Consider the following 861,614-nt stretch of genomic DNA (forward strand, 5'->3'; position numbering starts at 1 on the left):
AGAAATTAAGTAACCTCATCCTTCCCACCCTCAACTTCTCATCTTTAATATGTGTGTACCCAGGTAATAATAAACCACATTATGCATACTATGGTGCACTGATGAATCAGTACTGATAAACATGACCATCACTTGATAGTATTTGTGGAGTTGCGATAACCTTAGATTTCGCCCAAAACTACTGTCAACCGTGCAACTCAAAGTACAACACCACATTAAATACTTACCATTATTTGTACGAGCGGTGATGATGTCATGAGACCCCTAATTGGCAACAATAAAATTGGTGAGTAGTGATCACTGCTCATCATGCAGTGTTATTGGGAAAGAAGTCCATAAATCCGGCTGGCTTGGTTTGGCCGTGGTGGTGGTGGAGCGTCTTTCCCAAAATTAAATTTGATGGGATGAAGATGAGATCATTTCAAAACACATCATCCGTCTGCCAAAAATCAAGATCACCCTGAAGCAGAGAAACTTGTGAGTTATGTTCGTACATCTCTCACTCTCGATGTAAATTTAGAATTGATCGTCACGAAAGAAACGACACACACATGAACATATAAAATGAACCGATTGAGAATGCTGCATGTCGAAATGAACATCATGGACAAGAAAATAATGATGTGTTTGCAAATAATCACTGCTGGCTACCCGGTCTGTTGACTGGTCTCAATTTAGCTCTCCAAGGCCAAGTTTTACACATTTTATTTTTACCAAACAAAATTAAGTAAAAGCATTCGACGCGTTGGTTTCTCTCGTAGTCAATTTGAGAAATAGAATTTCCTCCGAGTTATAATTCTTTTCCAGAATGAATTGCACTGTTTTGTGGAGATTTCGATGATGAATACGAGGATGGCGAAGGTTAGCCCACATCCGAGGAGAAAAGACGCCCCTTGGACATCTTCAAAGTCCAGTTTACGAGTCTTTGGCTGTGTCATGAGAATGTAGGCAGCTGCGTCGGCGCACCAGAGGTCTTTTGGCCAATGCATGCTTTTCCACTTTTCCATGAGGCCAGAGGACACGGCCCATCTTATCCTGTGGACATAGTACATTTAATTAAATAGCATCGATCGTTTGGCTTTGTTCCCAAGTCTCCTACCCGTTGTCAAACACTGCTAGAAGCTCGCTTCTCTTTTGGGCGATGAGGGCAGTTTCCACTTTGAAGAAGATTTGCTTCGCCAACGTGACCTTACAAATGTGAGTCTTTTGAAAGTCCTCCTCCAAGGCCACATCAAGAAAAGACTTTTCCTGAAGAAAACACAGCACTGTCGTATTAAATATGTCATATGCGTCAGAATAAAGAGACGCGAAGCAACAACTGTCAAATTTTGTATGCAATTTGTACGTCCTGTGTCTAGAGCTGAAACACAGCATTTGTGCTGACGCTCGCCGGACTTAATTAATAACCAAAACTTATAATCAAAAACTACGTGTTGTCATCCAATTGATATACAAACCACACCTTGATGAAGGCGTATTTTCCCGTGAGCGCTTTCTGAGCCCCAGTGTAATCAGTGGAGACAAGGTCACTCTCGGCCACTCCGTCTCCCACAGCTTTGAACACACCCATGCTGCTTGAGGACTGAAAAAATGGTTGACATATCATCACAGAACCCCAAATTGTGTAATTATGTAAACCAAGAGCTGTGAACTACTTACTTTGAACAGAGACTCCAATGCTGAACTCTTGCGAAATGTCCACTTGATTTTGCGCTGTTTCACGAGGTCGTCCAAACTGTTGACGACATTGAACAGTCGAGGGGCGGAGAGGTAGGAGACCAGATAAGCGACGTAGATGCTCGACACGATAATGGTCATCATCCACCATAAGATAATTAGGAAGCGATTCGTCTTACTCCCAGGACACGTCACGCCTGCAAGACGTATATATTCTCAGCATAATTCATACATATTCCGTGGCTATTTACATACTACGTAGTATTTCGGCATAGAAAACCCTGCATGTATTAATTTGTTAAAATAATGTGGGCACTTTTGTACTTTGTTGGACGAGCGAGGAAACCATGAAATGGAACAGTTGAACCGTGACGTCGAGGACGCTTGACTTTGTGGAGGAATCTTCTCCACGTATCCGTAGACTGAGAATGTGCATGATGTACACGGTGGGAGCAAAGGTCAGCATTGTGACTGCAACAGCTCCCCAAACCTGTGGACCATTGGGACATCCGATAATATTTATCCATACGTTTAAAGCAAAATATATGTATTTACAGGAATACTCAACGGTCGGACCAAGACGGTAAATTTCTCTCCGGCCGTGGGTGGTGGGATTAGAATGGCTGCAGTTATGGGAATATTCATCCAAAAATTGAATGCATCTTATCGTGTTTGTATGCATGTTAACTCATAGCTCACCTGTGGGCTCCTGGTGAAAAGACTCTGTGAAAGCAACAACTTTAAATCTTTCTAAAGTCACTGAGAAGCCGGCCACTCCCATGTCAGCGTTCTTGTGGGGAACGAAAATCAGAAAGGTTATGTCCAAAACGTGGTAAAACTATGATTATCTGAGTAATTAGAGTTCATGCATACTTTGCTTTGAACCAGCCCCACCATCCCATCCCATGAGCCGTTCGGAAGTCTAGTACCCCAATTCCCGTCATAGGGCAGAAATATCTCTCGACTTTAATTGTGTTCAAACAAATAATTATTTAACAACCTAACCATTAACAAACCCAGACAAGAAGAAATTTGAAATATTACCTGAAATTGTACTTGTGTTGCATAGTGTAAAAGAGCTCAAAGCAGACCCCAGAGAATTTCCCCTCCAAGATTTTAACAAATGGACGCCTCTAGAATTCGCATCCATTCAGTCAGTTAAATTCATTGAATGAAAATATTAAGCCACCACAAAAATCTCTTCTTCACCTCGATAGTGACGACACGCACTTTTCGCCCACTCAAGAATTTTGAACCTCTGACGACCTTGGCCCTGTCCAGGTCATTGTTGCTCGAAGGACAGCTTATCCATTCAGCATCAGGATTATCAACATTCCTGACATTAATTTAATTTACCACAAGCTTCTTTATACATATTTTGGAAATTGCAATTTTGGCTGAAGTTTTTGTAACCTGAAAGTGTCCTCGGAATTGAGAATTGGCAACAATGAAGGACGGAGGCAGCGGACACATAGATTGTTCAGCAGAACAGCGTCCCCACGAGTACAGTCGACGAATTTAGAGAACGAAGTTGTCACTCCTCCTGCAACAAGGCACAAAATACATCACTTACAATATTTTATTTTGAAAATAAAAGTGAGGGCAAGTATGATCGATCGAGATCGAGGATGTGGTTCACCCTGAAGCCAGAAGAGAGAGGAAATTAGCAGGAAATCTATCATCACTGAACGATAATGGTCCATCTTGGCGAAACCTTGCAACGCCTGCTCCTATGGAAGCCTGGCAGCCTGTCTGGCACAGAGTGGGCTGGCGAACTGATCGCGTAATTCAATGACCAAGAATGCCTATGACATAACCTTCTGTCACTTTCTCCATACGCATCTCTCGTCTTGTGATGTATTACGGGTCGTAATTTTATTACGCCATGAATCGATGAGAGAAATGTGAGTGAATTTGGTTTCACGTCGCATACTATTAAATGGAACCTTCTCAGTTAAGGCTGACAACTGATTTGCATAAGGTTAACCATGCATAATATAATGTAATGGTGCTATTTGGATGTCACTCACTTTCACGGGCAGCTAATAAATAACTGTCCTACAATCAACACAATAAACTTTCACCACATTTCACCCTGTCAAAAAACGAGTCTATTGAGTCGAGTTGAGAATCAGTATGAAAATGAGAAAGGAGAGAAAGGAGAGGATTGGGAGAACTAAATATTCATGTGCGATGAATTCCATTGTTCAACGCATATAATGGTCCCCACTACGAACGTGTGTTAGCAAGTTCTGAGGCCTCGCATTCCGCTAATAGTGGCTCAATGAACATATTTACATAAGTGATGCATGTCCATTTAAAGGTTGTTAGCAGTTCGTGGGAAATTTAGTTCAGTTGGCCAGCGTAAATTTACTAGTGTGGCCAAAAACAGTGTAGGAAAAATCGTTCTAGTTTCGCAAACTATTTTAGGCCCACTCTTTGCGGTATTGGACGTGCGTCTGGAGGTATACGACCAGGAAATTTAATTTGCCCTAACCGTGCCTAACCTGTCCCAAGACATGTCTCGTCAAGACATTGGCGAAATGTGACGTTCAAACGTGACCACTGTCCAAACATATAAAATCAGAAACCTGCGAGTAGATTACTCGAGACCAGCACACCTTCGCATCCGCCTCAACATCAAGTTCTATATACAAGCGCCAGGCCTCCCACACGGAATTTCGACAAGCCTCGAACTTGCGAAACCACGCCATCATCGCGATGATGCACCGATGCATCGGTGGAGGCAAGAGAGTGCTCTAGCTTGCACCGTGAAGCGTTGTCATTCAAAAATAAGGTAAACACCCCCAAACACAACTTGCAATTGTTCGTTATTATGTATCGTTATGAAACTTGTATTCCTAGTCCTTAGTTTTGTGGTTATCTAGGTGTGGTCATTACCCCGAATTAATACTCTGGATGAATAACATGCTATAAATTCAGTAGAAACGACAAATATGTATGTGCGACATTTGTACCCAATATTTATTGTTTAATTATGGTGCATGGGATGTAAATGGGATATAAATCATTCTATTTATTCTGTATGCACATCTGTATGTTGTCAATGTTTGTACAAAAGACTTGACTTATTTATTCCAGTTTTTATTGAAATGCGCCTATTTTCCAAGAAAGTTGGAAATTAAATTAATGGCTCAATTACTGTATTATCAATCGGCAGTACACGACTTATATAAAATACCACAAACATTACTTTGAACAGCAGATAAAATGACTGCAAACGTGTTTCAGCGAAACCTACGTCACCCAATTCATGTATTAATTTAATATGGATCCTTTTCGTATATAAATGAAGATGAGCTGCTTCATAGTTTCATCACATAATAATAACACGAACAGAGACGTCGTATATTTATTTGCGGAAAATAAATTTTAAAAAAGTGACCAGCATGAGCGTGGTACGAATTATTTTTTCAATTTTGGCCGTAATTGTGGCGGGGGCACATTGCCGCCAAATTACGTTCAACAACCGCTGCGGGAGGGATATTTGGATTTCGCCCTTAACCAATGGAAACGGTGCCCCCCTTCCCGACGGAATTCGTCGCCTGTCCAACTCTGGCAGCTACACCTACCAGATTCCAAACGGCGGGTGGGGCGGAAGATTCTGGCCCAAAACTGGGTGTGATGGCAGTGGTCAGAATTGCGAGGTTGGACAATCAATGCCTCCCTGTCCCGCTGGAGGATGTCAGCCACCAGCGGAAACTAAGGTGGAGTTCTTTTTTCCGAGAACAGGGGCAGCAGACAGCGTTTGGTATGACGTAAGCCTCGTGGATGGCTACAGTCTCCCCGCAGAAATCGTCCCCAGTCGACAGGCAAGGAAACTATATAATCAATTCTCATACGTATTTTCATATGTACATAATTTTCACATTAAGTAGTTGTATATGTCATAATGACAACAATTGTGACGATTTCAGGGTGGATCTTGTGTCACGACCCACTGCAGTATGAGCTTGGATGCATGTCCTTCTGGAGAAAATCACGTTGGCGATTTGCGGGTTTGGAAAGGTGGCCGTGTCGCCATGTGCCTTGCCCCGTGCAAAAAATGGAACTATCCTTCTCCCTATGGACTCGGAAAGTCAGAAAACATTGAGCCAGGTCAACACCTTTGCTGCCCGACCCCTCCAGTCAGCCCAGAAAGTTGTCGCAATGGGATTGTGGTACAAACTCAGTACGTCAACCTTATCCACAAGACATGTCCTTCCGCCTACAGCTATGCATATGACGACGAAGCTGGGCTTCACAACTGTCCGAACGACGTCTCATTCACGGTGACCTTCTGCCCATAACTTGTGGGCCATAAGGCGTTATTGGACTCAGCGTGCGGTTTAAATCTCTTATTTATTCTCAACTTGATCATAATTACAAAGACACTTTCCTCCTAAAATAATAATATCAATCTCCCGTATTTATTATGTTATAATATTTCATTAAGGATGCATTATTCAATTATGTGTCTAATTAAAGTAATACATTGAACGCACCGATTGTCACCACCATCATCTTTCAAATCTAGCAATGGTGAATTTTGTTAAGTATATAAATCATGATAAGAATAACCAATATATAGCGGTTGTTGTACAGAAATAGGTTGACACACCCACGTACTTAATTGTGTATTTATATTGGTACCGTGCGATGGTAATACTTAAGTAAAAGTCTCTGGTGCACACGATAAGAATAATCCTCTAGCAGGACAAAGGCGAGGAGTAAAACATAATAAGCAGTGCAACGCACAGGATTGCACTTGATCATACAATTGGCATCCTATTCAAATTTTTACACAATGGCCAAAAGACTGAGGTGATTTAAATGAGTCTCCGCTTTGAACGCATGTCCTGATCTCGCAGAAGCACCCGCTTCCTGTACGACGAGACCACGGAGATGAAGTAGATGATGAAGATGGAGACGATTCCAATGGACGTGACCTCAACCACTTTGCACTCCAATGCCCATCCGAAGAGGAACGGCACGGGGATCCAGGCCCAATGCACTAAAAGCCCTGCAAAAACGATGCCAAGTATTAGATAAGTGTGCGTGCAACATCGTAATCATGTTAAGCACTTACCCAACCAACTCATAAACAGCCAGAATCCAACTGCAACAAACATTTAATGATTTAGATGTATTTACATGTAGTGGCATGCACCCACATGCCCTTTGTACTCATGTATTTAGATGTACATATGTAACCCTCTTGTATACAATGAGTTCAATGTCTTTACCTCCTCGTGTTGCCTCCTGCAAAAAGAAAATAAAAATAAATTTGCAATTTGGATGAGTTAGGAAGCCTTCATTAATTCTCTGTCAACTTAGCCAAAACTCCCCACTGCGAACAAGCCCACTGCATGAACTGTCAACAGTGTAGATGAGATTTCAGATTTGCTCATAAAATGTGGCCAATGACTTTGCAGCATTGTAATTTAATTTGCTGTGACTGAGCTGAGCCAGCAATTTTGATGGGAATGTGGCAGAAGCACCACGGGGGGCACCGATGAGCTCACCTCCCACGTGGAGTAGAGGAGGAGGAAACTGGGGATCGAGTGCAGCGCCAGGACCGAGATAGTGATGATCAACAGGATCTGACAAGCTGTTCAGGTCAAAAGAAACGAAAATTGTCTTATTTCGAATTGAGATTGAGCAACACGGATTAATGCAAAAACAGATTTTTCCGTAGTTGACTTACCTTGGCTGTGGGTGGCGAATAGGACTCGAGAAGGTTCACCCTCCTCGCCCTCCTCCCACTTGACACGAGGGATGTAGAGCAGAAGAGTTAGCAGCAGAAGGGCTGTCATCAAGAGGTCGTAGATCTGGAAATTTTAACAAATTATTCAACATCATCATTGGAATTGTATGGTTTGTCCAAAAGTCATCATCACAATTTCACAATTAGCGCATCACAAGAAGTTGCAAAGTCATAAAACAATTAGCTGCAGAGTGCTACTTGCACATAGCCACATTATACTACACACGTTGCATACGTGCCGCATGTAAATACTTTTTTATACTCTTAACATTAATGTAGACATCAACAACAACAACGAGAGGTGAAGTTAAAGGGAAACAGAAACGGGAGGCACTATTGACCAAATGTGGTAATAAAACTCGTTGAATCATCAGTAAAACCATCATTTTAAATGAAGACTTGTGTTTAAGAAACCTGTGGATTTTATTCATACGTAGAAACAAGGAGGACGCCGTGCCGTTTAAAAACAAGCAAGCAACGAAAGTGTATGAAAAATAATCATGAACATGGTCAGCAAAACTTCTCCCACTTTAACCTCGCACTACCCTGTTATGCAGATCAAATTACATGCTCGCAACCCGTAAAACGCAATAAAAACTCATTACAATTTACAATTAAGTGGGCAATAAAGTTCCCCAGTCGGATGACGATGCTTAGCATGATGAACGGCTTATTTTCATTTATACATACGTCCACCCGTCCGAATGACCAATATAAATCTCTTTTCCTATGATAAGTAAATAATGAGCTAGCATTTCAAATCTCATACTCTGCAGAAAGCACATAATCGTATTGTGTACGGAATGTGACGCGAGAAAATAAATGTCAACTGAGATTCTCTTTATTATTCAGAGTTGAAAGGTGTTGATGTTGATGAGGCCAGAATTCTAGTCTATGATGCGTCCATCTGGTCTGTAAGTAAAGTGACCTCAACCTCCGGAAGAGTTGACAAGCCATCAGATAATCCTCATACACGAGTAAGTGCATCGACCAACATTCGTCACAAGAAGAATGAGTATCTACTAGATGTAAAAGTGAATGTCACTCGCGGACGGACAGAATGAGACTTTGCTAACCAACTAACTAACTACTTGTCATTCCAATGCTCTCCTCACGGCGATTAGCCAAATATGGATGAGATCCAAGGTATCACAACACAACTCTAATGTCTGTCTAAATGCAACACGATTGACAATTGTGAGGAAAAAATAAATACAAAGTGCATGGATTAGCATGCGCATGTGTCATTCTTAGAACAGAAGAGAGTGAAATATTTAAAATTAATGCTATTATAAATTAACGAAAAAACAATCGTGTGTTCAACTCACACAAATCAACACAACACTTTTTGGCACAAATCATTAATTCGCATCCTGAGTAATACGCAGACTTATTGACTCTACAGACCAGGAAACGAATGGATTAATTTAGGAGTGATTCCAGTCACGGTGTACAATTTTGAAAATTTGGTTTCTATTAACAAAAGATGAAGATCGTGACAATGCATTAATTTCTGTTTGTTTATTTATTCATCTGCTGTATTACCATCGACTCAACGTGCTAATCAATCTTCCTTCCTCTTTCGAAACTCCCATGTACAGCTCATCCTCAACAGGGAAACGCTTTTTGAGGTGTGGGTAATCCCCCCTCCCACGTTTTCTGTATTACACACACACTGACCACTCATCATCATTGGAAACATGAATTAATAATTTATGAGAAAGGTGCGATTGACCTTGCCATAAATTCTAATTGTGGTTTTCTCATTCTTCTCCTCAGCTCGGAAACAACGGCTGTCTTGTCTGCCTGCCTGCCTGGGCCACGACTTGAGGCGAGATTGGTTCAAGATATTTACGACCTGTTGGGAATGGGCTAGCAAATTATGCAATGCACCCAAGTATAAAAATATATGTATGTACATATAAAGGTCGAGTTTAGTCCAGCACCATAATGACAGCAACCTTGGTGCATAATTCAAGAAATTGGGGCTTGATTGGGTTTAATCAGACAACATGGAATTAGCGCAGTAACGAGATAAAATAAGTACATTCCAGTTTCATAGTGCAGTCCTGGGTAGGAATGGGTATGATTCTAACTAACCTTGATTCTAATTTCACAGGATGAACAATGTCCATATGCTTGTGTATCTCGTATTTAGAATCCACTGCATTGTCTTTTTGACTGGTCAGAGTATATAGATTACTAGCGTATAGCCCGGCCAAGGCCGGGTTCTAGAGTTCCAGTGGGGGGTGTGCCCAAAGCGAAAAATCCGTCATACTATATTTTAAATAATTCCCAGTGGAGACTTTGTCATACTACATACATACATCAGACTGAGGGTTTGCCCAAGTCATACTGCATTTTAATTAACCTGGTCACAGTAAAATTTGATTCCCCCCTGTGGGAGTAGTTGAATAGCTAATTACTTAAATTCCCGTCGCGTGGGAGTAACTGCATAGCTAACTATTTAAATTCCCACGCTTCACGCTCCCGTTAAGTTCCATAAACCCCGTTAACTTCTACAATTAACGCCAAGCTATTGACGGATTCGGATTCAGCGTCAAAAATACATTCGAATTGATATGCGACATCACGAATAAGCCAGATTTGGACACCACGGTCACGGCGAGGTCACGAGGGCCTCGCAGGTCAAAACCATTGACGGCGTTGGATTCAGCGTCAAAAATACATTCGAATTGATATGCCACTCGCTGTGGGTAGAGTTTCTCAAACTAAAATAATTAATTAATAGTGTTTATCACGATCACTTATCATGATAACCACTATTGATGAGTGATGTATGTATGTGGGGTGTACATGTTCATGTATTCATTTATTCATGCAGTGCAGTGCATGCATGCAGTGGTTGCTCCGCTTCCTTCTTTGTCTACTGTATGGGGCAATTTGCATTGCGAAGACGGACCCAGGGACCCAGGGATCATACTAACACTTTATTAGAGTAGATGTTTCAACAGTTGTGGATTGGTTGTGGACGTCACGTCAGTCAGAGTGACGAACAGTGACATATGGTAAATTATGATGAAAATATGTTTGGCACACAGTGAGAAACACAAAATTGCACAAATTCGGAGAGCGGAGGTGACCTTGCTAAAAGTCAACATGAGACGCACAGAGAGAGAGACAACGAAAGCCTCATTTTTTCTTGGCTTTGTATAAAAGTGGGACACAGACTCCATGTCCATGTTCATCCATCCATGAAATCTCGACGAGGAGGAGAAACAACGACGACGACGACGACGCCGAGAGTATAGATTCACGTATTCATTGCATTTACTACTCGGAGAATCACTCCTTGTTATTGAGAATCTGGCCGTCGTCGTAGTCGTAGTGGGATACATAACCTTGGCCTGAAACCCAACGTGGATTTCATTACCCGACGACGATGAATTACCAATTTCACCCGAGTGTGTTTACTCTGCCCTTTAAACCAATCATTAATAGAGCTAGCAAAAAATAAAGCTGCTTTTGTGCCCGCGTCATTTTGTCTACTTTACTAAAAGCTTTATTCGGCGTATCACGTCTGTTCAATGTCTGTCATCCTGAAGTAAAAGGCACTTTTGTGGACTAAGAAATGTACCACGTCAAGTGTTGTGGTCTGCAAATACTTATTATGAGTTTGCTCCACATTCGGATCTATAAAATCAAGTAGCACTGGTCATTATCAGTTGACATTGAGCTATTAGGAATGAGATGATGGGGATATTTGGTTCTAATAAACCAGAAATTTTACGACCAAATGTTGGCTATATTCACCGTAATCCAAACTTTTCTGATCTGCACAGTAAATCTCAATCAAATTACACAATGCGCATACTTGCTACCGTGTTATTTATGCCCGTGTCGTTCACATATTTATTTGGAGGGCGTCACACCGGCAGATGTGGAATTAAATATCAGGATGAAATGCAAAACATGACAAAATGTTGGGTTTTCCCTTCTAGTTGAATTTAATTAATAGTTGAAGCTTTCTGCGAATTATTTGTTTTCAACTCGAATTTACATAAACTTGCAATGATATTCAGAATAGTGAATGGATGACTGTCGAAATTATACAGAGTTGAAACTCTACAACTGCCTGTTGCAATATTTATGCATTGCAGATAATCATTGGAAAATTTATATGATTTTATGTATCTATCCACATTTGCAAAAATGCGATGAAATCATTCAACTCGTTCGCCAATTCTAGTTGAAGGTCACCTTACTCTGCAAATCTTCTCAGTACTGGTACCGGAATTCACTACTACTTATTACATACCTGAGTCGACTCGAAACTACCATAAAAGGCGTGCTAAATTCGTCTTTGCACACACACTACTTTAAGTAATGAACGATTACGTATGCATGCATATAGCTATTGCAGATCTGCTTTTTTGCTCGTATAAATCGTCATCTCGTGACTTCACTCATTGACTCAGGCAATTCGTTGACCAAAAGTACAGATCAGTTTGACTTGTTTTCAATTTCGTGTTAAAATTGGAGCATCCTTTTGTTACTCACCATCGACACAATAGCAATATTCCGGGATCCTGCTCGGAGGTCCCATATTCCGCAACAGTTGGTGACTAGTGGCATGTTTTCAGTCCAAGAGGAATCAAAAGCACTTCACTTTCTTGTCACATTCAAGTCTTTAAGATTAAAAAAACGTAAAAAGAGTTTTATTCCACCGTGGGCGACGAGTATCCGTCCGGTCTGTGAGAATCAGCGTCGTCTTTTTTTGGCTGTGTTTTGAGAAGAGTCAGAAATCTGAAATCTTGAGGTGGAGTATTTGTGAGTGTCCTTTTAAGGGAGTGGACAGCCTGCTCCTATCTCTTTCTCAAAGATAACAATGCTTTAAACCTCTTAAACTACTTACAATTCAATGTTTTGACGCACTGCTCGCTTTATTTCACGACACACTGAATAAATATTTAAAACCTCTATTCACGAAATTTTAATTTTTATCTGCATAGGAGACGATGAAGAGATCAGCAGATCGAAGGAGATGGCGACTCTTTAATCTTTAGTCAATCACTTTTGTACCACCCCCAGTTTCACTGACGCCGTTTCTCTTCTTGACGCTGGGTCTCATTAAAGAACAACTTTTCCAGCAGCGGCGTTCTTGTCCCTCGAGGAGTCTGTGGATCCTGGCAGAATTCTAAATCTGGAAAAAGAAAATCAAGAAATCCGTCATTGCATTATTGCTCCCTGACATGCAACCCGGCTACGCACATGGAAGTGTGTCGAAGAGATTTGGTCTGATGGGAAGACGAAGGCGATAATAAATCTATTGACCAAACTGCTTCACTCATTCGCCTGGTGTCATTCAATATAATCCCCGTAACACGACTTGTACGAACCACGCAGCATCAATGCAAATGTTGTGAGGGCGTCTTAAATATAGGGAAAATCGAAATAAATTCTCCGTGGCCACACCACATGCTTGAGACGACGAGGAATGAACCCGAGTGGATGTGCAGTGTTGACATTGCATCGTTTGAACGCTACGAGACGAGAGAGATGGATGAGGAGCGTGGCCAGATTTAAGGTTTGATGTCTGATGTGATTTCCTTAAAAGTCAATGAAATATTTATGTTAGGAGTTTCATCAAGGTGATGAACATTGTGTGTTGACAGCCTTTCCCCTCTGCTCCTCGTACTCATCTGTAAGTAAGTTCTGCATATCTGTACTCTCCATGGCCCCATAATATTAAGGATGCACTCGATCCCTTTTGCTCTGTTGTGGAGACACTGCCGCCGACCGACCCATGTGTCTAAGCACTCTCTTGAGAGAATGGGATGCAAGAAGAGCAGACGACGACGACGACGACAACGACTAGAACAACTATGCGGAGGAGGAGGAGGCGAGCTGCCTAGATAAACATGGGAAATGGAGATGCGGGCCAAGGTTCAAACTCCTTCTCATTTAATTACCACATGCACAATATCTCAAACAACGCCCGAACTTTGCCTACTAATGTCCTCGTAAAACCAAATCCTCCGCTGAGGTTTATTTAACAGCCAGCATCACCAATCTTCTCTCCACACGTCCACCATGTTTAGTACCCTCTGCGGCAATTAATAAATCCACAACAACAACAACCACGACGCCAAATGGAGAAAACACCCTTCGTTCCCAAGCTAATGGATAGAAAGGTGTTTCTTTCAGCTCGACAAATATTCATGACGACGATGCGTCTATGACATGCCGAATCTCACGCGAGCAGTGAGATTCATGGCTTGATCAGGTCAAATAATGGATTGTGGCCAAAATGGATGCCTCTCTTCAAGTCTCTTCCCTGAGGAAGTGAGGAGTTTCGAAGATGGGGAGATGGATACGGCCCATTACCTTAAAAACAACTGCTAAATAGAGACAAAAGACGACGATTCGAACAACAATGGGGATTCACAATTGTTTGCTTTGCTTGTTTTCTGCTGATGAACCACTGCGATAGGATCCAACATGGAGCCGCAATTTATGTGCTCCGATCACTTGTAAAATGATTGAATTGCCAAAGCCTCTTTGTTTCAGTGATTTTCTTACCACGTGTGGTTTGGGCTCACGACGATGAATATGATGATGACGAGAAACAGATATACCTCATGTCAACCATTTTTAACGGATTTCTATGTATTTCCATAAGAGATGCATTTAAATAAATATGTATGTATGTGAGGACAACGAGGATCATTTTACTGTCAGGTCGAGTTGTGACTGAATTTTTGATTAATAATTTAGTCGTGGGAGGAAAATGTTGTTGGAAAATCAACACACTTGTCAATTGTCAACCGATAAAAATCTCCTCTCATGCAAGGTCCGGCATAAATTGAAATGAAAATACAAATCACGAGCACGAATGTTGTGTTTATTTGACCTCTCTTTTTCTCTATCTTTCTGTCTTATGTATGGATCAGAATTTCTTCAGTTAGTTCTCCCCAACTGAATTTCCCTGAACTGATTTCTATATTAAATACATTATCTCACGGTTCAGATGCAAATGCGCCCTGTCTCAATTTCTGCCGTTCCCCTATTTGTCGCCGTAAATATGTTCACAACTTGGATAATGGGAGAAGATGACGATGAACTGGATAATTGGACTGCGCCAATGCTGCATGCTCATCAATTTTCCATGCAATCTCTGAATGTGAACTCTCTTTTTTGTAGACGAATTATTATTATGTTTCGCACTTTTACTCCCTCACCAAATATATTCATCCAACTTAACTATTTCCCCTCCGCCTAGCACACCCTGTAATTTTTTGTGTATAGTGATCTCCAGCTGCCTCTGATGGCAGATTAAAATTTAATTTCACACCTGGCCTAATTTCATTTGAGCAATGCCCGCAGTGACCACGGAGTAATGAACGAGATTTGTTTAATTGGACTCCTACTGAGCAATGAGATCAACTCCCCTGCTGCTCAAAACAATGTGCAATAACTCAATTTGCTCACCTCTCTCTCTGCTCCAGCCTTAATCCAAGAGCGTCTCGGTAAAAAAAGTGTGTAAAGAATACTCCACTGAATTTCACTTGGTAGGAATTATATCGTGCTTCCACACAATTGTTGTGGGAGAATTGCTATGAGGTGGGTGCAACTTGGGTGGAGAAGCAGCTAAAAAAGTGGAGGCGACAAAGAAGATGCGAAACTAGGAGTGAACGAAATGAGATTCAGAGAGCGACTGAGATTGAGTCTCCCTTTCTTCTCTCTCCATCGTGCTTCGTCTCACTCCGTCCATAGTTGGGATCTCTGCCTAACCTACTGCAGAATAGATACGTACGTACACACACGGTAAATATGGAGTTGTTGGCAAGCTCTCTATAGAATCATTTGTTATGCACTTTGCGAGATTAAATTGGATAGAAATTAGATGACAACCTTGATATTCATTATTATTTGCCTTCCATCGATGCGAGTATAGCCTATTCTTCATTTCCATTGCTTTCTCACCGTTGAAAGAAACTGAAAGAGCTGCATGTGTTCTAAAATTCAGTTCAGTTTCAAAAATCGTATTAGTAAATTAATGAGAGATGCGATGCAAATGCATTTTTCAAGTGGATTTACCAAAAAACTGTACATTTCAGTGCAATGCGTGAGTGATTACAAACATTTGGGTCTCTTCTTGAAAGCGTGTTTCAATCAATCACTGACAAATGAGCATTGAGAGCTCATTTGGTGGTTGTAACATTAGCATGAGACTGTTGTTGCCTATCTCTCACAACCACACAGCCTCGCAAAGTTAGTCGTTAGTAAAGTCGTTAGCATTACCAATTGTCGCTAATGAAATGCGGAGAGATGGTGTGGTGCCAAAATAATGCAAATAATTGTTAACGGCATCAGCAGCGTGAATCCATCTGCAGTTCGAGAATGTTATTTCAGTCACGGAAGTGCATATAGTCTGCATGTCAATTATTGCAAAGCCAGTCAATGAAAATAACAAGTGCGGATCTCTGCATCCCACCAAATCTTCCTTCCATGTGGACCTCCTTCTCTGACATTTCTCAAAAAACGACCAAAAATGTAAGTTTAGAAAATCCGTTGTGCTGGGTGGCAATTAAAGCTGCATGGCTCTCACGATCTGGAAAACCCATCAAGTGCAAATACTTATTTGTACCCGTAGAGATGTGGCAATAACTCGAGACCACCAACAACCAGCCAGATTTGTGCAAATTGGAGGAAGAAACAACAAAAAGTGACTTTGACAAAGTTTGGGTTTTGGTTTCCCGAGAAGAGAGCTCAATAAAATGTGAAGACAGATTGCCTCATGTTCTCCAGAAGAAGAAGACTTGCTTCCCAACTTCCTTCCGCACTTTTTGGCAGACGAGCCTGCATACATAATTTCGCAGAAGGAATACAAAGCGCCACTCCGTTAATAATGTGAGCACACAAACCAGCAGAGTTAATAATAATGTGAGCCTAAGCCGACTTAATTCTTGTTTTGGAATGGAACAGAGTGGATTATTAAGATTCACGGGTGATTTAACAAAGCTGCTGGTGCTCACCGTTGTTGCTCTCTTGCGAGAAGGCACGACGCTTCTTCTTATTTTTCCATACCACACGTTTGATGCTTTATCAGTGATAAATTATCACTTAGGTTGCACATCATGCGAACGGACACAGTTGAATTTACACCAACAGATTGGCATTTAAAGGTCTCTCTCTCTCGCACATGTTTCATGCTCTTAATGCTCTTAATTTTTACGCCTGTATTCTTCGACAGACTTTGACTTGGAATTTTTGGGCAGGAACTCGTCTTGAAACTGATGAAGAACTCCTCTTATCGCCACATTGTTGTCGTGCACCGCAAAACGACTTGGTTTCCGAGCGGGACAGCAGCTCATTTCACTTTCTTGTAACGCATAAAGGCTGTAAACTTCCGTTCCTGTTCGTAAATGGAATGCAAACACTTGTATTTGGAAACGCTTTTCATCTTCAGCCAGCCTTGGCTTGGCTGCGAATGTAAACGGCAAACGTAAACACTTTAAAATTAGCAAACACTGCGAAAGAATAGGACGAGGGAGGAGGACACTTAAATTCTTTTACTACATGACCATGAACAAACTTTGTTGCATGGGTAGCATTTCTTTCTTTCCTCTTCGTGCAGCGTGTGTGTCAGCAAGTTCTTCCTGCTTCTCCGCGTCCCAACAAATCTGTTTTCATTTGAACAGAAAACAGCATGGAGACTTTTCTATGCTAATGTTTTGTTTACCAGCAAAAAAGTTATTCCTCACTCCCAGAGCTCATCATGCTGAGTCCATGAAGTTATGCAATTGAAGTGTGCACATTTACAATTAGACACAAAAGTCAACTTCACCTGCCAACCAAAGCAAAGTCGTTTTTAAAAATGATTTCATGGAAATGCAAATTCAGGAGTATTCACTATATTATCTATGAGTTTCTACGTACAGGTACTCAGTCCTGAACCTGAATATACGTACACTTGAAATTTGTGTCTTGTAGCACGAAAGGGTAAATTGTGACAATTAATTTCATGTTCTGGGGTGATAATCAGGCACGAGACTGAAATAGCACATTGTCCATTATTCTATTGGCTGGACATTCTTGTGCAGCCGAATCACTCTTGATGCGTATGGACCGATCGGACTGATTGCGTTCTTGGAATCCACGAGGAGCAAGAGAGAGCGTTTTGAAGGAGTTGAAGAGGAAAGTGCGACTGGGAGGAAGGGGTGATGAGGACTTTGAAGTGCACCACTACTCTGAGTCATAAAAGGATCGCATCTCTCGGAATGTTCGCCTCTCTTGAACTACGTGAGACTTTATACGGACTTGATGCACGTACACTCTGGCTCTTCTACCCTCGCCCTGCATGAAACCAGTTGTACTCGTCTCAAGTTTCAAGAATGGTCGTAAAAAAACATCCAAGAAGGAAATCCACGCTTTCGGCTTCAACACCCTCCCACAATCCCATTCAAGGAAGGAATGTCTCAAGGTCTCTCTTCCTCCCTGTTTTCGAGACTTGGACCATCAAAATAACGCATACGCATTGTATAACCATTGTTAAGTATGTATTGTAACGTCAAAGAAGGTTAAGGGATAATTGTGTGGATGTACATGTGACGTATTTTAGCGTCATATACATATTTTGATAAACTACACCCGATGAGTATGCTCACAAATTCAAACTTGTTCTTAAAGTGTCCTGCAACGAGTAAGCAGTAATTACGAATAGGAAACCCTATTTCATATTACAGATATTATTAGCTTCGTCCCATATCTTTAGGCTTCGAGCTTGTCCCCTTTTTCATAGCATCCGGTAGCCCCGTACTAAATAACGTTATGAATTATGATGATGTAAAAAGTAAACGGAAGACAACATGACTTTGTTCATGTGCGCTGATTCCATGCAGAGAGACCGAGTCTAAAAATAAGCAGACTATTTTCTCAACTGACATTTTTAACATTTAGTTGAGCATTGTGTGAAAGTTGGTGTAGTTTCCGAGCACGAGAAGTTCGAGCAGTTGGTGGCAGTTTCGTTTACACAAATTTTCAAACGCAAACATATCTGACCTGATTTCCTTTTTAAAAATGAGCATGGCTGATTTACTGCTGGACACAATTTGGAGTGGAGGTACAAGTACGCAACCACTAAATCTGCTGGGCGACACTGAAGGCGACCCGTTACACTTTCATAACTTGTTGAAATTGTTCCGGGATAAGCTGAACATTAAGTCGACTGGAGAAATAATTTATAAAGCACAAATTGAAGCTTGTACTAATGAGCATGAACTCATTTCTTTACTTCGCCCAAATTTCAAGTGGACCCCCGTTCCTCAGTCCGATATCGACAGTGAGTTCCGCTTTATTTTGGTTGATGAGTAAACTATAAAGCATTTTATAAATGTTTAACTTCCGAGAAACCTAACCTAACCAATTTTTTTATTTTGATGGTTAAGAGTTCAAGAAGTCTGCATCAGTGTCCACCAAACTGAGAGAAAAAGCAAACGCTGCTTACAAATGTGGCGACTTGCGTGGGGCTATGCGGGGATACAATTTGGCTTTGGCGTTTGCTCCAGTGGGAAGCACAGAAATTGGACTGACCTTTGCAAATAGATCCGCACTCTTGGTGCAGCTCAACAAATTCAGCGCTGCATTGAGCGACATTCAACACGCAGTGAACAATAATTTCCCAGCCAATCTCAGGGATAAATTGGAACAAAGACGACTCAAGTGCCAAACCAAAATTGACACAACCTGCTCAACAACAGCGGTTGAAGATGGTTTGAGGGCGAAGCAATACTTTAATGAAACTTTTTTCAAACTAAAGAGTCCAAATCCTAGGATTCCAAATGCTGAAAAATGGGTGGAAATTGATTATAAGGAGAATCGAGGCAGACGCTTAGTCGCAACGGAGACCGTCCCCGCAGGTTTGATGCGCGTGGTTGATTAATCCCCTCCCGCATTTCTGCCTGACATTTGACATACACGTTTAGCTGAAATGCTCACTAATTAAAAGTTGATTCATGAACTGAAACCTTTCTGATTTATGGTCCAACAGGAACTCTGATTTTGATTGATAAGCCGTTCGTCTCTGTCATCAATAATTTGCTCACATGGGATCACGAGCATTGCCACTGGTGTTCCAAACCTCTCCTCGCTGGCATACCTTGCGAACTTTGCACATTTGTAAGTTGCATGATCTCACAAACACTACACCCACCCCACAATTGGATGATGATGATGATGCCAACTGAGTACATATGATATGATACTGCTGGTTCTTCCAGACAATTTACTGCGATGAGAACTGCAAGCGAAATTCTTGTGAAGGGAGCCACAAATATGAGCACAACTACTTGTCTTACTTGCAAACATTAGCCAACGCTGTACCTCCAGCAATTTATGGTCACAGGGAACTACAAGCTCTCAGACTCTTGGGAGTCGTGGGGCCAAACGGGATAAGAGAATTGTTTGCCGAATACCAAAAAACTGGCAAAGTTTTTGCACATGGGCCAACTGAAATTGCTGGATTTGATTCTGAAGGGAGTGACAACATTCATAGTATTTATAACTGTTCTTCATACCGTCCAATGTACCACTTGATATCGCACGGGATGCAAACCGCTCTCAAGGAAAAAGTCGACGAAGTCTTTAAAGCCATGTTTCTTACTCGACTGCTGAAAGAAACGTCCAACTTTTTTGTCGATCAAGGCGATCAAAACATGACGGGTGAGGAATTTGAGAATTTTACATCGTCTCTGTTACTCCGACACTTGTGGAATATCAGGTACAACGCGATCTCCATAAGTAAACTGGACAAGGAAGGGGAAAGGTCGGTTGCTTTCGCCACTGCGGTGAACCCATTAATTTCTCTCTGCAACCACTCCTGTCATCCGAATGCGGCTCCGATTAAAAAGTTTCACATGCTGGAAACTGCCCTCGTCACACTCAAGACTTTGGAGCCTTGGGACGAAATCTGCATCACGTACAAACCACTTTTTGCCCACATGAAGACGACGGAGCGGAGGAATTTGCTTCGAGAAAATTACAACTTTCTTTGCAACTGCATCGCATGTACGAACAACTGGTCACCCAAGAGTTTCAAATCACCGGATGAGCTAGAATCAGCAGTCGAGTTGAAATCTCACTGCTCCGAATGTCGGGGCTCAGGAGTAGATGTGGACAACGTTACTAATTGGCGTGGTCAGGATGGCAGTGGTGGTCGTCGTAAGGAGATGAAACTTCCTTGCGAGACCTGTGTGAGGCATCATTTGGAACAAGTATCAAAAATTGACGACTACGAGCGGAGACTATACGAAGGGGACGAACAGCTCAAAAAGCAAGACTTTGTGACTGCAATTGAAATTTTGAGACCTTGCCTGACCTACTTTAGCAGTAACTTTTCGCCCTGTTACGCCCTCGCTCAAGTGGCACTCGACCTGTTCAAAAGGGCTTTGGTGCGACTAGCAAATCAGGCTGAACATTTCCAACCAGAAAAAGTATTTTAAACGGATGTCTTGTATTTGTGTTATTTATGCGAATTATGTCTCAGTTTTGATTTATTCAGAATATTAAAAACGTACTTCTACGATTGTGATGACGAGTGCGAGTCTTGCATTTGCCCATTTTCTTCTCTCAATTTGCAAAGTACGAGCGGTAGAGTAGTCGTAAAATAGACGCATCTCACATGGCAGGCACATTTTTTTACAACACACACGACGATGATCAAATCAGTTTTGATCAGTTACACGCTTTGCATAATCTATTTTGTTCGACCATAATAAGTGATTTCGAATTATACCTGTCTGAGTAAATGGTTGGTCATGGCGAGTATAACTCAACTTCCGGATTTGGTAAAATAATAAGTTATTATTATTATAGCACTGCTATCCACAATCGCAACAAATCACAATTCTACTTGCATGCCTATAGGTTGTAAAGAAGCTGTTATCATTTCTGGACCGGTACGACCGTTTTAAACTACGGTTAGTTTGCCACACTACCAAATCTTGGGTGGAAAGTCCCCAGTTCCTTGGGCTTTACGACAGCTTTCCAGACTGGGACCACGACGACGACTTTCCATCACCGAGACCACTACCGCCAATTTCCCACACCCGCTTCAACTTATCTACTTGGGACTATATCAAACCCATCTATCTTCGCCTAATTCCTTCGTCCTTGAAGTTCCTCACACTACAAACTCTATGTGCATCGTCCAATTTATTGCAGCTTCAATTTATTAGTAGATGCACATCTTTGGAAGCCTTATGCATTGAAAATCTTGACCTAACAACGACAACAAAAGCCTTAGAGGAAAACTCTGAGGAATTCAATGGATTGAGCTTGGTACTAGAAAATCTTAAACATTTTGAACTTTGTTGTATTCAAATACGCCATTCTGCTGGTTTGGAACTGGAAACTTTTGGAATTTTGTTAAAATGTTTGAAAAATGTCAAAACCTTGAATGTACCATCAGTTGTTGAAAAGAATGGCTTGGAGATTGATGAGAATGTCCACTTGTCGATTGTCTACGGATTCGTGATTGGACCGATAATCAAGTACATTGGAAGAAGAGCCCATGACAAATCATCCATGCATGTCAGCAACTTACAGTCATTAGAAATTACAAATTTTGGAGAATCTAGTTTCGAGCTATTCCCTGAGCTAATAAAGATTTGCAACAAGACGAAAACTATTTTAGAAAATGTCAACTTTAGTCTGATAAACAAATTAGTAATGCTTGACTATGACGTAAATCTACTCAGAGTGGTGGGCTCCATTAATAATAGCTTAGTTGGAAGTCGAAGTATCTTGCCAAACCTTAAAAATGTACGGAAGGTGCGTCTGGACCTCATCAAATGTGATATAACAATGGAGATAAGTCATCCTGCCGAGCCCGTGTTCCCATGCATGGAAGAACTCTGGTTGTACATTTTTGATAACTCGAAGGAATATTTTGAAGAAATGGGACAAAATCTTCTGCGTCAGAGATTCGTTCAAAAGGCTATAGATAATATACAGCAATTGCTATTATGTGAACGTGAATCTTTAAAGAAGTTGACATTGACCAGTGAACGCAACAGCAGGCCTTTGTTCATATCAGTCTCTTCCATAGCTTCAAATTGCAAGAATTTAACTTGTCTCAAGTTCAAAACATTTTTCAGACTTGTGGACACCGATTTGAAAAGTATTTTTGAAAACCTGGTAAAACTACAAGAATTTGACGTGGAGGATGAGTGGGGAGGAATTTCCGACGTGGGAATCTGTATTAGCTCTACAGAAGCAGCAGTACCGCTATTACTAACTCTAAAAGGTTCTATCATGGTTTCATTGCCAACTATAGTAGCGTCACAAATTTATCATGGTTTGTATATGTATTATATAACCAATAATTTATTTAATCACTGCAGATTTAAAAAGATTCAGAATCTTAACAAAATGTATATTTTCATTTGGAATGTTTCATGATGCTGGGTTAGTGACAAATTGTTATTTGCAATCCTTCCTTCCTGGTAAAATACACTAACAGCAACTTAATAATTATAATATTTACTGTGAATGCAGACACTGCAATGAATCAAAACTTCACAAATTCTCAAAAGCCCCAGACGATCACTTTATCAGCGACTACAGCTTTATTAAAGTATTCCGGCATATGCGAGTACTCAGTTTTTGCATCGATTGTCCAAATATTCACGTAATTATTCAGCTCATCAATTTTTATTTTACCATAAATTAAATAATCGTACAAAACGAAATAAGTGTTAAAACTGATTATCGCAATCATTTCATAATTAGTAATTTGTTTCAGGTAACAAAGTTCGGCTACCACGCCCTCCTCGACAGCGAACTGGCCAAAAATGTCGAGTTCTTCCCGCACCCAAGGTACCTGCCTACAGGGCTAAGTTCTCAAGACTTCTTTAAAATACGGAGCAGATTTAAACATCTGAGACGTACAATATCTGATGTCAGTGATTCCGAAACAAAAATCACTTTTAATCGCCGTTCCATCTTTGGTTCAACTTGTGTTATCACTTAATCAGGTTTTTCTTTTGTTCTACCATATTAGTCAGAGATATAAATTGGTCTCTAAACAGTCAGTCTTTTTTTGCCGAACAGGATATGATGATGATCTTAATAATAATAATAAACAAATCTCTATTGATAATACTGGTCAAGTCAATGATAGTAGCGCAATATTTCTATACTATGTCTCGTAGACTCGAACACACATACATAAATATATACACACAATTTTGTTGGATCACAACAGTTTGAGTTATTACAATTGAGTTTCTATATATAATTTGTTTTAAGCTAATTAACGCCTTCGTTAATCCAGTAACGAACTCCAAAATTGAATCCTGTGAGTGAAGGGTTCATCGATGACCATGGGGTCAGAGTCAATCTTCATGTACTGCAGCGGCACCTCTTTATGGGACGCATTCACAACTGGCCACTCTACATTTCGAAACTTGAGATGAGAACTGCAAAATTAATTAATTAATTAAACTACTTATATCCCTAATTTATATTATACATATAACAAATGTGAGCTAAATATTTAAATAAATATACAAACTCACTCGTTATCTGCAAAATCTGCCCATAATTTTACTAGGTCAAGGGACATGTCATAATCTTGAGATTCCGCATATATTTCAGAAACCCATGGCATGTAGAATAGCAGGGAAAGCTCGTCAGAATGCGATGCACCTGCGACATGACATAATTTGAACAACAGTTTAGTTTAGCGTGTACGTACGTATGGGTTCTATTCTACGTTTGTCACGGTGTTTGTTTTCTACGAAAGTAAAAAAGTTTACATACCATAATTGGGTAACTGCCTACCAAAGACGTTGGCAGCAACCCACGTGGTCAAGAGGGACCATGTCACTTCCAATTGGCGATTAAAAGTTCCACTAATTTCTGGGAAAAAGTTAACCACGCTCCACTTTCCACGATAACTGGATAAAAAAAGATTGACTGTTTAGAGACCAATTTATATCTCTGACTAATATGGTAGAACAAAAGAATAACCTGTAGTAGTACAAGTATACGGGTGAGTGTATTGATTGCATCGAAGCACCGTGATGAGCGTCGTAGAAAAATCCACGATCAGAAATCATATTGGTGTAACTGTCTAATCGTTCCAATGGATTCATGTTAATTTTCGTTATCAGATCCGTGTTGGACGATACATTTGCTGGGACGAGAGAGCTATCATCATCTCCAAAGTAAAAGTGTCGTACTTTCTCTGCCGTTTCTTCCTCAGAGGGAAACCAGATTGTCCTGTCCAGAAAGAATCCCCAGTCCTCTTGAGCAACCGTTTGCATAGTTTTGTTTACAAGCATTGCTGACCAAAACAAATAATGCACTCCAATATTACATAAGCATTTAACAACCTCTTGCACCATGTAAATTCAACTATCGTATGCGACAAAAGCTGTGCACAAACACTTTCATACCTGCAGAAAACACGAGGCCTTCTTCAGAATTTACGCCCGTGACCCATGGAACTTTTGTAAAGTCCCCTCGTTTCGCCATCTCGGTTGGTTTTTCGGCCAAAAATGTATTTCCATCTCGAATATCTACTTCTACGGAAGGCTTGAAAATGGCAATAGATTCGCGTAGAGGGTCCTGTAAGATGACGCATAATACTGTTTCAAGCTTACCCCAAAATAAAATGTAATACTTTCTACCATCATTTCACGATGCCCTTCAATTAGTTGGATGGGATCAAGTTTTTTAAGGCAGGATTTAATTTCAGCCGTGTCATTGAATGGGCATCCCACAGAACTTGCAAATCTCTCTGCTTGACGTTTCGGCTCTTCTAAAATCGCCCAAAAGTGCAAAGCCGACCCAGATTGTGAGATTATGTTGTTAAACAAGCCTACATAGAATCAGGAAGAGAGAGAATAAGTTTCTGTATTTCTGCAATTTCGGACAAAGGGATATTCAATTTCATGGAGTCATCTTACACACCTTTCGACATTGAGGAAAACATGTGGAGATGTGAACAAACGGCGCCAGCGCTCTGCAGACCATTTCATATCAATATCAAGATATGCATAATTACCTACATTATAATCAACACGTCTTATCCTAACTATTACCTCTCCCAAGAGGGTCACCTTGTTAGGATCACCACCGAAATATCCTATATTTTCTTGCACCCATCTCAGCCCCATTGTTTGATCTTTCAGTCCCATGTTGCCACGTATCGCGCTATCACCCGTATTAAGAAATCCTGTACCAACCAATATAAAGACATCCATCAATAATGTTGAATACAATCTGCCCATAGTTTCAATATATTTGTGTGGATCCGCATGTAAGGAAAAGGTTGGCTAGAAATATATCGTGGTGAATACTTATATTATGGTCGTAATAATAAGAGACTTTTCTTTTATAACCCAATTAACAGTTGAATACTGTTTCAGCATACAGGAAAACATTAATCTCTCGCACTACGCATGTAACTATATGAATATGCAAACTATATGGGACATTATTATAAATAAACGGCATTCCAGCCTGCAGACTTTGCACAATAGTACCACAAAAGAGTCAGGATAACGCTCACCAAGGGCAGCCAATCTGCAACAACCAAGATAAAAAGTATTATAGCGTCTGCCAGTCTGGTTGGTGAATCACATTTTGTTCAGCATCTATCCTCTCAGAGAATGAACCATATAAAAACACTTTAGTTTACCTAAAGTTGAGAGTCACAAATATGACGTCTTCATCCATAAAGTAGTTGGCTTTCCAAAAATCAGCTCCCCCGTTGTGGAAAAATCCACCGTGGAAATAAACAATCACGGGCAATGGCTTTGAAATCGCTCTTGCCTGACGTGACGTAAGGAAGGAATGATAGAATACAAATCAATTAATTATTGGGAAAACCAAATATCGGGGGATCTAAAGACCAGTTTTTCTCACCTCCACAACTGGGCTGAACACGTTGATGGTCAGACAGTCTTCTTCGCCCTGGATAACCCCCATGAAAGAGTCGAGTTGCAGACAGCGAGGACCAAACTCGCGACCGTCTCGAATTCCCTCCCATCTCTCTGCCGGCTCTGGAGGCTGAAACGACCAAATGCATTGCCATGTGTAGACATTTCTATACGTAATCAAAATGTGCATGACAATACCTCAAATCTCCGATTTCCAGTTGGTGGTTGGGCGAATGGAAGTTTCATGAAACCGTGAAACTTGCGACCTCCTCTGGAGTAGAGCGTGGCACCTTTGACCTTTCCGAGGCTGGTGGTCACCACTGGACCGTCCTCCACATTCTGACTGAATGTGATTTTATAGTAATAGGCAACTGCCACGAGGCCCAGGCAGAAAAATTGACTTTTAGACAGTACCATTTCTACACCGCCTACCAACCACCACCTCAATAAATAAATAAATAATATTGTCTTCACTCGATCACTCGTCCAAGTTCACTGATTCACTGGCAGCCAATGCTCAAGAAGAAGGTGACATGAAAAAAAAAATTGCTGCTGCCCCGGAGTCTGACTGCAATTTTTGCGTGTGGTGGATGAGTGGCGAAGACGTGCAACAATAAATAATTATCGTGGAGTGGACCCGACCGGTTTTCATTTGCAGAATGAATGAATGAAAAACCGCAGCAGACTACAACATGCAGCAGCTATGATTATTGAGACGATGCTGTAATCTCTGCGAGGATTTTGAGACTGAGAATTCGCTGCATCAGGTTGAGAGAGGTTGATACATATTTAATAACTTCAGTTCAATTCAAGTGAGGAAAAACCTGTCCATGATAAATGCTCAATACTGCTTAATATACATGTAATATTCAGCTGCTCAGCAAATCAATGTCGAAATATTAAAGCATGATACACGGTATCAGTGACTGACTAATGCTGCATGCAGGACTTTAAACTATAGGTTCGTTCCTCTGTCTCTCCTCACGAGAAAATGTATTATATGTACAAATGGACTTGTCCAGAGGTAAGAAGGACCTCGGTACTTTAGGGTGGCAGAGTTGATGAAGGAGTTCAAGGCTACTTATTGATAGACAAATTCTAGGTAAATTATACAGAAATAAGAGAATCCCAGGCACTGGAACTCACTGTAACATGATGGTTTAAGCTACTTGAGCAAACCCTTCAAGTCCTCACACAACCTTCGTCTGCAAAATGAGGAGGTGCTCGGTATAGGGACTCGGCAGGGTATTTGAGCTTTTTATAGTGTTCACCACAACCCTTGGTCACAAGAAGCGACTAAATGAAATTCTTTATCAGCTTCAGATAATAAGCCCCGTCTGGTAATAGTTTCTTCGCGTGCAAATATAAATATATGTACGTCTGAGTGTACACACAAATGCAAAAATACATTATTTTAAGATGTGCTTGGTATAAATTTTGGCAAGACGAAGCGAGGCAGATAACGAGACTCATTCTTCGTGGTTCAAATAAAGGCAAGTAAAACATGTCGCCCGGTTACGTCACATTGCTGCAATGATTTTGTTGCCAACCACGCCGGGCAATGCTCGAAGATATGCACTCCTCTGCCACGTGCAAAAAATCATCGGCTTGATGATGATGATGATGATATGTGTCCCGCAACAAAGATTGCATGTATTCCACAAACGAATGAACCACCAGGCTTATGCATCATCATCGTCACTCTTCGTCACAGAGAGTAGAATGAAAACCAGGGATGATAATGAGCAAAACGGTCTTCCGCATGTGCTCAAAAAACCCAGTTTGTTCAATTTGTCTGATAAAATGTGTAATTACCTGAATTGAAATCGTTGGGAAAACACATAGGAAGATAATAACATCCCTAACTCAATATAAAATGCTGGAATATGATATACCGTATCCAATGAGCAGTAACATGCACATGAACTTTACAAGTGGTGAAAGAAATAGAAATTCCGGGTTAAGTATATACACAAATGTACCAAGTTCCATTTCAGAGTGTTATCAGGTTGAAAATTTTCGTTAAAATAGCGATACTTTGCAGATGAAAAATTTTAGCACGTTGATAATGCATAACTAAATGAAACAACATATGCCGACAAACCATAATACAACTTCTTTCAGCAATAAGTACACAATAAATATACAAGCACATGTATATTTGTCATGCGTCTATTTTTACCATTTTTGTCATGACCATGAACAAAGTTTTGTAGGTTGGGCTCCACTGCTGAGTATCGAAAACAGATTCAATTTCCCAGACTCCAAATCTTTCTCTTAGCTTCCTTCAAATGTTCTACTTTACTACAATCAATAATTCAACAATTAATGTATATGGTTCTCAACAGTATAATTAATTAGTTTAATAATAATTAGTTGAACATGGCATACAAAAAACTCGCAACAACTATTTAGATAACAACAATGGCCAGATTAGAAAGCTATTTAGCAGAAAATCTGTAGCTGACGTAGCGAGGAATAAAAGACTTCCAATCAACGGAGCCATAATCTGGCGGATCCGAGCAACTGCTTTCTGCATCTTCAGCTTTCGTGCCGTTTATTGCCTCCTCATACGTTGGGGGAGCTGTAAAGAGAGTTGAAACAGGAATTAATTGGCGGCGTGTACTCGGAAGTTACTCTTTTTCCTTGCATTTTTTATTTATATTCGAAAGTGCAGGGACAAAAAATGTCTTACGAAGGTCGGCGTAAGAGGCGAGGAAGAATGCGTCCGATGCTGGCGTAGAAGTTGGCTGACTGATGATCGGAATTCTTTGCACTCCATCAATTTGATTAAAGTCATCCCTCAGCGGTATTGTCCCGATAACGATGGGCAAGCACTCTTTCAACGTCGCAGAGTCCTTGGCTTCCATCTTAAACTACAAAGTACACACACACATTTAGTTTACACAATATGGTATGTATGTAGATGCATATATCAACCGTGTACGTTATATTGTGACGCGTTAAAGGCATAAATAGTTGCCCACTGACCTTGATGTGATATCCAATGTCAATGATTTTACAGCCATCGAGACGGGATGGTGGAACGGACGGTACTTTCAACATGGACACGTCAGAGGTTACAATCCAATCTGTGCTGTCGCCAGAGGACAACTTGGGTCCTTCCACTTGCGCCATTTGTACTGACTTGGTCTTTGTACGTTCCAAATCTGCCGTGAACTTTAGCTCCTACATTTCGATAAATGATTGTCAGTCAGCACACTCTACGAACAGACAGTACATACGTAATGCACATTCCTAATTCCTAGCTACCTGTATAAGGGCCACCGCAGTGCAGGTTATGTGCCGACTGGAATGGTTAAACATATGGATCTGAAACCCTATTCTCTCACCGGGGACGAATCCTTTTTTCGGCAGTTTGAAGTGAAATCCGAGCGGACCACTCGCACAGCAGAAACAACACACGACCTGCTCATCCAACCAAATGTCGCCAACCAAGTAATATTAGTACCACCTTGGTAATAATCATAATCATCAATCGTTCGATAAGTAGATACAAGTCTGACCTTCTCATTCGACATTTCTCCCTCTCGAGCCGCTTCGGATTCCTTGTTGAGGTCGAGTATGCCATTGACCGTGAAAGCAACTTTGGAGACATAGTTGGGCTTCCGATTCCGAGAGATTGTGGCTTCCACAAAATATTTGACCTCGCCGTACTTGTGGCAATAGCTAGAGGGGAGAGAATCCGGGAGGAGAAAGTTGAACTGATACTTGTAATTCCCCGTCTCCAAAGTCATCTCCGAGCTGTCCGTCTCTGCCACCATCAATTACAGTCTATCTTTAGTTGTCAATTCAGTACTTACATCGTTCGCCACGATTTATGCGTTGGATTTTAGGATACAGACTTTCTCCCAATTGTTACCGTAACCATACAAGAAACCATGAAACCATCCGTCTTGTGAAAATGCATGCTTATTGTTCTCATGCTATAAAATTTACGTAACGTACATATTTGTAAAGTAACTGGTATTGAGCTTACCATATCCGACCAGGTAAACTTTCTCGTCAATGTAAACTTCTTCCTCCGCAAAGTGAGTGGTGGATCTCCCACTCGTCTCCTTCCAATGCGTCTTTGCTTTTCCTTGCAGTTTCAGCTTTATTCCTGCTCAGGAAATGAGTAATAATTGTCCATTAACCTGATTGTCGTTCACTCACGCACGCAGGAAATAAGCGTTGATTACGTTATGCATGCAAGACGTGAACAGTTGAGATTGAGAAAATATTAAGTTACCGTGAATGAGTTTGGATCTCTCTGTGAGTCCAATGACCACTTGGCCGGACACATTCTGCCCCGCAAAATATGACCGGTGCGGATTGTCCAGATGAATTTCAAATGTTTCCAGTGGCATCTTTTTCCCACGTGAGGCCTGCGAGTCCAAAAAATGACTGTGAACAGTGTAAACGTCTTCTTGGGGAACAGCACTTGTCACGGCGATGAGAAAGTCAAATGAATTTACAGAGTTCCGAGAACAACTCTTTTTGTCTCTCGCATCGCACTCAATTTGACTCAATCTCTTAAATTCTACAACTGAATGGCATTGTATCGTAAACCGGATTTAATTGTTTATGGTTCTCAGAGTATTTTTAGCCGATTGATTGAAGCTGCTGCACTAACTAACTCCACGTTCGTACGTACATAAGTAAGTATGATGAGGTCGTCCTCTCTCTCTCTCTCAGCGTCTCTCGCAACCTCCTCCGCCTCTCAACAGCTAAATAATAACTCGTCCATCTCCGCTTTTCTATATTGCCTTATTTGCTGTCGGAATAATAAACAAATTCGAGTGAGTGTAAAAATCTTGTAATGGCCTTTGCTCTCAGGGTCGTTCGTTCTTGCCCATGTTCCGAACAGCCCTCCTCCTCCTCCTCACTCACGTCCAACAAGCTGTCTCGAACTTGATCTTGTCAAAATAAACACTCGCACAAAACTGGTAATGTCCAAACCTCGCTATGGCACAAGATAACATTATGCATATGTATGACTCACATCCGTCCACAACAACCAGCTCCTGTGTGACTACGTAATCAACTATGCACATATAACGGTCCGTGTGCCTTTTATGCTTCAACCTGACATTGAGAAAGATGAGACGATCAGGGGAATAAAGAAATGCAGCTCACCTTGATTTTTGATTACTCTTCAATGAATCGAACGACCTCGAGAGGAGCAAGTGGCAGCTGCTACTCTTTGCTGACCGGATGTGATGATGGCGACCGTCCTAAATGTGAGGCACAACTACGGTTGGACTTTCTCTGCGATGATTATATCCGAGTTGACTTTGTCTCCAACCAAGGCGGCCTGTCTTGACCTTGTGCTGAGGACAAATGGTAATCGGGGTGGATAAACTCTTCTCTCCAGCAGAGTCCAATTAGCAAGTTAACAGCACGGTCGGATAAAATCCAGCATTTCTCCTCTGCCGCTACGTACGTACGTACTCCACCACAACTTGAGAGGAAACAAGTCCGACTGACTTTCTCCGGAGGAGTAACAGCTTCTTCTCATGCGAATTGTGGTTTACTTAGGAACAAGTTGACTATGTAATCTCAAGAATTCCTCCAGTGCTGCGGCTGCTGCTGGGCACATGGGTTATTGATCCAAGCTGAAGGAACAGGTCCAGTCTCTCCCTCTCGGTTGGAGAAATTTCCTTCTTTCTCCCAGTGGACCTATTTCAAAGTCCAAACTTATTCTTATACTGCCATCGTTGTCGCCCTTATCGTCTCACGTCGGAGCAAACACAAAGAATACCTTCGCAAGGTAATGAAGCCGTTAGCCAGGCTGCTACTATTAGTAAATTAGGACACGTGTACACAAGTGAGTCGTGTGCATGGGTGTGAAAGATGCTTGCTGTGAGCAACGGGATCCGGAAATGTCCATCATTTTCCACCCTTTCGTGCTACAATAACAACAAATTTCATGCACTCCGCCCGGAAAAAGGCTTCCTTTTATTACTTTAGTACTTTATAAGGGCGAGCGTGGCTTGGCAACTTTCTCCAGTGCTCAACCTCATATTATGGAAATGAGCACATTGGCCTATTAGCCACCTAACCAAACCCGTCTCACCCGTCGTACTCCATCTTCGTGCTCATAATTTTTCATTTCATAAACACAGAATGGAGAAACTTTAGATTCAAAATGTAAATATGCAAAATAGGTGCATCCATTTTATGAATCCGTTTTAAAATATGAAACAGTTGCGTCCTCCCATTTTGACTATCCTCGATGATGACTATATGCTGACGAGGAGGCAAAAAGTTATTTCGGCAAGTTCGATAATTTTATTTCTTGTATCGTCCGTCACTTATCGCTAACATAGGTTTAGGCTTATTTGTTCAGGTATAAAGCGATTCATAATCAGCACTTTAATTATTATAGCGTTCTGCCACCCTTATTCCACTAGAGAGAGAGATATCTATTACTTGTTGCAATTAAGTGTGTGTATGCAAATCATAACGACGACCAGATTAGAACCAGCTCTCCTGCTCGCCAGTCAATCTAATAGGTTGCTGTGTGAAGACTAATGCGGCCGACTCCACAGAAGTCGGAGTGCTGTCCGTGGATGATAGGGAAGAAGCTCCTCCATTTGTGGCCATACTTCGTCGGTTGCTTCTGCTGCTGCTGCTGCCCGTGTTCCCTGTCCCATTGTTGGCGGAGGAGGAGCTCAATGGCGTGGTGGTCACGGCGGAGGGGCGTGACATGAGGGGGATCACCCGTCGCGGTTGCTCCGCAATGACGACGGGTGATACCCTGGATCATAAGAGTATGCTGGGAGAACCTCGAGTGTGGGTCTGCATCATCTGCCCCTGACTCTGTTGTTGTCGCACGATCGCTTCGATGTAGGACGGTGGTGCTACGGAATATTATCATAAAAATAGTTCATTCTTCCAGATTTGATAAGACATTGGTCAATATATTTCAATTTGTGCCGCTTACGCGAGTCCTTGTACCGCGTGGAGGAGTTGTACCGTCTTTGTGAGTCAACGTAATTGGGAAGTTCGATGGACGTCGAGCGACTTGCGGACGTGGGCATGTAGACTTCGGAGATTTCATCCAAATTGGCATCCGTGTTGCTCGTGCTAAGGACGACGGTGGACGAGGAGCCCTCCGACTCTGACTCGATTAAAGGGATTGTTCCCACAATAATCGGTATACTGCCGGAAAGGGCGCTCTCTTGGAAGCAGCCGAACACCAGGTCTCTCACGGCCACTTTAATCTGCAAAGTCAGTAATTGTGCAATTGGCTGAGACATACTTGCTGTTGCCTATGAGAGTACTATTTTAAATTGAACGTTGAGTTACCCTCAGTTCGTATTGAATGGTAATGTACTGGACGCAGCCGTAAGAGTCCGTGTCGCTCGGTGGAACGCTTGGCACCGGGACTGGAAAATTGTCCACTTCCCAGAGTTTGGTCTCTCCTGCCCTCACGCAGGGCCCCTTCATACGACACACCACCTTCGTGTCAATCTCGCTCGTCCGTCCACTGCACACCGTGGCCTCCTGAGTCACAAGTAAACAAATGAGAGAGTATTGTTAAACGAATATCTATGCGCTGTGAATAATGGTCACCTGGATCAGGCTGACTGTGGCTCGTTTCAAATCGAGGGATGTAAGGTTGATGATTTCCACTGAGAACTGGAGAAAGCCGCCGGGGACGCATCCCTTGAAGGGCACTCCGAACGTGACACGAATCGGTCCATTTCGACAGCAGAGGCAGCCCAACGACTTTTCCATAATTAATAATCTCATAATTAATCTCATAATTATGACGGTTGCAGAGAGATTTTTTACAAGGGTTTATTAAAGCAAGCTTTTGAGACCCACCTTTTCCATAATTATCTTGGCTGACCGAGCTGCTTTCGGGTCCACGTTAAGATCTTTCATGGAGAGAACATTAAACGGAAGGGTGACTCTCTTGTCCAACGCTCCACGAGAACACAGCGTCACTAACGTTTGGGAAATTATATTTTAATTCGAGTATATATATCAATCATGAGAATTTGACGATATTCCATTATTGTGCTAATGAACAAAAGAGTCATGCACACCTGCGGCATAATAGTCCACCTTTCCGAATCGCCCATTGAATGTGGAGGGCATGGAGGGAGGCAGTCGGAAGTTGAATGTGCTAATTTTAGGAACATAAGAAACAGTTTTACTCTTAAATTTAAATAAATGTTACAAAATTAGCCAGTGTGTAAAACATAATAAAAAACAGCAATTACTAGTCTGTTCTCCCAGGCTGAATTATGCCGCTGTTGCGTTTCCGGGATCGATTGACCCTTGGTCCTACATCGCAAAATTAGACACTCAAAAACTCGGAACACATTAATCAGTATGCATTTCGCCTATTCAGCGACCAACCTAATTCCAGTTTGTGCGTGAAAAATATCTCCACTGAAGACGTCGTCACCGTCCATGCCTTTCCAGTGAAAGTTATTTCCAAGTCTGTGAAGAGCACAATTTATAATTTTTCAACCCACGTCTTGGTCATCTACACGAAAGCGAGGTTTTTACCTTTCTTGAACTCCTGGTTGCGGAAGGTCTTGTTCCAAATGATGACCCTGCCGCTGACCGTGCCTCCTGGTTCGAAGTAGCCAGCCCATCCAAGCAGCTCGGGGGGTGACTCTGGGCTATCGAGCTCAATCCGAAGGTCCATCTTGGCCCTGCTGAGGGCTCAGAGACGGTCGGAGGGGGCGGAGGCGAGGCGGATGAGGACCATGCCCTTTCTCTCAGTCAGCTAAAACTCTATGTACTCTTTCTCTATTGACTCAAGTAGTTCAGTCTTGGCCTTCCTGGAGAAAGCAGAGCATGGAGAAAGCATATTCCCGGGATCAGCTCCGGCCCCAGTCGGCTCTCCATTGATTCAACCACCCATTCAGCCACCCACCACCACTTTCACTCTACTACACACTCTACTACGACCTGAATGTGCATATGTATGTATTTAGCATGCTCCACTTCAGCAGCCAGGGTTGGGACTTTCTCCTAGTAATGCGTTCACAAAAGTGTAGACGGAGTCCCATCCTCTCCTCTCGCTCATCAAGTGAAAATCGCTTTCCCACATTGGTTAGGTTTTTGATAATGTTTCAACATTTGGACTTTTACTCAGCAAATATCAGTAGATTTTCCCATAATACGTAGCTTATTGATGCTTCCATACTTGTATGGAAGCATGATATACAATTATAGCATATACACATAAGACGTATCTTCGCAACCTCACACACGCTTTTGTTTTGCTTGTTTAAAAACATGGCGTGAAAGTCCTCAATAAATAAACATGGAATGGTGTACGGTGTGGACGATAAGAGTGCATGCATCTGTGGATTGAAAATATACAGAGTTGCTCCCAGGAGACGAACTGTATCATGGAGCGAATGATACATGCTAACAGACGCAAATTGAGGGCAAATCCCATAATTTTTGGGTGGAGTCGTTTGCAGTTCTAGCCAGTTTCCGTCGTCGTTTATACTTTGCTTTCATCCATCACTCTGAAAGGTTCTTCAATGATGATCCAACACAGAGAGACCAACAAACCTGCGATGCTTCTTATGATGCGAACAACTGCGCTGTTTGTCGAAACCCCAGGTGGATTTCAGAAATGAATCCAACTGCAAATACACATATTGTCGGAAAATGTCCAAACCGTGGAATTCTGAATGTCCTTATACAAGTAGGTAGAGTTATATGTGGTAAATGAATCTCATCACCCACCCACCCGCAGCAGAACATATTATGTACGCAGCAAGGATGAGAATCGATCTGTCCATCATCCGCAAGTTTTATGATCCTTCTTGTAAAGGCAAATGCTTGGACACGACCTGATTTTTGGCCATCCAATCTCATTTTAATCTCATCTGCTCCGGTCGACTTTCTCTTCTTCGTGTTAGATATTGCAAGAGCTGGCTCATCCTTCCCGTGCAACTGGAAAGTCTCATTTGCCTACAGACAAGCAGTCTCACCTTCTCTCTCGCTCCCTCGCTCTCTGCCCGTGTGCGATCATCCTTCTAATCTCCATTAATCTAATTGAATCAGGGGTTCAACAAGATTTAAGGGGACGTAGATTTATAGGCTCCTGATTCGAGGGCCGACAGAGAGGTGAAGTAAATCAACAAGGGTGACACTAATTGCCGGACAGAGGAGGATGATTCTCAAGAAATGTGTCAATGGCACGGAACAGGTAAATATGTACGAATCAGCTATTTCTATCGCTCCAGCAGCGCAGGCAATCCCATCCGCACAGTCTGAATTCTCGCAAAATAATGAGAGCAAGATCACCCACGCGACTTTTGACATATATAAATAAGCATTGAAAATTTATATATTTTTTGAAATTTTCCCTTTGGAATATTGTAAAAAATTGTGAAAATGGCTCCTCCCCTGGAAAGCACAAACTCTGTACTTGTCACCTGCCACATATTTTATCAATTCAAACGATTTGCTAAATTCTACTTTTAATTATTGCTTTGTGGTTGGCACAGGATTGTTCCAAATGGAGGGAAGATGTCGACCTGATGTCCATTCTGGAGAAGGAGGAGGCTCTCGAGGAAGTGGTGTGGAATGGCCTCAAAATGTGGCATCTCATCTTCCTCTCCATTTCTGGGGTCATGTGCATCAGTGAGTCATGGAGAGTTTTGAAAATTAGTAGAATTACTTAATTATTTAAGTACACGCCATAAGTACTAAGTAATTATGCAATGCATTGTTAATTGCAGTTATTCTGCTCTGTTGCTGCGTAAAGTTTCGAATTCCTCGAACGAAGCAGGAGATTGAAGCAGATTACGTTCGTCGGCAAATTCTGAGAAAGTTCCGTCAGCGACTCAAAGCAATACAGAACCAAGGTGAGTTAGATGACTATTATGGTTCTCGAGCAAAGTTTTAAGCAATCCTCACGATATAACGTTTGCTGGTTTCAGAGTTGGACGAAATGGACTTGAAAAAGGGTGAGAATTTAAATTTAAAGTCAGATAATTATTAGCAGCATAATCGCATACATACGTGTGTGTATCCATCATGTGTATGTATGCTGGTTTATGCATTATTGCGTCAAATGAGGAATAATGATGACCTATACAATATATAATTTGAATAAGCTCTGGACAAAATTCGGGCCGAGTTCAAGTCGGACACGGAGAGCTTGGCACAATCGGATGGCTTCTCGGCTGCGACGATAAGTTCGACCGGAGGGCCTCCACCTCGCCATGGGTCCTACCGAAGGGCTTCACAAATTCAAATTGGTAAAATTTTCACCGCTCCACCAACACCATCCCACTTGTTGAATCCTCTGAAAAAATAACTCCTTTTGTAAATGAACAGGTATTTCTATTTACAGATATTTCATTGGAGGAACTTCGTGCCCAGTCGCTCGGCCCTAAAGCGCGCTTCCTTTTGGCACTGTCACGTATTTGTGGACGTTCGAAAGTGTCGCAAAGTGACAAAGTCGCACTCACGATGGATGCCGATGGCGAGGCACAACTGTCTGTTCCCGAAGGGGCCTTTAAAACCAAAAAGAGAGGCGATAAGGAGGATAACAAAAAATGTAAAGTGGAGCCTGGGAAGGAGGTGAAAGTGGACGCAGCAGAATCAGGAGGGAAGAAGGAGGCAGAGGCGTCATGCCCCAAGAAAGGCAAGGATAAAAGCAGCGGCAAGGGTGAGGATAAGAAGGAGGTCAAAAAGAAGGAGGAAGACAAGAAGACGGTGACAAAGAAGGGGAAGAAAGGATCGGAAGAGGCAGATAAGGGTCAGCCTGAGGCAGGAACCTCGGGCGCCGCTGCGGGCAAGAAGGGTGATGGGGCAGATAAGAAGGAAGACAAGAAGCCCAAGGACGACAAAAAGCCCAAGGAGGACAAGAAGCCCAAGGAGGACAAGAAGCCCAAGGAGGACAAGAAGCCCAAGGAGGACAAGAGGACAAAGGAAGAGGACAAGAAGGCCAAGGACGAGGAGAAGGAGCGGAAGAGGGCGGAGAAGGAGAGGGAGCGGCTCGAGAAGGAGAGGATAAAAGCCGAAAAGACCAAACTCAAGTTTGAGAACGAGAAGGCTCAGAAGGAGAAAAAGGAGAAGGCAAAGGACGACAAGAAGAAAAAAGTTGCAGAGGATGACGGGAAGAACAAGTCGACGACGGGAGGAAATACTCCAGCCACAAAGTAGTCGTGGCGCAGGATGTGGATGCAGTTAGTTGGATGAGATTTATAGACATAATATAACAATTTTAAAGTGTATGCAAATATTAAAGAGATTCCGAATGAGGCCGAATAAAGATCTTTCATTATATAATTTTTATTATTTGATTCGTTTAGTATCGACACAACTAGTAATCGTTGCATGGATCGAAGATTCGACAAATTTACATAATTGTTAAGTTAATTATTCGTCAATCACGAATTACGCCGCCGCATTACGCTCGTCATTTTTTAGTTACGGCTAGTTAGTTGTATAGTATTTCGTTGAATAGGTAGTGCTTATAGTTGATTGAATTCTCATATTATTACATTTTACTCTCCCTCCTTCCCCCCTCGACAGTTATTATATGATGACAATTACTTATGTATGTATGTACGCAATTACAAGTCAACCTATAATTTGTAACTTTATGTAGAATGAAAATGCAGTATAGTCGTCGTATCTTTCTCAGAGAGTTTACTCGTTATTGTGTGTAAGTTAATTGTTCATTTATTGTAGAGTGTGGCCTAGCGCGGTATCATTTATTATGTAATAAGTAAGATTTTGAACCCCACCCTTGTATGCAGTTATGTTATGTACTTTAACTATTAATACGATAATTATGTATGACGTGAACTATGAAGTAAGCAGTAAACTACGGATATTAAAGTGTAATTATTACTCGATTGAATAATTACTTATGTCAGAGAGGAGGATACAGAGTAAAGGTAACGCTAATCTTTAGCATTATTTATGAATGTATGTATGTATATCGTACATAGTGGAGTTTCATTGTTTTCATTGGAAGTACAATTTTCAAACATTTTGTTTAAAATTCATGAAAAGAGAGAAAAACTGGAAACCTATAATTTTTGTGTGCGAGACTTTTATACTCAGAAATGTCCAAGCTGATGATAATAATAGTTCATGACCACGCCGCCATGCATAATTAATTATACACGGTCCTTGGTCGAGTTTTAATTTATTATACTGCTGCTGCTGTTTTGTAGTTAGTAAGTACCCTGACATAGACTTGGAGAGAATTCGAAGCCAACTAATAACGGCAAAAGTGATGATGACCTGAAGGATGGCTACCTGAACCAAAGAAGCTACGGTACTGCAATAGAAAAATCAGAAAGTATGGGTAGCATCATGATAAGTAGATGGCTGATATTATTAAGAATGGAGTATATAGGACAATTCTGTGCAGTGGTAAGGACATAAGTGGTACCACAAAATTACTGCAACTAGCGGCTGAAAACTGTTCAATTCAGGACATTTTGAATATATATTTGTGGCGTGTGTATAGGTTCACCCACGTAAAGTGTAAAGTCTATCGTAGTCATAAATTACTTTGGCTTTTTGATGAATATTTTCGATTGATTTTCAAGTCTGCACCAAAATTCTTATTAAAGTCAAACAACTCGTCGTCGGTTTTAAATATCTGCACCATAATAATTTTTGTTAGCTTTCTGCTCAGGAGTGTGGATTGAAATAGTTAATATTTGATTGTGCTTGGTCTTTGTCGCTAAATGTACATATTGCAGAACTGCTGATGCTGCCATCGGCCTATGTATGCATTAACAGTAATACAATGGGCGTGGAGTTGACCAGAAAATTGATACCCCAAAAAACATTAGTAATGAAACGAGTCAAAAATAAGCTATTCAAAATTATACAGCATGCAGCTCGTCTAAGGAAATTACAGGAGAAGAAGAAGAAGTTTTTGCTGGTTTGGAGGTAATTTCTGCTGCTGCTGATTGTTGGACCTACACAATTTTAGTCCGTACTCATAATACGTATCATCTTCTTCTTGATTCTCTGGTTGTGTTGTGGTGTGATGCGAAAAACATCGCAAGCAGTGGCGAATTATTACTTTAGGAAACTTATGCTAAAATATAACGATATAATATGTAAGATACACAATATATGCTTCACTTAGCGTTAAAAGGTTAGTTTTATAAACGTGTCCCTATTAATTATTATTTTATTATTATGTATTATTACTTATTAAGGAAGTTTTCTCACTATCATTTTCTCACTTGAGAAGTGGACATGCGCCAAAGTCTTTGGGAGGACATTCGAGCGCTGTCTCGGCGCAAATCACCATCAACGTGGAGGAGAGTTAGGTTAGCAACCCGGCCCCAACCCCCAATTGTGCATCAACAGTTGATTTGCATAGTTGTTGTGGCCTTACGTCTAAAAAGAGTCCCGTGAATGATTATGAAACAAGTCAGCATGCGTCTGGGGGGTCTGTCACCGTGGGCGTCAGGGCGTGCGGAGAGTGCTCCAAGGTCGGCGGCCGTGAAGCCCGAGTGGAAATAACTCAAGGAATGAGGAAGTGGAATTGATTAGAGTGATTTCCCAGGAAAGGAGGTGGATCAAGAGAGAGAGAGAGAGAGGTGATTGTATAAAGTTTATGGGTGTGTAGTGATATTCAAATCGAGCTCTGTCCAAAAACTCTTAAAAACCATATTTCAATATAAGTAACAACTAATTGTCGTGCACCAATCATTTCATTTTTGTGCTTAATTATTTTTGTAGTGGAATCAGTGTCCCAAAAATAGGTGGCTGGCTGGCAATCAATTATTATGGCTGGCATTAAGGGTTGTGTGTGTGTGTGTTTTTGTGCATAATATGTATGAATTATGCACCGCATGCTTCTTAAATATGTGGATGGAAAGGACTTCCACGGACCGTGTGCCAAGGACTACACCGGCGGCGGAAAATTCACAAGTGCTTTCACTGTGGTTTTCAAAGCCTCTACTGCAAATGGAATCACAACTTATTGTGTGTAACACGTTTGGGCATCTCGGGAAAGATGTGGAGGAGTGATGGGACCCTGTCACGTCGCAAATGACGGAAACTTTTACCCTTCTTGAGGGACATATTATTGGAATAAACAAATTACTCGACCTCTTTTAAACCAAAGATTTAGAAAGAATGGCACATACTAAATTGTGATAGTATCTGCTGGTGCATCGGAGGAGGCCCCTTGTTAAAATTTGTATTCTTTTGCTCAAGATTATTAATAAATTCATTTCAGGGCAAATTGAAGAGGATGGAATGGTCTAAACTCTATAGTGGATTATTCAATCATAATCGTTATCATACAAAGCAGTGGATGGTTATCGGCGATAAATAATGCCGTGTAGGAAAGTGAGCAAAATACACAAGTGGACGTGATTCGGGAAAATATTATCACTGTGAAAATTTTAAGGAAGAGAAATAAGTTTCGTTCGTGTAAATAATTTGTCGTCATAAGTTAATTATTCGTCGCACGCACTAATTATTCACAGCTTACTTGGTGGGCCAGTCAAGTGTGGTTATGGTTTGGCGTATCTACATACATTATTCGTTGGCCTTTTGTCATGTGGTCAGTATTGTGTCAATGTAGTGTGTCTGCTTAAATTTTCAATGCACTCAATTAAAGTAATTGATTGCGTCGTTGATAGAGAATATAGCTTATAACATGAGGTGAAAAGACCTGCGCCCACTGCCAGAGTGGTTGAACAGGTGGTGAGTGTCCCCACACGAGGGGAAGCAAACCGAATTGTATAAAGTGTGTGTGTGTGTGTGTGAGGAGATGTCAACGATGATAACGCTAATAAGAGTAATGAGAGGATAAAAAGTAATTTGGTGTCTAAGGAAGAGGATGATTAGCTGTGAGAGTGGGAATGGTGTGAGTGCGGATTTTGCCCTGAGGAGGCGGTCGAAATGGGCGTTCCTGGCGCAAGCACTCCGTTCAAGGTCACCACAAGCTTTCTACTTCCTGCGTGGTTCTGCAATATTAGATATAGAGCGAAATAAGATTACAGCCATGTTTATGTTATATGTGGTGTCGATCTTATAATTATTTATTGTTAGCGTACCCTGTGTTCTGCTAACCAGATTCCTTGCTGAAAAACGAAGAAATATATTTGAATTAAATGTGAGGTCATCATAGTTTATTCAAGTAAAGCCAGCTGAAGCTGCGACTTTTTCCTTACCCACGTTCCCAGATTAAGCTTCCCATCACTTATTGGAATTGATAAGGATGAACCCAGTAGACAGGCCTAAGAAATCAATTTTCCAATTATTATTAATAACGAACGAACCACACCTTAAATATCAATCTCATTTCATCTGTTTATGCATAATTATTATTATCACTCGTTACCTTTACGTGAGCAGGCATGTCGTCGGGACCCTCGCATGAATGTTTATAAGGCAGTCCCTGAAATTTGATGGTTCTCTTTAATTTTTAGATCTACCCTACATATTATTTTGTCTATAAAAAACCGTCTTACCTCAGGCACTAGTTTATTAAGCATGGATTCCATGTCGTCTCGAACGTCAGGGTCCTGAAAAAATTAAATTAAAGAATAATTAATTAAACCTTAATCAACTGAATAATTTGCATTCTTATTATTTAAGAATATAATTTTATATAATTTGTAAGATTTATAAATGCGGTCTTACCCAACTTTCGTTTAACGCCAGACTAGCAGATGTGTGCAGAACTAGATGGAAGAAGATGAAATATTAAAAACTGCATTGACAATGATAATCAAGAAAATTTGTAAGTGTAAGAAAAAATTTAGCGAAATTACTCTGGATATGAAATAAGCCCACGGTGAAATTGCCCAGTTCTGGGATTTGTCGGAGTATTTCCTCCGTGACCAGATGAACCCCTCGATGCTGCGGGCGAAGGTTGATCTTCCTAGATACAAAATGCGGGCCATGTTATATGTCCTTATGCATAAACGATAAATATGCATAGAATAACAAACCGCTGAAACCACGCCGACCCCATCTGAATCCCACGGCTGGAAGATGCAGCCATATTATCACATTTGCAGCAGCTCTTCTGTTACAACACATTCGTAAACGAATTTATTATTACGTGGTGGCCACAAAATAAATAAAGGCATGATATGACCAAATCGACTCTAGAACTACGAACCTCGATGAGGGAGTTCTTGCCTTGCGTGGAACCGGTGTTGGAGGAACACACGTTCTTCTTACTGTAGCCCGCCGTCGTGACTGATTTACTTTGAACTTGTCTTTCGAAAAGAGAAAATTCCAAGGAATTGGATTTAAATAGGTAGTAGATAGAGAGATGTAGAGTGGATATACAGGAGTTGAACTGGATTGGATCTTTGGAGACTATGCAATTTTTTACAGCTTGCACAGCGTAAAGACTTGAGGACAACAGATCCGACCGAGTTGCTCAAGAAGTGGAATGAACTTGAGCTGGACGATTTTTTCTTCGACGAAAAGGTCGAAAAATCGCCAAAAAACAGAAAAAAAGGAGAAAAGAACCTTAATATAAGATATTTCGCAAAAGTCTATTGAAGAGTCAGATGTTGTTGGTGAGTCCACATGTTATTCATTGCATATTATTTTATTATTCAACGCAGTGAAAGCACCACCACTGCCACTACTACTTCTACTGTCCATCATCGTCCACCTCATCTCAATCTAGTTCCAGCAGCAGCTCATCTCCATGCACCACGCAGGAATCTACGACCTTCGTATAGCCCCCGGGGGACGACGACGACACCACAACTGACTGAGGGGTATTGACGAATTGGTTACAAATTGCACCACCACTAATAAGCAAGAGGGTCCAAGCAAGGGAGGCTTCTAATTCCTATGCATTAAATGGGACGGCCACCTTTAATATTCTTATTGCTAATTAAATGCATGGATGTCAAGTTCCCGATCTTACTGAAAGGTCACTCTGCTACTTCTACCACTACGACTGTCACTGATGTCACACACTGTTCTAGAACTGGCATTTGGTTGGGAGGATTGATTATGGCCACCCCTCTCCCCGCGTGTGGGGGCCACAATCATGGGCCAGGAACTGTCAGTATTATGCAGTCACTGCTGTATGATTAATTCCCTATTGCGGAAGATCCCATTTCAATCTCAATTTGTATACACACACACAATCACACAAAGGAATAAGTTCATATGGGCAATTCCACTCAATCAATAGCACAGCAATAATTATGTAGGTTACATTTTCTGTCCTTTTACCCCACCAACTGCATAACGACTGCAATTTGTACTCTGCTTTCACTGTTGATAACTAACCACTCCCATACGAATGTGAATTTGTGGGTGGCCAGACATGCTCCAACAGACCTTCCTCTGCCCTGCCCAGGAATTTCTGAACAATGAGATTAGGCCACTCTTTGCATTGTGTTTTGCTGAGCCGAGTTGGGAGGAGGAGGAGGCGGAGGGTGGCCGTTATTGTTTCAACTTTTTCTTGCAAGTCCAGAGCAGGAGCTCTGCGACGAGAGCGGAGGGGGATGAGGGAGCGGTTGCTTTTTGGGATGGGGTCGTCATGTCAAGGCTCTCCTCCGACCATGCGATTTATTTATGTCGAAATGTTGTTGAGTTGATTAGCCAAGTAGTTCAGTAGGGTGAGCGTTGGGCTGATAGCACAGTGTGGTGGGCAGTTTTAGAGAGTGGATGGTGTGAGCGAGGAATGTACTTTATTATGGATCAAAATTGTGCAGATCTTTGCTCTAGTTCTCTAGCTGTCCTACTACTCGAGCTCCTGGTAGATAGCCTACTATACGAGGAGGCATATCCACGATATATGTATGTACACTACTTTCTCCGATAGTAGTACATCGTAGGTAGCACAGGCGAACGAATTGATACGGACACGGAAGTTGCTCGGCTCAGGAGACAAGGAGAAAGTCGTCGAGCCACAGTGTAGATGGCCAGCCAGGTCATACCCGCATAGTCGTCTCATTTTCTCAAACTTTCTCCCCGACTCGCAAGCAAGGCCAACACACAAATCTCACAAATTCATTCCACTCTGCAACATTTTTATTCTCTAAAATGTATCACAATAAGTCCATTGACAATAATGCGTTCAGATTCTGATTGGATCGAGTAAATTCTACAAATATTACAAATTATGATAACAGATCTTTCTCAGCTCACTTTTTGCCATTTAAGTAGACTGAAGGTCGTACAGATACCATACGAATGGAGGAAGCATGACATGGTCAGGTTAAATATTAAATAAAATAATTAATATCCTACACTTGGAGAAATGTGGTGACTCCACGAAGGAGAGCTGGGTGTGTCCACCGATGGATAGTTAAACAGCGTCAGCAAATCCTACACGGTTTTGACCCAAATCAAATTCAGTGTAGAATTTCCCAATGAAAACGTCACCTATTTTTTAAATGTTAAGAAAAGTTAATAAAAACAAAGCAGGATTAGCAAAACGTTTAGAACAAACGGCATCCAACCTAGAATCCACAATGGTCCCAAGGGCTGCGGGATGTCCAGTCCTATTATTTAATTAATTTTAATTATATTAGGTTTGGGAATTATTTTCTACCTAATAATTTACTAACCAATTAAGCCAGACAAGCACATTGTTTTTCCGAACTGAGTGATTTTCAAAACGTAGTCCTCGCCTGTAAGAATAAAGTCCTTGCCACCAAAGGTGAACTTCAAGGTCGGCAATTTTGGAATCATAGCACAGTCAATTGCATACTCTCCCTACCAAGTAAATGCATGACACCGTTAGTGTATATACTATTTATGAACACTTTGTACTCTTATCACAGCCAGTAAAAGGGCAGTTACCTTGACCAAAGGTGTGGCACCTAAAAATACGTGCAAAAGCGGAATCATTAGGAAGACTGCTCATTACTAACAATAAGTTCTTGCCCATATTATTGTTAATTACCAAGCTCTTTATTCAAGCGTCGCACTTCATCAGAGGGTCCTGCGATCAGAGATGTGCCGGTGTCCGCAATGACTTGACAGCCACCTTCACAGTAGGTCCCACCATTGTCTCCAATCTACTCCACACACCAATTATTTAGAGGCTTTTAAAATGCTTAGCATATTTAATACCTTGAGCCCATCCATCTTGAACTGCCAGTAACCTTTCCATAATTAATTAAATTGTTGAATTAACCGCTTAATTGAGAAATATAAATATCTATTAAAAACCTTTCTTGTCCACGGGCATATATGTAAAGTCTCCTTTGTAATACTTGGGGTCGGAGCCTCCCAAAATTAACTCGCCTCCCACTGGCTGAGCTGCATTTCGATTCTAATAATGATAATGATTTACAAACTAAACGATTACATTTAAATAACGCTAGATTTAGATTTTTTACATATTACGTACTGCCATTACCATTGTAGTACATACGTGTATGCACTATGTGTCAATGCAAATGAATGAATTACCAGGTAAAAGGAAAACACGGGGTTGTCAATTGCTCCCTGTTTGACCATGTTGTTGAAAACTGGAGGAACACGGTCCACAGAAATTGTGTCGTACGCCATCCCTAATATCCCATCAAACTTGGCTGCCACAAAGGTTAGGCCTGAAAGTTGGACAAGTCAAATTTTAAAGATGTTTTGGTACACTCTTTGATTTACCATCATAAATTTGCCCTTACCTGGTTCGTTTATGGCTTCAGCGAACGTCTGATTCTGTACAGGGATACCTCCGATGGAGACTGTTTAGCGAATAATCATAAAAAATATTGCATGCATATTATCCATTTCTTATCTGTGTAAGAGCAGAAAGTATGAGAAATATACCTGTATCTTGTGACAAAATTCCGCTCAAACTGCCGGATCCGTACCGAATTTCAAATGCAGTTCCATTCTTTGAGTAGGTACTTGATTTTCGACTGTCGTATTTGTTGTGGAGCACTGAAAAAAAAATTTCAGTTTTCCACCCTCATAAATCTTAATCTTAATTAAGAAATCTATATGAACTTACAGCAAGCAATGTTGGTCCATTTGCACTGTTTTGACGGCACCCACAAGTTGGATGATCCAGTGTCGAAAATTACGTTAAAGTTTTGAGGCGGAGTTCCAATGGTGATGGGACCTACATAAAAAGAGGAAATTGTGCTTACATGTTGCACATAAGTGCGTATGCATAATAATTGCTTCAGTTTGTTACACAAGTTAAATTTTACACAAGTTAAATTTCAGACTATGAAACTATGATAAACTATGAAATACACTTTGTTACACATGTTGTACATACCGTAGTACTGAGCATCCAGGTAGTTTGAGAGTGGTTCTGGGATGGGGCCGGTCAAAGGTGCCCCCAACTTGTTCCACCGATGTCGCACCAGTTCAACCTCCGTCCCCACCTCCTGCAACGACCTGCGGACACTCTTGACCTTGGTCAGGGGCACACGAACCAATCTTGGCTCGTCCCCCGACACGACCACCAAAATTAGGCCAAGGAGGACCGTGGCGATGCTCAACCGCATCATCATCGTCGTATTTTCTCTGCGACTTTCTGCTAGTTCTGATATTTAAGGAATTTATTTAGGGGGCGTATTAAATTGAGTTGGACGTGGTATTAACGAGAGAGCAAAAGTCAAGTAAATGCGAAGAAGTGCTTGACAACAACAACCTTTCTTCTTGTTTTTAAGCTCCTTTTTACTTAATTTGACTCGTATTCCCCGAGCCTGGCCAATCTCCAGTTTAACGAACCACACAAAGAAGATGCCATGTCATGTAGTCAGTCATGTCATGAGTGAAACAGATAAAAATATAACTTATTTATGCACATATCTAGTGTTAGCATAGGACCACCAACTTTTAGTGGTCATATTTTTTCATCATGAGGATATGATGATGCTTATTGGTTGTTCTTGCTCCAATTCATGTTCCACGCAAAGCCAATTTATGAAACGCCACTAGATACAAATATATCTACACGCATACAAAACTGAACTTACCGTCAATAACATGAAAATTATATAAATACACTATTCGTTTGAGTGACTCATAGATTTCAGCGAATAGATATTAAACCCTTCTTATACATCCATGATTAAACCTTAACCATGCATGTCTTTGGGTGAATATGTACTTATTACTGCGTTGTGATTAAACTATTTGTGTATCAAAATATGTATTTATTCTTTTTTTATCTTGCATTATTGCGAAATATTAGATTTCGGAGCTCCCCAAAAGTGGATTAAATGTCTCATCATTTCAGTGACTGGGTGATTTGAGGAGGGGATGAACTTATTTCCACTCAACAGCTCGTCGGCTTGTTCTCTTAACCCTGCCAGGTAGTCGTTTAGCTCGTCCAGGTTATCCACGCCTTTCCCCAAAGAAGTCAACTTGGTCCAGTCAAAGTTGTTCTTCCAGAGGAGGCCTGCCACGCTGCCCAGTTGTGCCGCAGATTCCAGCACTTCCAGGTCCTCCAGACCGGAGAGCATGAGCGACGACTGAAAGCCCTTTAATTAATAATTGATTAATTATTAATTAAGTCAAGCAGTTAAAGTAAGTTTTCGAAGAGTTTACCTTCGAGAACACGATAGACTCTGCCAGATTTTGAGGCTTCATTGCCCTACACACCAAAGGGTCACTTTCCGTAGTCTCGAACGGCTTCCTCTTGGCAATCTCGGTCGTCGAGAACTCGGACAAGCTGTTCATCACTAGCTCCAACACCTGCATAACATGACGGTCATTGGACATTGATCGCTTTCTATTCAAACATGCGCCTACCTGATTATTTCCCGTGCATGCCACATTCTTTATGAGGCTGACCACGAGTAGGTCTCCAGTTAGCGTGGCCAATTTGTTCCCCTGGTGCATCCTCTCAAAGTGACGCGAATTTTCGGGAGTATCTTCCATTAAGTGATTCGTCTCTTCAACCGTCCTATGCAAAAGGTATCCTGCCGATGTTTCCACCAGTGCTTTTGCCAAAAGGAGTTGTCTGCAAAATTCGTAGATAGCCACGTTAGTTGCATATGCTTACAAGTGTACAACTTGCATGCATAGAGTAATAAGTTTACTTTTGAGACAAGGTTTTGTTGGACGTGTTCCCCGTGAGAAACGCCGTGTGCAAGAGTAGCACGAGGAGGCCGGGCGTCAAAATGTCCTGAATTGAGTCTGGATTTTCACCCAGTCCCATTTCGTTATAGCTCCCACCAAAAAATACCTCCCTAAATACACAGGGAAGAAAACAACAATTAGTTGAGGACGCAGCTGCATGCCTGACTATAAACTCGGGCAAACTGGACGAACCCTGCGGTGATGATGAAGGGGTGAAGGGATCCAATTCCTCCAACGTCTTCTTCATTCTGAGCAAGAGCCATAGCTGCCACTTTGAAAATCACTTTTTTCATCTCCTCATTCTTGCTCAGCACTCGTTTCACGTTGAGGTCGGAAATGAAGGCGGCCTTTTCCCTCGTGTCACTAGACGAAGCATAACCTCGGCTCAGAATCATGTCCACTGAGGCGTCGAGGAGGGAGGCGTACTGCGACCGCCTCCTCCTCTCCCGCTCCACCGCCGAATACTGTGATGGCAATACCACATCCTTGACCACTGGAGCAACGGTCTTCTGGGGTGTTGTTGGCGTGAATTTGGGGATGGGATAAGGTGTGGAGGAGAGCAAGGGTCCTACAATCGAGGGGGAAGTAGAGGACACTGATGGAATGGATCCAGGGCCGGAGGACATGGAAATTGACCTGGATCCACCATGTTTTTTAGTCGAAGTACTCAAACTCGTTGGAGATGGAGAAGTCGCTGAGATGGCCGAAACTCTCACAACACTCGGAGTCACGGTCCCCCTCCCTTTTGGCACTTCGGTCGCTGGCGATTTCGTGACATAATTTTTGCTTACTATTTGTGAAAATATTCTCCTCATTTCCTACCCACCTTTGCAAATCCCGAAAATTATTACTACTGAAAATAACTAGTATGCATGTATGCAGACTTATGAATTGCACAGTTATTTGTGTCTGTGGTAAAATCAACACTGCTGCTCCTGCCACTAGTTTCAATTCAAAATACACATCCTGCAAGTGTAGTATCTATGTACATAATGACCAACTTTGAGATAGCTGAAGATTTGGTTGGTTAAAATCTCGATAAAATTTGCAGTGAGAATTCATTTCATTGTATTTTTGTATGCAGACAACATTCCTCCTCTCGCACCTAAAGCCATGGGCACTCGTTCGACTCACATCAACAATGCACCAAACTAAACCGGTGTTGGTGGTTCTTGAACTTGAACAGATCTCGTCCTCATCTCTCCAACAATGGGAGTGGGACGAGGCAGCAGTACGTATGCGGAAACCTCGCCAAACGAGTCCTCAGAATTTTAACGAGATGCTGTTGCGGATTCTTCATCGTTTAAGTGGTTACAATTGTTTACATTCGGCCTTTAAAAAATCATTTCGGCGAGTAAGACATGGGAGAAACAGGTGCAGTGCAAGCAACCCCTTTGCCCCACCACCCACCAAATGATGATCGCCGTTTGATGATGATGATTACTGTATGTCTAATAGCTTAGAAGAGTGATGTGCATGGTGTAAGTACATTGCATTTATTTGTAGTAATGCTTAAGTAACGGCGTGTGTTACATTCTCGCTGCGTCCATCTCCTTGACATATTATTTTTGTATGGCTCTTAATTATCAAAACCACCAGAGAGTCGTTTCAAATACGCTATTTATGGCTACTCATTTATCTCGACGCATATGCTCACACTTCTAAAAAGCCTTCGTTTCCAAGTTCTTCAACGTGACAAATGAGTAGCCTCCACTTTAATCGTACTATAAAACTCTTGCAAAACTATAATCTCAAAGATTGCAAGGACAAAATTCAATTGCTTAATTGGTAAAAAAAATATGCAGCGAATTGAAATATGCTATTGCAGATTTCATGAAGTTTTGCACACCTATATCATGTTATGATGGTCATGGTTTGTGTCCTCTACTTTGAACTAAGTTTAGTTATCAGATTTAAACCCGTAAACTTATTCAAAATCTGCATGCAAATCTTGTTGTAAAAGAATGCAGCACGCACTGTGTGTTTGAAAGCGAAGACACGAGCCAAGTTTAATTACAGTAAATGGCACTGACAATGTTTTCAGTACATTATCTATGCTATGTGAAAGCCATTTTCAAACCATTTTCAAAAACCAGCTAAATACTCATGATGATCCATAACTACAACATTTCGTCGAACCTGATGAAAATATCACTCACTCCCGAACGAAAAAATCTCACTTTCAAATTCTAAAATGTTGCTGATTTTCAAACGCAAACATAAGCCCAAGAAATAAAGGATATAACTCACGAAGAAATTGCATTACTAATATATTATAAATCTTTTAATTTACATAATTCAATAAGGTCCATAATTTAACAAAAAAATCTCGAATTTTCTTAAACACGCTGATGTCGTCTAAGAGCATTCCTTTCATCCTGACTATATTTTGTCCAATTCATTCCTGTCATGACTGATCTTTAAATTCGGCATGGTCGGCATGAGAAGTAAGAGTGACGTTCACTTAAAGTCGATGAATAAATGCTCTTATTGGGTTCCTCCAGACTCCAGATCTCTACTCTCTGTTGATACAAAATCGCATGGTATTTACACATGGCATCCAGTACTAAACACAAAGTCGTTAATGTCGTTCATTCAGAGAATTTTCATGTAAATGCGTACAAACATTCGTGCAAAGTTGAAATAAGAGGAGAGAATCCCACAAACTTTCCATCCAGTCGTCGTTTTTCCGTACGCCGCGACCAACAGAGTTACCTTTCAGTCTCTTCTCTTCCATGTTCCAGTCCTAAATTATTGTTCTGAACAAATACCTTTTCATCCTCCTACTTAAAAACATTGTCAAAATGTTGACATTTCTGAAACTTGTCATCTCAACCTTCGTCCTTATTGGACACCGTAGCAGAGCAGTCGCTTGGGGGCTATCCCAAGGAAGGAGAAGTCCTCTCTGTAATCACCGCCATAACTCTGACTTCCCCAACGTGACCATGTCCGTCCCCTCAAATTCGACCGAAGTTTGGTTCGGAAATGACACTTTCAGAATTCTTCAAAATATGGATCTTGGCATTAACCTCACGTGCGAATCTCGCTACCCCATCCAGTGGGTGGAAACGTACGATAAGGTCAGTCGAATACGTTTGTCTCCATTTTGTTGCATATTTCGTCATGAAGATGTATTAATCACCGATTATTTTGAACAATATAATTGCTGATTGGCAATTTCTGTCAAATTCTCCCAAACAAGTCAGGAGAAAATGAGGATTAATTAGTCTAATTAATTTGTCTGCTCAGTTCCCCACACATGCATCATCGACACAGCTAATTTCGCCTCGTGGGAATATGCAGACAGAGTGCACACCTTTCACGCTCTCTCCTGTTCCTACTTTCCTTCCAGTGTCGGTATCACGCTGAAATGAATGAAATTAATCGCCACCCACGAGTCGACATGTACAGAGACCGTGGGCGTCGGTATTAGGCGTCGTGCATATGGCTAAAATTGACAGATGGTGATTTCTGGGTAATGGTTACAGGAATCGGATGGGTTGGGAGGGGTGAGACCTGCGAGCCTGGTGAAAGGCTTGTGGAACGAGGTGGTCGAGGGGGCGGAGGACGAAACCTGGTCTTATCGCACAGTTTTCTCCTCCCAATTCTCCGGCTCAGTCTGTTCCGTCTCGAACTACACTTGCCAAGCTGTCGACGACCTCTGTCTCCGGACAAATGTGATCCTACACCTTGACCAGGCGACGGATCTTGTCAACATGCATCTCACTCAAGGCCCCAATCGCGGTACGCCATTTCCGTAAATGATTTATGTACAATCTACATTACGTGCTAGACATGTATAAATGACGCACTTTCACTTTGATAAGAATATTGTTTTCGTATCTGGTGGTTCGTTAGACGATGAGTTACAGAGAAGGACGGAAGTTGGGAAGGAAGACGAATGCGCTGCCATTGTTTCCTATTGGCTCCACCCAATGAAACCCCACTACGGGTGGAAATGTGAGATCGCTTCCTCCGGAAAAATTATTACTGATAGAAATCAGTTCCTAATTTGCGACTCCGCCGCACATTGCAACACATTCTATCGCCATCAGAGAATGGTGCGCCTATGCATATTTCACCCTAAATATTTTGTTGCAGTGCCTAAAAGTAATGACGCCCTTAATTCGTTAAAACAGGGGACCAAGTGCCTGAGGAGGGTCGCAGATTGCTACTACTACTGTGCTTACACTAACGACAACTCGTACAAACCTGGGTTCGTCACGTGTCGAGACCAAGGAATCCTTCTCGCCCAGCACTACTTCTACTCCGTTCCACAAACCCCCCACGAAACTCCAGAGATTTGTAAGGGTCCTCCTACCGAAAATGCCATGATATTTTCTAAATAACTCATGATCGAGAAATTAAAACGGGTGCAAATTTTCTCAGATTTCGACTGGAGCGAGGCTGACCCACAGAAAATGTTGGTGATCGAACCATTAAGCAATGAGACCTATCTGATGGACACGGTCACCGTGTTTTGTCAACTTTCACGCTACTACTTTGCATATGGACATCGCTTTGCAGTTGGCAGTGAGAATGGCAGTGTTGACTACAAAATGGGTATAAGTACACAGTTTTAATGAGCACTAATTCTACATGGACAATTAAACACAACTTTATCGTTGTACTTGTGTGTCCCATTTTTAGCTGTGGACGGGGAATACGTGGAAGTTTACAACACGAATCGGATAAATCTTACAATCGAGCTGACAACTCTGGGCGCAGTGGACGTGTACTGCTTAGCTCCGGTGTGGAACAGCACTGATTGGGTCAACCAGTCCATTTCAATTAACGTCCTCCCAGGTAAAGTCATTGCTAAAATATTAGCAAGCAAAAATGAACTCTTGCTGCCATTTTATTTTAGATCCGGAGCCTCCCAGCTTTGCTTTCACTGAGGACGAAGAAGAGACTTTGGTGTGGTTCACTGGTGACTCCAATAAGTCGATAATATGTCGAGGTCAGGGGAAACCTTCGCCAGTCGTCCGTTGGAGCGACGTCGTTCCTGTAACAATCAGTGATTTACTGGCCTATGCTAAATAATAAAATGCTTTAATTTCTGCAATCTCAACAGGGCTCAAAATATGTTGAAAATTCTGTCGACAAAACCACCACTGAAATAGAATTTCCAATTGTGAGCGACGAAGTTGAGGGGGAATATGTCTGCGAAGCGGAAAACTTTCTCAAAATTTCTCGCAAAACTTTTAGAGTGGTCGTTATCGGTGTGAACAGTTATCCATACAAAATATTTTTAGTTTCTCATGATTAATAAATTATTACAAATTTGTCTAAAACTCCTGTGCTAGACCCATTCAAATTGGTGGTGAAAACGGTGTCAATCGTGGCCTCGTGTGTTTTGATGCTGTGCCTGGTCGTCATGTTCCTCTGCTGGAAGACGATTAGAGACCAGCGGAAGCAAATTCGGCTGCTGAGTGAGGCTGAGATTAAAGAATTTCTGGAAGGGAACATTGAAGCTGTTCAGTCGAATGACTACTTGGACACCTCCGACTTGATCCAGTCTCTTCCATACAATCCCAAGTTTGAGATCCCGAAAGAAATGATCCACATCGGTAACGACTCACTAATTCTGTTTGCACGCTTATGTGGTAATTGGCATGAAAAAAACCAATGATTGGTTGGTTGATGGGCAGATCAATCGAAAGTGCTGGGAAGTGGGAATTTTGGACAAGTTTTAAAAGGTTCGATCCAGTTGTTGGACAGTCAGAATGGGAGCCGCTCAATGAAGACAGCGCTCAAGGGGATGAACTCGATTGACGTGGCGGTAAAAACGGTGAAGCACAACATGGAAGTCCTCTACTTCAAAACTCTGCTGTCCGAAGTCAAAATCATGGCCTACATTGGCAGCCATCCCAATATTTGCAGCTTGGTGGGAGCTTGCACGCAAAATATTAGGAAACGTATGTGCAAACAATGGAGCTTGATGGAAATTAAGGTTGACTTTTACAATTCTGGATGAATTTTTAGGTGAAATCTTCATCGCAGTGGAATTTTGTACGAATGGTTCACTTGAGCATTACTTGAGAAAGCAGAGACCAGTTTTTATAAATCTGGTCAAGAATGACGCCATTGTACCCCAAGAGCCCAAGTAAGCATGGCTATTGTATGCCCCACTAAACGTTAAAAAATTTGGTAACCTTCCTATCAGACAAAGAAATCCATACGAGAACGTGGATGCTGAATATGGAGGAGCAGACATGACAAACAATAAATTAACGCCGATAACCACACAAAATCTCATAAAATGGTCTCGAGAAATAGCGAACGGGATGGAATTCTTGGGAAGCAAAAAAATTATTCACGGAGATCTTGCAACTCGAAATGTTTTTCTCTCGGATGAACTAGTAGTTAAAATTGGTAGCTTTTTCTATCGTTTTAATTATTGCTTTATTGGTTTAATTAAAATTAATAATTTTATTTTTAAAGGTGACTTTGGCCTATCACGCCAGCTTTTGAATTACTCGAATTACATAAAGAATCAAGAGGTAAATGCATGTGGTCATCACAAATGCAAATTTTGTAGTCAGTATAGTGTTTGGATTACTAACCTGGACTGTCATATCGCCGACAAGTTTGTGGTCCCTAGGACTTTTTTCACCCTAAACTGTTTTACAAAAGGCGTTAGGACATGGTTTTGACGAATTCATACCTTAATTGCGGGATGGTTTTTAGTTGTAGAGATTTCTAACATTTTTTATGTGAAAGCCCATGTCTCAAACTATAGGTAAGCATATCTGGCTTCCGATTTTATGTACTCTGCGAAATGAGGAAAGGTCAAATTTGGAGAGGTGTCCTTTTTTAGTTTTCCAAACCAGTGTTCTTATAAAATGGCGTTGAACAAAATATTTTTTTCTGAGGTCCTGGTGCAAAAATCGTCTTTGCGACTATTATCAAGGGACTTAGCATGCTTTTCACTATATAAAACCACTTTTGTATCATGCTTATCTTTTAAGTCCCTTTTGTAGTCTAGCTTCATACTTGTCTTAATGGAATGCTCTCTTGAACGCAACTCCTCGACTTTAAAGGCCCCCACATTTTAGGACTTTGATGCTAAAAATCCCTAACGTGGTTTTTATCCAAGGTAGAAATTGTATGTTGCATTGTAAGTACTTTTGATAAAATTTTGATAAGTGGTTACACCCCAGGAAATGAGTTTCCATCAAACCCTATAAAATTTTTACAAAAGTTCTCCTCGAAATTGAAGCGGAACTTTAAATTTTTTTAACTAATCAAAACGCAGTAATTTTATTATTTTGTCACTTGTACCTTGTAGGTAAAATAGTTCTGCAGCAGGGAACACAAAAAAGTTATTAAAATTTGTTTTCAACAAAATTTGACCATTATTTTCCTAAATTAGTTCACGAGTTTTTTACTATTCCCCGTCAGCTGATTAGCTAGGGTCCTTCTCCAAAACTGTTTACACAAAATCTTCACTGTTTAATTTAATATTACTTGAGACACTTAGAGCTTTGCCCTCAATCTTCATTTGACCTAGTGGGTCCGCTTTAAAGGTCAGCAGGTCAATTTTCCTGTGCACGGTCCGATTGATCACTTTTCATGAAAACGTATCAGCGACGATGGAGGCCCAACGTTATGTAATTCATTGTGGATTATTTTATTATTACATGCAATGATTATCTAGGGTTGTAATATTAACAATCATTCACCTCTGACCTCTTAGGTTATCATGCTATATGAGTAATTCAGTTTGGAAAGTGTTTTTTTGGCTCCTTCAAACTCTGGGGGCACTGGAGGGGGCATTTATAAAGCTATCGGCCCAAAATTTTAAATATATCTTTTTGAGAGTATTATCTTGCAACTGACCAAAAATCAGTTCAAAATTCAACTCCCCGCCAAAGATATTCAACCGCGAATTCGTCAAAACCATGTCCTAACGCCTTTTGTATGATACTCATCCCACTTTTTTTATTGCACTCTACCCTTCAATGCACTTGCATATTTAAAGTTAGTTTTAGATAGTTTTAGATCAAACTGTCAAAGTTAACAATTCTAAAATTGTATTTGCGTACAATGTGCAGTCTCCGCTCCCTTTTAAATGGATGGCTGTTGAATCGCTTCAGCAAATGCGCTTCTCAGTCTTCTCAGATATTTGGGCGTACGGGTGAGTTCTTAATTTTCTGGATAATTTCCGCACCGACGTAAATCTCCATGTTATATTAAAGTGTCACAACCTGGGAAATTTTCACACTGGCAAACGTTCCTTATCCTGGAGTTACATGGAGTGACGATTTTCTGGACCAACTAGTCAACGGAATGCGAATGCACAAGCCGTCCTACGCCACGACAAACATGTGTGTACTCTACATATTTACTAATATTCTCATCAATGTCCCCATTAATTGCTCTTTTAACACTTTATGTTCTTGCTGGCATAACGTCAACTGAATTATTCATTTATGTATGCACAGTTACAACACAATGCTGGATTGCTGGAATAATGAACCAAGTCTGAGACCCTCCTTTTCAGAGCTGAAAATTTTCTTTGAAAAGCTGTTGGTGGACACCTCCCCGCAGGTACATACATACATATGTAGACTGTTTATGCATTATTTAATCTCAGGTTTTCGCCTACAATAATGTGACGTTTTTTACAGAATTACTTTCAACCTTCGTTTGAGGGTTTCGTTAACCATGTTGCGAACGATGGTGGAACTTCGGAGGAAGGTCGCCCTCAAGTATTTATTCCTCCCCAGAACAACTTATCTCCTGATTCCGGCATTGCAGAGGACACGCAAGGATACCTTTTACCTTTCAGTGAACCACGAGATGCTTAAAATTGACTTGGACACAAAGAAACTCAACTTGTTAGTTTAAAGTCTTTTATTTTCAGCCCACAAGATTTATCTCCATTTAACGTAATTCATTGGTAGTGTACAACACATTAATTAAATTAGTTGTCTAATATAATTAGCTTAGCAAAATGGCACGGACTCAATGATGACGTTGTGCAGGTTCCTTACTCTCCTCTTGAGTCGTCGTCGTTTCTCATCACAGGGAAAATTAGCTGAAGTCATGCGAATAATTTGCAATCGCGATGTCCTTATTCCACCAGTTTTAATTATTGGTAAGACTTTCCCTTCGGCTCTGTACGCGTGGGATGCGATCAACAAGGTCCAAATTGTCAAGGCGGCAGTGAAAACCACAAATGTGTTAAGGTTTCCCATCCCTATTGGTTGATGTGGAGAGATACGTACACTCAATACGAGTCTCGAACTTCGAGGTGTTTCGCGTAATTTGATTACAAACTAAATCAAATTCCTATAAGCTATCCGCAGTAGCATGTGAACTTGTTGCTACTTATTTTGGTGGGTGGATACTAGGTCCGACATCTTCTGCGCCAAGCTAATGGGTTTTATTTGCTAGAATTGAATGTGACAAGCTGGGTCATGAAATGAAGCTTTATATGCAATTTAAATCCAATGTCGTATTATTTATGAGGATAAGCTGCATCGATTTTTGCTACATTGTATCATGAACGTACATTAAAACTTGTGACATCCGGATGCCTTATTTCATCCCGGAGCTGACGTGCATGCACTTCACGGATGACGAATTACCATCTCCTTTCACCAGTAATCGAATAAATTATTATAAATTATTAATTTGAATCACCTTTGCACAGACTTCAGGACGTAAATACGTCATAATCAGAGCTGAACGTTCGATTGATTACTCATTTGTGGATTCATAATTTATCGTGGTAACCCGAACATTTTCAGCATTTTGGCATTTCAAGCCTATTTATGGACCTAAAAAATTTGTGTGTGCTTGCATGGAAAATTAATTTTAGTGATGTTTGTAGTATTATTTATTAGTTAGTGATACATATTCATATATGCACATTGATAAACTGTTCTACAAAAGTTTTTAACCTTCCGTTTGTACAAATAGAAAATAGGCAAGCAGGTATTTATTGCAGCCAGGTGTTATCGTTGAAATATGTATGACTCATATATATCAATGAACAGTAATCTGTGCTGGGAGCTATGTATTTTCATGATCTGATGGATGACATAACCTAATTTAAATAAATATGGGTATTGCTAATTTGTATGTACAGTGGTGGCTCCGGGTTGTCTGTCAACCAACGATTCGACACATGGCGTTTCTTTGTCCTTGCCTCGTCTCCTGGATGCTACATAAACCACTCCTCGTAAAATATTCAGGCGTGACACAGGTTATTATGCGGCCACTCTATCTCATTCCTGATTTTGCAAGGTGTGGACAAGATTCTGGGAACTATTTATCACCAAAAACCATAAAAGTGACATAATCCTAACGTAGTTGGCGAACGGAGGGCAAAAGATAATTATGTTTTCTTTCGTGCATGAGGATTTTCGTAGAAGACTGATATTACATTAATGTGCTTTTAAGTATGCACTTAACATAAAATTCGATTAAAATAAAATTGGTGATCTTTGTGATCTGACTTTTTGATCTGAAATATGAAAAAGTTTCGGAAATTTTTATGAGCTGGTCGACCATGGGTTTACCAGCAATAAAATGATTCTACTGGCGATTAGTTATCATCATTAAAGAAGATTCTCAAAAGTGGCATTATTTCCCATCGCATGCGACTGCGACCGTCACACACACACGAAAAAATAATTGGTTCCACTTTGTAAGCCGATTTTCCTACGTGTTAGATTTTTTTGTCTCGTTTGTTGTCCATTCAGCCGCAGCCTTGTGCTGTTGTGTTGATACACAAATACTGCTTCTTCTTATTATGAGGTCGGATTACCCAGTTAGTGCAAGTGAACCATGAACAGTGACATACGCCATAAATTTTAAGCGTTATATTCAAGAAAAATTTAGCTTCTCGGAAAGTACGGCAAGATTGATCAGCTCATTTGCGTATACAATTAGACAAAATCTCGATAATAATCTGGACGGAATATTTGTTCTTCACTTTTTTACAATCTGGTCCATCTTTATTATGTTCGTGATGTATTAATGAGCTCGTAATTAAGATTCTCGCAAATTGAATTTGAATTCACACAAGGAACATAATCTTGGGAAATAATTACATTTCATTAGCAACTTATTCATGCAATCCAGCAAATTCCAGAATTTCCAGACTCACCACATTTCACATTTATAAATACTAAATGTAAGCTATTTTGGGAGTTATAAAATAATCCAGATTGAAGCCCATTTTCTGTCGCCAATGCACCTTAGACAAACGTCAACAATTCCAAAAATTGTACATTCGTATGAGGGAGACAAAACCACAAGGAAGAAGGCCGGCGGTTACAGTGGCATCGCTGCTGGTTGAATGGACACACACACACGACGAGGAGCGTAATTACTTTTAGCCGTTGTGTAGAATGACGCACGAACTGGCCAGACGACGAAGAAATAAATATGCATGAATTGCAGGCTTGGAGATGCTCTATAATCAAACCTGAATAAGCTGCTCTCTTCCGAAATCAATTGTTGCGGGTAAAAAACAACAAAGTGAAATTATAGTACAGCAGGTCCTCATAAAATGATCGGCCAGTGTGCATTCTTCTATGCAGAGATGTGGTGGTTGCGCTGTGGGTTAAAATATAAACAAAATGTGATTGATGGTTCCACGTAAGGTCACGCAAAGACGGAACTCTGTCGTAAATGGCATTACCACTCGTTCGGAAACGACGCCTTCAGTTTTGACCACAACCAATTCCGCCGTCCTCGACAATGAATAACCTAAATCCATCTCTTGTGGTCATCTCTGGCGTAATTTAATTATAATTTAAGCAAACTTTATTTCCCAAACTAGTGCAATTGCAATTAGAAACTTGATGTGCTCAAGTGCAATATTTGTGCGTGGTGTTACAATAACTCAAATATATAAAAAGCAAGTACATAACTTTTCTAAGTGTTAACTTAACAAACATTCCTTTACATGTGAGTTACATCAATTAACTTATTACACTATGGTAGTGGGGACGACAGCTAAATTAAAACTCGCGTGATTGTCTTTTTACAGAATGAGAGGACAATTGAGCTCGACATTGGCCCTGCTGCTTATCTTTGGGACATGCAGTGGAAGACCGGTGGAAGAAGAGGATCAAGTGTCCTATGAAAACCGCATCATCTTTCCAAGCGACGTCAACGACCAGGAGCAGGGAGGAGGCATCAACTCCAGAATCTTCCAAGTCAACCAAAGGAAAACTTGGTCGACCACAACTCCAAATGCATCTCAAGACAGCTGGATTGTTGAAGATGACGATGACCTACTCGCATCAAGCGACAAAAATAAAAATGTGCACTCGTCCAGTGAGCATTTGCTGATTATGAGTGATGATGATGGTGAAGATCCATCCGCGTCCGTGGGGTTTCGTAGAAATTCACATCGACAGAGCCAGCTGCAGATCCTCAAGTCTTCGGACCCTTGTGAAATTGGGTTCCGACATCGCTTCTCGGCCAAAGGTGGTGGCAAGATGAACAAGTGTCCACCCCGCAATGTGAAAGGGTGACATTCCGTACACAAGATCAAATCCTTGCTATGAAATATCACCCTCCTCTGTGTCTTCTTTCTTAAATATGTACGTACAAAGTAAATCGCAAAATCTTGAATACAAATACATTAGTTTCGTTCATTCTTGCGTACCCATATTTTTATCACTCGTTTAGAAATAGAATGCAGAAATACTTTACGAACGAGGTAACGTTACCACACAAACAAACACACGTTCCATTTATTTGTATTTATGAAACAACTCGTGTACCAAGCTCAACTTTCAAAGTCGAGTGACAGATACCAACCTCTGGAGCTCACAAGTTGATTTTTTTTTATAAACCCAATAATAATAAGCCCCTATTTTCCCATTCTTTAATCTTCTAGCGTCTCATTTTCCCATGCACTTACGTAGGAGAGAGACTTGTCGAGCAATAATGTATAATGAACGTAGCAATTTCAGAGGATTACTATTTTCGCTGGCAATTTGCAAATTGAAAGTCCTCGTCGGTTTAAATCGTTATATTTGTTTGCACAGGAGCAATATTTGTTTGGCATTTGCCATTCATAGGAGAAAGTCGTTTTGTCATTGAACATGAAACGATGTCATGGCCAAACTTGCGTAATAAATGTAATTCGAGGACTTACAAAACTCTTTAATCATTGAATCACCACGAGAGCATGCACAACAATAAACCCTCCACTTGGAAAACAAATCTTCTTTAGATAAATAATACTCTTATAAAATAGTCCTTGAGATTCTCAGCATATAAATTTCTGGGGAACATTCATATTGAGCGAGGATAACATGGCAGCAATTATTTATATAAACAAAATCATTCAACTATTGAACCACTTTCACATAAATTGTCTCTTGCTAAATTTAAATCATGTTCGAGAGGAAGAGAAATTTGAATAAATTCATGTCTCATATTTTGTTGATTATCGTCATCACTGCGAAAAAAGGAATCTGTTGTTGTGGGAGGTTGTCGAGTACTGTTCTTCGTGGGTGAGGTTGGCGGCAGGAGCAGCGGAGAAGGACCAGGTAACAAGGACACTGTTTCTCCCTCCACTTCTTCCGACGGCTGGAGTAAATGCTCATGTTCTGGACTTTGGTGGCTGCTTGAAGAGTTCATCAAGTTTATGGAGGACACTGAGTGGTTGAAGTGGGAGTTGGTGAGATAAGAATTAAGGTTATTGGACGGTGGTGGAGAAACTACTCTTCTGGTTGGGCTGGGATGATAAGGCGGCGGCGGAGACCCGGTGGCATCTGAAATTAAGAAAAAATATAAATGTATTTGTATCAGGATCTGATATGGTTGCCTTCCTTGATTTCGTGTCCGAGTGAAGAAGAACCTGGATGTGTGTACCTATTGATTTCCTGGGTTCCTTAGAGATTAGGAGGAGTGGACATGTGGAGTGACTAGGTGACGGACCGCATGACTGACAGAGAGGACTAATTGGACGACTGGCTGGATCAATCAAGGAACCAGGCGTGAGCTTGATGGCCTCGTCGTAATTGGGAGGGGGCAACTCTCCAGCCGCCGCCACTATTTCGTAGTCAGGAGGTTTAGAAGGCCGGTAGTTGTCCGGTGACACGAACATGGGGACAGCAACATTGATCACGTGCACATCCCCCGTGGACCTCCCGCTCAGCGAATCCTCCTGGAAATAAATGCAAACCCAATCAATCCGCCAGTTCGTACACATTATTGGTTGGTTATTTTTCCCAATGAGATAAATGCAGTCCAAGTAACACTATTCAACCGTCACACGCTGCACAGATCCTCGCACTTCATGCCGAGCCATTCTCCACACAGCTTTCACAAAGAGTTTCAGAGCAAACTTCTTCTGAGTCAGAGAGCAGAACTTTTACTCTCAAAGAGATGACGGTTGCATGGAACGCCTTGAAATAATTTTGCTCAAGTTGTGAATATCAGTTCTTTCTCTCTCCCGTTCCCTCTTGTGCTTGTGCATAAATGGGTTTTGAAGAATCACTGTCAAAGTTTGCACTACTGTCTATTAGCCGATTGTTGAGAGTGAGACATGGCTGTTATTTTAGTGCCCATACGTTTTCTCCTCAGCAGCACAATCGGAGTTGGCGAAGCACTCTCTGAGCTGGTCCTCAGAGGAAATCGCTCTGTTTCTCATTAGCCTTCTCCATTTCTTCAGACTTGTTTTATTAATGTGACTACTCCACGTGCCCCCAGCTATTTGCTTAGCCGAGCTCAAGAACAACAGTCACCAGGGAGCGAACCATATCGTATCATTCTCCGAGAAAAACGCAAACTTTCCAGTCTCAAACATGTTAATGAATGCTGGGCAGTCGATTAGCATGGCAAAACTACACGTGTATGTACGTACATACTACTCCCTGTTCCTCGATAAAGCTTTCAACTTCATGTAATACGTAGGAATAACAAAAACCGTTCTACTTAGGAATAAAAAGAATGTAATGTGAGTTTAAAAAAAAATCTGCACCAATCATAACGGCAACAGCTCCTTTTACATACAACTCTTCACATAAAGGTGGGAATCTAGCGTTCTTTCTTCAGATCTGTATTTACGTAACCCAGCAGTCGCCAGCCGTCCAGAATAATCGAGCTGTTTGCCAAACATAAATACAAGACTCTCATCTTTGAGAAATTGGTTAAAAGGCTGTACGTGGTGAAAGCTGACTCATAAAAGGTCCCAAATAGAAGCAGTCCTCCGCATCTGTATGTATGTATGAGGTCCAAAAGGATCGAGTTTTACTCAAATTGAGAGTTGGTTTAGAGGGAGAGAGGAATAATGCGACGGAAATAATTCTCAACTTGTCAAAGAAAAAAGTGTCACTGGGGCGTCACTCGAGTTTCCTCGAAAAGTCAATTTGATACTGTTTGAGAAAGATGAGACAGTTCCGACTGAGTAAGCAGGCGACCCACAACATCAGGGAAAACTTGTTCGTTTATTCATTTCCTTCAGCGACATCCGCTTCCTTATCTGTCCCACCAGCCAATCCCGTCCCCGCTCCCCTCATCAGCAGACGGGACGGGACCAATATCACCCACTTATCGTCCCTAATATTTCAGCCCGATCCAACTTTTTCCACTGTAGTAATTACCTCTCCATAAACGTGCTCTTCTCACTAGGTGAAGAACTTTTGGTGGGAACGATGGGATGATGCAATGTGTTTGGCGACGCTTTCCATGCAAGCTAAACCAACAGTCCAGGTGCAAGGGCGGAACTTAAAACGAATTAGAGTTCACTAATACGAGAAAGGAATCGTCTAACTCATTTTGAGATTTGCATTTGCGTAATTCTGTATTCAGATTATGCAAATATAGACTCGTCGTAAGACTGTTTCAACTGAGCATTCTTTCTTCATTCTCACTCGGCCCAATTGCGTGCTTGGTGGGGGACGACTTGACAAAGTCCTCCTTCATTGTAAAACTATTCGTTCGACGAATCTCCACAAAAACCAAAGTGAAAGTGAAGAAGGACAATAATGAGGGAGTAATATGGAGAACCGTGCATAGACAATTAACAATCAGTGGCCAAGCTGTGGCGATGGTGGTGGCGACGGCGAAAGTTGTTCTGTAGAGTGTGGCTAAAAGTTGGAGGCAGGAGTGGCAGGCAAGAGTGAAATATGTGGACTTGTGCATAATTTATGCTGCTATTTGTCCACCACACCATATGCCATAATTCTCACAGGCAATGAGCAGCACATTGAATTTGGCTGTGTGCGTTGTTGGAGAAAGTCGGGGAGCAGTAGAATGCTGACACTTTTGTGCAAATAAGGACAGGCTGAGGGCTTATTGGGATTTATGCATATGACTCGAACTCTGACTTGTGGAGAGAAGAAACCCCAATAAAGGGGGATTTGCCCGACATACACAATTATTACCAAAATTGAACCCGCACAACTGCTGCACTGACAGACAGACTCTTGGTCTGAACTCGATACAAAGTGAGACTCGAGCTCGTCAAGTGGATCTTCGGAGAGTCCCACAATCTCACAAATCACATTATTATGTACACACTTCATGCGACGACAAAGCAATAATTTTCACGTCTCCAATTCGTGGCAGACGTTCACACATACGTATCTAATATGTGACTGCGTTTGTCACTCATCGTCAGTCAAAAAGTGTAACGCTTTATTTGGCCATGTCAAACACGAAAAGTCTGACGAAAGTCAGATTGCCATCAGAATGTTTCAAGGGGACAGCGACGTACGAATGGCTGCATTTTCGATACTGTGGTTTCTCTGGTGGTCGACAGTTCCTCAAAAGTCCAGCCGTACATGTGCGCGACCATTCTTAATAATAATAGGACACGTCTTGTTTTCTTTCCCCTCGAACCCTTCCAGCTCACCCAGGCAGAAGGCCAACATGTCAGGAAGTGAGTTTTCCGCTCTGCTCAATTCGATGCAAAATTCATCTCATAAAAGGTAACTATATTGTTCCATAAAAACGAACAGTACGAAGCGGAATGAGGGTGAATGTAAGCGAGTGACCTTTCCGTCGTCGTCGGGGAGTTGATAGCTCATCTATTCTCAAGTGTCAATGGGGAAATGACAACCATTTTGCCATAACGGCAGCCATCAAACTCAACCTGAGAAGGGCAATTTCCGCCAAACTTCCTCCTCGCAAAATAATGTGGAAGGAGTCGACGAGAGAGGAGGAAGATAAATGTTGGTTTGGGAAGTGCGAATTGCAGAGGCGATTGTCAAGGCAAATGTAAAAGTGACGACCGAGGAGAGGAGCTACACACACATATGCGATGGAGGTTATTACTTATTGCGTTCGCACGAAACATGGGACGGACGGGTGGGGTAGCACAGCGTCGAGGAGATGAAAAAAGTTTGCATTTCTCCAAGGCTGGACTTTCCCTCGTGGAGTGCAGCTGGGCCCATTCCAGAAGGACAGCACCCAGAACAAGAGAGCGAAGAAGAGGGGATGGCCAATAAAAAGGAATGGTCGTGGCAGATGTTTTTCTCCCCAATAATCATAACATAAAGAGAGTTGAGGCTGTAAAAGTGAAAGGGCAGGAAGGAAGAAAGGGAGGGAGGCAGAGTGGGTCAGCGGAGCACGGTTCGGCCCGTGGCTGGAGAAAGTGCCAACTTGGTAAATTGGCGGATTTTTTGTCGAACCTACGTTGAGACTCGTGTAGTGACCGCTCACTTGGTCTTTATCTCGCTGCTGGGTCTGGTAATCTCCTTTCCTTTCATTTTGTTCCGGATCCACTCAACTCGTCCACTTCTTGAACCAATTCCAATCATTATTCCTCTCCGTCAAAGAGGATAATAATTTCCAAACACTTTCTCAAGTAGTTCGTTCACAAAGACGGGGAGGAAAAAGTTGGATGTGGGTCCGAGATTTTCCAGCCTGCCTGCATTTCTCTGAAATCTGATTTGGATCTCCAGTCAACAGGAAATAGCAAGCTATGTATATGTAGCAAGCTGGGTCGAGGAAATAGAGGGCTGCACACTGCTGCCCAAACTTTGCAACTTGTTGTAAAACTTATCATCCGCTCGGTTGGAGAGAGAAAGAGAAATAAGAGAGGAATTTAGATCTGTTGAGAAAGTTGCACGGTCCTACACACACTTTCTCCTTGTGAAAGGAGTCAGCTCAATGTGAGATTGTGCTAAAAGTCTCAAAAAAGGTAGAAGAACAGAACTGATGATGATGGCGATGGCGATACCCATCCAAACGTACGTACGGATGCACAATACCCAGAACGATGGTGAAAGCGGTGCACGTCTGTAAGCAAAGATATGGGGACACACGAGCATAATTTAGATTTCCTATCGCTTGAAGGGATGTGATTTAGGACGCAGCAGCCCCCGTTTAATGCACACATTTGCATCGCAAACGTGGAATGAAAAATATTCTCAAGCAGCTTATTCACATAATGGAATGGAAAAATAAACGAATCCCGCAACAACATTGTTGACTCAGGGAACGAGAACATTAGCGAGAATTCAAATACTATGTACACATTTATCGTCGTTGAGAATGCATTATGTGCTATCTCACTTTTTGGGTCTTGCGTCCTTCCATTGTATCATTCGGATTGGAAATATCGGAAATATCGGAGTAGCACATAATACACTTTCAGTAATGATAAGTACGAATGGGAATGTTATTATTTAGAGAACGGGCCGAAGTTTGTCTACTTACGTGAAACCAAGCAGTGTTTTCATACGACTGCAAAAGACTCATCTGAATTCAAGATAGATTTCAAGTGAATCCTCGGAGACAGATTCCTCAAAATAGAATATGCGATAAGGACCGGAAAAAAGAGGGGACGTGGAGAGGATGAGAAAGTAAAGTGATTGCATTTATCCCGATGAAACGAATTTGTTAAATCGAATCCCAAAATTTTCATTGGAGCACTTTCCTCCATCCTGAAGTAAAAGTAATAGTTTTCAGGAATCCGCCGGTCGGACTCCTCCAGCTGCATGACAAGTACGTGGAGGGAGCAACAATCAAATGAACTCAAATGCGCTAAGACCAGGGCGTTTTGGAAAACGTGAACGGCATGAGAGTCTGAAAATTGGCTTCACTCACATGAGCAGATAAAGAAAGAGGCTGACACAATATTTCAAACTTTTGTAGAGGAAAAAACAGCACTCGGCTAATTCTCCACCCAGAAGAGGATGGAGGGCAAAGTGACTTTTTTTAACATGATTGACTCTCGCACAAGATACTTTAAGGCTTAATCTAATTCGCAAATTCCGAAACTACACCATTTATTCTCTCAACAGTCTTATCACATCGGGATGGCAGTTGGTGAAGCAAGTCAGGAAAGTAAATAAGTAAAAAATGTGAACGCAAACCTCGAGGGAGGAGAGATGGCCGGACATTGGTCGTCCCAACCAGCGACACATGGCCAAGCAAACGCAGAAGGATCCACTTATCACGGACGCAACCCCCAAGTACCGCAATGGGTCGATGTAACTGTTACCCTGTAATTATAAAACGACATCCATTAGTCAAAGTATTCCCAGGTTGTGCCAAGAACAACTGAAAAACCATATATGCTTTTTACTAGAGAGAATGAGAACATGAAAGCATAAATTAAACTCTCATCCCCAGCATTGCGCGGACAGGATAAATGGAAGAAATAAGTGCAAGCACCTGCGAAAACCTTGTAATCGAATAAGGAAACTCCTCCACTTAAGATTAGGAAATAAGTCTTCATGAATTTAAACTACCGATGCATTGGCTAAATTGCTGGATCTGAGAGACAACGAGGTAAGATAAGAATGTAGTCAGGAGGAGGACTCTGGTTCTCCACTTCAATCCTGCTTTAGGATAAGTTGACTAGCAATTGAGGAAGACAACGTAATTTAATGAAATGTCGTGAAATGGGCCCAATTTTTAGACTTATTATCCACCCTACATACATATGTACCTAAGACAAGTATACACAAGTTGTTTCGCATTTTATTAACATCTTTATCCTGGGTTTCTCCTGAACGACTCGTGACTGCGTAGTCATAATTGGACAATGTATAAAGTTACTTTTCCTTGGGTACATTACTCGATTACATACACCTGAGCGCTGCTTATATACATATAACCAATATGTGTATGTATGTACATGTTGTTATTCGACGGTAGTTTACATATGGAGTTCTGCAGAATGGTGGTTGCGGTTGGGAGGAGGGGTATCGAATGAGGAATTTAACTAGATCCGATTCGGGGCTTCTTTCTTTCTTTTTGTATGATGTGGAGTGAAATTGGATCAATTCGGTCGTGGATAACAGGGCAAAGCATCACTTTGCCCAACCAACAACAAATCAACAAACCAAGAAGAAAGACATGGAAATATTATTGGGTTCTCTCATCTTGTGCTTGACTCGAGCTGTTTCGAGCTTAGCGACCCAATCTGGCAGGGAATTCTGCTCGAATGCCTCTTTCTGCCAATGAATGCTCTGTTTGCTTTCAAGAAAACTTTCTCCGAATCACTTCTCGCAATGCAATTGCTGCAATCTGGACAAGCGAGTCGGCAGAGCGCTGTCTTCGTTAATCTAAGTAAAACATGGCTTGTCTTCTCAGCAGATCAAAGAGTTGGCTAATGCGGCAGTCTCTCCTTCTTCTTCTTCTTCATCATCGCCACCACCACCTAAATTACAGCGGATTTATTGACGTCAACTAGTTTGCAATAATAACACTCGAGTTAATGCAACGTCCTTCACAAGTTGATTCTGATCGAAATTGAAGTAGCAACAGCAGTGCATTCGTGAGGCGAGGCGGAGGGCCTAAATGGAACAAAAGTTCAATTTGTCCTCACACGATCCTGTGTCGCAAGAAATCCCTCCCCGTGAATATTGGGTTGGACGGACAGCATGTGGACAGAACTGTGGAGGCTTTGTCTACAACCACATTGTTATGGTGGCAATAAGTGGTCAGCATTTTTTAAACCCACACCATGTCACATAGCAATATATCCGATCACGAATATGGACACGCCACTCTGCGAATTTATTTTCCAGCCACATAAGTAGCTCAATTGTACCCCACGGTTCACCACATTTAATAGCCAGCCACACGTACGTGGGTATCGTTGGTGGCTCATTTTTTGTTGGTTTAATAATTCAAAAGAGAAGAATGGACCCTTGCCTGAGCAAATCCCAGCCAATTCAACGTCGCTCCAATGCACACCAGCCCGATTCCGTAGCGATACGTCTTTTGAGTCCGTTTTTCAATGGTGTCGAGGAGGGAGGCGGTGGACTCGTGGCGTCTGTTGTACGAGTGGTCACGAACGAGGTCACGGCCGTGACCGTTGAATCCAACCATCATCTGGTCCCCACCAGCGCCCCCTCCTCCCACCCCCTCCAATAGTGGATCAATCTTCCTCCCGGCCTTCTTCTCGCCTTTGGCCTGGAATTCAACTCGATGTCCTTCTTCGTCGCCAAATCGCTGTCCTCCTCCGTCTGCGGATGAGTTTATGCGTTTCTTCCCTCCTCCTGCAACCAAAAAGATATCATATACGAAACCCGAAATTAAATTAGGTCGTCTCATTGCCCCTTTTCATACTCGCTCTCCTCGCCTTTTGAAAAAGCTGTCTTTGAGCCTCGGCTGCTGATTATTATGATCCAATAACGCCTAATGGAAATTTCTGAGGACACGGTATCATCAGCAGCGTGATGATTGTGAGTAGGATGATGTTAGAGCTAAATAAACAAATGGTAATGCACAAAGAAAGTGGGTTTCCCACAACGCATATCTTCGTGTGCATATTACGTCTCAGAACATTGAATTCCGATAAAGTCTGCTTCTCCGTCGTAAACTATGCAAATCTAACAACTTATTACATTCCGTGCCAACCATTTTTCCTATTTTGGAATTTCAAAGAAAGACAACTTGGATCAGTCTGCATAGTCGTCGTAGTGAGCGAAGGCAATGAAGGGAGAGCAGACCCTCAAAGACATGAGGAACTTGAGCACATGGAATTGGAAATTGACGTAAATTGCTACAGGGTGGGTGGATGTGGGGGAGCATCTTAAGAGCAAGCCTGCTATTTATCATTTCCGACTCTAATCATTTTCGAGTCGCACATCTTTCCTTCTCTGAACCTTTCTCTCCTTGTGCGAGAAAGATGGGCATGGTCAGAGTGAAAGCATTTCAGTTTGCAGCTGACTTGAAATCCGCTTCGTTTTTGCGGCCGTGCGGACTCTTCCTTTCTCGCCCGTTCCGAGAAGAAATAATAAGTGACAGACGGAAGCTGACAGTTGGCAAAAGTAATGACATGAAAGCACCGTTTGATCTTTGTACTTTGACATCGTCTCTTCCAAAAACACCGTCGTCGCCCTTGAATGATGTCAGGCCGGTGGGGCTGGCCGATGTGACTCTTTCTTCCTTCGTGTGTCACATTTTCGCATAATTCCAACCTACGTACGAACCAACGTGCGCGTTGAATATATAGGCCGACGGAGAACAAAGCTGCCAACCAGCCTAAACGTGTAGAACTATAAAATCTATTTACACGTAATATTTACTTTGTGCTTGTCTGTTTGAATTAGTGTCGTCGAAAACTTTTGTCAACCTGTCACTCAAATTTGCTGCTACAAAATGGAAGACAGTTGTAGGAGCTTGAAGCCAAGAATATCAGTGGCCTGCTGGACACGACTTCCCACTATACGTACATATGCTCCACCAATTACCTTACATCAACCATATCCAATACACCTGATCTAAACCAACCCAAGGCTAATGTCGTTGTATACATTTATATATTTATGACATATCTCTCAAAGATATTATAGTTTTATCAACCCGAAGCCGTGCAGTAATTGTAAATTGATTGTTTCATAACTTGCTTCATCCAAATGGCGGTGGACAACAAGAAGGACTTTGTTAGAGTCAGAGGGACTGCATGAGATTGAATCTGATCGTTACTCTCGCCCAACAAAATCTAAATTATTATGGTTTCACTCATCAAATGCTTTATCTTGCTCTCCATCTTCCAACAGAATTTACTGTACATTTCTTGGGACCATGTAGCACTGCTGGGCCAGAGCTATAAAACGACAGGGGAAAGTAAACAATTAAATTAAGCTGGAGGGATGAGATGGGAGCCAGCCAACCAAGATTATTGCGGACGCAATAGTCTTTGTGGGGTATCTTTCACACATACACAAATGTTGAGTGTAGTTCCCAGTCCTTAATTGCACCAAAATGAAAGATTATGCCTCATTCATCCCGAGAAAACAGAGGCGTGTAGTGCCATCAAGCATCCAACCAGGATATGCTTTCTCCCCACAGAAGAGCCTCTCCTCATTCCAATCACGACGAATGATCCCAACCCGACGGACAAAAGAAACTTGCTGCGTGAAGGAGAGAGTACAATGAAATTATAATGGAAAACTCTTGCTAGTCTCCTCATTCTGACAATGACGACGATGAATAAGAGATGGACGGACGTGCACATGTATCTGCCTGCACCACATAATACACCGAGGGAGGAGGTGGTCGTGGAGATTAGGGGATGAAAACACGGTGTAAGTCGAGAGACTCAAGTGGTTTTCCTACATTCTAATGGCACAATAAACTGGGTGGAGATTAAGGGACAGGATTAAATGGAGAGCACGCTTTTCAATCAAACCAACGAAGAAGAGTCGCAATCCAATTTCATGGCAATTGATCACCTGAAGTGATTAATTCCTCCCGTCACCCGAGATCCTCCTCTAACAATACCCCAATAATGACCAAGATATGCATCGTCATTTTGCTGGGATTTTTTTTCTTGAAACCGAGAAACAAAGGAAGAGCAGGAAGAGAAAGAAAGGGAGAAAGAAATGATTCAGCAATCTGTCATTGTAAAAGCCTTCTACATACGTGCCACATGGTTCGGAAGGCCCCAAATGGAAATTCAATGAGGAATTATCCACACCATGCAGCCTCCGCCCATGTGTGTGCACATCAGCGTCAAGCGAAGAGGGAATAATGTAAATAAAGGAGTCATTATAAAGTGGCACCACTAACCATGCTTCACCCGATTAGATTAATGTAAATCGCAGAGGGAAATAATGCCAAACGAGGAGGAAAGAATCAATCCGAGCTGATGATTTGTCGTTGACGAGGCCACGGTGGCATTATTTTATGCATGGCGTCCCTTAATTCTGCCACTGCGCTAGCTTCCAATGAACGCCTTTGGGTTGAGATGAACAAACTGGGCCATGCACGACCGAGACTCACTCCATCGCAAATGTAGTATGCATAGGAAGACGATCCTCTCAGCTTTCTCAAACTTTCTCCTCGCCAACATTCACCCATTCACACCATTCAGCAAAACTGGCTGATGGTGAAAACTCTGATCTGCACCACAACCAAAATCCTTTTGTGTATCCTCCACGTTACTTACTCGTGACTTGGCCATGAATCTCAATCACAGATCAGTCCTCTCAAAGAACAATGCAGGCAGAGCGGAAGCCACAAATTAAAGAAGTTTTCAACTGCACCAAGCAAAAAAAAATCCTCCTCAGGCCATTAAGACTTTCTCAGCAGAATCCCATTTCCGGATTTATGTACTTGCAGCAGTCAACTCCCAAGCTATACAGTTCTCCTGCCATCGTATAAAATGCACAGGCACTGCCTAAGACACATACTTCCCCATCAGTATAATATGCTCCCAGTAATGGTTGACGCATTACGTAAATATAAATCATTGACAACTAAATAACACTCCTCGCAGAAGAACTGAGAACAGTAAGACGAACGTATAGCATCAAACTACATAATGGAGAGCGCTTGTTGTGGAAAATTTGGAAAATTTGTCATTTGAGTAAAGAATAAGGAAGTAATGTGTGTATAAACAAACAACAAAAGTCCATCATGCACACTATGTACGTATGTATTATATTTATATAGGGCACAAATCCAACTTAGGAACATGCAATTTAAAAGTTGCTTCAAAAATTGCACGTCGTTTATTCTGAATTGAATGAAATTGCACGGCCAATTGAACATTCGTCACTACCATCATCATCAAAATTTGCAAGGATCGCGACATGAACGACGACGATGAGTGAGTTGTGTGTGCGGAGAGTTGTCTCAGTTTGTATGTGTATGTATGTCGTTGCTCCGTCTCACTCTTACTTTTTAGAACCCACAAAACTACTAAACCAAATAAGAATCTGTGCAATTGGGTCAGCCAACACTGACTGCCACAAGTGCATTCACTACGAATGCTTCTCACCAACTTAATCAACGATGTACATACGCAGCCCCATGAAAGAAATTGCAGTTTAGGTCGTGTATTCCAAATTGCAATACATGCCGAAAAGAGTCGTTACAGCCTAAACTAACTAACGGAACGGGCCAGCTCAACATAGAATATGGTTTAGATAAGGAATGCATGCACCGTTACGGTTATTCTAAGGTAACGGCAACTGCCTCCTGCTCTGCTGCAGGAAAAATTTAGCAAATCACAGCAATTTGTTATATATTTATCAGACCTCTATTCGGCTAAACTGGCTCAATCATTTAATTTGTGAGCTCGTATATCTGCACTTCTAATCTACAGCTTCGCCATCAAACAAAGTGTTGGCTTGGCAGGAATGCAGAAGGAATCGTATCGTAATCGTATGTATATAAAACTGCGCTCTGGAGGTTTGTAATTAAGAGATAATTAAAATCGTCCGAATCAAGGACCCAATTTCCATTCACGACCCAGTCAGTAGTATAGAGAGGGAAGCTATAAATGTGTGAGGCTATATATTAATCTGACCGACGATGACCGGGTGTAAATTAGTCTAAGTATTTATTAACTTGCAAACAGGTACAAACAATTAAATCATGCCGAAATATGTTGATTGTATGTAATACGCTATTCGTCGGTATTGGTTTTCCGCTATCACCGGCGCCTTTAAAGAATTGTTTTCTTGTCTTTTTTGTAAAGAAATAATATATGATATCATCGCACAAGACAAAACTCATGGACGAAAGGCAGTAACTCGACTATCGTAGTGTTAAGATCGTCGTAATACTGCATAAAAATTCTTGTCGCCAAAAATGCCAACGTTTGAGCAGCATCTAAAGTAAGTACGACTGACGGGTATTAGAAATGTCAAAAAGAATCGTAATTTGAGTAGGATGGATGATGATTCGGGTGGTGACGAGGATTCGTTCGATGAAATGGATATGAAGGATCACCAATTGTAAGATGATTATTATTCTTTTCACATACTTTTCTCCAAGATTGCAAACCCTGAGCAAAATTACTCTGGTGAATGTCAAGTCACAATCAGGATGGGAATAAAATATTTGATTCAACACTAGATCACGACAAGTAAAGCTGCAGAGTCGTCTCACTATACCACGTCGTCTCTAATCACAAAAGATGATGATGAGAAGATCCATCCGTGTTGGAGTTGGCTGGTGTGCAGATGAAGCCCCATATAATTTATGACTTGTTTTTCAACTGTACATAACCACATCACACAATGTCTTGGCTGGCACTTATAATGAGCAAAATGCACAAATGCAGCAAGAATCGCTTGTTTAATTACGCCCCTCAATTTCTATTTCGTTTGACCTCAATGAGTTGATAGCATATTCAGATGCAGACTTGCACGCTGTACAGTATCCCCGTTTTGTCTTTAATCTTCCTCATTAACAACTACATATATATACAAAAGTTGTGGCATTTGACACTCCTTCATCTCTTCATTTATTTGGCCAGCCTAATCCTTCTCCGTGTAATTGACAATTGACAAAAGTGCTGATAATCATGTTTGCATAAACTCACAAACTGGAACTATTCTCACACAAAACCCTTTCATCAACTGCCAAACGTATCTGCATATCCTCGACCAACTCGGATTAATACCTAATAATAATAATCCTTGGAATACGTATGGATGGATGCGGAGAGGTGACACTAAACATGATAAATGATGCGCTCCTGTCGAATGTCGACTGCCTACTATATTTACTCCCACGGAGAAGGATAACCATGCAGATGAGACGATATGCATATGTAGCAGGTAACCTGATCAGTGGAGAAATCGTCTTTAAAAATCAGCTCAAAGTCTGCCGATTGGTAATCTGACCTCAATTCCAATATTGTCATAGGTAAGTCAGGCTTGGTCTCACCTCACTCACTCACTGGCAATGCAGAATAGGAAATCGCATGCAAATGACGATAACACTACTTGAGGCAAAACTTAAAAGTAAATTTGACAGCTTCAACCACCCACCCATCGCATACATACATAAATATTCACGCTTTTTTCCTGCGTTCGAGAGGAGTGTGTTCTCATCTCGAGCAAGGATTATTGCACCAAGAAAAGAAAGTATACACATGTCAGACGCGGTCACGTACCTTTTCAACGTCGCCCTGTTCTCTTGAGTTCCTGAGATGCGTGAGAATGTAAAGGGTTAAGAATAGATAACCCGTAACTCAGATACAGCTGCTCCTCTCCTCTCTGGCACGAATTGTTGAGACGATGGGTGAACTAGCAATATTATTATCGCTACCAACAGGTCAATCTCCCCTGGAAAAAGAAATCCTCACGAAAAAACCGTAGGTGGGTGTAGAGAAGAACAATAATTGTATGTACATGTGTACTTCACGGAATTTACTCTCATGAATTAACTAGCCACCGTAAAACACCAACTCACACACACAGTGAATCAAAAAGAGAGAGAGAAATGAATGAGTGCTGAAAGACAGGAGAGGAAGAGCACGCAAGGAGAAAGACCTCTTGACGTGATTGTCAACTCATTAAAGGGAAAACGTCGACCAACTTTGAACAAGGAGAGTTAAGCAGATGAACGCGATTATCACTGCTGCTGCCACGAGAAGAAGAGATGAAGTGAGACGAGGGGACGACGATTGTCATATATTTGCACAAAGAGTTTCCTTAATGGTCTCCTTTAATCGTCCATTGCTATTCAAATACTGCTGCTGCTTTCTTTGACTCTGGAATGCAGACGGCAGTGATGCCTGCCCGTGTAATGGGCTCTTATGGACAGAAGAAGGAGAGAGTAGTGCAAAAAGATAAGACACAGAGTGAGTTCAGCCAGTAGTTGAGGAAGTAAGAAGTAAATGGGGGATAGTTTTGCGAGATCAGAGAGAGTTGACTATGCTCCCATTCGAGGCTTCGAGCAGACTGAGAAGAAGTTGAGAGTTCTGAGGTCTATGTATGCATGTAGTCTTCTTTAGCACGCTCCTCTCAAACTGCACACACCAGTCAACAATCAATCCGCAATCCACAACTTCTTCTTCTTCTGGGGTTCTTTAAAAAGGCAGCGTCGGCAAGTTTACTTCTTGAAATAACTTCTTGAAATAAAGGACAAAGAAAGTGCGGATTATACGAGTTTAAAAAATCATGCCAACTTTTGCATTTTATTTTCAGAGGAAAAGAAGCCACCTGCCTCCTCCAGTAGTCGAGTATCTAGGGTATCTAGTTGCATGGCTGGCTCATGGCTGGATGCATGTTATGGTTGGTGACCATGCATGATGGGAATATTTCTGCAGACTTGGAATATAAAAAAAGTTTGCGAGTCTTCTGGATTACCGTTCCTATTTCTCATTAACTTTTGATTTATGGTGGATGATGGAGAACGGGAAGATGGAAAGGTTTTTACTGAGCTCTTCAGCAAAAAGTACTGTATTCGCAGCAGCATTTAATATTTCATTTATGATTTTGTTCATGATTTTGTGTGTATGAATTGTTCCATGATTTTGTGTCTGTGATTTTAATCTTTTATGTATGAATGTATTTGTATGAAAATTGGGCATTAGTAGTAAGTATGTTAATTTATCGATAACAAAGTCTTTCCAAGTTCAAGAAAACTGTGTACGTGTTCGTTTTCCCATTGGCTAAAATAACGAGCAATGTGAGTGGTCAGTGGGCTGAAGCTATAGTGAAGAAGTGAAGTGATTTTTGGGATCGATTGTTCTGCCCAAGTCAGTCTTTTTTTGAGTCTCAAGTCCACTTCAAGTCTTTGTTGGGAGTCGGAAGTCTTGGGAAAGTCTTTGTTTGAGTCCGTTTCCGAACCAATAGTTTTAAGACTCCAGTGACATAGCAATAGAGATTTTTTTATGAATTGATTTGTCATTGTAATTGAATTGATACCGAAATTAAACCCTGTCAGCAATAAACTACTACTAATTGGCCAGAATCCACGAATTGAAATAGCATCTCATTGTGCTGGAGAGGATTTCATAGTGGGGGGCAGATTTAGTGGGGTTAGGATCGAGGGATAAATAGTGGGTGTAGTCGGTTCCTGAGTAGGCACATAATAGTGTAGATATCTGCTAAATTTTCTGGTCTCGCCGTCCCGAATAAACCGTCCAAGGAGCTACGCCCTCTTGTACCAGCCACACCCATACCCTGAGGGATCCATCCGCTACTGACAGGCGAAGTGTCAGCCGTACATCGCTGGTTTGTGTTCACCAGGATAAAGATTGGACACAATTTCAGGCAAGCTGTTGTTCCGATTCTATTTGTATTTTGGATAAAAGTTAATCGCGGAATCGCCGTTATTGCTTACTAATTTCCGGTTCAACGAGCTGCCGACCGAGTCACGTACCATCCCGTCAAGAATTTACGCCTGTCAGGAATTCGTCCGCTACTGACAGGCGTTTTGTCAGCCGAATATCGCTGGTTGGTGTTCACCAGGATAAAAAAGGACACATTTTCAGGCAAGCTGTTGTTCCGATTCGCATTTGTATTTTGGACAATAATTAATTGGGGAATCGACGTTATTGCTTACTCTTTCTCGGTACAATGACGACACCAACTAACGAGACAGTGGATCTGCCGGAAGCGACGACTTTTCGCAAGTCACCGAGGGAAAACGCCGGAGTTCCGCCCACTCATCTTATGCGCGACTTCGTCCTTGACCCAGCCGCGAAGAAGAAGAACACGCCCACCGCCGTCACATCCAAGTCTAAACCCAGCAACGCCAGCAGCAAGAATGAGAGCCGCAAGTCCAAGTCGTCGCACCGCAGCACCCGTCAAGCTCGCCAAGCCGAAGTAACAGCGGCGCAGAAACTGTCCGATATATGTAAGGAAAGGGACGACAAGGAGAAAGAAATCAAGAATTTAGAACTGGACCTGGCTGAGCTGCTGACAAAGATCAACAGCAATACAGACATCATTAAAGACCATGCCAAATACGACGAACCCTCAAGACTAGCTGCAGAATCCCAAAATCAATCGTATCTGCAACAACTACGTCAAATGGAGGCAGACATACGGAGGGCTACAACTAATCTCGAATTCGACCAACGAGATTACATGCGAAGAGAAGCCTTGGTCAGAGCAGAATTGGACCTGGCCAAGTTAGATGCGACCGACGACTCTGAGGAGGGCGGCGGAAGCAGTGATGATGATTCAGCCGAACCATCCGAAGTGGAGAAATGGGCGGAGAAAACTGTTCTTCACATCCCAGCCGACCCGATGGTCAAAGGGAAAAGCAAGAGTGGGTCAGAAAGAGAAGGTGGAGCAGAAGGCGACGTGGAGGATGAGAAGTCGGCCAGCGAGGCTGAAGAGAAAAAGAAATCATCCCCTCGTCACAAGAAAAAGAAGACCCATAGAAAGTCCAAATCCAGTCCCAACAAGTTCAACCTTGAAGATATCGTCTCAGCCTTAGCCAACGCGATCAATGGAGCAAGTCTCAAGTCCTCTCACAAAATGTCAGACAAGATCCTAGCTCGTCAAGTACAGGGAAGAGACCTGCCGTCTTTCTCTGGTCATCCCGAAGAGTGGCCCGGTTTCGCTGCAGCGTTTGAAACCTCCACCAGAAACTGTGGCTACAACAATGCTGAGAATCTCCCCCGTCTACAGAAGTGTCTCAAGGGAGACGCATACAAAAGTGTGCAATGTTTGTTGGTCGACCCGGACGGGGTGCCAACCGTGATGGAAAAACTGAAGATGAGGTTCGGTCGCCCCGCACTCATCATTGAGTCGATGATACAGAAGCTGAGAGAAGTTCCGCCTGTCAAGTTGGACCGGTCGGAAACTTTCATCGACTTTGGAATCGCAGTGGACAACTTGGTGTCCACAATTAAGTCCCTGAAGCAACCGCAACATATGGGAAACCCGACATTGCTGCAAGAGCTCGTCAACAAATTGCCGTTGATGACCCAAATGGATTGGAGCCGGTCACAGAAGGATGACTCGTCCAATCTAGAAGATTTTGCCAAATGGATTGACAGTTACACCCAGGCGGCGTGTAAATTGTGCCCCACCAGAGCAGAGAATAGTACCCAACGAGAAAACAAGAAAGGAAAGAAGCCGGAACGAGTCTACACGGTCAGTGAGAAGAATAATTCTGGTCAAGGGAAGTGGGAGAAGAAATGTGCATTTTGCTCTTCATCCCACCACCAACGAGATTGTCCCACATTCGTCAAGTCTGATGTCGACCAACGTTGGACCATGGTAAAGGGAAAGAGGGTATGCTTTGGGTGTCTGGGGGTCGGTCACAGATGCGGAGACTGCCGTTCTTCGCGACCATGTGGAGTAGATGGATGCAACGTCAAGCATCACAAACTGCTCCACCAAGTAAGATCCAGCCGATCAAGAGAAAAGGAGAAAGCAGCAACAGAAGAAGAAAAAGAAGAGAACGTTGTTCTTCAAACACGGGGGGAGTGGAATGAAGTCATCCACATGATGAGTCCTGTACAAATTGAGGGTCCGAACGGCAAGATTGAAGTCTTCGCCATTCTTGATGGCTTATCATCCATTACCACCATGGAGAGCGCAGCCGCGCAGAAATTGGGAATTGTGGGATCGCCAGTTCCGCTCACGATCAAAGGGTTCAATTCTACGAAGACGTATCAAAATTCCCAAGTGATTGACGTCCGTTTGCAAGCGACGAATGAGAAGTACGCCTGCACTTTAAGAAATGTGAGAACCGTTGAGAAGATTGAGCACAGTCAATCCGTGAAGAGATGTGACTTGTCAAAGTGGTCACATCTCCAAGACCTGGACATCCCGACCTACAACAATGCAAAGCCAACAATCCTGATTGGACTGGACCATCCACAACTCCATGTCCACCACGAATATCGAACCGGGAAGGGGAATAATGAACCTGTCGCGGTCCGAACTCCTCTTGGGTGGATGATCATGGGAAGACTAGGTCAATTTCGCCAGCAACAAAGCCACACCATGTTTTCAATGAGTGAAGCCGATTCAAGCCTGCATCAAATGGTAAAGGAATATTTTACCATCGAGTCATTGGGGGTCAGCGCTAGTCCAGCAAATCCGAGGTCCACTGAGGACCAGAGAGCTCAACAGCAATTGGACTCGTCTCTACGCCGCGTACCAAACGGATGGGAGGTCGGATTACTGTGGCGTGATGATGATGTCTCTCTTCCTCTCAGTAAGCAGATGGCATTGTCAAGATTGAGGACAATGGAACGGAAAATGGATAGAGAACCAGAATTTGCCAAACAATACGAAAGCAAGATAGCTGAATATCAAGAGAAGGGTTTCGCCAAAAAACTATCAAAAGAAGAGGCAAGTGTCGAGACGGGGAAAACATTCTACCTACCACATTTTATGGCCTTCAACCCAAAAAAGCCGAACAAGTTTCGTTTTGTTTTTGATGCGGCAGCAAAAGTCCAGGGTAAAAGTCTGAACGACTTTCTCCTCCGTTGTCCAGACAAGCTATCCTCCCTTCCAGGCATTCTGCTCAAATTTAGAAGATATCCTGTCGCCATCACGGCAGATATTCAAGATATGTTTCACCGGGTCCGAGTGAAGCATGACGACGCCCAGGCACAAAGATTCTTGTGGAGAGGCAAAGAACGAGATCGAGATCCCGACGTGTATGAAATGGGGGTCCTAATTTTTGGGGCAACGTGTTCGCCAACTTGCGCCCAAGAAGCGAAAAATAGAAACGCCCTGGAATATCGACAGCAATATCCCAGCGCATGTGAAGCCATTATAGACAAGCACTATGTTGACGATTTGTTGGATTCTGTCACGACCGTGCAGGAAGCAGTTAAACTTTTCCATGAAGTCCGAGAGGTACACAGCAAGGGTGGATTCAACCTTTGCAACTGGCTGTCCAACTCGAGGGAAGTAATGCAAGAAATCCCAGAAGAATTGAGGGCAAAATCCGTAAAGAGTCTGGATTTCTCATCCGGGCAACATGTGGAGAGAGTTCTTGGCCTGTTTTGGAGGCATGATGAAGATGCATTCACTTTCTCCCTAACGTATTTAAAAGCTCAATCCGATGTGCTAAAAGGAGGACGACTTCCATCAAAGAGAGAAGTCTTGTCATTGGCCATGTCGTTGTATGACCCTCTTGGATTCTTGTCGATCTTAACCATCCGAGCCAAGATGATTATTCAGAAATGTTGGACCTCTGAAACTGGATGGGACGATGTCATACCCGAGGAAACACGAGAATTTTGGAGAAAGTGGCTGGAGGAGCTGCAAAATATCACCAAGTTCCAGCTACCACGATGTCTCAGTCCAAATCTGTCCAAGTCCCAGGACAACCAACTCCACGTCTTTGGAGATGCAAGCGAGGAGGCGTATGGGGCCGTGGTGTATTTGAGAATGATTACTCCCACCGGGATAGAAGTCTCACTCATCAGTGCCAAGGCGAAAGTAGCACCAATCAAAGTGGTGTCCATTCCCCGACTCGAACTGCAAGCCGCCGTGTTGGGGACAAGATTGCAAAAATTTATTAAAGAAGAAATGTCCATTCCAATCAACCGAGTCGTATTCTGGAGCGACAGCAGCACCGTCATACATTGGATTCGCTCAGACGGAAGAAGATTTCAGCAATTCGTTGCTCATCGAATTGGTGAAATTCAAGAGAATACTGAAATTAAGGATTGGAGATGGATACCAACGAACGAGAACGTGGCGGACGAAATGACACGAATCGACAGCAAATGTGACTTCAGCGTCAACAGTAGATGGATTCGTGGTCCAGAATTTTTGAGAAAACCGGAAGAAGAGTGGCCAGTCGAGAAACTGAATCCTCGTACCAGTAATCACGAGTGGGAGCTGAAGAAAGTCATCATCCATGCCATGAAAGAACTCCAACCCGTTATCGACATATCCCGATTTTCAAAATGGAAGAGATTGCTCAACGCCACAGCCTACATGCTAAGATTCGCCAGGCGTGTAAGGTCAGCCCGTAAGATTGTCGAACCAGAAGAATTTGCTGCTGCTGAGAGGTGGTGGTGGATTCAATGCCAACGAGAATGCTACCCGAACGAAGTAGCAATACTACAACAAGGTCACCCACTTCCAAGGACCAGTCGTCTTCAGTCACTTACCGTGGGACTAGATGAATTTGGAGTTATGAGGGTCCGTGGGAGGCTCGATAATGCAGACATCCCAACATCAGTTAGAAGTCCAGTTGTGTTGGACCCGAAGCATCCATTTACCATTCTGCTACTGCGCCACTATCATCAGATCTGTGGACACCATGGTCACGAGCGGATCGGAAATGAAGTTCGACAACAATACTTCATCCCGTCCTTACGAAATGCAATACGCACCAGTTATGCAAATTGCCAGCAATGCAAGAACGAACGAGCCACGCCACAAGCACCGGAAATGGGTCAACTGCCGAGATGTCGAGTTGAGATGAACGTCCGTCCTTTCTACAAAACTGGATTGGACTATTTTGGACCGATCGACGTTGTAGTCAAGAGAAGCCGAGTGAAGAGGTACGTCGCCCTCTTCACCTGCCTAAGCACGAGAGCTGTGCATTTTGAAATCGCAGGGTCGTTGTCAACCGACTCCTGCATCATGGCAATCCGACGATTTGTATGCCGACGAGGATGTCCGAGTACCATTCAATCAGACAATGGTACCAACTTTCATGGAGCTAACAATGAGCTCAAATCAGCCCTCGCCGAGATAAATCAAGATAAGATGTATAGTTTTGTTTGCAACAACAGAGGAATACGGTGGTCATTTCTTCCGCCGTCAAGTCCGCATATGGGTGGAAGTTGGGAGCGGATGGTCCGTTCAGTGAAGAAGGCAATGGGGTCCGTACTACAGATGAAAGACTTATCCGAAGAAGTCCTCCATACCGTACTGCTCGAGGCGGAGCACACGGTGAACAGTCATCCACTCACCCACGTGGCGGATGATCCCGACGACCCCGAAGCCTTGACGCCGAACCACTTCCTCCTCGGACAATCCAGCAACCTGCAACCCGTGGGGAAGTTTACTGATTCAGACATCATTTCCCGGAAACATTGGAGAATTTCACAGCATTTGGCCAACCAATTTTGGCGCAGATGGGTGAAGGAATTCCTCCCGACGCTACTACGCCGCCAAAAGTGGTGTCAAGTGACTCGACCCATTCAGATAGGAGACGTCGTCATTGAGGTCAATCCAAACTTTCCGAGAAACAGTTGGCCGAAGGGGAGAGTTGTGGAACTCTTTCCAGGGAAGGATCAAGTGGTACGAGTCGTCTCCGTCAAGCTAAGCAATGGACACATTTTCCGTCGTCCGGTCGCCAAGCTCTGCATTTTGGATGTGCAATCCTCTCATCAAGACAACGACAAGAATAAGGACAAACAAAGTGCTGCGACAAAGTGATTTAGGTTCCTAAATGGGGGGAGTATGTATTCGCAGCAGCATTTAATATTTCATTTATGATTTTGTTCATGATTTTGTGTGTATGAATTGTTCCATGATTTTGTGTCTGTGATTTTAATCTTTTATGTATGAATGTATTTGTATGAAAATTGGGCATTAGTAGTAAGTATGTTAATTTATCGATAACAAAGTCTTTCCAAGTTCAAGAAAACTGTGTACGTGTTCGTTTTCCCATTGGCTAAAATAACGAGCAATGTGAGTGGTCAGTGGGCTGAAGCTATAGTGAAGAAGTGAAGTGATTTTTGGGATCGATTGTTCTGCCCAAGTCAGTCTTTTTTTGAGTCTCAAGTCCACTTCAAGTCTTTGTTGGGAGTCGGAAGTCTTGGGAAAGTCTTTGTTTGAGTCCGTTTCCGAACCAATAGTTTTAAGACTCCAGTGACATAGCAATAGAGATTTTTTTATGAATTGATTTGTCATTGTAATTGAATTGATACCGAAATTAAACCCTGTCAGCAATAAACTACTACTAATTGGCCAGAATCCACGAATTGAAATAGCATCTCATTGTGCTGGAGAGGATTTCATAGTGGGGGGCAGATTTAGTGGGGTTAGGATCGAGGGATAAATAGTGGGTGTAGTCGGTTCCTGAGTAGGCACATAATAGTGTAGATATCTGCTAAAAGTACTGTTGTACAATACGGTTGGTTGGCTCGTTTCATGGGGCTACGATATCTGAGATGGGATCATGTAGGATCTCTAACACCGCCGCGCCGCCACAGCCCAACGTGTAGCAAAAGGTGTGCACAGAATTAGTTGTACCTCAAACCTCTGACAGAGCTGGAGTAAGTCAGTCAGTCGCCATGTACTGGCTCATTAAAAAAGTTTCCAGTTTACTTTGTTTTGGTCTTCTTATTTTGTATAGCTTGGGACGAGAGCTTGGGGCTCCATAAAAGTTGGTTTGTCGTATTTGCACTATTATTATACATTTGTACTGAATGGCTTCACAACGGATGAACGGAAGGTGGCCTCTCGTAAAGGGGGAAACTAATAAAACACCATTAAATGCGACGACAGGGTGATTGTCATCATAAAACTCGTGTTATGTGGTCAATCACATTATGAAAGAACTCTTCAACTCTATTGATCCTTTTCCAATTCCGGCAGCCAGTAAATACCGACCAACACTTTTGCCTCTTACTTACATACATCAGCAGGACTTTTATGATTGTTGTACGCGTCAATAGATCTTCACTCCAACTGTGCACAACTTTTGCACACATTTCTCAAACCATTAATACCTGTTATTGACGGATATGAATTATGAGCGACCATTTAGATGACGACGATGAAGTTGGCGTTTCATGGGAACAGAGAGGAGATTCCTCAGAAATGCAGCACAATAAGCAGGTGACCCAGAAATTAAATTGCACGGATAATTGCCAAATTGTGAGTTTCCAACAATATTTGAGAGGTTTCTAATAACATCTGATGACCTTGTTTATCGTCTATATTACACAAGCACATAGGCAGGTATTTCTTTTATTTTTACACCCCCGTCGTGTTAGCAAAAGTCGAGGTGTGCTAATATTCCAATGTACATATATACAAAAAATAGGCATTTCAATTCTACACAATATTGTGCAAGTCGATTGCTCTATAATTCCATAAATTCTGTCGTATCGTATGACTAATATACATATACACGTGTTTGATTCATTATACCGTAGCTTAGTATTGTTTAGGACATTTAAATTGTCTTGAAACCCAACACAATACCATGCATGTTATTGTAATCTTGTGCACAATTATTTTGAATCACTTCTTCTACTTACTACTGTAGTCCTATTAAGAGCTAATTGTTTTTGAATATGATATCACAGACCGGATTATTGGCATGAAGTAGCACTGTACAAATTTTAGTTTTTCTCACACACATTTTAAAATTTCCAAATAAAATACAAGTCCACTGACTTTCACATGCACTTTGGTGTTATTTTAAACTAATGCTGACGTACTGGAAAGTATAACAAGCGACGCCACTCGCCGTCGTGTATAAATGCTAGTGAAATCATCTATATGACTATCTACTATATATCAAAGTGTATCGATAATAGACTTAATATCCTTCCAAGCCTTGTCAGCTTGTCGACGGGTGAAATCCACTTCCCAAAGCGAGCAAAAGACAAAATTGGCTCGTTGCACTCGCTCATGATTACTAACTTGCGCCGCAACACGTTTCTCCGCATCTTCGGCAGACAAACCATCTCTCGCTTGAACCCGTCGAATGGACTGCAAATACAAGCATAATATGTGTACATACGACAACAATATACGCATAACTGACTGACACCATATCTTTTATTATGATGCCCGTAAATATTTTACGGAATTTTCTCATCAAGTAATTCGTACCTCTTCTTTCGGAATGACAACAACCCACACATCATTGCACATATCGTCCCATTCGGCTTCCAGTAACACTGCAGCATCCAGCACGATAGCTTTGTGACCCTCAGAAGCCAACTTATTAATCTGCGCTTGTGCCAACTGCCTAATCTCGGGCCAAACGATCGACGTCAATTTTTTAAGCTCGGAAGGATTGTTGAACACTTTGGTGCCTAAGACCTTTCGATTAATCTCATCCTTTGATGTTGTGAGAACGTCTGCTCCAAATGTTTCGACGATCTTATCAAAGCACGCCGTCCCCCGTTTGTACGCATCATGACCAAGTAAATCGCAGTTGATTGTAGGAAGACCCAAAGTTTCCAGATAGCCACATAATGTTGACTTTCCACTGGCAATTCCTCCCGTTAGACCAATCACGTATGGTACGGAGGGTAGCTTTCTCTAAAAAAACATATGGTAATTAGGGTAATTACTATTTATGTGGACATTAAATCTCATAATGTAGTAACGCTATAAATAAATACTTACAGGTGGTTTTAGTCTGTCCCCAAGAATGCGAATCCTTTGAGAACTAGAGCTAATTTTGTCTTCCTCATGCTCATTTTGTTTCAGCTCGTCGGTAAACAAAATGATGTTATGTACATCAAGAGGAGGAAATTCTTTGCCTTTGCGAATCTCGTTGATCTTGTCCGCACCTTTAATAGTCTCTGTGCTCACAACAATCAAACCAATGTCCTTGTCTGTTATCGCTGGCCCAAATGGATCGTCAATTGTCACGACGCGATGTCGCAAATGTGGAGCGACGTCGGCAAGAAATGTTTTCACTCTTTCCAGTCGAACAGGACACTCTTCAATCAACTCGTAGAGAAGTTTACCTACAAAGATGAACTGATGTTTAAGCATCATCATTATATTTAATGCGTGTGTTGAAACATACAAACTACATGGAAAATATTATTATTACTTTTAATCATGTTGTCACTTGTCACTCCAACAATGATTTCTTTGGTACACATTAAAACAGCTTCGGTAAGAAGGATTTTGTGTGCATTGTGCATCCTGTCAAACGTTCCTCCCAGTATGACGACCTCGTATTGTCTGAAATCGCTACTGTCCCCTCCACTCGGAGTTCCACCTACGTCACTACCATTTTCTTCTGCTGAGGGAACCACCATGTCCTCAGTTTTGGTCAGATATTGCACCGAGTAGTCCTTCCTGGTCACACTAAACCACTCGTTCACAAACGACCTCACAGACTGGAGAGAGATACGATTCGGACATCCGTCCACCATGACGAGGTCGATTGGAACTTTTGGTCTAGCCAAGAGACCTGTGCCTTCATTTAGCAGAAGGCGAATATCCACACTTGGGCATTGGGCATTCCCTTGTCCGTATATCAGTGACATGAGACCACTGGCCGGAGGTCCCTTGGTTTCTTGAAGGTCGGAAGGACACCACTGGACGACATAGAGGACACCGGGAGGAACGACATTAGCCATGGCCGACCGTTTGTCCACGACTTCCAGGAACTTTTTGGCTCCGAGGAGATTGATTCGTGACCTGGAGGCGACACTCACCGTGGAGGAGGTGAGGAGGAGGAGCCCATTGAGGGCCATGTTACGATCCCTCGCCTCTTACTTTACTTTATTAATAAAAAAATATACTTTTGAGAAATAAATCACATATTTCTTATAAGTATAAATAGTAACAATTATTTTACAATGGCCAATTGAAAATTAAACACTAAATGCTTTAGTGTGACTCAAACTATAGTATTTAGTACATATAGGTCACACTATGTGACCTATATATGTCACATGTGTACATATTTAGGTGTTCTCAAGGACATTGAAATTAAGTGGAAAGAAAGTACTTACTTTTATTAATTAGTAGTCTCGTGATGGGTGCTTGCGGGATTGATTTATAATCAGATAACTGTTTCCATATTTTATTCACTTGATAATTTTTGTCTACTGGCTAATAAATTTTTTTCCCGATTAATTTCATGAGTCGTGTGATCTTGGATTTCACACGCACTCTTTTTTCCTTATGACGTCCGCCCTCACCCCGTCTCATGATCACTTGCATGAAATGGTGATGATGACACAACAAAGTGAAATTGCTTGCAACTGCATCTTCTAATTTGTATGAATGCACAAATGACTTGCCTGGAATGGACCGATCTTTTACTTAATTGCTTTTACTATTTACTTTATTGTTTATAACCCCATTTGTGAGTCACTTGAAAAGTCATAAATGTTTGCAAAAATTTGAACAATTTCAGAAAATGTGGGCCTTATTTTTGCATCCTTTTTCCAGCAACGCTCCATGAGGGCCCATCTAAGATAAAAACAACAAATATTGTTCAGGTCAGGCTATAACGAATATCGTCCGATTACATATAGATTAGATCGTTTAATTTTACATTTCTTGCGGCACAAAACGTGGCTTGTTGGGCCGGAGACCGGCCTTGAGATCGTAAACAAATTCCAAGCAAAACTGGTGGCCAGGGTATGGAATTTCGCCCAATGTGAATATCTCTGATAAGGTCACTGCATAGCTCCAAACATCCGATTTGCTAGAAAAGGTCATGTCAGCCAGACTTTCGAGCGAAAGCCACCTCCAAGGTAAAGGGGTCTGCGTAGAAATGAAGACCAACTGTCAACTGTCGCCCAAAAATCTATTCTAGCCTAAGAAGCATAAGAATCAGGAAAATTCTTGCAAGGCCGGAGTAGACGTTCCAAAATAACGAGCTACATATATCGCATGGGGTTTGTATCGACATGATTGACGCATAAAAACATAAAAGTAAAGCATACACTAATTATGCATATATACATAACATTAAAGCCAATTGGATGGGTTTTAAGACATAATAATCACAAACGGTCCTACAACACAGCAATGGTTAAAATATATAGTTGCAATAACGTGACCAAATATTTCGAAAAAAATGCCCCAGCAAAAATCACAAACTTGCTGAACTCGCCCAATGCAACCGTTTTTAGCAGAAGGGAGTCAGTATTTGAAGTGGACATTACAAACAGCTATAATATACATCAATAAGTTATACACATCTGATTTCATTGTACAACACATTCTACATTATGTAATATTATCTGTAGTTGGGTGGGTCATCTTTCAAGATTTAGAGAAGGACACTATGTATGTATGTATTATGTGAGGAGGATTCGGAGAGAAGGACACTGACTCTGGCTTAAATAAATTCTGCAATTGATAAGATCTATGTATGCAACTGATAAGATCTCACATTCTGTTTTTTGACGTACACCGAGTAATTGTAAAGTTGCCGAGCTAGGCCGAAATCCGTGAGTTTTGCGGCTTTGTGGCTGGTCAAGAGGATGTTGCGGGTTGCTAAATCGCCATGCACCACCTATCGCACAACTTATTGATCCTCATTAAACGATACAGATTTAAAATAACTATAGTAAATACTCTGACTAATGGCACACCCGCAGAGATTCTAAATATTCCATCCCGGAGGCAATCTCACGGGACCATCGTATCAAGTCTAGCGTGGAGACATGTTCTGTCGTAAACCTGCGTCCAAGTAGGAGATTTTTAACTTGAAAGTTGAGCTACTGAAAACATGCTTGAGATGAATAAAATTACGTGGTGTTGAGAGTGGAAGTTTGAAGGATCCCGTTATTGTTGACAAAATTGCAAAATAGTCCACGACACCCAACCAGCAAACAGTGTAAATTTCCCAACGCGCAAAATTCTGAGACAATCAACAAGGTTCCTTCACCAGAAAACAAAAATTGACAAAATACAGTTGGAGGAACTGCATAAATTAATAAATCAATGTAGAATTTTAACAATGGGTATACGATCTCTGATTTCCGTGGTGCATGCCCCCAACAATCCGACAAGATTGGGGTGGGAACCCAGATACGTCCACACTTTCAGCTCTGTCAGCAACGCTTTGAAGCAAATCACATCCGCACTTTCTGGATTAACCGTTTTCACCGCAACGGTGACCAGAGTCCCATCCGCCGGCTGCAACAGCCCCTTGTACACTTTCCCATAGTCTCCAGAACCCAAGGGGTTGTCCATGTCTGCATATGTACACGACAGTTTTCAAGGCATGAGCCACGCATACTCATGTATGTATGCCATCTTTACCAAACTGCAGTTTGTTTCTCTCGATTTCAAAGTCTTCTTTCTTATAGCGCTCATAGTGGATTCTGTCCATTAGACTCTGTGTTTCAGTGTCGAGATCCTGAACCCTGAAGGGTGGACTAATTCCTTGCTCAAATTCAGCAACTTCAGCATCCGTCAAGGAGCGGATGGTCGAGCTCATGAAGATGTCCACTTCCATTTCCTTCATATAGAAATACACGACATAAACAAAGTAGCATTGAAGGACGCCGTAGAAGGCTACAAGGACAAAGATCTGTGGGCTGGAGACGCCAGACACCCAGCGCAATCGGCTTATGTTGATTAGCATCATGATGACCACCCAGATGATAGAAATTGGGGTCGCGACGACCCACACTCGGACCAAGCTGGGATTCTTCTGCAGAAAAACATTACTCAATAATTCCATCTCGGCTTATTTAGATATCGAGACAATTGGAACGAGTCCAACCCACCCACCGAGTGACACCCCTTCCATAGGAGAAGCAAGAACGAGTCATTCACTATAATGTGGATCCCATATCCACCCCAACAAATCAAACGCACTACTTGCATGGAAATATGACAGAATGAGTCAATGTAAAATTTACGCGAGGTAAATTTACATATATACATTTGTAGACTCACGGTGGTAGCTTGACACGTTTGTGACTTTGTCTTGCTGTAAAGAGTCCCAGTTTTGAAATATTCCAAGAATGAGGAAAATTAGACCGAGTTTCATAATTGCCTGGAATATATTTGCATAATACAGATGAGGCAATAATTTGAAAGCTAATTTGATTTACGACTGCAGACAAACGTACAAACTGTACGACTGGTATGACTTTGGGGACAACACTGTTCAGATCAAATCCACAGCAGGGATGAAAATGATTTTCCCGTTCAAACAGTTTCATTGTCCACCAATTAAATATTTTAGTCGCAGGTGAAGAGTGAGCTAGCAAACGAATTACTAAATAATTGCCATTATTTACTGATGGTATTTTGTACATTTATTTATAAAATTTATGAACCATGATGTGCAATGAAGTTGACGTTTGCAAAATTATGGAATTTTTAACCTTGGTACTGGGTAGTGGTGGAATCGTGGTTTAGTGGTCAGTGTGTTGTTTGGTTTGTATGCGGATGCGGAATAAACTCGCATTAAGCAAACCATTTTGAAGTTATGTTCTTATTTTTTTATTCGAACATGAGATTAACAAAAACAAGGCGAGAAAATTAAACTTTGGAAATCAAACGTCACCAATAATAACGTATTGGCGAATGACTGACTATTAAACATTTGTATATAATATGCGCTGCGTAAATATTACGTATTAGCAAGGTCCTGAATTTCACTTACAAGGGAACATACCGAGGTGTCCAACGAGTTAAGGGTCGACACATATACCAAAATGACCACAATACATGACTTATTAAACAAACTGAAGGAATTTCCGTGTAAAATTCACTTTTCGTCACGTTGTGACGATATTTGTGACGAGCGCATAACCATCGGGTTGCCAGAGAGGGAGAGGTCGGCCGCTGAACGATCAGCTCGACCGCAGACAAGCGTCGTCGTCTTCACGTCTTCAGAGATTTCTTCTTTCAAATTTTGAAATTTTTAAGAATTTTTTAAAACATTTTGAAATTTTGAAAAAGTTTTGAAATTTTGATGAAATTTTGAAAAAATTATAGGTGTGTCGATCAGATCTTCGAACACATCTTCAGAGATTTCAAAAAGTTTTTCAAAATTTCTTCAAAATTTCAAAATGGTTTCAAAATTTGAAAGAATTCAAAATCTCTGAAGATGGCCTGAAGACGACGATGCTTCTCTGTGGTCGAGCTGATCGCTCAGCGGCCGACCTCTCCCGCTGGCAACCCGATGGTCATGCGCTCCTCACAAATATCGTCACAACGTGACGAAAAGTGAATTTTACACGGAAATTCCTTCAGTTTGTTTAATAAGTCATGTATTGTTGTCATTTTGGTATAGGTGTCGACCCTTAACTCGTTGGACACCTCGGTATGTTCCCTTGTTAGTTACGTGTGTATATATGTGCGTAGGAGTCCGACGCCTCACTGGGGAACTAACGAGAAACCCCGTAAAAATGTTCCGTTGGCTGGGATACGTTACCTGACTCGAGTAATACCATATAGTCTTATCAGTATTAATATTTAAATTGAAGTGAGAGGCTGCATCCTTATATGTTGCCCCTGCTCGGAGAACGTTTATAACTAATTTTTTTGTCTCATCAGAAACAGCCAGATATGCAATTAGTTGTGGATTTTTCTTATATCTATCGAGTAGAGGTTCAATTAAACCAGGATATTCTTTTAGTATCATCTCAGTGGTATAGAGTTGTTTTTTGTCTTTGTCTTTGCTGATAAGTTTCTTGACAGCTTGCATGACGGTATCTTGAGTGAGCGCATGAGGAAAAAATTCATTTCGCACTGAAAATATAATAAGTTGATATATCATCTTTTAAGCTGCCAAAAGAGCCTTGTCCATTTTTATGTCAATTGCCAAAAGAGCCTTCTCCATTTTGTGTCAATTGCCAAAGGGACTTTCTCCAAAATCAAAATTTTTCAGGTGAGCGTAAAAACAAAAGATGCATTTAAAACCCAATATTGCCATAAGTGAGGAGAACTTGTACTCAAATTGTTTTGAAGTTTATGTATCACTGTTTAAGAGATAAATTATCATAACATGCAATATGAAATACAGATCTTAAATCCTAATCTCCGATTTTGATGCCCTTCAGACATGTTGCAGTATTGGGAGAGTGCAGGAGGGTTTGCCTCCATGGCCCCGTTTGTGCCACTGTTTTCGCTTCGTTCAAATTTTCACCAAAAATTCAGTTTTTCTCAGATTTTTAAAATTATTGCACTATTGTGGTCCCAATCTCATACAATATTAAATTGAACCTTTTTGAAGTTCTAACTTTTTCGAAAGAAATAAAATTTCAAAAATATTTTAAAAATCAAAACAATAAAATTTCGTGTTAGACAGGGTGAGAAAAGTATCTGGGAGTAAGAAAATTCGAGAAAATTTCGATTTTTACTGAAGGTTTTGTGACGAATTAAGCCTTCCCGACCTTAATTACGACACAATTTGCATATCCAATGCAACTCCCAGGTTCTTACTGCTAAATTGTGATGAGATAATCACCCACAACTCTTTACACTATAATAAATATGACACCACGACATAGATTTACAATTGATAAAAGCCCCACAATTTATTCCCACCAGACTTCAATAACTTGGAGGGAGAGAGAAAAATAACTAACTTGACCAAATACATACAATTGTCACTTCTCGTGACCAAATAAGAAACTTTGAGGTGCTGGAGAGATGCCTCTATCAGCACATTACCTGCAAAGATGCCTCTGCAGTGCCCTAAAACATACCCTTTGACCTTTTCTTCCTAATAATTTCTGCTGCTGTTGTCGCTGGAATCTCTTCTTCAGCACGGCAGCAGCTCGAATCCGCAGGTCCTCTCTCGACCGAATCCAACCACGAACTGACTGATTTTTGTTCGAGCTCGCAGTTTTATGCTACGAGCCAAGACTCATCCTCATGACAACTCAAATTACCCCTAAACTACTTTCTCCATAAATATAATATTAATAATATTCTCTCCCTTACAGTTTAGACACGTAGAAACAGATTTTTCTGGCTATTGCAGGGGGTGTAACGGGCGTAAACGGGGTTGTGAAGTAAAACCCTCCACCTAGGACTACAGCATACTCAAAGGACACCGGAATCCTCGCTGTCAGAGCTTATTTTGGAGGTTTCAGAATTTTCTAAAAAAACTGGTTGGACTTATCTTGTTCAGAAAATTCTGTAGAATCCATTGACACTAAAATCTCATTACCCCCAAAAGAGGACTTGGACCCTTTGGCAATTGACACAAAATGGACAAGGCTCTTTTGGCAATTGGCATAAAATGGAAAAGGTTCTTTGGCAGCTTCAACGACCATATCCTTTATTGTGTTATTAAAATAAATTCTTACGAGTTATCTTGTTTAATGACAAGACTTTTTGGAGCGAGTAGGGGGGGACATTATACATCTCAGATGCCTCACGGATGCTCATTCCAGCTTTGTAACTTTCAATAGCGTCTGAAATGTCCGGCAACGTGTAAGTGGTCATGATTTTGCTTGACAAAACAGATTCCAAAGTAGTTCCTGAGGTCAATTTTGATGGGTTATTTTTGTGGGTTAAACAAAGATAACTAAATATATCTTTAGACAAAAACATTGAATAACAGTACTTACTCCTTGTGTCTACAAATGGGTTCTGTGGTGGTTCCACTTCCAAGATATTTACCCCATTAAAAATGCCTTCGGTTAAACGATCAGCTAATTCTTCTCTACTCCACACAATGGGTTTTATTTTTTGATAAATATTAAGCGATGGCGGGTACAGTGTTGGTCTAAAGTGATTTCCTACTCGTTGTAGCAACTATTGATAAAAAATAGTGTCAGAATAAAGTAATTGGAAAGCGAACTTCAATTTCACGAGACCTGACAATAGGCGGCATGACTGTCTGCAGCTTGCATTACTCAGTCTTCGAGATTTGTAGAATTTTGAACCCTATAAGCAGATTTATACTTTTTTTGGATAAACTGATTAATCTGTATATTCATTAATCTCGCTAAAATAAAACTTACGGGAACAAATTGCCAAGATTGGCAAGGAATGGCATATTTACTGGCATAATTTGGATCTGTTTTCGATGTTATGCATGACATAAGTTGTATAGTAAAACTTGTTATTTGAATCAAATATAACATCTGTGTTTTCTAAAGTGTCCTCTTCAACCCCAATACAAAATGGATTGTCAGGTTGACTTGTTAGGATTGGATCATCTGGTCCGTCTAGTTGGTCCAAATGAGCCATTTCTGTGTTTTCCAAATATTTTTCAGACGGTAGTTGTTGATCAAGAAATTGATCTTTTGTTAAGGCCTCTTCCATGTCTTGCATTGACCGGGCACCAGCTTTCCATTCATGTAACTTCTCCTGTACAAACTGGGATATAACTTGTTCATCAACAACGACGGGTTGTTTTCGGCATATCAAGATGTTCAGGATAAACAGGAGTCGCTAAAGATGAATTTTTTAGTAAAGACAAATCATGGCAACAAAAATAAAACAGGAACTGTAAATATTGAATGGCATATCTAACCAGAGTGAAATTTGCAGGAGGTCTGGCTGTCATCATTTGTCGCCCTTCTATAATATCGTGACTAATGTGTTTAACTAGATCGTCAAATAACCAAGCTTGACTATTTAGTCGATTCTGGATATTTTCAGCTTTAATGTAAACAAGAGGTGCAAAGTGATTGCCAACATACTGCAGAATCTTCAACAAGAAACAAAAGTAATTATTTAAATGAAACTTAAAATTACAGTTTGTAAAATTATTGGGGGCACCATCCCCAGCCATGTAAATAACGTACTCTGCAATACGCTGAGAATGATCCTGCTATCATAACCGAAGAGTATGGGTTCGGTCCTGAGTCAAACGTTATTGATCCTATGTATGAGTACACATCGTTTTTATTTTTTATCTTATACAAATCATTTGCCTGTAATTTATACAACTTGAATATAATATCTTTCAATTGGACCATCTATTCCTAATTGAAACTTACTATATGCTCCCAAATTTTGCACGGCTTATTTGTTGACCCATATTTGGTTCCCACATACATACCACTAGTTCTTGTATTCTTCATGAAATAAACAGATTATTGAAAACCTGAATCTTTTGAAACATCGTCAGGATCATTAAAGTTCCGCCGACGAGGGTATTGTTCCCATTCTTTACCCAACCACGCATCAATTAATTGCCAGAGCTCAAGCTTAGTCGAACTGTGTGATGCCAAGTTAATGGTATACATTTCCTCGAAAAAATGGCTGAAATTTGTAAAAACATTTATTTGTATTAAAGTAATATATATTTTTGAAAAAATCGCCGAAGTATGTAAAAAAAAAACATATTTATGTGTATCAAAAAATGCACATTTTTGGCAAAATCGTCGAAATATGTTAAAACATATTTATAGAGGAAAGTCCAAAAATTTTTTGTTTTTATTGATCAGAGTATAAGCTGTGTTCGCAGAGTTGGTACGAAAATAATCACAAAGTATCGCAAAAAGCTGACTACGCAAGAGTCGCACAAGAAAGGTCCCTAACTTAAAGAAACGCAGAAAATCGCAGAAAAGGTCCGTAAGAATGGGAGAGAGAGAGAACGGACTACAAATAGTACACTTCCTCCAGTTCCTTTCCTGGAGGAAGTGTACCTAGAATCGAGGCAACGTTCCCACGTTGCGCGGCGAGCGAAACCCGCTGGCGTAAAAAGTTAACGGCGTTGGACTGTCCAGTTGCGGCGGCGATCCTTTGGCCAACTTGGAGGATGAAGGCCAGTCCCTCTTGGCCCCAAACTCCCGTGGTCTCCGAGGCAACGGGGACAAAAATGTATCGATCCATGAGGAAAGCGTACCTCTTCCTCTTGCGGTCCTCTGCCTTGCTGGCGGCAGCGCCCTGATGGCGCACGGTGTCTGGGAGGTAGCTGGGGGCGAATGTGTCCGCGCAGGTGAAGTCCCAGACAAGGGACCTCCCCCGCGACCAAGGGACAAGTGTCATCCCGTCGGGACGCTTGCCGTCCGTAGTGGAGCACCCCGCGGGCTCCCTGATGCAGGGTACTTCGGCAGACCGGAGGGCTCTTGCGATGACGTCGTTGGCGGCCTCATGGCGGGACCAACGACCCTTACTTCGGCGGCAGGAGAGGCCGTGGTAGCCTCTGGAGGTGACCTGCGCCCCGCACGGGCACTTGTGGGGCTCGCAGATATCGCAGCGTAGGCGGAGGGCGATTGCGACCCGAAAGGTCTCGTTGGGGAGAAGGGTGCCCAGTTGTGGAGAGGGGAGGGCGTTGAGCCACACCCCGGCGTATTTGTCACGGAGGGAACGTAGACGGGCAGTATCCTCCGGGATCACTGCCAATTCGGAGAGTTTGGACAAAGTGTTGTCCAGTATGGGGCGTTCCCACGCCGATTGAATCCCTCTGACGGTGTCGAGTGGAAGGTCGGTGAGGTCAAGGTCGGTCCACCGCTGCACACCCTCTGCCATGGCGATGTCGGTGCCATGGAGGTGGTCCGGAAGGAGACGTTCTACATGGGGCAGGACGCTGTGGACCGACGCTAAAAAGCACGGTATCGCCACATCCACAGCGTGCCTGAGCCCCAGGCCGCCTTCCTTCACGGGTAGGGAGGACTGCATCCAAGCAGCCTCCGAGAGAGTGCAGTTGAGGATCCCTTCCAGGGCGTCCTTCAGAGTAGCGTCGTAGTGGGCGAGGGCGTCCAACTTTCTCCACGACGGTGCGCAGCGGAGAAAGTAAATCAGCCGGGGGATGGAGATGGACGCCCTCAGGAGGAAAAAGGCCGAATGAGCCGAGGGATCGAGGAGTCGTTGGGAGAAAGTGGCCAATTGCTGCGTCTTCGTGGCCAGAACCACCCCCAGGGCTTCGTTATTTAAGGGGGCGCCCAGCAGCATCGCAGAATCAGGGGACATCAGCTGAATCCCGGGGGCAACTTGTTGGAATTGGAGCAGGATGTCGATGGCGGCCTCCCGCTCCGCCCCCAGAATCCCGACTTCACATTTGTCGTGGTTGAGGTGAAGGCCCACCTCACCACTCATCCTAGCAATGGTTGCCAGGGCCGCCAAAGCCTTCTCGGGAGAGTCCCCAATGGCCCCATCGTCGAAATACCATAAGTTTAGTTCCGTTCCCATGGCTTCGACGATGGGGTGGATTACGAGGGAGAAGAGGGCGGGGCCTAAGGGGTCGCCCTGATGGCACCCAAGGAGGGAAGGGATGGGGATGGTCCCGTAGAAAAGCGACGAGGGGCTTTCGTAGCACTGCGCCACAAAAGGAAAGATGGAGGGAAAGTGGTCGCGGACGGCGTGGAGTAGCGTGTCCCGCCGAATTTCATTGAAGGCGTTCCTGAAGTCGATTTTCAGGAACGCTTTTGGGGAGGTGTGGTCGTGGCCGTAAAAAATTCGGGCTGCGTGGGCGCCAATCTCCGCCCCGCCTTTGATGCCCACCCCCAATTGGTGGGGGGAAAAATGCTTGATTAACTGAGGGGTAATCCTTCCCACAATGATCTTCGCGGCAAGGCGCCGCCACGTATTACCCACAGCGATGGGTCGAATCCCGCCCGACTTCTTCTTCAGGGCAGTGAGGGAAGCTCCGTAAAAGAGGGGGCAAAAAGTTGAGGGGACACCACCGTTGAGGACCTTGTTGAGGAAGGTCCGCATCGCTTCGGCGAGTTGGTCGCCCCCTTCTCCTTGACTGCACCCCAGGAGATCCTTCAAGATCTGGGGCCTCATTCCGTCCAGTCCCCCCGCGGACCCTGGCGGAAAAGAGGAAATTGCCCGAAGCAACTCTTCGTCTAAAACAGGGGCAATGACAGGATCCTCAAGTGGTGGAGGAAAATCGACTGGTTGTGGGTGGGCGGGATGTTTTGTGAGAAGGGCGGCGAGGGTCTCATCGTCGGACGGAGCGATGGTGTCATCTGAGCATGCGAGGCGAATTGCTCCCCGAATGTCACCATCGGCTAACTTGGCCTCCACCTTTTTCGCCGTCATGTCGAGTGGGGGTTTTTTAGAGGGTGGGCGTGGTGGGAGGGGCCGAGGGATGGAGAAGCCGCCCACCCACCCCGCGGTATGATCCTTGACCCAGGTTGTCAAATTCTTGATGCGATCAGACTTCTGGGGGACTGGGAGTGTTGCATAAGGAAAGAGGAGCAACTTTCCCCAGCTTTCTTCGTCGTCCGACTCGGACACTTGCTCCAAAATCTTGTCGAGACACTGCGCCACAGACCTTCTTGCACCGCGGGGGACTCTTCGCAAAGTGGGCGTGGTGGTCTTGAGGCGGGCGAGAATTTCTCCCCAATCGTAGCGTTGTTGTTGTTGAGGTGAAGGTGGAGGTGCATCCACCCACTGGATACCCTCAAAACAGTTGTGGAGGCCACCCCTGGCTCCAACGCGACGGGTGATGGTGTCGGGGAAAAACTGTTTTGTGTATTTCCCAATGGTGGACTCCGAGACTCCGCCCTCCCCGCTCTGGGCGACGTAAACAGCGTAGCGGGCAAAGACGTCTGCTTTCTTCAGACGGATTGGAGGGTGATTGTTGGGGTCGACAACAACAAAAGAATTTCGAGGAAAGAGAATCGACAACAACATATTTATATGTACCAAACCCTGGAAATATGTGAAAACATTTTTTTGACCGTGTGACCTATGCCTGACCAACAACAATATCCCAAAGTTTCAATCCGATCGGGTTATTATTGAAAAAGTTTAAAATACATACATAACCGGACTCTGCATATTAGCCCCCAAGGTCCAAATATCGTTCCTGACAAGAAAAGTCAATGCACATCTACAACAAGCATCAGATGGACAGTATCCCTCGGCACATGGGAAGGCTGGAGTGCGTGGAAAAGCAGGTCACTTTCTTAGTCATTGTTCCAAATGTTCAAATCTATCTAATATAACAATATAGATGCTGGGAGGTGATGGATGCATGGGAGGAAGTGGAGGCAATGAAATAATGGTAAGAACCATTATTATATATATTTGTAAATATATTTGTAGGCATGAACTGCCATTTATAAAGACAGAGTAATCAATAATGGGAAAGGATGGTAAAGCTGCCGTAAAGAAACTCCTTAGCAAATCGAGCTCTCGACCAAATCGACTACTATTTCGACAAAATTCTGACTTTTTTTGGAACTAACCAGGTTCTCCCAAGATCAGGTAATTTTTAATTTATTTATGATATGACTCGCCAAGAGTACCTTTAAAACGATGGGTTTCCGACGGCTTTCTGAGATAACCTTTGTAGCGTATAGATTCAGTGCTTTATCTGATACTACTGTTCATGTGAAAAAAGTGTGGCCCTAGAAATTCTAAAAGGTTACCTGGCGGAATTTGTTTATTTTTATTATTTTATCCCTTACAGAAATGTATTTTAGTGCCAGAATTCAAAGTTGCTAAGATATTCCTTAGAATTAAAATAGACGCCAGGATACCTCTTAAATTTGGCTCGGCGAAAGCTATACTTTTTTCACATAAACAATAGTCATACATTGCGATAAAATTCCCGTTTAAAAATCAAGCATACTGAAATCTAGTGACTTTTTGTATCTAAAATTCGAGACATTGTTTAGGCTGTAGCAAATTACCTTTGACCCTCCTTCTCTTGCTCCGGTGTCGCCACAGACGTTCTTACACTCTCCCACCTTTCCTCATGCATGTTATTAATGACGAAATTATATTAGATGGACCGGTGGATACGAAGGATTATCTGGGAGAGCACGTTTTTTAGGAAAGCGGACAAACAAACAAAGGCTAATTATAAAAAGTGGTGGCGGTCATAGGGTGTAGACGGCAAACCTGGTCGCAGCGGTTCTTGTAGTTTTGATGGAGGTTTTTATAAAGCTCGTCTCGAAGTAATACAAATCAGACCAGGATATTCAACTTATAGCATTAAACTTCCAGAACCAATTAATCTGCAATATGGTGACTGCAAGGTTGGAGTGGCGAACAAAATATTGGCTGATGATGATGACAAGGTTGCATATAAATATGTCGATTTTTCATTGGCGATAGCCAAGTACGAATACGAACTATTAAAACTTAGAGGGATTAGAAAGCCCACCAAGTTAAACATATACAACCATTGCGTTGAATAACCTTCATAATAATACAGTTCTCCATTTAAACTATTCAGTGTCTGCACTTTTTGAGGAATTCTTAGCAATTGGACAACTGTATAACGTTTATGGTGCAACATTTGGAATTATTGAACAACATAAACGATTATTAAACATTGTAGACAACAGTTTAGGCAAGGGACCCAATGACGATTATTTATACATCTTACAATCAATCCTATTTTCTAGCATTACGTATTTTAATCATGACCAATTTTCGGTAGCAGATATTACGTCGTATTTTGTCACATTACGTAACATTGCCTCAGAGTTAAACAAGCACTCAACAATACAGTTCATTCTTCAAAATCAAATTCAAATGAAGGAAATAACTGAAAAAAAGTCAAAGACGCTCATGATTTTGTCAACGACGAAATTATTCCAATCATAAGTGACCTTCAACATAATATTCTTCTGAATTTTAATAGTATACATAAACGTATCAGCATCACACAAGATAAAACTAATCAAGAGCGACATAACTTGGTAGACTCACTAAAAAAATTTAGGGAAATGTATGTGAAGGCGGTGATAGCGACTATTGCAGGTCACATTGTAAATATCGCATCGGTATTCATACCAAATACTTACTACCTAGCAAGAACGGTGGTTGATTCAGTCTGGGGGACTGTAACGCCAGAGCAAATTGTACATGAAATTAAAAATCACGAGCAACAACTTAAGGCATACAAAGATTACGACTTCAACATTGAAAATGATTCCCTTTTTAGTCTTATCTCATTTTCAGAGAAATGGACGAAGAATTTCAATAATATTCTATTAAAACTGGGTAATTCTAGTTTGTCGGATATGAGCATTAGTAAATTGGAAATTAAACATATGCATCGAGAATTAGAACAAAAAATAACGACAGAACTAAATGATGCAGCTGCGGCTGACGTAATTGAAGTCTTCCAGCAAATTCTTGACGCCGTTGATGTGATATTTGATTTATTACAACAGACGAACTCGTACGAACAGCAACAGAAATCAATAGACTATTACACACGTCTCATTGCTTCAACAAATACCAAAGGGGACAACGAAGAACTTAATTTACTAGCCGCAAGAGTAGTTACCCAATTGAAATACCAAGTGTTATTTTATCTTTATAAAAATGGGATGAGGGAAATGTATAGAAATTATTTTCCATTCGCTGAACAGTTAGACAAAGACCTCCAGTTAAGTCCTCACGAATTTCCAATTATAAACTCAGAAAACAAAACTTTACAACTGGTAGACAATAAGTACAGTTCTTTCTTTACGGAAATATAAAATAACAAAAACCGACGAATATTCACTGGAAATTCTGATTCGCTAATACAAACCAACAATCCAGTTTTAGGCGTTTTATGCATGGTCAGCATCCAAATATCCTAAATCCATTCGACGTCTTCTTTCGGGTCAGGATACAACATTTAAAACAATCTCAGGAATTCAAAGGATCGGGGTTAAATTTAATAACGTAAAACTAAATCTTAAATGGATTATTTAAGGATCTTGGAGTTTTATATAAATTACAACATTTCAAAATAAAACAGTATATGAAGGGTCATACCTTTATCGTTGTAACAAAAATTAGTATGTGATAAATGGAAGCCATCTTGAGTTCAGTTATACAAACCACTCAACTAACTGAATTGCGGAAAATTCCCTCCCCCCATTGGCATCCCAGTAATAACCACCGACCAATCTCCTCCCAGGCCAATCGCCTCCCACCCAATATCCTCCCATGATAAATACACGCATTGTTTTTAATACTTAACTTATCCAAATCTTATAAGATTTCTGGTGATGGTGATGACATAAATGTTATCAACATTATTTAGTCATCAGCGAGAGAGCGCTACTCATCAACATGTAAAAGCACATATTTGTTCGACAATCACTTCGTCTGAGAATTCTTGTTTAAATTACATATTTGCGGTTACCATCATCCAATATTCATCAACCTTACGCATGCAAACGAGTTTTAAAATCTCTAGTTTCTTTGTTCTCATCACTAATATGTAAAAGTATATATATTTCTAGTCACCATCATCCAGCATTCATCACTTTTACTTGTACGCATGCAAACGAGAGTAAAAATCGCCAGTTTCTTTATTCTGATCACTAATATGTAAAAGCACACGTACATATGTAATTGTATTTACCATCATCCAACATTCATTATTTTTACCTGCACGCATGCAAACGACACTCTACTTTTACTCTCGTGTGCATGCGTACAAGTAAAAGTGATTAATGCTGGATGATGGTGACTAGAAATATGTATATAGTTTTACATATTAGTGATGAGAACAAAGAAACTAGAGATTTTAAAACTCGTTTGCATGGCCAATTTCCTCAGGAGGCTACTGGTCGGAGGTCATTACTGGGAGGCCATGATCTGTAAGCCCAACTAATTTATTGTACTACAAACTAAAAGAGAACAGTTATAATTATAGTCCATACGGAAAATCGAAATTTTCAATCCAAGATGTTGCATACCCTAATGCCAGAGGTTTCGATAACGTCGAAATATATCGATCGATTAATATATTTATGGATAAATATGTAAATATGACAGAATTAGTCAAATGTAAAATTTACGCGTGGTAAATTTACATATGTAGACTGACGGTGGTATAATAGTTTGACACGTTTGTTGCTTTGTCTTGCTGTAAAGAGTCCCAGTTTTGAAATATTCCAAGAAAACCAAGAATGAGCAAAATTAGGCCGAGTTTCATAACTGCCTGAAATATATTTGCATAATATGACGAAATAATTTGAAAGCTAACTTGATTTACGATTGAAGACAAACGTACTTTGGGTACAGTTCGGATCAAATCCACAGCAAGGTATGAAAATGATTGTCCCGTTCAAACAGTTTCATTGTCCACCAATTAAATATTTGAGTGCGGTCGCAGGTGAAGAATGAGCTATTAAATAGCAAACGAATTACTAATTATTTACTAGTTTGTACATTTATTTAAAAAATTTATGAACCATTTCCAATGGATTTGACGTTTGCAAAATTATGGAATTTTTAAGGTTGGTACTGGGTAGTGGTGGAATCGTAGTTTAGTGGTCAGTGTGTTGTTTGGTTTGTATGCGGATGCGGAATAAACTCGCATTAAGCAAACCATTTTGAAGTTATGTTCTTATTTTTTTATTCGAACATGGGATTAACAAAAACAAGGCGAGGAAATTAAACTTGGGAAATCAAACGTCACCAATAATAACGTATTGGCGAATGACTGACTATTAAACATTTGTATATAATATGCGCTGCGTAAATATTACGTATTAGGTATTATTATTGCGGAGAGATGTAGGCGATATTTATATAACTATTCAACTAAATACGAGTTTTAAATTAGTTTATGACTTTTTCTTCGAGTTACAACCGAGTATACATGATGATGGTTACCTGACGTATTGCTATTTTTCTCTTCCTCTCTCATGATACTTTGTTTTGTTGCTTGTGCATAATAATAATAATTATTATTAATAAGTATGTATATGGACATGATCAGGACAAAATATTAGTCTTTGGTGTAATATACAAAGAAGGAGACTTGTCTTTTGCAAATATTATTATTATCAAACTTAAGAAATCCAAATTGAATTAGAGATTGTCTCTGTGCCACACCCACTTACGAGTGGTGTGGTCGAACCGATGAGTTAGCCATTGTTGTTGAAGTAAAGCGTATCTTTCTTTGCTTAGAAACAACGGTTTTCCTCGCCTGCAAAAAATAAGAAATATTATAATGTAAAGTTTGCAAAGTAGAAGAGTCAATAGTAGTAACTGAATTTAATATAACTAAAGTGTCCTTACTTCAGCTCGCGGTCTTCTTCGCCGAACGAGTCCAAGTAGACGCTTCCCCATAAACATGCCCGTCGCCCTCGAACGACGACGATGGTGGAGGAGTTGACAGAGAGGTAGATGACTGTACCAGCTCCACACGTGATGGAGTGATCAATTGCTTCACATGACCCATTCGCCGGTTTGCAGCAAGAGTCTCTCATACAGACCATTGTTCCGCATACCAAACAAATGCTCGGGTCCTTGGGCACTGAGTTACAGTTTGGACATTGTTTCCTGTGGTAGTATTGAAACACAATGTCATAGGCGTGAGGAAGTTTCATCAATCTAGGTTGACTCCAAAGTTTGTGATGACTTTGAAGTAAAGACATTGAGGCCACACGTGCTCTCCCGATAAAGTTGCCCATATCCTCGCACCACGTCCATATGGTCGTCAAAGGGGTTGGCGATATCCAGCTGAGGAAACTATGTGCTGCCAATGCATTTTTATGGTTGTTGTTGCTGTTACTACTATTGCTATGGGGTGACGATTCAGCACTCGGTCCACCAAACACTGCACTCCCATAACTTTCAGAGTCGTCCATACTACTAACCCCTCCACTACCACCGCCATTGCTTACACCAAGGCCCAAGAACTGGGCTAACAATCTAAATTCACAATCGGATGACCTTATCAGCGGTAACTCTTGTTCGTATATTTGATGTCTCAAAAGTGTCGCAATTCGGAGATACGGTAAAAGAAGTGATTGCACTTTTAGCTCCAACTCTTGCTCTCTGTCGTCACTAGCATAATTTTGAGGCCTCGTAAAATCGTCCTGGTCCATAGCTGCGGCTGCCGCAGCTCCGCTCTTTTCTAACCAGTAGAATGGGAACTTTTCCAAATAGCGAATAACAGTTCCAAGAAGGAAGAAAATGAGATTAGGATTTTCAATTGACGAATAGTTTGCCATTTTGTGTTTCCAACATTCTCGTTCAATCTCCAAAAATCCACAACTAAGACCGGACAAGATCTGAACATAAACCAAATTGTAGATTCCTTGCACCATGGACGTAAAGTATGCCAAGTCAACGTGCATAGGGAGCTGCATCAGTAAATGTAGGAGCATCGTGGTAGGATCTCGCAGTAGCATTGGAACCTCTCGATCCATTGGCATCAGGGATGAGTCCGGAAAGAATCTAGGCCATTCAAATCATAAATTAAAGTCCATCGTAAAGTTATCAGCTACTTTTGAACCATAATTTTACCTTATTCCTAAAATTCTCTCCCACATCTTGGGAGCACATGGGTCCGCTGACAGTATCTTGTAGTGAACACCCAAAACGTGTAGCAGCGGAACTAAATAGTAAAAAAAAATCCCCATATTAACTTTGTTTATACGGTTGTACATGTAGGAATGAGTAGTATTTATGTTCTGTACTATTTTATGTTCTACACGTACCAAGACACGACCGTTTAGACACAGCAGTTGACGACGACCCTGACGAAGATGACGTAGAAGGCTGTGGCTCGGCAGCCACCAAACTGCCTCCACGAAATACTACTTCAAGCTCAAGGTTCGTCCTAGCAATGGAAGTCACAAATAATAAAATACCTGAAATGACAAAATGACACTTAGGTTAAGTTGAGATCTGGTCTTTCAAATTGCTTTAACTTGTTAAAGATCAAATCATACTTTTCGTATTTTTTGAGCTGCCAACCTATCAACAGAAATACATAAATTCAACATTAAATAATTGTAACGAATATACGCGGGTTTCATTTAAAAATGTAATGGACTGACTAATGGAATGAATAAACCCTTATTATTATTATTCTTATTCTGTATGTGAGAGCATACTTGACGGTATCGTAATTGGGTAATATTGGTCATCTCTTCCATCGTCTTTGTCATCGCATCCATCATCTTTCCAGCTGTAGTGGGAAAGATGTATTCTCGAAGGAGCTTAACTATTTCTAAAGCGACGTTGGATTCTGGAGAAGGCAATATCTCAGGAACGGTTGTTTCGGGCGTTAGCGGGGTTTGAGCATTTTTTCTGTCTTTAACTAAGGCTGACTGTCGGATCCCAAACTCGGGAGACAAGGGGAGGAAAGAATTAGCTAGCTGTCTACATAGCGGGCAAAAATATTCTCCCCGGTCCACGGATATGCTGTGCTGCCTTTGTTGCGACTTTAGAGCTGTATAATATGCAAAACAAGTTGGTTTGAATAAAATAACTTGCATAAACTTTTTAAATTAACTCACTAACCCGAAATGTATCCTTTGAGGCACAGCATGTGAATATGGTGTCCACAACTGGAAACATGAACGCCTAAACACCAGAAAAATAATTAGATGAAATCAATTATCCAAATTAATGTGAAGCGGTACCTCCTTCCCATCCAGCAGAAACGGACTGCAACCAACTGGACTCCTCAAAATGCAGTTTGTATTCTTCCAATCTTCCTCTGTGGAACGAAGCCATCGTCTCCCTCGTTTTTTCCAAATTCCAATTTTCATCCTCGTTCGTTGGCAGCGTGGGACTCTGTTTAAGATTTAAAATATCCAATATAGTGCGTCATAATCTTGTAGGCGAAGATTGAGATGGTACTCTAACTCTACATAGTATCTCAATCTTAACTATCAAGTTATCAGTGTTACCTTCTCTCCAACTTCAGTTCTGCGTCCCAAAATTGAAGATGGCTGAAGAAGTATGACAAGTCCTATTGGATTGTCGCTGGTGGATGCACTAGTTTGATTACAAATGACACAGTCGTACTCTAGCGGTTTAATGGATTCCGATAGATCGTCCTTTGATGGACCACCAAAGCCATCGGAAGAGCTGTCTCCCATTTCGTCCAAAAATTCTTCCTCCGTCATGGCTTTCTCCATAAACTGTTTCTGTTTTCTCGCAAATTCTGCCATCAACTTTGTCTGTCTCTCTTTAGCCTTTCTCCGTCTTTCCTCCTTTTCCTGCTCTTCACGAAGCCTGACTGCTTCTTCATCCTCAGCGGTTTTTGGCCAAATTTTCTCCCTCAAACGAATTACAGTTTCTCGACACGCATCATCCTTCGCACAGATTTTATCCAAAATTTTGGCAAGGAAAAACTGGCCGTCTCCTATTCTTGACTCGACAGGATTTAACAATTCGTACAGTTGGGCATGACTGAATCTAGGGGATTTTGACTCATTTTCTCCAACGAATTGTTGAATTTGCAGTCCGTTTGAAATTCCTGCTATTGCATCCGAAATGAGCTTCTGACCAGCGATAGATTCCCAGAAGGGAACATAACTGTCAGGCGAAGCAGACAACTTGGCATGCAGTTTTAAAAGGAGGGTAAGGATGCTTTCATTGACCATCACTTCTGTAGGCGGTGGTTGACTCCCCATCTGTAGTGTCGGACATTATTTAGCAATTCAAAAGTAGTAAATAAAATTCCTGCATTAAATAGTATTAGTCTTACAGACGAATTTCTCTCCATCATATCCTTTTTGGGAACATTGGCAACAGTCTTATTGGAGGCAAGAACGACTTGAAGAACTCTATTGTGCATAGCATCGTCTATCCGCGCCGTTGTCGTCGACGTAATGGCAGCGTTGGACGAAGGGTCGGTAACTGTCATTGGCACCATGGCATCTGCAAAGCCTGTGGGTGGCATCAACGCCAGCGTTCCAGAAGGAGCAGCAGGATTGGAATCTTCCATGTGATAATCGTTGGAGTTGAATGCTGTCATTGAGCCATAATTAGAGTCATAAAGGTCCAACACATCTGGTTCCCCCTCATAACCGTCGACTTCCATCTCGTCAACGCTGATTTCAATAGCTATAGCACAAAATGATCAAAATATAACACTATGTATTGTGTGACTACAAGTCAATCATCTCTGTAATGTATACAAATGGATTTATTTATTTAGCTATAAGCTAAACTTACCATCTGATGATTCGTCCTTGAAATTTGCAGGTTTAACTATTATTGAGTCAATTTCCGTTCTGAGATTGGAGAGTAAGTCATCCGTAGAGTAGTAACTTCCAAAATTCATGTCAAATCGACCATACGACTCCTCATGTCGACTTATTGCAGACGATCCTCCAGACTCGCAAACACTCAGAGCCATTTCGAGCAGGTAAACAGCCAAGGCCACCATTTGGTCCGATAATTGAGACGTATGCACTGCCTTGTAAAATATCACAAATAACACGCCCTGAACCACACGACTTAGGAGCACCAGCCGAGGGTCCGAGTATGGGTGTGAAACGGCGGACGGAATTCTAAATGGGGGCCACGGAGCTCCAGAGCCCTTAAATTTGCCAGTGTGCTTTGCAAATTCCGTAAATCTATCCATACTATAAAAATAATAAAACAGGTGAAACTTTAAACTTGGTCAATAAATAATTAATCAGCCCGCTCAATAAAAGTTATAAACAAAATATGTACCTTGTTTGAAATTCACGACGATGAACTGCCCTAAGTAAGATGTAAATTGGATCATATTCGGTTTCCCAAACGAAGGATTTTGGGACGTACATCCCTTGTAGCATGTTTCCACTCGACTCAAAATTAGGGGCCCGATATTCTGCCACCTAAAACATGACAATAACATGCATTTGTAAATAAATAAGCTCAAGATAAACAATCTTTTATAAGATGATAAAGCTCACCAAATTGAGAACCGATTCAAAGTCTTTAGACTGGGAGCTGTTGCCACACCTCTCCGGCATGAGCTCCATTAGCTGGCTATGTGTTTTGTCGGACATGCAGAGAAGAGTCACCATTTCCAACGTAATCAAATCCGCGTCCGACATTCCAATCGCTGTCCTTACGGAACTTAACGTGGCCAGAAATATAAGACAATTCTCCATCATGAGCATTTCCTGGTCAACTTCCAAATATGTGTTTGTAACATCGCTGGATATACTCAATGACTCGACGATATTAAATCTAGAATAATATAATTAAACAAAGAATGTAAATTTACATTGTTCTTTCAGGAATTATACTTGTAAAATTGTGTCGTAAATGTCAATACTTTTCAAATATAGAGGAAACAAATTCTTCACGAGGAATATTCATTAGACCAACTTGCAACAGGTACAGGTCTGCATCTACCATAGAATTGCAAAAGTGGCACTGCAAGGGAATACAAAACATTTAGAAACGTTACGACTATGACTATTCCAATGTAAAAAAATAAATATTCCAACCTGAATGTACGTCATAGCTTGACCCTTGATTTGAAGTCCATTTCGCACCCATAATCCCGATATAATTTCATAGAAGGCAACTTGTACACGCAGGGGATGAAATATAATCTGCTTTAACTCATGTGGAGGAGGTAAGAGTTCAGATATTGATAACCCTTGATTCCGAACAGCTTGGTAAAGGAAGACTGCGAAGTATCGATGCAAAGGAAGATGAAAGGACACTTGAATATCCTCATTCTATAAAATAAATTCACATTGGCAAGAAATATCCAAGTACTCAACAAAAAACAAGACCTTTGAATCAAAATAATGTATTTACGATGACGCACCATATGTTGGCCGAATTTTACATTTTCTAACCAACGGCGAAGTTGACGCTTGCAGTGCCACAACAAATTTTTTGTAAGATGAGCCGTGCAAGAGTCCTTTAAATGACCCACCAGAGCCCACATTGGGGAAGCACTCGCTTCTAATTCTATAATATTTGTAAATTCACATTATTTATCTAGAGTTAATAACCGTAAAATAGTCAATAATGGTTTCACCATTTACCTGCTGAAAATGCTGCATAGTAAGTTGTGGGTTCGAATTCGATGTGCTGATTCATTTCCCTCTGGTTCACATTCATTCCTACACAAATTAGTAAACTTAATAAAACTAACTGGTACGATATTAGTATATTTGAGTAATAATACTATAAATAAATGCATAAATATACCTTGGAACATGGAGAGGAAATTGAACCACATGTTGAGAAGCCCATCATCTTGGAGGAACTGTAACATCAAACAAATGTCAAATCGTATTACAAAGTTGACAGAGTTACAAATAATCATTATAAAGTCCCACAAAGTAAAGTATTATATGTACCTTTAACGCGACAGGGCGATGACTTAGAATATTGTTGAGATCGGATACCAAAGGCCAATAACAATGGTCCTTCATCACCGAATTCCCACAATCGACAACGCGAATTGGTAACCCAATCTTCTGATAGATTGGACTGTAAAAGCTAATATCATGCATCATGTAGTGCAAACTAATGACCATGACGTGAAGTAGATTCATTTGCTCCGTCATCCGGAGAGCTAGTTTTTCGTTGGAGAACAACTGAACACTGACGTGAACAACTCTGTTAGAGAGCATGTCAGGGTCAGGGGAGCGTACTAGGAGCTGCGAAATTCGACTATAATGTAGAACAAAAGCTCGAGTAAATGCTTCCTGCAACAAATCAACAGCAGGAAATTTAGTTATGTTAGAAAAATAATTTATATTAATTCAAAGGAAAGTGATTAAAAATTACCTTATACTCTGGATCAGGAAGTAAATTTAACAAAAGACAAACAATTTTTTGGGGAAACTCAAACTTTGCTGTCCAAAATACCAATTCTGGAAGAAAAATTAAAAACACATTCATGTTACTATACTTTCTCGGACTACATCAATTGCAACATGTTTACTACTCATCATCATTATACATACCTTGAAGAAACGTTCTATGAACTAAAGATTTCTGCAAGGATGGTATCTCTAAAAAAATAAAACCAAATGGTGGTGTTACTTTAGTTTTCACATATAATTCAATTTACTCATGCTCGCAAGCAGACCTTCAAACTCAGTGGGAGGCAATGGGTTCCTCAACGTTCCAAGCGCATCGTCGTAACAGCGTTGAGTTGTTTTCATAAAATCTTCATATTCATCACTAACGTCATCATTGTTATACTCCATCAAACTTTTGTACACCTTTAATAAAAAGGTCCATAAAAAGGTTATGTCAAAAGATATTTCAGCGTATATAATTTATTAATATGTAAATAGCACATCAATCCGGATTACTTACTTGTGGATTCGTGAGAGCATGTGTCATTACAGCTCTCATCGCAGCACCCATAGAACTAAGATCATGCAACATTGTGATAAACTTATCCGCTGCATTCACGGCACCCAGAAATCCATCCAGAGATATAGAGTTTTGTCTCATATGTTGAATCAGTCTGAAATTAAAGTGAAACACTTTCAAATTAAAACGATCAACGCTAAAATTTGACCCCCAGGGCGCTACTATGCGCTGTTTAAACCCGGATAGTAACGAAACTGACTGATAAGCAGACCTAAGAATGAGTTGAGGCATCATGGCATTAGCGACGCAAAGAAGGTCAGGTGGTGCAGCAGCACTATCTGGACAACTCTCATGACTTCCCGAGGCATGGGGCCCATGTAAATACTGCAAAAAAATAAGACATAAATTAAGCAATAACGCCAAATTATTATACCAAAGTTCTGGTAAGTGCTTACACAAAAGCCAGATTCTTTCATCACATTTGTGTCTCCACAATCACATGCACCTGTTTAATATGGTTAGAAGTCGAAATTTAATTAATTCAATTGCATTGATAATACATATCAAAATACAATCACTTTTACGTACCTCCAGCCTGGGATCTGAACATGTTGAAGTCGTGACCTTTGTGGTTTCCTACAATGAAAATAATTATAAGAATTAAAATTCCTAAAATATGGAAACTTTTACAAAAAAATAAATGGTAATAGTTACCTCGTTGAAAGCACTCTGCACAGAGCGACATGCATGGAGAAATTCCACACGTTCGGCAACGATAAGCCACAAAATTAGCTGTCCAAACCAATCCGCAGGTAGTTGCATTGTCATATCGCCGAACTATTAACGAAATAATCGATAAAATATTTTTCAGTTACGAAATTGTGATCAAATAATAGCGTGGTTAGAAACGAGATGTCAAACCTGTCGAAGCAAATTCATCGGGCGTGCAGCCACCAGCCATTAGCCAGCGACACCAGTCGATAGTTTCCCAGTCATCAATGGACTTGAGAGGGTCCAACAAGGTGTCCAAGAGAGCATTGAGATTCTCGGGCCTCACGGGTCTGGCACACTCGGCCTGGATATACGCCGCTGCCCCCCTCTTTCCCTTTTTTAGCAGCACCTCCGTCTCTAGCTTCGCCATCGTCAGCCTATTTGTGTCAGCGTCCTTCTCGTACAACCTTTATTATTTCAACAAAACTGTGAACAAGGTTTCAGCACAATTTTTAAACCCTTATTATTCATGTCATATAAGTAGTTGGAAAATAGCCCTTGTTTGTACATTTCGCCGAAGGTTTGACTACCTCGGTTACTATTATGGGTAGTCCATTCCAAAAACCAATTTGCTAACTAATAACTACTTAATAACTAAGATAGTTTTATGTATGTTTACCTGTTTTGATTTAGTTTTATTACCTTATTATCGTGTAGTAGTTTTCCTAATCGTAATCTCGTACAAATATCATCAGGTGCATTCAGTTCTTTGTTACCGGAGAGATCAAGGGTGTGTTTTCGTTGTTTTTGTTATTATTTATCTAATTTAAATCCAAATCTTTCTCCTGAAATAACAAATTAAATTGAAAAGTTGTAAAATTTAGACGAAAATAATAACAAACTCATTTGAATTTCTGGACTCACCTTTTTGTACAAAACTCGGACTATTTAATGTCAAATTGAGCAATATTCTCACAAAGTCTGCCTGTATCGTCGCCTCGTCAGTCGAAAGATGAGAAGAACAAAGAAATGGATTAAAATTAAGAAGACGTAGGTTGGTGCGACGATGTAATTTAGTGTAAACTAAGGCTCGTTCGTCATAGCTGGTTGCACAACCTGAGAAAGAAAGTCGCTAAATCACAAATGGTCAGCTATAATAATAGCACTTGTATAATCTCCGTCTCCCTAATATTTCTTGGTTTTCATCAATCAATCAATGAATCAATAATGCGAAATTAATATCCAATTGAGGTCAGCAATGTCGTCGTAAGTATGCCGTGCGAACTCTGAGTTCGGACGTACCACGTAATTCAATTAAGGCTGAGTTAAGCACTAGCAAAAATCAAGTAGATGCGAAATAGCGAAATAATTCGACTCTAATCTTTGTGAGAATTTTGCTAAAACTGAAAACTCTTGAAATACATTGAGTACTTATTTAAATGTTTCTCACTCGCTTGGAACAATTTATTTAATTTGCGTAATTTTCTTCCAGCTTTCTTTCTTAAAAATTTCGTCAATATGTGTATCAAATTTATCCCGTGAAACTTTTTGGTTCCATTTGTTTAATAGGTCCGCGCTGGTGAAACTTAATTTCTCTGTGCAGCCACCACTGCTAATTGAATTGTGAGTTTTACGAAATTTTAATGGGGTTTCACATTAACGTGAATTAACACGACTCCACTCCACCACATAACGGATTGCGTTGGAGCAGCAGTTAAAAGTTTATCAGGTTTTCTAGTATTGCGGAGCTAACTGCAGGCTGGCTGGTGTTGGTTGAGGTGGTGGTGGTGCAAAGGAAAGGATTTTGGTGTTTTATTAGACGAGCGAGTTTGTACAGATTTTAGCTTTGGCACTCTAGTAGTAGTGTGGGCATGGCAGGATATTGACACCTTAGTGCCGTCGCCAACCACCCCCACACAAAAACCACACCCAAACCACCACACCCCTCCCAAACTCTCCGCCAATACTTTCACACCCTTTCCCAATTTTTCGACCAGCGACAATGGAGTAGCTGCTCGCTACGGCCCCTCCTCTACTGTTGTAGGCAGAAGCAGGATTTAAGACACGATGATGATGAGCTTTTATTAGTAGCTTTTATAGTATTTTATTTATCTTGGTGGTGGATGGATGAGCGAATTGGATAGGTAAAGGTTTGTAACAATGAATGATGATGATCATATTAATACAGGAGAGGGGCTGCTGCTTCGTTAAAACTGAGATAAATAAATGCAACGTGGAGAACAATCATGGCAAGAAAATTTAATATGCAATTGTCCATGTTATAATTTGCATGCATTTATACATACTTGTCTCCACTTGCGCCTAGGCAAATTGAGATACATGTGTCGTTTATAGAACTCGAATTCCATCAAAAATAAAAATGCCAAAACTTGACCAGTTTACGAGAAGGGGAATTTAGCATATTATACAACATCGAATGAATTGAATACTTGCATCGCTGCCTATCATTTCCACCGAATTGATACTATCTGAAGGAATTGTGGGAGCTGGTTGGGAGGAGGATTGCATAATTTGTGCCCCGGGGGGAGGATTCACGGTGGGTGAGAACGATTGCAGGTGTTTTTGCACCTCTTTCATATAGATGTATGATATGTAGCTGCAGTGCTAGATATGGCTTTAGTTGAGTCACGTTGTTGCATAATCAGAGAGCGTGCAAACTATGTTGCAAATAAGAAGTGCTCACTCGCTCAATTGTGGATCTGCTAAGGTGATACATCTAGATCTATGGCAAAGGCTGAGATCGGCAATTCGAATTGCAATAAATAATCCGCATATTTAGCTGGCAGTTAAATTTTCTGCATGAAACGGTCAATTCTGCATGAAAATAAATACATAGTTTTCCATTTCGGAAAATTACCTTAAAAATAATGAATATCAGTGTACAATTGTTTAATTAACATTTGTAAAACCTGTACACAGACTGCAAATCCTTAATGCAAAAAAAATTAAAGACAAATTTTGCATTGAAATTGTTATTTTTACTGAAATGTTGGTCGTCTGCATTAAATGGCGGTATAGAAATGAAATAGAAATCGCGTTCACTGATTGTTTTAAGAATAACGATAAAACATGCAGTTTATTCATAAATAAATTTGATATAAGCTGTATATGCATATCCGATATTAGATAGTAATGCATAATAATCATAATATGAGCATTTTCTGAATCAGTCCTTTCTCTGGGCGAAATGTACTAAGTTTTGCAGCATTGTTTCGAATGAGTTTTGAAAAGAGACTTTCGCGTGAAACCAGTCATGCATTGTGGACACTTGAACCGATGTTCATCATTTTTCGTGTGAATCCAGGAGTGATGCGAGAGATGCTTCCGTTTGGAGAAGGTTTTGGGACAAATCCCACATTTGAGTATTCGCTCCCCCCCTGTGAAGTTAAAATATGTATGCTAAATTAACCCACAAACTGAAAATGTAAGTGTAATTCTGTCTAATTACTTACTTGGACCGCTCTTGGAAAGATGTACGACAGATAAATGACAATTCAAGTTAGCTCTGAAAGTAAACTTTTTGAGGCAAATGCAGCACTTGTGTAACTTGTCCGGTAAGGCTGAGGTGTTTTCAAGCGTGCCAATATTTTGTGGGTGCGTTGTCAAGTCTGGCACAATGGGCCTGGATTCTGCTAATAATCTTCCTTCCGGTTGTTCTTCAACTTGCTCTTCGACAAGCGTAACGCGGTCATTGCTATTAGTACTATTAGCGGGAGGTGGCACCAATTCGTTGCCCAGTAAATTAGTTGCTGTACAGGATGATCTGTGAAAGTAGAAAGCGAAGACAATGTTGAACTACAGCGACTGCATATACAAGTCAAACCTTTTATTCAGTATAGTTGACATTTTTTACCCAGCCAAACGGAGAATGGGGTTATCATTGCTTTTATGCAGTGCCTCGTCGGCACAAGAAGGGTGGTCTGTACGTGTGGTCGTGCGATCCACTATTTCTATTGCTACAAGATCCACGGCCAGGACCCTTTCCTCCCCAAAAACTCGCGACGTCCACTCATTAAGAAGAGCTTCCTTGTGTTCTGGGCGTTCTGGCACGCTCCCTAAAACAGTTCCGCACAAGGCTGATGGTTCCGTCTTGATCAGATTTGTCGCCTGCTTTACACGAAAATTTTCATCCTCGGAATAATCCTCACTTTCGTCCGTGGAACCAACGGCATGACCTTTACGACTCGTTTCAGACGATCTACATAAAGGAGTAAAAGTAAAAATATATTATTTTTTAAAAACAATTTACGAAAAGCTTGGAAAGAAATCCAGCCCAACTAGATACCAAAACTGTTAATATCCGTCCCCCAGCGGAATTGTGCTTTTAGTTTTCATGCATTTTCTGTGTAAATAGACAACTTACTCGTCGTCTTCTGAGTTCTCATTTGAAGAAGCCGTTGGTGATGATGAGGACAAAGATGGGTGTTTTGACAATATGTGGGCGATAAACTTATCTTCATCCTGAATACAAACCTTGCATATTCGACACTGAATCCACCATGACGAGGGCGTAAAATTTAGCTTCTTTATTCTTTTGTTGTCGTCTATAATTGAAATTAAAAAACAAACAGTGCAAGTTTAAAACGTCAACGTTTAATAAAACTCCTAGTAGTAGTGATATTTATTGCCTACCCATGTTTTAGTAAGTTAATAAACCGTTAAAACACATATTTCACCAAAACTCACCAAGGGGTGAAACCAGCGTGTCATACGTCAAAATGTTTTCCATCTTAAAATTAACCGTCCGACGCGTTTTAAACATTTGAGACCACGTTCACTGGGGTGTCGCAGTCAAAACGGGTATCATATTTGTGTTCAGAGCTCAAAATATGTTAAACAAGTCTGGCGTGTTTTAAAAATTTGTGACCTTTGACCTGTCACCGAGGTGTCGCAGGTCAGAATGACCTAGTCAGTTGGACAGCTATTTGAAAATACTATTGATTCGAGTCATCGCATGATGTCGCTCTAATTTAAGAAAACGTGACCTATGACCTGGCGCTGTGGCCTTGTCACCTACATTGCTCGTTTTCTATAAGTCTGACCCTTGACCTAAATAAACTAGGTTTCAAGTTTGTATGTCGTTCGTTCACGAGTTACTTGACCACCAACAGACAGCCGGACATACCGATCTTATACAGGGATTTCACCGTTTAAACATGTTGGTTGTGAGCCAATTGAATTCCAACGAGATAGATATATTATAAGGCCAATGCATTATTTATGCGGCTCGAAACTGGTCCACAACGGAGAAACTATACAACAGATATGTACATTGTACATATATAATCCAGGGGACACCCAACAGTACTATTAAACACACTATGAAAATAAATGCAAACTTCACCACTCACGATATCATCATCATTAGTATTATGATATACACGACTTTAGGATGACGATAGGAAGAACTTGTCAAGTTTGAATGAGGAAGCTATTCACTGCGTTCATTTACATGCACTTTTATTATCTTGTATAAAGTCGGGGAGGTGCAGAACAGGGAATTAAAAGGAGCAGCTTGTACGCATTTTAATACGTATGTACGCATATTTATGCATATGTATGTACACCGTTGACGGGTAACTGGTTTAAACAAATGTTATCTTTACTAAGCCAGTTTACTGAAAAGGTTGACCAGAAACTTAGCACAAGCAGATGTTGAGATGGATGCGAAGGTGTTGGTCTAGATTGGACTTCTGGCGGAAACGCTTAGGACAACGGTGACAGGGATACGGTCGTTCGCCCGTGTGGGTCAAAATGTGGTAGCGCAAAGTCCCCATTTGCAAAAATGCCTTTGGACAGTGGTTGCAGTTGAAAGGTTTTTCGCCCGTGTGCGTCTTGGCATGCGCCTGCAGCTGATAAGACGTCTTGAATGCTTTGTGACAGAGGTTACACCTAAATGCCCTCATCATATATTTGAAGAGGCGCTTCTAAAACGTATAACAATGTACGTAAAAAAATAACCACGGACTTGGAGCAGATATTAACTTGGCGAAACTGAAATGACTGCACTTTCTTGCCACTAGAGTTATTTATTATCATAATGCAATAAACAAACCAAATCTCCCACTAACTGAACTTCTAACTACCAACCAATACTAATACAACATTTAAATGGACATGACTCATGAGCTCCTACATATTAAATGAATATAAGGCCCCACAACTTGCTAACATGTTCGTTTAGTAAGGGACCATTAATATTGAACAAAGGAATTCGTCGCACGAATTGGGAGCATTTCTCCTCTACTGTGTACATACATACATAATTATGTATTGTATTTAAATACAATACTTGTCTCATTTTCAGACTCATTTTTTCAGTTCAAATTCAGGCAAAATTCATTTGAAATTCAACTCAATTTCAAATTTTTCTCATTAGCTCGAATCACTAATTGTAAGGTCTCGAATTTCATATATGCAATTCTGTCAAATTACCTATAGGAAGGATATGTCGTTGGAATTTTAATATCTAGCATTTCTAACAGGTGAAGGGCTGGAGAAAATCTCTTGTCCCCCACCGCTTGTATTGATGTATAGCTAGTTTTGAGCTTATTATTGTATTTATCACCCCAAAGGGTTAATAAATGTCAATGAGAAAGTTAGTAACAGGCAAATCCTGAAAAATCCGAACTACTTGGGTGAGGCCATATCTAGAGTTAGATATAATGCTACCAAAATTAAATTATTTCATGGTTTTCATTTCATCTATCCCAAGAAGAAGTTTCAATTTTTCGGGATTTTCGGTTTGTAAAATTGGTCGGTCAAAATCATACATCATTTCATGCTTTGGTGGCGTCGGTTCAAGGTTTGCTAACTGTCTGACGGATGATTGCTGAATATTCTCAAATCTCAAACCCATCGTGGAACTAGCGGAATTAGCACGTTTGGACAGCCAATCTTTCACGAATCGTGAAATTCGTGAACCACGATTGTTATTTTTAGGCTTCCAGTATTAATTTAATTCCCTTAATTTAACTTAATTTTAACTAATAAGTATACAATCCTAGCAGCAGTTCATCATGGCTTTATTTACTATGAGCAAGTCCCCGGGTATTAACAGAATTAAATATTTGATGGAATGCAGAGTTTTAGACAACATTAACTTATTTTAAAATATTTTTATTTATTTTGTTTCAGATTTGGGCTCTAAATTGATATCCCTCGTGGTTCAGCAGGTGCGATTCAGAAACCGACCTAATTTGAAGAACCCTTTGCCCATGCACTACAATCGAAAGCGACTTTTTGCCGTCTGCGAGCCAGTACCACCCCCAAATAAACCTGTTTGTGACGCCATGCTGAAACCCAGCGACCAGAACAGTGTTTCAATTGTTGATGTATGAACCTTTAGAAAGCTTTACATAAAGTGTGCATATTTTTGTTTGCTGATCAAATATCAAATAACAAATATCAATTATTAATAACGCAGGAAAATCCATACGCCTTGTTTTTAGCTGGGAAACTACGTCGCGACTTTACGAAGCACCCAATGATAGCTATTTTCCACATTGACTCATTCACAGGGAGGGAATTTGATAGGGTGAGTTTATTTAAATATTGTGTATTACTCGAAAGTTTTTTTACTTCGTCTTTAATACTAATAATAATAGATGTTGTACGCAGATAAGACTGATGCTCCATGATAACAATTTCCCAATGGAAATTCAACAAAGGGTGAACCGCCAAGTAACCGCTGCAGCTTTCAAAGGGACAAAATGGGCACCCATCATACCACTATGTGAATCCAAAACGGCGTTTGGGTTTTGTAGCACGACGGATGTGTCAATGTTGATGAAGATGTTGAAGAAAATGCCAGCCTTTATTCTAATCGGTCTAATTTATGAGAATCGACTTCTTCATCGGGATGACGTGGACAATTTGGTCAAATTATCCAACAACATAGTTAACCTCCACTCTCAACTCTCCACCACCTTAAATTTGCCAATAATGAACCTAACTCAAAATCTTATGATTGGACAAGTCACGCTGACAAATAGTCTTTCTTCGTATACAAAATCTCAGGAATCGTCAAGCAGTTCATCTGATTCAGACTCGGACAGCTCCTCCGATAGTGATAGTGACACGGAAAGTAAAAAGAAGATATAGTCCAATAGTAAATATAAAGAATAAGTGTTTGAATTTGTAGTCATTTTTTAAGTCCCTTAATGATTAAAAAAACTTGTAAAATAAATTGAGTAACTTTATGTGGAATGGGGGTGACAAAAATCATGAAAACTTAATATTTTAGCACATTGAAAATTGTATTTGTATTCTGTAATCATATGGCATATGATGGATAGGAATTTACAAAAATTGTATCCATTTATGGTTTTGTGGCTTCTCCATATGTGGGAGGACAGACAGACTCGTACGGTGGGGGTGGCTCCACTTCTACCTCATTCTCGGTCAGTTTTGGCTGAACCTCATGCATGCGTATGGATTGATTTGGATTGTAGGGGCTGCTGCTGCCAGTGGTGGTGACAGTGTTATCATTCCCCATTTGTATAACCGCATCATCCTGTTGTTGACGGGACCCTGTGGCCACGTAGTCTGGAGGAGGATCCTCGTCTGGGAAATCCCAGTAAGCTGCTTCCGTCGTCATGTCGCGCCAGGGACCGGGTCCACGTCCAGGGTATGCTCGCGAGGTTGGAATGCGTCGTCTGATGGATCGTACTCGGAAATCCGGCATGTCATCTTGTATCGAATTTTGGTATCTGCATGTAAATAGTCGTGTCATAATAGTTCACATTAAGCTAAAGTTATTTCTTCAAACCTGAGCCCAGCCTTCATGTAAGATCGGTATGCACAAATTAGGACAATTAAGAACACGACGGGAACAAACTTTTGAAAATATAAAAAACATCAGTTAAGTTTGCATTAATCGCTATCTCATCTCAATATATATTCATTGTATTTTCAAAATATGTATACACCTATAATATATGTATACATACCACACTTTATAAATATACAATCGTTATCACCTTTTGGCGGAGGAAGGTACGCATTCTGTATTTGTCATTCTTTGTTTTCCAAACGAGGACGGTGTCATTTTCGCTCTCACCATCCTTGAAGATTGTCATCTTGGATTGATAAAGGGCTTCGAGCTCTGGTCAATTGAAAAAGGGATATAAATTGAGATTTCCCCACGACATCAGTTCCATAATAATATTCACCTGGGCAGGGGTACTCCCCACAAACCGGCTCCTCCTCCGTCGAATACGATGAACATCCCATTCGCAACCAGTCCAAGCGGTACTGCTGCACGCGACACTTTCTGTTCGTGTCCCCTTTTGACCCTGTGAAACATTTCATATATTTGCGTTAATTGAAGTAAAGCCATTGAAATTATAGTTGCACTGCTTACCTGACGTGACGAAGAAATAAATTTGCATGTATTGCAGCTCCAAAGTCTCCTTACGATCTCGGTGGTGTTCACCGTAGCTGGAATGAAATAGTGGGAAAGAGAGCCCTCCCTTTTTCCACTGGTAGTACAGCACCATGGGATGACCGTAGGGGCCCAGGTACTGGTCAAAGTTCTCCCTCCCACACAGCACCGGATATCGTCCCCCGTCGTGGTCATCCCAATTGTTGAACTAAAGTAGATTACAAAGAATCCGCTTTCTATAGTTTCCGAGCGTCGTTGGTGAACTGACTTCATCAATCGAAGCAAAAATTTTTACCTTAATGAAGGTGGAGCAGTTTTGTGACGTTGAGAAGTTCCAACTGTTGACGTTGAGATTGATGGAGCGAACCCTGACGTTATGCTTAAGCCGTGGCGACTCTCCTGTCACTGGCCCCGGCTCCCACTGCTCCTTGAAGGTACAGCTTTCGTAAAAGTGAGTCGAGTCCTTTGGTTTGTCCAGATTGATGGCGAGTATCTGAGTATTGGTTGACCACCAGTTTTCAAAATTGTGTGGTTCCCATCCCATCATATGTAATACTTATACCAGCAGCATGTTAAAATTACGAATACCTTTTGTGGGAGGAGCGGCTGAGATGCGCCAGACCGTGGGGGCCACCACGAGTTCCATGTCCCCAAGGTGCCACTGGACGAGTCTGGGCTGGTGGACGCAGCTTTCGTGGTGGGGTCAGGGCAGAGCTGATTGCTGAATATTTCTTCTGCAATATGGTTATTTAACCAGACAAAATAAGATTTAGAGAAATGGGTGCAAAACAACAGTAATGGGCAATGAAGGTAAAAATGTGATTACCCGAGGGAGGACTGATGCTCAACCCATTTGCTACGTGAGAAAGGGTGATGACAGAGAAGAAGAGCTGGTTATGGAATGCGAAGACTGTAAGAACAAGTGACCACACATTTGTGGTCGTCATTGAACTAGTCAATGTAGTCAAACATTTTTTAAGGTCTTATTTTTAACGGAATTATTCAGTCGGCTGTTGTTGTACTGTACAATTTGACAAGTGGAAGTGAACACCTACGTAGGTGCGCTTGTTGCTTAATCAGTCCAGAGCTCCAGTTTATTGTGTGGCTGCCCTGTACAGAACATTTTCGCATTAGTTTCTGGGAGAGCGAGTGGCTCACCCGGATTCGGTCACGAAAGCGAAAACATCCGAGTTTCTGAAAATGAGGATATTGTGCTACTACGAGTACGAGGACGGATGAGGAGTTGGATTTGATTCGAAGGACAAGCGTTAAAATAACAATATTTGACACAAGTCGCTCATCATCATCATCATCTCCTCGTCATAGTCCATAGCCGTTGCCTGTCAGTCAGTCACTACTTGTTTGTACCAGAAACGCATTCGTTCTTCAAATGTATGAGAAGAAATCTGTGCTCTCTCGAGTGTTGGTAAATAATATGCAGCAAGTGTTGAATGAAAACGCATGCATATTCGAAAAACGTGTTTATTTAGTAATATGGTCAGAGGTATAAAACGATGCTGATAAGAGCAAGGAGAACAAGAGTCGTATGAGAACTATTGTTGGTGGCATCACTCGTGTCTGGCTGGTCCCCTTTGTCGATGAGGTCTTCGAGCTTGTGATGTGCACATACTCGTCTGCCTTCCTCCGTGAATCTAACTGCCCTTGAGATCTGGTCCCTCCCAACCACAAAGGTCATGGCCATTCCGGATAGGTTGTGCCAATCTATGTGACAGTGAAAAGTCCAGACTCCGGGGTTATCAGCCACAAACCTTATCACGGCCCAAGACTGTTCCTGCACTAAAACCGTGTCTCGTTTGACCCCGGTGAGGGAGAGGGTCTCATTGTGCCTCGCTGGATCATAATTCCCATCGTACCAGCCTCCCATTCCCAGCACCCAAAACGATGCCCCGTGAAGGTGGAAAGGGTGTGGTCCGAAAAATGGATTATTTATCACGACCTAATAGTTCAGTAATTTACTTGCAATACTGACACTCGCATTCAGTTGATTTGCATAAAATAATCTGGAAATACCTGAACGACGTCCATGTATCCGACATCCAATGCAAAAACGGAAGGAGCGAGTTTATCTCCGTCAATAAGTTGAACTAGCAAAGGTTTGTGGTCCGGTAGTTTGAATGGCGTCATATTAAACTGACCCCGTCGTACGTCATGCTCATCCTCGTAAAACCCTGCTTCTAAAATAAACTCCTTGTCGAAATATGGAGGCGCAGGCAGCCCGTCGAACGGAGACAGCTCCATTTCATCCAGGCAAATTAAACTCGACAGATTTTTGAGAGGTACTTGCTCTTGAAAGGAGAACGGCTCTACTTGTTCTGTTTCCGCCGGAATGTCGTCATCCACGTATTGCAACACAGCCGTAACGTCTCCCATCAACGCTTCTGGGAATTTGTTAATGTTGACGCCTTCGATGAGGAGAAGAGACTCGATGCGAAGGTCGGCCCTGATCAGGTAGCGGTTAAGGGACCCGTTCGTTCGAATGAGGAACGAGTACCGTTGGGCGGCGGCGAGGACGGCGTAATCCACAGGTACACGCCTCGCCGAGTCAATCCCGTCCACCTCCACCGTCTCCAGAACGTGACCATCGATCGAGAAGTTAAAGGCGGTGTAGGCACTCACGTTGATGACGCGAACTCGGTACGTCTGGTTTCGATGAGTATTGAACACCTTTCGACTTTGAAGCGTCGTGTCGCATGTCCTATTTTGAAGAACAGCAAGGTCGCAAGGGTAGCGACCTAGACCGTTGATCATGCCTGAGTCTGGGTATGGAGGCACACCTCTCGCGGCGGGGGTGAGATGCCAGTGCTGCAGTTGAATTAATAAGAACACAGTTTAGAATAAAGTCAATGGTAATTATTCAGCTAGAGTAAAGTCACCTCATTCTCTCGAGCCGTCCGATGGTACCAGTCATTCAGAGTGATCACAATCTCACCGTCATAGTCATATACTTCGGGCCTATTGTGAACAATCAGTGCACCCCACAAACCATCCGTGTACTGACTGTTCACATGGGAGTGGTACCTGCATCAAATAAACGCTAAAAACTACACACACAAATTTCTACGGGCACATTTTCACTTTTTCGAAGCAGTGCGTACCAATATGTTCCAGCCTGGTGCAGCGTGAACTGATATCTCTGCACGAATCCATTTCTGAGGGGACACTGACTGATTTGACTGGCCCCATCTTCACATGGGGACCCTTTCTGGTGAATCCCGTGCCAATGGATCGACGTATTCTGCCCGTCTTGGATCAAGTTCACTAAATCAACTTGCAAAGTGTCTCCCAAATCAGCTTCTATCGTAGGTCCTGGAAATTGTCCATTTATGGCTAAAATTTTGTCCCGGTAAACCCCATCCGGCGATCCTTCGACGTAGTCGACTATAAATACGTGTTTCACTACTTTGGCATGTACGGTGCTTTGAAGACATGTTATAATTATCAAAAGGGAAATGAATAGCAACGATGATCTTGAACTTGAACTCGATTGATTGCGACTCATTTCAGACAATTATTCGTTCACCCTGCAAGAATAGTTTGAATGTTCATGAGTTTTGTGCTTTGTGAGGGTAGATTTGGTATGAGACAATGCTCGTTGAAGGCCAAGCAGACGGCGTATTTAAGGGCATGAATTGGTTATCATTTTCGCAGAAGAGATATAGTAATTCCCAGCTATAAGCCCCCATCACTCACTCGCATGTTTTCCCTGACCACCGGCACTACAACCTGTCGTGACGCAAACCTGGATTATTATGTGGATACTTCACACTCTACAATTCCGATAACTCACAATGAATTTGCACAATCACGGCAACTTTATTTCGAAAAGCAAGTGACATGTAATAATTGTGTGTTAGAAATTACTACATACAAAATGAATCCCAGGAGTCTTGTGTACATTGTGCATTGTTCGCAAGATTCAAGTTCAATTAAACCGTCGATACATATAGATAGGTATGTATGCTGCGTTTAGATTGAAATGCAAAGTTCAATATGTCATCGGCATGTGACATCTGTTTCTTTGTTGCGGCAGAATTGCGGATATCCCATTCAACCTGAGCATGCAACACGTAGGCATTCTCTCTCGAGTCCCGTCATCTCGAAGTCTGCACCCAAATTATCAAGTTGCATTCAAGATTAGAAAATATTTACTGTGAAATTGATTAAATGATCATTATCATGAGTTTACTATCGGGGGAATTGATACCCACACGCATCGGGAATATTCGGGAATACCACTAAATGGCATATTATCTCCGTTTATCATATACCCGTGTACTATGTCAATGTATGTGTACCTGTGCTTGAAAAAATAATCAATCAGATTTATTTTTACTGAAAAAGCGTAATACGTATAATTAATATGTAGTCATATTTCATGCACACGACTGAAGCAATAAAATAAAACATTGCAATGTCATTCAACTAAAGCATAATCTCGAGTGTTCTTAATCTCTCAATTTGATGTCACTTATGTACTTTTGATAAATAGTCGACGATTGACTGATTTTTTGTAGTAGTAGATCAATGCGCAGTAGGCTTGTCACACTTTCTGAGGGAACAATTATGATTACAATTATGTGATGGACACCAAATGAGACAGTTCCATTACTGGTGTCAAATTACAATAATTGATGAGACCATTGATGATATCACGCCCGTTACAATAACAGATCTAAATAAGGCTTATCTGGGGGAGGAGACGAGGTGTATCGGGTGATGTCTGAGCAAAAGGTGTGCATGCTAATGATGCTGGATCGTTATTTTGCTGATTAGATGAATCAAGGATGATGAGCGACTTGGCGATTTAATTTTTCTTCTCGGACACATTCTGTCGCTGGCCGTTGCATAAATTTACTTTAAAGCGTCAACGAAGCATAATCCTGCAGTGATCATTATGAGCAACAGTCAGACAATTAAAACGGTAGTGAGTTTAGCGTGTATTACGACTGTCGTTATTTGCCTCCACGCTAGCTTCACGTCGGCAGAGAGTGGGCGCAACACCCGGTTGTCGCAATGCGGGGGCGATGTAAATGCAGACGCGGACTCACTGCAATTTCCAGCATCAGATGAAACCCTCCAAGCCGGAGATATTTGCGTGTGGACGATCCACCTCGAAACGCAGACCAACTTTCGATTCATGGTGCAAAATTTGAGCATTGGTTCAAATTACACAGACTGCAGGGATGGCGGCGTTCGTTTCTACTCGCTGACCAACTTGTCGCCAGCAGGTCAACCAGAGAGCTCCACGTACGTCTTTATTCCCAAAGTCGTGTAGTAAAGGCATACTACAATTGAATAGTTTCATGTATTTCACACGAAGTACGTAACCTATGCTTTCAGCTACTGCGACATTCTGCCCCCACCGCCCGTTTTCCTCATGCCCAACAGCATCGTGGTGGTGGTCCTCTACATTGGAACAGGAAACACGGATCCCGGGAGGGGTTTCAATATTTCATGGACGGGAATGAACTCTGACCCCTTGAGAACCAAGCACATGTCCACCTTCACCACTGCGTTGCAAGGGGTCGTCAAATACCCAGTCGTGGAACATTACGAACCAAACTTGGCTGCAACTTGGCTCGTGAAAACCGTGTCCCCTCAACAAACAACTAGATCGGACTTCAGCCTCGACAACCTTCTCTTTGAGACGTGCAGCAGTTCGACAAATCCATGCATTTGTGATGCCTTGATTTTGTACGAGATTACAGAGGGCGGAGTTTTGAATGAGACGGAGCGATTTTGTGGGGAACGAACTTCCGCATTTTTCAGCAATATCGAATCCAGATTTATCATTGCATTTTTCACCGATTTCGAAACTCAGACAGGCATCGAGGGAGGGTTTGAGGTGACGTATTATCCAACCAACGAGGTGACTACGACACCAACCACAACCACCACGACCACAACTACAAGTGGTCCCACACCAGGTTTGTTGTATTTTATTAGTCCACGAGGAGGAGAAAGATATTGGTAATTTGGTAGATAAATAATTAATATGTGCAAATATATTTGTATGAAAAATAGAGACGCCGTGCGGAGGGATTTTCTCGGAAACCGTGTCTGGGAGAATTAATTACAAGAATGAGCAGCTCTATCAGCCCAATGAGCGGTGCGTTTGGACAATTCGAGTCCAGAACGCCCTGGGGATGACGTTCACCTTGATCCAAAGCGGAATTTCGGGTTCAGACCCAGATGACGGCATTAGTATCAGCACTTTCACCAGAGCCGATCCTCCTTTGCTTAAAACTGAGTTCATGTAAATACATAAATGCGCCTTGAATGTCTGAAATATTCCAGATCTATCAATCTGTTACCAATTAAATGGCTAAATCTAAATATTCTCAGGCGATTCGAAGGAATTCCAGTAACGATGAGTGGAAGCGTTGCAATTGTGACCTTCGTCACGGACTCGTCCATGGAGGGCATGGGTTTCGTGCTGGAATACAGAGCCACTGGATTTTCCGGGGGAAATATTTCCGCACTTTCAACCGATTTCATCTCCACCACGCCCCTCGGATTCCTGGACCATCCAGAGATGGGCAATTACGACAACAATGAGCTCTCCACCTTCGTCGTCACCACGCCAGGGTTTAGCGTCAACAACAATCCCAGAGTCAACGTGACGTGGACGGTCAAAGGATTGGAGTCCAACTGTTACGATTATGTCGTAGTTTTCAAATTTTATCCGGACCCCAACCCTTTTGGAGGATGGAGCCAGTATGACTTGTGAGTTTCTGAAAACATGTTCCATCTAAGGCACCCAGTTTAGTTACCCAAGGTTATTTATTATATTATCATTATTTTAAACTAAGGTATTGTGCCACATCTCCAAAAATGACGTCTCATACGGATATGCTCCTCTACGTATTCAAGTCAGATCATACCGGAAACAGCACTGGATTCCGTTTAGATTGGTCCGGATAAGTTGTTGCATGGTTGACATCAAATTTAAGAGATATTAAATTAACACGACATACAAATACTGATGTAGCTACTGCCAGATAATGATGCACAGTAAAAATAACGAATACGAGATCATGGTTGATATTGACTTTCTTTATTCCTTTCAAACACTCACCACATGGCTGTTAGTTGTTCAAAGGCAATAGTTGCTAACTTCGTTGCAATATTGTTGTGTGTTATTTTAGCTAATCTCGTGGACACGGAGGTCAATTTGTCTGGTGACAAAGTCGCTCAAGTCCACTATTTCTAGGTCATCTTTGCATCTACAACAGCTTCATTCATCTAACAGTCGATGATATACAACAATTATTCACTTTTTCTCAAAACGCTCTCATCCCCCTCACTCGATCCCATTTAAAATTTAATACATATGAGGTTTGTTTTTTACTGTACTTACAATACTCTACACTTTTACCAACGAATAGGTGTAATATACACTTTAAATATAGGTATGTATGTATCATCGTCGTCTTCATATTTGTCGTAATGATAATCAGAACGATAATAATCGTAAAAACAATAATACCGACAATATTTGGGCTATTCTCCTCCTCTCTCGCTCTCGTGGAATATACATCAGATTTGTGTAAACGAGTCGTGAGTGACAAAATTCTCCACCTTTTCAAAATGTACAACGAATTCTTCATCAGTGTGCAACATAGACATGCTTTGCGAAAAAGCGTCACGAAATTAGAATCTACTTCCCGGAGTGCACAAAGAGACAAGCAGAAAGGCAATTACTAGTCGATGTCTTTATAAATAGTCAACCATATTCAACTCATCAACTAAGTCCTCATCCTTACTCAAAAGTTACACAAGAATCTACAGGCTAAAGGACTTTTGCATAACGCGTGTGTGTGTTATCACTTCACGAGGATGCAGTAAAATCAACCTCCAGAGCCCACCCAACAAGTAAAAAAGTGAAAGTGTGAAGATGTACAAGATCTCAAAAAAACGGATCAGAATGGGCGAAATATAACAAAACAAGTGAAACTAAAAATGTTGGGCGGTGGATTTTTTTGCCTACTTTTACCCTCTCTTGTAACCATATTGTAGATAGAAATACATAGTTAGGTGCACTTTCTCCTGGTATTACTTGCACTAATTGACCAGTCCGCATTCCAAGGGTGTTGTGTGTACATATTGCTTACAGATTACGTAACAATGCAAAGGTGTGTTTAAGAATTGGGTGAAAGTTGGTGTTGTTTTATCCGGATTTTTTTTGATGTGGAACAGACTGAATGAATGAATGAATGAAGAAACCTTGAGCATACTAACTTATCGAGGTTAGAAAAGGCCTAATTTAGATCCGATGAAGAGAAGACATATGAACCCGATCACTCCCATCACGATCATCATCTGCAATTTTGTTTAAATACAGAAATTAGAGAGAAAGTAAGAAGCTCTCGTCATTTAATTGTATCAATTTATTCGTACCTTCATATTTTTCATCCACGCCTTCCGCTGAACAAAACAAGTAGAAAACATTACACTCAGGACAAGAGAACGTCATACGACATATGGCGTACAAGTGACCCTACACATTTTGCCTACATAAATGGTATTGCGACGGAGAAAGTGCTCACCTTGAGGGCTCCGGCCTGTTGCTCGAATTGTGAAGCACCTTGTTGCAGAGCGTCTACATGGACATGCAACGAGATTAATTGTTTCAGTTTTCATCATCACCTTTGCTTAATTGTGCAAATCTATACGTGTGGAATTGATGGGAAATACATACCGGCTCTGTCATCCAGCTCGGACAGTTTTGCATCTCTCTCAAGAACTTTCTCTACGTTGCTGCGCATGATGCCAACCACCTTTCAAAAAAATTGTCATAAAATATTGATACTCTTTCACGTGCTGTACATCCGCTTGGTCGTAGTGAGCTGAAAAATTGGGGTTCTCACCTCGTCGACCTGAGCATTGGTGTGCTGTAGGCGGATTTGCGCTGCGATTTGTTGGGGTGTTTTTGGTTTACCGACTCTGGGCTCTTCACCTCCCCCTTCCCCTTCAACGCCAAGGTTTGCATTCGGCTGCGCCCTATGTCACCAAACACGCCAAAGCAGTTAGCGAATTAATGCACACTCCAGTGAATACTTGCTAATACTCGACTGTGGAAATTAGGGGTGTGGGAGTACAAAATTGGTTTCTTGTGGCCAGTTGACGAGTTTGCAATTGTGGAGTGTACCAGGTGAGGGTGTAATGAGTAATATGTACGACATGAGTCACTTACATGGTGGTTGTTGATAGGACAGAAGTTCAGCGAGGACTTATTCGAATTTTCTATTCGTACCACCACCAATCCGGAGCTGACAACTGCTGACCAGCGGCAGATGTGTTAATTGAGGAGGTCGATGACGATGTTTGTCGTTTGTCTATCACAATTAAGACGGGAGGAGGAAGGAGCGTTTGGAGGCCAGGGTGGTTAAACTAGGGGCAATATAATCAGAGGTCGTCAATACAGAGTGGTGGTGATGGTGAGAGGCTGCCTTTCTCCTTCCCGAGCGAGGGGTGTATCAGGTTCGGAAGGTCGGAGAGAAAGCGAGTTCTGCGTCACTCTGCTGCATTCCCCGACATTCGAGAGAGGAAACTCCCTCACCACCACCACCACCTCCTCCTCCTCCCTCGTCACTCACAGCTCCTCCACTTTCATTCAACTCTCTCCCCGTGCTTTCTCCCCGTGCTTTCTCTCCAGCACGACACTGTTTCAGCCAGGCGTGCATCCATGTATGGGATTTGCAACAAAATGATTGCAGACCCCGCCAGCGTCACCCCTAATCAACCGTTTACTGCCTCCTCCTCGCCTTCCACAAACAGTGTGTCCATGTCTGCTTAGCTAAATGACCGAATGACGTGACATTTTACTTTGGACATAACAGACCACTTTTTCATATAGATAATACGTAGAGAGCTGCATATGTTTTACATATACACATCAGCCAATTCCCACTTCAGAGTGGGAAAATGGTATCCTTACTTACACTACAGTTCAGCAAACATCATCAATATGCGGTACATACATTTTGTTGATAGTTACACTTATTTTGTGATTCGCACATCAGTCGTGTGAAACCTGGGTGGAATGTTGGGGGAGGAAGAAAAAGTGAGTAAATCTGAGCTCATGGAAATGCATAAAATAATGTGCTGCTGCTGATGCCTTTGGGTAGTAGCCTTGGAGTAAAGTTTCCTGGTGAGATCGGTCGGGCATTCTGCAGTGCGTACTTCGGCTCGCACGGGACGGGACAGAGTCACAAAGTTGAAAACCATGCAGCCACGTAAATGTTCTCATGCCTGATTGCTTTTCTCCCTCTCGACGCTCAACTCCATATCCACCAAAAAGGAAGAAAAGAAACCATTTAAAAATCACAGAACGCTGGTTTGCCGTTTTCTCGCTGGCTTTGATGGGTCGTTGTTTGGTGAATGTTGCGTTATTTAATAATTGTTAATCGATACGTTTGTGACGACGATATGGCGCAACTGCCATCACTTGAAAGCCGAATGAATATGCATATGAGAAGTTGGTTGTAATGGCTCGTTTCTGTGTTGCTGTGCATTCTCGCGTGCATAAAAAGTTATCTCTCTTTCTCTCTCAAACAAGAGACCTATGGCTTCATATTTGTGTCGATGTGTGCAAAGTGTGTTGGCTGCATGTCAAACTGCCAGTTGTCGTAGCCCTGCCTCGCAATTGGGGGTTACAGTGCATGCCTCAAGCTATTAATTATATATACTTTTCCCATAACAGACGTAAACGAATAATGACACAAGTTCATACTGTTGGTGACATTTTCCTCATCTACATCTTTCCTTCGACCCGTGATGATGTAATTTCACTGACTCAATTGCTGACTGAACCAATTAAGAAGGACGAATAGATGTTCTGTTGGTGTTGCTGCTGTTGTATGAGGATGACTTGATGTGGCATGGTTGGACATGGAATCGCAATACAGCGTTTGTGCCCCTCTCCCTTTGGGCCGCCTATTAACAAATCGAGGGAGAGAGAGTAACACTGCAGTGAAAGCATTGCACACCACTCGGTCGGAGTGAGTGAAAGTCGTCTGTGTGGCTCCAGTTCAGTTTCAGTCCTCTCCCTTTCCCACCAACATTTTTTCTCCAGTGAGAACGCTGTCTTGACGAAAGCACGTACTCTTTCCTCTCTGCATGCATTCAGATTGCAGGCTCTTTGCGCCATAAATACATGAGATCTCTCACTCTTTCAATCCCCATCTCAATATTTTGAAGATTTCACTTCCTCTAAACAACACCAAAGGCAGGGCTAAGAAAAACAAGTACACGAGTTTCTACATATGAACAAGATTCTCACTGTGACACACACTGCGTAACATGAATTAAGCATGTCTCAACTTTTCCCCCCGTGACAAAATATTTTTTTTACTTGTGACCCGTAGACGTTAAACCAAGACAATCGCCACGAAGGAAACTCTCAACATGTGATCTACATCTGCAAACGTCGGAAGGTGAGTGATCATAAATAAATACATGTCTGGTTTTACAACTTGTCTCATTTTGCACATTTGCTATAAATGTAATTTGTCTCGAAGTGAATATTATTGTTATTCGAGTATTATTGGAGTTATAGCATATTTCATGAAACTGCAATACCGTTGATTGCAACCTCTTAGACTCTCACTGCGTCAAATCGGGCTCTCAAAATAGTTCAGAGTTTTGGACTTTCTCCAACTTTCTAATTTTCCGTCTACACGGAGCATCCTCTCGGAGCCTCGTGCTTCACCACCTCAGTTGCTTTCAATCAAATCACTCGCTCTCTCTCCTCTCGTCTTATTTCTTACTATGTAAATTTATTGAGAAAACTGTTTTAACTGTTTTAGTTGGGTTTACCTTACTTTTTACATTTTCGGACTTGTGTACTATATGCAAATCACCAATACTACCACCTTATTCAACTAAAATCAAAGCCCTAAATTTACAAGTATGCGAAGCTTGCACGGATCAAAGTATGTAGAGTCAGTAAACTATACAAATCCCTCTTATTCGAGATGACTATGGGAAAAGGAGTGGTTACATGGTTATCTAGAAATATCTGTGTAAGTTTAAAACTCATTTCTCGGAGGAGGGAAAAATTAGGAAAGGAGTTGAGATTGTGCCCCATGGGCTGATTAGGCGTATGCCCCATTGACGGTGCCATATCTGTTCCCAGCCTCATTGTACTGATAGTCATAGCTGGAGGGAAGCTGACCTCCCTTGTTGTGCCCCCTCGAGTTGGTAATGACGGCGACGGAGAAGTCGGGGTGTGGCTGTTTGCGAGGGTAGAAGGTGTCCTCGTGCACGAGTTCGCCCACGTGGAGGTAGACCACCCAGAGGGTGTAGATGCGGTAGAGGGTGTAAAAGAGGTCGTAGAGAATGAACTCGATCGACACTTGGAAGCAGGCGGAGACGATGATGAGCAAAATCATCAGCCCCGTCGTCACCAATCTTATGTAGAACCAGCGCTTCAAGTTCTTTATACATTTCTGCAACAGATACATCATGAAAAATCTCATGTTTCTGCCCTCATAAAATGTAACCCTTATGATTAATTCCTTAATTACCTCTCTGGTTGAATAAAACAGGAGGACAGAGAGGCCAATATCCGCGGTGAGAAAGACGATGAAAATTGTCCAGATTCCAGTATTAAAGTCCGTAAATGGCTGACCTAAACCGTCAAAAGGGAAATCAGTTAATCAGTAACCAGTTATTGGTGGATGCGTATTTAGATCACGGTCGTAGATAGGTGGCGAAATTTACCTCCCGTTCCGTAAACCCCAGGGACGAAACTGCATATAAACACAATTAAGGGAATGCATGCCAATATCTGCAATATGAATTCGCAAAAGTTATTTATTTGACATCAAAACCTGGTTGGATTTCATGTGGTTCATAAATGCTTACAATATCCACGATTGCCACAGTTTTCGAGCCCCGGTGGAGGGAGATGCAACAACAAGGGTTCAAAATAACCATTTTCGCCAAACACTGATAACACTTGAACCAAACTTAATAAAAATGTGTCAATCTGTTTCTGAAATTTGGAGTAGATAATCCACTTTCTGCCAATACTTGGTCTTATTAGAGTTTAGAGAGACCCAGCAGCTACCCAGTAATTTTGGCGAAGAACGCCCATTCCAAAGCTTCCTTGTAGTCCAATAAGTAAAATGTGAAGCAGTCAGTCCGTTCGTGTTGGAACGAAGAAGGTTAGGTTAATTGTGAGATTTTACATTTTGCACTCTTTTCTTACTACCGAGCATGTAATGTACACACGTATGACTGTCATTATGCGGATTATTCTAGTCGAGGATGGTGAGGAGGTTGGCGTAGTGTTTTAATGGGCATAACAGAGTTAAAAGTTGGAGGCATTATGGATTGTGCAATTATGACCACCTCCACCTCTGCAAATGAACATCTCAACAACTCTTGTATGCATTTGCTGCACTATGGATGGACTACTCCACTAACTCCACCAGTCAGCCAGTGTCCTTATTCTGGTCAAATATGGACAGGGGTTTGCTTGCGAAAGGTGAAATGGAAAGTTGGCCATATACGTAGAGGGCACATCAGCTCGTCAGCATCGTCGGAAACTGCAAGCGAATTTGTATTTAAGCTAATGTAGCGATGCCGTTTCATATTTCGCATACGAGACCTGTGTGATCCTGATCTGTTATTCTTCTCTTCCTTGCAAAGGTCACCCACAATTGTTCATAATCCCTCAACAAACAAACAAACAAAAAATCACCCCTTCTGTCTTTTTGTTGCGTATGCAAATGAGTATAAAGAGGAAGTGACAAAAAATCCCTGTTAATGGGATATGCAGTCATAAAGTTATTATCGCAATTTGGCAAGTATGTAATCGTGGGAAATGTGTGGATGAGAATATGGTCACAAATGAGAATCCCATCAGAACACGGTCGGTCTATTATTTTTAGATCACATCAAATATTATATATTTCATAATCATCACGGCTGTGACATGGACCATACAGAAGGACGCACAACATATATATGTATAATGTGTCAGTTATTTTAGAATGCTACAATATTCGTATTATTACAGATACTTGCTGTGCGTGGCTTAAGATTAGGAATTTTACATATGTATGTATGTATTATCAAACATGCATGATTTTACCCTGCCCATTGCTTACACATTTAATAATTTTGTTGGTGCGGTACACATATTACACAGTACTGATTATAATTAGATTCTCATCCTGCACTAAAAACTATACATAATTAATTACTCTAATTCTCCAAACTATATAAAATCTAAGCGGACTCATTTGTTCCTGCTCTTTGTTCCTCCTTTGTAGAGGTGAGCTGGATCGTCATTTTTTGAGATCCAATCCGTCCAAATCCATTTCACCCAAAAAATTTCGGATCCAATCCATCCAAATCCATTTGGCCCAAAAAATTTCAGATCCAATCCATCCAAATCCATTTGGCCCAAAAAATTTCAGACCCAATCCATCCAGATCCATTTGGCCCAAAAAATTTCAGATCCAATCCATCCAAATCCAGTTTGATCGGATCAGGGCATGGATTATCCAAAGAATTATATATATAAACTCATGGTTAGTGTTCGGGATAAATCTGATTGGACTGTATATGTGTCACAGTGTGTGCCATGCAACAAAAGTATGGGCCATTTAGTGTTAGGATGAGATCGGAGTGTTAAAAAGAACACTTCCTGATATTCTTTATGGTGACGAAATTTATCCAATTCGACCAAATCCAATCCACCCAGATCCTATTCATCCAAATCCATTTCACCCAAAAAAATTTGAGATCCAATCCATCCAAATCCAATTCACCCAAAATTTTTCAGATCCAATCCATCCAAATCCATTTGGCCCAAAACTTTTCAGATCCAATCCATCCAAATCCAGTTGGATTGGATCGGGCCATGCATTATCCAAAAAAATGGATATCCAGCTCACCTCTACTCCTTTGATAGATTGTCGGGTGAATAAAATTCAAGTGACGACGATGCGTATTTAATAATATGTAATTGACATTCGTCATTTCTCACCCACAGGAACCATTTTGACTCGCAATGTAATTCGCAACTAAACTACTTATACTGTTTTGACACTGCATGTACCTGCCTTTTGCTTGGTGGCTGGCTGTTAATTTTGGCTACCGTGTACTTAAAAAAATACTTTCTTATCAAGCAGAAGACGTGGTGGTGGGCAGATAGCATTAGATATGTGGATTTGTATATTAGGTTCCAGGGAGAAATAAGTAGCGAAATAGTATGTCGCGGACCATAGCTTTAATCACGTCAAAGTTTAGGTTATGTAAATTACATAATGTAATGTATATATTGGTGTGTGATTTTTGATTGTTTCGACCAATGGTATACAGAGCTCTAGACTGATTGAAGCAAAATTCGCCTTGGTTCTGGGAAAAAGTGAGCGGAAGATATCTTTTTAATTTATAAATTAAAAATACAAGCATAACATTGTGATGGAGATTGACGCACACAGTCTCGATTGCCTCACGTGAATATTAATTAATTACTCCCACAGACCACAGTCAGTCAGGTAGAAGTGACCGGCAAGCGGGACTTTGGACCACTTGTACCTGACTAACAGTGTCCGACTTGTATGTAGTATCAAGTATCAGTAGTAAGTAATATAAGTAATGTATGATTTGAACATTCTTTGATATTTTCTGGTTTTTCGGAATTCTTGATAAATTTTTCGGTTCGGCCGAATTTGGCTTCAGTTCACGACATATTGTAGAATAAAGAACCAATAGTTGATGAATTACCGTTATTAAACCTGTCAAGGCGCAGAGATCTTATATAGCTAATTATTATCTCAAGTCATATAACGAAGTCATCTGGTGAAGAGGTTGTGGTAAACGGGACAAAAGTATTTGGCTGCTTTTTAGCATAAGATATTCATAGCATATGATATGAAGACGTTATAATAACGATTTATAAAGTCTCTGATGTATACGAATTAGCACCAACGTTTCCTTAACTTCATACATATGTGTATTCAACCACTCTAAGGATAAGCACTTTAAGCATTAGTACATGCAGACATTACTAAAACTAAATCCCACAAACTCTTAATTTCGTTTCACTAATTTCTTAGCACCGCAATTACATACATATGCGCAAGGAATGTAAGATCACACTAATGAATTATAGGATTATCGTTGTGTCAAGTTGAAGCTATTAAATTTAAATTCAAGCAACAAAGTAAAAACTTGCATCCATTATTTGGAAGTAATTTATGCATTTAATAAATGAAAGTGAAGCTATGATGCAGTGATAATGGAACGAAGGGGAGAATTGGACAAATATTTGTAAAATGATATTTTTTTGCGGAAAAAAATTATGTATAATCTACCAAAGTGTCAAGAATCGTTTTGCCACCCGCATTTTTGTACAAAGGGATGTCATGTAAGCCGTACATTTGTTGACCTTCCTCATTCAATACAGGTTCCACCTCCACGGCCGGGTCCAGCACGTCATGTTGCCGTTTCAACATTCTTCCAGGTTTTGTAGAACTTGATAACGGCGTCAAGGAAGTAGCAAAAGTAAAAGTGCTGGTGGTAGGTTTAAGCTCTGTTAATGTTTCGAAAGTCATGACGATGGTCGTCGGTGGCGGCGTAGTAGTAGTTTGATAACCGTCTTTGTTTAGTCCTGATGATGAGAGAGAGTTGGTCGTCGTTGTCTCCAACGCTGGTTCAGATGATGTTGGGTTCGTGGTGAAACTGCTTGTTGAGGCTTCAGTTGTGATTGCTGGCGAAGTTGCAGCAGTGTATGTGGCTGAGGTGGCGGACATTAAGGTTATCAGAACTGATTCCGTTGTAGAAGCAACAGTCTTATGAATGTAAGCAGTGGGAGCATCTGATTCAGTAGGTCTCAAGGTGAGGATTAGGGATTTAGGGGTGAGGATGGGAGCAACTATGGACACTAATTTTGCAGGGTTTACGTCATTTTGCACCCACGACGACGACGATGACGTGGTTGTGATAGGGGGAGGACGCATTGTAGTAGAATTCGCAGCAAAGCACCACCGAAAGCCAAATATTTCTTGCAAGCACTCGTTTTCAACCAGCCACTGTGAAGCATAGTAGTCTGTGTTAAAGCGAAAAACATAATTGGTCAAAAAGAGTAATAAATAAAAAGACAATGGATCCAATGAAATAATGGAAATAAATATTAATTGTAAGTTCCAAATAAATTAGTAAACAAATAATAATACATTATATGTTGCATTCTAGGCAGATTAGGTAGTAGAAATAGTGCTAACTATTAATTGGTTGTTACAATGCTATTAATATATTTCAATTGAATTATACATCAAATTTTGACTTTGTGTGATAGTCAGATAGCAAATATTATAATGAAATATTACGCGACGACGATGCAATTTTGCCGATTGGATATCGTATGTTACATATAAAGGATCAATATCTAGTAAATAATTACAGCAATACATACTCTCGACTCTGCGTATGCGTCTATATATACACATATGAAATATATATGGATTGGATATTAAGTCATTTTTTGAAATGTGAAATCCACAAGGTCCATATTTCCATATGAAGGGAGCTAGCCAGAGCCTGAAGTGTCTGGAGTTGCAGCAGAATTGAGTGTGGAGTCTGGTTTTCCTGCAGGTGGCGAGTCGTTATGATCGCCGGACGAACCACCCCCAGAACCGAAAATGGAAACTAATGCATACAAAAAAAAACAAAAAATAAATAATAAACCTTTGTCTGTCTTATAATTGGAATGCAGGAGTACGTGACACTAATACATATTAGCGCTGTAGTTGTAGTGTCATGTGGTCTACAATCTACGATTAACAATTGGTGACAAATTAAGTGAAAACAGCAACAATAACCACACACCAAAGCAATACATGCAAAGCAGAAAAAATGGAAAGGTTTACATTCACATACATGAACATTAACATTCAGTCGTTATTTCTACATTATACTCTGTTTCGAAAATAGCATTTGTGATCATAATAGCACAATACTGCGTAATAATACACGAGATCATGCAGAATATAGAATCTACCCTTCAATCTTTTACAGTTTGATTAAAATATGCAGGGGACAACCCCTCATTTGCTTACGCCAATGCTAATACTACATACACATAAATATGTTTCACAAGAAACCGTCAGAATGGTCCGCACCCACAATTAAAGTTTGAAATCGTAATTTTTGACACTCCTTTACCAAAAGAAAATTATTGGTATGCCTACAATCAGCCACACGAGACTCGACTTATATAATAATTAGTATAATTATTATACTAATTATAAAAAACATGCGCTTCTTAAACCAGCGAGTAATAGGACAGCTCTATACATTATTACTTTGGTAGTGGTGACATGAATTTCCTATCTATTAGATATTTTAAGAGGTACGCAAACATTTTGAGAGCAGATGTTGAAAGTATTTGCCTGCAGACTTTTTGATAAAATTTTAGATCAGTGGAGCGACTTATTATGGTGATGGTGATGAGAGAAATAGGAACAAATTTGGAAGGTCATCCTCCATTGCACCATGTTTCACTAATTGTTTCTTCTTACCTCTTCATCCATTCTGCATACACTTTGCTGCATGCGTATATATATTGAAGTTAAAAACCACCATCATTTTTAGCAAAATTTCGAAAGCTCTGTCCGTGACAAAGAATCAAAATACGTAGTAATATAACAACGATGCTCTTCAGTTACAAACATTATTGGGGCATAAAATAATGAAGGGTCACATGTGCTGTGCACGATAAACTGATAACAGGGTGGGGTTAACGTTGTGTTTAGATAAAATGCCGATCAACCAACCGGTCAACCTATGTAAAGGGCAAAACGATAGCCTGCACATTTGAATGAGCACAAAGAAACTAAGCCCACAAATCTACGCTATCATAGGACAGAACCTTCGATACACTTTTGATTGCACATATTAGAAACAGTACATAAAGCATGTGATTTACTTTCGGAGAATTTGACAACTACCCTCTTTGGGTAGTGGTCAATGACCACTGGTCATGCCATATGACATAACTAATGTTGGAAGTATATGATGTTTTGACCCCCTTTCAGTCTATCACATGCTTTATGCAACAATCCTTGAGGAATGAATATGCACTCACTCGTTGATGAAACTTAACAAAATCACGCACACATCAATTGAGATAGGAGGGCATATTGATAGTTTAAAAGCCACCTTGAGAAATCCAGAAATCCAAAGCATTATTTTGTTAGAATTTTGAATCATAATTCAATATACTCTATACTATACGTATGAACAGACTTAAAGCAGAGAGTTGGCGAAGGAAACTAGACAACTCAGAAGTTATGTTATAGAAATCCAACCAACAAGAAGGAAAAGTACAGAACAAAGCTACTTATAATATAGCTTTTGATGTAAAAAGTTAAAATATGGTTAGCAAGTGCAATATCACTGCTGTTTACCAGGTTTCCGAGAAGACGATTTTTACAGACACAGAACATTCACAATAATTGGTAATGGTATTAGGCAGAGTTCATTATTGTCATAAAAAAGTAGGGTGCCGTTTCCACTTATTTCTTGACTACATTAGACAAATAGATGTAAAATTTTAGGCTGTAGACGACTTACCGCCGATAATGATGATTATCACGAGACCAATGATTCCCAATATAATCATCATCTACATCAAATTAAAAAATAAATAATGATGAGTCAGCCATGTAGAAGATTATCAGTCTCATTGTACAACATACTTTCAAGTTTTTTAACCAGAATTTTCGCTTCAATTTTCCGGCTTGTTGTTCAAATTGTGATGCACCTTGTTGCAACGCATCTATAAAATGAGTTGAATGATGATTAATTAAAAAATCTAACTTGCCCTTCTGCTAATTTTAGTTAATCGTAATACGAGTAGTAGTAATACAAACCTGCTCTATCATCTAGCTCTGATAGCTTTTGATCCCTTTCCAACACTTTTTCCACATTGGTTCGCATAATGCCCACAACCTGAAAGATCAAATGGATAAGTATCTTATTAACTTGCTTCATCATTAAGTTATGATACCTGTAAATCGCATTTTTAATTTTTTACCTCATCGACTTGTGCTTGTGTCTGCTGAAGTCTTCTTTGGGCAGCAATCTGTTGAGGGGTTTTGGGTCCTCCCACAACACCCTCTCCGCTACCTCCTGGACCATTTGTATCCGACCTGTGTAAACAATCAATACATAATAATTGTTCAGTTCCATCTTCTTCATTGAGACAAAGAACGGGCGTGAGCATTTCATATTAATTCTATCGCTGTTCTAGATATTAATCGGTCGGAGTTAGTTTCCAGACAAAATTTTATCATTATTCTCAGAGATTCAACCTGGTTTTGACGAATAAAATATTAAAGAAATGACTAATTTGAGTCATCAGATCACTCAGCACCTTGTGTCTCAAGTAAGCATGAGATTTTTTAATTATAGCTGAAAACTAATGGTTTCTAGAACTCAAAATGTAAAACGCAGTAGAATAGTTTATATTATCAACACGTTAATCATATGATGATCATTGATTATTAGACAAACACTTGAACACGGATGAATCTAATGAATGATGATGACTCACATGATTGACGTAGTCGTTCGTTATTTGTCTTTCGAAGGTCAGCAGCCTTGGGTCTTCTTGATTCACGGGCGATATGGACCGAAAAACCTGAGACCTATGCGGTGATGACCCTTGACCCTGAGGATCAGACGACGGTTGAGACGAGGAAGGAACTAAAGGAGAAATTGAGGAAATTACTCTGACAGGTGACACCCAACCAGCAGCAGCAACAGAGCAGAGAGAGTGAGCAACTTCTTGTAACTGAAATGAGAATGAGCTCTGCTGGGCCTCTGACGGCCACATGCAACAACAACAATCGTTCACCACGGATCATCAATGAGCAACAGATAATTTTTGCCAACCTTGGTGGCCGTCAAGTCGTCAAGTCGTCGTCATGGGTAGCACTCGAAACAGGGAAAGTATTGCCCAGTAATAGAAAAACTTTGGGCTCCGTAAATAGATGATGATCCGCCCCTTCAAGTCTAGCTTTCTCTCGAGAGAAAGCTGTTTGTAGCGGGTGGTGGGATGGGTGGGTGTCATCATCTGGTCTATTACTACCGGACATGAGGATGAATGAGAGTATAAACGAGAGGATGAAAACAAGAAAGTTGCGCATAGAAATCCCATGAAATAATCCAACCTCTTTGCACTTTGCAGCAACTTTCTCACCGGTAACAAAATCTGAAATGTGAAATCTGTCCATTCGCCCTCCCATGCAAATCGGATTTGTAGAACTGACTGATTAGCAAAAGAGGTAAAGTTGCACTTCAGTAACACATGAGTGCAGACCTCTTGTAACATGTCAATTTCATCAACGAACACTACCTTCACATAACTAGACTTAATTTTATACAGATCGTTAAATGAGCATGATCCATTTTGTGTAATATAAAAAAGCAATAAATAAAAACTTGAATACATTTCACAAAATTGATCGAGTACACGAATTTATTCTCAGTGTAAGAAAAATACACAGATTAGTGCAGTGTAAAACAACCTTGAACTACATCGTGAGTTACTCGTTCGTCTCTTCTTCTTCGTCGGCTTCCCCACCAATCTGGAAGTATCTTAGCTCATAACTATCTCTCGTGGTTGCAATAACTCGTAGAGTATCTCGGAGCAAGTTCTTCTTCAAATACTTCTTTGTTAGGTACTTGAGGTATCTGCAACACACAGGTCACATTCTTGTTAGCGAATTTATCCCGTATAATGTGTTGTTAATGAGAATGTAGGATAGGACTCACCTCTTGGAGAACGGACAGCTAGCATTGACAATGATTTTATTTTTGTCTCCCCGTTCGATACTCAGAGCGCTACCAAAGTTGCTGGTCTTTCCATTGATCTTGATCCTTTCTCGGAGAAATTTTTCCTATTGAAATAGACAACAAGGACCACATTTTAATGTCACAGAAATAGGGAATTTTGCCCTAATCTTTGCGTGAGCATTGTGTCATGGGTCTCCTCGCATCCACGAATGGAGTGTAAGTAGTACCCGACTAGCCACGACGACTGTCCCTTGTTTTTTTGTTTGTTTTGCAAGAGAAAGACAACAAGTAAACGTAGTCTCAACAATTAATAATACAATTTCAGTGCATAATGAATACTTACAAAGTCTCCACAGTTGAACAAACTATCTTCAGCTGGCAATGTGCAATCAACAACAAACTTGGCGGCGACCTTCTTTTTCTTTGACGCTGTACCCTTTCCTCGAAGTGGAGTTGCTGCTTTCTTTGCTGGAGTAGCTTTCTTGGCAGCCTTCTTCTCTGCCTTCTTAGCCGCTTTGGCTTCTGTCTTGGCCTTTTTCACCTCTGGAGCCACTGCTGCGGGAGCTGGAACTTCTTTTGGTTTAGGTTCCTCCTTCTTAACCGCTGCGGCTACTGGTGCGGGCCTCTTCTCAGCAACCTTGGGGGCTGGAGCTGGAGCTTTTGCCTTGGGTGCAGCAGCTGGAGCCGGCGCCTTCTTCTCTGTGACCTTGGCGGCAGCAGGGGCAGGCGCTGGGGTTTTACCACTCCCCTTTGGTGCTGCTGCTGCTGCAGGAGCCTTGGCCTCCTTTTTGGCTGCGGCAGGGGCGGGCGCCGGGGTTTTGCCGGGAGCGGCCTTTTTCTGTAATTTACAAATTAAAATCAGAAAAATAATAATTTCAACATAAAAGAATCCTCCGAAATCACTCTAACATCAAACAACAATCTATACAGTACATAAAATGTTCAATCAGGAAATTACTAATATAATTTCATTTACTCTGAAACTTTTGTAAAAACTAATGTCAAATAAATACGGTCGGACGTGTAGTTTGAAAAGTTTTTTCTTGCTACACCCGAGTGAGTGGGAGGAGAAGGGCTTACCGGTGCCATTTAAGAAACTGATGAGATGAAACTAGAAATATTGGTGGAAATTTGGAGAATCCAAGTTCAACGGAGAGACCAGCCTGATAGAATGAAGAACACGTTGTCCGACTGCGGCATGGATGAACTGCTGCCAAACGAGAGAGATGGCGGAGCGACTACTTTCTCAAACAATTGGGGCAACCTAAAATGACACCATCCACCCGCCGTTTTCGGCTCATTGAAATTTGTCACATGTTGTTCTACTCATGATGTAAATCAGCGTATTTAATTTATTATGGTCAATCAAATTTAAAACTCAAGTGTGTTTAGTTTCTAAATTTTGGTAGCAAAAATATTGTGTAGTTTGTAATTTTATATATTAGCATTTTCTTAATTCTTCTTGATGTCAAATTTTCAGACTTATCACGAGTATCATGACGTCCCTGAATCAATTTGACTTGAACATGGATAATCTTATTCTGGAGAGTACTGAAGACAATTTGGATGATTCAGTTGCTGCATCAGAACATGAAAAGTCTGTTTCCCTCAAGAAGGAATTGGATGAACAAGATCGCCTTAGACGAACATGGGAAGAAATTAAAAATAAAAACGAGGGAACTGCCTCGCTGATGTCTTTGCCGGACGAGGTCAAGTTTGTTGTTAAAGTTAGAAATAGACATTTGAAGGATGCTAACGCAGTGTATGATTGTAATGCATGGTACGTAAACAATTCACATGAGTGACATGCATAACTATTTAAGAGAATTATTTAATTTGTTTATGCAGGGACGACGTTGAATGGGACTCAGAATTAGAAGAGCAAGCAAGAAATGCGGTTGAAAAAAATTCAGCGTATCTAATGGAAGTGGACAAGCGATACAACTTGGAAAGAAATGCCGATTCAAATTGGGACAAATTTTACAGTATTCATCAAAATAAGCAAGTTTCATCTCCATTACTTGTAATAATTAATTGTTGATCTATGCAGTAGAGCTTTGTTTGATAAGAGTGAATTAAGTTAATGTCATTTTCTCAATATGTTTATTTACAGATTTTTTAGAGATCGGAATTGGTTGTTCATCGAGTTTCCGGAGTTGAAAAGTCCCTTTGGTAGCAGTGTCAGTGAGGAAGAGTCAATGACTGGAATTACTGAAAAGAGAAAGTCAGAGTCATATCCTGGTGAAAATTCTGGGTTCAAAGTGCTAGAAATAGGATGTGGGGTAGGAAATACTGTTTTCCCATTTCTGGCTGCAAATAATCACCCTGAAACTTGTATGTTTTTTTATTAAGATATATAGCATTTTACCTAAATAACAATGGTGAATGGGCTGGTTGCACATGTATTTACACCACTGATGTGTGCGTTTATTTGCAGATGTTTATTGCTGCGATTTCTCTTCCACTGCCGTTGATATTATCAAAGGCCATGAAAAGTTTCAGCCAACCAGGTAATTCGTGGTCATATCATAGTGTATGTTACCTGCCTATTTATGCATATAATCTTTTGTAGATGTACCCCGTTCGTGTTGGACATTACAAGTGAAAATCCAATCACCCCTTTCCCAAAGGGCTCTCTGGATGTTATAACTGCGATATTTGTGATTTCAGCAATCAGTCCTGATAAGTGCGTTCCTACATTTAATGACTTTTGATTGAGAAAAAATTTATTTTTTTGGGTTACAGATATAACCAAGTAATTCGAAATCTACTAGAATTTTTAAAACCGGGCGGAATTATTCTCTTCCGGGACTATGGAAGGTATGACATGGCACAACTTCGATTTAAAGATGGACGATGCATTTCCGAAAACTTTTATATGCGTGGAGATGGTACACGGGTGTATTTCTTTTTAGAAGGTAAAAAATTTTCACGTTAATTATCGTGCAATATCGTAAAATATAGTGAAATAATGTCTGTTTTTAGATGAAGTTGAAAAACTATTTTTGAAGCAAGGATTCACTAAAGAACGGATCATTGTTGACAAAAGGTTGCAAGTCAATAGATCTCGTCAACTGAAAATGTACCGAGTTTGGATTCAAGCAAAATTTGTCAAGCCAAGCTAATATATGATACGTCATAATTCTGTTATCCATAGAGGCTGCAAAACATGAAGTCGTCGTCCGAGGGACATTTATTTTGTGGGATAGACGAGGTTAGTTCTCAGGATGACATCATGTTTCGCATTCCCTGGTTGTACATATATATAATTTATAAGTATAAAATATATGAAATCTTAGCTCTTTGATTACTTGTTTTCGAGTAACGTTTTTTTTAATATTGGCGTCTTGTCACTCTGTTATACATGAATTATTTCATTTCCGTTTGACTTTAATGACTATCGATTCAACTCCCGACAGTTCTTGTACACGGATTAGATTTAGTTTTTTTATCTTTACACAATTACTGGTGTCTGGAATAAATAATATTAGTAATTATGTAACAGCAGTAGCAGCAGATACAATACTCATGCAATGCTTCTTCGCGTTCTTTTTTTTCTATTTACATCACCGTGGTCTATATTTTGATAATAATATAATGTAATGTGGCATATATAATAGTTCTTCGTTTCAGTGTTCTCTAACGAAGTTACTTATTATTATTATACACTATATTATTAGAAAGTGTATAATAATAGTAAGTAATTATTATTATTATTACTTCGTATTCATTTTTTGCGATAAACAATAAAATCACAAGGTCTTTCTCTTATTAACTCTATAAATAATGCGAATTTACAAATTTCTTCTACTTACATACTCTTTATCTTATATATGTAACATTTTGTTACGTACTTAAAGTTGCGTTCGGCGTACTCAGTCAGCCTCTATGCTCTGTAATAATAGACACCTAACAAATAACAGGATTTGAATACTAATAACGGCTGCGCTGCATCTTAAACCCAGACAACGACATATTGCCATCACGTATTGTAACTCTAACTCTAGGCAATGGAGGCTACTACTGTCACAAAATAATTAGATCAAAAACAAGGTTAAAAAAAGTCCGAAGACAAACAACCCGGGCAGTCATTCACCAGGATGACAAAAACAAAGGAATTTGGATAAAATAGTAGAATTATGACTTCCAATAATCACTAAAACTAAAAAAAATTCTCAGAATTGCCAACATTCCGTTCCCTTGAACTACAAAAATCCTACGCTACGTATATAAATAAGAAACAAACTGTGTTTTAGATAGCACATAACAAAACGAGTAATAAAACATAAGAATGAAATTACGGTAAACAAAGGAGGTGCCTAACAAAATATATCTGAATTTCCATTGTTTGGATAAGATTGAAAAGACGTAAAACATTGGCCTCATTTACTACTGGTACTGATGCATCGTGTATCCTCCTTAAAATTATTAATTGGTAAAGGAAGTTTTATAATTTTTAGCTCAGGAGTACAAGTATATAGCTATAGTAAACGTAATGAATTCTGTAATAAGTTTCTCTGTAATTATGCAATAAGTTTTGAAAGGAGATGGGTGGTGAATGACGAAACGTATGTAGGCCATCCAGGAAAGATCAGCGTCAGCCGTCATCATCGTTTAGCAGCAGAAGACTCTAAATTTAAGGTTGTTCTAGGACGAACTGGATGCATTCATTCCAGAAAAGAGAGTTTGGGGGAAACCGGGGTTGTTCCCTAAAATGAAAGAAGCTCTCGATTAGTCTTTTAGATCAATGTCATTTATATCTTGTTAAGTGTACCTGTGGGTGTTGTGGGTTGCTGTTGGTTGTGAGAGTGTGATGACGAAGAGGATGACTGCTGAGACGCCGCAGCCGCAGCATTCCTCATGTGTTTAGGAATTGGTGGTTGAAGGTATTCAGTCCTAGCAAGCTGAATGACATCCAGTCTATCCTCCTTCCGATATGCTAAACACTGACGTATGATTTGCTACAAATATAAGATATCCCAAATTCAGAAATACCAATTAAGAATTTAATACAAATCCATGTTCTTAAAAAAAGTATGTATTTACATACCTTAGCTTCAGATGAAACTGTGGGTTTATTAGGAAACTGTACTTCTGTAGCTGTGGGGAAAAAATGATTGGGTTGGCAGATCGATTAGCAAGTGGATTATTAAATCACAAATTATTTTCTAACCTTTTAGAATTGTATTTTCCTCTAATATGGTTGCTTGAGATTGATTGTGGCCAAATGGCTGTTAAGAAAATACACAAAGTATAATAATAATAATCAAAAGCTTATTCTAGCAAAGTGAAGGTAGCTTATTTTCGTGCAGTGAGGTGTACCTTTTTCCCATAGAGGCACTGATAAAAAATAACACCGACGCTCCAAACGTCGACTTTGGATGAAATTTTGGGTGGAGATTTTCCAACGACAAAGCATTCTGGAGGGAGGTACCAGTAGGTTCCTGCCCCTTGCGATGTCAAGTCCATTCCGTGCTCCGGGTTGTAATTATCCTCGTCCATGACTTTACTTAACCCAAAATCGGTTATTTTAATTTCTCCACATACGTTACCTTCAGTCAGCAAAATATTGCCTGTTAACAAAAAATTAAGGCACGCCGATTAACATTTACGATACAATTTGTTATTTAGTATGCATTGATGTCATGTGTGAATTAATACTCACCAGGTTTTAGGTCGTAATGAATGATTGGAGGTTTGATTTCGTTGAGATATTTCAAGGCAGAGACAACCTGCATGATGATTGACCTTGCCTCTCTTTCTGGGATTGTTTTATGTTGCTTAAGATAAAAATCTAGGTCATGTCCATCGCAATACTCCAAAACCGTACAGAATGAGTTGGCGTCAATTTCGAACACATCAAATAACTTAACAATTCTAGGATGATCCAGAGTCTTATGAATGTTGTACTCCCTTAGTGCATGCCTAGGACAAAAATCGAGGAATCAAATAGTGTACGATAAAACCATCATTGTAGTTTAGCTTGCTCATCGGTGTAATAAATAATAATAATAACAATAATGGCAAAGATTAAACTTACTTGATATAATTTGCTTTCTTATCATCTTTCCAATCTTTGTTTAACTGATGAATTTTGCATGCAACGTAACGCTGCTCTTTCAAATCAAACGCCTGGGATAATTTAAACAAATTTTAATGAAATATTTAGCATATGATTATCTTTATAGATATACATTTGTTTGTATTATCATCATCATATTTAAATTCATCATAATCTCCTAATTTTACATAGTTCTAACTTGGCCATACCTTGTGAACTTCTGAGAAACCCCCTTTGCCGAGCAACATGAGAAGTAAATAGCGATCATTAAGCACCGATTGATTAGTAAACCTTGATTGATCTTCGTTAAGAATTCGTTTGAGTTCGCGAATGTGCAAATTTCTTTCGCGTTCCAACTTTTCCATTTCAAGCTGCAGATCCGCATCTTCCTTTTTCAATGCGTTTTGTCTTAACTGGAAATGTATAATCAGAATATGTGAGAAACGTGAAATTAGAAAGGAAATTGCCACAAATTGTCAGCTATTTGTCAATGACATACCTTAAAAATTTCATCAGATTCATAAAACTCTTGCCATGTAAGCTCGCGTTCCTTCGTTTCACCAGGCTTTACAAATCCATCAGAAGAACCGTTGTGAGCGCTATTTCCTCTCCCCTTTCTTGCTGATCCCCCCTGGCCATCGACTATTTGGGGCCTTCGTTTTCCTAATAATTTCCGCTGACGATCGATGTCATCTTTTTCAGTCGAGATCTCTTCCTGCCTCCTATACAACAACACAGCAAGTGTTTAGTAAATATACAACAATACAACAATATAAGAAATAAACAATCGAAATGTTATTATATTATTCATATATTATTACTTACCTCGTCAACTCTTGGAAAGCGTAACCATCCGTCCAATTTTCTTGGAATGATGCTCCAACCCGTTGGGTAACTATTTTGAGAGAGAACCATTCAATAGTCATTTCATTTATACTAGATAATCCTTAGAGTATTTAATAATAATTATTATTATTAGATACTCTAAGGGATAATCATTAGAGAGGTTGAGCAAGAGTACATGATTGTATTTTGCGATTGTAAACACAGCGGGAAAATCAAAATTAGTCAGACTTTTAGTCAAACCCAGGATTACAAATCTCCGTCTCCAGGCAGCATTGTATTGTACTCATATACCCAACTTACAGGAATTTCAAATCTGCCGCCGGAAATTAATGAGAATTACAATCCTCCCATAAAATATTCTTGCTCAACCTCAAGAACATACAATCATAGATTGTGATTGTGATTCTAGACTACAATGATTTTTTTACAATCATGTACTCTCGCTCAACGTCTCTATTGGTAACAATTAATACACATCAAAAAAATATTATATGTGAGGAGCTAATAAGTCTTACCGAATTGGCCCAGTTTCAGTCTGTTTTGCATGCACCGCTGCCTTGAATCTTTTCTATCAATTGACGACTTTTCAATCAATAACTTTTTGATCACTTCTATGCACTTTAAATTGTGAGCTTTGTGTTGTTCGAGCACTCGTTGTTGAGCAGCCATTTGATGTCGTAGTTCTTCACTGGATCTATTCAGCTCATCAATGCGAGTATTTCTAGACTCAACGTCTGTCAAAGCTTGGGCCTCGTTCTCTGCCAGTCTTACGCCCGTTAGATCAGTCTGGATGGCTTTGTGCACGGCAACTACTCCACCAGGCGTAGAACTAGGGTGACTCCCAGCCACATTTCCACCACTAATACCAGACAGATTGCCGCTCACATTTCCCCCGGGGGTTGATGCTGTGACCGACAAGGGCATTGACAAGCGCGGGTGGTGCATTAAGTTGGTGTTGTACTCTGAGGACCCTTGAGCTGTAGTGACATTCACTGTTGAGCCACTCAAGTTTTGCGGACTAGCAGGAAACTTTGAAAAATAATTAAAACATTGCTAGTTAGAAAACTCCACCCACATATATCGTGATATCTATTTGGAGTAGACTAGACTAAAAGTTGTTTTTTGCTTACGTTTGATTTAATATTTTGGTGAGGAGAAGGACTTTTTGCCCCTTGGGAGGAGTTGCGTATGGGACTTCCACTCGGGGCTTTGGAAGCAAAGTAATCGTTAATTTTCTTTGAGGATTTTGAAGATGACGTCGGAGTCGCCCCACTTGAATTTTCGCCGGACTTTGCCAACGAAATTGTATCATCAGCCTTTCTTTTTCTCTTCCTTTCAGGAGCAGGTACTTTCGGTATTTGCTTTTCAGGCGCAGGAGTATCTACTTCTTTATCACTGTGAGACGAGCCTAAAATCCCCACAAAAAAAACATGAAACAGAGTGCAAATACTAGTAATAATTGTGCATATTAATCCAAAACTTGAGGCTGATTGGCAAGAATAATATGTACAGGCGCCATCAACAACAACAACACCATCATTCACTCACCAGCGCTCGTATTGGAGTCTTGATTTGGACCCGTGACACCAGAAGCCTGACCAGGTCCAGGTCCTTGTCCGGACGCATTTGTAATATTTGTAGAAATAACACTATTTGAGGTATGATGGATTGAAATTTGATTTTGACAATTTGGTAATGACAACATTGGGGGATGCAGAAGCGGACCACCACTGTTAAATTGTCCTGGATTCGACCCTGAAGTATTGGTCTGAGGGACGACACAAGAGGCTGCCAATCTATCCAAACTGTTGGAGCCACCACCACCGCCGTGCATCCTGTCAATCACTCCGTTGTTTGTTCCTACATTTGTCGAACCCAGAGCAGCAGAACCAACATTGCCACTGGTGTTTCCGCCACCAGGAGGATTCGTAATGGCAGAATGACCTACTGATGAGGTGATCACGCTGGTGTTTCCAGTTGTCACAACACTTGTTAGAGGCAGTGGATGAGGAGGTGCTCCGTTATTGTGACCGGACGAACCAAGTGGATGACCTGATTGGTTTGGTGTCATCTGTACTTGAGGTCCTCCGGATGACATCTGAAAATAGAAGTGACAACCAATTATTATCACTCTACATGTTAAGGTCAAAACTAAAATATTGTAATTTCAAAGATGTGTGACTTTCTCCAGTAAATGCAAATTGTTATTAATGAACCAAAAATCCGATAAATAATCTACACTCAACGTAATACTGATAAGAAACTTTGCATATTTTCCATCTCATGTACAATAAACCAATTAAGGTGTTCAATAATTAAATCATTGGGTTATGACACTGCCCATAATAAATGTACTTATTTTCCAAGAATTGTATAAGCCTAACTATTAAAATAACGTACTAAAATCCTTGTCTGTTGATCCAGTTTTGTTTTAAAATTGCTAATTATTACAAGTATGTCTGAATTTCCGTAGACGATCGGCATTCGAGCACAAGGACGCAGAACTCAGACATAAAAGACATGTAGCACGTCCTCCATTTCAGCTGGCTGACTTTCAGCCATATCCATAAACTTACAATTTGTGATCCAGAGATAAGAAATTATTTCAACAGATTTCGACTGTTTGAGTTTTGATTCCAGATACATGAATATCAAATGGCTGTCTAAAAGATGGTCCATGCACACAATGTATGACTCAAATAAATGGTGATCTAATTATATGTTGACAAAAAAACATTAAACTTGTCGAACAGTTCGAATACAATAAAATCTGGCCTGATTCCGAATTTATACTTGAAGCTCTTCAAAACATCATTCATAGTCATAGCACTCCTCGTAACTATCATCTCATCGTCATCGTCAAAATATCGAATGCAACGACGACATTTTGAGTGAGATGTTTCGAGTTTCTATTCAATTGAGTGGACTGGACGTGCAAGTAAATATAACACGTAACTCTTTGGTTTGTAAGAGGAGGAGGAGAGATAAGGAACTTAATTCTGATTATCAATCCTCTTCTCTCTCTCTACGATTGTCACTCTCCTGACTGGTGTGCTATTAAAATAATTGCACAACTACTAATCTAAAAATAATAGTAACAATAATGAGGTTTGTGGGAGTATGATATTGGTAGCATTGTGCACGTACAAGGAACTCGAAAGTGGTCGGAGGACAACTCCGGTAGGGTGGTTGCACAAGGAACATTTCCGCTGAGGTGGGTGCGAGTAGATGAGCGCTCCCACTGCCCGACAATTTACGTTTTCTTGGCTTCCGAGGCTTTGGGGACAGATCAAAGGGCAAGTCCTTGATGAGCTGCCCTTTGTTGCTGCTGACTTGTGGTGACCTGCCACGACTCTTGCGCTGCTGCTGGTGGTGTGGGTGGGAGCTACCACTGTTGCTCCCACTCCCACTCCCACTTCCACCGAAGGAAATTGTCGTAGGAACCTGATGACCGCAGCAGGTCACAGGGACTCCTATGGGTTGAGCCAGCACTGCGGTGGTTGTTGGCACCACCACTTTCACCACCGCCAGCCCCACACACTGCTAACCACTAAACAAGTCCTTCCCTTGACCAGGGAGGAGAATCCATAGTGTCACTCTCCCTGCTGATTATGATGACGACGTCCGACGACAAGTTATCGGAATTGCGGAGAGTAATAATAATAGAACTGGCTGAAGTGATATAAAAACAAGTATGGTGGATTTGCTGGTGGGTAGTCAGGGTTCACAAGAGCAGCAGCAGCAGCAGCAGCATTATATTGGTTCACTCACTAGCAGGAGAAGTGGAAGAGAAATAAAATATCAGCAAAAGTGGCAGTATGTCGGCCTTTCGGCGGTGTTGATGCGACCACGTAGCTGACTGAAGAGAGGAGCAGAAGAGGACATTCTCAGCAGCAGAGACGAGAGAACAACAAAATCCAATATCGTTGTTGGCTGAACAGGGCAGGGAGCCACAAGAGAGGACCGACGACGTAACCTTATAAACACACAGCAGAACCTAACGAGTATGTAAAACGACTCGTCGCTCCTGCCTCAACTTGCACAACTAACAAACCATCTAAACCTCTCTTCTTCTCGCCTTTAGTACGACGCAAAGGAAGGAAAGACTCTCCTCTATCCTGCTAAAAAACAAGAAGAACAGAGCGAACATTCAGTCACTCCAATCCAACTAGACCGACCAACTACTAGTTCGAGAAGAGAGAGAACCCACTTCATGGATTACAAAATTTCTGAAACACCTCGTCGGACTTGGTTGCAGTTCCTTCCTTCCTCTCTCTCTTCTCGGGCAGATAGGACGACGGAATTCTCAACTCGGCACGGACACCAATAAAATAGGCCCAAAAAACCCATCATCCTTTTTATCCCTGGGTCCCTCTAATCAGTTCTCCTACCACTAATACCCAACAACACCTTATTAACAAAGTTCACCCAGTTTGCATTGTAACTACTTATAATAACTCTCATCATAAGCATCGTGAACTAGCTGCATAATACATACAGAGTCTATCGTCCCTGTGATCTTCCACTCCCACTTCTACGGCCCTGATGACGGACTCATCGGGATAGATAGACAGCTATTACAAACTACTCAATCGTACACAAAGTGGCAAAGGAAACCAACTTTCATCAAATTATTATTATGCTCTTGCGCTTACTTAAGTTAACTCTTTTAACTATACTCTCCATCTTCTCTATTCACTCTGACAACGGCAACACCACCAACCAAATCACGCAACATGTATAATACTAGTATGGCAGTCATAGGCCATGCATTTTATCATCCGACAGACCGAGCTTTGTTGCCGTTGTTTGTTGTTGCTGCTGCTGCTGCGTCTGTAATAAGTATGCAAGTAATGTGGATTGAATTCCTCGCAAATTTTCAACCAAGGAGGTTGGCTAATAATAATAAATGGCTGATCCAATCCTACTTGCATGCAACTGCAGCGACTACCATGCGACTACATAAATATGTAAGTTGGTAATACAGACAAAATCATACGTCCATTTTCCATCTGCACTGTGTTGTTGTGTGCCACATTGGAGATGGATGGATCATTAATATCATCATCGCCACGATTTAACCAACAAGGTATAAAACTATTATATTGTAGTACTACTCAGTCCTATACTGCACAATTAATGGTCGGTAGTATGTGTGTCCTATGATTATTTACTCTGGGGTACAGTACAGTTGGATATACGGTAAGAAGTATAAGTAAAGGAGTGTAATATGTGGAACGCTATATATAATTCAATTCATAGAATTGTGAGTAAAAATTGTAAAGGCTTACATTTTTACGGGTTTTATTGTAAGGCTCAATGAGCATGGTATGTTACATATATATGAATATCATCAAATCTACGAAAAGCTAACATTTAGTCCTGATTTTGGTAATTTAACCAACTCAGAAAAGGGTAATTCGACAGCCGCTAATTTTTAGTAAGTGAATATTCGTTGCAATCTGGTAGCGCACATTGCACACTTGCGGAAAGTTGCATGCAAATTCGATTGACGAAAAAACTGTCCAGATTACAAAGTTCACCTTACATTACATGGACCTGACGCTTGATTTTACACTCCTTTAACCTCCAGGCTACCCCATGAGATAAAGGTGAGACGGAGGATCATCATGTAAAAGAAGTCCTCGAGGCACTTCGGGCAAATGTCTTATATACACTGTGATATACACACTGCATACAAAACAGATCATTTCATTTGGTTGGTTAATGTTGTGACATTAGCGTTGTGAGATAGGAAGAGGAGGGGCTTATTGATAATTTCTGGGGGGAGAATGTCCCCTGTCAGGCCCTGTCCCCCTGCTTTCGCCGCCACTGTGTACTGATGTACAGTGCAACTTTAAAAGATCAAGAGATCAATAATATTCTATTTTCTATAAATATCTAAATATGTTGACGAATAATTTAACTCTTCCCTGTTCCCTTATTCACTCTCACCTTCGCCTCGGCCATCTTTCAACTCGTTTAGTCGTTTTTCTCCCTTGAGTGAAATAATACATGCGTCAAGCCACATACAAAGCAAAGCCATCTTTCCGTTCAAACCAAACCGAAACGGCAATCCTTCTTCGCGAGTCTGGATATTTTCAAGGTGGGGTGGGAATAACAGTTTTACTGCATATTCACCACGTCTAACTAATCAATGGTATCTAGATCTTTAGGAATAAGGAGGAGACTACTTCTAAATATATGCACACTACATATGCAAATATTAAATTCTCTTAAAAAGGTCAATATTTTCACATTGAATTTGCTCCCCTGAGAAAAATGCCCGATACTGGTGTTAACCTCGTAGCCAGTTTATGCACAATAATCCATCCATCCTCGATTCTTCATGCTTTCTTCATCTGTCTGAATCTGCACCGCGTTCCTTTAACATCCGACTGGTGGTGAACCCATTGGTTCGTACGAAGTGTACGCACTACGAAAGAGTCTCAGACTTGGATAAATTTTAAAACTTCTCTTCAAACAAGTTCCCTTTTCCTTCCTACATTGCATTCCACTAATAGCTATGGCATGCTGCTGTTTTGAGCAGCATCATTTCTGTTGCCGTCTTCTTCTTGTTCTTTCGTGGTGAAGAAAATCGAGCGAGGAAAAGAATATGATGATATGAGATGAGGATGGTTCATCGTTTTGTGGTGGGGTGACTGGTGGTGTTATTCCGAGGGAGCCTCTTCACAAAACAGATCATCTCCACTGAACCCTCAACTAAATTGCGTTAACTGGGTGGGTAGTACAAGACAAGTATGAGTAAGTTGAAAATGACATGAGCTGTGTTAACCCATTTCTAATAATACAGTTCAATGGCAACACGGCATTTTCTTCTTTTCTCTGCCGTGTGATTAAAAATATCTAAACCTATGACTTCAGATTAATCATTTGTCGCACTATGAGGGAAATTTAGACATAATATCAAATTCAGCTTGTGCAGATCTTAAATCTTAAAGTACTTGATGACAAGGAATGAGGTCTGGGCAAAGGTCGCAAATTGTGACTCACAATTACATAACATGTAACATTGGTGGAGCAATTTTTAAATACAAATTAAATGATGATGCACTGAAGGAAAGCAGTTTTTGGGAAAAAGAGATTTGCAGATTCATCTAGCGTGCTAGACTGCGAAACAACACGTATATACGTATGTATAATATGATATGATAATGTTAAGGTACAATTTGTAACACCATCTTCACGAATCCTGTATCACCGAAGTATGAGAAGCAGAAGGTAAAAGAAAAGGGTAAACGCTTTTTCATTAGACAGGCATCATCATCACCATCAATGTAATATTCTCCCTGCAGCTCCCAGATAACACAACGACATCGGCTTTACCTAGTTCGTCAAGTTATGCTTATATTAGTGCAACAGTTCTTGTTCTACTACTGCTACTATAATAATACTACAATACTACAGTCAGCCCTGGTGCAAAGAAATTTTTTTCTCAAATTTGACTTTATTTTCCTGTCCAAGCCTTGTACATGATAACGAGCATTTCAAATGTTGTCTTTTACACACGGGGAGATTATACTACAACTACTGCATAAATAAGTACTACGAATGAAACCACGACTCTAAATGCTGCAAAGTACGAAGAAGGAGGAGATGGTCTTGCTCATCGTCATGCTCTTGGTGAATGAATGAAAAGAAAGGAAAATAAATTCATCTGCCCGAGTGGTAGGTCTTAAACTACGTTAACAAACCCCGTAAACTATGCAATGCATTCAGGCAGGCAGGCAGACAGACCACCACACAATCTTCCTCGCCAGTTATGTAGTTCTTGTTACGGACTCGTTCCTAAATTCTGCGCATCCTAAGCCCCACAAAATAGATATGTATGCATACAGATCTCTGTGTATATGTCCCAGGAAGGACTAGATTGCACTGCATTATACAAAAGTATCCAAATGCACGTTCTCTCATCATCACGAATTCACGATGGCTTATTTGCACTTTTCTCACTCACTTATGAATACTTACTCACTTGCCTGTGTATACTGTTACGAGTGTGGTTGCTTGCGCAACTACACCTACTGTCATTACAAATAACTCCATTGTCTCAATCAGTCCATAAAAAATTATAAACAGTCGCACTAAAACACTGACTTGACAACTTGGGTAAATATCATCGCATACACTTTTAACAAGCAAAATACAAGCAAAATAGATGACTAATGTCTAAAAGTGGACACTATGGATTTGTCCAAATACCAGTCAACCATCATATACATAAGATGGCATAGTCGACTCAATCGCGATCTCCATTTCCAAAAACGAGCCAACGCGGTTGAGAAGAAGTATGGATGAAACTGCTGCATTTAGCGTATAAAGCCCGTCGACCTCTCAGCCAGGCCCATTGGAATAAAATGGAACAGGAAGAAGACAATGAACAGCAAGAACCCCAGAATATCATAATCAAGCTCAATTCCTTTACGCAACTTGAAGCTACGCCACTCGGCAGCTAACAGCATGCATGCATACGCATTCAGATAGTAGATAGTCACTCACCCTAGTAGTTACCATTCCATTCCAGTAACTACTACAACTGCGATTACACATGGAGAAGGGAAGAGACTCATGAAGAGAGTCCTTCCAACCTTCCAGCCAGCACTATGTACTTTTTCCTTCGACTTCCAACAACATCATTGCACAACAACTAGAACGAGTACAGAAAGAGCAGGTTCGATCAACAGGGAATTCGTCCTTTGTTGCTGGGTTGCATGCAGCCAAACCCAGATAAATAGCCATTATAGCGTCGCAGACCTGCAGATCCAAAACCCTGATCTAATTCACTCCTTCAAATTAGACAACCATTCCGATCTCTGGACAGACCCCTTTTCCACCAGTTTCCTTCCAATGGCCTTGGTTAATGAAGTAGAGGGACTCAATACAAACCACATTCATCGTGATACTGATGATGGTGAAAGTTGACCCAATATTGTCGAGTTGATTTCTATACTGACCGATTCTGCTCATATGCTAGCCTTACGAAGTGAAGTTAGTGGATCCTTAGCTCATTTGCATTGCTTAAATTGCGTCCTGCAGGACTGCAGCACGCCAGAGCAGATTGTATGTAGTAGAGTTCGAGAAAGAAGGAGAGCTCCAGAAGACCTTTCTCTTTGCGAATGAACGGGAGGGAGTGGGGATGTCAGTGACCCGATTGTGAGAACCGAAACGGATCGCCCTTGCAACAAACTGACAGCATAATCGGAATGATCTGAGCCACTAGCAGTCGTGGCGTAGTGGTAGCAGTCGTAGTAGTGGAACAGGAAGAAGACTATAAGAACATGGAGTCTGCTGCTGGACTGTGAACTGGATCCCCCTTACGCCGTTTCCTTTGCCATGCCGAGAAGTACATGTTCGTACATACGTATGCTATGCAGCCTTGTGTGGAGACTACTTAGGAGAGGAATGAGACCAAACATCTTGCTACAAAAGCCTGCACTTCCAGCTCCACAAAGTTATTGCTCGTGCTATCTCGACAAAAATACCTTCATTTCATCCTTGCTTCCACCACCGACTACCACCAACCCGTTAGCAAGCACACACAAGTCCCTCTATCTATCTATCCACACTTTACTTTCACCAAACCAGTGCACTGCCAGACTGCCAACCAATCTCACTAAACTAAACCTCACCCAGTCCATATCAACTAACATACACAAGTAATAGTACTCACAACATAACACGTGAGGCTCCTTTCTCCGCTGCCTGCGTAAAATGACCCAAGTTCGAGTGAAAGAGATATGCACTCCTCCTCAAATTAAAAGTCACCCATCCCGCAGAACATGCCATAACTGGCTTTGTGCAGCAGCATAATGTGTGTGAACATGAACATTGCCGATTGGTCCTTTTAGACTTCCTTTCAACGCATACCATGAATTTGGAGAAAGCATATTACCGCCATCTTCGTATAACAATTTAATTTTATAGAAACATCGTCACGGAGGAATTAAAAGAGTGTTCCGATTTGTAAAAAAATAACACCTAGACAAATACCACAGCTATAATACATATGTTTTGAGGATATCCTCTGGTGAAAGTTGTCCTTTTTACAGAGGGCTCATTCCACATATCTACACGGATGACACGAATAATTTATTGTGTGATTGGGCGGTCTGGGTGTTTTTTTCGCGTTGAGAGAGCATCATCATCACACACTGCATAGCATATTATTTTTCATGGTGGCTAGATTGGACTTTCCCTTCCATCTCTGCATTTGCCTTCCTTGACTGCTTGCCTGTGTGGGCTAAATAGATAGCATTCTCTTGCTGCCACTCTGTGCTATGCTTCATATGCTGGGGGTACAACAGAGGAAGGAGGCAGGCAATGAGAAGTGCTAAGAAAGAAAGAAGTCGGCTGTGTCGGTCGTCGGAAGGAAACATGATGGTGAAAGAGGAAGAAAGTGAGCCGTGTATTATTTGTCCGAAAGAGAGAGAGAGAGAGTCCTTGCCTGCCTGGGAGTCAACTCAAGTCTGAAATTGTTAAACCCGTGTGATACCACATTGCACACACTACTGATCCAACCCAACGGCTTGCTGCTGCTGGGAAGAAGGAGGAAAAGACAGCGACCTTCCACTCCACTTACTTACTTTCACTACTGCACGGCCAAGCTCTAAAACTATTGATTTTCACGTCCATAATGTCTCCGTCGTCTTCTTCACAATCACAATGTTTCCCACTCAACTTAACCCTCATACATACCAATAACACCCCCCTCCTCCCCTCCCTAAACCATCCACTACTACTACATACACCCTCAGCGCTCTCGTCGTCCGCATATGTAATATGCGGACGACGTATGTAGTCGGTCCAATTTTAGTGCTTCTAGTCTAAAGTCGTCTGCTTCAGCCAGGTAGGCACCAGAGAAAGGAAAAAATCGTAGTCATTGTGATTAGGAATTAATTAGTTGGGACACGTGGATGATATCCTGTAGGCTTATCGTTTTAGTCCCCATGCACCTTACTTTCATATGCCGATCACAACTTCACATAAACTTAATGTTATATGATGATGCATGATAACGAAAAGTTTGCATATTCACTAAGCCATACAGTGAAATAAAATAAACTAATTGTTGAATTGAGGTTACTTACCCTGCTCCCAAGCAAGCGTGCTTCCAGTAGCTCCTGTTTACGTGGATCCATCGCACTAAAATTTTCCATCCTTGCAGACCCAAAGTGAAGATGCGCGATTGCGCCTGAAAACATAAGATAATGCAACAATATAATAATGCATTTGCCTTGATCATGGTTAAATCAGCTACTTTGTGCCCCCGCACTACTCTCACTATGTAAATGATAAGCTGGATAGTTAACGACAACAATATGTACCCGTTATGTTATTTGGCGAGGTGTTGAGATTGAGCATGGTCACAATTCATGAATTATCATCCGCCTGCACGTTGCAACGTACACATTAGTACTGCTAGTAACTACTAAAACAATCACAATAATAACTCCACAGTGATTTGATTAATCATCAAGTAAGTCGAAAACTTTTGAACCTGGTTGGTCAGATTGAAAGTTGGGACATGACAATTGGGTCAGTATCTTAAAGTGGAACCTGTTACGTTGTTATCTCTCAATGCTGGCAAAATACGAGCAGTTGAGGGCTCGTACACACAAACTAACTATTGAAACATATCAGCAGTTAGTATTGTTGGATGGATGGGCAGTTTTTTAAATGCAAAATGTGCATTCTTAGTGTATGTAAATAGTTGAGGGACTTTTACAGAGTCACCAGCCAAAAAACATGTGACTGAACTACGACTGAGTACGACCACATCATCGTAGGCATAGTTCTATGTATGTAAGTACCTGTCTGCCTGTAGTATTTCTCTCTGCTAGTTGATTTGAGACTGGGACGGAATTTGAGGAATCAGATTAGAGAGGAAAGTGGGAGAGAGAGAGAGAGAAAGCGTAAGCATCGCAATCCCACTTTCCATGTGCACTCCATCGGACATGTCTTCGCCCACTGACTGTATGTACAAATCTCAAGAGCCACGGACAAAAACGGTATTAAACGCAGTGCAGCTATTCCCTCATTTTAACCCTTTTGGACACATACTTATGGCAGATGAAAAGTTCAAGTGTCGTCCTTCTCATATATGTAGCTAACTTGTGCCTAGAGGAAATGCGAGGAAATACAAAAAGGAGACATCTATAAAAGATACGTGTATCATTGTAAAAATCATTTTCGGAGCGAGTTATTAATATGGCTTTCTTTATAATGAAATGATGGAGTACAATTTGTACTTGAAAGTTGCTAATAACTGATTTTAATTACCTCAAAAGACACCGTTCAAACAAGAAAATCTACTAATAAGTAGACAATATTTATTTAGGGTGCAAGAAAATCTATGCAAATGTAATACGATTAACTACTCGTGGAACACAATGACAACTATTGAAGTAATTTCATCCATTTTCTTGAAATTACTTACTATTATTACTTGTTAGTAGTACACATCAGATAATTAAAAAGCAATAAGGAAGCAAAAAGTAAAAATTATTAAAGTTTATACAAGAACTGACACCCACCTTCTCCGCCGGCGGACCAATGCAATTGGTTCATCACCACCACCACATCGCAATACTCATTCACAACACAATTTATTAAACACTTTCACTAGAGAAAATTGAATCAGTTTGGTATAAGGGACGGTAGTGGTTAATGAATAATTTTTCTGTGGAATCAAAGTTTTCACTCCAAACTTTGAAAAAAAACACGGCACAATTGTTGAGTCGCTAACTTCCAATCATGTCATTCTTCTTCCTTTGGGAGTTTAATACCACTTTCATTACACTAATTCACTACACTACCTTCAACCTTTCACGCTCAAGGGTCAACAATAACAACGCTTTAACTTGACTTCTTGTACCACCCACCTCCACATTTTGATTGATATCACTAATTGATGGCGACACCAAGTTGGAAAACTGCACTAATCTTGCAACAATTAATAATCTCAATTCGTCCTTTTATTACACGTCTTTTGTAGAGTGACATGAATGTCTAACCCTTGTGACCCACATTTGATGAATTCGCTGGATTAATGAATTTGCTCGTCAACTGCAAATAATTAATAATTACAACAATTAAATAATGCAAAATACAGAAACTCTTCCGAACAAACGCACATTCAAATGCGAAATGTCGATTCGTCTTTCTTTGCCAAGTCAAAAAACGTTGTGATTTATATTTAAAAAATTAGGACGGGACCAGGACCGGCGATGAGTTGCTGAATGAGTGTGAGAGAAACAGGTCTGATCTTGACCAAATCCGTAACTCGTCGAAAACTCGAGAGAACGCAACAGTGAACGGCAGCACGTTTTGCTGCTGCTGAGCTTATTATTCACGCCTCACACATATCGTTATGAAATCACATTCTTAGACAGCGATCAACATCCAGAAAAAAAGACAAGTCCAATCCTGGTCAACATGGTCGAACCGAAATTGAAAACTGTGAAAATTACGATGACTCGCTCGAGTTGGTTCAACTTGCAATTATTGAAACTTTTTCCTTTTTTATCCAGTCAGCTGACTGAGTTCACCACACTGAGAATTGAATCTAGTTCAAGCAAATTTGACACTTACCCATATTACGAGCTATTCCTAGTGCCTCAAGGGTTATTACTAGCCGATTTTAGAGACGTAAGAGCACAATTTAATTACAACGTATTGATTCTGTCCTACTTCTTTAGTTGCAGCAACTGGAGAGGAAGAGAGCTGTCCTTCCGTTTTTTTGGGCACTTTTTGTGTTGTGGTTCGGAATCAGCAGCAGATCGTTCCGAGAGGCTAAATATCATCACAGGCCAAGTTCTCTCACTCGCTGGACAGACTGCGCTCTCTCTCTCAAGGACCGTTCACACCCAACCACGCAACAATTCCCCTAGAATCCGGTCTGGATTCCAGGCCCACTAAAACGTGTTGAAAATATTGCAAAATTGTAATTTAATTTAATTATTACGTGCAGCAGAAGCATAGCTTTTCAAGCCATGACTTACAGCACACTTTTGAACAAGCCTTGGGGGAATGTTGTGAGAAACCGAGATCAGGGGAAACCGAGATCAAGTGTAAAATTACAGTCAAATCGTAGTGCATAAGTACAGGTCGGACTTGACTCTAGAGTCCGCCTCACAAACTTTTACCCTAAACTTTTACCAACTTTCTCCATGCAATTCCCACGCTATGCAACTTTGCATAGCAGATTTAATGGTTACTTATGATTGATAAGTCTAATTATTTATTATGCCAAATATTATGCCCACCAACTCAATCAGTGTATCAGGTTCAGAGATTATTTTATTGGTCAGCTAAGTATATACTTGTCAGCTTTTTTCACTATCACTTGCTTTGATTTTACAATAATTATATTCATTATATAATACAATTGCCGATCTGTTGGGGCTGTGTGGAGTGAGTAATACATTTGTGTTGCAGTTCTGTAAGGTACAAGGTATGCATGTGTGTATATATTATGTAGGTATATCAATTACATAAATTGTACTTAATTAATTATAATAAAAATATCAGACAGAGAGATAACAATGTGGGCGACTAAATAATAATTAGTGCTATTATTAACGGTAAAAATGTTGTAGAAAACGTGGACACGTTTGCGGATTCTGCGCCGAACCACGAAACAAATGGCGTTAAAAAATTATGTCGCATACAGTGTTTGGTTTTGATGACTAGTAAAGAAATGCCGTTATTTAAAATGACCCACCCTCCGCCGGGTGGAGTGATGAATGACGACTTGAACTTTTGGAACGTACCATGGACATTTAGCGGAAAGACACATATTAGCTTTTCCTGATGATACGTATACAGAATTAACGCACAATTTACAACAAAGTGGAAATTATGTGTACATCGAATAATACATATCAATATTAGTAATGAACGAAATGCAGTAGTAAGTAATACATTTTTCAATATGCAAAACATTTCCATAATATTATCTTTTGGGTGAGATGAGTGAGGTCGCTAAATGTTTCTGATCCGAAACCCATATCGGAATGAGCATATATGAATCGCGTGTGTGTATAACATCACAGAAGCTGTTGCATTATTATAATACAGATACTGAGTTGGGACAGACAGGGGATGTAAATAAGGTACTATTATTCCTGTGTCTTATTCTGTCCAATTATTATATTTTTTAAGGCGAGGCTGTTCATCCTCACTCGTTGATTTGATTATCAATCTTCTACTTCACTGGCAATGACTATATCAGAGTAAACCCCTTTTTGATTCTTGCAGGGACAAAGGGGAGAGAGCTGATCAAGCACTTTATGTATTTCTTTGTGCAAGTGGATGCGTACATATATCCAATCACTGTGTTGTTGCTGTGACGAGTGGGGGTGACGACGACGACGACGACGACGACTCCTTAATTGGTCATCGATTATCATAATGAAGCTGTGGAGTTGATCATTAGCAGTTGGACTGGCTTTGTAAGAGGTGCTCGAGAAATGTATGGCTGGTGTATTGGAAATGCAACACCCAGTGCAACATTTAGAGCTGATGAATCATATCTGTCACATTAAAGAGTGGATTTTTAAATTCAATTCAATTAATTTAACGAATGTATTGCTCACCCGTGACACCCGGAATATCGATATAAAGGTTTCTTATCAAATCGGCATCCCCCTGATTGCGATCCAAATGGAGCAATGCACTCTTTCTTCAAACTGCATGCAACCCAAGGTTTCATAACCTTTATCAAAAATTAAGAATTAAAAATGTTAAACAGATAAGTGTGCATAAAAGTAAATAAATACGGTTTTTAAAGATAGGAACGAGAAGTCGGCCTATTATAATTTACCTTGGACTGCAAATCTTCAGTTTTGCACAACAAAAGTTGTGATGGATCAATCATCTGAAATCCATGAAAAACTGCTTATTGATGTTTTGATACGCGATTTTCATACATGATTTTCGACTAGTGACTCGTAAATATGTAATATTACTAATACTATGACTAGTTAGATATCATAGAGTGACACAATGAGTTGACTAAATCATACCCGATGAAAATAAAAGTTCTCTGCCGTTGTTTCAAAGTATGCAAACATTTTAGGATGTGTTAGCGAAGACGTAGGATGACCTGTAAAGTAAAACGAACAAGAGTTGATCAAATTACACAAGTAAATAAATAATTACTAACGATGAAGCAAAAGTAAATACCAGACGGCCATCCAACAACACCATTGCTTCCACCAGTTTTTGCCAATTCCAAAAATCGGCTGAGATTCAACTTGGTCTGAGCAATAAATCTTCTATCAATATCCAGCCACAAAGAGCATGTGTTTCCTGCATCCATCATTATCTGCGACAACACCAGTTTTAAGAATTAGCGCTTTATTTATCCGGGTACAAATCTAAAATGTATATCGTGCATATCATGATTGTCATATAAAGTATATGTTACCTGTAGAATTAGAGGTCTGTAAGCTCGAAAACTGAGATCCTTGACATGATCCGGATAATCTTCAGTCAGAGTAAAATAATCTCATTAATTCAACTATGATTAACATACGCTTTGTGCATTATAAATTATAACTTTGGCATTTGCTGTAGTGTACGTAGTGTACGACACGGTCTGTGAATTACAATACTTGTGATATACATATCAAAAAACTTTGCGAAAAATTGTCGTCTGTCATTCGAAGAGTTTATCTAGCAAATGTTCATATATTTATGGAATACATATGCAACTAGACGCCCGTCCATCGACGGGCAAAAAAATCCCGTCACCCAAATAAAATAATTTGAGAGAATGCAACATTAGTGAAGTTAGCCTCTCCTTTTCTCTCTTTGCAGAGGAGAGACAAAAGGAGAGGTCAATAGAATTCTCAACCAAGCCACCGACTCAGCGATACACTTGCCTGCTTTATATAGTTTAGATAATTAAATAAATCTTGTTTAAACTGTTTTAAACTTACCCGAAAATGAGAAACGCTTAACGAAACATAACGATGAATTGCAAGACTGTTTTAGGCTCAATGTAAATTCGTCATCTTCTTCAACCCGTGCCTCTGGTTCAATGTTCCAAACAATAATTGGGTTGGCTGGAAGTGCTGATTGGACGTTTGTCAAAAAATCTTCAAACTGAAATAACTGTCCCTTGTTGACCTATTTCAGTGACACACGTTTTATAGCTGGCTACTTAAGTTAATGTCGATATGTGCATATATATGAAGTTTATGTTGGTATGTTACGTACTGCAGTTACAACAAGGATAGGAACGGTTCCATTGTTGTTGCGCACAGATAATTCGGCAGCCTCCAGTCCAAGTTTTTGAGCCTGTGTCGTCTCCTTCCCAGATGGGTCGCGAATGAAGCCCAGGAGGCTGAGATACTTGTCCTCGACATCCAAATGCTTATCTCCTCCCCAACCATCACCAACTCCAACTCCAGCTTGCAAATTCTCCTAACATATATTAAATATTATGGTTGTGAGGTCGCGAACGAAAGTCAGGGAATAACCCTGAATTAAGCCGCTGTATAACCGCACCAATCGGCTTAATTGAGCGTTGTTCTCATTCTGGTGTGTCGTATAAAAATAGTGTAGTATAAAACACTGCTATTTCTTTAAAAAAATAACTCACCTTTAGAGATTCAAATTGTTTGTGCGTCTGAGTAACAATGTCTTGAAGAGTGTGGGGCTGTTTTTGGTTGTAGATTGATAAGACAAAAGACGTCAATGCAACGGAGATGACTAGGCAGAGGAAATGCCTGACTTTGCATTTCAGTTGACCCGTCAACCCGCCCATCCCCCGGTCTTCGTCTTCTAGAAGGTGGAGAGCCTGATACTTCTCCGTTGTTGGTCACGTCGTTGCGACGACTTCTTGTTCTCCTTACTGTTTCCCCACCACCAAAGTTACACACCTTCCACGAAAGACTGAACGAACCGTGCTTCAAACAATACGCCCAATAACACGAATAATTCGATTTCCGTTCATTAAAGTGTATTTGGAATGACAAATGAGTAAACTTGACACTTGACAGCAATCCGCGATGTAAGAAGTAGTCGCAAGACAATTCTTTCATTACTGGAGCACAACCATTGTTGTTTGAGAACTGAAATTTAGAATAAATCACAAACTTAAAATTAACACAACCAATATTTTACAAGTTGTGAACATTTAACACACAATAATAAAGAAACTCCCCTAAAATTATATAATCGTGTACCTAAAAACTCGTTCTCATGCTTGAAAGGAAGTAGCTTTGCCAATACCGACAGTGACTATTTGATGATGAATGAGTCAGTTATCTCGTCTGTGTGTTATCCTCCTTGGTCTGGTACAGATAATGAGCTGCACACCAATTGGAATCAGGAACTATGAGTAATTACAAATTATTTATTTAGTTGCAAAAAAGTGTGTGCCGTCGTGAAGAAGAGAGCGTTGGAAACAGCGGGGTGGTGGTGGATCAATATTCTGTCTCAATCTCACTCGTCTCATCGTCTCATCGTCTCACACTGCCTCCGCCCAATCCGTCTCATTCGTATATTTGTCAATACCCATCCAGTCTCAGGAGGAGGAACGTGAGAAAGCTCAAGGCAACCACCAACCAACCAATATTTGCATACCGTAGGTGACAAGAAAACCTGTCAATATTCTGACGTTTCTTCTGCTGGCCCTGGGATCAATGAATATTGATGACTTGTTTGCAGAGCCACTGTAGAAGAACGTGCCAATTCATGCAATTCTGGAATCAAGAAAATCCCTCGGTCCAAAGAATTCGACGTAGAAAAGCATCAAGTTGAATGCATAAACCATAAGCATCATAGTAAATAAATCATGACAAGAAGGAAAGATTTTTTTCAAAGGTTTCTAAAATCCACTTTATTTTATTCCCATATCTGGACTGAGTTTCACCTTGTATATTTTACATAATACAGCAACATTGAGACGCAAATCTGAATGTGACGGAATTGCGAAATCCGGTTCTTAATCTATTCTATTAAAAAAAACTCTAAATCTTATGCACTCAGTAGTGATTAATTAAGCCAAAAAGTACAAATCCTCCAATAAAGGTTGGTGTACAATCAGAAGGCAAATTATAAGATTATAAGATTTGTAATAGTTAAACGTATATAAAACTATGTAGCTACATATGTATAGCTTCCTGAATACTTTATACCTTTTTAATGTATGAAAGACTGGAGACTTAGGACGACACACATATATTGTTTGAAGTACTCTAAAATTGCATTCATCATTTGACTCAAATTAATTAGAGACTAATGACTAATGATAAACGCCTATTGCTACATATTTTAGATTCTGCTGGAATGGAAGACATGCTGTAAGGAAGATACGAGTACTTGTAAATATATAAATGGTATATGTAAGACTGCAATGCGAATAGCTCATTCGAGTGAATAAATAAAAACCATCAAATGTGGTACGACCGAGAAATATTTCAAGTTTTTGACGGAGAAATGAAAGCTCTCCAATTTTTCAAGAAACCCTTTTTTAAAATTTTGTCTTTGGACGCAATCAATGTAAATATGGAAATGTTTCGCCTCCTCCCTCGCACTCAAGAGTGATTCTGAGGACTTGTAAAACTCTTTGAAATCTGATGGGAGCATTCTTTACCTGATTATTGTCAGTATATATTTAGTAGAATGACACTATCATGTACAGAGAATTGTGAGATTTAAGAGTGGGTTTATACACTTTTTTCCAGAAGGTAATCTAGTGCAGCTACGTTATGGCTAAATTGATTACACAAATAATATTCAGCTAGTACAAGGGCTGTCTTTGAGTGAAGGATTGAAGATCATTATTTAGGTTCCTACATACTTTTAGGTGCAATTTTTTCATGAATTCTTATTTGCTGGGAGCCTAAGGGGAGATTTCGTAGCGGTTGCTGGAAGAGGACCCACCAACTTTAATGAAATCCACGATTGAAATTGTGAAAACTCGGGGGGCGACGAATCCCCCGTAGCCAGGCTGTCCCTTGTGGTACACGCCGATGCTGGAATATATGTGCATCCATATTTATTTATGCACGTAATCAGATGCTACTTATTTAAGAAATTAGAAGCTAAGGTAAATTGCAATACCCTCTGAGCCACACGGGAGGGTTAGGACGCACTTCTTGGAGATCAATGAAGGGGATTGTGGTCTGGGAGACGTCCTGTAAATGGATACACAAGTCAATTGCATTGCCATGATTAACTGGCTCAAGTTTAGTCATATATTTTATCGAGTCAATTACTATTAAATGAATAATACTCAAATGCATAAATTTTATTTAGAAGCCCATGTGATACCTTGTAGCGCGAAGTAGGGCCAAATTGCAAGTACTGGTCATGGGTGGAGTCTGGGGCACTGGGATGTTTGGAGAGCGTGGGGACATCCAGCTCATCCAGAGGCAACAGCTTCCTCCCGTTGTTCGCAGCCTCCGGAGTATTGTCGTTGCTCACCCAGTGCGACGAGCCGATGATCAGCTTCCCAGTCTCTGGATTAATTTGGGTGGCCTACAAATTAGAATAATAAAAAACAACCAGAATTGAATCTCTAATGATATGAACAAAACTATATAAATACGCATGTTTTCACAAGAACAAAAATAAACTCACTTGAACTTCGAGATTTAAGTGTCCTCCAAGAACACGGAATTTTACACCAGTGACGACGTGGTCTTTTGGAACGACGAGGTCGTCCAGATCAAAACTGCGACGCGTGTACTCCAAAACAGTGACCCGTGACTCGTCATACTTATCTAAATTCGGCAGTGCTTTCCATTCTGTTGTCCCATCGGAAATGTCGCCCTCTTTCTCTGCCTCCCCTTGTTCAATCTGTTGTAATTATATGACATGTAATTCGTATGCTTGGGTCAGCGAGCATAAAACCCCATAAGTCAAATTACTATACAAACCTGCAAATGTAGGATCCCTTCTTTCATAACGAACTGCACTCCGGTGACAACTTTGTTGGCTGAAACGTCGGACGTGGCAGGAGAAATGCTAACGTGTCGCACGGTGGTTGGACTTCGGGCATCGTCGCACAAGCAGAAGCAGTTTGAACACTGAATGTTTAAAAATAAATGCATAAAATGTTTAAAACATTTAATTCTACTTTTACTGTCGGTGAACGTATTTTTTCTTACGTGGTATAAAAATCTCCAGTGACTATTTCTCGTTTCGGTGGTTTTGCTGCATTTCTTTGATGCTAAAAATTAGCAAATCATTAAAATTATTTAGAATGTGGGCCGTGTCGTATACGCAACTTACTGCTGCCCAGGGTAGGACCTCTTTTGTACTCAATGTAGTCAAATCGTCGAGGGGCGTCGGCAGGGCAAACGGTGGCGTCAGCAGCAATGTATTTGCACTGCATGACGAAGGAGCATAATTAGTGGTAAAGATTAATATTTATGGATATGTGAATACCTCAATAAGATTGCCAGTGCAGACTCTGTGGTGAAAACAAGATTCATCATCAGGGTACGCACACCGGGCTTTAATGAAGGCATAGTCGGCACAACCTTGTTTGCATGATCCACTCGTGTGCATCTTGTTCTCATTCTCAATATAGCCCTGGAGTCGTTATATACCATTCAATTTCATGTTATTTGATATGATATTAGTTAATAAATACATAAATGTTTATGTACTTGAAGCAACTCTTTGAACTCTGCGTAGTTGACGCCAGCCTGGTATTTGATGGGGTCGCATTTCCAATAGCCAGACGATGCTGTGGCCATGACTTCTTTTGCAATCATGGTCTTCTCATCGGTTCTTTGAAGAAGGGCTTCCTTGCTCTCCACCACTTGATTCTTCACTTCAGCTACAAAGTGACAAACCAGAGGCATTAATTTTGTACAATACGCATGACATCATCAGAGGAGGCCAGTTAAGTACATAATTCAAGTAGGACTTACTCCCATTGATGGCAAATTTCAGCATCCAGGCAAAGTTCAGCAGCGTGTACTCCTTGATGTCAAATGCGGCCAAGGTCTCATAAAATCCGTACACGATCCGCTGTGGCGTTTTCCCATTCCAGAGACACCAGTACGACTGCCGAAGAGCTTCCTACATACCGAAACATGAATGTTTATGCAAATTCATATCTCAATCAAGTTTCTAAGTACGTCTGAAATACGTACTTCGATTTGATCGCTGAGAATGTGGAAGGCGTCTCGTTCACGTCGTGTCCTCGAAATTGCGGCAGTGTGGACGTTTTCAATCAGATATTTCAGCGTGATTGTTCCCTTCTCGTCCGTGTTGTACAAGGGCTTGAGGATGAGTTCCGTGAGGGAGTTGATGTCAAAGTCATAACCGGAGCCAGGCAAGAATGCTTCCGGCATTTCCTGCATAGATAGTTGACAAATTATTCAAATTCATTTTAATAAGTCGTAATGTTTAAATTTCTTACGGGAAATATTTTAAAATGTCCATACAAGATGTCCACAGGAGAAGTGAGGAGAGCAATTTCCGACCACTTTTCCCTCCAAGTGCGAGTAGTGCTGGGGATTAAATGTGTGTGATTAAATATTCGCATTAGCTGATGGCAATATGGATATCAACCCCGTGAATTAATGACCTTACTTTTTAACCTTTCCCAAGGATTTTAGTGCTTCATCGTACTCATACACGGTCAATTCTCGCTCCACTCGGCTGATGGTGTCCGGAATTCTGGAGACAATTGCTGACAAGTCCTTCAGTACTTGACCCAGAGGTTTGTTAGGATCCGACTCCAAGCCCTAAATTAGATTTAACCAAATAATTTTTATGCAGGTAAATATTTTTGTCTCATAAATCGCACGTCATTATTATTTATGAATTCATAGATTCAAGATATGATTTACGATCTTGACGGTGACAAGTGAATTACCTGCAGTTTACGCCACGCACTCTCCACCTCGTGAATGACTTGGTCTCGAACATCTTCGACCAAAACTCCACTGACGCATGCAACTCCACAGAGCGAGATAAATGCAAATATCGCAAATATTCGCATCATTCTGCTAATTCCGGGTATTATCGGTCAATACTTTCTGTCTCTGTTGTGGGGTGAATAATTTACCACTTGAGTTGAATTCCTCTATTGTCGTAGACGTTACTTTGTGCGAAGGGAGGCTTGTGTTTATTCAGTCGATTGTTGTTTTATTATTGTTCGCTAATAAATAAAACACACTTATTGTGAGGAAACCACTTCTCGACTGTGTATACAACAAGTACGTACTATTGTAAAAGTACAATGCAAACCGAAAATGCTAACGTGAATGAATGAATTGAGTAACGGTGAATCGCGTACTTACTTATGTACTTGCATACATGATACTCGTTTAATCCAACCTAGTAGCGAAATATTTTCCTTTGTTTTAACCAGTCAGAGATGAATAGAATTATAGTTTGTCTTTCCGTAGTGGAGTGGATCTGGATTATTCTTACAAATATTTTGTCTCTACAACTCTGTCAACTGCACTTCCCAGTTAATCCCACGACATGCGAGAAAGAGTATGTACTTATGAAGTGGTGATAAAAGTGGGCAAATAATATTTATGCGATCTAGTTTGTCCACCAGCAGAATAAATATTTTCATTCAGCGTGTAATTTGCGATTTCTACACGACGACGAGTCCGTTCGTTTCTTGGTCTGTAAAATTTAACAACTTTGCTTAATGATCAAAGTTGTTGACGAATTCTTCTCTTGTACGGAGTCACATTTCACTCACTCGGACTGAAATTATTCCATGTCATCATATGACACCAAAAAGGAATTCTTGTCGCTTTTATAAATTGCACAATTTGACTCTGCTCTGCGTGTTTAGCAAATACGACGTGCTATGTATGCTGTGGTTGATGAGTTAAACCTCAATTTTGTGATGGCTACGTTATTCCTTCATGTAATATTATTATGATTGAGGTTATTATTCTGCATTGCACAGAGACACATGCACACGAGAGGGTGAATATTCCTATTCGTCGTCCAGCCACGAAACCTACCTCGACGATTTAGCCGAAGGGCTGACTTTGTAACAATCAACGTGAATCGTAGGAAGATCGTAGGAGGATTAGGTATGTAGGTAGCTTAACAAATGAGGAGAAGGGCTTAGCAAAAAAGAAGCTGGACGTGACTTGGTAAGGTTTCCTTGCTAATGGGCGAATGATTAGGAAGGTACATAGTTCAAGGATCCCGAAAAGGTGAATTATGTAGACTGCCCTTTTTCCAGTGTTAATAAGTCTCAACTATGTTTCACTTGTATTATTGCTGACTATGTACTCTTATCACTGCAGTGGTTGGGTTGGTATAGTATTTATTGTGTCATTTGCATTTGACTACTGCAGTGCTTTCATTACCAAGAAGAACAAGAAGTGCGAGGCGAGGGTAGGACACACGGAAACGAAACATTCCCACATTCCAATTCCAGCTTCGGAGAACTGCATATTTAGGTTTGGCCTCCTCGGCGTTCCAGCTTGAGCAAATGTTGAGTATGGACGGAATCGTATTTATATGAGATTGCAAATATGCATGCCCCTGTGTATTGCATTTAGATACAGCTCTGTGATTGCAGGAGAATGGCGAAAAATATCCTCTACTTCATTATGCTGATGACAACTCTAAGGTACGCACATGCAAATACATAAATATGGAGATTGATGAAATGCATAAGAACATGACGAATTGATTTTATTATGAAAGCGTTGAGCATTTAAAAAGATATTGCAAACTTATTATCACAACACAATTATTTAGAAGATCACAACGACGACGTGACCATGTTGACATATAAATTTTGTGAGTTAATAGTTTCGTAGGTATGAGGTCGTGTTGTTGTCCAGTATTGAATTAGTTGCAGGGGCTTGTTTCTCCGTTTTTTTGTATCCTATTCCGTCACGAAAACGACAATAAATAAAAATTACAAGGATTGCAAAAAGTAAAATGCAAATAATGTAGAAAGTTATGAGGCCGCTGCTGGATCGCTTCCAATAATCCATCCCTAGCACGCCCTATAGAATTCATACGTAACAATTATTAATTATTCCTCAAAACCACGGTGTCATTATTACCAAAGCGATCAGGAAGCCCAACACGACAGCCTTTTCTCTTGTGGTCAAACCATCCCGCTCGTCCCCTGTGTAGTTTAGGGACATGGTCATGGTCATAAACTGTGTCCATTTAGGCGGGGGTCTAGAAATTGATGCCATCTCTTCACCCTTCTCAGACTTAATCTGGCAACGGGAATTTTTGATTTTTTTAGCTCACGTGTAGCATTGACCTCTGAATTAATTAATTGATTTGTATATACCACAAGACGAGCCGGAGTATCGGACGAATCCACGTAGTAGATTTCACCGTCTATGACATTGTGAATGTCCACGCGTGAACTCTCCACGGATTCAAGCACTGTGAAGAAGGCGATGAAAGTGTTGGAGTCGGGCTCCATTATGTGAAACGACTTCCGGTCCTATTGCCGTCAAAAGTAGGGATTATCAAATTACAAATAATTTCTCACTGTTCCTTTTCAAATTGTAGAAAATGTAAATTGTAATTGGAGTGATGGAATGAGACCTTTGAGAAGTCGACAGTGAGCAGTTTTTCATTCTTGCTATTGAGCAGAGTGAACTGTCTTTGGTCCTGAACTTGTTCTTCCGCCCCGTTCTCGTCCCCCCGTCGCTGCATGTCTGTCCGGAAACTGGGCCCCCTGGGACAAGAGATTTCTATCCTCTGGGACAAGTCCGACCCTGAAAGTCACACATAGTCGCGCACGCATTACGTATGTATATTACTAACCTATGAATGCATTATTGTGACTCGGTGAGAGGTCATACCGCAGAGGTCAAGGTTGAGGGTGGTGATTTTTGACAGCCAGGGGTAACTGTGAGCAATTGTGTGTCCGAGTTGGCCGAGTGGGGCTCCTGCGACTGGGGTGGAGGCAAACCCCTCAATCTCCACATCTGACAAACTCTGAAGGCTTTCAACTTCTACCCGATCCATTGTTTCGGCCTAGTGCCTACAGTAGTCAAGGAAAATGTCACCCCAATCCTTCTCATGTCCTCACTTTCGACTTTAAAGTCTTAACTTGGTCTGACTCTGTTTATTTCACGCGAACTAGAGCAGGAGCTTAGAAGAAAAGGTTCCAAAAAGTAGCTTGTTTCCAGCGGGGCTTGTTCTTCAGAAAAGGATCGATATCTTCCCGTCCGTCGACTCGTCGTCTCGTAAGATATGCACTCGTTCCTCTCCACCAAGAAAACCCGGAATGGTGATGCCTCCTGATGCCACCACTGCTACTTTGCAGATTTGAGTTCCATACGCTTCCTTTGGAGAAAGCAGCCAAAGAAAGGAGTCGTCATTACCGTCTTGCCATATGAAAATATGAAATCTTGTTACACAAGAAATAAGATGTACGACTTGCATAGGTTCAGATAATTTATTACCAAACGAACACTTATTTGTTGATACTTTGCAAATGGACACCACGTGAATTTTCAATATCAAACTCTACTCAAGTGTACACTACTAATTAAACAGTACGACAGACACATTGACGTATTCTCCTTACTTACATATCTGCTAAATGCGTAGTCCAGTAACTGTCAGGTTTATGTACGTATTTATTTTGGTTATTATGTTACGAACTATAATTGTGGCGCATTATCCGACATTTGCCTCTAATATTTATTGGATGATGATTGACTAACATACAATTCTACTAACGTATTATTCGATATATAAGAAATCGCTAGAACGACTAGAGAACAGATAAGAACGGGTGGGAAATGACATTGACAAGCGCAATTATCCCGTGATACAAGGTGATAACAAGCGATAATTGGTAAATAATTAGACCTGGAAAACTTCCTCTTAAACACTTTTAACTATTTATAATATGCACTAAACAACGACATGCACATGCAGATGCACTTTAAACTAACTTCATAATAAAGAAACCAGATAGACCCAATTTTACAGACATAGTTTGTAAGGCTTTAAAATTAAAATTACTATGATTTTTTTTAGCTGAGGTAATAAATAAGATATAGAAAATTTCAATTTAATTCTACTTACAAGGGAACCTTAAGTACTGTCACCTCTCGATTTCCTTTCTTAATTGATGGATAATTTAGTGAAACTAAAACTTTGTCATAGAACATTATACGGTGCAAAATCACGTCTTTGCAAAATATTTGGCGAGAACTGCTCCAAACTTGTCATTTTTCAAATGCTTTTAACATAGACAACAGCCTTAGGAACTACGAAATGATGTTTATACATTACATACCTGTCAGTAATTTTATGCTGATCACCAATATGTAAAAAAACGATGCAAACATTTGTCATTTTTTCAAATTGTCAAAATCTGCAAACGTTTTTTAAATTTAAATTTCGCCGTTGTTTGAAATTTCAACAAAATTTAAGTGCTAAACTTCTTTAAGGCGTTACAAAAGTTTTCAAAAAATGATTTTTTCCTTACTGCAATACAATGGCCGAAAATTTCCAATTTTTCATGGAAAAAGATAACATGACCAATGCCAGTCTAGTTAACGCATTCTTCAAAATTGTTGGCTATATTTATTTTTAAAAATTGTAAAAAATTCTGGAAATTTGTATCGTCAGTTTTTAACATATTCAACAAAATAACTTTTCGAAAAATGACAAGTTTGGAGCAGCTCTCACCAAATATTTCACGAAGATGTGATTTTGCACCGTATGTTCTATGACAAAGTTTTAGTTTCACTAAATTATCCGTCAATTAAGAAAGGAAATCGAGAGGTGACAGTACCTAAGGTTCCCTTATTAGTTGTCGAATTTTTTTAAAATAAAAAATCACATCAATTTTATAGAATAGAATATACGAGTTCCTGCTCTCCAGTATTATTTAATTCTTGAACTACTTACATACTTTAAATTCACGACACTAGTTAAGATACATATTCCACGCACAGATTCGTAGTGACAAGAATAAAAAGTCTATTATTTTTTATCCGTTTACTTTTATTCACTTTGCATCATCGTCGTATCTTTCATGGTAGAAAGCAATGGTTGATCGACTATGTATTATTTTCGGAAGACTTGGTTTCGCTCTTTTTCCTCCTCCCCCTTCTCTCCATCTTCGTTTTCGCATCCTTTGTGGGAGGAGGAGGGGAAAGAGTTTCGTTGCGTGGAAGACGTGTTGGAAGACATTTTATCATCATGGTTTGCATTTTTTTACTCTTTCTCTTTTTGTCGCATTTGTAACTTTATGTTATGGAAGACTTTATACATAATGTTCAACACGTGGTGAGATAACTACATAGATATTTACTCGTCCATATTTAAATACGTATTATTATGGAGTACATAATTCTGGCTTCTGATAATTCCTTTTGTGGTTGTGAAAAATCTAGAATCACGAAAATTTGAAATTTTCGATATTATGAAAAATAAAACCATCAACATTTTTTACTGATACGATTAATTAATTAAGTACAGTTAATTAGTTAGTTAAATACACATACTGGTACGTTTTTGGTACTAATAAATTCCATTAAACGAGTACAGAGAGCCAATAAATTTAGTTTCATACTTACACAATATTATTATTATTCTGGCATTAAGGCTGCAATTATGGAAGACTTGTTGAATACATGGTTTTTTAGAATGTGAATTAATTGCCTCCGAGGATTATAGACTTGCTCATCGTCAGTTGAACTTCTGTGCCATCATCACGGACATGCTATCGTTACTTATTTATTGTACATGAAGTAGAGAAATAAATGCATTGTTTATCAAGAAGTTGCAGTACGTTTTGTTTTGTTTTGAATGCTGGAAATGGGGATATTTGGCCGTGAAGTGTTGCAGGAGGGGTGTGAGACAACGAGACAGGGGGATGAGGTTTTTGAAGAGTCAGTCGTTTAATGACTGGGAAAAATTTTGTTCATCAAGAGGTAAAAAGAGAAAACTTGTTACACGTTTGCGGGTGAACTTCCGAGTGGGCAAGAGAGTATTTTGGCATGGACGAGGAAGCCCAACACCCCACCTCCGCCCAATACGAGGACCAGCAGGACCAAAAAGACCGTCACCATCCCTGATGACTCGAGATCCGCTGGGTCTTGGCAGTAGCACAAGGGTTCCTCAAAGTTGGGATCACATGGGATGGTTTGACCCTCCATCAAGCAGTCCGTCCCCGATACGCAGCTCCCATTCGACCCCGTCACGTTTTCGAAAATCGCTTCGGGAAAACAGCGGGAGCCCTTCGCCCATAGACACGAGTCGTTCACTCGCTCGTACAGAATCCCATCCTTCTCAGGCCCACAAACGCACTGTTGGAAAATATGTAATTTTTGAATTATGTATACACTTTTATAAATTCAATGTGTAGTAATATGTAGAGTGGAAATACATAAAACTGTATAGATTTTTAAAATCTATTCCTCAAAACCATTTAAAAAAATCTTGTAAACTTTGTCATGAAAGGATGGAAAGATAATATGCAATAAGCCTAATGTAATAATATTTATGATACAACTATTCTATTAATCTTCCGACTCCTCTGCTGGATAGGTTCTTGGGCGTGTTAGGTTTCTTAGGATTAGTTTATGATTTTGCATCCGCTGTGAAGTTGTTGGGCGGAGTACTTTTTTCCAAATTTTAGATTTCGGCATTTCTTTTCCTCTTGTTTGGCGAATCCTGAAACGTTAAATCTTAGAGGATGCATTACCTGTTGGATGTCGCGGTCGCAGACGAGCTGGTCGTGTGGCGAACATAGGAAACGGTCAGATGCGAGTAACCTCTTGATCCCCCGAATAATGGGTCCGGCCTTCTCCGACCCCGACCTCTCAAGGACCTTTAACCAATTAAGGAACCTTATGTGTAAAATTATATGTAAAATTCTAATATGTAAAATATGTAAAATTTTAATAAAATATTCGAGCCCAGCAAAAATCAGTACCTCCACAACTTCGTCCCTCTCAGCCTGATCTTTTGCGGAGCAGGAGTCATTAAATTGGAGGACGCTGATGTCGCTCAACTTGGAAATGCACTTTTTCAACTCGTCAATCAGATTGGTGAACGATCCATCCGGACATGGCTTTTGGCAATGACAGTTTTCACTCATCACGGGCGACACACACCGCCGGCCAGTAAGGTCACCTACACATTTTGCCCCATTTATGCAATGGATGACCGCCGCACCACGTGAGACCAAATGGCTGGGGGAATAGCAGCGTGACATTTCGTCCAGTTTGCAGGACCCAGCTTCTCTCACCACGTCGTAGGTCACGTCATGTCGGTGACCCGTGTAGCAGATGCATTTCATGGAGACAGAGTCACAAGCCAAACCGCGTGAATAGTCGCAACTTTGCTTTCCCGACTTTGTAATTTCCTGTGCTTTTGACTCAAGGTCAGCGAAGAGCTGTTCGTTCGGACTCTGTGTCACTTTTGCGACAAGATCAGTCAACTCATGGCGAGCTTTCTCCATGAGCACAGAGTCACAGACCTGACCATAACTTAGCTGCTGTAACTTGTTCACTTGCCAGAGCAAGTTTTCCACGTGGGAGGAGACCAGTCTCTGCAGCTTTATCCGATGGTCAGAGTCATTTCCGGTTTGAAAGAGGGCCAAAATCTCCCTATAATTACTGTCACCAGCCACGAGGAGAGGTCCCCCAAAGGACGACGATGAGGCCACTATCAACAGCACCAAGAAAATGAATGCTTTGCACGAAAAGGTTACAAACGCGTGGAGCCGCACTTTGCACTGAACAGCGGAGGAATCACGTTTTGAATTTTGACCTCTGTGTTGAAAGCCTGCTCGTGTAATAATTTGGTTGACCTTTTGCTGTCTCTGTTGATGGCACTGGTGCAGGTGCGGGTGCGAGTGGTGGTTGAGAGCCATCTTCTAATTGGGACAATCATCTAATCCAACGGAATTTGAAGGGTATTTTAATGCAAATGATGAAGGGGGCTGATTACAAGGAGGAGGAGGAGGAGGAGGAGAGTGCAGAAGGAAAGAGAGTGAGTGCAAGTGGGAAATAAAATCGAGGCTGTTGGAGAGAGTGCGAGACAGAAAGTGAGCGAGGGATGCTGTGCAGAGTGAAAGTGGGAGCGAGTGGCGGAGAAAGTAATTCCCAAATCGGATCGATAGTTGTGAGTTTGGAAATTTGGGTCAGACGGGCATGTGCCTCAGCCAGGAGAGGAGAGGAACAAGGACCAGTTAGCATAGCCTGGTTGGTGGGTACATAGTAGTACAGAGTTGTAAGTGTAATAAGAAGCCCAGCCAGAGACATATTGCTCCGAATGTATTTGCATCAATATTGTCCGGGGAAAGTAGTAGAGAAAGTTTACAAAAGTTTGAAAATGAATTCTGAATGACAACTTGTTGGGAAATTTTGCCAGCCTCCACACACTTTTTTTTGGAGAATGGGGCATAAAAATATGCATTTTATTCAAACAGACGGTTCTTTAACAGACCGGATCGGACGATATTCGTTCCCTTACATTTGTGAACACAAGTCATCCAAATACAAATTTTCAGTTGAAATAATGTAGCGGATTAAATGAAATGTGAGGACTGAGGAATATGGAGCGTGAATGGTGGGGGTAGGAGGGAGGCTTGTGGGGCAAAATTACGGTGGTAGTGAAAGGAGGTATGGATAGACTGTGATGATGGGGTCGTGGAATGAATGGGTCTCTGTCTCCCTGATCTCGGGCCAAGAGGACCAAGAATCTTATTATTACTTTAAGATCCAAGTTGTGACTTGTGTGTATCCGCTGCCTCCGACTAGTCAGAGTCTCATTGTAATATTATTGCCTGTATCTTGCACAAAGTTGGATAGTTATAATAATCCTCGGGCAGGCTGATACCCGGGTTCTTTGTCTAACTCCTCCCCACCACCGATTATAGATCATTTACCAATAAAATCCTCTCAACTCTCGACAACTTTTGCCCTTTCACCCGCTCCACTCTTTCCCTCTCTCTCTTATCCTCTCAAATGTTTCAGCATCCTGTCAAATCGCTTAGCACGACCATGAAATAATGTTCCGCGATGGGTGATGAAGGATATAATAATGGTGTGGTGGGTGGCTGCAAGGATTGGGCAAAGTGTCAATCCGCCTTAGAAAAAGTTGCCAAAAGAGCTGGAATTACTTATTACTCTGACCGTAAAGAAAGCCCACGACCACCCGAGCAATGGGATGATAACGGGAGGGATTATATGCGATATGAGAGACTTGTGTTCGACTTGTGTCCGTATGAACCTACGCGTGTCGGGGGCGAGCTCTTTATCAGAAAATTGATTGAAATGCTCAAGAAGAAGAAGAAGGTACACGCCAGACACGCTGCTCGGCTCAATTTTTCAAATTGATCTTCGCATCGATTATGTTTTTGTTCCATCCTGCCTGGCCCCGTCTGTTCTTGACATGCTGCAAACAAATGGAAGGCTTTGACGAGGCTGGTTCCTCTCCTGCGTGTGCTGCTTACGACCATATTTCAACTTCAAGCAAGCGTCTCCTCGTATGATGTATGTGCTTGCTTCGGTATGTGTGCGGTCAGTTAGGCATCCACCCGCAAATCTCTGCTCATAGGAGAAAATATGCTAAAAAGTCTGAAAAACCAAGTCATTATTAAACTTATCTATAATTCGAGTTTCTTTTAAATGTATTTGCATCAATTTGCACGTTTTTACCCATAATTTGGATAATTTCTTGTCCATGGTCCGGAGCAATCCGGTCCGATGACGTACACACAAACTATTCAGGTAGTCCGACCAGTTGTAATGAGGATATTTTACATAAGTTTAGTGTATGCATAATTGCATCAATGTGCAAAAACTCGTTGTACTGAGACTAAGAATGCGTCATCAAGTGCTTATGCGCTTATGCCATAATTTGCAAATATAAGGAACTTGCCTCCCGCTTGTATGCATTATTAGAAACTTCACAGGCCCGGAATAAGGACATGGATCTTGACACAAAATGCAGAGTTATTGGATATTCGCAACTGCGTTGTGTGTAGTGATCTCAGCTAATGCCACACAGGATGACGAATTAACACTGACGAATAATCAGAAACTTTTATTGGACAAGGTAAACTCAAGAAATTTGAAAGAAAATTTGCCAAAAAACGGTTTTGGTGAGTTTTAAAGAAAAGATATTCTCCTCCAGTTTCGAAGTCGAGTAGAAAATCAGCTCCTTCAGGATTACATGAAACATGACATTTATTTGGTTCACTGGCTCAGAGGTAGCATCAAATACTGATATTTATCAAGTCACACTATTTCATTTAAAAATCTGATAATTTTCTTCTTTTAGCCACAAAATTTGACTTGGGGTTGACAGAGAGACTTCTGCTGGAGGTATGTGCATATGTGGTGCATACTTATAATTCGTACACGATGACATCTTAGATCCATATAGTACTCAATCAAACATTAGCCCAATCTTAAGTTATACGGATGGCTGTATTGATTTAGAACCTGGAGTGGAGGCGTGAGAACAACATTGACGACATTGAGACTCTCGACTGGTCCGACTTTGTTGACGAGTATCCCTACACCACGGCCGTGAAAGATAAGGAAGGTCGTCCAAGTATGCCCCCAAACTAAAAGCACATATTTTTTATATAAAAAGTCTGGTATTTTATGCAAATCGTTTTTCAGCGCTAGTTTTTAACCTGGGCGACTGGGACATTCGAAAGGCCGCCCTGACTGGAAAATCCTCCAAAATGATTTTGTACTGGGCCAAGTTGATGGAAGAACTGACAGCAAAAGTTCGTACCCTGCACGAGAAGAATGTGACGCAAGGAAATCTCATCATCGACGTCCGAGATTTCAACATTGCACAACACTCATGTCCGCAATGTAAGTTTTTTATGGAACTGTTAGTGTTGCATAAGAATTCCTTTAATCCCAGTTTTTCTTGGTGTTTGCTTAGGCATTCAGGTGTACATTGGTCTCATCTCTTTGTTCCGATCTCACTACCCGAACGAAATCCATGAGGCAAATATGGTGAATGGTAAGCTCAACTAATGTCACATTTTACCCGGTTTTTAAGAAAACTTTGTGACCTGTGAACATTGATGTTTGTTACCCGATATGTAGCTCCGAGAGGGTTTCGAACCATGCTTCGAGTTCTGGAGCCCTTCACCGGGAGTAATCTGCAAGGGTTCAAAGTTTATGGAACCAACGCGCAGGAATGGCAGCGAGCCCTTTTGCAAGACTATGACCTGCAAGAGCTTCCACTCGAATTTGGGGGCACAAATCGCAAACTTGTAGATTTAGCAAGCTGATTTTTAGCTCTTAATTTTAGTATTGCTTTATTTTCATCTTTTCAATAGTTGCCATTTTCCTAACGTATGTAAGTATGCAACTTTCGCTTGATCTTTATCTTAATTGTATTATTTGTGAATATGCTAAAAAATTTAAAAAAGTCCATTGATATTTTGGCAATAATAATAAAATGTCTCTATAATTGAGAACAGCCACGCACACATCGACCGCTTTCTCAATCCGTGTTACCCCGCACGTATTTTTTTGCTCTGTGTGACACAAAAAATCGTGAGGGGAAATCGTGTCCTGCAACTTTTGACATGTTTTTTTACCAACTGTCTGACAATTTGACAGTTTTTTAAGCATTTGGATCAATAAGTACAACAAAAAAAACGATGTTTTTGTAGAACCGGTCACTTCAAACCATAAAAAAATACATCTTCGTAAGGTCGTCAAGTTAGACAAGGTTTTTTTTGAAGGGCGGTGGCACAGACTTCACAACAACATTGTCTGAGGTAATCAGAATGAATGGTCAAATATGGCACAGCATTGTCGACCGACTCGAAAATTAGAGAAACATACGAGTCTAAAAAAATTAAGTAGTATGAAAAAATTTGACCACTTAATGACTTCTGCACAAACCGACGCCAGTTGTGTACACATAAAAAATGCGGCAACAATGTAAATGTGGTGGAAAAACTATTGGAGCAGTGTCCTGAAACCAGTTTTGATCTTCTTCTTGCTTGTGAAATACCCTTGAAACAAACGCGTTCAACTCTTTTTGTCGTCGTACATAAACCAGATTTGTGTCAATTAACTGATCATCTTCATCTTACGATAGTTTTCACAATTGTAAAATTTTACAGAACCACTCATTTATTATTATTGCTGGCAAAAATGAAATAAAATTCAACTCTTAGACAAAAATTTGGGTAAAAATCCATCATATTTCGTATTCATACACGTATCATCCGTTACGATGAACCGTTAAATTTTATCAAAAATAATGGAAACTTTCTACAAGTTTATTAGTCTATTATCACCAACTTCACCTATGTAGCTCTGGTAGTTGGCGTGCTGAAATTAATTTAATTTCACATGCCCATCAACCTATAATCATGTCAGAAAAACCGGAAGTACGGAAGATGAGTGTCGAATAGTTGGGATGATAGGCAATTATATTTCTATTTTATCTTGTTAACCATGCACCACTGCACCGCACTGTCTTGCATTCTGGCGCTGGTGGTGGCTTCTTCTTATCCACCACCCATCATTCACGGAAGGAATTGGTAAAACAAATAGAATACCTATTCACTCCTTTATTCGCGATTTTATACGTTGCTGTGCTGTATGGGATAAATATTGAATGTTCGCGAGGTCGGCGATCTCCTCTTGCGCTTGCATTACATAAACTATACCCTGAGAATTGTTGAGCTATTCCGGTTTAGTTGGGTTTCAGAAGTTTTACGAAACCAACTGCGTGCGTATTAAGTAGTTATGTAATACTACTATAATCTCAGTTATGTCTCCCCAGATGTTCCTGACTCACATTGTTTCGAAAACAATTTGAATTTCACCAGGTGAAAACTCCCAAATTGAAAAATTTTACAATTGCATATTACCCAAGAAAAAAAACATAAAATGGATGTATAATCGCATAATGTGCAAAACTGAATTGCCCGAAATACTACTGCTTCATCAAGAACGGTTTGCCAGCAGTCGAGCACGTAATGTATAAATCTCATGGTGGAAAGATTGCCTCACCAGAAATGCAACTGACCCAGAAATGAATGTGTACGTATCTATGTATGTTCACAAGTATGTGAAGTGAGGAGTTGCTTCAGTTCTGCAACTGCCGACTTTCACAGGTGTGCAAATCTGCTGCTAAAGAATTTCGAAACTCAACTTCTGGCAGCATTTACATGGATGGCGATGATGATGATGAGGGCCAAAAACCGGTCTTGAAGTGAGCGGAAGTCCACTACACACTAAATATCTCTAGTACCGGTACTATATACTACGGCTCGCTCTGACCCCAACCCCCACGACTGCAACCACTTCAACCACTCCTGACGACGACTTCTTTTTGCACCATTCGGAGCAATTTTCAAGATTTGTGATCAGTCTCGAGTTGGTGGTAGCACTGCACTCTGCTTCAAGGCCACCCCGGCGAAGAAAATAGTATTTTGTGAAAATGGGTAGGCTAAAAATTGACTTGGCACTCGCCCTCTTTGCCATCATTTTCGTCAACTGTGTCGTCCAATCCGAGTACTACATTGAGCAGCCCACCCACATTTACGTGGTTGGGGGGCCAGATTCGGACGATGCGGTATCTGTAGAAGAAGACGAGGTGGTGGCGGTCTCGCCACAAAACGCACAATTTCAGTCGAGGAGAGGAGTTGCCTCCAGCGATGAGGTAATTTTACTCTCCAAGTACATATTCTGGTTCACCAACAAGCGTAGAATTTGTTTTTGGTTTTCACTCCACATTTGTAATTGGCGTATTAACTAACTTTCCTGACAAATTATCGCATAGGACGAGTCAGAAAGTGAGGACAACGAGAGCGTGGAGGAGAAACATCAACGAACCAAAGGACGCCCAAGACCCATCAAGCTCCCCTCAAATTTTGACGAGATTGTGCGCCGAAAGTTGCAGCTGGCTAAGCGACAACGACGCCCCCTTCATGGCGATCCGTCCCCAATTATGCGTCACGACGAGGACGATGAGGAGCGCAAGCCGCCCGCATCTCGACTCTTGTGGCCTTTCTCGATCGAAATATCCAAGGGCAAGGACGGCTGGGGGCCAGGTCATTACGGATCGTAGGTTTCATTTTTATCCTATTTTTTTATACCGATCGAGAAGCCACTTAGTTCCACTTGTTGTGGGGAGAGGATGGTTGGGTGTGGGTGGTCTGGTGATGGGAATTTGCAAGTAAATAACATCATTCGCCTCTCTCCCTTGATTTTCTCTGATGATGAGCCCCCTCGAAAATGGGGAGAGAAGGTAAAGAAACTGACATGACTCTCACTGACACTGACTGATGATGCATTAAAAGGTACGACAAAGGACCTCACCACGGGCATGGTGAGCCCCACCCGATCAACTTTGGTGCGCACGACGACGACGAATATGATCCCGATGACGACCCCGAAGTACAAAAGTTGCGCTTGGGTATTGAGAATCTCAACATTCAAATAATTTGCACAAACAATTAAGTGTTGATTCAGTCAGGTCAAACGACCAACGCTATTTAACATTTAAATATTTTGAAATATGTTCCTTAAACTTTAACCTTTCGAATTTTAGCAATCTATTTTTATCGGATTTAGCATAAAAGTCAGAAATTTTCCTCCCCATATTCGTATCCTAAATGCAAAAGTCTTGATTAGGGTGAACCACGCCAATCACGGTATAAGCAGCAGTATATACTTTTATTTCAAAAATAGGGACCCATTTTATCCATTTTATCCATAAATTGTAGAAAAAACTGCCTTGTTTGTGCTTATCTAAACGTCTTTCTCCTCCTTTCACCACCTTAAAGATTTGTGCACATAAAATTACAGAAATGTACAAGATGGTCACACGAGCCAAGAAGTGGAAGAAGATTCTCAAGTACAACCTGGCTGAAGTCGGGGCACAAATATTCACAAAGGGAATCGAGTTTCTGGAATTTATCTGATATCTGCGAAAAGTGAATGGTGTCGTCGTCGTCGCGTCAGTGTCAGTGATGGTCAACTGTCAGTGTTATTAGGTTTTGTTGTTATTTATACTACACTTTCGTAATATTTTAATGCTTTCCATTTTATTTTCTGGAGCAAATGTAAATTAACTATGTAAAAAATATGTAATATTTATCGAGGGATTGAGCCACGCACACTAATAATAGCGAGCAATAAACAACGCCACCACTGCAAAGCCACCTTGTGTACATATTTAGACACGCGCACATAAATACGTACTTAACGTAGCCCTAGTTTTGAGTTTTTGCTCTTTCCTCCGCGGGACATTTTCTAAAATCTTGATAATGAAGTTGGGACATGTTTCTAGCAAAGCTGGTCACGGAAGTCACCAGCGCCAAGGGCACTACGGTGGGAGCCAACATGGATCTCACGACGGCTGGGGTTGGGACGCCTACATCGAGCATGAGAAACACAAGCTCAAGTATGAGATTTTGAAACTCAAGGCCAAGAAGAAGATTGCCATTTTGCAAAACAAAGTCGAACTTAAGAAGCTGCTCAGTATGTTGCTCCAGAAGAAGATCCAGGCTTTGGAGTGGTGGCGTTAGTTGATAACTTGCTAGTTTTAAGGGTGCAGATTGTCAGATGCATGGCGATGGTTACAAACATCTTTTCTGTGCAGTGAAACTATTCCTATCCTCTTGTTACACAATGTTGAGTTTGAATGTGACATAATTTGTTAGACGTTGTTGTTGTCAATTTAATAATATTAATAAAACCATGCTTTTAAATATTTTGAGACCATTTTTATTTTTATCGGCTTTTACTTTTCACCAGCTACACGTCGTGGGCTGAGGATGGTTGGGGTGAGAATGGTGGGCCTCCCTCCTCCGGGTGGGGCGGGTACTCCCACCAGGAGAACAAAGGATGGGACGAGGACGAGGACAAAAAGGGCTTGACGGACGAAGAGATACTAAAATCTAAACGTAAGTCGACTAAAATTTATTGCCGGGCAAAACAATATTCACGCACAGATAACATCCAATTTATTTTTGTAGATTACAAGAAATACCAGAAAAAGAAGAAGAAAATTATGAAAAAGTTGAAAAAGAAGCTCAAGTTTAAACGACTGATTCAAAAAATTCTGCAGAAGCACATTTCGTACCTGGATAAAATCGCCCCCTACTAAAACCATTTTTTTAAACCATTTACATAATTTATTATGCATACAAATCGCTAAATTAAAAGCTTTGCATTACATATTCTACGAGACCAAAGAAGCAACTCATTTTTTCCTTCTTGGCAGCAAAACTTCATATAAATATATCTTGACATATTATGTATGCATGAAAAATAACAAACGAGCCATAAACCATCTCGCTCTCATGACATTTTGAGATCATCATGCTGTCCGTGACAGTTTACAATGTCACAAACAACGGCAATAATTGTACATGACACTGACCATCCCATTTTACACCTATTACAATTTCAATGAATAAATCTTGAACCTGAACTAGTGTACATTGCGCATACGTACATTGACCAGATCTCGTGTATGTGTATGTAGCTAAGATATAATTATGTTGGCCAATTATTTCAACGTGCCACTCACTCGCTTGAATCAATTACATGATAATTTGCATACCTAATGTTGTCCAAAAATTGCGGAATTGACAGCATTAAATTTATCTTTGAAGATTTCCTCCAGCCACACACACACAGCAGCGTCAACACTCACTTAACATAACAAATGACACGAAGGTCAAGTCATGCATGTTCCTGCTCCACTTTGTTATGTTATAAATGTGTCCAATGATTTGCATACGTAGGTATCCATCACATTTGCCATACTGAGACCATAGTTGATCAAGTCCACCTGCGTGTGTGTGTCCACTCCAATTAATTGCAGAGGTCAATTTGTCACTCAACATTTATTATTGGACATTGCTTGAATTGCATAACAAATAGAAATTGCAATGTTCTTCATCACAACATCGCCTCGTGAGTGGTTCAACCATGAGACCTCATCATCATCGTCATCATCGCTACTCCTGCCATTTCCGCTTTCCTTCTCCTCCACATTTGTTCAGCAAACAGGCCAATATTTGTCGTCGATACGCTAATCACGATGTAAGGTCCTCCTCATCCGAGGTGATTTTATTTCCACAACTCGTCTGCAATGTCCACGACCGATATGTACGACACGTGAGTATGAAATTATGGATGGGATAATGAGTAGATTGGCATTTATGATGAGTCGTGAGACCAGTAGTTGGTCGTCGAGGCATGAATGTACTACTGGCCATAATGGTTTGAGATGTGTAATAATCATAAAAAACAATACTCCAGCAAACGTCCCAGCTCTTGTTCCTCACCAGCCAAGCATCTTACTTGGTGGTCTTCTTGGTAGTTGGTTAGTATGCAGCAGGCGAGTGTGATAAAGTGCAAAAAATTATCATAAAAGTTTCCTCGTTATCTCGTTACCTCCGTATTTGCTCCTGTATTCCTATTGCGAACGAGACTTCTGCTGGTCTGGAAGTCAAGTTCATGCGAACCCGTCGCTCGTCACTCTCACCTTTATCATCGTCTAGTCCCTTTAATCTTCGATATAGATTAACATTATATATACATTTCCTTATTAAGTATTTCCTCAAAATCTCAATTTCCCCCATTCATGGCTTTGTAAATCTCCTCCGTTCGGACTCGAAAAATACCAAAAATACCGACCATGGAAGGAAGAAGGGTCCCAAAATCTCTTTTTGTTCTTTTGACGTGTGGTCTATTGGCGTTCGGAGCGCTGGTCATGCTGGTGAGGATGCCCAGACCTGAAGACCCCACAGAGGAGGACAGTAGTGACAGTCCAATGCTCGCAGCCCTCACAGCAAATTCGCCACCCGGGGGTCGAAGGAACGACAAGGGGCCGTTGCTGAAGGAGGAGGACGCGGTGTGCAGGAGCAAAAGCTGTATAGAAACCGGTACAAGAAATAACCCACATGTTGCATGCTATTAATTTGCATGGAGTTAATGACATTTTCGAAATGACGCTTAGCAAATGCCTTACTCGAGTCCATGAACACTTCGGTGGATCCTTGTCAGGGTAAGGAAAATTGTGCTTGTTTGAAAACCCATACCCAGGGGTTTTACCTGGGTTTTGAGGGTAGTTGGGGTAGTCGGAGTTTTGAGGATAAACTGAGTCAGTGTCTCATGTATTAAGTTGTGAAAAAAATCTGTTTTTTCTTTAATTTCGCAACAAAACTGTTTATTAATTCAATTTTAATAACTAATTAATTTGTTGAATTGTTAATAATGTCTTATCATACTTTTTTAAATTTTAAAACCCCGACTACCCGTGGGTATTGCTCAAATTTGCTACCCCAAAACCCGAATACCCCAAAAACCCGGGGTAGCATACCCTGATTCCTTTTCCTTGTCAAGACTTTTACTCGTACGCTTGTGGTGGATGGATTCAGAAAAATCCAATCCCACCTTCCGTCTCGAAATGGAGTCCGTTTGGGCAGCTGGATTTGGAGACAAATAAACTCCTTCAAGGTATTTATGACCACCATTTATGTATTGCATACTAAATGGCTCTTATCATTGGTGGTGATATTTTTTGCGTGTGTTATGCTTTTATGCTAAAATTTGTATCCTGTTTACAGACATTTTAAGGGAACCAGCCAAACCGGACGATCCATTTCAGCTAAATCAAGCCAAAGACTTTTTCAAAGCGTGTATTTCAACAGGAGAACTGGAGAAAGTGGGGCTGAAGCCGGTGTTTCAGATGCTCCAGTTGTACGGGGGTTGGCCCATACTTTCACCTCCAGGAACTTGGAACGCCACCAACTTCAACTGGTGGCGTTCCATGGCAGATCTCAAACGCATGTTTGGCACGTCTTCAATATTCGACATTGTTGTAAACCAACACTTGTCCAACCCGAATTTCAGCACTGTGCACGTAATACAACTTACACTAAATTATTAATACAAAAGTATGCATCAGTGCGGGTAAATATTGTGTAATCTGCATAATTTGATGAATCTCCAATTATATGGCATTTCAGCTACAGCAGCCCAGTTTGTTCCTCTCGCGACCATATTACATCAACAAGAACAACTTCCCATCGTATCTCACCGCCTTCAAGGAGTTGATTGTGAACATTGTGAAAGAGCTCAAAAGCTCTCCGGCAATATCATCATTTCCCAATTTATCGGGTCCATTGAATCTCAAGTACATTGAGGCCAAAGCTGCGGAAATCGTGGCTTTCGAAGAAGAAATCGCAAAGTTGTCGAGAGACGGTGTTGAGACGCAGTACGGCCTTCGCAACTTCACTGCCACACTCACCCTAAACTACCTCCAGGCAATTTTCAACAATTACACCACGCCAAATTCTACCAACAAGGTATGTAAAGACCACATTATAAACGGACCGATGTTATTTAGGAAAATACTGAAAATTATCATGTTAAAACCTTCCTGCATTATGGACATTAAGTTGGAACTAAAGAAGCTGCTTGACTTCACCTTCCGAACTGCTGGGACCACAATCTCAGAAACTCAGTTGGTCTCGATGTCAGACACGAACTACATGGGAAACATGTTCGAACTCTTGTCGACCACTCCGGTCGAGGTATTAGCGAATTACCTCCATTTCCGCATGCTGAGTTGGGTCGTGAGTGGGACGACGGCTGCAATGCGAGGTCACATCCACAAGTACCAACGCGTCGTCTACGGCATCACGGAACCATCTCCGAGGTTGGTAAGCCTTAAAGAACGACGTAGCAAAGCTTTTCTCAGAAAAGTCACACACAACACTTTTCAGATTCCATTATTTTATGATGCGGATGATACGTCAGGTCACTTTATGATTTCAGAGATTACGTGTGTGCATCCTCCACGGAAGAGAAATTCGGTCTCGCTCTTACTCAACCGTACCTGAACAGGGTGAAAATTGGGAATGACGTTGTCGAGAAGGTTGGTTGGTTGCGACGCTTAATTCGATATAATATGTGACCGCATCTATTTTGCATAGGCGGCCGATATGATGGAGCAAGTTCGCAAGTCGTTTATTCAGTTGTTGGATTCTGCCAAGTGGATGAATTCTAGTCTGAAAGGGTCACTGAGAAAAAAGGCTCGCACTATCACGCCCTGTATCGGATTTGCTCCCTGGATGTCTCCAAATGGAAGCGAGTTTGACAGGCACACTTTCCAGGAGCATCTCAACAACCATTTTGCAGGGGTAACCACACATAAAATTAGGCAACAAATTGCTCCTGCCACATGTCGCAGTAAATTAATTAGTCGAGATTGTGATAATTTCAGAGTTTATTTATTAGTTTGTGTGAAATTTGATGTGTGCAGTTAAATATCGGGAATGGAGGATACCTCCAGAAGTTATGGAACGTGCGAGCCTGGTTAACAGATCAAAAGTTGAAGCTGCTCAAGGAGAGATTCGTTCCAGGATGGTCAGTAGTTAACAAATTTATTTATTAATAAATTTATTATTTACATGGTCTCAATATTTTCGGGACAATGATCAATTCGTTTCGCATGAATATGTATGTACTTATGCAGCAAGTGGACAACATTTCCTGGTCAGATTGGAGCATTTTACGACATTCGACGACAAGCCGTCAGTAAGTTTTATTACGAATTGGCTAATCCTAAGTTATTTACATGAATTCATATGAAACTAAAATATTTTCTCGCAAGATGTCCCTCTCATAATTTCATGATATTCCATATCAGATATAAATTCATAATTAAAATAATATGCATGAAGTTTTGCTAAAAGGATTAGTCATTTATGGAAATGATATTACTTTAGATGTTCCTCTCGGATTGTTACAAGCTCCATTTTTCTACGACGGAGTACCAATGTAAAGACAGATTAATTTGGCTTGCTTTTTACCATTGGCAAAAAGTGTGCATGTACAAAGCAGTTGCAAAATGATATGTTTCTTCATCCTTGCAGAGCTGTGAATTATGGAGGCCTTGGCTCAATCCTGGGGCATGAATTCACTCATGGATTCACAGTCTATGGTAAACAAGTTCGTATTGCATTATTCATGGCAGAATGAGCTTTAGCTGCACCGAATAAAACATGATAATCTCTTCAGGTTGGACTGAGACTACGTCGGGCAAGTTCAGTCCCATAAGTCAGTGCTTGATTGACCAGTACAATCGATTCAAGGTGCCAGAGGCGAACTTGCACATTCATGGAGCTTTGACCCTCGACGAAAACTTTCCAGACAACGGTCATATCCCATTTTCTCCCTCTCTGACTAGAACTTGCGCTAATTTATTTAATAAAATGTACAGGTGGACTGCTCGAGGCTTACAAAACCTTTAAAACTTTTGCTCCCAAGACTCCGCAAAAACTTCCTGGAATGACAAAGTTTTCTCAGGAGCAACTCTTTTTCATTGGATTTGCAAATGTATGTATGTCAGTCTGGTCTATTGGTCAATTGTGATGAATTTGTGCAATGATTGTCCATTGTAATGTTCATGTCAAGTGCGCATAATTGACGTAACAATTACAAGGGAACGTTAAGTACTGTCACATCTCGATTTCCTTTCGGATGGTCTTAATTGATAGATAATTTAGTGTAACCAAAACTTATAGTCCCACTTATAAACCCATAGTCCTGGAGGGACCCTATGCATAGGGTCCCTCCAGGACTATGGCATATATATAGGACGGCATCAATATAGGGCGCCCTATATTGATGCCGTCCTATAACATTTCAATTTTATTGAAATTTCTAAAAAGCGACAAAATTCAAATTTCGAAGTTTGCAGATTTTTGCAATTTGAAAAAAATTGGCAAATGTTAGCATTGTTTTTTGCATATTGGTGATCAGCATGAAATTCCGGACAGGCATATAATTTATAAACTTCATTTCATTATTCCGAAGGCTGTTATCTATGTTAAAAGCATTGGAAAAATTGCACGTTTTGGTGCAGCTTTCGCCAAATATTTCGCAAAAACGTGATTTTGCACCCCATGTTCTATAACAAAGTTTTGGTTTCACTAAATTATCTATCAATTAAGACCATTCAAAAGGAAATCGAGATGTGACAGTACTTAAGGTTCCCTTGTAATTGTTACGTCAGTTATGCGTACTTGGCATTGGGGCTGGTCATTTATTTGAACCCGATGCTTCATGCCATGCAATTACGTATCTATGTCTCCGATTCTGTTAATTTGGTTCTTATCTGATTAATGACAAAGATCAATCTTACAGTCAGACGGGAAAGGATTAAGTTGTGCATTTTCTGTCTGTAGATTTGGTGCTCCTCGAGCAGAGACGAGGGATTGATCGACCAAATTTTGTCGGATCATCACACCCCCAACAAGTATAGAGTTTTGGGCTCTGTAACAAACTCCCAAGTAAAATTAACAATAGTTAAATGATATAATATTAATATTTCAAAAATTATTCATGTAAATAGCAATGTGCATTTCATTCATTGCATTTTTTCCAGGAGTTTGTTGATGCATGGAACTGTCCGGTTGGGTCACCCATGAATCCACAAAAGTACAAAAAATGTAGCGCGTTTAATTGATTATTTCACAAGTAGGATTACTATGTCAGTCACTAATTGAATAAATAAATGTCGAAAAGAATGCTGCTGCCAGCCGTTTTTTATCATCACCCTTTTCATTTAAACAATAAATAGTATCGATATTATGCACATATGACCACACCTTTTTGACCATTATTTTCATCATCACCATAATTTCATTGGCATGCGATATCTAAATTCTTTTGGAGGACTTAAAAATAAAATCTGCCAAAACAATGCTTCATGATTTATAGTTTTATTGCGCCTCTGCTGATAAGTGTCTTGCTTGCCTCTCACTCCGGTGTAACTCTGTCTCAACTGTTGTAACTTTGTACTATCCCCCCACAGTCCAACGTATGTGGACTCTGTGTAAATGATGAAAGCTATGCCGAACGTTAATCCAGAAACGATTAAGCATATAAATTATGCTACTCTGTTTATCTTGTCTGCGACACTTTCAAAGATAACTAGGGAAGGATGCCAATCCTCCAAAATCCTCCAGGATTTATGCACTCATCGCTGGTCGTCGTATCACCAAGAGTGTGCGAGAGCTTGATCATTGGGGCAAAGTGAACACTAGGACCAATCGTCTCAAAATGAACAACGGGTTGAAAATCGCCATACTTGTCTCTGCGTTGGGCGCACTTGTGGTCATCGTCGCGTCCGTGCTTGGCTTCCGTGTGCTGCCCGACGTGATCAAGAGCAGGATTGAAGATGTACTGAATTCAACGTGGTTTAGTTTAGATGAGGATTTTGAGATCATTTTCGTCTAAATATAATATTTTTTTCCCTTGAAGGAAATTGCGTTGAGACCGCTTTCAAGCACGTGGGATAGTTGGTCCGACATTGACAGGCCACTTTACATGAATGTCTACATTTTAAATGTGACCAATCCCAACACAATAAATACTGATGGGGCTCCCACGTACGCGCAAGTGGGACCTTACGCGTTCAGGTGAGAGGAGAATAAATAATCAGCCACATGTACATATTTCCATCCATTTGACACGCTAATTTCCTTGATTTGTGCAGACAAAGGAGGAGAAAGATCAACCTGAGTCAGGCCGACGGAGAAAGGTTGGTCACCTACGAGCAAAAGACGTACTACTTTTTCGACCCAGAAGTTTCTGGAAGTAATCTGCGAGAGACGGACGAAATCAATATTCTCAACCTTCCCTTCTACGTACGTCCCCATTTTCTAATTTCTACGCCACTCTTTGTATACTATGCAGGATGATCATGTTTTGCCAATGTGTATGTCATGACAGGGATTCATAGGCGCAATGTACAGAGAGACCATCGGAATTCCTGGCTTTGTCGACCACATCGCCAACAACATTCTGCCAAACGAGAAACTCACGCGACCCATAACCGTAGGTCAACTCATGTTTGATGGCTTAAATGCTACGTACCTGATAGAAGCCATAAGACCTAACCAAACCATTCCCCCAGCCGATCAAATAATTTTTGGCCTATATCTCGGGGTAAGTTGAACCTACGTCTACGAGGACCTACGTCGCAGCCCACTGACATTGATAATTGCATAATTCACCAAATAGACGAACGGGACGAGCGACAATATAGCCTACAAAATTCACACTGGTGTCGGGGACAGCAGCGTGTTTGGAACGATCGTGACTGTCAATGGCTCTACGGACCTCGGTTTCTGGAACCCGCTGTCCGAGTGCGACGCGGTGAAGGGGACTGACGGCTCTATCTTCCCCCCTTTCGTGACCAAGGGAAGAACTGTCGAGATTTACAGTAGTGACATTTGCCGCTCGCTTTACCTCCGATATGACAAGGAAGAAGAGGTGAAGGGGATCAAAGGCTACAGGTTCACGGTGCCTAAAGAGGCTTTAGAAGACCCCAGAACCAACAAGGACAACATGTGCTACTGCTCCCCACAGGACCAGGCTTTAAATGCGTGTCTGGGCGCGGGAACGATAGACGTTTCCGCCTGCAAAGGTTGGCTCACCAATTAATATTCAGAAAATGCAGGAAACTACATGAGTTTAGTTCTATGTGTTACATTATAGGTTCTCCCTTCGTAATGTCCACGCCGTTCTTTCTTGATGGGGATGAAAAGTACTCCGCCAAAACTGGACTAAGGCCAGCGAGAGATTTGCATGAAACTGCGCTAGTCATAGAACCGGTAAGCCCATAGCAAAAAGTGATGCATATTCACTTAAATACTCTGCTAATCAAATACTAATTGAAACTTTTATATTTCAGAATTCTGGAGCTCTGTTAAAAGCGAATAAACGAATTCAGTTGAATTTTAATTTTAAACAATTTCCAAACACGTCGATCAATGCATTCAGAAATATTGAAAACATGATTTTCCCCATACTTTGGATCGACGAGGTATATGAATATGTATTCAAGTGAAAGATAAACATTTGCATTCTGGTGGATATCATCTCCAAAGTAAACATTTTCCCGTCTGTTCCTAGAGCATGGAATTTACCGACGACAACGCAGAGGATCTCAAGGACGAGCTATTGAATCCCAAAAAAGCGATCGAAACGTGGCGATGGGTGGTCCTCGGTGTGGGCATAGGTCTGATTCTGGGAGGAATGGGCATCTACGTGTGGAAGGGATAACTCAATCTTCCCCTCGTTATGCTTCGTTACTAGTGATATTTACTATGCGAACTAATAATCTAGCTGTGTTTGTTAATTATTCATAATTATGAAGCAACGGGAGATTCGAACACCATACGTAATAAAACTCGCTAATCAAATTAAGCTGGGATGTAAATGGACACGGTGTCATGAGATGATTATGATATACATGTTTGAGCGGAGGCGGAGGGTGGGTGAACAACTTGAAATGTTTACTTTGCCCAATTTTATGACTGTGTAGACTGGAGTAGAAAGGCGAAAGAATGAGGAGAAAGTGGCAACGGAGCAGCAGAGCGTGGCCGCAGGGGAGATATGAGTTTAGTGGTCAGCAGCAGATTTCATTCCTCTCTCGGAGAATATGACTTGGAAGCTGGCGTGTTACAACACGTTGAATTGGATGCGAAATACCCGTCTTATTAGGCGACCACTGTATTCCTTTGTGCATTATATAACGGCAGCCTCCGTCACTTGACTTATTTTTGGGTTGCCAGCACCAGTCAGTCAGTAGCATCATCAGCATCCTCGTCCTCATGATTTCTTCCACCAAGACGCACTAACTTCACATGCATTATTCCCAGGGAGAAAGTTGGTGTGCAAAGTATGGAGCTTTCTCCGTGTAGCTAGAACTTCTCGAGGGAGGTGGACACCGCATTAGCAGTGATAAAGAGGGATCAAATGGGCCATACCTTCAGCTGCACAACTGTTGGTTGGTGAGGTTTCAAAGTGCAAGCCAAGTGGAAAAGTTTTCATGAAAACTATGAAAACGTGTCTTCTCAAACAACCAGCACCAAGAGCGTCAAGTGATGCTGTACATTTCCATCAAGAGACCGAAAAGAGCAACCACAGACAGAGAACTCTTTCGAGTCTCACTTTGAGTTTTGGCCATTCAGCGAAAGTAGAGAGATTGAAACATTTGCAACTTTGTGCAATGATGTCAGAAGTCTGCGGTACAAGAAGATTTCGTAATACTTCCTGAAACCGCAACTATTATGCTATGCTGGATAGTATGCTTTGTGTGGGCTGCTGGACCAGGGTCCATCGTGGTCGTGGTGAAGGAGATCAAAGAAAGCAGGTTTGTTTATAATTGAGCCAACCCAGCCTTTGGTTGTGTAAACAACAACGGTGGTGCTGGGTGGAAAAGGGAGCAAAGGCCGGAAGGAGAGTTATCACATCAGGTTTGGTCATGACCAGGGAGACCACAGGGACACGGAGAGTTGGAGCTAGGATGATGGTGAACGCGTTGTTGTGAATAATAGAGGAGGAGGAGAAGAGAGTACTAGAGAATATATACATCCGGGGGGATTCAGGAGAAAGGAGGAAGAAGAATGAGCAGGCAGTGGTGGTGGTGGAGAGGACGACAGATTGAGGCTCAAGAGAGACTCGCTTTCTCTTTCTCTCTCTCTGCAAACACTTCCACTGCTACTTCTCATCGTCGTGGTGGTGGAAATCCTGCAGGTCTCAACGCTGCTGAAACTTCTCAAGAGGAGACACAAAGAGGGTCAACTCGACTTATATTTCATTCCTCCATCTCCTAATACACATGATGCAAAGGTGAAAGGTGGCTCGGCAGCAGCAGAGCAACCAATATATCATCATCAGTCGTCGTCGTCGTATTCATTTTTCAGATTGCCAAGATAACTCACTCACACACTGTCCTCTCTGCCTATGAGGTGGCTTGTCCTCGTCGGTTTGTGGGCTTAGTGGAGTGGAGAAAGTGGTCGTGAAATGTAGTGCATAGACAAACTGAGGAACCGTCATCATCATCATGAGTGGAGTTTGGGAAGGGTTGTCTACTTTGTGCATTTGTAGGCATCACCCACTTTCCATGCTTTGCATCATCTCCATCCTCTCATTTGTAAGTCTAATTCATTCAGACGCGGCCAATAACGACGGGAGGCCATATTTAACAATAATGATGTTTGAGGTGTCGGTATTTTGTCGGTCTCCAGTTTATCGGTCTTGCCTGGCTGGGAATCGGCGTGTGGCTCACGACCATCATCATTCTCAACACCTCTCTCGACTACGATGACCAACTCTTCTTTGAGAAACTCAACATTGTCGACCCCTCAACCAAGAAGAGTCTCGTGTTCGAGAATGAGTCCTCCTTCGTCTTCACGCCGCTGGACAACCTCAAATTTTATCTCTTGTCTATGTGCGTCATCGCCATTCTGGGGGGCTTGGGACGAGCCCTCACCTCCCTCTGCCTCCTCCACTACGTTTACAAGGTAACACTTTACAAATTTGTGGAGCCAAACTCGTATGAAACTCGTATGCACACGTATGAAAACTATCCAGAATTTGTACTAAGGAGGGGAGGTTGCGTACTATCAGCTCACGGATCTCGATGCCCTATGGATATGTTGTAGTGTCCAACGAATGAACAAGAACCCTGAAGTGGTTTGACCCTATGGCTACATTTTCGCCCGCCACATCCACTCAAAGGTGCCCAAAAAAAGCTTTCACTCCAGCTTTCACTCACTCAAATCCACGCCAAAAATCCAATTTTGCTCGGATTTTGAAATTTCTTTCACCATTATACTCCCAAATAGCTGCTCTCTTATATCCAGCATCAAACTCAACTCTTGGATTTTTTGTATTCTTAAAATTTAAAATTCTAAATGAGCATTGTTGCAGTGATCAACAACACAAATTATGCCTGCGAAGTAATCATATAACAAGTTGAGTTTGAAGTTGGATATAATAAAACAACTATCTGGGAGTATAATGGTGAAAGAAATTTCAAAATCCGAGCAAAATTGGATTTTTGGCGTGGATTTGAGTGAGTGAAAGCTGGAGTGAAAGCGTTTTTTGGGCACCTTTGAGTGGATGTGGCGGGCGCAAATGTGGCCATGGAGTCAAACCACTTCAGGGTTCTTGTTCATTCGTTGGACACTACAACATATCCATAGGGCATCGAGATCCCACACGATAAGAAATGTAGCTCTGTTAGATAGATAGCTCAACTTGCCTCAACTTGGTGCGGTGCACGGGCCTTTCCACACTTAGCACCAGAGCACGTCCACACAGAAAAGTGTGCATCATATTACAATACAACAAATGATCTGAACGAAAATCATTCATTTTATGGGTTATAATTTAATCAAAATAGCGGAAATAAGTTTTCAATTTTTTCACGGCGGTCTCGAAAAACAAACACGTTGTCAATTTTTGAAATTTGGTATAGAAATTATGGTAAAATTGCAGTACAGCGGCCTAGCTCGGATTTGACTGAAATTTTTTGTGTGAATACCCTAAGGTCCCATATGCATAAAAATACCTTTTTTCGCGGCGGTTTCAAAAAATAAAATTTCTAAAAATTTTTGAAATTTTGTATAAAAATAATTTTTCTCTTAGATTTTCATGAAAATGGCTTTTGAAAAAGGAGAGCTAGCTAGTAGTGCTACCTAGGAGAGCTATCTGGGAGAGCTAGCTAGTAGTGGTACCTAGGAGAGCTAGCTAGGAGTGCTGGAAACTAGAAATCTCATCTTACCCCGAAAATCTGATTTTACTACAAAATATTCCTATCGTGTGGGAAACTGAGAATTATCAGCCAAATCCAAGCTAGTCCACTGAAATAAATCCGAGCTAGGCCGTAATAATGCAATTTTACCAAAAATAATTTACAAAATTCACTCCCCAATCACTACAGAAGAGAATAAGAACCAGTTCAAAATAATAAATTAAAGAAGGAAGGTTGAAGTTTATTAATTATTTGGAACATTTGTTATAATTTATAATTAATTCTCCAGTATAATTATTCGACTTGAGTAAACAAGAGGAGAGAAAAACAGAACGAGAGTGGGCATGGATGAGTGTTCAAAAGTTGTTTTCCCACGTCCAAAAAGCATCCTCGCGAAAGAAACAGTCTATTCCAAGATATATTTTGTCGTATGTCGAGATCCGTGAGCTGATAGTACGCAACCTCCCCTCCTAAGTATGAAAACCCATGAATTCAATTCTAGAAGCTGCTGCCATACGTTATGTCGTGGGCCTGGGTGGTACTCTCAATCTTGGCCGTCGTTAGTTTGGCGTCGATTACGGTGGATACGCTGGTTACTCTCAGTCACAACGATGTTTCCCCGCCCCATGCTCGGGACTTTCATTTCAAAAATGACCACTTTGGATTCTACAACTTCTGCCACATTTTGAAGCACTGCTTGATTGTGGACTTTGTCACTATTTGCTATTTCCAGTGGGTGGTGAGGTGGGCGCAACGACACCTCGCCCCCTCCCCCCCACATTGACTTCTTCCATAAGATCAGCAGGAGAATTTAACAGTTACGACGTGTTTTACGTTTAGAAATTGTTTTTATTTGCATTTGTATAATTATTAAGTACATGTATCGAATTTTAAGCGTGTCAATCTGTACACCAGTTTCATATCAGGTCATGATTTCTTAACAAGAACAACTACAAAGTTTGACTACGTTTTCTTTCTCCTTTCTCTGGATAATAATATATGTATGATTTGAATAATATGATTTGCAATATTTTAATTTGTTCAAAGTTGATGATGAATTATAAATACCCTGCAACCATTTCTGCCCTTTTCGGGTAAGCATAACCTACATTTTTAGTCCGTGCTTGTCCAATGAAATGATTGATCCGAGATAGTGGGCTGGGGGATTACCCTGCTTTGCACAAAGCTCACTGCAAAAATTAAAAAAAAACACATTTTCACATTATCCAGATTCTCAAAATATGAAAACAGCTCAAAGTTATTAAACTTGACTAATTAGAAAAGTGGGCATTACTTGGCATATCGTCCCTTGAGAATGCTGAGGAGGAGGAAGATGAACGCCACTCCCATGAGTGGGAAGAACAAGCGGACCGCCCACTCTGCATAATCAATTGGTTTCGGATCTCCGAGTGTGCCATCCGACATGCTGGCTGGGTCTTCAGTGGTGGTCGTAGTGGTGGTCGTGGTGGGTGTGGCAATGTTGCTCCCCTCGAGATTTGACAGCTTTTGGTTGTACATGCCGTCTGGCTGGAGGTAGGGCTCGACCCTCAAATGATTATTCTGCTCCTGTGACTCCGCAGTTGGCGACTGTTCCATCAGGTTGGCGTTCGGGATTCGCCTTGCGATCAGTTTAAGCTCGTGTAAGATACTGCTGAATCGCGAGCAGGGATAGACGCCACAGAAGCGGAAGTAGTGGAGCGGAGTTTTCAGGTATTCACAGTTGTTGCTGCGCCGATCATTCACTCGGTATTGCTGGACCACGAGTGAACATTTCGAATCTGGGACAGCAGGCGATAAATGAGTTAATCAGTACTTTGCACAATTAAATAATTTGTTATCGTGCTGTCTTCACTCACCTCGGTAAGTCTCAAAGAGCAGGAGGACGAACTTTGGGATGTGGGTACAGAGCAGATCGAATGGGGAGTCGCCATAGTTTGAGATGATGTCCTCAAAGGAAAAGCGGGTCGATTTGAGGGTGAAGTTGTGCCACATGGTGACACCCTCAAGGACTTTTATCCCCAGCTCCTTGTCGCACACGCTCTCCTTCTCCATCCCATAGATAGTGTCCCGGTCAAGGACGAGCTGGATAAACACACACCTGTTTTAGCCATATCCTCTCATCCCCCAATAAACAACCGTTGGTGCTGACAGGAATATTCACCTTCACAACATGGTCACAGGTTGCTGCTGTGCTGAATGGCCATGCGTAGTCCATGACATGAATTCCGCCCACGCTGGTCACCTCGTCGTCATTCCTGAAGAATTCACAGGTGCCGTTGTACCGCCGAGTGAGGCGTATTTCCATATCGTCCTTGTCCCCATCGTCATGGGAGGTAATCGAACGTCCGCTCGACACCATCATCGGGTTTGGACAAAGATCTCGGTAATTCATCGAGTCTAACGCCACGAAATATTCAAAGTACTCAGCACGCCTATTGTTCAATTTATTGAAATAATGGGATTTTACTTACGTGAGCATCTATTTATGGCCAAGGTCACCTCAAACGCCCCCACAGCCAAGAGCCACAAGCGAGCAAAAGAAATATTCATATTTGTTCTTGTTCTTCTTCTTGTTGTGCACTTACTTTTCCGTCGTCAGGGTCTCAAAGGATCATGGCGAACGAATTTCTATGTATCGAATTATCTATTATTCTGCGTAGGAATGAGCTACTTGTTGTCGGGCGAGAGGACGAAATCAGGTTAGGCGTGCAGGAACCAATCCCAGCCAATGGAGAGAGATTGAGTTGGCAAATTGCGTTTGGGCAACAGGTTCTCATGCACCTTCACATAAGCTGCTGTATCATGTTGCTTTGGGAGACTGACTTTCTCTCACCCATCCGCCGTCGTCTCCCCCAATTCCGTCGTGGAGAGAGAAACGGAGAGAGAAAGTGGTGTCTCTGGAAGGACGACGATGAGGGGAGCACAACTTTCTCCCGAGTCTCAGCATCATCCTCATCGGAGTCGGTGTGGTTGGTGGCTTGGTGGGTGAGTGAGTGGCTGTGGCGTCTCCTGGATGAAAATCTGAGGGTTTGACGGAATAGTCGCACTGATGGCTTTTCCTACTTTCCCCAAATCACACACAGATTCACTCCCACCGAACAGGCCCGAATATTGGGTTATTAATAGCTAAACTATGTCCTATATAGCATCCTCATCTTCTTCGCGTGCTTTTGGGTGATTTTGGGCTAAATTTCTGTGGAACTATGTAATACAGTCAGGAGATCATTTCTACGTACATCCGGTGGTAACGGTTATCCTCCTCGCTTCACCGAGTACCAACAAGCACGACAAATTGCAGGGGCATTTTCATGACACAATGAACCTCATTACGGCGTATTTTCATAATAACAACATGCCAGGCCAACTAATAATTTTGAAATGGAGCCAACTCATTTGCATTTGTAGAAGAATAGCGCAGTTTATTACTGTTCATTATTTATCACACATGAGACTCGGAAAGCGCACGGTATTACAAAGCATCGCCAACTTATCCTAGCAATGCATGGCTCATTAGCATTAATATTGTATAGAAATCTAAGCAAACGTATGTATGTATGTATGGCTAGCTTATGGTTATGATGCCTAGAACTCTGAGATAAGTGGTTGAGAATGCGACGAGCTTTCTTCGGGTGGGGCCACGACGGCTGCACTGCTGGGACCCTCGATGGCGTCATAGTAAATGCTGCTGCTACTGTCAAAGCTCTTGATTGCTGAAGAATGAGTTTGGCCCAAAACACGATTCAGTGGAGGGTGAGATAATTTTGGTCTGTTTTTCAAAATTGGTTTGGACGGATTCTTGGTGTAGTCGATCTGCCTCGGGGGGCTGGACATGACGCAGCTCGAAAAACGACGGCGTTTCTCGTCCAATTCATCCAAGTCAAATCGAACCACACGAGAATGCCTGCAATAGAAAAAAAAATTGTTGAGCAGTCGAGTCAAAAACTTTGCAATGTGCAGAACGTATATAAGATGAATCAACTTACGAACTCAAATTCATCAGACGCCTCGTCCCTGCCAAGCATCTTTTGAGTCCGATGAGAATGAGGACGGCGGCCACAATGGAGACGAGTGAGATTTCCAGTATATGGTCTCGCCAGTTCCACGAAATGGGTTTCTTTACCCTCCGAATCACTTCGGCCCGCTCCACCCTCCGCAATTCGGTGCTCTTTGAGTGGGCAACAAGTGGGAGTGGTGGCTTTTGCAGCTCAGACGTCCTCAGCAGTACCCCCCTCGACTCCAGCTCCGCGAGGAGACGACGCTCTTCCTCCCCAGCACAGTTGTAGCTGATTTGTGTGCAGAAGGGGAAAGATGAGACGTTCATTTCCACTTTCTCGCAGTCTTGGTCGGTGTAGTTGTACTGTTGAACGTTTAGAATACACGTCGAATCTGGGGGAAAATGAGACAGTGACCAAAAGTAAAAACAAAAGCTACATATACCTACGAACATGTTGTAACCTTACCGTTTACTCGAACTCGGAAAACGAGCTGAATCGACGTTGTGTTGATTGGCAAATACGCAGAGGAAAATATTTTGGTTTCATTACTGACAACAGAGTCCGTATTCTGCAGAGAACAAGGTTCGACCATGAGACTCGAGCAAATTGTTTTGGAAATCATAATGGCATTATCCAATTACCTGAAAATACATGACGCAATCAGCCCCAGAGGAAAATAACGCTGGAGGACCTTTGTCCGTGCTCATGCTCGCGTTGACCCCAAGAACTCCGAGGATTGTTGACTCTGGGCATTTCTGACCCTGGACTGAAAGACATTTGGATAACCTTGGACGAGGCGAAGGGCACCAAGAACGAATACTCGTATTGCGTTGTGGAGTCACTTCACCTGTGGACCAAAATCACTAGTTATAAGAAAGGGTACGCATATGAAGGGTAGGCATGTGTGCTTCGTACCAGTGTCGCTATTACTGGGAGGTTTGTTGTCGAGGGGCAGAGCCTCCACCAGGAAAGATGGTGATGCTCCATGCTGACCTCCTCCCCCTCCGCGGTTCGAGGAGGAGATGAGAAATACAAGAGTGAGAGCTTTCCTAGCTAAGGGCAGCATGGACAATTTAATGGGTTTTGCCAATGACGCACTAAAATTCCAAAGTTGAACGAGAGGAACAGAACGAGGGCCTGGAAAAATGACGGAGATTGGTAGGCAGGTGGGCGAAGGAAGAAAGTGGTTCGTGGTAGATGAGCAAGTAAATAAACACAAAAAGAGAGGAACTGTTGAGCCAAACTCTTTCCTGGTGTGGGTCCAGTGGAAAAGTGAGCGGAGAAAGTTCTCGCAGCAGCTTTCTCTCTCATGGGCCACATGAGCTGCGTTCTCGGGGGGCGTTCACTGACCAACCTTCGTCACGTACTAGCCCGCTCTGAACCATAACATTTGTCATAATTAAAACCAGCACTTAACTTTAGATGTGTGTAGACCAAGCTAAGCATGTAATTAGCATAATTGCCTACCGCTCGGTGTCATGTTCGAGTGTGAAAGCGAAATTTATTATTGAAAGTAAGCTCGTGGAATTCATGGATGGCCACGATTCACTCGTCCAATGCATGCTTTCTCAATCAGTTCGCAAAAACGGTTCGTCGCCTTGCTTGCATACCGTGCTTTCTTCTTGTGTGCACCAGTCCACCGCGTTGTTTTATTACGTTACGTGAATCCAATTTCTAAGAATTTTCTGGTTCGTTACATACATATTAGAACTCCTGACTTCGTAAGTGTAAGAGGAGGACAGTCAACGGTTGCATGTTCGTGTGTCCTGTCCAGCAGGCCTTTCCCTCTGGGAGAAAGTGCGGTGACTCTTTGTATGTACATTCGTGTATGTGGAATATGTACATCGCCCCCGATCTTGTTATGGGTGCACTAGCACACTTTCATATTTATTGTTGACAGTGACGGGATTTCCGGCAACTTTTATGGCAAAGTCGTCTCAAAAAGTAGTCCAATATCCAGTAATTTGCTTTCTCATTGGGCAAGAGTCACTTTTACTGGGTATTGCGTGCAAAAATACCCTTCAGCCCAACCTAAAATGTGGCTGCTTAATAAAGACGTCATCTCATCTCATCTCTGCCAGTAAGCTACTCATTTCCCTTCGCGATGAAAAATGATACGCCCGTCCTCTCTCCAAATTTATCCCGACTGAAGGGCAACGATTTAAAAAACTGACGTAAAGTGGACATGAATTATTCACCGAGTTGAAAGCTTTGTGTGTTCACTCACTCGCATGCATGGCTCACTTAAATCCTCCACTTTGTTTCATATGTTTACCCGGTTGGCTGGTTGGCTGACCCAAAATTTTCATAATCAATCACTCCTTTTACTTATGGGGAATCCAAGAAAATGTCGATACGTGGAAAGGGCGAGCTAATATTAAGAGGGGCAGAGTTATTGAGTTATTATTCGAGACGGAGAAAGCCCAAGGAATACGACTCCTTCTTTATTATGCGTTTTTATTACGTTTTACATTTTGTGCCTGCCGTACGCAAAAGTGAGCAATGAATGAATTGTTGCGAAAACTTGGGAGAATCAATTCGAAGACGAACAATGGAGGAACTGTTTTATGAGGCTTTTGACACGAATACTTTGCACTCTCGGAGGAAATTGATTGATCGCACCTAATTTGCATGCAAATTCGTGGCTACCTGCCCAATTGACCTTTCTCCCGAAGCTGCTGCTGCGAACAAGCAAGACCAAGGACTCCGTGGCTCTCATTTTGACTGGTAAATTAACCTTGAGAAGTGGACTTACTGTTTCGACCCGCTCATTACATGACCTGACCACGCCAATTTCTCATCATTAAGAAGTCAACCTACTTATACATGTAGGTAAAAAGCTTTGGGGTTTGGCCAACTTTTAATAATACGTCGTTGGATCTACTGATTGCATATATCATTTACTTCTTATACAACATTCCCACAGCTAATCACCACACTCGACGTATTATTATTTTATTACCATTATGAGTGAAAGCAGAGAAATGCCCAAAACACATATGCAACAGACTTTTTGCATATATTTTGACCATTTCTCTTCCACGTCGCATTCGTCAAAGTGACTTCCATGAATGTCTCAAAGTTTTTGCAAGATAGCCGTGCGTGGGTAGAGCCCGTTTAATTTGATTCTTCCTCATCTTCTCATGACAATGACACGGCGTGGGAGCGTTTGGCACACGTTCAATTATGGAAACGATATGAGCAAGTATTTTTGTGTAGAGTGCAAAACCGTGTTGTAATCCATGTTGACCGCAGCTTTCTTCTCTGAGTGAATAAATGTGGAACAGAGATCGCCTGATAAAACCTTTGGTTTGAGAGAAAGTGAAGATATAAATTTACACTTATCTCTGATGACTACTAGTAGCTGATGATCTAACGTATTTTTGCGTTTGCTTGTGAGGTACAGTTTTGGTATGGATTTGTCGATTTGATTGATGCATGGATTAAGCCATCACGATTTCAATCTCTTTGCACCCGACACGAGTGACACATCAACAACACGAGCTTAGCACTCTCTCTGTACAGAATAATTTATGATGATTAAATTAGTAATCAGCAAAAAAGTACAACTTAATCAAGGTGGGCAGGACACGGATTATTTGGAACAATTGCCATACAATTTCTTAATATTTGGCTGTAACTAATCCAGGACTGTTTTTATGCAGATTACGCTGGAAAATCCGTTAATGGATTACACACAATGCGCAAGATAAAAATACGTATCCTTCCCTATAAAAGGGACATGCAATTTGGAGGAGCCCAACAATTAAGTGTTTTACTCTCATATATTTAGTTACGATGCGAGGTCTCTTGTTTGCCGTTGTCGTTCTGGGAGTGGGATCCTTTGCGGAGGGGTATGTGAGCCATGGGGAAGCCTGTGACCAGTCCTTGCCAGCGACCTCTTGTAACCCCAGCCAAGATATTGCTTGTCGTGGAGGCTTCTGCGAATGTATCAACACGGACGACATGGAATTCGATCTGGTGGGCACATGACGCTGAGCTTACAGTTTATTGTCGCTCTGTTGCATGCGATGAACTAATGTTTTCCATTCCAACCATTCAGGATCGCCAAAGATGCGTAGTCCTGGCGGGAGGAAGTTGCTACAAGTCATCGGGAGTTAATTATGCCTGTGTAACGTCTGCAAACTGTCAGTACAGCTCGAAACAGTGTGGTAAGTAATACATAACAATTACACGTAGAATAAAGTACGGAGGATGCTAATAATGAGGGCTTTATAATATCCAACAGTCTGCCAATATCAGAAATCGCCGACTCAAGAGCGACATTGCGCCGCCAGTCACGGCGCGGTTTGCAACGCCACGATCGAATGCAACTCGGAAGATCTCCTCGTCTGCGCATTTGACCGGTGTCGCTGTCCCAATCCGATCAATCACGTGTTTAAGGAGGGAAGGAATCGCTGCTTCATCAAAGTTGGAGCCGCCTGCTCTTTGAACCCTGGCCCGAATTCTGTCACCTGTGACCCAGAGGAAAACGAGTGTCGTGCAGATCTTCAATCCCCCACGGGGTACAGCTGTCAGTGTCTGTCAGGCTTCCATATTGAGCATCTCGAGAGGCAGTGTGTGCGAGGTGGGTCACCATCCTCATCATTAATATTATTATCGGATAAGTGTCGGCAATTAGCCTTGAATGTCCTACCGCCGCTGGTCAGGCTGTCATAAAGTGCATAGTGCATCAGATAGAATTTCAGCAATTAATTGGCTTGTCATGATTTCCAGGATATTTGCAGGATTGTAAGGACTCAAATGACGAAGATATTCACCCGCCCTGTGACTACGTGGGAGGGTTGCACTGCTACCAAAGACGTTGCCAATGTTACCTTTCTCCAGATCAGGCGTGGGATCCTGCGCAGCTGGCGTGTGCAATGTTGGAGGGGAGAGGGTGCGCCCTGGAGGACAAGCAGCTCTACCCCTGGCTGGACGAGTACTTCTTTAGGTGCTTCACCGGCTTGGAGTGCATTCCATTCAATGGTCACAAATATGAAGGCATTTGTCGTCGACCTGCAACGACGGAAATATAGAGCTGATGATAGCATTTACTAACATGTTTTTGAGACCCATTAATTATTCTTTATGTAAATAATTCGTTAAAACGTATTCACATATTTGTAACGCAAAATAAATAAAAACGGTGACCGTCAGATTTCAGATCGGTCAGAATAAACTTCTTTCAACTCTTAGAGACAGGTGTCGCTGGAAGAGAAAATTTATATCACTACATAATGAATACATATACATGTAAATAAAAGGCGTTTCAAATTACATTGTACAACACCTATTTCAGTTAGATCTGTGATGAATTAACAGTAAAATGTTCATACTTGTATTTAACCCAAAATCTCTCGTTTATCTGTCACATTATTTGTGAGAAAAAAAAATCCATTAAAAAATCCCCAATTTCATCATTGCAGATAATGCTGGGGTCGTCAGCGTTTATTATTGGGACAGATCTCATCAATCAGATCAGAAACGTGCTGCACTTCCAAGGCCAAAACTACCAGATATGAATTATTCCCTCGATTAGATAACCATTGGGATAAATGTAGAAATATTATAATTGATTGAGTGTCAGATTATCCTAATTTGGCCCAGCGTGTGAGTGTGTCGGCGGATTTAGTAGAGGAAAAAGTATACATAAATATGTATTTGAGATAATAAATATATATGCACCCACATTTTGAGTCCCACTCGAAATCTGATGAATTTGTTACCAGCACAAATTCACAACCTTGTACGAGTGATTGATGACGACTAGAAAAGCGGATGCATAAAAACAGAAACGGTTCAGATAAGTGGTACACTAAGGATAAGCGTGGAAGAAGATTGTTTCTATATGATTTAATCAAGTAGATAAATACAGAGTCGTATAACTGCTCTTGATAAATTTTGGCAATGTTTTTGCGTTGTGAGTTGGGTTCACTGCCGACACGAGTGCTTTTCATATCTGTATTCTAGATAAATATGTAATAGTGAAAGTAAAGTATACAACTTACAAGTCGTTAGATGCGTTGAACCCAAATCTGTCATCTTATACCATTTCTGAGAAAATTAGGTAGCAAAATTGGGACAATCCAGTTCTGTCCAGATTCGAACTCCATCAGTTTTAAAAGCCACATTATCCTGATGAGCAGGCGATGATCGTAGAAGTTAAATTGCATGGGATGCATAAGTTTGCTTTTGCGTGCTCAGAATGCAAGGACAACCCAAAGGAAACAAGGTTGGAAACAATCGAATGCAATTTTGGTTCATCTCATTTCTGAGTCTAGTTTTTTGGTCTGGTCGTTAGTTGAGACTTTTGCGAGTCTCAACCCATTCTGAGAAAGAAGACGCGTACGGAAATTCCCAGCCAACATGACAATCTAATACTACTTATTAAATCCAAGTAGTCTTTTATGGTACGTATGGTGCTAACGGTGCTAACAATGCCACACAAATCTGTCGACTTAAGTTTCTTAAAAATCTTCTTATTTAGTCGCAGACTACACACAGCGACTTTTATGTAAATATGTACGTCACCTCACTCAACGAAACTTTCATTGAGGTTTTTATGTAAATGAATAAAGTGTGCATGCACAATTCGGATTTTGTTGTCAAGTGCATAATGCCGATTAAGAGGCTCATAAAGAACAAGTACTAATGCCACTGGTCGGTTAGTTTGCCTTCCTTTAGTAATCTAATTAACTATGATGCGAAATTTAGTGTTGATCTTTGTGAATGTGCGTACGTGTAGATTTTGTCCGTTTTAAATCTCGTGATTTTAGCATAATAAATTATAGAAGAATCCAATTGACGACAACAGCACAGCAACTAAGTAGCTACAGACAGAAGGTGGGTATTCACTCCGACGTACTCGGCTTTGACCATCCCAATTACCAACTTATTAAGCCAACCGTGGTCACATTGCGTGGGTCATTTTGGGCGAGGGGATTTCCATACCACGATAATAATTAGAATTGTCAAAACAATTCTAGCCATCTTGCAAGAAAGCATCTAACAATAAGTATAATCTGTGTTGTGGGGGTACGTACAACCAATTTCTTATCCCAATACATACATAACCTACTACTACACACATATGTATGTACATATTTACGTAGATCCATTATATTTAGCATCACAACACGACCATTGTTTGCACACGACGTGTTACGGCGAGATCACGTAACGTCCCTGGAATCACAAACTTAACCAATTCTCATGAAACATTAATGAATTAAACAATGTGGAAATTTCATATCAACACCAAATTCAATGGTAACTTGCGTTGTAGAAATTCTGCTGGTTAGCCAAGTACATAACGATTCGCTAAAATGTACATGTGCCGCAGGTCGTGCATGTTATCCAACTTTTGGACACGCAGAATTAAGAGGCTACAATGCTTTAGCGTGGGGATGGGGAGAGACTGATGATGACACCGACAGCCGAGAGTGTGGAAGCAAACAAAATTTTCACCTCCTCAAACAAACCAAAATACGGAGACGCTCATAAAGCACAAAGATTATACTTACAATTATTCGCATGCATATTCGTACTAATGCTTAATTATTTATTCACAGCTACTTCAAAGAAAGCTAATTGCACGAAAAGTCAATAATGAAACAAATGAAGTTCTCAGAACTGAACATTTTTTATGCATGGGGTCGAATTGATTATTTTTGCCATCGCCTCCAGCTTCCAAACTCAAGTATATAACTAACCAAATATAATTAATGTTCATACTGAGAAAAACTAGGGCCCGATTTCAACTAGTTTCAAGTATAGACTTGAAACCAAACATTTTGTTGATCTCTTTGGAAAACTGGTGTGGGTCACTCTTGCCCAAACTTTCTGCTTCTTCACGCATATAATGGTATCACCTTTGGCCGATATTTTACAAAACTTTGCGTCGTTACTCTGCATGAATTTTGGTAATTGGTCCTGCATACGAATTTGACCATTCAGCCGATTGTGCAGCAAATAAAAATAGCATCTCACCAAAACCACTCATGAGGTCATGAACAAAGGCGGAATTCGAGGGATTTATAGCAAAAAATGGGGTAAGTAAGAAGATGATTCTATCGCACACGTCATTGCTGTCACTTGATCTCTTAATACTGCTTTCGCTTACGTAGTCATCTGTGCAACAAAGACGAAAGAAGATGTTGATGCGTGCATACCGCATCTCACGGCCTGCCCAATCTAAAGGTACATTACTTATGGCTACCACAAAATCAAGCGTCCGATCATTTTCATATACAGTCCGGCGTCGTATTAAAAGATTTGATAGAAACGCTTTAAAGTCAGTCTGAGTTCGAGTGTGCATAGGAGATTGACAAGTTCAAGCTCCTACATTGGTAAGAATTCTTGGATAACTCAGTGCTGGACGACGTCTTGGTTAATTGATAACAAACCCAGCTGTGGTTTGTGGACTCTGTTTTTGCTGAAAATATTGGAATTTCGGACGGCAAGTTTTTAGTTGACGATGGATCCCTACAATTCCATGTTCAACTTTTCCTCGCAAGTTGAGAACAAGACGTCTCCTTTTCTTCCCGTCATGAGGATCAATTCCGATGGGTTTATAGATTATAGCGAATTTGCTCTCGACAACCCCCCAAAGTATGAACCCTTTGAGTTTGAACGGGTAGATTGGAAGCGTTGGGTGATGTGGACACATCGTCACTGGGACGTCCCAATCTATGCGGGAGTCATTTATATAGCGGTTATCTTTGGGATTCAGGCAGTCATGAAAAACAGACACGGTTTGGAGCTGAAACGTGAACTCTTTTTGTGGAATGCGGCCCTTGGGATTTTTTCCATGCTCGGCTTTATTCGAATGATGCCCGAATTTTTGGGGGTGCTCACATCTCATCCAAACGGATTTTACAGATCCGTGTGCATCTGGCAGGGTGGAAATATGCCAACCGCATTTTGGGGGTTACTCTTCACCTGGTCAAAGTTCGTCGAGCTTGGTAAGTGAGGTTTTGAGATACGTGATGAATAGTAAATAATTTACATTTGCATAATAATTTTCTAGGCGACACCGTTTTCATCGTGTTGAGAAAACGACCACTCCAACTTCTACAGTGGTACGTTTCCATAATAATTCCTTGTACTGATGACCAATTGATGAATGCATTTTTCTCTCCCGACGCACAGGTATCACCATTTAGCAACGCTCTCTGTGTGCTGGCTGACTTTGCCTTATGTTGAGCCAATCTCGAGATATTATTGTGTCATGAACTATGGGGTGAGTGGGTCCAATTCGAAATGTTTGTCAATTCACTAATTTTTAAGGAAAATTTTGGGTGTTGTTTCAGGTGCACAGTTTGATGTATCCATACTTTGCCCTGAGGGCGCTGGACGTTAAAATCCCACGATGGTTCGCTAACATTATCACAACCTTGCAGTTGGGCCAGATGGTTATCGGACTGGGCGTTAACACATATTCCGGCCTAAAATTCCGTGAGTTCTAATCTTCTACATACGCAGATTAGTTGATCGCAGCTGACAGATTGCAAATAAATAAGCAATGTCATCCCCTCAGATCTTGGAGGGTCCGAATCCTGTTTTAGACATCCTGCCTCTGTGAAAATGTTCTTTGTCGTGTATGGCTCTTTTGCCGTCCTATTTGGCGAGCTCTTCTGGAAATTGGTCATTAAATCAAAGAGGGAGCAGTCAAGACGAAGCCACAACATTTTGGACAATCTGACGAGTCGGAAAATGGACTAATTCCAATCTCCGATCTTGAACTTGCGAATTCTTAATTTTTGTACGGAACTGAATTCTCAATAATTGTTGCCATTTTGTACCTGTTTTCGATTTTTTAGTTTAACTGTTTTACTATATACCAACAGATTTTGTTGACACTGTTTAATGGATGTTTGATAATAAAAGTATAGCTCAAAGTAATAATTTGCAACTCTGCTTTCTTGCAGACTGACCACGTCTGCATGCAACTAACAAAAAAAGATAAGCAGACAAACAGCGGATAATAAACATCTTTGGTTTATTTTATTATTCAAGTAGAGAAGTCCACAAACAAATAACAGACACGATTACAAATATTGTTCCGATGAGACTAGAAAAAACATCGTCATGCTGAACGATTGAACCTTCTTCTTAATAAATGTTTTTACGCATAGTTTGTGTTTCCAAACTACAAGTCCAAACGCCAAGTAAAAAATTACCACAGATCCAACATTTGTACATTAAATTAGAAATGGCAATGCACACACAGTCATAATTACATTATGCAGTCGATACCAGCATAAGTCACTCACTTCTTACGTACAATTACTAAGGTAGATATTGGCATGAGAAAAGTAGATGTAAGTAGGCTGAGTTTTGGCCATGACGATTTTGAATAACTTTTCCTTTACAAAATATAAACTAAACTGTAACTAAAGACACTACGACTATCGATAAGAACGTACATATGCACATGGAGTAAAAAATTCTTGCTTTCATTATTGTGCATAATGAGAAGGACGAACTTGTTTCAGAAATGAGCCAACAGTAAGACCTTAAAAAGTTGCTTTGGTTCATATGTGAGCATTTTCCAGACGGCTAAATAATTAACGGCTATGTAATAAATTAGTACAGTAAGTATGAGAAGGTTCACATGTATGTAAGCAGATTTACTATTGGAACTATGAGTTGACTAATTTGAAGCGGAACTATCTCTAGGATTTGGAGTAGTCGGAATGTCTTTGGCCCCTGGTGGGACAAAGTATTCTTTGTGTCCAGATTTTCTGCTCAGAGTATTATTTTCTATGGTGGCGTGGGTAGGAGATTTGTTTCGATTGAGTAAATCCATCTCCACCTTCAGCTCATCTTTGTTCATGTACGTTCCATCCCCGGCCATATTATCTTCATTTGCGTTTGACTTTGGTTTGGGTGGCACGGGTGGTGGTGGGGGTGAGCCGGGCTTACTATTGGGCAGGAACTCGGCAGATCCAGAATTGATTGAGGTAGTCGAAGAAGTTTTGGATACTGGAGCATGTGATGAAGCCACTGTCGCGGTGGCAGGTTTTCTACAAATAATTAGAAATTATACATAGTAATGAATTGAAACAGCAATCAGATCACACTTAAATTATCTAAGCTCACCTGGGCAGGAGGGGTGGCGGTGGTGAGGAGCTGGTGGTGCTTTCTCCGTTGCTCAATCGAGCGCCATTGACTCCAGACGATGGTTTTGGAGGGATTGTGGGCGGTGATGTGACCGAAGTGGTTAGCATTACATGATTGTTCTGAGTATCCACCATTTCCCTGAGACGAGAAGGTGGCATCACAATGTACTCAGTGTCCACAATGACATTGCCACTGGCACCAGTTCCTGGCGATGATCCGAGGCTCATCCCCTTCTTGAGACGAGTAGGTATTAGCGGCGGTTTTGAGTACCCAGTTGAGTTTGGCGTTGTTGTAGGTCGCCCATTGGTGGCGAATGCTCCGTTTTGATCACTACTACCAACACCGCCAGCCTCCGCAGGTTGACTATACACATCATCATCATCATCATCATCAAAGTGGTCACGAGCGGATGATCCCATCCTACTCATTGAATTAGAAAATTATTAGCAACAACATTTGAATCACATAGTTTTAATTAGAAGATTAAATTTACCGTAAAATGATTTGACCATATCCACCCGAAGAGGAGATTGAAGACCTGTTCGAGTTAGACGCACTGCCGCCCAACATCATGGACGTTTTCTCCAGTTTAGCGTTGGGACAATATTTTGGAACTGGTGGAAGTGGGCTATTGATAATACTTTTGCCTCCTCCCAGCTTACGAAATGACTCTCGAACAATATTAACTCCACTATCGGATCTTCTCAGGGTGGCATTATTGAGAGACGCGAGAGTGGAATGGACCATAAGTTCAGTGTCTGTTACACTAGTTTTCATCTGACCGTGGCATTCCAATAGTCGCTTGTGCAGAGGTTGAACTCCAGGAGGGACGAGGCGCCCATGAATTTCTAGTCCCTCTTCCAGCAATTTGACCTATATTATTACGGGAACAGAACACATTTTATTTGTAATTAGAACGCTATGTCCGAATTTCCTACAAAATAATATAATCTCAACAATTTACCTGATCTTGCAGAAGACTGACAAGTTTGAGAACATAGTGGGAAGCAGAGTCGTCCTCATTTTTGAGAAAGTCTTCATTGAAAAAGGCCTCCGTATACTTAGGAATGCCACCCATTACTGCGGCTATATAAAGCAATTATGTACAAAAGGTTATTATATTAAGTTAGTTACAATTAAAGTGGCATTCTTACCATCTAGCATTCCTTGTAACCTCATGCTCAGTGGGTTCACGTTTTTGAATTCACTCCCCTCGTCCAAAGAGTATTGACTAATTAGTGTTTGCAATTGTACATTTGCTTCCTCCATCTTCTCTCCAGCAAACTCCACCTAAACAAAAATCCATGAAATTTAAATTTTGATACAGATAATCAAAACAAAATTCATTTAAAATAAATAAGTTAGTTACCGGGCTCAACTCAACAGTCGTTTTATCCACAATTTCAGCCCATTTCAATGTGGCAGGAAATTGTACCGCTGTTCTGAGCGTGGTTCTCTCAATCCACATGGATTTGAATTCATTGTCGTCCACAACTCCTGCTCCTTCCTTCTCAATTCTCCGATCATACTGGAACCCACTCACATCATTTACCAAGTAGAACGCTCTGATTTTTTCTGGAATTTTATGACCCTCAGTTTTACCAAGAACACCACCCGATCGAGGTTTTACGTTACATATTTGTAAGTATTGTGCTGTTCCATCGACAATTTTTTGATCTGGTGGAGCGTTCTTTTGCATAAGTTGAGCATTCGGCCATTCCTCTGCAATCCTTTGAATGAAAGCAGCGAGTCGCTCATACTCGTGACCCCTGTAAATGAATTCCTTGTTTCGAACAAAGAGGGGGAAGCTTTGGCCGAGGAAGGCAACTCGAAAGTATTCTGGTTCAGGTCGGTGTTGATTGAGAATGTTTTCATAAAATGTGGCTTGCATTTGAAGAATTCTGCTCAGACTTGTATATTCGTATCGCTTTTCGTACTGATCCGCCAACTCTTTGCACAACGTGATGCCTTTCTCCCAGACTTTTCCTTGATCAAAATATTTGAGAACACGTTGATATATAAACTCCTTCCTATCCGCTTCTCGCTGTCGAGGGAATTGCATTCCACCAGCCTCGCAGGTTTCTGGAAGCATTTTTTCCCTATCCCAGTGAAGAAGTTGACCATGGAGGAGCAGAGAGAATCCAGCTTCGGTGTAATTTTCGGCGCTCAGATGCAAATCGTGGAGTTTATAGACGTACCGCAAGTATTGTTCCAATCTTTGTTCTTCTCTGTGTGTAGAAAAATATTAACAATGATTAATTAATATTTTTAGCTCTGAAATCGTTAAACATGTAGGGAAACAATTTGTTACCTATAAAAATTGAGCAAGTTGACGGTACATTGCATGAGCTTGTCCCGATTTTCTTCAATTGAATCTTTTGCAATTTCTCTGTAGTCGAGAAGTAGTTGTTGCAAGTTGGATAGTGAGTCAATCGATGAGGCGCAAATAGTAGGCCAAGTATTTCCCATTCTTTGAGATTTAGACTCTGAATCCAGACGTTGTATATGAATTTCATGGAATTTCAGCCGATACTCTTCGTCCCCGTACTGTCGCTCTTGTTCCGAGTTTACAAGCAAATCCAGCCTAACAGAGTCATTCAATTAAACATTGTTGTAATAATTATAAATTCAAAAGTATTTACTTGTCAATTAATTCCGACTCTGTCTCTTTGATGTCCCCGTTGAGTCTAAATTCGGTTTGCATCATGTCATAGAAAAATGTCTGAAGAGTAACTAGTCTCAATTCGGCTTGAGGAATCATCGTAACTTCAAGAAATGGCCCTGCATAAGGATTAACATGTGCAAGTGTTATTGCGATTAGACAAATACATTGTAACATTGTAATATAATATTGTAGTGAGGAGTAAAATTGTACCTATCATTGAGGGAATAAAATGTCGCTTCTCTACATCTCCTAAATGATTCGTCCACAACTAAAAAAAAATAATCATACTTTAAAATTTATGAAAAGTAATGTGCGTTCATCAAACACGTACTTGTAACATTTGATAACCCATCGAGAGCCGCATATCTCCATACTTTTCTAGAATCCACTCCTTCTTCCACTCTCTAAACGTCTCCAACTGGAGTCCTGGTTGTGAGATGAAAGTGACGGCAAGAGTAAAATATTGCGTCCATAACTGCACGTCAAAGAATTTGAGGAAATCTGTGACTAAAGGTTGACAAAACTCTTGAAGGGAAGCCAGCATAACGTGATTTGTTAATAACTTCATGAATGCCCAGTCGGCAGGAAATACTTCATGCTTGATTAGATCTCTGCAAAAAAACATAATTTAAATAATTATCAATAGTTCTAATTGTCGCAAAAAACAGTGAACCTCCGCACCTAAACAAAAGGAACACACGGAGGAGTAAGTCTCTAAGGGGTTTTCGTTCATGAAACTCGTCCCAGAGTCGGTTGTAGTGACAGTGATCCATTTGCTCCAAAAGTGAGATGAGGCAAGTCACTAGATTTCCTACAATTGAGCTCGTCCTCTCAAGAACTAGAACTGACTGGACTAGCATTTCAAGAGTTGTCGTGCAAACAACTTCAATATCGGCGTGAGCCTTTTCCTCTTTAACGTGACGAATGTCGTGTAAATAAATGAGGATTTCGGAAAGAACGTCGGTACAAAGTTTGAGTTCTTCCCTGTGGGCGAGGTGATGTCGAATATGCTTGCAGAACACGGGGAGTAGTAGGGCACGGCAGGACGAGTGTCGAAACAAAGGACTCTTGATTACTTGATGTATTGCAGACAGTTTGGCCGGGGAAAGTGGATGAGCTGCCGTCTCTTTGACTGGAATCGAGCTAAATATCTGGCACACCAGCTTACATACATCCATCAGTGGCATCACCAACAACAATTCTTCATACACTGAATGGAAATTGTGGAGAAGGATTGACTGCGTTTCAACAAACACTGGAGAACAATCAGAACTTCCTTTCGAGCAAACGTGACAGAATGAGTCAATTAGCGCTTGAACATCACGTCTGAAACTATCCTCTAGGTGACCGCCTGCATTTCACAACAAAATTTAGTTATTATAAGAGTTTCCATTTAGTTAGCTGTTGGACTGTTACATATAAGTATAAACTAGTGTTATGAATAACCTGTGGCTTTTGCAAATAAAATTTGAGACTGGACCACAAACTTGAAAATAAACTGCAACGAGTTGTAGCAGTTTTGAATGAGTTGAGTAATATCTTCTGTGACTGAGTTGAGCAGAACGGTGGTGTAGTGTCGAAGTGAGAGGAGGAGACCTTTGTACACTAACGCCGCTGCAAAATGCTCAGCACAATATGCATGCAGAACAGTTTTATATGCGGCATAATTTGAGTTGCGGAGGAGTTGAAAGATATTCACCAACAAGGTAAATACGTCACCAGAGTACTCTGTGCTGTTACCATCTTCATCACTAAATATTGTGAAGAGGGCGTCAAGCACGTCCTGTAACAATGTAACAACCCAATTACATTAGCACAATCAATATTACAGATATTCAATGTGACATTGATTTTGATGATGATTTCGACTATGCATGAATATGGTCCATTATAGGTCACCTGTAGAAACTTGCGAACAATTTCCTCTGTTGCTTCATGGCTTTGTATGAGATTTTGAAGAGAAGGCTTCAAGTTGGATGTTTGCTTCCATTTGAGTAGGTTGACCAAATCAATATTTTGAGTAAATTTGGTGGACACCATAAGCGTGTTAAGATTAGCCTGTTGAACCAATCAAAAAAGTAGGGCAAGTTTGGCAAATAAAGGTGAAATAACATCAATCTCTTCATTATACTCACCGAATCTTTTGACAGATTTAGAGAAGAAGTTTGAACTGGCAGGGACTGCTCATCAGTCCACTTATACAGCTGAATCTGATGCTGACCATCGCGCACAGTGGTTCCCGAAAAGTCCATCAGACTCATCCATGTGATCCCAAACATTTTCTTGTCTGTTTTATCTTTGGTAGAGCAATGTCGAAAGATGCAACGCACTTTCGCTTTGGGAAATATCTCGATTGGAATTGAAAATTTGATCGTTTCATTAAATTTAGGAGAGTTGACGTGATGGAGAATCAGCGACTTCCAACAATTTCCTTCGACAGAAAGTAAATCGTCATCGTCATCAATCACCTGGATCTCAACTTCCAGATTACAGCTCTTGGCTCCGCCCGTCTTATTTTGTTTCTTGTCCAATAGTTCTACGGAGGAGAGGGTCAAGTAAAGATCATTTCTCACTATTCCTGGTGGTGCAATTATGTTGTTGAAACCAATCAACTTGGTTTTAGTAATATTGCTGTTCTTATTGCTCGCCGTGTTGAAGGCGTTGGTACCACACCAGAAGATCGAGACGCTGAACGAGTTCAAAACTGGTATGATTTTGCTCACAATGTTCCTATAGTTTTGGGACACTATGAGCTCGTGAACTTGCCAAAAATCCTTTTCGTCAGCATTGTATAATTTGATTCCTTGCTCGCAACAGCCCCTGAAAAACCAATGAATATGGTTCATCATAAATATCGTTTTTTTTTTAAGCTAAACTAATAGTAAGATAAAAAAAACCTACGTTGTAAATTCCAACTCGTCTTCGTTCTGAGTCTCTACATCATTCAGACTTAACACTCCACAGGCATAAGGTCTACGGAATCGCCGTTTTGCAGAAGACAATTTCTTGGCCGCACTCTCCGTATAAAACATCCTCCCAATACGAACTATCTGTACGACCAAATAGAGATCACGTTTATTTGAGACGTTGACTTCTTTGAAGATGGTCGGACGATCATCCCCAATGTGAAAATTGGATTGGGGAACTTGTGTATGTTTTTGGTGAACTATGTGTCGTTCTGAGATGAACCTGCACAGATAGGAATGCAAACCAAGATTAATATTTGCATGTTTCACTTGGTTATATACAAAAGTATAGAGCAAAACTTTGTAAATAGTTGTCACCTCTTTCCATCGAAAAGACTAAAGGAAATTTCACAGTCATCTGTAAAAGTGTATGAAAAATCTCGAAGGGACACGTACAAATCATTCTTTTGTTCCTTTTTGTTCTTAGGACGACTCAAGGTCGAGCTACCACGAGTTGCTGCAGATTCAACAGATTTTTGATGCAGTTTAAACAGCTTCCCAGCATCCTTGTTGCATTCTGGCAGGATTCGTAGAGAGCTCTCTTTCTCACTTTGTATTGGCTTAGATTGTCCTGTGGCCAAATCAATCGTGTTATTTTAAAACATAATTAATAAACTATGAAAAAGTAATTAGAAATAATAGGTTATACAATAAACCGATATCCAAACTTACCATCCAAACTGTAGGAAAATACTTTATTTGATTCTTCGCCATCGTCTAACAGCCAATTCCAGGGGACGAGGTCTAATCCTAATTTTCTGTTTCCCCAATCAATCCGACTGCAAAGTTTTCTTGTAAGTTCACGATACTGATCCTGTGTCAAGGATTGGTTGAGGAGTGTCCTTCTGCCATCAATTAGTTCAAAAATTCCGCGACCAATATGCTATTGGTAAAAAAATGAGTTTTATCTTTACGTTTAAATTTACATTTATTTATAATGTAAGTATTACCTCAAATTGGTAGAGGTGGACATCGACAAAGAGCTTTTTCCGAATCTCGCCCCACTCACGACAAACTTCCCCAATCTTCTCAAGCAGGTCTGTGAACTCTCGCTTGGGTTGAGCAATGTGTGACCCTAATATGAGCAATCAAAAGAAAAACATTATCAAAACCCGAATTTATCGATCATCGTGACGACTGGCGACAAACCAGGAAAGAGTCCACGCGTCTCGGGACAAAACTTTCTCCATCCAAAAAACCATCCAGGTGATGGTTCTCCCGTGATGACCACAATCTCTCCCAAATCTAATTGGAGAAAATGATGAGCCAAATATGGATCGTTGTTCTTGTAGTTTTGAAATGGGAAGATAACGACACCACTTTGTCGTCCATTTTTATGACAGTCCCCATTGGACGAAGTTTCGTTTAATAAAGACAAATTTGTTGATGCCATTTTCCTGGATCCTTCTTGAGAATTATTTGTTTTGCATAGCATGACCATGAATACTATTGCACTTGCTTGAACACTTTTGATTATTATACTTTACGGAAAACAGCTGTGGTAGTAATTTGTAGGACAATTGAGCAGAATTGTAATCTGGAAACATAAAGAACCAGTTAAATTTGAAATGCAGCACTACATAGTATATTTATTAATTTATTTACCTCAGTATTTAAGGTTTTTACAAAACGAGATTCTTTTTTTTCAGGTTTCAGTCTTGATAAGTACAATAATTTTGTTGAAGTACAAGAGGACGATTTTTTTAATTGTAGGCACGTGCTCAGCCTTTTGTATTGAATGAATTGTGTATTCAGAAATTTCTGAAAGAATACTCTACTAGAATATTGTCCACCACAATTGCAAAATGTGAATTAAACTGCAAGTTCAAACTAGGCCTCATTGATTGGTTATCTGTGTGTATAAAAATTACAAAATACTTAATTATCTTATTTTTTGTATTTTAATTGTACTTCAATAAGTTTAGCTTACATTTGAAACCAATTTAAGAAAAGACTGTTCACCCAGTCAAAAGCAAGTAGTAGCATCCAATACAAAATAAATTTTGTAACTAATTCTCCAACTAAATCCGCCTCCCTTGTCACTTGTCCGCTCGCCAGTTGTTTCAGGTCAATTTTAATTGGCACTTGACGTATATAACAACAGTTCCGCCAAATGCTTCACCATAATTAAACCCTACAACACAACTGGCCGTTCTTCTCCTCGTCATTGTATTTGTTCTCTCTTATTTCTGGAGATGATATGATGACGAATCCAGAAACAACAGCAGCAGCAATTACAGAACTCCAGCCTCCTAGTTGTCTCTATTGCTTGGTGTGAATGTTAATTTGGCGAATTACTATCATTATTATTAGTCACTCCCTACTGCTGCTGCTGCGTCGTGACGAATGTGTGGGATTGACATGCAAATAAGGCAGTAAATAAACAAATGTTCTTTTCTTTAGACAATGCTTGAATAAAATATTTCAGTTTGTTTTATGTGTGACTCATCCTCGAAAAAACTGGCGCAGCAGAGTCACACACATGCACTGACCACACACGGAACTTTACCAAACTCCCCGCTCTTATCTGAGGTCAAAGGTTAAGGCTAATTAGAAATTCAAACAAAAGAATTTAGAACCAGATAACTCACTGCAAACGAAGCTCAGCAGGGGTTTGTTTATTGCGTGGTGTTATAAATAAAATATGTACTGGGGCCGATGCATCATCCTCAAACTAACCACCACCACCATCGAGTGAAACTGTGCGAACACTTCTCATCTCACTCAAAAAAAGCAGCCTTATTTACGCTACCGTGTTAGTAGGATGAGCAAGTCAGTCATGTAAAGGACGCCACATGCTGAAGAAGTGCATGAGTTTCCGGTTTCGTTTAGAAAGGCGACTATTTATTTATATTCTCATTCATAAAATTTTATTACATGATTGCAACGAACAATAATTAGCTTTTCAATGACTACATTCTCAGTTCACTCAATGTGTACGTACGGGGTGAGAAATGCTTAATTGATCAAGATGACTCTATGTACATTTTGAGCTTCTTATTTAGCAATTTCATTGTTGCCTTTGCATATGTAATACTATATATATCAATAGAAAACTTATAAAAATTATATTTGCTAGATTCATCTCCTTTTGGATATCAAATCTTTTTGAGTGAATTTCCACATTTAAACAGTGACTAGCCCATCTTTTATCACAATATTTTTCGTTTGATGTAAATGTGACTACTTATTTCTTATGCATTGGTCACAACAACTACGCTAACAAAAATAATAAAATAAAAACCTGATGAAGGAATAAATATGTATTCCGAAAACTAGTGTCGCATTCACAATAAATGTTACGGGCTAAGAATCTATGCATTCGTCAAATAATAAAATAAATGACTTAATTTTAGTTGCTTTCTTGGTAGTTCCGATGAACATGGTTAGGCCATGCTTATATAAATTATGGCGGTGGTGCTGGGTAGTACTAGGGAGAAATAGACTTGGGTCAGGCCCACAGTCCTTCCGATCAACTGAACTCCGTCTTTGCATCGCTATTTCTATGAGTTGTTGGAAATTGGAGATTTGACGAAAGTAATGTTGCATAAGTAGCTGCTGCTCCTCGGTCCATGTGAAGATAAGGTGAAACAAGATGATCTACGTGATGAACATATTTCACTTTGGTACATTTACATATGTAAATATATCCGTGACCACATCTCGCTACCTCTGAGTTACATATATTATTATAGCGTTCATTCTTCATTAATCTCAATCTCAGCAGAAGGAGATATTCAGGTCGAGCCAAAAAAGGGCGGATGAGATGGAAAATTTGGGCCGAAATGCTATTACATGAATAAACAGACTCCTTCCCGGAGGTAGTAGCGGAAGCACGGAGAAAAGTGAAAGCAATTCATGTCATAATAAGATTTTGGTCCTGCATAAATCAGGTCAGTTCGTCCATGGTCGTGGTAGCGATGGGTGGGTGAAGAAATATTGCATGGCAAACATTTCGCCAACTAGCATACTCCTAATATTGGACAAATCATTGTAAGTCGGACTTTTTTAAAGTATTGCATATTTCTTTTGGAATAGTATATTTCACTGAATTTCTATTTGTTAAAGGCATCTACTTGTACATTAAGCATTTATTAAGGTTGACGTCATGTCATGTTCACAATAATGTTTGTCCACGACTTGCAGGATTTTATTGTGTTTGCCTTTGTCTTGGTTGGTTGTGGATTGGATATGTAAACACACTTCTCCAGTTTCACGGTACATTTTTCTATACCCTTTGTCTCGTTGTCAGACGCAAATGTATACTAAGTACATAATGTGTGTTGTTTCTGGATTGGGTAAAGTTTTACGACTTTTTGCACTCCAAACAACCAGAGAGTAACTTTGCAAATCCTGACTCTTTTATGCAGTCAGTCTCATTTTCGCAATTCTCAACCCAACCCTCCTGCATCTATATTCCGTATTCATGCGAGTCTATTCAACCCAAAAAACACCAACTTTTCCAATTTTGCGAAATGGATTTGATCTATCGTGTTGCATGAGTGATTGACAAGTTACCAAAAGTGATTGGATAATAAATCGCTTGTCAAAACAGGCCTCGTTACTCTAACGTCTCCAACTCCAAATCTCCTGAAAATATTCTGTTATTACGTAACTTATTACGGTGCTGATAAATTAATTATACGCAGTTCCTTATTTACCGCAGTGCTGATCTAAAGCCAAAACTCGAGATACATGATACACATGTGTGTACCTGTGTAGCCCTAAATTGCTGAGAGATTAGATAATCACTATCCTTCTCTTCTAGGAACTGACTACCTGTGAGACTTCTTGGGTAAAACGCACTATTATGATTTTTAAATTATTTCAGCAAGAAAGACCATATTTAGCACATTCCATGAATTTGGCGAGTCAGGTAGAGTCTCGAATCGAGACTCTCGATCGTCTCACATGCATACACATAATAGCAGAAAAGGGTGAAGGCTATATAATCATCGATAGTGTCATCATCCTCGCGCATTCATCCTCCATCCATCTATGTAAAGTTGGAATTCTAGCGTTTGTCACCCATAAATAATTAACCATAAGATAACATAATTCTATCGTGATGATGAATACGCTCAACGAACGTTTGTGAAGTTATCATGATAGAGTTGGATGCAATCATGCAAAATCTCCACTCAAGTTTTCTGTTTTTTAACATTCCTCCATATCTCGTCATTTTGGAGGTCGAGCTAAAAGAGCTGTGGTCAATGTACGTACGTATGTCCCATTACTTATTTGCCACCATCATATGTGTAGATATTTAGCAGTAACTGCAAAATTCTTCTTGTCTTGACACAGTCAGTTCTTCTTCGGCGTTTAGTCACAGAGTGGACTAATAGGAGTCGTAAGTAATAAGCAATATAACCATCTACGAGTAGAAACAAGTAGGATACATACATACACAGATAGATAGCTCGTTTTTTATTATTAATGATCACGCTGCATGCCAAGTCCAAATCATGCGAGTCCCTAATCTCTGCTACGGGTTGAAAGTTTGTCTCATAAATTAGCAAAGGATTATTAAAAACACAAGCCAGCACAGTAGTTAGGCAGCAATATTGACACTAAGATACTGCCAACTTTTATAAGTTAAGCAATTTTGCAATTGAATGGCCAGTGTAGCTCATTGAATCTTCTTGTCAAGTCTGCGACGAGTCCAACATCCTCAGAGTTAAAAAAGCCAGAGCTGCTGGGTCACTGATTATTCTGTCAGCAAGTATTATTAGTACGATTGCAAATTTGGAGACGGCGAGAAGCGTGTTATAATATTGCATGGTGATTACTAAGTAGTTTCGTCGTGGTGGGTGCGTGAAGATGTCTCAATTAGATCTAGTTACTCCAAAGTGATGTGCGAATTGGTATGAGTATTAGACAAAAGAGTCGTTAACAAAAGTTGAGACTGGAGAATTGTTTGCATGTCCTGCTCGCTCGTAAATAACGTGCCTGAAACTAAGCAAGTTTCGGAGTGAGGTAAGTCATGAGACTTTCCATTTCCTTTCGTTCATCGACATGTGGTGCCTTTTAAACTTGGAGATGGCCGATTAGTGAAGCGGGAGGGTGGGTGGTGGGAGTCGCGTGGATCTATTTGAGGTCACTCGAACAAGGGGATGAAGAAGACAGGAAGGAAGGAAGGATGTTCCTCAGAGATGCACAATTGGATTATCCGATAATGAGAGACACGAGCCAAACAGCCATCCACCCCAAACGGCCGTCTGTATTATGCAGTGTGGCCAACTGTTGTCACTAAGGTGCCCTTAACTCGTTGTGGTGGCAGATGGTCCTTATAATTCCTTCACAAGTCTCTCTCTCCGCAGGCGAGTGCAAGCATTTCAGAGGATTATTATCTCACGTCACTTTTTCACTTGGGGCGAAAAACGCAAGTTTTTGGCCGTTGTTTCAGTCCATCTACTTATGATCTAAATTGTTCCGCCTCATGATGATGGATCGATATCCTAAACGCTGTATTGTTGCTGCTGTTTAGTAGTTGTGAGGATTTAAACTTCCAAGGGCAGCGGCATGTAATTTCTCGTTCGGAGGTCAGTTGCGTTTTCTGCTAGGCTTAGTCACTCCAGAATTGTGATCCGCTCAGGCATACATTGAAGGAGGAAGTGGAAGGGGATACTTTGCAGTTACACAGAGTATTTGGAGAGCTGTGGTCGTGTGTACATTGCACAATTTTGCAGAGGCACACACTTACCATCAACAAACGAAGGCAAGTGGTTGCAATTTATTATTGAGCCGTTTGTTAGTTTGTTACTGTCACCTGCGTGCCCTCAATCGAAACAAACCCTGCAAATCACAAAGTGCACGAGGAGGAGGAGAGGTGAATGAAATCATTAGAATTAATTGGGAGGGTGGCCAGCGTTATTTGGTGATTGATTGAAAAGGAAGGGAGGAGACTCGCTGCTGCTGCTGCTGCTGCTCTTCTATAAATAATTTATAATAGCTCATTATTACAAGTTAGTAAGTGAAGAAATGGTCGTATTGTTGACCATATTTGTCTAGTTGGGCTTCATATGTAGTTATAGTGTAGCATAGTGTGGCATCACTATCAAAATGTGTGCGTTTGTGAGTGTAATATGCAAATTATTAAGTGCAAAAGTCGCAACATCTCTTGTGCTATAGGATCCCCCTTCTCAGCAAACAAAAAGGCCAGTTAGTTGCATGATTAGTAAGTAGTAGGATCAACAAATCGTACACTACCAGTCGTGCTGTCTTTAAGGAAAAAGCCTTCAAAAGTGGTGTGTGGACTGATTCTAAAATATTTCAATCGTGGCATTCCTTAAAACTCAGACTACGACGACGACGAGTCTCTGACCAAACTTCCGAGTCTGACCAAATATTTAGTTAGAATTTCCCATTTTCAGTCTGTAACGAAACGAAAAGCTGTAAAATCCTGGTGTGCTTTATTGCAACGACAATTGGGCGTCCACTCTTGGAGACAAATAATAAATAAGTCGGGAACAAATGTCACAGTCAACACTTTGTCCTGCATATTGTCACATTGGTTTGTTCAAACTCATTGTTGTCCCAGAAAGCAAATAATAAAAGAAGTCTTGTTATTTGCTGCATATTGTGCAAACGCCTGGTCAGTTATGTAGTAGGGTAAATCTTGTTCTCTCGAGTTGTAGCGATCGTGAGGGTTTCGTCTCATTTTTGGTCGACTCTTTATACGCAAGCATACCAGTCTGAGGATGAGTGAGTGGACAACCTGGTACGCACAACTTTTTCCTTCTTGACGAATAATCCTTTTGAATTTACAACCTCACGACTTTATCATTTATCCGTTTGAAAAAGAGCTGCACAAGATTTAAAGAACTTGCTTATTTATCACGCTCTTCAAGCATCTCATTTGCCAGCCAATCCTCCCTCACGGACACCGGGTCTGGCATTATAGGATGGTCACTTATCTTCGTATAAGCATGCATAAAGTGTACATTGTGTATTTATCTATCTTTGGGGCCCTTGCCTCTTAAGTCTCTCTCACCACGATGATTACACACCATGAACTTCTTATATAATCAGCCAATATTTGCTTTCCTTCCTTCCTCCTGCTCGTGACTCAAGCTCAATATTTGGGAACGAGAGCGAATGTGTAAAAGTACTGTTCATCGCACTTGAGAGGGACGGAGAAGAAATTATAATTTTTTGAGTAGGGAGAATCTCAACCGAGACCTCCAAGGTTAAAAGTCGCAGTCTTGGAGAAGTAGTAAAACAACAATTAAAAATGTGACTCTTGGAGAGGGGAAAGAAAACCCATAAGAATTATGAAGAAGCAGCTCAGTAGCAAATCAGAGAGTGGAAATATGAGTGATGTTCTCCAGCTTGCTCCTGCTGCTGGAGAGAAAGGATAAGGAACTTCTCAATTCCTTCTTAATTTGTGCGTTTAGTTGATTGTTGTTGTAAGGAAGTACTTCTTCTGCATCTCCAAACATGTACGAGTTGTATTGGTTGAACTGGTCGGTGGTGGTCTGCAACGTCTGGTTCGGATGGGTCGTGTAAACTAAGAGTGGGCCTGAATAAAGGTCGTCTGCCGCATGAAATAATGTGTCAGTGTGTTCCCTTCTTTCTCGTCGTCGTTGTGGTGCAACAAAGGCTCCTTTCACTCGGAAAGTCTGAAGGCAGAGAGAGAGAGAGGACTTGACTCGTCGTCTCAATCTGCTCCCTCCCTCCGCCTCGCAGCCCTTAATCTTATCTCTCTCGGAACGCAGGCTGAGTGAAGAAGTAGTTGGTTCAGTTCGTTCATTACAAGTCTCATCCTTTCCTCAAGGTTCTCCTTTGCATTCCATGTACCAGTCAAGCCAAGAACTCCATCATGCCACGATTCAATAATCATTAAATTACATAATTCTATGAGTGAAATAATAATTTCTGTGTGTATCGTGTAATTTCAGGCCAACTGACCCTGGAACTAAGCAAGATAAAATATATACAAGAACTAAAGACGGTGACAAGAGTGCAGTCGTGTTATCACCACCATTTACTTAACTGAACTGATTAGTGTTTAGTAGACCCAACTCCTCGTAGACATGAATCTGCATGAGAACAAAGTGGTGGACATGGGTGGATCTACAAGCAATGGAGGTTGTGAGGACGTCCCAGATGATAATGAGGACGATGAGAGTCCAGTCTCTCATTTCTACAACTCTTACGCCTACCTCTCCTCTCTCCAACGCCACTGGTCTGAGCAAAATCGCCACCACCGAAACGTCCCTGGGGACTTGGTCACAACCCCACTCACTTCACGCCCCTTCGACACCATCCGGAGGCGAAATAATATTCTGCACCTTCAACAAGAGGCAGCAGACTTATCACCAAGGAAGAAACCTGCCTGCAATTGTAGCTGTCATAACGAGGATCACTTGAATCAGGACAAAACTGGCAGTGACCGAAGAAGTGAAGTTGATCTTTTGAGAGCAGAATTGGCACGCGTGTGTTGCGAACGAGACAGTCTTGCAATTCAAGTGGAGCAATTGCGAATGGAAATTCTTGCCGGTGAGCTGGGCAGGCTGGACAGTAGTGCAATTATCATGGGTCAGAGTCAGAGTCAAGCACAAACTGTTTCTGCCAAACTCCGAGGAGTGGGTGGACTTTGCATCGACGGAGTGAATGGAAGGGGAAGGTCAAACTCTGGGCCTGAGGAGGATGATCAGGATGATGACCAAGTGCAGCTTCAGCAGCAGAAAGGGTGTCCTTCCATCGAGCAGGGCGAGACTGCAGTGCAAACAGTTACGGAGAGTCGTGGGAGTGGTGTCCAAGCAGTGTGTCACAGTGATTTGGGGGACAGGACGGTCGACACACAGAAATTATTGGAGCTAACGAGTGAGATTGATGACATGGTTGCCGACAAGGAGAAAGCTGAGAAGGAAACGGAAAGATCAGACGACGACGAGAGGGGGGTGGATGAAGATGATGATGACGAGGATGAAGTGGAGATGATAAGTGCTCATCTCATCCCGCAAAAAGTAGATGATAACGTTCAAATGGCTCCGATAAGGTTAGTGCCAAAACTTTGTAAATTCATTTTTTTGCGTCATTCCCCATTCCCCAGAAATATTTCCACGACCATTAATTTATTGCCTTGTATTTCAATCCTACCATCACAATCACCCGAAACTTGTTGATAATCGATTATCGATGTTATCTTTTCCTCTGTCTAAGAAATGGACCCCTCGCATATTTTATGTCCCACTGCCATTATTATAAATAATGGAATAATAAATAGGATGCCTCTCTCCACTATTTTGTATGTTCCTCCTCATGAATAGGGACGATGAGGTTATTTATTGACGTATTTTGTGCCTGAATGTGGAATAATCGATAATATGCAGTCCCTTTAAAAGTCTGACTTGTTTATGAGATAGGAACACAGGCGATGGTCTGACGATTAGAAATGTAAATGAGACTAATTTACGAGCACACCTTTCTTTATTGACGGGGTGGTGGCCATAAAAATGCTAATCCACACCATTTCTCCAAACATTACACGTTTTGTCCAGCAGCAGCAGCAGCCAAAGACGTGATAGTTGATTCACACAGACACAAATTATTACTATGCATTTATTCCGGCTACCTGTTGATCCTAATCTTTGTCAACTCCATAATCTTTTTTTTATGCCCTCTGGAAAATGGACCCGTTGACTGACTGCTATGCTGGACTTTCTGTTCGTATGCAGGCTTACTTTTCTCCCCAAAAAAGTTGAGATTCGTCTACTCCACTAAACTCAGCATACATTTTGAAGGAGCTCAAAAAGTCTTGGATAAAACGGAACACGGAAACAAAATAAATATGGAAACATTTTAAAATTAATTGGACGCAGTTTGACTAGTTTATGTGGTTTTTACTAAAGAGGAGGAAAAGTTTATGAGCCCGACAATGTCAAATTATTGGCCAAGTGTGTCAATCTCACCATGAATTCTCGGAATCACAAAGGTATGCATCTATTACTGCTTCGACGCTTGTGAGACACCGTACTTCTTTACTCCCTGGGTCAATGAAGGGAAGTTTGTTCATAAATAAAATAAAACCGCCGTGCCGCCTTTGTTGTTGTCCCCTCGAATTTGGCTGAGTTACGAGATTGAGAAGTTGAAGGAAGTGTCAAGGTTTGTTAGGACCCTTTTGTGCCCTCGTCTCCTGCCGTGAAGTAACTTTGATCTTCTTGCTGCTCTGAGGATCCGTGCTGCTGGTGGTGGAGGGATAAATGTGTCACACTTGAGTTCAAAGGGAAATTATTATTATATAAAAGCTCGCATAATTTCCCATGAAGTTCATTCAGCACACACACCCAAAATAAAATAATGTACAAGTTGCATTTGATCCAGAGAGATTTCTTGTCCGACATATCAAATACTTGCTTATTTACAAGATGGGATTGTTCAGTAGGACAAATAAAATGCCAACAATCTGGGAGTTGATCACAAATGCCAGCTTATCCATTTTTTGTAAATAATTCGTGAGTTGAAACGTAATCGGATCTTATTCTACTTTCCCGAAAATCTACGCGTAACCAAAATGGGATTTATTTATGAGATTGGATTATAGTCAGCATTTTTATTCCTAGAAATTTTATAAGGTTTTTTTAACCAAACAACATCCTCGTAAATAGTAAACGAGCATTATTGTTCTTGTTTTTTCGTACCGTCGTCGCAAAATCGCAGGAAAATGATCACAGATTGACAGCTAAAAGTAACTGCACTAATAAACTTGCTGATATTAAGTTAAAATATTTGATATTTACTGCAACGGTGGTATTAATTGAGCATTATCTGCGTGAGGTTGGAGGTGGTGTGGGTGCAGCGATGCATTTAATTTCTCAAAGTGACAAATTCATTCAAGGAAACGGACATCCGGTGGCATCCCATCATTACAGAGACTGATTTTCTATACTGATTTAACGTCGGCAAAGCGGTGTGCAGTGCACTTTATAGTTTTATTTATGGAATACTGACAATTAAAACTGCCGTCATCATCACATACACAAAGCATTAATTTCATCCCTGTATTTTTGCATGCGTGGAAATGACAAGACTTCAAAATTAGTCTTGGCACTGGTATTTCTTTCACGCTTTTAAGTAAAAATTGATTTTGTGCACTTTTAACTTGAAGTGGTAAAAAATGAGACATAAAGTATTGTCACATTTGGTTGCAAAGTGGGCAATTACAATTACAAAATGCGACGGCCGCGACCCATTAGCACGTAAAACAAAATACATACAAACTATTCTTGACTTCTGTTCTGTTGTCGCCTTCTCGGTTTGAAAAGGAGGAGGTGAAAGATTGGAAAAAATACGACGGCGTCCAAGATAAAAGACAGACTTTGGCATAAAACGATGACGATCTTTTCTTGAGGGCACTGCTACACTTTGGCCATGCTCACACCGAAAAGTAATGTTGACGTTCAACATAATCGTTGCAAATGAGGGAGAAGCATAATAATAAGTGCATAATAAGCATTGAGTAAAGTGGTAAGTAGTGCATGCTTGCATAGTGAACTTCTCACTTAATGACGCTGTATGACCATTTAACTTTTAGCCCCACAGCAGCACATCGCATCAGCAGCAGTAGTAGAGCTAAAAATCTATTTAGTAAGTAGCTGTTTGAGCAGATACATATGCAGCTTCGGAGGATGGGATGATAACAGTAAAGCAGCACTTGACTTGACTTCAGTTAGTAGTTAACTCTGCCAACCAAGACCATAAGCAGTTTAGCCAAAGCAGTCAGTCAGTCAGTCATCAGTGTACATTTGATTGTTGGCGAATCAACACAACAACAACATTCAATTCGATTCCTTGACGGCAAGTTATTGTGCACGTACAGAGGACTCGAGTAGCTTTACTTGCTCCATTGTTGGTCTTCTTGTTCAATATCCGCTCTTCTTGTCCTCCTCATTGTGCACGCACGATACGGCTCATTGTTCAGCAAGAACACGCTGATTGTCACAGGAGTAGGAGTGAATTAGTGATACAAATAAAGCCGGTTTTTATCATCACTAATTCTCGGATTGTGTCAGTGTGTGACTTTGCGGTTTTCGCATGTGTACTTATTCATTTATTCTCTACTCACCAATCCAAGGAGCTCTCGATGCTATTTACGCCACTTTAATTAGCCTGCATTAAAAACACTTCAAGGTTTATGACGCCATGAATAACATTGCTCGGATTTGCATATTCATCGCCAACGAGTTTTTCATGGTCGAAGATCATCCTGCCAATTGTTTTCCTAAAGTACAGTTAAATTAATGAGAACAAATGAGAAACCGTGCTAAAAGTACTAAGAGCGGCTAAAAAATATCCGATTCTTTTAAATTGTCCAAATAAAAGAAGAAAAATGCACCTCTTTTTCCAAGAAAGTAAACAATTAAGGTGTGAAGGTCGTCCTGCTTGGGCTGGTCTGTCGAACTTATTTGTCTGCATAGCAGCATGTACCAGCTCGTGAGACAAATTCACCTGAATCAAACCAATCTCACACACTCATCCCAGCAAACAAGCAACCCCAGAGCGAAAGGAAAAAGTGTTTGCATTCCAATTAATCGATGTAAATCTTTGGTTGGTGATCAAGTACTTATTTCCAAGTGCTCAGACGAAAGGCGAAGGAAATGAGTTGACAAGTGTTTGCTTTGAGTTGAGATTCTACAGAATTTGCATGCTCAAACAGACGCAAGTTACAAGTGGCGTTTTTCTTGTTCTAAATTACCTATGAGCTGGAGAATGTGGAAAGAATTAGTAGAAAATTGTTGGTAGTGGCAGTAGCAATAGTGCAGAAGACCTCATAAAAGGCTATTATACATATAGTAATATCACAGTCGTGAGGTGTGCTAATGTCCCAAAATTGTGAGATCACTCCGTGTCCAGGTGTCCTCCATCGAGTAGGATGATGATCACGCTGGCTGGATAATTTGTTGTTTACGAGGAAACTTTATTGTATTTCTTCTAATAACTGCACAGTTGGTGCTAGCAAAAATTTTTTAGAGGTCGTGCTTCTCTGATGGTGTGATATTCAGAGCTGAAACAAAAACTTTTATCATCTTTACTTGTGTGCCGTGAATTATGATTGATTGTGTCTCCACATTTGTGGCTGAACTTACTTGTTTGATAATCAACCTTGATTGTGGATTTTCTATACGTGCCGGTTCATTACTCGAAGCGACGAAGCTGTCCAAGTTGGGAATTTCAATCAACATATTTGTGTGGTATCCAAGAATTATTCACTCCCAACGCAATCAATTTCTCATAACGGATTTAGTTTAGTTTGTCAGCCAGTTTGTGTACCGTGTTTGTTTCTTATTTCATTGAAGACTGATCAATAACTAATCAACTTATTGGTTGCTAATTTCCTATGATCCGTTACCTGCTTATTGTGACCTATCTGACAGAAAATGAAGAATTTTGAAGGGCAATAGTCTAAAAATTCCCTTAAATGGAATGTTGAACTAAAGGGCATAATCAGTTAATCATTGTGTTTTTCCTGCCTGCCCCAAAAAATGAACGGCGTGTCATTTATTTTGTGAAACCAAACTATGGCATTGACTCTTTAGCTGAAAAACCTACACAAACGACCACTAGTTGAACTTCCATATTGAGACACATTTTATAAGTCTGGGGATGAAATGCGGAAATGTGTTGATGAGAACTTCCAAAATGGGCCGCCCAACGGACACGCAAATAAATAACAAGCAATAAACATGGACCTTGCAAACCAGATCTTGCCGAGTTTAAACTGAGAAGATTAGGTTTCGCAGCTGCAAATTGTGTGAAAATGACCAAGGGGCGCAAGAAGCGAATGTTTGGAAATGACGACGAGAGCGAGTTGGAATTTTCCGAAGCCGTCCTCGTCTCCGACATTCGGAGGCGGGTGTACAACGCGGAGGGTCACTTGAACGACCCTTTCGCCCACTTTCTCTGCCGCTCCAGGGCCTACAGGCTCTGCAAAAGGTAGGAATTCCCACCCTGTACACCCCATTATTTGCTATTGTTCAAGCAGTTAAAGTTGTCAAAATCGTAGAAACAAGAATTATGTATGTACACCAATCGGATACTCTGATAATTATACTCGAAACTCACAAGTCTTGTTTTCGCAGCAACAAAAAACACGATAATCTACATTATTCAGCACTTGTCACTCTGTGAAACTGTGCATGATGGAGACATAATAATATGCACATATGTACATGCTATGCTAGCTATGTATAAGGTATACATAGCTGTAAATAATATGGAACCAGGGGCAAGTCGTCTAGATTAATTAAGGGTCATCATCATGGTCATAGAACAACCCACACACGTGAGGATGATATGAATAATGGACTGGCTGCCAATCCATCACCCAAGAAATTCAAGTTCTTCTTCGTTATCTCCTCCCGTCACCCGTTGCACTTATTCAAGGAAGCACCCAGCCAGATCTTCATCATTCGGTCCGATGATCATCTTCAAGCTCAACGCTCTGTTGTTGATCCGAGCCACGAGTTCAAATAAATAAATAATTGCCAAATGTGTGGCTCAGGGCGGAGGACGGAATCGTAATTTGAAAAAATATTTATTATGCAACTACACACACACACACGTTCATCCATCCATGATTACAGCCCGGAATTCGTGAATTGTATTGTAATTAGGACTCGACTCCTTCCTTACCACCGCCACTCGAGTATCTTGGAAATTAATATGTGGAGCACAATCATTGGTCTACGCAGAGTATTGAGAACATTTTTGCTTATGGTAATGGAAATGGAGCGTTTTTCGTTAGTGCAGTCTTGCCCACATTTCACACTCCATCGGTTCCCCTCAATTTCTTTATTGTTTGAAATTACTGAGTGGAAATGCATTCTGATTGTCAGAGAGTGAAATGAGACATGATTTTAGTACAATTCCATCCATCCTTCCTTTGCATTTTAGGTCAGCTACTTTAGAGGCTTGCTTAGTTTGGTCTGGTTTGGTTTTCGCTGGTCCATTGTTACATTTTTATGCACCAAATGGTAAGCAGGAGGGAGATTTTATTAACATTTTTATTTTATAAGGGCGAAAAGTACAAAGGAATAGGACTGGACAATGGGCAACTGCGTTACATTTTTTATTAGCAGAAGTGAACAATTAGATGTTGTGCTCGTAAAAAAATGTTGAACATGAAAATGGTGTCCAATCCAATTATTAATTAACTGTAAAGGCAATCTTAATTTCTGTAGAGTGATTCCTACATATCTAGAAAAGTCCGTTGAAAAAAATAACAATCGATGCATCGAGTGGACGTTGACTTGGATTGACCTCTCACACCCACGCCAACCTACGCCCCAACTAGTTAAATACATGTACATTGTCATTCAAAAGTTCAGTTTGCTTGTCAGTGTGCCAATAACCGATGCGGAGACTCAAATTAAATCAACCATCTGATTCATTCATTTGCAAATAAGAAACTCGGAAATATTTTTCTTTTTGCTTTGAGCGATTATAAGTATGTATAAAGTGAAGTCTATACAAATTTTTAAAAAACCTTGATTTTTGTTTGGCTGAAAGGGTTAAATGTATTCCGTACGAGGATCACCATTTTATTTTGTTTTATGCCGTGTGACATAATTAAGATGCAATCTGCTCCTTTACAGTTTTTATCTTCCCCATAAAACTGCCCTCCAACTGTTTCCGACTTGTTCATCGAGCTGCTCTACTGGCACACACACACACTTAGCGTCCATTTCATACGAGCAGTTTACATTCTACATTTATTTTAATGATAATGAGACCATTTCTTAAACGAGTGTTCAAAATTGAACACGTTGTCGTAAATATGTAACGTTACAGATTTGGTAGAAACATTATCTGACATGACATGCAATCTTTTTTGCAAATCTTTCAAATAACTGCGAATTGACTAAAATCTGTGGAATGAAACAGCAAAAACTTTTCAACTTTCTTCTCATTTGTATAAACCCTTTTCCTACTTATTTTTTAGAGGTAAATAGACAGACTATTGACGACAATTGAAATGGGAGAACATTTGCTCTGCGTCTGTCTGCATCGATTGTTGAGATTCGTTTGATCAAATAAGTCTCTCTTTTACCTAATCATTCTACGAGCTAATAAAACATTTGCCCAGAGGCACAACAAATAGCACTTGCGATTAGGATGTGTTTATGTGTGTTGAAGGAAAAACTTTGTGGATGACAGATTAAGTTTTATTCTGCACTCCTCGTGCCATGATTTACACGCCATGCAGCTCTACATAAGTATAATATCGCACCCTTTCAAAAACGTAAATCTGGCAATAATTAGTTTCTCCTCAATATGTGAGAATGATGAGGGAAGGAACCACGCACGGCAGCAGCAGGTGTGGCGTTTTGTGCATCAGATTATTGTTATGAACTTGCCACAATTGCAGCATTCCGTTGACTTTTTTTCAAACGAGGGAAAGTATTTCGACATTTTCCTCAAAGTTTCCCCTGCCTTACACAAGACCTGTGAAACTAGTAACCCTTGAGTACACTTGTTTATGTAGGTATGTGTGTAGGTAGGTAGGTGTGAATGCCGTACGTTCGATAGGTATTCGTGAGGGATTACTTATTCTAATGCTCATCAGATGCATAATTGTGGGAACCGAGTTAAACAATGCCGTGCTGAGTGGTTCTGTTGGTGAAATGGTGACCTAGTCGCTACACATACCGAGTCACGTTCAATTTTATTATATGTGTACAAAAGGAGTTCGTTAATCTACATAGATTTCCCATCAATGCAATCAGATTACTTATGTGTGTAGCTTCATTTGCATAATCTAATGATTTAAATATTATTTCAAATTAGTTGGGCTCATCTCAAAAAACATTGTTTAGTTGAATCTCTCCCTTTCCATCCACTTCATTGTTGTGGAGATTAGCTGTTGAGTCTGCTTGTAAACACATTGTAATTGTGGCTGGCGTTGTCGTAGTCGATACAGAGTTCTGCATATTCTCGCAGTTGTCACTTGGTTGTTTTGTTGTGAAAACAAAGGATGGCCCAAGGATGATGTGTCGAGTGAGATGTTAAAAGACTGGCTGACAACAATCCTTAATAATAACGAAAATGGAAAACAAATAGCGATTGTTCACGGTGATTATTATTAATTATTACTTCAGCACGTCCTCCTCTCTTGAAAGACAATTAGAAGAATGCGAATTTCTTCTTGGATTGAGATTTGATTTATTTTTTTCGATGTCATCCAGTCGTCCTGATGCGGGACAACTTTCATTTTCTTATCCTCTCCTCGTTTTTTACGACAATAACTTATTTGGATTTGCACATAATACTTATTTATGCTAAAGTGTAAAAATTTGGGTTAATAAGTTATAACAGAAAAAAATGTGACAAAATCCCTTTGGTGAAAATGAAAGCTACAAATTATTACAAAAAACCACATTTTGTAATAGGTTTGACTATGTTGGTTCATTTATATAGTTAAGAGCTCATGAATTGTGTAATACTTCAGTGTGGTGAGTGAAAAAATCCCTAATTTTGTGGCGGTTTTAATTTGTCTTGTTTTTTGTTCAGAGTGATTTGGATTAATGCATATGTCAACACAAAATAAGACATAATTAAAATGCAGAAATAATTATTAACGCCGTTTTTCTCGTCCATTGAAGTAATTGCTTGTCCAAAATGTTCGAGAATGAGAAAAAATCAGCAGTGTTAGTGGGTCACATTTAACATAACATTATACAACGTTAAATGAAATGGATTTTCACCCCGTCGCCGTCATTATATGGTTATTTTTTGCAGCGCATGTAATAAAATATGTTTGACCTCGTTGCAGCACAAATCCAATATTGTTTTAATAACAAAATTTTATGGTAATTTGGCAAGCTTTTAATAAGTCTGACGAAAAATCATGTAATGTACTACGTAAAGTACACACAAAAGTACTCAGTCACCGGTTCTCCTCTCGCGTTTTCTTGTACACATGCAATAATTAAAACATAATATGTCGAGTAGAATTGAATTCCACAAGATTTGTACAAATCAAAACAATTTAGGGAACAATTTAGTCCAATTTGTTGTGAGGATAGAATGAATTTCGTTCCAAAGTAGTGGATTCATGGGCACGCCATTTGCAGTGAGGCTGCCGATGCCCTCTGTCAGCGTTTCTTCGCCTCCTCCAACGTTCATTCTCGCCTCCTCGGAAAGTTGGCTCCTCAGTCACTCGTCTTTGTTGTGTCGTCGCAACAATGGAAAACTTTAAAGCAGTCCCGACCACTAAAAACAACGAATAAAAAGAGTCACACGGACCGACACACGCGACAAATTGTTTATTAACGTCTGCTACGAATGCATTGTTGACCTCAAATGAATGCTTCTTTCTGAATCGTGTTTTCGCATGCCGTGACAGAATTAGCAGAAATCATGTCATGAGCAGACCCTGTATTTGCTAAAAATATTATGTTGCTCTGATTTCTACCATTCCCACTCGTCCATGCAGAATATTCGTATAATAATTTGTTGCCATCTTATACATATGTACTTTACCTGGCTGAGCTGGAGATAATTTCATGCATTTATTCCCCCACACGCACAGAAGCATAAATTGGCTACTATTGTTATTCCTTCATGTTCTGGTACAAAAGCAGTTGTTGTTGTGTAACTGGATAGGATTTGCGAAATTAAGTCACACAACATTTTGCAAGCGGATAAATAATATAGCTCGTGGCTCGTCCGTTCGTGCACCTCTATTTTTCATCCCATTACCTACGATTCTGCTCTCCAGTTATTGCTCGTCTTAAAGTTCGTACTTTTTGCAGGAGTTGAAAACATTAAGTTGTTACTATCAAACTTTTAAGTAATTTGTGAGCTTCGTGAATTGTAATAATATATTCCAATAGCGTTGTGATGTGCATGCATGGATCATTGTATACATGTGCACGTAACGTATTGTTAAATACATGCATCGGTTGAATGTACATAGGTCTTTACCGATTTGTCCGAGAACGAAGGATAATGTGCGATTTATTGCTCTCCTGACTGCCAATAAGCAATCGTTAACTTGTGTCCTATGGCATCAAGCATTATTATAGCTCCTGCTGCTACGCAGAGGACGTAGAAAATCGATGGAGGAATATAATTTGGGCTCTATCTAACCTTGCTCTTCGTCACATTCGCTGACTCGATAATGCCGTGTGTGGCACTACTCCTTCTGAACAAACTTCACCAAAATCGCCGTAGTTCTGACCGGACGTGGTGCGGAAAAGTTCATACGGAATAAAAAGACGTGGGTGTAACGCTATGGATTAAGTTTCCACAAGTGCAAAGTCCAAAAGAAATTTAAATAATGGAGATGATGTCAGGGGACAATAAGTTTCTGGTCATCGTGCCCCTCGTGCTGGCCTTTGGCATGGTCAGCCTCTCTCTCTCCATCTGGTTGAGTGGGGCCTCTCCTCCGATGACCGCTCTCTCATGGCGACGCACTCTGGGGGGCTGCTGTCCAAACCAGTCTTGGTGGTGTTGGGGGTGGAGGAGACGACGGCGAAAACAGGACCGATTGTGCCGCTCCTGTGCCGTCCATTTGTCCAGCGGAGGTGGAAATGAGTTCGGAAAGTGTGGTTCCATCGAAGACCCTGACACGGCAAGTTTGAGCAGTTCGAAAAACTTTGTGCTGAAAGAAAGTCGTGCCAAATGCTGTGAGTGCCCTTGTCACTCTTGCGGGAAGGTCAGCGTGATTGCAGGGGTGGAATTTGGAGGTGCTACCAACGTCTGTTTTGATGGGGGTTTCCTCCGTGAAGTTTCTGGGGGTGGGGAAAGATCAGCAGGTGTGCATTTCACGGGCGGAGCGAAGCAGGTTGGATTGGAATACCTTCAAAAGATCAGGTTCGTTCATATCTTTATCTATTCTTGAATAGATGAAAATCAGTTTTGCGGTAATTATGAATTAATGAATAAGAAGAATTCCTAAAAATGTCTCGAATTACGTCCATTATTATTATCAATTAAATTTAAAAGCATTCAGTTTAAAAGCACCCATCCGTTGTTGACCAAAGATGAAGTGATCGTCATGATGGAGACGACGATGTTGAACGTCTTCTTTGATTCATACCGAGGAATGTCTTTCGTTGTGAAAGATTGTATTGTGGGAGATAAAAAATGGAAATGAGCGATTAGAAAAGTTCAACTGAGAGTGAAATTCGAGACCATTTTCGACCTCCTCATCCTTTCTAATTCTTTTCCTACTATTTATTTTTTCCAATTTTCTAATCTTTTCAATGAATAATCCTTTGTGTAAATTGATAGAGTGCAAGAATTTGGGACTGCTCCCTTCTTCTCTCGTCTAGAAGTTGGGCCCATCTCGTTTTTTGTACATTTCTTATTCTCCAGTCCTCCTTTCTTCCTATTTATCAGGCATATCGAATCCAATGAAGAGTAAAAATCTCAGTTTGATCTTCTTCTCCTTCGCTGGATGATGATGCATGCACCTTTTTCTGGATAATGAGAGCCCTGGACAAATTGTGATAATCTGAACCATCCTTCTTTCTTCTTCTTCTTCTTTGAGACGTATGTGTGTAGCATATTGGTCATCTGATTGGTAATTTGTGCCGGTGCAATGGTTCCACACAGCTGGAGGGGTAGATTGTTGAGCATATTGTTGGAACATGTGAACAAGGTGCAGCAAGTGGCATGTTTCGTTGGATGGAGTTGGCAATGGGATTGGTTCAGGATTAGGGAGCAACTTGTCGTATTGTTTGGAATGAAGAAGGTGCGGGAGGAGAAAGCTTTTATTCTGTTTGGAGAAGAGATTACTTCGAAAAGGAGTGAACCGAGGAGCTACTGCATTTTTATTGTTTGGTTGGTTGATTACTTTTGGTCATGTTTCGTGGCTTCCTCCACACGTTTCACCTGCTTGTTGCCTGAGACGAAATATGTAGATAAATACTGATTGATGGCATTTGATGCGATGATGGTGATGTTCTCCATTTTTTCCACTCGGATCATCTCGATCGTCACCTGTGCAACCGAACAAATGATGACTTTTACAATCTTGACCAGCTAATCGTTCATGGTTTAAAATCTATGTTGAGGATTTTACATTTGAGACGACGTCAACCAAAACTCGTCACTTTGTGATAATAAAAATAACCCAACAACACACGAGTCCATGAAGCAGTCCTTCATCCTGTCGTCATAATCTCCACTTTTGAATATATAACAGTGAACACTTGACTGCACCTGAGAGACATTAAAACAGATAACAAATCCAGCGAGACAAAGACAACGAGACAATGCGATGCTTATAAACTCGACGAGGTGAGTTGTGAACAATGCGTAAATCCGAATGTTTTTTCACGCAACAGAAAACGTGGTGACAAGAATGGTTGGCGTTTGAATGCGACCAAACCACGACCGCTTAAGGAGACGCCAAGGTTTAAAAAATTACGTAATTTGTCTCACATGTGTATTTACGTACGAGTTCTACATAAGTGTGTAACAATCAATAAGAGGGAACAAATTTATTGTGCACAGCTAACTTTAAGCTAGACGAGAATGATGCGTTGATCAAGTTATGATTTCTGCACCGGAGATTGCTCAGCAGATTTAGACATTTCGTTGGTCGACCAACGAACGCGGGAGGAAAGTTAAGACCAGGAGTTGTCTGACCGTTGTTAAAGTGGGCACAAAGAAAAAAACTGACATTTTTACAAACGGAACTGGCTGAACACACGCCACTCTACTACGTACGTGTACTGCTACGTAGGCTATTATACATATACGTACCACACCCGCACTATTGTTGGCCGTCGTCGGTTTCTTTGTTGACCAGAAGAGAAGATAGATTTCAAGAGCGATTATTTCCTCTTCACAGCCACCATTCAATTCAATTGCTTGTTAATATTATTCCATTGCATGTACTGAGAACATGTCAATAGCTGCAGACAGACGAAATGTAAATCGAGAAGCCTCGAAGTTGAGGCGAGATTTGTTATTCTCACAAAAAAATTGATGCTGCTGCTGGATGGACCAAGTTAATAAAATTTACGATTTGTAGTTTTATTCTCGGATTTATCTTATCTTTATTCCCCCTTCGTCTTGAACAAAGTAAAAAGGAGAAGAAAATAGATAGGAATAAAAGAGGGGCATGAATCTCCTTGTTTTAAACTCCTATTATTACACTCGGTTCGACTTTGTTGGAACTAAATGGAATCTGGAGGAAAAATATAATGAACGCATTTTCAGTTCTTTTCTTCATCTTCTTTGTTGAGTTGGTTATTTTTATGCAACATCTTTAGTCTCTCTCTGCGTACTTATTATCATGTGATCTCGAAGACCATCTGCCACTTGCTCCTCTTGACATGCAGGCAACTGCCACGCGAGACCTGAAATTGTGGACGAGTGACTTTTACACCCTCTCCGCTTATTAACAAGCTCTTATCAATAACGCCTCCGTTGCCAGCCAGGCCACATTCATAACTCATTACACAAAGACGCAATATATGTATGCGACCCGATGCAGTATGATTATCAATGCGATGAATATATATGCAGCCAAGTCGAAGTCGCACGTAGTTGTGAAAATGGTTCTGAACATGAAAAGCCTTTCATTGCAGGTTTTTAAGTCCCTCATATTATTGGCGCACATGCCAAGAAATTTTGTCCCGTACTCGGTATTTGAACTTTTAAGGTTTTTTCCATCCTTTCGAAGAATCTCAACTCATAATGAGAGCACTTTTCTGAACCCAATTCGAGTTATTATGTATGTGGCAAGATGATCTCACTTTGCCATCGATGGTCATCATCAGACGAAGCAGAAGTTTGGGCAGCTGCTGCTGGAAGATCTCGAAAGAGAGCCAACCACCTGTCCACAGCAATCTGTTCGTGACACCAGGCCGAGAGCGAGCAAGAACAGCCCAGGGTTCAAGAAATAAGGGCCAAGGTGTACAGCACGGACCAAAAGTACCTTCTTGGCCAATACGAATAAGGTATTCCAATTGCCCCTTCGTCAATAATGATGACGAGTTGTTGCAGGTAGTTTTCTCTCCCGTCAGTCAGACCAAATCGCCCTTGACGTGGGTTAGGGTCCAGCAGAGTAATAGTGCTCCAGCCCAGTCCACCTCGGGGCATTGTTCTCCCATCAATAATTTTTACTCTTTTACAATTATTTATGTATGTGTGCTCTGATGGATAGATAGTTGCGGGGATCCCGCATCAGCGTCTTCTACGTCTGCTTTGAGTTTGCTGGAAATGTGTGAAGCAGTCCAGCTCTGGTTATTTGTGGTGCAAGAGTTGTCGCAGGCATTAATTTTGACAATGTGATTGTTGCATGTTCCCCACTGAATAATGGTGTTGGTTTGGTTTGTACTTTGTACAATGTTGAATGCGCATCTGGTCGCTAACTGTTTTTATTGTGAGGAGCTGCTGGTAATTTGAAATCTCGTCAGCTTGCAAGTGGTGGTCGTCGTCCCGTCCTGGGGTTCAGTTTACATGGTCTTAAATACGAATATATGTACATACACTTTCCTCCACAACCTTATTTCTCTCTCCAGCAGCAGGAGGATTATATATTAAGCAGTAATTGGACTCAAAGACCACTTTTTCTCTAAGGTTAACAAAGGTTGTTTTTAGCCAAAAGTGCTGCAACCATCTCCGTATCACAAGGTTCCACATGTTAAGAGAAAAATGCACACACGGCTGAAAATCTAGTTCAGAAATCACCTTTAAAAAATCAATATGCACAAAGAGTGGCAACTGGTGACCCATGCGTACATATTTCAACCAGAAAATTTATGGCTTTTGGCCTCAAATTTTTGTATTTTCAATTGAATATTGAATTATGCGCCTGTCTTAAAATTATTCAGAATCCATACATCTCATTATTCTAATGAAATGTCATCCTCTCAAGTGTCTCATCCCACTGGAGACTATTATCCTCATCTCTCTGATTCTTAATAAGCCTTGCACTTTGTAAACGTTGACTCGCACACAACGTTACACACGAATATGGTGCATGCGTTTAGTGATAATTCTGTCCATGCATCTATGTATCTCTTGCACACAGTGTTGTTGGATTGTTGTGCATGAGGAGTTGGTGATGCAGTTTGAAGGCATTGTTGTGCAGTGCGGTGGTTGTTATTCGTTGTTTGTTGGTTACGGAGGGAGGATTACGAGGATGTCTTGAGACGTTGGCTGCGACTTGAGACCAGTTTTTGAGCAACAATCGACTCATCCACATCTCTCTCATCCGACTCTCTCCAGTTCTCGTTGTTTGTGCAGTGGCACTAACTACGGTGTCACACTTTACCTCCACTTGTTGATTCCGTTCTCACCTAGTGTCTCACTCGAAGGAAAGCAATTCTGCCTAGAGACATATTATGTTGTAAAGTGAAGTTATCGTTTTTTAGAAAAATACGGACTGTTTTGCCAGCCCAAGTTTTGTCCAGTTTGTGCGTGTTTTGGAAAATTCATCGGCAAAATGTTGATTTGCATTGCTGGTTTTGTTGACCCGGTGCCTTACGTGGGTGGAGACTACCCGGTGTCCTTGGCTGCCCCGGTCCCCTTATCGTCATGCTCCCCTGCCAGGTAAATACTTGTACACTCCTTGTCCTTACTCTTTCTTTCTTTTCGCTCTTATTTAATGAGTGGTCTAATTAAAGGAGCCACTCCCATCAACAGTTCAATAGCACGACGCACACACAATGGGAAGCAATTCACGTAGTGTCCAATTAAAATGAAAATGGACAAAAGATTAGACATCACGACTTAATTTCACGAGCGAATGGTGGTCCATCCACCAACGCATGCAATGACCATACTGGGACCATGCCATATGTACTTCACGCAGTCCACGGCATGCATGATTAAACTTGACCGTTGCTTGTAGCTTATTATCAAAATCCCTGGTCTACAATCCACTCGAAATACGAACTTCTTATTAACGAAGGTCTTTGTATCCCCTCAAGATCCAATTCTTGACGGTTTGATATTTAAGTTTATTTAAGCCCAAGGGTTGGTTGAATTGCAAGCAGAGTTTGCTCAATTTTCATAATGCGACATTACAAGGTGCTCATAAGGTAATAATAAATAATTGATTATTACACGGCTCCTGTTTTTCCTCCTTCAGCTGAAGGGTATTACCTACGAGAGAACGAAATAGCTTTTTGTTTAAAGGAAAACAAAGAGTCGCTGGTCTACAAGAGTAAATTACCTCAACGCTCGAAGTACTTATGTTACGTACGCACATGAAAATAATGGTTGGTTCTCGGTCCTTGATTTGTTCGCTCCGTGGGAATTCTGTGGAATCTTGTTCCAACATTTCCTCCAATTCCATCCCGTATGAGAATCATGACACATTTATTCAGTGAGCGTATCATGCTCTCCTGTAGTGGAAAAATCATTTCGTTCATTATTAGCAAAACTCCTCCTTGTGCAGCATTAATAAAATTACACAAAATTGGAAATAGATATGTGTGTGCATTAAGAGTCGCAATTTTCCCACCATGATATCAGCCTGACGACAAGAAGTTGGTAATTGTTACGTAATTAATGAGGAGCACAAAGTCACCGGCAATCGACAACCAGCCAAGCGACCGACCTGGTTGAAGAAGAAGTTGTCGTTGGTACTAATTGTAAGATAAGACGAAGGTGTTCCTGCAACATGACTAGAGACTGGTTTCGATTATGCAATAGTGGTGAAGGAGGAAGCAGGCTTTTAACGGAAGCCTTATTATTATTTCGACTTTTGTGGTTCGCTCCTTGTTCTTGCCTACCCGGGAGGAGGGAGGCTTTTATTAGCAGATAGCATTTTATCAGCATTCTACGGCTAATCGCATCGTGTGGCTCAGCTTGAGCGTCTCATCGTCTACTCGATTGTGTAAGCAGAGTGTGAATTTAACTGTACCCTTATACACAACAATGACCCGTGCAACAATGACAATGGAGTATGCACACAAATCCGGCCTCCTCCTCCCCGGCATCATCATCATCCTCTTAATTTATGAGGAGTGTACGTAGTAAATCCAGTTATGCATTTTAACTAATTCCCTTTTTTCCTAATGTGATGCATTTATGTCAGTTTACAGCAAATAAAATTTAAATCTTGTTAGTTCATTAGAATTAAAGGTTCCGTTACGACATGTGTGAATAACATCATATTTTATTCACATAGGCATTTAACCATAGATCTCTGCAAATGCATTTAACACCATTAGACTCGTATGTCGCATAGACAAGATGATTTAATCAGCTCAATTGAGAATTTAAGTTTTGCTCGCCAAATAAAAAAAAACATTTAGCGAGTTCATACGTTTAGTTAGCAGACAGACGGCTGACTACGTGGAATGCTAACAAAGTAAGTCGTCTCGGGTCTAAAAAATCTAATCAATCACTGCAATATTTATTATTACTCAACTCTTGAACAGTTATATTTTACTAATGCATAACCAAACCACAGAGAGAAAGAGGGACAGATTCATGCCCTTGTAGAGCTAAAAATGTTCATTACTATTGTATTATGACATATTTCCTGGTTGGATCAGTATTAAGATTCCATCAGTGTTTTTTGTGTATTTTTTTACTATGTATTACTTATAAAGTTGTTAGTTATTGGTCGTAATGTGATTGTTACAGACTGGGCATGCTAATTATTTGCAGGGCGGTATATGCATGTATTGGCACACGTACGCACAAACCACATCGATGGCTAAGCACATGCACCTATATCATCGGACTCCTTTGTGTTCCGCGATGACAATAAACGTCGTGTTTGCACATATGGCAAAATTATCCAGAGTTCATTCTCTGTCTTCTTTGTGGGAGAAGCTGATGCTACACGTAATTTGTCGAGAGATGATACGAGCGCGTTATGATATCAGGAGCAGTAACAAGTAATAATGGGAAAAGAATACCAATTATTTTGCTCTTGGTGTTGTTGGGCGCTGATGCAACGTAACATAACCGGAGCCAAGGTCGTTTTTTATCAGAGAGAAGAGCATAAGCAAGTCTGCCTTATTTTGCTAATCATCATCTGATGAATGCACCACAACTACAGCCATCAGCACATATAACCGCCCATCGAGAGAGTCGTCCTGTCGCAAAGACGGAGTAGATCCTTGAGCTTGACGTTGACATTTACTTATTACTCGGTTCGAAATAATTTTACAGTGATACGAGCAAAGTCTGAGCAACATACGGCAACGTGGAGTATTTATAGAGGTTAAGGTGAAACGTTACATGTAAATACTTATTAAAGTTAGTTGTGCTTTGTGCCATTCTCTGCCGTTTTATAAGTTCAGAGAGGTACATATTGACGAACCGAATGGTCCGCGTAAATAGAGATTCGTATTGAAGAATTTACGGGGATTGATGCAAGTGCCAAATCGTTGTTGTCTTATGTCACGCTGTAAATGTGTTTGGGACGATGGGGGAGACATTCAACGGATAATCTGAGACCCCACGACGACACCGACGAGAATGGGAACACGTAGCATACATACAGTTTAATGATTGTTTGTTTGTTCTGGTGAAAAGGTGACTAATCCCGAAATTCGGATTTTGCACAAGTTGGAAGCAGTGTAGTCATGTCGTGTAGTTGCAGCCGTGATTCGGGTATTCTCAGAAGTGAATTGTTTATCCAAAGTCATCAAACTGGCTCAAACGTTGACTTTTTTCTTCTCATTCGGGCTTCGTAAACGGACCGAGTTCATGTTCTCAACTGCTCGTACAGTAGTTTTCAGACGGATAATAATAATTTGAATATATAATAATAATCGAGTAGTGAGCATTATATTGTGGTTGTGGATAATTTCATTGTTCGTGGTTAAAGAATACCAACATTATTGGTGGGATTCATGGGAAAGTAAGATCATCATTATCATTGCTCATTCATTATCTTTTACCCAACCCCCTCACGGTCATTGTTCTCTCAAGTTTTTAAAATTCAGAGCCGATTGTCATATCTAATGAAGACCAAGTAAATACACAGTACGCAGTAAATTGGGCCTGCAAACTGAGATACATACATATACACAAAAGTGTTGAGTTGAAACACATGAGACAAGTAAACCCAGAACAAACGCGTAAATTTGATGAGAATGAAATTTAGGGCAGGTGAGCTCATGCAGTTTTTGTAATAATGATGAAAGGGCTCTCTCGTGGGAAAGTGCTTTCCAGGACATTTCCGCTCTTGATTTCTGTGTCTGCTCTGCTGTATATTGGACAAAAAAGACGGTACTCATGTCACGATGAGATGAAAATGATGGGCTTTTGACTTTAGTTTGCATTCAACAACCCATGCGTTGAGCAGGTCGAAGCAAAGCTAACAAGAATTATATTTCAGCTTTAAAAGTGATATGGAAAAATAATACAAATCATCATTGTGCGGAAAGTTTTGAATGACAAGAGCGTCATATCAGGTGTTCCACCAGTCTCCGGCGTTCAATATAATACCATTATTCACAGGAAAATAAATTATTTACTTATTATATAACACAGGACGATGCTTATTTTGCCAGCAAGTGGAATTGCATTGGTGTCGAGTTCTGCTGCTGGTTAACTTTTACAGGCTTCAATCTGTTATCTATCTGCAATTAATCAATCCATTGCTAAAAAACCATTGAAAACAGGCGATTGTCACGGTTTAACAGAAACTGTAAGTATTATATTGTAGTAAAATGAGTCATACGAGCTAATTGTTCGTACAGTTTGTTGATGTTCATAATAAATGGGCGAATAAAATTGAATTAGTCGTGAAATTACAGGACAGACTATAGCCGACCTTATTTACTGGTTACAGACACGTAATTAATTTTGTGTATGAAAAATAGTCGTCTCTCACACCCATTCTAATACAATTATTATTATTATTATTAATTGTATTCAAAAGTAATTGTCAGTTTCATGACCTTGTTTATATTATTAATATTATATTTTGAAATGGTTTTTAACGTTGGAAAGTTTTTTTTATGAATGCCTGAAAGTATGGACTTGTCAGTTTTTTGGGATGCTCTCATCCAACGGGAATGTTAGTGGGTTACATAGTTCAGATTATTCAGTTAATCAACCGTATTAAATATCGAAACCGATATTTTGCCAATTCCCAAATGCGTCCCATCCACGTCGGTTGTTGGTCCGTTTGGCAAGTGACAAGTGAAAAGAATAAAATAAAAGTGACGTCAATCTCGCAAAAATCGGATTCAGTTTCAGGTTTGACCTCTCATCTCCTCCTCTCGAGACAATTATGTAAAACAGCATTTTGTGCGGGGGCGTTTCCAACAAACTTTGTTCCGATCCCTCATTCATACGCATATTCATGAGAATTGTGCCATCATGATGCAGTTGTGCTGGGTTCTGGGTGGGAGTATGTTTGTCCAACGGGTTATATAAGTTGCTTGTTGGTAAATTTATATTTATTGCTTGTTTAGAACATTTGTAGAGTTTCCACGAATTTTCAACCACGAATGAATTCTCGTCACCACCATCGCTGGCATTAAAAGAGTGCAAGACATTTATTTTGAACTTAAATGAGGTTGTGTATGTGTGGCTGGATTGCTGTCACATTTTGATTATATTTTGGATGGATGGATTATGGAAAGGTCAGGTTGGGTTGCATGTCACATGGATCACTCCAAATAAGTTATTCTATTCTCGACTATTTGATGTCGTTGTTGTGCATCCAGAAATTATGCATTTTTCTACCTGGTCGAGGGAAGCACCTTCGGCGACTCTGTATTTGTGGCAGAGGAATGACGCAACGGGTGCATTATCCGTATTCTCAAAATATCATAGCGTGACATGTGTGCAGACTATGAATACATTTGGACGAGAGATTTTATCTCGATTTTTGAAAAGATTTTGTACTGCTTGGAAGACTATTTAGCTGGCCACATTCACATTCGTACGAACGTACGTACGTGCATACGCGTATATGCTGGATATATATGAAGTATCTGTCATCCTTCAATTTCTGAGGATGACGACGAAGAAGGGAGTTGTTGCTCGCTCTTTTGTGGACCTTTGGGTTACAACGGCACAAAAAATGTTCTGCCGGATTATCCCTCTCGCTCTCTCTTCTCGGTCTCGTCGCTGTGCATTATTTAATATTATGACTGCCTTCTCATTGCACCACACACTCAATTCTGGTCCAGTAAGGATCAAATCCAATCCACTTTTAGCCAGTACTCTTTCTCATCTCTCCCGGCCAACAACATTTTCATCAACTTTTACTCTTAAATAGCTCCGGTTCTGGCGATAGTCTAGCAAATAGGATAAGTTGGTAAACGTGCTCCCATATTAACCTTCGTCGTTGAAAGTTTTAAGTTTTCGTAAGAAAAATTGCGCAAATCGCAAGAAAAGTTTAGAAACATGTTGGACTGTCAGTTTTCAATTTGTTTCAGTCATTATGAGGAGTGATTTCTGGGGAAAAAGTGATATTTTTTATCCTCTAGTTAAGTTTTGTAAGCTCTGATAACTATTATACGTACTGAATATATGGTTAGTCGGTCGTTTAGTGTGCAATGGGGGAAGATGTGAATTCATCATCGTCGCCCTCGGACCTGAAGTCGAATGGAAATTTCGAGTTCGAAACCACCACCGTAACCGCAAGCAGCAGTATTAAGAGAACTCGTAGGTTTGAGGCAGATGGGAATGAGACAGGGTAAGTCGTGCTCAAAGACCACTCTCCTCCATGCATTTCACCAGCTCGACTTAAATTAAATCTGGACAAGGGAGTTAGTTTAGAGTGCCGTCGTGGTGGATAAATGAATTCCATTAAAATTTGGTAGGGATGATTTCATTGCTGGCTTCCGTTAATTAAAAAGTCCTGAAATATGTGCTGGGTGAAAATTGGGGAGTGTCGTGGCTCGAAGGACTCGCTCGCATCTGGGAATGTACCAGACGAGGGAGACTTTGTGGCGTCTTTTGTCCACTTCACCCATTGTGAGGACATGACTACTGATCCCTAATAGAAAGGTATCCAGAAACCAAGGTCAGTTTGTCCCATCATCCAAAAAAACTCTTCTCCTGAATGGAAATGTGAATTCAAACCCTGTTTTTTATCAGTCAGACTGAAATATAATGATATATAAGTAATATGAAGTATCATCGACTGATGGTCACGAATATGTACATATCTCACTGCGAGATGAAGAAAGCCAGGGAGATGGATGAATGTGGATGGAGGGAGAAGAAGGAGCTATCAACCTCTCCAAAACGGGCAATCCTGACAGATGCCACCCCGCCCGTTGTGTTGCTGTCGAGAAAGAAAGAAAGCTTAGAACTTGACGGTTTAGTATTCGCTTCGAGTTTAACATTTAATTTTAACATTTTAACGAGACGACCGAAAACAATAAAATAGAGCGCACTTAAGAAGAAACGGTTTTCGGGGAGAAAGTGCGTCTAGGGAAAGACGACGCTGTAATCTTTCAAGCCCAGGCAGCAGCAGGTAGGGATGGATGGATGGTCTTCTGGTTGGATTAGGACGTACGAGGAGGAAGGAACGAGCAGTAGAAGGGTGCTTAATGCTGTCGGTGGTTCAGTGTGGATTTCTGATTCTTCGTCCCATTATGAAAGTGAAACTAAGGAGAAAGCAAGTAAATCCTGACAGTGAAAGTGTTGATCGTCTTCTGCTGATGCGTCTCCAAAGTACTCGTCCCAAATCTCCCCTCAAATTCCTCTCGTTTTTTAGAGAGGGGTGACTTTATTGAAAATATAAATGTTTGACAGACTTTACGACGCTTTTACGACTCGAGATTGTGTGCCCCCTTTCTCATTTCCGTCGACCAGAAATACGCGTGTTTGCATTCAAAGTAAACAAAATGTATCAATACACGAGCTGCAAAGTACACAAATAAGCGTTAATTAGGCTCACTACTATATATTGGAGTTGGAAATTAGGAATTGTGTACACAGTTGTGCAGCCAACATATAAATGTGCGATCACTACTGTGCGATCCGAATTCGGTGATTGTGATAAATGCCGGGTTTTCCTATCAGGTACGTCACGAACCTCGAATTACGCTGTTGCTGTGTTATTACGGGATTAACTTTGCATTAGGAAGGTCCGGAGTTTGGTAAGGTCAAGTATTCCGCGCCATGCAATAACCAAGCATTAATCATATCGGGATCGCGGTAGGGTATAAATATAAATAAGTAATTTGTGTGTGTGCCGTCGACATCTGGGGCACACCAAATTCCATTCGTCTATAAACGGAGCCTACGATCCGCATCATCAATAACATGTCCACATAACCTCGTTACGAGATCGCATGGGGCTAATATTTTTATATTATTGGGGATGCAGCGTTTATGGATAATCAAGTGGATTAATTTCAGTCATGCTCCGTCATGTAATAAATAAATTGGTGGAATGCTTAATGTTGCACTTTGCTGAGTGGTGGCTTCCGAACAGCGACACTCACTCGTATCAAATCACCCGCTAATAAAAATAATGTTGCACTCATATCGGTATTCATAATTTACACATTTTAGAAAGCACAATTTGTATCTTTTTTATGAATACGCATAAATATTTGTGTACAAAGTTGCGGGTATTTCGTATGAAAACGAATCATGGAGATGCATAGAGATTGTAATCGGTCTAACACCGTCATGGAGTTTCAGGGTGAGTCAGGGTAACAAAGCCTCGATTTTCCCTCGTCTTCTTCGCATATATTTACGTACGTACAATTGAAACGGATTGAACAAAGAGGCCGCGAGACCCTGTAGGGCACCTCCTCAGAAAATCCTTTGAACTCGTGTGTACTTGTTGTAAAGCATGTTTTACTTTGCGTACACTTCTTGCGGCTTCCTTGTACGCCATGACCACATTTACATATTTGAAAGATGCCGTCGTGTCCAAAAAAGAAGGAAATTGAGCAATTTAGGGAAGGAACTCAACCTACAAATAAATAGGATGAGGCATGCATTCTATTCAGATTTGAAATACGAGTAGATTTTGAATAGCAATTTGTAAGGAATGTTTTGATTTGGTGCACCACAAAATGATATGACATCATATCATTTTGTCAATATTGCATATTACACAATATGAGCTCAAAAGTTTGCTCGTACGCGTAGAGAAAAACACGGCACATGTCCAGGTGGGTCGGAAATCTGTTCTTGTGCCTTTGTTCTGTTGGGGTGGGCGGATTTCATGGCTGGATCAATTGTCTGCTGGTAAACAATAAGCATTTTGTTACCGCTGCATGCAAGTAACGAGTGACTGTACGAGTGGTAAGAACGTATGGCTTGAGTTTCCGACTGGTTTGGTGGGGTTGGAATTTGTGGGATGAATAAGTGGTTCGGGTAAAGTGGACTCATTTCTCAATTGTCTACGATATAGCTCGACTCGTGAGTGTGAGGGATGCGAAACATGATGATGGCAAGAGTCGGGTTCAATTAAACTTAACTCCATCACGGTTATTACTTCTTCCGAGTGGTACAACAGTGACCGTGGAGGAGGAGAAGTAAACTGATGTCGGAAGTTATCTGCGAGTTTCAGCCTCTCACTTCAAATGCAGATTTTGTCCAATATATTTCATGACATGGAATGAGGACGGGCTGCATTCTTTTCCGGATATTTACCATGATTCACTCCGAGTGAATAAGTGGATTGTACGTATGCACATGCTGCGTATAGTCAGTCTGGCTGTCTCCCGGTCGAGAGGAGGCATAAAGTTAAATACCCGGGTTGAAGTTGGTCTGCATCCACGTGCAGTATAGCCGTGCAAGAAAACCCGAGTGCAAGCCAGTGGTAGCATATTTGTCTCTTCTGGCTCTGGCAAGTTGTATGTAGTATCGAACCGAATCGGGCATATATTTCTTCCTTCTTGAGGTGCAGACCTGCGCCAACCTCCCCCACACAGCCATCCACTTCCCAGCACTGGCATGGACTCTCCTACTCCCTTCTTATGCACTCGTAGAATCTGATGTGGCAAAATCCCCGAAATTCGGGGTCTGAGTTTTAGCTGTGTTCCTTCTTTTCGTTTCGTCTCCCTGTTTCCGCTCTGCACTTTCCATCACAACAAAACAAATGGGGTTTTAGTCCCAGTCTTCTCCTCAGCTATCAAACACCTACGAATCCACGCGCATAATAATATTTACTACTACGACCACTACCACTATTACTACGACTTCTCAGTACCTCGATTGCACCAATCGTGCCGTTCCTCAGTTTTTTGAGCATGGATTCACACAAATATTGCTGATCTCTGCCCCAAGTGCTGATCTTTCAGAGAGAGAGAGGTATTCATTCGAGATAACGATCCAATACTTTCCAGTCCCGATTTCAAAGTAAGTAAATAAACAGTGAGCAAAGTCATCTACTTGCACGACGGCGTTTACGTAACCGACTGGGCAGGCATATCTGGAGGCAATACACACATTCATAAACAAACAACTCAGTGATTCCAATAACTCGTTTAAGTGTTTGTGTTGGTTGGTGGGCTCCTTAAGGCCGCGACCTTTCGCCCTCCTCGCATCACAACCAGTCCACTCCTTGCTCTCGTTCCTTCTCCTCCTCAGAAAAAGGAACAATTACTTTCAATTACTCCAAATCTGTGTTGGGCTTCGTGTGTGTTCCTCTGCATCGAGTGGGAGGGAGTCTGTCTGGTTCTGCCTGATAAAGATACGACAGAAAGAGCTGCCTCCGGGCCCTTCAACAGCATCATCACTCCAACAACGAGCAATAATTCAAAGTCGAGAAAAAACGTAGCAGGAGGAACACATACGAACAATAACGGACAAGGATGAGGAAAGAAATGTCTCAAATTTTGTAGAAACAAACCGTTGGCATTTTGAACATGAGGGAAAACAAGTAAAGGTCACGGCCCAGTGACCATCGCTGTAGCTGTGTGAAATTACAAACGTTCCCCAAGGGACACATTACTCTCTCTGAGCAACAGGATAAATAAGTGCAATCTCATTGTTGTATGGGTTCGGGGTAATAATGACTATGATTATTATTATATCATGACTTTTATGAATCTTGCATTCAATGAGTGCACACAGTCGTCGTCATTATGGTGAAATATGCATCGCACGATTTATTACTACCACCATTTCCTCCAGTTGAACTATCTAAATAACTCATTGAGCTGGCTGTTCGTAGCACCTTCAGCATCTTTCATTTTGATTTGCAAACAACCATGGGATGGAAAAAATTGTGGAGAAAAACATAAGAAAAGAGATTGATGTGAAAGGCGATGAATTTTAAGGACTAGCAAAAAACCCAGTTATTGTACATATACAGAGGTTGGCGTAAGTATGTAGGCAGCACTGCAGAAAGAGATCTGGGTAAAAAGTGGCAGATTTATTGCCACTTTTTACCAATTGCTTGCCTCGTACGTATGTTTTCTAAATCTTGGGGCTCAACTCATTTTAAAGAAGAGCCTTTTGAGAGACCACGTTTATTTTATTTACTTTGTCTCTTAACGTGCCTGAGGGAGACCGTAATGAAATAATTTGAACCAGATTTCGGTGTGCAGACTCTCCGAGGACGACAAAAAGTTTGTCTTTTGCCTGCTCTGGAGGATCAACTTGTTTCTTTTTCAAGAGATTTATTCAATTGTAAATTTCTCTGCTGCGTTTCCTTTGTTCTTTCAGCGAAACTCTGAGCAGTAGGTTTTCGGTGACACTTTTATTTTTAGTGGATTTTTTTTTCTCCTGCTTCACATACATTTAGTGTATCGTCGCTTTCACACATAATATTCGGTCGAGTGGACTTGAATGTAATTGAGCATTGGACCGTGATCAATATATGTTCATCAGGATGACATGATAATGAAATATGTAGCACAGTCAATGTACTAACGAGAATTGTTTTTCTTTGATTTTTAGCACCTACTCCAGCTCGGAGATGACCCGATTGTCTGAGGTACGTACGCATGACTTGTTCAGTCGACTTGTACATATTAAATGTTCTGATTGTTGACAATGTTAATCATGTTTGCAGAACAACCGATTGTCGTCCTCGTCTTCCTCCAGCTCAGCCTCGTCGTCCCCCGTCCTCTTCACCCAACAGGCCACCACCCAGCAGTCGTCCTCACAACCAAACTTCCATGATTCCGCAGAGGTAAGACAGCTTTTCAACCTCTCTTTTCAAAATAGTTTCAGCGTGAACTTCTTTTAAAAACATGAGCAAGAAAGGGAAATAAATTATTCAAGTGAATTCAAGAGGGAATTAAGTGCATTAAGGAGTTTAAATTGGTTAATTAATTGACTGCTGAGCCCAATTAGTTGCATGAAACGGGATAATTCGCGATTAAATTGTCACCTGCAACGTTTTTCTTTTAATTTCACACTTGATTTCCCTTCCTCTTTTGAATCGAATTGATTAAGCAAAGAACGAATGAACTGCAGGAACAACATTCCACAACAAGAGTTGGATTCCTCTTGTAGAAGAATTAGCTGGCAATAGCTTTGTGTACAGCGTCGTGTAATAATAATAATAATATAATGGAGCCTAATAATAAAATTGTTTAGTTTGGTGTGGTTGAGGAGGTGACCCAATAAAAAAATCCCTTTTTGGCTGATGGTGATTGTTGGGTAGGCAGGAAAGCAAACTGGTCCAAATGCAGTGATTGGATTTGGTTTGTTAATAGCTTAATTTAACTACTGCTATTAAGTATATGCAATAATAATCACTCTCTGTTGTGCACATTTGTCAAGTGTGGCTTTATGCAAGTTTGGAAAGCGACGACATTTTATAAAATTGACAATAGATGGATGGATGAATGAATGAAATGCAATTGTGGGTGATTTTGCAATTATTTCCGCCATTAGTATTGCACATTAGCTAGCACCACATTACCACCAAATAAAAAGTAAAAAATTTGGTTCAGAATACAGACTTGAGCGTTGTTTTTAAGAGATCGTATTGCATTTCTGGACAAAAGTGGGTTGATACAATATCGGCCGTCTTCTTTGATGATTAGGATTGATGGAGTTCATCTAATGGACAAAAACTGTTATCATCAGAACGGGTGGTAAACTTTAGGCTTGCTCTACTCAGTCACCATAAAAATCCCAACCACACAACCCTCAAGTGTCTTCTTATTCACATTGTTGCAGTACACACACCAGTGCCATTAATGCAGTTTTGGGATTTGTATTTACTCTTCACCGACTTCGACGACACATGCACTTGCAAAAAGAGAGATTTTTCACATCTATTCTTGGCCACCACTTCTACCGAAAGAAGTAACGACTTGTTTGGATTTGAGTTTGACAAACGAATAGGACACGTATGTTGTTGGCCAAAGGTTTTTTACAACAACATCTCAAATTTATTATTACCATTTCACAGCCCACTAAGCACTCGGATTTATATTTTATTTCATGTGCGACTTATCATTTGCTTGAGGTTTTTACAGAGAAGATGATGAGTGAGGACGAGTTATTGCTCTTGTGGCTCAAGAGAAATAAATTTATCGTGCTTCATCGTCATTTATTAGGAAGAAAAGAAAAACTTTGATTTTATTTGATGCTCTACTGAATTTATAAATTCATAAATGTTTTCTTAGAAAAAAGTTGACATTCGTGTGCACTCCTGTAAAATAAGATATTCGTGCGTCGTGTTAGCAGTAGAGAGAACAAGCCTTATTTATTGCGAACTCTGTGTCCACCGCGCACACACTTTTCTGAGGAGGGACCTTGAACAGGATATGCGTTCGTCTTTGTCGCAGTGACACGATTATCAGACTTGCCTTGCCTTGCCTCGAGTAGACGTGGGGAGTGAATATTTTTTGAAAATACCATTCGTACCCACTAAAAATGAATAAGCAAAATGTGCATCATGCTTTGATTTACAGATAATTGACAATTTGGCTAGATCATGTGAGAGGCCGCCCAAATTAATTTTCGATCCTCATGCAATACGTAGATTATTTGTATCGTTGCTGCACTATAGAAAATATTTGTATGCCCACTATTGAGTAAGTATTTAGTGCCATGTAATTGGTGTGCGTAGGTGTTGAGTGATTGATCTCGGTCACTCAGACCAAATCATAAGCCAACTGTCATGCGAGATTCAAGAGTGCTCTTAAATTGATCAATTGTCGCAACATGACTGGGTGTGGTGCCACCGAGTGGAAACGAGCTCAGGATTTGTTCCAGAGACGAAGAAGGACCAAAGAGACCATTTTTTGACAAAAGGGTTAAAAGGAGTACGAGGGAAGGAAAGTGAATGTGCAATGAGCGAGTCGATCCGCTTTGTGCCTCGCATGAGAATCTCGGGCAGATTGGATGAGTTTGCAAATGAAGAGGTTTGTCCACAATAACAAATCTGAGCCAAAATTTAGATTTAGCACAGATTTCATTGATTTCATTTCACTTGACGATGGTGATAAAGCAGCCACATGACACACACACACGGTTGATGGGATGTATTAGGGACACCCTGCCAGAGGCTGCTGCACATCTTCTTTGTACACCAACCAACGCTACTTGGCCTCTAAACAGAAGAAGACATCGACAATGCATCTGTAACCGGCTCCACTTTCGTTCTTCTGTTGCTTACATTGTGACCATCACAATGCGCTTGATCTACACCAAGAGCCTCAATGTGTACTGTTTACTTGCCAACGGCCAAGACATGGTTTTGTCTCTGTTTAACGTTTCCATTAGCGCCCTACTGATGACTTCGAGCGAAGGTTGTATTTTTTCGCCAGCCTTTAATAACTCTTTATTAACGGACTCGAGCTTGGCACAATAACAGCGAGGCTTCACTTGCGAAACGTCCCTTAAGTCTCTCCTCCCTCGAGAAGAGCGCGTTTCCATGTGCCAAAACGGATTAGGGAACTTTGGTGGGGAGGGAAATAAGCACTTATGCCTAAATAAAAGATGTCATTCGCCAATGAAATGGAAATGCGGTTGGTCGTGTCGTATTGCTGGTTACGACGACTTGGCCAACTACTCTTCATCTTCTTCACTATAATTGAAGTTGGCTTTTGGCTCCTCGTCGTCGTTTGTTGCTGCTGCTGCTTGTGGTGATTTCCCCTTCAGTTCTTCTGCCATCCCCAAAAACATCCTCATCACCAACGATCTATTGCAGACGCAGCAAGCAGATTCGTTTTCATTTAGAGCTGAGGGTATACGTATGCATTGGTGTCAGGCATGTACGTAGTCAATTGCTTTCTGTGTGTTGTGGTTGCCTCGCACTTTTGTGTTATGCAGAGAATTAGCAATAATGTGGATGGGCAGAGACTTCTTGTTCAGTCTTATTCGCAAACTCAGTCAGACACCCCGTGCAGTGCACAAATCACACGGCGAAAGGTTCGACGTGGTGGAAAATATAGCTGTTACTGACATTTATAATTGGGATCCGTACTGAAATCGGTGATGATCATGTCTGGATTTGGTTTCGTGGTGTGGACAATCTTCATGCAGTGTTGAGCTCTGTATTGTGCGGTGGCTTTATTGGTGTCAAGTTCTACAAAGTTCGGTATTTCGAAGTGAAATGTGTACGGTCTGAGACACGAATAAATACCATGGTGCGAGAATCCAACTGTGGGAGTGGTGGTGGGATGCTGTTCCTTGTCCCAGGAACAGGAGGACCTTTTCTGCGGCGTTGTACCACGAACCGCAACCACGCCATTGTTCGCCAGCTCCCACCCGGATGCTTTTTCGTCCTCCAAAAGGTAGAGATATTTCAAATATCACTCGTCATTGTTCTCTTCCTTCCTCCTTCCTCGTGACGCATGCATCCATAATTATTTGCAGATATTGTGAATATTGGAAATTCGGGAGGAGCAGATTATATAAGAGCCTTGATTGAACTGTGCCGTTATGTATGGCATAATAGCATTAACTGGCTGTTTGAATGTATGGAGAGAGTGAGAGTTTCTTATTTATTGCTCTGTAGATTTCAAAGTTCACTGATTTTAATGATTTTTCACTCGGCTATGTACATAACTGCATCTCTACTTCTGTTTTATGTACGTACTGCCCAAGCAAATTGTGCCAAGCTCTGCTGCTCTAGCTTCATCTCACTCACAATCAATCTGCATCTTATTTTAGAAGAAATTCTTAATGTTACGTGAACTGTGCTCAAGTAAACCATTCTGTTATTTAACCTTTCTTATCAAGGTTTCCATCCTCAATTTCTGACGTTTCACGCTAACCGTGCAAATTGAAATGGCAAAACCGAGTAACGCATGGCCGGTCGGTTAATTGAGTAACAGGATCAAACACACTGCAGAATTAACAAATTAAAAAATAGCCTTTTCAATATGAAATCTTTGAAAAAACTTAATTTGACAATGATTAGATCTCTTTTCTGTCACGAATGGATATCATGAGCGTAAAGATGTATGTGATGGAATTGCACAAGTGATAATCAGACCTTATTTAGTACATGATATGTGACATCGCGATGAAGCAACGTACGTATTGATGATGATCGAACTCTATCAGTCAAATTAATCAACCCACTCAAACACCAATCATGTTTTCCACGCGATTCCACAATTAGTTTCCACACTGGCTGAGAAGAGACAATAAACAATTATTTGGTTATTTATGTATGCATGCTTTTTGCAATGCCCTCAACTTGCAAAATACAGTAGCAGGAGCAACAGAGAGCGTAGAATTGCCTTGAATTTGACTCTACGTCTTTTGGTGCTAATAAGCAGAATGAATAATAAGTAATAAGCAAGTAATCCATGATGTGCTTTCGTCATGGAGTAATTGCATCCAATGCCTCAAAGGCTGCAAATCTGCACAACAAATAAAAATGATCTTGGTTGGTAAACGGCTTTTTTACGAAAGGTCCAACACAGAGTGTGCATACATTTAAGTACTTATTTGCCTGCGTCACTAACTCGTATTACGAGTATTAAACGATCCTGCGAAGGGAACCAGCCTCAAATCAAGGTGTCCAAATAATAGTATGCAAATAATTATCAGAAACTGTAATCGTCAGAACATCGACAATGTGAGTATTCTGCTCACAAACAGATCCATTTTACACACTCTGCCTGCTTCCTGCATAAATAATAATTGGGCACGTGATAAGCGATGGATGCGTCTGATAAGATAATTATTAATAAGAAGAGGTTGACCGTGTTTGTCATCTTCTTATCGGTCACCACCATCAGGCTGCAGCATAATATCAGCGATATCAGGAGGGAGGAGGAGAGGAAAAGATGCATCAAGAGTTGATTTGGCTAATGAAGTGATTTATGTGACTCTCATGGTTCTCTCCTCACCAAAAGGCAAAAAGTGTTTCACAATCGACTGTAAATATGTCCAATCACTAATTGCCCCTCGTTGATTGTTTGGGGGCTGTTTGTCTCATCAGTCTTCTTGTTGAATGATGAGAAATGACGTGACATTGTTTCACAGGCTCATTGATTGATTGGTTATTTGCCCTGAGCTGTAAATAAATTACATTACACTGGGCTGCACGGCCAAATAAAATGGGCAGCATCGACCAGAAAGTCATAAACTGAACTGATTTAGGAGCATGCCTGAAATCCTGTTGGGATTGAGATGTTGGGATGTGGACTAATAAACGTGTCCCCGTCTTCTTAATATATATGTAGCTATGAGACCCTTATGAGACCAGGGGGTAGATTGCTTTCCTTGCGGCTGCACAGTCTTTTTCCTGGGAACTTTGCTTGTTGGTGAGAATGCTACATTACATTACGACCAGAATGATGATGACTCATGACTCATGCTTTGTCATTCTCCAGCCAAGGAAATTTTAGCCAAGAAATGAAGGGATTAGTTACTGGTAAAGCACTTAATTTTTATTTAGGGACCAATGTGTCACCAAGTCAGTGGCCACGTGGCTGATGGTTGAGCTTGCAGCATTTCGATCCTCATTAGTGTACTACAAGCTGTTCTGCCTCCAACTACATGGTGTTATCCACAATAATTACTTATCGGCGGAAAAGCAATTAATTCTCAGCTTCTTCTCCCTAAACCAAATAGTTAGGAAAACTCATTAGTTAATCCCCACAGCCGCAGCAGCAACAACTAACCAAGACACACTGTAATTTATGTAGTTTGCGCTACATCCTGTGCACAAGTTGTTAAAAAAATCATTAGGCGAAGAGTCGCTCCATAATTCATAGCAAAACAAACAAGTTTTAATCACTGTTTTAGATGAATTTCGAAAGTATTATTAGTGCTACCTTCACTCAGCATAACAATAATTATTTATGTTATTCTTATTCAAGTGTATCTTGTTAGTGCACAAAATTTTACATTGTAATTGTTCCGAGGACTGCTCGATTGTTATTTAAGAAATAGTAAAATGGTGAAAATGCGAGGTTTTTTGAGTGCCCGATCTCTCCCTGTGATGAATCGACGTCGACGTAGCAGTCGTGGGCCAATTCCATCGAAAAGTTTTGTAATTGTGCCTCGCATGAGAGGAAGCAATTTGGAGGATGATTACAATAATGTGGAGACATTTACTCCAATCACGTTCCCAAATTCAGAGGGAACTTTTGTCCGTTTTACACAAGTGGATGAACGAATTGCTCTCGTGGTCGTGGGGGCCCCCATTTTGGTCAATCACAACAACGAGGCGAATAATAACAAGGCCGAATCTCGGGAGGTAACTTTTTTAGCACACAATTTGAGTGCAATTCTAATTAATTCATAGCCCTTGAGGGTGCAAAATATTATTGTCAAATGAAAATATTTGCTGAAAAAAAAACGGAATATTTGTTATAGGTAAAGAATCAAAATATTTTTGCCATCATGAAAGAATTGCTTTATTCCATACAGTAAAATATACAGCGCACATTTCTTGGTATTTTTATTATTTGTATTATTGAGATTCTTCCTTTAAGACTCCATTTCACGTGCCCTTGCTGGAAAAGTGTTACGTTTATATGAGAGATATGTATGTTAATTTCTCTGGAGTCAAAGTTCGCGAACGTACATGCGAAGAATTATCGACACATGAGTTAGTTGGCCAATCTTTCAATTCAGAGAATTTGATTACATCACTCGTATTGGTGTCCAATGTGTTTTTATATCGGTTGATGATGCAGCGATTGATCAAATTACATGCGAGATGAATGAATCCCTCCTAGTTCGTACATACATCTTTACTTCTTCGCACATCGCATTGAATTGCAGTGAGAAATAATAGCAAGGTCCAGTTCAAGCGAAGCCATGTCTGGACAAAGAGTGCACTACATAAATAGCACAGTTAGACAATCAATTATTATTTTTAGAGCGAGTTTGTTCGTCCATTGAAAATTTTATCATATTTTTTATCATGACCATGAATTGAAGTTGGGAAGTTTTTAGTTTCGTCTGCCATAATGTTGTTGACGTGGTCAAAGGATTGAAGAGAATTTCCATTCCCACACTGCCAACGGGCAATTGTGTTGTTAGAATACCTTCCTTCTTGGGATTTGCAACAGTGTAACCTTCATTTGCAAAATCTCACCCTTTTCCTCCAAGTTCAGCCCCGCAGTGAGTAGTGCAAAAATAGTTTATCCAGTTTTCCTCCTTCTGATCCACACCTGACTTTTTAAGTGGAACCATAAATCTTGCACTCATCGTTTTATGCTTACACTAGCAGTGGTTGGGCTGGTTGTGAAATACCAAACGATAAAAATTGTCCGTGATCGTGTCGTCATATATTGTTCAGCTCGACAAATAGTTGAGAGGTAAAAAATTGCAGACTTGACATTTCGAGTTGCTCGCTACTGATTATTGATTCTGATTCAAAAAACTGATTCCTTCATCGGATATATAAAAGTCTTTCTATGTTTGCATACCAGATTTTGTGGGATTTTGACCGTTACTGAGATTTAACTCGAGTGTTTTACTTTGTGTGATTACAGGACCCAGGAGATTCTGCATTCGTCACGGAGCGTCGTTACGGTGGCGTCCCTGCGAGAGATGCGGCTCTCGTCATTCAACGCGCTTATCGAAGGTACGTTTATCCTCTGACAATGGGAAATCCAATTAAGCAAATAATAAGTGCAGAGTTGAGAGTAGTAGAGATCACATCGCTTATTTGACAATTTATCTTCGTGATTTGAACGTGAGCGAATTTTAATTGAGTATGAAAGGCAATTCGAAAGTCGTGCAAATAATTTGCAGTCAATTTGCATCAAACACACCATTAAATGGGAAAGTGCACACGGCCGCCACACAAGAACAAATGGAAACCTTACACTCTCTGCGTATCTATCTTCTCTTGGCTTTGGCAGGACGGCATCCTCTTGGTAGAGCTATATCGATTACACCAACGACTAACACCGTGGATTGATTGAGTATTGATCAGCTTCGTGATAATATTTCATTCTTGCGAGATCGGCATTGTTGCCTTTGTTCTCGTTCACGACGGTGGGTTTGAAAGTGAAGTTCTGCTTAAACAGTGTGCGATCGAGCCTTAATTGTTCCCAGTTTAAGTAAAACGAAACCTTTGAGAATAATTTCTCTGTCATTTACGTCCAAGTTTCCCAATGCCAAATTGCTAATTCATAGTTGTAGGACTGTCCCATAAAGCACGAAGATTAAAACTATGTGAGCGTACACACAAGTAAATAAGTACTTGAGTTATTTACTTGGAGGAAATTGCGAGAATAATGAAATGACCAGAGTAAATATGCACTTAAAATTGCTGCAAGAAATCATCTCCCCTTCTTCTCATGCATTTTGCACGGCGACACTGCCATAAGAATGATGAATAATGTATACATTCCGCTCTTGCACAGGATAGAAGGACCTCTATATTCGTTACATCACCCATCCTATCATAATTAAGTTGCAGTCCTTGTAATTCTCCACCACACTTTTTGCCTCACCTTCATCAGTCTCGAGAAGATAGGTAGCAGATCTGTGTAGCGAAAAATTTTGCAACAATTTTTGTGCACGATTTTTTCTTCTTCTGAAAGATTTTTTTTGCCTGAGTCAGACGGTAACAAAGTTAATGATGCATCCAATCTTGGGATGATGATGGTAATTAATGCCCTGATAAATTACGATTTGAGCTCAAATCTTGCATTTGACGTGTTTCGTAATAACGCTGTTGGGTGGGTGGGTGGTTCTGAACTCGATAAATAACTCCCCATACATGAGCTGCCTCTGGTTTTGACATTTTCATTACTCTGAGAAATATACAATCTCTATTTTTATTTTACTAACTACCAACTGGTTAATATACGTGGTTATCGAAGGTAGAAGAGGCGGCGACAAATTTTACTTCTATATTTGAACAGAAATGTATGTGCCCTGCCTGGAAGTATGTAGACGTTAAAGGGCTGAACACTTGTCGCAATGACTTCGTCTGGAGGTGTGTATTTATTATTGACTGCGATTTCAACGAGATTTTTTATCGCTGCTGCGAAAATGAGAATAACCTGAATACGCTGTTGGATCGAATCCAGGAGTCATGGAATAAATCCTCAATTCGGTCCACTTCATGAGTTCATATATTAAGGAGCAGATCGACTTTCAATTGAGCAGGTTATTTACTTATTTACCTACTTTCCAAGTTCTTTATTGGGTAGCGGAGAGAAATTTAATAATTGAGCAGACAAGATGTCTGTGACATTATTAGCTGCAAGGCATAGGAGCATACAGTAAAATCTCCAGGGCTTAAAAAGTTGGGAAGGAAGAGAGGTTTTCCGTGAAAATGTCATGAGGACCAGACCACTTTTATTCAGTAAGCCGAGTAAGTGGCCAAGTCAAGTCGAGCAAAGCTGGAAAAGGGAATAAGTTGGCAAAGAGCGCAGTTTCACGTCCCACTGAATCACACCAACAACCAGCAAGTTAAGCAGCCCGATTTCATTTTATGGCTTTGGAGAAAGTGAATTCGAATCAATTACTGAGCGACCGACTGGCTTTTTCCACCTCACTCACGCAACAACAGAAACGTTATAAGTGCTGCTGCCTACACATTTTCTTCCTTAACGGTAGGATCTCATCCCATGTTTCCGTCCGCATCAACTGGACCAATCTGCAATGATTGTTTCGCAGTCTGCGCTGCTGTAACTGGAAATAAATGGCATGCTTTCTTTTCGCCTTGGATTTCTGCACGAAAGCCATTTCACTCCTTTAATGGTGAATAGAGAGAGACAGACACAGATGGTGATGTATGGGTGGCAAAAAGCTTTCTCCGAATTTGCAAGCGTCCTTTTGGAGGATCGTGACCTGAATGTGGGAGGAAACAGTAAGTGGGCTATTCAAGTTCTGCACTGGAGAAGAGAAAAGTCGGCTGGTGTGCAGCAATAAACGTGCATTTGACACAGGACGAAGCGCGTCATTACAGAGCTTAGCGGCTTGGTCGTTCTGACTTTGCATGTCGTCGTTGAGGAATAATTTTAGCATTCTCCTCGCCTTCGTCTTGTTGCTATTTCTTAAACGAAGAAAAAGCGAGCAGCCACGAAACACAACAAGACAAGCTTGGTCTGTTTCCTTCTTGGCATGATCCTGTTTCCTACATTGAAAGTGATCAATCAATAAGTGTGGATGAGAGTGGGCCGCAAACCGGATATTTCATTAAGTGAGCGCAGCCTGGGAGATATTATTATTACGCATTGCAATCCAAGTTTCGTTACAATTTCACTTGTTCGTCTTGGCACAGCTCACGATGAATGAGGAAACTGTAACGAATGGACTTTAGGGAAAAAAATATTAAAAATCCAGAGTTGATTTGTGACAAAAGTGAAAAAAATGTCAACTGCTGTTACGCATTATTTTATGCCCTGTCACTTTGTTTCCGCAAGTATCCCATCAACTTTTTAGATTTGTTTGTACAAGCTGAATTTCATGGGTTTCAAAATTTTTAATGAAACGCAACCCCTGCAGTTTTAGTTTGTATTTGTATTTGTCGTGCAGTTGAACACCTTTATTTTTCATGTCCTTTCTCAAACCTTAAAATTTCTGGCATAAAGCAAAAGCAAACAAGTCAAGGCTTCTGGATCCTCCCTTTTCAAATCATTTTCTCTTTTCGAGAGCAAAATGGCATCTTTTTGTCATTCACTTTTGCCCATTTCATTCTCAAGTCTATTCAAAACTGAGAACTACATTTCTATTTTTCAACGTTTTGTTGTTTTCCTTCTTGGCAATCAAAGGGTGGGGACACTCGATAAAGGTGTTTTCCCATAAAGGACGGAGGGGTCGTTGTGGTGAGTGGATGCAAACTACACAAACCTCCTCAACTTTGTATACGAGATCACCTTTGCATTTTGTCATAATGCACCCCCATTGATGTTTGTGTAATGGGCGAAAATGGTTTAGCTATATGTGCAAGCTTACTTTATGAAAGTGTCTCTTCTAGCGTAGACAAATACTTACCCAAATACTGGAGAGGCATACATAAAAAATACATAATGATGATAAGTGGTCAACAATTTTGTGCAACGAGTGACAACTGCAACAATAGCATGTTCTGTATGAAGCAGTGATTTAATGTGATTTTTTGTTTGTTTGCGTGGGTGCAGGTACAGCATGGTGAAAGAGTTCCAGCGCATCAAAACCGAGCGAAGACTGTCTCGCAGAATCAACAACAATGTCGTCGGAACCTCCAGCTCCCCTCCAGTCAACTCGTAAGTTCTATTTATTTTCTCCCTTTGTGATCCATCGGCTGCCATAAAAGTTCCCAAGATTCTCCTTTTATGACTTATTCTTATCAAGTGGAGTGACACGACGACTTGGTAGATCTGTCATCTCATGGAACCATTATTTATATATGTACTTTACCACGACGTTAGCGACCGAGCAGTTCTGGTTACGACTTCCTCTTCCTTGCCTTTCATTTCACTTATTTAATTATTTCAAGAGAAACTTTCTTTTGATGAAATGATGAAACTTTTGAACAAGTCGTTCAGCCCAGAAATCTCCATCAGCATCTCATTTCCATTTCCATCTCATCCACTTGCAGAATCTGGTAGAAGACTTAATTGGCCATTGAACCGACAGCCGAACTCACGCATATCGATTATTATTGGGATGGATGGATCATTCATTTTTCACAAGTTTATCAATTCAAGGGAGGAAAATGTTCGGATTATGGGTTCCGCATTAATAAGATGAGAGACGAACAGGAAGTGCTAATCACTTTAGTGCCACTTCTTGGAGGAGGAATGGATGGATGACGAATGAATGTGGATGATGTTGGCAGTTGCTGAGGAAGAATGCGTATAAAAAGTGGAAGGAATCCCTGCAATTCCGTGTCCATCATAAAATAAGCCGAGATTAGGCAATGCAATGCACGAAGGAATTCTCTCTCCTCCTGGTTTGGTTTGTTTGGTGGGTGAGGCAACTTTTTTGTGCGACTGCTGGAGAGAGAGATGAATAAGTATTAAGTGAGCACGTGAATTTAAAGGCACGTCATCAATTCAACTTTGCCATAAGTTCTCAAACGAACTCTTTCGCTCCGTGGAATTTCTGGTTGCACTTTTTGTCCCGAAGAGTTTAACACTTGTTGTGAAGAAGTAGATATGTAGGAAGAAGAAGGCCTGAAAAAATGCAATCTTGAACTTGAGCATGAGGACGGCTTGACATGGGATACTGTGGCCGTATAATTGCATGGGAAGTGCGATCTTGTGGTTGACAAATGACCATCGTCACCACCAATTCCCTTGACGGAGGTGGAGACCATGGCACTTGATTGATGAAGTGGTTACAGGCATCGTTTTAGTTTTAGGAGGTAGAAGAGAATGGATTTTAGTTTTTAGTGGATGGAAAATGGAATTGAATTTTTAATAGCAAAAGCAGTCGATGAAAATGGTGATTTCGAGAGCAGAATCTTTATCCAAACAGAGATGGAGAGAGAAACTAAAATATCCAAAAGTCCATCCTATTTTATGGAGCCCATAAAGTGACAATCAATAATCCTGAGCTCTTCCTTTCATGGGCGTCTGGATTATCCATTCACCCATGACAAGCTTTATTGAGGGCAATTTACCTGAAAATTATTTACTCGTGGCCCATTGCTTCCCGTGCGTCTAATTCTTCTCCTCCACTCCAGAAGGAATTAATCGTAAAAAGAGTTTATCGTCATCTCCCTCTCGGCAGATCAGAGGTTGATAAACCTAAGCGAGAAGGTCCGATCGGATAAGGTGACTGAATTCATAAGTTTGATTGTCTTCGTTGTTGTGTTTGGACATACGCCAACGCACAAACGTTTGTTTAATGGCTCGTTCAACTCGGTAGTTGTTGGAATTTGGGAGAATAAGGAAAATTCTAAGGAATAAGGATGTTGCTGTATTTCTCTTTCTTGGGCACGCACTTTTATTTATCTTAACTACGTTGCGACATAAATGGACATTTTAATGTTGCACGACATTAGCGATGGGTCGTTAGTGCTACTGCCAACTTCAGCAGCCGCATTCTTCTCTAATTAGCCGACAATCAAATAACATTCTCATGCGTTTTTTGTATCAAAATGTCCATGCATGGAGGAGGAGGATCTGAGAAAGGAAAAATCAGTTTAGCATTTATCTTCATTATTATTTTTTGTCTTGTGCAGATGTGACATTTGTATCGAGGTGCACCCAGAAGGCGGACACAACCACCACCACAACAATCACCACCATGACCTCAACCTAGACGGGTTGGAGGAAGGTCTTGAAGGGCCTCATGAGCTTCCACACGTGACCGAAGTGGAAGTCCAGATGATGGTCAGCAGCCACCACAGCACGCACCAGTCGCACAGCAACCTCCCCCCGCAGTACCACTACCTCCACCAACACAATGGCGGCTACAGACAGACGAGCAGGCAGCAACCCCCTCAGTACAACCACCCACCAAACGCATACAATAATCAGCAGCAGGTATTATATGCTCCTTTGAATTACTCATTTTCCGTGATACTTCATTCCTGTACAAATGGTTACATGTTAATCAATTGTTTCAGTTGCAACAGCAAAATAACCGTCAGTTCCAGAGCCAAAGCCAGCACCACCATCACCACCCCCACTACCTGCCTCACCAACATTCGGAGAGCAGCGTGGTGGTGACGAGCACTTCTAGTCGTTTGCAGCGCCAAAAGCCTCACCACATTCCACAATCTCACAGCGGCAGCCAACTCCTTCCCCACCAGCACTCGCTCCAATACAGCCCCAACTCTGCCCCCGGCCTGCTCATGGTCAAAACCACCACGATCGCCGCCGTCTCCTCCCATTCCAATAGTTCCCCCAATGTCAATGGGACGACGACCTCGTCATCCTCAGAGTCCACCAACACAACCCCGCTCACAAATGTGTCGCCAAATCTCTCCACGGGCTCTTCAACCGGAAAGGTAACTATTTACTTAATTGATTACACCTTGTACATTTCCCTCATGACCAACAGTTTGCTAATTGTGGTTGGATTGCATTCTGTTTTTTTTCTAGACGGCACTGAGTACCGAAGAGAGTGAGATTTTGAGGAAAAGACTGTACCGCGTGGGACTGAACTTGGTAATTTTTATTTCTGTTGTAGCGTATGTTCAAAATTGATTTGGTTTTATTAGCAGCTGAATAGTTTAACTACAAAAAACACGAAGGACTAAGCTTAAACTAATTTTAAATTTAAATTAAAACAACCCTGAATCTTAAATATCCATTTCTTCTTCCGATTCTGACCACCAGGACTTGTCTTTCTCTTCTGGGGGCTCCGAAATCCCCTTGAGAGCCGCGACCTCTTTCGTCAGGCGCATGTTCTCCTCCTGTAAAAACAAACATTCAAAATTAAATTTGGCTTTTTAAACCATAAAAGACACAAGAAAATACCTTTAGCTTGGCAATCACCTTCTCCAGCTCCGCCACCTTCAACTTCTCCAGTCTATACTTATGGCTGGGGGTTTTGTACACACCCCTAATCTCTGGAACGGGGACTTTTAGAGCTTCAGCTCTACAGCACATCAAAAGTCACAATTTAAATCCATTATACAGTACATTTTGTCGGTATTACCTCTTAGTAATTAACTCCATAATGGAGCTCTTGCCGCCAACTCCGCTCCCTCCACACTTTGATTGATGACGGTCGCGGTTATCTTTCCGACCAAATCCCCTTTTGCACTTCTTGCAGGAAAATGGCTTCGATTGACTATGGGTCGTCATGTGCCTGCAGTAAAATTGTTTTACAAATGGTATGAGACGACAAAATAGGAACAATATCGTGGCACGTACTTGGCAAAGTCGTTTTTGTGATTCGTTGCGTATGTGCACGACTTGCATTTGAATCTGCCGACCGTCCCCTTCACCCTCTTCGTTTTGTTGAGTTTTACCTTGACCTGAGAGGATGGGGGTGTCTCATCCTCCACATCCTGAATCACGCCTTGAGTTTTCGCCCTGTGATAAAAACATACATAAATATGGGCAATTCAATTTCGAATGTTGGTATCGTGAATAAGTTAGTAAACTTGAATTTTTCTAACTTTGCGAAATTAATCACGAAGCTAACTATGCCAACTCTTAGTTGAATTTGTAGGGTTAAATAGTTGAATTCGCCCGTGCCAAATTCATACTTGTAAAAACAGTAGAACTTACAGAATTCGGGAATCAAGTGAGGCCTTCTGGTTGGCGAGGAAGGTCACCGCCATTTTAGACTTTTTTGTCCCAGGGGCGTTAATCCGGCGACGAGAGTACTCTTTCAGATTTTCACTCATGAGCGGTGAGGCCGCATAAATATCAAAATCAATAATCTCCCCCTCCTCCACCTTCGCTGTCCAATTCATTGTTATTAATAGTCGTATACATGTTGTAGTCAGCAGTGTTTGTTGTGCTTGACTGGATTTAGATGTTCTTGTATAAAAATGTTTGTTTTCCAGTTTAACAAGAAGCCCGAAGTGGGTGTGACGTACCTCGTCAAGAAGAAGTTTTTGGAGGGTTCGCCTCCCAGCGTGGCTCGCTTCCTCGTGTCGAGAAAGGGTCTGAGCAAGCAGATGATTGGCGAATACCTCACAAACCTTCAGTCACCCTTCTCCATGTCTTGCTTAGAGTAAGTAATTAGAGCAGCAATTCTCAACTCTGTTCTGTGAGGCAGAATCAATAATAATTCAATCGCTTTTAATTTTCCAGGCACTTTGTAAATGAAATTGATCTGTCTTCGCTCCCAGTGGACCTGGCACTTCGAAAATTCCAGTGTTACTACAGGATGCCAGGTGAAGCTCAAAAAATTGAAAGGCTGATGGAGTCATTTAGTCGGAGATACGCTGCTTGCAACCCGCACGTTGTGTAAGTCCTAATAAATCTCATTATGTGAGCACCAACAGGAAATGTGCTCTCAATTTAATCACATTTGTGTTTTCTGTCTCCACAACAGATCTCAATTTCGCAACTGTGCAGACACCGTGTTTGTCCTCGCCTTTGCGATAATAATGCTAAACACTGACCTCCACACGCCACACCTTAAAGCCGACCGTAGAATGAAAGTGGACGATTTTATCAAAAACTTGAGAAGCGTTGATGACGGTGGGGATATCGACCGAGAAATCCTTGTCGGCATCTATGACCGCATCAAGGCCACAGAATTTAAGACTGGCAGTGACCACGTCACACAAGTCATGAAGGTGCAGCAGACCATTGTTGGAAAGAAACCGGTAATAAAAAAATAGATAACAAATTCACCAAATTTTGAGATGCCAACTTGTATGTAGTTCATGAATTATATTTCTTGTGTGTCTGTTTATTTTGTCAGAACTTGGCCGTGCCCCATCGTCGCCTCGTATGCTACTGTCGCCTCTACGAAGTTCCCGACACCAACAAGAAGGAGAAAGCAGGGACCCATCAACGTGAAGTATTTCTCTTCAACGATCTTCTGGTCCTCACGAAAATCTTCCACAAAAAGCGCAACTCTGTGACGTACTCGTTCCGACAAAGTTACCCCCTTCAAGGTAACCACACGATTCATTTTCGAAAATATTGTATGCATGCAATCGGTGTGAAAATAACCAACTTTTGTGGTTTATAGGACTGACCCTGTCCCTCTTCTCGAACCAATACTTTGAGTATGGTCTCGCCCTTAAGCGAGGAGAACAGACGTTGTTGAATCTCAATGCCCGAAACGAGCACGATCGTGCCAAATTTACCGAAGATTTGAGAGAAGCCATCGCAGAGTCGGATGAGATGACCAGAATTGAAACCATTTCCAAAGAGAACAGGGATCGAGATTCTGGTGTCGATGTCGGAAAAATTAAGCGTTTTAGCAATTCCTTACTAGATATCAATGACCAATGTAGGTTTATTATGTCAACAGAAGATAAATAAGTATTTTACTATCCTGTTGTAATCTTTCAGCTTTGCGTTGTTTAGGTAAACCAGTTCGTCGCGGAAGTTGCGGTTCTCTAGACTCTGGAATGTCGGTGTCGTTCCAGTCGGATGAAAATCACCACCCACACCACGCCCCCCACATAATAAGTCAGCCTCCCGTGCTACAAGGCAGTAGCAGCACGGTCAGCAGTACGACATCCTCCTCCTCACCATCAGCCAGTCAACATTGCCATCATCCTCCAAAACAATAACATTTTAGAATTACTATAAACTTACTATTATTATTATAATTATTATTAGGTCGCTTATTTTTAGGCAATCAATCGCAAAATAAGTGGATAGAGGAAGACATGCAGTAATCCTAAATAACTTGTCGTTTCTCATTTTCCTTGAAAACTGCGATCCTTCTCAATTTTACGATTTACTTGTTCTTGTTCTTCTAGAAATTTTGATATTCCACGAGGAGCGTTTGTACGATAGGTTATTACCACCGTTAGTTAGACGTCAGTTTTTGACATCCACAGAATAAAAGTTGTTCTTCGCCAAATATATTTTGCAACAAAAACCTTTCTAACAATCTTCGTGGTCACTTATTTTACCACTTGGTGACGGTTCTTTCCAAATAGTCGAATTTGTTATACTTCATGAATTAGCTAATTACCAGCAGCGGCTTATAACGCAGCAAAACTGTTTCAACTAAATTCTCTCGGAGCAGAGCAGTATTTCGTTCAGTAAGCTTCTCATCTGGGGTAAAAGGCCCTCAATTTCGGTGATCACACAGGAATTTCAATAGGAATAATGCAGTCACATAAGAATGCTCAGCAGTATATTTGATGAGATGACGAGGAGTCAAGTAATTTTATGCAATGTTATTCTTTAGATTTACACATCAACTTCATCATCTCGGCAGTAAAACAAACTTTTTGAACCATTGTTGATTGATCATTTTCTAAGAATTATCATATATACACACACACAAACACAGCTGTTAATAACACATAGGTACTCGATAACAATAATTATGCGGCGGCCAAAAATAATTTTCCTTTGTTGACGAATTTAGTCATTTCTAATTTAAAAGCAAAATGATTAAACGCAATCTAGTCCGGTATTTCCATTTTGTGTAAGCTTATCATTGTTGCATACACGATACACATTACTTGTACTAAAAATACTAACGATATAATGATGACACAAAATGAAGATGAGATGGAATAAAGGAAATGTAATAAAGAAAATTAAAAGAAATTGACATATTTACAGATAACGCGTTCTTTACTTTTGCACCCCTCATCATCTCTTGACCTCACAATATTTTTTTGATTTTTGTAAAATGAGCTCATAATGTACCAAAGTCTCGGAACAATTTTCTGATAAGCCATTCGTTTCATAGAATTTCATAGGATTTTCAACGAATACGAAGATAAAACCGCATCAATCACTCATAATATGTACATAACTCTATCCAGCCTGGAGGATCTGGAGAGGAGAATGTCGTATCAATTAAGCATAAGAAGGCGTAGTGTTGTTCAAACTATTCATGTAAAATATTCGCATAAACAGGCATCCACCTCTATATTATTCGTCCCCTGATCACGTAATTCTTCTTCTGTGGTTTATGCTAATGTTGATCACAAGTGGTGCTTAGCTCGTAGACCCACAATTCTCGGAACTGGTCACTATCCATTGAAAACCATGTCGCTGAATGAATGGTACATGTACGTAACGCATTCGTGTCTGCAAGACCAGAAGAGAAGACGAAAAAACAAGCATGTACTTGCATATTTACTTACATAGCAAAATAGCAGCATCACAAACTCGTCTATGGGCATTTGACATACAGCGTTCTTATAGTAGTGCTACTGCTGTTGGTGTGGTGGAGGATGCGAAATTTTGGCATGTGCAAAAAATTGAGATAGACGGCGTATAATAGATACAAGTTTGTCCACCACCACAACCACCAATAATCTATCCATTGCAGACTTGTTCTCATCGAATGACGCGATAATCTCAATATCAAGTTAATAAATAAATGCGACCCCTGCCATCCCGTGTTCATTTGTTTGCCAGAGAAGTTATCAAGCGCAAGTGGTGAACTGCTCAACGCTAACGAAGTGAGCAAATTACTTAACTAATCAAGGCGTTAAGCATGGCATTGTTTGAAAAGGTGCAACGGTTGAAAAGCGAATATCACCAGGAGCTCATCCAGTTTTACGAACAGGGACCGTTTCCCATCGAAGTCCGCAACCTATTCGCACAACACATTGAGGACACGTTGTGGTATGTACTTATGTCGGCATTTAATTACCTTATGGCATATTTTTTTCCTCCCTAATTTCACTAGTAAATACTTTTATGCTGTCCAAAATCCTGGTTCAAACGCATTTTCAACGCCAAGAACTTGTGCATGCATGCATCATATCTTATGCATGCGTGTAATTAGTTATATTTTGGACAGCATCAATTTTTAAATCGACTGGTTGACATTTGCTGAGAGAAACGACACCATCAGCAAAGTAATAATGCCACTTTTGCCATTTGGCTAAGCCATCAGTCGTCAATTGTTGTGCATACGCCAGTCAATGTGGATGGGTATCACAGTCACAGTACGATGATAATTATCTCATTAACAATAAGTTAATGTCACTGTGGTAGAGCTGCATCTATTCTTGTGGAAAATATGCACAGTGCTACTTTTACACTTAATGTGGGTGTTTGTCTAATTGCGTTGAGAGTTCATTCTGAGAAGCATATTCAAACACTTGTGGAGAACAAGGCAAGGTTAAATTAGTTCAGAAATTCATATGTACGAATTGCTAATTATCTGCATATGTGTACACTGCACACAAAGAGAACGAATAGATCTGAGCTAAACCCTTGCAAAATCAACCAGTATTCCAACTCCGTTGAGTGTTCAAGCCCTAAAATGTATACGTAGATCCATAGAGTTAAATAGTAAATATATAAATCGTAGATCCAAGCAATTTAAATCTAAAGAATAACAATAAATTCTCGCGTTCCTGATTCCCAATACTGCTGATTTTCTAGTGGGGACCGTCCCCTTGATGCGGACGACGCAGCGCACACACTCGAGATTCGTGACTTTGTGGGGAGGACGTTGGGTCTTTTGGAGGAGCGTCTCGCCAAAGGGGAGGCCTTCCCCTTCTTCGTCAAACACAAACTGGATTCTGCACTTCACCAGCTCAAGGTACACAATAATTTCCACTTTCCTGTAGCCAGGTCCAATTAACTCCTACCCTGACAAAAATGTGGTACTAAAAATGCATTCTCAATTTATGGGTCATTTTGCTGCGCTTTTTTTTGCGTCGCGTGCTCATAATCTTATGATTCAGGGTCAACAAAATAAATAAATCTTCTAATATGACTGGAATTTCCAGAAACTTGAGAGGAAAGTGTGAACTGAAATTTGTCGAAAACAAGTCCGGTGCTTATTGTTTCTTTGTTATTACTTGATTTATACATGAGGAATCCATCTCGAACATACCTGCGTGCGTTGATATTGAATTCTGGGAGTAAACATCTAATAATTACGTATGTGGTGGGCAGTGAGTTAGGCTTGGTAAACAGGTTTTTGTAGTTGGATCAAGTGGATGATTCCAAGAATCGTAATCCCTTTCCGTGAACTACGGCAGGGTTGCGCAATTAAAATTGTCTGTTGCATTTTATCCCCTGTTTTTTAATTGGACAAGTTTTGCTAAACACATTTCGCCCTTTTTACACATCAGAGTATTTTATGCACCAACTCGTTTGGAACCTGGTCACTTGCGAACTTGATTATTTTGTAACAATCTGTTTGACACCTCTACTATGAATTTCTCCCGTTCTGAGAACTGTGTACCTTGTCCAGTAGGCAGTGATCACGTATGATCCATATGTACGTACTGTTCAACCCCTACTACTGGATCGTATGTATATAAACTTAGATGTGATATAGACTATGATTAATTTGCGTGGGGTATACCCGCATAAGTCTTGAAAAGGGGGAATTATACATAAATATCCTCAGATTACTAGAAAATTGCCACATTCGACATAGTGACGCCTTTGGCACAACACTAATGTCAGCACTTCAAGAAGTACAACAGGCTAACTTGAATTTCAGGAGCAACACGCCACAGATTCCGCTCCCATATTCCGAAGGATGCAAGAGTGCTTAAAGTTTGAGATCGACTTGGTGAGGCGTTCTGAAAGCGGGGTTCAGATGGAGCAGGACCTGCTCATGGACAACCTCGCCTATATGAGCAAACGGGTAGAAGGGACGAACCAGCTTTTGAAAAGGATGATGGCAGAGCAGGATGGTTTGGACCTTCACCTCCAAGATAAGCAATCGCTACAAGGTACGCGTGCATGTAAAATGGGACCATTTTGTGCTTTAAGTTATCTTCTCATCGTCAAGTTCTGCTTTTTTCGTATTTTCAGACCGCTTAGATTCTGTCCAGGGAATGGTGCAGACGGAGCAAACTAAAAGCTTTGAGCAGACATTGAAGGACGGCATCACACAAAAAATTTCTGCAATAGAGAGGAACGTAAGTGTTGCCAGTCACAATTACGAGGACAAGAGTGATGTATGCCGCCTGGACTAACAAGTCATTCCTTTTTCTATTAATTCAGCTGCAGTCTTTGATGAGGCTTCGAAATGAATTTTGGGAAGCCATGCGGACCAATACCAAAAGCATTTCGGAACTGCAAGCTCAAATTTTTCAAGAAAAGCTTTTCGTTTGGAAGTTTCAGCAGCAAAAGGCTGCGAACGGCTTCGCAGCAGTGAATCCTGTGTCGTTGGACAAAGTTCAGGTACATACATATATCCACTACTCCACTAGAAGTACTTCTTGCCCCCACTCTCCTCTGCCCTCTTGACTTTGGGGGAAACTTCAATTCACCTTTTACACCAACGTAATGTACTCATTTATGTAGATATACCTTGAAAATCTGGCCGAACTATTGTGGAAAAGTAGACAACAAGTCCAAGAAATGGAGCGTCTGCGCCTTCGTAACGCCGTGTTCAACGATGTGGAGTGTGACGTGCTTCTGGAGGACCTCGTGACCCTTATCACGAACCTCCTCAACGCTGCCTTTCTCGTTGAGGAGCAACCGCCCCAAGTGATGAAAAAGGGAAACAAGTTCCCCACCGCGCCCAAGGTGACCCTGCTCATCGGAAATCTCCACATCCACATGTCCTCCCCATTTCCACAAGTGACCACCTGCATCATCCGTGAAGATCAGGCTCGCACCCTCTCAACTTCTGAGAAACTCGTCACCGCCATGTCCGTCATCAACGACAAGGTCAATCTCGAGGTAAACGGCAGCACGCGACGCCTCTCCGCCAAGTTCGCTACTCTTCAGCTGAGAGAAATCAAACGTGCGGAACGCCGCGGGTCAGGGAACAACTCGTCGGAGAGCGTAATGGAGGAAAAACTGTGCTTCCTTTTCGAGTCTTGGCTGCATGTGGGGGATCTCAAGTTGCGGGTGAGGACGCTTTCTATGCCGGTCGTCGTTACGAGTCATGGCAGTCAGGATGCCACAGCAGTGGCGACGATCTTATGGGACAACGCGTAATTTATATATCTAATTTAAAGATGTAATTAAATTTAGATTTTAATTTAAATTTGATTTAAGATTTGGTCTGATGGGGCGTATCCCCTTTCAAGTGCCCAACCGCGTCCCTTGGGTTGACGTTGCACAACTCATGTCAGCAAAGTTCTTGTCAGTCACGGGGCGCCCCTTATCGGAGGATAATCTGAGATGTCTCAGACAAAAAGCCTTCCGTGGGAATTCTCACTCTGAGCACATTACGTGGGCTGAATTTTGCAAGGACAGTCTCCCCGAACGCAACTTTTCCTTCTGGCAGTGGGTTTACGCTGCCCTTAAGAACATTGAGAGGAAGGAGACGCACCTCAAGGACTTGTGGATTGCGGGACTTCTTGTGGGATTTATAGATCGTGATGTTAGTTGAAGACTTTTATTTTGTAGTCAATTTATAGTTTAACCAATTAATCACGTTTGCAGGTTTCATCGTCGATGCTTAGCTATCGTGAACCAGGCACTTTCATGCTCCGATTTTCGGACTCGAAACCAGGTTCCATTTCCATCTCTGTCGTCAACGAGGATCGGTCCGTCTTCTGCATCGCCCCCATGGACGAAAATGAGTTGAAGCAGAAGAGGTTGGCAAATTGTATCAGGGATTTGGACAAACTCAAGTTCCTTTTCCCAGACATTCCAAAGGTATGGGCGACTGCAAAGAACGTAAAATTTTGTTCAGATTTATCGAAACGTGGTTAATTTTGGTTTTGTCCAAAATTTCAGGATCAAGCGTTTAGCAGTTTCTACTCGAACGTTGAGACTTCTACCGGAAAGGGATACGTCCCCCTTGTTCCCAGCCTTCCTGATGGTAATTCCGGCGGTAGACGAGTGTCTGGTGGAACATTACCTTCATTTTTCATGTCTCCCTCATCCCTTCACAGCCCAGGAGGTGTCCAATCTCCGTAAGTCTTTATTTTACTGATGGTGAGATGGTGTGAACCAGGTGACATTTTTCGCACATGTTTTGAATTATTGCACATCTATGCACAGAATGGGGGCTAGTAGTCCAATGTACGCCGGGAGTTTCAGCAGTCCCACGAGTCCGATGGGTAACACGAGTCCGATGGGTAGCAACATGTCCCCGCAATTACCGCTCCCACCCTACAACACCCTTCCCAGCTTTCTCGACCACCAGCACCTCACCACCAGCCCAATGCCTTCCAACTCAATGGACACCTCAGCCCAGTCTGACGAGCAATTTGTAAATGATGCAATGAACGACATTGCCGAGTATGTCACATTTAATTAGCTCGATGAACTGTACAACATGTTGGTTAATTTTAGTTCCTTTTTGTCCAGTTTGCTGAACGAACATCAAGACCTTCTCATTACGACGCCCACCAGCACCAACGCACCGCAGGGCACATGGAGTGACTTTGTCCAGCTTTAGTTAAAATATACTTGCACACTTATTGATATGCTGTATTTATACCGCTTTGTACCATTTAAGTTTATTAGTCTTGTAATAATAATAAAGCTTTTAATAAATGTATAATGATGTTGCGTATAATGTCGCGTGAGCACTCATCCACAAATGACCTCTCCATGTGAGCAGAGTTGGGGTCATTCGCTTCATTTCACGCAATAACAAAGACACAATTACGGGGTGTTAATAGGGTTTCCCGAGACTCTCAAATGGTCTCGGATCCGTTGGACAATATTTTCAATTTTTTGGTCGTTATCCACCATTCCGTCGCCTCCCTGAAAGAAATTAAGATATGATATTGCCATTAGTGCAGACTCATGAAATTGTTCTTACCCGTTTCGAATGGAGTAACGGACCATCTCGGATCCAAACTTCAAATCGGTGTGAAATGTTGGGTGTGGGCTCGCCATGCTACTTATTGGAATCAAGTAATGCAAAATACTTTAATTGATTTGTTTTGGTCAATCAGAAGTAAATGAGGTCAAGAAAATCGTTACAATGATAATTTGACCATCGGAGAAGACATGTTCCAGTTGATGTTTGAGTCGCTGGAACTTGGCGTGGTAACCTTAAGTAATTTTGTAAGTAAGCAATTGTGTAAGTAAGTAACCTTAGGTAATTTTAGTAACCTCATCCTCCGCAGTAGACGATGTCCACCACCACACTCTTTTCTGCCATTATTTCACCAATGTTTTTGCCCTTATGTAGATATTTGCGTTGCGATATGATATCGCCGATATCACAAACGTGAGCTCACCGATCTGCAAAAATTGTATGCACTAAATATGCAATATGCAGCTGAGTAGTTGGACTCGTGCCAATTTGTGAAATGTGCACCAGCCAGATTCGGATTTTACAATCTTGACCCACTTCACTGGCAATTTTGTGTCAAGTTATACCATCGGTCATGATTAGCAAATAAATTTTAGTAAATAAATTAATGTGTACAGTAAAGACCGCAATAATGATTTCCAAACTCCAGCCTCACCCATCACCATTCAAAATTATGACCACACTTATTTGGAACTCTCTTGGGAAACTCATGGGTAATGTCCTGCTTCCTCAATTCCTTCACCAATTCAAGCAGCACAACTGTGAGAATGGCCACCACACTCCATTTCATTTACTACCATATTGTACTAATTAACTGCCGTTTTCCTCAACACTCGATACTTCAATGCAATTTGTTGTGAATTAAAACATGCCCATTTTGATTATCGATTGTATGTCATAGCTGCGATATCACAAAAACATTTTATGATTATCTGTATTTTTTGACCATTGTAATTAAAGTCGTTGAATTTAACCAAGTTTTCCTCATTCACTTTCCTCAGTTGTAGGCAAGACCTGCTTCAGCGGACTCTTAGCTAACCCTTCGTTTTTTTAAATATAGAAGAAAAGACACTACAAGAACGTATATGGAATAGATCTTCTATAGGACCCGTTGTTCTGAATCACAAGCCACGATGGGACCGCGGTGGGTGGTTCACAGCGACATGGTACGGAAGACGGCTTGGGAGCTGTACATGACAGTCTTAGGACTTCTCATATCCCTTCTGATCCCTGTCATGCTCATCTTTTTCATCCCAACCCTGATTTGGAGACCCATCGCAAAAGCTCTGCGACCTTACCTTCGTCCGGACCTGGACGAAATGCTGTCCTGCTCCAGCAGCGTCTTTGCACAGGTGGACGATGACGATTACGTGAAAAGTATGATCGTTATGCACGGTTCGCTTAAAGGTACTGCCTGAATAAAAATGTAAATAGATTTCACACAGCGAAAAATGTTTGGTTATATTGTACTCGAATTGGTGACAGGGGTCCTAGACTATGACCTCTTTGTGCAGCAGGTCAAAGAGCGACTGTTGGACTGCAAGGAGGAGGAAAGTGGTGACCTCCGCTACCCCCAACTCAAACAGGTTGGTGCTTGCAAACATCCATCATACTATGTTTGTACTACACACTTACATAAAACTATGTATGACAGTACATCACAAACTGGGTGGGTTATAAATTTTGGAAATGGGAGGAAGATTTCCACGTCAAAAACCATGTTCATCTCATCAACGAGAACAATTTGGAAATGAGGCCGGATGGTGAGAAATAACAGACAGATTTCATACACGTATGTAATTATATGGAAAAGTCTAAAGCAGCCTAAACTGACTTGTCCAGATTTGCTCACCATATCCAAGAACCTTCTGTGTGGAACTTTCGAGGCGAGGCGCAGCCCGTGGGACATGACCCTCATTCCTGGCGTGATGCTCAACGGAGAGTTGTCCACTTTCTTAATAATTCGGTCACATCACGCTCTGGCGGATGGTTACTCCCTCCTCTTTCTTGTTCAGCGTCTCTTTGGCGAAAGCAGACCACGAGCTCCACTAACCCCCAAGTGCACAAGTCTTGAGATTGGCTACTTTCTCCGCCTCCCATACAAAGTTCTCCGCATTTTCGGCGAGTTGGCGCACAACACGGCCTCATCATTCCTCTGGAAGATCCCGGAGACACAAAAGTCGCGCGAATGGTCAATTTATCAAGGCGACAGGGTCAAAGTCACGAGCATCATAAAAATTAAGCGGCACTTTGGGGTGAGCTTCACCGCCGTGGTCTTTTCCCTCTTGTGTGGAGGACTTCAGCGCTTCATTGCCCGTCATGGGAAGGGACCAGGTATCAGGGCGCTCCCCTCCGCCATCACCGTCCCCGTCAAGTCACATCCGGACAAGTTATGCAACAAATTGTAAGAATATTTCAATAAGTAAAAGCTAAGTACTTAATTGACCCATTTTATTGTGGTTATTGTGCTTAGTTCGTTTGCAATGTTTTCCTATCCGGTTGGAGTCCAAGACCCCGTTGAACGCTTAAGCACTGTGCACAACAACTTTGAGGACCTCCGAGATTCTCCAGTCCCAATTATTGGTATCGCACGACAAAAACAATCAAAATCTTAATCCAAGTAAAATGAAGTCGGAATATAATCTGATGTTAGTTCTTTTACTTTCTTTTCAGGATATTTTGCTTTCCGACTTCACGGGTCACATTTCAATTGCGTAGGAAAACTGATAAACTCCTATCGTTACGCGCCCTTTGTGACCTCTTACTTTCCTACGGGTCAGCCCAATTGGTACGGAGCACTGCTTTAAGATACACTAATTGTCCATGAATTATAAATTGGATCTTAATTAGGGTGCTACAAGATTGTCCCGTGGATTACATGACATTTTTTCTAAGAGTTCAACAAGGACAGCAAGGTACGATGTTGTCTGTACATGAATTAATACCTTTTCCTGTGCTATAATTTTGGTAATTTTTGGTTGACCTCCAGGCGCAATGTTGTGCGTCTCTGCCTTTCACAACAGTATTTCTCTCAACGCCGTGTTCAACGCGAGCCTACTTTCCCAAGAGGAGGTGATCGAACTAGGTCGTGACATTGAAGAGGAGGCCGAAATTCTGCTCGAAGCGATTGAGTTCCACGAGAAAAAAGTTCTCTGAACTCCAAGTAGTTCCACAACTATAAAATTAGATTTAGATTAGAGATTAAGAGGAGCGGATGAAATTGCAAGTCTTACACTTTGCATCGAGACAATAGGATAATTTATTGGGTGTTAGGTAAATATTCCTGTTATGTAACATGTATGCCTAGGCACTAGTTTTGCAAAGTCTATTATGCCGAGGAGGCTGCGGAATAAATAAATGTGAATAAAGTACCATCATCATCATCATGTACATACATTAGTATAATAATCTCGTGAAGCGAATTCTGCAATACTGCCAATTAGTTCCACTTTTTTTCTTGTTATATCACCGGCTCGATCGCAACTAGTTCTTCTTCTTAGAAAAGTTGAAAATCTTGCTGGATCTGGATTTGGTATTGATTATGGAACTTGCATGCGCTCTCATAATATTTACTTATGTATAAGCACGAAGTTTTAACTAGGCCGTGAATGTATGAAAGTTTTTTGCGAATATTTGAGTATCTAGGAAGACAAAGTTAAGACGGCAGTAGTTCTATGAACATGAAGATAAGATACTCGTGGCAGTAAAATCAGTGAGGCAGACAGGTGAAGTTCAGGTTATGCAGACAGAATAGACTACGAGCACAGTAAATAAGTAAACGAATGTGCATAGATACCTTGGCCTACCACAACATAATCAAGATTGGCTAAGAAACCATATGCTTGCAAATTTTCAAGGTTTTCTGCAATTCTTCATCCATGAAACTCGTCCAGTTTCCACGATCAGAGCGAAGCGTGGCTTGCCTTGGAGGAGGTGGGGATGAGAATTGAGCACGACTGGAGATGAATGCATCTTGGAAAGGTCAGGAAATTGCGATTTCGTAACCGATTTCGTAACAGGTTGAGTGAGAAAATAACGAGATGGGAGGAAACAGTAATTCCAGTCGTTGTCTGGAGTCCAATTTGGTCTCATTCTCACTCTTTGTTCCTTCGGAGGAGGATTCCCATACGGTTTTATTGTTGCTGGAGGGTCGTGTCGTGGGGCATGTCGAAAATTCTCTGGTCTCAGAAGCTATCCACATTTTCCATCGACACCTCCACCAACTCGCGTCTGAAGTCAACAAGTAAGACGAACCTACATATGTACATATTTATATCGTGCATAATAAATTGTGGGGAATGCAGGTTATTTATTTTTAGTTAGAATGCAATTACGCGTGTCATAATCTGTTGTGTCGGATGCTTTGTTGACTTGGATTATTTTAGGGCATGCAACACAAGGTGTTTCTTAGAATCCGAGGTTGGTGAACTGATTACATGATATATTTATTCTGGGGCATAGATTATTTGTGAGGTGGTGGGTGTGCCCAACCCTGGGACGCTTCCAAAGGAGTTTCTTGGAACACTTGAATGATTATCTCGTAGAGATAGTAGACAGACGGGCAAACCACTTGAGTACACTTTTCCGCATATTGTGCTGCTCTACAATGATCACTCAATTGATGCGCATCCATCAGCTAAATAGGAGGAGATTTAGGCAGTAATGTAACACTTTGTTTGCTATTCAATGCTCATGCAGACTCTATCTATCTCGAGTACCGTAAAGCTAAACATGCACAAACCAATCAAAAAGTGATGCTCATATTGGCACAAACATATGTGATGACAATTGGGCTTCTTCGAAAAGTTAGAGCAGTCTGCACCGCCCTAAAATTAAATACACGTCGTCGTTTAGTCGTTATGTTCTCTCGAGTCGACAAAGGGCCGATGGTAACATTCATATGAGAATTCGAGACTAATTGGCAACTTAAATAGTCACCTGATTTGAAGGAGTTTCACGGAAAAACGATTATAATTATTCCATTCATATTTCGACCCGGTTAAACCATGCACAGCGGTTCGTACATAAGTGGGTGCTAATTTCAGTTCTCGCACGTATTTCCCATGAACCTCTCTAGGAAGCAATCATTGGAGAAATGTCAGATGCTGTGTGCTGTGCATGAAAACGGCACGTCTTATGCAGTCACTTCAATTTCTATTATTGCACGGTGATAGCAAGCGGTGACTAATAAACGATTGACGTTTTTTAGGCTGTTATTATTGTTTGTTTGTTGTGTGATCTCTCGTCAGTCAGCTCAGCCTTCCGTTTCACCACCACCACCACCGCCACCCAGGTTTATTATCTGTTTGGTTTGGTTTGCCCATTGACGAGGTGATCTCAACAATTGATGTCTGAATACGTTGAATGTGTTTGTGCACCATCACGTAACAGACTTATGTAGGATAAATTTGAATATGGGAAATTGGAGTTCGTTCGTGGTTAGCAAAAGTAAATATCCATCTAGCATAACACTAGCGCCTCATGAATGTATAATGACTTCATTTCATGGAATCCTACGACCCTCAGCTTTTCCCAGTAACTCCTCTCGCCCAAAATAGTCGTTAGCACAACTAGACCTTACTTTCTAGCACACTCTCGCATAAAAGCGTCGACGCAAAGATCGGTGCATACGTCAGTAGTGAATAGGCGACTGATCAAGCTGCACATTATGTAGGTGCTACTTATTTACTGGTTAAATACAAATGCTTCTAATGCCATAATAAACCAACACTACTTTTCTGCATAACGCTCCCAATTACGACTCTTTCAGTAGATTTTTTCTGGGGTTGATGAAAAGGCGACAAGTTTCTGCGAGAGAGAAAGAGGTGGCTGCTGACGAGCAAAAATGGAATGGGAGGTGCTTGACAATCTCAATACCGACACGATACCTCCATTGTCCGACATCGTCTTGGACGCTCGGGTCCTGGAGGAAAAGTTGCAGGAGATTGTGTACAACTTAACCCCGTCGCCCACACGGACCCAACTTCGACAAACGGAGAGAGACCGTGAAATCCTGGAGCAGTTTCATCTCCTCGGCACGACGGGGCACAATGATTTTGGATCAGAAATTAAGGTAGCTTATTATGTTTTGTGGTTTCACTAATTTCTCAGGCAAATAAACCCTATTGAAAACCATGGTCAACATTGTGAGGATAAATTTTACGTCTCCGCTTAACTTGTTTTCAGTGGTCAACCCCTTTGAATGCAGTCACTTTGGTCGACAAGGCAGAGGAATGCATGCATCTCCTCGAGACGCTCGTCGGTCGCGTGGTCAACGAAGAGCTTCAAGTGTATCGAAGGCAAGCTCAACTTTCTCCACCACCGCCGACAAAGTCTCTCGACGTCATCCAAACCCTGTGCGAAATGACACTCGATTTGATGCAGGGACTTCAGCGCATTTTCAACCGTCTGCAGGACAATATTCACCAAAATCACAACGTACAAATTCCTGTGAACACTCTCGTCCGGCTTCGAGCTTTGCTAACTTCACTGTTTGAGCGCATCTTGGGCGAAACTCTCGTTGTAGAGACACAGCCCCCACAGGTCGTCAAAGTCAATACCAAGTGAGTGATTGCGTGGTGAGGGGGGCAAATGGCACAGAAGAATCTATAGTCGTAACTGCAGTTTGTACTTCGCTAAAGTGGTGATGATACAAATTGAGGTAATTTTTGTTGCATGCGCAGGTTCCCAAATCCGATACGTCTCCGATGGTTGGTGGGTGCGAAGGTGATGTCCGTTTGGAACGGTCGGCTGGTGGAAGGCTCTCCCGTGAGTGCGGATGTCGTAAATGAACCACAGGCGCAGGCGCTGATCAAGTCCACACCCAAAGCAGTCTTGAATAGTGGAAATTTTCGCCCTTGCGGTATCCTCTCGTCTGATAGGTCTGAGCAAATGTAATTAGCACTATATTTAACACTACATATATATCGTTGCATGTGGACCCATGTGAAATTTGTAACGCAATTGTTTTATGGGACCTATATAAATTCGTGCTGTCCACAGATCCAAACCCGAATTTGTTTCTTCGGAGGACGGGCAACTCGCCCTCTGCGTCGTCCACTTCCGTCACATGCAGTTGAAGAAGATTGACCGCGAGTACAAGAAGGTCAAAGGTGGTCACCAGCCCAGTGCCACCTCGCAGGGGAGTGGTGGGCGAAATCGCGTAGCAAGTGGGCCCAACCCACCTGCCCTCGTCAACACGGCCTGGTTTCCCACCGTGACGGATGAGAAATTCTGCATATTTTTCCACATGCAGATCGACGTTGGTGAGAACCGTCTCTTGGTATGAAAATAAATAGCTCACGACAATTAACGACTCGATAAATACACAAAATGGATAATAAACTCTAGCAATTAGCATAATAAATTTGGGAAAACGGAGTGCATTGAGATGAGTACTCGAGGTGTACCATCTGCTAGGAGACGTTTTTGACTTTCAACGTTTTATGACCTCTGACCTCGTCTACACGGTCACGGGGTCATCGCACCTCGGAATGATGGTAATTTCTGAAATCCTCACCCTAAATAGCGTACCCGCCCAAATAAAAAATTACACATTTTTGACCTTTGACCTCATCACGCAATGACCATGACCTTTCGACCTACAAGGTCAGTTAATGAACTCCCCCTTATTCTTAGATGTCGATATTCGAACTAGATAAAATTTATTCGTTCGAAAGTTATCGTACTGACGGACCGACAGACACAAATCGATCGAAATAAGTAGGCTTCGTCACTTCATTCCGTTCGTTCTCTGCAGATATTCACATTTTCCCATCCGCTGGTGGCCACCACTCACGGGGTGCAAGAAGCTCATGCCTGGGCCACCATCATTTGGGACAATTATTTCACTCTGAACAAACTCCCGTTCGATGTACCGGACCGCGTTCCGTGGAGTAAACTCGCTGAAATGCTCAACTCTAAATTTAAGAATGCAACTGGGGTTGGCTTGGATGGGAGGCAATTGGCCGTGCTCAGGGTAAAGTTGGCTCCCGATTTGAGCGACAAGTCGGACTCGGAGACGATGATCACGTTTGCGAGGTACGCGTTGTTTTGAGAGATTTTTAAAATTACGTTTTGCCATGTAACTTGATCTCAACTCGAATTGATTTCAACTCAGATTTGCCAAAGAGAACATGTCCACCGCACCCCTCGTATTTTGGGAATGGTTCTACAGCTGTTTGAAGGTGACAGAGAGGCATTTTGCGCGTCATTGGCGAGACGGTTTGGTGTATGGGTTCATAGGTCGTCTGGAGGCGGAACAGATGTTGAGGGGATGGAAACCGGGCACTTTCTTGCTCCGTTTTTCCGACTCGATGTTGGGAGGAATTTCAATTTGTTACGTCTCAGCCAGTGAGTATGGTCGTCGTGAAGGATAACGGGCTTAATGATTTACAGTGTTAATGTATGACTTTTTTGCTTATGACAGACGGGACGCCGTTCAGCGTGATGCCTTTCACCACAAAAAATCTAACTTTTCGCAGCCTGTCCGACAGCTTGTACGACCTGGATAATCTCACCATCTTGTACCCCACGACGCCAAAGGACTCTGCATTCCCACCAAACCTGACCGTCAACCCAGCAATCAACTACTCCATCCTGAGTAATGCTACTACCACTCTGGTAAGATTTTGGCTCCCACTTTCTAAACGTGATTATTTGCAGAAGGGGTGCTCGCTCAACAACAATCTCATCAGTGTCCGTCGCCACCAAAGTCGAACAAGTCGAGTCCCACCAAGTCGTACGGTTCGTCTTCAGTGGTCAGCTCGCCCATCTCTTCACGACCTTCCACAACCAGCAGCACGTCCAGCCCAACCACCCCTGCTTCCATCTCCATCATGTCCCCCACTCGTGCTTTCACCCTGGCCGAAACATCCACCAAGCCCAAGCCCACCTCTGACTACGTCGAGTCCTACCCGAAAATCAGCCTACCTAGATCACATATATGACAAAGATGACTAATAGCACGATTAGTCGTTACAGGCTCACAACCTGGTTCATGTAACACATACATATTTTTAATTATCATTCTTCTTATATTTATTCCTCGTTTCGTGACTACATATTCTCACTCTTATAATTTTTCGCCAATTCTTTCACCCCTGCTATTTTTAATAACTACTAAACATGTTACATCAAAACAAATAAACATTATTTTTTACTGACGATGAATGAATTTACACGAGATGCATTCCACTGTTTGATTATTTTTTTTCTGGACGAAGCATAAATAATTTCGGTGACCCATCGTTCAGTCCATTGTTTGCTAAACTTGAGAAAAGGGAGAGGATCAACCTTTTTTAGGATTTCTTTATCAGCAACATGGGTCCAGTCCATCAACCTCTCACACTGCAATCACAGCCGACAACAACCATTTCGTTTTTATACGCTGCATTCTCCAATTTTATGAACCGTGAGGTGAATCTCATGGCACAATTTTCATCCATGTTGAAATTCGTAGAAGATGGATGCCCGAAATGTCCTCGTGGGTCACTGGAGGAGGCGTCTAGAACTTTCAATTTGCAGGAATCGGTGGAATGACCTCACATGCACATCTATTATGAGAACAATAAGGTGTGAACGTGAATATTCCTGATTGACCAGCCCATAATACATCCTCGCATAGAAAATCTTATTAATATTCCTTCACTATAGAGTTTCTGGGAACGAGACGGGACAGTAAATAATAACACGAAGGGCTCTCGTCTCAACGCAGCAGGGAAAGTGACCACTGAGACGAAATAGCATCCCTCCTCTCACTTGGGTCAGCAGATACATATGCATGCATAAATATTTATAGTTGGATGGGTTAATTGTGATCTAACCCTTCCCTCCATTTTATAAAGAAGGGTCTCCTCCCCAACTAATCTCTCCAGTCGCGGATAATCAACCGAGTTCAGCGCCACGCACTTACCTCTCGCCCTTCTCTTTCTCAACACAATACGAATTCTAATTTTGAATTAGAAAGTGCATGCATTCCCATTTTTCGCCCTCTCACCACAAGAATGGTCAGCTATTTAAAAAATCTACCCTAATTACTTGGGTGTGCAGTTTGGAATTAGACATACATGGCTGAGAATGAGATGTTTTAGTGGGTAGGATGCGGATATTTTCATTTGCATGCTTATGTTTTTTTTGTGCAGGAAGGATGAGACAAAGACGTTGTGTGACCCTGAGCAATGAGACGAAAAGGAGCAAAGTGTGGTAGGAGCCAAGAATCAAAATGAGTTCTCTACAGCCTCACCATCACAACAAATAATACAAGTTTAGTCATCTCCACTCTCCTATTTTGCCCAGAAACGTCCTCGGCCACTAAAATTCTAAACGGAAGGGTCGGCTGAATTAGGACTGATTATGGGGATGTTTCGCCTCTTAAATAATTGGCAGCAGCAGCGGTCAGGACACCCTTCAAAGTCTTTGGAACATTAGTAAGTAAGTAGTAATCTTATTCCTTTTAGTGCATTGTGCTCTTAAGAATTTGCTAATTAATTATTTATTACTTCATTGACTTATTTTAAGAGACGCATGAATGAACTGGTATTGTTGACCTGCCAAGTGGACAGCCAGAAAAATATCACATCTACTAAAAGTCATTCTTGGAATATTAAGGACAATACACGCATTTTAAAACGCAGTTAAACAACATCATGAGCGAAACAAGCAATGGGACGGGTGGGGGGAGCATTGGAGGAGATTCGGATTCTTCATTCACAGAAAGTACAAAAGTTTGTCGCGATTTTATGCGCAATGTTTGCCAACGCCCGAATTGTAGATTTCTACATCCCGAGAACATTAAAGTTCGGACGGATCCAATCTTTTGTCATGATTTCCAACAGGGAAAATGCTATCGGTGTGTATTTAAAAGACAAATTTGACTACACTATTTAAAATGCATCGGTATTATGTCGAATACTAATATATGTAAATTTGTTATTAGTGTAACTTGCAAGTTCATCCACTGTACGAAGGAGGATGAAGATCACTACAGGAAAACCGGTGAACTTCAGGGAGTGTCTGATCCAGAAGAAAAAGTCAGGAGGAATGGGAGCAGCAACAGCGTTGGTAGTGGGGGGAACAATCATAATTATAATAACGTCAATGGTGGAACTTCCCGTGGGAGTAGAAATAATAAAACACCAACCCGTGCCGAGAGAGATGTGGTTGAAAATGATTTGCCGATTTGTAAGGACTTTCTCAAAGGGATGTGTGATCGGGGACCGAGAGGTAATAATTCTTCAAAATTGTTATCATTATATTTTACAAGTTACTATTATGACATTTGGTAACTCGTAACTTGTGTCAGGGTGCAAATATCGTCACGTTCTTCCCAGAGGAGGGGGACCTTCGCCTCAAAACGCGTCACCAACTTATGGTCCCCCTGTAATAGTTCGAGGTCGCGGTGGGGTACGCATGATGATGGCTCCAGTTGTTACACCCAGGAGAAAAGGCATCCGGTCAAGTTCAGAGCTTTACGACGATGGCCCAGAGCCTAAACGCTTTCACCAAATTACCGAGTACTACGAAGAGGAAGAAGTAGAAGAGGAATTGTATGAGCTGGAATTGGACCCAATGATTCCTCCTCCACCCCCACCAAGGGGTATGCTAGCTCCGCATAATCAAGGAGGAGGATATTATCACCATCGACATCAACTTCAGCAGCATCAAGGCTATGTCGCAATGTCTCCAACAAATGTTATTCCTCAAACAAGAAATGGTGTCACAGCTTCCGCTCATCATCATCCTCCCCTTCCTCATAATCACCATCATAATAATAATAATAATAATAGCAATAATAATCAGCATTCGAATGGACACGAACAACATCCATATTTTCAAACGCCTTTCGCCGCAGTTCAATCGGACACCATAAAATCACTTGAGGATGAAAATTTTATGCTAAAGAGAAGAATTGAAGAGTTGAAGAGCTCCAACGAGTTCCTCTTGAGCCAAAATGCACAATTGAGATTAAGCAACACGCTGAGCGTAGGAACAAGTGTGGCCCAAGTGCAGCCGTTGTCCGTTTCAGCCGTGTCCGTCAGTGCGGCAGGACCCTCAGCTCAGCCAAGCATCATTGGAATCACGAGCTCCTCACTGTCGGGGACACAACCACTCCCCACCATCTCGATCTCCACCCTCCCAACAGTCACACCCGTGTCCATCAGTCAAACACAGATACAAACGCAGACACAACCCCCAATATACTTGACGACTGCCCCTAATTAACCAGTGATACTAGCCAGTAGTAGTTGTTAGCCCCGAAAGATTGTGGTGAAAATAATCATAATCATTAATTATGCAAACAAAAATTATATACATTTTGCTAAAGCCTTTTTATAAACCCGACGAATGTTATGCAGAAAGAAGCATTCCTTAATACTGAGAAGATTGTTAAAAATGTATGTACAAAACAAAAGTTAAGCTATTGGTTTATGAGATTGGTAAGTTTATACATACTATGTACGTATATGATACGTATTACATAGAGCATGTTATAGGTATGTGTATATGGTTTTGTACAAGAAATATTGTGGCTAAAGAAATCCTTCCTTCTTACTCATCGATTGATGAATATTTTAGTTATATTTAGTTGGTCATAATAGTAGATCATGCAGCACTACATAAATGCTCGTTTATGCGTTTAAAAAAAGTTATATCTGTTATTATACCGTATTTAGTTCGTTAATGATAGTTAATTGTCTTCGCTGTTAATATCAACGCCCGCTTACAAATTACAATATTCTACTTATAAGAATTCTCCAAGTCATAAATAATTTTATAAATCTAAAACTTGTATAATTTATGCAATGTTCCCTCGAAGGAAACTCTTTAATAAATATGACGACGCTCTGCACGTGCGAAACAAAGAGATATATATCAAATTAAGTCAGAAATCAGATTTTAATTACTGCCACGCGCCACCCGAGAAAAATATGTTTGTTTATTTTCTAGCATTCATTCCTTGATTATTACTTCCTTCCGACTCCTGCGAAACTGATAATCCAATTACACCCACTTAAACCGACGCGATGAACGGCGTCGTCATTCACTCACTCGTCTCGATAATTAAGAAGAGTGTTCTGACATGAATACGTAATTGAGAGTTTCGTCCGTCGGTGAAAGCAATGTGACTTCTTTTCATGTGCAATTGTTCATATGAATTATTATGGCGAAAGCATAAAGAAATGGTAAGCCAGAGTCGAACCAATGTAGATTTTGCGTCATTCTTGGGCAAGGGAGGAGGATCGATTTTTGCGAAATTGTCCAACCTACAGCTCACCATGTACCACTCTGCTCTCCTTGGTCGGATGAAATATAAAAACACGAGCAGTGGAACTAGGCCATGCTTTCTCCGGAGCTTTCACTTAGCAAGTGAGCCCACTTCTTCCTCTCCGCAAATTCTCATTAAATCTACGTCGTCTCTAAATTACTGCGTTGCTATTGCCCCTGATTATTGTCTCAAGCTGCTCTCTCACCATTGCTTCCTATCCATTGTCATCTATCTATCCACTTATGTAGCAGCAAATATTTACATGGGCCTTGAAACTACGCGTTGTGTGAATCCTCTGCTCACCTCTACTACATAACTGCACATACTTGTACATGCACCTACACGTGTAGTAAAAGTCCGAGTTTCGGTAAATTTTTAATCCAATTTCCATTCTCTGGATCGAGATATGGGGTTGTTCTCGACAAATAAAGCTTATTGCCTGGCTGTCGGCCTATGGCATACTGCTTTTTACCTCGTACATACTTATTACCGGAGTCAAGGTTGACCCACCAGCATCATCACTCTGTCATTGCTCCTCGCTTTTTCAGGGGCTGAATATTTGAGTGAGATCCACTGCAAAGAAGGGTCGGAATTTGACATCAGCACCTCAACCAGTGAGAATCATGGAGTGGGTTCTGGGCACTAGGAGAAGGGGTCTCCACTTGGTGGGAGGACTTCGACGTGGGACGGATGGGAATATGGTCTCGGCCTACCAACGCTCCTTCTTTTCAAAATTCACCTTCCTCGCCTTCAACATTCTCATGACAAAGTGTTCCGCACTCTTGATACCCGTCACCTCCAGTGAGTATTTCACATCTAATTTCAATTATTCACAAGGGGAAATAGCGGAATAATTGTCTGAAATTTGCTAATCGCTTAATAATATTTGCAGCCGAAATTTCGTCCTCTCAGTTATGTCCGAATCCCGTGGATTGGCAGGAACCGTTCACATCCCTTTTCCCATATCGTTTCTTTCCCAGCAACGTGGTCGTGATGGATCTGGTTCGTGGTGGACAGAACGCGTCGGCCGTGATGCCCTGCAAATTCCGCATTGGGGGTCCCGAGACTGGGGTGAAAGCCGGACATGCTGTGCTCCTCAGCCTGCAACAGAGACCTCGTCCACTCTCCTTTGCACAAAAATGTTCACGGGTGTTGGAGGTAGGATTCCATACTTTCTAACATCCATAGTTCATATATAAGAATTTTTGACAATCGAATGAGCATAATGGTTTGTGGTTGATGCTCAATAGTTTCCTGGTCGGTGGGGAGATGAGCAAGGACCGTCACAAACTTGCGTCACTGCCGAAGAGCCAGACCGTTCAGACGAGCTCAACGTGAACCTGCGCACGGTCGGACAGGTGAAGTGGGGTTCTGGAGGACGACTGACCTTTGACCTCCCATTCCAGTCCACGACAGCTCCCTTCTTAATCGCCCTCTTCAGGGTCAACACTCGTAAGTGTCTAAATTGCATATACAGTTCAAACGCGACTTTTCCTTGTGAAATCTATATTTTAATGTATGCAACTTATGTCCAAAAGCTGGTGCGTGCGAGCTTCAAATTCAGCAGTACTACTCGTCACGAGGGAACGACAGGTAAATTTAACATAAATTAAATAAAACGAAGGTGAATTTGCCGAGTTCACCCCAATGAATGCAAAAATTAAATAATGTTACCCTTCCAGTTGGAGCTGCGCGAAGGACCTTAAGAGGAAATTGTATAACAACGTGTGCGGGCGGATTCCTTGTTCGAAGCAGAACGCGATTCTCCAGGAACTCAAGGGCTACATCGTCCCTGCGAGTGAGCTTCTGCTCGTGGAGGCTGTGGACGAGATGGAAATCCCACAAAGTGCGAGGATACGGACGATCGGCTACTTTCTCAAAGGGCTCCTCCTCCCCCTCATCATTTCCCTCTCCGCCACGCTCGCCTACATCATTTGGAGAAAGTACGACCAATCTTGTCGTTGCTCCATACTTCATTCCATGTATATCAGCATTACTATATTAACTTTAATCTCATTTCAGACGGGCGAAGGCGTCATTTGCCAACGGTCTTGACGGCTCGGTTTCTCTGGGCACTCAGACGGGCGTTACGTCACCTCATGCGGGACGGGAAGAAGAAGGCGTGCTCATCCAATTTGACGAAGACGTAGAGCGGGAGGCAAAGGACAAGCCCCCAACGTACGAGTCTCTCCTGGAACCTCCCAGCTACGATCAGGCCATGTCCCCCTCTCACCACCCTCAACTCACCGCCACCGCCACCTATGTCGTGACGGGTGGTGGTGGTGATCAGGATGACCTCGAGTGTTCCCTTCTCCTCAAAACACTTGTCCCATCCGCAGAGGAGGATGACGCCCAGGAGGACAAGACGATGGCGCTTACTCCGACCAGGAGCCATCGCCCAAGTCCGGGGCCGAGTAACAGCAGCAGTCTGTTCGTCAGGGTTGAGCTGGACTCGCCCGAGGAGGAGACGCTTCTGCCACCTCCGCCCTTCGTCTAGTCCACACAAAATGGAGTGGTGGCGATGGTGAAAGCAGAGCTAATTAGCAGATCAAAAGCTCTCTCTCTCCTCGCACACACTGTCACACACACACAATTCAAGTAATCAGTCAACCAGTCTATATATGTATATTGAAGTTTCTTTGTTCCCGTTCCCTTGAATGCCCGTCCCCTCCTCCTCCTGGATACCTACTAGCAGCCCAATATATTACACATATGTGTGCATCTATGGAACAGATTACGTGATTGGACGAATAAGACAGAAAAAAGTATTAGGTCCACTCCTCCTTATTAAGTACAGTTCATTACGCAATGAACCAAGGTCAGTACCTGGATTTTAGGTGGGTAGCGAAGCGATTAAACAATTATAAGACGACGCTAACTACGTATTTATAATTGTCCTCGAAAAAAATATTATGTTCTACCTGCGAGTCGGGTATAACTGCCTGTGATGCATCAAAAGCCTAACTAGCAATTGTATAAAATAATAATGACATGTAATTTATGATGATGTACTCATTTTCGAATACCAAGTAACTTATGATTCTTGAAACAATCATCTATGCAACAATAACTAATGATACCATAGGAAATACGTGACGTCTGTGAGGAGGTGCGGAGAGATGATAATCAGAAGCTGTGTCATAAATATGTATCGTGTGTGATTAATAAAAGTGTATGCATACGTACGTACCAGTGAATAATACAAAGGCAGAAACTGGGTTGTTCCTCATGCTACATATTATTTTTTTCCCTCTGTCCTTCTTGGTCTGGTGGGCAACGTCAAGTTGTCAATGTCTCAAAAAGTACATTAATTTTGCAAAGTGGCTGCTTTCACCATGCGTATTGGGTCCTCGAGTGAGTGAAGGAGGCAGCAAAAGAAAGTCGAGTGGTGGCACATAAAGGTCGCTCAGAGTAAAATGAAACGATTTCTAAAATCGATATCTCTGGTGCAATTCCGATTTTAGGGCTAAAATTTTGCGAAAAAATAAAAATAAGTCTACTGCATTTCATGCGAGTATTTTCTAAAATGGCTGAGCATTTGACCCCACAACAAAAAGCTGTCATAAAAACATTTTACAAGAATTCATTTAGCATGAAAAGTAAAGAGGTCGGAGGTGAATTATTAGTTATAATAACCTAAGATAATTAATAATAATAGAATTCGACATGAATCTCTACCACTTGCCGTCAATCGTTGCTGATATTTTGTCTCGAAAATTCCAAATTAGACTTTCGGAAAATTTACCTATTGATTTTGAAAGGAAAGCACCAGGTCAACTGACGAGTAATGGTAAAGCTGAAGTGATCTTCCTAAGATACAATTCACGATACATATAATACAAGTCACGATTTTGAGTAAACAGTGGAGAAAGACCAAAAATGCGACGCCATTTTAGAGTAACAGGAATTTGGAAATTTGGAACTTGTAACAAAATTCTTTGCCACAATTTCTTTGCCCTCCCCGCAGTATACTAAACCTGAAATGTTGACTTATAGTTTGTGTAATAGGCTTGCATATAAAAAATGTCTGGAATCTGTTCTCTTAACGGATCAATTACACTTTGGATTTGTTTCATTTTACTCTGGGCACCCTCTCTAACAGTAAAAGAAAGCTGGCTGGGCGAGTGGTTGTGTAACCAACGAAGCAAGAAGAAGCCCACCAAATGGAGAACTTACAAGTCAAGGAGCCGACCCCACAAATTGTCCAATATGTTCGACACCATGTGCTGAATTATTCCTCGCCCGACTTGAACATAATGAAATGATTATTATGCAAAGTGGTGGCGAGGGGAGAACTTTTCCAGCTTCATCGTGAGCGAGGAGTCATCGTCATCGTGGGCAAACAAGTGGGGAAAGTGTTCAAATAATTGACTATTCACGTCGATATTATTATTACATTAGGCCGTGTATATTATTATTATTATTGAGCACTCGACTCCCGTGTACATACATTGGGCAAATTATGAGGTGCTGGTGGTGGTGATGATATAGGGCAAAGGTGAGCGGGCGAGTGCTACAGGTAGGTTTGACGAGGTGGTGGACATCACTCTGGCATTTGGGAGAAGAATACAAAACTTTCTCTTGATGATGGTGATCATCATCATCATCATGACGATGGAGTTGACTGGAGGGTGGATCAAGGAGAGAGTATGATACATGGACCACTAAGCTCTTGCTCTCTCCGTCACGAAAGCGTATGCGGGTGGACCAGGGTGAAAAGGGGGATAATAAAATGTGAGCATTATTACTACATATTACTTATTATTAGCCGTGTGTGTGTCAGTCGTTGACATTTAGTGGGAGCAGAGTGGATGAAAAGATTCAACAGTTTATTTTGCAAATGTCCGCCACAGCATCGTCATAATGATGGTCGTCGTAGCAGGCGCAGGTGGGCAGGTACACAGGTCGGCAAATTGGCATATAAGGCATTATCAAGGTCTCCTTCTGACTGCACATAATGAGAGTGGTCTTGCCGGGTTGGTGGTCTCATGTCCTGATGTTTGAATTATTGTATGACGAATTGGCATGAATCGATCCTCCTCCGTGTGCGATAACCACTCGGTCCTCTTGCAGGATTTCCCTCTCTCCTCCAGCCAGCAGTGCCTCCGTGTCTTAAGGACTCTGCTCTCTCTCTCTCTGGTGAAAGTCATGCGCCTGGATGATGATGCTGTAAGATATTGGATCTCTCTCTCTCTCTCTGCTGTTGCACAACCACTCGCCCGTTCTCCGCCAGTAGTGGATAAAATTCTTGCCAAATCCAGTCTACTACATATTATCGTATACAAGAGTATGGGTGCTGGTTCTGCTGGGCCGTCCCTTCATGCATGCAGGACGCTATGCTGCGTCGGGGTGGGCTCCGTGACACAAAAGCATCATGATTGTGATGATATGATTGGTGTTTGCTGAACCACTTTCCCCTTATTATTGAAAAGTATATAGGAATAAACAGATATTTATGAGGGGGGCAGCAATGTCAATGCCAGCACAAGGCAAATCAATATTATGGACGCATGACAGCATGTAGGTCGCGCCAAGTGGTAATGTCAGTCCATCCCATGTCATGTCACGTATTGTTGTCACCCTTAAACATAATCAGCATCGAATAATAACCATTTAACAAGAGTCGTGCACACAATGGTCAGCTCGCCGTTTACTCATTTCATGCCGGACAACAAGTGATAAAATATTAGTGTGACACTTTTCGCGATATCGAGTTGACTGGGCCAGTCAGTCAGTCACACACCGTGTTGCTAAACCACACCTGCCCACCCACCGTGCACCTCGTACATACATGAACATACGTACGTAGCTGGGACGGGAATTTCCTTTGTCGGCATATTTTTGCAGAGAGAGAGAGGGAGAGTTGATTTTAATCGATGTCATCCACTGGCAGACGGTGGAGGGAGGGAGCTTCTCATGTGCTGGAGGTTCCCCCCACAGACGACGGCGAGCGAGAGATGCGATGCAGGGAGGAGGAGAAAGTATATGGAACTCCTTGGCGCGTAGTACTACTCGTAAAGTAGTACGTCCGTCCTGACAGAGCGTCGTGTACTCTGCACGGCGTATCTCTTCTTCCAGTGAAAGCTCAGTTTTTGCATGAACTCTCGCTCTCTCTCTCTCTCTTTCCGTCGTCGTCGTCCTTTCCAACAGCACTTTGGCTAGGTTTTGGCATGCCTTAGTGCTGCTGCTGCTGCGGGTACTTGAGCGATCGATTTGTAAGAGCAACTGGTTGTCTTCCTTCTCCACTGAGCCAGCCACTACTCCTTCCACTTTCACTCGCTTTCACAAGTACACACATTGCAAGTACGTAAGTGTATAGGCTCTCCATACGTCGCTCCTCCACACCACCAGCCTCAGTGCAAGTCCTGGCTGGCTGGCTGGCACAAGGGACCACGACCACTCCACCAACAATGGCTCGCCCTCCACGCCACGACAATTAGCACTTGCGGAGAGAGAGAGATTTGAGTGGTGGTGCGACTATGCAATCCTCACCGAGACAATCCAGACCTGGAGGAGGAGTGGTTGTGGGAGTGGTTGTCAGGATGGTGTTGTTCTCGTGCAATACTTTATTATACGGACCCTGTTCTAAGGTGACCCTGCAGTACCAGTGAGCCCTCCGCCAAACATGGAGCGAGTCAATTCTATTATGCACTCCCCCAAAATCCAGCGGTCCATTCGCATCAACGACTCCCAGGTAATAATAAAAAGCAAAATTCATCAGATCCCAGTCAACAGAGAGCATGGCATCTCTTAAAAAAACATGTAAATCATCTTGTCACCTCTGTACTGCTAGATCATCATGCTGGCAGAGAAAGCGCGGTTCGACAATGCGATGAGTGGCTTTCTCTACAAAAAGTCCAGCGGTGCGGGAAAGTGGACGCGCAGATACTTTATCCTATTTCAGGTCAGTGCATGTTTAGCTTACATATTGCAACGCATAACTTTTACCAATTTAGTATATACTTGCACACGAGTAAGTAATGAACATCAATTTTCTATGCTTTCTCCGTAGAACTTGATGTTTTACTTTGAAGCTGAAAATGGAGTACGACCATCAGGAGGTTATAAACAACTTTCATTGACCAATAACATATTAAGCTAAATATAAATTGAACCAGGGTTTGTAAAATGGAAGGCGCGATACAAAGTTGTCATCAACATTATTTTATTTGCCACGAGGTTTCATTTGAAATTGTACGATAGAAATCTGCTTGGGTCACCCATTCTGGTTACACTTTGTTTACATTTAACTGCATACCTTTCACAAGAAGCCATCAGGGAGTTATATGCCAATTTTCAGCTTTCATTTTCGGACAAGTTCCGAAAATCGGTGGATCGTAACCTACTGCTTGAAAAATTTTCAAGTTTGATAGTTCCATATTCGTATTTTATGTACCATCATGCTCAATTCTGGCCTTCTACGTCATAGTCTTTACCAAATTTCGACCACCTCAATATGACCCCCAGCCCAACCAGTGCACCAATTAGGCTCATAGATTCCTCAAAAATTTGAACTCGATCGATAAGTTCACAGAGAGTTCTCGAGATGACTGACAGGCACAAGGCTCCGTCGGCCATGGTTAGGGCTAAAAATGCAATTACTTTGATTGATTGATTGATTTATTAGCCTAATACGACACCCCAGAGATGTAACATTCTGCTTCACTGCATGTCATACATGATTCGTAAACCTCGTATTTTACTGACTGTGGTTTCTATTCCATGTGCAACTCCGATAATGTCAACTGTTCAATCACTGCTTCAAATTACCCCAATCAGTGATCATGCTGGAAGGATGCTACTGCGAGAGACTCATTCTCAAAGACAAATTAGTAAGCACTGCCACCAATTTTTTCAATTTTCTCCAATGCAATGTATATCAATGTTATGCCATAAAAAATCTTGTCTCGATGTGTAGTCATATTTATCTTATTACATTTCATCCCACAAAATGCATCAAGTGTCTGAGAAATTAATAATTTATAAACGAGAAATAAAAGTACAAAGCAGGGCAGCAAACAATCCACGCCGTTTTGGTTGCATTGTCGAAATTGAATTTGAAATATTTATGGAATGTTATATTTCAGTATTCTTTTGGAATCACATATCGACGAGAAAATCTTCGGCATTACGAGCTACGTGCTGAATCTGAATCTGAATGTAAAGCTTGGATTGATGCTGTTCGGGTGGCCAGGTAAATTATCTATGTTGAAACATTTCTTGAAATAACAAAAATTCTAGTTGGACAATTCCATGATTTATTTCTTACTAAGCATATTCTTATATCGTATCAATCTTTCACCCAAATGAATACTATATGTTCATGAATACTATGAACGAATAACTAAGAGAAAGTACTGTTCTTTTGTAAAGATTATCTACTAACATTTTTGATATTTTTCTAGTTTTCATAGCGTGTATTACTTTGCCCCAGTCGATGTGCTTAGAAATATTATTATGTATGTATTATAATGCTAGTTAGTACTATATAGGCTATTATTCTCTGATTGGGACCAACGACAAAGAACATGATGGTTCTCAATTCCATAGCTCAATTTGTCGAAAAGTAGCCAAATTTCCAGGAATCAAGAGGTTCATGCACGTTATCAGCGAAGATGTTGTGGGGTTAAGTATATAGGAGAGCTTTCTCTTTTCTGCTAAAATTGACAAACGACAGAGATCTTTAATACTCATGTGAGCACTTTTTTCTTCTCTCTTCGTGCTTCCAGCTTCAACAAGCTGCTGCTTCAGAAGGAAGAGTTGGAGCAGAAATACCTTCACCTCGTCCAGGTAGGCAGACAGCCTCCTTTATTAATCATACATGCCGAGAAAGCAGGCGAAATTATACGGCTTCCCTCAAAAACAATGTGTGTGTGTGGGTCACGTTGGATGTTTATGCTTCCTTTTCATTATTCCTTCCCGTGCAGATCGTCGAGTCTGAAAAGACGGCGAAATGGCAGTACACGGTCCAGTGTGAGCAACTTGCGTCAGAAATAAAGAAATTGCGTTCTGAAGTAAGTTCCAGTGTTCTCCGGCAAAAATTATACGAGGTAAACTTGTCGCATTATTAAAATTGGGTGATTCATATTGGAAATCAAGTTATGCGCCTTGAAGAAGGAATGGAGGTTCGGAGGTGGGGCGCAAACCTCTCTCACGACCGGCCTCGACTCGGAGGACCTCAAAAAGATCAAAAAAGTCCAAAGCTTCTTCCGAGGATGGCTCTGCAGACGGAGATGGAAGCAGATTGTGGAAGAATACATCAGATCCCCTCATGCCGAGGCCATGAGGAAAAGAAACAGGTAATCCGCTTATTTCTGTACATAAATAGGTCGTCATACACGCACGATGGGCGTGCTCTCACTGACAATAGGAAAAGTAGCTGTGTTATTATGAGTACATTTTTAAACTCTGCTCTGACGTTGACAAAGTGAAATTGGTTGTGCAGCCTCGTGTTCCGTATGGTCGAGGCAGAGGAGGAGTACGTGGAACAGTTGGAAATCGTCGTCTCTGGTTTTCTCCGTCCCATGAGGATGGCCGCCAGCTCGAAGACGCCTCCCGTAACTCACGAGGACGTTTCGAGCATTTACCTCAACGTGGAAACGGTCCTCTTCCTCCACCAAATCTTCCTCAAAGGACTCACGGCCAGGATTGACTCCTGGCCCACGCTTGTTCTAGGTATAGGCAAGTACCCTCTTCCTACCCGTTGACTTTTGAAAACTGATTGCAGACAGCCAGAGAGAAATTGAGGAGAAAAAGACAGAGAGAGAGAAAGAGAGAAATAGGAGAAGGAGGAGGAGGAGAGGAAACTGAGAATAAAAAAAAAGTTGACCATATTTTGACCGACTCTTCTTCAGCCCCCACTTTGTATGCTCTCTGTAATTCGACTACATCTGTATGTGCTTGCTCTGATATCAATATTCGCCATTTTTATTCCCCTGCATTTCTGCTACCACTCTAAACTTTCTCTCGAAATGGCGTTACTCTCTGAATAAGTATGTTACTCGCCACACTCATAAAATTCCCTGCGTTCGTGTCGTGTAAGTGTATTTATTGCTCTTGATAACATTCCTCCTCATGTCTGTCAATGTGTCTTTGCGCACAGAAAAAAGTATTGTGCAAGAAATCCCCTACAAAATATTTCCTTGTTGGCCTTTTCCTTTTGGCTACCTTTGTGCCTCCTGCTGCATGAAATTATCTCTGTGCGTGCGTGCGTCTCCTCTTTTTGACGTCTTGGTCTGTTGTTGTGGTGGATGTCTCATTGTTATTATTATTCTTGTCCTCGGCGTACTACGGCCTCCTCGTCGTCGTAGTACGTGTGACTAAACGGAATGGTTGTGTGACTGAATATCTGAATGTCTTGTTGACTCTCTCGAGCAGTGGACTTGGAATCTGTGGGTCTGTTATTATACTTCCTTTTCTCCCCAGTCTCTTATCACCCTCTTATCGTCCTTCTTATCTTACTGTTGTCCCAATAATATATACAACTCTTGTCATGGTGCACATCTGTGGTATTTTCGATACTGAAATGAGATGAACTATCGCTATTGTTATTATTATTATTATTATTGTTATTCTATTATGATTATGAACCGAGAAACTATTGTGCTAGAGCTATGATCATTGGATGGCTTCCTCTCTCTTTGCTGCGGAGAACAGGGCTCCCGACCAGCAGGCGAATGAAATATATACATGCATAAAATATACTTAATTATCGTAATTATTATACACACACGTTATCGACCTGATCAATATTTATATCGGATGCCTTTAATTATTCATTATATTTACGTATTTTATTACTCACACACTATTTATTTACACTCTCTGACTTTTAATCTCTCGTGTAGCAATCACAATCGTAGATTTGTTTGTTTTCTCCTCTTTCCCTTCTTATACTTTTTTTTATCTTGCACAAAAGGAGACTTGTCTCATCGGACTTTCTCCCAGTTGAAATATTTCGACCAGTAGTTGTGGACCACGTTTGTATTTGTTTCTTTTTTTGAATATACATACTCGGGAATGTGGAATGGTTTGCAATTAATTATGCAATGAACGAACAAGATGAAGCACTTGAGAGATGATTCTAAATAGTTTTGATTATGATTGTGGTTAGGACTGCGTAATTACATGCAGCATTTAACTTTAACTCTTCTTCTTGCATTATCATTCCTCTGCTGTGCGGTGATCCGCCCTCAACCCCACGCCACAAATATTGTTAATTATTACTAGTAAATGTCAACGTTGTGATACTATTGGATGTTGCTTCGTTTTATGATTTACGAGACGACAGACTAAATTTAACGAATTTTTTGTAAACAACTCACCCGTCGCCGCCTCTTCTTCTTCTTCTTCACAGTGAAAGCAACCTTTCTCCATATTGTAAATAGTAGTTTATGTGTATTGGTTAGTTAGTTAGTTAGTTAGTTAGCGAGGGTAGATCTGCGTGAAAAAAAGCAACAGTTTCAAATCCATACGAGGACAATGTCAGTGTACAAAAAAAGATTGAGAGGCGACAGATGTGCATCCACTTGAGACTTGAACACGACCAACCCCACCCGAAACCAACCAACCCACCCACACATCAAAATCCACTCTTCCTCTGCGAGAGTTCTAACAAGAACTCGAAATATGGTTGTCATTAAGATGCAAAACTATTTCACAGGCGACCTCTTCGACATGCTCTTGCCAATGTTGTCAATCTATCAAGAATATGTGAGAAATCATCACTACTCGCTGCAGGTCAGCCCCCCAAATTTATACATATCCACCCATCTTCTATTTATAACAATTACGTATCAATCACTCTCAACATTTCCCACTAACTCACTAACCCTAAGAAATAGCATGAAAAACTTCACCTGAACAGTTGTATGTGTGTAGGTGCTAACGGAGTGCAAACAACAAGCTCAGTTTGGGTGAGTCCCTCATCGTTTAATTAATATGACCATTCGACCATTCATTCGACATAAAAAATGTTTCTGAGAGAAATAGTTTTACACGACAATAATATTTAATTTTCTCACAACATGAAAAATACTTTTACCCATTTTGGAACACCAGTATTTGAGAAGTAGAGCAATATTTGCTCGGGTGAAGAGCAAACTAAATATGTAAATGCGTGAAATGTCTGAACTGAATTTATTCTTTGTTGGTTCGATCGCGATGTCGCCATGCAGTTTAATGCTGAGCAGATTGGAAAACAAGCCGGCGTGCCAAGGTCGCTCATTGGAAGGTACGTGAGCCCTTTTGAGTAACATGATCCACATGAGGAAAGTGACAATTTTATTGAAACTAGCAAAATCTACCCCAGATTTCGTATTCTCCAAGCATTAAAATTAAACACGCCAGTCACACAAATTATGCACATTACACGCAAACGAAGAGCTTCTCGCGTGATGTTTTATGCACGACATGTGTCTCATTTTTTCAGTATACTTGACATATCCGATGCACCAGATTCCCCGATACATCATCACCCTCCACGAACTCCTCGCCCACACCCCGTACGACCACGTGGAGAGAAAGTCGCTGGAAAATGCTCGAGCTCAACTCGAAGAGGTATGCAAATACATAGATATGCATGTAATCTAGCATAATTAGCTCACGTTGGTCATTGATATCTGGTAAGAAAAGACTAAAATGGATAATTGCATAATTCCTCAACAGTTGTCGAGACAAATGCACGACGAGGTTAGCGAGACTGAAAATCTCCGAAAAAACTTGGCAATCGAGCGAATGATCGTGGAGGGGTGCGACATTCTGCTCGATGTCAACCAAGGTCAGTTCGTTTAACATGTCTGCTTTTTCTAGTTGATGAGGTATTTGACTAACAAGTCTTGTGTGTTTGTGGACCAAGTGTTTGTGAGGCAGGGATCCCTCATCCACCTCATCGAGTCGGGGAACAAGAAGGCTCGGACTCCAAGAATCCTGAAGCCGGAGAAGGAAGCAGTGCGACAGTCCTTCCTCTTCTCGAACCACCTGATTCTCACGACCAGGGCGGCGAACGGGAGGTTGCACCTGGTTCCCCACGTGGGAAAGATCCCTCTCGCGGACGCAACCCTGATTGAGGTAAATGTGTTTGTTACATTATTATTATTACCCAAATAACTGCAACAATTCATAAATCTTATGTGCTATAACCCTAACTGCCACAATAATCAGGACCCCTCCGACGTGAATGAGACCGAGATCAATGACGACGTCTCAATCAGCTCTCAAAGTTCGTACTCTGACTCCAGCAATTCCCAACTGATCAAAAAGTGTGTCGTCCTTGCTGACACGCCACATATGGGGCTGGACTTTAAAATCCTACTTGACACCAAAAATGGCCAAGTCACGATCCACATGGTGGCTCCATCAGCTCAGGAGAAGCATGCCTGGACCTCGGATATTTCACAATGCATGGACAATGTGCACTTTAACGACCTACTGCACGGATCTGACTCTGCCTCCGTGGCTGTTCCGCATTCCGTCAGATCTGACCCCAAGCTGTTCAAGGACGACGTTGGTAAGTGATTCGCAATTGCAGAAAAGCTGGACATTTTTCAAATTATGAATAATTATAACGAACTTTGCTACTTAGACATTCGCTTCTCGAGGACATTGAACTCGTGCAAAGTTCCACAAATACGGTACGCCACTCCGCAACGTCTGCTGGAACGGCTGACAGATTTGAGATTCTTATCCATCGACTTTCTCAACACGTTTCTTCTCACGTATCGAGTTTTCACCGACTCGGTGACTGTGTTGGAAGCACTGAAGAAAGTGTACTATTGCGCAGAGCCCTTGGAGGGAGGTGACAAGTAAGCCTCGATTAATTGCAGCTGGATATGCTGACCGCGTGCATACATGTTTACAAATTTATACACAGTTTGGAGGGGATCGTGAAGGAGGACGACCCCCGGATGGACGAAGGTTATCGCAGAATCTCAACCACCTCCACGGTCTCTGGATACGGAACTGAGAGTGACAGGGATCCTGCAATCATGTACGACTCGTCGAAAGGGCCCCACTGGAGGTGGAGCTATCGCAAGAGTAAGAACTACGGACAAATGAAACAAATGATAAAAGTTGTTTGACATTGCATTCACTGCGCAGTGGAGGAACACTCGGGTGCGACATATCTCAGCCCTGCTGGTCACACAAGCCCTCCTGCGAGGAAAAAGTCGGTAACTTTGAGGGTGGAAGACATTGGAGGTCATCTGCTCGTCCCACCTGGCGCCTCCACGTCCTGTTCTAGTGAAACGCTTACAGATCAGGTAAAGGCATGCTGTCACTTTGGAGAGAGTGATGCATATTATTAAAAGTATGAAATCTTGAACAGACTGCCAAAAAGCGACATCACAGCATTACTTCAATCGCGTCTGAGACATCCGAATCTGAGACGGAGGAGGAAACCAAAAAGCCTGAAAACTTAAGTGCCGCTAATTGTAAGACTAATTGTAAGACTCCTTTGGCTCTCATTTCTCCAATAGCTTGCGAACCATAATATTCATGAATTGTATCTACAGCACCAGCTCAGACTAGGAAGGCTTCTTCCACTTCGATTTATGCAGCCATTTTACAACGCAGAGCTTCGAAGCAGCGACCATCTTTTGTAGAATCGGAAATGGGGGCCGGTTCAACACCAAGGTATAAAATAAGTGACTCCTATAGACTTGTGGTTACTACTGGATATTATGCATGCATGCTTTTTGCAGATCCTCTTTCCAAACGCATGGGTCAGAATCGCCCCAGATGAGCAGCAAGGCTGGCGTGGTGGTAACAAGTTCGCGACAATCACAGCGGAGGTCAAGCAGCGCTTCGGCCGCGGCGGCATTCGCAATCGGTAAGCACATGTGGTCATTGCGGAGAGAATGATGCGTATTGCAAATGTGAAATCTTGAACTTAAGCAACGGCTGGGACGACGACGACGAGGGTCCCGGGCCAAACGGAAGTCGTCGTTCCTGAAAATGAGGAGTTGAAGTTTGTACGGCCGAGGAAGGAATCGGTCCTCTCCAGCGCGGCGACGATGCGTGTGCTCTCCGTGCTCAGACACTGGGTGGCCAAACATAGCCAGGACTTTGACGATCCGCGACTCAGGGACCTCACCGTGTCCTTTCTGGAGGACATCCTCTGCTCCCCCGCCCTCCTGCCGGCAGAGAACAAAGCAGCCTCACAACTCCTCAGGTTAATTCAAAATTAATTCACGCCTTTGTGGCTAAGTAATCTGGTTTTTCATTCACTGTTAACTAATTCATCGCAAGTGAATATTAAACTATGTTGATTCCTCAGAATGCTGACGAGAGAAGAGACAAAGAAGACGGACCTGACTTCACTGTTGGCAGCAGTTCAGGTATGGACAAATAAATTAATATCCACCGCTCTCTCACTCGCCATTTCATTATTTCAGAGCAAAGAGACAATCGAAACCTTATCAGCATTGGAAATTGCTGAACAAATGACTTACTTGGATCATGAGATTTTCATTTCAATCAGATCAGAGTATGGTGTTCTACTATTTATTCTTCTACTAATTGGTTCTAATAAGAATAAAACTTAAATGGTGTTTGCAGAGAATTTTTGGGCCAGTCATGGACGAAGGATGACAAGGAACATCGCGCGCCGCATATTTTGCTAATGACCCGAAGATTTAATGAAGTTTCTAGACTCGTGGTGTCAGAAGGTGCGTAGGAATCGACAAATAATTAGCCAGTGAAAGAAAACTTAGAACGTTCCATGTTTCTGTCCTAGTTATTCGTCAGCCCAATCAAACCGGAAGACTTCAGGCCATGGAAAAATGGGTGGCTGTCGGCGACATTTGCAGGGTTCTCCACAATTTCAATGGTGTTCTCCAAATTTGCGCAGCGTTTACCAACTCTGCCGTCTATCGGCTCAAGAAAACTTATGAGAAACTTTCAAAAACCGTACGTATACATATTTTCGGTTGTTTGGTCCCCACGGCCCACACTGATAATTATTATGACGATTAAAAATCTAGACCAAGGGGACTTTGGATCGTTTGCACAGCTTGGTTGGGAGCGATGGGTAAGCATAATTGAGGAGATCATTTAATTATTGAACATGTCTAGAAAAACTTGCACGACTTACTTTGATGTTTTGTATAATTTTGACTTACAGACGGTTTCGGGGGTTGCGAGAAGGTATAAATTTTTGATTTATTCAGTTGAAATTCTATCCATCAAGATATTTATCTTGGTGGTTCGTATAATATTCAGTGATTGATAATTGATTGACATTTACATACGAATTATTGACGTGTATTACTAACTGATTAATCTATTTATCCACATCCATAGCCCTCCACCGAGTCGATCCCCCAGGTAATTTAAGCTATTTCCAGTGAAGGGAAAAAACGTTTCACGTGTCATCTTTCCTAAATATTTCATTAATTTGTTCTTTATTCTAGGGATTCCGTACCTGGGAATGTAAGTACATTTTTTGATTCAAGAATCTGAAGGAATTTTTGTACACAACACAATTCAAAACAAAATTTAAATTCAAGGTACTTGAGCGACCTGACATTTATTGAGGAAAGCACTCCCAACTTCACAGCGGACGGTTTACTGAATTTCGCCAAGATGAGAATGATTGCTCACGTAATTCGCGAAATTCGACAATTTCAACAAACTCCGTACAAGGTGAATTTTATTTAAAAAATTTTAAACAGAAAATTTAACTAACCATATAATCAAATTATATTAAATATTTTACTACTAATTCCACATAACTTTATCATTTTCTCAGATTGAGTATGGTGCCAAAGCCAGTAGTTACCTGAGGGACCCCAAACTGCTCCTTGATGACGATCAACTCTACAAATTATCTCTGCAGATCGAACCCAAGCAGGCGAGACTCACGTCACAATCTTCACAGTCTTGAACAATTAGTCAGTCCATACGACGACGGGTCGGTACACCCCAGATCACCCATCATCACTATATTACTGCTATGAGATAGTAGTTTCCTCCCTATGAAAAAAACAGTAATTCAAAGGTTGCCAAATGACGCAACTGTATAATTATTATACAAACGTAGAACTGGAAAACCATTCTCAAAAAATTTGCTCCCGAACCTGCACTCTGACTCAATCAGTATCTCTATCTCTCTAACTACATAAATACATATATCTCTATCTAGACATAAATATTTACATATATTAAAATGACGTAAAACCCTTATTACTATTAATCAGATGGAATCATCAGTATTCAGCAACATGTAACAGCAGCAGTATTCGTATTATCATCATATCCTTACAACACCAAATACTTAGAATCCTATCAAATAGACGAAACGATCAAGTATACTAATGAATTTAAGCGAATATATGTACAAGAGCATACGTAATGACGCTCTCTCTCTCTCTTTCTCTCTCATCATAAAAAATACTGATGATGAATGTAGAAAAATGTCTCCCAAAAGACTAAAGAAATCAAAAAAGTCTCTGAAAATCTCTTCCACCAAAAACTGAGGACGTTTTATGTAAAACTAGTTCTTCCAATGCATTTCTGCTGGGCTGGATCATTTCCATTTAGACAGAGCAAGTCAAGCAAGGCAGAGAGAAAGTAAAAAGAAAGTCAAGCCATCATTTTTGGCGTGTGTTCCATTTAATGAAGCCGTGATATCCGTACTAAAGTTAGCAACACTAGAGTACAATAAGTCCCCACCCCTTCATCTCTCCACATGTACTAATAAAATTAACATGGTGTCACCCCTCCCCACATCCCCACTACCACCATCATCATCATCATCATGATAACTGTTGTCCCACCCCCGAACTACTACTAATAATAATGACCACTACGCTTTTTGTGAAGCACGTCTCATCTCAACGGCACAATAACTGGAGGAGACGATGTATAATAATTCCTGTGACCCTCCATTCCACTGATAGCCTGCCTGATTCGTACCCCCAATTTACTAACTCCTCCTCCCACCACCCCTCACAATCGTCGTCAACACATATGAATTATGTATATACGTGATAAATCTCTCTCAGAACTGCTCTCTTAAATTTTTTATGTCTCGTTATACTCTAACATTAATTATGTACTTTATATTCGTGATTATGATGATTATGTGAAACCTTCAGGAAATGACAACACTTTAATAACTGTAAAAAGAACGTAGACGGGTGTGACGAGTCAAATAATCAACTCGTCTCTCAATTATACTACGATACTCTCTAATTTTTGACAAAAGTAACTAGTTGGTTGGTGATTTGGAGCATTTATGTGATGTATACTGTGTGATTACAAGCACCTTCTCTCTCTCTCTCTCTCTCTCTTCATCATTTCAACAATGACTGTTCAGTACCATTTATTTTCATGATGATGACCTATAGAATTTATTACTTATTGTAACCAACTACAAAAACACGGTATTAATTGTAATAAAACCATTTTGATGTTTACCCACAAAAAAAACTTGGAGGCGTCTGTAATAACTCTCTCAGATTAGACGCATTGGTTATCATTGAGTAATTTGTAATTCGACACATGTCCTCAAAGCCATACTGTCGATTACCGCATGTAAATGACATGTAATTAAGATAGATATATACAATGAGATCGTGTTTTTTCGCACTCGAACGATTTTCAAGTTTGATAGCTTAAAATTTTCGTAATTTTGTGTACATCAAGAATCCGTAATAATATTGAGGTGGTCCATTGGTGGTTTCCGAGATATGAGCCAATATTTTTTGCAAATTTTGAGTTTCATGTCAAAATCGTTCAAACGTGGTCAAATATCACCGGAAATAATTTTAAAAATTATTTTGCACTAGAATTTGGCCGCTGCCTCGATTTCGGACCCCAAGTTTCCTATATGTTGAAGTTTGCAAAATAATTGCATTTTCTGTATTAGTATGCCATGATCGAATTATCGAATTTTGGTTAGCATTTTAAGGTAACCCATGATAGAACGGAATCGTTAAATAGAATCCGTTACTTATTCCGAATTTTTTAAACGAACTGGGAATGTTGTTAATATTTCAAAACTATGTAAATATGTAATCAAGATTATTTGACACTTTATCAGTCTATAAGGTTACGACAAATGGCCGAGTTACAAAATAAATTTTCATTTTTATTAGCCCGAATCTGGGCTTATGGAACCGTCATGTCCGTCCGTCCGTAAACACGTTAGTAAAAATGGCTGAACCGATTGACTTGAACTTTTTACCGTGTACATATTGGACAAAGTTCGAAGATGGGCGAAATCGGTCAAGTGGTGGACCGGTGGGGTCATGTGAGTAGTTGGGATAAAATTTCGAAATTGTCGTAGAAAGCTGAAATTTGGTACAGAGGTAGCTATGACTTCTAATAGATAAAAATGATTTCAAGTTGGAAAAATTTTCATCTTGAGAGACCCTATGGGGTGACATACTGGTTTTTCAAAATCGATATATCGAGTTGAAATTTGGCAGAGAGGTGTTGCTTATGGGTCTTATTGGAAGAATAAGAAATGAAATTGGAAAAATTTTTATCTGGAGCGACCCTATGGGGTGACCTACACCGATGTTTAGAAATTGCTTTAAAAATATGAAATCCGGCACGGTGATACTTTATAGCTAGTCACTCTAAATAAGGCGTCAACCATTTGTCGCAACCGTTAAGGGAGACTAACGTTACCTAGATACTAAATGTCAAGCAATCGTGATATGTAATTCTTCGACGTTTGTAATAATTACATCATAATAATTAATAATAATTACGTTTGTAATAATGCTATATAATTATTATATAGCATTAAATTTGGGGACCCCAGTTACAACGCATTTATGAAAAAAATTTGAACGAAATTGAAATGAGAATATAAATAAGGAGTTTCTGTTTAACATTACAAGGGATTTCTGTTATGTCCGGTTGCCAATTCGTAATTTTTAAATTAATGCAAAGTTTTGTAAACCACGCGGAATATTGTTAATGCCGCTTCAACTTGACCACCACGATAATAACCGTGAAGTATGAAAGGCACATTTCGTTCGTTAACTGTGAAACGCATGAACCATAAAGAATTCCATTATTCTTTCGTAGAAATTAGTATGGCACACAGTTTAGCAGAGTTTAGATCATGATATAATTTATAGAAATTGTGAGAGTGTGTGTATGTCATGTCATGCAGTGGAAAGAAATGCGTTTTTGGCAAAAGGGTAGACTAGACAGACGAATGAAATAAAATTGTAAATCAAGTCAACTAATTTTATAGTTTATGGTAGGCAAGAGATGCACGATATTCGAAAATTTATTACATGCGTTATCACCATTCTTATCGATTTTTTCGGATAAACGAGTATTTTATTAAATTCGTCCTAAAAACTTATGAATTAGTAATGACACAAATTTTAACTATGCACCGAGCTAAAATACAATATATTAATTTAATTCGTGAAATGCAATGACTGCAATGGAGCAATAATTTATCATAATTTTAGTGAAGCATTTTTTAATTATATAAGCTCGGAAACTAATTTCTTCTTCCATCACAATTATGTATCACAACGATTTTTATAAGCATAAAGACTAGCACACAGAATGATGAAAATGTCAACGTTTGGCAATAGTTTGATGGCATTTTTATAGATCAGGGAAAGGGTCCACTGGATGATATTGGGGCGGTGGTGTGGGTGCGCGTGGTTGGACATCGATAACAAAAGCGGGTGGAGGAACTACGACGATGTCACGATCGCGTCTCGGACCTGCTTTGGTCAGCAATTTGTAAATATTATTATGAAAGCTGTGTTATCAATGAACGAATTAAAATTTTAAAAAATGACTCACTCGTTTCTTCATCCATGCGTCCATTCGGTTGTTGGGTCATTAAAAAATACTGACCAGCTAATGCGGTAACAGCGGTCACAATACCTTTGACGATGTCCAACAAGGAGATGCCTGTCACCATTGATATTGTTCCTCCATTCAAACCTGGTGAGTAATTATAAATTAAACAAAATATACAATTAATTCTATCATTTAGTGACAAGGGATGCATACCGGTTACTTCAAACCAATTGTAACGCGAGCTCCTTCTCAAGGCTTGGACAGAATCCGTTTCAAAGTACACGCGAACAATAGAAAAGCTGGCTTTATCACTAAAGCAGAAAAAATAGTCAATTATTATCATCTAAAATTTGTATATTTGCAAATTTTTGTCCGTAAATTATCTTACGGTATGTTCCAGTCCGTCATGGTGGTCTCGGACATGGGGCTCGAAGATATCTTCATCTCGTATTTTGTATCCCGACAATTTGGACGACATTCTTGACATTTCGTTGCAAGTCCTTCCTTGAATAAGGTTTCTGTAATAAATTAAATATCATATTTAAAACGTGATACTTAATTTCTGTTTTACATATACAATTTACGTACGTTCTTGCTCATGGACGCAGGTTTTCATTTCGTTCACTGTACACAATCTATATCCAGGTTTTCCTATAATTTGGATTAAATAGGTCGTATTCAATTCTGCCAAAAAGGGGAGAAATTTTTTGTCTGTTAAATATACCCGGATAAGTGACCATTGTACAGTTGCAGGCTTCGGTAACTTTTTTTGAGAAACATTCTGACAAGCAATTCTGCTTGGAATATTTATTATGATATTTTAATTTAGCCATGCCACCTTCGTCGCTGAAATAACAACGGCGGCGACCCTGATCAATGTCATCTTTGATCTCATCATCGGCCAAGTAAACGGTTGGACGCACGGCGACGTAGGCTTCCACGCCAAACGCGATGGGAGCCCCAAAACGGTGTATTTGAGGTTCATCAAAAGGATGATTTACTTCAAGCTGAAATTCGCGATAATCAAGTTAATTCGCATCTTTAAATTTAAATGCAGAGTAATCGATAATTTTCTTTACCATGAAACCGACCCCTTCACCGTGGACGCAAGCTTTGTCACCTGCTTCATGTTTTATGATGAAAGTTAGGCCGGAAGTTTTACCGGGGGAATATTGCTTCCAAGGGATTGGAATCGTTCTATTTTGTCCCTTTTCAGCAACAGCGTCGCTATCTCGATCAGATTTTACCTGTTGCCATTCAGCGAGCTCGTCATCTTTGTACTGATGTCCAAATGCTGCTTGTAGCGTCTCGTTGCTAGAAATATTTCGTATTATTCAAAAACATTTTAAATAATTCTAATTAATTCACAAATAAAAACACCAGATGAGCTAATAATCTCACCCTCTAGTTGCTGCGGTTGGAATTCCATTAAAGGCGCAAGAGCTTCCCCATTCCGAAAAATGCTCTTTAAACACGTCCCTGCAATTAAATTCCACTCCGTTGAGGAAGCATTTGTGAATTGCTTCCGAACAGTTTGCCATTCCCTGTAGCAAAATAGAAGAGAGAATGCATTTTTGGTGATAAGGTAAATAAATATAGCTCAATTTTATAAAAATAATTGCTTTTAATTTTCCTAACCTTTCGAATAAATGGGGCGACTCTTTCACTCCTCTTTCACTCCTTGTCCATTACTGTTTGATTCACGTTAGCAATATTTCCTAATTCAAAATTCCAATTGTGTGAATGTCTGACGTTATTCAAACCAGCAAAAGTCGTATTGGGGGAGCAAACTTGGTCAATGATTTGAAGTACTCCTGCCAACTCAATATTTGTCCAATTAGTTTTTTTATCTTCAAATTTCACGTCATAATAATTCCTGTATGTGTAGAAGATTATAGTGAAACGCCCATGAGTAATTACAAAATTAAAATTACTGTCCTAACCCAAACGCTTCAATGGTTTGATTGCGGGTGAAGCCCCCCGGAGGGGCAACGGTGACCCTGGGAAATATAACATTTCCGATGTACGTTTCCTGTGTTTCAGGGTTAACGACTAGCGGATGGCCCATTGTTCTCGTCATCCCCATTCGAACAATGACGTACACAATGGCACTTAACAGCACAATAATGATTGTCCAAAACACCCTAGGACAAAGGAAAGAAAAACGATATTTGATGGAGAGAAGAAATATTTTAAATAAATTACTCATAATTGAGCCACTGATGAAGCAGGAAGTATTACATAATTTCATGAAGTTTATCGACTTAGTTGATCTTACTGGTAAGGATTCATTTTTAAAATAAAAATAAAAATAAAGAGATTGATAGGTAAAGTAATATTCCCTCCTCGTTTACACTCCTAGTTCGATAAAATTTGAAGGAAACAAATTTATTTGATTTCAGCTCCCCAACTTTACTCTCCTATAATGAAAGCTAAGATAATTCTTCGGATGGCAATGCTCCTTGCCAGTTGCACTTGTTATCCATGGCATTCGAAGCCATATGTAAATACCAATGACCGAGTGAGAAACGAGGAATCGGAACCGGGTTGCCTGTGTCCAAAAGATCTAAACTCGACGGGAACTCTGATTCAGTTTTGCGGCCGTGACCTCAAACCGAACAAGTGCCCCCCGGAAGCGATTCTGAAGTGTGTGAATGGACGGACTAAAGCAATTCAGACGTACGACTGTGCAGCAGAAGGAACTAAATGCTCTCAAAAGATTAAGATGAAAGACGGAAGTGAATGCCCCCACTGTGAACCTCATCGTATAAAAGAATGCATATAGTAGTAGACTAGACCTTGTGACAATGAAGTCAAAATGTGAAATATTGGATATCTAAATTATATTATTTTATATTGGACAAGGGAGCGTCCATAAATCACGTGATCGATTAGAGGGGGGGAGGGGGTCTGAAATTTGTCACCAATTATCACGGGGGGGGGGGGGGGGGTAGATGGTCAGGTGTCACGTGACATGAGTAAAGTTTTTTTTAAACTTTTGTATATGCCAATAAATGTCATGAGAGTTATATATAAACCCTCTTGGCAATACCACACGCAAGAGTTATATAAATTTGATTTTCATTTTGCATATTTAGAAACTTGCTTCGACTTAAATTCTTATGTCCGACTGGCGTATTAAATAGTTATTTACACATGTGTATAATGTAGCTCTAATTTGATTATGATTTAAAAAATATTGTTATTCCGGACAACATGATTTAATTTGAGCATCATCTCCTGTCACGTGACCGGTGGGGGGGGGGTAGCGAAATTATCACCACCGGTCACCAAGGGGGGGAAGGGGTCAAAATTGTCCAAAAATCGATCACGTGATTTATGGACGCTCCCCAATGATTGGTTCAAAATTTTAGCATTCATTAAAATTTCGTGTACCTGGAATTGATGCAATCCACATACTTACCTTAAAATAATGTAAACTATAATAAATTGATGCGTAAAATGTACTATACTTTATACCATACACATAATTATATATTTACTATTTACTTTTATAAACAATTACTCTGGGCGAACAACCAGAATTTCAATAATTCTTAATCAAAGCATTTTTAACACGACCTTGCATATTTAATTTAATTTTCATAGACGATAGATGCTCATTATGATTATAATTCAATATAAATATCAACAATTTGATAACAGCTTACCTCATCGAAATATGTATGTCATTCGCAAGGCATTCTCGAAACCCAGGCAAATTCTTGAAGGCTTGAACGAGAAAATTCCCCTGGTTGGGTTGATATTCTGACCGAACGACGGATTCACAACGGGACCTACTTTCTGCGCAGCATTCTTCCAGCATATCAATTGCGACATGGTCCCTTCGGGTGGGGGGAGGAGGAGGAGTAGGAATAGGGTCAGGTACAACCTGTCCCTCTGGCCCCATGCCCATGGCAAACTCAAGACAATGTCCCGAATGTCGACGCATCTTATGCAATTTGCGAAGTATAAAATTATGTAAGTTGAAATAAGGAGTCTTTTTAAAGAGATCGTCAAGTTCGTGTCGCCAGTACCAATCAAAAAAATATGAAACTGCACAAAAACTCGCTGCAGAGTTGTGACAGTGTAAGAGTTTCTTAATTTAGAAGTCAAATTTTTAAAATATCTTCTTGACTAAATAAGGAGGATGAGAGATGAATTGACAAGGTGAAAGTGCTTAAGCACCTAATATGAAATGTGTTAAATTTGGAATTGAAATTTTAAAAATTTTAAATACTTTCTTGACTAGAAGAGAAGGATAAGATAACCAGGTGAAAGAGCATAAGCAACTGACATGAAATAGATACCAATTGGTTCATATGTAGCTCCTGAGGATGACCAATGATGATACATAACATGAGTCATGGCGTCGTGGTTACACGACGCCATCCAAACAACAGAACTGAACAAAGGACTTTTATTTCAATTTTAAAACCAGCCATATTGACATCGATGGTAATTATTGGCGAAATAGGCCGAGTTCTGCAGGGAAAGGATACCACCAAGCCCGGACGGAACCAACCTTTTGTTTACGGGGTTGGTCACCAACCGTTGGTGGAAATATGCATGCAAATTTGCTGGATGGTTTACATGCTTGAGATTGTGGTCCTTTGTTCTAAGAAATCCATATGTACAACATCACAAAAATAAGCTAAGAATACGTGGCAAATTTCTGTACTTTTTTAAATACTTCCTCTTTTACAGCTACAGTGTCGGACAGATGTCTACGTCCACATAGTCGCGTCAATTTCATTTTCAAATTGTCACTGAACTACTGAACCAATTTTCATCATTGATATATCAAATTCTCACAAATTTAACGTAATTTCATAAAACATATGAGTTATTTCTGAAAATTCTGGGAAAACTGAGAATCATAGTGCAGAGCGAGAGAGGATGAAATTTGAGCGGACAAAAGTCTACGTCCACTTCACTTTAATTGTCAACAACAAAAATCTCTCCAATTTATAAAATCAGGTAACTTAATAAATCTATCAATAACATATGCCGCATTAATTTTTAAATAATTTTCTTCCAGAAAAATATGATGGCGTCGACACGCAAGGAAATTCCTATCGCTATTCGAGATCTTGTCATTCAGGACTGGAAGGGTGGACAAAAAGGGGGCTGTCGCAGAGACAAATATGGACCAAGTATAAATTAGCAAGGACAACCATCCAGACAACCATTAAGAACTTTAAAGCTAATGGTTCAGTCCAAAACAAGGTCAGAAGTGGTCGAAAACCGATTTTGGCTCACCGAGAAGTACGCCACGTGCTCAACAAAGTCAACGTTACACCCTCACTTAGTGCTCCAAAGCTATCTACCGAGATCAAGGAGATGTTCGGCAAACAGGTTAGTCCTATGACCATCCAAAGAACACTGAATAAGGGAAATTTGAAATCCCACAGAGCAGTCCGGAAGCCTCTTATTGTACCGAGGAATGCAACCAAACGAGTGAAGTTTGCCAGAGACCACATTTCCAAGCCACAAACATTCTGGGACATATTTTATGGACTGACGAGTCAAAGTTCAATGTCTTTGGGTCAGATGGGCGTCGCAGAGTGTGGAGATATCCAAAAGAAGCTTTGAATCCAAAAAATCTCAACCCCACAGTTAAGCACGGCGGCGGGTCGGTAATGGTGTGGGGATGCATGGCTTCAAGTGGGGCAGGAAAAATGGAATTTATTGACGGAATTATGGACCAATACAAGTACCAGGGAATACTTGACCGTAATATCCAGGAATCTGTTCGAAAACTTGGACTTGGACGACGATTTTCCTTCCAACAAGACAACGATCCGAAACACTTTGCCAAGTCCACCATGGAATACTTCAAGAAAAAAAAATTCCGAAGCTAGAATGGCCTCCCCAATCTCCAGACTTGAATCCCATTGAGCATCTGTGGGACCACATTGAAAGAGAAATAAGAAAACAATCTTTTTCAGGAATTCCGGGCCTTAAATCCAGAATTCGTGAAGTTTGGGAAACCATTTCTGAAGATGTGACCAAGAATTTGGTAAACTCAATGACTCGACGCCTTGAAGCCGTCCTTAAAGCGAACGGAGGCCCAACCAAATATTAAAAATTAATTGTTATAACATTCCTTATAAATTACAGTTTTTTTGTATGTTTTCTCTGACTGGACGTTGACTTTTGTCCATCCAATTGTTTTCATTTTGAATTAAAATACATCTCTGGCCTAAAATAAATTTTTTAGCGGAAAACTAATAATGTGCTATGAAATTACGTTAAATTTGTGAGAATTTGATATATCAATGATGAAAATTGGTTCAGTAGTTCAGTGACAATTTGAAAATGAAATTGACGCGACTATGTGGACGTAGACATCTGTCCGACACTGTACATGTAGAATGTAGAATTGGAATGGAATTCGATCGGCTTGATGATCCAAGATACATGGACAGCTTTATTTCTATGGGGCACCCCAGTACTGGATTAGCGTCATGCAATACACAGTTTTTCTCATTTGTACATCCACAATATCCGTAAACAATAATTTTGCCAATACAGTTTATTTTTTCAACCAATGCGTCAGCATAATACAAGAGATATGAACATGTCTGAGGAATAGTGAGTCCTTAGGTAAACCTTTTGTCACGGTTATACGGATTAGCTTAGTGGACATATGAAAATATGTATGCTGGAGGGATTGCATGCTTGGGATTGTGGTCCTTTGTTTTAAGAAATGGTATTGGTATCGTAACAATGAGATAAGAATGGTGAAATTGCATAAGCAACTGACATGAAATAGATACCAATTGGTTCATATGTAGCTCCTGAGGATGACCAATGTGCATAACATGAGTCATGGCGTCGTGGTCACACGACGCCATCCAAACAACAGGACTGAACAAAGGGCTTTTATTTCAATTTTAAAACCAGCCAGATTGATGTAGATGGTGATTATCGGTGAAATTGGTCGGGCTATCCAGGGGAAGGATTCCAATCCTCCATCCAACCCCGGAACGAACCTTTTGTCAGGGTTTTACATGAATGTAAATACTATAGTATTTACATTCATGGGGTTTTATGTACGGGGTTGCATGGTGCAAGTACATATGAACATTTACTGGATATGGATGGCACGCTTGGGATTGTGGTCCTTTGTTCTAAGAAATCCATATGTATAACAAAAATAAGCTAAGAATACGTGGCAAATTTCTGTACTTTCTTAAATACTTCCTCTTTTAATTGGAATGGAATTCGATCGGCGTGATGATCCAAGATACATGGACAGCTTTATTGCTATGGGGCACCCCTTTACTAAATTTGCGTATGCAATACACAGTTTTCCTTTGTAACCAATGTAGTATAATACAAGGTATGAACATATCTGAGGGAAAGTTAGTCAGTATTAGCTATACCTTTTGTCACGGTTTTACGGGTTTGTTTAGTGGACATACGAAAATTTACTGGGGGGATTGCATGCTTGGGATTGTGATCTTTTGTTTTAAGAAATAGCGTCGTAAACATAAGGTAAGCATACGTGGAAAAATTCAATATATCGCCTACTTTCTTGGATACACTTTCTCCCTGAGAATACTGTACAATTGGATTGGAAAAGGAGTTTTATATGTAAGTCTCTTTCGCACAACTTAACACTTTATTGCATTTTTGCACATATCCATGAAATCATTTTACATATATGTATTTCGAAAAAGCTAAACGACCAGCGCCGTACATAAGTGTCCCTATCTGAATATTAAAAAAACTCTTTTAATTGTAGTTGTCCTAAAGGTAAAAAATCTCATCCAACTCTCGTCCGGCTGGAAGAGATCCCAAAATAGCAGCCACATTTCCACGCTGCACTGCAATACTCATCCTCTGGAGGAGAAATGATGTTGCCCTCCTCTCCTCCGTAACGATCGTGATCCTTGATCCGATTTCCTTGATAAGGGACAGGCCCTCTTTGCCCCACACTCCTATCGTTTCAATGGCTACAGGAACAAAGAGGAATCTGTCCTGAAGGAATTCATATTTCTTAATCTTGGCGTCCTCCGCTCTTTCGGCTGCCGCACCAGGATGAACGCAGGTTTGAGGGAGGTAAGATGGTGCGAAGGTGTCCGAACATGTAAAGTCCCAAACCAAGGGCCTCCCTCTCGCCCATGGGACTAACGTTAGGCCGTCCGGCCTCTTCCCGTCTTGTCGAGAACAACCTGGTGGCTCTTTGATAGCTGGGGCTCCAGCAGATCGGAGCGCTCTCCAAATAACGTCATTTGCCGCGGTGTGTCGCGAATAACGACCCGCGCTCCTCTTACACTTTAGGCCATGATAGCCTTTTGTTGTGACCTCCGCTCCACATGGGCATTTATGAGAGTGGCACGCGTCGCATCCAAGGCGAAGCGCGCAAGCGACTCGGAACGTCTCGTTGGGGAGAAGCGTCCCAAGTTGTGGCGACGGGATGACATTTAGTCACGCCCCCACATGTGGCTGTCCCATAGCAAGGAGTCGGGCTTTATCCTCCGGTGTAGGTGCACTATTCTTGAGGTGCTTGATGGCGGCCTCCTGTTGAGGCTTCTCCCATGCGGCCTGAATACCCCTAACTTCGAGCGGGGGGAGTTCCGCCGGTCCCATGGGGTTCCACCTCTCTTCTCCTTCCTGCTGTGCGGTGTCGGTGCCATGTAGGTATGGCGGAAGTAGGCGCTCAACGAGGGGCAGGGCGCTGTAGGCGGACGCTAGGAAACACGGAATCGCCACGTCTACAGCACGCCTGACCCCCAGGCCACCTTCACTGACCGGAAGGGAGGACTGAAGCCAAGATTGCGGGGAAAGGAAACAGTTGAGAATCCCCTCCATGGACTCCTTAAGTTTGGCGTCGTAGAGGGTGAGGGAGTCAAATCTCCGCCAAGTGGGGGCACACCGCAAAAAGTAAATGAGACGCGGTGTAGAGACCGAAGCTCGAAGAAGGAAAAAGGCGGAGTGGGAGGAGAGGTGAAGAAGTCGGGCCCCAAGTGTAGCTAATTGTTCGGCCTTCGCCCCCAGTACAGCCTCGATCGACTCGCCGGTGAGAGGAGCACCCAGGAGTACGGCGGCTTCGGGGGAAATCTCCTGTATTCCCGGTGCTGCCCGACGAAAACGCTCCAAAATTTCAAGGCGGGAATGTTCGTCCGCCCCTAGCACACCCACTTCACACTTGGCGGTGTTCAGGCGAAGACCAACTTCCTCGCCCATGCGGATAATGGTGTCCAGCGCGACTAACACTTTTTCTGGGGTGTCCGCTATAGTGGCATCGTCCAAATACCACAGGTTTAGCTCCGTTTCGACGGCGAGGATGATGGGTTGAACGACGAGCGCAAAAAGGGCGGGACCTAACGGGTCCCCTTGTTGGGCCCCGCGGCGGGAGGAGATGGGAGTGTCGCCATAGTATAATTGAGACGGAAAAGAATAAGCCTGCGATAAAAAACTGAACATTGAGGGGAACCTTTCATGAATAATGTAGAGAATTGTATCCCGCCGAATCTCGTTGAAGGCGTTGTTAAAGTCGACTTTCAAAAAGACTTTAGATGTCGTATGGGCGTGTCCCCAATAGATGCGGGCCGCATGTGCCGCCGCTTCGGCACCCCCCCTTATCCCCACCCCCAGTTGATGGGGTGCTAGGTACTCCACAAGGTCGAGGGACATTCTTTTCAGTGCGATTTTAGCGGAAAGGCGGCGCCATACATTTCCAACCGCAACGGGCCGAATCCCGCCAGTTTTCTTCTTTAGAGCGGTGAGGGAAGCTCCGTAGAAAATCGGACAGAAAGGGACTGGAACATTCCCGCTGAGAACAACATTTATAAAATTTACGATAGCCTCAAGTAATTTTCCCCCCACTTCCCCCTGCCCAGTGGCGACAAGGTCTTTCAAAATTTGCGGGCGAAGGGAATCAAGGCCCCCCGCTGACCCAGGCGGAAAGCTTGATATCGCGGTGGTGATTTCTATAGGGTCAACCGTTGGTGGTTCCGAATTATTTAGTGGTTCGGGATATGCGGTTGGTTCCGGGTGTGGCGGATGCTCACTGAAAAGCGCATCAACTGTCTCTTGGCTCCTTGGGGCTATCGTGTCGTCGGAACAGGCAAGTCTAATTGCCCCCCGGATATCACCATCCGCCAGTTTCGCCTCCACTTTCTTTGTCACATTTTCCATCTCTCGAGGGGGCTTGGCGGGAGGTCGTGGGAGTCGTGGCGGTGGGGCTGCCTGCTCCAACAACCACCGGGCAACTCCTGACTTGACCCACGTCGTCAAATTCTTGACCTTGTCGGTCTTCTGGGGAACGGGAAGGCTTACGTAAGGGAATAGAAATAGTTTGCCCCATGATTCTTCGGTTTTGGTTGTGGTCACCTCCTCCAAAACCTTCGTTAGGGCACGAGCAACTTCCATTCTCGCCCCTTTTGGAACTCGTCGCAGTGTGGGTGTGGTCATTTTGAGTCGACTTAAGACTTCCCCCCAATCGTGTGGAACTGCCTCCCCAGATGGTGGTGAGTCGACCCACCGCATGCCTTCATAAAATGTATGGGCATCTGCTCCAGTTGTTCGACGACTGACAACGTCGGGCAACAACTCCTTGATATATTTTCCAAGGGTGGTCTCGGCGACTCCACCCTCTCCCGATTCGTCAACAAAAACCGCATAGCGGGAGAAAACATCCGCCTTCCTTATTCGCGAGTTTATATGTAAAACTACATATGTATGCAGGACAATTAAAGTGACATGTTGTTCTCATCCTCAGTTTTGCAAGCCATTTGACCAACATTTGTTTGCGTTCGATCTGTTTTCAAATAAGAAACAAAGAAAAATGATGATTCATCCATGCAATACCTGCTCAAACCTTATCGATTCATGATTCATGAAAGTCTTGTGTATTATTAATTATTACTGGTTATGAACACTTCCGTCCTGTACAAGCATGGATGTATAAGGATGAAGCGACGAGAGCTCTTTGTTAATAGAGTAAGGGGGATAAGTTCAGGCCAGTGCCTGAAATGATTAGTATTTTTAAAATTTAAAATTCTGAATGAGCATTGTTGTAGTAATCCACAACGCAAATTATGCCTGCGAAATAATCATCATCAAAATTGAGTTTGACATTGGATTGAAGAAAGCAACTATCTGGGAGTGTATTGGTGAAAGAAATTTCAAAATCCGAGTAAAATTGGATTTTTGGCGTGGATTTGAATGAGTGAAACCTGGAGTGAAAGCGTTTTTTGGGCATTTTTGAGTGGGTGTGGCGGGCGCAAATGTGGCTATGGAGTCAAACCACTTCAGGGTTTTAGTACACTCATAGGACCCTACCACATATCCAAAGGGCATCAGGATCTGTTATTATCAACCTCGCAAGCTCCCCTCCTGAGTGGTGGCGACTGTGTCCTATAGAAAGTAGCGAACTTGCACGCCACATATAGGACACAGGCCTTCTTTTCATCCAGCCTCAAATTGTGTCTCGGGTTCTGTGATAGTTATTATTTTCTCTGTCAGAGCGCTCCTCTTCATCCGTTTTGATCGAGTCTCCAATTTAACTATGGTGTTACGAGGCATTGTGTACAAGAGAATCTATGATAGGAATGCTTAGGACTTTTTATGCAAACTTTTGCATATGCATACCTACTTTCACCCTTTGTCAAGATGAAGATTCAATTTTCCTAAGGCACTAAAAGTTATCGAATTGTTGACCACTTATCAATCTTTTACATTAATTTACATGATGACGACATAAGCTTGGTAGCTGACAATAGGAAGTTTAAAATATTTTCTTGACTAGAAGAGAAGGATGAGATAACCAGGTGAAAGTGCATAAGCAACTAACATGAAGTAGATACCAATTGATTCATATGTAGCACCTGAGGATGACCACTATATCGATGCATAACATGAGTCATGACGCCGTGGTCACACGATCCAAGCAATAGAGTTGAACAAAGAAGTTTTATTTCAATTTTGAAACCAGCCAGAACTTTCCTCAGTATCAACAACAGACGAAGATCTTGAGCGTGAGTGATGGTTCAACTCCAACTTTTGTAACTCCCAATTCCTTTTCTTCCTTTCAATTTGAGCCTACAAAATGCAAAGTTATTTAAAATATGATAACTTAAATATTAGTTAATTTTAATTACCAAAAGTTCCTCATCAGAGTCGGCACTATTTCTGTCATCCTCCTCCTCATCAGCAGATCCTTTATTAGATTTGCTAGATGCGTTAGATTCCTCCGAGTCTGATCCATATCCACCGAGGCCCAGTATTATTTTCAGTATTTATCATTAACAAGTGACCGATTTATATGTCAAGGCTAAACACTGACAAGCACAAGGAGGAAATGCCAGTAATATAAGTTGTTTTCTTATTATTGGCAGAAATATAAGGTGGAAACGGGCTGTGTACTAATTCAACCCATTTGCGAAAGCTGATTGAAAACAAATCTTACCAAATCCCCCAGCAATTGACGCGAGGGCACTCGTCTTCTGGATTTGAATGGTGGAAGAAGTCACTTCATTCATGAACAAAATGACACTTATACAAACTTAGAAGAAATATGTGAATGTAAAAGTTTTTTTTCTTATTCAATTTAGTTCAAATATTTTTTGTGCATATCTTTTCTAATAAAAATATAGCCTAGATAGAGATCTCGGTGAGTATATAACAGATAATATCACAGTCATGTTGTATTACAAGTCTTATAATTTGCCTGTTTTCTCAAACATTGAATTATCCCATTAAATTAAAGTTCTAACTCCAACTCACCACCATTATTCTTTGAATAAGATTGACTAATACTGTGATTTTTCTACCTTTCTTACGACTTTTAGCTCGATTATAAGCAGTTGTCGCGGCATCAAGGATCATCGCATTGGTCACGGTAACCAATACGGATGTGCTAACTCGGCGAATAGCGTACATCTAAGATTTCATAAAACAAAATAAAAACAACCTGTATTGTTATTATGTTGAGCCATTTGAAGTGAATCAAGTTGAAATATAATGTGTAAAATAGAATATGTAAAAAGAAAATTGTGAAAACTTGCAATAGCATCTTCTCGCTCGTCTGGAGGTAAGTTTTTCAGCACACTTGCCAACGTTGGTTGTTCCTTCTTGACATTATTGTTCCGCTTATTATGGTAACCGGCTTCATTGTGGTTGTCGTCGTCGTTTTCGCCTTCGTCGTCGGCAGCGGAATCTTCATCGTTAGGCAGAGATTCAGACTCGTTCCATTTAGAGTTGTTTGGTTCCGATGCAGATTCCTCAACTGCTGCGTTGGCTTCTTGCTGTTCAAGTAAACGTTTCCTTTGTTCTTCTTTTTCTTCGGCTAGTCGAGCCTCTTCTTCTTTCCTCTTTTTTTGACGCTCCATTTTCTCCAATCCTTCCCTAATCCAGACGGGCAAGGTTTTCCGTCTCGCAGTCTCTGCATATTTTTGTTGGTACATGGTATTATATATTCGACCTCATTATACAAGTGTGCGTACGTACCCATGTCAGACATGGAGTTATCACCAGAAGAATATTCTACAGAAGCAGCATTGACAAATAGGCAGAATAAGGCTGGGTAGACTCCAGAGTAAAATCAAGACCAGAATTGTCCTTTGAACCATTATCATTTGATGACCAGTAGCCGGCGGCATTTGTAGCTCCTCTGGTTTGTTGTTGTGCGTTATAATACCCATAATCCGTCGTGGCTGCGGCTGATTGAAAATTAAATTATCACAAGTTTAAATAAATAATAAAGAAGCAATTATCAATTGTAATTTTAGCTGAGCATACGCATATGTTGTTTCTTTTGCTTCATCATTGGTCGAAATTTTTGCTGCCCTTGCATAGAAGGAGGAGGAGATGGATGAGGTGAGGCATTAACTCCAAAGGCTGCTTGAATTTTAGCAAGTCTATTTTCACCGAGTGGGGTATTATTGGCGGATGAGGTCCAGGGGTTATTAACTTCAGGCGAATACCAGTTATTTTGTGCGCCTCCTTTCCAGCCGTCATTATTATTTGCCTCTGAAATTGATATATGCAAGATATTCAAAATCCAATACACACCCACAACAATATCGATAATTAATAAACGCATACTGTGCTGCTGTTGTGGTGGATCTTGTTGTACATACCATGTAATTAATAGACATTTGGTCAGAATGCCACGAATTTGCATGAGGAAAAAGGAACGTTGCCCAATGCACGACGACAAGGCAGCCAACGAGAACTCAGCACATTTGTAATCCGGGAAGAAGGAGCACGTTAATGATTTGGAGAAAGTAAATTCATTCTACAACAACTTTCACCCTCGCTCGAGTGCTTATTTTATGTTTGTTGATGTACTTTCCTACGGGGTAAGTGATCTGCGCATTAATACAATTTGGTGTCTGTAGAGTTTAGTAACTGCAAATTTCTCCTTGTCCAATTTCAGTACCTTAAAACTAAAGCTTAGGGTTTGGTCACCCAACACCCAACTTTAGTAGGGCTTATGATTTGATATACGGTCAAAGTCAGTCATGGCGACTTCTGATGACCAGCCGATAGTCATAGTGAACGTGACTCAAGACGACAATGGACCGAAAACTGGGAATTTGGCGACGATCTCTACTGTTCCGCCAGCCATTAATCCCACTCTGAGCATCACACCCACAATTTTTCCAATTAGGCGATATGAATTCCAACCACCCAAAACTAGCATGGCCTCATCGTCATCACTCTTGGGGGCAGATTTGTCATCTTCGACGCTAATGATGGCTCCTCCAAAACGTAAGATTGTTTACTCACTTGTGCGTTTTATTACTTACTAAGTAAGCATTCTACGTAATCTTGAAGAGTTTATAAACATGTAAATTTTATATACTTTAGTAAATACGGTGAAGAAGAGTCGACTACTGGTGAATCCTGGAAAATCGATGGTGGAATGGATGAAGATTCAACAAGAATTGACTGCCAAAGGACCTTCTGCAAAATTAAGGAAAATCGGGTTTGACGAATTAGCAACGCACAACACTCTTGGCGATGTTTGGATGGCAATCAACGGTACATTGAATTGTTTTCAATACTACAATGAATAATTATTTACAGTGTTAACAAAAATATGTTCCATTTTCTTACAGATAGAGTTTTTGACGTTTCCGACTACACAAACTATCATCCCGGAGGTGTCGAAGAATTAATGAAAGGAGCAGGTCAAGATGCCACAAACCTTTTCAATCAAGTCAGTTCAAATTACTACATGAATCATCACGAATGATAAATATTGATATAATTAATAATTAAATGGTAATGTACACCTTATAGATTCATCGATGGGTCAACTTTGAAAGCATTTTAAGAGGAAATTTGCTCGGATTTTTGGTGAAAGAGCCAACGCTACGAGTTGTACGGAAAATACAGCCAGGTTCACTAAGCACTGCATTATCCTGTCTTCCATCCACAAAGTTTTCAGAAGATGACAATTTTGTATTCCTTGAGGCAAGTGAAAGGCAGTCAAAAGTCGTTTGAATCATTATCGGATATTATTACAATTATAATTATTAAATAATTATTTTTTCTGATAGATTGACTCTCACATGGATGGGAACGACGTGCGACAAGAATCCTGGACAGTTGGCCTATTGAACCGTGAACGATTAATACTCAAAGTCATGGTGAAACCTCCAAAAGTGTGGATGACACATTTGCGCCTCCTCAAAGCTTTAACCGACGACAACATTAATATTAACTACGAAAATAATTTTAAACGGGCACTTATAACATTAAAGAAACCTCAACAACAAGGTAACAAGCTGTTGACGAACTATACATACGCACAAATATATTACCACTATTGTAACGCAAGCCATTAATAAACTTTTAGAACGATGGCTCAAACTCGGCGTACCTCTATCGGACCATCATCAACTAGTAGACTCTCGAGCCTCCATTGAAGACATGTACCCAGCAAAACTGGTCAAGCGACAGAAGTTGACACGGAATTCATACATGTTCACTGCTGTCACTCATACCGCTGCGATTGGTGTTCCGATTGGATTTCACGTTCAAATTCGACTAACACGTAATAACTCCTGATATTCCTTGGGTAGAGACGACATTTATTTAAATTTAAATGTTGCTTTCTTTTAATTACCAGAAAATGTGACACGGCCTTTCACGCCAGTAAGTTTGACAATCACTCAACCAAACGTTGAAGTAGAGGAATCAGCTTTACAAACAAACACGCAAGAGTTGCATTTCATTATCAAAATTTATCCAGATGGGCAGTTCACTTCATTGTTGGAAAATTTATTGTCAAAAACCAAAGAGCAAGAGATAGAAAAGGAGTCAGAGATAGATGTGGAAATTGGATTTCCTCGTGGAAATTTTGACACATTTTTTCTACATAATATCAGTAACACGCTATGTTTGCTAGCTGGTGGATCAGGGATCACCCCATTCGTCCGAATTATTCAGTATTTGTACCATAGACGAGCGTCGATCCCTATTAAACACGTGGTGCTACTATTTTTTAACGAGACTTTTGAAGATGTGATATGGGCTAAGGAATGGCAAGACCTCGCCAAAGAAAATGAATCACCATCGTCTTGGTTTCATTTTTATCCTGTGATATCCAAACCTGTCGAGCTGTCGTCGGAAGAGTGGACTGGGCGAGTTTCAATCAAATTATTTGAACAGTGTATACAAGACTGTATACCCTCCGCGTCCACCAAAGATGGTGAATCTAAAGCCATAATTTGTGGAAGCTACGGATTTAACGCCGCATGTAAAGAGTAAGTTGAACTATCTAAAATTATATTAAACTTTGGAGTACTTTGGTGTATTAACAAAATTACTCTTTGTCCCCAAAGGGTGTTGAAACAACAAACTGTACTTGACATTGACGACCCTTCTGGAATTTTTATATTTAATGGATAATTAATAGTCTTTGTAATAAATTAGTGAATTATATTATTGTTTGACAAACTGATTGATTCGCAATTCATATAACACATAAATACATAAATCCAGCATTATCCTTCAGAAAAGTTCCACAGTTCCGCCCACCTTGTGGAAGTTTTCTTTCTATAATTAATTTCATTGTTTGTTTCATTATTTGGGAAACAAGATTTACTTGGTATTCGCAATAGTTGGTTAATTGGTGAAGAGCATAATAAAATCAAGATCAAGGTCACACTCAATAAGCAGATTCAGTTCTGGGATGCGATGAGTAAACGCTGTGATGTGCATTGAAGTTATTATATTTTCACTATTATGAAATGTTTGATGAAGGTCTAGGCCACAAACTTGTTGGAAACAAAAGATATCATCTTCTAGTGAATGCTCAAATTGGATAAGCAAAGATTTGAGTCCCAAATTTCGTTGACTCAATAATAGTGATAACAATGACACCTTACATCATAATCGTTATAATTTCATTGGATTTCGCTCAACAACGTCACCGTAAAGACAATTGATGAATAAAGCTCCACTTTATGAATTGAGTCATCTCAACATATATAAACTCGCCCAGGAAAGTCTTGGAGTCACACTTCTTCGCACCATTTCCCCACCACGACCCGACCTGATCCAGAGCTTTGGTACATCTCAAACATGGACATTTGGCGTTTCTGGCAAGTTCTCTACATCGTTGGCCTCGCCCACTGGGCTCAGTGCCACAGCGATCCCTTGGACACAAGTGAGTCTGCCTTGTTTGACGAGCAAGCCCACGTTCCAGGTGAACCTTTGACTCCCATCGACTATCAAAATGCGGAAAGTGTTGGTAAGCCAATCAGCCCTAAAGGTAATATTTATAGTACAAAGTGACTGGTTTATTGCGTAGGGCAAAGCTCTCCTCCCAACGATCAGTTTAACTCGGACCCCATCGAGCTTGCTGGACTGTTCGAGGGCGACATCATTCTCAGCACTACGATGAGGAATCTGGGAAACGAATCTTCTGAGGATTACGGAAACAGAAATGGAATTATTTACGAGAAGCAAAAATGGCCTGCAGGAGTCGTCCCTTACTTTATTTCTTCGCAATTTAGTACACCAAAAACGTTACTGGGGAATTATATATTGCCAATTTTAACACCGTAAAACTATTTCTTACAGATGCTGTGGAGAGGAGCGTGATTGCTAAAGCCATTTCCGAGTACCATGCTAACACTTGCATCAAATTCAAGCCCCGAACGAGTGAAACAGATTACATCCACATCACAAAGGGCAACGGCTGCTCGAGTTTGGTAGGTCGAGCTGGAGGTGCTCAGCCCGTGACACTCGGCCAAGGCTGCGTCTACACCGGAATTGCAATCCATGAGCTCATGCACGCCGTTGGGTTTTGGCACGAACAAAGTCGCTTTGATCGGGATGATCATGTCAACGTTTACTTCCAAAATATCCAATCAGGTAACCCTCCAATTGCTAATTTTTCACTATAACCTATTACACTTATTGCGATACATAATTAGTTATTCTATCTGAATTTCTAGGAATGGAATTCAACTTTCGAAAGTACACGTGGAACTACATTCAAAACCTGAGTGCACCCTACGACTTGTCCAGCGTGATGCACTACGGCTCATACGCGTTCTCCAAGGACAGGCGAAGTGCCACCATTCTTCCCAAGGACCCAAACAAGAAAATCGGACAACGCGACAACTTTTCCAAGGTACAGATTATTAAGATACAATTGTATTGAATAAGATACATAAAACAATAAGCTTACATTGAATAAGATAAACACTTGTCTCAATTTGCCTCCAGATTGACATATTGAAGATCAACCGATTGTATCAGTGCGACAATGTCAAGCCTACGAGCACCCCACCTCCAACTCCCAAGCCAATAACAGGTACGATCAATAAACTGCAATAAATTATAATTGCTAATGAAATTGATGAAACCAGCTTGCGAAGACAATCACAAGCACTGTGCATACTGGGCCGCCTCGAAAGGAGAATGTGTCAACAACAGTGCCTGGATGCTGGTCAACTGCAAAAAATCTTGCAAACAATGCGGTAATAGTTGTACAATTATCTGCATGTAACAATAATAATGTGCAAATAATAACCTCCAGACAAGCCTTGTGAGGACCTCAACCAATATTGTGGCGTTTGGGCGAAACGTGGCGACTGTACCAGAAGTTCGGAATATATGAAGTCCTACTGCTCCAAATCCTGCCGTACCTGTAAAACCAATGGTGGTGCTGGTGGCTCTGGTACATATCCACGTCAAAAGTGTTAATATTAAATAATAATTCTGATGAGCAATTTTCTTCTCATGCATATGCAGTCGGTGCTCCCGAACCACATCCCAACATGGAATGTGATGACAAGGAAAAATATTGCATGTATTGGGCCTCCAGAGACGAATGCAGTAAAAACCCAAAATTCATGGGAAAATATTGTCCAAAATCCTGTAAATTGTGTTGAATCTGAATAAAAAATTGTAACTACTTGTTACATTGTGTGTTGTGAAATATTATTTTTACCGCTTGGTCATATGATCATGAATGGTAAAGATGGTAATGTTATTTTATGGAATAATGTTTAAATTGAGCATATCGATGATTTCAGAGTTGATGAGATCAAAGGTTGGATTAGCCATCAATAATGCATAACCAACCAAACTCACTTATCTTATTTTCCTAAGACTAATAAATGATCTCAACTCTCTCTCCTCCAGTTTACCATACTTTCCTATAATGGATGGCAGTGTAGTTACAACAAGTTGTTTGACTACGAACGAATTAACGATGCTGATGTTGGATTAGATTAGAGAGAGAACCTCCTTCTCATCTCACGTATACAATTTCCAATACCTACATAGATTATTTACAACGTCTACATTTCTTGACATTTTTATAGAAATTGTGTGAAATGTTGAAAATAAAGCCGTGTCTGTGGGTGGGGTCACCTATTCACGAAACCGTGAAAAGATCGATATGTTCTCTACGTCGTCAGTGCTCCAGTTCTTCTCAGCCCCCCAAAAAGACGGCGTTGTACGACTTTCATGTTGCGCAACAGGGTAAAATGGTCCCCTTTGCGGGGTATCTGATGCCCGTACATTACACACCTCTCTCCATCACCCAGTCCCATCTCCACACCAGGCTCCACTCCTCCATTTTCGATGCAAGTGGTCACTATGTAGTATTTTTAACTATTTAAGTTCAATTGAATAATGTCATGACTTAGGTTTCACACATGTTGCAATCCGAAGTGCATGGGAAGGACAGGATCGAGTTCATGGAGAGTTTGGTCACTGGGGACATTGGGACTCTCCCCGCAGGTCAGGGTTCACTCACCCTCTTCACCAAAAAAGAGAATGGAGGGATCATTGATGATCTCATAGTGAGCAATGCGAAAGAGGTACGCATGCATATCACCTCACTTTCTAAAATGAAAAAATAGATGGTCATACGACATTGTAAGACTTTTTTCGTAGGGTCATTTGTACGTCGTCTCTAACGCTGGCTGTCGAGACAAGGACATTCCCCTCATGCAGGCGGCGGAGAAAGAGTTTCAAGGGCGAGGGAAGGACGTCAAGCTCGTGTTGAGGGATGACCTCTCGCTGATTGCCGTACAGGGACCCTCTGCCGCAAAAGCACTCCAACCCCTCGTCAGCATCGACCTCTCCAAGTTATACTTTATGAACACCAGCATAGGAGAAGTTGCCGGGGTGGCTGGATGCAGGATCACGCGATGTGGCTACACAGGCGAAGATGGCGTCGAAATTTCAGTCCCCTCCGAAAAAATAGTTCATGTTGTCAATGCCCTCTTGGCGTCAAAGGTAGGCAACGTTCAACTGGCAGGATTGGGAGCCAGGGACTCGCTCAGACTGGAAGCAGGCCTTTGTTTGTATGGAAATGACATGGATGAAAGCACGACGCCCGTGGAGGCAGCTCTGACCTGGCTCATCGGTATATAGATTAAACTAAATCTGATTTCTTAAATAGCCCATGCTACTTTAGAAAGGGTGATAGTGTGAATATTATGACATCGTCACAGGGAAGCAACGACGAGCGAGACAGGACTTTCCTGGGGCGTCCATTATCATGGAGCAGGTAAAAGATGGGAGCAAGGTGGGTCGTCGACGAGTGGGGCTAAGGACGCCTGATGGACCTCCTCCTCGCTCTCACATGGAGATTCAATCGTTGGCTGGGGAGAAGATTGGGGAGGTGACGAGCGGGTGTCCCGGGCCAAGCATGGCTCCACTAAATATTGCTATGGGTTATGTGACGGGGGACTACTTCAAACCTGGGACCAAGGTCAATGTCAAAGTGAGAAACAAGCTGGTGGCTGTTGAAGTCGTGAAAATACCGTTTTTGAAGGGAAAATATTTTGTTCCGCCAAAAAAGTAGTGAACTGAATTGTTTAATCAAAATTTTGAAATATATAACTAGACATCGCTAAAAGATCTCAAGTATTTTTTTTTGCTTATACTTGTATCTACAAATCTAGTTAAACATGATATTGCACGTGCAATCTTCACAGTTTGTGGTTTGCATATGTACATACATACGTATGGTCTGCCATTTACTTACATTACTTACGATTTTATTGTAGTGATTTTTCGTTACTCATCTTTCATCGTCCCCATGAAATGATAAGTATATTTTGCAAACATTTTTTCTTCGGATGGCGTTTTTACAATTATTCGGGCTCCAACTGAATTTGAGTTATCCGATCGCGAAACACAACCACCAGGCCCCAAAAGGAATCATGTCCCCTCACATATCTAACACATAAGTAATTGCTACATGGTGTACAAAAGTATTGAAAACGTGACATTATTGGAATAAATTCATGAACAACAAGTAATTTAAATTTAGTGTAGACTAGTTTTGGGGTTAGGATTCTTCACTCAGCAAATACTCTGAGAGTGCAATGTACATCCCCACAGCTATGCCAATTATGCTAGCAATCGTCATATTTTTCTGAAAAATTATGCAAGTCGATACACATAATCCGAAATATGTCAGATATCTGGCAATGTCCACTTTCGTGTCACGAAACCGGGCAGAATTGTCTGAAATAGACATTATTTACGCATCAATTATATTTCATAAATTTCATAAATGTTTAACATCTTGTTAGCTACATACCGATGCAAAGCTTGTCAATTAGTGTGTAGCCTGTTGCACATTTATCGCACATATCGGGCCCTAAGAAATCACAATGCAGCTCCATTATTACAAATATGTATCAGTGCTATGTTAAATTATAACGATTACATACCATCTCCGTAACATCCGTCGCAAGACCGATCACAGTCTATTAAAAAATTACCCAAATTGACAATCCAATCTAATCCCTGCTCAGCGTGTCTCATTTAATTTTAACTTACCGAAACATGAGTAGGATCCTTCCGTATTCACACAAAAATCGTTCTTCCCACAGGATTTTTCCAACATCAGACACTCATTGACTGCACAAAAAGTATTGTATCTTAATTTTAATTAATTATCTTAAATAAAGAAAATTAATTTTCATTCAATACTTGTTTTACTAAAAATATAAATTTATAAAACTATAAATTTCCTTACTGTCCAGACATCCTCTCTCGTCGTCCGTCTCCCAACCCTCATTGCATGCATCGCAATCTGTAAAAGAACATATCGTGGTTTATCAATTTGCTGTGCTTCAACCTTACCAAAAAGCAAAATGACTGCTTATTTATACGTTTCGTCCCAGCTCCAGAGCACCCTCCCGCACAAGATTTATGACATGGCGAGCAGATTAGCTTCGTTTTGTCCCGGTACGCTTCATAGTGCAATTTTGCACAAGAGTTACAAACGGATCCCACATACCCACGGTCACACAAACAGGCCTGTAGTTAAAAATAGTTAAAAATGTAGGAGAATTTTATAATTATAACCGAACAAATTCTAGCTTTGTGATTTGTTTTATAAATTTTACCCCGTTACCCTTCCGCGTACCGTTCCCCTTGCATTTTCCATGTCCTGAGCAAATGTCATTGGGATAACCAGCACAGGGAGTGCAATGTGGGCCAAAGTGATTGGTTGGGCAGCAAAGGTGAAGTTTGTCGATGCAAAACCAAGTGTAGAGGTCTGGACGCCAAGGCGTTTCCAGCTGCATCCATTCTTGTAACAAGTTGGAGTGTGCTACCACCAATTCTGCACACTGGACACGATGAGAGCCAGAGTTAATTGGCAAGTATTATACAGTATTTCTAGATAAGCATTTATGTACCTGTTCCTTCCCTCCTTTGACATCGGAGCACAGCAATTTCATAATCTCCTCAAATCTCGTGTCATCGGAAATGTGCTCCTTTACGGGCGATGGTTGGTTGCTACCGCTAGCATTGGGCTCTGACGAGGATAATGGGGAGATAATGTCAGCACCTATCGGAACTGAGGTTATGGGCAAAGTGGCAGTGCGTTCCAGACCCTGGGAAATAAACCAATTGTTTAAGTTCAAGTAAAATGGAGCATAAAAACCATTTCTACTTCTACTCGATTTTTTTAAAAAATTTGACCAACATTTTCAAAGGATGAAATCAAAAGACGGCAGGACTGACAGGGTCCCAGTGATCGCGACTTCCCAAGTGACGACGGTGCCGACTTTTGCGACGGTGATCCCGCCGACGTCACCTTTGCCAAGAGGAGGATGGCGAGAGCCCAGAGGGAGTGCATGACCAAATTAGAAAAACAGTTAAAACCAGTGAGAAATATTCTGGTTTGTATACCTTTGTCAGATTTGGTGAAAGAATATTCACAGATTTTTTCTTCCGAATGAAAATGATCGGGATAGTTTCCGGATCTGTTATGCGATGGCAAGTAGGATCGATACCTTTTGACAAACCCCACGCACTACGCATGTAGCAAAACCCGGGTTCTATCGGAGATGCCTTTGTACTCACACCATGCATGAAAAGTAGTGCAAAATGCTGTCTTGCTGTTATTACTAATACAAAGTACTTTTTTACAAATACACATCAGAACAAATGATATGGAAAAAATGGAGAAGAGGCGACACTATTTGAAAAACCCGTTTACGAAACTGTTTTATTTTTATTATAATTTTATCACAAAGCTGTGTAGATTTTTATTAATTGACATCATCATTATTGTATTTTACTTGATTTTCATCTCATATAAAATGTAAAACAACGAAGTTTATCTATAACTAGATGACACGTACATAAATCTACATCGCGACGACGAATATCTATCTATGTAATATTTAACAAATAATAAAGCAGCTCTCGATTCAAGTTACATATGACAAAAGTTATCACAGAAAGGTAAAAAAGTAGCTAATCAAATAAATGAGGCGTCAGAAGAAATTGTTCTTCATTCACATCAACCACATGCCTGCGTGCTAAAAAAATACTGCTTCCTAACAAATTAGTAAACAGCACTCTTTTCAATAGTTTGTTTTGTAGTACGGCACGATTGATTACTATTTGCAAGCAACATGCGTTTCTTAAAGCATTCAAAAAGCTAAACAGATACAAATATTATGCGTTGCTGCTGCTACAATGGCTCGTCATATAGTATATCATCATAATAATAAGCAGTAGATATGTCAATATAATGCGCTCTTCCTACTAATTATGTGTGTTCATAATAATAATAATAATCATAATCATAATAACAATAATAACAGTAATGCACTCAAACATAATTACATGTTAGTAATAGTCTCTGTGTGACAGATTGCTTGTTTGAGTTCAAGTTGGCTGGTTTTCTTCGCAGGGCTTGCTCATTAAGTCAGATTCGATTGGATGAGTGAGGGATGCCACAAATAAATGCTGAGGACTGTCGATGTAAATCTGTGATGTGAACTGCGGTTGTGTCCTGCATGACTTGTCAAGTTGTTTTAAACCGCAGTTTCTCTTTTACGTCAGGGCCCCTCGTCGCTGTCTGCCACGTCTTGCGTGGAGCTGGAAATTTTGAACATTTCCTGACCTTCGGGCTCGGTGCGATCTACCATGGTAAACAAAACACCTACACAACCAATACTGAAGTGAACACAGACAATGTGAGAGCAGTCTGATTACCTGAGGGGAATCCGTAGTTTGACTTTTTATTGAGGATGCACATGATCCTATGCAGTCGGGTGGTTTCTATTAGTATTCTTAAAAGTTCAAATTTAATAGAATAGAAAACATACGTTGCGTGAATGGCACAGAATATGAGACAGCCGACGCCAAAAACCCGGAAAGCCGTTCCTCCGCTGTATTTGTGAAAGATTAGCCCACCGACAAGACTTCCTGATGCCACTCCTATACAGACAACCACAATAAGATATTAAATTATTTTTCAAAAAACATAAAAGCGATTGTCTGTATAATAATGATTCAATTAAGATGAGCTAATTTATTATGGATGAATGCCTACCAATTCCCAAGAATGCAGCCTGAATTACACCAATCACAGTTGCAGACGTCCCAACTGGACTTATTTTGTGTGCATAAGAGACCATTGTTGAATAAAATACGCCGTACGTGAGACCTTGCAAAAGTTCCACTGGCAAGATTGTCCAGGGATTCACGAGAAAACTGTAAATTATGAACCGGATCCCAAATGCTCCCAAAACGAGAGTAATACAGTGGACATGACCCAGCTTTTGAATTACCCAACCTTCAATTCAAAGAGTATTTATAAGTGCTCAGCTACACAAATTATTTCTACTTCCAAAAAGATGATTAACATTTCATACGCTAAATCGCAAATTTACCAGAAATGAAGAAGAATGGCAACTCTCCGAGGCACTGAATCGCACCTATGAGACCTTGTAGTAGTTTGATCCTATGATGGGACTCACACGAAGCTTGCAGCTGTTGTTTTTCTGACAATAGTTCAACATACCTGAAGCCATATGTAAAGGAACATGAGTTGTGTATATTTATAGTCAATTTAAGAGTTATCATTATCAAAAATTATTTATTGACAATTTACCAGAAGAGAAAGTTCCACAAGAGTCCTGTGAGTATAGTATGTTATTGTAATTTAAAATGTAGTTATAAATCAACTATGAGAATTCGTACTATTTCGTACCTGTGCACATCCCAATGATGACGCAGGCAACAATAAAGACAACGATTCTCAAGTTGCTTAAAACTGAACACAGATCACGACGTAATGACTTAGTTTTCTCAACCTCTCGTACCTAAATGAACAACAGAGAACAATTATGAGTTAACACTCGGTCCGATCAAGAAATGAACTGCAACAATTCAAACTTAAAATACTTACGCTCCACTTGTACGCAACCTTAAACAAATGTAAAATAAAATAGTAAATTAATTGTTAAGATATAATTTTTAGAATGATCCAAATTATTCATTCTTACGATGAGGTCGATAGTGAGCAATCCCGCAGTTATATAGAATGACGGGGTCTTTAATAAATTTATAAACAAAACAAACATCAGCTCTCGATTCATTTCTCAAAACTGCATTTTTTGTAAAAAAAAATATATAAAACATACGTAGTCTTTCAACAACTTCCCCTGACTAGATGTGTCGATTAAGTATCCAGCCACGAGTTGGAATATCCTATACAAAACAAACCAGATTTATAATCGTAAAATTTTTTACGCATGCCTCATCGTTTATTTATTCTTTAGAGCACGCAATGACTAACCCCCAGCCAATGGTCCCCCAAAGGCGTTGTCGGCCATACTTGCCACTTTCGTCAGCTGTCCCCCAATAACAAATGAGCACAATTAAATACAAGTATCCATGTGCATAATTAACACCACTACTCACCCAAAGTTTGAAAGCACATGGCATCCGCCAGTGACTCAACGACAGACATGGCAATCCATGCAATGACCACGAGAGACCCGTACATCCAGAAATTCATAGCGTCGAGTAGTTCCTCCTCCTCTTGGATAGACTCGAGCTGTCGGTTGAGAGCGGTATTGTTTGGACAGTCAATGTAGCAATTTTGGAGGAGAAACTGTTTGTGACATGAAAGACCACGAAACACTAGAGGGTCGGAATCCTTGTAGAATGAAACTTCCTTGATGGGTATATACAAACACTTTCCCGGTGCGGCTGGAGACTCCTCCCTTCCACCCCAAGGATCATCTATCATCAGTACTTCATCGATTTTGAGTTTAACATCAAAATCAATAATGTGAGGTCCTGAGGGACGTGGAATGCTGCGCTCAGTTCGACTCCCATCAATCTCCGACTCTTCATCGTCGTCGTCTTCCTTGTCATAATGTTCCCCAGTGTCACGTGCCCTTATCAACATGGAATTGTTTTGAATCTGGGGAGGAGAACTCATTATTCGGCATATTTCCGGCTGATTGTGGGGAAACAGTGAATGACAAAACCGAATTCCATCTTCAATTCCATGAATTTCACAGTAACCTCGACAAGACTCGACACACTGGTCACTACTATCCAGGGAAGATCTGGCAGATCTGATGTGGCTATCCGTCCCAGCAGAAGTCGTATTGAGACGTTCTTTCCTTCGTCGCTCGTCGACCTGTAATAATGTTTTATTTTTAGCAAACACGGCCGTAAAAATACTACTGTCGGTTGATCTAATATGTACTCACACATTCTTTTTTGAAAGACTTAATGACGGATTCTGCACAATGGGGGTTCAACCTAAGGAGAAGAACACTGTCAATCACACCACACCACGACCACAACATATTCATAACGTCCCCGAATTAATGAATTTTCTTGTAGTTAATCTTACTCCTTAAAGGGTTAACTTACCTCCCACATTGTCGAATGGAACTCATTCCCATTGCACAGTCAAGTTGGACGGGGTGCACGGGAAGGTTCTAAATAAATTTAAATCAAATTAAAAATCAAAGAATAAAGAATTAAGGAATAACCAACTTACTTGAGGAAGGAAGGCCACACTAAGAAAAGCCATGAGATTCAGAAGGAGGAAAAAAAGGAAAATCATCTTTTTCTTTTTGAAACGATCTGCCACGGCACCAAACACGGGCTTTGCGATGAGACCTGAGATTGATTAGTCAGGAATTTAATCAAACTATACTACTAACGTAATGGTTGCTAATTTTACCTGCGACGGGGGCTACCGTGAATATCAGACCCACCCCCACCTCTGAAATTCCCATCTGCTTCCCAAAAACAGCAATGAAGCTCCATATCGATGCCACACCTAATATTCACATTATCATTATTTTTGAGTTATTAAGATGTACAAAACGGGGTATACGCAAAAAAAGACGTTACCTCCCCAGTAGAAAAAGTAATGTGCTTTAATTGGCAAGTATTTAATATTGATTTGCATCTTTGGCAAGGGATGATAGCGAGAGAGAGGCCCGTGTCGTCGACCAAATAACCTCACTCACTTTAGGCCGCAATGACCCCTTGCTGCTCACTGAACCAACGCCTTCACCGCCACCACGCGTATCCTCTTCCAGCAGGAAATCTTCTTATCGAACTTGTTGATAACGTTTTGTCCAACTCCATGTTCTTAAGAACGAGAATACGTGCACTTTTTATTCCACTTCACTGCTCATTCGCACACACTTTTAGTCAATTTGCAATTCATTGTGGACCTCAATGTTTTTGTGAATTGTAATGTGTTTATTTAAGCATAAAAAATGTTGGCAGAATAGTATGTGTAATCGGCAAGAAGAAGACCAACCCTTCCACCTTCAGAGAGCTTTTTTGCAGTATTATTATGTGTTTTAGTAAATTGGGTTTGGTGGATAATAAAATGATAATGACGAGTAGAGGAGCATGATGATGAGCGACCTTTTATAAACCTATTTTACCCAATTTACCAATAATCTACTGTGGCTAGTCGGCTACTATTTTATGGATGGATCGTGTTCAGCAGTATTCAGCACCATCACAGGCAGACAGAATTTGTACGATGATGGGGAAAAAGGGAATAATGCTCTCTCCTATATTATTATCACGCTGATATGATCATCCTTATATCACCGAATTCACGACGAGTATGTAATATGTATGTTGCAGTAAAGTAACAACGGGGCAATGCAAGGATTCCTATAAGAAAAGCATGCAAAATATGTGCTGTGCTGTTATTTTAGCAAACAATATACTAAATGTCATCAGCAGAAGCAGTAGAATTTTCATCCAGCCAAACCCCATTTTCCTTCCATCCCTGGTGCTCTAATAATGCAATAGATAAGATAACCTACATTTATTTACCACAAATATTACTAACCTACTATAAAATGTAGCCGGTCGGAAATTCTGAGGATGAGACGAGGCCATCACGACGAGCCTAATGAGATTGGGATGAGGTTTTAGCAGTAATGCTGACATTTGGAAATCCGTCTCTCGGATGACAAAAGATGATGACTTTTCCTTTTATAAATACCTTCGTCTCCTCATCATCGCCATCAACGCCGCACCAGCCTTATGCAAATTTCGACCTGGAAAAATTTGGCTGATTCGGACGCTAAATTCTTACGAAATAAATCTACTGGCTCCATCCATTTCTGGCGATTTAATCGACTCGAATGCCAAATAGCAAAAATGAGAAAAGATGAGACAACGAAATACATGAGACCCATAATTGTGTTGCCCCATCACTGGGGCAATCTCAAATATTCAATTTGCATTGGGCCACATTTTATACTTCAACAGCTTGCATACATCACACAACGTTTTTGAAATTCGCGAAAAGGGTGTGTGAAATACCTCTAAATTTTGCATCATTTTAAAGAAATACATAATATTTAACGACGAATAGCATATTATTCCTTCATTCACAGCCTAGGATTTCAAAATTCTGCCATGGACCATCAAAACCAGACCATTAAAATCATCACGAACACGGGAAACCCGGCGTCGCTGAAACCTCTTATCGCTGCATCTTTGTATGGATTTAAGGTCGCTTTGGAAAGTGTGAGTGGTGAGTGAGTCCATGGGATATTAAAATTATGCTTCTGTTAATTGTTTATATTTATAAGCCTGATGGTGGTGATTATTATATTTTAGTTTCACCTGATGGAAAGCAACGTCCACGTCTTCCCGTTCTTGTGGCGAATGAAAAGACAAAACTGTTTGACACAAATGTGATGGTGACCTACTTACTCGAGTTGGCAGGCATTCCTCATCCCAGTGCAAACCTTTTAAATCTTCTCAATTTTGAAGCACATTCACTCTTTGTAAGTGACTCGCGTTACTTTACCTTCATATCAAAGATTATGCTAATATAATATTGCTTTTTGACAGCCTCTTGTTCTTTCCTACTTGTTGGAAAAGGCAGACACTGATTTTGGCGTGGGGAAAGAATTGCTAAATGTATTGGTCGAGCTGGAACGAAGATTGAAAGGGGAAAGCTTCTTTTCTGGAAATGTATGTAGATATATGCAATTCACAACTAAAATTATGATATTAGATGATTGGCTGCTAATAATCTTCGTGCTATAATTTTTAAATTATATATTCCAGGTTAAGCCAGATATTGAAGATGCTATTGTGTGGGCAACTCTTTATCCATTATTCTCGGCAAATGATAAAATTACCAAAAAGTGTCCTTTGTTACTGAAGTGGTACATTCTCGTAGAGTCAGCAGATTTGACTAAGGTAATGTTATTATTTAGGCCCCATAAAATTTGTTGGTTTAATTGACGCATTTGTTAAAATTTTCTGTAGGCAGCAGTAAATCTTCTCCAACCAGTTTCCGGAAGAGAAGCTGCAAAACAAATTCTAGTTTGTAATCCTACTGCGTCCATTTCCTTGTATGGCGAAAAGATTAAGATGGAAAAATTGGTTCGTTAAAATGAAATGTAATTGTTGATGCATATTTTTCAATGTTTGATTAATTTTGACGAAAAATATCGTAGAAACTGGACGATCTCCCGGGTGGTGATGCTACCTCGACAGCTGTATCGTCAGAGGAAATTCAACTGGCTCGAGAATCTTGGGTTAGACCCACCCCAACTAGCGCTGTCAAGTCGAAGCGAGCCGGTCGAATGTATGTAGGAATCATTGTTTGTGGTGTAGATGAAAGCAATTAACATATTAATATAAAAATATCTCACACAGCTTGCCACTGGCTGGACAGAAAAATTATTTCATTACATCTGCTCTTCCTTATGTTAACAATGTTCCCCACTTGGGAACAATAATAGGATGCGTATTGTCCGCTGATGTTTTCGCTAGGTATTATTGTAATTAATTAATATTTTCTTGCTTTTGATTTTTGAGAATTATTTATTACTATATAATTTTTATGGATGATAATGGGCAGATATTGTCGAATCCGTGGTCGTAACACGCTTTATATATGTGGAACTGACGAGTATGGAACTGCAACTGAGACCAAAGCCTTAGAAGAAAATTTAACACCGCAGCAAATTTGTGACAAGTATCACAAATTACACAAAGAAATCTATGACTGGTTTGACATCTCCTTTGACTACTTTGGAAGGACGACGACCAAGGAACAAACTGAGTAATTGGTCTTACAATTTATAATTTGTCGTTGGTGAATATTCTGAATATTCAATGTTCCCTGGGCTGTTCTTGATTTAGAGTTGGACAAGAAATCTTTCTGAAATTATGGAACAATGGATTTCTGAAGGAAATGGTTGTCCAACAACTTTTCTGCAATCCATGCAAGCGATTCTTATCTGACCGTTTCGTCGAAGGAACTTGTCCCGCTTGTGCCTATGAGGATGCTCGTGGCGATCAATGCGACAAGTGTGGGAGACTCACAAATTCTATTGAGCTGAAGAATCCTCGGTGCAAAGTTTGTGGGTCGAAAGATGTCACCACAAAAAATAGTGATCAAGTAATTAAAAATCTTATTAATTGAAACAATAATTATTACAGTTGATTTCTTTGTACATGTATCAATTTACGAATTTTAGGTATTCTTAGATTTGCCGAAATTAGAAGAGAAAGTTGGTCTTGAAGAATGGTTGAACCGTTCTAGTGAGGAATGGACTTCGAATGCAAGGCATATAGCCAAGAGCTGGATACGTGAAGGTCTCAAGGAACGTTGCATCACTCGAGACTTGAAATGGGGAACACCTGTTCCGATTGAAAAGTATAAAGATAAGGTATGATGCATATGGATGTCGTATACATCTCCTAAACAAAATTTACACAATTGATAATTTATAGAGTCGCTATCTGAATGAATGCAGGTGTTTTACGTGTGGTTTGATGCGCCAATCGGCTACATCAGCATGACCAAGTGTTATACGAAGGACTATTGGAAGGCATGGTGGATGAACCCGGACCCCGAGATTGACATTGAGTACTATCAATTCATGGCCAAGGACAACGTTCCATTCCATTCCATCCTGTTCCCAGCTTCTCTACGCGGAACGAAGGATCCCTGGACCCTCGTTCGCCACATCATGGCAACCGAGTATCTCAACTACGAGGACGGCAAGTTCTCCAAGAGTCGAGGCGTGGGAGTCTTTGGAAATGATGCGATACAAACGGGTGAGTCCAAGTTTTACTTTCATGCTCACCAATGGCATCAGCATAGTCAGTAGGTCAGGTAGGTCTGAGATCATTAATACAGAGTGAGTCGAGAGGAGCAGTGGAGGTAAGGTAGGACAAGCATGAGTTGGGTGAGGGTCAGATTGTCAGAAGAACCAAATTTATTGATTATTGTGACGGGGACGACGAGACGAGCTAAATTGGGAAGCGAAGGTCACCACGTGTGTACAAATAAATGTATGAGCATGAGGAAGAAGAGATCAACAGGAGGAAAGTTAGGCTCACACACAATTAGAAATTAGAATGCAACTCTAATTTGTGTCTAGTGTGTCACTGACTCGTATTATGTATGTACAAGTGGCAGTGTCATGATGACGATAAAATATGAAAGTCTGTATGCTATTAGTCATTGAATCCTACTGCCACCCGAGAAAATTGTATCGCTCTTTGAATTTGCGTATACATTTAGGTGGTGGCATTCGCACAATTCATACATAGAACAGAGTTGATAATGTGGTCTGATTCGGGTTGAAGGAAGCATTGCTATCAGTTAACTCCTTTGGTGGAAGAGTTTATTTGTCGACAACGACGAAGAGGAATATGCCAATAGTTGTGGTGGCAGGGAGGAAAGACTGAGGAGGAAGGAACTGGTGGTTATAGTTGTTGCGTGGGGCCATGGCTGATCCCACCACCCATCCCACCCATCCCTCGCTTCGAGTGTGGAGAATGTGGGTCATCGCTGGGAGAATGTAGGCTAGCAGCGTCCTTGCTCTTGGTTTCGTGGACGAGTGTGACCCAGATTGAGAGAGAAAGCCTTGACTCTGGCCGTGAAAACCCTGTGCACTGACCTTGGGCTCATTTCCAACCACCTCAACCCTTTCCCTCTCTCTCGTCCCACCATGCTCACTCCTCACTAGGTTGAGGTTCAGCCAGCTCATCTCTCTCCAACGAGCACATAACCAGCAACAAGGCTGCAGAGACGAGTCCACTTTCAATGTCACCACATCTTCATGTACATTATGCATCCACGCTCCATCACGTTCCGCACAACGGAGGGATCTTTTCTGGAGGAGTGAACTGAACCACCCAAAAGTTGAGAAACGACATTTTCCTATGTCGAAAACATGGACTGAATGGATCCATATCTCACAACAGTCACACAACGCCCACTTAATATGAGCAAGTTGTTGAATAATAGTAAAGCCAACCTGTTGGAAATGTTTTGCTCCACATTTCACGGAATGGCTACCTTCCTCTCCTTTGTTCAGGCCAATGTATACTTATTCTGACCCACTTGCTCCACTGCTCTTGTCCTCGGATGAAGCATAACCTCCAGTCGAGTCAAATGTTGATGCGGATTCACCTCCATTTTCAACTAATGGACTGATTTTGCAGCATTCCAATTTCATGAACTTGAATGAATTGACAGGATTTTTGGCTGATTGACTTGTGCACCATGAAACTAACTAACTGCAGCTCTCTTGTTGTGATGATTTTTTTTTGCAGGAATACCAGCCGACATTTGGAGATTTTATTTGATCTTTGTTCGACCTGAGAATCAAGATTCGGCCTTTTCATGGGATGACTTTATGCTAAAAAATAACAGCGAACTGCTGAATAATCTGGGCAATTTTATTAATAGGTGCGATGACCAGTTAATTATTTCTGCTATTTTTTAAATGTTTGATGTGCAAAATTTAACTATATAAATCTTGATTGGTTTTGTATTTCAGATCTTTGACATTTTTAGCCAAGTTTTTTAACAGTAAAATTCCACCCATGAATTTAAATGACGACGACTTCCGCGTTGTTGCAGAAATCAATAAAGAAGTCTCCGAGTATGTGAATTTTCTAGAAACGTGCAAGTTGAAGGATGGACTTCGTAAAATATTGGCAGTGTCCAGAATTGGCAACGTCTATTTCCAAACACAACAACCATGGACTCTCAACAAGAATGACCAAGAGTAGGAGGACAATTTATATTTATTTTATTCTTTTATGCGTCAAGAAATAATCGACTGTGACAATGCTATAATAATTCATCTGTTTCCCCAGTCTGGAGAGATGTGGAACCATATGCGGTTTAGGGGCTCAAATCGTATTCCTTCTTATGACACTTATGGAACCATTCCTTCCTGGTGTAAGTCGCCAAATTAGAGAACAACTGAACGTTCCAAAACCCATATTTTCGAAACAACTCGTTCCATTCCTGAGTGTCGGACATGAATTGGGAAAGGTGAGTGAGCGACGACAAGATAATTAATTAACTAATCTCAAATTTAAATGATTCAATGAAAAAATTATTTTTTTCTCAGGTTTCTCCACTCTTCCAAAAATTGGATGCTGACTTTATTGCCGGCCTTCGGAAAAAGTACGTTGGGCAGCAGCAGCCAGTTGAAGCTTCCCCAAAAAAAGGGACCGCAAAGGCTGCACCTGCGGACTCACCTTTAAAACCGGAATCAAATGGAGTCCCTGGATCTGTAAGATGTCCACATTCTAAATAATCATCTGTGATGCATACTATGTGTTTATTATCCATTTTATCATCACGTATTTACAGCCTGAAGAAATTGCCGCTTTGGAAGCAGCAATTGCCTTACAGGTATATACACATTGGCCCCGTTTACACATGGTCCTTGCAGCATAATGACTGACACTCAGCATCGTTCTGTTACTTTCTTCACAGGGGGGCGTAGTTCGAGATTTGAAAGCGGCCAAAGCAGATAAAGCCGCATTACAACCAGAAATAGAGAAACTACTCAAGCTAAAATCAGACCTGAGTGTTAAACAAGGTGTTGACCCCAAGGCGGCTGCGGCTCCAGCGGCGTCATCTAAATCAAAAGGGAAGTCAAAGAAAAAGTGATAAAGGAACCAGTGAAGCAACCACCACCTGTTAAATCAATATTATTTATTGTTTAGAGTACATACCCAATGTCCATTTCATCCTTTTGTTGTTATTATTGAGTTCAAACAAACATTAGTATTATTATTCAACAGGGTGTGATTTCGCAAATAAATACAAATGAATGAATGAATGGGTTATTTGCACAGTAAATAATTCAACATTATGGGCCTATGGCTCAGGAGATCAATGATCTTTAACCTGGTTTTTTGATGCACTATGCAAATACCTTAAAAATATTTCCGGTGTAAATTCAAATGAGTCTCTTCAATTATTTTTTGCTATTGTTGCATTTAATTGTTAACTTATTTTTCATACATAACTCAAGTTCATAATCCAGGGAGAAAAACCTTATTTCTTTTTAAAATTTGTAATTCAGTTGACAGAAAATTTTGTGTTTGTAAATAATTTGTACGCACAACCTAAGTTGTATTGGAAATTACAAGACAACGAGTGAGAAGTACGTATACGGTTGCAGTAAATACGCATCTCTTCAATTACAACAAACGATTAAAATGCTGCCATTGACGAGTCCATGTCCACACTTTCCACGGCCCCACACATTCCTGGATCTGCTCCACCCTCATCTTGTGAATAACGGGTTCCACCCCCCGCCGCCGCCGCGCCCTGCTTGGCCTTCACTCTGACCCAGTGGACGAAACCGTAGATGACGACGAGGACGAGAAGCAGGAGCAGGATCCCCACCCCCGCGTAAACATAAGGATAGTAGCAACCTTCCTCGTCAATCCCAAACTCGGGGGAAAATCCACAGTCGATTTTGCCGTCACAGAAGAGGGATGCTGGAATGCACGCTGGAGATTCTCCCATTAAGGAGCATGGTCGCAATGTCTGAAGTCCACCGACCTCCTTCCCCGGACAGGCTTTGGGAAATTGACTCTGTTAGCACTATACTTTGTTCTCGGAAATTGTGCATACATGATTGTTCTACACAAATATCTACATACACCACTGTACGTACTTACACGTGTATCCCGTGAAGACAATTTCGGCCCCAATTGTGTTCAGCTCGGCATATTCTTCACGAGACGAGGCTGAGTCGACATGGACTTTGAGCTTGATGCTCCCTCGAGGAGTGAAGTAGGTTCGCTGGTGGAGACCTTGTGGGTTTGGATCTCGGTCCCCACGGGGAAGTCTCCCACACAGTTTGGGCGATGGGGCTGAAGACCCCTTCTTCCCTTCCGCAAAGAACTAAAGACATACGCATCTCCTAATTCAGCTACAGTTATCAGTACTTAAAAAAAGCTATCTGCTTAGCTGTAAGGAACCTGAATGTAGTCCCTGCATCCATCTGGTGAGAGTGGGTTTGTTCGAAAATTGAGACTTTGGACAATGGCCATGATGCCGTAGTAGGCGTACTCTGGGGCTTTGATGATAAACTCGATGGGCTCAGCTTGCATGCTCACATTGATTGAACTCGTCGCCCATGGGTCACCCTTGGCCAGGACCAGTTGGACAGAGTAGCTGAACTTCCCCTCCAGGTAAATGTAGCGCCTCGTGTATTCTGGGATGTAGAATGCTGCAATTTTAAAAAAAAACCTAATACTGCTGCCACCAACAAGAATTGTTTGGCAGTCACACCGTGGACAGCACCACTTACTCATGTACTTTTTGCTGATCAAGGGGACCACTTCCTGCGGAGCTTGGCTGGCTAATATTATCACAAGAACGAGGAGAAAACTTGTGTCGCCTGACCCCTTCATTGATTAAATAGATGTTGAAAAGATGCCCAGCAATATAAATGCTCAAGAGAATCATCACTCGTTTATGTATTCAGGATAGTTTTTCCCGTTTCGCTCGAAAGTGAAACTGATGATTCTGGGCCGGAAATACGAGGACCAAAGTCTATACACACAAACAAATCCCAGAAGCTCATAATTATGCATTCGAGATCATTAACAACGTTCTCCCATCTTTCAATACGAATCATTCCAAAATAACATGCGCATTCCACTCCGTTTGGCAACTGAAACAGACACCGATGATCGAAACGAGAAAAGATTTGAGTCGTACTTATATCCTGAAAGAAAAAAATCGCCATTTGGAGATGCTGTAGACTTTTGTGCGCTCATATTCTCCCGTTGATTGACAGGCATCACTTATAATGATCATCAAGCTCATACACAATAATTAACACTGTTCTCGTCTATTCCCCACCAATTCGGCAGATTAAATAAGAAAATCTAAAAATAGCTTTATTTCCAGTTTCATAAATTAAATTAAACAAGGGCATAAAGTAAAATTATCACAAATTTATGGAATAACCTAAACACAGCTACCATCAAAGATGGGTACCATACTTGTACACTCAACATTGTCAACCCACCCACACATTTGAACACAGCACGAGTGTAAAACTACTCATAAAAAATTGTCACTCTGTTCGTTTACACATTTGCATCACTTCTTTGCACGCGTTGTTGAGATCAAAATGGATTAAAGAAGGTACAAACTGCTACTACTCCTTTCCCGTTTGCTAAAATTTGTACTCCAGCCACGGTGAACCCTGACCTCTTCGTAGGACGGGGGTCGTTCATGTTCCACGGATAACCTGGTGAACGTAAAAAATAGAGCATGTCATTTTCATTTTGCTAAATATGATTAGACGAGGTTCGAGTAATAAGTAATTCTACTTACGCGGTGTAGACGGGTCTTGAGGAGTCGTCCAGCAGACAGTCCTCGTACGTGGGCGCAGGGTCCGTCTCCGCATCGTAGTAAACTGAAGAGTCAGTCGTCGAAGAGACGCCACTCTTGTCCTCTATCGACGTAGGGAGGGCGTGATGCGTGGCTCTTGCTACTAGCAGTCCTCTGCCCCCACCTCTTGGTCCAGTCCTCCTGCCGCCCTGCGTCTTCACCAGGATAAGCACAAACATGACGATGACGACAAACAGGCCCGTGTTGGCAGTGTTGCTATACTTCCAAATGAGGAAACTGAGTTGGCGTTGCTGCTTTAATCTGGCCGTGTCGTCCTCATCCTCCAGAGTGATGTAGGGATCATAGGGCAATTTGTTGGGGAGTTGTAAAAGCTCGCCTCCTTCTGCACTTTGGTCAAGATCTTCTGGCTGCACGAGGTGGATTGCGGGAACGTCTTTCACATCGCAATCCTGCTCATCCAGTCCAAGCTCGTGAGGGAACCCGCAGTTGATGACGCCATCACAGAAGAAATCAGCCGAAATGCACGAGAAGGTGTCGAGCATGGAGCAGGGGCGGAGGAGACCATTTCCAAAGGGGTAATCTTCCTCGGGACACTTGGTGAATGGGGTGAAGCTCACGTTGAAGTTGGTAATGTTCCTGTCGAGAGGGGAGATACGATTCTTTTCCGTCAGCACGTAGTCCAGCTCCAGAAAACCCGACTTATCCACGTAACTAGGACGTGGGGTCAGGATGGACGAGTCAGGAGTGAGCTCCACGTTGCCGCAAATGCTCTTCGTTTCAGAGGACCCCTCCACTTGAGACATCTGCACAGTTCAAAATTAGGTCACCCACGTGTTTCGATGCAAGTTGAAGATACAAAACTCCAGAGAAGAGTTGTGTATCTGCTGCGAAATGTGTATAAGCGATAAAAAATGATAAAAGTGCACCTTGATGGAGTCGAGACATCCGATGGGATTTATAATATCTTGCAAATTCATCTCTTGGACGACGGCCATAATCCCAAAGCCAGAATCAGCCTTGAGAATGATGGAGCCATTCTTTGCTCTGAAGACGTAAAATGAGTCCGAGGTTTGTTCGAAAAGGCGGAGGCTCGTAATTAGCATGGCATTGGAAAGGTGGAACTCTAAAATACACGACAAGAAATATGCATATTATTGTTTTGTGGTAATATTTAATCAGCCAGGCGTAAGCCATTCATTCGAAGGCACTCCAGATTTTCCAACATTTTGTCATTTACTTAACATTGAGATCTATTACAATTATGTAGTTACTGCGCACCAAAAGTCAAGTAGTGAGGAAAATGCATAGCAATTAGTATATGGCTCTTTTTTATGATAATTGATAAGTGGCTTAACTGACATCTACCCTCTTCCCCTCGCCCTGCATCGTATAAATTTATGATCAGGCGAGTCAACTGGAATCGCCTAGAACAATGGGTTTCGTATTTATCACCGTATTTATCATGGCATTATCCGCTCGCGTCGGTTTGCCAATGGCGGATCGAGGTCGTGCCCTGTCTGACAAACATGTATTCGCAGAATTGTGTTTATTCCGATAAAACATTTGCCCTCAATCAATTGACAAGAGAACATTAAGCACACGGACGTGGGTGATAACGTGATATGATAAGCTAATGCTGACATAAGTACACGACACTACACACGTAAATAAAGTAATTACTGCTCATGAGTGGTGCACATGGCTGATTTAATTTGAAGCCGAGTTTTATTCATTCAGATAAAAAAATGAGAATTAGCATACGTTATCAAATTCATGAAACACCTATTGAACCCGAAGGAACAAAGGCCGCCGCTATTGATCTCGTTGGATAACTGCAGTACAGGCACATGACTTATCTCCATTTGCAGTTTTTTCTAAGTATTTTACAAATATGATTTTACTGCATACGTGTTCACACTAATTTAAATTTTCAATGTCAATTCCGAAAAAATAACAATTTCTTCTATCTAATACACTTTCTACATAAATGTCACTGAAAAAAAATCTGGAAATGGAAATATTTTAGTTGGAAATTTGTGCAGCCAGGGCGTGCAAATATGAATAAGTTGTAAAACTCACCGAAATTTTCCCCCTCGGCATCTCCTACTCCACATCCTAGCACGAAAAGAGCGACCAGACCAAAATAGATTTGAAATCTCATTTTTAAGGGATAATTTGTAAACTATGTTTCCAATATAACTTTTCTATTTCCACTGCAAATGACCGTTTCTGACAGGAGCGGTTAACACCAATGACACGTGCTCATGGTTATGTACGTAATAATTTCGCAGCTACCAAGAATTTTCACACCAACGGCTACATAAGTTTGTCGTATTGCTGTTTGAACACTGATTCTGTAATTCATTCGACCTGCACATTTTTCCCGTGTCATGAAAAAATGGACAATGAGAGTTGTTGAGATTGTGGGTTATATACAGCCTCAATCGCCATTATCTCTCTCATACTTATCATCCGCCCTCTCACATCGTTTTATACCTCATTTTCACAGAGAAGCGTTGTGTATGTAATATAATATTTACCTGGAGCAAATATATGCATGGATCAAAAACTGGCAGTTAACTAGTTCATGGGATAACAGTCGTTAATGTTATATCAAATTTACTCGAGACGGCTTTTCCGTGTAACTTACGGTGGTGCGTAAAGTTGCACCGAAAGTAATTCATCACCAAGAAATGATGGGTAAACATTTGAACACTCATTGTTAAATATTACGTGTTCCAGGCAGACCCCATTTTATCCTGAAAGGATGACTGCATACGCTAATAAAAATGATACATGAATCAATAAATGAGTCGTTGACCACAAGTTGACCACTCAAATAATTACTCTCCTGACATCCGTACATACATATTTTGGTTTATACGCAAGTATGCATGTGAACAATGTTCTACTTACTGGGCCCACTGTAACTGTAAGTGGCTGTTTTCTTCGAAACCGACAGAGATAATGAAAATCTGATGATTGCATTGGATTCCCCGTGCGATTTTGCATAAGTACCATAAATCAGTTTTTTACTATTTGCAATGCAAATTCGCATGGAAAATGTTGAATGGAAGCGGGCGGCGAAAATTTTTCATTACAAAAATGGGGAGAGAAATGGCGAATTTTAAAAGTGTGGCAGGAATCGAACGAGCCGTATAATTTAGCCCAACAGACTATAAAGACGTTCATGGGGACGGGGTGGACTAACAACAGTCGAAGAAAAAATTTTTGAAATCCTACAAGGACCACACCCATCATGAAGGCGCTGAAGGATGGAATCCGAAGAAATTCACGAAATTCCAACGGAAACCAACCTCACAGCTGCCAGTGTAGAAGCAGATTATTCAATGAGTGCTTAAATTGAACCTTAGACTTAGGACTTTGAAATGTGGTACTTGCCACATGCCGACCATCCCCCAAAGGGAAACCAGATTAAAGAAACCCAGGAGTGACTTCAAGCGGTACGCTCAGAAAAAGTGACGAGGATTCTATTTACAGATGAGGAGATTTTCACATAGGAAAAATATTTTAACAAGCGAGTTGGCCTTATCTACGCCAAATCTGTCAGAGACATCCCCCAATATAGACAGAAGGTCAGAAAGCCACATTATCCAAGCTTTGTGATGATTTTGGCAGGTGGGACCTAATTGGGGCAATTTCTCTACATTTTGTTGAAAATGGGGGGAAGGTGGGGGGATCAAATTTCTTAAAATACGTTTTCGAGTCCGCGGTACATCCCCTAAGTGAGATCCAATTCATTGAAGTCGACTGGACCTTGCAGTAGGACTAGGAATCAGCTTATAGTGCAAAAAATGACCCAAGCGTGGGTAAAAAACAAAATTCCGAACTTTTCCTCCTCTCGGAAATGGTAATTCTACTTTCTGGATTTGAATCTCCGGATTATGAAAAATGGTCAAAGTTAGGGGCAAATGTGTGTTCTAAGCCTCGTAGAAGTGTAGAGATCGGAAAAAAATTTTTGACCACGGAATGGAACACTTTGCCCAGGAATTAGTGCGTGCTTCAGCGGAGAACTGCAGGCGGTTTCCTCAGCGCTGCATTAATGGCAGGGGAGGAAATTTCGAAAACTAAAAATTGTTTTCTACTCAGAAATTAACTGGCTTTCGGTTAAAATTAACTCGAAATTCGTAACATAAAAACTGTTGAAGCCACAGGGTTTCATTTCACTTACAGTTTCAGTGGGCCACCTAGTAAGTGCAAATATTAGTAGAGTAACGGATGTATAAACAGATGAGAGCGTCTTTCATGCATTCACGAGAAAACGGTGAAAAGTACACAATTACACATTTTTCAAATAAGCACGTAACGGCCAGCGGGACGATGGGCATATGTAAATACATACGTAAATATATAAAGATGGTCAATTTGGTGGTTTATTAGCAGTAGTTTAAGTGATGCACATATGTAAAAACATAATAATACACATTTTTTGGGGAAGCATTTTTTTCGTAGAATTGCAACCAAAATGTAGGTTACTTACGAGGCTGAGATTGAGATTAAGCTGTCAAAGTTAAAGCTCGGATTTGATGGCAACCTCAAATTCCCGATAGCAAACCAGTTATGCAACATTCACTTGTTTAGCTTTTTCCTTCGTCCTTTCTTGTCGTGTCTTTGTTGTTGCCAACAATGACTGGGGAGTAAGGTACATTCATGTCAATAGAGCTGCAGTCTCCATTAATTAGTGACTGCTGCCCCCAAAACTCAGTTTCGTTTAAAACTTGTTAAAACTCGTTGTGTTTTATGTGCACGTTGTTGCATTTCGCCTTCTTCTGCAGATCTGGCCTGGTTATGGTGCCAGGGAGTGAAATGAAAACCAAAATGAGATGAAATGAGATTTGTAGAATTCAAAGATGCAGCAGAGACTTGGTTTGGTCGGAAGAAAGTGACACTGCAGCCTCGTCTCTCTCCTCGCTAATACAAACGTCCTCCTCAGTGCGGGTCAGGCCAAGCTGCAAGTCAGAGAGTCGATTCATCTCTCTGAGTCTTTCATTTCCCTTTCCGTCCTATTTCCTCTCCTGATTTGCATATAATACGAAAAATAGGGTACAATACAATGAAACCGATTTTGAAGTTTCCCAAGATCATAATCCTCAGCGTTCTGGTGGGCGTCATAGTCACAGCGTCGGAGGAACCCTCGGGACAGGAAGAAGTTGGTGGCGCTGCTGCTGCCTCCGTGGTCCAAGTCCCCCTTGCGCCAGACTATGTGGTCGTGGCAGAGCCGGAAGAGTACTACGACCACGTTGAAGGGGCATGGCCACCGGAAGAAGTTCTCGCTCAGACTCGCTCAGCCAGAGCCATGTATCTCGCCCAAGGGGTCGAATTTGTCTTCCCCATAGGCGTCCAGTACACCTTGGCAAATCTGAACGAAGGCGTCTGGCCTCTGGGAACGGAGGGCTTCGACGGAGTTCTAGAGTTCCCAAAGAACAAAATCGCCATCATGTTCTCATCCATGATCAATACGCTTAAAATTGTGAGTCCCAAAAATTTGGTAGCAATATTAAATAATAGTAGTGAATCGCAATATATGTAAATATTTCAGGCCAACTTTTCCGTGACGAGTAAGATTTACACACCGGATGAGAAACTGCCGACCACAGCGCTTCGCATTTTGGGCACAGAGTTCAAGCCAGCCGATTTCCGAGCTGGTTACAAGGACACGTGGACAGGAATGAACAAGGACATCGCGGCGGCGACTGGGGGAGCCATTTCCGAGTTCATCCCTCGTGGAGGATTGTACGGGAGGACGATTTACCCATTCACGACGGCGGCGTATGTCAACTCTCTCCACTACGAGAACCAATGGGCCTTCCCTTGGAAGGACTCTGCCTCGCTGGACAAGTTCACAGACTCGACCCACGTGTCGTACATGGAGGTGGAGGGACTCATGCCCTATTACGAAAACGACGCCTTCATCGCAGTCGCTGCTCTCTTTAAGGTTCATATCAATATCATCCACATTAGCTGGTTCTTGGTAACTCTTTTTTGGGGCTGATGAATGCTAAGCGTTTGTTTGTTTGTGTGCAGAGTGGTACTGGAAGCGTGGTGTTTCTGAAGCCGAAAGGGGCCGTGACCATCTTGCAGCTGATGCTCAACCCCACCGCCCTCACTCAAATATTCGACGAAAGTTTCCCTGGCTGGGGTGTGAAACAGATGCGAGTTCATGTCCCAAAAGCTAGCTTCACCACCAACAGCCAGCACTTTGACATGTTGGTGAAGGTGAGCTCGTAAACATCACTTATTGTTGCAGAAACTTCTTCTCTTTGATAATCGTGGAGCTAAAATAATTGCTACATTTTCCAGCGAGGAGTGACCAACTCGTTCTGCGTCCATGAAGCGACGACTCCCGGGGGAGAAACCACTACGTCTCGCTACTCTCTCAACCCCATTGTGCAAACGAACCACATCCGCATCGCGAAGGAGACGTTTTCCATTGCTTCCGTCACAGGTACGAGAGCTGTTGGCATACAACTGCTCATGGCAATTTATTAATTACTCGTGTATCTAAATCCTACTCAGGGGTGACGCTGAACAACGAGAAGGATCTCAACAGCTGGAACACGCGTCAGAGGGACGACATGGCCCCAGAAACCCTTCTCGAGGAGTATACCACTCCCAAAGACGATTTGCATGACGACGATCCCGAGACCAGCACGGTCGTTAGTACAGAAGAGGTCGACGAGTCCACCACCGTGCCGTCCAGTGACGACGCCTCTTCGGCCGAGGAGCGAAGTGATTTGGGCTCCATCACGCTCAGCAGCACGGAACAATCCACGACCAACAGCTCCAGCCCAGAAGCGGATAAAACGGTCAAGAAAGGCGAGTCTGCAACTCCCACCGTCGATTTTTACGACTTCAACGAGCCCTTCCTCTGGTTTCTGCATGCGATAAACGAGGAGCCGATGTTTATGGGTGTCATCGAGTCCTTCAAACGTTACTTGGAGGAGACTGGAAACAAGGAGAACGTGCAGAGCGGGGAGGACACACCCAAGTCCGCTGCCTCCGGGCTCATCGACAAGAACCGATGGATTTACGAGGCTGCGAAGGGCGTACTTTGGCACTGTCCATCCCTCATCAACAAACAGGCCGAGTAGGCGACCTTTCCCGTGACCCATAATTCTCAACCTCACTCAACGACCTGAATCAAATGCTCTAACTCTGTGATCCATATTAGTTATTTATTTATTTATTTATATTTTTTATTTGATTGACTCGTATGAATTTATTCATTATGCTGAATCATGATGGACAACAGTCATCCCCGTTTTGTACATTTCAAGCATTAAAATATGTGTACACATTATGAAGTCATGTATTTATTGCATATTATGCCACTTATGAGGGTCCTGCTCCTTATCGAAAATTGACACCAAATCTTGCATTGCGATTGAACACGGTGACGCCAACTCTGAACTCCAAAAGATCATCCTTGGCGTTTGTAGTATTTTTATTTGGACTTGTCGCGAAGTTGACCAGCGTTGCTTCCGGCTCGGCCATGAAGTTGTGCAACGGAGCAGATCCCACTCCTGTTGTAATCCAAAAGATGACTTAATTGCACAATGACGACAATATTATTGTACCAGGAGTAAAAATTAAATATGGTGCACCTGAACTTGCTCCAGACACACTGACGGTAAATGCAGCAAAAAGCTCGTCCCACTCCACCGCATCATCCTGAATTTGACTCAAAATGAGCGAAAACGAAATGTCCTCGCCGCTGCTCTTCTGCACTTTCGCACCCCACGAGCTCACTCCTCCCCATGGATGACTTAACTGGAAGTTGGAAAAGGTAGTGGTGGTGTTGCTGCCCTTGTTTGTACTGTCATTGGACGTCGAGATGCTATTGCTCGCCACTGTAAACACTACCGTTTGAGTGTCACTTTGAGGCGCTGACCCAATTTTCTGCGGACATTCAAGAATAATTTATTTCATGAAAGTTTCATGCAATGAGACAACTAATCAAACAGGGATTACAGAGTAGCTACTTAACTTACCGGTCTGTACACCCTGTGACCATGTCCAATCAGTCCCAGTTCGGCTGTGAGCCGGAGTGACCCATTACGGTTTAGCAGTTGGGGGACGCTACTCAAGGGCATCAGATTTGGTATCGATATCTCTGCCCACGTCTCACCACTGTCAGACTCCTCCAAGTTTGTGAGAACATCAGTTACGGGGTGGCTCCCTGCATAAAAATATACGTTAATAGGCAGTCTCCGTATATAAGGAAAATGCAGGGGTTCGTCTAATTAGTTATTACGGGAGAGGAAGAGCTGACCATCCCCACGATACAGACGGACCTTGAACCCTGCCCAGACATGCTGCTTGGCCCACTTGTCCAAAGCAAGGTGCACGTTGAGGACGTCCCCCGTCGACAAACGTGTCGAGGTCAAGTAGAGACTCCAAGTGGACCGGAAGTGGGGACCCAAACTCTCCCCGGCCTCGAACCGACTGATGGCGTCTTCAAGTCCATTCTGCAGAGACGCGTTCCAATCCGCCACTCGCAGTTCGATCAAGCCATGCTCCACCGTTGGGGACTGGTGTCGCTGCATGGAGGAAGCTGATGCTCATGTCTCAGCAGCATGGAAAAATAAGTTGTATGCACTTACATTATAGAATTCAGAGTCCTCGTGGATTTCTTGAATCATTTCTTCAGCCAAGTTCAACTGCATATTTTAGAACGTAAATATTGGATAACAATTTGACCCTATTGGCAATTACAGACTCGCCTTGTTCTCCAGCCTCTCGATTTTCTCTTGTAAACGTTCCAAAATCTGGTCCAGGGAGACTTGGGAACTCTGAACACCTCCTCCTTCCGTTGGGGAGAGGAGGTTTGAGGCCACACTCCAGACGAGCAGTAGGAGAAAGGACGCCACGAAGAAGAGCATCACGAACGAGACGGTCAATTTTCTACACTTTGTGGAACGCCGAATTGAGGATGATGCTTGTGAACCGGAAGGCATTGAACGGACGAGTTAATAGATTAGCCAGGACAAGCGGTTCGTGTTATCACCCACACGAAGAGCGAAATTGTTGGATGATAACGTGAACTGTGTACATCGTTTTCTCCAGATACAGGTTCCAGTCGACTTAAATCCACGCACTAACAGGACACAAAGGAAATATGAAAGCGTTTCACAAACGAGTGTGGATCGTAATATGATGGTAATAGACAAGTCTTGCTTTTCTTCTTGCGTCTACAACTACGGAGGCAATGAAGTGGAGGGGTACCCAATGTAGCCAAAATAATAATAAAAATATGCACCATTTCATTCCAGTTACAAGTTGACTCAGCTTTATGAGTCAGAACCAACGTCAACTCGTCCTTTGTTCAGTTCATTTCGTTTTGCACAGCAGCACACACCACAACCTTCTCACTGTACATCGTCAAAAATCCAATCGTACATACGAAAGTAAAACGATATATGTACATAAAGTGAAGCTTATAATTCCTATCCGAAAATAGAATGCACGGATTCAATTGATGAATTATGAACGATTTATGATCAGCCATGTGCCACGTCTTCGCAGAATCGTGAATACATATTCTCATGGAATATCAAGAGCCTCATTATCAATATTAATTTTCGTCCTATTTTTTCCTTGCAGACTTTATAAATCTCGGATAACCCAACTTGAATTAATTTCCACTTCTATACATTTCAAATTCTTCACTTATGCAATGTGGGTGCCATAAGTGTGCATATAAGCTGTGTAGAGAGTGGAGAGTGCTGAATATGTAGTACATAGACGCAGCAAAGGTGTTTCTGAGAAGCACCAAGATGAGACAAAGTAAAGTAGGGTTTTCATATCTTCAAGTCCCACCTCCTTCTCGGTTAATTTTCCCTTCTAGAAAACGTTGCTCGAATTAAAAATGACTATTTTTGACTATGTTTTTCCAAGTTTTTTAAAAGTTTTTAAGTGAAATCCAAATAGACAACAAATTATATTGAGTCGTTACATAGGATTATACGTAACAAGTTTATCGAGAAGGTCCCAATAAATCCGGTGAAGTAGTGCGTGTCACCTGCTGTCCTTAAAAATGATATAAAAAGGAACTTCACGGAAAAATTGGGCTGTGCTTTGCAAACAATAACGACGTTTAAATATGTGCATAAGTGCTCATCATCAGGTTGATGTCATGTCAAACTCTCTCTCTCCTTTCGTGGACAAGCAGTGCTACGAGTACACTCATCCAACCAACCATCAATAAATATCAAACATTCAAAGGGTTTCACACTTTGCAATAATGTTGTGTGTGTGAGAAAGGATTTGGAATTTGATGTGAGATTTATTCCTTTCTTAACGCATGAGTTTGCCAACTAAGTAAATCCCCAAGAAATGAAAGAGAAGAAGAAGATGTGCAGTCAATCAAAGCAGAACCAATGATAAATTCCCTTTCTTTCAGATCATCTCATCTCACCAGATGCAGACCAAGAAGAAGAAGAAGAAAAAAAGATCTAAATCAGAACAGCAGCAGAAGAGATGGATACCGTTTAAACGGTCTGGTTACAAACAGGAGAGGAGAGCGATAGTGAATTGTATCATCAATGAAAAAGATCCACAGTCAGTGGTGGTTTAAAAAATGGCAACAATAATGCAAACGCTGCTCTGTTATCATCACCACTTAGGAAAACAAAGCGTAAGTGCAGAGAATTAATTCAGTCACCACAACGCAACCGACTGGGAGCGATATAAAATATACTGCCGACGCGACGACTACTTTAGTATATTCATTTATCTTAGTATCTTCATTTACGGTTTCATTTATTAGTGGTCGTCGGTAGTGCACTTTGCTTGTCATCACCAAATGTGGCAACTAGTGGCAAGGACAGAGCTTTCTTCTGTAATACGAATTTAATAATCGTCATTCATCAAGTACTAGTGCCACCACACTTGTCCAACAGTCCAACTAATTCTGTTGAGAAAGTGCGATGTTGAGTAATAGACGCGTGTAGAAGTAATAGCACGTCTTGGTGAGTAATTATTAGTAATCACGTCAACGTACTTTTTTATAGCTCTTATCGAACATTTGTTGAGAAACGATCCACAGTTGCACATTGGTCAGCCAAGGGACGAAACCACATTTACATAAATTCTATATTTTTCTAGTTGCGTGACATCACAATCGTCGTAATTTTAATTTTGCATACACAAATATTTCTGTCATCATGTGGCTGCGATAATAATAACAAGCTTTTCGACAAGCATGACGAGCCAGCAAGAATTTCAAACTCCAAGTTTTTTCGAATGTCACTACGACGATTCCCGACTGGACTCGTGGGACCTGGAAAATCTTCGCTACATCCGAAAAAAGTCTGGATCCCAGCATCTGGAGGAGTACTCCTTCCCAGAGGGGGAACTGTCCCCGGGAGACGAAGAGGAAGTCTCGCAGTCCTCTTCATTCTCTCCATGGCATGACCAGTATGAGCCTGTAAGTCACCACCTCAACTTACCGACCACTGGTCGCCACTACCAGTACCGCCAACAACTGCAGTTTCACACTCGAGTGGAGCAGGATAATGAAGAGGATGCTCACCTACTGGCCAGTAATTACACCACGAAGAAGAAGAAGAAGGATGAGGTTGAAATACCTCCGGAAATGGATCAGTTACGATCTCTCGTAGATCCCAATCGCAATCTGGACGATTGTTATCTCCTTGACGTGCTCACCATTGGGAACGATGTGCGAAAGAAGCAGGACAGCGGTATTAGCGACCGTGAGGATGAAACGGACCACAGCATCTCGTCAGCCACCAAGGTCCTACCGTCTCAGCACCCATTTTCCTTGATGAGACAGAGACAACCACCTCCAGCTTCGAGACGAGGAGGAACGGCCACGCATTTTTCTGGACGAGGGTCATTGGGGACATTGTCGTCGAGCAGCCCTTCCTCAACCTCCGTGTCGGGCGATGACGAGGACAGCCAGTACAACGACATGGCGGCGATGACCACGATGACGACGTCCTCTTGTTGCTCCAGACTGGATCAGAGACGTAAGTCTGTCAAAATGGTCATCAAAAATCATGATTTGCACAATTGGATGGTTTATTAGATCTCGGTCGGGTCTAAGATGTTTGCCCTTGCACCAATATTTTTAGCTGGCTTGGTGGTCATGCTTGCTGTAAATGCAGTGAGATTAAGTAGGCACACGAGTCCATGATTATTGGATCGTGATTCCTCAATGCAATAACCTATTAGAAAGTGACAGTTGATAGTTTGTGATTGCATAATAAAATAACAATCCATTCATTTGGTGCACAATTACTTAATTTCCGTGAGACGGTGGCATAGCGTGCAATGCTTCATTACGCTTAATACTACTGTTCTTTGGCGTTGGATTTTGGTTTTATCACCGTTCTTCGATTAAAACCCATTCACATTTCGTCATGCTGTTGCCGTCTGTTTAATTATTGTGGTCTTCTGGTTATGGTGACTCAAGTGGAGGAAGTCCTGCTCGCCACTTATTTACTATGCTTTAATTTAAATAAATAATTATTTTTTACGCCTAAAACTCTCGCTCTAAAATCCCACTCAACTTATTGCCATTATCGCCTTGGCCGGCGTTGCTGGTTGGGTGTAAAAAAAAGAGACTACAATGCTCGTCAACTCAATGTCAACGATGGAATTGCTACAAAAATTAGGGGAAATTGCAATGCTTCGATTTAATCCAACAATGGAGTTTCGTGAAGGAGACAAACTATTTTACGAGTGCAAATTATACGCACCTTACTCATTACGATAAGGACGAAAGGTGGATGATGGGGAAGAACTCATTTTCATATGTGCTGCATTATTATTTAAATAGCCTCCACTTTTTGGTACTACGGAGGACTCTGGCTATTTTTCGTTAAAAAACTTAATAACCATTGTTATGCATTTTGTAAAAGTTCATTCAGCCTCAGATTACAATTTTCTCAACTTTAGCGTTTTTACGGGTGCATGTAAGTAATGTAACAACGCACAACGAATATGTATCACTCCTCACGTGCAGCTTTCATGTAAGTACACATGTACATCCCAGTAATTTCCAATGAGTGAATGCGTGTTTGGATAAGTAGTCGAGTTTCCTTGCACAGATAACCCTTTTTAATTTATGGTTCAGAGATCAGCAATTCAATAATACACGCAATAATACAGATCCACCCAGTAACGACCAAGTTCACTGTTTGTGCCCACAACGTCTTGGACGGTGGTTGCATTTGCGAAAAGTGCAAATAAATACGCATCCATCACCACACACAAAACCAAAGTTTTCTAACACAGATTTTTACAATTGTTGGACTGCAGTCGACTGTTGCAGAAAAAAGGATTCAGCAACAGTATATGTACATTTCGTTGGTATATTACGGTGCATAATTATTGGTTTGGGAATTAGCATGCATGCGCACAATGCAGAGCAGCCTTATTAAATTATCTCCTAATAAAAGGATGAGATTCTCTTCCTCAAGAAGCACTCAATGCGAGGAAGCTCTAAATCCGTTAATCCAAACAAACCATATAAACAAATACTAACCACCATTTCGTACCATTTTATGAGCTTTAACGAATACCTAAAGTAATTACGTATGTGATGAAAGCAAGGTTTTTATTTGTAGCTTTCTGCAAACATTAAAGCAAATAAATTTCCATTTACTTACTCGCAGTTGTGCAAGATTTAGTCGGCTCTATGTGATTAAAACAGACGAATAAGTAGCATAAATTGTACTAACGGCAGACTTTAAGAGGTGCAATCCACTCCACGAAATGTATTTGTACGCATTATTCTTGGCATAGTATCTGTAATCGTGGGAGTACTTGAACAAATGCAAAAAAGCGGCTACTGACTTCCAATGAACTGATAAATAGCCGTAAAATTCCGACATGATTTCGCCATCCATCACAAATGACTATATGTAATGAGCAATAGAGAATTATAAAATGGATTTTCTTACTATTTTCAGATGATCGCTCGGATGATTTGAGGAGTCCTGAAAGTTGCATGGTCTGCTCGGAATCTGGGTCTACCAAAGGCAGTGGAACTTTTGATTTTCACTCTCACTCACTCCAAAAGAGGTTCTTGAACTATAACAATGTTATCATTTTGACGAGTCACCCGTACATTTCTACTTTTGTTAGGATTGATAGAACTCTGGGTCATCCAGACCCCCTTTCGACACGGGGCCAAGACAGTTGGAGGGCCAACTCGCCGTATTACATGAGACTCCGTCGTGACATATGCACCGTGACCCCGCCGCCCACCACACCCACCAGATTTGGCGTGGACAAGCAGGGTCAGCTCGTCATCGACTACTCGCACAACTGGAGTGGTTTGGAACTCTACATCAAGCAACTTCATTTAGCATAGACCCGTCGGATTCAGACACCAAGAAAACTAATTTCTTGTTTTATGTGTTATAATTTTTATATCGTTGTGAAACACAGACGGATGAACAATAACATGATTTGCATTGTAGTAGCAGAGTAATTTAGAATGTAATAGCAATTTTGATTTTGTGTAATTATAGAACAATATGAAATTTGTGTATGTAAAAAAGTGACGCTCACTTCTGAATTTTTTGAACGTGAATGAGGATACTAGTTGTGAAACCATTTAAATTAATTATGTAGTGCCCCAACGAATAAATCAAACCATTTAATTAGTCAATCGAAATAAAGGGAGAGTCAAGGTCGTCTACTCGCCCCGTTTTCCTGACGACCTGCTCTTTTACGAAGAAAGTGACTCAGATCAACGGTAGGAAAGTTGCTGCACGCATTTTATCGTGTATAATTCCTATGAAACAGGTAGATCCAGTCCGCTCAGATTCAGTTGGTCTGACTTAAAGTGAGGTCGTTGATCACTGGGATGATTACAATTGATGGCAATAATTCATTTTGGAATGGACACATGGCATTCACAGAGGTGCACAGTTGTTTGCTGTCGGTGAGAATGAGTGATCGCAATCGGAGGCTTTTCACAGAAGACTTTTTAGGTTGCATTCCTATTATGACGCTTTTCCCATGAAATCCTAATCCCTGCGAGGAAGGTATGTGCGCATACACATAAATGTACAAAAATAAGTTCTTTATCGCCTCTGTCATCGCATCTTCGACAAATCCGGCTCCACGCGGTTGAAAATCCATGAAATAATAAAAATAGAAGCAATAATAGCAATAACAGAGCAAATCTAAAGATGAAGATGGAGGCAGAAATAGGGTCGGACTGGGTGACCCTGAACTTGCAGGATTCCTGAAAGGGCAAGGAGTCCACCATGTCACCCATAAAGAGTGAGTTCAATAAGGGAGACGACCATTCACTAACAATCTCACCGAGCCTTGACTTCCTTTCACACTTCCTGGATTCCCGTCCTTCCAGCAGAAGGAAAGGTAACGGTGGTCCAATTCCTTGACCCCGTGTACTTAAGTCCCTGTCTCACCTTGAGCCAGTCTCAGTCTCATTGTGACACCTTCGCCTTCTTCATCTCACAAACCAGACCGATATCATTTTTCAGCCGTCATGGGGAAATTTGACACACTCAGGATCCTCCTTCGCATTGGCCTCTCTCTGCTGCTCCTAAATTCTGTTAGTGCAGGTGAGGAACTTGAGACGACGAATGGGGACAATTTCGTTCCAAACGACGGCGTCATATTTACCGAACCCTCGGTCGAAATTCCCCCGTCATCTCCCCACACGACGGATAACATTACACACGTGGATAGCTCATCCCCACCACCTGCACCACAACCTGATCCACTACTTGGCACTCCAACAACACCCACCCCACGACCAAAGGTACCCCCCTCCTTTCAAAGGTACATCGACGAACTCCACAGTAAGTGAAATAGACTAAATAACTGCATACAATCAGCATGCATACATAATTGCATCACTCCATTGCAGGGAGCATGCTCAACACCAACGGGGTCAAACGCGACACGTCCCTGCCAGATGTGACGACAACTGCAGTGCCAACGACGTCAACTGAGCCCAGCACACCCAGCAGCACCGTGGTGGTCACCACACCACTTTCACCAACCCCACAGCCCACGCTCCCACCAAACATGCCTTTTCTGAACGACATATCCTCCATCATTCGGGATATCGAGAAAAAGCAGAGGGAGGTTCACCCCAAACTCTACATCATCCCTCAACGCCTCGCTCACGTAAATGATCCGTTTTCACAACTAAACTGTACACTTATAATTAGTTTCCTTAAACCGTTTTCGTTTCTAGAAACCCAACACGGCAACCACTGGGGAGTTGTTTAGGGGAGGTAACAAAGCTCCTGGGACCGTTACCAACCCGGCAATGCCATCGCCAAGTACAAACGCAGGAGGAGGAGCAGGTGAACCTCATAATAATCATTACAGTGGCCGCTGGTTTTGGAATTGGTTCGGAATGGGGAACAGCAAAGCTGAGGGGGGTTCATCCTTCCTGCCTCAAGCCACTGGGCCCACTCTGCCCCCCACCACTCAACCACCCACGGAGTTGGACGAATTCGGCGTCAGAATTATTCTTAAGCCTGCCCAGCACCCTGCCCCAGGTCAAGGCTACTACGAGTGCCCCTTCATGAGAAGGTCCTCCCTAAAACCCCTCCCATGATTTCGCTCCTCCATAATGACGCACGAGAAGGTGAATTTTTGTGTACATATATAAATAGAAAACATGAGACTGGTTTTCATTATAATTAGGCCGCATTAATTTATTAGACTTTAATATTTATATTCTTGAATTAATAAATTGCTTTGGGAAAAAATTACGGGTTACGGTAGATTTGAAGCAATCATTCATTCAGTCATCAATGAAAAATAAATGAGCATTTCTGAGTTAATACCATAGTATGTAGTACATGTGTAGGCCTCATTACATAAATATCATGTACATAGCTCACGGCTGGACCAGAATGAGACGCTCTCTTTCTTGGTGATATTTATTTATGCAAACGTTCATATAATGGAACATTATGCAAGAAGATAATATTTATAGTGAATGAATGAATTGTAAGAAGAAATTCCACCCAGTATTCCAATCAGAAGGAAATCCTCTGCATCCTCTCTCGTCTTGACTCTGAGGGTTCTCTCCATTCATCCCTCGTATCAATCCAAGTGGGCACATGCTTCCACGAAACTGTGATTATTTTATTTATTTTAGCTCCACTAATCTATCTGCATTTTGCATTAGCAGTATCTCTTCTTGCTTCTGTCATTGGAAAACATGAAAAATAGATCATCATTTTTCCCACTGATAAACTCGGGGAACTCGAACTATCGCGTAATAATGTCTTATCCTGCTAAATTTGACATTTCTTCTTCACGCAACCTTTAAAAACAAGCCCAAATCTCACCACCATGCACTCTCACCAGATTATCATGATCAAGCACGGCAAAGAAGAGGAGCAATGACTGTCAATCTTCTCGTGGATGAGAAGATGATGTCTTTCTTTAAATGTTTCTCGAGATCCATTCTGCTCCCTGTTTTACGAGTTGTTTATTGTACCATGATTTCTTTGCTGCTAACGTCGACAGCTCGGGGACGGTCTGTCGTCGTCTTCTCCGCTCATTCAGCAGAGCAGTTCTGTACAATGACTTTTTGAAATGAAGCATTGTTGCGAATGTGGCAGAGAAACGAGTACTACTCCCAACGACTACGGGCTTCTATCCAATCCGCCGGCAGCAATATTTCCCTAATAGAAACTCGTCGTGGTGTCCGGTGGTTGCAAAGCCTTTACGTGCTTGCTGCATGATAATGATGTGTTTGACCTGGACAATAGACCAAGATTTGCACGTAAGTATGTATAGGATTGCATACGCTAGACAATTGCATGAAAGGGAAGAAGGAAACCAACTTGTCCAAGTCCAAGGAATATTTAGGAATTCGATGGCGAATGTTCATTAAACCTTTTTGTGACTTCAAAGCCGTTCCTGGCTGAGAGCTCGGCTTATATAATGAGAAGACAAACTCAACTCTCGCCAAGTTGGGTGGATGATCTCCTGCGTTAAAAAAGTTGTTTGGTTGCTCTCACCATTGGTAATGCTGGTTTGTATCCACATTTTGGTGCTCATCGCCTTTCCTCTTCTCTATTCTATCTGTGGTGGTGTAAAAAACTTTGAGTGCCGTAGCTTTGGCTGGTGCTCAAAGGGTTAAGCGTGAGAAGAAGTGAGCTCGACGGCTACACCCTCGGAGAGAGGATTCAATGAACGGAGAGGGGATCGCGGCGCAGTTTGAACGCTTGTTTAATACACCAAGTCTTTAAACTCCAGCAGGAGGAGAAGAACAGCAGCAGGGGAAAAATACTTTGCACGAGGGTCTGAATACGCGAGCGGATAAGAACAAGTTAAAGTGCTCCGCCGCTCAGCACGAGTGAAAGTAAGTCGCTTTCTCCCGCAGCTTAATAGAGAACACACATAAGTTCGTTCGCGAGTAGTTTGGCATGCCGGCGAGTGAAGGAAGGAGTGCAATATTGCAGCAGTTCAATAACTCCTCGCCATCCTCATAACCATATCGTGCAAGTCTCGGAAAGGAAAGCACTTTTTGACAGATTGTACAAATAAATAGTTTTCCACCGTATGGACCTTTCTCACGGGTATTTAGTCTGCTCGCTCCGCCATCCGTTTCTAATTGAAAGAAAATTAATCAGTATTGCAAATATTAGAATCTCTGCACATTCTGTACCGTCATTTAACTAAATCCTCTATCTATGGATATACTTATCGCATTTCACGTATAACTGGAAATATGGGAAAGAGTGCAGCATGCTAATATAACTCGCAACAATTCCAGGTAACGTGACCATAGATAAGATATGTCAGTCAGTAGTGTGTAGTAGTACCTTATCAATTTTAACCGACTTAGGTGTGCACTATGTGCGTATGTACAAATGATTACAAAAAATCTCATTCCCCAGTCATCACCTAATAACCAAATTGATTAAATTAGAGCGCAACTTTGAGGTTTTATTGGTAATTTATAAATTATATAAATAGAGAGAAAGTCATTTTACTTGTGCCGAAATTAAACATTAAAATAAAGTATATAACTCCTCCGCCCCATATTAAAGAACTTCATGTAAGTTACATATTTATCTCAATCGCACACAGATACTAAATACGTATAAAATCTCACATAAGAATATCTAATTTGACACTAATTTGTGATCACTAATCACTGATCAGTATGTGGAGTACAGATTTTTAGCAAACTCATAAACTTTATCGTACCAAATTAACATGTAAGCGAAAAGTTCAACAGACCCATAACTTCAACTTTGTGAACAAATATACATTTAAATATTCTGGAAATGAGCAGTTAAAGAGTCGTAACAGTTTCCCAAATATTTAAATAGACGACTTAATTGAAATTGCAGCCGAGCTAGAGCGACGCGACGGTCAAGTCATTAGCGAATTTTCACGGTTGGTGCATCCGTGTATGAGATACATTTCCTTATTAGTTGACAGTTCGTGCATGCATATGTACGTACGTACGGTGGGTGGAATTGTGGAATAAATTGTCCAATGTGATGTGATTATTAGGTTGCAAGTTTTTGTCATATCGTTGCTGTTCGTGCAAAAGTTGTCTCTTTCGAAACCAGACAGAAACAAATGTTATTGGAGGAAAAATGTAACACCAAGTTTAATGGAGTCTCATATCTCCCAAATATGGACCCTACAACTTATGTTTCTGACTGGTCTCTTAACTTTTGCACGAACGGCGACGATATGTACACAAATTGCAGTGCAATATTCAGTACCTCCTGAGTCAATAATCACGTCCATATGTACATTGTTTGCCCAGGCTCAGTATAAATATTGTCTGTACATTATAGTCTGCATGGCCTGGTTTAATGGAAGATCGAAGCATCATTAGCCGGCCGGCATAAAATATCTCTTCCTGATTGAAGGCAATTATTGTCTCTCCGGAAGGTCTCAAAAATATTATAACAACATATTCTTCTAGAAAAAAAACTTTATCGTTATTTGCACACAATTGGTCGAATTGACAAAATCGGTTCATTTTATGCATACATACGCTTGTAGTTTTGGGTTGTTGTGCGTTTCTAATATTATTTTATTTATGAACAGCACACCACGGCTCTACTTTACACACTTTTTATGTATGTCGCTCGTGATTTATTTACACATAAAGAGAGAGTCTATTTCTATTTTTCATTATTTGCTGCTGCCTTTTGCATGGGGTTTAAAACAGTGAAATCGTTATTGGAGTTATAGCAGGAGTAAGAATTATTCAATTCCATAACACTTTATGGCATTCTATGAACGACATTTTTGATAATTTAGTATCGCATTGTATTACTTGGCTCGCACATTACGTGCATAGCGATGTTCGTACCACAGTTTAGAGTGACGAACACAATGAATAAATGTATCAATGTTGGTTCACAATAAACAATAGTAAAAGTGCTCGAATCGAGGGGCTTTGATCCGATCATGCATGGGAGGTGAGGAGCGTATGAATTAGTGAAGGCCGTGCCGGTGGCAATAAATAATTATCTTCCTTAACAGCATGCACATTGAACAAGCCAAAAGAACTACCCAGCTTTATACATAAGTAGTTAAATAACCTGTGTGCACTATGTGCGTCGTGGTTCTACTGATGCATTTGTCCTCCGTATAATGTGTTTGATGTGGGTGTGCTGGAGGGTGGTTGATGAATTATTCAGTTTGCGAGTTTTGTGTGGACATCTGTCATGAAACAGATTCATGGTTGCAACAATCTCAAAAAATCACAACTCATTCACTTATTCTGAAATAATAAAAAACATACTTCTCAAAACCAGATTCTATATAGATTTTGTGTTCAACACATAAAAATGACTCAAATAAAGTGAATAGTTTTACTAGAATTTGATTATTTATTTGATTTGTGCAAGAGTTAGGAGTTATTATTCATAAAAGTGAAGCCAAAAGTAAAACTTTCACCATTTTCAGAATGGATTGGTCAACGTCGGAACGAGGAAATCGTGAAACTCGGAATGCCTCATCCTCAACTCTACCCAAAAACTCATTAAGGACCATTTAAGAGGAAAATCTGCACAGAACGGACTGGTACTTTTACTCACTTCTTGTTATTTTCTACGTCCCCATTAGGCATTTAGTTTACCGCTGTTGATGAGGTTTAAGCTGTTCCAACAACAAGACCCCATTAGCCGGATGAACAAAGTCATTCTGTGACTGTTGTGATGTTGACTCTGGATTGAATAAATATTTTGTTGAGAGACTCGTTTCTCAGAAGTAGAGTAGAGAGCTATAACTGCACTGGTTGTTGGTAATTATTCCAAATTGCATTGTTCTTTCTCTCTTTTGACAGGCTGCTTCTTGTCACTGTTGGATTGAACAATTTTCCATCAATCTCACGAGGCAATCACCTCAGAAATTTCTCCAGTCGACAATAAACCACACCAACATATTTAGTAGGATGGGTTACTTAGCAGGGGATCTACTCTAATCCAGTCAGTCGCTAGGTTGTTAGTCTACCCTGCGGGTGTTGGTGAAAGTGGGAGTAGATCCACCATCCACACCTCAGCAGACGACCACGTCGGACTAAAACACGATGACCATGGACTGGAGAACGGTGGTTGGATTCACAGTAATTTTCCACTGTGCCGTCTACGCCCTTCGGAAGGAATGGGTAAGTTGGTCCTTTAATATGGAGAGCAAGGGATGCATGAGAAAAGTGAACCTATTTGACATTAATGCCAATTAAGTAGTTTTACTTTCATGAGAATGAGTTACATAAGTCCTGACTTGACAGATTCTTCGGATTGACACGAGGAAGCTGAACGGACCAATCAACTCCATAGGGATACATCCCATACGGAAATACTTGAGGGTGTGGTTCAGAGCAGGAACGTACGCCACGATAATTTTGGGATTTCCTTTTACACTGTTCCTCTTTCTGAGAACCATCTTTTACGCCTTCTTCCCCTCCATCGTGAGTCCTTTATTTCAAATTCGTAATACTTTTGATTGTAGAGTTAAATGATTGATTCTTGTTCTATGATTTAGGTTGCAGTTGCGGCTGCTGTCACTCCAGCGTCTATTTTGGAGCAACAACAACCGCTAGAGTTGCACCATGAGCAGTTGAGCCCATATCCAGACGCGGACGTGGGGGTACAGCAGCAAGATTCGGGTGATTTCGAAGAGGGCAATGGTAACCCAACGTACTTGGCTATTCAACCAATCCTGCCAGGGTGGAATCTCCCAATCACCCATCTCCCGTACTACCTCATCGCCATCCTCATCTCGGTCGTCATTCACGAGCTTGGTCACGCCATTGCCTCGGCGGCTCACAAAGTTCCGATCCAGTCGGTGGGAGTGTCCATTTTTGGCCCACTGGTAATGCACATATGGCGCACAACGTGGGCTGTAATATGTTTATATTTCTATGGCTTATTTTTTTCCAAATCAGATCCCAGCTGCTCATGTGGAACTCAATTCCACGCAGTTGAGAGAAACCCCCATCCGGAAGCAGTTGGATATTCTTACTGCGGGCGTATGGATGAACCTCTACCTGGCAATCATCACGTACATCGTTGTACCAAAAATGTTGCCAGCTTTGTTATTTCCCACGCACTCCATGGGCACAGGACTCACCGTAACAGGTGTCTGGCCTAGCTCTGGCATCGGAGGTATAAATATGTCATTAATTAGCATCATGGATTATGCCATCACAAGCTAACATTTTTCTTCTGGCTAGGCCCTGGTGGACTTGATGTTGGAGACGTGATAATAGGCATAGAAAATTGTCCTGTCAAAGACTTGGACACGTGGTATACGTGTTTAGAGAAAATATGGCAATCAGGCAAATACAATATATATTTTGTAATACACCTACCATTTTTGCACTTTGCTAATAATTAATTATTACTCCACAATCCTGCGTAGACCCAGTAGGATACTGTGTTAGTGATGATGTACTTATGAGATTCTCAAACAACACTGAAGGTAACCGTCATTCGTGTAGTAATAAATAATAATAAATATGCTTATCGAATATTAATCAAGTACTTTTTGTTGCGCAGGTTGTTGTGGGTCCAATGCAGATGACTCCCCCACGCATCTGTGTTTTCTACAAATGGACGCCGACAATCCACTTCCCATTCCCAACTCCAAAGTTGCTTCCAATCCAAACGCTACTGGAAAAGAAGATGACTCGGGAGGTCAGAAGGAAATAGCCCTCGTTCCAGAAAAACCTGACCACAATAGAACTAGTTACTGCCTTCCGGCACAACCAGTGGTGGCCGAGGCGTCTCCGCTACCAGACCTAAGCGACCATACTTCTGAAGAGGGGGAGGAGACGAGTACAGTCTTTGTGGGATGGGAAGGACGGTGTCACAGCCCTAAATATTCCTGCTTGGAGTATCAAGGCCACATTCCGCACGAGTCCAACCTAGCCGACGCCGCCTCCTCAGACAGTGCTGCGGCAGGTTCTGAGGTCACCACGGGGGGTGAGGACGCAAGTAAAGTGGTGAACGAGTCTCACCACTGCTTCCTTCCTCGTATGGTTCGTAACCTCAAAAGATTCCGCATCGTACAAATCCAGCGTCGACAACAAGCCGTGAAAACGCCCGTGCTCTTTGTTGGAAATGTTATGGATTTGTATAACGGGATGAGAAATAGTGAGTACGTCCCACGGTCCTGGTTCCTCTCCAACTTTTTCGGATTTTCTGGATTTTCAAAACTGCCAGAAAAACTGGAGACCATGTTACTTCTAACTGCGGGTTTGTCAGCTGGTCTCGCTGTTGTGAATATGCTTCCTATTTACGGACTCGATGGTGATTACACAATTTTTTAAATTCATTTTGCGAGATACATATTAAAACTAATCATTAAAATAAATCTGTGCCCCACAGGTTATCACATCGTGGATGCCATGGCCAGAGCGTATTTCACCAATAAGTGGGAACCCCGCAAGAGAGTGGTACAGGTCATTTCTTGGATCGCCCTCGCCATCGCCCTTCTCACCATGTTCTGCTCATTCGCTCAAGCCCTGTAGCCCTCTGCCACCCAACATTTCCACCTCTTCATTCCACTATCCCCCGTAACCCCGTCGTCATCTGAAGGGATGCCAGAAAAACAATTGGTCCCACAGACTGACAGACAAATCTCGTCAAGTCCAGTAACAAAGAAAATGCAAACCAAATCAGAGGACGATGACGACCAGTCATGAAAATGAAGATGATGCTGAGAGCTACGCTGCAAAATTGTTGCAAAGTATTGAAGAAGAGGATACTGACTGAAAAGCTTTTTACTACTAAATACTACTACTACTGCTACGTGTTAATTGTTGGTGCATGCTTTCATAAATATTTAACAAGTCCAGAGATATATTCTTGTACACACTCTTTTACCAAATAGACTATAAAATATAATGCTACAGTAATATTATGACTTCACACACCCACGGTTCTCATGTGTAACTTTATTTAAAATATTTTGCCTTATTGTAGTCAAGTACTGTAGTAATTCTGTCGTTGATTGACAGACCTGGTTCTTGCGGTCAATATATATACTCGCGCAAACTAACCATTCCAAAGTTGTTAATAATTTATAGTTGTATTGATAATTTGCACTAACTTATTTATAAAATTGTTTATATTTCTGCCCACAATTAATCGCCTATAACGTTGATGCTTGATCAATTCTTTTACTTCATATTAATTAATTAATTTCGGGCACCACAGACTTCGCTTTGTCGACTCTTATAATGAGAATCATATCGGTACATATTATTGTGATTGTGGCATTATTCGCCCCACACTAATACATGTTCATGAAGCTGTTATTATTTAGCATAAATTATCCATTATTATGATTATTTAATTATAATTTGAAGATTTAAAAAATATCTCTCGAGTGTTAATCAGTCTATAATTATAGACCAAAGTCGTATTGTTCTCAATGTTTATGGGGTAGTTAAAATTGAATTATTGCAATGCGGACTATATGAGTTTGTGCTCAAGAAAGTTGTCGTATTTGTATTTCGATGTGGGTTGAAACCTAAATGTCATTCTACTATTATTTATTTAATTTACAGACCTCAGTAATATAACGAGTAGTACTACTTTTGCTAAATATTTTAATTGTCGTCAAGATCTAAAACCAAATGCCAAAATGGCTGGTGCTCCAATAAAGAATGAAACAAGATACATATAGTTCGTTAATGTTTTATTATAATTTGTAGCTGAGTACATACTGCCTCCACATGGCGTCGGTAGTATTTAGCTTAACAAAAAGAAAAGCTTAGTGATAAACAGCGCAATAAACATTTAAATATCAAATAGCGTGAAAGTGATGTTGTTGCATAAGTCTGGTGGAAAATTACTTAATTAAGTTATAGGTTAGCTTTCTTAATACGAGGATTCGAAATAGGGACAATAAGGTTTCCATACTTATGGTCACTGCACTTTTGATGCTTGCTGCGTCTTCTGCAGTTCTTGTTCCAAAGCGGTGACACTGTCCCTGAGTCCCACCAACTCTGTCTTGTTGGTATTTATTAGTTCTGTATTTCGTTTTCTAAATGTAAGAAAGAAGGAATTAATACTAGACGGTAACATATTGTTTATATATAGTACAAACTTACGATTCATTTTGAATGTATTCGATTCTTCTGACGACGTTGGATCTAGCCTCGGTCAGTGACTGGGGGACCAAGACGTCCCCCACCAACTTGAACACACGAGCGTCCTCCTTGCAAAATCCGAGCTCTTCCTTCACCATCTCATTCTCATGAAGTTGTGTTTCCAGTTGACTGTTTAAACGAACCAATTTCTCGCTCTCTACCAAAGAAAACATGAGTTTGGAATAAATTAATAAATTATACCACCTACCAGTTGGCAGTTTGGGAGTTTAGCACGCCGAAATTTTGCAAATTACTTACTTTTTTGAGCAATCTTAAACTTTTCCAACTCTGCATGAAATTTGTTCTGCATGGCTTCAATTTCTTTTGCGCTTTGCATTTTATCAGTTAATTAAATTTATAACTTGGATGGCAAAATTAAAATACGACGATTTCAAATTCAACTTCCCAACTGCAAACTTGAACAACTTTAGCAAAACCGGAGAAGATATATTTTCTGCTGGCTGCCAGACTTTCATGGCGGGATTTAGGTTCCCATGTTGGACATGAAATTGTATGAAATTGCAATGCGTTGACCTCAGTGACCTAGTAAAGACATTCGAATCCTTAATAAGAAAGTCGTGTGTCTTGTTTTTATCTTTTGAAGGATGAAGTTGTAGGAAATTCGATTAACTTTATTTAAAATAGTTTCACTTGTTCACCATTTTACCAAGTTTTATAATTACGACTCAGCATGATTTCATTGTAGAAGATGACGACATTAGTTGCAGCATAATTATAAAGTAGGTCAAGGAAGTACTGAATACCTGGAAGTCAGATGAAATCGCAATTAAACATATTTCTATTAATTCTATTATTAATCAAAAAGTTTGCAATCTTTACGGTGACAATTAATCCGTGGGTTATTGTGAACCTCAAGGCTTTGAGCCCAAGGGGTTTGGACGTTGCATTTTCTAATGCCACCACGGTACTAACATTTTTCTCATATCGCTCAGCATTGTTGAGAAGATAGGTTTGAAACACGCGAATCTAGAAACAAGCACATTTCATATTATAAGGACGACCAACAAGTGGGACCAACTATTTTGGATGACCATCTGCGCACGTGTATTTTTGACCTACATTTTCTTCCCCCTCTGCAGCGCACACCAGGAGCAGGAACACCCAGGCAGACTCGATGAAAGTTGCCACTTGCGCCATGAACACATCCGAGTCGAGAATAATGAGCAGCAGCTTGCTAAAGTGAACCAGGGCGTTGAGAACGGTCCCAAACACCAAGGAGGACACGGCCTGGTTTATATCACGCATCAGGGCGTACAGCCGCTTGTACACGTCCATCACCTGTAAAGTATTCAGGACATGTCTCATCCCCGCCCCAGTCGGAGATAAGCAAGGGAATTATTATGACTCTCATACGTTGCTGATTGGCAGAGTGGGATGATCCCTCAGGAGGTTTATAATTTCATTCCCGATTTGTTTGACAATGTAGCAGGTCATTAGTGAGACATGGAAAAGTGCATAGATTAGAAAGATCCGTTGATAGATCAATATCAGGCAGGCCAGTGCGAATTTCAGCATATTTAATGCAACTCCGACTCCGTACGGGAGAGAATTGGTGGTCAACAATAACCACGCACTGTTCCAGAATGGGATACTCTGCTGGTTCAGGTCAATCGCAATCAGAGTAAGCGAAAAATTTCCTCGGGCAATGCCCAGCGTCAAGTAGTAAATGTCATAAGACAAGGCAAGCAGAGTGGTGAAGGTCAAGTACACCCACATTTTCAGCTGCTCCTAAAAAGCAACTCGTCGTCAGATCCATGGGAGGAATATGATAAGTCATGATAAGCATGGTATATTTATACCACAGTGTCCAAGAGCAGCGGTGGAGCTGCCATGTTGAATGTCGACTTGCAGAGAAAGACAATCCCGTGCTGTTTGAACCAGATGAAATGAATCATTAACAAGAAATTAATGATGGGCGTCACTTCCGCGACCATGCAAAACCACAAGAGAGGTTCGTCCGAGAGCTTTTTGCGACGATGCCCAATAACTGTCCACATATGCGACAAGGACACCATTAGTGTGACCAGTTGAAAAATACAGCAGAGTGCCTGCCAGTGATTAAGAAGAGACATTTTAGATGAGTTGTGCGGTATCTGAAATGATGGCTAAAGTTAACCTTTTGAAAGAAATTAGATTTTACGAATATTCCGGAATCACGAACTTCGACCTTGTACGGACACATGAGGATGGAGTACGAGTATTTCGAAAATATATGGAAATACTGGAAAGCTTTAGAATTGTACTTGGTGAATTTTGAATTTGGGGTTGAGAAAAGCTCAACGTTGTAGATTTTAACCTGTGCAGACATCATGATGATCTAAACTATATAGCCAGAAATATTTATTTAATTTTATGCGGACATTTTCTTTCCCAACATGTATTTTCCGAAACCGAATGTTAAAATAAGTATATAAAATTTCACATCCAATAAAATATATCTTATGTTCTTTGTCATTGTTCACATTCTTTGCACTTGTAAACAATTTTTCCCACTGTACTCGCATCTTATCTTTGCTGTGTGGAAGTAGCTTTTGCAATTATAAAATCGGTTTGGTAACAAAACGCCCAAGTTTACAAACAGGAAAATAGTTGCAACTGCGTCTAATTTATGTATTCCATGCTGACATTATATCAACTCTCCATTAGTTGATTGATTGATGGAGTTAATGTGATAAGAAAAGCAATTCCAGCGAATTACAGTCCTTATTATGTACCCAAATGTTGCATCTTCTGATTCATATGTATTTATGCAAATATTCATCGGGTCCTAAGGTAAAACTGTCAAGTTGAAGGGATGAATATTCCGACTGAAAAAAATTGTGAAGCGTTTCTGAGTAATTAATTTCTCACCTAACCAGTTTTTATGCGATCATGCTAGCGCAATTTAATCTTAAAGTCGGGTTGGGATGCTAATCTAAATGATAATATAAAAGTAAACGTAGTAAAAAACGAGTAGCATTGGTATGCAAATGTCATAGTGCTATATACAAATACAAATATATGCACACACACAAATATGTATGTAGAATCTACATACATTGTAGATGCATGGATATTGCAACAGTTTTATATTTATGGGTACACGTAGAATGCAAAAAAGGTGCATGCATATCAAGAACGAGTTTATCGAATAAGACTTTGAACTTACCTTGAAAATTATCAGTTAGTTACTAGCTGCCCAAGCATTACGATATCATATATCCACCCTGTTGATAACCATGAAGTCTGAAATTCCCATTTTAGATTGTTCCAAAATTTCTGGGTCGTATGATGGAGTTAGCGATTCTGACGGATTTGAAGAATTTGCGAAACAACTGGGCGATGGGATGAGCAGTATCGGCTTCGTTTATCTCACGAATCATGGCGTTCACCACTCAATTGTAAGTGTGATACGAAATGAGCCCATCGTTCAAAACGTTGCTGAGATCTAAACATTATCCGCAGATTGATGTTGTGCTACGCGAATCTCGAAATTTCTTTGAACTCCCGAAAGATGTAAAGATGAAGTATCGTAAGCCTGATGCTGTTGAAAATTTTAATGGATACACGCCTGCAGAAGATGAACAGTATGAATTCAAATTTAGGCTGAAATTTTGTTGACACTGTGTCATATTGATTGTTTATTCCTAGATTGAATGAAACAGTCGGAACAACGAACAAATCAGGACACGACTATAAAGAGGCGTGGGACAGCTGGGGGAAGGAAATGCTGAGTGAGGCCAACTATCCCTCCGAAGTTCCTGGAATGAAAAAATCTGTGGACGATTTCCGTCTCTCGCTCGTCACGCTCTGCAAGAAACTGTTCCTCTGCTTCGGCCACTACTTGAAGCTGGAAGACCCCGAATTCTTCCTCCAACGACACAGGGCCCTGGACGACCTCAACATCAAGTCCCATAACGACATCCGCACCAACTACTACATGGCTTTGAACTCGAGCGAAGTGGATGAGATTACGGAGGATGCCATGCGACTGAACGAACACAACGACTGGGGCACCGTCACCTTCCTCGTGCAAGATTCGGTGGGAGGGTTGGAGGCCAAGAAGACGAACGGAGACTGGATTCCAGTCCCACCCATCGAAAACTCCATCGTCCTCAACGCAGGACTCATGTTGGAAATGTGGTCGGGAGGCCATTTCCCCGCCACGGTAGCGCCCATTTAAATTTAATGCCTGTTTGTCCATGTTTACATAACGTCTTAAAATGCAGGGTCATCGCGTGCGTCTCTTGAAGTCACAGGCGAAAACGGTTCGTCAGAGCATCGGATTCTTTGTGCAACCGGACGGAGAATCCAATTGCATTCCGTTGGTTCCAGAGAAGAAAGATTGGCACCCAGCGTATCCGAAAGTGGACAAGGAAACCCACTTTGAGTACTTCAGAAACAGAGTCGCCGGATCCAGAGCGTATTAATTGATAAATATTGCGTATTGATTCATTACATAATCTGCCCGACTTTAATTGATTTTTAAGAGTAAAATTTGCCGTCTGTTCAAATTTTTCCGCAACTCAATTTTGTCAGCCGACAGTACACACATAATCGAATTTATATGTGGTTAGCAATGGCTTTGATAGTTAATAGGGTCATAGTTTTAACGAAATGCAGATTACAAGGCACACCTTGGAGAACGATTAAAATAATTGGCGTAGGACGAGAATTCGTGTATTTTAATTGATAGTTGCTCACACAGATTGTCAGTTATCCGTACTAACAGCCCACTTAAATAATAATTATTATTGTTAATAATTAAATAAATAATAAACTCAAAACTTTCCTCTATCGAAAACTCACTCAATTCATGAATAATGAACCTTCGATTTCCTTATTTGCTTGCTGGACCACGACGTGTTGTAATTTTGAGAGTCTTGTGATGGACACATTTAATTTTTTATTGCATAAATACTTTTTTTGTACTGTATTTCTTATTTGCAATTCAAGAGGAATTCCTATTAACGCAGTCAGACTCGTTCGGAATAAATATGCCTCGTCAATTTGACATCTTGTGCGTAATACAAGTTTTTTATTAATATTTGCGAACAAAGTAGACTAGCAATAAGTTTTTATATTAATTCTTAGGCGAGTGGATGGATGGCGATGTTACAAATCATGAGATCACAGATAATGACAAAAAATTAGGTTACGTCTTTCATCCAGGCGTCTCCCCGTCAGCGTTATTTGACTCCGACGTAGAAGCTTTCGAGACGTTTTTACGTCGCTCCTCCAACGTGTCCTCCCAGTCCAACAATTGTTGTAAAAAGCCTTCGTTAGGTGCGATTTCGCGCTTGCTCCTATAATAAGTTACATTTCATTAATTACCATTTCCACAGTTGAAGTCCACTACTTTTAGAGCAATTTGCATATTTGTGTGTATCTATTTGTTACCGAACAAACTTGACAGCCTCCACGGCGCTCATGTTCTGTTTCGTCATGAGATACACGAGGACGAACATTGCAGATCGGCTAATTCCCATGTAACAGTGGACGTAAACAATTCCTGCAATGCACACAGGCCATTTGCACGATCAAGCATGCTTACGTCATTTTTGTGATTTATTTTGTTACCTCCAGAACTGATCCCATTGTGAATAAATTCAATAGCTTCGTCAAAATGCTTCATAATTTTAAATCGCATTGTATCAGGAGCTCGGATCCCCTTGTAGACCACGTCGAACTTTCGAACCTTCATTAATAATTTCTGAATTTCTGAATTTTGTTACTAATTTAGAATTTTGTTAACAATCCAGAATTTATTTATTTATTCGGAACCTGAAAGTATTCCTCGTTGGTCTGAACGTAGATGAAATTGCCTTTTCCGGTTGCATCGTACGCCGCATTTAAGATGTGACTCACTCCCAACGATTTCAGTACTTTGGTCTGCTTCACTGTCGTTCTGAAAGTAATATTCGGATTAATTTACAGCGAACAAACAATGTGAATAACTGCATTAATATAATTTATCTAAATAGGGCGACACGCACACTCCACCCAGAATTAGTCCATCCAATATGATCGTGTAGTCCCAGGTCGGGACTTGTGCTTTGCCACAGATCGCTTTGAGGTCAGCAATGGTGGCCTTCGTCTTCTGAGCAGGAGGACTTTCCCCACTTTCCGTGTCCCCCGTTTTCATGGCGCTGATGTCCGATAACGAGCGATTCCTTAGGATTACTTATTCTGTATGTTACTTGTTATGATGCAAGAGAAAAGCAGAAATCAAATGGTAATATGAGTGTGACTCGGCCAGGTATATCTGCTGTATTTCGGGGTTAACTCTCTCCTTCGGCGTCTGGCTTATTCATCCACTTAACTCTTCTGACTCTCGCAAAAAGTGTTCCAAAACGTTAAATTTAGCACGGAGAAGAACACACAAAAGACACGGAACATGTTTCAGTATACTTTCGTACGTAGGATTTTAAACCCTTTCGTTTGTAATCCTACCCCGTTTCTGGGAGAATAATGCATGATACATATTACGTAAGGTTTTTTGGTACTCCGCTGCATGTAATGTAATCCATCCTGTTTAGTTGTAAACATCGTCTTGAATGAGTTTGACTCATTTAATTATTTTTCTCGAATTCGATTCAAAATACTGTCCAACTCTGACTTCATTTAAAATGCTTAATTTGATCTTCTTGCAGTTGGCAGGTTTTCTTTCCGTCTGGTGGTCTCATTAAAATTAGACGTAATTACTTAGCCTTGAGGAAATTAAATACCTCGGGATCAGATGACTAAGTATTCTTAGAGTCGCATGATCAGAAAATTCATACGTCTAGTTGAGTCCTATAAATCAACCTTGTATCGCCAGTTCAAGGGTCCTGTTTAAATACTCACTTTAATTGCAGACTATTATTACATATGATGCATAAGTAATTGGTTGTCCCAAGGATCGGAAATGTCCGCAGGTCGCTCGATCTGCATCTGCTTCATTAACGTTTCAGGCTGTCATGCACATTTATTCGTTTGTGTGTAACTGGCTACTTGAACGTTTGTTGATACAGCACTTATTTACTCTGAGAAAAGTAGTGACAAATAAGCCAAGCCGTTTCGCAAGGTTATTTTAAGCACATTCCGCACTTTATTTATTGACACGGGAGCAAACTCTCATGCGAAATGAAATATAATTTTGTCGGGCAATAAATATACAATGAATCCATAAAAATATTAGTTAGTTACTCGCAATCTCACAAGTGGATATAGATTTATCGCACACATTTCTATTTTAGTATTTAGATCGGGCATGTATGCATGTATACATGATGGTCGATAGAACTGTCTTTACATGTCGCTCAGTGGGTAGGCCAAAAAGTTGGCAGTCGTTCTTAACCTGCGAGGATGCAGTGAAGTATTTATTCGTGGTGATGAAGTTGACGTGAAACGATGTGCGAATTTGTCATTAATGGAATGCACATGAAATATTATGCATATTTGTAGTGTGTAGTCGATATAAGTATAATTTTGTTAGAATGAGCATGAATATTTACATATATTGTACGTAAAGTTTGAGGCATAATTTTTCAACCTTGAGAATCATTAATTCGCAGTGTAATAATAGTAACAAAAGAAAGGGTAACCCCACAATTGAAGACATAAATTATCATAGGCACACCTTTTGCAGCACGCATTGTGTTTATAATTGTAGCAATTTTGGAAATTTGTCCAGTTTTCTGCAGATTTACGAGATTTCCTCCTCCTCCTCCAAGTCCCGCATGCTCATCATGCTCAATGTTCTCGTAGTGCTGGCGATGGGCGGGTTGAGGAGGTCGGTGAAGACGCGCCCACTGAGGACCGGACGATGGCCGCTCCTCACGATGACCGAGTGGGAACGTGGACGAGTTTTCACGGGTTCGATGGGACTCTCCTCCCCCTTCACGAGCGGACTGCTCTCCCGTCGACTCGTCCACCGGTTGACAAGGAGGGCGGCCGAGGGTTTCGTTGTCCCCACCAAAATATCAGCCTGACCTTTTCCCAGGGCTGGGTGACCCCCAACTTTCACCTCGTACTGGAGAAATAGAGAAATTTATTAGTTAATGCACACGATGGAAGCGATGAAAGCGGATTGCATACTGCCCCACCTGCAAAAGATGGGTCACTGCATAAATTGGATTCCCATGGTAGCTTGGGACACATGGCTTTGGAACCGTGACGACGCCCATGTACATAATCTCGTGGTCCGCGTTGGTACTAACTGCATCCGCACCCTCCTTTTGGGTCGTGTCCACGTCGAAACTGTCCAACACGACGCTCGTCGTTTTGACAGCTCCTTGCGTCGTGTAAGTGGACTTTCTGACCAGGCTGACATTCACCTTCTGGATCTCCTTGCCTTTGGGGTTGGAGATGCTGAGGGTGAAGGGGATCTGCTCCCCCGGGTGGAAACCAGTCCTTTCCGTGGTGAGAGTGAAAGTGGCGAGGGGTTTGCACGAGAAGATGGATTCGTGCAAGTGAGACGTGGTTTCCAGGGGCTGAGATGCTTTAGGATCTTGTGTGAGGTCGAGAAAACCACCGAAATTCACCAGCCTTTCGGCCACTTGAACATAGCAATGGGGCGAACCCATGTAGGCCGTGACGTAGAATTGGAGAGAGCCCAGCTGCGACCTGAAATTATATGAAAGTTATTTATATGTCCAATCTTTCAGTTTACGAGCAGTCTAATTTGTGAGTATTGAACCTGAATGGCGCTGGGAGTGGATCTCCAGGCATGTGGAGTAAAAAAGGGTACGTGTAGCTGCCTGGTTCCATAGTGCAGGGTTGGTCGAAATGGTCCGGGTCGTCCTCTGCACGAGAAACATGAGCATACGTAAAGTAGACTGGACCACATGACGACGACGGTGGGGAATGAAAGTTCGAGAGGAAATAACATACCATTTCCAAGGAGTTGGACTCTCACCGGGGAGAGGACATAGTTACCCTCGTCTGCTTCTGGGGCGTCTTTGAGAATGCTCGAAATCGCCCAATTCATGTTGATCCGATTATCCACCTTGGATTGGAAGCGAAGTCTCACATTTGCGTCGAGCTGGACGCGGATCCCTGCGAAGGTTAAGATTGCATAGAGTTTTGCTCGTCAGTTGTAATACATATTTATCTGCTTACACATATTAAAAGTGTGTGAGATAAAAAATAATAATACCCCCATGAAATTTGACGAGTCTCGAAGTTGCCAATTTGAGTCGTCCGGAAATGGGTTTGAAGGGTCTAATCACAGTTCGGTCCAACTCTATTTCTGCGTCAAAACTTGGGAAGAAATCCGACTTTCGGGGGTTCCAACAGTAGTGTTTCAGCGAAGATGCAATAGCTCCCGGACTCGCCATCTCTTCAAGGTCAATATGCAACCACACCCAACCAGGCCACGATTTAGGTCAGGCTGTTGCCTCGTATCGTCCGTGTTGCTGGCTGACTACCGCTGCGTTGAGTGGATGGTTGTGTGTGTGGCACTGGAGTGAAAGCAGACTCTTCTCACCACCAGTGTTTACTTCTGTCGAGCTCGCACACTTTCTCCGATGAGAATTGTATCCTGCATAAACAGGGGACGGATCGATAGTTGGAATAATGGTAGTAAAAAGTTGAGTATCTCGTGCTCTGCCTCACGTTTCTTCTACACTACTGCAACACGACGCACGACCTTTGTTAGCCACTCTCGCTCCACATTTCTCCATGCATACGTCCATTACGTATGTCAACCAAGGTGGGATCGGAACCCGATTCAGTCCTGAGTCTCGAACATCAGCACTCTTCTTATATAACGAATGGAAATTAAGTGTGGACCACGTAGCCAACTGCATACTTGACTACTTTCGACATTAACAAAAACGGCGTGTATTCGCATGTATAAATAGTAGTGTGGCATGGCATGCATCCCATGAGACGACGAGTGGAATATGCTTACGAGAATAAATATATGTTTGCATGCAGAGTATTGCAAACGCCGGTTGCAGAGTTTGACACCGTGGCCAATGTGAAAATTTAGTTGAATTCAATGAAAGTGAACAGTTAACTCGTCAATTAGTTCATTAAATTGTTGTCCACTTTAGACATGAATTAATGGTATTAAGAATAAAAGTGTGACTTTATTACGAATGCACCGAATGTATTGTACGAATAATTTATTTTTTTGCAAAAAGTATGCAATTTCTTGCATGCATATTTAGCATTGGGGCAAATTTGGTCCCGAAGGATTTATCCAGCCCGATTCCATTGAGTGCTTAAAACTCCATTCTCGCCATCCTTGGGCGTGATTATGTGACCAGAAAAACCTAGAAATTTAGAACCAATTTAGTCATGAATCGGGAGATAAGGAGCAAGGAAAACAATTGTTAGCTCATCCACCAAATGATGTCGAATCTACTCACCATCCACTTGCAACCTGTTGGATTTACAAAGTCAACTTATTAAGAAAAAACGTGACAAATTTGTACTCTGTCGGTGCTCTACCAAAACCTCGCATTTTACTCATGCAAAGTTTTCTCCTAGAACACCGACTGTTGGATTTTATTAAACTCGAACCTCGTAAGCAGCGAGCTGTTGTCTGGTGAAAAAGGCTTGATTTTGGCAATTCAATTGACCAGGCGTCGCTGCTGACCACTCGCCAACAACCGTCCACAACTTTTGATTTGCCTCGGCCAATCTCTGATGATACGAGCAGGGATGGTTGGCATGCTGTCCACAAGTCATGTCACCCCATCCATCGCCAAAAACTTGGTAAAGATGAGTGTCCAACATGACCCAGAAATAGTGAGGATCGTCGCGCAAATAGTACCTGCAAAATTAACCTTATCATGTTCTCCGTTCGCAGATGGTTGGCCAATAAATTGTTGCCTTACCAGTTGTTCAAATCAATGAAGGCATCGTGAACGGCGACGACGGCGACGTCGTTGTACCTTCGCACCTCGTCATACGCCATCCTGTAGAAATCCTTGAGTCGCTGAAGCCTGTAGTTGTAGTCGTCCCAGAGCACGGGTTCGTTGAGGAGTTGGATAATGGACACCGTTTGCCTCCACTCTGTGGCGTTGGCCCATTGTGCAATTCGTCCAAGCACATTGGTAGCACGTTGCAGATTCTCGTCGCTGTAGTAAAATCCGATAGTTCCTGCATGGCCCGAATGATCGTTTCCGTTCTTCGAATTCATAGGGCGCACATATAATTAACAACTTCAATTGCGAGTATGGCTAATGAAGGAAAAATGGGATATCTAACCTGGCTCCCTGGTGCACCGTGTAAATCAACCATCAATTGCAAATTGTACTTTTTGCACCATTCAGCAGCCTTGATAACATAATCCCACGAGCTAAAAGTATTGTAATTCCACAGTTAAAATTAAATTGGTTAGTCGATAAAAACTTGTGAAGATTCTCACCCTGAAACCCAAGGCTCGCCAGCCTTTATATCAAGGGCCCAATATCCAATCGGAAGACGTACGTGGTTAAGGCCAGCCGCCGCCCAGCTTGCAAAATCAGCCTCGACGACCCAAGTCTCCCAATCTGATGACGAAAAATATATATTGCAATTACAATTCCGCCGTTTAGGATTTACATTCCATATTTGTAAAATTATTCAAGTATTTACGGGAACGGAGCCTTTGCAGGGCGGCATCATAACCCAGATACTCGCACAATTGATACTCGTCATTGACCCAATCAGGCAAACCTTAATTGGATACATGTAATTTAATTTAAAGCCAAAAATTCTATTTCTCGTCTCCTAAATTATGTACGAACCGTCAAAGACGTTTGGAGTAATCCACTTTTCCAAAAGGAGCCAAGAGCCGACATTAACGCCTCTAACCTTAACCTCTCCATACGGCCAGGCAATCGCTCCAGTCCCCAACGTCACAAGGACGACGGCCAACAATAGTTTTCCCATGCTGCTGCAGTTTTTCAAAGGCACAGAGATGCACTGGAGAGGGTGACTCGGTTGCGGCCCGATTTTATGCCAGGGTTGACATTTGTTGATGCCGATTTGTGTTAATTGTTTGATGTACAATTCAGATATGATAACGTGAAAGTTTCGGCATTGTTATTGTTATGTGATTTTGATGGATGACATAATTCGCACTTTTGTACGTACATGCACTTTAATTCCTCCAGCCCACAATATCATATCAATTCCATGTACAATAATATGTAATACATAATTATTTTCTTGATGCCGAAATTTAACAACAGTTATGACAGAATTAAATAAAGATTTGTTTTATCCAGTGAGTTTATTGAGTTTCCAAATATAAATTCCTATCCATATCTCGTTCCCCTTTAATTGTGTTCATCCTCATTTCTATATATGATATGCACGTATAATTATTTACGATTTAGATTAAAACTTGGGACACGCCGACATGGGCGTGCAAAGGACGTAAGTGCTACACACACTCCCAGATATTATTCTCTCACATGACAGGTAAATGATATCTCGGAATTTGGCTCAATCAATCACCTGAATCACCCAATTAATTCGATAATAATAAATAGACACGCCGAATATTAAACATTCGGGTGCAGAGACTGCATGCTATGTAATTTTAACAATAGCCGATCCAATGCAACCAATATTAACGTTATGAAACTGTCAATCATTTGCACGTCTCCGCCACCTGAATGGCTTTAATTTGTACAAACTTGACATTTTATTCAAGTTTTATTCGAGAGATGACTTAATAACATTTGAGGATTAATTTTTCTTTCGATCCGTCCAAAGAATAAAATTGGTTATCCTATCATAGAAATAAACTCCGTGATTTACCAGTCGGAATTCCACAAGTTTTTGAACCATGTCATTCAATATCTTCAAGTCCTGAGAAACCTGCTCTGAAATTTGGAATGGCTTATACGAATATGCTAACGTAATGTGAAATCTGGTCAATCCAGTGTCATTATGCTCATAAATTGTCTTCATTTCCTCTCTCAGCTGCATTATCTCGTCCTTAAAATCACTCCGAAGAGCAGTCACGAGTACAGATAAAACTGAGTAGTCGACAGGAGTCCTCAGCTCGACTTTCTCGACGCCAAACGATGGAGGGACGGCGGAGAGGAGCTTGGTCGCTTGGACATGTTGTTTGTAAAGAACGTTCTCCGGAAGCCAGGAATTGTTGTGGATCACGCCGCCTTCCTCCTTCACCCACCGCTCCACCGGAGGAATTGTTTGATCTTGAATCGTGTAGACGTTGAATATCGTCATGTGATACGTGTCGTGTGGGAGTGGGACGAAGAACTGACGCAAGCTGGAGGATCGAATGAAGTGTTCAATCTGTTGACCGAAACTGGGAGGATGTTCCACCATGGAGATTGCTGTGTACCCGTAAAATGGGAGATATTCCCCATTTTCGCCAATTTTATTGCTTCTTATCAATTTCCTAATAGTAGCGGGGGTGATGGCTGTTATCGGGGAACTGATTTCCGGCCAAGACCACCCTGTATAGTGAGAAAGTGAATCAGACGAGCAGATAAGAGTTAAATTCTCTTACTTGTAAGTACAAACCGAAAGAAACGATAATCCAAATAGCAACACTTCCAACGAGTAATGAGAATATTTTCCAACTTTTCGACATAATATTAGCAACGTGACCTTGAAGTTTTGTATTTAGCTGTGTGAGATCCTGGACAATCCTGGGTGTTTTCTTTAACTCACTCTTTATATATACTCCGTCTCAACATTCTCAATGTGTATTATGTATGCATGCATAGTCTTATCTGTATGGATGTTGAATCCTTCCACCTTTTACTGCAAAAGACAATGTGCCATATTTTAAATTCTTACGAGCTGATTATTGTGTGCAATAAAGGAACAAATTCTTTGCTTCGTAGAGTTCTACAGAATAGATACAAATTTCGCAATTCCATGAGTATTTTTCACAATTATGCAGATGTGTTGACGAATAAAGAATACAAAATAAATTTTGTTCATTGCTGTGATTGATTATTTGAGATGATACCCAATACTTTTTTATTTTCTATATAAACGTATGTATATACATGGTACAAATGGCAGTGTGTACAAAACTTTAGTGTTAAGGGAATACCATACCACCGCAATACATATATCCACATTTTATGCAATATAAAAACAGTTGGAGCTATCATAATATATAATTTAACTATTGGTTTTGTTACTTAGTTCACTGATGGAACTTCCCTTAGGACATGTAAGAATCGGGGATACGGTACAAAATGGGCGTCAAAATAATGGATTCGATAACGACTGGCTGATTTAACGTGGATATTGCGAACATTTAAGAACATAGCTATAAACGTTACCCTTTCTTTTTATTTATATCCACACGAAAAGAACAGACCACAAAAACGTATCATTAATTATACATCCAGTGATCCTTTTACTTTAGTTAAAGCGAGGATAGTCCAGTTATTGGATTTTAGTCATTTATGAATTACGTAACAATTTTGATTCTAATTCGTACTTTCTGAATGATTAAACAGATTTCGTTAGCAAATTTACTACCTATTTTGATAATATCCAGTCTAATTTATATTATTTTTCCTACACCCGATAGATTCCAATACCCTTAATTTTGGTTCTTAAATACTTTACTGCACTACCCTTAATAAAATACATACGAGAGAGTTGGCATTAAAGCACAGTTCCAACATCACGGTTCCCTTGAATAATATTCATAATATTTCCCTTAAAAAATTATAACTAGTTTTTATAATAAGTTACAAAATATAAGCAATGCATAAATAAAAGTTGCAATACAAATCTGCGTCTGATAAAATATTGATGCATGTAATCCTGTCATTGAATACGGAGAGTGGAAAGCATATTTAATTCAGCCAATCAAAAAACTAATACAATACAATTTTAATTAAGAAGTCACATCCTATTTCCAAATCCGTCAATAAATAAAACTACGCCGTAATTAATGTTAGTTGAGTAAACAAAAATGCAAGGATAAGCAAAATACTTTGTCAAAATACATTAAGCTCTGTTCTTCTCAAAATTTGGCTTTTCGGGGCTGTTACACCCACAAAAGGATGATTATCTACCCGGAGAAGGCAACAGTAATACAGGTTTTATGCAGAAATTTACTTTTTTCGCTGTCAAAATACTTTATTTTTTGAAAATCGCGAAATTAAATGTGTTTTGACAGCGATAAAGGCTAATTTCTTAGAAAAACCTGTATTTTTACTTGACAGTTGTTTTCTTCACGTAGATTTTCCTCTTTTTGTGGGTGTAACAGCCCCGGAAATCTAACCCCTGGGAAGAACAGAGCTCAAAATACTGTATTTTGACAAAGTATTTTGTCCATCCCTGCAAAATGTAGAGAAATGTTTTGAGCAGTCAATTTGCTAATACAGTCAATTGATCGATGTCCCTTATTATTCATTGGCAATAACGCTGATTAAAGTGTATCGACTCGACTCTTTCATTTTTAGCCCAAAATGGGGCTCCTAACGTTGATGAGGAAATAATTATACTTTGGTATTAAATTATGTCGTCTCAATGTTAGAATAATGTGTTGATAGATCTGCTCAAAATTATTACTGTTTCTTTAAAATGATAACAACGCCAACGGGAGTCAAAATTAAAAAAAAATCAACCGATGTAAAAAAAACATCCTACCTAATACATGTAAATAATTAGTTAGGATTGGACTGGAGGTGAACATGTATTGAATACAATAATTTTTGAAACCCAACTAAAAGTCGACATTCCTTACCGTAAGTAACTTATGTACAAAGAGCTTTACCATTAAAATATAATGCATGATTTAAAATCTACTGAAACAAATTGCTGAACACCATAAAGTTTCTTTCAAAGTTTTTTCCCGATGGATTTGGCTAGAATTGAGACCACTGCGGCATAGCTGCCCCACTAACGACACCATCACCGGATTTCGTACCGACATGCACGTGCTGTTACCAGGACGGGAGGGCTGGGAGGCCGTCGCCCACAAAGAGTAGTTCTTCTTCTTTATCCTCGCCTACAATCACCAGGCTCCCACGGGATTTCTTGTTGTGCTGCTTTTTAAAGATATCCGTCATGGCCACGACAGGAGATTTAGTGTTGTTGTGGTTGTAATGATAAAGCGTGGGTGACATTGGTGGCTTATTTGAAGAAGATCTCGTATTTTGTGGAGGTGGTGACCGGAGTGGATGCGGCACAGTCGTCACGAGCCCATTCTTCCCATTTATGCCGTTATTATTTGTACTAGTGGAGCCACCACTCCCCTTGGCAGGACTTCCCTTTGGTGGTGGAACATTTGGTTGCCCACCACGACCAACCGACTTTGAGGAAGCGTGACGCGTCCTGGTGGAAATTGATGACACCTTATTTGAACACCTGTTGTTGTTGTTTGCATTTGCATATGGTTGGGCGGCGGTGCTGGTGGTGCTCGTCGTGAGGTGTGCCATGGGATCGTCACCGGCCAAGATGGACACGACATAAGGGTCGGAGAGGAATTGAATCGAGTCCCACAAGTACTGCTGCGCCGTGAGAACGTCTTCCTGCTGACTTTGACTCCGAGCAGCAGCGGACACAGCACCAGCTCTACTGCTACTTTGCTGTTGTTGCGTCCGTTGGTAGAGGAGATATGGGTCCTGAGCGGAAGAGTTTCGTTTTCGGGTAATCCGCACTGAATTCTCAGACACGAACTTGGTGAAGGGCGAAAGGAGTGGTGGGACGGGCTGGGGTGCGGTTGAATGTGTCGAGATTAACAGAGCTTCCAGAGATGCATCACAAGGAGCCGAGTGGAGGGCGGAGATTGGTGGGAGTGATGGTCTGTGGTTGTGGGGATGATGATTATGGTGGAGCTCCGACGATGAAGGTTTGGACGGTGAGGACAGCGGAGACTCTGAAGAAGAACAAGTAGTGGCAGCACCGACGAGTGGGGTGTCCGTGGAGGACAGGATTGCCAGCGTGGAGGCGTGACAACGGGGCGACTTTCTCGAATTTTTTGCAAGTTTCTTTTTTCGAGATCGGCGGAGGAGTTGGGACTTGTCGAGCTGATAGGGGAGGAGGATGGGTGGGCCGGAGAAGGTTGGTGGGACGAGGAAAGACTTGTAGGACAGGATAAAGTCAGCTCTTCGGTTGAACGTGGAATACCAACTCTCATCCACACATGGAGTCTGCAAGAAATCAACGTTATCACAAATTCAACACACGTTATCATGGATAAATAAATTTACCTCAAAGGAATACGTCCACTTGACTTGCTCCAGCGTTTCTCGAAGTTGTAACGCCTTATCCACCGAGTTATTCGAGCGTGGAGATAAAAGCTCACAGTTAAAATTGATGAAAGAACTTGCACCAAAGTCGCGAAGACCTTCAGACTCTTCAACATTTTGTGTTGTTGTTGTCGCCGACGTCACTGCCGACTTTTCTTCTGAAATGTCTTCAAATCGTCGACGAAAGGTTTTCATACTTTTGACAACTTTTCCATTTTTCCTCCCTTTTTGTGGTGATGGTTCAGCGGATGAGGAGTTTCCGTTTTTGTACTGAAATATCAGTGTTACATATATCTATTAAGTCTCCGGTATGGAGAAAAACGGTGAATCGTTAGTTGTTGAAATATTTAGCATAATTACCTTTTGCGGTCGTCGCTCTTGATCAAATTTGAGCTTAATATTGACCCGTTTCTTGTTCGGCGATGGTGAAGAATGATTATTGACGAGACGTTGTCCATTTTTGTAAGGTGACTCACGTCCACTGCTGCTACTCCCACAATCTTGATCTGCAGGGGACGTGGAGTTTGAAGAGGAAGAACTTCTCAGTTTGGACTCCAAGAAAGGACTCGTCTCCAGCAAATGACTCAGCTCAGTTTCTCTCCATCGGCGCCTACATATTCGACACAGGAAAAGTCATTAATTATTAAGTAACTAAAGAAGTTTGTGCATTTGGTGTACTCACCGCTTCTTCGGGGGTGGCGAATCGCCCTCATGTGGGCTGGAGGAAGTCACAGAAGAGGAAGGTGGCAGCTCGAGCTCGTGCTTATCTGCCGCAGTCTCCCCAAACAGGAACTCTTCGGCTATATGTAGACAAAAACATGCAGTTAACACACGGCAATTTTGATTACTAGACACCAATCAAATAATGTGAATTTTACATACCCTCACAATTCAGCACCCACAAAGCGGACCTTCTCTGCACCTTGTCCTTGTCCTTGTCCTTGCTAAATTTTGGGGATGAGAGAGGTGTGGAGCAAGTGGAGGATGACGCCGACGTGGACCTCGATTTCGCCAACCTGTTGGGATGAATAACGGAAGAGTGGGAAGAGGACTGGATGGGTGACCTCGCCCCATTCGTTAGTGGGGACGTTGGACGATTCTTTGGCTTCCTTTTCTCGATATTCACCTACAAAATTACATATTAGAATATTTACAATATCACGGCAAACAAATTTATTACGGTGTCAACACCTCACCTTTTGCACTGGCCTTCTCCCTTGTTGCGTCGTCCGAGTGGTCCCATGAAGGTCACCCGGACGTAGTCGTAACCTCCCAGAATTTGGGGTTGTGGACTTGAACTTGAGAGATCTTTGGTTTCTTTGAGGCGACGACGGGGAGGAAGACGACGACGGTGGTGGGGGCGTGGATGGGGAGCGACTCAGCATTAAATTCCGACGAGTAGTGGAGGAGTTTCTTCGATAACTCTTGTAATGCTTGGCATACGCAGAGGAGCGGATTTTTCCTGGAGATGATGTGGAAGAATTCTTGTTTGGAGACCGTGTCCGTGATGACGACGACGACGCCGTCGTATCACGCGACGCTCCATGATGATGATTATTGTTCCTGTGTTTCGACGAGCTGATCCCGTTGAGGGCTCGATTCTTGAGATTTTTTGCGTAGCCGTTGACATGATGTTGGTGGTGGTTCGACTCCTTGTCCTTCTTCCAGGGTGACGAGGAATGCAACGCTCTGCTCCGGCCAGACCGCAGTACTTTCACCGTCTTGGATCTACCACAATAGACAATAGAAAAAATTTAGCACCTCATCATGGCTAAATAAATATATTAAAATTAAATAACTAGGTAAATAACCTACCTGGTCACGATGAGGGGTCTTTCGGGTCCGGATGTTGCCGCATTATTGTTGCTGACCGAGAGAAGTTTCCCAGAGTGTGAGAGTCCCCCCAATTCCAGGTCCCCGTTGCTCAAGCTTGCCTTACTTGTCGTGGTGGTATTATTGTTGTTTGACGGTCTATTGTGATTGAGAAGATTTAGAAATAAAGAGACCAAATTAGTCATCTTCATGTCCACAAGAACATATACTCCTTCCTCCTCTAATCAGTCTGCTCGAAAAGTCCAGTCAGCAGACTAATAAACTGTCGCCACTGCATATTGTGCGATTCTACTCACTCGCACACTAACGAAACAAGAGCACTTTCTCAATTACCAGGTCCTACACTGATTATTCTTCTCCTATTCCACATTTATCTCCGCAGACTGGATCACATTCTAAATCACACTGTAGATAGCTACCTATTCCTTTAATCGTGTAGTCAAATAACGAATATTAGTCCAGCAGAATCTCAGTTGGTTGGCGTTTCCTAACGAGAGGAAATCGGACAAGATGTCCTATCAGTTGTGGTATGGTTAACTGTTATACATAATTTAACATTTGCTTCGTTATCTTGCTGTGAATATAGTAATACTTATAACAATTATTACTCGTTAGTAATAGTGCCACCAATACCAAGCCACTCGTCGTCCATCCCCTGTAATGGAATTGGTTGTTTTGTTACCGAGCTAAGCTCTCTCTCGCACAACCTCTCTAACTTGTAATGCAATATCACGGTTGACGGTATACAGTCAGTCAGTCACTCGCTTCATACGTAAAACATTCTTGTTTGTATCCAACTTTTTTTGCTTATGTGCTTCTTTAACTGCTTGCATGCATATTTTACTTGCACACACAGAAAGAGCTTCAACTGCCATGTGAGACTTGTCGTAAATATGCCAACGAGCGTTTAAACGCTGCTCTTTCAAACCTGGTAGCACAGTGAATGCGAACAAGGGGTCACACACTGATCTCCAACTCCATGGCTGCACACCACCAGTTGCGCCCCACCATGAGCCACGGATTCACCACTTTTAGCGAAACAAATATGTATCTCAGGTCATGGAAAAATTAAGAAAACGTACGCAACTTAAAGGCCGCAGCGTCATTCATTCGCATAAGGATTTCACGCAAGGGTCATTTCGTTGGCGTTGAAAGTGACATGATAAATGGAGGGTGTCGCAGGAGGATGAAGGTGAATAAGGAGGGAGAGTGCGAGCGAGAAGGGTAATAAAATCAATAGAAGCCCTCCACACACTATTCTTCGTAGCTCATAAGCCTCGCAGTAAGACAGCCTTGAAGGCATAACAGTCATACATTTGCTGCCCTTGTTTCCTTTGGTCTTTATTTGGGACCAAATCTCTCGGACACGACGGATGCATGGTCCAGCCAACAACAACAGAGAGAAAAACCGGGTAGTAACGGTTAACTTGACGGTGTGATGCCCGGATGGATAGATGGATGGAGATATAATTCCTCCAAAACAGACTTGGCGGAAACTGATCGATACCTGCTCAGTTCGTCCACCTTTAGTAATAAAATAGTGTCCGGGGGAAGGAAATTATTATTTTTTTGCATGCACACATATGCATTACACCATGGCGTTGCGTACCCATTGGCGTTGTGGCGTCCCTGAGATTTGAAGGAGGGCAATGGACTACTAAACTGTGGTGGAGTAGCTGCTTTTTATTGTACAATAAGTGCGTGAATAAGAACTGCACACAGCTAAACCAATTGCGTTACGTATGACACGGTGCGTAAAGAAAGAAAGGAAGGATGCACGACGATGGTGGTAGCAGCATTGAAGCTGATTTTTCTGTTTGGTTGAGTTGAGACTGGTTGAAAGAGGAGAATACACCACGCAATTCTTTTTACCAAAAAAACATTTGTTAAAACTTTGGAGTTATGATGCATGCATTCGTTTCAAACGGCTTGGATGGCGATGGGTGAGCAATGGAAAATGCTTACACGAAATGAGCCAACCAAACTATATTAAACTCGACCAGTGAAGGCTTGAAACTCGGCGGATCCATGACATTGGCTTCTTTTCCATACGAAAAGTCAGAGCAGAATTGTGCTCTACAAGAAGACTTGAGATTTGTATATATGGGATGCATCATACATCGTTTTGTTCTTTCTGCTTTTACATAAAACTGGATGCACCTCCCTTTGTTCAGCAGGTATTAGATTGCAGAGTCACAATTGTTGCTCTCTTCATGCTAATAGTTAGCTACAACTGCATATACACATTTGTATGTTGTGCACACATATTTGCAGTATGATAAGTAAGTGGTAACCCGGCTCTCGGTAATAATTTTGCCCGTGCTTGCACTCCTTTTCTCACTTTTAGTGAGGAACATTCGCAAACTATGCTACAACCATGGCGCAAAAGCGCTGTAAATATGCGCACACCCGTAAAGTAAACTTGTTAAATATTGGAGAAAACCATGTCTAAAGTTAATGTCGTAAATATTACGAATATTAATGAGTGTATTGGGGCAAGTGCACACCATGGAATTAGATATTATTATACTACGTATACACTATTGTAAGTGAACAATCCCCGTTGTTACTTGGAGTGGATTGCAAATACATACATACATGATGAAATATCATATAAATAAATAGAACGAAACTACAGGATACGAAGTGGTAGGACGAACTGCGACGACGATATGCAATTTCCAAGAGTCATAAGCCAAAACAAATCGAATATGAATCTAAACAACTAAACAATTGTATTCAATTTGGTTGGTCGGTCCAACAGAAGCAACGAGAAAATTACATATGTATCAAACAAATGCAGATATTTTAATAATATGCAAAAATATTTCTGTGACGCCGCTGCAATGTTTCTTTGCATTATCAGTATCAAGATTTTACAGGACAAATCTTTCAAATCGAAATTTGAGATGCCCTTCTCGCTATTTAGCTCACATAAAAATAAAACTAAAGATATGCCAGCAAAAAAAGAATTGACCGAATTGGGGGACATTTTGAGACAATTAGACCAATGAAGGAACAATCACAACAAAACTCTTGCTCAAATGTAGCTCACACAAATTGCAGTTGTTCTTTTTTATATATTTAGCAAAATTGGGTTAGTCAAGTTTTTTCGACTTTTGACGACCATCACACCACAACTTTCGAATGTTCTTTGCAAAATCTTTGCCATTATTTTGTTTACATGTTGAAGTTTAGCTATAAGGAATTCGATCCACGACTTAAATAAACTCCATTTGTCTAAAATGTCTATTCACAACTTTTTCTATTACTCCCAATTAAAAGTGAGATTGCAAGGGCATCCTTTTTCATACTCGATTCGCTAATTTATCCTGACATTTATTTACCATGCTACTGTTTTAGGAGTAAAAATGTGTGCGAAATGTCAAAGTAAGTTTTACCGAATTTCAGGCAGTGGCCTCATCGTCCTCTGGAGAAAGTTGTGCACTCACATATTCCAGAAGAAGATCGGGTCTCATTCCACACAAGTTAACTGACCACTAGGGGCCCTGAGGATCAATTAAACACTACTTCGAGCCCTTTAATTCCTGTATTATCAAATGACACTTTTTGTTAGTATTTACTCTCCCGACTGGTTGGCTGGTTTCCTTTAGTTTGGTGGTAGTCATTGGAATTGGGATATATGGGGATATGCATATGTATATCTCGGTCGGTGGTGGTTTCCTCCATAGCAGCAGAAGAACCATGGTGGCAGAAAGGAGTACAAAATGGATAGGGTTGAGGTGTCGAGTCGTGGTCGGCGTCGGGGGCCCCGCCACTTTACAAACTCGTATTCTCGAAAAAACATTCGAAACTCTCTCGCCTCTTGCTTCCCTCGTGAAGTTTGGTCTCGTCGCCTCGTCCGTGGATGCGAGGTCCACCAAGACTCCAGTCCAGTCCAGTCCAGTGGGTGTCATTCGGACGGCGACCGAGGTGACGCAAAGGTTGTCTCATTCTGCCTCATCTTGCAGTTCAAGTGTACATACACACGTACAAATATATGAATGTATGTATGTGTAAGGACTGATTCAATGGTGACTTTCTTCTGGGACAATCGTACACTAAAAATGACCCGAGTAAGAATGCAATACAAAGAAAAGAAATGAAATGACGATGAATCATGAATTATGAGCATACGCATCTGAATTACTGGGTGTGCATATGTATTTATAAGTTACAGCGAGTTCATTATTCACCAATTTCTGCAGATGCCACATTCACTTATTGCATGCGGATGCTTATTGGTGTCATGATTGAAGGCCGCCGATCAGATCAGATTTATATAATCAACCATTGAATAATCGGCCGTGGAATCAATTCAATTCCCTCATTCTTCCCATTGAAATTTAGTTGACAAAAACAATCTTTCGTGTTGTAAATGATGTGTATGTAGTCAGTCGTATAGTTCAGTGCGAGGGTGGACGGCATGCTTATCATTATCACTACTTCATCCTATCTGCAGATGGTTAATAATAATCATCATCTTGGTACAGGCATGATATCATATCATCACGACATTCATTGCGTTATTCAGGTTATTATCCACTGCTCTCAATGAGGAGGAGGATTGAATAATGTGCTTAATAGCCAAACAGCAGTCCATCACCAAACCACGACTACGAACCAAACATTGAGCACATGCCTACAATTCCAAATCAGTTGGACTCCGAACTTTATCCTCACTGGTAGAATTTGTCACTTATTTGCATGTCAAACCACAAAATGTTTCCCAATCGTGAGTCATTTTAGTCGTTAAAGTCCTCCGTGGAGAGTTAGTCGAGTGAAAGTTGCAATGCAATAAAACCGAGAGTGGAGAAAGCATAGCGCAAACTCCTTCTCGTTGTGATAACACAATGCCGGCCGGAAATAGCAGTAGGGACGACATTTCCGAGACGTCTTCCACGGCCTCGACCTCCTTTGACAATACTGGGACGAGACTACGAAGGGCCAAGTCCACCACAACGCTGGACGATGTCAAGCACCGTGGGGAAGTCAAAAGGAGAAAGCGGCCGGACAAACCGTGAGTACTTTTAAATCGGTACATTTTGAGGGAGATTTGGTGGTTGGTTGTAGAGTGAACAGCGTAAACCTTGTGATTGCTGGAGTAACTATGTTTGTGTAAAAACTGTCACAAATACACGCACGACCACTGTTTGTGTGTACGCAGATTAGATAAAGAACAAATGTTGTATCAAAGCCAATCTGACTTTGTGAGCATGAAAAATCTGATGAAAATGATGTCAATCAATTTAATACGTAAAATTGATGTGTACATTTATGTAGAATTCACCGAGCCGCAGATTCTCTATTTTCGTGGTCTTCCGGATTCAAAAACTTTGAAGGCTTTGTGAACTGGGGCTTTCTCCTCCTTTTCCTCGGAGGATCGCGTCTCTTTTTGGAGAACATTATAAAATATGGGGTCCGCATCGATCCATTCCAGTGGGTGTACTTCCTCATTGGGGACCAACCCACCTACTACATTCCCATGTCGCTCATCCTCCTCCTCTGTAAGCTCAACTTAAATTGCAACCTTTATTACTTACACGAGGCTACAAGTGTTATTTTACAAATAGACGCAAATGTGCACATCCTGATGGCGCTCCTGATTGAAAAGGGCCTCGCTGGACACTACCTGTCTCCCAGACACGGTCTGACCGCTCAAGTCACGAACCTGCTCCTCCTCCTTCTGACGCCCATCGCCATCTTCAACACGTGGAACACGGAGGTCTTTTCCCTCTTTGGAGCCACCTTCGTCTGCTTCGCCTATTCCATTCTCTTCCTCAAGTTGTGGTCGTACTGTCAGGTACTTGGGACTACTTGGGAGATCTCTCCACATTGGCGAGGAAATTTAAGTGGTAGTGGTAGCTAATTATTGATGCGTTGATATACCGTGCAGGTCAATGGCTGGTGTCGGTCATATCATTCTTTGAGACGTCGACGCAACTCTGGAAGCCAATCAACCAGTCCATCCATGGTGGGAGCGCATCAAAATACAATATTTGGCAAAGGTGACCCATTCGAACAGTTGGAGGCCGATCCAAATGAGACGCTGTACCCCGAAAATTTGAGTATCAAGGTATTCCTTCGTCAGTCATAAAATTATATGACAGAGGAAGATTTTACATTATTTAGTTGGATTGTTGGCAGTTTTTACTTGTATCCATAATATGTTGCAGGATTTGTACTATTTTGTGATGGTCCCAACGCTCTGCTACGAACTCAATTTTCCACGGACAGACCGAGTCCGCAAAAGATTTCTGTTGCGACGAATGTTGGAGCTGTTCTTTGGGATGCAGTTGGTTCTAGCTCTATTCCAGCAATGGATTATTCCGTCGGTCAAAAATTCGCTCATGCCATTTTCCAATATGGACGTCATCAAGACGCAGGAACGCCTTCTCAAACTTGCCGTGAGTGGTGGTCGTGGTGGAAATTTAATTGGGTTAATTTTTCCCATTGTTAATTTCGCTTTGTATGCTTAGATTCCGAACCATTTGATATGGTTGATCTGGTTTTACCTCTTTTTCCATTGTTACCTAAACATTCTTGGAGAATTGCTGAGATTTGCGGACAGAGACTTTTACCAGGTTAGTGATTCGATTTTTTAGCGTGGGTGTGTGTATGGTATAGACAATTTACTTATTTATTTGTTATCTGGATTATATCTGCAGGATTGGTGGAATGCTCCAGACATTGACACATTTTGGAGGACGTGGAATTCACCCGTGCATCGCTGGGCCGTTCGACATTTATACATTCCAATCATTAAACAGACAAATTCCAAATTCTTTGCCGTCTCGACCACGTTCTTCATTTCAGCCTTTTTCCACGAATACCTCGTGTCTGTCCCGCTACGAACCTACAAGGTATCAATTCTTGAGTAATAGTTACTTTTGAGGTAAGCATATATAATATTGTGTTTGTTGTTTTTCTAGATTTGGGCATTTGGCGGAATGATGGCTCAACTCCCGTTGTCCGCCTTGTGCAAATTTGTGGTAGGTCAAAACGGGGAACGGAAGCGGTGGGGAAATGTTGTGGTGTGGGCGTCCTTAATCCTGGGACAACCACTTTGCATAATGATGTACTACCACGACTACATCATCACACACTTTGGACAAGACTTCCTGCAGTCTTTCACAAAAATATAGACCAATTTCAAACTGTAACATTCATTTCGTTCCCTGTGTTCGCATGTGTACATAGTCCCTTGGAATTCTAGTTCAACTTGGTCGTACTCCAGATGGATATTACTATTTTTGCCATTTTAACCATAATGCATAATATACGTATAATATTCGATACCTACCACTGAATTCAGCAATAATTAATTATCCTAGTGTTGAGGATGATTTGGCGTAAAACTTATATGCAAGCAAACAATGACAATCTACAACTACAAATAGCAATACATAAAACTACCGAGTAAATTATTTACTTTGTGTCCCATGTTCCTTTCACAATGCAAAAACTGTACTGAATGAATGATTCAAATATGCAACGTACGAATTATCTAGTTTTTATTACCCTTGTATGCATTCCTTCCTGAAATTGATGTTCAAGTACTTAACTATCTGTAAAACAAAGACTGTGACAATCAGAGTCATTTTGTTTGCATACATAACTTACCAAATTGTCTATAAAAATGCAATAAATAGGTTCCCTACATAGCAATAAGTTTATACGAAAACACGTTTACTTAAAATCCACATGTACATATGTAGCTGTCTATAAATTTACATATTGCAAGTGCTATCCAAGAGTATATTGTGTATCGTGCAATACATATTATGCGTTTGTCAATGGTGCCAATGTTGACTCTTTTTTGGTATGTGATGAAGTAACAAGGAAATTAATAAAAAGTATAAAAAGGCTTTGACATCAGCATAAATGAAATGTTCAATCCAATGATCTTTCGCAGGATGAATTGCATCAAATTTCGCCATCGTAAGGTCGAGGTTCAGAAGCACTAAAAATGCAACAGACTCTCCCATTTAGATATTATTTACATAAATAACAATCAGGACCATCTCGTCTCATCCTCAGTCCTTGCATCTTACTCGCCGGCTATAAACGAGGAGTTTTCTTGTAGGTGCGTAAATTTTGCTTCAGGGTATGCAATTCATGGTGATAATGGAGGTTAATCATGCCATTCATCTGGTTGGTCATCAGCAGCCTGATCAGCAGATTCGTGTGAATGTACTAAATATGTTCACACGCGCTGGTCAGTAATGATACCTGTTTATAACATAATTTAGCCATTTAGAATTGGCCATAAATATTAAAAATGTAGAGAACTTTGAGTGTGAACTTCTCCTGTGTTTACATAAATATGTAGTACGTTCACTGACTGAATTACAGTTCACTTCTAAAATAGAGACGAAAGTCAGAGTACATGTCCCCCACGTCTCCTAGCCGTTCAATTAGTCATGGCTGTTCCAAAGAGTGATGCGGAACTTCGAGCTCTCGAGACGGTTAGTTTAGTTCACTTTTTAATAGTCAGTGCAAAAATTGAAATTGTTTGTAACACGAGTGCATGGTTCATACAGTTTCGTCCCATAGTTCAAGATCTACATTTTGGGGATGGAGTCCTGATGCGTTTTCTCCGAGGTGAGGCAAAACCATGCAATTTTCTGCAGGGAATCATGATTGAGGTTTTTTCCATTGTTTCCTGAATATAGCAAGGGATCTTGATATGGTAAAAGCAGAGGACATGTTGCGAAAGGTTCGTAAATTAACAATAGCAAGCTCTCTAACCAGATGAATCACTACTGTATTTCACCTTTCTTACTGTGCAATAGTTCATTATATGGCGAAAAAATGCCTTGTGTAACCAGTATTTTACGTGGACGGTGCCCCTGGATATTTACCAATTTGACATTTATCTGACTGGATTTGACGATGAAGGGCGACCAGGTCTTTAGTGAATCTTTAGTTTCTCCTAACCACCTATAATTATGGCTAGGCACAATACGCTCTAATAATCTGTTAAATATGTAACAGTGCTATGGGTACCCTACGGTTTGTGGCCATCTGTCCGGGATTTAATGGAACGTGGCATGACAGACGACATTCTAAAGTACTGTGGAAAAATGATGGACAAATTGCACCAGCTCCTCCTCCTCACGAAACACCAGCAATTTGTTGTCCTCGTGGACATTGAGGGGCTGACCTTCTCCAAAGTATTTTATGAAGCCAGGTGCTGGAAAGGTTCGTTCCACACAATTATACGGAATTGGGAATTATTCAGAAAGTTCCGTGATCCTCATTGATAATTGGACAGGGTTTACCACCTTGATGGGCTTGCTCAGTGAGTACGAAAGGAATTTTCCTGAATTATTGCACAAAGCCTTCTTATTCAACAGTGAGAAAAAATTGTACTTCAAATGTAAATGATATCCATTGCGTAATAATAAGTATGTAATCCTCTTGGTCTCTACTTATCACTGTAGCTCCCTTAGCGTTCATGTGGGGCTGGAAATTCCTTTCTCATTGTTTCACGCAGCATACGTTATCCAAGGTAAACATTTTCGGAGCTGGGAATGACGCCAAACTCGAATGGGAGATCGCGATGCGGACCAATCTGCCACAACGAGCCATTCCAAAGAAATATGGAGGCCAGAACCCAGAGCCATTAAATATTAATGAAGATCTGATACCACCGTGGGAAAAATTCTGCATGGAGAAAACGAGTGGTGCTATATAATATAATTTAGTACCAACTCGTCATGGGTTGGGAACACATATAATAATTTGCCGTTAATTTGTACCCACAACGAAGTAGATAATGCAATTAAAAGTGTCGCAATTTATGTATGTTAGTGCTCGATAATAATAAATTATTTATTCTGTTCATTTTAATTTTTAGCCTTTAATTTTTAGCATTTAATTTTTTTAATTGTACTGTTTTAGTGCATGATTGTTTAGGGAAACTGTTGTGAGGAAAATGTCGTGAGACCAGAAACATGAGATTATACATATTGCAACAAGGAAAACGCCGACACAATAACATTTATTACAGAACTGAAAAGTAGATGAATAGTACTAAATAAAATAATTCACAAGCTTATTTGCATACTTACATATTTTCATATTGGTTTTTAGCACACATTATCTGACTACTGTAATTGCTGCACGAGATGCACTTGTAACTGACTAGCATTTTACATAGAGACATGTAAATCCCATCTCTGATATGGAGAATTAGTGACATTGGTTCGAAAATACACTATAAATATCTTCAGATCTGATTAAAGCGTTTTACACTGGACACTTCAACAGAAAAGTTCCATCATGATTCATCACCTGCATAACACATTCATAGTACATCTTAACTTAAGATTCTTAAGTATATATCAACATTCATCACTTTTCAGGGTTTAAAAGCACTCGATTTCATTTCATACGTAATTAAACCTGTACAATCTCAACTAAATCTCATCTAAATGTGGACACGAGTTCTGTCCCACCTTGATTGTTTAACCTCGAGTAAAAAGTCTTACCAAAAGTACACATAAGAAATTTGTGTTTCGACAGAAATCCAGGAGAAATCTCGGTAAGAAATAACCCTAAATTATATTGTCAGATAACGATATAATTTTTGTACGTTGTGCATTGTACCGTCGTTCCAGGGAGTTTGTATTATCCTAAACATGTAAAAATAATAATTCTTGCCATATTAATAATAATTCTTGTATGATATCACATTCATTCGTTCACATGAGATTGTACGTATATGTAGAAACATGTAAATATGCATGTACATGTAAATTTGTTCATTCTTTAGTGATTCTGATCTGACAGAGTAAAATTGGTAAAATTTGCCGTATTATCAAGTTTTCTCCAGATCGAAACTACTTTTTAGTACCACAAGCAGGGGTCATTCTTTGTCCACCGGAGTTGATACCCCATTCGCCAAGCATAGTCCAAGTGGTCCTTCCGACTCAAAGCACAGCCCAATTTTGACGTGCTGTAGCTGTGCCCGTGCTCTAAACGATGTTCACATCCAGCAAAAGCGTTGTTGCCTTCTCTCTTGACATGCCGAAACAATTTGAGTGAAGGGAACAGGGTATAAAACCACCGAATTTCAGACGAGTCGCATTCTGCAACGAGAGACACGCCGAGAAAGTGAATCTGACGAAAGGTGAGTGGAAACCCCTTCCGGTTTGTTTGCGGGAACAAGTATTTCCAAATTGTCAAACCATCTTCTCGGAACAAAAACATGCAAATGGTCGTCAGAGAGGGAAGAAGCAGGGCAACTCTTTCCGGCCCACCCTGTGCACATGACAAATACAAACAAATAACGGTTTTCAGTAACGGCCATACTGATTTATCAGTTTCATATTATACATATTCGATGACTACCAAAAGTGTGTTCCTTATGTCGAGCACATCGAACATTTCCATGGTCCACCCGTCCCACTTGAGCTGAGCCCCGCACGTGAAGATCAATCTGCTGAGGAGGGGAAGGAATGGCAAAGTGACGCTCGAATGGAACTCGCCAATTGCTTTGTCCACGAACCAGTACAAGTCGAGAACGTGGAGGGTGGCAGAGTTCCTGGTGATGAGTGGGGCCACGTTCTTCATTCTGCTCACTCCCCCGTGGAAGGGCCACTGATGGCAGAATGCGTAGAGGTGAGTGAGACGTCGCTGGAGGCTGAGCAGGTGGAGCACTTCAGTTTTGAAGTGGATCGTTTGTCGCAACCCGGTCAACCTTTGGAATGCAAGCTTGTCATTTCTGCAGAGGACGGTGAGAGCCTCCAACCAATGGATTTTGCCCTTCTCCTCGATCGAGTGGTCTTGCTGCCACCCGATCAGGTCAAGACAGGCCAAGTTCGAGCGACAACACGCCTTCATGAACTGCATGCATCCAGAAAACGTCAGTTTTGAGTAGTACGATGATGACCCATGCTAACAAAGAAATCACAAACACTCACTCTCAGACCTGTCTGGTGATAATTTACGCCCATAAATACAAATCGTGTACAACTATGTACTCACATGACATCGGAGTCCCATGCTTTGCACCGAAGGGGGCAACAGGTTCTCACACGTCACTGCCTTCAACCCGTCCGCCCCAAAGTTGACAAAGTCGAGCGACAGCTTTTTCATGCAGGTCAACCTAGAGAGTAGCTTCATCAGAAACGTGGCGTCTTGCTGATTGTTGAGATGGATTTCCAGCCGCAACTCTGCCACCCATGCGAATGTCGATCTCAAGTAGTTGTGGACCAGCTGTTTCTCGTTCTCGCCTACCGTTCTTGGTGCGTAGTAATGGTTCAACTGAAGGTGAAGACCTAAGGGATCCTCATAACGTTGGTTGAAGGCCCAGGCTGCGGACGTGAAGGAGAGGAAGAGCGTGTGGGGGATGCGATACTCGGCCAAAAATGTGGAAAACTCCTGCGAGAGCCGCATGTCGTACGGAGGTTGGAGACGAATTCGGACCCCACTCATCTGAATGGCGCCCTCCTTCGCCCAGGTCTTGCACACCAGTCGAGCCGTCTTCAGCGTTGCATTGTCCAAAAATCGAAGAATGTGGCTGACCAACTGCAATGGAAGATTTACTGGATATGGTAATGACACACAAACAATACTATAATTTGTATGTATTTTTTTGTACCAAAGGATTGCTCATAATCCTGGCCAACAATGATTTCTCTTCTGGGGACAATTTCCGCCTCCTCGACAGTGACCTCAGTTTGGAAATTAGCGAATTCATGATGAACTTTGTGGCGAAACAACAACAACCTGTTTTCAGCCTGGAGATGAGATGAGAAAGTTTGCGTTCCGGGAGAAAGTCCAGATTGGATGAAATCGATAAACTTATGCAATCGCTTACTTACGACGAAGGTTAATATGAACTTAACATGAAATCATTCTCGATAATGCTGATTTCCTACCAGAGAACAGCATCAAATTGTGTGGAATTTAAACCACGTATTTTTTAAGAACATTGCAGTTTCATCTTGATTCGGCGTATGTAGAATCAGAAAAGATTGGAGGCGGAACTGTCAACAACGCATGCATGAGTTATTGGAAATGTGCTATAGACCGTCACCGGGGATTGGACGACCTTGAACCTAATTCCGAATTAGTCTCCTTCCTCTGTCCTTGACAAAATCACTCCCGGCAACATCCCGTCTAGCTTCATGCAAAGTGTGGCAGCCAGTGGATGAGCAAATATGGAAATGCAATTTACATAGAATCTTGATTTCAATCCTGCAAAATTCAATCCAACGTCCCAAGCGCTGACTGGAGAAGGAAGATACATAAAAATCCATATTGACAAACTATTTGCTTTTTGCTTACATACTTACATGTCAACTAGATGAAAAAGAAATGCATGTGTACAAAATGCACGTGTGACTACATGTACGAGTATACATATATGTTTATGCTTCATGAATACATTACCGTGGTCCTTGTTCTTATTGTGTATTTACGACCCTTAAAATATGTGCATAAGTGCGTGTAGTGAACATATTATTTTGAGGTCATAAATTTTGATCATGTGCCCACTGCATGTTGCATACGCAGGGATCACGTTTTCACGGACATTGGGTCTGTTTCTCAGCAGGGCGAAAGAAATGATGCAGTCGACTCAAGCGTCCAGTCTCTGTTAATGACATTGAGATGCGAAGGGTTTGTGAGGGCAAAGGCCGACCTTGTAAGGGATCAAGAAACACGAGTGATTGGCATCATCATAATCAGTTGCCCTGTCAAATTTGTTTTCGTTGACTTTACTGCCTTGAGAGAAGAGCGGAGGTTGAAGGTTACATGTCCTTTGTGCAGTGAAAGGGTTGCCGTATCCCTTGAAGGGACGGGGTTGCGTATAAAAGGACCAAACTCCAGCAAGGAGTCATCATTCGCATCATTTGCACCTCAACACCACCAACTATCAATCCACCCACAAACAAATCTCAACATCAAAATGAAATTCGTAAGTTTCCAAAAAAACGAGAAAATTTTCCAAATTTTAAACCTCGAATAGAACATTAGAGTTTGAATTTGATATTTATATTTTAAATTGTGTTTCAGTTTGTCGTCTTCAGTGCCATCCTCGCCACCTGCGCGGCCAACTCCTTCCTCGTCCGAGAGCCTTTCGTGGCCATCAAGACCCTGCGACACGACATGCACCCATCCGGAGTCTACAACCTCCAGTGAGTGAACATTTGCATTTTGGTTGGAGGTAGATTGAGACTTCTCAACCTGCCTCGTCACTAGTCGTCACTTATAATGGTTTTACTGATGTATCATTAAATTCGACAGTTCCGAGGGGGCGGACGGAACACTTTTCGTGGAATCCGGCAATGGCGCAAGCAAGACTGGTTCTTTCGGTTACACCAGCCCGGAAGGAAAACGTATCTCTTTGACCTACGGTTGGTTTCTATCTTTTAATTTGAGTTTGATATTTTTTAGAACGGAAGGATTTGGTATTAAATTATTACTTTATTTACTAATGCAGTGGCCGATGAATTCGGATTCCGCCCAACTGGGTAAGAAGACGATAATCAAAATCTCATAATTTCCAAAAAATTTCAAAGCTTTAAAAAATCAAAACTAATTTATCAATTGATTTTTCAGAGATCATCTCCCAGTGCCACCCCCAATGCCCGAGGAGATCCGTGCCATGCTCCCAACACTCCCGAAGTTGGTTGAGGTGCCAGAAACACGTGTTTTTGCTGCCGTCCCCCCGACCTTCTTCCGCCACGAGCCACGCCCAATCCTCATCCGTGAAAGCTTCCCTGCTCCAGTCCTCCCCGTCCTCGGCCAGGAGCCCGCACCCACCAAGACCTTCGTCCAGACCAGCGACTACCTCATCGACTCCTCCCCCGCCAAGACCATCGTCAAGATTGGACACTAAGAGCTGACCTTCCTGACCTCATTCTGTCTGTAGTTTTCGCTGCTATTGTCTGTGATTATCAGCGGCTGGACCGTTGATTTCGACATCTAAAATACTTCTATTCTTGACTCAAACGAGTTTAAATACTTGAATAAACCTCATCACACCTGTTGCAAATTAACCACTAAACATTTACGTTTCGTTTATTTGCTCATATTTATTTTTGTAATGAAAATTAATTGTCACATGCCTCAAAGTGGGTTGACTATTTTTCATCATATTTGAGTCGTAATTTTCATTACATATTCATGTACAAATCAAAGTGAATACGCAATTCATCAAACATTGGTCACTATTCTAGCAATACGTATGTATATATAGGTTTCCACAACTGATTATCATTACTGCATCCACTACTGAAAGACGACGAGTTATTTATAACTAAGATTATGCATGTCCGATGCTTCTGAAAGTTGGGTTAACCTTGATCCAAGCATTTTGTACGTGAATATTCCATCCATAGTGGCATATCGCATGTGTCGACCTCTGACCTCACCCGCACCCCACAGCAATTCAGCACTCGCACATGGACATCATCATCATAACATCCGAGCTCATAAATGGAGGGTCAATCTCTCTGGAAAATTCAGTTCATTCATTTCTTCCACGAGTGAAGGACGACCTTTATTAGCGCATTCTCAGGTAAGAAACAAGTAAAGATATTCAGCTTTTCTTAAAAAATATACTCAAGTTCTTCTGCGACAGATTGATTATTATGACTGGTGAAAAAATGAGGGAAGTCCTCATCGCTCCCGTCATGGGACACAGGGATGACGGTAGTTGGTCGATCCTCAGGGCTCTTGCCATGACTTCACTTCTCCTCCTGGTGACCCTGTCCGCCGTCCGATACGAGAGCAAGATCAATCGACTGGAAGCTCGGCTAGAGATTTTGGAGACGGAATCCATCCTGAAGGAGGCGCTTGGCCTTCAAGTCAAGGTTTCCGATTTGATGGGTGGTGAAATCAAGTTTATGGACAATCCAGTTTCAGAGGTAATTTCAGGCAGAATTATTTCTTGTCTAAATCAGGGTTGCATATTTAGTGCAGTTAAAGTCATGGTCATTGGAAAAATACGACCAGACGAGATGCGAAACATAGAATGCGTATTTATCCATCTTCAATTTCACATACTTAACTCCTTCGTTTCGACCTTGACATTGACTGCGATGAATAAGACATGCAGCATCTAAAAAAATCCATGATAATGTCAAGATCAAGGCTGCCAACTGTTATTATTCATGGATTGCATAAGAGTTGAGAGCCCATTCTACTAAATGCATACCATTTATTTAAACTTTTCCTCGATTTTTATCCGTTTCCTTCAGACCAAGGAACCACCACGCCGTGAAAAACGTGAAGCCAATCCACTCCGCCCATCCCAACATATCGTGCGGAACGAGCAGGACGAGACGTACTTCACGAAGGGACGTCAAGGGGGATATGTGCGTCCTTCGGGAGTTCATGAAATGTACGAGCGTCTCCCACCAAAGAGTGAAGAGGTTGGCTACCAGTCACCTCCAATTGACTACTCGCAGCAGGCAGCAGTTCAAACGAGGGCAGCCCCCACTTCCGGCCAAACTTACATTCCTCCCGTGCAGCGTGTGGGTCACGGACCAGATCAAGTATCGGCTCGTGTGATTCGTTACAATCGCAGGGACAATGACCACATGGACACTAAGCAAACGACCACGTCAACAGTCGCGGGTCATTTCGTCGCGGACGTGTCCAACTTTACGTCCAGCGACAACCCACGTCTTCGAAATTCGAATGGGATTTTTCAAATTTGGAAACCGGCATCATGGATGAATTCTGGAAATTTCCTTCTCGATTCCAAGGATGGCGTCGTGACAGTGCAGAAGGGAGGCATTTTTCACATTTACGCTCAGGTAGCCGCTTCATATGGCCAATGTAATTACTGCTGCTTGGAACTATGTACTAATATGCAGGCACCATAATGTTATCTTGCAGATTCATTATCACGATGAGCAGCAGCAGAACAGTTTTGTAGTGGACGTGAACGACTCCCCACTTTTACAGTGCACCACCCAGAACGGGTCCAACTCATGTTTCACGGCAGGACTTACCGAGCTTCAACGTGGGGACAGAATCGTCATAAAAAATTTGGGAGTTGATAGGTTCTCTATTTACAAGCCGGAAAAATCGTTCTTTGGCTTGGTCAAAGTCGGACACTAACAAATTCTAAACAATTTTACCAAATGAAATCTATCTAAAGACCCAATTCTTACAAAAAAGATGCATCAAAATTCAATACGGGTGAATACATGTACTTATCATATTTTATTACAAAATCACATATTTCCTTATTGCGAACATGTAAATAAATCACGATGATTATGAAAATGGAATGTCATGCGTAAAAACAATCAGAACGAACGATCATAAACCTATACGATCACAATACAAAAGATTCAATAATATGACTTATATAACGTATTGGAATAATTACATACTATCAATAACATTTCGTAAATGCGTAAGGAAATACCTGCTGCATACATCGCGAAACGCGTAAAAATACTGCTTGTTTTGCATGCTACTTGCTATCTTATTAAGTTATTTTTATATCACAAATCTGGAGTTCACTTTTGAGGAAACAACTAGGCCAGAAAAAAAGATGCCTGTTTGTTGTATTGCTTATATGCCTACCATGCAGTCCGACTTTATGTTATTATTATAAGGCATTATTCGTAACAAATTAAATATTAAACCGTCATCTTTCACATTTGGTGTATAAGTACAGTCGAAAAATAATAGAATAGCTTATATGTATCACATTAGAGCGATGTAAACGAGTGTGACTTTGTAAACCGTTGGCGTTGCTGGTCTCCATCGCTCCCTCCAGGCTTTCTTAGGAAAAGGTTATCATTCCGAATTTGAGAATCGTTGGGAGAAGGTGGTGGTTGTGGAGAGTTAAGGGAACCACTTCGAGATAAGGAAATATTTGCTGGGGAAGAGTTAGACCGATGCGTGGTAGCTTTGTCTGCAGCTCCATCATCTCCTCCTAGGTCAAAAGATTCGACCTCTCTGAGATGATTTTTCACCCACTGGGTGATTGATGTAGCGTCGGGACGTTGGTTGGGATTGTGTGAGATCATTTGCAGGATCAAGGAATGCTGAGAGGATAAAATTTTATGACAATATTATTATTTTTACTTGTAATTTTTACGGACAATTCAAAGTACATTTAAATACCTCTTGTGGGTACGAGTCTTCGAAGTAGGAAGGAATTTGGACTTTTCTCAATTTGTAGAGGACATCATGTCTCTCCATTTCGGTATGAAATGGAACGATTAGTTCGAAAAATATAAGTCCAAGAGAATAAATATCTACTTTGTAGTCGTATGGTTTTCTTTTGAACTAGATAAAAATTATCCACAGGGCTAATCAATGCAACATGATTAAGTATCAAGTATTTGACTCACCTGTTCTGGACTCATGTAGAGTTGTGTCCCCACTTGGCCAGTCAGATTATTTGCCGGATGATTCTTGTCCCCATGTTTTGTCGCATTGTCCTCCGAAATTCCTTGATTTACGTCCGCCAACACAGTGGTAGCCAGACCGAAATCTCCAATTTTCAAGATATGCTCTTCTCCCTCAGAATTCCCAGATAGAAATATGTTGTTTGGTTTCAAATCTCTGCAGAAATGATAAATATTGGTTACTTCTAGTGGTAGAATGGATTACATTTAAATATCTAGATTTGTACCTGTGGATCAATTTTTTCGAATGCACATACTCTACAGCGGCAACAATTTGACTAAAAAAATTCACAACTGTTCTGAGCTCTCTAGTGGTTTCTGTTCGCAACCATTCTCTCAAAGTACGCTTTTGACACAATTCTTGTTGAATGTAAAGGTACATAACGCTAACACTTTCAATTTCTTGAGCTTCTTCACCCACTTCAACGTCGTCATTATCAGTAAGAGCAGCAGCATTATCACCACAAGCACCAACTTCTGATTCAAACACAACCTGACACAAAGAATTGATAGCACATAAGGATATATGTAATGCAATAAGAATTTACTCGAGTAAACAAGCATATTTTCTGCCGTACCCGACTCTTGGACACTGTTAGACGAGAAAATGAGTCTAGTTTGCTAAATTCCATTGACGACATTTCATTCCAAGAGACAGAGTTATGGTCAGGCTTTTTCCAAAAGAACCCGCCAGCGCCATGACTTGTCGACAAATCGCTGCTAATATCAATCGTTGTGTCGCCCTCGTGCTTGAGTGAATGCATTTCAAGGAACGGTCCTTCAGCGTATCCCTCACTCATTTCAGGGAACTCTTGCTTGGATGAAATTTCCACGTTTTCATCAAACACGATAAACGAGTCTTCTTCGACAAGGGGGGCGCTCACATCAAAATCTCGTTTCAATGCGCACCTACGACGTCTACCATGTCTATCTCCATGAGGTGTTAAATTATCACCACCACCAGTACTGACTGGAAAATCTGAAACAGGTTCGTCCGCAGTGGGAGACATTGACCCAATGTTACTAGATTACAGAAATTATGATTGTCTTTATTTAATTTTATCTAATACTAAAATAAATGAATTGATCATGTACCAATTTGTCCAAAGCGGATCGTTTTTTTCCAACCAGCCATTTGGTGGATGCTCGATCCAAGCATTGAAATATCTATAACCAACGTATAATAATGATAGTTTAGGCTACTACACAATTTATCATGTAACAAACTCTTACCGAACAATGTGCCTATGATCTAATTGAGCGAGAGCTTTAACTTCACGCATAACACGCACACGAGCCTCTTCTCTACAAATACAAATCATCGGATTTAATAAATATCTTATATAGCAGATCATACAAAGTTCTTAATTGTTAATGCTTTTGGTTTCTTACCGATTAGGAAGAGAAATTCTTTTGACGGCATAGTTCCTGTCATCGATTTTCTTTTTTGCCTCGTACACAACTCCGAACCCTCCTTTTCCGAGACACTGGACAGGTTCAAACTCTCTCAAGTATTGGGATAAATATGGAATCTCTTTCTCTGGAAATTCTACCCCACCCCCACCACCATAACTACTGGTAAATGAGTCTGAAATAGTCCTGGGTCGAGATATGATGGATTCCATTGAAATGGGAGAGTCTGACGAGCCCATGAGTGGAAGCAACTCTGGATTTGGAGAAGGCACCAATTGCCCCTCCTGCTAGGCAATTAATAAATTAAAATCCGTTCAAATCCATTGCAGAGTTAACCTGAAGAACAAATATGTTCTGGACAAAATAAACGAATAAGATTGTGTACCTGATCTTTGTTCACAAACTCTCGAAGGTATCTAATTATATCCCGGATGGTCTGCACTCGTACTGCACGCATCAGTGGTCTCATCAGAATGATATTTAGTAAAACAGCCGTCAGCAGGCTGATGCCAAGCACTTCTTTCCACCACACCCACAAAGACGCGATAAAAACTTGATTGATAACGGTAATTGGACCATCTTCCCCTCCAAAGTCAAATCTGTCGAAAATTGAATCTCCTTCCAATTTCTCTTCATCATCATCTGAAGAATCGGTGGTAGTTGCATGGTCCTTTCTGGGTGGAGTTGGCGTGGTGGTAGACGCGTCGACAAACTCCAAACTGTCACTGCTAATCTCATCGTGTTCCAACACATAAAATGGACGCATTGTGGGACGAATTCCATTGAGCGTGGTCAAAGCTGTTCCCGTATCATCATCACCACTATCTTCCGAGTCGGACAAGTCTTCACTGATCACTAAATAAGTAAATTATAAATTAAATTTACATGTGAAACAGCTTAAATTAAAAGATCTTAAAGACTAACTGTAGGATGGCTTCCAAGAAATTTTGAGAGGTTTATTTACATCCAACGCGGCCGCCATGGGGTAACCCATCAGTTTTTCCAACTTTTGAGAAACTGCTCTACTTTCTTGGACATAAAACTGATGATTGTGCCTGCCCACATAGATTGCGAGGGATCCTTCTTTTAGTGGAGTGTTTTGGACGGGGTCCACATATGTAAGACGCCCCTGTTCTACAACCCAAGCTTGAGCTATGGGACTTGTAAATTTCTTGTCCCAAACTGTTTTACTTAAAGGGTCTGCACTTAAAAGTCTGCCTTCGGGTATCACAACCTGAACATTATTAAATTGGAATTCAATTAGTACTTCTTCAACGAAAGAACTGATAAAAGAACAAGATAAACTAATTAAATTAATTCAAGCAGACCTTTACAAAACCAAGAGCTCCACGTGGGATGGAATGATCTCCGTCGTCTTCCTCGGACATGCAGCCATCTACAACACCAGTGAGTCCCATTTCGTTCGTGCCAACGCTAAAGTTCCATTTTTCCGTCCCACTCTGGGTATCAACAGCTCGAACCGTCTGCAATTGCTTCTTTACAACCAAGGTCACAGGTTCCTCCGCACCTGCCTCTTCCAACTCATTGGATTGATGGTTGACGCATCCAGCCATACCACAATCATAACGAAGCCTCCCAGTTTTCAAGTCAATGCCCAAAGTTCGGAGCTCCTTCCCACCATTGATGACGACGTCGTTGGAAAGCTTGAATGATTTGTGGAGCAGAGTGTCAACATTCATGGGCATGGGCAGAAGGCTTTCTTCGTCGTACTTGTAAAGACCCCCAGTGAGGGATGGAATCAAATTGACCCATTTTCCATTCTCGCTCAACTACAATCAGCACAAAATAATCGGGATGAATTATCTAATAGATAAAGTATAAAGTAGCGTCCGTGGTGGTTGGTGACCACATTATGCATATTGCGTCATATGTACTACCTGAAGTGACGAAATTGTAGAGGAGAATAATTCTCCAGTGTAAAGGGACCACACTTCCTTCCCAGTTTGATCCAACAATGTCAATTTGCCATCTAAAGTGCTGACTAGGAAATGGCGAGCTGAGGATAAGTTATTGCTTGTCCCTGCACTACCGGTAGCGATGAGTGGACGATCGTTAGTTTCTCTGTCCTCGAGAGAGTCCACCCCACCATAATTTACTTCCTCTGTGTAATAAGAAGTGCACATATTGTTAACCCATAAATAAATATTAATGAACATTATATTTTAATATACCTTGTTGTTTACTATCGGGTATCTGCTTCTTGTGTTGTTGACTATTACATGATGGTAGCTGTTTGAAGGGTTTGCTACTTTTGCTGTTGTCTATTTTATCGTCCCCGCCGGATGCATCTGTTACAATTCGTACTTTTGGCATTGGTTTCTCGTCTTCCTGTCCGACTTTATGACTGTTGAGGTCCACTCCAGTTCTTCCCTGTTGTTGTTGTTGTTGACCTTGTTCTTGCGGTTGCTTATCAACGACGGCTCTCTTCTCCTCCTCTCTCGTCGAGGCAGAGCTGGATATCAAAGTGGTGAACACGAGTCCGTACAAAAGAGCACGTCCGTAGTTCATATCGTAAGGAAGAGAAGCCTACGACTGTATAAGGTAAGGATTGGAACAGAGAAGCTTCGAGATCAATGCTTCATTTTACTCACATCGGCTCTCAGTAACATAACTCGGCTAACGAAACTGACTAAATGGGTGACAGTTTATTAATTATTTTTAACCTTAAATAATCCTAACATCAAACAATTTGTCGCAACATTTTCAAACTCCCTAGTCCCTACAATAATAAATACTGCAGAGACAAAGACTTGTGGAACTGCAACCACTGGACGCTTATTATACTCACTGTTCCGTAAGAAAGTCACAAAATATGGGCAAAAACTAACCAAACTAATAGTGAGATCGCATAATAATAGTTGAAAAATTACAAAATCCACAGGTGGTGCGTTGCTGCTGGTAAAGTAAGGAAAACGTAATTGTTTTGGTGGCTTTCGTTATTCGCAGCGAGCTCAGGCTGATGATGACGAATCGTGATGAAGAAATGGGCAAAATGAGTTTGAATCCGCATTGGAAGGGACGAAGTGAGACGCATCCGACGTGTACAACATACGATTGGCGACTCGCTCATCTCCGCCAAAATCCTTCAATTCTCACTCTGCTATGCCCAACCTCGTCTCACATGTGCGTGTGATGCAACCACATCCAATATCGGGGAAAAACCGGTCACATATTTCCTGTAAGTCTTTAGAAGTTGACATTTATCATTCATTGTATGAATTTTGTGTACGGATATTAGGACAAGTGGACAGTGAAGATGAGTCGAAGTCCGATGTTGCTGTCATCGTCAATAATATCTTCCATCATTACGCCACAAAGCAGGCTTTTATTTGGTGGACGTGGGAGCAAATGTTGTCGTCAATTTCACGGCACTTCAAGAATGGCAGCATCAGCAGCATCCCCTTTGTCGGTGGAAAAGAGTGGTTTAGCAAAACTAAGGAAAAGTACGGGGTACTCCTTTTCAAAATGTAAAGAAGCTCTGGAGAAGCATAATAATGATCTCAAAGCGGTAAGGGGAGGACAATTTACAATTACTGAAGAGTAATAGCTTTTTAGTTGTAATTTAATTTGACAGCACGAAAATTGTACTCTTTCAGGCAGAGAAATGGCTGAGAGCAGAAGCTCAAACTCATGGATGGGAGAAAGCTTCAAAACTTCAGGGTAGAGCGACAGCGCAGGGTTTAATCTCAATCTTGGCGTCCCCACAGAATGCGGTCATGTTGGAGATGAATTGCGAAACGGATTTCGTTGCAAGGAATAAAAAATTTCAAGCTTTGGTACAGAAAGTGACACAAGCTTGTTTTGTGGTATCTCAAGAAGCTAATAATAATTCTTCATCCAACATCTTTAAGGTAGGACAAATATGACCTTGTTTCTTGTTTTTAACTATACAAAGTGCAACGCCAGCAAGTTAATTCTTGCATTCTGTACCATTATGTTATGTAGCATCCTCTAAATCACGATGAACTATGCAATATTCCCATCCGTGGAGAAAGACAAGAACAGCACTTAATAAAAGACGAGATCGCACTGACAATCGGCGACATTGGTGAAAATATCCGACCAAGAAGAGGACTTTCCTTACAAGCTGGAGAATCCATAGTGCTGTCTGGATATACCCACCCAGCATCTCCAGAAGCCGAGAAGCAAAGACTTGTTCAGTTTGGAAAGTTTGGAGCTGTTGTTGCGTATAAAGTACTGAAGCCAGATGTAGCAAAAAATTCTGCAAGAGTGGCAGAAATCGGGAGACAGCTTTGCCAACACGTTGTAGGTGAGCAGATATTTCATTGACTTGCAATTTGTATGGAAAATGAAGCATAATGAGTTTGTTTCGTGAACAGGAATGAATCCTCTAGAAATTGGGTCTATGGACGAACCCCCTCCAAAAAGGAAACCCGTTGAAGAACCTCAGAAATTGACATCACCACCCAGTCCTGCAGAGGATCAAGATGTAGTTGACGAGTTAGATGTCCTCTCCTCAATGCCAACCAGAAGTGAGCCAGAAGTTGACGATGAGAGAATTCTTCTCAACCAAGAATTCCTTCTCGATCCTGGCTTCACTGTCCGAGAGTTTCTTATTCAAAATTCTGTCGAAATTGTTGAATTTGTTCGTTTTGAATGTGGTGAAAATGTGGAAAGTCAATGAAAACTATATAGAATAAGAATTAGGCTTGAATTATAAATAAATTAACATAATATTTGGTTACAACAAACAAGGGCAGATATACAGATGAGATTCATTTTCTCCAGTAATCAGTATTGATGCTTTCTTGGCCTCAAAGCTCCGTATAACAGTATCGCAAAAAACGAAGGACAGCTTTTCAAGTGGTATTCTCCTGGTACCAGCTTTTTCACGTTGTCAACTTTAGGAACATTTTGCAACAATAATACAAGGAACACATAGATTATCCAGGTACTTCTACTTTAAAAGTCGAATTTTTCGTCGCTCTTGTCTGGCCACTCTGGCATTGTCTGAATGTTGGACCAGAACCAATCAAACGATACAAGGGCCGTGATTTTTCACAAATCCTCCTTTCAGTAACACTACCATGTGGATTAGGCTCCTGAATCAATACTGGAGATTCCGTTTTGCCTAAGAAAGTTTTTAATAAAATTAAGGATCAAGTATTTTCCACATTATGGGTCTAATATGTAAAGCCAAAAATATATTATAGTACGCACAGGAAATAATATCCCTTGAAGAGCATGAACGCCCAGAACTGCGTGGCACTAAAGTGAGCCACCAGAAATCGACGATTTCCAATATCTCAACAGGGATTCTTGCGTGAAGAACTCTGAATTTACGTCGACGTTATATGAAACAAATTCTTGATGAATGTGGAAATGGAGGGAAACTGGACAACCACGCAACAATAATTATTGAAGATAAAATAAATAGCTAGTTAGGGTATAAAATTGGTAAAGTATAAAGTTAGAAGTAAGCTGCACATACGAAATTCAGATATAATTTATTTATGTATTTCAGAGATACTGGCTTCTAAAAGCAATAATTACCCTATTTTTATCATATTTGTATTTTGTACGAATTTTATTTCATGGGATGACGAATTTTATACATCGGTTCTTGTTTACAAAAAATTGCAAGAATACAATTATTAAAATAGAAACATGTCTTCGTCTCTTTGTTTAAGGTTTGATGATAAATTAATCATGAAATGTATTCCAGTCTCGTACTCGAGTTGAGGCGTTTTTGATAATAGCGAACAACTTCCAGGATAAAAACGGCACCAGCCATGCTAAGGCCGACTGCAAAGATTTTCAAGACGAGGACAAAGTTGTCAACTTTTAGTGGGTGTTGTTTCTCTCCTCGACTTTCTTCTCCTCCCAGCACATCCTCCGCCGCTCGAATCGCCTCGTTCCTCGTCTTGGGGACAAAGTACTTGGCGCAAGTTGCCACCACCTCCGGCGCACTAGCAGCCACGTAGCGGAAAATGAGGTGGCTGTGCTGCAAGTAGCAGGCGAGTAAGGAGCGGTCCCAATTACTGTAGGTCACCTTCCGATACTTTTCCCACACGCGTCTGATTCCTGACTCCGCCAAGGCCTCGAATGTCTTGGTAAACTGCTGCGAGAAGAATGACCTCGAAACTACAAACATGGTGCGGTACATGAGTAGATTTTCGAGGTTTGGTGTGAAGATCAAACTTCTTGGAGGATAAGCGTGGTGATGATAACCATCCATCACTTTCGTAAAGTGACTAATCCCGGACGGAGTGCTAATGAATGCAAAGTTCTTGGGGATTGAGAAGGGGGTAGAAGCCTTAGTAAAATTTTTAGGAATTTGCAGCCTCAATTCGTGAATGGCACGTATTTTACTGTAGCTGAGCCCTCCAAGAAACGTCGTGGATTGTAAAAGTTTTTGATACAATTGCGTCTTTTTTAAAAATTCCAAGCCAGCCGTATTGTTATTAATTGTGGTGGACACATTTCTCGTGGCCAATTTATACTCTAAAACTACATCGTCCAGAACAAATGTGTAACTTTTGTAATCCTGCTTGAAAGTAAAATCGACGGCCACCCCTGAAAATTCTGACGTTGCCATCAAATCCTGAAAAGTTGTCGGAACTTTGGGAGTAGATTGTTTCGTCATAAAGGAGAAAAACGTGCCCTTGAATCCTCCACTCATCACAACGCACATGAGAAGCCACGCAATCACAATCAACCTGACGGCGTTGGTATTGGTGCTCGCTTTGGTCATGAAAACTGAAGGACTTTGCTCCAGAACGCTGCCAAAAATTACAAAAAAAATTTCGGCGTCAAATGATGATTTCTTGTTTGCAACTACGAGCAGATTGAAGAGGAGCGAAAGTATGAGGACGCAGCTGCAAAACAAAGTCCATGTGGAGATGTCGAATGGTTTAGTAATTTCGTCGACCGAGGCGAGATTAAAATTGTCCACGGTCATGACGATGAGAAACGTAAATGGCTCCACTATTTGTCCATTGGCCAACCAAGAAAACTGTTCGTTTTCTCGTTTATTATTGAGGAGAGAGGTGAACTGGGCACTATGAATTTTCCAACCAAATTGAGATTTTCCCTGCGTTTCCTGTGGCGTAAAGTTCATGTGTTGACTAATGGTTAAAATCGTACAAAAACGTTCTTCTCCTTTAAACTTGTCACCAAGATGGTGACATTCATGTGGAGGATGAAGAAAATGGTAAACAAATGGAAATCCTGGAGAATCAATTATCATTTTTCTTAGATTCCATTTATTACTATGAGGAAGGTTGAGACGGATTGAGCTATACGGCTGTTGCACCTTCAGTAAAAATGGATCACAATAAAAACAAACTTGGTGGATTTCTAATGAAAACGTTGTATTTGACAAGGTAATATTAATTTCCAAATTCGCAATGAAATAAACGCTTTCTGTTTGTATTCTCATGAAAGCTTCAACGTTGATGGGTGTCGTGGAGTGATTCAGAGATTCCATCCTCAGTAAAAGAAGCACGTAACGAGGATTCTCTTTGAGATTTTCAGCTTTTGCCAAGGATTTAAGTGCATCATTAAAGTTCAGAAGAACAATTAACTTTGTCAAACAAGAGTCGGAATATCGACTAAGACCATGAGAGCCACCAAGAGCGTTGTTGCCAATTGATGATATTGTCAAGCCACTATTAACCTGTGCAAACTCGTCAATTTCTGCCAAGTCCATCATGATCTCAGTGGATTTGAGCACTGAACTATTAGAATATTGTTGAATTAATTGAATTGTACAAAATTCAAACACTTTGAAGAGGAAAGGCCACAGCGCCATGGTTGTAACGAGAGATTTATGTGTACACAAGCACAATGCAGCTCTTGACATGTCGTATATTGGCTGGAAATGTCGTGTATTTGGAATGATTACGACAAGGAGTGGCTACATAAGGTGAACATATAAATAACGTCAAATCGCCAATTCTGTCGTACTCATCATTACCATAAAAGTTTCCATACAGGTGAAACTGTAATGTACATAACATTAAAATGCAGCGTTCAAGTGCTTGAGAAATGTTTATGTAAATATGTTCAATAGAAAACTTTTTAACTCAATTTCGTGCGTATTGACTCAGCACATGCAACCTGTTATCCATAACAAACGAGTTTATGTACTTAAATAACAATACCCACGCCAAGTATTTTATTTAAACTACATTTATGTAACTGTCATTGGCAAGCTCTATTTTTACAGAATGAACTATTTCAAAAAATACAATTCTGCTGGGCTATATTTTTTCCGCTGGTTCTTACATAACTTTGAAGAGCAAACGAAGGCAAGTGAAAATCCTTAGATTAAACTCAGAACCCGTGAGATTCTGAGTTTGGTAAAAATAATGTCCTGGTTGGCTTTGAAGACGGTAATTTTTCAGAATAATTCATTAAATTATAAGTATTACACCATTTGCAACACAATTACCCAAGCCCATTTTGACTTAATTTCATCAGGGGCCGGTAATTCGACACGGACTCCGGATTTATCTCCTAAATCTTCAAATTTAAGGTGATCCTTATAACCACCCAACATTGTTACTACTGAAACCCTTTTTCCATCCACAGCTCCAAGGATAATCGTCCTCTCGCAATTTTCAGGCCATTTTGTCATAATGGCGTATACCCGAGACATGTGCGGGTTTGCCGTGTACCTGTGCAAAATATTACGCGAAAATTGTGCCCTGTCTGTAGTATGAATATGCATTATGCATTTGAAAAACTCCATACCAAACATTTGCAGTAGCGGTGTCATTCTGGAATGTCCACGGCACTGTGGAGTAAATGGCTTCTCCATGCAGACCCAACCACTCTCCCATTTGCAACAACCGTTCTTGTTGAATTGGAGCAATCATTCCTTCTTTGGTGGGACCCACGTTTACAAGAATGTTGCCTGCAAATCATTTTGATACGTACTAATAAACTAAACGACTGAAATAAATGAATGTATCAATTTATTTACCTCCGCATGAAACAGTCTCAACTATTCAAATTTTAAAACAACTAAATATTTTAAACTATGTAAATATGTAAATAAATAAATAAATACCTATTGTAGTTATCAACTCTTCTGGAGTTAGATAATCCTCGAAATTTGTGTTTTTTCGAAATGACCACGCATATTTGTCCAAAGTCATGCAATTTTCCCACTTTTTTGGTTGAAGCACGCCTGAATGCATGAAATTATGACTCTGAAACAATTTCTGGTGTCAAATATTTACATTGTCGTAGCGTATTCCTCACCCGGGTTGTAGCGATCTGCACAAGTGTTGAAACCACCGTGTTTGCACATTGTGCCTAACCCCCATCTGTCATTTGTCACTACGGTTTCTTTAACGGGGCTGTCGTTGTATAACCATGCCAAAAACTCTGTCGAGTTCCAATACGTGTCAGGAGCTTCCCAATCCCCGTCTGACCACACCACGTCGGGCTGATAAGTCTCCACCTTCGAAAAGTGAAATTGAAACAGCAGTGTGCATGTACGCATATGCAGCCTAATTCGTTAATTCTGCATGTTACCAGTTCATACAGCTCAGGCATAGTCTTGAATCTCACAAATTGATTCGTTTTGAAATTATTCTGTTTATCATCGAGGTACAGAGGATTGTACCACTCGTACAAGGAATGGTACACTCCAAAACGTAGGGAAGAATGGTTCCGAATTGCACGTGATAGTTCTCCTGCTCATGGAATGTACATATGTAAATATGATGTACTATGACACTGAATGCAAATTCTATTGACTTTCTTTTACTAACCGACAAGGTCTCTGTGAGGTCCTACGTCGTTGGCATTCCAGCCAAAGGCCGTCTTGGATGGCCACAAGGTAAACCCTTCGTGGTGCTTTGTTGTTAGTACGACATATCGAGCGCCCGATCTCCTGAAAAGATCAGCCCAATCGGAGGAATTGAAAAATTCTGCAGTAAATTCTGGAGCAATTTCTTGATAGGTAAAATTTGGTTTGAAATTCTTCTTTGCAAAGTCTACGCAATCTTTGTGACCTTCTCTCCAGCATTCCCAGAACCACGCACCATTAAATCCCAGAGCTGAGAATACTCCCCAGTGAATAAATATCCCGATTTTGCTCTCATCATACCATTTTGGAAGTAATCTAGAATCTAAACTCGGCCAGTTTGGAAAATAAGGTCCAGATTTTGTAGTATGGAAATTATTACGAGCTGTTGACACTTTTACTTCTTCCGTATCGTCCTCAATTTCATTTAAATGCCGAATATTTGAAATTGACGAAGCTTCAAATCTTTTCCTCTCTTTCGAGTTGTAAGATTGAAATGTTCCATCGCCATCAACTGGATACGAGAATGCCAAGATCAAGGATAAAACTGTGAAACATGAAGTTTGACTGGCACTGAATTTTCGAAAATATTTCATAGCGAAAGAGAGTTAGTAAAAATAATAAATGAACCAATAAAAATTATTATGGCGAAGATGGTCACATTATTTTATTACTAAGAATCATTACCGTTGGTGAGGTTGACAAGTTAGCGAGAAATATATAGGCATGATATTAATAGCATATGCATGTGCATACGTATGCATTAGTCCATCCATGTCGATGTGTCAAGAAAATTCTCAATTATGTACATAACGAGCTTATATATAGCATTTCATTTCATATGTTTTAAATATATCGAGCTTAGTAATAAATATAGTTATGAAAATGTATAAACATCGTCAAAAACAATGGAGTCATAATACGTAGATATGTATCCCATGTTATCCACTTGTGAATAAAATGGTTCATTCAATGCGTTTTTGTGGAGAGGAATCTTTGTTATTAATTCTCAAGAAGAGGAGCCTCTTGAGACGGACGGATAATAATTTGGTGTGTTGGTATGTGCATGGATTGGTCGAGTTGAACCATGCCAATCGAAATTACATGGATGGAAACGGCTGCAACCCCAAAAATGTGGAGTGATCCTTAGTTCAGCGCTAATTATGTTTGACTCCCCATTATTCAAGGGAAGAACGGTTAAAAAATCAAGTTAGGAGTGGTCGCATAAACTCCAATGAAATTGATTGACATGTGTCAAGTGATTAGTAATTATTTAAAATGGTAGCATCGCCAGGCCAACAACTTCACGAAGGCCTGCAGCCAATTGTAGTACACTACGCATACGATTCACCTCTGTAGAAGTGGAACTTCTTCATGCGTGTTTCCTCGAGAGATGCATATGTAAAAGTAAATGTGCAGTGAAAGTTTATGAAAAGTTTATCTCATCATGTTTCTTCTCGAAATTGTATCAGTTGACGCAATCTGGAGTAAAATAGATCAGTTTTGTTATTTCTTTTTGTCTGTAATTATGCAAACTGATTGAAATCCACTCATTTCAAGAATATGGAAGTAACATGTAAACGAAATCACACAGTTTTAGTACTTCTTTTGGATACTAATATAAAAATGTGTATGTGGTATGGATATGCCGAAGCTCGAATTATAACTGCATATCTGATTTTACTCCTTCTTGAACCAAGTGGTGTTTATTAGGGAACATGAACTTACACCTGAATTCAACAATTCAACACCAACGCCAATTCATTGTAACACGATCAACCTTCATCATACATGAATCTTGCTCGATCTCAAATTTAATCTTGATCCAAGAATTTTGGAGCGTTGCGTTGTTGTTGTTCGTGTCAAGATTCGTGATAAATTTTTGGTTTCACTTTACAATATACAAGTCAAAAGATAATCGGCGATAATCATGCTACTCGACTCACCATGCACCATCGCTGCTGAATATATACCAATGTACAGAGTATTGATTCCTTGTGATATTTTTGGTTAACTGATTTAGTTCTAAATTAATGAATCATCGTCACCATTAATGAAAATATGCAAATAAAAATGGAAAAAACCTCCTCATTATACTATTCCTTAAATACAGATATTTAGGAACCTGATCCCTTTACTGATTTTTATGTTTTCAATTTTCATTCGCATGGATATTTGTTATTGATGCTGATGAACTTGTGTGTCGTCATCATGATCATGACACTAATGTCGTGGGGATTGATGGAGCAATGGCATGCAACTTCCACCACGACGGTGGGCTCTTATTATGGTCGTGATAACCAAAACATCAAAATATGGTTAGCAATATTCCATCGAGTAGCTACAGATGCTAAACAGCATTGATTAAATTAAATAGAATTGCCAATTTGATTCAATTGGTTGCAATTTGTGAAGCGAAAGGAAGATCGAGTTTTTCGAGTAATTACTATTATTAAAAACTACCACACTCATCGACAATTCCCATCTCTCGTGAGAATGGCATCGCACATTTTTGTGACTTTGCTTGCATGCCCAGACTCTTCAGGTTAACAGTATTTATCGCATCACCTCAGATGTTGCATTTAGAAGAGTTGACTTCTTCTGGTCTGGACAAAAAATTGCGAGTTTTTGCTGCCAACATCGTGTCCTTATATATTGATGATCATTTCCCGATTCTTAGTACGTCTTGTTGAATGGTGATTACGATGATGATGATGATAATGATGAGTGACTATAAGTTCCAACGAGGCGACTTGTGTTCTCATTTCATCTTCCAAATCCAATAATACAATTCAATGAATTCTTACGATATGAAAATTACAATGATTATTATTCGAGATAAGCCTCCTCACTCACGGTAGTTTCAAACTACTCAGCCAAATAACTTTAACACACACTTTGATACTCTGAGGTGCAATTATGTGGATAATTCCCGTCATTAATAAATTTTTAAAAACCTGCGTGTAGTTCCTACATATTGCCTCTTGCTGCGCCCAACACTGAATGGGTGGAAGGCTGAGGAGCACTTAACCTTTCTGGCCGTTCTCTGAAATGAGGAGCGAAAGGTGAAAAAGCATCTTTCCGTGGAATGGACGCGTTGAGTTTTAACTTGAGGGTTGCTTCTTCATCCCTTATTTTAAGCTCAAGTTCCACATGTGCAGGACTCGTCCATGTTGATGGGCGTTGGAGCAAACTGTTAATTAGAGACTGAGCCCGTTCATAATCTAATGACGGAGGCGAAATGATAATTACATTGATCTGGATCATCGCACATCAACTGTCCGAGGTAAACGTCACAGTCACGATAAGATGCGAAGCGTCATGACATGCTCGCTCCAATTTAGCAGCCATGCACACAAAAACAAAACGAAATGCATAATAATGCATGGTGATGATAAGAATAAGAGATGGCTAGTTTTAGATAGACAACTAATCCTAGGACCAACTTATGCATTAAGACAGTTTGGAAGCCACTTGGGGCACTACAAGATAAAAGTTTTAATACGGCCTCAGGAGGACAACAATGCTGAATTTTTAGAAATTGCACGCCTACAGAAAATACATTCAAGTTTAGAATCCTTGTGAAATTTCGTTTGAAAATTTTACCGACTTTCGTCCATTATAAAGTGGAACACGAGTAACACAAAAACAGGAAAATTATATTTTCGTGGAACATGAATGACAAGAAAAGTTGGATTAAATTATTCGTCCGATCCTTGGCCAACAAACTGTAAGAAGTATCGTCAATTGGCATGCAAAGTTATGTTTCTCGAAGCGATTCAATAATTTTTTAAGATTTTGGAGAGATCCATTCCATCCCTCCCCATGTAATGGCTGCAGGTACACAGATGTATACACAGAGAAACGCGAGTTAGTTTGAGATTGAACCAGTTTGCTCCCTAAGTAAGCAACATGGCCTTTAGTCTTTTTTAAAGCCTTGTACATGATTTGCATAACAAGTAGTTGCTACAAATTATTTTTTGCGGCGATATTCCATTGCTTAAACTTATCCCTCAAAGTGGGTTCTTTCTCGTGGCATTTATTAATGCAACAGTAGAGGATTCTCGTACATATTTATACCTTTGATAACTTAAAATGAGGTTGAATGAAAATTGAAACTGATTTGTCCAATAAGAAACAATTAATTCTTCTACTTCTTTTGACACAATCCTACAAATAAGTAAGAAAAGTAGGGAAACACTTGACTTGCATCAACCATCTTTATTTTATTCTATCAACATTAATTATTTATTAAGGACTACACAACTGGCATTTTTTTACATTTCTAAACACTACTTGTGATATGTGGAATGTTTCAGAAAATCACGAAAAATATCAATAGTTTAGTTTACTTTAATTTAAAAATCTACTCTAGAAATGTAATTACTAAAATATGTTACAAATTAAGTTACAATGAGTGGATCCATTTCCTTTGGGCATCCAAGAAACGATGATTAATAATTAATAATACTGACGCTTTCCGCTCTGCATGCGTTTCATGGGGATTAGATTTGCAACGGAAAGATAAGTTATCTAACTGCACTGCTTGTTAGGAGCTGACTAATTTTCGCCTACCACCACCTCGGTGGCAAGTAGTGCGAGTGCGAATGTGCCCCAGGTCCCAAGGGGTGTCCCAATAAACCAGGGGGGAGGAGTCCAGGGTGGTGCGGGAGGTTGAGAGGTGGGTGGTGAAAATCAAAATGGGGAAGATGAGGTCCAAGGGTGTCAAGAAGGGATGAGATTTTGCTACTTACGGACCCACTATTCCCACCACCGCCACCACCACCACTGGCTGGGCCTGAGCCCCCATTTCCAGAACCTCCACCCCCTCCGCAGGGCTTTCCGTCGCGCACCAGCACAGGGACAGCAACTCGTCTGGGGGGCATGTGAGAACCAGGGCCCAGAGAATCCAGCATGGAATGTCCTCCGTTCATTTGACCTCCTCCACGAGTTTCTCGCTGAGCTCTGCTATAAATTCAAAACAAAATAAACCTTCAGCACAATCTTTCATTTATTATCTAGTTTTCAAAGAAGGTCATCTCTTATAGATATAATATTTACAGTATTCACCTTTTTGTCTTATAGCGATGGTTCTGAAATAAGAAAACGGATTGTTAGGATCAATCCATTCACTAGTAAATCAAAAATATGCAATCATACCTGAAACCATATCTTAACTTGAGTTGGGGTTAACCTGCGAATACACAGATAAGCTTCAATAAGTTGGCGATCTTTTTTGCGTTTGCAAGTATTTTTTTAATGTGTACAAATTTTGAAAGAGTGTTACGAAGTAAAAAGAAACTCTCGCCAAATCTTACAACTGCGTCATTCTCCAACCAATCGTGCGTAAATTAGTGATCATGTAACACGTAAGCACGTACCTAATAATTGAAGCGAGATGCTCCCGTTCTGGCGCAGACAAATATCTTTGTTGTCGAAATCGTCGTTCCAACTCGTACGTTTGCGTCTTTGTAAAGAGAATTCTTCGCTTTCTTTTCTTCACGGGGGCAGATCCACCGCCGCCACCGCCAACACCACCACTTCCAATACCCCCACCATTCCCAACAAACATGGATCCCGTTGAACCCGTGGAATTGGAGTTTGAATCCCCAGCTAATCGTTTAATATTGTTATTATTCATCATCATCATGGAGTTTGTGTCCGAAGAGTCATCACCACAATCTTCCATCATTTCTTCATCCTCGTCATCCAGAATAAGTTCCTCGTCATCACTTTGACTTGGGCTGTGGCATGATGACGACTGGTCAAGCTGACTTTGGTTGTAGTGATTGTGATGATTGTGCAATTTGGGAAAGTCTTCTGCCGTCCTCGGAGACGACAACTGTCCTCCCTGACCCTTGGCATGATTGTGATGATGGTGATGGTAATGACCAGACTGATGGTGATGATGGTGGTGCTTTCCATGCATGTGACTTAAACCTGGACCACCAACTCCAAGTCGTGTGATTTCAGTCGTACTCGAATCTGCTTGGACAATATCGTGACTAGAGGATTTGGTGATTGGTGCACCCTTGATGTCGACAGCAGTGTTGGTGGGGCCGCCTCCTGAGGCATCGTTCATGTTGTTGTTGTTATTATTGTTGGGGCTTTGATGAAGAAGTTTGTCGTCGGAGGAGGAAGTGCTGTCAGGGGAGAGTATCGGCCCTGGGGACGAGTTGGACCTGAGAAGATGGCCTTCTGAAATTAAAGAAAGAAATGAACATGACTTTTGGGTTACTTTGTGTAAAATTATTTTGCATGTTTGCGTGCAAATCGTTTGATTTAAAAAATATCGAGTATTCTAGATACAAAAGAGCTGATTGGCACTAGCCATTGGCGACTAATTTCTGAAAATCATGAAAGGCAATCCATTTCGCCCTTCTTAATTGGTTCAGATCATGCTAATTATCATCCACGCAATTTAACAAATCTCTCCTTGAGGGCAACGCAATTGGAAATTTATAACTCTCGGCATAGTGAATTGCACAGGTTGTCCTAAGGGTTTGCTCACATGCATTTACATATTTCACTGTTTCTACAAACAAATCGTAAAATCGTGCAAGGAAATTTATTTGTGAAAAAAGTATGCAGTATCACGAAGACTACTCATCTAAAATTACAGAAGAGGCGTTGCTTGCATGTATATCTCTGGGAATGATCAGATGCAGTCATCCTCAAGATTCAGACAAGAGGAAGGAAGTCTGTTGTGTCCCCAACAATTCAGGAAAAGTAAACATTTTCTTTAGTGCAATGGACAATGGGTGCAGCCGTAACAACAGTGCAGTTGTAGAAGGAAACTTGCACCCTTGAAGGAACACAACACATTACAATGTGTTACCCAGTCCTACCTAACAAGATGTAGTCATTTTACTCTTGCATACGTACTTCTGTTACTACACATCAAAAAAACGTAAAATTGAACTTTTGCCCTTCCCAAGACACAACAAGTCACAAGTTGTAGGACACTTGTCGTATTTGTATACCTTGAATTGCCTTCAACGCAAGGAATTCTGTAAATCCGTGGGAGTCCGACACTCATCCATTCATAAATCAGCCAAACATAAATGTTGAATTTAGGAAATATTAAATGGCCTGTGAAATTGGAAGAGGAGACAACTTTCTCTCATGCTTATTCTGAGTAGCGTCAGTAAAAAAAAGTGCAACTATGTTTCCACGATTGTCAAAAGTTTCATTTCATTTCGGACTTGCTGTAGTTAGCAGTACTTTGTTTAAGAGGGTTCATCCAACCCCTCTAACATACGTACGTGCATAATGGGATGAGCTGTGTAGATACATTTACTAAATACATTGATGAGAAGATGAGGCGGACCGAGTAGTGGAAGATGCACCCATCCATTCATTTGAGAGTGATTCACTTATTCAATGATTTGGATCAAGTCGGGTCGGGTGTGCTTCCTTCCGTTTCGTTGAAATCATGATGACGACGACGAGAAACTTACTGCTCACAGTGCTAATAAATTATGCTACCACTTAACTTACTAACCCTGAATTGTTCAGTAATTTCCATGCAGAGAAAGTTCAACATGCTGATGAGATTACTGCTTAAATCCGAATAATTATAAGAGGCATTTGGCTTATATAGAAGTAGCACAGTCAACCTCTCCTCGAGGTGTGAGAAGTTACAGGATCATACACAGTAGAAAGATGCGCCAACAGAGCATAAAATCCTCCTCATTGATGTTTTTGTTGTGATGTCAATGGGATGGAGAACAACCAGAGAAACTGCTTTTCGTTGTAAGCATTTCTTATCAGAGTTTTTGTAGAGGAAAAGCGACACGCCTGCTTCCTTCTCCGGTTTCTCGGGAGGCGGAGTCCCTCGATCCTTAGTCGCCTCGCCTTGTCCTACCTGACTTCCACCTAAACCTTTTACAACCACTTCTCATCTTCTCCAAGTACATCGCTACTCTTTAATTTCGCCAACTCTAAACAATTAATGTTGAATCTATTTTTTATGAAGCTATAAAATCAGGAAGATTTTGCATGATTCTCTTATTTCGTCACTTTGTATGCACTACTTGATTTTTTCACCATGAAATTACGGACACTCAACTCAACTCATCAAAAGTAAGTACTTGATTTGGATCTGGAGTGGAAAAAAGATAGGAATCGAGCAAATCTCGCAGAGTGGTTTTACAAAGTGAAACAACAAAGTACGCGACTCTTGACTCTCGACCGTTTTTATAGTGCAGGAGTCAGCGGACTGCCTGTGAACATTTGCTTGATATATTTTTATGGCATTTGTCTTGATTCAATTTGTTTTATTACGTTGCAAATCGTTCCTTACTAACCAAACCCTCCAGACCAAATATGTAGCAGGCTTGACAATGAGCATATTTTGGCTGGATTGGAGAGGAAACGCGGTTTCAGCAAGCGGAGCGAATCTCTGTCTGAAAAGTCAACCCCGCAATGCAATGGGAGAGAATATGTCCTTTCAGAAATGGGATCCGGAAGTCGGAAATCTTTCATTGTGGAAGAGGAAAATGTACACGTTGTGTCAGAGCGACTACTTTAGCTCACCACCACAAAATCCACCAAACGAGGATCCCTTCACAAACCCTCTCGCAAAATATGTATGTACATGGAGACAAACAGAGACGTTGATGACAAAGATTCAGCTTATGCGCATATTTATGTACACGTATTCATAAATAAAGATGACATAAAAAAGAAGAAACAAATGTTTTCGGAAATTTTCATTCCTAAAAAAATTCTAGTTTCAATTTATCAGACGACTTCAACCAGAACTTGCAGAGTAAACTTTTAATTTCTGGACAGGATTGTGTGTGGTTCGTTTGTAAATATTAAGTACCGATAAAAATCAAGGACCATGTCATCTCATCTTTCTCGACAAGCTTGCCATTAACTTTAAGAGGACAAACTTAATGTTACAAAATGCCTCCCTTATAGCAGCACGAACTAATAATATGTGGAAATGTGTATCCAGTTCACTGACTGGAACAGAACTAAGCGCAAAGTCAAAGTTTGTTCAATTGTCATTGTTCCTTTTCACTCTCAGTCAGTCAGTGGAATGGCCATCATCATCATCATGATGATCGTCGTCGTCGTTGTCGTCCGACTACTTGTACAACCGTCCAAAGAATGTTCTCTTTTGTCCAAATTGTCCACAACTCAGCTTCCGATCTCCGCAAACGGATGTCGTCAAAGTCTTAAAAGTTTTTAAAGTCAACAATTTCCTTCAGCTTCACAATTGGTTCTGACAATCGGAATTGTTTGCTTTTATTCTTTCCCTGTGGTAATCTCCTTGCTCACTGAATGGTTGTAACAATGGGCTACCTACGACTACTTACGACCACTGCGATGCTAATGCCTCCACTGCTGCTAATCCTTGATGATGAGAAGTCAGTTTTGAGAGTTTAATACTTCCGACAAACGTGTTTTAGCCAAACATCAGATACGAAACATTGAAATTCTTTGTCGGGCTTTTGCAGCCAACTTGATGGAAGTGAGTAGTATACAAATGTGCACCATTGGTCAGGATGATTGCTATATTACTGAGATCAAGTGAATCGCATTTTCATTTCGAGAGGGGGAAAACAAACAACAAAGCAAAGTGCCCCTTTGCCAAGATTGTTTTAATCGGAAGCCATGTCGGAAGTTGACAACTCTGCGACCAACAGACAAAAACGATGCTGGTGGATTGTTAAATAATGGGATGCATAAACCCCGACGTTCAAGCAATTTATTTATATGTACGTATGTATAAGCCAGATTTGGCAAAATATTAAGCGTTTTTTGCACATAATATTAACTTCGTTACATGAAGTGTTCATGCCAGCAGAAACCCCCCACAATTTATTATTACTCAACTCAGCTCCTCCTGGATCAAGCATCGTAAGCAGTACGAAAGCAGAATTATTATGTGGAAGGGGAAAACGATGGGATGCATACGAGTAAAAAATCTCGAACGATTTATCATGGAATTTATGTCCCAATTCAATAATCTCTGGTGAGGATCCTTTCAAAAGAGAGGAGATGAGCCCATGTAATGGCTTATTGGTTTAAGCCTATTGCCTCCTTTCAATTCCGACATACAATGAAAGCGATACAATATAACGTGGAATTTTTTGTTACATGTCCGTTTGTTACATATGTGCGTATAATAATTCGATACGTTTGATTTTACAAGTAAAAGAGTCCAAATGTGAATTGAAGGATTTCTTCCAAAAAAGTTTGATACAAATCGATGTCCAAAAGAGTTTTATGTTCTCATTTTTAAACTTCAATCTTGAAGTTGATCCAGTTGTAAACTTTTTTCTCCAATTTAGCCAAAGGAGCGGTGCCAAGAAAGAGAAATTCAAAAAAGGATCATGTGAATTGATTGTCTAAAATTGTCTAAAATAGTAATGCCCACAACTTAATGTAGATATGTACATGCATTAAAAAATGCAAATACCTTTGTGTTTCGCTTGCATCACACCAAATCCATTCAGAGCAACAAAGTACGTCTAATCGTTTAGAGTGTGTTACTTGAATTCCACAGAGAATCATCTCAAGATAAATACTTTGACAGCTTTCAAAAGCAATTATGATTTCCACATCAAACATCTGACTATTTATAAACGACTATAGGCTTACAAAGAACGAAGGAAACGAAAGTGAAACCACCGTCAGGATTACGCAGGGGACACGACGATTAAATAAATTATCATTCATTACTGGCTACTGCTTAAATATATTTAGATGCATGTGGTATGCAAATTCATCTGTAACTTGTGCAAGTGACACCAGATGACAAATGAAAAGACGACAAGTGTGAATTTAAGTACACACCAATGATAGTGTCGAGATGGATAAACGTTTAATGATAAAATGAGATTTAACTACTGTTTGAAAATCTATGTAATTTCGAAACTTAATCCTGAGAAATCAGAGAAACCATGTTGTTCGGGTAAGCATTGTCTAGTGGGTCTACTTACAATGCGATGACGCCAGCTCCGATTTTGATGAAACAAGAATAACTACATATCTTTACATAAATAATTAAACACACGTTTCGGGATTTTTCATAATTTTCAGTTTAAACGAGACATTGTAATGGATCCGTACAAACATTTCACGAGATAAATGCAAATGCGTTTAAACTGAAAATTATGAAAAATCCCGAAATGTGTTTAATTATTTATGTAAAGATACGCAATTATTCTTGTTTCATCAAAATCGGAGCGAGACCACTGGCGTCACTGCATTGTTAGTGCTGCTACGAGAAATATTAGGAGTGGTAAGTAGGAGAAAGGGTGAAAAGTGATGAAAAGACTTAATTTCGTTAGTGGACGGATGATGTGAGGATGGGTAATGGCCCGAGTCACGGAAGGGAGCGGGCGGAAGGTGGTAATACGGCAATTGGCTCCTCATCTGTCTTCACTAACCTGACGACATTATAATAAGCAAATCTGCCCCAACTACCAGCCCACCCTCCCCCGAAATCCGACTCCTTTGTGTGCAAGCAAGAAGAAGAAAGGGGCGGAAGGAAACCTCAGAAATTTGAACCTGGGGAAATCTCACTCATTCCCACTTTCACCCTCAATCACCCCCAGCACTATTTTCACCACCACCACCATCAACTCGCACTGGTGGCAATGATAGCATGGTGACGGGAAGTTCACTCTTTCTCACTTTCTCCCCTCTAATAATCTCCTTCAGAAATATGCATAAAGTGAAAATACGAAAATGATTGATATGCATTCACGCAGTTCATAATTATGCTTCTCAAAATATGAGAATTCTAGTACACATTTTGGGGAAAATGAGAATTCTTTCAGTGACAATTTATAACGTTATATGGACGCATAAAAATTCGTATATTTCACGAATAAAGTCAACTAATTTACAAGCAAAGGTGGGTGTGTGTGGAGCTTACCGTGGTCATCGATAGAGGAACGATGGTGATGTCGGGCAGTGCCATGATTATTACGACCGTGGTTACTGTGATGATGAATAGAACCGGACTCGGAGTTCTTCTCTGGTCCATTTGCGCTGGCCGAGGTTGGGTTTGGGTGCAGGTCTAGAATGTCTCGGACACTGAATCCCCCACTTCCGGTCGATTTACTTCCGGAAATTGTAGTAGCAGCAGCTGCTGCTGCTGCCGTTGCCAACCCCATGGCCCTCATCTCCAACAACCTGATTGGAAATACCAGCAATAATTATTATCACGGCCAGTTTCTTAATTACCCATCCATTCAAGCACTATTACTTGCAACGGCATCTTGCCTTGCATTATATTCACCCGCATCATGCATGTGAGCAATCTAAACAGACCGTTTTAATTTTTAGACGAAAAAAGCGTTCTTATTCATGGGAGCAAAGTATAATAATTAAGGGCTCTTCTTGTCCCACCGTTTATTTTTAGGTTTTGAAAGCATCAATCAAACGTTGAGGACTTGTCGGAACTCGGGAGTAATTAGGGTGTAGGGTTACATATATGTACAACGAGTACGATATAATTATTGGTTCCTGATGCTTCTTTTAAAAGACGAACAAAAAATGGAGAATATGAGGTGTCAGGCTATGTGAGCTTTAATTACTGAGTTGTTGTATCCTATATTTTATAGGGTTATCTCTTAGCGTGTATGAAGAACAGAAAAAACTCAAGGAAGACTAAGAAAATACGAGTATTTATGTCCGAGTAAAAAATTGACACGTTTTGGCGAACAGAAAAATAATAACTAAATAATAACTGGAAAAACTCACATTCTCCAATAGGCCGTGTTCCCTCCGAACTGCTGCAAGGGTTGAGATCCATGGAGGAAAGTAACGTTTCCGGGTGGGAGAAAGTGCGTCTGATTTGGAGTTGCCCCTTGGGGAGGATATCCGGGAGGACTCATTCCTCCCACGGCGGAGGAAGCACCGTTCGTCAAGAGGAGCCAGGCAGCCCTTGCTGCAGCCGCACTTTGGATAAGCCCAAACCCCGCCGTCGTCGGCGTCCCACCCGTGAAGTCCAACCCGTTGTGAACCTGCACATCCCCAGACGAGAATCTCAAGTTGCTACTATTACCACTGCTGTTGCTGCTCAGGTGAAAGTTTGTCACTTGCTTTGAGAGAGGTGACGAAATTCTTTTCTTGAGCGGACTGCTCGCACCCGCGGTCACCACCACTTTTTCATTCAAAGTGTTACTTTCACTAACTTTTACCGTCTCTTTCCCATCTGGAAACTCGAGTTTTATGACGTTTTTCTCCATGGCTTTCTCCTCCCCTTGGTGGTCAACCACTATGACGAGTGGACTGTTGGGGCCAGAATGGACTTCACTTTTTAAACTGACTTGTTCCAAATTCTCATTCATACTGTAGCACAAAGCTAATTATGTCGTGGGGCGACGAGATGGTCGCAGTTTGTGTATCTGGTACTTGTATTATTGTAATTGAGGGAGAGAGAGGATCACTTGAGAACGAGAGTCGTGATGTCAAGTGGTCGGAGGGCAACTAAAAGCGATCCTTGAGAGCTTGGTCCTTTTCTCCTATGACTGAGTGAGCTCTGAGTGAGATTTCCCTCAACTCGAGATGAGAGCAGTTTTTTGCCGAGTTTCTGGTGGTTGAGTTAGTAGACAGCCCTGGGGTTGGACAAGTGTTCATTGGCAGCTGCTAAGGCCTAAAGGAGTGGCTTCCACACTGCGACCAACACCTCCTCTCTCTGATCATCTCTCTCGGAGGAAGATGCAAAACGCTGGGTGTAAAAACAGCTTTGCTTTGTCTGCTGGAGGATTAGGCAGGATTACGGGAACATGATGCCTTCTGTAAGAGATGAGACTTTACATTTCTTTTTTAAGTAACTTTGCAACGCAGATTGTATTTTCATTCACTTTTCAGATTTTTCTTTATTAACAGTTCATATCGTTTTATTTTAGTGCATATTTAGGATGGCCTGTGCATACACATTTAGCAGACAATTCACAACTTACACACGATAATTAACCTTTACCTTGTCATCTGATCAATTAATCATCTCATATTTTCGTACAGACATAGATGATTCTCACTAATTTGCTCATGATCCAGGTGTCACGCCCTTGAGTTCTAACAACCCATAGACGAACAATATATCGAACTACCCTCATCTATTTTCATGCATAACTAAACCAACAATCGGGCAAAGATGACAAACCACATGGGAGAATAATGAATGGTGAATGGAACGAATGGTTTCTCAAATCATTAAGAAGTTGTCGGAGCTGTTTACACTTTTCAATTTTACGCTAATCTCTCACTCCTTTTCTTTCAACAGGTTGGGAATCTTTGTACAGTTAAACTCATCCATTCCATCCTCAACTCGTATATAATTTGTGTGCCAAATATAGACACCAAATTCATAGTAAGAAGAAAACACATTCTCATTCAAGCATTGTCACCTCATAATTCGAGAGCAAGGTCTTTTCCCTTTCGACCACTTTGGTTAAGACGACGACGAAAGCGACGGCGACAAGCAGTCTACCCAATAATCGAGTGACTGACCTGGCTGGATTGGGCCAGAGCTCAAGTATGTGTGACACATCTTGTAGCAAACACTCAAAAGATGAATGAGTAATGAGGACTCTACTCATCAATCATCCGTCCCAAGTTTGAACCCTTTTCTTATTATTGTTGTGCCCTAGTGCTTATTCGTAGAGCAGTCGTCGTGTAAGCTCAACAAGATCAATAACTGGGAAGGATGGAGAGCAACACCTTCCGACCTCAGAAGATAACGCGATACATTGTCCCGAGTTGCCCTTTCTTGTTTTGAACACCTATGTCGAAGGTAGAGATGCGTGTAATAAGTTGCCGTATGCAAATGAGACACCTTGAGCACCCCGCATCATCAGTCATGAATGTGTTGCAAACACACAAAGGCAAACAAATCCCCTCCACATCTACTTACGCCGTGCTTTGCAGAGCACCCGGAGCTAAATACGCAAGATAATCCAACTTTTGTCGGTTGGTCGGAGTCCTCATTGCTGGATTAAATTAAGCAAGTTAAGAAGGAAGCGAATTTGGTAAACACAATAAAATTTGAATGGACTCGGATTTAAGAGGAACACACGCATTCAGAAGTATGTACATACATACGGCAAAGTATAAATTGAGGTATAAAAGCCACACTATTTTCACACGTTCGTAAATAGTAGCAAGTGTCCGAGTGGAATAATGTGATCAGAGATCATCGTGAGTGAGCGACTGACTGAACATTCAAAATACATAAATGCATGGTGCAACCATTTATCTATGTATGTACGAATACTGGTGGTGGTTCTGGTTCATACGTATTTTTGCCTTGACCACATGATAGCAAGCGGCCAACAAAGATCTCTTTTTGTCACACCCAAACTTCCCCAGTCGGGGTCCATTGTTGGTAGTTTTCATTTAGCTGCATGATCGCATCGTGTCCCTCTTCTTCGCTGCCATGCCATTGTTGGGCCGAATCTTGCGGAGTTGGATGGAGGAAGTAGGCGGATGAGGTGAGAATGCTGACAAATTATGACAAATTATATGCCTCCAATAATATGCGCATATGTATGTACGACGATGGTGATTTATGAGCAAAGGGATCAAGTTTTCCGACGTGTGTATGACTGAGTGAGTGAATTTGTGCGTATTTTGGGAAAATTTCAAAGTATTTTACACTTCCGTTGACATACCGCTGATTCATGGGTTTTAATTTGAGGAGTGAAAAGCTTCCCTCTCATTACTCCCACTTTCGAAGGACCGTCTCCTCCTGAGAAGTAACTAATATTGGCAGAGTTTCATTGAAATTGCATAATTGCTCGGGTGGACACGTGACCCGACCTTGTGCAAAGGCCATTAAACACCCTCCTCCTCCGCGAGAATGAAGGTGCGTGTGCTGTTTCACCAGTCAGTTCTGTTTACACAGCGCAATTAATTTCATGAAAAATGAGCAACTCTATGCATACACGCAGATATAGCCCACGCTTCACACGGCACACTGCACGACAGCAGACCATTCAATTGAATTAAGGGAGAAAAGTCATTCAATTTCAAAAGTCCCAAAGTGAAAAAGAAGAAAATATGTATAAAGTTAAGCAAATAAACCAGAAAAATAGGGCAAAATGAGTGATTTGGGACTGTGATGTGCGGTTTGATTTGTGAGTGAGTTTAGGAGACCTCATTTTCCCATGCAAATAAAAGACCAACTGCCCCAGTACTTATTATTGACACTTCAATGTAAATAAGTATCACCTACTATAGTAGGTGTAGAGGGGCCTTAATATTTCTAAAAATGTTTAGCAGTTGAAAATAATTTATAATTTAGTTTATTTGCATAATTTAGTTTTAGAATAAACCCCTATTCTAGAACGGCTTGTATTTTGCTGGCATTCGTAGAAATTCTTAAACGTAATCAGTGCAAACAGCTATCAGGAGACCACGGGATTTCTGGGTATGTTTCTATCGTGGCATTCCTGCGGTATTCTATCCGTCCATCAGGATCCTCGTAAGTTAGTGTGTCCGGGGTGTTAAAATCCCAGAGAATCGAGGGCAGTGGAGGACCGCCAGAATACGCCAGGAAAATGGCTACAATATCTCCTCGCCATTCGATTTCATAAACGTTCGTCTCATCAGTTTCCAAAAGTGATCCGTAGCCCCAAATCCCATACTGCAACTCCAACCCACCGCCAGGACCAATGGATACATGCACGTCTCCTTTAATGTGTGCAAAATAAGATGCGATGAACGCTATCTACTACTCAATTATGTAGATTTTACCTTCGTAGGGATGTCCATAAACTCCAACTAGTGCTTCGGACTGAATACGCTGGTGGTGACCCTCATGGTCCCGCACTGATTTTGGGACGATTGATTTGTGCTCGGAACAACTATTTTTGTGGAGGCGCGATGTAGAAGGTTGTACTCCATCCAGGATGAGTTGAGTGAGCTGGTTATGAAGGTGAAGATGGTCCGATGTGGCAGGAAGCGGTCCTGGACCATTTATCGCAGTGAAGAGACCAAGTCCTACTTCAGGGTAGAAGGTCATTCGACTCGTGAAAGGGGACAAGTCTCCTACATGACCAACTCTAAACAAATTTCCAAATAGTCCCAAGTCCAGAGCGAGACCGTAGCCAAAATCTCCTTGAATCACATCGTTGTAAGGAAGGCCGGGAAAGGGAACCGAGTTTGATGCCCTGTACACCCACTCCATAACTTCCTGATCAATTAGACGAAATAATTAAATACAAGGTGAGCATAGCCATTTGGAGTTAAATTCCGTAGTTGGTGACCTTACGGTGGGGACAATCTGTTGCCCATCCAGGAGACCTTTGTTTAAATGGAAGTGAAGGTATCTCGCCATGTCGGCAGAGGTACTGATGATTCCTCCTGACGCAGCTCCAGAATGACTACTGCACTCGATTATTCAAAGATTACGGCATGTAGACACATATTATTACTAAGTAATGCAAATTGGTAACAAAATGCATAAAAATTCGAACTTGTAGACTGAAGCATTCATTTTTGCCAATTGTCCATCTAGGTTCCGATAATAGCCTCGACTCATGCGTTCCAAGGTTTCATAGTTCTCCGATGGCGTAACGATGAGACTGTCGATCATTCCAAGCTCGGTCAACAGCTCCATTGCCTGATTATGTGTACCAACAAATTCTTTTAAATATGTAGCTATAAATGTTCTCCCTCACGCTGCACAATTTATTAGACTGATGGTCCCGTTAATAAATTTGCTTTATCACTACCGACTAACCAAGTTTTCGAAAGGAACTCCAACAATATGTGCAATTATTTCCCCTGCCAGAATGACCATGGGGTTGCTGTACTCGAAACCTGATCTGAATGCACATTTCTCCCCGATGTATCTGTACCTGCTGTCCAAAATTTTATCAATCCTAAATTAGTAGTTCTGAAAACTCGATAGTTTGTTTTTTAAATAGCAACTCACTAGAGACGATCTGCCCTAGATTTATATGCACCAGCCGTCACTCCAATTCCATAAGAATTTAAACAAGTTCGGTGGGAAAGCAGGTCTCTAAATGTCGTCTGCTCGGTACGGTATCTTGGTTCATAATTCAATACATAAATTTATACACAAGTCTCAGAGTGTAAAGTGCAATTTGTTCACCTATCGATTAGTGTGAGATTGAAGCCAGGAACCAATCGTGCGATGGGGGTGTCGAGAACACTTTCACCCAGTTCTGGAAAATGGAGACTCAGCACACGACAAGAGATCACGGCTGTAAAGCTCTGAAAGCATAAAGGGCAAATTAGATCATGCCCACAGGTTATGTAGACAAAGTGGTTGCGAGAAATTGTATACTTTGGATATGGATGCTATTAGAAATCGAGTGGAATTATCCATCGGCCTATTTTCTTCACGATCCGAAACTCCGTATCCTTTTGCCCCAGTTTGATCTCCAGAACTGTCGACAACAGCCAAGGCCACACCTGGAACTTCATTCACTCGCCTGAACTCTTCCAACAAACGGTCAACCTGATCCCAGTCGACGCTTATCATATTGCCCTGCACTACGGACAAATGTGTCCCCACCCCCACGATGAACAGCACAAAACGAATGTCAAGGTTTCTCATGATGACTTTTTTCACGACTAGTAAAATTCAGTGGCAATATAATACAAAATATATTATTGATGAACATATGTACACCAATGCATGCAAGGAGAGAAGATGACTCTGACTGCTTTGTAACAAATTTATCGCTCGGATTTAATTTGTCAAGATGCATCAAATTTTTATCATGTCTGATAAAGGAATACAAACGTAAAACAATCATGCTTTAGTTTATATTTAAACATGCAACATCAGACTTGGGAAAATTAGACCGCTCAATATATGTAAGAGTTCTTTTTATTCTAACAACTTTCCGAACTTGTAATTTTTCACGTTTAAATACCTGCATTTTACAGGATTTATCCAGACTGGAAACATTCGTGGTGGGTAATGGCGCAACAGTGTCGCGGGTTCGACTATTAAATTCCAACAGCCATTTTATTTCCTGGATAAAAGAGCGTCCCAAAGGACGGATAGTACTGTATGTACATACGTTTGCATGGTATGAGTTATCTCGCAATGGGGGCAAGCAAATTGAACATTGACATTTTATTGTCCCGTGTTATTAGTTTAGCCTAAGCTGGCCTTGCTCTCTGCTGCTTCACCCAAGAGACTGTTCATCTGTAATTGATCCCATTATTAGGATGTAGTCCGGTCGTGTTTGATACCCTGTCTGCGGTTGGGGTGGGGTTGACATGAGGTGACAATTGGCATGACAAGAAATTGGGACCGGAGAGAGAGTGACAAGCATACTCTCTCCCTCACCGACATCCCATTCCACGTAGACTACTGAAGATTATGGCAACACTATTTGGTTGTTTTGTCACATTGGTCCATTTTATTTACTTTTTTTTTTACTTTGCTCGCTTTATTGGACTCGGGGAACCAGATTTTCCCCTGACAAGTAAAATTTGTTTGACATGTTGTCAAATTAAGTGAAACCAACATACATATTGGTATTTACTACCTTTACTATTTAGCAGTTTACTTGAAAAGGTTGCGTGTGGAATTAAACATGTTTGCTTGTTGTACTCGTGTATTTATTGGATTTGTATCAGAAACGCATTTTTCTATACACAAATACATTCTTATGCACACGTATGATTTACAAATTCTTCTCTGTTCTCGTTTGATTTGTGACAAATGCATTTCAAACAATCGCACACACCCAGATGCAGCCAGCAGTGATATGGATATACGAGTCTGTAGTTATTTATGTGTATGCGTACGCGAGTACCGTCAGCGAGTAGTAATTGTGGGGCAACTTAAAGCTTTACATCTTTAAGAAAATTTGATTAGAACAGGCAAAGTAGCTGATCACGATCTCAGGCCTTCATCTTGAGCCAAATGCATACATTTATTAGCCGAGTGAAAAACAAGATTGAGATTAATGATGCTGGTGGGGTTTGAAGAAATCTGGTGATGAAGGGACGGTTCGAGGAGAGGCAGTTTTTTCAAATTTTCCAACTCCTTTTACCACCTAGCACAAAATGTTGTAATAATGCGAGGAGATTTATTCATTCGCTAAAGAAAGGAGGATGATAGGAGTGCACATCATTTATTTTATTTTAAGTCAACGTGCGGATGGAAGAGAGGAGGACAACCCTCGTACTTTTTTAGAATGCTATTTAATTGTCATGTAGTTCTCCATTTAGCGTCCTAGAAGAGAGGAGCATAGCCAAGTAGTCGCACCATTGAGTGACACAGCAGCTTTTTCAACATTTTTAATTCCCTGAATTGAAACTGCCAACACAAGAGTTCAGTTTATTTGCTTGGGGAGTGATTAATTAAGTGGAAAATGAGTCGACACCGCCAAAAACTGCTGTTACGGACGGGCTGCCATATCACCGATTCACATTTTACATTTCATATTTCAATTCTCTCTTCTTACACGGCAATTTCAAAGCAATGCATTTTTGGACGCAACAATTCTCCTCTTGTTCCCTCCTGTCAGACGATACAAAGGAAACAAATGGAATTTTTACTCTGCATATGCAACGTCCAAAATGGGGCCGACTTTTATTGCTTTTCCATTCCTGTCACATTATATGTGTAATTTTAGTATTTCTATAGTTTAGGCTTTGTCCGATGAATTATTAACGCGATGAATACTAATTGAGCAGATCCATTTCATTTGTTGGTGTGAAATACACATGTGCGTTATTCACTCTTACAGATTGTGATATAGATGTCAAACGGGAGATCGAATGCAAATCGAGTGAAATATTAAACGTCCCCCGATCTGTACATCGTGTGTGTCGATATACCCTAACTGACTGACTTGATTTCATTACTGCTAAACTAGATACAGTGTGTTCGTAGTTAGCAGGGTGCATGTGAGCAATTAGGCTTCGTTCGATGTTGGTGGCTTCGAAATTGGATTGTTGCATTGCATTCAGCGAGTCGGTAAAAGTTGGACAGATTGTGGGCGTATTTCGACGCTTTTATTCTAATTTGAACCTCTGGGTGACAAGACGAGCTAATCAACCACCAACCAAGGGAACGACCGATGGGTGCATTACCATAAATGATTTTGAACATTATTATATTGTGTAATAAATAGTAAAGAAGGATGACAGAACAACTGGGTGGCATTTTTTACCATCATTTTTATAACGCTTATTTTCGTATGGTATTCACAATGGCTGCTGCACAACGGTAAACGTTTGATGAATCTTCGTATTTCGTGATTTACATAATTACATGACAGCACAGTACAACATGCAACTTTTAGAGAAATGTATGTTAAAATCATTTATCTTATTTCTTTATTTTTGTAAATGTTATCTAATGCATTACATGTTTTGAAGGCTTTGAATCAGCCACGTAGTAAATATTGTTCAATATTGTTAAGCTCAATTAATACCTAGTGAAGATCTACCATTTTGTCTGGTTACAGGGACCAAACTACTTATATATTGGGATAGATTTTACAAGCAAGAATTCTCAGACAGGACGTAACAATGAAAAATATTAGGATCCACACCACGTCCCTGCGAAAGGAAGGCAATATTAATAAAGTGAGAATTGTAGAAGACCTCGGCGTCGTTCCTAAGTAGCACTATTGGATTAGTGTAATACGGTCATTTGTAAGATTTGGGCAGCGTTGGTGTTACGGCGTTGATGATGTGCACCGAGTTGTGAAATTGTGTTACAACTCATATTTTGACAAAACGGATTTCACAATTTTGTTTGTGGGTGGTTGCTCTGATTCGGAAGCTGCCACACATTTCACCTCATTTATTTCGTTGTAAAAGTGCCATAAAATTCACCATTTCACATCGCTACACTACATTTATGAATGAACCCACATTTTCCGTGTTGAATCTCAAAATCTCACTCTCAGTGCAATGCGTATTTAAGAAAGCAATAAAATTAAGTGTCCCAAAATTTATTAAAGTTGTCGTTGAACCGCATCTCATTGAAGCTGCACGCTGTTCATAAATCTTGAAGAACTTGAACTGAAGAGAGCTTATACATTTTATAGTCTAAAATCACACCTCACTTTCGTATTCACAGAAATGCTGCATGTCATGCTAGATTTGGCTATATCCCATCCCACTACGATAGATATTAGCAACAACCAGTGTCATAAATAAAACATATTAAAATTAATATAAATAAGAATAAAATAAGTTCCAAATTTAACAGCCTGAATAATTTCACGTAGATTAGCAGCACAATAGCGGCGAAACATGGTTGACAGTTTGAATTCAATTCATCTACCGTCTAAAGTATTTGTATCTGCGTATTCGAAAATGGTGTGGATCTTTCGTCGATTCCTCTCCACAGTCTCAACTACTATTTGTATCACTACGATGACGGTGGCAGACAGCATGGAGACAACGAGAGGAGGGCACAATAGAAAAACCGACAAAATTAGCCACGGACATTCAAAGCCATTGTCAATCTTCACCTTCCTCTTTGTTGCTCGTCGCCTCGTTTCCTTCTTACGCACTAACTCCTTTGACATTCAAGCCAACTAAATGCTTGCCACCAACCAAACAATGTTTCATATTTTCATGCTAGGGAGACCAAATTAGAAAATTGACCAACTTTGGCACCATTTCATTCATAAAACCTCAAACCATGCAAACTAAACTCGAAGCAGCATTGTGAAAAACTGTATTTCATTTACATTAGTCTTATTTGAAGGAATGATGAGATGCTGGCGAAATTTAGGAGGTATTTAAAATCACACTTGAAAGCATACTTTAAGAAATCAAATCTCACAAGGGAACCTTAACTACTGTCCCATCTCGATTTCCTTCGTAATAGCCTTAATCGACAGATAATTTAATGAAACTAAAACTTTGTCATAGAACATGCGGTGCAAAATCACGTTTTCGCGAAATATTTGGCGAAAGCTGCACCAAAACCTGCATTTTCCCAATGCTTTTAACATAGCCCCAGCGTTTCGAATGATGAAATAAACTTTATAGAATATTGAAAAAATATTTATGTACCCATCCGCGTAATTTCAGCCCCATCACGAATATGCAAAAAGTGGTGCAAACATTTGCCAATTTTTTGCAAATTGCGAAAATCGGAAAAATTTCGCAAATTTGAATTCTTCGTTCCTTTAAATTCAACAAAATTTTAACTAATGTAAAATGGAATTTTTTTATTGCAAAAAATTTGCAAAAATTTGCAAAAATTGAAGTACGCAATTTTTCAATTTTTCATTATCGTTTCATTATACAAACTAAAAAATTATCATTTACATACATATGCATCTACGAATGAAGGAAAAGCTTATTTGTTTAACAACTAAAAATCACGCCACACATTGCAATTTTTTGCAACTTGCAAAAATAAACATCGCGAATAATTTCGAAAAATACGTAAAAATAGACTAGCATTGGTTATTTTAACTAATTTTCATGAAAAATTGCGAACTTCAATTTTTGCAAATTTTTGCAAATTTTTTGCAATAAGAATATAGTATTTTGCATTAGCTAAATTTGTTAATTTTGTTCAATTTAAATGAACGAAGAATTCAAATTTGCGAAATTTTTCCGATTTTCGCAATTTGCAAATAATTTGCAAATGTCTGCATCGCTTTTTGCATATTCGTGATCGGGCAGAAAGTACCCGGACGGGTACATAAATATTTTTTCAATATTCTATAAGATTCATTTCATCATTCGAAAGGCTGGGGGCTATGTTAAAACCATTAGGAAAATGCAGGTTTTGGTGCAAATATTTCGCCAAATATTTCGCGAAAACGTGATTTTGCACCGCATGTTCTATGACAAAGTTTTAGTTTCATTAAATTATCTGTCGATTAAGGCTATTACGAAGGAAATCGAGATGGGACAGTAGTTGAGGTTCCCTTGTCAGTATGTACATGTAAAAACGCATATGTAAAATTGGGAGCTCCCAAAAAGGAAACGCACGGTAAACCTGATTCAACTTTTTTACGTACAAATTTTGCCCAAAAAGAGAGAACCTGAAACTGGTCTCCTCTAAATAATGTGAATTATTGTGAATGAATAATCAGAGTGAACATTTACACTTTTTTTCGGTGGATAAAATTGACAGTTTAAAAACTCGGGTTCAGCCGCAGCTGCGCCAGTTCCCTCGTCGTCATCAATAAAATTATCGAAATAATCGTTTATGTAGTTGATACCCTTTTTCTCTCGAGCTGTTTATGCATTTCAGCTGAGCAGGATTCTGATTTCCTACGTGTACGACCACCCTATCAGGCTCATCATCTTGTTATTTTATGCTTCACTCCCTGCTGACCAGTTGTTTCGGTTCCCGGAATAAATTGAGATTTACATTTGAGATTACACACCTGTGAGTGGACTCGTGTTTTTTGCTTAGGAAAATCATGACCAAATTTGCAGAATGGCTCAGAATACACTGTAAGCAGTAAGCCTTTAAGATATGACATGCTGATATGATATAATTATGTAATAAGTAATTATGTAATAAGCCTGGCTCGGGCTAATTAAGTCTGCACTGTAGGTGTTGTTTTTTTATTTATTGGCATAAAGTGATTGGGAAAAATTTATGGATGGTACAAGAAACTAATAATTTTTTAACAAGAACTCTAACATCCACCTCTGACGTGTGAAGCCAAACCAGTCATACTGCCACAGTGTTTGTTGCAATTCAGGCACACAGGACTTTGGCCTTTGCACACGCGGTTCCTGTGTTTTACAAGGTTGCTATGATACTTGAAATCCTTACCACAGTCTTGACAAATTGTCACATATGGCGCCCCTGGACAGTCCCTCGCTCTGTGGAGTGCTAACCTACCAGGATTACCGAACTCTGTGTTACAATCAGTGCATAAAGTTATTTTAGGGCCATTACATTTAGCAACGTGCCGTTTAAAATTTTTTCGGATAACCCTGGGTATACCAGTGGGTTCATATCCACAATTGTCGCACTTGAGCTTCCCAACTTTGTTGTTAGGGATAACTGGAGGGTGTATGATGATTTTTTTTAGAAATGGCATGGCAAGGTCTTTAGCTGTTGCAATTTTATTGCTACACTTAATATCTATATGGTCACTAAGACGCACATCCATGTCATACAAAGGAACACAAGTTTGGTGAAGGTCTTGTATTGACTTCGATGTGATGACATAGTCCAAAGTGGAAGTTATGTGATTCACTTTGTTAGAAGGATGTTCAGCATGTCTAGTAAAGACGTTTGGTTTCCACAACTTATCTGCTACATTTCGAAAACCATACTTCTTTATGATTTTCTGTAGTTGGTCAAACAAGTTAGACCTGCCGTCTGGTTTATTATTTGGTTTCAATTTTTGCATATTGAAATCTCCAAGCCAAATGCAATGCTCGTCTGAATGTTTTCTACACAAAAATTTAATTGTAGTCAACCATTTTTGTTGTTCAGCTGGTCTACTTTTACGCTTGTAATTGTTTGCTGGGAAATAGATATTGAAAAACAATATCTCTTTATCCAACAAATCACAATCCACCATCACCTTCATAATCCGTTCAGGATTTACTAGCAGGTTAGGATTTGACGACGTCAGCACCATATGTCGGACTTTGACGTTTTTATAAAACACACAGACTCCATAGCTCGATTTTAATGGATTTGATTTCCACTGGATTGATGAATGGAAAATGGAATCAAATCCATAATGCTGTTCTACAAAATCAGCAATTTTCTGCTCTTCAGTAGCCAGAAGTTTACTTTCCTGAATAAAAATCAACTGAGCATCATCTTTTATCCAATGAGTCATCATTTTTGTAATTTTTTCTTCTGTGATCCCATCAGCATTCCAAGAATGATATTTAAGAATTTTAGACATTCTAAAATTATTTAAAACCGCACAAAGCAGTTTTACTTAACCGCACAAAGCAGTTTTTATTTGAAACCGCACAAAGCAGTTTTTATTTGAAACCGCACAAAGCAGTTCAGAAGTGCAAATATATAAACTAAAAACTAAAAATATATACAAAAATAAATAAAATCTGGTGGTGAAGGAAGACGAGGACACCACTAATAGAATCCGAAGTACGCTGCTCTGCGCTGCGGGAGGAGAAGATTCTTCTTAATTGCACCAATTGTCTAAAATAATAAAAACAAATTCAGTCATCTTTGCTAACCTGGCTTTATTTTAATTTAATTAAATAAATTGGACAAACTTTAGTCCACGAAGAAACACCAATGGTAAAAAGGAGACGACACACGACAACAAACAAATAGAATCCTAAGTATGCTGCTCTGTGGGAGGGGCGAGGAAGATTTATTGTAAATTACTACAAAAAGGAGTGAAGAATGATTAATTAGACAATATCTTTGCTAACCTAGCTTTAATTAGCAATTAATCAATGAATTAATTGATAAAACCTTGCCTTCACGAAAAGACAGAACGACGAAGAAACAAATAGAATCCTAAGTATGCTGCTCTGTGGAGGGAGGGGAAGATATTTTGTAAATTTCTACAATTTGAAAACAAAGAAAGAATTAACCATAAATAAATTTACTTGCTAACCTAGCTTTATTTCTATTAATCTACGAGTAAAAATAAAAAAAGACGGCTTACCTTGGACAACGTTTGATGAGGAGCTGATGGGGAGAGGAGTTGACGACGACCACGAGTATTTGGATGCTGATTTTCTGTTAAAAATGCACCAGTAATTATTATTATCAAGTATTTATGGCTTACAAGATATTTAATTGTTAATAAAATACAAATTACCAGAAATTATCTTCGGGAGGAGAGAAGAAACGTCCACCCTGCACGTGTTTTCAGAAGAAGTGAGTGAGCGAGCAGCAGTAGTGGTGGTGGCAAAACGTTACTAAGAGATCGATTCTCAGAGCCCGCCACCACCACTACTGCTGCTCGCTCACTCACTTCTTCTGAAAACACGTGCAGGGTGGACGTTTCTTCTCTCCTCCCGAAGATAATTTCTGGTAATTTGTATTTTATTAACAATTAAATATCTTGTAAGCCATAAATACTTGATAATAATAATTACTGGTGCATTTTTAACAGAAAATCAGCATCCAAATACTCGTGGTCGTCGTCAACTCCTCTCCCCATCAGCTCCTCATCAAACGTTGTCCAAGGTAAGCCGTCTTTTTTTATTTTTACTCGTAGATTAATAGAAATAAAGCTAGGTTAGCAAACTTATTTATTTATTAACAATTATTTCTTCATTTTTAAATTGTAGTAATTTACAAGAAATCTTCCACTCCACCCACAGAGCAGCCTACTTTGGATTCTATTTGTTTTGTCGACGTTCTGTCTTTCTTGTGGGCGCTTTTTTGTGAAGGCAAGCTTTTATCATTTAATTCATTGACTAATTGCTAATTAAAGCTAGGTTAGCAAAGATATCATTGAAGTTATAATTTTTTATTCATTTGTTTATTTTGTAGTAATTTACAAGCAATCTTCTCCACCCACAGAGCAGCCTACTTTGGATTCTATTTTTGTTGTTGTTGGTGTGTTGTTGTTGGTCCTTCGTCTCCCTCCTCAATCCCAGTTCTTGGTGGGCGTTGTTTCTTGAGGTCAAGGTAAGCATTGCATAATTTGATTAAGTATTAAAATTAAAGCTAGGTTAGCAAAGTTTTTATTTATTTTTGAATTTGTAGATGGGAAAGTTTAACCATAAAGTGATTGTGACTGGACTCCCATTTGGGAGTGCCTTCACTTTGTCGGTTCCTGGTGGTTCCGGTGGAAAGCGTGGCGGTGGTTCCGGCGGTGGAAAGCGTGGCGGTAGTGCCGGTGGGGGGAAGCCTGGTGGAAACAAGGGTAAGTATTAAATGAAAAAAAAATTCAAGACTTAACAAGATTTCAATGTTGTAATCTTTTTATAGATAAGAAAAAGAAGAAACAGAGATGTTGGCGATGCAAGGAAAGAGGCCATCCAGGAAAGTAAGTGAAGTTCATATTTATTATTCTATGCTTAATGATAAATTAAATTTTTCGGTTTAATTTAATTTGCTTCTTTTACAGGGAATGCAAATACTCAGAAGAAGAGGCTGCTGCCAAGAAGGCAGAATTTTCTAAGAAAAAAGAAGAGAACGCTTCGACTTCTTCTTCTACTACTTCTGCTGAGGCTGTCAAGCCACCATTTCCAGGGTGGAAGCCAGGATGCGTTGTGCCCCCTCCCCCCACCCATACTAATGATGTTGACATGTAGTTTCGTACTTTTTTTTATATTAAATTCATCTGTTCGATTACCGAGTTTGTTATCTATAAAATAAATCAATCATTGTTAAAAATAAGAAAAAATTGGCGTGGAGCTTCGCCCCATATTATCATTTTTGCATTTTTTCCAATCATTTCCTAAAATAAGAAAAAAATGTGTGTGTGTCATTTAGGTTCGATTTTGTTTGTGTAAAGAGTTCTCCCCTTCGGGGCTCATCGCTACCACCCTCATTAAGTACGCTCACTCACTCGCACTTTCACGTTTCTAGGAGCAGGGCAGCTCGGCAGTTTTCATTCCAAAAGCACTTCTTTCTCCTCTCATGATACATATCATCATCGTCGTCCACGCAATGAGAGCTTGACCAACTTCCCTGTCACGCGATCCCTTCAACCCTTTCTTCACCTTTTGTGGAATTTACGGATTTCTTCTTGGATTTGATTGTGTTTTAGAATGACTCTGGTTCATCAAGGGCAAAAGAATCATCAAATTCACCCTCAGTTTGTGTCACAGAAGCCGATTTCCAATCATAAAACCCATAAATACTGATCATTAAAGGAGCCGTGTGTAGTTTATATGAATGGCCGTAAGATATTCAAAATCAGATGTTGCTTTCCAGTTTTTTCTCATGGACTCAATTACATACACTAAAACAGAGTTTATTTCTAATTTGCATGTCATAAAGTTGGCAGGCACGATGGGTTATGATATTGATTATCATTATTACTAACTAGACTAGTCTAGCTGTGTACTACAGTAAGCGAGCACAAAAAATACTTTTATTCGTGACAGGTATCCTTCCCCACTTGGTTGGTGTACGAGTCAAAGCCAACCCCAAACTTGTGGGCATTTACCAACAAAGATCATTACTTCCTCTTCCTGTACTTTATTCCTCATTTCTTAAAAGTCTCACCTCAATTCCTCCAAATAAATACCAAACTTTTTGGGTGAAAGCTTAGCCTCGTCACTGAGCATACCAACTACAGAGCACCCATCATCGCATCCTGTGGCCAGGAATGAAAAAGTTGTGGACAAAGAAGGACCCAAAAGTCCAACCCAAATCAAATGATACAAAAGACGAATGTGTGAATAGCCGTGGGGGTTTCATTCTTTAAATTAGTGATGGGTGTTATTCTAGTTGGCTTGGGCGTGAGTCATATCATCCGACGATGCGATACCCTCAGTGCCATTAGCCTCGTCTACTATTTGTCAACAGGGCAAAAAGGTTGGATTCAATTACAACAAAAGAGCTGTGACCGGACTGATTCCTTGAATGAGTACGATGCAGTTTGAAACTTGTCCCATTCCGCTTTTTCATTATACAATACAATTAGAAATATTGGACTCGAGCCTTTATTTGTCCTGTCCTAACTGTTACACAATTCCACCAAATAAAACCAATTTTCTCATGTCTGCTCCTTTTCTTCCAAGATGAATGCAATTTGTTCTTTACTTTCGCTGACTGAGATTTTGTAAAAGCATATCATCTTTAGTCGACTGGTTCAGTTCGCCATTGTGAAAGTGACAGATTATGTGTAAACAGCAGCAGCGAGTCCGTCGTGGCGGCGAAAATTATGTCACCCATTACTTTCAAAATGCATGTTTTAGCCAGTTGAATTTTCAAACTTTTTCCAGACTTGTGGGTTTTAAAGCTTTTATAAAATTGTGGCGACAACGAGCGACACGAAATTAGAATAATTTATTTGAGCATGCATATGACAGCAATTTGTTAAAATAGATACGGATTCCTGGTGGGTGTGCACAATATATGCGCGCCTGGCTGTCCGCGGTGGTGGTGTTCATTCCCTTGTTGACAGAACAAGGCAAGATCCGGAGGAAACGAGACAATGGACTTCCGATTTCGGTGCTGACAGCGTAGAACGAACCTCCCGACTTACTTGCAGCATATCTACATAAGTACGTACAATAGAGTGCAAGATAAGGATACACACGTAACAGGGAACATGATCAAACAGACAATTTCTTTGCCATCACTTCATCTCACTTAATTTTATTACCAGGATGGAAGCTGATGGTGGTGGTGGAAGGACATTATTGCTTGCCCAGCCAAGTCGGTCTTTCTTTGTAAATAAATGAAGTAAAGTTTATTTGTTTTTTTTTATAGCTGAGAAGGTCAGTCTCATAATAATTGAATTTTTTACCAAAGAGATAACACTTCAATAGTGGAAGTGATGTGCAGGAGTTGGTCTGAAATTTTGCATCTTTCATAAAATACCTCATCGTTTCTCCATCGGTCATAAATAGCCGTCATGATAAGCATCATTTCAAACCGCATCTGCCTTTCGGCTGGTGATGATGATGATGATGAAACAGAGATTCTACCCGCCCCGAGGAAAAATCATCCCAATCATTTATCTCCATTTGGGCTGACACAAGTGAGTTGACTTGGACAATCAATTTTAATATGAGGCGAATATTATTCGGGATGCAGCCTGCCGATCTTCTCCTCTGGCTTTTACCCACTTATTCCACACATCCCTTCCGGCACTCTTCCTTTCAGCCTCTCCTCCAACGTTTGGCCGCAGACTTACTTATTTACAGATCTCGGAGGTTTTTCTAAACGTGGTGACTTTACAGCAACTGCATCTGCAAACACCTTTCCTCCGTCATCAACTCAACCCCTTCATCCAAAAGTAATCAATTAGCATTAACAGCAACAGCAGCATGTCGTTTCTCTCTCTTTCCAGGAGGAGGAGAGGCTGAGGTGAGGTGATTTCGAATGGATGATGTTCAAAACAGTGTTTCGTATCTAGGAATGGGTAACGAGGATAAAGCATATTACATATTGACAGTTTATGTTTTTTGCAAAATTACAATGTCCATTTAGCAATAATTTTGACACTCTATAGATTGATTTATATATTTGCAAAATAATGGGTAGACCTTGATTGGCGTTAGTCACGCCTTCAAGGCTTGACTGTGCAATTGTGAAAGGTGCACATATTATTAGCGTGGCGTCTGATACATAATCTGGTTCTAGCCTTCATCCAATTCAATATTTGAGTATGTGTATTTTTTGAAGGAGTGTAATCTCTCGTTCTCGTCAAGATTATCTGCAGTCAAAACTGTGCACGTTATGAAACTTCCCCACTTTTATAGAAATGCTACTCACTCGAACGAAAGTGTATTTCGTAACACTGCAGCTGCCTTAGCGCAGAGTATGAGGAATATTATGATGCTACTACATACATTAAATTGGCCCTCAAGTCCACGTACACCCAGGAAGGAATCAAAGCCAATTTTGATGTCAGGGGGGATTGGATTGGATTAAGCTGAATGAAATGTGTTCTTTTGATTCCTTGGTGCTGGGCATCTATACATGTTTCGTCCTAAACTCCTGTCAAACCCTTAAAACCGTGTTGTTGGCAGGATATAATCAAGTGTCACGTGTGTCGAATCTAACCGAAAGTGATCTGTTGGCTGAGCCCTACATACACTCGCATACATATTTTTGTTGTGCAATATATAGGTGCTGGAATACGTGGGGAAAATATGGATGGTGCTTTGTACTCTATTTCATTTCTCTAGTCTCTCTCTTTATTGTGGTGGAATGGGCGTGTGCATTCAGTTCTGTTCAACCTTTGTACTCAAGTCCCCCAACCATAACGTATGTAAGTTTAATAAATAAATCTAGACATGTCTCAGTCACCAGGGACTCACTGCCAACCTCGTCACCGTGTCAGAATTTTTGACATATTTGTAGAGGAATTATAAAATACTAGCGAATCAAAGAGTAGAATGTGTAATTTTTCAGACATACTTAGAGAAAACATTATTGTGTACAGAATTGGATCACAGATAGATGAAAACCCATTTTAATTTGAACAAGTATGCAATTCTGATCTGAAAACAAAAAAATCTGCTAATATTTTAAAAAGTAAATGCGTACAGTTAGAACCTCCTCCCATTTCTACATTCTATGTGCATATCTACATCATAGATACATGTGTACATTGTACTAACGTGTTGTGTTGGAAGGAAACATTGAATCAAACATTCTGCACAACAAGCAATATGTAATCGTCCCAACAAAACGGGAATTATCTGATCTCATCGGAGAAAAGGGGAGAGTGATGCTAAAGAGTCCTCACAGACGAGTAGATCCGTATGTTGTATGTATTTATAAGGGGCCACTAATGTGGATGGAGGGTCCCCCGCTCTTGAATTTCGAGTCGAAAAATCTTCACCAGGTTGAAGGGCTCTACAAATCCAACTTGAACTTAAGCACGGTCAACCGTTCGTTCGTTCATCCATCCGCCATCCCAGTTCTCCTCATCTCATTTGCATCTCTAAAGGTATTCAATTGAAGGGCATGATCCGCATTTTTATTTCTATTTTGACCCGTCGCACCCGACCCTCCATTTGTAGCCCAAATGGTGCATGGCTGGTAAAGGACCCGTGTGAAAAATTGAAAAGATGGCTACAAATTTTACGGGTGAATTTCAAATTTATGATCAATCACCATGATTCGATTCGGGAATATGGGAATCAGAAGCCCACAAACTTTTTCTCTCGTCGCAATGGCGAATGTTCATAAATCAACAATTTGGGTTCGGAATATCCGTAACACAGATTCTGTATAAATAGTAAATTCATGGATGGGTATGATTGGTCCAACGATTTGTATTTACCAGCAGGCGTCTACTGTTCATACGTGTACTAATACATACAAGTAACTGCAACATACTGATAAACACGCCAAAAGGAAGGACCGAAGCCACAAAATGTTATAAAACTCTGTAATTAATAAAATTGATAGATTTGAAATCAATCAACTTGCTTTTAATTAAAGCAATTAAAACCATGCAGAGCAGCAAATGGAGATGTTGCTTCACCAAATGTTGCCTGCCAATTTTTATTTCGCAGTCATGTCAGTATTTGCATAACATGCATTTTTCTGCTCGTCTTGCTCTCTCCCCATCGTCGTCGTCGTCGTCGTTCGCCCGTCCAAATGAGTAAATGACAAGATCGGGGATGGGTTGGTCTCGCCACCGGTGTGGCGATGGTGTGTGACATGCACATTTAAAATTCAACATTTGACACTAACCAACAATTAATTCTTCTCCGGCAGGGTTGCATGATTCCACGTACGGATACATGAACCCTTATTACTTTGTTCGGTTTTCTGCTCTGGTAGAAAGCCACGAACACCTGTTTGCATTTACGATTAATGAATACTGAAACATTCAATTTTTTTCCTGGGATGGAGGATCACATCACTTGCTCAAAAATCAATTATTTAGCAAATAATTGCCCTGCCTGCCCTGCCGTCGGCCGTGTTCAGAACACACGAGCATCAAGTTTCATCGCCCAATGGCAATTACTTATTATGAAATGCAAATGTATTTACATGAACAAAACAAAACGTATAATTTTTATGGTTTACTACAAATTTTAGCACGCTCATTGGCAACATTGTCATAATTTCGCTCCCAATAATAAAATTTTTAGATTTTAAGGGATCTTTTTTTAGACTTTTTATGGATGCGTGTGCTCCTTACAGAATTCCTCACTTTGGAAAATTGGGTAGTAGAACTCATCGTCAATTTGGTAGTAATTCTGAAGGAGATACTTGTACTGATCGATGACGGTCGGATTCATGGGTTCAAATGTCCGAGTGTTGAAGAGAACAATGAGGGCGTTATCAAAATCGGTGACGGGAGCGCAGCTAATGACCAATGAATTGTTGTAGTCGGTGTGAAGGATGGTGTGCTCAAAGTTTGCTGCAAGACGGGCAAAATATCTTAATCTTAACCCACCAAGTCAGCTTGGACAGCAAAGCAAAGATCGGACTTACTCCCATTGATGTTAATTGTCCATTTTCCAGGTTCGATGAGCCGGGGCACTTCGGCAGGAAGTTCTTGTTCAAAGGTGACATTCGTGGCCACATATTCGCCGTGAAGGATGGCGTGGACGTCGACAGGTTCTGTCGTCCAATCAAGACTGTCCATTTCGACGTGCAGACATCTCATTCCAGGGTTTCCCCCAAACGTGCGGAGCAGTCCGTGGATTTTCCAGTCTCCTGAGTACTGAAAATAATCAAATTCAAAATTTGTATTTGCATACACACAATTTTGAAAATAATTGAATAATTTACTCACCTCGACCAAATCTAAATTGCCCACTGGAATGAAAACTGGACAAGCTGCGAGGGCGGAGCATGCGAGAAAGGCACACCCAAAAAGTGTCGCCAGGTGGGAAACCATTTTTATTTGGTTTTGGTTGTGGAATTTGAAAATGAGAAGGAAGATTTGAATATGAGCATAATTCTTTGTGGGTTTTCGAGCGCGTTTTTATATCAAAATTTTATCTTATCAACTTGCTAATGATGCCAGATTCAAACTGAAGCTGATTCGCCATTATATAAGGACATTCTTGAATCACGAGGAATACGTGCATGGAATAAACTGTGATCACTTACATTGCATACGCGTTTCATAATGCAGTGTTATTTATTTTATTACATTTATAACCATCGGTAATGAGTTACACATATTTACATAAGTATGAGGCAAAACCAATAACCTACTAATTTCACACTTACGACATCATGACTTGCATGTTCAAAAATACTCACTTATCACGTGAAATCATTTTTCTGCAGTCCTCTGGCCGTCAATCTCTCTAGAATGAGTGATCGGTTTTTTATCAGAAAGCTTAAAAGTGAAAAATCCAACGTTCAAGAGGGCATGTAAATTCCAGAATGTTAATTATTAGATACCAAATTTCCAGACATATTTTCAACCGTGGTTGGTGGAACTGATATGTTTTGGCTATTCCCGTTGAAAATGGATCAATTCAAATCGAAATACGTGTGCCTTTACTAATTTCAAGAAGAAAAGTTTATTCTCCATTCTCGACACACGTTATGAAATGTTACTTACTTACTATTACTCTAATTTTGGTTCTAGGTAGGAATTCAATCGCGCAAGACGTGGCACAATACACATGGAAGTCGCGAAGATGAATTTATTGGACTAAACACATTTTGCATTCGTCTCCCGCTTTTGAGCATATAAGCGACCTTATCAGTTTTGCGCGTAGCACTTTTCTTTAGATAACTGTCGAGTCGTATTTAATGCTCATGTAGTTAACATATACATTATTTTTTTGCGCACGGAACAGATTTTTTTACTGTAGCTTGATGTAGCAATATCTAGATGCTGTCATTATCATGCCATATGTCATAGGTATGTACTTATCCAAATTGTCGGTATGATAAGTTATGATAAGTTGAAAGGTGAATCGGTACTATTTAGAAGCTGTATGTACATATAAAACTATAAATTTTGAGTCATTCTCATATGACCCCACAAACGTTAAGCGTGTCATATTCTGGGTTGTGCCTTGTGCCAGAGCATGAAACCTTTATTGGAACAAACACGACATGCGAATCGTGATTACACACTAGAAGCATGTAAAAAATCAGATTTTGGCTGGCTCCGCACGCAAGGAGGACCTCGGACGAGCATTTTGGGATGACCATTTAGTGCTCCGAGGTGGAAAGCGAGATAACTTCTCGACGCCGCACACCGTACAACACACATCGGACCAAATCGTGTAAATGATACAAAAATGCAATGGGTCAACCGCTGATTTTTTATTCCGAGTCACATCCCCATCCAGTTAATGTCATTCAGCTCCAGTGGAGGTGATGATAAATCGGAGATAAACCCAACCGCAGCTCACCTTCTCCGAACTCGGTGGTTGGCATGATGGTCGGGAGGCAAAGGGAGTGCAGTGACAAAAGTCGGACCAACAAAGTGAAACTGATAAATCATTTCCTGTCTGCCGTCCCTTCTTTTCTTCACTGGAAACCGACCACTCACTGCTGGGAAAGTAAATACGTGGACGTGTGCCTACTTTCACTGTGGGTTCATCCATTCACGACTGCCAACACCTACAACTAACCCCTAATAGGAATACTCTGCTGCATGTATGTTCTACCTAATAAAGTGAAGCAATGTTCTTTTATGGTCCTGGTTGCTGGTGTGGCTGGTTGTGTGCAGGGGACATTAACTCGACTCCTATTGTCTTGTGTATTTCATTTCACTCGCCCCCATTATTCTGGACGGATTGATGAGTCGCAGAGTGACTGAAGTTAACTGATTTGTACCAGCAGGATCCTCCAACAATGTAGTAAATAAATAGTTGGTTGGTTGGTCTTCTAGGGTCTGAGTGGATCAAATAAACGAGAAAAAGTGTGACTTTTTGGCTTTCGGATGACACCCAGGCACGTGTCTGGTTGGTTGCTAAACAGGAGAAACTAATAGGGAAAAGTGAGGGCAATTCCCTTGTATCTAAGCCATGAGCAAGTAGAGTATTTCACAAAGTTGGCTGGAGAATGGATTTCTCATATGTAATATATTATATATGTCGAATTTTGAAAAAAATACAGTTTTGAAAGACTTTTGGAACAAATTTAATTCTGCAAAACACGTAATCCATTATGCCAGGTTGCTAATACGTACATATGCAAATAAATCTGTACATGCATTTCAGTTCAATGAAACAGTGGAAGTAATGATTTTACCGTTCCCTTTGCAATAAGGGAAGAATCGAAGGGAGACAAATGAATTGTTGTGACTTGTGACCCGTAATAACCTTGATAAAGTTATCGCAACGAATGGCCTGGTCACTCATGGACGGATACGGGACAAAGCGAGAACAGTATCTTTGATCTCGTGGATATGCTCGATTCGTATATAATGTTTATATGTATGCATGCTTCTCTAGTCTGTCAGTTGTAAGTTAATGGTTGACTGTCAATAGATTTTAGCACAAAAGTATTCTCCCAGCTCATTTATTACAAATTTAACTAATTAATAACTTTGTTAGGCAAGAAATGCAGAATGCAAACCAATTCAAATAAAGGATACAATTGAAATGTGCCTGCCTAGTATACTTAGAATTCAATGTTCATATAGACCTACAGTGTAGACTTGATTTAGCCCGAGTCGGACAGATTCTGCTTCTAAGTTTGTGTCATTTGTCTAATTTACTGTTACCACCCCAGTGGTGGCGATGGTCGAATGTGTGTTAAATATTTCCTATTATTTGGCACCCAATTTTTTGACTACCAGAACCAGTTTAGGTCGCTCAAACATTTTGAAATTCTAACCTCGTACTTGTTGCTCGTAACTGATTTTCAGTGTCCGTACCAAGATAAATATAGCAAGCTTTAGTAATCAGTATGTGTCACCCTTCATGTAAACAGGGTCCCTCTGGTTGCATTTTGTTCACATTTACGCAAGTTCATAATCTTTTAGGAGAAGCCATTTTGGATCTGTGTCAAATTTCAGCTTTCAAATAAACGAATTCTGCTTATCGGGGATGGTCACTCCATTAGATCCACTAATTTTTTTATAGTTTTACTTCATTATCCGATTCTATACTTCAATTACAACTATTTTGCCACACCCTTCTACGACTATTTCGAATATTATGCATCAACGACCAATATGACCCTCCTCGGTCAATCACTGGGACTGGGCTGATTTTGCTCATCTTCAACGTAGCTTCATTCATTTGACCCATGCTACATGTGTCCCAACTTTCAATTCAATCGGATAAGTTTGAAGAGAGTTGTCGCGAAAACAGACGGACATGATGGTTACATACATTGATAAGCACTGACTCGGGCTAAAAATTCGTCCGAAATGAAGATTGATGACCCCAAAGTGCTGAATTTGTTGAGGGTATTATTAATCCCTGGCCTGAGCTGGATGAGCTTATGGCGGAGGCGAAATGAAAATAAAATGAGACAAACAAGTGAAATACTGAAGGGAAGCATACTGTGAATGACATCTCATGCGAATGATAAATGTGGGTACTTTCACAAGTAATATGGCAGCAGAAAGCGTTTAGTTTGACTGCGGGAGACTTTTCATTTATATTTACTTTAACGTCGCCAATTTAGGGGATGATAAATGTGACTCTTCCATACTAATCCAATTATTTCAACAAAAATTGCAAATAAATACACGTGATAAGAATGCCTACCGTATTCACAACTTTTCCTCTTACGGGCCATAATAATATTTTAATAAGCACAACACTCAAAGTACATATAAGTTAAATAAGTCTAATTTTGCGAAATTGTGTCTGCGGGTTCCTTCAATGACCCTCTAAAGTCGAGATTTGTAATCATTCTATAATATTATAATTTTACTTCCCCAGCAGCATATGTATGTATGAAGGAAAATGTAATGTCAGATTCATACATATCATCATTTACATAATTGTGGTGTGAAGGAGGATTGCAAACAAAAGTCAAGGATAATTACTTTAACAAAAAGGTGGGGTGGCCTGAAAAAGTGTATCGTTCTTATCGAATATGCATATCAAAAGCATTTCCTTTCATTTTGGCGTCAACATGTTCGTGTATTTGGTGACATTGCAGTGTCGATAAAACAAAATGATTTTTAATATACCAAAGATAATAATTGTTTCCTTGTCAAGCCACAACCACCTTTTTGTAAACGCCATATGAAAAGTCAACAAGAGCTGATACGTTAAAATATTCGATATGGTATATGTCACCGTTGTTTATTTGACACATTTGTACTTTAGAGAAATTGTAACAATATATGTAGTTTTATATTAAGTAACAATATAAAGAAATGGGGCTTAGAAATAAGTAATAACTCTCTACAAGTATATGAGACTGACAAGATACCCATGTTCATTTGAAAGCTTAACAAATGCATATACACCTAAACACTTAAACAACTGATATCGTAGTGTAGTATTTAAAGTATGAACTAATTTAACAAATGCAATTGACGAATCAGAATAACCGACAGTAATGATTGATTAACTCCGACCTCCGTTTTGGAAAATATAGACCAGTGCTCCGTACATAAGAATTCCATTGAGAACGACGAGGAAGTATCGTTGTTCCATTCCTACGATACGATCCCGCAGAGGAAGAGCGCTGTGTCGTCTGGCAAAGTAGCAAAGTCAATTTAAGACACCTCATATCTAGCATTCGCAGTGCTTTTTGTGCATGTGACCGGACTAACCTGGGCGGAATGGGTCTGGTGTCAAAGGCCAAAATGAGGAATCCGAAAGCGATCATGGCGAGTGACCAACCGACTGCCCGAATGTGACGATCAATGGGAAAGGTGATCATCATCTCCTGGTTTTCCATTTTGACCCATGATAACCAACTGGACTCTGAAGCCATTTTTGCGAGTACCAAAATTAGTTCTTCAAATTCACGTAGATGAATATGCAATGGGTTTAGAGCAATCTAGCAACCATGAAAATCTGTCGCAAAAAATTGATACATGAGTGACAAAATAAAAATTTCTTCAAGTTATAATTTATTTGTACAACTTCTTACCTCAATGCGTTATAATTTAATTAGTAGTTTGAATCCTTGCATACTTGTCCTTTATTTAATTTTAGAAGTGATCATAACAAGAGTCTTATCGTTCAATCGTCACATTTAGTATTTACCGAAATGGTATTAGAAAAAGATAAAAATTAAATTGTCCAGTCTGTCTTTGCTTAAAGATTTAATGAATAAATACCGCCCGGATTCACCGATTCTGCTCGATACATGCCACATGTCCAACGATGTGGGCTACTCGTACATATGTATGTAGATATTACATATTATTACAGGTTATAAATATAATTGGCTACCATTTTCAATCCAATGTTAAGCATACATTCTCAATTAACAAAAATTACATTGTAAGCAATTAATTCACAGGTTTTTCCTCTACTCACTAATGTTTTACATTTTTACTTAAATATTATGCTGCATTTTGCATTTTTGTACCTAATAAATCTATGAAACCCACAACTAATAGAAACTACGTTAAGAAGAGCCCAAAATTAACTTAAACAAGACAATTAAGCTCGTATAATTAACAATAGGTTACCTGAAAACATAACATACGTTTTAGCTTTTACATATTTAACCATTATGTTTGGTTCACTGTAACAGGCGATATAAGCTAAAACTAATCAAGTTGGTTAAATATGACATACATATATGTATTACAGTTTCAATTTTATATAACGTTGTGTAATAATATGCCATTGGTTAAGGATGCATCAGATAAATAGAAAATATTCACTAAAATTTACATTGTTAAAGAGAGAAATTGCATTGTTTTCACAGAATTGATTAAATGACACCGTTTGTTTCTTCCGATTGATTTGGGGTCGAGGGTGTTGACCGGCCATATTTGATACCGAAGAGAGATGATGCGATTTCGCTAATGGTGTGATCAGCCATCGCTCCAGCCTGCTGAAGAACAGCAACAGAATATGCCAAATTCTGCTCTCTCGGATTCTGAGGTCGAAATGTTTCCTCAGGAGATGGATGGTGCGAATGTTTCAACGGCGACCGGTAATGTTCGTCTTGGTTGCTTCCATGCAGGAAATTCTTTCGCCTATATCCATAACGACTATATCCTCGACCCCGTTGGGTTGGATTTGGAATAATGGGAGAATAAGCAGAATCTGAAAGTAAAACAAAGTAAGAAGGAATTGATAAAAACTAAAAACAACTCGATAACACAAATTTTGGTGTGGTAAACTTGCAGTGGCTACTAAACCGACTTCGACGTTCAGGTCCTGGTCTCCCACGTCTGCTAGAATCAAGACGCGAAGGATTTGTAGATATCTCTCTCGGATCATAAGAATCAAAACTTCTCTCATGATAATAATTTCTGCGATAAGGTTCAGACGCGTTAGGCTCCGTTGAATTTTCGTATGTCTTTACACGAGTCCAATTGTCGGGTAGTTCTTCACGGCGGTAAAATTGTGCGAACCCGTCATTTGGTGCAAACTGTCCTTCAGGATTGGTTGTTGTGCTACTAGTAGGTTCATTTACAGGCTGCGAGGAATTATTATTAGTTTGACAGATTTGTGAGACAATATTATTAACTATGTTTTGTAACGCCGGAATCTTCAATAAATCTTCGACTGCCTTTTTCTGGGCATCAGTTTGAATTTCAGTCACTTGGGTTGGCACAATTGTTGTTTCAGAAGTATTTGAAACTGATTCTGGTGTTGAAATAACAATAGCTGCATCCTTGTTAGCAGCACTTGATGCATTATTGTTAACACATGCATGTGTGACTTTAGGATTAGGATACGGTGTGCGTTGCATTGTTGAGTTGTCAGGCAATGTTTTAGTTTCCGATGGCTTGCAAACCTTCGTTTTTGGTTTGCCTACATTTGACATTGAATCTCCTAAAGAATTTTTTTGTGGAAGTGAATTTCGTGAAGATGGTCGAGTCTCTGTAACCTGTTGTGAAGATGTATTATTTGGTGAGTTCTGTTTTTCATTTGGTATAGCTGGAGTCTTTTGTTGGTTTATTTGCTGGATCTTTGTTTCAACATTCGTTTTCGAATCTTCTTCTTGCTCCTGTGGATCATTTCTTCTCATTACAATAGTCAAGACTCCAGCTTCGGGGTCATACTTTAATCGTCCTTGACGAGAATGCAAATCGTGGCCTTTAACAGTTCCTCGTGGAGTAGCAGCGTAACACCTGGTCTTCATTTCTGGTGATTTCAACAGTTCTTCGAAACTTTTATACCCATGATTCGAAGGTTTAAAACTCGCGAGATTTGGATACACATGGTGAAACTCTGATTCCACCAATTCCCATTGAAGCCCCTGTAGAAAATATAAATAACTAGTTAGCATAGGCCGGGCAATATCTCAGTACGTAATTTTTAGCATAGACAAATCTACCTTGAATCCATGTCGAACACTGAGCATTAGCTGTATCGCATTTTTGATATGTTCTGGTATTGGCGTGACGATAGTGTTACCATCCTTAGCAGTTGTAGTACTCTCCTTCTCCATTTTAACATTGGCAGGTCGACCCCGACTCCTCTTGGTGGGTGTTATTCCAGTCGTCTTACTCGTTTGACTGCAATTGTCGTCCATGTCGTTGTTTGATGATGTGTCACTCTTCTTCTGCAATTATCAAAACAAAAAGTCGAAACGGTACTTGTATCACACATGTTTTTTCTTACTTTGTATGTTTTGCGTTGTTGTATCACTTACTTCAACGAACAAGCTATCTCCTAGTCCTCTGATTGACGAAATCGATGAAATTCGTCCTAGCCAAGAAGGTCGATTGCTACCATTCGACAACTGTTGACTAACCGGTTTATGGCTCCAAGTCTCGTCAGATTCTGAACTGGGGGACTGCCAGTCGCCCTCCAGCTCCAGCTCATCTTCTGGGGGTTCTGCACTCTCTCGAATCCTCTTGGCCGCTTCGGCGGCTGCTAATCTTTGGGTTACGGTATAACAGCCAAACTTTTGATTTGCATTATTATTACTGCTGCTTTTCCCTCTCATTTGTATGTACTTATTTCTCAAAAAACAATACCAGAAGAAAACTAAATTAGTAGCCTGCTACTCTTTTTGTTTATTTGCAATTTGATCAACTGCAAAATGGGAGCAGTGGTGCTGCATATTTGCAAAGCCCGGTTTGTTAGATGTGGTTCTAGTGCATAGTGCTACGTGCTCCTCTGCTGCTAACGAAGTTGAGATTTTGAGATTATGGGAATATTGGGAATTTGAGATCACATTCAGTTTTGATTTGGATGGAATTGAAAGTTAATTGAAATTTGAAACGAATTTCCAATATTCTAAATTTATCTTATGGTTACGCGTGTTCCATTCTGTTCAGTAAAATACTCTCCTACTTACAATTAGTGCAAGAATAAAATATAATAGATCCTTGTTACCCACCTGCCCCAGTAAAATAAGATTTTAATTTGAAAATATGAAATACGATTGGCATGCAGATCTATGATGATTATGGTATTTGATATGCTAGACAGATTAATCTTGCGGATTTATCTCATCCCTGTCATCAATTGTCTCAGCTCTGATTTTTGCAGATTACATATACAAACTTGCATGGAAAAATAATTTCAAACCTGATCGTATATGATTTTGTTATGATACATATTTATTAATTTGCAACAAACATATAGCATGTTTGTCTAAGACAAATTGTCTTCCATATTGTGAAATAAAGAAGTAAAACAATTTTTAAATAATTAAAAGACAGAAGTTTATTAAAGAAAAAGTTAAATCACGCAAGTACAATAAAAAACATGATGGGGTGGACGCGCTCATTGAAATAGCAAAGCATCATTATCAGAAGAAATGCTTTTTTCATCTTCCTTACTGTTTTGATTTTTGGATTTTTCGCTCAAACTGTCAGTAAGTCGGACGTCAACAACTTCGGGGTCCAAGGAATACCCATCAAAATTGTTCTCCGGATCTTCTTCTAGAAGTGGGGGAGACAACGTGGAAGTCATGAGGGACGGGTGTTTCGAATCTTGTTTCGAATGCACAACTTCCAGTTCAACAGGGCGAGGACCATTATTATTACCACCGGATGATGGTCGACGAAACCCTCCATCAACATCCTCAGTCTGCTGACTTGGACCATCTTCGAAAGTTGGTGGTGTCTGTGGTGGTCGTATCGGCCAATTTAACGAAGGGTGTTTTGAATCTTGTTTTGAATGAACAACTTCCAACTCAACAGGGTCACCAGAAGAGCCGGAGGGACGAATTTTACTGCCTTCCAGACCTGTGTTTGGCCTTGAAATGTAGTCGTTATTATTATTATTTGTAGGGTTAGAGGAAGAGGAGGATTCTTTATTTGGTTCATTTGATGCTTGAGGTCGAGCGTATTGAGGAAAGAATGAAAATGGAAAACCAAATGGGTAAGCCTGGTATTGCTGCTGCTGCTGCTGCTGGGGGGAATTCATTTGACCTTCATTTTGACCTTGGGAAGGTTTTGAGACTTGATTGTTTTGGTTATTATTATTTTCATAAGAATTTTGATTCTGGTTATTAAATGGACTATTTGGGAATAAGGCTTGCCATGGATTATTTGATAAGCCACCACCATTTGCCCCGTTTCCATTTTGACCAAAAGGCCAGGAAGAGGGGAATCCTCCAAGGAAATTATTATAGTTGGGGACCTGATTTGGGCTTGGCTTTTGGGAAGTATCAAACTGGGTGGGTGACGAAGAAGATGGGTTTTGATTTCCGAATGATTGATACTGATTAGGGAAGGATTGTCCTATCAAAAAGTAAAAAATAGATATCCGATTATTGAACACAAATAACACAATTCATAAATTTTACATATAAGGTTCATTGGTGTCGTAGTGAGTGTACATTACATAAATATATAGTTTTATGCAAAGGCTCACCAAAAAATGAAGGAAAACCACCAAAAATATTACCAAATGGAAATTGTTGCTGCTGTTGTGCCATTATTGGTGTACTCCAACTCGACAGTGATAGAAATAATGCTACTCTAAATAGCTTATAAAATTTCGGAAAATGATCCATCTGAGTGATAAAAATTACTATTGTTGGAACGACTTGAAACTGAATGATGCGACGTCAATCTTTATCCTGCACTTGGAAAATCATTTTGCTGAAATTCAGAATGGGTGGATAGAAACTGTGTCATGTTTTTATTTATAGCTATTATATGATTATACTTATACACATACATGTTAAAATCATGCCTTATAAAATAGTACCAAGTTGGTACTACCAACCAACCATACATGGAACGAAATGGAGAAATGGCTCAAACATGAAGAAACAGCCAAGAAAAGGTGAAGGTCTATTAGTTGACTGGAATTCCCAAATTAACTAGACAAAGGGCTCACTATTAATAACATATAATGCAAATTAAGGAGCTGATTTGAATGGAATTTGGACGTACATACGCATGTCGATGACAAGCTCTGTCATGAAAGTAAAAATTGTAAAAACCTACAGTGTGCAGTTTAGGCGGGGGTCGGAGACCTTTTCTTTTTTCGATATGACTCAAATAATATTATCAACTTGCCGTTCAAAAAAATTTAAAAGTGCAGGTAAGTACTTTCCTATTCCTATGACGGTTCCATAAGTCAGGACTCGGCTAAAAAAGTCATGTTGAGTTGTTGAAACGTTGAGACAAAGTGTAGAATAAATATGCCAGCCAAGGAGGGAATCCACCACCGCCAATAATTTCATTTTCATGATGGGATTTGTTTTCTTTCGGTTAAATAAATTTTCCAATTAATCTTCAATAATATTGGCATCGCTGATTGTTTTTTTCTGTTTTGCATAATTGGGAAGTGTACGAAATCTGGGAGTGTAACGTCAAGCTGTTGCTTTTTCTTCACGCCAACATGAACCCGTCCGAGTTGGAGTTTCTCGCTGAAAAGGAAATTGTCGAAATTGTGCCAAAGTTCACATTGGACACTATTTGTTTAATGGAAGGGAACTTGGGACCCTTTCGGGCCGGCCTTCCCGTCCGAGTCCCCCTCTGGGTGGCCCTTGACTTTCGACGACGAGAGCGCTGCACCCTCGTCCCACCCGACTGGATGAACATCCAGGCGTTGGAAGCAATCAAAAAGGAAGAAAAGACCAACGAACTGTTCACTAAAATGCCCAACGAGCATTACATGGCAGTTACGGTGGTCATATGCAGGTCTTGTTCTCAGGACATCCCAGATTCAGACAGGGTCCAGGTATTAGTCAAGGTATGAAGGAATGATTGCTAATTAATGCTTCTTTATTACATTAAATATGTTAAAAAGTACTTTGAATAATTTATAGGACATTTGGGACAATAGAATTGCAAAGATAAGAACTGCAATTGATAGTTTCATCAAAACGGGGTCTTCCTTCGCTAAGGTGAATAATCTTACCCAGATGGAAATTGCGAATGTCAGACCGTTTTTTCCTCACGCACTGGAGCAGATTCACAGGATGCGACAGGTATTATTAAATAAATAAATGATAAAATTTTGAAGTCAACTAATTAATAGTATTTTATTTACTTATTTTGCAGAATTCTCAAGAAGCTCTCATTAATTTAAATAATTCCAAAAGTCAGTCACAGTCTGACAGTATGTATCCAGACAGTGATAGGATGACTCAATAGAATAAAGTTCACATAAATCTATGATTGTTTTCAGAAAACTATGTACCTAAAATAAACTACTTGCATGTGAGAACGTATATGTACGTATAATTACATATTAAGGTAATTATCGAGTAGAAAATACCTTTAATAAAAAATTATTATCGAGTCGGTGGGTTGGGGTTGTGTTAAAATATTGCTAAATGATGGAGGACTTACAGAAGACTTGTGTCTTAAAAATAATAAACATTATAATGACCTCACCAACCTTATCCAACAATTTTGCAAGCAAAGTGCAACATTGGACTGACTGCAACTTTCTGGACTTGGCATAAATACCAATGCAAATCGTAACCAGAAAAATGTGCAAATTGTAAATTAGAACATTAGAATCTCTTAGAACACGAGACATGAATCTTATCTAGTTGTTGCCTTCGATAAGTTTCTAGGATTGCGTGTGACAAATAATGAACACAAAGTTCTAATATGAAAACTACGCTGTCTTACTTGCGCTGATTTACGGGAAAAATGGACTCACAAAAATCTTACTTGATGAATCTGCTATTGTTGCAAACCTAATAAATACCGAACCCTTTGGTCCAGGTGCATTGCATTTGATTTGAAATAAAAGCAGACCGGACTTACATATGTTCTTCTAGCGGAATGTATATTTTTCTACCGGCATTATTGCGTATAAAATTTATTCTTGCTTATATTTGGTTATCACTTTCGTCATCATTTTCAAAACAGATATAATAAAATACATTGCTATTGCAAGAAAGCATAACAGAGAGACGGCCAGAAATCCCCAAATGTGTAGCATTCTTCTCTCATACCAGCTTTTGGTGATTCCAACGGGCCGCAGATGCGAAATGTCTTTGTGTCTCATTACATATTCGACCCACCAAATTGCAGACTCTAAAGGTTGGTTTTGACGATCCCTGAAAAACTTGGACAATCTCATCGTGTTGGTTTTGTACCTAAATATCCAACATTTTAAATTTCATATTGACTGGTTTGCGATGATGTATTCATTGCAATGAGAGAAGAAATTCCTTACTTGGGATTACTCGTGACTTCCAAAATAGCTTTCAGTAATTTTTCCTCCGTTAATTCAGCAATTTCGAGCGCAATTGCAGTTTCCCTATCATTGGCGCGTACTGCTTGATAATCCTGCTCGGCAAACAGCGGCACTATAATCATCGGAACTCCATGAAAGATTGCTTCTTGAGTGCTTAGCAGTCCTCCATGTCCGATAAATGCTCGAATTTTGGGGTGAGCTGAAATGAAGTAATTGGTTTTAATGAAACAGCCCAACTTATGCTTAATTGGTATCTCATGTAATGATTACCAATCAAATCTTGCTGTTGAACCCATTTTAAAGTGTGCACATTTTTCGGAGCCCAATCTGGACGGTCTTGATTGTACTTGACAAGAAATTGATATTTGGGCACAGCTTTCATTGCGTTGAAGAACACAAGCTGCAAATGGATGGGTAAATTATTAATTGCAGCATAAGTCCCAAAACTGAGAAGAATAAATCCGTTGTCGCCAGATGCTATGAAATCCTCTAAATCCTAAAAAGCATGCAGCATGTAAATAAATATTTAAAATCCAAGAAATTTGAAACTGTATGAAATTGTGCCACATGCATAAGTTAGTTAGTAAATGTAGACCTGAGGTAATGGTTTTCGATCATCGCTGCAATGTATTCCACCAATTTCAACAACATTTGGAGGCAAAGATCGTGGGAACTCTTCACTTGGATGCGTATTGGTAAAAATGAGACTTGTGTTCATTTCGATTTCGTGGAGGGATGGAAGATCAGGAATTTTCAAGGCAGACCTCAGCAAAGGTTCAAGAATGGGAAATAGCTCGGTGTGTCGTTTCCATTGCCAGTACAGCCCAGACACGAGATTTCGAATGCTCTGCACAAAGGTCATCTCGAGGGGGTAATGGAACTCCATTTCTGGAAGATTCTCATCCGGAAAGCCGTACGCATCCTTAAACCAGGGAAAGTGCGTGGTGGGTGTGTACATAATGTGGGGAGCTTGAAACTTGTGCACCAATCCGTACCCACAATCGTTGTACAAAGCATCCAGAATGACGAGGTCATAGGAGGACTCATTTATCCACTTCAGCACTTGCTCATTTTGCATTAGAGACTTGCAGCCACGAATTCCGCTGTCGTAATACTCGTACCAAAGGTCGTCAATTGCTTGGACGCCGTTCTGCAATCGCATTGATATGAAATCGAGCCCGATTAGACCGACGTCTTCGGCCAGGTTCATGGGCACAATGTCCGTGATGTTGGGGTGGAAGTAAGGGACTTTGGCTTCATATGGCGAGATGAAAGTGACCTTGTGACCCTTTTCAACTAATTTGTCAATGAGCCCCCAAACAGAAATTCGGTGGCTATACCCGCTCACCCCCCAATAAAATAAAATGTTTTCAGAATTTGTTTCCGCCATTAGCAGAACCACAAAAACGAACACTATTCTCAACTTCATTTTTGCAGTGATGCGTAGGAATACGATTGAACAATTCTTAGCAATACTACAGGTCAAATGAGTATTTATATGAATAGTGGAAGTGAAGAAGATCAAATGAGACAGTAAGTTCCTAAATCAGACTGCTACTTATATGCTACCACAATCATGCACCTGGACCAACCTATCATTTTCCTCATACTACATTTTCCTCATATAGTATGTAAGCAAACATTATCATAGCTTGTGACACATTAAGTGTTAAAAATAAGATCAACGGCGTGCTTATATGTAACGTACTTATTTAGCCTCACGCTGGTGACTGGGACGAGGAATTTAATTTACAATTGAACAAGACAAGTGTCAGAGGACCTAAATATGTACGTAAGTGGAGAAGGAAAAAATATTGACGGAAAAATACTCGTGTATGTAGGTATGTATATTCTGCTAAAAATTAAATAAATGACTGAACCACTATCTTATCCACCTAGATAAATGTGCAGTCAATATTGTCGAGGAGGCCACTGCATAAACAACACTCGTAATGTATGGTTATATACATAAAGGGTAAATTATGATGTTTATCTTCAACACGTGCGGGTTTATTGTTCTTTATAATGCCATGCAAACTGTCCATCAGTTGGCATGTGACAATGCAAATTTTGGACGTTTGCATTGTCAAAATGCATTTAATAACTGCTCCCATTCATGGGTGGAAATTGGCAGTTTGGTGGTGAATTGAATGCATATTCTTCAAATCAAAGTGGCCACAATTGGAAAAATATTGTTATCAAGTGGATTAATGCAGGACAGCAGGATGCACATTGACCATAAAATCATGCATGCCATGTTCCCCGTTTGTATGGCAAGCATTGTAAATATATTTTTATTCATGGGTCGATCCGTTTTGTCTCTATAATGAAATCCATTTTATACGTTTCTACTTTCTTCAGGAACTGCTTGCATAAGGGATGAGTATCTCAATAGGACCAAGGAATTTGACCCCTACTAACCCTATGCACTCACCATGACCATTGCCCACTGAGGACATGATGTGTATGTACATTTTATTCAAACTAAATAGTGGCCAAGAAAAAAATATCCTAAATATTTGCACTATGACGAAGGGTTATACAGCGTGACTCATACTTTATCACACCCTAAAAAGTTACTTCTAAATATGCGTGCCTTATAACATATGTCTTATAATTTTAAAGAGAACTCCCCGGATTGTTGTTTGATATGTCAGCACATGTGCTTAGCTTTATGATAAGTAAATATACAAACTATTACTGGCCACTAGTTGACATATTTATTAAAATTCAAGGAATAGAATATATAATATATTCTATTCCTTGAATTTTGCCCATGTGATTTCATTGGCTGAAATTTCTAGTAAATGACAAGAGATGCATGTAAATAACATACATGTAACAAAAGTGCATCAGATTTCAAAACTTTGTAATTTCTGAGATTTATGAATGTATGATTTACTTCTGCTTCATTTTACAGCATTTCGTATTCATTCTACGCACATAGTATAATGTTAAGTAGTCAAATTTTTATAACATTTTTCATAGTTTTAAAGACACAAAAAATTTTCTAGTGCTACCGAGACGTTCTTTTTAATTTGGTCAAACTCCTGAATAATAATCTGAATTTCGCGATGCATTTTATAATTTTGAGACATGACAGAATTCAGGACTGACGAGAGCTGGTTACACTCTTCGTTCAACATGGATAAGCAGTATTTCGGCTTGAGTTGGTCCAACCTCTTTCTCAAAGTGTGTCTGAGGGCCTGATCTTCAGAAACAAGTCGGTTGAGCTTGGCCAAAGTGTCCACCAATTCTTTATGTTCTTTCTTATCCTTTGCAACTCCAGTCAACCGACCCACTTTGTCACCGTACTCATTCATTTTATGAGTCACCGATGCAATTGAGTCCTTCAAGTCAACGATTTCTTTCTCCAAACTCGTTTCCTGTTTGTTTTTTCTTTTCAAAATTTCAGCAATTCGGTCCGCTGAAGATACAGATACGCCTGGTTCGACTTTCGACGAGTGAGCTGAACGACTGGCATTGCTTATGTGACCCTCCAGGGAGCAGATCGAGGCTTGAATTGCTTTAAGAGAATAACTTATGATCCTTTTTAGCTGTTTCTGAATATTTGGTGGCAGCTCGGCATCTGCGGGCACGCTAGGGTTTAGAAACTGGGGGTAAATAGTCGTTATTTTTTGGGTGTGTATAAATCTTCGACATGTTGGACATTCTGATTTTCCCTCGTCCATCCAATTTTGCAGACATGATGAATGGAAAAGGTGTCCGCATTGCGTCACTTGGATTACGACTTCCGGTATTGACTTCCTAGCCGAGCACGTATAACAAGTTTCCCGTGAAGAGGATGAATTCGAATGGTTACAACTTGAGGTTAAATCAAGATCAAGGTGACCATTTGTTGGTGATGAACAATCGTTTTGATGTGGAAGTAAATTTTGCTCAGAATTATTTTCCACATCTCCAAATTTTTCTAAACAGATTGGACAAACTATTATGCCTGACATGACTAGTGGATCCAGAGACAGAGGACTGATTGAAGTGTGAAAAGTGCTGTCGTATAGTCATTTTTGAATTAATAATTTAGATTCATGGAGAATTGACCATTTTAATTTACATAGTCTGGTCGAGTCAATTTGGAACGTATTTTACATGATGTGTTGTATTTTGTAGTGCATCCTTAGGATTATTCTATGCTGTAATAGTAATAATGCTGCACACATAATATGCGGAATGGACAGAATCAAACGATAGTTCTCTCAAATAAACATGACAACAGTTTCCTCTCGTTTTAACTCGAGTCAGGGCTTATGAAATCGTCATGTCAATCCGTCTGTATTCCTATCCTATGAAAACTCACATAAATTTGATTTGAAATTGTTACGTATACCATTTATGCATTGCGTATGGGGTCGGTGAGCGAGGGACCCATATGCGGGCGAAATTGGTTATATATTAAATAATGATGAATTTGACGCCTGTATAGAACGATGCAGGTAAGAAAAATAAGACTAAAACAAATAAAACTTGTCATTTCTATGCTATATTTGTGAAACCCACACAAAGACGGCTATTATTAGCATAAATATTATGTTTACAGCAAATTGTTTAAGAGCGACAAATTTCGCAATGCTTTCTTTTGATGAGTGAGTTAGAGATCAGCAAGAAGGTTAAGTTCTTATTATTAGGTGAGCAAATTAATTTAATAGTTAGTTAGTCCGGATCATGTCAGGATACTCAATGTGCATATTATGTATGGAAATCTGTACGTAGCACAGATGTGTGTATGTAGAATGTGTAGAATGCAAATACATATGTAGCAAATACTATATGCAAACTTTTAACTATTAAATGCATTAATTTTTATACAGCATGTCATGTCTACCAACTGTATCATGTCATGCAGAGAAATAGTTTTCAACATCAGAGTTTGGCAGACCCATTGCTTGGCATGCCTAAATCAATTTCATTTTACTCGTACATTGAGGGGGACGTGACATTTTAGTACTTTATCTATCTGTCGTTTAATTAAGGCTTAATTTTATGCTCTTAATTGCACATATAGATTCGCTCAAGCCTTTTATACACAGCTCTGTGTGCTTAAGCAAATTTTGGTTTTTAGGAACCACCTTCAACGACAATGTACGATTTTATCTTCAATCCAAACTCCACGAAGGAAGAATTTTATGAGGAACTTTTGGTCCAAATTCAGGCCATCGTTAAGGATCAAAGAAATTGGGTAGGTCTAAGAATTCTAGTTTGAATACAATTTGTCCCATTATCATTTATGATGGAGTTATATTGCGATACGATTTCATTATATTCAGGTTACCAACTTATCAAATGCGTCCGCCTTGATATTCCATGGTTTGAACACGCTTAAGTTCTTCCAGGAGAAACCAGTAAACTGGTCCGGATTTTATGTGAGAGATGAACAGGACACAAAAACATTATTGTTAGGCCCATTTCAAGGAAAAGTATGCGTGAAGTTTTATTATGCAAATTGTAGTTTATGGAATTTTACATACTAAACATTTCTGCATATGTTGGTAGGTGGCATGCACACAAATAAAATTTGGGAGGGGGGTTTGTGGGGCTGCCGCTGCAAGCAAGGAGACGCAAGTGGTTCGCAACGTCCATGAATTCCCGGGACATATTGTCTGCGATTCTAACTCACTTTCAGAAATTGTCGTTCCGCTCGTCCACGATGTAACTGTAAGTATATTTGGGCACAAAGACCTATTTAGGAGTATTGTTAATTGTTATATCGAATTCTGTGAGTATTGCGTAGTTGATTGTCGATTTCTGAATTTCGAGATATACATAATTGACATAATAGACATATTATACATAATAAGTTTAATGAATGATTCGGATTAATTTGTGCAGGGAGAACTTCTTGGAGTCTTGGACATCGACGACACATGTTTGGATGCTTTCGATCAGCGCGATAAGACTGGTTTGGAGGCAGTGGTTAAAATATTAGTAGCTGGATGTGAATGGAACCGATAATTTTGTTAATCAACATTATAAGGAATTACAGATAGCACTAAAACAGCGGATAGTAAGCAATAATGTACTACATAAATAACGTAAATCTATAAACGATATACAATTCTTTAGTGAAATATGCTGCCGAATATTTAATGATTTTATCAAAGATGGTCAAATAAAAAAAATATTGAAAAAAAACTTAGGAGAAACACACTGTAGAATTGTAAACAAGATGCACCTCCGCTTACGTCGTTATAATTTGTTTTCATGAAATCATCATAAAATTAACCCAGAAGTTCTGGGCCAGAACATCGTTGCGATGTCGTTGAATTTTATGTACGCAAAATGACAGAATACAATTTTGAAGAGATAGTAGTAGGATGGTTTCATCATTTGACAAAATTTTTTACAAGGATACTTGCTCGGGCTAAATGAAGTCTTCATTGTGGATTTTATTAATTATAAAAACAGATTTAAATATGGACTAGACTTATGCAATAATTATCTACTCTAAAACTATGACTTGCCACTTGCTTGACTTGCCACCACAATAGAATATGGCCAACAATATATTTAGCTATGCTAGTAAATTATAAGTAATCAATAATAAGGTTTTAAACCCAGCTTAAATTTTTACAGCGGCGATAACATCTTCCCTTCGATGAGTACCGTCACAAAATGGTCGTTTTGAAGTCTGCTTACAGTTACAAAACCAATAGTCTTTTGTCTCAGGTGGGATGAATTTCACTGGTCGCATGCTTATTTTATAGTGAGTATTGTTACAAAGCTTGTCGCAGAATGGCTGCAAATTTGGAAAAAGAGCAGATAAGTTCTACGTAGAATATACAAAGTATCATCGCAATAGGTTGTTGTTTAGCTTTTATTTATAGTACTAACCTGTGACTTGCTTTGTCCACATGCACACCAAAAGTAAGATTTCCCCTCGGTGCACCTGAACTTGAAGGGTTTCTTATCGTAGATTTTCCCAAAGCCGGTCTGGCTGGCTGATGAGGGGCTAACCCCTTCAAGGTCCTGGCTGGGGATCGCCACCGTCGATTTAAAGCACTGGATTTGAAGGCTTTGTCCCCTTATCAGCTGGAATTTGCTTGCCGCAAACTGTTGAAAAATGCGATACATGATACATTACGTTAGCTATTGTGGACCACAATTTGTGGTGTCTTTTCAGATGTGGCAACAAAATAAATTCAATACTGAATGAAAACGTACTATGAATACCACCTTCTTTAGGGGCCTCGTCCACATGGCTGGTCACCGAACAATAATAATTTCGCTAAATATGTGGTTAAATTATTAAATGTGAAGTTTTGAACCTGGGCACAACTGAATGAAAATGATCATTGATGCACATTGCAAAGGCCAGCGAAATAAATGTGCAGATGTTGTCAGCCGCGTTGACTTGGTCAAGTTGATACATGCGATTCATTCAATAAATTTGCATACAATTTTATTCTAAGGATAATTTAAAAACATAATTAATATTATTACAAAATGTTCACACACACATGTATGCCCACACACACGACGCAATTAAACACCCGCATATTTGACTTCGTCAAAAGCTTTCCTGGCCTTTTTAAGCTCTTCGTTCATTGTTAACAGATCTTTGACGCGAGCATATTTTCGAGGGTCTTTTCCAACGAGGTGTAAAATGTCCTCGACCTGTGTATTATAGGCACTGTAATGACAGACTGACATAAAATACAAGAGTTAATTAATCAGAGTATTATAGTAACCGTGCTAGGATAATAAAGGTGAAAGGATTTTTAGTTACTATTATTAAATAATTTCTTAGACATTGTTGAATTTAAAATTACCATTACCTGAACTCGACCCGCCCTACCAGTATCCATTGCCCTTTGAGTCTAAAAATATATATAACAATATAAACCAATCTAACCTTGTTCGAATTGTATCGAATTGTTATTACTGACAGTAATTTACTGTCATTCATTTAGTCTATTAAATCTCATATATAGCTCACCGTTTCTGCTATATATTCCACAACCAAGTCTTCGATGAGGTCGACACTCTCCGTGTATGGGTTGGGGTCATCCCCCAGGCCAAACATCATGTGACGCAATTCCTTGGAAAATAGACGCTTTCGGGCATCGTCTGACGACGGTTTTGATTCCAATTCTGTCTCCTCCTCCGTCTGATGACCTTCGCTACTCTATAGTAGACGAATTAGCATGACCATTTAAATTTACTCATAAACCTTTCTGGTATTGTTATTGCCGAAAACCGAAATCTTAGCTTACATGGTCACCAGCCGCATCATCTTGCACTGTTGTTACTGGAGTATTACTGCCACTGCTCGCCATGACCAATATTAACCAACGAAGTTCAGACCAGGGGAATTATTCATTCACATTTAGTTAAGTAATTGTGAAATTCACAATGTGAAAGTGAATTGATGCTGATTGTTGATGTTTAATTGTGTTTTGCACAAAAAACTCAGAGAATACGAGATCATGATTGTCATCAGCATCAGCAGCCGGGAATTCAACTCGCCCCATGCCGAAAGATCCAAAATATTTACTCTCTTTGCACAGCTTGGCACCGTCTGTTGAGTGGACTTTCACTTTAATCATTAAAAATTTCTAACTGCTCCTGGGAAGGTTTCAAAAGGAAATCTTGAGGGTGGTTCGTCCAGCTCTAAGCGGAGGTCTTTCACCACAAGATGGATCCCAAAGTGGGGTCACCCAAGCGGCAGCAACCACGCGCTCCTCCCGGAGGGGACATTCCTCCTCCTCCCACTCCCTCACTCGCCCTCGCCCCCGTCATTGTTGCTTTCATACTCATCTTTCTCACGCTGGGTAAGCCATGATTGATAATGTAGATGATGTGGCAGTGGCATGAATAATGGTATGCATGTATACCCAATGTGGCACAACACACATATTTATGCAGTTCTTTTCATTTAAACTTTTAAACTTAACTCACAGTGATGGTGCAACTTTGATTAAAATATGGCTGGATCTTACTCATCAGTTTTATTTGATGCTTTCTTAGTATATCTGTGGACTCGGAAAGGTCGTCGTGGACGGGCTGTGTTAATTGTTGGGCCATGCGAGGCTGGTAAGACTGTTTTGTTCTCAAAGCTGTTGGGAGGACCGACGGTGCAAACAGTCACCAGCTTAATCCCTAACGAACTTGAATATCTACCTGCGAACGGGAGACCGGCACTTGTTGTCAAAGACCTCCCAGGTCATGACCGAGTACAGATCAAGTTTTGGGACAATAACAAGCCTAGCGTCAGAGGGATCGTATGTGTTGTGGATGCTGCAGCAGGAAATAAAGGTTATCCTAGTACTAGATATAAAATATTATATCTCAAGTAGTTCTGCTTCGTAATACATTTGCTACTAATTTTGTATAATTTTTAAATTAAGGAATTCGCGAGGCAGCAGATGTATTGTACCGAGTGCTGACAGACTCAGCCGTTCTCTCATCATGTCCATCAATATTCATATTCGCAAACAAACAGGATCAACCAATGTCTAAGGGATCCAAAGTGATTCGAAACCAGTTGGAAAAGGAATTGTGAGTCGTAGTAGTAAAAGCTCAAATAGCTGTAAATGAGAACTGAATAAAAGCACGTTTTACCATTCTAAATCAAATGCAGAACAACGTTGCGAATGACGAAATCTGCCACTCTAACTAGCACGGGGGGCAAAGACTCTACAAGGATTCTTGGTCGACCGGACAAAGACTTTGACTTTGAGCAAATAAGTCAAATTAAGGTATCTGATTAGGAATTAGTCGTTGTTGCGAGTTGTGTCAATAGGCTATCTAAATTCTCTTTTGAATTGATTCTAGATTGAATTTGGAGAAGGGTCAGCCCTTGCGGACGAAGGAAAAATCATCAACGACTGGCTGGACAGCATTGCTTGATATATATTTAGTTAACTTGTTACATGCCTTATGTTATTTAGAATGAAGAGTTGTTGAATTTTTCTCAATTGTTTTCCTGTTTAAGTACGTTTCTTTTCATACCATTTCCAAACTACATAATATGTTCCGATTGTAATAATAATTTGATGACAAGGACTAGTAATAAATTCTGCGGTACTTTATTAAAATGTAATTATGATGAGTAGATTAATTAGCTTTTTAATTGTTTTTCAAAGCCCTCTCTTGGCTGGCTTAGGAGCAACTAGAACTTGTTTCTCTTCACAGAGCTGGATGATATATGTTGGGTCATTTTTCGGTACCAGTTTCTGATTGTAATTTGATTCTGGTCCAGATAAATTCAGTACTATCGCAATGGACACTGGGCACGGTTCGGTCCAAGCCTGTTGAACACAAAATTAATATCTCCTCATGAAGGGAAGCACACAGTAAGTAAACAATAGAATATTTGAAGGGACAAAATAAAAATACTGCCAGTCTTACGTGATGGGATATTCGAATGGTTGTCAAAAGCCGAATTTGATCAACTCCACTGGGACGAAAATCAATTCTTCGAGGACACAATAGATGAATTTGTTGGTCTGGGTACTTGACCTGTAAAAATCATTATCACAATTTAATGGTAAAGTATGTTCAAATAACTAATTTTTCTCATACCTGAACGCGAACATTGGAAACATCAGACAGATTGTAAATTTCAACATCCAGTGAAATTCCTAATAGTAAGCCAGCCGTGAATTTGATGGGAGTATCAGATTCGCCTGTGGGTTCCACAATTACAGCTTTGATCATTTTTATCTGGAATTAATACAAAAGTCGTTTTATATACACACCATTTCATATGATTGCAGTTACGTTGATTATCGTCAAATGCATATCATGTAATATAATATAATACGACTGAATACGACTTACTGGACTGGCAAAAGTCAGCAATTGGACAGGTTTGTCAAACAATGGAAGGAGCAGTTTGGCCAGTGTTCCTGGTTTCGGATCATCGGTTTGATCCAGCATGAGGAACATGGCCCTCGTGAACTCATCGTCCTCAATCGTGCTCCCAATGCTTTCCAAGAATTTTTGAACCACTTCCGCTTGCTCCAGAAGGAACTGGCAGCTCGCTAGGGCCGACGCGTTACTCCCTCGCACAATGTACACCAGCTGCAAAGATAGAGCTCTCAACTTGAGCTGCATGATAATCCCAAGTTCTTGTGGAGTCAGCCCAGAAAATCCATACTGCATTTTAAGGCAGAGCTGCAGGAAGGATCTGATCTGCAGTTTCAAGGGCTCGTTGTTCGAGTTTTGACTGAGTTGAGTCCAGCTAGCACTTCCCAAACAATTGGAGTAAACCAGTTGAGCTCGAACGTACAAGGCCGTAAACTTTGCTACAGCCGCAATTTCGTTGTCAACTTGAGCAATTCTCTAGAAAGAAATACACACATTAACAAGGTTATTGGAAAATCTTTGATAGATATTTTAAACACCACCTTGAAATCCTTGAGAACGAGCTTGTTCAACTTTTGCTTCATTTCTGAAGATAGTTGTTGAGCACTTTTTAATTTATTTGCCAGTTCATTGAGCACAAGTCTGCCAGAGCTGCTACTCGACGCAGAAGATGAAAGCGCAGTACCCACTACACTGCTACTTGTAGTCGCTGTTGGCTTGTCAATTACATGACGATTGGGCAAATCGTTCCCAATATTCAACTCTGGCACCAGGAGGGGTAGGGTATCCCTCAAGTAGTGGTAGTGGCGTAACAATTTGTCATCAAATAGTGTGGCCATAGTGTTGCATCCTTTTGCTGCATTGAAGACGAGGATGAGGACGGAAACGTATGCGGGGTCCTCTGGGTCGGGTTCAGAAGTGTCAAAGAAGGGGTGCATGGAAAGGAGTTGGGGGACGAGAGGAAGAACGACCCAGGGGTGATTCAGCCCCACGCCCTCGAGGCATTTCCAAATTGATCTCTTGTCCTGCTGATATTTCTTTAAATTATCTAGCACGGCGTCCAAGACCATCTTCACGCAATCCTTTGTCATCAAGTGGCAAACGGCCAACAATTTGTGAAGACCTTCTCGAATATCAATCGAGGAGTCCTGCAATTAGCAATTTAATATTAATAATTCTATGTATGTTATTATGACTTAATCAGTTGAGCTGTCATAATTGGTATAATCTACATTCATACTGATGTTATTAGTATTACTTTATGATTATTACATTAAGATATTAATTTGGAAACAACTTTCACTTCTGCCTCTTGAATATATGCTGAATAAATATATTGAGAAACCAAAATACAACTTTTTGGGCAGACTTATCTGAAATAACTTTTATACTATGATTGATAAAGTTGTGTACTGTGCGGATGGAGTCTAACAGCAAGAAACACAGGCCTCAGGAGAAGATAGTTAACCTTGCCGTTGGTTATTAGGTTCCATCCAACTTTGTGAATCATAGTATAATTGATTCAGTGAATTAGGCCTCACCTCGAGCGCACCGAGAATGGTTTCCAACTGATCTTCCCACAAAACAATATGTTTACTTATGCTCCTCAAACTGTCGATGGCTTTTAGACGCACTTCTTCAATTTCATCGTTGAACATGTCCACTAAAAAGTCGAGCGTCAAGTTGGAAAAATCCGGACTCTTCAAAGCAAGCGTACAGAGACTGTCCACAGTAGCACTCCTGACCTCTAATGAACAAAAACCAACAAGAATGCGTGTTTTAGCTGGTGTTGTCCCCATTTTGCTTAAGAAAGTAGATCTACACAGGTATAGGTCAAAAGTAAGAACGACAACGTTACATACCCATGAACTCATCCTCCAGTCCATGCACAAAGGCTCCAGCAGCGCCACTGCTGATCAACGTCACCGACCCAGCATCCATCACTTCTTGAGGAGCATCATCCGCCCACTTCTTACCCGACGACCACTCTCCGGACTTTACTTTTTCCCACTGTCGCTCGTGAGCTGATTTCTTTCTCTATGTGGTTCAAAAATTACACGATTAAATTAAACGTTACTTGATTTCATAAGTTATGCAACGTTTTTTTATTTTTTTTTATTGTTACCCTCATGTCGGACATCAATTTCTTGTCCAAAGTTTGGTCCAAAAAAGTCTGTCCAACCTGTGGCATTTTTCCGAGAAGAGTTGCAGCCAATACTCGCACCTGGCCCAAGCAAGCAATCGAATTTCGTTGAAATAATCATTTTAATTACAACAATGTAGGAATTTATACCTGGACGCAAGGATCATTAATGGCATGACATATCTTTGCAAAAGCATCATCAATCAATCTCATCATTTCTCCCGTGCAATTTGGGGTAGGTATCATGCTGCATCATAGAAATGTTGCAAGTTAATAAATCAAGTCATGTGTGTATTGACGTTCGTGAAATATTAAATACTCACTGCTCTGTGCTAGTCTGACTGATTGACCACAATAGCTGAATGGCTGCCAATCTTACACTCTCATAGTCGTCGTCGAGATATTTTGACACGTCCTTATAGATGGACACATCCAAGTGTGTTCCCTTCTCATGCAGCTGAAGCTGAATAAAACAACAGAATGTTTGCAAAGTTCAATCCAGTATCTACGTAAATCTCTTAGGATTATTTAGACAAAATAGTACAAAAATTAATGCAGTGTAGTTTCGCTCACCATTGTTTTAAATGCAGCACTTCTAACTCTGGGCTCATGACTATGAGAATAGGAATGAACAAATTTTAAAGTGTCAGCCAGTCCTTCAGGTTCATCCACAACTGAAAGAGTGGCAATTAGTTGAAGACACTTGCACTTTACTCTCGCATCCGTCGATTTGATGAACTGAAACGGAACGAAGGAAAAATTTTCAGCAATTTGAAACTATATAAAATATAAATTTGAAAAAGTATTATTATAAATATCAAGGTTCATACCCGTCTAACTAGCGAAAGAAGCCGAGAATTTATACCACGGTTCTCGCAAGTTGTAGCTAATTTAATGGCGACATTCAGCCCGCTGACAATAACCAAAGAGGATGACTCGTTAGAAATTAAACGAATAATATCTTCGATCGTCCCCTGTACAATATCAATTAAACTGTATAATTATTAAAAATTAAACAGCATACTTATATGTAAAAATTTAATAATGCTCATTATTACAACAAGGTCTGTGTGAGTCAATTTTAAGAGTTGCATAGTTGTCAAACATTTCGCTCTCAGTGCAGCATTCTTGTCCTTGAGAAACAATGTCTTCAGTTTGGCCATTAAAAGTGTTTCAGCCGTCGCCTATATTAAAAAGTATGAACACTAAAGTTACTCTATTCAATGTCGATCAGATAATTAGTTTCGAATTTCTTTCAAATCATGCATTATTAACAACAAACATACGTTGGTGGATGGGAAGAAGGACACAATCCTAGAGAGGGCTTTGAAGTTATCAGCGGAAGATCGGCTAGGGTCCAAGTTGGATATCTCCTCTTCTAGCACGGCAGGAACGATTCCATCGTCCCCATCCGTTCGAGCAGGCTTCCGAAGGCGGAGACGTTTTGGGGGGTGTGGCTGCACTACGGCGGCTGCAGCCTCCACAAGAATAGTTTGGCTATATTCTGCAAGCGCCCGCTTCTTCAACGCTTTCGCCATCGTAAAACACAAATAAACCTCGTTCGACAAACCCCCGTCTCAGTTAGTTGATAGAATGGAGCTATAATAACAAATTAACAATCAGTCAAATGATTTGACTCAAATTGAGTGATATTAAAATATTGTAGTAGAACGTCAATAAAATCACATCATTTTATCCCTTGGCTGCCGGGTCGACTGTGTTTGCCGGGGTAAATAGAGTGGATTTATGGTGTGAAAGAAAGCAGTGATGCCGCATTACTAAATGCAGTTTGTCTCGAATTTTAATTTTATTTTAATTTATTGTGACCAGAATTTCTTACACTGACTGTGAAAATTTGCATAATTACAAGATGACATTCTCCGTGATTTCAATTTCCAACAGGTAAATTCGCACAAAAGCAGCTTATTGCAAATCATAAAACAACTTTACAAAATAAGCAGTATTATGTAACAAATCATTTTCATGCATTGCAACCATTTCTGCATTTTAAAGAGAGCAATTTGTGTGACAAAACGTGAATGATCTTTAACAGATAGGATCTTGCCCATACACATAATACATATCTGAATCTCTTCACTATCGGCGAAATAATGCATGAGTAATTTATCACACGGAAGTCGCAAAATCTTTATCATTCTGATCTAAAACATTTTCAAGATCCGAGTTACCCGAATCGTCCTCCACGTTCCTATGTTCGTTGCTTGTTCTCTTCAATTGTTCCTCTTCATTAGAATTAGGATCACTGGTTCGTTCTTTAACATCGCCCGCAGAGTTTGATGGTGACACCAACGACTCAGGCGTCCCCAGAGATACGTCACAGTTGTTCAACTGCGGTGAACAAACTTCTTTCAGAAGGGGGCTGGATTGGTTAGTTTCCTGTCGTGGTGTCGTTGCTGCTGCTGGTCCCTCGATATCAGTCTCGGAAGGACCTTTGACATCGCCACCGTCACTCAATACAAGGTCTTCATTGTTGGTGGGCTCATCTCGTGAAGCGGGTGGTATTAGCATTTCCTTTGTCAGACTCTTAGTTATCCCTTCAACTTTAACGGTTCCGTCACTATGACTAGAAGCAACATGGCACTCATTATTAGAAGGGAAATCTTCGGCATCAGCTGAAGGGGAGGACGCAGTTTCTGTGGCTTCCACTTTAACGATAGGCTTATCATTTTGCAGTCCGTCTTTCAAGTCGGAAGTCGTATTATCCTCCTCCCTCGCATCTGAATGATTACGACTAGTCGCCCCGATCTCAGAACTTGTATTTACTTGGACTAAATCCACTTGGTTTCGACTAGGTGTCTCGGATTCCAATTTACTCCTATGATGATGATCGAATGATGACAGGGGTGTTTCTTCTTGGATTTCTTCAACTTCAGTGGGAATTTTGTCCATTTTAGCAATATCACCACCATTTGTAGTATTTGGTGGTAGTATTTCAATGCTATGCTCTTTCAGATTGTGGGTCATTGAAATTGTAGAACACACCGACAATTCTGCAGCAGCAGAGGTTGTACGTCTAACTAATGGAATTTCAGCTTGCGCTCCACATGATGTTAGTTCATTTAAAAGGTCATTCAAATTTTCATAGTCTTGGCAAGTTTGAGCAAGACGCTTATTTCCTATGATGTTCAACTTAGCACCCCCAAAGTCCGAAGGGGAATCCTGAGCAGTAATATCCTCAACGATCTGCAGATTTATATCTTCTACCATAGCCGTTGTTGCCGGTTGTTGTATAAGTTCTGAAACATGTGGAGGAGCAGATTCAAGTGGATTGTTCAAGCCCATGATTTTGGGTGACTTTGCTATGTTGGCATTTGCATAAATTGGTGATCTCGGATTTTTTGAGCTTGAACTGACGACTGCTGAAGAATCTTTTTTAGGAGTAGCTGCTGCAACGTGACTAGCAGGAGAATGACCAGATAACAAATGTGAAGGTGGCTGTTGGATAACACTCATCCCTGCTCCTGCCGATCGGTTGATCTCAGAAGGCGACTCGCCACTAATTGGTTTTGTGGGCAAATGTTTGTCAGATTTTGCGAGTCTGGAAACATTTGTTGGTCTGGCATCACCTTTTCGTTCTGGAAAGGGTCTAATGATATCTTGATATCCTTGAGTCTGCTCCTTGTGTAATGCTTGTTGAGAATTTAATATTTGTTTGTGATTCCGAGTTTCTCCAGTCGTTCTCAATTCATAGATTTCTCTCCGTAAATCGTGATAAATAGTCTGAAATTCGGCGAGATCCTGCTGCAGACGTTCTATTGACCGATGCAAGTGTAATTTCTCCCTATGCACGAATGGAAAAAGAGAAATATGTAGATACACCATTTTCATTTCGACGACTATGTACATATACTTTTCCCAATTAAGTCCACATAATAATTATTTTATTTTATACGTACTCTCGTTCTATCGCAATCGTCCTATACGCGTCTTGTAGCTTGGTGGCAATAATCTGCTCAGCCATATACCAGTCCCCTCCATTATTTGTTTGATGATAAAATCCAGTAGAAGAAGAATTAGTCTCACAAGTCTGCGTTCCTTGAGATTTGAGGTCAACAGGATGTTTTCCAGCTTTTATCCGCTTCAATTCCTCTCTAAGCTTGTTCCTCTCCGCTCGGACTTGACTCCATTTTTCTCGCCAGTTAAGGGTACAGTCGGACCACCACTTCATCGTCTTTTCCATTTGATTGACACGACTTCGCAGATCCTCCATTTCTGAATGATGTTTCGTAAACTGCAAATGGAAAAGACACCATGAGACCAAAAGCCTTTATTTATTTATCCATGATATTTATAATATAAATTTTATATTAATCAATCCATTTAATCAATTTAACTAGTCCAATTGTAATGCATACCTGCTGTTGGTGATGATGAGAGTGGGAAGAATGGGAGTGAGAATGTGGGGTGGACGTTCTGGAGGATGTACTTTCTAGTCGTTCTAACTGTGGAATCATGTCCCCAGCAAATACCTGCGACCTGGGGCGCTGTGGTGCAGGGTGGTGGTGAGAATTCGAGGACGAGGACGAATGCATTTCAGTCATAGCACTTTAATTGCCTTCTTCGTATTTCAGTTTAGCGTCGAGAAAAATAGTATGACGAATTTCCTCCCTCCCTTCGACTCTTTCCTCGCTTTCTCCAATCAATACTCCATCGGTACAACGAGGAGTTCTTTATATCTTGGGATTTGGTGCCTTATTCCCTTTAATTTACTACAAAATAGTATAGAGTGCTTTCTCTTCTTTCTCTTTTACCAAGTCTGTTGACAGCAGCAAATCCGAAGCATAAAGCGCTACACACCAACTGACCGGGAAGAGAGTTCCTCAAATAACTTTCACTCCCTCATCTGTCTACACTCATCTGTATCTATTTAATTGCCAGATTGCTTAAATATGAAAAATCGAGGAAATATTTATTTCACTTCATACTCAACTTAATTACTAGCATAGTCGGGTCAGGTTGGATGGGAGGGACGCCGCCGGTTCCACTTTGACATTGACGTTGTTAAAAAAATCGCATGTTGATTAAGAATCTTAATTTAAGATTTATTCACTATTGTTCTTTTGGTGTACAGTCTTTGTTGTTTGTTGGACTTAATGAGTGTGGGTGGAAGTATTTTTTAGCAGGTCAGAGGAGATGCTCAAATTAATTATGTGGGGGCAGTTATTTTGAAAACAAAATGAACCGTGCTACTGATAACATCGGTCCTAGTGCCGGCGCCTCTGGGAACAATAATCAAGAAGGGTTGACCACTGCAACCATGACCGATTCACAAAATTATGAACAGCTTGCCCAAGAAATAGAAGCTTTGGACACTTATTGGGGTCCTACGTTCCGGTAGATTGAACAACATAATAATAAAATCAAATAAAACCTACGAAATAGAATAATAAGAATTGTGTTATTCGTTGTTTCATGTTCTAGGACGATAATCGAAGATGGACGTCACCAAAGATTCTTGGACCATCTAGAACAACGGATCAAAGGGCATGATCGCGACATTGAAAAACTGTGCAATGTTCACTATCAGGGGTTCATAGACTCTATATTAGAACTCCACAATGTCCGGGCTGAGGCCCAAGACCTTAAAGTGAGTCATTTGCTAATATTTGATGCTAACTAACTAGTTCAAATGTCCACAAGAATGCATGATCCTTATATTCAAATTGAATTGGTGTGAATTTAGGGAAGAATATCCTCCATGGATAACGAGTTGCAGTTGGAAGTCACCAGTGTCCTTCAGAGAGCGGAGGATTTGGCCAATGCTCAACGAGTAGAAGGAAATATTGTTGCCACGATTGAGCAGCTAGAGATTTGCTTACCTCTGTTCAAAATGTATCAAAAATTGAAAGAACAATTGGAACAAAAAAGGTGTAATACAATTTTGTAAAAATTTATGGATAGATGGATATCTGTGAACTAATTATTAAATTATTAACAAAACATTTCAGGTATTACCCCGCATTGAAGTCGTTGGAACAGTTGGAGCACACATATCTTCCTCAAGTTTCTCGCTACCGGTTCACAAATCATTTTAGAGAATGCATTCCAAAGTAAGTAAAGGAAAACCCTTTTTACTTTACTAGCCCACGCAAAAATTGTATTATATATACATTGATTTAATTTAATCGCATATCAACAACCGCACTTAACCATTCATTTTGTTTCAGATTTAGGAAACAGATTCAAGAATCAAGCATGTCCGAATTGAAAGATTTCCTGGAAAATGTCCGAAAATATTCTTCAAAAATTGGAGAAGTGGCCATGAAACACGTAAGCCGACGCGCACAGTGCCTGCACACCCAATATCTATTCTATAAACAAATAATAGTGTGTACAAGTACATATATAATTATTTAGACAAATGAGCAACAAATTATGTACACCAGCGGGGAAGGTCAAGGAGGAGGACGAAAAGTTTTATTTGGCTCCCCTAGTCAGTCCGCTTTAGGTAATTTCACCAACTATTTAAATAAATACTACTTTGTAATGGACTTGCAGCATTTCTTAATGTTTTTTGTACTATGTATGACACAACTAATTTAACTGGCTCTTCCTTTCTCTAGCCGATATGGACGACGTCGATGCTGCCTTGACAGATGGAACACTGGACGGGGAAGAGGGAATGAGCGCCCAAGATTTAGTTGACTTTTCTCCATTGTATCGTTGTTTTCACATATTCACGGTTCTCGGGGACAGACAGACGTTTGAAAATTACTATCGTAAACAACGTCAAGAACAATCCATTCTGGTTCTTCAGGCGACCGGCAATATGGTTCGTTAACAATTAGTTATTAATAATAACTTATTATATTATTGCATTTAATGCTTCAACTTAGATTTAATGCAATATTTTGTTATTTCATTATTCTTCAGCAACACGAGAGTTTGTACGGATATGAGGAATATTTTAATGCAATCGTTGGATTCTTTGTCATTGAAAATCATCTCCTTTATACAACTAACGGTTTAGTCAGTCAGGCAATATTGGAGGAAATGTGGGCTGGTGCATTGCCAAAGATTGCAAACACTTTGCGAACATATGCCGTAAGGAAAGAACATCGCTATATAAATAAATGTGCATAACGTCACAATTATACAGACAGCTATTATTTTTAATAATTTGATTCCTACATTTTAGTCGTACTGCACAGATGCCGGAACCATTTTGGAGATTAAAAAACTAATCATGCTGTTTTCCAATACTCTAGGCGTAAGACTCTTTGGTTAAAGTGTTACATGTATTGTAAATTCATACACATGCATGGAAGTATATATCAAATATTACTATGTATAGAATTACGGATATAACGTCTCACAACTATCTGTCACTCTGCAAGAAATTCGAGAACATTACACTGATGTGCTGATGCAACGATGTGTTCACTCCTTTCGAGAAATATTTGATGAGGACACCTACCACCCACTCCAGGTTAGCGATTGTCGTCTATTCAAGTATCTGGTCAAGAATTTACTTGGGTCAAACGGTTTGACGTTGCATGGGCCCTGTTATGCTGTTGTGAGTTTTAACTCTACTATTTATTAAGTCACGTTTCATCCACAATAGGTCCAGAATGACAACGAGTACGACAATGTGATTCGAACTTTTCCTTACATTGACGCCTCCCTGGAAAATGCCAGCTTCCCAAGGAAATTTCCCTTCTCGTTGATGGTTCCTCGCGTGTATCAGCAAGTGAAAGACTTTGTGAATGCGTCTCTAAAATATACAGAGGAGCTCAATCTCAGTCAAACCGAAGTTGACGATATGATGAGAAAGTCTACGAATCAACTCCTCACCATAACCCTCAGTGGCTGTTTAACCACCCTCATTCAGAAACATAGCATCGGACTACTGCAGCTTATTCAGATCACAATAAATACCAACTATCTGGAACTTACGAACGCTTACTTGGAGGAATATATAAGCGAAGTAACGGGGTTAGTAACTTGCTATGAAGGAAATTTAAACTACTGAAAATATATAAACTCACTCAAGAATAATATTAATTTGGAATATCACTTAAAGAATAATAAACCGTTACAACGCATGTAACCAAGGGGTTAAAGGAGTGTCATACGTCAATGTGAATATCAAATTGTTCGAAAATTTGTTAAGATTGACACTTCTGACGTGTTTTCGACTTTTGTGTCTTATTTGTGTCAAATTTAACAGTTGATAACCCTTATGTGACCTTTATATGACCTCTGAGGTCAAAATGGAGGTCACCATTGAATTCGGGGTTAAATTTCAGTTGAAATTGAAATAGATATGTCCTATGACCTTTACATGACCTCTGAGGTCAAAATGGAGGTCACCATTGAATTTGACATTGAAAAAAGTTAAAAATGATGTATCACATGTCAAAACTGACAAGTGACACTTTTTCGTCACTTTTCGTCACCGTGACGATGTCATCGTCACAGGTGACGTCCAAACACAAAATGACCTGAATTTTCGAATTCCTCGTTGAAAATTAGTTAAAAATGATGTGTCACATGCCAAAACTGACAAGTGACACTTTTTCGTCACTTTTCGTCACCGTGACGATGTCATCGTCACCGTGACGATGTCATCGTCACAGGTGACGTCCAACCGCAAAATGACATGAATTTTCGAATTCCTCATTGAAAAATAGTTAAAAATGATGTGTCACATGTCAAAACTGACACGTGACACTTTTTCGTCACTTTTCGTCACTGTGACGACGTCATCGTCACAGGTGACGATGTCACAGTGTCCATCTTCGAACTCGTCCTGTCCATTGACGTTAGGAGTTTACGTTCAAAATTTCAAGTGTCTATGTCTTTTCGTTCAAAAGTTATCGGAGCTACGGACAGACAGACGGACGGACGGACGGACGGACATAACGATCTTATAAAGGGCTTTCACCCCTTAATTAATTAATGTGGCATAATTTTTCTTGTGTCGTTTCAGTGGTTCCGTTAAAAACATGTCCCACAAGGCGGAGCTGCAGGGAAAGTCAATGTTCAAGGATGCTCGGGCCGAAGCTGAGGAACAAATTTATGAAAAGCTTAAAATCAAAATTGATGAGACTTTTGAACTCGCCAATTATGACTGGAACCTTACAGAGCCGCAGGGCCTGGCGTCTGACTACATAATCGATCTTGTAGCATTTCTCCAGTCAATATTTCTTGCCTTTACCAATTTGCCAGTACGAAAAACTTATCTTTATCTTAAAATTTTAGTCAATAAATTAATGATCTCTTTCACCAGGCTAAAGTAGCAAGGACTGCGTGTGTCGCTGCCTGTCAACATATCAACAAACGCCTGACATCCTTAATGCTGGATGATGATGTGAAACAGATATCTCTGGGCGCTTTGCGACAACTAGAACTGGATCTTATCCAGTGCGAACGTATGTCTGAATATTTTAATTTATTGCCTTTTTACCCACCTCACATTAAACTCCATACTGTATTAATCAGCGCATAGCACAACATATTTCTATTTGATACAATATTTTTACAGAGTATGCACAATCTCAACCTGTGAAAGATCTTGATCCAACTCTACTCCTCGAGTGTTTCATAGATTCTCGGCAGATCCTGGATCTTTTTAACCAGTGCGACTTCTCTTCATATTTTCGAGATTTTGGGGAAGCTACCTCCAAATACCCGCGAGTCACGCCGCAAGCAGCTATTAAAGTCTTAGAAAAGTATATAAATACACACGTTTTAATTTATAATCCAATAATCCTTAATGTAACCTCTAAAATTTATGTAACACATGTTCTGTTATTGATTTACAGAATTCGCGAATCTGACCGTGATAAGAAAAAAATCCTTTCCGTGCTCAAAAAGGATGAACGTGACAAAAAGAAACTGCACGATACCATATTAAAGCAACTGAAGGAATTGCCTCAAACGTCGGCATAAGATTCGTCGATAGTGACGATCGTTTTCGAAAGGGCCAAGAACACAAAACCGAGTTACCTTATTGTAATTAAAACCTCATACGATACGATGATGGGTCATTATTTGTTTATATTGTTATTCATACTAAACTATGATTCTTAATCAGTAATCATAAAATATGAGATGCGCTGAAAGACTATTGCGTGATTTACAATCTATCTATTATCTGGTAGTTTGTTCCAAAAATCCCTATTCAAGTTATTTATTTATTGACAGTACTTATTGACAATTTATGTAATTGTTTGATGAATAGTAATAAATTTCTAAATCGCATAACCATATTTATTTTGACATCAAGTAATTAGCATTGATAGTTTAATTTTACATAGTCATCGAGTAAAACCGGGTGGCAAAAATGCTGCGAAATGAGTGATGATCAGCAGCAAAATTATTTGCAACTGCTGCACTTTTTGAGTTTATTTATTTAGTAAATAAGTACGTCTGCTGTTATCATTTTAACAAGTAGAGTTGTCGTTAGTTAGAGTTATACCTCGGTATCTATTAACTAATACTGGTTTGATGACAGTGCTTTATTGATTGGACATAGATATTGCGTGAGTATTTTTAAGTTTGCAATTATCAATACCAGTCATTATCAGCAATGCAAACTTTATTCCTTTGATTTTGTAAAATGAGTAACATCGACTTAATTATTCTCAACAATTATAGTTGCTTCATGTAAATGAGGCGTTGGTCGATCCCCTTCTCAGAACAATGTGGTTTTTGTGGACCTTAGGCTGGATTTCACTCGTCATCCAGTTTGCCTTTGCTTCCTTAGCTCTGGGTAATAAGGAAATTTAAATATCTAGAAATTAATGTAATACATGCCCAATCTTTGCAAGTAATTGTAAGTCTTTTATTCTAGCATCTGGATTGTATTACTTGGCGGAGTTGGTGGAAGAGTTCACTTCTGCTGCAGCTCGTATCATTAGAGTCCTTATCTTTGTATGTGTAAAATATTTCAAGCATTTCAAGCAACTGTCGATCAACGATCGCCATCACCTATTCTTCATATATATTAATTGTTCTGTCATTTTTGCAGATCGTTTTTGGTGTGTTTGTCGGATTCTTGCTCTTTGAAGACTTTCCTCTGCCTATGACCCTGTGCGGTATGGGAGCACAGTTGGCGCATTTATACGTCATGCAAACATTTCCCTACTTTAGAGTTTCCTCCCCTGCCTTCATCTCGACCCTCTTCTTCGTCATCGTCAACCACTATATTGCCTTCTCCCATTTTAGCAACAACTTCTATCCATTTGTTCAAGTGAGTCCATTTACAAAAGTGACCGACCACCACGGCGTTTAATTACATATTTATTTTCCCTTTAGGTGATGGCTTATTTCACTCTGTGCATGTGGATGGTTCCTTTCTCTTTTTTTGTATCCCTATCAGCCAACGATCTCATCCTTCCTACCCAAGCTGAAAAATCCACCCTCTTGGGACAGGATGCGGACAATGACGTTGTGAGCAACTATTTCAAAAAGAGGGGTAAAAAGTATGGACTTCTCCAGTTCTTCAACTCTGCTAAAGACGCCGTCTTCCCCCAGAGAATCAAGAAGACCTTTTAGCCCCTCCTTTTGTTGGAGCTTGTCATAAATAGATGGGATAGTGTACTCAAAAGTGATAGCGTCGAGCAATTTCATACCATACACGTAATATGATAGTGATTACCTAAATTGATAAACTCTCTCGTCCCAATATGTTAATTACTTGTAACGTGAGAAGTACTATGTGTTTCTCGTTTACGTTTTGGAAAATATAGATTATATTTTTTAACGAATTTGTGAATTTATCATTTTAATTTATATGACCAACGCTATTGAACACATTTTCGAACGCAATAAATTAACTCCCGGTGGATGAAAGAATTTACAAACAATAGCGAAATACGAAGTACGAAATTAGGGCCAGTCTGATCCCGGATTCTAGGACGAGATTCTAGCACTCGATTTCTCCCACTCTCTCCCCCAAATGGTCGAGAATGCTCCAACCAAAGAAACTCCTTACTTTATCTAAAATGTTTATCTAAAAAGAGGTAAAAAGATAGGAAGTTACTGGGAAGCAACTTTCATTTCGAGGTCGCAATTTGTGACCCAGTTTAACTCATCCTTGAATCATCGAAATACATTTGACAGAGATATATAAATGGACTTGGCTGTGTCACTAATTTGGCCCCAATAAAGCTGAGAAATGAAGCCAGAACAGTTTGGTTTAAATATTATCTAAATATGTACGTTCGTGATAACAAACCTAAATTTTGATTATGTGTCGCGGTGATTAAGCGAAAGGTTCCAGTACAATTTAAAGTACTTACATGATCAGTCATTCAATCACTTTTATTAATCTAAGCTCTGTCGCTAACTCAACTCTTAGGTTGGTTTTACTTGTTCAGTCAAGTGAATGGTTTATGAGCTCGGCATTCATAATAAATAGATTTTAAACTTGCAATTTAAGTGCTTATTTCCTGGTTATTATTGTGCATCAATGTTTTTTGTTGATGTTGATCAAACATCATTATAAGGACTGTGGTGTATGTTATCGTGTCCCGTTTCTGGGCATTGTTTGTCGCGTAGGTCACTGATTAGGGAGTCGCCTCACTTTATTGTGAACGAGGTTGTTCCACTTTCAGGTTCGAAGATGTTGACCTCCAAGTGCTTTCACATCTTGATAATCCTTGCGCTGGGGGCTCTTCTCCTGGTAAGATTTTTTCTAGTGGGTTTTAAGCATGTTGTGCAAAACATATTAACTCGTTGATTTCTGCTTTGATTATTGGAATCATGATAAAAAATCATGGAGTGGATTTGATTTGGATTACTGCATGTTAAACAATAGGAGGAGGCGGATGGACTAGCAAGAGTTGGTCGAAGCACACCCACCGGTAAATCCAAGAGGTCGGAAGAAGAAGGGTCCGAGTCGGCTGAGTCTGCTGCGGACGAGGGCGTGGATGAGACCGCGGCGGACGAGGGTGGCGAATCGGAGGAGACCGAGGGGGAGGAGGAGTCCGGAACAAGTATAATAAGTTTGCATCTATTCTACGTAGAGTATTGTGGTGAAAAGGAGCGTTTGTATAGTGTGCATCGACGTGTTTTTTTAATTAGCATTACGCGTAATTGTGAATTGTGGGAAATGTTTATGTAGGTGGTGAAGCAACTGGAAAAGGAGTCAATGGGGAATGTTCCAAGGTCTACGATTTGGTGACTACTGGCCCAGTCCATATCGATGCCGGGTCGCAAAAAAATTGCAATTTTACCATATTAGTAAGTCGACAGATCTCAGTATGGATTTAAGGAGTAATAGCAATCAATTTGTGATATTTTTCTTTCCAAAAAAGGGCACTCCCAAATGCCAGCCTGAGATCCGGTGTCGATCAATCCAGCTGCATGGGGAGGATGGTGAGGAATGCGAGGATAGCTACCTCGAGATTTCTGACGGCTGGGGTGGAAATCACAGAGTGTGCGGCAAGAGTTCGTTGGACAAGAGGGGCGTCCGAGCATCGTATACACAAAACATAATATTGGTCTATAAATAATATAGATCATGTAAAAGAGAGTGATATATAAACAGATACGGGGCGAGGGACCTCTTCATCACGGTGAAGGGGCATTCAGGAGGTAAAGTGCAGTGTGAGGCGTCATGTGGGCTTGGGCGAAAGGGCGTCCTCCCAGGTATGCACATACGGACTTGTATTGAAAGATGTTGATGTACCTCATATTATTGCACATCATTGATAATCTTCCTTTGCAGACCTCCTCTCCAAAACCAAGAAGAAGAAGATTGATAACCGATGCGGTATAACTTTCTTTATCATTAATTTATGGAGACAAATAATGTGAGTTAGCATAGGGAAGTATACTATCATTTTCCAACGTCGTTTTCCAGTGTGTGGAATCCAGAACCTGGATGACCGTATTGTGAATGGTGAGGATGCCAAAAAGTTTGAATTCCCATGGCAAGGTGCTGTGGTAGAGACTGGGACGCGTGAACCCACTTGCGGATCTGCCCTCATCAATGATCGGTGAGCTTCGTAATAATAAGCAGTAATATCACAAGCATAGTATTACCGTATAATTACACCAGGTCCACCTCATTGAAATGCCTTGAACTTATTCAGATGGATTTTAACCGCGGCTCACTGCTTCTGGTTCACAAATACGACAGCGAACCAAATCCAAGTCTTACTTCATGCTCACCTGCTAGATTTTACGAAAACGGATGCTGCCAACGATAAGGCAGAATTGGGGTAGGTCGTGGCAAGGGTGCATCTACATATATTGACATCACTAACTTTGCTACATATGTACATGCATGATACGACGACGCTTAGGGAGCAAGGGTCAATAAAAGGATCTGGGTGGAACAAAAAAGCTGTGACGGATGAAGATGAACGCACGATTCGCCTGGACATTGCAGAGATCATTATGCACCCCTTGTTCACGGAGGAGTATGACTTTGACGTGGCTCTTCTTCGCCTGGCACACCCAGTCGATTTGGCTTCTATTGAAGCCACTCCCATCTGTCTCCCAAAGGTGGGATTATTTTATTATAAAATAAAAGGAATCTCATCTGAATATGAATTCTTCGTATTACTTATTAATATATTTGATTATTTCTTTTATGATTTTCATATGATTCTGATTCGGATGCAATTCTACTCGAACGATTATTAAGGTCGGGGATCGTCGCACTTTCGATGGGACTATTCCGAAAGTCGTGGGGTGGGGGTTGCCTGAAGAGACGGCCGGCGCCACAACGCGCCTACTGCAGGTTCGCATACTAAATTTAGATTGAAATAAATGCAGAAATTTGTTGAAATGTATGCAATTTCAGAAACTGGACGTCCCTGTCCTCCCTATTGACGACTGTGCAGCAATGATGGAATCGGAACTCTCGGACAGAATGCTGTGTGCAGGATACCCTGACGGAAGTCACGACTCCTGCACTGTGTGTAAAACAACATTATGAATCACGATTCTTTAGCATTTAGGCACTGGATGTCAAGCAATCGTGATTATCGTGAAGTTAAAGTTGAGAATTATATATAAAAATGATAACAAATTTCTTTCACCATTAAAACAGGGTGACAGTGGTGGTAAGGATAAAACTATTCATTAATCGCATAATTTGAATGTCCTATCTCATCCGACATTTCAAAAATAGGTCCACTTGCATTGAAGCAGGCTAACGGTCAATTTCTGCAAATTGGTATTGTGAGCTGGGGTGAGGGTTGTGCCAGAAAGGACCGTCCGGGAATATACAGTCGTGTCACTGGTACGAATCACAATACTCTGGCGATATGTCATATAAATAGTCGATTCTTGGTGAACTGAACTCTCTTCTCGTTTAGATTTGGCTGATTGGGTGCAGTACCACGTTCGAAAATCCAACCCAATCTGGTGTCGCGAATCCATGGACGAGAAGGACAAATAGAAAAATGTTCAATTGTTCAATTGTCTCCTTCATTTTCATTTTTAGTGGAATGAAAAATTGTTGCGTTGACTGGCTTGTGAAGTTTTTTTAATGAACCAAACCCTAGCTCCGATGAATGGTTGAGAGTAGTGACTTGTGATGAATGATTAAAAAATAATCGTGGGTGAAACAGTTCAAGTTACATAGCTGCTTCATTATGAGAAACCAAGCGTGGTTTGTATGACTCCACAATATAAATGTGTATCTGAAATTGAGTAGGCAAAGTTTAAACAACAATCGATACCTCTTCTGTGGGTATAATTTTGATATTTGAGGTCACAATTAGTTGGAATTTTGGGTGCTTAGACATGCTACATATGTAGGACGGACTGGAATTGAAGGCGCAGGTGGGTTTGTTTTATTTGTCTCATTTTTTCCGTTCCACAACCAGACATAAACAAAAGCGTCACTCACTGCCATTTTTCGTCATTTGTATCTAGAAGAATGCGTAGGTGTATGACTGACATGGCTCTTGGCTGGCGTGATGATTTTAGTTCTCGGAAGTAAATGGAATATATAGTTTCTCTCAATTTCATCTTTCATAAACTAAGCTTGAAGGCTATTGTTGTGAGGTAGCTCCCACTCTGATTACCTTGGCCCCTTCAATCCCATAAGTTTCTCCCAAGAGTCACCCAGTTACTGAGCCAAGGTCTCACCCACACCAACCAACGTTCTCTGCACCTCTGACGACATTAGGAGGACATGTGTACGTCTTAATAAGTACGTATTGTTACTGTACAGTTTTTGTCTCAAGAGTCAAACGGATCCCTTATGGACGGAATCCATATGCATTCAAATGTAATTCAAACTTTCTGTACTTGTACGTTAAGAAATACTTCCTTCCATGACCTTCAACTAAGGAGTGGGGGCAATGTAAACTTGATAATGCTGCTATAAATAGTATTTATGAGTGCTATTCTATCTCTTGATAGGTGAGCAGTTATGTAGACGTCTTAAAACTTTTAGGCAGTTATGAGCATCCGTGTGAACGAAGGCAGGTTCATTCATATGTACGTAAAACACTGGGTATAAGAAACTTATTAATGATTCTAACCGCTCACTAGTTTTCTATTTAGCTTAACCCAACAGACGCGACTCTGAATGAATTTTTGTAGTGAAATTAAATGCGCAACATCATTTTCAACAATCATAAAAGAGAGAATGAATTAAAAAGAGTATTCGAGATCATAAAACGTGAAACTGGAGCTGTCTCCATCCATCAACGTCTACCCGATGAAGGAAGAGTGAGGTTGAGGTTGAACAATAATCCGTGAGACCCGGATGGTGTTGAAGTAATTCTACTTCAAGAAAATCACCAGTGGCAGCCATGACACAATGCTCGCGTCAAATTTGCACACGTATTAATATTTGCACGAAAAGCATTACTATTTTCGACGACGATTTTCGTTCCGCACTCGTCGCCACCAAATAAATACTAATATGCATAGCGTGGATCTTTAATTATTTTGATTGACGTCATATCACTCATGAATGCACGTAATGTTTGTATGTGTGTAGAATGCAGGATGTTATTGCATAATGTTAATACTCTGCTGCATTCTCCTCGCCATTTCTACGACCTACGACTCCTCGCTCGGGATTTCATTCATGATTTTTCCTCGTGGAATGGGAAATAATGTTTTCATGGACAGGAAGTGGTGGTGCTGGTGGGAGTGAGACGTACCAGTTAAAAAAGGGAGAATATTCAAATCCATTTCATTGGGGAATATCGAGTAACCTGACCTTTTGATGGCGTTCTCTTGGTGCTACATACATATTCTGAAATTTTCAATATCACTCAGAGTGTAACATGATAATTTTTTACAAGATGGCATTTTGGTGCGACAAGACCATAAGTACACGTAAATCCTCCCAATCCCCTATTGAATAAATGCTTGGCAGACACACATGTTGTAGGATAGACGACTATGATGGCTGGCGTGGGTGGGAGTGGTGATGGTGGGTGGAAATTGTGTAATCTGTGGAGATCAAGCAATTCATAGAAGTAATATTGTACGAGAATATGCTGGCTGAAGCTGCAGGTTTTCTGCTTATGTATGCATCAGTAAGTACTTATTTCTGAATTGATTTCGAGGATGCGACTCTGACTTTCTCATGTTGCACTTTTACTTTTGCAACGCATAATTTCTTCCTCCTGTGCTTTTTGATTGGAGAAAATTGCTGGCAATATTTACGTTGACAATTGTAAGCACTCAAGTTCCATAATGTTCCATGTAATCATGAATGTGCATCTTGATTCGACTATACCGATGGCTGATGATGATCGAATGATATTCCCAAGTTTTTTAGCAGAACATCAAATGAATGACTTAATAATAGTTTATTCGGTTGTCAAAGATTAAAGTGGTCCTTATTTAATGGAGGCATTTATATTTATTTATTGCTATGTCCATATTTGTCATATAAGTATGGTCGACCTATATATTTTTCAGAAGGAATAAAGCAGAGAAAGTCGGGGACTTGCGTGGGTTGCTTTCTCTTTCATCCTCGTCGTCTTTTTGCCCCATCAAATGGATTTCAGAACGAAGAAAACCTGTATCCGTCCAGTTTTACCATGCATCGCACCAAATGAAGGGGGTATTAATATTTAAGTAATAATATTAAATACATAGTACTCCATAGCACAAGTCAAGGATATGCCAATATGCATAAATATGATGGATTTGTGCAATCTGGTCTTCATGCCGCCCAGCAAATCATTTCAGATAATACTCGAACAGGTCATCTAATTTTTATAAAACTTTTCTTTATTTTCAGTTCAGTTGATGAACATTGTGATATAATAGCAGTATCAGCTCTAATCCTAAGTAAGTTAGTAGTATATACATACGGGGAAGAATGAGACTACTTTCTTCTTCCCATTCTACATACATACACGTTATATAAACTTGAAATATCACAAAATGTAAGCTATTTATGTGGAATTCCTTTCGTCCCTTATCTTCTCCGTCACCTGTTCCCTTCACGGGTGCATAAGTTATCTCCCTCTCTCTTAACTTACTAATCTCACACAAACAGTTCGTATTCTTATTATCATTTAATAATTTAATTGCAAAGTATACTTTTCATGTTCAGCAGGTCCTATCCTATCCTTACAAAAACGATAAAACATACAATCTTGATCAATTTTTGTACAAGTGCACGCGCTAATATTATGATGATGCTAGGAATTGCATCCTAGTAAGTATGGGTCGTGTAAGTATTTTCACGGGGGATAATTGGCCATACATTTTACAAATATTTAGTAAATTATGGCTATGCAATGTACATAACATTCTAAATTGGTCGAGGGAGGAGTTGGACGCAGTCACACCCCAGCTCAAAAATCTACACACTTTTTTTCTAGAATCATACAGGCGCCCACAACTAAATATTTACACCTTTCAAACTCTCCATTACGCTACGGATTTAATATGCATACGTGATAATCATATAATTATAGTTATAAAACAAGAACGATGTTGTTTATAATAACAAAATTTACATATCGACGATTGAACACGGTTTCTGGATCCCTATTCTTTGCTATTAGAGAGAGATACAAAATAAGCTCGGCTTATATTACCCATTTTATTTACATACATTAAACCGCAAGTGGTTGTAAATAATTGAGACAATGTGTGTAATGGGCTTCACTTTAAACTATTTAAGTCAGACTTGTACATCAATAGCAAATGATAATCTAAAACTAAGTTAGTAAAAAGTAGACTACAAAACAACCTTTAAATAGATAGTTGAGGAATTTTAACAATTTTAGATTTCGAATTCAAATTAGATGAATCTGACATTTTTAGTAATTTCTAGATGCTACTGGGCCGGATGGTTGGTTGGTTGGAGAAGAGGAACTATGACCCCACAAGAGTTACTGTAATCATCCATACTTTACATGCCATTCGATTCGAGTGGACCTGACGGGTGAGATTCGAGCCTGACAATTGTCTCCCTAATTTATGACAGAGCTGGAGTCGTTGAGTAATAATGATCATGATAATCATGATAAATCAAAAACATAACACCACACACATGAACCTAATTAATAGTAACGAAGTGAAGCCGGCAGACAAATGTATGTATATCATCTTCGTAAGTATGACTGTGTGGGGGGTCGACTCGTGTCATCGTGATGACTCCTTCGAATAATTACTATAAAATGACTCTTTTTGGATTCGATTCTATTTAAACTAAACAAAAAAGTGGAGGATAGTTTATGGTGAAAGCCCTCGAATCAAACTGCGCTCAAATCACTTTGCCCATCTCGTAGGACTCCTAAACGATTTGATTGATTATCACGGTATGTCCAGAGTGGGTGGTTGCAATCAAACTTCAAACTAGCTCAAACTGTGGGGCCCTAAAAAACACTCTGTCCTATAATTCTTGACGAGTTATTCACAGTCGTCGGTATAATGAGCAAGTGGCATTGGTGTGTGTCATGGGTCGCATGTAAAAGTAGTAAATATCCATTATTTGAGTTACATAAATCGGTACAACTTTTTATACTGCTTGCCTTAATTGGAACTAAGCCCTAGAAAATTCGGCTTCCTCTCTGTCATCCTAAATATATCTAAATATCTCCTAAATTATATGTCAGTCATGCCATAAAAATCCTATGCGCTATATTACTCTTAATTAATACAAGCTATTTGAGATTGGTTAACAATTGCATGACTCTTGACTCTTTCAACTACAATTCACCGTGATTGGATGCTCTCATTAAACTGTGTTAAACTAGACGAATCCTAAAATTAGCGATACTATAGTCGTAATAAAATTAAAAAGTGTGAAAAGGTGTGTACGAAAATAAATGGTATTTTTGTACTAATTGACAACAAACTAAAGTATAAAAATATGAACAGTGCAGGGTATCACACACGTCTTGCGATGATGATATTGATCGTTTCTGGTGTTGATTGTTGTACATGCTACCCATGAAAATACTATAGAGGCGAACTAACAAACATGATCGGCACAACTAAATAAATATTGCCAGTTGTATAAGAAAAGAGGGAATTCAAAGTTGAGAAATTGGTTTGAAAATAAACTGAACCCTAAAAATAAATATCGTACTTTGAGTGCAATTATGAGCACCCGCACTTGTCCACCACCATCCCCGGAAGTACGGAGAAAACAATGTTGGAGTCAGAGTCGAAGTAGAGCATGGAGATTGATGACATCTTCCTGGCTGCACAGCATGGGCCCCCAACCCCCGAAGGATTGGCCTGCTGCACGATGTGGTTGTGGGGATACCTCTGCAAAAAGGCGTAGGGACACTTTCCGGAACAGTAGTTGGCATCATACTTTTTGGGCGCGATGATCCAGTCCCAGCCAAAGTCTTCAAAATCCACGGTGAGAGGATATCGACAGCACCTGTCCTCTTGAGAGTTCTCGTCACACGTCATTCCCAAGTTTCGTGGGGGTCTGGACTTGCCATTTTCAGAAACTTGGACCTCAATGAAGGGATACTGCTGGGGGGGAAAGTGAAAGCGAAAGTTAACTTGACTGCGAACACAAAATCTCGTGGTGGCGAGGCCTTCTTTTATTAGTCGTTCTTACATTGTTGATGTCATTGGTGGCCGTCTCGATCGCGACGTCCTTGGATGGGAGCCCGTTGGCCTCGACGGCTTCAATGATGAGGGCAATCTTCTTGGAGGAGCCAAACTTCTTCTCCGCCATCCAGTTCACCAAGGCTTGCTTCACTTCCACCTGGATCCACTTGGTTTGCGGCCGATGTCTCCCACCTGACGTTACGGTTGACGTGGTGTGAGAGTTGGGCTTGAACAACCTGTTTAAAGGGCAGAGAAAGGAAGGAAGAATTAGTAAATTGGTAAATTGTCCGCATTTTTTTTACTTTCTCCTCCAGATTATGCTTGGGTTTAGATATATTGTCAACTAACCCGACTTGGATGGAGACTGGCGAGTCTCCTTTGGCCAACGTGGGCACGATTTCCATGAGGCGGATGGAATATGACTTCTTGTCCGCGTTGGGAGTGAGGAACTTGACGTGGACGTGAAGGGTCGCCCCCTCAATCTTCATGTTCCCCAACTTGTCGGAAAAGCTAAAGTGATGGATGGCATGGTTGTTGATTTTCTTTTGACCTGCAACGACACACAATAAATAATGGTAGAATATTGAACATGGCGAAGAGTGGGTCGAATACAAAAAGCAGCCATCATTCGAGTTATTACATGTGTAACATGACATGAATGCATCGCTATTCCTGAATGCGTATGACGACTTCAACCAATACATATTTATGAAATCTAATCATGAACAACTTGAAATATTTTTTGGCTCTGTTGTGGAATGGTGAAAGGTGAAGAAATTTGCATGTCTCATGCTATATTTGTTTTGTGACATTGAACCTCATTTTTCCTTGTTGTGATTTTGAAGGTAACAGTAACGAATATCAAATCAACACTAATGCTACTTTAATGTGTATGCCAAATTATCGCTGAAATTAATTAATTAATGTGCTTCTGACATTTATCTGTTTATTTTCCTCTTTGAGTGACTCTGGTGGTATTATATATTTGCTGGAATAAGTCAATAAACTGCAAATTAACTCCGCCGCATGCACATACGGACGACAGATATGAACCCAAAAATGGGCCCCATTTACACTAAAGTTGTTGGCTTGAGCATGCAATGATAAAAGTGATACAAAAAATGTGTGTGGGGTGGGAGGCTGTTATATAATAGGCCGGGCCCATGGACAAAAAGACGAGTAAAGTGAATTAAATTAAGTTGTTATCAATTTTCACAACAACTCATGCCGCGCTCAAAAATGAATGTCCATCTACTTTTGCTCACGTCCTCTCTCTAATCCTAAATCCATTCGTGCATAGTCAAAGAGCCAAAGCAAGCAAGTTATTATTCCAGCACAAATTAATGTAAGACAAGAAAAGGGGACAAAGGTCGCACCATCCATCTCATCCACACGGACTGGTTTACCAAAGTCGCTTTGGAACCAAAATAAGAGAGCGAGACCAGCAGAACCACTCACTGCCAAAGATCAAGTTGACGACGGACGAGGAAAGTTGAACGTATTTTAACCATCCATCCACCCATCCATCTTTTACACGTCACATGAAAAGTACTCCCATCGGAGCACTTTCTTTTCCTCAAACTAATTCAAATTATCCGTTTGGCAGAGATGCACCCACGCCTTTTATGCAATCCTCAACGGAAAACCAAATGACTTGTCGTGCGGAATTTAAAAAATCATGCATGCATACAAAATTGCGGCTCTTGTCATGTTGGACACAGTCTGCAAGTTGTCGTATGTTTATAAGCTCGTCTGCAGCCCAGTCTAGACTTCATAATAAACGACTGTATACCGTTTCATTTTTGCAATTGAGTAAATAAATGAGCTTGATTAGATGGATGGATGGCATAAGCTGGCTATTATGTGATTATTATCATCGTCTATGTATCTCTGCCCGTGTAAAATATCCGCACATGAAGAGTGAGTGGTGCATCAAACGGCCTAGGCGTCGCTCAACTAAAGAATAACTATGCTGGGGATGAGACAATGAGACTTGTGAGTGACATGGCTTCTACATGTCGTCGAGCGTGGTGTCATTTTTCACGGGCTGGTCAGATTTCTGAATGGGCCGAGATAAGGCGATGCATTATTAGGAGAGAGAGAGAGAGAGCGAGAAGGGATCGTGGGAAAGTTGCACCGTCTCATCTTCCCCACTTCTGGACTGAGCCGGATCTGCATAGTAAATCAGTCTTGTTTGGAACCTAACCCAACGCCTGATCATATTTTACTCGTATGCTCTTGTTATTGTCGTCATTTTCTGTGGGGTTGGAATAAATAAATCATTGGAATGGAATGGGGAACATATACACACACACGCATTACATGTTCGACTTGACATTGAGAGTCAGGGGCATCAGAGTGAAGAGATGATGAACTTGGCTCAACTCCTGCCTTGCAACCAAGAAATCCAAGAGTAGTGCGATGAGCAACGAAAAAGACGGTCCTTGTTGTGAGTTGGTTGGTTGGCTGGCTCGTTACATGGCTGACATTAATCAGTTGATGACACTTGGCCTGTGGGAGAAGAAGAATGCAGTGATGGTGATAACGGTTGCCACGCACGAGCTGGCTCACGTTCCTTCCCCCGCAGTGACAGTGCTTTTGTCCAACGTCGCCAGGGAAGGGTCCGCACCAAAGTGTCCATCTTGCCTCAAGTCGATTTTGGCATTGACCGGACCGTCATCTTGATAGCAGTGCTCATGAAATGTGGAGCTTATTGTGGTGAAGAGCGTATGGATGGAGACTCCAAGACGGGCTAATATTTACTTTGATCTTCTCCTCAACATGTAGACGAGGCATGGACTGCTGCTTTTATCATCCCTACTTGCTCTACTCATCCACACGAATAAAATGTGCATTTTCGGATTACATGGCCTAAAAAATATCTGTCTTACGCATAACAATAGTAAGGCGAGAGACGCTTGCACTGCATACATCACCAGTCCAATCATCCTAGTGCTTATCATCTCTCTCTCTTTTTCTGCTATAAATAGAGCTGGCCTGGAGGAACCACCTTCAAAATTCCTTATCTCACTGTTACTATTGACTCTGGATATGATCCAAGGCAAAGACGACCAGGTCAAGCCGGTCAGTCCGTGTCGGACCAAGCAACAGGTCGCTCAACTATGCCCTCAACTCCTGCTACACAGAAATTGTCGTTTTCATTTTCCCCGAAATCTTTAAGCAAACACTCGCCGGTCAGCGTACTATATACGCAAACACGTACGCTGAATGCCAACCAAAAATATCATGCATGCCACACATATATTTTTCAGCAACAATCGATTCTTCCTCCCGTGGTAGAAACTCGAGCCTGCTTTTATTATTAACATGTCGGGTAAATCCGGGTGAAATGGATATGGGTTAGCGTAGAGTGGCAATTAACTTGTACCCCCGTTGTCTCACTTCTGTCTAGCAACCTCAAAATGCCGGTTATTGCCATTTTATGCTCAATTACACATGATTTCCCATGATTATGCCATTATATTTGTCTGGCTGCAGTACGTAAATAATAAATTACACCCGCTGTCGTACACAGTATGCATTCTACCTGTCAGCTACTATTTCCGGGCGACAGCCCTTTCCACCAAAATAATTGCTTTCTACCAAAAATGCTGGGTCTGTAGTAGGAATAAAAACTCACCTATTTTAGCAAAGGCAATAATTTTCTCGGTTTTAGCGTGCTCGTCATCGTCGAACTCGGTGTTGGGGGAGTCGCCCTGGTACTGGCCCTGGAAGAACTCTGAGAGGTAAGCGGCTGGGATGGGGTGTCCAGCTGCGGAAATGTTGGGGAGTCGGCTCTCGTCCAGTCTCAACTTTCTCAAAATTTCCTGCTTAATCATGAGCAGCGAATGTTTCTTGATGTCTCCAATGTCCAACTTGCGACAGCGGTGAGCCAGGTTTGTGGACCCCCCTCCTCCCGAGGAGGCAGGAAGACCGCCCCCCTGCAGAACCGCCTCCGCGTTGCAAATCTCCCCAATGTCGTTGAAATAGGTTTCGTTGCCAAACTTTTCTCCGCCCCCCTCCGCCGCGAGAGGGTTGATACCGTTGGTCGTCGTGGTGGATAAGAGGGGGGTGCTCCTACTCCCACGTCTCTTGAAGGGTTGTGGTGACCCCGTGGAGACCGAGGAGGTCAGGACATAGTACAGGACACCCACCGCCACAATCACCACTTTCCCGTTCTCTGTGTAACCCATTTTCAGAAACTTACTCGCCCTTGGCTAAAAAATCCACACCAATTTCTCTGGACAATAATAACTCGTGTAGGTGCAAGTTTTGTTCACACACTATTTTTTTACCAAGTATTGCTCTCGAGCAACCAATGACACTGGTGCAGAGTGAGTGGTGAAGAGCTACTGCAGGAGAGCAAAGTGTAGTCGTAAATGCTCGACTTTGTGAACTGATGAATGTCTTTGACAGCACTTGGCTCCTTATATATCCAATCCAAACCAATCCAAGCTCCAGTGAGACGACGATACGCAGGTCCACAACTCGGGCATAAAATGATAAACTCGTATTTGTTGCCACTTTACGTGCACTGCTTTCCCTTGGTTCTGTCGACTTGGTAGAATACAATCAATGGTACATACGTTGCGAGAAAGATTTTGCAGGTTAACGTGGGTGTGCCGTTTTCAGGTGACGATTATTCTGCATGGGGTTCCAGAGAGGAGTGCAAGAGCGAAACTGGCTGCGTTCCTGAGATTGTCCACTCTTTTATATCTCCACCACACGCCAGCGGAGGAGTATCTTCTGCATGAGGAGTCGTGGTGGGGAACGAGTCAAAATTTCAACGAGAATTGTCACATATTGACCAAAGGGGGTTAGTTACGTTTGGTGGGTCGACGGCTGTAGTTAATCAGACATGTACATGCAAAGGCCCACAATAAATGTGCTCTTCACTACGTATTCATCGTCCTCGTCACCGTCATCATCATTCATTCATGGATGGAGGAAGAAGCTATATAGCTCAACTCTTCATATCCACAAATTGCAGTTTCATACTTATTCAAGTGAGGATGTGTAGAAACCACAAGAATGAAATTCACAACTTTTTAGCGTATTCAGTTTGTATGTACATATCAGGATCTCAGGGGGTGATGATGGATCGTACATATAAATACAGATACATGCATACATACATTTGGATTCAAAAAAATGGAAAAACATTCCACGATTGAATCTCTGGTACCGGATTGATTGACATGTTTGCATAGGGATGAGGGTCATGGAGTAAGCGACTTCCACGAGCGGATACCTCTCTTGATGGTCTCTCTGCCATAATTCGGAATAAGGTGGTTGACGGTGATGAGGATTTTCAACAGTATGTGAACTGATCTCTGTTGATGGTTGGCATCCTTTTTACGCGGGGGTTGTTCCATCCGGAGGATATTACGTGGTTCGAGAATCAATACATCAATCTAAATAGATGTTTCATTATGTGACCGGGTGTGTGTCGTCATTGGGAAAGCTTCACATTCTTCGTCAGTACTTTTCTCGCAATTTGTACTTCCACCCCGCAGTCATTATCCATCAAGCTGCCTATCACTGCATATTATACATACGTACACATTGCATATTGTTTCTTTCTGGTGGTCTTTTTGTCGAAAGGAACCTCTTTGTCTTTTCCTGCTCCAGTCCATTAGTCCTCCTGTCAATCAACGGAGGCTAATTGAGGACATTTTTGGAGTAAAGACGAAATGATTTGCAGTAAACAATTGAGCACACGTAGTAGCTGCTGTATTTAGGTATTGGTGGGTGTGGTGTGGGAGGAAAAGTGAGTGAGGTGGCTGCTAGGGTCTCAAATATGACAGGTGTGACGCACAGTGGTTGCCAATGAAAGAAAGAGCAAAGCAACTCAAACTTTCTTTTTTGAATTTATGCCAATCTGAGTGGTGGTGGATGCAGAGAAAACTTTTGCTGGATCTACACAAGTTTAATTTATGTTCGTTATTGTCGATTAATGTCGATAGTGTGTGTGCTGCTACTTATTATGCTGCTTATATAGATTCGTATACATATGAATGAGAAAGTTCAGGATGATGAAACCATTAATTTTTGTGCACCAGACAAATTGGCAACTCGAGTTACGTAGTTGAGGAGAGTGTTTGTATGTGTATTCAGAACATGCATCTATTGGTTATTTATGGTCAGGCAAATGAGCTCCTTTTTTTGGTTTATACTTTTTTAGAGTGAGTCAGGCTTATGGAATCAGTCTGCAAATATGTCTCATCATATGATTAAAGATTAACTTTATCCGATCCACTTTAAACTTTGCATAGGTATATGTAATATGTGTACAAATGAGGAATTAAGTTCGAAGATGGACAAAATCGGTGAACTGGACTAGTTCACATATGTCGGTTGGGTTTTTGGCGCAGATTATTAGAAATGATCGTAGAAGACTGGAATTTGGAATTTATAACGTCCAAATTTTGAGGGACACAATAGGGTGACCCCGACGGGTTTTCGAAAATAGTCGTGGAAGCTATGAAATTTATGGTTGTCTTTAAAATTGTAAAAGTTTTATTAGCTTCGTTTTTTGTATACGTCACTCTGATACAATTTCGTGGACAGATCTGCTACATTTTTTTATGCATGTCATGATTTCGCCGTGATTTTGAGTGGGTGGATTGCGGATTTGGAAGATACGATAATTTTCTGCCTCGGGCTATATGAAGTTGCACTGCATAGGTTTTTATTTACGTATAGCTTTATGTGCATTGACTCCACTTGATCATTGAGAATGGGAGAAATCGGTCAGCTTTTGCGAAAGATAAAGAACTTGGACATACTATATCTTAACTTTCCATACAGAACGCAATGCCTGGTGGATTACGGTAGCTGAAGATATCGTCGCCCGATGTATGTAATTAATTGCTGCTGTTAACCCCCAGAGTATAAATAGGATCTAGTGAGTGGCATCATGCATGGACGAATTTCCAGAACACCAACACGTATCATTAATAAATAAATGTTGTTACATATTACGACAACAATTGAATGAATGAAAATTCGTCGTTCACGATACATATTCTGTCTTTTGGGGCCACTTGTTTGTAGGTCAGTTATGTACGTATGATGAAGACTCGATACATCTCCATTTTATATGATCGACAGTGGGATGGATCGGATAAAATTCCATTATCACAGATTCACATTATACTGGTAAATAAGTAGCATGTTTTAGTGTTTGGCATGCACCTACATACAGTTTATAGTTTCTTTTCTATTATTCACCTATGTGCCGAGGTTCGATTCGGCCCGATCGGATCGATCTTAAATAATTTGGGTGGACTGGATTTCAATCCGACAACAATCTACGTACATTTTAGTAAAATTTGAAACTATCCAACCAATTGTGTGATTGCTCCAAGCTTTCAACAGCAAGTTTCTATCTTCTTCAGGGAGCAATATTGAAATTTATATCAAATTAAAAGTGGCCAAGAATGTAAATATAATAATAATGTTATATAATACCGATGTACATAAGTCTTATCTGTTGAAGATCTCTGATTTTTTGGCATGTTTTTCTCATTCTCTCAACCACTGCATAGAGTTTGTCCTTGATCTTCAATTCTGCTGAATCCCCATTCCACCTAACCAATTTTAATATGTTTGTGCGTTTGATTTACATCGTCGTTTTCCGGTTGAATTTCAATTCCAAGTCAACCAACATCCTTGGCTTCAAAATCCTTATCTTGCATCTTTGCAATTTGGGGTGACACATATTTATGATGTACGAAGAGGACAAGATTACACATGCACAGTGCACTTGTTGCATACCAAGATAGATATGTGCACTCATTACTTGCATACATACACGCCACCACAATTTGCCTATGTAATAATTAAGATTAGTTTCTAACCTTATCATTAGATAAGCAAATATTCAACAGCCAGCGCTACTTCTTTTGCCCCTACATGCATACATGCATATAAATACTCCAATGGTACTAGGACATTAAGGATTTCCGGTCTCTCTTTCTGCTGGGATGTATGAAGCAGCGATGTGAAATTTTATACGATTCCTTCCAAGAAGTACATAAAAAGAAACGGATTTCCATATTTTCATATTGATGTGAAGGATTGAGAAATAGGCTGACAATAAATGAAGAATCGAAGGTGCACATGTCGCCGTCGAGCTTGAAAAGTTGGCTTGTTGTGCATTTGTATATGTGCAAAACTTCCAGGCCCAGTCCAATTATGACTGCATGCATAATTTCTGGGACAAATGTTTACAATATGTGATGTGACGACGAATAATATTTCATGGTGTACATGGGGTTATGTAAAACCAAGGTACATTTGTGCATCCATGTATCCATGCGGGTATCGATAATATTAATATCCATATACCAAATATCATCAAAGCTTTGCAATAAACTCTTTAGTTGATAGGCATTTTTGGAGCAAACTGCAATTACTATCATGTACGGTGCGAGATGGTGGCTATAAATCTACAACCTGGCTCAAAGGGTGGTGACCGGATTAATGAAGGAACGACGTCGAATTTCGTGCATGGGAATCCGTCAGCCCAACTTGCAATTTAAAAATAATAATTAACTGCTTCATTCCATTCATTTGGCCAGAATCCTTTTCTCACCACCACTGCATACAGCAACTGCACATGCAAATCGATGCATAGAAACAGTATCGAGTCAAAGTGAACACTTCATGCTTATCCTTAGCTTGGGGAGACATATGAAATGCAACCTCTACATATCTAAACATGCTTTATTCAGCTCATTATGAGGTGAGGTACGATTATTTAGACTTGTGTAATTCAAGAATCGAATCACACAAATATTATTGTGCATCCATTCCAAGAATCGATGCGTCAATTTTGCGAATATCTGTATGCATTTGCCTCATTGCATCCATTGATTCGTATTATTATGCACTTTTCTTTCCCGGAAATGATTTGCATGAACTGAGGGACGACAATATTTTGGAGCGAGATTATTATCTGGATTGCAATTGCAAGCTGACTGAAAGCAATCCACACCTTCCCCGGCCCACACCCACTCATACAGCACACATTTGAATACGAGCATATTGGATGGTGTGAAGTGTCGTAAATAAATACGTGGCGAGGGAGGAAGATGAGACGCCGAATACAACGAAAGAGTGAAATGAGACCTAATCTCCTTGATACGATCTGAAGGAGATGAGACGACGTCAGTGTCACCACCATTTCACTCCAGCACTTAACCACTATTACTTATTTATATTACACAAATTCCTATTCTTATTGTTCCACCATTCTCAAGTTTTGAACGACGATAAGACCTCTGGTCATGTTTCACCCCTTTTTTATGGCTGGAGGATTACGGCTGAGAATTCATATATATAAACTAATAATACTTATGTAAATGAGGCGTCGAATACGATATCCTGCCTGCAGGTCACAAAAAACATGTACCAATTGACTGACGTAGTAAGGAGTCTCCGTGCTGCTTGTTTTTGCAATTACAAACAGGATGTCATTTTTGTACGAGTACTAATAATAGCCAAATTATAAATATATAAATAATTTGTGAGACATGAACAACGGAAATGCAAACCATGTTTTAATTTCACACACACACACGTAAATGCATTCCTCTGGACAAACCGATATTTTAATAAATATAATAATGTACTTACTGCTTCTGCGAGGAGTAAAGTACGTAAGTAGTTGACGAACGTGACATTTAGCTAAACAAACACATAAAACTGGTATCTTATAAAATTGTTGGATTATCAAATCTACAGCTTCCTTAATTCATGTACTTATTTAATGTCCGTTGAGTGAGCATTCATGCTGATCATGTTTTATGCCCAGGCGTAAATGGTAAAAATAGCTGTTTTGCTCAATCTTCTGCTGATGAAGTACCTAAATTAAATGCACTTTTGCCACTCTACATCGATCCGCACAATCATACTTTCCATACAGTGTAAGGATGACCGTGTACTCCAATGTACAAACCATAAGCTTTATGCCAAGTAAAATTTGCTTGGCATAAAAATAGTCGAATATGGTTTTCGATCTACTCGGCACATTCAGAGTGTTGGGAGTTCATTGTGTATAAATATGTATGTAGCTATATATATTTATATATATATACTTATGCAGATGTATCTTATGTATACACATGTATATGTACTTATATGTATATATTTACATACATATATATATGCTTCTATGTAATGTACATATATGATACATTTATATGTATATATTATTTATATGTGTATGATGTAGCTCATTTGTGCAGAGAAGCAAGATAAGTGCACGTACCGACATTTTTAATTTGAGTAACTGAATTGTGCAGAATCAAAAAAATATAAAATTAGTTACTAATCCTAAGACTGTGTAAGATAAGTGTATTTGTAATGGCCCTCGGTAAATTTTAGCGAAAGATTTGTGGTTGCGGGTTATTTTGTGCATAATTTCACAGATGAGTATACATATGTAATACCCGTTCGAGAATTACTGAAGCTGTGACATGGTTGTCCTCTTGTTAATTTGGTAGCCATGATTCACACACGCATGCATTGTATTTATTTATCACCAACGAACCACTCTCGATCGGAGAAAATGTAGGTATGTAAACTGTCGTGGTTGGTGGTGGCTGTTGATGTGACCTGACCTGACCTCTCACTAATGAATCCATCTATACTAATTCATCCATGCATCAGTTAAGTAGTAGAACGACCCCGCAACTTGCCACACAGCGTGAAATATAAATTAATGGTCGTTTGGTACATAATTCCTCCTGAGTGATAGTGATGATGAACAAAGATGTATACATACAGCTAAATAAGAGTTGATGTCATGTGGATATACATACACATGTGCAGATTTGGTTCAGGAGGACACGATCTCGTATATCATTAAGCATTAGAGTTCTTGATATCCATGAAATGACGTGGTCCTCGCACACATATTTTGCCAACATTTTCTGGTACAAAAGTGTGAATATATGATGTGTACATTACATTATTAGCACACATATTGCGACACACACACACACGTCGTCAACAATTCCTCTGAAATTTCAGTGACCATTCAAATCAGATTGTATTCAAATGGAAATATCTGCGACCCTGTGTCGTATGGGGATACATATAAATGTTAGAGAGGTCTACAGGCGAATATCGTGTTATTGATCATGCAAATTATTTACTAGTTGCACATTTGATGCGATGAGTAAGTGTGGTGTCATAGCCGCCCTGTGTTTACTCGATATCGCCAAATGAACAAGGATTGATTGTTCACAAGGTTCGCATAACGCCAACCCGTGCGGTGCAGGGCTAAAAAATGCAGTTTTTATTTATTTATCTCAAGACATTTGTGACCTTGTGACATCATTTTGCAGATATGATTCGGTTCGACTGCGCAATTTGTGGAAAATTTAAACAGCTCAAACCAGCTTCAGAGAAACACGAAGCTCGAGGAGAAAGTGAGAGAGCGAGATGTGTACAAGGTGCAAAGTGCCCCAAAATACAAGTTGGCTGGGCGGAGAACCAGCAGGACATGTGCTCACTTGATTTATTTCATTTCTCTTTTCCAAATATTTTTTAATTTTTATGCAAGTGAATTAGAAAATACGTTATTTTGTGCATATAGAGAAAATTACTAAAGTTTTTGTGCATCCTGAAGGTCTCCCACGAAGGGACGTTGTTGACTGCACATAGAGCAAAGAAACAGAGACGATGGGAAAATCCGGTCGACACAAGAAGTTGAATCGAGCCGAAAAGGCCAAGACACAATTGAAGGGGGGTGGGGTCAAAAAGAAATTGGGCAAGGCAGCCAACGTTGTGAACCCTACATTGCGAGTTAAAAGGATCGTCATTCGAGAACAGCTGACAAGCGCACCCAACCAACATGAAGATGTCGCCATTACGAGAAGACATCAAACTTTGTCGGTATTTAAGAAATTATTATAAATTTGAAATTGTCTATTATCCAACCATGATTGTTAGAAATTATTCAAATCACATTATGGATGAATAAATTTACTGGGTCTAAACAGGAACTGCTATCTACCCTTCATCACCACAACACAAACTTGAGAAAGGATGCACTACTCGGCCTGCTGGAGATTGTCACGGGACAGAATAATTTAATATTTTTGAAACGGAACTTGGACAAGATTCTGGAACGTGTTGCAGCCCTCACGTCCGATCTGGAGGGGATTGTGAGGAGAGAGAACCTTAAGGTCGCTGAGGCTATTTTCCAAAGGGTAATAATTTTGACAAACACAATTTTTATGTTACAAATGCATCTCAAGTACCAAACTTAATTATTAGCTTGTAATATTTAAGTATTAATCAACCAAGAAGATCATGAAACTATTATTACATCAACTGTACTAGATTGAGGAACATGAGATTCAACCCTACTGGAACCTGCTCCTCACTCATCTACAGTGCACTCTGACCCACTTGAACCCCACCGTCCGTTACTCCACCCTCCCTTTTTTCCACCTGCTTGTTGGCTACTTTCCAAACCTTGTGGCCCTGTCAGGGCAAACACTGCTGCCCTCGTTCCTCAGCCTCATTTCATCGGCAGCAACAACCTCAGCAGCAGGAGATCAACAAACCCCGTTAGCGGGGACGACGACGGGCAGTCACCTCAGGGTAGAAATATCTGGGAGGAAAGATCAAGTTCAAGAGCGGCTCAAGGTTTTTGTCCTCATCGACACCTGCCTTCAGTTAAGGAGGGAAAAATATGTGCAGAAAATGGGGGAAATCCATTGCCAGGCTCAACAACTGACATTTAGCAGTGAGGGAAATGAAAATTATGTGCGTCCCCGGTTTAACTTGGATAGAAATTTGGCGACGACAGAAGAGAAGATTGACATATTCTCCCCCAACACTGACATTACGGCTGGATTTGTTGGCCAGCACGAAATGATATCTTATTCTTCTGCCACATCCAATAACCCAACTAGACAACTGTTGTACTCTTGTGGATACGGTAGCACTACCCCCACGACTGCTGAAGCAACGAGCTCCCCCTCCCTCTCTGAAATCATGAGTGAAGGAAGCTCCCCTGTACGAAATCATAACGTTACTGGCTCCCTACAAGACGGAGAGAATGGATTCTGGCCTATATTTGCCCAATCTTGTCTATCTTGCTTGACGGAAACTTGGATTGAGAGTTGTCCTTCGGCCCCTGCTGCTTCGTCGCTGGTACTGGCTTCCAACACCTTGAAGTTACCAAGTGGTGTGAAAGGCAAGCTCAATATTTCTTCATAAATACACACATAGTCAAATGATCAAAATCCTACTGTTTTGTGAGCTTGTGTATTTGTGCAGTGCATGAATGTCTTCCTCCTTTCTGCCTTGTCCTATACATTATTGGATACCCATATCAACAATTGTATATTGATAGTTATTCATGGAGATAGGGGGCTTAACATCAATCGCACTGTTTCATCGCAAGACTGGATTGCAAATATTCATTCATAAATCCGCATTCCATTCTTGTCTTTCCTTGGACGGATGCGAGTGAGGGACGTATCTGAAACGATGCATATTATGTTGCAACAAGCATTTCGTCATCTTTCCTTCTCATCGTCAGCAATCTATTGTTTCGTGTCGTGAGCGGTCGTGAAACGCTGTCAATTCATCCACTCACTCATTCTATTTTATGCTAGGCTTCTCGACTGGACTCCATGTTAACCTCACAGTTACCGCCACCAGGTGCTTGGAAATTTAAATATATCTACGCATATATTTATTAAATATACATACTCATCAAATAATTCTGTTCTGGATTACATGCCATGAATTACTAAGCCAGTCAGTCTAAAGTTCAGTCAACGCTTTTTATGGTCGTCTCTTTTTTAAAAAAAGGAGCTACCTAACCACCCTCCTTCCTTCTCACTCTATCACCTCAATCTTCTTTTCTGAATGAATGCATGAATGATTTGGAGAGAACTACGAGTGGAAGTGATTTGAGATGCAGAATGCAAATGAGGTGTCAGGAATTCATCGATTCACTCACTTGTAGTCGTAGTATATATCGTAGTATATGCATACATATATTTATACAACTGACATTTGAGCTTGAAACATGATATCCTTTTATGATGAACAGGAAGCGATAAGGAGAAGACGAAGAAGCTGAGAGATGGAAAACAAGGCAGATTCTTGGATCCAACAGGTCGTCGTCTTCCTGAGGTTTCATCCGCCAAGAACTCCAACTCCATGATGACGAGTTCTTCGGTCAACCTATCTCCGGCTTGTGTGGACACGTTAAAAATTATTGTGAATGTCATGGTCCAAATCGTAATGCCAGCTATCGCCACTCAGACCAAGGTTGCCGGATCCTCCAGTTCCATGATGGACGATCGTGATAAAAGTGACAAGTCGAGGAATGACTTTGTACGTTGATCGTGTGAATTTAGCTTTAATTTGATTTTTCTTTTGTGTTTGTACGTGGAAATGAAAATGTGAGAAGTGAGAAAGATATTGTATAATAGTTTTTATCTTCTGATAATATTTCCCATTATAGATTCAACTCGTTGGTGCTACGAAGGGGGCAGACTTGAAGAAGCATTTTTTCTCAAATTTACCATTCGTATCCATTCACGATTCCAACAAACAAGCCGTCACAACGATCAATCTCAACCTCTTTTGTCTGGCCGCACAACTTGGACTAGTGGATGCAGAACGGATGGCACGATTTGAAAATTTGATTAATGGTATGATTTTATTGTGGCTTTACCAATTTTATAATAATTTGAATAGTAGTGAATGACTGCCCTCGTTGTTCTCGTTGGACGTTGGCCTTGATAAGCAATATTTCTTCAATTTACTTAGAACTGATTCAAGGAGGAAGTTTAGATTCTGAGCAAATCCAACTCATCCTGCGTTTTCTGAGCTGTGTGCAGCCAAATCTGAATACAATGGCGTTAGAAGGCAAAACAAGACACAAGATGAGGAGAATGAATGGTGGCTTGGGAGGTGATGAGAGGATGCAACTTGAAGCTTCATCCCTTTCAACAGATTTTATCTGCTGCGTTCTCTCTTCGAAGGATCATCGGAGAGAAATTTGCAAGTACTTGCAGCGTATCCTGCGACCAGACAACACAAACTTGGAGGAAATGGCTCTTATTAAGAGTTTAAACTGGGACGTGGTCACCATCAAACTGTTTAGCAGCTTCAGTCGAATCAGTTTCAAGTGGTTAAACCTTCTGACTCATATTTCCATCCGCCGCCTCGGCAAAATTAAACGCCAATTGTTGGACAAAATGGAATGGTTTCAAGGTGAGTGCCGCTGCTTGCGTACTGTTGAAGATGATGAACAATCAGTCCTTAAGAATGAATTTTGTTTATTCTTTTAACAAATATAGTCCAACTGAACTCTCCCTCTACGTCCATCGCTATTTGGAACGAGTCAGTCCGCCTCTTTTGGTATGCCTGTGCCCTGTCCGAATTCAAAAATGAATTTCAGGAAAGCATATTGCTTCCACAAAGTGTCAGAGATTCCATTGAGTCATTGGAGCGTAGGGATATTGAGGGTTAGATAAGACTAATTGTAAGATACGCATGGAGAGGCCGAAAACTTACAGAAAATTTTGCGTTAGAACTTAATTGAAGAATTGTGTATTTATTAACGATTTTGAGTGAAGTTTTATAACGGTCCCAAATGTTGATAAAATTTCAGAATAATTTCTTACAGAAATTGTCACACAACAACTTAATTCATTATTTTAGAATTTGATTCTACTGGAAATCTGTGAGGGTGAAACAACTTGTCCGCAATTGAAGCCGCCTTATTCACAATGGAGTTGAAAACATTCTGATTGTCAGCATATAGGTGGTGGCCGGCGTGAGGGACAATCTGCATGTTTGAACAAACAAATAGTCAGAACTTATTTATTAATACCTCAAGTCTTAACGAAGGATTTGCTAAAAAAAACTTTCACAACTCTTACGTGAACTTCCGTGTGAGTTTCTCCGGGTCGCATCTGCTTTACATCATCTTCTGGGATTTGCGGGAGCCAAGTATTGTCGCCATACATTAGGGTCATAGGCATAGCAGAGTTCAACTCATGGATCCTGTTACACATTGGGTTCTTAGCCCAGCCGAAGAGGTTCATCATCGTTCGAAATGCTTCCTCCCCTGTCGGATTCTGCGCGTTGCAATGATAAATGTACTCTGCAATATTGGCTACTCCGTCTTGATTCAAGGCTTGGAACTTGGAAACCAGGTCAGGTCGGACTTTAGCAATCAGGCCAGGACCCATGGGACCTGCCGCACGGACAAGGCCTAGGGGATTAATATAAGGCCCGATGGTGGTTGCCACCCTGACCCCGATTGATTTCTTCGCAGGCAGGATGCTTTCCATGTTGTCCGGCTTTGCTGGGAATCCCCATGGATCAGCCAAAACTATTATCCAGAATATAAAACAATCATATAAATATTAAATCCTCTATGTGACCATGTGTTTATTGGTAGACACAAAATAACAAAATATGAAACCTAAATGTGCAACGCGTTCCGGGTATTTGAGGGCGTAAGAGGCAGAGATGAAGCCTCCCATGCTGTGGCCCAGGAGGACGAATCGGTCCAAGTTCATTTCCTTCCTCCATGCCTCAATCGCCTCCACGTGCTGTTGCTCAGCCTCCATAGCATCCGTAGAAAATCTGGGCCTTGAGCTCCGACCAAATCCGATTAGATCGATGGCGTAGAGGGGCCTCCCTTCAGCCAAAGCGTCAATGTTGAGGGACCAGAGACCCGCGGAGGCACACAGCCCATGAATGATCACGATCGGCGTTTTTTCCGCCGTCTTGTTGAAAACCAGTGTCCAAACCTTTCGATCTTCCGGCTTGCCCCACAAGGACCACTTGCACCTTTTCTCCCCAGCACCAATGTCAACCCGACGGCCCTCATATACCGTCTTCACGTCTGGGTGACAGATAATACAATAGGAAAAATTAGTCAGTTCGTAGTTCATATTACTTACGTACATCAGTATTATACAAATACGTATGCACATTATGCAATAATTTGTAATTATAATTGTCGCTTTTTAAAAAAGAGGGTAGGAACTTACAGGACAATACTCTTTTTTCCGCTTGTTCAAGAAGGACGGAAGATGTGGGCACCCATCGACAATAGCGCTTATACCACCTGTAATTCCCAATACCAATCACTGACTTTCTTTGTATACCACGAGTCGAAATCGGAACTCACCCTTCTCTCACGACCCCGTCCTCGCCCCCTGGACTGCTACTGCTGGGCGTGGTGTTAGCGTTGGCCTCTTTCATTGCCACGTTGATGGCGTCCTCGTTCGTGTTGTCACACACTTCGACGAAGCCTTGGAGGGCTTCTTGAGAGTCCATCGGCATTGGCATTTCTTCTACGCCTAACTTCAATGTCTCGTCGGCTGGGTGTACGCTGGTGGTCCCCTCCTGCTTCTGAGGTCGCGTGCCGTTATGCTCGTCAACGGGTGACAATAACGATGATGATGATGAAATCGAAGACATCACCACCACGACCAATTAATCTCCTTTATATGGTTTGATAATAATTGTTTGTGATTACTGATAACACGGTCCTATCATTCGAGTAGACCACTTGAGCTGAAATAAAAAGAGACATTTGAGCGTTTCGTATTATATGCAGAATTATAGTGTATTCCCACCGGTTGTAGGTAGTTGCAGCGGTGAATAGGTAAATAGACAAGTCTCCTAGTTGTTGATGGTCAATACTAACCTGATGTGACTGACTCTGATGCAACATGTTACAAAGCGTTGTCGACTTAAAAATGTCCGACAGGTGACGATGAGTCAGAATTCAGCAGATATACCCAGTCAAATGTATGACTTGCAGATTATTATTTTTTGTCTAGTCGTTTTAGCACACATACAACACATGATGCAAAACTTGTTCTACAGTCCTTACATACAACGGCACTGGCTGTGTGGCAGCAGAAATATATGCTCATTTCATGGCCCGAGTAGCTGTATAGTAGTCGTATGTCGTATATGTAATGGGAATGACCAAGGTCATATAACGACTTTTTAATAACATGAACTAATCAATGATTATTAATTTACTGGTTCGTGTATTTTTACACATCGTATGGAAATTAGCTGTCAAAACATAGTGCAGTTTCGTAAAAGCTTGATGGTTGAGCAGCTCAACTTGAGCTGCAGATGTTGAGGTGAGGCATGGAAGACGTAGAAATAATAGGACGTGACATGACCCGCAGATGAGCACGAGGGAAAGGTGAATATAATAATCAAAGTGAAAGTGCACTCTGAGCTGAGCCTCGCATGCTAACAAAATTGAACAGGGTGAAAGCAAAGCGAGCGGTGAGTCACAAAAATACTCAGCTGCCTCTTGCTCACTCACCACAACATCAACTCTGGCTCCATGACCCATGAGTGGAGAATACTCAGCATTTAATTAATCTGTCTAAAATAGAACATAATTTTCCATCATGGCGAACGACGACAGCTTCCTGCGGACGGCTCTAGCAAGTGCTAAGGTAAAGAAGAAACATTAACAAGTCCCTAAAGTATGTTAGACCGACAATTCATTAAACCAACCAAAGAAATAAACTAACATTATTTTTTTTCACGGAATTGTAGTATCGAGATGCTGATAAAACTCGAAAAATGGTATTAGAGACGATAAATCACTATAAAGGATTAAAGCCAATTACAGACACATTTGGTAATAATTTGAAAAATTGTGATATTTTTAAATAACCCTTTTCCTTAATACTATATGCTTTGTACTTGTGAACGACTTTATAATTTAAATGCCATAATCCTCCGGATTAAATACTATTTCCAATAAAATCTTGTTTTGCGATTAGTATTCAACAATGGAGCAACAAAGGTGCTGGTTGCTCTGAAAGGAACAATCCCTGTAATTTATAGAGGTTCGTATTGGTTTTTTATTGTCGTGTCGTAGATATATTTAAGCATTTATCACGAGTTATATTTATTGTGACAGGAAGCACGTACCACATTCCCGTTACCCTCTGGCTCTTGGATACACACCCCTTCAACGCCCCCATGGTTTACGTGAGTCCCACGGTAGATATGAGAATAAAGGTCTCGCGACACGTGGACCACAATGGAAAAGTCTATCTCCCATATTTGCACGATTGGAAACATGTAACAACGATATTTAAATAATTTCAACTTTCAAATCACGGTTTAACTTTTATTTGTACTAACGTTTTTTGTGTCTTGCCTTTTCATTTTTAAATATAGAACACTTCAGATCTCATGTGCCTGATCCAAGTGCTAATTATGACGTTTCAAGAACAGCCTCCAGTTTATGCTATTCCACAGGCGCAACAGCAGGCGCTACCCTCGATGCAGCAACCTCTGCCTCCTTACCCCACTCCCTACCCACAACAATCCTACTCGCCGTACCCGCCGATGGGAGGAATGCCGATGCCTATGCCTATGTCTGGAGGGGCAATAGCCCAACCCCCACAACAGTCCCAATCTGCAGCAGCCACGCCAACTTTCAACTTTAGACCCAGCCTCATCTCTGCTGGAGAAGAGAAAGTCCGACGAAGACTGGAGGATGCCTACCTATCCACCGAAATTATTAAAACAGTATAATATACATATGCGTACCCCTCATTATAGTCAAAAAAATTTAAGACGATAGACCTTTTATGCTAAGAGAATTGTATTTTTTACTTATTTCCTTTCAGACGGGGACACAGCTTCGAGATGGTCAGCAAAAATTGGAAATAATGATGAAGCGATTGAGCGATGAGAAAACCGTGTTGGAAAGAAATATCGAGTCGTGCCAGAAGGAGTGCGCTGCTCTGGATGAAAAAATCCTGAAATCAACGACGGAAGATAATACGGCTAATATTGATGATGCAATTCAAGCTCCAGCTCCACTATACAAGCAGTAATATTTACAAATTAATTTATAATTTAATTGCTTACTATCCTCATTAGTTTACTTTGTTTTGTTTTAACATGATGTAATTTTTATAATTGCAGAATTGTGAACACGGTGGCAGAGGAGGCTGCTCTCGAAGACACAATTTACTACTTAAGCGAAGCCTTTCGACGAGAACAGATGGACCTGGATCAATATCTCCGAACTGTGAGACAACTTTCGCGACGACAATTTCTTCAAAGAGCCATCCTTAGAAAGTGTAGACAAAAGGCTGGGTTTGCGGGGTGAACACGGGAATTTCCACAAGAATAACGTTTTTTTTATTATTGATAAAATATAAGAAAATTTATACAGTGTGCATACATACATCGTAATTTTATAGGAAAGTATCCGCATTGAATCGGAATTATTAGGTTCAATCAAATTTATATTAAACAATACAGTGTTATTTAATAACTTATCAAATGTCAGAAAAAATGCCAATGCAATGCTTTCAAATCATTACGCAAAAACTTCTATTCCCTTATTTAATGGTCATTTAGACTTAGTGTACCTATCTTTGTTTATTTGGAATTCTGAGAAATAAATTGCAAAAACACATGTTAAAATGTCGGCACGTCAAAGTTGAAATGAGTGCATAGCATATCAGCATTATTATTACTGTTGTTGCTGCTGCTGAGAGGTCTGAATTTGAGTCTGTTGCTGTTGGTGGGTCACACTGCAGATAGATTATAATAATGAATTAATAAAGTTCGGCACAGTGAATAAATTAGATTTGTATAAGCCCAAGATGAGAATTGAGATAATGTTTACCGTTCATGAATTTGTCTTAATACAGAGAAGCTAGCATCAAATCTCTTCTCGTTGTACGCGCTCGCCTCCTTCCATCGTTGTCGAATCAAGTTCCATCGATCGAGATGTGTTTGGAACAAGTATGCCGGAGAGGGTGCGTTCTCGTCCTCCTGACAAATTAGTAATTGTCAATTATAATCACTACATAACCAACCTTATATAGTGATTTCCTTTACATAGTTGATGTCAAAATCATCTCCTTCTCGCGGCAAGGGGGGTGGAACTCTAACCCTGATCAAGTTGCCATACTCATCATACGGTAGTGGTTCTGGAGCCGATAATCGATAAACTTCTTCCGTCTCCCCTTGATACTCTAGCTCTGAAAGGTTTGACTCAACATCGTCCTCTCGTTTCGGTTGTCGTCTAATAGGGAAAAATATATCAATTGAATTCATCAATCTTGAAACTGTATCTTTAATATTTGAAGCACTATTTATCTTTTTCCTTACTGGTGTGGCTTATTTTGCATCCAAGCTCGACAAATTGGGTACAGTGGGGTGGACTCGTCAAATTGGGCGAGGTCTACCCCCCTGTCAAACAACTTCATAACGAAGGAGGCTTGTGGTTTTGACGGCATGTCGCTTGGAGATCCGGATCTTTTCTGTTTCTTCGAAGGCGAGCCGTATCTATATCCACTCAAACGATTCAGTCCTCCACCAAGTTGACCCGTGGACATGCTGAAATTATTTCCAAATAAAATAAATATAATAAATTCAGCTTCAATCCGAATTTAGTCTATTTATAGTTGTGTTGATACTGTTTAATAAAACTTACAGTCGATTTTCATCATTTTCTGAATCGCTTTCCTCGTCCTGGAGAAAGTTATCTTGAACCATGTGTTTCAACACATTCTTAAACTTGTTCCTTGCACTCTTTACATTTTGATCTTCTGTAAATGTTAATATTTTGAAATTTAGATATGAATAAAAATACCTGTGCATGTGTGTATAAGTTACCTGCTAAAGCCCTTCGAGGGCGACCATTTGGATCCAGCATCATCATGTTGTCCTTTTTAAAAAAAACAGGCTGTTTAAATTAAAAATACACTGTTTTAAGTAAAATTATAATTGTGTGGAGATGAACAGAGTGTTTGTTCGAAAGCTCACGTGTTTAACAATAAAATCAATTGTTTTCCTTGCTAATACCGTTGAAGAGCTTTTAAAAATAAACTAGCAATTTCAAAACTTATCAGCCAAAAGTAGAAATCGCTTTAGGAGAGGAAAGCAAACGCAATCTAAGCCGTGGCGGGAGGCAGATGGATTCCTGCTCAAGCTGGGAAGGGGGCGCATGAGAAAGCTCTCACATCGTTTGAGCATGAGTGTCCAACTTGAGACTTTATCTTCGGGAAAGTGAGACTTTTTTCTGATCCTGAGCTATTTACAGCGTATGTAGATGTACTTCATGTCCCATCAAATTTCACCCAACTGACAATATCTCTTTCTTCTTTTGTTACTTTTAAGTATTGTAGGTCTGATGTAAATATAAAAAATTATATCTTGAAAAGAGAAATCATCATTAGCTCCTTGTGGGAAAGATACTAATGCACAGGAAATGGTGTCCTCAAGCCATGTACGTGCACCAGGGCAATAAATGTATGATAATCGTGCATCCGGCACTTTCTTCTTTATTTCTTATGTTTCGTGCATGTAAATAGCTCCACCACGCTCAAGCCAAGAAGCAAGAGGTCATCATTTATTCGCATCCTCTGAGTCGTGCGATGATATGATGTCGTCACGCACGCCACACATCCATCCATGCCCCACAAACCGCTTCGTGAGATAAGTGACTCCATAAGCACGGCTTTCTCCAACCCAACTTTCACCAAGTTTCTGGACGGTGGTTGGGAGAGGAGGTTTGGTTGGAGTCGGAGCGGATCGATGGTTTGAGGAGCTTCTAGCCAGTCCTGCTCGTCTGATGACGACGACGACTACAACGACGACTCTCTTGGCCTTACTTTGACGTAACCCACTTTCGCTGCCCACCTCTCGCTTTCTCGCTCTATCTCTCTCACCTCCCTTCCCAGCCTGGAGAAAGCAGCTCAAGACGACTCCTCACAGCCCTCAACTACTTGTTCTCATCACTCACTCGTTCATTCTCAATTTTTTTAACCTACCCACCATCTCAATTATATTTTCGACAAGGGGATCAGATAATACGTGTTTATTTTACTCACAGCGCCCATACACAGTTCTTGACGAAAGTCTTCAAGAAACCAATCGGATAAACATATCACTTTTTCGAGGAAATCATCGCGCAATAGCTTTCTCTCCCTTCTACATTTGTTTTTGTGCAAGTAGTAATTAAGAGGAACTTGTCAAAATGCCTCCGCCACCCCCTGAACCGGAACCCATGTCGGAACTGGAGGGCATCCAGCTCAAAGCAAACCAGATCACGGATGAGGTACGAGCGTCGTTAACTGACCTTGCTCATTTTATTGTTTTACCTAATTTCAAAGTCAATCGAAGTGCTAATAATTATTGACTTTCTCCTTTATCTCTCTATAGTCTTTGGATAGCACTCGGCGAATGCTGGCCCTCTGTGAAGAGGTGAGGTTGCCGTGATACCTATTATCCACCCCTGAAAAGGACAAGTCTTACATAATTCTAATGTTTGTACATAGAGCAAGGAAGCTGGGATTCGCACCCTCGTAGCGTTGGACGATCAGGGAGAACAGCTAGATCACATTGAGGCTGGCATGATCCAGATCAACGAAGACATGCGAGAAGCGGAGAAGAATTTGCAGGGAATGGAGAAATGCTGTGGTGAGTGAATTACTATTTTTATTGCAATTACATGGACAAAATTTGTATTATTTAAAATCGTGTATGGTACTGTGATAATGTTCATATGTAATACGCCATTTTGTTCTTCGCGCTTCCATAGGGCTCTGCGTTCTTCCGTGCCACAAGTAAGCCTACCGATAAGCAATTCTACCTCTCGGTTTTCTATATATTTCTAAAGCTAACTAAGAACATGTTAAATAATAAATGTTTTTTTAGGGGGAAGGATTTCAAAGAAGATGACAAGACGTGGAAGGGGAACGAGGATGGGAAGGTGTGTAACAGCCAACCCGTCCGCGTGTGTGACGGGGCAGGGATACCGGCCTACGGAGGTTATGTGGCCAAAATCACCAACGACGCTCGTGAAGAGGAAATGGAGGGGAATATGGGCCAGGTTGGTGACCATACAATATTCAGAGATTTCTCTGGAAAAGGATTAGAATTTTTTTGGGAGGAGATCAGAAAGCAACAAATTCAGGACATTTTTGGATTATCAATTTTGTCAAGTCCTGATATTATTTCCTAACAATTGTTCTTACATATGCGTGTCTTAACAGGTATCCACCATGGTAGGAAATCTTCGAAACATGGCTATCGATATGGGGTCGGAAATAGAGAACCAGAACAGACAATTGGACCGCGTTAACCTTAAGGTGAGCGTACAAACCTAGGATTGGAGTTTGACGATTTTTTAAGAAATTATCATTTTCCACGACAGGCGGCTTCCAACGAGGGGAGGATCAAAACTGCTAACGAGCGAGCTGGGAAGCTTCTGAAGTAGGACAGAAGCTCAAGTATAGGCGTGAGCAATCTCCAAAGAATTTACTTAAATTTGTCTTCAACCAACACCCGTGTCATCTTATACACGTCTATTATTACATTCATGCATTTTACACGATGAGAAAATACATGCAAATCGTCATCTTAAAGTTACCCTAGTCATCAGTATCATCGGGAAACGAATGGCTTCTAAAAACGCTGAAATGAGAGAGCATTATAGTGAACAAACTGTTACACAATTTTAGAGGAACAACCGCAACATAAAAATCTGTTCAACATTGAGTATTCATTCATCCATCATCATCCTTCGACTTATCAGAAACAAAACTCTTTCAAAATCCTGTCAAACTTAATTATTACATATACGTACCACGGCAGCACAGCCAGATACAAAACGAGGACATACTAGGAAAAAAAGTATTCAAAAATTTTAGTACTTGGGAAATGGCGAAAAATATTTTGATATTCGAAAAGTGGGGTATACATAAAAATATGCTAAATTCAGTACGTTCTACTAACACGAATCAAAATTTAAATTTCTTCAAAATTCGATGGAGTAAAAAACGAATTGAGACTGCTGGAAAATAATCGTAAATACTGTTAATAGGAGAGGAATCACTACACATACAACATATTCACATACAAAAACTGTAGAATCAATTGAGAAGTTGAACATGCATAAGAATGCTTGCAAAATATTATTAATTGGAGCCAATCCTCGTGTGGCAAAGAAGTTGTGTTAATACATATTATGCAAAGAGAAAGTAGTCCATGACAAAAGGAGAACAATTTGAACATTACCCTAGCTAATAAATAGCAATATTTTTGAAGTAGGAGAAAGGGAAAGTAATTAAAAAAACAGTGTTTTCGTAAATATATTAAAGTTTAATGCGCGAATATGCAGATTTTGTAACAATAATAACGACGAGGATATCAAATTGACACAAATTTGCAATGATATGTGTAGCCACGTGGTTGTTCAACGGAGAGGCGGAGAAAGCTGTTAAGTATTATGTATGTACGTGTAAGAAAAATATACGTAGGGTATCAAAGGCGTTTTCACCTAATAGATAATTTCAGACGAGGCAAAGTGAGATTTAATTTTTTAGGTGCAATATGTTGAGTGATTATTTATACGAACATGCAAAATGTATGCATGTACCGGGATGATAGTATACATATACATAAAGTGGCTTTAGGTTCGTTTATAACAGTGGAAAGAAAGTTCTTTTTAGTTGAGTCATTTATATAACTGAGGTGTTTGAGTTAAACAATAATGGAACCAAATTCCAATGCAATACAGTAAAAAAATCTATAATTTTTCTAAATATTTGTAATATTCTCTTCTCGTTCGCTATGCGTGTTGTATGTTGTATCTACCATACTGTCGCTTTCCACGTTGCATTTCATCATAATTAGTCGCCGCTCATATTTTTCGAATATGTAGAATATTCCATTCTGACTTTGACTATTATTCGCTCACCCTGTGTTTCAAAGAAATATGAGAATGAACAAAAACTAACCAAACCCAAACTGATAAAAAGCGACGAGAGTCTCTACTTTTGTATCTACCGAGTACCACTACTAACACCAACTAATAGCTAAAAACTTTGATACATCGAGAATAACTAACTAACCCACTCACTCATCGTCATCGAGACCTGCATTATGGTCTTGGTGACGATATGAGGAACCATGTAAGCCAGCCACCCACACGTCACGACACCCCCACTTTGAAGAAAATGGGGGCGTGGTGGCGGGTGTGCCATATGTGAAACCAAGTCAATAATCAAAAGTACCCAAAGAGACTGCTACGACTGCTATGCTGTCAGTTTCCAAATTGCAACCAAATGATATCATGAATGAGAACTTCCTCTCGGTTAAAGAAAAACAGAGTCTATTTTATAATTATTGAATATCTGAAAATTCTAAAATTGAACATTTTTTCAAGTAGCTAAATCAAAAAGGAAAATTACGCGTAGGCAAACAATTAATCATCGGTCCAATTTGGAGACGTATTATGAAACCATGTACAAACAAAATTTACAGTTTTTGACAGTTTTGCCAACCAATCTCTTTCTTTTTCTTTATAAAAAGGCTGTTGAATTCAGAATCATATAATATCAGCATAGAGAGAAAGACCCACAAGTTAAGCTTTCTTTGTGCAACGCATAAAATAAATAAGTATTCTGCCATTTCAGTACTTTCTTAGCTACTGTTCACGTGTGTGTAGTAGTCGGTACGGGTAATGATTGACATATATTTCTGTATTAAGTACACCCGAACACTTAAAGGCCAAACAACGCAAGTAATTAACTACATACTAGCAAGAATTATACACATATTTACATACATGAATAGTTTGCGGAATGGCCCTGATTCATCTATGCATGCCATACTCGCGTCACGTTTTATGGTGCAATTCATATTTCACGTAATAAATATGTAATAAAACTCAAGTATCTATGTAAGAAAGAAAATTAGAGACGTACGTAGACAGCCCCGATACACTCTGATAGTCTTGCTAACTAATTATAAATGACGATATCAGTATAAGTATGCCCATAATAATATAAATAATATTGCTACAAATGAACGAATACATAAACATATTATAATGCATAATTGTATGTATTGATAAGGTGCATAGCCGATGGAGGCGACGTAGTAGTTGTAGCACAGTAGTAGTATGAGTAGAAGAAAGTAGAGTAAATCTACATGGAGAAAGTGAAAAACTTAAACTAAAACTTAAGATAAGTGTATATGTAAGGTAGTCACGATGTTTAGTGATGATAAGTTGTAACAGCAACAGTTATAATTTTTATGTGTTGTGTTCTTTATGTAAATTATATGCACTTGTATTAAATTAAATATCTACTACCAACTAAAAGTATGTGACATAATGCTGCAAAGAGATTTGAGATGTTGGAAGACGAGTGAAAGTGAGGGGAAGGTACACTCAAAGAGAAAACAAAGGTGCTCTTATTGTTCCAATGTTGTAATTATCTAATAAGTTCCTTGATTTCTTCAATTACCTTTTGTATCGCTAAAACATTATCAGTAATAACTAACAATTAATCCTTATGCTACCTTATGCATAAAGCTTCTTGCGTGTCATGTTTTGTACGTTGACTGACTAGTTTTTTTTCAGTCTCTCATGTTTTAAATACTTATAATGATTTGCATTTTAAACATAGTAATACGTTATATAAACGGTAAATTTCTACATTTCCTCACAGTCAGTAATTAAATTTTATGTCCATGCAGTTTCAGTAGATGATGAAAAGGAGGACACAGGCTAGTGAGACAACAGTTTATGTGTTTATTATATAATGTATAATGATTTGGAAGAAAGTAAGAAGGACGTCGATGAGTCTATCTACGATGCTTGTTGGGAGGATGAAAAGTAAAAAGGAGAGAGACGTGATGTGATGCAAAGTATGATTACTTAGTTTCATGTACTTGATGTATGTATTGTATTTACTAGTACATTAAATAGGAGACAATTAAAGCCTTAATTCTGCTGCATTTATTATAACTTGTACTATATTATATATAGTAGTCTTACAGTAACAGTTTAGAGTAATAAATAAATAATTGTGTGTTTCTACGTTATCATTTGATGATGGTGGTATTTTTTTTTACTATTTTTATAAGAAAAGACAACTATGAAATGCTTCCAAAAATCCTAACGCCCCGTCGAGTCCAACATGTAGAAAAATTGAAATGGAAATGATCAAAATACATATTAAATTAATGTCAATCTATTTCATCATCATGAACTCGTAGTATGTAAAGAACTATAATTATAAGATCTAAAAGAAAACAAAAGACGAAAGAATTGTTGTTGTACGCGTCCTATGGTTATGTCCGTCCCACGCGTAGCTTGCTTGTGGTCACTCTTTCAGGTAGGAGTTGAATCATTTCTTGGTGAGATGTGATGATGTCCCACAGCATCCGTTGCAGATAGTTTTTTTTGTAGGTTCTCTTCCCGGGGTCGAGCATCTCCAAAGATGGACGCATTCCGCAAGTTTGTCTCCACCGAATTCAACGGATCAGGCACTGTCCTCGGTGCCAATTTCAATCGAGGCCGTCCTGTTACTCAGATTTATTGCGATTAATTTAATAGTTATTAGGCAGGTTGTAGTGTGGAAATACTGTACTCCAAGTAGTTAATAAAGCGTACCTTCCGGAATTGGTTCAATGTCGGAGATAGATTCTTTAGATTCTCTTCGACTTGCACTCCCACCTCCTCTGTGATGGATGGGACCCTTGAGTGGCCCACCACCTCGATATTCGCCAGCGACAGACGAACCGCCGTTGTTGCCACCATTGCGGTTCGAGTAATGTTGATGATGCCGTGACGGTGGGGACCGTGGATATGGCCCTCTAGTTTCGGACAAAGATTGTCCAGAAGAACTCCACCCATCACGCCCTCCTCCTGAGGCTCGAGAAGAATATCCATCCCCAGAGCCACGTTGGTGGTACTGCGATTGAGGTGGTGGAGCATCTCGAGCATATCGAGATCCATAGTTGTTGTTGTTGTTGCCATTTCGATAGTTTGGAGATGGGTCACCTCCATAACCAGATCTTCCTTCAACTCGTTCTTGACGATGTTCACGATGATGGCTAGTCGAGTTTCCCCTGAATCCGCTATCTCCATAGCCTCCGCCTCGACGTGCGTCATCATTTCGATGATTCATAGACCGGACATTATTATTATTTCGATTTGATGGTGGGCCAGTCGATGCAGAGCGACGTCCTGAGTTGCTTTTCTGGTTATCAGCAATATCAACCTGAAATGACATTGTATGCAAATCTTGAGTTATTTTGATTTTCCTTCACAAGGTAATAAGTGGTTGAAACTTTACTCTAATCCTTTGTGTATCCACGATGGCGCCGTCATACTCGAGAGCTTTTGCCAGAGTTTCCGCATCATCAAACTCCACGTAACAAAATCCCTTAAAACGGTCCGTTTCTTTGTCATACACAAGTCGTACATTTCTTGTCTGTATAATTCGATGGTATCCAAATAAACATTAATTAACTGTGAAATGAACAATTATAACTTTGCTAACATACCTTAAGCCCTTTAAAGACGCGATCAATATCTCCTTGAACAAGATGGGAGGGCATGTTGCCAACATAAGCCACGTAAGGTGGTCCATATTCACTGACCTTACCCATCGTCGTGTGTCCATTGCTATAAAAAATTAAAACTCAGTTACCTACACTGATTCAACTAATTCGTAACTCCAAGATTGACCCACACATCAGTGTTGCACAATGATGTGTGCATTACTTATTATATAATATTTTCGAAAGACAGTATGAGAAAAATACCCCAACTACTATAACTAGAACTTTTAATTTAGTGTTATTAGTCAAACTAAAATAACTGCAACTGAAATAAAATAAATAAAATAATGATCCGAACGGATCAAATACAAAGCTGTATTTGATGATCAAATTTTGATCTAATAATTACTACTTGAAGTACTGACCGTGAACTTCCAGCCATTGTTACTTGTCTTTTTTTGTGTAGAAAATGGGCCACCCACTCCACAGGCCGTCGATATAGAAAAATCCCTACCACCACTCTATTAGCCTGTCTCCTCCGATCTCAACACTTATCTGTATGATGAGGTGTGATATTATTTAATTAAATTGACATTTTATTTAGCTCAGCTCGTGTACAAAATGATTCTGCATCTCCTGTCTGCTGTCTGACTGCTGGATGAAGGGAGACTGGAAAAAATGAGTTACACACTCAGCAACAGCTGGCTCTCTCTACAACTCGTTGTCGGAAGCAAAGCTATGGCAAGGATTTTCACTGGCGATAGATGGTTGTGCAAATGAGCAGTCGGTCCCATTGTTCACACAAACCGTAAAAATTATTTATGGAAACTTGTTTTATTATTTTATACAAAGTATACATTTTATCTGTAAAAATGTTAACGCGACAAATAAGGTCAAAACGATGAAAATAACTGTAGTCTCCGGATTCTGTTCGTCTACTCCTGTTCGGATAAGATTGTTTTCTGTCTTTCTGGAACGAATGGTACAGTTCCCGGTTTGGTATGAGCACGGCGATTCCCCTCCCTGCAGAGGAGTATATAAGTCAATGTTCTCGAGTATAATTTTGAAATTATATGTAATGAAATAGACATACTTTCGCTTCTTGGAATCCTTGATAGTGACGAGCTCCTTCTTGGCTTGATACACATGTTTTGGGACTTGACGATGTCGCGAGATTCGCTTTACTTGAGGGAAGTGGGCAAATTTTTCCTTTAATGCTTCATTATAATTCATAGCGTCCCTTTCACGAGTTCTCATCTGCAAAACAGAAAGTTTGTTTGTTCATCAATTAATGAGCTTGTTTATAATAAATAATAAGCCTGTCGTTCGCGTGTTCTGAATATTTATAGCCAATCAAGTACTCAATAATACAAATTTAGTCTATGATAGTACAAAATAGCACCCACCACTCCTAGCTTTTCCCAAGCTCTAGCTTTCCATAAACGGATGTTCATTTCATCAGAACCAGAAATTATATATTTATTGTCCATGGTCCACAAAACAGACGTGAGTCGTTGCATTCTTTTTGTGTGGTAGACTTCTCTGGAACGACCCTGTGTTGGTTAGAGTATTATTAGAAACATAAATTGCACATATTACTCCTTACATAATTAACAAACATGGCTTATTGTACTTTTTCAACTTCAAAAATGCGTATGGTTTTATCATAGCTTCCAGTCACAATTTCTTTCCCGGTGGGACTAAAGTCAACATCAATGACGGCGCTGACATGGTCCATAAATATGTTTAAGGGTTTTTTTAAACGCCGCATATCAAACATGTACGAGCTAAATAAGGAAATTAAAATTGCATTTAAAATAACTCTAAGCAAATCTAACTACTGATTCATAGGTATAAATTACTTGTAGTCCTCATTGGCCACAACGAAGACAAATGGTTCCATCGGGTTCCAAGCTATAGCGTTTGACCTCAAGCCCAACACAGCCTTTCGGATGGGGCTGCCTCCACGAATATCGTACAAAATAATACTTCGATCATTTGCACAGGCTCCTATAAAATAGAACCAGTTAGAGTGAATATGTGGTCTTCATAATGCTATAATTATGTGCATGGGTAATATTAGCTAATAACACACCTAAGACATTGGTTTGTGTGGGATTAAACTTGATAGCACTCAAAGTGTCGACACCCCAGTCGTACTTATGTATGGGTTCGTTCCTCTCGCCCTCCCACAATAAGCAGGAATCCCCACATGTTGCGAATAAAGGTTTCTTGGCATGATGGCTAACTCCAGCTACGACATACTACGAATTCAAAGACAAATAATTGTAAGACGAACTCGACCAAATTCAATTCAAGATTAACAAAACAATGTACATATACATACTTTAGTAATTATGCTGTGTTTTGCCACCACCGCTTCTGTTGTCGCTTCAGGAGAGTTGAGCAATGGATTGACGTCCCAAAATCTGATATTTTTATCGTCCCCCACAGAGATCAACGTTTCTCCGTCAGGTGTGAAAGTCATCCCTCGCACATACCCTTCATGACCTTGAATCGTCCTCGTGCAAGTGCGAAGTGGAATGTTCCACTGCTTAATCTGTAAAAGAAAACAAAATAATTACTTATGTCTCATCGCACGGCACGCCACAGAGTAAAAAAATGAAGTTCACTCCTCACCACTCCGTCTGCGGCTGCGGAGAAGAGAGAGGAGAGCTGGGTGGGGTGTTTCTGGAGAAGGGCCACCATGTCGGAGTGGCCATCGAGGGAGGCAAGGAAGGGTTTGGCGAATACCCTCTCCAACTTGACGGCGTTGAGGGCGCGGGTGTACTCTCGTTGGGCTTCGAAGGGGTGGAGGGCAGGGTCGTAGTTTCGAGGGAGCTTGTGAATGTCCAACGACGTCTCCCGTGAATATCGGTCCGGGTTCCGCGAAAGCACCTTAACTTTCATCACTGCACGCTGTTATCCCGCTGCTCAGTAAAGTTTAGTAGACCAAAACTAAGTGGTCCTACTGATTTATTTCCAATTAGTAATTTAATATTTCTGACTCGAAAGTATTGAGTTATTATGATTTAAAAAAAATATTATGAGTTGTGATTTGTGATGTTTTTGCACGTGAGAGTTTACATCAACCTGCCGGACCGCTGAAGAAGATTTCTATGCGTGCGAGACAGTCGCACCAATATGAATCTCAATTACTCAATCTCAAATCATAGGGCGTCCACTATAATTCTACTTAATACGCTTTATCGGAGCTTAATAAAGTGCATGAAAAGGAACTTCTGTTTCAGAAAACTAAATTCAGTTATCTCGTTCGAAAATGACGAAAGCAAAAAAATCAAAACAAGTGAGAAATCGGGTTTGCCAAAAGTATTATGAAAATGTATTTTTTTGAGAGAAAAATTACTCCTAGAATCCACCTAAAAGTAACTAACATACAAGGCATCCGATGAATGATGAAATGTGAGTTTAAAAAATAAATTTGTCGACCAGTGGGGTAGCAGAAAACCCGTGAAAAGAGCGAAGGAAGAGTCTTCGAATGAAAAAATGTACAGAAAAAAATCGACCATAACTTATCCTTAGCCTATGCTTTTTAGGTTTCAAAACGTAATAACTACAAATTGTCTCAAATCAAATACAAGAATGGTAAAAAAATAACTGTACAAAAATTTTTGAGAAATTTCTCGAGCTAAATTCACGAAAGTCAGCACCATGTTTCATGAATTGAGGATCATGAAACTGTTAACGCTGTAAAGATCTACTCATATTGTACCAAAAAATTCAAGATACTGGCTGAGGTATAAATGCCCCACAACCTTGCCCAATGAATTGGACGGTTAAGGGTATTAATCAAGAAGAAATCTTCCATATGATAAAATCCATCGAAAAAGTTTGAGAGGATTTGCATAGGTCATGGCGAGAAACCCAAATGAACACCGTCAACCGTGGCAAAAGCCCTCGAATGTCCGGAAAAAGTGTAATCATTGAATATTGACGAACAGATGTCAAATAAGTTTTAAGTATACAAATATAACGAGTACATAGTTTGCTTAATTATTTATTTATTTACCAAGATGCGACAAATTGATATACACCTGCACACATGCATATGTACATACATGTAAATGCAAGTGAGATATGTAAGTTGATCAAATTTAGGATTAGTTTAGAATGAAGGAGTCAGATTTATTTGACGAATTGTATTTATTTATTTGAGTTGATTTATTTTAAATATTTCCCTTAAATATTTCCTTATTGTTTTATCCACAACCAAGTGTCGGCACTTCGTAAAATACAAAAATATACTGAATATAAAATATGCTGAAAATATATTGAATTACAGACAACGAAGAGACTTAAGCATTCAAAGATTTACGTAGGTTTATGTACATACTGACTGGTAAAAAAAAGTTTGCATCTATTTATTTATAGCTATGGAATGAATTACTTTTTGGCATGATGTAACATCACGCACGCATTGCATGAAATTGTATTATTTGCAGTAATGATTTAACAAACCGAAATACGTTAAGAACTACAAAAGAATAATAGTGTATGTAAATAAAGAAAGGACCATAAAAATTATGACAAAAAATACAAACAATACATGGCGTTCTTTCTAATATACCTTCCATAAATACTCGAGTAATACTACGTCAACTTTTTCAGTTGGGATTTTAAATAGGAAACAGAGAAACCTGCTTATCTGACAAACTTAACATAAGCTCCTAAACATCGATACGCACGACATGAATGAAATACCAGTAAATTTTAAACATTGGATGTAATTGTGGCAAGTCAATGCTTTCCGCCTTCCTGGTCACTACTGCTGTCGCTGGCATTACCGTTCACAACACCGTTCGGAACAATTTCCACCGTTTTTGGCACATTAACATCACTCACACCCTCAATCCCGTCTTCCAAGAGTTTTTCTCTGGCAGCAAAATTCATCCAGGTATTTTTTGGCTTTAATCTAAAATACGGGTTGAGTCGATTCCGGTTGCGACGTTCTTGTGCAATTGCAGCTCGAACTCTGCTGTTGTGCCTTATCACTCGGTTGTTTGCGACTCCTCCCTTGTTCGAGGACGAGCGATTTTGTTTCGCTTCCAATTCTTGATTCAATTTCTGTTTCCTCAGCTTTAACACTTCAATCTGCAGTTCGAGTCGTTCTTTGTACAAGCTGCTGAGATGATCCGATTCCTTCAGGGTGGAGAGGAAGTGATTTCTCAGACGCAGCGTGGCATCGATAAGGTCACCATTGAGTGAAGCGATATTATTATTGGATGGGCGGGTACTAATTTCTTCCGTGCTTTCAGAGGATTTTCTATTCGCAGGTCCATTCGCAACGACGGCGACATCTTTGGTGACATTTCTAGGTTGGATGGATTGGCGAATGTTGTAGCCTCCCTCGCCTCTGTCCCGATCACTTCTCTCAAAGTCGTGGAGATTATGGTTGACAATGTTGTTGCTCTTATTGATGCTGTTGTTGTTGTTATTATTGTTGAGAAGAGCACTCGTAATGAAGGGATTAATCGGGACGGGCGAACTCTTGCCAAACTTTTCCCTGAGTCCTAAATGACTCGCGAATCTGATAAGGGACATGTCCTCGACTTCTACGTCGTCTTCATCGTCTTCATCGTCGTCACCGGGGTCACTGTTTTTTATGATGAGATGTCTGTTCCTCCCATTAATCCCGTTGTGATGGTGGATGACACTATTACTACTACCTCCACCGTTTTGTCGTGTGGACACATTCACCCTCAAATCAATCCCTTCCTGCTCATAAATAATTCCAGAGTCGGACATGAATTCTGCCGCATTTCTGGAGTCGCTCGACTCGTCGTCGTCATCCTCACTGAGCGGAGAGGGTGGTTCGCCCGAGTGACCGGAATGATTCCCCGATCCCAACAAACTAATATGATTGTTATTGCTTTCACTCAGGGTGATAATTGGGGTAAAATGGGCTGGGATATAGGACTTGTCATCGTCATATTTCGAGGAAGATCCATACTTGTCCCCACTCCCTCCACCTCCACCCACTGGAGTTGGGGGCCCAATTAACCCCGCACTTAGCAACGTCCCATACAACCCATTCGGATTGGCACTAGAAAATCCACCACTGGAATGAAGTTGCAACACTCGCTGGCTGAGTTCCGATATCTTTCTCCCATTCGAACCCGATCCACCACTGAGATGGATTTGGTGACGCATTTCCCACACCTCCTTCTTGGCCGCTGTGACCAAGTTTTTCCATTTCCGCCGCACTTCCGCTGGAGTCCGTCTCACCAACGTGTTGTGTGTGTTCAAGTTTTGGCAAATCAGCCTCCAGATTTCTTGCTTTTTCAAATTCGTGCTGGCGTCCGTCGCCTTGCACGTCAATATTTCTCTGTGAATGCCAAACTGATCGAGAAGGAAGACATTTTCTGCCTCTGTCCAGTTCGGTTTCCTTCTCTCGATCCGCTTGTTGTCGCGGTTTGAAAGTTTAAGTGATTCTGTGGGCGAGTACTTCATGTCCATGGAGGAAGGGGGAGACGACGAATTATGTGCCATGCGACGAGACAGTTGTAAAATTGTTTCCATAATATGGAGGAGAAACCCGTATGTTTTTCGACATAAAGAGAGTTTGACTTTGGTTGGGGTTTTGGCGTGAAAGAGCTATTTTTTGAGTGGAAGAGGAGGACAGGAGGACAGAGGAAGAAGAAGAAGTATCTGAGACAAAATCTGAGAGCAAATTGAAACAAAGAAGTTGCTGACCCTGTGGTTTGCTTTGATTAGAACCAAAACTTTGGGTGAAGTTTGCATCGTTTGGTCATTGAACGACGCTGGTAAGTATATATAAGCCGATGGTCAGATGTAACTTGTAACCTTTGGGGAAGATCATCCTGCTTATTAGTCGACAGCACTCTCACTTTCTCTTCTTCTTCTTCTTCCTTGTCAAGTTTTAGGTTTAAAGAAGAGGGGCTCCCCAAAAAACATTTACATCTTTCCTCACATCCTCGTGGCTTATCTTGCAGGGTGCTCTGTGGTGTTGCGTTATTTGAGTATTATTATGCATGTCCTGTGTTCAGAGGAGTTTGATGGTGTCATCTTACATATCGCAAACAAAAATTGATCCCTTATACATAAATGCATACTTTTTATGTACGTACATACGTGTATGTACATATTTCCTTCTTTTTACTACACTGCACGCATCCCCACATATCTATTGCTAACCTGTTGATAGGATTCACTTGCACTTTTCACAATAAATATTGTTACAAAAAAACGAAATGAAGCAAGAAACAAGAATCCAATAAGTAAAGGATGATCATGTAATGCATCGAAGAAATGCGTCTCGCCTCGCGTTCAAACGTGTTTGTCCAAGTCGTCTAATTCCCATCGAATCTGTTCACATATGGTGGACATTCACAGTGCGCAGTGGTCATCAATCCCCTGCTCCATCGGAGTCCTTGATACCCTAAAACAGGGACAACTTATTTTTACACCAGGAGTACACGGCTTAGGTAATTTAAGGGTTAGGAGGGATTTATGTACAACATTTGTGCCGCTATGGATGGACCCCATCCACAACTGTCGTCTCGTCAAAAAGTCGCAGTGGAAAAGGGTAATAATTGGTTATTGGCGTATAAGGAGATGAAGGAAGACAGCTTTGATTTTCATGCTTATTGCTCAGGGGTCGCAGCAAGTTTTAGGTTTAGTTTGGGTTGGCAGTTCAATAATAATAACCTGTTTTACCAAAACTTTTACTTTAACTTATTACTATGCATATTTTGTGAACAGGTCAGGTACGTCCACATCCATATTACACACATACGTACACATACGTCCATATCTATATCCATATAATTTTACATACACACATGCACAAAAACCCGTTCTGAATGATCTGCTGACCCTTGCTGGCAAATTATTTCTCATTGCAACATCTCATCTCATATTGTAATCACAACAACACAACCCCACTGACAGAGTGACTGACTGAGCAACTTTCATGCCATAAAAAATTGTCTTCCGTTTCTAATCCAATCCAAATATTGAATTATTATGTTATAACAGTAATCGTCGACTGAGTACAACCTGAATCTCTGCGTCCATTTATCCACCGTCCCCCCTTCCGTCGTCTGCCCACAATAATCAACTAATTGCCGCCAAGTCAAGTAAACAGAGTTGTACTTTTATTCAGTTTCAAGACGAAATTATGAAACGAATCGTATCGTCGGTATCCCCTTACTTCGATATGTGCATATCACTATTGTCTTGGTTTTATCAATTAAGATGCGAATTAGCTTCACAAGATCGAAAGTAAATTTGCATTTTAACTCTTTTTAATCTGCATATGCAGTAGCTTTACTAACAATTCTGTTATTGATGATTACAATAAAGGCGAAAATACTTTGGGCGATTCCTTCATCATAGAAAGACGCATATTTACTCGAGTACTTAATAATGATAATTTTGGAGACGCCACCAGCCAGCCGACAGGTGCATGAAGGTAGGTGTAATACTTGCGTTGGAAGAAGCCGTTCACCTTTGCTCCAATCTACATGCAATTAAATGTGGAATAAGTCTTACTGCTCTTTTATTTGATTCTGGTTTGCTAATATTTCCCATCGTTTGAATGGGGGATTTGTTTGAGAGATCGCGTGCATTCAACATGCTTGCAGTGATCTTCGATTGATCAATGACGCAATGTGACGATATTTTAGGACCAAGGTACTTCCAAAGTTATTATAGTTCTGCATACATCTATGCACGTCGCAGCAAATGTCGTGCAATTAAGAACAACAGCAAGCACTAAAGAAATGCTAATGAATCTCTGGGTACGTATCTATGTACGTGTGTAACCTCTTAATTTTCCTTGATCAATTTTATAGAGCAATAATTATTTATGATTTAACGAGTCAAATTTCACCTCAGTTTTTTGGTAAAGCAAAGCAAGGTGACAAGTCAAATAAAGGAAATGCGAGATGTTGATAGAAACAAAAGACATGGTTTTTCGTATCTACTACAACTACAGATCAAATTCTTGAGTTTCATGAAGCAAGCCTGAATATGATTTTGCCTTGACTTTCCCTATGCACAGGGATTTTGGTCTCCATATTGGAAATTTTAAGCCAACTCAACTTAGGAAAGTGAAAGTTGAGTAATATCAATATTTTACAGATTAAAAGATTTACTAACCAGCCAAACCAACTTGCACCCATGAATTAGAATTAGATTTCCGACTCTGACTCGACTTTAATTGTTGCCTCTGTAATCTTAAGAATTTTAAAGTGCATGAACCCCACTAAATCTTTGGTCACACACACGTGAGGTCAATGTATCATCATCATCATCCTATTCCTCCTTGTTCATGTTGTACATGTTGCATTATTTTAATTTTTGTGCAAAAACAGGTCCTACAACTCTGTCGTCTCTGCTAATTGAAGGCTGCAAAAACCACTTTTACTTTTGAAATCAAAGTTGGATTGCAGTTCATTTCCAATTTATTTATTGACCAAACTGTATACTTACATGTGGAAATGCATATTCTGCATGTATACGAAGAAATGAGTCATGTATGCGTATAATAAACCAATGGCCGTACTGAAGACTCGCTTTTAGACACGACTTATAAATAATTGACGTGTTTGTGTGGGAGGAATTTATTATTTTATTGGAGGAAATTGAAGCTTGTGGGCGACGTGTTAAATATAATCAGATGAGCTCGTTTTAAGTTGACTTGTAAAACTTTGACGAAATGGTGTTGGGTATAAATCCGAACTTTAATCGCCACAAAGAAATTTTCAAATTGTAATACACAATACAAGCTTTTTGAAATGAAAGTTTTATTGCAAAACATTCATTTCTGCAATGATGGTCTCCCAACAAGGCTAATTAAAAAAAAACTAATCATGACTTATATTTGCAACAATCGAAGTACAGCTAAATATTATGCCATTCATGCATATTCTTTTGCAGCAATTTATTCGTGACTCAAACCCATATATTTAATAAATCTTATTTTCAAGGGGATATGTACTCTGATGAATTATGTGGGCTAAACCATTTATTTAAATCTGTCGATGTTTGTAGCGGGGTTTAAATTACTGATGTCAAAAATATCGGGTATTCTCCTTTAGTTAAATTTTTGTGAGTTACGTAATCGATAAAGAAAAATTCATTAATGCCATTTCAGACCTCCAAATGCAGGATTTATGTAAATATAACGGGTATGCACATAGGTGCATTCATCAATTTTGGTGATTTGATTAGGCACTGAAAGTCTTTAAAGTCAACGTAAGGAAACTTGAACTACAGACAGTATAGTACTAACAATGAAATGTACATAAATGATGACCACACATCACCCGCATTTCCTTACAAATGTATACAAATACAAAATGTTTCAAGAGTACAAAGGTTCGCAATAAAAAATCCGACAAAATCCATAATGATAATTCGCACGTGTACATATACACAGTAGAAATCGTTATATCGTGTATTCTTATATTTTCAGTAGCATTCTCATGGGGTCTGAGAACGCGTTCTCACCGTTCGAAAGGTGACAACGGATGTTCGTGATCCTGGCCACGAAAAACTTACGTACATACACTGGTGCATTATTTAAGCTGGACAAGACATCCTCGGGAAACTATTATAACCTTTGCAAAAAAATATTTAATAGAGTTCAGCCAGGCGAGGCTAAATGTGATCCATGTATGCAAAATAAGGTGTGAAATATTAATCATGGCCAAAATCTTACGTGTGAAATGCTACCGGATAAATTGAAACGAATTATAGCACCAGCTAGATAAAATTGCATGTTAGCCTTTTCGTTTCATACTTTTTTTCACGATTTCCTGTTAACATATCTTCATGAAGCTTTCCTTGTGAAACGAAAGAAATGCTTAATTTTTAGGCATATTATTTTTACAGTTTAATCCAAGTTAGAATATAATGGTTTGCTAAAAAAAACACCATTACATTAAATAATCATATATGTACTACTAAATAAACAGGCTTTCATGGAATGGATTTACTGCTGCTTGTGTGCTTACAATGCACATGTCAGACATGTTTCGCACGGATCTTCTTGAAACCAGCACTAAAATATCAAAGAACCAAACACAAATAACATTTGGTGTGACACTTGAGCACTTCTGCAGAATTCGCGAAATGGCGAAGGTTTTAAGTTGGCAAAATCACGCATTTTCACCATGCGAAACTATACGGAGTTCATCTCTCCGCTTTCCAATTTTCTCCTACGCTTCTCTTCACCAGGTCATCAGTTCACAGTTTTCACCTTGCATGAAAAATTAAGTTTATTAATTTACGAGCCAAGTTCTCAACCGATTTTTCATCTTTGGCTTTTAAATAATTTTTTAACACTTTTTAATATTGAAGATGAAAATTAAATTCTTATCAGTGGAATTTTTAAAAAAATTGGATGAGAATAGTGGATTATTTTTAAAAATTTCTTTCACATTGCTTATTTTTATTTGTATTTGAACAAAAGAAAAACAAATATACCAAGTTTCCTACGTGTAATAAGTTGGTAAGAGCTAACATCTCACTTTGTTTTTAAAGATGTTGCCCTTAAAATCTTTAAAAACATACAACGCTAAAGAAAAAAAATCGAATCCACTTTTGTGAACCAATTTTGAAAAATAATTTCCAGTGATAGGAACTTAATTGGATCCATAAAATATTAAAAATTATTAAAAAATTATTTAAAAGCCAAATATGAAAAATTGGTTGAAAACTTGGTTAGGAAATTAATAAACTCAATTTTGAATGAAAGGCGAAAACCGATGACCTGGTGAAGAGAAGCGCAGGAGAAAATCGGAAAGCGGAGAGATGAACTCCGTATAGTTTCGCATGGTGAAAATTCGTGATTTTGCCAACTTAAAACCTTCGTCATTTCGCGAATTCTGCAGAAGTGCTCAAATGTCATACTAACTATTGTTTGTGTTTAGTTTCTTGATATTTTAGTGCTGGTTTCAAGAAGATCCGTGCGAAACATGTCTGACATGTGCATTGTTAGTACATTTTGCTGCCTATAGATATATTTAATATATTTTGGCCAATTACACAGACTGAGGAAGGATATGCAGCTATTAAATCGAGGTATTTGCGCATGTAATATCATAATTCGCGAAGCTATTTTATATGACGATATTTCAAAATCATATTTTCACTGTAATGCGTAATAAAATGAAACGTATGAAACTGATGGGGTTACAGTGTATCCATAAAGTCGTGACTTAAATTACTTAAATCTTTATTTTCGCAATCATATCCCATAGTCCACCCATGCAGCCTAAGCATTTAGTTGACAAAATTAATGAAGGCTGCAACTACTCAAAAGTTTATGAAAATTTCGCAAGTATGACAATTTTGTAATGTTCACGAATGAATGGCAACACTTGATGTCTGCCTCATCCTCATCAAGACACCATTATTGTCCTCATCACAAGGTATTATCTTATGCTTAATTCTGCTGAATTATATATTTAATGCGTTTAAGTTTGGCTGAGCCTTCGTTAGTTGGTTCACCATCCATCTTCCTTACCTTAACCGTACTCGACACAAGTGAAGCATAAGACTGGGCTGGGTGTAATGAGGCGTGTGTATTATTTATTCATCAACAATGCAACCTCAATTATCTTATTTATTACATTATATGAGGGAGCTAAATTGCGGAATAATGCGAGTAAAAAATTCCCACCATTTACTGAGCAATCCTAAACCCAAGCTTGGCAGTTTCAAATTGCTTATTGTCCCCTCTTCATCAGTGAAATACTTGGTCCGCATTGGACACTTTGGAAAATAGTTAAATTCAAGGTTTCCCATTATCATGCACAACATTTGTGCTCATTCCAGCCTTAAGTGATCATTATGGAGAAGTAGCTGAGATAAAAACGGTCAAACGATGGTGGACCGATTTCTAGTGTTTCTGCTCAAAGTGACCGGATCCGTGTTTGTGATTGTGATCATCTTAGTTTTCATATGTTCCACGCTCCTGATTAGATTTATCAAGTGGAAACAGCGAAGAAAGAAAGGGTCGAGACGAATTTCGTAAGTTGAGGGAATTTTCATGTACATACACATTTCTTTATTAGGTATGCCCCTTCCAAATCTGGGTGAGACTAAATTTCAGGCCAAATCGTGTGAAATTGATGTCATGATTATATTTTTATCCTTTGAGTTGAGGAATATTCCCAAGAATTTGGTTCTTAATATTGATTCTATTTATCACCTATTAAAAATCATGCTTTCATTTAATTCTAAACATAAATATAAATACAATCCGCTCTATACATGAATGCATAAGCATATATAATCTTTAATGCTAAGAATGCTAAGAATAATCACCCTACTAAAAAACAACCCTTGTCATTAGTCCACATCTCACGGATGACATGATGACACGGTTTACATGCATTACTGCCGATAAATATCAGCAGAAAGAGTGCGTTGCTGAGAAGAGTGGTCAGGATATTAATTATTAAGTACTTAAAAAATCTCAGTTAACGTGTGATTAACGCTCAACTATGTACATACTTATTTCCTATTTTGTTCAATTCTTGTCGGAAGTGCCCCACAAACCGTGCAACAGGTTTGCATGCGATCCTGCTGCACATCTTTCACACAGCCACAGGTTTCTTTTGTTGTATTAAATATTACGACTTGGATTGGGATTTGGAGTAGTGCAAGAATAAAAGACAGGAAGGAACTACCTATTATGCAACAAAATATCAAGTAGACTAGCCAAATCCACAACCTCATTCCCCGTCCGTATGTACATATGCATCTACATTGGCAACGACTTATTTACTTATATTCGCCGTGATTTATCGTTACGAAGAACAATCTTATAAATGACACCAGATTTTAACATAATCTGCAAACATGGGTTGTATTTACTTAATAGTAGTGCTTGTGCTAAAATGAACGAACGCAGTGGGTCCTGCTGTATGTATGCATTTGCTCACTCAACAATATGTAACATAAATGGGCCCAACAATGCAATGCACTACGGTACAAGCCGCATAATATGTATGTACTTCTACCTGTTGTAGAGATTCCTTCCTTATTGCACATTATGGAAGTACAGTTATTCGAAAATTCAAGACTTTGTCAGTCACAAAATGTTTGTCATTTTCGTAGTGTTATACAACTCTGCTAGGATCAAGGCAAATTTGTTTTCCGAAGTCATATTTGTTCTACGAATGCATGTTTAAGAATAACGGGTCCACGGAATAATTCCTCGATGGAGGAGCCCTTGGAAATTTTATTTGTGGCATTTTGTGGCGTCGTGTTGACATTTGCCTTACTTTTTGTAGCATGTTGGTGCATCATCAGTTGTTCCTTCTTTTGTCTCAAGTACATTTATTGTTCTAATTTAAATAAGTTGGTGTCCGCTTTAACTGTGGGTAGTTCATCTTTGTCTGAAAACGATAATTCGGACGAATCAGATCTCGAAATGGAAGCAGATGACTGTTCAATCTGTTCGGAAACTGTGTAAGTGAAAATATGTGTGTGGTTAACCCTAATTAAAAGTTGGTTTATGTATATGATCCGCATATCATAAGCCACACATTTATATAGCTTGACTTGAATTATTTACATACGTCAATCCACCCACACATACGCGGCTTGAAATGTATACTGCGAACCACCTAATAAAACACCGTCAAGAATGAAACCTAATATTTGCAAACTGATCATACACATAAATCTCTTGCAGCAGCTTTGAGTTGACTCACAACTTTTTTTAAGACAGCAATAACCTCCCAAAACTTTCGATTTCATTCATTTTGGTTTAATAAGAATATTACTGTTTTGCAGATCACATCATCATCGCAATCGCCGTGTCGTCGTTGGTCATAGTCACACACATGATACTGCTAATCAGCTCGAAGGGTATTTGGTAGAAAACTCGGCAGAAACTGGTTCCACCGGTATGTACACATGATGTTTTGTCTTATTTTCGTATGTACATATTAACTTGGATGCATATGTGTACGTACGATTCGCTATTATTTTGTAACAATAATAATAATCTTCTCAGACGCTCTCACATTCGAGAGCTTTATATCCTTCTTGGAGTTAAACCCTTAAAATTGAACAAGTGCAATAATAATAAATGAAACATTGCTTGCTTGAAAAGGGAAAGTGACACCGGAAGACGTGCCACCACTTTACGACTCTCCCCCTGATTACCACTCCTTGTTCCCGACAACCAGCAAGGAGGCTCAGCAAAAACTCATCCTGGACGACATGAGAATAGTCAACGAAGTCTTGAGCTTGGTCACATCAGCGACGACATCGGCCCCCTCCTTCAACCACGACGACGAGCAAGGCTACTCTCAGCCAACCAATGGAACGGGGACCTCGGTATAATTCTAGCGTTGGGAAGAAATGTATGCCTGAAAATACATATGTGGATTGTATGTATGTACCAGAGTTGTAAGATCTCAGTGCCATGTTACATGAACATATTATATTTAAAAGAAAATAAACCCCGATTGTAAAAGAAAATAAATAAGCGTGATTTCAAAGTTCTTATTCAATGGCATAATTTTATTAACTTAACATCTGTCCGATAGCGTTGGACAAGTTTGTAATTGAAAAGTAGTCGATTAATGATAAAAATAAAACGTCAACGAGTAGCTATATATCAATGGATAATTCATCACCACCAGAATATGTGCATATGTATTTACGTAGATATTATTGTTCCATCAACAGAGCGGTCACGTCATTTTGAGCTGTGGGTGTAGTAATGTCCTAGAACGTTAGAGTCTTTTAATAACTCCGAGATGCCTTTTACAAGCTGGACAGTGATGACTCGTATCTTTGCAGCCGTCAACACAATAAGGAATGCACACGCAGGGCCAGCAACTATACACACAAAATGATTCAAATAATACTTACATTCGCATATGTATAAGTTTGTACATTTTCACATATTTCAAATTGAAACCCTTACACAACAACGCATAGGATAATAGCAATTAAATGTGTCAACATTCCGGTCTCAGAACTGGTCGCAGTGCTGATGTCCGCGTGACAATATGGACATTGGATGTTACACGATTTATGGGATTGGGGCAAAACGTATCCAGTTACAACAAGGTCTACAAAGAAGATACACAGTTAAAATTTGACTCAGATTTTACTTTCTGACTGACACACGAGACTTCAAGCCGTTTAAAATCAATGCAGTACCCATGACTTACGAGAGGGGCCAAGTATTGGTTCCGTGGTGATGACCGTGGTCGTCGAAGTCATTGTTGGTTGCACAAATCCCGGTGGGGGAGGTTGATGCATTCCCACTTGTTCAGGAAAATACGGAGGCGGTGCGTCAAATTTCTGATTCATTGTTGGATTCACAGGTTGTTGCGCCATTCTGGAAAATACTACACAGTTTATTTATTTCGTTATCCATTCAGAAATATGTATCGATATTTGCATCTTAATGTGATAATAATTACACTTATATCTCCATAATTATTACTGTATTTAGTATATAAATGTGCACCTCAAGTTAGTTGTCGCAAAATTATGATGTGATTCATCCGACCAGGACAACGTTATTGTTTGCTGTGAAGCAAATGTGAAATATGTACTCCCTCTTCACGAACAATGGCGTAGAAACTGCGGATGTTTGACTTTGTAATGCTAATACGTGTGTCGTGTACAAGTATCTGCATATGGCTGTACATGCATACCTCTGACAATCCATCCTTGATTAGTTTGCATTTATGTAACGTATGTATTGCGTGCATTTATTGTTCATTCCATTACGAGAGAGCTAAATAATTTATGTACGCCAACTCTGAAACAGGAGCTGCTTCAATTTATAAATATGGCATCTTTCAAGTGCTGATAAGTTTTGGAAATTATTTCAATGTCGAGCTGGCGCTAGCAGCAGAAGTTGTGTGCCACATTAATGCTAATGAGCTAAACAATCATCAGCCCAATAAAAATTTCATAGTTGTAGCTTATTTAAGAATTAACCTTAAAAAGGAGTATGAAATTCTAATGGAAAAAATAGGGTGGATTTTGCAGCCACAATAAAACTTTTCGGTTTGGACCAATGGAACGAATGTAAGCAGTCTGCAAACTGTTTGTGTAATGTTTCTTCTGTTATTTAGGACCAAAAGTAATTGAGCTTTGTCATAGGGTTGGTTGTCGCCATACTGAATTTGTATGTAGTCTTATCCACACATGCATTTAATTTATGATAAACATTGATTTGTTTCATGCTCGTAACTTGATGATGAACAAGGATGTAATGTAATGTTGCTTTATAATATGTTCAATTTAATTCGGCAATTAAATCTTTTGCTTGATGCACTCCAATGAGACTATTGTATCGCTAATAAATTCGCATCTGCACCATTATACCACTCCGATAACCTATCTACATGCATTTCACCCACTTGAGCATTTGTGCACAATCACTTAATGTGCGTGGACCGAAAAATGCATACTTACATATATCCATCGATGTATGTTTTCCTTGCAAATTCTAATAAAATTTAAACCTTTTGCAAATAAAATATTGGGCGTACTCACGACAACTTCTTATTTCGCATCGCAACTCATTTAGCAAACTTGCGAAGATCAAAATATTTCTGTCGTGAGGGGATTAGCAAAATATGACTTCGCAAAACTCTCTTATCTCGCAAATCTACTGAAAAATACCTATTTTGTATTGTTTCCATGGATTTCTGTAATTTCTCTTGCAGGATTACTTTGCGAATTAATTTTGCGAAATAAGGACATGCTCGATTGCTGGGTAAATTTGCGAACAAAAATCCCATGGTTTTCCAGCAAATCTTTTGCGAAATCTCGCATATCTCGCAAAACTTCGCAAGTTATGTTGCTATGCTCAATTTGCGAGATATGCGAGATATGCGAAGGTTGACGTGAGTACGCTCAATATGATTTATCCAAGATCACTCGAGTAACTTTAACAATTTTTTGTACTTTATTTATTTTGGCAAGCATACATGGTATGATTTTTTGAGAATGAGGTTCGTTCACCATCTCAAAAATTAAGGATCATGGACGAAGCTCTTGGGTTACGTGGGTAGTCATCGTATCAAAAGTTTTATGATTCATGCTTGGACTAATTTGACCAGCAACGATATCTTTCAGACTGATTGTGAGATTAAGGTCAATTTGCTCAGAAATACTACTTGGCGAAGAAATGTTTGAAACTTTGTTGTCCCCGTTGAGGGCCAAGGTCGGGTGTTGTTGGGGTGAAGGCGCTAACCCATTTCTCACAGGTCCGGATGTTGGACTGGCACTTTTACTCTGCTTAGTTGTGCAACAAGAGAGTCGAAGTAGTGGACCTAGGACCCCTGCAAAATTATTTATCTCAGTTAGTGCCCATTCAATTCAGGCTAGATTCACTCTTGTTTTACACAAACTTTGAAATGGTGGATATTTGATAATCAAGCTTTCCACAACGTCCCTTCTGCAGACGAATATCACAAAAATGGCGATGGCCTGGACAAGAGTGACAATGTCGAAAATGACCCAGTACAAAGGAACGCTTCCTCTCACGTTGGGCTTCACGGCCCATGCGACAATTTCAAACACCTGCATTTGTTAATGTAAGGGGGTAGAATTAGTTTCAAACGTGGTTAAGTAATGTCAACAACTCCCATTTAAAAATTAAAAGGTGCTGACCCATGACACTCCCATTACGATAAAGAGACGTGCAAATACTGCGACCCTGTGAAATTAAAACATTTTCAACCCCAACGTAGTTTTATACCACGAGGGTGTATGATGTGACAATTTTTTTGATTTTTTATAATTCACTCACGGCTGAAACTGACCATTCGTTTTATTTCGACTGATCTGTTGACTATTTTTTTGATACTGGCACATTTTGAAAACGGTCAGAGAATAAAATAAGAGGTTGAACCCGAGGAGAACGCCAATGGGAAAGTAGAGATAAGGTCCCTGCGCCCTTTTGGAAATGTAGCAGTTGAGCTGCCCATAATTTGGTAGGATGAGGCTCGTGCAGTCAATATTGTCACTGAATTAAAAAAAAAACATTCATTGTAAACAGCACCCCTGTTAAATAATCGTCATTTGAATTGGTGTACTTTTGAAGTCCATATTTCACATCCAGTAGCCATCCAATTAATACAATGATGGCTGGACCACCGCATCCAAATACGTGATAAATCATTAGTCTCAACCATTTCTTTGACTTGCGATTCCTAATTGTCAGAGTCCTGTGGAACGAATGGTAAAGAAAATTAAATTGAGGCAATCGAGCCCCAGGTATAAATAAGTACAGATTAATAATTTATTTGGTATTTCCTTACTTACCTAAAGTTCCACCAGATTTCGAAATTAATTATACCTAACCAGAAAAACGTGGCCAGGAAAAAGTAGTGGGAGGCCATACCTTGAGTCATATTATAGAAAGGAAATCCATTAGAAATTATCCGATCGCAAGAAAATATGTAAGACACGACGACCAACCCAAGCCTATGCATCTCTTGGACCCGTAATACCCCTCCGTCGCATCTCGTGCCACGGAGTGTGACACGCCAACCATGATGATCATCATAATCATTGAGAGTACTTCAAAAAATACAGTCCACTCGTAAATGCTGTGACGATCCCAAAGGAGCAGATAGACAATCACAATTAGCAGCAATATTGTGGCTGCAGAAAACAGCATTGTTGCGTATTCGGATGGAATTGGTTTCTGAAATCAGTACAGCTCGTTAATTGGATTGATTATTGAATACGTGGTGTACATGAATATCCATTGATGGACATGTAAATACTTACCTTCGGTCCACGCAATTGATATTCATCTTTACACACCAACAATACTTTTGTACTTCGTCTGCATCTTCTAAGCGTTCCATTTTTATTATGGTGCATTGTCGTCATAATTTCATCCACGCAGTAAGTTCCTCGAGATAGCGAGACCCAAGATCCATTGTCATAGTTCATGAGAACTGATCCATTTAAAAGCATTCGGAATCTGAAATCGTAATTCACAACTTATTCATTTAGTACACAAATATGTATGTATGTATATGCAGCCTCTAGTTAATTAAAATTAATATTTTTTAACAAACAGTCCTTCACCTTCCTAGACCAAGCTCTCCGGGTATATTTCTTGACGGGATTACATTCCATTCTTCACTCTGGCCACATTTGCGTGGAGGTCCAATATCGTAGTGAAACTGCGGTGGTGGCGTGTTTGGTCCATGAAGATCTTTCAATTTAATGACACAATCTCCATCATCGGTCACCTCATAGAAATTGGGGTCCCAAGCCCGAGATGCCGTCTCTGCAATGTCAACCTTCTGGCACGAAGAGTTTTTAACATCCCAGGCCTCGTCTATCGGACAACACTTGCGGATGCAGGGCACATGCTGGCTGCAACCATGTAAACGTGATCGTGCATGACGGCATTCAAAAATTGCAAAGTTGGCCCGTTGCGATTCGTCGACTTTTTTGGACGGTTTATTATTGTCGGCATCTGCTCTAGACATTTGTGTGATAAAATTTGTATAGGCGTCGTGTCTATATCCAGTCTAATTATTATTCGATTAGGGTGTGACTCAAGACCTTACCAATGCTAACTTTTGGACTGACACAGAATTGTTTTAGGGTGTAGGTCGAGTTTTCTGATTGGAATATTAATTCATCGTTCTCATAAGAAATGTACGCTGTAATGGATCCTTTGCTAAACCCGGCTGTCTTAGCGTCAATTTCATTAAGTTCGGTAATTTGAGATCGATAATTTTTCCTTAAATTGACACCAGCTTCACAATTTTGACTTTGGTGGATGCTAAATAAATAAAAAGTACGCACAAAATTTTAAACATAAACCCTCGTACTAGGAAATAAGTAAACATACATAAATACGTTCATACATACGCTTTACTTGTTTACCTTGGAACAATTTCTAAACTCGAATTTTCTCCCAATATGGGAATATTGCCTAAAAAACTCTTGAGAATTATGTCCTTTTGTTCATCATCGCCGATGTCTTGTCCGCTGCAAATCTGTAGTCGCAACTGGATACTTTTGAAAGTGTTTTGTGCAAAAATTTGTCCAATTATTGTAAACAGAATCAGAACTGAGGAAGGCAACAACTTGCTCCTCCTAAATCGACATTGACTTTTTGGCATGATCATTTTGCCAAAGGAAATTCAAAGTCACACTTTGAGGACATTTCTCCAAGATGCAGACGCCCAACCACGCGCACTTCTCACTCAAGTTAACCAACTTCACTGGACAATAAAATTACCACGACACTCGGTGTGATGAAAGTTGAAACATGATCTCTGAGAATAATATGCATACAAATCCGTATGTGTGCAACATCTTGCAAAGTGCAGACGTATGGTTTCTTCTGCCAACGATGTGTGCTTAATAGGATTAGTCAGTGAGGGACCGTGCATAAAGTATTGATCGATTTTTGGAGAATTTTGACCCCCACTCCCCCGGTGTGACCTATATGTCCCGTATTAAAATAGGAAGGATAGGCCGCCTTAACCCCTGCTCCTTCAAATCGATCACACGCTTTTTGCACAGTCGCTAAAAAGTTTGCTATAACATATTACTTAATAACTTGTATAATATTCGTAAATATTATGAGCAGTCCTTTTTCTTTGTTGATCCAAAAGTAAGGATTAAGTTGAAGGCGATAACTGTTTTATTTAGTCTTGACTTTATGTGCTTTATTACCCGACTAATGCTATGCGGACCAATATATAATCAACACAACAGCTTAAAAAGTGAACCGTAGCAAAGTAAAGCATAAATTTAATGAGCTGCTCTGGATATTATGATGGTGACAGAAATCACGGTTGCCTAAAGCGAACTGTTCATTAAATTTTCCATTAACTCTGCTTACTAAAACTTGGATTTTCCTAAAGCAGTTCCACTGATGAGCGTGCATGTAGCAATATACAGATCAATCTTCCACAACGTTCCAACTTCCAACGCACAAATATTGTATTGTAGATATTGCAAATGTGTATTGTAATATTTAGCCAAATTTTGCACCGCTAATTCATCTTCCGTGACTGTACCTATGTGACCGTCAACCATTCAATTACCATGAACTCTATACGTTTCCCTCTAACTGACACAATACCATTGTCACATTATTAAATATGGAATGTTTCTATCCTGACCATAGAGTCAGTAATGTAACCCTGACTCATCATGTCACCATCAACTGACTTGAACCTACATACATACATGAAGCTGAAACTCAATTATAAATTCGGAATGATGACAATGCAACTTATGCACGCTTGACTTGCTTCGATCTCAAATCTGAGATAAATTTACTCTGCATATTTTAAATGAAAATTTAGTAATAGGGAGCTCTACATATGTAGATTAGATTTATGATAATCCGTAGCTTTTGTTAGCCAAAGTTTTTCCAGAAAATACATTGCAAAAATTGTCGTCCACGACTAGTAACGAACACATTTGGACATGGTTAAACTTTAAAATGCCCGAAATTAATGCGTGCAGATGTGCAGATGTTGCATGTTTCGTTCCATATTTCAAGGAAAGATCATGAGTAATACTCTCGAATTAATAATTTATTAATCACGAGTCACCGAGTTCTTCGCAATGATAAGTATGATTTCGATTTAAAACGTACATTGGGCATCAACTGTTGCTGCATTTGATACACTCTAATTGAAAAACACAGGGGTGCAATTCCCATAAATATAGCAAATTAAAAAAAATACTTCATAAATACTGTACGTATGTATGCATATGCAATGCACAATTCAAAGATACTTTTCATGTAAATTAAATAATTAGCACAATTATTCAACAGTAGTATGAAAAACTACTTGGCATCATTTACATAGACATGCACCGATTCGTACATATAGTTGCATGTCTGACTAGTTTCAATTTAACCTTGAAAGTATTTTGTGTTAATGGCAGAGTGAATGGTCCGGAAACTGATGGGCAAAATAATGGGCAAAATGGTTATAATATGTGTATGCTTGAGAATTTTATGTACACGCAATATAAGTTTGTAAATGATAACATAAAAGTACAAAGCGCCGGTTAGAGAAGTACATACATGTACACATGTAATGGCAATTAGGAGTTGTAGAATTATTTCTAATAATTCTGGAATTTTCAGATATTTTGTTTTTCACAGTGAGTAGTACATTTCTTTGTCACCTCTCAACTGATAGTAGTCAGAACTGATGAGCAGACCTGGCCAGTAGGCTAGATTAAAGGCTAGAAATAGCAGCGGCATAATTCTCGGGGTATATTTTTCAAATTTGCAGGCGAGTATGAAGTACTTGGTGGGCTTCTTCTTCTCACCCCCACTGTCGGAGGGGGGCAACGGACTGGCCGGAGTCATGGGTCGCGACATCAGCAAGGGCACGGTGGCAGGATTCCCATCACCATTGTTGCTAAAATCCAAGGCGGAAAAGTTGCTTCTTTTCGTCACGAGTTGTGGACTTGGTTCGGTTGACACTGACCTCGCCCTGACGTCCATTATCACTCCTCCCGAGTCAGACTTGGTGCCTGATGATGGGACCAAAACCACGACGGGCTCCTTCTTCTCTTTGACAGTCATGCTCCTCAATTTGAGAACCGCTGTGTATTCAATGATAACGGTAAAGACGAATACCACACAGGTCAGCATCCATAGATCCAAGGCCTTCAAATAGCTTGTAGAGGGCATGTTCTGCCGCACGGATGAAAACATGGCGGAGAGTGTGAGAAGAGTGGTCACACAAATTGCCATTCGACCCGGAGTGCTTTCTGGAGGAACGAGGAAGCTGAGCCAGGAGACGATGGTGAATAGCGCACTGGGGATGAATGTTTGAAAAATGTGGTAGCTCAACTTCCGGCGGAGGTAGAGCGTGAATCGTATGGCAGAGTAAGACGCCGACCTCGTGTCCTGAGTGTAATCCGGCTCAGTGTCCAATGCCACGTCGAAATTGTGAATATCGATGGGATACGCGAGCTCAGGACCTTTTCCACCTTTCCAGGAAATGGTGACATGTTTCGTCGAATAAGCATAGCTTTTGATGTCCAGATGACAACGCTGCGTGTCGGCGGGATAAAAATAGAAATCCATTCGGCAGCTCAAATTAATTATCATTCTTGCCGAGTATCGGAGCGATCCTATATATCAAAAAAATCATACTCACATATATTCTCCCAGTATCTATTATTCTTAACAAGCATAATAGTTGGTATTATATTTATTATTATGTATGTGCGTTGTACTATATTTATTATGGTACCATCCGGATAAAGTCGGAGTGATGCAGCCTTCGAAATCAGTGAGGGTTGGGCAACGCTCTTCATGTGATCCACAAATGCGTCTGGATGCCAAACTTGTGTTATAAGGGAAGGACTCAGAACAAGATACTCCTCGTCGTTGCCATTTCCGGTTAAATTTGCTAGTCGCGTGTCCCTCCAGTATATTTTGAGATTTGTCTCCAGACTGAGATCTCCTTGAAGTTCCTTAATGTCGAAGACGTTAAACAGGAGGAGAGAAAAGTAGATTGGGACGGCTTGTCCGTTGATGAGAGGTGGGGGCAGGTGCATGCTGTAATTCGTGGGCAGTCGAACTACAAAAGGCTTTTGTTCCCTGCGAATGTCTTCATCCTCGTCCCCAGTCACAGTCGACGCGGAACTCGTGTCACTGACCAAGTCATTCTTCCTGCTGGGGATATTTCCCGTGCTCCCAAATGCTCCACCCACTGAGGAAAATACACCGATAACAGCTATGTACAAAAATATATGCATTTTGATGTACAAGATGCACCAGCAGAGTTGTTTCTGACTTTAAGGTCTTCACCGTAATCAACAACTGACATAAATAAATCACATTTGTTTGAATTTATTCATGCATTTATTTGTTATGTGGCAGTGAGGATGGCATTCATGGCACAGTGCAAGATAAGGCGTCCTTTGCCCTTGATAATAATTACACATCTTGGTGGGAGCCGTGGGTGTAATGGATGTAACAAGTAGTTTGCATACTTAAATAAATTGACTGCTCTTTTACTATCTGACGGACTATATATAAAATAAACTTGTTTTTGCAGGAATAAATATTCGCATCATATTATCATCTCATCATATCAATGCTCGTGCTGGACAGGACTAAGCTAGCCTGTCCCCCACCCAAGGCTTCATTTTTTGCATCTGGACAAACTAGAAGATAATAAATGCTTGACAAAACGCATGGAGAAGAGGCCAGTTTTGGATGATATTACAGAGAGGATCATCATCAAGCTTCACAAAAAACTGTTTTCGCAATAATATCGCATCTCCCAAGTCAACAAGTCTAAATACCTGCATCAAAGCCATAATGCACAACTCATTAAAAGTGACGGATTATATATAACGGAATGAAATGAATGATGTTTCCTTATAGTGAGATTATCCATGGCCCATCCTATCCAGGCCCATGCATGAATAAATAAGACTGAGAAGTCAGAGTGGAGGAAAATTGTCATTTGTGTGACATGTTTATCCCTGATGATGAGTGCCAGGTTGATTTTTGTGGAGAAAGTGGTGGGAGAAAGTGGGAGAAAAAGTGCACTCGTCGTCATCTCGAGATGAGATTGGAGTCAGTCAGTGTTCATGGAAAAGCTGCTCATCATCGAGTCGGGTCGACTCGTTCGGCAGATGAGGGTCTGTGTGCTACAGGGAACAGGCAGGGTCCGCCAACTCCAACCCAGCAAACCCAAACCTAACAACAGAAAAACTTGTTTTCGTCACTCCTTATTCCTAGTAAAATAATTATCCTCTTTGGAATTGGGCCTTTCGACATGGATGAACGGGTCAAATTTTTGGAGGGCGAACTCACAAAGTTCGCAGAAGCCTTTGAAGAGCTGACTTACCATTATTCAACCATCCATAACTTTCTCCTCGCTCAGTTTGGTAATTAATTCAACTTATCCCTGGCTCCACTTATTGCTCAAGTATTGTTATTATTATTCTGAATAATATTGGTTCGATTTGGCCCAGGTGACAAGTTCAAGGACTTTGTGCTTGCGGAAAATGCTGAAAATGCATTTACTGAAATACAAAATCTTCGAATGGGTGGTGCTGTCAATAAAGGTTTGTCTAATATATTGATCTAACTACGAATAGTTAATAATTCATTTCTTTGACTTGGCTTTCTTTCATAAAATAGTTGAAGAGGATGACGATGAGAATAATGCAGAACAATTTGGACAAGATTATGAAGATGGAGTTGAATGTGCTACAGACATTCTGAAAATTCATGGCATGGAATTAATTTTACAAGATTATAAATGCTTTGATTTTGGCTTACGGTATTTTTATTTTATTTATTTTCAGTTGACGAAACTGAAGATGATGACGAGGAGGAATTTGGGGATGAAGAACAAGAAGAACCATCTCCTGTTCGTGTTACATTAGTCCATAAGAAACCAAATTCTCTGGTGAATGGAAATCGAGTTGGAGTTGTTCAGGGCAGTGCACAAATTATTCAAAGGGTTCAACAACTTCAGCAATCTCATCACAAGGGTACCGTATTTAAGACAAATTAGACAGTCCAGTTCATAATTGTTCTACGAATTTTTGCCTTTTTTATCAGTTCAACCTCGACAACAAGCAAATCCAGCAACTGGACTTAAATTTCTCCGTCCTCTTCCATTACTTCAACAGCGTCCAACCTCATCATCCCAATATCGTCAGACTTTTACAAATAATGGGGCAGGATGGCAAAAAACTCCCCCCACGCCCGTAATTAGACCAGTTATAGGAGGAAATCGTGGAAATGAAATCCTTTTAAGTAATGACAATGAAGATTTTAAGGCTGGGAAGTATTCAAAATTTTACAAAAAAATCAATGATGAACTGATTCAATGCAAAATGTGTCAGAAAATATTGAAAAGACGGGGCAAATTTATCCAAGTAACTCGAGATGATGATTTTTTAAGTATATATATATTTACATATAAAAGTACCCATTTTGTTTTTATTTTTCAGCATTTAAGAACACATACGGGAGAAAAACCATTTCAGGTAAAGTTAGGACCATTTCTTAAAAAAATAAGTTTATCTACGAAAAAATGAAACGTTTTTTCTCTTGTACGCCATTTTAGTGTGAATTTTGTCCAGCATCCTTCTCTCGAAAAGATAACATGAATGTCCATGTTGCTAAACATCACTCTCCAAATGGAAGCATTCTTGTTCAAACGTCGCCATCAAACCAGTATAATTACGCTTTATTGCCTGCTTCCAATAATAATAGCACTAAAAAATTTCTCCAAGGCTTTAAATGTCAAATCTGCGCCAAGCTATTTGCCAGTGAGACTATTTTCCAGTCGCATATGAAATTAGTCCACCACTCTGTTAGCCAACCAGACGATGATTACAATGAGGAGGATGAAGATGATGATGACGCCCAGAATGAGGGGGATGAAGAACAAATGGATGAGATGAACAACTATGCTGAAACAGATTATATTGGTGGCGAAGAAGAAAATGGAGAAGATGGCGATTTCTAATATAACAGAAGTTCAGAAATTTTTCACACAACTATTCATGCTCCTAGTAATTATTGCGCAAGTGTATATAGGTAGGTTAGTATGTTCCAGGTCCCTGTTATATTTTGTTCAGTAAAGTTTAGTTAACAATTTTACTTTTGTGAGGTGGCTTCTTTTATTGAGTGATAGGTTTTTTACAATCAAATAAATCTGGTCGTGTAGTCCTAGTAAGAAATAATAGGCAATAAATATCAACACCAAAGAAAATCAGAGCCATTACGTGTATTAAATATTAATAAGAACAACATGTAGCCTAATTTATTAATTTTACATTTTTACCTAATAAAAACGTTGCAATGCTTTCACGAAAATAAATTTCATGGAACTATTGAGGGACTGTGCATAAAGCAAGCGATCGAATGATTTTAGCACGTAAAGCATCCTATATCCTCCCGTGGAGATTTGAACATGGGGAATATAAATCACCCCCATAAAATAAGGTTGGGGTCAAAATCCATCACATACATTATGTACGGTCCCCCAAAAGAGGTTGCGTCCGAGCAAAGCAAAGAGAGCCCTTATTCTTATTATGAAATGATGTGTGCCGTAAAAAACTCATTGATTTCCTGCAGTTCCCATCCTTGCTTGACATGAAAAATAGGGATACCCTTCAGGGCTATGCTCCAGCAGATGTAGTCGCATGTATCCAGCGTGTACAACAAAGCGATATATTTTGTAAGCCGGTTTCTTATGCACGGGAGAGCATAATAAGAACCATCCTCTTGAGGCGGAGCGACGAGCCGAGTCCCGAGACAGGCTACGAGCAAGAGGAGGTCGCATAATCACCAAGTTTGTATTCACATTCACGGTCATCCGGCCCATGAGTTGTATAGGAGACGACAGGAAGTGTCCATAATAAGACAATAATTGATAAGGTGTTACAGTTGTGCTTATCAGTGTGTCAAGTGTGAGTGAGAGAGAGAGGAGGTCTGAGAGGAATAGTTTTTCAGACAGTAGGTGACCGTTTTAGACCGTGGGGGAAACGTGAGACCGACTTTGGAGACCGCTTCAAGAACTCCATTTTGCACGACCACTACTTCATGGTCATCGTCATTCGTCATCCACAAATCCCACAAATATTTCTAAATTAATTCATACATCAACGTTGTTTATTATTACTGCTTCCCTCAGTGTTGCATAATAATAATAAAACCACAACACGAAACGGTAAAGGATTATTCTATTCAGTCAGTTTCAATCTATCAAACAACCAATTTGCTGAAACGTTTTTAGTAACAACTTTTAAAAAATATTACATATTCTTTTCATACTTATTTCCAGAAGACATGGCAAAAATACATAACCGCATAAACAGTTTGGAAAACCAAGTGTCTGGATGTGTGGAAAACTTGGAAGTTTTCTCCATTCAGCTGACAGTGATGCAGGACTTTCTTCAGAAACAATTTGGTGAGTTATAGAAAAGTTTAGTGAAAGTTTAAATTATCATAATGAAGTTCTATTGCAATTCTATTGAAATTATATAACGTATTAATTTTGCACTTCTGTAATTGTGCATAAACAGCAATTAAAATTTTACAACTTCGTAGGTTCAAGATTTGTTGACTATGCCAGCAATCGAGGTGTGTATTTTGAAAAACCAATTCCTACTACCTCAAATAGATTGCTACCAAATCCATATTGTTCCTCCACAAAGACGGGGTCAGCGTCCACGATAGCGACAACTTCGCAAAGTATTTACAAAAATTAAATTGTGCATCTCGAATTTTATTTTATTTAAAAATTATTTGTTAATGTTTACTAAATTATTTTTCTAGGCTATGAACGTGAATTTTCAGTAGAATATACTAACGAAGTACAAGACACTTCGGACCCATTGGCATTCGTCGAAATTATTGACGACTCGGATGGATATCAATACAACCAAATTGGAGAGTACGATGCTAGTGAAGAATACGAATATGAAGGTGAAGAAGGTTATTATGACGAGATGAAAAATGAACAAGCTGATGGGAATGAAGAGTATTATGACGAGGAAGCCGTTGAATATGGCAATGGGAATGATGAAGATCACGATAATTCAGGTCTCGTAATTGTAAATTGTAAGTCAGAAATACGTTTCAATTTTTGGCATCCATATTTACACAAGTTGTAATATTCCTTCCCGTCTTCATTATTCAGGTATCAGTGAAAAGATTATTAAGAAGGAAATGGCTCCAGCTATTAGATTACCAAGTCCTCCTCCCATCACAGCGCGACCCCCTCCTGCCCGAACATACGTTAAATCAATGTCGGTCGCCCATCCGAAGACAGCAGGCGTAGAAACACACAAATTACGATTACCATCTAACTTTTTGGGTACTCAAATTGAATATTTATATATATATATATTTAGCAATAGGTTATTGTGCATACTTTTGTCCGTATAATATTTCATTGATATATTTTATTTCTATCTATTCATAGGGGGTCGTAAGCGCCCAGCTGCCTCGAATTCATTGGGAGAATCAAATTCTTCTCCACTATCAAAGATGCCCTATCTTCACCCTCAAGTAATTGCCCCACCGCAGCAGATAAATAATACGGATTCTCAACAAGATGATTATGACGACCTTCTTGGTCTCACTACTATTTCTACTGATGATGGAGGAGCATTAGATGGTATGCTGGATGTCAAAATGGAAAGGGTTGACCCGGAATGCAACGAAGATCTCCGAGAATACTATGATGTGCTCCCAGATAAGTCTGTTCAGTGCAAAATCTGCGACAAGGTCCTCAAAGCTGGATGGCACAAGTATGGTAGACACTACAGGTGAGCCTATCCTCTGTCTCGTCTTATACACAAGATATATATAAAAGACATCACCATTTATCTATTTTGTAATTGGTTTGTTTAGAACTCATACCGGCGAAAAGCCCTTCTCCTGCGCCCAGTGCGGAGAAAAGTTTGCTAGGAAAGACAACATGAATAACCACATCAAGTCAAAACATGAACAGAAGCGTCAACGACCCAGTTCAAATGAGAATATTTCTTCAACTGATGAATTCTCTCCAATGTATTATCTATCCTCAGAACTTTGCTAAACAGTTATGTTAAATTTTTGATATTAAATAATTGAGAGGTGTAAAGGCTGACCTGCCTTATTATGTTTCAAACAAAAATCCAGTAATCATAATTAAGTTTTTTTTATCAAGTTGCAAACAAAAATGGTCAGTTTTCTGTTTTTTGTTGTTGTTTCAAATCACATGGTACTTACTACTTACAGATCGATGGGGGTCACGTACGTAATAATAATTTAAATTAGACGTAGGATTGACGAAAAGTTTTTTCTTCCACTTGTTTTTGTATCATTATTATGACAGCCAATCAGGCACAGTGACTGCTTTATTCATAATATTCATAAATCTGACCAGCAGCAGAGGTACTATTTATTCCGTAAATTGTGTTTTTAAATATAAATAGTTAATTTTATAGCTGTAGAAAAGTTGTATTGATAAATAACAATTGTAATAATACTACTTAATATAGTTTGTCAACAGAGTAAACTACTTGTTTTTTATAAAATTATAAAACACAAAATAAATGGGAGCACGCTGCTGCTTGCAAATTAAATTCCGTCTTTTACGTAAGAACATTAATTGTTTCATGACTTTAATCATGCATAGGGCACTTCTTCTAATTCCACCTCAGCAAGAGTCACTTCAATCGCAGAAAAACTTGTTTCCGGGTCAGCTTGATTTTTTTTCGTTTTTTTCGCTTTGCTTGGTCTTGGTTTACTATCCGGAATTATATTGTGCACGGTTTTTAAATGCTTAGTTAAGGCTTGTTTACTGACAAATCGATCTTGGCAGATGTCACAGGAAATTTTCCTTTGTTCAATTCCAAAGGGGTCGTCGGATGAATGCTCTGTGAAATAAAATGAGAAAGCAAGTTATTTTTTATTATCTATACCCTGCAGGGTTTGATGCACATTCTAATCAAATAGGCCACAAGTTATTTCTTACGTTTCTCTTCATGCTGAGCTAGTCCCCTTTTTGATGCGAAAGACTTTCCACATTGATAGCAAATTAACTTTTCATGATAATGAATGGATTGCTGATGCCTACATATATAAATAACCATTGATATGATTAGCGATCTAAATAATTTAGGAAAAAATGAGAACTATTTGTATATTAATTAGCATATACATATGTGATTGTGGTTCTCATCTTACCTTAACAGGTTGTGAAGTTGAGAGCATTTGTACTGGCACTTATCACAGGCGAACGGCTTGTCCCCTGTGTGTATCTACAGATGATTTAAACAAACAACTACTTAGTCTAAAAAATTTTGAAGTGCTAACAAAAACAAATCCGTACTCTTTCGTGAATTGTTAACTCTTGTGGAGAACAAAACTTCTTCTCGCATGAAAAGCAGCCATGAATTAGGACTTTATCTCTCTGATGCATTCTCTGGATGTGTGTTCTTCGTGGTCTTTTCTGAGAAAATTTTTTGGGACAATGTGGACAGTCATATTTACGATCTGTATTGTGAACTTCTAAATGATTCCTTAAATTACGAGATGCTTGAGGTCCCAAAAATTCCTTGTGACACAATGAACATATGACGTTTCCGGCTTTATTCTTCTTAATGGGGACACCACATATTTTTCTTGTTCCGAGAGTTGGATTTCTTGATTTCAGTTTGGGTTTGGAGGCTGGAAAATATTATGAATTATAGTAACAACAAACGCATATCTAAAGATTGAATTTCAAACTATGTTTATGTGGATTATTTATTATTACCCTTGGGCTCTTTAGTGCCAGGTGTTGTATCGTTGCTGACAGTCTCATGGACACGCTTTTCAGCGACTTGTTCATCTACATCACATTTGAATTCATGATTTTGGATTAATATTGGAGGCTCGGCGAATACTTTTATATCATCAAGTTGTGCAGTATCCTGGTGGCAAATGGGTGTGGTTGCAGAGATTTCGTTCTTATCACTAAGAAAAACGTCAAATTCCCTTCCTGGTAAAAAGAGAGACATGAAGTCATAATGATCAACCACGAAGAATGTTCATCGATTCTTAGTAAGAATTTCTTACCAAACTTGAGTTGGAGAAATTTCTGAAGAATGTCAAGTTGTTTAGCAAGACTGGAAATGGTATCTTTCAACCTGGCGACATCAGCATCATCTCCGTCCGTTACAATGGTTGGTGTCATGGTCTTATTTTTTCGTAGGCTTTCAACACTTAAAAACACTTAAAAATCTAACTCGAACATCAGATTTCAAGGCAATGTGCTCACTGATGGGAAAAATTCTTTCAGTCGAATAATTCTGGGAAATGTGACACAGTGTCACTGACACTGCATCTTCTACATGTGTTTGTGTACTCACTCCTTAAAAAGAGTGGTGCGGTGCGGTGTGCTGTGTGCAGCACAAATAATTTTGCATTACTTTTCGTCAACGAACATTATTTATAATATTTGTAAATTACAAGTTGTAATTTACAACTCGAGTCATTAATATTCCAACAATCGGGCGTAGTCAGTAAGTTCGTGAATTCAAATTCAAGCATATTTAATCAATATAATAAATAAATAAAATTAATTATAACCCATCTTTTTTTTAATTTTAGTTAAGTATTTTTTAATTGATTCCCACAGGACAATCAAACAACCCATGAGAATCTGAATACCAATCCCTCTATGGATTCGGACTGTGTGATCTTTGCAAATGCGCAACTTCCGGCTAAAGTCAACTTTATGAGGAGGTATAATAAATTAAATGCATTTCAATTTATTAATTGGTTTCTTCATCGCTCCTGCAACCAGTTAAAATGTTCATTTTATACTAGAAGTTTAAAATGTTCTCTTATTTGCAGACTGATGTCGGAGGATAAGGGGCTGCCGTGGAGTGGCAGCTATCGAGAGAGAGATGTCCCATAAAAGAATTGGTCACAGAATGGTGCATACTCTATCAAACCATGGCTGAATGTTATTACTATATTTCGTTATTTATATGCCTCCATTCTAGTTTTTAAGCGCCACAAATTTCGTAAATACTTTATGTATATTTATAAACACTTTTTTATCATCGAGATTCTCGACTCGAGATACTCGAGAATGAGAATCTAAATGTGAAATGTTCCAAATTGCGTGATAGATTTGCTGTCAAATAAACTCTGTGAGCCATTGTACATTAATCAATTCTGTTCGTTTTTAGTTATTCACAAGTTGGTGAATTAAATTAATGATTCATGTCATTTACTACTATATACAGATTACGGCATATATTTAGCATAACGTGCATATTGCATTCATTGGTGGTAACCTACGGCGGGGTCCATCAACCATCTATCAGATCAGTTCTTTGATCTTTCACTTCTTTCCCAATCCATCTTGTGAAAAAATATATTTCCAAACCACTGCTCAGAAATTGGTTCCCTGTTTAAAATGGCACTTGAACTCATTTCTTCTGCAAAGTGCTACAATGGGGTGCAAAAAGTGTATAAGCACGTGAGTTCGGAAGTTGGGTGTTCCATGAACTTTTCGCTGTACGAGCCCTCGTCCTCTACCCCAGGGGAGACGTTTCCTGTCCTCTTTTATCTCTCCGGGCTCACCTGCACCGAGCAAAACTTTATCCAAAAATCAGGCTTCCAAAAGTATGCTTCCGAACATCGACTCATTGTCGTTGGACCTGACACCAGTCCAAGTCAGTCGTATAAAATCAATCATGCTATAATAAGTATATTTACGTCTGTTTAAAATATTTGATAGGAGGTTGCAACTTGCCTGGTGAGAAGGATGCGTGGGACTTTGGCGAAGGTAGGCCTACTAAAAATAAGCTCAATTTAGTAGGACCATCGTAGCGAAATAGCGAAAAGGTTGAATAATTTATATTGTAGGTGCCAGTGCTTATGTTGACGCTGTCAAGGAACCTTGGTCCAAACATTATCGAATGTACTCGTATGTAACGAAAGAGCTTCCTAAACTTGTCAGCGACAACTTTCCAACTTCCGGAAAATTTGGGATTTTTGGACACAGGTTTGTACCTATCCATGTGTGCTAACAAGTATCGAATTCTTTGGAATAATAATCTTATGGAAAAACAGCATGGGGGGACATGGTGCTATAGTATGTGCCTTGAGAAATCCTCACTTGTTTCTCTCAATTTCTGCCTTTGCTCCCATTACGAACCCTTCAATTACCAGTTGGGCCAAGGATAAAGTCTTTAAAAACTATCTTGGAGAGGAGAACAAGGAACTCTGGGCGTCCTATGATTCTTGTGAACTAATCAAGGGTTACACAGGCCCACCCCGTGACATTTTGGTGGATCAGGTAAAAACGATACTATAATACTATACGCACTCTATAGTTATCTAAGTTAAAATGAATTCATTCAATGGATTACTTTACGTTATTATTTTATTTACTTCGTTTATACAGGGCGATAGCGACGAGTTTCTGCTCCAAATTCTACATCCAGAAAACCTTATCGCTGCGGCCGGACAAAGTCCGCATCATGTAAAATTGACCTTACGAATGCAGCCAGGATATAATCATTCCTACTTCTTTGTGCAATCTTTCATTGGAGATCATATTGCACATCACGCTAAAATCCTGTGTCCTGCTAAATACCAGGACAAACCGAAAAATACTCCACATGAAAAATAATTAAATTCATTATTCTATGCCATTAATTCTTTCGAATTTATAATTGTCTTGAAATTTGAGCAATAAACAACATGCCTGCTGAACTGCAATCCAAAACAGAAATATCATGTGCTATCATCATCATTTCCTTAAAATTGCGTGCATTTGGCATGGCTTGGTATGTTAAATATCTACAGGTCCTGTTGTTAAAATTCAAATTCTCAATGCACTAAAATATCTGCCCATACATCTGTTTGCTAAAGAAGAGTTCATCCAGCTTTGAAAATAGTTTAGCGTCAAACTAAATGCGTGTGAATTTGATTTCAGTTGGGAACGTGGAGCGCCCAGGACGACGTGGGCTCAGCATTGGTGTTAATAGGCTGACAGACGGACAGACGGACGGGTTCAATAAGCCGATCCGTTTCTAAATTTTTAAAATAATTTTTGTAATCGCCTGCCGGTTTTAGCACTAGCAAGGCGGCCTAATTACCATAAAAAGTAAGGAGGGATTTTCGGAATACGTCTTTTGTCGTTTTTAGCCAAAGTCAGCGCTTATTTAAATGTTGGTCCGCCGAGATATGATGTGACAGAAAAACGGGACGATTTTTCAAATCTTTGCCTTCTTTCTACGAAACAAATATTACATTCCAGCCACAGAAATAGTCAAGTAGCGGAGGTAAAGTACTGAGGATGAGAATTATGCATGGGATATTTGTTATCGATATGGATGTATGTATCACTTGCAAAATGCCAAAATTTGGTAGTTGGACGTGACCTCATGTACAAGGTTATCAGGCTGTCAGGAGTATGACCAGGTTTTGTAACGCTTTTGACCACGTCAGCTATAAGGAACTCGTCCTTGCCTTAAAAATTAGATGTAACTACAGAACGCAGAGGTTTATCCGTTCGAGCGTTATTGGCTGGTGTACTAAATACATAATTATACTTAGCTTGAACGTAAACAGTTTTGTAAATTCTAAATTAATTTAAAATAATAAACCAATAATTTATTAATAAACATTAGTAACATTTTTGTGATCCTCATGTATGCCATACAAAAACAAGGGAAGAACTACATTTAACAGTCGATAGAAATTCACAACAGTTTCACCGTAATACTTTAATTATTGAACTACTTAATCTTTTTATTATTCTTGACTTTCTGACTCTTTGCGAGACCCTTGACACTGGCCTTGTGATTGTTCCAGAATAGCTGTAAAGCATCATACTTGTTAGAGTGCCTCTTCCACATTGTGTAGGGGGCCAGAACCGTGGGGATCGTCATGAGCAGAAACAATATTAGGTCAATCTATATAGATAGATGTACAGTGTAACAATCAGAACTCGATGACTTCATTTACAATTTCATACCATTTTAGATTTCATCGACCTGAATCGTCGCTGAGCCTCAAGTTGTGGTAGAAATTTGACTTCTTTATGGCTTAAGCTTGACCATCCAACTATTTCTGGGGTTCCCTGTAGATACATGCACATTATAGGATTGTCAGCAGTCACTTCAAAGTTACTAAATATTTATAACCAATAACAAATAAGTATTTAAGCAAACCTCATCGCCGCTGAGTTTCTCATACGTGATTTTGGCCTCTTGAAATCGGTAGCGTCTGTCAGCAAATTTGGAAGCCACAGGCAACACGACCAACTCCCAGGTAAAGTTCTTTCCAGGCCCAATTGTTGGGGGCAATTGTTTGAATCTTCCATCTTCGCCAATCAAACCAGCTGCTTCGTGATCATCCTTCTGTTTGCCTTCTCCGACCGTTCCATTCGACTTTTCCAAGACCGCAATGAACTTTCCATCCACCTCAAAATCAATGTCGTATACAGCCAAATTCACAGCGGGAGCGTCACCAATGTTGAATATTTGATATTTCACGACCAATTCCCAACCAATTGCAAAAACATCGATGATCTTTGTGGCAAGACTTTTAGTGAACAATAGATTCGGTCGGGGGACACCTTGATTTTGTTCCACGACGACGCGATCCGATTTTCCAACACGATGACGAAGCGATCCAAATTTCGACACACCTTGAGCTGAAGGAACAATGATCAGCAACAAAGCAAACGTCGTGGGGAAGAAGAGGAATAATCCCCCAGAAAATACTGTAGGGAGCAACATTTTCTTTGCCTGGTGAAAAGCGATAGGCAGACAATACTAATTGCGATGGTGTGTGAGCAGCGGACTTGATGAGGAAATCGGAGAAAATGGAAAAGAGAGTGAGCGGGGTCAAGGCTCTCGAGATGGTGAGGTCATTCGTTGGCTGGGCTTCAGCGTCGACAAAAGTCCTCGTCACCCGACATCGTCACCATGTCATGATTGCCGTATATGGTCAAGCTATGAAAGATATTTTTTAATAAATGGCTAAACGACTGCAAAGCAGTAATGATGATGTGCATATGTATGCAGCATAATTGTAATGTGAAATGGAACAATGGGTAATCCTGGAATTATGTATATTGGAAAAGTACAGTCTGTAAATAAACATCTTCATAACCTTAATTTTTAGCCCGAACGAGGGCTTATGTAATTGTCATGTCCGTCTGTCTGTCTGTCTTTCGATAACTCTCGAACGAGTTGACCGATTGACTTGAAATTTTTACCATATGCGTATTGGACAAAGTTAGGAAACGAGTTCGAAGATGGGCCAAATCGGTCAAGCGGTTGACCGGTGGGGGTCATCGGAGTGGGTGGGGTATTATGCACCAAAATTTCAAAATTGTCGTAGAAAGCTGAAATTTGGTACAGATGTTGCTAATGGCCCTTAATAGATAATAGCACCTATAGTGCAGACTTGATATAGCCCGAGTCAGGCCAAGTTGTGATTATCACTCAATCCGACTTTTTGCATGACATTTTATCGTAAATACATTTCAAAAAATTTAAAAATTTAGATTGATTTTTCCAATTTAAATTCACATTCTTCTCTTCGTAACAATTGGCAGGCTATTTAGCAAATTTCATACGAGGATTTCAAAAAATCGGTATGGGTCGCCCAATAAGGTCCTCCAGATGAAATTTTTTTCTTATTTTACTTCATATTGTTCCACTAGGAGCTATTACCAACTTTATCAAAATTCAACTCGATTTGAAGAATTTGAAAAATTGGTATAGGTCACCCCATAGGGTCTGTTCAGGTGAAAATGGGTTGAATTTCAATTCATATTCTTCCATTAGTACCCATTGAGAACCTATGTACCAAATTTCAGCTCGATTGGATAAGTTTTAAAAATCGGTATGGGTCACCCCCTCGGGTCCTTCCAGATGAAAATTTTTGAAATTTTACTTTGTATTCCTTCATTATAAACCATTAGCAACCTCTGTACCAAATTTCAGCTTTCTATTCCAGTTTTGAAATTTTGGTGCATAATACCCCATCCGCTCCGATGACCCCCACCAGTCAATCACTTGACCGATTGCGCCCATCTTCGAACTGAACTCCTCATTTGACCCATACTACATATGTGCAAAATTTCAAGTCGATCGGATTTGTTTTACGGCAGTTATCGCAAGACAGACAAACGGACATGACGGGTACGTAAGCCCTGACTCGGGCTAAAAATGACTTATGGCTCCTAATTGAAGAATATATGTAGGAATTAGTAAAAATATATTGGGTGACCCCCACCGATTTTCAAAAATTAACATAAAAAGCTGAAATTTGGACCAGAAATTCTTACTGCTTTTTCATGAAATAATATGAAGTTAAATATGAACAAAAATTAATCAGAAGGGGTATAGAGACGACCTCCACTGGGAAGTAGTCAAAGGGAAGGGATGGTAAATATTTTTTAAATTTGGAACCTAGTCATACGAAGGATTGATGTAAGAATTAGTGCAAAATAGTAGCACATAATTTTATAGAAAACTACTAATAAATATGGGTTTACAATCCCTGGTTCGGGCTAAGCAAAGCTGTACTGATAGGTTATTATAAATCTGTTTCATGCAGAACTGTATGTAATACCTATTAAAATATGCTAATATTGAAAATATTTGCTCATTAAGTGCGATGCTTACCCTTGGGGTAAGGGTATGGTTGTGTCGACAGGGAGACCTACTATCGTTAATAGTTGAGTCATGTCTGACGTTTTAATTAGCGACCCATCCTGCTGTTTGAAATTTTATGTCTCATATTGCCAAATGTGCATAATTAATAAAGAATAATTTCAAATGAAGTAAATAATGCGAGGAATCCCGCATTTCTAAATTGTTGTTTTAATTGCAGCATGATTGCAATTGCGTGATTTGGGATTATAAAAATTTTACAGATAACTCTAATTTCATTATCCAGTTTTTTTTTGCATACATATCAACAATCCACACAACAATGCAAATATTCATTGCATGGTATTAAGGAATCAAATAGTACATAAAATTCCCTGAAATACCAATATTAATCTATAGTTTATGTATGTTCATCGCATTGCACAATTCTTTAGACATGGACAAAATGCACGCAAGCAAAATGTCATCGGCTGGATAAAGGCCGACGTCAATTGTGTTCATTTTATGTTGCTCCTTATATCTCCTAATACTCATTAGTGCTTAGCTTACATAGACTCAAGATGAATTTCAATTTTGTTATATAACCCATATTTACTACTCCCCAATTTCCATGAATTTGATATCATATAGCTTAATTTGACGTACATATAAAGGTTTCTTGTTTAGCAAGCAGATCCTCTTTGAAATAATTTGAGAACTTTGTTAATATTTCGAATTAAGTTCAACAAATCGTGAATGTTTATAAATTCCTGCATTTTATTGCATTGCAATTCATTTCATTGCACAGATAATCCGTTATTAATACCCGCATTTAAACATAGTACCTGAATTTTGATATCAATACTGAACTTTGTTAACAGCTCGAAAGACTTGTTGGTAGATAACTATCAGGATCATAACGTCAAGATTATCTGATTCTTATCATTGCTTATCATCAAGCTCGACTAACTACCTGGTAAATATACGGATGTGCAATTCAGTCGGAGAGTTCCCCTCCTGCTGCGATCACCACGTCGAAATATATTCATAGAGCAAAACACTGGACCAATTTTTGTGAAAGACATGAAGAAGAAGCATCTCCATACTTTCAGCTTCACAAACGTGGTTGAAGACCAGGACGATCCATCAAATGCATCCACGGCACCTCACAAGAAGGACCTTCGAATCTCACAAGTCGTGTCCAGTTTGGTCCAGCGTTCCTTTCAAAATAAGAACTTTGTGAGGAAGTTGCCAATCTTGACCTGGGTTCGAGAGTACAAGCTCTCAATGTTGGTTGCAGACTTCATTGCAGGCCTGACACTTGGACTCACGACGATACCGCAAGTCTTGGGAGTGGCCAACGTGGCAGAAATGCCTCCGGAAGTGAGACACTTACTGCATACCAACTAAGTCCACCATGCCAGATTTAGAATTTAATGTGATTTTAAATATTTAGTACGGGCTCTACTCTTCATTTGTGGGGTGCTTTGTCTACATATTTTTAGGCTCTACTAAATATATCACGGTGAGAATTTCATGTTTTTGTTTCTGCATAAACGAATCTTATACATACATAAGACAGTCTAAAATATCACATAACTTCAACAAGTTGGTATTCATAGGTTGGCCCAACAGTTACAACGGCAATCATCACTTTATCGTGAGTCATTAAATATGGAGCAATAAACAAAGAAAAGATTAATATTAACTTGGTGTCTAGTTATACGAAAGGACAACCTCCACAATTTTCGGTCTTGCTCTGCTTCCTCACCGGTGTCACGACGTTACTGATGAGCTTTCTCCAACTGGGTATATTTAACAGGGTTTACTATTACATAGTGCACCAGTTACATTTTTATTGAGGACTCTACTATACACATAAATACGCTTTAATGCATGTTTACTATATAGAGTTTATTTCATTGTCTGACTTTTTTTAAATTAAAAACTAGGTTTCATCGTCAACTTCATTTCAAAGCCAGGTACAAACCAAGCCATTTGAAAAAACGAAATTTGCTTATCTGAAAAATTACAGTGATAATACCGGTAGAGTTAATTTTCAAGTTGTTATCGTCATTAAAAATTTGGCTCATTTTGTATCGCCAGTCATATCAGGCTTCACATCCGCAGCAGCAATTTCAATAACGTCCACCCAGGTCAAATCGATATTGGGGTTATCTTTTAGTGCGAACGGATTTGTGGAAGAAGTGCGAGGCGTTATTGAAAATATTTCCGACACAAATTGGCAGGACGTTGTCGTCGGAGTGATTTCTCTGTCATCTCTCTACTTTCTCATTGTAAGAAGGTTGAACCCTTTACATAATTTTTCCCAATGCATAGTATTAATGTAGAGCAAATAATAATGTTGAATATTATGATTGTTTGGTCTCGTACTTCAGAAAATTGAAGCAATTTTTGCCCGGTTCGGAAAATTTGGACCCAGGGTGAAAAAAGTTTTATGGCTCCTGTCCACATCGAGAAGTGTGACGGTTGTAATCGTGGCTACCGTGATATTTTCATTAATCGGAGAACCCTCCCCTGTCCTCCTTGTTGGCGATGTTCCGAGCGGAATGCCCCCGTTCAAGCCTCCACCTTTCTCATACTCTGAGACCAACGGGAACTCCACCGTAGAATTTTCTCTAGGAAGCGCCCTTCGAGAAAAAACCTCGGCTCTCATTGTCATCCCTCTCCTTGCCTTTATGGAGCATATAACGATCACCAGGGCCTTTTCTGGGACGGCACGTATCGACGCAGGTCAAGAGCTGCTCTGTCTCGGAGTAGCGAATATTATCGGTTCTTTCTTCAGCAGTATGCCAGTCACGGGAGCATTCGGTCGGACGGCGTTGAACTATGCGTCCGGAGCGGTTTCACCTCTGGGCGGACTCATCACTGGAGCCATCATCATTCTGGCCTTGGTCGTTCTCACACCGCAATTCTACTACATTCCAAAGTCAACCCTCTCATCCGTGGTCATCATGGCTGTCATTTTCATGGTGGACTTTGAAATTCTAACCTCAATTTGGAAAAGCAAGCGTGAGTAAACACTGTATGCATATGCACCCCAAACTTTGAAGCTGTTTCATATGAGCTAATTTTAATTTATAGGATTGGACCTGATACCCTGGACCGTTACCTTTCTGGCCAGTTTATTTATTGGTTTGGAATATGGAATCATGTCGGGTTTTGTGGCCAGTCTGATCTTTCTCCTGTACTACGCATCCCGACCAGGAATCAAGGTGAGCAAGGGTGAGACGGGCGCAGGGAACGAATTCTTGTGGGTCGAAGTTGACAGGTCCATGACCTTCCCTTCCATGGAGTACACTCGCTACACAGTTATGAAGGCTGCCACAAAATGGGGTCGAAATGAACTTCCGATCGTTATTGATTGCCAGTTTGTTACATTTGCGGACTACTCTGCTGCTCAGGTATTCGAATTTAATTTCTCAAACAAATCTTTAATAAGGTGAAATAATGTCAAGGTTTAACCAGTATTAATTTTAAGGGGATAACGGACATTCTTAAACTCTTCAAAGATAAGAACCAAGTCGTATTTTTATGGAACGTGAAACCCTCCATTCGCACCGTTTGGGAAGTGGTCATGCTCAAGAACCAAGTCAAAGCAATATTTTGTCGGAACGAAGTAGAATTGGACATTGAACTTCAAAGTAATATAATTATGCATGACAGCTCAGTAAAGTTGGACGGCGTATCAAAACTGGTTCACTTTGTGAGGAATTTTTTTATTTCACGTAGGTCATCACATGGCGCTAAAGGAGCTGCAGGATGACGCTATCAAATCGGCAACCACAACCATCCCTGTAGATCCTCTGGCAGAAGAAGAGGGAATTAGTAATAATAATTTTATCGACGATGAAGATAAGTAGTTCATGCAATTTATGTACATACGATCTCATAATGCACGTGAGTAATTGATTAATGAATTGTACATATATACCTAAATAAAAAATGGAGCCATAACTAAGGTATGTAAATGTATGTAAATATAGGCTGCAGATATTACTCCGTAATGTGAAAAATGTGATACATAAATAAATCCTGTGTGTTCTGTTTCGTAATAGTTTTTCCGATATTAACCTCAATTGTCACTCATTCTCCTTCAAGTGGACGATAAATGCGAAGTTTCGACCCTTAATATGTATATGCATGCATATGAAACTAAAATTACTCGGATCAATGTGCAATTTGTGACAATGGGCTGGATAAACCCAGCAGAGCATGCAATTCAATAAGGAAAAACTGGAAAGAACTGATATGACATTGTACCTATTTACATACATATGCAGTATATGCTAAGTATGCTACACACGGTACGCAAAGACGTTATAATCATTGTTATGTCATACATATGTACATACATGCATGCATTCCATTATTATATCTCGTTGATTGATAGCACTGGTTTAAAACGTGATAACATGTGATGCTACATATGTATATTTAATATGTGCATGCATGGTCAGTCAGTCAGCCGGATCAACTTGTATTTTCATACGGGAGTTAATCATTCTGTGAATACTTCTTCAGCAAAATAAATATTATTTAATAAATTTAGAGCACCGTAATTGTTAAAAAAATATGTCATCAAGCATCGATGCCAAATTTGGACTTCACAAGAAGTATAAGGGATTAGAAAAGAATGTTTGGTGAGCTATTTTCTACAACATCTTTAAAAATGTAATCAGAATAACAATACAAGGACTCTGTAACACATGCCTGTAAAATTAGGGTGGAGTTTGTAGCATTTGTCGCGGAGCATAAAGATGTGCTAAATCTAGGACAAGGCTTCCCAGACTTTCACCCGGCAGAGCATGTAACCGCAGCACTGGCGAAAATTTGTTCCAACTCTGGGGACCCTCTCTTACACCAGTACACCAGATCCTATGTAAGGATTTTCATTTTATCGTCATTTGACCTACGTTTACAACTCCATAAGAAAATGACTACACAGGGTCACAAACGATTGGTTGACGCCTTGGCCAAAATGTATGGCAAATTAATTAACCGAGAGATAAATCCCATGACGGAAGTCTTGGTCACAGTTGGGGCTTACGGGTAGGTCAAATCTATAAACAATACCAAACCAACGTCTTTGTCAACTTTCCTAAATTTTGTACTGATTAGGTCCCTCTTTGCCACATTCATGTCGATGATCGGCCCTGGGGATGAGGTGATTCTCATAGAACCGCATTATGATTGTTATCGCCCAATAGTTCTGCTTGCGGGTGGGAAGCCTGTACACATTTCCTTGAAACCAACAAAACCAAATGATACAACTTCTGGTGCTTGGACTCTGGATATGAAGGAACTGGAAGCATTATTCAATCAGAACACAAAGATTATTGTGGTCAACACGCCAAACAATCCGCTGGGCAAAGTGTACAATAGGAAGGAATTGACGGTGAGCCAATAATGAATGATCAATTTCTATAAATTTTTCTGAATCTTTCTAAGTCTACGTTTAAAATCTGACTTGTCTTATTATTAAGGAAATTGGCGATTTATGCAAAAAGCACAACGTCGTTTGCATAGCAGACGAAGTGTATGAGATGAATGTATTTCCTGAATATGAACATGTCCGGATGGCATCTCTCCCTGGGATGTGAGCAATTTTTTAACAAACTAGAATAATTACTAAAAATTAAAGTCAGACAAAATAAACTAAATGTGACTAAAATAATACGCACATGTATTTTCGAAGGTGGGAACGTACAATTACTGTGGGGTCGTCTGGTAAGGCGTTCAGGTATTTAATCCACTCTTCCTGCCATATACAATGTGATAATAAAACAATTAAGCATTAATTTCGTCATGTATTTAAAGTCTCACTGGATGGAAGACTGGTTGGTCCTATGGTCCAGCTAATTTGATGAAAAATCTATTTGTTGCCCATCAGGTGCGAAATAATTGTAGAGTGCATTTGATAAATTGACGCAAGTTATATACATGTACATGGTTTATATGAATATATGCTCATTTTTATGTAGAGCTGCGTCTACACGTGTAACACACCTTGTCAAGAAGCTCTAGCCATTGCTGTTGAAAAAGAGATTCCTCTTCTGGGGACAAAAGATTCGTTTTTCTACCAGTTGGGTGCAGATTTAAAGATGAGATGTGACATTTTTGCAAAGTCGGTCGTTCGAGCAGGATTTGTCCCCATCATGCCGGAAGCTGGAGCATTTCTCTGTGCCAATTGGAAACCATTGGGTACAATTGAGATCCTTTTAATAGACAGTATTTACATAAAGTGGTAGAGATAATAGTAAGATGATGATGTTTATTGTTCTACAACTTGTAGAGTCCAAGGTTGACCTATCGTCTGAAAAGGACGAATATCTAGATTATCGGTTTGCAAAGTGGTACGCAAAAAAGTGGAAAGTTCTCGGAATTCCTCCCTCCGCTTTTTACAGCGAGCCCCATAAACGCGAATGCGAATACCTGATCCGATTTTGTTTCTATAAGAAGGAAGAGACTTTGGCGAGAGCGGACGACCTGTTGACTAAATGGGCAGATGCCAATAACATTGCGCCATAAGAGTACATGATGTATGTACCTAGAACAAAATTTGAAATTATGTTATACGTGAAGGCAAATATTTTGAATGTATACCGGAAATACATGGGAATTATAACTTAAACCAAACGTGTATTACATTACTTTTAATCATTATCCTTTGCATCGGCATTATCGTCATTATTTTATCAATCCTCTTATCGTCGTTTATTATAAAAGTTCAAGCATCTTGAAATGCTTGTTCAAGCATCATGTATCTGTTGAAAGCATGGTCTCGACATTCAAGACTCATGTCGGTGAAATGCACTAGTTTTGCGATATGTAAGTACATAGTACATCTCCTTTCATGTAAGTACATAGTATTATGTAAATGCAAGCTCGTCTTGCTCCATATGATGAAGCAGAAAGAGATAAATTCAAAAAGTAAGAAAAGTTTGTGCAGTTTTCACACTTTCACGTAGGTTTTACATGCTCTTCACTGAAAACTCTTCAGCGTGACAAAGTTGAATTTTGAGGTAATTTGATATTAGTTACAAAATTTGGAAAAATACATAGGATGGAGGTACAGTCTTCTGAGGAATTAAGTGCGAGGTGCCTACTATGCACAAGGACGCATTGTCCATCGTCCAACAACTTGGCGATGGCTGGGGAAATTGGAGAGGAAATGGGTGGATCGTCATTAGTGGATTCTCAACTCAATACAGTTTTCGTAATTCGAAACTTGCTACAAGTTTCCTCTGCGGACTGCACCAGGTTGGTCTCCTCACATGGGAATCCTTCCGAATGGGGCACATTTTGCCCTCAGTGTTCCACGCTAGTTCGAGATGCTCAATGCGTCGCCATTATCATCAAGCGTTCTCTGACAAAACTGAAATGCATCCGGAAACGAGTGATTAACAAGCTCTTAACTGGTAGTATCACAGTTAGTTGTGGGACGAATTGTGAAAAAAATTCGCGAGGGTCAGAAAAGCGTGTCAGCAAGACACAAAAGGTTCGACATGAACTACGAAACATAGTTCATCATCACAATAAGTGTAAGCAGAAGAAAGTAAGAGGCGTCAAATCAATTGAATCTGAGGAATCAGCAATTCACGAAAAAGTCGATATCTCGTCCTCTGATCAATTTTTTGAAGTACAATCGGATAATCGTCCGCGTAAAAGGGCCAGACAAAACTTGAAAAAAGGTGGTAAACCAATTTGTAGGGAAAGTCCGAAATGCGATATTTGTTCAAAAGCATTCCTCAACAAAATTCAACTCTTCAATCATCGTCGTGTGGATCACCAAGTTTACGAACTGCTTCCTAAAACACCGACCCATATTTGCGACCAATGTGGAAAGACATTCACTTCGAGCATGCGTCTAAAAAAACATATCCAAATTGTTCATCAACAAATTTTCAAATTTACATGTACCAACTGCAAAATGGGCCATGCTGACAAAAGCTCATACGACAGGCACATGCTATCTCATACAAGTTCGTCAATATGCAAAAATTATTTTAATTACGTGACGTTCAAATGGGTTATGCACTAACAGTAGAAATTGTTTGTTCACATATAATTCTAGCATTTAAACCGTACATTTGCCACGTATGCGGAAAAGGTCTGACGCGATCATCCGATCTGATTAGGCATAAACGAGTAAGAATGATCAGAACTAAATAAGGCAACAATATTTAACTTTAATTCTGCTCAAATGTAACACATACAACTTGTTATTATGCATCTTTCTTTTTATAGCTTCATACTGGTGAAACGCCTTACAAATGTGATCAATATCAATGCAGTGAATCTTTCACCGATGCCAGCAAAGTAAAGAAACATATGAAAATAGCACATGGAAAACCAGCTCATCTTTGCAGCTGTGGCAAAAAGTTTTATACCTTTACGCAACTTCGTCTTCATAAAATAATTCATGACCCTTCTCATGAACAAAACGTGAAGAGACGGAGACGATCCATAAATTCCTCATCTAATAATCCAATAATTCCGTCATCAAGTATATAGGAGAACCCTTGCGAAATTTAGAACAATTTGGTCATGAAAGATGGGGTCATTTGGTGACACCAACTGGGTCACCTTGTGGAACCAACAGAACAAAAAGAGCATCGTGCTAGAACGGTGGATTTTGCTCGAAATATTTTTAATATGTTACAAATTGAATAACGGAAATAAAACCAAATAAATATTTTGTATTGTTTGTTTTATATCTTACGGCTTTGAAGTTTGAAAAGAAATTCTCATTCTCACTCGTAAATAAGTCTGCGTTAGCATATAATATCTGGTTTCCCCTCACAGTGTGGCAAAATTTGGCTATGCACTCTCAGCCCAGTTGTTTATTTGTCACTATTTATGATGAAAAATGTCACTTTAAAACTTTCCTTCAATTAAAAATATATCTATTGCACGCACAACCAAATAAACTTCATCAATTCAAGGTATTTAGTTTAGTAAAAAAGATTTTTTACATGTGACATGTAACAAAATAAGAGTAAGCTTTGATGTGGTGTGAGAATTGTTAATCTACCTATTTTTTAAGGTTTCGACCGGAAAGAGATGGATGGAGATAAGAAAACAGGGAGGGGGAGAGGAAAGCGTGGACGTCCAAGTCGGGCGGCCAGAGGAAGCCGCGCGGCAGGACGTGGAACAGGTCGCGGACGTGGACGGCCAAGGAAAATGGTAAATTTTGCAAAGTCACGATTTAATTGTTGTGCTACAATCGTTTTTATTGCGTTTTTAAACAAGTTCATTGTAAAATGATATTTGGCGATAATAGGGCCAGTTAGGCATGAGTTGCAGGAATGAGAGATGATTAGGAATTTTGTTTGACGAGTTCGCGTATGCGTTGTCACTAGTACATGATGTTGTACAGAGAAACTGCTGCTGATTGGAACAAGTGATAGAAGAATCGAATGGATGAGATAAATGACATCAGGAGAATCCAGAAGGAGAAATAATATGCCGAGTACACCACGCCTGCATTTCCACTGACCAGTTTCCCGTACCATAATTCGTATGTGTCATAGAGTGACACGGTCTTGGCCAGAATTGGTCCTACGAAGGTAAAGATGACGACAGCGTTACCAAAGTAGACAAGATCAATGAGGGCCTTTATCTATACACAATAATAACCATTTTTCCAATTACCAAACGAATGGAGCACGATTGACTTTGTCACTTAAGTCTAAGTCGTTTTGTACATACCAAAAGTTTGCTAGGTCGCAGTCTCTCGAAATTTTCTGCTGTTGGTGGCTCCCTTAGTGGAGGATCCCAAAACACGTCAGCAATGTACACAGATCCGATAGAGACCAAAAGTTTGACGAGAATTGGTATGAAAGGAACAAGGTTGATCAAGCTGGACATTACGAACATGACGGCACCGGCGATTAGCAGAAAATTGGATTCATGGTTCTATATTCAAATATTTGAATAGTTATTTAACTAGTTGAAACATTTTAGCATTTAGTTAATTACATTTTTAATTAGGAGCCGTCCTTAAATTACGTAACTCAAGAGGGGATAGTCTAAGGCTTCAATGACAATAATGACATCGTTCACATGTTAAGGGGGAGGGGGGGTTAGAAAATCGCGATTTCTGCGTTACGTAATTTATGGACGGCCCCTTATTACTTAAGACCATAAATTTTAAAGAGATTATTGTCACAAAATTGTGCTTACAGCAGTCTCCCAACACGTTTTCACCATCTTGGTGAGGCCAAAGAGTCAAAACGGTTCAGTTTCACTTGTCAATAAAAAATTATTGTGATAAGGAGGAACGAAAATAAAACTCATTTCTCTAAACATGAAAAATTGATTCGAAATGGTACAAATTCTACAACATTATCATCGTTGTATCATAGGCAACGTTAGAAAGTCGCCAATTTTATATTTATTCTGGGTGGCATTGGAAATTTTTTAATTGACCATATACTACAATTGCTTGACTTTGTATCGGTAACGTTAGTCTCCAGATAGATTGATAAAGCATCAAATAATCTTGACCCTATATTTTCTCTGATTAGATTATCGAGAGTGATGAGGAAGAAATCGAAACTAGTGAGATTGTAGATAACCAAGTTGAACTTGATGACGATGATCATGGTATGCTGAAAAACCTTACAAATTTAGAAACTATATTTAAAAACTAAAAGTAAGTGTAATTTGCTTGTAGAGGACGAAATGGTTATTGATGAGCGTGAAAACTGCATGCCAGAAACTGAGGAGACGGCAATAACGGTGGTCAAAAATGAAGAGCACAAGGAAAAAGTAGAGTTCACCTTGGACGACGATATTTCCCAGTTGGTTCCACCCACATTTTCCACCGTGTCGAAAGGACCCCCACAACCAATGCTAGAACTGAGCTGGGAACACAAGTATACTCCGATGGGAGATAAACTTCCTACGCCAAATATTCACATGTGTGTTGACTGTAAACTTCCAATCAGAATTTACGGGCGTTTGGTAATATTTTTTTTAAATATAAAAGTGAACCTCAAAAGAGAATTTTATTTTTTCCCTTTTTCCGAACCGAATTTCCCTGAATTTGTAGATACCCTGCAAACATGTTTACTGTCACGCGTGTGCTACCAAGCAGAGCTACTGTTCCTGTTGTTCTGACCGTGTAACCCGAATTGAACAAGCACATCTTGGTCAAGTTTTTATGTGTCATCATGGTGGAGGTCGGTATGGCTTTGAAGGATGTCGAAGAACGTATCTCTCTCAAAGGTTAGATTACCCTTTATTGTATTCATGCATTTATTCACATCACCGTCAGACTAAACGTAAATCTGACTTTATTCTAGGGATCTTCAAGCTCATGTTGATCATCGACACAAACCTAGAAATTCGGGAGGAAATCAAGACCATGGAAGTAGTGGTACTCGGATTTCTCCAGTTTCAGCATCTCACTCTTCGTTTGACCACAGTAACAGTTCGTATGGAGGGCGACAAAGCATTCCTGTTCACTACTCTACGTCGAGTGGGGGTCGGGGCGGTGGTAATACGGCCTCGTATTCTTCAAACAGCTCTTCTGGTGGTCGCCCACAGGGGAATAATGCAGCGGGTGGTGGGAGTGGGGACCAGGGAAGCACACCTGGTTCACGATATGAAAGAAAGTCTTCTTTTACACGCAATTCGTCGTCATCTTCTTGGTCTTCCTATAATAATCGACCCTTTTAGAGGTTAATAAGTTACGCAGTTCTTACTGTAAAAAATAATAATCGTACATGTATTTAATTAAGACTTAATTATGATGCAAGTTGTAAATAGACAACTATAAATTAAGATAACACAACACAACAATTAATTGTTACTAGTTAGTTATTATAGATTGAAAATAATACTTTTATTTAATGTTTCACATATGTTTGAACATTTCTTTAATTGAATTGATGATTGAATCAAAGTCAAAACTTGCACAAGAGAGATTACATGATATTTATTTAAAAATGATCATTTTTTCTTTCATCTGGAATGGGTACCAACATAATAGTACACGACGTCAATGTGAAAATATGATGAGACAAAGACCGAGAAGACAAACGAACGAATTATTATTTATCTACCAAAAAACGAGAATGGTAGAGATACAAAATGATTTGCGAAATGAATTATTATAAATAATATACGTAGTGTAATACATAGTCTTTTCAAATTAGCTTTTAAATACATAATAAGAAACAATTGCATGCAAATTGCAAATGACTATAGCGATATTTTAAACTAGCATCCAACGGAATTTGCTAATTAATTAATTTTAGTAGTGTATAATATAATCTATCGGGATCATTATTATACATTTACTTTCCACAAACCATTGAGATGGTCACATTAATTCCAAGATTACCGTTCTCTGAGAATAACTTTGCAGTGTTAGTGTCAAAGAATAAGCAATCAGAATTGAGAATGGCTGATGAAACTCCATCGTGCTGCAAGAAATAAAAATAAACATAAAACTCCTCATCACCACAGATTTATATTTAATTAATCAACTAAGTAGGATACTAACAATCGTATGGGGCGTCGCTTCCCAAATCAGTCGGCGTCTGTGTCCATTAAGTTCCAGCCTGAAACAGATTTTGTAATACTTTTGTATTATTGAATGGTTAAGCCAAGTGACACCAAGAATTTACACTGATGTGTGAACTTGCCTATACGCAAACTTCTCAGTTTGCTTTCGAGATCCAATGAGTTGGACAATTGCGAAAAATTGTTCTCCGCCATTTTTTTCTTGCTTTTCTAGGACTAACATAAAGTTGCAGCCAAAACAGGATTGCATCATAACCCAGTCAACAGCCCCAGGTAAATTGATGTCTGTAGTCAAAAAGAAGTGAATTGACATGTTAATAATAAATATTATGCAACCTAAAATATCTTATGCTGTGTATACAATATACATACGAACTTACCTGTAGCTAAGAATACGATGTCTTCACCTATCATGATAAAAATGTACATTGTAATTATTGTACACAATCTTGTGTTATTCGCAAAGTCAATTCTTTAAAAAAAATCAAATAAGATCACCTTGAAGGGTTGTAATTGACTTGTGTTGGATGAGAAGATGTGGCATAACTTGTTCTAATGTTCCTTGCCATTTGCAATTGGTTCCGGGACCTTAAATAATATTTTCATTTAGAACATAATAAAATAGTGAGGATTGGCGAGGATGATAAAGATGCAAGATAAAAATATTTATAATAATTTATAGCGTAGTTTATGGAATCAAGCCTTTTAGTATAGATTGTAAAATAATAAGCCTAAGAGATAATTAGTTAATGATCATCAATATGACTCAATATGTATCTACGAGCATATTTCCTTACATGGGCAAAAATAGGGACGATGTTCACACGCATCTTCGTGATCAGGTTTCTCGGTGTGCAGCAGTAAAGATCCACATCCATTGGATGAGTACTTACATGGAAAGAGGACTGTGCCTGCGACTTTCTCCATCGCTAGATTTCTGATATCAGCTGCAAATTAGTAGAAAGAATGGAAGTTAAATAAAAACTAAACCTATCCAATTAAACAAAATCTGATGCAAGTTACCCAGAGGACCACGGCACGTCGGACAACAAGTTAATTTGGGTCTACACGCAGAGCACACAAGATGACCAGCTGAGCACTGAAATATTGGGGGCAGTACCTGGATGAAGATAACGAATATTTATATATTACTATTAGTCAAAACACGTCTGCCTTCGTAACCCTTTAACCCAGTATACTTGTCTATATGATACTTACATAATCAAAGCAAACTGGGCACTCAAAGAATGATGCGAGATCAGGTGTTCCACCACCACCTCCTCCTCCTCCACCACCACCACTTCGACGACCCTTCACCCCCATCGGAGTCATCGGACACACCGAGTTCATCATTGAGGGCATTTCCATTTTCTCCATCTTGATCATTAAGTGACGGAGGACTGGACGATAAACTTAACTAAAATTTGCTTTCCCTTCCTTTGATGGACCCCACCTTCAAAAAAAACTTGCCCTTCTCCAATAAACTCTAAGTTAAAACGACCAACTTTCTCATAAATTGGCATCCGAACGAATAACTTGATAAGAAAGCCCTCATTAATTGATTGTTATTAAAATATCTGAAATTTGGAACATTAGCGAGCGAGTGAGATTACAAAACAATACAGATTTTATTTTACACTGTGTGAGTGAAGTGACGAATCTCCAATTACTTACTTGTGACCTTTTACACAGTCAAACCTCGGCGGTTATGGTGATGGTTATAGTGAGGCAGCTGGTGCAGCCTTTAGTCCTCCAGTATCAACCTCAGTCGAAGAAGACGCGAGAAATGCATGCAAAAGTTGTCTCAAATGTTACATGAATGTTATTACTCATTATTCAAAATACAACTAATTACATTAAAATCATTCTATTTCTTGATGTGTATAGTTTCTACATGGTGCGAAAAGGTGAAACCTCGTGTAATAAATTACAATTTTTCATAATTGATTTAACGAATTGACGGCAAAATGACGTGTTGTATATTTTGAAAATAAGTGCTACGAGTAGAACGGGATATATAAATAGAGTTGCAGACAAACTGCGTACATAGGTTGCTAAAATGCATGGCAGGGAAAAGTTATTATACATATCAGATCTAGGAATATATGTGTGTGTGATGTTTACAAGGTTGTCCATCAAGATTTAATAATTCCATAATAAGTCGATTTAACTTCGACCTCCCACGACATAAGATTGCAATAAACAGTCCAAAGGTTTTATTATGGTACAGAAACCCCATTTCATTAATGGAACTCAGAGTAATTCCGTGAGACAAAGGGCAGTCTTAATCCAGTTAATGCCAGATAATTGCGTTTCTGTCTGCTGCAGGAGTAATATTATTGATGCTTCTGCCTGCGTAAAAGCAATAATTCCTTTCCTCAGCTATGAATTAAAGTGTAAAGTCTGAAAGCAAATTTTCCTTATGTTTTGCCCATAAGAATAATTCTGACTTATGAGCGCTGTGTGTGCGTAAGCTTGTGATGATTTTACCATGAATGCATCTGATACTAATAAATTGACTTGATGGAGCAATTGCTGTTAACGTTGTTGCATTATATTTATTTTTTTACGACCAGTGATTGTTATTAAAAGAGTGTTCTTGTAAAGATGTAAATGACGCACGTTTTCTTAAACAATCAATCATGACACCTTTCCCGTGAGATACGTAGGACAAGTTGCGACGAAATGGGACAAGTTGTGAGAGGCTATACTTACACATCACTCTTTTCCCTGGCAAAGTTATCTGCTGGGACAATGATGATTCCATGCAAAGCGCCGACTTGTTAATAAATTTCACAAAGTTCATGGAATTGACAAAGAGCAATCAGGGTGAGATGATCAGGCGATGGTCGAGTGTCTCAGGGGTGGTGGACAGTGGACATCATATTTTAAGAATTATGGCATGTTCAACGTCCACTCTGCAATTTGACATGGGAATGGCATTCCCCAGTCAGCGTCAAGGAGCGTGGTTCCCCTCTAAATCCTGTATGTGGTAGTTAGCTAAATAAAAAATGTATGTAAGAACAGCTAGGGCACTAACCACTCTAACTAACACTGCATGCATGTAAAATGTATGGCTGCATGTTATAAATATAGTGGTGGTTGATAAATTATGGAGAATTGCATCATCATCGGACCATCACCTCATCTTGCATATTAAATATTTACTGCCTGGGAACTGGAAACAAAACTCAGGCCCGTATAAAAGCAGATTTGGTTGAGGTCACTTTGACCACTTCAAGTTTCTCTCTCGCTCTCACTCTCCGTTGAAATCCTTGAATTTCCGCTGAAATCTTCCTCCATTTTATAAGAAGCAATTTTGCTAACTAATTCCTCTTCACTCGTACTATCATCACACCCACGTTTTACTCCGTCAAGTGTTTCTTTCTATAAAACATCTGTTTCAAAATGATGGAAACTATTTTGGAAGTTCCTGAAATCGGGTTCGAGATCACACAGAAAATTGTGCAACAACAGCTCGTCCTTATTTTGCATGCTCACGCATGTCAGAAGCAGGAGAATTCGTATTCTCACGACTACGAAGTGCACGGCCAAGAGCAGCCAAAGGAAAAGGTACTTTTCGTCACAAATACTACCTGCATTTTATTGCTTTACTTTTGTCCACATGTACATATAAAAATCGAAAGAGATAAACTCGAGATGGAGCAAATTGTAACAAATCTTTAATCTATTTTTTCCAGTGCAAGCTCCCATTTTGCGAGGAAACGAAGAAATGCCTGGACCACATTCGGTGTTGTTTCGAACCTGACACCTGCACCCTGACCCATTGTCACCACAACAGGGAGATCATCCGCCACTGGAAGATTTGCATGAAGAAGTCCTCCTGCCAAATCTGCAGACCAGTCTACCAAGCCCAAATCCACTCCATCAAACAACGACGACGATCATGATTCACCATTTCGATTTGCTCACTACTTACTTATCCATTTGTAGATGGGAGTTTGCACTATTTCGACATTCTCACTCTCAACTGTCGAGAAGTTTATTGTTTATAATGTATTTCATAAGGACCAGTTTTGTATTTGATTATATGAATTATATGATTTTAAGTAATTTTATGCTTTTGTAACACAAATCGTATTTTTAATAAGTTTTACCCAATACATACATATGTATTACTAAACCTCCAGCAGACAGCATGGTTCGTATGCCGGTATTACATTACCATACTCGATTATTTGTATAAAATTGTAACTGCATATTCTGAAATCTTTTGATATCATTCTTGTGATGTTTGGTCACGATTTATAATATTAATCCAGTCATACATATTGCTGTATCAGTTAAAAAACCGCAAATTGCTCTACGTTTTTGCTCCCTGTCTGAATTTCATTGCTTTATTTGCTTATGCATTGCAGGGTTGAAATGAATCGCATTCGCGTGTCTTTATTTATACGCAAACCAAACAGAGAGCAATTGAGTACATGTGCTTTGTTTGTAGTGAGATTTGCAAATATGTTGACTGCACGAATCGTACGCTATCGTCTTCCGCGTATTAGACCATCGTTTTACTACACTCATCAGCTTAATTTAGAATTAAGGTTTAATAATTACACCACTTTATGCATAAATTTCACTTCACACACCTTCGCTCACATTAGTTTTATGTTTTATCGTATTAATTTAATTACAACCAAAAGTATGCACACATTCGCTTTATGAATATGCAGATTAATAACTTGCCGAGTTTAAAGTTCGCTTAATGATACCTGCTGGAAAACTAATTGGCACAAAAAGCGACTCGCTAGTAGTCGCTAGATAAATAGAGAGTAACATGAGGTTGAGGCAATGAGGAAAACAGACTGAGAGAGACTGGTACAAAAAGGAGTAGTTTTTGCATTTCGCCAATATTTAACTGATATATTTATAAAAGTGTGGACGGCATGACAAAGTGAATTATGGTTGTAATTGCTAAACCCAAACTGAGCTGGAGTATGCATGCACCTCATCAGAGAGGACATTAAATTTCATTGGCTAATTTTACCAGACGGGAAGCGAACGATGGTGCAATTCCAAATTGCATGCATACCATTCTAGACGAAAGACGCTAGCTGCCTGCAACCTTTTCGCAATTATGTAACTAGAAAGCTTGCGGTGGAGTAATTTTACGTAGGCTCTCTCTCTGCTTTTTCATGGCACACTGCTCAACTCTGCTAACTTTATTTACAATAACCGATGATTCCAAGTATTTAGCCACTTTTCTAAAGTTACTTGAGATTAACAGTTGATCAATTTCATGAGATTATGAATTATTACTGAATTTTATAATTCTGTATTGCAGATGACTATGTCACATGAATGTCATCTTTTAATCGCACGCCATCCTGTTTAACCTATGCTATACCGGCTATAAGTTTTGAGTAAATCACATTTTTCTAGCTTAGGAGAAGTAAAATACGAAGAATTACATTATTATGAGGGGAAAAATTAATAGTGGGCTTATCTATTATACTAACTAGATTTGCCCGACTGACCAAGTGAACTCAACAGGTTTGGCTGGTCGTAGTTGTTTCATTCATCTGCTGGTCTCAGTCTCATCTCGCGATTCTTTCTCTCATCATCAGTAATGCTAAATGATTTTATGGACTGTGTTGTTGGTTTGATTGGGAGGAGTATTGCTAGTCGTGGATGAATTGTTGTGTGTGCAATGTGCACTCTCTGAAAATTGAGTCAATTTCCGTGGTTGTGTCAGACGCGTCCATGATGATGATGTAGCAAGTAAAATGTTGTTACCACATCAGTCAGATTGCTTTGGGTAGGTATGTAAACTTGGCCTACTAAACTAGCAAAGGCAGAATAAGCTATGGTGGTGGTAGTAGTGCGTTACTTCATTCAGCAGCAACATCAGGTTATTGCATAGCACAATTGCAATATTACCTTAACAGTAGTGCGAATAATATAGGTATGCCGTAAGAATAGGCTGTAAAAGTTATTGTGCATGCATTGCATCAATCCCAATCACAAGCCTAAAGAAAAGACGAGTCCGCATTTCAATCCCAAATTGAGCACAAGAAGAATATTCTTTACCTTAACACCAAGCTAAACTTGTGGTAGAGCAAGTCAAAGTCGCACATTGCAAATATTTCTGCAAACTCTAACCACGCTTTGCACACACTTTGCTTGGTTTTGTGACTGAAGTGGTCTAATTCTCATGAAACCTTCGCTGTGTAGAGTTGTCTCACACAAAAAGTCTCATCTTTCTTACCCCGTCTCACATTTGAGTGAGACAGCCTCATTGCTTGAGTGAGTGAGACGGCCAAATTCGCATGCTTGCCTGTAACTGGAGGGGATTAGTGGAATAATTAACTAATAAAACCTCTTCTAGTGTGCCAAATACAGGAGAAAATATAAACAGACAAATGCGTATAATTTATTTGAGGAAGCGCATTTAACCCGTTTCTTCATCTATACGTACAAAGCAACCCGAAAAGTCGGCAACGTTCGGAGTGTTGAACTTCCTTCAACTTCCCGAATCTGAATCCGGGGTTTTGTCGTTGTTTTGTAAGTGTCTTCTTGTCTGTGGTCTGACCGAGTTTTCCAAAGTGACAGGAAGTTGCTCCACTAACCAACCGGGAAGGAAGGAGACAAGAAGTGAGTGAATATAAGGAAGGGAAGTTCTGCTGGTCCAGTGGCCCAGTTTTCACATTTTCGCCGTTTATCTTACAAAATGTTGTCCACCTGTTGACGTGCTGTGATTACGAACCTCGACCACTCATCCTTCTAATCCTCAGTCCTGGTTCACATAAATTCAGATACAACAGAGCAAATAGCAGAAGTTTACTTAAGTTTGCATGTGATTCATCCGGGTTTAACTGACCCAGCACCACCCCGAAGCCAGAATTATTTGAGAGAGGACGAGCCAAAAAACCAATCAATAATAAATACGGAAACATAAAGTGACTTCCTGTTTTGCATTCCTGTGCCGACTCTTGTTCTTCGGTTGGTGCAGCACCCACCAAATTTCTACGCGGGTCAAGACTTGAAGCAATTGTTGTTTGCAAACGAAACGCAACGCTGGTACCTCGTGGCGTGCGTGGTATAATTAAGCCAACAATGGACACCGTGCATAAATACGCCGTTGTCATATACTAATAATAGGGGGAAACTCCTTGGAGTGGATTTGTTGACTTTTCAGAGAAATTGTTTACAATAAACTTGCAAACCCGACGACGCCAGAACAAAGCGAACTAACTGCAAAACAGGAAGAGTTTCTCGAAAATGGCGTCGATGATGGAGAGAAAAACTGCTTATTGGAAATAAAATTAGTTTAGCTTTGATGCCCTCCCCCAACAATCGAACCCCGCATTTCGTCACTTCATCCCGTCCCCAGTGAACCATTCCAATTTTCACAGCATCATCGGAAACGTCCGTGTCGAGTTTAAGAGAGCGAGGTTACATATTATTGCAGGTAATAAGAAGCGGTGTCAAATTGACGAAATTTTTCACTAGCCCGTCTCATAAGTACATACGTATCCTCAACTCATTCAATAAAAGTGGTTCGCTACATGGCTTTTTTGGTGGTTGTCAATTGGCTAATAATTTTCATTGAGAAGTGTATGGACGACTCGTTACACTGCCTGAATGAATAAATTACCCGGAACTAAATTAAGACTCAATTATTATTGTCAATTGTATTGCCGCTATCAAACTTGTAGTATTATTAGTTTAGTAGTGGCGCGTCCCTTTTTTCCGAACCTTACAATCAACATGTCAACTCTAATTAAATTACCAATTTCAAGCTCGCTCTGTTTTATTACTGTCAAATGGATTGTATTTCATGACTGAGACCCTGCTTTTACTATTCCTATTTCCTCGGCTGATATTAGTTTATGCAGGAAGAGGAATTTTAGCTACCGGCAACCAGTCTCACTGATACAAGTCCAAAATATATATATCTCTATTTGCCTATTATACTTAGCTATGTAGATTTCTATTGCATATCATTGACAAATTTGCAAATTCTTGTGATATTTTGTAGCAGGAATGAAAACGACAGAAAAGGACGGGGCCCAAGATGTCCCATCCACCATTCCCCGGGTTAAACCCTTGATCCTTAAAACCCCCACAGATTCAAGGAAGCTTATCCAGAAACAACTAGTTATCCTCCTTCATTCGCACGCTTGTCTAAAAAAGGATCTCGCCAATAGTGCCAAAGTATGTTTCTTAGCTAAAATGTTGAGGCAATACTAATCATTGAAGAATTACATAATCGCTAAATGTTCTGATCTTGTGTAGCGATGCAATGTGCCCAACTGCTCCATGATGCAAGAAGTATGGCTGCACATAAAAAAATGTCGGATTGGTCCCGACTGTCCCCATATCCATTGTTCGTCCTCTCTGAAAATATTGGCTCACTGGAAACATTGCAAAGATCCCGAGTGTGCCGTTTGCCAATTGGTGCGATTGAAGGGTGCGAAACAATTCGAGTTGCACACTCAACGGCAGCAAAGTCGCAAAGAGGAAGTGGGGGTGCCCATGCCATTCGACACGACGACGAACACCACAGCCAATCCAATGTTCTTCTGTGGTACGGGTCAGTCACCTGCTTGTCGTCGTCAAGGTCTGTCTCATCATCAATGCCAAGGCCACCACCAGCCACAACCAGGAAATAAAGCTGCTGATAGTTTAGATTTATCCTCGCCATCGTCGTTGTCGTCGTGCATCAATTATTCATCTGATTGCAGCCACACACCAACTCGTAATAGCTCTTGCTGTAACAACCCTTATCATCATCATGATTCTCACTCCAGCAATGATAGTTACAGTTCCAGAGATCATCATGCTATTAATTTATACCATAATGTCGCAGCAACAGCAGCAGCAGCATCATCATCTCGCTTTTGGTCTCATTCAGATGGTTCAACTGCAATGTCACTGGCAATGATGGCACCGTTGCGTGTCTCATTTTCATCCGAAAATAATTTGCCCCATGATTGTCCAGTAGGTCAGTATTTGAGCTTAGGCCCGAATAATCCTGAGTCGTCCTACCATTTCTATCATCACCAAAATATAGAACCACCTCAGCGTCTGGATGCTCGGTGTTTAAATAACTGCTATTATGGCCAACTTAATTGTCAACCGTATTTTAGCGAAAAGAACGGAGACGATAAGCTAAAAATGATCACCAAACCTTTAGAAACACCTCCTCCTCATCTCCTGCCGAAGAGACGACCTTTTGAAGACCAGCCATACACTGATCATCCTTGCTCATTACTGCCAGTCCCTTCTGCCCACGACGTCCGACGAGCTTACGAGCAACTGGGTCCGTTCATTTTGAATTAACATGTCCAAGCCGAACCGTTTCGTAATTAATTATCAAAAGATACTACCCAATCAATCTTTTATTATTTTCAGGCATTCCTTGTCCAGTGGATGCGCTGCAACGCTTAATGGCCACACTGCCCGGAGGAATTTGTCTCGTTGAGGAAAACCAAACATATTGTTCAAAACTTGATAAAGGTGTCGTCAGTAAGATGAGAACCGCGCCTGCATCCCGTCACCGGGATGATGACAACGTCGATGCTGATGACGGGATTCATGATAGTACTGATGATGAAACCCCAGTGGTAGTGGTAGTGGGAGACCCCACAGACTGAACCTTCTTAATGAGACACATATCATATTGAGAGTAGAAATTGTGGTCAATAGTCTTCCTAGATTGTCTATATGTTCATATAATATGTCATATTTTAACCTTTGTGATCATCAGCTAAAGTTACAAAATATAAAGCAACATTTCAACTTTGAAAATATTTATTTTCATGAAAAGCGTTCATTACAAGCGTAATTCATTTTTCTACCTCGTCAAAGTGTCCACAAACGAATACCGTTTGGGTAAACACAAAATATGTTCCACCAATTTCTGCCTGCTTTGAAATGACATGAGTGAATCATGAAATTGAGACTCAATTATTGAGTGCGACTTGAGCACTATAATTCCCTTCGCATTATTATTGCATGCCAAAAATGCTTGCGTTGCTGTGAGAGAGAGGCTAACTCCTGCCCAACTGGTGGTGGTGGGTTGAGTGGGCAAATGTGAATCCTTCCTCGCGTGGCAGTTCTTCGCTCAACTCCAGTCGGCGAGACCAGCAAGACACCATAATTCTTCAAATTTTCAGGTAATTCACTTAATTTTTGAAACTGTGCTTAGAGCCAAAATTAGAGTTAAAACATCTGCATAAACTAGTCAAGTTCAAGGTTTGTATTAGATGTTGGTGGTCCCAAGTGAAATTTGCCTATCATGTTAGCCGGAAACATTTCAACATTTGTCTCGTCTGAAATTTGATTTGATTTGTCGGAATTTGAAGATTACGAAAGTTTAGTCTGATTTTTGAATGTCATTCGGCAATTTTTAAAACATGACCTGTAATAACTGTTACATAAGGATGCAAGTTTAATTGTTTTTGGTACTTAATTAGTTGGCTAATATCAGAACATTTTAATTAAACTTGGTCTTATTTTGTTTTGTTTTACTGTGTTTGCAGTTTATTACTAGTTATTATGTATATTATATATTCATAATATGAATACGTACTACACAGCACATAACTATGTTCAAATATGAGTATTTAAAAGTTTTATCTAATAGTAAAACTATAGATTGAAACTCTTTTTTTCCAAGTTTAAGTATTCAATGTGTTCGATATATGCAGGTATACACCTAGTTTCAAAAATGAAGCGGAACCCACAAGTTTCAGTGTCGAGAAGGAAGAATCGTAAGCGTCACTTCAACGCTCCATCTCATGTTAGAAGGAAGCTTATGTCGGCCCCCCTCTCGAAAGAACTTCGCTTGAAGTACAACGTCAGATCCATGCCTGTCAGAAAAGATGATGAAGTACAGGTGCGAAAAAATAATATAAAAACCAGAGCAGCAATCCATTTCAAGTTTGAGATAAACAGAATATTATTTTTATGATGACCATTAACCCATTCACTTAGACAAATTGCTAAATGTGTTGCAGACTTCTTACAGGTTTGACCATAGGTTCTCTATGATCAAATCTAGAAGTTGTGTGGCTTTGAATGAGTAATCATGCCGAAAAATTAGGCTCTGAAAAAAAAATCCACTGAATTAAGAATAGTTACTGCGGGCTCGTGCCATATTATGATGTGACTGACCAAGCTGATTTTTTAACAGGTTATGCGAGGACACTTCAAGGGACAACAAGTCGGCAAAGTCACCGCCGTCTACAGGAAACGATTTTCTCTTTATGTTGACAAAATTGTTAGGGAGAAAGCTAACGGGACTACGGTTCAAGTACCTGTCCATCCATCTAAGGTGAATAACTAAATCTAAGTAATCATCATTGTCAGCTATGCAATGAAATAGAATCCTTTATGTATTGTGGATGTATGTATAGGTCACCATTGTTAAGCTGAAGATGGATAAGAACAGAAAGGAAATTATGGATCGCAGAGCCAAGGGACGAACGGCGAAATTGGCTGCTGGGAAAGGAAAATACACCGAAGAGACAGCAATGGACACATCCTCCACTGCAGCAGCCTCTACATAATAAACTTTAAGATTCACTTAATATTCTTACGTGACTGGATTTTCCAAATAAATGCCAAGAAATTACGTCCATGGTTTGTAGCGCATATCAAATTAACAAGCATTATATTAGCATTATGTTTGTACAACACGCCACCAGCCATCGTCGTTTCCAGTGAATCTTCTACTTCTAACGACCATCTCGTTTAGGTCATACTGAATTACGTAAACTACCTCAAAAAATTATGCATTTCATCCTTTCGATCCTCGTAAATTCATACTTAATAAAAATTTTATATTTGTTTTTTTTTCATATTAGCTTCAGCAGTATAAGTAGTGGTTTTCCTATGAGAAGAGAGATGCCCTCAGAGGTACAGTCTCAGTTGTGTCGCTGACTTACTAAAGAAGTCTCAACTTGTCCATTTACGGAAAGTGAAGAGAGCTCAGATAAGAATACGAGAGGAACCATGCACAATAGGAAATGCAATATAGAATGTACCAATTGAAACCATACCCTAAAATTCTCTTCATATTGCTTACTAGTCAACGCATGTCGACTTGAATTCCTTGAACATCTCTCTCGTCTCAATCCTCAACCCTTTCCACCATATTCAGCCAACTTTTGGGAGAACCCATCATCTTCGTCAGTCCCTTCTTGCCCTTCACTTTTTGGTATTTACTGACCAAAGTACGTCATCATTTCAACGTACTATGAATCATCCTTCGATGCACATTTTCTCAATTCGTAACTGCTTGCTCATCGTTACCTTTTGCAGTATTTTTCATATTTAGCATCTGCTATTCATGTCGAAGTGGAGGTGTTAATGGATGAACTTGGGGAGCCCTGGAGCTGAAGGGGGGACGAGATGCTCGGTCTACCCCCCTTTTAGGTATGGTCCTGGTTTGTGGAGGGACCTGGTGGAAGATTGGTTGGAGCACGGCTGAAGAGTAGCTATATAGGAGGATGGTGCTTGGTGCTATCACTGCTGCCAACATAGAAAGCCTACCAACTCTGCTTCTACTGCTGATCGTCTCCTTCCAAGCTGGAGTTGTTGAAGAAAAAAGGTCTGATGGTGGTTTGGTTGGTTGGGAGAATTAGAATTCGGGTTCCGGGCTTCAGTCGGACTGCGGCACTCGAACTTCCACTTTCAAACCTTTTGACAGATCTCGGTGCATGGTGAGTAGTGAGCCAATGTGCACCTGCTGTATAATAATATTCCTCTACAACCCAAACACGTTGTTTCATCTCGAATCAGACAGAGTGTGAGTCGGGATTGCAGGGAAAGCATGGGCTCGATGAGCCAGTAAGAAAACCAAAATCAAACCAGGTGTAATTTTGATAAGGACAACAATAACAATAAAACACAGTTTTTAGTGAAAAAAAACGTTCGCCTTATTCTGCTTTATTATTATCCGTCGTCGTTATCGTCTTTGTTGTTACATATCGATGCCATCATTTGGTGCCATAATTTATTGCCAGAATAATCTTGGAGAAAGTGTGTAGTACCTAGAACGAACGGGGTGAAGGTAAATAAGTGATTGGGAAAGAGAGACGTGAGAGAGTGACTGTGAAATCATGATTAAAATTTTGGTTTTAACCGGACTCTTGTCCATCGGAGTATTTGGAACGACCAGTGAAAGAGGTAAAACTTTTACCGTAAAAGTAATTCAATAGGAATGTGAATTATCTATACTGCTTGACTTTTACTGGTTGCAAATACAAATAAAAACAATATAAAAAGCTATTCTGAATGTTAACAAACAGTCTGTACATTAAAATAAATTTTTTAAAGCGGAACTCGCATTATTACATGTCCCACCTTCTTGAGTAGTTTACAATAAATAAAATTGACCTGGTTTATGGAACTATTTTATTGACCTATTCGTCACAGTAGTAATCGTTTTCCTCTAGAAAACACAATACGAAATTATCAGGAAGTCGGCTTTATTGCTTTTAAAATAAAATATTGATGGACGCAATTATATATTTCGTAATATAATAATAATCTAATAATAGCAAGTAACTTTAAACCAGTAGCAAAAAATGCGACAGAAACACAAAACAGGCCGGGTTTAAAAATAATAACATCTCAAATTAGCGAACCACTGACTTGAACGAATAATATTTATATGATACACCCCCTTTGCTTATTATCGTCACATATTGTGACATTTACGAACAAATGCAAATGACGAGAGTGGCATTCATTTTACTCGAAAATTCACACTTCCAACATCCGTGAGACAAGGAAGAATGTGCAGGAACGACGGATGCGAATTTGGAATTAGTCATCTCGGTTTGTTTCATCGCCCTGTTCGAATCAATGCTGATTGAGTGACAGACCGCGTAGCAATTACGGTGTATGTAACCCAACCATTAAATTAACATTCCCGCGTTTAAATAAAAATTTTTCCTACTGAGAGATGACTCTTGTTACCAGAAATTTTTACTATAAATCATCTATTTTTTACCAGATGTTGGTTTAGCTTATCAGTCATATCCACCCACACACCAAAGTACAAGCAATCATGATTACAATTTTCTATATTTCCTTGGAGTACCGTAAATACAATGTATATATTAGCTTTGTGTATTTCGCTTGGGAGAATTTTGACTATTATACCAGATGCGGGGCACGAACGAAATTAACTGAACTGGGTATATTTTATCTTATCCAGGACTCTATGTAAACTGATAGTCTAATACTTTAGATCAGTTGGCATAATGGCATAATACATATATACAAACTACGTCATGGGAATTTTCGAACGTTGTATGCAAATTATATCCCATCAAAACGAGCATTATTACTAATTATACTTAGGATTAGTGAGTGGGTGGGTGCACCTTACTCGTTATTTGTAACTCATTGTTCTACTTCCTTGAATCAATTTACGAAGAGTTATTTAAATAACTCTATGAGAGCAGAAGATACAAGTTGGTATATCTGTAGTTCTGGAATGGCAGAGATTGTTTATAATTTCTGGTTGTTGGTACGTATATTTATGTGTACACATATGATGCAGTACAATTTATGTATTGTACCCTTTTTCATAAAAATACCACAATCTACAATTACTGACAAACATTTTTTTAAACATCCTCAATATTATTCGCATACAAGTATTATTTAAGCCCAATAATAAATGGTAGTTGGTAATTAATTATATTATGCTTCGTCGGTCTTCCCCAAATTTTACCTCTCTCACTACTGCGACCAGAAAATGAATACGTCCGTGTTTATTGCCCAGTAAATTTCATACCCGAGTAGGCAGTCAATAAAAGTAATAAATAATCGATGCGCAAAGTAATTTAGCGTCCCTGTTCCCGATAAGAGTTATTGAACTTTTTATTTATTTATTGAACCATAATACGCCACTGCATTTGTGCTAAAGTGGTGGTCCACCTTTGCTCGCTATGTTCGTATACATGTACACATATAACCAGAGACTGGTCAATCCCGGATTAAGGATTGGGGATTGAGATTAGGATTGGGGATTAATTAATCCTCAATCTCAATCTTTAATCCCAAGTTCTTGAATTTTAATCCTTAATCCCTAATCCCCAATCCCTCTATGCCAAGTTTAATCCTAAAGTGGGATTAGAATGGGATTAAAATGGGATTAAATTTGCAATGAATTAAAAATCGAAAAGCTAACTTCTCTTAAGATCGCTCCCTTTTCAAGAATTGATTGCATTTCGTTCATTTTTATCACATATTTAAAAATATTGCACATCATTTTGCAAAACTACTCATAACGTGGTATCCTCAATGCACAATTTTCAACATTGGTGTGAGCAATGTGAGTGCTCTGCTCAAATTCTGGTCAAAGTTTTCCGTTAAAAATAGTACCTAGAGTAAAATTAGCATTTTTCCCGTATATAATTTTTAGTGCAAAAAATATTCAATTGCCATTTAAAAATTTTATTCTTAAACTATCTAATTTTGCATGTGAAATGTTCAAAATATTTCTTGTTCCTAAGTTCAGATTCATTTAATTATTTTAAAAATCTGGCATGATGAAATTTAATGCAAACAATTAATCCAGGACTAAATTAATTCCCAATCCCTGAAAACTACCCAAAATTTAATCCCGAATTAATCCCAATCCCAGATTGAATTCAATCCCTAATCCCAATCCTTAATCCCACAATTTTAAAATTAATCCTTAATCCTCAATCTCAATCCCAAGATTTTAAAATTTAATCCTCAATCTCAATCCTTAATCCCGATATCTTTAATCCGCCAGTCTCTGCATATAACTTATATAATATAAATAAGTCGCATCGTGCCATCAGGGTTAAATAAAATGAGCAGATTTTGCAAAGTAATTGACATGCCACGGTTTGTTTGCACCAAACCAAAGAGACGAGACGATCGTGTTAAGAAGACAATTTCAAATCAATTTGAATTAATTTTTGCTGTTCGTGACGCTTAAGATGAGTTACATTTTTAATGAGCTATTATTAGTTCAGAGCTGAGAATTGCACGTTGCGTCATGATATACATTTGACATGTTTTTTAAAAATACGAATCATTGTTCACGTGTTTCTAACTTTGCATGGAAGGCGAAGGGAATAATAAATCGATATGATCGATCATTATTTATGGGTAAATTGGTTTTGCATGCAGGGAGAAAGGCAAAATTCGGGTCGAGCAAACAAACACCAGGAAGGGTATAAATGCCACATTATATAATTACAGTTTTTACTGAACGTTTCCTTTGAATGCCTAGTTTATAGCGAATGTAAGTAAGTAGTGGTTAACTTTCAGCAAACTTTTCTCTTGCCAACGCTCCCTATTCTTAAGGTTCAACGAGGAGAGAAAGCAGAACGGAATTATGTATTAAATCCCCTGGAGGAGCAGTTCCATCGAACATAGAATAATGTAGCTGGTGATGTCAAAACATAATTTATGATGAGTGTCATCCTCGTATTGTTTTGTCTTTCGCAGTGCCCCGTCCCGAGCTGGTGGATGCAGAAACGGGCTACCACGGTCTCATTCGTGAGGATGAGTTGGTCGTCGAAGTGAAACCGAAAATCCGGGCCATTGGGGCGGAAATTTGTGGATTCCGAATCGTTAGTCGACATCATGGCGAAACCCCCTTTGAGGTACGACAGAAAGCTCCTAAAGCTCGGCATTAAATTGTCCATCATTTTGTATTACATATTGCATTATCTCACCCTCCCATACTGCCAGGATAGGCAGTGGTTGTTGTTGTGAATTACTTCATGCATGCCATGTTTGCATCAATAAAATCGATTCGCAGCCGCCATGCAGCACCTTCATACATACATATTTGTCCCTCATGCTAGCAAATATTACAAGGGATACAACCTTCAATATTTTCCAAGAAACTACCACCAAAATGCAATTTCTATAATAACTTCACATGCGGACATATGCAAGAGAATAAATATCTCAGAGTTATGGATATTTGCATTCACTTGTGTACATACTTTTCACAGTAATACCAATTCCTTCACCTTAAGTATATACTCATTTATAGTACATTAATGTCGCATGAAAAATTGCTGAACTTGTGCACATAACAGAAATGCAAACGTGGCAACTTGGTTTATTGTTTGCTTGTTCTTCGTCAACCCAGGATTTCGACATGGAGAGAGACTTCTTCCCCGTCGTCCTCTTATTTAAAGAGCAAACACCTGCCAAATTGCGAATCGATGTTCTGTTTTGTGTGTACAGTACTTACTATTCCTACTCCTAGACTAACTACATATGCCCAAAAGTGCTTATTATCCTTTGGTCCAACTTAAGTAATTGCCCAACAACAAAGTGTGCTCTGCTTCTATTTACTCAAACTATTCGAGTCAATTTATCTTCGTACTTTGCTTTATGAGGTAACGAAATGATGCCACAGAGGAGAAGATTTATGCATGTAAAAATAAAGTGCTCGCGAGTATTCATCCTCCAAAAAGCTGTTGGGCGAGAGATAAGATACACTTTTACCTTTTCATATACTTACCCGGCAAACAGTTTTTTTCGCAGTTTCGAATCATATCCTACTCTGACGTATGACTGACACCCTATATTGACAGACTGACGGGTTGCTTGTGTTCTTAACATGTTGTGCATTGCACATATCTCTGCCAACCAACGATATATATCGTCATCGTGGTTTGCAATGTTTCGATTTTTGGTTAATTTTGTCAAAGCTTGAGCAGAATGTTGGCAAGCACTTTTTCTCAGTTTGGCACACCAAGTCAAACAATAATTTGCCTTTCAATATCTTCTCTGGGATGATGACCTGTCAAAGTCGAGCAATATAAGAGGAACGTTAATCAAAAAGTAAGGTTCATCAACTGAGACTATGCATGCGTGTATCTGCTTATTTTAAAGAGCTTCATCAATGATTACCCGAAACTTTTTTCCGCACATTCCAACCAATTATCCTACCCGGTAAAAAATTCCGGTACAATTTCTTACGCAGAACTGATTTTCGTGTTTTTTGTGTACTCACTCTTGACAATGAGAACCAGCTTGCTCTTGTTACTTCTATGCCGTAGTTTCTTTCAGTTGTGGATTTTCCAGTCTGGATGGATTCTCCTACCTTGCAAACAACTTAGCTTAACTTAGGATTAATATGCATTGGGGAAAAAGAATGACTGACTGACGCATAATTTTTTATCACAGCCTAGCTAAAAATAGGATCATGCGTAGCTAATACACAATGATGTGGTATGGAGCCGTACATAAAGCATGTGATCGATTTTCGGCGAATTTTGACCCCTACCCCCCTGGTGTAACCTGTTGGGAAGGATAGAATGCCTTAACATCTACCCTCACCCCTCCGCAAGTCGATCATTCGCTATTTGCACAGTCCTTATCCGGATATGACAAATTCATACAAACGCCGCAAAGTGAATGAATCTTTTATCCAACAATGCATTTAATGTGTGCTTAAGTACACCAAGGATGTCGAGTAATGTTCCATGAAGAGTTCGACTTTTGCTGATAAATATGATGAAAAAAGAGTTTGGGAAGTTTAACAATTATTTGGGTTGATCTTATGTCGCTTACTCGCCTCAATGAGTCATATATTTATGTACATATGCAAAGATCACCTTGCGTCTAAATCCGTCTATTTGGTCATCATCCATATATCTGGGTGATCTCATATGCTGTGTTTTACAAATATTCAGTGCAGTGATGATTATTAGAATCGTGTCTCTCAGCAAGAGACCTAAATTGATGGGAGATTGAATTTCAAACAGGGCACGGCAGACGACTTATTTTGAGTGTTTTTTCTCTAGGCATGTTGGTGTATCTTTACTTGCTCATCCATCATGAACCGAAACAAAAAAAGATTTTTGTTGATAAGTGCTGCTCTCTTGATGAACCTCGTCATCAAGTTCAGGTCACTCACGATGAAGTATAACTACCTATAACCTAGCCAACATTATGCGACACAGACGTCTCCTCCCCATTAAAAGTGACGGGTCGAGAAAAATGTCCAACTCCATCCTCCAACCTGTTTTTGTTGCAAAGTCTTTTATTTTACAAACACACGACAGATTGAAAGTTTAGATTTTGGATTTGGATAGACGACTCGCCAGAAAAGAAGAGAGAGACGCTCCTTCTCGACGCTCTTCTTGCTGGGCTGGGCAAACCAAAGCCAATTCAGTCAGAGGAGGAATTAGTTTGCAGTCATTTTGTAGCCGTCTCTGCTTGCAGAATTACCAATGAGGCCAATGGGTCATGCAAATAGCGTGTGGGCTCAAGAGCCAGAGAAAACTGAACCGATTCATTGCCCACTGAATTTTGTTGGCTTGCAAATCATACTTTGATACTGAGAAATATACAGATGCGTAGATGAGCCATTCATTACAATTAATTGGACTGTAACATCAAAGGAGAATTGTCAAGATGTCCAAATATTTGCCAGTTTTTACTGAAAATATTGACTTGTCAGGTTTGATTGAGAGGAGGAGGAGGAGACACAGTAGTTTTAGATTACGGACGAAAAACATGCTAATTTATATTCAGGGAGCTTTCTGCTCAACAAAACAAGTCGAAGAAGTGATCAAAGCATGAACTTAATTGTGCTAAACATTTGATGAGCTAATGAATACAATCGGGAAGGAATCTATAATACCTGTTAGTAGTCTTTATCTATCTAATTGAGTTGGATAATTGGACATGAAATATTACTGACACAACAGACAGACAGACCCACAAATTCGCCTGCAATTAACATGGACAAAATATATGTTATCGTAATTATTAAAGCAACCTACCTACCTAGTACCTATCTATGTACATATGTACGTAACTAACTTATAGCAAGTGACATTATTAAAGTTAGCACAAAAGGGTTTCAAGGATTCCGTCATTTGTTGACACGTCTAGTGTATACACACATTAAATTAATCAACATTTTTATTTTATGTACCTGTGTATGTACATATGTACATATTCATTCATCAATAAGAAATTTGATCTTAAATCAATCAAACTTGATATTTTATTATTGCACGCGGAACTTATTTATATTCATCTGCAAACATAAGCAAGGAATAGTTAATTTATTTCCAAACTTTTCCAACCAATCGAGCTCAGCTATAGATTTCCATGAGTCGGATTAGATTCGTTGTTCCCGACGACTCAGCCAGTTTAAATCAGGGTGGGCATTAACATTACGTCACATCATGAATTATTTGCAAGCAAGGGCAATAATTTTGCTAGTTTATGATACGTTTATTGCAGTTTGCAATTTGCAGAGCTTGAATTTATTTAACTAATCAGGAAAACTAACCTAGTGCAGACTTAATATGGCCCGAACCCAGTCGTCAGGGTCTCTCTAAGCAATTTGTTGATCATTATGCCAATTCAATTGCAGACAGACAGACATGATGATTCCATAAGGCCTGGTTTGGTCCAAAAATTATATAACTTGTCTGCATGCATTGCCTGCAGAATAAAATATGAAGTAATTTCCATGCTCATAAATAAGTATTCTTACATCACAGGCCATCCCACACACTCATTGTTATTGCACAAGTTTGCTTTTTGCATATTTTGCACTGGAGAGCATTTATGTGCAGTCATCATTTTCCGTCTGGAGGCAGAGTTTCAAGCTCGCATGATTCATCGTGGTCAATTTGCATAATTTATTTTTTCAAATTGAAAGTATGTACAAACCAAGCACTTGGAAATTATGCTGGCTGTTGATGGCAAATAAATACTTGTGGCGAGGTCAAAGAGCTAAACAAATTTGTTGCAAATTCAATCCTCTAATTGAGCTCGTTTAATAAGCAATTAGAAGCCGGACTGAGTTGAAATGAGTTTGGCAATATTCGAAATTGGTTCATAACATGACGACTTATCTCTAAAGTCGTTCAAGACATTTCTTACCTTTTGTCACCCTATTCAATACACAAAATAAATTAGTTTGGTTCCATAAATAACTCATTTAAAAGGATTCCTAACGATGTTTGTTGTGAAATTGAGTTTTCATTAATTTCATTGTGCGCTGGCTGTGTACTGGATTGGAAAAATAATTAATGGGCGTCATTGCACGTACACATTTTGCAAAATACTTTTGCATATGTTCAAGTATAAAGGAGCCAAGTTATGCATATTCGTGCCTAATCCACCAATAACACAGCATCAAGGAATTTGTTCCTTGTCGTTAGTCACCAAATTTATTGGGGCGGATGGAGGAGGAGGAAATACACTCCCTTCTCTGACGAGTGCAATTAGTTTGAAGGTGTGAATACATCTCGGTCGGATTCAGTTCAAATTAAACAAACAAACACATTATTTGTATTCGACTGTCGCCGTCCTTCCTGGAACGGATTGGTTAGGCAGCAACTTTCATTAACATCAAAAGTTACAGTTATAATTCTTCGCTAGCTCGAAATTCGAAAACTTTTATGCTTTTCTACATACATTGAGAGTGATGCTTACATCATAAAATTTTAGACACTTTACAGTTGAAGAGGGAAACCCTGATGTTGGTGGCTTGTTAGAATTAAAAAGACTTCCAACTTCATTCTCACCCTGTTATGACATTACATTTGCATGTTCTTACAACACCCGTAAATCATAGAGAAATCGAAAGTGAACGATTTTATGTGTATGTTTGTACGCGATAATGGCACCAATCCTTCAAATTTTTTCCTACATTTAAATGCACGACGACCAACCAGCAGCAGTTTCCATTTGGTATATCCACACCACTCGTCGTACGTGGCGTAGAGAGGAAAACATTTCTTGCCACAAAGTTTTGGAGAAATTCCTGTTTCACTTTTTATTGGGTTAACGGCTACAGTGTCAGGTCGTTGAGAAGTTGCCAACTGCAGGGTGATTAATTCCAAAGGAAATGGCTCAAAATATGTTAAAAAACTGGATCAAGTTATGCTTCACATTTCCTTCTCTAACACCCGGTGATGACAGCAATATTTCTGTAAACAATGCATAAAATTCTAAAACTTTTTAGCTAGAGAAGGAGATTATCTATGTGCGTACCCAGTTTGTCCGTCTGCCTATCTGTTTGGGACACGGAAAAATCCACGGAATCGATTTTGACCAACTTTAGTTCAACTTAAAATGCGCATTTTTTTTGTAAAACGGGGGGTGTCAAAAATGTCAACTCACTGGTTTCGAAATTAAGAAATTCTAAGCAAATGACTGGCTCGGGCTGTGCAAATGAAGCTGCACTGCAGTTTTGTCATATTTCGTTGCGTATTATAATTTCTCCGAAAAAATCAGACAGGTCTCTAAAGTAGAATTCATATTTGGATGGACTCGGAGTTCATTTCCCTTCAGAGACAGCCCGTCACTTTGTTTCCTTTCGGAGATGACATTCAGGAGGAGGAAAGGATTTCGAAACTTCACCTGGATTGAATTCTCCTTCCTCGCAGACAGACCTCCCAAGAATCGACTTCTGTTGAATATGTTTTGATTTGGGATGTCAGTCGGTTGGTTGCAGCATCGGGGAAAGTGGATCGAGCACAAAATGGTTATAGAATCCCATCCAACAGCAGAAGCTCCTGCCTTTTATGAAATAAAATAAAAGCCTCGAATCGAGTTTTGATATTTTTCTCTGAAAGCTTTCCCTCTCGTGTTTGATTCGAATTTGACTCGTATGTTTCCATTTTCCTATTCCTTGCAAGTCTCCAAGTCTCAATTTACAAGATCATGACGAGACTGGAGAAAATTTTGACATGGTTTTGACATTTGCCCGACTCCCATAAAACAAAGAGTAGAAACCTCGGCAATAAATCTGATCATGATTACAAACCGTCAAGGTTGTAATCACTGCCAAGTTGATGTGCGCCAGATAAAGGATTTATTAATCAAGTGCCAAGTTGCTCCACGACAGAAGGGCAGCATTTTAGTAAACTTGCCGAGTCCCACTACCGCTGGTCCGACCTTTTGTCGCCATATTCCAAGAATCTATCCAATTAAGGAGGAAAATGTCTGCGTGGTGGACACTTGATGGACCAACAGAGCTGGAACCCAAGATCCTAACTTTGGTGTCTATAACTCGCCAAAAGTCACGGAAGGATTTGAATGTGAAAGTTGTACTTGTCCTCCATGGTTTGGTTCGCGGTGATGACGATGACCTCGAGAGTTGTTACAGTTTTCCAGTTAAAACTTTCTCTTACTTAATCTTCACTTTGCATCTACCAGACCATGAACAAAAGGATGTGTGCCTATTCTGCAGCACATTCCACAGACACGACATCATGCGCGACGTTGTTATTAACTGCTTTCCTAGTCCACTCCTGATGCCCACAATTTATTTCGTTTACTTAACCAAGCCCGTTCATCTCTCTCTCTAATTCCCTTATTACCCAAGAGGAGAAAAATGAGTCCCTTAAAAGATACACTCAGAGAGAGCTGCTAGTGAGCCAACCACGACCACCAAGATCAGCAGGGCAGCCCAAAAAGTGGGAGGTTCTTCTTATACCACACTCAAACTTCTCCCTCTCTCTGAAAGTAATCCGGGTGGTGGAAGGAGCGGTTAGTTAGGATAACGTACGACATGACACGGCAGGGCGGAATTAGCGGTGGGAGTAAGTGAGGAGTTGTGTACTCGGAGGATGAAATTGACGGGAGATGTGAGAAGTTAAATGAGAAAAGTAAGGAATCTTCTCGTGAAGGGAGAAAAAATGGTCAGAGCCTGGCTGGTGACTAATGCTTTCTCCCATTTGGGGGGCTCCACAGCCATCGTCATCCCACTTTCTCCCAGCATTAAGCGTGATAATGGGTGCTGGATGGCAGGAGGGGTGGATGAGCTCCAACTTGACTCTGGTTTCCGGAAAAGGATGGATCCTCTTCAGAAGGGAAGACGACATGGGAGCATCATCCTCCATTGCACCACACGTAGCGTAAAATAATGCAATGGAATCGTCCCCTAAAATCCTGCTTTTCAGCCTCTGTGAACGAGCTAGGCTGCGTTTTCGGTGTGTGGTGGCCATATCGATCCGAGGCATAAACTCCTTTCTCCAATTTCTCCCCACTCTTCCTGCCTCTCTCCTTCCTCGAGGTGACGCATTCACGTATCATGAATGTATGAGCAAACTCTTTTCAACTCCTTTTTCTGAAAATAATGGACCCATCTGGTTGCACACTGCAAAAGTTGCCAAAGTGGAAAACGTTGCATTATTATAAATGTAAAACACGCCAACTTTTATAATTGTGACATTTCCCTTTCAAATTAGAATCTTGGCTTCAAATGCCAGAATTAGGAGCTAACCTTTAATTGTCATGCTTAAACTAACTACCTGCGAAAGTTCACCATTGGCAGGACGAGCTCTATGACCAAACGTCTGCATTATTCACAAGCCGTCGTCCTTCCTTCCTTCACGTAACTTGCCATACACAGAGTTTGGAAATAATGGGAAACCCTGCAGTAATGAGTCGAATGAAATTATGATTCGCAGGAGGAATAATGGAGAGAATGACAAGCTGTGCACACGGGGCTGCGTTATGTATCTATGTCGCATATACGTATTTAGTTAACGACACCATACGGCTAACTACTCGTATTGTGTTGTCCAGAATACAACACAGCTCGGTCGTTTCCATCCAGTTTATAATAATGCAAATACTGACGACAGGATTCGCAGGTTGGAGGGAGACGAATCCTTGTGTGAAATACAATTAAATTTTCATCTGCACCAAAAGGAGAGAAGAAAGCAAATGGCGCATCAAGGCTGAGCTGTTGGGGAAAGGGAAAGCTTTTCAGCCAGATTTTGGAATGTTCATTCCATTCAAATGTAGGTAGTTGCTGGAGTCTGGCTGGATGTTTTAGTGGTGGTTAGTGATGTGGTTGCTAACTCGATGCTCTATTGGGTGGATTGTCGATACGGAATTTTGTGGTCGATTATTTGAAGTACTCGAAACAAGTGGAAAATGAGTTGGTTGCGTGGTCGAGAGAAAAGTTGTTCCGCTCAAGTGGAACATTGCGTTGGGTATAGAAATAAACACGTTAATTGCTTCCACGTACAATGTAAGCAAGGGGAGGGCGAATCCCACACGGTTCGCTCCAGTGTGCTCTCTGCTCGGGAGTAAATACTTGTAGATAACGGTCGGCCATGAAACGGAGGCAGAACAGGGTGCGTGGAAAATTTCACCAAGACATGGCTCCTGCTTTCATAAAAAATCCACAGAATTTCCTTTACAGGGAAAAAATGTTGGAGTCATCAATATTTTTAGAAGCCAGAAATATCGCGAACGAATTTGAGGAAGCATATAACTTCTCCACTTTTTTTTTAGTACTTTGCTATTCAGGGTAGAAATGAATTGGAGAAAAAAAGTGAGCTTTTGTTCGCCCAGCCCTCGCTCCCTTTCTCTCAGACAAAGAGAGAGAGAGAGAGAGATAGTCGTGTGATATGACGCGTAGTGGTGGGAATGAGTCGGTCGAGGGGAAAGTTGCTGGATTCGAGAGAGAAAGTTGTTAGGTTTGGTTAGAGAGAATTCAAAGTGGAGCCGGATTGGATGTTTGAGTTGGAGAAGCGATGCGTCAAGGGGAACATGAAGTTAACACTTATCTCGATTAGTATAGAATATGAAAAATGACAGTTGCATCCGTGCTATGCAGCCCTCTCATCTTGGGGTTCGCCCGCAGTCGTGATGACACTTTCCCCCATCCCATCCATGCTTCTCGGTTGGAATATTCCACCATTTCTGCTCAATGCACCACCTGAACTTGGAGCGTGCCCATGTCTCCTCAATGTCATATTGACTCTTATAACACAACTAACTCGTCCTCGGAATTTGGATTCTGGACAACTTTCTCTGCATGAAGTGCTGACTCACACGCCATGTCACGACGCACTCTTTCTCCAATCCAGTGGGAAATTTTATGATTTCATCCGCTCCATTCCACCCTCGCAGTTGACATTTTATTCTGATAATCCCAAATTGTGCTGTGTCCCCACAACGCAGCAAATTCGAAGTAAACCATGTTCGGCACGTAGGCGGAAGAAATATTGAGAATATTTCCCATTCTTTTCTGATTGCGGTATGAAATTACAAGTTTTGCATAGATGATTATTTACTTAAAAAGTGTGCTCGCCGGCTTATTCTCCTTCCCAACATTTAATCCATGTATAGATTGCAGGGAGCTGAAGAGTTTTCGCTTGGGAAAGAGTTTAAAGTACTCTTTCAAAAGTACATAGTTTGGCCGTTCTTTCCCTTCTTCTTCCCCTCCTCATCATCGAATAAGTCGAATGAAAGAAGTTCCCAACAATGATAATCGCTCGTAATAGAAAACATCTGGAATTCTGAAAGTTCTTCCCGTTAGCTGGACCGAGTGTTTCGGAGTAAATGAGGGAAAACAAGAGGAGGGCGAAAAGTGAAAGCAATTGAAAACAATTGGACTGACTGGATGGTATGGCATGCTTGGTTGGTTGGCTGGTGGGTGGTTGTAGTAATTTCACAAGTCGGGCTTCTGCTGCTGCTCTTCAGCTCCTCGATTTTTAGATTGTGAGCAAGAAAAGCAGAGCAAAGTTTTCTTTTTCAACTTTCTGCGTCACTCGCTCCAATGATGATTTCGTCGAGTTGAGCATTTATTCCTATCCAAAAAATAGATCTCTCGATATTAAATAAAAAATAACGTGACCAAATTTTCCCAAAATTGTGAAAGCATTTTCGAGTGAGTAAATGCTAAAGGAGGAGAAAGCACGCCGCACACGACGGTTTCTCCTTTTCCTCTGAGGAAAGGAAAGACCGAACAAGTTTCAGACCTTGCTCTCTGCCAAGTAGTCCCTTCCAAAGAAGACGAGAAAGACGAAGAGTTGCAATGCAATGAGTCATCCAAAGTTCCGGAAAATTACCGTTTTTTGTTGAATGCATTCATTCCTTCTTTTCTGTCTCATGTTAGAGTTGTTCCGACATGGATTTCCTTCTGCTCACGACTGACAGACTTTTATTTTTCCACCCAATGCCACCCATTTCGTACAACGAATACGACGGAGAAATAAATACAATCTCAAATCTTGCGAGAATAAAATCTAATGAGTTATGGCCTCAATTGGAGCACATTTAATCCATATCCAGTGATCAAATGGCACGTCTTTCATGTGGTTATCTTCCTAAAAAAATACCAGACAGAAATTATGAACCTTGTTTTTTTGCTCGTCGTCTTTCCAAGAAACCTTGTCCTCTTCTTTTTAATACACAATTGCGAGAAACGGCATCCTTGGATGGAAGTCGAGTACACAAAACTATTGACAGGCAGGACAGCCTGCAGCAAGCAGCCCAGCGGCGAGGACAGCTTAGAAAAGTGGCACCATTTTGCTACATACATAGTTTTCTTCCACGTCTTGTGCCGCATTAATTGTGCGACCTCTTTCGTGACCCACTTCATCCTAATTAAATGCATTCTGCCAAATATCATTATTGCGACTGTAAGCTTGTAGCAGCATAAATTACTATCAACCCGGGTTTTCTGGATTACATTTTAGAGGGGATACGTTTTTGGTAGGAAATTCCGAGATGATTCGTCGGCTGGGGATGAGCCCTGAGCAGGAGGAGGAAGAAGGCAAAGAAAGTCTGGGTGACAAGGAAGGGAAAGTCTGGCAAAGTGAGTAACGAAGCAGCGAGATGAACCAACTGTTCCTTTCCGTCGTAGTTTTCTACACAGTCTCGCGTGTTGAGCTGTATTGAGGGAGAAAGCGAATGGATAAATGTATTGGGTGCAGAAGAAGAAGAAGAAGAAGAACACGTCTCATGATGAAATTGGGATTCAGTCCTCGTTCCCATTCAGACAACAATCCTCATCTCCGCACTTTCGAAGTTTGGGCATTCATGACATTACACCATTGCACCAAACGCCAACTGCTTTTGAATGCAAAACCAAATCCCCCAAGCACAAGTTCTGGACATTTTCTCAACTAATATTGTAGCGTATTGCGTCCGAGCTGAGTAGGGTCGCTCTGGGAAAAGTATGTAATATGCAGGCATCAACTGCCCAGCTTTCCATCAACCCACGACTTGGAGCACTAAAGATAAACTTTACTCGACATAAATATGAATCAGCGAGCTGTGTCGGTAGGTGGGTAGCTTTCAAATCTGATGTGTACAACTCCATTTACTGCACACATGCCGATCAGATTTGAATTATTGCACACGATATCGAGGGACGAGAGGTATTGCGGACGAGAGGGAACTGAGGAGTCGGAGGATGGTGTGAGAAAAGTCATTCGCCGTCGAAATGTGCCCATTAGACTTAGCACTGAACTGACTGAGCTGGATGTATCGATGTATCGATACGTCGGACAGGAAGTGGCATGAGATGAATCCTATTACAAATCCGTGGATGGACTCTTTTCGTTCAGCCTTTTCTCAAAGACTGAACGATTTGCGTCCGCCTCAATTGCCCGAGGAAGTTATTGGATGTTGTTTTTGATATCCGGCGTGGTAGTGAAAGTGCTTCGTGGCAATGGAGCGTGTTATTATTTCTCTCCGAGCGAAACAAGAAGGAAGACAACCACAATGCCGACGAGAGAGGACGATCCTGTAGTGCAGATAGATAACAACAGACACCGTGCTCTGCAGCAGGATCCTCTCTGTCTTCCTCTTTCTCCCCACTTTAACATACTTTTTTCACATTTAGAAGCAGCAAAACTCTTCAAGAACTCGATCTGTGTGAAATCCAAGTTTCTTTGGAATCTCACATTACAGACATTGACTCCGACTTCCACTGGACAGACTGGCCGACAAGCTTGACTAATTTGCTGCTCAGGATTGTCAAAAAGTAGTCTCTGTTTAAAAGGGTCAGTTCATATTGACCCCCTCGTCTAATCATTCTACTAGAAAATATATAACATCGCATTTTTAACGCTTCTTATATTTGACCAACTTTTCCTTTCGTCAAAAAGAGGGGCATTAATTTTATTGTGACTTGAATGCATCCCAATGGTGAATATGCACATGGTCGAAGTAGAAAGTATGCATGCACGTTGGAGTTGTGGTGGCAGCCATATGGATTATTTGAAGAGGAGGACGTGCTGCTCTTGGACTGTTATAAATTCCAATATTTACCTCTTCATTGGATTTGGACTCGAGTTATGTTATTGGGAAACTCTGTACGTGTGTCCTGACTTGAGCTCCCAGCTTGGTTACAATAAATTGAATTTTCTATCCCTTCCCCAAAGAAATTCGTGCCCACGTCGAACAATATCCAATATCCATCCCAATTCGATCGGAATTCCACTTTGAAATATGAAGTTAATATGATATCCACATCCTGTGGATCACACAGTGGCAAAATCTCGGCAGTTTTAGGGATGTATCACCAGACAGTTACCGAAAGCTGGTTTCCAGCACGTCCCCCAATCTTTCATTGTTGTTGGAGTACGTTTAAAATGCGGAGATGTAGTATCTTTGCGCCGTCGTATAAATAAAGTCGAGCCCTAAAATGATGTAAGTCTAAAATAAAAATGTGTCGTATTCTTGAGCTGCTCGTCGACCAACCAACCAGGCGTGTTTGACATTTCGGTTTGAAATCTTAGGCTTCTGGAATCTTTTAGGATTTAATCTTCCAATCGAATAGGAAGGAAGGAATGAAAAGACGAGATATGCATAAATCCAGCAGAGAGAAGAGAAAAGGAGGTGAAGGAAGGATATTAAGTGTCGTTAAAGCCTGATAAATCTCACGTTCCTTTCTTAATGACTGCATTACGCGTAATTTATGCCATGTTGTAAACACTGCAGACTTTTGCATCCAATCCACATTTAAAGATTATCTGGTTATCTTTGCATAAAACTTGTCCTCTTAACCAGATCTCTTGAGACAATTTAGAGACGTGACATTTTTAAAGGAATCGCAACTCGAAAGGATGGAGCAGAAAGAGTACGTATTGAAAAACTTGAAAAAGTATACTTCACTTTTTGTTAGCAAAGCTCGACGAAGTAGACGACGTGAAAGCCTGTCAGATTTTCTGGGACGTTTTCACTGTCTAATGGAAAAGAAATTGATTTGTAGAGCGTCAGATGTAGAGAAACAACATGTGTGTGCGTAAAAGTGAGACTCGTAAATTATGGTGAGAAGAATGCTGCGTTTTTCTGCAAAATATCCACGTTACTATTTTAGTGCCGAGTGTTGTGAGGATGCGAGATCCGAACCTGACATGGTTAAAATGCCTCCGATAAATACGAGAAGGAGTGAATAAATGACACGGGCGACGAATGAAGCAGCTAATGCGTACACACGTCAACATTCTTATTCCGCTCACATTCGTGTGCATAATATGTTCGTATCCACATGCTGATAATAATCCAAAGCCAGCAACATTAATATTATTTCGGAGTCATTTTTCTGGAGAGAGCGAGAGAAAGTGTCAGGAGCATTTATTTACTCTGAAGGAGAGCATGCTTCTCAAATGAATGGGGAATGTCACCCGTTTAGTGAGGTTATTATTAATGAGACATCTTTCTTTCCTCGCTCGTTGGGTGATGCGATATGGGAAATATGACGATGAAGATTTCTCCAGAGAATTCCTTTCAATTTGAGCTCATTTTCTCTCCCAAAAACTTGCTTGTTCGAGGGCAAAGATGATTTTTACTCTCCTTGTATGTTTATCTTTCTTTAATGCCTTTCTTGGCAAAAGGGGCTTTAATGGCTCTTTCGAGGATTAAATACTTAGGCAGCACCACTCACTTCACTTCCTTCTTCTTCTCAGTAGCTGCTTCTCCTCTCCATCTAATAACGCACAACGTCGTCGTCTCGCTTTTTAAGACATATTTTGCATAAATACATACACGCGTCAGAAACTTCATTTGTACGTAATAATGGCAAATTTTGTGGAAAGACTTGGCAAAAAAGTTCAAATATTGTCTCAACTCTCTCTCTCTCTCTCCTGTTGACTTCGGTTTCAGGAATGGAGAGAGGAGCCAGGGTAGACACGGATAGTTCTCGTCGGTACATTTGTTTGCAACAAAGAACGTCTTGAAATCTTGGCCAGGTCAAAAGAGTGTTTTTTATGCTCCAATTTGAAATTCCGGGCTTTAGAGTAGAACATAAATTGCAGGAGGCTGTATTAACATAAAGGAGGAGGAAGGGAGAGTATTTTACAAGTAAAGGGTGCATTTTGCATTTATTTGGTTCAATTCTGGGTGGGTGGGTGAAGCTGCGTTGACGTTCAGCCAGGCCGGCATACGCGAGGAGTCGTCGTTCCCTGGGAGCGAGGAGTTTGTGTGCGGTGGGATGTTGAGAAGGACGTTAAAGTTAAAGTATCATTTTGGTTTACGACATGGAAGGTCATTAAGCGACCCTTTTTGTACCAATCTCGGGCCTAAGGGGAGCAACATTGGGGATCCCGGGTTAGTGAACATAACATCCGAATTCCAGACCTAAATTATGCTCTTCAGTTCAGATTTTATGGACTCTGAATATATTTCTTGTCCTCCTTGTGCTGCTGCTGCACTTACATGTCGTTTTGTGTATATGCCACTACATGGAGAGTGAGCGAGGAATGTTCCATGTCTCCCATTTCCATAAAACCTTTCCTTCCTTTTGGCGTGTGTCCCCCAGCCTGAAAACCAGCACGAGTTATACGACGACACATATTTCCAAGTAATCAAATCTGCCTTGATACTTTGATATCAACGCATTTCCGACAACTAACTAACCAACCCATCTGCTGCCTTCTCCAGCAGAAGCCAGTCCTGTTTCACTTCCATGAAATATGGTCAAATTACTGCATATTCCTAGCTCTGGCAGGAGCGATGGTGGTGGTGATGCCTGATTTGACTGGAATTTGCTACTCTAATATGTGCATGTTGACATAGGAAATTGAATTAATGGTTCAAGCAAGCGTGGGAGTTGGGAAGAGAGACGCCAAGCTCATTAATTACTGTGATCAGTTAATTAGGTACTTGACTTTCACCTCTGAGGAACATGCGACTGTCTTTGCAACGAAGTAATATATTTTGCATGGTTTAGTAAATGTGCAAGTATTTACAGGAATAAGCACACGTGGCCATGCAGTGTTCATTCAACGAGTAGACTCTGAACAACGGAAAATGCTTTGCAATGACCAATTCGGTTTATTTCATTGCCCGCATTTTAGACACATTATTAAGCGGGTGGAGAGCCTGGCTGCGTATTGCTCGTGTGAGAACTGGTTTAGGATGTGGGAAGATGATCTCGCTCGTAAATAAATACTGTAAAAGGTAAATCTTTCAAGAAGTGAGGGCAACCTTGCTCGCTGAGTAACTGAGCATTTTGGTTTAAAGACGACGAGAGAAACGCATTATGTGCATCCATAAACTTTGTTGCACTGCGTTGGAATCGCATCTCTAGATCACGGAGAAAAGTCTCGGATCCAAATTGGATGAAACCTGTACTTTACGTGATGCGTATTACATGAAGAGACTTTTGTCGGGTTACTTCTTCTTAAGTGCAGGTTAGATTTCCTTATAAATATTTAATCAGACTTGTGTCTCCTCTTGGGAGAGAACTTGTAGCGCAGCAGTCTCAGCCGAGTTCAAAAGTGTAGTTAAACTTTACATCCAAGCCATTCGATTATCAGATAACGTTCACTTTTCCACTCTCCCAACCTTAATAAAAGTCTCAGCGCAAATTCTTCACTTTTTATAACCAGACAATATTGTGTGATGCCCTTCTGTCAACAAGTGCTGCGTGCAGGCGTGGGTCACCATGCATCCTTCTCGAAACAAGTCAAACCATGCTCATGAACAGATACTTTTTATCCAGGTGTGGACATATAGATGTCAAAACGAATGACTTCCGGTTCAAATGTATTTTTTGTTTGACCAGAGAAGATGAAAATCTTTTCAATATTTATTTAAGGTAAAGATGCCTCAAGTCCATGGAATCACTTAAAGATACAACAAACCCCATTTCAAATTCCGTGTGTTTACATAATATTTCAATTCTGAACAGTAAACACCTCCAAATATTGCATACACGAGTACAAAGAACGGAATAAACCTCATCCATCTTGATTTTTCTGCAGGTTTATTTCATGTAACTAAAGTTGTATACTGCGGAACGAATGCGAATGAATTAATAAGCTGGGTTATAAAGTAACTTGTAATTTACTAAAGTGTATTGAACCGGTGTGTATGTAAGCCACCAAGTTTAGAGGATTTGAATCACTCGACAAGAAGTCTGTCTGGCTGGTGTGGGTCTGCATGTTGGTCCTTTGGCCTTTATCCGGCTTTTTAGTATTGCAATAATTATAAATTATAATGGAGTGGATTAAGCGAAAACCTGTGATGCCCACCTGCCTGCCTTCCGTCAGCTTCATAAAAGAGTGAGGCAAATTACATGCAAATTGCTGAGCATTTATTACACCTCATGAATGTGAGGCGCACGTTTGCTGGATGAAATCCACTTCCACTCGGGGTTAATAAGTTGTTTGGGTGCAGTCGAAATTGTATTTGCAGGACATGAATCTCTCTCTTCTGGGGGTTTAATCTCTGATAAAGTAGTGGTTCCAGCCAGTGAGTAATGAAACAGAGTGAGGATAAATGTACGTAAATTGTGGATTTCCTGCAATGTGCAGGATGATGGGTATTATTTAATCGTAGGAAATGAGTCGTACTTATTTTCAGAATTATGCCAATCGTTGTCTACACAGTCATTTCATCTAGTCAAAATTAGAGCAGTTTTTCATGCGTCATATCGTACGTACAAAAATCGTCAAATGTTTTGTGATACATAAACTTAGTTTGGACATTTTGGGTTCATACATGAATTTCCGTATCCTTATTGTTGGGATTAATGTTGGTTAGGACTGCGGACATATCTCCATCATCTGCAGTTGTTCCTCGTGTCTCATATTTCATCCCTTTTTTGACACGCTCCACCAACTCCTACCAGTCCTTTCACCAACCAGGGAGTGAAAAAGACTTTTAGAATCTTGACCACTATCTCCACGTTCAGCTCAGCTCTTGGAATCTCGCCGACTAAAAGTCGGACTTAACATAACGTAGTATGCCTGCACATAGCACTACACATTCAGTAATAAAGACGATGACGACGAATCTGACACACAGAACGCGGCTTTAAGCGATACGACTTTTAATATTGTGGTGCAAGTGGACGAATTAGCATAAAGCATGAAACTTCCGCACCATATATGGCCGTATTACAAATGCCTATGTGCAGAGATAGCTTAGACACGTATCCACTTCACATTGTTCTCAACGAATCACCTCACTCGCGTCTGTCTTCAGTCCGTAGTCGCAGAATTTTATAACAAAACAGATTCAGATATTTAGATTGCGGCAGCTCCGTACAACTCAACCTGCATTTTCTGATCGTGAACTCTATTGCATGTAATCCTCCTGAATTAGGGAGAATCTTCCTCTTCGTATGTACGTGTAATGGACTTTAGCTTGAAATGGTATCCCATTTTTTCGTGGCTCTTGGACGAAAGCCATCATGATTACCGTGCCTTCGTTGGGAAATAATGTGATATCTAAAAGCTTTGACTACAAATGTTTCCACTGTTGGAGCTGCTTCTGCTGGTATGAGATTCCCCAAGGACATTTTCCAGATTTGACTAACGAGTCCCTTGGAGGCAGTTTCATTTAATTTAACTTCATTCTTCTCATTAAAAGAAGTGAATGCAAAGCAATGAGGAGGATGGAAACGAATCGATTTTGCGCATCGAGCATCATTATTGTACACAAGAAGCGTTCACACGGTCCATAACTACTGCCTAAGCACCCACGAGGGAGGGAGAGCGATATCTAGATTGAACACACCATATGATGAGCATCCGACTGGACTGGGAATTTATGTCATTATTTATTTTGTTTGATTACAGATCGTTTTGAAGGATGAAGAACGCGGAGAGGCCGAATTGAGAGCTAAACGTCTCCTGAACTGTGAAAAACGCAAAAATTACAAGTTTGACATCGCTGCTGTCAGCTGCGTCGGTGACACGTCGGACAAGTATGTCAATTTAAGTACACACTTTCTTTAATGACTTCTCGGTGGGACGAATGTGTTGCATGCATGCTTTTCTCGGGGGTTTGAATTAATTCCGAATAAGCATTTCATGAGAGGAACGTAGGTAGCCGTGCCAGCCAAACCAATAAATTACCCCATCGCATTCTTGCTTATTCTCCATTGATTTGCACAGGAGTCGAATGTTGATTCCATCCATTGGATCCACTGGGCTGGCTGTGTTTGAATGGGGTGAAAGCAAAAGCAATAAATTTTCCAACTCAGCCAGCCAAGCCTATTTATGCGTGGTTTTGGCTTTTGAGCTTCCCCAAGAAGGATGGATCTTTCTTCACTCGCTTGCAAACTATTTCACCGAATTTCCACCTTTGACTTGGTGAAAGGTGGTGGTGGTGGTGGTGATGTTGTGTTTTTACAGGAGCAGGCTGAGCATTATTGGGATTCAAGGCGAGAGTACAAGGGAAGTGGCAGTTGATTAGAAATCGTGGGAATGTAAAGAAGGCAATATATCTTTGTCAGCCAAGCCTGCGCTGAAAAAGGGAAAACAGCAGCAGAAACTGGAATTTAAACCAAGCTCTGCATGAAGGGGAGAAAGCGCATAGTTCTCTGGGAGAAATGCGCTGGTTTATTCAACAGGCTCCTTCTTCAGACACTCCTTGTATTCCTTCACACGTATTTTGTATGCATTTCAAGAAATTAAAATGAAAAAAAATCATTTAATTCGCAAAGTTTTTGGTATTATTCCCACATAAATTTCAGTTGTTTTCTAGAAATGTGAATTGAATTTGATTTTGTATTCATCTTTTACCCTCTCCCATTCTATGCATGCCAGGCAGGCGGATGGGAGAAAGTAGGCACGTATTTACAAGACGAACGGTTCCTCGTCTATCTGCTTGGCTGGTTTTTTAGCAGCGCTATGTGCTACGACGTATACGTATGTGTTTGCCATGCATGTGTTGAATTCTAAGAAACACGTACCAACTGAGAGATGGGCTTTTGTGCCCTGAATTTATTCGACTTAAGTTGGAAAGATAAGGCATGAATAGATTATCCATTCCTTTGGTGAGGCTGCTCCTGCCTAATCGTAACTTTCTCTTCTGTTTTGGATCCTCTGTACGTACGGAAGAATGTGCACACGGTCCGCCAGAGAGAAAGTCCCATCCAAACATGACGTTGCATATTATTCGCCTTCCTTTGTCTGAACCCGTGCCCCTGCTGAATCTCAACATGGGCAGCCGAAATCCCTCCCAGTGCTATTCCGGGAGACATAATTGGTGCACAGTTTCTTCCATTGAAGGAATTTGGATTTAAGGATTTATGCGAGCAACGTTCCTCCATTGAATCCCAATTTGGCTGGCTGTGTTGGGATAATATGGAGATTTTATCATCTCTGCACACTCTTCTTCTCCCTCGCTAACCGGCCTTGGACCAGCCTTTCTACCCCCACCGACCCACAAAGATAGAGACAAAGAGAGAGCAGAATCCTGTTGTTGAATTAAGTAGAGGGATCATTTTATTGGTTGCGCCTTAACAAGATGGCAGAAATGGCAGCAGTACGAATAGCAGCAGAAAGTTTAATGAGATTCTTGAACAAAAACATTATTCGGATCATTATTGTAAAATAAGTTTCACTTTTTCCAGTGCCACGGTTCACATCACGGTCGTGGACGTGAACGAGTATGCGCCCACCTTCTTGGAGCCCTCCTACGTCAAGCAGGTGGACGAAGGGAGACTCTACGATCTCATCATCCGTGTGGAAGCCACCGATCGCGACTGCACCGCTAAATTTGGCGACATTTGCAAGTACGAGATTCTCACAAAGGATCAGCCTTTCGAAATCGACAATGACGGTAAGAACAGCGATTTCCTTTGAATGACGAGAATGTTGTCTCTCCGCCACTTAACAATTTATGGTTTTTAAAAATGTGGGACGCGTGTGGAATGACATGAAAAGACACTCAAGGCATTATTTCGTAAATGCACTACATGTACATACATATTGTTCGATGAAGTCTGAGAAAAAACAGTTCAAACTACGACGTCACACGGAACAAATTGGTTTCCTCTTCTTAGAAGTGTGGACCTCCTTCCCAATATTTATTTGAGTTGAGTTCCGACATAATTTGGACTGGAAAACTCAAAAAATTCAATTTCCTAAGGATGGCTCCCTGAGAAATGTTGTGCGCCAGAGTCCCTCCTGCGGGGCCTGACATTTCGACTGGAAAAGGTTCTATTTTTGAACACGCAGGGTTTGCAACCTTTACGTACATAATTCGCAACTTACACACAGAGCATCATGCAGTTTCGGTTTGAAACAGTTTTACGGAAGCTCTTTCACCTGCTTTCTTTTTACATATCGATCTCTCCCATTTATTTTCCTTGTCAGTCAAACTCCAAAACAGAGGTAAATAAGGAGGGACCCCATGCCGAAGCAGTTTGCGAAATCCTTTCGTCATTTTGTGCCTTATAATCACGTCGAGTATAATTATACACATGTGGATGAATTGCCATGTGCATATATGAATTAGACGGAAAATATTGGAAAACGAGTTGAACGCTTATCGATTTTAACATGTTTTTATCTTTTGGTTGATAATGACGCATTTTTTGGAAAAGTAATCCAACTGCGTTTCTATAAAGTTTCCCGATTTGGAGGAGGAAATGAGAAAAATTGGACCAGGTGGCGATGGGTCGTATTATCCAAGACAAAAAGTTTTCGCTGAACAATGCATAAATTTTTTGTGGCGGTCCTTTTATTTTGATTCCCAAGGGGGCTTTTTCATTCTGCTGCGTGGAATTGTGTGGCCTCAACGCAGTAGATGAGAAAGTCCGATAATTGTTCTTTTCGCTTTCATCCTTGGGAACATGCATTGTTATTTTCCATGAACAATGGGGACTGGCGGAGGAGGAGGTGGTGGACGTCGAATCACCTTAGCCGTAGACGAGACGGGGAAAATTTTCTCAAATTCCGCACACAAGTGTTCATTGTACTCCGAATATGTACATAAATGCATCCATTTCATGTGCATACATATATTATGGTTATCGACTTGTCCGTTTACGACAACTTAACACGAAATAATCCACTCGATATTGAAAAAAGAATCGATACCACTAGCATTTCAATAAATAAATGGATTTCATCCGCCAGGTTCAAATGATGAGGAATGTTTCGCAATGTAAATCCACTTGGCTTGCTTGTCAAGAGGGCGATTCTCTGTCAATTAGTATCACCACACAATGTGTGAAAGCCTTGCGCCATGTATTTGTTGTGCAGTAGTGACATTGGATGGAGTGCACGGTGGTTCCAAAGTTGGTCATAAAAGGATTTAGTTCCGATTCGAGGAAGGTATACACATACATATCTTTTATGTTCATCTTCTGTCTTCTCTCCATGTCCAAGTGTCCATTGTTCCACTTTTATGCGGCGATTTGTAGGTGAGCACAGGGGAGCTCAAATTTGAAAGAGTTGTGTCCTCCTCGTCGTCGTTCTCCGAACCCATAAAATCTAATCCGCGCGCACTACCACAAAAGTAAAAAGGAATTTTACCTCCTTACCTGCAGCCCATAAAATGCAATAGGTTCTCCTCAAAAAGGGAAAACTTTGGCCATCTCCAACTTGGCCACCGCCACCATCAGCCAGCCGTTTACTACTTTCTTCGTTACTGGCAGCAGTGCTAATAAAAAGCTTAGACTCGAATTACGCTTGTGAGACCGCTTGCTGCAGTCCACGCAAAGTCAGGATAACCATCTAACCTAAAAGTGTATGATGGATTGTGCATGTCTCAATCCACAGATTGTTGGGTGGGAGATGATTTTTGTCGCACATTTCGTTTCATCCCAGTAGCCGTCGTATTCAATAGACTTGAAGACGCATATAGGGCGCAAGCGGTACAAGTTTCAGCAAAAAAATGCCACACGAGCTAACGATAAGCCAGAATAAATATGGGAAGGGAATTTTAAAATAACCATCACTCGTGCCAGTCGTCCTGGTGGGCTTTCCTCAGTCAGTCAGCCATAATTTACGACAAAGAGTATATTTCAAAACTTTAATGTCGAGTTCTAAATCTCATGAGGGGAGGAGGTTGGGCTGAACTCGTAAAGTGAAACATGAGACGTAAAACCACAAGGTGACAAATGCATTTTACTTTTTTCTATACAAATCTTGAGAAAATGAATCTGGAAATGTATGAAAGTAAAAATGGATATTAAATAACGGGAGAGAGGATGGCATGGATTTCTGCTTTATGTAAGTTTCTAACGTGTGACTGGGATTAAAATCAGTTTATGTTTTTCGGAAATATTTACCACTGAAAGATTTATGATCATTTAGTGCAGGATAAATGTTGCATTTATTGCCAAACAAGATACCCCATGACTATGGCAGACCTTGATTTTCATGTCTGGAAGTTGGTGGAGACGAGACGTCGACGACGTCGTTCAGAAAAATCTCATCTCCGTCTCGTCTCACTTGGTTCTCATTTTGTCCAAGGGTGAAACTGATCCGGGCAAAGTTTATGTTTCCCTAGGATTGGTTTTAACATCCCCCACGAAAAGATTCGTATGACAGGAAATTGACACTGTGAAAACTTGTGACAACTTTCCACTCTTGCCCTGCACATCTTCGCATCGTGGTCGTATCTATGCACACTTTGTACCAAACTAATATTTGATCATATTGCATACACGTCCGACTTTGCTTGCAGCATCATAAAAACGGGTCAATATTTCAAATAAAGTCTTTTACCGTTTCCTTAAATGCACGTAATAATTTCAAACATCCAAAAAGGCTTAATCAAAATTAGCTTGAAATTTAAAAGGAAATGCGAATTTAACTCGGAAGTCAGAATTTAGTTTTTTGGTAGATAAAAAACGAATCTAGAAGTGCTTTGATTTAATATATTGATCCGATTTTACGAAATGTTGATAAGTATGTTTCGACTTACTTATCTATGCAATATGAGCAAATATTAGTACCCATGAATGTATAATATGTGTAATATATAGACATTATTAAGTATGTGATTTACATGTACACTGACTATGTTCATAACGACAACGACGTCATAGATTTGACATGCAGACTAGAAACTTTTATTATTATGTACTTCGTATATGTATATTGTCCTCCATTCTCATTTATTGTCATCCAACAAAATCTCTTGAGACCTTGATGTCATGCTTCAAAAAGGAGTTTTGTCATACTGCTCATTCGTTTCCAAACCGTGAACAATTCCAACTTGATTAATTTTTAGTTTGTCGAGATCATAATGCGGGACTTTGTTTACTTGAGAGAAAGTGAATTTGATGATGATGCTGCTGCTGCTACATCCCATCGGGTAGTTTTCCTTCCTCCTGAAATGGGAAAGCAGTCCATTTGGCGAACTACTGTATTTGATTGTAGAACAATGTCAGAGAGAAGTTTAGACAATCATGGATGGCAAATAGAGAGGAGTAACATTTAGCAAACCACGTAGCCTAGTTTGGCGGGGAATCAAGGCCGTTGCCAATATCCCTTCATTTCATGCGTTCGAAACTAAAAGGATGGACAAACTTTCGCCGGAAGGCACTAAAACAACCAACCCACTGCTCTAATGCCAACACTCACTGCCATCCATGTAACTTATGTATCAGACAGAGTTGGGCTAACTGCGTCACAATAAATTGAAGATCTTTCTTTTAGACTGCGTCAGATTTCAATCCGAAATATTTTCAAAGACATGAAATGTTGTGCGTGTAAATACCTTTCTTCTCATCTTTGATTAACTTCTGCTTCGTACGCGCGCGTGTTACTTGAGTGGGTGGCGTATTATTTATTTCATACAAAGTGCCCATTTGAATTTGGTGAATAGCAATTTGTACGAGGGGCTGAGAAGGATTGATGTGGCCTGGTTGAAAGGACCCACTCGGCGTCTGTGTTCACATGTTTTCCACGATTATCAAAAGAGTGGAAAATGGCTTGAAAAATGAAAGCTACACGAATCGATCTGTTTACCCGACTTAAATGAGATATTGATTCCAGGCCTTCTGGCCGATATAAATAAGTTGAAGTGGGTTGGACGGACGGACGTGGGGTATGCAATCTCTTTTAAACCAAGTTTAAAGGACTGCTTGAAGAGAAAACCTTTGAGCACTTCAAACCTTCAAGACTGAGGTTAACTTTTGTGCTCGGCAATGTTTACAAAGTTTTAATCAAAATCTGCAAGTATCAAAGGACTCATCAAGACCAACCAAGGAAGGGCGACTTTAATCTCTCCCTCTCTTCTCTGGAAGATGAAATTGTGTAAAACTTCAAAAACGATCAAGACATAACTCTCTCTGAAAATGTTCAAAATGTCATCTTCCAAAGCAGTGCCTATTTATCTGCACATGCCTCAGCGGTCCTCCTCGTCGTGTCATTTTAGCATCATGTAATATTCTTTGAACTAATATCTCGTCGTCAACATGATTGCCAAAACTATTATCAAAGAGAGGATCTTTCGCTTTGATTATCATGTTCAACCACAATTTTCTTGGTAAAGTAAATACGTGTCCCGCCGTTATCGTCTTCGAAGACTCCTCGTCGTCCCAATACATAGATTTCAGCATGGCAATACATAATTATCGATTTCTGGTTGCATAAAAATTTTGAAAAAGGATCGCTTTGACATTTTCGACCCTGAAATGGATCTTACATACTTGCATAATTCACATGAACCTTGTCAGTCAGAAACTTTATAAGAACACACAGGTGATCATGTTCAGATTGTGGTTCGTCCTGATTGAGGATTTCGTTACAAATCCAGGCATTTGAGAGAAGTGCGCACATACGACGAGCCCCAAGGTATTTTTTGAGTAAAAGCTCTCCGTGTATGTAGTAGAAGGATCTCATGGCTGGAAATGTTACAGCATGTCGGAGAGAAAGAGGACTATAGGAGAAGAGTGCTACACGGTGAAAGCCCGTTTTCCCTTCGAGCTGGAATATAAAAGTTTTCATAAAATAACGTCTTGTTTGCTTCAAAGAATTTTATCTACGTCCTGTCACTTCAGAAGAAGAACCTCTGAACTCACCTGCTCCCGACTTTCCCTCTACAACGAGAACTTTCCTCTCCCCACGGTGCACCCACGTGCTCGGATGCTCTGCACAAAACAACAATTTCAGTTTGCAGAACTCTAACCTTTTATCTCGTATAATTCCTCCTCTCTTTTCTACCTGTCCGACGAGGTCAAGTGTCACAAAAGGAGATTTCCAGTTCCTATGAAAATATTCACAGCGTGAGTGGGGCACTTGGAATATTTAGAAACGCCACTTAAAAGGGAGAGAAAGGAAAGCCTGCATATCTTTTAGCATGGATTTATTATTATTTTTAACCAAAATGAAAAAGAAACACTGCCAAAAGGGAGATGAGTGAGCTGGTGCGTGCTCTCGGAGTAACCCTATTTTCTCCTAATTTTATTTCTCCACGACACATGCACGGTGTAGTGTACGAGCTGCAGAGAGAAAGTAAAAGTACATGTAATGTAATGTTCCATCTCATGTTCCAAGCAACATATGAAATGCAATTTAAAATTTGAGCCCTCCATTTCTTGGCTGGGATCTCTCTCCATACAACCGTCGATGTCCTCGTCTAAAGAACTTGGCAGTGTCTGAATTTACTTTCCAAGTGACATGCACCCCATTCTCTGACTGGTCTCTCTGTCTGTCTGTCCAACTAGCTGTCTGTAGCACAAAGTTTGTACTGTGTAAAAATAAAATGAATCTTTTATATTTTGTTTCCAGGAGTCATTCGCAACACGGAGCCATTGGATTATGACAAGAGCCACAACCATATCTTGTCTGTCGTCGCGTACGACTGTGGAATGAAGAAATCTGCCCCGGTCATGGTCACGATTAAGGTGTCTCGCGTCTGCAAATTAGGATGGAAAGGTTGGTGCAACACTCTGTTTTTTCTGCTTTCATCGATACACGACTTTGTTGACCGTAACATACAAACCAAGATCGTGGCATTATTTTGGTTTTCCCTGTCCATTTCTCCAATAAGTGGTTGTAATAAGTAGCAGTGTATGAAGGAGTTGTAGTCGCTGAGTCATCCGACCCGCTTGGTGATCTACTTATGTACATACATAGATACGCAGATGTAGCTCTCTTTCTTGGCTCCATTCTTCTTTGCAACCTTGACATTTGGTTTAATGATATGTATGCGTCTGCTACTTTTCTCGGTCCAGCAGCACCCGCTCTGTCTCGCAGATATGTACATTGCTGTAAGTGCTCCAAACACAAATTGATATTTATTTCCTGCAACTTCTCATTTCTGGCGGAACACGGCAACCAAAAACCTGGCAGAATTTGGCGTATCCAAATAAGAAGTGGAATGCAAGGGATATTGTGTTGTGGACATGAAAGGAGTCCTAAAATTAATAAAACATTAGCCACGAGAGAGCGAGGAGGATGGTCGTCGTGTCTCGGAGAAAGGCAGGAAGAAAGAGAAAATATAATAGAAATGCACTCGAAGCGACTCCTCGAACGGGCAGGCAGCCTCCTTGCCCACGGTTGTTGTTTCGTATTTAATAGCTCGTTTAGGTCTTTTTGTCATAAATTGCACCCGGTTTTGATGTGTATTGTTTCAACATGAGTGAAACGAAAAGAAAGCCAGTCGGCGGTGGTGAATTGGATAAAGTTGGGTCGACGATGAGGGTGGCTAATTACGTCGAGAGAGAGGACTAATCTCATTAGAAATTAGAACTCATTTTCCAAAAACGGACCCTTTGTTTTCGCCAACCACTTCTCCCCATCGTTCCTCCCCTCCGGTTCCATAAACTGAACTAGTTTCAAATTACAGTAGACGAGTGAAAATCGTTATAATGCAATTTTCCAGTTGACGATTAGAAATGTTTTCTATTACAACATTCTTTTGACAAAATGAGCAGAAAGTCGAGAAGAGGATGCTGATTTTAGTATTATTCTCTATTGCGACATTTTTGAGACTTCTTTGTGACGGGCGAGCGTGTAGGAGCTGGAAGTAATAATAACGTGGATGGGCCTGAATTCGAGTCCGTGAGCAAAAGTTGATGAATTGGCTTTATTACACTTTGTGCACAAATTGAAATACTTCTTTGTGTGCCATTCAATAAAAGTCGATGGCACAACAACTTTTCATCGCAGAATAGATGATGATGATGATGATGAAATTGGCCTTTGATATCATGACGACCTCGACCCCACCTCCGCGACTAGCGTCTATATGCCTCTCATGTACATGTGTAGTTGTTGCGTACACACTGAGGAGGAGGGGACCTCTACCTTTCACCACCAGATTTTGATGCCTTTTGTTGTACTGAAATCCTGAAGTAATTTGATGGCCCCATTTGCGCCACACTAAAATAGAACTGTCTTCGCTAGTTTAAACCTTCACCAAAAATCCAATTATCATACCAAACATCAAACTCAAATTTCCGAAGATATTACAAATTAAAAACAGTTGAGTTTGATATTGGATATTAAAGCAATTCTCTGGGACCATAATGGTGCAAGAATTTTCAAATCCGAGCTAGGTTTTTAGTAGCCTACATATGTGCATGTCTAATGGGCATCAAAATCTGAGGGTGAAAGGTAGAGGTTCCCTCCTCCTCCTGAGTAATTGGAGGAAAGGATACGACTCGATCACCAACTCTCCTCATCCCACGTTTCGTCCATATTAAATTGGAATTAATCAAACGAACGATCATTGTGTTGACTCAAGACTCAACTCTCCGCTTTTTTGCATCAAAAGGCTTTTTTAATTTAGGTAAAACTTTGTCCGGAGAAAATTAGATTGCTAAATAAATATTTGACCGACTTCTGATTGAATTTATTTTTTCGTTATTCTTTGCTTAATATTTTGCTTTTTTCGCAGCACTTTGTTTGATCCTTACATAAACCATTCTTGCGTGATTTGTGTTTCGTTGAAGGTAAAATTATGGTAGTTTGAAAATTCAAATTATCCATTTAATCATTAGTTAAGATTATAATTAGCTAATTATGCTCAAACTCCTCTTGGTTTAAACTGTTTTTCTTGGGATAATGGTGGTACAGGCCTCCTCAGTTTTATTAAACTTTTTATGAGGTAGTTAAACTCAAGAAAAACACTAATTTGGTTGTGGAGTGGAGCACACATTAAAAGTTTATGCGCATTCATCATCTGCAGCTATTTGTAGGACTGGGGCTTAAGCGAATTAGAACATGGTGGTCTGGCTGGATGTGCATATAAGCGTTGGTTGGCTAATGAAAATTTATATTTAAAAGTGCGGTGAGCATGTAGATCCCATGAATTTAGTCCGAACAGTGCATACCTTATTTATTCCTCCTGTTTGTACGTTTATAATCCGACATCCGGTTTATTTTGTAATGAGAAAATATAAAATAATTATTAGCTTTGGGCGGAAGAGTTGGAAGAGATCCACTCGTTGGAAGTGACATTTCATGGACCATAGTCATATGCAACTTGTGTGTAATGGAGTTGGAAACACGAATTACATCATGACACATTCGTACATTTGCCTCCCTAGTTAAGGCTTCGAACAAACTTTTACGTATAACTTTAGGTCTAGTTGTGCGGTTTCAAATTTCCTGTTGCGTTCATTTACATGCTCATCTGTGACGATATTGGCTCAGTTTGAGGTCACCACTCTCTTTCTCTGTCTCCACGGGAGCTAGTTGGATAACCTTCCCAGAAGGCGGTCCAATGTGCTATATAGGAATATGAATGCATATCAAAGCATGGATACATAAGTCCCCGGATCGAATTCTTCCTCGTCAAACGTCGCAGCTTCGTTCTCCTTTGGAGCAAATTTGGAGACGTTATATAATAATAATGATTTTACTCGAATTTCAAAAAGTGGGAGATAATTTATTGTATTATTTGATTTGCTCATTATTCAAGAGGAAGTTGAATCATAGCTTTCAGTCCTTTCCTTTGTTTTAGTTGGAGAAAGCTGGTTATCTTTCTCTCCAAACGCGCTCTCTCGTCGCTCGTCTCTGTCTTGTGTGCTCACCCACCTTCCGAATTTCCGTTCCTCTTTTGTTCTCCTTCCTGTGACTCAAATGAAGTGTGCGGTTGTTGTTTGAAATGGCTGTGATTCAATAAAATGAGAAAGCACTCAGTCACTCAGCCGAAATGCAGCACAATTCAAGGACCCCATCACCATCCTTTATTTATACGCCCGGAATAGAAGCAGAATTCCAAATGAAGTTTCGTGGTTGAGCAAATGACACAAACAGAATTGGAGGGCGGGAGGGGAGCGAGGAGGGTATTAATTTAAAATGTGACGTTATCTGCTCATGAATTATTCTCATTTCCCCTCCGTCCCACACTTGTCCCTCTTGTTGTCCCGATTTTAAAATGACATGGCTCATTTTCATGAGTGAAAGCTCTCTCCACAAAGCGACTCAGCCAAGGTAGCTCGCGGGGAGCTTTATCCTCCTCGAATAATGACGCGTATCGGAGAGAAGGTCACCTTCGAACAACTTTCTCTCAACCCGCTCCGCTACGCATGCAGAATCCGTCGACGAAGGCTGCTCAGCCAAACTCACCTGCTGCTCTATGTGCACACACTCCTAGGAGATTGGTGGGTTATGTAAATCACTAATAAATCCCTCTGTTTCCTTCTCTGCTCCCTCCGTGTACGTGTAATTTCTGTGTAGGCAGCCAGGCAGGCAGGCTTTCCTTTTGATGCAGCAGCCATACAATTAATTTCCGTTCAGTTACGTACAAGTATATTTGTTATGCGAACGAAGGATAACAGAATCATATTTAGAACGAACTTTTCGGAGCGTTTATGGATTTTTACGAGTTCTTTTGAGCATATGACGAGATTAGGAGAAGTTGCATGAATGTATGCTTCGCCGAGCCTGGTTTTGATTAAGGCGACTTACATGCTTACCTACATACGTACGTTCGTATATATTGCGTAACGGAGGAGGATGGTCGGTCGCCCATCATCAATTTGGTTCGAGTATTAAGATGGTTTTCTTTTACTGATGCTACGTATCTACTATGCGCAATAATGTGTGTAATTCTTATGGCGAGTGGAACGAGGAGGGATGGAATAAAGATTCCACAAAAATTGGCGAATTGGAATGGACACATGGATTTATTTTATCTGAGCTGCTTATCAGCTTTTCCCCGACTGAACTTGCCAAACTGAGGATTTGCATTTGATCTCGTGGCAAACCACAGGCGTCTGTACATGCAGATCTATCTACTGCCAATCCCTTTTGCAGACTCGTATTAAATATGTACCTCATCTCATCTATCTGCGTCACACCAGCCATACCTGATTTTCTGACGTGTGCATCAAAACAGCACAAAATTAGCAACTGAGCCCTGTAATTGATTATAAGTTAGATTTATTGAACATCTGCCTGCGTGATGGACACAGTCACAACAAGTAGCAGGCTGGATTGGACGACTTTGTCTTCCTTGGTGATTTTGTGGTGGGCAGGAAAACATGACCTCGCTGGTGAAGAGAGGACTTTTTCAGGGCTCTCTCAGGCCTCCTTTTGATGGATGGGCCGGGTTGTTGGGAGAGAAGGGGGAAGTAAGTGGTGGTGGTAACACGACGCCACGACGATGCCCATGAATCCTATCCATCCATCCCGTCCAACCTGCTTTTTGAGGATGGGAGCAAGGGGAGCTTTCTCCCTGCTCGTTCCTATCCCATCGATCCGGGGAGAAAAAGTTGGTTGAGAAGAGGAGAAAACCAAACCGGGCTGATTTTTCCTTGCCTCCTCGCTCCGTTGGTTTCGTTCCTTGGCTCATTTTCTCCACCACCACCACCACACCTTCCGAGGAGGAAGTATAAGCGAATTTTGGCCAATGAAGGAGGCGACGTGGCCCACTCCTTGCTCACATTCACCGTCACAATTAGGCCCTGAGAAGGAATTGTTAAATTGCTAAGTAGCCAATCCACCATTCTCATTAAGTTCAACTCTTGCACTTTTGCTGGGTCTGAGATTTCTTGATGGATTTTTGGGAAAAGGTGTAATTAACTTGATCACACACTTCGTTGCGTGGTGGTTGTGGCGACTTGATGCCTTACTCAGATTGAGCCCTGGTGCAGCAACCACTTTCTCCTTACTTCTCCCAATTTCTCCGAGAGATGGTCATTATTATTACACGGCGTAATTGCCAGGTGTGGAACATTCACGTGAAATATGACCTTTATTTACTCGTTCGAATAAATTAGGAATGAAATATGGACCCACTTTCTCCTCTATTCCGAATTAAAGTTCATGCTCATTCGTTCGTTCATTCATTGATATGAGAAATGTGGCCTGGTGACCAATGAAGTGGATTTACTTTTATGTCTCCAATTACAAAACCAAAGCCATATAGATAAGAACACATATAGTCAATTTGCACAGCCATAGAGAGAAGTCGTGGAATAATAATAATAAGCAATGCTCTCTCCTCCCGAAGAGAGAAAGTCGTGGAAATCCGAACTAATTTCCTGCCTCGACCTGCACCTTTATTAAGGATGAAATACAATTCCGGCTAGAAATTGAATTAGCTGTGCCACTGGACATAAAAAGAAATCATTGCACTACTTGTTCTCCCCTCCACAACATTTCTCTGCGCCCTAATTTCTGCACACCGCGCACAAAAAAGCCCATAGCTTACATATTTAGTTTATATCTTGGAAGACACAAGATTCCAAATGAGGTGTGGACTGGTTGCGATAGATCACCATCGTCCTGGAGCTGCAAGTGGTAATAAGCGTTATCAACGACCACAGCCCAGCCAGTGGGAGTTTGGATGCTGCAACCATCCGCACCATGGGGAAGTATCTCGCAGAGCCATCCACGATTTCCTTCCGTTCCTCTCTTCCATTTCGCTTTACGGCCTGTTAATCGAATTCTCAATTGACTTGGCTCTTCATTCCGGCCTTGTCTAACCCGGTGGTGAACACATACCTTCATTTTCTCTCTCTGCACAATGAGTGGTGATGGGGTGAGGACAGAGAGAAAGTATTTATGCAGCAAGCAGTGGTGGTGGTGGTGAGTGATCAGAGGAGGGAAAGCCTTTAGCAGCGCTGATTAAGCCCCTAGAGAGCAGTTCTCGGTGACGATGCAAATGTTCAACTTTTATGAGAGATGATGGCAATAATGGAAAATGAGTTGGAGTTTTCGGGCAAGGAAAGTTTGGAGGGAAAAGTGATGATGACATTCATGACAGGCATCGATTTTATGCCCAAATGCCTTCCACTGCCACCACCACTTTCACCAGGGGCAATTTCTCACTCATTCCATTTCCACGGGAAAAGGTTGAGCAAAATTCCATCTCGAGAGGAGAAAGAGAGATGCAAAATATTTAAGTCCCAAAGCCAAAGTTATGCCGCCAGAACGAACGACGACGACGACACAAAGCGCTCGCAGAGAGGAATGAAGGACAACTTCCTCAAGTTCGGAGTCACTTATGGCACAAAGTTGTCTCCTGTTTAGTCAGTCAGACTTGGGGACCGCACCACCACCAAATCGCATCTATTTTGCTGAATGGGTCGCACACCACGTTACAATCAGTCATAATGGCGCGATGGGCACAGACAAAACAACAAAATGACATTGAAAGGTTCCTTGTTCTCCGCCTCCTCCCAAGTTTCTTCACCGACGGCTCAATCCCCTCTGGGATAAGGAATTGAGTTACTACTGAGGAAATAGTACGCGAGAGTCCTTGGATGGAGACAGGTTGTTGAGGGTGAAGGAGGCTCACTAATTGCATTTCTTTATACCAGGCACGCGAATTAATTTAATCATCATCCCCTTTTCTATTTTTCAGCGTAGTCGCTGTAAATATGTGTTTCATTGACTCGATATGCAAGGAATGGTTAGTCGTGCCACGTATGTAGCCCTTCATAATGTTAGCGCCACTTGATTAGAATTTGACATGTACATTTAACATCATAATTGAGCATATTGATTAATTTAAGAAAATCGTGGCAAAATCCACTACTTTGACGAGTAGAATATTACGCTGGAGCCGACTCCTGCTGAACCTGAAGCTGAGTAGTGAAATCATCTTCAACGGTGGACAATGACAATGGAGCGAGTGAGCGATCTCTTCTCAGGAATAGGAGCCGAGTCAGGAAGAAGACAGGGAATTTGCATATTATTAATTTAATCCTTCACAAAATGCGATCCTGTGGTTCCTCCAAGAATGTTCCCATCCTTCTCGAAAGTCAACTCACTTTATACCAAAATCGTTGCACATATACAAATTCGCATCCAAATACAAATTCAAATTCGAAATCCATACTCCTCCTCGTACAGCTCCTTCCTTCCTCGTCCGTCCTCTTCCTCCTCGCTCAGGAGATGAAAATTCTCACGGTTTGTAATAAATAAGCCTAGGTATGCACATACGCAGGGAGAGGAGATCATGCATTCTGTGAATAGCCAGGTTTGACGTCACAGGAAGCAAGGCATATTAAGCAGCTTGTTGTTTTGGAATGTTAATTTATGTTTTCGACCATCCGATAACGTGAAAGATTGCAAGGTTTTAATTTTTTTCGTTTGCTCAGTGGTCTGAATAATCTAGACTCCTTATGAAATTGAAGTAAAATATATTGTCGGAGTGGATTTCACGATGGAAATTAATTACTTAGCTGCAGCAACAACAGATTTCACAGTTTCATGAATCTAGAGAAAGCAAGTGTGAAATTATGAGACTGTTTTCCCCAGAAGAAAGAAAGTATGTACCGTGTCAGCCAGTCAACCTGGATAGTTAGCCGCCCAACGTGCTTCGGTTATACATACTTAAGTGAAGGGAGGAGTTATTTATTTTTTAGCATACCCCTTGTTCCGTATACGCCGTAGAATAGTTTCGAGTGTCGGGGTCCGTGTTGCGCCCGAGATTTAATAGATAGTCGTCGTGTTAGTTGTCATTGTCAACTGCGTCTCCATGCTGCCTTCATAACAGCTCTTCCACCAACTCGAGTGTGAATGTTGATTCATGTACTTTCTGAGTGAGAAACGTTGTCGTATTGTGCACGGCGGTGGCGGAGAAAGTTTTTCACACTCGCCCTCTCGCTTCCTCCACCAGCACGACGACTGCATTGAACTCGAATCCTGCGATGACAATGAAATATTAAAAAGTGGAATTGCACAGGGCACGAATTTCTCACTCCTGTGCTCCTGAGAACACATGCCTCGTCCCATCCGATATCCGTGACCATCTGCTTCCCCATTTTTCAGACAGGACTGAGCTGGATTTCGGAACAAGCATATTTCCTCCCTGCATTATTCCATCCCATCCCGTGACACAAAGTTGGAGAGGAAAACACAGAGTAATGGAATGGCGAGTACACCCGTCGCCGTTGTTCCACTTTTTGTCCTCCTCCTGAGAAAGCACCTGGTCTGGCAATAAGGCTTCGTCGTCTCTCTCTCTTCACTTTCTCCCTTCACGGGATAAGCCCATCTAAGCACCTCGTTCCATCAGGTGAAAGATGGTGCCATTCGATATGCAGATGGAGCCCCCACTTTTACAAGCAACACCTTTTAAGCCCACGACCAGAAACTCGTCAACTTTCTCCGATGCATTCACACCAAACAGATGACGAAATGTATGCTGAAATGGAACTCATCTGTTCAATCCATTAAATAATAATACTGCTTATCGTTAGAATAATAATAACCATGATAATAATTTATGAAGGGCGACTAACATCAAAGTTATTTGTGACCAATTAGTAAAGCAATTGTGTGAAGGCATCATTTTAATCTTTCGTCACTTTTGCAGGAATTCCGGAAAGGATTGACTACGCTCCTGGCTCTTCACGCCAAGAACTTTTCCCGGAGGCGAATCTGGAGCTGTGCGATGTCCCATGTGCAATCAACACCATTGAGACCAAGCTCCAGCTGTCCACCATCCACATCGGAAAGGTAAGGCCACCAGCAAAGTGCACCGTATTTATGTCCGATATATGGAAGTTGAGGAGTTAACGATATGGTTTGATTGCAGGGCTGTGACCGCGATACTTACGGAGTCCACTCGCAAAGGAAATTGTGCGGTGAGTGCAAATAATTTTTTGTCTTTTCTTTCTTGACGGCACAAACCGTGGCTGCCACGATGATTCTCCTGCACTTTCCCCCCGCTTGTCCGCCCACATTTCTGTCTGTCTGTGACTGAAGGATTTTCCCTGTAAATAAATTCCGCTTAAAAATAGGGTCTCATCTATTTCTCGCTAAAGGCAACTAATATTTTCATTCATCGTCTTGTCGTATTTTGTATTGTACCCTGAGCCACGGCCTGAGTTGTTTGTTTGTTCAGTTTATGAAGTGATTGAAAATGGAGCCATGAAGAAATATGTGTCCGTAACGAGAGTTGTTGTTTGCTTTTGCCCACCGGAGAAGGCAATTTATCCGCTCCAGCACCAGCAGCACTAATATTTTTGGAGCTTAATCGGATAATCCTTCCAACAAGGAGAAAGTTTTAGAGTTCACGTCCTGGGACTTGCAACATGGCAGCGGAGGGAAAGCTCGTCCATCAACCGTTTCCGTACTTTCCTCCCTCCTGCAGCAGCAGAGCGGATGGCAGGAGTAATCGAGGTAGTTAGCCGCACATGACACATGATAACCTGCCCTCCTCTCTCTGATCTGCTTACCTCGCATCTTTAACTTTTGATGGATTTCTTACCCTCATAAATGCTCCAGTTCCATTTGGGAGCCGCCATGTGTTAAAGGAAAACAGGACGACTCGATTGAACATTAATCTTTCACGAAAATTGAATTGTATTGATTTCTATATTCCTGGCTTACCTACGAAAGGAATGAACAACCAGCTCGGTATTGGACATTTGCTTTATGATGTTGTCCGATAAGTCCACCAATTTGCAGTGCGCGATTGCAATAGAATAAAATAAATCGTGTTAATTAAGCCCGCACGACCTCCATCGCATAACACAGACTTCCAAAACTTTGTCCTCGCAAAGTCTTAAAGTTGTTGGTGTAAGAGGTGGAGAGCCAGCCTTGAGTTTAGCTCTGATGGTGTGCTGCTGGCTGGTGGAGATTTCTCTGCCCTTTCACTTTACGATAATTAATTACTCAAATTAAGTCCGAGAGTTGAAGTAAACTTGCCAACTAACTTTCTCCCTTACTGAATGGGACATGGGGTAGAAAGAGAGAGAGCGAGTTTGTTTGTTTGTGCTTATATTTCTTATTTATTATGCAAATTCCTTAATTTCACTGCACACTTTCAGTTTACAAAGTTTAATAATTCATAGGGATAAGTTTGCTTCCTTGCTTTCTCTCTCCTTGCCTTCTCCACAGCCCAACGTCTCACTCGCCTCGTCTCGTAGCAAGAATATTCCGTGGAATGATGACAAATGATTTGTTTTCCTTCTACCAAATGCATTAATAACCACTGATAATTAGCAATGATTATTGTTTGTAGAGGAACACAATTCGTCCCATAATTCACCATCATTTATATACCAGATGCACGATATGTGCATGAATATGTGTGCAAAAAGTGATTATTTTCTCGTTGTGTGTGCCAATTTCAGGTGCGAGCAGTGAGAGTGTGGACTTGTTGCCAACTCCAGGTAAGTTTCTAACAGCCGAACCAATTTAGATTATTCTATGTTTAATGCTTTAAAATTAACATAAAATTAATGTTCAATAAATTCATTTCCCAAAGGTCTGGGAACGGAGTGGACGAAGAACTTGCCCACGGACGAAGGTCATGAGAGTGACCCCATGTTTGAATTCGATGGGTCCAGCACGGCCGTGGTGGTTCCCGAGGGCCTGGTTTCACATTATCCCGGAGATAACTTTACGGTAAGCTTGACTACTCACTATATTACTCATCACAGTTGTCTATGTGTACTTATGCATAGCGGTGAGACAGGCAGTGACAGAGTAAATTTGGGTGAAGCTTATCAGATCAATAAATAATTACAAAAATTACTGAGCAATTAGTTATTTGAAGCTAGTTATGAAATTACTGAATGTTTATGCGAAATTGCCACAAGGTCAGTTTTCATCAGAGATTTCCTTGCTTGCAGATTGCCACCTGGATGAAGCACGATGCGCACCCGGAGCAGGACCGGCACACCAAGGAGCACATCGTCTGCAACGCCGATGACCACAGTAAGGCCAGGCTCCCTATCCATCTGCCTATGCATTTCATAAAATGAGACACTTGACAATGATGGCGACGTAAAAAAGAAGAGACACAGAAAAGTGGGGCAGAACGACGACGACGAGAATGACAGTTGATGGGGCATGAACGACTTTTTCACTCTTGACATTTCAAATAGCATGCCATTTCATCATCACCGCATCACCACTACGACTCAACAAAAATGACGCATGTAGGGGAGGAATGAGTGGAATTTTCCACTGCTCAAATGATGGACATTATTATTGCATTTTTGACAGCAAATCGACCTCCAACTGGCCCAATTTCATGCATTTTTGTACTGTATCTTCTGCTCGAAAGTTTTGAACTATGTCGTGCTCTCTGTCAAAACAACTTTGTACATATGTAACTAATCGTAAGTAGTTTGTTGGGAATCGCATTTTTTTTAAAAGAATTTTTGATAGCAATGCCACTCCAATAACTTTCTTTGGACGATTGAAGAATTTTCATTTTATTTGAATTTTATTTAGTTGTCAGATTTTGTCTTGGCTGGACGTTTTTACGTAGTTGTGCTACTGGTATGATGCTTATTAAGTAGAAACGGTGTGGATGAGTCAAGATTAAAACTGGTATGATTTTCCATCATCGAGGCGGACTTGGAGGTCCAGGAGAAAGAAATGAATAGAGTGCGAGATTAGATAAGAATGATACATGATGTGCTTAATAACTTTCTCTCCCTCGCCCCACACCAAATTCGACGCATTTTCTCCTTTATTACCAAAAGCAGAAGTGGCGCAAATATTCCGTCCTCCAAACCTGACCTCGTTCTCAGCAAAGCATTCTCTTCGCGACACTTATTCGCATACAAGCTGGGATTTATTACGTCAATACCATACAAATTGAGCCTACATATGTAAATTTAAGAGTCAAATGCACAAAATGATGAACACGGATTGTTTTATATTTTTCAGAAATGAATCGTCACCATTTCGCTGTTTTCGTACGCAACTGCAGATTGATCTTGTTACTGCGCCGAGAACATGCTGACGGAGATCTCAACACTTTCCGCCCCGCTGAATGGAGATGGAAAGTACCGCAGGTAAAAACTTTCACCTTGTATAAATCAAATGGCGTTATATTATTTTCTATTAAAAAAATGTCGCATTAATTTCTAAATATAAAAAAGTTTGTCCAACTTGCGTTCCCTTTGAAGTTCGATTCGTATTCAGTGAGTGGGGATAGATTTCACCAAATTATTAGTTTCCAGAGTTAGGCAAATCACCATTAAAAAAAGATTAGTCCTCCCATCTGCATGCTCACGTCACAGGTTTTGATCTGCTACAGCACAAAGACGACTCTCCGTGGTCGTCGGTGTTATGGAGTCGAGTCGTTCAAATGTCAATGGATTATAGGGTTTCATTTCACGAGATTCTCTGCTCTGGAATTACTTTATCCTTTTCCGGTCTCCTCAAAGCGGGCAACTAATTAGTCTGCATGATGAAGGCAAGCCCAACCAACATACATAAATAATATATAAAACACATTGTACGTAGGTCTGTATATGTACATAAGTACACACACAAAGAGCGTGGAGACTTAGAGGGCACGAGAGATTTACTTTCCCTAAGCGCTGAGAGTCTCGTTTTATGATGAGACCACGAATGCAGCGTTCCATTTGTATCTTAGACATTGGAGATGAGATGATGATGCACGAGACGGGTCGATGAATGTGTGTAGGCCCGCATTAAATGTTATGACCTCAACTATAATCTCATATCCATCCGCCGTCATCTTCTTGTTTATTATACGCAAACAAATCTTTTAGCAAATAAAAGAATCTCTCATCTTCCTTCGCAATACCTGTCCCGTCCTTGTCGTCGTCGTCGTCGTCGCCGTCCATTCGCAGATTTACAAGTCTTCGTAGAGACGAGGGACATAAATCCTGTGTGTTGACTTAGTTCTACGAGATGAGATGTTGTGCAAGGGGGTTTACAGCAACATCCTTCCAACCCATATACGCCATATTCGAGGACAAGACGTTGAGCCACCACCGTTATTAACGTTTAGTATTTCCGGTGGTGGCTCAGGTCATATTTTATGGCTCCTGCCTCATATCATTAAATTCAGACTACTTACATATCTGTCTGTGGATCTATACAACGGGAACATTTTGTTTGGCCACAAAATGCTCCGAGTTGTTCATGAACAAATGTAACCAGATAAGAGAACAGCATTTCATGATTATATTCCAATTTCAAACTTGAATAGTAAAGTTTTTATTGGGCTGCTCAACTACACAACATTTCTGAAGAGAAAGTTTTGAGAACGTTATGAGGAAAGCCGTGAAATCGTGAAAGCAATGATATTGATCGATCGTATGTTACACAATGGTCCTCCCCACCACTGTTGGTGATAAACGAACAATAAGTTTCAAAGGAAATGAAGCTAGTTATTCGGTTGAGCGAGGTTTAGATTGTGTATTGGTAAAAGTCCATAGATATTTCCGTACTGAAATAATTTGGTTGGAATGAATCGTTGAGTTTTGTGTAGTTTGTGCTAATAATTTGATAATGTACACGAGCAGAAGCTCTGCAGAAAAATATGAGTCAATAACACGTTGGAAATATGTCAGTTGGTTGGTGAACCCTTATTAGTGCTGGCTCGTACGTGGACTGATGTTGACGTTGGCCTGGAGGTAGCTTTTCCCTTTTGTGCCACGTTGTTGCCTTAAATTGTAAAGTGTTTACTTTCTCTTTCCTGCCTTTCTCTGCGCTCTGTGTCGGTGCGGTTGCTTGTGGTGGTGGATTTCTCCGTGTCATGCCCAAAGTCCAGGGGCATGATGGATGGTGGTTACGATTTCATGAAATCCACTGCCACTGCTATGCACCATCCTCCATGTGTATGTACGTACATAGATATTTGGGTATGTGGGTATATGTGCAGTGTGCACTGAGCGAGACTGACCAAGCGATCCCCCGAGTTGGAGTTGGTTCAATTTATATCGCTTTATTTCATGACGGCATCCACTCCTGATTGATCGCTTTCTCTATCGTCGTCTACAATAAAATAAAAAATAATGGCCGTTCCAACACCAACAACGGGTCAATATTTATGTGAGACGTTGGATTTGGGGGAGTGTACATCGGCATGCCCTCGATTTCACCACCACTTTTGACCAAACCACTGACTCCAGTACCCTCTCTTTGTAAACACAAAGGGCAAGGTGGGGAATGTCGTGGTGGTGGTGTATCTCTGGTGGTGGTGCTGAAGTGCGAATCCAATCCAATCCACCCATCACTTCATTTATCTCAATTCTTAGAGGATCAAGTAAAATGAGGAGGCGATGAGAAAGTGTGCGAATTGGATTTCCTCAGCCCACACACCATCGCACCAGACCAAACAAAAATAGCAGTCGATGAGGTGATTATTTGTAGCAGTCAGGGCAAAATAAATGGGTGCTTTTATCCCCACTCTGGCTTACTTATTGACATTCGTGGAGAAAGCCGAACGTATGTACGAATGCTAAATTCTATAGCTCTGGTGTTTTCACAATGTCTGTTTTTTTGCAAATATATTTCGCAGGCACTTTTTGTAGGGTTTCGTTTAATCTGATATCGTGGTTCAAAGTTCGGATATTTCATACACATCTCCTGAGCTATATTTGTGCTTTCATGGTATGAATAAAAGTTGAATAACCCGTTGATGAGTGAACCCGCAGGTATAATGACATCATTTATTTTTAATCAGATTATCAGTCAGCACTGCCAATGATCCCCTCAAGAGAGGGAATAGAAGGTAGATATGCTACCCTGTCGACTGAGAGAAAGAACTAGAACTCACCATTGATGACTATTTCTGTTATCCTGATGGTGAAAGCATGTATGCGCATTTTACATTCAGTAAAGTAATTTTAACTGGGAAACTGAACTTCTAACGATAAGCCATCATATAAATCCCCCATTCACGTCTATGTACACACAAACGCAATTTCCTCAACAACTACGACATCCATATCCATCGGCCTGCTTTCTTTGTAATTCGTTTGCGGGATAGAGTTTCTGTTGCTGGGAAGAGTTTCAAATGTCACGGAATAACAGGCCACCACTGACTGTCAGCTTGTTCAACGTCAACCGCGGTGCTAATTATTTTAGTCCAATTACATTGTGTCATCATCCCTTTTGCGTCATTTCAACAAAACTGTCCGAGTGAGCAACGGAAAATTTCATACGATCCAAATTTCGTGCAGCCTTATCGATTTCAATCATCGTATCAAATTTGATAATGATGATCATGCAGTCCTCATTGTCCAATCCATTGTTCGCTCTCCATGGCCGTGACGTGACGTATCCAGAGGGGTGAAAATTAGCGTCACCCAACTACGCCGGAGTATGGAATATGTCTGAATTAGAGCAGAATCACGAGCATATTATTCAATAACTCGAATAAAAAGGTTTATTGGAGCCATTATGTCGTCCGTCGCAAAAGTTAGCTAAACAGTTAAACATATTCATCCTGCCTTATTTGAATTTTAAACGAAAGGCGCATTTGATCAAAATGAGTTTGAAAATGGGGATGACAGGTCTTCCCCTGGTATTGGACTGAATCGGGTCATTTAAGGTCATCAGCAGATCTGAGAACCTAAGAACAAGGAGTTAAATTCTCGATATTGAAGGAACGTGACAAATATGTATCTACTGGTCGCGAAGAAAATGCACGGCTCGGGTTATGGCAAGTCTGAACTAGAGGTTTTTGCGCCTATTTTTGAACATAAAGGAGCTTTTTTAAATTGGACAGAGGTAAGGAAGAAGAAGCAGAAAAAGAGACTATTCTCGTAAATTGGAAATTGGCTAACGTTTGAGATCTGATGCGATGAGATAAGTCCTCATTCTGAGAAAAAGAGAAAGACGTGAACCTCGCCTGCCTTTCCCATCCTCTGGATAAATTTAATCTGTAAAATCCTTTGAAAACTGCAAGTTGTGAGTTTCACATGCTTCGAACAGTACGCTCTGCTTTTTCCTATGTATTCATATGGCTACATATACGCGTACCTCGCCAAGTAGTTGAGGCCTATACTTCCACCACAGCATTCGCTACTTAAGGCAGAACTAAATTTTGGAAGAGGCAGCGTTTATTCGCACAAGTTCGTCCATCCGAAGTAAATCAATTCTGGTAATGACCATCCTTCCATTTCACTAGGTTTCGATGTAGAATTGTGATTTTACGGGTTGCAAATCTTGTATTTACCAGCAACCCCATTGGTGCAGATATTTAAATTTAAATGCCAGTCTGACTACATATGCGTATGATATGAAATTCGCAATTATGTAACATGATAAGCAAGTTGGAAAATTTTAGCGTAGCTGGAAACGCTGAGAAAATATACGCATGGCACGACGTGAATAAGTAAATATCTACCTTATGTTGGTACTTTGCAGGTCTGTGACGACGAGTGGCATCACTACGCCGTGTCGGTGACATTCCCAGACGTGCAATTATACATTGACGGTCTAGCGGTCAAGCAGGATAAGTCCAATCCAGAGGTGATTGACGACTGGCCACTCCATCCGGGTAAATGTCTTATAACTATATCACGCAATATGCCGGTTTTGGGTGACGAGAAATGTACATATGTCTCCCAAAATATAATTGCTTATGAACATCGACTTGTCGTGTCACTTAAAAAATAATCCTAATGTCGAAACGTTTGAATTACTCTTATGCAGCCAAGGGTGTCAATACCTCTCTCAGCATTGGAGCTTGCTGGCAAGGATCTGAGAACAAGTTCAAGCACCACTTCCGAGGGTGAGTTTCACATGAAATTGCGTACTTTCTCCGACGTCCTTCATGATATCGAGCGGCGTTAGAGAACACTGCCTTGACCTTTCAGCTGCGTCGACAATATTTTCAATATGAATCCATCAAATTTATCCATATGAAATTAGTTTTAGTGAGGACACATTTTAAGTTAATGGGAAGTGGATGAATTTTATACTCTAAATTGATTGAAGTACTCATTAGGACATGATTTGTCGATTTTATACAATATAATGAGTATGAGTTCAAATTTTTTTTTTATTTGCCATCCTCCCAATAAAAAAACAACCGACTTTTCGTATTTGAGCAATAAGAGTATTAACAAAAACACTATCCTGAGTACGTTGCACCAGCCAGCGGTTCAAATAATAAAACATTTCATCTTAGATACTTGGCCGGCCTTTCCCTGCTCTTGGGGAAAATGGAGGACCCCGGAGTGCTCAGCTGTCTCCACAAATGCAAGGAATCTCTCGAAGTTCCTGGAATGGAGGTCGTCCAACCTGGAATGCAACTCATGACCAACACTGGTACGTCGAACTGAACATAACGTTCTATGAGCTACAGAATCTAAAATTAATATGAAAAATGATGTGCAGATATGACCGAAATCACGGTGGAAGGAGAGAACACGACCGACATTGAGAACCTGATTAGACACGTGCGTATCAATTACTTCATAAATTTCAGAGTCATCACAGGTAAAATGAAATTGTAACCATACTCGTAATTTTTCAGGTGGGCTACATCAACTCTCGGGAGTTTCCAACCCCAGGTCGACGCAACCTTCACCTGGCCACCAAAGTCATGTAAGCCATCAGCTCTTAGAACTTGATCCTTCCACGACCATCCAACAAAATGTGTGCTTATTAATTCTAAACTGTGACCGCTTTGAAGAAAACACTGCTCCAAATTAAATCGAGTTTCTCTCTCCATCTGCGTCCTTCCTTCCCCTCCTCCTCTTCTGTGTGCGTATATGTGTACATGTAACAGAGACCGAGGATAATTGTGTTGTCATTCAATAATTCACTGGAAACAGACCTTAGTCCAATCTGGCTTTAGTTTGGGCAAATTCACCACCAAAGTTTGCTATGTGTGTGTTTGTGAGGATGAGGGCTGGCCTAATTCTGCTTTTGCGAAATGTACGAACTTTATCCTCCGGTCTAAAGGCAGGAAGGAAAGAAAGGAGCCTTCCTTTCTTCTACGGCATGGGTTTTGTTGTGCAGTTCAGCAGGTTGTTGTATGTCGAGTCTCACAATCCCTCGAGATCCATCTGGACTTAACCAGTTTTTTTTCTTTCTGCTCGGAACCCCAATGTTCACGGTTGTGGCGTCTGTTTTGTTGTATCGCATTTAAGATTTTACTAGATGGAGACCAAGTTGTTAACTAAACCTTGGCCGTCGACGACGACGCGAAGAACAGAGGGGCAATAACAATAATCTTTTGTAGCTGCCAGGGCATAGTCGTCGTATAATAGCGAACAATACTACCAGCAGAGCAGGACAGTGAAGACACTAGGGTTTAAATTGTTATTGACGGTTAACCATTAGGGCCGTGATGCTATCTTGGCTGTAGGCTATGGATTTCTACTTCATGCATACACTTTCATGCTGCATACCTGTCCATCCGTTCCCTCAACCTGTGCAATAATCGTCTATTAAACATTTAACTTTTAAAGCCTCACATTTCCCCAGCCATTCCTCTCTTCATAACGACGCACTCATCTGCACGCGTCTCTCCACTCCACGACGCAAACTTTCTCCTCCGCACACACACACCGGCCCTGATCATTAACATTTCCCCAGAATTGGGCACTCTAACAATCTAGACAATCTGCACAAGAGAGGATCTGCTCCTCCTGTTATCTGCCCTGCTCCAATTCATGAGAGAGAAAGCCTCTCAAATTAGTCGGGTCAGATTCAGTCAGATGATGGTGACAGCGAGGACGACGTTGATGGTCTGGACATGACGACACAACAACTGGCTGTCTTCCCCCACACACATAAAATAGACAATACAATTTACTTTACTCGAGCTAAAATTTATCTTATTAACCTGATTTCTACGACTCGAATTTCTTCAACAAAGTCGGAGAGTGCTCTCGTTTGTTACACTAATTAGTGCGCTCCATAATTTTGCCAGTTGTTATTGTGGCTCGGAGAATGAGGCTCTAATTGCATGCTCATTGTAGTCCTTCATTAAATTCCCCTCCTCTCTTTCACCAGGACGTATAAAATGACGAAGGAAAGAAGAAAGAAAGCGAGTCTCTTCTCCATTTTCATAATTATTGTGTCCCAGTTTCCTTATGCAGACTCGCCATAGCAGGCAGATGACTTTGAAGTTTTTCAATGTGCTTTGACATGATGAATCAGCCATCCTCGTCTCCTCGCCCCTTTTACGTTTTCCCGTCTCTAAAATAATTATAATACTAATGATGACGACGATGATAAATCTCTTTATGTCGGAATATGTAGAACTGGATCAAATCCGTATCGAATCCTCGCAGTCCACCTACACAGTTGGATTCAGATTTAAATAAATTTTCCCTTGCACACTAATTTCCTCCAGATTTCATTTTTTAATGACGTGCCATTCGATTTTAATTTCAGCTGTGAGAGTGGAAAAACCATCAAAATCATCCCATCTGACTCTTTCGTCATGGTTTTGCCTCCGCAAAAGCCCACGATTGAAATCAACGGGACATCCAACCTGCCTCGTGACTATGAAGACTTCCGTCTCGGTGTTCGCGTCTTCTCCGATGTCCGAATTACCATTTCTTCCGACCGTGATGACAACGAGGAGTGGAGAAATGGTGAGATCTTGTCCCACTCTATGCATACAAATAAATTAAACGAAAGCAGCGCCATACAATAAGCATGCATTAAGCTGGCAATAAATTCACTATCAACCATCTTTGAGCGTAATGACGATATGTTGTCGCTCGATGTCCAGCAGTTCTCAAAAGAAATTTGTTGAAAGAAACTGCAATAAATTTCAAAATCAATTTTAAAAGTTTGAGATGAAGAAAGAGTCGCAAGGTGAGTTTTTCTCTGATTCGTTCTCATTGTAAATTCTCGTTTCTCATTTCGGCTTTTTTTTGTCGGAGAAAGTTGTTCAGATTCACACCTTTGAATGGTGTGCCTACCTACGTACCTATGCTCCTCAGTTGGAAATGATGTAGTTTCCATTTCCATCATCATCATTCTTCGACTTTGCGAATAACAAGAGTTTGACGATGAGATCGTTTAGTATTCCGAGAAACTTATCTCGCTCCTTCCTCGTTTCCAACAAACAGCGTTTCTCCGTAGCCAGTAGTGAGGCAATCAATTTGAATAGTCGTCCTTGAAGCCATAGATCTTTATATTGCTGGAAGCAGGCTGAGGAGAACTGCGAATGAAAGAAGTCAGAGTGGTAGTACTTTTAGTATTTAGCTTCCAACTAGACGGCGAAATAATGTGTTTGCAGAATTGAAATTGAAACTTGAAAAGAAAGTTTGAGTAAATTTAACGCTGTTGAGATTCCCTTGTAAATTAATGTTACACAAGACGGCTTTATGGGGAAAGTGTTGTTTGAAGCAAAATTTGTTTGTTGGTTACTTGTTTGCTTGTTAGATATCGTCCTTCTCATCTCGGTTTGCCTGTCAGCTTGATTTTCATTTTGCATGCTTCTCAATTTGAGTTTGTTCCATGCATGTCCTTGTGATGCGAGTCAGTACATCGAGTTTGATTACCATCTCTCGTCTTTCATTTTCCAAGGAACGAAGAGGAAAAGAAAAGTTGGGTGTTAGACTGTTAGCCCTAAAAAACGACTTTGGAGTTTGTAGGCGAAATATTAGAGACGAAGCGACGAAGGTATATTTACGTGCGGTGAATTAAGGATATGTAAACCTGCATTCGATTTTAGAAAAAATGCTACTGTGAAGCAGGAAATATTTGTCACTGAACTTGGCGTAAAGATTTACAGTGTAAATCAATCAGAATCAGCTTTTACCGTTCACCAACCTTTTCAAAACATTTTAGCACGGATATAAACCTAGATTTAGATGTTGGGAAGGGTGAAATTCGATATATATTTATACATGCATAGCCATACGGCAAAGATATATTCCACTCCACGTGTACCTGCGCACATACATCACCAATTTTATAGTCGAGTAGTTCGCTCTGATTTTTTTCTCCCAGTTTTTCACACTTTTTGAATCCCAACGCAGATTAGGTCGGTCTTGTTGGATGCCATCCTTTTAAATTGCTTTGACTATGTTGGTGTTAACAAATTCCAATTTCCATTTCCTGAGCATTGATTCAATAGAATGCACGGTTTGTTGTGTTTCTCGGCTGGCTGGAATTCCAACCTTATTATGTTTTGCTTTGTGGCACGCTGCGTAGATTGCTGGCTAGTTGGTAGGTTTGGGAATTGGAAAAAATGAGCGTTTATTTTTCTTGGTGATGTTTTGTTCTCCTCAAGACGAGACAAGGATTGAGATGTTTTGAGAATTATGCCAACTACTTCTCCTGCATGAATTCCAAGAGAGAACTTTTTCGTCTAGGCCCTGGCTTCTAGTCTCCAAACTGGAAAAGAAAAGTTGACACCTTGACTTTCGGGGATTATTTCCAGTCTCAGGATCGGGTGACATAGTATTTTCCTCTGTTTTTGCGCTCTTGGAGCTTAGCAAAGTACTAAAATGGACAAGCGAGACGTGTGGATTCTTATCGCTCTGAAGAGATTCTCGTTTCTCGCTCGCTCTCTCTTGCGTGCGTGGCGTGGCACAAATCAGCTATCGTCAAACTGCTTCGAGACTTAAAAAATAAAAATAAATACAACTATATCCACGCTGGATATATTTATAAACTTGACAAATGCATAGACATCAGATTGCACAGCATAATCCTGACACAAAACTGATATAATATGCCTAAGAGAAATGACATTTTGATGTCGTTATGTACTAAAGTATGATGATGTAGATATTTGCAGATCTGTATGTAATGTTTTTAATTATTTATTTAACAGGGGAGCCGGTGAGCGTGATTGAGGTACCAGTTATTATTGTACTTCATAATTAGTAAAATCAACCGAGAATATAAATTTCCTCTGGCTTATGCTCAGCGGAAGTTGGACGCCTGTTCCGTTCAAGTGTATCCTCCACTGAATCCTGACCACGAGAGCATCACGGTGCCCGAGAACATGTTGAGTCAACTGGGGATCGTGGAGAAGATCACCAACGACGGGATCCTTCTGAGTGGGGCTGACATGATTTACAACTACGAACAAGTAAGAGTTATCTGCCAGTTTTAGCGCACATCGTGCAGTTTGATGTGGGCTGCTTTAATCTGGTTATAATCCCTTTGCAAAGAACCCCATAACGAATTCGCCACGAACCACGCCACTCCAAAAAATCCATTAGTCTGGATTTTCATGTTGATTCTTTTATTTCTACGTTTCTTGCTTGCTTTCTTTATTCTTTCCTTCCGCACTCCATCAACATCAACTACAGGCAAAGGATTACGATGGGCAAAAGCAAACACAAAAATCGTTTTAATAATGCAGTGGCACTTGCACTGTTCTTTCTCTCTCGCTCCAAATCTCTGTAATTATCCCGACGCTGAGAGATCTGGAGCGAGAGAAACAGTGAACTCCACCGGAAATGTTCTTTGTTAACAGGTTCTCCGTCAAATCCAGTACAGCAACAGGAAGCCGGCTTACTACTTGAATCGTGCTTTTAAACTCATCTGCTCAGAGCTCAACGGAAGATTCACTTCAAATGAATATGTCCAAACGGTATGCACAACGACGGAAAACCACATTTTTCTTCTTAATTAATTGTATTGTGTACAACTGTTAACTTTCTTGCTCCAGTTGACCGTGATTCATCCTGACATGAGCAAAAGTACGGAGGATCCCTACATCATGGCGGAGGAGCCCGTTCACGAGAATGACGTAGCTGGTCCAGCTCACGTCCAAGTGGAACAGCACCACATGGAAATGAAACAAGCACACACCATGAATGAAATGTACATAAATAAGTCATTTAAGTAGTTTAAATGACATACTTTTACAATCATTAAGGAGATAACCCTTTATTTCTTTAATGCAGGTACATTCCGTCCTCATTCCTGGATGGAAAAGGTAAGTTATTACTTATTATGCAGAATTATCTAAGCTTGACAAACCTGGCCGGAAATAAGTACATAAAAACTAAATATGACGTTTTATTATTGACATAAACTGCTACCAAGTAGTTAGCACAAATCGTAATCATGTATTTGTTAGATTATAATCTAGCCATTGTCTTCTCCAGGTATAGCCCAAAAAGTTGGGGCGACTCATGCCGTCACTGTCATCATCGTGGTCTGCGTGGGATTCCTCCTCTTTATGATCGTTCTTGGCGTGATCCGAATTCGAGCGGCACACCACCGCTCACAACAAGATGACATGGCCGATGCAGAAATGGCTTGGGATGACTCTGCTCTGAATATCACAGTTAATCCAATGGAGGTACGGATACTACGTATTTTCATAAATTCACAATTACCAAATGTTTCAATCATCTCTTGGCGAGTCTTGCGTAACTCGGTGGATGTTTCTTGCAGAATCTCAGTGGACCCGGCGGCCCTCCTGCCGGTCAATGCGACGAAGGTGATGAGAGTTGGGACGAAGATGACGACGCTTCCAGTTATCATGACGATTCATCATCTGATGACGATGGTGGGGACGAAGTGCGAGCATCTCACCGTCCCCGTCCCACCCAGCCTCAGGTCCACGCCTCCCCTCTCCCTCCCTCCGTCCCATCAACGTCTGGAGCAAAAACAGGCAAAGAGTTGGAGTGGGATCATTCCTCCATGTAAAATCCCAACCTCTCCAATTATTGAAAATCTGAAACAGGTCATTCCTTCGTCACTGTAGAGGCTAATCATCACCACCACCATCATCTTCAGCAACCCAATAATAAATAACCCTGTGCGTATTTGGAGAGAGGGAATTGATTGAAAAATTGTCTACTTGTCCCATTGAAAAGTAGAAACCACACGATTTTTAATTTAATGTATAAGAACAAGTTCTCTTGTATGTGTAGCCTAAAGTCAGTGGACAAGAACAAAACGACCCATCCAAAATCTATAACGATCATAAAAATTAAACTATACAGAGTAGTTTTACGTATATGGACAAATGGGTAGGATTTAGCTTACATCAAAATAATTACAATTACGTACATACTCTTTTCACCACCCCATCACAACCAACCTCCAATCTATACAAACATATTAAGTGTATTGCATAACATAACATTAAGTATCCTTTAATCTCGACAGGATGTCCCGACAAAACTAATCAGTCCTCATTTCTATCACTAATTTTAAATGCTCTGTTCGAGTAGTAGATATGTAGGTATGAGATAATACAACTCGAGTAAGTGTGTGGGTGCGGCAACAACAGAGTTACAGTAATTAATGCAATTACTCATCCAGCTATATCTTTCACTACAGGAGAATGTAGGAAAAGGGACGATCAAAAACATTTGGTTGCTTATTCATGATACGTATATATTTACATTTGTAACACTAATCGTAAGTAAATATTTAGGTCGATAGATTACGCATGAATCAATGAATGAAGAATCAAAAAAATTGACAATTGATGACATATGGGATGAAAAGGCAATCCATTTTTATGTTTCTAATAATTTTAATAGCAATCATAACCACATGTGTGACTGACATATTTCCCCGTAATACTAGACACGTATGCATTAATCCAAGTCAAAAACAATTAACCTGTGTTAATTAAGATTTAATTATTATTAACAATAATTATTAAGCCATCTAACTCGGAATCCCAAATACTGATTTGGTCCTATATTGGGGACGTGGGGATGGGAGCAAAAAAACACAAGGAGCATTGTAAGCATGCGTGGTCCGCATGCTTACAGCATTCCTCCTCCAATGAGGACATCCCATCCCCACTTCGTCAAGAAGGAATTAAAGAAAAGCATATTCATTCCGAACAACGGATTCATAATTTAGTTATATTGGATCAATTGATACATTTAAGTTTCCCTTTATAGAAAGTAATACTAAATCTACAAAAATGGGAGCACAGTTCTCCGACGGTGTGGCACGACATGTCGAATCTGTACATAAAAAACTATATATATCGTAGGCATAATATGCAGCTAGCTAATGATAACACACTATAATAAGGAATAGTTCGTATGAAAAAATTTATGTATTACACAATTATTGTTGTATTGTTAAGAACACGAATTGTAGAGATGGTGTAATATTACTGTTATCTCATCCCATTGATTTTTTTTTTACTTAAAACCTGTACATGTATATATGTACTACTGATTTTGAGCTTAATTGTATTGCGGAATTATATACATTCATCATTTAACTAATTTTATCATGCCCGGTTTTGTTAGTCTATCATGACTATACAGTCGATTGTTTCTGTATTTCTCAAACATGGTTGTGTTCGGTTAATTAGTTGTTTACAATTGGTTTTGAGAGGATATATACAACTTTGTGTTTGTATACAGGTTATTTTTTAAAGGATTTTTTCAGTATATTGACCAGATTTCGATAAATGTGCTATTTTTTGAATAACCCAACCTATTATTATCCTGTCGATAGCTACTGGTGGATGATGGCTATAAAAGTAGTAAGTTTTCCGGATGCGTTTTCCCATCGATTGAATAATTTGTGGCGTGACATATCCTAAACGTATATCTGGTTTATTGAGCATCATCAGCAACATAAATTTTGTGAAAGGAATTTCCATTGAGCGGCTATAAATTGTAGCTATGTGCACCCCTCCCACTACACTTTACACACAGTACATTACACTTAGTGTAGCACGTAGTCATTGTATTATTCATAATATAATATATATGTATGTAAAAGTCGGTGTAATAACTTATTAACTGGGCCCCTTAAAGATACCCTGCGCACTGTCACCATAATCTTACTTACTTAATCTCGAAGATGAATAACACATGCAGAGAGGTTGCTATTTACAACTGTGACTTTGTTTTGCATGAATGAAATGCCAAGATTTTGGATACAACAAATTATTACCTTGGCAGAGTAGTCAGGAAGGGAAATACTGGAGAGATGTGTCTGTGGGTCATGTTCATTAATCTTTTGTCATGCCGAGCTGAATTGAGATGCTGGATAAACTGGATAAGAATAGACAAGTAATAAAAAAAATGGGGAGGAAAAAATCATCCTAGTTTTGATAAAGTGCAGACTCTTGTTTGATTTGATTGTGACAACCAAAAATGTGCAACACAGATTTATCAAAAAAATGTACCTCTTTGTTGTTCTATTCCATGTGTAATATGTGTTGATTGTTGTTTAATAGGCAAAAAGCAAATTAAAGAAATTAACGAGTAGTACAAGTTTAGTTGTTAATTGTGTAATTATCGTAAAACGTAACTAAAAATACGAGTATTTGAAATACATTCCAAAACATGCCCTTATTAATATTTTGTGTCATGGTACGATTTTAGTTAGATTTACATTCTCGTTATGTCCGAATTTTTTAGAAATTGACTTCATGCCTAATTTACATAGAGCAAAATTACGATATATATATTGAAGCCTACTTAATTATTCCTATATATTTACATATATATAATTAATTCAAACAAATTGGACTTATCCATTGCTAAGAATTGAATATGAACAATTGAATATGATTAACTTTACTTATGCTTGGTTTTCGAACAAATTACACACATTTGCACACCTTCTCTCTCTCTCGTATTTACTTGTATGGTAACGAATAAGGATGTAGTTGATTTGTAATAAGTAATAAGTTAAATCTATTTAGCCATCTAACCGTAATAATTATAATTGTAATATGGTTAACCGTGTAAACTGCTGCGTCCTCCCAAAAATTATGATGGATACATTATTCTATGATTGAATAAAACGTGTTTAACCTTATTTTTTCGAATTTAAATCGTTCCCAGTGCTTCCACATTTTATTCAATAGTTTTAGAAATACATACACATGCAGTTGCTCCCTGAATATGTGGCGATTGTGGATATGCTCGTGAGTCATGAATTAATGCAATAAGTAGGCGTGACCGACTTTCATTCTAGTACACATCGTTTTATTATGTTAATGTAATACCCATCGTGAATTGAATAACAAGTTGATATCATATTGTGATTAAGACTTTCGTATGTTGTTTTGCACGTTTCACAGGAGTCTTATAGTTTCGATTATTTGCCTATTTTCAAAAGTTCTACAAAACCGCGGACGCACTTGTAAGAATTAAGTTACTAGTCTAGCACCAATTTTAGCAGGTTGAAGTATTATTGACCCAGAGTTTTTGTTCCAGTTGGATATGAGTTGGTGGTTGGGGAGCGGGTTGTCTCTTGACTGATTGAGCTATTTACATTGAAATTTTGTTTTTTATTGTGAAAAAGTCAACATTAAAAAAATATTACTACTTCATGCAGCTAAAACCTACCATTTTTGCTAGGGTAGGTTTTCATTATGCCTTTAAATGGAATGGGCGACGGTAGCTCATCTAAGGATTTGAAAAGGTGGCCGAATCGAGCTTCTAAGTCAGGACCTACAATTACACAAAAAAAACATTCTATCATGTGGGCTCTTCTACTCAAGACAAACATCGTTGCATTATGTATTTGACTATTCATACATACCAGAATACACAACCGAGGAGGACGAAGATCCGGAACTAGACCCAACTGACGTAATTGACGAAGTAGATGTTATACTTCTCATGGAGGAATTTCTCGTTGGGGGAGGAGGTGGCGCTCCAACTCCATTGAATGGGAGTGGAGGTAAGGGTCCCAAATTCTGTAAATATTTGATACGATTAGACATGACCATTCGATTGAGATGAATATGAAAGACGGATAAAGCTGAACAGCTTTTTATCGTACCCCATTGACTCTAACATGAGCATGAGGTGGTGTAGGAGCTGGAGCTGTTCGATGTGGGGGTGGGGGAGGTGCGGTGGCCTGACGAAAAGAAGGAGTATTATAAAATACATATGCAGCCACAATACATACTTGTCAACAGCTAAACATACCGGAGGAGGTGGAGGTGGATGGTTTGGTGGAGCTTTATTCGGAGGTGGGGGTGGTCTGGCGGCAGGAGGTCGTAACGGCGAAGGCCTACCCCTAGGATTCCCACCATTCTGCAAACAATAACCTCAGTCATAAATTTTTTATACTAATGATGTCTGTTTTTCAATATAATGCAAAAAACAAACTCACAATAATCCTTGGCGGAGGTGGAGGTTGGTTGGCAAAATCTCTTCCAGCCGATCTGCCCATCGTTCTATATTCTATACTCGAGGCGGTGGCTGTCGACGGTGATGCTGGTTTTGGCATACGCATACTTTGTGCCCGATTTACACCCGCCGACGGGGGTGTTGGCGGAGGTGGTGTAGAAGTTTGGCCGGCTGAAGAAGAACTAACATTTGGACTTGCAGAATCGGAAGATGAATTTCCCATAGCAGAAGGAGGAATGTATAAACTTGGTAGTTTTGGAGGGGGATTGGGCTTGGAGGGTTTTGAGCCACTATTATTCATCCCAGGAGGTTTGGGTGCCAGGGATGGCTTTCCAAAATTTGATGTCCTTGATGCGGTCACATCATTTGCCTGCTGTGGCGTCTACATATATAAAAAAACGTGAAGTAATGGTTGCGGGGATATCGCCATTATTAATTTACTATTACTAATGATGCTAATTAATAGTGTTGGAAAGGTAAAGTATTGTGTTAACGTACACTTGGTTTCATGTTCGATGGGGGTGGCGGGGGCGGCGCAGGTTTATTGGCTAGACTAGTTGCTGAATTATTTTTCATTGTAAGGCTGACAGTTATTGAGTGGTGATGATGATTATTATTATTGTTGTTGTTGTTATTATTATTATGATTACTATTTGCAAAATTGGGTGAACTGCTGCTATTATACGAGTTATTATGATTTGGGGAATTTCCAGGACTTGTGGTTATTCTACTATGGTTATGGGTGGGACTCGTTGTGTCATTGTTGTGTTTCCTTCCGTTGAAACCGGTACCACTTCCACTCCCTTTGGCAGGCGTACTTCCAACGGGTTTTAACTTGGGAATACCTCCAGCAAATAACCCTCCTAAACCTTGTGGTCCTAAACCTACACCATTTCCACGCCCACCACCGCTTCCACTAGTCGAAGCCGACGAGCTACTTGAAATACTGCTTCCTCCAGATCCTCCTCCAATACTTGGTCCAGTCTTGTTGCGGTTCGCATTAGCTAAATATTACAAAAACAAAGAACAATAATTAATAAATGTTCAAGGTTGCGTTTACTATAATATCGTCCACACCATCCAATGAAAACGAGTCAACCCAGTCATCACTTTTTTCCAACTCGTCTACCGTCAAAACTCTGAATCGGACCAAATGTACACCACCCATTCTTATAATTTACAGCTATCCGAAGGAAATAACAAATAGTTGACTGATACGACCTAGTCAATAAATCCGAAAATAGGACTCCGCCATTTTTTTAGCAGTATTAAGTAGTATGTATTGTGCTCTATCTGTACTCTGACTTGTTCTTGCTACTAGTAGTTATAAAATCTTTGTTGGGCATCTACCAAAAACAACCAAATAGTTGCACTTGAGCACGTCTTCCCAACTGGATTGCCAAAAAATCCATGTGTTTTTCTACTATCACGAAATCCAAGTCAGTTTACAGGAAGCATGTCGTCATCAGTCATCATCGCGTATGTATCACATTGTCATTTTCATATAACAAAAAAAAATTGCAAAATGTGCTGACTAGTACTTTACCACTTTGCCAACTGTCAAACTAAACACAATGTTGCAATATCAACTTTACTTTAATTGTAGATTAAAGAATAATTAAAGATGTCAAGTTTGAATATAAAACGCCACCCACTCCACTGTTCATTTTATAGTAGCTTTGAAGCATTTATACAAAAACTCTCACTTTTCTGCGTGGAAAACTAACTTGTTATTGATTTCGGCAATAACAATCCGTTTATTCCAATTATTTCTTCCATATTTCCTTCTTATACACTTACTCAGAGGATACAATTGGAGGGTGTGGTTGGTTATACTTGTTCATTTTCTTCCAAGTCATTCGTATTTGTGCCTTCTTTCTTTCAAATACCTTATTCAGATTCTTATTGTTCGTTATTAACTTACCATCCACGAGAGGAGCACTTCTATCGTTAACAATGGCAGCTTTCTTTAATTTCTTCCCTTGTCGAATAGAATCTAATAGCTGATTTCGTGACTTGGCGTCCTGTGCGCCTCCCGATGGCGAACTTAAATTAAATGATGGGGGAGGGGGAGGTCCTGGAGGTGGCGGAGGGGGTGGAGGCACAGGCATTTTCAAAAAGAATTAGCAATCAAAAAGAGTCCAACTAATAAACTTTTTAAAGCAATTGGAAAAACTCAAGTAAAAGTCAATATCACAACCACTTGCAATCTGTCTGTCAATAAAAACGTGTTAAAAATCTAATGATATTCCCATCGTTGTTTGCAAAATTGGTGTCACTCTCAAGACCGCGTCCATAAATCTGAAATCTCTGTTTCGGCGTGAAGCATAAGGTCTGCTTGTTGAAGATGATGATGATGACGAGTGACGAGAAAAATTTCACCCACAACGCTTCCACTATGTAATTCCACGAACGAGCATTAATTCGTTATTCCACTCTAATTAGCAAGCTGATATGATGATGAAGCTCAATTTCTTATATTCGGCTTATTCAAGTATCACAAAATTCAGTGCACAACGACGGACAAAGGACATATGTATGTATGTAATGTAGGCCAGTCCACGTCTGCAAATTATACAAAAAACACCAAAATAATAAATAAAATACAAAAGCAAATTACTCAGTAAATCAAGTAGTCATAAAATGATTGATTTACTTTTTTTAAATTTTAATTCTGATTAAGCGCCTCAATGGAGACGACGACACAGTGATTATTAAAATTCAGAAGTAATAAGTTTGGCAAGAATACTTTGTAGGGGTTAGAGTTTGGTTAACAGAATAGCAGAGCATAAAGAAATGCGGTTGAACAAGTCTTATACTTATTTATTTAGTAGTGAAGATGTTGCGAGAATACAAATAATTGTAAAACTTGAAAACAAACATTATTCAACAACTGCTTTTACAAGAGCGTTATTATTATTACTTATGGTAAGAGAGATGCATATTTCGCTTAAAACATAGCATTTTCTTTTTCTTAAGTCAATAACCACATTGCCACACCACTTTAACACTTGACAATTTACAGCAAACAGAAACTCTACTGCTGACTGATGGATGATAGTGTGACCACAGGCTAAACCGCTGTGCAAATGTAAAGTAAAATTGTAAAAATGAAATTCTATAAAACCATGGCCAATTTAAACTCTGTTTTAAATTAATTTCAACTGCTCCTACTTTGTAGAATAAGATGAAGATTTTGCTGGTTTGGTTAGTCAGTGGTCTATAATATCAGCACTGGAAAGAAAATATGTAAGTTGAACGCAGACATCAGCAAACTGCCTCAGCGTCAATAATTTACTGGTACAGAACAGAGCTGAGTGACGATGAGTTGTTCTTTCTTCTTATCACAGAAAGTTGAGGGTTTAAACGATAACGAGGGGATATGGCGTTAAGTGTTAAATAAATGATGATAAAAAGCTATGAGAGCATAATGAGTAGACACAGGATGTAAAGATTTTCATAAAAAAGGACCCCAACGAAGGATCGGATTTATGTACGAAGCTTATATTTTCCTATATATATGCATTAGTTTTTTATTGCCTCCTCTGTAACTGAACTGAGCTACAGCTTCGGTTAACTACAATTCTTCTCGAATTTACAAACGATGATGGAAAGATAAAGTATAACTAATATATTTAAAAACAGACAGGACAGTTCAAGGGTATGCGCACAAGGAAAGATTACCACACACGGCGAATAAATGATAATAATAATAATGAAGCAACAGATGTGTTCATGAAAAAAAAGGTTGACAATAAATAATATTTGTCGAATATTCTCAATAGCTAGGAAAAGAGAATGCGACGACACGATCTTTCCAAAGGTTTAAATACATAAAAAAGAAGAGACATGAAAGTATTTTAATCAAATTATGAACTAATTACCTTTTGTTTGAGATTGATTGACTTTTTGAAAATTGTAGTCCAAATCTTGTCTTCATTTGTCTTTACGCTGTTTATTAATAGGATATTTTTCTGAAGAAATCCGTGATTTCGACTGGTATTGCACAATGTTCCTTTCCTTCTTTGTCAATTAGTGACGTGTGACGTGAGTGACCACCACGACGACGGAACAGAAGACGACGCCTTACAAGGATGTACCCTTCATTTGTACTGCACAACTATGACTCAATCTCAATCTTTGACTCATTATTGTATTACACAATTAACTTTTATTTTGGGTTGGCTAACCTTTAAGAACAAGTCGACCACAAAATAATATAACTTTACAACCCTAATTCTAATGTCCAATCGGTACTTCCACCGTCCAGCAGTATTAATAATTTTAGAAGACTAGGATTTAAATTCCTCGTGGGATGAATACTCTCTCACCTCGTCGTCACCTTACTCACTCGCACTAATTAACAGATAGTTAACAACAAATGTCTCCATTATTTAAATTCAACAATGAATGGGATGGGTTGACTGCGATGATGATGACGGGGAGACTATAATATTGGCAATTTCAGTTCAGCTGCTATACAACATACTACAACCACCATCCACGATCCTACTACTACTACAGAATACTATGATAAATTCGCCATCATCATCCCACTGACTGAACTGTTCTGTTAGTTATTAAACCGCAATAATTATCTTCACTCGCACTGAAGAAACGTGAAACTTTTTTCATTCAGCGAGCACTAGCAAGCAAGTGAGTGACCAATATGATAAATACAGACAGGGGGCTCCCTCCGCTCCACAGCCCATTTCAATCTCCGTCTCCCTCAACCTGCTCCTGTCTGACCAAACAGATTGGAGTAGTAGATGGCATGCTTTCACAGTAATTTCATGAAAAACAATTGTTTTCAGGAAATAATTTCATGCAACTTTTCCACACTGTCAAATAATGGCATGTTTTTATTATTACGCGGATTTAAAACAATTCCATAATTAAGTAATATGTAAAACAAACCAAGCTTCATTCTTGCGTAGAAATTGGGGCAAATAAAGTGCCAGGCGGGACAGAAGGCCGCGAGTACTCTCCATGCACCATCCGTCATTTCTCTAAATTTGTTTGTTTACTTTCTCTTCATTTAACTTATATTTTCTAAATATCAAATTGGTTATAAAACGCAGCGGTGACAATGAAGAAGGGTACAAGTATTACATCGGGAGTTTGGATAAAATCAACCGCTGGAGCATCCTCATCCAGTTCTTCAAGTACTTCACGGTCACGCAGTAATTATTTGTCGCCACATTATGGTGAAGAACCTCACCAACAAAACAGAAGCAGCAAAGTAATTCGCCCCAAAAGGTTTAGGCAGCCCAAGATAACGTCCATGATAAGCAAACCTGTGTCTGAGGTCGATGTTACAAATCTGAAAGAGTTTCATGGTGGATTACGTCAAATGACGAAGGACGATGTAACCAAAAAAGTTCCTGCAGAGGTAGAAGAGGTTGTGTGCTCTTCTTCTTCAGACAGTTCGACATCGTTTGAGGATTTCGATGACGATATGCCCACCCCTGCAACCAGGGATATTTGCAATGACGAGAAATCCCCTGGTTTGGACCATGTGATTGACAATTGTGATTTGTCTACCATCCTTGTGGGAAATATTACGGAACTTGTGGATATTTCTGGGTCCGATTCTGACAGTGTTAACTTTCTACCACCCACCCCGCAGCCAGTACGAAAAATTCCACCAGCTAAAAGTCATCGAACAAATAGGGTTCTGAAAAACCTAGAGTCAGATAACATTCTTGTAGAATCCCCCCAAATACATGAACACACGCCACCCCCACCACCGTCTATGTCTCCTATTAGACTGTTTGGTCGGTCTCCTATTCAAGCGTTTGGTCGGTCTCCCATTCGATCGTTTGATCGGTCTCCTATTAGAACGCCTCGTCAGTCTCCCATTAGAACGTTTGGTCGGTCTCCTGTTAGAACGTTTGATCGATCTCCCAAGAGACCTCCACCTGTCTGGAATAATGAAAATGTGACTAACCAACTCAATTGTACGGCAGATTTAATTCGGGACTTTGATAGGTAAGAAACCCGTCGTTTTATTAAGTAAAATTAACTGTCATGTCAGATTTAGTTATTTCTTACATATTATTTCTTTACTGTGACATTCTAGAGTACCAGTTAGAAATTTGAACGACCGGTTGGACATGTTTAAACCGATTCGAAATAAAGCGGACCGTGCAAAATTGGATGGTTGGGATTGTGATCTTTGTCGTGAGGTGATTATTGCATTATTTTATTTTTGTACACTGAACCTGAGTGTAATTATATTATTGTCTCACCAGTATTACCGAGGCTTGGAGGATGACATGCATCCACATGAATTACAACGGTTAAAAAATAATTGCTCCCGTCACCGTTCCACAAGGCCAATCAATCAGAGCGACACTCCTCCGGGTAAGTGAATACTTACGTGAAACCGTCACACATATCAACCACCCCGTCGGAGGGGGTTGGAGACCTCGTTCGGCTTATCGGGGGTACCTCCCGGGAGGTTGCGACGTTTCACTGAAACATCGCAACTCTTTGATCGAACGGTTGACATATGTAAGACATATTTGAATGACCAAATTTACACTTTCAGATATATGGAAAACCTATCTGCCAAGTACTCAAGAAGCCATTGAACGCGGACTGATTCGAATCGGAGTGGCTTCTCCACCAGTTAGGCGAAAGCGACACGATCTTTTAGACTAATTTTTTTTATTGTATCGACTCTCGTGATTCAAATTCAAAGTGTTCCATAAAATTAAATTATTTGTTGGTAATATTTTATACCAGAAAGAGTGATATTTTCAAGTGTTTATTAATCCTAAGAATACTTGAGCTAAAGTTTTTTTTTCAATTGACAATATGTTCATATAGGTTTTTTATATTGTATGTGCTTTTTACAAGAGCCAAGTTCAATCATCAAGTAAACTTTTTCCAATCATACTTTTACGTGTTTATTATGATTTCAATCTTTAAGTAACATAGCTTTGCCAACCTGATCTGCTTTTTCTTTTCCCACGAGATTTTCTACAATGGCCAACGACCATTCCAAAGCAGTTCCTGGACCACGACTAGTAATGACATTGCCTGAAAAAAAAATCATTGAACATCATACAAAACAAGACAAATAAGTAGCAGCCAGCTTGCAATATCTAATGAACATTACCATCAACGACGACTCTGTCCTCCTTGTACGTGTACAAATTTCCCTCTAATAACTTGTCCTTAACACCCGGATATGAAGTAATTGATTTTCCAAGACCAATGCCATGTTTTTTCAATGCTGTTGGCCCTGCACAAATTGATGCCACCAGACGTCCTGCTTTATCCTGTTCTCGAAGCATTTCACCAAGTTCTTCTGACTAAAAATATGTTGAAACGTGTAAGTTGACCTCGTCGTTGGTTCATCGATATCACTGATATATTTTTTTCCCCTTGCTCATACCTCCACAAATGCCTCCGCCCCTTTCAGACCGCCAGGTAGGAGAATGGCATCATAGGGACAAGACCCATTGGCATCCATCAGTGACATTTCCACCCCCACAATAACGTCCCTGGAACAGATCTTCGGAGTAGAATCACCCAATCCTGCCACGGTCACCTGGACCTAAATATTTAGATGCATTAATAATCTTTAACCTACTCTAAAATTCAAGTAAATTATAATTAGTCTTGCCCCGGCCCGACGTAGAACATCGATTGGTGTAACAGATTCAATTTCTTCAGACCCATTTGCCACAACGACCAAAGCCTTTTTACTCCCCATTCCCAAAGATGATAAATTTTTTACACAATGAATTGTATTACGAACGTTGTAACCTTCAAAAATTAACTTACGGATTACTCTTTGAGCTAAAATCATTGGCAAACAAATTTCATCCCAGATATGTAATAGATCAAAGGAACAATCCAATGTACACGTTTGAACATTTGTTGAGCGAAATCATGAGTTTGTTTTGCAGATGACGGCTGGGCAATTCGGTACAGACTTTTCCTACTTACGAGACATAAGAATGACAGAAAGAGAAAGTAAAGTAACATCAGTATCACTTTATTCAGAGAAAGTTGCACATTTAACATTACTAGTCTCAAAATTCGGTTTCTTCATCCCCCCTTGTTGCTGCTAGAAGGTAAAATCTTTGTATTTACTCGGCTCATAATTAATCAAACACTATTTATTTATTTGTACTGCGCTCAGTGAGCTTCGAAGTTTTGTCCTTCTTTCACCCATGTCTTGTTTTCGTCTGTTTTCTGCTTTCCCATATCGACAACCAATTTTGTGACTATTTGAGGCGTTCGTGTGTATTATGAAATATTTAGTTATGACTCATAACTTATGACATATTTCAGGTATATCAGGAATAATTACATAAAAATGCCCGTAAATTTGGCTTCGATTGGAAAGAACTCGGTGAAAATGGTCCCATCCATGAAAGAGGTCAAACTGGAATCATTGTGGGCCGAACAAACCGTTGTGGTCACTTTCTTTCGACGATTCGGATGCGTTTTTTGTCGTCAGGGGGCTAAGGAGTTGTCTCTCTTGACCCCTTTGCTTGCATCACACAACGTCAAGAACATTGGCGTTGGTCTAGAAGAGTTTGGGCTAGAGGAGTTTGTGGAGGGCAAATTCTTTAATGGCGACTTGTATGTAGACATAGAAAAGAAAACATACCAGGATCTTGGATACAAAAGGTATGGCACTTTTGGAGTCATGATGAGTTTGTTCAGTAAGACAGCACGAGATGCACTAGCCAAAGTAAGTCAACCATTTGAACTATTTAATGTCCAACATATATCTGTAATAACAATAAGTAGCATGATCAATTGTGTACCTTCAGAACAAAGTGGATAAGCTTGAGAGCAATCTGAAAGGGGACGGGCTTCAAACTGGTGGCACTCTCGTGATTACGAAGGGAGGTGACCAAGTTTTGCTGGACTACCGACAAGATAATCCTGCAGATCAAGTTGATACGGCTGAGATCCTGCGAGTGCTTGAGATCCCCAACCCAGCGGCCAAAGACGACGCCAAACACTGATTACAAGCAGTCAATAAATTACTTGTAATAGTGGATACAAATAAGTCAACAGTATATGTGGTTTTATTCATGACTTTCACAGGTGCAATGGAAATATACCCAAGCCTGTGGGACGATCTTTATTATGAAACTTGTGAATATATTGTTGATTATTTCATTAATACGGTAGCAGTACATATTAAAGGGGCGACGTATTATTGTCGTTGTCGATTAAAGCTGAGTAGACGAAATAAAGCTACCGACTTTCCGAACTGTACTACCCTCCTTAGATCATGTTTATTAGAACTGTGTCATCAATTAAAAAATATGCCAATAAATCATTTGAAAAGAGTGAAATATATTGCATTCATGTATTTGCTAAATGCGAAAAATGTAACAATATGCACAATTTAACAAAATGTACTTAAAACTTAAACCATCCATGCACCTTTTTCAAACTATATTAAGTACAAGGTTGGGTGTTGATAGTTGGATGTGTTTTTTGCGTATTGAAGACTTTAATGTTGCTTATTATTATTTTAACGAAGAGCATCATTAGGCCGTCATTGTCAACACGCGAACAAGTGGGTGCAGAGATTTTGCAAACCGGCAAATTCTTTCAGCAAATTCCATCATCAGTTAGCAGTCCAAAGTTGAAGTTGAAGTTATGTACTCCGTCGTATAAGCGGGCGATAAGCAAGTTAAAAACATAATCTAATTTGCAATTATATATGGTATAAATAAGTGATATAGTATTGATTTATATTTAATTTCTTATTAAAAAAATTACTCCTGAAAGACTGAAATCTTTCTCCATTCCGTCCTCATCCTTGTATCTTGTCACCTGTATGATTAACCAGCAGGTTGGTGGGTGAACAGAATTAATTTGCTGAATGTACTTACTGACTAATTAATTGTCTTGCAGGACTTTCTCCTATCCTTCGCTATTCTCGCGATCTGTTTTCACCCTCCGACCCACATTCAGCCGATGTTCTCATCCACCAAGGTTTGTAGATTTATTTGGTCGGGTGCCCTAATTGCTTTCGACTTCCGTCCACCTGTCTTGTAAGTACCAATAAAAAATTTCCTTCTGTGACTAATAGTACTAATATGCAAACATTTATAACTAAATTGTCACAGGTGCAGCTACCTCAACACTTATCAAACAATCCGGCCAATCCACAACACCATCAACAACAACGATATAAAAATGCCTGTAGATTTGTCATCCATCGGAAGAAACTTGGTAAAGTCGGTCCCCACCATGGAAGAGGTCAAGTTGGAATCATTGTGGGCCGAGCAAACCGTTGTCCTTACCTTCTTTCGACGCTTTGGATGACTGTTCTGTAGGCAGGGGGCTAGAGAGTTGTCTCTTTTAACGCCCCTGCTTGCATCACACAATGTCAAGAATATTGGCATTGGTCTCGAGGAATTTGGATTAAAGGAGTTTGTGGAAGGCCAATTCTTCAACGGGGATTTGTACGTTGATATCGGCAAGAAAACGTATCAAGATCTCGGTTACAAAAAGTATGGCACTATCGGAGTTTTAATGAGTTTATTCAATAAGAAGGCACGAGACGCAATGGCCAAGGTTAATATATCATATTGAATTTCAAGCATGTATTGTATGTGTATAAAATGATAGATCTTGAAAATTTGGCTAAATATTTTGCATGCTAGAACAAGATTGACAAGCTTGAGAGCAACCTTCAAGGAGACGGACTTCAGACCGGAGGTACTTTGGTGATTACGAAGGGAGGAGTACAGGTTCTTCTTGACTTTAGGCAGGACAATCCTGCAGATCATGTTGCAAACTCTGAGATCCTGCGAGTGCTTGGCATCCCCAACCCGACAGCTAAGGATGCTACCGAAGGAGAAAGCAGCAAATACTGATTCATGAAGTTCAGTTCAATGACAATAAATGATTTGCATATTTGATTACCAATAATGAGGTTTGCATGATCCTGTTTTACTGTTTCATCTATGACTTTCACCGGTCAAATGGTAACAAAGCCCAAGCCGTTGAGACGATTCTTTTTCATGAAACATGAACTAGAAAATGTAAGCTTACTATTGTTAATATTGTATGAAGAGTCATTCAGACAGTTGACATTAATAAATTGCATGGGCAATATCTGTATTTTAAGCAATTCTCATTTCTTTATTGAACGAGTTAATTGATGTTTTCTCACACTCATTGAACAAGTGTGGTCCACAAGACGCCTTGATGAGACGCACTAAAAATAGCCCGTGACGCATTTATGTGGAGGTGACGTCCTTTTCTTCTGGAGCATTCACGTTTGGGCGACGATTTGTGGAGGCCTTTTGGTGGACGTTCCTCGCCATCTGATTGGCAGTGGTGGTGGCTCTGGAAGGCAGACGGCGAGAAGCAACGAAACAAACAAATGACTAAACAGAAAATCACTCGCAAAAATCGTTCTTCTCTCCACACACAATCAAATCGATCTCTCTCGCTCGTCATCAAAATTGGCAAAACCAAAAAGAGACATTTTGTTCTTCCTCCAAGGTTTTCTTGTTCTTAAAAGGTGAAAAGCAAACGCTAAATCCCTGTGTTCAGAAGTACGATATTCGCAAAATCAGAAAAAGATTGCAAAGGCAAACTTTGTATGATAGAAATTATATCCGAAATTGTTTGAGGTCAGAAGCAGTGGATTCTTTGTCTCGATAAATAACAAGGTAAGCCCAATACGAACTTGTGTTTTATTTAACTGCGTACTGCTTGATTTCCAGCATCGCGATAGAACTCTTTTTACCTAAACAGGTGATTTTTGCACTTTATTTGATGACTTTGTCGTTTTCTTCTACTCATTCATCAATGTTTCATAAATTATGAATCATAATTGGCTGAAGTTAGAGCAGTTAATGCTCGGTGCCACACATGTAGAGGTGGGTACATAGGTTTAAGTTGCCTTCGACGGAAGTAAAATTGGAACAGCTACTACATCATGTAGTCTACATGTATAAATACAAAACGTTAGAAATCAAAAATGGATCATTCATGATTTACTGTATTAAAGCGCCTTAATTTAGTTACACAATTAACTGTAAAGTGAGCAGGTTTACAACTGTTGGTTGTCCCAATCTCGTCGTATTCATTGTTATATTCGACTCATTATTGTTGCCAGTCGTAGTAATAATACCAAACAGCATGTTGTAGTAGTTGTTGGTAGGTAAAGTAGTTCCCTTGTGCATTGTTGCAGTGAAGGTGTTACTGCTATATTATTAGTTGCTTAAACTGCTAGCTGAGCAAGCCCTGGGGGTGATATTGGTCAACTGTATAATAAATACAAAGGTTTGGCTCTTTTGTAAAATCTTCCGTATGATGAAGATAACTGTTTATAATTTGCAGACCGTGACAGACGGCTTAAAAATATTAGTGGCCAGAATATATTTCCTTCCTCTATAAGTATGACCAGCGTCAACCTATTCCATAATTAATCTTAATTGTCTCACTTCACATTTAATTTCAAAAAAATACATGCAACATGGCACTGGTTAGGAAACTCAGATGAGTTTAATATCTCATCATCGCGTTATTAGTACAATAAATCTAGCAAAATATTGGTGCAGTTTTATGAATTGGATATCTATATATGTAGGACAATTAAAAGCATTGATTTAGCCAACTGATCTAAAGTACAACGCAATGTTCATAATTTGATTGTTTTTGTTTAGTGATTAATTGCTGACCTCTCGGCAACTAAAACAACATCCACAACTTTGGACAACAAAGACCTCAGTAAAGTGTGAACGTGAAGTGACCGTCATCATGTCTACTCCAGCTCGACGACGATTAATGAGGGATTTCAAAAAACTACAAGAGGGTGAGGAGACGAGTGAATTGAATTACAAATTAATTTGATGTATTCAGTCACTCGTGACTAGTTTTTAATTTATAATGCTTATACTAATTATGCAGATCCTCCTGCTGGAGTCTCTGGAGCTCCTACCGATAACAACATTCTTCTATGGCATGCAGTCATTTTTGGCCCCCACGACACACCATTTGAAGATGGGACTTTTAAATTAACTATAGAGTTTACAGAAGAATATCCCAATAAGCCACCCACGGTTCGATTTCAGTCTAAAATGTTTCATCCCAACGTATACGCGGGTAAGTAATTAATGGTACTTACGTAAAATGTGGTTTTCGCTTGAAGTTTGGTTATAAACCTAATATCATTTGTCTCCAATCGTCTAAAAGTTCTTAGTTTCGATGAGTATGGTGTGAAAATGTTATTTTTCTGTACGCAGATGGAGCAATTTGTTTGGATATTTTACAAAATCGATGGAGTCCAACCTACGATGTATCAGCCATCCTTACCTCAATCCAGTCATTATTGAGTGATCCAAATCCTAATTCTCCTGCAAATTCAATGGCAGCTCAATTGTACAAAGAGAACCGAAGAGAATATGAGAAAAGAGTGAAAGCATGTGTTGAACAGTCGTGGATGGATTAATTTCGCAAATCAAGGAAACTATGATTTTGTTCTCGTCCGTGGTCGACGTCGTACATTAATAGTTCAGTTAACCTCCTGATGATGTATCGAAATTGAACGATTTTTTGTCCCTCTCTCACTCAATCACGCTCATTTTTTTTCTCAAGAATAACGTAATGCAATTTTTCGTGTACTATTATATTAACTTGTTGCTCTTAATACATGTTTATGTGATCCTAAAATCTTCCTTGTCCCACACGTGAAATTTTTGCGAATAACTAAAATCATGAAACTTAGGTTGGTTAAAATTGTCAACTTGTGAAATCTCTGCAGCAGTTGTACTATGTAGTGTATGAGTTATGCATATGTATATCAACACATGTATGTACATATATATATACTTGTACAACTCGAACCACAATTCCACACTTATTATTTGACGTGTACAATTATTTACAGGATCCTCCTACTCTCATGATTTGACACTGTACAATAATAAGTTCTTAAACCGAAGACGTTATAACTTACTTGTACTACTACTTAATTTCAATGTGTTATGTGTGGCCAACGTTATTAGATTAAAAGTTTAGGAGACCAGATTTGTTATCTGATGAATTTGATATTATTACTACGGAAGTCAGTCAGTCACAGTGTACATATGTTAGAAACGTAGTTAAATCCCACCATATGCACTAGACACTTTGAGCTATTAATTATTATATACTGAATGATACTAGATTTAGAAATCGATAGTTTATTATTTAGTTGACAACATGTTGCATAAATACCATTTGGTTCTATTTCATTTGTGTGTCTGTAATTTTTTATGAATTCGCATGCATGATACTAATGTCACTATGATACTATGTACATGCAAGATGCAAATGATACTAATGTAATGTCACATTATGTCACTTCGCGAAAAAGTCGGAACAATATGTTGCTTTCATACGAAATAAGTATATTTCTTGACACAGGGTTTGTTTGTCGATAGCAATCATAATTATAAATCGTCAAAGAAAACAGACTTGTGGTCGTGTTACTTGTTGTCGAGTTAATAAATAAACGTCTACGATGAATTACTAAATAATTACTGAATAATTTATACAGGACAAAGCGTGTGGTTTTTTATTTACATTTATGCAAAATATCGTGCCTCACTTATATTATGTGCTTCCATTACGAACCTAATTGATTGCTAATTTCTCAACGGCACTCATTAGCGTTTTATACTAATCAAACTAATACATATGTATTTGCATACGTTGTGCCGTGCCGACGCTATAGCTTTCTTTCATGAATTAGTTGTATAGTTTGGGTGTTTCATTCAGTATGGTTGCACGCAATTATTGTCCATGAGGTTTTCGAAAATCATGGGTTTCAAAAAAATACAAATTGCAACCCTTCGGTCCCACCTGGACTTTATATATCCTCCACAAGAATCTAGCATCATTTATTATCTCTGTGGTTTCTCCTCCTTCGCACACTACACGTTCCTGTCACCCTATCGCATTAAGCTGGCCAAGGGACCATACCGTGATAGCACTGGGCCCTTTGTCCTCAAAACCAACATTTTGCAGCAGGTGGATTGACTAAGTGGCACATACATAAATACTTTTAAATAGATATTCTTATCGTTATACCAGTTTATTGTTGCATATGTATGTGAATAGATTGGTTGTGGGTTCCTCCACTTGTGGTCTTTGTATCACGGCTGTTCTACATTCTACGAAGAGGTCATAGCTGACCCTGGGAAACGCCGCCGTATTCGGGATGACCCCTCTCAACTCTTCGCAATGGCCAACCATTCCGTCTACGTGATGATCACTTGCTCGGTTTCCTATGTTATGTGGTTCAAGAGAAAAATTATTCTCAACCTTTACCAAGAAGCCTACAAATTCTGTCCAATTTCGAAAAATATACCAAAAAAGGTGGGTCCGTAGTGTCACTGTTTTTAAAAAAACCTGTTATTCCATCTGTTTTCTCAATTCAATAGGACGTTTTGACCACGTCTTGCATTCTCGCTGGCTACATATTCTTTTCCACCGCAACGACCATTCAGACCGTGATGGACTTTTGTCAGGCTGATACAGAAGCAGGATTCGTAAATTATTATAGCCATCGATTTGTCTTTCGGATTATCAACCAAGTCCTGAATCCGAGTCATTATTGGAGCGTCAGGTTCACGCTTTCCATTATCAACACAATGCTCAGCTTTATTCTGAACGTCTTCTCGAACTCTGTCGTATTTCATATGAGTGGGCTCATGTTTCTCCTCACTTATCGAATCGGACGTGAAGTTGAGGATTATCTGAGAGACAATGCAACTGCGGGACTTCAGGAGGTAAAATTTAGTCCCTTAACGAACGACACTAATGACTTACGATTGGCTGCTTTTCTTCCGCAGAATCTTGCATGTACATATTTTTATTAGTAATTAATAGTGATTATAATTCAAGGTTGTCGATTATTACATGAGAGTGAAAGCATTCTTCGTGGTCTTGAATGGAACTCTGACTCTGCTCGTCTTTGTGTTTGTCGTCGGTGTCATTCTCTTTTTTAGCCGATCCCTCCTCCAAATCATCGAGGCGAACGATGTCGCTACCAGAATCACGACTGGGGGATATTTGTGCTATGCCGTGTTCTACTTGTGCCTTGCTGCAGAGGGTCACGCCAAGGTGGTCAACCAAGTAATTAATTATTGCCTGCCTGCAAAAAATAGTGAACCGTCGTCATCATTTAATCGTTTCAGCTCAAATTGTTTGGGGACTTCATTTTTCTCCACCGAAATGACCTCGGATATAAGGATTCGACATCAGAAGTTTTGAGCATGTTGTCGGAAACAGCATCGAGTCCTCTGGGATTAAAGGCCGACACCTTTCTCATCACTTATGGACTTTTAGTTTCAGTAATAAAACCACGTCGATTTTGCAGCACTTATTGTTTTTGGGTGTCGATATTTGTTTTACTAAATGTCATGCTCTTTGTATATTATTTTTCCAAGATCTTCTCAACCGTATTGACCTACACAATGGTCCTTGTCCAGTTTAATGCTGCACATCCGGCCGAATGAGTGTCCTACTTTACATAAGTTCACAAATAAAACGTGACCTTCCGCAAAAATACTAAATAGGAATTCTGGAATACTTGCAAAAAGAAAACAATTTAATAATTAATTGCTGCCGATCCCAAGCTGACCACGCCTTCAATTATGCAGAATATATATAATCTCTCACTCGTTCACACTGTTGACACCTCCCGGCTCTCGCCACTTAAACTAATTGTATCGTCAGGAATATTAATAATTCTCACATTCTTGTCATAAATCCAACCACCAGACATACATTCATATGTACAAATCATGGACTTGTTCATAATATCTCCAAAATTCAACTCCTTCATAGACAAACTTGAGAATAGAGAAAAGGGAGAAAATATCGAACATTATTATTCGACGACGCCTAAAAGCAGTATACTTTATTATTTCCAAGCATTCTCAAGGTTGTTTTACTACTCACTTCTAATCCCGTGTCACTTCACGATCGATTCTACAAACAAATATAACAAGCTGATAATTAAAAGCAACAAGTTCCAAAAGGTACCAAGCAAGGGAGAAACGTTGTTTCTTATCTTGATTACTTTTTATTAGTAAATTTGCAACAAATTTTTGATTGCTCGCATCATTAAGTGTATTACATAATTCCAGGTTTTGTGTGCAGTTGTCCAGCTCAGCAACTTGGTCACGATCACGTGCAACAGTTATAAACAGTTAGTAAACCATCGTTTAGGAATACGGGATGATCCGACGCAACTTTACGGCATTGCCGACCAGGTTTCACTACTTTGTGCAATTTGGGGCTTTTTTTATCTGTGTTGGATTCGTAAACCTGGGCTAAACTGCTTGTATCAGGAGGCCTACAATTTCTCACCCGTACTTCCCAAACTGTCCAAATTGGTAAAGAGTTGTCCTCAATCATAAATCTAATTGAATGAGTAGATACAGGTCAAAATAATTGTACAACTTCCTTAATTTAGCATATCTTCAAAATCCTATCCTTATGTGGGATGACCACGTTATTCCCATTTTACACCTGGATTTCACAAATTATAACCATTACCCAGACGCACGGCTTTAGCAAAGTTTACCTCGGACATTACCTTCTCGGTTTGGATAATGCAATTCAACTATCTGACCATATTTGGGCAGAGTACACAATTTCAGGTTTTGTGGCCATGTGCCCTTGGTTTCATTTAAGGTATCAGGACATAGTCATCTCTTCTGTTAGCAGCTTCACTTGCGCCATTGTCCATGTTTTGGGACATGAAACCTCACAATTTCTACAAAGTCATAAACATCTCAGTGTGATGGAGGTATACGATTAAAAATTCACAACAATTAATTTGTGGTCATGATCAAAGGATTAACTCGTGAACTTTCTAGCTTACAAATTACTACTCCCGACTCCGTTCCATACTAAAAACAATCAACAAAGTGCTGGGAGTGCAAATCTTCACGTTCGTCGTTTGCGTTTTGGTCTACTTTTCTAAATCCTTTACAGATCTTTTAGAAAACGAGGTCGTGGTTGAGCGAGTCTCGATTGCATTTTACATGGGGGCAAGCGTCGCCGTACTTTCTTTCGCGGCGGAAGGAGTCGTCCAGGTAGGATCTGCATTATTTATCTTGGGCAATTGTTTCCTCTTATGGACAATTTTGAGTTGACAGTTCCAAAAGCTGGGTGACTACATCTTTGAGCATCGCCAACACCCGGGGTACAAAGGTAACTTGGATCTGGTCAGTGTAACTACAGAAATGCGTATGAATCCTCTGGGACTTCGAGCCCACAAATTCCTCATCAGTTACGGCTTTATTGTTACGGTGAGTTACATACTCAAGTACGTACATACATATGAGGATTCTAATAAACTGCAATTAATTGCTGTACATTATTCCAATATTACTTGCAGGTTTTAAGTACCTGTAAGTACAACAACTGCCAATGTTAAAAACTCCACGTATGCAGGTTAAAATCACATTTCCAATTTTTACAGGTTTAACGTACATCGTCGTTCTGTTGCAATTTTCATCCTCATCGTCAAAGGATTTGACCTCATTGTCTCCCTAAACCATTTATGTATGTATTATTTAGTCATCAATATATTTTAGCATAATGGGAATAATATGAAATATTGCACGATAATAATTAATTCCAAACGCCGTGAATAAGTAGTTTTATAAATTCATTAAGGTTTTATTGATTAATTACAAAATTTGATCTAAATCCTACAATTAGACAAATTTTCGATATAATTTCAAAAAAATAAACTTCTATAAGAGATCTGTTTCATTGTTTTGTGCTCGCTTTTCTTGATTCACCTAAGTTAGCTATACAGCATTTTTACTTAATCTTCTAAAGTTTGTCGTTTGTTTTTAACCTGCAAACTAACATGATTGATGAACCTTCAATAGTCTATGTTCAATAATAATCTACATATGTATTGTGTGTACATAGAGAGAGAGGAGGTTATGATAATAGGCAAATGCTATGTAAGGTTTTTTTTTCTATAATGAAGGATAGAAATGTTGTTCTCACTTCTCGTTGTATGTACTTGATTTGATGATAATGAATTTATAAGCTATGCAAGGATGAGCTAATTAATTAATCCGTTAATTAATTAGCTATACGGAAGATTCAGGATTTGTTGGCTATAATTGTCTGTACGTGGCAATGGGGTGTAATCCAGCACCACCCGATTGCCTCAAGAAACTCTCGTCGTCATCGTCAACAGCATCAGACTAAATTCATTCTGAACTAATAAATTCAACAATATTCGATACATGTAGATACATACATACATACATCTAGTCGATACATATATAGAAAACTACTAATTAATAAGCTAACTAAATATTTGTCATCTCCATAATTAGCTAATTAATAGCAAACAACAGCTCCTCAACCCACTCGAAAGCGTATGTAATAAATGTCAAACTTTTTCACACACTGACTGACTGACCGTATATTTATCATTATTATTATCTTTTTGAAATGCTCAGTTAATAATTGAATGACTTTGACATGATTTCAACAACAAGAACAACGACGACAATAACAACAACAACACCGATATCATAATCTTTTGCATTTGTTTAAGTCACAAAAGTTAATTGCAGGAATAAGTCACTAATATGCATCCGACATTTACAGTTTCTTAAGAATAAGAATTGCACGTTGCTGTTCTGTAGTAAATATTTAGTTCTAGTAGTAGTGATAGCAGTGGTATCCGTATTTATGTAAATTTGAAAATAGCGTCATCTATGACTATCGATATACTCATCTCTTCATCTATTCCTTATAATGTTCATACAGATAGCCACTTATTCTAATAATACTGACTGCGCCAACTGCGGACCTACTTAATTAATTTGCATAATAATAATAATTGCACTCTATTGTCTGACTGAATCCATATATTGTTTTTACGACTGTGACATCAGTCAATGTCAGGATTTGTGTACCAGCATTCTTATGTTTCTATTATTGAATTTGTTGATGAGACGAAAGTGTCCCAAGTCAATGAGAGAGAGAGATAGAGAGAGAAAGAGAGAGAGAGTGTGTGTGAGAGAGAGGATCGATGATGAGTGAGTGAAAGCACACGACGCCAACCTTTGGTCCTGCAAATTATGACATTTTACTGTGGATGAAGTTCTAACCCTGCAGACTTATTACACCGCTTTGTAGCATTAATTTCACGACGTCACCGGTCAAAAAAATTTTTTCCTCCAAACTGGTCCAAAATAAAAGTCTAGCATGGGAATAGTATAGAAAAATTATTTTTAGCGTTCTATGACCCCTGGGTCATGAATTAAGGGCCCCTGAAGGGTCAAATAGCGTTCCCTGATAACCCCATGCAAATGGGGTATCAAATTAATCCCCTGGACCAGGGGAACCAGAAAAATATTTTTATAAATTTTTATGACCCTTGAGTCGTGAACTAGGAGCCCTTGAAGGGTTAAATATCATTCCCTCACAACTAAAGGCAAGTGGGGTATCAAATTAATCCCCTGGACAAGGGGAACCCAAAAAATATTTTTCTGGATTTTTTTGACCCTCAGGTCAAGAGTTAAGGGCCCCCGAAGGGTCAAAATAGTAACCATGGTAACCCCATGCAAGTGGGGTATCAAATTAATCCCCTGGCAAAGGGCAAGCATAAAAATATTTTCCTGAATTTTTTTGACCTATCGGGCAACAGTTAAGGGTCCCTGAAGGGTCAACATAGTAACCATGGTAACCAGGCTTCATAGCCTGTCTCAGGCAGCATACTTATGTTTGTATAAACTGGTCCCTTTCTCATATACATATCTTTATGCACCATCTTGTTTGGGGAAGGATTGGGTTAATGGTTGGGGTGATGAATATCCCCTAAAAACTGATGCATTATAAATATATGAGGTGATGGGAGACCCCTTATCCTTGCTGGCTTCTCCAGTCGACATTTTGAAATTTAAGTTTTGGAGTTTGTACTTACTGGTATCCGCTCAATTATTAATTTTTAAAATTGAAGATGACGTTGCATAACTTAATTTATGGAACACTGTATGTGTTATATATAGTTCATTGTGTTTGTGGTAAAAGTTGCGCGAATGTCGATAAAATAGAAATAGATAAACAGGTTAAAGTTGTGTGTGATGAGACGGATAACCTGGGTGGATTGGTTATCTGGTTCAAGGAGACATTACCATCCAATTGCAGTGGATTTCTGATATGTAATCAAACGATGTGTATGGAAATTAATGAAACTGTTATGTTCTTCAGTGACACTATCAAAATTGAAGAAGTAGAGTATGAAAATAAAAAGATACGGGTATGGGGAAGTGAAAGCTATGTAACTTTTTATTTTAAAAGTTTCGTGGATGCCAGCCGTTATCTACTAAATAACATCACAATTTCAAACGCCAACCACACATTTCCATCCAATAAACTATCCGACTTAACTCAGGAAAAAATTAGTGACACTTATTGTAATATAGCGGCTGAAACGAAGAACTGTACCACCAAGCAAGCAGTAACTAAAGCTATTCAAGGCACTACTCCTCTTCCTTCTGCATGCACAGTTCTAATTCTGTGCAACCAAATATCATGCATCAGGTTCAACTACACAAGTCTCCTGCATTCAGCCTTCTTTGCCAGAAAGCACACGTTTATTCCTACCAACGAAGGTAAATTGCCATCTTGCTTTCATCTTCGTCAAGATGCATTTTTCCATCCTGGATCTCTCCGACGCCCACGTGGTATTATACTTTCCTTGGAGAAAGCTAAAGTTAAAAAGGCGCCAAGCGGATTACCTTTCAATCTCCCTGGATATAGGTAATTGGTTATTTTGGATGAGTTTTTTTATTTTTGAAGTTGCGATTGGAATCTTTATGAAATGATTCTTTATTAACATAATTTTATTATTGGTATTAATTAAGATATTGCGGGCCTGCCACCGATATTGAGAAGCAGGATGATCTCGGTGGCCCAATAAATGCTGTTGGTAATTGTTGCCCAATTTATGCTCATACACTAACCAAGTCAAATTTGTGAAAATTAATTTTATAATTTTTGTGTTGATATTATTCACAGATGCAGCATGCCGCAAACATGACGTCGATTATTTGCTAGGGGTTCTACCATCAGAGGCAGACAAGGCACTTCTAACTACTGTGCAATTACATCGAAAAGATCTGTTCCCACTTTTTGCGGCCGCAATGAGTGCCAAAAAATATTTCGAAAGTCAAATTGGAGGGTCCTATACATCCTTCTTATATTTCTACCCAGCAGGATTTTATCCCAGTTTAACTTTGCATTTTGCACATGAAACGGTGTACGATAAAACATCAGCAGGAACACTAACAACTGCTCGTGCCATCTGGGAAGGCCAAGCTCAGGAGTCAAAGTGGATAAGTATTCTGCAAAATATTTGGCTAGGGAGCTGCTACACGGTGGATCCAGAAACTAATGTAAATCCACCGCATATCGATGTAAGATTATATTTTTGCACTATTAATGCTAGCTCAGATTCATCGATTTATTGTCTGAGAGCACAGACGCATTTCATACAAGTTTATCACTTTTAGCAAAAACAGTCTGACATGAATTCCCTCGTCATGCCATGCTCAAATGTGGATGAAATGGACACCAATGCAGACGCACTTGTGAGAAATATTGCAACATATTTATAAATAGCAGCGACCGCGGATGTTGTGGGGGACATCGTGAAATTGTTATTGTAGTAACAAGCTCATGTACGTTTTTGTTCTGATCAATACAGGAGGATGGTGATGGAGATGATGAACGTGGGCACTGTGGACAACGTGAAGAGTTAGGGGAAGGGTCAGCTCCTGGCGGTGAATCACCAATGGACACTTCAAATACAGAGTATGCATCCAAGAGTACAGAAGGTGAAGATACATGTGTGGGAACAGACATTTACCCAACGGCCCCTTACAAAGGGGGATGTAGGATGATTTTGAACGAATTTGCAACCAAGAATGATGATAACCAGATTTCGTTTATTGAACATGTATTTGCCCAAAAGGCGCTCGTCCTCCAAAAACTAATTCACTTAACGGATTCGTTGAAATAATCCTTGTGGGCGGGATGACTATCCACCAAGTAATGTACGCATCTTTCCAGAACAAGATCTTCTCAATCATACAAGAGAAACAAACTACGCAACGCAAAATAAAAAATTTCTACTTTGTCCTCGGATCGAAACAAGTTGCACCAGATATGTTGTTTTCTGACAGCCAGATTACTAGTGACCATCTCGAAGGAATCTTACCTGCCGAGTCATTGACGTACTGCATAATTTTACTTCACTTCGGACACAATCAAGGGCAATTTCATCAAGCAGTTCAATCTTTTTCACTAATCCAAAATGTTCCACCCGGCAGTGACACGATAGGCTATCTCCCAACCCCCATAAACGACGAAAAGATGAACCTTATAAACGAGTTCATTCAAGATGTCCTAATTGTTGGTCCTCCTTGTCCGGATTCTGAGTGTGGATATTTCTATTCCCTTCTCAGAGCTAAAGAACAGGTATTGGGGGAAGGTGAAATGCGAATTCCTTTATCTGATGTTCCTAGACGGAATGATGGAACCAAACCTTACCTTAGTCTTTCGAGGTGCAGTCCTACGAGTTTTCCTATGCAACAATTAGCCTTTGAAATTGAGAAAGCAACACCGAAAGCGAAAAACGACTGTAAACAACCAAATACTAAACTCCCATTCCAACTACTTGGTGTTTCACTACAGGCGACAGCTCAAAAGTTAATTGTCAACGCCAAAGTATTCTTTGACAGTAACCAGGTACAGTGTGAAATACTAACAGGAAACTCTGTCACCAAAACTAGCCAGATTCTAGGAATTGGAGAGAGAACAGTTTATCAGACAATGGAGAATTACAAAACGAATAGTATAAAAACACCTGGTAAGAAACGTATTAGACCAACGCCAGTGATGGATCAGTTTGACGACTTCCGAACTGAGCACGTTAAACGAATCATTCATCAATTCTATGCTAATAATCAAGCACCAACAATGCATAACGTATACACAAAACTGATGGAGGAAGTCAAGGAAGAAGAAGATGGTCGGATAGCCCGAGGAGAAACTCTTACAGCGTTCAAATGTTCCAAGTGGACGTTAAGAAAACTCATTAAGCAATTAGGATTTAGATTCAAAACTGTTGATAAGCGAGCAGTTATCCTCATGAGATCAGACATCGTGCAGAAGCGATATGAATATCTGTCCGTAATGATTAAAAATCGTCAGTCCGAGAACCCAAAATGTGTTGTCTACACAGGTTTGGCTGATTAAATATCAAAAATGTTTTAATTTAATTTAATATAATTATTAATGCATTATATTTATTCAGATGAAACGTGGGTCGATAGTTATGCTAGAACTGGAAAAGGCTGGGTTATTAATTCACCAAAGTCATTTCATGAAGCGGCTTTATACTCCTTCCAAAACCCGAAAATTTCTAGAGGACCACGTATCATTGTGATGCATGCAGGTGCAGTTCAACTATCCACATTAAATAGGAAATTATTTCAAAATAATAATTATCTTCACAGGTGGAGAGGATGGATTCGTACCTGGCGCTATGAAGGTATATCCAGTATCAAAGAAGAAAGTCCAGATGGATTACCACGCAAACGTTAACGGTGTCGCTTACATGGCTTGGTGGAAGGATCTTAATCAAAAGATAAAAGATAATTATGGTCCATGCATAATTGTTATTGATAACGGTAATATCATCCAATAATTTGTATTTGTAAATTCCATTTTAATTTGAATTTCATTTATTTAAATTTGTCAGCTCCGTATCACAGCACCAAGGAAGCCCCAAAATCTACATCCCGAAAACAAGAGCTATACGACTGGCTGAATGATAATTTAGAGGGCCCTGAAAAGCTGAAACTAAAACCTGTAAAGCAAATGAGACGACCTGAATTATGGAAAATGGTTCAAGACCTTAAAAACGGAAATGAATATTACATTGTGGATAAGGAGGCATTGAAATATGGAAACACTGTTGTCCGGTAAAGTTATTTTCTATTCATGGGTAATTTACTAATAATTTGTAATATTTATTTAAACACTGTATTTACGTATTTTCCAGATTACCCCCATATAACTGGTAAGAACTGGTAATCATAGGTAACGGTAATAAGAATATTCATGTAATTCATGTATTTTTAGCGACTTGAACCCAATTGAGTACGTGTGGAAAGACATCAAGCACGCAGTTAGGGCTGCAAACACACAGGGGACCGCTGAGTTTGCACAAGCTGAGGCTGAGAGAATTATGACAACATACACAAAGGAACAATGGCAGAAACACATCAAACATGTGCACCGGTTCGTAAAACCAAGATTCGCTATTATGGGAATAATTCGCAATTTCTACATTATTATTGTAAATAGATTGGAGGACGAGTATTGGAAAAATGATGGACATTTTGATGACTTCCTTGATGACTTCCAAACACGTGTAGCTTCAGCCAACCCCATTCGAGTGAGTTCTTGGTGACAGTAAACTATTAGTAAAAAAATACATAACTTATACATAATATACAGATTACAGCAGCAGATGATGTGTCTGACGACGAAGATGAGGACCCTGACGATGTTGACGAAGTAGTTGATAGATTCCGAATGCAAATACACAATGATATTGAATACTCACAGGCTGGGGAAGAAGAAGACTTGCCTGAAGAAGAATGTGCAACTTCTAGGAGGAGATTAACCTTCCCACCAGAATCAACCTAGATTTTAACTTCAATGGATTCAATACATAATAAATATTATAAATAGTGAATCCGATTTGTACATAGTGTTAAGAATTATTATTCATTAAATTTGTACGAAATTTTCAAAAATATGCCTACCCCTCTCTACTTAACATTCTTGCAAAACTGAAAACTTTAAAATAATGTCCCGTTTAGTAAAATACAATAAGTTATTATTTGACCCTTCAGGGGCCCTTAACTCTTGACCTATACGTCACAAAAACCAAAAAATATTTTTCTGATTCCCCTGGTCCAGGGGATTAATTTGATACCCCATTCACCTTAGTTACCATGGTTACTATGTTGACCCTTCAGGGACCCTTAACTGTTGCCCGATAGGTCAAAAAAATTCAGGAAAATATTTTTATGCTTGCCCTTTGCCAGGGGATTAATTTGATACCCCACTTGCATGGGGTTACCATGGTTACTATTTTGACCCTTCGGGGGCCCTTAACTCTTGACCTGAGGGTCAAAAAAATCCAGAAAAATATTTTTTGGGTTCCCCTTGTCCAGGGGATTAATTTGATACCCCACTTGCCTTTAGTTGTGAGGGAATGATATTTAACCCTTCAAGGGCTCCTAGTTCACGACTCAAGGGTCATAAAAATTTATAAAAATATTTTTCTGGTTCCCCTGGTCCAGGGGATTAATTTGATACCCCATTTGCATGGGGTTATCAGGGAACGCTATTTGACCCTTCAGGGGCCCTTAATTCATGACCCAGGGGTCATAGAACGCTAAAAATAATTTTTCTATACTATTCCCATGCTAGACTTTTATTTTGGACCAGTTTGGAGGAAAAAATTTTTTTGACCGGTGACGTCGTGAAATTAATGCTACAAAGCGGTGTAATAAGTCTGCAGGGTTAGAACTTCATCCACAGTATTATTGAACAAGTAGTTTATGTAGGTAGGAGAGAGGAGAAGAAGCAGCCGGAGAGCATGATGACAGCATAGCAGCGAGTGGGGTTGGTTGAGGGGGAGAAGGGCAGCAGGAAATATCATCAGGATCAGGATGATGGATAGTCGATAGTTCGATGGATAATAGTTCGTTCGTTGGTTTGTTTGTAGTTGACGACGATGAACTTGATTGTGCACCGGATAATGTACCCACTTTCAGCAGCCGCCTGTCAACTCACTGGTCTCAACCTCGACAACAGTGACAGGAAGTCTCATAAAATTTAAAGTGGATGAGCAGCAGAGTCCCGATCAGCGTCACTTTCAACTTCTCATCAATACCCGGAGGAAATTTCATGGTGTACCTATCGAGAAGTACAAAAAATTGCATTTTTCCATTAGTTTTTGTGTTCATACTTCGTAAATGCAAGTTTTAGTTTGATTGAAATAAGTGAAATTTTGTAAGCAATAAATTTCAAGCCAACTTACATTTCCGTGTTTGAAGGGTACTCACGACAGGATAGGCCACGTTGTTTCGTGATGCTAAATTTAACGTCAAAACACTAAGTATTAGCAGTTTGTTCAAGAGTTTAACTAGGTTTAAGGAAAGAGTGATAAAAATGTATACCTCCCAACAACTTCGCCTCCATGCTTGATGGGGAACACAACTGGTCGTAGACACGCCGAGGTTAAGAGGGGGGCGCGAATCGTGAGCTCGGATTGTCCTGCAATTTAAGAGAAATACAATCAGACAATCGGACACAAAGTACAAATTTTAAAATCGATACCATTCATTCCATCACTGTGTTTGTACATATTTAGCAACTCTCCTCGTGGGTGGATATCGAACATAATAACTCTTTTGTGTTTTTAACCACATTCAAGAACCACCATCGTCATCGTCATCATCGCCGTTTCTTTCACTCTCTTCTGGCACGACGGCTTTCTTTCCTTTCCTTCTTCTTTGGAACATAGTTAGCGAATATGGAATAAGAGGGAGAGAGGTTTGGTTTGGTTGAATTGACCCAAATCAAATTATCGATCAGAAGAATACAAACTGCTCTTGCTGCTGCCTGCCAAATGTTGACTACAGACATGGAGAATGAATGTGTGGATAATAATAATGTGGCGAAGGAATCAATCTCATTGCGTGGTTCGTTCCTTCTTTCGTTGGCTGGCTCATCTTAAATAAGACTCGAGTACGACTAACTGGGCGCACGTTTGACATTTCCACCCATAAATAATTCCACAATTCTTTTTTAGCTCTGCAACCCAAGTGGGCTACAAATTTACAGCGTGCAATATGTACATATTGTAAAAATATGCGGAATGAACTTTCAACTGAAACTCAAACCACTACTTTCACTCACGCTACACGCACACAAACATAAAATGTGCATGTCATGGAAAGTAAACGTAGACAAGTAGTATTATACGTATGGACGGTTCTGCAGTGGTGCAAGTACGAGAACAAGCGTTCACCAAGCATTTTTGTGGTTACGTACCCACAGCATTTCGGACGCTGAAGTATGGGAAGAGGGGGCACCAAAATTGTCGAATTTGACCAAAGCGTCTCCACTCGAACTGCTTGCTCTTGTAGTTTCGCACCCAGACGTTGACAATGTCGAAAAAGGAGGTGATGCCACAACAGTAGTCGCACGAGATGTAGGGCCTCTCCACCTGAGGTGAGAAGTAAGTTCAGTTTATGAATGTGACAACTACTTATAAGCTTGTATCCTGTGGATAAAAAAGGTTTAGTGTAAAATGACCCATTTTTGTATATGTACCTGGATGAGCTCCCTGTCCTGAGTGTCCATGAGTCTCAGCTTGAAGGACCGGTTGGGCCCACACACGACGCACGTGGCCGTGTCCTCGTAGACTTTGTACAGCTTCTCCCCCGTCCCCTTCTCTTCGATGGAGTACATGGAGGGCTCCTTGTCGTTGGGCTGCAGCTCGCGAAGGCTCACGCCCTGCTTCACCACGATCTCGGAGACCTGGTTGATATAGCCCAGCTATACATCGGCCGAGGGATAAAAAATTAAATATTTAAGACAAATTAAATTCTATTTTTTTAATTACCTCGGCCGTGGCGGCAGTGATTGGTGGGGGAAGGTCTGTGAGGTCCGTGTCGTCCACCGCCATGAGGTCGTTGAACGGCAAGGCTCCTCCCGTTGTGGACGGCTCCTTTTGAACAATTCTCCTCTGATTATCAGTCATGATTGATGTGAAAGGTTAGTTGCGGCTAGTGTAAGGTGATGTGAGCTTATTGCTGTGAGTGGTTCTCTCAAGGTAATGACGAATTGAGCGAGCGAGCGACGAGGGGGAGATGCAGGTAAAATTGGACTTTCTAACCTCACTCGACCGTTATAACACCCAGAGGATGGAGGCACCCATTGTTATTTTATTATCGCTAATAATAATAACAACAACAACAACAAGGCTTCTTTAAAGAGGGTGCAATGTAACTGCAGTTTCTTGGAGTCGAGCAGTGGTGGTAGTGCCAAAGGAGGACTGGTGAGTAGTGGTTGGATTGGAGGAGAAAGTGTGAACCACCCGAACCACATGTGACCTGCTGCTCGTTGGAGAGAGAAAGTTGTCCCTTTCCCATGCGCCTTTCCTTCCCTCTCTCTCTCTCTCCTTCTTTCACCATCCGATCACCACCCTCACACAGAAGAGACCAGCAGACGGGAATGGAGTAGTGTGCATAGCCTCCCTCCATGCACCTCACCCAGCACGGGAGTAGCAGCAGTGGTGCATGTGGTGCAGCCGTAGCGGGGCCACCGTTGTTCCCCACTCGGGACCACTCAATCTCCGGAAAAGAAAGAGCTGGGGAGCTGATCAGTCTCTCAATCTGGAACAAACTAATAGGAGAAAGTGAGTGAAGGGCTGAGTGAAAGCATATGCATCCAGCCCCCGCGCGCTCTCTCTCTCTCTCTCTCTCCAGCCCCATTTTCATGTACATGGTGGTGCGGCCCGTTTGTGTGCTTAGCTAATTTTGCACAAGAAAGGATCGACCCAAGCCAGAGTAATATCTTCATAACGGAATATATGCGGAAGGGAACGTGTTTGTCCCAAAAATCCTCTCAACCAACTTCCCAACAACCCAAGCCTCCCAGTCCTGTGTGGCTTTTGTAGAAAACGAAGAAGGAGATGAAGAGGAATAATAATGCAATGAAATAAAGTGAAAGCTCGCATTTATTTTAATGTTGTCGACTCGTCTAGACTGGAATTCATGGAATTTTAGCTCCCAACAACTCAACGCTCTCACTCCATTTCTCGCTTTCTCTCTCTCGCACTTTCTCTCGCAGACTCACTCTTTAGACTTTAATAATCAATAAAATATTATGCAAAACAAAGAAAGTTATTTTTGACGGTTGGCATTTATCACGACTTGAGGTCATGAACATGAACGTCTGTTATTTCCACTTGAGTAGGGGATGGAGTTAGAGAGACGGTAAATTCAATCGGCTTATCGTCCCCATCACCTGAATTCAAACAAACCCATTAGAGACTTGAATTTATTACGTGACAAGGTTTCAGATTGTGCAGTTCTCACCATCAATCGCTCTTTCCAAGTCGTCGTCCGACATGCAGTACTGAAATGGCACGTTGCAACTGTCCATCAGCCCCTGCAGGATCCGTATAATGGAAGGTTTCGCTTTCCACAAGATCAATGGATGGCTTTCCTCATTAAATGTTGTAAATAGGTCGCAAATCCCCTACGTAAGATTTAAATTATAATCTAATTGCTACGCACGCAATTAAGAATAGGATTGCTAGAAAATACAAGCAACTCTTGTTTTGTAAATGTGAGTGCCTGCATTTATGTGCTTACTTGTGCGGCTGAAAAGTCGCAATACTGAATATGATGGCAATCAATCACGACAGGGAGAAAGTTCTTGGCCCAGAGTTTCCTAGACTTGGAAACCATGTATCGAATGTATGCAATCGACGGGAATTGTACAGATCGATCTAGTCCCACGATCACAAATTCGTTCCCAAGCGAGGTCTGATAATTCAAATTGTAAATTAGGGGTACAACAATTTGCATGTACTCAATTACTCTCGTTATTATAAGACCATCAATATTCCCACAGGGCAACAATCTTACCTCCGCCCTCTTTATCTGCACGGCTGGTCTGGCGGCGTAGTACAAGATGAAAATGACGCTGATGATGATACCCGACAGAATGCCGACCTCGAGGCCTACGAGTAAGCTCACAAAGAATGTGAAGCCCCATGGAATTATGTCCATTTCTATATACAACACCGTGCTCTCCGTTAATTTACCCCTTTTGGAATGCAAATCTGATGAAGTTTCTCCTTACTTTTGCTCCTCCACATGTCTAACACGATACGAAAGTCGACCGTGAAGATGACTGCGCAAACGATGACGGCGGCTAAGCTGGCGTCGGGGATGAAGTAAAAGTACGGGGTGAGGAACTGGAGCGCGAGGATGACAAGACTTCCTACATATGTACAAAAGTGTATTGCATTGTATATATACTTATGTATATGTATGCGCTCAGAAGTGACCAAAGTGTACACGGAAACGTCTGATTGTAGACATTTTTTTAGAAAGCGCATTTTTGTGTATGTTGTTCTGTTAAACAAAAACATCCGTGCCCATAAAGTTAGCCAGTATGAACCATACTTTATAAAAACATGCAAATCCTTAGGAATGTCGCGAAATGAGCTGTCTATATATTCGAGTAAGATGATAAAATTGTAAACGAGTAAAATTGCACACGAGTTGCGATCCTACCAGTTATCAGGCCCCCCATCGGCGACTCCGCCCCAGATGCTGCATTCACCACGCTGCGACTGAAACTGCCCGTCACTGCGACCAAAGTAGAGTTTTATCATAAAACTTTTTATTGCCATAGTGTGACCATATTTTTGGGGGCGAGCATACCTGGCATGGAACTGAAGAAGCAGCCAATGATATTAGAGATTCCGATCGACAACATTTCCTGTACGTGCACACCAATTAGAATACAAAGCATTAGCTGACTCTTAAACTCACTTCGTCGATTTGTCAAAAAATCATACTTGCGACGCGTCCAACATGCTCGTTCCACTATATTTCTTGGCTATCGTAAAATGCTCCATCGTCGCCAACAATGGGATTACGATGAGTGCTGATAAGTCATTACTGAGTAACGTAATAAATGATATTTCTTCGACTTGGCCAGTAAGGTTTTGGGAAACGCTGAAAGGTGGGAACCTCACGGGTGGGAGACCTGGTACAATGGCACCTTAAACAAAAAAATACAGCGATAAGGTGCCCATCTCCATTTTCGCATGTTGCATTTTCTCACAAATGATTAAAATTTACCTACCTACAACTTTCACCGGGAACAGGTCATTATCGATGCAGCTGAAAATTACGGTGCAAACCACGATCACAATTACACTTCTCGACGTGGAAATGAACCAGAGCACTCGGTCCAATTTGGATGAGTTTTTGGTAAAGCAGCGACAGATCGATTGGAGATTCTGTATAAGATTGCACTTTTCTAATTAACCTTGTCTCATTTAGCAAAGCTCTCGTCCAACTATTAAATAATAAATATCTCACCTGCATAAAGAGGAGTATCACAATGCATGTCAACGATAAGAGAGCATCATTCATCCTGACTTCTCCCAAGTGTTCAAAACTTCGGATAACTATTTCTCTAAATCCATCCGCCTTGAAGGAGAGACCCAGCAACGGTTTTATCTGGGTCGAACAAATTGTTAAGGCAGCTGCTGAAGTGAACGAAGAAATTACTGGCAAAGAAATGAAGTTGACCAGAAAGCCTAACAAAATCCCGAGAAACGGTAAAGACCAATTAGCACCAACGTGTTAATAATTTGAGACACGACGCTCATTACCCATTTGGCAAATGCCCATACACAGTGATACTAGTCCCGTTAAAAAACAGAGAAAAACGGCGTATTCTGGTGGCTTTCCTTGAGTGTAAGAAAGAGTGATAATCGCCTGAATAGCAGTGGGACCGATGGTGACTATCTTGGATCCTCCGAGTAAAATGTAGACGAAACACCCGATGAAACCAGAGTAAAGTCCAAACTGTCACAATAATCATAATTTACAAAAGTCCAAAATTAGTGATGCTTAAAACACTAAGGATAATTTGATGCACTTATTATTCATGCTCTTTTTTCTCACCTGTGGAGGAAGTCCGGCAATTTTTGCGTAAGCCAAACCTATTTCATTTCAAAATTTCATTCCAAATGAATTGAAATAAATGAAATTTTTGAAATTCAAACCCTGAGGAAGAATCGTGAGTCCAATTGTGACCCCACTGATAATGTCCGCCACGAGTTTGGTCGTATTATATTCTCGACTCCAGCTTAAAACCGGCAGCCTTTTGTACAAGAGTTTCTTTTTGAAGATTGAATGGCACAGGTCACTCGCTGCTCCTAATTTGTCCTTGGCCTCCTTCGCACCCACGTTGTGCGTGGAGTCGCCGAAACCACGCAACCCATCCTCGTCCCCAGTTTCAAAGGAGGGGTTGATCTCGCCATGCTTCTCATGGCCATCAATCGTCCTCTTGTTGAGCTGGGTGGAGGAATAGGCTCGAGAAAGGTTCGCCAAGCTGTTGGAACTGTACGAGTGCAAGAGTTCAGTCTTCATGTTGCTGTTTTAGAAGTTTAAGTGGTGCTCGTCGAGGTGAGGATTGCATGAAGAAGATTTTCGAATTGATCATCTAAACTGATGGATCAGCGTGTTCAGTACCATTCGACATCGCTTGAAGTATAATCCCGGATTTGTGACCAAATTCCACTTCTTATATAGCATAGAACTCGTAAAATTAAAATACATGAAGCCCACCGAAATACATGGGCATGGGATATATTTATATGTACATACGAACGACACTTCCCTACCTCACCGTAACATTACCATCTTCGTTGTGTGTACTACTATCTGTACAAGTTGTAATAAATGAGTGCATGCAATCTCTGGGCCAATTTGCATATGTGTGCACAACGAGCATCAATCCTAAATATAATACCGTGTTGCCACCGCCTATGCAAACTCACTCATATTCTAATCACTAAAATAACAAAAACAAACTTGACTTTGCTAATCAATGAATTCCGACGAATCCATGTTTCCCAACTTATTCTCATGATTATTATTCAGATTATTACTTGGGAAATCGCTGATGAGGAATCGATTCAGTGATCAATTCCTCCACAAATTCCGTTCCTATTTCAGCACACATACGACAAACAGTGGAGTCTTACACGAATTAGCTCCCTCACTCCTGATTCCTTTGTGATTTTATTTGCCAGAGTTAAAACGCGATGGATCCAATCAATTGCTTTTGCTACTTTGACTTCCTTAGTTCCGCATGCGACTTTCTGGTGGCAGCAATATGTGTGCTCACCACATGACAAGTCTGGTAAATAGACCACTTTTCTCCCAATGATGCAAAATTGCATGCAATTCGTTGGTATTACAATAACGCAGATGACAATCTCGTACAAAGTGTTGTTGACACTGGAGGAACAAGTAGATTTGTCTCATTGGGAAATTATTTATGCAAATATGCTGCGAGTGACTTATTTCGAGGTGGAAATCAGTAACTGGGAAAATGTAGATCAGTGTTGTTGAGGTTATGGGAAATTGTGCTCATCTCAACAAGTACATGCTTTTTGGTCAATTGAAACTACAGTGTATCTCCTTAATTCCTGGAGGTCGAGAACTGCAATATATATACGTTGACTTCAAAAATTAGATTGCGTGCAATTTTTTGTTACAATTAGTCCAATCCGCTTCATATCCAGCCAGATTAACCCTCTGTTCTTGCAAGTATTTACAAAGTCATGGATTTTGGTAATGAGTGCTAGCTATTAGTTGTGTAAACCTTGCATGCATGTTGTCAGCTTTAGCGGAAAATCCTTAAAACCATGTACTTATAAACAGGTACTTACTTCCTCCAAACCTAATCAAACCTCATAAACAACTGATACGTAGGAATAAAGAATCAAGATCAGATCTTATCCGATAAGGTGACACAAAAAATTAAAAGATTTTAAGCCAATTTACGTGAATATATATTTTTAAGTAGTACAAAACACAGAAGTTGAAAATTATGCAGGGTATACAGATGACAGACATAAACGTAATTTATTGTACGAAAAACATGTATTACAAAGTAAAAAATATTTCATGCCCACTTTAATAATTTAAATTCATGGGAATCAAATTTGTAATTAATGGTCAGATTAATTTGGTGAGTGGTTGTAATGTTAACCCATCGCACGTACTTATCCAGCCAGCATCCAGCTACGTGCATGCTTATTTATACATTGCTCGTTACGAGCAAAAATCAAAATTATTTATGCATGTATCCTGAATATTCAATCCAAGAACATAATTAATTATTGTTCTCTGTAATGATACATTCATTGCAATCTTGTTGCTGAGACTATTGTGCAGAGTATTTTTTAAACAACGACGAGTTGAGATATCACCATCATCATGATTTGCAAAACAGGTGCATCACTTTATGTAACATGTACAACAAATTCGTCAAGTTATTTCTAGAGCCAATGACGATCGAGAATACGGTTTAATCCGGTAATTTCTGAGAATCGCGAATCAAATGCTGTGGTCCAGAACTTGTTGTTTTCTTGAATTCGTGCATGAAAAACTTAAATTGAATGGGAAGGTTTTAAAAGGCTCTCATTGTTGGGAAATATTCTGGAAAAAACTGGTGTGAACTGAATCGCCCTTTCTCCAAATCTAGCAACAACACGTCCAAATCGGACAAACCTTTTGTGCAGCGGGGGGCAGCAAAAAACAATTGTGGTGTTGCTGACTGGAATTGGCTGGAGAGTTCACCTCCCAATAGATTACACAAGTCAATCAATGACACTTTTCATGCAACAACTAATTTATTGACGGTTCCTCTTTTTGTCCGATGTGCATGCACTTTTTTGCAGGTTTTTTTCATTGTCTCCTCCACACCTCGAGCAAGTGATCAAAGTCATCATTGCTTTATGTATGTGTTGTAGAAGTCCATCGATGAGGACGGACCATAAATAGATGGACGACGGGCCGTAATGGACGTCACCACGGCCGTTGACGTGCTTCAATGATACGACGACAACGACGACAAGCTAAACTGCTGAATAGAATATATGCACTCATGTCTCAATTGGGGTTACTTGACCCAACACTGAACTACTTAATGTGGTCAAACAATTAGCACATATTTGATACCGCAACTTTATGCCTAATTGTTGAATTAACACTTTATTAATTGCACTTCTTGTGTCCTAAATAATAATTGTGCTGGCCCACTATGGGTCAGATATTTGAACGTACTTCACTTCTTTATACCTCATCTAGAGCACTTACTCGAATTTTTTTGTTGCATGCGAAAATTTGAAAGGATATTTTTTCAGAAATGTCCCTTAAGAGATATAATTTCCTTATATTTATTCCTTTATTGCTAGTCGTATACAGCGCCATGGTCATAAAACCAAGTGTCGCACAAGGTTTTGATGCAGGACCAGCCGACCCTCTCCAGTTTGGTCTTATCGATCCTGTGATACTCGAACTGGGGGCGACCTATTTGTAAGTATGATGTTTTATAAATGATTTTTTATGGTCGCCGCATTTTCATATGTATCGGAAAACATAGGTACATCGCCCCATTCGTCGTCTTCGTCATGGGGATTTTGGTGGTGCCTGCATCGCTTGTGTTCCTCTTTCTCATAATTCTGCCCCTCTACGTCCCCACGTCGAGCACGGAGGGAGGTGCTCGCAAGTTGAGTCATTCGGGACGTGGAGGAACGTCACCCTTTTCACGGAACGCAGACTGTGTTAATCGAATCATTTGCGAAATGTCAAACAGAAATCAAATTGAAGAGAGAGGAATCCAGAGAACCAGACAACCAATCGTCAGGTAGCAATAATTTGTTATATAAATATCTACATACATCTGCCATGTGTATATATGTATGTGTGCATATATATATACGTACATAGCATGGCTAACCGTCGCAACTTTTGATATTTACTTTGTTAAATTTTATCCGTTTTTACATTCTGCTGACTGATTTTGTTACGTGCAGAGCCTCTCCGACGACCCAGTACAATTATTATACCGACCGCCATGCTAACATTGAAGGAAGTCCACGAAAAAGAAAACTTTTCCAAAATTCTCCCTGTGTCCGATTTGTCTGTAAACCTTACGATCTATTCATCAAAATAAGGAATTCGCTGCGTGGTTCTTGATTTCAAGTTGTCGTATAATTATCCTCAGTCTCTGACACTACTAGTCATTTGTGTTATGTATCCACTTATTTATTATTCACATTTGTATTGTTCATAAAATTCCATAATAAAGCTTATCATAAACCTACTTTAATATTTTTTCTTATATTTAACGAATCCCAAAAAGCTAAACTTTGTTTGGACGGTTCTGTAATCATTTTTGGTTTTAAATCTAATTGCATTAACCGTAGGGGTTTATCGGAGACTTGCGGAACCCAAGCTTGACCCATAAATTCTAGTTTAGGTTCGGTCTGCTTCGCGTCCAGTTTCACAAACTGCATGATAAGGTTGATAATTTTCTTGGAAAACTCATAGTCACGACTTCCCTTGGGGACTGAGGCCAAAAGTGGGACGTAAAACTGCATCGCCAATTCATCTCCGTGACAGGCTCCTGGATCAATTACAATAATTTACATTACAAATTGTAGACTGCGCGAATCAATATGACTTGTGCATTTTGCTGTTTCTTTTACCATATCTTGGAATTTCGGCACCCATGAACGTGACTTTGACCCAATTTGCGATCCTGGACCAAATAATTTCGACGAGTGGATGGAATAATTCTCCCTTGATGGCGAGGAGTATCTGATCCAGCCCAAATTCACCTTGATATGTGTAATAATAGAGGAAGAGCGGGGGTGATTTCGAGGTGAGTGCTTTGGTATGGCTCGTCGCCCCCTTGTGAAAACCGTGCTTGAAAATCCCGTCACTAAAAAGGTTAGTGAGGTTTTCAATTTGATTCCACGCGTTTTCTGGGTCGAGTCCATCTCCTCCTTTGAGATAGAATCCCTTGATTTGTTCAAATATGGCAGGGTCCACGTCGTCCCGAATCACCAGCAAATTTCGTAGCGACTCTGCCCAATTGTTCGCCAATTGTCTTGCAAATGTCTTATTGGCGACGATTACTGTGATACATACAAATATGCAAATATGCTACACGCTAAACTCTCTGCTAAGGTAGCTATTTAACTAAAAACTATTTAACTCACCCGATGAGAGGAGTAGACCTTCTGCCGAATTTACACCCGTCATAAAAGGAATTTGATTAAATTGTCCACTCTCAATAATTTTTGTTGGGTCTTCAGTGAGGAACGACTTGCCATCGCCAATCTCCTCCTCAACCGTGGGGAAGAACATGGCAATTGTGGGGTGGAGTTTGTCGATGCATTCTTTGTGTATGGAGACCAACTCTAGTGCATCCCGAGATTTGAGACATTTCACCATTTCTCGAGTATCCTCCGTCGGACAGTTGGCTTGTGCAGCAAATCTTTTGGCTTGTTTAGCCGGATTTGGATAGACTGCCCAAGCCATGGATGCCAAGCCACTCTGAGAAATAGCTTTATGGAAGAGCCCTGAAAAACGAACGTGATTCTTATACGTCATGTCGTGCATCTTTACATATATTACTTGATAGATTATTAACCTTTGCTCATTGGGGAAAGCATTTGAAAATGGGTCGACGCTCCACCAGCCGACTCGCCTGAAACGGAAGGGACAAATAAAATTGGCCAATTAACCTTGAAATGCGAACACAGAGTAGGTATGCATTTATTTATGTACCGAATAAAGTAACGTCTTTTGGGTTTCCTCCAAACTTTTGAATGTTATCTCGGACCTGGGTTAACAAATGCGAAAATATTAATTAACTACGACTGCTAACAATTTTGCTTTAACGTTAAATACCCATCGTAACGCCATGTTTTGATCCTTAAGTCCAGCATTGCCTCTGACGACACCGTCCCCCGTGTTTAGGAAGCCTTGAAATATGAGAAGATGGTGTATTTCAAGACGGACAACTTATTTACATACAAGAAGACAAAACAAGTGAAAATTTATACCAAAACTGGAGAGACGATAGTTTACAGTGACCAAAACCACGTTCTCGTCCATAAAATAGTCTGGACGGTATATGTTACCAGTTCTACAAATAATTTTTGCAACTCTCATTTTACACTGTATTTTCTCAGTTTGATTGAGTCAAGAATTGACAATTACCCAAAGGCAAAACCACCGCCATGCAGCCAAACAATGACCGGTTTGGAACCATCCAGCTGAAAATCATTAGAAACAAATCAATAAATAACCCATCGATTGAAGTTCGTCACCCTGAGTCGTGATACCTTTGGAGTGTGAATATTGAGAAAAAGGCAGTCTTCCTTCCCCACAACCTGATTCATCAGAGTGTCCACCTGAATGCACTCTGCGCCCAACTTGGTAGCGTCCCTTACACCCTCCCATTTCTGCACGAGAGGTTCTGGCGGCTAATAAGCAAAAAATATTGTTAACAGCTAATTACAGTATTACTTAGTAATTAGCTCGACATTTCTTTTACTCACTTCGTAACGCAATTCCAAAAGTGGTGGTTTTGAGTAAGGTATTCCCAAGTATTCGAGGTAATTTCGACCGTCTCTCGACTGCGAAATCCGTCCTTGCAGTTTTCCAGTGACAATTTCCACCACGGGAGATTTCACCGGGGAAGGAAATAAGTAATACGTCCCGACCAAGTAGGCTGCAATTCCGACGACAATGGACAGCACGAGTTTGTACGCCATGAAGAATGAGTAGTTAATACTAGTTGTTTTTTTTAACAACTGGACAACTTTGACAGAGCAACAATATCAGAATGAAAAAGTAGCAGATCAACTTGTGTCCAAAAAGTCAAAGAAGGAACATTGCTTATTTGTGGGTTAATCGATATCGCATATACCATTCGGCAGCATATGTAGTCGTGTGCATGTCATGACTCTCTCTCACACATGATCGTAATCTAAACAGAGTTGTTTTAACACTAATAATTAAATGTCAAGGGCATGTATGTATAAACCTCCATTGATATAATTGCACTGCGAGAGGCATTAGTTTATTCCCTCCAGTAAGAAGTATTATTGGCGTCGATTGGTGCATGTGGATGCAACGATGATACATAAATGCATAGGAGGCAGTGTTGATACAGTGAATTGGCACATTTCTTCTTTTTTTGCAGTGATGACATTATAACTATGTGCGTTACACAGTGGCATTACTTGCCGAGTATGTGCATTGCATAGTACTGTATGCGAGAATTATGTCCAGTCCAGTCAAGCCACTGGTCAGTACAGGCATATAGGTATTTATGTATGATACTCGTGTAGTTAATTACTGGCCATTGTGGATATAAGACACTTATTTTAATGGAGAAAAATGTACTAAATTATAATCTGAGATCTTATATCGACATATCGTAAACTCATGTACATCACAATAAATAAATAAATATGTATACTAAATTATGCCAAAACAATAAAATTAATAAAATTTTAAATTTTGAATAATGAAGATAAGGTATTATTTCTGAAGCTCAATAATTTTTACATCTTCATCGCTTAATGAATACAAATGGTTGTCCGATGAGTAATGCGTATGCAATTAATTTTTACGCAGGAGAACCACATTTAATTACTGATATTACAGGAAACCTATTTGACCACAAAAGCAACATAGTCTCTTTATACTATATTAGTAGTTCTTTTATCATCCTAAATGCTTCGACACTGCATAAAAAACTACGAAAATTATATTGTAATCATAAAAACGAACATCAGGAATCATGATAAAAAAACGAGTCTCTTTCATCCTTCCAGCTCTTATCGTGCCAATTTTGTCAATTTTATTACGCCCAGGATCTGGTCAACAAATCTTGTTCGATGAAGCCAACAACTGTAAACTTCTCACTGCCTGCAACGACTGCATTGGAACCGAAGGATGTGTCTGGTGTACGAATCATGTTCGTTGTTTAACTTCACTTTTATATTTATGCTCATAAATGCACTTAAAATGTATGAATGGTGTTATTTTTCGTTTTCATTTTGAGCAGGAATTTGAGGCAAAGGATTCCTCATTGAAAAGAATTCCGAGATGCGACCGTTTAGAAAATCATAAGAAACGAAAGGATGGATTTTGTGGGTCGAACCAGTTTTTAGAAATACCACAAACCACACAGTTCATGTATTTGAATATTTAATATTACACGTAATACATATGTACCAAGTTTTTCGTACTGTAAATTTTGGTGCAAATATTTATTTACAGCGATAAAAGACTCCCCGTACATCAAGATCAAAAGGTTCACATAAGTCCACAAGAAGGGCGTGCCCAACTGGCCGTAGGACTTCCGGTTACATTCGAGATAGATTACCTCGAGGATGCCGATAAGCAACTTGACCTGTACTACATCCTCGATTTGTCACACACCATGAAAGATGACAAAGTATTTGAGCATTCGCAGAAAAGGCAGGAACCCAGTACCAATTGTTCTCTATTTGTTACACGATTGTAGGACACCGTGGCCTCTGAAAGTCACCGATTAGCGAACGAGTTGAAACACAAACTAACTAAAAGTGTTCGCCTTGGGTTCGGATCCTTCGTGGATAAACCGGTCATGCCCTTCGCATCCTATAGCCAAATCAAGTTAATTAATCAATCAATTAGTAATTACATAGTAATTGCAGCAATGTTTACAAATTATTAAGATTCCCATTTACCCATCTATTCAGTGAACGACAGGACTTCGTGAAACCGTACGGGTTCAGAAATCATCTCTCCCTCACCGAAGATATTACTGCGTTTCAAGTACATTTCTATTTTAGTGGATCCTTTAGATTTATTAATTATTCTTCAATCTGCCCCATTTATTTCCAGAGAGCTGTTACTGCTTCAAAAATTTCCGCAAACACTGACATGGTACCAATAACTTGATTTGATTGACAATTAATTAGTAATTAATTTAAAATAATTAACACAACCAAGGCGGAGGGAGGGCTGGACGCAATCATGGTTTGTATTTTTACAGTTTTTTAAGTAAAAAAAGTACGTATGCATGTTCCTAATAAGTATTTCATCTCAGCAAGCAATTGTGTGCAATAATGAGATCGGTTCGTACCACACAATGAATAAAAAGGTCAATGATTGCTCGATTATGTGGAATTACATGTACACACGTAGGTTGATTTGTCTCAGGCTGGAGGGAGAATGAGACTCACAAACTGATCGTGATGGCTTCGGACGGGCCATTCCACATCGCGGGGGACGGGAAGCTTGGGGGGATCGTGGAGTACAACGACATGGTCTGCCACCTGGACCAGGCTGGCTACTACACCCATTCGACCCTCCAGGACTACCCCTCCGTCGGACAAATTAACCACGTTGCCAAAAGGAGCAAAACGTACATCATATTCGCCGTGACGGAGGATCACTTTGAGTTGTACTCTCAACTGAGTAAACGGATCGACAAATCCACGGCAGGACGGCTGAGAAGCAATTCGGACAATGTGGTCGAACTTGTGAAGAATCAGTACAACGTTCGTGCGCTATACACAATCCGTATTAAATTTCCTTCAGTTCATGCTTTTGCACTAATCTGATTGCGATTTGGGTCCAAACAGAACATCAAAGGTACAGTTGAACTCACTGCCGCGGTGAGCAAAGGATCATCCCAACTTCTCAACTATATCGACATCCAGTACTCATCCCAGTGTGGGAGCGATGGTCGTTGGGTGGTCAACTCGAATATTTGCAAGAATGTTGGACCTGGAAAAACTGTCAAGTAATTTTAACTGCTAACCTAAAATTTGAGTATCTACTAATATTTTCTTAATATTATAATATTATAATCTTCTGTACGGATTATATCAGATTCCGAGTCAGTCTAAAATTACAAAAATGTCCTCCCACCCAACGCGATGGAGAAATAATCTTTACAACTTTCGACCTCACGGAGAGAGAACAATTCCGAGTAAAATTTAACCTAGTGTGCGACTGCAACTGTACAAAAACTCTGCTTCCCTCAGACAATGTATAAATCTAAATCGTACAAGATTTACTATTTACCAACCTCATCACATAATTCAATTAATAAATAATCGGCATTTTTGCTTTAACCTTTAGAACAAGTCGCTTCTCACATCCATTTGCAGTGGTCACGCGAAACGACTTCAGTGTGGGAAATGCGTTTGTGATGAGGACCATAGCGGATCAAACTGTGAATGCACAAAATCGCGAATAGGTGTGGTGCAGGAAAACAGTGGAAATCGTACAGGTTGTACAAAAAATGGGGAAAATGAGATTGAATGCTCAGGAAGGTAAGCACATATGTGTTGTATGTGGTTATGCAATATTGGCCTTTAATTATATTTATCGGACATAATGAAGGTTTTTCTTAATTACTTTTTGTTACGAACAGGGGACAATGTGCTTGTGGACAGTGCGATTGTTCACAGGTAGAAAAATTAATATCTACTAAGCTGCCGAGCTCCGCATATGTATCGATAAATCATATTTTGCACTATTACTTTTCTGACATCAGGGTTGGGGCGGTCAATTTTGTGAATGTGACCAGACAAAGTGTCGTCTTAATCCGAACAACGAGTATGAGCGTGAGTGTGCAAACGGGAAGGGAAAGTGCGACTGTGGGCAGTGCATTTGCAACCCAGGTGTGACATAAATTGCTAAATTTACCCATGAGCTTCCTAGCACAATTAAGTACATTTGTATTAAAAAGATCGTGGTGGAGACAAATGCCAGTGTCCAAAGCAGCAGGTACTTATATATTTACTGCTGGAAGAAGATGCACTTACGAGTACTTGAGTAAAGTAATCAAAATATTAGAAATTAATTTTCACTGATTTTCAGACGACCTGTGTCGAGCCTGGCAGCACCACTATTTGCAACGGGAACGGAGATTGTTCCTGCTCAAAGGGAGACAACAGCTTGGACGCGTCTGTAGATTGGCAGTGGTCATGCTCACTCTGCAAGCCTGGCCACTTTGGAAAGTATTGTCACGTTTGCAGGGTAGTCCTAATCGGCATGATACTCTTATTTATACGGATTTAGACAATATCTCTGGTATCGTATATTTTTTACGCAGGGTACAAACTGCACATCAAGAGGAAGGTCTAGCGCACGGTGTGAAGATCCTAAATTAATCTCGTGTGTTCAGTGCCACGTGAACCACCACTTGAATGGCACTTGGACTAAAGGAGTGTGTCACACCCTTTGCGAAAAGGGTGGAAGCAAGGACAAAGAAACCATGATTAGTCGTGGGATTGTCCGATACGATGCCACGATGTCGTCCTCATTGAGTGACCATGAAACTGGTGAGAGCACCATTTGTGACGTGCCCTTCAATGAGACGTGCTCTGCTACAATTCTCTACGAGTACGAGTCGCTGGAGCAGAATGAAATTGGGGTGAAGGTCGCCATCGGGAACATGCTTTATTGTCAAGCTCCACTAAATTTTCTTCCGTACATTTTATACGCCGCCGGTGGAGTGATACTTATTGGGCTGATGACCCTCCTGCTCTGGAAACTCTTTACATTTATGCTGGACACTCGTGAATTCCATAAATTTGAGAAGGAAAGAGCGGCTGCAAAATGGGCAAAAGTAAAATCACATTATTGTATATATACAGATATATATATCTGTATGTACATCCGTCCGTGCATACGTATTGCGATCATGCATTTGACTATTTTGACTAATTTTTAGGGAGAAAATCCATTGTATGCGACCCCGATGTCAACTTTTCAGAATCCAGCCTATCGAAACTGATCGCCTATCCCAGCAGATTTTCTTCCTACTTATTACATGTAAAAATAAATGCATGTATAGAAGCATAATTTATAAAATTTCCAAAAGTTTTCACTTAATGTATTCGAGATAGTATATGTACATATTTTATTTGAAATGAAATTTTGAAAACTCATCCCACTTGGTAATTTTCGATTTGATTCTACTATTTTGTCGCTGCACAAGAATCGACAGGCTGCCATTCCGGGTAAGGTGGGTAACTGGTCCTGGCCTTGCTCTGGCCTTGCTTCGGAAAGCATTCCAATTCGTGATACCCGTAACGATGCATATTTTGATACTCTGCTCTCATCTCGTCCGTCCAATTTAATCCTTGAATGACACTGGTGAAGGACTGGCCTGCATATTGTGGTGGACCTGTGACTGTGGGGTCCTCCTGCCACTCCCCTTCCAGCTCAACACTCTCCACACCCAGAAATTGGAGCAAACGACCCGCTGGCATTTCACTGTTGCACATGGCGACTTCCGGAAGGTTTGGGTAGTAGAAGAAGTAGGCCATGCACATCTCTTCTCGCGTCGACCTCCCACCGATTGTAGCTTCCCCCTCTTTCCACGTGGAGTCGTACAAACACTCTGCGCAGTTCAATAAGCATCAATGCAAAATCTTGACTCATCCTTCACCACCAGTAGAACCATAATAACGGGAGAATTGAAATCATCCTCACCTACGGTGATATGGTCCCCTGGGAGCAGGCTGAACTCCTCCCTCAGCAGTCTGTTCTGCTGATAGTTGAAGTCGAAGTGGGCGTCATGTAGGACCCACTCGAGTTCTTCCCCGTCTCGAAACAGCCGGACCTTCATTCCTCTCGCAGAGGTGTGTGCGTGGAACAGAAATGCGAATACCTGGAGACCTGTTGCAGGAAAGTTGTTGGTGCACCAAGGGCTACAATGGGCCACTTGTGTGAAATTGACAGAATTTGGAGGAATCATCTGAGTATACGAGACCACGGACCCGACCAGCAGATAACCGGCGTCATATTCTCTGTAATGAGATCACTTCTTCATAATTGTTATTCCACCACTAATTGTACGTATGCAAATACATAAGATTATGTAGACATTCAATATGTAGCTCACCGAAGCTGATCGGTATAGTAAATCTGGTAGCCCATTTCATACGCAATATTGTCCAAGGACTGTGGGTTGTCGTAGTGCGCCTTTTTTCGAAGAAACGGCATTAATTTGTTTGCGCTTTGGTTTTATAAAAGAAAATAACGAATCAGCATTTGGACCTCACCTACCTCTAGCATAATGTAAGTGTTCGGTTCAAAAGGGAACCCAGCATGCTCAGGAAATAGGGTAATTTCCCCTCCAAGAACCCAACCCAACCTGACAAAAATTAAATAGCGTCACCAAAATAGTGATGTAGTTAGTGCCAAAATAAATTAAAGGCAAAAAATACTAACTCGATTAGGTCACAGTAATGCGCAGGAAAATCGGGTTTCGCTGGATCTGGAGCATAGCAATCCCGTCCCTCGTCACCAACCCACTTTTCAAAAATCAACTCAGGGTCATCTGCCCGACAGCCATAAACTAAAAAATATTTTCAAACCAAATACATCAACTTATCATAACGAAATCGAGGTAAAGTACCCCGAACTAAAATAAATCAGTTAAAAACTAACCGTCAACGTGGTGGGTGTGCCGCACTGCGACATCGTTCGGCAGAAAGACATCAAACTAAATATACAATCGGGGTGGATCATGAGAAAAATAATCATACATCGACCAAAAGTAAGCACACTTTTCAGTACGCACTCACTCCAATCATGTGGTGTGTCGTCGTGAAGTTGGGCGTCTTGTGGATCGAGCACCAATAAGTCGTGGGTCTGGCTGGCACAGTGATCGTATTAAACGCGTTCCAAACTTTATACCTACAGCAAACCAACCAACAACAAAACATGTCAACAACACTTGACCAGCGTAATCAGAACTGATAAAATGTACACCCACTGACTTTGACAGATCTGGAGAGGTGTGGGTTGGGTCAAGCAGGTTTCGTAACTTTGTTCCGCGATTGACTCCGTGATACTGAATAACATCGCTAGCTCCCCAACTCCAAATCATTTTCTGGGTGTCCATCTGCACATTTATCATTAATTACCAGTTTTAGCACACTCTTCAATAAATTGCTGACTTGTGGAGACAATTATTTAAGACCTTTTACCGTGATTATCCAATCGTCGCCATCGCAGGTGTTCAACTCTCTCCAAAACTTTAATGTAGTGTGAGTATCGTTTTCTGCGGCGGAAATTAGAAACCAGTCCTGCGACTCGTCTACGATTGGAGCTTGAGGACCCACGCCGTGATAATCCTGCACCACAAAAACTGTTAAAATATCCCACGACGGTATCCCATATTAATAAACTTGTTACCATAAAATATGGCGTCCCATCACTTCCCACGCCCCCAATCACAATATCCGCTGAAGTCATGCCACCCGTGGGAGAGAGACCGAAACCCACAAATCCTCTCGTCTCAACGACAACTTCAAACGTGACATTTCCACCGGAAGTGGAAGAGTCGTAGTCCCACGTGACGGAGTACTCGGGACTGAGGACCAAAGCGTGACCTCTCCCAATAACGGAAAGCAAAAGCACTACCAACAATCTAATCCTGCACATTGTAATTTTTGTTTATGCTCTCAGTGTGCTGGCTAATTTTGTACTGCGGGTAACCTTTTTTATCCTGGTAGCCACTTGATGGGACGAAAATGATACGAAATTCCCCTTATCACAAATCAATCTGACATATACAATAGCCAATTGACGAATGTGGCTATATCTGTCTGATATTGTATAATTAGTGATACAATGGTGTGACAAAGCGTGCACGTTCTCCCTCATTTATCAGGATTAAGATGCCTATTATTTTACAATTTACCAACTTTATTCATAATACTGAGCAGCAAAATGACGAGTTTTGAACTAAATATTTATGAATACACATTTTATGCATTAAGCGACACGACTTGGTTCTGTCGAATTTATCAGAATTCCATCCACCTCATCCGCCACCTCATCCTCAGTCCCATTGCCAAAGGGGGGCCTGACCCCACTGCTACTGAAGCTTTTGAGGATTCCAAGATCCATGTCCTCCGTTTCGGGATGAATTTTGGGATGGAAGAGTAAATTGAGGGTGCACCAGTACAGCACGCCCCTCCACACGATGTTGACCACCACGATGGCACAGTTGTGCAGAGTGGACCTCTTCATGCGGTGTTGGGGGATGCAACATTTTGTCAGAAAAAATCCCAGCACCCAGTGAAGCATAAGGAACACGGGATAGTTGAGGCACCACATGAGGACAAAGAAGCCTTTCACCTGCATCAACGTAGATTATGATGCTGTAAGAACCAAAAAAGTCGTGTCCTATATTAGAAATGCATACCTCAAACACAAATGATCCCGTCCCAATGCAGAGGACGAACGACAAAATTGCTTCGTAGCTTATCAAAATCATTCCAGCAATTTCCCACAAACAATCTGTTCAGATAATAACAAATTCATTAATTTTAAGTTTGTGCAATAGAAACTTTTAACGAATAACAGCAAAAATATCGCAGTCATTACGTTTTCTGTGACCTCGATGATAGGCGACGGACGTGGGAGGGGGAGGGTGGTGGTCCAAGTCCTCTCCCTCCTCCCCATCTTCCGAGTGGTGAAGGAGAAAGTGACAAATGGAGGTGAGACGAGTGATGGAGTAGATCTGCAAGAGTGAGAATAATTCGCAAGTCCAACTATTTTCAGCCTAATTTTTTATGTATGCCTGTTCCTCACCAATGAAAACCAAACGAGACAATTCGTCAAAATGAATATAAAATTACATGATAACATCCCACAACTCCAATAATTATCAGTACTGTGTATTGAGTAAAATTCCGGGGAAGTTGAGACAACTTTCTCCGGGGGTGTAGTCGGATGCACAAGTGTTTCCATTAGGGTGATTTGTAAAATATGCAGTAAAATGTACCACTTTCACGAATGGTGTGGACTTCATGCCGAAGTATTGATACGCACCCACCCACCACTTTCACTCAAATAAAAAGTGAGTCAGAGTTGTCCCATGGATTTCAGCGACATAAAAACGAATCGCAGTGACGACCACGATGATGACGACGGTTTCACTCCAGCTCCGAGAAACAATTTCCGCCAATTCTGAGCAATATAATTCTTAGAAAGCTGTGTAGAAGGATGGCTTTTCTGATGAAGTTCGTGCCTCTGCTCCAACTTGGCCTGGTGTGGAACCAACGATGGAGAGATTATCGGGATCAAGAGAGGAAATCACTAGAACAAAATGAGCATGCATGACATTGGGAGCCCGTGAGAGATTAGGTGAAGGGATCACCGGACGTTTGACATTATTGCATGCCGTTTACGTTGGTGGTGAAAATGCCAATGTCACACGTTCAGAAAGTAGATTATACATTCGTTCCTCATCAACCAAAATCGATACCCCACTTCAGTCCAGCGTAAAGAGAGCGAGCGGCAATAATGTCGACTGCGTACTTGTCGGCATTTGAAGAAAATAGCAATTTGGAGATTGATGAAAGGTCATTTTCTGCCAACATTTACACTCACTCGCCACTAAAAGTGTGTAATTATGCAGTTAACCTTTATTTCTGATAAGAAAAAACAATAATTTAACAATTTATGTAAACACCTTATGTAATCGTAAAGTGGTAAATATATTTCCTTCAAGACAGATCGTTAACAAGACCACCTCGGCTACAACAATCCTTAACTATTTTTTTGTGCAAATTTCGGACAAATCCTAAGCTAAGCACTTTGTTTATAGTCCTGTATTCGCTCATTCGATCTAATCCGAACCCCCAAATTGCAGCAGGACAGTCATATAAGTAAATATTGTACTAAAAATCTGCAATTTCACAACCAATAGCACTTATTATGCAGATTCGAAAATGAGAAAGTCTTTTGCATAGTATTATAATTTGCTTACGCTGATGATCATGCCGTACGTTAGGGCGAACTTGAACACTTGCAAGCTCATAGGTTTCGACACAAAGTCCGCATTAATGAGCAAACCCTCCACGCTGTTCTCCAAGAAACTTTTCTCTGCCCGACTCTCAAAGCGAGTAGATTCCACCACGTGGAACTACATGTCAACCCACAAATCAAGTGTATGCATACCGGACCGATTATGTTATGAGGCAATGATACGCATGCATACCTGCAGCTCTGCACTCGCTCCAACACAAAGTGAAATTACTGTCGAAGAAATAAAGATAAGGTCTAAAATCCTGCGTAAATTATCATTCGTGTCATCGAATAGTTGCGTAATTGTGATGCTGTAAAACCCCAATGCAGTCACGATGAAAGCAAACATGATCATGGACAAGGACTCGTTGGTCGCATCCACGATTTGACGAAGGCTGGTGTAAAAACTGGAAAACTGAAGGATACACAGTTTTATCCCTCACGATTAATCTCTGACGCAGACATTATGTTGTCCCAAATTAAGATGTTATTAACCTGGTAAAAATTCAACTCCGCAGAATTTTTGTCCAAGTAGTCGCCAACCTCGCAACTCAGTTTGTAAATTGCAAAACAAGCAAAGGACCCAAAAGCTGCCCCTGCCACTATTTCGACCCCGCAATATTGGACATGCACCACGATGGCAAGAATGGAGGCGAGATTCTCCTGCAATGGGCCATTTGGGGACAAGTACTTCCCAAAGCTCCAACCGTGCATGGCCTCGCTGCCACGGTACACCTGGCTAAATCCATTTTGAAGGGTCAAATCAACCACGGGTTTTAGCATCAAGGCCGCCATTAAGGAGACAAAAGTTGCCATCCATGAAATAAGGATGACACGATCCTGTAAATATGCACGCGGACACAGTTTTTATATCAGGATTCGTGAAATATAATTTTTGAGGGTGCTCACCTTTCGACCCATTTCCAATTCCACATCCGGATTAACGAATTCCGCCAAGGTTTCCAACAAGAAGCGGAACCCAGTTTTTCTCAACCAGCAGAAAGTGACAAACTGGAAGATGGCATAACAAGTTGTTAATGAGCCCACAATGAAATAGAGTTGCTTTGGATTTTGACTTATGGGTTTCGCATTTGGTTGCAGAGTTATCATTTCGTTCACCAAGTAGCTGCATCGCAACATCGCACAAATGTGTATAATCCCCGTGTAGATCTATGAAACAAATAGATAAAATGTGCATTGGCGACGTGAAGCCGAATAATTTGCAGAGATGAAAAATGAAAAAGACAAAAATGTCACATACTTGTTGAACTCGACTGCTTTTAAAAGACAGGGCGATGCGACCCTTATTATTTTGCGTCCCAACGAGGGTTACATTACACGGCGACATGCACAAATAGTAGAGGAATTTCGAAAAATAGTAAAAGTAGAAAAAAATACTGGAATAGAATTTCGCTCTGGGCGTTGAAAACCAATTTGGTTTTGTGCCAAGAGTTTTTTGCCATGCTGGTGGAATTACTTTTATCCTCTCCATTTTCAGAATGACTTTCTTATCATGGAATTGTTGACGTTTGCAGCATTTGCACCACAACAGAAACAACTTTGTGGCATGTACTTATATGCAAGGAGCAGACTTAAATATGTGTCAAAGTCTGTGTAATTTAAAGGCGTAGCTTTATTTGCCCTAATTGATTGATTATGTAGTTGCCCTTATAAATAGTTAACGGGAAGAAAATTAGCTTTTACATAATACATGCATCTTAAAGAGGCATGATGGTCACCCATTTTTATACGCCTGCAAATAAGCACGAGTAGATAATTGGGTGACCCGAGTTGTTTGGTGTCAAGCAAGGTAAACATTTGTGAGGAGAAGGAAGGAGGTAGGGATTCACCGTTTCCGTCGTGGTGGCGTGTTCCAAGAAACGGCGTGAGGTGAGTCACTGGGAGATTTGCCTTGAAAGCTATGAGACTCTGAGAAAGTGGCTGCAGGGACGTCGTGCTCAACCCAACCCTTCCGTCTCACCTTCCACTCTCCAGCACTAAATCCCTCAAACCACTCTCCGGCACTTTTCCAAGTCCCTCCACCTTAAGGCTCCCCTCTCAACCATGCTGGCAACGAAATGTGCACAAGAGAAGGCTTACAAACAGTCCTCCTAACTAATTATTCGTCGTATATTATCGGTATCCCTCTGATAAGATAAGCCAGACGACGCATACACTATACATGCATGAAAATGAATAAGAGCACACATCGAAACCCGGGTATCACAGAGCAGAGAACCCGACATTTTAGGAATCTATTTGTCCCGTTCAACTCCCGGGTAACTGATTTCTTCACGAGCCCAGCACTTTCCCAACCTCAAAAACTCTCTCTTAATCAATAATTTGTCTCCGGGTTTTCCATTGTACTGCATAAATTGCTCGCTTTGGGAGTGTATGTATTATGCAGTTCCCCTTCTGGAGAAAATTTTCTCCGGATTTTTCCAACCCGTCTCGCTCCGTGGAGAAAGTGGGAACAAGAAATAGTAAACAAGCCTGGACTTACCTATTGCTTACCTTCGCCCGAGCGATGCAAATCCTCCTGTACTCCTTGTCCCATTAGGTCGGCGTCAAAAGCGTCGTTTCATGAATCGCACACACCCAAGTCCAATTAAATAACTGGTCGAGATTCTCCATGCAGCAGTATTGGCCTATTCTTATTGTGGTCCCATCATGTTTTGTATTGAAATATATCATTTCCGTCAACATGACCCAGTATGAAAAACAATAATGATGTCTGCCTTTTCCCATTGTTATTCAGTGGACATGTTCAACATCATTCATTCAACAGCAGGTTTTCCTTGTCCCTTCTGCGTTCGTGTGAAGCGTGTCCATTTTCCGTATTTGACGTTGGATGCGATAGTTGATCGAAATGAACTCTCTCCTTTATCTGTTTCCGCTAGTCTTGTTTTCGGGTGAGGACGAGTAATTTACATAGTTGACTAAAATTGTGTGTTCTCGTTTACACATGATTCTTATATCTCAACTTTTTTTGTCAGCATTTTTTGGATGGACAAACGCTGCCATTGCAAATGTGGGTCTCGATTTCAACAATGCTCAGCACCAAGAAGGTATGCTGCCCCCACTCTGCTTATGATGATGTAGCGTCACTAAACCTCTCGTATCATAATTTTTACAGCTAAGCGCAACGCACCGGATGGTAAGCTTATTTAGTCATTGTCCCCAAATAACGGCGTATCAGTAGCCCAACTGCTTTCTGTTCTCTCAGTTCCCTTGGACCTCGGGGCACTGAAGGACAATCCAATGGTGAAAGCAGGACTAGAGAAGGCGGCCGAGGTTATGAAGCATCCTCAAGTTCAAGCCATTTTGCAGAGCGAGGCTTTCAAGACTCAGATGAAGCCTGAGAACCTGAAAAAGGTTATTAAGTCATACATTTTAACAATTGGTTTATTAATCGACACGTGGTAATATTTAGCTGCGCAGGAACTCATTTTCAGCCAACAAATTTATTTATAATGAAAAGCGTAGAAATTGAACAATGATTTATTCTTCATAAAGCTCTTGGATAGCGACACTATTCCGAAACTGGTTACTGCAGAAAACATCAAAAAGATGTTGGCGACTCCACAAGGGCAAAAATTCTTGGCGAACGAACAGGTCAAGGCGTTCATCACGAGTGACATGTTTAAAGCGTACCTCGTCAAGTTCAAGGAAATTCTTCCACAACTCATTGTACTGGCGAGGACTAAAGTCGATCAAATGTTGGCTGCTCAACAAGCCGGCTAAATTGCCGACTGGATAATGACGTAATCTTAACAATATATTAATAATTAGTCGATTTCTGAAATTACCGTCTCAACTTTCTTGAGAAAAAGTAAAATAAATTTTTATAAAGACATGATTTTTCATCAATTTCATAAAAATCTTTATTTATTTTACGTTGTAAAGTTAATTGTATATAACTTGAGATCTTTGCTTGTTGTATGGTCACAAAAAGACGGCACGAACGAACACGTTGAAGCTCATCACATCACATTAGCATACACACATACAATCTATTAAAAAAAACACAAAGACGTTTTGTCCCCTATTCAAATTGGACCATAATTAATTGCATTTTTTTAAAATTTCTACTTTCTTCATACGTGTAGAAGATTCACCCCTTGTTCTTCTGCTTACATATTATCTGCCTGTTGCATAACTTGTGTATTATTTTGGTCATACTACATATATTTAATATATTTCCTTACTCCTACAAGCTGCCTCATTTAGTCTCATGGTAAATATCGACCTTACAAGTGGTACAGAGGTTCTTTTATAAAAATATTATGCGCTTTAAGATTACGCAACAATTTGGCACATGAATACATAAATAATATGCAAAAAAGAGTTGCAATTCTTCGTGTACAATGTAAACACGTAAGGTAGCTTGCTTGCTTTGGAATTAATTAATACTTGATGAACAAACAATGTAGGCTAAAATTTCTTAAACAGAATAAAAAATAAATACAGTTTAAAGTACAAAGTCATGTTCCACTACACAGTAAATAAGCTACACGAGGTCAAAACTAAGATAAATAAATGTCACATTATTATTACTTATAAGTAATTAGCATTTAGCATCAGCTCCACGCAAATATCAGGGTAGCTGTTAAATATACAAATACACAATGGAATTTACTAACAGGAGAGCTCTGACTTGTCAGGGCGGAACTGAAACTGACAAAATTAGAGTCTTGAGAGTTGTAAAGGTCGATAAAATTACCATCTCCAGGAAACTTTAACTTTACTCCGACCACGACGGTATCTAACAGCACAGCGTGCACACTATTCAGCGACGCACAAATGACGGCCGTATTACTGGAATGACTTCTCTGGCTTCGCTGCCCACCAAAATCGGTATTCGCAAAAGAGCTGCTTTGACTTAGAAATTCGGCAGAGAGGGATCCAGAAAATTCGGTGTCCTCCGAACGACGTCGTTGGGGCTTGGACGCGGGTGAGGATGGATGGACGGAAGAAGGTGCACCGTCCGCTTGTGGCAGTTCGTAATCATCAACAGAACCTTTGCCCACTTCCGGGTTGGGACATTTACTCTTGTAATAATTATTATTGTTATTTGTACTGGACGACGACGACGACGTGGACGTCGCTCCGCTTTTCGTGCTCAGTGAAGAGGACTCTGCCAATGGCTTTGGCCTCATTGTGGCGGTGCGTGGACATCCGTAAAAGCACAGAGGAAGGCCACGAAGGCGCTTGGGCTCTGACATGAACCCTTGGGCAGAGGCTTGGGGCATCTTTATTGTTACGGCGAGGGACGGAATTGGAATTTTGTCTAAAACCTGAAGACATACAAAATATTTACGTTTAAAAAGCCATGTACATACATATATATTGCTATTTACGGATGCATAATCAGTGTGAATACAGTGCAATGCAATCTTCTGTTCAATTACCTTTATCACATCAATGGTGGTTGAAAGATAAGGAAGGTGGATTTTGGAATGCTCACTCTCGGTGACCGTTTCGATGAAAACATTTCCAGAGGTGGTGGAACCATCGGAAAACATGCCAGGAACTTCGTCAAATGCTACAGAAAACAATAATTTGCGTCACATTAGTTACGAATAACACATTAACACGACGCCTTGTACTTTAACAGACTTACTTGCTTGATAAAGTTTACGCTCTGAGCATTCACTGTTCTTTATTATCACTGTGACCTGCAATTTATCATTAAACAAATAACGTGTTAATGCTTACATGTATTTATTATCTTCATTTTTTGCAACAACCACTGGGATTGTAAAATTACAGGGAAAGTGAAGTCCCGCGTCACAAAGAGTATTTGCGCATGCATTTGGAAATTTGGACTTACCAGAGTAGTGGCAGTTATATCTTTTGGCAGTGGTGATAAGCCACCTTTGTTTGTAATTTGTACAGACAATTCTGGAGTGTCGATGAGGTTCCAAGCACCAGCTAGACTGCAGTAGTTGATATCCGTGTAGTTCAGAGATTCTGAGAAGCTTTTCAGGTTAGTTAACCCGTAAAGACCGCAGCCAGCGAGTGGAGCGTCCACTTTGGGGGCGCAGTGGTCCAAGGCTTGGTTTATTCGACCCCTTGCTCGCTCTCGGTTGCGACCGTGGTGGTTGTGATGACTAATTTCGTGATGACTGGACATGGAAGTTTGAGAACTCCCATTCGAACTGTTCTCCTCGGACCCTTTAACCATCCCACCCGCACAATTTTTTACCACTCCCGTGTTCGTATTCAAATCTCGAACAAGCTTTTCGAAAAAGTGGTAATTTCTGGAAACAAAAGAAAAACAAATCACCCTTTATTAGATTCATTGGCTCGTAATGCAGTAATGGCTATGCAGTGAATCCTGCAGAACTTACAAGTCTCCGCGACATTTCCTGGATGCCTTCTTCATGCAGCCACCAAGGTCGTGAGACAATGCGCACAGAGTCGTCAAGTCACTTGGCACCTCCTCGTACACGGATTTCATATTGTTGTAAATCTGAAGGCAATTTCTGTCAAAGTCGCAAACATGCTCAGACTTTCCTGTTGAAAATACAAATTCAAATTCAGCATAAACTGTAATTACAGCGAGAAGATGCACATGATACATAATGCAAATACATCGCCATCATCATTGTTTGAACGATGATTGTAACCCCAATTATTTATGTAGATGAACACTTGTTTGTGACAAATTGTCTCAACTCCTAAAATGGTCAGTTTTAAGCAGGATCGAAACCTTTCTTTGTGTGTCTCCCACGCACTGCACAGATAGCTCTGCCGCCCAATTATTACATACTTTCTATCATGAAAACCCATTGTTGTGCAATGTAGGCTCAGGAGAGCGATATTATTTATATAATCCACTCGAGTCATACGTTGTGAATAATGCAAAAGGTAGTAAATATCCGTCATCTTTGTTATGCTGCCTTAATTGGAGAATAAATCAGTTTTCTTGACATCTCTCTCAAACAAGTCTCATGAAATCCAAAATTATTTGCAATTTTCACGCGAAAAAAGAACCATTTGTCATCTCATCCAAAAAGTAGAAAAAACAACGCTTTCTGCATCAATAAATTATGGAGTAAAGCTACAGCTCTATTCTATGTATCCTTCTAAATGCATATACATATGTAGATGCCTATATACATATGCAAATATAGTGTTGCTCTATCCACCCTGAAATGAAATGTGTGTTCAAAATAATCCGTGCAGGCTGAGAGTTCCCGTAATGGAATATGCGAAATGAGCGTTCTACACAAATTCGTAGGTAATAAATATCTACCTCTTCTACGTGCATTTGGGGACCTGAAGGCAAACAGGTTTTCGATTCATCCTCTCTCGTCATCTCAACCGAGGTATAAATGATTATCTCTTGATTGTGCAAAATAATGGTTGTTGATTTGATTAAAATCTTTTTTGGACAATTAATCACTGGAGAACAACACTTTGCTACAGTCGGACAACTTTTATGACCAAGCTCCCACTTTTATTATGGACACGATGTGAATTAAACGCAACTTAAATGCCTCCGTTGCATATTTTTGATGTACATAATAGACAAGCCAACCAACCAACAAGCTAACATAACCAACTGAAATTGTGTGGCTGGCTATGCACAATTTGTGACTCGCAAATGCATTCTCTTCTTCATCACGTCAGTATTCATTCACTAGTAGTGGTTTTGATCAGCATAATAATAGAAATAAAAATGCATATGGAATGGCTTTAATAATAAATAAATGAAATGTACAAACCTGGGATGGCGCTGACCAGAATGGTAATAATTGTCACCAAATGTGACAGAAACAGCTTCATCTTGTCACTGCAGCCGTGTGCCTCAAAAATAATGACACATTTGCTTCATTTGAAGATGAAGTTGTCTTGTTTTTCAATCGCTGGGTTCCATTGTTGTGTTAATCTTGAGGTTGAGACAAATTCTGGTTAATTCGTACTAAAAAAGTGTTCTTGTTGAAATTGAGTCTCTCGTGGATCCCTCGTCTCGTCGTGGTGTGTGAATCGAGAGACTGGTTTATTGTTCGGATCCAATATCTGCTAATAATCTACTGGGTCGATGTCCTGCTGTTCTTCCTGGTGTTGGTTTAGTCTTGAAGAACTTGTTTCAAAGCTAATAAGCGATGACCACTAATGACCACTCACTCCCGCTCTTGCTGAATCCTTCTTCTCCTTTCTTTTACTTGCTTTATTCTACTCAGGAAGTCAAGTTGAACCGAAATTTGTCAAAATTAGTTGTTCTGTGTATGTTTTCTGTATATACTTTCGATGACGGGATCCAGCTTCACTTTCCAGCATTCAATGTGGCCCAATCTGCAAAAGCAATAAGAAAAAAACTCTATTTTATTCCCATTTTTACGACATTCTTTACCATTTACCCTTTAACCCATTTCAATTGCGGTATACTAATAAAAAATTGTGGTAATACATACATACATATTTATATGCACACATACAAGTCTGAGCTGAAGTGAATGTTCAGAGTTCAGAGTTTAACAGAAAAGTTTAATGGCTGTGTCGCGCAATACGAAATAATTCGTCTCCACAGCGCAGTGGTGGTTAAATTTTGAGAAAATTTATGCTCATAAAAATAATAAGCAATCTGAATAAAATGTTTTCTGACTTGTATTTCACTGATTTTATCGCTGCGAATTTTTACTTGCTGCTCCCAGTCATCGCAGTTACTGAATATCCAATAACTGAGATTTGAATTTCTTTTGCTCTCATTAATGATCTTCATTCATTCACAATTCGAGATCTGATAAAATGACACATTCTTGAACATGATCACATTTTAAAGTGTTTTTTCTTAGTTTGGCACGTTTTTGAAGTCAAGTTTCTTTCTTTGCTAAGTACTCAAGGATGTGGAATACTCAATAATAATAATTAATCCATAATAAGAAGTGTCCATAATAAGTAAGTAATTGGTCAATGTATGCAGTTATGTACATCTCCATTTCCATTTGTAACTGAGTAAAATTACTGGATCAATTCATTGGGCGGATTTCCTTCAACGCACATTATGAATAAGTACATATCTTGTGACGCATATGAATCGCGTTTATTCGCCCATCGCTTATTTCATGCCATTCAAGGAGACCTAGCTGCCTGCGCACCACTTTCTTTATCAATGTACATATGCACTTATGTATATACTGTACTTGTCTCAGCATAAATGGACGCACTCATGATGAATCTGTATGAATAATTATTATTCTGCCCAGAGCAAAAAGTGTTGATGGTCAACTCTGAATTTGTATGATTGCTTCTGTTGCACTGCTAAGTTTGTATTCAATTTTTGTCAGACCATTCTAACCAATCATAAGCCACACGACCTGCTTACTTATTACCAAGTATTTAGTGCACACCACCCTCAATGATGCGAATAACTCGCCAATTTTGGAAGTCATAACGTCATTTCTGCAAATTATACCAAGGTTTAGCCAACCCAGTACAGAGAGAGAGTGGTGTCAGCAGAAGCCTCTTACACATAAGTCCACCAGGAGAAGCACAAGATGATGACTTAATCGATAAAATATTTGCTGAATTATTACTTTATGGTGAGAGAGAGCTTCTCGAGAGGAGCAGCATTCTCGTTGTATGTATCTTACTCATATCCTGTCCACGTATGCATGGACTTCCACGAGATTGTTCACGAAACAACCGAAAAATTCTGTCCAACAGCAAAAATTCTTGAATTGCTTTCGCCCTTGTAACCCTTTTACCGCAACCTCATCAATAAAATGGCAACTCAATACTAAAAGTGTCAAAAGATCACGACGAGTGACGAGAGAGAGAGAGAGATTTAAGTTCACTTACTAAATGTGCAACATTCCAACATTTATATTCGTCGCACTTTTTGCTCTAAATGTAATTTAGACGCGTAAATGTTTGATGCGAGCAGAAATTTCGCGACGAATGAGTGGATGGATGTTGTAGGATTGGAAGGAAAGGGCAGACTGCGCGTCTCCCCAAGTTTTGCGACTTTTTGGCAGATGTGGTTTGGATTGGGGATCCCGAAATTGGACGTGTTTTATTATACAAGAGAGAACAGACATGTAGAATGGCTCACTAGTTCTATAGAGTCCGTCAATAAAAAGTTGTTGCACAAAGAGATTGAATGTAATATTATCGCAATGTACACTGGATGGATGGATCACGATGCATGGGACGGACGGACAAGTTACTTTACGTGTTCATGTATATTATGCTAATCATCACCACCCAGCCAACTATGTAATAATGTAACTGGATTTTGCGATGTATGATGCGATGCTCATTCGCAATACGTTCAAGTTCACGTTCGGATTAGCACTCAGGATAAACCAAACTGGTGGAGATTAAAGGAAGAGTGGAGGCAAAAAACAGGTTCTTCTATCTCGTAAGGCGACGACCAAATCGTAATACGCGAATGTAAATATATGTATCATGGACCGAAGGAGTGACCTGACCTAACGTGGTGGATGGGCTGAATCTCAGAGATTTCTCTTGTTGCCAACGACTCTGGTGTGCAGATATTCCTCGTCGTCTTCTACCCGATGCCAATTCACCAACCACTTAAGAGAGTGGATGGAAAGTAGGGGAGAGAGAGAGAGAGAGAAAGATTGGTGGATTGGATCTTTGGACTGATTCTGCTCACAACGGTCTTCTTCTTCTTCTTCTGGTGGGGTAGCAGCATATCGTCGTCGTCGTCATTTATTCAATTCTTTCTGTGTGTGTATAGGAAGGAGCACCTCCACAACAGCCCAACAGTCTGGTCTCTGCACCCGAATCTTGTTGGCAGCTTATCTGTCTGCCTGCCTTGCTTTCCTTGGGGTGCGGAGGGATTGAGTCATATTATTACGTGACATATCCCGGTGCACCACTTGCTCACCATGTCATTTCATAAATGAGTCTTTATCACGAACATGACTTGTACTCCTCTCCTTCCACTTCTTGGCCCGTCTCGTCTTAATGAATTGGAATGAATTGCCTTTCAAATGACTTTCCTCTCTCTCTCTCTCTCTGGTTCAGCGAGTATGAGCCAAGATAACTTGCATCATCAAAAACAACAGTCATCCAAGCAGGCAGCCAAAATGTAATTCAATCCCGGCTAATATTCCCTTGATTGCAAATCAATGGAAAATAATGTCATTCATGTGCCGACAAATAATAATAATAATCTCGCTCAATGGCTGAATAACAAATTTATCAATACTGCTCGCTGAAAAATAAGCCATACAGAAAGTTGTAATATTAGTCTTAGAGTGGAGTAGTCAAATAATAAACTAATCTTTAGCTTAATAAGAAATGACAATCCTTCCTCTGTTTTTACTCATATTTGAACAGTTAATTTACTCTAATGGTCTAGGAAACTCTGGGAAATTTGAGCCTCGTATTATGACAATGGGTGTGCGCATGTATGTACATATGCACATTCGATTGAAGGAGGTGTCGTCTCACAAAGCTTAACAATAATCTATCAAAATGACACGTTGGAACAAAGTGAGAGCTCCTCGTCCTGTAAGTATGCAGCAGCTTATACATAAGTATACGTATGTATGTATATGCATAAAAGATAGTTGAGAAACTGACTCAAATGGTGGCATATTAAATACGTGCACTTATCCTGTACTTCTTTACTGCTCTGGAACACATTCGCAGCTTACACAGAGAAGAGAATTTTCTCATTCTGCACATTGGCCAAATTCCAACCAACGAAGCAGCCGAAAGTTAAATTAAAATAAAATGATCACCTTTAGCTTCTCATGGCAGAAGGAGTGACTGACTATGCATATGGATGGTGGATATCAAGCCTCAAATGTCAAAGGGCATGCAATCACAGCAGACGCACTTATTTATTTGTGTGCCCACCTATTGAATTCATTCTATTCGGCAATGTCCTAACCACCGTCTGCCGAGGGTGTTCAAGAAAGTTTCAGCGCATCGTCTCGTTTTCCCTTTCCCCGAGAGAGAGAGGAAGAAAAGAAGACTTTGCGATTATATACTTGTGAGAATTGAGCCTTATTGTGTTTACTTGAGAAAAGACACAAGAACAGGATGAGGACAAGAACAGAACAAGTAACACAAGAAACCATGTCGTCTCGCGGCCTGACTTGGTGGCGTATGTTGTCTTCAGATACATATTCACGAGACCATATTCGCACCTATGTATCCAAGAACCATTTGCAAAAACACTGGTGCACAATAAGTGGGCTCAGTTTAAGCTGCTCGGGTTGCAAAATTTTGGCAACTAAAATACCCGTGTGGCTCTGCGTGTGTGTGTGTGTGAGCCATGAGATGGCAAAGTTGGCAATTCCTCCCAATTTATTATGTCTTTGAAACTTGTCATCTTTTCAACGAGATTTTTGACAAAAATTGCTCTCATCTTTTAATCCAAGTTGAGCTTTTGAGCACAACAGTTCTATTTGTGACTGGTGTCTAATCTCATCTTTTCTGAAAATAGATTTGATATTTATACCTGCCCTGCCTGGGTCACGCTTCATCACACATGCCAATTATTATTGGGACACATTCACATTCACACACTTTATGCAAAACAAGACGTGTTACATCCACCCTTGTCTGATTTTTTTGCATGTGTTTGTGTCATAAATTGGAAAATCTGTTTTCAAATTTTATCACATTAATGCAAACGCACAAATATCCGGTTGTCCAGTCAAACTGTGTAACATTATATTCAGTGCGCCAATAGAGCGAGATTTTCAAGTAGAAATATGTAAGTAGCTGATAACAGATTATACGCGCATTATGCAAATAATTAATATGTGCACAACTTCCGCTACTGATATGATATTCAGGTACATATGTGCTTAATACTGGAATGCATGTAAAACTTACCCACAAATTTTCCATCAAAACAAAATTTTCCAATTATTTTATCATCCTCATTACGGAATGCGCATCTTCGAGAGTGTATGTCAATCTGGAATCTTGACGATCACCAAGATGAACGAGTCCGTTTCATATAAATATGTAAAACCATGGAGTAATCCCGACTGTGTGATGAGAACACTTGTAAATGCGTGCCATATCACGTCTCAATTGGTGGACATTTATGTACTTATATGCACCTTAAGCCAAAACTCCTTGTTGTTTGTTTGCATCATGCTCACCAAATTGTGGAATCGTGGCTATTTACCACACCACAACAAACTTTTTATGTCACGTAACAGCAAACCAGAACAAATCCGTGATTACTTAGCCAACCACGCCACAAAGCACCAATAATGTAACGACTGCTATGCACCAAACCACAAATTTCTATCTGAAGCAGAAACCTCACCAGCACACGATTCACTTATTTTAAACGTAATCCTGAAATCCACACGGTTCACAGTTTCACACAAATGCATAGAATTCCCAGAGAACGTGTTCTTCTTCCCCAAGAGACAAATCCCAACTGAACTGACAGAGTCAAAAGTCAACCTGTTTATGCCCATGACAAAATGAAATGCCGTGGTGCGTCAGCTTTGTAAAGAAAATTGATACAAAACGCTTTTATGATTTTGTCCACATGGGACACGAAAAAAAAGTCGCAGTGCAAGTACGGTGAAGGGGGTGAAAAAATATTTACGTATTTGTGTGTATTCCTTAATTCAACAGAATGCAGAAGAATCCCAGCCAGCATGGCATTTCTTTTATGATTGTCCAAGAAGGAATAAAAGCTGGCCGGGTCACAAAGACGAAGGTGGAATAAAAAGGAATTCGTGCATCCTTTCCGTCCACTTTTTCTTCTTCTTATTGCTCGGTCGTCCTCTTCTTCTCCTGCCTGCTCCTTATCTTATCACTTCACATGTGTACCCAGTTAAGAGCCAAGTTAAGAGAATAAATAAAATGGGATGCCCAAGCAAGTGGAACCGCTATCATATCTCTGACCAAATGTTTTAAAGCCCTTCATTCAATTTAGATTTAGATTGGAAATGTAATTTCCCTGAAAAAATGGACAGCCCATTTCACACCTTGGCACCTTCACACACCTGACATTGGCTTTCTTAAAATTATTATTTTTAATTCCTACATACATACGAATGCATATCTGCTGTTGAAATTTCCCCGTTTATTTACGTATTATGTAGTGTCCCTCATTTGAAAAGGCCACCTGCAACTCTTCCTACCTAAGCACAATGCAAAAGGACTTTAAGCAGCCCTTAAAAATAACAATGCATCCTTCGTCTCTTGAGAACCTTCTTCTTCCTCCAACCGTACGTGACATTTGTCATTATGAAATATCTTTTCAATACTTTTATGACAGTGGAGCAGCCGGATGGTGGGTGCGTCCCGTGGAGCTCAAGAAGAAATTCTCAAGGAACCTTTTCTCGACCAGAAACATGTAAAAATAAACGCTGAGCTCCCTGGTTCCCAGACTGCACGACTTCTTTCGGGTATGGAGGACGATGGGCACAAATTTCCAATAAAAGTCCAATCGAAGGGTCTCCTCTGTTCTGACGAGAGATTTACAATGCACAATACATCCATTTGTTCACAATGGCTATGGACATGTCAAAATCATGTTATGCTTCGCCCGTCTTCAGATTTTGGGGTCAACACTAAAGGGTAACTATAGGCAAATCTACTATGTAAGAAAGGGTCGGTCGGAGATTCATCCAATTCACAACGGATTATACATATGTTCAACTACTCCCAAGTTTCAGAACCTTCAAAAACAGTTTTAGCAAAGTCATTCCTTTTATTGTATTAGTGTCAATTGCTAACTTTTCTTAAAACTATTATTCTATTCGGAAATCAGAAAATTTATAGCAAATGTGCGTCATTCTTAGATTGTTAGCCTCCTCGATAAGTTTCGGTTCGTGTGCAAAATTCAAAGATAGTGGAGGATTTTGGGTGCAGTGCACGTATGTAAATGCATACATACAAAAATATCACAACTACCGAGTACATACCAAGAAATATCAGGGATGACATTGACATTTAGACAGTTGGAAGGGTTGGATTACCTATTTTTGGTGAGGGCACTTTACTTGGCACCCTCCAACTTACTTGAGAGACCCAGAAAATAAACGATTTTTTAAACTTTGAATAAAACTGTTCCCTAATAAATAGTTACACTGGCACATGTTAAATGACAACAGTTGGTCACATTCATAATAAAACGTCCACTTCTCCTGATATGATGTACAACTTGAAATGTACATGAAATCAAGCCTCCAGTAACAGGCCACAAAAATATATCATTAAAGCACACATTTGGAAGTTGCTCGTGCTAACAGAATTGTTGAATACATAAATAATAATTGGTGCAGAGCAGCACATCTGCTCATTGCGGTCCCATAATTAACAAGTATTCGCTTAATTCTAGCGCAGAATTGCTAACCATACATAATTCGTCGTCGTACGTAAGTCAATAAATATTAAATTGCTTACCATAAATAAAATCCTCCGAAGTGGAATGTTTTATGATGCAGTGGTTCTCCATTTCAATTTATTTTTATTTCCTTCACAGAAATTGACCGGATTTGCATCACAATTTCTTTGCAAGCTATTAAATCAGTTCTTCCGAACTGTGGTGCACAAAATGTATTTTCAATCACACACTCGCTCACTGCCCACTCGATTCTGATTACATGATTCCGTGTCAGCGTCGGTGATTCAACATTTAATTGCTTCCCCCCTCCTCCCCGCTCCTCGTCCTCCGCCAGAGTCCCACATTCCGGTTTTATCCCACTTTCCGGGTACCAAGAATTGCACAATTTTTGATTTCACAACACACAATTGTTAACGGAGTTCGCGTACTCTGTAATTTTTCTCACGAATACTTAACCAACTTTTGCGGTTTCACATTACACATCAAAATAAATACCGAGAGGAAAATATCGTGGCTAGGAAATTCTAGCGTGGCGAGTGCTGTTGTTTTGTTGTGAACGGATTAAGGAGAACTGGACTGTGGCGTTGGAGAGCATGCAGGATATACACAAAATAAAATATAAACTTTACCACCATCCAACATATTTCCATCCCAGGCAGATTTTTAAAGAAAGGTTCTCTCTCTCTAATGAAATGAAATGAGGAGACTCTTCTGGTGCATGACATGGCATACAAGGGATTTCTTTCTGCTCAAGAGGGTTGTTTTCCGTGGTGAATGCGAGTGAAATGAATTTGAGCCTTTTTCTTGGGCTGCTGAGAACAAATCCTCCTCCTCCTCCAGGTCATATACAAACTCGCAGCATTGTGTTTCCCCCTATATCCAGCCATATCTTCGAAATACAACAAGTTCAAGTTTCCCATTGGGCTTGGTTCGTGGAGAGAGCATGAATCCCATTGTTGCAGCCACTGCATTGTTGGTCAGCCTTCCTGCGTCGGATCGCATCGTGGTGCGAGGAGTTGTGGTTCTTAAGAGTGCGTGATTGCTCCAGTGGTCGCTCGTCGTGGTGTAAATGAAATGCAAGCGTTTGTGGAGGAAAATAATATAGGAGCCAATCCTCCTCCTCCTCTTAACGAAGCCAGAGTTGTAATAAAATGAAAAGGTTCAAGTTATTACTGACATTTGTACTTGTTAAGATTTAAGACCATACTTCAAATCAGAAGGTTGCATTGCAGCTCAAGACCAAGAAATGGCTCGTCTTCCTTGTATTACGTGGAGAGGAGCGGATCTTTCAGTACAATTTCTGAGTGTGGCTGGTTTATCGAGTTTATCGGTTGGCTGCCTATGTTCATGTCGAGTTATTCATTAAAGGTACAAAATTGGTAAAATGTTATTAATTTGAGATATAGAGTGCTCTACCATTTTAAAATCTGGACTTGTACATAAACACCACCAAATAAATAAAATATGCACTTCTACGTAATCCCAGAAATGCCAGAGAATAAGAAATGCGAGCCTTATGAGGCATCCGGACACATTATCGTTCACGTTAAGAAAGCATCTCATTTCATCCTCCTGCCCCACAAACAAGCAAATGCATCTCATTCTCATCTCGTCCTGTTGACCAAGTCTCATGCAGAGCTGCGTTGTTTTCTCAGCCCTGCTACAAAATTCAATGGTTTTAGCTTCGACCTGCATGCGGATGGAAATCTCATTTGAAATCCAAACCTGCAACTTGAGCTTTCCAGCTCTTCTTGTTCCCTCTTCTTCCTTGGAGCAACAAGTTCGGATACAATGGAGAGGCGACAAATAGCCAAGATGTAGTACAACCGAGATACACAAATATGTACGCCAACGTGAAGACTTCCTTCTTTTATTCTCATCCATGCTTCTCTCTCTGAGCAGAGCTGCTTAAAATGCAGAGAGGGTTGTTTCGAGGCTTGGAAGAAATGGTAATAATTTATAACTTTAAAACTTATAATAATAATAACAATAACTTTTAGAATTTGTTCCCTTTGTGCGCCCTGCTTGCTCACGTACGTATGTATGCAGGTGTACTGTACATATTTATATACTTGCCGAGGCGTGTGGGGGTGCTCACATTTCCTGTTTCTTCAAATCAAGCATGATCTCCCACTGGAAAAAGCGATACGATCCCAAAGCAAGGACTGCATGGACCGTTCCTAGTGTGAATCCTTATAAGAACGAGAAAAAGGGCTTAGGTCCGTATTCCACAACTCCTGTTCGTTATTACCTCCAACACATCTGAGGAGAGTTAATCATTTTTTGTGTAGTGAGACTCAGAATTTATTAAGATTGGGAATGTGGAATGAGAATTTACATTATTGCCCCTCAGCGCAGGCAGAGGATACGATATTACGTACTCTGCACACCGATCCGACGTCTACAAATAGGTGTACAACAACAATGCGCAATGTGCAGCAGATTCGATTGGATCGGACTGGACTCATGGGGCGCACCGACTAATTGCTTCTTACAGTACGACCGATTTATGACCTCTCTCCGCATTCCTCCACCTCATCCCCACCACCCACCCCTCATTTGCATATCATCATAATTTAAATTATTCATGTCTCACATCCTCTACCGTTTGGTTACCACCTTGGACAAAAAGTTACAAGACGTTTCACAAATCTATCTTCACCACCGTTTAATATTTGATACAAATTATTCCTGTGATAACCAAATAAAAATCAACCACAATTACAATTTCCATAACCCAGACTTAATTGCTGGTAGTCCGTTCATTCGTGGGTTGCAACCCAGAATTACAAGATTAAAAAAAACATTACTTATTGTAACATTTCCTCGCTCAAACAATGCTACTCGACTTGGGCTTCAAGTCTGTAATTCGAATAAATGCTCGTAGCGTATAAAGGACTGGGCATGCTGGAGGAGATGATAATTAATGTGCATTGAGCACTATTATCATTATTATTAAAGGAGAATTTGAGTCCTTCCGTCGTTTTATTCCATTTCGTGTCCAAGATCTGAAAGATCACGATGATGATGGAGAAATGGAAGGTTTGTTTTTTCAACCCTCCCAAAAATCCTCTTCCTATAACATTATCGCCATTTAATATCACACCTCGACTCCTCCACCTCCTCCTCCACGCTAGACCACATCAAATCCACCTGCCTATTTTAATAATAAAAATCAAGTAAGTGCACGCCATGCAGTATGTACGCACACCACAAACTGCTTGCGAGGACCAATACATACTTACATACTTATTTACAACCAAAACAGTACAATAACACCATCTTCTTCTTCTCCTCCTCATCTCTGGACTCAACCAGGACGGACCAATCTTAATCTGACTGTGTGGTGCTTAAACATTTTCCAACAACCTTTCGAGACATGAGTATTAAAAAAGGAGAGATGTTCCATATATACATCATCTACAGGATAATATGATGTTCGGACTTATTATACAATGTGAGCCCTACAACCACCACCACGATGTTACCACAATCATGTTGCCGTTGAAGGGATCAACACCGAGAATGAGGAGGACCCACCCTCGTTCTATCTGACCAGATAAAGGAATTGCATTGTTGTACTCATGTCCTATTACTTTTCCTCGTCTTATACCCACCTGCCTGCCCATCTCATCTCGTTTCAGGTACAAGGGTACGAGTCCTCATCACCACCAGATTAAGACTACGCAGAGGGAACGACCTTCGTGAGGAAAAACTCGCCCCATTCTTCTACATGTCGTACATACGAACGGCATGAGAAGAGGATTTAAGACGGATGGGAGGGAGCGAGGAGATAATGCGAGGACGATACATTGTTCAGATAGCGAGAGACGAATTCATCTCATTTACTCCAGGCCAGGCCAAGTCCATATTCGGGATGATTCAACAATGAGCTCAAGCTGTTCCATTCCAGGACAAAGCCATTGTGTTTGTACCTCTGAGGAGATGGCCTCAATTCAACTCTGATTCCATGTTCTTAATTTTACCCCGTCCAACACCTTCTTCGTTCCTCCTCTCATCCTCCCGGTTTCTTTAGATGAGGCAAATTGATTGATGGCATTTTTGATAAGCTCTTTTTAAGAAAGGAAAAGTGAGAATGGAGGAAGGAATCTGTTCTTGGATTGGAAAAGTCTTAGGACATCCATCCATCGACACAACTGGATGCAAAGTCTCAAAATGAAGTCACGCAAAGACCACACTTTACATAAATCTTTGCAACACCGGGGATAAATGTTTTATAAACTGCTGGCATTGTTGAGTGAACAGGTGCAGGCTGGTTGGTTTGGCTGGATGGTGGTGTGGCGTTTAACACGACATGCACCACCACCGATGACCAGGTCAGGTAGGCAGAGAAGGTTTTGGTTAGTCACACACACAATCTGCATACATAATTCCAGGTATGAATCTGATAATTAAACTCCCCTTGTTCACCTCTCTCTCACTCGTTTCCTCGGGCCAAAATCTCAGCAGAATCAAACTGCCTCCTGATGACCAACGTATACCTACGCGCAGCATACTATACAATAAATTCCTCCATCGTCTTGTTGGATGTATTTATGTGTTGGAGCACCGATTGCATATTTCGTAAGTTAGGTTTGCATGCATCCCTATAATACACAATTCGAGATTAGGTACGTATTTATGTCTTGTGTTTACAGATATGACGCGTACAATGCACGAAATATCAAGTTTGCGTAATTGTTGAAAAGAAATAGTAATCGGATAAACCTGGATTGTACTTTTTTCATGCATCTATTTAATTAGAGATCCACCCCTTCCAAGTTCATGTTTAAAATCATGTCAATCTTGCGCCCAATTAACAATTTTCCTCCAGGCATTTTTTAATCAAGCGGTTTTTATTACTCCTCAATTACGATATAAAGAATTAAGGTGGTTTTAACATATTGAGAATTATTTATTAGAATTAAATCTCAAGTTCTGCAAATATACATGTAGAGTACTCGAAGGAGGAGATTAACATCGATCGACTGATCGACATGCATAAATCATCCGAACATCGAAAGCATAATTCTAATTTTATGTATACATAATTAGCCCCATCGCCAAAGTTGGAGTAGAAAAATTATATAAACCAAAAATATGCGCATCAATTTGTGGGCAATTTTATTCGAATGGGAAGAAGCACTTCTGGAAAAGGCTCGTGATGAAGAGAACAATGGTCAATGCCGAATGCGAAAAATGCAATAACCTAATCGCTTGCAACCTTATTTGAAAGTGGTAACCACTCAAATAAGCCAAATTCTAATTTAATTTGGAAGAGTCAATTAAAGGCTGAATAAAAACCAAGCAGAATTGACGTCATCCGGCCGTCTCACTTTTCCTAGACGTTGATTTTTGATTGGCTTTGTCCACTGAGATGATAATTATGGGTTATCAGAGTTTAACAAGCTCACGTCCAACAACTCTTCTTGGCTGCTCAACCACTAAATATATTTGCACACAAGTGAATTTACAAAAAAGTTTGATGACCGACACAATCTCTCTTTCTCTATCACCAGAAAAAAAAAGTTTCGAAAGTGGTGGTTATACGCAAACTAACTGTTATGCAAAAGGGAAAATCTCCGAAAACCGGCACTTCTAAACACACCGTTAAAAATGGATCGAACTACGTAGAATAAATCATGTTTTTAGCCCGAGTCAGGGCTTATGGAACCGTCATGTCCGTCCGTCCGTCTGTCTGTCTGTCCGGCACGATAGGGCCAAAACGGCTGAACCGATTGACTTGAAATTTTTACCACATGCATATTTGACAAAGTTAGGAAACGAGTTCGAAGATGGGCCAAATCGGTCAAGTGGTTGACCGGTGGGGGTCATCGGAGTGGGTGGGGTATTATGCACCAAAATTTCAAAATTGTTGTAGACAGCTGAAATTTGGCACAGAGGTTGCTAATGGCTCCTAATAGAAAAAAATAACTTCAGGTTGGAAAAATTTTCATCTTGAGGGACCCTAGGGGGTGACCCATACTGATTTTTCAAAACCATCATATCGAACTGAAATTTGATGGAGAGGTTGCTTATGGGTCTTAATGAAAGAATATGAAATGATATTGGTAAAATTTTTATCTGGAGCGACCCTATGGGGTGACCCATACCGATTTTTAGAAATTGATTTAAAAAGATGAAGTCCGGCACAATGATACTTAATGGCTTCTAATTAAAGAATATGAAGTTAAAAGTGAGCAAAGTGCAACCAGAGTGACCCTATGGGGTGACCCATACTGATTTTTCAAAATCGTTATATCGAGCTGAAATTTGATATGGAGGCTGAAAACCACTGCTGGATAGCACAAACATACAGCTTAGAGCTTCATGATGTTAAAGAAGCCCACTGGTCATGATGGTCAAGGCACATGATTTGTAACTAGTTTAAAAATTTGGGACCAAATAATAGAAACTAGACTTTTAACCATCCACAACACGGAAGTTGGTGATATTATGTTGGTCAATTCGGAAAAAAATTTAGAAGCGGGCTCTGACTTATTGAGTCAGGGACTATGTCCCTGACTCGGGCTATATGGAGTCTGGACTGTAGGTTTTATGTATTAGTTCAATACATAACAATTACTTAATAAAGAAATATGATGCAAGCGAAACATCTTTTAATGAATAAATCTTTGTTTACTATACACGGCAATGCTCATTTGTATCAAATTTATCTCTACAAGGATAGTATTATCATCCTGGAGCAAATTAGTTTGTGCCTCGTTTCTACTAATTACAAGAGCAGAAGACTAATTGGATTACCAAACAGCCTGTAAAACAAAATAGAAACTGCATCATGGTCACGAGTCTCACTTTGTTATCCTGCTTGACTGGAAGCACCTTCGACGAACCAATCTGCGCCCCTAGGTTCAGCTATCAAATTGAAAAGTACGTAATTTCTATGCAATGAGTAATGCATAATGGTTTCAAGAATTTCCCTAGGATTTGACAGCTATGTACAAACGTTTAAACCATTCGCACTGAAATACAGGGACATTACCGATATGTAACGTCTAGGTTTTTGCAATAATATCGGCAATTTGTAATCACATGTGCAAATCAATATACGCTTTACAAGTCAATTTTTCATTTGTATGCAAATAATTCCGTTTTTGTTTGCGTAAACAATTCTCTGCTCTGTTCGCACTTATTGGTTCGAGAAATTTGTCAGCATCGCACTAATTCTGCATGCATAATATTTGCTTAATATGCGTGCGAATTATTGTATCTGGTTCAGTCCACTTTCTTGTTGTTGCTTTCCTGCCAATGTTTCAATAATTTCCTCATTGTTGCTGTTGAATCATTTTTGGTGTGAGACCCATGAATTCTAAAACATTGAGATTGGTGGGGGGATTATTTTACATTTCTCGCAAATATTAGTGATGATCACCAGTCTGTCTCATCCAGAGCAGTGTAAGTAGTAAAAGTAGAGAGACGTGATGACGTTCATGTGATGTAAAGTCAGAGGAGTCGATCATCATTAGTCGCTAATGATGGTTGAGAATGTAAATGTAATGATAATGGAGCTGCTCAGAGGAGAAGTTCGACAACAACTGCGAAAAGGAATGGAATTTTTTAACGGGCAGGTTAACATGTAGATGTGAATCGACAAGACGAAGTAAACCAAATTCGACTCACTTGATCCCCTCAGTTTACTTTATACTCGTGACCTTGCGCCAACACTTTTGCTGCTCGAGATCTCAAAATTTTCGGAATTTTGAGAAATTCATCGTCTTTTTCCGGTAGGTATCGTTGGACTACGCATAAAAATTGACTTTTATAGAGAACAGTGTCAATTTTATCACTAAATGCATCAAGTTTGGGACTCTGCGTCCTCTGTTATGCTATTTCTTGGCTGGATCACTTTCGGTGAGCATAATTTCGAGGCATAAAGCTTTAGTGATGCGAAATATATATAATCTCAAGTGAATAAATGCAATCGGCGTGTTCACATTTGTCCGGCAGGAATTCGGATCCCGTCCTATTTGGTCGAGTCGTTTGATTTAATCTCATCCATCTACTTTGACAATATTTTTCATCGGCGTTTGCTGCTCTTGCCGACCACACCCACTGTCAGCCTATCCCATCCTATCCCCTCTTCCACCACCACCAACAGCATCATTCTGAGATGGTGGTTCGCATCAAAAGGTAAGATAATTAAAATTGTCGTAAAATTATTATTTAATGAGAACAAAGACGTAGCCATATTCTTAATATGGAGTATGGTTTTGTCATGGACCTGAAGGTATGCCCATCTCCAGATAACAACTTTTGTAAAAAAGACAAGACAAATAAATTAAAGGGATCCTGTGAAAACTATAATCATACGTATTTTCATCTGTACTTTTGTTTCCTAAATATGTACACAATATGCTCATATATTTTGATTTTTTTTCAAAAGTACCAGGTTTGATCTTCCGGGAGCATTTAAAAGAATCATCGTTGGGAATTTTGCTGTAAGTTAGAGCGGCTTTTACTTATGTGCATGAATACATAAAAATATACACACGTCATACGTGTAGACGCTATATGTAAGCAAATGCGTACAAGAAGAATATTGAACAATTTCAGTTGGATGACTTAAAAGAAGGGCCGGAAGATGAAGAATGGTTTTCAGACGAGCATCGGGTTCCACTCAAACGTTTATTGGACAGATATGGAAGCAACATGACCCACGTACGCACAATAAATATGGATGCACAATTTCCAAAATATTTGCTAAATAATTAAGTATATTGGAAAAAAGTTAATGCATATAAATGTTTGAATGACTGGCTCAGGGGTTGGACCCAGTTCAGGTAGTCAAGAACCGCTTGAAATATGGGACCAACACATTCGAGACAAGCAATTCAATGCCAACTTACACCGAGGGGGCAAAAGTGATAAAGTCTTTCTTTTTCGGACTCAACACGCTCATCTGGCTTTGCGCTGTCCTCAGTTTGTCCACGTCCGCAGTTATCGGCTTCTTCTACCAAGGACATTCTTACGGGGCTGAGGTGAGAAAGAGAACAAATCAGGATAATTATACAGGGAAAATTATATACGTCGTAGTAATTAAATAGATAAACAAAGAATTTGTGGGCCCATTTTGTGCAGCTTCTTTTCGGTACGGCCTTGATTCTTGTCACAATCATTTCTGGATTTTCATTCTACTACCAAGAATTCAAATCTGCTCGTACGATGAAGTCCTTCAATCAATTGATTACCCCACATTTCGCGATGGTGAAACGGGACGGGCATTTCAAAGAGGTCTTTGTGGACGAGCTGGTGGTTGGAGACATTGTGAAGCTAACCTATGGCGACATCATCCCTGCGGACATCAGACTCATCGAATGCCACGAATTCTTTGTGGACAATTCCAGCCTCACGGGGGAAAGCGACCCAAAAAGAAGACACTCCATTTGCACCGACAATGACCCCATGGAGTCCAAGAACCTCGTGTTTTACTCCACCGGGGCAGTTGAAGGTCACGCCAAAGGTGTGGTCGTGGCAGTGGGGTCGAACACAGTGATGGGAAAGATGGTGCAATTGGCAGGTATGTAACCAACAATAATTGTCACTTATAGATTTCCCGCAGGTATCCTGGTTGTTAGTTCAACTTCCGATAATTTCCACAGGAAGTGTCGAAGCAAAGAAAGCAAAAAGTCCGATCGTATCAGAGATTGAAAACTTTATCAAAATAATTTCCATACGTTCCCTCGTCGTGGGTCTCATCTTCTTCTTTATCGCACTCGCCCTTCAATTCTCGTGGCAAGATTGCGTCTCCTTCTTTACGGAAATTATTGTTGCCAGCATTCCCGAGGGTCTCAACCTCACTTGCACCATGCTGCTCGTCATGATGGCCAAGTCAATGGCGAGCAAACATTGCCTGGTCAAAAATCTGCATGCCCTAGAAACCTTGGCTTCTTGCGCAGTTCTGATCACGGACAAGACTGGGACGTTGACTCAGAACAAAATGTCCATTGCTCACTTGTGGTTCAACGACAAATTCGCCGAAGCGGACACTTCGGAATTCGTGGGAGGAGGTGAAAGTAGTGAAGGAGACCCCGGAGCGGATAACAAAAGTGAGAAGAAGACATTCAACAAGTTGGATCCCAGTTTCAAAGCGCTTGCACGAGTTGCGCGACTTTGTTCGAGAGCCAAATTTAAGCCCATGCAGGGAGACGTTCCCATTTTTAGGAGGTAGATCAAATTTGTATCTCTGCTTTGGATGTTAGGCCTCAAACAACTAATTCTTAATTAATTAATTATTTTAATCTCCAGACAAGTTAATGGAGATGCGTCAGAATCTGCTATCTTACGCTTTATGGAAACACAGTTCAAAAATGTCAAAAAATATCGGACCAAGCATAAAATATTGTGTGAAATCCCGTTCAATTCCAGAACAAGGTACCAAGTCTTTGTCCACGAAATTGCAGAAAAGAATCACATCTCTCAGCACTTTGTTAGCATTAAGGTATTGCTGGCTACCCAAAAACTCAAATTAAGAAGTTTATAAAAATATGTCATAATTTGCAAACAAACAGGGAGCTCCAGAGGAAGTATTGAAGCTCTGTGATCGTATTTTAATCAACGAAACAGAATTTCCACTCACAAATATCTGGCGGAATCAAGTGGAACAAGCGATTCAACGGCTTGGATCTCTGGGAGAGCGCGTCATCGGTACATAAATGCTACTAAATTTTTCATCAATAATTTATATGGTTCTTAAATATTATTGCGCACTTTATTATTGCAAACTATTACATGGGCCTTTTTAATTTAGGATTTGGAGACTGCATGCTACCTCAAGATAAGTACAATGAGTCATTTTCGTACATTTCGGATAAACCAGAATTTCTTAATTCTGGACTTCGATTTGTGGGGCTCATGTCCATGATTGATCCTCCGAGGTAACTATCTACATATTATGCCTCTGACTATGAGACTGACATCACTATGAAAAAAAATAACATTAAAAAATGACAACACATATGAAACTACATATGTATGTAAGCATATACACGAATGTTACTTAAACAATTTTGTCAACAGAGCGGCTGTACCTGATGCGATACGGAAATGTCGAAACGCAGGTGTTCGGGTGGTCATGGTTAGGTGAGGAAATCAACTTATTCATTCTGCTTATTTCCTACTCCAGTAATCTATAACACTAATTAAAGCTTTAGCACGATATTAGTTTGAGTTCCCACTTATATAATTGCTTTGAAGAACTTGTCAGGGGTGGAAATAGCACGGCTTATCACTGATCTCTGTTTCGTCTTATTAATTTTTGTTCCGTTTCAGCGGTGACCATCCGACCACTGCTGTTGCGATTGGGCGAGTTGTCGGAATCATTGCAGAAGGAAACGAGACGCTGCAAGAACTCTCGGACCGAAAACAGCTCCCTCCTGATCAGATAAGCCCAGCCCGAGTGAACGTGGCTGTGGTCACTGGATCTGAACTGAAACGAATGGACAGTTCCCAACTAGAAGCAATCCTCACATCCAACAAGGAACTCATTTTTGCCAGAACGAATCCAGAACAAAAGTTCAAAATTGTTGAAGCTTTCCAAAAATTGGGTCATTTGGTTGGTGAGCAGCAGTTTTTTACTTGACGTATATTGTAAATATTGGCTCTTTTCCAGAAACAACCCAAGAATTAATAATTAATGTGTGCAGCGTTATCGGGCGATGGGGTGAATGATGCAAATTCACTGAAGAAAGCTGACATCGGGATCAGTATGGGCATAACGGGGACGGAGGTGACTAAAGCTATCAGCGACATGGTGCTTCTCGACGACAATTTTACCAGTGTGGTTGACGGCATAGAAGAAGGGCGACGTGGTTTTGAAAATCTGAAGAAGATCTTGGCTTAGTAATAAATTAAATTACCAAACAATAAGAAACAATACCTAAATTTAAGAAAATAATAATTTTTGAAATTTCAAGCTCGCTGGCTGACAATGTAGCCGAGATGTGGTCATTCATGTTGTGCATCGTGCTCAAGATTCCACTCCCCTTGGGGACGATGGCCATTCTTCTCACCGTTTTGGGAACGGACCTCTTCCCATCTCTCAGCCTCATGTACGAAACTTCGGAAACGGATACGATGAGGCTGAAGCCAAGGAACCCTTCCAAAGACAAATTGATTACGTCACAGTACGCACCACATTATTAAATCAAATTGTTTAAAATTGTGCAACAAATTGAGTCTTAAAAATTACACATAACTTTAGGCTTATTACTCACACATATTTACAAGTGGCCGTGCTGGAGGCAGTGGCTGGCTACTTCTCGTACTTTGCCACAATGGCGTCATTTGGGTTCATGCCTCTGACCCTCATAGGAATTCGGAACCAGTGGGAAAATAGGTTTATCACAGACTTACAAGATTCTTGGGGACAAGAATGGGTGTGTGTTCACAAAAATATTGACAGAAAATGCAAAATAGACAAAATCCTGTAGATGTTTAATTCATTTTGCAGACATTTCCAGCTCGAAAAAGATTGGAAACATATTCACAGACTGCCTTTTTTGTTGCGATTGTAATCATGCAAGTTGCAAACGTCATAATATGCAAGACGAGACGACAAAGCATATTCCAGAAGAAAATGACGTAAGAACAGTGACTTATATTTTATTTTTATTTTTAAACTTTATTCTTCATACAGGAATTGGACCATGAATCTTTCGATTCTTGTCGCTCTGGGTCTAACTTGTGGAATAATTTATATTCGGCCGTTCGCTTCATTTTTCGGAATGACTTCTCTCAAGTAATTGAAAATTAAATTCAAATTAGTTAAAAGAAATTCCACAGGTTTTAATAATGTTAACCTTATATTTTTGGAATCAGGGGTATTCATTGGCTTCTTCCTCTGCCCTTTGCCCTGTTTTTAATTGTTTTCGACGAACTGAGACGCCTCTTCCTGAGACAATCTCACGAAGTGTGTGGAACTTATCATAAAATGTTATCTTTTTAGATTGATATACCAGTGACATATTTTTTTAAATTACGATAGTGTTATTTATTACCTAATCATACAATAAAAGTTATGGAGAGAGAGTGCTGTGTAATTAAAGTGTCTTATATACGTTTTTTATGAAATAAAACATAATCATCATAATTTTAATATAAACAGTGCATATGTAGTTTATAGTGGGCGAGTAAAGACAAAAGCAATGCTGAGAAAATCTCTGCTTGATCCGAATGTGGCATTCTATTAAAGATTTATTGACCAGTTATTTTACAAAGGTTACAAAGGTTTCACAAGCGACCACGGGATTATTTCCGAGTCATTCTAATGTTGTCTACAAATGTATGTTCGTTAGAGTAATAAGATTTCGATTTGATGCTGCATTGACTTAATGGTGGACCATGGATACAATTTGGTAGACAAATAAATTCTCCAACTCTAATCAGCGAAAGAAAGAGCGAACCATTTATTTGCTCATCAGTCCATGCTTCTTCATACCTTATGACTTATAATTAACCGTTTTGTCTCCTAAAATGTCCGATTACTACAATGAAGATGGGAAACCCAGGTTATCATTTTACGATCGGGGTCCTGGTCCTGCCGGCTACTCGTTGCCGCCCTTAATTGGGAGGAAAACCCATTCTCTAACCCACCGAATCAACCCCGAATATTCCATGGGACTCAAGCTTGGATCCTCCTTTATTAAGAATTCCATAGGACCCGGTCCGGCCGAGTATGGTATTGAAAAGGGGGTCAAATCCAACGGGAAATTTCTCGGATATGAGTACACGATGCGAATCAAGTTTCCCCTCAGTAATATTTCTGCCAGTTTATTTATTTCACTTGCATAAATAGTGACTCAAAAAATATTGGTGTTCACCATCTTACAGTTGACAAGAAACGCGTCCCTGCGCCCAACACCTATGACGTCCCGCCTCCGGAAAGAGTTAAGCCGAAGGCACCCGCTTTCCCATTCGGTTCCAGAACTCCGATTTACAACAAAAAGGTGGCCCCCGGACCAAACACCTACCTTCTGCCCAGAGCCATCGGCCCCAAAATTCCCGATAAGCTGGCAGCTGCAGAGTGCACACTCAAGGGGGACAGGAAATCTAAACTTCCAGCCGTTTCTCCAGGACCAATTTATGACGTATGTCTGTGCTATTTCTCTCGTTTCGTCTCTTTGTATTTACCATGTTGTCCTGTGTTTACAAAGGTGGGAAAGCCAGAGTTGGTCAAGCCTAGAGCGGCCGCTTTCACCCTTCGGATAAAGCATAAAGATTTTACCGGAGCAAAATATCCTGCGGGGCCGGCCTCATACGAGAGAAATCTGCCAAAGTGCCCCTGCAAAGTCCCACTGGGTTGGCACATGGGGATCAGATATCCCGAATTCACTGGGGTGTTCAGGACCCAATGTGATAAATGCAGATTCGACGCTTAATCGGCCAAAATCAGTGATTTTTTAAGAATGAAATTCTTTGTAATCTGTGACGGAAGACATGTGTTCTAAATATTGTTTCATTTCCCAACTGGGAAGTAGAAAACAAGATATCATTCAAATGAGGACTTCTACATAAATATATGTACATATTATACTACACTACTTATCAGTATTATGAATGACTTCACTTTGTAAGGACAATAAACGCCTGCAAAATAGACTTGGCGAACATCACCAAGTTTTGAGTTGCGTCAAAACTATGTACCTATTTGCATACATACATACGATGTGGCGAGTCAACTCACATAATGATGATGCTTCAATAATTTTGTATCGTCAATCAAGGGCATGTATTAAACTGTATATGCATCAATAATTAATTCATTGTTGCCCATTTCCTCCCACTCCATTCGAACGTACATAATACACCCATCCATTATGATCACAAGGAAAATGTCAGCGCTTAGCAGAAGGACACAACATTTATATATTTAATAAATCTTTCATTCATACCACGGACATTTATTTTAATTGTACAGTAAACTAGTTTTAATCTACATATCTGTTCTACATTTACAATCAATTAGATCTTATGTAGTCGAATTTGATTGTCCATACATAATGACTGAATGTCTTAAAATAAATACTTATGATGGTTCATCTTTTGATAATGATTTGCATCTTGCAAATTATTACACCTCAAGTTAGCTTCATTTAATTTTTGGTGCGTAATGTGCACATATTTTATATAAACACAAGCTCAAGTTTTTTACATTGTTTAGAAAGTACCCTGTGTAAACATGAAGATGATATCAGGAAAAATGGGATGCTACTATCCATGACTATCGGTGGGCTTTGACATAATTTTAATACTCTTAATGCATCTACATAACCTAGGCATGTGCACAAACATCCAATATGATAAATCAAACAAATGTTCTAAACTAAACACGGTTCTCCATGATTATTATATCATGCAATTCAATACATCTCTCGTTCAGAATTTGGCTGGCATCTCCTCCATTGCGACTCGACTTGATTTTCTCCTGGATCCGATCTGATTACCAACACCTAAAAGAACACACCCAAAATAACTGTAAATTCCTTCCCCCTCAATTGTTACCTAAGTTTGGTACGGCTTCATCTGAACAATGACTGTATAAATAAGGAATTAAATAAAATTGAAAATTCCATATACCGACATACTAGTTGGGAGTGGTCCCGAAGTATCCGCAGCATCATCCCTGTTGTGACCTGGGGATGCGTCATCATCTCTGGAAAATCTGGACCAAATTTTGCGCCGAAAAACAAGGAGAACTTCCGAGTTACAGAAGCAGAATAGGACCGAGACACACAACCCCTAACGATACACAAATTAGTTTTAGGAAGGGAATATGTAGTTGTCAATAATTGTGCACGAAATTACTTGCAGGGATGAGCTACAAGCAGCCACAATGTCATATATCGCCTCCCAGTTTGTCCCTTTCGCAGGTCGGATTGGAATCAGGAGATAGTGCAGACCCAAGAGTGGGATCAGGATAAGTGTCGCACGGACCGCCTGCCCCTCCAAAGATAAGATTAAGCTATACATGTGTAAAAGTTGGCACACGCGAGTTTGCTTTGCTTCACCTTTTTAAGCGAGTACTGTGAGTCGGGCGCAATGATGGAGGAGTTCCGTCTCGTCACATTGTTGAAGGAGCGTTGGCTATCATTCAGCTTGGTGATAAGCACTCGAAGAATGTTGCAAAGGAATCCAAGATTCAGACCCAGCTGAAATTCAAATTATTAAAGTTAATTTAAATTAGTTCCAACTAGTTTTGATATAAGCAATATGAATAATGAGTAGGTATTTATGTAGATATATGCATTGTGCACTCTTACCGACATAACGACCGGTACCGCTAGCACAAGACTCCACTTGCTGTCCATTGTCCAGCACCTGGTGTAAACAATCAATTCGTTAATCAAGTCGGCGAACTTGTGTCAAACTCATATTTCATTCAACTTTTAAAATATAAGCTCATTTCATTCACATATTTTGTTGTAGTAATAGCTCGTTTAATATAATTCACAGAGTCTAACAGAAATACCATTCTATTCTGTTTTAAAGTTTTGAAGTTTTTAAAAGCTCTATTAATAAATATGTTGCTTACGGGGCTAAATCTTCGTGTGAGTCGTAGATCCTCAATCCTGCGTAGGCAGAGATGGGAATGATGGGACCCAACCAGCCAAAAACATAAAATCCCCTCAACAGTTCGGAATCCGACCGGATGAACGCAAAAACCAGGAGAGTGTGCAGATAGAACCCTTCGAGGCTTTTATTTTCATTTTGCACAGGCATAAATTATTCCAAGTTTTCTCATATTCTTTAACTGACACAAAATAAATAACCCATTTCCGAGGTCAAAAGTTCTAACTTAAACTGTTTTGACCTCGGAAATGGAATATTATGCGTCAGTTTGATAATACGAAAACGTCGCATAATTTATTTTGCCAGTGCAAAAGGAAAATGAAACTGCCTTCGCAAAACATCCAGAGGTAATTTGCAATTAGGAAGTATTGCACGGTGATATGCAGGCCTTTGCACCACCACTAAAAGTAATACAAGAGGATATCGTTGTCAATTAATTATCATCAATTACGTAGCAGCTCTGTCCTCCGCCCCTATTTTCAATTCTGTCTTTGTTACCGGTTCCTTGAGTAGAGTCGAAGGACTTCCCGTCACAAATGTGTACCAGGCCAACCAGAGCAGATTGTTAATAATGAAGGAGACAAAGAGATGCTTGTGAATCCGAACTCGGGTGCACTCCAGGCATCTACTGAAACCAAGGAGAGTGCAGAACAAGTGAACAAGTGGTACCATTAAAATTTCAAGTTTCAAAGTCCTCTTTCTCAAATTGTTCCACTGCTCCCTGTCTGTCACGGACTCAAACAAATTGCATTGATTCGGTTACAAACAAGAACCCAAGGCAGACATATGTACAATACATGTATGTACAGTTAAAATGAAAGTTTGCCCTCGTTACAGTAGTCGCTACACGCGCTTGTCGACATCAAAATCATCGTCCTTCCTTCTACCCGTGGTTTCTCTGTCAACTTCCCTTTTCACTATTTGCTCTTGTTTTCTTGTCCCAAGAAGTATTTGCACTGCATTCACAATCCACAGATCCTGATTACATCCAATTTGTCAACCATCCTCTGCGAAGAGCGTATGAATGCGGCTTCACAGCAGATTGCAAGCCGTGTGGTATTTAGCAAACTCAATTTCTGATCGTAAAAGGGGTTATATAATCGAACAAAATTAAGCGCTTTGCAACATGTGGAGTAAATACGTAATGTACGACTGCGATGACGCTGGAACAAAAGACAGAGAACGGCACACAAAAGTCTTGCTTCCAATCATGTCTCAACAAACAAACGGTGCAAATTACAGACCCACCCACACGTTCATTTGATAAATAGATAGATTTTCTCCACTCCCGATTCTCGATTCTACGCACTCATTCGCTTTCCCGAAATATAGTATTTAATTTCACCCAGAGTAAACATCTTTTTTGTCCTTCACATGTAATGCCACACAACTCTTTAAACGGAAATGACGACGACTGTCATCTCAATCGAGGGTAGAGAAAGAAATAATGTTTGAGCTCCTTGTATTTTTCTCAACTATGCGTTTCGTACCTTTGAAGGATTGGATTTCTTCATGTCTTTGAAGAAACCCACTTTCTCCCAGAAGGATATTTTCTCTCTCTCTTTCCTTTGTGCATGCATGTGTGTGGATGCGATTAACAAAAGACGAATTAAGATTTGAACCTATATACTTACTTGAATCCGCAAAAGATGAGAAGAGAAATAATCAGTGCCACGACCGAAATAACGTACCCAATCTCGTTCAAACTCACGATAAAGTTTCTCCACTGCGAACGAGACAAGGACCAGATTTAGAAAAAACTTAGAAACTTTGGACTTCCGGAAGTTGAGTATTCTTTTATGTAGCAAATATACCTACCTGATACTCCTCAGAATTAACGCAATCCGTGTAGTTTGACCAAGTCATATTGGATTGTGGGTGCTTAAACCATGTGCCATCCTCCAGACATTCCTTAAATCCGTACTCTGTATGGTCAAATCGAAAATTGTGTTATGAAAATTGGTGGGATTATTCTTATGAAGTGCTTTTCAATGAAATAAGTAAATAAGTACGAGTGAATTATTGCACAGTAAAAATCTCTGTGGGACGGTGAAATACAAACTTTGGCCTATTTTAACATGTCACAGAGCGGGAAATTTTCCGTCCCACAGAGATTTTTACTCTGCAATAGGTTAGAATTGGGGGAATAATAGATTGGAATATTCATATACTCGAATCACGTTGCATCAAGTTTCTCCAATTTTGTCATCAAGTTCTTCAAAATCATCTGAATATCATCGCACCTGACATGTCCTTCCACACAGAGTTCACTGCTTGGAGAGTAGCGTTAGCAAGATACGGCTTGTTTTCGCTCAAAACCGTTGGGAGGAGTCACCATGAAATCATATCGCACTTGATCATATAATACATAAATACATCTCACGCAGAGCTTCTATTCCAATGACAAATTGTTATGCAATCTTTTTACAGAAACTGAAATTCCAAAGCGGAGATCAAAAGACACCTCGACGATATGTAACCATTATATTCCAGTCGGACTCAACTAAACCTAACTAATGCAGAAATGCAGTAAGGGGACACCTTTGTAACATAATCAATCACGTCTATTCATTACTTTCACCAACCATCAAGCTCTCCTGTGTACTCTTACATAAGCTGACAAAATGCGACGATTTTACAAACGACCAAGTAATAAATTGATGTAAAGAAACTTACTTGAACTGTCAAACCCCAGAACGAATGCTGGACACGAATTGTAAGACAGCATCCCAGCCGGAGTTTCGTTCCAACATGACCATCCATCAAATGTGCGGGGACACACTTTACGCAACCAAACACAACATTTAGCTGAATTACTCAACGCATAAGTATTATGACACAAATACGAGTCCAAATGCGTTGAAATAAATTCAGCAAAAAATCATCGTGCTTACTCAGCTGCTGGTTCTGGCTGGTTGAATTGGTCGCAACGTGGCCATCCAAACACTGATGTTCCAACCACGAACCTTGCATAAGTTTTTGAAAAATGCTCAACTGTTCATTTGCAATGGCCACGATTTCGTCCCTGTTGTTGTCGCCCTCCTCGGCCTCAGGAGAGATATTGGACGCCGAGACTTCAGGCGAAGTGATGGACGTGTTCAGCATTGTTGAGGGTACACGAGGATGCATGTCGTGATTCAGTTGGAGACAACCTTCCTGCAGACGTTAGAAATGAAGATGGACATTAATTTTTAAAATATTTACGAATACAAGCACGTGTACACCACAACGTGATTCTCTTAAATGAATCAGGACGTTTTATGCAACATCTGCCTCTGTCTTTTTTGCATGGCGTGCGGATGATGGGGAATCATGGAGGAAGATATTATTAAGAAAATAAAATCCCATTTTTCAAGGCGATGACGTCGAGGCGGACCATACGCCGAATTTGGGTCGTTCAGAGAACTTTATGCATTTTGTCTCTAGAGTTTTCCTCGCACTCACTTCAGTTCTTGTCAATTGTTCCAACTCGATTTTATGGACTTGAGAGAACGTGCGGTGGTTGATTTTCCAATAAAACATTTTCCGGAATAAAAGATCACAAAGCATCACGGAGACGGAGGATGAAAAAGGCGAAAAGTCAGAGTGAGAGAAACTGCCTCGCCTGCTTAACGCACCACTCGCTCCGTTCTGCTGAGGTTTACAAAAAAAGAAGAAGAATCTTTGCATAAACTTTATTTCTAAAACGGATTCGTTACAGTTGGAGAAAGTTGTGGACGAGTATGCACTGCGGAGTAAAATCGTGTCTTGAGTGGCTTAGAACATGGAGTGAGAGCCAAGCCGTAAAGAAGCCGATTTAAGACACCAATCTAACCGACCACACAAACAGAAGCAGGGTGAGAAATTCAAGGAAAATCCAACATTTCCACCTCAATAAGCAACCAAATATGACCATATCATTACATAATATGTGCATAAATATACACAGCTCTGAGACATGGACATTCCTTTGTCCTTTCTCTTTGATAAAGGATCTCCTCATAATTTGTATGACGACTCATTTACGCATTTCTCTAAATATCCATCTCATTCGAAAGCAAAATGTATGCAATTTTGTAAATTACTAATAATTTCTCATCTGCTTGCCCCACCCATTCGTCATTAGCACTGGACATATGGCTTATCCTAATTGTGCAAAAATAGTGGGAGGGTATCATGGACGAAGGGAAATGCGCAGTTTGCATTCAAACCGTGCTGCCAGTCTTCACATTACTCGGAATAATGAGGAGAACAAAGTGAAATGAGAGCCTTTAAGAGAAGGAAACGGAAGGCATAAAGAGTCATAAATAAGAAGATGGGTGATGATGATATGGCAAAATGGTGAAAGCATCCCATCAGGTCACGTCACATTGTCAGATATGGCGAAATATGTACAAAGAGAAAGAAGAATACAGCTCTCTGAGTGGGTGGTGGTGGCGATTGTGAGGAAAGTGAGAGGGTAGAAAACGCCTGAGTGAAAGCCTGCTCGTGCCCTTATTTTATCTCTGCTATTTAGTTGTGTGTAGTCGGAGTGGATTGTCAAATTCAAATAAAAAGTGACTTATTCTCTACATTTAGATTCGGCACACATTCAAGATTGTCAGATTGTCATCCGTCCAGGCGTCTCCAACATTTCATCCTTTTTGCAGACGCAGTTTTGAGCGTGTCATCTTTATTTACTGCTCGACACTTTCACTTCCTCTTCCGCCAACGAACAACGGCGTGCTACAAAGCCTTGTAGTGACTGGAAACTGGCACTGGCTGCTGAGTGGGTGCGACACGAAGCACTAGAAAATAATTGCTCGTACAGGTCGAATGGAACCTGCACAACTTTTTTAGCCTATCACCCACGTTTTATTTCCAATTAGGGACTTAATATGCTCTGTAATTAGCTCCCATCTCATTTTCCGAGAACCAGTGTAAATTCTTTCTCAGGGGAAATTAAACCATGTCCGACGCCAACTATTCCTTCAAGACGTCCTCATTATGAACGCCTCTTCTACCGCCCACTACTACGTACGCAGGTATAGCATCACAGATTACGGATCAACATTTTAACAAGCAAGGACATGTGTGCTTTCACTAGAAATAAAAATGCTGAAAAATTTTATACAAAAATTATAAAATTCTATTGTGTTCTATTTAAATTGCAAAATTTGATTTATTTTATTTTAGTACTCACATCGACAAAACATTATGGTCCACTTGTATAAATGTTGAACAACCAGATTATGGCGACATCATGTCATAAATATTTTATAAATAGGTTCTCATTCTCGATTTGTTATGAATGTCGAAATTAGTTCGCCTCTACTTTATAAACTTTTTCAAAGGGTGAGCACACAAATAGGCAAATGAACACAAGGAACGACCCAATAAATCAGAACAGCTTTGAAAAAATTTGAATGGCCAATCTGCCTCCCAGCCTGTTGCATCAACTTAATTGCAAAAAAGCAAGAGACACTCGTCGTCGATCCAACAACTTTCTCCCACTTTTGCTGCCAACTTGGTCACGTACGTAACTTTCTCCTAACGCAGCGGGGATTAATGGTTCGCAGCGTGTCGTGCAAAAGTACAGTGCACGTACGTATGTGGAGGAGATGATTTATTTACTTGTGCCATAGTTTTGAGATGAAACACCTGCCACTCTGGATGAGGCCCAAGATAAATCATCATCCACTTTTAATGTGAAAACGAAGTTAACATGAATTTTAACCACAGCTCGTTCCATATCAAGTCATACATTTGCAGACGGACGGATGGTGCTTTGCTCTTTCCCATGTCCAGTGGGGATTAAATAAACTACTCTGAAGACCCGGTGGAACACAACCTCGGTACTTTCTCTCTCCAATCCAACTTTCCCACGGAGCAGTGAATTGAAATCTCACAAAAAGCTCTTACCCGCGACTATGTGTACGTGTAGCAACGACGTAAACACTCTATTTATTAGGTCTCCGACTCCTCTTTATTTGGTCATTGAAAGGGAGAATTAAATTGCGAGGAGGTGAAGTCAGGCAAATTCTGCCCCTTTCACCATCTTGTTGATTGGCTCTTTGGGTGCATGTGAATACAGAGAAACACAAGCTTAATGAGGCGACAATATATTATTACACGAATTCTCATAACTTTGTAGCTTTTACTGTCGGCTAAATCAAGTCAGCCCACCACCGACCGACCGCGTCCCTCCTTTCACACTTTCCTTTGACAGCAAGGAGTCGTTTATTGCTGACGTGATCTTTAGCCGGCCAACCAGCGACCAACCTACGCCATGGGACACGCGATTTCCTTAAACTGCCTTTCACTCAACTCCTTATTCTGCCTCGTCTGGGAAATTGAGACGACTGGAATAATTCGTGTCCGTACTAAAATATCCTCCAATACAATGAAACCGACCATCCGATATCCCATAAATCCGCCGGAAAATCCAATCTCACTTTCACAGGGTTGTTCTTCAATACTTACTTTAAAATCGAACAGGCTTGGCTTGTAAACCTCCAAAGCGCCCTTTTTCACTTTTGAAGGGGAAAGAAGAAGAAAAATCACATTTCCACTTCTTCGCCAATAAGCAGCGTTCAATCCGAGAATATTTACATTCCACTCGGATGGCGACATACAGCGGAAGCAAGTCGACACCTAAGTGTGTATTTCATTTTATTGTCAACGATAACCAAAAATGTGTGCAATGTGAGAAACCCATTACAATTTTAAATCACAATGTACACATTTTCTTAGCAAATGGTGAGATCTGTGTACATGCATAAATACACTAAAAAAGATATAGAATTCTGTTTTTTGAAACCTGTGTGTCTATGACTTTGCCAATATATGAAAAATGTCTCTATCAACTTTCTCACCTGAAGCGATGTGAAAATGCATACACAATCGAATCTCCTAATGCGAACGGTTTCACCACGCAACAAGAATAACTGTCTCATCAAGAAGACAAACTAAGGATGAAAAGTATGAAAAGAACTGTCACACACGATCATCGTCCTCCGACTGTTTTCTAATAAACCTTTCGACATGTTTTCTTAAAGGTCTCAACACAACTCTTGCGCAAGAAATAAGAATGCTCTTCCGACACGTATCGGGAAAATGGGTAATACATATTAAAGATCTGGAACCAGTGGTGAGCTCGACCTGTGGATAGTTTCGTTTAATTCTACTACGACGATGAGCGTGTGTAGGTAATCGAAACAACGAGATCAAAGAATTACGCTGTGCATTGGTCCGTACAAATAATTAAAAAGAGATGAGATTTTTTCCCTGTTCTCTCCCAACAACAGCGCACATTTCACATTATTCTCTTGTTCTGTGGTTCTGTAATGAGATGATGAGACTGACGCCTTGTCAAAGTAGCGACATGACAGCCAGAAGAGAAACAAAGGCAGAAAGTGAACAAATAATCTCTCAGAATCGAGCCGTCCTTCCAGCTCGTGAGTACGTAGATACATACTTTCTCCCTCAGCCATGTCAATACATATTGTCACATTTGGTGTTGGTTTCTGTTTCATGATTAACTATTCTAAGCCTGACAGGAACGCGCAAATTTAATAAAACGAAAAGTTTACTACTTTCACTTTCATGTAATGAGAAAAACTCTACAAAATCTCATCTTCAAACAGAATTGAAATTAGTTTCCTTGTTGCTTCGCTTATCCCTTCATCTGCACTTTATCGTTGATAACATGCTTATATGAATGCAGATGAGTGGATGATTCTGAGTTGTAAGTGGATGATGCTATGTACATACCATAGCTCCAGTAGCAGAATAAATTGAGTGCGATTACGTGTAGCAACGACAAAGGGACAAAGAAAGGATAGCTCTGCTTGCCTTGTTTAGTGGACTTTGTACGTAACAAATAAGGCAGACACGAAAATAGAGCGAGCTAACGGAAAGATTAAGACGTGTCAAATTACGCATATTATTTTTAGAAATTAAGAGCACGGGGATTTATGAGACACGACACGAGCCAATAGTCGTATCGTATTTCGTCAGATTTTGGGTTTATCATGTCCAACTTTTTGCGGACTCCGACGACGGTGAGCCACATGGTTGACTTGAAATTATTGTTATTTCGACAATGTCCTGGACGATTTCAAAGAAAAAAAATCAGCTTGGACTAGTTTGGGTCATGATGGTTGGTGGACACTCTGAACGGTGAGATTTTGGGCAAGTTGAAATTCTAAGTTTATAATATTACAGGGATGTTTTTGGTTAGATAAGGTATAGAGAATGTGAGATTAAGTAGGAGACGTGGGACAAAATTGTCCCATAAAGCAGAACTGCTTTGAAAGAACTAACTTGTAACCGAAATATTGCGACTAGTTGGAATAGAATGTGAGATCAAAGGCCTAATTTATGTATAAGGAATTCCAGTTAATAAAGGGACAACGTTGTGATTCGCCCAGATTTCTAACAGCAGCTGCACTCTGAAGCTACTAAGCTCAAAATTTGGATGAAAAACGACTTGTGGACAGAAAATATTGTATTATATCAAAATAATAACATTGACAGAGCCAAATGGGGTTTGAATTGAGTAACATTTTCTGCAAAACCAGTACAAAATAATCCTGTCTAATAACCCTTGCTCGGTCTCTGAGAATAATTGACACGCCGTGCTGTAGATTTTTCCCAGGTAGTCAAGATGAGGTAGTCGATAATAAGACGCTTCCCTACAGAACTGCGCCTTTTGCCCGTACTTCAACTACTGTACATAAATGAGAATGACTCCCGTTTGCGTTCAAAAGCTCTGTCTGCTGGTAAGCATTAACATCGTGATAGTGATTTTATGGAATACTAAAGCTTGTCAAAATTATAGGCGGATTTCGCTGGCTCGAGTAGCAGGAAGCAGGATGGAGTGAATTAAGGTAATCACCCCACATTACATACATACGCAGACTTACATCGAGCTAGCCCTGCGGCTTTTCCTCTCCCACTTTGCACATTTATCCAGCCTTTCGAAACATGTTGGAGGACCAGTCAGCGTGTGCTTTATATGTGGAAGTGAATCCCGTGCATGTAGTGAGAAATCATCGGAGAAAGTTCCCGGAGCACCGTCATTTTAAAAAAGATGAGGAAACTTTCTCCACAGTGTCTCAATTTCACCCTAACGTCATTTTTCCCATTGGTTGTGAATAAGTGATGGGATTTCAAGTGACTGGAACTCAGTCAGTCGGGACTTGGATCCATATAATAATAATAGTAATGTGACATTGTGTGGAAAATCTAATGCGGCATATTTTTCATCTCGCGAACACTATTAAATTACACGCCCCACTTCCATTAAATTGGAGCATTCGAACGGGTGGAAAAATCAGCGAGAGAGAAGCAACGCATTGTTTTCAGAATGAAGTGAAGTTGATAAATTTTTCAAGCAGAGTTTGATTAGTAGTTGGAGATAATGGAGGAGGAGAGAGAATGGGCTGTCGAACTCTGTACAAGGAAACCTCGGCGACGTCGACTCAACTTGTCGACAATAAACGCAGGAGAAAAACGACGAAAAAAATCATCTTACAAATGTATGTGCTGCTGGTTACAATAATAATGCTTGTCAGCCGTTCGTGCCTATTACATAATGTAATAGCAATCTTTTCAGAAGCATTGAAAAATACAATAAAGAAACTTGCGTAATATTCATCCGATCCAACAAGTTTTAATAAAATTTGAAGCTTCTCAAAGGCTCCGTTTTGGTTGACTCCTGTTTTTAAAGTGTCATTTCATACGTATACATATTCCATACACGTTTCTACGCATATTAAGTCCGACCCAATGTTAATAATTTAGTAACAATTTATGATGATTATCATATGCACAGACAGACATTGTCCAAAATTGAGTGAGACACATCTCTGTTCATTATTAAGTACGTAGACTACACACGTATAGCGTGTAAAACTATTATAGCGCGTGTATTAATAGCCACGGACTACGAGTGGGTAATGCCCCCCATTCACATACGTAATTCTTATGCTTGTGCAGCAGTGAGGTGCATTGTTCAAGGAGCAACGTTATGACCATAAAGATAAGACGTGTATTGCTTTGTTGCTCTCTGTTTCGTGCAGGACGAAAGATATCCACTGAAAAAATACAAGAGTAGGGTTGAAAAAATAAGTATGGACACGAACACCAAGAAATCTTTGTGCCTTTTGATACAGTCGTAAACGAGAAAAACGAGTGAAGCGTAGTTATTGCGATCGATTTGTCCGTCCATCTGTCAGCACGATAGCTTTCGAACGAATTAATTTTTAGTAGTTCTGCTTTCGGATAACAATATTTTAATTATTTTAAATTATTAAAACAATTAATATATTAATTAATATATTAATATTTTAAATTATTAAAACAATATTTAATTTTAAAAGTAAGAGGGAGTTCATTAACTGACTTGTATACAGGTCATAAGGTCACGGCCACGGTGATGAGGCCAAAGGTCAAAAATGTGTTCTCTTTTGTTTTGACGGTTTTAGACGTTATTTAAACAGGGTGAGGATTTCAGAAACCACCATCATTTTGGGGTATACCAATCTGGTGACGGTGTTAACGAGGAAAAAGGTCAGAAAATGTCGCAACGTCACACATGCTAAATTTTCCTGGCAGACGCTGCACCTCACTTGCCCATCTCAATGCATTCCGTAACGGAATTTCCGTTTGCGCGAGTTTATTATATCTGTTGCTGGAGTTTATCACATTCTCAAGCTTCAAACTTTACAATTGATTCGTGACCTTTCTCATTCTATTTTCAAAAGACAACAAACATTTTACATAAATCCTTTGAAAAAATATCTTCTTTGACGTCAATCAATTCGTGAGAATAATGACAAAGGGGCAAAGCTGGCGGATTAATTTTAAGTCCCATAAAAATCTCAAACGACGCTCAGCGAATAATATTTCTGGCTAAACCATTTAAATCAACAGTTGGACTTCATATGGGTGCAAGGCTGGAAAATTTATGCAATGAAATATTCATGAGATACACACGCTAAAACCCAAGTTAAGACAATGGTCGACACGACGGTTTTACGTGCGGACTTTTGTGGAGTGCTCGAGGATGACGGAGAAAGCTCATCCATTCCTTAAGTTGCTCTCTCTCAGTCTTGCTAAGTATGACATGTTCTGAAGAGAGAAAAAATGCATGGGAAATTAAGAGGAACGAGAGAGACGAGATGGAGTCCCCACGGCTAAAATAAAATATCCACTTTGAAACACATGAACTGGGACAAGGGAGGACTTTTTTTGTTATTTTTACTCCGTTATTACACAAGAGTTCAAAGTACACACGCGCTTTGGGCGGATGCTGGGGTTAAACGAATTGCAAAAGCTCTTAAAAACGTACAAGCATTTGCTTTCACTTGGATTATTCACCACGCAAATTAGTATGGGCTGAAATGAGCATAGCAGGAGGCACGGTGAGGTCGAGGGTGAAAAATAGAGACCAAATTTGACGATTACCTGAACTGGACGAGTTGAAATGGCATCATTAGGAGGACTTATTATTTTAATTTGACGCACATGTGGGCATTTGGTCGAGTTGGTGTAGAAGGTGGAATTTGCAATTTTCCGCTCTGTGTGGAAATGGAAGGACTTTCGAGAGAGATTTCCCCAATTAAGTAATCTAAATAGGAAATGCCACTTTTCACTGGATGCGTAAAATCCAATTGACTGAGCTTTCACCACGAAGGCGTAGATTTAGTGCGGGGGCCAAGTGAGATTTCTGGATTTCACTACCCGAGAGACGGGCAGCAGGCAGGAGTGAAGGGGTGGTGATGTCGTCGTGGTGGTGGCAGTCAACAGGAGACTGGTCTCGACAAATGCAAAGATCCGGGTTTACTTTCTCCATAAGCTGCACTCCTGCCTTTCTCCATGTTCAGCGTGGTCCACATCATTTTGCCACCACAGACTCTCATCCAAGCACGAACAAAGTGGTAGAAAATTTCGTTTCCGCATATGATTTTCACATTACATGAGTCGTATGAGCATACGTATAGAGCTACACACAAAGTATGTACGTACATCTAAGTACAAGATACATTGTTTACCCTGCCTGCATGAAATAATGCCTTTACGTAATGGAATTGTAAAATACGCAATAATAACCGCAACATCTCGCTCACTCCTCATCCTCGAGAACCCGAAAAAGAACAAAGTGAGCAAACTGAATAAATTGTAAAACTTTCAACGAATCAAAGCTCAGAAGAATACTTTATTTTAAAAACCGAAACATATTTATACAAATAAATTACCGTAAAACCTCTATTTATAGCCGGGGCTAAAATCCAAAACTGAGGGTCACGGACCCGGCTAAAATTAGAGACCGGCTATAATTAGAGACCCGGCTAAATTTTGTTGCTCCAAAAATTTTAGATGTTACAAAATCAAATATAATTCATTTTAACTCAATTTGAGTTTTCTAATTTAGCAAGATAAGCCGTAAGTAACCCATGCACTTTTAATCTACATCTTGAAACGAAGTTTAGCAGGTTTTTTAAATTTTCTGTCATGATTATATCCATTATTAACCTGAAATTAATACGAAAAAATTAGTAGTTAAACTTATTCGTTGATTGGCATAATGTGCAACATTTTTCTTTAATGGACTATGAACAGGGACACAGCGGACAAGACAGGTCATAATTAGAGACCCGGCCATAATTGGGGACCCGGCCATAATTGGGGACCCGGCTATAATTGGAGACCCGGCTAAAATTTTGAAATCTTGGTCTCTAGACCCGGCTATATTTGGAGACCGGCTATAATTAGAAGAGGGCTATAAATAGAGGTTTTACGGTACTCCAGTACGAGGTTATATGTACTTACAACTAAAATCTCAACTGAACAACTTGTAAAACCTAAATCTCACAATGCAGAATACATACATTCAAAAATAAATAGTACCACATCAAATTTTAAAAAAGACGTATTGAGGATATTAAATTATGAGTATATTTATTTAACAAGTAATAAACTAATGTATATTCGGATGATTATGTAATTGCAAATAGTTTCGAATTGTGTAAAGTGTATAATTTGAGACTACGTGGAAGGATTGTCCTGAAGGAAAGAATTTCTTCAGTGTATTTTGCCGATCTTTGGAAACGAGTAGTCTAGCACAATGGAATTCATTCAATCGTCTTATTCCGGTCGACAGATTGGAGGCCAGTTCGCTTTGATAAGCACTAAATGGAGCAATATGCATACTCATTCAATCTGGAATTATGAAGGAGGAATATTTGAGGCTTCCCCAATAATTGAAGTTGATTTATTTTTACGATGAGGGAAAGAAACTCACGGAATGAATACCACTCTTATTTTTTCCACTCGAGACTTTGACATAAAAATGTGGCCTTGTATACACACTAATGAATGATGAAGGAGTTTTCAGCCGATACATTCATGCAAGATGACAATTATCAAGCCATCCAATTTAACAGAACTGCTGCTCATCTGTCCGTGCTATTTATTTGTGTATTTAGCAGCAATCTTCCACTCTATCGCATCCCACAAACTTTTAGTTTCTTACGTTTTTGCCAAGGTTAGTCTAACCCAAAAAGAAGTGCATCAAGTGCAACAACAACAACTGCTGCATTTCTTGGTTGCAGATATTTTTCTCTCAATGAAGTGTTACAAGACCATTGTTCAAGTATCTGTAATGCTGAGAGACTCACTCTCTCTGATCTCGCCACCATGCACCAATACCTAAATACTTATCTAATATCAAGCTGATATTATCAACTGGTAAGTGGACACTTGTCAAGTGCGTACCTCAGATCTGTGCCAGGACGATAAGGAGGAGAGGCAGCAATCTCAAAGCATTACATTATTGAGAATAAGGTGAATGGGTGCATATCGTGCGGACATCGTAGGTCCGCGCATGTTATGCAATTCCTTTTCATACCTATCACTTATTGCACCACCACATCTCTCATCTCATTACATCTCAGCGTACCACATATCAAGACACACTTTTTTATCTATAGGTACAGCCTATTAAGACGCTATCCAAGCGCAGTGGACCATTTATCGTTGATGGAAGCATAGTCAAAAAACAGCATGATGGTTAATTAATGTACCCTGAATAAAGTACGCGTTCTCGCCAAATACTGCTGCACAAAAAAACGAGGGAAGCGAGGCATAAAATTAGTTAGGGGAATACCAATATGACGAATGAATCACTTGTGGGTGAGGAACATGTTGTTAATCATATTGCAAGTTAAGCACGACTAAAAAATATTTGAAAGGGCTTCTTTAAAGATTTGGTCGTGTTATTATGTTTTTGTCGTCAGTTGTGCAAATCAGCTTGCAGCGTCACTCTTCGATCCTCTCGTTAAGCGTACGTAATACTCTGAAAGAAATTGATCCCTCCTCGTTACTATTTTTATTAGTGATTAGTTTGCTGATGTGATTGTGTAGTGGTATTTATTTAATCTCTCGTCTAAAATAAGTAAGAAATAAGCCGATTAGATGGCAGCTCCACGAAATGAGGCGGAAAAAAGTGCTCTGGAGAAGGTAAGTCGAAAGTTGAAAAAAAAATCGAATTCTTCCGGCAGAATTTCCATTAATGAAGTAAAAATCCTAGTTTCGAGTGACTACGAAATACGAGGAGTTAAGTGACGGCGTTCTCATGCGATACTTGCGAGGTGAGATAAAGTCTTAAATGCGAACCAACCATACGAAACTATATGCACACATTGTTCAACTTTCTTGTTTCGGTCTCATTGAATTTGTCTCAAACTGAGAGAAATGCAAAGTTATTAAATTCATCGCCTTATGTTTTGTTTTATCACCTTTCAGCCCGAGACTTGGACCTCACTCGAGCAGAGGATGCAATCACTTCAGTAAGAGTTTTGTAATATGATTGAATTCCGGTCTGGTCCAATTATGGAGATTCTATTTGATCCAATTTCTCTCTCTCACTGTAGTCACTGGAATGGAAATTAAATCGAATTGAGAAACAGTCTTTCAGTTATTGGAAACCTCCGCCAGAGTTTGAGTCCACATTTAAAGTATATTTCACAGGTTTGGACGTCGATGGTCGCGTAGGTAAGAGCTTATGTTCCAATTTAAAATTATTCCTACCAATATTCACGTATGTCTTTAAGTAGTGAGAGGAAACGATGCTCAGGAGTCGACTAAGTTATCGACTAAAGTTCAGTCAGCTTTTAGATTGTTAGATTTTTCCGTCCTGAAAACTTTGAAATCATGATCGTGATTTGTGACGGAATAAGAGGCGAATATATGTATCTCTGAAGCAATGTAGAGTATGTATGTATATCGAAATGGGCCAACTTCCACATGATGACCATGTATTTACATACTCAGCAGTTGAAGTGAGTTCCATGAAGTGAACATGTTCAACAGTAATCTTTCCCAGTTTAGAAGGCCATTCTCCAGAATTCGAAGTTTTGAATACATGACAAACTTTTTCAATTGTTAAACCAGAAAAGTTTACACAGAAGAAAGTGAGAAAGATCAAACAAGTTTATTATTGGATTTTATGAAAACTTTGGCACAATCCAATTCCATTCAAGCAGGAAACAATTACATGTAATAACAATATTTGCCCGGATTCTATGCACAAATAATTTTCATAACTTGATCAGCGCCCGTCTAGAAAAGTTCCGTTGTTAAATCATTATTATTATTATTTCATTATTTTGCTGAACTTTGCAGTGTTGTATATTAATTTCGACGAGTGGCTTCCGCTTCGACCGTTATTTGAAAAATACAAGCCAGCAGAAATTGTAGTTTTCGCGTACCACGTCCTGGCCAATATTCACCGACAAATTGCTCACTCCAAACAGCAACAGTTGGTCTGCATTTGGGACAATGCCGACATTGGGTTCTCCAAAATTTTTCACGAGGTGCAAAATTGGGCCGGTATGCAAACCATTCTCCAAAAAGTTTTTTTTTTCTACATATGTAACATTAGTAAAGATGAGATGTGAAATATTGCAGAAATTCAGACACTCCGAGAAGTAGTTCAGATGATGGACCTCAACTTTCCAGAAACATTGTACAAGGCATTCTTTATCAACAGTGAGTTGGGAAGTTTGAGACACTTTTTCCAGATATCGTAACAAATCATTTCTTGTGTGTATTTACAACATTATACTTTGTTACGCATGATTAGCTGCTCGTGCTGTCGTGTACGGATTCAGCCTGATCAAACCCTTCCTCCGCCCTTACACACTGGCCAAAATTCTGATTCACGGTTGCGACGAGTCTACCTGGATGCCTCTCCTGCGAGAATACCTGTCAGATGACCTAATTCCTGCAAATCTTGGAGGAACTGCCGACTTGAAGAAATCCCTCTACGACTATGTGCGATGAATGACGATGACCACATACGTAGGTTGCATTGACCAAAATTCGCAAGGTTCCTGCTTCCCATTAATTGTTGTACTACTGCTCATGCCCTGAATACGAAAGTGTCAATGCCAACACTGTCCACAACTCACATTTCTTTAGATATACCCAAATAATTTAATATTTATGGATCGCATGTTGTTCTTGTTGTTGTGAAGCGCAAAGATGTATAATAATATAATGATGAGTGATAAAGTGATTCACGGTAAATATACACATGACATGATAAACTTGATCAAGCTTTTTTCCCTCATCCCTACCTTACACACATTTATTTATGCGAGCATTTCTAGCATCGTCTGTTACCACGTGTGGTAGGTAACTGCTAATTTTCGTCCCAAGAGAGTTGCAAGCAGATCACAAATCACTAGACGCTACATTTTGCATGTGTGGTCATTCAACTAAACTGCAGGTCCTATTGCTAGTTTCTAGCGGAATTTGTAGCCGAATGGATTATGGGCACTGCATGTGCACCTCCACTGTTGTGTTTCAATAAAAGTGAAGGGCTGAGAGAGATCGACTATATATGCTATTCAAAAAATTGTGATTCTTGGGGACAAGCCGGCCGTAGTGGTGCAGCGACACACATTTTGACAAGGAGCATTTGTGCTTGGCGTTCTATGTTACACTACTAATAATGCACAATGACGAGTTTCACTTATTTGTTTGCCAATCGTATTTCGTTCGCGTCTTCCAAGCAAACCATTGCTGCCTACGAACGAATTGCATTTCTGGTGCTTGTGCGTTAGGAGTGATGCGGTTTTCCTTTACACGCAAAAAAGTGCAATTCATTGCATCGTGTCTTGGTTAGTTTGGTCGGTCGAGGTGCACATTGTGCACGCGTATGCATTTCTACATATGTACGTACATTTGGGCCCCCCACCCCCCACGGCCATTCCTTCATTTTGGATACGAGCACGATAATATATTTAGTAACATTCGTTTATCATATTATTCTTTATTTCCTTGTCATCATCAAAGGCAGCGACGCTAGGCGCAAATTTGTTCACAACTGCTGCTACTGCTTACTAGAGTAACCTAGCTGTCATATACATACATACATATATGACATATACGTGTGTAAATATTTCCTCGCTGTTTAGCTTAGTCGTTGCGTTGTGTTTCAACGAATGTAAACGCGTCCCAGTTTCACAAGAATATCAAAGGCGCACTCAAAGCTTCACGTTTCCTTCGTGTCAAGTGAGCAGTCTCATTTATTATCAACGTGCGACATCTGAAACTTTATCCGCAGAACAGTTCACAGACTAAGAAGTAATTCAAACGTGAATTACGAGACTTGTAAATCGCTCTCACACTGTGTGGTGACTTTGAGAGGTGTGACGTGTAGTGACATTTAATAAGCAAAAGAAAACAAGTGCGACTATGGCGTTGGCGAAGAACTCTGATGAGATTTTGGCACTGGAGAAGTTTGAGAAAATTGTAAAGGACTTGAAGGTGGATAGAGGAACGATGATGAGATTTCTGAGAGGTGAGAACATATGTATATACATGCATCGAAAACATTGCCGTATATAATAATGAGGAGAGGTTGGGACTGTCTCAATTTGTACCTGGAAGTAATTATATACATGTATTTATAACGGACCTACTACATATTATGGTTTAAATCTGATGTGATTTTATACCAGCCAGGAACCTTGACCAAGCCAATGCGGAAGCCATGCTGAGAGCGGTAAGCAAGTGATATGTGAATGATGAGATGAGATGTGAATGATAGCTTGTGATTTTCGCTAAACTTTTTTTGCTCATGCGAATCCAGTACGTTCATTGGAAAAGCAACAACATTTACGAACCGGCTCTCAAAGGATGGAAGCCAGAAAAGGATTTCATGCTCAAGTTTGAAGCGTTTCGCTGTGGGGCAGATACGGAAGGAAGGCCCGGTAACAAAATGCTATAATTCGTCGTCAATTCTTATTCTTCTCAATCAAAGATATGGACTGTTTTCAGTGTTTTACATACATTTTGATACGTGGATGCCATCTCGCCCCCTGTTCGATGATTTTGCCCCCTTCGACTTGGTACTCTTCGCCTACAAAACGTTTATAGATTTATACGAGGACATTGCAAAGACTGAGCATCAACAAGTTGTGGCCATTTTAGACAATCAAGATATTGGGTTTAGCAAAATATTTCACGAGGTGCAACATTGGACTGGTAAAAACTACGCATTTTGAAATTCATCTACACAATGCTCTTATTAGTTCGCTTTTTACCGTAGGAATCCAAACTCTCATTGACATCTGGCAACTTTACGAAGCCAACTTTCCAGAGACCCTTCACAAAGCATTTTTCATCAATAGTAAGAAACACGTAATTAATATGCAACAGTTGCTCTCATACAAATTGTAAACATAACCTTGAAATAATTCTCTTGTATTGCGCCACACTTTTATTAGCTGCCCGACCCTTCATGTTGGGATTCAATTTAATGAAGCCCTTCATCGCGAAACACACTCTTGCCAAAATTTCAATATATGGAACAGACGAAGACAAATGGAAACCCGACCTTCACAACTTTTTACCAAACGACTCTATTCCAGAAAAGTTTGGAGGATGTGCAACACTGGTTCATGTGTATGACATTGTTTACGACGGAATCATGGCCAAACTCAAAGGAGAGAAAATTCATTAGTTCAAATCAACTGTTCCTTTTCATATCTATGAATTGTATGCCAAATTATTCTGTACTGTAAACTAAAAGTTAAACTAAAAGTATTTAATTGAAATGACTTTAGAAATATCTGTATTTATTGTTTTTTGTTTCATGTTGTGTAATGTGATACCATAATTCGACTAGAAGTGTGTTGGTTATTATGTCTTTTACCGATAGTACGATTGGAATTTAGTTATAAAAGTCTTGGAGTTGACAAACGATTTATAAAACGACGGAGTCCATGGCGAAACCAATGTTGATTTCTGGGACGTTAGGTTTCGTCCCAAACTCCTCCTGGGGAGCGACTTTGACCTTGCGGGTGAGACAGGTGGGGCAGTCCCCACAGTAAAGGTAGTGGGACACCTTGGTTCTGCACCCCGTCCCAGTCTCCAGAATTTCCTTGTGCAAGTAGTTGGGGGACATGCCGAGCAGGAAGCGCTGCAAAAATCAATAACGCAACTAGTAGCACTCATCGAGTATTCACTCTCCCATTTTTTCAGATCATTCGTTACAGATGTATTTTGTAAAGGTTTCAAAGTCTTACCATTTTGTAAGAAATGCCTTCCCTCGATCCAAACATATGGACCAAAATGCCCAAGGGGACAAAGAGGTTGGGCAAATGAGCATACACTTGTCCAAAAGTTTGAATGCTTGGTTTAAACACGATAGTTACATTCCTGTCTTTATATTGTGCTGGTGTAGGTGCAGCTAATTGCAGGATAATTATGATCTGCAAACAAAGTGATGAGAGTACTAAAATCTGCAATGTCCATGGGGGAATAGTATAGATAGCTGCCAACTAATCCATTCTGTTCGTACACTGATCACAATTGGACACAAAAATTTCCATGAAATTTGAAAGTAGATATTGGGACGATTTCCGGTCATGGCTTCTGCAGCGTCACACAACTCGCGTAGTCCTAATCAGTTACATATAGTACATATTTACAAATTAAGGACGATTGCATACTATTATAACCTATTCTCAGGAGTTATACATATAAACACTCACCCCAACACCATGAGAAAGCAATTACCATCATCAAGCTACAGGCAACTGGATAATTGTCACAAGTTAGATCACGATTTATAACTAGCACGAAGACAAATCTTACGGAACGGTATGCCAGCAGTGTATTTGTCGAGAACCATGAAAACATGAAGGCCACCCTAAACCAAAATAATTTCCTACTATTAAGATGTCCAAATATGTATTGCCAAATAGTTACCCTCGTAATGCAAATCAACCCCACGAGTAAGGCCAAAACAAGCATCGTGTTGATGAAGACCCATCTGGTCTTTCCATTCCGCTCGAACCATTCTCCATAAGCTTCGAAGAGGGCTTCTCTGCTGCAGCTCAACGCCTCAATCTGGGCCACAACAAAATATGACAACTACATTATCTACAAATATATACACATTTGCTATCTTGGATTCGATTTTGTCTTCCCAAAATACTCACGGTGCACTCAAATCCAATGAAAAAAACCATCACGAAGAAAATAAAGGCGAAAAAGTCTGCGCCCGGAACACGTCCCCAGAAATCGGAGCATACTTCAAATAGGAGATCAGGACCTAGCGGGAGATGTTATGCATAAAAAATAAGTAACATGAGAGTACTTTAAAGTTATAAATTGTAGGTAGGCTGAGGTTTCTTGGAAATTATCACCTTGTGCGAACAGATTCCCTATCTCCTCTCCGTCCGAGAAGGCAATGCTGCCCAAGGCGATGAACACTATGGTACCACATAACAAGCTGGTTCCAGTGTCTATCAAAACCGTGGCGACTGCATCTCTGCAACAATTATGCATATTTTGACAATATTTTTGACCATAAGGGACGACAATCACGTATAGCTTGAATGAAGCACTGACTTGAACACATTATTCTGAAAATTGTTGTAGCTCGCAAGCGTAAGGTGAACTCCAGCCCCAGTCCCGAGAGAGAAAAATGTTTGTTCTGCAGCTGCCACCCAAGTCTAATAAATGTCACATACCTCAAAATGTATGCCTCAAAATTCATATTTTCAGCCATAAATTTTAAGATAAAGTCTACCTCAGTTTTTCCTAATTGTGTCCAATCGGTTATGGAGAACAAATGTTTTATTCCTTCCCCTGCGCCAGGTATCGCCATACCTCGATAGATGAGTATCACCTGCACATGCATGCAATAATATTAGTCAATTATGTATTTAAACTGCATTTCTTATTTGTGTCAATCTTGCCATTAAGAGATAAGGGCTGGTCACGGTAAACCAGAGTCCTTTGCCTGTTACAAATATGAAACAGTTAAATACACTTTTCCACAGGGACGTACCAACAGAGTCAATTTATCTCGCAGTAGAAAGCATAAATAACCCTTGAAACGAAGTCCAGCGTGAATAAAAAAGTACAGCATGACGTAAACAGCCAAAAGATACAGGATCATGTCAAGATCCGGAGTACTACAGTAAAATTCTTCAGTTATGAGAGCATTCTTAGTTTATCCTTACCGTATTTTTATAACTTAATAAACAACTAAAGTTTAGCCCAGTTAGGGATAAATAACTGTACCCAAGTCCTAGCCTATTTTGTACTCCTAGCCCAAACTGGTTAGTAATGTTCGTCCCTTCAATCTTACTGTCATTGGAAAATTTGCTCTTCCATCTGCGCTGGACTCGGCCTCTTTAAAAGATCACCTTTCATTAGAGGTATGCATCAGACTGGAGTACAAGAATTTATATTAACGAGGAATACCGAAAGTACTCTGCTCCAGCTCTCAGTTGATCCGCCTTGACATTGACCTTTTCGAAATCCGGAGGAATGTCCCTACAATTCAAAGTGTTCCAGTCGTGGTGGCACCCAATCCATGGGAGTTGAACGTTCGTGAGCGAAGTGACGCAGTAGTGTAGGGCCCATGTGAGGAAGGCGTTGTTGTAGAAGGAGATGAGGAGGGGCAACAGGCACTGACACCACCCCACGCCTAGACATATATCATGCATATTACAGTTACATATATTCCCTAAATGATCAATATTACATGCTATTCAAATAAACTTAATGATAACCACCGTAAATCGATGACTCACCTCTAAAAATTGGGACAAGCTTGGTCCACGCCTTGATCGTCCCGGACTGAGTAAACTGGCCGACGATCACTTCTAAGTACATCAGAGGAATGCCACACACGACCAAAAAGAACATGTATGGAATGAGGAACGTTGCTCCCCCATGTTCGAAACACAGGTACGGAAATCGGTAGATGTTTGACAATCCTACGGAAAATCCCACCATGGACAAAATGCAACTGTAAGGCTCCCAGCGTGGACGTTCTTTGTCGTAGTAAATTTCTCCAGGAAGGAGGCCTAAAGTAGACAAAAAGAATATGCTGAGATACGTATAAGTAACATTGATTGACGTCCATTGATACCTTCTTGCTGCTCAAAAAAGTATGATCTTCTGGAGACGGTATCCTCATTGATTGATTTCGTGTCTTGGTTGTCACCATCTGTGGAGACAACGCCAGGGACATTGAGTGTCGACATGAATGGCACTTCTTTCCGGGAGTCCAACCCTGTCAGCCAGAAAGTCAAAATCATAATAAAATAAAATAAATTTATTCAGTGAATATTTACCTTCCTCATTTTCTTTCTTCTCCATTGCGGTTGCAGAGTATGCTGGTACTACTGCCACTAATTAGTAATTACTAGCAATTTGATTTCCTTCTTGCCGGAGCAGTTTTTACAAAGAAGTGTACAAAATTATTGACTTTTAGTGTCCTAGTAGTAACTATGATCCCAGTTGATATCCATAAATGAAATGGAATGAATGATGACTGGAATTGACCACGATTAACCTTATAAAAACTAATTAATTTTGACCTGGATACTATTTAAAAACGGAATTTAAAATGGTTTCTATTGCTCTTGAGGGCGGACTTTCTGGGGTGCAAAATACCATTGAGACCGAGTTGTGGGGCGGTGATAAAATCAGTTGGGGACTGAATTAATGCAAACCGATTTTGAATATTCTGCTTATGCAGTTTTGATTTATTACGAACCAAGAACTGATTCGCGAACAATAATTAGAACATTATACACTTTTTGAACATGAAATTTCAATTATAAATCAACAATATAACTGAGCCAAATGGCACACACTATAAATTTTTGACATGACAGTGGGATTTGATTTTCATAGTAGTACAACAATTAACTAAACGAACAGTAAATCATCATCATTGATGACATTACTATCATGATTTTGGGATGCATTATATATTTCAAACAAGTTATTGTAATCGTAACGTGGTGAATTTTGTCCAGTGTTCTGTGACTCGTTGCGATCCGCTAGTGGCACTACTTGCTGCGATACCTGCTGCTGCGATAACTGCAACTATTTGTGAATACACTACATAAATTCTCAGCAAAGATAAACAGCATGTTCTCGACTTACCATTTCGTCATGATAAAATTTGAAACAGTTGAAGACGCTGCTACCAATGCACAAACGTTTCTCGCAAGCAAGGCACTTGAACTGCGTAATCGTCCTCTTCCCCAATTTTGTTTTGCAATGGAAACAATCGGATTTGCTTGGGTAACCGTTTTCTTTCATAACTCGTTCTGGAATATGCATATTCGCTAAGGGTACTGAGACACGGCTTTGGGAAGGTCTTCCTCTTGGCTTCCGTGCTACGGGGAACTTCGTGAGAATGTTGTGGATTATTGATTTGACGAACGCTTCGTAATTAAGACGGCGGAATCCAACTTGATCGTTTTGGGTCGTATTGTACATAATCATTGAATTATATACCGAGAGCTCGACCAAATAAAATTAATTAAAATCAATAAAAAACGGTGACACCGTTTCTATGGGGCGGTGCCCCCCGTGCCCCATAGAAATGAATGATAAAGTGTCAAATAATGAGGGTATTCACGCATCTTTGGTAACTACGTAAACAGCGTAAAATCCGTAAACTTACAAACGTTTACAAACAGCTTCCCGTGAATTCACTTTCGCAATTATTTTCGTAAAAATTTATCTGATAATTGGAACAAAATTCCGATCATTTCCAGAAAAATTAATGGAAGATTTGTAGAGCTGCATTTATTGATATACTATATACCACGAACAGTGGAGGTTGTTCCTATAAAAATTTCCAAATTCAACCTTCCTAAATTCTAATCCTAAGTTATTTTTCGACTCCACACTAAATCTTAGCTAAATATATAAATTCAGAAATCGGTATGGGTACCCCTTCCTCATTGCCCGTCTGGTTATTTTTTGTTCATCTTTGACTTCATATTCTTTCATGAGAAGCTATGAAGTATCACCATTCCGAATTTCAGCTTTTTGAGACAAGTTATGAAAATCGGTATGGGTCACCCCAACGGGTCCCGGATGTGAAAATTTTACCAATTTCACTTCATATTCTTCCATTAGGGGCCTTTAGCAGCCTCTATACGAAATTTCAGCTCGATTGGATGATTTTGAAAAATCGGTATGGGTCACCCCGTCGGGTACCTCGGCTTGAAAAATTTGTCAATTTCAGTTCATATTCTTTCATTAGGAGCCATTAGCAACCTCTATGCCAAATTTCTGTATCGAACAATTTTTTTTCTTCCCCAAATTGAGTTTACAAAATACTTTACAAAATTAAAAGACGCCCCTGAGCTGCGTAAGTTTACAAAAGTTTGTAAACTGATTTTCCTTGGCAATTTTTGTAAAAGTTTGTAAACGTTTGTAAGTTTACCGATTTTACGCTGTTTACGTAGTTACGAAGGAGGGCGTGAATTGCCTCAATATTGGACACTTACATATATTACTTACATAGCGATCGTAAACGATCGCTAAGGATCTGGCAACATTGGAATATGGCATAGGTTTTTTTTAGAAATCATGTACTTAATTTTAATTAAAGAACGGCTAGTGGCGTCTTATTTAAATGAACCTCCCTATTGTTTTTTTAATTCTAGAAATATAGATTCATGATTCAGTGTAAAAATACGCGTTTGAACGAGAAATACTTTTATTACTGAAAATTTTGACGAGAGAACAAAAAATCATACTGAATATCAATCTGAATAATTATGTACGTCATACACGGAAATAGATTTTATAATACTCATGTTTAGTTCGTGAAAGCTGCCCTTCGTGAAAAATACCCCCCGCAATCATTACAATTATTATTTTAACATTAAATACAAAATACTTCACAAGGATTAAAAAAATGAGCAATCTTAAAGCATCTCCCCCTTCAATAGCCATTTATTTATTACTATCTCACTTTGGTTTAATTTCGGCCACACGACCACAATCAAGATCTCAATATACAAGGTGTAAAATTAATTATTATATTGGGTTTCAATGTCTTATAGTCAATATTATTCACAATTTGGGAAGACTAGAGAGCTGGCAGTCAAGAAATACCGTCGCCTTAGCATGATGAGTATTGGTTTGTAATATTAAAAATATTAGGTAAAATATTACTCTATTATATTTACCGGCATTTCCGTTAAGATAAAAGATTCGAATAATACTTTAAATGCCTGTCTTACCACGCATTAAGAGAACATCAATACCTTGAAAATAATTCACATCTTAACATACGATAGAACATACGATAGAATAAATAACATGTAAGAGCTATTTTTTATAAAAAATAAAAATAAAATAAAATCTGACAATAATAGTTACTGTATAACAATAGCTGCTGTGGTTTGGTATAAAATGGTATTAAATGAATGACGCAGTTGAGCATTGGACGCAACTAAAACTTATAGAGTACTTTCTCGAAAGACCTTTTTTTGCTTGAATAAATGTACTATCGTGACGACAGAAATGATGATACGTACATTGTCGCCATTAGACCTACACAAAGGCCGGACCACAATATTGCTCTCTTCATTTGCGAATCATCATCAACTGGGATAGGATAGTGCTCGACTAGATTCTCCTGTAACAACCCAGAAAACGTATTGAAAAAAGGTTGAAGGACTACTGCATTTATAGAAATTGCTATATTTACCCATCCTCCATGTGAACGGACAAATGGAATTAGATGTTTCGTGACATATGAAGCCAAGAAACGAATAATGTAGTCAACTTGCTCCTCGTCCTGCAAACAATTAAAACATTGATAACAAATCATAAATAACACTAATCCTACGTAAAGCACTTATTGCGTTAATGTTAATTTTTACCTCTCGGAATTCCTGAGCGAGACGAACCGCAAAAGCAAACAGGCTGATAATCCGACCCCATGACACATTAAACTGACCGGAGTCATTCGCTTCAAATATTTCATTCGCAATACAACAGAATGTCCGATAATGAGTTACATGGCATCGTCGAACCATGCCGTTGAATAAAATGGAATGTTTTACAAGCATGTCGCAAATGCAGGACGCGAGAGATTCGTAAACATCATCTTTATACGAAGCCGGGATAGGATTTTGCAGTGAAAGTTCTTGAATCAACAAAAGGCTCAACTGTTGACCTATTTTTCAGGAATAATTATTTTAAATCTTACATAATGCGAGTAGACCATACATTAAGCATATATGTACATACATATGTACACAAGTCATCAATTTACACCCGAATTTTTACCTCTGGCACAAATTGGATCCTGCTCCTCCGTTTGGGTAGCAATAGTACGACTATTTGTTGGATTTACGATTTGATCCCGTTTCTTCACCGGAAGCACCATTGTGAACAAGCTGGACAAGAATCCCCCTATTTAAAATTAAACAAATTAGGTATCAAATCTCACATAATTGTAATAATTATAATGGGATCTGAATCTTAAACTAACCATCAGACTGAGAACAGGTCGGTCCCTCATCAGCGAGCTCGCATGACCCATTGTTATTCTGGTTGTTTGGAAGGAGTGGGTGTGGTTGGACGAGATGTGCTGCACCATCCACCACATCGCCATCCCCCTCCGTCTGGGTCGCGTCCGTGGAAAAGCAGACACGTCCCAGTCCCGAGTTTTCTTCGTTGTCCAGGTCGAGACCCGCTTCCCCTTCAGGCGCCACGATGTTATTCTCTGGCTCCATGTGACCCGGAACTTGGTCAAACTCTCGTGCTTGTAAAGGCATTATTTCGCGAGTGCTTCAGTTTAAAAAGAGCACTGATCTATATTGTTTCGCGTGTCAAATAAGTGGTACTAAAACTTCTTAGACAAAGTTGCTAGGTGGATCACTTTTGGCCTTTACGGCTTACAGGAAACTGGGAGTGTAATTATTTACACACATGGTATACAAAATTTGAAAATCGTACTAAAATGTTCCATAAAACAAAGGCTGTTATTATAGGCGGAAGATATTGGTCTGAAAGCTATGTTCAGAAATTGGTACGAATTGGTCTCCCCAAACATTACCCCTAATTTCAGTACAAACTGTAAACACGCTTAATGGAGAAAGTTTGTCTGCAGGTGATGATAACCAGCAGCAAACAGGGCAAGGTTGAGGCGGCGAGGATCAAGATAAAGGAACGCCGCTTATTTTGTGGCTTCTTCTTGGAAACGCCAATGTAAAGTAATTTCTGAAAATAATTAAAAATATTGAACCCAAAATGAATGAACTCATGCCTCTTTGTTCTTGGTTAGTAAAGTAAAAAAAATACGACCGTTTGTCGTATATGCAAAATAGGGAAAGTTGTTTTAGTTGTGAAACAACACATGATAACATTAACATTATATTAATCGAATTGAACCTACAGGCTAATGGCTATATAAATTATTTAGTAAATGAATGAGTACAACAGAGCACGCAGTTAGATAATTCAGAGAAGGAAGGCATGCTTCGTTTATTTTAAGATTTTAAGTAGCACCATTTCAATTCATTCAAGTACACATAAATAATACAGTATTTATTTACAATACAAACTCAGTTTTCAGCGTTTTCAGAGACTATAAATCAAAGGCACATATTTCATAACCAAACAATTTAAAAGAAATAAAGACTTGACGAGAAGGCTGTTTGGTTAATTAAATTATCATGATTGTCTTTATGAATGAATGAAACTTACCAGTAACTTTATAATTTAAGAATGGCAATGAACTTTTCTGTCCAGGCTTTAAACCGCATACCACAGCAGATATTATCACTGGACAAAATCACTGTACAATTTTAAGAACAATTATTGTTAGAATTAGAACAAATCAACAAATGGACAAATTCTCTTGTTCTTTCAATCATCGGAATTTAACCACCGGAATTTAAACATCTCACTAAAAACAATTAAAAACCCAAATTTTTTAATCGAATTCTACACTTCCCTATGTAAATTAGATATTCCACGGAATGAATGAAGTGCCGTCTCGTTTGTCGGTGGGTCCACCTTTACGAAACTATGACCAGCTTGATCGTAAACAAAAGAAGTTTTAAGTTTCTCTCATTCTCGGGGAGATTCAAGCAAAACGTCACCTCCAGATCTTCACATCCATTACAGGTCATATGTTCCTTGGGTGTTAACTAGGTGAGGGTCGTCGTGCTATCTATTGAACAGGGATAATAGAATAATAGCGTCGCGTCGTGACGTTTTGAAGCGTTGGCCGGGGTGACGTTGGGCATGGGTGTCGTGTGGGCTAAGTGATTCACTTTTTGAGTGAAAAGTGCGGGCAGTGAATTGAAGCGGGTCGTCAGCCAGTTCTCTACGCCTCTCTCTTGTCATTATTATTCTTTTCACGTTTTTTTCAGTTTTGGTTTTATCTTTCTTTTGTAACTTATCTTTTAAATTAAATGGTCTCTGACCCTGGCCACCCCACACCTACGACGTCTACTGCTCCTCCCACTTCTGCCTTGGACTCTGACTCCATGGACGACTCTTCGTCAACGTCGAGAGACGGTCGGGATGATGACCAGTCTGACGTGGAGCTCGTTTCGGATGGAAACACTTCCGCTACGAGTGATAAGGGTGGTGAAAAATCAGGTGGTGACAATTCTGCATCGGACAACTCTGCAACAAGTAGTTCAGCGATGAGGGCGTGTGGCAGTGCAACTCCTAAAACTCCGTCGTCCAACAATCGTCCCCCTACATCTTCTAGTTCAAGTTCAAGCAAGAAAAGGAAAAGACTGACTTCAGGTGAACGGCTGAGTAGGGAGAAGGTGAGTTATTTGGTGTTATATATATTTAATATTTTAAAATGATCCTTATAAATGAATAAAAATAATTTTATTTGTGATTAAAATATAAACTTCAAATCATAATAATGAATAATGCAATATATGTTCGTAATTTTTGCAAAAATAGGAACAAGCCGAAAAAAGACAAAAGCTTGAAGAAGAACGGATTCGAAAGGAGGAAGAAAAGCGGCGTAAAGAACAAGAACGGCAAGACAAGTTAAAGGCGAAGGAACAAGAGAAACGGGACAAAGACCGTCAAAAAGAGCAGGAACGGTTGGAAAGAGAACGAGTCAAAGAACAAGAGCGGGTTAAGAAGGAAGAAGAACGGAAAAAACGAGATGAAGCCAAGGAACAAGAACGTGTAAAAAAGGAACAAGAGTTAGCAAAGAAGGCTGAAGAGAAAAAGAAACGGGAGGATGAACGGCTCAAAAAAGAGGAAGAAAAACGGAAACAACAGGAAGAAAAGGACAGAGAGCGACAAAAGGCAGAAGAAAAGCGAGCAAAGCAAGCAAGTAGTTTTACAAAATTCTTTCTCAAATCACCTGCCCCCACCAAAGTGAAAACGCTTACCGTAGTTGAGCAGCCAACATTTCAAAGGAAAACATCGGGGTCTTTATCATCATCAGGAGGGGATGTAGAGAGCGATAAAGAGAACAGCAATGATGTCCCATCTCAGCAAGATCACACTGATCGAAGCAACAGAATGAAAACGGAAGTCATAGAACCTTCCGATGACAAAGCAGACATTCAAATTGTTTGCATCAAGAAACCGGAAGCTGAAAAATTTTCTCCATTCCCATTTCAAATAAAGTCCAACATGGCCGTTGCACCACTGATTCGTCGAAATCCACTAAATGGCTCCGAACGAGAGTACTTGGAGAAAGTAATGGAAGCCATGGGTTTGAACAATGATGAGTCCGGCAGCATATGCTTCTTATCAGATCTCACTCAAAGAGCTAAAATGAAACAATTGAGGAAATCTGGGAGAACACTCATCCAAGAAGATGAGGAGGAAGAGGAGGAGACTGATAAAGATATCAAAATTATAATGCAGGATGTTATTCGTCCCAGCGAAGGGTGTGTGAGATATCGAAAGAAGCTGCTTCAGTTTTGGGACAATAGAAGACCTGCATACTGGGGAACGTGGAAGAGAAAGGCCACACGAGTCAAAGCAGTTAAGCCTTTAGCAAAGGAAACGGTATGAGCCCTACTAATTTGTAGCAATTAGAGCTCGGAGTTACTCGTGAATATTATAAAAGTATAATAATACAACTATGATCGAATTATGTTCTTTAGGACATGGACTATGAATTTGACTCGGACGACGAGTGGGAAGATGAGCCGGACGATGCCGAAGAAATTGAAAACTCTGATGGGGTGTGTAATTGCTCATTTCACTTGAATTTGAAAATAATAAGTAGCACGCACATGACATAGCATATAAAATATACATTATAGGAAGAAGAGGCAGAAGACGCACCAGAAGGCGAACCTCTCGACGAAGAAGATGAGGATGGATGGATGGTGCCTCATGGCTACCTGTCTGACAATGAGAGGGACGGCGAAGGGGCAGAGGACCTTGAAGTAATCAAACTAAAAGAGAAAGAATTTTTCAAATCTTTAAAAGAACAAGTTAAGGTTAGTTCATTAGTTAGTAGTTTTTTTTAGTGCTAAAAATTAACACTGAATCGTCAAACCAAGATCGTAATCATTACGACTTAATGTCTGATACGTAACATAATCTATCATTTGCTATTTTGTCTTCATTGCAGTTGGGACTTCCTGTCATCCAAACCGAAAAACTTTCAGACTTCAAAATGATTTTTCCTCCGGCACGTAGTAGGAAAATCCGGCATAGCACAAGAACAATAACAATTCGCAAATCAGATGACTATCCTCGACCACAGGGATTTCTTGGTATGGATCTTCCCAGTGACGAAGAAGGTGACATGGATTGGCAAGAAAGTTGTTCAACTCCAGAGGATGAAAATGAAGAGAAAGATCGCAGCTCGAATTCTGATGACGAATCAACGTCTTCAAATGACGAAGAATTTGAAGACGATGACGAAGAAGATATAAAATGTGAACTGGAAGGTTATCCTATCGAAGGGTAGTAAGGGACAAAAATCATCCTCCGTTGAGACATCCATTCAATAGATTTGTACCTCAAGCTGTTCTTTCGTTGTTACTTTGTATGAATACTTATAATTTCGCTGTTAGAAACATAGGATACAACCGATCCCTGAATACTTACTGAAACATTATAATTTCCCATTATTTGCTAATTTGTGCAGAACCCCATAAGATTTTGTTGGTAATATTGACAGTACATATATGTACTGGTGTGTCTTAATAATTTCAGTCATAATGGTTTCTAATTTAAAAAAATAAAATGGCGTCAATATACCACAAAAGTAAATAATTAATGATTTTTTTCTTGGACGAAAAGTTACGTATCATTGTGGGAGGACTGTTTTTCAATTGCAAACAATCAGACATGTACAAATGTCCTTTTTAGCCCGAACCAGGCTTATTTATTACTGTTTTTGTCCTTATTCTTCATCCTATAGTGGTGGGTGGGTAGTTAGTTAGTTAGTGGGCAGTGGGACCATGCATTGGCATTGCGTGCAGAACTCGTACTATAAATAATTAATCTGTGATGATTCGACATGCTTGTTTCGATTTTTGAGCTTTATTTTTCCTATGCCAGCATATATATGTAAATCAATTTGTACTTACATGATGTAAGTACAACGAGCAGTACACTCTGGTAAGATCGTAGCATTACTAAAAGTCAAATGTCTAAAAATCGATGAGGACGTTGCTTCTACAGAATTATTGTTTGTATACAAGCAATAATTCCCTTAATTACAGATGGCGATGTACACAAAGGTCCTTGCAAAATGAAGTCCAAGTAATACACAATTCATGTTTGCCAAAAAGGGGGTCACTATCTATACATTATTCAAGTAATATGTGCATTTGTCTTTTTGTCCCACTGCTCATCATGTTGATTGACTTTGGTTGATGCGGAGTGAACCGTGAAAACGCATGAACATGCAAGAACTTTCGCAACCGCAGAGTTGCGTCCCAGAATAATTTTGTGGTGGTTGTTGGTTGCCTTACAAAATCTAGATTTGTAGTAGTTTGAATTAGCGAAACTGCTGTTGGATTCCCTCTGCTTACGCACGCATCCTTCTGGTTTTATTTTCGGATTCGACAGGAATCAATAAATAAGTACGCAGCATTAGCAGTTTACTACTACCACCACTTTAATTCGTTTGTGCAATTTATAACTTGGTTTCAACTTGGAATATTTTTGATGAAAGGCTGAGCTGAGAGTTGTCTAATAAGGATCTCTAAAGTGTAATTGGGGTTTCGTTTCCTCAATAGTCGCAGTGCCAACAATGGATCTCAAACTCCTTCTCAAAGTGATGGCAGTTTGCATTGTCGGGTTGTTGATAGTTATCATTGTAGGCATTACACTCGTATCACAAAATTATTTTCCTGAAATATTTAACCTTCTTTGTGTGTTGTAGATGATTGTCATCCTGCAATTGGTGGTCAAAAGTGATCCGGACATATATAAACAGGCAACTTAAATCACGGCAACTCCATAAAACTCATTACCACGCATCGCAATACTCTATTCCAAATAGATGCATTCTATAAAAAAAACTGGCCTCATAAGATACTTCTATAACACTGGTCGAGAACCACCCAAGAACATTGGAATCCAACTCTTTCTTACTCACCACCTAATGTTTGCGTTTCAAATAAATAGTGCAGTTCAAAGCAATTTTCGTCACATGTTAACAAGTTGTAATCATAGAATAGATTAATTATTATTATCTTGTGACATTACAAACTGTTACAACGGTCATGTATTCCCTTGCTTCATTAGCAAACAACGTAACAATTGTAGCTCTACCCAGAAAAGTCTACTTATCGGCATTTATTTAATTGACCTTGTTTTTTCCCAGGATTTTCTTGCGTTGCGCAAACATGTGGAAATATAGTTGCGGAAATACTGTAATAAAAACCAAATAAATGAGTATACAAGTAAAGCACAGAGGATCAACCCATAGGTGATTCAAGACTTGTAAATTATTTAACTCTCACTTGGAATATATGACAGCATGACCAAAATAAGGGCGTACTGATAATCAAACGTGACATTTAGGGCGTTTGGCATGGAATATGTCCACATTTTCTTTTGTTTTACAAAATCCAAAGAGTAGTAGATGCAGATTAATTCTCCCGTGATTCCAATTGGGTACAAGAATATGAAAAGGGTGTACCTAAAATTAGTAGAGAATTTTAATCATATTAATCGTTTTAAAATGTGCAGGTCTCAATGCTTTCCTTTACCTGAACCACACCAGCAATTGGGAAAGTCCAATCAAATTCAAAAAGTAATATCCATACCGAATGATTTCAGTAATGTCCCACGCAATCATACAAATCGGTACACCAATGCTCGTTGTTGCCGGCGGGCTCACTTCCAGAACGCACCACAGGAGAAATACACGCGACATGACTTGAAAAAAGGTGAGGAAAACGTTGGATTTCACAATGCCAACGGCAGCATGAACAACCTAATGAAGGGTAAAAAAGAATTTTAGAGGAATAATTTCTCGTTATTTACGTTTTAGGTATAGTACACTATCGTGCATTTAAATTATTTGTCATAGTTTACCAACCTCCATCAAAGCTGCCGTTTGGAATATTTTTAACGGGATCTCTACATGTTTCCACATTTTAGTATGATCATTTCGTTTCTCGAATGCAAGATAAAGTACATAACCCCATCCAAGAGTGAGGGCCAGATTGTAAAAGATTAGATATGCCTTTGCCAGCATTATTGTTATTGCTGCTAAGTACTAATTTAGTATAAACGATTCGTGGAAGGATCCTGGTCCAAATATACGTCCCACTTTGACACTCGCCCCGTGTGTAACGTTTGAGATTCTACCAATTGGGTTTCCCCTTGGTCTTCTTGTCGTGCACTATTTTCTTCAAAATTAAATTCTTCACTACCAGTCAAATTACGTCTCGCGGCTGCTTCAGAAATGTGACGGGATTCGTTCAACTTTTGAACTAAAATTCTACACTCTGCTCCAGATCCAGTACCGAATACCTAGTACGAATTAAAAAAAAACATAACATGTATGGAATAAGCTTCAGATGATTTTCACCAGCATAAACATTTAATTAACTGGGACTAAAGTTGTTAATATATAATAACTTTTACTTGAATCACGCTCTGCTTCGTCCCACAAAGTTTGCACTCCCACTTTTTTGCTTTTTTAACTATGTGAACCTGGAAAATATAAATCACGCAATTGATTATTCGTAAGTGTGTAGGTAAACTGTCAACTAAAAAGTTCAACTATTCAAAGTGTGTTAAATTGTCCTCATATGTCGTTTCAAGACAATAAAGACAGCTGAGACTCAGCTGCTGAGTATTCATTCACTCAAGTCACCATAAAATAACTACCATATTTAATTTTATATTCATACTATTTATTATTCTAATATTTATTATTCTAATATTTATTATAAATAATTAAATTTCTTCTTAATACCTGAAAAGCAAGGCATTGACCACAGAGTAGAACTTGAAGAGCTTGAGAAGCCATATACTTCAACTAACTAAAATTCATATGATCAAAGTTGACTTGACGAATCCAACTCACACCTCACCTAGTCACACCACTATCGATCAGAAGTCCAAGTTTATTCACTTGCAATTCAAGTAGTGTGAATATAGCAGAATATACTCGTACGTGGTATAACCTCTCGGTCCGTTTATCAAGATCTCACTCCACTCTCCAACTACTGCATCCAACCCAGTCCTGAATTGCAATGTGGTTTTATTTTATCACCATCAAATTTGGTACCTGCCTGTCGCCTGAGAGAGAATGATGATGTAAACCGGTTGTTGATGAGAATTGCGAATGAATGAACCCCCCAAGTTTTTTTTGCTGAAGAATAGATTCGCGCGCTCTACACAAGAAACATGAAAATTTTAGATGAAGCGAATGAATGAGAAGGTACTAAAATTTCTGGTGAAGTTTAGGATGAAATTTAATTTAAAACTCAATGTTATGGCGCAACAGGTGCAAACTATAATTTATTGATTGAGTTAAAATTTGCTTCGGGACATCGGGACTTCGGGTGCTGGAATGCGAGATGTATGCGAGCGCGATAGAAATATTCCATATACATTTATTTAACTAGTTAAAATAAGTTTATTCTGTGTGCTGGTAACTAGTAATATCACATGAAGAACTTGACACCTTCCACTGAACCTCCAGCAGCTCCTCCCATGACCTCGCACTTGCCTGATGCTTCGAGTACTTTGAGGACTTTGACCAGCATGGCCTCCTCCATCCCTTCCAAGGGGGTGTGGTCGTTGAGAAGTTCGTAAATGGTGGCGACGCTATTGAGAAGCCCACCTTTTTCCGCCGACTGCATCAATACCTTAGCCCACACCTCCTTGCTCTGCCACCAGATGAAAATCCTGCTTTCCAATAAAATTGTTTAAATCGAATATGTGCAATACTTCTCTTATGGAGGAAGAAATGTTCTTATGCAGACCTGTCCTTTTTTGATGCATCAACATATTCGCCCTGGGACGTGCGAATCATTTCGTCAAAAATGGTACTGATTCCCTCCTGTGTCAAACTTCGAGAAATTTCCGTATTTGTGAAAATGGGGTGGCTGTGGTCTATAGAAAACAGCCGAGTCTTGGAAGCATAGTCTTTAATTAGTTGAATCCAGATTGATAACTGCTTTGCCTGGGTTTCTCGATTAGGTTGTAAACTATAAACATCAAAAGTCAATAATCTTAATTTCATGTCAGTTGTTCTGATTCTTACTATTTAGTTCAAGTAATGACATTAGATTAAATGAATGCATGTAAGTAATACTTATTCTTAAAATACGTAAAAAATGGAGGAAAGTTGTAATGAGCCGGCCAGCTATTGAATTCTACGGCAGCTATCGTAGCCATTGCTCAAGACATGAGAACCTCAAGTAGACAAATACAGTGGAGTTGTTTGGGGAAAATTCCGACTTAACTATTAATCAACTTGTTTCTAATCTTTCAAGTTTTTAATATTTCAGACTTCGGTCAAATTGTCAATCAAAAGTGTTTTGTTATGATACCGATTTCATAACTTGTGGACGGTGGGTTTTTCTTGTCATGTTTTTGGGGTATACTGGAAATCATCTAATCGTAAGTTTGTAAGTGGTCCTAAATTTCATGGATAACGGCAAGCGAGTGCCTGGTCTGAAATTGCAATAGCTTCCTCGTCTAAATTAAGGGTCATGGTTAATAATTTATATCAATCAATGACTGGAGGTTTTATTTTTAATACGCCATTATTATCATCATCAGTATTTATATGCAGGCTAATAACAACTTTTTCTGGTGCATATTAGGATAAATAATACAAAGTCAGTATTAAAGAACTTCATCTTATAATTAACTACAGAATATAGAACGTAGGGGTGGTATAAAAACAAGAAATTTGAAAGAAACACAATTTGACTTGATTATTTTTAAGAGTCTCATGTCTTTTAAATAATAGGTAACTTTCTAGAGAACCAACTTGAACGAAATACATGTAATGAATAAATAGGACAGAGTATATATATATGCACTGAAGTGACTGCACTAAAATGCAGAGAAGAATGTTGCTTCAGTTCTATTAAATATAGTTAATATTTGTTCAATTTTAGTGAGAAACAATTAATTGGTAACAGCAGAAGAGAAAGAGAGAGTATCAGATAGCGAGCATTGACAATAAGTAATAATGTATATATAGTTAAGTAATGAAAACATGAATTGCGATATAAACCGATAAATCTAACATTTCATAATGATTATTATAACATCTCTTTCTTTAACTTGTTGCTCATACGTTCACTATTAATATCGCTTGGCATGCATTTGAAGTTAAAATAATCTTTCATTTTTTTGGTTACAACGATAAATTTGGATAAGAATAATTTATGACAGCAACATTATTTACGATAACATCAATCACATATCATGATCATCGACGGTTCAGAATAGATAGACTACTTTCTACAATATTGTTGTGGTGTGGCGTAGAATATCTATAGGCTAGTACTGTTGGTTGTTTTATGACTTTATAATGTATTTATATATGTGTTTAACAACTAGTAATTAAGCATAAATAAAGCAGTTAGCTTAGCAATCTGCCCAAAACTACTCAATAGCTTTTGAGATAAAGTCGATAAACCTCTTGGCATACTGATCTGGCTCACAAGTAGAGATCCCTGAAATACAGAAAAACATGTATAAATTTCATTTTTGTGTGTGAAGTTTTATATGTTTTTTAAAATATTAAGTGGGTGGATATGTCTGATTAAAACAATACCTTCAACATTACTGCCATACTTGACCGTCTTTGCGGCTTTCGCAGCTTGCTTCTTCACTCCTATGAAAACCAACATTTAACACCATTTGTGATGAAATAGACAATTTATTTTTACTTACCATAATGGGTTAAAACATCAATCACAGCAAGAAAATATATTTCACTCTGGGGAGCATCTGTGAAATGTGTAATAATAATTAAAAATATCATACATTGATTCTCACGATTTTCCTGTTTCTCATATTGAGAAATCTGCGCAACTTGAGCATAAAATTATCAATAAATTGTTCAATCAAGTATCACAACGATGGTCTTACTTTGATGAGACGGTATTGCGTAAATATCGATATCGGGAATAATCCTACCATCATACTCGAGCAACTCTGGAGGACCGACACCTGGGGCTGGTGAGTCTGGAGGGGTTGGAACATTTTGACCGTCAGATTCCTCTTCTTCCTCCAATCCATTCTCATCCTACATATGACATATGATATCACAATTCAAGTTGTAAAGAATTAAAAAATACATAAAAACAGACATAAATATTAATTCTTCATTTCATTATTATAATCAAGATACCTGAGACTCTGGTTTCTCCTTTTCTTCCTCATCTCCCTTATCGCAGTCATGAACTCCCAAGAGGAGTGAGTAATCCATCAGATGCAACTTTGTCAGAAACTAAAGGGTGATAACGATAGATCAAAGATAAGCAAACAAGAAAAGGGTGTAACTTAGGATTAGTTATTTAAGTTTTTGTAAAAAATGAGGTTCAATTAAGTACCTCGCCATCAGCAGTTAATGTTTCCATCAGTTTTGACTTTGCATCTTCACCAATATAGATTCGACCCCCATCTTTGATAAAGTCGTTATCTTTGAGAGTAGGAAGATCTTTTCCCTTCTCTTTATCCTTAGCTTCACGATCCACTGTTGAGCCTTTTAGATCATATTTTCTGCAAGGTCCAAACATTTCCTTATTAGTAAAACATCTAGTTAGTTAAACAAAACAAAGTCTTGGTCTTGACACCTGTGAATCTTGAGATGGTTGCTGAATACATTTCGCGTAACAACCATGTAGTGTTCACCCCCATCGACCGTCACCCTGTACATGCCGAGATATTGCGGGAGGAGGGTTTTTCCGTGACGTTCCACAACGTATGGATGATATTGCTTCAACAGGGCGTGCATCTGTTCCACTTCTTCACTTGTCAGCGTTTTGATAATAAACAATTTGTCACTAGACTGGTAAAACTTGGCTCCACTCTTCCCACTATTAATGAATGGTATCGGCTCTGACCTGGCAAGATGCAATAAACACCTTTAGGTTTTTATGTCTTCATTCATATCAAAATTGAGGGTTGGATGTTGAATTATTGACAACATATAGATATTTGTTTACCGAGTGAGTGACTCTCGATAATCAAGATCATCAATTCCAAAACGTTCTCGCAAATTACGAAACACCAAAGGACAGTATCTGAAATCAAATAACAAAACTAATAGTAATATCAAGGAACAAATTGTATCACAATTGGACAAGATCGACTTAAAATATTCAAAAGTAGACCTACTCCTTGAACTTGAAGTGACTGGGCAGATTCTCTCTATAAGGAACAAGACACAAAAGTTTAATAACAATAAACTACCAGTCCAAATAGCAATTTCATCAACCCATGAGCGTACTTATTGAAAAGATGATTGTCCACCCTGATCTTGGAATGTGACCTGAAATCGTCTGGCTGGAAAGTAGTAAATAAAATATATTACTTGGTATGCATAGTCTATGCTATGCCATGCCATGGTTCATTCCTTTCATTTATAGTTTGTGTATGGATAATATACCATGAGCATAACCGGGATATTAACATGTTGCAGGTCATTCGTCTAGAAGAAGAAAAAACAATTAATGCATATTACGACATGACACCTACAACAAATACTCATAGTATCTGAAACTGACCGTCATGTTAACACCCCACATGAGTACGGAGAGAAGAGGTTCTTTGGCTCGAAACACCTTCACCTTTTGATGTTTAACGCGAATATGCTTCTTCTTGAGCTTACTCGTGATTGCACTCATCGTAAATAAATCGGTCGCTATTGGACCATAAACCAATTTTGAATAATATAACAATTGCACTGCACTGTGTGTGCAGACAGGATAGCAGAGTATTTATTTATTATCAGAATTTGCAAAGTATTTCTCTCCCAACGTTTGTGTTTTTTTTCTTATGGGGGTTGATATCGAGTCCACCCACAACTGAATTGACGTTAATAATGTGTGATTGCTAACGTAAAGTGAAAAGTCTGCTGCTGATTGAATGGCTGAGGCTGACTGACCAGCCCACTATTTAATAATCTTTCGTCGTCGTCGTTGTCGTCGTTGTCGTCGTTTCCTCTTCTTCGTCCGTCTGGCTGCTGCTACTGCGGGGAAAGTTGGTGGCGAGGCAGGAAGGAGGATGGTGAAAGTGCGGACTTTCACCGCAGGCAAGAAGAACTCAACAACATCAAGAATTTTCTCTTCTTCTTTCACTGCAAAGTGCAACATCCAACTTTTGCCATAATAAATAAGTCAGAGCAGCAGCAGATGAGAAGACTGGAGAAAACCTCCGTAAGTTCGGGGCCATCCTTCGGCCATCAGATCCAACCAATTCTGGAACTTTGGACGTGTCCATGTCCAGATGTCTCGTGAGCGGGCTTCTCCAGCATCGTACGTCTATCCTCTCATTCCCAGGGAGCTGGTCGTCTTGGCAAAAAGTGCTCAACTTTCACGAGTACGCCTCTGCTCAAATCTTGCCGCATGCACAGCACACCCGCATTTTCTGTCGAAGCTAAAAATTTATAAATCTAAAGTCAAAATTAATTCATCGTCTTAATTTTTTGTAAATTACTTAAATTGACAAACTTGGAGAATGTCTAGAAATTCGGGAAGTGTCCAAAATCAGGTGAGGTCCAGTAATTTCATAAATTCCAGTAGTTTTTACTAATGTTTCATTCCATTCCATGTTAAATTAAGGACTTTGAAGACTATGTCTCGTCTGTGAAACAAAAATCTGAAGAGTTAATTAAGAACGTTTTTCCAAAGAGGATCGTCGAGCTGAACGAGATCCTGGATTCACCCTTGTTCAATTTGGACGTTCAAAAACAGGGTTTATCAATTCCATTAAACATACCCGTTCCGGATGCTCAAGCCATATCCAAGTACGTAATTAATTTTTGTGACTAGTCTACAAATGTCAGCAAACTAACACTGTGGCGTCCCGCTAATGATGATACGATTTTATATTTGCAGAGCACTGAACCATACTATTCAGAACAACCACAATGATGAGGAAGAGTCCCCCGCAGGGAAGAAACGCAAGCTGAATAACGTCAAAAATGGTCCAATTGTAGAGGATCAGAGTATCATTGCCACTGGAACGAAGGTGCTCGCTTTGCCTGAAGGCCAGGTCACCGTGAATAAAACAATCTCGAAAATGTTTGATGTGGTGAAACCTCAGATTCGGCAGCTGGTCGAATACTCGAATTTGGTAAGTGCATGATTTGATTTCTTAACATATTCATTATATGGACATTAATAATGTCACATTATTATATCTTAACTACGACTGATAATAATTATTTGCAGTTGAAAATGTGGGTTACTTTTCTCATTCCAAAAATTGAAGACGGGAACAATTTCGGAGTTTCCATTCAGGAAGACACGCTTGGAGAGATAAGGACAGTTGAAGCAGAAACGGCTACTTTCTACGAGCAAATTACCCGATATCACATGAGTCGAGCTAAACTTATTTCAAAGGCAAAGCAGGATTTAAGTTCATATATTTAAGTTCATGTTTAACAGTTTGATTGTTGTTTGTTATAGCTTGCCAAGTATCCTATAATCGAAGACTACCGAAGGGTCATTGCCGAAATAGACGAAAAAGAGTTCATCTCCCTCCGATTGATCATTTCCGAAATTCGAAACCACTACGCGTCTCTATTTGACTTGATTAGCAAGAACTGGGAGAAGATAATCAAGCCAAGGACTTCAAATTCCGAGAATCTATACTGATTACACGAATAACTAAATCTTAAACTCTAAGCAAAAGCAACAATAATGGCGAAACGATATTCCTGTGGAAGATGCACCCTTCACGACACAAGACGATTGACTTTTACTTTGGTGATATGATTACATGATTGATGTGTGTAGCAAAGCAACTTCTTTATGATAATGAAACAGGATGGATAAATGGATAAATAAAAATGACTTGAGTTTATTAATAATGTGTGCTGTCAACTACACAGTCAGTTTCTTCTCATTATAATATTTACGAATGGGTATCCATGATAAACACGTGGAACAATGAGGAATAAAATTTTAACCAAGCATGCTGGACTATTGGACACATTTTTACTTACTTCCTTTTACAACTATCACTGTTACATCAATTAATTTAGCAATTGTCAGTCATTTCAATGTCGCCATATAAAATCCGTAAAAACCGAGCCGTTTCTGTTTCTCTGCAAAACTGACATACATTAAATATCGCATTTAAGCGCTAATGATAGTTTTATTTATTATTGCTCTATCGTCTAACCAGACTCGCATATATTGTAAAAGTGTTATTGCAATTATGGTATTAGTTGGTATTTAGTGGAACAAGTGGAACAGAACCCTTCTTGATAAATAATTTCTTGCAATTATGGATTTACATAGTAGCAGTAGCAATAGTGGTAGTTTGAATTTTTCTTTAGTCGCATTCAAGGTGGTATTATTGGTTTGGTTTGGTAGTATATTGGTTATGAATTATGACCGACCGAGCGTCACTCATTCTTCGTAATTAGCATAGTCTGACATGATGATACTGATTCAGGTATTAATAACACTACTAATTTGAGGAAAGCATAAAACATCAATAATAATGAGAATGAGAACACAAATAAATAAGTCTGGTTGAACAAAGCATTAGTTTATAATATGACGAAATGATTTAAATCAATCTATCTTGCATGTCAAAATTTTAAAAATATTAGTAGCGTAAACGTAATATATTGAATAAGTATATGGCACGAAATTAACACCTGTCTCACAAAATGATAAGTCCATAATATGCAATAGATAATAATAATAACTGAATTAGGGTTGGTTGGTTGAACAAAAATCGATGCACGCACTCATGTCATATATTGTCAGCACCTTTGTATTGAAGAAATCAGAACCGGAAACTCTTCACTTTTTCGATAAATGCGAGACAAAACTATTTTTCAAATATCACGGGGAGTAGTAAAAGCAAAACTCATTCATCAAATAGCGCAAACACGGCAACAAAATCCAATCATGTTTGGACAAAACTTATTGTTCTCATGCATTATTATAACATGATCGATCTGGATTATAGGCCACCAAAATTGAAAGAATCCAAAAATCAAAGAATCCAAGGGATAACAAAAAATTATACTCGGGTTCATCCAAGTACCTTATTCTTGTGCTAAAGTTCTTTTAACAAGGTAGATTTGGCTGTCTTCAATTTATCCAGTCGTTTTTGTAGATGTGAGTTTGTCGTTTCCAACTCGTCGAGTTTTGATTGAGCCTCGCGTAACTATGTACAAAAAAATATTTGGTTAGTTTCAGTACATTTGCAGTACACGTCGAAAAATTGCATTACTTCTCTCTGTAATTTACGCCTTTCTACTTTCAAATCATCTTCTCGTAGTTCGGCTTCTTCAGATGATGTCTTATATCTTTGCACTTGGGTATCCAGTCTCCCCACCTTGCATTAAAAAAAATTACACTACATTATGAATATTCTACAAGTTTGTTTTGAAAGAGCGGTATTTTAATTGGGTCACATTAAGAAGGCCATATAATTCTGCCCTTTGTTTTGTGACACCATCCACTGCCTTCTTCTCAAAAACTTGACATCAATAGCAGTTCTACTTACGTTGGCCAGCAACGCTGCAATTTCTTGTTCGTATTTTTGAGTCTTAAACCTATATTCTGCTATCTGTTTGCTGATTTCAGCTAAAAGTACACAAAAATACCAAGTTAGTATGCATTGAAATAAATTAGGTTTAAGTGAAGTGACACATTGCCGAGGCTGGTATAACTGAGGCTGGTTGGACTAATCTCTTACTTTCGTTTTCTCCATCATCGAAATGATTGGACAGATTATTATTAAGTCCGGTCCCACCTCCTCCTCGCATTGTTTTACTACTTCGTTCCTCTTCCAACTCTAACTTTAGCCTTGTAATTTCATCTTGAAGCTCGTTCTTCTCTTCAATGACTTTATTTAATCTCACATCTATGGACGCAAACAATTTATAAAATTTCTTGGTTTTAACGTTACACATAAAAGTTTTATGATATAACAATAATGAGTTAAACGGGTACTTACCCAAAGAACCTTGTCCTAGCTTTGACAATACATCAGCCGTTGCGTGTGATACAAGCGTTCGTTTTATCCTGATTTCCTTTCCACCATTTCCTACATCAACTTCCACTTCATTCTCCACCAGGACTAGACCATATTCCTGCAACATAATCTCAATTTAAGTGCGTCCAAAAATTTATAATGGTAAAATAATTTATACTTGTAATTACTGAGATGAGTTTTATAAAACTAAATATGTACTGATTTTGGTTATGGTGCTGTCTTCTGCTAAGTTCGTACCTTTATAAGTTCGTCCCTTTCGTGTAATAGAGACTTGTAATACTCGAGCTCCTCCTTGATCTGGGTAGACAATCGTTTCAGATTTTCAAAGTCGCGACACTTGTCTTTGTGCTCGCGTTGTAAAAGAGTTAGAGATTCTTCCAAGTCCTCTATTTTATCCTTTAACAGCTCCACTTCGTAGGTAAGAGAGGATTTTGAATTATCTAGTTGAGCATTTTGCACCTAGATAAGAAGACAAGTTTGGTTAATAATTTATCCTCCAGAAGATAAAAAATTTGTATTGTATTGATATTGGCTTCAGAGTTGTTAGGAAATTTTTTACTTATACGTATTTTATTTTACACTCACCATCGACTTTCGGAACTTCTCCTCCAACTCTTTCAAATCATGCTGCAATTGAGCAAAAGGGATTTATTTGTACGTGAGTTGCATTTAGGTTAAAATTAAACATATTAAAATTACTCTAAGTTCACGCATGTTAATAACTCCGTCTTCTGATGAATCCTCCGAGCTTCTTCGGCTTGAGTGATAACTTGCAGACCCAACAGAATGCGTAGAGCTTCTTTGATGCCCAAGCGCAACACGGAAGGCGGCCCGATTAACTACGTCTACAATTTATAACACCACTTACTAAACTGATTAAATTTAACTGGGACCTTTACGGTGATTATCTTACCACCAACTCCGGAATTCGGCACAGCTACACCATTTCCAGGCGCGTACATGTCATAGTGACGATCCGCAGAGTCGTCGGACTCCTTCTGCTGCTTCTCTAGCTCTTTCATCCTGATCTCACGGGCCTCGGCTGAAAATCACAAATGGGTATAAATGACAAAGTCTAGTCTGGGATCTTCAGATCTCCTGGCTTCGGATTAATATGGAATTGGAAATGAAGTGCAGATAAACTGCAATGCTTTTTTGAGCTTACTTACTATTTCAACCGAGTTATCTAAGGTAATTATTTTTTTACTAGAGTAGGACTCACCTCGCGCCTGTCGCCTCGCAGCCAATCTCGCTTCCGCCTGGAAGTCAATAAAACGAAATAGTTAGCTATTGTTATAATTAACCGATGAAGGAGGCAAATAGTTATCCAGTCTTATCATGCTCCAAATTGCAAGTGGATTGTAATTGCTTAAATTCTACAATTATTGATATTTACACAATCTTTTTCATCTTCCAGAAAGTCATTGATCATATCGTCGTCTCCCCAGCTTTCGACAGGGTCTACAAATGTCTTAGAACATGAAGTTAGTAGTTGTTGCTGGGTGTCAATCTTTGTATCGCTCGAGTTATCATTGCCCACGTCGTCGTCGTCTAGGGGCGGAGGAGGAATGGCGTTTATTTGCTGATGTAATCCATCCGACTGTATATTTATGGTTGATGGAGAATGGTCAATAGCAAAGGACTCAAGGACGGTGGAGGCGGAGGAGAGTTCTTCTTCATGTAGTCCACCACTTAGCAAAGTCGGTCCGTCACACTCGTCATCATCGCCCCCTTCTTGGCCAGGAACAACTATGGTCTCTTCAATGGGCTCTGCTATGACCTCCATTCGTATTGTCGAATCTTCATCGCATGGAAGACGTGAGCAGGTGGAGTCTGTCACTGGACAACCCATAGGGATATCAATAGCAGGAGCAGGTGGTTCCTGTCCTACTAATTTTGTTTCTGATGACACTGACGATGGACCTTGTTCTTTCTCCTCTTCGTCTTTTATCAGCACCTGCAGTTGTTGTTCAGCGCCTTCTGCCTCTACTCCCGTGACCTTTTCGTCTTTCTCCCCACCCTTGTTGCAAGGTGATTCTTGTATTGCTGTTCCTGCAGTTGGATCCGTTGTATCAAGTTGTTCATTGTCAGTAATACTGTTGGTAGTGGTAGTGGTGGCAGGCACCTCCTCCTTGGGTTCAACTTTTGCTGCTGCTACTGCTGGACCCTTTTTAGGGCTACTCTTCTTCTTCTTCTTCCCCATTCCGATTTATTATTATTATAAAGGTGACTTGAGTGAAGGTGGTAGTAAGTCAGGTAGTCAAGAACGCTTGCTATACTGCGTATATATTTATACAGGGAGGGTTAATGTAAATGCAATATGAACGGCGTGTTCTGGAGTGAACAGTGTGACTTGTACAGTACAAGTTGTACTTTGAATTGACTTGGAGATTTATTATTGAACTGAACGAAGGAAGGTGAGGCACAGGTGAGTCGGTGACTAATATCCTAAGTAGCGTGCAAATAATAGTTTAAGAGGTGTATTATGGGAACTAAAATTAGTAGTTGAAAGAAGTTAGATATTATATTCTCTCATATTCACTCTCCAGCAGCAGAACTCTTTCCACCACCACGTATATTATTAGCTCACACTGCGTAGCACGAGAGCTATTGAATTCCTCCTGTCCGTCCGTCCGTCTGTCTGTGTGTTCACGAGTTTTTTGCATCAATTGATGCTAATTAATAATCCCCATGACCATTATTGAATAAATTAGACGCACCATTGGGGTCGAACAATCCGTGGCGCAAATGGTGCGAATTAATTGTGCAAAATAGATCGAGAAAGGACTACAATTTTGGAATAGGTAGCACCGTTGGTACCGAACAATCGGTTATTTAAACTGATGCGAAACAATTGAGGGAATCGATGCGAACCGCACCAAAACTGCAGAATAACTGATGAAAATAGTAACAAAAATTTGACACTACGGAATCATGATTTCTTGACAAAAAATTTAAATTATGTCAAAATTGGATATTTATTTTGTCGCCTTATTCTACACCATTGGTGCAAAACTACATGACCTGTATTTAGGTATTCTACCAGATTATCCTGCACCATTGTTGCAAAATTTTTTGAAAATTCTACATCTATTTGTTCCATTATTCTGCACCATTGATGCTAAAACATATAAATTTTATACTTGCGGTTATTCAGCACCTTTGGTCCGAATTTAAATCAAAACCATATTAGCTCACCCTGCAAATGCTTATGCACATATTTTGTCGGCTAATTCGGCACCATTGGTGCAAAGTGATATTCAAATTATTGCAGGGTGAGCTACTTCTAACGTTACAACGGTTTATTTATATTTCTCCTTTGAATGACGAGTGACGACAAACTGAATGATGCTGAGGATAGTGGCAAACGACGGATATCATCATAATGCATATGCAGACACACGTACGACAGCAGTAATCACTTGAAAGTTTCAAGCTAAAACCCGACTCGTAATAATTTCCACAAGGAATGGTTGCATTGTGGCGACAGGGGAAATATGAATTATTATTATACAGGTGTCTTCATTAAGCAAACATGTTAAGACTACAACAAATGTATTGAATTATGTATTCGTCACCCGTTGGTTATGATTGTGTAGGTGGAATATAATATGCCTAGTGCCTACTATTGTACCGTACATGCCAGAACACAAAAGTAATACAAATACTGCATTACAAACATGGGACCGCATTCGTACTATGTTTGTTAAGCATATTTGTAGTCTCCTATCTTATCTACCCCATCCTGCTTGCTTTTGTATTCATTTCATTCCAGACTGGGCGGATGATGCGAGAGAGCTTTGTCAAACAATCCAGCGAGACCGTTCAGTTCGTTAGAATGAATCGAACAAGATTGATTTGAAAAAAGTCAATCATCGCCACATCTCCATCATCCGTCACTGAGAGATATTTAAATCCAGCAGTGGTCGTTGAACGGGGAAGACGTTGTTTGTCTCTCCACTACGACTAGTTTTTTACGAGGAAGAAGAGCTAAATTTAGGTGAGTGCTGACGAGGTTTCCTTCCAAGTCCAGCTATTTATACCAAGAAAGACGAGACGATAATGCATATATTTGCATATTATGCACATACGCATGCAAAGGGTGGGCTGATTTAATTTCTTCTCTTTTTGGAGTCAAACTGAAATCCGAAGAACGTGTTGGTGTGGGCGTGTGGAGATTTCTATTGCATTCTATTTTAGTCTCATTTCATTCTGTGATGAGAATCCCATAGTCTAATACCATTATATCCACAATCAGTGTAGAATGAAGTATTAGTAATATAACGTTACACTGTATATAACTCCATTTGGAGTTATTGGCGTTGACCTGATCAACGTGCATCTTGCGTGTATATGTAGTTCTTACCCGAGCCAGCGTCCCTTCCTCCTCTGACGTAAGGGTCGACGTAAACCCAAAGTTTTGACATGTTCGGTCGTAAATGGACCTCCGAGCTCTTTTTCGCTTGCACTCCATCAATAGTTCTTTGTGACTATTGTGTTGCTGAGAAAAGGAGACAAAATTTTCCAAATCTGAAGCTACTGCCACATTATTGTTGCTGGTCGCGATTGTTGTTGTGGGCAGTATGTTCCCCGTCTCCCCCAACAAGGTCGAATCGGTGTCAGTGGCACAGCTCGATGGCCGACTGGAGGATGAATTGTAATCCCTCTGCAGACCGCTGTCGTCTTCACGCTCCCAATTGTAAGAGGACACATTCTTTGCCAATTCTGTCACACTGAAACAACCAGTACCGTTGTAGGAGGGCGGCAGAAGGGTGGTGATCTTGTTGTCTCCTCCACCAAGTTTTCCCCACCCACCAGCAGCAGCTGTACCACTATTAAACTGGCGGTCAGCAGACGCACTTCGACTATTACTCAAACTGGGGGTTTGCGAATGGATGGGACTTTGTCTTGGTTGCGAGTATGAGGATGTCAGAGCTCTATATGCGTACGAGGAACATCTCCCCCTGGTGAGGTCAGGGTCGGCACTGTTGCACCTTGCCGTCGCCTTGGACGAGGATGGGTAGTAGCGAGCCAAGGACAATCCCCCTCGTCCCCCTGAATGGTGGGGAAGGAGTGACACAGAGGAGGAAATATCAACGTGACTCGTCGCCCTGAATCCACCCACGCGAAGCCCAACCATGGCAATGTAGGAGAGGTGGTGGTGGTGTTGTTGTTGAGGTTGCTGATACGAGAGGTGGGTGTGGTTGCCACTGAAAGCTGATGAACTACTGCGCAAAGTGAGAACACTATCGCTCGGGGTACGTAAATATGATTTTTGGCGTAATTTGACATCTTCGCACCGATAGTTCCGCACGTAGCTTAGGGACTTGAGGTCTCCCATTTTGAAGTTGAGAGTAAATGAAAGAATATTTTATTGTAACAGTACTACTGTTACAGTAGTAACAAGTGTGGATGAATAGCAGGAAGGAAGAGGAAGACGATGATCTTCCGATCAGTGTCACTGCCTGGTAAAGTGAAGGATTAATGTTCCCTGAAGCAGCGTTTCCTCCGTGTCTCGTTTCAGCATTTCTCGGAGAAAGGAAGGAAGAAGCATTGAAGCTTGGCTTGTGCTTGTATGAAGACGATGACTTTGTGTTCCGGGACGGAAATAGATTTTCCACAAGCGCACTGATACTATGTAAACTATGTATGCTTCCACACGACCAGACCACCCGGACAATCTCCAGTGGTATCTCTTTTAATTTTATAATGCAGTCTTTAGGTAGGTAGGTAGACATGGGATATCTATGAGCACTCGAGATGAAGTGAAGAGATCGCTTTTCACTTTCTGACTTTACCACACGAGCATGTTTGCATCCATTATGCCAAATTATTTTACTCTGGCTTATCCACGACTACCATACCCATTCATTTTCATATATATATTTACGAGCTAAAATGCGTGTACAAAAAATTTTGCTGCTCACCTCTTTGGCGATTTGGTCAAGTGCCTGTTCTTCGACAGAGTATTGGGACTTGTTCTGACTCCTCCGCCGACTCCCAATATGACCAACATGGTTCGTTGTCGTGTTTTGCTCAGTTGTGTCCATCGCCAACCGTCGTCGTCGTCACCTGTCAACGAACCCGCAGTCATTGACAACTAGTGACTCGTGTGTATGTCCCCACTCGCCCCCACCACTCACACAGCGATCATGTGTACACTGCGTCCTTTTCTTCAATGTACAACCTCAAATGTTTTCGTTGGTCATTTCAAACTGTGATAAACTCGCCGAGGTCAAACTTGGTTAAAAAATATATAAATCTGCGAATTGGGGAACAGACACTAAAGTGGTGTTTATGAGAAATGTTGTTTGACGACAACAGAGAGACTATACAACAACAATTTTGTCTAGCTTTAACAAGTATAAAATGAATGACTGAAACCATTTGCGCAGAGATACGTTTTTAAGCATCAGGTCAAGTTACTTCTTCCATTCAACTACATCAACACTGGCACCACTGGACCGGACCATTATTATTCAAGAGATGACGTAAACACCAAGAAAAGTTCACCACCAAACGGATCATAATAAAATACGAATCAACTCTCGGTCGGATTTAGAATTTTACAATACTCTTTGTTGCCCCAACAAACCACCATCACTTTCTTCGTGTCCCGTCATAATAATAATAACAGCTGTACATGGATCTTTATTTTAGTCTGTTCCTGTTCGTGTCTGTCTGCTCCAATTTGTGCATACTAATAATAATGCTGATTAGTGCTATCTTGGTGACGTTCAGAGTGGCCGAAGGAATTTATTTCTTGAAAAGAGTTGGATGGCCGACCGACTGAAGGAGGAGGTTGCTTGCTCTCTCTCTGGTCGCACATTTCGCCACCACAAGCATACACTCACTCCAGTTGAGACAGAGGGAAGCATCCACTTGCTCACCCTTTTTCCTCCTTCTCATAAAAACAGTGTAAAAACAAGCATAATATTACTATGCAAAATGTTGATGACCAATGCAATGTGAAAGTCTAAATGATTAAAATACTAGTTTATTAAATACAATTCAATAATTACATGTGTATTAATAAAGATTTGTGTTGACATATTTGCAAATTAAGTTTTAATTTGTAGTAATAAATCAACGCCTCTCATACATCATAAAAATTGCAGTATGAAAAATGAACTATTTTAGCTACGTATTTACTATTGTAACAATGTATTTCGTGAAGAGACATGCAGTCTCATGAAGTCTTGCTTAGATGCACTGGGCAAAGTTAAACGGGGGCCATTCGGCGATACCAAAATCGAGCTCGAAAATCTTCTGAACAAGTTAAAAATCCAGCTCCTGATAAGGAAAGGCAATTTAGTGAGCGCAGTATGCAAAGGGTATTTTGGCATATGTGATGTTATTAATAATCACATTATTGTGCATAAATTTCTACAATTACTTACCTGCATGAGAATGTACGATGGATCGAATTGGACCGTTGTGACCTACGGAATAAGGGGGAAAATGTATATGGGCTTTATGTAAAACGAACGTTAATACGAATAATTACCAAGTGACAATAGATTTTGACGAGAGGCCGTCCTTGCGTCCCAAACACAAAGAGAAATGGTTGCTTCGTCTGGATACACGACATATTCCTCTGTATGGTTGAAAATTGCCTGTGTGGTAAATTCCTGCTTCCCAGTGACCCCTGCTCCAGTATAAGCAATTAAGCTTCTGTGGGTGGAGAGTTCCCACAATTTCACTAGAGAGTCCTTCCCCGATGATAAAATATACTATAAACAAAGAATAAATTGGTTACAGTACATGTATGCATATTATTGTTAAACCCTACAGGATAGCTTACTTTATTGTTTCGACTGAACGTCACAGACCCAACTTCCATCCCGTCGTGCGCCATTTCCATCGTATACACGCAGCGACTGGAAACACCATCCCATAATTTTATAGATCCATCTGTAGAAGCTGTGACATACATTTTTCCATCAGAGGACCATCTGTATGTGAAAGGAAATCATGAAGCGCAATCCGTATATGATCTTTGAAAAATGTACTTACGCCAAGGAAGTAATCTCACGCGTGTGATTGGTTGCAGGAATACTTCCAACAAAACATTGACTGGTATTTATATCTGCAAAAGAAATATGAATCAAGCAGCTTATGAAAGTCCAAGCTAATAGAGTTAATGCATACCATAAATTCGAACAACTGGATGTTGTGTTCCGACCAACAAATAGTCCCCCGTGGGATGAATCGATAAGGCGGTCACAGAAGATGACTCCTAAATATTATAACCGTACAAAGAAGGTTATCTTTTTTTGTTGAAGAACATTGTTTGCCATTTCTTCTCAGTTTGGTTGAGTATAGTAAACTTACATTCAATGTTTTGTAAGCCTTCTTGACAGATGTGCGACTGTAGTCAAATAATCTCACCGTGAAATCTTTGCTCCCTGAAGAAAATTAAAATTAACTCGTCAGAATTTGAGATTAGTGTTTATTTGTGTACTGCGTTTAATTCATTCAACCTGAAATGAGAATTTGTTCCTTTGGATGAAATTCCAAACAGGTTACTTCTTCTGTATGGTCATACAAAGTCCTTATAACAGGATGACCCTGTGGTTCTGCAGTCTCAATGTCGCTACTCTTGGCTAAAAAAACAGATGTGTGACTTAAGTTATTGCACACCCACTACTTATTCAACACCTCGCCACAATCGTGGAAACTTATTTTTTACTACTATTACTGAAGTTGTTCGTTGTAGTTAGGGCAAAAGGCATGCAAAAAGACTGACTAATTTTTTTGCCGAAACTATAAATGACTCAATGAAATTAACATAAATAAGTATAAATAAACTAAAAATTGGTAATAGATTTACCCAACATTCTTTCCACAGACAAAATTTTGATGGATTTATCCAGACTACCTATAATATTATAATTAAAAATTAATCAGAAATAGAAATCGTATACTTACTACCCAACAATGTGGATTAGTGGTTAGTCTCATTAAGTAAATTTTACCCGTGGCCACGAGCTGTCCATCCTTGCTTATCGCTCCAGTTCGACATGGGGCTTTGTGTGCTTGACATAAAAGTTACGAAATTCATAAGTACCAATCAGACTTTCAATGATTTTACATGAAAAAATGAAAAAATGAAATGAAAAAATTAACAAAGTTTTTTTTGACGTAGTTTGCTTACCTGTGACATAAACCGTTTCATACGACGCTGGCTCAGGGGCGATTGTTGAAGCTTCGCTAATAGACTCGAGATCAAGGCCAGACCCAATATTGTCAAACTTTGAAGAAACACCGAGCCCCATTATTTTAGCCCCTTGTTCTAACCAACCAACACATTGAACATTATTATGAAATGACTGACAGTTTTACATCAATATGATTTTATAATAGTGTCATTGTGAAATGTCGTACGTTTCTGTTCTTGTTCGAGACCCAGCGTAACCAAGTGCATTAATCTGTCCGATGGTGGGCATGGGCTGTCTGGGTGGGTCAGACCAATCAAACTGGCAGCAACTTGTTGGAACCCATCATAAAATAATTGACTGTGAAAGCAAACACAATGAAGGAATAAATACAAATTACAAGATTAAATATTTCGTATTTTGATCATAACAGGTTTGTTTATTCTGCTCTACCTGATGATAAGCTTGTGCAGATTTTCCCTCATTTTCACTTTGTTCCTAGTGTCCTGAACCTCCATTTCTTCCTTCTCCTTCATGCTAAACAAATGGTCGTAGTTTTAAATTATTTCAGAACAATTGCCACACAGGTGACTTGTGAACAACTCGTTTCTCGTAAACAGTGAACAGAGAGTCTGGTGAAAGTGGTGCCGGTATATGACGAGCTGTGGATGGGGCAGTCTCACTCTTCTCATCATCATCAGGCTCCGTGGGGCATCTCAACTCGCCTCAGTCTCATTTGGTCCATCGTTCATCGCTTGACTTGTGAAATCATTGGATTAGTGACATTGAATATTTTTTCTAATGACAATGACGCTGGGCCCCAGTCTCAAATTGAGACTCTCAATACTATTGCACATGATGAATCATTTTGTAGCCCAATAACCGATTTCTAAACAGATATTGTTGATCTAGTGCTTATTTTTGACAAAACCACTGAGACAGCTTACCATAAGAAATATGCAAAAATGTCTCTAATTTCAATTTGCCCAGACTCATAATCTTACCTGTCAACATATTTTAATGTAGGTTTGATTGAAGCCTCCCTGATCCACATTGAAATCACGTACACGGCGTTTTTTTATCCTATTTGCGAATAACAGAAAATCTCGCCACATCGCCTCCCTTGTCCAATGAAGCGCATATAATAGTTGTAGAAGAGGAACGGGAATAAAATAAATAGGTCCATAAACTGCACGCTACGGATCATTGGCAATCTAACAGAACGGATCCAACGACGACGACGATGAAGCTCATTTCTTATGACGACTAGCAATTAACTGCTGCACTCCACTGCCACACAAAATAGTGATTATCCTGCAAAATAAATACCTGTGCCTTCTTGCACGAGCATACCGTTACGATTATACTTACCACCGACACAGTAGTGCCCACAAGCTTCGCGAAATTGTTCAAGTCGTCATGTTATATTTTTTTGCGAAAAAAAGTTACGATTGAGCATTGCACTACTGTCGAGATAATAATTACGGACTGCTTGCCAATCCAACGCGACCTATCAAAATATACTCATACGACAACATGCATACGACATGCACTCCTTCTCTGCTTGCGTGTGAACGAGGTTCGAGGTTCGGGGGAGTTGTCGCTGTCTGTCTGATGATGAGAACCGTTTTGCCTCTATTCTGCAACTGTATCCCGTTTCCTCCCACAAACCAGCCCCACTTTCTCAGCCACAAGTTGCTGCATATTTAACTGAAAAGTGCCAAGTGAAATGCTCTCATTTGCAGGAGGGAGACTGTGCGCGAGGTTAGGGCACGCTTTTCCCGCAACAAGATGATCACTGAGCGCAGAAGTACCCACCACTGAAATAAGTGACGACGACAACGATGATGGAATGGAAGTGGACGCCAAGGAAATATTTCCAAGGACCATGGTGGGTTGGGGTTGGGGTTATGCTCTTCTCTTGTGGTCTGGTTGCATCATCGTCCTCTAATGGGAGGGAGGACCAGGACGATTATAGGAGCACGTTGGATTTATTTGATAGTGATGACTTGGTGCAATTCGTGCAAGACTTGGAGTGTCAAGTTGCGCAGGAGGGTGGTCGTAAAAAAGAAGGGTCAGCAGCCTGTTACCAACCAGTGAATAAAGTGTCAGGTGTGTTGGAGGAGGATGACGATGAGGAAGACATAAGTACTGGAGATCTGGTGGAAGGGGGGACACTGGACAACAGTACCTCAAACAATACCACCGACCTCGGCTCTCTCGAAGTCAACGACGGGGACGAGGATGAGCAAGAGGACGATTCGACCAGTGATGATTTCTCCGGTTACGGCGACTCAGCCGACTTGGCCCTTCTGCCCAGAGACTTGAGCGATCTTGGAGAGGAGATATCAGACGATGTGACTGCAGGGGTGGAAGAATCCTTGAAGCTATTTGGGGGCAGTATGACTCACGGTAAAATTTTAAATAATTATGCATACTTGCCACTTGTCATATAAAATATAATATTCAGCAAAGTTGTACTCAGACTCTTGGCAGTAACAATTTATCCCAATACATATTATTTTCAGGAACTAATGACACCGAGCCAGAGACGCGTCAAATGCCCATGTACCTCTTTCAGGGTCAGTACACGGCCGAACCCAGGCTGAATCGGTAAAATTATATATTATTATTATTTAATCTGTGATTGTATGAACACTAATCCATCACGTGCACATGTAGCTTCATCGATGGTGCTTTGCGCAACATGGGGAACGAAGTCCGAATCTCCTCCATGGATCCAATCTACTTCCGAGTCATGCCTCGCGGACAAGTCCAGTAAATAACCCTTCACCTTTGACAAACTTGCAGTGTCCCCTTCATAAAACTTGCATTGTATTATTCATCGCAGGGAAAGGGGAAAACCCATTCGAATCCAGAGGGTAAAGACAAAGGTGAAAAGACGACGACCAGGCCAAGGTCGACGGAGGAGACGTGACACTCCTGTAGTCGACTCGCGGATCACAATCCTCGAATCCCAATTAGAAGAGGCCACTGCTGCCCGAACATTTGGCTTCCGACGTCGCAATAGAATCCTCGCACAACGGAAACGAAATCGAGCAAAACGGATTCGAGCACGACGACGACGTCAACGCCAACGCCGCAAGCAACTACGACTTCGAGGCAAGAAAAAGAACGGGGTGGTTCCCGCAAGACGGAGGAAACGCCAAAGAGGAATTCGCAACCGGATCGCCCAACAACAGAAGAAGAAAAATGCAAAAAAGTTTGCTAAGCGGAACGTGGGTGGGGGGAAGGTGGAAGGGCTGAGCCGCGTTGTGAGAGATGGGGACGCCGAGATGCAGCTATTTGGCAACTACACCCTCGTAATGCTACCATTCTCAAACACCTAGAGTTTCAAATTATAAATTAAAATATGCTGGCTGTCGTATGCGTGTGCAGATCCGTTCACATATGAAAGTGGGTCCGATCGAGTTGACCATGCAGTTCAGAACCAAGAAAGGAATTCGGAGAACAGGTGAGCTTTAAGTTTGCCTCGAAATTAGACCCGTTAACAAGTTATTCTCGAACATATGAAGGTGCCACACTTCCCGTTCTGCGAGCTCACACCGTCACTCGAGTAAATCACGAGGGTTCTGAAATGGTGGACTTCCTCTTGGACAGGTACATAAATACAGGTGTATCTTGGGAGAAGAGTTTTTTACATTTTGCCAATCTGTTAATGTTTGTTGTTTGCACAGACCTCACCCGGAAACAATTCAACTTCGTGGGAACCTATTTCCGCTGGCTAGAAAAATTGCGAGGAATGTTTTCGCCCGGCTCTTCCTCCCAGATTCATTTTTGATTCAAAGAATGCGAGAAAAGACCGGTTTGGCACTCTTGTCCAAACCAACCATTGCCACAGGTGATGGCTACTCCAGACATGAGATTTAAGAACGTATGACCTTAAATGAACATTACAGCGACGTATATATGACCGACTAACGAACGATAGAATCTACAATGTACGAATACCTACGAGACATGACTGACGGAAATGACATGACCAATTTACAAGAACTGGCTTTTATTGATTTACCCAAATCCTGCTTTCTTTGCACATAACACACTGACTGACTGATGCACCTGAGACAACTACGTAGGATGTAAATATTTTACGAAAATCGCAAAAATCACAAATCGAAATGGACGTTTAATTTACAATCACCGCAACATTCGCATTCCACCGATAAAAATTAACAAACTAAATTATAACGTTTTTCTCCTCTATTCTATTTTCTGGGGGTTGGCAACGTTTGACGAACTCCGTTCGTGATTCTCAAATCTTTCGCGTACAAAAATTTACAAATCTGAGCTTGCACAGTTCTGCATTCTGCACGTTATCGTCTTCGTTTTTGAAGGAGGATGTAGCACACGAAAAATATTGCTGAACCTAATAAAACATGCATAAGAATTATAAAACATTCGCACTATAATAAAATGTTGAAAAAATTATTGAAAACCGGTTGCATACTTGCGAGCAGTTCTCCGGGATACATTATGGCCAGTGCAGTTTTGTAGTCGATGAGGGATGTAATGTACTCGACGACCACAGGGAAATTTCCACCCACGTTTTCCATAACAAAAAACGCAACCCCAAAGGCAGATGACCGGATGGAAGGTGGGACGAGTTCAACTAGAATCGTGAACAGGGCTCCAAACCACATTGCACCTGATGCACCCATGAATCATACAGTCAATTAAATTCACACACATGCTTCAATCTCTGTCTCACCAAAAAGGTAGCCTATGGATTGGGGGATGAATGCCATGGGGGGATCGAGGTAGAGCATTCCAATGGCGAAGGGGGTGGCGATCAGTTGTCCTACGGCTAACACGATAGCTCGGGCGGAGACTCCCAGCCGGTTCACCTGGTCATTCAATGAATATTATTCAAGACCTTCCATAAGACCGCAAATTCATGGCACAATGGTTGGAACGTCCCAGCAGTTGTAATTCAACAACACAACCAGAGTGAAATAAATTGAATCTACTCACCAATCGATCCGAAGTGATTCCACCAAGAATGGAGCCAGCCACGCCCCCAATACAGTAAATCCCCGTCAACCACCAGCCCACATCGTAGGATGGGTAGTACACTTGAAAGTACAAGGCCGAGTTGTAGCGCAGGGTGTATCCAGCTAATAAAATGCATAAGTACTTTCAAATCCTGGATTCAAATTTTTTAGGGTGCCGTGAAATTAAAAAAAGTGCGCACCAGATCTTCGTAGACAAGCGGCAAGGACGAGGAGTACGATGACGGGGCTCAGGCATGCCCGCCATGGACTGTGGTCTCCCGAATGGTTTGACGACAAGAGTGGGGCTGAAACGTCATCAAATTCTTTGGCATTTACGGAGACGCTGTGGAGGGATTCGTAGGCCGAGTAGCTGGCGTCTCTGGAGGCGCTGTAGCTCCCACGACGAGAGTTTGGCCTGCTGGGATCTTCAACCTCGGGACTCTCGGGATTATCCACCGTGAGAATGAGGAGAAGGGCGAGAACGAGTCCCGGGATTCCACATATCACAAACGTTGCACGCCATCCCTAAAGAACTCGAGCATTATCATGGTGTCACAAGAAAAAGTAGTGAAAAATTACAGGACTACCATTCCAAAAATGTCCGCGGCTGTGACGTAAATCCCCACAGCGTATGACAAACCGTAACCCACGTACATCCCACAATTGTAAACACTCATCGCCTTCCCACGTTCTTGTTGATGAAAAGAGTCGCAAATCATTCCTGCTGCCAGAGGGCTACACCCACTTACCCTGAAGTAAAGCACGACAAGTATTTAATCAGTTTGGTTTATATAGTAAAAATAAGTGCAATTTATATAATAGAGCTTCTGCTTTACCCAATTCCCAAAAGTATTCTAAAGATGACCAGATGCCAGAAGGATGTCGCCAGAGATGTGGCAGCCAAGGCAGAGCTGAAGATAACCGTGGTCAAGAACAAGAGCCACACTCGGTTGAACTTATCTGCAGGCCAATGAAATAAATATAATGTTGGATCAAATTAAATCAGGTTGAAGTTCATATGCATAAGTCTCAATTCACCTGCTGCCAGGCCCCATAAAACGCCTGCCACTGTGAAGACTGCCATGAAACTTGGACCTGCAAGAATCTGGTAGTCCATTCCCAAACTACACAATTCAAAATAAAAATAAGTCAAATTCATTAATTCAAACTCAAATTCAAGTCAATTTCCAACCCTGAGTAGTCCCATTTGCAAAAATGGGAGGATTCATTTCCTGACAGCTTTGGTTGTAATGAGACGCACCTGAAAATAGTATAAGCAGAAAGCAATTAATGGGAGAAAGTGAAATTGGATTCATATTTGGTTTGTAGCATCTCAAAAAATTGGACATTACTCGGAACTCGTGTTTGCCTGAGCACAAAATTGGAATGAGGTTGTTTGGCTCAAGGGGAAGCAAGCCATTGCACCAAAGTGGAGATCTTGAGCCATATTTCGACTCACGACCCCGATCAGGTAACTGCATAAGACGTGTATTTAATATCCTTATTAGCATAATCCGGAATTATTATAATCCGCAAATTAATCCTAAATATTTAATAGCACTCACTGTCCCAACTCCCCATTCAAATAAACAGAGGCGAGGATTGCAATCATCCACATGCTCTTGGCCCGATCTCTTTGTCCTTCAGACTCCATTTTATTCCGTCCCTTCTTCTGTCCTGCAATTTGTGTTCGTACTGCGCACTCGATGATCACCCACGCGGTCCTCGGCACTTTTTTTTCTTAGAAATCAGTCTCCCACAAGCTCCAAAACTTTAAAACACCGAATTCTCATCCCCTGCACCACCACCACTTGAGCAACCACTATCATGAACACTTTTCTGAAAATGGACTTCAAAATGCAGCTCGTTGAGTAATCTCGCTGTGATTGTGCTTGGGTTGGGCGTTGCTTTATGTGTGACTAATCTGTTGGGTGGTGAGTCCCCTTTTCTCCTTCCTCTTCACTACTTGTCGATAATATGTTATCTTCTCGTTGGATGGCTACGTCATGCTGGTCGAGCAGTGGCTGTTGGGTGGTGGAAAAGGAATGCATAAGGTCAAGATTTAGGTCGCAAGCAAAACCAATAATGCAACCATCAACGAGCAACAAGCAATATTAGTTTGTTTGAGCCAGTGTTTTGGAGTATCACCAGAATCACCACACTGCGCAAATAAGCAGTGGAAGAACACTGATGACTAGACAGGCAGGAGCAGGACAAGGATGTCATTGTCGTTTTCACAGTTTAGTTTGCATACTTAAATAAACTTACTGTAAATACGTATGTATGTCCAGCCAGACGACGGAAGGACCGACCCGCGACCATGCACATAGTCCAACAAGGACACCAGCAGAAGACCTACCTCTCTCTCCCTTTCCAGAAATACATGCGTAATTATGCTAATTACGAGGAGGAAGGACGATAATGCAATCAGATAATCAACAGCAGCAGAAACAACAACAACTTGTGCAGTCTAAATTTACTTAAGTAGATATCGACTAGTCAGACTTAATTAATTGAGCAGTCGATCGATGATGCGATGTTCTGGAATTGTATGAACTCAAAATTAAGCAAAGTAGGGTTCATTCATCGCACCATAAATAAATAAATTACTTTGATAGCATGCACCTCCCTCACTCACTTTTGGTTACTGCATGCTTCTGGGTTTATGGGTCAAGTATCAAGTTTTTGTTGTAACTGGAAATTTTCAGTCCAATCCCACTCTCGACCAGAAAATAATTCCAGTAAGATTAAACTAAGGAGTTGTTATCGACGATAACAAAAACTTAATATTTATTGGCTACTCTAATACATATTTAGGCATAAGCATCTTATCTGTTTTTAGCCCGAGTCAGGGCTTATGGAACCGTCATGTCCGTCCGTCTGTCTGTCTGTCCGTCTGTCTGTCCGGCACGATAGAGCCAAAACGGCTGAACCGATTGACTTGAAATTTTTACTACATGCATATTGGACAAAATTAGGAAACGAGTTCGAAGATGGGCGAAATCGGTCCAGTGATTGACCGGTGGGGGTCATCGGAGTAGGTGGGGTCTTATGCACCAAAATTTCAAAATTGTCGTAGAAAGCTGAAATTTAGCACAGAGGTTGCTAATGGCTCCTACTAGATAAAAATGACTTCAAGTTGGAAAAATTTTCATCTTGAGCGACCCTATGGGGTGACCCATACCGATTTTTAAAAACCATCATATCGAACTGAAATTTGGTGGAGAGGTTGCTTATGGGGTTTAATGAAAGAATATGATATGATATTGGTAAAATTGTTATCAGGAGCGACCCTATGGGGTGACCCATACCGATTTTTAGAAATTGCTTTAAAAAGATGGAATCCGGCACAATGATACTTAATGGCTTCTAATTAAAGAATATGAAGTTAAAAGTGAGCAAAGTGCAACCAGAGTGACCCTATCGGGTGACCCATACTGATTTTTCAAAATCGTTATATTGAGCTGAAATTTGATATGGAGGCTGAAAAAGTGAAAACCACTGTTGGATAGTACATGCATACAGCTTAGAACTTCATGATGTTAAAGAAGCCCACTGGTCATGGTGGTCAAGGCACATGATTTGTAACTAATTCAAAAATTTGGTACCAAATAGTAGAAACTATCTAACAAACTTTTAACCATCCACAACACGGAAGTTGGTGATATTATGTCGGTCGGAAAAAAATTAGAAGTGGGCTCTGACTTATTGATTCAGGGACTATGTCCCTGACTCGGGCTATATGGAGTCTGCACTGTAGGTTTTTTTCTCCTGTAATTAAATAATAACAGTCGTGGCCAGAAGTCTTGTTGGTCTCTCACAAAAACATTTTATTGCTTGACACACAGAGAAATACTGGTGTAGGATTTAATACATCTTGTTACCCTTAAAAATACAAAGTCTGCCGTTTTCAGCAGTGACGGTCAAACTCGGCATGACCACCGCTAGAAATTCCCGTATACGTTGTACCTTCCTCCCCACAAAGTCTCATTGTGGAAACGGCCCGGAATTGTGGACTTATTTGAGAATCCATATCCACAATTTCCAATTTTTTCACAAATAGTTTGCTATTGCAGAGAAAGGCCCAGCAGCTGAAATATTAATATCAAGAGCTCCATTAATATTATAAATATTCCATTAATTTATCTAGTTGACTCACGTGGACATGAACTCGTAGTAATTGTAATTGTACTGCCATTCTAACTTTATCTGGAAAATGATTAAAGGCGAGTCAAAATTTGCATTTCAGCAAAACAAAGTTTTAACAAACCCTAATTAGAATGCATAAAATACCTTGTCAACATATCCCAACCTTGTCGGGGACTGGACAAGAAATGTTGTATTTTTCCCGTGGTCTAGTCTCATATTGCTGCACGAAGTAGAATAAATATCGTGAAACATCAATTATGGTCATATTCGCAAACTATAACTACACCAAATCTGCTTTTTGAGGACGTACTTTTCAGGCGTAAGATCCACGTTGACTAAACTGCTCTTATCCCCGTAAAGACTAACTCGTAGCTTTCCAGTGACCCACTCTGAGGCAATTAATGGAAACGCCAATTGTACACTGACGCGATAGTGGAACACTGAGATTGGTATAAAATAAAATTATCACCGGATTTCTGCTAAAGGTGCTAACTCATCAACCCATAAATTTTTAACTCACAACAATACGGTGGACTTTTGGACGTAGAAACGTAGAAACGGACCAAAGAACGGTTGCCCACGTTGTAATATTTGTCGGCATCCAGGCCCATTATGGCACCTGTTAAAAACCCATCAAATAAATTTAGATATTTATGAATAAAACTTACAAATAAAATTAATAAATAAAGTTATGAATAAATTTTAACAAACGCACAAAGGGACCCATCCTCCCCACACGAGGAGCAATCCCCCTGCATATTCAAAAATAAATTAAGGTATAAATTGGTGCGTTATGTTAAAAATAAATAAATAAATAAATAAGGTATAAAATCGTCAATGCAAAAGCAACAATTGCGTATAAATAATACGGGAAGGACCATACCTTCAAATATGAGCGATAATCGGTACAAGCATGTCCAATATATTGACATTTGCTTTTTATGCTCTCCTGCAAATTGAACAAGGAACAATAAAAGCTTGAATGCTTTGAATTTGACATGCATCGTGTGAGTATGAATTAGTCGAGCTGTTATCTTACAAGAAAGTAATAAATGGCTCTGTTATGATTGCATGCGAATACTTCGCGTTGGGCTAACTCTAGTGGATTCAAGTCTCTGGCTTGGATAAGATTTAGTGGCACTTGGGTCACCTCGCAGCCAGGTTGTTGAAACCCATCGTTCGGGTAAAAGTCAATCGTACCTGGAGACACAAATTATTATTTCCGCAACATTATATTTGCCTTGATATGTAGACTCGGGCAAGGCGTCGTATATAAGTGCTAAGGATAAATGATAACGTGTGCATGCGAGGTTTACCGCAGGGCTGGCTCATTCCATAGCCTGTGGAACAGAGAGGATGCGTAATGAGACTCAGTATATTAATTAATTGACCTTATCATCATACACGATGAGACAATTTACCCAAGAGTATAATTGACCTGGAGTCGGTATGAATAATGTCCACCAATTGAGCATCTGAAGGATCCAGGCGTACAAATTCGGGCATATTTTGGAAATAAGGCTCAGCAGGGTCTAACCCAGTAATTCGTCCTAAACCTGAAATCTTCTCACCAGCACTGAAACAAACGGCAAAAGTATTCATGACATGTTCCACCCACGACTTGACAGTCTATTTGAGTAGCAGTCTAATTCAGATTTAAATCGTACTAGCCAGCCACGTGAGCCCCCAGAGAGTGTCCGATGAGATGCACCATGCTTGGATCCACTCCGAATTCGTCCTTTAAAAAATCTGAATTTAAGAATTACAAGTTCCTCCTCACAACAACCTGCTGATGTTCCAATTAATAATTCGCTATATGTTTACCTTCAAAAAGGCGACAAAATATGCAATTTCCATTCCCACAAGCCTAGAAGAATAAATATATTAGTCCCTGTGATTTAAGTAATTAACTATTTAAAGAATATGTTAAATATAAGTAACTAAATAATTTTAAACCCTCGCCTGCAGTTTGCTGTTGCTTGGGTGTAAAGGGGCAGCGAGCCGCCACCCCAGTCGACGGCAAAGACATTGACGTCCGTATCCACCAAAGACTGTGCCATTTTGACAACCCAAGAGCTGAATCCCGTGTCTGAAGCCGTCGTGATAAAAATACCCAATTTGCATGTGTATATATTGGAACATTGTAGTCTTTTTATTATGTTGTGGTATTACCGATGAAGCCGTGTATTATAAATTTGACTCCCAGCTTTGGATTGAAATACGTTTCCAGCAGTTCCGTTCGATTTGGTTTCACAATGTTGGGCTAATCACGAGAAGAAGTATTGCATACAAATGAGTGATTAAGTATGTATGTAGATTATCAGGAAGTGGGGTCACCTTTGAAGACATGTTTCTCGTATAGAGAACAAACTGCGTGTTGACAATGTCCCTGTCAATGAGGAAATTAAATAACTTTTGTTTGACAAGGGTTGCGAAACCATTTGACAGTTTTTTTTTGTACTTGTAAATTATTTGTTACAACAGCAGAGGACATAATTTGTTATGCCATGCTGAGGAATAAAGTTATTTACCTACCTGTCAAAGGGTAGCAGGTTAACGGGCCGATTGATAAAGTGGAACCTGAATACATGAATTTAAAAACTATAGGACAGCATGGTTGGCTTTCATTAATGAAATGTGTTAATAATATGGCCAACCAATCCTCCGATATTTCCAAGCATCCCAAGTCCCCAAAGCACTTCCTGCTTAGTTGAATTCCAGTGTCCTCGAGTGGTTTCAAAGGGGAGTCCAACAAGTCTAGCAAACCAGTAAAATTCTATTATTAAAAGACAACGCATGATAATATCTGTTTGTCATTTACATGCATTTATGTATTCATCATCATGTATGTATTTATATAGTGTTCAAAATTCTTGATGTGTTCGTACTTGTACTTGTGACATTGGAGACCTGGCGATGACTCCTGATTCCCGTCGTGTTGGTGGCGTCCGCAGCCTCATTCTCCACTTCCGCACTGGTGGCCGACGCAGGAGTGGGAGCCGAGGTCGTCGTGCTTCCCAACTGAAACAACTTCCAGTCGATGAAGACAAAGCCGTTCACTCCGAAGAGGGCAGAATGGAAAAGAAGAGTCGTCACCACCGCTGCCAATGCTAAGAGACGCATAATACACTGATCGCACTGTTACTCGCACAACTCACTTGTCACTCATGGCCGTGATATCTTTGTTGACATGCCATGTTTTTCCGCCCGTTCAGATCGTGTCGTCCACTGAGGGCCAGGAAGATGCACTGCGGTTGCTGTACTGTGAATTTTAACAGCATCTGATCACCCTCGACGGATAATCGACGGAATTGTTTGTGACTCTGAGGCAGAGATCAAGAGTGAGGTAATGGGAGGAATGAGGAGATGAGGATTGAATAGTGCAAGCAGTGGTGATATTCGAATTGAGGTCAAACGCCATCATTTCTTGCTACAAGTCGTGAAGGCAGAAGAAGAGAGGGTTCCTTAACAGACCATCGGCAACAGTGCAGTAAATTCTCAAGTAGTTGACCACCCAACTCTCTCTCTCTCTCCTTAGAGTGAGATTTCAATGATTTAAACGATCCGTTATGTTGTCTCCTCATGCACCCAACAACCTCCTAACTAACCAAATATATAAAGGTTAAAAGTCTTCACGCTTTCATCAAATGCATTTCCCAAAATTTGCATGAACGGGAAAAGGTAGAACAATGGGGACAGTTTTTTTACACTTGGGAAATATATCTGATGCAAGGTCGTGCTCTGGTTATTTGTACTTTTAATGCATTAAAATTTGCATTTTATAAATTAACGAGGTAATAATTAATTAATTATATAAAATAATGTCATGTAGAACAATGGAATTAATGGTATCGTGGGAAACCTCGCATTCCGACACCTTTAATCAGACATTTCACTACGATGTCTATGAAGTGAGTGGTATAGTGTCTGGCGTGGCAAAATGCTTTAGATGAGATTTTATTTTTTTCGTGCCAATTTATTGCAATTGTGCTATGTTTTTGCAGGCTCTAATTTGCAAGACGCATAATGACTTTAGTCTGACAAGTTGTGCACAGTACATATATTCGCAGCCTCACGCCAGGTAGCTAATAATAGTTGATCGAGGCGTACACTGAGGTACAGAGATGATTGCAATCTGCATACAGCATACAAATTCAATCTGTTGAAGGTCACGTTTTGTTCAAATTCAAATGCTTCTAAAGTCGATAAGTGAACAAAATCTTTTATTGTTTCCTGAAATTGCATGGTCACTACCCTTTTGTTAACTTTTAATTATAATTTGCAAATGTGCATGCACTAGAATATGTAACAGTTGGTCAGACTGCATGTTTCTGCACGTCGTTTTTATGCACTCAACTTCAACCCGGAAGACTTCTCCAGAATGCAAAGGAAATCTGCCCATTCCGTAAACTAAATAGATATAAAATAATATTTTTTTATCCCTACCATAAAAAAAATCACAATTTGTTCACTTCTTACCGTCCCACTGTATTCATAATCAGTGTCATTTGTGATGGTGTTCACAGTCAACAGGAATGGCTTGATCTGTAGCAGAATTCTCATGTACATAAGTACTTGCGTATTAGTGCAAATGTCCACACAAAGAGCGTACCTGAGAGTCTCTGCTGCCAACGGTACTTTGCATCTCTGCCAAGTACTCCAGTCCATAAATGTCCGACTTAAAGTCCGTATTTTGAGGGATTTCATGGTAGAGGTTCATAACAAGGGACGGGTATGACGTTTCTTTGTCGCCAATGTGTAACAACGGGCTGATTTTATGAACCAAGGGAAAAATTGCTTTATTGATGTCAGTGCACCAATTTCCGAAAAATCCATCGGGACAGAGATCTCTTGTCGTGTGTTTCAAAGGGTTGAAGTTGCTGTATACAGGGAAAAGAAGGTTACAATTCCTTTTCGTTCGGACTACTTTATGATTTAATACTTTTCAGTCCTGGACAATAAGACTCCAGAGAATATTTCAGGTCTGGCATTGATAACATTTGCACCCATAGCGGAATAGTCCCCCAGTCCCACGAGGAAGAGTTGTGATGGGTCAGTGTGTCCCTTAGCAATCAACCCTTCCGCAATGTCAACCACGTTCTCCACGTTTTGCTCCATTTCTATCCAGCTCTCAAAATACGGCGAGTAGTCGACTGCATCATTCGGACTGTCAAGCCTAATCCATCACAGTTAGCAATTAATATGTTTCCACAGATGAAATATTTCTAATAAACCGTAGTGTTAAAAGGGAACTCACTTTTCATGTAGAACAAGAAGGGCGTCAAAATGTTCCACAAATGTAATGCTTGAGGATGAAATGGCTCCATTAAGGAATATGAAAGCTGGTCGGGATTTCGTGCTTGATGAAATCGCCATCTCGCTCACCTTACTACGCAAAATGCTCACAGACTTCTCATCAGAACTGTTGTTCAAGGAAGAAGAGTACGTCATGACTTCTACTATTGTCTCAAAATTTTGAATCTTGACAGGCTACCAGGCAAAAATCCAAAATTTGTAACTTAAATATAATATTTGTGAATGCTAATGGTAGTGGAATGTAGTGAACCTCGAGGTCCGGCTTGGGGTTGGACACGTTCAGCAGAAACATTTCATAACGATTACTCGCAATGGATGAAGACAGGAAAATTTCAGGATCTCTGTTTCTGGGAGTAAAACTGTCAACGGCTAATTTTTGATGCGTGATTAAATCAAATTGTCGGATCAGGGTGCCATCCTCGATCTTACGGAGTTGCACGGAATGATTACCACGGCCAGTTTTTGGGGAGATGGACAGAATCATCTTATCACTGATTAATTATGCATTTCATTCTCAAAGGCTGGCCCGTTATCCAAAAAAATCATATTTTTGTTCATTTACTTGTCGACTGCAACAGCATCATCAAGATCGTCGTCTAAATTGTTCAGCTTGAAAACGTCCTCGCCCCATCGCACGCCCAACGTGTTTCCTTCGTGAGCAGCAGTAATCTCGGCCTGACTGACCGCATGAGGTCTTTCTATTATATTTCGCAAGTATATTTTTCCATCGTTTATGTCGATCAAATCCTTCAACATGTATGCAATTATAATCCTCATAATTTGATATTTTGTGTGATGCTAATTAATTAATTACGAGGAAATGTCCGGGAATATTGTGTTTTAAGGCAACAACTTTGAAGTCTTGCTTCTCAACGGGCTTGTTCAACTTGATGAGATTGAAAGAGTACATCCACGTTTCTCCGACGTAAGTGGAGCTTGCGACAAATAGGAAACTGGCGTCGTGTGCCAGCCTAATCTTACTAAATGGGGAAAAATAAATATGCATCAGAAATTTTAATTTTATATTCTAATTTGCATTGTTTTAAATGGAAACGTACTCAATTTCACATCTCAAGGAGATATTACTGCATATGTTGGAATCGTTGAAGTTTATAACCGTGAAACCGAAACCAGGTGATCCTACTTTGTGAAATTGAACGGAATATTCGCTCTTCTCGTCTTCACCTTCAACTTGTGTTGTCTTGAAAAATGGTATTCGCACATATTATTTGCACACGTATGTAGATTTGAGCTTGAGCCGAATCTGAAGTGTTTTACTTACAGTTTTGTTGATGTAGAAAAATCCAGTCGCGTCACCCAACCACTGGAACTTTCGATTGTCTGGGGAATCAATCCAGGATAAAGTTTCGAGTGAAATCTCATCATTTTCAGTCACGTTCCTAATTTGGAGCACTTTCTCAGTTTGGTCAAAATAGGTAAAGAGGGAGGCGTCTGGAGATAAAATGACGTTGTCTCCATCATAATCCAACCGACGAGGCTTCGTGTCCTTTTCGAAGTCTTGGACAAGATGCCAGTAAGATCTATGCAAAGTTTACTTCAATTTCAATTCAATAATATTTGTTTGACGCGATTTTATCAAACCAATCAGTTTCTTACACATTTCCAGTCTTTGCTTTGTAAGTGTATGCATATTTGTTCCCAGTCAGTTTTCTTGCATTCTCATATGTAACACCCTCCTCCGTTTTCGCCAGAAAGTTCTCAAATTTTCCCCGATTTGCACAATTCGATACATACGATTTGGTCAGTTTGCTTTGCTGGTTGATAAATGTTTGGACTTGTGACGCATTTTCCTTAACTGTCATCCATTTGTAAGGTTCCAATACCTTGCGGACAGAAAAGTTCAATGAATTTTGGAAATGTGTCATTGTCGAGAGGTGTAGAAAACAAAAAATCTGTATGGAATGCTCACCTTGACCCCGTTGTACACTTTCCCATCATCGGTCAGGTTTCGAAATGCCTCAGGATATTGTATGGAAAAAGTTTGATGTATTATTCCTATCACAAAAATTATGCAAACTTTGTCGAATAACATGATAATTTGGATCTAAGAAATACGAAGCGTGAGCGTATTTTATTTGTTCAAGGAGAGAGAAAAAAGGAGGACAATAATCTAACATCAGCACAACAAGAGTGTTATAATTACGAAATCTTATGAGATCGTTTCTTTTAGTCTTTTATCAGATATCAGAGTGAAGGTGAACACGTTCTGCAAAATATATGAGATACTTGGAAAACTATTCTTTCGGACCGGTTCTCAGAATTTTGGCATGTGCACAAATTCATTTTTATAATTTTGCAAAACTGGTCCAACCAAATGTAAATACTTTTAATGACTTGTAATGACTATAAAAATTGCAAATCTTGTTGGATGTGAGTTTATCCATGTTAACAATGAATATTTAATAAACGCTGACACGCGAAAAAACATACTACATGAAAAGTAGGAATCTGCATTGAGGATGAGATTCACACTTCAAAAACTTGCTTGGTATTTACATGCACGTGTATATTAAATGTGGATTACATATCTAGATTGGCATTGCTTGCAAGGAATTGTAAACTATATATCTGAGCGTCTTCACGCTTTGTGAGGCTCGAAGCACTGCATCACCCAATTATTATGCTCAAGTGATTAATGTCTGGCCTAATACGGTACTGGCCTAATGTGATGCAGCTTTGGACGTAATTGATAAGCTACGAGTAAAATGATAACGACACAAAGACACAATTAACACAGCCAACTGGGTAACATTGATCGACAGTTGGACATGTCTGTGGTCTAAGATTGTGTGACATATGAGGCCATAAAACTAGCTTATAATTGACCAGTAAAGTCATCGTAAGTATCCAAGCTATGAAGGAAGAGGTGCTATCCGGGTATTTCTATTCGTCCGTTTTAGCAAAGCTTTTCTTCCTGCCTGAAATACACGAGATGCTTATTACATTAACTAAAGACTATTCAAATAAACAACAGTTGCGTCAACGTCGATCGTAAAACGGGAAGTTTGTGATGGTACATAAAGTCGACACTAAAACTAAGTTCCGCTGGAAGGGGCATTTTATTGTTGCGTGAGGAAATGACATAATTATTATGGTCGGATGCATTTATTGCTGCCAATTTGTTGCATGTAAGAGTGTCGATCTTCCTTGATTTTACAACTATCTGCATCGTCTTTTTTGACACTTTTTTCACTTGAGTCCGAGGTTTAAATGTAAATGGTCACTCGCATGCCATCAGCACATCACATCGCTTCACTCAGCATTTCAAGCAAGCCCCGAATTCGTGAAATACGGTCTTGAAGAAAAATAAATATTTTATAAATCGATTTACTAGCTGGCAAATCATGTTGGTGCACGTTCTTTGCCATCTCTTTGTTCATTTATCTCTCCTGCACGTGGTCTTTGCAGCGAGAGCAAGTTCCGTCGCAGACTGGAACGAACAAAACCAATTGTCTTCCAGCGACGGTGAGTTTGAAGAAGGTAAAGTCGCATTTGCATTCACAAATCGTGACATGACATGACCTTAATTCGTGATATGATGATAGACCGTAATATTAGGTTTAAGTACGGTATTAAGTACGGTAATATTAAGTTTCTATGTGATAGACCCACCAAACGACGACTGGATCGATCACTCTTCTTCTCCAGCAGTTGGCGTCAAGTATCCGAAACGTTATCCTTCACTCGGATTGACCCACCACAACAATTACTATGCAGACAGTCCCACAGACGTGGTTCGCCACCCTCCCAAATTGTATAATGTTCCCCAGAGGAACGTTGGAACAGGTCGACCGTATCTGCTTGAGGCCCAGAAGGAACTCCGACCAAGTTCTCACGTATTTCAGCAGACAAACCAACTTTATGGTCCCACGCCTGGCCAACAAAGTATTGGCCATTTTGGTGGTGGGTCACTTTCACGACCATCCATATGGGGACAGCACCCAGATAATAACGAGTCAAAATTGTGAGTATGATGGGATGGTACAACACAAAAATGTATCCATGTGCTGCTAGTGCTCGGTCATTATGATTTACATATGAATTTAATTTATCGTGTCTATAGAGGGTGGGGTTGGACCTCGGGAGCAGGAGCCATGCAACATCAGCAATACAATCGTCTCAGGGATGGCGGACGTGTCAACTATGCAGCTGTCAGGTAGCTTTATTAAATTTCCTAATAAAAGTTAATTATTTAGTCAATAAAATTTCACAAGTTAAAATATTATTGTATTGCCCCGTCAGTTTGTTAGGACTTTTGGCCCTTATGGGGACAATTCAGGTAGTCGAAATATTATATGGTCCTTTTGTCACGCATGCATCGCTACACCAATAAATAGAACCGCAAGTTTATATGAAACATGTTTTTTAGCATGTCATGGCCGACTTGGAGAACTCCATGCCACCCCCCGCGCCTGGCGACGGTGAGATGGCGATGAGCATATCTGGCAATCGACCACGCCCGCCCCCACGCCCACTTCGCCCAACGATGCGACCATCTGGTGGTGGCGCCACCCCCTCACGTCCTAAACCAGGCAACAACATGAGTCCGCCAACGTCGGCACCAATGATGTCAACCTCGAGCAAAATGCCATCCAGACTCCGGTTGAAATACAAGAACCACACATTCTCCTAAGAAGAACAATGCTGTCCTGCACGTCCTCCAATAGGACAAAGAGTACAAAGAGTTGCACAACACGTTCATCAAATTCTAATAACTTTTTATTAACGAGTTTTTGAGTTATCATCATCATTGCATATACATCTCTTTAATTTCTCACTCTTTCAATCACATATATTCTCAAATTTGCACACGCACACACCTCCTGCACATTTTCTCCCGTTTTATGTGTATTTCACACTTTGTAACATTATTACATACGATTTATGTATGGGACAATAATACAATTTTTATTATCTGTCCAACAACAACGAATTCATATCTTAGTATTTTTATTAATTAACAATCATCATCACTCTCAACAAATCACACGTATATTTTGTTTGAGTGTTTTTGTATTGGAATAAAACTCGCATCATCGAAAAATTAAATGCTGTCACCCATCACTCATTTTAGTTTGAGTTATTTGTGCTATTTCTAAATATATTTTAAATTCTTTCTTTTTTGCTTCGTATTAATAAATAACATTTCAGGTGGACGTCGTATGTATGTGGCTCGGTCTTCTACATATTAAAATCAGAGCAGTTGAATTTCTACTATTATCACTTTCTCTCTACAATGTAATACTTATTAGTAAAGTTTTGTAGAACTAGTGTTGGTAGTAGTGTCGTAATATTAATAGTAGCATTGAAGATTCGTGTTGTAGATAGTCAACAAAAACCAGGAAAATCTTTGCGATACAATTCTGCTACAGCATATGAAAATGTTTGTATGTAAACCTTTGAATAATTTTTGATAACTACAATAACGAATTATAAAAATAAAAATGTCATTTAAATTTTCCATGAAAAAAAATCTTCGAGTTTAAAATAATGTCAATTCCCGTCTCTTCTCGCTCCTCACCATAAATATGTACATCTTTAATGTATTTTTTTAGAATACTTGTTTCCTATTCGAAGCTACATACGTGTTCACGTAATCCAATTTATTATGGATTATTTTAGTCTTTTTATTATGTTTAAACTACAATTATGTATGTATTTATGTGTAGAACAACAATGACACCAATAATGTGTATTTTGAGAATGGCTTTTAACATGTAACATTATTAAACAATATGTATCATTTATGGACATTTCCAACAATTACAGACACACAACATGGATAATTTTTAGTAAATAATGGAATGTCTTTTCTTCGTCGTCCAAGTACTCTCTTTTTTGTCCTCACATGTAACTGACAAGTTTTGCAGACAAAAATAGTTGTAATAATTTCTAAGAAGAAAAGCATAAGGCAATATATTTCGTTATTTAGTTATTAGTATAGTTTTCATCAGATTTCGTAAAAGGAAGCAACGACTATTTCACTATTATTTTATTATTTTCGTCATTTATTTTTGCAATATTGGAGTCTCGCCCATTTTCATTTGTATCATTATGTGTCTACCCGTGTTGGATGTTGGATCATTATCATCATATATTATTTTTTCAGTATATAATAATAACATTCTCCATATATTTATCATGTTAGTTTATATTACGGATTATTACATAATATGTACATATAATAATTAATGCATGCCCAACTTACTTTTTGAGCATGTACAACAGGTCTTCTTGTTTCCAGTTTTTTCATGTTTTCCGTCAACTCACTCGACTCAAGGGGAGTCGTTAAATTTCATCAACGGCTGGAAAAGGGTTGGGACACACGAGAACATTGTACTCGAACAAGAGCGAAACTCCCAAGAAGATAAAGTAGAGAACGAACATGATGAGTCCTAAAAGCACAAAAAAACATGCAACATTTTAGAATCATTCAGAAGGCTGACAACATGTATAAAAAAATATCGACGCTACACAAGTCAGAATCATGCAAAATATGACAAGGGAGATCCTTACCCAAGCCTTTATTCATCCGCCATCTGAATATCATGATGCTCAGCACGACAAATACCAACATTCCTGGAACGGGTATGAACCAATGATGATTAATACACGCCAATAAGGATGACAGGTAGTTATGCTAAGTAGTTGGGCGCACATACCAAAAAGGATGGAGACGGAGCAGAGCATTCCTTTTGCGGACACCTTGATTGGCTTATTCTCGATGATGGCATAGAGCAGCCAGGGAACGGGGAGTCCGACACAAACGTCGAAAATGTTGGAGCCCACCGACGAGGAGACGGCCATATCTCCCAAACCCTTCCTGGCGACGATAACGCTCGTGATGAGATCAGGGATGGAGGTCCCCGCAGCCAGGAACGTGAGCCCCATAATCTGTTCGAATAGAAAGCGTATGTACAACGTTAGCTTGTTCGTTACATAAATCCATATTGGCGAGCGGTCTATGTATTTAGATGAGACGTGCGGTTTGACACTTGGCCGGAAGCAGCAAGTATAATGTGTGAACAACAATGTCCGTGTACATATTGTGTGGGCCTCACCTCAGGGGCGATGCCGAAGGTTTCCCCCGTTCGATCCGCCCACCAGACCATGAAGTAGGAGAACACGGCGATCCACAGGATGGAGCCCAGAAATCCCCAAACAAAGAACTTTTTGCCTCGCGGAGTCCTCGTGTCCGGAAGTGTCATGTAGAGAACAATCATAATCGGGAAGAGGCAAACATAGCTGATTTGCTTTCCCAGGTTCCCTTTCGGCCAGGATATATCCAACGGGTCGTGAGCATCTTGTTCTGCCTCGTCAAGTGCCACCATCTCCTGCGGGGGCCACACAGAGCATGCAATTAATCCGTATTATACGATACACACATAATTTGTAGGGCAGTGTGTGTAGAATTTTGGGCCAAAAACAGTTGGATTCGTTTGGGCAAGAAAGAAAAGGAAGCGTAAATAAATAATGAATTATGCTTTATGACGGTTCCTTCTTTATGGGAAGTCACGGATTGCATGACTGGATGATTATGATTGACATATCTTTTATCAGGATATAAAAAGGTGATGGATTTGCTCAATTGTATGTTCAAGGCCTACGTATATACACACTAAACTCTTGCCCGCATCAAAAAATCATGTAATAAATACATATCAACTCAAATGCATATTTTATGCTTCTACATATACGTCGTGTACAATCCACGGTGTATTTTCAATATTTCAGTAAGCCTTCGAAAATGAAGGGTGAAAATGAACACATAAAAATGTAAACGTTGAGCATGGTACAAAAAGACCGATAAACAAACACATACTTAAACATGCATACGTGTGAACAAATATATAATACGAACTGATGGATTTAGTGGGAATGGGTGAGAACCTGTAGGGTCGGCGCATCCCCATTTTGGCCGGCATCCTCCCCGTCCATATTGCTCAAGGGTCCGTCCGCAGGTTGAACGGATGGATTCTGATCTGACGGCGCCACGGGTTTCGTCCTGTTGTTGGACTCCACCGTCGTCGTCCCGTCCGTCTTGGCCGCGTCCAGCAGCGCCTTGAGAGAAGCAATCGCATGGAGTTGGGTCGCCTTCTCGTCCACACGCCCTGCAACAGGAAGAAAGAGGACGTTCCACGGATTAGCAAGTTCCCCCAAAGGTGCACATACATATGCCAGTAAATATGTAGGTGCAGTTAGTGCGACAAAGTGAGACTGACCATCGTGGAGTGGATCGATGGACTGGATCATGAGTTGAAGGAGACCGTGGCGAAACTTTGTGCCTGAGTGGAGGAGTGGGATCGAGTTCCGTCTCCCGTGCGCACTCAGGGGTGGCTTCAACGAGGCACTCCCACGCTTTGAGTCCCCCTCTCCGGACACCGTCTGGACGCTCATTTGACTGCTGGAAGCCCCATTGTTCACACCCTTCTGCACAAACCCAGGATTAGCGACCCGTGGGAGGAAAATTACTTAATTGATAGGCCTGAACTACGTACCAACTGATCTGAGGAAGAAACTCGGGTGACGCGATTTTTGAAAAGGACTCGTTTGACAACGGACTCGATACTTTGATTAAACTTCATGAAGGTTACGTATGCCGCGTATATTGTGAGTAGAAGAAGAGCCTCCCACCACTTAATGTACGAGTCGATAAAGCAACATATCAACGTGATGAGGGCAACCGAGTAAAAAGTGCAATCTCGAAACAGGGGCCACCAAGTTAGATGTAACACAGTCCTTGAAAATAGGGCGCACATCCCAATAACAAAGAGAATATTGAAGACGGCGGAACCTAAAAATTATAAAAATTACATACATGTCAACCATCCCTCCTTAATGGCCACATGCCAACCTATAATTCGGCCAGTTTTAGTTACATGAATAAATATTTAGCCAGTAACTACATATTCAGGGAACCACTAATACGCATGCACAGTTATCGAAAAAATTGGAGCACTAACCAACAATTGTTCCAATTCCAACGTCATCGTGAGAGATGAAAACACCGATGACGCTGGTGAAGAGTTCTGGCGCAGATCCTCCAGCACTCAAAGAAATAATACACAAATAAGGACCAGATTCGCCACAAAATTATTACAATCACCACTGAAAAACATGACTATAATTGTTTGCCGACTTGGTATTAACACCAGCTTCATGTTTCTCATATGAATAGAAGGAGTACAAATTAAATGCAACACTTACGCCATAAACGTGGCACCTGTCGACGCGCCGCCATCCAATTAATTTTATTATTATTATCACCATAATTATTAATAATTATTATATTACCTGCCACGTCGTCCTATCGGGTGCACCAGAAACATAATAAACTTTTAGCAAATGAATATCCGAATAGTTAATTTTTTTGTCCCGCAGTTCCTCCATATACACAAATTAATGGAATACTGAGAAGTGACTGATAAATAAGAGACGACGAGTATCAAAAATGTCATGATTATTTAACGACCCTGGTGTGTGGCGAAAACTGAGGAGCTTAATTTAATATGTGCGATTGCCCAACCGCTTTGGGTCGCGCAGTGCCGTTGTTGCATGCATCACCATAATTCAATAAATATAGTGCCGTGTTGCCAGTGTGGATCTCTAGGTATCGATACCTACATACATACGCGAGGCCACTGTGTGAGGTAATAAAACTGAATGTACCTGAATGTCGAAAACCTCGATAATGACATCCAGGGCTGGGACAAAAAATTCGTCACACACGATGGCGAGGGCCACGAACATGTAGATGACCCCGATGATGTAGAAGATGACGGCCCCTTTCCGTCGCTGCTCAAAAACGGAAACGTTTACAATTTATGTAAACGAGATGTTTACAAAGGGAATGGCTGTATATGGGTCAAAAATGCGTTTCACCTGTTCGAGGGTGAAGAGGTCGGGAGGGAAGAGTTTGCCCCCACCTTCGTCTGTCCCATTTATCACATTTTTATCACCCTCCTCTAAACTCTGCCGCTCGTCCGTCTGGCGACTGAAATAGCCCCCCGACCCCAAACCCCCCGCGTACTCCTCCCCCAAGGCTAAGGCACTCCATTCATTGTAATTTAATCCAGCCACCACGGCCGCGTTCGACACGGCCACGCCGAGCAAACCCCCGTTTCGTGTGCTGTACAGGATGAGGGGGATGGCCAAGACCAGTATGAACTTCCGGTACGTGGCTCGACATTGTTTCCGCGTTTCCCGATATTGTGCCAACTTGGGACCTCTGGTTATCATCCTGACTGCACGCTGTCGTCGTCAGCAGCAGCGTTTACTGATATTGTCTTTGTCCCAAATTGTCCCGTCGTTGTCCTTACACCTCCTCCGCTTGCATAGCAATTTTAACAGTTAACACCTCCTAAACGTTATCAATAACATCACCACCACCACCAGCAGCAGCAGCTGCTGCACCACAAGCAGTACAAGCCAATAAATAAGATTATGTGTCTCGGTGCAGTAACAGTGCCTGAGCAAAAAGTCAAAAGGTATATGTATATCCACCAAGAAGGAGAGAGAGAGAAAGCACGAGAGAAATGTGTAATAGCCGAGTTTTGAAGGTTCTTCTTCCTCCCTAAGAAAGTATGTACATATGTATTTATGGAGGAATGGAGGAGTGATGTCTTTGTGTGTGTGTGTGGATGAGTATTTTAAGGGAACAGGCCCCACAGGAGAAGAAGGGTGAGAAGTGGGGGCACCAGAAGGAGGAGGAGTGGGAGGAGGAGGAAATGTATGCTGGTGAGGAGAGAGAGAGAGAGAGACAGAGAGAGAGAGAGAGTGGAACAATGAATGAACAACTCTATGTTCTCGAGTCGTTTTGCGAGTGACGGGCAGCAGGCCCAAGTCTGTTGGAAGTGCAACTCATGGGAGGATGGAGAAAGCAGTGGTGGTGTCCCATGTTTGGAGCCGCACCAGTTGTCATGGCAGCCACGTAGAGGAGAGAGAAAGTGGAGGGAGTTGGTGAAAGCTATGTGAGCCAGGAGGAGAAAGCAGTCGTCCTCGCCAACCCTGCCTCCTCGCTCCCTTCCGCTCCGCCGCCGTCGTCGTCGTACGCAACACACTCTCAGAGTTGTCCGGTCGGTCGGTCGATTGCGCCAATTCACGAACCATCACCACCACGGCAAACCACGACCACTTGCCTTGAACTACTTCCTTTCCTTCTCTCTCTCAAGTCCATGCAAAAGTGGAATGACGACGACGAGCATATAGATCAACGAGAGGCATGAAAGGAATGCTGCTGCTGCTGCTTCTATGCTGTAACCTTTGCATGCAGTAGCAGTCGTCGTCGTCGTCGTAATGATATCGCATCGCTTAGACCCTGCCAAAACTGGAATGGATCTCTTTGAACCGAAGCCAAAAGTCTGTCCCTGATTTCTCCTCCTTTCTTCTCTCGCTTTCTTCTCCCTCCTTCCATCATTTTTCCATTGTCCACTCCGCTCTCAGCCAGGCAGCCAAGCAGCATGCAAACTCATCATGCAGAACAAGCTGACTTTCCCTACCCACTCTGCATATCCATGCATGTACATGTACATATGCATATATTCTGGATATATACGTGCAGTTGACATGTTGTGGGCATGAGTCCAATCCTGTTTTGGAATTGGGTTGAAATAATATCCAAAACTACGTCTTACACCCGACGGGTTGCCCCAAATAGACCAAATAAAATGATGTTCTCAATTGGAGGGCATTTGGCTGGACGGGTGAGCTCAATAATGGATGGATGGAAATTATTGTTACATATTGAAACGAGACCTTTGGACAGGATTGAAGACGAAGAAATAAGTGTGGAAGGAAGCATAAACTTTTTTTATTATTCGCTTTTCGCAGTTATTAGACAGGACTCTTCTCTCGCGTCCCCCGTCCGTCCGTCTTCTGTTCTGTCAAAAAATCGAAATATGGATTTCCTAAATGAATTTATCATTGAATCACAGGCGCCAGAGTGGTTGGTGTGGTACAAGTAAATGAAATGACTGTACTACTACCGCCTACCTTACATATGCCATAATATATTCTTCCTGGAATTGAAAAGGTTGCAAATTATTTGGTGGTGGTGGTGGATGGAGTGGAATTAGCTGGACAAGCGTATGACTTGATGGTGGACGTATGTACGAATGTGTAGAACTATTTAAGTAAGTAGTAGTTTCGGCACACGGGGGAAATGTCGGAAAGTGCAATCAACCTGGCTGTTACTTATGGGGGATTATTACGTGATGTGAGGGGCGTTAGCAGTCATTATGCCGTGTTGGGGCTGGGCTGACACATGCAATCATGCAATCCGATCATCCAATCCATCCACCAAATCCATGGAGCATTATGATTATTTATGATGTAGGAAATGAATAGTGGTTTAGAATTGGCAGAGAGAACACAACAGCACCACGCCAGCCTTCCCCCGTCCTTAACGAGGAGGGAGAAAGCGCTGACCTCAAGCCGTGGAGGTGAGATGGCATGTGGGTGAGAATAATCAGCCAAAAGGCACACACACGTACGGACGACGGAAGCGTGTGTGAGTGCGCGACGGAATGGAGCAATAATGTCCTTGTTGAATAAACCGTGGGTGGCTACCTGGCTCGGTGAAGTGCAAGGAAACATTAAACATGGTCACAAAATTCCCAGCGATTTTTGTCCCATCTGTCACCTGCACTTTCATAGCGCATGTTTTCCATGCAGTACCGTTGACTGGCAAGATTTATTATTAAACTACATGTACTAATGTATGTACATGCAAAAAGTGTACAAGTTCATGCAGAGAATGAATAATGCAGTCGACATTGGTTTAATTTAATGTGGCAGTTGGGTTGTAGGAATGTGGAGAGTGGGGAAAGCAAGGGCACGCGTAAAATCACGCGATGAGGGCCAAGGGAGATGTTAAAACTGATTTTTTTCACTGCTTTCATCACTTTGCTTTCATGAAAATGAGTTGGGTCGTAAAAGTTGCATGAATTTGGTGAGTTGAGAGTAAAAAGAGAAGCTCAATTGCCAACTGGAGACTTGCCGTCCAAAAAAAGTACTCGTTTTGTTTTCCACACACGGAAAAGGAGACAGACTGCAGAGAAAGGAAGAGAGAAAGTCTCATCATCCCAATCGAGTGCATCCAGATTCCAGGCTGTGCATTAACCATACCAGTAGTGGTATCATACCAGATACCACTATTCTGCCTGTGCTCTGAACGGGAAGAATGAGACAGAGCCACAAGAGCAGCCAGAGGCATTTTGAGACTCTGCTACTACCCTCCTCAGTCAGTCAGTTGCAACTTGCAATGAGATTATTGATGTGCAAAATATTATGAGCGCTTTTGCACTTTGGCACAATTATTTTAGAGATGAATACTTACATAAATGTCAAGCATTCGCCCCTATCATCATTGCATCACATTAATGAACGAGCCATCTATCTTATAGTTTTTAAATTCATTTATTTAACAAATAAAGAGTACTATATAGTTTAATAAGATTGAGATATGGTATTTGAATCCATGCATAACAATATAATTTTTGGAATTCTACTATACTAACTAGTCTACTTGCAATTAAACGAACTAAAAACTTATTACAAAAAGATGCTTATAATTAGTCATGACGAGCTGCGCTAGGGATTTCGAGGAAAAACAGATTAATCTGCTATAAGGACAACATATAAAACTAGGTACTAAATTAGAATACACGGTCATGATATCCCACGTCTGCTGGTGGTTTCATTTGTGTCGTCAGTTGAGGCTGGGGTCGGACATGATGTGGACCTCCTGACCTCCTCGGAGGTGCGAGATACTCGAACATGGACTGCGAATGAGTTTGTAGCATGGGCTTTAGGTCGCACGGCATAGGGTCAGACCAGAAAAAATCGTGATTCAGTGCAGTGTCCGCATCCAATCGTTTCGAAGGATCCAACGTTAACAATTTGTCGAGTAGATCACAAGCACAGCCATCTTTTACGTAAAATTTTAGCCTTTCCTTCACCTATGTGCAATTATGTCAAATTGCAATTTAACGAAAGGAAAATCAAGTGGACTATTTTTTCTAAAGTTTACCTTCCGCTTTTGACCTTTAGGAAGTTCTAACTTCGCATAAAGTTCAAGGCTCTCAACCGCAGGCCAAATCTCTGGTGTAATGGAGCCACAGAGCTGAGATATCAGAGTAATCTGCTGCTGCTCGGTGGATCCTTGCATTATGGGGGACCGTGTCCACATCTGGAATACTTACACCATGAACAACTGCGGCATGGCTTACCCAATTTTTACAATAGTAGTGGGTGGAGAGAAATAAATATGCATTCGAAAACGAAACGTCGAAAAGTAAAAAAGCCCGTTATTCAGTCAGCATGGTTTGCAAAGCACGTATTCGACTTGTTAATAATTCATATTTGTAATTTTTTGCGAATTCAAAGAAAACATTAACAATACCAACGTGATAGAGACTGAGAAGGAAGGAGTACAAACAAGTTCTAACAGAGTAGTAGAACAATGCTAGTGCGACAAGAGAATTAAATACTGAGTTCAATCCCACCTCAGCCATTATGCAACCAGCGCCCCACATGTCCACAGCAGGACCATAATTGCGTTCCCCCAAGAGCAACTCTGGCGGTCTGTACCACAGCGTCTATAATGATAATGTTATTATTAGGTGACAACGATTATTATTATTCTTAGGTGATTTTATCATATGAACTTACCACAACACGGTTGGTATACCTTAATACAAAATAAATTATCGATGTGAGTACTTGAAAAATATAAAAAAGAAGCGCTGAAATGATGATTAAGATTAAATTACCTATTTGGTTCACTCTTTTGTATGCTGTAAGCTCGTGCAAGTCCAAAATCAGCTAATTTTAAAACGCCTTGTTTTGTAAGAAGAACGTTGGCAGCTTTCATATCACGATGCAAAATCTGAAGAAATAAGCATTGCTCTCGTCGTCATCACAAGAATTTAGACGCATTTACAATGTATTTTCTTTAACGGAAGCTTACCTTATTCGTATGGATGTAATATAATCCATTTAGCAATTGTTGAATTACTTTTTTTATTTCACCAAGAGAAAACTTAACATTCACATTTGACAACAACCCGGCTAAATCGTGATCACAAAAGTCAAAGACCAAGTAAAACATACTCCGATACTTGTTGTGATGATTGGCTTTTGTTCTGCATATTTCTAACAAGTTCACAACGTTATCATGCTTCAACAACTGCAATATCTTGATTTCTCTTAACGCTGTTATCGGAAACCCTTCCTTCTCATTGTCCATCAACACTTTTTTTAATGCAACTAATTTTCTCGTCTTTTTGTGTCTTGCTTTAAACACTTCTCTGTAATCCACAAGATAATGCACGATAATTAAATTGAACTAATTGCACATTGTGTGTAATAAAACATATGCGATAGGCAAAAAGACTCACCCAAACGTTCCTTGCCCAATTTTTGAGAGTTTTTCATATTTTCCTACATCATCAGTGTTTGGATAGTCGAAATTTTCAATGTAGACTTCCTTATCTACTTTATTCATTTCACGTGATTCGCCACAAAAAGATTCCCCTTCAAACGATGGACAATAAATGGATGATGTTAATGGACTATCCAAGCCTTTCAACTTCAAAAATTATAGTAAATTTTATAGGCGAAAACTATCTTCATTGGCAATTTGACGTTGTATAAGTTTAGCCAGCTGAAATACACAATTTTACACCAATAATCGCAATTCTATCTAACTTCTGCGTCGGTTTATTATAAAACCAAACTTGAATGCTGCTGTACCTCGTATTTCGAACTCAACTGTCCAACCAATTAGATAGAAACTCAACAGATTGCAGATAGAAACAGGCTGTTTCAAGCAGCAATATTTCCACGATTGCTTGACTTTTAGTGCCTAGTTACCCTTAACGGTTGCGACAAATGGTCGAGTTACAAATAAAATAATTATTTTTAAAATAGTTGGTGTAAAAGCCCCTTACAAATACACCAACTACTTTGACCTTTAATAACTTTTGAACGGGCAGACATAGAGACTTAATTCTGAAAGATGAAATCATCGTAATTTTTAGCTTGATTTTTTAAGCTGAAAATCTCGAGGGTACTATTTCGAATAGTAAACTTGAAATCTCCAACCTTTATGTACCCCGAGTCAGACTGCAGTTATTGGTCAAACCAAACATTTTCAATGAAATTTTATTGTACCAAATACATTTAAACTTGTGGGGTGCATATTTTTTTAGTCTGTTCAGCCATTTTGTCTATCGTGTTCCGGAAGGACATATGGTTCGATAAGAACTTACTGAGGCTAAAAAGAAAGCAACTTTGCGGGGCCTTTTAAGATTGCATTATTCACTGATTCTAAGAGCAGGATTCGTAACGAACATGTGCATATAATTTATTTTTGGCATAAACCATTACAAAACACTAACTTAATAAACTCTGAAATTTTTTCCTATTTTAATTCATATTGTTACATTAGGAGCCATTACCAACTTTTCTATCAGATTTCTGCTCGATGTGACGAATTTGAAAAATTGGTATGGATCATCCCATAGGGTCTGCCCAGATGAAAATACTTTGAATTCATACTCTTCCATTAGTAGCCATTAACAATCCCCACAAAAATTTCAGCTCTATTGGATGAGTTTTAGATATCGGTAGGGTCCATCCAGATAAAAATTTTTACAATTGTACTTTGTAAAAATTTTTTCAGTAGAAACCATTATCAACCTCTGTACCGAATTTCACCTTTCTACGACGATTTTGCAATTTCTATACATAATACCCGACAAACTTATATGACCCCCACCGGTCAACCACTTGTTTCGCTTATCTTCGAACTTAACTCCTCATTTGACCCATACTACATGCGTGCAAAATTTCAACTCAATCGGATTAGTTTTACAACAGTTATCGCAAGACGGGCAGACGGACGTGACGAGTACATAAGCCCTGACTCGGGCTGCACACTGGAGATTTTAAGTTTACTATTCGAAATAGTACCCTCGAGATTTTTAGCTTAAAAAATCAAGCTAAAAATTACGATGATTTAATCCTAAATAATTAAGTTTCTATGTCTGCCCATTCAAAAGTTATTAAGGGTCAAAGTAGTTGGAGACTCAAACGCCGTTTTTGAACCAACGATTTAAAAATGAATGTTTTATTTGTAACTCGACCATTTGTCGCAACCGTTAAGGGAGACGCGTTACCTAGATACTTAAGGTCAAGCAATCGTGCAATATTTCCGTGATGTATTATTGTAGTTTGGGAATTTGGGATTCGTCGTTGCTGTTAACAATGCATTAAAGTTTAATTTTAAATAGTTATATGAATTATATTTAATCACTAAATATTATTATAACGAAATTGATTGAGCTTTACGTTCGTCAAATCGTCAGAGAGAAAGTTGTCAGAGTCTGACTCACTGTTGCACTTTTGAGTACAGCGTGATTTGAGTTCCACTTAAAAAATCTATGATTTGAGAATTATTCTCTGTGATGGATGAATCTTTCTAAAACTTTATTTGAGTTAGATGTCACTTAATTATTTGAATTATTATTATTTCTTCATTACTAAATAGAATTATTTGAGGATCGATTTGGCAAACGTCTGGGCCACGAGCAGGGGGAAAACGAGTGTGGCGTCGGCATACAACTTGACGGGGGTAGCGTCCTTTTTAATTTTTCCCCACGAAACGGCCTCTGAAATTTAGAAATTTTATTAAATTAATAATTAGTTTAATTTTTTCCTACTACTTTTAAACTTGTATAAGAAACATGAAAAGCAAGATTAGTTAAAACAAACTTACCGTCAGGTCGAGCCCCCGAGTCACTCCCGTCAAACTCTTGTCCCGTGTTGACAAAAACGGCATAGTCGGCCCCGTTACGCTACATCCAGACAAAACTTGAACAGGCGTACAGTTAAAAGAAATTAGACATTATCTGTTAAAAACTTATACCATGAGATTTGCATTGCAGATGTGGTGTTTAACAATACCACCCCCCAAAATGATCATCCCACTGCTCTTTGCCCGCATGGCCATCGTGTTGAGAGCTTTAAGATCTCCTAAAATGTCCATGATGAGACCAGGGTTTTTATAAGAGTGGAAAAACATCATATCGCCTAATGATCCGTCCGTAAGGGCTGGACTAAAGACGGGGATCTGGTTTTTCCATGCCCAGTAGTAGATTGATCGCTCGTCATTTATAGTTTCACCTGTGGATTTTAATTCGGTCAGTTAATTTTATCAGAGATGTGGAGAATATTTGAGAGTGTATTATCAGATGAGTTACCCAATTTGGCAATAATTTTAGACGGAGTCCACACAAATCGTTCACCATCTGGAGTGGTACTGTTTTTCTTCTGTTCTTCTACTAACTGATCGAGAATGGGATTTACCCAATCTTCAAATTTGCAGTAGTTGTTATTTGGAACAAGTAAATTTCCAATTCTGTTTATTCCGTTTTCCCTCAAATATTGCCCTTTGAGACCAAAATCGCCAACTAATGTGGGGGCCAAGCATTTTATAAAATCTTCCTCCACGCCACCCGCCGTCGTCACGATACAATCCACTAATTTGTGCTGGACAAGGAATCGAAGTGTCTCCCGTAATCCGGATGACACCAAGTTGGATGTATAACCGAGAAATATGGTACACCCCTGAACCCCAACTTCATCTCCATCACCAACGATTATTTGATTTCTTGCAGCAATCTGCGCATTGCAAATCGACATTAGTAAAATTTCCAGTGTGAATTATGAAATGCTATGAATATTATGAACTGAAAAATAATTGAATTTGAATAACACAGTACCATTTTGTTCAGCTCGGTGACAGAGTGACCATAGTTCGTCGCCTGATATCCCGATGTTGCGTATGAATTTAAAAGTGCTTCATAGTCAATTCCTTGTGACCAGTCGAACCCTTGAACTTCAACACTATATTCGGGCAGTGTGGAACTGTGGACAAGAACGGCGTCTTCAGTTGTCTTCGGGACTTTGTTTTCTGCCATATTCGCAGCAACAACGACCTGAATCATCACAGTGTATAGTATACAAAGTTGATCATCAACTTATTCAAAATTTACATAAATCCCAAAAATCATGAACTCTTACTTCCACAACTGAACAATGACGACAAGATTTCACTAAACTCTGCCCTCTCGTCTTCAAACTCGCTCCAACTCCAAACTGCACCAACAGTTCAGTTGCAGAGTGCTCCTTAGAAAGACACGTCTCGTCCAAGTTTCGGTAAGTTTTCCTAACGTTTGCTTATTTCAAAAACAGGCTAATCCAAGCCAGTCCCCTAATTGGGCGTGGGTGTGGGGACAGAGGAAGGTCAAAGTTGAGAAGGGGCACTTCGTTTGTCTTCTGATTCGCTTTTTCTGGTGTCAAGCAGATAAAGTGGAGGTGACTGAAGAAAAGCATGGACGTTAGTTCTGCCGGTTCATCACTAGAGGCAGAGCTGCATTTAAACGAGTGAAGCATGGTCATACATATTTCACATTTCTGAAACATTCGTTTTTCTATTGTCCCCCATTGTTCTACATCATATAAATAGTCTTCATTTTGCATAATGTTTTCCGCAACGGTAGAGCAGCAAGAACTTGTCGCCAAAATTTCTGCAGTGCATGAGAAGCTGAGAAAGAGTAGAAAAAAAGTTGAAGTTGAAGGAAGAGACGAAGAAGAATGGAAGTGCATTTGGAAAGAGCATACCCTAGATGAAACAACTCTAAAGGTATATTAATTACGTAGATAATCTTGGTGTAGTTATTGCGATAAGGAGGAGAGGAATTTAGTCTAATAATCATGGTTATTATATCTGAATTTGGGTAGACGTATGCAGAGGCAATGGCACAACTTGCGACCAAGATTTGGGAGCCCAGAAACACTTTGTTAGGGGGACAGGAATTAACAAACAATGAACTGCAACCCCACCCCCAGTTAAAATGCAGACTTGACTGGGTTCACCACAAGTGCACCCACTTTTTCTCATCGCCTAGTAGGAAATTACGCCTTTTGGACGTTGGCTCTTGCTACAATCCCTTCAAAAAGTTTGACTCCTGTTACGATATCACTGCGCTAGACTTGTGCCCTGCACCAGGACACGAACACCACGTCCACCGTTGTGATTTTTTGTCTATATCCATTCAAGGAAAAAACATTCATGACGACGACCATCATGTTTTATCCTTGCCACCCAATCACTTTGACATTGTCGTCTTTTCATTTTTCCTTGAATACCTACCTCATGCTGGTCAGCGCGTTGAAAGTTGCAAGAGAGCACACAGTCTTCTTAAACCAGGTGGACTTTTGTTCATTCTGCGACCAGATTCCCACAGTGTGACTCCCACAGGAAATTCAATCCTGGTTAAACGGTTAAAAGTAGGGGCTGGATTTTTGCATTTTAAGAGGATCTATTTTGAGAAACTGCAACATCTCTGGTGCATGGGTTTCGTCAAATTGAGCCAAGAACAAGGGGAAGAATACTGCAAAAGTGCGAGGTTTATCAGAGATTTGAAAAAGGTCAACCAGAAAATGGACATTGCTTGTAGCCAGCAGAATTTAGACAGCTTGTTTTGTATTGCACAAGATTTCAAAGAGGTTGAAATTGTCAAGAATAGTGGTGCAGGAGAAGACGTCGAGTTAGTACCATCACCGATGAGGAGTATTGTGAATGCGGATGTAAAACAGTTTCAAGAATTGCCTTATTTTCTTGACGATGAGAGCTAAAACAGGTGTGTCTTTTGCCAACCTCCACCCCCACCCAATCCGAATATAAATAAGAAGCCCTGACTCGGGTTAAAAACTAAATTGTAACGTTGAATCATTAATGATGAGACATATCCACCAAGATCGTTGATGTTTATGAAAAGTATATTTGCTATTCTGAAAGATTCACAAACTTCAAATGAAATACTTTCTCAACGTACTTGATGAAGCAAAACTTATTTTCTTGCTTTTTTATAATGTCTCAGATTCAAAATGGCAACGCCTGAATTGTCCTGGTTGATTGTACGCAACAACAACGCCTTTTTGAGGAAGGTCCGAAATGTTAAGCAGCCATTCAGTTCGGTAAGTCCAAAACATGATCATATCGTGTTGGTAAGTTATCATGCTGATGCACTATTGCTTTCAGGAACCCAACAACCTTACCAACAAAAGTTCGTTCCGGTACAGCGGGATTGTTCAGCGCAAAACTGTTGGAGTAACTCCAGCGGCAGATAAAAAGGGATTCGTCGTCTCTCTTAAGAAGGTAAAGGGACAAAGGAAACCAGCCAAGTTGTACAATGAAGTCAAGATGAGGCAGCCTGGATTCCGTAGACCTCTGAAAAAGCTGAGGAATATTCTTACCAAGAACAATTATAGAAAGGATCTTACCAAGGTTGGATATGCATATTTATTTGATAAGAAGATGGATAAATATTATATTTGCAATCCAATAAGACGAAATAGATTTCAAATTACTCAATAGTTTTTTGTTTCTAATATTTCACAGGCCGCCATGGTCAGGGCAAGTATCATTCTCAAGTCGCAGCAGCCCAAGAAGAAGTCCAAGGCCAAGAAGGAATAGATTAACAGATAATATGAAGAATTCATCGTTTGTTGTAATTCCTTTAAAGTTTCGCGAAATAAAGTGAAATGATTTTTCAATCTAAAAAAAAAACAATCAAATCTTGCAAATCTTTCATATATTTATTTTCATCAGACTTTTAAATAATGAAGCACTTGTAAAAAAAACTTGTATTGTCAAACTTAGATGTAAATACCATTCGTCGACTTTCATATAAAAAATAAAACTACAATACCCTACGATAATTAATGCTAGGGCAAAAACACTAGGAAGGTAGTTTAAGGATTTAGGAAGATTGGTATCATTTATGTCTAGATTTGTGCCACCCATCACAGTTATTATTTTGAATGCAGTATGAAGACTGAATATTCTGGGTTGTACGGTAATCGTCAGTCAGACTAATCCGACTAACCAGCATCATCATCGCCGATAATGTCACCCCACAAAACATCGTCGTCTTCATCATCCTGTTCCTCAGGATCTTCTTCTGGTTTTTGTTGCGGCTCAGTCAGGGATTGGACGCTCTGATCTAGTTGACTACTCGCTGGTTTCCTCTTCCCAAAAAGTTGCTCATACTCTTCAATACTACCAATGATTGGTTGGCCAGCGTCTTTGGAAAGGTCGGGTGGTGGGGGAGGGGACTTGGCCTTGTGTGGTGTCTTCTTTAGCTTTTTCTTTAACTTCTTCTGAATGTTGTTGGTCTTCACCATTTTCTGCATGGATTTGCTCTGGAACCATCTTTCATACCAAGTAATAGGCTGTGGGTCGTCTTCATCTCCGTCATCATTTTCTTTTCCCTTGATGCTTACCTCAGAATTCGAACCAACTTCTCCAGCAACAGATTCTTTACCACTTTTTCCTAGAGTTTTCTCATCCTCCTCATTTTCCGAAGCATCATCGCTTCCTGCAATTTAAATTCATTGAATATTAAATGTGGAAGTAGTATTATTACAAAAATTAGACAAGCAGTATTAAGAAAGGAAATGACGGTAAGAAATAATGAGAAACGTTGTACTAAAATAATTAATAAACCTTTGCAAACGAATCTAAAAAAAAGTGGCGTCAGAACGATTGAAATTTCATTTGCAATGACTCCATATATGACAATTATGCACTTTTGACCTCGTCGTCCAGGTCATGAGGTCAAAAATATTCAACTTTAAATTACAAATTTTATTTTTGACCACACCCCCTCACGTTGTGGGGGGGGGGGTGGTCCGATTGACCTCATTTTCCAAATAGACCGACAACTAAAAATTAGAAAACATAATGTCGATAACGCGTTTGATTATATTGACTCGTTCTAGAGATATCCCGCTTACAGACAGACGGGCGGACAAAAAGATCCCAATAAGCAGTTTACGCTACTTGTCAATTACTGACTGCATACCTTCGACATTTTCGACATCAGCACCAATTGTATCGTCATCCGAAATGTTTGACAACTTGGAGTTACTGGACAAGTTGGAAACTTCGTCCTGAGTTGGACAGCCGTGCATCACGGGCAGTGAAGTGGGCATATTGATCTTCATAGGGCCTGGTTTAGGTCGTATTATCGAGCGAGCAACAGGAGTGGAGTTATTTTCAGAGTCTTGATCAGAATCATCAAGGGATTTAGGAGAAGCATCAAAGTTTGTGATAAACTGGACAGGACTGGATCTATCAGACTTTTGTTTGGGCGATGGGGACGGTAGCGGCGATGTTGATTTTGCGCGTGATTCGATTGCATCACGCTGATTTTGTCGCCTGGATTTTGATGGGGATGAGGACAATGATTTGGTTTTGGTTGGTGAACGTGATTTTTTGGATTTAGATTTTGACGTGAAACGCTCAGATCGCTTTGAAAGTCGGCGCCTGGGGGAGGAGCTAGCTGCTTCTAAAAGGTTACTGTCCTCGGAATACTCACAAACACTCTTTTCTCCCATATCGGACTCAGCAGATATCACTTCACCCTCTTCGGCTTCAGAGAGACCTTCCACGACGAAAGTGACATGAAGAGGAACCTCTCCTTCCAAATTATCTACTTCTTTTGTAGAAATTCCAGTTGTCTGATCTTCTTGGATATTATTATGGTCAGCAGTTACATCGGTCGGACCGTGAACGAGAACTTCCACGTCGTCATCACCCTCCTCGAAATCTTGAACGGATGGAGATCTGTCGGTTGATGATTGATTGTCGCCAAATTCTGGTGCCGACTCTTCTTCCGGACTTGCAACACTATTATTTTGACTGCTCTCGATTTGACGCGACGCTTCCAGCGTTTCTTGTTCAGAGTCTCGCTCCTTTTCAGGGTCCTGCTCTTCCTGATCAGACATCAAGTCTTTTTCTTCCTCGTGTTCTAGCTCTGACTTTTCTCCGTCATTGTCAGTTGTGACGTGCTCCTGTTCAGATTCAACCTTTTCTTCATCTCCTTCATCATCCTCGTCGCCTTCATAAATGAGTTTGTCGTCTGCATGTAGGTCAAGAACGTCGTCATGCTCTTTAACCACTGGTGGCATCACAGTCTCCTTCTTTTTGGCCTGCATACAATAATCCACAAAGCTTGTTATAGATACACAAACACCAAACAGACATATAAAACGAGCTTACCTTTTGGACCCTTTTCGCTCTAATTTTGTATTTCTGAAGCAGTTTTAATCTCAACTGGTTCCCGTCCAACTGGTTAACCTTTGCTGCAGTAGCGCAGGACTCCAAAACAAAACTGTTCGCGTTGTTGTTGGACGGAGATAAATTGGAGTCTGAAATTGATACTTCAGAGTTTAACGCTTCGTCAACTTGACTCAATAAGTTGCCATGTTTGACTTGAACGTCATTCTCTTCTGAGGAAGAAATACAACTCGTTCCGCTGATAGTGTCTGTAGAAGGTGCCCTACCCAATTGATTAGAAGAAATGACTTCAGGGGGCAGTGAGGTCTCAAGATTCTCAGCCATTTTCTTTTTCTAAAATAAATGATTGTTAATATTTGATAGATATACTACGTACGAGTATTACGCAGAATACAGTTAGCAAACCTACGTTTTTAAAATTTTCCCAACTTTCCCTATCTCTTTATTTGGGTCAAAATTTCCGGAGACAGACAATATGAAAAATGTGAAGAGGACTCAGACACTCAAATTGGTCAAGAGTGGCAATTGTTGGATGGAAAAGTGCAGTGCACAATACCGACGCTCAGACTCCAGAGTGATTTCAAGATCGGCTCCAGAAATTGTGACCCAACTCAAAGAGATATGGAGAGTTACGGAGATTTTAAAAACGTAGTTTTGTATATTATGCAATTTACCTTCCTAAGCACCAACGCTTTTGTAGGCGAAGACCTCTTGGGTTTGACGCTGACTAATGCAGGACAAGACGCCACTGGAACAGTCGTCGTATTTTGGATACCAAGAGCTGGCTGATGTCCTAGAATAAGAAGACAATAAAAAATGGATGAAAAACTGTGACGTGGGGTTAGTCAAATAATTTGATTTCTTCTTTCAAGAAGTATAACCTGCTCTTGTGAGACCATTGACTTTGAGATCGTTGACAACTTCACTGACATCATTTCCCACTGCCAGATCAATGTCCAGCCCCGTTACACCCTGTGTTCTCAATAAGGCTTTAATAGCTTTAGCTCGATATTCTAACTCCAAAAGTTCCATCAGACTTTTCGTAGGTGCTGCAGACGACTGTTGTTCTGATGTCTTCCTTTTCTCCTTCTTAGCTTTCGCTTTCTTTTTCTTCTTCTTAGATTTCTGTGCTTCGGCCAACTTTTTCTTTCTCTCTTTTGCCTTTTGCTCTAAAAATTAATATTTCGGTAGAGGTCAAACTTTTTAACACATATTTAGTTGACAGAGTAATTTTGTAATTACAATTTTACCTTCTGACTTTTTGATTTTCTTGGTCTTATTCGTTGCTTCAGTCGCCTTTTTTTTCTTATGCTTCTTGACAACTAAGAAGGAGAATCATTATACAGTAAGATTCACAAACGAATGAATAATTTGTGCAAATACCTTCCTTGGAGGCAACAGAAGCACTTTCTACTGGCGTTTCTTTATTATCAGAATTTTCCAAAGATGCACCCATTTTACCTAAAATTAAATACGAGGAATATAAATTATCGCTTCAAAGGCAAATGCACAATATTACTTTAGATTGATAGTCTACCTTCCAAAATATTTAGAATAGTTTCTGAATCTATGTCTTCCAATATTTTCAAGCATTCTCCCTCAAGTCGCTCTATACTCATATCCTATAGAATTAAATACAGACTTATAAACGCATGTCAATGATTCTTTACACCACATTAACATACACAAGTACCTAGATATGGTTTTGTGGATCGGTTTGTCCGATCCTGCTCAAATGCTTATGTTTATATACCTTTATTAAAGGGGGGATCATAGCTTTCAACCGTTTTCCCTTAAGTGACCTCACTGCTTCAGTGAGGAGTCGTTTCCTGGAGTGAACATGATAAGCCAGGGGATGAAGATCAATCTCTAAATCTACCTCGCTATCGTCTCCATTGTTCTCAGCTTGTTCCCAATATTTAAGTGTCGAAGGCTCAATTTTATGGTCACTACGACCTCCATCAGAATGCGAAACCGATGTTTCCCTCGATTTCGACCTGGATCGACTAGACCTCGTTCTGTACAGATAAATACGATAAAAATCAAATTAGTATTAGATTTAGCCGGTCATTGTTATTTCAAATAACATTTCCACCTAACCTGTGATGGGAATCGTCCCTGGATCTTGACCTCCGTTCACCAGGACTCCTGCTCTTACGCCGTCTCCTTGGACTGTAACTTCTGATATGATATTCACGATCTCTCTGGTAATGATGCCGCTCTCGATCTCGACTCCTCGATCTGGAACGTGGTCTCGACCTGCTGCGGCTTCTTGAACGAGAACAACTTCGACTTCGACTTCTAGAACTCTGTCTCCTATTGCAATAAATAAATGACACTAAATAAATTAATATAGTTGTTACTCCATGTCCAATGATGTATTAACCCACTGTTTATGTTTGACTGTGGGTGGTCTCATGAATTCTGGATATTGGAAATTCTCCGAAGGCGGGGGGTGAAACGGTTCATAATTTGGATACTTTTTGATCAGCCCAGGTGGTCGAACGCATTCATTGAAATATGCCGTCGTCGTCTGTGGTGGATAATTTCCAATGGGAGGATGCTGATAAATCGGCTCTTCATATCCACGCCCCCCACGACTTCGTTGATATGGGTTCATCATTTCTCGTTGGAAGGGTCGTCCTACGTCACGATCACGGCCATAGTCACGATTACCAACATCTCGACCTCGTGCCACATAGCGGTCAGGAACTCGTAGTGGGTGACGGTAACCTCCGCTGTGGTCACCTCCCCCTCTGTCCTGGTACCGGCTCATTTAATCTTTGAGTTTGAAAAATTAGTAAACTTAGCTTAATTGTAATAGTGGGTGGTTAATTTTTTATACTCTATCTGCATACTAGTGCACACTTACTAAACTTCCTACTAGCTCCTCTGTCGTTGATTCGACGTATATGAATTAACCAGTCATTTCCGCCCAGAAACCCTAAACTGACGGATCAAACAAAGTATTTCCAACTGTGCAAAATTATTAAAATTGTATGATCAGCATTTAATTTTATTTTGGCTGGTTGATTTTGCGATCATGTTTTGTGTTTGCTTGCTGAACTAAACTGGAAATCTATTCCCGGTTGGACGGCAGTGAGCCAAGTTGCCCAAAATTTTTGAAAGGAACGGAGCGAAAAACCATCAACGTTGTTCTCAAGCTCGGTCGGTCTTGCTTGATTTGATTCTAGAGCTGGTTGCCTTGCCTTGCCTTGCCTTGTGCTTATCTCATTCAGATTCAAGTAATTTTACTTTTAAGTAAAGTGCCATCAGATCGTCGGTGTCAAACTGTTTTAACCCATTTTCTACCCTGATCCATAGTGCATACAGTCAGTAGAACTACAAACTAGGAAGTAGGTATACCGAGCGAGAACGAGAAGGTGACATTTATTTGTTTTATTGTGCTAATAAAACCCGATTGTCATATTTATATTCCTTCGTTTGTGTTCTTCCAGCCATATAGATAAGAACAATGGAGGATAGCTTGTATTTAAGTGGTTGTCCAAGTGATACCTGCTTCACATCGACAGGTGACCTTCGGGAAGAGGATTCATTTAAAATCCTGATCGCATCTGATATTCATCTCGGATTTTGCGACAATAATCCAGCAAGAGGTTTGACAATATTATAAGGAAAAGATTTTTCTTGATTCGTCATAATTCCAGTGGTTTTCGAAATATTTTATTTTTAGAGAATGACAGCTTTGTGACGTTCGAAGAGATTCTTCAAGTTGGTAGAGATGAAAATGTGGACTTTGTACTGCTGGGTGGAGATCTCTTCCACGAGAATAAACCAAAACCAGCCACCTTGCAACGGGCAATCGAAATCTTGCGGAAATATTGTTTGGGGAATAAGTGAGTTTGTACAAAAGGATACAACTCGAGTAACAATTGACTTTACTGTATGAGCTAAATATAATACCTATTTGCTTCGTCTAATTATAGACCCGTTGAGTTTGAGTATTTGGGGGATCCCAGCGTTGATTTTCCCAATCAGGATGAACCAGAAGTAAATTTTATGAATCCTGACATCAATATTGCAATGCCAGTTTTCACAATTCATGGGAACCATGATGACCCAGTTGGTACAAAGAAAACCAGTGCTGTGGATCACTTGGTGGGTAAGTAAAATCATTCATAAAGAACTTCTTAGTCAAGTCAAGTTTTGGGATTAGTCAAAGCTGATTATGGAACCATCATGTCGGGCTTGACTGGTTGTTGGGTTATACTCATTGCGTCAGAATGCATATTAGACGACGATATTTGATATATTGGCAATATTGGTTAGTTAAACACTTTAAATAACAATTTTGCAATTGCAGCCGCAAAGTTATTGAACCACTTTGGCCAGTGGGATGACTTAAACGAGATCAACGTGAAGGCTGTCCCTTTTATCAAGGGCAATACAAAGCTGGCACTTTTTGGTCTTGGGAACCTGAAAGATGAGCGACTCTATCGGCTCATTCGGGACAATCATGTAATTCGTCTCTCTCTTTATCGAACTCATCGAATTGCAATTCTGTATTTATTTTGTTCCCCAGAATAGAAGACGGTAAAATATATTTTATCCGTTATATAAATTAATTGCAGGTGAAATTTATCAGACCGAAGGAAACCAACAATGAATGGTTTAACATCTTTGTGCTCCATCAAAACCGAGCAGCACACGGTCCTAAGAATTATATTCCAGAAAGTTTCATTCCCTACTTTTTCGACCTCGCCATCTGGGGTCATGAACACGAATGTCGAATTGATCCAGAGCCAACGACTGGGGAAGGTAACACGTATATTATTCAGCCCGGCAGTCCTGTCGCCACATCCCTCTGCCCCGGAGAAGCCAGAGAAAAGCATGTAGGAATTCTGAGCTTGAATAAACGCCGATTTAAACTACAGAAGAGGAAACTGGAAACTGTTCGGCCCATGATGTTGGCGGATTTCGATTTACGTGACATCCTTCCTACACTAGTAATTGGGAAGGACAAGGAGCTCGCTCAAGCAGTTGAAGCTTATATTGAATCTGAAGTGGAAAAGTTGATTGAAGACGCGGCTGAACTTCACACAGGAAACCCTCTTCAGCCTACGGAACCATTAGTTAGAGTTCGCATTTTTCATGAAAATAATCCAGAAACTTTTCAGCAAGTTAGGTAATTTATTTCAAATCATATGATTGTGCTGTTATTCTGCTAGTTCAGTATTTCACTGATTAATGATTTGTGTGTGATTTACATTTTTTGGGTTCTCCAGGTTTGCACAAAAATTCACAGGAAGAATAGTCAACGAGGACATTGTCATGTTCAAAAAGGCTCCCAGTACTCGAACCGGAACAACTCAGATGGATTTTGGTGATATGGAAAATGAGTTTCGACAACGTGACAAGGGTCCCGATTTGGATTCTCATGTCGAAGCTATCGTGGAAACTTTTTTTAAAAATGCCAGAGAGAATGGAGATTCGGAAAACATATTAGAAATACTGTCAGAACGAGGCCTGTCTGAAGCGGTCAAAGCCAGCGTGGAGAAGGATGACAAGGAAGCAATCAGTCTGGTAGTAGATCAGCAACTGGAGGCAGTTTGCAGATCATTGATTAGGAAGGAGGTCACAGATGAGGATTTTGAAGAACAACTTGAAAATTTCAGAAAAGAGCGATTGTCTAAACCTGAGGAAGATGGACAGGATGTGAGTAATTTTAGCGGTTATTACATATTTTTTTCTTCTGCTGCTACTCTAGATTCAATACAAGCACGAATCGAACTATAATAAATTAATGCATGCATGATAATTTTATAGGCTTTCAATCTCCTGCGAAGTCGTCCCACAAAAAAATCTAATCGCAGAGATGACGATAGTGGGGGCGAGATTGAAGATGATGAGGAAGACGAGGAACCATTTATCGAGGATTTTGATGATGAGGATGATGATGATGACCAGCGATCCATTGTTAGACCCGCACCTCGGGGTAAGACGGCTTCCAAGAGTCGAGCAAATGGTGCTTCAAGCAGTAGAGGGCGAGGAGGCCGGGGAAGGGGCAAGAACATTTCTAACGATGACAGTGATTCTCCCGGCGCAGTCAGGGGCGGTCGAGGATCTCGCAGCAGGGGTGGTCCTACATCATCCCGAGGGCGAGGACGAGGTGGTAAAAAAGCGGATGCCGTTTCTCCAGCCGGTAGAATGGTTCAGGTATATCCTAACTTAATAGGTAGCAAATTCCAATTCTTCTTGGTTCAAATATGATGCAAAAAATCTTCTTATTTATTTTTTTTCAGACCACTCTCAACGTCCACATTCGAAAGTCGCCAAGGAAAGGTGGCATGGTCTTTGATGTCTCGGATAGCGATTAATCCCATTTATTTAGAACATATACTTTTCTTTTAAACAACCAGTTTTCTGTTACTTGTTTCGGAACTCGCTTTCTTATGCTTAGAACCCAATCGTTTCCCCTTTTATACACCTACAGTTTATGAATACTTTTTTTCGAACAAAACATGGGTATGCTAATTTCAGTATTATTGTAAATAAAATGTCGTGTAGCATGAATCCATTCAAATAATTGTTTTTTTTGTATTAAAAAAATACGTTTGGAAATGCTTGAGGTTTATTTTTTTCCATGATTCAACACTGCCTTAGCTAGAAAATTACGCAGAATTCATCATTATACATAATTAATTATTACATATTAGGACGCACGGTGTGTTACTAACTACCTGTAGTATTTATATTATTATGTAGGTATGCATACAGTCAGTGTCTACCAGTCGTATATAGTGAACTATGTCATGCAAAATCCAAAATTGGTTGGTCTTCAAAGTTAATAAATTGATGTTATACAACTTTTATAATTTAAATGTAAACAAAACAATACTTGAATCACTTGACTATTGAAGGACATTTGTACACAAGTTTATAATTATTTATAATAATCTGTATTAGTAATTACTTTACTCTTAATACAACTTTTTTGAATTTGACGAAAACAACGACGTCAGTTAAGTATCACTGTACTTTCTAACTAATGTCGTTGTTTTATCTATTAGTATTATCTTTACTACCAAAAGATTTTCAAGTCTTAAAACTTTCAAAACTAACAATTTTTGGTTAGGACGGTAACAGAATAGTTGTTGTACAGAGAAAGGAAGAAAGGATGCAAGTCAAAGGTCATATTGATGAGAGGAAATTGTGTGCACCCACATTCGGGATCCTAAATCAAATCAATAGACATGTCCGGTCGAGAACTTGATTTTGAAAAGATTCAAATTTGATTCAATACTATTTAAATGTATGTAAATGATGAGTGAAAGAACTTGAAAGAAGCAATATATTCGTCAGATGTTAATATTTTTGTAAGTTGATCTTCTTAAGAAACTGAAACGATGACATCAGGCTGCAAGGTTCTAGCACAGGAACAGGGCGTATGTATGTCCTTTTAAACAAGAACAAAGACTGCATCGACGTTCAGAAGATTTTGAACAACATGAATGGTTGACCAGCAAACTCTGCATTTTGGATTCGTTCAGTTTATGGACTGGAGTTGTGGTGTAACTTCCGAAAATTGAATTACACTTTTACTCAATAGTTAAACTTGAAACCGTCCTCGTCCGCCTCTTGGAGGTCCTCTCGGAGTTCCTCTACCTCTGAACCCTCCCGAAAATCCTCTGCTCATTTGAAGGCCACCTATCATTCCTCCCCTGTGTCCTCGTGGGGGTCGATTATTACTGGAGAAATTATTCCCTCCCAGAACTCCATGTTGGGCTGCTCCACGATGAGGAGTGAAAAAGTTGCCAGTTCCTGGCTTTCTGGGAGAGTATGGGACCACATCCTCACCTCCATTCAGGTCTAAATACACAAAAATGCATGTGAGTTTATTTCAGATCGCAATACGTAAAACTAAACACTCAAATAGCTCAGTCAATATTAGTTTTTCGTTGGGCACTCACTTGAGGTATTTGATTCGTTAAACGATGTATCAAAAATGTTTCCACTCGAGTAGAAAGAATCTGCTGGATTAAATGCAGAGTTGGCACTCATGTTCATGTCCCCTGATGGTGGGGGTTGAGAGCTTCCCTGTGTGATATTGTTCTTGTTTTTGCTTAACGCAGAGGTAAACATTTCCATGGGGTCAAAGGAGGAGTTATCGTTGCGCCCCGTGGGTGGGGATATTGTCGAGTTTCCGCCATCGCTACTACCACAACCACTACCATAAAATCTCGAAGTCGAAGATTCGTTCATACTTCCGGGTCCCACTCCTGAATGATTAGAGTATGCAGGGGAAACTAGATGAGAATTGCCATGTTGGCTACCGCCGCTGTTGTTATGACTTTTACTATCACTGGTGTGCTGGTAGGGATGATACCTTGATGGCCCTTGACGAGTCGGGGTTGTTGAAAGCGCATTGGCAGAGGTGATATTGTAGGAATCGAATTCAGAACTATAATTCATACTCGAGTTCAAGTTCTGCTCTTGCAGTTGTTGTTGAGGTTTGTAGTATGGGAGAGGGACGTATTCATCCACTGCTGGCGTGGAGGAGGAGGAGTCATACGATGAATTATTATACGACGTCAAGTACGGGTTTGACCCCACGGGTGAGTTGATACTATTATTTTGCACGGACATGTGATGATGGTTGGAATTCATAGTTTGATTCTGCGGGGGTGGAGGAATGTCGGGTCCACTGGGTGGGAGGGGTATTGAGCTCACATCTGGAGGCAGGTGAGTGGGTGGTGATGCGTGATGATGATGTTGATATGGAGCCTCGTACCCCTGAGTACCATATGCATTTGTAAGGGGTGGTTGCTGTTGTTGCATAGCGAGGTAATTGTTTGCACCTGTGGATAACAAATCACTCGCATCATCAATCGCAATTAATCTGGAGTGAAAAGCACTATAATCTTCTTATAAGTAAGCATACCTGGAATCAATTGTTGTATTATTGCAGCGAAATTTCCTGGAGAAGTGCCCCAATTTTGTTGAAACTGCTGTTGCATAGCCATAGTGGGGATTGCTTGATCATAAGCAGGCAAACTATTGGTTGATGATTGTTGTTGCTGGGCATTTGAATTCACCGTTTGGTACATTCCTCCCGAATTATTTTGCTGTACCGGCATTGTTGACTTGAGTGCATCCACGATGTCGGCTCGAATGTGGGTTGACGATGATGTGGATTGAAGTTGATTAATTCCAAAATCGTCGTCATCAGGAGGTGGGCTAGGTGCCTCGGGTGGGGGTGACGGAACTGGACTCGAATCTATCTCCATTTCTAACAAAACCACAATAAGAGATCCATGGTTTAGGTTTCGTAAGTATATTTCATTGTCAAAACACAAGAACATCACATTCAAAATTAAAGTTTGTGATGAAGTATTACCTTCAAACGATTTAAACTTTTCAATTACTTTATCCTTTGTAGATTCAACTCGTTCAGTAAAGTTTTTATATGCAGAATTAACGATTTTCGCTTCACCTGCAAACAAGAAAAAAATATTGCATTTTAAACATGTACATTGTTTGTTTGTGTTTTTTTATTCGAGACTATCTAATACATTTTTCGACATTACTGTTATCATATCACTGTAGTGTCTGCACATTAAAAAAAATTCTCACCACGAACGATTTCAAAATGAACAATAGCTATTTCGGCCGTTTCCACAATTTTTCGTCGTTCTTCTACCTCTATCGATAACTTTGACTCTGACGTTTTCAATTGCTCCACCAGTTGGCCAATTTCTTGTATGACTTCCATGCCGTGTGACCTATCTTTGATGGACCCTTTCAAATTCTCCAAGTCCATGTGCACAAAAGGTTTCGCTCGAAATGTGACACCCAAATGAGATTTCAATCTGTAGGCAAGTTTAACTTTCGAGATCAACGTCGACGTTTGAAAGGCCGCGACTTTATCCGCAGATGCTGTATAAGTTTCAGGCTTCTTTTTCTCACCAACCCTCTCTTTGGCAGGAACATTATCTACACAAAATAGAACACAATCCAACAGTATTGAATAATTTCTCCCAGTAAACCAGGACATTCGAAATTATTATAAATAATTAATATATATACGCCTGAGACGTTGGCGTATTTATATGTTATTTTAGTTTTATAGTACCTCCTCGCCTCAATAACAATTGCAAGTCGGCAATTGTCTCTTTGGAGTAAACGCTTCTTTCTTCCCAAATTTTAAATATTCTTGCTATTGCTGTCGAGACGGAGGAAGGTATTCGCACTTGTGGGGTGGCCTTCTGCACTGCAAAAGCCCACTGATTCACAACCATGGCGTCACTCTTTCTCTTGGCGTGCTGAACAACGTCATTGGCCAGGTAGAAAAGGGTTAGTCGCTTCTCGACAGGACCTACAAATTACCCAAAAAACAAACAATTGTACTGCACAAGTGAGAACAATAAATTCATTTCGTTTGTAGTTTTTTTGCGTTTGGAACCCGAACTTCGGGTTATAGTTCTACTGATTCATACTTTTTTTGAGGATTTTGAGCCAGGTCTCGATAATCGCTGAGGAATGGCGTTTATTGGCCTGACACCAAAGAGAAAGCCCTTGTACTGATTCCTGCGTGTCCCGAAGACTTTCCAGCCTCTTTTCCAGCAGATTTTGATCTATTCCACCAATTTCTTCCTTGAAGCTTTCCCTCGTGGACGATGCGCCTGGCTTCAACATTCTGCTCTTATCGCGGCGCTGGTCGGCCATATTTTTATTTTTAGCTTATTCACAGACTAACAATGTCAACTATATTGTAGCAGCACTTTGAATTAAATGTCGACACGTTCAAACCAATTCGAAGAACAAGTTTCGATAATTTGCGTTGTCTTTTCTTCGCATGTCACACAGGGCGGCTTGTTCTTGCCATCACGGAGTCAGAAGAGGGGGAGACGAGAATGCCCATCATGAGGAACAAGTCTCAACCCGGAAATCAAATGGTTGTTTTGTTTTATTTATTTTTCAAGAACTGTGATCATAAAAATGTGATCATCAGCTCTTCAAAACACACCGATACCAAAATATGGTGCAAATCACCCGCCACCTGCCGCCTCTTCCGCCTCTTCCATGGAAAACGCGTTCGAGGAGTTTTTATCGATATGGCAGTGCCAAACAATTAGTGTTCCCTGCGACGCTATGAACTTGTGGTGATGGCCGATGGCGACATGCCCCATCCATAGATATACAAGTCTTGCTTGTATATCTAGGGCCCCATATCGTACGCACCTCCTGGGGTCAGCATTTTGATGCATATGAAATAATGAAATTAGAAATAATTAGAATAACGCATCATCATCCCCAGTGGGGATTCCCCACACGATTTTAAGCAAGGGCATTATTTATAGAAACACCTAAGATTTTATGAAATGCTCAACTTTACTCATCATTTATATTTATAAGAATTTATTTATTATGCAGAGTTGCAGGAGCTGGTTTTCACTTGCTCCAATGTTTCGTCTCGTTCTGTGGCGTCATTAAAGCAGTAGAATTGCACTTGCTCGTATTTCGGAAGGATGGAGGTCCCTCGTCTAAAAGATGTATAGTGTTGACATGCATGATATTACTTGTGTTCATGTTCGCATATCAGTTATGGTCTGTATACATATGCAATAGATAAGATATATATTGTGTGCTATGTCACCTTCTTCTGCGTTTCCTGGTAGAGTCGGTGGCGTTGGAGGACCCTCCTGTAAATTTGAGCAGCATTCTCTCCAGTCGATGGAGGAATGGAGCGTCATAATAAGCAGCTTGAACACAATGTTCTAAATTTCTAATGGCACTTCGTACGTTGGCAGAGAAAAAATTATCCCACACGGTTTGTCGAGCCAGGCGTATGGGTTTGTCCCTAGAGCATACAAGTTTTTGTCGTTTAAAACCAGTACATATGCATATTATGCAGATGTGTATGCATGAGTAACGCAGAGAAAGTAAATTTCGCCAACCATCGGTAAATGATTTCTGGAAGAAAGAGGCGTTCCATGGCTTGTTGGTACAGGTGATGGCTGTTGACATGTTCTTTAAATGTACCATAACACAAGCCGTGAACAAAGTCCATCGCCGTCCAGGACACGTCCGCGGCAATGTCGTACTTGTCCGGTGTCCAGGAAAACTCGTCGAATTTATAAGGGATCAACTCTCCAGTGCGAGTGTAGTTGATTGCGTTAATCTAAAAACAACATCGGATAAATAAAAAAATAAATGGTGTTTGTAACATTCTCAACTTGCCTCGTATTAATTAGTAAATCGTGATTGTTTTTATGTAGGTACCATTGGAAAACGCTTACAACTGGATCCCAGGAACCTGAAGGGTTTTTTCTGGTTCAAGCAGTGATTGAGCGCAGTGTCGACTCTACGAAAGTCCTCCAGGGGAATGTCCACTAGTTTTGACCATATAGATTCGGCCAGAAGAAAGAGAAAGCCCTGTTCCACATCCTGGCCAAACTCAGGAGGAACAAATTTCTTCTCGCCACAAAACTTTGTCATGATTTGGAAGCTTTTTTTGAGGAGTGTAACGAGGCGGAGGGACGCGGGGCCTTCGTCCGCATCCACGAAACCAAGAAGGTGTCTGAATAGCCGTTCGGTTTGATTAAAGACGGTGGCATCCGCCGTATAGTTCCCTCCCGTCTCCGCCCCCTCTGGCCATTCCAGCTCCACGAAGGGAGGAGCTGGTGGCCTTATCGCCGACGTCCAGTTTGCAGGATGCAGTCCTTTCGAACCGCAAGCTTCAAGGGTGTTGCACGTCTTGTCCTCAACTTTAATACGGAATTAGGTGATTCCAACAAGTACTTACTTAAACGTATTGCGGGTACATTATAAGAATTTCACTTACTGGGTCCTCCATTGAATTCAGGGATGTATTGAAACTGCAAATTCAGAAAAAGTGTTTTAAATAGAAATCGAAAAACCGATAAAGTTAGCAATGTCTTACTTTGATCGGGGTAGAACTCCCGTCGACGGGTGTACTTGAGCACACATCAGCTAAGATCTCGCCCCTATAAGAAATAAAATCGGAAAATTGACTCTGAGTGGTAAGTAATTAAGTAATGGTAATTCTGGGGTAATATTATAGTTGTACTGACGTCTCCGTCGTGGAGAAACAGTCCACAAAGACAGGTTCTGGAAATAAGACTCCAAATGGACAGTGGGAAGCGTTGAGCCAGAAGATTGGCTCGTAATTAGTTTTCACGCAAAATTCAGTGTCACTTAAAACCACACCCACCAAAAAGAAGAGAATCGCGTTAATAAATTTCCACATGCTCTAAGAGTTTATGATGATTTTCATGCTCCGCAATTTGTTGGGCATACAAATGACGAAATAAGTATGATGAATTTGCGTTAATTTGTTACAACAGTTACACAATAATGTAAATTACACAATACAAGAAATGATGATGACATAGATAAAGACATACTTGTAGATATCTATATAAAGAATGGGAGAAAGTGTTCGCATTTGTATTGTGCAGAAGTCACCAATTGTGTTTGTGTTTAATAAAAATTAAACTGATTGATTAGCCAAAATTGGACTCGTTCCATTCGCACCTCAGTGAAACCTTTATTCATTAAAATGACCCAAGGTCATTTCCCCTTGTTTCGAGCACGGTATTCGAGCACAGTATTTACACTTTTTCGTACCACATGACTTCAGTCAAGGTTGCTTGTCAATCAATGCTTGACAACTTTAGTAATAATTACAAGGTTGCGACAATTGCTTCGACGCCTAAAAAACTTCAATTTTCGAAAACCCTGGTACCATTTGGAACCAGTGTGCGTCGCACAAACTGTCGCCCAGAAACAAACCGCACAAAAATTGTCAATGACATTTCGTGCTCTCGATTCTCGAATTAATTTTTAGCCCGAACCAGGGCTTATGTAATTGTCATGTCCGTCTGTCTGTCTGTCTGTCTGTCTGTCCGTCTGTCTTTCGATAACTCTCGAACGAGTTGACCGATTGACTTGAAATTTTTACCATATGCATATTGACAAAGTTAGGAAACGAGTTCGAAGATGGGTGACATTGGTCCAGTGGTTGACCGGTGGGGGTCATCGGAGTGGGTGGGGTATTATGCACCAAAATTTCAAAATCGTCATAGAAAGCTCAAATTTGGTACAAAGGTTGTTAATGGCTCCTAATGAAAGAATATGAAGTGGAATTGGAAAATTTGTCAACCGGAGGTACCCGAGGGGGCGATCCATACCGATTTTTCAAAATCATCTAATCGAGCTGAAATTTGGTATAGAGGCTCCTAATGGCCCGTAATGGAAGAATATGAAGTGAAATTGGTAAAATTATCATCTAGAGGGACCCTATGGGGTGACCCCCACCGATTTTCAGAAATTAACATGGAAAGCTGAAATTTGGACCAGAGATCCATACTGCTTTTTCACGAAATAATATGAAGTTAAATATGAACAAAAATTAACCAGGGGGGCTATAGAGACGACCTCCACTAGGAAGTAGTCAAGGGAAGGGATAGTAAATATTTTTAGAATTTGGAGCCTAGTAATACGAAGGATTGATGGAAGAATTAGTGCAAAATAGTAGCACATAATTTCATAGAAAACTACTGACAAACACGGGTTTACTAATCATTCCTGGTTCGGGCTAAGCAAAGCTGTACTGATAGGTTTTAGGCCTTTTAAGATGGCCTTATAGATTTACCAAGATGTCTGTCTGTCCGTCCGTCTGTGCGTCTGTCTGTGCGCACGATAACTCTCTTTAAACACAAGCTATCGACTTGAAATTTTGCACACTTCATCTTCGGGTCAAAAGTAAGGATGAGTTCGGAGATGGGCATGATCGGCCAAATAGTTGGCCAGTGGGGGGCTTTTCCACCCAAATGTGTTGCCATTAACTACCAACATGGTATTAATGCCATCTTAAAAGGCCCCGCAAAGTTGCTTGGAGTAGGTTTTTAATCATGGATGTATTATGATAAATTGTCAAGCAATCTTGCACTCAAAGTTAGTGAGGAGAAAATACCAAAATGTCTTTTCTCCTCACTGAAGGACTGCTAGAAGAAAATAAAAAAACTGCCTTTTCTAATTAAAAAAATGATTATCTAAGGGTTTTTACGAGCCTGTCGAAAAAAAATTGAAGGAACATAAAACTTGATTTGTTAGGAAGAAAATAATACGCGGTAGGTGGGTGAAAAGGTCAAGTTGTCTTTGATAGTTTAACTTCAACACTTTATCATAATGTTAAAAAAAATTCTTCAGTTTGTAACTGAAGTTAAACATCACCATTTCTTTTCTTTCTTGGTTTAGGAACGACGACTGATTACTGAAATGTTGCTTGATAAGGATTTGGGCAGCCTCGATTGGTGCTATCCGGATCGTCCATTGATGATCAATAGGAAGTACTCGTACAAATTGCTCAATATGCACAGCCCGGACAATTTTTCAATCATCGTGGTGGATCAGACTTCCGTGGTGATTCAAAGGCAGATTAAGGCATGAACATGTATAGGATACTATATAAATTCATGGATTAAGGAGGCAATGGATCTTTATCTGCACAACATTGCCGGTTGTGCACCGGTTGACGTTGCTTGTCTGAAGGATAGACTTCCTGCACCTGACAAATTTGAGGATGGGTATGATCATGAATGGAACCTTGCGACATGTCGACAACACCAATAAGAAGCATTGTGCTCAATTTCATGCAAATCGGACGAGAAATGGCAAAATTATGGCATGGCGACGAAATTTGGCGAAAACAAGGGGGTGGCGGCGGGTGGGACCTTGCGACATGTCAACAACACCAATAAGAAGCGTTGAGCCAAATTTCATGCAAATCGGACGAGAAATGGCAAAATTATGGCATGGCGACAAAGGTTGTCGCCATGCCATGCATTTATAAGGGGGGGAGCTGTTAGCCGCCCTTAAAAGGGCGTTTCCAGAGCACACGACGAGGACGTCGCTCCCTCGTGCTCCACGCGGGCGGACCCCCACTCGCGCCCTGAGGCGCAAGGGGGGTCTACCTCCACCGACCGGGAAAGCCCTGCCCACGTCACCGCCTCTGCAACCGCGTTCCCCTAGGGGGCCCGTCTGACCCTCGCCTTACGAGGTGGGAGCGCACCCGTTACGGGTGACCCGTAAATCGGCCCCCATTAAGGCTTCGAACTCGGGAACCCGGCCGGCCCCGAGGGGAGTGCACGCTAAAGAGCGCGGTCACCCAAGGGTTGGAGGGAGAGAGCCCCTCTCACTTGCCAAGCGCCACCCGCACTTTTGGCAAGCCCCGCCGGCTCCCCACCCGGTGAGTCTGCTTGGTGGGAGGAGCATTGGAGGGGGGACCTTCCCGTAAGGCTCTCCCCTTGCAGCGTTGCTCCCCCGGACCACCCCTCCGACGGGAAGAGAGTCGGGGCTGTGGGACAAACCACGGGTGGACCCGACTCCCCAGAGAGGCAGGGCGGTCCAGGGGCGCAGCTGCAATGGGGAGCTCACCCAGGGACTGTTAAAATATGCATGTTAACAAAGTTTTCCATATTTATCAATTTTTAAATTTGTCGACTTTTATGAGGGCTGAGCATTTTCCAACCTTTTTCCCAGGACAAGGGATTAAAAGGGTCCTTTTGTTTTTATGCCTCATTAGAAGGGACACTTCGTTTGAGCATAACTCTGCGTAGTTTGTATGGTCACTTCTAACCACATATTATTACATATGTATGAATGTCTCCTATGTACTGTCAAAACCTTAAAACCAAGTTGTTTAATAAAAATCACCATCAGTCTAAAAATATCTTCCAGCGAGATCATTTTTACTTTCATGGTAGCAAAGCCGTTAGTTTGTATGATTCATATTGTTGGTCTCAACCTGCCTCATTGAGTGTCTCAAAAGTGCCCCAGTCTCAGAGTCTGTTAAAGTCTCACAACGAGAAGAACTGTTTCCTGTTCAACACTTGATAAACTGAAGTAGATCAGTGTTATTGTTGTGAAGTGAAAAGGTCAATTCATCAGTTAATAATAGCAGTAAGTCTCCAATGCCCAGTGCCAGTCTGGACGGAGTAAGCCTGTAAAAGTGTGCCGTGAATTGGACCATTGTTTGGACAAGAGACATCAACCCTTTGACTCTACCCGAAGCTGAACCTTCCGCCCGAGGACGAGTTTTATTGAGGACGACCACTCTACCCAAATCCTGAGTTCCCGTCTACCAAATCTCGACCTTTTTCGATTCTACTGCTCTTTATTAGGCAAAGAGAAGGTAACAAGTCTATTTCTGTTTTTCGCTTCTGCTTTCCCTACTCCACAACGACAAGATGACATCAACAATCAAAAGAATAGATGTTACGCACATTGTCAAGCTAGACGACACCAATTACGCGAGGTGGAGACTTCAGATAACTTTACTTCTCAAGTCACATGACCTGTGGGAAGTGGTCAACGGCACTACCCAACGACCTGCAGATGAAGCACAACAGCCAGAATGGGATAAGAAGGATATACAAGCACAATCCATCATTGTCCCCACTCTCAGTGCCACTCAAACAAATCATATTTATGACTGCGCTACATCAAAAGCAATGTTTGACAAGCTGAAAAGCATCAATTCAGATTCAAGCTCGCTTAACAAGCAACATACCATGGCTAGATTCTTCAATTACAAAATTGGCAAGAGTCAGTCATTGATTGAAGCATTTGCAGAGGTGGAAGAGCTGGGCAGAAGACTAAATGAAATGGGAGTCGTCATGCCTGAAGCATCCATTGTCACAAAGATTGTCTCAAGTCTCCCCGACGAGGAGTATAATGCTTTCAAAAAGGCATGGGACAGCGTTCCGGATAAGGACCAGAGCATGATAATGCTACTTGCCCGTCTGAAGAAGGAGGAGTTGGAGAGGAAGGAATCCAAACCAGCAGCAACCAATCAAGATGCAGCAAAGGCATTCTTGACCCATGACCAGAAGAAAGGCAAGAACAAACAGAGCATTGAAGAGTTGAAAAAGGCAACAACCTGCCATGGGTGTGGGAAAAAGGGCCACTGGAAAAGGGAATGCAGGAGTAATCCACAAAATCAGAGCAATAAACCTTCAGATAATCCCGCACAAGCCAATAGAAGCCCTGGGAAAGCGTTCATGCTAAATGCAATACAAACCCCCATGCAAGCACCCGTGACTGAACAAGTGTGGCTAAGCGATTCTGGAGCTAACCAGCATGTCTGTGGAGATAAGGCATGGTTTACAAGATATGAAGAGTTTGACACTCCCAAGTCAGTCTTCCTAACGGACAAAAGGGCTACACAAGCACTAGGAAAAGGGACAGTGACACTTGACGCTTACATCAACGGCATATGGGAGGAATGTACCATAGATAACGTGTTGTACATACAAGGGGCTGTCAACCTTTTTTCTGAGGGATCAATGGCTAAGAAAGGGTACTCCATCGTCCGTGACAAGAATGGAGCAACATTTTATCAGGATGGATGGTTTAAGGGGCCAATTGCCGAGTTCAAGAATGATATATATGTCATGAAGTTTCGTCCCACTTCACAAATTATTGCTGCATACATGCATCCCGTGACTAATGCTAAACTATGGCATCAACGCTTGACACACATTAATATGAACTATGTGGTGGACTCCATCAAGAAAGACGCAGTTCGTGGAATTGACCTGGAGGCCGTGTCACATAAAATTATGTGTGAAGACTGTGAGATTGGGAAGCAATCTCGAAAGCCATTTCCAGCCGCAACAAGAAATGCAACGATAAAACCAGGAGAAATGGTCCATATGGACTTAGCCGGAAAAATGCCTGTTGCATCCCTGGGAGGAGCTCAATATTTCTTACTCTTGAAAGACGATGCTACTGGCTTCCGCACTGTATATTTTCTCAAGAGCAAAGACGAAGCCAAGGATCGTATCAAATGCTACATTGAATTTATGGAAAATCAAACAGGAAGAAAGGTCAAGATATGCCGTTTAGACAATGGTGGAGAATTCTGTAATTCTACTTTGGCATCATACTTCAGAGACCGGGGAATAATTCATGAAACAACCGTCAGCTACAATCCAGAAATGAATGGGAGGTCCGAACGTGAAATAAGAACTTTAAAAGACTGTGCTCGAACTATTCTGCTGGCAGCTAAATTACCCGAATCTTTATGGGCTGAAGCCGTTGCCACCACCGTCTACGTCCACAACCGAATACTGGACAAGCAAAGTCCAAATATAACCGCATTTGAAGCAATATTTGGCAAGAAACCTTCACTCCGTCATTTGAGAGTCTTTGGTAGCGTAGCATTTGCACATATACCAGCCCAGAAAAGGACGGTCTGGGGAGCAAAGGGAGAGCGACTTATCCTGTGTGGGTACGCATCAGAGAGCAAGAAATATCGTCTTTACGACCCTGAGTCCGGACAAGTGGTTGAGGCAAGAAATGTATCTTTCCACGAAGAAGCTTTTGAACCGACAGTAATGATACATGGCGAAGAAGAAAGAGATGAACCTGATGAATCCAAATCTTAAAAAGATGATGCAAAAGATGATGCACAAGATGATGCACAAGATGATGCAGAATGGACGGACGAGGAGAAATACGATCCCGAGGACCCACAGCCTGATCAAGTTGACCCACAGCCAGTACAACCTGACAACGAGAAAATGGGTGACGAATTAGAAGTCCAAGTTAAAACTGAAAAAGGAGACTACACGGCTCGCATTCCATCGCAAGGGACGACACGTGTTGTCTTGCCTGAAACAAGTAAAAAATCAGGAACCACTCGCAATTTAAGAGACAGAGCTAAAATTAAGAAACCAGATAGATATCAAGCTCATGCCATTTATGCAGACAAAGAACCTTCAACTTATAAAGAAGCCGTTGAGTCTAAAGAGAAGGAAGAATGGATAAAGGCAATGCAAGATGAGATTGAAAGTCATAAGAAAAATGGGACTTGGAAATACGTGAAGAGGCCAGCCAATGCAAGATTACTTGACAGTAAATGGGTATACAAGCTTAAACGTAAAATGGATGGAACAATTGATCGATTTAAAGCCCGGCTTGTCATACGAGGGCATAGACAGAAAGAAGGCGTCGACTATTTTGAGACATTCTCCGCCGTATCTCGGTACGAGTCCATAAGACTTCTACTAAGTATAGCTGCAGCAAAGAAAATGCATATCGCACAGCTGGATGTCCAGACAGCCTATCTCTACGGGATTCTAAAGGAGACCATATACATGTCACAACCTGAGGGTTTCCACAATGGAGATGACTCCATCGTGTGCCTCCTGATCAAGGCTTTATATGGATTGAAACAGGCTGGAAGAACCTGGAATGAAACATTCACCGAATTTCTCGAGAAATTCGACTTGCACCCATGTTACTGCGATCCCTGTATATTTGTTGGAGATGTTGATGCAATAATCACTTATCTCAGCTTATGGGTGGATGATTCACTGGTCATTGGAAAAGATAAAAATGCCGTGCAGAAGATCATCAATGCAATCAAATCCTACTTTGAAATAACGATAATGAAGCCCACAGCCTATGTTGGGATGCAAATAATCAGAGATGGAAATGATGGTTTACTTTTGTCACAACCTTTTTACATCCGTAACCTGCTTGAAAAGTACAATATGCTGGAGTGCAACCCGACGAATGTGCCGATGCAACCTCATGCAGGAGAACTCGTCCCAGCCGCAACAATAAACGAGACCCTTCCGTATCGACAGCTCGTTGGATCATTAATTTACCTAGCCAAGTGCACACGCCCTGACATCTCATATGCAGTGTCCCGCCTGTCTCAGTTTATGCACGCATACGACGAAACTCACTGGAAAGCTGCAAAGCAAGTCCTCCGCTATTTAAAAGGCACCGAGGAACTCGGAATCAAATACAAACCGTGTGAGGATATGATTCTCAGGGGATATACAGATGCAGATTATGCTTCCGACAAGATGGATAGAAAATCTACAACAGGTTTTGTCTTCATGCTAAATGACAGCGTTATTTCATGGTCAAGCCAAAAGCAACCCATTGTCTCAATGTCATCAATGGAAAGTGAATATATATCTCTCGCTTCTGGAGCGCGTGAAGCCGTTTGGTTACGACGATTTCTAGAAGAATTAGGATTCCCACAAGAGTCCCCAACAATAATTCATGTTGACAACCAGAGTGCAATAAAATTGGTCAAAAATCCAGAGATGCACTCAAGATCCAAGCACATCGATGTCCGGTACCACTACACAAGAGAGCTAGTTAGTACAGGACAGTTGGCAATTGAATATGTACATACCGGTGAACAAATTGCAGATGGATTAACTAAGCCACTACTGAAGACCCAGCATTTCAAGATGAGACACGATCTCAGTATGGAAAGAAATGAGACAAAGGAGAGCAAGGACAACCCAACTAAAGTAAAGAGAGGTCCCCTCCAAGCCAACTTCTCACTGATGAGCCTTCTCACCATCCTTCTTATGTTTATTACGCAAGCTTGTGGGATGACACATCAGAATGCGATCCCTTTACTATGGAAAAAGAGTCCAATCCCAGTTACAACGGGATATAACCAAGTCCACTTGCTCGTCAAATTCATGAACCCGTGCGAAATTTTAACACAGGATCTACTCCATAAGGATTTAAGTGCCTATGCAACCGAGAAATGTAACAAAATATACGACGAAATGTTCCTGGATGAGCTAGAAAAAATGTGCCCTAAAAGAAAATTCTCCGATCATATTAATTCGCGACATACCAGAGAGATTGGACGAAGAGTGAAGAGAGTCCTCCCATTACTTGCAGTTGGAGTAATAATTGGTGTGACTGTCCTTGTAGCCGGCTTATCAGTTGGTGGAGCAATCAATTCGTTTGTTCAAACTGGAAGAATCTCTGCTTTGCAAGGAACAGTAGCGGAACAAAGAGAGATGCTGGATGATTTGGAACGTCGCGTGGAAATATCGGAAAGAGAGATTGAGAAGCTTAAGGTTAGCCTAAATGCTACACTAGAACAGCTTCAGCTACATCAGCTTGATCACGACGAACTCAAGGGAAAATCCATTGACACCAATTTCGCAATTGCCTACCTTACCAGTCGCCTCATGATAGGTAGAGAAATAATTAGAGAATCAACAAGACAGTGGCGGCGAGGAAAAGTTTACGCACCACTAATGGATTTCTTTAATTTCACGTTACCCTGTGGTGATGCTTGCCCAGTCAGCTTCGCACAATCTCAAAAGTGCGAAATATCAGATGACAGAACCAAGCTGTATGTGGACTTCATAGCAACTGAAATTAACAAAGATTTGCAACTCATCGAGGCAGACTCCTTCGATCTCAAAGTTGAAAGGAAGAATGAAACCTGCGTTCTAAAGTACAAGGGACCCCATAATGCCATCCTTTCTACGAAAGATGACTGCGTATACTCCATCAATGTTAAGGAGCCTACAACCCCCGACCTAATTGTTTCGCCCACTCGAGGATGCACGCCAACAGCGAAAACAAAGAACTCCAATCACTTTGACATAGACCACTGTTATGACAAGAACCTTGCTGAACCATGGGATTTTGTACAAATCAAACTACACCATGGACAATATCATATCTACTGCCCTGGGTCCAATATTACCATTGAGAGGAAGCTGCAACAATGCCCTGCTAGCGTGTTCATCCTTCCAATGAATGCTAATTTTAAAATAAATGATATTGAATTTTCAGGAACTGAATCCAGCCTTGTTCACCAAGAGGTAGTCGACCCACTATTCACGATGAAAGCCAACTGGCACTTGCAGCCTAGTTTCAACTGGACCAGTCTGATGATCAATGGTTCCACTGACGAAGGAGGGTCAATCCACTACCACACAAGCAATGAACCAGCCTGGTCAACAATGGAATGGATCTTAACCCTTTGCATACTAATAATAGTTGCTCAAGCCACTCTTTGTGTTTTCTTTTTTCTGGAAAGCCGGCCAAATGTAATTTCGGTTAGGGCAAATCCAGTGGAAACTGCCGATATTGAACTTTAAAAATTGAGGGAGGATGTTAAAATATGCATGTTAACAAAGTTTTCCATATTTATCAATTTTTAAGTTTGTCGACTTTTATGAGGGCTGAGCATTTTCCAACCTTTTTCCCAGGACAAGGGATTAAAAGGGTCCTTTTGTTTTTATGCCTCATTA

At 40.3% G+C, this 861,614-nt stretch overlaps 169 protein-coding genes and 8 long non-coding RNA genes across 279 annotated transcripts; 82 read left to right on the forward strand and 95 right to left on the reverse strand.

Moving 5' to 3' along the window:
• Positions 1-672: 672 nt before the first annotated feature.
• Positions 673-4,187, reverse strand: LOC110852127 (glutamate receptor). Of its 2 annotated transcripts, XM_035853455.1 has the most exons (11): positions 3,091-4,187; positions 2,887-3,013; positions 2,722-2,810; positions 2,551-2,641; positions 2,377-2,467; positions 2,233-2,300; positions 2,002-2,167; positions 1,660-1,874; positions 1,463-1,582; positions 1,100-1,248; positions 673-1,035 (listed from the first exon to the last, which is right to left on the reverse strand). In XM_035853455.1, exons 3-11 carry the CDS (start codon positions 2,742-2,744, stop codon positions 762-764), a joined length of 1,197 nt encoding a protein of 398 aa, XP_035709348.1. In that variant the 5' UTR covers positions 2,745-2,810; positions 2,887-3,013; positions 3,091-4,187; the 3' UTR covers positions 673-761. The 2 variants fall into 2 exon arrangements, with proteins under 2 accessions (XP_035709348.1, XP_035709349.1); XM_035853456.1 differs by having other exon boundaries at positions 2,887-4,187.
• A 558-nt stretch (positions 4,188-4,745) lies between these two features.
• On the forward strand, positions 4,746-6,177 carry LOC110851940 (glucan endo-1,3-beta-glucosidase). Its single transcript, XM_022099887.2, has 2 exons — positions 4,746-5,510; positions 5,616-6,177. Exons 1-2 carry the CDS (start codon positions 5,088-5,090, stop codon positions 5,985-5,987), a joined length of 795 nt encoding a protein of 264 aa, XP_021955579.1. The 5' UTR covers positions 4,746-5,087; the 3' UTR covers positions 5,988-6,177.
• LOC110851941 lies at positions 6,021-16,850 on the reverse strand. Of its 3 annotated transcripts, XM_035853458.1 has the most exons (8): positions 14,897-15,147; positions 12,677-13,014; positions 11,966-12,608; positions 7,385-7,508; positions 7,203-7,288; positions 6,924-6,939; positions 6,767-6,796; positions 6,021-6,700 (listed from the first exon to the last, which is right to left on the reverse strand). In XM_035853458.1, exons 3-8 carry the CDS (start codon positions 12,038-12,040, stop codon positions 6,507-6,509), a joined length of 525 nt encoding a protein of 174 aa, XP_035709351.1. In that variant the 5' UTR covers positions 12,041-12,608; positions 12,677-13,014; positions 14,897-15,147; the 3' UTR covers positions 6,021-6,506. The 3 variants fall into 3 exon arrangements, with proteins under 3 accessions (XP_035709351.1, XP_021955581.1, XP_021955580.1); XM_022099889.2 differs by lacking the exons at positions 12,677-13,014; positions 14,897-15,147 and adding an exon at positions 16,444-16,850; XM_022099888.2 differs by lacking the exon at positions 12,677-13,014.
• Positions 16,851-17,504: 654 nt separating this feature from the next.
• On the forward strand, positions 17,505-21,002 carry LOC110852128 (SET and MYND domain-containing protein 4-like). Its single transcript, XM_022100108.2, has 4 exons — positions 17,505-18,749; positions 18,856-19,326; positions 19,458-19,585; positions 19,687-21,002. The coding sequence occupies exons 1-4, from the start codon at positions 18,488-18,490 to the stop codon at positions 20,905-20,907; spliced, it is 2,082 nt and encodes a 693-aa protein (XP_021955800.1). The 5' UTR covers positions 17,505-18,487; the 3' UTR covers positions 20,908-21,002.
• Positions 21,003-21,080: 78 nt separating this feature from the next.
• LOC110851937 lies at positions 21,081-23,574 on the forward strand. The gene is made up of 5 exons (XM_022099883.2): positions 21,081-21,252; positions 21,332-22,712; positions 22,810-22,873; positions 22,964-23,096; positions 23,211-23,574. The coding sequence occupies exons 1-5, from the start codon at positions 21,223-21,225 to the stop codon at positions 23,436-23,438; spliced, it is 1,836 nt and encodes a 611-aa protein (XP_021955575.1). The 5' UTR covers positions 21,081-21,222; the 3' UTR covers positions 23,439-23,574.
• Positions 23,098-27,711, reverse strand: LOC110851938 (esterase E4). Its single transcript, XM_022099885.2, has 12 exons — positions 26,554-27,711; positions 26,342-26,485; positions 26,115-26,248; positions 25,986-25,999; positions 25,516-25,649; positions 25,385-25,436; positions 25,102-25,292; positions 24,868-25,039; positions 24,440-24,755; positions 24,230-24,366; positions 23,986-24,115; positions 23,098-23,886 (listed from the first exon to the last, which is right to left on the reverse strand). Exons 1-12 carry the CDS (start codon positions 26,770-26,772, stop codon positions 23,733-23,735), a joined length of 1,797 nt encoding a protein of 598 aa, XP_021955577.1. The 5' UTR covers positions 26,773-27,711; the 3' UTR covers positions 23,098-23,732.
• Positions 27,712-28,632: 921 nt separating this feature from the next.
• Positions 28,633-31,847, reverse strand: LOC110852216 (arrestin domain-containing protein 17). 2 transcript variants are annotated; one of them, XM_022100221.2, is made up of 8 exons: positions 31,495-31,847; positions 30,608-30,743; positions 30,356-30,478; positions 29,883-30,130; positions 29,629-29,784; positions 29,347-29,544; positions 29,051-29,231; positions 28,633-28,939 (listed from the first exon to the last, which is right to left on the reverse strand). In XM_022100221.2, exons 2-8 carry the CDS (start codon positions 30,723-30,725, stop codon positions 28,797-28,799), a joined length of 1,167 nt encoding a protein of 388 aa, XP_021955913.1. In that variant the 5' UTR covers positions 30,726-30,743; positions 31,495-31,847; the 3' UTR covers positions 28,633-28,796. The 2 variants fall into 2 exon arrangements, with proteins under 2 accessions (XP_021955913.1, XP_035709350.1); XM_035853457.1 differs by lacking the exon at positions 31,495-31,847 and having other exon boundaries at positions 30,608-31,079.
• Positions 31,848-32,626: 779 nt separating this feature from the next.
• LOC110852129 (arrestin domain-containing protein 3) lies at positions 32,627-35,211 on the reverse strand. Its single transcript, XM_022100109.2, has 9 exons — positions 34,885-35,211; positions 34,732-34,815; positions 34,593-34,656; positions 34,416-34,495; positions 34,192-34,313; positions 33,937-34,092; positions 33,670-33,867; positions 33,305-33,584; positions 32,627-33,221 (listed from the first exon to the last, which is right to left on the reverse strand). Exons 1-9 carry the CDS (start codon positions 35,024-35,026, stop codon positions 33,124-33,126), a joined length of 1,224 nt encoding a protein of 407 aa, XP_021955801.1. The 5' UTR covers positions 35,027-35,211; the 3' UTR covers positions 32,627-33,123.
• Positions 35,212-36,219: 1,008 nt separating this feature from the next.
• Positions 36,220-38,643, forward strand: LOC118436141 (nucleolar protein 58-like). Its single transcript, XM_035853453.1, has 6 exons — positions 36,220-36,550; positions 36,852-36,987; positions 37,086-37,211; positions 37,287-37,313; positions 37,464-37,607; positions 37,703-38,643. Exons 1-6 carry the CDS (start codon positions 36,515-36,517, stop codon positions 38,515-38,517), a joined length of 1,284 nt encoding a protein of 427 aa, XP_035709346.1. The 5' UTR covers positions 36,220-36,514; the 3' UTR covers positions 38,518-38,643.
• Positions 38,627-45,067, reverse strand: LOC110852058 (UPF0047 protein YjbQ). Its single transcript, XM_022100030.2, has 9 exons — positions 43,475-45,067; positions 43,302-43,378; positions 43,122-43,231; positions 42,991-43,031; positions 42,819-42,872; positions 42,689-42,745; positions 42,519-42,584; positions 42,402-42,428; positions 38,627-42,311 (listed from the first exon to the last, which is right to left on the reverse strand). The coding sequence occupies exons 2-9, from the start codon at positions 43,352-43,354 to the stop codon at positions 42,189-42,191; spliced, it is 531 nt and encodes a 176-aa protein (XP_021955722.1). The 5' UTR covers positions 43,355-43,378; positions 43,475-45,067; the 3' UTR covers positions 38,627-42,188.
• A 271-nt stretch (positions 45,068-45,338) lies between these two features.
• LOC110852010 (lysosomal aspartic protease) lies at positions 45,339-48,005 on the reverse strand. Its single transcript, XM_022099965.2, has 12 exons — positions 47,567-48,005; positions 47,294-47,404; positions 47,110-47,223; positions 46,965-47,024; positions 46,750-46,889; positions 46,507-46,609; positions 46,408-46,439; positions 46,238-46,352; positions 46,135-46,154; positions 45,900-46,047; positions 45,792-45,833; positions 45,339-45,714 (listed from the first exon to the last, which is right to left on the reverse strand). The coding sequence occupies exons 1-12, from the start codon at positions 47,802-47,804 to the stop codon at positions 45,638-45,640; spliced, it is 1,200 nt and encodes a 399-aa protein (XP_021955657.1). The 5' UTR covers positions 47,805-48,005; the 3' UTR covers positions 45,339-45,637.
• A 418-nt stretch (positions 48,006-48,423) lies between these two features.
• On the reverse strand, positions 48,424-50,424 carry LOC110852268. The gene is made up of 5 exons (XM_022100287.2): positions 49,573-50,424; positions 49,341-49,490; positions 49,051-49,261; positions 48,847-48,993; positions 48,424-48,779 (listed from the first exon to the last, which is right to left on the reverse strand). The coding sequence occupies exons 1-5, from the start codon at positions 50,193-50,195 to the stop codon at positions 48,474-48,476; spliced, it is 1,437 nt and encodes a 478-aa protein (XP_021955979.1). The 5' UTR covers positions 50,196-50,424; the 3' UTR covers positions 48,424-48,473.
• A 1,901-nt stretch (positions 50,425-52,325) lies between these two features.
• On the forward strand, positions 52,326-57,307 carry LOC118436188. The gene is made up of 13 exons (XM_035853709.1): positions 52,326-52,460; positions 52,869-53,124; positions 53,239-53,685; positions 53,770-53,943; positions 54,031-54,186; positions 54,248-54,387; positions 54,455-54,602; positions 54,687-54,950; positions 55,032-55,298; positions 55,366-55,486; positions 55,547-55,755; positions 55,825-56,018; positions 57,233-57,307. The coding sequence occupies exons 1-13, from the start codon at positions 52,326-52,328 to the stop codon at positions 57,305-57,307; spliced, it is 2,586 nt and encodes an 861-aa protein (XP_035709602.1).
• A 134-nt stretch (positions 57,308-57,441) lies between these two features.
• On the forward strand, positions 57,442-58,365 carry LOC118436257 (platelet-derived growth factor receptor alpha-like). The gene is made up of 4 exons (XM_035853947.1): positions 57,442-57,520; positions 57,582-57,710; positions 57,828-57,933; positions 58,014-58,365. The coding sequence occupies exons 1-4, from the start codon at positions 57,459-57,461 to the stop codon at positions 58,191-58,193; spliced, it is 477 nt and encodes a 158-aa protein (XP_035709840.1). The 5' UTR covers positions 57,442-57,458; the 3' UTR covers positions 58,194-58,365.
• A 255-nt stretch (positions 58,366-58,620) lies between these two features.
• On the forward strand, positions 58,621-62,003 carry LOC110852502. The gene is made up of 2 exons (XR_004835316.1): positions 58,621-61,308; positions 61,391-62,003. It is a non-coding gene; the product is annotated as an uncharacterized LOC110852502 (long non-coding RNA).
• A 490-nt stretch (positions 62,004-62,493) lies between these two features.
• LOC110852501 lies at positions 62,494-77,444 on the reverse strand. The gene is made up of 5 exons (XM_022100589.2): positions 76,679-77,444; positions 70,474-70,820; positions 68,685-68,813; positions 63,232-63,526; positions 62,494-63,131 (listed from the first exon to the last, which is right to left on the reverse strand). Exons 2-5 carry the CDS (start codon positions 70,651-70,653, stop codon positions 62,698-62,700), a joined length of 1,038 nt encoding a protein of 345 aa, XP_021956281.1. The 5' UTR covers positions 70,654-70,820; positions 76,679-77,444; the 3' UTR covers positions 62,494-62,697.
• A 1,647-nt stretch (positions 77,445-79,091) lies between these two features.
• Positions 79,092-84,890, forward strand: LOC110852130. The gene has a single exon (XM_022100110.1). It carries the CDS (start codon positions 79,092-79,094, stop codon positions 84,888-84,890), a length of 5,799 nt encoding a protein of 1,932 aa, XP_021955802.1.
• Positions 84,891-86,387: 1,497 nt separating this feature from the next.
• Positions 86,388-89,350, reverse strand: LOC110852486 (bifunctional coenzyme A synthase). The gene is made up of 5 exons (XM_022100574.2): positions 89,174-89,350; positions 88,261-88,938; positions 87,825-88,171; positions 87,303-87,737; positions 86,388-87,179 (listed from the first exon to the last, which is right to left on the reverse strand). Exons 2-5 carry the CDS (start codon positions 88,910-88,912, stop codon positions 86,985-86,987), a joined length of 1,629 nt encoding a protein of 542 aa, XP_021956266.1. The 5' UTR covers positions 88,913-88,938; positions 89,174-89,350; the 3' UTR covers positions 86,388-86,984.
• A 139-nt stretch (positions 89,351-89,489) lies between these two features.
• On the reverse strand, positions 89,490-97,421 carry LOC110852131 (mast/stem cell growth factor receptor Kit). 4 transcript variants are annotated; one of them, XM_035853945.1, is made up of 18 exons: positions 97,100-97,421; positions 96,905-96,981; positions 96,631-96,807; positions 96,116-96,548; positions 95,969-96,038; positions 95,720-95,906; positions 95,456-95,629; positions 93,484-93,890; positions 92,261-92,794; positions 92,085-92,184; positions 91,917-92,002; positions 91,443-91,836; positions 91,148-91,375; positions 90,930-91,059; positions 90,770-90,857; positions 90,568-90,690; positions 89,722-89,933; positions 89,490-89,636 (listed from the first exon to the last, which is right to left on the reverse strand). In XM_035853945.1, exons 9-18 carry the CDS (start codon positions 92,447-92,449, stop codon positions 89,516-89,518), a joined length of 1,671 nt encoding a protein of 556 aa, XP_035709838.1. In that variant the 5' UTR covers positions 92,450-92,794; positions 93,484-93,890; positions 95,456-95,629; positions 95,720-95,906; positions 95,969-96,038; positions 96,116-96,548; positions 96,631-96,807; positions 96,905-96,981; positions 97,100-97,421; the 3' UTR covers positions 89,490-89,515. The 4 variants fall into 4 exon arrangements, with proteins under 4 accessions (XP_035709838.1, XP_035709837.1, XP_035709839.1 ...); XM_035853944.1 differs by having other exon boundaries at positions 96,905-97,033; XM_035853946.1 differs by having other exon boundaries at positions 91,913-92,002; positions 96,905-97,033.
• Positions 97,422-105,358: 7,937 nt separating this feature from the next.
• Positions 105,359-115,601, reverse strand: LOC110851589 (E3 ubiquitin-protein ligase Ubr3). Of its 2 annotated transcripts, XM_035853943.1 has the most exons (31): positions 115,216-115,601; positions 114,690-114,881; positions 114,468-114,610; positions 113,976-114,232; positions 113,769-113,891; positions 113,643-113,690; positions 113,510-113,559; positions 113,326-113,438; positions 113,055-113,208; positions 112,822-112,957; positions 112,697-112,744; positions 112,518-112,603; positions 112,085-112,435; positions 111,933-111,990; positions 111,767-111,844; positions 111,544-111,689; positions 111,215-111,451; positions 111,040-111,140; positions 110,672-110,951; positions 110,448-110,593; positions 109,944-110,356; positions 109,474-109,832; positions 108,671-109,399; positions 108,401-108,554; positions 108,279-108,341; positions 107,870-108,207; positions 107,705-107,729; positions 107,471-107,623; positions 107,277-107,367; positions 106,044-107,207; positions 105,359-105,951 (listed from the first exon to the last, which is right to left on the reverse strand). In XM_035853943.1, the coding sequence occupies exons 4-31, from the start codon at positions 114,193-114,195 to the stop codon at positions 105,834-105,836; spliced, it is 5,982 nt and encodes a 1,993-aa protein (XP_035709836.1). In that variant the 5' UTR covers positions 114,196-114,232; positions 114,468-114,610; positions 114,690-114,881; positions 115,216-115,601; the 3' UTR covers positions 105,359-105,833. The 2 variants fall into 2 exon arrangements, with proteins under 2 accessions (XP_035709836.1, XP_021955131.1); XM_022099439.2 differs by having other exon boundaries at positions 114,690-115,601.
• A 1,230-nt stretch (positions 115,602-116,831) lies between these two features.
• On the reverse strand, positions 116,832-119,823 carry LOC110851800 (zinc finger protein 583). 2 transcript variants are annotated; one of them, XM_022099704.2, is made up of 5 exons: positions 118,473-119,823; positions 118,150-118,330; positions 117,640-117,984; positions 117,239-117,549; positions 116,832-117,163 (listed from the first exon to the last, which is right to left on the reverse strand). In XM_022099704.2, the coding sequence occupies exons 1-5, from the start codon at positions 118,546-118,548 to the stop codon at positions 116,979-116,981; spliced, it is 1,098 nt and encodes a 365-aa protein (XP_021955396.1). In that variant the 5' UTR covers positions 118,549-119,823; the 3' UTR covers positions 116,832-116,978. The 2 variants fall into 2 exon arrangements, with proteins under 2 accessions (XP_021955396.1, XP_021955397.1); XM_022099705.2 differs by having other exon boundaries at positions 118,419-119,823.
• An 819-nt stretch (positions 119,824-120,642) lies between these two features.
• LOC110851782 (39S ribosomal protein L10, mitochondrial) lies at positions 120,643-121,994 on the forward strand. Its single transcript, XM_022099678.2, has 4 exons — positions 120,643-120,836; positions 120,924-121,120; positions 121,213-121,323; positions 121,407-121,994. The coding sequence occupies exons 1-4, from the start codon at positions 120,806-120,808 to the stop codon at positions 121,887-121,889; spliced, it is 822 nt and encodes a 273-aa protein (XP_021955370.1). The 5' UTR covers positions 120,643-120,805; the 3' UTR covers positions 121,890-121,994.
• A 29-nt stretch (positions 121,995-122,023) lies between these two features.
• Positions 122,024-124,303, reverse strand: LOC110851781. Its single transcript, XM_022099677.2, has 8 exons — positions 123,998-124,303; positions 123,760-123,905; positions 123,467-123,664; positions 123,151-123,379; positions 122,960-123,082; positions 122,768-122,892; positions 122,557-122,624; positions 122,024-122,497 (listed from the first exon to the last, which is right to left on the reverse strand). The coding sequence occupies exons 1-8, from the start codon at positions 124,116-124,118 to the stop codon at positions 122,107-122,109; spliced, it is 1,401 nt and encodes a 466-aa protein (XP_021955369.1). The 5' UTR covers positions 124,119-124,303; the 3' UTR covers positions 122,024-122,106.
• A 332-nt stretch (positions 124,304-124,635) lies between these two features.
• On the reverse strand, positions 124,636-127,024 carry LOC110852180 (laccase-5). The gene is made up of 4 exons (XM_022100169.2): positions 126,288-127,024; positions 126,066-126,210; positions 125,203-125,994; positions 124,636-125,128 (listed from the first exon to the last, which is right to left on the reverse strand). The coding sequence occupies exons 1-4, from the start codon at positions 126,689-126,691 to the stop codon at positions 124,670-124,672; spliced, it is 1,800 nt and encodes a 599-aa protein (XP_021955861.1). The 5' UTR covers positions 126,692-127,024; the 3' UTR covers positions 124,636-124,669.
• A 939-nt stretch (positions 127,025-127,963) lies between these two features.
• On the forward strand, positions 127,964-130,227 carry LOC110851745 (cubilin). The gene is made up of 5 exons (XM_022099638.2): positions 127,964-128,439; positions 128,533-129,119; positions 129,217-129,448; positions 129,538-129,918; positions 130,005-130,227. The coding sequence occupies exons 1-5, from the start codon at positions 128,087-128,089 to the stop codon at positions 130,114-130,116; spliced, it is 1,665 nt and encodes a 554-aa protein (XP_021955330.1). The 5' UTR covers positions 127,964-128,086; the 3' UTR covers positions 130,117-130,227.
• A 5-nt stretch (positions 130,228-130,232) lies between these two features.
• On the reverse strand, positions 130,233-132,963 carry LOC110851747 (vesicle-associated membrane protein 2). The gene is made up of 6 exons (XM_022099639.2): positions 132,389-132,963; positions 132,063-132,195; positions 131,894-131,972; positions 131,742-131,794; positions 131,593-131,619; positions 130,233-131,514 (listed from the first exon to the last, which is right to left on the reverse strand). Coding segments are annotated over exons 1-6 (366 nt in total). The 5' UTR covers positions 132,391-132,963; the 3' UTR covers positions 130,233-131,442.
• A 1,987-nt stretch (positions 132,964-134,950) lies between these two features.
• On the reverse strand, positions 134,951-136,491 carry LOC110852620. Its single transcript, XM_022100728.2, has 4 exons — positions 136,063-136,491; positions 135,919-135,985; positions 135,723-135,826; positions 134,951-135,644 (listed from the first exon to the last, which is right to left on the reverse strand). Exons 1-4 carry the CDS (start codon positions 136,132-136,134, stop codon positions 135,291-135,293), a joined length of 597 nt encoding a protein of 198 aa, XP_021956420.1. The 5' UTR covers positions 136,135-136,491; the 3' UTR covers positions 134,951-135,290.
• A 3,023-nt stretch (positions 136,492-139,514) lies between these two features.
• On the reverse strand, positions 139,515-140,174 carry LOC110852133 (flocculation protein FLO11-like). The gene has a single exon (XM_022100115.1). It carries the CDS (start codon positions 140,172-140,174, stop codon positions 139,515-139,517), a length of 660 nt encoding a protein of 219 aa, XP_021955807.1.
• A 270-nt stretch (positions 140,175-140,444) lies between these two features.
• LOC110852622 (vesicle-associated membrane protein 2) lies at positions 140,445-144,011 on the reverse strand. The gene is made up of 6 exons (XM_022100730.2): positions 143,771-144,011; positions 143,252-143,366; positions 143,088-143,166; positions 142,914-142,993; positions 142,789-142,840; positions 140,445-140,862 (listed from the first exon to the last, which is right to left on the reverse strand). Coding segments are annotated over exons 1-6 (447 nt in total). The 5' UTR covers positions 143,773-144,011; the 3' UTR covers positions 140,445-140,743.
• On the reverse strand, positions 140,911-142,778 carry LOC118436129. Its single transcript, XR_004835229.1, has 2 exons — positions 142,301-142,778; positions 140,911-141,761 (listed from the first exon to the last, which is right to left on the reverse strand). It is a non-coding gene; the product is annotated as an uncharacterized LOC118436129 (long non-coding RNA).
• Positions 144,012-144,665: 654 nt separating the features above from the next.
• Positions 144,666-146,248, reverse strand: LOC110852621 (60S ribosomal protein L22). Its single transcript, XM_022100729.2, has 4 exons — positions 146,095-146,248; positions 145,358-145,852; positions 144,994-145,118; positions 144,666-144,912 (listed from the first exon to the last, which is right to left on the reverse strand). Exons 1-4 carry the CDS (start codon positions 146,101-146,103, stop codon positions 144,765-144,767), a joined length of 777 nt encoding a protein of 258 aa, XP_021956421.1. The 5' UTR covers positions 146,104-146,248; the 3' UTR covers positions 144,666-144,764.
• A 24-nt stretch (positions 146,249-146,272) lies between these two features.
• On the forward strand, positions 146,273-148,512 carry LOC110852520 (tRNA N(3)-methylcytidine methyltransferase METTL2). 5 transcript variants are annotated; one of them, XM_035853404.1, is made up of 9 exons: positions 146,328-146,347; positions 146,495-146,794; positions 146,863-147,015; positions 147,128-147,348; positions 147,452-147,524; positions 147,587-147,700; positions 147,760-147,932; positions 148,000-148,096; positions 148,172-148,512. In XM_035853404.1, the coding sequence occupies exons 1-9, from the start codon at positions 146,343-146,345 to the stop codon at positions 148,185-148,187; spliced, it is 1,152 nt and encodes a 383-aa protein (XP_035709297.1). In that variant the 5' UTR covers positions 146,328-146,342; the 3' UTR covers positions 148,188-148,512. The 5 variants fall into 5 exon arrangements, with proteins under 5 accessions (XP_021956311.1, XP_035709295.1, XP_035709297.1 ...); XM_022100619.2 differs by having other exon boundaries at positions 146,273-146,396; positions 148,000-148,512; XM_035853402.1 differs by having other exon boundaries at positions 146,302-146,419; positions 148,000-148,512.
• LOC110852519 (serine/threonine-protein kinase tousled-like 2) lies at positions 148,329-166,007 on the reverse strand. Of its 3 annotated transcripts, XM_022100616.2 has the most exons (16): positions 165,533-166,007; positions 164,476-165,007; positions 163,030-163,133; positions 153,470-154,019; positions 153,052-153,329; positions 152,437-152,950; positions 151,901-151,970; positions 151,575-151,797; positions 151,285-151,488; positions 151,055-151,146; positions 150,680-150,939; positions 150,337-150,587; positions 150,188-150,245; positions 150,065-150,114; positions 149,789-149,975; positions 148,329-149,723 (listed from the first exon to the last, which is right to left on the reverse strand). In XM_022100616.2, exons 2-16 carry the CDS (start codon positions 164,507-164,509, stop codon positions 149,662-149,664), a joined length of 2,937 nt encoding a protein of 978 aa, XP_021956308.1. In that variant the 5' UTR covers positions 164,510-165,007; positions 165,533-166,007; the 3' UTR covers positions 148,329-149,661. The 3 variants fall into 3 exon arrangements, with proteins under 3 accessions (XP_021956308.1, XP_035709293.1, XP_021956309.1); XM_035853400.1 differs by lacking the exons at positions 164,476-165,007; positions 165,533-166,007 and adding an exon at positions 163,267-163,318; XM_022100617.2 differs by lacking the exons at positions 163,030-163,133; positions 164,476-165,007; positions 165,533-166,007 and adding an exon at positions 155,069-156,064.
• A 213-nt stretch (positions 166,008-166,220) lies between these two features.
• LOC110852521 lies at positions 166,221-170,378 on the reverse strand. Its single transcript, XM_022100620.2, has 10 exons — positions 170,137-170,378; positions 169,551-170,022; positions 169,166-169,372; positions 168,886-169,075; positions 168,372-168,430; positions 168,128-168,269; positions 167,968-168,047; positions 167,766-167,819; positions 167,539-167,657; positions 166,221-167,475 (listed from the first exon to the last, which is right to left on the reverse strand). The coding sequence occupies exons 2-10, from the start codon at positions 169,713-169,715 to the stop codon at positions 167,349-167,351; spliced, it is 1,143 nt and encodes a 380-aa protein (XP_021956312.1). The 5' UTR covers positions 169,716-170,022; positions 170,137-170,378; the 3' UTR covers positions 166,221-167,348.
• A 386-nt stretch (positions 170,379-170,764) lies between these two features.
• On the reverse strand, positions 170,765-176,136 carry LOC110852099. 2 transcript variants are annotated; one of them, XM_022100078.2, is made up of 15 exons: positions 175,219-176,136; positions 174,792-174,960; positions 174,506-174,660; positions 174,333-174,423; positions 174,064-174,267; positions 173,839-173,989; positions 173,572-173,744; positions 173,348-173,494; positions 173,192-173,288; positions 173,068-173,129; positions 172,837-172,986; positions 172,538-172,756; positions 172,229-172,435; positions 172,019-172,092; positions 170,765-171,930 (listed from the first exon to the last, which is right to left on the reverse strand). In XM_022100078.2, the coding sequence occupies exons 2-15, from the start codon at positions 174,918-174,920 to the stop codon at positions 171,798-171,800; spliced, it is 1,992 nt and encodes a 663-aa protein (XP_021955770.1). In that variant the 5' UTR covers positions 174,921-174,960; positions 175,219-176,136; the 3' UTR covers positions 170,765-171,797. The 2 variants fall into 2 exon arrangements, with proteins under 2 accessions (XP_021955770.1, XP_021955768.1); XM_022100076.2 differs by having other exon boundaries at positions 174,792-175,076.
• Positions 176,137-176,573: 437 nt separating this feature from the next.
• Positions 176,574-182,660, reverse strand: LOC110852480. The gene is made up of 7 exons (XM_022100567.2): positions 181,833-182,660; positions 181,602-181,727; positions 177,733-181,203; positions 177,473-177,645; positions 177,210-177,368; positions 176,971-177,132; positions 176,574-176,910 (listed from the first exon to the last, which is right to left on the reverse strand). The coding sequence occupies exons 3-7, from the start codon at positions 177,896-177,898 to the stop codon at positions 176,704-176,706; spliced, it is 867 nt and encodes a 288-aa protein (XP_021956259.1). The 5' UTR covers positions 177,899-181,203; positions 181,602-181,727; positions 181,833-182,660; the 3' UTR covers positions 176,574-176,703.
• A 2,133-nt stretch (positions 182,661-184,793) lies between these two features.
• LOC110852300 (SEC14-like protein 2) lies at positions 184,794-186,365 on the forward strand. Its single transcript, XM_022100335.2, has 7 exons — positions 184,794-184,963; positions 185,042-185,117; positions 185,189-185,232; positions 185,350-185,464; positions 185,536-185,736; positions 185,810-185,890; positions 185,977-186,365. The coding sequence occupies exons 1-7, from the start codon at positions 184,853-184,855 to the stop codon at positions 186,162-186,164; spliced, it is 816 nt and encodes a 271-aa protein (XP_021956027.1). The 5' UTR covers positions 184,794-184,852; the 3' UTR covers positions 186,165-186,365.
• Positions 186,366-188,235: 1,870 nt separating this feature from the next.
• LOC110852002 lies at positions 188,236-191,092 on the forward strand. Of its 3 annotated transcripts, none has more exons than XM_035853958.1 (4): positions 188,236-188,560; positions 188,681-188,964; positions 189,201-189,316; positions 189,709-190,623. In XM_035853958.1, the coding sequence occupies exons 1-4, from the start codon at positions 188,339-188,341 to the stop codon at positions 189,822-189,824; spliced, it is 738 nt and encodes a 245-aa protein (XP_035709851.1). In that variant the 5' UTR covers positions 188,236-188,338; the 3' UTR covers positions 189,825-190,623. The 3 variants fall into 3 exon arrangements, with proteins under 3 accessions (XP_035709851.1, XP_021955646.1, XP_021955647.1); XM_022099954.2 differs by lacking the exons at positions 189,201-189,316; positions 189,709-190,623 and adding exons at positions 190,660-190,808; positions 190,881-191,092 and having other exon boundaries at positions 188,240-188,560; XM_022099955.2 differs by lacking the exon at positions 189,201-189,316 and having other exon boundaries at positions 188,250-188,560; positions 190,193-190,623.
• Positions 191,093-192,127: 1,035 nt separating this feature from the next.
• Positions 192,128-197,467, forward strand: LOC110852387 (neprilysin). Its single transcript, XM_022100450.2, has 16 exons — positions 192,128-192,800; positions 192,875-192,922; positions 193,261-193,374; positions 193,485-193,780; positions 193,887-194,225; positions 194,319-194,578; positions 194,698-194,797; positions 194,856-195,062; positions 195,185-195,288; positions 195,398-195,459; positions 195,651-195,702; positions 195,798-195,865; positions 195,943-196,080; positions 196,145-196,260; positions 197,112-197,216; positions 197,312-197,467. Exons 1-16 carry the CDS (start codon positions 192,554-192,556, stop codon positions 197,390-197,392), a joined length of 2,337 nt encoding a protein of 778 aa, XP_021956142.2. The 5' UTR covers positions 192,128-192,553; the 3' UTR covers positions 197,393-197,467.
• A 415-nt stretch (positions 197,468-197,882) lies between these two features.
• Positions 197,883-200,139, forward strand: LOC110851842 (lysosome membrane protein 2). Its single transcript, XM_022099758.2, has 8 exons — positions 197,883-198,108; positions 198,190-198,347; positions 198,425-198,575; positions 198,661-198,876; positions 198,952-199,357; positions 199,429-199,544; positions 199,625-199,756; positions 199,846-200,139. Exons 1-8 carry the CDS (start codon positions 197,989-197,991, stop codon positions 199,993-199,995), a joined length of 1,449 nt encoding a protein of 482 aa, XP_021955450.1. The 5' UTR covers positions 197,883-197,988; the 3' UTR covers positions 199,996-200,139.
• Positions 200,140-200,255: 116 nt separating this feature from the next.
• LOC118436165 lies at positions 200,256-204,512 on the forward strand. Its single transcript, XM_035853634.1, has 3 exons — positions 200,256-201,871; positions 201,966-202,241; positions 203,979-204,512. The coding sequence occupies exons 1-3, from the start codon at positions 201,782-201,784 to the stop codon at positions 204,258-204,260; spliced, it is 648 nt and encodes a 215-aa protein (XP_035709527.1). The 5' UTR covers positions 200,256-201,781; the 3' UTR covers positions 204,261-204,512.
• On the reverse strand, positions 204,305-206,359 carry LOC110852154. Its single transcript, XM_022100143.2, has 5 exons — positions 205,948-206,359; positions 205,638-205,873; positions 205,333-205,558; positions 204,771-205,254; positions 204,305-204,666 (listed from the first exon to the last, which is right to left on the reverse strand). Exons 1-5 carry the CDS (start codon positions 206,024-206,026, stop codon positions 204,582-204,584), a joined length of 1,110 nt encoding a protein of 369 aa, XP_021955835.1. The 5' UTR covers positions 206,027-206,359; the 3' UTR covers positions 204,305-204,581.
• Positions 206,360-206,868: 509 nt separating this feature from the next.
• Positions 206,869-208,754, reverse strand: LOC110852138. The gene is made up of 5 exons (XM_022100125.2): positions 208,387-208,754; positions 208,113-208,318; positions 207,937-208,039; positions 207,460-207,862; positions 206,869-207,377 (listed from the first exon to the last, which is right to left on the reverse strand). Exons 1-5 carry the CDS (start codon positions 208,535-208,537, stop codon positions 207,059-207,061), a joined length of 1,182 nt encoding a protein of 393 aa, XP_021955817.1. The 5' UTR covers positions 208,538-208,754; the 3' UTR covers positions 206,869-207,058.
• Positions 208,755-211,225: 2,471 nt separating this feature from the next.
• LOC110852019 lies at positions 211,226-212,751 on the forward strand. Its single transcript, XM_022099975.2, has 4 exons — positions 211,226-211,452; positions 211,535-211,643; positions 211,721-212,059; positions 212,209-212,751. Exons 1-4 carry the CDS (start codon positions 211,270-211,272, stop codon positions 212,508-212,510), a joined length of 933 nt encoding a protein of 310 aa, XP_021955667.1. The 5' UTR covers positions 211,226-211,269; the 3' UTR covers positions 212,511-212,751.
• Positions 212,752-215,219: 2,468 nt separating this feature from the next.
• LOC110852445 (putative fatty acid elongation protein 3) lies at positions 215,220-217,377 on the forward strand. Its single transcript, XM_022100517.2, has 6 exons — positions 215,220-215,525; positions 215,601-216,437; positions 216,503-216,554; positions 216,625-216,715; positions 216,786-216,930; positions 217,013-217,377. Exons 2-6 carry the CDS (start codon positions 215,951-215,953, stop codon positions 217,195-217,197), a joined length of 960 nt encoding a protein of 319 aa, XP_021956209.1. The 5' UTR covers positions 215,220-215,525; positions 215,601-215,950; the 3' UTR covers positions 217,198-217,377.
• Positions 217,378-217,457: 80 nt separating this feature from the next.
• LOC110851772 (dedicator of cytokinesis protein 4) lies at positions 217,458-226,904 on the reverse strand. The gene is made up of 21 exons (XM_022099666.2): positions 226,160-226,904; positions 225,835-226,081; positions 225,379-225,766; positions 225,180-225,304; positions 224,902-225,112; positions 224,548-224,800; positions 224,165-224,452; positions 223,399-224,083; positions 223,163-223,321; positions 222,710-223,046; positions 221,945-222,614; positions 221,595-221,874; positions 221,474-221,531; positions 221,241-221,379; positions 220,910-221,182; positions 219,968-220,826; positions 219,753-219,888; positions 219,563-219,684; positions 219,092-219,471; positions 218,578-219,018; positions 217,458-218,501 (listed from the first exon to the last, which is right to left on the reverse strand). Exons 3-21 carry the CDS (start codon positions 225,668-225,670, stop codon positions 218,129-218,131), a joined length of 6,081 nt encoding a protein of 2,026 aa, XP_021955358.1. The 5' UTR covers positions 225,671-225,766; positions 225,835-226,081; positions 226,160-226,904; the 3' UTR covers positions 217,458-218,128.
• A 3,120-nt stretch (positions 226,905-230,024) lies between these two features.
• Positions 230,025-279,582, forward strand: LOC110852772 (IQ motif and SEC7 domain-containing protein 1). Of its 9 annotated transcripts, none has more exons than XM_022100884.2 (15): positions 230,025-230,205; positions 233,130-234,232; positions 260,998-261,034; positions 261,113-261,232; positions 268,968-269,059; positions 272,577-272,681; positions 274,607-274,910; positions 274,994-275,377; positions 275,472-275,537; positions 276,890-277,059; positions 277,140-277,295; positions 277,384-277,660; positions 277,759-277,954; positions 278,032-278,295; positions 278,358-279,582. In XM_022100884.2, exons 2-15 carry the CDS (start codon positions 233,265-233,267, stop codon positions 278,579-278,581), a joined length of 3,363 nt encoding a protein of 1,120 aa, XP_021956576.1. In that variant the 5' UTR covers positions 230,025-230,205; positions 233,130-233,264; the 3' UTR covers positions 278,582-279,582. The 9 variants fall into 9 exon arrangements, with proteins under 9 accessions (XP_021956576.1, XP_021956577.1, XP_035709820.1 ...); XM_022100885.2 differs by having other exon boundaries at positions 230,036-230,205; positions 278,373-279,582; XM_035853927.1 differs by lacking the exons at positions 230,025-230,205; positions 233,130-234,232 and adding an exon at positions 238,069-239,166.
• LOC110852773 (zinc finger and BTB domain-containing protein 8A) lies at positions 275,562-276,915 on the reverse strand. Its single transcript, XM_035853936.1, has 5 exons — positions 276,609-276,915; positions 276,249-276,410; positions 276,031-276,183; positions 275,850-275,970; positions 275,562-275,785 (listed from the first exon to the last, which is right to left on the reverse strand). The coding sequence occupies exons 1-5, from the start codon at positions 276,794-276,796 to the stop codon at positions 275,672-275,674; spliced, it is 738 nt and encodes a 245-aa protein (XP_035709829.1). The 5' UTR covers positions 276,797-276,915; the 3' UTR covers positions 275,562-275,671.
• Positions 279,583-280,367: 785 nt separating the features above from the next.
• Positions 280,368-285,423, forward strand: LOC110852198 (signal transducer and activator of transcription 5B). Of its 2 annotated transcripts, none has more exons than XM_022100193.2 (11): positions 280,368-280,610; positions 281,379-281,538; positions 282,454-282,688; positions 282,771-282,877; positions 282,963-283,142; positions 283,266-283,903; positions 283,968-284,295; positions 284,358-284,573; positions 284,655-284,833; positions 284,922-285,161; positions 285,216-285,423. In XM_022100193.2, the coding sequence occupies exons 1-11, from the start codon at positions 280,480-280,482 to the stop codon at positions 285,319-285,321; spliced, it is 2,520 nt and encodes an 839-aa protein (XP_021955885.1). In that variant the 5' UTR covers positions 280,368-280,479; the 3' UTR covers positions 285,322-285,423. The 2 variants fall into 2 exon arrangements, with proteins under 2 accessions (XP_021955885.1, XP_021955886.1); XM_022100194.2 differs by having other exon boundaries at positions 280,371-280,610; positions 285,231-285,423.
• Positions 285,348-287,627, reverse strand: LOC110852199. 4 transcript variants are annotated; one of them, XR_004835313.1, is made up of 5 exons: positions 287,543-287,627; positions 285,987-286,118; positions 285,855-285,925; positions 285,691-285,768; positions 285,348-285,632 (listed from the first exon to the last, which is right to left on the reverse strand). It is a non-coding gene; the product is annotated as an uncharacterized LOC110852199 (long non-coding RNA). The 4 variants fall into 4 exon arrangements; XR_004835312.1 differs by lacking the exon at positions 287,543-287,627 and adding an exon at positions 286,306-286,324; XR_004835314.1 differs by lacking the exon at positions 287,543-287,627 and adding an exon at positions 286,346-286,433 and having other exon boundaries at positions 285,350-285,632.
• Positions 286,285-289,080, forward strand: LOC110852140. 2 transcript variants are annotated; one of them, XM_035853935.1, is made up of 9 exons: positions 286,285-286,403; positions 286,751-287,097; positions 287,176-287,276; positions 287,345-287,453; positions 287,533-288,094; positions 288,164-288,273; positions 288,364-288,478; positions 288,541-288,605; positions 288,680-289,080. In XM_035853935.1, the coding sequence occupies exons 2-9, from the start codon at positions 286,824-286,826 to the stop codon at positions 288,844-288,846; spliced, it is 1,503 nt and encodes a 500-aa protein (XP_035709828.1). In that variant the 5' UTR covers positions 286,285-286,403; positions 286,751-286,823; the 3' UTR covers positions 288,847-289,080. The 2 variants fall into 2 exon arrangements, with proteins under 2 accessions (XP_035709828.1, XP_021955819.2); XM_022100127.2 differs by lacking the exon at positions 286,285-286,403 and having other exon boundaries at positions 286,565-287,097.
• Positions 289,081-289,215: 135 nt separating this feature from the next.
• LOC110852141 (signal transducer and activator of transcription 5B) lies at positions 289,216-294,854 on the forward strand. 4 transcript variants are annotated; one of them, XM_035853933.1, is made up of 8 exons: positions 289,216-289,933; positions 291,461-291,763; positions 291,877-292,253; positions 292,374-292,583; positions 292,693-292,972; positions 293,450-293,730; positions 293,810-294,042; positions 294,119-294,854. In XM_035853933.1, exons 2-8 carry the CDS (start codon positions 291,536-291,538, stop codon positions 294,649-294,651), a joined length of 2,142 nt encoding a protein of 713 aa, XP_035709826.1. In that variant the 5' UTR covers positions 289,216-289,933; positions 291,461-291,535; the 3' UTR covers positions 294,652-294,854. The 4 variants fall into 4 exon arrangements, with proteins under 4 accessions (XP_035709826.1, XP_035709825.1, XP_035709827.1 ...); XM_022100128.2 differs by lacking the exon at positions 289,216-289,933 and having other exon boundaries at positions 290,018-291,763; positions 294,119-294,292; positions 294,355-294,854; XM_035853932.1 differs by lacking the exon at positions 289,216-289,933 and having other exon boundaries at positions 290,014-291,763.
• Positions 294,855-295,912: 1,058 nt separating this feature from the next.
• On the forward strand, positions 295,913-298,566 carry LOC110851790 (putative uncharacterized protein DDB_G0289263). 2 transcript variants are annotated; one of them, XM_022099691.2, is made up of 4 exons: positions 295,913-296,117; positions 296,209-296,539; positions 296,627-296,913; positions 296,993-298,566. In XM_022099691.2, the coding sequence occupies exons 2-4, from the start codon at positions 296,337-296,339 to the stop codon at positions 297,910-297,912; spliced, it is 1,410 nt and encodes a 469-aa protein (XP_021955383.1). In that variant the 5' UTR covers positions 295,913-296,117; positions 296,209-296,336; the 3' UTR covers positions 297,913-298,566. The 2 variants fall into 2 exon arrangements, with proteins under 2 accessions (XP_021955383.1, XP_021955382.1); XM_022099690.2 differs by having other exon boundaries at positions 295,914-296,121.
• Positions 298,567-299,060: 494 nt separating this feature from the next.
• Positions 299,061-302,171, forward strand: LOC118436164. Its single transcript, XM_035853631.1, has 6 exons — positions 299,061-299,758; positions 299,850-300,115; positions 300,208-300,409; positions 300,496-300,550; positions 300,640-300,900; positions 300,980-302,171. The coding sequence occupies exons 1-6, from the start codon at positions 299,581-299,583 to the stop codon at positions 301,452-301,454; spliced, it is 1,437 nt and encodes a 478-aa protein (XP_035709524.1). The 5' UTR covers positions 299,061-299,580; the 3' UTR covers positions 301,455-302,171.
• A 2,880-nt stretch (positions 302,172-305,051) lies between these two features.
• Positions 305,052-317,155, forward strand: LOC110852439 (ras-specific guanine nucleotide-releasing factor 2-like). Of its 8 annotated transcripts, none has more exons than XM_022100509.2 (33): positions 305,054-305,651; positions 305,751-305,861; positions 305,970-306,018; positions 306,737-306,789; positions 307,045-307,151; positions 307,687-307,747; positions 307,885-308,007; positions 308,072-308,256; positions 308,403-308,638; positions 310,620-310,696; positions 310,838-310,872; positions 311,134-311,189; positions 311,388-311,515; positions 311,624-311,735; positions 311,814-312,025; positions 312,119-312,464; positions 312,540-312,759; positions 312,828-312,991; positions 313,055-313,215; positions 313,281-313,398; positions 313,468-313,588; positions 313,657-313,784; positions 313,850-314,126; positions 314,232-314,292; positions 314,350-314,441; positions 314,513-314,622; positions 314,691-314,863; positions 314,938-314,984; positions 315,078-315,100; positions 315,257-315,280; positions 315,367-315,385; positions 315,463-315,598; positions 315,705-317,155. In XM_022100509.2, exons 1-33 carry the CDS (start codon positions 305,583-305,585, stop codon positions 315,837-315,839), a joined length of 3,969 nt encoding a protein of 1,322 aa, XP_021956201.2. In that variant the 5' UTR covers positions 305,054-305,582; the 3' UTR covers positions 315,840-317,155. The 8 variants fall into 8 exon arrangements, with proteins under 8 accessions (XP_035709517.1, XP_035709519.1, XP_035709518.1 ...); XM_035853630.1 differs by having other exon boundaries at positions 307,885-307,971; positions 308,057-308,256; positions 308,403-308,632; XM_035853624.1 differs by having other exon boundaries at positions 305,052-305,651; positions 314,232-314,441.
• A 2,995-nt stretch (positions 317,156-320,150) lies between these two features.
• On the reverse strand, positions 320,151-320,550 carry LOC110852143. Its single transcript, XR_004835236.1, has 3 exons — positions 320,466-320,550; positions 320,330-320,392; positions 320,151-320,259 (listed from the first exon to the last, which is right to left on the reverse strand). It is a non-coding gene; the product is annotated as an uncharacterized LOC110852143 (long non-coding RNA).
• Positions 320,551-331,677: 11,127 nt separating this feature from the next.
• On the reverse strand, positions 331,678-333,399 carry LOC110852144 (arginine/serine-rich protein PNISR-like). 2 transcript variants are annotated; one of them, XR_004835265.1, is made up of 4 exons: positions 333,206-333,343; positions 332,530-333,140; positions 331,858-332,228; positions 331,678-331,798 (listed from the first exon to the last, which is right to left on the reverse strand). XR_004835265.1 is itself a non-coding variant. In XM_035853621.1 (2 exons), the coding sequence occupies exons 1-2, from the start codon at positions 333,216-333,218 to the stop codon at positions 332,647-332,649; spliced, it is 507 nt and encodes a 168-aa protein (XP_035709514.1). In that variant the 5' UTR covers positions 333,219-333,399; the 3' UTR covers positions 332,302-332,646. The 2 variants fall into 2 exon arrangements, 1 of the variants encoding a protein (XP_035709514.1); XM_035853621.1 differs by lacking the exons at positions 331,678-331,798; positions 331,858-332,228 and having other exon boundaries at positions 332,302-333,140; positions 333,206-333,399.
• Positions 333,400-333,573: 174 nt separating this feature from the next.
• LOC110851700 (cytochrome b5 reductase 4) lies at positions 333,574-336,652 on the forward strand. Its single transcript, XM_022099577.2, has 9 exons — positions 333,574-334,059; positions 334,137-334,471; positions 334,571-334,744; positions 334,822-334,922; positions 335,006-335,179; positions 335,266-335,485; positions 335,565-335,762; positions 335,838-336,474; positions 336,553-336,652. The coding sequence occupies exons 2-9, from the start codon at positions 334,222-334,224 to the stop codon at positions 336,617-336,619; spliced, it is 1,821 nt and encodes a 606-aa protein (XP_021955269.1). The 5' UTR covers positions 333,574-334,059; positions 334,137-334,221; the 3' UTR covers positions 336,620-336,652.
• A 129-nt stretch (positions 336,653-336,781) lies between these two features.
• Positions 336,782-339,144, forward strand: LOC110851701 (zinc metalloproteinase nas-15). Its single transcript, XM_022099578.2, has 8 exons — positions 336,782-337,463; positions 337,524-337,727; positions 337,796-338,089; positions 338,173-338,351; positions 338,447-338,534; positions 338,590-338,700; positions 338,760-338,900; positions 338,975-339,144. The coding sequence occupies exons 1-8, from the start codon at positions 337,295-337,297 to the stop codon at positions 339,112-339,114; spliced, it is 1,326 nt and encodes a 441-aa protein (XP_021955270.1). The 5' UTR covers positions 336,782-337,294; the 3' UTR covers positions 339,115-339,144.
• A 243-nt stretch (positions 339,145-339,387) lies between these two features.
• On the forward strand, positions 339,388-341,098 carry LOC110851702 (aminomethyltransferase, mitochondrial). Its single transcript, XM_022099579.2, has 4 exons — positions 339,388-339,813; positions 339,877-340,050; positions 340,127-340,601; positions 340,690-341,098. The coding sequence occupies exons 1-4, from the start codon at positions 339,562-339,564 to the stop codon at positions 341,040-341,042; spliced, it is 1,254 nt and encodes a 417-aa protein (XP_021955271.1). The 5' UTR covers positions 339,388-339,561; the 3' UTR covers positions 341,043-341,098.
• On the reverse strand, positions 341,038-343,488 carry LOC110851703 (cysteine-rich with EGF-like domain protein 2). Its single transcript, XM_022099580.2, has 9 exons — positions 343,185-343,488; positions 342,895-343,092; positions 342,601-342,825; positions 342,364-342,511; positions 342,228-342,284; positions 342,029-342,109; positions 341,920-341,955; positions 341,787-341,846; positions 341,038-341,710 (listed from the first exon to the last, which is right to left on the reverse strand). Exons 1-9 carry the CDS (start codon positions 343,335-343,337, stop codon positions 341,532-341,534), a joined length of 1,137 nt encoding a protein of 378 aa, XP_021955272.2. The 5' UTR covers positions 343,338-343,488; the 3' UTR covers positions 341,038-341,531.
• Positions 343,489-343,682: 194 nt separating this feature from the next.
• On the reverse strand, positions 343,683-348,564 carry LOC110852428 (major facilitator superfamily domain-containing protein 6). Of its 2 annotated transcripts, none has more exons than XM_035853782.1 (17): positions 347,879-348,564; positions 347,706-347,804; positions 347,520-347,641; positions 347,390-347,457; positions 347,224-347,275; positions 346,421-347,150; positions 346,296-346,350; positions 346,141-346,207; positions 346,003-346,050; positions 345,906-345,923; positions 345,708-345,819; positions 345,609-345,633; positions 345,388-345,518; positions 345,048-345,290; positions 344,821-344,932; positions 344,708-344,754; positions 343,683-344,654 (listed from the first exon to the last, which is right to left on the reverse strand). In XM_035853782.1, exons 1-17 carry the CDS (start codon positions 347,934-347,936, stop codon positions 344,551-344,553), a joined length of 2,091 nt encoding a protein of 696 aa, XP_035709675.1. In that variant the 5' UTR covers positions 347,937-348,564; the 3' UTR covers positions 343,683-344,550. The 2 variants fall into 2 exon arrangements, with proteins under 2 accessions (XP_035709675.1, XP_021956189.1); XM_022100497.2 differs by having other exon boundaries at positions 343,683-344,633; positions 347,879-348,550.
• A 635-nt stretch (positions 348,565-349,199) lies between these two features.
• On the forward strand, positions 349,200-355,122 carry LOC110851604 (methionine--tRNA ligase, cytoplasmic). 2 transcript variants are annotated; one of them, XM_022099458.2, is made up of 18 exons: positions 349,200-349,311; positions 349,377-349,538; positions 349,625-349,794; positions 349,862-349,984; positions 350,081-350,215; positions 350,285-350,401; positions 350,476-350,606; positions 350,678-350,794; positions 350,883-351,086; positions 351,167-351,425; positions 351,505-351,696; positions 351,784-352,087; positions 353,594-353,729; positions 353,821-354,051; positions 354,143-354,323; positions 354,403-354,567; positions 354,648-354,689; positions 354,774-355,122. In XM_022099458.2, exons 2-18 carry the CDS (start codon positions 349,421-349,423, stop codon positions 354,948-354,950), a joined length of 2,802 nt encoding a protein of 933 aa, XP_021955150.1. In that variant the 5' UTR covers positions 349,200-349,311; positions 349,377-349,420; the 3' UTR covers positions 354,951-355,122. The 2 variants fall into 2 exon arrangements, with proteins under 2 accessions (XP_021955150.1, XP_035710004.1); XM_035854111.1 differs by having other exon boundaries at positions 349,224-349,311; positions 349,399-349,538.
• Positions 355,123-355,260: 138 nt separating this feature from the next.
• On the reverse strand, positions 355,261-356,846 carry LOC110851606. Its single transcript, XM_022099460.2, has 4 exons — positions 356,608-356,846; positions 356,276-356,526; positions 355,973-356,198; positions 355,261-355,870 (listed from the first exon to the last, which is right to left on the reverse strand). The coding sequence occupies exons 1-4, from the start codon at positions 356,708-356,710 to the stop codon at positions 355,500-355,502; spliced, it is 951 nt and encodes a 316-aa protein (XP_021955152.1). The 5' UTR covers positions 356,711-356,846; the 3' UTR covers positions 355,261-355,499.
• A 321-nt stretch (positions 356,847-357,167) lies between these two features.
• Positions 357,168-360,109, reverse strand: LOC110851605. Its single transcript, XM_022099459.2, has 4 exons — positions 359,742-360,109; positions 358,589-358,785; positions 357,645-358,465; positions 357,168-357,558 (listed from the first exon to the last, which is right to left on the reverse strand). Exons 1-4 carry the CDS (start codon positions 359,821-359,823, stop codon positions 357,444-357,446), a joined length of 1,215 nt encoding a protein of 404 aa, XP_021955151.1. The 5' UTR covers positions 359,824-360,109; the 3' UTR covers positions 357,168-357,443.
• A 2,428-nt stretch (positions 360,110-362,537) lies between these two features.
• Positions 362,538-364,983, forward strand: LOC110852518. The gene is made up of 5 exons (XM_022100615.2): positions 362,538-363,153; positions 363,223-363,618; positions 363,708-363,899; positions 363,984-364,128; positions 364,200-364,983. The coding sequence occupies exons 1-5, from the start codon at positions 362,737-362,739 to the stop codon at positions 364,772-364,774; spliced, it is 1,725 nt and encodes a 574-aa protein (XP_021956307.1). The 5' UTR covers positions 362,538-362,736; the 3' UTR covers positions 364,775-364,983.
• LOC110852145 lies at positions 364,858-371,742 on the reverse strand. Of its 2 annotated transcripts, XM_035854114.1 has the most exons (7): positions 371,612-371,742; positions 366,407-366,780; positions 366,287-366,343; positions 365,938-366,223; positions 365,675-365,862; positions 365,288-365,582; positions 364,858-365,206 (listed from the first exon to the last, which is right to left on the reverse strand). In XM_035854114.1, the coding sequence occupies exons 2-7, from the start codon at positions 366,638-366,640 to the stop codon at positions 365,034-365,036; spliced, it is 1,233 nt and encodes a 410-aa protein (XP_035710007.1). In that variant the 5' UTR covers positions 366,641-366,780; positions 371,612-371,742; the 3' UTR covers positions 364,858-365,033. The 2 variants fall into 2 exon arrangements, with proteins under 2 accessions (XP_035710007.1, XP_021955825.2); XM_022100133.2 differs by lacking the exon at positions 371,612-371,742 and having other exon boundaries at positions 366,407-366,917.
• Positions 367,226-372,330, forward strand: LOC110852600. 4 transcript variants are annotated; one of them, XM_035854115.1, is made up of 5 exons: positions 367,241-367,961; positions 368,086-368,653; positions 368,790-369,673; positions 371,621-371,732; positions 371,796-372,330. In XM_035854115.1, exons 3-5 carry the CDS (start codon positions 368,887-368,889, stop codon positions 372,022-372,024), a joined length of 1,128 nt encoding a protein of 375 aa, XP_035710008.1. In that variant the 5' UTR covers positions 367,241-367,961; positions 368,086-368,653; positions 368,790-368,886; the 3' UTR covers positions 372,025-372,330. The 4 variants fall into 4 exon arrangements, with proteins under 4 accessions (XP_035710010.1, XP_035710008.1, XP_035710009.1 ...); XM_035854116.1 differs by having other exon boundaries at positions 368,086-368,319; XM_035854117.1 differs by having other exon boundaries at positions 367,226-367,961; positions 368,086-369,673; positions 371,805-372,330.
• A 251-nt stretch (positions 372,331-372,581) lies between these two features.
• Positions 372,582-374,379, forward strand: LOC110852483 (proline-rich receptor-like protein kinase PERK8). The gene is made up of 3 exons (XM_022100572.2): positions 372,582-373,489; positions 373,558-373,820; positions 373,891-374,379. Exons 1-3 carry the CDS (start codon positions 373,174-373,176, stop codon positions 374,257-374,259), a joined length of 948 nt encoding a protein of 315 aa, XP_021956264.1. The 5' UTR covers positions 372,582-373,173; the 3' UTR covers positions 374,260-374,379.
• A 1,479-nt stretch (positions 374,380-375,858) lies between these two features.
• LOC110851821 lies at positions 375,859-382,820 on the forward strand. 3 transcript variants are annotated; one of them, XM_022099730.2, is made up of 11 exons: positions 376,059-376,240; positions 376,310-376,437; positions 378,603-378,719; positions 378,982-379,302; positions 379,426-379,605; positions 379,680-380,009; positions 380,083-380,302; positions 380,371-380,475; positions 380,559-380,618; positions 380,696-381,448; positions 381,527-382,820. In XM_022099730.2, the coding sequence occupies exons 4-11, from the start codon at positions 379,225-379,227 to the stop codon at positions 381,667-381,669; spliced, it is 1,869 nt and encodes a 622-aa protein (XP_021955422.1). In that variant the 5' UTR covers positions 376,059-376,240; positions 376,310-376,437; positions 378,603-378,719; positions 378,982-379,224; the 3' UTR covers positions 381,670-382,820. The 3 variants fall into 3 exon arrangements, with proteins under 3 accessions (XP_021955420.1, XP_021955422.1, XP_021955423.1); XM_022099728.2 differs by lacking the exons at positions 376,059-376,240; positions 376,310-376,437 and adding an exon at positions 375,859-376,023; XM_022099731.2 differs by lacking the exons at positions 376,059-376,240; positions 376,310-376,437 and adding an exon at positions 376,564-376,722.
• A 6-nt stretch (positions 382,821-382,826) lies between these two features.
• On the reverse strand, positions 382,827-383,753 carry LOC110851822 (prefoldin subunit 6). Of its 2 annotated transcripts, none has more exons than XM_022099732.2 (3): positions 383,554-383,753; positions 383,257-383,452; positions 382,827-383,189 (listed from the first exon to the last, which is right to left on the reverse strand). In XM_022099732.2, exons 1-3 carry the CDS (start codon positions 383,630-383,632, stop codon positions 383,072-383,074), a joined length of 393 nt encoding a protein of 130 aa, XP_021955424.1. In that variant the 5' UTR covers positions 383,633-383,753; the 3' UTR covers positions 382,827-383,071. The 2 variants fall into 2 exon arrangements, with proteins under 2 accessions (XP_021955424.1, XP_035710014.1); XM_035854121.1 differs by having other exon boundaries at positions 383,550-383,726.
• On the reverse strand, positions 383,675-386,373 carry LOC118436316. 2 transcript variants are annotated; one of them, XM_035854119.1, is made up of 6 exons: positions 385,116-386,373; positions 384,670-385,044; positions 384,376-384,594; positions 384,136-384,282; positions 383,963-384,059; positions 383,675-383,838 (listed from the first exon to the last, which is right to left on the reverse strand). In XM_035854119.1, exons 1-5 carry the CDS (start codon positions 385,386-385,388, stop codon positions 383,982-383,984), a joined length of 1,092 nt encoding a protein of 363 aa, XP_035710012.1. In that variant the 5' UTR covers positions 385,389-386,373; the 3' UTR covers positions 383,675-383,838; positions 383,963-383,981. The 2 variants fall into 2 exon arrangements, with proteins under 2 accessions (XP_035710012.1, XP_035710011.1); XM_035854118.1 differs by having other exon boundaries at positions 383,675-384,059.
• An 87-nt stretch (positions 386,374-386,460) lies between these two features.
• LOC110852070 (2-oxoglutarate-Fe(II) type oxidoreductase ppzD) lies at positions 386,461-388,108 on the forward strand. The gene is made up of 4 exons (XM_022100044.2): positions 386,461-386,696; positions 386,761-386,882; positions 386,947-387,463; positions 387,525-388,108. The coding sequence occupies exons 1-4, from the start codon at positions 386,535-386,537 to the stop codon at positions 387,723-387,725; spliced, it is 1,002 nt and encodes a 333-aa protein (XP_021955736.1). The 5' UTR covers positions 386,461-386,534; the 3' UTR covers positions 387,726-388,108.
• A 203-nt stretch (positions 388,109-388,311) lies between these two features.
• Positions 388,312-389,671, reverse strand: LOC110852417 (dual specificity phosphatase DUPD1). The gene is made up of 5 exons (XM_022100486.2): positions 389,292-389,671; positions 389,080-389,203; positions 388,876-388,993; positions 388,696-388,807; positions 388,312-388,601 (listed from the first exon to the last, which is right to left on the reverse strand). The coding sequence occupies exons 1-5, from the start codon at positions 389,438-389,440 to the stop codon at positions 388,460-388,462; spliced, it is 645 nt and encodes a 214-aa protein (XP_021956178.1). The 5' UTR covers positions 389,441-389,671; the 3' UTR covers positions 388,312-388,459.
• Positions 389,672-390,352: 681 nt separating this feature from the next.
• LOC110852201 lies at positions 390,353-393,007 on the reverse strand. The gene is made up of 5 exons (XM_022100197.2): positions 392,435-393,007; positions 392,170-392,334; positions 391,976-392,081; positions 391,383-391,902; positions 390,353-391,309 (listed from the first exon to the last, which is right to left on the reverse strand). The coding sequence occupies exons 1-5, from the start codon at positions 392,613-392,615 to the stop codon at positions 390,983-390,985; spliced, it is 1,299 nt and encodes a 432-aa protein (XP_021955889.1). The 5' UTR covers positions 392,616-393,007; the 3' UTR covers positions 390,353-390,982.
• Positions 393,008-393,342: 335 nt separating this feature from the next.
• LOC110852044 (glucan 1,3-beta-glucosidase) lies at positions 393,343-395,211 on the reverse strand. Its single transcript, XM_022100007.2, has 8 exons — positions 395,019-395,211; positions 394,867-394,947; positions 394,658-394,781; positions 394,498-394,588; positions 394,125-394,417; positions 393,808-394,060; positions 393,654-393,667; positions 393,343-393,557 (listed from the first exon to the last, which is right to left on the reverse strand). Exons 1-8 carry the CDS (start codon positions 395,161-395,163, stop codon positions 393,449-393,451), a joined length of 1,110 nt encoding a protein of 369 aa, XP_021955699.1. The 5' UTR covers positions 395,164-395,211; the 3' UTR covers positions 393,343-393,448.
• A 637-nt stretch (positions 395,212-395,848) lies between these two features.
• Positions 395,849-396,944, reverse strand: LOC110852186. The gene is made up of 2 exons (XM_022100178.2): positions 396,775-396,944; positions 395,849-396,707 (listed from the first exon to the last, which is right to left on the reverse strand). The coding sequence occupies exons 1-2, from the start codon at positions 396,842-396,844 to the stop codon at positions 395,968-395,970; spliced, it is 810 nt and encodes a 269-aa protein (XP_021955870.1). The 5' UTR covers positions 396,845-396,944; the 3' UTR covers positions 395,849-395,967.
• A 255-nt stretch (positions 396,945-397,199) lies between these two features.
• On the reverse strand, positions 397,200-406,063 carry LOC110852005. Of its 5 annotated transcripts, none has more exons than XR_004835352.1 (8): positions 402,294-402,618; positions 401,675-402,206; positions 401,361-401,604; positions 401,161-401,278; positions 400,839-401,088; positions 400,440-400,748; positions 398,972-400,379; positions 397,200-398,159 (listed from the first exon to the last, which is right to left on the reverse strand). XR_004835352.1 is itself a non-coding variant. In XM_022099959.2 (8 exons), exons 1-8 carry the CDS (start codon positions 405,733-405,735, stop codon positions 399,171-399,173), a joined length of 2,841 nt encoding a protein of 946 aa, XP_021955651.1. In that variant the 5' UTR covers positions 405,736-406,063; the 3' UTR covers positions 397,200-399,170. The 5 variants fall into 5 exon arrangements, 2 of the variants coding, with proteins under 2 accessions (XP_021955651.1, XP_021955650.1); XR_004835351.1 differs by having other exon boundaries at positions 398,608-400,379; XR_004835350.1 differs by having other exon boundaries at positions 398,534-400,379.
• A 662-nt stretch (positions 406,064-406,725) lies between these two features.
• Positions 406,726-410,196, forward strand: LOC110852290 (diacylglycerol O-acyltransferase 1). Its single transcript, XM_022100316.2, has 8 exons — positions 406,726-407,331; positions 407,595-407,818; positions 407,885-408,114; positions 408,208-408,387; positions 408,488-408,718; positions 408,791-408,895; positions 408,980-409,174; positions 409,244-410,196. Exons 1-8 carry the CDS (start codon positions 407,165-407,167, stop codon positions 409,454-409,456), a joined length of 1,545 nt encoding a protein of 514 aa, XP_021956008.1. The 5' UTR covers positions 406,726-407,164; the 3' UTR covers positions 409,457-410,196.
• Positions 410,197-410,391: 195 nt separating this feature from the next.
• On the forward strand, positions 410,392-412,166 carry LOC110852271 (SEC14-like protein 4). Its single transcript, XM_022100290.2, has 7 exons — positions 410,392-410,779; positions 410,855-410,915; positions 410,987-411,030; positions 411,107-411,221; positions 411,309-411,515; positions 411,589-411,669; positions 411,758-412,166. The coding sequence occupies exons 1-7, from the start codon at positions 410,735-410,737 to the stop codon at positions 412,009-412,011; spliced, it is 807 nt and encodes a 268-aa protein (XP_021955982.1). The 5' UTR covers positions 410,392-410,734; the 3' UTR covers positions 412,012-412,166.
• Positions 412,167-412,285: 119 nt separating this feature from the next.
• Positions 412,286-415,188, reverse strand: LOC118436317. Its single transcript, XM_035854123.1, has 4 exons — positions 414,922-415,188; positions 414,306-414,848; positions 413,670-414,215; positions 412,286-413,579 (listed from the first exon to the last, which is right to left on the reverse strand). The coding sequence occupies exons 1-4, from the start codon at positions 415,018-415,020 to the stop codon at positions 413,166-413,168; spliced, it is 1,602 nt and encodes a 533-aa protein (XP_035710016.1). The 5' UTR covers positions 415,021-415,188; the 3' UTR covers positions 412,286-413,165.
• An 892-nt stretch (positions 415,189-416,080) lies between these two features.
• LOC110852461 (pupal cuticle protein Edg-78E) lies at positions 416,081-417,333 on the forward strand. The gene is made up of 5 exons (XM_022100540.2): positions 416,081-416,241; positions 416,340-416,461; positions 416,571-416,680; positions 416,767-416,797; positions 416,886-417,333. The coding sequence occupies exons 1-5, from the start codon at positions 416,233-416,235 to the stop codon at positions 417,163-417,165; spliced, it is 552 nt and encodes a 183-aa protein (XP_021956232.1). The 5' UTR covers positions 416,081-416,232; the 3' UTR covers positions 417,166-417,333.
• A 382-nt stretch (positions 417,334-417,715) lies between these two features.
• LOC110851706 lies at positions 417,716-419,564 on the forward strand. Its single transcript, XM_022099584.2, has 4 exons — positions 417,716-417,846; positions 417,910-418,195; positions 418,529-419,089; positions 419,172-419,564. Exons 2-4 carry the CDS (start codon positions 417,920-417,922, stop codon positions 419,394-419,396), a joined length of 1,062 nt encoding a protein of 353 aa, XP_021955276.1. The 5' UTR covers positions 417,716-417,846; positions 417,910-417,919; the 3' UTR covers positions 419,397-419,564.
• LOC110851704 (eukaryotic translation initiation factor 2-alpha kinase 3) lies at positions 419,483-424,674 on the reverse strand. Of its 2 annotated transcripts, none has more exons than XM_022099583.2 (13): positions 424,309-424,674; positions 424,015-424,238; positions 423,445-423,906; positions 423,041-423,350; positions 422,502-422,971; positions 422,096-422,400; positions 421,937-422,008; positions 421,799-421,870; positions 421,282-421,726; positions 420,931-421,196; positions 420,647-420,860; positions 420,417-420,581; positions 419,483-420,337 (listed from the first exon to the last, which is right to left on the reverse strand). In XM_022099583.2, exons 1-13 carry the CDS (start codon positions 424,643-424,645, stop codon positions 419,999-420,001), a joined length of 3,681 nt encoding a protein of 1,226 aa, XP_021955275.1. In that variant the 5' UTR covers positions 424,646-424,674; the 3' UTR covers positions 419,483-419,998. The 2 variants fall into 2 exon arrangements, with proteins under 2 accessions (XP_021955275.1, XP_021955273.1); XM_022099581.2 differs by having other exon boundaries at positions 422,096-422,403.
• Positions 424,675-425,173: 499 nt separating this feature from the next.
• LOC110852316 (elongation factor Ts, mitochondrial) lies at positions 425,174-426,849 on the forward strand. Its single transcript, XM_022100352.2, has 5 exons — positions 425,174-425,315; positions 425,376-425,645; positions 425,734-425,988; positions 426,083-426,407; positions 426,478-426,849. Exons 2-5 carry the CDS (start codon positions 425,394-425,396, stop codon positions 426,780-426,782), a joined length of 1,137 nt encoding a protein of 378 aa, XP_021956044.1. The 5' UTR covers positions 425,174-425,315; positions 425,376-425,393; the 3' UTR covers positions 426,783-426,849.
• Positions 426,850-430,275: 3,426 nt separating this feature from the next.
• LOC110852315 (alpha-L-fucosidase) lies at positions 430,276-432,618 on the reverse strand. Its single transcript, XM_022100351.2, has 7 exons — positions 431,884-432,618; positions 431,645-431,805; positions 431,369-431,570; positions 431,175-431,294; positions 431,088-431,108; positions 430,856-431,018; positions 430,276-430,779 (listed from the first exon to the last, which is right to left on the reverse strand). The coding sequence occupies exons 1-7, from the start codon at positions 432,512-432,514 to the stop codon at positions 430,530-430,532; spliced, it is 1,548 nt and encodes a 515-aa protein (XP_021956043.1). The 5' UTR covers positions 432,515-432,618; the 3' UTR covers positions 430,276-430,529.
• A 3,521-nt stretch (positions 432,619-436,139) lies between these two features.
• LOC110852146 (homeobox protein vnd) lies at positions 436,140-445,428 on the reverse strand. 2 transcript variants are annotated; one of them, XM_035854081.1, is made up of 6 exons: positions 444,648-445,428; positions 443,818-444,077; positions 437,300-438,113; positions 437,079-437,112; positions 436,989-437,011; positions 436,140-436,886 (listed from the first exon to the last, which is right to left on the reverse strand). In XM_035854081.1, the coding sequence occupies exons 1-6, from the start codon at positions 445,235-445,237 to the stop codon at positions 436,490-436,492; spliced, it is 2,118 nt and encodes a 705-aa protein (XP_035709974.1). In that variant the 5' UTR covers positions 445,238-445,428; the 3' UTR covers positions 436,140-436,489. The 2 variants fall into 2 exon arrangements, with proteins under 2 accessions (XP_035709974.1, XP_035709973.1); XM_035854080.1 differs by having other exon boundaries at positions 437,300-438,116.
• Positions 445,429-448,179: 2,751 nt separating this feature from the next.
• Positions 448,180-450,567, reverse strand: LOC110852571 (beta-lactamase). The gene is made up of 8 exons (XM_022100671.2): positions 450,205-450,567; positions 450,010-450,131; positions 449,830-449,943; positions 449,635-449,755; positions 449,369-449,514; positions 449,164-449,278; positions 448,647-449,085; positions 448,180-448,583 (listed from the first exon to the last, which is right to left on the reverse strand). Exons 1-8 carry the CDS (start codon positions 450,475-450,477, stop codon positions 448,282-448,284), a joined length of 1,632 nt encoding a protein of 543 aa, XP_021956363.2. The 5' UTR covers positions 450,478-450,567; the 3' UTR covers positions 448,180-448,281.
• Positions 450,568-450,706: 139 nt separating this feature from the next.
• LOC118436327 lies at positions 450,707-451,431 on the forward strand. Its single transcript, XR_004835364.1, has 3 exons — positions 450,707-450,740; positions 450,813-450,958; positions 451,026-451,431. It is a non-coding gene; the product is annotated as an uncharacterized LOC118436327 (long non-coding RNA).
• Positions 451,432-458,939: 7,508 nt separating this feature from the next.
• Positions 458,940-460,131, forward strand: LOC118436301 (serine/arginine-rich splicing factor RSZ22-like). Its single transcript, XM_035854068.1, has 5 exons — positions 458,940-459,015; positions 459,120-459,462; positions 459,541-459,700; positions 459,766-459,823; positions 459,905-460,131. The coding sequence occupies exons 3-5, from the start codon at positions 459,541-459,543 to the stop codon at positions 460,089-460,091; spliced, it is 405 nt and encodes a 134-aa protein (XP_035709961.1). The 5' UTR covers positions 458,940-459,015; positions 459,120-459,462; the 3' UTR covers positions 460,092-460,131.
• A 5,354-nt stretch (positions 460,132-465,485) lies between these two features.
• On the reverse strand, positions 465,486-466,451 carry LOC110852424. The gene is made up of 3 exons (XM_022100493.2): positions 466,220-466,451; positions 465,916-466,147; positions 465,486-465,841 (listed from the first exon to the last, which is right to left on the reverse strand). The coding sequence occupies exons 1-3, from the start codon at positions 466,322-466,324 to the stop codon at positions 465,597-465,599; spliced, it is 582 nt and encodes a 193-aa protein (XP_021956185.1). The 5' UTR covers positions 466,325-466,451; the 3' UTR covers positions 465,486-465,596.
• Positions 466,452-470,638: 4,187 nt separating this feature from the next.
• Positions 470,639-474,580, reverse strand: LOC110852150. The gene is made up of 6 exons (XM_022100137.2): positions 474,157-474,580; positions 473,839-474,066; positions 472,680-473,760; positions 471,466-472,598; positions 471,143-471,389; positions 470,639-471,063 (listed from the first exon to the last, which is right to left on the reverse strand). Exons 1-4 carry the CDS (start codon positions 474,451-474,453, stop codon positions 472,261-472,263), a joined length of 1,944 nt encoding a protein of 647 aa, XP_021955829.2. The 5' UTR covers positions 474,454-474,580; the 3' UTR covers positions 470,639-471,063; positions 471,143-471,389; positions 471,466-472,260.
• Positions 474,581-475,152: 572 nt separating this feature from the next.
• On the reverse strand, positions 475,153-476,600 carry LOC110852125 (putative uncharacterized protein DDB_G0286333). 2 transcript variants are annotated; one of them, XM_022100103.2, is made up of 2 exons: positions 476,334-476,600; positions 475,153-476,200 (listed from the first exon to the last, which is right to left on the reverse strand). In XM_022100103.2, the coding sequence occupies exons 1-2, from the start codon at positions 476,473-476,475 to the stop codon at positions 475,239-475,241; spliced, it is 1,104 nt and encodes a 367-aa protein (XP_021955795.1). In that variant the 5' UTR covers positions 476,476-476,600; the 3' UTR covers positions 475,153-475,238. The 2 variants fall into 2 exon arrangements, with proteins under 2 accessions (XP_021955795.1, XP_021955796.1); XM_022100104.2 differs by having other exon boundaries at positions 476,367-476,599.
• Positions 476,601-476,874: 274 nt separating this feature from the next.
• Positions 476,875-478,315, forward strand: LOC110851935 (DNA replication complex GINS protein PSF2). 3 transcript variants are annotated; one of them, XM_035853772.1, is made up of 4 exons: positions 476,875-477,011; positions 477,259-477,665; positions 477,742-477,903; positions 477,977-478,315. In XM_035853772.1, the coding sequence occupies exons 1-4, from the start codon at positions 476,888-476,890 to the stop codon at positions 478,067-478,069; spliced, it is 786 nt and encodes a 261-aa protein (XP_035709665.1). In that variant the 5' UTR covers positions 476,875-476,887; the 3' UTR covers positions 478,070-478,315. The 3 variants fall into 3 exon arrangements, with proteins under 3 accessions (XP_035709665.1, XP_021955572.1, XP_035709666.1); XM_022099880.2 differs by lacking the exon at positions 476,875-477,011 and adding an exon at positions 477,041-477,180; XM_035853773.1 differs by lacking the exon at positions 476,875-477,011 and having other exon boundaries at positions 477,102-477,665.
• Positions 478,316-478,714: 399 nt separating this feature from the next.
• LOC110851934 (UDP-glucuronosyltransferase 2B20) lies at positions 478,715-480,715 on the reverse strand. Its single transcript, XM_022099879.2, has 4 exons — positions 479,725-480,715; positions 479,400-479,625; positions 479,109-479,328; positions 478,715-479,028 (listed from the first exon to the last, which is right to left on the reverse strand). The coding sequence occupies exons 1-4, from the start codon at positions 480,556-480,558 to the stop codon at positions 478,749-478,751; spliced, it is 1,560 nt and encodes a 519-aa protein (XP_021955571.1). The 5' UTR covers positions 480,559-480,715; the 3' UTR covers positions 478,715-478,748.
• A 3,302-nt stretch (positions 480,716-484,017) lies between these two features.
• On the forward strand, positions 484,018-485,279 carry LOC110851795 (free methionine-R-sulfoxide reductase). The gene is made up of 4 exons (XM_022099696.2): positions 484,018-484,326; positions 484,415-484,564; positions 484,641-484,802; positions 484,977-485,279. Exons 1-4 carry the CDS (start codon positions 484,228-484,230, stop codon positions 485,097-485,099), a joined length of 534 nt encoding a protein of 177 aa, XP_021955388.1. The 5' UTR covers positions 484,018-484,227; the 3' UTR covers positions 485,100-485,279.
• Positions 485,280-485,503: 224 nt separating this feature from the next.
• Positions 485,504-486,479, reverse strand: LOC110851796 (CDGSH iron-sulfur domain-containing protein 3, mitochondrial). Of its 2 annotated transcripts, none has more exons than XM_022099698.2 (3): positions 486,321-486,479; positions 485,979-486,197; positions 485,504-485,883 (listed from the first exon to the last, which is right to left on the reverse strand). In XM_022099698.2, exons 1-3 carry the CDS (start codon positions 486,342-486,344, stop codon positions 485,707-485,709), a joined length of 420 nt encoding a protein of 139 aa, XP_021955390.1. In that variant the 5' UTR covers positions 486,345-486,479; the 3' UTR covers positions 485,504-485,706. The 2 variants fall into 2 exon arrangements, with proteins under 2 accessions (XP_021955390.1, XP_021955389.1); XM_022099697.2 differs by having other exon boundaries at positions 486,309-486,469.
• A 41-nt stretch (positions 486,480-486,520) lies between these two features.
• On the reverse strand, positions 486,521-487,593 carry LOC110852281 (transcription initiation factor TFIID subunit 13). 3 transcript variants are annotated; one of them, XM_022100300.2, is made up of 4 exons: positions 487,361-487,593; positions 487,084-487,272; positions 486,923-486,964; positions 486,521-486,761 (listed from the first exon to the last, which is right to left on the reverse strand). In XM_022100300.2, exons 1-4 carry the CDS (start codon positions 487,421-487,423, stop codon positions 486,630-486,632), a joined length of 426 nt encoding a protein of 141 aa, XP_021955992.1. In that variant the 5' UTR covers positions 487,424-487,593; the 3' UTR covers positions 486,521-486,629. The 3 variants fall into 3 exon arrangements, with proteins under 3 accessions (XP_021955992.1, XP_021955994.1, XP_021955993.1); XM_022100302.2 differs by having other exon boundaries at positions 486,650-486,777; XM_022100301.2 differs by having other exon boundaries at positions 486,652-486,790.
• Positions 487,594-487,634: 41 nt separating this feature from the next.
• LOC110851947 (signal recognition particle receptor subunit beta) lies at positions 487,635-489,189 on the forward strand. The gene is made up of 5 exons (XM_022099897.2): positions 487,635-487,918; positions 488,115-488,402; positions 488,495-488,645; positions 488,728-488,845; positions 488,922-489,189. The coding sequence occupies exons 1-5, from the start codon at positions 487,783-487,785 to the stop codon at positions 488,994-488,996; spliced, it is 768 nt and encodes a 255-aa protein (XP_021955589.1). The 5' UTR covers positions 487,635-487,782; the 3' UTR covers positions 488,997-489,189.
• Positions 489,160-493,779, reverse strand: LOC110851946 (integrator complex subunit 4). The gene is made up of 14 exons (XM_022099896.2): positions 493,386-493,779; positions 493,158-493,283; positions 492,930-493,073; positions 492,673-492,837; positions 492,423-492,562; positions 492,250-492,346; positions 492,082-492,180; positions 491,819-491,993; positions 491,498-491,703; positions 490,499-491,104; positions 489,930-490,433; positions 489,672-489,812; positions 489,498-489,608; positions 489,160-489,397 (listed from the first exon to the last, which is right to left on the reverse strand). Exons 1-14 carry the CDS (start codon positions 493,635-493,637, stop codon positions 489,227-489,229), a joined length of 2,937 nt encoding a protein of 978 aa, XP_021955588.1. The 5' UTR covers positions 493,638-493,779; the 3' UTR covers positions 489,160-489,226.
• A 119-nt stretch (positions 493,780-493,898) lies between these two features.
• LOC110852441 lies at positions 493,899-496,808 on the reverse strand. The gene is made up of 3 exons (XM_022100510.2): positions 496,476-496,808; positions 496,017-496,351; positions 493,899-495,901 (listed from the first exon to the last, which is right to left on the reverse strand). The coding sequence occupies exons 1-3, from the start codon at positions 496,659-496,661 to the stop codon at positions 494,227-494,229; spliced, it is 2,196 nt and encodes a 731-aa protein (XP_021956202.1). The 5' UTR covers positions 496,662-496,808; the 3' UTR covers positions 493,899-494,226.
• Positions 496,809-496,965: 157 nt separating this feature from the next.
• Positions 496,966-502,329, forward strand: LOC110851773 (exocyst complex component 6B). Its single transcript, XM_022099667.2, has 15 exons — positions 496,966-497,454; positions 497,542-497,707; positions 497,804-497,988; positions 498,069-498,170; positions 498,288-498,390; positions 498,478-498,568; positions 498,684-498,892; positions 498,994-499,164; positions 499,259-499,330; positions 499,415-499,549; positions 499,685-500,055; positions 501,053-501,290; positions 501,353-501,494; positions 501,608-501,794; positions 501,888-502,329. Exons 1-15 carry the CDS (start codon positions 497,297-497,299, stop codon positions 502,012-502,014), a joined length of 2,457 nt encoding a protein of 818 aa, XP_021955359.1. The 5' UTR covers positions 496,966-497,296; the 3' UTR covers positions 502,015-502,329.
• A 119-nt stretch (positions 502,330-502,448) lies between these two features.
• Positions 502,449-503,834, forward strand: LOC110852224 (protein TEX261). The gene is made up of 5 exons (XM_022100230.2): positions 502,449-502,607; positions 502,723-502,837; positions 502,919-502,998; positions 503,096-503,317; positions 503,383-503,834. The coding sequence occupies exons 2-5, from the start codon at positions 502,768-502,770 to the stop codon at positions 503,620-503,622; spliced, it is 612 nt and encodes a 203-aa protein (XP_021955922.1). The 5' UTR covers positions 502,449-502,607; positions 502,723-502,767; the 3' UTR covers positions 503,623-503,834.
• A 158-nt stretch (positions 503,835-503,992) lies between these two features.
• LOC110852564 (transmembrane protease serine 9) lies at positions 503,993-507,550 on the forward strand. The gene is made up of 14 exons (XM_022100662.2): positions 503,993-504,751; positions 504,887-505,064; positions 505,193-505,311; positions 505,386-505,549; positions 505,619-505,719; positions 505,799-505,843; positions 505,934-506,069; positions 506,166-506,294; positions 506,379-506,580; positions 506,723-506,818; positions 506,882-506,995; positions 507,131-507,143; positions 507,212-507,322; positions 507,399-507,550. Exons 1-14 carry the CDS (start codon positions 504,587-504,589, stop codon positions 507,479-507,481), a joined length of 1,656 nt encoding a protein of 551 aa, XP_021956354.2. The 5' UTR covers positions 503,993-504,586; the 3' UTR covers positions 507,482-507,550.
• Positions 507,551-510,267: 2,717 nt separating this feature from the next.
• On the reverse strand, positions 510,268-517,796 carry LOC110852467 (growth/differentiation factor 8). 2 transcript variants are annotated; one of them, XM_022100548.2, is made up of 4 exons: positions 516,725-517,796; positions 513,433-513,634; positions 513,092-513,320; positions 510,268-513,000 (listed from the first exon to the last, which is right to left on the reverse strand). In XM_022100548.2, the coding sequence occupies exons 1-4, from the start codon at positions 517,275-517,277 to the stop codon at positions 512,617-512,619; spliced, it is 1,368 nt and encodes a 455-aa protein (XP_021956240.1). In that variant the 5' UTR covers positions 517,278-517,796; the 3' UTR covers positions 510,268-512,616. The 2 variants fall into 2 exon arrangements, with proteins under 2 accessions (XP_021956240.1, XP_021956239.1); XM_022100547.2 differs by having other exon boundaries at positions 510,268-513,003; positions 516,725-517,794.
• A 6,300-nt stretch (positions 517,797-524,096) lies between these two features.
• LOC110852823 lies at positions 524,097-528,756 on the forward strand. The gene is made up of 7 exons (XM_022100952.2): positions 524,097-524,991; positions 525,099-525,308; positions 525,442-526,303; positions 527,171-527,457; positions 527,588-527,777; positions 527,896-528,342; positions 528,429-528,756. Exons 1-7 carry the CDS (start codon positions 524,779-524,781, stop codon positions 528,599-528,601), a joined length of 2,382 nt encoding a protein of 793 aa, XP_021956644.1. The 5' UTR covers positions 524,097-524,778; the 3' UTR covers positions 528,602-528,756.
• On the reverse strand, positions 528,652-531,316 carry LOC110852824 ((Lyso)-N-acylphosphatidylethanolamine lipase). 2 transcript variants are annotated; one of them, XM_022100954.2, is made up of 6 exons: positions 530,798-531,316; positions 530,276-530,664; positions 530,136-530,212; positions 529,562-529,987; positions 529,014-529,468; positions 528,652-528,919 (listed from the first exon to the last, which is right to left on the reverse strand). In XM_022100954.2, the coding sequence occupies exons 2-6, from the start codon at positions 530,566-530,568 to the stop codon at positions 528,776-528,778; spliced, it is 1,395 nt and encodes a 464-aa protein (XP_021956646.1). In that variant the 5' UTR covers positions 530,569-530,664; positions 530,798-531,316; the 3' UTR covers positions 528,652-528,775. The 2 variants fall into 2 exon arrangements, with proteins under 2 accessions (XP_021956646.1, XP_021956645.1); XM_022100953.2 differs by having other exon boundaries at positions 530,727-531,316.
• Positions 531,317-531,380: 64 nt separating this feature from the next.
• Positions 531,381-533,566, forward strand: LOC110852825 (tumor susceptibility gene 101 protein). Its single transcript, XM_022100955.2, has 7 exons — positions 531,381-531,575; positions 531,679-531,763; positions 531,909-531,974; positions 532,049-532,212; positions 532,312-532,665; positions 532,767-532,972; positions 533,068-533,566. The coding sequence occupies exons 1-7, from the start codon at positions 531,528-531,530 to the stop codon at positions 533,252-533,254; spliced, it is 1,110 nt and encodes a 369-aa protein (XP_021956647.1). The 5' UTR covers positions 531,381-531,527; the 3' UTR covers positions 533,255-533,566.
• LOC110852826 (protein lin-37 homolog) lies at positions 533,412-535,075 on the reverse strand. Of its 3 annotated transcripts, none has more exons than XM_022100958.2 (7): positions 534,925-535,075; positions 534,775-534,826; positions 534,593-534,707; positions 534,268-534,495; positions 533,995-534,181; positions 533,780-533,928; positions 533,412-533,684 (listed from the first exon to the last, which is right to left on the reverse strand). In XM_022100958.2, exons 2-7 carry the CDS (start codon positions 534,818-534,820, stop codon positions 533,624-533,626), a joined length of 786 nt encoding a protein of 261 aa, XP_021956650.1. In that variant the 5' UTR covers positions 534,821-534,826; positions 534,925-535,075; the 3' UTR covers positions 533,412-533,623. The 3 variants fall into 3 exon arrangements, with proteins under 3 accessions (XP_021956650.1, XP_021956649.1, XP_021956648.1); XM_022100957.2 differs by having other exon boundaries at positions 534,775-534,844; positions 534,925-535,074; XM_022100956.2 differs by having other exon boundaries at positions 534,775-535,060.
• Positions 535,076-535,730: 655 nt separating this feature from the next.
• Positions 535,731-540,993, forward strand: LOC110852258 (synaptosomal-associated protein 25). The gene is made up of 7 exons (XM_022100274.2): positions 535,731-536,218; positions 536,323-536,364; positions 536,439-536,580; positions 536,702-536,726; positions 536,818-536,992; positions 537,156-537,251; positions 537,317-540,993. The coding sequence occupies exons 1-7, from the start codon at positions 536,138-536,140 to the stop codon at positions 537,377-537,379; spliced, it is 624 nt and encodes a 207-aa protein (XP_021955966.1). The 5' UTR covers positions 535,731-536,137; the 3' UTR covers positions 537,380-540,993.
• Positions 540,885-543,129, reverse strand: LOC110852341 (eukaryotic translation initiation factor 4H). Its single transcript, XM_022100381.2, has 5 exons — positions 542,883-543,129; positions 542,461-542,581; positions 542,250-542,387; positions 541,565-542,174; positions 540,885-541,473 (listed from the first exon to the last, which is right to left on the reverse strand). The coding sequence occupies exons 1-5, from the start codon at positions 542,897-542,899 to the stop codon at positions 541,283-541,285; spliced, it is 1,077 nt and encodes a 358-aa protein (XP_021956073.1). The 5' UTR covers positions 542,900-543,129; the 3' UTR covers positions 540,885-541,282.
• Positions 543,130-543,271: 142 nt separating this feature from the next.
• On the reverse strand, positions 543,272-545,559 carry LOC110851890 (DDB1- and CUL4-associated factor 13). Its single transcript, XM_022099819.2, has 8 exons — positions 545,098-545,559; positions 544,805-545,017; positions 544,553-544,721; positions 544,320-544,467; positions 544,091-544,244; positions 543,864-544,010; positions 543,551-543,714; positions 543,272-543,480 (listed from the first exon to the last, which is right to left on the reverse strand). The coding sequence occupies exons 1-8, from the start codon at positions 545,365-545,367 to the stop codon at positions 543,393-543,395; spliced, it is 1,353 nt and encodes a 450-aa protein (XP_021955511.1). The 5' UTR covers positions 545,368-545,559; the 3' UTR covers positions 543,272-543,392.
• A 9,634-nt stretch (positions 545,560-555,193) lies between these two features.
• LOC110852473 lies at positions 555,194-557,950 on the forward strand. Of its 2 annotated transcripts, none has more exons than XM_022100558.2 (3): positions 555,194-555,480; positions 557,254-557,366; positions 557,576-557,950. In XM_022100558.2, exons 1-3 carry the CDS (start codon positions 555,335-555,337, stop codon positions 557,806-557,808), a joined length of 492 nt encoding a protein of 163 aa, XP_021956250.1. In that variant the 5' UTR covers positions 555,194-555,334; the 3' UTR covers positions 557,809-557,950. The 2 variants fall into 2 exon arrangements, with proteins under 2 accessions (XP_021956250.1, XP_021956248.1); XM_022100556.2 differs by lacking the exon at positions 555,194-555,480 and adding an exon at positions 556,499-556,926.
• A 17-nt stretch (positions 557,951-557,967) lies between these two features.
• LOC110852474 (lipopolysaccharide-induced tumor necrosis factor-alpha factor homolog) lies at positions 557,968-559,090 on the reverse strand. Of its 2 annotated transcripts, none has more exons than XM_035853859.1 (4): positions 558,950-559,090; positions 558,648-558,817; positions 558,398-558,545; positions 557,968-558,309 (listed from the first exon to the last, which is right to left on the reverse strand). In XM_035853859.1, exons 2-4 carry the CDS (start codon positions 558,814-558,816, stop codon positions 558,204-558,206), a joined length of 423 nt encoding a protein of 140 aa, XP_035709752.1. In that variant the 5' UTR covers position 558,817; positions 558,950-559,090; the 3' UTR covers positions 557,968-558,203. The 2 variants fall into 2 exon arrangements, with proteins under 2 accessions (XP_035709752.1, XP_021956252.1); XM_022100560.2 differs by having other exon boundaries at positions 558,648-558,827; positions 558,950-559,083.
• Positions 559,091-560,381: 1,291 nt separating this feature from the next.
• Positions 560,382-564,490, reverse strand: LOC110851803 (probable G-protein coupled receptor Mth-like 3). The gene is made up of 12 exons (XM_022099708.2): positions 564,030-564,490; positions 563,356-563,834; positions 563,034-563,251; positions 562,543-562,939; positions 562,237-562,435; positions 561,922-562,150; positions 561,766-561,844; positions 561,537-561,668; positions 561,251-561,466; positions 561,112-561,157; positions 560,850-561,021; positions 560,382-560,780 (listed from the first exon to the last, which is right to left on the reverse strand). The coding sequence occupies exons 2-12, from the start codon at positions 563,598-563,600 to the stop codon at positions 560,479-560,481; spliced, it is 2,235 nt and encodes a 744-aa protein (XP_021955400.1). The 5' UTR covers positions 563,601-563,834; positions 564,030-564,490; the 3' UTR covers positions 560,382-560,478.
• Positions 564,491-565,428: 938 nt separating this feature from the next.
• LOC110852017 (glycine receptor subunit alpha-2) lies at positions 565,429-567,380 on the reverse strand. The gene is made up of 2 exons (XM_022099973.2): positions 566,712-567,380; positions 565,429-566,589 (listed from the first exon to the last, which is right to left on the reverse strand). The coding sequence occupies exons 1-2, from the start codon at positions 567,217-567,219 to the stop codon at positions 565,601-565,603; spliced, it is 1,497 nt and encodes a 498-aa protein (XP_021955665.1). The 5' UTR covers positions 567,220-567,380; the 3' UTR covers positions 565,429-565,600.
• Positions 567,381-567,894: 514 nt separating this feature from the next.
• On the forward strand, positions 567,895-570,319 carry LOC110852094 (zinc finger E-box-binding homeobox 1). The gene is made up of 7 exons (XM_022100072.2): positions 567,895-568,362; positions 568,450-568,542; positions 568,619-568,711; positions 568,786-568,974; positions 569,045-569,364; positions 569,440-569,475; positions 569,556-570,319. The coding sequence occupies exons 1-7, from the start codon at positions 568,251-568,253 to the stop codon at positions 569,958-569,960; spliced, it is 1,248 nt and encodes a 415-aa protein (XP_021955764.1). The 5' UTR covers positions 567,895-568,250; the 3' UTR covers positions 569,961-570,319.
• A 406-nt stretch (positions 570,320-570,725) lies between these two features.
• LOC110851975 (sal-like protein 1) lies at positions 570,726-573,570 on the forward strand. Of its 2 annotated transcripts, none has more exons than XM_022099924.2 (7): positions 570,726-571,166; positions 571,281-571,406; positions 571,547-571,690; positions 571,775-572,059; positions 572,139-572,315; positions 572,424-572,769; positions 572,855-573,570. In XM_022099924.2, exons 2-7 carry the CDS (start codon positions 571,286-571,288, stop codon positions 573,039-573,041), a joined length of 1,260 nt encoding a protein of 419 aa, XP_021955616.1. In that variant the 5' UTR covers positions 570,726-571,166; positions 571,281-571,285; the 3' UTR covers positions 573,042-573,570. The 2 variants fall into 2 exon arrangements, with proteins under 2 accessions (XP_021955616.1, XP_035709526.1); XM_035853633.1 differs by having other exon boundaries at positions 571,284-571,406.
• Positions 573,304-575,512, reverse strand: LOC110851976 (zinc finger protein 271). The gene is made up of 6 exons (XM_022099925.2): positions 575,048-575,512; positions 574,746-574,970; positions 574,320-574,657; positions 574,175-574,248; positions 573,963-574,060; positions 573,304-573,864 (listed from the first exon to the last, which is right to left on the reverse strand). Exons 1-6 carry the CDS (start codon positions 575,163-575,165, stop codon positions 573,614-573,616), a joined length of 1,104 nt encoding a protein of 367 aa, XP_021955617.1. The 5' UTR covers positions 575,166-575,512; the 3' UTR covers positions 573,304-573,613.
• Positions 575,513-576,289: 777 nt separating this feature from the next.
• Positions 576,290-577,721, forward strand: LOC110851766 (S-formylglutathione hydrolase). Its single transcript, XM_022099660.2, has 5 exons — positions 576,290-576,657; positions 576,723-576,770; positions 576,851-576,989; positions 577,058-577,283; positions 577,392-577,721. Exons 1-5 carry the CDS (start codon positions 576,399-576,401, stop codon positions 577,617-577,619), a joined length of 900 nt encoding a protein of 299 aa, XP_021955352.1. The 5' UTR covers positions 576,290-576,398; the 3' UTR covers positions 577,620-577,721.
• Positions 577,722-578,638: 917 nt separating this feature from the next.
• LOC118436190 lies at positions 578,639-579,735 on the reverse strand. The gene is made up of 3 exons (XM_035853714.1): positions 579,166-579,735; positions 578,970-579,074; positions 578,639-578,907 (listed from the first exon to the last, which is right to left on the reverse strand). Exons 1-3 carry the CDS (start codon positions 579,733-579,735, stop codon positions 578,731-578,733), a joined length of 852 nt encoding a protein of 283 aa, XP_035709607.1. The 3' UTR covers positions 578,639-578,730.
• A 2,836-nt stretch (positions 579,736-582,571) lies between these two features.
• On the forward strand, positions 582,572-585,679 carry LOC110852153 (sodium-independent sulfate anion transporter). Its single transcript, XM_022100142.2, has 10 exons — positions 582,572-582,984; positions 583,058-583,126; positions 583,224-583,261; positions 583,322-583,410; positions 583,554-583,583; positions 583,708-583,898; positions 584,001-584,634; positions 584,707-585,026; positions 585,104-585,266; positions 585,355-585,679. Exons 1-10 carry the CDS (start codon positions 582,685-582,687, stop codon positions 585,483-585,485), a joined length of 1,965 nt encoding a protein of 654 aa, XP_021955834.1. The 5' UTR covers positions 582,572-582,684; the 3' UTR covers positions 585,486-585,679.
• A 381-nt stretch (positions 585,680-586,060) lies between these two features.
• LOC110851920 (kynurenine--oxoglutarate transaminase 1) lies at positions 586,061-588,261 on the forward strand. The gene is made up of 9 exons (XM_022099862.2): positions 586,061-586,265; positions 586,348-586,504; positions 586,571-586,674; positions 586,744-587,020; positions 587,109-587,221; positions 587,321-587,365; positions 587,443-587,515; positions 587,607-587,826; positions 587,918-588,261. Exons 1-9 carry the CDS (start codon positions 586,198-586,200, stop codon positions 588,151-588,153), a joined length of 1,293 nt encoding a protein of 430 aa, XP_021955554.1. The 5' UTR covers positions 586,061-586,197; the 3' UTR covers positions 588,154-588,261.
• Positions 588,262-588,555: 294 nt separating this feature from the next.
• On the forward strand, positions 588,556-590,346 carry LOC110852155 (zinc finger protein 667). The gene is made up of 3 exons (XM_022100144.2): positions 588,556-589,607; positions 589,700-589,773; positions 589,873-590,346. Exons 1-3 carry the CDS (start codon positions 588,689-588,691, stop codon positions 590,137-590,139), a joined length of 1,260 nt encoding a protein of 419 aa, XP_021955836.2. The 5' UTR covers positions 588,556-588,688; the 3' UTR covers positions 590,140-590,346.
• Positions 590,347-590,417: 71 nt separating this feature from the next.
• LOC110851811 (E3 ubiquitin-protein ligase Hakai-like) lies at positions 590,418-593,491 on the forward strand. The gene is made up of 6 exons (XM_022099718.2): positions 590,418-590,570; positions 590,672-590,811; positions 592,155-592,233; positions 592,304-592,593; positions 592,682-592,857; positions 592,935-593,491. Exons 2-6 carry the CDS (start codon positions 590,689-590,691, stop codon positions 593,308-593,310), a joined length of 1,044 nt encoding a protein of 347 aa, XP_021955410.1. The 5' UTR covers positions 590,418-590,570; positions 590,672-590,688; the 3' UTR covers positions 593,311-593,491.
• LOC110851812 (E3 ubiquitin-protein ligase SIAH1) lies at positions 593,458-595,851 on the reverse strand. The gene is made up of 8 exons (XM_022099719.2): positions 595,378-595,851; positions 595,183-595,279; positions 594,957-595,106; positions 594,658-594,747; positions 594,540-594,566; positions 594,282-594,444; positions 594,140-594,197; positions 593,458-594,059 (listed from the first exon to the last, which is right to left on the reverse strand). The coding sequence occupies exons 1-8, from the start codon at positions 595,543-595,545 to the stop codon at positions 593,931-593,933; spliced, it is 882 nt and encodes a 293-aa protein (XP_021955411.1). The 5' UTR covers positions 595,546-595,851; the 3' UTR covers positions 593,458-593,930.
• A 1,525-nt stretch (positions 595,852-597,376) lies between these two features.
• LOC110852183 (protein cbp-1) lies at positions 597,377-598,381 on the forward strand. Its single transcript, XM_022100173.2, has 2 exons — positions 597,377-597,732; positions 597,861-598,381. Exons 1-2 carry the CDS (start codon positions 597,568-597,570, stop codon positions 598,068-598,070), a joined length of 375 nt encoding a protein of 124 aa, XP_021955865.1. The 5' UTR covers positions 597,377-597,567; the 3' UTR covers positions 598,071-598,381.
• Positions 598,382-599,162: 781 nt separating this feature from the next.
• Positions 599,163-603,932, forward strand: LOC110852607. Of its 2 annotated transcripts, none has more exons than XM_035853463.1 (4): positions 599,163-601,588; positions 602,162-602,334; positions 602,416-603,442; positions 603,535-603,932. In XM_035853463.1, exons 2-4 carry the CDS (start codon positions 602,164-602,166, stop codon positions 603,774-603,776), a joined length of 1,440 nt encoding a protein of 479 aa, XP_035709356.1. In that variant the 5' UTR covers positions 599,163-601,588; positions 602,162-602,163; the 3' UTR covers positions 603,777-603,932. The 2 variants fall into 2 exon arrangements, with proteins under 2 accessions (XP_035709356.1, XP_021956172.2); XM_022100480.2 differs by having other exon boundaries at positions 599,164-601,588; positions 602,159-602,334.
• A 227-nt stretch (positions 603,933-604,159) lies between these two features.
• Positions 604,160-605,764, forward strand: LOC110851726 (60S ribosomal protein L26). Its single transcript, XM_022099615.2, has 4 exons — positions 604,160-604,298; positions 604,833-605,020; positions 605,318-605,458; positions 605,541-605,764. Exons 2-4 carry the CDS (start codon positions 604,853-604,855, stop codon positions 605,691-605,693), a joined length of 462 nt encoding a protein of 153 aa, XP_021955307.1. The 5' UTR covers positions 604,160-604,298; positions 604,833-604,852; the 3' UTR covers positions 605,694-605,764.
• A 256-nt stretch (positions 605,765-606,020) lies between these two features.
• On the forward strand, positions 606,021-663,960 carry LOC110851691 (calsyntenin-1). Its single transcript, XM_022099563.2, has 25 exons — positions 606,021-606,359; positions 606,448-607,314; positions 610,627-610,784; positions 628,953-629,080; positions 630,734-630,942; positions 636,852-636,998; positions 645,841-645,983; positions 646,063-646,111; positions 647,606-647,644; positions 647,740-647,879; positions 648,107-648,191; positions 649,155-649,282; positions 653,619-653,751; positions 653,907-653,985; positions 654,385-654,524; positions 654,594-654,655; positions 654,733-654,803; positions 656,604-656,806; positions 659,005-659,027; positions 659,101-659,265; positions 659,656-659,772; positions 659,851-660,005; positions 660,089-660,120; positions 660,293-660,489; positions 660,585-663,960. Exons 2-25 carry the CDS (start codon positions 607,248-607,250, stop codon positions 660,837-660,839), a joined length of 2,925 nt encoding a protein of 974 aa, XP_021955255.1. The 5' UTR covers positions 606,021-606,359; positions 606,448-607,247; the 3' UTR covers positions 660,840-663,960.
• Positions 663,961-664,092: 132 nt separating this feature from the next.
• Positions 664,093-669,896, reverse strand: LOC110852490 (WAS/WASL-interacting protein family member 2). 3 transcript variants are annotated; one of them, XM_022100578.1, is made up of 9 exons: positions 669,154-669,896; positions 667,194-667,834; positions 665,768-666,273; positions 665,253-665,651; positions 665,066-665,173; positions 664,917-664,994; positions 664,674-664,830; positions 664,478-664,582; positions 664,093-664,395 (listed from the first exon to the last, which is right to left on the reverse strand). In XM_022100578.1, exons 2-9 carry the CDS (start codon positions 667,378-667,380, stop codon positions 664,304-664,306), a joined length of 1,632 nt encoding a protein of 543 aa, XP_021956270.1. In that variant the 5' UTR covers positions 667,381-667,834; positions 669,154-669,896; the 3' UTR covers positions 664,093-664,303. The 3 variants fall into 3 exon arrangements, with proteins under 3 accessions (XP_021956270.1, XP_035709354.1, XP_035709355.1); XM_035853461.1 differs by lacking the exon at positions 669,154-669,896 and adding an exon at positions 667,926-668,563; XM_035853462.1 differs by lacking the exons at positions 667,194-667,834; positions 669,154-669,896 and adding an exon at positions 666,347-666,733.
• A 329-nt stretch (positions 669,897-670,225) lies between these two features.
• On the forward strand, positions 670,226-672,172 carry LOC110852135. Its single transcript, XM_022100121.2, has 4 exons — positions 670,226-671,260; positions 671,352-671,457; positions 671,524-671,635; positions 671,823-672,172. Exons 1-4 carry the CDS (start codon positions 670,359-670,361, stop codon positions 671,933-671,935), a joined length of 1,233 nt encoding a protein of 410 aa, XP_021955813.1. The 5' UTR covers positions 670,226-670,358; the 3' UTR covers positions 671,936-672,172.
• On the reverse strand, positions 672,154-673,176 carry LOC110852136 (Parkinson disease protein 7 homolog). Its single transcript, XM_022100123.2, has 4 exons — positions 672,906-673,176; positions 672,675-672,836; positions 672,396-672,591; positions 672,154-672,316 (listed from the first exon to the last, which is right to left on the reverse strand). Exons 1-4 carry the CDS (start codon positions 673,089-673,091, stop codon positions 672,195-672,197), a joined length of 666 nt encoding a protein of 221 aa, XP_021955815.1. The 5' UTR covers positions 673,092-673,176; the 3' UTR covers positions 672,154-672,194.
• A 28-nt stretch (positions 673,177-673,204) lies between these two features.
• Positions 673,205-674,601, forward strand: LOC110852137 (prostamide/prostaglandin F synthase). The gene is made up of 3 exons (XM_022100124.2): positions 673,205-673,359; positions 673,580-673,985; positions 674,068-674,601. The coding sequence occupies exons 2-3, from the start codon at positions 673,605-673,607 to the stop codon at positions 674,263-674,265; spliced, it is 579 nt and encodes a 192-aa protein (XP_021955816.1). The 5' UTR covers positions 673,205-673,359; positions 673,580-673,604; the 3' UTR covers positions 674,266-674,601.
• A 1,788-nt stretch (positions 674,602-676,389) lies between these two features.
• Positions 676,390-678,512, reverse strand: LOC110851799. The gene is made up of 2 exons (XR_002548084.2): positions 678,402-678,512; positions 676,390-676,612 (listed from the first exon to the last, which is right to left on the reverse strand). It is a non-coding gene; the product is annotated as an uncharacterized LOC110851799 (long non-coding RNA).
• Positions 676,605-679,809, forward strand: LOC110851798 (ubiquitin-conjugating enzyme E2-17 kDa). Of its 4 annotated transcripts, none has more exons than XM_022099700.2 (4): positions 676,605-676,941; positions 677,941-678,089; positions 678,185-678,379; positions 678,520-679,809. In XM_022099700.2, exons 2-4 carry the CDS (start codon positions 678,035-678,037, stop codon positions 678,723-678,725), a joined length of 456 nt encoding a protein of 151 aa, XP_021955392.1. In that variant the 5' UTR covers positions 676,605-676,941; positions 677,941-678,034; the 3' UTR covers positions 678,726-679,809. The 4 variants fall into 4 exon arrangements, with proteins under 4 accessions (XP_021955392.1, XP_035709357.1, XP_021955394.1 ...); XM_035853464.1 differs by lacking the exon at positions 676,605-676,941 and adding an exon at positions 677,403-677,557; XM_022099702.2 differs by lacking the exon at positions 676,605-676,941 and adding an exon at positions 677,569-677,671.
• Positions 679,810-680,633: 824 nt separating this feature from the next.
• Positions 680,634-682,290, forward strand: LOC118436279. Of its 2 annotated transcripts, XM_035853996.1 has the most exons (4): positions 680,634-681,048; positions 681,164-681,382; positions 681,457-681,612; positions 681,709-682,290. In XM_035853996.1, the coding sequence occupies exons 1-4, from the start codon at positions 680,773-680,775 to the stop codon at positions 681,775-681,777; spliced, it is 720 nt and encodes a 239-aa protein (XP_035709889.1). In that variant the 5' UTR covers positions 680,634-680,772; the 3' UTR covers positions 681,778-682,290. The 2 variants fall into 2 exon arrangements, with proteins under 2 accessions (XP_035709889.1, XP_035709888.1); XM_035853995.1 differs by having other exon boundaries at positions 681,457-682,290.
• Positions 682,291-682,425: 135 nt separating this feature from the next.
• On the forward strand, positions 682,426-683,926 carry LOC118436161. Its single transcript, XM_035853614.1, has 6 exons — positions 682,426-682,659; positions 682,740-683,075; positions 683,146-683,364; positions 683,428-683,580; positions 683,670-683,682; positions 683,754-683,926. Exons 2-6 carry the CDS (start codon positions 682,770-682,772, stop codon positions 683,825-683,827), a joined length of 765 nt encoding a protein of 254 aa, XP_035709507.1. The 5' UTR covers positions 682,426-682,659; positions 682,740-682,769; the 3' UTR covers positions 683,828-683,926.
• A 3-nt stretch (positions 683,927-683,929) lies between these two features.
• LOC110852158 (phospholipid scramblase 1) lies at positions 683,930-695,005 on the reverse strand. Of its 4 annotated transcripts, none has more exons than XR_004835263.1 (7): positions 694,023-695,005; positions 693,731-693,937; positions 693,449-693,623; positions 692,572-692,668; positions 692,433-692,486; positions 691,929-692,308; positions 683,930-685,377 (listed from the first exon to the last, which is right to left on the reverse strand). XR_004835263.1 is itself a non-coding variant. In XM_022100147.2 (7 exons), the coding sequence occupies exons 1-6, from the start codon at positions 694,158-694,160 to the stop codon at positions 692,191-692,193; spliced, it is 807 nt and encodes a 268-aa protein (XP_021955839.2). In that variant the 5' UTR covers positions 694,161-695,005; the 3' UTR covers positions 683,930-685,377; positions 692,161-692,190. The 4 variants fall into 4 exon arrangements, 1 of the variants encoding a protein (XP_021955839.2); XR_004835262.1 differs by having other exon boundaries at positions 691,942-692,308; positions 693,731-693,955; XR_004835261.1 differs by having other exon boundaries at positions 693,731-693,955.
• Positions 685,905-691,292, forward strand: LOC118436160. Of its 4 annotated transcripts, none has more exons than XM_035853611.1 (9): positions 685,905-687,726; positions 687,823-687,900; positions 688,017-689,555; positions 689,628-689,768; positions 689,830-690,003; positions 690,075-690,297; positions 690,378-690,395; positions 690,458-690,773; positions 690,836-691,292. In XM_035853611.1, the coding sequence occupies exons 3-9, from the start codon at positions 688,346-688,348 to the stop codon at positions 691,025-691,027; spliced, it is 2,274 nt and encodes a 757-aa protein (XP_035709504.1). In that variant the 5' UTR covers positions 685,905-687,726; positions 687,823-687,900; positions 688,017-688,345; the 3' UTR covers positions 691,028-691,292. The 4 variants fall into 4 exon arrangements, with proteins under 4 accessions (XP_035709504.1, XP_035709505.1, XP_035709506.1 ...); XM_035853612.1 differs by having other exon boundaries at positions 685,905-687,070; positions 687,175-687,239; positions 687,329-689,555; XM_035853613.1 differs by having other exon boundaries at positions 685,905-689,555; positions 690,458-690,616; positions 690,683-690,773.
• Positions 695,006-695,239: 234 nt separating the features above from the next.
• LOC110852159 (sodium-independent sulfate anion transporter) lies at positions 695,240-698,764 on the reverse strand. Its single transcript, XM_022100148.2, has 13 exons — positions 698,217-698,764; positions 698,116-698,153; positions 697,821-698,016; positions 697,525-697,745; positions 697,286-697,442; positions 696,996-697,201; positions 696,859-696,916; positions 696,709-696,783; positions 696,272-696,412; positions 696,055-696,200; positions 695,779-695,952; positions 695,500-695,662; positions 695,240-695,428 (listed from the first exon to the last, which is right to left on the reverse strand). The coding sequence occupies exons 1-13, from the start codon at positions 698,581-698,583 to the stop codon at positions 695,328-695,330; spliced, it is 2,043 nt and encodes a 680-aa protein (XP_021955840.1). The 5' UTR covers positions 698,584-698,764; the 3' UTR covers positions 695,240-695,327.
• A 1,189-nt stretch (positions 698,765-699,953) lies between these two features.
• On the forward strand, positions 699,954-702,331 carry LOC110851981. Of its 2 annotated transcripts, XM_035853971.1 has the most exons (4): positions 699,954-699,968; positions 701,421-701,541; positions 701,609-701,872; positions 702,042-702,331. In XM_035853971.1, exons 2-4 carry the CDS (start codon positions 701,435-701,437, stop codon positions 702,202-702,204), a joined length of 534 nt encoding a protein of 177 aa, XP_035709864.1. In that variant the 5' UTR covers positions 699,954-699,968; positions 701,421-701,434; the 3' UTR covers positions 702,205-702,331. The 2 variants fall into 2 exon arrangements, with proteins under 2 accessions (XP_035709864.1, XP_021955622.1); XM_022099930.2 differs by lacking the exon at positions 699,954-699,968 and having other exon boundaries at positions 700,656-701,541.
• On the reverse strand, positions 702,248-705,096 carry LOC110851980 (venom carboxylesterase-6). Its single transcript, XM_022099929.2, has 10 exons — positions 704,580-705,096; positions 704,364-704,504; positions 704,239-704,294; positions 704,082-704,164; positions 703,927-704,000; positions 703,804-703,858; positions 703,667-703,723; positions 703,233-703,595; positions 702,717-703,148; positions 702,248-702,634 (listed from the first exon to the last, which is right to left on the reverse strand). Exons 1-10 carry the CDS (start codon positions 704,793-704,795, stop codon positions 702,321-702,323), a joined length of 1,791 nt encoding a protein of 596 aa, XP_021955621.1. The 5' UTR covers positions 704,796-705,096; the 3' UTR covers positions 702,248-702,320.
• A 654-nt stretch (positions 705,097-705,750) lies between these two features.
• LOC110852381 (integrin beta-PS) lies at positions 705,751-709,982 on the forward strand. 2 transcript variants are annotated; one of them, XM_022100443.2, is made up of 18 exons: positions 705,751-706,006; positions 706,097-706,227; positions 706,312-706,489; positions 706,559-706,689; positions 706,776-706,851; positions 706,921-706,962; positions 707,029-707,055; positions 707,126-707,153; positions 707,239-707,579; positions 707,664-707,824; positions 707,914-708,073; positions 708,166-708,359; positions 708,461-708,497; positions 708,584-708,710; positions 708,779-708,816; positions 708,910-709,068; positions 709,145-709,660; positions 709,766-709,982. In XM_022100443.2, the coding sequence occupies exons 1-18, from the start codon at positions 705,830-705,832 to the stop codon at positions 709,826-709,828; spliced, it is 2,586 nt and encodes an 861-aa protein (XP_021956135.1). In that variant the 5' UTR covers positions 705,751-705,829; the 3' UTR covers positions 709,829-709,982. The 2 variants fall into 2 exon arrangements, with proteins under 2 accessions (XP_021956135.1, XP_035709741.1); XM_035853848.1 differs by having other exon boundaries at positions 705,778-705,995.
• Positions 709,897-714,252, reverse strand: LOC110852382 (DBH-like monooxygenase protein 1 homolog). 2 transcript variants are annotated; one of them, XM_035853849.1, is made up of 13 exons: positions 713,644-714,252; positions 713,437-713,572; positions 713,255-713,349; positions 712,240-713,187; positions 712,032-712,178; positions 711,822-711,946; positions 711,627-711,738; positions 711,490-711,544; positions 711,271-711,397; positions 711,106-711,193; positions 710,942-711,021; positions 710,530-710,846; positions 709,897-710,437 (listed from the first exon to the last, which is right to left on the reverse strand). In XM_035853849.1, exons 4-13 carry the CDS (start codon positions 712,486-712,488, stop codon positions 710,013-710,015), a joined length of 1,725 nt encoding a protein of 574 aa, XP_035709742.1. In that variant the 5' UTR covers positions 712,489-713,187; positions 713,255-713,349; positions 713,437-713,572; positions 713,644-714,252; the 3' UTR covers positions 709,897-710,012. The 2 variants fall into 2 exon arrangements, with proteins under 2 accessions (XP_035709742.1, XP_021956136.1); XM_022100444.2 differs by lacking the exon at positions 713,644-714,252 and having other exon boundaries at positions 713,437-713,602.
• A 170-nt stretch (positions 714,253-714,422) lies between these two features.
• Positions 714,423-715,690, reverse strand: LOC118436237. The gene is made up of 3 exons (XR_004835298.1): positions 715,357-715,690; positions 714,824-715,276; positions 714,423-714,742 (listed from the first exon to the last, which is right to left on the reverse strand). It is a non-coding gene; the product is annotated as an uncharacterized LOC118436237 (long non-coding RNA).
• Positions 715,691-717,632: 1,942 nt separating this feature from the next.
• Positions 717,633-718,680, forward strand: LOC110852245. The gene is made up of 5 exons (XM_022100259.2): positions 717,633-717,773; positions 717,858-717,929; positions 717,998-718,018; positions 718,088-718,236; positions 718,378-718,680. The coding sequence occupies exons 1-5, from the start codon at positions 717,731-717,733 to the stop codon at positions 718,603-718,605; spliced, it is 513 nt and encodes a 170-aa protein (XP_021955951.1). The 5' UTR covers positions 717,633-717,730; the 3' UTR covers positions 718,606-718,680.
• A 40-nt stretch (positions 718,681-718,720) lies between these two features.
• LOC110852246 lies at positions 718,721-730,759 on the reverse strand. 3 transcript variants are annotated; one of them, XM_022100261.2, is made up of 7 exons: positions 730,237-730,759; positions 722,595-723,165; positions 721,215-721,380; positions 720,695-721,124; positions 720,485-720,539; positions 720,273-720,406; positions 718,721-720,158 (listed from the first exon to the last, which is right to left on the reverse strand). In XM_022100261.2, the coding sequence occupies exons 2-7, from the start codon at positions 722,653-722,655 to the stop codon at positions 719,442-719,444; spliced, it is 1,563 nt and encodes a 520-aa protein (XP_021955953.1). In that variant the 5' UTR covers positions 722,656-723,165; positions 730,237-730,759; the 3' UTR covers positions 718,721-719,441. The 3 variants fall into 3 exon arrangements, with proteins under 3 accessions (XP_021955953.1, XP_021955954.1, XP_021955952.1); XM_022100262.2 differs by lacking the exon at positions 730,237-730,759 and adding an exon at positions 727,693-728,252; XM_022100260.2 differs by lacking the exon at positions 730,237-730,759 and adding an exon at positions 724,672-725,341.
• Positions 730,760-737,801: 7,042 nt separating this feature from the next.
• LOC110852162 (sodium/potassium-transporting ATPase subunit alpha) lies at positions 737,802-743,235 on the forward strand. Of its 3 annotated transcripts, none has more exons than XM_022100150.2 (18): positions 737,802-738,049; positions 738,146-738,328; positions 738,582-738,636; positions 738,752-738,856; positions 738,961-739,176; positions 739,277-739,715; positions 739,798-740,362; positions 740,444-740,636; positions 740,707-740,842; positions 740,946-741,072; positions 741,215-741,277; positions 741,467-741,753; positions 741,841-742,036; positions 742,111-742,320; positions 742,398-742,572; positions 742,647-742,777; positions 742,833-742,934; positions 743,015-743,235. In XM_022100150.2, exons 2-18 carry the CDS (start codon positions 738,309-738,311, stop codon positions 743,139-743,141), a joined length of 3,147 nt encoding a protein of 1,048 aa, XP_021955842.1. In that variant the 5' UTR covers positions 737,802-738,049; positions 738,146-738,308; the 3' UTR covers positions 743,142-743,235. The 3 variants fall into 3 exon arrangements, with proteins under 3 accessions (XP_021955842.1, XP_035709708.1, XP_035709709.1); XM_035853815.1 differs by having other exon boundaries at positions 737,808-737,922; XM_035853816.1 differs by lacking the exons at positions 737,802-738,049; positions 738,146-738,328; positions 738,582-738,636; positions 738,752-738,856 and having other exon boundaries at positions 739,065-739,176; positions 739,243-739,715.
• Positions 743,236-743,410: 175 nt separating this feature from the next.
• Positions 743,411-744,775, forward strand: LOC110852163 (outer dense fiber protein 3). The gene is made up of 3 exons (XM_022100151.2): positions 743,411-743,948; positions 744,026-744,282; positions 744,349-744,775. The coding sequence occupies exons 1-3, from the start codon at positions 743,669-743,671 to the stop codon at positions 744,571-744,573; spliced, it is 762 nt and encodes a 253-aa protein (XP_021955843.1). The 5' UTR covers positions 743,411-743,668; the 3' UTR covers positions 744,574-744,775.
• A 261-nt stretch (positions 744,776-745,036) lies between these two features.
• Positions 745,037-758,563, reverse strand: LOC110852167 (calcitonin gene-related peptide type 1 receptor). 4 transcript variants are annotated; one of them, XM_035854031.1, is made up of 13 exons: positions 758,195-758,563; positions 749,659-749,920; positions 749,441-749,545; positions 748,583-748,689; positions 748,399-748,490; positions 747,263-747,392; positions 747,093-747,165; positions 746,727-746,880; positions 746,455-746,512; positions 746,203-746,343; positions 746,000-746,131; positions 745,780-745,933; positions 745,037-745,644 (listed from the first exon to the last, which is right to left on the reverse strand). In XM_035854031.1, exons 2-13 carry the CDS (start codon positions 749,891-749,893, stop codon positions 745,571-745,573), a joined length of 1,455 nt encoding a protein of 484 aa, XP_035709924.1. In that variant the 5' UTR covers positions 749,894-749,920; positions 758,195-758,563; the 3' UTR covers positions 745,037-745,570. The 4 variants fall into 4 exon arrangements, with proteins under 4 accessions (XP_035709924.1, XP_035709922.1, XP_035709923.1 ...); XM_035854029.1 differs by having other exon boundaries at positions 745,772-745,933; positions 758,195-758,558; XM_035854030.1 differs by having other exon boundaries at positions 745,772-745,933; positions 747,263-747,389; positions 758,195-758,557.
• A 2,194-nt stretch (positions 758,564-760,757) lies between these two features.
• On the forward strand, positions 760,758-763,343 carry LOC110852244 (SEC14-like protein 2). The gene is made up of 7 exons (XM_022100258.2): positions 760,758-761,248; positions 761,319-761,379; positions 761,534-761,577; positions 761,662-761,782; positions 762,413-762,619; positions 762,698-762,778; positions 762,873-763,343. The coding sequence occupies exons 1-7, from the start codon at positions 761,204-761,206 to the stop codon at positions 763,070-763,072; spliced, it is 759 nt and encodes a 252-aa protein (XP_021955950.1). The 5' UTR covers positions 760,758-761,203; the 3' UTR covers positions 763,073-763,343.
• Positions 763,344-763,823: 480 nt separating this feature from the next.
• LOC110852438 (SEC14-like protein 3) lies at positions 763,824-765,867 on the forward strand. The gene is made up of 6 exons (XM_022100508.2): positions 763,824-764,597; positions 764,758-764,801; positions 764,889-765,009; positions 765,077-765,283; positions 765,348-765,428; positions 765,526-765,867. The coding sequence occupies exons 1-6, from the start codon at positions 764,492-764,494 to the stop codon at positions 765,759-765,761; spliced, it is 795 nt and encodes a 264-aa protein (XP_021956200.1). The 5' UTR covers positions 763,824-764,491; the 3' UTR covers positions 765,762-765,867.
• A 105-nt stretch (positions 765,868-765,972) lies between these two features.
• Positions 765,973-770,609, reverse strand: LOC110852168 (sodium-dependent dopamine transporter). The gene is made up of 18 exons (XM_035853778.1): positions 770,216-770,609; positions 769,396-770,155; positions 769,191-769,334; positions 768,850-769,125; positions 768,518-768,743; positions 768,335-768,445; positions 768,140-768,225; positions 768,007-768,050; positions 767,838-767,936; positions 767,657-767,760; positions 767,452-767,576; positions 767,245-767,357; positions 767,012-767,152; positions 766,898-766,952; positions 766,795-766,839; positions 766,602-766,702; positions 766,327-766,512; positions 765,973-766,220 (listed from the first exon to the last, which is right to left on the reverse strand). Exons 2-18 carry the CDS (start codon positions 769,418-769,420, stop codon positions 766,005-766,007), a joined length of 2,097 nt encoding a protein of 698 aa, XP_035709671.1. The 5' UTR covers positions 769,421-770,155; positions 770,216-770,609; the 3' UTR covers positions 765,973-766,004.
• Positions 770,610-771,764: 1,155 nt separating this feature from the next.
• Positions 771,765-775,396, reverse strand: LOC110852465 (apoptosis regulator Bcl-2). Its single transcript, XM_022100545.2, has 6 exons — positions 774,794-775,396; positions 773,577-774,307; positions 773,372-773,497; positions 772,963-773,258; positions 772,788-772,877; positions 771,765-772,715 (listed from the first exon to the last, which is right to left on the reverse strand). The coding sequence occupies exons 2-6, from the start codon at positions 773,860-773,862 to the stop codon at positions 772,584-772,586; spliced, it is 930 nt and encodes a 309-aa protein (XP_021956237.1). The 5' UTR covers positions 773,863-774,307; positions 774,794-775,396; the 3' UTR covers positions 771,765-772,583.
• LOC110852339 (chromatin assembly factor 1 subunit A) lies at positions 775,392-778,312 on the forward strand. Its single transcript, XM_022100378.2, has 5 exons — positions 775,392-775,872; positions 776,018-777,088; positions 777,187-777,267; positions 777,349-777,528; positions 777,663-778,312. Exons 1-5 carry the CDS (start codon positions 775,507-775,509, stop codon positions 778,002-778,004), a joined length of 2,040 nt encoding a protein of 679 aa, XP_021956070.1. The 5' UTR covers positions 775,392-775,506; the 3' UTR covers positions 778,005-778,312.
• A 1,377-nt stretch (positions 778,313-779,689) lies between these two features.
• Positions 779,690-781,846, reverse strand: LOC110851849 (very-long-chain (3R)-3-hydroxyacyl-CoA dehydratase 2). Its single transcript, XM_022099765.2, has 6 exons — positions 781,479-781,846; positions 781,145-781,213; positions 780,594-781,030; positions 780,262-780,488; positions 780,013-780,191; positions 779,690-779,920 (listed from the first exon to the last, which is right to left on the reverse strand). The coding sequence occupies exons 3-6, from the start codon at positions 780,750-780,752 to the stop codon at positions 779,850-779,852; spliced, it is 636 nt and encodes a 211-aa protein (XP_021955457.1). The 5' UTR covers positions 780,753-781,030; positions 781,145-781,213; positions 781,479-781,846; the 3' UTR covers positions 779,690-779,849.
• LOC110852172 (MRN complex-interacting protein-like) lies at positions 780,779-781,532 on the reverse strand. Its single transcript, XM_022100160.1, has 3 exons — positions 781,479-781,532; positions 781,145-781,213; positions 780,779-781,030 (listed from the first exon to the last, which is right to left on the reverse strand). Exons 1-3 carry the CDS (start codon positions 781,530-781,532, stop codon positions 780,779-780,781), a joined length of 375 nt encoding a protein of 124 aa, XP_021955852.1.
• A 257-nt stretch (positions 781,847-782,103) lies between the features above and the next one.
• Positions 782,104-783,076, reverse strand: LOC110852248 (vacuolar protein-sorting-associated protein 25). 2 transcript variants are annotated; one of them, XM_022100263.2, is made up of 3 exons: positions 782,826-783,076; positions 782,494-782,718; positions 782,104-782,416 (listed from the first exon to the last, which is right to left on the reverse strand). In XM_022100263.2, the coding sequence occupies exons 1-3, from the start codon at positions 782,906-782,908 to the stop codon at positions 782,173-782,175; spliced, it is 552 nt and encodes a 183-aa protein (XP_021955955.1). In that variant the 5' UTR covers positions 782,909-783,076; the 3' UTR covers positions 782,104-782,172. The 2 variants fall into 2 exon arrangements, with proteins under 2 accessions (XP_021955955.1, XP_021955956.1); XM_022100264.2 differs by having other exon boundaries at positions 782,841-783,074.
• Positions 783,077-783,233: 157 nt separating this feature from the next.
• On the reverse strand, positions 783,234-786,944 carry LOC110852311 (phosphatidylinositol 5-phosphate 4-kinase type-2 alpha). Of its 2 annotated transcripts, none has more exons than XM_035853586.1 (12): positions 786,262-786,944; positions 786,144-786,185; positions 785,985-786,040; positions 785,873-785,905; positions 785,701-785,778; positions 785,329-785,619; positions 785,086-785,254; positions 784,884-784,982; positions 784,622-784,778; positions 784,424-784,480; positions 784,305-784,364; positions 783,234-784,203 (listed from the first exon to the last, which is right to left on the reverse strand). In XM_035853586.1, exons 1-12 carry the CDS (start codon positions 786,379-786,381, stop codon positions 784,133-784,135), a joined length of 1,233 nt encoding a protein of 410 aa, XP_035709479.1. In that variant the 5' UTR covers positions 786,382-786,944; the 3' UTR covers positions 783,234-784,132. The 2 variants fall into 2 exon arrangements, with proteins under 2 accessions (XP_035709479.1, XP_021956041.1); XM_022100349.2 differs by having other exon boundaries at positions 785,329-785,598; positions 786,262-786,939.
• Positions 786,945-787,078: 134 nt separating this feature from the next.
• On the forward strand, positions 787,079-788,567 carry LOC110852313 (proteasome activator complex subunit 3). Its single transcript, XM_022100350.2, has 5 exons — positions 787,079-787,246; positions 787,318-787,502; positions 787,594-787,831; positions 787,930-788,100; positions 788,167-788,567. The coding sequence occupies exons 1-5, from the start codon at positions 787,214-787,216 to the stop codon at positions 788,353-788,355; spliced, it is 816 nt and encodes a 271-aa protein (XP_021956042.1). The 5' UTR covers positions 787,079-787,213; the 3' UTR covers positions 788,356-788,567.
• On the reverse strand, positions 788,545-797,117 carry LOC110852309 (leucine-rich repeat flightless-interacting protein 2). 3 transcript variants are annotated; one of them, XM_022100347.2, is made up of 11 exons: positions 796,648-797,117; positions 791,943-791,979; positions 791,634-791,762; positions 791,420-791,565; positions 791,306-791,347; positions 790,958-791,179; positions 790,682-790,817; positions 790,421-790,588; positions 790,229-790,308; positions 789,953-790,057; positions 788,545-789,886 (listed from the first exon to the last, which is right to left on the reverse strand). In XM_022100347.2, the coding sequence occupies exons 1-11, from the start codon at positions 796,768-796,770 to the stop codon at positions 789,776-789,778; spliced, it is 1,299 nt and encodes a 432-aa protein (XP_021956039.1). In that variant the 5' UTR covers positions 796,771-797,117; the 3' UTR covers positions 788,545-789,775. The 3 variants fall into 3 exon arrangements, with proteins under 3 accessions (XP_021956039.1, XP_035709478.1, XP_021956038.1); XM_035853585.1 differs by lacking the exon at positions 796,648-797,117 and adding an exon at positions 795,087-796,556; XM_022100346.2 differs by lacking the exon at positions 796,648-797,117 and adding an exon at positions 792,117-793,371.
• LOC110852314 lies at positions 794,506-797,785 on the forward strand. Its single transcript, XR_002548112.2, has 2 exons — positions 794,506-794,720; positions 797,116-797,785. It is a non-coding gene; the product is annotated as an uncharacterized LOC110852314 (long non-coding RNA).
• Positions 797,702-800,532, reverse strand: LOC110852310 (cleavage stimulation factor subunit 1). The gene is made up of 13 exons (XM_022100348.2): positions 800,332-800,532; positions 800,108-800,238; positions 799,878-800,015; positions 799,699-799,758; positions 799,554-799,601; positions 799,204-799,326; positions 799,055-799,128; positions 798,872-798,959; positions 798,737-798,809; positions 798,525-798,675; positions 798,228-798,453; positions 798,121-798,162; positions 797,702-798,013 (listed from the first exon to the last, which is right to left on the reverse strand). Exons 1-13 carry the CDS (start codon positions 800,412-800,414, stop codon positions 797,943-797,945), a joined length of 1,308 nt encoding a protein of 435 aa, XP_021956040.1. The 5' UTR covers positions 800,415-800,532; the 3' UTR covers positions 797,702-797,942.
• Positions 800,533-801,436: 904 nt separating this feature from the next.
• Positions 801,437-804,040, forward strand: LOC110852227. The gene is made up of 7 exons (XM_022100236.2): positions 801,437-802,290; positions 802,407-802,491; positions 802,561-802,656; positions 802,730-803,201; positions 803,278-803,353; positions 803,415-803,499; positions 803,577-804,040. Exons 1-7 carry the CDS (start codon positions 801,723-801,725, stop codon positions 803,767-803,769), a joined length of 1,575 nt encoding a protein of 524 aa, XP_021955928.1. The 5' UTR covers positions 801,437-801,722; the 3' UTR covers positions 803,770-804,040.
• On the reverse strand, positions 804,009-807,074 carry LOC110852228 (putative metabolite transport protein HI_1104). The gene is made up of 11 exons (XM_022100237.2): positions 806,459-807,074; positions 806,246-806,368; positions 806,086-806,154; positions 805,932-806,017; positions 805,730-805,853; positions 805,481-805,643; positions 805,094-805,418; positions 804,874-805,016; positions 804,611-804,746; positions 804,350-804,547; positions 804,009-804,268 (listed from the first exon to the last, which is right to left on the reverse strand). Exons 1-11 carry the CDS (start codon positions 806,545-806,547, stop codon positions 804,216-804,218), a joined length of 1,509 nt encoding a protein of 502 aa, XP_021955929.1. The 5' UTR covers positions 806,548-807,074; the 3' UTR covers positions 804,009-804,215.
• A 1,623-nt stretch (positions 807,075-808,697) lies between these two features.
• On the reverse strand, positions 808,698-812,949 carry LOC110851827 (pancreatic triacylglycerol lipase). The gene is made up of 18 exons (XM_022099739.2): positions 811,931-812,949; positions 811,700-811,799; positions 811,578-811,622; positions 811,380-811,431; positions 811,215-811,305; positions 811,005-811,131; positions 810,867-810,909; positions 810,710-810,780; positions 810,464-810,618; positions 810,359-810,382; positions 810,082-810,242; positions 809,926-809,991; positions 809,758-809,794; positions 809,563-809,661; positions 809,353-809,482; positions 809,187-809,262; positions 809,053-809,102; positions 808,698-808,984 (listed from the first exon to the last, which is right to left on the reverse strand). Exons 1-18 carry the CDS (start codon positions 812,163-812,165, stop codon positions 808,804-808,806), a joined length of 1,743 nt encoding a protein of 580 aa, XP_021955431.1. The 5' UTR covers positions 812,166-812,949; the 3' UTR covers positions 808,698-808,803.
• A 290-nt stretch (positions 812,950-813,239) lies between these two features.
• LOC110851769 lies at positions 813,240-816,518 on the reverse strand. Its single transcript, XM_022099662.2, has 12 exons — positions 816,289-816,518; positions 815,976-816,202; positions 815,641-815,899; positions 815,417-815,559; positions 815,173-815,338; positions 814,921-815,105; positions 814,609-814,849; positions 814,300-814,532; positions 813,985-814,218; positions 813,655-813,922; positions 813,522-813,587; positions 813,240-813,452 (listed from the first exon to the last, which is right to left on the reverse strand). The coding sequence occupies exons 1-12, from the start codon at positions 816,409-816,411 to the stop codon at positions 813,387-813,389; spliced, it is 2,211 nt and encodes a 736-aa protein (XP_021955354.1). The 5' UTR covers positions 816,412-816,518; the 3' UTR covers positions 813,240-813,386.
• A 1,205-nt stretch (positions 816,519-817,723) lies between these two features.
• Positions 817,724-819,039, forward strand: LOC118436191. The gene is made up of 5 exons (XM_035853716.1): positions 817,724-817,844; positions 817,986-818,343; positions 818,443-818,535; positions 818,622-818,658; positions 818,749-819,039. Exons 1-5 carry the CDS (start codon positions 817,724-817,726, stop codon positions 819,010-819,012), a joined length of 873 nt encoding a protein of 290 aa, XP_035709609.1. The 3' UTR covers positions 819,013-819,039.
• Positions 819,040-819,080: 41 nt separating this feature from the next.
• Positions 819,081-825,512, reverse strand: LOC110851727 (sodium/potassium/calcium exchanger Nckx30C). Of its 2 annotated transcripts, none has more exons than XM_035853741.1 (12): positions 824,262-825,512; positions 824,049-824,174; positions 823,674-823,686; positions 823,587-823,602; positions 823,343-823,428; positions 822,878-823,173; positions 822,602-822,806; positions 822,270-822,490; positions 821,441-821,713; positions 821,042-821,273; positions 820,896-820,958; positions 819,081-820,774 (listed from the first exon to the last, which is right to left on the reverse strand). In XM_035853741.1, the coding sequence occupies exons 1-12, from the start codon at positions 824,616-824,618 to the stop codon at positions 820,668-820,670; spliced, it is 1,995 nt and encodes a 664-aa protein (XP_035709634.1). In that variant the 5' UTR covers positions 824,619-825,512; the 3' UTR covers positions 819,081-820,667. The 2 variants fall into 2 exon arrangements, with proteins under 2 accessions (XP_035709634.1, XP_021955308.2); XM_022099616.2 differs by having other exon boundaries at positions 822,602-822,809; positions 824,262-825,407.
• A 2,277-nt stretch (positions 825,513-827,789) lies between these two features.
• Positions 827,790-831,706, reverse strand: LOC110851733 (cyclin-dependent kinase 9). Its single transcript, XM_022099623.2, has 9 exons — positions 831,560-831,706; positions 830,133-830,199; positions 829,778-830,043; positions 829,348-829,687; positions 829,151-829,266; positions 829,050-829,068; positions 828,884-828,976; positions 828,409-828,567; positions 827,790-828,337 (listed from the first exon to the last, which is right to left on the reverse strand). Exons 3-9 carry the CDS (start codon positions 829,882-829,884, stop codon positions 828,035-828,037), a joined length of 1,137 nt encoding a protein of 378 aa, XP_021955315.1. The 5' UTR covers positions 829,885-830,043; positions 830,133-830,199; positions 831,560-831,706; the 3' UTR covers positions 827,790-828,034.
• Positions 831,707-831,843: 137 nt separating this feature from the next.
• On the reverse strand, positions 831,844-833,601 carry LOC110851734 (deoxyhypusine synthase). Its single transcript, XM_022099626.2, has 6 exons — positions 833,466-833,601; positions 833,165-833,380; positions 832,643-833,063; positions 832,309-832,565; positions 832,159-832,237; positions 831,844-832,051 (listed from the first exon to the last, which is right to left on the reverse strand). Exons 2-6 carry the CDS (start codon positions 833,360-833,362, stop codon positions 831,933-831,935), a joined length of 1,074 nt encoding a protein of 357 aa, XP_021955318.1. The 5' UTR covers positions 833,363-833,380; positions 833,466-833,601; the 3' UTR covers positions 831,844-831,932.
• LOC110851737 (60S ribosomal protein L28) lies at positions 833,463-836,019 on the forward strand. 2 transcript variants are annotated; one of them, XM_022099628.2, is made up of 4 exons: positions 833,463-833,600; positions 835,328-835,424; positions 835,489-835,734; positions 835,849-836,019. In XM_022099628.2, exons 2-4 carry the CDS (start codon positions 835,335-835,337, stop codon positions 835,921-835,923), a joined length of 411 nt encoding a protein of 136 aa, XP_021955320.1. In that variant the 5' UTR covers positions 833,463-833,600; positions 835,328-835,334; the 3' UTR covers positions 835,924-836,019. The 2 variants fall into 2 exon arrangements, with proteins under 2 accessions (XP_021955320.1, XP_035709876.1); XM_035853983.1 differs by lacking the exons at positions 833,463-833,600; positions 835,489-835,734; positions 835,849-836,019 and adding exons at positions 833,787-834,087; positions 834,186-835,087 and having other exon boundaries at positions 835,328-835,428.
• A 5-nt stretch (positions 836,020-836,024) lies between these two features.
• LOC110851730 (zinc finger CCCH domain-containing protein 13) lies at positions 836,025-841,573 on the reverse strand. Its single transcript, XM_022099620.2, has 12 exons — positions 841,403-841,573; positions 840,921-841,311; positions 840,631-840,846; positions 840,284-840,548; positions 840,068-840,152; positions 839,914-839,991; positions 839,781-839,852; positions 839,412-839,699; positions 839,205-839,323; positions 838,513-838,863; positions 837,314-838,442; positions 836,025-836,827 (listed from the first exon to the last, which is right to left on the reverse strand). The coding sequence occupies exons 2-12, from the start codon at positions 841,304-841,306 to the stop codon at positions 836,331-836,333; spliced, it is 3,486 nt and encodes a 1,161-aa protein (XP_021955312.1). The 5' UTR covers positions 841,307-841,311; positions 841,403-841,573; the 3' UTR covers positions 836,025-836,330.
• A 90-nt stretch (positions 841,574-841,663) lies between these two features.
• On the forward strand, positions 841,664-845,112 carry LOC110851732 (double-strand break repair protein MRE11). Of its 2 annotated transcripts, XM_035853981.1 has the most exons (10): positions 841,664-841,775; positions 841,855-841,913; positions 841,989-842,147; positions 842,225-842,387; positions 842,478-842,653; positions 842,855-843,009; positions 843,123-843,676; positions 843,777-844,206; positions 844,318-844,707; positions 844,794-845,112. In XM_035853981.1, exons 3-10 carry the CDS (start codon positions 842,006-842,008, stop codon positions 844,866-844,868), a joined length of 2,085 nt encoding a protein of 694 aa, XP_035709874.1. In that variant the 5' UTR covers positions 841,664-841,775; positions 841,855-841,913; positions 841,989-842,005; the 3' UTR covers positions 844,869-845,112. The 2 variants fall into 2 exon arrangements, with proteins under 2 accessions (XP_035709874.1, XP_021955314.1); XM_022099622.2 differs by having other exon boundaries at positions 841,693-841,913.
• LOC110851731 (trithorax group protein osa) lies at positions 845,101-849,543 on the reverse strand. The gene is made up of 7 exons (XM_022099621.2): positions 848,988-849,543; positions 848,624-848,866; positions 848,125-848,484; positions 847,889-847,984; positions 847,433-847,780; positions 846,462-847,349; positions 845,101-846,360 (listed from the first exon to the last, which is right to left on the reverse strand). The coding sequence occupies exons 1-7, from the start codon at positions 849,214-849,216 to the stop codon at positions 846,101-846,103; spliced, it is 2,424 nt and encodes an 807-aa protein (XP_021955313.1). The 5' UTR covers positions 849,217-849,543; the 3' UTR covers positions 845,101-846,100.
• Positions 849,544-849,863: 320 nt separating this feature from the next.
• On the reverse strand, positions 849,864-852,420 carry LOC118436192. The gene is made up of 7 exons (XM_035853717.1): positions 851,586-852,420; positions 851,435-851,498; positions 851,336-851,369; positions 850,774-851,258; positions 850,449-850,672; positions 850,148-850,351; positions 849,864-850,034 (listed from the first exon to the last, which is right to left on the reverse strand). Exons 1-7 carry the CDS (start codon positions 851,759-851,761, stop codon positions 849,917-849,919), a joined length of 1,305 nt encoding a protein of 434 aa, XP_035709610.1. The 5' UTR covers positions 851,762-852,420; the 3' UTR covers positions 849,864-849,916.
• Positions 852,421-861,614: the final 9,194 nt, after the last annotated feature.

This window comes from Folsomia candida, unplaced genomic scaffold, assembly GCF_002217175.1.
Source record: "Folsomia candida strain VU population unplaced genomic scaffold, ASM221717v1 Fcan01_Sc007, whole genome shotgun sequence".
In the NCBI taxonomy this organism is placed as follows: Eukaryota; Metazoa; Arthropoda; class Collembola; order Entomobryomorpha; family Isotomidae; genus Folsomia; species Folsomia candida.

What these genes read in the sequence shown, in the direction of transcription:
- LOC110852825 (XM_022100955.2), top strand. Translation starts at nt 531,528, where the DNA reads ATGGCGAACGACGACAGCTTCCTGCGGACGGCTCTAGCAAGTGCTAAG. An exon ending in AATCCCTGTAATTTATAGAG is followed by an intron (nt 531,975 to 532,048) that starts GTTCGTATTGGT and finishes TTATTGTGACAG; the next exon opens with GAAGCACGTACCACATTCCC. An exon ending in ATTTGCACGATTGGAAACAT is followed by an intron (nt 532,213 to 532,311) that starts GTAACAACGATA and finishes TTTTAAATATAG; the next exon opens with AACACTTCAGATCTCATGTG.
- LOC110852773 (XM_035853936.1), bottom strand. Translation starts at nt 276,796, where the DNA reads ATGAATTGGACAGCGAAGGTGGAGGAGGGGGAGATTATTGATTTTGAT. An exon ending in TCACTTGATTCCCGAATTCT is followed by an intron (nt 276,411 to 276,608) that starts GTAAGTTCTACT and finishes TTTTTATCACAG; the next exon opens with GGCGAAAACTCAAGGCGTGA. An exon ending in CACAAAAACGACTTTGCCAA is followed by an intron (nt 276,184 to 276,248) that starts GTACGTGCCACG and finishes ATTTTACTGCAG; the next exon opens with GCACATGACGACCCATAGTC.
- LOC110852290 (XM_022100316.2), top strand. Translation starts at nt 407,165, where the DNA reads ATGCCGGCCGGAAATAGCAGTAGGGACGACATTTCCGAGACGTCTTCC. An exon ending in AGAAAGCGGCCGGACAAACC is followed by an intron (nt 407,332 to 407,594) that starts GTGAGTACTTTT and finishes ACATTTATGTAG; the next exon opens with AATTCACCGAGCCGCAGATT. An exon ending in AGTTGTGGTCGTACTGTCAG is followed by an intron (nt 408,115 to 408,207) that starts GTACTTGGGACT and finishes TATACCGTGCAG; the next exon opens with GTCAATGGCTGGTGTCGGTC.
- LOC110851781 (XM_022099677.2), bottom strand. Translation starts at nt 124,118, where the DNA reads ATGACGACCACAAATGTGTGGTCACTTGTTCTTACAGTCTTCGCATTC. An exon ending in GAGCATCAGTCCTCCCTCGG is followed by an intron (nt 123,906 to 123,997) that starts GTAATCACATTT and finishes ACCATATTGCAG; the next exon opens with AAGAAATATTCAGCAATCAG. An exon ending in ACTGCTCCACCTTCATTAAG is followed by an intron (nt 123,380 to 123,466) that starts GTAAAAATTTTT and finishes AATCTACTTTAG; the next exon opens with TTCAACAATTGGGATGACCA.
- LOC110852438 (XM_022100508.2), top strand. Translation starts at nt 764,492, where the DNA reads ATGGCGTTGGCGAAGAACTCTGATGAGATTTTGGCACTGGAGAAGTTT. An exon ending in GATGATGAGATTTCTGAGAG is followed by an intron (nt 764,598 to 764,757) that starts GTGAGAACATAT and finishes ATTTTATACCAG; the next exon opens with CCAGGAACCTTGACCAAGCC. An exon ending in CGGAAGCCATGCTGAGAGCG is followed by an intron (nt 764,802 to 764,888) that starts GTAAGCAAGTGA and finishes ATGCGAATCCAG; the next exon opens with TACGTTCATTGGAAAAGCAA.
- LOC110851703 (XM_022099580.2), bottom strand. Translation starts at nt 343,337, where the DNA reads ATGCACTCCCTCTGGGCTCTCGCCATCCTCCTCTTGGCAAAGGTGACG. An exon ending in TCAAAGGAGGGAAGGAACAG is followed by an intron (nt 342,826 to 342,894) that starts GTACATAAATGC and finishes CATCGTGTCCAG; the next exon opens with TGTGCAGAATTGGTGGTAGC. An exon ending in AGGATCCTACTCATGTTTCG is followed by an intron (nt 341,956 to 342,028) that starts GTAAGTTAAAAT and finishes ATTTTTTAATAG; the next exon opens with ACTGTGATCGGTCTTGCGAC.
- LOC110851769 (XM_022099662.2), bottom strand. Translation starts at nt 816,411, where the DNA reads ATGTTATTCGACAAAGTTTGCATAATTTTTGTGATAGGAATAATACAT. An exon ending in ATATTCCCGGACATTTCCTC is followed by an intron (nt 815,106 to 815,172) that starts GTAATTAATTAA and finishes TACATGTTGAAG; the next exon opens with GATTTGATCGACATAAACGA. An exon ending in GATGCTGTTGCAGTCGACAA is followed by an intron (nt 814,850 to 814,920) that starts GTAAATGAACAA and finishes ATAATTAATCAG; the next exon opens with TGATAAGATGATTCTGTCCA.
- LOC118436188 (XM_035853709.1), top strand. Translation starts at nt 52,326, where the DNA reads ATGTCCGTCCCCTCAAATTCGACCGAAGTTTGGTTCGGAAATGACACT. An exon ending in CAGTGTTGACTACAAAATGG is followed by an intron (nt 53,944 to 54,030) that starts GTATAAGTACAC and finishes TCCCATTTTTAG; the next exon opens with CTGTGGACGGGGAATACGTG. An exon ending in GTTGGAGCGACGTCGTTCCT is followed by an intron (nt 54,388 to 54,454) that starts GTAACAATCAGT and finishes CAATCTCAACAG; the next exon opens with GGCTCAAAATATGTTGAAAA.
- LOC118436316 (XM_035854119.1), bottom strand. Translation starts at nt 385,388, where the DNA reads ATGTCTCTTCTTAATCACTGGCAGGCACTCTGCTGTATTTTTCAACTG. An exon ending in CTGCAGAGGGGGAAGAAAAT is followed by an intron (nt 384,283 to 384,375) that starts GTAGGTCAAAAA and finishes GCTTGTTTCTAG; the next exon opens with ATTCGCGTGTTTCAAACCTA. An exon ending in CCCACGGATTAATTGTCACC is followed by an intron (nt 384,060 to 384,135) that starts GTAAAGATTGCA and finishes TCTGACTTCCAG; the next exon opens with GTATTCAGTACTTCCTTGAC.
- LOC110852461 (XM_022100540.2), top strand. An exon ending in TCCGGAGTCTACAACCTCCA is followed by an intron (nt 416,462 to 416,570) that starts GTGAGTGAACAT and finishes TAAATTCGACAG; the next exon opens with TTCCGAGGGGGCGGACGGAA. An exon ending in ACGTATCTCTTTGACCTACG is followed by an intron (nt 416,681 to 416,766) that starts GTTGGTTTCTAT and finishes TTACTAATGCAG; the next exon opens with TGGCCGATGAATTCGGATTC.
- LOC110852258 (XM_022100274.2), top strand. Translation starts at nt 536,138, where the DNA reads ATGCCTCCGCCACCCCCTGAACCGGAACCCATGTCGGAACTGGAGGGC. An exon ending in TGCGTTCTTCCGTGCCACAA is followed by an intron (nt 536,727 to 536,817) that starts GTAAGCCTACCG and finishes ATGTTTTTTTAG; the next exon opens with GGGGAAGGATTTCAAAGAAG. An exon ending in TGGAGGGGAATATGGGCCAG is followed by an intron (nt 536,993 to 537,155) that starts GTTGGTGACCAT and finishes GTGTCTTAACAG; the next exon opens with GTATCCACCATGGTAGGAAA.
- LOC110851795 (XM_022099696.2), top strand. Translation starts at nt 484,228, where the DNA reads ATGTACGATTTTATCTTCAATCCAAACTCCACGAAGGAAGAATTTTAT. An exon ending in TTAAGGATCAAAGAAATTGG is followed by an intron (nt 484,327 to 484,414) that starts GTAGGTCTAAGA and finishes CATTATATTCAG; the next exon opens with GTTACCAACTTATCAAATGC. An exon ending in TAGGCCCATTTCAAGGAAAA is followed by an intron (nt 484,565 to 484,640) that starts GTATGCGTGAAG and finishes ATATGTTGGTAG; the next exon opens with GTGGCATGCACACAAATAAA.
- LOC110852131 (XM_035853945.1), bottom strand. Translation starts at nt 92,449, where the DNA reads ATGTACAAAATACCATCAGTAAATAATGGCAATTATTTAGTAATTCGT. An exon ending in AAACGTGTCAAGCTACCACC is followed by an intron (nt 92,003 to 92,084) that starts GTGAGTCTACAA and finishes CCATGCAAGTAG; the next exon opens with TGCGTTTGATTTGTTGGGGT. An exon ending in CACCACGGAAATCAGAGATC is followed by an intron (nt 91,060 to 91,147) that starts GTATACCCATTG and finishes TTTCTGGTGAAG; the next exon opens with GAACCTTGTTGATTGTCTCA.
- LOC110852387 (XM_022100450.2), top strand. Translation starts at nt 192,554, where the DNA reads ATGGAAGGAAGAAGGGTCCCAAAATCTCTTTTTGTTCTTTTGACGTGT. An exon ending in TTCTACGACGGAGTACCAAT is followed by an intron (nt 195,703 to 195,797) that starts GTAAAGACAGAT and finishes TCATCCTTGCAG; the next exon opens with AGCTGTGAATTATGGAGGCC. An exon ending in GCTCTGTAACAAACTCCCAA is followed by an intron (nt 197,217 to 197,311) that starts GTAAAATTAACA and finishes CATTTTTTCCAG; the next exon opens with GAGTTTGTTGATGCATGGAA.
- LOC110851937 (XM_022099883.2), top strand. Translation starts at nt 21,223, where the DNA reads ATGGCGAGTATAACTCAACTTCCGGATTTG. An exon ending in GCTATTACTAACTCTAAAAG is followed by an intron (nt 22,713 to 22,809) that starts GTTCTATCATGG and finishes TAATCACTGCAG; the next exon opens with ATTTAAAAAGATTCAGAATC. An exon ending in GGAATGTTTCATGATGCTGG is followed by an intron (nt 22,874 to 22,963) that starts GTTAGTGACAAA and finishes CTGTGAATGCAG; the next exon opens with ACACTGCAATGAATCAAAAC.
- LOC110851772 (XM_022099666.2), bottom strand. Translation starts at nt 225,670, where the DNA reads ATGGTCATGCTATGCAAAACAAATAATTCTCAAGAAGGATCCAGGAAA. An exon ending in TTGTTCGCAAGTTTCTACAG is followed by an intron (nt 223,047 to 223,162) that starts GTGACCTATAAT and finishes ACATTGTTACAG; the next exon opens with GACGTGCTTGACGCCCTCTT. An exon ending in AACTTGCTCAATTTTTATAG is followed by an intron (nt 220,827 to 220,909) that starts GTAACAAATTGT and finishes TTCTACACACAG; the next exon opens with AGAAGAACAAAGATTGGAAC.
- LOC110852246 (XM_022100261.2), bottom strand. Translation starts at nt 722,655, where the DNA reads ATGAAGCTGTTTCTGTCACATTTGGTGACAATTATTACCATTCTGGTC. An exon ending in TCTGGTCAGCGCCATCCCAG is followed by an intron (nt 721,381 to 722,594) that starts GTTTGTACATTT and finishes TATTTTCAACAG; the next exon opens with GAAAGTCTGAGCATGTTTGC. An exon ending in CCACCATTGATGTGATAAAG is followed by an intron (nt 720,159 to 720,272) that starts GTAATTGAACAG and finishes GTATGTCTTCAG; the next exon opens with GTTTTAGACAAAATTCCAAT.
- LOC110851935 (XM_035853772.1), top strand. Translation starts at nt 476,888, where the DNA reads ATGAAAGTAAAAATTGTAAAAACCTACAGTGTGCAGTTTAGGCGGGGG. An exon ending in GGGTCCAGGTATTAGTCAAG is followed by an intron (nt 477,666 to 477,741) that starts GTATGAAGGAAT and finishes AATAATTTATAG; the next exon opens with GACATTTGGGACAATAGAAT. An exon ending in AGATTCACAGGATGCGACAG is followed by an intron (nt 477,904 to 477,976) that starts GTATTATTAAAT and finishes CTTATTTTGCAG; the next exon opens with AATTCTCAAGAAGCTCTCAT.
- LOC110851947 (XM_022099897.2), top strand. Translation starts at nt 487,783, where the DNA reads ATGGATCCCAAAGTGGGGTCACCCAAGCGGCAGCAACCACGCGCTCCT. An exon ending in ACTCATCTTTCTCACGCTGG is followed by an intron (nt 487,919 to 488,114) that starts GTAAGCCATGAT and finishes ATGCTTTCTTAG; the next exon opens with TATATCTGTGGACTCGGAAA. An exon ending in AACCAGTTGGAAAAGGAATT is followed by an intron (nt 488,646 to 488,727) that starts GTGAGTCGTAGT and finishes AATCAAATGCAG; the next exon opens with AACAACGTTGCGAATGACGA.
- LOC110852521 (XM_022100620.2), bottom strand. Translation starts at nt 169,715, where the DNA reads ATGGGCGGGTTGACGGGTCAACTGAAATGCAAAGTCAGGCATTTCCTC. An exon ending in TAAGCGTTTCTCATTTTCGG is followed by an intron (nt 168,431 to 168,885) that starts GTAAGTTTAAAA and finishes CTCTGACTGAAG; the next exon opens with ATTATCCGGATCATGTCAAG. An exon ending in ACAGACCTCTAATTCTACAG is followed by an intron (nt 168,270 to 168,371) that starts GTAACATATACT and finishes GTGTTGTCGCAG; the next exon opens with ATAATGATGGATGCAGGAAA.
- LOC110852010 (XM_022099965.2), bottom strand. Translation starts at nt 47,804, where the DNA reads ATGATGATGCGGTTGAGCATCGCCACGGTCCTCCTTGGCCTAATTTTG. An exon ending in TGAAGCCATAAACGAACCAG is followed by an intron (nt 46,890 to 46,964) that starts GTAAGGGCAAAT and finishes TCCAACTTTCAG; the next exon opens with GCCTAACCTTTGTGGCAGCC. An exon ending in GGGACCATTGTGGATTCTAG is followed by an intron (nt 45,715 to 45,791) that starts GTTGGATGCCGT and finishes TTTAAAAAATAG; the next exon opens with GTGACGTTTTCATTGGGAAA.
- LOC110852520 (XM_035853401.1), top strand. An exon ending in GTGTATGATTGTAATGCATG is followed by an intron (nt 146,795 to 146,862) that starts GTACGTAAACAA and finishes TTGTTTATGCAG; the next exon opens with GGACGACGTTGAATGGGACT. An exon ending in TCAGCAATCAGTCCTGATAA is followed by an intron (nt 147,701 to 147,759) that starts GTGCGTTCCTAC and finishes TTTGGGTTACAG; the next exon opens with ATATAACCAAGTAATTCGAA.
- LOC110851980 (XM_022099929.2), bottom strand. Translation starts at nt 704,795, where the DNA reads ATGGCGTACAAACTCGTGCTGTCCATTGTCGTCGGAATTGCAGCCTAC. An exon ending in AAAACATGGCGTTACGATGG is followed by an intron (nt 703,859 to 703,926) that starts GTATTTAACGTT and finishes TTGTTAACCCAG; the next exon opens with GTCCGAGATAACATTCAAAA. An exon ending in GCTTTCCCCAATGAGCAAAG is followed by an intron (nt 703,596 to 703,666) that starts GTTAATAATCTA and finishes TTCGTTTTTCAG; the next exon opens with GGCTCTTCCATAAAGCTATT.
- LOC110852228 (XM_022100237.2), bottom strand. Translation starts at nt 806,547, where the DNA reads ATGGAGTCTGAAGGACAAAGAGATCGGGCCAAGAGCATGTGGATGATT. An exon ending in CCGCGGACATTTTTGGAATG is followed by an intron (nt 805,419 to 805,480) that starts GTAGTCCTGTAA and finishes CGAGTTCTTTAG; the next exon opens with GGATGGCGTGCAACGTTTGT. An exon ending in TCCCGGAGAACTGCTCGCAA is followed by an intron (nt 804,269 to 804,349) that starts GTATGCAACCGG and finishes ATGTTTTATTAG; the next exon opens with GTTCAGCAATATTTTTCGTG.
- LOC118436317 (XM_035854123.1), bottom strand. Translation starts at nt 415,020, where the DNA reads ATGAATTCGCTAATTTCCAAACTGAGGTCACTGTCGAGGAGGCGGAAA. An exon ending in GCATGGGACTCCGATGTCAT is followed by an intron (nt 414,216 to 414,305) that starts GTGAGTACATAG and finishes TTTCTTTGTTAG; the next exon opens with CATGGGTCATCATCGTACTA. An exon ending in ACATAAGGAACACACTTTTG is followed by an intron (nt 413,580 to 413,669) that starts GTAGTCATCGAA and finishes TCATGTGCACAG; the next exon opens with GGTGGGCCGGAAAGAGTTGC.
- LOC110851734 (XM_022099626.2), bottom strand. Translation starts at nt 833,362, where the DNA reads ATGGCAGAAAACAAAGTCCCGAAGACAACTGAAGACGCCGTTCTTGTC. An exon ending in TCTGCAATGCAAATCTCATG is followed by an intron (nt 832,238 to 832,308) that starts GTATAAGTTTTT and finishes GTCTGGATGTAG; the next exon opens with CGTAACGGGGCCGACTATGC. An exon ending in CTCGGGGGCTCGACCTGACG is followed by an intron (nt 832,052 to 832,158) that starts GTAAGTTTGTTT and finishes TCTAAATTTCAG; the next exon opens with AGGCCGTTTCGTGGGGAAAA.
- LOC110852153 (XM_022100142.2), top strand. Translation starts at nt 582,685, where the DNA reads ATGAAGAAGAAGCATCTCCATACTTTCAGCTTCACAAACGTGGTTGAA. An exon ending in TGGCAGAAATGCCTCCGGAA is followed by an intron (nt 582,985 to 583,057) that starts GTGAGACACTTA and finishes TTAAATATTTAG; the next exon opens with TACGGGCTCTACTCTTCATT. An exon ending in CATCTCTCTACTTTCTCATT is followed by an intron (nt 583,899 to 584,000) that starts GTAAGAAGGTTG and finishes CTCGTACTTCAG; the next exon opens with AAAATTGAAGCAATTTTTGC.
- LOC110852135 (XM_022100121.2), top strand. Translation starts at nt 670,359, where the DNA reads ATGAAGAAGGGTACAAGTATTACATCGGGAGTTTGGATAAAATCAACC. An exon ending in TTAATTCGGGACTTTGATAG is followed by an intron (nt 671,261 to 671,351) that starts GTAAGAAACCCG and finishes GTGACATTCTAG; the next exon opens with AGTACCAGTTAGAAATTTGA. An exon ending in TCAGAGCGACACTCCTCCGG is followed by an intron (nt 671,636 to 671,822) that starts GTAAGTGAATAC and finishes TTACACTTTCAG; the next exon opens with ATATATGGAAAACCTATCTG.
- LOC110851934 (XM_022099879.2), bottom strand. Translation starts at nt 480,558, where the DNA reads ATGAAGTTGAGAATAGTGTTCGTTTTTGTGGTTCTGCTAATGGCGGAA. An exon ending in ATCGAAAACCATTACCTCAG is followed by an intron (nt 479,626 to 479,724) that starts GTCTACATTTAC and finishes CATGCTTTTTAG; the next exon opens with GATTTAGAGGATTTCATAGC. An exon ending in GAAGTCACGAGTAATCCCAA is followed by an intron (nt 479,029 to 479,108) that starts GTAAGGAATTTC and finishes TTGGATATTTAG; the next exon opens with GTACAAAACCAACACGATGA.
- LOC110852224 (XM_022100230.2), top strand. Translation starts at nt 502,768, where the DNA reads ATGTGGTTTTTGTGGACCTTAGGCTGGATTTCACTCGTCATCCAGTTT. An exon ending in TCATTAGAGTCCTTATCTTT is followed by an intron (nt 502,999 to 503,095) that starts GTATGTGTAAAA and finishes TCATTTTTGCAG; the next exon opens with ATCGTTTTTGGTGTGTTTGT. An exon ending in ACTTCTATCCATTTGTTCAA is followed by an intron (nt 503,318 to 503,382) that starts GTGAGTCCATTT and finishes TTTTCCCTTTAG; the next exon opens with GTGATGGCTTATTTCACTCT.
- LOC110852271 (XM_022100290.2), top strand. Translation starts at nt 410,735, where the DNA reads ATGGCTGTTCCAAAGAGTGATGCGGAACTTCGAGCTCTCGAGACG. An exon ending in CCTGATGCGTTTTCTCCGAG is followed by an intron (nt 410,916 to 410,986) that starts GTGAGGCAAAAC and finishes TCCTGAATATAG; the next exon opens with CAAGGGATCTTGATATGGTA. An exon ending in TGACGATGAAGGGCGACCAG is followed by an intron (nt 411,222 to 411,308) that starts GTCTTTAGTGAA and finishes AATATGTAACAG; the next exon opens with TGCTATGGGTACCCTACGGT.
- LOC110852316 (XM_022100352.2), top strand. Translation starts at nt 425,394, where the DNA reads ATGAGTCGAAGTCCGATGTTGCTGTCATCGTCAATAATATCTTCCATC. An exon ending in CTTCATCCAACATCTTTAAG is followed by an intron (nt 425,989 to 426,082) that starts GTAGGACAAATA and finishes TATGTTATGTAG; the next exon opens with CATCCTCTAAATCACGATGA. An exon ending in GCTTTGCCAACACGTTGTAG is followed by an intron (nt 426,408 to 426,477) that starts GTGAGCAGATAT and finishes TTTCGTGAACAG; the next exon opens with GAATGAATCCTCTAGAAATT.
- LOC110852621 (XM_022100729.2), bottom strand. An exon ending in TGTTCAACTGTGGAGACTTT is followed by an intron (nt 145,119 to 145,357) that starts GTAAGTATTCAT and finishes CTATTTCAATAG; the next exon opens with GAAAAATTTCTCCGAGAAAG. An exon ending in AGCTGTCCGTTCTCCAAGAG is followed by an intron (nt 144,913 to 144,993) that starts GTGAGTCCTATC and finishes TGTGTGTTGCAG; the next exon opens with ATACCTCAAGTACCTAACAA.
- LOC110852600 (XM_022100704.2), top strand. Translation starts at nt 368,887, where the DNA reads ATGACGAGCCAGCAAGAATTTCAAACTCCAAGTTTTTTCGAATGTCAC. An exon ending in CTCCAGACTGGATCAGAGAC is followed by an intron (nt 369,674 to 371,620) that starts GTAAGTCTGTCA and finishes TACTATTTTCAG; the next exon opens with ATGATCGCTCGGATGATTTG. An exon ending in TCTCACTCACTCCAAAAGAG is followed by an intron (nt 371,733 to 371,795) that starts GTTCTTGAACTA and finishes TACTTTTGTTAG; the next exon opens with GATTGATAGAACTCTGGGTC.
- LOC110851704 (XM_022099581.2), bottom strand. Translation starts at nt 424,645, where the DNA reads ATGAACTACGGACGTGCTCTTTTGTACGGACTCGTGTTCACCACTTTG. An exon ending in ACCCGATAGTAAACAACAAG is followed by an intron (nt 424,239 to 424,308) that starts GTATATTAAAAT and finishes CTTATTACACAG; the next exon opens with AGGAAGTAAATTATGGTGGG. An exon ending in AGAATTTCTCTTCCTAATCG is followed by an intron (nt 422,009 to 422,095) that starts GTAAGAAACCAA and finishes TTGTATTTGTAG; the next exon opens with AGAAGAGGCTCGTGTGCGTG.
- LOC110852620 (XM_022100728.2), bottom strand. Translation starts at nt 136,134, where the DNA reads ATGGTTATTTTGAACCCTTGTTGTTGCATCTCCCTCCACCGGGGCTCG. An exon ending in TGGGGTTTACGGAACGGGAG is followed by an intron (nt 135,827 to 135,918) that starts GTAAATTTCGCC and finishes TTGACGGTTTAG; the next exon opens with GTCAGCCATTTACGGACTTT. An exon ending in TGTTTTATTCAACCAGAGAG is followed by an intron (nt 135,645 to 135,722) that starts GTAATTAAGGAA and finishes TATCTGTTGCAG; the next exon opens with AAATGTATAAAGAACTTGAA.
- LOC110851701 (XM_022099578.2), top strand. Translation starts at nt 337,295, where the DNA reads ATGGACATTTGGCGTTTCTGGCAAGTTCTCTACATCGTTGGCCTCGCC. An exon ending in CTTTATTTCTTCGCAATTTA is followed by an intron (nt 337,728 to 337,795) that starts GTACACCAAAAA and finishes TATTTCTTACAG; the next exon opens with ATGCTGTGGAGAGGAGCGTG. An exon ending in AAAATCTTGCAAACAATGCG is followed by an intron (nt 338,701 to 338,759) that starts GTAATAGTTGTA and finishes AATAACCTCCAG; the next exon opens with ACAAGCCTTGTGAGGACCTC.
- LOC110851605 (XM_022099459.2), bottom strand. Translation starts at nt 359,823, where the DNA reads ATGAGATTTCAAATCTATTTTGGTCTGGTCGCTCTTTTCGTGCTAGGA. An exon ending in TGCCGAGGGGGAAAATTTCG is followed by an intron (nt 358,786 to 359,741) that starts GTGAGTTTTACA and finishes CGTGTATTTTAG; the next exon opens with AGTTCCACCTTTCCAATGCC. An exon ending in TCAAGACCCGTCTACACCGC is followed by an intron (nt 357,559 to 357,644) that starts GTAAGTAGAATT and finishes TACGTTCACCAG; the next exon opens with GTTATCCGTGGAACATGAAC.
- LOC110852268 (XM_022100287.2), bottom strand. Translation starts at nt 50,195, where the DNA reads ATGAGGAGAATATTTTCACAAATAGTAAGCAAAAATTATGTCACGAAA. An exon ending in CCCTTCATCATCACCGCAGG is followed by an intron (nt 49,491 to 49,572) that starts GTTCGTCCAGTT and finishes CTGTGTATTTAG; the next exon opens with GGAGGTATTTTTTGGTGGGA. An exon ending in CATGCACGGGAAATAATCAG is followed by an intron (nt 48,994 to 49,050) that starts GTAGGCGCATGT and finishes CATGTTATGCAG; the next exon opens with GTGTTGGAGCTAGTGATGAA.
- LOC110851821 (XM_022099728.2), top strand. Translation starts at nt 379,225, where the DNA reads ATGACCATGGACTGGAGAACGGTGGTTGGATTCACAGTAATTTTCCAC. An exon ending in GCCTAGCTCTGGCATCGGAG is followed by an intron (nt 380,303 to 380,370) that starts GTATAAATATGT and finishes TCTTCTGGCTAG; the next exon opens with GCCCTGGTGGACTTGATGTT. An exon ending in TCCTATTTACGGACTCGATG is followed by an intron (nt 381,449 to 381,526) that starts GTGATTACACAA and finishes TGTGCCCCACAG; the next exon opens with GTTATCACATCGTGGATGCC.
- LOC110852467 (XM_022100547.2), bottom strand. Translation starts at nt 517,277, where the DNA reads ATGGGTTACACAGAGAACGGGAAAGTGGTGATTGTGGCGGTGGGTGTC. An exon ending in CCAGTCTCCATCCAAGTCGG is followed by an intron (nt 513,321 to 513,432) that starts GTTAGTTGACAA and finishes CCCTTTAAACAG; the next exon opens with GTTGTTCAAGCCCAACTCTC. An exon ending in CCACCAATGACATCAACAAT is followed by an intron (nt 513,004 to 513,091) that starts GTAAGAACGACT and finishes TTTCCCCCCCAG; the next exon opens with CAGTATCCCTTCATTGAGGT.
- LOC110851941 (XM_022099889.2), bottom strand. Translation starts at nt 12,040, where the DNA reads ATGCCACTAGTCACCAACTGTTGCGGAATATGGGACCTCCGAGCAGGA. An exon ending in ATTCGCCACCCACAGCCAAG is followed by an intron (nt 7,289 to 7,384) that starts GTAAGTCAACTA and finishes TGACCTGAACAG; the next exon opens with CTTGTCAGATCCTGTTGATC. An exon ending in GCTGTTTATGAGTTGGTTGG is followed by an intron (nt 6,701 to 6,766) that starts GTAAGTGCTTAA and finishes TCGTTTTTGCAG; the next exon opens with GGCTTTTAGTGCATTGGGCC.
- LOC110852313 (XM_022100350.2), top strand. Translation starts at nt 787,214, where the DNA reads ATGTCTAGAAATTCGGGAAGTGTCCAAAATCAG. An exon ending in GATGCTCAAGCCATATCCAA is followed by an intron (nt 787,503 to 787,593) that starts GTACGTAATTAA and finishes TTATATTTGCAG; the next exon opens with AGCACTGAACCATACTATTC. An exon ending in GAGCTAAACTTATTTCAAAG is followed by an intron (nt 788,101 to 788,166) that starts GCAAAGCAGGAT and finishes TGTTTGTTATAG; the next exon opens with CTTGCCAAGTATCCTATAAT.
- LOC110852145 (XM_035854114.1), bottom strand. Translation starts at nt 366,640, where the DNA reads ATGCCTTCCGGTTCACAAGCATCATCCTCAATTCGGCGTTCCACAAAG. An exon ending in TCGAGAGGCTGGAGAACAAG is followed by an intron (nt 366,344 to 366,406) that starts GCGAGTCTGTAA and finishes TAAAATATGCAG; the next exon opens with TTGAACTTGGCTGAAGAAAT. An exon ending in TGGTCAGCTCTTCCTCTCCC is followed by an intron (nt 365,863 to 365,937) that starts GTAATAACTAAT and finishes ATTTTTATGCAG; the next exon opens with GGAGCCACCCCGTAACTGAT.
- LOC118436301 (XM_035854068.1), top strand. Translation starts at nt 459,541, where the DNA reads ATGGGAAAGTTTAACCATAAAGTGATTGTGACTGGACTCCCATTTGGG. An exon ending in GAAGCCTGGTGGAAACAAGG is followed by an intron (nt 459,701 to 459,765) that starts GTAAGTATTAAA and finishes ATCTTTTTATAG; the next exon opens with ATAAGAAAAAGAAGAAACAG. An exon ending in GAAAGAGGCCATCCAGGAAA is followed by an intron (nt 459,824 to 459,904) that starts GTAAGTGAAGTT and finishes CTTCTTTTACAG; the next exon opens with GGAATGCAAATACTCAGAAG.
- LOC110851800 (XM_022099704.2), bottom strand. Translation starts at nt 118,548, where the DNA reads ATGTTTAAAACGCGTCGGACGGTTAATTTTAAGATGGAAAACATTTTG. An exon ending in CCCATTCTCCGTTTGGCTGG is followed by an intron (nt 117,550 to 117,639) that starts GTAAAAAATGTC and finishes CTACTTTCACAG; the next exon opens with ATCATCCTGTACAGCAACTA. An exon ending in TCTTTCCAAGAGCGGTCCAA is followed by an intron (nt 117,164 to 117,238) that starts GTAAGTAATTAG and finishes TTAACTTCACAG; the next exon opens with GGGGGGAGCGAATACTCAAA.
- LOC110852227 (XM_022100236.2), top strand. Translation starts at nt 801,723, where the DNA reads ATGATGGAATGGAAGTGGACGCCAAGGAAATATTTCCAAGGACCATGG. An exon ending in GCCGAACCCAGGCTGAATCG is followed by an intron (nt 802,492 to 802,560) that starts GTAAAATTATAT and finishes GTGCACATGTAG; the next exon opens with CTTCATCGATGGTGCTTTGC. An exon ending in GAAAGGAATTCGGAGAACAG is followed by an intron (nt 803,354 to 803,414) that starts GTGAGCTTTAAG and finishes GAACATATGAAG; the next exon opens with GTGCCACACTTCCCGTTCTG.
- LOC110852465 (XM_022100545.2), bottom strand. Translation starts at nt 773,862, where the DNA reads ATGCCTTTACAAGCACGAGAGTTTGACCAAGTTCCGGGTCACATGGAG. An exon ending in GACCTGTTCTCAGTCTGATG is followed by an intron (nt 773,498 to 773,576) that starts GTTAGTTTAAGA and finishes AATTTTAAATAG; the next exon opens with GGGGATTCTTGTCCAGCTTG. An exon ending in TCGCTCAGGAATTCCGAGAG is followed by an intron (nt 772,878 to 772,962) that starts GTAAAAATTAAC and finishes AATTGTTTGCAG; the next exon opens with GACGAGGAGCAAGTTGACTA.
- LOC110852310 (XM_022100348.2), bottom strand. Translation starts at nt 800,414, where the DNA reads ATGAAGGAGAAGGAAGAAATGGAGGTTCAGGACACTAGGAACAAAGTG. An exon ending in TCTCGAACAAGAACAGAAAC is followed by an intron (nt 800,016 to 800,107) that starts GTACGACATTTC and finishes TTGGTTGGTTAG; the next exon opens with AACAAGGGGCTAAAATAATG. An exon ending in CGTTCAGTCGAAACAATAAA is followed by an intron (nt 798,454 to 798,524) that starts GTAAGCTATCCT and finishes CTTTGTTTATAG; the next exon opens with TATATTTTATCATCGGGGAA.
- LOC110852441 (XM_022100510.2), bottom strand. Translation starts at nt 496,661, where the DNA reads ATGACTGAAATGCATTCGTCCTCGTCCTCGAATTCTCACCACCACCCT. An exon ending in CTCATCATCACCAACAGCAG is followed by an intron (nt 496,352 to 496,475) that starts GTATGCATTACA and finishes TTCCATTTGCAG; the next exon opens with TTTACGAAACATCATTCAGA. An exon ending in ACGATTGCGATAGAACGAGA is followed by an intron (nt 495,902 to 496,016) that starts GTACGTATAAAA and finishes ATTCGTGCATAG; the next exon opens with GGAGAAATTACACTTGCATC.
- LOC110852382 (XM_035853849.1), bottom strand. Translation starts at nt 712,488, where the DNA reads ATGTGCAGGATTAGATTGTTGGTAGTGCTTTTGCTTTCCGTTATTGGG. An exon ending in ATGGGACGCCATATTTTATG is followed by an intron (nt 712,179 to 712,239) that starts GTAACAAGTTTA and finishes TTTGTGGTGCAG; the next exon opens with GATTATCACGGCGTGGGTCC. An exon ending in ACACTTACATTATGCTAGAG is followed by an intron (nt 711,022 to 711,105) that starts GTAGGTGAGGTC and finishes CTTCGAAAAAAG; the next exon opens with GCGCACTACGACAACCCACA.
- LOC110851976 (XM_022099925.2), bottom strand. Translation starts at nt 575,165, where the DNA reads ATGACACCAACCATTGTAACGGACGGAGATGATGCTGATGTCGCCAGG. An exon ending in TGGCACTAAAGAGCCCAAGG is followed by an intron (nt 574,658 to 574,745) that starts GTAATAATAAAT and finishes AATATTTTCCAG; the next exon opens with CCTCCAAACCCAAACTGAAA. An exon ending in CAACTTCACAACCTGTTAAG is followed by an intron (nt 574,061 to 574,174) that starts GTAAGATGAGAA and finishes TTATATATGTAG; the next exon opens with GCATCAGCAATCCATTCATT.
- LOC110851790 (XM_022099691.2), top strand. Translation starts at nt 296,337, where the DNA reads ATGAGCGAAACAAGCAATGGGACGGGTGGGGGGAGCATTGGAGGAGAT. An exon ending in CAACAGGGAAAATGCTATCG is followed by an intron (nt 296,540 to 296,626) that starts GTGTGTATTTAA and finishes ATTTGTTATTAG; the next exon opens with TGTAACTTGCAAGTTCATCC. An exon ending in GTGTGATCGGGGACCGAGAG is followed by an intron (nt 296,914 to 296,992) that starts GTAATAATTCTT and finishes AACTTGTGTCAG; the next exon opens with GGTGCAAATATCGTCACGTT.
- LOC110852140 (XM_035853935.1), top strand. Translation starts at nt 286,824, where the DNA reads ATGGGACCGCGGTGGGTGGTTCACAGCGACATGGTACGGAAGACGGCT. An exon ending in TTCTCCAGTCCCAATTATTG is followed by an intron (nt 288,274 to 288,363) that starts GTATCGCACGAC and finishes CTTTCTTTTCAG; the next exon opens with GATATTTTGCTTTCCGACTT. An exon ending in AGTTCAACAAGGACAGCAAG is followed by an intron (nt 288,606 to 288,679) that starts GTACGATGTTGT and finishes GTTGACCTCCAG; the next exon opens with GCGCAATGTTGTGCGTCTCT.
- LOC110851700 (XM_022099577.2), top strand. Translation starts at nt 334,222, where the DNA reads ATGGCGACTTCTGATGACCAGCCGATAGTCATAGTGAACGTGACTCAA. An exon ending in ACAATTTTGTATTCCTTGAG is followed by an intron (nt 335,180 to 335,265) that starts GCAAGTGAAAGG and finishes TTTTTCTGATAG; the next exon opens with ATTGACTCTCACATGGATGG. An exon ending in TTTAACGCCGCATGTAAAGA is followed by an intron (nt 336,475 to 336,552) that starts GTAAGTTGAACT and finishes TTGTCCCCAAAG; the next exon opens with GGTGTTGAAACAACAAACTG.
- LOC110852571 (XM_022100671.2), bottom strand. Translation starts at nt 450,477, where the DNA reads ATGAGAAACCTTGACATTCGTTTTGTGCTGTTCATCGTGGGGGTGGGG. An exon ending in TAATAGCATCCATATCCAAA is followed by an intron (nt 450,132 to 450,204) that starts GTATACAATTTC and finishes TTATGCTTTCAG; the next exon opens with AGCTTTACAGCCGTGATCTC. An exon ending in AATCTCACACTAATCGATAG is followed by an intron (nt 449,944 to 450,009) that starts GTGAACAAATTG and finishes TTATGAACCAAG; the next exon opens with ATACCGTACCGAGCAGACGA.
- LOC110852381 (XM_022100443.2), top strand. Translation starts at nt 705,830, where the DNA reads ATGATAAAAAAACGAGTCTCTTTCATCCTTCCAGCTCTTATCGTGCCA. An exon ending in GTGTCTGGTGTACGAATCAT is followed by an intron (nt 706,007 to 706,096) that starts GTTCGTTGTTTA and finishes CATTTTGAGCAG; the next exon opens with GAATTTGAGGCAAAGGATTC. An exon ending in TGTGTGCAATAATGAGATCG is followed by an intron (nt 707,154 to 707,238) that starts GTTCGTACCACA and finishes GATTTGTCTCAG; the next exon opens with GCTGGAGGGAGAATGAGACT.
- LOC110851702 (XM_022099579.2), top strand. Translation starts at nt 339,562, where the DNA reads ATGTTGAAAATAAAGCCGTGTCTGTGGGTGGGGTCACCTATTCACGAA. An exon ending in TAGTGAGCAATGCGAAAGAG is followed by an intron (nt 340,051 to 340,126) that starts GTACGCATGCAT and finishes CTTTTTTCGTAG; the next exon opens with GGTCATTTGTACGTCGTCTC. An exon ending in AGCTCTGACCTGGCTCATCG is followed by an intron (nt 340,602 to 340,689) that starts GTATATAGATTA and finishes ACATCGTCACAG; the next exon opens with GGAAGCAACGACGAGCGAGA.
- LOC110851604 (XM_022099458.2), top strand. Translation starts at nt 349,421, where the DNA reads ATGGACCATCAAAACCAGACCATTAAAATCATCACGAACACGGGAAAC. An exon ending in AGATTAAGATGGAAAAATTG is followed by an intron (nt 350,402 to 350,475) that starts GTTCGTTAAAAT and finishes AAAATATCGTAG; the next exon opens with AAACTGGACGATCTCCCGGG. An exon ending in TCGGACATGAATTGGGAAAG is followed by an intron (nt 354,324 to 354,402) that starts GTGAGTGAGCGA and finishes TTTTTTTCTCAG; the next exon opens with GTTTCTCCACTCTTCCAAAA.
- LOC110851940 (XM_022099887.2), top strand. Translation starts at nt 5,088, where the DNA reads ATGAGCGTGGTACGAATTATTTTTTCAATTTTGGCCGTAATTGTGGCG. An exon ending in AAATCGTCCCCAGTCGACAG is followed by an intron (nt 5,511 to 5,615) that starts GCAAGGAAACTA and finishes TGACGATTTCAG; the next exon opens with GGTGGATCTTGTGTCACGAC.
- LOC110852180 (XM_022100169.2), bottom strand. Translation starts at nt 126,691, where the DNA reads ATGAGTCGCAATCAATCGAGTTCAAGTTCAAGATCATCGTTGCTATTC. An exon ending in GGACGGCTCGAGAGAATGAG is followed by an intron (nt 125,995 to 126,065) that starts GTGACTTTACTC and finishes ATTCAACTGCAG; the next exon opens with CACTGGCATCTCACCCCCGC. An exon ending in GATACATGGACGTCGTTCAG is followed by an intron (nt 125,129 to 125,202) that starts GTATTTCCAGAT and finishes CTGAACTATTAG; the next exon opens with GTCGTGATAAATAATCCATT.
- LOC110852826 (XM_022100958.2), bottom strand. Translation starts at nt 534,820, where the DNA reads ATGATGATGCTGGATCCAAATGGTCGCCCTCGAAGGGCTTTAGCAG. An exon ending in CCCTCGAAGGGCTTTAGCAG is followed by an intron (nt 534,708 to 534,774) that starts GTAACTTATACA and finishes TAACATTTACAG; the next exon opens with AAGATCAAAATGTAAAGAGT. An exon ending in TTAAGACAAATTCATGAACG is followed by an intron (nt 533,685 to 533,779) that starts GTAAACATTATC and finishes ATCTATCTGCAG; the next exon opens with TGTGACCCACCAACAGCAAC.
- LOC110852519 (XM_035853400.1), bottom strand. Translation starts at nt 163,303, where the DNA reads ATGCTCAATCTCAACACCTCGCCAAATAACATAACGG. An exon ending in ACCAAAATATTAAATCAAAC is followed by an intron (nt 152,951 to 153,051) that starts GTAAGCAAAAAA and finishes TATTTTTCAAAG; the next exon opens with TTTCCTGCTAGTCCGCAAAA. An exon ending in AGTGCCTCTATGGGAAAAAG is followed by an intron (nt 150,246 to 150,336) that starts GTACACCTCACT and finishes TTTTCTTAACAG; the next exon opens with CCATTTGGCCACAATCAATC.
- LOC110852183 (XM_022100173.2), top strand. Translation starts at nt 597,568, where the DNA reads ATGATGGAAACTATTTTGGAAGTTCCTGAAATCGGGTTCGAGATCACA. An exon ending in AAGAGCAGCCAAAGGAAAAG is followed by an intron (nt 597,733 to 597,860) that starts GTACTTTTCGTC and finishes TATTTTTTCCAG; the next exon opens with TGCAAGCTCCCATTTTGCGA.
- LOC110852622 (XM_022100730.2), bottom strand. An exon ending in CACAAGCACAAGTCGATGAG is followed by an intron (nt 143,167 to 143,251) that starts GTAAAAAATTAA and finishes TTGATCTTTCAG; the next exon opens with GTTGTGGGCATTATGCGAAC. An exon ending in TCTGGTTAAAAAACTTGAAA is followed by an intron (nt 142,841 to 142,913) that starts GTATGTTGTACA and finishes AATTTGATGTAG; the next exon opens with ATGATGATTATATTGGGAAT.
- LOC110851827 (XM_022099739.2), bottom strand. Translation starts at nt 812,165, where the DNA reads ATGCGTCTCTTAGCATTGGCAGCGGTGGTGACGACTCTTCTTTTCCAT. An exon ending in CGAGAAACATGTCTTCAAAG is followed by an intron (nt 811,306 to 811,379) that starts GTGACCCCACTT and finishes TCTCGTGATTAG; the next exon opens with CCCAACATTGTGAAACCAAA. An exon ending in GGTTGGGATATGTTGACAAG is followed by an intron (nt 809,103 to 809,186) that starts GTATTTTATGCA and finishes ATCATTTTCCAG; the next exon opens with ATAAAGTTAGAATGGCAGTA.
- LOC110852474 (XM_035853859.1), bottom strand. Translation starts at nt 558,816, where the DNA reads ATGGCGCAACAACCTGTGAATCCAACAATGAATCAGAAATTTGACGCA. An exon ending in ACCAATACTTGGCCCCTCTC is followed by an intron (nt 558,546 to 558,647) that starts GTAAGTCATGGG and finishes TCTTCTTTGTAG; the next exon opens with ACCTTGTTGTAACTGGATAC. An exon ending in ATTATCCTATGCGTTGTTGT is followed by an intron (nt 558,310 to 558,397) that starts GTAAGGGTTTCA and finishes TTGTGTGTATAG; the next exon opens with TTGCTGGCCCTGCGTGTGCA.
- LOC110852128 (XM_022100108.2), top strand. Translation starts at nt 18,488, where the DNA reads ATGAGCATGGCTGATTTACTGCTGGACACAATTTGGAGTGGAGGTACA. An exon ending in TCCTCAGTCCGATATCGACA is followed by an intron (nt 18,750 to 18,855) that starts GTGAGTTCCGCT and finishes TTGATGGTTAAG; the next exon opens with AGTTCAAGAAGTCTGCATCA. An exon ending in AACGGAGACCGTCCCCGCAG is followed by an intron (nt 19,327 to 19,457) that starts GTTTGATGCGCG and finishes ATGGTCCAACAG; the next exon opens with GAACTCTGATTTTGATTGAT.
- LOC110852300 (XM_022100335.2), top strand. Translation starts at nt 184,853, where the DNA reads ATGCAGAGTTATTGGATATTCGCAACTGCGTTGTGTGTAGTGATCTCA. An exon ending in ACAACACTCATGTCCGCAAT is followed by an intron (nt 185,737 to 185,809) that starts GTAAGTTTTTTA and finishes GTGTTTGCTTAG; the next exon opens with GCATTCAGGTGTACATTGGT. An exon ending in TGAGGCAAATATGGTGAATG is followed by an intron (nt 185,891 to 185,976) that starts GTAAGCTCAACT and finishes CCCGATATGTAG; the next exon opens with CTCCGAGAGGGTTTCGAACC.
- LOC110852186 (XM_022100178.2), bottom strand. Translation starts at nt 396,844, where the DNA reads ATGTCGAAAAGTTGGAAAATATTCTCATTACTCGTTGGAAGTGTTGCT. An exon ending in TTGGATTATCGTTTCTTTCG is followed by an intron (nt 396,708 to 396,774) that starts GTTTGTACTTAC and finishes CTCACTATACAG; the next exon opens with GGTGGTCTTGGCCGGAAATC.
- LOC110852044 (XM_022100007.2), bottom strand. Translation starts at nt 395,163, where the DNA reads ATGGGAAAACTATTGTTGGCCGTCGTCCTTGTGACGTTGGGGACTGGA. An exon ending in CCTGCAAAGGCTCCGTTCCC is followed by an intron (nt 394,782 to 394,866) that starts GTAAATACTTGA and finishes TTTCGTCATCAG; the next exon opens with ATTGGGAGACTTGGGTCGTC. An exon ending in GGCGAGCCTTGGGTTTCAGG is followed by an intron (nt 394,589 to 394,657) that starts GTGAGAATCTTC and finishes CAATACTTTTAG; the next exon opens with CTCGTGGGATTATGTTATCA.
- LOC110852490 (XM_022100578.1), bottom strand. Translation starts at nt 667,380, where the DNA reads ATGCCTGTGCCTCCACCCCCTCCGCCACCTCCAGGACCTCCCCCTCCC. An exon ending in CATCGAACATGAAACCAAGT is followed by an intron (nt 665,652 to 665,767) that starts GTACGTTAACAC and finishes TTATATATGTAG; the next exon opens with ACGCCACAGCAGGCAAATGA. An exon ending in AACCTACCCTAGCAAAAATG is followed by an intron (nt 664,396 to 664,477) that starts GTAGGTTTTAGC and finishes CAATGTAAATAG; the next exon opens with CTCAATCAGTCAAGAGACAA.
- LOC110852480 (XM_022100567.2), bottom strand. Translation starts at nt 177,898, where the DNA reads ATGGATCGGGTAGAAGTTGAAAGCCTTCAGAGTTTGTCAGATGTGGAG. An exon ending in CCTCAACCTTGACCTCTGCG is followed by an intron (nt 177,646 to 177,732) that starts GTATGACCTCTC and finishes TGTGACTTTCAG; the next exon opens with GGTCGGACTTGTCCCAGAGG. An exon ending in ATACTCCGGCTCGTCTTGTG is followed by an intron (nt 177,133 to 177,209) that starts GTATATACAAAT and finishes TCCCGTTGCCAG; the next exon opens with ATTAAGTCTGAGAAGGGTGA.
- LOC110852167 (XM_035854029.1), bottom strand. Translation starts at nt 749,893, where the DNA reads ATGCATCCTCGTGTACCCTCAACAATGCTGAACACGTCCATCACTTCG. An exon ending in CTCATCTTTTGCGGATTCAA is followed by an intron (nt 747,393 to 748,398) that starts GTAAGTATATAG and finishes CCTTGGTTTCAG; the next exon opens with TAGATGCCTGGAGTGCACCC. An exon ending in CGGTACCGGTCGTTATGTCG is followed by an intron (nt 746,344 to 746,454) that starts GTAAGAGTGCAC and finishes TTTGAATTTCAG; the next exon opens with CTGGGTCTGAATCTTGGATT.
- LOC110852019 (XM_022099975.2), top strand. Translation starts at nt 211,270, where the DNA reads ATGCGAGGTCTCTTGTTTGCCGTTGTCGTTCTGGGAGTGGGATCCTTT. An exon ending in ACGACATGGAATTCGATCTG is followed by an intron (nt 211,453 to 211,534) that starts GTGGGCACATGA and finishes CCAACCATTCAG; the next exon opens with GATCGCCAAAGATGCGTAGT. An exon ending in CGAGAGGCAGTGTGTGCGAG is followed by an intron (nt 212,060 to 212,208) that starts GTGGGTCACCAT and finishes CATGATTTCCAG; the next exon opens with GATATTTGCAGGATTGTAAG.
- LOC118436190 (XM_035853714.1), bottom strand. Translation starts at nt 579,735, where the DNA reads ATGTTGCTCCCTACAGTATTTTCTGGGGGATTATTCCTCTTCTTCCCC. An exon ending in AGAAACTCAGCGGCGATGAG is followed by an intron (nt 579,075 to 579,165) that starts GTTTGCTTAAAT and finishes ATGTATCTACAG; the next exon opens with GGAACCCCAGAAATAGTTGG. An exon ending in GGTCGATGAAATCTAAAATG is followed by an intron (nt 578,908 to 578,969) that starts GTATGAAATTGT and finishes CTATCTATATAG; the next exon opens with ATTGACCTAATATTGTTTCT.
- LOC110851981 (XM_022099930.2), top strand. Translation starts at nt 701,372, where the DNA reads ATGTCCCTTAAGAGATATAATTTCCTTATATTTATTCCTTTATTGCTA. An exon ending in GAACTGGGGGCGACCTATTT is followed by an intron (nt 701,542 to 701,608) that starts GTAAGTATGATG and finishes CGGAAAACATAG; the next exon opens with GTACATCGCCCCATTCGTCG. An exon ending in ACCAGACAACCAATCGTCAG is followed by an intron (nt 701,873 to 702,041) that starts GTAGCAATAATT and finishes TGTTACGTGCAG; the next exon opens with AGCCTCTCCGACGACCCAGT.
- LOC110852127 (XM_035853455.1), bottom strand. Translation starts at nt 2,744, where the DNA reads ATGCAACACAAGTACAATTTCAG. An exon ending in CAACACAAGTACAATTTCAG is followed by an intron (nt 2,642 to 2,721) that starts GTAATATTTCAA and finishes ACACAATTAAAG; the next exon opens with TCGAGAGATATTTCTGCCCT. An exon ending in CATTGGAGTCTCTGTTCAAA is followed by an intron (nt 1,583 to 1,659) that starts GTAAGTAGTTCA and finishes CCATTTTTTCAG; the next exon opens with TCCTCAAGCAGCATGGGTGT.
- LOC110852155 (XM_022100144.2), top strand. Translation starts at nt 588,689, where the DNA reads ATGGAGGTACAGTCTTCTGAGGAATTAAGTGCGAGGTGCCTACTATGC. An exon ending in GCACATGCTATCTCATACAA is followed by an intron (nt 589,608 to 589,699) that starts GTTCGTCAATAT and finishes ATATAATTCTAG; the next exon opens with CATTTAAACCGTACATTTGC. An exon ending in ATCTGATTAGGCATAAACGA is followed by an intron (nt 589,774 to 589,872) that starts GTAAGAATGATC and finishes TTCTTTTTATAG; the next exon opens with CTTCATACTGGTGAAACGCC.
- LOC110852002 (XM_022099954.2), top strand. Translation starts at nt 188,339, where the DNA reads ATGGGTAGGCTAAAAATTGACTTGGCACTCGCCCTCTTTGCCATCATT. An exon ending in GAGTTGCCTCCAGCGATGAG is followed by an intron (nt 188,561 to 188,680) that starts GTAATTTTACTC and finishes ATTATCGCATAG; the next exon opens with GACGAGTCAGAAAGTGAGGA. An exon ending in AGAGATACTAAAATCTAAAC is followed by an intron (nt 190,809 to 190,880) that starts GTAAGTCGACTA and finishes TTATTTTTGTAG; the next exon opens with ATTACAAGAAATACCAGAAA.
- LOC110852315 (XM_022100351.2), bottom strand. Translation starts at nt 432,514, where the DNA reads ATGAAATATTTTCGAAAATTCAGTGCCAGTCAAACTTCATGTTTCACA. An exon ending in TGCAGATCGCTACAACCCGG is followed by an intron (nt 431,295 to 431,368) that starts GTGAGGAATACG and finishes TCATGCATTCAG; the next exon opens with GCGTGCTTCAACCAAAAAAG. An exon ending in AGAGTTGATAACTACAATAG is followed by an intron (nt 431,109 to 431,174) that starts GTATTTATTTAT and finishes AAATTTGAATAG; the next exon opens with TTGAGACTGTTTCATGCGGA.
- LOC110851812 (XM_022099719.2), bottom strand. Translation starts at nt 595,545, where the DNA reads ATGATCAAGATGGAGAAAATGGAAATGCCCTCAATGATGAACTCGGTG. An exon ending in GCCCAGTTTGCTTTGATTAT is followed by an intron (nt 595,280 to 595,377) that starts GTAAGTATCATA and finishes ATCTTCATCCAG; the next exon opens with GTACTGCCCCCAATATTTCA. An exon ending in ACTGAGAAGTTTGCGTATAG is followed by an intron (nt 594,198 to 594,281) that starts GCAAGTTCACAC and finishes AATCTGTTTCAG; the next exon opens with GCTGGAACTTAATGGACACA.
- LOC110852486 (XM_022100574.2), bottom strand. Translation starts at nt 88,912, where the DNA reads ATGGCCCTCAATGGGCTCCTCCTCCTCACCTCCTCCACGGTGAGTGTC. An exon ending in AAGTGACAACATGATTAAAA is followed by an intron (nt 88,172 to 88,260) that starts GTAATAATAATA and finishes TCATCTTTGTAG; the next exon opens with GTAAACTTCTCTACGAGTTG. An exon ending in GGGACAGACTAAAACCACCT is followed by an intron (nt 87,738 to 87,824) that starts GTAAGTATTTAT and finishes ATGTTTTTTTAG; the next exon opens with AGAAAGCTACCCTCCGTACC.
- LOC110852163 (XM_022100151.2), top strand. Translation starts at nt 743,669, where the DNA reads ATGTCCGATTACTACAATGAAGATGGGAAACCCAGGTTATCATTTTAC. An exon ending in GCGAATCAAGTTTCCCCTCA is followed by an intron (nt 743,949 to 744,025) that starts GTAATATTTCTG and finishes ACCATCTTACAG; the next exon opens with TTGACAAGAAACGCGTCCCT. An exon ending in CTCCAGGACCAATTTATGAC is followed by an intron (nt 744,283 to 744,348) that starts GTATGTCTGTGC and finishes GTGTTTACAAAG; the next exon opens with GTGGGAAAGCCAGAGTTGGT.
- LOC110852162 (XM_022100150.2), top strand. Translation starts at nt 738,309, where the DNA reads ATGGTGGTTCGCATCAAAAG. An exon ending in ATGGTGGTTCGCATCAAAAG is followed by an intron (nt 738,329 to 738,581) that starts GTAAGATAATTA and finishes TTTTTTCAAAAG; the next exon opens with TACCAGGTTTGATCTTCCGG. An exon ending in AAAATTGGGTCATTTGGTTG is followed by an intron (nt 741,754 to 741,840) that starts GTGAGCAGCAGT and finishes TAATGTGTGCAG; the next exon opens with CGTTATCGGGCGATGGGGTG.
- LOC110852473 (XM_022100556.2), top strand. Translation starts at nt 556,676, where the DNA reads ATGGAGGAGCCCTTGGAAATTTTATTTGTGGCATTTTGTGGCGTCGTG. An exon ending in TCAATCTGTTCGGAAACTGT is followed by an intron (nt 556,927 to 557,253) that starts GTAAGTGAAAAT and finishes ACTGTTTTGCAG; the next exon opens with ATCACATCATCATCGCAATC. An exon ending in GGCAGAAACTGGTTCCACCG is followed by an intron (nt 557,367 to 557,575) that starts GTATGTACACAT and finishes TTGCTTGAAAAG; the next exon opens with GGAAAGTGACACCGGAAGAC.
- LOC110852311 (XM_035853586.1), bottom strand. Translation starts at nt 786,381, where the DNA reads ATGAGTGCAATCACGAGTAAGCTCAAGAAGAAGCATATTCGCGTTAAA. An exon ending in ATATCCCGGTTATGCTCATG is followed by an intron (nt 786,041 to 786,143) that starts GTATATTATCCA and finishes ACTACTTTCCAG; the next exon opens with CCAGACGATTTCAGGTCACA. An exon ending in AGTCACTTCAAGTTCAAGGA is followed by an intron (nt 785,779 to 785,872) that starts GTAGGTCTACTT and finishes ATTTGATTTCAG; the next exon opens with ATACTGTCCTTTGGTGTTTC.
- LOC110851890 (XM_022099819.2), bottom strand. Translation starts at nt 545,367, where the DNA reads ATGAAAGTTAAGGTGCTTTCGCGGAACCCGGACCGATATTCACGGGAG. An exon ending in AACACAGCATAATTACTAAA is followed by an intron (nt 544,722 to 544,804) that starts GTATGTATATGT and finishes TTGAATTCGTAG; the next exon opens with TATGTCGTAGCTGGAGTTAG. An exon ending in AAGGATTCCAAGAAGCGAAA is followed by an intron (nt 543,481 to 543,550) that starts GTATGTCTATTT and finishes ACTCCTCTGCAG; the next exon opens with GGAGGGGAATCGCCGTGCTC.
- LOC118436279 (XM_035853995.1), top strand. Translation starts at nt 680,773, where the DNA reads ATGGACTTTTGTCAGGCTGATACAGAAGCAGGATTCGTAAATTATTAT. An exon ending in CAACTGCGGGACTTCAGGAG is followed by an intron (nt 681,049 to 681,163) that starts GTAAAATTTAGT and finishes TTATAATTCAAG; the next exon opens with GTTGTCGATTATTACATGAG. An exon ending in CTGCAGAGGGTCACGCCAAG is followed by an intron (nt 681,383 to 681,456) that starts GTGGTCAACCAA and finishes TAATCGTTTCAG; the next exon opens with CTCAAATTGTTTGGGGACTT.
- LOC110851782 (XM_022099678.2), top strand. Translation starts at nt 120,806, where the DNA reads ATGGCTTTATTTACTATGAGCAAGTCCCCGG. An exon ending in TACTATGAGCAAGTCCCCGG is followed by an intron (nt 120,837 to 120,923) that starts GTATTAACAGAA and finishes ATTTTGTTTCAG; the next exon opens with ATTTGGGCTCTAAATTGATA. An exon ending in ACAGTGTTTCAATTGTTGAT is followed by an intron (nt 121,121 to 121,212) that starts GTATGAACCTTT and finishes TTAATAACGCAG; the next exon opens with GAAAATCCATACGCCTTGTT.
- LOC110852133 (XM_022100115.1), bottom strand. Translation starts at nt 140,174, where the DNA reads ATGCGTCCTCCCCCTATCACAACCACGTCATCGTCGTCGTCGTGGGTG.
- LOC110852201 (XM_022100197.2), bottom strand. Translation starts at nt 392,615, where the DNA reads ATGGCGAGTCCGGGAGCTATTGCATCTTCGCTGAAACACTACTGTTGG. An exon ending in ACTCGTCAAATTTCATGGGG is followed by an intron (nt 392,335 to 392,434) that starts GTATTATTATTT and finishes TAACCTTCGCAG; the next exon opens with GGATCCGCGTCCAGCTCGAC. An exon ending in CCACTCCCAGCGCCATTCAG is followed by an intron (nt 391,903 to 391,975) that starts GTTCAATACTCA and finishes ATATAATTTCAG; the next exon opens with GTCGCAGCTGGGCTCTCTCC.
- LOC110851822 (XM_022099732.2), bottom strand. Translation starts at nt 383,632, where the DNA reads ATGCAAAGCGCAAAAGAAATTGAAGCCATGCAGAACAAATTTCATGCA. An exon ending in GTTTAAGATTGCTCAAAAAA is followed by an intron (nt 383,453 to 383,553) that starts GTAAGTAATTTG and finishes TTTCTTTGGTAG; the next exon opens with AGAGCGAGAAATTGGTTCGT. An exon ending in GAATACATTCAAAATGAATC is followed by an intron (nt 383,190 to 383,256) that starts GTAAGTTTGTAC and finishes TCTTACATTTAG; the next exon opens with AAAACGAAATACAGAACTAA.
- LOC110851737 (XM_035853983.1), top strand. Translation starts at nt 833,926, where the DNA reads ATGTTTTCCGCAACGGTAGAGCAGCAAGAACTTGTCGCCAAAATTTCT. An exon ending in TAGATGAAACAACTCTAAAG is followed by an intron (nt 834,088 to 834,185) that starts GTATATTAATTA and finishes GAATTTGGGTAG; the next exon opens with ACGTATGCAGAGGCAATGGC.
- LOC110852248 (XM_022100263.2), bottom strand. Translation starts at nt 782,908, where the DNA reads ATGGCTACGATAGCTGCCGTAGAATTCAATAGCTGGCCGGCTCATTAC. An exon ending in TTTACGTATTTTAAGAATAA is followed by an intron (nt 782,719 to 782,825) that starts GTATTACTTACA and finishes TGATGTTTATAG; the next exon opens with TTTACAACCTAATCGAGAAA. An exon ending in GATGCATCAAAAAAGGACAG is followed by an intron (nt 782,417 to 782,493) that starts GTCTGCATAAGA and finishes ATTGGAAAGCAG; the next exon opens with GATTTTCATCTGGTGGCAGA.
- LOC110851733 (XM_022099623.2), bottom strand. Translation starts at nt 829,884, where the DNA reads ATGAATAAAGTAGATAAGGAAGTCTACATTGAAAATTTCGACTATCCA. An exon ending in ATTGGGCAAGGAACGTTTGG is followed by an intron (nt 829,688 to 829,777) that starts GTGAGTCTTTTT and finishes TGTGGATTACAG; the next exon opens with AGAAGTGTTTAAAGCAAGAC. An exon ending in ATTACATCCATACGAATAAG is followed by an intron (nt 829,267 to 829,347) that starts GTAAGCTTCCGT and finishes TTATTTCTTCAG; the next exon opens with ATTTTGCATCGTGATATGAA.
- LOC110851732 (XM_035853981.1), top strand. Translation starts at nt 842,006, where the DNA reads ATGGAGGATAGCTTGTATTTAAGTGGTTGTCCAAGTGATACCTGCTTC. An exon ending in AAATATTGTTTGGGGAATAA is followed by an intron (nt 842,388 to 842,477) that starts GTGAGTTTGTAC and finishes GTCTAATTATAG; the next exon opens with ACCCGTTGAGTTTGAGTATT. An exon ending in GGCTCATTCGGGACAATCAT is followed by an intron (nt 843,010 to 843,122) that starts GTAATTCGTCTC and finishes AATTAATTGCAG; the next exon opens with GTGAAATTTATCAGACCGAA.
- LOC110852141 (XM_035853933.1), top strand. Translation starts at nt 291,536, where the DNA reads ATGGAATGGGAGGTGCTTGACAATCTCAATACCGACACGATACCTCCA. An exon ending in ATTTTGGATCAGAAATTAAG is followed by an intron (nt 291,764 to 291,876) that starts GTAGCTTATTAT and finishes ACTTGTTTTCAG; the next exon opens with TGGTCAACCCCTTTGAATGC. An exon ending in TTGGTGAGAACCGTCTCTTG is followed by an intron (nt 292,973 to 293,449) that starts GTATGAAAATAA and finishes CGTTCTCTGCAG; the next exon opens with ATATTCACATTTTCCCATCC.
- LOC110851842 (XM_022099758.2), top strand. Translation starts at nt 197,989, where the DNA reads ATGAACAACGGGTTGAAAATCGCCATACTTGTCTCTGCGTTGGGCGCA. An exon ending in TCAAGAGCAGGATTGAAGAT is followed by an intron (nt 198,109 to 198,189) that starts GTACTGAATTCA and finishes TTTCCCTTGAAG; the next exon opens with GAAATTGCGTTGAGACCGCT. An exon ending in GTGGGACCTTACGCGTTCAG is followed by an intron (nt 198,348 to 198,424) that starts GTGAGAGGAGAA and finishes TGATTTGTGCAG; the next exon opens with ACAAAGGAGGAGAAAGATCA.
- LOC118436192 (XM_035853717.1), bottom strand. Translation starts at nt 851,761, where the DNA reads ATGTGGAAATTTATTAACGCGATTCTCTTCTTTTTGGTGGGTGTGGTT. An exon ending in GTTGTAAGCGTTTTCCAATG is followed by an intron (nt 850,673 to 850,773) that starts GTACCTACATAA and finishes TGTTGTTTTTAG; the next exon opens with ATTAACGCAATCAACTACAC. An exon ending in ACCAGGAAACGCAGAAGAAG is followed by an intron (nt 850,035 to 850,147) that starts GTGACATAGCAC and finishes TACATCTTTTAG; the next exon opens with ACGAGGGACCTCCATCCTTC.
- LOC118436141 (XM_035853453.1), top strand. Translation starts at nt 36,515, where the DNA reads ATGATTCTCAAGAAATGTGTCAATGGCACGGAACAG. An exon ending in CGAAATGGACTTGAAAAAGG is followed by an intron (nt 37,314 to 37,463) that starts GTGAGAATTTAA and finishes AATTTGAATAAG; the next exon opens with CTCTGGACAAAATTCGGGCC. An exon ending in GGCTTCACAAATTCAAATTG is followed by an intron (nt 37,608 to 37,702) that starts GTAAAATTTTCA and finishes TTCTATTTACAG; the next exon opens with ATATTTCATTGGAGGAACTT.
- LOC110851745 (XM_022099638.2), top strand. Translation starts at nt 128,087, where the DNA reads ATGAGCAACAGTCAGACAATTAAAACGGTAGTGAGTTTAGCGTGTATT. An exon ending in GGTCAACCAGAGAGCTCCAC is followed by an intron (nt 128,440 to 128,532) that starts GTACGTCTTTAT and finishes CTATGCTTTCAG; the next exon opens with CTACTGCGACATTCTGCCCC. An exon ending in TACAAGTGGTCCCACACCAG is followed by an intron (nt 129,120 to 129,216) that starts GTTTGTTGTATT and finishes TATGAAAAATAG; the next exon opens with AGACGCCGTGCGGAGGGATT.
- LOC110852245 (XM_022100259.2), top strand. Translation starts at nt 717,731, where the DNA reads ATGAACTCTCTCCTTTATCTGTTTCCGCTAGTCTTGTTTTCGG. An exon ending in CAATGCTCAGCACCAAGAAG is followed by an intron (nt 717,930 to 717,997) that starts GTATGCTGCCCC and finishes TAATTTTTACAG; the next exon opens with CTAAGCGCAACGCACCGGAT. An exon ending in AGCCTGAGAACCTGAAAAAG is followed by an intron (nt 718,237 to 718,377) that starts GTTATTAAGTCA and finishes TTCTTCATAAAG; the next exon opens with CTCTTGGATAGCGACACTAT.
- LOC110852198 (XM_022100193.2), top strand. Translation starts at nt 280,480, where the DNA reads ATGGCATTGTTTGAAAAGGTGCAACGGTTGAAAAGCGAATATCACCAG. An exon ending in TGGGATTTATAGATCGTGAT is followed by an intron (nt 284,296 to 284,357) that starts GTTAGTTGAAGA and finishes TCACGTTTGCAG; the next exon opens with GTTTCATCGTCGATGCTTAG. An exon ending in TTTTCCCAGACATTCCAAAG is followed by an intron (nt 284,574 to 284,654) that starts GTATGGGCGACT and finishes CCAAAATTTCAG; the next exon opens with GATCAAGCGTTTAGCAGTTT.
- LOC110852058 (XM_022100030.2), bottom strand. Translation starts at nt 43,354, where the DNA reads ATGGCTGCATCTTCCAGCCGTGGGATTCAGATGGGGTCGGCGTGGTTT. An exon ending in GGGTCGGCGTGGTTTCAGCG is followed by an intron (nt 43,232 to 43,301) that starts GTTTGTTATTCT and finishes TTTTGTATCTAG; the next exon opens with GAAGATCAACCTTCGCCCGC. An exon ending in TTAATAAACTAGTGCCTGAG is followed by an intron (nt 42,746 to 42,818) that starts GTAAGACGGTTT and finishes ATCAAATTTCAG; the next exon opens with GGACTGCCTTATAAACATTC.
- LOC110852158 (XM_022100147.2), bottom strand. Translation starts at nt 694,160, where the DNA reads ATGACTGATAATCAGAGGAGAATTGTTCAAAAGGAGCCGTCCACAACG. An exon ending in TCACTGCCGCCACGGCCGAG is followed by an intron (nt 693,956 to 694,022) that starts GTAATTAAAAAA and finishes GCCGATGTATAG; the next exon opens with CTGGGCTATATCAACCAGGT. An exon ending in GGAGGCGAAGTTGTTGGGAG is followed by an intron (nt 692,487 to 692,571) that starts GTATACATTTTT and finishes CGTTAAATTTAG; the next exon opens with CATCACGAAACAACGTGGCC.
- LOC110852607 (XM_035853463.1), top strand. Translation starts at nt 602,164, where the DNA reads ATGAAAACGACAGAAAAGGACGGGGCCCAAGATGTCCCATCCACCATT. An exon ending in ATCTCGCCAATAGTGCCAAA is followed by an intron (nt 602,335 to 602,415) that starts GTATGTTTCTTA and finishes GATCTTGTGTAG; the next exon opens with CGATGCAATGTGCCCAACTG. An exon ending in ACGAGCTTACGAGCAACTGG is followed by an intron (nt 603,443 to 603,534) that starts GTCCGTTCATTT and finishes TATTATTTTCAG; the next exon opens with GCATTCCTTGTCCAGTGGAT.
- LOC110852564 (XM_022100662.2), top strand. Translation starts at nt 504,587, where the DNA reads ATGTTATCGTGTCCCGTTTCTGGGCATTGTTTGTCGCGTAGGTCACTG. An exon ending in CGCTGGGGGCTCTTCTCCTG is followed by an intron (nt 504,752 to 504,886) that starts GTAAGATTTTTT and finishes GTTAAACAATAG; the next exon opens with GAGGAGGCGGATGGACTAGC. An exon ending in TCTGCCCTCATCAATGATCG is followed by an intron (nt 506,070 to 506,165) that starts GTGAGCTTCGTA and finishes GAACTTATTCAG; the next exon opens with ATGGATTTTAACCGCGGCTC.
- LOC110851691 (XM_022099563.2), top strand. Translation starts at nt 607,248, where the DNA reads ATGATTAAAATTTTGGTTTTAACCGGACTCTTGTCCATCGGAGTATTT. An exon ending in TTTCGAAATCGACAATGACG is followed by an intron (nt 630,943 to 636,851) that starts GTAAGAACAGCG and finishes TTTTGTTTCCAG; the next exon opens with GAGTCATTCGCAACACGGAG. An exon ending in TTCAAGCACCACTTCCGAGG is followed by an intron (nt 653,986 to 654,384) that starts GTGAGTTTCACA and finishes ATTTCATCTTAG; the next exon opens with ATACTTGGCCGGCCTTTCCC.
- LOC110852823 (XM_022100952.2), top strand. Translation starts at nt 524,779, where the DNA reads ATGGGAAAATCCGGTCGACACAAGAAGTTGAATCGAGCCGAAAAGGCC. An exon ending in ATTTGAAAATTTGATTAATG is followed by an intron (nt 527,778 to 527,895) that starts GTATGATTTTAT and finishes CAATTTACTTAG; the next exon opens with AACTGATTCAAGGAGGAAGT. An exon ending in CAAAATGGAATGGTTTCAAG is followed by an intron (nt 528,343 to 528,428) that starts GTGAGTGCCGCT and finishes TAACAAATATAG; the next exon opens with TCCAACTGAACTCTCCCTCT.
- LOC110851796 (XM_022099697.2), bottom strand. Translation starts at nt 486,344, where the DNA reads ATGTGGACGAGGCCCCTAAAGAAGGTGGTATTCATA. An exon ending in TAAAGAAGGTGGTATTCATA is followed by an intron (nt 486,198 to 486,308) that starts GTACGTTTTCAT and finishes ATTTTTCAACAG; the next exon opens with TTTGCGGCAAGCAAATTCCA. An exon ending in GTGGACAAAGCAAGTCACAG is followed by an intron (nt 485,884 to 485,978) that starts GTTAGTACTATA and finishes CCAAATTTGCAG; the next exon opens with CCATTCTGCGACAAGCTTTG.
- LOC110852309 (XM_035853585.1), bottom strand. Translation starts at nt 796,061, where the DNA reads ATGGGAGACCTCAAGTCCCTAAGCTACGTGCGGAACTATCGGTGCGAA. An exon ending in GCCGAATTCCGGAGTTGGTG is followed by an intron (nt 791,566 to 791,633) that starts GTAAGATAATCA and finishes TATAAATTGTAG; the next exon opens with ACGTAGTTAATCGGGCCGCC. An exon ending in TTGCAGCGTTGCTGGCCAAC is followed by an intron (nt 790,058 to 790,228) that starts GTAAGTAGAACT and finishes TTTTAATGCAAG; the next exon opens with GTGGGGAGACTGGATACCCA.
- LOC110852168 (XM_035853778.1), bottom strand. Translation starts at nt 769,420, where the DNA reads ATGGAGAAGAAAGAAAATGAGGAAG. An exon ending in CACAATTAGGAAAAACTGAG is followed by an intron (nt 767,761 to 767,837) that starts GTAGACTTTATC and finishes GACATTTATTAG; the next exon opens with ACTTGGGTGGCAGCTGCAGA. An exon ending in AGGGAATCTGTTCGCACAAG is followed by an intron (nt 767,358 to 767,451) that starts GTGATAATTTCC and finishes ATCTCCCGCTAG; the next exon opens with GTCCTGATCTCCTATTTGAA.
- LOC110851727 (XM_022099616.2), bottom strand. Translation starts at nt 824,618, where the DNA reads ATGATAACCAGAGGTCCCAAGTTGGCACAATATCGGGAAACGCGGAAA. An exon ending in GGGATGCGCCGACCCTACAG is followed by an intron (nt 821,714 to 822,269) that starts GTTCTCACCCAT and finishes TGGCCCCCGCAG; the next exon opens with GAGATGGTGGCACTTGACGA. An exon ending in CTCCGTCTCCATCCTTTTTG is followed by an intron (nt 820,959 to 821,041) that starts GTATGTGCGCCC and finishes TACCCGTTCCAG; the next exon opens with GAATGTTGGTATTTGTCGTG.
- LOC110851747 (XM_022099639.2), bottom strand. An exon ending in CCAATGCTCAGGTCGACGAG is followed by an intron (nt 131,973 to 132,062) that starts GTGAGAACCCCA and finishes TTTTTTTGAAAG; the next exon opens with GTGGTTGGCATCATGCGCAG. An exon ending in AACAGGCCGGAGCCCTCAAG is followed by an intron (nt 131,620 to 131,741) that starts GTGAGCACTTTC and finishes TGTTTTGTTCAG; the next exon opens with CGGAAGGCGTGGATGAAAAA.
- LOC110852281 (XM_022100300.2), bottom strand. Translation starts at nt 487,423, where the DNA reads ATGGCGAGCAGTGGCAGTAATACTCCAGTAACAACAGTGCAAGATGAT. An exon ending in ATGATGCGGCTGGTGACCAT is followed by an intron (nt 487,273 to 487,360) that starts GTAAGCTAAGAT and finishes CGTCTACTATAG; the next exon opens with AGTAGCGAAGGTCATCAGAC. An exon ending in GTAGGGCGGGTCGAGTTCAG is followed by an intron (nt 486,762 to 486,922) that starts GTAATGGTAATT and finishes TATAATACACAG; the next exon opens with GTCGAGGACATTTTACACCT.
- LOC110851811 (XM_022099718.2), top strand. Translation starts at nt 590,689, where the DNA reads ATGGATGGAGATAAGAAAACAGGGAGGGGGAGAGGAAAGCGTGGACGT. An exon ending in GTGGACGGCCAAGGAAAATG is followed by an intron (nt 590,812 to 592,154) that starts GTAAATTTTGCA and finishes TTCTCTGATTAG; the next exon opens with ATTATCGAGAGTGATGAGGA. An exon ending in AGAACGTATCTCTCTCAAAG is followed by an intron (nt 592,858 to 592,934) that starts GTTAGATTACCC and finishes ACTTTATTCTAG; the next exon opens with GGATCTTCAAGCTCATGTTG.
- LOC110852341 (XM_022100381.2), bottom strand. An exon ending in TGGATACACAAAGGATTAGA is followed by an intron (nt 542,175 to 542,249) that starts GTAAAGTTTCAA and finishes ATGTCATTTCAG; the next exon opens with GTTGATATTGCTGATAACCA. An exon ending in CATTGAACCAATTCCGGAAG is followed by an intron (nt 541,474 to 541,564) that starts GTACGCTTTATT and finishes TCTGAGTAACAG; the next exon opens with GACGGCCTCGATTGAAATTG.
- LOC110851606 (XM_022099460.2), bottom strand. Translation starts at nt 356,710, where the DNA reads ATGAAGGGGTCAGGCGACACAAGTTTTCTCCTCGTTCTTGTGATAATA. An exon ending in GATGCAGGGACTACATTCAG is followed by an intron (nt 356,199 to 356,275) that starts GTTCCTTACAGC and finishes GTATGTCTTTAG; the next exon opens with TTCTTTGCGGAAGGGAAGAA. An exon ending in TGTCTTCACGGGATACACGT is followed by an intron (nt 355,871 to 355,972) that starts GTAAGTACGTAC and finishes AATTTCCCAAAG; the next exon opens with CCTGTCCGGGGAAGGAGGTC.
- LOC110852017 (XM_022099973.2), bottom strand. Translation starts at nt 567,219, where the DNA reads ATGCATATATTTTTGTACATAGCTGTTATCGGTGTATTTTCCTCAGTG. An exon ending in ACTCCGACTTTATCCGGATG is followed by an intron (nt 566,590 to 566,711) that starts GTACCATAATAA and finishes TTTGATATATAG; the next exon opens with GATCGCTCCGATACTCGGCA.
- LOC110852428 (XM_035853782.1), bottom strand. Translation starts at nt 347,936, where the DNA reads ATGCAAATCAATATTAAATACTTGCCAATTAAAGCACATTACTTTTTC. An exon ending in CACGGTAGCCCCCGTCGCAG is followed by an intron (nt 347,642 to 347,705) that starts GTAAAATTAGCA and finishes AATCAATCTCAG; the next exon opens with GTCTCATCGCAAAGCCCGTG. An exon ending in CATGTGCTTTCAAACTTTGG is followed by an intron (nt 346,351 to 346,420) that starts GTGAGTAGTGGT and finishes ATTGGGGGACAG; the next exon opens with CTGACGAAAGTGGCAAGTAT.
- LOC110851849 (XM_022099765.2), bottom strand. Translation starts at nt 780,752, where the DNA reads ATGCTGGCAAAGGCATATCTAATCTTTTACAATCTGGCCCTCACTCTT. An exon ending in AAACGGCAGCTTTGATGGAG is followed by an intron (nt 780,489 to 780,593) that starts GTTGGTAAACTA and finishes ACCCTTCATTAG; the next exon opens with GTTGTTCATGCTGCCGTTGG. An exon ending in CAATTGCTGGTGTGGTTCAG is followed by an intron (nt 780,192 to 780,261) that starts GTAAAGGAAAGC and finishes TACTAATTTTAG; the next exon opens with GTACACCCTTTTCATATTCT.
- LOC110852146 (XM_035854080.1), bottom strand. Translation starts at nt 445,237, where the DNA reads ATGAATGAGAATTTGGAACAAGTCAGTTTAAAAAGTGAAGTCCATTCT. An exon ending in CATCTCGCTTCAATTATTAG is followed by an intron (nt 437,113 to 437,299) that starts GTACGTGCTTAC and finishes GTGTATTCGCAG; the next exon opens with GTTAACCCCAACTCAAGTTA. An exon ending in CATCGCTATAAGACAAAAAG is followed by an intron (nt 436,887 to 436,988) that starts GTGAATACTGTA and finishes TTGAATTTATAG; the next exon opens with CAGAGCTCAGCGAGAAACTC.
- LOC110852005 (XM_022099958.1), bottom strand. Translation starts at nt 402,502, where the DNA reads ATGAAGATGACTAATTTGGTCTCTTTATTTCTAAATCTTCTCAATCAC. An exon ending in TCGCCACCCCCGAAGAAGCG is followed by an intron (nt 401,089 to 401,160) that starts GTGAGTACACCA and finishes TCGAATATGTAG; the next exon opens with GCGCCGATGGAGAGAAACTG. An exon ending in AAGAGCGACGACCGCAAAAG is followed by an intron (nt 400,749 to 400,838) that starts GTAATTATGCTA and finishes CTGATATTTCAG; the next exon opens with TACAAAAACGGAAACTCCTC.
- LOC110852125 (XM_022100103.2), bottom strand. Translation starts at nt 476,475, where the DNA reads ATGGATCATTTTCCGAAATTTTATAAGCTATTTAGAGTAGCATTATTT. An exon ending in TGGTTTTCCTTCATTTTTTG is followed by an intron (nt 476,201 to 476,333) that starts GTGAGCCTTTGC and finishes ACTTTTTGATAG; the next exon opens with GACAATCCTTCCCTAATCAG.
- LOC110852137 (XM_022100124.2), top strand. Translation starts at nt 673,605, where the DNA reads ATGCCCGTAAATTTGGCTTCGATTGGAAAGAACTCGGTGAAAATGGTC. An exon ending in CACGAGATGCACTAGCCAAA is followed by an intron (nt 673,986 to 674,067) that starts GTAAGTCAACCA and finishes GTGTACCTTCAG; the next exon opens with AACAAAGTGGATAAGCTTGA.
- LOC110851766 (XM_022099660.2), top strand. Translation starts at nt 576,399, where the DNA reads ATGGCACTTGAACTCATTTCTTCTGCAAAGTGCTACAATGGGGTGCAA. An exon ending in TGCGTGGGACTTTGGCGAAG is followed by an intron (nt 576,771 to 576,850) that starts GTAGGCCTACTA and finishes TTTATATTGTAG; the next exon opens with GTGCCAGTGCTTATGTTGAC. An exon ending in GTGACATTTTGGTGGATCAG is followed by an intron (nt 577,284 to 577,391) that starts GTAAAAACGATA and finishes TCGTTTATACAG; the next exon opens with GGCGATAGCGACGAGTTTCT.
- LOC110851938 (XM_022099885.2), bottom strand. Translation starts at nt 26,772, where the DNA reads ATGGTACTGTCTAAAAGTCAATTTTTCTGCCTGGGCCTCGTGGCAGTT. An exon ending in AGGTGACCCTCTTGGGAGAG is followed by an intron (nt 25,437 to 25,515) that starts GTAATAGTTAGG and finishes AATGGTCTGCAG; the next exon opens with AGCGCTGGCGCCGTTTGTTC. An exon ending in GTATACTTGTACTACTACAG is followed by an intron (nt 24,367 to 24,439) that starts GTTATTCTTTTG and finishes TTTTTTATCCAG; the next exon opens with TTATCGTGGAAAGTGGAGCG.
- LOC110851975 (XM_022099924.2), top strand. Translation starts at nt 571,286, where the DNA reads ATGGCAAAAATACATAACCGCATAAACAGTTTGGAAAACCAAGTGTCT. An exon ending in GATAGCGACAACTTCGCAAA is followed by an intron (nt 571,691 to 571,774) that starts GTATTTACAAAA and finishes TTATTTTTCTAG; the next exon opens with GCTATGAACGTGAATTTTCA. An exon ending in ATTACCATCTAACTTTTTGG is followed by an intron (nt 572,316 to 572,423) that starts GTACTCAAATTG and finishes ATCTATTCATAG; the next exon opens with GGGGTCGTAAGCGCCCAGCT.
- LOC110852772 (XM_022100884.2), top strand. Translation starts at nt 233,265, where the DNA reads ATGAATCTGCATGAGAACAAAGTGGTGGACATGGGTGGATCTACAAGC. An exon ending in ATTCAACGCGCTTATCGAAG is followed by an intron (nt 269,060 to 272,576) that starts GTACGTTTATCC and finishes GCGTGGGTGCAG; the next exon opens with GTACAGCATGGTGAAAGAGT. An exon ending in ACAAAGTTACCCCCTTCAAG is followed by an intron (nt 277,955 to 278,031) that starts GTAACCACACGA and finishes TGTGGTTTATAG; the next exon opens with GACTGACCCTGTCCCTCTTC.
- LOC110852138 (XM_022100125.2), bottom strand. Translation starts at nt 208,537, where the DNA reads ATGCTGCCCTTAGCTAGGAAAGCTCTCACTCTTGTATTTCTCATCTCC. An exon ending in TCCCAGTAATAGCGACACTG is followed by an intron (nt 208,319 to 208,386) that starts GTACGAAGCACA and finishes TTTGGTCCACAG; the next exon opens with GTGAAGTGACTCCACAACGC. An exon ending in TTTCCGAGTTCGAGTAAACG is followed by an intron (nt 207,863 to 207,936) that starts GTAAGGTTACAA and finishes ATTTTCCCCCAG; the next exon opens with ATTCGACGTGTATTCTAAAC.
- LOC110852483 (XM_022100572.2), top strand. Translation starts at nt 373,174, where the DNA reads ATGGGGAAATTTGACACACTCAGGATCCTCCTTCGCATTGGCCTCTCT. An exon ending in GTACATCGACGAACTCCACA is followed by an intron (nt 373,490 to 373,557) that starts GTAAGTGAAATA and finishes ACTCCATTGCAG; the next exon opens with GGAGCATGCTCAACACCAAC. An exon ending in TCCCTCAACGCCTCGCTCAC is followed by an intron (nt 373,821 to 373,890) that starts GTAAATGATCCG and finishes TTTCGTTTCTAG; the next exon opens with AAACCCAACACGGCAACCAC.
- LOC118436161 (XM_035853614.1), top strand. Translation starts at nt 682,770, where the DNA reads ATGACCACGTTATTCCCATTTTACACCTGGATTTCACAAATTATAACC. An exon ending in AACATCTCAGTGTGATGGAG is followed by an intron (nt 683,076 to 683,145) that starts GTATACGATTAA and finishes TGAACTTTCTAG; the next exon opens with CTTACAAATTACTACTCCCG. An exon ending in CGGCGGAAGGAGTCGTCCAG is followed by an intron (nt 683,365 to 683,427) that starts GTAGGATCTGCA and finishes TTGAGTTGACAG; the next exon opens with TTCCAAAAGCTGGGTGACTA.
- LOC110851803 (XM_022099708.2), bottom strand. Translation starts at nt 563,600, where the DNA reads ATGATCATGCCAAAAAGTCAATGTCGATTTAGGAGGAGCAAGTTGTTG. An exon ending in GGAGAGCTTGGTCTAGGAAG is followed by an intron (nt 562,436 to 562,542) that starts GTGAAGGACTGT and finishes TTACGATTTCAG; the next exon opens with ATTCCGAATGCTTTTAAATG. An exon ending in ATCAATTGCGTGGACCGAAG is followed by an intron (nt 562,151 to 562,236) that starts GTAAGTATTTAC and finishes TACTGATTTCAG; the next exon opens with AAACCAATTCCATCCGAATA.
- LOC110851946 (XM_022099896.2), bottom strand. Translation starts at nt 493,637, where the DNA reads ATGGCGAAAGCGTTGAAGAAGCGGGCGCTTGCAGAATATAGCCAAACT. An exon ending in CCTTCTTCCCATCCACCAAC is followed by an intron (nt 493,284 to 493,385) that starts GTATGTTTGTTG and finishes TTTTTAATATAG; the next exon opens with GCGACGGCTGAAACACTTTT. An exon ending in GTGCTGCATTTAAAACAATG is followed by an intron (nt 492,563 to 492,672) that starts GTGAGCGAAACT and finishes TGTTTTATTCAG; the next exon opens with CTTCAGCTGCATGAGAAGGG.
- LOC110852159 (XM_022100148.2), bottom strand. Translation starts at nt 698,583, where the DNA reads ATGAAGACTGAACTCTTGCACTCGTACAGTTCCAACAGCTTGGCGAAC. An exon ending in TTGCCGGACTTCCTCCACAG is followed by an intron (nt 698,017 to 698,115) that starts GTGAGAAAAAAG and finishes TTATTGTGACAG; the next exon opens with TTTGGACTTTACTCTGGTTT. An exon ending in TATGGGCATTTGCCAAATGG is followed by an intron (nt 697,746 to 697,820) that starts GTAATGAGCGTC and finishes GGATTTTGTTAG; the next exon opens with GCTTTCTGGTCAACTTCATT.
- LOC110852136 (XM_022100123.2), bottom strand. Translation starts at nt 673,091, where the DNA reads ATGATTTTAGCTCAAAGAGTAATCCGTAAGTTAATTTTTGAAGGTTAC. An exon ending in ATGTTCTACGTCGGGCCGGG is followed by an intron (nt 672,837 to 672,905) that starts GCAAGACTAATT and finishes CTAAATATTTAG; the next exon opens with GTCCAGGTGACCGTGGCAGG. An exon ending in GGGCGGAGGCATTTGTGGAG is followed by an intron (nt 672,592 to 672,674) that starts GTATGAGCAAGG and finishes ACATATTTTTAG; the next exon opens with TCAGAAGAACTTGGTGAAAT.
- LOC110852424 (XM_022100493.2), bottom strand. Translation starts at nt 466,324, where the DNA reads ATGGTTTCCCACCTGGCGACACTTTTTGGGTGTGCCTTTCTCGCATGC. An exon ending in GCAATTTAGATTTGGTCGAG is followed by an intron (nt 466,148 to 466,219) that starts GTGAGTAAATTA and finishes GATTATTTTCAG; the next exon opens with TACTCAGGAGACTGGAAAAT. An exon ending in GACAATTAACATCAATGGGA is followed by an intron (nt 465,842 to 465,915) that starts GTAAGTCCGATC and finishes CCCGTCTTGCAG; the next exon opens with CAAACTTTGAGCACACCATC.
- LOC110852339 (XM_022100378.2), top strand. Translation starts at nt 775,507, where the DNA reads ATGGTCTCTGACCCTGGCCACCCCACACCTACGACGTCTACTGCTCCT. An exon ending in AAATTGAAAACTCTGATGGG is followed by an intron (nt 777,268 to 777,348) that starts GTGTGTAATTGC and finishes TATACATTATAG; the next exon opens with GAAGAAGAGGCAGAAGACGC. An exon ending in CTTTAAAAGAACAAGTTAAG is followed by an intron (nt 777,529 to 777,662) that starts GTTAGTTCATTA and finishes TCTTCATTGCAG; the next exon opens with TTGGGACTTCCTGTCATCCA.
- LOC110852501 (XM_022100589.2), bottom strand. Translation starts at nt 70,653, where the DNA reads ATGATGGTTGGATTCAACGGTCACGGCCGTGACCTCGTTCGTGACCAC. An exon ending in ATTGGCTGGGATTTGCTCAG is followed by an intron (nt 68,814 to 70,473) that starts GCAAGGGTCCAT and finishes TTATAATTACAG; the next exon opens with GGTAACAGTTACATCGACCC. An exon ending in GCCATCTCTCCTCCCTCGAG is followed by an intron (nt 63,527 to 68,684) that starts GTTTGCGTTCAC and finishes ATTTATTTCCAG; the next exon opens with GAGGATTCGCTGAGCGGGAG.
- LOC110851589 (XM_035853943.1), bottom strand. Translation starts at nt 114,195, where the DNA reads ATGGCGAAGCTAGAGACGGAGGTGCTGCTAAAAAAGGGAAAGAGGGGG. An exon ending in TTGAATCGGTTCTCAATTTG is followed by an intron (nt 110,594 to 110,671) that starts GTGAGCTTTATC and finishes GTCATGTTTTAG; the next exon opens with GTGGCAGAATATCGGGCCCC. An exon ending in GAACTGAAGTTGGAGAGAAG is followed by an intron (nt 108,555 to 108,670) that starts GTAACACTGATA and finishes AATCTTAAACAG; the next exon opens with AGTCCCACGCTGCCAACGAA.
- LOC118436164 (XM_035853631.1), top strand. Translation starts at nt 299,581, where the DNA reads ATGGAGTGGGTTCTGGGCACTAGGAGAAGGGGTCTCCACTTGGTGGGA. An exon ending in CTTGATACCCGTCACCTCCA is followed by an intron (nt 299,759 to 299,849) that starts GTGAGTATTTCA and finishes TAATATTTGCAG; the next exon opens with CCGAAATTTCGTCCTCTCAG. An exon ending in AATGTTCACGGGTGTTGGAG is followed by an intron (nt 300,116 to 300,207) that starts GTAGGATTCCAT and finishes GATGCTCAATAG; the next exon opens with TTTCCTGGTCGGTGGGGAGA.
- LOC110852824 (XM_022100954.2), bottom strand. Translation starts at nt 530,568, where the DNA reads ATGTCTTCGATTTCATCATCATCATCGTTATTGTCACCCGTTGACGAG. An exon ending in GACGGGGTCGTGAGAGAAGG is followed by an intron (nt 530,213 to 530,275) that starts GTGAGTTCCGAT and finishes TGGGAATTACAG; the next exon opens with GTGGTATAAGCGCTATTGTC. An exon ending in GGAACGCGTTGCACATTTAG is followed by an intron (nt 529,469 to 529,561) that starts GTTTCATATTTT and finishes TCTGGATAATAG; the next exon opens with TTTTGGCTGATCCATGGGGA.
- LOC110852094 (XM_022100072.2), top strand. Translation starts at nt 568,251, where the DNA reads ATGGATGAACGGGTCAAATTTTTGGAGGGCGAACTCACAAAGTTCGCA. An exon ending in TCAGCAATCTCATCACAAGG is followed by an intron (nt 568,975 to 569,044) that starts GTACCGTATTTA and finishes CTTTTTTATCAG; the next exon opens with TTCAACCTCGACAACAAGCA. An exon ending in CGGGAGAAAAACCATTTCAG is followed by an intron (nt 569,476 to 569,555) that starts GTAAAGTTAGGA and finishes ACGCCATTTTAG; the next exon opens with TGTGAATTTTGTCCAGCATC.
- LOC110852445 (XM_022100517.2), top strand. Translation starts at nt 215,951, where the DNA reads ATGGATCCCTACAATTCCATGTTCAACTTTTCCTCGCAAGTTGAGAAC. An exon ending in CCACTCCAACTTCTACAGTG is followed by an intron (nt 216,555 to 216,624) that starts GTACGTTTCCAT and finishes CCCGACGCACAG; the next exon opens with GTATCACCATTTAGCAACGC. An exon ending in ATTGTGTCATGAACTATGGG is followed by an intron (nt 216,716 to 216,785) that starts GTGAGTGGGTCC and finishes GTGTTGTTTCAG; the next exon opens with GTGCACAGTTTGATGTATCC.
- LOC110851773 (XM_022099667.2), top strand. Translation starts at nt 497,297, where the DNA reads ATGAACCGTGCTACTGATAACATCGGTCCTAGTGCCGGCGCCTCTGGG. An exon ending in GAGAAGTGGCCATGAAACAC is followed by an intron (nt 498,391 to 498,477) that starts GTAAGCCGACGC and finishes ATAATTATTTAG; the next exon opens with ACAAATGAGCAACAAATTAT. An exon ending in TATATAAGCGAAGTAACGGG is followed by an intron (nt 500,056 to 501,052) that starts GTTAGTAACTTG and finishes GTGTCGTTTCAG; the next exon opens with TGGTTCCGTTAAAAACATGT.
- LOC110851798 (XM_022099700.2), top strand. Translation starts at nt 678,035, where the DNA reads ATGTCTACTCCAGCTCGACGACGATTAATGAGGGATTTCAAAAAACTA. An exon ending in TTTCAAAAAACTACAAGAGG is followed by an intron (nt 678,090 to 678,184) that starts GTGAGGAGACGA and finishes CTAATTATGCAG; the next exon opens with ATCCTCCTGCTGGAGTCTCT. An exon ending in TCATCCCAACGTATACGCGG is followed by an intron (nt 678,380 to 678,519) that starts GTAAGTAATTAA and finishes TTCTGTACGCAG; the next exon opens with ATGGAGCAATTTGTTTGGAT.
- LOC110851726 (XM_022099615.2), top strand. Translation starts at nt 604,853, where the DNA reads ATGAAGCGGAACCCACAAGTTTCAGTGTCGAGAAGGAAGAATCGTAAG. An exon ending in GAAAAGATGATGAAGTACAG is followed by an intron (nt 605,021 to 605,317) that starts GTGCGAAAAAAT and finishes ATTTTTTAACAG; the next exon opens with GTTATGCGAGGACACTTCAA. An exon ending in TACCTGTCCATCCATCTAAG is followed by an intron (nt 605,459 to 605,540) that starts GTGAATAACTAA and finishes ATGTATGTATAG; the next exon opens with GTCACCATTGTTAAGCTGAA.
- LOC110852099 (XM_022100078.2), bottom strand. Translation starts at nt 174,920, where the DNA reads ATGATGCGAATATTTGCGATATTTGCATTTATCTCGCTCTGTGGAGTT. An exon ending in TCCTTGGGAAAGGTTAAAAA is followed by an intron (nt 174,424 to 174,505) that starts GTAAGGTCATTA and finishes TTTAATCCCCAG; the next exon opens with CACTACTCGCACTTGGAGGG. An exon ending in ACTTAAATCTCGAAGTTCAA is followed by an intron (nt 172,436 to 172,537) that starts GTGAGTTTATTT and finishes TCTAATTTGTAG; the next exon opens with GCCACCCAAATTAATCCAGA.
- LOC118436160 (XM_035853610.1), top strand. Translation starts at nt 688,346, where the DNA reads ATGACTATCCACCAAGTAATGTACGCATCTTTCCAGAACAAGATCTTC. An exon ending in AAAATGTGTTGTCTACACAG is followed by an intron (nt 689,556 to 689,627) that starts GTTTGGCTGATT and finishes ATATTTATTCAG; the next exon opens with ATGAAACGTGGGTCGATAGT. An exon ending in TATCATTGTGATGCATGCAG is followed by an intron (nt 689,769 to 689,829) that starts GTGCAGTTCAAC and finishes TTATCTTCACAG; the next exon opens with GTGGAGAGGATGGATTCGTA.
- LOC118436191 (XM_035853716.1), top strand. Translation starts at nt 817,724, where the DNA reads ATGTTGGTGCACGTTCTTTGCCATCTCTTTGTTCATTTATCTCTCCTG. An exon ending in CCAATTGTCTTCCAGCGACG is followed by an intron (nt 817,845 to 817,985) that starts GTGAGTTTGAAG and finishes TCTATGTGATAG; the next exon opens with ACCCACCAAACGACGACTGG. An exon ending in GTCAACTATGCAGCTGTCAG is followed by an intron (nt 818,536 to 818,621) that starts GTAGCTTTATTA and finishes TTGCCCCGTCAG; the next exon opens with TTTGTTAGGACTTTTGGCCC.
- LOC110851706 (XM_022099584.2), top strand. Translation starts at nt 417,920, where the DNA reads ATGACTGGTGAAAAAATGAGGGAAGTCCTCATCGCTCCCGTCATGGGA. An exon ending in TGGACAATCCAGTTTCAGAG is followed by an intron (nt 418,196 to 418,528) that starts GTAATTTCAGGC and finishes CGTTTCCTTCAG; the next exon opens with ACCAAGGAACCACCACGCCG. An exon ending in TTTTTCACATTTACGCTCAG is followed by an intron (nt 419,090 to 419,171) that starts GTAGCCGCTTCA and finishes GTTATCTTGCAG; the next exon opens with ATTCATTATCACGATGAGCA.
- LOC110852150 (XM_022100137.2), bottom strand. Translation starts at nt 474,453, where the DNA reads ATGAGAGGGAAAAGCAGCAGTAATAATAATGCAAATCAAAAGTTTGGC. An exon ending in GTGTTCGACATGGATTCAAG is followed by an intron (nt 473,761 to 473,838) that starts GTAGATTTGTCT and finishes TATTTTCTACAG; the next exon opens with GGGCTTCAATGGGAATTGGT. An exon ending in AAGTCGGTTTAGTAGCCACT is followed by an intron (nt 472,599 to 472,679) that starts GCAAGTTTACCA and finishes TTTTACTTTCAG; the next exon opens with ATTCTGCTTATTCTCCCATT.
- LOC110852130 (XM_022100110.1), top strand. Translation starts at nt 79,092, where the DNA reads ATGACGACACCAACTAACGAGACAGTGGATCTGCCGGAAGCGACGACT.
- LOC110851730 (XM_022099620.2), bottom strand. Translation starts at nt 841,306, where the DNA reads ATGAGCCGGTACCAGGACAGAGGGGGAGGTGACCACAGCGGAGGTTAC. An exon ending in TGATCCCCCCTTTAATAAAG is followed by an intron (nt 840,153 to 840,283) that starts GTATATAAACAT and finishes TTAATTCTATAG; the next exon opens with GATATGAGTATAGAGCGACT. An exon ending in TATTCTAAATATTTTGGAAG is followed by an intron (nt 839,992 to 840,067) that starts GTAGACTATCAA and finishes ATTTAATTTTAG; the next exon opens with GTAAAATGGGTGCATCTTTG.
- LOC110852216 (XM_022100221.2), bottom strand. Translation starts at nt 30,725, where the DNA reads ATGCCACTGGAAACATTTGAAATTCATCTGGACAATCCGCACCGGTCA. An exon ending in GAGATCCAAACTCATTCACG is followed by an intron (nt 30,479 to 30,607) that starts GTAACTTAATAT and finishes TTTCCTGAGCAG; the next exon opens with GAATAAAGCTGAAACTGCAA. An exon ending in ACATTGGATATCACATCAAG is followed by an intron (nt 29,232 to 29,346) that starts GTCAGTGGGCAA and finishes TGTACTTTGTAG; the next exon opens with TTTAAGATGGAAGCCAAGGA.
- LOC118436257 (XM_035853947.1), top strand. Translation starts at nt 57,459, where the DNA reads ATGGCTGTTGAATCGCTTCAGCAAATGCGCTTCTCAGTCTTCTCAGAT. An exon ending in TCAGATATTTGGGCGTACGG is followed by an intron (nt 57,521 to 57,581) that starts GTGAGTTCTTAA and finishes GTTATATTAAAG; the next exon opens with TGTCACAACCTGGGAAATTT. An exon ending in TCCTACGCCACGACAAACAT is followed by an intron (nt 57,711 to 57,827) that starts GTGTGTACTCTA and finishes ATGTATGCACAG; the next exon opens with TTACAACACAATGCTGGATT.
- LOC110852417 (XM_022100486.2), bottom strand. Translation starts at nt 389,440, where the DNA reads ATGAAAACGGGGGACACGGAAAGTGGGGAAAGTCCTCCTGCTCAGAAG. An exon ending in CAATGGGATCAGTTCTGGAG is followed by an intron (nt 388,808 to 388,875) that starts GTAACAAAATAA and finishes TGTGCATTGCAG; the next exon opens with GAATTGTTTACGTCCACTGT. An exon ending in GAGGCTGTCAAGTTTGTTCG is followed by an intron (nt 388,602 to 388,695) that starts GTAACAAATAGA and finishes AACTTATTATAG; the next exon opens with GAGCAAGCGCGAAATCGCAC.
- LOC110852154 (XM_022100143.2), bottom strand. Translation starts at nt 206,026, where the DNA reads ATGAATATTTCTTTTGCTCGCTTGTGGCTCTTGGCTGTGGGGGCGTTT. An exon ending in GGCCATAAATAGATGCTCAC is followed by an intron (nt 205,874 to 205,947) that starts GTAAGTAAAATC and finishes TCGTGGCGTTAG; the next exon opens with ACTCGATGAATTACCGAGAT. An exon ending in GCTCTTTGAGACTTACCGAG is followed by an intron (nt 205,255 to 205,332) that starts GTGAGTGAAGAC and finishes CTGCTGTCCCAG; the next exon opens with ATTCGAAATGTTCACTCGTG.
- LOC110852439 (XM_035853624.1), top strand. Translation starts at nt 305,583, where the DNA reads ATGGAGCGAGTCAATTCTATTATGCACTCCCCCAAAATCCAGCGGTCC. An exon ending in TCCGGCAAAAATTATACGAG is followed by an intron (nt 308,008 to 308,071) that starts GTAAACTTGTCG and finishes TGCGCCTTGAAG; the next exon opens with AAGGAATGGAGGTTCGGAGG. An exon ending in AAACAACAAGCTCAGTTTGG is followed by an intron (nt 310,873 to 311,133) that starts GTGAGTCCCTCA and finishes GTCGCCATGCAG; the next exon opens with TTTAATGCTGAGCAGATTGG.
- LOC110851731 (XM_022099621.2), bottom strand. Translation starts at nt 849,216, where the DNA reads ATGGCCGACCAGCGCCGCGATAAGAGCAGAATGTTGAAGCCAGGCGCA. An exon ending in ATTGTTATTGAGGCGAGGAG is followed by an intron (nt 848,485 to 848,623) that starts GTACTATAAAAC and finishes TATTTTGTGTAG; the next exon opens with ATAATGTTCCTGCCAAAGAG. An exon ending in AAAGTTTAAATCGTTTGAAG is followed by an intron (nt 847,781 to 847,888) that starts GTAATACTTCAT and finishes TGGTTTTGTTAG; the next exon opens with AAATGGAGATAGATTCGAGT.
- LOC110852129 (XM_022100109.2), bottom strand. Translation starts at nt 35,026, where the DNA reads ATGGACCTTCGGATTGAGCTCGATAGCCCAGAGTCACCCCCCGAGCTG. An exon ending in CAACCAGGAGTTCAAGAAAG is followed by an intron (nt 34,816 to 34,884) that starts GTAAAAACCTCG and finishes TGCTCTTCACAG; the next exon opens with ACTTGGAAATAACTTTCACT. An exon ending in CCACAGTCAGCCTGATCCAG is followed by an intron (nt 33,868 to 33,936) that starts GTGACCATTATT and finishes CTTGTGACTCAG; the next exon opens with GAGGCCACGGTGTGCAGTGG.
- LOC110852244 (XM_022100258.2), top strand. Translation starts at nt 761,204, where the DNA reads ATGGCAGCTCCACGAAATGAGGCGGAAAAAAGTGCTCTGGAGAAG. An exon ending in TCTCATGCGATACTTGCGAG is followed by an intron (nt 761,380 to 761,533) that starts GTGAGATAAAGT and finishes ATCACCTTTCAG; the next exon opens with CCCGAGACTTGGACCTCACT. An exon ending in CAGAGGATGCAATCACTTCA is followed by an intron (nt 761,578 to 761,661) that starts GTAAGAGTTTTG and finishes CTCTCACTGTAG; the next exon opens with TCACTGGAATGGAAATTAAA.
- LOC118436165 (XM_035853634.1), top strand. Translation starts at nt 201,782, where the DNA reads ATGAGTGGAGTTTGGGAAGGGTTGTCTACTTTGTGCATTTGTAGGCAT. An exon ending in TCATCTCCATCCTCTCATTT is followed by an intron (nt 201,872 to 201,965) that starts GTAAGTCTAATT and finishes GTCGGTCTCCAG; the next exon opens with TTTATCGGTCTTGCCTGGCT. An exon ending in TCCTCCACTACGTTTACAAG is followed by an intron (nt 202,242 to 203,978) that starts GTAACACTTTAC and finishes ATTCAATTCTAG; the next exon opens with AAGCTGCTGCCATACGTTAT.
- LOC110851920 (XM_022099862.2), top strand. Translation starts at nt 586,198, where the DNA reads ATGTCATCAAGCATCGATGCCAAATTTGGACTTCACAAGAAGTATAAG. An exon ending in GTCACAGTTGGGGCTTACGG is followed by an intron (nt 586,675 to 586,743) that starts GTAGGTCAAATC and finishes TGTACTGATTAG; the next exon opens with GTCCCTCTTTGCCACATTCA. An exon ending in TCGTCTGGTAAGGCGTTCAG is followed by an intron (nt 587,366 to 587,442) that starts GTATTTAATCCA and finishes ATGTATTTAAAG; the next exon opens with TCTCACTGGATGGAAGACTG.
- LOC110852518 (XM_022100615.2), top strand. Translation starts at nt 362,737, where the DNA reads ATGAAACCGATTTTGAAGTTTCCCAAGATCATAATCCTCAGCGTTCTG. An exon ending in ACTTTGACATGTTGGTGAAG is followed by an intron (nt 363,900 to 363,983) that starts GTGAGCTCGTAA and finishes TACATTTTCCAG; the next exon opens with CGAGGAGTGACCAACTCGTT. An exon ending in TTCCATTGCTTCCGTCACAG is followed by an intron (nt 364,129 to 364,199) that starts GTACGAGAGCTG and finishes AATCCTACTCAG; the next exon opens with GGGTGACGCTGAACAACGAG.
- LOC110852070 (XM_022100044.2), top strand. Translation starts at nt 386,535, where the DNA reads ATGAAGTCTGAAATTCCCATTTTAGATTGTTCCAAAATTTCTGGGTCG. An exon ending in ACGCCTGCAGAAGATGAACA is followed by an intron (nt 386,883 to 386,946) that starts GTATGAATTCAA and finishes GTTTATTCCTAG; the next exon opens with ATTGAATGAAACAGTCGGAA. An exon ending in GAGGCCATTTCCCCGCCACG is followed by an intron (nt 387,464 to 387,524) that starts GTAGCGCCCATT and finishes CTTAAAATGCAG; the next exon opens with GGTCATCGCGTGCGTCTCTT.
- LOC110852172 (XM_022100160.1), bottom strand. Translation starts at nt 781,532, where the DNA reads ATGGCTTCTCAAGCTCTTCAAGTTCTACTCTGTGGTCAATGCCTTGCT. An exon ending in GTCAATGCCTTGCTTTTCAG is followed by an intron (nt 781,214 to 781,478) that starts GTATTAAGAAGA and finishes TATATTTTCCAG; the next exon opens with GTTCACATAGTTAAAAAAGC. An exon ending in CGAAGCAGAGCGTGATTCAA is followed by an intron (nt 781,031 to 781,144) that starts GTAAAAGTTATT and finishes AATTCGTACTAG; the next exon opens with GTATTCGGTACTGGATCTGG.